The sequence below is a fragment of the Pleurodeles waltl genome, chromosome 3_1, assembly GCF_031143425.1.
Source record: "Pleurodeles waltl isolate 20211129_DDA chromosome 3_1, aPleWal1.hap1.20221129, whole genome shotgun sequence".
NCBI classification, from domain to species: domain Eukaryota; kingdom Metazoa; phylum Chordata; class Amphibia; order Caudata; family Salamandridae; genus Pleurodeles; species Pleurodeles waltl.
In genome coordinates, this window is record NC_090440.1 from 663,874,234 (window position 1) to 664,893,712 (window position 1,019,479).

Consider the following 1,019,479-nt stretch of genomic DNA (forward strand, 5'->3'; position numbering starts at 1 on the left):
CTCCCCTTCTGCACTGTTTCTCTTATAATGTATTTTAATGTGATATGCCAGCATGATTGCTTGAAAACCTAAAGCTCTCCCCCCCCCCCAATCTTACTGGCCAAGCTACAAATCCAGAATAAAGATGGGGTGGAGACCCATCTGTTAGTCTATCTTGGGCTTAGCCTGACCAGTCACCATCTAGCCCCCAATCCTACCTCTGAAGACAACTCCATCTTGGTTCTTTTTAGGGTCGAGCCTGCGTCGCATGCGCATGCTCATGCGTTTCGCTAAGCGAGATGCTTTAGTAATTAAAAAGGTCTCGAAGCCCTGTCCACGTCACGTCAGTGTCTGTCATTGGCTTGTGGGCTTGCCTGTTAGAATCTGTTTGATTTCATTAGTGGAAGGCATGCACGTCATGCCTTTTCCGGTGGATAGCCCTACTCGAGCGCATCGACCAAGTACAGAAAACATGCGAGGCTCGCTGTTTTCTGTCCGGCTCGTGGACTACTTTTTCTCTATTTTCCCAGCACGATCTCGCTTGGCAGAAGTCGAGCACTTTACACAGTTAATTGCACTTTTTCAGGTTACGTACATAAATGCACTTTTGCCGATAGGTGAAAAGTCGGGTTAGGAGTTTAAAACGCTATCAGCTCTAACACGAGCAAACGCGAGACCCGTTGCATTGCAAATGCTTGTTTAAAAATGGAGTTCTGCTTCTCATCCATAGGCACATACCAAAGCCTGGAGTGCTGTGCCCTGGCTTAGTTGCCAGATAACTGAGCTATGCAATGTTGTACTATCTGTGAGCAGGTGATCATGTGAATTGGCTGTATTTTGGCACATCCAGGTTCGGGTCCTGTGGTACCAGGTTTGGACAGTGTGCTGGGCTGTGAGGGTCTTATGATGACTCCTGTGCTTTGCACAAATACAGAAGTTATCGTTCTCCGCACGATTTGCATTGCACGCATAGAGTTCTCATTCACAAGTGCAGTGCTTAGTTTGTAAAAGAATAAGTACGAGGCCCAGAGTTTTTCTCAAAAGCCAACAGTGGCTCTTTTGATTTTCGTGGATGCCGGATACCAACACAGTGTAGTCTTGATTCCACCTCATGTCTCTCTCAACCATCATCTCTCTACGTCACGCTTTCCTTTTCTTTTTAATTCCTGCTTTCTATTTTTGTCACTATTTTTCCGTCGTTCTCATCCAACTTTTTTTCCTTTTTGTGCTTTTCTTCCACATGCACTGGGACAAAGTCTGAGCAGGCGGACTCCCCCTCCCCCTCAGCTGCGGCAGCTGCAAACCATTTACCAAAAAAACGATAATAAGTTATTAATAGTATTGTTTTTTGTTAAATGGGGTGGGGACCACAGGCTGTGACGAGCACTGAGGGTGAGTGCGTAGCACCCCCCCTCACTGTGCATGTATATTTGGCCAGCCGTCTCAGGCTGGCGAAACACACATGCGCAGTAGGCTCTCTCCAGCCCGGCACTGTGTTGCCGGACTGGCGAGAGAAGGCACAGGCTCCCAGTCTGCCTGGGAGCGCACTGGCTGGGCGTTCCCAGCCAATCCTAACGCTGCTCTGAGCAGCGTCAGGATTGGCCGCAGGGCAGGCTGGGAGCCTGTGCCTGAGGCCTGCCTGCAGGAGAGGAGCAACGCAGTGGTGACGGCAGCAGCGACAATCCAGGTAAGTTTTTTCTTTTTTTTATTAATTCCTCCCCACCCTCTCCCCAACCCCCCACCTGCACATGTGCCGACCCGCCCCTATTTAGCACCGTGTGTCGCTCCTGATTCTGAGGAGGAAAAATAGGTGCTGGTCCTCAAAAATAAGTGCTGTTGGGCTTCACCTACAACCAACGGCTCAAATGAAGCACTGCCCATGCATGTTTTTACATCTGGTTCTCTTCATGGCTCTCTTTATTTATCAATGACTCGCATTGTTTAGACCTCAAGTGTTATCTTCGCCCATGGATAGTTCCCACAAACAGATTTCATTACCATGTCAGGCTTCACTTGCCCACATACATGGCCCTTTTGCCCATGCATAGGTCATATTGCCTTCATGTTGTTTTCATTGCCCTGATTCTTTTAAAATGACTCTGTATTTTCCCAGTGTTCGCATCTGAATTTCACTGTCCTAATGATAAGTTATTGATTGTATTACCCACACATAGTTCAAATGATGTATCCATGGTTCATATTGCATTGAATGCTTGTAATTGTCTACAAATACATCTCATTGGCAACATCTGATCGTCACCCGGCCACACATGGTGCTCCCCTCAAGCATACCCATACTGGATGGTTCTTGTTTGCAGATGGTTCTCCTTGCCCACACGGGGTTCTCAATTGTCTTGAGCCTCCTAGCCCACACATTGTCCTCATTGCCCACCTTATTGTTCACGGATGTGGTTCTTATTTCCCACATGCCTCTCTATGAATGGTTTTGATTTTCATGGCCAACAGATGTTCTCATTGCACATACACGACTCTCTACGAATTGCATTGTCTTGGTTCCCTTTGCGTACACATGGTCACATCGCTCACACACATGGTGCACATTGCTTATACTTAGGTCTGCTTGCTTCTTGCCCAGACCAGAGTGCTGTCCCCCGCCCGCCTCATCTTGTTCTCTTGGTCAACCGCCAGTTCTTGTGGCTCTGCTCTTGTTACTAATGTCAACATATCACCCACCTGTGTCCTAGACTCCTTCATAAGACTTACCTCATAATGGCTCACCTTCGCCCACACCAAGCCATGTTTCACCCAATTAAAATGAAATCGAATTCACTGTTTTAGACTACTTTGTGTCTTTCTCTGTGATTACACAGAGGTGGAACAGCACCAGCGTACACTCACCTGGGGCAGGCAGTAACACGAATGGAGCATGTCACGCTTCCAGGAAGGGGCTCCACCCAGCCGCGCCCCTCCCAGGAGAGCCACCGAGGATTCTCACACTCGCCAAGTCCTGCAGGCCACCACGTGGGCTTCGAAACCCATAGCAACAGGGCAGGCCTAGAACGCAATGCAGTTCTCATAGTCAGGCACTAAAAACCTGCCGTGGCGCTCCCACGACAGGGTCTGAAACTCAAGCTTGCCTCCGTTTTCATACTGTCGCCTGATTTAACTCTACAGAGGCCCTCTGTAGGTGGTACCATTAGTCTCTTGTGAATTCAGTTATCCAGACCACCGAATTCCACTTTTGGTAATAACTCTCCTAAACCCTTGATTGAGATTGTAAGGTAATATGCAGTCATTTTGGCGCTTCACGCCATTAAATTCCCAGTGGCATTTCGAAAAACCGAGGTATTTTTTGCAGAAGCCTTGCCTATAGAGATTTAAGCGGGCAAGAATCACTTTCCTAAGTGACTGCAGCTGCCTCCGCTCACTGGATATCGATCGACGTCTCTACAGATTCGTCGATGATTCCATAGGTCTCTGCTGTCCGAGTACTATGACTGCAGATGTCTCCTCCTTTCCCTGGAGGTGAGTGTCTATGAATCGTCTGTGAAGGTGTATGTCTGTTCACCCTGAAGCTGAATGTCTCTGATCACTTTCAGTGACTGAGTGTGTTACCTCTCCCTGGAGCTGTGGATGTATATTCAGTTGCAGTGACTGCCAATGCCCCCTCGCCCTGGAAGGCTCTGTGCCCTCCCAGTGAATGGATGTGATTCATCTTCCAGGAGACAGGTGTTTATGTTCACTCTCAGGGATTACATCCCTCAGTTCCCTGAGGTCGGTGCCTCTTAGGCCAGGGCTGGCTTTAGCGCTGGTGGTGCATGGTGCCCCTCCCCTCATGACCACCTCCTCGGATTCCCTCACAACCACCTAACAAAAGTGCCGTCATCTCTCTATTGCACCTCTCTCACATACAATTAATTTGCTTTAAAGCGCAGGTAAATGATGGCTTTACTAATCCACTCAGCTATCCGCATAAAATACAGAGCTGTGCGTTACTATAGCGAGTCAAAGCTGCCACTGGACAAAACTCTGATCTCTCCACCTAGCAGGAGCATTAATCACAATAGTTATCTTGACATTTTTATTGCTGCTCGAAAGCTGAACGCACAAGGAACTCTGCAGAAGGTGTTTTAAAATCGAATGTTATTGGTCAGTATAGCGCCCCCTCCAGGTCAGCACCCAGTGCTGCCGCACCAGTCGCACCCCTTAAAGCCGGCCCTCTGGGGCAGTAGCAGTGACTGCACATGCCACATACCCCACGCATTTGGATGTCTCTGTTCACCCCAAGTGACCGCATATCTTTTCTCTTTGGAGGTCGGTTTCTCTGTGCACCTTCAGTTCCTGCAAACGTCTCATTTCCCTGGATGCGGGTGTCTTCAACGAATGCGGGTGTCTTCAACGAATGTATACGTTTCATCTCGCAAGTGGCTGTCCCGATCCCCTCGCGGTGAATGCATGTCTCACCCCCCTGGATGCTCGAGTCTCTAAACAGCCAGGAGTGATTACAGAGGTCTGCACTCTCATGAAGAGGATTGCCCCTACTTCCCGGATGTGGGTGTGTACAATCAGCCTTCAGTAAGAGCACATCTTCATCTGGATGTGGGTGTCTCGGTACAGACCACGGGGGTTCCATATGCCTCAGGCCCCTGGATATGAGGGACCCTGTATTGATTGACTGCTCCTGCCTGCGCTAATGACGCGTATGTCTTTATGCATCTTCTGTGCGGGCATTTTATGTGCGGGCATATGTCTTCTTTCCTTGAAAGTGGTGCCCTGATTCTCAGTGAGTGCATTTGTTTCTTGTTTTTACTCTCATGGTTGTTTTTGTTTGCCCTCATCTCCTCGCCTGCCCCGCCCGCATAGAGAGGTTTCCTGCATTCAGTGATTAGCTATGTTCCCTCCAGTGTTGCCCAGAGTGATGTTAACATTCCTGCTTCTCTTGATGGGTATCACCTTCCCACCACAGCTAGGTTACTTTGTTTTGTGCATCCCGCATGCGGGCCTCTCCAATAAAACTGCTCGCATAGATAAGGTCTGCAGTCTCTTCTGGATAACTGTGCCTGGATGCTCGAATGGAATCTGAACAAAAATAACTTTTAGCCGAATTTCAAAACACATTCCATCTACCTCGTAGGGCACCAACTAAGATGCCATCTGCCTTCTCGGAGGAGGTGCTTGTTAGTCTCTGGTCTATATTATACCAGGGAAACAAGATCTGCCGGCCGCATTACAGTGCATCAAAAATGCCCATTTTTTCAGTCGCTGTTTGCGTCATTACGCCCAAACTCCTGAGCACTTCCCTCCTACTTCTGACTGAAAGCTTGTGTTGGGACCAAAATAGTGGAATAAAATGTTACCTATTTGCATTTGCTTAAACATTTGCATTCTCACTTGTTTTTTCTGCCATTGACGGCACCACCACGCTTTTCAATCAATACGCTTGTAAACCTTTGATGGTCTCCAGCAGTCAGGCAGCCAAAGCCCACATAGTGCAGAATGCCGTATCCAGAATCTGCCTAGGCCTGACTCTAAGATCTAGTGCTACCACAGCTGAGATGTCTCTGCTGATTCCCGCTCAGTGTTAATATTCTCCTGCTTGGCCCTGGCTACCTGCACACCAAACCAAGATCCTGCAATCTATCCCAAGCACAACCTGCACCTGATATTGACATAATGATCACCTGATCTACATATGGTCTGGGTGAGGAAATCAGCCTTGGTCTGTGCCCACCTTTAGAAAGAGCCACTCAAACAGATTGCTTAATACGATTTGCGAACTGAGAATACAATGGAGAACCAAACTATTTGGACCATTCTAAAAAGTCGGCTCTTATGCAGCCATCAAATCTCTGCACCACTGGCACTCACGGCACAGCTGGAACCCTCAGAGAAGCAAGTGCTCGATCACATGGACTGTCAGGAAGAACTTGACACAGTTGGCAAGCTTCCATCTGGAGCCACACACATTTTGGAACTAAGTCCAGGTGCTTGACCATTCAAAGGGGACAAGAGGGTGCTCCATGGTGCCTTCATATAAATATACTCAAATTTAAATGAATGCAACTTAAAGAGACATATTCAAGAGCACCTAAGTGTTCAAGATCACGGAGAAGAACATTTAATGCCTCCTGAATGTGTCCAGTGGAGAATATTGATTGGAACAGTGGGCTGGTCATCTTTACATTGCATGGAAGATTGGACATTTTCCTTGTATGCCTCAGGGCATGGATACTGTATCTTCACCAGATCTCCCTTCTCTCTACCTTTAAACATGACTGACCATGTCCCATCTCTTCCGTCTTTGGGCCAGTCTGCCTCTATCTGCAGCACATTTTGGCTATGGAATTGTTAGAAAAAAGTCACATTCTCTCTTAGTTTAGATTCGGTTCTTTAACATTCCAAACTCACTCTGTCTGTTCCTGTGTACTAGTATTTGCCAAAAACATAGAAAGCAGGGATGTCTTTTCTGACACGAAGGTCTGAACCTATGGCACTTGAGGATGGGGTGTCAAAAAGTGTCGGAAACAGCTGCAGAACACCGAAGTCCGGCTAGGGTTCGATTTCCCCCTCCAGGAGAGATGGAATGGGTCATTTCATCTGAACGTGACGAAGAAGGTGATAAAGAAGTGTCACTGATGCGCAGTTCTATACTTCTCATAATCCAAGGAGGACTGGGCATTTGACGCTGCTCCATACAAAAGCCTAACATCCATTTAAGAGGCCTTGAATTTGTCTCATATTGAAGCTTTAGATTAGAAGGTGGCTACGTGACAGTAGTCAATATATTTTGATACATTGAGCTCAGTGTGTATCGATTTGGAGGGCAGTGTAGAGCCAGAGGTAAATTAAGTAAGTGCATTTAGCACGTTTGGGAAGTGTGTTGTCTTCAATGTGACTTTACACAATCTGGTGTTCTCAGACCACACATTGTGCGATATGACACGTTTTGGGAGCTACAGAATGTAGACGTTAAGCAATTTAAGATGTGGCTATTATAAAGGACGTTCACAAATGGGGACCCTTGGCACAAGTTGGATTGTGGTCACTTGTGGGGCACACTTGGATACGTAGTTGTCACTATGCCACGATTGCTGTAGTAATGACTAATATAGTAATTTTATGTTATAGATTTCGACTTTGGAACTGTTTTCCATTTCGAGATTCTGATATTCAGACGGTTATCTATTTAAATAAGGCGTGCTCATCTGCTCCTCTTGGAGGCTACTTCATTACACCTCTTATTTACACTTAATTGGGTGACATACTCCAAATCTGTTGCCTCACCATTATGGCTGTAATCTTGGTTATGGACCTTGTAAACTAACAGAAATTATAGTCATTTCTATGCAAGCACAGCATCCGCTTAAAGGTAAGCTCTAATCATATGCCTCACCTGGCGCCCCACACTACAGATCCCCAAAATCATACCCAAACGGAGACCACATAAATACACCACATCCTCAAACTACTAAACACACACTCCAGCTCATGCTAATTAACCCACACTTTGCAGTACTCGACACTCCAGACATTGCAGACCTCATTACCTATCAAACACCTGATGCCCCCTTCATCACAGAAATATCTTCACCTCAAATTCTCGCTCATCCTAGATTTCCTTAATCAGCTACACCATTCAGTGTGCAGATGACACACATTAGAAGGGAGGTAGCCTCTCTATTATTAGTTATTGTTCCTGGTCCTGCACACTAGCCGAGCAAGTGACCCTTGAACCATGAAGCTTCTCTCATGCAATTTTCCACTATCTGCAACTGAGTTTGCCATCTCCCACTACATGGAGAATGTCCTCGCACAGAACAAGGACTTTGTAGATTCATTCTCTGATCTCCTCTCCACCTCATTCATCATACATGTCCACACTGACCTCCTCTGAGACTTCAACCTCTCATGCAGCTCAAACATGAAAAAACAAAACACATGCTCGTCAAGCTCATCTGCAAAGCCAGCTTGGTATGGTATGTCACCACTCCAAGACTTCCAAAGTCAACATCCTTAACATTACCTTCTTACTGTTTGGACTGCAGCACAATGCCATCCATTTTGCCCTGCTATGCATACAACCATCACACAAAGGTCAAGCAAAAATAAAATAACAAACTTTCAGGTTCTTCAAAGATGTATCCATCAGTAACTTAAAGTTCATACTCGTCTCTCAATCTGCCACCTGCATTTCTGAAATCAACACCCTTCTAAATGTATTTGATTAATTTCTGGAAAGCCAAGTGAACGCCCACACTCAAACTGAAACACAGAAGCACAATTCTTACACCTCAGCACCCAGGCATCCCTTCCACAATGCCTCATCTGCAGACAGGAAAGAAATTGGAAGAGAAACAAAACTCTCCGCAATCTTCTTTTTTGAAGTACAATTACGGAAGACAGCTCATCTCATCAACAATAGCCCAATGCTGCATGAAGACCATCAATGAAGCGGTCAACAGAAGCAGAATTTGGTTAAAGACAATCAAGCACTGCATCGACCCACTGCCTGACCCTCCAATCTCACACTCTACAGACAAGGGCAATGCCACCACCCTCTCCTTTAGCAAAAGAAAAATATAGAATATCAAACTGCGCTCAAACAACTCCAAGCCTGCTTCTCCCCTCAAACCCTGCTCTTCAAATAGCATCCCACAGTGACCATCCTTCAAATCTGTCTCTCGCAAATCACATTGAAATTCCCAACTCCCTCAAAGTTACAACCTATGATGATCATGTCTTACCCTCATCCTTCAACAAGCCCTTTTCAGGGAAGCTCTTAACTTGCTACTGACAATCATCTCATCCTCCCTCACTCCAGACATCTTCTTAGAATCTCCGAAAACAGGCTGGATCCTCCCACTGTTGAAACCCACAATAGTCCAAGATGACCTTTCCAACTACCAGCCCATCAATCACCTACCCTTCATCAGCAAGATTGTCAAAAAAGCACTCTCCTCTCAAGTCCAAGATCGCATCAGCAACAGCCATCTCCTACATGACTACCAATCTGGTTTCACGTCAAGTTGCAGCATGGAGTTAGCATTTTTCCAAATTATAGACAATTTCTTCTTGACCGCAGACAAAGATAGCCCCTGCTTCCTGATATTGCTGGACCTTTCAGCTGGCCTAGACACCATCAACAATCCCACCCTCATCAAACCTTTAAATCTTCAACAGGATTCATTTTTCGATATCCTTCACTAGTCTTCCACCCACTTATTCAATTGACCCAGTTCATTTATCTGGGCATTTTCAGGTCCCAGAAACTCTCTCTCTCTGTGGAGTGCATAAGGGTTCCATTCTCTACCCCATCATTTTCACCCTCTACATGGAGCCTTATGGGACTCTATTCTCTGACAACAGAATCAGAATTCCCAAATATACCAATAACACACAACTCTGTTGAAAAGTATTCTCTGCTGCAGACATTCAGTGCCTCAAGCACTGCCTACACCATATCCCAAACTGGATATTTGGTACGGAGCTAAAGTTAAATCCCACTAAAACAGAATTCCTGCTATGTTCCGAGAACAAAAAATAACAACTAGTCCAAACCTAGCTCAATGACACGAACCAGGATCGATTCAAACAGCAACCTTTACCCAGAACTAAGTTCCGCGTATTCTCCCTTGAGACTGACCTCACTTTCAAGGACAATATCGCTAAGAAAATCACAAGGACCTCATATCAGCTCTCTCAACCCCACAAAGTGACACCATTCTTTCCAGAAAATTATTTTACACCTGCAGCTGAATCGCTCATACTCTCCCATCTAGATGGTGGCAGCATCCTGCTACATGGCCTCCTAGGCAAAAGCGGCCACCCATAATGTCATCCTGCACGAGGCAAAACACCTCATCAGAGGCATGAAGAAATATGATCATACCACTCCCACCCTGATGGAACAACACTGGCTCCCCTGGCTACAACCATGTCATCTTCAAAACCAGATACATCATCTACAAAACCATTATGACTGACACACTTGCCTATTTCACAGACAAGCTCACCATTTCCAGTTGCACTAGGCATACACACAGCCAGCAAGAACTTCATTAGAGATGAGAAGAAGAACGTCAGGGAATAAAATATGCAACTGACTATCTCCCTCTTTGCACTCAGGATTTCGAACAACAACTTTATGTCTCTCAGCATTGCTCCAACTCCCCCACCCCTGTTTAGGAATGAGGTGAAGATGCGCCACTAAAAATAAACACAATATCACAGTGCAGTAACAGTCATTATCAGGCCACTTCTCCTCTCTTCCAGCTCCCCCTCTGGTCACTTGTTGGCTATATCATTGCCTTTGACCCTCTGCAACACTCTGCTGCCTTTTAGCTGTGTTCGCTCCACAAATACTACTCACATACAGGCACTCATACATAAATACATACATATATGCAACATAGTCAAGTATACCATGAAAAGTAGAAAATATAGTGTTCATGAAATTTACCTGCCAGAACAAATCTGGGGTGTTTGTGGCTGCGTGTGTGCATCTGTTTGTGTGAGTGCAGGGGGAAGGGGTGTGAATGTTTCCGGAGGGGGGGTGCGTATATGTGAGTGGGGGTGTGTGTATGTCAGTGTCAGTGTGGGTGTGGGTGTTTGGATGGGTGTGTACAGTTGGGGGGTGTTTGGAAGTGTGTGGAGAGCTGGGGGGTTTGTAAGTGTGTGGACGTGTTGGTGGGTGCATGGAGGTGTGAGGACATGTGTGCATGTGTGTGCCAGCGACAGGAATAGGGATTCCTGTCGCCGGGTGTGTTACCGCCAGGGTTTTTGTGACGGGGTGATCGCCACAGAAAGCCTGGCGGTCTGCAGCCTTGTAATCCGGTCGCAGGCTGAGGCCTGCCGCTGGGCTGGAGGTGCTCACTGCCGGCCACGTTGGTGTGACCACATCGGCGAGCCAGGTGGTGTTGTGGAGGTTTGGCTTCTGCCAAACCCCACAACTTGTGATTTGGTGGTCTTTCCGATCGGGTCTGCGGCGGTAAGACTGCCACGGCAAGGCTGGCGGTCTGATGACCGCTAGCTTCGTAATGAGGGCCGCAGTCCTTTTCAATTGAAGACCTAGAATTTTGGAATCCAATACAGGCCATTCATTACTCAGTTTTTTTGGAAGACTTTGAAGACATTTTTTCCACTTGGCTTTCAACTGATTATTGGTTGTTACCCATTAGGACAGTGGTTCCCAACCTGTGGTCTGGGGACCCCTGGGGGTCCGCGAAGCCTCCGCAGGGGGTCCATGACTGCTTAGAAAATTAAATAATATTAACAGATTAGGTCCCCAGCTTTCAGTATTGACTTAGTAGGGGGTCCTTGGATTCCAATAATTGTTCAGTGGGGGTCTCTGGGTCCTAGTAATGATAAAGTGGGGGTCCACAGATGTCAAAAGGTTGGGAACCACTGCATTAGGATTTTTCAAGACATGATGATGTTGTACATAGTAACCTGTGCCACTATATTTTGCACTTGAGGTAGTATTTTTTAGATTTACTCAGTTTAAAATTGCTAAGTTGAAGGAAAAGGGGTTTAAGGCCCTTGCACAGGGGAGTGACCACAGGATGATGTTATCCAGTGACCAAAAATGTTTTCTAACAGCTTGTAAGAGCAGTCATAGAGTGAGAAGAATGTTCTTGTGCACAGCGAGTGAAGGAGTAATCAACAGAATAAACGTTGGGCAAAGATAATAGGACTGGTGTCAGCAATCCAGTGTGAGGGTTACATTTATGTTCTACTGCAAACATATGCTACAAAAATAAAACAAAAAAATAATATGCTGCTAAAATGTGGCAGCCGTATGACTGCATTAAAATATGGCATTTCAAAATAAAATAACCATTGCATATAATTTACGAGTGCTTCTATGTGTTCTTAGAACAGGTATAGAAACCCTTTTGAGTTCTGAGGCTAATCATAGGAAAATATGGTTGTTATTATTACAAATAGTTTAAACACACAAGGATGACTGAAAAAAAGGCAAAATAATGGAATTAAAAAGCATTAGCAAAATTAAGCACTGGCCAACCAGTCCTGTCACTGAAGTGTACATATTTTTAGATAGGTGAGCATATGTGATCTGGGAAAATGCAGTCACTCACTGTGCAATGAAGCCCATAGCTGAAGTAGGCTGACCCATTTCCTCTTACTGTACAGTGTGCTGGGTAAAAACACAACGTGAAGAGACTAATGGATGAAGATGGCTGACCTAAAGCACCTCTATGCATGTATCTATAAATGCATATTTTACATGCAGCATTTTTTCCATTACATGAAACTGGCAAGACACCTAAGACAACCCTTCCCTGGCCCTAATCTATGTGGGGACACAATAGGCTAGTGTGAACTCCCTTGTGAGTGTGCTGAGCCAGTGCCTTTGAAGTGCAAGTATGGTTGGTGACAGCTCCACCTCTTCATTAGGCCAGGATGGCCTACTCTGCCAACACCTAGACCCTCTATTTTGATACTGGATGACAGAATATACAAATGCCAGCTGCCAGCTATACCTAATCATGTGACCCAGGAAAATGCTGAAGGCCCCAAATGGCTAGGACAAGACAATGTCAACCTTCTAAAGGTGGCATTTTCAGAATTGTGACTTAAAATCAGACTTTCCCATTATGGAGGGTTTTAAATTACAATTCCTCAGACACCAAACATGACTTTACTACCTGCTCCCAATCAAGAGTTATCAATTATTAAATGTAATACAGTAACCCAATGTTATCCAGTGGGAAATGTAGGCCTTGCACTAGTGTAAAACTAATTTGAGAGTTTTCACTACCAGGACCTGTAAAACTTAAAAGTGCATGTCTAACTTTTCAAATACAATGCACCTTGCCCTGTGGGCTGTTTAAGACCTACCCTATGTGTGACCTATATGTATTAAGAAGGAAGGTTTAGACCTGGCAAAAAGATTTATTTTGTCATGTCGAAATGGCATATTAAAACTGCACACACCGGCTGCATTAGTAGGCTTGAGGCATGTTTAAAAGGCTACGTAAGTAGGTAGCACAATTAGTGCTGTAGGCCCACTAGTAGCAGTTGATTTACAGGCCCTGGTTACATGCAGTACCACATTACTAGGGACTTACAGGTAAATTAAAGGTGCCAATTGGGTGCAAGCCAAATTTACTGTGTTTAAAAGAGAAAGCACAAGAACTTTAGCATTAATTAGCAGTGGTACGGTGTGCATGCAAAGGCAACAAAAACAAGCTCAGCAAAGAGGAAGGGTGAAGGCAGAAAGTCTGGGGGACTATCATGCCAAGGATGTCACGTCTTAACATAAAGGCAATAGGCTTTTAAGGCTGAGTTGGTTTTATACTGTGCTAAATTTTGCAGATATGTATTTGTTACATGGAATCTCACAAAGCACCTTAATTAAAAAGGTATTTAAAGTTAGTTATCCCCTTGGAAAGGTCCTGGAGTAGAAAAAAAGGGGGGTTGGGTCAGCATGTTTCTGCCATTGCTCTGTATAAGTTAAATTTATTTTCTGCTTCCATTCATGAACGCACACAGCCTGTGCAAAGGGTTAGCTCACTTCTGCCATTAGCTCTGTTGCCCTGTGAACAATGGCATTTGTGTGATCACAAATAGGCCTGAAGATGAGAGTGCCAGGGCTGATGATTTTTTTCAAGCATATGACAGCACCCAGGCAGTGTTAACCGGCAGCTTTCTTGCCATAATGTAAACTGCAGTGTGTGGCTTTCTGCGTGGCCACTGCCTCTAAACCAGATGAGAAACATAGAAAAGCATTGTCCATAGTGTATCATTATTTTACTATTCCAAGATTGACAATACCTAGGTTCTATTAAAGGCCACCATACTGTGACTTTAAAACAATGGAGCAGTGATATGCTGTGTACAATACTATTGCAATAAGGACATTCACTTGCTACTATATTTCATTTATTTGTTGCTGAAAACATATGCCCAGTGTGAGAAATTGGGTTGTTGGTTGACTTAGGTGTAAGTCCTGGTTAAGCAGCAATTATAATCCTTGTCAGGGCAAGGCACAAGCAAACCCCAAATTAAACTTTGTTCAGCCTCCTGGTGGCTTGGCACAGAGAAGTCAGGATTAACATGGAGGCAATGTGTAAAGTATGTGTGCAATACTTCAAACAGTAAAACAGTAAAAGCACCACACAAAAAGATCCCACACCAGGTTAGAAAAATAGAACAAAATGTAATAAATAAAGCAAAATCAAAACTGCAAAAATCCAATCAGCAGAACCGGAGTTATTAATTTTTAATGATTAAATTGAAAAATAGTGCTTAAAAGCATATAGTTGTGACTTGGGATATCTGGTCGTGCTGGACCAGGTCAAGGTCAAAAGTTCAGGCTGACCGCGATGGAGCACAGGTCTGACACAGTCCCAGATTAGTCCCACTGTAGATTCACCTTCTCAGGTTTTGTGCCAAGAGTCCCATTCATGTTAGAGAGCGACTTGGGGAACAAGGAGAGCATCGTGGCCAGTGGTTGGTGTGGCACGAAGGACAGACTGGGCGTCGTGGACGGTTAGGCTGGTGCTTCACAATGGTGGTCGTCCATGGGCGATTGATGCTTGTGGTGGGAAGAGACGGGTTGACGAAAGCTTACACTGAATTGTGGTGCAAGCGCCATGGTCTCTGTGTGGACTGGCCTATTTACTGTCACATAGAGCCCAAAAACTTGATTTTAAGAGCTTGTGGGCCACGCCAAGGGTTCAGGACCGGATGGGCTCCACTTGGGGGTGAGGAACTCACTGCAGCTGGGTCCAGAAGCTTTTATATCTCTGAGCTTCAGATCAGGAGAATAGGAGACTAGCTCTTGGAGTCACTCTGGGGTCCTGGGTTCAAGATGAAGTTGCAGGTCCAGTTGTTCTTCCCTGGGCAAGGAGGCAGCAGGTCAGCACAACAAGGCATTAGTTCTTTAGAGCAGCAGTCCAGCAGAGTGGCAGTCCTTCTATTAGCACAGGAGTCCTACTTCCTATCCACAAGTACAGAAGTGTACTGAAGTGGTGGTGTCTGAGTTTCAGTATTTATACACAGTTGTGCCTCTGAAGTGGGGAGAAGCTCCTAGAGGCATGCCTTTGAAGCACACAGCCCTGCCTTTTTGGCCCTGGCTCCAGACTAACTATAGGGGGTATGCAGCCCTTTTTTGAGACAGGGCACAGCCTTTTCAAGTGTAAGTGGGTCTGGACCCAGCTCCTCCTAACAATCCGACCATTAATGGCCCATCCAGTCACACCTACGATCCCCATTATGTGTGTCTGCGTAGGAGGAATACACAAAGCCCAACTGTCACCTACACCCAGTCATGCGACCCAGAGACAGGCTGCAGGCACCAAAGGGTTAAGGAAAAAAAAAGTTTCTAAAACTGCCATTAAAAAAATTTCAATTTAAATCCGACTTCACCATAAGTTAGGATTTTAAATTGTGATTTCACAGACACTAAACACGAACTGGCTATTTCTTCTCATTTGGAAATTACACTTATAAAATGTACTAAGGCAACTCCAATTTTATCCTGTGGTAGAGAGGGGCCTTGCAGTAGTGAAAAACAAATGTAAGAATTTTTCGCTACGAGGGCATGTGAAACTTAAAAGTACAAGCCCAACTTTTTTAGTACATTGCACCCTGCACTCAGGGATTTCCTGGGCCAACCCAATGGGTGACATATATGCATTAAAAAGGAGGGTTTGGGTCTGGCAAAGGGGTTATTTTGCCAGGTCGACATTCCAGTTTAAACTGCACACAATTACCAGACTACTTAAAAGGGTGGCGCCACCAGTGCTGCAGGCCCACTAGTAGCATTTAATTTACAGGTCCGGAGAACAGGTTGTACCATTTTACTAAGGTCTTACATGTAAATTAAATATGGCAATTGGGCATAAGCTAATTTAACCAACTTTAGAGGGAGAGAGAACAAGCACTTTAGCACTTGTTAGCAGTGGTAAAGTGCATAAGGCCAACAAAAAACAAATCAGCAAAAATAGGAGGAAGAAGGCAAAACGTTTGGGATTGACCCTGCAGAAAGGGCCAAGTCCAACACCCACTATGTTTCTGTGGCAGCTTGTTTTATTCTTTCATCTTTTAGTCTTTTAATCTATGCTGCCTATGTTGTTGTGTTTGTGCATCTGTTCAATTATGGTTGTGTAAGTGGGGGAAAGCAAGAATGAGTCTGTGGGTGGATGAACGGATGCATGTGTGCAAGGATGAGTGACCAAGGGCATATATGATGACTTATTGAGTACCTAAACGCATCAGTAACTGTAGAGACACATATTTATATGCCAGGTCTACTGGCATTGCCAGTGCTGGTGTGTATTTCAGTTTCATATGCATTAAGAAAAACATGACTATGAACCATTTGATAAATGGAGACCACCCTGGCCCACCCATCACAAGGGATAGGTGCTACGCGTGCTGGTGCTGCAAGGAGTGGAGTGTAGACGAGGCTCGTCTCAGCTCATCAGAGTCACAAGGCAGGGGGAGGAGCAGTCACGGGGATTGAGTCACCACTCTGGAAAGGTGAGGCCGCATGGAGAGAGGAAACATGAAATGGGTAGAAGGACGATGGGTGGAGATCCAGATGGTTGAAGCAGGGTACAAAAGGTGCAGGCGGTTCCTGGTGAGAGGAAGGGCTCAATAAATGGAAGAGCACAGTAAAAGGATCAGGACTCAGTAGAGGATGAGGGTGTACTAGAGAAATGTAAATCCAGTGGGAAGGAAGAAGGTGATCAAAGAAGAGAGAGAGAGAGAGGAGTGTGATGATCTAGCATACAAGAGGGGAACTTGGAAAGAATGTAACAAATGTTAGGACTTTTTGAAAGCAACACTTTAGTGTGCAGAATGGAGAGGACACATGCTAGTTCTACAAAGTGTTACCAAACTAAGGCACCAAAAGTCATAAAATTGAGATAGAAAATTTTAGCAATGGGAGGGACCAAACTTCAATAAAAATGGAGAGTCCAAATGATAATACGCAGAGGCCAATGTGCTAGCAGCTGACAGAGGGATAAAGCATTAATAACCTTTTGCACTGCTGGAGCATTTTCATCCTTCGCAAGAATCAATGCTCATCGAGGCCAATGGCTCTTTGGGCCCTGCACAGGATGTGGTAGAACCATTAACATAATTTCGATACAAAACTCAATTAAGTTACACAGTATGTCCAATGAGGCCATAACATGAAAACTCCAGTCAAGAATAAAGTTAAGGGATTTAACATACATAACAAACATAAGCTCAAAGTCATGTAGACAACGCTCAAGACAAAATTATAGAAATACAGAATTACCAAGAGTTGCCTAAGGCACCAAAATAAGTTTAGGTGAACTAACATTAATAAAACTAAGCATTAAATAAGATGGGTACAAAGCATTAGCAGGATTATCTGAGATACAGAAAGTAAGCGTTGCTCAGGTTTGACAGTTATTAAGTCAATTTCAATCAGCACAGTGTTAATTTAGCTGGGCACAGAGAAACCATGCAATTACCAAACCATGCAATTACCAAATCATGCGGGCAAAAGACAAAAAGAATAAAAGGGGCAAAAAGAATTTGGAAAAAATAGTCTTGAGCAACAAGCTACTAAGGTGGGCAAAAGATAGGTAAAAGGGGAAAGCGTCAGCATGTCAAAAGCTCAATCAAGAGTCTTCTGAAGGGTTAGGAAGAAAATCAGTAAGTCTCACTGGGGCATCTTAAGGGGCGAAGCAGAGAGGAAGGTACCTCTCCAGGGAGCTCAGCATGTGGGGTTCTTCATCTGTCAGGGTTCTGGTCAAAGAACATCTGGAAATCTGACCATGGAGAATCAGAAGATCTGACCAAAATCCAACTGGTTAATGGCATATTAAAGTTCATATGGCAATTTGATTTGCTCTGGGTGACAGTCTATATTATGTTGAAGGGACATCAGTCAATAGAAATCCATCACACAACTCCAAGTTGAAACATCGTCACATCTTTCCAGGTCTGACATGGGATCAATATCCATCCATGTAGCTCCTCACAAGTTTGAAACAATTGTATATAATGTCGGCCCATAGTTCAGGATGTTATACATTCAAGGACATTGTTTCACTTCTCTCTATGTGTACACAATAGAGGTCTATTAATAAAGTTAGTCTTCTCATGGGAATGAAATCTGAAAGAAAGTTCACGTTATCAAAATGCATCAGCATTCTCTGCACAGTCAAAAAATACAGGCCTAGCAGACCTCACTCAAACTAACACAAGTAAGTTAAAGCAATACATTTGATTAATATGTTCTAATAAACACATTGTAATATGTAAACTTATACATTCAATATTAATATTCATGTTACAGTCACTTTAAACGAAAAGTCTCTGTTAATACATTTCATTCATTACAACTCAGAACTGCATTTTTCTATTTTTGCACATATATTTAAATCATGAATCATTAGAAATTCAATATTGTTTCATTACATTCTATTAGTATAGATCCTAGATTACATCATAATGTCAGTGTATCCCTTCAGACTTTCAGTTTATTATAAATATCACGTATGTAGAACTCCACAATTCTAACAAATGCACTTTTAAAATGACTTCTCAGTGCATCTTCTACAATCAAATTACAAATATTTTGGTTAACATAATGCATAAACTGTCACATATAGATGACTTATATGACATGAAGGACAGCACTGATACTTTTGCTACATCAGTACCAAGGTCCAGATTTATCATTATTTGATGCAGTGCAGCACAGCAAGACAGCTTGCTACCCTGCATCAAATGGAGAGGGCAGGAATTAACCATATCTGTTAAGATATGGCATATTCCTGCGCTCTCCCTCTGCTGGCAAACTGTGTGCTGCCTAGCCCCAACCAAGACACCCTTGTACCATGGTCGAGGGGTGCCTGCTCTTCAGGAAGGATCATTTTTGACGGGGAGGGATACCTTCCTGCACAAAAACAATCCTGAGGCATTTTCTTCTTTCTAATTGTGCTGCAGAACGCAGTGCACTTAGGAAGAGGAAAAGAAAAAGAGAAATAAATATATTTCTCCTTGTTGCGCCTCTATCAGGAAGGCGTACGATTTTGATGCATTCCCAGGTTTACAGTCTTAGTAAATCTTGGAATGCATCAAAAGGCATGGATGTAGGCATGGGAACACCCACGTTCCATCCATGTAATGCCTTTGTGCCGCAAAGTAACGCAAGACTGGGACTTGTGCTGCCTTGCAATACTCCAGGTTTAACAAGCAACGCCGGGCTATGCTAGGTGGCCTTACATGGCTTGGTAAATCTGATGTAAGAATTGCGTTGCCCATGCGACATCTTGCACGATGAAAGGGCAACACAATTTTGTTAATAAACCTGGTTACCAGGTGTTAACAAACTAAGGCATCGTAAGGTATAAAACAGAGACCACATGCTAAGTAAGAGATGCAGAGATACCAAAGCACCATGGGCCACATGTACAGTTTGCGAGTCGCAAAACCGGATGTACAAGGTGTCAATGACACTGTCTTCAATTCGCAATTGGGTCACAAATGACCAACCTCATGAATATTCATGAGGTAGGTCGCAATTTGCGACCCCATTGGGAATGGCCACCCTCACAGGGAAGGTGGCCTGCTGGAGACAGCAGACCACCATGTCTGTGACTGCTTTTAAATAAAGCAGGTTTTTTTTTTTTTTAAATGCAGCCCGTTTCCCTTAAAGGAAAACAAGATGCATTTAAAAAACAAAAAATGTAAAGTTTTCTTTTCATTTTTTCAGAGCTGCTCTGAAAAACATATTTTCGCTGCCATTCACAAAGGGAAAGGGGTCCTGTAGGGACCCCTTCCCGTTTGCGAATGGGTTAGCACTATTTTGAAACTGGTGCTAACTGCGATTGTTTTGTGACCGCATTCACTGTCACAAAACAATGCTACATCGCGCTGCAACTTGCAATTAGGAAAGGGACACCCCTTCCTAATTGCGACTCGCAAACCTATTTTGCGATTCGGAAAATAGATTACTGACTCGCAAAATAGGGTCTGTACATACCAAAATGTTTTTTTCTTGTCGCACATGGTCCGATCCTGCGAATCGGGCCGTTTGCGACTGGAAAAATGGTACGTACATGTGCCCCCAAATCTCAAGTGAGTGAGGGGCCACACTGTCATTGCCCAATTGCCTGTAAATATGCTCCTGAGTCAAAGACAAAGCTGGAAACCGTGAGGGCGTGAGTACCAGGAAAGGACAGAGTCTCGGTCCTTGCTCTTTCTGAATTCTATGCGATTCTGGGGCACCACAAGGTTGAGAGGCTGGAATATGTGGATGTCAGGATGGAAAATAATAAAAGAGCGAGGGGCGTAGCTACCATTTCTGCAGAAAGTGCACTGACATCGGGGCCCAGAGCCACGAGGGGTCGACTGAACCCTGATAATTGCTGTATTTGACTGCCCCATCAGCAGTCAAAGGGGTCTTTTCCTTACTTGCACCACGTCACATAGCATCCTTTCTACGCTACTGAAAACAGTAAAGGAAAGCTGCTCTAGCCAGAGAAAGTGAGGGCTAGACTAGACAGCCGCAGAGAGACAGGCAGGAGGGTTGGGGCGGAACATTTTCGTGTTAGCCCTGTTCAGCCCCCTTCCTCTTAGATCCCCCCCCCCCATCCCCCCCCCGACACCGAGCACTGTCTGCCCTCTCATCAACGGCATACCACAGTGACACTTTCCTCGCTCAGAACTCATCACGTTAGGCTGGGAGGGGCCCTACAAGAGAAGAAAGTATTCACGCAGCTGTGCAGGGTCAGGGGGCCTCGCGGGAGTGCCTGGAGAGGAGGAGGGCGGCTGAGGGAAGGAATGCTACTCTGCAGGCAGACGTGGGCTACTCTCTGGAGCGGCAGGTAGCCTCGCTCCACAGAGGTTCAAGTGCAAGCCCAGGGGGCGCGGCGCATGCACTAGCACGTGGGCTTCAAGATGTGAGTCAGCTGCAACCCTTCCCAGCCCTCCCCCCCACCATTCTTGTGTGACCACCTGCAATACAGGCAAATGCTGGGCAGTCGCCGTGAAAAATCAGGACAAAGGACAAAAATTCTGGACAAAAGGTCAATTTCTGGACACATCTGAGGTTAGTCAAGAGTGTAAAAGTAATTAGAGGAACAACACAAGTATGAGACAAAATCAGTTTATGTTCTTTTGTTTGTATTATACGTAGGAGTAATCAGCAACATTCATACGCAAGTGGGCTCTTTTAAAGATTAAAAACTAGCAAACTTATGCACACTTACCAAAATATGGCTCAAGGACAGTTATCACAGAAACCTGCCCCCTTTCCATGAATATTAGTACTAGAAGCAGCACTCTGTTGATGAGTGTAGAGTTTGAGCACTGACACTATTGTTTAAAAAAACCAAAACACTTTTTAGCAGAACTGGCAAATTTCAGAAGTTATTTGCTATCAGAAGCAAACAAACAGAAATCTGTGCATGAACGTTCCGTATGAACTGAAGTTTTCAATTAAAACAAGCTCAACATCATGCACATTTTTGCATCACTATTTTTTCAAATCATATCGTTTTTTGGAGGGTACCATTTTGTTGTCAATGAGAGGGATAGAGGGAGTAGTCAGAGGGAGAGCAAGAAAGAGAGAACGAATGCAAATGAGGCCTAACTACAACATTATTTCCTTCCAGTAATTACTTATTTTTATAGGACTGGTCATCATGAGATCTAGGTGTCATGCCAGACTATTGTTTCCCCCCAAAAGTAAATATACAGACATACAGATACTTTTAGTCATGGGACTTAATCCGTTTATCTAGTAAATTGTCATTCACACTTTGGTTCTACCCACCACAACACAGAATGGGTCAACCCACTTTAACAATTTGCTGATCTCACTTTTAGTGATTGCACAGAACCTGTGTACATTGTTCACATGGGCCTAAAAATAGTTCCTTTCTCTTCCTGTATAAAAGTGTACTTATTAAATATGTTTTTATAATAACTTTCAATGCCAGCTATTTACTATGCCTGCACTTCGGGTACCCAGTCAGATGGTGATTTATTTTGTGTCTTTTTTTTAGGCCTCACCTACTAGATAGCGCATGCGCTGATTGATGCAAGACATATTGCAAGACATATTTTTGCAGTGGGTGCACAGCCTTCCCATTCCTTACCACTGGTTGGCTTCATTGTCAGTATTATTGCATTGCTACTTATTCATTAGTGTGTGTGGGCTTTCTTCCTCTTCTTGTGTTTGTCACTCCTCTGGAGCATGGACACATTACAGTGGCCTTACACTGCTCTTTGTTCAAGGGCTACTTTTCTGTTTTTGTTTAAGCACTCCAGAAGAGTTTATATGTTTCCCATCTGTCTCCCTATTGTGTTTCTCACCCCCTCACTTTCTTTCTTTCTCTTGCCCATGTGTTTCTCGCCAACTCCTTGGTGATTTTCTCATCTTTGTGTGCTCCCCCTGCCTCTGTTGCTTTCACACCTGTGTGTATTTCCATCTCCCTGCTCCACGTTGCTCTCTCTTGCTCACCTGTTTGCTCCTGCCGCACCTCGTGCCATTCTCTGTGTTGCTTAGGGTACCCTGTGTTGCTTCAGCCACCACTATCCCACCGTGTTGCTTCGGTGCCCACCCGTTGTGTTGCTTCCCCCACCTGCTTTGTTTCTGTGTTTCTTCCACACACCCGCCTATGTTGCTTCTACCATCCGCTTTCCAAAAGAAAAACACTTTTGCACTTTTCATTTTATTTGCAGATCTGAGTCGGATCGACAAATAAAAAAAACAAAATTGGCTAGTCATTTTGTGAGGACGTGCATGCATGGGTCAGTGACAGAATGGTCTTTCTTTTTCTATTGAGCCATGCCGAAAACACCAGGGATGTTGTGCACCACAGCTAAAATGGTTCCACAAGTGAGACTATTGACTTTGCCAATGCTTATTAATGTTGGTGTTGTAAAGGAAATATTTGTTAGAAGCACAAGATGGCCCTGTATAGGTGATAGTTTCTTTTTATGTTATGGCATATCAGAAACCATTACACCAGTTTGCCAAGGCCAGACCTCTTGGCTTTGTAATTTTTCAAATGTGTATGTCTTTGGTTTTGCTCTTGTACAGTGTATAGTGCTCTGACACCCAAGGGTGCAAGTGTGCACTATATAGAGCTATGAAAGAAATTACTTTTTTGTGGTAATCTGCTTGAAGCACACATCCTTCCTTTTCCTTTTTAACCTTTTCCCACCTCAGAATCTCCAGTTGACATCACTAAATAATGTTTAGAAACCATAATATTATTAATAATAATAATAATAATAATAACCATTGTGTTCAGTCAACCTGAGGCTACAATTTTACCATACTTGCCTATATTAAAGCTTAAATAAATCAAACAGAAACCACATTCCCTAAGTGGTACTTTCATCAAAATGCATTGGGTCTATTTGCACGTTTGTTAATGGGTGCATATATTAACGTAGTCTGATAACTGTCCAGAAAGCAGTTCAGTATTTTTGAGGTTTAAACAAAAGATCTTGGTAATGCCAAGAGAGGCGCAATACGGTGAGAGAGGTACAGTTTAAAGGGAGAGACATGCACGATAAAAAGTGAGAGGAACACAAAAGGAAGGGAGTGCAGCCACAATAGGAAAAGAAAAAAGGCTCACTATAATGAGATATAGAGAGACGGACAATAAGAAGAGAGACACGAGGCAGAGAAAAAGATAATGTTTTCTTTACTAATAAACCCTACCCACAATGTTATTTCCTTCCTGTAAAATCTTTTTTTTAATGTGTAAGTCATCTGTTTTGCTCTTTGTTACAGTGCTCTGTCACCAAGCGCCCAAGTGTGCTACACAAAGCAATTGTAAGAAATTGCATTACTATTTGGAGTGATTAACAGCCTATCTAAAAAAAACCATATCCCTTGTCAGGGTGACCCCTCAAAATCACTAAATTAACCTGAGCTCAACTGATAGCTGCAGTGCAGGGCACACAGGCTTAACTCGGTGTAACATGTAAAGCATTTATGCAGTAGGAAAACCATAATAAAGTTTGTTAGAAATGGGGTCTCTATTTGGCAGTCGGTTTGTACCCTGTCCAAGTAGGGACCCTCACTCTAGTCAGGATAAGGGAGATACCCGCTCAGATAACCCCTGCTCACCCCCTTGGTAGCTTGGCACGAGCAGTCATGCTTATCTCAGAAGCAATGTGTAAAGCATTTGCACATAACACACAGTGATAAGTGAAAACACTACAAAAGGACACCACACCAGTCTTAGAAAAATAGCCAATGTTTATCTATATAAAACAAGACCAAATACGATAAAAATCCAACATACAGTAAGAAAAATATGAATTCTGCAAGATTTACTCAAAACTACAGTTCCTTGAAGTTGATAGCTCCACCTGGGGCTATCACGGCGTTGTGATCAACAAAACTAACAGTTCAGGCCAGCCACGGCATTGCGGGCCAGCTACGGTGTCAGGAAGACCCACAAACAGTACCTTGGATTTTCAGGGCGTCGTGATCCTCGTGGTGAGCTCCAGAGAGCGGCGTCCCTGAAGTCGCGGTGTCGGTCCCAGAGTCGGTGCAGGAGTCGTCTGGTCCTTGAGGTCCCACGCGTTGCAGATCGAACTCCAGGCTGATGAAGTCAGGTGCGCCGGTGTGGATGCCGTCAGGGCTGCTGTGCGAAGCGGGACAATGCGACGTGCGGTGTCCACACGTCACTGTGCAGGCAGTGGCTCGGTGACGGCGTCCAGCGGCGTCGGTGAGACCAGGGCTGCGGTATGAGGCGGGGAGGTGCGACGTGCAGTGTCCACAGGTCACGGTACAGGCAGTGTCGTCGTCGTTGCTGAAGCGCTGTCGTCGGTAGGCCCAAGCCAGCAGTGCGGGACGGTACTTTGTGACCCTCACGAGCGGTGTTCACAGGCAACGGTGCGGGCAGGATGCCTGGTGATGACACAGGAGTCGATGGTGCCGGGGCTGCAGTGCGGGATGGGACGGTGCTTCGTGTACCTCACGAGTGGTGTCCACAGGCCACGGTGCAGGCAGCGCTGCCGGTGTCAGCCAGAGTGGCGGCGTTGGGGATGCCCAGGCTGTGGGGACCACAGGTCACGGTGCGAGCAGCGGCTCGGTGAAGTCACCCGATTACGGTGTCAGTGAGACCAGGGTCGCCGTGCGAAGCGGGGCAGTGTGACTCCGTGTGGCGTCGGCAGGTCACGGTGCAGGCCAGCGGCTTCGTTGGCGGTGCGGTGGGTTCTTATCTTGAACAGCACAAAACACACATGCCCATATTTATACTTTTTGACGCAAAATATTACCGCCGGCTAACGCCATTTTGGTGCGCCGTGCGGGTGTCATATTTATACTTTGACGCACGGCGGCACAAACAACAGGTGGGAGTCATCATTTTGACGCACACCGCAGCGTCAAGTCGTAAAGGAAAACGACGTTAACGCTGCGGAAATGCATGTGGGTCGATTTACGACACCGCAAACCGGATATGCGCCAATAGCGTCAAAAAAACCATGAACACTGCCATTTCACCAGAGGAGAGCCAAAATGGATCCCAGACTACAGACCCCAGGAAGATGACAGCAGACCAGGAACCACCAGCCAGGAGGACCCACACAAGAACCAGGACACTTTTAAGAAGAAAAGAAAGTATCGCTTCAGTGCAGAGGTGCAGGAAATCCTGGTTAAAGAGGTGACGGAACACCAGCACCAACTGTTTGTCACATCAAAGTTGCCAATCAGTAGGAGAGAGGCTATATGGCAACAAATTGTCGTCAAGATTAACAGTGTGGCTGAAGTACGCAGAACAGTCATCGAGTGCAAGAAACACTGGCATGACTGCAAACGCAGGACCAAGGAAAAGATGGCCAGGAACAGGAAGGCAGCACTGCAGACTGGAGGGGGGGGTCCAGCACACCAGGAGGCCCTGGACCACATGGAGGAGATGGTCGCAGCCGTCATCCCTGAGGAGATCGTCACAGGGATTAAAGGACAGGACAGCGCAGACTACCAGGAGACAACGCACATGCAGGGTAAGTCGCATGGGGAATTGAAATGCACTAATGTCAACTGCAACCGGGGGGGGGAATACCTACTACATATTGAATGTATGTTATCATATACATGGAGTGGCATGGGTAAAGGGGCACGGCAGGGGGACATGGCCCGTTCTGAGAAGACCTGGGGCACACCATTACACAACACCAACAACAGTCCCATGGGGGCATGCTGTCATGCCAACGATGGAGCAAAGGGAAAGCCACGACAGGAGGGAAGGCCACTATGTCAAACTTACATCCTGGCACTCGTCAGCCAACATATCTCCTACATTAACTAGGGCCCTATTAGCAATCCTCTAGCCAAACCGACAACTGCAATGTAACTGCAACAACAGTTGCCACTACCACCTCTGATCTGTGTGCAGCTCAAGTAGCCAATGGCATTAACCTCCCCATGGAACATACATACCTAAATTAGGGGGTGAGGATGACATCTGCAACAATCTCCTGAAACAAGACAAAGGCCCCAGTACACTCAAATGTCAATGCCCATAGTTGTCACAAACATCAGCCAAAGTAAACAACAAAAGGAGCAACACAGCACTAAGGACACACCCATGCTGCATATGTCAGGGTCCATCCTGTGCCTGGGTAACAAAGCAACATCACAAATGTCATACTGCTCAGACAACAGCATTGAGGAGGGGACACGTGTAACTGGTCACTGAAATACACCTGCACAGTCAGAGGACGAAATAGGACACTGATACGACTATCAGGGCAATCCAATGTAACACACATTACCCAACATCAGCAGGACCCATTAACAATGTCAACATCCATATCAGATCATAACATGCCATGCATAGGATATGCAACATGTCAATTACATTTAAGTCGATGTGAACGATCAGGGATTGGGGCAGGTCCTGATAGTTAAGTGTGCTGCCAGGGCCATCAGAACACCCACAGCCAGTGAAAGGTCTCACCATGAGAATGGATATACACGGAGGGTCAAGTAGGACAAGAAGGTGGCAATTCTCGATTTGGCATAAAGCAACACCTAGAGGAGATGAGGCTGACAAGTCTGATAACTCAATAACATACATGTGACACACAGGTGGGCCATAAGCCTGAAACAATGCCCATCTGAAGGACTGCAGATATTAATACAAAACAAGATCACAAAGTGAATTCATCAGAAGGCAGGCGCGTCACGTCAAAATTGTCACAACACAGACACACTAATTGTACCCTGTTTCATTGCAGAGGAAGATGGATCTCCTGCCGATATGCCTGTCCCAGATTTCCCTGATGACATGGATGACGAGCCGATAAACATTCCCCAGGAGACTATCCAAAAGGTCCTTGAAACCCTCCAGACCCCACCTTCAGTCACAAGGAGGAGCACAGAACAAGCAGCCATCGCAGAAGATCCACCCACCACCCCAATTGTAAGATCTGCCAGCTCCAATACAGCTGAGGACTCAGACAACACTGGCACCAGCTTTGAGAGAACTGTAGTTGGAGTACAGCGGGAGCTGGTAAAGGAGGTGCGGGTGGGGATGCAAAATATGGCAGCCAGCCTTGAGGGGGTGCGTTCGTGCATGATGTCATCTGCAGATCAGGCAGCAGCTATGCAAGCCCTAACATCTATCTTGCAGGAACTGCAGAAAACCCAGAAGGAAATCAGCACAGCTGTAATACAGTTGACCCAACACCTACAACAGCAATCCTGTCAACGCGTGCACAAATGCAACATTGAACCCCTCAGGGCCGACCTGGCTGCCTACCATCGTGATGTGGCTGCTGTTCTCAAGAACCAGCAAGCCCTCCTTGCAGCAGTACTGCCCTTAAGACCTTCACAGGTAGCAGCGACAGGGATGTCTGACTCCACGTCTTCTAACACTGAGGCGTCTGTTGCCCCTTCACAACCAACAACAACAAGGACAAAGCAGGCAACACACACATCAGAAGAAGAAGACATGGAACAGATCACATTCACAAGGAAAATGACCCGGAAGCACTAGTCCCTGCCACATGGCCAACTATTACCAAGGTCCTGCGCTTTGTAACTTGCCAGTCTTGCAACAACTGTACTCAAGCACTGTTCTGCAAACCACTGTATATCTTGTCACCCAGCCCAGTGATTGTCTCTCTCCTACTCATTGGCTAAGTCTGTCCCTCTGCACTGTCTGAAACAGCAACCCCAGCATGACAAAAGCATTTTTGTCAACCCTTGTGTTGGATCACAATGGAAGATATCACTATAATGGACTCACAGTAATGGACAATGTACATATCGCACTACAGCACTTTTCAATAAATAGCACTTACACAACAAATCTGTCTCTGGGTAATGTGACATATCAACTGCGCAGTAGATAATTGAAATGTCCCTACTGTCAAATAACGTAGCTTGTCAATACAACTGTCCAGATATTATGTAGTTAGAGAAATCTGCACAGTGACCATGATTGCATCATACTCTGCCCATCCTAAGGGAATAATCTGATGAAGTGAGAAACCATACACCACCATGCTGTGTTTCGCAGCAGCTGCTGAATGGCCTGCCAGTTCAACTGGTACCTCTGTATGATGTTGTGTTCCCTGAGGCCCTGAACGGTTGTTCTTGGGCGGAATATCCTCTCCTGCCTTCTGCGCTGCCTTTGGGGTCCCTGCTGGTGTTGTTGTAGCTGCTGTTGTTGTTGCTGGGCTCTGCGTCTGCGTGCATGCTGGATTAGAATCACCTCCATGGCTCCCTGTTGCTGCTCTGCTGTTTGTTCTGTGTGTTCTGCTTAAATACAGGTGTGTTTGCCCCATTTTAACGCCTGCCCTGACCCAGGCGTTAATTTTTTACGCAAATCGGGCCGTGCGTCATTTTCTGGCTCCGCCTCCCGGCCGTGCGTCATTTTTGCCCGAAAGCATAAATACGACGCACGGCCGTTTAAGCCATTTTTTGGACGGGAACGCCTACCTTGCATATAATTAAAGCAAGGCGGGTTGCCGCATCCAAAAAATTACGCACACGCCAGAATTTTGTCGGCCGCGGGCTCGGGCGTCAAAGTTTAAATACGGGGCAACGTTTGCACTGATTGTGCGTCAAAAATTTTGACGCACAATCGGCGCAGACCGAGTATAAATATGCCCCCTAGTTCCCAGTGCTGCAGGTCGAGGAAACTGAAGTCTTTGGTGTCCCTGACACTTCCAACAGGAGGCAAGCTCTACTCCAAGCCCTTGGAGAATTTTCTCAAGCAGGACACACAGCAAAGTTCATCCTTTGCACTCTTTCAGGCAGAAGCAGCAACTGCAGGCCAATCCAGCAAAGCAACACAGCAAAGGGACAGTAGTTCTCCTTCAGCTCTTCAGCTCTTCTCCTGGGCAGAGGTTCCTCTTGATTCTAGAAAGATTCTAAAAGTCTAGGGCTTTGAGTCTTCTTCTTATACCCAGTTCTGCCTTTGAAGTTGGCAAACTTCAAAGCAAAGTCTCAAGTGTTTGCAAGATCCTTCCTAGTCCAGGCCAGGCCCCAGACACTCACCAGGGGGTCGTAGACGGCATAGTGTGAGGGCAGGCACAGTCTTTTCAGGTGTGAGTGACCACTCCTCCCTTCCCCTCCAGCACAGATGGCTAATGAGGATATGCAGGCTACACCCCAGCTACCTTTGTGTCACTGTCTACAGGAGAGGTGCGAAGAGCCCAAAAGTCTAAAAGTGGCATTTTCAAACAGACAATTTAAAAAACAACTTCACTAAAAGATGTATTTTTAAATTGTGAGTTCAGAGACCCTAAACTCCACATTTTTATCTGCTCTCAAAGGGAATCTGCGCTTTAAGGATATTTGAAGGCAGCCCCCATGTTAACCTATGAGAGAGATAGGCCTTGCACAGTGAAAACCGAATTTGGCAGTATTTCACTGTTAGGACATATAAAACACACTAGTATATGCCCTACCTTAAACATACACTGGTAGCATTTGATTTACAGACTCTGGGCACCTCTAGTGCACTTTACTAATAAATCAAATATGCCAATCATGGATAAACCAATCAACAGTACAATTTCGATAGGGAGCACTTGCACTTTAGCACTGATTAGCAGTGGTAAAGTGCGCAGAGACCATAAACCAGCAAAAACAGACCTAAAAAAATAGGAGGAAGAAGGCAAAAAGTTTGGGGATAACCCTGCAAAGAGGCCCATTTCCAACAAAGTTGACGTGCAAGACAATAAAAATCCCTGATTTAAAAAAAACAGAGGAACATTTAATAAACAAAAAGATGCCAAAATGAGAAAAATCCAACAAGGATAACCGGAAATATGAAATTAAAACAATTTAAGTAGGAATAGCACCAAAAAGCATAAAGTGCCAAAAATAATCAATAGTCACAGTAGACCGGGGACAAGGCACAGTTTGACATTGACTACAATGGAGCACGGTTCGGTACACCAACCAGGTTAGTTACGGTTCAGATATTCTACCTTCTGACTTTAGTCCTTTAAGTCCGAATCTACCACAGGAGCACACTTCTAGAGCATCCCAGGAGCTCACTTAGAGACTCACTGAGTGTCAGGCAGAGGCCAAACAGCATGGCCCAGTCCAAGTCTCTACCCACTTTGGACATTTTAAAAATAAAGCCTTTAGCCACTCTAAACTTGAGCTATGAGGCAGTAGCGGCTCGCGGCACGTGGCGGGGGCGGTGCGGGGGGGATGTAGAAAAATGAATAATAAAAAAACAAAAAACAAAATACCTGAAGGCGCCGCCGCCACCACCACTCAGCTCCTCTTTGCTTCGCCGCAGGCACAGGCTTCTAGCCTGCCCTGCGGCCAATCAGAACGCTGCTGTCATGCTGGCAGCATGACAGCAGTGTTCCAATTGGTCAGAGCGCCCAGGCAGGGCGCTCCCAGGCAGACTGGGAGAGTCTGCCTGCTCTCTCCAGCCCAGCACTGAGATGCCAGGTTGGACAGCGCTTAGTGCGAATGTATGTTTGGCCGGCCTGAGACAGCCGGACAAACCTACATGCGCACTGAGGGGGAGTGCTGAGCACTACCCCCCTGCACTTGTCAGCCCCGTGGCCCCACCCCTTCTATGATATAACGATAATAAACATTGTATTGCAGAAGTTTGGCTGCTGCTGCTGCTGGCGGGAGTAGGTGGTGATGCTCCTTCGCCTTAGCGGAGGAGCCACCCCTGCTATGAGGGCTGGGCGTGTGTGTGGGGTGATTGTACTATGGTAATCCTAGAGACCTCCCTCATCTAACACTAAAATCCAGTTTGGGACAGTCACTGTACCCGGAATGAACCCAGACTAATATAAATAGTTGTTTAATTATTTTTTTAGCTGTTTCCTAACCAAAATTAGCTTTAATAACTGTAATCATGTAGCCCACTGTTTTCCTGTGGAACAGTCAGCCTTACTAAAGTAAAAATAGCTTTTGGGGTTTTTATCACTGTAAGAACATATTTAACATTACATTTTTACATGTTCTACTTTTAAAACCTTGCACTCAGCTGGTTCAGGACAGGAGAAGGCGGACAAATCTGGATAAATTAAAGTCTACTCGAATGCAAAAACACTGAAGGTGGGCTGCAGATGCCCTAAAGTAACCCCAAGGCCCAAGCAACAAGGCCAATGAACATATCCATTCGGTGGGAGTTTACACACTATTGCCCCAATCCAGGGCGGTCACTGGTTCATGAATGCAGCCAGATGATTGGCTGTCTGCTCTCTCCACTCAACTTATGGACAAATACCATGTGTTACAAGATTCAGCACGGGCACTAACCCTAAATAACAGATGGTTCATGAAAATGACATATGAGTAGTCACCCTATATCCAACAACCCTTTCACTGAGTATTAGTGTCCAGTAGCTTCAAATGAATGTGCAGGCCATACCGGCACATTTTCTGGCACACTGAAAAAGCCCTTTTTCTTATGTTAGAATGACCATCTACTCTTAGTCCTAATCTCAGAGCTGTCCTGTTATGTCCAGCATTTTGTTGCCTGTACATCAGTTTCTGAGAGGCCCTGCTGTCTGAATTTCCAAAGGACACCCTTGTCTCGATATCTGAAGGACTCTGTTGCTTAGTGTACCAAGAGCTAAGGGATCCCAATAAGTGTTCCCTTTGTCTTCATTTCTGTGGAGAGGGTTATTGATGAGATAAAAAAGAAGGGAACTGTGACATAGTGGCTATTTTAATGAGGTCCACTGTTGACCGTTAGCCACAGTAGCTCAGGGCCCCATGATTACCATAAGGCACATTGCATGAGGCCTAGTATTACTGTGAGGTGCAATGAGTACTGCAGGTCACAGGTGTCACTGGTTGTCCAAATATCACCATGAAAATAGCTATTGATAAAGCACCTCATCCAAGTATTCCACCTGTTTCTTAGCTCTCCCATCTTTGTTGGCATATGCTACCGGTAATGATGATGTAGCTTGCCAGGGATCACGCAGTGTGCTTAGGTAGGTAAGCAGCATTTGAGCCCTTTAACCCTGGGGCTAAAGCTGACAGTTAAGCCTCTGACCACACTCCCTCCTGATATGTCCCCCTCCAAACAGTTTCTGTTGACTTTCTCACTAGTCCAAAACAATGCTCGCACTGGGCCCCTGATGTCCTGCATATCAAGCCCCTAATTTTATTCAATAGACTTTCATTAAGATCTGGAAAAGATAGAGACTACAGATCAATTAACAAACATATGCTAATTTTTAACCACCCAATCAAAGCACCACACATACTTAAACATACCTGTTTCAGAATTGGCAGTTTTTTGCTGACTCTTTGCATGGGCTTAGGACTCTGGCACTTTCCCACTCTAAGGCAGTGGGAAAGTGCATGCACCCTTCCTACACATGCCAGAAAGGGGTGCTCACGTGATTGGTTGAGGTGCCGTATCCAGGAGTGCCCTGTAAAAAGGTACACAACATACTTGTGGCGAGCACAGCCCCGGCTACTAGTGGGACGCTGCACAGTGTGTCACCCACCAGAATAGCCTATCAACCATGTATCAGGCCTGCTATAGCAGGCCTGGGGAGGTGCAGTTGTTCTGGCACTTGGAGTGACATTTCTTATTCCTTGGCCAACCCTGAGTGGGCCTTATACTGCCCCCAGAGCACCCCCTTAAGTACAGATCAGGTGGCTGGCGGAAAGCAGGGAAGGTACACATGGATGTTCTGTGCCCCAGTAGTGAAGAACCCTCAGGTGGGTTTTCCCTACTTAGGAGATTAGCTCTTTCCATAGGTTTTGCTGATTCTCTTTTAGTGGCCTTAGGGCCCTGGGCACTCTCCCACTCTAAGTACAGTGTGAAAGTGAACATGCCTTTCCTACATATGTGAGGAAGTGGCGCTAACCCGTGTTTGTGCCTGCCATTGCAGGCCAGTCTGTGCGCACTTGCACCAAGGCTGTTTCTAAACATAGTGAAGAACACGCACATGTGTTCTCACTACCTCTGAGGGTTGCTCTGCCCATAGGCTAATATTGGGGAATGAATGAAATCACTCCCAACTCCAATAGTGGATTGCAGTGGGGCAGCCTCATGATGTTTCCTATCATTGGATTCGGAGTGATAAACCCCTTCCTATGGTAAGGGTGGTTTTGTCATTAATAGCTGAGAAAAGCCACTTCTGGAAAGTGGGCATTTCTCTACTCTAAAGTTCATTGTGTGCCTTTCTGCCTGGCTCCAATTGACATTGGAGGTTGTGGGTGCACACCTGTGCATTCCCCAGCGACAGCTATGAATATTGACAGTTGGCCTCTTGGAGCCAGATTATGGCCTCATTAAAGCCTGAGATCTGAATTCCACTGCCCCATGGCACATAGGATGGAAATTTAGGGGAGATATCTTGAACCACCCCCAACTCAAGAGGTGCACTACAGTATAACTATTGGCTCAATCAATCAATCCATCCATCAGCATTTATAAAGTGCATCTTATCACCCAGGAGGGTCTCAAGGTGCTAGCTGGGGAACGCGGGTCAGTCGAAGAGCCAGGTCTTGAGGTCCTTCAGAAACTGAGCCAGCGAGGGGACTGCCTGAAGTGGAGTGGCATTGTTTTCCAGGTCTGCTCGGCGAGGTAGGAGAAAGATCTTCCTCCAGCCATGTTTTTCTGGATCCTGGAGATGGTGGTGAGGGCCAGTTGAACAGAGTGGATTTGCCTGGAGGGTGTGTAGAAGTAGAGGCGGTGGTTGAGGTAGGCAAGTCTGATGTTGCGAAGGGCCTTGTACGTGTGTGTCAGGTGCTTGAAAGTGATGCGTTTGTTGACGGGAGCCAGTATAGGTCTCTTAGGTGGGTGGAGATATGGCTGTGGTGGGGGCTGTCCAGGATCAGTCTGGCCACGGCGTTCTGTATTCCCTGGAGTCTAGTTTGGAGTTTGTTGTTGATTCTGGCATAAAGTACGTTGCCGTGGTCGAGTTTACTGCTGACGAGTGCCTGGGTGACTATCCTTCTTGTGTGAATGGGTATCCACTTGAAGATCTTCCGGAGCAGGTGGAGAGTGTGGAAGCATAAGGATGAGATGGTGTTGACTTGGCGGGCCAGGGACAGTGACGAGTCGAGAATTATGCCATGGTTGCGAGGGAGGTCGGTAGGAGATGGGGCAGTTCCGAGGGCACTGGGCCACCAGGAGTTGCCCCGGGAAGTAGTGGTGGGGCCCAGGATGAGGATCTCTGTCTTGTCCGAGTTGAGCTTGAGGCAGCTGTCTCTTGCCCAGTCGGTGACTGCCTTCATTCCATTGTGAAAGTTATTTTTGGCTGTTGATGGTTTGTTGGTGAGGGAGAGAATGAGTTGTGTGTCGTCAGCGTATGAGATGATGATGAGCCCGTGGTTTCCGTTGGCTTCGAGGTGAAAGGTGGGAGCCTGACTCTCTAAGTTTGGCCGGTGAGGATGGAGCGGATCCACTCCAGGGCTTTGCGCGGATGCCGGTGTCATGTAGCCTGCTGCACAATGTGGTGTGGGAGACGGTGTTGACAGTGGCGGAGAGGTCAAGGAGAATGAGTGCTGCTGTTTCGCCTCGACCCAGTAGAGTGCAAAGGTGGTAGTGCTCTATGGAGCGGTTGATGGTGCGGCATAGTTTGGGTGAGATGGTGGAGCTAGCTTGATTGAAGATTTGGTGGGGGCATGGGTGTGATGGTGCCCCAGAGTGGATGGTATTCATGAGCTGTAGGGCTTCTTTCCCGGGGAGGAGGTTCCAGTGGTTCACGATCGGTTGGTGGTTGGAGACTGTGGTGGTGCTTGTTGCCGAGGGGGCAGACGGCTCCATACTGCACCAGGGTAGAAATACACTTACAAGGATGTGGGACTGGGGAACCTGGTCTGTGTGGTGTACACTGCCAGAAGAATCTGTTGTGCACAAGGTGGGTTACTGCTGTTGGAATGGACCGCGCACCCTTCCCGAATTGTGGCTGGCCTGGGCAGACTGTCTGCTGCTGTGTGGCACCTGAACTGCGCTCTACAACGGCTTGTTGGCTTGCCCCCTGTTCTCTTTTTGAGGTCTCAGGAACATCAAAGGCCTCCAACGGGGGACCCACACCATCTACTTGTGACACCTGGACACTGATGCCCTCATAAGTGCCCACATCATTTACTGGGTTCCAACTGACAGCGAGGAGTGAGCTTGAAACTGAGAATTGTGCCTGGAAACTGGGTACCTGGAGCAGAGCCCCAAAAGCAGTGCCCACATCTAACGAGTGTGGCACCTGCATTGTGGGGCCTCAGCACACATATGCGTCTTGTTGGGTTTGAGTGGATTTACTGGTTATGAGACCCCACGTGGCCCGCTTCGTTGATCGTGCTGCATCTCTCTCATGCGTCACGCCGACTTCATACTCATTGCGTACGGTGTCTGATTCACAGGTTGCGACCCTTGGAGGTGGGGGCATAACCGTAGTAGTGCCTCATTCTACTTTGTGCGGCGCTATTAAACTTGTGCCTGTGTGTAGGACCAGACCTGTCTGGTGCGACCCCTATCAAAGCTCACCGGCCATTGTGTCTCATTTCCAAGGAAGTACTGAATTTACATCTTTTTGATTGTGTGTGATTAGAACTGTCTGGTGCGACTCGCATCAACGTGCACCAGGCATTGTACCTTACTTCTCTGGAGGCACAAGAGGTGTAACTCTTCATTGTAAGTGATCAGAACTGTCTGGTGCAACCTGTCTCAACGCGCACCAGGCATTGTGCCTCATTTCCAGGGAGGCACAGGATTTATAGCTTTTTGTGGTGTGTGACCGGAACTGTCTAGTGCGACTCATATCAACGGACACTCTGCATTGTGCCTCATTTCCTGGGAGGCATGGAATTTGCAAATCATTGTTGTGTGCGAAGCCGGAATGGATCATTGTGTGCCAGGTGTGCCCAGATTGCTTGGGTGCAACTCTGATCAACATATACTTGACAGGGCACTTTTACCTTCCAAGAGGCTCCCCTCCTACATTACCCCTTCATGGATCGTTCCTTTTGGACCATCTGAGCGACAATCTACCTGCCGCCTCCTCACCTGGCCCCCAACAACGTGTGCCAGGTAGTATTGCCTGGACTGGGCCTGGGTGGTGAGAGTAATTGACTGGGCTGGAGCTTCGCTGAACCGGGCTGGTGGCGGAAGGCATGTTCCGGAATCCTTTAATTGAATGAACTATTGCCCGCAGCCACTTCTGCTCCACATCCTGTGGGTGAACTTCCCGAGTGGTGGCCAACCCCCTTTTGTTTGTCAACTGCCTCCTGATCAGTCCTGCTACCTACCCCCCACCTTCTTCCCTGGGAGCGCAACTAAGTTTGACTCTGGCCGAGAGTGGCCTAATCTCAGGACTCAAGAGGGGGGTATGGGGTGGTGGGAGTTATCTATTTCTAATCCGTGGGTTTGGGGTAGTCAGAGTGGGGGAAGGTTTGGGCCACAGGGTCTGCATTGTGCTACCAGCTGACCTGCCGGATATCAGTTGCACCTCATTATGTTGCTGCATGTGTGTGTGGGTGCAAGTGTGCTCCATAATGACCTGCCTGATAACCGTAGCACCCCGTAGTGGTGCTGAGTGAATGTATGCAGGTTATACAGTGGATCCAATCACCCATCCCTGATGGGAGTGGTAGGTTCTACCTGGATGGGTCCCCGCCACAGGGGGTAGTCGTTTTTGCCTTGAATTGCTTGATGCTGGCAGCCCCTCCCTGTCACATTTTTCCTTCTCCTACTACGCTTCACAGACACCCTACAGTCATTCAATCAATCATGCATTCAATTGGCCACTCATTCACTTACACTTTGGAATGTTCATCTAAACTCCCCCTCATAAGCACTCTTGACATACTATTCCTTTTGCCTCTGACCCCCCATTGTTGTGTGTGACAGGGTTGGTGTGTGCTAATAATACATACTACATACATAACAGGCCTCTGTGCATGTAAACGTGACCACATTTACTAATGGAAAATGAGTGATAAGCGTAGGGCATGGAAAAGCCAGGGAAATGTTTCAATGGTAATGCTAAAAAAACAGGGTTTGATTGCCATGCTTTCTAGAAACTGTGGGGCAGATTTACTAACATTTTGCACTGAGTTTGTGTCATAAAAATTGTGTAAACCTGTGCACAATGTTCTTTTTTGAACCTATTTCACAGCACAAACTTATTTAACGCTGAAAAGGTGCCTGAAAGTAAGAAAAGCAGTGTAGAGTGCTGCTTGCTTTGCATTAATGTGTCTCAAGGGGGCTTTCCATGGGTGGTGCATTGGGTTTCCCATGACACCACCCATTTTATTTACACAAAACCCTATCTACTAACAATAGTAGACAGGGTTTTGCACCAAAAAGTAAAGCCACAAAAAGTAAAGCCACTTTGAAGCAGGCCTTAAAAAGGAGAAATATTTTTATTTCTCCTAACGCTCCACACTTTGCATGCATTATTCACTGTACAGTGAACACTGTACATTTAACGTGGGAAAAGTTTCAAAGTTAGACTAAACATAGTATTTTGTACTGGAAGAGTACCCATCCAGAACAACACCTATGCTAGACTTATGCGAACACCGTTGCACTATAGCCCAAATTGTGTGTGTGACGCTCAGCAGTGTGATTGTGCACCGGCGCTTAGGAGGGAGGAGAGTCGCATATATCTGTAGATATGGTGCTGTTTTTCTCTCTCCCTCTCACGCAAGGCAGCTGATCAAATATGGGTGCCTCTCCCATGATAAAGCCTATCATCTTCCCCCCAGCCTATTGAGAAGCTTCATTAGGAGCAATATGAGCAACCATTATTACAATACAAGAAACTAGACATACACATACAAGACACAGGCTGGCCAAACATGACCTGCTCATACAAGAGACAGACCAGCCAAGCAAGAATAACACATAGAAGGGGCAGACTAATTCAAACAAGACCTGCACATACCAGAGACATGGGGGTCAAACAAGACAATAGACTGGGTGCCAGAACCACTCTCAGAGGGTCAAGGAGCATGCAGGGGCTACTAGGTCCCACCATGGTGGTTGAGGCCTTTTACTCCCGATGTCCCAGGGCCTGTCCTATTATGGATCCTGATCAACTGGGCCAAGTACGCTTTCTAAGCTTGACTCTAAGTGGTAGCTGTGGTTGAGCAGTCAAGTCTCCCTCGGGGGAAATGTAGATAAAGGTCAGTGAGCAGGACTCATAGCTGAAAGTGCAGACAGTACGAGCAATAAATCAATGTCCAGACCAATACTCACTTTTATAGAAAAAATAAGTATTTTTATTTTTAACTCTACAAATGCAAAGTTATACAACATTCAAAAGCAATAACACAATCCCTCTTGAGGTGAGGACTCTAGTAGTTATCCGGCAAATCCCTGTCCCACCCTCTTTTGTGTAATGTGTTCAGCATTATTCACCGTTCACTGGTGGCCACATCCACGGAATGCAGACAATTAGGCCTTACTCAAAAGTTCTCCCTTTGACTTTTTAGGAATTAGTCAAAAGTGTCCATAATGCCCCAGCACCGATTACAGCAAGTCCCCAGTGGCCCCAAAGGACTGGTTCCAGTGTTACCCTCTCTGGTGGTGTGGCATTTTTCAGCATGCAGCGAGTGCACTTCCCTCTAGCGCTCACATGTTCAGATCCTGTACCGTGAAGTCAGGCTGCTCCCAAGGGTCGTGGAAGCACCCAGTGGTGCAGTGTCTCTCTGTCAAGTAGCTGTGCCAGTCTGATCCAGTTATCAGAGCTGCTCATGCTCAGCAGACATAAAAGGTAAGTTGCTCTTCCCCTTGCAGGAGGGGGGATGCTGGTGTGATCCTCCATCTCCCGACCTGAACTTCAACGAGTGTATGCTGCCCTCTGTGACATCTTGGTGAACCTCAGGGACTTTGTCAGGTGCGCTTCACAGTGTGTGGGTTTGACTTGCTGGTCACAGCAGTCTTCCTCAGGTCCGGATGACAACCTGAACCTTAGGCTAAAATGATGTTGCCAGCCCCTCACAATCTGGGCACAGGCTCATTTGATGTGATCCACCTCACTAGAGCCTCCCCTCCTGGCTGACAGGGTCACTGGTTTCGGCAGTCACAAGTTCTGTACATCTGGCCCAAAATCTGTTGAGATGTGCATCAAAATTTTAATTCTAGGCTCTCAGCTCTACTCTTCATGATTCCCTTATCAGCCCCCTGTCCCTTCTTTAGATGTGTCCAGGCCACTTCCTTGTGATCTAACCTGAATCAAAGAGCAGCCTCTTCAAGTGAAAGGTAAGTCTCTCCATTGCTTCCATTGTGTGTCCCTCCCTGCCCACAGGTACGCAGCACTCTACAGATCTCTGTGGGGGGCCCTCCTGTCCTCATGTCTTTACCAGGAAGGTCTAGGATTCCCAACATGGAATCCAGGGTCCTCCATGCAATGTACCATTGCAGGCACACTCACTCACTTGGTGTACATTCCCAGCACACTTTGGGTCCAGTTCTGTTACTTCTTATGCATAGTACACATGCATTGAGAACACATACTCAGTCTATGCACACTGTTCAGCAGTGTAGCATTCTGCTTTATATCAGTGGGTTCTTTCTGAAAACACGCACTGCCAGCACACTCACAAGCTCACCATGTATGCGTTGCATAACATTTCACCCTTCATGCATTGTATATCACACAAGCACATGTACATCCAGCAGAAACATACATTGCACACTTACATGCTCAGCACTACATCTCTCATGTAATGTTTTTCTCTCAGGCATACGTACACTCTGTACATGCATGATCCACACATGCACTACACCCTACTGCTCTATTCCAGTACTGTACCCTTCCCAGGCACACATACAACCACACAGTCACTACTCCTCACTATGCAGCACTCCTCATCTTCGTGATGTAGGCCAAAGGTGAGTTAAGAACACATCAGTGGAACATTTTATGGCGAATGAGCTTGTAGGCCTCACTCCAGTGACAGAGGGTAAAAGGATCCTGTTCACCGATACTGACCACTACACAGTATGCACCACCACCAAACTTGTGCTGCTTAACTCCTGGTGAAGGTGGTAGCCTTCTACCACTGTGAGGGTCGCGCTTTGGGTGTCCTTCCTGGTACAACAAGGCTGCAATCCTATGTCATGGTGCACACGCATGATTCGTGTTAACCTATGACAAAAAAGTCAGCATTAGGGATCCAGATAACAGAACAGTTGGGCACTCAGGGCAGGGTACATGTCTTTACCATGCAGAGGACTTTTCCATCCCAACACAGGGTGTGCAAAAAAAGGCATGAACTTACAACAGACAGTCTGGCCAATTAGGATCTGCACAAATAGTAGAAAGGCTGGCTAAACAAGACCTGCACATATAATAGCCAGGCTGGGCAAACAAGAACTGCACATTATTGAAAGGCCGACCTATTAAGCCCTGTGCATATTATAGGTAGGTTGGTCAAATAAGAGTTACACTTACATGTAATAGAAAAGCTAATCAGCACCTCCGCGAACAGTAGACAAGCTGGCCAAACGTTATCTACACATACAATAGGTAAACTGGCCTACTGAGACCTCCATCTACAGTACGCAAGCTGACCAAACATGACCTGCACATGCAATAGACAGGCTGGCCAATTAAGACCTGAACATACGATAGACAGACCGACTAGTTAAAACCTGCACAAACAATGAAAGGCTGGCTAAACAAGACCTATGATTACAGAAATGCCGGCCTTTTAACCCCTGTGTATATATGTGAGAAACTGGATTGTTGGTTTGACTGGGGGATGAGCCCAGGTCAAGCAGCAACCACAATTTATCTCAGGGTAAGGCACAAGCAAACTCCAAACTAACCTGTGCTCACCCTCTTGTAGCTTGACACAGAGCGGTCAGGCTTAACTTGAAGGCAATGTGTAAAGTATTTGTGCAACAACTCAAACAGTAAAATATTGAAAATACCACATACAAAAGGATCCCACACTAGGTTAGAAAAATAGAACTTAAAAAATAAACCAAGACAAAAACGATGAATTTTTAAAGCATAAACTGTAAAATAGTGATCAGAAGCAAAAAGCGCCAAGCGGGCAAATCTGGTCACGCCAGACTGGGACAAAGCCAAAAGTTCATGCCGACTGCGATGGAGCGCAGACCGGCTACAGGATTCTGATTAGGCCTGCTGAATCAAAGTGTCTTAAATCCTGGTTGCAGAGCATTGTGTGGGTCCAAGGTGAAGATGCCTTGAAGAGCTGATGCAGTGTGTTGGTTCTGAGATGCAGCAAGGCTGTGGTGCAAAGTCCTGTTGCATTGTCATCAAAAATCCCATCAACAGGGCTTGCAATGCCAAGGCCAGAATCTGGGATATGTTGCGCAGCTGAAACGATGCATCAGTTACGATTATCGCTGAGGCTGCAATGCAGGGCTGTAGCATTGTCAAGACTGCCATTGATGAGGGATGCAAGGAGCTTGCTCCAGGGAAAGCATTGAGCAGTGGTTGCTCCACTGCACGAAAATGTGCCAATAGCCAGGCCACAGGTGACACTCCTCCTGAGGAGAGCAAGAAAATCGATGCTGCTGGCAAAAGAGTGGCTGCACGGGCAGCTAACCATTTGCACATCACCAATTCACAAGCGTTACTGGCTAGGTATGACCGGGATCACTGAGATGAAATGGAGGAGCTCCTCCAATTTCTCCCAGATGAGCACTGCAAGAGAGAACAACAAATTGTTGCTGAGGGGAAACAATATCTAATAATTCCATCAGTCGTGCCCTGGACCCTCACACTCATTTGGCAGTGGATCTCCTTCACATTCTGGGCTTCACACTCAGCTTTTCCAAATCCTACCTCTAGGCCCTTCAGGCACAGCCCTATCTAGGAGCCATTATCAATGCAGAGGTGAAGCTAGCATACACCAACCTAGCCTGCGTTAAGAGGTTTCAGTCTCTTCTCCCCTAGTTTCAGGAGAATCACACATACACAGTCAGGACTATTATGCGCCTGTTAGAGATGAAAGCGTCCTACATTGCCATCGTTCCCCATGACAGACTCCACATGCATCCCCTATAGTGGTGTCTGTCTCATCAGTGGTCTGTCACAGGATCACCTGGATGATCTAGTGTTGTTAGACCTCCATAGTCACTGCTCTCTGCAATGGTGGAACACCACCAACGTGTTGCAAGGGTGGCCTTTTATGGAACCTGTGCCTCAGGTCATTCCTGTGCCACAGATGCATCACTGATGGGTTAGGGCACTCACCTTCAAGACCTCATGGTACAGGGCCTCTGGGATTTCAGTCACCAATCCCTACCTATCAATTACTACGAGCTTCTGGCACTCTTTCTAGCCCTGGAAGCATTTCTTCATCACTTGTTTCACAAGGTTTTTTTGTCTGCAGAAATAACATGACTGCCATGTATTATCTACAGAATGGGGGGACACGGTCGTGCCAACTGTCACAACTCTCTCAGACAATATGGAAGTGGGCTGTCCACCACCCTATTCACCTGGTGGAAGAGTATCTCCCAGGGATGGACAACAACTTTGCAGACTTACTCAGCAGGATGCAGCAACAAGTCCACAAATGGGAACCCCACACAAGTCCTTGAAACGTACTTCGCAAAATGAGGAACTCCTCAAATAGATCTTTTCACCACAGCAGAAAACTCAAAATGCCCAAGCTTCATCTCTAGGTATTCACACACTCTATACAAGGGCAACACTCTTTGTATGAACTGGTGAGGGATATTTGCTTACGCTTTTCCACTTCTCCCTCTCTTTCCATTTCTGGTTCCGAGGATCAGGCAAATGCCTCTCACCATGAACCTTGTAGCTCCCACTTGGGCGCGTCAGCCATGGTTCACCACACTTCTGGAACTATCAGTAGTTCCCCATGAGAAGCTTCCCAACAGGCCAGACCTTCTCACTCAAAATCAAAGACAGATCAGACATCCAGACCCCAGGTCACTTAACCTTGAGATATGGCCCCTGAACTCATAGAGCTTGGTTACTTAGGATTGCCTGCGTAATGCATTGACATTCTCAGGGAAGCACGTAGACCCACAACTAGAGCATGTTACGCTGCAAAATGGAAACGTTTTGTTTGCTACTGCCAATCCAAATGTATTTATCCCATCAAAACTACAGTTCATGGCATTGTTTTTTTGCTCCATTAAAAAAAGCAAATTTAGCTTACACTTCCATTCACCTACAGCTAGCAGCTACAGCTGCATATCTACAGAACAGACAACATAATTCTTCGTTCAGAATCCTAGTCATTAAAGCTTTCATGGAAGGCCTTAAAAGGGTCATTCTACCGAGGGTGCCTCCTGCACTATTCTCGAACCTCAATATTGTGCTTACCAGGCTCATGCATCCGCCTTCTGAGCCACTTCATTCATGCCCTCTTCAATACCTTTCTTGGAAGGTGGCTTTCTCAGTTGTCATCACATCACTCAGGCATGTCAGTGAGGTCCAGGCCATAACCTTGGAAGAACCTTTCTTCTAAAGTCAGAGAGACAAGGTGGTCCTTCACACAAACCCGAAGTTCCTTCCTGAAGTGGTTTTGCAATGTCATGCAGGCTGGGGATGAAAGCAGTCACTGATGTGTCTGTTAGAGAACAGCTGTTTCACCAGAGGGTGTACAAGATCATCGTAAGTACTGCGGAAGGCAGTGCAGGGGCAGTGTGAGGAGTGATCATTTGGGATTTCTGGTTGTTGGGTTTGGGAGGACATGGTTTTATGAGGCAGAGGCTTTCAGAACCGAGGGCATTCTGAGGGAGGAGCTTTGTAGAGTTAAATACTTTCGGATTGGAGGGGGCCTCGGAGTATTTTGAGTGAGGCTTTATGGGGAACAGGAACTTTATGATTATCCCGAGAGTATAATTTTCCCATGTCCATCCATGAGTGCCTGAACCGGTCCGGTGTTTAGCTGTGCATCCTGGGACTTGTAGTCCAATTTAGCCAATTATAAAATCTACGTTACAAGTGCAAACCATACATTTGGATTGGATGATCTTCTGCCACTTCTAGCGCTATTTAGACCACAATTCAATCAGGACTACAAGCCCCAGAATTCAAAGCAGAGTCCTGGCGTGGATGGGCTCCTTATGCATGGATGGACCTGGAAAACATTTCTCTATTTTACTGGCTGTCTGGAGGAGCTCAGGCATTTTCATGGAGTGCCTTAGCCATATGGCTTTATGGGGGAACGCTTGCTGTCTAACGAGGAGGGCTTCTGTGAGGCTCAATACTGGAGGGGCTCATATGATTGTATATTCAAGAGCAGAGGCTTTTTATGAAGAGAATGCTTACTAGGGAGCTCAGGGCATACTGAGAGAGATTGGCTTATGCTCCTGTCTGGGTGTGAAAGGGATCTCTGATAGGCTCAGAAGGTTTTATGATGTGGGCAGCGTTGACTTCTTTTGAATTCCAGAAGGCTTTCTGAGGGGATTGAAAGGGATTTCTGAGGTGAATACTCACTGAAGGGGCACTCTGCGGATTCTGAACTGGGGTTGGGACGTAGTTAGGGAGTCACAGTGATTTTGGGGGCTCAAGTAACTTGTAAGAGTAGTGGACCTTCTGAAGGGTCAAAATGCATTCTACGTGAAGGGTAGGGGTCCAGACTGTTATTGGCTTTTACTACAGGACATTGTGGAAATATAGGATTGCAACAGAGTTTGCAGAATTCTATTTCTTTGTTGACGTGCTTCACAAATGATGTAGCGTGTAGTGGTGAAGCATGCATGTTGTCAATTTGTTTTGCTTATGTGTCTTATTCCAGCATGTAAAACCTTATGCAGGCCAAAGATGTCTAGAAAGCTGTTCTATTTAGATACTGTTAAAGTCCGGGCAGGGCAGTATAAGCGTAGATGTTGCACATGCAGTAAAATTAGAGTACTACTTTTGAATTGAAGGGCTCAAAACTGTTGATTTGGAGAGGCCAGAAGATATGTACTACAGATGTAAGTTACACAAAATATTAGTAGGAGGAACATGATTACGCAACTTTGTGCCTGCCCCTGCTCAAAAAGATTTTGGCTATGAGGACCAAGAACCAGGGCACTCTAAAGTTAGGTTTGGACAGCAGTGGTGGGCATGCTTGCAACATTAGATGAACTGTTGGCATTTCATTAAATCAGGGCGTGTTGCACTAGAGGTTTATCAAAGCTAAATTTGTTGGTGTACCATCATCCATGTGCAAATTATTAGTAGTTAGAGCTTTGGAACCAGGCAGACTGGACAGAGGTTGGTGGCGGAAGGTATGTGTCCCTTGCTAAGGGGTAGTAAGCGGTATATGAATACAATTACAATATAAAAAATATATAGCTGACTTCCCCTGACCAGCTGTAGGACTGCATTCAGTGAACAGGGGATGCCGTAGTCTGTATATTTTGGACCATGAGTGGGACATTGATTCTGTACCACTGTCGGGTAATACAATTTCCACTGCTTGCACCTTCTTGCCTAACGACAGGTCATGAGTTTGAATTCCAGCAAAGCCAAAGCAAATATTCATTCTTCCAAGAATGATAAATAAAGTACCATTACACTGGGCTATAAAAATACCCGTTGCCAACAGTGCACAGGAATTGTTACGCTTCAGACATGCCAGATAAATATGATCTGCAGATGTTATAGACATGCATTTCAAACATGTGCTGCACATGTTATATAAAGATTGGTTAAAAAAGACATGCTTCAGGTATAAGGAGGTTCACCAAACAAAATCTGCACACGTGCAAGGATGGGAGTCAGTCTAGCAAAGGTTTTGTACTGGAAGAGTAACCTTCCAGAGCTAAACACTATGGTTAGACTAACTTTAGAAACAATCTTGTTTTGTAAGTGTGCTTTACGATGCAGCACACTTTGGAGAAATACAAACATTTCTTCTTGTTACGCCTTAATGAGACATAATTTTTGGCGCAAAGCCCCATCTGCCATTGCTGGTTGGTAGGACTTGGAATGGGTGGTAGCACGGTAATGCCCATGTACCCTGTGTGGGACACGTCCTTGACGCACAGTAATGCAGAGCAGCGCACAGTAGCACTTTGTGTTACTTTTATTCAACTTTCCTGCAGAATGTTTTACCCTGGAAAGTAAATAACAAATCAATACTATGTACCAGTTTGTGTCACTTTTGGTGACTTTGCACAGGTGCAGAATTTTGATAAACTTGGCTGTTAGTAGTGTAAACACCATGTGCACATTAAAGACATGCAATGCAACAAGCTCTGCTCATACTGTAGACAGATAGTGTAAACAACTTTGCATGTGCTATAGACATGCAGGGTAAACAAGAATTCCACAGAGTCCTGTCTACCTTTTTTAGTAGTTTTTTGCTTCAAAGAACATGCACAATAGCATGACAATGCCCATGTGCCACCCCTGGGACATCCTCATACATGCCAACAGATCTGATTCAGGAGAGAGTCTCCCCATTTTGAAGCCAAAAAGGGCCCTGATTCCATAGACGTCATTTGGAAAAATACATTAACGTGATTTATTTTGAAAATCTCCCACTTTCCTTTTCTAAAATGTTGGTCCGTATGCACCCCTTCAGGTAAAGTAACACAAAGTAGCAATAACGCTATTTAGTGGCAACTCTCCAATGGGAAACAATTTTTGTGCTGGGAAGTGTATGACAAAGCAAGACTTTGCACCTGTTTGTGTCACTGTTGGTGATTTTACACTGGCGCAAAGTGTTGATAAATCTAGCGAGAAGTGTAAACAGGAGGTGTACATGTAATAGACATGCAATGCAATAAGAGCTGCTCATGCTACCCGCAGGCAGTGTAAACAGGGCTGCACATGTTCTAGTCTTCCATTTCACCCACGTATGCAAACAGAAGAAACGCAGGGGCAGCCCAGCCCCAGCTCAACAGTTTGAATCAAGTATTAACGTCCTCAGCGCCCCGACAGAAGAAGCATATCCTGCCTGACAAGATTGCAAGACCTGGAACTCCCACAGTGCCTGCCCAACAAAAACACACGACTGTGTGATGGCACCACCCCCTGCGTCTTCACACAGAGAACACAAACAAACCATGCCCAACAAAACCACAATTTCCAGATTCCAACACCTTCGAAGTGCGAAACAACACGGGCCGCCGATTGTAAGACAGACCACCCGCCAAGCCTTACCTAGAGGCCTATTCCGACCCGGAGGACGCGCGGGACACTTGAAGACCAGCCACCTCGCCCGTCCGGGAGTGAGCCACTGTACAGTCAGTACTTGGCCTTGCATGACCCAGGGAGCATCTGTATTCAGGATGTGCTGATTTTAGTATGCAGTACTGTGACGCACCTTTTGAGCTGGGAACAACAGTTCAGTGTAGTAAACAAAGAATACTTCACATTGAACAAATAAACAAAAACTGGAACACTTAAACCTCCCACTTTCCCAGACCCAGAAAGAATATACACCACTTAAAAACAACACCCTATAAAACATGCATTAAGCTGCCATCCCAAACATCCTATAAAACATGCATTGAGGTGCCATCGGCTCATCTGGCGTAAATTAAGCACTGGCACAATCACCACCTGGAAATTGAAAAACGGTTACTTAGAGGACCAGGTTTTCCAACGTACTATGGAGGAAACAATTATGAACTACTCTGCAGAAAATTAACGCACTGCTTCAACAAAATTACTAAAGTGGTGCACCTTTAAAAAGTTGATTAGAGGATAATGCATAGCAGGGATGGTGGGTGTGCATAGGACCCTAATACAGGAAGTTGAAATGCAGGGGACTTACTGGCCTAGTTGCACATTCTCGCTCTGGTCCTGGTATTCTCTTCGCGAGCCTGGGCACGCCAACTCCACAAACCAATTATGGATGGCACTGCTCTCACAACATGAGGGCAGCACTGGGATTGGATGGAGCGGGCTCCCTTAGCGCTCCAAATGGCACTGGGGGCCTGTGCTTGCTCTCAACCCAGCTGTCTAAGGCAGCTGAGTTGAGAGGTTTAAAGTGTGCATGTCTGGCTGGCAGTCAGAAAACAGCTGGCCAAAGGGACATGCGCACTTTAATCAAGTGCACAGGCAGCCCACCACTCCTCCCTGCTGCTGCTACGTGACTCAGCAGGCCCCGCCCCATCCTGAAACTTGGCTCGAGGCACGGGTCTGCCGAGTTTATGAAAAATAAAATGGTAATAATGTTTATTGCTGTTTTATTTTTCATGTGGGGGCATTTTCATTAGTGGAGCAATGCTCCATAACAGAGGAGCCACCTATGAGTCAGATGCTGACATTCCCCCTTATAGTCCTAACTATAATAGAACAGTAGACAGACCCAAGATAAACCAAAACCTATGACATTGTTAGCGGCACTTAGTTTTCTGCATCAGGCATTTACTGTGAGCAAAAGACACTAATGGGAACGACGGAGGAAGAAAGACGGAAAAGCGTCACAAAGGCAGAAAACTGCCAGAGTGAGCCAAAGGGGCAGGAAGTGGCTTTTAATTGATTAAAGAGGTCTGAGATGGTATCAGGATTACCATGCTCAGTATTCTAGGCACACATATTTAATTGCAGCAGCCATGTGACTCAGTGGAAAGCTTTGGGCACCGGCACATTTTATTTACAAATTAAGCACAGAATTGTGCTATGACACTGTTCTAGCCTAGTAGTCAACATCTGCAACCGTTACATGGCAATCAGGCATGCATAGAATTGGATCTATTCGTACATGTAAATCATGTGCATCCCTGTATTAGGGTGTCTCTGGGTGCTTAAGTTCCCCCACCGTTTTCAATTTTGAGTGCCTGCCCATGTTCAATTGATATGAAACTTTAACAACGAGAGCTTCCGTGCCCTCCTTTTCAGGTCAGGTGGCCATAAATGAGGAGTTCACAGCCAGAGTACAATCCCAATAGGCTTGTGCAGTACGCATAGGGGTGGCAGGGTTACTAATGTCTCTTGTAGCAGCTCTCCGATCATATTGATGAGGAACAGATGTCAAGGGCCCCTCTCTGAGGGCCTGCATTAAGTGTCAAGCCCCGGTCATAGTGGGCACTTTCTGTTCTCTCTATCCCACTTGTAGTAAGTCTCCAATCCAGTCTGCTGCCTATCTGTGCCTCAGCTATGTCGCAGTCATCCAGGTCACTGCTCCCCCCACAGTTGTATGGGTGGCAGTCGCCTTAGGGTGCTCATCTCAGGTTTCCTCCGCTAATATGGCCCAGGTGGCTGTCAACCCAGTGATGGGAGCCTCCTGCAGACTCTCTCTTTCGCACCGAGCCCCGGCAGAGGCCACCGCTCACTCTTTCCAAAACCATCATCATGGTAGCTTTGCACAGGAACACCACCGCCCGACACTTCCAAAAACACCTCTCACCTTACCAGCCATATCAGCTCTCCCTGTTGCCAGTTCAACCGCTGCAGGTTTTGGGTGTATTCACAGGGAGTCGCACCCGCTGCCTGAGGCACACACTCCAATGCTCAAGCATCCTTCAAATCTTGGATTTATCCTTCACCCGGAGTCAGCCATCATGGAGTTTGCCCATTTTTGCAGTTTTTCATTTTCCAGCAATTCGTTCCAGTGGCCCACGCAAGAGGGAATCAGCAGCTCCGGAGTTTGCGGAACCAGGGGGCAAGATTACATCAGTTTTGTGCCAGATGGCAGTGTACCGCCAGGAGGCCATCAAGCAGAGGCTTCTTCCATTAGCGTCAGGCCATTCTCCTTTCAATTTGGAATGTTATGTCAAATCAAAGGAGTGACATTTCATCACAGAATTGTCGATTGACATTTGATCTTGGTCACACATGTGAAATCTGGAGTCTGCAAAATGATCCTGAATAGATTTTGGCTATTGATTGCAGGGTTGTTGTTTTTGAAGGCACACCTACTTTTTTGGTAGTGATGATTTGTAAAAATCTAGAAATGCCAAAGTAAAACGGTATCCAAACAACATTATTAATGACTCAGTTATTGCTATGCTTACTGCTAAGTTCTTTGTGTGTGATGACGGCAATCATGTTTGCCGTTTTAGAGAATGTATTAGTCTAGTGCGGAGTTGTGCTTAGCTTGATACAAAAATTTGGAGCACTGGTACTGACAAAGACTAAGGCAATAACATGAATGAGTTTGTTCAATGACTGAGCACCAGCGTCTAAAATAACCTAAAGGTATTTGGAAATATCCTTTTCCCAGGTGTCCAAATACTCATATTGAATCTTGCAGGACAAAATTTTACTTTCACTAGTGAAATTTCAATTTCAGAATTTCACTCGTTTTGCTCAGGCAGTCAGCAAAAAATAGCACAACTTCTAAAAAGGAACCCATGTTTATATATTTAGACAATTTACAATCAGCATACTATTGCATTCTTCTGCAGCGCTGAACCTGAGTCTCTTAGGCCACCCCTTTTGTTGAGAAAAAAGCCCATAAACTTCTTTAACTGAGGGTTGCAAATATTGAAAGACACAAATAGATAACTAGATGAACAAAAAATCCGATGTTCCACCGTGTCTGTTTTATATGTTCTAACAGCAGCTTGATAATGGGATGTACTCATGTTTCTCAATAGATGCATTACGTATTTTTTGCGAGTGATAAATACATTGGACTGAAGAACAGAATGTGCGTCTCACTCCCAGGGCAGAAAGAGCAAATCTTTGAAGGGGTGCTTGAGGATCCCCATAAACCAGTGAGTGACTGGAGTTACAAAGTACCAAATCGCAATGTTTGGTCAGACACTTCGCCAGTTTGGGCCCTAAAACATCCCAATATTGTTCAGATCTTCTCACACCCATCAACTGCAGACAGCACTCCATCAAACTACCCATCCTTTGTTTTGTGCAAATCTAAAATTCATGCTAATTTGTAAAAGCCATCTTGAGTTTGTTGAGTGTATCCGTTTGATCTATAACTGGTCCGTTCCAATGATCTAAAGACGTTCATGAACATACATAAACCATTTTAGGTTATTCCTTCTCTCAATCTTGAGTGCTTCCCTATAAATCCCCAGTTCTGAAATTGATCAAATTTCTGTCCATTATGACAGAGATTTCAGCCGAACTACCAATTCAGCATTAATGAATCTGACTTTATAATGTAGGTGCACATTTGGTTTGCTCTTTGGTAGTCTCTGAAGAGTTTTGAAGAGCCTATTTTGATCTGAAGTCAGTATGGCGAAGTTAGTATGGTTCCAAGTCTCAGAACTATATACTGCCGCCACTATTTGCACTTTGTATTTCCAATGCAGGTGATAGCGCCCTGCCACCAAAATGTTCTGCCCTTGAATGCTGTTCTAACTGGCCTGTACATTTAAGATCTTGTTTATGCCATATGCACTCATCATTAATCTTAATTCTTAAATAACCTATGACAGACACCCTCTTCAACGAAGAACTGCAGAATTAGTGCAGGTAGCAAGCCATGAATTTTATTATCTTGCTGAAACTGACAATAAACCACCAATCTTGCAAAAATTAACACATTTTAACAAAAGGTTTTGCAGACCATGTGGAGTTCTTGAGACAATGAAGGTATCATCTACAATTAGCAGAGCGAAAACGTTTTTTTCTTGTTAACCTTGGTGCCTCATTTGTACAATTCTATAAACAGGCCATTACTGGGTTATTTTATAAAGTATACCAAGTAGGGGCAAGCGTGTATCCCTGACACGCACCTTGATTAACAGGGATGCAATCAGTAATCTCCCGTTGACTCCCACATTTCACCTTGGTGTGATTGTTCTTATGTAGAAAGGACAGAATATCAAGCAGATCTGGTGCTTCCACTTCCGGGTTACGCCCACCACTTCTGCGAAATTGTAGGCTCCTGGAGTAGTTTACGCTGCCTGATAACAGTGGTTTAGCAATTTCTCACCGTTCTCTCCCTTTGCTCCTTTCATGTTTAAATCCTTCCCATGTCCTTCCTGCTGGTGGGTTCAGATAGGGCAGTTGCCTCTTGTTTACTTACCTATACAGCTGCTTGGTGTCTGTGGGGTCCTAGGGTTCCACTCCTATATTCTGGTCAATGCGGGGCTCCTTACGGAGCCGTCCACTGTGGACATTGGTAAGCAACGCACTATTGGACTCACTGTGATACTTTATCATTGTGTTATCCCTGCACTTGCATTTAAATGTTTATTTGTTTTTTACAGTTATCATCACTGGCACTGAGCCTGCTGCCTCTTTGCTGATCCAAAAGCAGAAGCGTCTTTCTCTCGCTCCCTTCCCCCCTTTCACATCATTCTCTCTGACTGATGTACACAAATACTGTTACCAATCAACAGTGACAGGGAGAAGCAGGGGTCTCATCGGAACCACAGCCCTTTGTTCAAGCTTAACCAGGGCTTTAAGTGGGATGAAAAAACTGGAGAGGTCTCTCAAAGGGGCGTAGCCGTTGTAATTGGTGTTGTGGCTTAAAAACAGGAAAGTTACAAATCTGTGCTTAGCACAGTGGGCTGCCCAACTGGTATTTTGCTGCTCCCTAGTCATTGCACCCAGAGATATAATACAACAAGTAACATGACACCTAAAACAAGACAGGACTATTGACTTTATCAATGTTGTTAGTTCCATAAGATAAATTAGAAACAACAATGGCTTCTTTGTACAACTTTTTGAAAAAGCTTCAGTTCTGAAGTGATGAGACTGTGAAAGAACCATATGCGGTCTCCTTGCAGTTACATCAAAGGCAATGAAGGTTGGTAGTGCTGCAGAGTTAAGATTTTCTTCACACTGAGGGTGAGGACAATAGTAAAGAGCCCAATAGTGACCAGTCTGAGCACCTCCGTTTCAGAACTACCCGTGCTGAGCACCGGCAGGACCCTGCCCACTTAAAGCCCTGAGATTGACAGTTTGTTAGGTGAAACCCACTGATAATACTTTACAGGTTATGGCACAAGCCATCATCAAGATACAGGAAGATCCTGGCACAGCTAGATAGGAAAGGGCGTATTTAGTAACACGGCTCAATCAATTAACGCCTGCTGCAATCCCAACCTCCTGCTAGTGTACTACGCCCATTGGAAGCCTGAGGTTTCCACAACTAACAATTCTACGGTTATCAAAGAGACCAATTCATCTTTATCTGAATCCAAGAACATAGGCCTTCCATCTACATATGCTGGAGACCCTTTATTTTTCAAGACATTCATTGCTCAGTATCAGTTGCATTTTCTTGCTCGTCCTCTTTACTTTGTAGCTAACACAGTCAAACTGACTTTTGTGTTGTCTTACCTAAATAAATATGCATTAATTTGGACTACACCTCTAATTATTAATAAGTGTCCCAGGGTATTTAACTACTCCCATTTCATGACTCAATATACAGTCATCTTTGGCAAAAGACAAAATAAACAGACCATTGTAGTTTGCTTAGGTTAAACCAAGGACAAGAGCAACTCATTCCATACATCAGCAACAATTAGCGGTGAGGCTTGATGGACAGATGAATCGCAGCAGTAGCTTTTTTAATCGAGGCCCACGTGGTGGATTAAAAGATTCCCTTTCTTTTGTAGTATCTAGACTTACTACTGCCAGTCCTAACAGATCTCACTCTTCAAATTGACACCTAACCAGAGGGGAGGTGTTTAGAACGTAGATGCTGAGTTAGGCACTGGATTTACTCCTCTCACATGCCAGAAATAAAAGCATCCTCGGCTGAAGAACCATTGCAAGCAGGGGGAGTAACAGGACCACTAAAACATGAAGGAAAAGATGAAGATGAAAGGCGGGGCCATGTCTCTATTGCGATCATTATGGCCGTTTTTGTAAAACAATGTCCTAAGAATCGGGGAAATTGAGGTATCCTTCAATCAGTCATGTGTAATGTTCACTGCTATCTATAAGTCCCGATGCTTCTGCCACCGTGATATAGGAAGTTGATTGACATACTGGAAGCAGGAGCGTGCTTCATGGACAGCAGTTCCCAGAGAAATAACAGATTCCTGTTTGCAGTAAGGAGAGACGCAAAGAGATAAAGCAATAGATGGGACTCTGTTAACCTCGGGTCATTGAAGTTTGAGAATATTTATTTATTAATGGTAACAGATAATGGACAGTTGAAATGAAATCAATTCCATCTTAATGCTGCACCAGACTTCTCAATTGTCTTAGGCACCACATGTCTAAGGAGGCAGTACTCCATGTTCGATTGGAGTTTCCGTTTCAATACATTCTCATTCAAGTTCTGCCAGAATGAATGTTATCTAAGACAGACCCATGAAACAAAACAACCTCTGACTTGTCCATCCATTCAGCCTTTGGTCCAGGAATCCGTAGAGACTATGGAAGCAAAGAAGACCAGTGAGTAGATAATATTTCTGCTGCTAACTATGACTTTGCAGATGTACTTAGTAGGAAACAGGCATCTACTTTGCCTCACCCATAACAGTATGGTTGTCTGATAGATTAGATTCCTGGAGCAGCCATGCCTCATGGCAGAAATTATCTCTTAACTGTAAATGAAGATGATATTCGCCAACAATATTTACAGGAAAATTTGTAAAGCGTTTTCATACAACATACCACCTCACCTGCAGAAGTGGCATCTGGTGAATATATCCCATGCAGTGAGTATTGAGAGTTTAAAAAGATCACCAAAGAGAACTGTTGCCGTCTCTTCTCCATATCCATTCTGTTGGATCAGAATAAAACAGAAAAGATCTTCTCCAAACTAGATTTATGTTGAGCTTATAATTTGGTCTGTACATGACAGACGGTGACTTGGGAAACAGCTTTCAATACCAGGCAAAGGTATTCTGAATACCGAGGTATGCCATTTAGCTTCCAACATTTACTCTTTTTGTCAGCCATATTTTCAGGGTTCTCCTTTTGGTGAGCGATTTCGCCGATATCTTGATTTTCTCAAACAGTCTGAAACAACACTGTCTAGAAGTCTTAGCCCAGCTGAGAAGACATTGCTTTATGTAAAAAGAGAAAGGTGTGTCTTTCAAGTAGCCCAAATAACTTTCTAAGGCTTTCAAATTTCTGGAGAATGTATCAGCATCAATAATAATAACGTGAAGTCTGCTCCTGACTGACTAGAATCCCCCAGTACAAAAAATTCGAAGGTTTCTTGTTTTTTTTATTTTTTCCAGCACTTCGTAGGCTTTCTTATCATTAGTTGCTCTTATCTCTTGTTTAGCCAAGAAGAGACAAGGATTCATGCGGGGAAGAAGAACCAGATCAAGCACTCCAGACTTTGAAAGCAGTGTTTACATCAGCTCCTATACTAAGGCACCCTGATGTTTGGCTACCATTTACTGTAGAGGCTGATGCCTCTCCACCTGCCATAGGTGTTATTCTTTCCTATTGTCATCCGAAGTTGAAAGCACTGCATCTAGGTGTGTTCTACTCAACCCTGACAAGCACTGGAACAAATTACACATTATCCAATAATAGCTACTCACTGTCAAAGAAGTATTTGCACATTGAAGTAATCGTTTAGGTGGGACATTGCATGATATCACAGTTCAGACTGACAATAAGAACTTGTTATATATCACAGCAATGCAACCGCCAGTGCACAACATAGCAGGTAGTCTCCATTTCTCTTGTATTCGTTACAGCATTACCTGCAGGCCCAGGAACTATCTTATAAAGGTAGATGCTTTATAACAACCTGTGGAAGAGAATGTAGAAACGGCAACTCCTCCTAGCATTTTGGCAGTATCTGTCTCACCAGAGCAAGTGCTCCACACTTCTCATACCAAAACAGTCAAAGTTATCAAGGTGTGGATCAAAAATACTTTTTACAATAGCTATTTATTAGGGTTTTTTATATTTTAATATACATGGTGTCTTACATTTGCAGTTTGCAAGCTATACTGGTTATAATATAACGTATAACAGCCAACAAAAGTTGTTCTAATTATCACTAGTAACATTTAGTGGTCTTCTCTCCAGTTTCACATTGTAATTTTATCAGATCTATCTATTATAACATATTTGGTGTTTTCTGTGGGTGAGGGGAGCCCCGAAATTGTGACACCCCAACATTTATCCCAACAGGATGTTCACAGTTTCGACAAACTGGAGAATGTGCTAAACATCAATTTCATGAGGCAATGTGACCCCAAGATGAGGCACCTCACAGTGTATCAAAAATATTAGCCATACAGTCAATAAAGTAAAAGAAGCCACACAATAACTGAGTTCTAGATCAGCGGATATTAATTTAAAGATTTGTTACAAGAATTCAAAAATAAGGTACAGGCTAATTTCCATGAAGGTTGTTGGACCTGGCTCTTTTTGTAGGGTTATCTCTAAAGGTTGTGCCTCCTTCCTCCTATTGTTTCTGACCTGTTTTGTTGGCTTTAGGACTCTGGGCACTTTACCACTGCCAACTAGTGCTAAAGTGCATGTGCTCTATGTCTAAAATATATTGGTGATTGATTTCTCCATGATTGGCCTATATGATTTACTAGTAAGTCCCTATTATAGTGCACCAGGAGTGCCAAATGCATGTAAATCAAATGCTACCAGTGGGCCTGAAGTACTGATTGTGCCACCCACATGAGTAGCCTTGCAAACATGTCTCAGACCTGCCACTGCCACCGCAGCAGAAAAATGACGCATCGCTTGTCCCGAGGTTGGAGAATCGACACTGTGCCTGTCTCTCAGCTGCAGAATCGACGCAGCACCTGTTTCCACATGGCTCCATCAACACAGCGCGTCTGGATTTTCTACGTATCATCCCTGGGGCATCAATTTCTCATCAACCCAGCACCGCAGTAAGGAACTGAGCCTGTGTGTCCGGAAATCAACGCATCGCTTTTCTGAGAGGAAAGAATCGACTCATCACCCCCCGCCTGTAAGGAACCGAGGCATTGCCTCTCCTGCGGGAAAAGAATCAATGCATCACCTCCCCTGTGAAGTGGGGAACTGATGCATCACCTTGCTTTTCGGTGCCTCGCCTCCCCAGAGGCCTGAATTGTCTTTGTTTTTGACGCATCCCAAGTACCTTGTGCTAAAAAGATATAACCATTGATTCCTATGGATTAAGACTCATTGAAACCTTTAAAAAGTGATATCTTATGATAATTATTGGTTATTTGTCTAAACTCATATGTAGTCCTTTTGTAGTGTTTTCAGTGTGTGTGTGTGTGTACAGAAATACTTTATGCATTGTCTCTGAGATAAGCCTGACTGCTTGTGCCAAGTTACTAAGGGGTGAGCAGTGGTGATCTTAGCAGTGAGGGTCCTACTTGAACAGGGTATAAACCACTGACAACTAGAGACCACATTTCTAACAAAGGCTTTCAGCAAATAGAGCATTACAGAGATATGCAAAATCAAAATTCCCAAATGGGCAGCAAAATCAGAACTGAAATGGACATTATCCCTTGTAGAATGGAAAGTCTCTGGCTCACCCCCAAAATTGAGGATTTTTATACATTAGTTTTCAATAAAAAAATTAACAGAACTGCAAAATCATTGTGGTATGACTGAGAAAGTTACATTCACTGCAGATCAGTGCACAGTCTCATGAACAGTCATATTGCCTTAGGACCTAGGCACTATCTCACTACATTAATAATTATTCTGCCTCCTCTATGTTAATGTCATCCAGACAAGATCGAACAAACTACGTACATGAACAACAGCAACCTATTATAAATGAATAGGGTGCAGTGAGCTAACAGAAAGAACTTGAGTTGTAGTTACAGTTATTGACTGAGCCTGGGAAAGTTCATCAAAAACAGCATAAACAATGACAATGGAAATAAACAAATAATATTCTACTTGACTACGTGCTCAAGCGGGTAGTGAGGTGTGCAAGGTAAGGAGAACAGGAGTGACAAAAACGACATGCACGTTAACAAGATGACTGCTAGGCTTACATTGAGAAATAATTGACAAGAGTCAGGGAAACCAACTTCTACACACCATAGAAATTAAATTATGTTTTCAAGACAATAGTACTATATCATTATATACATGTGTAATTAAGTGTGAAAGCATAGTCTGTACATTATTAGTAATGCACCCCAAAACAGATGTAGTTGTATGAGTTTGATGGGAGAGCTCATTCCCTGTTCTGTGGCTTCACCATGTTGCGTTGGTGACTGTTAGACCTGGCATCCTTGGTGTGATTTTTGCTATTTTTGTACTCTGGCCACTTTACCACTGATGACCAGTGCTAAAGTGCAAGTGCTCCCTTTGAGAAATTGTATGTGTAATTGGCTTTTCCATGATTGGTATATTTGCTTTACTAGTAAGTTCCTAGTAAAGTGCCTAGGGCTTGTAAATTAAATGCTACTAGTGGGCCTGCAGCACTGATTGTGCCACCCACGAGTAGCCCTGTAAGCATGGCTCAGACCTGCCACTGCAGTGTCTCTGTGTGCAGTTTTATCACTGCCAATACGACTTGGCAAGTGTACCCACTTGCCAGGCCAAAACCTTCCCTTTTCATACATGCAAGGCACCGCTAAGGAGGTAGGCCCTAGGTAGCCCCATGGGCAGGGTACAGTGTATGTTAAAGGTGGGACATGTACTCATGTGTTTTTGTAGTATTTACTTTGTTTACGTAAGCCGGAGCATGTACAATGTAAGCCCCAGCCAGTTGCTAAGTGATTGTTTAGAATGTAATTGCAAGAAAAACGAAGTTGGAGATCTGGTGTTTGCCAGGTTGTGTCGGAGCACTCAGAGGATACCTACATAACTTTTATTGAAATAATAAACTGCATAGAAGTAAAGAAGCGTTTCCTTTACTTACTTCATTTTGGCGACGAGCTGTCACCTCCGAGCAATACGGACCCACTTTTTAACACCGGCACCGGCACAACGTGTGGTGACATCGAGGAGTGTGCTGTCGGGCCGAAGACTGTTGCTGCTAAGTTCATGGCGGAGTTCATAGCATTAAATTGAGCCATGAGGAGCGGTTCAGGAGCAAAAAAGAGCAACTAACGCTCCCACACCAGAGGAGCTGCGGAGGGAGTGCCCGCAACATCTCCTTACAGTGAGTAGTGCGCACAGTGTGGTAAGGCGCTCTACTCACTATAGAAACAAAAGGCAAACCGAAGCCATTTTGGAGGTGTGGTTTCAGAAACAAGGTGTTTCCTCAATCAGCTTTATTCACTGTAGAAACAAAAGCCAAACCGAAGCCATTTTGGAGGTGCAGCAATTTTTTTCTGAAAACATTAAAGGAAGTCGAATTCTAAAAAAATAAAAACTAATTAACTATGCAATCCACCACCCTGGAGAGCCACATATAACTTGGAGAGATTGGTATGATGCCTTTGAGACTTATGTAGGAGCAATTGGAGCAGCACGGTTTAGACCTGAACGCTAGAAATGTCTTCTTCTTCATTCCATTGGGTTTGAAGGAAGGGCTATTTTCAAGCATTTACCAGATATTCAGATGGATGAAGATGAAATGGATAAGTACGAAATAGATGTAAAGAAAATGAGTAACAGGTTTGATGCACCTCCCAGCGTAGTGGTTTCCAGACACAAGTTTTTTAAAACAGATCAGCGCACTGGTGAAGACGTGGATACTTATATTTCTGCATTGCGTTTCTTTGCTACTGAATGTCAGTTTGGAGCTGTGGGCGATCACCTGATCAGGGATCAATTTATCTGTCAAGGGACGGATAGGTCTATCAGACAGAAGCTACTTTTCTTAGACAACCCAACTGTGGCAGAAACTATTAAAATTGCGAAAAGTATTGAATCTTCTATTAAATCTACAAAAGAAATAGAAAAGTGAACAGAAGGTAGAAGTAGTGCGGTCAGGAACAAAGATGACAAAGGTGGAATGGATAAGTCTACTGTACAAAAGCTTATGCAAGAAACAAAGAACGATAAGTTCACAAACGTAATTTTTTTTTTAAGACAAATAAATGTATGTTTTACATGTGAGAATGCGTTACATCAAAAAAGGGTGAAGGGTGCACAGCTTTAAATGTTCAATGTAGAAACTGTGGAAAAGTAGGCCATTTTGCTAAGGTAAGCGGGTGAGCAATACGGTGAAGACAATGATGGAAGAGAATAATGAGGTAGTTGAAAACCTCATTGGAGAGGTTCAAGATAGGGTTTTGGTGGTTGATGGAGATATGATTAAGTGTGGCGATCCTGAAAATTGTATTGACCCTTATGTATTTGTAAAACTGGGAGAAAAACAGTTACGCCTCTTAGTAGACTCGGGGGCTAGGATCACCATGATAACCCAAGAATTGTTTTGTCAGAATTGGAAAGGACATACACTTGAACCACCTGACAGAGCTCCTGTATCCTTCAAGGGAAGGAGAATCGAACTTCAAGGTTTTTTTGAGGAGATTTTAGAGTTCAGGGGAAGATGCATATATGGGAAGATCTATGTGGCTGTAAGAGGCCGGAACATTTTAGGTTGGTTCCATCAGGGCCTTTTTGGAATGATTTTACGGACTGGTACTTCTGATCAAGTAGCAGTGATTAGAGATTCAGAGGAAAATGAAGATCTTCTAAATGAGTTCTTGTTGGATCGCTAAGTTCTAATGCTCCTTTAAAAGATGTAAGCGTGTTAATGTTCTATATGTTCTATATGGAATGTATTCTTGCGGCAGCGTTGGTCGTTCCATATTGGTTGGTTTGTGACTGGATTATGGAAGGACCGCGTCTATCCGTGGAGGAATAAAACTTCAACTTTATACATTTATCCGGTGTTCAAGTACAGTGTCATTACCACCTTTTGGTGACGAGTGCCAGTCACACTCTATACGCTGCAGGGAATGGACTAGACACGTTCCGATAGTGAGTTGAATTTGCCACCAACGAACCTACGTGTTGGAAATTAAACTGTGGAGGCACTGTGAACTGGGAGCTGGAAACTGGAAACCAACCTGTTGGGTGAATCGAGGGGTGAGACTCAAATTATTATTTTTTGCTTGTAAAGCGCAACGCACTTCAGCACCCGCGCATAGGCTCACCTTGTATCTGCCCAATCAGACACACGTGGCTGTAACCAAGGCCGTAGTCATAGGACCTGGCTCTTGCACTGTGGTAACACGCATAGCCGTCACAGGAACTTGATTGTGCCATTTTGTTTATGTGCAGCATCATTGTTTTTGGCAGCATAAGTGCAAGCAGGACGCTCACTTCCAAAGCTGTTGCCATCGCTTTCAATGCCTCTTCATCAGCAGTTATGATCAACGTCAAACATTAAAGGTATAGACCTTAGCTTTTGAGGTCTCTGTCTGAAGCTATAGAAATTGAAAGAGGACTTCAAGCATAAAGGTTTTCTTTGTGGCCAATAGTGAGTACTATTTACAAAGTTTATGTTTTCAAGACCTTTTTGTGCTACACAGTAGAATGACAGTGGTCTTCTATACTCAGTATGGCATCATCAATAAACATTCCCCCTACTTTTTTAAACCAGCAGGGTCAGCCAGCTATTTAGTGGGAGGAATGGATAGACATATTTGAGAACTATTTGATAGCATTAGATGGACACAAATATTCATCTCAAAGGAAAAAAGCATTGTTGTTAAGCACTATTGGCAAGGAAGCACATCATATTTTTAAATATTTACTTGAGACGTGTAATGACGATGGTCAACCATTGGAGGATGTATTTGAGGAAGTGAAACTTCACTTAGATAAGAGGTTTGCTAAAGAAGAGAGTATAGTGATGCTGCGGTACAAATTTTATACCAGACCTCAAAGAGAAGGGGAACCTCTGGATGACTTTATTTCAAGCCTACGCAAACTTTGCGTAAAATGCAAGTTTGGTCCCAAGACCGATGAGCTGATCCGAGACCAGCTCATTGTGCAGTGCAGAATCAAAAACACTCAGGAAAGTCTATGGGCGGCGAAGAATCCATCGCTCAAGGATGCGATAACAACTGCAACAATTGTAGAGGAGTGGGAGTTTTGCATGAAATAAATCAGTAGGAAAGATAATTTTAATGTTGAAGGTGATATAGTTCTTATATCCCCAAAAAATATTGCTCTTAGATATGGGGGATTGAGCAACAAACAAGTTATCAGGGATTAAAAAACTTCACAACGTAAGGTATGCTATAGGTATGGGAGTTCATCTCACACTAGTGAGGCTAAGTGGTGTTTTGCGGCCAACAGAGACTGTAGGAAATGTTGTCATAAGGGGCACTTTGCTCGTATGTGCAAGGATGGATACAGGATACCGGTTGCATAGACTGAACAATGGACTGAAGATATTTGCTTGGAGGATCGTGTTCTCATAGTAAAATCTGAAGCAGCTGGAAATGGGAGAGAAGCTAGACCAAAGGCAGTTTTTTTGATCTATGGCAAAAAAGTGGAATTAATGGTTGACTCAGGTTCACTATATGCAATAATTCCAAAAACTGATGTGGGAAGAGGAATGGTCGGATATATCTTTGTTACCCAAAGACATTAACCCAAGAGTGTACCAAGATTCAAGAATTAATGTTTTAGGGTACTTTGAATCATCTATTAAATTCAAGTCACAGAGTATTGATGGGAACGTGTGTGTAGCTGAATGTGGTCCTCCCATATTGGAGAGGGCACATCAATATGACTTGCACATCGTTATTGAGCCCCATTCGGATGAGAAAATTTTAGTGGTGAATGACTTAGGTGTGAATACAATTTTGAATGAAGCAAAAGATGTTTTTGAGGAGAGGTTGGGAGAGTTGAAGGATTATGTTCACAAAATTGTTTTACAGGAAGGAGCAGTTCTGTAAAAACACAAAGTGAGGAGAGTACCGTTGGTAAGGGATGAGGTGAAAAAGATGCTAGATGACGTGATAAAAGAAGGAGTTATTGAACCGGTGGAGGCTTCTTTGTGGTTTTCCCCAGTATTTATAACGAAGAAAAGGGATGGAAAGCTCAGTTTCTGTGTGGATTTGAGGAGCTTGAACAATTTTGTGGTGACGGATATGTTTTCCTCTCCCAAATATAAATGAACTCTTGACACTACTTAAGGGGGGTAGATAGTTTTCTAAGTTAGATTTAAAGAGTGCTTAGCACCAGATTAAGTTGCACGAGGAATCCAGAGCATTAACAACTTTTATAACAACGGAGGGCATGTTCCAATTTACAAGGATGCCTTTTGGGTTGTCCTCAGCTGCACGCTTTTTCCAAAGAGCTATGTCAGAAATTTTCAAAGGGGTACGAAATTTAACTTTCTTTCAGGATAATATTTTGATTTTTTGCCAAACAGTCAGTGAACATAATTCCGTCTTCAAGTTAGTGTTGGACGGGTCAGAAAAGCTGGTTTAACTTTAAGGAAAGATATGTGTAAGTTCCTGGTTGAAGAGATTGATTATTTGGGACACATTATTTTTGGGGAGGGATTCAGATCTAAAGAAGTTCTGCTGAAAGCCATTAGGTCTGCACCCATACCACGTGACAAAGCCCAATTCATTACGCTCTTTTATGGGGCTTATAGAATATTACAGCAAATTTGTGGAAACTTTTTCACAGAAAACGGAGAACCTGAGCAGGCTGTTTTGGAAGGGTTGTAGTTTCAGATGGGATAATGATCAACAAGTGGCATTTGATGCAGTGAGAAGAGATATTTGTGAAGCTGGCATTTTAACACCCTTTAATACTCGGTGTAAGACTGTTTAGACGGTTGATGCCAGTGCGTGTGGAGTGTGAACTGTGCTATTGCAACTACAAGGGAAAAAAGAAGTGCCTGTAGCTTTTGCTTTGCGTTCTCTGACGGAGAGCGAGCGAAACTATTCTGTAATTGAACGTGAAGAGTTAGCTGCAGCGTGGTCTGTAGAACATTTTAGAATTTTTCTTTGGGGCATATTTTTTACTTTGCGATCTGACCACAGACCGTTAAGTACTGGTGGAGCAGGTAAGGGTTCTGCCAGGTTAGCAAGACTAGCTTCTAGGCTTCAGGAGTACCGCTATGATATTGAGCATATTCCAGGATGGAAAAATACTCAAGCGAATTGCTTCTCTAGGCTTTCATTGGAGTGTGATGTGATGGATAAGAGTGAGATCTTTCAGAAGGAGCAGGAAGGGGCAGTGGCTTGGTTGAATGATATCGAAGACTGTGGAGTAGGAACTTTTACAGCGTGAGATTGGGAGGTGTGTATGGATAATGATTCTGTTCTCAAGGGAGTGGTACGCATGGTCTTAGAGGGCAAGAGAAGGGAAAGTGCAGTCAGTTCGCCTCTGAGGCCTTACATAAAACTCATTGATGAATTGACTTAAAAATGTTGGGATTGGCTCATGAGGGTCATTTGGGGCAAACCTTGACAAAAAAAAGGTTCAGAGAAACTTTTTGGTGGCAGACCATGGATGACATGATTTCTCAGTGGGTGGAAGACTGTATAGTCTGTAAGGAAAGTGAGAAACGATTGAAAACATGAACGCAAGATGTTTGTAGTCATTTGGAGGATCCAGGTTCGCCTTGGAGTGGTGTATGTGCAAATTTCATTGGCCCCATTCACAATATAATGAATAGGCTTAAAAATGCTTTCGTCATGGTTGATATCCATTCAAGATGGCTTATTGTCAAATTTGTACAGGATATTACTACTAAGAGTACCATAGAAACCTTGAATGATGTGTTGCAAGAAGAAGGTCTGCCTCATGTCATTTATGGACAATGGGACATAGCTCACGTCACATGAGATGAAGAAGTTCCTTGAGAATCATGGAATTTTACATAATTGCACTGCTTTGTACAATCCACAGGCAAATGGAATGGTTAAATGTGTTAATTGCCTTGTCAAGAGTACCATTCTTATGGCTATACAAAGTGGGAGAGAGGTGGCGAGAATGATTGAAGAAATGGTTTGGGCCCATTGCACTACAGTCAACAAGGCTACCGGAGTTTCTCCTTTTGAGTTGATGAGAGGTAGAAAACCAGGGACAAAGTTAATTCCTGCAGGGGTGACAGACAGTAGTGTTAAGTCAAGGGTGTTTGAGGAGGAAATGGAGAAAGACAATGATTTGACTGTAGGCGATTGGGTAAAAATAAAGCATGGCAGAGTATCAGGTGGGTTATCTAACTTTTGGGGCCGATTTAGGTTTGGAAAGGTGAGTGAGAGTTATGTGGTGTTGAAGAATGGTAAGTGGAATAAGAGGAGGGTGGCTTTGTACCAAAAAGGGAGCAGTAGGGGGTGTTAAGTTGGGACATCACTCGTCTGGTTGTAATGGTTTCATGTTGATGAGTGATGATCAGTTTGGAAGTGAGAACAAAGAGAAAGTGTGTGGAGAGGTTGAAAAACCTGGTGTAGAGGAGGGTATACATTCTACCCCTTGTGATGGGGTTGAAGATCTTACTCCTGGTGTAAGAAGATCTTCTAGTGCCGTAAGAGAATTTCATAGTCAAAGAGTTCGAAAACCGCCTCACTATTTGGATGATTATATTCAGCGTGTTTAATTTTATCACGTCATGTTTATTGTATTTCTTTATGTTTATGGCACATGTGTAAGTTTTTAATGTTTATTTTTGATCTTTTGGATTGTAAATGTTGTTAGGAGGGTTCAAAATGGAGGGAGATGTGTTCTACCGCTAAGTTGTAATATTCCTTTAAAAGATGTAAGCGTGTTAATGTTCTATATGGAATGTATTCTTGTGACAGCTTCGGTCGTTCCATATCCGTTGGTTTGTGACTAGCATATGGAAGGACAACTTTATACATTTATCCGGTGTTCAAGTACAGTGTCATTACCACAGTTCTCTAATGTTTTTTCCGGTGAATTAGGAAGATTAAAGGGTTTTAAACATAAAACCAAAGTAAAAATTAATCCTACATCAGTTAAGCATACGGTAAGGAGTGTACCATTTAGTATTAGAGATGACTTGGAGAAGGAATTGGAAAGTTTACTAAACAAAGGAATCATTAAGCCTATTGATTCTTCATTATGGCTTTCTCCATTCGTAGGCAAAGAAAAAGAGCGGTGAACTGAGAATTTGTGTTGATCTGAGAGCACTCAACAAAGAGATACGGGTGGACTCACACCCCTTACCTGATATAAGTGAAATGTTGTTTACTATCAAAGATGCAAAGTTTTTCACTAAGTTAGACTTGGCAAGTGCATATCATCAGGTGGAGTTGGATCAAGAGTCTAGGTACTTGACAACATTTGTATCTCCCTTTGGAACTTTCCAATATTGCCATATGTCATTTTGCCTAACATCTGCGGCTTCGGTCTTCCAAAGGATTATGAGTACTTTACTAAAGGATATTTCCAATGTGTTAGTGTTTCAGGACGATCTACTGATTCATGCGCCTGATCAGCAGGTTCACAGCACAATTTTAAGACAGGTGCTACAGAAATTTATGATTTATGGCATAGTGCCCAGAAGAGAAAAATGCCAATTTATGAGGTCATCTGTATAGTGTTTGGGTCATGTCAATGGTGCCGAGGGTGTTTACCAAAACCAGGTTTGATTGATGCCATTAAGGCAGCACCCCTACCCTAAGGATAAGACTGGGGTGAAATCATTTTTAGGTATTTGTGAGTTTTATTCTTGATTTATACCAGAATATGCAAGTAGGGTCAGACCAATATCTAATCTGTTGAAAGATAAGACTTGTTTTGAGTGGAGTTCAGAGTGCGAAAATGCATTTGAGGAAATCAAAACTCAATTATCGCAAGAAGAGGTGTTAAAACTTTATGATCAGCACCTTCAATGTTGTCTCACAGTAGACGCTAGTAATATAGGACTGGATGCTGTTTTGACACAAACAAACGATGGCGTTTAAAACATGATTGGTTTTGCATCCAGAGTGTTAAGAGAACCAGAAACATATTATTCTGTTATTGAAAAAGAGTTACTAGCCTGCGTATGGGCGATCAAAAAATTTAGAAGCTATGTATGGGGCAGACATTTTGTACTGAAAACAGATCATAAACCATTGGTTTCAATTCTTAATGGAACCAACAAAAAACTGGGTACTGCAAGAATTGCTAGGTTGTGGCAAGGTTGATGCAATATGATTTTGAAGTCATACATATTCCTGGAGGCAGAAATGTCAGAGCAGATTATTTGTCAAGATTTCCACTTTAAAATAGCTGTTCATGTGATGCAAGCGTTGATGATGAAAGTTGCTTGATTGCTGCAGTTGAGGTGGAACATGTATGTGTTTGCTCAGAGAAAGAGTGGGAGGAGAAATTGGAGTCTGACAAAGATTTATGTGAAATCATGAGGCATGTCAAAGAGGGCTGGCATTATGAGAAAGACATGGCGGTGGGTGCCCAACCTTTTTGGAAAGTTTCAGATGAGTTGAACATTGAGGAATGCGTGCTCATGAGGAATGATAAACTCATTCCACCAGAGGAGCTGAAGTAATCCATTATGGAAAAGGCTCATGAAGGCCATCTGGGTGCCACCTTAACCAAAAGAAGAATATGTGACAGTTTTTGGTGACCGTGTATGGACAGTGAAGGTGAGCAATTGGTAAGAAACTGCACTATTTGTTCTAATTGTGACAAAACTCTTAAAACAGTCACACCACCTCTTATTCCTATTGAGTGTCCTGTGAGTCCATGAAGAAAACTAGGAGTCGATCTTGTGGGACCGTTTCATTCTCTCAACTACAATTTACGCTATGCTTATGTTGTAGTTGATTATTATTCAAAGTGGCCCTATGTGAAATTTGTACAGGAACCTAATGCGAAATCACTGGTAACATTTTTAAGACAACCTGTTTATGAACGAGGGGTTCCCAGAAGAGATTATATCTGACAATGGTGTACAATTTGTGTCTGAGGAAGGTTTGGTTAAACATTTAAGGTGTTCACTTTATCAACCTCAAACTAATGGTTTCAATTGTGTTTTGGGAGACTGCATCAGTGGGCGTTAAAAAATGGGTGTGAGGTGAGTGTGTCAGTTCAGGTGATGCTGTGGTTCTTCAGAACAACTCCACATTCCACGACAGCGGTATCCCCATCTGAAGCACTGACAGAGAGAAAACCTAATACTCAAGTTAGACCAGGGTATATGTCCAAATTGTCCAAACAAATGCATGTGAGGGACTGTTCTGATATTATCAAAATCAATGTAGAAAGAAAACAAAATGCACAAAAGACTTATTTTGACAATAAAAAAAGGGGCAAAAGAGTCCTCCATATCAGAAGGTGATTGGGTGGCTATCAAACTGCCAACTTTTGTTAAGAAAGTTAGTTCCTAATTTTCAGATCCTATGAGGACGGAAATGGTTCATGGCAATGCAGTTAGGGTCGAGAATAACAAGTGGTGGAGCAAGTCCAAAGTGGTGAAACAGAGATGGGATTCCGGTCCACAACTTCACTGTGAGCGGCCAGGGGTGAATCAGTCGGGCATGAAGATAGTTGTGTACCAATGTAGCAAAGTTTGTCATGAGACACCATTCCTGGAAGTTTCGTCAATAAGGAAAAATGCCATTATTTACATTATAGATGTTACGTCTTGTCTTTTATCCCTGAGGCTTAGTGTTTTTGTTGATTTTGAGTGTTTTTATGTAATGTGTTTTTATGAAATTGTATTTAGTAGATGTTGGGGTAGAGTATCTATCTTGTAAAAACAACAAAAAACTCAATGTAGTATTTATTTATATAAGCCGGAGCATGTGGAATGTAAGCTCCAGACAGTTGCTAAGTTATTGTTTAGAATGTCATCACGAGAAAAACGACGTTGGAGATCTGGTGTTTGCCAGGTTGTGTCGGAGAGCTCGTAGGATACCTTTCATAACTTTTATTGAAATAATAAATTGCATCGAAGTACAGAAGCGTTTTCTTTACTTACTTCAGTTTTACATGTCCTCACAGTGAAATACTGCCAAATTCGTTTTTCACTGTTGTATGGCCTATCTCTCTCATAGGTTAACATGGGGGCTGCTTTAAATATCCTTGAAGTTCAGTTTCCCTTTGAGAGCAGATAGAAATGTAGAGTTTGGGATCTCTGAACTCACAATTTAAAAATACATCTGTTAGTGAAGTTGTTTTTTTAGATTGTTAGTTTGAAAATGCCACTTTTAGAAAGTAGGATTTTTTTTTGTTTGCTTTAACCATTCTGTGACACTGCCTGTGTGTGGATTCCCTGTCTGGTCAAACTCACAGTTGGGCTGTTTGTGAATCTCCTCTAGACAGTGAAACAAAGGGAGCTGGGGTGTTGCCTACATATCCGGATGAGCCATCTGGGCTTGAGTGGAGGGAGGAGTGGTCACTTACACCTGAATGTGCTGTGCCTTCCCTCACACAATGCAGTCTCCAACCCTCGGTGTGTGTGTCTGGGTCCTGGCCTGGGCAAGGTAGGATCCTGTAAACAACAGAGACTTTCCTTTGAAGTTTGCCTACTTCAAAGGCAGAAAGGGATGTAAGTATTGGACGCAAAACCCCAGACTTTTAGATCACTTCTGGATTCAAGAGGAACCTCTGCCAAGGAGAAGAGGTGAGGAGAAGTGCTGCCCCTGCCTGTGACTGTGCTTTGTTGTGCTGTCCTGCAGTTCCTGCTTCTGCCTGTGAAAGGTGACAAAGACTAGACATAGTTGTAAATTCCTCCTTGAGGAAAATCTCCAAGGGCTTGAACTGAGCTTGCCTCCTTTTTTGAAGTCCCAGGGCCATCAAAGACTTCCTCTGCCAGCACCAGGACTCTCTGCAGAGACTGCTGCCCTGCCAGGTGGTGCCCCATTCAGTCCCTGGGTCCTTGAAAGGTGAAGTTGGCAGAACTAGGACTGAAATCCATGCACAGAACACAATGCGGGGATGTTTTTGACGAACCACAAGGAAACACAGCCGCAACCGACATACAACACCAAAATCGACGCTCCACCTGCATCGGGACTTGAAGATCGACACATCATGGCTGGAGAGATGACACAATACCTGCTTGCGGTACCGAGGTGCCCTGTCCAGAAATCGATGCATCGTTGTCTTGCAAGGGAGAAAAACAACACATCGCTGACCCGACCGGAGAATAAAACAACGCACTGCCCCACTTGCGAGTAAGGAATCAATGCATCGCCCACTTTTCCAATGCTCATTCGCATGTCGTATAGTGCCCTCTGTGCCACGGGGCCTGGCCTTGCTCTGTGTGCGACATCATGGATGCTTGCACCAGTGCCTGCAGCTGGGTCAACCCTGGAAGGCTTTCACCAGCAGGGCCTGACTGTCACCCTCTGGGGTCCCTGAAGCCCCTGAGCCCAGCCTGCTCAGTCACTAAATCATGGCCCGGTCTCCCCATATGGAGAGCTGCCTCGAATTCTCCTAGGCTTTCGGGTTACAAATTAGCTAATTATAATGAAAACACACAGAAAGCTTTACCGGCTTTGTGTAACGGCTGTCTGTGCAGGAAAAATCACAATTATGAGGCAGGGTTGACCAATATATGTGGCAAAAAAAGTCCTGTTATGAATTTACATTGCCAATAGCTCTACCTCAAGCAAATGCGAGAACTATTACATTGCAAATGCGTGTTTCAGATGCTACTGAGTGAGCTTCACACACCTTAATTGACTTTCACTAATGTACATCAGCAACGGTATCTAAGTACGATGCTGCCCATCAGAAGATGGCAGGTGCCCCATTGTTGATGCATCCATTTTGACACACTGTGCAGCATCCATGGTTCTGTGCAGGGGCAGTGGAACTCACTGTGCCCTGCAACCACTGTGTCCTCAAACCTTATAAGGGCACCCAGGACCCTAATGCAGACTGAAGCACTTCACTACCTCGCCAGGGGTAGGAAGTGCGATACAAATAAAGCATGTGAGGCCTTGCAAGGGGTATGGAAAACGGTACCAATATGGTGTAAGCTGGTAAAATAATTGTGCCGAAGACTTCTTCAGATATTTTTTTCCTGTCCAACCTGCTGACGGAAAGAAGAAATTCACTATTCCGTGAACAAGTAGATCACGCTCACAGAAGAGACCGCCAGCTCGTCCACCTAAAGAGCAGACCCCACCCTAGAAGAAGATAGCACGACCATGTGACATTCCACCCTCCCAGGCCTAGGCCAGCCCTCGGTGGAAGCACAACTCCCAATCCCTACCCCAGACCATCACAACACTTCGGTGTCAGATTCCTTTACGGGCTCAACCCAGCAAGCAACCGCCCTCCAACACCACCACACCAGAGGTAGCCGTTAGAACTGGACCACTGCAAGGGGCCAGCACTGTGGGCGAGACTCACACAAGCGCCACCCTGTGAGGCGTCAATTCAACAGCTCTGCCGCGAGCTCACAGGCACGTGTGTCAAATCCAGGGACTAACTGTGAGGCAGTGCGCGAGACAAAAGGTGCTTTATTCAAAGTTTGGCAAGACTGGAGCAGCCAAATCCGGAGCATTACCACGGAAATTAAGACAGAGCTAGCCTGTCAGACAGATGCAGAGCATTGCCAGTGGAACACAGCACTTGTGTGCACATGACAACATATTCCAAAGGAATACAGCACCGCACAATGTGCGCATATCAAATAAAAGAAGCTGGAGGACAGCTCAGTCAAGTACACAATACAGAATTGTACCCCAGGAAAACACAAGCTGAACAGGAAAAGGTGTTACCTAGGGTGACCAGAATTGTAAAGCCTAAAACAGGGACATTTCACAAAAATTGAAGGACTACAATTTTACATCAACCAAGCGCACAGAATAACAGCGCTCATCTGCAGAAGAGGCACTAAGAACATAAATAAAATGCAATTTTTAAAGCCAGTATAATGCCTGTTAAATAAATTGCTTACTTACAACAGCTGCTGACTATCCTTACTTTGGAAAACATAAAAAGGCACCTCCCATCATTTTCAATCGACCCTCTCTAAAATCCGGTAGATGCCTACATCTCGTGAAATCTCTGGGACAGCTGGTGAAAAACAGGGACTGTCACGGCAAGTCCGGGATGCCTGGTCACCCTTGTGTTACCTCAAGAATGCGGCACTAAAACGTGTATTGTTCAATGAGAGCCCAAACAACACATCGTTGCAGTGTGCACTCCACATCTCTTTGCCACTGGAAACCAGCCCCATAAAATGCACAATTCAAAGAAAATTCATGGAAACACAACCTTTTAATATAGAAAACAGTACTATACTATGAGAAAATGAAACGACTCTGCACATCCCAGGACGTTACCACAGGAAAATAGCAAAGGAATGTGCACAACTCAAACAGAAGCAACAGGGTAATAGTGCTGTGAGGTTCAGAATACACAGCTGCACACAAAGAGGCAACACCACCGTCTGCACGATTCAGAGGAGAGGCAGAGGAAGACATTGCTTTAAAGTGCCAACAGGCAACTCTACCGCAAGAAAACAGCACTAACATCTGTAGAATTTGAAGAGAACAGTTTAGGAACATACACCAACTGACAACGGGGTCTGTGGTATAATAAACACAAGAATGTAGTGCTAGAATGAGGGCCACTGGGATTACAAGATTCCTGGACACCTGCGTGGTCCACATGCTCATGGACTTTCTGCACGTGCCACATAATTCATCCTCTGCTGCATAATTGGCTTTTTTCTTGGCACATAAGTTAGTCAACTCTAACACAATGTGGTCCTCCTCTGCTGCATTATTCCAAAGGTCCTGGCTATACTGTACGTGGTCTAGGCGATTACCACGTGAACATGATACTATACCGTGTGCACTCCAGTGATTAACCTGAGGACCACAGCACTTCAGTGAGCACTGTCAAGTGCCCAGTATAACATGGGACACAACACGATCATGTGTGCAGTGTTGAGAATAATAGCCTGAGGGGTATATGGGTAAAAATTGCAAAGCAGAGCTTGGCCTGCACAGGAACACGACTAAATGTGGAAAACCAGGAAATAAACAGAACCAAAGAGAGCTATGTAAATGCAGCACTATAATACACGCAAACCAGAGAATAAGAAACAGTGGAACAAAACACTGCCATATAGAACGCGTGTGGTATCACATTACTGTATGTACAATGCGCCTCTCTTAGCATATGAGCACAATCCGTTTGTGTTCACAATCCCCCGACTAATCATTACGCTGGAGTGATTTCAACCCACGGATTACTGATGGCACACCAGAGTTGAGCGCCACGCCCAGAGCTTCTATTACAACAGAGCTCAGGCAGGCTGGAGCAGGGTTTAACCACAGCCGCTGCACTGGTCTGGCACAAACCCGCTGCATGCCAAGAGCGCACCAGTGCACGGATCACGAGGCCTAGTGAAGCATGGCTACCTTGTGATGCTGCAACCTCTCTAGCTTTCGGAGTAAGAATAATGTGTCATTGTTTCGTAACTGCCCTCGAATATTTCAAACATTTCATATGCTAGTGCTGCAAGACAGTCATAAAGAACAGGATAGCGCCTGAAAGTTCATTAAATAAATAACGATTTTGGAGATTTCTGTTGCCCAATTCTGAAGAGCTCCTTATGTCAACCTCAATCAGATGAACGCCTGATATGTGTGACTTTGAACTCACAAACAAAACACTGCGGCAGCACATTCAGTCAGTGATCATACCAGTTAACTTACAAATTACGGTACCGTTTAATTATCATAACTGAAGGTGTAATTGTGAGAGTCAATAAAGCCTAGCCACCCGGGCACCGCGCCCTTTAAATCGAACACGTGCTTCTCCTCCTTCCCAAAGGATGTGCCGCCCTTCAGCGTCAGAACATTGAACTACAGGCACCGATATCTATTACAGTACAGCAGAGCGTTCCATTGATGCAGGCAAGTAGCTGGGGGCGGACTTGTCTGAAGAGATTTGAACAATCACACTTTTCTCACACTAGCCACTAACGCGCTATGAAGTAGTTCGAGGTTCAGAGAGGAGCCTTCCCAAAAAAGAGGCAAATAAAGACGAAAGGCGTTTCCGTTGCCCAACTCGAATGGAACTCGTGTTAACTTCAACATAGCGAGTTAGTTACTCAGCACTGCCGAAATTCCTATGCGTTATTTGAACTTCCACACAGATGACTTGAGCATTCCCAGTCACTGAATGATCATACTGATTTAATTACAGTGCCGTTCAATTATCATGCCAGGTAATGCAAGGTCTAGTAATGCAGTTCACTAAAGCCTTTCTCTAAAGGCAACGCGCCCATTTCAAACTGGAGGAAAATGCTTCCCCGCCTTCGCAAGAGGTATGCCTCCCTCTGCTGTCAAGATACTGAACTGACTGCTTGACTTTCTAATCCAGCACATCATTTCAGTGGCCGTGAAAAGTGGACCTTTTCTGCAGAGATCTGAGCTGGTAACCCGACTACACTCAGTAGGTCAGTCAGTCCTTTTTTTTTTGTTGCTTTGCCTTCTGGAGACTTTTAATCCCACGTTCATACAGACACGAGAATTAGCAAATGTAGCAGTTCTGTCCTTGGCACGTATACACTATTATTTTTTTGGAAGAAGACAAAATAAAGAAGTAGCCTAGCAACCTGGGCCAGTGGTCGAAGCGCGTTTGTGATGCAGGGCGCAATTGGGGTAGAGTGAGTGAGCGTAGGGGCGTGGTCAAAGACCTGGCTAAAAAAAAAAGGATTGTGTAACTTTTTTCGGTCTTTCACCTTCAGGCAACTACATAAAATACCGCACAACTTAAATGAAAATTAAATGCAAGTTATGTTAATCAGTGGTGAATGCACTATCGTACACTATGAAGCCTCTAATAGTTAATGACCTGCACCAGAAAGCCACAGATATGAATACTGGTTGGTGCAGTGCCGAATGGTGACTTGTGTATGTTTAGTGCAACAAGGTCCTAGTCGGTGTCAGTGAGCATTGTGAAAATATAAGTTAATAATTTAAAATTGCATTACACACAGTATAAACTAGGCTGCTACAAAATGTGCATCAAGGATTAGGATAGAAAAGGGCTTCCAAAATATACATTTTAGTAGTACCCGGACTGTATGTAGTGCATTTGTTTATGTCTTTTAAAAGTGCACTCCTCACAGCTTAGCTGGTAGCTCCCTTACTGTACCTCTCGGAAAGAACAAATGCCCTGGAGCACAGTAAACTGGGTGGAAGTTGGGGACTGTGTTGAATTTGTTATGTTTTGTAAATTAAAGAGTTTCGCTTGAGAGGTCACCAAGTGTGCAGAAAGTGCCTGAGGAGGAGCAGATGGAACACTGCACCCACTATGGGAGTGAATGCCCATTCCTTATTGATACATTTAAACGAGAGCAAGTAGCTAAAGCTACAGGATACCTCGCTGATGTGGTGATTTTACAGGAAACTCATATGAGAGTGAACCACACACCACCTTTGGGGCGAAGGAAATACAGGGTGGCGGGACATGCACCATTCACCACAGAATTTAAGGGGGTGGTGATATTACTTAAAACATCCCTCCTTTGTGCTGTGACAAAGCTATGGACAGATACCAATGGGTCGATATGTGGCGATCCTAGTGGACTGGGAGGGAGGAACACCAGTGTTGACTAATGTAGGTGTCCCACCAGGACTAAAGACAGAAACACTCTAGGTGTTTAATCTTGTAGAGGGGAGGTCCCACATGCTAGAACCATCTTTAGGTGTGATTTTAATATGATTATTGACCCAAGAGTGGATCAGACATATGTTAGACCATAGTTATAGTCAACCCATGGGGGGACTGAGGGGCTTCACAAGGGCACTAGGTATGGAGAATATGTGGCGATCCCTACATGGGCAGTGGAAGTGAAGAGGTTCTCTAGGGTCAGAGATCTATACTTTCTAGAAAACACAAACTTAGTTAGCAGTGCAGCCACCTAATGGGATGCCTATAAGGCTACAGTAAGGAGGGAAATAATTTCAGGAGAGATGGCAGAAAAACAGAAACAGGAGGGGTAATGCTTGAAGCTGGAAAGAGAAATTTGGCTCCTGGAAACAGACAGGCTCATACCCCAATAGAGGAGTTGAATAAGCAATTGGTAAGGAAAAGGGAAGAAAATTGAACAGTGGCAACCAATGAGCTAAAACAGATGAGTCTGGCCTGACAGAAAAGATTGTATGAAGTGGGTGATAAGGCAGCCAAATTCTGGTATGGGTAGTAGTGGGGGAAGCTGAGAGATCACATATTACAGAGTTGATAGGTCCAAGTGCAGAATGACTAAACGGTAGTGACAGCATTGTGGGGGGCCATGGCAGGGTACCTGAGGAGTTTCTATGTAGCAGATTCCAAGGGAGAGGAGTTAGAGGTGAGGGAGTTAGTCAGGGACTGTCCCGCAGAAAACTGAACAGAAAGAAGGTGGTGGAAATGCAATAGGATTTAATGGAGGGGGAAGTGCGACTGGCGCTTTTGCAGTTACAAACTGGGAACGTGCCAGGACCAAATGGCCTACCAATGGAGTTATTGCACTGACTATCAGCAAAACATATACCCCCCACTTCACAAAATGTACCTCAAAGTATATGAGAAGGGTAAACTTCCCTGAGACTTGAGAATGGCAGCAGTGGTCCCTGTTCTGAAACCTGGAAACCCCTCAGATAGATTGGACGCCTGTAGACCCATATTCATACTGAATATAGATGTGAAAATCCTAGCAAAGGCACTAGCATATAGATTGAGGGGAGTGAATCTGGATTTAATACACCCAGACCGGAATGGTTTTATGCCCCACAGATCCATGCAACTCAACTTCAGGAGACTACTGAATAATATGGCCACAGCTAGAGGTTTGAGACAAGTACCACTTGTAGTAGTCTCTCATGATGCCCACAAAGCGTTCGATTCAGTGGGATGGCCCTATATGTTTGCAGTCCTGGAAAAAAAATGTGAGCCTGGACCTGTTTGCTTCACACAAAGCCTAAAGTTTGACTGAAAGTGAATGGCGTTCTTTTACTGGCACTTCAGATTGGCAAAGGTATGAGACGAGGCTGCCCTCTGTCACCAATGCTATTTGTGATAGGGTTAGAGGGTTGGAGATGGGACCACCATGGGAGGACCATATCTCACTTTATGCCAATGATGTGCTATTGCATATGGGCAACCCAGATATGACCCTGGAAACAGTGGGCAAAATATTTGCAGTATATGGAAAATATTCTGGGTGGTAAATCAACTGGGGAAAATCCCCGATCTTCCTGATGGGTACATGGAAGGCAGGAAGTATCCTCCCAATGTCACTCTGAATTGAAAGGGAACATCTTAAATATCTGGGCATATGTGTTTCCAGAGGGGAAGCATCCCGTTATGAGGACAATCTCATACCATTACTGTGCAATATGGAAACAGATGTTGGGCATTGGGGAGCTCTGCCTCTTTCCTTAATGGGTACAGCAGTGCTATTTAAGATGGTGGCACGCCTCCCTTTTACCTATATAAAACAGAATAGCCTCTTTTGAGTCCCTAATAGGTTTTTCTTTAAGGTAAATCAGCTTTATTAAAATCAAAATACATATGGGTTACATACTAACAATACAAGATATCTGTCATAATGATATAATTTTAAAAGGAATTGTAAAAGCTGTTTAACATTTTAAAAGTATGAAAAGGGGAAGAAACAATGAAAATGGAACAAGACCATTTACAATGCGAAAGATGCATTGGATCTTCAACAGTTACATAAAAGAAAAAAAGTAATATTAAAAAAAGCATAAATGTAAGCTAAATTAAAATTCACTCAAGAACAGAGAAAATAAAGAATTCATGGTGGCTTAAAATTCTCAGATAATGTACAATTAGTAGAATTACAAGCAACAGCATTAAGATAATCAGTCAAAGGTAACAAGTTCAAATCTCTATTTATGGAAGAGCAGCATAAAGAGGTAAAAACAATATCTAGTCTATGGTAGTGACAAACATTGTTCCACTAAGCTTTATAGGAAATATTGGATGAATTTTTCCAATTGAGAGTAAATTGTTGCAAGGCTGAAACATGAGATCCAACAATTTTAAATTATCATCATCTGAAACAATGTCAGCAGAGAGACTACCTAAAACAAAAGCACCAACGGATATAATTGGGACTGCAAATGAAAAATGCAGGTAAGCTGACACCAAACTAAGGATAAGGGTGGGGACAAAGATAAACTAAAGAGTCTTCATCAGGCCAACAAAACTCCTCTGGGGGTGGGAATACATCCTCTTCCTCAAACTTTAAGAAACCTTGGTGCTACAGCTGAAAGGACAAAGGCCACAGGGCAGGGGACAACTCCTGCCCTAAGAAAGGCAACAAGCCCCCCACCACTACTAATACCACTTCTACTCCTAGTGCCCCTAGCAATAGCAATAGTAGTGGTAGCAATAATAACAGTAGTCAGTCCAAAAGTGTAGCTGAGCTCATCTTGGGGACAGTAGTGGCATCTGGACTAGTCAGTGAGACCACATAGGATGTGTTGATCTCTGATGGGGGCATTGCCTTTTCCACCCTAGCTCCTGTCCCCTTAACATAGGTAAGTACAAGCAGCATCCCCAATAAATGGTGTTCAGGCTGAGGCCTGCATGGACACAGGTGCCAGTGTCACCATGGTGACTGAAAAACTGGTGTCCCCTAAGCAACACCTACTTGGTCACACGTACCAAGTGACTGATGCTCACAATAACACTCTGTGCCACCCTGTGGAAGTTATTGATTTTAGATGGGGGGGGGGGGGGTTACTGGCCCTAAAAAGGCTGTAGTGTCCTCTGATCTACCTGTAGAATGTCTGCTAGGTAATGACTTGGAGACTTCAGCTTGGGATAAAGTGGAATTGGCCATGCAGACATGCTGGGCATCCCTAGGCATATATATTGCCCTTACCAGAGCACAGGCCAAGAAACAAAGGGAACGGGGAGCCCTGGAACCTGGAATAATGGCCCAGAAGACTCTTAAACAAAAGAGCAGAAAGGGTAAAAAGATACCCCCTGTTCCAGCCTGCTCCATCCCCCAGTGAAGATTCAACCCCTGAGGGAATCAACTCCTTGCATGGAACCTACAACAGAGGAGCTCAAAGCTGACACAGCTGAGCTCTTGAGTAGGGGGCCCACCAGAGAGGTACTCAATATGGAACGGAAAACCTGTCTTACACTGGAGAGCATAAAGCAGCAAGCTGCACCACAAGAGGCAGGGGATGTCAGTGGCACCCATAAGGTGTAATGGGATAACAGGCCTCCTTTACTGAGTAGCAAGGGACCCTAAACCTGGTGCCACCAGGAGACTGGTTATCCCTCTGAAGTTTAGGGAGTTCCTGTTAACTCCAGCACATGACATCCTCCTTGCAGGCCACTTGGGGCAAAGCAAAACTTGAGACAGGCTTGTCACTGACCCCACATGTTTGAAGACACTAAGGAGTTTTGTCACTCCTGTGTTACTTGCCAAGCCAGTGGTAAGAGAGGTGGCACTCAAAAGGCCCCTTTAATCCCACTACTAGTGGTTTGGGTGCCCTTTGAGAGGGTTAGGTTGAATATTGTTAGCCCTTGACCCTCAAATAGCCTCTGGCAACAGATGTATATGGTGGTGATGGGCTATGCCACCAGGTATCCAGAGGCCATTCCTCTTAGGACCACTACAGCTGGTCAAAGCCATCCTGGGAATTTTCTCAAAGGTGGATTTTCGTAAAGAGGTGGTATCAGACAGAGATGCAAACTTCATGTCAGCTTACCTTAAAGCCATGTGGAAGGAGTGTGGTGTCACTTGTAAATTCACCACCCTTCACCATCCTCAAACCAATTGATTAGTTTAATAAAACTCTGAAAGGCATGATAATGGGACTCTCAGAACAACTCTGAAGGAGGTGGGATGTACTGTTACCTTGCCTCCTCTTAGCCAGGAGGTTCCTTAGAAGGGAGTGGGCTATAGCACTTTGAACCTCTGTTTGGACATCCTGATAGGGGTCCCCTTGCTCTAGTGAACGAAGGCTGGGAGCAACCTCTCAAGCCTCCAAAACAGGACATTGTGGACTATGTATTAGGCACCAGATCTAGGATGGCAGAATACATGAAGAGGGCTTCCAAAACTCTTCAGGACAGCCAAAAACTGCAGAAGCAGTGGCATGACCACAAGGCTGTGCTGACTATCTACCAGCCAGGACAGAAAGTGTGGGTCCTGGAGCCTGTGGCTTCCAGGGCAATCAAAGACAAATAGAGTGGACCACACACTATTGTGGAGAGAAAGGGTGAGGTCACCTACTTGGTTGACCTAGGCATTCCTAGAAGCCCCCACAGGGGGCTTCATATGACCCGCCTGGACATTACTCATGGCAACCAATGAGGGACAGGAAGAAGAAAGTGACCCTCTCCCTAACCTCTTCTTCCACAATACAGTAGATGGCTCAGTAGATGGGGTTGTGCTTGTAGACTGCCACTCTGAGTCACAAAAAGATAACTGCAGAAATCTCCTAGGACGGTTGTCTGAACTGCTCTCTCTGACCCCTGGTCATACTACACGGTGTGAACATACCAATGACAAAGGTGACAGCCTGCCTCTCAAAAGTAAACTTTACACTCAGCCTGATCATGTCTGGGAGTGCATCAAAGCTGTGGTGCAAAATGTGCTAGACCTGGGAGTCATTGAGCCTTGAGACAGCCCTTGGGCTAGTCCTATAGTCCTGGTCTCAAAACCACAATCCCAAAATGGTAAAAGAGACATAAGGTTTTGTGTGGACTATAGAGGTCTCAATACAGTAACCAAAGCAGATGCTCATCCTATCCCTAGGGCAGCTAAGCTGAAAGCATCTATGCACATTTGACCTGACTGCTGGCAACTGGCAGATCAAGGTGTCAGAAGATGTCAAACCAAAAACTGCATTCTCCACTCCTAGTGGGCATTATCACTTTACAGTGATGCCTTTTGGACTACATAATGCACCTGCCACATTTCAGAGGTTGGTGAACAAAGTTCTCCAAGGCCTGGAAAACTTCAGTGCAGCTTATCTAAAGGATAAAACTATATTTAGCTCCACCTAGGAGGACCACCTGGTCCACCTTGGAAATGTATTGAAGGCTCAGCAGAGAGCAGGCCTTACTATCAAGGCTTCAAAGTGCCAGATAGGGCAGGTAAAAGTGGCTTACCTGCGCCACCTGGTAGGTGGAGGCCAGAGTCAACCACTACAGGGCAAAATTCAGATCATTGGATTGGACTGCTCCTACCACACAGACCCAGGTCAGAGCCTTCCTAGGCCTGACAGGGTAAAGCAAGGGGTTCATTAAGAACTATGGCTCCCCTGTAGCCCCCTTAAATGACCTCACATCCAAAAGGATGCCCAAGAAAGTGTTATGGACAGCTGGATGCCAGAAAACTTTTGATGACCTTAAACAGGTCAAGTGCTCTGCTCCTATACTAAGAAGCCCTGACTACTTCAAGCAATTTATGTGCAGACAAATGCTTCTTAGGTAGGGATAGGGGCATGTAAGGAAATGCCTCCTTGGCATGGTTACCCCTGACGTTTTGCCTTTGCTGATGCTAAGTTGTGATTTGAAAGTGTGCTGAGGCCTGCTAGCCAGGCCCCAGCACCAGTGTTCTTTCCCTAACCTGTACTTTTGTTTCCACAATTGGCACACCCTGGCATCCAGGTAAGTCCCTTGTAACTGGTACCCCTGGTACCAAGGGCCCTGATGCCACGGAAGGTCCCTAAAGGATGCAGCATGTCTTATGCCACCCTGGGGACCCCTCACTCAGCACAGACACACTGCTTGCCAGCTTGTGTGTGCTAGTGAGGACAAAAACGAGTAAGTCGACATGGCACTCCCCTCAGGGTGCCATGCCAACCTCACACTGCCTATGCAGTATAGATAAGTCACCCCTCTAACAGGCCTTACAGCCCTAAGGCAGGGTGCACTATACCATAGGTGAGGGCACCAGTGCATGAGCACTGTGCCCCTACAGTGTCTAAGCAAAACCTTAGACATTGTAAGTGCAGGGTAGCCATAAGAGTATATGGTCTGGGAGTCTGTCATGCACGAACTCCACAGCACCATAATGGCTACACTGAACACTGTGAAGTTTGGTATCAAACTTCTCAGCACAATAAATGCACACTGATGCCAGTGTACATTTTATTGTAACATACACCCCAAAGGGCACCTTAGAGGTGCCCCCTGAAACCTTAACCGACTATCCGTGTAGGCTGACTAGCTTTAGCAGCCTGGCACACACCAGACATGTTGCTGGCCACATGGGGAGAGTGCCTTTGTCACTCTGTGGCTAGTAACAAAGCCTGTACTGGGTGGAGATGCTTATCACCTCCCCCTGCAGGAACTGTAACACCTGGCGGTGAGCCTCAAAGGCTCACCCCCTTTGTTACAGCACCCCAGGGCACTCCAGCTAGTGGAGTTGCCCACCCCCTCCGGCCACGGCCCCAATTTTGGCGGCAAGGCCGGAGGAGATAATGAGAAAAACAAGGAGGAGTCACTGGCCAGTCAGGACAGCCCCTAAGGTGTCCTGAGCTGAGGTGACTCTGACTTTTAGAAATCCTCCATCTTGCAGATGGAGGATTCCCCCAATAGGGATAGGAATTTGCCCCCTCCACTCGGGAGGAGGCACAAAGAGGGTGTACCCACCCTCAGGGCTAGTAGCCATTGGCTACTAACCCCCCAGACCTAAACACGCCCTTAAATTTAGTATTTAAGGGCTCCCCAGAACCTAGGAACTCAGATTCCTGCAACCTAAGAAGAAGAGGACTGCTAAGCTGAAAAACCCTGCAGAGAAGACGGAGACACCAACTGCTTTGGCCCCAGCTCTACCGGCCTGTCTCCCCACTTCTAAAGACACTGCTCCAGCGACGCTTTCCACAGGGACCAGCAACCTCTGAAGCCTCAGAGGACTGCCCTGCATCTAGAAGGACCAAGAACTCCAGAGGACAGCGGCTCTGTTCACCAAAGTCTGCAACTTTGCAACAAAGAAGCAACTTTGAAACAACACGCGTTTCCCGCCGGAAGCGTGAGACTTGGCACTCTGCACCCGACGCCCCCGGCTCGACTTGTGGAGAACAATCACTTTAGGGAGGACTCCCCGGCGACTGCGAGACCGTGAGTAGCCAGAGTTGACCCCCCTGAACCCCCACAGCGACGCCTGCAGAGGGAATCCCGAGGCTCCCCTGACCGCGACTGCCTGCTTCTAAGAACCCGACGCCTGGTAGGGACACTGCACCCGCAGCCCCCAGGACCTGAAGGATCCGAACTCCAGTGCAGGAGTGACCCCCAGGAGACCCTCTCCCTTGCCCAGGTGGTGGCTACCCCGAGGAGCCCCCCCCCCCTTGCCTGCCTGCATCGCTGAAGAGACCCCTTGGTCTCCCTTTGCTTTCTATTACAAACCCGATGCTTGTTTGCACACTGCACCTGACCGCCCCCGTGCCGCTGAGGGTGTACTTTCTGTGTGGACTTGTGTCCCCCCCGGTGCCCTACAAAACCCCCCTGGTCTGCGCTCCGAAGACGCGGGTACTTACCTGCTGGCAGACTGGAATCGGGGCACCCCCTTCTCCATTGAAGCCTATACGTTTTGGGCACCACTTTCACCTCTGCACCTGACCGGCCCTGAGCTGCTGGTGTGGTAACTTTGGGGTTGCTCTAAACCCGCAACGGTGGGCTACCTTTGGACCCAAACTTGAACCCCGTAGGTGGTTTACTTACCTGCAAAAACGGACAAACTCTTACTCCCCCCAGGAACTGTTGAAAATTGCACTGTCTAGTTTTAAAATAGCTATATGTGGTTTATGTGAAAACTGTATATGCTATTTTGCTAATTCAAAGTTCCTAAAGTACCTACCTGCAATACCTTTCATTTGAAGTATTACATGTAAATCTTGAACCTGTGGTTCTTAAAATAAATTAAGAAAAGATATTTTTCTATACAAAAACCTATTGGCCTGGAATTGTCTTTGAGTTTGTGTTCCTCATTTATTGCCTGTGTGTGTACAACAAATGCTTAACACTACTCCTTTGATAAGCCTACTGCTCGACCACACTACCACAAAGTAGAGCATTAGTATTATCTCTTTTTGCCACTATCTTACCTCTAAGGGGAACCCTTGGACTCTGTGCATACTATTCCTTACTTTGAAATAGTGCATACAGAGCCAACTTCCTACAGGGCAGTACTGTCTCAACTAAATGAAGAGACCAGGACCAACCAGTAGCTTTCATAAGCAGGTTGACTCCAGGGAAAAGCGTTGGTCAGCAATAGAGAGGAAGGCCTTTGCTGTGGTCTAGGCTTTGAAAAAAGCTGAGGCCATACTTGTTTGGCACTTACTTCCTAGTTCAAACAGACCACAAGCCCCTCATTTGGTTAAAACAGATGGAAGGTGAAAATCCCAAACTTTTGAGGTGGTCCATATCCCTACTGGGAATGGACTGTACAGTGGAACATATACCTGGGTGTAAATACTCCAATGCAGATGGACTATCCAGATATTTCCACTTAGACAAAAAAGACTTTACTGGGCAAGGTTAGTCGTATTGTCCTTTGTTTGGGGGTTGGAGGGATACCCCCAAAAGTACCTCTTTTTGGCATGGTTACCCCAACTTTTTGGCTGCTGTCAATGTGTTTTGACTGTTTTCCACTGGGATCCTGCTAACCAGGACCCCAGTGATTGTGCTCTCTAACTCCAAAATTGGTTGCTTCGGACTTTGCACACCCCAAAATCGGCATACTGGTGTCCCCATATAAGTCCCTAGTATATGGTACTTAGGTACCCAGAGCATTGAGGCACCAGGGGTCCCCCATGGGCTGCAGCATGTACTGTGCCACCCATGGGAGCCCATGCAAAATGTGTCTGCAGTCCTAACATTGCAGCCTTTTTGAAAAGGTGCATCAACCCTTTCAGTACAGGTCACTGTAAGTCACCCCTATGATAGGCCCGCCTAACCAGAGGGCAGGGTGCAGGTACCTGTGTGAGGGCACCCCTGCATGAGCAGAGGTGCCCCTACGAACTCCAGCTTCTTTACACTGGACTTCCTACGTGTGGGGGCACTGTTTTGCCCGTGTACTGGTCTACCTGTGTCCAACTACATAATGGTAACTCCCAACCTGGAAATGTTTGGTATCAAACATGTCAGAATCATACCTCAATACTGTTGCCAGTATTGGTTGTATGATTCCATGCTCTCTAAGAGCTCCTTAGAGGACCCCTAGCATTGCTGCCACTGTCCTTCCGGGGTTTTCTGGGCAGCCCGTGCTGCTGCCACCCCTCAGACAGGTTTCTTACTCTCCTGCTGCTTGACCAGCTCAGGCACAGGAAGGATTTCCTGTAGGAGAGGGAGGCAACACCCTTTCCCCTGGAAATAGGTGTTACATGGCTTGGGAGGGGTAGCCTCCCCAAGCCACTGGTATGCTTTGAAGGGCATATTTGGTGCCTTCCTTGCATAAATCAGTTTGCATCAGTCCAGGGACCCCCAGTCCCTGCTCTGGCGCAAAACTGGACAATGGAAGGGGGTGTGACCACTCCCCTGTCCATCACCACCCTAGGGGTGGTGCTCAGAGCTCCTTGAGGTGGCCACTTGATTCTGCCATCTTGAATCCAAGGTGGGCAGAGGCCCCTGGAAGCATCTGACTAGCCAGGTCTGGTAGGTGATGTTACAGCCCCCTCCTGATAGGTGGTCACCCTTCTAGGTGACCAGTCCCCCTCGCTGGGCTATTTAGGGTCTCCCTCTTGGGTGGGTCCTCAAATTCAACGTGCAAGATTCCAACAGGACTCATCTGCATCATTTACTTCATCTTCTGGCCAATGGGACTGTAACTGGACCCTTCAGGAACCGACAATCTGCAACTCCAGCGACGACTCCGCTATGCAACATTGTTTCTCAACTTTTTCCAGCAACAGCAACATTTCCCTGGCTGTGCATCCTTTGAGGATGACAAGCCTTCAGCCTGCACAAGAAGTAAGAAAGGATCTCCCTTGGAGTGAAGGAGTCACTCTCCTGCATCCGCAGGCACCAACTCCAACGACGACTGGCTGCATGGATCTTCTGTCCCTCGGAGATGCCTGGATCCGGCATCACAGGTGGTGGTCTGGAGTGGTCCCCTTGGTCCTCTCTACCAGCTGTCCAGCTTGGGAGAAGGTAAGCCCTTGCCTCTTCTTGCAGGACAGCTGTCCAGCTTGGGAGAAGGTAAGCCCTTGCCTCTTCTTGCAGGACAGTACCCCTGTGCACGGCGACTCTAGCAGCTACCAAGACTTGTTTGTTCCTCCTCCAAGGGATCTTCAGACTCCGTGTAGCCCTGGCCTCCACAGTTAGCACTTCTTCCTGCAACGCAGTCTCCTGCCTGATGCTCTAGTGATGTGGGACACTCCTCCAGGTGTGCTGAGTGGGTCTCTGCGATTATTGTGCCAGCTGCCTAAGGGGGCTGCCTCCTCTTCTTGTGACTCTTCCAACTGCTGAAGGTCACCCTGGTCTCCCCTCCTTGGGTCAAGTCACCTGGACCTTGCTGGTCCGATTTCAGGCTTTCAAAACCTTGCATTTGCCAAGGCTTGTTGGTGGTTTTCCAAAACCACTGACTGACTGCATCACGACTGCCGATGTGGGACAACACTTGCATCACTTCTGGAACTCCTCTTCTGCTCCTTCGCTCCACTGCTGACCTTCTTCGTCAACCGTCGAAGTGGTCCTGGATCCACAGGAGGGTGGGTAGTGGCACCTTCCACAACCAAACACACTAACTCAAACTGGACTTGGTCCCCTTCCTTTGCAGGTCCTCTACTGTTCAACTTTGGGTTCTAACAGTCTTGATTGGATCTTGCACAATCCTTTTCTAAAGTCCTTCTGTTGGTTTTGGGGAAAACCAGGTACTTACCTCTGCCCTCCTGGTCGCTGGGGGTCACTATTGTACTCACCTCTTAAAGTTCCTAGCTCCTCTAGCTCTTGTCTACTGATTCCACTTCCTTGGGTGGGGGACTGCGTTTCACATTTCACTTTTTTAGTGTATGGTTTGGGCCTCCCCTAGGGCCCTCACTATTTGATATTGCTTTTACCAGTGCCTCTTGCTTTCTATGCTATTTACTGATTCCTAATGTTTAAATAATAGTGTGGTTACTTACCTCCAGTTGAGCTATTGCCTATACATTATTTAATATTTGTGTTACTATGATAAAGTACTTGTATTTTTGTAACACTGTGTGGTTCTTTCATGTGTGTGAGTGCTGTGTGACTAGTGGTACTGCATAAGCTTTGCATGTCTCCTAGATAAGTCTTGGCTGCTCATCCGCAGCTACCTCTAGAGAGCCCTGGCCTCCTAAACACTGCGTACACCTCACTGATAGGGGATACCTGGACCTGGTATAACATGACAACACCCTAGGTGCTCACCAAGCCACCTTCCTACAATGCAGTGCAATACATATTGGTTTGGTAAGCCCACTTTTTTTAGGAGTCAAAAATGCTTTTCGAACTCGCCAAATGGGGTTAGTTCATTACAAAATGCCCTTTTGGAGTCTCAAACCCTGTAAAACACAGGTTTTGAAACCACAAAATGGCTTTGCACATATGGTCATTAGTTCTGCATTGTACATAGCTTCATTTCCCCTTCTGAATATTCCCCCAGCTGACAGACTGGATCTGAAACCTTTCAGTAGTACCTCTGCAAGCTGGAAAGTAGTGCTGTGTGGCTCCACACTGATGCTGTCCAGCTCTGTAAGTGACAAACAGGGCCTATATAGGTGCCACCCCGTGCAATTACATCAGTTGTTTTGAGGCTGTCCGCGCCTCGAGATGTGGAGCCCCACAAGCAAATTGGAAGACAGTGTGCAGATTCCTAGACATGGGATCTTCATCAAAAGTGGATCAAGTCCATACACACAATGGGGAGAATGTGAGGAATCTGCGGGTAGATGGACTCTCTACCAGCAGGTTACCAAAGGAAAGTATCTTGCTTTTCTGATAGAAATCTAGCCGATAGAAATCTAGCCATAGATTCCTCACCTTTTATATAGGTACAATAGGGGTACCTATTAGAAGCGGGTCTGTGAGAGGACTCAAACCGGAATGTCTGGAGGTCAGAGTGGGCAGAATGCCCCTCTCTGCAGACTTGGCCGTCCATGCAAAAGTGCTTCATGAATGTGTGGAGGGATGCCCATGTAGCTGCCTGGCACATGTCTAGGGCAGGAACTCAATGAGCCAACACAGCGGTTGCAGTTTTGGCTCCTGATGGAATAGGCATACATTCCTTCCAGAGGCTGCTTTATCGCTACAGCATAGCAGACCTTAATGAAGAGCATGGTCTAGTGTGAAATGGTATGCTTCTGCACAGCCTTACTTTTTTGCACCAGCGAACCCCACAAACAGCTGTTCATCGAACTGGTGCAATCAATGTAGAAACAGAGTGCTACCTTGGGTTCCAAGGGATTGAGTCTTCCCTCCTCCTTAGAGGGTTGAAAAGGAGCAAAGAACTCCGATAGGGTAATGGAAGGGCCAACATGAAATGGCGTCACAACTTTTGCGGAAGAAAAGATGCCCTGATACACAGAACCAGCTGGGGAAGAAGGTGGTGTAAGAGGGAAGAACACAAAGTCTGAAGCTTACTCACACGTTGTGCAGAGGTGACAGCAACAAGGAAAGTAGTTGTGATTGTGCGAAGCCGTAAACTTTGGAGTGGCTCAAAAGGAGTACACACCAGATACATAATGACAAGATTAAGGTCACATTGGGTCATCACAAACAGAGAAGGGGGAAACAGGTTGTAACTTTTCAGAAAATAGACTCAATCCGGCGAATGCCACACCAAACAACACATTTGTACCAATGACAGGCATATGCAGTTTTCCTTGAGGGCTGCCTGGCTGCCAAGATGACATCATTCACCTCCAGAGGAAGGCCAAAGGTGTACTCAGCTGTCACCACTCAAACCCCACACAAGAAGGTGGAGGTTGCGAAGGCCAGGACGGCGAAACTAACCACTCTGCTCTGCTGTGACAGTAGATCCTCTCAGAGGGGCAGACTTATCGGAGGAAAGATGTTCAAGCCCAGGAGTTCTGCATGCTACACTCTCAATGCTCAATCCAGAGTACTCCAGGCAGGAGTGAGATCAGCTGAAAGGCATACAGGGGTCCTTAATTCCAGGCGAAAAATATCTCTGAGCAAGAGATGCCATGGAAACTCGAACACAGAGGTGCTGATACTGTCTGGTCTTGGTAGTGGTGAACAGCTCAAGGCAAGGTTCTCCCCATTTACGGAAGAGACCTTGTGCTATCTCTAAAGGAAACTGCCACTCATGATCCGCCAGGCATGGGCGGTATCAGGAGATTACCCATTAAATCAATCTTCCACAGGAGCAGATGCCTTTTACCCAACTACCTAGAACAGATGCGTGCACAGACTTTACTGATTATCTGAACCATCCATCCGCTAGGGGGAAAGGGGAATGGGAACGGAAAAAGAGAGACCGCCTTCAGATCCAGTTCCAGCCTGTGTTTCTCACTTGAAGATAGGATATTCAGTGTGTGCTTCTGTAACCTGCACCTTTCTTCTTATTGGGATTTCTTTAAAGGAAGGACCTGCAATTGGATGATAAGAGCATAGGTAAGTACATTCCTACTGGGCATTCAACTGTTCAAGCATACACATTCACTCAATTCTATCATTCTCCTAACCTGGATCTTATGAGAGACAATGTTAAATTAATATCTTCTTTTCTCCAGGAGTCAAAGGTATCCAAGGTTCTCTGGAGAACAGTTCAAAGGTTCACAAATATACAATCTACTAATGTATTTTACAGGAAACGAAAAATCCTTCTCAAGGTTCAGTTTTCTCAATCACAGTCTCTAGGAATTAGTCTGAGCACTGAGGTTTGTCTCTAAGACTGGCAAGTCTGCAAAGTGAAGTCTGGAAATCATACAAAAAGATTCCTTACTGCAGTTGCTTGAAGTTCTGTTAAGCCAAAACAAATTCTCCTCAGAAAGCCGATAGCCAGTTGTTGGAAGAAGGGAGAAATTCAGCTTCTCCAGAAGGGAAAAAAGTAGCTGGTCTGCACACCGTAATAAGAAAAATAATTAATTACTCAAAACTGGAAGAATTCTCTATGAAACGAAGCATCTCAGGAACACTGCTCATTCTCCTGAGGATGACAGTTGACGTGCACAGCTCCCAGAGAGAAACAGCTGAAAGGAAGCTTCAGCACAAGACTAAGGTAGAAACACTAGAGCGCTGACCTCACAAAGATTTGCGGCCACCAACTTGAGTGACAGTTAAACCTGAAGAAGCTAGTTCTAAGAACAGCCTCCGCAAGAGCCACCGGGAGTGAGGGCGCCGCTGCAACCAACGTGGGTAAAAGGAAAAGGGGATTCATTTTTGCTGAAGGAAGAACTTAACAACACTGGCAATAGTTTTCCTGACAGGCGGCTGAGTTTGTCCACCTGGGTGATCAAAGAGCTAGCGAGGTGATTTACCACCTGAAAATGTTTTGGGTGGTCCAGCCATTTCTAGAGGCACAGGGCCTCCTGGTACAGGCTCTGTGACTCCTACCCATCTTGCCCCGTTTGTTGCTGTACCACATGACAGTGGTGTTCTCTGTAAGCACCTATAACAGCCTTCCCTTGATGGTTGACAGAAAGGCTTTCAGTGCCAAGTGGATGGCCCTCTGCACCAGCAGACTGATATGGAACTGGGACTCTGCTGGAGACCAGAGGCCTTTGATCTCCACCCCCCCACATATGGCCACTCCAACACAGAAGTGATATATCAGCACCACTGTCAGCTCTGGGTGGGGAAGGGATAGAGATCTGCCGCTGATCCAGTTGCGGTCCAATAGCCACCAAAGAAGATCATTCGCAGTCTCCTCTGAAATCTGAATTTATTCAGAGAGGTCTCCTTGATGTTGGTCTCACTGGGACTTCAGATCTCACTATAGAGCCCGCATATGCTGCCTGGTTGGGTAGGGTTGGTCCTGCTGGTCCTCAGAGTTGACCTCACTGAAATTCAGGATCAAGGCTGAAAGATCTGATCATAGCTTGAATGTCCTGGACTCTCTTTTCCTGGGGGGAAAAGGCATGAAACCAAACCGTGCATCTGAGAAGGAATCAGTTTTGAGTTTGGCACATTGATATTGAACCACAAAGATGACTGGAGGTTTGCTGTCATCTGGAGGCGGTTAACACCTGCCTGGGGCAACCTCTCTTTTAACAGTCAGTCGTCAAGGTAGGGAAAGACTGGTACCCATGCCCACTGGAGCACAGCAAACTGAAAATGGTTCTCTCTCACCACGAACTACATGCAGCGCTGATGGGCTGGCAGGACAGGAATATGTAAATAGGGATCCTGTGGGTCTAATCCCACTATCCTATCTCCAGGATCGAGGGCAGATTAGACCTGAGACACGATGAGCACTTTACATTTTTCCTTGCAGAGGAAGAAATTGACAGGGTGCAGGTCTAGAATTGGGCAAAGACTGCCATTCTTCTTGGGCATTAGAAAGTATCGGGAATAACAACCATATCCTACTTCTGGCACACACTCAATTTTCGCTTTGGCCAAAAGGGCTTACACTTCCTGCCACAAAATGGACAGATGGTCCTCTGTCAGTCATTGAGTGGACAGTGAAAGGTGCTGTGGGGACAACAGGAAGTGCAAGGCATAGCCCTTGCAATCAATTTGGAAAACTCACCTCTCAGATATTATCCCTTATGAACCCAAACAGAATCAGTGGTTTCTGCATCCCACTGGGTAGCTGTGACCTTGCAAGCGTACACTAAAGGAGTTTGGTAGGGGGCGCAGTGGGAGGGGTGGAATGTTGACCTAGGTTGCAGTGGTGGTGGGCAACACTACTAGGTTCCCAGTTCCAGTTGGGGTGGGTGAAGCTAGCGATAGGGAATGCCGCTGCCAATGCAACAAAAGGAACACCGGAAGTGTTGCTGATGAGGCTGAGTATAAACGACCAGAGAGTGTGCAGTAGCCCAACTCTTCTTAAAGCGTCAAAGCCAGAATCAGCCTTGTCTCTTAACAGGCAAGTCCCATCGAACAGCACGTTCATTAGGGAGGTCAGGACATTGCCGGAGAGCCCAGTAGAATGTAGCCACAAATGGCAATGTATCTCACCCCTTGTGCAAATAGCCCATCCAACTGAGTCAGTGCTATGCAAACAATAACAAATTGTGAACTTGGCTGCATCCTAAATGGCCTATGATAGAGCCAGGGGAAGATTCTCAGGGACAGCTAGGAGAACCTGCCCACCAAGTCCTAGAGAGTTTAAGTGTAGCAACCCAGCAAGTAAAAACTGTTAATGGACTGCAGGGCCAAACAAGCAGATGTAAAAAGGCATTTACAGAATATCTCCACTCACTTTGATTACCTGTCAGGGGCAGTGGTCGGAAAATTGTTAGGGTTGGTCCTGCTGGTGGAGGCTTGCACCACAATGCTATACGGAGAAGAGTGCTGCGACAAAAGAGATGGCTCACCCAGACTAGGGCGATGACGTCTAGCAATCTAATGATTAACAGGAGGAATGGCTCATTGCTTGGCCCAAACCCCCGGTGGGGTCAAGGCCTTGTTAAAAGGCAGGAGAGCCTCAGAAGCAGTCTGGCTAGGCTGCAGAACATCAATCAGAACATTTGTTTTGACTTCCATTTTAGGAAGCTGAAGGTCAAAGCACTCAGCTGAGCTATGCATAACTAAGGCACAAGGCACAGATTCTTCAGTGGCCGGGTTGGGAGGAGAGAACTGGAAGACTCAGGGGAGGTGTCTATCCCATTAGCATCTTGCAAATCGTCATATAAATTGTAGTCGGCATAGAACTGAGCAAACTCATCGTCCTGATTAAGATCATTATCAGAATCTATGCCAAAAAACAGATTTAGGGAATGATGCCTGCCTGGTAATAGGGTCAGAAGAGAGTCTTCAGATAGATTCAGTTGCGACATCAGTTGAATCCAACTGGTGTTGAGTAGGTATCAGAAATGACAAGCAGGACCACCTTTTTGGATGGCGAAGTCAGCATCGGCGTCAACATGCCCCAGTCTGGATTGTGTGGAAGGCAAGGGCAGAAGCAATACAGAGGGGCAAGTTGGCACCGAGGGTGAATCTGCAGGCGACAGTCCAGGATCTAGGCCTTTCATCTCTGTGGGGCCCAAAGGTGCGCCTGAGGGAGTCTGAAGTGAACCGAAAAGCCATACCATAGGTAAACAAAACTCTTCGATTTGGCATGGCATGGCTGAAGGCCTAGAAACTCAGGTTGTGCCAGAACAACTGGGAAATTGGCTCGGAAGTCATACAACTTACCGTTGGCACCGTCCACAAGCTTTGTCAGGGGAGCGAGATGGTATGGCCTCCGCTTCGACATTAAAGGTTTGCATGCTGACCTGTGTATTTTCAGCATGACAAAGACCAGCCTTGAGAGTGGCTCTGTCTGCTCTGGGAAAGGAAGCAGGAACATACTTTCGACTTGGAGTGGGACTGGATGTGATCCTGGCAGTGCATCTTCTTATGCTTGGCAACGTAAATTTTCGCTTTGCATTTCCTGATACCTTTTGGGTCAGTGACATGCAGTCCTAGTAGGTTTTGGATTTGTGGCTCAACCCCAGACACCACACTAAAATCTGGTGAGGATCTGTCACAGACATCTGTTTTTGACAGTCCTTACTGGGCTTAAAACCTATTTTTGGGGGTGAAATCCCTTACACGCTGTGAACATTTTTGGGAAAAAAAATCGGGTCGAAAGAGTCTATGAGAACAGAAGCTGCAGAAGCCACATTGAGAGTTGCTGAACAAAATGAAATTATGTCAGCGAGCAGAGGTGGCCCCTATGTAGGCCCACGTCACATCCGGAGCACAGCGGTGTCAGTGAAGAGCCATGTAGCGCCATCTTCCAGTGTGCAGAGGTACTAGTGAAAAGTTTCTGTCTCAAAACTGATGCCTGGAGGAATATTGAAAAGTAGAGGAATTTGAGACTTGAAGACTATCAGAACACTAAAGTAATCCAGCTCATGCTTGGGATCTCAAAGCACATTTGCAATTCATATAACATATTGTTAGAAAACAAACAAAGGTGGAGGAGGGCAAGGGGCAAGCAGGGGTTAATGAGTCACAGCCATTGGAGCTGGGTTTGTTTGCCTCTGATATCGTGGGGTCCATCCTACTATGGCTGTGCAAATTGAGCCAAGTCCAACTGTTTCAGCACTTGACTATCAGTGGTAGCAATGGCAAGCAAACACAGGGGTTTCAGGGAGGTTAGTGTAGGGGTACAATATGCTCAGCACTTAAACACAAAACAGCACAATAAAGTGAATTTCCCGCCCGGTGCTGATCTTCTTTTTTTTTTTTTTTTTTTAAAACAAAAAAACTACTTTATTACACAGTAAAACTCAGTACTACACACTATCACAAAAAGTACTGGAAGTAAAAAGTGCAGCCGCCAGGCTATTACTTTCAGGAGAGAATGCTCCCTACTTTCTCCCTTCCATCTGCCTTAATCTGAGGTCACTTTGGTGATATTCTCACTGCAGGTCCAGCTCTCTCCCTACTGGTTAGTAGACTACATCCTTTCATCAGTCGTGAAGAAGGTGTACTAGCCACTGTTGGGTGAGATGGCTGCTTTGCTTCTGGCAGGCAGACTCAGGCTCCACAACAAAGATATGAAGGAAGCAACCATGGGTAGCTGTCTTCAGATGGTAGCCCTCTTCTGGGTAGACAGCGCAGATAGCCAGGCGGCCCAAAGTGCTCACTCGGGCCTTCATGCTCTGGACTAGGTGAGCCTTTGGTCAGCTGCTCAGGCCTTCCCCTGTTAAGCCATCAAGGCAGCCCTCCTCCATGCGCTGGCCAGGGGTTGCTGATTGGTTTGCTTCCAGAGGCAGCGACAGCTGGGCCGGATCCAGCGTGCAACTGGTATAGTATCACAAGCAGCCATTCAGTTGCTCTCTACATGGTGATAGGTTCCTCAAAGTAGAAGCTTTTCTTGCAGTGGTTTATCCACATGGCGCACAACTGGAAATTGCTGGAGCTATCCACAATATCAGTCCGTTCGGGCACACTTGGAGCTAGTGCCACAGTATCAGAGGTTTTCTCTTTAGCAGCACAGACCACTCGGACACACTCAGGCAAGTGCCACAGCTGTGAGAGCCGGGTGAGCAGGGAGATCTTGCTTGGCACGCTTCAGCTGTGCCACGAATCCTCTGCTTCAGAGACAGTCACCAGGAGGCAGGAGCACACCAGCTGCGCTCTTAACAAGTCTCTGTTGGATAGATGCACAGCGCTGGGAGCAACTGTTGTTATCCACACTAGAGGTCAGTTTCTCCTGACTCACTGCTTATTCCAGGCATGACTTTCGTTGCATGCCTGGACAGGGGAAGGAGCTCTTCCTCTACATCAGCCTCCCGGTGATGTTCCCTCGACTCGTAGAAAATGGCTGTCAGACAAACACCAGTTTGGTTGAGCAACCATACTCAGTGGAGCATCCCATCCTTGGTCAAAGAGAAACTGGACCAGGAACAAGTGGGTCAACAGTTCCCACTTTTACGTGTAGATGGCAGACAGGGATGTGTATTGTCTGATTGTACGTTGAGAATCGGTTTGGGTCAGGCCTGCTTTGATATGTCCTTTTCAGGCCGCCTTCCAGATTTAGCCTTTGTCTACAGTTATGCTCCTCAAAGCAAGCTTGTCTAAATGCTTGTGCACACACAACAGAGGCACAAAAAATTGTTAGCATTCTGCACCGACTATCCACAACCACATCTGGCAGAGATCAGGAAGGGAGACAAAAGGTTATCCCCCAGTCTAAATGACCATTCACACTAAGACAACAGGAAGTGCGGCCCCGCGCTTCACCCCTAGGATCCACCCAAAGGAAGTTTCAGGAAAACTAATCAGCAGCCTCTGAATCGAAGGGGCCTTATTGAATTTCCAAGGGGAAGCCTGTCTCTTCTTTCCACACTTCCGTTCCACTTTAGGAATGTCTACAATACATTTCCACTGTTTGGGAAAGGCATCTCACTTCACTCTTGTACACATGAGCTGACCGTGGTTTTCCCAAAAAGGCTGTATCACTTTGGTTCACTCAGACACTCACAAATCCAGACCTTCATGGACAAGTTAGATTAGCATGAGGCTGGGGCCTAAATTAAAAACCGAGATACCATACCCTCATAGGTTAGCAAGCAGGACAGGGGATACGATTGTCCACATTACAGAGGACATTTCAGTCCCAACACATCTTTAAATGGTAGCTATTTTTTTTTTATGCATCAACCAACATTGCAGCTATCGCAAAATAAATATTCAGAATTTAACATCAATGCCAAAGGAAGGTATACCATGCATTTGAAACAAGAGTGCAGTGTAACACTAACATTGCTGTTCTACCAGCATAAAAACATGCAAGGAATGAAGGAAAAATTGCTGCTTCGGCCAAAGCCATGGAAAGATGCAATGAAAACACCCCTTTTAATGAGCCAGCAACTTTTATATCCAATCATGCCTTGAACAGGTAGTTGCTCTAGAGCTTCTGTTATTTTGACGGGAATAATGTGCATATATCATGATCCTTAATGAAGGATCTCTTATCATCCATGACTTCACGCCAGGGAAGAGGGCAGGCTGTTTATGACTTCAATTAATATTCATATGATATAGAACAACGATTATGAGTAATTATCCCTACTGCATTGCAGGATCTTCATTTATAGTAATAAATGCTAGAATAGGATAGCAAGTATTTCCTCAATCAAGTGTGGCATGTAGCACAAATGAAGAATAACTTTCTACTTCTTTTGGGTCCTGTGTCCCTTGGTCCTGAGAATCAGGAGATAATGAATGAATACAAAAACTGAGACTCTAAAAGAATGGATATGGAAGAGAATACTGATTCTTAAGATCCAAATGCAGACACAGACAGTGGTACCACTCACAGTAGCCACAAAGGGTTCAAACGTCTTTCTTGCAGCTTCAACAACAGCTAAAGTATTCTTCTAAAGGCTGCAGCTGTCAGCAGCAACCTTAAAGTCTCATAACGTGTAAATCAGTGGATACATTCAACTGGATATTTCTGATAGAGAGTTCGAACTGCAGATTCCTCACCTCTTAAATACTTCCCCAGGTGTCAAAATTGACCCATAACTTTTTTCAGCAGTACCCCTGTGCGCAGATAGGGGTTGCTGACTACTCGACATGATTGCGCATCAGATTTGACATGCCTGGGCCTATATAGATGCCACCCATTCACACTGACATCAGTTACTTTCTTAACATTCCCACACCGGCAGACATGTAGCCAAACAGATTGGCTGTGACCAGGGTGCTGGTTCCAAATAAAGGATATTTTTATGTGAAAAGACCACTTCACAGTATAGGGAGGTGGAAAGGTCAGTGAGAAATTTACAGTTAGACAGAGTCTCTATCTGAAAGAGCATTACCAAAGGTAAGTACCTTAGTCTTCTGACAAAGACCTCAAAGTGCAGGTTCCTCATTTTTTTTTATACATACCCCAGCAATACCTCCTATGTGGTGGGACAGTCAACTGGTCCAAGTCAGAAACTCCTGAAGGACCAAGCTGATAAAATGCTCTTCTTGGCAGGCCTCACTGTCCAAACAACAGTGCTTTGTGAATGTGTGGAGCAACACCATGTAGCAGCCTGACAAATGTCTAGAAGAGGGATCTCATGGACCAACACAGTAGTAGCAGCCCTGCCTCTGGAAGAATGCCAGCAAGCCTTCAGGCAGCTGCTTTTTGACCAGTGCATAGCAAATCAGATTGCAGAGCACGATCCAGCGCAAGATGGCTTTTTCAGCACAGTTCTGCCTTTCTTCACTTCTGTGAACCCAATCAAGAGCTGATCGGTGGCTCGATATTGAAGCTGGGGGCTGCTTTTTGATCCAGACAGTGAAGCATTTCATCCTCCTTAGAGGGGTGCGGTGGAGCAAAGAATACCGGAAAGGTGATGGTGAAACCAACATGGAATGTATTCATCACCTTCAAAAAGAAGAAAGCTAGTGTCCGGACAGAACATGGTATAAGGCGGGTGAACAGAAAGGGCTCACTTTTCTGCTGTGCTGATGTTATAATGACAAGAAAGACTGTTTTGAGAGTACGAAATTTTCAGAGGAGCCTGAAAGGACAACTGTGGAGGGGCTCAAAAGGCATACACATGAGGATTGTGAGGACCAAATTTAAGGCCCACTGGAAGCATAACGAGGAGAGAAAACATATGTGGTAACCCTTTAGAAAATGCATAACAAAAGGTGATATAAATAACAATGACTGGCCAGGCAACCATAAAAGAGGCTGAAAGAGCCAGCAGGTACCCTTTAACAGAGCCCAAAGCAAGGCCTTGCCAGGCGAAGGACAACACAAACAGCAAAACTTCAGACAGCTTGGCATCTGTCAAGAAGTGCACCAGGCCACAAACCTATCCCAAACTAATACCAACAGAAAGTATATACATATTTGGTTGAGGGAATCCTGGCTGCCAAAACGACAACCATTTCTGGAAGAAGGTCAAAAACACTCAACTGTTGCTGCTCAATCTCCAAGCATGGAGGTGGAGGATGCATTGGCCCGGGTGCAGGACCTGGCCTTGCTGCTGTGACAAGAGATCCTCTCAAAGGGAAAACATGATTGAAGGACAGATGCTAATACTCAGGAGTTGGGATACCATACTCTTCATGCTGAGTCTGGAGCCACTAGGATGACTTGGGCCTGGTTGGTTCAGATCTTCTCTGAGTGAGACACAACTTGGAAACTCCAAAATGCAAAATTGCTGACACTGTGCCTTCTCAATGATGGTGAAGAAATCAGGTCAGGATTCTCCCCAGACGTGGAAAACACCCTGCACCACTCCTGATGTAACTGCCATTCGTGATCTGCAAGGAGTAGATAGCTTAATTTTTCTACTCTGGCATTACAGTAACTGTTGGAAATGGCCTTCTCTACAGCGTCTCACCATCTCCTACTTTTTGCTGGATTTCTGCTTGTTGGCCTTAGGACTCTGTGCACTTTACCCCTGCTAACCTTCGCCCCTGAGGGAGGACCCCGAGCACCTCCAGCACACGGGACAGAGCTTGAGTGGAGGGGCACCGCAACGAGGAGACGTCAGCTGTAACGGTGAGCACGCAGGGGGTTGGGGGCCGCACCTGGTACTGGACTTGCTGATTGAGGGAGGAGGCCACTCTGGACGAGACCGGGGCGGCGAGAATTGATCGCGGCCTGCCAGGCCCCGCACAGATAAGGAAGGAGGGACTTTCTGGGTCGCTGCTCTATCTGCTCCTACCGCCCTAGGTCCTGAGACTGGTTCCAGGGGCAGCTCACGTCAGCCCTTGGCATGAAGTAAGGAGGATAAATGTACTGGGGGCTGCCGTGCTTCTGGCCGATCAGCTGTGTCATTAGTTCCCCCACTTTGTAGTACTGAATGCCGCACTTGGGCACCATATAAAGTACAGAAGTCCTACAGTGCGGACTGTATTACTTGGAACATTAACTGGGTGCTTGGACTTGCGCTGGCTACGGTAGTCTGATAATAAACCTCTCATGCCATATGTGGACACGCTTGTCGAAACGGAGATGGGTCGCAACAGAAAAGACAAGCCCGGGGCGACTGGCTCAGGAACGCACAAGTTGTTCGAGCCGGGAGAACACAGGAACTCCCCAGACGGCTCGCTAGCGTCCACATTGGCAGAGCACTCTCAAAGGTTTAATGACATACTTGGTCCGGTGCAAGGCTACCCTGAAACTCAAGATCTACGCATTGCGCATAGCCAGGGGTCACCTGCAGGAAGATCATAAGAAGTTGAAGGACTGCGTGGAAGCCACAGAAAAGGCGGTATCTGACATGCGACCATCGGTGACAGACGCTACCTCACATATTAGTGCTTTAAAAAAAGAAAGATCTTCACTTTCAACAGCAGGTAGAAGACCAGGAAGAACGAGCCTGTCGTAACAACATACGCGTGGTGGGACTCCAGGAGCCTCTTTAATTACCAAGACAGAGACCATATACTACAGGTGGCCTGCGCACGTGGCCCTTGGAGAATAGAGGACGCACTTGTACACATTTATCCAGACTACACCCTGGAAGTCCAGCATAAGTGAACCTCTTTCCTCCTGGTCAAGCGCACACTTAGAGAGCACAATATTAAATATGCGCTACAATTCTCGGCAACTCTCTGGGTCACTCTGGACAACATCACCACCTTTTGCGCCACACCGGACAAAGTCTGGGCATGGTTAGAAGGAAGGGGCATAACCCATATACCGCAAATCACGCCTTCACAACAACCAAGGACCACGAGATTGAAGAACCAGGGCCTAAATAAACGTCAGTCAAGGTCTGGGCCATCGAAAGAGCAGGCGGCAACGGAAAGAGCACAGGCGGTGGCTGAGGTGAAACATCGGGCTGGGACTCCCTCCCCCCTCCAGGGAGCAGAGAACAGTTGGACGTAGATTTCCCTGAACTGGACGGCGAACAGATACATGTGCTACTAGGCGGACCACCTGTGACACCACAAACTGCTGAAGACTTGCTATAAGTTAAGACGCTATTATGGTCACATCCTGGGAACCAGTGTGGGCCCAACCACATGTGGCATTCTGTCCATTTTGAGAGACAGGGTTGTTATCTTTATCCCAAGGGCTGAGCTCTGCTATTGTATGCGTTACTATGACACTCACCGCTATTTGGCCAACCAAGCGACCCCGCCACATACACCACTGTGTATTCAATGTTGAACAGTAGTTAGTTTTCTTACGTATAAGCATTACAGTGGTATTGGCTGATCGCCAGTTGGCATCACAGCATGGGATGGGGAGTTCACTGTCATACCTATGTTATGCTAGGGCTTTTGTTTTAACGGTTATAAATAGTTTCAAATGGTTGTGCATATTGGGATGCGTGATGGGATGGGCGTGGCGCAGTAGAGGGTGGAGTGGTGGTCGAGGTGAGATTGGAATTCCCAGTGGGTCTGCCTCACGGCACACAGGTCATAGGTGACCTAATATCTAACTGGATATATGGCACTGTATTCTTTTATGACATGGAATGTTGGGGGGTTGGCGGGCTATGTTAAAAGATATAAGGTATACCAGTTTTTACGACGGTGCAAAATACATGTGGCGTTGTTGCAGGAAACGCACCTTACCACATTAGACCTGAAAAGGGTATGCAAATGTTAGTGGGGCACATTAGTAGAGACCACATACTCTAGGTACGCCAGGCGGACACTTATCTGGGTGGCATCAAGGGTGCCTTGGGAGGTACTACATACCAGAGTAGACCCTGAGGGACGATATGTCACAGTAGAAGGGAATCTAGATGGGGCACCGATATCCATAATTTCCCTCTATGCCCCCATTGCTAAACAAGCCACATTCCTGCAATCACTCACTACGACTTTACTTCACAAATCAGCGGCGCCATGCTACTGGGGGGGAGGCTATAATAGCATCCCAAAAATAGAGCTGGATCGATCCTGCCCACTGGTGCTAGGTGCCCAATCTATAACAACAGCACAACATTTACACCAATGGGCAACACACACCCAATTACATGACGTATGCCGGGGCCTCTACCCCACTGAACGTGAATATTCCTATTACTCAGGGATGTGTGATCTGCACACTAAGATTGATCTCATACTGTAATTCAGAGGCCCTATTAAAAATTACTAACGCTGAGTATCTCGTCGCACTTTTTCAAACCATTCACCCCTTCGGATCTGGTTACGGTCGAACCGCACCCCTTCAAGTATACTCACATGAAGGATGGCCGTATTAGCCTTGCAGGATGCAGTACAGCATACAGGGGTTCCCCCTAGAGGGCATATTAACACTTATTTTGAGAAAAATGAGGGCACAGCATCAAATGCGGGGATTAAATGGGACCCCTTTAAGGTGGTACTCAGGGGACATGTGATAAAGAGAATTTTGGTGCCGGGCTGGTCCTGCGCAGGGAGCTCTAGGAGCTTGAATCCAAAATGCAATATTATGAGCAACTCCTGCCCACAGATGACCCTGCAGCCGCATCACTGGCGAGAATACGCATTACACATAAAAAAAACACTGGATAGGCTTGCCCAGCTGAATTACAGGGAATACCAGGCCCAAAGGCATGCGGAGGGGAATAAGACGGCAGACTCCCTGCCTGGCTTTTAAGATCGGAGGCTGCCTAAACACCAATTACCGCTATAAAAGATAGGGACGGGCAGCTGCTGAACATGCAGGCGGATATTAACGCAGCATTCTGTGCATATTACTCCACATTATTCACCGCCCCGGAGTCGGGAATGGAGAATGACGAATTGGAAACGCTCCTGGGTGCCATGCACATGCCACGTGTGGCTCCGGAAGATAGTGAGGTGCTAGAGACTCCACTACAATTATCGGAAATAGAAGAGGCAATCAAATGGCACAGGGCAAAACTCCAGGCACAGACAGTTGGCCGATCTAATTTTATGCCACATATCAGACAGTATTAGACCCTAGACTGTTAATGACTTATAATGCAACGTATGCTAAGGGAATCCTACCCACTTCTATGCGGGAAGCGACATTGGTAGTCTTATCCAAATCAGGCATGGATCCACTAATGATGGGGTCGTACAGACCGCTGTCATTACTTAACTCGGACTACAAAATACTCAGTCGTATACTGGCGAATAGTCTCTCACCCATAATTACAGGGCTAATACATTCGGACCAGAATGGATTCCTCCCAGGCAGAAGCACGTTTCCGAAACTCCGGCGCTTGTTCTCAATAATGTACTGAGAGTGCACTGGGGCGAGGGGGATGGGTGTGGATGGCATCACTCGACGTAGAAAAAGCATTTGACACATTGAGGTGAGACTACTTGATTGGTGTGTTAAAAAAATGGGCCTAGGCCCTAGTTTCCTTAGATGGATCGCCCTTCTCCATCAAGTACGTTAGTGTGGGTGAGGAAGGGCAACCTAATCTCTGACCCTTTTGTTGTAAAGCATGGGACCCGACAGCAATGCCCTCTGTCGCCACTGCCGATGGAACTCCTGACGCACGCCCTTTGGGTGCGTGCGCCTGAATGGGGACCATATATAGGTGGTACTTGGCACATTTTCTCACTGTACATGGAGGACGCTCTGGTATACCTACGCAATGACGTTGAGGTGCTACCCGAACTAATGGCACTGCTGCAACAATTTGGTAGGGCATCGGGCATCAGAGTGAACTAGGAGGAATCCTGTTTATTCCCCCTTACATCCTTGTCTACAGCTCAGCGAGAACAGCTGCCCTCTACCCCATTGACATGGTCTTGCAACACTATCAAGTACCTGGAGGTTAGAATATATTACGAGGAAAAAGATCTTATAAACGCAACTATTGGAATGGTGTTGTCGGACACAAGGTCCTCCCTACAGTTCTGGACATCTCTTCCCCTTTCCCCAATGGGTAGACTTGCCATATCCAAGATGCTGGTGCTTCCCCGATTATCATATTACTTTTCAGTCTCCCACATAAATGGTTCAATTAAATGCGGTCGTTACTGGTAGCACTGATATGGGGCAAAGGAAGATGTCGCGTGTCTATGGATAGATTATACGTATCCATATCAAGTGGTGGTCAAGGGGCTCCAAATTATGAGCATTATTACGACAATGCCCAGCTCCAATGGCCAATGCACAGGCTAGCTGCACACAACCTACACGGGCTGAGCACCATCTATAGGCAGTGGACTCCGACTAAGCTACTGAGCTGGATCATGAAGTCTGGCCAAGATACCCAAGTGGATGAGGGTAATATATTAATGACAACTGCCAAGAAATGCTGGACTAAATATACACACATCACACATCAAAAATACCCATATGCTCCCTGCTTACCATTCTGGGTCCTACCGGGCTGCACGGATAATCATCACAAGCAGACGGCGTCCACGTGGGAAAGCGCAGGTATAACGGAATGGGGAGACATATTTGAAGACTGCATCCTCATTCCCTTTGACAGACTGGTCGCCAGTTATGGTATTTTACCAGGCACTTTCCTCACCTATGCTTCACTAACTCGTCACATCTTGCAATACTGGGACACCATACATGAGGAACCAAAAATGTCAGCACTGCTGCAGAAACTACTATACCGAGGGGTAGAGAAAAAAAACGGTCATGAATATATACAGCGCGTTAAGCTTAGACAGCAAACTTCCTCTTAGGGCGCTTAGGGGACACTGGGAAGCAGCATTCCAAACATCATACACAGAGAACAAGCCCTCCTAGTACCGAAGATTATTTCCACGAATGCCCGCTACAAATATACACAATTTAACCTGCATCATACTTACCTTACTCCCGCAAGATTGCCGAAGATGTATCCGGGAGCGAAGGACATGTGCCCGAGATGCCAAGCCCGGGACGCCGACTTCCTACACATGGTATGGACATGCACCCACATAGCCAAGTTTTGGGATTCTATAACCAAGACACTGAATGACATTACGGGATGGGAAACATGCCTGGATGGGTCACACTACATACTGGAGGTAACAAAGAGATCCTCACCGCGCAAAGCCACTAACAAGGTCCAAGACCTAGCTCTGATCCTCGCAAAATGTCAAAACATCATATAGCAATGTGCTGGAAGTCCAACGCAATACTGCCAGTCATGGGCTGGCTAACAGACCTATACATAGGAATACTTGCAGAGCAACAGCCAATACAAGTGGCATGCGCACACAGCGGCCTCCCGTCCAACTCCCCCGATTGGGCAACAGTCCTAGAAGGAGTTGAACGAACTCTGAATAAGTAGTAGGCCTGAACGGATATAGGACGCAGAAGCCCCCACGCAAATAGTGCCGCCCCTACCACCTCTGCCCAACAAACAGAGAAATGTGATACCTGTAGACTAGCATACAAGCACCCTCTTGCACACGTATGCCCTGAGAGCACCTTTCATTGTTATCAGTTACATTGTTTCCTTATTCTCTTTACAATTTATTAGGTACGTACGCCACTCATGGTTAGTGCAAACATACAATACATAGGATAATCCTACACACAACAAGTAGCAATGATAAGTGTGCTAAGCACTAGTACACATAACTAAAGGGTATGTAAGGTCTGTATACTGTAATTGCCGGGCACATTATGATATGAGATGATGTTTGTATTGTACATTTCTACGAAAATGAAGCTAAAACATTGTATTGCATAGATGTGCACCATGAAGTTATTATCTAATTCTCAAAACCAATAAAGAGATATAAAACAAAATGTGTAAATGTTACTGTTAGAAAGTTGCCAGTTTCCTGCCCTTAGCCCTCTGTGCCTGCAGCATGCCTTAGGTCGCATGACTGGATGTAACTGACAGCTGAAACTTTGTAAATTCACCCCACTCACACAATACTGGGATTAGCAGGGCGTGAATGGCCTTTCCACTGGCAGAATGAAAGGCGGAGCTGAGAACAGCCCCACTTACACCTGAATAGGCTTAGCTCTGTCTCCACACAATAGACTTAACGATTCTGTATTGCCAGTGCAGCCAGCTGGTAGCCAGAGCAGGAGAGACAGGAAACTCCTGGGACTTCAAAGAACCAGAGTCTGAAAATAGAGCTCTTAGACCCACACTTCAGTTGACTACTGGTCCTGCGGAAGCACTCTGAGGATAGCCTGCTGCTGTGACCTGCTATGTATTCTGTCAGACTGCTGCTGAACCTGGAAGGACTGCATTTCTGCCTGGAGCCTGCCTTGAACGTTCATATGCCAGCCCCCCCTGTGGAGCCCTCCATCTTTACCTGTACCCAGGACTCCAGACTTAACTCCAAGGGCTAGTTTTGCTGGCCTCGTGTTGAGAGACAGAGACGTGACATAATCCCACAATTTTGAACCCACACCTGGATCCAGTTTAATTTAATTAACATTTTCTATATTTGTCTAAATTAGTTTGGGATTCTTATTGTGTTGCATTTTCACTTTGTTATTGTTTCTGTGCTGCATAAATACTTAACATATTGACTCTAAGTTTAGCCTGACTGATTTTATGCCAAGGTCCCCGGTATAAAGCACAGGTTAAATTAGTGACATTTTGTGGTTCACCCTGCAAGGGACTGTGGCTGTTGCTTGACCAGTGCTCACACCCCCATCAACCAACAACCCAGTTTCTCACAGGAACCCACCAGGTGGTGTGTTACCAGAAACATCCCTTGGTGTTCTAGCCACATCCAGAATTCCCACCCGCCCAGCTTTTTCCTCCTAGTAAGAGACACCTTGGAAACTCCAAAGCGCAACATTGCTGACATTGTGCGTTTAGTGGTGGTAAAGAGATCAAGCCCGGTTTCTCTCCATTCATGGAAAAGACCACATCCAATGTAACTGTCATTCATGATCTTCAAGCCATTCTTGGCTTAATTTGTCTGCTCTGGCATTCAAGGAACCCACCAGGTGGCATGTCACCAGAAAAATCCCTTGGCGGTCTAGTCATGTCCAGAATCCTCATCCTGCCCAGCTAGTTTTAGTACCACACGGTGGCAGTGTTGTCCATGAACACCTACACACTCCCCAACCCCCCTCTAATAATCACACTGTACATAAGTTTACACATTAGTAAGGCCTGCCTGACCAGAATAATATGTTTGGCATCATGTATTTTATTACAGTTTTAATACAGAAACAGTAGTTAACTGCAGTGTTAAAATACGTCCAGACATATTTAAATAGAATGGAATTTAATAGAATAATTGTGACAAATTCAGAGGGGGGCCCTGATTTTCTTTTTCTCTACTGGGAGGGGAGGGGGGGTGTGACATTAAAAGGTTTGAAGACCACTGCACTAGAGGAAGGAAAACCAGGCTCTTCAGTACAGTTCAAATAGTGCTCTTTGATTCAACGAGAGATAACTGGAAAAGGGCGTGGGCACATCTCTGAAAGGAGATGGGGTTGATAAAAGAATCATAAACAATAAGACTTGGGCAGTGTGGTAAGCTTTTGATGCATATGTCAAAAGACTTCAACCCCCACAGTTGATCCCAGGAGCTCCTGCGTGCCCCGTGGCCCTCTGAAAGGGGTTCTGACCCCAGGCAGCAACTGGTGAAGTAGTATTGGATGCAGGTTTGGCTTTGCCCATTTCCAATTTATGCCAGCAGTACAATAAGTTCAGTTTGTAAGCACAGAGGCAGCACACACAGCTAATGAGGAACACAGGCTTGGGAATAGAACTCAGCACCATGTTCATAGAACAGTCGAAGGATTCAGGTAGAGATAGTGGGTGCAGGGTCCAGTCAAAGGATTTAGGTAGAGATAGCGAGTGGAGGGCTCCAAGAAGTAGGGAGAGAGAGGTCTTTGCTTCTTTTGGTAGGGACCACTTTGAGACACTGGATGAAAGGGAACAGGCTGTAGTTGAGTCTGGGAAGGGAAGCATGTTAGACACACAGGAGGAGAATACTGTGGATGCAGGCTTGCAGGTTCCCAGAGGACAGATCTATCCCGAACACACATAGAAGGTTTCCCCTTAAACGAAGGATAAATAAGGCTGTGCAAAACGAGAAGGCCAGAGACTTTGAGAGGCAGAAGCTAAGACTAACTCACCATGAATAAGAGAAGAGGAGGTGAGAGAGACAGAAGCAGACTTGGTAAGAGAAGTTGCGAGAGAAGGAAAGAAAAAGAGAAAAGGAAGAGAAACAGAGTGGGAAGAGAAACATGGAAAAGGAAAGAGACCTGGAGAGGGAAAGATAGCACTTGAGAGAGAAGCTTAGGATGGCAGCAATGACAACTCCATCTGAGATAGGTGACTCTGCGTTCAGTTCAGGCCAGGTTGTGGCAAAGGTTCCAAGAGATCTTGTGCATGCGTATGTGGAAGGTCAGGCTATCGTGAGATAGTTTGTGAGCTTTCAGACAGCTTGTGAGGCACATGTCTAGAACGAGGTGTCTAAGGCAGCTACCTTAATGAGGGTGCATGCCATTGGAAGGGACAGCCATCACTGAAAGAATGTCGGTGGCAGTACGAGTAAATGGAGGAGGCACTGATTAGCCAGTCTGAGCTGAAGCCAGCTCAGCACCTTCAGGTGTTCCAGGACTGCAAGAGAGCAGATGGTGTTCTGTTTGAGACCTTGATTTGTGGAATATTGCATGATTATAATGAGCAGGTAAGAAGGATGGTGGCCAAGGACGTTCAGTCCCTAAACCAGTTGATGGCAACAGAGTGGCTCAAGGAGGAGTGCTCTACCCCACTTAGGTAATGCCTGTCTGATCTGATCGAGAGGGATCCAGAGAAGCTTGCAGTGTTGGCTGACAAGTGCTTAGCTAACAGGGTTCACAAGGGGCTAGAACAGCATGGTCTTAAGCCAAAGGGGAGAGGACATCTCCAAAGAGTGGTTTCAAACCAGGAAGTAAGGGCAAGGGTAATTCCCATGCAACCCAAAGCAGGCCCAGGCAAAATGAGAATGGTAATTGTGTGCCTGGGAAGGTTCATCACAAGGAGGGAGGACAGGGAAGTTCTTCCAAGTCCAAAGTGGTGACTTGCTACAAGTGCCATCAGACGGGACACTTCAAGAGAAATTGTCAGGTGAAAGATCCTGACCCAGCAGCACACATGGCAGCAAGCTTGTTACACATGGGGTGGAAAGGACCCTAGTAGCTATGGAGAACTGGGAGAGTGACCCAGAATACTGCTCATAAGCACATTTATCCTAACATGACCGGGTTGTTTCTGAAGGGGATATATATATATTCTTCAGAAATCCAGTCCACCGGATTTTATATATATTAATATACATATATATATATATATATATATATATATATATATATATATATATATATATATATATATATATATCAAACAAATTGGTCACAAGAGCGGCACGCACTTACTGCTGGTGCAAGTGTAGGGGATTGATCACTGCACTCCCAGGAGATCGGCCTGTACACTGTGAAACAGACAGAAGGTACAGGGCCCGGGAGCTTACCTACATGGACTTTTAATACCCTAAAGAAGGCATGTGTGGGAGAGTGAAAATAGGACACCGAGCATTGTAAAGGCGATAATAGTGTCTGCAGCACTGAGCTGAAAGGAAACGTGTTACAACGGAGCACTTATTTGAAAGAACTTTGAAAACAACGGAGTATTGGGGGAAAACTAAGGATTTGAAATGCTCTTGCACACCTTTGATCATATGATGCTGCCGCTTTAATTAATATGCCATTGTTGACACATATATATTATGGACAACAACTCCCACAATGCTTTTCCAAGTTGAAAATCATTAATCAGGTGCAAATCAATCTATGCTAAACCACCGTGATCAAGACGGAAGTCGAAACGCGTAGGTGGTAATGGTTGAAATGCTGACGATTATTACCATTAAATGGGTTGATAGAAATCTCCTAGGAGTGCAGTGATTTTTTTGATGGAATATATATATATATATATTGATATATAGTTAGAACCTATTTTCCCATAGGAAAAGCGTTTTTTGTTTTTCCAGTAACTTTTGCGCCGTTTGACGAATCTTCCCAACATTTTCAAAGCTAGTTTCCTATTCCGTTCAGCTGCTGTCTTGAAGGTTTTGGGGTGATCCGTGAAAAAAAAGGGGGGGGGGAGGGCAAAACACATGCAATTTCCCATAGGGAAAATGACTACAGCCTGAACTGCTGAACTGATTTACACCAAATTTGGCAGAAGGCTAGACTTTGGACCAGAAATAGGGCTTTTTCAAATCTGGTGTAAATCTGTTAAGAAATTCTGGAGATATTAAGAAAAATAAATTTGCATATCTAGGGCTGCGGATCCTTCTTGGAGCCAACAGATCTCATGCTGAGATCTGATTGGTTTCCAGCACTTAAACCAGGAAGTGCTAGGCAGCCATCTTGGGACTCCGACTCAGCAGAGTCCCATGAAAAAAGCCAAAAAAAACAGGGTAGGATTTCCCTAACCCCTTAGAACAAGTGGTGCGCCGGGGTCCAAAAACTTTTAAAAAAAAATTCTTTTGCATAAAATACCGTTTATTCCAGATTTGCATGGAACAGGACATAGTAGTTTGTACGAAAGGGCAGACTACAGGAAGGCAGTGACCCCTTGTTATACCTGACACCCTTAACTTTTTGCCTGCTTCCCTCCACTTTTTGGACACTGTTTTTGTTGGTTTTATGACTCTGCACATTTTACCACTGCTACCCCGTGCTAAAGTGCATATGCTCTCTCACTTCAAACATGGTAACATTGGTTCACACCCAATTGGCTTATTTAATCTAATTATAAGTCCCCAGTAAAGTGCACTACGTGTGCCAGGTCCTGGAGATTAAATGCTACTAGTGGGCCGGCAGCACTGATTGTGCCACCCACATAAGTAGTCCCTTAACCATGCCTCAGGCCTGCCATTGCAAGGCCTGTGTGAGCAGTTACACTGCCACTTCGACTTGGCATTTAAAAGTACTTGCCAAGCCTTAAACTCCCCTTTTTCTACATATAAGACACCTCTAAGGTGTGCCCTAGGTAACCCATAGGGCAGGGTGCTGTGTAGACAAAAGGCAGGACATGTACCTGTGTAGTTTACATGTCCTGGTAGTGTAAAACTCCTAAATTCGTTTTTACACTGCTGTAAGGCTTGCTCCATTCATAGGCTAACATTGGGGCTGCCCTCATACATTGTTTGAGTGGTAGCTGCTGATCTGAAAGGAGTAGGAAGGTCATATTTAGTATAACCAGAATGGTGATACAAAATCCTGATGACTGGTGAAGTTGGATTTAATATTACCATTTTAGAAATGCCACTTTTAGAAAGTGAGCATTTCTCTGCACTTAAATCCTTCTGTGCCTTACAATACACGTCTGGCTGGGCTTAGTTGACAGTTCCAATGTGCATTCACTCAGACACACCACAAACACAGGATACTCAGCCTCACTTGCATACATCTGCATTTTGAATGGGTTTTCCTGGGCTGGGAGGCTGGGAGGGTGGTGGGCCTGACACTTGCATGTCAAAGGACAGTAGCCTGGCCTCACACAAAGGACTGCCACACCCCCTACTGGGACCCTGGCAGACAGGATTGAACTGAAAGGGGCCCTTGTGCACTTCTAAGCCACTCTTTAAAGTCTCCCTCCTTCAAAGGCACATTTGGGTATTTAAACAGGGCCTCTGCCCCTACCAACTCAGACAATTCCTGGAAAAGAGAACCTGAACCAGAACCTGCATTCTGCTAAGAAGACCTGCCTGGCTGCTCAAAGGACTCACCTGTCTGCTTTCTGTGAAACAGTGCTGCCTTGTTGCCCTCTGGCTGGTGAAGAAGTGCTCTCAAATGGCTTGGATGGAGCTTGCCTCCTGTTCCCTGAAGTCTCAGGACCAAAAAGACTTCATCTCTACAAGAAGGACTCCTTCTGCGCCGAAATTCGAAGCAAATCCTGCCAGAAACGGCACACAGCCTGCACCGCTGTGAAAATTTCCCCGCACTCCGAACCGGAACGACGCAGCCCAACTTCGCAATGAGAAGATCAACGCAGTGCCAGTGTAGCAACCGGAAATTCAACGCATGGGCCTTCCGGATCGAAGCACAGCCAAGCCGGAACGACGCAGCCCGACTTCCAGAGAGGAATCGATGCATCGCCTGCCGTGCGGTAGAAAATTTGACGCAACGCCCACCGGATTGACGCAGCTCCTGTGACTTCATCCTGCCAGCGTCAGAAATCCACATATCGTCCCCACGGTGTCTGAAAACCCCGCAACATGAAGAGGATCCACGACTGAGCGCCAGAAATTGATGTACAGCCGTCCCTGCGTGAAAACTAAATGACGCATCGCCGTGTGCAGCCCGAGAAATCGACGCAGACCCCTTTGCTTCCAAGCTTCTCCTCCTCTGTGGTTCTTTGCGGAGATTTTACATGCAAACCAGGTACTTTGTGCTTGACAGAGACTTTGGTTGCCTTTAAAAGACTTAAGACACTTTATATCACTTTTGAGTGATATCTCAACATATACTTATTGCATTTTAATCGTTTTGACCTGCATTTATCCAGCTAAATATTATATATTTTTCTAAACACTGTGTGATGTATTTTTGTGGTGCTATATTGTGTTAATGTATGATTTATTGCACAAATACTTTACATATTGCCTTCTAAATTAAGCTGACTGCTCAGTGCCAAGCTACCAGAGGGTGGGCAGAGGATAATTTGGATTGTGTGTGACTTACCCTGACTAGAATGAGGGTCCTTGCTTGGACAGGGGGTAACCTGACTACCAACCAAAGACCGCATTTCTAATACCCTGGATGTCACCGAATCTGCTCCAAAGGGAGAGGAGGATGAGGCTCCTGAAACAGACCAGGTGCCAGAGTCTGAGTCGCTTCCAGAGCTCCAGGGTTTGTTAACTGCTGGATGGCTTACCTAGGAACATTTACTCAAGCCATGGGAAGAGTGCACTATGCTTGTGGGACTCTGGAAGGAATCCAAGGAACAGGTCAGCAAAGACGTGGTTGTGAAAGACTATGGGGGTCATTCTGACCCTGGCGGTCTTTGACCGCCAGGGTCGCGAATGACGGAAGCACCGCCAACAGGCTGGCGGTGCTTCCAAGCCCATTCTGACCGTGGCGGTAAAGCCGCGGTCAGAAAACCGGGGCCGGCGGTTTCCCGCCATTTTCCCCCCGGCTGGGCGAATCCGCCAGGGCAGCGCTGCCCTGGGGATTCTGACCCCCTTCCCGCCAACCTGTTTCTGGTGGTTTTCACTGCCAGGAAGAGGCTGGTGGGAACGGGTGTCCTGGGGCCCCTGCACCGCCCATGCCACTGGCATGGGCAGTGCAGGGGCCCCCTAACAGGGCCCCATGAAGCTTTTCACTGTCTGCTTAGCAGACAGTGAAAAGCGCGACGGGTGCAACTGCACCCGTCGCACGCCCGCAACACCGCCGGCTCCATTCAAGGCCGGCTTCTGTGTTGCAGGCCTCCTTCCCGCTGGGCCGGCGGGCGCTAACATGGTTAGCGCCCGCCGGCCCAGCGGGAAGGTTGAAATGCCGGCAGCGGTCTTTTGACCACATAGCGGCCAAATGGCGGTTCCCGTCTGAATGACCGCCTATGTTGGCTAGAAGGATGTATAGGGACCTCTAGCAAAGACAGGTGCCCGGGTATACAAAGTAAACAAAATATTGGATACTGAGTGCCCAACACCACACAGGGAGTCAAAGGAAAAAGGGGATGCAAAGGGGAAGCTCTGCATAAGGAAACAAAGACAAAACTCAGAAAGAACAACCACTCAAGAGGCAATCTGATATTTAGACTAACTCCAAGGATGGACGTGCTAGACAAATACATAACATTAACAATAAAGGGAATGTTGATTAAAGAACTTGAGAGCTCCACACAGTTCAGAATGAAGTTCAGTAAGTTTCTCACCCACAATTGCTGTAACAGATACTGACTGAAAATGCCCAAATATATGCTATCAATGCAAAGGCAGGGTCTGTGGAGATGATACCTACGGGTAATGTTATAAGAGTAACTTAAAGACAATACTCATAATAGACAAGAAACACTACCTAGGTCGACAGTTGTGTCCGCAAATCCTGGTAATTAAACAGGACAACACAAGGAAGCTAAGACAGGAGAAACAGGAGGGTAACAAACTAGCAACTGGAACTACTGTAAATTAGAAATAGGTAGGCACTGGGGAAGAAGGTAAATACAGACGGAGTGAAAGTTCAAGGATCAAAGATACACTAAATAGTGCTGGCACAGAAATCGAGGAAGCACTGCAGGCAGTGTGAGTACAAGGAACAAGGATTAACTAAGTTCAGGAACTCAGGAAACAAGTTGTCAGTCAAAAGTAACACAGCTACAATGACCAACGGTGGACTGAAGGAAACTGGAGCTTAAAAGATCTTACTGTGATCACATGTCTATGGTGTGAGCGGCAAGCACCTATTAAACACAGGTGCGCTGAATTCCTCTACCCATACTTGGTCTTCAGGGGTGGAAATGAAGCAGTGAGCAAGTAATTCTAGCTGCTGGAGGTTTTAGCAAGAGCAGACTTTCTTCCACAATTCCCGGCATGGATCTGGAATGAATAGAAATTTCAAAATGAGGTCTAAAATACTGGAAGTTGGTATATGCATACAATGGAACATCTAGAAGTGTATAAGAACACTTGAAAGTCCAACAGGTAGCCACCTGGTGGTGAGCATGAGAGCACAGGGAGCAAACTGTGACAGGATGGCCTACCATATTCTGAGCCAGGAACTAGCAGGAGCTAGTGGTTTCATTAGATTTCTTATTGTTACTGGCCATAAGGTATACTTTTCAGGACATTTGTCCATTAGGAAACCCAGGATAGTTTGGACCCTTTGTAAAACTGGCTAAGGGATGCAGAGACACAGAGAGGTTCTGTATGACCTGTTCAGCTTGTCAGATGAGTAGTAAGTCATTGGCACGATTGATGCTCTACCAGTTGTATGTGTTCCATTTGAACAAGTGGGAATAGACACAGTTGGTCCATTTGACACCCCCCACCACAGTCAGGCAGCAAGTATAGCTTATTTGTGATCCATCATGCCACCAAGTACCCAGAATTGTCATTTCTGAATGGGGAACCAAGCTGGTGTGACATACCACTTTTCCATTGCATACTACCCACAAGACAATGGTTTGGTGGAGCAATTTAACAAAACACGGAAGAGCATAATAGAAAAACTGCCAGAGGACCTCAGGAGGACGCAGGATCTACTCCAGCCATGCCTTGTTTGCTTACTGAGAGATTCCAGAGACATAGGTAGGGTTCAGTCCCTTTGTGTTTGGACTCCCAGTGCAGGGGTCCACTCACCTTAGTCAGAGACGAGCAGGAAGGAAACTCAGACATCACAAAAAGATGTAGTAGACTTTGTGAACGGCCTCAGCAAGTTGATGGTGTAATACACAAGTCAGGCAAAGAAAAACCTTCACTCTAGACAAGCGCTTGGCGGAGTGGTACTACCAGAAAGCTACACTGATTGGGTACCAGGAAGATCAGGAGGTTTTGGTGCTAAAGGCTATTTGTCCCAGAACTTTGAGGGACAACTGGTGTGGTCCATGCAAGGTAGTTTAGAATGTTTCTGAGGTGTACTACTTGGTGGGCACAGATGCCACAATGGAACCCAAGAGGGTATTCCACTTAAACAGGCAGAAGCCTTGCCTTCGTAGCGATTACACAGTGAATATCATGGCAATGGGAGAGAAAGTTGAGGAAGACGTGAGTCTCTTTTAAACCTGCTGCTCAGTGACATGAGGGATAGCACTGTGAAAGGGGTTCAGTTAGTCCTTAACGCCAGAGCTTCAGAGACAGTGTAGAGAGTTGTTGGGACAGTTTGCCAACCGGAAAAAGTCTGCAAGTGGAGGGAAGGATGTACAGAATGTCTGACCCAAACCAGAAATGCCTTAAGGTGGAGGGTGCGAAAATGACGGACCTGGGAGTTATTGAGAGATCTCGGAGTCCGTGTTCAAGTCTTGTGGTGCCAGTACCAAAGCAAAGCAAGGGTCTCCTGACCTGCGGTTCTGTGTGGAAAACTGAGCCGACAATGATGTAAACAAAACAGATGTCCATCCAGTGCCAAGAGCGAATGAGCTTGTGGATCGTTTAGGCGCTGCAAAGTACTTGAGCACCTTGCATCTGACCAATTGTACTGGCAGACTGCTTTAGCCCCAGGTGCCAAGGAAAACTCTGCTTTTCCTAAGTCAGAGACGCTCATAACAAGTTAAGGTGATGCTCTTTGGATTGAAGACTGATCCTGACACTTTTCAGTACCCGGGAAACCCTGATCTCGCAGTTTTGGAAGAGTTCTGTGTGGACTACCTGGATGACATTGTGGTGGTCAGCTATTCCTGGGAGGACCACCTAAGATATCTAGAACAGTTGCTGGCTAGGATTCAGGAGGCAAAGAGTTGTTTAGCTCTTACTTGTTTGACACCATGTTTGTGGGGCTAATGGTTCACAAACCATTGAATTGGCTGATGGCTATGAAGGGAGAGAATTCTAAGTTGCTGAGCAGTCTACTTCTCTGCAAGGGTTAGATTTTGTAGTGGAGCATAAATCCGGATTCAGCCATGGGAATGCTGATGGACTTTTGGCTGGGTTTACCATCTGACCATCTAACCTCTCCTGGTTAGGAGTTGGTCCAGGTTAGTCTGATCTGGGAGGGCGTCTGTTGGGATGGGAAAGTCCTTTGCATGGTAATGGATGTGCATCTGTTTCCTTAGTGCCCCATCTGCAATGATGTCTGGATTCCTGGTTCTGATTTTTGGTGTTGTGGACAAACATCCATGGATTGTGGTCTTATGGAGTGAGAGGGGAGCCTAAAGTGCTACCCTCACAGTGGTGAAAGGCTATTGCCTTTGTCAAAGGGTAAGTAGCATGAGCCCTGTCGTGGGGACATCACCCATGGAAATCTAAGACTACTTGCTCCTGGAGTCTGGGGCACCGGTGCCTCCTTGCTTGCCAAGGCCAGTCAGTGTGGCCTGTGAAGAAGAGGAGTGTGCTTGGAGGGAACGAGGTCCAGTGGGGAATCCTGATGAGTGTATGCCCATGCTTAGGTGTGAGGAGACAGCTGCTGCACCAATTAGGTGTTCACACTTGCAGATTTCAGTCGCCGACCCTGTATGCCAGAGGGGGCCGCCATGATGAGGCAGTTACTGCTGTGCCAATTGGGCTGCCACCGGTGTGCTGAGTAAGGTAGGCAACCCCATTGCCAGAAGGGACCACAGTGAATAGCAAGGAACTTTACCTGGTTCCACCCTCGTTAAGAGGAGAGGATGCTGTGGTGATCTTGGGGGCTCAAGGCCCAACTGAGGATTGGAACCCAAGCAATTGTCCCCTCCGCCTATCTTAAGGATTATAGGGGCTTACCATCTCAATGAAGGAAGCACCATGGATGGCCAGCCACCGCTCCTGCAGAGCCATGAGTGATATTCACCGTCAGCAGCCGCTGCAGCCCTCTTTGATGTTCAAGAGTGAAACGCTCCCAGGTACTCTGGTGGCACAACCTCTGAAGGGGCAAATAAAACTGATTGCAGGGACAGAAGGACTCAGAGGAACTTGTTCTGCTGTAGAGGGCTTCAGCTGCTGGAACACTTCAAACTTCGGAAGAGTTGTAGTGGGACTCCTAAGACTCTGACTACTACTGGGGCCTGAATGTCCCTTATAGTGAACGGGGAAGAACCTATAACATTAGTGAGAGGGAAATGGGACTCAGGGATCTACCTATTGAACATGAGAGTCCTGACCTCAGGGGACTGTGTGTACTGTTTATGTATGCTATATTTTACTTTGTGTTTGTATACAAATATTCCTCTTTTTCATAAAGGCAAGTATTTGAGAGAAGAATCACTTACTGCTGCTATTGAACATATCTGAGTTGTGAGCCTACATTCATTCCCCCTGCATCTACCTACCCTGAGAAGCGCTACGCTGCTCAAGCCACGCTGCTACTTAGTAAATTGCTGAAGAGACACTTGGCCAGGTTGCTCAGGAATCAATAGTAAGACTTATCCTGGCGCATAAGGAGTAAAAAGCCTGAGCCCCCGCAGTTAGGCCCAGTAGCTCTGCTTGCCCAGTGGCCCTCTGAAGTTGGTTCTGACACCTTTATTCAACCAATGTCTGTGACAGAGATTGTAGCGATAGAGGAATTATGGAAAGGGTGAGATCTTTAACTAAAATATTATCTGCAGGAAGGACACACTTCTACATGGGCAACAACACCAGATGTACAATGTATAAAATAAAACACAACACGTTTTTGCATTTAATTTTATTAAAAAATTACATACATAAACTTTCTGAAAACATCTTTCTACATCATAATTTCACAGAAATTGTTTTAGAGGCGTACTGCCCACCTTGGCTGGATTCTTTGAGATGAATTGCAGCAGTTGTCTTGTAGGATAGCACAGGAAGCCAAGAGCAAAGAACCATGCATCCTGTAACACCCTGCATTCAGACTACCCACCAGAAGAATAATCCAGCCAACTTTCATCAGACACTTCATACAAATTAAGTGCCCTCATCCCCATTCCAGATCAGACCGAGTCATGCCTATACCCTAACTTCACATTACCAATGACATATCGTTTAAAAGCAACCAGCAAAGGGTGCTTTATTCCTTAAGAGGACCTACATGGCTGCAAATCTGGAAAAATTACTATGTTATCATGGGACTGGCCTCTGGGAGTTCTTTATGGATTGTCCCTGCACATGGTTTGTCCTTTGATAGGATTGATCTCTGGGATTCTTGGCCTTGTTGAAGGCTTTCAAAGAGGTTTCTCTATGTAAGCCTGGACCTGAGAATGTTTTCCTTTTGATAGTTGGGCCCCTACAAGAATAAATAACCTGTTGAGGCTGAGTCAGTACAAGCATTGTTTGTTTGGATGACTGTCATAGAAAGTTATGTGCACAAGTGGATTGCGTGAATTGTAGCTGGGGGAACAGAATACTGTAAATGCGGGTTTCAAGAAAGCTGTTTCTACAGGACCTTTGGGTTTTGTTTATCAATGAGTCTCCTGCAGCACCTTGGGGAGCACTGATCTACAAGTAGGTAGTTCATTAGGACTAAGATAAAGCAGGGTTCAAAAACATCACTAATTACAAACATTCATGGAATGGTGTACAAGTTAAATTGAGTATGCCCATTTTCTATCATGATAGTGTCAAGAGACTTTAATTTGCCCCTCAGTTTACGTTTACTTTATCGGTACCTTTTTCATTACGGTTTATCCAGCAAGATACATTTAAATTTTAAACTCAGAGTCTCCTCCTTCAAGTTTCAAATCGTGCCTCATAGGTGTAGTAGAACTAATATACTGAAAATATTCCTGTTGTATATAATTTGAAATTCTGGAGCTACTATTGTAAGAAGTGTACACATCAGACAAGATTACCTTAGTGGCCACAGTGATTGCTTCCATTCATCAGGCAGGGTTGCCAGCAGTAATGCGAATAGGCTTTGTCAATAAGGAATGCTTTTGCGTGAGTAATACATAACAGAATGTCCCTAGTATCACGTTAAAAATATTACTAATACTTCTCTCCAGCACAGCATTGTTTATCACTCAAATATAGCCTTTATGTATATTTTGGTTATTCAACCACTTTTCTATAAACACCACCTTAACAGTTCTAGAATTACACACATCATATCTCAAAATGTTCAGTTCTAGGATACATATGTTAATACATCCAAGCAAATGTTTCTACTTTAGAAGAATATGCTACACACAGGAGAGATACTTCTAGGTAGCGGGAGAGCTATGAGTAGCTCAAGAGCAACTCCTTGGAGAAGCCTGATCTAGTGTATACAATACTGGGCATCCACAGTAGAGATCCGATGATCGTCCGTGTGCATTTTTTCCCATTGTAACAGATTGCCTATAAGTCACCCGTCAGTCTTCGGGTGGTGAATTTTGAGGTACACTTCATTACGGTTTTTGGTCTGTCAAAATATTTCCACTATATTTTTGAGTAGAAAACATGCCAAGACAGGCATGACTGCTCCAAGTTCAATCGCATAGTATAAATTTGCACATTCACTGGAATGTTGAGAGAGGGGCAGCAAAAAAAATCCTCAGAAAGCAGCAGGGGCGGCTCCTCCGCAAAGGAGCATCGCCCTAGTGGCTAAGCGCCAGCAGTAGAAAAATAAAATGATATTTCATTATCGTTTTATTTCTCTGCTGCTGGCTCAGCCAGCATGTGAAGGGATGGGCAGCGCTGGGCCATGGGGAGGAGGAGGCGTGGAGTGCACTAAGTACGCATGTCTGCTAGGCCGGCCAAACACACATGCTCACTTAGGTTTCTCCAACCCGGATGTGTTGCACAGCCGGGCTGGAGAAACTGCACAGACCCCAGTGCTCTGTCTGAGCGGCAGACCAAGCCACTCAGACCAATCCTGACTTGCTCTCATGCAAGGCATAGCATGAGAACAGTGCCAGTATTGCTGGGGAGCATGTGCTGGTATCCCAGTGAATGCTGGGAAACCAGAAGGGCAAGGTAGAGAGAGGAGGCAGGAGGCGGAGGCAGGAACAAGTTTAAAAAAAAAAAATTTGTTGTCCCCACTATTTCCCCCTTCCCCCCAATACCCCGGCCGCTCCTCCTTGACATTTGTGGTGGCCACCGCTGGAACGCAGTTCATAACTACAGGAGTGGGACTGCTATGGAATCTCTCTGAGCATGCAGATAATTAAAGGCATTCCTAATTAGAGGAGAAACTGGCAGCAGAACAAAAGGGGTTTGTAAAATAATGAAGTGGAAATACTGCTAAGACATTCTGGTGCTCATACCATTATTATCTACAAACTGGTCAATACTGGCACTTGTGTTTTTGCTTTGCCTTCCGTATGCACACTTGCCTTCAGCTTGTGCCTATAAGTCAGATGATAATCTATTTGCAGCATTACTGCCTGGTACAGCATATATGAATGCTGTATCAGTAGTTTGTGCTTCAGCACACTAATACTTGTGTTCTACGTTTTAAAATGGACGCTGCAGTTCTTTCTCGTTCCCAGTGCTCCATGCACTGAATTACAGCATCTGCTTTTATGAAGGTAAGGTCAAATGCTTAGCATTCTATGTCTGATGATGGAAGCAACCTTTTTAGGTTTTAAGTTGAACACATGTTTTTAAGAGATGAATTATCACCAGAGATCACAAGCCATTTCGTTTTGAGTGGGGTGTGCAACTTCCTGGAAAACACACTGATGTTAAATGAGGGCATCAGGACCACTCTCACTATTAGTAAGAAATCCACCAACTACAAATGCTGACTAAGGGATGAAGCATAAACCAGTTGACCTGTTATGGGATAACCTCCAGCTCCTACAAAGACCTGGCATTGATAGAGCATCAGCCCTAAAGGCACTTAGGGCCAGATGTAGCAAAACTAGGTTTTGCGACTCGGAAATTGCGACTCCGAGCGACTCGCAATTTCCGAGTCGCAAAACCATATGCAGAAAGGTGTCTCAGACACCTTCTGCGAGTCGCTATGGGGTTGCAAAGACCCACCTCATTAATATTAATGAGGTGGGTCGCATTTTGCACCCCCATAGCGACTCTGGGCACTCACGGGGATGGAGGCCTGCTGGGAATAGCTGACCTCCATGTCCGTGACTGCTTTTAAATAAAGCAGTTTTTTTTCCCCAAGTGTAGCCCGTTTTCCTTAAAGGAAAACGAGCTGCACTTAGGAAAAAAACCCGAAACCTTTAGTTTCGGATTTTTTCAGGGCAGGCAGTGGTCCCTTGGACCACTGCCTGCCCTGAAAAAATAATTTTGGGTCCAGTCACAAAGGGGAAGGGGTCCCATGGGGACCCCTTCCCGTTTGCGAGTGGGTTACCATCCACTTAAAGTGGATGGTAACTGCGACTCCATTTGCAACCGCTAATGGAATGGCATACCACTGCGACTCGCAAATAGGAAGGGAACACCCCTTCCTATTTGCGACTCGCAAAATGCATTTCTGCATAGCAAACACGCGTTTGCGACATGTGGCCCATAGTTTTTCACTTCAACAAAAACTGGAGGTCCCGCATAAGAGGTATTTAGGCTTACTTTGAAATATATGTAAAACAAAGGAACTGTGATTTGGATTTTTAACTTGCTACGCACAACATCTGAGAAGTGATCAGAGTATAAATCACAAAAGGAGTGTTACCAGATACTCAAATTAGCCCTTGCACTAACCCAAGAACTTCAAGATAGAAACCATATGAAATGCAACAGCATATTACCCTATGCTACAATATCCTAGATCTGCCACACTTTCCACCCACCAAATAAAGATTTCAAGTCCTAACAAAGAAGAGTTCCAGAAATCCTCACCATAAACAATGCAAGACTGCTGTTCTGGGGAAGGTCTCAACATAATTTTACATACTGACACATTACTGTTATGGATTACGTCCAACTTAAAGTTAGCCAAGACAACATGAGAATGCATGTATTAAAAGCTGTTCTGAAGTACACCCCAATATGGGCATTTTGACACCACAGATCTTGGCTAAAACAAACAGTACCATCCTGGAACATGCTGTAACAATCTCTTCTGGAGGTATCTGAAAGATACAGAATGTTCACCGATTAGAAGAGAATTCCTTAAAATGAGAATTGAAGAATTTAAGACCCCATATATAAAGGAAGGTTTGCAGAAAGCCCCACAAATCAAACTATAAATGCCCAGTTTCCATTGAGGTTCGGGACCAATGTAGTATTTGTTTGCCACATCCATCCATTTGAGCATAGGTTTCTATGGCATTTACCCTAACCTCTGAGATATCCACTATTAACAAATGGATAAACCATTTCCTTCACATAAAATCAGATAAGGTTCTATTATAGGAAAACATTAAATCTTTTACTTAAACTGTCAAATAAGCTCTTCCTACATACAAGTGCACACACGCCACCCCCTCCATCCTGCTGCTATTTATCTATGCTTAAAATCTATATATTTTTAGAATGCTATCAGTGGCCACCAGATCTACTGGATAAAATATATATAAAAGAGCTACTTCTGGTATGGATCAACACAGGAAGGTAAGTCGAAACCGTATAAATATCAATGTACAAGATGCATGAATAATAACATTATTTCTTTTAATTCAGTACCTATTTCTTTACAATAATTTGATTACAATTCGACGCAAGGTCATACTGTTATTCAACAATCAATAGGGCGAGTGACCTATAAAAGTTAGGAAAGAATGTAGAAAAGTGATTTAAGTGCATCCATAGAGGGAGCGTTAATACCTATCACTTTTAAAAACATAACCTAATTATCCCACTGTTTCAATAGCCAATGCTGTTGGCCAAGGTCTTCAATTTGGTTCAAGTCAGTTTCTCATGTGTACTGTCCGCTATCCCTTAAGGAGATGGTCAATGCATTGTGGATCCAAATATTTAAGGCTCACCTCAAGACGAAGGTCTGATCAGAGTAGTTTGGATATAGTTGGTGTGCAAGATCTTTTGCAGTGCAATGCGAGGATGATGATGAATGAGGGTACTGCTGACTGACAGGTGCACAACTCATTTCTGAAGCAAATTCAGTTTTAAGGGCAACCAAACCACAAGCAAATAGTGTTTCACAGCTCACAAAATATCAAAACAAGGTTAACGCTTGCTATATGTGAGATGGCACATAAGATGAAAACAAGGATAATGCTTGCTACATGTGAGATGGCACATGAAAGACTGAACTAAGGCAACAGATTTAATATCCAAATCTCTCTCATCAGATAAACAATTTGGTTGTAACAAATCAACCATCTCCCCAGAAACAGACTTTAACCTACACGTAAACCATTACCCTTGGCAATGACCATTATTGAAACACTGGGATAAATAGGTTATGGTTTGGATATAGATTCATACTCGCATTCTGGAACCCCAAACAAAAACAGCCACCTGCTGCTCTTCAATTAGTTTTTACAGCACAAAAAAACGTTATTGTCCTTGTTATGTACTAGAGCTTGTATAGCTGTTTTGTGTGTACACTTAAAACCCTTTTTGTAGACGCCCGTGATGGGTCACGGGCCATATTGATTGTTGACTGACACTATGAACTGATATTGGATTGTTGTAATAAAATACATTCTAGCTTGAGTTGACTGATTATATGTGGTGCTCCGTCATTGTGATTATAAATTAATACATATCGAACTAACATAAATTGATGTCATGTTCATGCATCCTGTACATTCAAACGTATACTGTTTGCACATAACACCCTGTGTTGCTGCATAACAGAGGTGTCTGTTTTTATGTAGACTGTATGCTGTTGGAGGCCTAGACTTCCTCTGCTTTATATAGGCCCACCACCTGTCTTATAAGACAAGATTTACAGGTACTGTTTACATTTTCCATCCAATTACCTCACCAAAGAGCTATCTTTAATCTAATTTCTAATTAATGATGGACTTGAATTCAGCAATGGAGGTTCTAGTGGCAGAGGTCTGCCTCACAGCTAAACTTAGAAGCACCAATGAAAGAAGCTACTTAGCTAGTATGACCACCAAACGTCAGCTTAAAATCCATAAGAGAATACACCTCCTGCCATAAGCCTACATTTCATCTAAAATATGTTTAAGCCTTTGGTGAGAGGGGGAAATCTTTCAATTCCTACTCACCTTTTCCAAATTTGACTGACTGCATGAATCTCAGAAGAGTGGTAGCTGTGATCCTGGCACTACAAGTAATTAAAATGGAGAGGCTGTCCCTACAGCACAAGACACAGTGGTATTTGCAAGTACCTTAACTACCAGAACCCATAAAAAAAAACAAAAGTTAGGAACTGTGTCTATGTAAAAATCACATCTCTCTGTTTTTGGTTCTAAACAGTCCTCTACGAAGCTGCTACAGCAGAATAGAAATATCCATAATTTCTTGCACTCAGGGTGAGCGCCCATGGTGCAGAGAGAGTCCTTTCTGCTCTATGAAAATACTCACTCATGAAAATGTTAATGCCTGGCCAGCTCAGGCAGTTGTGATCACTTAATAGCCCGGAGAACACCTTTTCCGGCTCGTCCAGCTACAGCCACCAAAACGTTCTCAGGCTTCTGGGCAAGTCAGACAGATGCAGTCTATGATATGTGTCTTGGGCATGTGTAGTCAGCTTAGACTGCACTGGTACTGGGCACATGAAGGCAACTCCAGCAACTACATTCTCTGAAATGGTAGTGGGTACCTGTGAGCAGCTCAGACAACTGTAATCCCTGAACTGTCTGGGAAGCACTTTGCCACCTTCAACAGCTGTGGTCACTGAACTGGTCATAGGCACACATGGCTTGTTTAGATCACGGTGGTGCCAGTCCTGAACGTGGGCAGCACAGTCTACTCCGACAGCTGTTGTCACTAACATCTACACACTTTACGCTTTAGGCGTTGCTTTCTTGTTCCGAGTGTTCCACATGCCCCTCTTGGAATGATAGTAATGGTAAAAGTTCCTGAGACGAAGCCGTTCCACTTCTAGTCCACTTTGGAGAACTCTAGAAAAAAGGGCAAAAAGACACCATTAGTTTCACTCTGGTACTAAATATACCCTGGTTAATCGAACTGTAACATCTGGTCTGTGAGGATAGTAGCATGTAACTAGTCACTGCAAAATACCGAAACACATCATCAAGCCAGGATGTATTGTTGCATGCACACCCAAGCACAGTTCTTCTTAGGTCGGATATCAATACACCAATGAAACAAGCATTAGCAAAGTCAGTATGTCTCGGCAATGCAAGAGCTATTGGCATTGTCAATGCGAATGTGTTTTAGTTATGCTGAACCTGGCCCGAAAGCAGACATCTAGCTGCTGTAATCCAAAGGGTAGCTCGCTAAAACAGAGATGCAAGCATAGTCAATAATGTCTGAAATGCAATGCCACAATTTCACTGAAAAAGGATACCGCATCCAATCAAACGCAGAATACAGCATCCAATTAAACGATTTTGAGACCAAAGCATTCTTGGCTGGGACAAGCAAGAGAACAGATCATCGAATCAAGAGCACTGACAGCCAACGAGATTCAAAAACAAGATAGCCAGCAAAGCCTCCCAATCATTTGAAAGGGGTTAACCCAAAGTCGTCTCAAAGCATATGAGAGGCATACGAAAGGCCAGATTGGCCATCCCGGGCATCCGGTGTTTTCCCAGGGAGCCTGGAAAGGAGGCAGGTGTGGTGTTGGGGGGGGAGGGGGGCTGTTTTTGTTACTGGGGTGTGGTCTTGTAGCTGTGCAGCAGTTCTATAAGCACTGCATAATTCCTTGTATAGCCAACAGTTTTCAGGCAACAATAACAGTGCCAAGATAACTCCGGTGATTAAGGTACCTGTTGGAGAGAGATCGGAGTTTCGTCCAGTGGCAGTTTTGACTGATCTAAGGCAGAGCAAAGGGTTAGTATGCCTGCTGCAAAAACGTGCACTATGCAGATCACAGAACAGTATTTTATGTGCAATGTTCAGTGGGATACTGCTTTTGTCACAGATATCCTTTTGTTACTGTGCAGTTCAGAAGATGCATGCAAACTGCATGATACAGTTTAGAAAGTTAGGTTTTTCCCAGTCTTTGATTATCCTAATTTTGCTAAAAGGGGTTTGTTTGGGTAAAAATAAATTGTTATAAGTGAAGTCAACCCTAAACTCTGTGTTGCGTTCTGAATCCTGAGTTTATGCTTCCCCAGACTAAGCACTCTTAAAAAATGCCTGCCAGTATAAATGACATGTGAATCTTACACCTAGTAGTCCCCTTTGTCTTATTTAACATTTTCTATACACTGATTTGCACATATATGATTCGTTATCTCTGTATGTGTCTGTGATGTAAAATGCTCCAAAACCTTACGCTGGTAAGAGAGCCACTATAAAACAAATTAAATTCATGTGAGAGAGGGGCTATGGAGAGATAAGAGGCACTGTTAGAGGGTGATGGTGATGGAATCTTTTAAGCGCCGCAGTAAAGATCGCCGTATCCTGTTGCTCTGAAAGGTCATCATTTATTATGCTTTAAAAAATAATCCAATTCCATATATAATGAAAATGTGTTATAGAATGCACAGTTTTTCCCCTAAAGTTTCTTGCAGGGAGAAGAACCCCCAAGCCCCATTGCAGTAGTCAGGCTCGCTTGCTCAGCACCCGATGAAGGCTAGTCTGACAAAATTTGCCAGGACTGCTTTGGGTTCTCAGTCTAGCCCTGAGCATATGTAATGCAATGAAGACAATAAGTCTCCAACAAATAGGTAACGATATCTGTTCTGGTAGCTTAAAATAAAAAAAAACCTTACTAATCACAGTGCTGTATAGATATTCGTAGCTTTCTAGAATCCATTTATGGAGTTAGCATTCTGTTTAGCTGCAGTTTTGAAACTTTGCACTGATAGGGTATGAGTAAAGGCCTCTTTTGTCATGGTTAGCCCCCATTTTTTGCCTGGTATTTGATGTGGTTTCAAAGTTGTTAGGACCCAGGGTCCCTGTTATCCAGGTTCCCTGGGCCAGATCTCTTACCCAAAACTGCTGTGATGCATTGGCACAATTGGCAACACTCTTAGCTGCCACTGTAAGTCCCTAGTAATTGGCACTTCTGTACCCAGGTCATGGGGTACTAAGGGTAGGCCCCTGAGGGCAGCAGCACAGATTGTGCCACCCTCTAAGGCCATGCATCCAGATGCACCCGCACTACCCTTGCAGGCTGGGTGTCCTGGTGCAATCCTAAAATACAAACTCAATATGGCACACAGCCTGTGTGGCCTGTCCACTATCCCTCTGGCAGGCCTTTGTTCTGCTTAACTTTAATCTAAGAGGGAACGAGGCTCAATAATGCAAAGAATGCATCACTCTTAGTCTGAGTAATTAATTTATTAAGGCACTTCCCAGGGCTGAAACACAAGTATACAAAAATAATAACGTGAGCATTTAACTTGAATGCAGCAAAACATGTGCAGCTACTAAAATAATCACAGCAGTTGAATAATAATAATCAGAAAAAAATGCAATATATGAACAATGAGTATGTATGCAGTGAATATATATTTATGCAAGTACACAGTAAAGCTAGATAATGAAGAATTAAAAATGCATCACCATGGGGATCGAATCCAACATCGTCCTTATCCATGCCAACGTCAATCTGTGGAACCCTGGACAGCTGAGACAGGAGAAATGTGCCCAATGGGACTATCATTTTTTTGGAGCCATGCGTCCACCCTCAGAAACGAGTTGCTTCTGCCTCAGCGCCAAGTTTACCCACCTTATATACCTTAAACAAACTTAAGAAAAAGGTTCTTGTAACCTCCCCCCTCCCTTTGAGTAGGTTGTACTGGCTGTACTTGATCAGTGTTGAAAACACACAAAAGGACTGGCCAGATCCCAAGGTGTATTTTCAAACAGAGCCTTCTCTACTATAAACATTTTTATCCTTGTACATTCTTATCATTGTTGCATCCCCCATGTTAAGTTCCCTGCTTTTGTGGTGAGAAAAGCAAAAACATGTTCAATGTAAGGAACAAGCTGTGCGTGGAAAATACCTGGGCCACCGATGTGGCAGCACTTGAAGCTAAGCACAAAATGGAGTCAGTGGTCAAGATGGAATCGGTGGTTAAATACAGATAGTATTACACTCCACCCTTTGATCAGTGACTCTCATAACATACTGGTCTAAAAGTAACCCTTTTTGGTTTAAACATTGTAAGAAAATTAGGTATGCATTGTACACAGCCACATAGCATTATTATGATACAAATCACTACTAGTATCCCGCCTAAAATATTGCGTAGTGGCCCAAAATAGGGTAACCAGTTAAATAACCAGTCCCACCACCCTCTGTCAACATCTTGTCTTACTCCTTTAACCAATTCATGTAAAGCGTCAATATGAGACTGGACAGATTTAGAGTGGTCTGTTGAAACAACACATTCCCTCAAAATCTGAGTTGCCATGATCATGCTTCAAGAGCAAGTAGTCAATGGCTGCCCTGTTTTGCAATGCAGCTTTTCTAGTGCCTCGTATAGCCAGGAGAAGTTCACTCAAGGCGATGGATGTGTGATTGATGTTCATAACCATCAAACATGCTAACTTCTTAATAACCTGAGTATTATAAACAGCTAATCCTGGATCTCCTTCTATAGGAATGCTTAAACTCACATATTATGATTTAGATAATAAATTAATTTCAGAGTCACAGTCTTCGCTTAATTGAACTGTTGCCCTTGGATAGCGAGTATGTACAGAGTGAAATGAAAGCATCATGAGTCCTAACCATGTAAAAGTACACAGTCCACCAGTTATATTGGCAAGAATGTATGTTTTCCCACTGGTAGTTTGAGTTGCTTGATGTGGCTAGTAGCAGTCACAATATGTTGGCAAAACATGGCATTATATTATTAGCATTTAATATTTTTAAAAGTTTGATTGTTTCTATGCTGACACAGTACTCGTTCCCATAGGATCTCTTGAGGAGACCCCGTTGTTGTCTCCAGATGCATTTGAGCCCATTTTCTGATTTTGTGAGAAACTCAAGTTGTAGCAGACTTCACCAGTAGAAAAATTGTAAGTAATCACATGGGTTAGGTTATCCCATTTCTCATCAGTTACCTCTTGGCAAAGCCCGCAGTATTCATACGAAGAAAGTGTGACAGCACGTCACTTTTTTTAACAGCTCCATCTTTGTTGGTGGCATTAAAGATTTGCAGCAAAATAATGGCAGGAGTTGGTATGGCGACCAAACAAGAAGCAATAACATCAACAGTACTTTGCATGTTAGACATGCAAAAATCTAATCTGATGAGCACGACTCGTGCCAGATGAGTCCAAACATTTTCGGTCAAGTGCAGTAAAGGTGTCCATCGTTGCGGTCAATCATTCCAGAGCTGGAGGCTTTCGGTCCCTCCTGACCCCACACGCCACATAGAACAGCTAGCACAAAGACACCTGGAAATATGATCTGTAAAAGGGACAAGTATGATCATTCTCGCAACATTTATCCGCTGATATATGTTCCCATTTCTCTTGTCCTGGTTTCATGAATAACAGGACATTGTCTTTGCCCTTTGCTATGATTTTGCTGGTTCAGGAGGATGTTTTGGAGATTCTACCCACACCTTAGCACCTGGGTTTTCGTCAGTTGATCCAAAACCTCCCTCCCCACGCACTGTAAGAAGGGCTGGGACAGTCCCCTTTTTCACTATTCCTCCATACACTGGGATAATTACAATTTGAGCAATTCTATCTCCAGGTTGTATTATCAAGTCAGTATCCCCACTAGTCAGAAGAATCGTTTTTAACTCTCCGTGGTAGTGTGCATCGATAACTCCCCCCAAGACCTGATTACCTTTGAGTGCCAACCCAGATCTGGGAGCAATCAATCTGAAATGCTCCGGGGGAATCTGTATTGCAACACCTGTTTCAAGAAGTGCCATGTTGCTTGGTTTCAATTGGTAGGTTGTTAAAGAATGTAAAGCAAGACCTGCAGCTTCTGGTGTGGTTCGGTAAGGAGTTAGGGCTCCTGTTTTTTATTTCCCAATACATGAGGGTGTTGGTCGCTACATGGGGTTGTATCTGAAATGCTGGGGTCAACATTTGCATTAAAGGGGTCACTGCATTGATCAATGGTCTGTTAATTAAAATTTGGAGGGCTTCATTTAAATGCTCTCTCCCTCCAGTTTCTCAAAGTTCCATCTGATCATTGTCATTCTTGGGCTTTCAGCAAGCCGTTCATTGTCTCAGTCAGTCCTGCTGCTTGTGGAAAACATGGAATATGATAAATCCACTCACTATTGTGTTGTGAGCAATAATCTTGCGCCAATTTTTCTTTGAAATGTGACCCGTTGTCACTCTGGACTTGGAGCGGGATTTTGTAATAAAACGTTAACACGTCCAGAGTTTTAATGGTATTAAACTGAGTGGCACGTTTACTAGGGACTGAAATCAGGTGACCAGAATAAGTGTCCACTACTGTGCATGCGTATTAACACCGCGACTAGTCGGTAGTGGCCCAATGTCATCAATTTGCCATATCTGCCCTGGCAACTTCCCTCTCCCCAATTGACCTTTGACCATTTGTGGGACAGAACTCTGTTGTGTGTGTTGACAAATAGGACACTGCATGATCACTGTTTTTATCAAATCTAGGGGAATGTGCACCCCTCTAATCTTGCCCACCTGTTAGTGGCATTCTCTCCCAGATGTCCACATTTTTGGTGCACCTACGTAGCCATTCCCTGCAAGTCAGACTCACCACTTCTACCTCTGAGATTTAGGCTTTGTCATCTGCAAGGGAATACAACCATTGTTCTAGTGAGTTGGTGGGACAGTGGGCATTTACATGATACACGTAACTGTACCTTGCTATAGCATTTCCCAATTTTTTTGCCACAACTCTTTGCCCCACACCTCCTTAGAATGTATTTGCCAGTTATGTGCATGCCGTGTGGGAAGCCAGATGGCTAACCCATTGGCAGTAGACCAAGAATCAGTATAAATGTGACAGGTGTCAGGCAATTATTGTTTCAGTCTGATATACAGCATACAATTCTGCATATCGACTTCTCCTGTAGTGGATAGTAATTTCTTGGTGAATGGGTTATATGACACTGCCTTCCAATGTCTTTTGGTCCCCACATACTTGGCTGAACCATCGGTAAACCATACATGGTTCCTATCCTCAGGGGACAAGGATTCAAATGGCTCACCCCACCTCACTGGTGACTCTTATCTCTGGTACAGCCTGCACCCTCTCATCATCCTGCACAGGGGCTCGTGCCACCTGTTCAGGCAGGGCTGCTGTACCTGCTGGTCCCACACGGGTCCTGTCCTGTATGTACCACTTACACCGAATTATACTGGCCTCTTGGGCATGTCCTGCGCTGTGAGTTTTAGGTGAACTCGTCACCCACTGCATTATTGGAATCTCAGGTCTCAGAATCACATTATGACCTATGGTCATTTGTTCAGAATCCACTAGAGCCCAGTAACAAGCAAGTAACTGTTTCTCAAAGGGAGTATATCGCTCTCCAGCATCAGGTAGCTTTTTGGTCCAGAAACCCAGGGGCAACCTCTTTCTTCCCTGTTTTTGCCACATGTTCCAATTAGCATATTGCCCCTGAACGGTTACATGTCTCCTTCCTGTACTGGCCATAATTCTAAAGCCTGTTGAATCGCCTCCTTTGCCAAGTCAAACACACACTGCTGCTGCTCTTCCCATTCAAACTCATGTTTCTTTCTTGTCACTTTGTACAAAGGGGCCAAAATCTGACTACAGTGAGGGATATGCTGCCTCCAAAAACCAAACAATCCAATGAATCGCTGAGTCTCCTGCTTAGTATGGGGAGTGGCACATTCTAAGATCTTTTGTTTTGCCTGCGGCAACACCTCTCTATGTCCCTGATTCCAATAAATTCCTAGAAACTTCTCAGGATCCTTGTGTCTTATCTGGATTAATCATCCACTCTTTGCTCTGCAAGAGTTTCACAACCCTGCCCAACTGAGTCTGCATCTGTTCTTGTGTCATTCCCTGAATCATCACATCATCAATATAATGGGACAATTGCACCCCGGGAATGACAGATACTTCATCCAGGTGTTCTGCCACCAGCCCGTGACAGATGGTTGGGCTATGTACATAGCCCTTGAGGGAGCCTTAGCATTCTGAATTGTTTGCCATTCCAAGGGAAAACAAATTGCTCCGGACTCTCAGGGGCCAACGGTATAGAAGAGAAAGCATTGGAAATATCAATGGTTGCATACCAGGGCCCTTTATGTTTTTGTATTCTCTCAATCAAAGTGATGGTGTCGGGGACTGCAGCAGTCAAGGGGGGCATATTTTTGTTCAATTCATGGTAATCGTCATTCTATAGTGCCCTTCCATTCAGCACACGGGACACAGAGGATTGTTCCACTCAGTGGTGACTGGAGCCACCACACCTGCCTCCATTAAATCCTGTATAGTCTCACTTATTTCCTCATGCCCTCCTGGAATTTGGTCTTGTTTCAAACAAACCACCTTGGTTGCAGGGGGCCCCTTCACTCTTCAGATGACCGACCCTCACCGCTGCCACTGAAATGTATCTCTTTGATCCAAACTGGTAACAACCATCATGCAAGTATAAAGTCATCCCCTTCAGAATGTCAATGCCCAGTATATACTTTAGGAGAGGCACTATCAAAACAGTATATTCTCTTTTTGGTGTTCCTCCTATTTTCATCAGAACAGAAGTCTGCACTGTGGGGTTTGCTTTCCACCCAACCTTGTGATGGTGTAGTGCTGACCTGTAAACTTTTTTTTGATTTCCATAAATTAAAGAGGCCTCAGCTCCGGTGCTAACTAAGGTCCGGACCCCTTCAACATTTTTGTGCTTCCAGTGAATTTCTAAATAAACATGGGGTCTATTATCTTTACGAGCCCATTCCTGTACCAGAGATTGGCCTGTTTCCTAATCTGACTTAAACCTGTCAACTTTTGCTCAAGTCAGATCAGGATATATGCTTTCATGTCTGCAAGGAGATTCCCCTCCTTCCCTGTTCTCAGTAGTTAACCAATCGCTGTCCAAATCCTCCTCCACTTTCCTTCGTGCACACATTTTTCTCCCTCTCTTTTCCTTTTTCCTGCATCTGTGGCTGGCCTCAATTCACTCATTTATTATCTTGCTTGTTCACTTTCCTGCTGCCCTCCTTTCTGTCCAGCCCCAGCTTACAGTACATCTCCCACAAGTTTTTGATATCCATCCCATCAATCTGCTACTTGTTGACACCATCCTTCAGTAATGCCATAAACATGTCTCCCCTAGATACTCTATTATCTGTGCAACCCTCAGACCTTGAGGTTCTCTCAGGTTTTGTCCAGTCTTTAAGCTCTCCTAAGTCGCAAACTGCCTCCAGTACATCTTTCAATGCCTGCCCTGTCTGCTTAATTAGGAGAGCCCTTATTACCTGCTTGTAAGCTGTAGGAGCAAGCAAATAATTTTATTTCGCACTGACCCTGAGAGCGATCCGTCTAACAGACACCCTGAGCATCACCCAGGAAAATAGCAGTTTTCATTCCCGCCTCTTTCTCTGTATTGCATCTCTTAAGGTGTACCAGGGCTTGTAATTTTGTGGCCAGTCTGATTCGGTAGGATACTTATGGTTACATCCCACGACTGCTAGCTGCAGTAGGGTGATCTGTTGGTTACTCTGATAACCCCTAAATTGCTCTTGTATTATGGGGTCAGTGCTAAGAGTACAAAACGTAGGCACATCTCCTATATCTAACATTACTACAGAGACTCCTGGGTCAAATAATCACACCATCCATCTAAGTAATGTTTCCCCAGATCTCTGCTTGAATCTGTCAATAATATCATTGACTTCCTGCTGTGTGTAATATTCTAGGGCGTGCATCTCAATCCCCCCACATCCCCTGGGTTTTGTGGAGTGCCCTGTATTATCTGTCTAAACACTGGCTGTGCACAAACCACTTTCTGTTTGTCTGGCTCAAGCTGGTCCCTACTTTTTTTTAACTGACTCATCACTGGAAACGGAAAAATTGGTTGAGTCCCAGATATTTGGGTCCCAGATTTCTGAATCCCAATTTAACCCCTGCTTTAGGAATAGTTAAATGAACTTTCTTTTGATTGATTCTACCCCTATGTTTCTGAAACCTGTATTGAGCAATGCAGTGATAAGTATCCACTTTATCTTCCAATAACTTATTCCGACAAGACAGCATGGTAACATAATTTTTTTTGGCATCAACTAGCTGCCTCTCTAATTGTGGTTTTCTTGTTCCAACTGCACAAATCTTTTGTGTATTTTTATGTCAGCGGATAATCAGGATCCAGCCCTGTCTGCCTATAATAGATAAATCACATCCCCATTCTACAGGCACTTTCAGTAAACAAAGTAAAACTGTTTTTGGCTCAGCATCACTAAGACATCCGTCCCAAGTCTCACATATTCCTGCTCTACAAGACAATTCATTCGCAAGCTCATCATAGGGTGCTTTTTCCCACCCTGGTATGTCATTTGGAACATGGGAAACCACCTTTGACTTTTTGCCAAACATTTTTCACTTTTAAATCTTTCTCTTCGTAGCCTGCAAACGACTATGCCAATTTGTTCAAACTAAGAGGGAACAAGGCTAATGAATGCAGCACTCTTTGTCTGAGTAATGAATTTATTAAGGCACTTCCCAGGGCTCAAACAAAAGTATACAAAAATATTAACATGAGCATTTAACTTGAATGAAGCAAAACATGTGCAGTTACTAAAATATTCACAGCAGTTGAATAATAATAACCAGAAAATGTATGCAGTGAATATATTTATATAAATGTATGCATGCACACAGTAATTAAGAATTAAAAATACATTACTATGTGGATTGAATGCAACATCATCCTTGTATTTGCCAACATCAAGCTGTGGAACCCTGGACAGCTGAGACAGGAGATATTTTCCCCAATGGGACTCTGCTTTTTCAGAGGAATGCGTTTACCCTCAGCAATTAATTCCTTCTACCTCAGCGCCACTTTTCCCCACCTTATATACCTTAAACAAACTTAAGAGGATGGTTCTGGTAACTCCCCCTTACTTCGAGTAAGTTGTGAAATTCAAGCACTGGCTGTACTTGGTCAGTGTTGCAAACACACAAATGGATTAGCCAGATTCCAAGGTGTATTTCCAGAACAAAGCCATACCCTTCTCTGCTATAAACATTCTCATCCCTGTACACTCTTATCATAATTGCATGCCCTGTGTTATGTTCCCTTCCTGGTGAGAAAAGTGAAAACACGTTCAATGTAAGGAACAAGCTGTGCGTGTACAAATACCCGTGCCACCGATGTGACTGCATTTTAAGTTAAGATAAGCACAAAATGGAGTCAATGGGCAATATGGAATTGGTGGTTAAATACAGATAGCATTACAGCCTTCTAGCCCTTATGCAGAGTGCACTATATTCTAAGTGTGGGCATATATGCATGAGCAATATGCCCCTACTGTGTCCTTGCCAAACCTGGGACATAGTAAGCAAACAGAGCAGCCATTTTAAATGCATGTGCTGGACACTGGTAAGTATGAGTTTCTCAGCTACATGATAGCTGCTCTGAACCTAGGTTGTTTGGTATCAAACAACTCAGAATGATCAAATCATTAACATTTATAAAGCGCGCTACTCACCCGTGCGGCTCTCAAGGCGCTAGGGGAAAGGGGGGGTTACTGCTGCTGGAATAGCCAGGTCTTTAGGAGTCTCCGGAAAGCGGAGTGGTCCTGGGTGGTCCTGAGGCTGGTGGGGAGGGAGTTCCAGGTCTTGGCCGCCAGGAAGGAGAAAGATCTCCCACCCGCCGTGGAGCGGCGGATGCGAGGGACGGCAGCGAGCGCGAGGCCAGAGGAACGGAGGAGGCGGGTGGGGACGTAGAAGCTGAGGCATCGGTTGAGGTATTCCGGTCCCTTGTTGTGGAGGGCTTTGTGTGCGTGGGTGAGAAGTCGAAAGGTGATCCTTTTGCTGACTGGGAGCCAATGCAGGTGTCTTAGGTGTGCGGTGATGTGGCTGTTGCGGGGTACGTCGAGGATGAGGCGTGCCGATGCGTTTTGAATGCGTTGCAGGCGATTTTGGAGTTTGGCTGTGGTCCCGGCGTAGAGGGTGTTGCCGTAGTCCAGGCGGCTCGTGACGAGGGCGTGGGTCACGGTTTCTCTAGTGTCGGCGGGGATCCAGCGGAAGATCTTGCGGAGCATGCGGAGGGTGAGGAAGCAGGCGGAGGACACGGCGTTGACTTGCTTGGTCATGGTGAGAAGAGGGTCCAAGATGAAGCCGAGGTTGCGGGCGTGGTCTGTGGGGGTCGGTGCGGTGCCGAGGGCCGTGGGCCACCAGGAGTCGTCCCAGGCGGACTGGGTGTTGCAGAGGATGAGGACTTCAGTTTTTTCAGAGTTCAGCTTTAGGCGGCTGAGCCTCATCCAATCTACGACGTCCTTCATACCCTCTTGTAGGTTGGTCTTGGAATAAATCCATGATAAATCCAACATGATAGCAGTATAGGATTTATTACAGACTGTACCCATGGGTCATGTGCAAAAAACTAACTACCCTGGCATGGTTGCTCGCCAGTCACAACCAGCCTGCCAACTCCAGACAAGATTCTGGAAACCTGGGGTGAGAGAACCTGGTTGAGTCCAAGAACATAGCACTTCCTTGGCAGAGGTGCTATCACAACTCCCCCCTTGAAATGTGCACTGCCCTGCTAGTGAGCTTCAAAGGACTTACCGCCCTTGAAACACGGCCCCTAAGCATGCTGCTAGCAGCAGATGGCAGCCCCCGTTGCTAACCCCCACTTTTGGTGCGAAAACACACAAAGGACAGGAGGAGGAGGAGTCAGGACCAGCTTGCACCACCCCTAAGGTGTTGCATGTGAGGTGACTCCTCTATTTCATTTTTATCCATCTGGCATGGAAGGAAAATAGCCAATCAGGTGTAGGGAAGTGACTGCTGCCCAGATAAAGAGGTCACACAGTGGATATAGCCACCCTAAGGTAGATGACCCACTTGCCACTATAGATACTTCCCTAAACACCCACTAAGTAGTGTTTAGTGGGCACTCCTAGACCAGAGAGTCAGATTCCAAGGACAAAATAAGACCAGCAACAAAGAAGACCCAAGGCTCGAGAACTGAAGTCTTGCTGCACGAAGAAGAAGGCGCCAAACCCTGCCTGCCACACCCAGAACTCGACAATCGCCAGTGAGGGCTTGCTTGGACATTGGATGGACTGTACAACACCCAGATCACCCCCACAATTCTGGAAATTGCCAAAGATCTCCCCTCCGGAGTGAAAGCATCACTCTCTTGCAACAAAGACCAAATCAACATTTAAGTCCACTTCACTGACTGGCTGCTGACCAGGGAACTGGACACTGCAGCCGGACCAAACTCCACCTGACGGACCGGGAGGACGAACCCTGTATGTGTGCCACGGTTGGTGGCACTGCAACCTCCAGTGGCCAAACCTTGCAATAGCCCCAGGTACTGGTCACTGCACATCGGACACCCAGAAGGACAGTTCATCCCGGACTGAAAAATAACCAGGAGGAAGCCCCAATCAAGGGACTTCAGAAAATACCAGGACCTCCCACCAGAGTGCCCCTGCTGACCTGCAAGTGACCCTCAAAGCGACCTACCTCCTGCTTCCAAGGGCACCTTTGCGCACAGCTCCTGGCTCACGGATTAGCTCTGCACCCGGGCGCCCTGTGCCCTGCACCGAAGATCCAGCTGTCTCCTAAGGGTACCCCACCACTTGCAACTCACCGGACTCACCTTGAAGTCCACCTGTGCAGTGCTTTTCCAAGTTGTCCCCCGAAGCGGCCTTGCACCAGCTCCAACGATTTTCTGCAGCCGCTCCTGACGAAACCAGGTACCGCCTGAACTTCTCCAGCTGGTCCACAGGACCCACCAACGACTTTGACATACCTGCAAAAAGGGACATTGGTAAAAGCATTGCCTGATTTTATATTTCTCCATTGATTGCTATGGTGCGTAATTACACACAGAACTGAGAAATTTTTTTACTTTACAAATTCATAACTTAAAATGTACTTACCCGATTGTGATGATCTTGGTCTTAAAAGTTTTATGAAGAACTGAAGTATTTTTGTAAATTGGTTCTAGAGTTATTCTTTTGACTGTGTCTTGCCTTATTGAAACTGTGAGTACAACACATGCTTTGCAATTCTCCAAGATTAGCCTATCTGCTTGGCCAAGCTACCATAAACATTAGAGCATTAGGTAGTCTAGTTTTTACCTCTGTAAACCAACATATCGTTGCCCGGACTCTTTGCACAGTGTTCCTGGCTTTGCACACTACATAGAGGGCCAGCCTCCTACATTTGGTGTAGCAGCGGTTGGATAAAGACTTTGCATTTGCTGATACCACTTTGTCAATTTGTGAGCAAATGAATAACTTTAAATTGTATTTAGCTTAATTGCATTTTGTTTTTTTAATTGGCTAACATTTTTTGCAAATGTTTAAAATAACTGTTAGGGCCCTGGCTAGATCCCTACAACACTAGCAAAAGTTTAAAAGTCCTTACTTTAGTTGGCCTATTCAAAAAGGGGTTCCAAATTTATAGAAAGGTCCCAACTTTACTAAAAGTAAATGCAGAGAACCAGAGCAAGGAGCTTGACATGGCCCCTTACCTTGCATACAGCTTTGCCCAGTTAAGAAAACTCTGACACCTGTACCAGATTTGTGCTGGGAAAAGTCCTACCACAGGTATGGTTAGGCTTCTGGTGGCCCAGCATGAGAGGGATCATACCCCACAGATGGAGTAAATCATTAGATCTCTGGGGGAGAAGGGGCCCTGTGGACAAAGGGGATGAGGGTATCTCTTCTAGCCGCAGCACTAGTGCACCTACAGAGGAAGACCTGGCTTTAGCCAGGCTGAAAAGAAGGGTTGGGCCTAGGACCCATCTCTGGTGGCAGCATCCAAGCATTGAAAGCGAGACCTTTCAATCTTAAACTCTCAAAAGGAGTTGTCCTTCTGTTCATAAAAGGGGATGATATATTGAAATGGTTTTCCGCCTTTGAAGGAGTCTGCATTGGATGGGAAATTGAGAAAAAAAAACACTGGGGCACACTGTTGTGGGAGTTAGTGTGACAAAAGTGCAGGTAAGAGCTCCTGACACTAAATGAGGCATATTCTAAATCCTATGACCTCATGAAGGGTATCCCCTGGTGAGGGCTTTAAATTTACAACTGAAAAGTACTGCATAAGGTTTAGGGAGGCTCAAAAAACCCACAGCCAAATTTGGGTAAAGGTTGTGGACTATTCAGTAAAAATGCTGGGTGGTTGGTTAGCTCGTAACAAGGTACAAGATTATGATGTGCTGTATAACCTATTCATGAAATAGCACCTGCTGAGCAGTTGTTACAATGAGAGGCTACATCAATACCTGGTCGACCAAGGTACACTTTCTCCTCAAGAGTTGGGGAGGGAGGCAGACTACTAGGTCAAAATAAGGGTAACCAAAACTATCACTGGTGGGGGAGACCAAAAGAAAGAGGCCAAAAATCCCCCTCAAGGGAAGGATGGGAGCCAAAACAAAAATAAAAAGTATTGTCATGGTCCCCAAAAACCTGCACAGGGGGGTGGGCCCAGAGACTTCTCACAGTCTAGGGGTTGGTAGAATAGAAAGAACTTTGATCACAACAAGTCTTGGTGCTACGATTGCAAGAAAATGGCTCTAGCCAACTCGCAGTAAATGCAGTTGCTCATCTCCAGATGGGATCAGAACCATGGCCTGGCCATGTCAGTGATCCCACAGAGGCAACATTAGTCATTGAGGACGTTGTAGAATTATCCTGTGCTGCCTGGTCAAGTAATATGCACAAATACAGACAGTGCCCAGGGATATCTGAGCTAGTATTACCATTGTAACTCAGCCATTGGTCCACTCAAATAAGTTTCTGGTAGGGAAGTCTTATGCTGTCACCAGTGCTGACAATGAGGCAAAGCTTCATAGTAGAACTGAAGATCCATGCAGCCATGCTTGGGATCCCAGAATGGGCCTGTGCCAAGACTGGGTCACAGAGTAAAATTCAGAGAGAAAAAGGAGAGCTGGATCCTGAAACAGTGGACCAGCCTCCCAAGAGAAAGGGTAAAACTGGGGAGCCAGCTTTAAATCAGATCACAAGTCAGAACCCCTCTTTCCAAAAAGAGGACTTGCTATTCATAGAGGAAACTGAGCATGGAGAGTTTGGGCCTTACCACCCAGAGCTCTTAGACCCAGGGGGACCCTCTAGGGAGGATCTGTGCCAGGGGCAGATAACCTGCCCCACTCTTAAAGGCCTGAGGCAGCAAACTGCACAGGAAGAAAAGGGTAGTGTCAGTGGCACTCATAGGAATTATTCGGAGGATGGGCATCGGTTCACTGAGGACAAGGACCTCAAGCCTGGTGCAACCAAGTGGGTTGTAGTTCCTCAGCAGTTCAGAGAGTTCCTCCTCACTCTAGCCCAGGCATTCCTCTAGCTTGGTATTTGGGTCAAAATAAAACTGGAGTAGGTTGGGTAACCACTTTTACTGGCCAGGAATGTTTCAAAAAGTGAAGGACTTTTGTCACTTCTGCACTACCTGCCAAGCCAGTGACAAAGCAGGTGGGCAATGCCACTACCTGTGGTTGGGGTTCCCTTTGAAAGGGTAGGGTTTGCCACTACTGGCCCCTTTGATCCTCAAACAGTATCAAGGCACAGATACATACTGGTGGTAGTGGTTCATGCCACTAGATATCCTGAGACTATACCCCTAAGGATCATTACTGCTCCTGCAGTAGCAAAAGCCCTCCTTGGAATTTTTACTAGAGTGTGATTCCCTAAGGAGGTAGTATCAGAAGGAGGTTCTAACTTCATGCCTGCATACTTAAAACACACGTGGAAGGAATGTGGTGTCACTTATAATTTCACTGCCTCATACCACCCTCAAACCAATGGGTTGGTTGAAAGGTTTAACCAGACTCTAAAAGGCATGATTGGAGGACTCCATGAAAAACTCAGAAGGAAATGGGATATCTTACATCCATGGCTGCTTTTTGCCAACAGAGAAGTGCTACAAAAGGTAATAGGGTTCTCTCCATTTGAACTTTTGTTTGGGCATCCTGTTGGGGGATCATTAAGTCTTCTAAGGGAAGGCTGGGAGAGACCTATTGAAGAGCCAAAATAAGACATAGTGGACTATGTACCTGGCCTACGTTCAAGGATGGCAGAGTACATGGAAATAGCCAGCCAAAATCTTCAGGCCAGCTAGGAGCTGCAAACGCTCTCATATGACCAAAAGGCTGCTATAGTGGAGTTCCAACCAGGGCAGAAAGTTTGGGTGTTGGAGCCTGTTGCTCCAACGGCTCTCCAGGACAAATTGTCTGGGCTCTATCCCATTCTTGAAAGGAAAGGGGAAGTCGCCTACTTGGTGGACTTAGGCAGTTGTAGAAATCCCAAAAGAATTATACATGTCAACTGCCTAAAATCCTATTCTGACAGAGCTGATGTGACCAGGCTCATGGTTACAGATGAGGGACAGGAAGAAGAGAGTGAGCCTCTCCCTGATCTCCTCTTCAGCAACCCAAGATGGTTCTGTGGACGGAGTGGTCTTATCAGACACTCTCTCAGAATAATAGCAGGCTGTTTGCATGCAAGTCTTCAACCAATATTCTGAGTTATTCTCCCTGACCCCAGGGAAGACTGATTGGTGTACCCATGATGTGGTGAAAGCTTGCATGTCAAAAACAAAATTTACCGACAGTTAGACCATGTCAGGGAGAACATCCAATCATAAGTCAAAAATATGTTTTATTTGGATGTCATTGAACCCTAAAAGTCCCTGGGCTAGCCTATTAGTTTTAGTCCCCAAACCTCACTTTAAAGGATAGAAAAAGGAAATTAGGTTTTGTGTGGATTAAAGGGACCTCAAGTCTGCAACTAAAACTGATGCACACCCAATCCCAAGAGCCGATGAGCTCATTGACAGACTGGGGGCAGACAGGTATCTGAGTACTTTTGATTTAATACCAGGATACTGGCAGATTGGCCTGACCCCAAGAGCAAAATAGAGGTCAACATTATCCACTCCTAGTGGGCATTATCAGTTCACAAACTGCAACAATGTCTAACTATTGCACATTTTGCTATGTATCAGAAATTTCAAAATCATGGTGCTCACACCATACAACACACCAGTTGCCCTGATGTGAACGTTTTAATCAGAAACAAATTCTGCTAAAACAGGTAAAAAAACGAAGTAGCGGAGCACTCTTATTTCTACTTAGACATGCGTCAGAAGCAGGAGCCTCGGAAAATGTGACAATATAATTACTTTCAGTACCAAACAAATATGCGTAGGTATTAAATCAAAAGAGACAAACTTTTAGTTTCTTTAACACTAGAATTAATCAACCAACAAAAGATCTAATTATAACCATAATCGCAAGTTAATACCTAGTTTGTCTTCAGAATTAGTAGTTATTATTGTCAACAGGATGTAGGTAGTCTATGCTGTAATGATGTTCTTGGTCAAGTCAAGAGTTCAGCCGACAAGTGTTTCGTCCTTTCTCAGAGACTTCTTCAAGGCTGATGACAAAAATACTTGTTCAATACAGAGCTGATCTCCACAAATTAAAATTATCAAATTATAAGTAAATAAATTATTGTGCCAAATCCAATAAATAGCCCAACTATAACGATGTTGAGTTTGTTAATTACACATGTGCCATACAATTGGGGCGCTTCATGATCAAATCTCAAATTACAAACAAATATCCACTGTGACAACCAACATGGTAACAAATCAGTAAAGATGACACAACCATTCACCAAACATATTACAGAGAAAACGTAAAAATGAGAGAATGCCTACTAACGTGACAGACAACTATAGTCCAACCTGTGAGGAGATGCATGCCTTTTATTATGCTGCATGCCCCTTGATAGAAAGAACATGATAGGTTCACTCCAGTACCGAAAATTTAGCTCAAGCAGTAGAAGAGAAACACAGAGACAACAGAGATGTGCTCAGGAAAGATAAAAGTAAGTAGATATCACTGAACAACCTACAGCGAAAACAAATACTACCAAGTCAGTGTAGCGACAGTGGATGATAAATCCTGATAACATCATCTTCCAAATTATTGATTAGACCAGCTAAAAAGACAGTTCAAATTCTGGAACTCGACATCAATAGCCGCCATTCTGACAACAGTTAACAGTTGGAGTTCCTAAGATCCAAATGAGATGGGTTACACATATCCCTCAATCGCCAGTTCGAAGGACTTGCCAAATCAGGCAGGAGACTTCTAATAGGTAGTATGATAAATTGTAGTTAAGTCAATATCGGGAGATGGACCTTGATAAGTCTCCTGACTAGAAAATCTGTGATAAACTATAATAGTGTCACCTAAAATTAATGAGCAGGTATATATAACAGAAGGCTACATTCAATGTAAAAATACACAGTAGTTCATGCCCGTTAATGGACATGTGTTGTGCTGCCCGTATGGGCTGGGATAGAATTAAATTAATCTTGAATGTTAATTCTCACCATATTTCCTACGAAACCACAATGTTTCCTGTAATTCCAAAAATCTCTATTATGTTGCTCATATGATACACCATATCACAGAAGGTTAAGAGAACAATAAAAGAATTGTAATAGCAGCTGTACTGTTCTCATTTATCTTAAACGAAAACTAAGAGAAATTCAAATGGCTACAGGTTATAAGACATATGTTGCATCGCCTATACCAGCTGAGAAAGAATTAGGCAAATCTTAAGTATAGATCCTCACCATACCTATTACAAAGCATGAAAGTCTCCTGAGATCCTAGGATAAAATCACATTAATCATGTCACTCCCAAAATCTTTCATTTGCCTTCTGCATGGACCAAACACTCACACGCGCCTTAAGTTTAAACCTGGTGAATCCCTCGGCATAGGACTGCATCTTGTTGACATTGTATCAACGAGCATAACCGGCCATCCTTTACTGACCTCTAAACGTGTGTGCGGCACGTAAACAACAACGGCGCAGAGCCAACGAAACAGATAACATATGTAAACATAAGCTTCCTCATATCCAAATGAAAGAAACAAAAACAATTGAGTAAATAGATTATTTGTCTTTATGGGCCATGAGATGGTCATACGCAATCATCATTTCTTTCTTTCTGAACAATAAATCTTCTGATGTGATTATAGACTGGCATGAAATATCCTATGTCTTTATAATAAAAAGGGGTCAGACGAGGAAGCAAACCCTAATCTCGTTCTTACGGAAAACCAGTGCAAACAACAGGTCAAGCTTTGAAAGAAGTTAAGAGCAAAAGGAAAAAGAGAATACGCAATATAGTTAAATGAATAGTGATCAACATGCGTGATGTGCCGAACAACAGAAATAGAAAACATATTCAGACCTGTATTTCCTCGTATTCCAAACTAATTAAACAAAAACAATTAAATAGATATAGTGTTTGGCTTTACAGGCCATGAGATTATCAAATTCAAGCATATATTTTCTTCTTTTCCAAACAATTAACTCTCAGATGTGAATAGAAACAAAACATGCAATATCCAAAGTTGTAGTAATGAAAGGGGTCAAATGAGGTAAGTGACTCGTTCTTGCGGCAGACCAATGCACACAACAGGTCAAGTTCCGCAATTCGGACAGAATTGAAACCAGAAGGAAAAAGAGAGAATGAGCAAAATAGTAAACATGCATAGTGATCAACATGCATGATAAGGTGATAGCATCCATTTATATAGAATGAACGATTCAAAGTTAATCAGTATCCATCAACATTATACATTAGTTTACAGTCATGATAACCATAAAAGAGGCTATAATGGCCCCATATTCCACATATGGGCGAAAAATATACAAATTTAAGAACAAATGTTTACAACTTCTTTACATACCATGACCACAAATAGTTGTTAGTTTGATTATTCAAAATACAATTAAAACTAAAGCTTTCCTATACATTTTATACATTTGCTTCGACACAGTAAGTGCACCATATTGTTTTACATCAATAGTGCTGGTATCTGGCCACAGCAATTCAGTACTTAATTCCAGATACATAACAGTTTTTGCCTTCTTGTGGCATAATAAATGGATATGTATGTGGTGCGGACAAACACTGTGGTATATAACTAGGTATCATATAAAGTGATACAGCTCATTATCCTGATTCATACCCTTATCTGTGGCTCGTAACTTTATAATCCATTGGTCTTCATTTCTTCTCAAACCCACTATAAGGTCCTCTCCTCTGGGGCTGGACTCTAAGGGCCAGATGTAGCAAAGGTTTTTCCCCATTCTGTGTCTATGGGAAAAACTGTTCGTACATATGGCCCTAAATGATTAATTCCCAAAAATTTTACAGTAGGAAATTCGGTTGCAGAATGTGTCTCATTCATGTGTCTGACCGATGGAGAGGTTTGGTCGTTGTTGCGCATTGCTCCCATATGCTCTTTTATCTGTTCTTTCAGGGCTCAAATTGTGCTCCCTACATAAATAGCCCAACTGGCACATACAAGTACATATACTACATATTTCCTGTTACAATTCATAAAGGAATCAATCGAGTAGGATTTGCTCTGATTGAAGCTGAAGTGGTGTGTCATATGCATTGCTAAGCTGCACATATTACAGTTGCCACACCTATAAAATCCATTGGGGGCATCTGGTAGCCATGTTCTCACAGTGTCATTAAGAGGTGGCAGAAAACTATTGCATATGAGGTCCCTAATGGTTTTACCTCCCTTATGGATAATTCTTGGCCTAGTAGGAACAATCTGTCGGAGTGTGACATCAGTACTTAATATTTGCTAAAGTTTACATAATATTTTATAGAGGGCATTACTGTCCCTACTGTATGGTGTGCAAAAGAAGATGTTTGTTTGACCTCCTTGCTTATGTTTCTTATTATGTTTTTTTTTAAAGTGAAGATCGTGACACCCTGGCAATCTTAGTTTTAGCTTTCTTGACAATTTCTCTTAAATAACCTCTTTGTAGAAATCGCTTGGAAAGATGATCCAATTCTATCTTACATACTTCAGGATTGCTAGTTTCTCTTGTTCCTAGACATTTCGCCATAGTGCACTGATGAAATCTGGTAAGCTGGATGGGCACTAGTAGTCTGTAACAAAGAGTTGCATCTAGTGGGTTTACAATACAGTCTAGTTTGTATTTCATTACCGTTTTTCGAAATTTCAATATCTAAAAAATGGATAGACTTTTTTTAAATTCAAGTGTCATCTGTATATTAATATTAAAGTTGTTTGCATTAAGATAGCTGCAGAACTCCATCAATTATGTTTCTGACCCTGTCCAAATTAGTAGGATGTCATCAATATATCTATCCCAAAAGAACACGTTCTATTAGTTGAGGGGGACCTTTGTGCCATAGGTGCCAAAACTCAAAATAACCCATGTAGAGATTAGCAAATGAGGGAGAAAAACACAAGCCCATAGCTACTCCCTGGGCTTGTCGACACCACTGTCCCTCATGGATGAATACATTATTGCCCAAGATAAAAATCAATCATGTCAATAAGAATGTCAGTATGTTCCATATATGATGCTGACCTTTTGGACAAAAAATATCTGACTACTTCCAGGACCCATTTTTTGGGAATGCAAGTATAAAGAGACGTGATATCTAGAGTAACTCATGTCTTTGGATTAAAGAACGCACCTGCCACCTTCCTAAGGTTGGTGAACCAAGTCTTTGCTGGGCTGGAATCCTTTAGTGCAGCTTACATAGGTGTCTATAGCTACACCTGGCAGGATCACCTGATCTACCTAGGAAAGCACCTTAAGGCTCTGCAGGCCTCACTACCAAGGCCAGTAAGTGCCAGATAGGGCAGGGTAAAGTTGTTCACTTGGGCCACCTGGTTGGTGGAGGCCACGTTCAACCCCTCTAACCCAAGATTCAGACCATTCTGGCTTGGGAAGGTCCCACAGCCCAGGCACAGGTCAGGGCATTCCTTGGCTTGACTGTGTATTATAGGAGACTTGTGAAGGATCATGGCACCATAGTTGCCCCCTCACAGAGTTAACCTTTAACTGGACACTGGGTTGTCAAAAGGCCTTTCGACTCTCTGAAGAATGTTATGTGCCCTGCTCCAGTCCTACAAGCTCCAGGCTACTCCAGGTAGTTTATTGTGCAAACACATGCCACAGAACTGGGGGTAGGAGCGTCCTTAGCCCAGGAAAATGAAGGACATGACCAGCCTATTGCTTTTATAAGCAGAAGACTACTTCCTAGGGAACAGAAATGGAGTTCCATAGAGAGGGGTCCCTTTGCTGTGGTCTGGGCCCTGAAGAAGCAGAGGCCATACATGTTTGGCTTTCACATCGCAGTTCAGAGTGACCACAGGCCTCTCAGATGGTTACAACAGATGAAAAGTGAAAACCCCAAACTGCTTACTGGACTTTGAACACAGACCTGGGACTGCCCATGCCAATGCAGATGGCCTTTCCAAGTTCTTCCACTTAGATGATGAAGGCTCACTAGGAAAAGGGTAGTCTCAATCTCTTTCATTGGTTTGGGGGGAGGGGGGCAGAGTGAGAATAGGCCTCTTTTGCCCCCCCCCCCACACCTTCAGCCTGGTATTTGATGTCTCAAAGTTGTTAGTGCCCAGGACCTTTGCTTACCAGGTTCCCTGGGCCAGATCTCTTTCCCAAAACTGCTATGATGCACTGGCACAATTGGCAACACTCTCAGCTGCCACTGTAAGTCTCTAGTAAATGGTACTTCAGCACCCAGGGCTTGGGGTAATAAGGGTAGGCCCGAGAGGGCAGCAGCACAGATTGTGCCCCCCTCTCGGGCCATGCCTCCAGATGCACTCAGTGCTACCCTTGCAGGCTGGGTGTCCTGGTGCAATCCTAAAATACAAACTTGACATAGCACACAGCCTCTGTGCCCTGTCTACTATGTACTGCATGCAATATAGGTAAGAAACCCCTCTGGCGAGTCTTCTAGCCCTAAGGCATATTGTATGTGTGGGCATAGATGCATGAGCAAGGTGCCCCTACTGTGTCCTTGCCAAACATGGGATATAGTAAGTGAACAGAACAGCCATCTCAAAATACATGTGCTGGACAATGATGAGTACGAGTTTCCCAGCAACATGATGGCTACTCTGAACCCTTGGCTGTTTGGTATCAAACAAATCAGAATGATAAATCCAAACTGGTAGCAGTATTGGCTCTATTACTTACTATCACAACCAGCCTGCCACCTCCACAGAATATTCTGGAACCCTGGGGTGAGAGATCCTGCACTCTGGATCCAAGAACAAAGCCCTTCCTGGGAAGAAGTGCCACCACAACTCCCCAGGAATGTGCACTGCCCTGCTAGCAAGCTTCAAAGGGCTTACCGCTTTTGAAACTTGACCCCCAAGCCTGCTGCTAGCAGCAGATGGGCACCCCAGTTGCTAACCCCGACTTTGGTGGGAGCAACAGTGAGAAAACATATAAAGGAGAGGAGGAGTGGTCAGCTTGAGTTTGCACCACCCGTAAAGTGTGGCATGCAAGGTGGGCCTCCATTTCATTTTTCTCCATCTTGCATGGAAGGAAAATATCCAATCGGGTGTGGGGAAGTGTCCTCTGCCCACAGGAACTGGTCACTTAGTGGGTGAAGCCACCCTAAGGTAGGTGACCCATTGGTCACTAGTAGGTACTCCTCTAAACGCCCACTTAATTCAGCATTTAGTTGGCGCCCCTAAACCAGAGATTCAGATTCAAAGGACAAAAGAAGGCCAGAAACAAAGAAGACCCAAGGCTTGAGAACTGAAGTCCTGCTGCAACAAGAAGCAGACGCCAAACCCTGCCTCCTGAACCCAGGACTCGACAGTCGCCGCTAAGGGGTTGCTTGGACATTAGACGGACTGGAAAAACCCGTGGAGGACTCCACACTTCTGAAAATCACAGAAGATCTCCCTCCAGAGTAAAGGCATCACTCTCCTGCAACAAAAACCAGAAGACCAGTGAAGTCCACTTCGCTGATCGGCTGCTGACCGGAGAACAGGCACTATAGCTGGACCAGACTACCTGACGGACAGTGAGGACAACCCCTGCAAGTGTGCCAAGTTTGGTGGCAATGCGACCTCCAGTTGCCAAACCATGCAATAGCCCCAGGTTCTGGTCACTCCACGTCGGACACTCAGAAGGACAGACACTCTGGACTGAAAAAAGACCAGGAGGAAGCCCCAGTCGAGGGACTTCAGAAAACACCAGGACCTCCCACCAGAGTGCCCCTGCTGCCCTGCAAGTGATCCTCAATGCGACCTACCCCCTGCTTCCAAGGGCACCTTTGAGCACAGCTCCTGACTCACCAATTTGTTCTGCACCTGGCCGCCTGAGCCCTGAGCTGAAGATCCAGCTGTGCCTTAAGGGCCCCACCCCTTGCGGCCTCAATACTCCAAGGGGACTCACCAGACTCACCTTGAAGTCCACATGTGCAGAGCTTTTCCAGGTGGTTCCCAGCAGTGGCCTTGCACCAGCTCCAACAACTTTCTGCAGCTGCTTCCGCCGATACCAGGAGTTGCCCGAACTTCAGCATCTGGTCCACAGAGGCCACCAACGACATACCTGCAAAAGGAGACACTAGTAAACACAGTTCCTGATTTTGTATGCATTTTTAAGGTATTTCTCCAATGGTTCCTATGGTGCGTAATTAGGCACAGAACTGAGACATTTTCTAAACTTTAAAAATTCATAACTTATAAAGTACATTTTAATGATCTTGGTCTTAAAAAGTTTATAAACATCTGATGTATTTTTATAAATCAGTCTCGAGATATTCTTTTGAGTGTGTGTCTTGCTTTATTGGTACTGTGAGTACAACAAAGGCATTGCACTTCACCAAGATTAGCCTAACTACCAAGCTGCCATACAAATTAGAGCATTAGGTGGTCTAGTGTTTACCTCTGTAAACCAATGTCTGGTTGCCTGGACTTTGCACAGTGTGCCTAGCTTTGCACACTACATAAAGAGCCAGCCTCCTACAGAGGGGGACAGGTTTGTGTTATTATTTAGTTATTTATTGGAAAGCATAATTTGGAGATCATGTTTTGTATTACAATCAGATCAGATTGGTCACCGATGCAGAAGAATGTAGTTTAGCCATTTTCTTTTTAAAGTGACGCTAACACACCTTTGCCTCTGTGCAGAGTGGTCGCAAAGACTACCAGGGTCATGATGTATGAAAAGGAAGACCAAATGGTGGTTGCAAATTGTGCACTGGCTTTTTGCAACCTGCTTGTCGTTTTGCAATACAGTCTGTGTACTGAGAGTCAGTGCAGACAAAAATCCATTCACAAGGGATCTCAGGGGTGGTGGCCTACATGGGACACCATACTCCATCCCTTCAATTGCATTCCCAAACAGGAAACATTTTCTTTTCAAAAGTAGCCCCTGTTCCTTAAGTGAACATGGGCTGCTTTAACAAAACGTTTCCAAAGGTTCCCATTGAGAAGACATTAAGGGAATGTGCAATTTTCCTTGGGTGGTGCCCTGTGACCACTGCCAGCTCCGTCCCCTCAGGCAACTCACGACAATTCCCAAAGCTTCTTCTTTGTGAATCAGCTACCAAACCAACTAGAGCGTTGTTATCGAATGATCGCAATCGTAGTAGCAGATAATTGAATTATACCTTATTTGTACACCTGTGAGCGTTAATTTTCTGACACAACAGATTCAGCTGTATTCTTCGGAAAGACAGAGAAAAAAGTTACCAGTAACAGGCAGCAGGAGGAAAAACCAAACAGCAAAAAGTATATGGAAATGTTGGAGAACAGGTTTGTGGAGGCTGAAGAATATTCAGGGGCAGAACATAAGAGACACAAAGGTAAAGGAGAAATTAGCACAGGACAGGTTCCATGTTTATAAAGGCCGAGTAAGCACATGAAAGTCTGCCTGGCAACTTCTTGTGTGTTTTAGGCTCTCCCGCATTGCACCAGTTAGCATAGTGCCCTTGAAGAAGCAGGTAAGTACTGTTTAATATAATGAGCTGTGGCAGTGGTCCCCTCAAGATCTACTCAGAAGGCATGATATGTTTTGCAGTACTACGGCCTGTTTGTGCTTTTTGAAAAAAAGACTTGACCATGTGCTCTGCCACGCCTCCTCAGCCATGAACCAGAGACTCGCGCTCTTGTCAGCTACTGCCCGAATCTTCAGTTTTCCTCTTTTACCACTCTTTTCCGCCTCTGCGGTATATACCTGGGAAGAGGTTCATATTTTACCAGGGTATCTTTGGGAGGATGTTTTTAGGATTGGCATTGGCGATCAGCTGTGCAGTCCCAGTTCCTCACGACATGCCTCTTTCATGCCCCCTCCTAATTATAAAATTGAATGAACCGCAAAACGCTTTTTCCATGTTCTTTTGCGAGTATAATGGGTTTAGAAACTAGTAACAATCCCCTCTACACTCGCAAATCCTGAGATTTTGCGAACTGCAGGATTGGCAACGAGCTCTAGGTCTCTCCAGGCATCTTTCTCTGTGATATAAGAAATATTAGCACCACGGAATTCTTATTTTCTGTGAATCGTTTGGTAGCATCAAAATGATCAAGTGCTGCTCTTTTATTATCAGAGATGCAACGACAGCACGGCGGGATGGCTCAGTAAATTGAACGTCTGCTGGTGAAATAAGTGGGGATTAGAAAACCATAAATTCAGATCCAAGCAAGGCTGAATCAGCCATCTGTCCTTCCGACGCTCAATAGATTGAGTCTCATTAAATTAAGAAATAGTTATGTCTGTTAATTACAGAACTTAGAAACAGCAGAAGTACAGATAAAGTCCTTTATAAAATAACTGGGATTTAAGGGTTACAGTAGTCGGAAAGAAATTGTGTACAGAAATTAACTTTCACATAAAATAAAATACTTTTAAGGAGATTAACAAAACGTCTGAAACCAAACTTGCCTGAATGATCATCAGAGTAAGATCTGTCAAGAGACACGGCATACATTTCAGACATTATTATTAGCTCATGTAAAAACAATAATTGAAAAAACCTTTCCGGTAAATCTTTTGTGGATGGACTTTCTACAAATATGTTTAGACACTCAGCTCATGTAGAGGGGGAGCAGACCATTATCGTTGAGATGAAAACTCATTCTATGCAAGGCATAACAGCGAAGACCACTGTTTTCGATGCAGTACCTCGAAAGATATCCCGAGTGGCGACTCTGAGGACAACATATTACTTCATGAGGAATTACTGCCTTGATATACAGTGCTGAGCAGACTATACAGTGGGGCAGGTGATGCTTCAAAACCTGTATGCTTAAGATGAGCCTCAGTCCTGCCTTTTAATATTGCTTGTTTGGTACTCCTTTGTTAGTATAAGTGCCAGCTCGTGAGTCTATGTAATGCTGGAGAAAAGTTACTTAACTACACGCAGTTCTCCAGCGCTGGTATTTTTCATAGATTCATTAGCAAAAGAGCCCTCCTCCCTTAGCCTTCAATATTGTTTACTCTTGACATGCAGGAGAAAATAGGACAAGTGAAGTTTCTGGGGGGTGTTGAGCTCTGTGTGTCTCCAGTTTACAGGTTGAAATGTGTATTAGACAATATTGCGGTTACACCTTACATAGCATATAGCTAAGGCAATGTTAATTGAATGTTTATATAAATTGCTGCTTAAACACTGACCCAGCCTAATGAAGAGAAATAATTTAAATGTGAATCTATGAAAAATCCAATCACACACAGTGCTTTCCCCATTTGTAAATGAGGCACAGGAACTGACACCTGCCAAATTTAGGTGGATGCCCCATTTCCTAGCAGCTCTAATTAACTCCAGTGGTCATGGGTCAACTGGTGCGTGTGTTGTCTTCAAGTGTGTGTGTGCATGTGGTGTCTTCGAGTGTGTGTATGTGAATGTCACAGAAAATCATCTCATGATGGTATTTTGCTGACAAAGCAATAACTGTCTTCATGTCGCCAGTAGTTTGATCAATTACAAAAATAGTTTGTTGCTGAATTTCAATATATCATGTTAGTGTAAAAGCACAAACCTATAAAAAATTTAATCAGGATAACCAACTTGTCTCAATAAGAACAAACATTTGCAGAGTAGTTTGGAATATGGAAAGGATGCATTCATAGAATGATCCCTTGTGCAGAGGGTCATTCACTGCAAGGTGTTTCACAACAGACTTTGTGGAATTTCTGTGAAGTTCTGCAGCAGAACTGTGAAAGCGTGTCGTTTGATCCCAAAAGGGGATGAAATTAACCTATAGGATATGAAGGGAAGCCAGACCAGGGGACCATTTGGACACTAGACATCTTCAGGCTCATCGTCCCTTTGAACATGCCATAGCTATTAGAGAGCAAGAAGTGGCCACGCTGAACCATTTCTCAAAGAGCCAGCATGCTAACCAGGGGTAAAAATACTTCCCTAATGCTTTTTTAATAATAAAGTGCATTGTTTTATATAGCACTGAAAGGTACTTGGAGATAAATACCCACAGTAGGAATCCGGAATTATAAGTAGTGGGGAAAGCAGCCTCTGTCTTGTGATATCAAGGGAACATGGTCTAACCACAGATCATTTAGATTAGCCTTTCCCAAACTGAGTTTGGGAGCCGATATTTGGTGAGTCACCAAAGTCCAAGCAATAAATAAAGATGTCTTTAAATTATGTATCTATCTTGTCACATTTGCTGCACTTCAAAGATGGAGGTCAATTGTCAAGTTATGTTTCCTGATAAATTGCTGTCTGCTTATTTTCTTTTAACAGGGGGATTGGTGTTTACAAACTTCTCTCGCTTTGCAGTCAAGAGAAAAGTAAAGTGAATTATGTGACAATCTTGCTGAGTTATAGGGACTGTGAAATAAAGGCTGTAAGATGTCATTTTTGCAACACACAACAAAATATAAATATCAGTAAATGAACTGTATGCATTCCGCAGTTACGAAAGCAAAAATGAAGTACATGTTTTATAATTATAAAATGTGATGGAAACGAAGATTTTAGTAGGATCAAAACAAATCAAGACACTTTACTTGGTGACACATGACAAATATTCACATGACAAATTTTCACACATTACCATTTGAGTGCTATGTTGCTTTAAAAGTAAAACATTATCTGTTCACATTTAGTGGCCATTTCAATGGAAAACGTGCTGTCTGCATATGACAATGCACTACCACACAGTGCTTTAGTTACATTTAAAATCGCCCGCCTCATGTCCATTAAAACTACATTGGTTATAGTCAATGTAAAAATTGGACTGTGGTTCTAAAAAGTTTGGGAAGCACTGATTTAGACATAAAACATAAGATAGTAAGAATAGTCTATTTGAAAGAATCAATCCATATGTCAAAAAACATATATGAGAGAGGAGCCCAGACATGCAAAAACAATTTGTGTATGGTACAGAAGACAAAATTAAAGCATGAGATATGGGCAATATTAATGAGAAAATATATACACACAAGTACTCACAGTTGAAAGAGGTCACACAGTGTTAGCGAAGAAAACCATATTGCATAACTAAATACAAGTGAGAGCAAGGGCAGTAGACAGATCATGGAAGTAAAACAAACTAATAGAGCATTCTGTAATGTGTTTGCCTGTTGTGATCTATATTATTTATAAATAATAGAGTCCATTTGGAAAATGTATTTGTTGAAGGTGTTTCAACTCCTGACACAAATACTGAGTCATCATCAGGGAAAACAAAGTTTAAAGAGCACTTATTTGATCCTATGTTACTGAGAAGTAAATAAATGGACAATAAATGCTAATTCCAAAATGAATGTTCGTCATTCTCTCTGGAAAGATTTAAGTACAGTATGGTCTCCAAATGTGGTCCATAGTTACCTAACTGCTAATTACGGAATGAAGCCTGGTGTGTCATGGACGGCTGGCTGAGTTAAATAACACTGGCAATAACACCATGTGTGTGCAAGCATAGATAGAAAGAACAACATGGGAAAAACAGCTTGTGCACACTATTGGCCTTAGTGTAGAAATAAACTGAGGATATATGGAAAATAGTATGTGTACACTGTTGACGCAGTACAGTCAAACTTAGAACTGGTCAAGGGTGGCTCAGATACATATTCTATGTAAGTGAACGAAAAGCAAGATTTAGGTGCAACAGATAATCAATTAAAAAAAAAAAAAGAAAAATCACACATAAAACAACAAACAGGCTTAACAAACTGATAATGTATCCGCCAGAAAAAGCATTGCCGAAGGTAAGTAACTTGTTCTTTTGATGGATACATCTACCTGTGAACTCCTCACCTTTTGAATAGAATCCCAAAGCAGTCCCGGAGTCCTCGGAGGTGTGTGCCTGTCTGGCTATACCAAGAAATCCTGCAGCACTGAAGGGGCAAAATGGCCTGCCCTTCTCACTTCTCATCCAAGCAGTAATGCTTCGCGAAAGTGTGGAGGGAAGCCCAAGTTGCTGCTTTGCTAATATCTACAACAGGTACACCTCTAGCCATACCCAAAGTAGTAGACTTAGCTCTGGTAGAATGAGCTCAGGAGGATCTTTAAGTGCATAGCATATTGTAATGCAAAGAATGGCCCACCATGATAGCGTTCTTTTGTGAACAGCTTTACCCTTCATCTTGTCCAAGTAGCAAACAAAAAGCTGATCGTCCATCCTAAACTCATCCGTCCTGTCCACGTAGAAGCTCAACGCTCTCTTTGGATCCAGATGGTGCAGTCTTTCCTCCTCCGTAGATGGATGGGGATTAGGGTAAAAAAGACAGAAGGGTGATGGACTGCCCTAGATGAAAAGGCATCACCACCTTTGACAGGAAAGCCGCCCTGGTTCTCGGGGGTTTTACACTCAGAGCTTGTAGCTCCTAACACACCTAGCCGACGTGGTCGATATGAGGAAAACAGTTTTAAACGTTAAAAGCCTCAACAGGCAACTATGCAATGGTTCAAACGGTGTACCCATCAAGTACTTTAACACTAAATTTAAATCCCAATGAGGCATTATAAACTGAGTGGGAGGAAACCTATTAGTCAAACCCTTCAGAAACCTTAGAACTATAGGGGACTTAAACGAAGAGGGTTGGTCAAGTAAGCAAATAAATGCCAACAGTGCAGACAGATAGTCCTTCACTGTTGCAACGGCAGAACCTTGTTGTGCCACGGAGAGAGCTAATTGTAAAACACTGGACAAATGGGCCTTCAAAGGGTCAAAATGCCTCTTCTGACACCATTTAATAGGTTTCCTCCCACTCAGTTTATAATGCTTCAGTGGGATTTAAATGTACCACATTTCGGTAGTGTTGTCTGTCAAGACTTGAACCGACTGACTGCGAATGGAAGGGAGGAAGGCCTTGAGAGCAGATATATCGCCCATAACTCCAACAGATTTATTTGAAACAGCTGTGCCACTGGAGACCAGAGACCTTTGATCTCCAGATCCCCCAGATGCCCTCAACATCCTACAGTGGAAGCATCCGATATGACTGGTCACCAGAGGTGGAAGACAAAACGGCCTCCCCTGCAATAGGTTGCAGTCTACACTCCACCATTGAAGATCCACTGCAGTGTCTCTGGAGTCTGTTATTGACTCCTTGAGATCTCCTTTGTGTTGAAACCACTGCTCGCGGAGGCACCACTGGAGAGCCCTCATGTGCCAACCTGCGTGAATGACCAACAGAATACAGGAAGGGAACACACTGAGCAGGCTAGAACCTTTAGGACCGGAACAACCGTTCCATTCTGAAACCTGGGAATCATAGCCTGAATGTCCCAAATCCTCTGAGGAGGGTGTAGGCATGATTCAAAGTAGTGTCCAATGCTGCCCCTACAAACAGGAGGTGCTGAAAGGGCTCCAGGTAAGATTTGGGCACGTTCAATGAAAAGCCTAGGTTGAACAACAACTGGGTTGTTACTTGCAAGTGATACAGTAACAACTCTGGCATCTTGGCTTCGAGCAGCCAATCATCCAGGTAAGGGAATACTGATATTCCTCTCCTTCTGAGATGCGCTGCAACCATTGACATCAGCTTTGTGAAGATTCGAGGTGCAGAAGTAAGACCAAAAGGAAGGACTGCAAACTGCTAGTGCTGCGATCCTACCATGAACCGGAGCTACTTTATGTGTGTCTGTAGAATATGGAAGTGAAAATACACATCCTGCAAGTGGATAGAAACCATCCAGTCTTCCTTGTCCAGCGCCAGAAGTACCTGAGCTAGGGTCAGCATTTTGAACTTCTCCTGTTTGAGGAACCAATTCAAAATCCTCAGGTCTAGGATGAGCCTTAAACGACCATCTTTCTTGGGGATCAGGAAATATCTTGAATGACATCCACAACCCCTTTCCTACTCCGGAACCAACTCCACTGCGCCCTTTAACAGAACATTTTGTAAATCCTGCTGAAGCAACTGCAGATGAGGAAGAGGGAAACTCCCGAAAAGGAAGGGAATACCCATGTCCTACAATGCTCAACACCCATGAGTCTGATGTTATTGACGCACACTCTTGGAAAAAATGAATTAACCTTCCCCCTACAAGAAACACATGCTGCTGAAAGGGGAGAGAACCAGGGCTGCTTTCCTGAAAGGTACCCAGTGGAGGATGAAGTGGAGGAGGAGGAAGGCTGCTGGGCGGCACTATGTTGCCTAAGTGTCCCTCGACACCTGTAGATGGGGCTGGCAGATTGTTGCCCCTTCAAACTGCTGCCTCCTACGAAAGGAGGAGCCGCAGCCAAACCCCTAAACCTTTGGAAAGGCCTATAGGCCGAGGAGAGAGACTGGAGACCCAGAGACTTAGCCGTAGACTTGGTCTCCTTGAACCTCTCTAGTGCCAAGTCAGCCTTCTCTCCAAACAGTCTCGACCCATCAAAAGGGAGATCCATCAAGGCAGAATGAACATCAGGGGAGAACCCTGATCCCCTTAACCATCCATGCCTTCTGTTAGCCACTGATGTACCCTAGGCCCTGGCAACCAAGTCTGCAGTTTCCAGGCCTGCTTAGCCGCTGCCTGACTGTCCTGCAGTAACTCTTTAAAATGCTCTTGTACTACTTGCGGTAGTTTAGGAACCACCTCCTTAGCCAAGTCCATCAGTGCATAGATGTATCTGCCCAAGACACGTGTAGGATTCAATGATTTCGATGCCATGCTACATGACCAAAATTCCCTTTTAGCCTTTCCATGCGCTTCAATTACCTATCTGCAGGAGCTGTAGGGAAGGAGCTAGTAGCCGTTTTAGCAGAACAAGAAGCCTGGACCACCAGACTTTCAGGTGTCGGATGTTGGCTGAGAAACTGAGGGTCACCTGGTACAGTCCTATATTTCCTAGCGATGACCTTGGATACAGCAGGAGTAGACACAGGCTTTCATGACAAATCCAGAACTGGCTCTGACAAGACCTCATTAAGGGGTAGCAGATGAGGAGTGGAGAACCTCAGTCAGTATGTTGGATTTTAACTCCGATGTTGGCAATGGCAACTAAAAAAAGGTCAGCTGCCTTCCTGATCACACGGTGATATTAAGTAACCTCTGGAAGTGGAATACCTCCAGGAGATAGCATTTCTCACCTAAACCGCTTGCCACTTTAATCCCTTCAAAACCATGAGCATGTAAAGGGATTTCTACTTTCTCCAAACCTGATGTTTCTCCAAATACTGCTGCTCCTCCAAGAGTCTCAATGCCTCTCTTCTCGACCTTAATCTAGACTCCAGTCTTGGCATAGATAAAGAATGAACTGATACCAAGGACGTATGTTGCGGCACCGGACCTTCCCCAGGGTAGGCATTGAATGACTCGATGCCGAACACGTATTATCCGGCATCAGTATCTGCAGTGCCTTCATCCCTGAAGGTGATGGAGCCGAGAGCAAAAAGGGCATAAAAGGAGCCTGTCTATACAGCGCTTGGCGCCTAGATTGAAGGCTAATGGACCCATAGGGTCCCCAGGTGCACCAGCGGGGGTCATGGTGCACCTGGCCCTGTTAAAAATGCTGAACCCAGCATTCAATAACACAGAAGAATCTGCACCAGGAGCCAGAAAGGCCGGATATTCTGTTTGAGGCTGAACTCCACATGACTACTACTCCTCAAACTCCTCTTCTGGGGGAGTAGCAGGAGATAACTGCGCTGTAGGACTTGTAGGTGACGCCGAGATCTCGACTAAAGATGGCGCCGGTAACATCTCTGTCAACTTTGGTTGCTGAGGTGAAAGGGTGGGGCTCACCTCGCAGGCCGAACAACGTCGTGACTTGGATGCTGGTGACCAAGACCTCGGGCTGACATCTCGAGACGAGCAACACCGAGAACTGTGGCGAAGCTTCTTCTTATGTGAACAAGAAGACTTATGGGATGAAGACTCCTCCCGAAGCCTAGATCTTCGAAGGCCCTGCTTTCCCTTTTTGGTGTTCACGAGGGACAGCTTTGCTTCTCTCTCGAAGTGCCTTCGGGTTTATTCTCTGGCATGAAGAGCATCCCCTGACGTTGTAGTCGCAACAGTTCTCGTGCAGGTCAGTCACAGACATATGACCTCCATATTCCCTACAAGGCTTAAAGCCCGACTTCTTTGGAGGAGACACTGTTGCATGAAGAATATTCATTCAAAGAAGTTCATCAACAGTGTAACACCTGGAGAGGTAGAATAACCGTTAGCATCAAATGTGCAGAAAAAAAGGAACTAACGGTAGCATGCCAGCGAGGATTTCTTATGGCTCTGATGACGTCGGACAGAGTCGCGTGCAGAGCCATTTCATTGTGACGTCCTCGTCAAAATGAAGAGCTGGAAAGAAAAGATTACCAGCGAATGCTGGTGCATTGGGAGAATTCAAAGGTGAGGAATCCACAGGTAGATGTATCCACCAGAAAGACACATAAAAGACTCAAGTTCCAATAATCCAAGTAGTAAAGTAAATTAAAACTAGAATTATCATATAATGAAAATATATTAGAGGGGCCTAGAGGAGTGACCCATTGCCTGCTATTCTAATCAGAAGGGTATGCAGACTCAGGGTTATCACAATTCGTTTTTAAAACAATCTAAGTAAAACCGTATCTGTACAATATCGTAAAAAGATATTTCTTCTGAAATATATTTTAACAAATATGTATTTCAGAGGGGCCTTGAGGAGTCATTTATCAGCCTCTAGTTTAATTAAAAGGATACACAAAAATGAGAGGTAGCCTCTAAGTTGTAAAGCTCAATGTAGAGATTAAAACAGAAAATCTTACCACATATGATGTATGCCATATATAGAGATGAAAAACTACTGTTCATCAGATGAAGGTCTTCCAATTCTTCAATGTTATTTAGTCCATTAGTAACTGAGGAACGTTTCATGATTCAGCATGATTCATGTCTGTTAAGAAGTGACTGTATATTACCACCCATGGGTGGTAAACAGATTTGCTAAATCACTTGTCATCTGAATTCAGACTCTGAATGTTTCGTTAAACAAAAAGGGTAATTTATAGAGGCATTTTTAATATGATGTCTGATCCTACTTGTGTGTTGAATGATGCATTTTATTTGCTTTCTGTGTGGCCTGGCCTAAATAAATGAAGTTACAGGTGCACTATATGGTATAAATCACATTAGTGAAGTAGCAATTTGAGAAATGGGTTAAGGTAATTGTGTTATCTGATTGTGTTTGAAGCTTCTTGTATAAAATGTGTGGCATCATTTGGAACAAATATGGCATTTGTAATATCTTACAATGCTTCGCAAACACAACATAGATGTGGTGTTATTAGTATTACAAGTCCAATTAATGGCCCTAACCAGGTGGTCCTGCAGGTTTCTGCCTCTCCTAAATGATAACCAGGTAAATTTACTGACGATTTCACTAGTGCTAAGAGCAGACCAATGATTTGTGTAACTTTGTTAGCCAGTGGGATGAAAGTGAAGACAAGTGTGTAGTGTTTTCCCCAGCCCGGGTTCCTGACAATAACTAGTCCACACACAGACCTGTGTAATACACATCTTTATTCGTCCTCGTGTAACTGCAAACTCAACACTACCCTGCATTCACTGCACACGTTCTACCACGGAATGCTTCAGGAGTCAACAACAGGGTTATGTCATTCATAACTCACACAACACTACATCTCCCCCTCTGTTAAATAAAAAAATATATATATATTTTTTTTTTACAAACATATACGCAGTCATAGCTTTTCGAAGAATTTTCGTGGCACTCTGATTACTTGTCCCGATCGTGTTTTCAGAAACTAGGAACTGGCAATAGAAGTGTCCATGATCTGCATTGGCAATACAGGAGCAACAGCAGTTTGGGGTTTTTCAATTGTTATTTCCAAACCAGACTCTATGTTGACATTATTATCTGACGAGTGGTGAGCCACATGTCTGAAATTCTTGTGCAATGGATTTCCCAGGACGCTGGGCAGTCACCATGTGTCCTTTCACGGTTGCGACATGGAATGGCTCAGCATCGAAGGGAGCATCAGACTTGTGTTTTCTCGGCTGACAGATGAGCACTCAATCTCCTCTTGTGAAGACAGTGTTTTTAGCATGTATTCCCTTGCCTGCGTAGACCTTTATTTTCCGTTTACAAACTAAGGACCTGATTTAGATTTCAGCGGAGGAGTTACTCTGTCGCAACAGTGACAGATATCCCGTCTGCCGAAATCTTTTCAATGGTGTTTATATTTCGGCAGATGGAATATCCGTCACCGTAGTGACTGATTAACCCTTCTGCAGAGATCCAAATCAGGCCATTAGTATGGTATGGGTTTCTTCCTCAGTATTTGGTCTTGTGTTGGTCCTCTGGGGTACCTTGGTCCTCACTGCTTTTCTGAACATCAAAGTTGCAGGGCTTTCACTTGTGGTTGAGAGAGGAGTCGAATGGTAAGCTTGCAGGGTATAATTCAAGACAGTTTTGAGGTTGAGCTTTTCCAGTACAGCATGTTGAACAGCTTTCTTTAATGTACTCATGAAACATTGGACAAGGTCATTAGCTTGTGGCCAAAGTGGTGTGCTCTTCTGATGCTGCATTTTAAGATGACTGAGAAAGTCTCTGAATTCTTGACTTTTGAAAGGAGGGCCATGGTCAGATTTTAAAATTGCAGGAATGCCCCATGTCACAAAGATGCCATCTAATTTCTCAATGACTCTCTCTTACATGATAGATCAGAGATCTTCTATCAGTGGAAAAAGGAGGTATTCATCACCATCAAGTGATGTCCATTGTCAAAAGAACCACAAAAAAAAGTCAACAGCAATTCTTTCCATGTATGGTTTGGTAATTCTAACATACTTAAGGGGTGTTGAGTGATTTTTGATGACAGGCAGTTGCATAGATGACAGGCCTTCATCTCTCTTTCAACTCTTTCATTGAGATAAGGAAACCAAACTCGGTCTCGGAGAGCTCGCCTTGTGGCAACGATTCCATGATGTCCTTCATGGCCCACTTCAATTATTTGTTGGTGCAGTGTCTCTGGAATAACAATTCTCAAACCTCTCATGATGATGCCTTCTTGAGTCACGGGCAGTTCATATTCGACATTCTTGAACATTTGATATTCACTGTCACTGGTAAGAGGTCAAGTGTGCTAGTTCCATGACTGATGTGTAATAATGTCTTTCACTTTTAACACGTACCTATCTTGACTCATGGCAGTGACAATTTATTCAAGTAACATGGCATCTGGTGTGTTTGACTTCACAATGAAGTTTATGTAGGCTTCAGCTGTCATGGAAGGGCTACCCTGACAGTGTATAGGAACTCTGGCAAAGTAGTCGGTAGGGTTTCGATCTTTCACTGGTTGATGTACAATTGTGTACTTGTACCTTTATAATCACAGACCCCAACGTTCAACGCGAGGAGGCATCTTCCCCTTTGGATTGCCAAAGTTGGACATGTTCAGAAGCCCACGCTACTGCTAAACTTTCTGTTTCAGGTTGTGAATAAGCATGTTCGGTTGTCTGTGATAAACGTTTGCTTGCATATGCCACAATATGTCTTTGAGCATTTGGGTGTCTACTGTGCTGTCCAAGGATTGCACCTAACTTGACTGGGCTAGCCTCAGCATCAACTTCTGTATGGAGCTTTGGAATAAATATGCCATTTTAGTAGCACTTTCAATAGCTTGTTTAATTTTCTATAAGCTTTGCTCGCATTCATGTGACCAACGAAATTAAACATTCTCTTTAGCACCCTAAATGGCATAATAACAAAGGATCAGTGGATGACCTTCAGCCTACCAAATTATACTTTTCCAACACAAATAAGACCGGAATTCAGCTTACAGTCGCAACAACTTGTGCGCAGGGGTGCCTATGTAAAAAGCTGGTATAAGATCAGGTGTGCCGAGCCTGGGTGATGCAGGCGCAGCAAATATTTATCTACAAAGGTCAATAGAGCTATTGGGAGTTCATGGCCTCTGGAAAACCCATGGAACATACAACCGCTTTAAAAAACTAGTAACTAAAGCTGTCAAGAGGGTCTTGTTGCTGGAAGACAAAGTGGATCTTTCAGGAAGAGCCCATGGATGGCTCACTCTGCAGAGCTACCTCAGTGGTATGCTGCAATCCTATTTATGTGTAGGAGCCTCTAAAAGACTTAAGGATAAATATCTCCAGTATCAGCTCAGCATCCTCCCTGCTCTGCCACATCTGCTGCCATGAAAACGACCTCAAACACTCATCAGCTGTTGACGGTGTGGGCAGCAAGAGAGGACGTGTTGCACTTAAGTGGTATTTGCGGAGAACTCAGGCACAAACGTAGATCACTGCTAAGATCCCTTTTTAATGCAAAAGGAATAAGACAGGCAGTGAAAGCATGCTTTGTCAGTGGATACATTCAATTGGCCTGCCACATTGTACTTTTCCTTACCCTTTTTCAAACAGAAAATACAGTCAACAAGCACATTGTCTGCTAACCAGACCACATAAGGTGCTTGCTTTCACTTATAAGGCCTATTCAGCGCAACACGAACTTAAAAGTACTGATAACTCCGCAGGAGGGTTCTCTCAGCCACACAGAGCCATAAGACTGAGTGGATAACTAATGAAGACAACCCTTAAGCTGCTAACAGCTGGCTAGGCTTGCACTAAATCATTCTACAATGCATTTCATTTGTAAGTGCCATACCACGTTAGACACTGCTTGCATGCCCGTGGGCCTGTAAATCATACAATGAATAGCACACTATTAGCCTGTCCTCTGATTTGTGACCCACAGCGGTGATTATAGGCTTTCAGTATTTTAACTAAAGCAAGAGGCTGTTAAACCAGAGTTGATTTTTTTTTTTTTTTTTTTACAAACTCACTGGCATTATTCTTGGTATGATAGCTATGGACCTCTGTCACAATCTGTGTTTTATCTTATGGCTTTTTAATATGTGTAATTGGACTTGTTTTAATTTTTATTGCAATGGTTTTAATTAATCATGCAAATAAAGCTTACTTACATTCTTTTTCATCAAGTCTCTCAAGGCAGCACTCACAGTGGCAAAGTTTAGTATGTATCTGGAACAGAAACTGGCCATGCTGGGGGGCTGGCAGTTGATAATGCTTGCACTTTAGCTGGATCTGGTGTAATACCCCCCCCACCAGAAAAGATATGACCAAAGAATTTTAGTTTTGTCTTCTTGAATTCACATTTCTTAGCATTTAACATTAAACCTACATCAACAAGTAAACAACACTTGCTTGAGAGCTTTATCGTGCTTCTTCTGTGTAGGTCTGAAAAACAATATGTCACCACTATGGTTAAAGGATTCATGACCGGCTGTATGAAACGTCGAATGACACCTTGAAAAATCTCTGCAGCTGATGATACACCAAAACGTAGTCTTTTGTATTGAAATAGACCAATATGTAGAGAAAAGGTTGTAATGTACCTCAGTTCTCCTCGAGTTCTAACTGATACTGATATCATCCTTTGTTTAAATCAAGGCGAGAGAAGACCTCCACACCATTCAATTATGTTGTGTCAGCAATGTGTGGACATGGATGTAGCTCTCATTCAGTTGCCTTGTTCGCTTGAAGCATGTCCACGCATATGTGTACAGCTCCTTCACTTTCCTTTTTGGGGAATACCACTTGGGAGAAAACCATGGCACTGAACCAGTAGAACGCTCAATGATATTATGTTCAAGTAGTGATTCAGGTTCTTTTTAACAGCTTCTTGTAAATAAAATGCAATTCTTCTGTGTCTTTGAGCAACAGGATGGACATCCTCATTAATATGCAACAACTGTACTTTTAGTCTTAAGTTTTCGTAACCTATGAAACAATGAAGGGAACTAACTTACTATTTCGTGAAGAGCATTCATGTTGTAGTTCACTGAGATCAGTCCGATACAAGCTGAGAAAACAGAGATTTGACACTGTACCTTGAAGCACATGAATGGGCGCCTACACTTTTGTCTTCTTGTGTTTCATTGCCACTACGAATGAACCTTTACTTTTCAATGGTGTTGATGCATCCCGTGAGTATACTGTAGTTTTCAATTGATATTTCATTATATTTCTCCCGAAGCATAACATTTATTGATGCACCACTGTCAATAATGAAAGTTAATGAGCAACTGTTTATTTTCAATTTAATCTTCAGACAATGTCTGAATTACTTTGGGGCTTTTTCATGTTAACTTTTCTTTGACTGGTATTTTTCTTCACATGCAGCCAGTCCAACATGCACACATTTTTCTGAGGTAAACATTGACAGTGCACATTCATCCTTTTCACTTGATACTGAAGAACTTTTTGACAATGATTTAGGTGACGATCGACTTTGTCTGGTGTCAATTTGTTTCAATTGATGTTGCTGCTTGGCTTGTGGGTGCGCGTTGAACGTTGCTTCTGGAACTGTCGGGCAGCCATTTTGTCTTCTCACCATGACACACTTACTTTTTCCTTCACTTTGCAAACCATTGCAAATTGGTTGTCCTTCCTACAGCCTCTGCATGTCTGTGCAATGGCAGGACATTCACCTTTGTGCAGAAATTTCAATCAACATCTGAAACAATTTCTTTTTCAGTGGAGACATCACTCTGTGTCCTTCAGTCTTGTGCTTCTGCTTGCTTTTTAAATTAATGAATGACTCACTTTGTGCCCCTCCAGCCTCCATCTCAGCAGCTTGCCGATCAGCACACTATTCAGCTCTGGCAGCCATGAGAACTCGCTCCAGGCTAAGAGTTTCTCTAGGCATTTACCGTCTGAATGAATATGACAGCTGTCTGTCAATAACTCTGAGACTTATTGCTTCCTCATCATGAAATTAATTGAACTTAACGTGTTTGATGAGCGTATCCAGGCTTTCAAAAATGTGTCTGTGGTTTCACAAACTCTGTCGTCCTTGGCCACAAATGTACCTTTTGTAATCTATATTGAGCATTGAACTGAACTTGTGATTCAAGGCTTCTTTAATTTGACAGTATGTAACTTCATCAGCTCATGGCATTTTCTTTATGACTTCCTTTACACCTTCATCAGCAAAATTCTTCAGGTATTTCATAATCTTCTTATTAACTGTTTCTTCTAGTGCATCAATTAAATAATCAAATGTTTCTATCCAAGCAGTCCATCTATTGCAAATATTTTGCTTTCTGGCAGTGTCAAATGGTGTGGTGGCTTCAGGAAGGCGACCGCATTGTAACTGTTTATGGGATTGGTTAGCGCTGAGAATGGAGTTCGCTCTGGTACTGTTTGCTGTTCACTAGGACCCGTACTTCTGTGCCATCTCAAAGGCCCTGTGACGTGCTGGCCTCTGGGTCATCTTGGACAGTCTGTGGAACTTTTACTTCATTCTTGGTCTTCACTGCAGCCCCTCACTTTCCTGGAGACCTCTGGAGTTGTGCTGAGCCACCACCCGGTAGCTTTGGTGGTGTGCTGTTTCAGGTATTCGACAGCTCAGTAAGCACAACCCATGTGCTTCTTCTTGGGTCTTCTTGGGTCTCCTCACCCGCTGCTGGCTTTGGGAAGTGTAACAACATTATGTTTTATTATTAATTATTCTCTCAGCTAACATTCTTATGTATCCTACTCGCATTTGACTATGGTAGCTTCAGTGCTTCTTTTCTGCATCTGTTTGTGGCTGCCTTTAGTGTTATCACTCTACTTAATGTATAGCTTTATGTCATGTAGTAGTGTGGTACCTCTCTGTACAGTTTTGCCACCAATGTGTGTAGGCTTCTCAAGTGAAGCTGGAGTTGGGCTTTGACTCCATATAGCCAAATGTCAATCTGCACTCCGACGAAGGCACACGTGGCACGTAAAAGCAGTTTGCTTGCACCACAGTAAACTCTCTGGGACAGCATTGTCGATATTCGGGTTACTTATCCCCTATCTCATCGCCTGTTGTAGCGTCTTCCCCAGCCTAGGTACCTAGCAATAATTACGTCATACACGGAGCTGTGTATTACACGTCTTTGTGTGTAACCGCAAACTCAACATTCTTACCTGCATTTACTTCACTACATTCTAACACTTACGTGTCAGATCTATGGAGTCCTTCTGGGAGGCAACAGGGTTCCGTCATTCATAACTCACAAGACACTACAAAGTAATATGTTTCTTTTGGAGTGAGCAGTGCCTTGCAAGGGCAGTAACATGCACATTTCATATCCCTCAAGATAAATTGTTTAGGACACCATATTTTTGTAATTTGTGGAAAGTACAGTAGCTTTTCTAATGTATCAAAAATAAAGGGGATATGGAGGATTAAAGGTCCAGTGTATACCCTCCAATGACAGTTACTACTACTGAAATACACTGTTCCTAGGTCACAAGGGAAGACAGGACGAGTACTCTGGAGTCCTATTTAATAGGAGCAAGAGTCCTCACACACCCAAATGGGTGTCATGCTTCATCATCGGACAAGCTCCTCGTCAGACCGGCGCTGCAATGTCTGACGGGCACCACCCTTCCGGGGGGCTCTTTGCCGGAGATCTTTTCTCGATGATGCCACTCTATCCCGCAAATGAGTAGGGAGAAAGAAAATGGGGAGAGTTCAAAGAAAGAAAAATAAAATTGGCTCAGGACCCTTAATGAGTACTTAACTTTATTCTATCTATGTGGGGTGAAGGCCAAGGTTAAAATATAGATCAGGAGAGTGAGATAGAGATAATGCTCTGTCACTCTCTAACTGTATATCTAATAGCGGTGGGTCAGACAATTATGGGACCCACCTCAAAATCGGGTCGACATGTTTCGCGTCTTTGTGGTCCATGTGGATCCAATGACGCTTCTTCAGGACCTAGTATAAAAGACTTCTCCAACTACAAGCTAAATTGGCTATCATATATCAGAGCTGACAGTCAAACAAAAAATTATCGTCAGTCACTTACTTAAGTCTATTGTGACCCTTAGTGTAATTCCTATTCGTCACCCTAGAAAAGATTAAAGCGTGAATTGTATCTCAAAAATATTCTTGATTCAATTGCAGCAGAATGTACGATAAATTGTGTGGCACACGGTGATAGTGCTGATGGTGACACACTCATGCCAAATAAACAGAGATATGCTTACCCTCCCACATTGAGTTAGGGCTTCATGGGTTCACGCGGGCCATTGGCCAGGTTCAGTTAACACACTGCTAGCGGTAAGGAAAAAATAGATAAATGAGTGAGTCAGGGAGCATATGTAAATTAGCACAGAAGTGTCAGGAATTCTACCCTTACAAACAAGGTAACAAACTCCACTTTTATGGATGGTGGGGGCAGTCCATCGATGCTTATCAGGCGTTAAAAAAATGTTAAAAGCCTAGTATCTGGCCCATCAGGTAGTCAATGCAGGGTATGTGGGATTTCTATGACAAAAAAACCTTTACTATGTACCTGCTTATGATATCTCTAGTTAGAAAATGATCCATGCAGCAAACAGGTCAACAAAAGTGAGTGTATTATGACTTAACTTAGTATTACAATAGAAAAAAGCCGAAATCACTTAATTTATCAAAAAGGGACGGAGGTAAAATCTCCAGAGCAGCTACGTGGCGTTTTAGGTAGTCAAAATGTCACCAGTTCGATCGATAAGCGAGCGTAACCCAGTGCCGTGAGAGTGTTCAAACAAGTCAACGCGACGGAACACTTACTGTAAAGAGCCTGGCAGTGGGCGGCTACACCTACCCCTGGACGCGCTCCCGGAAGTAAAAGGGAAGCGCGAACCCGGGGGTAGAAATCCCATCGAGCCCGGAAATCGATGGGGGCGTCTGGCGCGTCCGTTGCTAAGTGACGGCAGTGCGTCTCGCGCCCGAAGATAATTGGTAATGGAAATAAATGACGGGCTTACGACGAGGTTCATTCGTACATGCAAAGACGGCGGCCATCTTAAAGTTAAGGAACTTGCAAACAGCCAACTATGGCATCTATCTCCATACACTGTGATGGAAATGGAGGGAGGGATCAAAGACTGACTCGTCGAATCTCATCATGTGGCATTTGTCTGTTATATTAAATAAGATGTTATCGGAGGTCATATTTTGTATAAAGCAAACAATCAATTAGTCTATAAACAACTCACATGTCTGGAGGGTCACCATGGCTATTCTGGGTCCTGATACCTAGATCAGGAGGAGAGACTAGTCCAAGGGATATCATCATTCAGTCCCTTGCGGTGGGTTCCAAGTTTAAAAACCCATCGTTGTTCTAATTCAAAGAGAGACCCTGTCCCCTGCTGGGTACTTGTCTGTAATACAACCCACCACATGTCATCAGGGCTATGTTGTAGCTCAATGTAATGCATGCTAAGCTTTGTCGAAATTCGACCGCAACGGATGTTGCTGCGGTGTTCATTGATTCTTAGTTTAACTGCTCTCGTGGTCATCCCTACATATTGTAGGCCACAAGGGCAAGTGATCAAATATACACAGTTTCTAGTATTGCAGTTGGTATGTTTGAGTAGCCGCCAGTTTCCAATGGGTGCTAAATCTAGTGTGTCTATTTGTTTTGTAAGTGGGCATACGTTGCAATTTCCACAGGGGTAGTGGCCCCTAACTGGTGGTAACTCCCAGAGGGTCCCTTGTTTACTAGGCGCAGCCTGGGGTTTAGGTCGCGTGTGGATCAGAATATCCTTTAAATTAGTGGTCCTTTTGAAGGCAAATAACGGTTTTGAGACATTCTCACCACCACTACAGAGGATATCCCATCTTTTGTTAATGATTTTCTTGATGGTATTGGACAATGGTGTAAAGGTGGTAACACACGTAAGTTTATTTGCTGTGTCTCTGGTGGCCGTATGCAGTAGTGAATCTCTGTCACTGTACTTAGCTCGCTTGTAGGCAGTATTAACCACTTTGGTGGGGTAATGACGGTCACATAATTTATGCTTCAATTCTTGAGCTTGTGTGTCAAACGAGCAGATGTTGCTGCAATTGCGGCGTAACCGCAGGAACTGGCCAAAAGGCAAATTGTCTCTGAGTGCTTTAGGGTGGTAGCTATCGTATAGTAATAAGCTATTACGATCTGTAGTTTTCTGATAAGTGCAAGTCTTCAGTTTGCCTCTATCAATGCTGATCTCCAGATCCAGGAAAGGGATCATAGTGGTTGAGACCGAGGAGGTGAAATGCAAAAAAGGGTCCAAACTGTTGACCCAAGTCATAAAGGCTGTTACCTTGTCAATGGGGCCCTGCCAGATGACCAGAATGTCGTCTATATAACGACGCCACATTCTGATGTTGTCAGAGAAGGGGTTCGAGTCCGGTAGTATGAATCGTTTTTCGAAATCATACATGTAGAGACATGCTAGGCTGGGGGCAAAAGTGCTGCCCATCGAAGTACCTCGAATCTGATGAAATAGTAGGTCTTCGAACTGAAAAAAATTATCTGTCATGGCTAGATTAGCACAGTGCATGATGAAATGCACAGGAGTCGCCGTGTCGAGTGTTGCAGAGAGGAGGGCTGTTTCAACTACTGTTAAGGTGGCTTGTTGTGGAATGTTGGTGTATAATGCCTCGACATCTAGGGTGATCATAGCTTGGACATTGTCTGTGGCATTGATAGATTCTATAAGGTTTAGGACATCTTTAGTGTCTCGTAAATATGTAGAAGATTGCTGCACGAGAGGTTGCAAAAAATGGTCACAATATATAGAAAGAGGTTCTAGGATAGATCCTATACCTGAGACTATTGGGCGACCCGGAGGGGGAGTCCTCCCTTTGTGAATCTTGGGGAGACAATAAAAGTACGGGATTCTCGGGTTCGCAGTATCCAGAAATTCTGCTTCTTTTTGTGAGATCCAAGCATTACTGGAAGCCTCATTTATCATTCCTCTTATCTCTGCCTGGATTCTAGTTGTAGGGTCATTGTTGATTCGTGCATAATACGTGGAGTCACTCAAGAGGCGGAGACATTCCTGTCTGTAGTCTTCAGAGTTCATTATGACTATAGCGCCCCCTTTATCTGCTGATTTGATGGTAATGCTATTGTCAGCTGCCAGTCTCTTGAGAGCATCATTCTCATTTTTAGGTATATTTATGAAATTCTGTTTGGGTTGAAGTTTACCAAGATCGGTATTAACCGCCTTCTCAAATGCCAAGATCTCACACGATATTGAGGTGGAAGGGGGCATAAATTTGGACGGTTTTCTGAGGCCCGAGTCCGGAGGGACAGAACCAATGGGTTTGTCTTTGAAAAAGGCCTGTAATCGGATTTTCCTAAAAAATTGTGCAAGTTCACATTGAAGGCGAAAGAAGTCTTCTCTCGGGGTTGGTACAAATCCCAAACCCCTATTAAGAACCATGGTTTCTTCAGGGGAGAGGGGTCTTGCAGACAGGTTGACGACTAAGTCTTTGGTTGTTGGACTCTGCCCTGGCTCCGCGTGATCATTTGTGGTTCCTCTTGGGCCCAATGGACTCTTCTGCCTCTTCCTCGCCTTCTGCCTCGTCCCCTGCCCCTGCCGTTGCCTAAAAAAGGCATGTATGGTAACATGTGGCGGGGTTGGTAGAAGGGGAAGGGTTGTTGCCAACCCAAGGGCTGACCAGGATGATATTGAGGAAAATTGTAATATGGTTGTGGTCTCTCGTCATCGGTGCTCCACCCGTCAGATGAAGAACTGTGACTGTATTTACGTGGTCTTCTAAGCGACGTGGAAGACTCATCTGACGAGACTGATTGAGTGTCCGCAGAGTAGTCTTCCTTGATATAGGGATAGACTTTTTCTCTGCTAAATTTGCTGATGTCTTTCTGCAATTTAGTAATTTTTTGTTGTGTCAAGAATTCCTTTGACTCATTCAGTTCTAAATTGATTTCCGCTAATCGACTCTTGAATGCTGCGATAGAAACTGTGGTTTTCAGTGTGTTCTCCATAAAGGTGATCTGTACAGCCATGGAATCTGCTATCCGCCTGGAGGTATTGATGATAAGTACCAGCCAGTCGCGGGTGCATTTCCAGGCGATTTGAGCCCAGTCTTTCCTAAAGGCCAAGTCCTGTAGAAAAATCCGCGGCATGTTGGACACCAGTAGTCCATTAGGGGCTATATTGGCTCTCAAGTATTCTGTCATGATAGTACCATGAAGTACTGTCTTGATCAAATCTCGCTTCAGCGAGGACAATTTATCCCATTCTGCTTTTGTGGGACCCGAAGGTCCAGCACCCTCATTTCCCAGAATGGAAGGGGTCTGTAAAATTGCTGATACGATATCATCGTCAAAGCTTAAGCCCTGGAAATTATCCATCTTGGGGGAGTCTAGAGTAGACTAATGTATAATCCCACAGCAAAGCTGCTGTACTGAACACATCAAAAATAAAGGGGATATGGAGGATTAAAGGTCCAGTGTATACCCTCCAATGACAGTTACTACTACTGAAATACACTGTTCCTAGGTCACAAGGGAAGACAGGACGAGTACTCTGGAGTCCTATTTAATAGGAGCAAGAGTCCTCACACACCCAAATGGGTGTCATGCTTCATCATCGGACAAGCTCCTCGAAAGAGTTCTTTCTTTGAACTCTCCCCATTTTCTTTCTCCCTACTCATTTGCGGGATAGAGTGGCATCATCGAGAAAAGATCTCCGGCAAAGAGCCCCCCGGAAGGGTGGTGCCCGTCAGACATTGCAGCGCCGGTCTGACGAGGAGCTTGTCCGATGATGAAGCATGACACCCATTTGGGTGTGTGAGGACTCTTGCTCCTATTAAATAGGACTCCAGAGTACTCGTCCTGTCTTCCCTTGTGACCTAGGAACAGTGTATTTCAGTAGTAGTAACTGTCATTGGAGGGTATACACTGGACCTTTAATCCTCCATATCCCCTTTATTTTTGATGTGTTCAGTACAGCAGCTTTGCTGTGGGATTATACATTAGTCTACTCTAGACTCCCCCAAGATGGATAATTTCCAGGGGTTAAGCTTTGACGATGATATCGTATCAGCAATTTTACAGACCCCTTCCATTCTGGGAAATGAGGGTGCTGGACCTTCGGGTCCCACAAAAGCAGAATGGGATAAATTGTCCTCGCTGAAGCGAGATTTGATCAAGACAGTACTTCATGGTACTATCATGACAGAATACTTGAGAGCCAATATAGCCCCTAATGGACTACTGGTGTCCAACATGCCGTGGATTTTCCTACAGGACTTGGCCTTTAGGAAAGACTGGGCTCAAATCGCCTGGAAATGCACCCGCGACTGGCTGGTACTTATCATCAATACCTCCAGGCGGATAGCAGATTCCATGGCTGTACAGATCACCTTTATGGAGAACACACTGAAAACCACAGTTTCTATCGCAGCATTCAAGAGTCGATTAGCGGAAATCAATTTAGAACTGAATGAGTCAAAGGAATTCTTGACACAACAAAAAATTACTAAATTGCAGAAAGACATCAGCAAATTTAGCAGAGAAAAAGTCTATCCCTATATCAAGGAAGACTACTCTGCGGACACTCAATCAGTCTCGTCAGATGAGTCTTCCACGTCGCTTAGAAGACCACGTAAATACAGTCACAGTTCTTCATCTGACGGGTGGAGCACCGATGACGAGAGACCACAACCATATTACAATTTTCCTCAATATCATCCTGGTCAGCCCTTGGGTTGGCAACAACCCTTCCCCTTCTACCAACCCCGCCACATGTTACCATACATGCCTTTTTTAGGCAACAGCAGGGGACGAGGCAGAAGGCGAGGAAGAGGCAGAAGAGTCCATTGGGCCCAAGAGGAACCACAAATGATCACGCGGAGCCAGGGCAGAGTCCAACAACCAAAGACTTAGTCGTCAACCTGTCTGCAAGACCCCTCTCCCCTGAAGAAACCATGGTTCTTAATAGGGGTTTGGGATTTGTACCAACCCCGAGAGAAGACTTCTTTCGCCTTCAATGTGAACTTGCACAATTTTTTAGGAAAATCCGATTACAGGCCTTTTTCAAAGACAAACCCATTGGTTCTGTCCCTCCGGACTCGGGCCTCAGAAAACCGTCCAAATTTATGCCCCCTTCCACCTCAATATCGTGTGAGATCTTGGCATTTGAGAAGGCGGTTAATACCGATCTTAGTAAACTTCAACCCAAACAGAATTTCATAAATATACCTAAAAATGAGAATGATGCTCTCAAGAGACTGGCAGCTGACAATAGCATTACCATCAAATCAGCAGATAAAGGGGGCGCTATAGTCATAATGAACTCTGAAGACTATAGACAGGAATGTCTCCGCCTCTTGAGTGACTCCACGTATTATGCACGAATCAGCAATGACCCTACAACTAGAATCCAGGCAGAGATAAGAGGAATGATAAATGAGGCTTCCAGTAATGCTTGGATCTCACAAAAAGAAGCAGAATTTCTGGATACTGCGATCCCGAGAATCCCGTACTTTTATTGTCTCCCCAAGATTCACAAAGGGAAGACTCCCCCTCCGGGTCGCCCAATAGTCTCAGGTATAGGATCTATCCTAGAACCTCTTTCTATATATTGTGACCATTTTTTGCAACCTCCCGTGCAGCAATCTTCTACATATTTACGAGACACTAAAGATGTCCTAAACCTTATAGAATCTATCAATGCCACAGACAATGTCCAAGCTATGATCACCCTAGATGTCGAGGCATTATACACCAACATTCCACAACAAGCCACCTTAACAGTAGTTGAAACAGCCCTCCTCTCTGCAACACTCGACACGGCGACTCCTGTGCATTTCATCATGCACTGTGCTAATCTAGCCATGACAGAGAATTTTTTTCAGTTCGAAGACCTACTATTTCATCAGATTCGAGGTACTTCGATGGGCAGCACTTTTGCCCCCAGCCTAGCATGTCTCTACATGTATGATTTCGAAAAACGATTCATACTACCGGACTCGAACCCCTTCTCTGACAACATCAGAATGTGGCGTCGTTATATAGACAACATTCTGGTCATCTGGCAGGGCCCCATCGACAAGGTAACAGCCTTTACGACTTGGGTCAACAGTTTGGACCCTTTTTTGCATTTCACCTCCTCGGTCTCGACCACTATGATCCCTTTCCTGGATCTGGAGATCAGCATTGATAGAGGCAAACTGAAGACTTGCACTTATCAGAAAACTACAGATCGTAATAGCTTATTACTATACAATAGCTACCACCCTAAAGCACTCAGAGACAATTTGCCTTTTGGCCAGTTCCTGCGGTTACGCCGCAATTGCAGCAACATCTGCTCGTTTGACACACAAGCTCAAGAATTGAAGCATAAATTATGTGACCGTCATTACCCCACCAAAGTGGTTAATACTGCCTACAAGCGAGCTAAGTACAGTGACAGAGATTCACTACTGCATACGGCCACCAGAGACACAGCAAATAAACTTACGTGTGTTACCACCTTTACACCATTGTCCAATACCATCAAGAAAATCATAAACAAAAGATGGGATATCCTCTGTAGTGGTGGTGAGAATGTCTCAAAACCGTTATTTGCCTTCAAAAGGACCACTAATTTAAAGGATATTCTGATCCACACGCGACCTAAACCCCAGGCTGCGCCTAGTAAACAAGGGACCCTCTGGGAGTTACCATCAGTTAGGGGCCACTACCCCTGTGGAAATTGCAACGTATGTCCACTTACAAAACAAATAGACACACTAGATTTAGCACCCATTGGAAACTGGCGGCTACTCAAACATACCAACTGCAATACTAGAAACTGTGTATATTTGATCACTTGCCCTTGTGGCCTACAATATGTAGGGATGACCACGAGAGCAGTTAAACTAAGAATCAATGAACACCGCAGCAACATCCGTTGCGGTCGAATTTCGACAAAGCTTAGCATGCATTACATTGAGTTACAACATAGCCCTGATGACATGTGGTGGGTTGTATTACAGACAAGTACCCAGCAGGGGACAGGGTCTCTCTTTGAATTAGAACAACGATGGGTTTTTAAACTTGGAACCTACTGCAAGGGACTGAATGATGATATCCCTTGGACTAGTCTCTCCTCCTGATCTAGGTATCAGGACCCAGAATAGCCATGGTGACCCTCCAGACATGTGAGTTGTTTATAGACTAATTGATTGTTTGCTTTATACAAAATATGACCTCCGATAACATCTTATTTAATATAACAGACAAATGCCACATGATGAGATTCGACGAGTCAGTCTTTGATCCCTCCCTCCATTTCCATCACAGTGTATGGAGATAGATGCCATAGTTGGCTGTTTGCAAGTTCCTTAACTTTAAGATGGCCGCCGTCTTTGCATGTACGAATGAACCTCGTCGTAAGCCCGTCATTTATTTCCATTACCAATTATCTTCGGGCGCGAGACGCACTGCCGTCACTTAGCAACGGACGCGCCAGACGCCCCCATCGATTTCCGGGCTCGATGGGATTTCTACCCCCGGGTTCGCGCTTCCCTTTTACTTCCGGGAGCGCGTCCAGGGGTAGGTGTAGCCGCCCACTGCCAGGCTCTTTACAGTAAGTGTTCCGTCGCGTTGACTTGTTTAAACACTCTCACGGCACTGGGTTACGCTCGCTTATCGATCGAACTGGTGACATTTTGACTACCTAAAACGCCACGTAGCTGCTCTGGAGATTTTACCTCCGTCCCTGTTTGATAAATTAAGTGATTTCGGCTTTTTTCTATTGTAATACTAAGTTAAGTCATAATACACTCACTTTTGTTGACCTGTTTGCTGCGTGGATCATTTTCTAACTAGAGATATCATAAGCAGGTACATAGTAAAGGTTTTTTTGTCATAGAAATCCCACATACCCTGCATTGACTACCTGATGGGCCTGATACTAGGCTTTTAACATTTTTTAAACGCCTGATAAGCATCGATGGACTGCCCCCACCATCCATAAAAGTGGAGTTTGTTACCTTGTTTGTAAGGGTAGAATTCCTGACACTTCTGTGCTAATTTACATATGCTCCCTGACTCACTCATTTATCTATTTTTTCCTTACCGCTAGCAGTGTGTTAACTGAACCTGGCCAATGGCCCGCGTGAACCCATGAAGCCCTAACTCAATGTGGGAGGGTAAGCATATCTCTGTTTATTTGGCATGAGTGTGTCACCATCAGCACTATCACCGTGTGCCACACAATTTATCGTACATTCTGCTGCAATTGAATCAAGAATATTTTTGAGATACAATTCACGCTTTAATCTTTTCTAGGGTGATGAATAGGAATTACACTAAGAGTCACAATAGACTTAAGTAAGTGACTGACGATAATTTTTTGTTTGACTGTCAGCTCTGATATATGATAGCCAATTTAGCTTGTAGTTGGAGAAGTCTTTTATACTAGGTCCTGAAGAAGCGTCATTGGATCCACATGGACCACAAAGACGCGAAACATGTCGACCCGATTTTGAGGTGGGTCCCATAATTGTCTGACCCACCGCTATTAGATATACAGTTAGAGAGTGACAGAGCATTATCTCTATCTCACTCTCCTGATCTATATTTTAACCTTGGCCTTCACCCCACATAGATAGAATAAAGTTAAGTACTCATTAAGGGTCCTGAGCCAATTTTATTTTTCTTTCTTTGAACTCTCCCCATTTTCTTTCTCCCTACTCATTTGCGGGATAGAGTGGCATCATCGAGAAAAGATCTCCGGCAAAGAGCCCCCCGGAAGGGTGGTGCCCGTCAGACATTGCAGCGCCGGTCTGACGAGGAGCTTGTCCGATGATGAAGCATGACACCCATTTGGGTGTGTGAGGACTCTTGCTCCTATTAAATAGGACTCCAGAGTACTCGTCCTGTCTTCCCTTGTGACCTAGGAACAGTGTATTTCAGTAGTAGTAGCTTTTCTAATGTAGTCAGATCTCCACTAACAGTTTCGATGAATAAGTAGAATTGGCCATATGGAAGGCAATTTTTGAGACCACAGGGATGATGACTTTTGTATGGCAAAGTGTGTTCCCCTCTGTGTACAGAGCAGTAGCCAATTTTCCATCATGGATTTTAATATTCGGGTCAAGTTATGTTACATTTGTTGAGAACGATTTTATTATCAAAATTGTTAACATAAAATAACACAAAATTAGGTGCAAACCAAGCTCCCATCGAAACACCTTTCTTTTGTTCATAAAAGGTATCCACATAATAGGAGATGTTTTCTTACAGAATAATCCTAATTAAGGACGTGAGAAAAGAGGTGAGCACCTGTGTGCGTGAAACAGGCTTGAGTTTTAAAGGGCCTTGACTATGTCAATTTCTCCCTTAGTAAGTCATGTGTGTCACTGAAGTACAGGTCTTCTATCTGATTTATGAGGTCCATACTATCATGTACATAGGTGTTAATGAAATGAACATAGTCCTTGATAAACAAATCTAGAAATGTACTTATTGATTCTAGCATGGAACCACATCTGGGAGAAATAGGTCTGCCTGGATGAGTTTGCAGCTTTATGTGAATTTCAAGTCAACATAAATATTATGGGTGTGCAAGGTGTTTTATTATAGAGGAAAAACAATTAAATATGTCTCACGAAGTATACGTCTTCTGCTGTCTTGGTAATATCAAGAATAGCTTTGCAAATGTGTTTGGTGGAGTTGTGAAGTAAAGGTAAGGAATGGTCCCTTATTGGAAAACTTCTGAAAACCTTTATTACGATAATAGGTTCTGTCTATAATAACTATTCCTGGAATTTTACGGGCAAGTTTGATAACTACTGTGGTGTTGGTTCTGAGATTTAGAAGGAACCACTCCTATTTAGAGAGGTTGTAAGAAGCATACTCAAATGTGTTTTGAAGTATGATGGTTTCAGTAGAACTACCTTTTCAAAGTTAACTCCACTGGGCATAGCAAAGGATGAGGGTTTAAATTAGGGATTCAATGTAGATGGAGGTTAGAGACCTGTAACGTCTTATGTGTGTAGGCATGTTAATCCGAGAAATAGACTTGTAGTCTACTACGCCTGAAGAATTTTATGTTGTTGCAAGTGACTATTCTATGGCCTCATTTTGTCTTATTGCTTCGCCTTCCAGGCTCTTTGTGATATAATTGTCTTTACGTCGTATTTTTGGAGTGGTTTCTCAAGGGTGGGCCCGTAAAAGGACCACAATATGTTTTTGGTACACGTGTAAGCACTTAGGCACCACCCCCTTAAGCTCTTTGTTCTCTCAAAATAACAGTCTACATTTTTTATCTTCTCATTTACATTTTTGTAGGCACACAAAACAGGTATTTAGTCAAGTGCGCATGTCAAGTTAGCCAGGTCTATTACTCAACCCAATGCACATTTTAGCCCTTTTGAATCAGATTTGTTAAGGAGCCAGAGTAAACAGCACAATTCCTCTGGTGTCCTCTAGAGTGCCGGGTTCATCTGCCATACCAATCTATTACTCTTGCTGTTCACTGCTAAAACGTAACGTGAGAGCAATGATTGATTTTGTACACATCAGTTTAGCCTGGTCTCTATCGGCTGACCTGTCCATTAAAGGCAGCAAAGAGTGGGCACAGTTAGTACTTGGCCAATCACTGTTGATTTATATTTAAGACTTACAGTGACTGGTAATTTTTCAGTTCCATGTGGAGTCGAGCCACAGAATGTATTTCCCCCATCACATATAGCAATGGATGGCGACATAGCAATTTTCTTGTCCAGTGCCTAACCCTGGCCACCTCTTGAAGCCCACCAACAGCAGAACCACTCAGAAAATGGAGAACAAGATCTTTGCCCCTCTGCTGGAACAGTTCATACACACTTGAATGGTGATCTGGGTGAGGCCGGGCTCTGGGAAAGCATATATTTTTGGGGGTTCGCTTTATGACCCATGGAGTACTTTGTAGGGCGTGTTTTGTCAGGTGTGAATACATAGGTGGTATATTTGCGTATACTTTTCTATGTGGAAATGACAAAGTATATTTCTGATTACAGAGACATTTTCAGACTCGCCTGATTTCGGGGCAGAATGACCTATTGCAACAGAGTATATTTTGGGCTATATCCCGATAAAATTATTTTAATGTCAGGCTCTGTGTCACTAAAGTGAGTGTATATTGGAATGCCATTGTATAATGTACATTTGGATATGGCATGCTTAAGTGGGTCACATTTTACTGTGTCTCATTGCACTGTGCTATGTTGTGGCCCATTGCTCCTTGTAATGTGGTTTGGTTGGAGGCAGTGATACACAAGCGGCCATCCTGATCCTTTACATGTTGCCCTCTAGTCAACACCAACATTGGCCGCTGGTTACTCGACTCAGCACTAACATTAAAAAGATTTTTTTTAAACAAACTATCATGTATTTACTGGTTAGTTGAAGCTAAAGAAAGGAAGTAACTAGAGTGTCCTGCACTGCTTACCTTTAGGAACACCGTCATTTTTAAAGACATTGTGCAGCAAAATGTGAACAATATGATAGTCTTCAAAATTCATAAAGTGTATTTCATTAACATGCAAAAGTATTTCACCTTAGTTCAGCAGTTTATATTAGTGCAATAAGAATTATTTTTTAAGTGATTGTTTTCAAACATTAATTTAGAAACATTCATTCCCCACCTCTGACAGCAATGCAAATAGTGAACTAAGAGGCATGTCAGATGTTATGTGCACTCTTTGGGGAGCCTTGATTCCTATTATATATGAACAACATTATAGATTATAAAATCAAACACAGGAGAAGGTCTTGTACAGTGCTCATCCCGTAGTCATGCAATTTGAGGTCCTCACATTTGATAATAAAGAAAAAGTGACATGAATTAACTGCCTAGGATCACACAATTTGTTAAAGTGGGGAAGCTGGGATTAGTCCCATGTTTTCTTGTTTCACATTGTGCAGTTCAGCCACTGGATCTGTATAATCTTTGCTTACCCTATCCCCACCTAACCGCCACTCCTGCCCAGCCCAACAACATGCTGGCATCAATGCAGCACTTGTCGAATCGCAGACCAAAATGTTTGGCCCCTGGGAAAATGCTTGCAAGCACCGACGGTTTGAGGCATTCCTCACAGTGGGGTATATTTGAAAGAATTTGCTGTCACCCTACACAAACAGGTTTTTGTGCAGGATGTAGTACTGAAACCACACTTCTGTTAGCGACCGAAAATCTTAAAAACAGTTTTGGACTAGGGTGGATCAGCAGCACTGATTCTGCTCAATTTAAGTGCTGCTTTCGACACGGTATCATATCTCATCCTTCTCTGCTGCTTGAAAAAAGGAGGCATAACGAGCAGTGCCCTAAACTAGCTTAGGTTTTCCTGGGGAATCAGAGCTTTCAAGCCAACAAGGGTCCATTCTCCTCTGCAAGACAGCTGCTGGAATGTGGAGTTCCGCAAGGCTCTTCTTTGAGTCCCACACTTTCCAACCTCTATGTTCAATCTCTTTTAGATATTGTCGGCTCATTTGGTTTCTCTATGGTCTCTTAGGTAGATGATACACAGATCATCATTTTGCCATCTCTCGACACAGAATCCATTTATCTGAGACTGACCAGCTGCCTAGAAAATGTGTAGAGTTGGATGGCAGCTAGCTGCATAAAACTAAACCGGGATAAAACTGAGGTCTTGGTAGTTAGCAACAACCCAACACTTTGGGAGCACATTAATTGGCCTCCCCCCAAACCTGGAAGTAAGGAGTTAAGGGGTCATATTGGATCTGCAGCTTTCCATGTTGTGGTAGGCAAAGACAGTAGCAGCATGTTGTTTTGGCCTGCTTAGAGCTCTAAGGAAGGTACTAAAATGGCTCCCACTGGAGGCCCGTAGGACTGTGATTTAAGGGTTTATCTTATCCCTTTGGACTATGGAAAGTCTCTTTACCTGGGCAGCCCAATGGCAGGTATTAATAAACTTAAAATCATACAGAATGCCGCAGCCGAACACTACTGGGTACTCAAAAAACAGTCAGCTCGTGCAGCACTCAACACCCTGCACTGGTTGCCAATTAGCTCCAGAATTTAGTTCAAGGCACTGTGCATGACACATCGAGTTAAATATAAGCAGGGCCCAGAGCATTCTCCATCAGCTGTTCGCCTCGTATCAGCCCAACAAAGATCTGAGATCAAATAATTCAGGTCTCCTGGTTATCCCGAGTGTCAAGGGATCCAGAGGTGGAGGTCGCTCTTTTAGACATCTTGCCCCCAAACTCTGGAACTCTACCTCTTAGTATGAGATGAAATGACAATCTAACAAGTTTCAGGAAATTCCTAAAAACTCCTCTTTATTCCTAATTCTATTATTCCTCTCTCTCCATCGAGAATTGGCAGCACTGGAAAACCTGCTGTGGGTAGCCGTGCACTTTACAAGCCTTGTGAATAAAATAGAATCACAGATCGTACATTTATTGTCATACATTAAGTGTAAGCAGTTTGTTTTCTTATTGGGCACTGTTTGCAGCTTCTCGGTGAGGTATGTTTCCTATCTGCCGTCACACTCATAGGCACTGAAGTAGGGGTTCTGCAGCACCCAAAAATAATCATGATGATTTCCAAATATGTTTCTATCTTATCACAATTGCTGTGGGTTGAAAAAGGAAGGTCAAATGTCAGACTATGTCTTCTAACAAATTGCTGCATATTCTTTTAGCATGGGTTTGCTTTTCATATCTGATTGAAAAAGAAAGGATTTTGTAAAAGGAATAATTTGGCTAGCCTAGTGGTGTGAAAGGAAAGGTTGAATGGTGTATTTGTTTTCAACACACAACATTTAAATACCTATAAATGAACTGTGCAAATATTCCAAATTATGTCAGCACGTAGGAAAGCACGAATTAAGCGCTTTTTTGGTAATTCTCAAGTGTGATAAAAACAAACATTTTAATAGGATAAAAAAAATCAAGTCACTTTATTTCTTGATGCCCTAATCACAAATTTGCGCTGTAATCGGATTTTCACACATTGTCGTTTGTGCTCTATAAGTTGCGCTGTTTGTGTAAATTAGAGACGAACAGAACAACAGTTGTTTATTAATTAAATATACATTTAAGCCAATTACCACCTGCAGCACAAGCCTCAAATAGTCTGAGTTGTCCCTCTTGAAGCAGTGTATTTGTTAGTGATTGGGCAGGTTTTACAAATTAAGCACTGAGTAAAACTATGTCAAAAGGTGTTATTTGTAAATGGCAATGAACTACCATACCGTTGTAGCATTGTTAAGTAATATATTTGTGACAGTGTGCTCCAAAATTCACCACAAGCTAGATACCACAACCGTGCCGACCATATTGCTGAATGGTCGCTGCTCGTTTGCTCTAGCACTTGTTCTTTGTTCGAACACACGGTTCCTATGTTTGGCAACGTAATATTCTTGGGAGCACCCCTATTCTGAAAATTGTTCCGCACGACTGGTCACACTGATTACGTTCAGAGGCATTTCTCAACAATGGAGAAAAAGGAGTTAGTTTTTTTTTTATTGGAGTATGTCCTGGAGCTTCTTCTTGGGTTATAGTTTGAGATTTCACTTCTCACAGTGGACTTGGGGCATCTTTCATTAACTTTGTTATATATTTAGCACTATGCTCTTCATAACATGATACTTAGACCAGTTCTCAGGAAAAGTATTTTGGGACATTAATCACTACCACTGGGTTTATTTGGGGTACTTCTCACAGTGGATTGTACTAGCGCTCGGCAGCCTGCGTGTTGGGCCAGAAGGTGAGTGCATCAGCGCTGCTTTCATTTGGGGTTTACATTTGCCTTCTTTCGTGGCTTGTCTCCAGGGGCGTAGATTCGGGGGTGTTTAGGTTGTGACACCCCACTCAAATAAATGCTTTCTTGGCTTGGTGGTTGAGTTTGGGGGTCCAAAATCGGGTCGCTATGCCATAGTTTTTTCCTACTTGTTTGGTTAGGAAATGTCAGATTTACATCACCCCTGAGTCTTGCCAACTAAGCTACGCCCTGCTTGTCTCTAAAGGTCTGGGGAGTGGGTGCTTCTGGTGGAACTAAAGCAAGTATGAGAAAGAAATATGATGTAGGAAGAATAGGAATACATCATATACATCACATACATACAAACATAAGTTCCTAAACCCCAATACAAACATTGTAGGCTAGAGATAGTTGTAAACCAATGTAAGTAGTGAAAGGCTTAATACATGACATGCTAAAAAAAGACAGACTGTGGGTTCAAAACAAAAAGCAGGTCATATTTAGGACAAACAAACACTTATTACTTAGGAAACTTATACACATGCTGCATTGTTAAGTTAGCTGTGCTGAAACACACAAGAGGCCCAAACCACATTAGAATGAGAGTTTTTCTTTGGAGCTGCACCAACTGTCGCTTTCAAAATCTTCACTTAGCACGAACAGGGTGGAACAAAAGGGTGTATCCTGCCTTAGCTCAAGGGTCCTAAAAACCACAAGTCATTCATTTCTTGGTGAGGGGAACTGTGTAAGGGTCAGATAAGCATTTGCACAAGGCAGGGCTACCGTGAGCATCATGTAACATATTGGGCCAGATGTATCAAGCGAATTTGCATTCGCAAACGGTGCGAATGGCCGTTTGCGAATGCAAAAATGCCTTTCATTATGTATGAAAGGCATTTGCTATGCAATTTTAAGGAATCACTAAAATAGCGATTCCTTAAAATTGTGAGGCCATTTAGAGAATTGCAAATTGCGATTCTCTAAATAAGAAATCGCAAATAAGGTATCCTTATTTGCGATTTCTAAACCACATGTATCAAGCTTTTCCTTAATGCGAATTGGGCATTAAGGAATCGCAATTCCCCTTTGGCATGTGTGCGCCTTACATGTCCTGAAATATTTTTTGGGGTGCACCAGCACCCTGGGGTTTTGCATTTCCTAAATTGCAAATTCCAGTTAAGAATTCGCAATTTGGGAAATGCCAAAAATGTGCAAATATGGGCCTACAGGCCCATAGGTGCGAATGGAATCAGAATCGCTATTAGCGATTCAGTAATAGCACTTTTTTTTTTAAAGAAATCGCTATTACCGAATCGCAAATATGATACATACCATTTTGTGAATCAGAAATAGCAATTTCTTAAAAATCGCTATTAGAGATTCGCAAAGTGGTTTCTTCATACATCTGGCCCATTATCACTTGTCGTGCAGAAAGATAGAGATGTTGAATGATGTCAAGTGTTACCTCTTCCCTATTATCTTATCTGTACTGCTTGTTCTTGCTTACGTCAATGCTTAACTTGTAACTGTAGTTTTTGTGGTTTTTACAGTATAAATACCACTGCTTGTGAACTAGAACTTTGAACTTCAGTCATGGCCTCTGTGTTGAGACTGCCTGTCGTTCCCAGCTGAAAATTGATTAAATCTATATTACTTTGTCAAATTGATCTGTCTTACTTTATTAACAGATTTCCTTCTAACAAATACATCGATGTGAACTTTTCTATCTTCGTTCCTCTGCGAGCCCCCTGCCTACAGCTCCAGTTGGCTGTGAGGATCGCTACTTGCAGCCTGTTGCTCATGAAAGGCTGTGAGTTGCAAGGGCCCTCCAAAGCTACACCCAGCCCTGCATTTCATAAATGCACAAACAGGCCTGTACCAAACCGCTGCATGGCAGGGGCGTAGCTTGGTCAGTAAGATTGGGGGCGAGGGGAGCGATTTCCCACCAATCTTGCTAGCATATAAAGTTCAAATATATTACACGACGAGCACAGTGCATAAGAGGTGCTAAAGGGGCAGTGGAAAGAGAGACGAATGCCAATTGGCAGGGGTAATAAGTGAGAGAACATAATATTTTGTCAAATAACCAACGTTTTGAAGACTTTTAAAACAGAGAGGAAGTGTGTGCTTTTTTGTCTCAGAGTGTAAAAATACCTAGTGAAATCCGACGGAAACCTCACCAATAACAACTAAAAACACCTAAACTCAACAATTTTATAGAAAGTACATTTACTGGTGTTACACCCCAAACACCCCGACTTAAGTTATGTTGGTGCTGGTCGGCACTGATAACCAAGACTAGTTGGCATTGTTTGCAGTCGTGGAAATGTGCACAAGAGTGCTCAGCTTTTTTATTCTGGCTTCTGAACATGGTCAGATAATTATTCAGTTGATATTGGTGCTGCGTCTGCCATGTCTGTGGTCTCAGCATTTCCAAAATTACGAGTCATTCAGATCAGGGTGTCACCGATAGGGCTAGTTTCATCTCACTGCATACTCAGGCACTCATGTTTGAATTTTAGGGGGAAGCTAGCTATGCTGAAAACAAAAAGATGGTTTCTTTGTGGATGTTAAACAAACAGGCTAATTTATCTACAGGCGGCACGGTGAACTTATGAATGTCATCATAATTCCACAGCTCTGAAATATTGGAAAAGGCACTGAAATGCTCTACAAATGACTTCATTAATGCTCCAGTCCAGCGGTTCTTAACCTTCTTAACCTTTTGACACCAGTGGACCCCCCACTTCATCATTACTGGAACACAGGTATCCCCCTACTGAATCATTATTAGAACCCAGGGATTCCTGCTACTGAATCATTATTGGAACCCAGGGATCCCTACTACTGAATCATTATTGGAACCCAGGGACCCCCCATGGAGTCATTTCTGGAAGCAGGGGATGATTTGAACCGCAAAACAATACACAGGGACGGCTACTCATCGTCCTTACTATATTCTGTTTGATACCCTTGCACTGATCTCAGGAATCAATCTGGAGAATACTAGCTTAATTCTTTGCCTCCAATTTCAAATTCCTTCACAGATACAGAACGTTTTTAACATTTTCGTTTGCACATTTCTTCTTTATCTAAATACACTTTATTAATCTGTTAATATACTTTAATTTTCTAGGCAGTAGTAGACATCAGTGGCGGCTTGTGGGAGGGAAAAGGGGCGGGGTGGCACTTGGTGGTGGGGGGGAAAAAAAAGATATTAATAAAAAGATAAAGCTTACCTTAATGCCGTGCTGCTCCGTCCTCTAGTCGAGTGCAGGCACAGGCTCCCTGCTCTGCGACCAATCCTGGCGCTGCTCAGAGCAGCGTTAGAATTGGCTGGGAGTGCCCAACCAGGGCCCTCCCAGGCAGACTGGGAGCATGTGCATGCTCTCACCAGCCTGGCAACTCTGTTGCTGGGCTGGAGAGAGCCTACTGTGCATGTGTGTTCGGCCAGCCAAACACAAATGCGCTCGTCACAGTCCGTAGCACCGCTTCGCATAATACAACATGATAATAAACATAGTATATTATCATTTTGTATTAATGGGTTTGCAGCTGCTGCTGGTGGCGGGGGGCGATGGTGTACACTTCGCGGACCCCAGGCGTTTCCAGACCACAGGTTAAGAATCACTGTTGTAGCCCACTCTTCACAAGCATGACTTGCGTGTAGGTACATGACGTATATCTGTTTTTCACAAGGTTGAATTCTTTGAATGACTAACAGTTTTCATTTAATTTTTTCACAGTACTCACAGAAAATGGGCAACAGACTGCTGGAAACCACTTTAGCCATACCCACCTATTTATTTAATGCTGTATCTGGGTCACAGAAATGTGTTCTCTAATGCTCCAAACATTCTTGACTCCTTAGTCTGTACTTGTTTTGACCATTTTTTCAAGTATGTTTATTGTTCTTAAGCATCAGCGCAAGTTAGCAGTAATCACATATGATATGCATAAAATTGTAAACATACGTGTTACACATAGTTCTGGATAGGTGCTTCCAGATGTTCAACAATTTCAGTCGTGGTTGTCATGGGAATGTTGGAGGGCTTATAGAGGGACATCAGTAACATACTTGATGCTTTAGTTAGAACATCAAAGAAAAACAATAACTCTTCCCTGCCCTAACATCATTGGGCTCCTTGTAATATTAGGTTACAGGTGAGCGACCTTCAACATAGAGTACTTATTTTAACCATGTGCAACAGGCATGATGCAGGACTAATCACAGGAAAAAGTGAATATTTACACACAACATGTGTTTATATAAATTATCAAGTACTCTGCAATAGGGCTGGCATTTTTGGGAAGCAAGCACTGACTGTTTATGTCTGCTCTGTGAGTAAGCAGCTGCGACTGGCCAAAGGCTGTGAAATATGCAAACTCCACTAAAAATGTATGAAAGGTAATTGCGTATCCTGACTTTCATAGCCACCCCTCTGTGCAATGTTTTGTCTTACGTTTCTCAATATTTGGGTAAAATACTTTGCACATCAAACACTATAGCTCTAAAACAAATATGCCCATTGAAATCGGCTGACCCATATGCAACGTGTACATATGTATTATCTGCGAAGCTATAAAGTGCTTCTAAGCCTCATCAAGCGAGTAAAGGCTTGATTTATATGTTGACAGAGAAAGAACTCAGTCGCAACAAGGTCCGCATAATGGTCTGCGTGTCCGATTTAAATTTGGGCAGACCATAGTTTGACATCAGTGAAGACTACTCTGCCATGCTCAAACTCCTCCAGAAGCCCAAAGAAGTAAGGGCCGTCCGAGGTTTGGCTATATGTCAGCCCATCTAATTCAGACAGATGGACATACAGCTGTTTTTCAATGATCATCACCACCAGGAAAAACCTGCCAATAAGTGGCACCATAAAGTGCTCAATGCCCCTCTCGACATAGGAGTAAACTTCCATGGTGGGGCGTTGCATTTTTGTTTTGAGTTTAAAAAAAAATATTCCAGCTTTTGGATTTTCTGTTTGATTTTTTTTTTTTAAAGTGTAAGTTTGACAGACGGAGTCGTCCATCAAACTTACAATGCATTGGCAGGAACTGCCATGATGGCGGTTCTTGTCAATGTTTAAAATGTCTGCTCGGCCAGTAGACATTTAAAAATTTGGCAGGCAGCAACTGCATCGCCCTGGCAGATGATGGGCCCTCTGCCAAATATTAAATCAGGCTCTCAGTGCCAATTACAATACAGTGCAATAAAATGTAGGTCGTTAAACTCATGTCATGTAGCCTCAGCAAAATTCAAAAAAGTGCATTCTTTAACATACAAAGGTGTTTCTCCTTAGTACATCAGAATGATTATATCATTGAACTGACCTGAATGTATTAAAAGTGAAATTTTATTAACATGAGCTTACTACAAACACCAGCCTCCCATCCCTTAAAACAATGCCAAAAATGAACTGAGGCAAATCAGTTGTCATGCACACCCTATGCGTGGTCTAGATTCTTACTGCTGTTTTCAACAAATTATTTACCACAATAAGCTTTAAAATGCACCATTTGCCACTTTAGAATCAGCTTCCGGAGAGTTGACAGTGCTTCATTTGTAAAAGAATGACTGCTGCCGCCCAAAGCTCTTCTAAGAAGCTCAGGACAGGCTCTACTAAATGACAGAGCGCCGAATACTAAGAATGCATAATCCTGAATCCACCCAGGTCTCTTTAATTCACTGCCAGACACTCCCCTACGCTTATCACACTCTTGCACGTTCCTGCCTTCTCTCTTCCTTTATGATGGTTTTTTGGTTTTATTTCTACCTCCTACGTTCCCATTTGTGGGCTTTTCCCTCTCCTGCTCTCAGGAACTGTCTGAAGAGGAAAAATAAGTGACAGTTCAGAAAGAGGAATGCTGATGGACCCTACCAGCAACCACAAGCTCAGATGAGCACTAGAGCTGGATGCCAATGCCCCAGTCAGAGTTCATGACTACTCATATTTGGGGCCACCATTTGGCTGCAGAGGGTGCCGGGGCTGGGCCACCAAACCTTAAATTTAATCTTGTGCTTTTCAGAGCTATATATTTACATGAGTTCTGGGAAATCACACCAAAGTGGGACTACATTAATGAAACCCCTACCAGAATGCATATGGGAAGCAGCATTATTGTACTCAACTTTTTGTTAGGCCTTAAACTTGGCCAGTAGTAGACCGTGCACAGGATAAGCCTAGTAATATATTGAAAAGGCAACACAAGCATGTGTCTGCTAATAGGACACGAGGTAGTAAAACACAACCCACAGTAAGACATTGACCATTCCTTGCGTGGCGGAGGAGAAGACTAGTATTGCTGCATGCTGATTGGACTAATACATAAATTGCAGTGATCTGTACATAACCAGAGGGTCTATGGTTCATATCCTTGTGGGTCTGCTCTACCTCATCCGTCTGAGGTTGATAATTTGAGCTAGGTAACAATAAACATTGATTATCAGAGAATAGTGCCAAGAAATCCCCTAAGGGATGAAAATGCCCTCTACAAATATGTCTATTATGCCTGTTGGCGACTGATGGGTTCTCCACTAGTTATACTTAATGATCCTTGCAGATATGCGGAGAAGCAAGGTGGGGTGGAAGACATTCACTGGGAATAAAACAGTAGTAGGTTGATGTTCGTAGCATGGTAGGTACAGAGCATGTACACACTAGGTTTCTTGCCCTCATGCTGCAGCGGTCCTCAGTGTGCTCTGCACAAACATGCTTCTTTGGTTATGTTTGGGAATAGGTAGCTCACTGGTCGCAGAGTCATTCCTCTGCATACTGAAGCATTATTTTGGACAACTGTGTTTATACTTTCTTCTGAGGAAATCCTATTATTGCAAGGGGGCCATGGCTCATCTGGAATCCTGTTTTTTTTAGGGCTCGGTATAGCAACACGAGCTGCCTAACCAGTATGCTTACACTTGTGTATATAGGTCTTAGGAGTACACTCTGGCTGGTACCTGCAAGGTTACCTATGGTCCTCTGTTTCCTTTATGGCCGATTCAGAGCATTTCTACTTCACAAACACTGAGGATGTTCTGTGCCGTCTCTTGCCTGTGACAAATCAAATCTGAGAATAGGATCCAGTCTTGTGTTCTCTCTCACTCCCTCCAGTGGTGAACCCCGCAGCGCACATATGGTAATGAAATATTACTTTACATTTTAAAAAAAAAACAACGTAGAAATATACTGGAGAAAAACACCAGAATTATAGTGATGTTATAGTTAGTGGAGAATTTCAGTGACAATATAATGTTTTCAACTTCAAAACCATTCAAATTCAACAGTTATAGTTAGCGCTGGAAACTATAACTCATGCCCTAAGGTAAAACTATAACTTGTGTCCTCGTCATGCACTGCTTATTACCCCACATATCACAACACTCATGACATCTCCTATGACATAATTGATAATAAATACTGCAACTTTTGCAATAAAATTACTGATGAGGAAATGTGTGTGGCAGGAACATGAATTACAGTTACCTTACGGCAAGAGTTATACTCACCAGAGCTAACTATAACTGATAAATTTCAATGGCTTTGTCACGCTTAAAATGTTATGTTGCCACTTTGTTTTTTCCAGTGATATATATATATATATATATATATATATATATATATATATATATATATATATATATATATACACTTGCACATATTAATTGATTGTGGTGTATTCATTAGGTATCCCTACACTGTATTTCCCATACCAAATTAATAAAACAAATGTAATAAAAAAATGTTGTCTTTGAGCTTTAAGGCACCAGAGATCTTAGAATCCAAAGTGGCCTCCTGCAGAAGACTTCTGTCCCTTGATGAAGATAAGCATGAGGCAACAAGGGCAGGAAGTATGAAGGCCAATTGTTTCTCTGAGGAATACAATCCAAGGGAAATTTGAAACATTTTCATACTGTCTTCAGTAGATCAAGTCTTTTCATTTCAGAGGAAAGGAGGAAAGAATGCATCCCACATCAGAGAAAAATAACTGTAATGGATCAGGAATCTTATACAATGCCACCACCTATGCCTCTGATATGTAGCTGGAAAAGTGGGGAGGTACTTACTACCAATAAATATTACTGCAATTCCTTTAGAAACTGAGGGCCTTATTTACAGTTTGGTGGACAGGACACTCAGCCACAAACGTGGTGGACGTCCTTTCCTCTTTATCATAAGTGTATTATAGCCTTTGACACTTGTAATATAGCAGATGTGATATCCACCAACGTTTGACAGAGTATCTTGTCCATCAAACTCTAAATAAGGCCCTTAGGTTTACCAAACACCAGAGAGTATGTTTATACATCATGCACACGTCTAGCCAGCATTTTCATGAATATTCCAAGGCAATATTTGAAACGTGGGAACTCAGGTTTCCATATAAGATAAAACTTGTGTCAAGAAAACAACTTGGCAAAAAAGAACAAGTAAAGTTCAAGAAGATAAAGTGAAGAAGAAAGGCTGTGCTTCAGTAAAAATAAAAAATTAAATAAAAAGTTTAATATTGAGGGAGGAAACCTCTCCAACTCAAAGAAAATGTTAACAATAAGAGTGAAGGAAAATCTAAGAGGTGAATAACTGAACACCTTTTAAGCATTTACAGAGCACTGTGTCCAATGATCCTACCTTGAAGGCAAAGGAGTAAAATGGTCCCAGGCAGTTTTTTTTCCCATAAAGCACTTGAATACGTCAACACAAATGACCATTATCATATGATAAAATTAGGGGTCTGGGGTCTGCCTCTGCCAGGAGAGGATGTCCTAAGTATCCATAGAATATACCATGTTCGAAAATGTCTGAACTAGACTTACAGATTGCCAAGCTTCCACATCCGAATGGCTGCCAATAAGGGTTCCAGGTGTACATTGTGAACATCTGATATAGCCAGCAGAAAAAGCAACAGGATATCTGGTCATCTTATCGAGCAGTAGCTTTACCTGTCTAGCAATTCCCAGTCTTCTCCGCCCCAGTGATCTTTAAACTCTTCGGTATTCATCCCCCCAATACGATCAAAGTCAGACTTGTAGATTCCAAACAGACCAAAGCCATTGACCTCCCAGTAACCTAAAAGGAAAGAGGAGGCAAACAGAGTGTTATGGGGAGTATAGTTCATGAGTGCGCGGTTTACATTCTTCTAAAACTCATAATGTTCCTTACAACCTTGTAGTAGCTGTTCATGGGCAAGCTTACAGATGCTCACTAAGACATGCTGTTGCAGTTTTTAGGTTGAGGGCGCAAGCGCTCTGGCCTGTTGTAATCTATCTGGGGGCTTTTAGCCACGCCCACCACTATTACTTGTTCATGGTCTTGCCTTTCAAAAATCCTTTGTTATCATTGGTAAATGCTTTATGTTTGTCCCTCCTTGAGGCAGTTTTGTTACCACCTTGGCCATCCACCCTGTTACATGGATAATTGCACTTTTGCTGATATGTTTGACTGCGAGCAAACTTCTTTTTCCTTTTGTGTCTCTCCTTCGCGCTCAAGCTCATGGTGGCTGTGGCACTTTGAATCGGCTTGCTTATGTCAACTATTTTACTTTTTATTTCAAATTTATGTGGCAAGAAAAGTCCAGTTGGGAATTTACAAAGCTAATCGCTCTAACTAGAGCAAACGCAAGACCCATTTCATTGCAAATGTTTGTTATGTTATGCCATCAGCATTCTCTTAGGGGGTATTACTGCATTATCTTCCCATTAAGACTAGTGAAATCCTCCATGCCACTACACTGTCAATGTCAAACCCAGACTCACCACATTACGTCAGGGTATTGGAGCACTGTCATGTCAAACCCTGAAAGTTATTGAACAGCTGCATTCTACCATTTAGGGCCAAACCCACCCAGGTAAATTTGTGACTTTCAGGCTGGCATGTTCCCAGTAAATATTTAAAAGGGTGCAATTTGTTATTTATAAAAGAACTGCAAGCTAATTTTTTCAGACATTTCCTTTGCGAACACGGGAGATGTGTGGGCTCTGAGGAGCATCTATTTTTTTTAAAAACTTACTTTCACAATGTTACAAGTGCCTAAAAATAAACAGTATATATACAATGTATATTGTGCTGTTTGAGTCCATCTATTGTAAGTCAACAACAGAACTAATTTATATTATCAGAAACTGAAACCTGGATTCCAGACTTAACAGTTATTTGGCAGATGACACTACATTGATTTCTCGGTTCCACTACCTCATTTAGAGGTGAGACAGTGCTGTGCATTTGATGCCTGATCCACAGCTGGCTCTGCTGTTGGAATCCTGGTGACCAGAGCTATTCCGCAGTAATACATGGAGTCATAAACCCATCTCATAAGGGTGGACTTCTGATGCTGTGACTGCAGTGTTTTCCCTGCCCTTGAAGATTATACTCTGCATGGCAATCTCAGGCAGGTAAAAAAAACAAGCAGTGCCCCTGGGACATTCACATTACACTTTGGTGGTTGTCTTTGGAAAAGGTAAACAAACAAAACAAAAAAACACATGAGCCAGTCTACCATGCAGATGTGGCAATCCAGCTAACAATGTCACGTGTTAACAAAAGTGCTCAGACCGTATCGGTGGAAGCAATTTTAGCAAACAATTATGGCTATATGGGTGTCTACATATGGTAGCTGATGTGCTGGTGGGGCACCAGAAGTGGTATCTCCAACCCCCCCCCCCCCCAGAAGCCTAGTGGCCCATACACCAACATTTAATTGACTCCTTAGGTATTTGTGTCCTGGATTCAATTTACAACACAATATCACACATGAAAATGCAGCTGACCAGACTTTCTGCTGCACCATGATGTAGGTCTGGAATATTGCTTCTGCACATCCATTGATCATGTTATCATTAGTTATAGCTTTCCTGAGTTTGGTGCTAAAATGTTTCTTAATCTCTATAGTAGTAGATTAGTTTGAATACCATGAAGCAGGTATTCTGTCACTGTACTCAGAGTGAAATGCAGCAACAGGTCCCCTCAAAATATTGTCATATACAGCGAGAGTGACAGCAGGAATATCCATTAAACACATGGAAGAGTGCAAAAGGACTATGTACGATCCAGCAGAATTTGACTACAACTCTGGAAGGTTTGATACAGGTGATATAGGATAAAGTACCCCCGCCGTACACTGTAAGAATATTGAATGTCACAGAGGAGTTCCATGACCATATAGACAAATGAGGCTGAAGGCCGAGTTCCTTAGTAAGGTTATGTAACTCTGAGATGACATACAATATCCTTATTGTGTACTGCATGGGGTACTTTATTACTTATAATACATTGTCACCCCATCATCTTTCCGAAAAAAAACACTTAATACTTGGTGCATAGCTCTTTCATATGAAAGAGACTTCAGGCTCCCAAACATGAAGAACTAAAATAGACACTCAAGAGCAAAATGAAACACACTAAAAATGCTGAGAAGCAGTTTAATACAAGTAAAAAAAAAAATAGGCGTACAAGAAACATGCAGTAGGATTCTACCTTTTGTGCCAACTTGGCTCTGAAAGAGAATTTCTTTCAATTTGAGGATGACCTATATCACCAGATTCAAGGTACTTCTATGGGCAGCACCTTTGCTCCCAGTCTAGCCTGTCTCTACATGTACACTTTTGAAAAATGCCACATTTTAGAACCTACACAACCCTTCTTCTCTAACATCCGATTATGGCGAAGATATATAGATGACATCCTCATTGTATGGAAGGGAGAAATAAATGAGGCTAATAGATTTGTGAGCTGGATAAACACACTAGACGAACATTTACGTTTTAGCGCCACTACTTCCGATAAGGAAGTAGCTTTCTTGGACTTACCGTATCATATTGAAAGACGGAATTTTACATTCTTCCATCTTTCATAAACAGACTGACAAAAACAGTTTATTATTGTTATCTGACAGTCACCATCCCGAATCGTTGAGGACCAATTTACCTTTTGGTCAATCTTTAAGATTAAGGAGTAACTGTAGTGACACCAATGACTTTCACACACATTCTGCCATGCTCAGTCAGAAATTAAAGGACCGACATTAACCCCCACGGGTTATTACGCAGGCTAGAAAAAGAGCCCACAATATTCCGAGAGAAGTTTTATTGACTGATTCTACAAAGACCATCGGACTAGGTTTACTTGTGTGACTACCTTCACACCAAATGGCCGATTTAGACTAGTACTGGGAAGTCTCTAGAAAACCCCTTATTTGCTTTCAAGAGGACACAGAACATTAGGGACCTCACTGTACACACTAGACCTAGATTACAAAAAAGACCATGGACACCATTTTGCCACAACCATGGTTGAAGATTAAAGGACACCACCCATGTGGGCTTTGCAATGTCTGTAGAATTAGATTTAGGGGAGACGTACAAGTGGCAATTGACGAGGCATACGAACCTTTGCACCAAGTATTGTATTTATATGATTCTATGTCCCCGCGATCTCCAGTACACAGGAATGACTACCAGGATGGCTAAAACAGGAATTAATGAACACCGTAGTACAATAAGATGTCAACGAGCTTCTACAAAGTTGACAATACATTATATTGAACATAAACACACACCGGATGACAAGAAATGGGTCATCCTGGAGAAGGAACAACGTTGGGTGCACAGATTAAGGACCCTCAAAGGGGCCTCACTGATGATGTTCCCTGTTATGAACTAATATGACTATCATAAAATGTACTTGCTGGTATTAGAGCTACTCTTTTTTTTAGAAGATATATGTGGCAGATTCTCTCTCCGACCAGTACTTGCATCATAACCCCTATTTTTAAATTAATGTGTACTCCTTACATTCATTTTTCTGTTTACAGGGTCTTGGTGGGAAAATGGATCTATGATAGTATTTTGATTTTGGATGTAAGTCCCTGCTTTAAGATGAAGACCTTGATCCTGAATTCTTACTATTATGCTTCTTTTTAGCCTTAATCTCCTTTTGGCTCATACTTCTACTATTTCCCTTAGTTCCACTTGTTTACTTTCAGGCAAAATGGAGTGGTCAATGATTACTGTGAATTTATATGAATGTATTGTCATCACGGAGCACCTTCATAGGAAACTCTTTATGAAAGTGCTTTAAATTATTTGACTTCTCCTTTTCAAGATGGGGGCCCCAATTCTTTATGAGGACCACCAGTCCCCTTTTTTAATGCTATGCTCCATAGCAGATGGCCTCCCCCTTTAAAAACCAGGCTCTCGGCACCGGAGTTATTTCTGGATATGCGGTGGAGGGGTAGGTGCAAACAGAAGCCTTGATCGACACCCAAGTAAGTGCCTCTCTCCCAAGTCATATATTATCTTGGTGCTCGAGGACTGCACATATGACGATCTATAACTTTGGCGAGCGTTTCATATTTACGATGTGTTTGTCAGCCGATTTTAGGGGGTGACGGAGTTTTACGTATTGACTATGTTAGTGTTTTTAACCCTCACTGTATGTTTATGACACTTGGCAACCCCTCACCTCCCGGGCCACGCATTATTATGAAACTCGGGGTCTGCATATTCTACTTCTGGATATTGTTTAGCACTTACAAGGTGTATATACCTGTGTATTGATCATGTGAGTGTTGCTAACCCGAGCCATATTATTACGGCACGCAGGGACCTCCGTATTGTGATTAGCTCTGATGGCCTGATTGCCACCTGATGATCAGATTATCGGATATTTACATACTCATGATGTATTTAACCCCTTAGTGGGAGCTGTCACTTTATATACAATGAACAACACAATTTATGGCATGGTATACTCAGCTATACGTACTTACGTATTACTCATGTCAACCTTGGTGGGAGCTGTCATCTACCGGACAAGAGAGGATTTATATCACTATTTTCCTTGCATTATTGGTACCTACTCATATAGATCTATATTACAGACATCTGGATTACTCACATATGATCACCATGCTTTTTGGAATAAGAGCCATGATGTAGATGGATGTTTATCATCAGTGTCTTAATCAGTTAGAAGATATGAAAACACCACCTATCGCCACAATATTTGATTTAATACCAGACCTTAGGGTATTTCTTGATGAATGATTACATTTAAAGATGAGTACATTTGATTCCTATATACGGTCCCAGGATATTAAACATAGATATGCAATGACTACTTGCTCTTCCTTGTACGACAGTCTTGCTGATTAGTATATTGGCCGGATCATGTAGGCTCCCTGCTATTCCCGTTGGGGCCCAACCTTTAATTTGAGGAGGGTAAGAACCTCAGCCTTCTTTGTAAATAGACTATTGTGTTCCTAATGAACTTTTCTCTTCTTTTAGGCTCCTGTATTGCAAATTAAACTTACTATAATTGTGAGGATCAGGTATGATTATTTTGAGGTACTGATGAATCGCACCAAGATCTTTTTAGACTTTATTTTTAGCATGAAACATGTTGACCTTCTTTAATCTAGGCAGTGTAGGGATTTCCAACTCTGCCATACACACACACTTGATCCCTAGATTATAGGGCTCACCAACATTTGACAATACATTTTGAATCGGGTAAGATGGACATTCTTCTTTCTTCCCCTCATCTAAATTGTTTTTAATCTTGACAGAGGCCCACATTCTCATTAAACATTTCACTATATGGTCCTTCTAGTCAATTTTAACAGTTCATGTTCATTTCACCAGTCCCACATTATTACATTCACCTCCAGCAATTTTCTTCAAAAGATCTCTGTTAAAGAGCCGCCATGAGGGGCCCGTCGGGATTGCAGTGCCAGTCTGACGAGGAGCAAAGCCCATGATGAAGCATGTCACCAACTGTTGAGTGAGAACACTTGTTCCTGATTTAGGTTACCCACAGGAACCGGTTTTAGATCTCTCCTGGACTAGGGGTAGATCGATATTTGATAGATCTCCTTTGGAACTATATTCTAAGACCTTCCGAGGGTTGCCAGGTCTCTGCTTTCCCAGGCTCTTTGAAGTTCTTCAGGCTCTGGTTTGTTGTCTCCATACAGGTTTTACTGGAATCCTTTTGCACTATTGGTTATTTCCACTCCAGGCTACTACAAATTCCAGGCAGAAAGAGCAAAGTAACATGATTCTGAGGGTTCTATAACTGATTAAGTCACTCAACCCTCTGCCTTAACCCTCCTGTTAAGCGAGAGACTAAGATGGAGATATTGGTTTTGCCCAAGTAAACAAAAGCAGCCCTTTCCCATCAGAACAAGAAAGCTGGAAGTGTAACGTTCATAGGAGTTTTAGCAAGGTCAATACTATCAGTCCGTTCTCTGCCTCATTGATTGGAGAACTTCACCAGAGCCTCTTTAGTTTCTTGGAAGTAGCCTGAATGTGGCATGATCATAAGCCAATCGGCGGAGGCCTTCCTGACCTTGAAGCAACTACTCCCTCAAGCTTTGACTTCTTCTATTACTGCTAATCAGAGCTGTGAAAGAGGTGAGACTTCCCACTTGCTTTTATTGGACTACCTTAATTTTTAATGGCGCTCTGTGTTAGTTAGCTTTGAGTGGTCGTGCTCAACTTCCCTAGCCTATGACATATAGCCATTCTGGTGCCACACAATATTTTTTGTTTCTTGCTTATGTAGTTTTAAATACAGCTATTTTATACCAGCATAGGTTGCACATAGTGCGTTTTGTATGGCCATTTTTTTTTTATCTGACAAAAGTATATGTGTACATAGAGGAATCTATTTATTTATTATCGATTTGCCTGCAGATGGTAGTCTCCAGCAGAAAAGGTTTCCATCTCACTATTTTTTATCATTATTACCTTTTACCAAACATATCTGAAGCACATTGAGGTAATCTTTATCTGACCGTGTCCCTGCTTGCATTATCTGTGTTACTCACAGATATTTCTCAGATCCCCATTTTTTTACCTCTGTCTTACCTGCAGATGTACCCCAGATTCTTGTTTTTACAACCCCATCCAAAAATGCAAAAGTCCTCAGATCAATGAATTTATTATCTCTGTCCTGCCCAGAGATGTCCCTCAAACTTCGTTTTTATTACCTCTGTCATAGCTACGTATGTTCACCAGATTTTCACAGTCTCTGTCCTAATTGCAGAATTTGCTCAGGTTTCTGCTTTTTATCACCTCTGTTCTACCAACATACGTTCCACACATCAATGTTCCAAATACCTATATTCTTACCTGCAGATAGTCTCATATTTGTATACAGACTTTCCTTAGGTCCAACCCTTTATTATCGCTCCATACTCAGAGGTTTCCCAAGCCCCTGATTGTATTGTATCCGCCCTACACACTGATGTTATGTGGTGCCCTGTTTCTATTCATTCTTTTTGAACTTGCAGACATCCATTGGCCCCTGAACCCAGAGATGTTCCTCAGGGACGTCATTTATTACCTTTATTTTAGGCTACAGTAGAATTCATAAAACTGCAGCACTGCAATTTAAAGTCTTCAAGGCCCGGATATTCCTCATGGCCCTACTTGATTACCTCTTTCTTAGACATTGCACTTTGCTAAATTGCAGATTATCGTTCATGGTTACATCAGAGGGAGAAACAGCATCTTGTGCTTTCACTCCTCATGTTTAGTTACTCGTAAATCCTCAGCCTTGAAATGGAGTCAACCTGACCAGTTCTTATAGTTTGCTTCTTCGCATTTGTCCCTCTTTTTGCAACTATACTCAATAATGTATACGCTCAACTCCAGTTACCTCGAGGCTCCCTTGGAGAGCTTCCACAGTTCAGCCTCATGACGATGGGAGCGTAGGCCAGTTTGCCCTCCACGCAGTGCTTCCGGATCCCATCCAGCAGGCTCAGGGGGAAGTGGATGTGGAGGTCACAAAGAAAAATAATGCTATGGTTATCCTGAGTAGAAACAAGTAAAAGGAAATATTTAATGTATTAGGTATTTAGTAACTTCCCTGCATAGGGCAACTCCTCTGCTAACCCAGGCAGAAACAACAGCCTATTAATGAAAGGACCTCCATTCCTAAACATCATGGCCCCTCTCGAGAGGTGCAACACGTTCAGTAAAATTCTAGAACTACAACACCCTCCTGCCTCTAGAGCCACTCACCCTAACTGGAACTAGCCACCTCATACACATTTCCAGGCTCAAAACTAGTTTCATTTCCAGATCTAGCTACCTCACCTGATATAGATTTCCTCTGCATTCTCCAATAGACTAGGCCCTATACAGTATGGGCTTTGTCTGGATTGTACGCTCATGTACTTTACATTCCAAAATATGCCCGCTAACCCCCAGAACCCAAATGCCCTCAGTGACAACTTTACATCCCATCTCTTACCAGAACTCCAGAACCTTCACCTGTATGATATTGACTTGACTTGTCATATTTTCAAATGGTCTCATGGTAGGGGGTTTACCATCCTCAACATCCAGGTCCATAATGTAACACAACTGACTGGAGTTTATCTTGCCTCCCAAAGACCATAATGCACCTCACCAACATGAGATGAGCATCACTGTTTAGGTGAGTAACAGAATCCCATGTATTACAAGCTACTGTCTAGCCTACTTTACCCTAGATTGCTCAAAACCAAATTACCATAGCCCTCTCTGACTTCTGAATCTCCTCTTAGGTGTCTCATTGAAAGAGTTTCACTAGTGAACGAGGACTAAGAGAAAGAGTGAATTTCTGTGGTCCTGTTTAGAGGCCTGGAAGACCTGGGCTACATACTCACTCCTCAAGCTCTGCACTCCCTTAAATATGTCACGGGTAGCCCTGCCAAGTGTCACTCTTCTCAGGTTAGACTAGAACAAATTAGGAATTTTACAACATTTTATCATTTAACCACATAACTGCTTGAGATCAATGAATATGCATGTGTTTTAAATAGTCTGTGCCTTTAGATGCTGCTTCCTGATCAGATACGCAGAATCAAGAAGATGTGACTGACTTGGGTTAAAGCATCCTGACAGCTGCCTGGGGTGTACTGTCATCTGCCTGTAGCTCGCCTCCTATCCTCCATTGTGATGTCAGCGGATCTTGGGATGGAGTAGTGTTGGGGGGTAGGCCTGGATGGAACACTAAAGTAGTTTAGAAATGTCAGTCCAGTCCACCAACAGGGTTTGGACCAGGAACTAAGTGGACGCCACAAGTTGGACGATTCTTTGATCCACCTGATACCTCACCTGTGAGCAGCTGAGGCCTCAATCTGCCTGACGCGATGATCACCCCGTCATGTCCCATCTAGATTCAGTGGAGACTATCTGCACTTGGAAGTGACGTCCCACGCCTGCAGTGCCCACAGACTTTTGCCTGATGAGGAAATGGAGCCCAGGCAAAGGGTTATCACTGGATGGGCCCAAAGTATCATTTCCATTCGCAAACGGAAATGCTTTGTACTAATAAGGCGCATCACAAATTGTCTATTCACAGTTGGTCACAAAACAAATTCTCTACTGAATATTGAATAGGCAGATTGCAATTTGCAAACCCCTTTGAATGGCTGCTGCTGCTGGAGGCAATGGAAGCCTGCCAGGAACAGCATATCTAAATTCCTGTGCCCGCTTTTAGAAAGGGGAAATTCTTTTTTGTTTTTTTTTAAACCTGCCTATGTCCATTAAAGGGACAGACATTGCCTAACAAACATCTAGTTTGGGACGACATTGGGGGAAGCAAGGAGTGATCCTCTGAACCACTGCCTGCTCCAAAGGGTGAATGTGCCCCAAAAGGACACTTTCTGTTTTGCAAACCAAGAATTTTGTAACTTGTAAAAGGGCTTTTATATACTAAGGAAACCCCTACCGCTGTTGTCAATCCTGTGATTCTGCAAATCAAAGTGTATGTGACATCCAAAAGTCTTTGTACATCTAGCCTGAAATTTCTATTTACCTTAGCTGGGTGGATCTCACTAGGAGTGAATGTTCAAAGTAACTTACCATCACACAGCCCTGATGCACCTCATGTGGATGGACTTCAGAAGAGTGCTCAGTTTAAGTCACACCTATATTTGTATACCTTATCTAAGTAAAGCTACGGCCTGGATTTTAAAAGACACACCCCACAATTGCCCATAGAGACCACTCACGGTATGTACGTAAAAATGTGTAACAACATTTTATCTAACGAACAAGTTACTTACCTTCTGTAACACCTTATCTTGTAGAAACATAATAGCCGCAGATTCCTTACCTTAGAATTCTCCCCAGCCGCACATTGGATGCAGAAAAAGTATTCAGCAGTACCTCTGCGCATCACTAGAAGGCATCAAGTGACTCCATATCAACGTCATCCTCCGGATATGATTTTGATGGAGACCATATAATCCCTCCCGACGCACTGACGCAAGTTTCTTCTGTGACTAGAATCCGCAACAGCAACGCAGAGCCACTAGATCAATGGAACAGTGTTGCCCAAAAGAGGTAGATGTAAAATTGATTTTACTAAATTGAAAAGCCTTGCAAAAGAATGCATAGAAAGCGAGACTGAAGTAAGATAAAACAGTTCGCACAGCGGGAAGGATGGGTTGGTAAGTAAGGAATCTGCGGGTAGACCATGCCTCTGCCAGATAAGGCTTTACTGAAGGTAAGTAAGTTGTTCATATGATAGAGACAACTGGCTGCAGATTCCGAACCTTAGAATTAGATACCAAAGCAATATCAATCCAGAAGGAGGGTCTACGAACACATCCTTCCGAAGTCTCTCAATAAACAACTGGTCTAACTAAAGGAGCGGTAGACCATACATGAGAGAGATAACAGTGAGAAACAGCATTCAGTTCACCTGAAAATAGTGGATGACCCACAGAATGTTTCAAGAAAATATAAAACGCCATGTGGGACAACATGAAGCACCCAAAAGTAGGAGTAGAAGGAGTAGGGTGCAAAAAAAATGCCCCAGCAGTAAGTGAGATAATAACAACCAACAAAGGGTAACCCTAGAAGAATGAACAAAAGGAAAGCGATGCATATATGCTGCTTCCACCAGGGTGCATATGCAAAACCTTCAAGAAACAGGAAGCTTAACTCTGGAAGGGAAAGTAACACAAAAGACAAAAAGTACATCTCCAGGAACACCCAATCGGGAAATTTGAGGAGAGATGTAACAGAACTGTGAGGCATACAGAGCCAGTCAACAAAAGACCTGAAAAGTTTGCCATATGTGTGACATAAAATGGGTAAATTAGGATGTCTGGAAAATACATGCCAAAACACCCACACGCACAGCAATAGATGTAAAGACCTGAATGTGTCCATACATATGTTGTTTATAGATATGCATAGGATCATGTTAACACAGATGCAGATATAAAAAAAGGAGACCTAGACCAATGAAGCAGAATTGATACATAGATATACATGTCAATATATATGCATATAAAATAATTAGAAAAACCTAGAAAGAAAAGAGTTGCACAACAGCAACAACACAGGAGGAAAGTACACCCATCAAGAAAGAACAGCCAGCCAAAGAGGAAAATGAATGCGGACGGACGAAAGTTAAAAGAGGTTAGAAGAACCACCGGCTGATGGAAACCAACAGAAACCTCATGGTACATGAAAACGATCAACACGAGGCAGACAATACCACATGAGTAGATGCCAACTACAGAAAGGGTAAGACAACAGCAATGTCAATCAAGCAGATATAAAAAGTTGCGGAACAGAGGACTGAAGGAAAGTGGCAGAATCCCAGAGGGACAACCAGCAGATAAGAAAGTGATCCAACATGTGGACCCAATAATGACATATTGTGAAATATAAGTATATGAAACTGTGACCTCCAGAATGGGGCCCTAACTCTTGACCTGCAGAAGTCTCTAAGGCCAAAATGTGAACGACCATATCCGTGGAGAACAGTCCTAAACTCAAAAACAACATGAAGGAAGGAGGAAACGTCTGACAGAAGGAAGAAATATTATTACCGTCTTGCAGCTGACATAGTAAGGAGGAAGAAAATGCTAGGACTGGAATCCTACACCTAACATGCTTGAATGAAGCGGTCAAAAGATGACCAAGGACACACACACAGAAGGGGAAGAATCCCAGGAAGGTAAAGAAACTCCCTATTGAGAGGGGAACATAAGGACAGGAACCTATACACCACTGGACGATGCCCCCGACTTACAAAAGCAGGGCAGGGGAAACAATAAACAGGCACATTAACGGGATGGAAAGAATAGCCAAGTGTTGTACCAGTGGCAGGATACAACTGTTGTCCTGGCTATTGTGTACTCATGAGCACTATATATACACACCATCAATAAAGGGACTGCCTCCATGACCTGACGGACAGGTCAGATGGAGGACGAAAATGTCCAGGGAGAAAAATGAATGTGGCATAAGGCCAGAGAGAGAACAAATGAAAACAAACCAAAAATGTGAAAGTCGTGCCCTATAAGGGAGACAGATTATTCTCCCTACTCATAGCAAATAATAGCCAGAAGAGAGGTAGCTGGAATCGAAGAGGTACCAACATTTGCAGCAGAAGCAGGTCATGGAAAAGAGGCAGAAAACCCTTGAAAAAAACAGCAGTAGAATCCTTATTGACACAAGGAACTATAGTATTCCCATAAGGAGCACTAAGCAAGGACCCAGTAGGGAACAGATAAGTATAAAAGAATGGCCAAAAGCCTACACCAAATGTTCCGATGAGCAGGGACTGAAAACAACTCCGACATGAGGAAGAACTAGGCGGAGAGCACTTATCTATAAGATGAGCCGTCTATCAGCAGAGTACAACAAAAACACCACTGTTTACAGGTATGAGACCCAGACTGGATCAGAAAATATTAATGAAACCTGTCCACCATAGTGGGAAATAGAAACACACCTGCAATGCAGAAGCACCACCTTGAGTATGAAACACAAGAAGAAAAGTACCTGCGAGGAGCAGGAATACCACACTGGGTTGCACATGATAAGCAAGAAGCACACCACTGCAATGGCGGCAGAAAAAGGTGCAACAGGGGAAAAATACAACTGCCCCAGAATAAGGAACCAAGCCAGAAGATCTATATTATAAGAAGGATTAAAAACTAAGTCCCACCATGAGCTTCTCTAAAGCAGCGTAAGGCCGAGTCGGCATGCGTGCAAAAAAGGGAAGTGCCATCAAAAGGCATATCAAGTGAAGAAGCTTGCACAGCTTTTGAGAAAGTGGAAAGGCGTAACCAAGTGCTACCAAAGGAGCCATAATCCTTCCAACAGAATCTGTGGAATCCATACTACATCTAACACTAAGCTTTGCAGCCTGCTGACCATTTCATACAAAAGGTGTTAGAGCATTACGAGCCTCATCAGGCAGAGAAGGCAAAATGTGCTCCTCAGGCAGAGAAGGCAAAATGCGCTCCACTGAGTCCAACAAAACGTGGGAGAAGCAAGCAAGGACACAGGAAGTATGGGTGGAACGCAAGACAGAACTAGAAGAAGCGAAAATCCGCCTACCACAAGCGTCCAGCTGTCTGACTTCTCGCACTGGCGGGACAGGAGGAACCTGCAGAAAACTGTGTGCAGCCCAAGCAGTATGCAACACAAAACTTTGAGCAGTGGGATGCAGCCGGAGGCATGACGGATCCTCCGGGACTGGCCTGTGTCAATGTGAGATAGAACGCTCCACAGGAGGATGAGAAACTGGTTGGGTCCAAACTCCCAAGACAATATCATAAAGAGCCTCACATTAACGAAGGACTGGCTCCACAGAAGATTGGTCAGGATGTAAGACATCAAGCAAAGGGTCCATGGATAATTGCACAGTAGGAAGTTGTAAATGCAACACTTCTGACAGATGCTTTAACTTGTCTGCAAAAGCAGAACTAGCCTCTGAAGCCAACCTAGGGGATGAAAGGAGGCTGGAAGCCGGCGAGGAGTCTAGACCACTAGCGTTGGCTAAGTCAACTAACCAATCTGATTGATGAAACTGAATGGTTTTGGAATTTGGAGGCTGAGAATGGAAACCGGGCCCCTCCGATGAAAGAACTGGAGGGGAAACTTCAAAAAGCACAGAGTGAGGAATAGCTGACTCCAATGGTGCTGCTTCCGGCATCGGAGTTGACGTTGAGCGGCGTGAGGAGGGAGAGACCTCAAAATTGGAAGGGTGTCCTCTGACTCAAGGGATACAACAATCGGAACGTTAAGCGAAGTCACAGACGCCACCATCGTCGAAAGCGGCAAGGTAGAAATGGATGCCAAAATCAGAGTCGAAAGTGAGGAGACAAGCGCAGAAGATGAAAGCCGTGGGAAGCTGTGCATCAGCGTTGATCTGATTCGGAGTAGAGGGGCCAATGGGTACCGAGGACGAAGGCGCCGGTTAGGCACCCGCCACTTCCTTAGGTTCCAAAGGCACCCCAGAGGGAGGTGGAAGGCCCAAAAACAGTATGCAAGGACAAGTAATAGTCCCGCATCGTGCCCCGAGTTGCCCCGGTGCCGGGATAAGATTGGAGGCACGGGTCGATTCCTGCACAGACTCGTCCTCAAAGAGTAACGGGAGGAGGCGCGTGGGGGCTCGAGTTCGACTCTGGGCTACGCTTACCTTGAGACATCACAGGATCTGGAGACATTGAATAAGCCATACGGGAGCGACTCCTGGAAGAAGGACTACAGCACCTATGAGAGTCTTGTGAAGACTGAGACACCAGTGCTGCCAAGAGCTTCACCTGCCGCTCCCGCAACGCCTTCGCCCCAACTGTTGACAGGCGTCGAAGTCGTCGGTATTGTGGTGGGTGCCTAACCACTACATAAAGGGTGGGGGTCCGTGACCAATATTTGTCGAGCACAAGACCCACAAGGCTTAAAGCCAGAAGACATTAACACTGTTCCAGCGATGAAACCCGCCGAAAGGGGATGACCAAAAACTGGCCAGAGGTAACCACTTCTCCGGACCCGCGCTGTTGCATGGAAAAGAAAAGACTGACATCAGCGCATCGGGGGAGGGATTATATGGACTCCGTCAACATCATATTGGATGACTCCCTCTAGCAATTTGCAGAGGTACTGCTGAAGAATTTTTCTGGTTCCAGTCTGGCGCCTGGGGAGAATACTAAGGTAAGGAATCTGCGGCTAGTTGTCTCCATCAGAGATATGCTTCAGTGTCATTGGTTGAGATAGATGATGTGTTACGTTTGTCACAACATAGAGCCAATACACTGTCTAATAATATATGCAAACTCTGATCAGCAATCCTAGAGTGAAGGTAAGATATGGAAAAAACAAACCATGACTCCTCCACCTAACAAACCCTTTTGTTACAATGGCTCTCCTACATTCTGCAGTATGATAACTGAGACACAACTGGAGCACGTCTCTGGCCACCAGACAAGAACAATGAAGCCACAGCAGTGAGTTATAGAATAACAGTGACATATATGGAGATTATATCCACTTCCATACCCTTCCACCTGGTACAGGGTATACTTTAGTTTTGTGGTCTCTACCTCATTTCCAAACCCACAATATACTTTACTTGTATGGGGTTTGCATCATTCATTCCAAAATTCCCATAACATCACACACTGGTCAGGAGTCTGCCTCACCACAATCAGGACCAGAAATTCACTTTTATGGCATTTACCCAATGTGTCTCTCGCTGCAGGACACAGTTTATCATAGCTTCATGGCATACCTCCAAATGATGCACTGAGCACGTCTCTTCATCAGGGTAGCTCATCCATACCCTTCAAAGAACACATTTCCTCTCACCTGTATGGTGTCCACTCCTGCCTGCAGCCCGGCTGATCGCTCAAAGTTGCCACTTTTCTTTAAGTAATGGTATCTAGAAGAAAAAGGGAAAACACTGACTCTATTAATGTAAGCATATCTCTGATATTGAACCTTAATGGGCCAAGTAAATATATGCTTATCGTAGTTTCTTCAGACCTGTTCTGTTTGCCTCTTTACATCCAGTCATTCCTTCTTGTCAGAGTCTTTACAAGAAGTGAACCTTCACCTCTGAGATAGGCAAAAAAAAACTTTGAAGGAAAGTTTGATATTTTAAAATATAAAAGGAAAGCAGTGTCATGAAGCAAAATCTCTTCAGCGATACAGGTCTATGAAGTGAGGATTCACTTCAAGTGGTAATATCAGTGAAGATTAAGAACAGGACTTGTAGCAATGGAACTTATTAGTAAACTGTCTGATCATAACCACATCTATGCAATATCCGAGACCTTAATTAAGGGTCAAGCTCCATCTTTTCCCACACAAGGTTTGCCTCTGAATCTGTTTCAGGCCATTTCCATTTCTATTACTAAAGCACTACTATTTTTTTTGTTATTAAACATTACCTTTATGCTAGCTAGAGTGGCATTTGCAACCTTCATTTCAGTATCTGGGTGCCAACATAGGTCTCTCTCCGAAATATTTGTTCATTTTAAGAATGCAATCTAAAGTAACAAAAGTTACAAAAGTAATTGGCCAAAGAAGCTATTTAAAACTCATAGAGGCTGAAAGAAGTTAGGCTAAACGTGGGAGAACATGGCCGATAGAATGAGTACTAACCAACAAATGAAAGCTTTACTAAGAAGGACAATCTGGATATGCAGGATGGATTGCAGGTTAATTCAAGGCTGGAAAAGATTAAAACAGGCGACTGTAACTCATTTGTTATGATATAAATTTGGGTGGAAAACCATTCTTTCCTATTACAACTTCCCAGGTATTTGTGAATGGAAATTCATGGGTGTGGGAACACGATACCTGATGTTGACGTCCAGAAATTTCTGGCAAATAAAATCACTTTGGACTGATCTGCTGGTGTGCCCACCCTCCACACAACTCCTTCCTACATCACGATGGTGAGAGGAAGAGGAGCATGTAAAGCAACCTCCTGCCAGGTCACATCATCCTCTGCTATTGTCACCCTCAAAAGCCCACCCTAGCTCCCACTAACCTTCATTGTCAACCCCCTCCAACACTCTCTCATTTACCACCTGATAAGTGCAGACGATAAACAAGAGCATTAATCCCTAATGGACACGGAAATGTCATTGTTAGACTTGGCATCCTTCGCGTGGGCTCCCCTAAATGTTTGCCTTTGCCTCTGCTTCCCAGGTTGTTGATGCGTGCTGGACTTTTGCTGCGTTTGTTACTCTGGGCAATTTTCCACTGCTATCCAGTAATAAAGTGCAAGTGCTCCTCTGTAAAATGTATGTGTAATTGGTTTTCCATGATTGCCATATCTGATTTATTAGAAAGTCCCTAGAACAGTGCACCGAGGTGCCCAGGGCCTGTAAACCAAATGCTACTAGTGGGCCTGCAGCACTGGTTGTTCCACCCACATTAGTAGCTCTGTAAACATGGCTCAGACCTGCCACTGCATTGTTTGTATGTGCAGTTTTTAAACTGCCAATTCGACTTGGCAAGTGTACCCTCTTGCCAGGCCTAAATCTTCCCTTTTCTTACATGTAAGGCACCCCTAAGGTAGGCCCTAGGTAGCCCCATGGGCAGTGTGAAGTGTATGTTTAAGGTAGGACATATACTAATGTGTTTTATATGTCCTGACAGCGAAATACTGCCAAATTCGTTTTTCACTGTTGCAAGGCCCATCTCTCTCATAGGTTGACATGGGGACTGCCTTTGAATATTATTAAAGTGCAGATTCCCTTTGGGAGCAGATAGAAATTGGAGTTTAGGGTCTCTGAACTCACAATTTAAAATACATCTTTTAGTAAAGTTTGTTTTTAGATTGTGTGTTTGAAAATGCCACTTTTAGAAAGTAGGCATTTTCTTGCTTAAACCATTCTGTGCCTGTTTGTGGATTCCCTGCCTGGGTCAGTGTAGTGGTTTCCTGCTCTGTAAGGGTTTGGGGTTGAAAATTACCCTTGAGACACTGAATTTGATTGTACGTTCCCTTTATGTGGGATATGATTTAAGTGTAACGTTCACTTTATATACTGTTTTCTCCTTAGGAAATGTCTTTGGTATTCCCGTCGTCTTTAACACCAGTAAAGATATTTATATGGTCTTTTGTACTAGGGCGTTCTCTTGGGTTGCCGTGATCCCGTCTGGATGGTCTTCAGGAGGAAACAGGATCCCGTCCCCAAGGATGATGGCCGGTTCCCCAAAGAAAATGGAAAAAACAGGTAAGTGTAGGTGTTGGGCTAAAGGCTATATAAGGGTTAGTAGGGGGTGTGAGGACAGGGGGTGCAGGGGTGTGAGAGGGGTAACTTTAGAGTGTACCACCCTTTCCTGTGAACATATGCCTCTCTCTCTACTTTATCTTATAGGAAGGTGGTTATCTTCACCACCACCCCTTGTGCCATTAGGTAATTGTGTTCTGAAAGTTTCTCCTTCCTTTAATTCCTTCCTCCCGGTCCCGTCTCGGTTCTCTTTCTCTCCCACCCCCACCCCGCATCCACTTGGGTAAGAGATTTACCCTAAGGTACGATCGTACCTGTGTAAGCCACGCCCTCCAGGGACATGGCGACGTTGATCATATCTCCTCTGGATCCCCGTGGGGTCTTCGGACCTTCTTCAAAGCTTCCCGCTGAGTCTGGTTTCCTTCTTCCTTCGCCCGCGTCCTTGCGATCGTCCTCCTCCTCCGATTTGGTTCCTCCTTCTGCTTCCGGCTCTGTTCTCTGCTCGTTCTCCCTCCCGTTGCGCGTTTATTCCTCCGACGCCTCAGCGCGCGCTCCATCTGGCTTCTCCTCTCTCATATTTTCCATCTCTGTATCCTGGATATCCGAGGCGGCTAATACTTCCGGGTCGGCGATTCCCCAGAGAGTGCCCCCGGGGTATGATTCTGCCGGCTCGGGGCTACAGTTCGTAACTGCGGCAATGGACGCCCGGTTACAGTCAGTTTGATAGTTGGGCTGATTGCACCTCTTCTCTAGACAGTAACACAAATGGAGCTGGGGTGTAGCCTGCATATCCTGATGAGCCATCTGTGCTGGGAAGGAGGGGGGGAGTGGTTACTCACACCAGAAAGGGCTGTGCCTGCCCTCAAACAATGCAGTCTCCAACCCCCTGGTGTGAGTCTGGGGCCTGGCCTGGGCAAGGCAAGATCTTACAAACAAGAGAGACTTTCCTTTGAGGTTTGCCTAATTCAAAGGCAGAAAGGGGTATAAGTAGTTTACCCAAAACCCCAGACTTAAGATTACTTCAGGATCACCTCTGGAATCAAGAGGAACCTCTGCAAAGGCGAAGAGCTGAACAGCTGAGGAGAAGTGCTGCCCCTGCATGTGACTGTGCTTTGTTGCGCTATCCTGCAGTTGCTGCTTCTGCCTGTGAAAGAGGACAAAGAATGGACTTTGTTGTGCATTCCAGCTTGAGAAGAATCTATAAGGGCTTTAACTGAGCTTGCCTCCAGTTGTTGAAGTCTCAGGGCCATCAAAGACTTCCCCTGCCAGTACCTGAACTCTCTGCTGAGACTCCTGCCCTGCCAAGTGGTGCTCTAGCCAGTCCCTGGGCTCTTGAGAGGTGAAGCTTGCAGACAAGAACCGAAAATCCACGCACAGAACGCCATGTGGGGAAATTTACAATGCACTGTTCGCAACGAGGCTGGTAAATGACGCGCCACCGGCTTTGTGGCTGAAATTGACGCTCCACCTGCATTGCGGCTGGGGGATCGACGCACCGCGGATGTAGGACCGACACACTAAACCCACTTACGGAGGCTGCTAACGACGCAAACCCCGCGCAGCGTGGTTTTCTAACACTGTGCGACTGGATTTTCCATGTCCCTGGGCGTCCAAGTCAACCCAACTCTGCGCAGATCCGAGGTGCCCCATCCCGAAATCGATGCATCGCTCTCTTGCGAGGGAGAAAAACGACACATCACCGACCAGACAGGAGAAAAAAATGACGCACAGCCTCACTATCTTTTTCTGACGCATGCTCACCTGTGCGGCGTTATTTTTTACACTAACCAGGTACTTTGTGTAACAACCGCATTCTCACTGTTTTCTAATGAATAAGACTCTTATGCTTTTGAAAATTCATATCTTGACTTGAGTATGTTTTGTTGTTCTGGTCTTGTTTTGTTTAGATAAATATTACCTATTTTTCTAAACCTGTGTTGTGTCATTTTGTAGTGGTTCACTGTATTACTGTGTGTGTTGGTACAAATACTTTACACATTGCTTCTGAAGTTAAACCTGCCTGCTCGTGCCAACCTACCAAGGAGGTGAGTGGGGGTTAACTGAGGGGGATTCTCCTTTACCCTGACTAGAGTGACTTGCTTAGGCAGGGAGTAACCTGATTGCGAACCAAAGTCTAACAGTCATGCAGAATTTTACTGAGAAAAAGGGGTAGGCTTAATTATTTCCTGTCTGCAAGGATTAACTCAGTGAGAATGGTGTGAAAAGACAGACTTCCTAGGAACCATTCACTCCAACTGATCAATCGCAGAATGGGTGCAGTACTCGTCGTCCCTCTATAGACAGAAGGCATCCGGGATTTGGTTCTTCTGAACAAGATTGAGCTAGCCTGAGAACCAAACTTAAAGATGTTATGCTGAAGCTGGAACTGCTAGAACGACCAAGCATTGTGGGCTATGGCAATTTATTTATTGCCAGAGGAAGGGCATACAGGAATACTTCCATCCAATTTAATATCAGGACATCCCCTAGGGACATGGACAGGGGACTAACTAACTAACTTCAGGGATGGCCATGAATTTACCTGGGGCATAGTATTACTTTATTACCACGCGCACAATCTCCTCTATTTATTTTTATACTTGTCTTGTGGGAAGTTATTAGTGCCCAGTGCTTAGCTTGTAAAATAATAAATGCCAAACGTTTTTCTCAGAAACCAGCAGCTGATGTTAAATAATTTCGGGATTGCCAAATACCAAGACTACATAGCCTTGATTCCACATTATGCCTCTTCCTTTCACCATACACTCCCTGTCCCTCTATTTCACTCTTGCATGTTCTTTTTTGTCTCTGCTTTCTCCCTTTTGTTACTGTTTTTCCATCTTTCTCTTCTACTTTTCTCCTTTTGTGTTATTCTCTCTCTTGCTCTGGGTCAAAGTCTGATGAGGAAAAGTAAGTGTCAAGCCCAAAAATGAGTACCCTCAAACCTCAGTGGCCCTCAACTGCATCCATCAGCTCAAATTAAGTACGTTAGGGCCAGATGTAGCAAAGTTTTGCAAGTCGCAAATGGCCCAATTCGCTATTTGCGACGTCGCAAAATCTGAAATGGGATGCAAAAATCCCATTTCCGAAATGGAAATAGCGATGCGACCCATTACCGACTCGCAAAAATTGCGACCTGATTTTGCGATCCACAAATAGGAAGTCGCAATTTGCGAGTCACAAATCATATGCAAAATCCAGTCGCAAATTGAGACTAGTCGCAAAATGCATTTTGCACATCCAGATTACCGCTGATTCAGAGCAGGTGGTAAACAGAACCAAAGTATAAAAGGAGACCCAGAAGGCATCTGGGTGACTCAAAATGGCTGAACTGTACGTGATAGCATGGAGGAGGAGAGTCCAGGCCGCCCAGCAGAGGAGGAGGAGGCAGAGACAGGAGAGGATATATCGAGCCAGGCAGACACTATTCCAAACTGAGGAGGAGATATATGACAAATATAGACTCAGCAGTGCTGCAATCTTAGAATTAATTGAACTACTGAATCATCAGCTTGAACGACAGACAATGCGCGGCAGCGCCAGCCCTACACATGTGCAAGTGCTATGCTCACTGCACCTCTTGGTCTCAGGTAGCTATCAGGGGGTGATTGCTGTGGCAGGTGGGGTATCCCAAAGTGCACTCTCACGATTCTTCAGATCTTTCCTAGATGCCATACTCACACACGTCCAGATATATATACCTAGCCAGGAACGAGGCAGAAATCAACAGCACCAAGTTGGACTTCTACAGAATTGCCAACTTCCCCCATGTAATAGGGTGTGTGGACGGGACACATATACAAATTTGCCCACCTGCAAATCTGGAATATGTGTTTTGCAATAGGAAATGTACCCACTCACTAAACATCCAGGTGGTATGTGACGCCCATAATGTCATTACTGACATTGTAGCTAAATATCCAGGGAGTACACATGACTCATACATTTTCAGGCACAGTGGGATACACCAACGCCTAGAACATGGGGAGTTTGGAGACGGATATCTATTAGGTATTGCTGACTACACCCTGAAGTCATACATACAGGCCACTGTGTAACCCTGTGATGCCCGGCTAAATTTGCCTTTTTTGTCAAACAGGTGACAGTGCATATGCCCGGAGACCATGGATACTCACCCCGTACCTAACACCTGCCAATCAGAACGAGAGGCGATAACAGTGCACATCGGCAGACCAGAACTGTCGTGGAGAGGACCTTTGGCTTGTTAAAGGCAAGATTCAGATGCCTCCACAAAAGTGGAGGTGCACTCCAGTATGCCCCAGAAACAGCATGCAAGATAGTTGCCACCTGTGCCATCCTACACAACATTGCCACCAGACGTGGGCTACATCTCACCCCTGAAGACACAGACACGGAGGATGAGGAGCAAGAGCTACCACGACGACAGCCTGGGGATAGAAGCATCGCAAATGAGGGCAGACAGAGACGGAACCACATTGCAACCCAGTACTTTGGCAGGTATGTGGCAACCGTCACCACACTCACTAATATCAGACACACATAGCCCAGTTATGTAGTGAAACAAACAAAACCTTTTTATTTCTAAACTATGTCAAAGATAGAATATTGCTGTATGTCACAGTCATGATTTGTTAAATGTCATTTAAGACACATTAAATTCATGTGCCTTATTCACAGGACAGTTTGGTGGTTCACACCCTCCTCCTTTTGCGACCACCATGGCTCATTCCTGGTGAGTCCCCTGACCCCTGCCGTGCACTGCTACTCCGCAGCACACGGGACTCGCTGGCAGAAACACTACTTATGGTAGACCCCTCCTCGCTGTCCTGCGGGGTCTCCCCTGTGCCCCTTGCAGACTGCCTGCTCTCCATAAGGTCCACCGCATGGCTGATGTGGCCAAGTCCTCGCACCACATCCCCTGCGAAATGCCCAAGTTCCACCTGGAGGCTCACTGTACGCCTTGACAGGCATGTTGTATTTGTGGCAAGACGCCCAATAGATGCTGCCAGTCTGTCAAAGCGTGTGGCAGTGTGGAACTCCCTGCACCTTGCCTGTGCTCTGTCTGCCACAAGCTCAGTCACCAAATGTTCGATGGCTTGTGTTAAGTTCCCCAGATGTTGGTTCATGTGGTTGAACTGACTGTCCACATTCGCCATCCCATGTGTCATTGTGGTCTGCAGTCTGTTCAGGTTTCTGTTGATGGACCTTAATTGTCTATTTTGCAGGTGCTGACCCTGAATGAGCGATGCCTCCAAGCCCGCAAACTCTGCTTCTCCTACATCATCCTCGGGCACGACTGAACTCTGCGCCGGCGTCTGCGCCTTGCTCCGGCTTGTGGCTCTGTGCGCCTCTCTGTGGGCTGGGCCCTGGTGCTATTTCTGCTGCCCCCATGTCCTGTGTTGGATCTTCCATGGACCCTGGTGGTGTTCTGCTGGGCCCTGCTATGTCACTGGCAGCCTCCTGCAGTGGGTCTGACCCATGTTCCTCTCCCTGCCTTATGTCGCTGCTGGGGGTGTCTTGTGGGAGACCTGTGGGACATAGGGGATACGCTGTCAGTCTCGCACATCTGTTTTATGCCTCATAATAAACATTTGCCTATATTTGGACTACTGTACTACATTGCCCATAATGCGCTATTCTAGAGGTTGCTAGACTGGAATGGAGCTAGTCTGGTGGTGCCTGCTGCTGTGTACTGGGATAGTGTGAATACTGCATTTGTGGGTGTCATAGCACATCTCATGGTACTCACTTTTTGATGTCCCAGGCGCTGAACTGTCCAGTTCTCCCATGCCCAGTACGGCCTCTGGCTCCAGTGTCTGCTCCACCATGCTTTCCAGGGCTGTGGGTGGAGGCACGGTGGATGGGCCTCCTCTGGTGCCCCTCATCTCCCTCATGCACTCTGCAACCCTCTCCTTGGTCCTGGAGCGCAGGTCGTACCACCTTTTGTGGATTTCCTCGAGGGTGCAGTGGCTTACCCTATGGCATTGATTTTTTCCTGTATCTGCAGGCATAATCTTTTCTTCTGAGTGTCTGGGACACTCATTGCTGCCTTTCCGAAAAGTTCATCATGGTGCAGGCAGCATTCTTATGTCAGCACCTCCAACTCCTTGTCAGAAAAAATTATTTTCCTCCTTCTGCCAGCACTGCCTGTCTCCTCCATGGTTGCTGCAGCTCCTCTCCCCTGGGTGTGGCTCAGCAGTTTGAAATGGGAGTGGTCCTCCCTCCTCCCAGGTCTATTTGATGACTTCCTGGTTCTGATGTCATCACCAAGAGCCAGGAAGTGCGTTTCCCAACTGTTGTGGTGCACCTGCAGGCAATTTGCGAGTCAGTCGAAATTTGCGACACCCTTCTTGCAAATTGCGATCTCGCTTTTAGCGAAGTCGCAAATTGCGACCTCGCTAAAAGCGAAGGTCACAAAATGCGGTGCAACACCTCTGCGACTCGCAAATTGGTATTGCGAGTCTTTCTTGCATTTGGTTTTGCGAGTCGGAAATAGCGATTCGCATGGAGTCGCTATTTCCGATTCGCAAAATTTTACCTACCTACATCTGCCCTGGAGTCTCCATTTAAGAAAGTGTGTATTCTTCATCCAGGGTGAAAAGTAAAAAGCTATTATCCCATAACACACACTGCTAAACACAGCAAGAATGGGTTGCATTGTCATACCTTGCTCCGAGATTTCACCAAGAGTTCTTTCCAATTTGCAACAAACTCATGTAGAATCCTGAGCTTTTCTCAAAGCAAAGAGAACCAGACTGGTCTAGCACACGTTGCTAAGATCAGTATCATTGATCATTTCTCTTCTGTGAATGTGCAACCACATGATAGGTATAGAAGGAAAAATTAAAAAGAAACGTTCTTATCCAATCTGTGATAACAGCCTTGAAAAAGGACCCTTTCTTTGAAAATTCGGAAGTAAAAAGGTTGATTGTATGCACTTTTATTGCAAAAGTATGCATTTCTGGGTCCCTTGCTGAAACATCATTGCCAAAATCTGCTGTTCCATCTCCAATTCATGAGCCACTAGTGCTGTCTATGGTAAACACTGGAAGAATGTTTAAGGAAGCAACACCCATTTGCTTTCTCATGAAATACAAAGCAAAGGAGTTTGTGAGTGTGTGTGGCCAGGGAAGGAGTATGGTGTTGGCAGCACCTTTGGATTAGTTACAGTAAAAGGACCTCCTGATCTGTAGGAGAAAACCCCACTTAAAGGAAGAATATAGGGTAAACTCTATTGTAAGACCTCCATGGGTGCTCAGGGCAGGCCCAGGTGTGGGACCATTTCAGTGCTAATGGAATGTGTTTGTGTGAGAAATTGGTTTGTTGGTTGACAGGGGTGTGATCCCTGGTCAAGCAACAGCCATGAAGCCTTACAGAGTGAACCACAAAATGTCACTATTTTAACCTGTGCTTAGACCAGGATAACTTGGCACAAAAAGCAGTCAGGCTAAATTTAGAGGCAATGTGTTAAGTATTTCTGCCCTACACAAACAGCACACAGTGAAAATAAAAATCCCATATCAATTAAAAAATAGAGAACATTTTAATAAATTATTTGACACCAAAACCATCAAAACCCAATTAGTACAAAAGGAGTTATGACTTTTTAAAGTTTTAAGTGTAAAATAATGCTTAAAAACAAACAGTGCCAACCGGGGACATCTGGTAGTGCTAGACCGGGGCAAAATCAAAAGTTAAGCCTAACCGCTATGGAGCGCAGGTCGGATACAGGAAGTGGATTGGGCCCGGGCAGCGCTTACCTTTGGACTTAGAACATTTTTGAAGAAAAAGTCTCTGAGAAGGTAGAAGTTCAGCGGTACAAGGCTGCACGAGTTTCCGAGGAGGGAGCAACATCGTTGGGTAGCCATGGAGTAAAGCCGCAGTAACAATTTTTACCTTTGGACTTAGTCATCAGGATGAAAGTCCAAAATTTCCAGTGAGACAAGGCAGAAGCCTGTAGCCGAATATAGTTTCACAGGGTCGGGTACCCCTTTTGCGAAAAGCCACTGAAGAGGGTTTGCTGCTGCGGTGAAGAACATAGCAGGAAAAGCCGTGAAGTCAACTCCACTGGCGATGCACCTCGGGCAGACAGACGAGAAGGCTGGTCCCAGTCTCCTCGAAGATTGGACATCTGGGAACCTTTAACACCACAACCAATGGTCCAGGGGTGGATACAGACCTCTTGGAGGTCCAAGACTCACAAAGCGGGGTCCAGGAGCAGGTTTAAGATGGTGGGAGCATGTTATATCCCAGTAGCTCAGAAAAGGAGACTAGCTGAAATAGCCCTTGGAGTCACTTCTGAAGTCCTGGGTCAGGTGGATATGCAGGGCTCTGCAACAGGGCTGGCCACTGAAGGTTCAAGCAGGCTTCAGGCAGCAAAGCAGTCCTTCAAGGTACAGCAGCAGTCTGAAAGAGTGCACAGCAGGTCACAGCAGCAGGAAGTCCTCCAAGTGTCCTTCCGCAGGTCTACTACGGAACTGAGCAGCAGGTCTGGGAGCCCTATTTTTAAACCCTGGTGTCCTGCTTCTAGAAGTTGGGAGACGTTTCCAGAAGAGTTCTCTGAGTTCCAGGAATTTCCTGCCTCCCCTGCCCTGGCTCCTAGCTGGCTGCACTGACAATGCAGGGTTGTTAAGCCTATTGTGTGGCAGCAGGGCTCAGCCCATTCATATATGAGTGAGGCTCTGCACAGCTCCCTCCATCCCATCCCCATCCTGCCAGTGGAAATGCCTTTCAGTACTTGTTAATCCCACCATTGTATGACTGTCTGGAGTGAATCCACAGAGGCCCAGCTGTCAGTTCCACCCAGTCATATGACCTAGGTAGACTGCATGCAAGGGGTCTAAGGGCAGGAAAATGCCAACTTTCTAAAAGTGGCATTTTTAAACTTTAATAATAAATCCGACTTTACCATTAAAGAGGGTTTATTATTACACATTCATAGATAACAAACATTAAATATATACCACCTCTGGTTTGGGAATTACAATTTATTCATTTTAATAAGGAATCCTTAATGTCACCCTTGGGGGTGGTAGGCTTCAGTAGTGATTTTTTTTTTTTTTTTTTAACTACTAGGATATGTACAACTAAAAAATACATGCCCTACCTTTTAATTACACATCACTCTGCCCAGTTGGCTACCTAGGGCCCACCATAGGGGTGACTAATGTGTAAGAAAAGAGGAGCTTAAGGCTTGGCAAGGGGTTTTAAATGTCAAATCGACATGGCAGTGGGACACTGCCTTGAGGCGCCAGTGGCAGGCCTGGGACAAGTTTTAAGGTGCTACTTAAGTGGGTGGCACAATAAGTGCTGCAGGCCCACAGGCAGCACTTAATTTACAGGCCTTGGGTATATGACATACCACTCTACAAGGGTAAATTAAATATGCCAATCAGCTGTATGTTTAGGGGAGTAAGCACAAGCACGTTAGCACTGGTTAGCAGTGGTAAAATGCAGAGTACTAAAGCCAACAAGCTAAAATCCAGCAAAAAGTAGGAGGAGAAAGGCAAAAAGTTTGGGGGTGACTGTGTAGAGAAGGTCATTTCCAACAGTTTGTGTAAGGTCAGATAGGCACCAATAAGCATCTAACTTTACACAAATTCATTCAGGTAGCACTTCAGTGAAGCAGTCCCTGCTGTGAGCCACCTACCAAGTCTTATGGATCCAAATTGTAAAGAAAAGAAGTGGTTACTAAAAACCTTGTAAAATAATAAACTCAAAATGATAAGGGTGGGGGGATGTAAAAGTTACTTACCTCCGGAAATGTTTTTTCTGGGAGATACAGTATCTACCTGCAGATTCCTCACCCTCTGAAAATCCAATGTCCCAGCTTGGAATGGAAACTTTTCGATAGATGCCCCATGCCGAAAGGGGCCACTTGCTTCAACATGGCTCCGCAAGCAACACCACATGATGTCACTCGAGCCATAAAGGGTCCCATCAAAGTGCTGTTAATGTCCATCAATTGTTTTACATGCCTTCGATTCGAAAGGAGAGAACTAACATTAAAACTGTAGGGCAGTTTTTGTTTTTTTTTACTATTAAAATGAAAGATAGTGTGTCCACCAGAAAGAGCATCACAGAAGGTAATGAACTTGTTCGTCTGATGGATACATCTAACTGCGTATTCTTCACCTTTTCAATTGAGTCCCCAAGTAGTCCCACACCCTGAGGTGGTTGCATGCCTGTCTACACCGAAAAATTCTGCAAAAAAGAATAAGCAAAGTGACTGCCCATCCTCACTTCGGAATCCAAACAATAATGTTTCACAAAAGTGTGAAGGGAGGTCCAAGTCTCTACCTTACAAATATCTGTCACAGGGACTCCTCTAGCCAAGGCTAGAAGTTTTATCTGTAGTAGAGTGAGCACGAATACCTTCAGGAGGCATCAAGATCTGCTACGGTGAGGCATACAAGAAGCTTCCTACTCACCCTACTAGAGCCTCATGCCTTGGGGTCTAGTCAATGAAGTCTTTCCTCTTCCTTGGTTGGATATGGATGGATGTAGAGGGGGAAAGAATGTGTAAAGTGTGATGAACTGATGCAAATGGCAGGGAGGGACCACTTTTGGTAGAAAAGCAGCCATGGTTCTCACCACCAACTTGGCATGAATGAATGTGGTAAAAGTAGATTTCACTCTCACAACTTGAAACTCACTAACTCGCCTTGCAAATGTTATTGGAATAACAAAAATAGCTTAAAATGTTAACAGCTGCAAAGGTCAACTGTGAAGGGGTTCAAATGGGGAACACATTAGATATATCAGAACTAAATTAGGATCACACTGAGGCATAAAGGGAGTGGGAGTATATTTATTAGTAAGTCATTTAATGAATCTTAAAACTATAGAAGAGTTAAAGATGGAAGGTTGATCTGGCAAACTGATAAAAGTGAAAGGGTTAAGAAATCACCATTAAATGTGGCAACTGCACAGCCCAGTTGGGCTAAAAAGAGGGCAAAATATCAGACAAATTAGCTTTTAAAGAATGACCATCACACCATTTAACACAGGGCCTGCAGGGCCTGGTCTTCCCCCTCTCCAAAGTAATAAACATCCATCTTCCCCCGTGCCCAGATCCACCCCTGGGGGATTACAAAAGAAGTGCTTGAGCCTGCACTGTTCTTTGTTTGCCAGAGACTTGCGGATTCTCAGGAAATTTGTGGCAACAGGAAAGCCCTCCGGGACCAACCACCATGCCTAGGAGGTCATAGTATCCCTTCCCTGCCCCTTATGTCTTCTTTTTAACATTTTGTTTAGGAATCAGGACTGAGTCCCAAGCCCTAAGATGGCTGCCATCACTTCCTGGTTGAGGTGATGGGTGCCAATCAGATCTCACTTTTGAGATCTGTCGGCTCCACGGAACCTCAGAGGCATGCTATATATACATTTTGTTAACCTTAATTTCTCCAAAACTACTGAACCTATATACAAAAAATAAATAGCACTCTTTCTGGACCAAGATCTAGCTTTCTTCCAAATTTGGCATAAATTCGGTTTGGGTTGTAGTGTTGGGAAAAATGCGTTTTGGGGCCTCCTCTTTCTCTTGGCCACACTTGACGAATTACCCTGAAAATGTCCATGCACAAAGTAGTAAAAAAGCAGCACTTCTGAAGAGATTTGTCAAACAGGGCAAAAGCTATTAGCAATACAAAAAATGCATTTCCTATGAAAACACAATCCTAACTATAACTAACTAGTGGCGACCACCACTGGGTGTATATATATACACGCACACACACACACACACACACAAAGAAAGACACACACATACATAAATATATATATATATATATATATATATATTTTTATTTTTTTATTTTTTTTTTACTCAAAAAACAAAAACAAAGCTTACAGGAAGGTTATGGTTAGGAAATAGAATTAAAAAAACATATAAATTTACTTAAACCAAAGGTTACAGGGATGTTATAGTTAGGCTCACATTTTAAGTGTACAAAACCACAGAAATTCACTGTTATAAATATCTCAAGTAACTATAACTCGTGCCCTAAGGTAACTGTAACTCACGCCCCTACCATTCGCAGTTTGTTCGTCAAAAATGTTACTGCAAATATTATATTGACATTATCAATGATGTATCAAAGATGCCTGAGTGCCGTAATTGGTGGGGCAATTAGCAGTGCATGTTGAGGGCGCGAGTTATAGTTACCGTAGAGCACAAGTTATAGTTACTTGAGATAACTAACTATAACAGGTGAATTTCTATGGTTTTGTACGTTTAAAATGAGAGCCTAACTATACTGTCCCTGTAACCCTTGGTTTTTTCAGTGAATTTCTATGTTTTTTTTTTTTACCATACAGTAATTTTCATTACTATACATCAATCCAACCACCACTGCACACAGCCAAGAGCCGTGCATGGCTGTAGTTGATCGCAGGCCATGCACAGCGGGGGCTGGCCGAAGGGCCACGCATGCAGCCAGACACTGCGGCCAACTACCCTCACCACCCAACCCCACGCTGCGCACGGCCTTTGGCCTTGCACAGTGGGAGTTGCCCGCGGCCTGTCTCTCTGGGTGTCAGAATAGGTGTGAAAGGGTGTATCTGGCTGTGAGAGTGGGCGTGAGGGTCTGAGTGCAGCTGTGAGTGTGTGGACAATGGTCTGAATGGGTCTGTGAGTGAGTGCACAAGTGTCTGGGTCTGTGAGAGGGCATAAGGGTCTGAGTGGGAGTGTGAGTAGGAGTAATATTGAAAGTGAGAGAGAGAAAGAGGGAGAGAGATGGAGAGTTTTTTAGGCTTTGATGAATGATATACTTAGAATGAGATATTTCTTGAAAACTTGAAAAGAAAAATGTATTTGTCAATTAAAAAGAGTGAGATGACCTTTCAGTATGAACCTTAAACTTTTGAAGTTTAAAAGAAATTAAAGAAGGAAAACAACCACGAGCACACCTAGAGTATAACCCTCAACTTTTAGTGTGAGGGTCTGTGACCTTACCTTTAGGTCATAGGTGACTCCTTACTGTGATGCTTCCAGACATACCTACGACTATCAACCCATGCATGCGATTGGAAAGAAACGTGAATGTTCTATCACTAGGAAGGTTTAACAGTCAAAACACTAGTAAATAAACAAACACACTGCCAAGCGATAGTAGGATTTGAACATTCAGCCTACTGAGTGACAACACAAGACCTTGATCATTAGGCCAGAGGTGCCTTTATTCTGCTCTGCATCCAAACGTAACTAGAACATTCGTACCAAACATCTGGTTAGTCTGGTTAGTCTTACTCATTGAAGTCATTGTATGAAGAGACCCATTGCAATGACAATCTCTCTCTCTTTCATCCCATTATGGGAGAGAGTGTGACAGGACCACGGAAGGAGCATGAACACCACTGCAGTCCTAGCTGGCTCCCCACATCCTGTGGGAGCCGGAACTGCTCCCTCAATTAGGGAGCTACTTTAAATAGGAGCTGGCCCTGGGAGGTGGCGATACCCAAGGCCATCAATGGCTCCTTGAGGGGGGCCGTGCAGCTCCCCACATCACATTTCATTAAAGCCATGGGGAGGTGGCGGGCCACCCACATTACTTTTCATTAAAGCCCCAGGGAGATGGTGCTCCCTGAGGCAACAATAAGCCCAGGAGGGGGTCCCTGTGCACCTCCCTCCTTATTTATTTTTACATGCCCCCGGGCCCTGGCCCACCAGGGGCAATAAATAAACACAAGCACAGGAGTTTGGGCATTAAAAAAGAAGAAAAAATATGTATGCAAATTCAGATTTGCTGTGAATTCATGACAATTTCTTTTTTTTTTTTAAATCTTTTTTGCTCTGGCAGGGTCCTTCTGAGACCCGAACACCAGAGCCAAAGGGCTACCCTAGCCCCTTTTCCTTTTTCTTAGTATTTTTTGTTGGCACTCTACTGAAGACGAGATTAAGGATGGTTGCCAACACTTCCTTATTGAAGTGTTGGCAGCCAATCAGAGCTGTGCATTTCCCTGCAAGAGCTCATCATTATTCGCAAAGTCGCCGGTGAGGATCCGCGACCCTAGAAATACAAATGTATTTTTCCTTTAATTGCTCTTGAACTACTGAACAGATCTACACCAAATAATCTGCGTACCGAAAGCTAGCTTTCTGCCAAATTTGGTGCAATTCCGTCCAGTGGTTAAGGCTGTAGTCATGTTTAAAGGTCCTATGGGAATTAACATGGGAAAACCATGAGGTATAGGCAGGTCAAAACACGCTTTTTCTATGGAAGAATGGTCCTAACTACAACTACCTACTTGCGACCACCAGTAGGTTTATTTATATATATATATATATATATATATATATATATATATATATATATATATATACACACATACATATATACACACACACACACACACACACTATATTCACTGAAAAAAAAAGGTTACAGGGACGTTATAGTTAAGTGCACATGTTACCCACACAAAACCATAGAGATTCAGCAGTTATAGCTGACTACTTTAGGCTACGAATTATAGTTTCTTAACCTAAGTGTAGCTATAAGTATAACTATAACTGATGAATTTCTATTGTTTTGTGTGGGTAAACCGTACACCTAACTATAACGTCGAAGTAACCTTTGTATTTTTTTGCTGTGAATTTCTTTATTTTTTTTTTAAGCATAAAGTAATATATCAATACCATACGGTACTACCACCAGTGATGTGCCTCCCTCATGTATCAAACTCCAACGTATGGTGTGTGAGTGTTTTTTTTCTCCCCATTAGGCTTCTGATACGCATCCCTAGATATATACATTTTTATTTCTTTAATAACTCCAAAACTACTGAACAGATTTGCACCAAAACAACAACAGGAGATCTATCTGGTCTAAGATCTAGCTTTTTGTCAAATTTGGTGTAAATCTATTCAGCTGTTTGGGCTTTAGTCGTGTTCACAAAATGCAAAATCCACATAGACAATGCAAGGAGAAAAGCTTTTTGGGACCCTCCCTTTTCTCAGCCCCCGCTTAACGAATCACCCTTAGACTTTCGACACAGTAGCTAAAGGGAGTGGCAAACTAGCTTTGAAAATTTCGTGCCTACTACCTACTGGCTATCATTGTGATATATATATATATATATATATATATATACACACACACATATATACACACACAGATATATAGTTGTTGTGTGGCCATTTTGTTATGGCTCCATGCACGCTATTTAAGCACACCAGGCCTGCCGCTGTGCACTTTAACCTAGATGTATTTCATTCAGCTTTGTTCATTATTTTAACAATAGCCACATTTGTGGTCTTGTTTTATTTCTCTCTATCTAGCTGTTCTTTGCTTAGGCCAGCACTACGTTCTTAAACAAGACATTCTAGTTCACTCTGTGCTTCTCTCAAGGCTGCAGTGAGATAGGTTGCCAGAAAAACGTGGTAACGCTTTATCTCTGGTATGCATAGAAATATACACATCCTCACGTACGGACATTTTCTCGGAACATCAGCTGTTTGATTATGAAAACACTTCACTGTCCCATACACGTTAGAGGAAGATTCCAGCCAGATGATCACGGCTGTATGCTGATTGCTGAACGATTTGCTACAGCTGCTTGTGCAGACTTCAGGCCTTTGCTCAGGTATGGGGGATGATGTCTTCCCAGGGGAACCTCAAGCGCAGAACTAGAGCTTAACATGCTGTGCTCTAATATAGCCTAGGTAAGAATTAGTATATTGACTTTAGTGACAACATGGTAGTGTTATTTCTATGCTTTACTTTCCAAGTCACAATTTTAATCCTGTCACGCTTTATCGTACTAGTTATTGCAGTACATGCCTTATTATCTAAGATGCAGTTGCTTCATTAAACCTTATTGAAACATACACTGCCTCTGTCTGTCATTGTATATGTGAGACCAATGTAACAGAGGAACGGATGAGATCTGAGTGACCACTATCTCCCTGAGGAATCAATTGTGTCATGCGCTAGGCTGCCCAATCATCCCTGCTCTTGGGTAGAGATGAGGCACTGCTAATTAGCCGGAGCAAAACCCAGACTGGGGCGACAGGTGTCACCTCTACTGGGTTAGACTCAGTCTCCCACACCGCAGGCGATTCTGCCGCTCAAATCCAGTAGTCTCATTAGAATAATGAGCGCGTACGTGGCATAGTCAGATAAAAAACCAAAGGTTACACTGACAAAATAGTTAAGAAATTGAATTTTAAAAAAACAGAAATTCACTTAAAAAAAAAAAACAAAGGTTAGAGGAACATTTAGTTAAGTTCTGAATTTACCTGGCCAAAATCCTAGAAATTCAACAGTTGCAGTTACGGTCAGCTGAAGTAACTATTCCTCGTGCCCTAAGGTAAGTATAACTCGCGCCTCCGCCATACAAGTTTTCTCCTCAGTAACTCTACTGAAAAAATTACATTGATGTTATCAATGATGTTATGAGTGTTGTAATATGTGAAGTAATTAGCAGTGCCTGCCTGCAGCCAGGCCCGGCAGTGAACCCACAATAAGCAACCAACCCCACACCATGCACGATCTTTGGCTGTGTGCGGCAGAGGTTTGCTGCAGGGCCAGTCCTGTGACCAGCCCCTGCGGCCAACCCCTTAAAAGCACCAAACGCAGTCCCATGCACAGCCTTTGCCAAACACAAAAAAAAGAAAAGGGGGCTGTGTACAAATACCCTTGCCTTGCGCCTGGACTTCTCCCTGGGATCCGCCAGGGCCAAAAAGTGTTTTTTTTTCCTAAGTTCAGCAAAATCCTCAGGTGGATCCACACATTTTTTTTTTTAAAACAGCATGGCCTCCTGTGCTTCTCATTAATTTTGTCCCTGGGTGGGACAGGTCCCTGGGGCATCAGCAATATATTAAATAAGGAGGGGGTGCATGGGGCCCCTCTCCTAGGGCTTTTAAAAGCCCTGGGGACCACCGCCTCCCTGGACCTACATAAGAAAATGTTTTAGGGGGTCCGCATGGATCTCTCCTGCCCCTCCCTCCCAAAACCACAACCTCATTTAATAAATATATTGGGTCATGTGGGCTCCAGGGACCACCAGATCCTCGGGCCACATTGATCCCTCCCAGGGACTGCAACTTCATTTATTTAATAAATATACGGGGTCACAGGAGGTGCCCCGAGGACCACCACCTCCGAGGCTACATAAGAATTTTATTTAGGGAGTGCCACGTGGAACCCACCCCAGGCCCCACCACCGCTCCGGGGCTACATTTAATTAAGATATGGGGGGGGGGGCGTGCAGATCCCATGGGGCAACCACCTCCCCTTGCCCACCTTAAAAAATTGTTGGGGCAACAAATTAAACAAATTAAAAATAAGCTAGGGATACGGATATCACAGCAGGGGTCTTGGATTGGAAGCCAAAGCTGCGCTTTTGTGATTTCAAGGAATGTCATAGGTCTGGAGCAGGTCAATGTTGGTTCTGTATCAGAGACCAGTGTCATGACCAGATCATCAAGCAGTGCTAGCAGAGTCGATGTAGGTGCAGGTACAAAAAGAACTGTTGTGAACCTTGACGCAGGAGTAGAAGTCAATGAGTGGTCAATGAGAAGTCAATGAGTGGCTATAGAGCCCAATGGCGGGCCCTGGGAGTGCTGCTGGCATTAGACGCTGACCCTCTAGCTGAGTGGTAATCCCAGAGGCTCTGTGGGGCCTGAATGTGCACCACAGGGAGCCAGAATAACACCACAAATCTGCAGCATGGCCTTAAAGACCGCTATTTGCTGCAGAGTCAACTACAGCCCAGGAAACCTTGGGTGACCAATTGCAGGATCAGTCTGGACTCGGGAGACACTGGAGGAGTGCAATCTTTATATTGACACTTTTGCACCTGCTAGCTAGACAAAATGACGGGATGTGGTTGAGTTCTGCTTAGACTTCTTACACTTGTGACAAATTTGGCAGGGCTTTTATGGTGACTCATTCATGTTACACCCAAATCAGGCTTAATTTACGGCAAACAAGAATGCAATAACTTTTTAGAGAGTGTATGCAAGAGGCGCAGCACCTAAAATACTAATGCTTTGAATGGTGATACTACCTAACAAGGTGTGCCAGACTGTCATATTATATTACAATCAGATTGGCATTAGCGAAACTAATAGAAATGCTGAAAAAATAAAACTTATATTCTGCTATAATGAGAGCTATGTGTGGTAAGCAGCATTAAAAAGCCATATGGCTGGCACACGGCAAATGTGGAAGGAAGCATGTTTTCGTACATCTGCCTGTCTTTTGGGCGTGTCTCTGAGCGAGGCATTTTTCATTCAATGATGCAGATAGAAGACCCTGCATACAATCCCCAGTCCCCACAATAAATTATTGGGGAGAAAGGTATAAAGAGACCTAAGAATTTGGGCAGATAAGAAATGAAGACTTGGGGTAAATGTTATCTGAAATATGCCAGAAGGCTTTGTAAATATATGCAGGGACAGTACAAGACTTGGCATAATGTGGAGAGGGGAAATAATCATTCAGCCAATCTCACAACCATGAGGCTGATAATAATAAAGATATAGGTGTTAGGAAGATACTGGACCAATTAGCATTGATAGAAAGAATGTGCGCTATAAAGTGCTGTGACCTTTTCTAATGTTCATCTTACTTTATAACGTTGCTGTTGTGATCACTATAATAATTTCTATTATTCTGACCCATCAAGATTTGTGTACAGATTGAACTTAATACATAACCTATTAATATAAAAAACACTAACTGCTGAGAGTGTGTACTGCTTTCAGGAGACAGGGTTAGGGTTGATGTAGTTACAAATAACTGCTGCAAGGTTGGCTGGCTCATGACACTTTGGATCTAGAGAAGCCCAACTCCTCATTGGCAAACACCTCTGTTTTCCTTTTCTACGAAGAGGATGTTATAATCAATATCCCTTTGGAGATAAGGAAATCTTTCCAGGTGAGCTCTTTGATTTGGGGGATCCACAAAACTTGTGCCTAGACTTTGATTTTGTGGAAGATTTTGTTCAGGGAGTAGACTTTTCAGAGAAGCAGCCTTGAGACCAGGACCGACAATGGGCTTGCGACCTGTAACTGGTGCAGGACTGATGCTTTGACCAAGACTCTTTAAGTTTAACGATGTAGTCCAGAATCTCCTTAAGTTTCAGGAGGTTACACTTGTCACACAACTTAGAGCTGTGGTATGAGCCCAACACCAAAGGCACACCTTGTGCAGGTCTGTGACTGACATCTGCTTCCTGCAACGTCAGTACAGCTCGGACCCTACTGTTTTTGGTGGGGACATTAATCCATAAAACACTGAAAAGCTTTCAGGTGTCAACGGAAGACGGACAAAATTGGGCGCAGATCTGAGTTCAAGGGTGTAGAAAGAAAGGAACTGATGTCAGTGTGGAGGAGTGGTAGTAATATGTGGCTCCACTCTGTCACTAATTGGGCGGTATGGACTCGCTGCAGAGCCATACAGTGGCACTCATGGCAGGAGGGTTCCAGTTTGGCAGGTGGGGATATTCTACTGTGAGGAATCTGCGGTTATAAGTATCCATCACACAGAGAGGACTGAGAGGTTTGTATCTCTATTGATGCTAGAGACATCAGGTGCACTTTAGAAAGAATTTGCTGGACTCAAAATGGAGTTTATGAAGTCTGGAATTTACAAAGCATCTTTTCCCTGGGGGAACTAATGTTACAATTATTCGACGGAAATAAATAGTTCAGTACTCTCAAAAAAATCTGGAGACACCAGAAGTGCATCCCTCTGTGTTTTAGTTGAGTGACTATCAATGTTGTTAAACCATGCAACATCTTGACACAAAACTAAGGGATGACCTTTCGCGGGAACTGTCGGCCCGTAGTGAGAAAAAAAAGTCTCAGATGTATGCAAAAGGAAAAACACAGTTCATTTAGTTTCATGAGTGTTTCGTTTCTGGTTAAATGTGTCTTTGCATTGCATTCCAAGTATGCACGTTACTGCAAACCGGCTCTTTACAACAAACATTAGCAAAGCCAATAGGTTTCGCCTTTCTCTTTTTTTTTTTTTTATAACTGACTTACAAATATCTGAAAAATGATATTTTAATGTTTGTTTTATTAAATTAAAAACATACATTATTATAACACTTTTTCTAATATTTGTAAATCAGTTACATAGAAAAAAAGACAAAGGCAAAACATATTGGCATGCGGGAAAGACGGAAGACAGCAGAAGACAGAGGAAGACAGAAGGCGTGAGAAGACAGAAGACGGAAGAAGAGAGAAGTCAGGAGAAGAGAGAAGGCATGAGAAGAGTGCAGACGTGAGAAGACGATATGGAGAAAGAAAAAAGAACATGGATGGCAACGAAGAAAGAAGACAGAGAAGAAGGCTTCAAAGAAAACAAGCATTTGCAATGCAACGGGTCTCGCGTTTGCTCATGTTAGAGCTGACCGCGTTGTAAACTCCTAACCCAACTTTTCACCTATCGGGGAAAAGTGCATTTATGTACATAACCCGAAAAAGTGAAATTAATTATGTAAAGCGCTCGACTTCTGCCAAGCGAGATCGCGCTCGTAAATGAGAGAAAAAGAAGTCCACGAGCCCGATGGAAAACAGCGAGCCTCGCATGTTTTCTGTACTTGGTTGCTGCGCTGGAGGAGGGCTAGCCACCGGAAAAGGCATGAGGTATGCGTGCCTTCGACTAATGAAAGCAAGCAGATTTTATTAGGCAAGCCCACGAACCAATAAAAAACACTGAAGTGACGTTGACAGGGCTCCGAGCCCTTTTCTAAACACTAAAGCGTCTCGCTGCGATAAACATGCGCGAGCGCATGCAACGCAGGCTCGACCCTAAAAAAGACGTCAGTGAAGTAAGAAGATGGCATGCCAGAAGAAAAAATAAAGAAATCAGGGCGATGTTGGAGTAAGCCAATGGTAAGTTCAGGTAAGTAAGGGGCTAGTTCCAAGTCCCTTTTACGTTTTTTTGCCAACAAAAGATTTTGCAAGCATGAGCGTACGTGCAGGCGAAACCTAAAAAGGAATAACCTACTTTTTCCAGGTTGCAATTGAATTATCCTTTAAAAGGCACACAAAGGATCGTTCGGTGGGGGCAAAGCGAGAAAAAAAGCAATAGGCAGACTGTTGCTTTTCTTAGGGCGCCCTCCCATGGGAGGAAAAGTTATTCAAGAGGTGAAATGCTGGCACGGAACTAGATCCATCCCGCATACCTTACACTGGCCTGGTTGTGGCACATGACAATACATAAAAAAAAAAAATCTCACCCTGGCAGTCTGGATTTCTTCAGTGCACTCTCCACGTCAATATCTTCACTTTCAAAATCCACCATGATTACATTGAAGTTTTCGTCTCCGGTGTCACGGTACAAAGCCTCCATATCGGTGATGAACTGCTGCACCCACCGTGCCTGGTTCTTCACTAAAAGGATGCAAATGGAAAGTGTTGGAGGAGATGTACTCTACTAAATACCAAACAGCCAACGTTGACAAACTGTGATAACATTATCAATGAAGCTCCCGTACTTGACACTGACTGAGTTGCAATTTCAATTTCTGAACACATGCCACTGGTTAATCAGTGACTAAAATATGCACACTCAGGTCTGGACCAGGAACCCAAAGCAGCACTGGCAAACTTTGTCGGACCAGCCTACACAGAGTGCAAAGCGAGCAAGCCTGACCACTACAATGGGGCTTGGTGGGTCCTTCCCTCCAAACAAATTTGGGGGAAAATGGCAAAAACGGTGCATTCTACAACACATTTTTCATTACAAATGAATGTGTATTAGTTTTCAAAGCATATAGCTCTCTGTGCTAGATTATGATTGTAACTTATGAACTGGACATTAACAAAAGGATATCAATGACAAAAGCAGTATCCCACTGAGCTATGCACATAAAATACTCTTCTGTGATCCGCATACCACAAGTTATTTGCAGCAGGCATATTAACCCTCTGTGCTACCTTGGATGAGCCAAAACTGCCACTAGACAAAACCCCATCTCTCTCTTGCAGGCACATTAATCACCCGGGTTATCTTGGCACTTTTCTTGTTACCTGAAAACTGATGGGTATGCAAGGAACTCTACAGTGCTTTTAAAACTGCTGCAAACCCGGCCCCAGTAAGAAAAGTGCCACCCACCCTAGCCTTCCAGCCTCTCGGGGAAATGCCCGGTACTGCCAGTCCGGACTGGTACACACCCTTAGCAAAGTTTGAGCACCAAGCACATTGTGCACACCCAAGGCCAGGAAATCCGCTCCAGTCAGTGGCCAATAAGCCATGGAGTACAATGTAGTCACATTTTGCTCGAGCCTACAGCCACAGCACTGCCCAAGAAGCCACAAAGTACACTGTGCACTATCAGACACTGCCCAAGCAGCCAGCGAGTCCTGTGTGCTGGTACCTGGCACTAGCACGACTACATGGTAGCCACACCACAAACGGATAAAAGGAGTGATTGAGCACACCTCCAATTGTATCCCAGAAGATCCCTTATAGAAATGTCGGCTGACAAATATTGTGTCTTAAACATCATTTACCAAATTATTGTCCAGCTGGGTGTAGATTATATATTATCAACTCCAGAGGAGTGATATCGTTGCAGTACACAATATTTAGGACACTATTTATGAGATCAGATATTCTGACACCAAACCACACACTCCACTGGAAAACTGCAAAAAAACTATTGGCAAACCGAGTTTCATTTCTAAACAGCACTTCTGCCAAGCCTCTTTCTTCAGTAAGCCACTTGGCTACCAATACATTAAATATTTTCTACAAAACAAAGATTTTCAAGCCGGTAGCTAACGAGGAGTGCAACACTTTCTACCCCCGCCCCCTTCGTCCCCTCTCACCTGGGATAACAAAATGCACCATTACGTCGTGTCTCCAGCTCAGTCTGATGGGTTGGCAAAGAACGGGCTTTCCGTAAGCGATGCTCCAGGGGCTGACGTCATCCGGCTGGGACTCCATAGTGGTCGGTACGCCCGCCGTTCTCCCTATCCCTTGGTCGTCCTCCTCGGTGGCCTCAACGCTGTCCTCCTGTTTCCCATGGTGCAGCAGGAGGTAGACATACTCGGAGAGACGCACAGTCTTGCGGCCTTTCTCCAGAAGTTCCAGCTCTATCAAGTAGCGGTTCCCCCGGGCAGAGTCCCGACGCTTCTCCACATTTACAATGTTCTGTAAGGTGTAGATTCTGACAGAGAACACACAAGCTGCTTAGACTTCCCTTGGTTAGGCAAACATTGTGCAGAACTCAAAAGTATAGCCACGCTCATTTCATAAGAGCTACCAAGCCTCTCCACTACCCCGTTTCAGGTTATTTTATATATTCATTTTTCAACATGGCAGTAGCATCACCTGTCTTTAACCACCCTCAAATGGCATACGTCAACACTGCAGGCCTTCATCCCTCTTCAATACCCAGGTACTTATTTTAATTAAATGCTGACCTTTGAAGACCAAATCGTAAGAATCTTTCACGGAAGGTAGGGTTAAAAAAAAAAAAAAAAAAAAACTCCCACCACTGACTATTGCCAATACCTATAAGGATTAGTCTTTAAAACGCATCCATCGCCCTCCCCCTTACTGGATATGATTATATAGACGATACTACAGCCAAAGAGTACTGTTTTAGAGAAGTAAGTTTTGTCTTCTCCAGCAGTGGCGCTTCTAGAAATTCATATAGTCTATAAAAAAACTAAATAGTAAGAAATACTTCTAGGATTCTTTGGAAGGACAGCATGAACAGAGAGCTCTTGCCTAACTAGGTGTCTTAGACCTGATTTGTCAGCCTAAACTACAAAGATAATATTTGATACACTGGAGTAGTATTTGCAGAAGGTCCAAACTGATTTCCAGGTAGCCTCGGTACAGGTTTCGTCTACTGGATATTTCATAGATTGCCAATGTGACAGTGCTAAATATTCTCAAATGAGCCACAATGCAAAAAGGCAGAGAGAGAGTTTACATTTGGAAAACAGAATCTGAACATGCAACAATTTATTGAGATTACCCACCACACGTCTCTTCTAAAACTAGAGCCAGAACCAAAAGAATAAAAAAACTGTTGCTTGCTATATGCCGCAGATGTCATGACATGAACAAGCTAATAAAAGAGCATCCCTTGTTTACAAATACGTTTCATTACTCTTCAACTGTCCTTCATTATCTACACCCTTTTTTTAGATACTCGAGAAAAAGAGACCACACATTTGTGAACAAGGGTGTTTTTTGAAGTATACCTTGGCAATCCCCTCTCCACCTTTTCCAGTAACAGTCTGGTTAATGCCAGAAGCAACCGACGTGGAGCCAGTGCAACTGCAGAAGCGTTCGAGGACTGCCGCAGTCGATGGAACACCAGGGCCGCACTAAAGTACGTCAAAACCTTGACGATATGCTCTCAACTGATCACTGCGAGTATCTTGTCGAGGACCAGAAATGGAGATTCTTGTAGAGTGGGCTTCTGCAATCTCTCCGTCCCTCCCATGCCCCCATCAATAGCGTATAATGGTACATAAGATGGAGAGGAGGTTGGCAAGAAAAAGAGCCCGTGAGGTACTAGACAGATATGGAGAGACTCGAAGTAAAGGCAGATGCAAGCAGACCTCCAGCACAACTGATGCAATGCCTTTCTCCTGTCATGAGGTCTCCTCTACTTGGTAATTCAATGTAGGCGAGGGGTGTTCTAAGCTCCTGCCCCTTCACTTCAAACAGCAAATATTTTTTAAGCTTTCTGAACATCTACTTTAAACTGTGGTTTCTTTTGTATTTCTCGATTTGTAGCTATTAGTTTATAAGTGATGAACTGGATGTCTGGTGATTGTACGAAGAGTCATAATGCTCTGGGGGTCCACAGCAGTGGCCCCAAGTGCAGCAAGTCCAATGGCCATAGAGCTTACTGATTGGAAACAGCCAACAAGTAGTACAACGAGTGGTAATGGTCAATGAGAACATAAGGATATAGGATGACTGGTCGGTCCTTCTTTTAACATACCGAAGAAGCAGTGTCACAGTCTGGGAGGTTCTTCAGCATGAACAACCATCGTTTTCATTGTCCAATGCTCCGCTGTGGCACTCGGACCCGATGGTGGGAGCTGCTCTAGCATGCAACATTTAATACTATACCCATCAATCAACCTGTATCTCAGCAGTCCGAGGATTCTTGGTGGGCGCATCACAAGTTGCATCAACACTTTCCTCCCTCAATTAACTTATCACAACTTGAATCAATAGTTGGTTGTGAGTGTGGGCACACTGGGCACATTTAGTGCTGAACCCTGAACCACTACTTCATGTGTGCCAAAGAATGCACGTGCTCCTTTTTGCCCTGCTTGCTAGACTGATTCTGACTGTATTCTGGTCTGAGTGGCATGATAAAATCCATCTCCTCCCTGGACCCTAAGTCCCTAGTTGCGAGACCCCATCCCATTTCCCAACCCTAGGAGGAACCTTTAGCTCTTTTTCTGGCCTCTGGGATTTCCCTTGGCAATCAGCTCTGCGGTCAGTTATAGATTTTAGGATTAAACCCTGTTTTTCCGTATGCATCTGCTGATGTTTTGAAAGTGCACTTGTCCCTTTGTCAGCTTTGTCTGGAGGTCACTGAAAGATCGCATTTAGATGCCAAGTCTACCTCTCTGTAATGCCCGACTCAGTTCTGGTCCCGGCCACTAACACCATGTTGCCCAGGTCTTCCAGAAAGGGAGAAAAAACTCTGGTCTTATAAAGATGCATCGAACGGTATTACATTTTAGGTACGTGTTGTACTGAGCTCACATTCTTTGCATTGTCTCACCTCATTTGAATCTTAATTGTATTAATGTCTCTGTATTTTATGGTTATCATATTTCTTCCCTTCTGGTTTGCGAAAGGCAATGTTTCTAAAGCACTCAGCTTTGTTTACTAAATTTAATGATAATACTGGACTTAAAGCCAGAAACTCCTACCTGTATGTCTCCCTCAGACTAGTGTTCTTGAAGAAGGGTGGAAAACTACACCTTATTCTCACCTCATTCATCGATTACCCTCTTGTCTTACTCATCTCTGGTCGTTAATCCCACAAACTCAATATCTCGGTTTATACTCACTTAGTGGCACTCCTCCCTTGTCTCACCCATGTCCCCACCCATTATTATGACGTACCCTCCATTCTTCGAATTAAGCTTCTCCATGTATTGTGCTATCACATCAACAACCTCGCCCTCTCCCAGCTGCAAGTTGCCGGACACATTGCATCGCAGGTCATTCCAGTCAGAGCGCAACATCTCAAAGTCCACTGCAGTCACACTGAAGGTGCGCTGCCAGTTGATGGTGTCCTCCAGCCAGTTCTGCTGCAGCTCTGTGTCCTCATAGCTGTAGTCTGTGAGCTCCTCTTTTACCTCCTTCATTGTTTGCCCCTCATCTTCGTCATCCTGCTGCGACTCTGTGACCTCAGACATTCTCATGAAGGAGGTCACCTGTGCCCCCTCAGGCAACCCGGCGTCAGAGGAGTTGTACTCCTGCACCTCTGCCAGAAGGGTTGTGGTCAGCATTGACCGCTCCCTGCTGAACAACTCTGTCTCCATGGTCGGGATGCTCTCCTGCACTCTCTTGCGTGGCTCTTGCCGGCTGTCTGCTCGATTCCATCGTCTGTTGGCTGTTCTCTCTGCTGTCGAACTCCTTCTCATGGATGGTCTGGCCACTACTTCACTGGCCAACCAACCTGCTTTATTTTCACCTGCATTGACAAACTGACGCCCTGATGTTTTTGAGGTCTGGCTGTTTCTCCTCAATGTCCGTGGGTACAGCAGCATGCCAGGAAAACCAGCTGGATGGCGCTTTGGTGCCTTACTTTTGTCAGAGTGCAGCCGTGTAACATATACTTCGCTTGGAGTTTTTTTGGACTCTTTCCCCTCACTTCTTGAAGCCTGCTTTGCCAAGCTGATGACAAAGGGAATAGAAACGTGTTGCTGTTGTGTTTGTAGACTACTGTGGCCATGCTTGGGCAATTTGTGACGTTCCTTTATGACTGGATTCTCATCTTCACTCGGCACCCAAGATAGAGCTCGTCCAACCAAGGTTTGTTGGTGGGAAGGTACAAGCATTTGTTCATCGAGGACACCATTTTCTGTGGCTTTAGTGGAATCTTTGGGGCTTGAAGAGTTCGTGGTCCCTTGTTTTTGCCACCCATCCACAGTCACATTTTCATCAAACTTCCTCTCCTTCTGACGGAAAACATAATCGTCCTCATCATCACCATAGTCCTTCATCATCAGGGATGGTCTTTCCCTCTTTTCCTGCCTCCTCCTCTGCGGTGATGGGTTAGTGGGCTCGCGGCTTTCAGGTCCTTCCTCCGCATCCTCGTCCTCTTCTTCCCCCAAAAAAGCTGAAAAAAATCACAACACATTTGATCAGAAAACTTACCCCGAACACAAGTTAAACATTTTCAATTGAATATTTTTCACTGTGCTTTTTCCTGAATGCAAAAAAAAAACAACAACGCTTAAAATGAAGTGGCATTAATGTGAAATTGTCACAATATCCCATAACGCCAGAAATCTAGTCTTTTACATATCAGTAATAGTAGCAAAACAGTAGGAACAAAAAGTGGAAAATAATAAAAGTCTAATAATGAACAATCTATGACAAAAAGTCAGAAAGGCAAAAACTGGACCTGACAAAACGATTTTTTTTGCATATCCACCTTAAGACAATATGCCATATGGCAAAATATTGAATCTCAGTGGCTTGTGTAAGTGAAAAGATTACGAAAAAGCCAAAAACCTTCCAACAACTCTCGAAATAATTGGAATAAAAGCTTGAATTAAAAGTATTAAAACAAAGAATAATTCAACAGTAGAAAGCAGCGTTTTCACAATTTTTTTCGCACTAGTCCTTTTAAGAAATGAGGACTGGAAGTAAGTGGAGTGGGTTACCACAGAGGAAAAATAAAATAGAGCATGGCTAGGGACGGTAAAATGCAGGGCATCTATTTTCAGATGAAATCTAAGTAACGTCAGAGAGTAGGAGATACAGAGATATACCCCCAAAAAGATGGGTTCGGAAAGTTAACCTTCATCAAAGCTGATTTTAGCAAGTGTGTGCACGTGTTATTTTCCGACACCTGCTCCGATGAGATACGAACCTGGTATTGTGTTTTGGGCTTGGTTGTAAGATGCTGGTATGCAGGGGTTTGTATGCATAAAGCAGAATAATGGTGTAGAAGGGTGGAGTTTAGAATGCATGACTAGGTCTGTAAAAACACAACCATTTGATTTGACAGACTTGAATATGTTGGAACCTCCTCCGTTGCAGTGTATAGCTGTATCGTCTATAATAACTCCTAATATGAAACCACCTGGAATCCTGAGTATCATTTCATCAGTGTGTTAATTCTGCCACCAGCGGCAGGCCTATTTAGATGAGCAGCGACCTGTCCTAGGACTAGGCTACTGTTGTAGAAAGGCTAATCTATTAAGTTGCTATGGTGATTGCGCCAGTTCTTGAAGAAACCCGTTCTGTGACGCTACTCACTGTCTGAGTCTAGGAAGCGGAATATACTCTGCCGAGGATCCTCTTCTTCGTCCATTTTCATGTACTTGGAAAATCCGAACCTGGAAAAAGACGATAGGCTTTTTAGCTGGTGTTAATGAAGGGTATATGTGTGGTACACAAATGTCAAAGTGAGCTGAACAAATTCCAAAACGCAAACACACACTTTTACACCAGAATATCATTACTCACTGGAGCACAGTAATCACACAGAAGTGTAATTAGTCAATTTTGAAATTAAAGACAGTGGTAAGATGGCCAAGACACTTTCTGTGGAGTCCGCCACACAGAAATGGAGCGAATTTAGTACTGGGAAGTTTTGGTTTCCTCTGCTGCTACTCATTTGCTCATAGTGAACACAGTGGAGCCCTTGTATCAGTACTCAAGGGAGACTCAAGTAGTATTTTTCTACAACCAAAGCAGGAGGAGAAGACTGGCACTTCCACAAATATAACTTGAGAGGTGAACATGGGAACGACAAATACGTGTGGCATTAAAAACAGTGACTGCATCCAAAATAAATCATGATCCTTAAGCCACAAGCCTTTTGAGGCTCTTCCATTAGGCGTTTAAGGAGAGCAAGGAACCATGGAGTGTGGCAGATGATATGCTGTAGTATGTGGATAGGGTAAAGATTCCTATTCTATGCATGTGTGAAATTGTACTATCTTTCGCAGGATGCATCAAAGGATGTCAGTATTGTGCATCATGGATGTCAGTATTGTATCTATAGATCTTAGCAGGTTTTTATAAGGGTTAAACTTGATGGTGTCAGTAATCCCCAGGGTGCCTCCTGCGTTATCTGTCAGCATCCCCAGGGATTAGGGTTAAATCATATCTCTGTTCTTGGTTAAAGCTTCATGTTTCTAAGTAAACATAATGTGCTGTGTTACACAATTGGTTTTTATCAATTTTTGTTTTACCAATGTTTGTTTGCTAATGTGAGCAGGTGTAGACGTGCTTCTAATTGGGTGTGGTGTAGACATTTGCTTCTAATTGGGTGTGGTTACTCATCCACATGTGGGAACTGAACTGATTTCGTGATTGTCTATAAATAGCAGAGTGAAGCATGCCTCCCTGCTTGGCTTTGTTTTGCTTCCTGATTTCAGCATCTGATTTGGCAGTCCAGCCCCTGCTGTCATCCTCGTATTCAGGACTTTTGAGGCAATTCTTTTCTTTGTTCCAGTGCCAGCTGACACCAGGCATTCCTCCAGCACTCCGAAAAGACTGCAGCTAAGTGACTAGTATTCTCCAGGGAGTTTGTTCTTTGAGCGCTGTGCTTTCCTAGAACAGCTGGTGTATTTCAGACCTCATATTTTGGCAGAGTGATAATCTTGAAGAGACAAATGCATTTCTGAACATTCTACATTATTATTGTAGTGACTTGCCTAAATGTGCTTCAGGAAATCTGCTTGAGCTCAAGTACTACAAAAAGTGACAGTGCAATTTTAAAAGAGCATTTATGTGACTTTTCTTTCTCTAATAGCATAACTCTTGGATTTAAATTGTGTCATTCCTGCCTGTGCTTCAGGTTTGAGGAATTTGCTTTTGAAGGGTTTTTCACACACACAGTGAAACCAAACCAAACTGTGCCATCCTAACTGTTTAAACCCAGAGTGGACATTTGTATTTCTTGGATTGTTTTTTTTCCTTTTAGTTTAACCCTATGCATGCAGGAAAGTTATACGTGATATAATTAATGCCCTTGTTTGTTTTTCTTGTGCATGATAAGTGCAACCACAATTCTAATTGTAGTATGCAACAGTGAATCTCTGTGAAGCCAGCCCTAGTGTCACAGTACTTATTGCTATGGTACTCAGTTTGAGTTTTTGGTAATGCAGTATTACTAATTGTGGCAACAGTTATTATTATCCAAGAAAAGTGCTGGAACATCCCAGTGTTCTTCTACCACTCCCGTGCCCATATAAGAAAGAGAGATTCAGTTTCAAGGAAGTTGAGTGCACTAACTCTACTATCACTCTGTCAACAACGACCTGCCACCGAAAATACAGGGTGCCTGGCTGGACCAGCAAGACGTGGCAGTGTTTTGTCTCTTTCTCTTCCACTCCCCCTTTCCTTTTGGGACACCTGCCGGGGTTTCTGTGTCCACCAAGAAGTGCCGAGAGGTGTTCCAGGAGGTCGGGGGGCATACCATTGCCCCTGCAGACATCCTGCTTTTCAGGTCAGTGGTCCCGTCTCGACAGATGGATGACCCATGCCTCCTTAGATTTGTTCATTAACCCAGACGTATTTGTGACCCTCGTGCTTCAGAACAATCTTCCTTGTTATTGAACATGTACCTCGCCTTAACATTATCTACTCTAGCCCTCATTATAAGCTCACGGCATGCAACAATGGCTCTCTCTTTTTTATACTAACAATGTTTTTTTTAAACAAAATAAAGAGTGGTTATCTCATAGTCTATATCCATAAATATATAAGCCAACAAGAATTGCTGCACTCCCAGAGGTAAAGATTAGCAGATTACATTTATTCACAGAGCAGCACTTCAAACACCACCACGTGTTTCAACATTTGGTCTTCCTCAGGTGGTTTTAGTTTGTAGGCACACGTGGTTTTCATTTACCTGCCTTATACAGCCGCCTGCAAGATTATGACCCCGCCTACCGCCATGGTTTTCGTGGCTTCCTTACCACCACGAACACCATAGTGGTAGGCACTATCAGTGACAGGGAATCCCTTCCCTGTCACTGATAGGGGTCTTCCCCACCCACCCTCCCCTACATAGGTTCCCCCTTCCTCTCCAGGCCACCCCTTCATACACGCCCCTCCCTTCACACCCGCACACACACACACCCATTCCTACATTCATCCACGCATGCATGCATCCATTCACACACACACATCCGCACACACTTACATACATACATGCACACACGCATTCACACAACTCAACATACACGCACTCAAACCCCCAAACATGCACACACATACAAAACACAAAACACACCCGCATTCACGCACAGACATACACACACACACACCACCCCCACACACACAATTTGCTCCCCTGTCGCAGCACCCAATTTATCTGTAGTCATGGGGTCCTCCGGCAGGAGACAGGACGGGGCTCTGATGCCAGCAGCAGTGCCCGCAGTATCTCATAATACGGCCGGCAGCAGTCTACTGGCGGGGCGCTGCTGCTGGCAGCAGCCCACCTTACCGCAATCCGCCGGTATGGCCACAGCCGGATTTCCGCCATTCTTCTGGCGGTAATCTGGTTGTGGTCATAATCCGGTGGACGGCTGGTAGCCGCGGCGATGCTCTTTTCACGGCAGTCGCCGCGGCGGTAGGCAGTTTTTACCGCCGGGGTCATAATGACCACCATAGTGTCTAAACTGCAAATGCTCTATCCAGGCTTGTGTGTGTAGCCAGTAGAATATCTCAGCATATTGGTGGACATTTTCACATGAAAAAACACATGAAGAACCAAAGAGCTCAGAGAATTGTGCTGGGACACATCACGGTATTCTGATCCCTCCACAAAGCTCATCTAATCACTATTGTAGGCCTTTCTGACACAACCAGTAGTTCTATGCCTCCAAATATCAAACTGTTTTCTGATGCCTCGAAGCAAAACAGAGGTTTGGGGAACTCTTAGGGATGTGATGCTGTAACCACTCTTGTTGAAAAATGGTTATCCATATAGAGAATTAAGCGTAAGAAATTCTATTGAAAACTGCTCAATATCTAAATCTCACAAACCTGGTAGTTTTCTGTTGACACATATCACTACACAACACCTTTCAGACTTTTCCTACAGCCATCATCCTACATAAATTACCTCCTTGACACATCCCTTTGCTAGCAGAGAGCTTTCTGAGACAATGCAGGGCATGCATGTTAGTTAAGCTTGCCATCTACAGCTGTCTTGAGCTCGCCCATAGCCTTAACCCTTAACTGTTCAGAAACTGATATATGACTTGTTTCACACAGCCCAAAGAAATATGCTGTAAACAATGACCTTTCACGGATCCCACAGCCTAAGACTTATAGGGAAAGGTTGTATCGACTTTCTGAAGCTAACCCACCGTCAAGCAGCCATTACATAATGACCAACTACTTTTGTCTCCCTCAATTTCCCACCCATATCATGAAAGATTCCAAACTGCTACCACACAGAGCTTCTATTACTAGGATATTTTACATACACACGCACCCCACCTTTCACAGTGTATTCTCAGGCCTAGTGTCACTTCCAGAGGCAGAGTACAAACTCAGTCTTACTTTTCCAGATACAAAGGGGACTCTCGGTAGAAGCATTTGTTTTCAGTTTCCATGTGGGTAAGCCTTGTGAAATCATTCGGGTACACAAAGGAGAGATACACCTGGAAAAAGGGGGAAAGACAAAAGATACAGTGAGAGCCAGCCAAGATATCACTCACAGAAATGCAAACACCTATAGTTTTTGTAAGGTGCGCACCTGACCTGAATTTGCATAACTTGAAGCTGGTAAACCGGAACTAAAACCGTGTGCCCTGATCACACACTATGCAATTCAACCACTGGATGAGTATCTTTTTTTTTTTTTTGCCCTCATGCCCGGATGACGATTTATTAGTGACCCAAGAGGTAAGTCGGTTTTCTTGTGACTTCTGTATTAAGCCTTTTCTGTTGTTGTAGATGGTACAATATAATAATTATATATCGGAGAGGTTTTTGTATAGTGTTATACTTAGTGTTGACTTTCCACTGAATTATTTCGAGATGCTCTTAAATGCATTGACCATGGATAGGGAGGCACAATGAAGAAAACTGCCCTGGGTCACAGGCAATGGTCAAGCTGGGAAGCAGGTATTAAAACTAATCTGTTTTTAAGAATGTTTAAACAATATGTGACTGGTGCTGCAATGTAAAAATAAGGTTTTGCTATTTATGTAAGTGCATCATATGTTATTGGTATACGTTTCATTATTTATAAACTATAAAACAACAATAGCGTTGATGGTTATATATTTTCATATATTAATAAGTTGTTTAATAATTGTCAATTCATGCTTAAAAAATTTGTTTGCATACATTTCACAAAGAACACGCCACGCCCGAATTGTTTTTGTTTGTTCAAGAATGTACCACATACAACCTCCCATTCACATACTGCTGTGGCAGCCAAAGTTTTTCATGGTTTATAATGGATATAAAACATTTCAAATCAATGATTTAACCGCATCTGCCACAGAATCCGTCATCTTCTGCATAATATGCAGCTCTTAAACAAAATATTTTCTTTCCAGCTCAAACATCAAAAGTTACTAATGATGTGTGCCATGTGTTGCTGGGCAGTGGAGAAGTGTGGCTCAATGGTTAGAGCGGCAGACCCTGATGCAGAAATCTGTCCGGGACCAGGGTTCAATTCCTGCCTCGGCAGGTCTTGGGCTCAATTTCCTCCGACCTGATAATTCTCGCATCGGTGCCTAATCTAATTCACGGGTCCCACTCTGTAACTCTGGGCAATAGCTTGCTTAATCTCCATAACGGCCCCAACAGCGCTGGGATGCCTGGCTTCACCTTGGAGGTTGCCCAGGAGTGGGCACCTCACAGGGAAAAGCCAGGAGGGGTTCCACAGCGGTATGCGTACAGCACCTTGAGACCCTAACGGGTGAGTAGTGCGCTATACAAGTGGGAAGTTTACAGTTTACAGTGGAAGGCCCTTTGCAAAGGTGAACTGGTCCTCAGACTTCTGTCTCCAACCCAGGGAAAATCTCTGCCCATAAGAATAGTAACCAGCAGAGGCCACTGACAGCTGTCAGTGTCAAGAGTCAGGTCCCAGGCCATCACATCCAGCTACGGGTGTTTTTCACCCTACCTCCCAACAGTGCATGGATGGTAGCCTGAGACTAGCCATTCAGCCAAGGCTCTGTACCCTGAAGCTGAACATTCGCCTGGCGTGCCAGGATTTCCAGAAGGAACCACCCGCCCTCTGTCTGTGTCATGCAGGGGTCTGTCTGGCGCAGGTCTCCAGCCCTGCCTCTGTGACAGTGCAGGGAGACCTCCCCCAGGTCAAAAGTGGCCTCAGCAGGGTCAGTTGTGAGGTACTCAGCTCTCAGAGCTGGCAACCCCTGATTTACTGGTCCTAAAACAGTGGACTGTTCCCACCTCCCACCCCTCCATATGGGCCTCTGTACCCTTCGCTGTGGAGTGGTACCCACAGAAAACAGAGATAGTAGGGCGCCTTGGGCTGCTGCCACAGCCAAATCTGCTGACACGGTGGAGTTCCCACATGTGGATTGTCTCTTGGTACAGAACAGGTCCCCCTGCTTGTGCCCCCACTGAGAGCAACCCAAGCAATGGGGCTGGAACGGGGTGAACTGGGCCTCTGCCCATCAAAACCTCCCCTCATGCACTACATTATGCACAGTCTGAGTGCCTTTACAAGTTCAAAACTTCTCTGATTTTTTAGCTATGTGATTAGCTAATGGGTTCCACTTTTATTTTGGTGCTGGGCCTATTTTCTGTCCAAGTCCGATCATGGACCAGATCTATGTCTATGAAAACCGAGTTATATCAATCCATCAGGTTATGACCTTGCTCTTACACGTGCAGTATACCAAAGCTATGTGGAGTCCAGCACCTCTTTTCAGTTTTAATACTTGAATGCACCGCCCTTCTCCACAAGGATAGCTCTATGTGATCACCACAGGTAGTCCCTACTAGTTGAATAGTTCCCATTATGTATTTAACTAAAACTCAATCGAAGCTTTAGCTACCAATGACATCTGAGACTTAATTTACCTAAATTGACACTTAGGCTGTTATTACACATATGCAAAACTCGGTTCCTGAATCAGGAATATGATTCAAACCCTGTAGGTTTTTTGCCAGTACAAATTTTTCTAGGTAAAAACTAGCGCAATCGTTTGGCGGGATATGCCACATTGCGAGTATGCAACCCCTGGAATAGGTTTCATAGCTAGTAAAGTATGCAGTGTATTAAGCTCTTAGCTAAGGTGTATCTTTTTACCTGGAGCGACTAGTACTGATTTTTAAATCCTTGAGATAGTCCTGTCAATAGGTCACCAAGAATGACCTAATTGTAAAAATATATTGTCCTGCTTTGTAACATTTTCTTCCTTGTGACATCTAAATCAGGTTCTTTCAGCACATGTCCTCAAAGTGTCATTTTACAACACCAAAAAACAAACAAGAACATGAATTCATGGGATTAAGTTGCCCCAAAATGGAGGTGATAAGTGTATTGTTAACCACGTGTGATGAGCAAAATGCAAAAATTAAATATTTGTTTGAATCTTTCCATATGTAAGTTTTAGGTTGATTGTATTTAAGTTTAAAGAGTTTTCATATTTGTGCAGTTGCCTCTATTCTCTAACCTAAATAAATTATAGGACCATTTTTTGCCGAAAGCAAACTAGAAAATATTTACATTTATTATACTTTTTTGGTCAGGAAGTCACTGTATTCTCCTGCCTCTTCGACGGGATATATTGGTCTTGCATAAACATGAAGTTGTAATGATGTACAACAGAAATAAAGCATTTCCAGTAACATATTTTTAGATACAATTACCCCTACTCACGTCAAAGAAAAAATGTATAACAGCCATAGCAATTTCATGGTTTCCGGACGTGCAAATGACGTTCCCGTGGGATACTTTCCAACCCTAGTAACTCATCATTGGAATATTTATTTCTAGGACACAAAAGCATGCCACTGCCAGATATAGGAGTGTGGAGACTCATACGAAAAGATGACTATGCATGCATACATTGCAAATTCAATCAATATAAACAGTTACTCATTCAACTCCAACACATGATTTCAACATAGCCATTTTGTAATTATGCCTAGCAAGTTAGAATTTGATGGATGCAAACAAAATCATAGGTGTACGTGCAATGCAGTTGATAAAGGAAGTTTGAGGCTTGGTGGCAAGCTCACTTTGGGCATGGAACAGAACTTCGAAATCTAATTCTTTGATGGCTGGAAGCCAGTTCGGAATACACTGAGCAGCAAAATGTGTAATGAGTTTTAATCCGAAGATCGGTCATGCAGCATGATTTTTTTAGGTTTGCTTATTTCAGGAGACCCACATAGCTAGCCCTACAGTAATCAAGGTGTGATGTGGCTACAGCGAGAATCAGAGCTACCTGACGATTCATGGCGCGAGGCAGAAGGATTATCATCAACAAATTAGCCTAAGAATAGCATGCCATTGAGAGATGTTTTTTGCAACTGTAATGAGAGACGTATCAAAAGTAATTAATTTCAAAGCATCAATATTACTATTGCCAGTCTATGGTAATAAAGTGCATATTTGCGTCAACTCACTTGGATTTGTTCCTTAAAAATCCAATTTTTGCATGCCCAGGTTCTAAGATTATTAACTGTCACCTCTCTTCACTCACGGGTAGCAACAGATTTTAATAAAGTACATGAAATCAATTCCTTTGTTAGGAATGTTTCCATATGTGCTCCTCACACAAAGAGAAAATAAGAAGTTTTAAAGACAGATGAAGTGCTGCGACTTAATGATCCGCCCGACATGGCAGTTCTCTGGCCTGGCTGGGACCATATGAAAGTGCCTGGGCTTTAAAGGAAATATGAAGAAGGTATAAGAAGACCAGGCACCAGAATGAACAGGAAGGAAGGATGGGGTGACAGGACAATAGAAAACAATGAAGCTGCTTAGGTTATGAAGAGACGAAACTATTGATGTACAACAGCCAAAAGGGGAAGCACAAGAATCTTTGCGGACATCCTGTCTGTAAATGGATAAAGCATTCTGGTGAAAATCCAGTGCAAAGAGGTTAGGAAGCTCCTGATTCATGATACGGAAACTCAAAGCTGGAAACTGATAGAAGTGGGAATGTGCTGCACATGCATATTTGCCCAGCCACGTGCCCATCAATCGTCAGTAGGAGGGGATCCAACCACTCTTACCTTCAGAGTAGCCCAACAAGACAACCCAGAAGCTTTACGGTAGAGTGTGGATACTAATCACCACAAGCAAACATGAAGGTGCACAGCAAGGGATGACCTTGACATTTACTGCCCAAATGTTTAGAGAGGCGGGGAAATACCCATTTACAATGGGATTGTTTGGAGAGGGAAAGCCCATGCTAGAGAAAGACAGCAGATATGAGGCCTGCAAGTGTTGCATGCTTGAAACTAGCTAATCATGAACAAATCCACTGAACCATGTTTATTCTAACAAAATAATTCTCCTCTAACCTGCTCTCCTCCAGTTCTTCTCCAGAGGGAAGGGGTCCCTGTCAACATGAGACTGCCATTTAGAGAATCTCAAGTCACTGCCAGGGCACCATATGCCACACAGACTGCAGCAAGCCTATACTCTACATCAGCTGAACTCTCACCCTACCAGTTCTAGGCAATCCATAAAACATGAGCATTCCAATACTACCGAAATAGAGATTAAATGGAGCGTGCCTTTACTTGGGCCAAGGGCACTTTGTAGCCTCCACTAATATACTTAAGGTTTCATTGCTAGAGTCATTATATATTCAAGCATAACCATGTACAATCATTACCTTCTTAACTATGCAGAAGGGTATTTACTGTTTCTTTTATTGATAAATGTTGTTAAAGAGATGCTATTTATGCTTTTTCCTCTTGGTGGGGTGTAGGATTAAGGCCAGAAAGCAGTGTGTCTAGCCTTTACAGTCATGGGAGGAAAAAGATTGAGAATACAGACTACAGTCCTGTTCTAGAAATGCCTATGTTATAGGAAGGCAGATATCCAGGTGAGGGGGAAACTAGGGGCTGGCTCAGCAGTTGCATGCAGCCCTCGTAAATCTACATCCAAGTCCAGGTCAGCTGTTTCCAGGCCCACAGTTACTGGGTAAAATTGTTTAAAACTTCATAATCCCAGGAACAGAAACAGTGAGCTACTGAGAGTGGTTCAAAGTTGTATTTCTCAGGGATGATACTCAGATCCACACGAGGGCTTATGAAAAGTTCCACTAGGCTTTGTGTGCCTTTTTCAATGTTGCACTATCACATGGAACAGTAGCCCTAGTAAAATCCATTTATGAACTTGGTACATAAAATGCATGAAGGCGCTACCGCTGAAGCACCTGGAATGTCTGCCATTCTAGAGTTTAGACCTATTGCATTTACTAATCCAGAGGATGTGTGAATTCACATAAATGAGAAGAAGCTAGTGGGGTTTAATGGAGAACCGGACATGCTGGCATTGTATGTATTTATGCTTGTGACATCTTAATAGCGCAAATTAAGCCAAAAGGCAGCTGTGAGACACACAGAGTCAAAGGCTATGATACCCTCATATAGTGACTGAAGAAGTAGCTGACTGGTGGATATAGCTGAAATGAAATAGTGTTGTTTAAAAATATGCTTCTCAATCCTTTTCCTGAATTGAACCAGGTTTGGAGAGATTCTGATGGATACAGGGATGTTATTGCAGACCCTGAGTGTGTGTTTTGTTCTAGTTTACACTTCTTTTCATCCTTTTTGATTATGCACTGGCTGGCAGTGTCCTACAAGCCACCAGAGATGGTGAGCTTGTCAGCCAGATAGGCACAGGTGCAGGTAGTGATGGCTTTTAAACAATGAATCTGGTTTTGAAGATGGTGTGATTCAGCGAGGGAAGCCAGTGGAGTTCCTTCACAACAGGCGAGATGTGATCATATTTCTTCAGGCCCTGGATGAGGCAGGCTGTGACACATATGATGCCCTTTACCGGAACTAGTGTGGAGATGGTATGGCCATGGGGCAGGGCTTTTCTGTATGAGGGATTCAACAGCAGTTTTGAAGGTCGCTTTCTGGGAAGAAACGTTCAATTTCTTGAATAAAGAGGGCTGGCACCATGGCAGTGTCTTCCTTGAGGGTGAGGTCAGTACCCAGAGTGAATCCAAGTGACCTCTCACTGAGTGAAAGCTGGGGTTTGAAGCCATCAATGTTCACGTCATTGAGTCTTGTTTGAAGGATTTCCTGCTTGCTGTCCTTGACAAATAAGAGTTATACTGTCTTGGTGGGCATGGGCCGAACATGCGCGTCTGGATGAAGTGCAATCAGTGTTTGGGGTATTGAAAGTCAAGAGTGGAGGTGACTTTTAATTAGAGTTGACAGGGGTGTGGAATTTGATAAAACATCTACTTGTCCATGGGACAGGTTGCTTTATAAATCTAACTGTCCTGTAACAAAATCTACTTGTCCGTTTGGTGCCATGTAGTGCTGCGACAAATTCGGCAGCAACCTTAATATGCAGGGACTCTGATAATCGCCTCTCTGATTATGTCAGAGCTCATACTATAGTAGGATATAAATACTGACAAATCCCTCATTTACCACCTTTTCACAGATGTACATATTGGGGCTTTAGGTAGCAGTAAGCAATAGTTCTAGGGTTGGAATGCCCTTTAAGTCTGTGCAAGCCTACAAACTTGAATGTTTTAGGTTTTTTTGCAAGCTCTTCTCTAATCTTTCCCATACTGAGAAGGCTTGGAAATGTATTCCTAACAGTTAGGGAAAAAAGTAATTGGAGGGAAAGTGAACACATGCTCAACAGATTTTCGAATGAGCAAATCTACACACACATATTTGCTCGAGATAAAATGCAGTTCACCAATAATTTCTAGAAGTACCATTTCCTGCCCTACTTCTTTAATGTGTTGTTAATTCATGAGTTGTAAATCTGCACAAATGGATGAATATATACCATGGGTGCACCTTTGTGACTTCCTTCAAGAATTGGGCCCCTAACTAGGTCTGGCAGTAACCAAGACTTTTTTTCTTTTTATTAACATTCAGTCTATTGGCTGGCTTCACTATGAGTGACAGCAGTGTGCTATTTCGAAAGGAGCGTATTGGCAAACAAAGAAGTTTTGTTCACTGCCAGGAACTTCTGTGGCAATGTGTGCTTTTTGAGACCAAAAATATTTTTGCTTTTTGCTAGTATTTGTTATAATAGTGAGGGCCTGGCTGCTCCTACAACAATAAGGTTTTACAAAAACCATGTCAGAACGAGACATGCATTGACAAAACCAAAAGGTTGACGAACAAGGTCATCCTACTGGCCTTGCCAATGCTTGTTTATTTCCATGTTTCCCATTTTTGTTGAAACTCATATTTTTGCATTATCAATACATTTTTTTGAAATACTAGCATACATCAACACATTTTTCTAAATGCTACTTCAAAGAAATGGTACCTGAAGTTTCACTGTAGTTTAGCAAAACATTTTTTTCCTAGTTGCATTCTTTTAATGAACATTTTGATTTTGAAAGCAAAGAATACTCAATATTGCTTTAAAGCTTCTGCAAAAACTCACATCTAATTAGAAAGCATTCTGGGAGCATTATACGTAGCCTCATATTGTTAAACTTTACAAACGTATGTACTTATTTTTATACTGGAACTAGTATCAGTGGTACAGTCTGAGCTTACATTTCCTTAGCCCACTCACCCTAATAATAAAGGCTTTACATTAATGAACCATAAATACATATTTGAAAAACATTAACATGCGGACACAAATGTTACCTTTACTGTAGACAATGCCTTTCCCTTATCCATAATGTGGTGCTGTAAATTGGCAGATAAAGGGTTTGTGCTGCAGGGGGTTGGGCCTATTTGTCCCAAGGAGAAAATAAATATGAAAACTTGTTGCCCTTGACCCCAAACAATATGTCCTGGGCATTGGGCTATAGGAATTCCACACCCCTGGAGTTGGGCATCGTTGACATATTAGTGAATTTCAATGCTGTTATTGGTTGCTAGTAAATCCCATTTGAGATTTAAAAGTGTGGACAAGGGTGGAAAGGTTGAAGGTGGCAAAGGCAGCTGAGAGGTCAAGCAGGGACAGGAGGGAAGGGACATCGTCATCTGGGGTCAGGAGGGCATTGTTTACAATGTTTAAGTTAGTTGTCTTTGAGATGCCATGTGATCTGAAGCCAGATTTGTAGTTGTGCAGGAGATGGATGGGGCTGACCTCACCTTGGAGTTGAGTGTAGACTGTCTTATTGTTGATCGGGCTAATGAAGCTTAGGTGAATGAAGGGCCTTTAGCTGGTCAAGGTCATCTGGGTCTAGCGTAGATTTCTTATGGAGTGGGATAATGTGGTCAGTTTTGAAATCTTCTGGGAAGCCTACTTGAGTAAGGAAGGCACTGAAAACAGTGAGCAGGGAGAGAAAGCTTCTCTGGAGAGTGCTTCGACAAAGTTAAGACACCATATTCATAGGAGGTGGCTCTGAGGGAGCCAAGCATGTTGATGAGAACTGCAAGATATAGAGCTCTGAAGAAGGATCATTGGGGGATGCTACACAAAGGAGTAGGTTGAAGAGGAGAAGCAAGCTTAGTGTTACTGATATCAGAAATCGAGCAATGATGAGCATCTTGTCTCACTGGGACCAATAAAAACGATCTGGTTCTCTAAGTAAGATGTGTAAAATTTTCCCTCAGAGAACAAGTTTGCAGATAAAGGGGCTCATATAGAGACTGACAGGAAGACCTCCTCCTCCATTGCCCCTAGCCTAGCACATTTAAAGGTACCTGCGTTGGAGATCTCTGTGAGACAACTACATAAACAGTATTAGCAGATAAACTTTAGTCACAGATAAATGCCAAGCAGGCCACATTGTCTTATTTATCATCATATTTTGCTTGACAGGAACCAACTACCAAATGGGTGGTTGCTTCTGAAAAGGAAAATAACAATGGTTATGATGTTCATAGCTTTCTCCTGGCTCATCAAGTCAAAGTTCGTTTCCCTGTTTTGATTCGAATCAAGGCAGGAAAAACAATGGCAGATGCCTTCAAATAATTGGGCAGGGAACCATTATTGTGCCGCAGCAGTCCTGTAGATTAGAAATGGATGACTCAAAGGTTTCCGACAGCAGAGCTCGCTGACGCAATTCTATTGGATATCTGGTTGGACTGAGAAATCATGCCAGCAGACCAATAGAAACAATATTATCACTCAGGAACCAGACCATAATGTTTGATGAAGGGAGTTTGAAGGGGCAAAAGGAGTTACAATTGTGATGAAGAGTAAATGCAAAAATACAGTATTAATTTGTTGTAGGGACAATGTAGCGGAAGGCATCCTACTGAAGAAAGTCCTCATCAAATAGAGAAGCAAGCCCAGAGCCACTGTTTTAGCACCTACAGATAACTTGACAGAGGTTCTGACCAATCTGCCAAGAACAATACACCTTGCCACTCCTGCAAATAAGACAGAGGAACAAGAAATAAAGTGAAGCAGAACACCAGGCTCAAGGACAGGATAGCTTTCTGAGAATGGGTTTGTTTATTGCCACTGCAGACATCTGAGGTATAAGAAAGGACATTGAGGATCCAAGACAGCGAGGATAGTCAAAGAGACCAAAAAAACTCCACGCAATGACAATGTATTGGTCGCATAACTGAGTCTCAAACCTTTTTCATCATTAAAAATATAGATATTTGTATTTATGACATGAAAATGCAAAATACTATTTATGTTTTAACCCTTCTGGGCTCTGTTCTCCATCTTCCTAGAAATACCTTCTAGTTAGATACCTGGTTGTAACTAAGTGCTCCATCAGGGTCATGAGACTTCAAAATACTTCTGGCTAAACTTCACATCATGAATGGAGATAATCCAGGCATGACTATTGTTCACATACCTCCAATTCAACCACCATTATTGAGTTTCTCCTTCCCAATGACTACAAATGTCAACCTTAGATTTAAAAATTGTCTGACAGCATGAACATGGAACGTTTAGACTCCTCCACTTGACCTGCATTAATTCCATATAGACTGATGCCTCGCCTTCAAAGACCACATAAAGAAAAGTGCTCAACTACATGGCTCCAGCCAAGCCTTTGCACAAAATAATGGCTGTCTGACCCAGGATCAAGCCATGACCAAGCCACCATGCTATTGTATCTTATGGTACTTACATAGCATGACCCTAAACCATAAACAAAGGAACCCTGTACATTCATTGTGGGAATGGGAGACAATCTAAAAGATCTTGTACATCAAGTGGGGATTTCACAAATACAATTCACACATTACATTTCACATTTTAGGCGCAGGGAGATTAAAGTGATTCGCCCAGATTAACACAATGTTGAATTATGCGCAGAGGCCAGAATTCAAACCTGGCTCCTCAAGTCAGACGTTCTAGCTGTCAGGCTACACTGCACATCAACGGGAGCACTACAATTTGAACTCCTCTTCCTGACAAAATTAACATCTGCATGCTGAAGCCTGTTTAATCACCAAGGGAACGACATACCCTACCCTGGACCACAAGCCCTTTGCCAAAGTTAAAATGCAAAAAGCCACAAAAATGCACTGTGAACCAGTTATTCTTCTCCAGTGGCAAAAAACTGTGCAATAACCTTCCCCACCCTGCCCAACCTAAGACTTATCAACAGTGCTTCAGCAAAGATCTCAACTTTCAACTATTCTCCATATGCCTACCCCAAAGAAGTCCTGAACTCTCACTCTCTCGTCCTCGATCTTGATGTAACACGCCATTGCCCATAGTCAATTCAACATGTGGGACAAGCATCACTGTCACTATGTACAGTGATCCACTTGTGTAAGTGTAGCTGAAGAGAAAGATTGCTCAGGGGTGCCATGCAACAGCAGAAGTTCGGAACTGGAGTTTGAGTGGGGATCCAGCAGACGGGGAGTGAGAGGGGATTCTTTGGAATGATGCCAGCATGCACAGAATCTTCAGGTGTGTATTAGTCCTGTTGCAACTCCAGTCCAACCAACTGTAGTTTCCTTTGACAGCAGAAGATGAACAGTCTTGTTTGTTATGCTTGGGGGACCTGGAAGTGTAATATGCCTGTGTGTATGATGGTCTTATGCCAATTAAGCGTGAATGAAGGGTCTTTCCATATGCAGCTTACCGACAGGAAGAGATTATAAATCGTTGCAGTGTTTGATATTTTATATTAAGTAGATTTGTAGAGTGCACTTTCACCTGGGAGGGTACTCTGGCGCTGAACATGTGTGAGCGCAGCCAAACCTAGGGCCTAGTGGAACTTCTTGAAAATCAAGATCTTCATCTTCTTGCACAATTCAAGAGGTGAGGAGGAGGCTCTTATGTGTAGTGGCGGTTCATTCCACTCTCTGGACGAGCGGAGGTATCTGGAAGGTCAGTGAAAGCAGATGCAGTTGTTGAGGTATGCTGGGCCAGTGTTATATAGTGCCTTGAATGTGTGGATTGGGAGTTTGAATAGTGCTCCTTTGTGCATGGGGTGCCAGTGGAGTTCTTTCAGGTGCAGTGTGATGTGAGTGTGGCATGTTAGGTCAAGAATGATTCTGGCCACTGAGTTCTAAATGGTCTGCTGCCTCCTGGTGAATTGTTTTGTTGATCCCAGCATAGCGGTTGTTCCCGTAATCAAGCCTGCTTGTGGCCAGAGCAACTGTGAGGGTTTTCCAGATGCTCATTGGGAGCCATCATAAGGCTTTCACAGCACTGACTTGGACGGGTCATGTCGGGTTTGCTGTTGATGACTATCAAAAGGCTCTCTTTCCCAAGATCATGATTTTTGTCTTTTCGGTGTTCAACTTTACACAGTTGGTCTTCATCCAGTGGGCGATTTCAGTCATACAGGCATTGAACTTGATCCGGGTACAAGGTGTCTTGTTCATGGGGATAGAATGAGTTGAATGTCATCAGCAAAGGGGAGGGCGGAGAGGCCTTTGATGTCATTACAATGTTGGCTATATGTCTCCTCTGTCCAGAGTCATGCAAATGTCATCTGTGGTTGCAATGAGAGTAGTTTATGTGCTGTGGCTGGGTCTGAAATCAGACAGAGTGGTCTCAAGGAGTTGGTGGTCACTGAGTTATTCGGTGAGGTGTCTGTTGATGATTTTTTTTTAAGACACTGGCCAGGAATGGTGGTACACTCCTTTTTTGTTGCGCTTAATGTAGGTAGTTGCTATTAGTCACACACTTTAGTGCACTTTTATTGTCCATTGAGGGACTAATTACATTGAGGCAGGAGCACCGAGGTTGTCTGTGCCAATACTGGATTGTTTGTGACTGTTTGATTGGCCTAGGGTAGCAATGATTTGGGTGGAAGGAGGCACAAAACCGAAAGTAGCTTTAGAAGGAGAATGTTACCCTGTATATCTGTTCGTGGTATAAGCTGCTGTAGATTCACATACTGTACATACTCCTGCCATCTAGTGTAGGGCCCGTATGTGTGCGAGTTGTTTTTCTTCAAAGAAGTCTTTTGAGTCAAGAGGTAGGGTGACTCCTTCTCTTGCCGATAATGTGCAAGTCCATTGTTAGATTGTTTTCCCCGCACGGCAGGTGAGGATGGAGTGTGAAACGAAGTGATAAGTAAAGAGATGTCCTTGCAGAAGAGGACTAGGGATGTTAGTATACACTGCAACGGCCACAAGTGTTCAGGGAGGAAGGTGGGCACATGTGAATCTACAACACTACATGCCAGGAAAAAATGCTTACAGGGTAAGTAATATTTTCTGTTGTAGGAATGTGTGGCTGTAGATAAACATGCTGTGCATAGACTTTAAAGCAGTACTGCCCAAAAACAATAGCTAGCCTGTGGATGTTGCAGTAGTTTGGGAAGGTGTATGGAAAACATTTGCTTTTTGGCATGCTAGAACATCCACACAGTAGTGTTCAGTGAAAGTGTGTGGTGTGGACCAGGTAGCTGCCTTGCAAATGTGAGCTGTTGAGATGTTCCCCAGGAAGGCCATAGAGGCTCCATTCTTTAGAGCAGAGCGTGCTCTAGTAGGAGCAGGTAGAACATTTTTGGCTTCAGCATAACATATCTAAATGCAATTAACTATCCATCTAGCAATGCCTGGTTTTGATATAGCCTTTCCTTTATGAGGATGGGAGAAAGCATAAAAAGTTGTTGAGTACTTCTAACATTTTTTGTCCTATCAATGTAGTACATGAGGGCTCACTTGGCATCTAACTTAAAGAGAGCCCGTTCCGAAACAGAGTCTGGACGTGGGAAAAACACAAGTAGGTTGTTAGATTGATTGAGATGGAAATGAGATACTACCTTAGGGAGGAATTTGGGGTTGGTGCGGAGGACAACCCTGTCCCTTTGAATCTCGAAGAAGGGTTCTTCCAGAGTTAATGCTTGAAGCTCATTGACACGCCTGAGTGAGGTAACTAGAAATGCCACATTCCAAGAGAGGAACTGAAGGGGGAAAGTGTGAAGGGGCTCATATGGAGGGCCCATTAGTTGTGCGAGTACAGTGTCAAGATTCCATGAGGGTGTTGGTGGGTAGAATCACTCTTTTGAGACCTTCCATGAAAGTTTTACTTACTGGTATTTTGAAGAGAAAGATGTGTTGCCTGCTTTGAAGGCAGGCAACTGCTGTGGTTAGATGTAATCATATGGAGGTAAACGCTACCCCAAAAATTTAAAGTGAAGCAAGTAACAAACAATGTTTTGCACCATAGTGTTAAGGGGTCAATTTGTTTGGATCAACAATAGCAGACAAACCTCTTCTATTTGGCCGCACAGAAGGCATGAGTGGTAGGTCTGCGAGCTTCCTTTGGAATGCTCATACAATCTGGCGGAAGATTAAGGTACCCAAATTCTATGACCTCAGAAGCCAGATCACCAGGTTGAGGGACCTGGGATCTGGGTGCCTGATTTCTCCACAGTTGTGCGTGAGAAGGTCTAGCCTGTTGTGGAGCCTCTCATGTGGGACAAAGAGACAGTTCGAGCAGAGTTGTGAACAATGGCTGGAAAGCCCAAGTAGAAGCTACCAGGGTGAGCGTTAGGGATGTTTGCAGAAGCCTCCAAACCACAAATGGAAACAGAGGGAGAGAGGGAAAAGCACAGGCAAATATCCCTGATCAATCCATCCATAATGCATTGCTGCTGCAGCTGGACTGTGGGTGTGGGAACCTGGAGGCAAAGTTTGGGCATTTGGCATTGTCTGTGGGTGCAAACAGATCTATTTGAGGGAACACACATCTGGGAAAATAACGGAGGAGGACTTGTGGGTGGAGTTCCCACTCATTGATTTGTTGCCGCATCCAGCGGCGGAGGTGAGCAAAATAGATTCTTCCTTCCTGGAAGGTACTCCTCTAATAAGTGAATGTTGTGATGGAGAGCCCAACGCCAAATGGACTGGGATAACTGAGAGCTTGTCCACCCTTGTTTTTGAAGATAGTACATGGCTGTCATATTGTCTGCCCGACAAGGACAGCCTTGTCTATCTGGTGAGGTAGGAAGGCCTTCAAAACTAGGTGAATGGCTGAAAGTGCCAGGTAGTTGATGTAGAGACGCTGGTAGTTGGTCTCCCACTGACCCTGTACAGTCAGATCCTTTAAGCGTGCATCCCACCGCATGAGAGAGGCGTCCATTGTAACAATCATCCGTGGAACAGGGCAAGGGAAAGGCCACCCTAGCAACAGGTTGTTGGTGTTCCATCACTGCAGAGAGTGATGAGTGTGGAGACCAGTCAACACTATATTGTCCCAATTACCCTCTGTCTGAAACCACTGTTGCGCTAGATATTCCTGCAGTGGGCACATGTGAAGCCTTGCATGAGGTACTATAGCTATGCAGGAGGACATCACACCTAAAGTACTCATGACCATCCTGACTGAGTTGCTGATCTGGTTGGAACAAGGGATTTAGAATTGCAGAATTGGGATAGACTAAGCCTACTTCTGTACTGAGAATAGTGCCTCAGTAAGGCTGGATCTGTAGGGGTTGTAGGTGGGATTTGGTGGTGTTGATGGTGAACACTAACTGATGTGATTGTGATTTTCATGTGGTTTTGGCACTGTTGATAGATGGCAGCTTTGATGAGCTAATCGTCCAAATATGGGAAAACATGTATGTTATGCCAGCAGAGGTGAGCAACTACCACAGCAAGGAACTTGGTGAATACCCCAGGTGCGGTAGTGGCCCCAAAAGAGAGGACTTTGAACTGATAGTGCCTTCTGCCTACATTAAGCCTGAGATACTGGTGATGTGCTGAGTGTATTGGAATGTGGAAACAGGCATCTTTTAGGTCTAGCGCAGCCACAAAGTCGCCTTGCTGGCAAAGCGTGATGACATCCTGAAGGGTACCATGTGAAAGTGCTCTGATTCGTTTAGGAGCGTGAGGTCCAGAAGGGGCCTGAGGGACCTGTCTTTTTTGGGCATTAGGTATTAAAATGAGTACAATCCTGTACGTTGCTGATGGTAGGGGATGAGTTCTGTAGGCCCTTTGAGGAAGAGAGCTTTAGCCTTCTCTTTGAGTACTGTTTGATGTTCAGTCTGTGTTTGTGAGGTGGAATGGTGGGAAACGTGGAAGTGAGCTCCAGACAATAACAATGTTGGATAATAGCCAACACCACCTACTCTGAGGTGACAGTTTGCCATGTGGGAAGGAAACCTTGTAAGCGTCTCTTAATGGGTATTGTGTGGTTTTGAGGGAAAAGGGCCAAGTCAGGGTTTGGTGGGGTGTGTAGCTCTTTTTGGGGAACTACCCTGGCCTCTGCGTCTGGAGTTGTTGCACCTGTAGGACCTTCTCAACCCAACAGAGAGGACTGCTGGCCGTGGGTGTTCTGGATGGTTTTTGCCATCTCTGTATCTTTTTCTTTATCTTTTTAAAAGTTTGGTCCACCTAGGGCCCAAAAAGGTGATCGCCATCAAAAGGCATGCTCAGCAAATTTTATTGTTCCTCTGGCTTAAATCCAGAGATACTGAGCCATGCATGTCTTCAGAGGAGAATGCTGGGGTTAATCCCCTTATCAGCTGAGTCTAGGGTACAGCGAATTGAAGTGTTTGAAATAAGCTTGCCCTCTGACACAATTTCCTGGCCCGTTATCTGTGCTTCTCAGGGACGTATTGGAGAAGGTCCTCCATTTAGTCCCAGTGGGCATAGTTGGCTGATTGCACTGTTATCTTTTTCCCCGCCTCATCAATGCATTTGCTCTCTTTTTCTGGTGGTGGGACATCCCTGCTGATCTGGGAGTTAGCTCATTTACAGGCAGTGGTAATGACTAGTGAGTCTGGTGATAGCTGACCACAAATTCAAATAGGTTTAGATGAGGAGGCCTTACATTTTTTATCCACCCTAGGTGTTATAACCCTAGCTTTGACGAGATCTTTAAAAATGTCTGAGGTGTGATAAAGCATGCAGTTGAGCATTAGGAGATATTGGATGAAGCAGTGAATGGAGGAAAGGGTTTTGAAAAGAAAATCCTTCTCTGAGGGCTCCTTGTGAAGTTCCATTTGATGGAGGGAGGTGACCCCACTAAGGCACTTTTGAAATTATGTGGAATCATCAGGAGGGGTGAGCAGGGTGAAGATCAGGGTCTGTGTCCCCTGGTGGGTTTAAATCATATGAGTCCCATGGGTCGTCCTATGGAGGAATATCAAATGTGTGCCCCTTTTCACCAGGCCCACTGGTGTCAGAATGTGGAGATCCCTGGGTAATGTCAAGTGGGTCTCTTAGCGAATGGGTAGTGGAGGAAGAGGTAAGAGGCCGGTAGCCTTAACTGACTTCTTGGGTATTTTTGCAGGAACTGGAGTGGCCAAGGCTTCCTGGAATGATAACTGCCATTTGTAAGGTGGAGCAGCAGAGGCCGAAGGGCAAGCAAGAATGCAGTCCATGTGAGGGTGGATGATGAGTTGCTTTTGCCTTGAATCAAGCTGTTGGGGGATAGGCTTGACTGCTGTGCTGGATTCAGACTTTAAGGTTGATACCAAAGTCTTTGGATCCGAAAGAGTCTTTTGTTTCGGTGCAGATGTTACGCTTGGTGCTAAAGCTGATGAAGTAGATGCAGATGGTCGGGTAGGTGCCAGAGTAGTAGGAGCCAAAGCTCTCGGCTTGGAAGGCTACTTCAGCGCCGAGGTAGGCAAGGAGTCAGAAGCAGTTGCTCGGTGCCGACCATGGCTAGAAGGCAGTCCGAAAGCCTCTCTATGGTTTTCCAGAGGTGCTGGCTGCTTTTTAGCAGAAAGCTGCTCTGGATGGTGTTGAGGGGAAGGGGTGCCATACTCATGAATTGTTGATTAGGTGGGAGGTCCTCAATCTCCAGGTCGGAGCCAGAGCTGCCTTCAATGGAGAAGGCCTCTTCGACTTCAACCGATGGCAGTGGGTATGGCTCCCTGTTAGAAATGAATTATCTAGTTGGCAGTCAGTTTACACCCTATCCAAGTAGAGACCCTCACTCTAGTCAGAGTAAGGGAGTCACACACCTAAGGTAACCCCGGCTCACTCCCTTGGTAGCTTGGCACAAGCAGTCAGGCTTATCTCAGAGGCTATGTTTAAAGTATTTGCACAAACACATACAGTAACACAGAGAAAACACCACAAAAGGACTCCACATCAGTTTTGAAAAATAGCCAATATTTATCTAAATCAAACAAGACCAAAACGAAAAAAATCCAACATACACAAATAAAGATATTACGTTTTAAATTTAAAAAGGAGTCTTAATCCATAAGAATCAATGCATGCATTGTTTTAGTACAAAGTACCTGGTATACATCAAAAATAAAGCCGCGGGGACGAGGGGGCGTCAGAAAAGCAAGCGATGCATCAGTTCCTTACTCACAAGTGAGGCTGTGGGTCGATTTTTCCCCCGCTGGGTAAGCAATTGGGAGATTCTTTACCTGCAGGGAAGGGATGCATCGATTTCCAGACAGGCAGCCTCGGGTCCGTGTGTTTATGTTTTGGAACCCGGGGACAATGCATGGAAAATCCAGACGCACAGTAACAATGAAATCACACTGAGCTGGCGATTCGTCGATTTCTGCAGACACGAGGCAGGTGCTGCATCACTTTTTCTGCCACTTGGCTTTGGTGTGTGGATTTTCACTCAGGTTTTACCAGATTCTCCTTCCAAGGACCCAGGGACTGGGGTGGCACCACTTGGCAAATCAGAGGGTCTCAGCAAGAGAGCCCAGGTGCTGGCAGATGAAGTCTTTGATGTCCCCAAGACTTCTCAACTGAAGACCAGCTCAGTCCAAGCCCTTGGAGAAACTTGACAAGCAGGATATACAGCAAGGTCCAGTCTTTGTCCTCTCTAAGGCAGAAGCAGCAAATGCAGGCCAATACAGCAAAGCACACACAGCATAGGGGCAGTACTCCTCCTCACAGCTCTTCTCCATGGCAGAGGTTCCTCTTCATCCAGAAGTGTTCTAAAATTGTGGGGTCAGCAGTCCAGTACTTATACTCATTTCTGCCTTTTGAAGTAGGCAAACTTCAAAGGAAAGTCTCTGTAGTGGATAAAACCCTGTCTCTTCCTTGCTCTACCCCAGCCACACTCTAGGGGGTTGCAGACTGTATTGTGTGAGGCCAGGCACATCCCTTTCAAGTGCAGGTATCATCTCCTCCATCCCACTCTAGCCCAGGAAGACCCATCAGGATAAACAGGACACACCTCATCTCCCTTTGTCCTACTGTCTAGAGTGAATTAAAAAACAACCCAACTGTCAGTCTGACCCAGATGTGGATTCAGCAGCCAAGCAGAGGCACAGAATGGTTAAGGAAGAAAATGCCCATTTTCTAAAAGTGGCATTTTCAAACTATAAACCAACTTTACCAAAAGATGTATTTTTACATTGTGAGTTCAGAGAATCCAAACTCCATATCTCTATCTGCTCCCCCTGGGAAATTAGACTTAAAAGGTATTTAAAGGCAATCCCCATGTTAACCTATGGGAGAGACAGGCCTTGCAATAATGAAAACCGAATGTGGCTGTATTTCACTACCAGGGCATGTAAAACACACCAGTGCATGTCCTACCTTTTACATACACTGCACTCTGCCCCTGGGGCTGCCCTGGGCCTACCTTAGTGATGACTTGTATGTAGTAAAAGGGGAGGTTTAGGCCTTGCAAGTGGGTGCACTTGCCAGGTCAAACTGGCAGTTCGAAACTGCAGTGGCAGCTCTGAGACATGTTTACAGGGCTACTCATGTGGGAGGCACAATCAGTGCTGCAGACATACTAGTAGCAGTTGATTTACAAATGCACTAGTATACTAATAAAATACAAGAAAAAGAGGCAAAAAGATCGGGGAAACCACGCCAAGGATGCATGGTCTAACATTGCCCCTTGATGTCGCCAGGAGTGAGAAAGTATGATGCTTCCTCCATGCTCCTCCGTAGCATCTCAAGCTAACGTGTGTGATGGCTGCAAAGAGTCTTCTTGGAGCAGATGGAGGGGCAGGCATCACAGTCAGCCTTGTTGTGTTCCGGCGAGAGGCACAAATTACAGATCTGATGTACATCGGTCTAACTATATTTTGCATGGCAGAGAAGACAATATCAAAAGGGCTTCTGTTTCATCACTGTCAAGGCATTGTAGAGAGGCATGATGTAGACTAAAGTAGGCCCCTGGCGGCTGAGGCCCAAGAAGGGCCGTGGTACATATGGACCTGACCCCATCAAAATACTGAAATGTGGACCTGAAAGGAAGTAGAGGAACGTGATCAAAGTACAGTACAGAGGGAGGGAAGGTACCATGTGAATTGAAGAGTACTGCGATGGTCTCGAACCGGAACACACGTCCAAACCTTATGACGGAAAGAAACCAATTTAACAATGGAGTTGATGCCCCTGCGCATTATCACCAAATGGTGGAGTTACTCTTCCTCGTGACTCAAAAGACTAGATAACAGGAGTATGTAGAGCATGTGTATCTACAGCCACAGATGCCTCAAACATGTATTTTCCATTGCAGATAATATGAAGGAATTTGAACACTTAAATGGTCATTTGGACCCTGGTGGAGGACTGTGCCATATCTAGAGATTCCTGCCTGACTGGATGATTTAGGGCATTTGTATGGCTTTGTCAGCCTCTAAACAAGTCCCTTCGTTCTCATGACTGGTAAGGGTATTCCCATTCAGCTCATAACAGGATTTACCAGCTGAATCGGGATTAGACGTGATTCAAGAACACAGCATTTGTGACGTTCTCTACACCCCCAAGACAGTTTAGACGCAAAAGGCAGCCGAAACCACCTAGTGGAAACATGCTAAAAGTGAGGAATAACCTGGGGGAATTAGAAAGGGCTTCCTACAAAACAGAAAGCTATTTTGTGATATGTATCTTGTGACAGTTCGCCTATTCTTATTTATTGTTAATAAATCACAGCAAAAATGTACAGGCTGAGCTGCATACTCTTTCATAGCTTGGTAACAGTGATGTCTACCTGCTATATGAAGCAGTCCCCACCAAGATTCAATATTCTATATGTAGGCCACATTACCCCTGAAGCACCTCAGTGTATCTTGTTCCCTATCACCCTAGAAATGGGTAAAGGTGGAGAATTCTTTGCCTAAAGTGACTTTCCTAGTGTCTAGCGGAGCTTTCTACATTATGTCTACTGACCTTCCAAAGATCCAGTGCTCTAAGTGAGCAAAGGTCCTGGCAAAGCAAAAATGGACATTGAACCAGGCCCTTATGGGGTCTTCTGTTTCTGTCATTCACTGGCTGAAGAAAAAAGATCTTTCTTCCTGCCTGTCACATGCTAGTGCTGCAACTCAATGTCACAAGAAGGCCCTTATGGCCAAAACATTATTTAACTTCAACTGACTAATGTACTGTTGCTTACTGCACAACAGAACTCGTCACGTTTTTTTTAACTTCACTTCGATAAAGATGCTAAATAAACTGTTAAATAAAATATCCTGATGATTTTGTTTATTCTTTGTCCAGCGAGACCCCACTTAGGAATTTGTCAAAAACGGATGCTATTTTACATGTATTAATTGCACAGGCCATTCCTCGCGTGAAGGCTCATCAAGCTACAATCGTTGTGGGGCCGCACCTCCCTTTTCACCCCACTTAAAGCACTGTAAAGAGCTCACTCAAAGAAACACTCAAAGCTAAGTAATCACAGCTCTGACATGGTGTGAATATTACAGAATCATAAAGGTAGTGAAGACCAGTAGGGGAATTCACTTTAGCATTATGATTCTTTGTTAACGACAAATTCAATGCCACATTGGTTTCACCACTGACGGCTTGATGTAGGACACTGATATGCAATAGCACTAGCAAACCCTGAAATCTGTAAACTCACAGTGTTTTCCAATAACAAAACAGTGTTTTGTGATATTGCAAATCTCTTTTGTGAGTCAGAAAGGTCTTTACAAATTGCAAAAGAGGTTCTGCGACCCATTCCGAATCCCAATTAGGATGGGGCATGAAAAGGCCGACCTTCTCCTACTGGTGAATCACAAAGGGAAGTTTCAATAATTTGTGGCTGTAATTACAGTCACAAACCATCGACTAGATTCCAACACCCAAGTTAGTGTGGTATCTGATTTGCAAAGTTTATCTCTTTAAAATCAGATTGGGCAGCCATATGGGGAGCAGACAGTGGTCCATGGACCCAACAGATGTATGTATGTGCCACTCGTGGTCTTCCAAATCAAGAAATCTTTTTGTAAAAGAAGTACCTGTTAATATACAGGATATGGGCTGCTTAAAAATATTATCTATTTGGAAACGGGAACGGAGGGATGGAAGTCTGCTGTCCCTTGTAGGCCACCATCCTTGCACTTGCAGCCATTTGCAGAGGGGTGCAAATAGTGGGCTGGTTAATAATTAATATTCATAAGAAGATTATTTTGTGAACCAATACAAATGGGTAATTTGCAGTGGGACCTTTAGAGACATAGGTTGCCTTGTCAATTACACCAATGTTTGCAAACCAAGTGGTCTGCTATTTACACATCCTGCTTTGGGAACAGCTACTAGGATATGATGCCCTGAACGTGGTTGGTAAATTCTCTTTGTCCCTTATTAAAATCTCTGGACTACTGGAATGGAAAAGGGTTCTTGTTTGATATTTCCCATGCGTATGCTACTAAAGCTGAAAAATATACTCTAAGTGATGCATGTAAACGTTTGCAATCCAATTACTATGGCACAATGTGTTTTTTTCCATTTGTCAGGTCACACCTTCTGCCCAGGTATGAACACCAGCTCACAAACTGTCCATTTTGCAGTGTAATACTTTTCAGCCTGGTGTTTTTTCTTTCTTTCCTTGTCACCCTCTTGCCTCTAGTCGACAAATGAAAATGTGCAAATTCTAGGTCTTCAGGAGCCATGCTGCTAAATTGACACTAGAACTGGGTTAGCAAAATATTCCTCCCAAAAGTGTATGCAGAGTTAGGATATATTTTTTAATGATGTTATTTGCCATAGTAAATTGATGTAAGTACTGTGTTTTTCCCACCTATTGTGGTGCCACTAACAATAATATCATGCCTGTCACTCTGCATTTGATGAGCACTATCCACTCCAGTGATATATATGGAAAGGATTACGCAAATGTTCTGTATCAATCTATTTGCAGCACATTCTCCTAGGACCAGGTTTGTCAATACCTGTATGTGAAGTATAGGCATTTTGAATCTGCTTTTGTTGCAAATAGATACAAGAATGGTGTACATGTATGAAAGATCATACATATTGATCTAGCTCCCATTTGTGGAAAATACCTGCTTTTCTGCTTCCTCTCTGCTTCTCTGCCTCATCTGTATGTCTCTGTGTTGTGCTGTGTTAAATGCACTACTTCCAATGCAATTCCTCTCTGAATGCCCCACTTCCAGAGCCTATTTGCTTGTATGGAAGATCCTGTTCCATCTTGTGGTGTTGTCCATCTGGTTTTACTACCTTTCCTGAGACTGCAGTACTAAGCACTAAGTTATATGTCTTGAGTTCTAATATAGTTATGTGTATGATTGGTTACTCCATTGAGCTTAAATTTGTAGTTTTCTCATGTGTGCATCCAAGGATGTTTGGTGTATTCCTCATGACTGTCACCTTGGGCAACTGGGTTTCTGAAAAATCTTCTGTTAGTCATGCTGTCTTTCTTGTGCCAACCACTAGCTGATCCCCAATCCCCTGTGACAGTGGCTTGCGAGCCACTCCTGTATGGGCCTTGTGCACCCTTGCAACGTGATTACTTGGATGCATGATGCCATCATTACCAGCATTTTCATCATAGTGTTCACTGTCCGCGATTGAGACAAATCATAAAGGTTAACCTGATACTACAATGCCAGACCTCTCTTCTGTATGGGTATTACCCTTGCTGTTCCTATAGCTCATTCTGTACCCAGGATCTCCTTTTATGAAGGGTGTGAGGATGATTTGTTCTTATAAACAGTGAACGATAATCTGAACAATGTGTTTATCACCTGAATTACCTTGTTCTGACCTTGCTGCAATGAGCATTGCCGAGGTATGGGTAAACATGAATGGGCTGGTACTTTAGAGGTACCACCATCACTCCCAGACATTTCATAAAAATCTTTACTGTTGACTTTACTTCAAAGGATAGGATACTGGGATATGAAAGTAGGCTTCTAGATAGATAATGTTCCTACTCCACCATTTGTATGACTTCTCCTAGTTTGCCATTTCAAAGGTATGAGTCCTTACACATTAGATCCAAGATGGGTCTCAAGGTGAGGTCTTGCTTTGTTATCAGTAATAGATTACACTCTCCTGCTACATTCCTTTGTGGCACCGTCTTTCTCTCTCTCTCTATACTGATTTACCAGAAGTTATTGCAAATAATCTTGAAGGAGTTGAGATGTGATCCTTCTGGCATTGTTCATAGTATTGCTCAGATGTCTTTTCAAATCTACACATTATACATGCTTAATGATACATAAGAACTGTGTTTCAAGCCCTTAAAGGCCTACTCTAATAAATGTACACACCACTGGCACGAGACAGACACTACGACCACAGACAAGACCAGAGCCACACACCACCATCACCTATACACCACCCACGCACGCACCCCATATCACACACCCCAACACATCACCCTACACACCCTCACCCACATAACTCACACAACACCCATGGCACCACAAAGACACCCCCAATTCTCAGAGGAGGAGCTAAGCGTCATGGTGGAGGAAATCATCAGGGTAGAGCCACAGCTATTTGGAGCGCAGGTGCAGCAGATATAGATTGCAAGGAAGATGGAGCTATGGCGGAGGATCGAGGAGAGGGTCAACGCTGTGGGACAGCACCCAAGAACCAGGGATGACATCAGGAAGAGGTGAGCATCACCACCACTCCTAGCAGAATATACACCTCACTGACAGACATCACCACAACAGCCATGCACAAGTCCCCTGTGTACTCTCCCACTGTGCCTGCCCCTCGCCCACCCCGCTACACAAACGCAAGCACTCAGACATCAAACAGCCATCCACCTCACAAAAGCATCCAGCCCATGTACCTGAGCCCAAACACAGCAGACAGACACCTCCCACAACCACTCCCTCTTCCTCCACTCCCAAACCTTCTCCCTCTTCCCGTCCCAATGTCCCGAAGAAGCTTTTCTCTCCACCATTGACCTCTTCCCTCCCCCCCCCCCCATCCTTCATGTCCGGCCAGGGTGGCAAAAACCCAGGCAAGCACCTCAGCCACCCAGTCCACGGGCCCAGTAGTCTCCACACCCACTTGTGGTGGGAAAGGATCCAGGGCACCAGGCAGCATCAAGTAAAGGGTGCCTGCCCCAAAGTGCTGCCCAGAAGGGCAAGGAGCCATCCACAGCTGCTGCCTAGAAGGGCAAGGAGCCATCTGAGCTGCTGCCAGGAAGGGCAAGGAGCCAACCCCAGCTGCAGCCAGGAAGGGCAAGGGGCCTGCACCAGCAGGCAGGAAGGACAAGGGGACTGGTGCAGGGACTCAGTCAGAGCCCCCACCACCAACCATGGTTCTGCAGCTGTCCGAGGCTGCAGGGGATGGGCTGAAGCCTCCCTTCACCAGCACCAGCAGTAGCAGCAGCAGCACAGCCACCACCAGTGGGCAGCCATCCGAGGCTGTAGGTGATGGACTGGAGCTTCCCCCCACCAGCAGCAGCACCACCACCAGTGAGCAGCCATCTGAGGTTGCAGGGAATGGGCTGGAGCCTCCCCCCACCAGCGGCTGCAGCAGCACCACTACCACCACTGACCAGCCATCACCGCCGGCAGACGGTCTTTAGTCCTGCCTCCATGGGCTGCTATGCGGCCTGCCCCTGCAAATCCTGTGGGAATGACACCCAGCTGAGAGACTGTGACCCTTGCACTCCCCAGGATTAGATGCATAGGGCACGAAGCCCCCTACAGAACCAGTGGGTATGAGACCCACTCACCCCATCCTCCCCAGGTTCAGAAGCACAGAACAGGATGCCCCCCTACAGAACCAGTGGGTATGACACCCACTCACCCCATCCTCCCCAGGATCAGAAGCACAGGGCACGATTCCCTCTACTGAACCAGTGGGTATGACACCCACTCACCCCATCCTCCCCAGGATCAGAAGCACAAGGCACAATGCCCCCTCCAGAGCCAGTGGGCAAGTCACCCACGTGAGAGACTGTGACCTTGCACTCCCCAGGACCAAGCACAGGGCATATTGCCCCCTCCAGAGCATGTGGGCAAGTCACCCACTTGAGAGACTGTGGCCTTGCACTCCCCAGGACCGAGCACAGGGCATGTTGCCCCCTCCAGAGCATGTGGGCAAGTCACCCACTTGAGAGACTGTGGCCTTGCAATCCCCTGGACCAAGCATGGGCCATGTTGCCCCCTCCAGAGCATGTGGCAATTCATCCACTTGAGAGACTGTGGCCTTGCAGTTCCCAGGACCAAGCACAGGGCATGTTGCCCCCTCCAGGACCAGTGGTGTTATTCCATCTGCCGGCTGAGGTAGCCCCTATTCCCCGTCCCCCTGAGGTGCCTGCCTATTTTCCAACAGATGCCCCTGCAGAGTTCTCTCCGTGTTGGTGCAGGTGACAAATGGGGCCTTGGACATTTGCCTGTGTTCCGAAGTTCATGCTCCATGGCGGCGTGGTTGTTCCCTGTGTCTCCAAAGGTGAGTCCTATCCCTTCGGTCATGTGTTTCCGCCAGGCTTTTGATGTCCTCGGTACCGGCCCAGAAAAGGTGGCGGATTCGTGTATCTTAATATGGTGGGCGGAACATTGACTTCCACCTGGCTGTAGGCAGCTACTGCCATGGTGGCTGTTTCCACTCTGGCAGTCAGTGTGGTCAAGTGGGTGTCTATCTGAGTTTGCAGCGCCATGGTCATAATTTGGTGATAGGTACCGCCAGCCTTTTGGCGGTATTACTGCCACTTTATCGCCGACCGCCAGGGTTGTAATGAAGGCCTAAGTTTGCAAACCTTGTAAGAAACGTTTTCACTTCAGTAAGAAACTAAGCAAAGTGTTTTTTTTTTTTTATCAACTCCCCTCTCCAAAGGATCAGAAAAGATTCAGAGGTTACATCTAGTCCCAAAACAGGCACCTCCCTGACCCTTCTATGTTTGGAGAACAGCCAGAAAAAATAGTCTCCTCAGATCTTTAAAGTAAGCATCTGCTTTCGATGTCAAAATCTTTGGTTGTTGCTTGCTGACCATGTTCTCTCTACTCCGATGAGTGGTGCTGCTGCCTCTTGGGCCTCAAATAAAGAAATTCAACTCAGAATCTCCACCTCTTGCTTCCAAACCGAATGCAGAAAAAAACAATTTGATAATGGGAACTATGCTTTGGGGTATTGTTGGCCTAGACTCACCATCAAGAGGGGCCATGACTCCTCCTAGTGTGATCGACACTGAAAATGAAAACGTTTTACATAACAGAGAGAGATTTCTGACCTAACCATCAGATACGGGAATTATACACATTACATGAATGCTGAACAGGCTCATGAGGCAAAACTGCAAGCAAGATTGCCTGGTTGTACTACAAGTGATCAGGGATGGGCCTTTTCCACACTTTTCCTTATTTCCATGCACGCCTCAGTTTGAGATGGTGCGCTTCTGGGTATTGTGCTATTGTCTTTCTCCAAATCTGTGTCATGCCTATTGTATGTACTACAGCTCAAAATACTGCCCCTTTCTTTCCTCTGTTAGCAATGTTTTACGCCTGGGCTAATACATTTGATAAGTTCAGCAGTGAAAATTCCACTAAGGAGGACGTATGTACTTGCTGTATGCTTGACTTTTCTTTGTTTCTGTCTTGCCTCGGATTACAACTTTCAAAAACTTTCTTTGTGATTGCCACCCTCCATTGCTAAGACCGGAAAAATCCCTTACAGAGAAAGAAATTGTGGGAGACTTACGAACTGCAGTCCCTGGTATCGAGCAATGGGAAAGTCCTTGACAATGTAGGTGGGGGTGTATGCACAGGGCATCAGCACATTGTCCACTCGTGACTTCTCAATCGAAGGGGCTGTAAAAAGAACAGAAGGCAAGTCGGGAAACGTATTAAAATACCAACGACAAAATAGCAAAACATAAGCGGTTTACTGCGATGCTGAAAAGCTGAAAGAAATGCAGCTGACTGACTGTACGGGGTGTGGCATATTGGCTCGGACAGCCGAAGTCTGGAAGAACAGGAGTGTATTCACTCTAACTGGAGGGTTGTTATGACTGAGCATGAATGGCATACACAATAGCATGCACATTAGCACAAAGGGCATGTGAGACATCTGTTTAAAACCGACAATATTTTTGAATTGTCAATCTTTATTATTACATTTGTTTTCAAGGACAGCGTGGTCTGGTGCTTTCCACCATTCGCTTTCACCAGCTTAGACTTCCTCTAGAGACTGCAGGGGCCACGTTCACTCAGGAGCTTGAATTCCACAGTCTGGGGAAGAGGTGAGTAACACAAGAAAGCACAAATTACAATCTCAGAGACTAGTAGCCACGGTCAGTCTCCAAAACAACACTATCTAGATTCTATGTCAGGACCGGAGGCGAGGATTCACTTTTATCACATCAGCTATTAAATGGATTTTCAACTAACCATATTTTCGACGAAACACTGGGAATTTGGAAAAAACAGACAGCGGACATTGTAGTCCAATCAGTCCATAACTAGCCAATCCCAAGGCAACGTCACCATCATAGTCCTTTGTTTTTGTCTCCAGTGCCTCTTTCTTCGCTGCTCGTACCAGATAACGTCACATTATTTTCTTGTTCCTGTTGTGTACTTAAAACTGTATCAGTGTGTTTATGCAAAGTCGCGGGTACGCTTTTCCGCCCGCTAAGCGACCATATAATCTTTTTCCCTGGTGCTGAGTAAGAGCGTGGAGAGGTCCAGACGGCACTGTTGTAGTGCTATTTCTCAATGGTAGGCATCACGCAATTTTAGAATTCCTGCCAGACAGGAGTCAGAATTGCGTGCCGCCTGCCTGGAGCCTTGTCTCCAACCCCTGGAGAGCGACGTCCCTTTGATTGGGGTCTGTACAGGCTGACAGCCTGATAAGTGGGTATTGTGACTCTCTTTGATAAAAAGAGTCGGTAGTGACTGGGTTTTCCTACAACGCCTTAACAAGTCTGTACTTACATCTGAGGCTGCACCAGTCTCACGGGGACACGACCTTAGGAGGCATTTTTAGCTCAGAACCAGCCTTTCACAACACTTGGCGATTCACTAGATCCACCCAAAGGGTCTACTGACCCCGCATCGCCCCCACCCACGGATGATGATGCCCATAGGGATACTGATGACGATACTGACCCATCCCGGCCTTGGTGCCCTTCCCACCCCACTTCTACACCCCTGGATCCTAGGATGACGGGTCAGACATGCTGGACTCTGAGGAGCTCTTCCACCCCTGTTCGTCTGAAAGGGCCCCCACCATGAAGGTTGCGAATTACGTGCCCAATGGGGAAAGAAGCCCGTAATTGCCTCAAAGCTGAGTGCCCTCACCCATCATTGGACTGGACGGTTGCCCTGACCCTTGAGGTGAACTGCCAAATGGCTAACTTCTTAGACAAATTCATCAGGAAGGGTATCAGCAGGTCCTGGCAGGTAAGCCAGGTTAAACTCCTGGAAGCTCTGGGTCGGTTGACCAATATTCTAGATATGGGTGAGGATGCCAAGGTTTCAGGATCCCTCATCTCCCCGGAAGTTCTTTCAGGGTGAGCACAGCGCACAATCACCATCGTGGACAACGCTAACTACACGTTTTCCACAGAGCGAAGACTGTCCCCTATCATTAAGGTGGTCCCGAAACTCAGAGACCTCGCGAGCTTTTAAGTGGGAGCAGTGATGCAAGGGGGACTTTTTGGTAAATCCTTTATAAAGAAGCTCTGGAAATTCGTCAATATATTTAAGTCACTAGACAAAGCCCAGTTCTTTATTAAAATGTTTTTCTCCTCTCAGGTTTCCCACAGGGCCAGTCGAAGCAGAGGCCATTTGGCTGGCCAACACTAATCCCAGTATCCTCCTAGAAGGCAAGGCTCCAGGCGTAGCCAATACCAGGACATAACCAGTTTTGGAAACTTCTATCCAACCTGCGGCCAGTGCTTCACAGGAAGAGGACCTAAAAGATTCGATGCTGCCTCAAATTCCGTTGTGTGCACCCTTCTTCCTTCATAAAAGTAGGGGGCCGTCTGGTGAATTTTTCCCAAACTTAGAAGACAATCACAAACGATGCATGGATCCTGTAAATGGAGCGGGGTTTCCATTTAGAATTCCATGGGGTACCGCATCAGGTTACACATCCCAGACCACTATAGTTTTCACGTCAAGAGGCAGATTTGGTGGATGCGAAGGTTTCCTCTCTGCTTGAAAAAAGGGCTATTTGCCCAACTTCCCCCGATCCACATGGCTTCATCAGCAATCTTTTCCTCGTAGGCAAGGCCGACAGAGGATAGAGACAGGTAATACATTTATGCAAGTTCAACAAGTCGCTGGTGTAACGCCGCTTCAAAATGGAGGGGTTCTAGCTCCTTTGTGATGTTTCACGGGCTGCAGACTGGATGGTTTGCCTGGATCTGAAGGACCCATATTTGGCCATGCCAATTTTTCCACCCCACAGGAGATTCGTGGCACATGCAATCCGACTCATTGTTTATTTCAACATCATGCTTCTCTTGGCACAGGGCGCCCAGCAGTTGTCGATCCAGCTACAGCTAGCAGTCAACCTGCTCCAAAGCCTCGGCTTCACCATCAACGAAGGGAAATAGCTTCTGACTCCTGATAAAAGTAGTTTTTTTCTGGGGGTTGTCATAGGCTCAACGGACGTTACTCTGAGCCTCCCCTCTTGGAAGGTAGCCAAGAGTTAGCTCTGCAAAGAGTGTCCTTGCGACAGCTTGCGGGTTTTCCACAGGCCAGTTCTGGTCTCCTCCATAACAGAGATTATGCATCAACTGTTTTGAGCTTTTGGGTGGGTCATTTGCGGTGCGTTGTTGGACCCAGGACAAGATTCAGTCATGTGTTTTGCTGAGGATGGATAGCATCTCGGCTGTCAGAAATATAAACCACCTGGGAGGGATGCAGTGCAGGGTAAAGTCGGACCTAGCAACCGATTTTTGGGATTTCTGCCTCGACCATCAGATTTTGGTTACGGCGGAGAATCTTGCCAGTCAGGGGAACCGGGTAGCAGACTGGCAGTCCTACCATTTCTGGGACACCAGCCTTTGTAAGCTTCATCCAGGAGCCTTCGCCAGTCTGCAAACCAAGTGGAACCTGTTTTCGGTAGACTTCTTTGCCTACACATTGGATCACCAACTGCTCATGTTCTTCAGTTGGAGACTGGATCCCCTGGCATTGGCCAGGGATGCGTTCTGACAGGATTGGGAGCACGAGTCAGGGTATGCGTTTCCCCCATTAAATGTGTATGGTATATTCTACTTGTGTATTATTCTCTGTGGATTCCTTTGGTAATTCCTTTTCTTCTTCCAGGAACGGAGACTGGGAACCAGGATTCATGAGAAAAAGGCCATGGTGTGACTTGTGCGATGAAAGAGGCACTGGAGACAGAGACAAAGGACTATGATGGGGACGCTGCCTCTGGATTGGCCATTTATGGACTGATTTGATTGCATTGTCTTGTTTGTTTTTACTAAATTCCCAGTGTTTCATGAGAAAGGTGGTTTGTTGACGATGCATTTAATGACTGCTGTAATAAAAGCGAAGAAAGCAAAAAGCATAATCCTTGCCTCTGAGTCCTTAATAGAATTGAAACTTTCCTTACCAATAGGTAGGAAATTTTTCATTCAGCTTAGTGCTGGAGTATGTTATAAGTAATTAATTACTTACAAGCGTGCGGGTTCATGGTAGACTTTACAAGAGAATTAGATTTCTTTTTTTCTAACTTGTGTTTTTTAATGGTTACCCCTACTAACACATTTAAAATAATAATGTAAACCTGTGGTCTCTGAACTTCTTTTAAGGGACTTTTTAAAAATGTAAAGAGGAAATATAAAATAAAGAAAGTGTTCAGATAGGTAGAACCTTTCTATTGAGCCAGTCAGGTTGATCTTCTATGATTGAGAGTACTGCTTTGGTAGTTGAGAGGCAGTTCATTAAGATGTGCAGTCAGATCCCTTAAACTGACCACGTCGTCGACTCTCATTTTTTGGAGAGGCAAGCAGGCTGCTTATTTAATTGCTGAAGTTTTTTTTCACTGTCTCTCTTTAAAAGGGGACATCGCAGAGTTTCAGAGGCCAAAAAACCTAGGTCGTTCAATGTTTAATTGGATATTTTTCTAAAACTATATTAACGTGTGCTTTTAAACAGACAGGTCATAAAAAGAGATTTTTCTCCTGTGTACTGGGATCCTGCATATAGAAGATGATATTCTATATGTATAAAGTCAGTGACAATCCTTCGAGGGAGAAACAGCCATGGATAGGGAGAGGTAAAGTTACGCTGTATGCTGCTCTCCAGAATATCTTCTTTATTCATCTTATTTAGGTTCGTATTGGGTCGTCTCCTACTGTCTCAGGTTATGGATCCAAAATTGTGTGTTGGTGCTCTCTGACCAATGCCACTGGTTTCTGTTAAGTCTCGCTTTCATATATTCTGTCAGCTGTCTTTGGACCCTGCTCAGACAATATCCTGGTTGGATATCTGGCCTGCTCTACCTCTGCTTCTGTATTAGACACGCTCTTCCTTGGATATTTTCTTGCTCTTTCTTGTTCCTGCTAAAGAAAATTCCTGTTTGGAAATGCAATCTTCATGTAAGGTCCTGGTTATTTTAGTCTGTGACCCTGTTCAAGCAGTGTCCTAGTGAGTTATTTTCTGAGACTGCTTTGGATCATGTAACTTTTCAGGCAGTGTTCTTGTTGCAGCTACGTTCGGAGTAAACACTAGGCTACAGCGGCATTTTTAAGGCAGCAAAAAAGGTGTACTTGTATAAGTTTACTGTCAACAGACAGATTGCTCTGGGCGTTAGCTTGTTTCTGGTCTTATTTAATCGAAAGCAACAAAGACTGTTGCAGATGTACTAAATGCCGTTCCCCTGACATCCCAAGGACTGGATGCCATGAAGCACTCTGCAGAGCTTCGAAAATCTCACCAAAATTAGGAAGCAGAAGGAACAGAGTTATAGAGGAGAGCGGATCAAGGAAGAATATGTGCAGGAAAGAGGAAAAGACTTTCAGGAGAAATGAGAGAGAAGAAGAACTGCAGGGGAAACAGATGAGCAAGAGCTTCAAGAATATATCAGGAAAAAGAAGACACAGAAGGTAAGAGGAAGGCAGAAGGGCTCCATCGGTGAAGTAAAGAGTTGGAGAGATGCAGATGGAACAGGCGGGAAGGAGCAGAAACAACAGCAGGGTTAGAGGCACAAGAGGAAAGTGGAGAAGGGAAAGTGGTTTGCAGAATGAAGGGAGCGTAGAAGAGGGCTTTGTAGGAAGAGAAGGAATGGGGAAAAGTGAGAGACGCTGGAAGAGAATGAGCAAGAGCTTCAGCAGGGGTGAAAGGAAGGGGCGGTATTCCAACGGGAGAAGCAAAAGAGGAAACAAAGAGAGGAAACAAAGAGAGGACAAGATAATGACGTCCAGATAGAATCGGCCTACTGTGACTGAATTAGTAAAATCGTGGGAGAGGGAAGTGGAGATTCAGGGGCAGCACTGGAGGTGTTACTTTAAACGTTGCTGGGGGTTTATTGCGAGATATTAGGGGTGCTCCTGTGAAACCTATTCAGCAATGTGTTACTGTTAAATATTTTGATAAAGCTTTACAGCGATATGTATTAGGGCTAGTAACACTTTAAAAGTAACTGGGAGGCGTTTCTGCGACATGATGGAGACGTGTTACTCAAGGAGACATTCGGTGGAGTTCCTATCAGGAATATGTAGCTGTATTCTTTGGCCAATATCACAGTAGCCTCTAATGCCTGTTTAGTCAGAATATTAGTCACTTTTCCTCCACTGCTCCTTCAAATTCCACTGAACATCGTTTCAGCTCCATCTACGGGGTTTATGTAGTTTGTAGGACCAGAATTTAACACTACACATACCCATACATTCAGTCATTCTGTTTTGTGTTTGTATATTTATTCTTTTCTACTTACTCAGAAAAAAAGTGTCCCGTTGATCTGGCTTGAGCATGTCTATGCCGTGCACCTCTTGCTGGGCCTCCCAGCGGAAGCTACCAGAGTGACTTGCAAGTGATTGGGGGATATGCTCTACTTGGTCCATTCTCAGCTCAGATTCATCTGGAAGACAGAGTAGAGTGCTGCACATTTAGTAGTGTAAAGGAGTCTTCCAAGTTAAGTTTGAGCACCGCAGGACTCTGCAAGTTTGCAAACTGATTAATCATTTCTTAACATTGAGAACAGTGTACAGGATAACAACTCAGGCCAGAAGCAGATCTGGGTCCAGCAGAAGAACAAAGGATATAAACACAATTTCTGCAGTTTTGCAATGCAATACTGTGGTCATGTGATTGGGGCCCAAACCATCCCTTCCCCTTCCTCCTCGGTGACTCACAGTACATTTTTCCATTGTTATGGCTTTCCCTGCTCTCAGTTCATGAGGTGTGCATCTCTGTTCTTCTTTTCATGCAAGTTTAGTATCACTCTGTTGTCTGTTCCTTATGCGTTCCTAAATTGCACCCAATTGCTTCACCCGTCGATCTCCTCACAAGTTGCAGGTGCAATACTGAAGATTACGATATTGGATTCAGTAGAACCACTCCTAAAATCTTTGTATTCCTAGATTTATAAATTGGGCTCATGTTCCAGTCTGAGGCCCACTAATGTAGAGTTCATCTTCATTTAGCTGAAATCAAGTGCCAGTAAGCATGCCTTGTGCCGGATTAAGTTCTCAGAGAAGACAAACAAACTTTTCGACAGTGAGCTCTGAGCTGTAAATGATACCCTGTTCTCACGCATAAAAAAGCATGCTCCGGGAAGCTGTGCCACCTCATATTAAAAAAATTCTCTCCACTCAGACCGATCACTAGTAGTGGATGCTTTGCACAGCCTAAAGTTGGAGACAAAGGCAAAAAGAACAGATGATGGAAAAATGCTGAGCAATGCACACGTTCACCCCCCAGTCACACATATTTGGGTTTAATCCATCATTTTTTTGCCCACCACCCCATCCGAGTTTGGACCTAGCCATATGCAAATCAGCCTTGACCCTGCTCCCCTTGGGAACAGTCCGGCCCAAACTGATAGGCCAGGTCCTCCCTGGACCAGAAACAAGCATCCTGGGACCAGTTTCGGCGTATCACCCTTCATCAGCCAGGCTAGCTTGAATATAGTGGCCCAGTGAGGACAGGACCCACGTCTGGGCTTACCCTTCCCACTTTGGGCAACAAAGGCAAAAAGAACAGCTGATGGACAAAATGCTTAACAATGCAAATGTTCACTCCCTTAGTCACAAAGATCTGGGTTTAATCCATCATTGTTTTGCCCACCACCCCAGTTTGGACCCAGCCATCAGCCTTGACCCTGCTTCCCATGGGAACAGTCCGGCCTGAACAGCTTCCCTGGACCGGACACAACCATCCTGGGACCAGTTTCGGAGTATCACCACCCATCAGCCAGGCTAGCTTTAATCCAGTGGCGCAGTGAGCATGGGACCCACGTCTGGGTATAACCTTCGCACTGCAGGCAACAAAGGCAAAAAGAACAAATGATTGACAAAATGCTGAACAATTCAAACGTTCACCCCCAGTCACAAAGATCTGGGTTTAATCCATCATTTTTTGTCCACCACACCACCCTAGTTTGGATCCAGCCATATGCAAATCAGCCTTGACCCACTTCCCATGGGAACAGTCCGGCCCAAACTGATAGGCCAGGTCCTCGCTGGACCAGAAACATGTATCCTGGGACCAGTTTCGAGGTATCACCCTTCATCAGCCAGGCTAGCTTGAATATAGTGGCCCAGTGAGGACAGGACCCACGTCTGGGCTTACCCTTCCCACTTTGGGCAACAAAGGCAAAAAGAACAGCTGATGGACAAAATGCTGAACAATTCAAATGTTCACTTCCTTAGTCACAAAGATCTGGGTTTAATCCATCATTGTTTTGCCCACCACCCCAGTTTGGACCCAGCCATCAGCCTCGACCCTGCTTCCCATGGGAACAGTCCGGCCTGAACTGCTTCCCTGGACCGGACACAACCATCCTGGGACCAGTTTCGGAGTATCACCAGCCATCAGCCAGGCTAGCTTTAATCCAGTGGCGCAGTGAGCATGGGACCCACGTCTGGGTATAACCTTCGCACTTCAGGCAACAAAGGCAAAAAGAACAAATGATTGACAAAATGCTGAACAATTCAAACGTTCACCCCCACTCACAAAGATCTGGGTTTAATCCATCATTTTTTGTCCACCACACCACCCCAGTTTGGATCCAGCCATATGCAAATCAGCCTTGACCCACTTCCCATGGGAAGAGTCTGGCCTGAACTGTCAGGCCAGGTCCTCCCTGGACCAGCAACCAGCATCTTGGGACCAGTTTCGGAGTATCACCCCTCATCAGCCAGGCTAGCTTGAATCCAGTGGTGCAGTGAGCATGTGGCCCACGTCTGGGCATACCCTTCCCACTTAGGTGACAAAGGCAAAAAGAACAGATGATGGACGAAATGCTGAACAAGGCAAACATTCACCCTATGTCACAAAGATCTGGGTTTAATCCATCTATCCATCTATGGCTGATGAGGGGTGATACTTCAAAACCGTTTCCAGGATGCCTATTTATGGCCCAGGGAGGACTTGACCTGGCAGTTGGGGCTGCACCGGTCCCATGGGGAGCAGGGTCAAGACTGTTTTGCATATGGTTGGGTTCAAACTGGTGTGGCATGGTGAGCAAAAGAACAATGGATTTAACTCAGATCTGTGACTGGGGGTGAGTGTCTGAAAAGTTTCAGCACTCCGTCCATCATCTTGTTGTGTTGCTATGTTCACCCGAAGTGGCAAGGGTATGCCCAGACATGGGTCCCTTGCTTACTGTACCACTGGATTCAAGCTAGCCTGGCTGATGCGGGGTGATGCCCTGAAGCCAGTCCCAGGATGCTTGTTTGCGGTCAATGGAGGACCTGACCTGACAGTTCGGGATGGACTCTTCCCATGGCGAACAGGGTCAAGACTGATTTGCATAGGGCTGGGTCCAAACTGGGGTGGCACAGTGAACAAAAGAACAATGGATTTAACATAGATCTGTGACTGGGGTGAGTGTTTGAAAAGTTTCAGCACTCCGTCCATCATCTTGTTGTGTTGTAAAGTTGGAGACACACAGAAGGAATCTCTCTGTGCACTACACACTCCCATCAATCCTTCTGTGCTTGGTCGAAACCATCAAACTTTACCTTCCTCCACAGCCATGAGAACATCAGAGAGATGCGCTGTGCCTTCCCTGATGAATACACGGAGGATGTTCAAAATTGCTTGCCTGTAACTAACTTTTCTACTCTCTATGCTGAGCATAACTAACTCCTGACACCAAGAAACACCCTCACTAGTCGTTTACCTACAGTTTACAATGCTGTGTGGGAAGCCTTCAGTGCAAGGGCAATCTTTTTTGATGGCCACCTTGACAAAACAGAGTGCAGGCTTCAAAATGATAACCAATCATTTTGTAGCTGAGATTGAACGCTAGCAGCAAACAAAGCTAAATATGGGTTTGGACGTCCTACTGCCTATGTACATTTTGGACTGGAACGTGCAGACTATCGTCAGAATTATGTTTAAGTCCAAGCGAAATATTTCCACTTTCATTAGACGAAGACATCAATATGGATCCAAGCATTATATCCAATACATGGGGGTGCATACATTAATTCTTAAAATCAAGATACTCTTTTTCATTTGTTTTCTTTTCAAACGTGTTTCGCTCCACTAATGCCGCCACACAGCTTAATATTTATGATGAATAAGGTTTTTCTCATGAGCGTGGTGTAGGCCTTGTTCGTCAGAAGAGGCACCCAGAACTAGCAGTACCAGCATAAGTCTTGTACAAGTATATAATGCTATTTCCTGTATAATACGCCTGTGTGCTCGATACGGATCGTAACCTTGTGAACTCAGACACAGAGGAGGTGCCATGTAATCAATAATGTAAACCTTAAAGAACATAGAAGCCATTTCACAATATCACCAATGCTTTGTCAAAAAAATCTTGCGCATTACAGTTCAGTAAATCCTGGTGCAGACACGCGTCTTGCGGCTGCACCAGCCAGCTACAAGGATGTCCCACAGGGCTGGTGAACTCACACAGACCCCCTGCAGAAGATCTGGATCCTGCACACCAGCAACCGACTGATCCAGAAAAGAGGGTGAAAGTGGGTATACCTGGGGGCGTGGTGAGGACGGTCAAAGCCCCAAAGCCACGCCTGGTGGCAGGGATTGACTGCAAGCTGAACATGAGAGAAGGGTGGAGAGGGTGAGTGGAAAGGTCACCGTGCGTCCGAGCACAGGGTGGATAGGCCCTCAGAGAACTCCTTCGGGACAGCAGTGACTTGAGAACAGAGACATTTTAAAGCATGGGCAAAGTGAGCAAGTGCTTCCAAGGTAAGGGGAAGAAACGCTGTATTTCTGTAGCTCACATATCTGATTTCCATGTCTCACCCTCTCCTCTCAGTTTACCTTTCTACCTCCAAGTCTCTCTCACTTTGCCCAGTGGCATCTTAAGTATTTTTGGGGGCCCTGGAAAAAGATATTTCAACTAATTATGTGTGAAGCCAATTTCTGATTTGTTTTTGGTATTATGAGTGCTTCAATGAGTAGACAACGGGCAGTAAAATTGCAAACGGGGGGGGGGGGCAAAAGTAATCTTGCCTGTGCCCCAAAAATCCTTATGGCAACACTGCTCTGGGAGGCCTTAGGAGAGCTCCCAAGAGCTGGCAGTGACTCCAGAAGGCTCTCAGGGAGCAGTGACCCCAGGAAGCCCACAGGGAGGATGGATGTCAGTATTACAGGCCTTTCACTATTAAACCCTAGAGGTGAAAGGCTGTAACCCTATGTAGACCATTCAATATTAATCCCTGGTGATGAAAGGCTGTAAACCTGAACAGACCATTCACTATTAAACCTAGAAGCGAAAGTGTGTAACTCTATACAGATCATTCAACATTAAACCCTAGGGATGAAATGCTGTAACCATGTACAGGGAATGCACTATTAAAACTAGAGTTGAAAGATTGTAACTGTACAGATCATTCACTATTAATCCTGTAAGTGAAATCCAATAACCCTGTACAGGTAATTCAATACTAAACAGTAGAGGTGAAAAGCTGTAACCGCGAGCAGACGATTCACTAACAAAGGCTGTAACCCTGTACAAACCATTCAAGATTATACCCTAAAGGTGAAACGCTGTAACCCTGTACACACCATTCAGTATTAAACCTTAAAGGTGAAAGGCTGTAACCCTGTGTGGGAACCATTCAGTATTAAACCATAGAGGTGAAAGGCTGTAACCTGTGCAGACTGTGAGAAAATGGGTTGTTAGTTGACTAGGTGTGAGCCCTGTGCAAGGCACAACCACAATTCTTGTCAAGGTAAGGCACAAGCAAACCCTAAATTAACCTGTGCTTGTGCTCACCCTCTGGTAGCTTAGCACAGAGGAGTCAGGCTTCACTTGACGGCAATGTGTAAAGTATTTGTGAAACACTTCAAATAATAAAACAGTGAAAACACCATACAAAAAGGATCCCACACATGGTTATCAAATAAGAACTTAATTTAATAAATAAAACTAGACCAAAAGGAAAAAAATCCAGTACATAGAAGTTATGAAGTTCTAAAGAATAAACTGTAAAACAGTGCATAGAAACAAAGAAGTGGCAACTGGAAATACCTGGTTTCGTTGGACAGGGACAAAGACAAAAGTTCAGGCCAACTATGATGGAGCGCAAGCCGGTTACATAGACCCAGTTAGGCCAGCTAAAGCAAAGTACCTTAAATCCTGGTTGCAGAGCATTGCATGGGTCTGAAAATAAGATGTGTCGTGCAGTCGGGGCGATGCATCGGTTCTGAGATGCTATGAGGATGTGGTGCGAGGTCCTGATGGGTTGACACTGAGGATCCTGTCGACTGGGCCTGTGATGTGAAGAACAGTGTCAAGGATGCATGGTTCAGTTGAGGCGACACGTTGGGTTCGATCCACGAATAGCGGTAATGCAGAGAAGCTTGGGCCATGGTACATATCACATTGTAGTAGTTCTGAAGGCAATGTGCCGATCCCAAGATGCGGCAATGCGAGTGTGCTGCATCAGTTCCAACCCATGGAGTAGCAGTGATGTGCCGGGTCGCTATCACGCAACAGCAGCAATGTGTCGGGTCTGCTCCCACAGCAGAGGATGTGTTGGTTTTACTGAAGCAAGCATCTTAGGCCCAAGTTAAAGAGTCCAGGACTGAGTGGCACCACTTGGTAGACAGACTCACAGATTTCAGAGTCCAGGTGTAGAAGCAGGGTGGTTGTAAGCCCTTTATGTCCCTGAAACATCAGGTCAGGAGGCCAGCCAACTAGTCTTTGGAGTCACTCTGGGTCCTGGTTTGGAGAGATTCAGGTCAAGTTCTTCTCACTCCCAGGCAAGAGAGCAGCAGGTCAGCATAGTAAGGCATGAGTCCAGCAGAGTAACAGTCCAGCAGCACAGCAGTCCTACAGCAGCACAGCAGTCCTTCTTCCTGGCAGAGTATCGGCAGGCCCACAAGTGTCAGAGATCCAGTACTTATACCCACTTGGGTCTTTGAAGTGGAGGAGACTTCAAAGACATGCCTTTGAGGTGCACAGAGTCACTGCCCTTCCTGCCCTGCTCAAGACTTACTAAAGGGAGTTATGCAGCCCTTTGTGTGTAGACAGGACACAGCCTATTCGGGCGTGAGGCTGTGTCCAGCTCCTCTGTCCCATCCTGCCCAGGATGGTCCAACATGTTCCATCTGGTCACATCTAAGCTCCTATTGTGTGTAACGATTGTTGTAGGACTCCTGTTGTAGTAACAAGACTGCTAGATTTTGGGCGGCAGCACCACCTAGCGTGGGGGACTGACTTTGATCCCACACCGTATGACAGCTGTGGGCCTAACCCTTCTGGCTAGCTAGCAGCACCTCACCAGCACTAGAGTTAAAAGTGATTTGTGGAAGCCTGTCGCATGACACTCAGACTCCTCAGGGAAGTCATGGTGGAACAGATCATACCCCTTTCTCTCAGCTATACAAATCTCATACATGCAAAGACAAACAGAAGCACGATCTTCCTTCAATAGGTTTTATTGAAGCAACTGAGTTCTATGTGAGAAAGGCATAAATTGAGATTATGATAATAATTAAACACAACTCTATTACAACAGTGACCAGGAAAATGAAACACAGGAAGAGGACCACCACAGTGTCACAATAGTGTATCTAATATCCCCTACCTACACTACTAAGTTTCTACTTGAGAGCAAATAGCAGTGGTAGCCCTAATCTGCCTATCTAGGCCCGGGATGGAAGCCCAACCCTCATACCTGTGTTCAGAGGCAAAGAAGAGGTCTGTTAGTCTGCTGGGAGTCCTTCCATGTAGACGACTAGGAAGCACAGAGTTTCAGCAGAAACTGCAATGACGTGTAGCATGAGATGACAGGCTGGCTGGAATACACAAAGCCCAGCTGTCACCTCACCCCAGACTTGTGAGCAAAAGAAGGCAGCAGGCACTTAATTGCTAAAGTAAGAAAATGTTAACTTTCTAAAAGTGCCATTTTCAGAATTGCAATTTAGAATTCGACTTCACCATAAGTTGTGATTTTAAATTGTGATTCCAGAGACACTGAACTTGGAAAATTTATCTCTTCCCAATTGGAAGTTATACTTATAAAAGGTTATAAGCCAACTCCAATGTTATCCTAAGGGAGAGCTAGGCAGTGAAAAATGAATTTAAGGGTTGAGCACTACCAGGACATATAAATCTTGAATGTATGTGTCCAACGTTTTAAATAAACTGTATCCTGCCCTTGGGGCTGCCTGTGACCTACCTTAGGGGTGACATATTTGTATTAAAAAGGAAGGATTGAGTCTGGCAAAAGGGTTATTTTGTCGGGTTGACATGGCAGTTCAAAACTGCACAAACAGGCTCAGGCCTGAGTCATGTTTAAAGGGCTACCTATGTGGGTGGCACAATCAATGCTGCAGGCTCACTAATTCCATTTAATCTATAGGCCCTGCACACATGTAGCACACTCTATTAGGGACTTTCAGTTAGATGAAATATGCCAGTTGGGTATATGCCAATCTAATAATGTTTTAGGGAAAGAACAAAAGCACAATAGCACTGATTAGCAGTGAAAGTGCACAGACCCGTAAGTAAGTGAAAACAAAGTCAGTAAAACAGGAGGTTTGAAGGCAAAAAAACAGGGGAACACACCAAGGATGCCAGATATAACACAGACCATTTCACCATTAAACCATAGAGGTGAAAGATTGTTATCCTTTACAGACCACGTGACCTTTAGGCCTATAGATGAAAGGTGGTAGCCCAGGACAGATCATTATCATTGCAGATACTGAGGACAAATGATCTGCAACCTCGTAGAGAGCATTATCTATGCACCCCAGAAGTGAAAGGCTCTGCATCTCTATAAAGTGTTCACCATTGAACCTTGGTATGAAAGGCACTTTCTCTGTAAATACCATTATCTATAACTCTAAAGAGTTGAATTGTTTTGTAGCGCTGTAGAGATCACTGTCTAAGCACCCTACACTAGAATAAGCTCTGCAACACTGTGCAAACCATTCTGTAATAAACCATAAAGGTGACAGGCTCTAACCCTATGCAAAGCATGGACCACTTAACCCTATAGTTGAAAGGCTCTAACCCTGTAAAGACCATTAGCTATACAGATACAGAACTGAACTGCTTCGTACCCCCGTCCAGAGCATTGTTTTGCCACCCTAGAGGCGAAAGGATCTGCAACCATGTCCAAACCATTCAGTATTATACTTTAGAGGTTAAAGGCTTTAACCCTATGCAAACCATGGGCCATTAAAGCATGTAGGTAAAAGCTTCTCACACTGTAAAGTCCATTATCTATAAGAGCTGACTTGCTTCGTAAACCAGTACAATACCAGTACTGACCCTAGAGGTGAAAGGCTCTGCAACCCTGTTCATATCATTCAGAATTAAATCATACAGGTGAAAGAATCTAACTGTGCTAATCATGGGCAACTAAACCCTGTAGGTGAAAGGTTCTAACCCTGTAAAAAACATTATATTGTCAGATACATAGCTAAAGTGCTTTGTAACACTGCAGAGAACATTGTTCACCCTCCCCAGATGTTAAAGACTCTGCAGCATTGAATTGACAATTCACCATTAAACCACAGCAGTGAAAGGCTGTACACACTATTATCATTCCAGATACAGCGCTCTAATGCCCAGTTACCCCATACGGAGCATGGTCTATGCATCCTAGAGGTGACAGTCTCTGCAACACTATAAAAAGCATTGACCATTAAGTCCTTGAGGTGATAAGGTGAATCTAACTCTGTAAACACCATTCACTATTTAACCCTAGCGATGAGAGTCTAACCATATACAGACCATTATCTATCCAGCAGTAGAGGCAAACACTTTAAGCCTGTACACATACTATCATCCCAGATACAGAGGGGTACAGCTCTGTAACCCTGCACAGAGCATCGTCCTTCCAGACCAGAGTTGGAAACTTTAACTCTGTACTATCTTTCCCTGAATTAGAGCTGAAAGGAGCCTTCCCAGTTGTGCCCATTAACATGTCAACACTTCAGGTGAAAGGTTCTAAGCCTGTACACACTTTATCAATCCAGATACAGAGGGGTACAGCTCTGCGCACAACCCTGCAGAGAGCACTGTCCCATCCAGACTAGAGGTGGATGTCTTCAGCTCTGCACAAGCAATTATCTTACCATGCCTTGGAGGTGAAAGGCTCCTTCCCAGTAGGACCCAGTAGAAATGTAACCCTTGAGGTGAAAGGCTCTACGCCTGTGCTATCACAGAACTCCTAATCATACAGGTGCAATTCTCCGTAGCCCAGTTTAAATAACTAACTATCAGCTCCAGTCCATGTACCCTCTAGATCTACAAACTATGTACCTTCCAGCCCTAAATATGAAAGGATTGGTCATCTTTACAAACCATTAACCATCTAATCAGAAAGAAGAAATGATCCCCAACCTTTTATAAACCACTAAACTTGCATCCAAAAAGATAAAAGGTGCTGTAACCCTTCACAAGCGATTTACCATCTATTGTAAAAGATTAAAAGTTCTCTAAACCTTTACAAGTGATTGACTTCGATAAAAGGATTGGTAACCCTTCACAAACCATTTACTACCCAGTACAAAAGATGAGACTCAGTAGTCCCACATAAACCACTCCCATCCATCTGAATCTTTAACCCTGTAGATACCATTAATTATTCAGCTGTTGAAGTGAAAGGACTTGATCTAGTTCTAAAAACTGATCATGAAGTTGTACAGGTGAAAGTTTTGTAACTCTGTGGAAACTTCTGGCAACCTCTGGCCAAGGCCTCCATCAAAAAGGCTTATAAAAACACAACTGATTACAGGAGAAGCAGTTTAGACGTCACTCTCCCTCTATGAAATAATAACAGTTATCGAATACTCTTGATCCTGTGGCTCCCCTCCCCTTTTTATCAGTCCAGTCCGGCTCTCCAGATTCACCTCTCAGCTAGGATCCTGTAATCATTGATAGAATCCCTGCCAGAGTCCCAGCCGGCTAAAAGGAGCCTGCCCTTTCCATGCCTCAGGCACAGGGTGTGCCACCATGATTTGTCATGTCACATTAACAGTCGGCTTTAAATTAATTGCTCTAAAATCAATATGATGGCTGCAGAACTTCTTCCACAAATATATGTAATGGCTAAAAAGGCATCACTCCATGATGCATATAAAAATTGTTCCAACATGTCATAAAAGACTCATGGTGTGGGATGCACTAATAACATGGGTTTACTAACTTTACTTACAGAAATAATTGGGTCTCACAGGTTCCCTAACATGTGACTATAATTTAATTCCTTCCACTGTAGTGAAGCACAAGCTTTTTATAACATGTCAGGGTCCGACATTGAGCTACTAGTGAGAAACCAGGCCCCTGGAAGGGCCCACAATCCAGTCTGCCCTGTTGAGACCATGACATCATGATACGAGTTGAAACCAACAAAATACAACAAACAAGGTTGCTAAATTGGAATTAAATGTGGACAATGTCTGCCTTATGTACTACGAGAATATCTATCACTTGTTTGTTTGTGAAGCACACAAGTCTTGATTATCTACAACATTCTGGAATCTTCTTTCTTTGTCGTGCTCATCTTTCTTCACTTGGGGCACAGTGCAGTTTTTGCCTTGTATATGGTTATTCATCCAACTAACAGGTTCTTTGACTCATCCCAAACCTTTTACTACTATGAACTCCCAAAAAGTCCTTTCTAAACTTGTCCCACCAGTATTCCTGCTCTATCCAATACACCCAACTAACAGACTCACACGTCTACTACTCCCACCACTCCCAATAACAATTTATATTTACCTATACTAACTCACCACTAATCTACCTTTGACTCCTTCCAATCCATATTCCGCAGCAATCACAGCACCACGACAGCCATCATCATAGCTACTTGCGGCATCTGTTCCTACTCAACCAAGGAGAGACTGCAACTCTGATTCTCCTAGACCTTTCGGCAGCCTTTAATATGGTCTCCTAGCACACACTCATCACAAGACTGCACAACATAGGTATACAAGGAGCTGCTCTCAGATCGATCTCCTTTTTCCTCACCGAAAGAATGCAAAAGGTCCGCCTTCACCTCTGAACCCAAGGAAATCATCTGTGGACTACCGCAAGCATCCTCGCTTAGCCTCACCCTCTTCAACACTTATGACACCTCTGGCCAGCATCGTCAAAACCCACAGACTCAACATAATATACTACGCCGATACTACACCTACAACACTTAACTCATCCTGTCCCTCTTCCCAACACACCAACAAGACCAACTTCCACAACTCCATGACAGCGGTAACCAACTGTATGATGGACAACTGCTTGAAGCTCAACACGGACAAGACAGAGGTACTGAACTTCGGAAACTAAAGTTCCTCATGGGCGCATGGGGTGCATCCTGGTGACCCTAAGAACTTGGACCAACTCCTACCCCCACTAACCACATTAGAAACTTAGGCATTATTCTGGACAACAAGCTAACCATGACAATTCAGGTCAACTCTGTCTCACCCTCCTGCTTATTCATCATCTGCATGCTTCATAAGATATTCAAATGGCTACCTCAAAGCTCAAGACGTGCCATTACCCAGGCCCTCAACTCCAGTCAACTGGACTATGGCAATGCTCTCTTTTCAGGGATCACAGCTCACCTCCTCAGACGACTACAGACAATACAGAATGCTGCAGCCAGACTCATCCTGGATCTCCTTAGATGAACCCACATCACCCCCTACTTCAGGCTCCCTACCACTGACTCCTGGCCCATGCATACAAGGCCCTTTGCCTGAATATCCATCAACCCACCAGATAACTCCACTCCACTTCCCTTTCTCTTATCCTCACCCCCTGCATCAGATGTAGCAGGTGCGGAGGTCGCTCTTCTCCTACCTAGCAGTGAAGACATGGAACGAGCTACCCTTTTTTTCTGGACCATCTCATCTCTTCCAGGGCTCCGAAAGTCCGTGATAACCTGGCTATTTGGATAATCAACCAGACCCTGCCAGCACCTGGATTCCCTTATGGGTGACAAGAAGAGCTCTACAAATCTTTTGACTGATAGATTGATTAATTTGGGTCCAGAGTAGTGTGCTACCTGCCGAAAGGCATTTAAACGCCTCGTCAGGGGTAGTAGGTGCTACATCAATACAATTGCAATTTATGAAAGTATAGCTCCCTTTGCATTCTTGCCTGAACCCCGGAGTGTCAATCAGCTATTAGCAGACAGGTTGGTCTTGAAATACAGAGACAAGACAGAGACATACTCTTCACGAGTAAGCTAATGTGGCAAGATGAAAGGCATTGCTTGCACCCAGGAAAACAAATTGAAAGACATACAGTTAATTGAGGAACAGGAATGGAAGTGGCATTGTTCCCAGAAAGGGGTGGAAAAGACTTCGGGCTGATTTATAGCTTGGCATGGAGGGCACTCTCCTACAACAGCCCTCTCCACCAAACTCAGTGTGCCTGCCCAATTTACAGACAGGTGGATGGAAAGTATGTCAACAACGAAGCCTACTGTGGCTCTGTTGCCAATATACTTGTCCAACAGCCCAGATGGCTATGGGTCACTGAAGATTAGCCATTTGACTGCACACTGAATATAGGGCCTGATTACAACTTTGGAAGAGGTGTTAATCTGTCCCAAATGTGACGGATATACCACCAGCCGTATTACGAGTTCCATAGGATATAATGAACTCGTAATACAGCTGGTGGTATATCCGTCACTTTACCGTTACTTTTGGGACGGATTAACACCTCCTCCAAAGTTGTAATCAGGCCCATAGAGTGGGCAATCAGATGGCTTTCTTTTTGCTGTCCATCACAGCAAATCCTGGTGGTGAGGGCCAGTAAAGAAATGGCTCTCCCACCCCACAGGAAAAATCTCCAATGGTATGGAGATCATTAATTTTAAAATTTTCGAAAATGAAAAAGTGTAAACATTTTGACAGGAGGTCATCATGTTTGACTGAGCTGTCCATCAAACTTTTAGAACATTGACAGGAACTGATGTTGACAGGGGTTCTTATCAATGTTAAGGAGCTGTCCGTGGGGCTGGAGGACAACTCTAGATTTGTTAAGTGAAAGCCACTCAGGAATGTGGGGGCAAAGCCCTCTGCCATACGGATGGAGTATCTTCTGTCCGCCAAACTCTAAATCAACTCCATATTCTTCTGAGATGGGGATAGACATACCATCAGAAGCATGGCATTCTTTGACGGGAAGGAAGGTAAATGATGACACCGCTGGCACAATAACAAAAAACACGAGATGAATGAAGTTCACTCATTGAAATAATGTGGACATACCTGTGTAGAGTGAGATATGAGGGGTGTCAATGACCTCGAACTTAAGGCTGGGAAGGAAGATTCGCCACTGAAAGAGAAGAAAAATAAAATTGAGGACAACTGAGCGTATTGTTTTAGAACATTCAGTCGAATAGTCGAGTATCAAAAAGCAGAGAAAGCAGAGTTTTACAAAAGATACCGTATTGTTATCCTGGAAACTGCATGAAAGGTGCTTGAATGTACTCATTCTTTTATGGCTCAAGGCGACTAGATTTGGTTAGCTGTGCATGTCATGACTCTGAGCCTTTTGGTAAAGGAAGAAAAAGCTACCCTCTTTTAAACCTAGTGCCACATCACAGGAATCTTTGCTGTATTCAGGATCACAGGCTATTACAACCCCTCGTGGGACTCCAGAACACTTTTTACACGAGAAATCTCCAATTAGGAAAATTCTTAGATGTTCACCAGAAGGTCCTTGCTAGTGACAAAAGTTTCTACCTTCACCCTAGTGGAATGAGTCCAAATATCCTTAGAGGGTTCCTTTTAAGCCTGTGCAGAGAACAGCCTAACTCTACTGCAAAGAACAATACACCTTGATATGGTCAGTTTCTGGGCAGCCTTTCCACACTTTGCACTGGCTAATCTAACAAAGAGTAGATTGTGCACTGGGAGATCCCTTGTCATGTCAGTGTAGAAGTGAAAGGCCAGGTTAGGTTCCAACCGGTGCCGTCTCTTGTACACTCTAGAAGGAGATGTAGGATAGAACACTGGGAGCATCTGCCCTACATGAAAAGGTGACACCACCTTCAGAAAGAAAGAGGCCCATGGCTGAAACACCAGCGTGTGTGTGTGTGTGTGTGTGTGTGTGTGTGTGGCAGAGGTAGTATATGATGGCTTATCAGATACCACCTGTAATTCGCTGATGATGCTGCAGGAGTGATGGTCATAAGAAAAACTGTCTTTAGCATCAAAATTATGTCTCAGGGTGCACCTGTACTTAGGCTCAATCAGAACACATCAAAAAGGAAAGGACTACTTCAAGTACCCTTAAGGCACAATGAAAGGAGCAGTGGGAAACATATACAAAAGCCTTTTTAAGAAATTCATCACAATGGGTGACTTGAATAAAGAGAATTGATCATGCAAACAAAGAAAGATCATAAAGCCAATAAGTAATCCCAAACAGAGCCTATAGCAACACCTTCCAGGTCTAGAGATAAAACAAACAAAATAACATCAGACTACTTTGCTTGGAGAGGATCAACCCATCTGCCCTAAGCGTTTATCGGGTAAACGTGGAACCGAATATTCGGACTCCTGGTCTTTGAGAAATTTATGTGGGCTTTGAATATATTTGCGGGCTATATGCTTTGATTACAGTAGATTGCGACATACGGTGTTCTTCTAAACGCTTAGTGGTTGGTGTATTTGAATCATTTTTGAGTGTGTCAGCGAGCCTTGAAAAAGTCAAAGGGAGTATACTCCCCACGACGAAACACGTGTTGGCTGTTCTTCGTGGCTGTGGTTCTTTTCCCTTTATTTTGAATGATGGATTCCTTATGACATCTACACAGTAATGCTCAGTGAATGTATGAGGCGTAGACCAGGTGGCTGCCTTACAAATTTCTATCATAGGTATATTCCCCAGAAAAGCCATTGTGGCGCCTTTTTTCCTAGTGGAATGTGCTCTTGGTGTAATAGGTAGATCTCTTTTTGCTTTAATATAGCAAGTTTGAATACATTTAACTATCCATCTGGCGATGCCTTGTTTGGATATAGGATTACCTGTATGAGGTTTTTGGAAGGCTACGAACAATTGTTTTGTTTTACGAAATTGTTTTGTTCCGTCAATGTAATACATTAGTGCTCTCTTTATGTCTAACGTATGTAAGGCTCTTTCGGCTACTGAGTCTGGTTGCGGAAAGAAGACTGGGAGTTCCACTGTTTGGTTTAGGTGGAATGGTGATATGACCTTTGGTAGGAATTTGGGATTCGTACGGAGAACCACTTTATGTTTATGTATTTGTATAAAGGGTTCTTGAATAGTAAATGCTTGTATCTCACTTACTCTTCTAAGTGATGTGATAGCTATTAGAAAGGGTACTTTCCAAGTTAAGTATTGCATCTCACAAGAGTGCATGGGTTCGAATGGTGGCCCCATGAGTCGTGTTAATACAATATTAAGATTCCACGAAGGTACTGGTGGTGTCCTTGGGGGTATGATTCTTTTTAGTCCCTCCATAATGGTTTGATGACTGGGATTCTAAAAAGCGATGTTGTATGTGTAATCTGCAGATAGGCAGATATTGCAGTGAGATGTATTTTAATGGAAGAGAATGCTAGATTAGACTTTTGTAAGTGTAATAAGTAGCTTACAATGTCCTTTGTGGAAGCATGTAGTGGTTGAATCTGATTAGTGTAGCAGTAGTAAACAAATATTTTCCATTTGTTTGCGTAACAATGTCTTGTCATAGGTTTTCTAGCTTGTTTAATGACCTCCATACATTCTTGTGTAAGGTCTAAATGTCAAAGTTCTAAGACATCAGGAGCCAGATTGCTAGATTGAGCGATGCTGGATTCGGGTGTCTGATCTGTTGTTTGTGTTGTGTTAACAGATCTGGTCTGTTTGGTAATTTGATGTGAGGTACTACTGATAAGTCCAACAGTGTTGTGTACCACGGTTGGTGAGCCCAGGTTGGTACTATGAGTATTAGTTTGAGTTTGTTTTGACTTAGTTTGTTGACCAGATAAGGAATGAGTGGGAGAGGGGCTAGCAGTTCCAAATGATTTATGTGAAGTTGTTTTTGTTGATTGTCCCACTGACCCTGTATGCTGTGCTTGTTGAGGTGTGCTTCCCACCCCATCATGGAAGCATCTGTTGTGATCACATCTTGAGGCACTGGGTCTTGGAATGGCCGCCCTTGGTTTAAATTGATAGGGTTCCACCATTGAAGCGAGAAGTGTGTCTGGCGGTCTATCAACACTAGATCTTGAAGTTGACCCTGTGCTTGTGTCCATTGTTTTGCTAGGCACTGTTGTAAGGGCCGCATGTGTAATCTTGCATTTGGGACAATGGCTATGCATGAAGACATCATGCCTAGAAGTTCCATTACAAACCTTACTGGGTAGTGTTGGTTTGACTGTATGCTTGATGTTATATTTTGGAACGCTTGGACCCTTTGTGGACTTGGAGTGGCAATTGCTTTTTGTGTGTTGAGTGTTGCTCCCAAGTATTGTTTTATTTGGGATGGCTGCAGATGTGATTTCTGGTAATTTATAGAGAACCCTAGTTTGTGTAGAGTTTCTATAACGTATTGCGTGTGAAGAAGACACTGTTGTTGAGTGTTGGTTTTTATTAGCCAGTCATCTAAGTATGGGAATACGTGCATGTGCTGTCTCCTTATGTGAGCGGCTAATACTGCAAGGCATTTTGTGAATACCCTTGGGGCTGTTGTTATCCCGAACGGTAACACTTTGAATTGATAGTGTACGCCGTGTATCACAAACCTTAAGTATTTTCTGTGAGAAGGATGGATAGGTATGTTAAAGTACGCATCCTTGAGATCCAATGTTGACATGTAGTCCTCCTTTTTTAGTAAGGGAACCACGTCTTGAAGTGTTACCATGTGGAAGTGGTATGACTTAATGAAGAGATTCAGTGTTCTGAGGTCTAAGATAGGTCTTAATGTTTTGTCCTTCTTTGGATTTAGGAAATATAGTGAGTAGACGCCTGTTCCTTTCTGATGGTTGGGTAATAACTCTATTGCTTGTTTTTGTAATAGTGCTTGGACCTCTATTTGTAATAGGTCTAAGTGTTGTTTGGACATATTGTGTGCCCTTGGGGGCACATCTGGCGGGAAATTTGTGAATTCTATGCAATAACCATGTTGGATAATGGCTAGGACCCATGCGGCCGTGGTAATGTGTGTCCAGTTCTGATAGTATGCGGTGATTCTCCCCCCCACTGGTGTTAAGTGTTGGAGTGTCTGGAACTTTCCCCTTCCTCTTGGGAATTGTCATCCTCTATATGAGCCACAAAACCCTCCCCTCTGGTATTGTGCCTGATAGGTGGGTCTGGTTTGCGAGGTGGAAGGTTCTGGTGTTTGCATTCGAAAACCCCCTCTAAATTGTGGCTTTCTAAATGTGCCTCTGCCCGGTGGGGAGTAGAGCGCGCCCATGGCTTTGGCCGTGTCCTTCTTTAACTTTTCAATTGCTGTGTCTACTTCCGGCCCAAACAATTGTTCTTGGTTAAAAGGCATGTTCAACACCGCCTGTTGGATTTCTGGCTTGAATCCAGAGTTTCTTAACCATGCATGCCTGCGAATGGTTACCGCAGTGTTGACCGTTCGTGCTGCCGTGTCTGCTGAGTCTAATGCGGACCTTATTTGGTTGTTGGATATTGCTTGTCCTTCTTCCACAACCTGCTGGTCACCTTTCTGGTGTTCTTTGGGCAAGTGTTGTATAATGTGTTGCATCTCGTCCCAGTGTGCCCTATCGTAGCGAGCAATTAGGGCTTGCGAATTAGCGATCTGCCATTGATTGACTGCCTGTGCTGCCACTCGTTTGCCCGCTGCGTCAAACTTTCTACTCTCTTTGTCTGGCGGTGGAGCGTCTCCTGACGATTGAGAGTTTGCCCTCTTTCTTGCTGCTCCTACAGCCACCGAGTTCGGTGTAAGTTGCTGTGTTATAAACACAGGATCCGTTGGGGGAGGCATGTACTTCATCTCCACCCTAGACGTGATAGCCTTTCCTTTAACTGGCTCCTGGAATACCTGTTTTGCATGTTTGAGCATATCCAGGAGCATTGGCAGACTCTGGTAGGAAGCGCGTGTGGATGCCAAGGTGTGAGCAGGAAATCATCCTCTATTGGCTCAGGATGCATTGCTACAATGTGGAACGTAGCTGCCCTGGATAGTACCTGAGTATATGCAGTACTGTCCTCTGGAGGTGACAGCTTTGTTGGGTAACAATCTGGACTGTTATCTGATACTGGTGCATCATATAAGTCCCATGCATCAGGATCATCCTGTGCCATCCCTGTATGCGTAGGTGACTGCATTGGAGGTGTTCCCACCGGAGACAGCTGTGGTGAGTGTAGTGGGGGAAGGTTGTGGAGAAAACCTTGGTGGTGGGGATTTTTCTCTTGCCATCTTCGCCTTCGGCTGCATTTCTGTCTCCTGAAATGCCAGTTTTCTTTTGGTTTTAATTGGAGGAAGAGTTTGTATTTTTCCTGTCTCTTTCTGGATATGCAACCTCCTTTGCGTATGGTCTGGTTCATCCATACTTATTTCCTGCTCAAATCTGTGTCTTTCATGCATTTGGATGGAAAGTCCTTGCTCTTCTGTGTAAGAGCTTCTTTTCGGCTCCGAAGCCGCTTTTTTCGGTACTGATGTTTCCGATAAAGTCTTTTTCGGTTCCGACGATATTTTTCTCACCTTGGGTGAGTTGAACTCTCGGTGTCGAGATCGTTCGGCAAATCTCTGGCCTTTTTCATTGCCGATGTTTGGTCACCTTCTTTTCGATGGGTTAAGCCATGGCCTGCTGGCGGTGGCGTCCCCTTGGCCTTAACGATCTTTGTGTGAGTTTTGGACGTGGCAGTTTTACTCACTGTTTTCTGCATCATCGAGGGTCGCTCACTTTCGGATTCGTCAGAGTCCGTCCCCTGGATGGAAATTCTTTCCTCCTCTCCGACGTCGAGTTGTTCTCTCGGTGTCTACGCCATTTGCAGTCTTCTCGCTCGTCGATCACGTAGGGTCTTTTTAGATCGAAACGCTCGACAAGCCTCACAAGTATCCTCCCTGTGTTCTGGTGATAAACACAGATTACAGACCAGGTGTTGGTCTGTATAAGGATACTTCGAGTGGCACTTTGGACAGAAGCGGAAGGGGGTCCGGTCCATTAGTCTTCGACGATGGATGTGGTCGGGCCGACCATGCCCCGCTGAAGAACGGAAGCCCCGAAGGGCCGCCGGAGCGCTTCTGCAATCGGTGCCGATACAATAACACTAAACCGGTACCGAACGAGAACAATACCGTCGATTTTTCGATATTTAGCTAACTTTCCCGATTCGAAATACGGAGCGAAGAGGAACACGTCCGAACCCGATGGCGGAAAGAAAACAATCTAAGATGGAGTCGACGCCCATGCGCAATGGAGCCGAAAGGGAGGAGTCCCTCGGTCTAGTGACTCAAAAAGACTTCTTCGAGGAAAACAACTTGTAACACTCCGAGCCCAACACTAGATGGCAGGATAATGCACAGCATGTGTAACTGCAGCTACACATGCCACCGAACACACACATATATATATATATATATATATATATATACATATATATATATACATATATATATATATATATATATATATATATATATATATATATATGATTCACTGAAAAATCCAGTGTTACTGGGATGTTATAGTTAGGCTCGCATTTCAAATGTACAAAAACATAGAAACTCAGCCATTGTAGTTAGAGTTATTTCAAGTAATTATAACTCGTGCCCTAAGGTAACTATAAGTTGCACGCCCGCCATGCACAGTTTCCTCATCAATAATTTCATTGCAAATGTTCCAATGATAATTTCAATGATGCTATAAAAAGATTTCATGCCTGATAAAATATATGGGGTAATTAGCAGTACATAGTGAGTGTGTGAGTTACAGTTACTTGAAATAACTAACTATAACTGCTTAATTTCTATGGTTTTGTATATTTGAAATGTGAGCCTAACTATAACGTCCCTGTAACCTTTGAATTTGTAAGTGAATTTCTATGTTTTTTTAAAATTCTATTTCCTAACTATAATGTCCCTGTAACCTTTAAATTTCAGTGAATTATTTTTAACGTTAAGTCATTTTAATTACTTTACGTTAATCCAACCACTGCCGCGCAGGCCCTGCGGCCAGTCCCCTGTAAGCATCCAACCCCGTGCCGCGATCAGCCTGTGACAATGCATTGCGGGGGTTGGCCGCAGCCTACCACCCACAACTACCCACATGACAGCAGGCAGGGCAGGGAAACAGACGAAAACTGTACTCTGAGAGCTCCCACTTGCTGTGAGCAGAGTTACTTTGCTCTCACTTGGCAGGAGCCGTCGCAGCACCCGCCAAGCAAACCCAAACAGCTATCTCCCAAGGGTGGGCATCTTGGGAGATAGCATGAGCCGGCCTTGTGGGGTGGTGGTCCCCAGGGCCATTAATGGCTCCAGGAGGGAGGCCAAGTGGCCCACCCTCCTTTACTTTTGCACGGGCTGGCTCCAGGAGGAGGTGGTGGTCCCGTTATGGTATATATCCTGGGAGGGGTGCATATTGGCCCCGGGTGGTCCCCAAGGCTTGGGAGGAGTCTGCACGGCCCCCAGATCAATATTTATTTAGCCCTGGGGTGTTGGTGGTCCCTGTGGCATATCAAAACTGCAGCAGGGGGATCCGTGCAACCATCCTCCTTTAAAAAAAAAAAAAAAAAGCCTCAGGGAGGTGGTGGTCCCCAGGGCTCAAAGAGCCTACAGGAGGTTAGGGGGGGCGTGCACTCCCTCCTTTATTTTTTATGCGCTCATGTCACAAGACCTGACCAACCTGGGGGCTAAATTAAGAACAGCAGACTTGCGGATCCCCCTAGAAATTTCGCAGACATTTTTTTTTAAATGCTGTTTTGGCCTGCTGCAGTCCAGCACCAAGGCTATAGGGTTAGGGAATTCCTAACCTGCCCACTTTTCTTTTTTAATGTGTTTTGTGGGACTCAGCTGAAGCAGAATCCCAAAATGGCTGCCAAAAACTTCCTGGTTAAAGTGTTAGCAGTTAGTGTTAAATATCTATATTTATTTTTCTTTAATTTCTCTTAAACTACTCAACACATTTACACCAAATCTCAAAAAGCACACTTTCTGGACCAAAAGCTAGCTAATTTGGTGTAATTTCATCCTGCAGTTTGGGCTGTAGTCGTGTTCAAAATCCCCATAGGAAAATGCATGAGAAAAACATGTTTTGGGAACCCCACCCCTCTTTTTCTTAGCCCCTGCTTAACAGATCACCCCAAAACTTTCAGGGCAGCAGTTGAGTCAACTGTCTTACTAGTTTTGAAAATGTTGTGAACATTTGTCAAACTGTATCAAAGTTATTGGTAAAACAAAAAAAGCTTTTCCTATGGAAACTGGGTCCGAACTATAACTACCTACTGGCAACTGCCAGTAGGTCCTGAACCAGCTCCCCTGCTCTGCGCTATGCCCTTAGCACTTGCTCCTGCCTGGCCCTGCTTCTGACTGACCCCTGTTGCTTACCTGCTCCTGCTTGATGCCCCTCTTGCGCTCAGGCCTCGCCACAACCCCACCATTAATTCCTGCTTTTTCACCACCTGCCCTCCCCCCATCGTGCCCCTCCAGCCGAAGGACCTTCTTAATGGCAGTTACTGTGCGACCCCACTGAGCAGCTCCTGAACCAGCTCCCCACTCTGCGCTGTGCACTTAGTGCTTGCTCCTGCTTGGCCCTGCTCATGCTTGCTACCCCAGTTGCGCTCAGGACCCCGCTGCCTCCCCTCCCATTTTTTTCCTGCTTTTTCGCTGCCCTCCCCTTACCGCGCCCCTCCAGCCCCAGGACTTACTTAATAGCGGTCCCTGTGTTAACCCACTGAGCAGGTCCTGAACCAGTTCCTCCCGCTCTGCGCTGTGCCCTTAGAGCTTGCTCCTGCTTGGCCCTTCTCCTGCCCATGTTGTTCACCTGCTCCTGCTTGCTGCCCCTGTTGTGCTCAGGCCCCTGCCGTTTTTTCCAGCTTTTTCACTGCCTGCCCTCCTCCCCCACACCCTTCCCATCCCAGGACCTACTTAATGGGGGTCACTGCGTGACCCCACTGAGCAGGTCCTGAACTAGCTCCCGTGCTTTGCGCTGTGCCCTTAGTGCATACTCTTGCTTGCCCTGCTCCTGCTGGGCCCCTGTTGTTCAACTGCTCCTGCTTAATGCCCTTGTTGCACTCAGGCCCCCATCACCTCCCCTGTTGTTTTTTCCCACTTTGTTACCACCCACTCTCCCCCCACCGCACCCTTCCCACTTCAGGACATACCTAATGGCGGTGGCTGCACGCCCCGACTGAGCAAGTCCAGAACCAGCTGCCCTGCTGTGCATCCTTAGTGCTTGCTCCTGCTTGGCCCTTGTTGTTCACATGCTTGCTGTCCGTTTTGCGCTCCAGCCCCCTGCCTTCCCTGCTGTTATTTCCCACTTTTTCACCACTGCGTCCCTTTCACCCCTGGATCTACTTAATGGCAGGTGGGCTGTCGGCACACCGAAGGTGCTCCAAAGGCAAGCCGTATGCACCTGGACTGCGTCCAGGAACCCTGGGTCTCCCACTATCCACAGATACTCTGCTGCTGAACTCCAGGCCCTGAACCCCAGGAACCAGGACAACAACTGTCGCATTTCTTTCCCCCAAACCACAGTCGAACCCTTCACTTGCCTCCAATGCCACTTCACCTTCAACACAGAGACCCACACCACACCCGCACTGCTGCCCACCAAGCCCGAGAAATAACTTCAATGGCCACTGCTCAACACAAGATGCCTCTGCAAAATGCCACGGAAATATGAGACACCATATCCACTCTCAGACCAGACCCGATGTTCATTACCAAGACCTAGCTTAAACCTGTCTCTGCCCCTGACATCACCAGTGCCACCCTGCAAGGATACAAACAGATTCACAAAGACTACACAACAAGCATGGAGGAGGCATCGTCATCATGCATAAGGACAACCTCTCATGCACCACCTTTGAAGATGTACCCTACCTCATGGAACACCTAAACTTTCTAATTCAAACTGACGTCAGAACAACCATCAGGGGAACTCTTGCGTATAGACCCCCAGGGCCCCACCCTGCCTTTTGCAAAGCCATTGCTAACCAAATCGTCCCCCTAGTCATCGACTCGACATATTTTTGGGAGATCAGAATTTCGCAAAGCCTTGACGACCCTAGCAACCACAACACCACCAATCTCCAGGACAACCTAAGCAACATCAGACTCAAACAACTAGTAATCACCCCCACTCACACCACGGGGCACACAGTGGACCCCATCGTCGCAGCCAGCAAAACAATTAAGTTCTCCCACACAACTTAGCTCACATGGAATGACCACCACCTAGTACACTTCACCATAACCAGCAGATCGAAGAGGTCCATCACACCCTCACCTCGCCCTCTCAGTAGTTAGGAAAAAGTCACAAAGACCCAATGGACCACCACCCTCCAGTCCAGCAAACACATCCTCTCCCGCAACCTCAAACAAGACGCTGGTAATCTATCCGAATGGATCCTCAATGGCACCAACAAAGTTGCCCCCACAAGGAGCTCTGCCTCCAGAAGATCCAACAAGCATGTAAGGTGGTTCCCCTCAAACCTACGCACATTCAAGAGAATACAAAAAGCTAGAAAGAGGGTTAGTAGCAGGGACCTCGCAGATAGCACCACCTTCAAAGACGCTCTTAACAAATATCATCTACGCCTCAGAGAAGCAAAAAAACGTCACCCTACTCAACCGCATCGAGGAGAGCACCAACTGCCCGAAGGAACTCTTCAAGGTTGTCAAAGAGTTCTCCTGCCCAGCAGCCGCCGAAAACACAATCCACCCCAACTAGACCCTGTGCAACTCACTAGCCATCTACTTCCACAACAAAATCACAGCCATCTACAGAACCTATCACCCCCAACCCACCAGCATTGAACACCTGCTAACACCGTCTGAGGACTTCCCCAGCCACCTCATTAGCAACTGGAAGCCACTATTCATCCAGGAAACAGCCGCCTTCATGACTTCGACCCACTTCGGCTCACCCAACGACCCATGCCCACATTACATCTTCAACCTGGGCCAGAAGGAAACCAGCAGCATCCTCAACACCTCCATCAGACCTGCTATCCATCCCAAAGCATGGAAACAAGCAGAGATCAATCCACTCCTGAAGACCCCTTCCGCCTGACCCCAACCGAACTAAAAAATTACCGCCCCATCCCTCTGCTCCCCTGCCCAGCCAAGGTCCTAGAAAAAGTCATCAACAAGCAGCTCTCCCAACACGTGGAAAGACACAAACTACTAGACTCCTTCCAATGAGGTTTCGGCTTCAACAGAGACTGCCCTTATCGCCGCAATGGACAACATCAGGTCCGTCCTCGACCATGGAGAGAAGGCGGCCTTGATACTCCTAGACCTTTCAGCTGTGTTAGACACAATCTCCCCTTACACCCTCACCTCCAGACTCCACCGCAACGGGTTTCAAAGTAACACCCTCAAATGGATCCATGCCTTCATCACAGGTCACACCCAGAGGGCCGGCGTCCCACCTTTCTCCTCAGAATCTAAAAGCAACATATGCTGCATCCCCCAGGGATCCCCTCTCAGCTACACACTTTCTAACATTTATATGATGCCGTTGGCCGAGACTGTTCGTTTCCATGGACTCGTTTTACACAGAGAGTGAGATTGGGGAGGCGCTAGTCCCCATACTACATCCCTAACTCAAAAGCCATTATTTTCACTTATACACAGCCTGTGTGCATGGCGTGTTTTAACTTAAACTTCAATTCTTCCTCCTTCGTTTCTTCCCATAGGCCCCCTTTATCTGAGCTAATTCTCAGGTTGGCCCAGTATGTATTATGTATGAGCCTTTTCACCTTTAATTTAGGAGAGGCACTCACTTCCCTATAGGAGGGATCCCAGGCCCTGACGAATGCCCCAGACCAGTATTGGCTAGACAAGCAGGCAGAAACATGTTGGCCATTAGGATTAGGGTGACACTATGAGTCATTATACCCAATAGTGTCCCAACTGTGTTTTTAATCTTACCAACAGACACCATCATTAAAGTTGTCAGACACACTAGTGATCTGTTAGGTAATTTTATTTTATTTCTCACACAACTGGATCCCCACATTATCCAGAAAGATATAATTTCAGCACTCCCTCAGAGTTCACTTAACAACATGGTTGAATCCACCCAGGTGTATTGTCCTACCTGGGGGGGGATAGGTGGTCAAATGATGAAGCATGACACTATAATGTGTGTGAGACCACCTATTCTGTAAGGAGGAATCCCCCAATAGATCCCAAAAACAGGGTCATCACAACCATACTCCATCTTTAATTAGTTCACAGAAAAGAGTGATCTCATGACCAAGTGAACAGGCAGCATTGGTTTGTTCACTTTCTCCCCATATTCTTTGTGTATACGACGTTTCCATGGACTCAACATCATCTCATATGCCGACTACACCCAACTCATACTCTCCTTTTCCGAAGACCATGCCAAGCTCAGAGACAACTTCAGCAACGCCATCTCACACGTCACCGAATGGATGAAATTCAACTGCTTGAAAGTTAACATAGAGAAGACTGAAATGATCATCTTCGGAAGCACCCCTTCCTTTGGGACGACTCCTGGTGGTCCGCCACGTTCTGACAACCCCTGACCCCAACTGGCCACGCCCACAATCTCAGCATCATCATCAACAGCAAACTCACCTTCAAACAGCAGATTAATGCAGTGGCCTCCTCCAGCTTCAATAACCTCTGCATGCTATGGAAGATCTTCAGATGGATCCCCATCGAAACCAGAAAGACGGTCACCCAACACATCATCACCAGCAGACTAGACTACGGAAACACCCTCTATACATCGGACTCCAGGTCCAGCTCCTCCACCGCATCCAGACCATCCAGAACCCAGCAACGAGACTCTTCCTCGACCTCCCCAGACGGACCCATATCATCCCCCACCCCAGAGGTCTCCAATGGTTGCCTGTGCACAAGAGGTGCAAATTCAAGGTTCTCACCATGGCATACAAAGGCCTCCACAACATCGGACCGTGTCTAATCAACCACAGACTCTCCTTCCACCAGCCAACAAGGGAACTCAGTTCAACAACTCTCACCTTCGCACATGTCCCAAGAGTTCAACACATCAGCAGCAGAGGGTGCTCCTTCTCCTACCCTTCCAAGATCTGGAATGGCCCCCCATCCACCTCAGACACTCTCTTGGACTTCAGGTGAAAGCTCAAAGCTCAAGACATGTCTCTTTGAGGAGTAGCTACTGACTCACACTAACAACCCTCACAGCTTGGATACCTCCTGATGATGATAAGCTGCAATTTACAAATGTAATGATTGATTGAGATATATATATATACATATATATCTATATATACACACATAAAGAGCGAGGTGGGCGGAGTCAGTGAGAAAACTGCTGGTAGATAGTGTATCCACCAGAAAGAACCTTACTGAATCCCAGAATGTATGACTTGCTTTGCTGCAGCCTGACCATCATCAATGAGCTCTGAAAAGTGGGGTTGTAAATGGTCCAGGTCAGTAGGTAAAACTTTGTGACATGACTGCGTGCATGTAGCGTGCAAGAAGACAGGTAGCGTTGAGCGACTTGAGGGCTATTCTGCCTGCCGAAAAAGTTTTTTTTACCATACTGCTCCATCTTTTTGGATTCCCTGTCAGAAGGGGTAGTAGGGAATGCACCTGGTGACAGCTCTGAGGAGCAAGAAGCTTGAACAACCAGATGTTACGGTAAGTGGTGGAAAGAGAGGAAAGCTGGGTCTCCAGGTGCCAGTTTTTAGCAACTTGCAAACACTCTTTTGACTGCTATAGAAATCACAGCCTTTTCCCCAAATAGCAAGGATGGGTTCCATGAGGGCTTCATTAAAAGGAAGCAAAGGCTCAGTAGTTTGTGTTAAACTATGCAGATCCCCGTAGGGATGATAGCTTTTGTCTTAATTATCAGAAGCTAAAAATCCAACATCTCTGCAGCTTTTTTTTATTACTGAATGGTGAGCTGTGACCTCAGGTGGAGGCCATCTAGTTGGTGAGTACAACTCCCATTATGGTGATGTGTCTAATCCACTTCCATCTTTTAACCACACAAAACCTGGGTCCAAGGTGACTGATTGCCCACTGCCATCATCTGTCCCCACAGGGATCAGACTTCCCAAAGAACTGCTTTTCTTCTATGAGTCGCTCAGCCTCATGGCATGATCGATCTTTAAGTACCTCAAGCAGGGTTAAAGCATTCGGCCTTGTTGACTGCAGTTTCACTGGTGGTGTCAGCTGTGGCACCAGAGGAGAGAATTGCAGTGCCGGAGGAGTCTTAAGGGGTGGAATCACTTACTGGGTTGGAAAGGGAATAGTGTCTGGTGTCAAAGGTGTAAGCCTGATGGTAGGTTAAGTGGGGGCAGTGTCAGCCATGGAGCCGAACCTGCTGGAGCCACTGGAGTTGGGTGCTGCATAGAGGCTCAGTTCATCAGAAGAAATTAAATGAAGGGTGCCAAATGGTACAGCATGGGGAGAGCTCCAAAAGTGAATCTCAAAGGCAGTGCCTAACTTGAGACAGTGGTTGCAAGTGGGGCCCTATGACTTTCTTTTGGGGACCAGCACTTAATTTTAATCATCAATTTTAATCCTCAGGCTTGGGCCCAGAATAAGAGGGAGAAAGGCAAAAAAAAGGGTGTCAGAACCCCTTTCAGAGGGCCATGGCGCATGGAGGGTCTACTCGGCCCAACTGTGGGGGTTGAGATCTTTTACTCCTCATGTACCTGGGCCTGACCTACTATGGATTCTGAGCAACTGGGCTTAGTACCCCTTCTGCACTTGACACTCAGGATAGCGTGGTCCAAGCAGTCCAAGGCTTCCTCAGCTGGACGGTGTGGATAAAGATTAGTGAAAACTGGCTCACAACTCCAAAGGTATGCTGCAGCAGCAATAAATCATTGTCCAGCGGAAAAATTATGAAAAAGAGAACTATTTTATTTTCTATTGCTATCCACACAAGGGAAAATAAGACATACACAAACTACATAATTCCCCTTGAGGTCGGGGATCTCCCCTTTCAATAGCTATTCTCTGCCTCACTCCCTCCTTGAATTAGTGATAGTTCCCCATTCACTATTCTAATATCCAGGGTATGCCCTCCTAGCAGACAGAGTTTCAAAAGTCTACTCTGTCTCTCAATTAAAGTCAACAGTGTTCAAGCGCTGCAGCACTACTAGTAGCAAGTTCCCCAGGGAGCCATCATGCCCGAAACCACTCTTACCCGCACCACCAGGAGGGAAGCGCTCAGAGTTCCTGAGTGTGCCCTATCCATGGGTGCTTCCAGCCTAGGTCAGTTAAGTGAGCTGTATTCGAACCAGGAGGCTGCACTCAACAGAGTCTCTCATTTGTGGTCACACTACTGAAGAGACTGGAGGCTTCCTGTGGCTCCTCCTGCAGGGTGTTAGTTTGGCTCCCAATGGGGGATGGCTATGACGATCAAGTTGCAGTCTTTGGTGCTCCCAGTTACCCTCACTGGCATGAAGGGTTATCGCAACTCTCGGTCCATGGGCTTCGGCACGATTAGCTCAGTGATAATCTCCACAGCAGCCTCTCCTGGCACACAAGGTTGCTGCTTCACTACTGTACTGGGCTACGGCCCCTTTCCGCACAGCAGTCTTTCTCTAGCAACCGTTTGTGGCATATGAGGCACCGCGCTGCTACCGTGCACAGGCCTACAGCCCCTTTCTGCAAATTAGTCTTCCTCAGGCATACAGGGTTGCCACTCTACTACCACACACAGGCTCCGGCCTGGTCGAGGCAACATGATACACAGCTCAGTTCACAGCAGCCCTCTCATGGCATACAGTGGTCGCCAATTCTGTCCTACACACAGGCAACAACCCGCTCAGTGCAGCGCTGTTTCCTCACACAGGGAGTCCAATCAACAGGGCTACCCACCGGACTTGACTCCCTCCAGCGCTGTCTTCTCCATCCCAGGGCACACTGGTCTTGGCAAGCAGACAGACGCTGGTGCTCCAGGCTCCAAGGCAGGTGGTCTTGGATTCCCTGGGTGATGTCTCCTCACCCAACAGGGAGTCTTGGAGGCCTTGGCCCCCAGTCCTGATCACAGCAGAAGTCTTGAAGAGCTTACCCTCCTCACACAGCCAGTCTGGCTGTTTGGCAGATGATAATTTATGGTGTCTCAAACTCCCCTTCTTATACTCCTTCTCCTGTGATCAGGGTCTCAGCCTCTGGGGTTTTATGTTGGGGTTCCACTCTTAAAAAAACAAATGTCACAGCAGGAGTGCCTCCAAAGCTGATAGTCCCATAACAAAGGCCATGCGAGTCACTGGAGTTCACACCTGTAAGTCTACTGCAGTGATATAGGCACCAAAAGGTTAGCTCAAAGCCTCAAGCCCTACTCTTTATGATTCTCTTTTCTGAGATGTGCCCAGGTCCCTTCTTAGACCTTTCACTGAATAAAGGAGCACCCTTTGAAGTGTAGTGTAAAGGCCTGGTCCTCCACAGTGTGTGTCCCACCCAGCTTCCAGGAATGCAACAATAAACAAATGTTTCTGGGGTGAATTCTCTACTGCCTCACTGATTCACTATGCAGGCATTGGTCTCTCAAAATGAAACCGAAAACCCTCTATGTATTGTACCATCCACAGGCACACTTACACCCATTTTTTCTTCATACATGCACTGCACAGTACTGTATCCTCCATGTATTGTACCACTCATAGGCACACATACATGCAGCATATGCATTTAACATGAACTCACTGTATCCTTCATGTTTTGTGCCTCTCACAGCTACACATAAATCCACTACAGGCGTTTATCCTGCGCACACAGCACAGCACTATAACCTTCAGGGTCTGTACCACTCATTGGCACATGCACCTCCAGCACATGCATGCACACACTGCTCAGTACTGCATTATCCCTGTTTTGCACCCTTCCTAGGCACACATACACTAAGTATACATAAACCACTTCTGCGCAGTACTTCACACCAATCCGATGTGGGCCAAGGATGAATTAATCACACAGCAGTGTAACTTTAAAAGGGAGTAGGCATGTAGGCCTTATTCTGGTGTCAAAGGTTAAAAAATACACTGTTGACTTCTACTGATCACTACATGGCATGCTGCCACCACCGCACTTGTGCTGCTTAACTCCTGGTGAGCCTTCCACCATTATGAGGGTAGCACTTTGGGTGCCCATTCTTGTCCAACAAGACCTCAATCCATGAGAAAGGCCTATGCCATGGCACACATGTATGATGCCGGTTTGCCTTTGACAACAAAAAACAGCATTAGGGACCCAGCCATCAGTATAGTTGGGCAGATGTCATTTACTCCATAGTATTTTCCACTATTTCTGCCTCTTTTATAAATGGCTGAGAAGCACCGGGTCTTGGCGACTTACTCTTTGAATGATCTTGCCAGGATTTGTGTCGCAGTTTCTCCTCATGCTTCTTTGAGAACTTGGATGGTGACTCTGGCATCCTCGCCCTAGACTTCGGCCATCCTTTTTGCTCATCTCTTGCTCTGGCCATGAACATCCCAGCCTCCCTCTCCTTAATGCCATTTGGGCATCCTCCAACAAGAGCTGCAGGCCTTACTGTCATGGCCGGACTCCAAGCACCATAATCAAAACTTGCGTGGATATTGGATGGACATCTGTCCCCCACAGTCTTGACACTTCATGAAACCCCCTGAACGTAGCATAAAGAATTTGCATTTCAGGGGTGACCTCTTACAGACAAAAACTGCAACTGAAAAATGGAATTTAGGTCAGTGTTAATCTCCTGAGGAGGTTCGAGCTCCAGATTTGCTGCTGTGGAAAAAAGTAACTGACCTCAGTACACAGACACGGCACTTTTTTGGCTCCCGTGACATAATGGTGACACCATGTCTGGTGTTAAAGAGGAGCCAGCTTCCCTACCGACATGGAGAGCTATTTCCAGATTCACTCTCACACCTGGGGTACTCAAAAGGGGAGGTGTCTGCAGGTAGAATACCCATCAGAGAGTACATGTACTGCAAGTCAGAGAACACCACCCTATCTCCAGGATCCAAGGTGATCGTGACCTGATCTAAAGTGACCATGTTGGACTAGTGCTTCCTGACGAAAGCGTTCAGAAGCCCGAGAGCGATTATCGGCCTCTAAACTTCATTGTCCTTGGGGTTCAAAAAGCACTATGCCCCTCTCTGCCTCGGGCACTAATATGATCACAACCGTGGCAAGCAGCATCCCAACTTCCTTGGTCATTACCCAGGAGCAGACCTTTGCCACCGTGCAATTGGGTGGCTCTCAAGTGATACTGGTCGCAGTTCTCACAAGGTGGCCTCATCCAGGGCATGGTTAAATTTCAGCTCTAGTTTATGTTCCAGAAGGCAACATTTAGTAAAGCCAATAGTTATGTAGTCCTGTGAACAACATTGCAAAAGATTTACTCTCCTCAGTGGAGAGGGAGCAATGGTGAATCCAATCCAATTCAGTTTCAGATGAAGGGGCTATATCACATGCATTCTGGATGTAAAAACCATCATTAGTATACGGATACATTGTCCACCTCTTCACTGTCATTTTCTTTGTAGGGAACCAGTTCAAGCCCCTGAACTGTATAGGAGTCAAAACCTAAAATGTCTTCCAACGTATGATAGTATGGACGGCGAGGCAAGGGAATGCTGTGGGAATCATCCACAGTTACATGTTTGCTTTAATTATGTCATACCACAGCCTAGGATACCTAAAGTTAGCTCTGGATCCGATAGCAGAACCAGCATCTCTGGAGTTTACGTTATCGCAGAGGTTGGCACTACTGGCTGGGTCTGAGGTGTATTTTGGCAATGATTGGGGGTCGGACTGAGGCTGAAGGAGTCATTTGGTCCTGGGATAGGATCCACTGGAGGTCGCCTGACTGGAGGACCTGAAGGATATGTTGGGCCACAAAGGCTTGACTAAGGGACCCAGAAGCATTAAGAATAACTATGGCACTGGGTTCCTAGAGGTCTCTATCCACTGTGGAGTTGACAATGTACTAGGAAATTTGGAGCAGCCAGGATCCAGTCTCAGAATAGGTCCAAGCGGATGTTGGAGTTGGAGTTTTTGAGCACCGACTGCGCGACTTCTCCCTCAAGTGGGAATGGCAGAAAAGGGTTCACAACCCCCGAGCCTCCACCCCAACCTTGGCCTTCTTATGCTTCCGACGCATATAATTTTTTTTTTTTTACTTACCCAAGAATAGTGACTGAAACCGCGAACCAGTGCCAGTCCATATGCTGATCTAGCCCTGCTTTTCTTATACTTAGCAATGTAGAGCTTGGTTTTGCGATCCACTGAGGCCTTCGGATGCATCAGGGACCATTTGTGGCAATCTTTCGAGGCATGTTTGGAGCAAAGGCACCAAAGACAGGTGTTGTTTGTGTCCTTGACCAACATCTATTTTTTAGAAGTGTGGCACAGTTAACCCCTGTAGTTTTAGGAGAAGAATTTCCTCCACACTGTCAAGAAATTAGGTCTGTGAAATCCGTATAAATACCATAAAAGTTGGGAGACGAGTTAAGATCCATGTTGAAGGGTGGAGGAAAAAAGGAACTGATGCCAGTGTGCAGAGGTGGTGCCTAAATGTGGTTTTGTGTTTCAGCAGTGGGATGGAGCTGCCAAAAAGTCGCAGAACGCAACCTTGATAATGCATGGAAGCTCTTGCAGGAAAAAAAGTTCAGATACTGTCTGGCACTAGGAAGGATTCGAAAGGTGAGGAATCAGCAATTAGAAGTATCCCTCAGAAACCTTGTTTGCAGGCCTTTTTCTATTGGTACTATGTAGAGGAATCTCTTAGGGATAGGTAAAGGGATCTGACACTTCCTTTAACAATGGATGTCTTAATATCACAGATTTTGAATGGGAACTTGAAAATGCCCCAATGACATATGCTTCAACATTGAATGCTTCAACATCATGGATATCATGGACTTTAATGGTGACTGCCTAAGCCAAGACTTTAATCTTCTATGTCTTGACATCATTCATCAATATGTTGAACTATGTGACACCATAGCAGTTCAACAGTGAAGGAGAAGGTGAGTGTGATGGTGTTTAACTCAACAGTAAAGATCTATCTGTCATTGGTGAGTGCTTTGATTCCTAAATAAACAGTGAACATAAGGCTAGTGCTCTCAATGTCAAACATATAGTTTTCTTCTTTTTCTGTTTTGTGTGAAGAGTCTGCTTGTCAGGCACTGAACTGCACCAACTAACCTCTGACTGCATTGCAACCTCTTTAATATCCCCTAGCTCTGGTCTGAACCCCTGCAGGTACTAACACTGCAGGGCATGATCAGTCCCCGGGGCTAGGGTTAAGGAAGGACTGGAAGGACCTCCGGAGACAGGATGAGAAGGGCAAGGAAGACACAGAAGTCAGTGTTACTAAAAAGTAACACACCAAAACCCTCTGTCTGTTATATTGCCCCCTAGTAAACTTCCCCAGAACTAACCTGTATAACTAAAACAGCTTACCTTTTAACTGAAAATCCAAAAATGTGACAACAGGTTTAAGACCCTTTTATCATTTCTGAGTTTTTCATTCAGAAAAAAGGGCATCAGCTACAGTATGCCTGATGTGCTGATCCGCTCTATAAAGAATTTTTAAAAAGACACATTTCCAAACTGGTAGACAGTACATAAATAACAGAAGTCTTAACCGCAGTAATCAGAGAGTAGATTCTTCAAACGAAAGAGGGACACATTTTAATATCAGCTCTGCATTTCCATTTTGGAATTTACATCCATCCAGGACAACTTATATCTGCAGACTACTAAAGGATGACCAGCTCTCCTGTAGCTCCTACAACTGTCATTCTTTAATTTCATCTCCGACAAGAACAATCAACTATAGTTGGCAATTATCACTTTTGTATTCTTCACCAACAGTCTGCCTGCTAAACATTATGGGGTTCGGGCAAGGACATTATTATGGATTCATCGTATACCCATGCTGACAAATGAGCAAAAGTATATTTGCAAGACAGTATCCGATTCATTCCTATAACCATTAACGTTTCTTGAAAATAATCTCTGTGAAAGCTGAAAAAATGTACTACAAGAAGCAGTTTTACTACTGTAAAAAAAAAAAAAAAAAGAACAGCTTGTACAACAATTTAAAAGGTTAAAGATGTATACATATAACTTTAAATAGTTATTGTGCGTAACACAAGTCGGTGGGGATATATTTGCTCGAATTACAAAATCCCATAATTTCATAGGTGAAACAATGCACCTCAAAACATAGTTTAATTAGCTGGTTGTCTCATCTGTCCACTTTCTAAACCCACGTGATAAATGGTATGCTAGATGAAGCCTGGGAGTAACTACAAGGAAGCAGCCTTGAAGTATCTTTATGAAAAGAGTGGAGAGATACATTATAGTCTCAAATTCAAAACAATTTTGGATACAACTAAGGTTTGATGATACCTCTACACCTAGTTGTGCCAATAAAACAGTACTGCCAGCCTATATATGTGTGTGTGCTTGCAATTAAACTATTACACAACTCAAAACATAAAATGCTATTGTTGCTCTATTCCAAGATTCCTTTTTATTTGTATTTACTGTTATGAAGAATTGATTGCAAGTTCAATTATATGCAGAATGTAAATACCTTGTATGTTCACCTTTGTGCTCAACGAAGAAACGGAGGGCTATTGCATGTGACAAAGTGGCTCTCCCCTTAAGTTTTGTATAAGGAGGGGCTTGTGGACTGCCCGCTACTGCATCAGCAGGAGTGCGGGAGCCGTGGCACTGTGATGAGAGCTGGGAGGCCTTCGAGGCAGCTGGGCCAGACACAGGCCTCACTCATGAAAGGCCGGTGGCCGCAAGTTGCACACAATACTCTTCCTACCAGCCCAGCAACTGGAGGAGCATAAGGTTGGTCTAGCTGCACTGGTGAGGAGAGGTGGAAGTACAAGGTGGTGTCAGAGGAGGGTAGTGGCTGTGGATGAGAGTGACACTGGAAGTATCACTGTAAGGGGCCTAGAGACCGCTTATTGGGCTTGCTCCCCGCCAGCCTTCGTTCCTTCTAATATTCTTGCCAGGACTCCTCCTCACTGCATAGAATACAGATTAGAGCTTGTTGGGAGGCTGGACTTAAGTATCTACCCTCCCGTGCACTTCTTGATGCATTTCCTCAGTCCATGGGACATTCGGGCTGAGCTATCGCATAGGCTCTCATTATTCTAATGAGGCTACTGGATTTTGATCAGAGGAATCACCTGCAGTTTGGGAGACTAAGTCTGACCCACTACAGGTGACGTCTGTCGACCCAATCTGGGTTTTGTTCCGGCTAACTAGCAGTGCCCCATCTCTACCAAGGGGCAGGGATGATTGGGCAGCCAAGCACATGACATAATTGACTCCTCAAGGAAATCGTGGTGACTCGGGTCTCATACGTTTCTCGCAATTACATTAGCCTCACGTACACAATGACAAACAGAGGCAGTATATGTTTCAATAAGGTCGACACAGCATGACAAGATTAAAATTGTGACAAGGAGAGTGAAGCATAGAATTAACACTACCATATTGTCACTAGAGTCAATGGACTAATTCCTACCTGGGCTATAATAGAGCACAGCATGTTAATCTCTAATTCTGCCCTTCAGGTTCCCCTGGGAAGACATCATCCCCCATACCTCAGCAAAGGCCTGAAGTCTGCATACACAGCTGTAGCAAAGCGTCCAGCAGTCAGCATACAGTTGTGGTCCTCTGGGAGGAATCTCCCTCTAACGTGTAAGGGACAAGGAAGTGTTTTTATAATAAAACAGCTGATGTCCTGAGAAAATGTCCCTACGTAAGGATGTGTGTTTTTCCATGAATACCAAAGACAAAACTTTTACCACGTTCACCAGCAACCTATGTCACTACAGCCTTGAACGAAGCACAGAGTGAGCAAGAATGTCTTGTTTGAGAACCTAGTGCTGGCCTAAGCAAAAACAGCTAGATATGGAGCAATTAAAACAAGACCGCTAAAGTGGCTTTTATTAAAATAATAAACGAAGCAGAATAAAATATATCTAGGTTAAAGTGCACAGCGGCAGGCCCATTGTGCTAAAATAACGTGCATGGAGCTATAGCTAAAATGGCTAGACAACAGAGATACTAGCTGCCTCCCTAAGGTGGACGGTGGAGATTGGCTGCACGTGCCTCCCTGGTGTTGTTGGTCCTGGAGCACAGCACCAGGGTCCTGTGGGGGCCTCTATTTTGTTCCATCCCCACCCCTCATTTGCTGGCCAGCTAATCTAATTGCCTCATGAGGAGGAGAGGTCACTAGGGCCACCATAAGCAGGTGAAAATGGTGCAGCAGAAGTCAATAAAGGCCCCTCATAAAGGGTCTATTACTGGAGACTTGGACATGGGAACCGTGCCAGTTCTTGCCACCGCAGGAGATCAGTCCCAATCAATGAGGACCCCATGGCCCTGAAGTTGGATCCCATTCTCAACGCAATCAGAGTGACCTAGCTGGACCATGGGGGTAAGGTTGATGGTACTGGAGTTACGATCACTGAGAGAGGACCAGAAGAAGCTTTTGGACAGGGTGAAAGGTCCAGAATCTGCCATTTCTGAGCTGCAGCTGTAAACTCGATCTCTCCCCATGCAGGTCCTGACCTTACCAGCAGGGTCAAGCAGTTGGAAGGCGAAACAGCATTATTAATGACAGCGAAACCACGGAACCCTTTACAACGAAGGCTTTACACCAAAACCATCTTCACAACAACTGTTTTTACAACTAAATATTTTACAATGCCTTTACCATTCATGTCTTTACAATTAAATTAGTTGTAAAGGCATACCTGTGGTAAAAAATGTACATGTATTTGTAAGTATTTTGCTGCAAGTAATATTAGAGGTTAGGGTGCATACAGGTTTTTGGGTGTTAATAGTAATTTTAGGGTTTAGGAAGGGTATGGGTTTTTGGTTGGCAAGGGTATGTTTAGGGTTTAGGGTGGGTATGGGTTTTTGGGTGGCAAGGGAATTTTTAGTGTTTACGGTTGGTATAGGTTTTGGGATGGCAAAGGTAATCTAGGGGTTTGAGTGGTCATTGGTTTTTAGGTGGCAAGAGTATTTTTAGCATTTATGGTGGGCATGGGATTTGTGTGGCTAGGGTATTTTTAGGATGGGTACGTTTTTTGGTGCAAAGGGTAATTTTAGCGTTTAGGGTGGCATGGGTTTTTGGGTGGCAAGGGCAATTTCAGTGTTTAGGGTAAATATAGGTTTTGGGATGGCAAGGGTATTTTTAGGTTTGGTATGTTTTTTTGAGTGGCAAGGGTATTTCTAGAGTTTAGGGGATCTGGATAAATAGGGTTATAATATATAAATAAAAAAAGGGTTTACACTTGCCTGTTATTATTTTATTTTTTCAACAAATGTACCTTTCCGATGTATGATTTTACAGTGGCCATTATACATTTGTTGGAAGGGAAACTGGATGACCTGGAAAGCTGCTCCAGGCGCAACAGTGTCTGAATTATTGGTTTTCCAGAGGGAGGGAAGGGTGGTGACCCCACTGTCTTCTTTGAAGCTTGGTTGTCCACTGTCATTGCGCCTGAAGAGCTTTCACCCCCAACTTCACTTTTGGGCGAGCACACCGTATGCCTGCTGAGTGGCCCCCACTTGGTGCTCCACCCAGATCTATAGTGGCCTGGTTATTGAATTTTAGAGAAAAGGACACAGTTCTGCAAGCTGCCCCAGCGGCTGGGCCACGTCACGTTCAATAACGCACAAATCTTCCTTTTTCCAGATTATACTTACGACGGTCCAGCGTCAGAGAGCATCCTTTATGGATATGAAACGCAAGTTGACAGAGAAGGGGTTTAAGTACCCCTCTTGTTTCCTGCAAACTAAATATGCGGTCAAACAGAAAATCATACTTCTTCACTGAGCCGAGGGACACTTGGGGCTGGGTCGAGCAATAGAGACTCGCCTCATCCAAAAGTTAGCAATGCCATGCTGCAGAGGTCCACCTCGTGACCGCTCCAACCAAGGTAAATATGGTGCCGGGGCAGATGACATGGGCCTGTTACCGGTGCCTCTGGGACTCCCACACAGGCATAAGTGCACCATGAAAGTTGGCCCTTGCTGTGGCAGCTCATCTTTGGGATCCTGCCACAGTCGGTGCCACAGAGGAATCAGAGGATGCTAGCCTCAGAGATATAAAGCAAAAGGATCAGATGTGATACGCCTGATCTTTAGCATACAGGTACCCTGAGAAGACAGAACAAGTGCAAAACAACACATACACACTTCATCTAGAGGCCTGATAATCAACTGTTCTTGTGCTTAATTTTGTCTTACTTCAGACTTAAGTGTGACTTGCCCCTCAATCTGCAAAAGGTAAACATACTCATGGAAAAAAGCTTTGTAAATCAGGCTTTCAGACAGCAAGACATTTATCAAGCGGAGTTCTTTCTGGCACTAAAGGCAACTTGAAACTTGACATTAAACCTGATAGACGGCTGGGAAGCTGTGTTAAAGGAACGGGTCAATTAGACTAACAGCACACACTAAATAGAGATACTGGAAAGAGCTCCCATAGCACAGCTAGAGACAAACATTTGCTCAAAATCATTTTATTAGGTTTTCACAAAAATATACACTGCAGTAATAAAACAAAAGGGGGACACAATACAATAGGTCATCATTGATATAATGAACAGCGTAAGAAGAATCAGGACATTCACAAAAAAAAGGTAAGATAATGAGGGTGTCACACAGTCGCGGCTCGCATCTTCAATGAGGAGGGGGTGGCGCGCACAGAAGGAGGGTGCTGCACGGGGAGCGGGTCAAAAAATTAATTAAGATAACATAAAATAAAAACTAACCCGCTCCTCACCGCACCTCTCCTCCGTCTCCTCAGGCAGGCGCAGGCACAGGCTCCCAGCCTGCCCTGCGGCCAATCCTGACACTGCTCAGAGCAGCATCAGGATTGGCTGGGAGAGCTCTTGCTGAGCGCTAGCAGGCAGACGGAGCCTGTGCAGGCTCTGTCCAGCCCATCAACCGTGATGCTGGGCTGGAGAGAGCCTACAGCGCATGTGTGTTTGGCCAGCCCGGGATGGCCAGCCAAACACACATGCGCTCTGAGGGGAGTGCACAGTGCACTCCCCTCAGCTCATCACCCCTGTGGCCCCGCCCCTTCCACCATGAATGGATAATAAACAGAGTCTATTATCCCTTCGTAGTGAAAGATTTGCAGCTTCTGCTGCTGGTGGGGAGTGGGGGGGGAGGGAGAGGGGGGGGACGCTCCTCTGCCCTAATGGAGATGCCGCCCCTGGTATCATAGAAAGTTAACATTGTGCATAATGTAAATTCAAATCAGTAAACTTCAAGTGGGGTTGACGTCTGCTTTGGCGGAAAAGCCTGCAGATGCATGCTGTGGTGTGGTGGGATTATAGGGGAAGCTGTCCCGACTCACGTCAGTGAGGATAACAGAGATGTGCCCTACTAGTGAATGGAGGGATGGGGCTGGGGAGGGGTATAACTAGGCGTGCAAGTCCATTACTGAGACAATTGTGTTTCTGGTATATTAGGGGCAAAAGGTTAGCGAGTAGTGGTGTGGAGCATTGATGGTAGTGCTGGTACATGGACAACTGGGCAAGGTGTCTACACAAGGCGGGGGAAAGTCAGTCATCGGTCCCCTTGGTCAACCAAGCAGGTCGGGGTGGTTGGAAACAGAGATATTCCACCTTAGGCATGTGATCTATGAGGGGTTGCCAAACCGATGTAAATGTATTGTCGGAGCCTGACAGTTGGTGTGTCAGGTCTTTCACTGCCAGGGTATGCCCAAGTCTTGTGAACCAAGCCGCCACGGGTGGAGCCTTCGGCGACTTCCATGCAAGAGCCATTAGTTGTTTCACCGCACCCGTCACGTGCTCGGTCAGGAAGCAATCTGAATATGTCTCTGTGTGTAATATCAGCGGACGTAGTCTCAGCCACATCAGACAGTCTGGGATACCATATCCCCATGGACTACCATACTATTGTCTTAAGAATAAAACAAAGTTAAGCCTTAAACTGGAAGCAATTGTTTTACACTAAAGCAAATTACATTTCTCATTTGATTTGTTTAAAAACTAGTATTCAGTGGGTTGAGCTATGTCAGACAGAGAGACGTACTCAAGAAAGGAGGGACATTTGCATAAAGGAGGTCTTAGTTCGAGAAATAAATATTTTTACATCCGAAGAAATCAAAAAAGTGCTACCAATTTACTTCACATAAGCCACAACTTTGTTAAGAAAAAGAGAAGTAGTTTGTGATAATCTAGAACAAATGCAAAAGTAAAGAAAGAACGTGGAAACCGTATTATGACACTGGTTGAAAGAACAAAGTATACATAATTTTGTTCCATAAAATAAATTATGAGCATTTGCCATAATCAAAGAAGATTAGCTAAAATTGATTTGTGTTCTGATTTTTCACATAAGACTGACAAGAACGGCTTCCATATTATTTTCACCAATATTCAGTAGTTAATTTCTAAGCAATCTGTTAAATATCATTAGGGTAATGAAAGAGGAAAACACTGGGACTTAAAGGGCTGAGCATTCCACAGATCTCGTCAAGGCAAGCAAGCTGTGCGCTCTTGTGCTTTACAGTTACGACATCACCAAGTGGTATAAGACAGCTCCCTGCTCTATAGACACAAGACTGGAGTATAAAAGTACTCACTCCAACTTCCACATGGTCCGATCCCTTGTCGTCTTGCTTGTGAAGGAGCTCGAAGTAGTATCTGCGAGATGTCATCAGCCTGTACAGAGCGGAAAGACAATATGTGATATCCAAGGTGAGTTAATGCGGGAATGTTCAGACAAAAGAGATATGTTACCAGAATTCCTAGCATACACAAGGCCCATGGTTTTGTTCAACAGTACAATGTGCTGCTGGATTTGCTGAGAGTGAATGTGAAAGTCCTTTCTACAATTAAAAAAGGTAAACTGTGACTACTTTTATCATATTTTCCACCACATGATTAAAATCAAGAGAGTCGCACGTCAGCCTTCATGTCTATTCAGTTGCCAGGTTTCTATGCTCTGCTGTTTGCTTAAAACAGCTCAGGTGCATTTGCCAGGACATGTTTTTAAGTGGTCTCGGTGGAGAAATACAGACAGTATGGTCTGGTTTTGTGTGGTTCTTCAGTGATCAATCACTTCTAAAAAAGTCATAGGCTGTAATTCATTGATGGACATGCTTAGTTTGTGTTGTCTGCATCCTGACCTGGTTCTAGAGGGAGATACAATTACATTCAATGAAACGATGAACTCTATAGTAACTAATTAATATCGACCTCTGTGTTTTATTTATGTTTTTGCCTAAACTTTGGATGAATGTAATAATTTTGTATCCACTGTTTATTTTCGTTTTAGGCTGTAGATGGCAGGCTTGCGCCATCGACAAGCATTTCTTTCTTTTTAGGTCAAGCATAGCAACACGCAAAGAGCTGCTTTTCTGACGTGTATTACGATCGCTCATTCCTGGGTTTGCCCTTCAAAAATTCTTTATCATTGGTAAATGTTTTACATTTGTCCCTCCTTGGGGCGGTTTACTTACTGCCTTGCATCGACCCCGTTACATGGCTAATTGCACTTTTGCCCATATGTTTGACTGCAAGGGAACTCCTTTATAGGGTCGAGTGTAAAGCGCTCTGTCCCTAGTGTAATCTCTGTGGGATTTTAGCCTCGCCCATGTCAAGCCCATCAGCTTGGTTGGTTCTTGGCCTTGCCTTTTAAAATTAGCTTCATTTATTTAGTGAAAGGCATTCATACCTCAAGCCTTTTCCAGTGTTTAGCCCATCTCGAGCACACCAGCCAACTACTGACAACATACCAGGCTCCATGTTTTCTGTATGGTTTCTGCAGTACTTTTTCTTTTCATTTCGTAGGCAGCGCGATCTCGCTGGGCAGTAGTACAGCGCTTTGGAAGACATCGACCCTGTTACATGGATAATTGCACTTTTGCCAGAATTACATGGATAATCGCACTTTTGCTGATACGTTGCACTGCAGCAAACTACTGTTTCCTTTTGTGTGTTTGCTTTGCGCTCATGGCAGTCGTTGGCTCGCATATGTGAAATTGTTTTACTTTTCAGTTGATGTGGCAAGAAAAGTCCGTTTAGGAGTTTACAACACTAATAGCTTCAGCTTGTTTGCAGTATTACGATCAGTAATCATTTGGAATTGCATTTTGTAGTATGCTTTACATGTTCTTTTATTGTTCTTTTCCCAGTGAATCAAGTTTGTGACCTATGTATTTTGTTTGCATCAGTTTTTCTTTGTTAATATTAAGTACTGGAGACCATTTTTAATTTGTATGTCTGCTTTTGTAGTGGTTGTGTAATCTGCATTTTTAAAGTAGGACTTGGATGCGTGCAATATCCACCCTCTAAACTTGAAATATTCAAATGTGCCTTTTGTAGGGCTCTGGAACATGAATATCGATTCATCACAATGTCACTGGTAGTGGAAGTTAGATCAGCCGCCTTTTGACTCCTGAAAAAACATCACATTTGATTCCTTGTCCCATGCTACCTTTTTGGGGGCGGGGTGGTGGGAAGAGTGGAAAATAAAGAAAGTAAGTAGAGATTTAGAACACTCAATGTTCTCTTTCACCTGCTGCCTTCATGATCATCTCAGTGGCGTGATTATTGTGGGTGGTGATGATCACTTTACTGTGCCTAAACCCTTGGAGGATCGGCCTTTGGACACTGGAATCTTTTGTTCTTAAGGGCTAAACCATACCTATGCACATTGGCAGCTCCTCCGTTTGGGCAGAGGAGCGTCACCCCCTTGCCAGCAGCGGGGCCACAGGGGTGGCGTGCACTGAGGGGGAGTGCTCAGCACTCCCCCTTCACAGCACATGTGTGGTTGGCCGGCCGTCTCAGTTGCTGGGTTGAGGTGAGCCCGTACAGGCTGCCAGTCTGCCTGGGAGTGCCCTGGCTGGGCCCTGGCTGAAAGAAGTATTTTAGCGGGTGACAATCGCCGTCCGCCAAGGCAGGGAAGGATTTGGGGTCGTATGCCAAGGTGAAGTCGGGGTTCTGAAGTATCAGCATTTGTCGAGGAATGTTTTGGTAGAAGTAGCTACATTTGCACTTTTTGTGCATGCTGCGTGTGGGAGCAATGCTAGATCCCATAGGGGATGGCATGCAACTGCCCTGTTCACATGGAACCAGTGCAATTCGCTCTCTCCCTGTCTATCCATTCAGAAATAAACTGCAGATGGAACATCTAGCAGTATTCAAGGAGATTAGTGGCATAACAAGCCCCCTCCGTCCCTAGAGGGCATGAGGAGTCTGTTTGAGATGCATGGTTGTTTCCTGGTCCACACAAAGGTACGGGGGCTTGGTTTGTACTTTAGTAAACTTTGTTGCAGAATTAGGTGTGGGAGTGCCTGGGTTAGGTGCAATAATAGGGGTAAGATGTTCATTTCGATAACACTGACCCTACTCAACCAGGACAGGATGAGTGGTCTCCATCTCCTGAAATCATTTAATATTTCTGTGCAACAACAGACCCAGATTAGAGAGGACCATTCCTCTCTAATTTACTCATCTGTGGGTGCTGTTGTATCTGATGGTGTTGTGTTTGACATTGTAGTGTGATGCCTCTAAGGAATAGATGGGCCCTGCGGGAGAGAAGGGCAGACATATGGCTTCGAAGACTTGGTAGAGCAGCAAATGTTGCCTTTTTATTGAATGTTTGTGGATTGAAAAGTCACAAGGCAATCAAAACGTGCACACAGAATTGCAATCTGCAAGGGGAGGGGGTTCAATAAGGGTGTCGTTAGTTCCAGTCTTGACAGGCACAGACTTAACTTCTTTGTGTCTGTTGTTATTTTACAGTGTCCTGTGGTGTGGGATCCCTGCCTGCGCCCTAAAAAAAACCCCAAGCATTTGCAATGCAACGGGTCTCGCGTTTGCTCGTGTTAGAGCTGATAGCGTTGTAAACTCCTAACCCGACTTTTCACCTACCGGCAAAAGTGCTTTTATGTACGTAACCCGAAAAAGTGCAATTAACTGTGTAAAGTGCTTGACTTCTGCCAAGCAAGATCGTGCTGGGAAAATAGAGAAAAAGTAGTCCACGAGCCGGACAGAAAACAGCGAGCCTCGCATGTTTTCTGTACTTGGTCGATGCGCTCGAGGATGGCTAGGCACCGGAAAAGGCATGACGTGCATGCCTTCCATTAATAAAATCAAGCAGATTCTAACAGGCAAGCCCACAAGCCAATGACAGACACTGACGTGAGTTGGACAGGGCTCCGAGCCCTTTTTAATTACTAAAGCATCTCGCTTAGCGAAACGCATGCGCAAGATCATGCGACACAGGCTCGACCCTAAAAATATGGAGTGTGGTGAGAATGACAATGTCCTTTCTCTCTTATTTCTTCCTTTCACCAGATCACCCGGGGTGCGTGAGTCTTATATTCTCTGTGTTTCTCCCTTTTCTTTAAAAGGACTTCAATACAAGATCAGAGGAGGTGCTGGCTTCTATTTTGTTTTTTCATTTATGTAAAACAAAATATTATTGTAAAGGGGGAAAGAAAAATTAAGGGGAAAAAACATACATAAAGGAAAGGACAAACTTATTTTCCTCTCAGCTTTGCCCCCCAGGTTCAGAATACCTCCTTTGTGGCAACCAACTTGCCTACTGCCGTTCTCTTTATAGTTTCCCCACCCTGCTCTTTGCACTCGCCGCACTGGCCACAGCTCTCCTGAGCTGTGGCAGGATGCTGCAGCGTCTCTGTCGGTATCCCCCAGGCGGTGTCAAACCAGTCCTCAGCTGTTTCTTTCTCTTCTTCAGTGTCCCGGTATCTTTCTCCTTCCTCCTCCTCTTCTTTGGAATGTTCGCATTGGCGTTTTTCTTCCTCTTTCTCTAATCCAGCGCTGTTGGCGTCAGCGTTCTCTCCTGTTCTCTCCTGTTGCTTCCTGCTCCACCTCACTTCCTGTCTCTCCTCTCCCGGTCCAATCAGTCAGCCTGTAAGGCCCCTCCGTCCCTGCTGGGATAAGTCTGTTGTTACTTTTACTGCATTGTTTAGTTTCTGCCCTCACTTCGTGTAATAATGATCCTTTTTTTGTTTCTAGGTCTTCACAAGATGGAGGATGTTACGCTCCCAAACTGGTAAGGAGACGGGTTGGGAGGGGGATCCGTCATAGACCCTTAGGTGGGAAGGGGAGTTGGGTGAAAGGAAGGTGAACAAACAAGGGTTTAAACAGTGGTGGGTCAATAGGACCAGTCCAAAAAGAAGGGGGTCCATCTGGTGCGTGAGCATGATAGTGAGTTTTCACTTGAGGTGCGATGCGTGATCATGTCGTAGCATAGGCCAACTACCCTTGCCGAGAGAGACACCAGTCCATAGGCATTGTTGAATATAGCCAGTAAAGGATGCGGCATCCTCACTCAATGTCCCAGTTGGACCTCAAACATAGCAAAGTTAGGCACTCACCCCATTTCTGGAAGAGCTTGGTTGGTTGTCCACAGCAGGGTGTTAGGTCAGGATAGGAGACCAGAACATCCGTAAGCTCGCCCCCCATCGCCGGTCCCAGCCGTCAAGTGAGTGGTCAAAATATCAATGCCTCTCAGTATGGGTTTTCTTGTTACGCAGGGCCTCCCACCAGGTGCCTACACCGTACTGTGGGGGGATGGCAGTCCCTCTTATTTCTACTTGGGGGGAGGAATAGTACTGGTGTCATTGCGTTTATGGGACCTGCTGAATCTTCGCCGCATATGGGGGTGTGGGTGAGAAATAGTCAAGAGGGTTTGACTTCAGCCTGAGCCATGTAGTCGTTGATGCCCAGATTTCAGCCCACATCCCTCCCTGTTACCTCACCTCGAGCCAGGGAAGGAGGCCGTATCGTGTTGGAGGATCTGCTCCCTACCTATCAGGGGTTGCTGGGGATTAACCTGTTGTGCTTTCTCACGTTCTCCCTGAACAGGGCCTGCTTCAATTCCTGGCTAGGAATGTGGTCTAGGCCTGCACCTAGTTGCTCATGTCACTCTGCCTGGAGCTGTTGAGGGTGTCTGTCAATGGTCTGTTGCAGTCTCCCTCACCACTGCTACCAAGTCCTCACCTCAGCTGATCACGGTGTCTTCCGTATGTGGGCCCACCAAGACTGTTGTTGTGGTTTGAAGGCAGGTCCGGTCCAATCCCACGGCACAGACCCACTGCATTGCCCTGCTCCACTCGGGTTTGCGCTGAGAGGGTGTGTCTTTGATTTCACAGTGCCAGGCCAACCCACGTTTTCAGATGGGTGGCTGGGACACTGCTGTTCCTGTTTGCAGGCTAGCCTGAGTCGTACGCAGGCCTGTTAGTGCTATCTGGGGATGGCCCCGGTCCGGTCCCTTGTTCCTGGCCAGCCATGCCTTTATGCCCCGCTGCGTCTCCAGTGTCTGTCTGCTCCAGAGTGTCCGACAGCATGATCTGGTTTTGGGGGTTTTGCTCCACTGGCTCACCTTCCTCTACCACGTAGCCACTGGTTTATCTCACCTGCAGCTCTAAGATGGTGGCCGCAGATCACCTCCACTGGTGTGCGATTCCAGGCAGCTAGTGGTCCAGTGTTGCAAAGGGTATTTCTGCCAATCTCTGATTGCTAGTATGTGCTAAGGCCTCCAGCATAGAGGTGCTGTTTGCAGTTTTTTGGCCAAGATTGAGTGGAGCTCTAGAGATCTGTGTCCGACTTGCCTTGGCTTGCCCACGCTCCCCCATTTTGTTTTTAAGGACATATGCTCCCATTTACACGTATGCCACATTTTTTGTCTTTTTAGGTCTAGCACGGACAGCGCTTTTTGACCTGTTGTAATCTGATCTGTGGGCTTTAACCAAGCCCACCTCACGCCCATCACTTTAATTTGTTCCTGGGCTTGCTTTACAAAAATCCCTGATGTCATTGGTAAATGCTTTACATTTGTCCCACCTTGAGGTCGTTTTCTTACTTCTTGCAGACTGACCTTGTTACATGGATTATTGTGCGATTGCTGATGTTTTACTGTGGGTGAACTACTTTTTTCTTTTGTCTCTCCCCTGCGCACATGGTGGCCATGGCGCTTTGAAGTTTTATACAGCGTGAACTCGATCTGCGGTACTGGAGTGCTTTGCATGACTACCAGTTACGTCACATTGTTTATTTTGTCTCTCTCCTTTGTGCTTCATGGCGGCCATGGGGCTTTGAGGTTTCATTAAGTGTGTACTTCACCTGCTGTATTGGAGCGCTCTGAAGTATATGTTTGATCTGTTTATAGCTTTCATTATGTGTTTTGGAGCTGTCGGCAGTCATATATTATGAAGCACACTGCCTCGCACACACCTATAGCCACACGGCCCCCGGACCTCACTTAGCCACCAGGAAGACATGTGCGGGCTGCTTTGCATGCCACATAACTCTTGTCTACATCACAGTGTAATAGACTGTATATTCAAGGCTTGTGTGATGCCAATTCTATGTGCAAGAGAATTTTTACTGCTATTACCCCTACACTCATTCTGTGCACTCTCAGAGATGCTGACCTATTTTATGTGTGAGAAAATACTGCACTGCTGGTGCTTAAGTGTAAGAAAATACAGGACGGCATGTGGATGAATAGTTGCAATTTAACCAATATTCCAATACTATATGATAATGTTGCATATTCTGTACTGAATATAGAGTAAACTGCTTCTACGCCTTGTCAGGAGCAGTAAACGCGATAGAAATACAATTACAAAAGAGTTACTTAAGTTTATGGTGTTTCTGTTACACCTCGTCCGTATGCGCTACTCTGTTATCAATCTGTGGTAAGGCTCGCCACCTCCTGGCCAGAACAGACACTTCTTCTAAGGAAGCTATTCAAAAATCTTGGAAGGCCTGGCACAATACACACCCTTTTACTTCTTACGTGTGGGAATATCTACAAAATGTCCATTCTTAGAAGGAAAAAAACAAAACAGCAATTTGTGTTTTTTGGACCAACGGCTGAGGGGCTGGTCAAGTTGATCATAAGGGAGAACCTATGGCAAAGGAGTAAGTAAGGTAATCACAGTGAAAGAAGGCGTCATCCTAGTCTTATGGTCCAATCTCCCATTCTTACCTTGAGTTGGACATTTTAGAGAACAAACAGGGCACAACAGTAGCATGGGACAATTTAGGTCTATGCAAACAGGTTCCATACAACCTCTGGCCAAATTCGTTTGGTAAGAATACTCAAAAACGTAATGCTCATAGAATTTTTGCCTACAATGCTGTCCTACGTCTTTGTGGTAACTGCAGTACATGCAGAGAACGAATGCTCCATAAGCTGCCTTCTCCCTCATGGAGCTGTGCGGGAGGCAGATCCACGGCCTGTCTCGCGCATGGGCCAGCAGGGGGAGCTGCAGCATGTAATCATCTAGAAACGCAGCCGTAGCTGCAGGTCAGCTGACCTAGTTCGCACTGCTTCTCCGCTCTTTATAACTCGAATTGCCTTTTGTGCTTTTCTAGAACACCGAAAACCTGCCCCCCAATGTTTAGGAGGGGGCCTTGAGCGTGTTGAAGCAGTGGGAGAAACCGGTGGTGCAGCCACTGCCTACGAAGAAAGCTGCCCGAACTGTCTCATTTGCGGTCCGTCCGAGGCCAAGCTGCCCAGGGGTACCCTGTGTGAACAGCTACGCTCCCTGGGCAGATCTCACCCCGAGAGCCGCAGTCAGCCCTGCGGCGGGACCCCGCCTCTCTCTCCACCTCTCTCCCACTACCTCTACACCTCTAACTCTCTACACCTCTACCCCCTCCCTTTCTCTCCCCCTCCCTACCTTTCTCCACCCCTCCCTCTCTCTACCTCTACAATTTATGTGGCAAGAAAAGTCAAGTTATGCATTCACAACGCCATTAGCTCTAACTAAAGCAAATGCGAGATCTATTGCATTGCAAATGCTTGTTTTCTATTGTGACCCTACTCCTTTTGGTCTTACCCGCATTCCTATCTCTGTTAATCCATTTTTTTCTCACAATATTTTTGATCTTACAATTTATTTATACCAAGATATTTGTATCCTGAGGTAACTACATCATTAGTTACACGTTACTCTATGAATCATATGTAAAGTTTATTCATTTATGTTAAATGCATCATCATTCTTTACCACAAACAGTATGCCTATTCATGGGATAATATGCATGCTTCTACCTAACGGACATTTCGTTGTTTCATGACAAACTAAGCATAATGGAGGATAAGGACCTAAACATCCTCTCCATCGCCCCACCTCAAGTCTCCTTACCAACACTGAAGCATTTAACCTCCACCAAAGCTGGACCCACTGCTTGGCAGACCACAATTACAATTAAATGACTCTTGCCATGAGGTGTGAAACGTTCCACCACACAACAGGCCTGGACTGGGAACTTAAAGCAAACCTGGCAAAAAAGATACATTTAGCCTCCATTTGCACCAAATGAGTGAGCAAGACGGATTGCAGAGTAGGATTTTCTCTAAGAGAATTTTGGAAAAGTAAAACCGAACAGTGTATCTTAACAGCACAAATTTACAATTATATTTTCTAGATTTATTGGCTGTTCTGAAAGAAACCTATTTAAACATAATAGTTTAGTACGGTACCTTGTAGCCCGATTCCTACACTGCATCTAAAAATGCATGCATGTGTGCTAAAATAGTGTGCCTGATACATGCTTTCTTGGGGTTTTATCCTACACAATCCTCTTTATGTATATGGCACCGTGGGCCTTTTTTGCTGGCAAAATTTGTTGTGAAAAAAATTGTGTACCTGATAAGAATATGAATATGTTGGTACCATTACAAGATGCTTTCTTCTCATTCATACCTCAATAAGTCTTTTAAATGGGCCTAAGCACATCATACAGTCCCCTTATTTTTACATATTTTACACCGCAAATAGCTTTCTACCATCTGAAAGGCTAAACCAATGCAAAAATATAAAGCTAAGATGGACACCCAGTGGTCCAGCCCTTGAATGGAGACACTGGAGGTATATGTGGAAATATCTCAATTATTTTATATTTAAAAAAATATATATTGGACACCATAAACGACTAAAAATACACTTGAAACCAACTGATCAAATTAGTGTCCGTTTTTCAAATTACCCATTAAGGTTGGTAATTGATCATATGGTGTATTTGATTATGGCTAAATAAGAACTAAGCACACCATTTTCTGTTAAACCAGGCCCCTGCCTTAAAACTTGTTGCATATTCTACCAGGAACATGGATCTTGGGCCCAGTTTCAATGCATTTTAATGTATCTGGCCAGACTCTTGGCTGTCCCCAGTAACTTCTCGTCTTTCCACTACTACTTCTACTACTACGAGTATCTCAGAATACAACGAACACGAAGCCACTACTAGATGAGCCATTCATGTGGCAAGTTAAGAGATCCAGCCCACAGGAGACACTCACAAACGTTTTGTCAAGCCTTCAGGTGAGAGACAAGAATTACAGTCGTACCATGTGTACTTTTAGAAAGACAACTCACTTTCCCCTTAAAGGATGACACCGACTCTTCCACAAACAGCTACATTTAAAGGCAACTAAAATGCCGAAGTTTTTCACTGTGTTTTAAAAAACACTAAAAGGACATCACATGTAGTGTAAAACCCCAAACATTTTTAACATTAGGGAAACAGAAATAAAACGATTCAGGAGGTGATGTAAGAAATTAGTCTGTCGCATAAAGGATCCTTTCTGAATCCGATTCGGTCTCCAACATTGGCCTCTTAACGCATATATACAAGTGGGAGGTCCTAATACTCCGGGCAAATAACTATTGCTGTTTCAGGAAAACAAAATTGCTCACAGATATTACGCGCACTGTTCAAGGTGCCAAGTGAAGGCAGCGTGAGGCGAGGGGCAGGTGCAGTTTATGCTGTGAGCTTGCAGCCCAAGTGTCCGAATCTGCAGCCAATCACAGTGACGTGTCATGCTGCAGGCCTCGCCCCATTTCAGCCGACTTGGTCTTCTTCGTTCCAGTGCTCTCTCTGTTAATGCAAGCGGGCTACCACTAGCAGTTATGAGCATACATGTGCAGACGGGAGCATGCGTACAAGCAACTAAAAAAAACATAAATAAAATGAGCAGCCACTGCAAGCTGCCACTGGACATAATAACTAGCAGTGCCACATCTGAGGGGGCAGCTACTGGCCTTCAAGGGTCAAAACCGGCCTGGGCTCCAGCCTCCCGGTAGTTTGCCTGGTTGCCTGACTAGCCACACTGCCGAGGTAAATGTATGATTCACAATGAATAATTTACTAGATGATCCACAGCCCACAGTGTATTCACAATATTAGTGTCAGAAAAGAAAAGTCAAATTTCAAGGTGACGGATAGCTTCTTAGGGTTGTCATGTTAAGGCGGAGGTCTTCAAAATGTGGGGCATGCCCACTGGGGGTCTGTGACCTTATGCCAAGGTAGGCGCCATTGCTTGTCTCAGACACGTTTGAGGACCACTGCACTAGTGTGAACTTCTGTTGTGGTTGAAGATACCACTCTTGTAGGCATTAAGTCAGCTAGCCATTTATGTTGGTCAGGATGCAGATTTATTAAGATGAAGTCTCTTGGGTTACAAGTAAATGGGTAAATGACCCACCAAGAGCAGCATCCTACTACTCAGCCCACTCTCACCAACTGACACTCTCCACTCAAGCCCTCATCCACATTCCAACACACTCTCAGATTAACAAGACACACCCTTTACTGCACCTACTGATCCCTGACCCATAAGGAAAGACTAATATTACATCAGGGTGCAAAACCCTGACACCCACGTTACACTGCTAACACATGCAGGATCAATGCAACAATAGGGTGCAACACAATCCCTCTTCTGCTTAGGGGTAAATTCACTCTTTACTCCGCACTCATCCCAACACGTAGGGCATCTGGTGAGAATTAAACAATATGTTTCTTTCCACCAAACCAATGGGTCTCTTTCAACCCTCACACAACACCACACACAGGGTATCTTCGCAATAGGTATCTTTCAACCCTCACACATCCCCAAACACAGAGAATCTTACAATGGGTATCTTTCAAACCTCACACATCGCCACACACAGGGCATCTTCGCAATGGGCGTGTCTCAACCCTCACACATCCCTACATACAGAATCTTCACAATGGGTATCTTTCAATCCTCACTCATCGCCACACAAGGGGCATCTTCTGAAATAACAATGAGTCTCTTTCAACACTCACTCACTGCCACACACAGGGCATCTTTGCAATGGGTATCTTTCAACCCTGACTCATCCCCACACAGTGTTGTAAATGAAGATACCACTCTTGTAGGCATGAAGTCAGGTATCCAGTTAAGTTGGTTAGAGTGTAGATTTATTAAGATAGAGGGGGTTATTACAACTTTGGAGGAGGTGTTAATCCGTCCCAAAAGTGACGTTAAAGTGACGGATATACCACCAGCCGTATTACGAGTCCATTATATCCTATGGAACTCGTAATACGGCTGGTGGTATATCCGTCACTTTTGGGACGGATTAACACCTCCTCCAAAGTTGTAATAACCCCTAAAGACTCTTAGGTCAAAAGTTAGAAGTATTTAAATGGTAAATGCCCCACCAGAAGCATCACCCTAACTGCTTGGCCCACTCTCTCCAACTGACATGATTCCAAGCTCAGGAACTCATCAAAAATTCCATTACATCACACACACACTGGCTGAGCAGCAGGGAATTGAGAAACCATGGAAATTATGCATTATAACAACATCAGGTTACAACACATCTCTTCCCATTAGAAAAGCAAATGAAAATACAACAGGACATAAGATGGAAATTACAACAATCAATACGTCCTGTAAATATTCTAACACATAAATCATCAAGCAAGAAAAATACAATCACACTCCTAGATCAACAAGACGGATAAATGCACGGCAGGACAAGGGACAAACACCCTTTACTGCACCTACTGATTCTTAACCATTAAGGAAGAACTAATACTGCATCAGGGTGCAAAACACAAAACACATTTTACACAGAGTAAGACATGGAAGACCAATGCAACAATAGGGTGCAACACAGAACCCCCTTTATCTGCTTAGGTGTACATAACTACTTCACTATTCACTCCACACTCATCCCAACACATGGGGCATCTTGTGAAAATAACAATGGGTGTCTTTCAACCCTCACAATGGGTCTCTTTCAACCAGTATTCATCCCCACGATGAGCATCTTGTAAAATAACAATGAATATCAATTAATGTTCACTCATTGCTATAAACAGCATCTTCGCAATGGGTATCTTTCAACCCTCACTCATCCCCAAACACAAGGGCATCTTGTGAAATAACAATGGGTCTCTTTCAACCCTCACTCATATCCACACACAGGGCATCTTTGCAATGCCTCTCTTTCAACCCTCATTCGTCCAAATACACAGGGCATCTTGTGAAATGACAATGGGTATCTTTCAACCCTCACTCATCCCCAAACACAAGGGCATCTTGTGAAATAACAATGGGTATCTTTCAACCCTCATAATGGGTCTCTTTCAACCCTCACTCGTCCAAACACACAGGGCATCTTGTGAAATGACATTGGGTATCTTTCAACCCTCATAATGGGTCTCTTTCAAACCTCACTCATCCCCCCCACACAGGGCATCTTGTGAAAATGACACTGGGTATGTTTCAACCCTACACTCATCCAAACATTTGCACACCCAGCAGGAGCACACATGCAAACTACAAACGCTACTGCACACCCTACAACAGCATTTACACTGAACATTCAAAATAGCATTAAGTAAAATACACTTGACAGCATATGTATATAAAACAGCATTAAAAATTATTCAATGGAAGATCATGTCCTCCAACCCAGTGAGCGACTTCCCACCCAAACATACAACCCAGAACACAGACTGTACATCCAACTAGCAGTCCACCAACCCACAAACACATGCAAAGATCAGCTCAAAAATTCAGAAATAATTTTCTAGAAGGCTGGCAGAGTCCAAACTCTCCATATATGTTCAAAATGCAGTTCATTTTGTTTGAGGAACCTCAATGTTTTGCATCCAAAAAATGGCTCCAGGATACGCCGCTCTTTGACATGTGTACCTGGTTGAACTGCCCCCGTTTTCCTTTGGATAGCTTACACAATGTACTTCTACACTGAGTACTTGCTGGGTAAATCCTACTTCAGTGTACACTGCCAGAGTGTATTAGCGATGTAGCCCTACCTCACTTTCCACAACTCCTTAAAAGTCCACAGTGACTTCCAACACAGCATGACTCTCCTTACGCTGAACAGCTGTTCTCAGGGTGCCTTCCTCGCTAAAGTCTGGCCCACCAACGTGCGCTCTTCCCAGCTGAGCACACGCCAAAATGACACATGCTGTCTCTTCGGACGAGACCCGTTGCTTCAACAATGCTGCATAAACACTGCGTGAGATATACGCGGCTAATTTCCCTGATGCCGCTCGCGTACCAGTCCTTGTTTTCTTCATTGTTGTGATGTCGAATGAAATGCGGCGATGATATTCAACCAACCCTCGGGGTCACTTCAAACTACAAGACTCAGCGTCTGAACGCACGTCTTTAACCGTTCAGCATGGATTAAGGGCAAAATCTAGAAATGTAATGTTAATCGCAGTGGCAGCAGGTATACATGGCCCTTAGTGTGCCTCCATTCATTCATTGACGGTTCACTCACCACTAGTTTGTCTCCAATAGTGACAAAAGGTTTACACACAGTCCCACTGTTCACCACTACATTTCCGTAAGTTGCACACTGCACTGCGCATAGGTTTCACGCCGGGTTCTCACCATACTTTTGAGGAGTGTTGGTGGACGGAAACCTGCTACACTCAGGTACTCCTCATCAGCCACTCTCTTAGGCTTACTGCCTTTAGTTACGTTATCCGTAGGCTGGCTGTTGTAATAGACACTGGTGGGGCACAGACACTTCTTTTGCTTCTCTTTGCTGATCTGTATTTCTATTTGTTTCCTCAAATTGAAAGTGCTTCATCTTCAGTCTACCTTTTCTTCTCGTTTTCCTCACACGTAGATTCATTTTCCAGTCATCGCCAGTGTTCTAAATGAAGATACCACTCTTGTAGGCATGAAGTCAGGTAGACAGTTACTTTTATTAGGATGTCCATTTATTAAGATAAAGACTCTTAGGTTACAAGTAATTAAGTAATTGGGTAAATGCTCCACCAGGAGCAGCATCCTCACTGGTCAGCTCAGTCTCTCCAACTGACACTTCCAGCTCAGGACCTCATCAACATTCCATTCCATCACACACACACTGGCTGATCAGGCAACTGAGAAACCATGGACAGGGTGTGTTATAACATCAGGTTACAACAACTTCTTTTGCACATTTCAAAGACATGGGAGAGGATTAAGGCTAGGGAAAAGCCTCAAATAAGAGAGGCAACGGAGCGTGTATACAGAGCCAGCCAGTGCCCTGCCTCCAGGTGGGCCTCGGCTCTGAGCGGGATCTAGTGTCACCGCTAGGGATGCCTATTTTGGCACTGGGGAACCAGAGACATCGGCTGAACATCCTATGATTTTGGGCAAATCACTTAATAAACCAGTGCCTAAAAAATGAATGCAACCTTGTGTAATGTAACTGATGCTCATAAAAAGAGCTTTATTGCCTTCAGGTCCAGCTCACAATATACAAAACTGAAAAAACAGAAAGTAAGGTGCAGGGATAATGACTATACTTAAATACTCACAAAGGACAGATAGTTGGCTGGAGGTCTTTCTGCTATGACCCATAGGAGGGAGGCGAGATTCAGGGCTCATTTTGCCACTGGAAGCTCAGAGGGGGCAGACAGCAGGAGCAACACTAATTTTCCCAGGTCCATGTGTGAGTAGCTCATCCGGTCCACTGATTTTTTTTCTCTGCATTCAGGCATGTTTAGTTAAGTTTATTACACTACTAAGTCAGGACTATGTTTAGTCTCGTTAATTACATTAAGTCAGGACTACACGTCCTAGAATGATGAGCTGCTCAAGAATGTCCCTGGGACACTTGAATGCTCTCTTCGGGGCTCAAATCACAGGCGAGGGAATCGAGGTGTAGGACTAAATGTTTCCTTTCCCTTAAAAGTCCCTGAAGGGGCAGACTTTTGAAAGCTGCTGCGCTATGGCCCTGGGATGGTGGTAAGGTGCATGGCGATATTTTATTTACTTATAGCCTTGGGAGGGGAAGACAGCTGATGTAGCACCCTCACGTATCAAACGTCCATGCATGTATAGCTTATACAGTCCACATTTTTTTTCCTTTGCATTCTGGAAGTTGAAGTCCTGTTTATTAGATTATTAACTCAGGACTACGAGTCCCAGAGTGCAACAAAAAAAAAATCTTGACTTGGAAGTATGTACCTGACAAAGTGGACACATGTACGTCAGAAACCTGAGAGCTTTGTAGGTGACCCAGGAACTGGCTGTACCTAGGTCCTTGTACAAGTCTAGTTTTTTACTTTGTATTCTGGCATTTGCAGTTCTGTTTATTTCATCACCAAATCGGGACCACAAATTCCAGTATGCAAAGAAAAATGGAAAGAGTAGATGAACTGCTCTTGCATATTTCTGGTAAACTTGAGCTCTCTTAGTCATAGCCCAGGGGAGTATTTTAACAACAAAAAAGTGCAGATTTCTATAAATCCTGCCACAACCTGCTATTCACGCTTTCTCTCTTCTGGACCCTAAACATATGGAGGGGGCCCAGACTGAAATCATTTTGCTCAAGGGGCTCCGCACAAAAAAGTCTGAAGACCTCTGTGTTAAGGTTATGTGAGATGTGACCCATTAGAGAAACTCCCTCGGTTTCTCAAGCAACCTTCCACTTCTTTCTTCACCTCCATCCACTCGTCCAGCCTCGCCAGTTTTCGTCAGATGATAGGCCTCGGTATTCTGCTATCAGACCTTTCACAAGTGCACTCGCACTTCCTTATTTGAGGTTCTGCTCCACTTAGTCTTCAGCATTTCCTTCACACGCTGCTGCTGTATTCTTTCAGGCTACTGTCACTTTCAGTTAAGCTGCTTCATAGGGATCTGCTCTCCTGTCCTCACAATGGAGATCTGCTGCCTAGCGCGTGCACCTGGCAAAATCACAAGTTCTAATAGTGCACTCCACACCCTCACCTGCACAATCGGTACTCCTATATCTGCTCCCACAACGCATTGGGCTCACCAGCCTTCATTCACTCCTGCTTTGACCTTGATGTACGGGGTCATTAAATCCTGCTGTGCTTCTTGAATGATGCGCGGTAGCACAGCAGGAGCCTAAACAAGTTTACTTCTGTCCCCAGTTTCTAGGAGGGCCGGTTGACATGTGAGCCTGCACAGCACTGTGAGTAATGTGAAGGTTCACCCAATTCTCCCTTAAAAAACAGGACATTTTTTTGTTTTTGAAGAAAGTGTTGGGACCCCGGGACAAGCCTTCAAAAACCGTGGATGTCCGAGCAAATAGGAGACCTCAACCACCGCCTGACTTCTACACCCAAACCAGGCAACTCCAATCCCCCCATCTCGCCCTCCCCAACATCCCCAGAATCAAGAAAAGCACAGCTAGAGGCATATGCTTTTCCTACCTCGCAGCCGAGGCATGAAACACGCTCCCTCTCAGACATTGAATGGTGGGAGAGGTTACTATTTCGGGCCTTCCACAACCTAGTGTGGGGACCCAGAGATGACCTAGTCAAAAAGTGTGTGTCATGCTGAACGGTTTGGTGGTGGTCCCATAGCCGTAGGATCACCACAGGCGGAGTTATGGGCAAAAATGTTTGCACATAACTTCACAGCACAGCGTGCTCTTTTTGTCTAGGTCATCTTTGGGTCCCCACAGTAGGTTGGAGGGGCCCCAAAATAGTTATATAACAAAATATAAGAAATAATGGCAATATTTTTTTGCTGCAGATAAAGAAGGTAAATGGAAGTACTTTAGTTATATGCAGGGCCACTGGAATTATCTGGCAGAGAGGACAAACTTATGCGGCAGGGATGACCAATTTATGTGGCAAGAAAAGTCCAGTTATGCCTTTACAACGCCAATAGCTCTAACTCAAGCAAATGCAAGACCTATTGCATTCAAATGCTTGTTACTGTTTGAAGCTCAAGGCAATAAACACTACTACAGAAACTAGTTTCAATGAAACTGATACTAAAAATATTGAGACATCTTACCTAATTAACAAACAAAAGAAAGTACAAAAACCGAGGTTGTAATGGGAACCGCTTTCAAAATGTGGTTTGAAGCGATATAATATACTCCTGCATATCACTGTCTTTTTAACACCTAATGTATGCTCTTGTCCATGCAACGCAGTGCTTTAGTAGAGGCCACCAATTTTTCTTATTAGATTGTTTACTATATTTTCACTGCGACCACAAATCATGCTATAGATACCAACTAATTTTTTAGCCTCCAATTTCAAAATCCTCACATTAAGAGAGCATTTTAATATTTTTAATTTCACATTTCGCTTTTTAAAGTATATTTATCTTATTAATATTCTATTTAAATTTGTAAGCCGTCATGGACTCCCTGGGTTGCCTTCGCGGACCCCCAGCGACACATTAAGAAACACTGACCTATGCCACCTCTAACTCTCAGTCATGCCTTCCCAAATCTTTCATCTACATGCAAACAAGACATACCTATTCACACCAAATAATTAACAAATCAACATTTAATTTGTCTTATATATATGTAGGAAAATAACATGCAGGCATACTGACTTAAACTACTGTTGAAAGGATGTGAGTGACACATACCGGCCTATACATTTTTATACCATCATGTACATCAATATAGTACACACTCCTGGGACTAGAGGGGTGTTTAAATAGTATGTATATATATATATATATAAAATCCATAGGTTACAGAGAGACGTTATAACTAGGCTCAGATTTTGCTTGTAAAAAAACAGTGACATTCAGTGAAACTGAGCTAACTATAACTCACACCCCCGTAATGACCTCACTAATGGCATCATCCACAGAAGCACTCACACACCGACTCACACCCCCACACAACCTCTCATAAACCCACTCATACACCCATAGAAGCACTCACATAACCATACAACCACCCACACACCCACTCACTCAACCATCAATGCAGGCACTTACCCAGCCACTCACTCAGCCATACAGCTACTCACACATCCACTCACTCACCCATCTAACAAATTACACAGCCACACACTCACCCATACAGCGACTCACACACCCACTTATTCAACCATACAACGACTTACACAGCAAATAATTCTGGCATACAACCTCTGAACACAACCATACACTCACCCATGCACACACTCACACAAACATCACTCTCAAATATAGCCACTTACCCAGAAACTCACTTAACCAAACACCCACTCAAGCAGCCAAATACTCACCCATATAGTCAGCCATACACCCACTCACCCACCCATACAGCCACTCAGTCCTTGATTCACACACCAAATGTTTCACCCATACAGCTAATCACACACTCACTTACTCAGCATTACAGCTACCCACACCAACTCACACACAAATACAGTCACACAGCCACTCACATAATATATGTTAGAAATAGTATCACTCATTAGTAGTACACAAAGTATACTAATTTAACTTTTTTAGTACCTTAGTACAGTGGTTTTCAGCCTGTGGTCTTGGGACCCCCTGGGGTCCATGGAGTCTCCTCAGAGGGTCCACGAGTGCTTGGAAAATTAAATAAGATTAACAGATTAGGTCCCCCGCTTTCAGTACTGATTTAGTGGGGAGTCCCCGGATTCCAATAGTGATTCAGTGGGGATCCCCAGGATCCAATAATGATAATGCGGGGTCCACAGAAGTCAAAGGGTTGGGAACCACTGCCCTAGTACATACGTTTAGCACTCAAACTTTTAGAAAACACTCACAATCACTCAATGATGTAATCAGTGATGTCTTTTGAGATGTGAGTGATGTAATCAGTGACATCACTGACCATTTCGTGAGTGATGTAATATGTGAGGTCATAAGCAGTGCATTGTAAGTTATAGTTAGCTCAGGTAGCATTAACTGCTGAATTTATAATGTCCCTTTGTTTTTTTTTTTGTGAACTTCTGTTTTTTTAATTTTATTTTTTAACTATAATGGCTCTGTAACAGTTGATTTTTCAGTGAATTGCTACATTTTTTTAAATGTTATTTTCCAACCACAGTGAATCCTGTATCCTTTGGATTTGTTTGTACTGAATTTCTAAGGTTTTTAAAAAATATTATTTCGTGACTGTAGCCTGTAATCTTTGAGAGTAGGTGTGTGAGTGAATATATAGGTGGGTGAGTGGGTGTGTGAGTGGTTGTATAGGACTGAGTGGCTGTACGAGTAGGAGAGGGTGTGTGTGTGTGCGGTTTATGGGTGAGTGGGCGTGTTAGTAGCTGTATGGGTCAGTGACTGAGTGTGTGAGTGACTTTTGGTCTGTGAGTAGATGCGAGAGTGCTTACTCCTACTTTTGCCTAGATTTTTCACTGCTTTCTCCTTCCTCTCCCCCTGTTTTTCTGAGTGCTTTCTGCTCTTTTGCCTCGTTTTTTACTGCTTTCTCCTTTCTTTCTCCTGTGTTTCTGAGTATTTTCTCCTGCTTTTGCCTTGTTTGTTTTTACTGCTTTCTCCTTCCTTCCTCCCCGAATACATTCTTCTGCTTTTGCTTAGTTTTTCCCTGCTTTCTTCTTCCTTTCCTCCTGTTTTTCTGAGTGTTTTGTCCTGCTTATGCCTCGTTTTTTTCTGCTTTCTCCTCCCTTGTGACAGCTCCCACTACAATAATCTCCCACCTTACTTGCCTGCAGCTACCCTCTGCTGCTTGTTTTCTGCCTCTGCTGCTTTGCTTTTGCTCGTTTTCATGACTTGTTCCTGCTCCTTTTCTGCTCAGTTTCTGCCGTCTATTCTTGCCTTCTTCTGCACATTCTACTTGTTTTATGCTCACTTTTTACTCCTTCTCTGCCTTTTCTGCTAATTTTACTGCTCATTTTCTCTCTTCCGCCTGTATTCTGCCCCCTAGTTTGACTCTTCTGCTAATTTTCTGCTTGTTTTCTGCTCCCTTTTCTCTCTTCTGTTCATGTTCTGCCTCCTAGTGTGCCTTTTCTGCTCTTTTTTTCTCTCTTCTGCTCATTTCGTAACCCCCTAGTTTGCTTTTTCTGCTTGCTTTCTGCTTTTTCTGTCTTCTGCTCGTTTTCCGCTACCTAGTTTGCCTTTTCTGCTTGTTTTTCTGCTCCCTTTTCTCTCCTCTCCTTGCTTTCTGCCCCTTAGTATGCCTTTTCTGCTCGTTCTTCTCTCTTCCTGCCATTTCCCTCCTCCCGCCACCCAGCACCACGCCCTTCCCCAAGGACCTACTTAATGGAGGTTGCAGCGTCACCCCATTGAGCAGGTCCACATGCCAGCTCCCTCTGCAGCAGTTCTCCGTTCTAGCCTGCCCGCAGTCCACTACTTTCTGCCGTCTTTGGCTTATGCCTCCTCTGCCCGTTTTCCGCCCTATTTTTCTGCCACTTCGCTGCCCCTTCCTGCCCAATATTTTGACTCTGACTCTTATCGTGTCTCTTTCTGCTAGCTTTTCTGCCTCTTCACTGCTCTTTCTGTTTGTTATTTTGCCTCTTTCTGCTTTTTTTCTGACCCTTATCTTGCCTCTTTCTGCTCGTTTTCATTATTGGATTCATCTTGGACAAATGCACACCGGAAATACACTTCTATGGTATTGTGTCAAGGAAAGGATCAAAACGTTTACCTAACTTTTACACAAGTATAAAATGTAAAGCGAGAGCTCGCCCCCTCCGGCTGCTATATTTAGCTCCAGCTGCAGCTGCCCTAAACTGTTTACTTTTAAACACTAAAGCTATTCAGAGGGTGTAGATTTATCTCAGATAAGCACAGCTGCCTAGTTCATGAAGAGGGTGCTGGAGTTTGCTAGGTACATTCAGGCAATTTTATGGGAAATGAGCACAGGAAAAAGCCACAGAGGAAAGAGCTTCATATTTAGGATAATGGGTGGAGAAGCAGGTAAGGAGTGAGGGTAGTGTGACTCAAGGGTAAGGGGTGGAGAAAAGGGCAAAGAAAGCAAAGAGCGGAGGGCTAATAAGCCTCCCAATCTGTGGTAACAGACGCCCTGTAACCAGGGCCTTAATGGAGGCCTGTGAAGCCCCTGCGGTGCGTGCAGGTGGCCCTCAATGCTTTGGGAGGAAGGGGAGGAGGGGGGCTCAACCCTTCAGGGGACCCCATTAAGCCCAAGGCCTGTGAGTTATGGGAGACAAAGGGGCCCAGTCTTTACATTCTGCAAGGGGGGCATCATTTTGTATTACGCCCTTTCCTGCAATAATTTTGCAAACCAATTATGGTGTTTTACACTCGATTTTGCATTGTGGCTATCCTATGCACAATGAATGCGAGAAATTGTTTCATAGCACTCACAACGAACAGAATGGTCTCCAGGCGCTACTTTGAGGATAAAAAGGAGATATTGCTTCTCTCAAAACTAGGAAGCATGCTTTCCCTGTATGATACATATAAATCTCCGTGCAGAACACCGCAGGAAATGTCACCCAGTGTGAAGGATGTCTGAAGTGTACGCTTAGCTGATGCGTGCTGCATCAGGTGTGAATGGGCTGAATAAATCCAGTTAAGCAAATAATGAATCCAATTAGCAGGGAAATGACAAGGACAAAACTGTCTTACTGTATGCAAGAAGAATAAAAGCATAAGCCTTGCCTCGTCTGAAGGCAGTACCGTGTGTATTGTGATCACTTTAAAGTTTATATTACTGTTCTGCCAGGATAGTAGTGAACTCGTGCCAGGGCAGGGGCAAGAGAAAACACATGCTAATACCTATCCCTTGAGGGCGTCCTGTCCCCTTCTTCAGACCTGGCTGGCGGAGGCTCCCCCATCCTGTACCTCCAGGATGTTTGACCTCCCTTCTGTGGTGAATGGGGCTGCTGACTGGCAGCCTCGGTATACTGGGAGGCCAGGAACCCGCAGGGGCATGCATGGCTGGAGGAAGGGAAGCAGACTGTTCCTGCCTCTGTTCCCCCAGTGAGCACTACGGACAGCTGGAGTGATAGTGGGCTGGAGACCGGAGTCCTCCCTGCACCTGGAGGCTGCAGCCCCACAATCCAGGCTGACTCCCATGCTCACAGCGAGGCAGAGATGGGTGCATATGCAGGAGACCAGTGGCGACCAGTGGCGAGCAAGGGACGCTAAATGCAATGCAACGTCTGTGAGCACACGCAGTGGAAAGTGGAGGCAACGTGCAGGAGAGGGGCAGTGTCAGAGTGCAGCCGGGTGGACTTATGAGGCCACTACTGGGTCTCAGGCTGCAGCTTGAGCACACGGGGGCAGGGAAGGGACAAGTCACAACCTCCTCCCAAACCTCCCTCCCTGCATCAAGGTTGGCATGGATAATCATTTTGGGAGACAGCACAGACTGCCTGTTCCCTCCCTTTGTGTCCAATGTAGGGGGAATATCTCCCATATTTAAATGAAGCCTCAGGGATGTGGTAGTTCCCAGGGCTAAACAGTGCCATAAGAGGTGGGCCCCTGCTCCCCCTCCTTTTTTCACCCCCCAACTGATGAATTTCTATGGTTTTGTGCGTTTAAAAAAGTGAGTTTAACTAGAACGTTCCTGTAACCTTTGTTTTTTTAGTGACCTTCTATGTTTAAAAAAAATTCTATGTCCTTACTATATCGTCCCTGTAACCTTGGTGAATTTCTATATTTAAAAAAAAATATAAAGTCATTTTAATGCGTTAGTCCAACTACCGCCGCACACAGCGTTTGGCCATGAATGGCGGACGTTGGCCACAGTGCCTGGCCTGCGGGCAGGACTTGAAGCCAACCTCATATAACCACACAACCCCACGCCACACACAGCCTTCACCTGTGCGCAGCAGGGGTTGGCCACAGGGCCTGGCTGTGGCCAACTGCAGCCAATCCCCTATAACCACCCGACCAAGCGCCATGCATGGCCGTAGGCTGTGTGCAGTTGACCACTCAATCCTGCGGTGCTTTCAGCAGCAGTTGAGAAGGAAGAACCCACTAAGTCAGTGGTTCTCAACCTGTGGTCCAGGGACCCCTGGGGGTCCGCGAAGCCTCCTCAGGGGGTCCGCAACTGCTTAGAAAATTAAACAATTACAGATTAGGTCCCCAGCTTTCAGTAATGACTCAGTAAAGGGTCCCCAGATTCCTATAATGATTCAATGGGTGTCCCCGGGATCCAGTAATGATAAAGTGGGGGTCCACAGATGTCAAAAGATTGGGAACCACTGCACTAAGTCACTACTTGGGATATAGCACTAAAAAAAAGCAAGGATGCAAACACCTCCATGAAAGCTTACAGACAACCTTTCAAGCTCAAAATGCAAAGAAAAAACACTTGCCTTGCCTTGACCATGCAGAAGAAATTAGGATTATTAGTACTTTACAGAAGTGGACGTTGAACTTGGGCACCTGCTTTGTTTATATCTATATATATATATTGTTTATATTGTTTATGGAAAAGAAATGGAAACTCCGCCTTCTGCAAGCGGGAGCTGTTGGAGAGCTCCTGCTTGCTGAAAGCGGACCTATGTTTGCTTGTGCTTAGCGGGAGCTGTGAGCACCCGCCAAGGAAAAGCAAACGGCTACCTCCCAAGGGGGGGTTACCTCTGGACATAGCAGGAGCCGGCCCTGGGGGGTGGCGGTCCCCAAGGACATGTATGGCTACAAGAGGGGGCCACGCGGCCCCCCTCCATCTTTTGAAATTCCTCCCAGGGAGATGGTGGTCCCTGGGGCTGCGACGGACCCCCTTTTTATATCTATTTGTCACCCCGTCTAGGTGGCAGTCGCCGAGACTTGTTGACCCGGGAAGGTGGTGGTCACCAGGACCATGGGGGATCCGCAGGACCCCCCCTCTTAAATGTACATGTTGCCCCAGGGAGGTGGTGGTCCCCAGGGCATGGAGGGGTCAGCAAGACCTCCCCATTATATAATTAGTAACCAAGCCCCGGGGAGGTGGTGGTGGTCCCTGGGGCTTTTAGAAGCCCTAGGAGAAGGGCCCCCACGCATCCCCCTCCCTGTTTGCTAACAATGCCCCTTGGACCTCGCCCACCTGGGGCCCACAATTAAAAGGAAGCACGGGAGACCGCACTTGCTTTTTTAACAAAAAAATCATTGTGAAATTTGCTGATCTGCTGTGATTTTCGCTGCGCTTGTAAAAAAAAAGCAAATAAATACTTTAAAGCTTTTTGGTGCGGGGGGGAACGTACCTTGCCCCCTTTTCATTTATTTATTTTTTATTTATTTTTTTAAGACTCGGCTAAAGCTGAGTTTCAAAATGGCTGCCAACACTTCTTGGTTGAAGTGTTGGCAGCCAGTCAGATCCCTGCACAGGATCTGGAGTATTTGCAAAGTCTTCACACCTCCAGATATGCAAATGTGGTATTCTTTTAATATAAATAATACTGACCAGATTTACACCAAAAAAGCTTCTTTCTGTACCAAAAGCTACCTTTCTACCAAATTCGATGTAATTCCGTCCAGCAGTTCGGGCTGTCATGCTTAAAATCCCTATTGAAACTAAAATTGGATATTGACTTTTTTTTACCCCCTTCCCTTTTCTCGGACCATGCTTGACAGATCATCCCAAATCTTCCCATGCACAACAAGTTTCTTGGGCACACTTTCTGTGGAAATTTTGTCAACGGTGCCAAAGATATAGGCAAGTCAAAAAAAGCTTTTCCCGTGGAAACTAGGTCCAAACTATAACTACATAATATATATATATGTTATATATATATATATATATATATATATATATATATATATATATATATATATTCATAAAATATATAACTTATTGGCAGTCACCAGTAGATAGTTATAGCTAGGGCCTAGTTTCCATAGAAAAAGCAATTTTTTACTTGGCTACATCTTTGGAACTGTTTGACAAATCTTTGTTAAATTTTCCAAACAAAGTGTACTATTCCACATGGAAATTTTTGGGGCGATCCGTCAAACAGGGGCTTAGAAAAATGAGTGAGGTCAGAAAAAGTGTGTTTCCCATGTTAATTCCCATAGGGTTTTAAGACATGCCTACAGCCTGAAACACTGAACAGAATTACACTGAATTTGCCAGCAAGCTAGATCTTGGTGCGCAGATCGTGCTTTTTGTGATTTGGTGTAAATCCGTTCAGCAGTTTTGCAGGTATTAAAGGGATAAAACTACAGATGTCTAGAAACCCGGATCCTACATGGATCCAACAGTCCCCATGGTGATATCTGTTTGGCTGCCAACACTTCAACCAGGAAGTCGGCTTCAACCTAGACCTAAACAAAAACCAAAAAAAAGAAAAGGGGACAGGGTACAAATACCCTAACGCCCTAGCTTTATTCCTGCGCTCCCCTCTGGGACACTTCCATGGCAAAAACATTTTTTTTTTTTTTATTCTGCAAAATCTGAGGATGAAAAAAGTGCAGGCTCCCTCACTTCTTATTAATTTTTGCCACCGAGTGGGCCGGGTCCTGGGGCAATGAGCAATATACTAGTGAAGAAGGGAGGTGCACGGGGTCCCAAACACTCCACTTCCAGCAAGCGGAAGATGTAAAAATGCTCCCGCCTGCTGGAAGTGGAGATTTCATCTCTTTGACTGCCCGCAGACAGGCGGGCAGGGAAAGAGATCAAGTATTACTCCTGCACGCAGGGAGCTGCATTTTCAGCAGCTCCCTGCATGCAGGAGCAATGGCAGCTCCCACAGAAGGCTGGGAGCTGGTTGTGAACGCAGGGGCGGTCAGGCTCCCACTGCTCTCCCCAAAAAATAAAAAAAATAGTAAATAATTGTGCCCTGTGGATTTACAATAGATAAATACAAAGGCAGAATTCATTCTGGCACAAAGCTAATATCACATAAATTAAACCTCACATAGAGATAAAAACAAAGCAGGTGCCCAAATGAAGCACCACTTCTGTAGAGTACTAATCATCCAAACTTTGTGCCCATGGCCAAGGCAAACTTTGTTCTTTAAATGAAACAGTAGAAAGTCAGCAGTTATAGTTCTCTCAAGTAACTATAACTCGCGCCCTAAGGTAACTAACTTGCGCCCTCGTCATGCACTGCTAATTACTCCACATATTACAGCATTCATTAAATCTTTTATAACATCATTAAAAATATCAAAGTAACATTAGCAGTCAAATTATTAAAGAGAAAACTGTGCATGGTGTGGGCACCAGTTATAGCTATCTTAGGGCACGAGTTACGGTTACTGGAGATAACCATAATTATAGCTGCTGAATTTCTAGGCGAGTAAATTCAGAACCTGAATGTTGCAGTAATATTATACATGATGTGAGAGAAGATGCTATGAGTGATGTAATATATGGGATAATAAGCTGTTCATGGAGAGGACGTGCAGCCAAACCCATGCAGTGCACAGCCTTTGGCTGTGCACAGTGGGGGTGTTGGCCACAAGGCCAGGCCTGTTGCTAGGCCGTGTGGCCAACCCCCATAAAGTTAGCCAACCACACACTGTGCAGGGTGTTCGGTTATGCGTAGCAGGGGGTTGGCCATAGGACCTGGCTACAGCCAATCCCACGCTGTGCACTGAGTCCCAAGTTCTAAGATGGCTGCCACAACTTCCTGGATGAGGTGGTGGCAGCCAATCAGTTCTCAGCTTGAGATCTGTCGGGATCTGCAGAGGCTCCACGACCCTACATATACAAAGTTTTGAGAATGAATTGCTCGAAAACTACTGAATGGATTTACACCAACATACAAAAAGCACACTTTCTGGACCTAGATCTAGCTATTTGCCAAATGTGGTGTAAATCAGTTCAGCGCTTTATGCTCTAGCTGTGTCTGAAGTTCCTATGGGAAAATGAATGGGGAAAACATGTTTTGGGATACCCTTTTTTCCCCTCGGCCCCCGCTTGACGGAGATAGAGAGATAGCGAGCGAGAGAGTGTGTGTGAATGTGTGTTAGATCATTAGAATGTTGAGTACTTCACTGAAGATAATGAAGTGGATCAGGAACAATATTGGCTAGTATACGCCTTGTGCTCTAGAATTCCAATGTTTGTATTTCTTTTTTCCTCCTGGTTTAATTTAGCGCAATTTACCCTCAGTTGGTGCAATGTTATAATAGCATTATAGACCTTGTACATCAGGCTATACTGATTGTTAAAGGCCCTTTCCCTCATTATAGGTCCTCAATCCCTCCCTCGTTACAGAACAGGGGCTTTAATAACCATTAAAGCCCTCAACAGCAGACTATGATGCTGTATTATAAACCTATGCATCTAGGATAATAATGTTTGAGTGGGTAAACTACTAAGCATTTACCCACAATGTGCAATCAAAAAATATTGATCACATCTAAATCTTGCCTAACTCTACATCTAGCTATGGCTGCCGATTACCCCCATCCAGCATGCACCCACCTATGTACAAACATCTCATTTCATACTGGTGAGATGGAGGCAACACCTAACAGTGGTCCATGTGGATAAGGGGCAGCTGCTCCACGATAGCGAAGAAGGGTCACCCCACTGGCTGCTCAGAGCCAGCAGCTGAAAAAATAAAACTATATTTAATTATTTTTTTTATTTTTCAGCTGCTGTCACAGCCAGAATGTGCAGGGAGAGGTGGGGCTGGGCCATGGGAGCGGGAGGAGGAGTAGAGTTAGTGCACTTAAAAGTGTGCATGTCAGTTTGGCCGGCCGTCTTAGACAGGCCAAACTGACTTGCGCACTTAGATTTCTTCAACCTGCCAGTGTTGCACAGCATTGGGCTGGAGAAACAAAACAGACTCCAGTGCACTGACTGAGCAGCAGACCAAGCCGCTCAGACAAATCCTGATGCTGCGCTCATGCTAGAAATAGCATGAGAGCAGCACCAGGATGAGGTGGGGAGCCTGTGCTGGTGTCCCAGGGGCTTCTGGTAAACCAGAACCATCGGGAGAAGAGTGAGGCAGCTGGCGGCCAGGTAAAATTATTTTATTACTCCCCCCAACCCCTTGAGATTTGCAGCGGCAGCCACTGACGAGGACACAAATCAACATTTAAATTGTTAGTGAAGCGCAGCAAACAGCCAGCTCCTAGGAAAAAAATATGGCTAGCATTGTAAGCCTGAGGGAGTAGGTAAAGACAGAGTGTAGAGGATTGAACAAATGACCAAGGCTATCACGGGTCTGCTCTGGCAAGTAAAACATTCCTAAAAATACTTTGGATTTGAAGAAGCTTGGCAGGGGGGTACAGCAAAGTCATGCAGACCAGCTTCCCTCACCTCATGGTCTGGATCCTTTCATGTCAGCAGGAGTGATCGTAAGAGAAACAGGAAAGATATTTAGAGCTGGGGGTCATAGGTAAACACAGAAGGGTCTTTTAAGCCTTTAAAGCACACAAGAAAGTTTCCTTCTTCTCCGGCCCAGGTCACATGCATCTCACTGAGTTATTGACATTCAGAAGTCAGGATTTGAGTTACTAAGGTCATAAATGTTCCCTGTGTTGACATGAAAACAAATAGTAAACTGGAGACGGGACATAAGGCTGCTATAAATAGTATGCAAGTGCTCTCTATCCTGCGAAATGGTAGCACGCCGCCCACGTTGCCCTTGTGATATAAATCTACTTGGGAGTGCTGTCCGGGAAGAGAAAAGAAGAGGAAGACACATACATTGTAGAGGTGGGAGCATAAATTCAATAGCGCTCAGATCCTTTGTAGGATCTTTCTTACTCTTTGTTCTGCAGACTGCAGAGCGCTCTAAGAGCTTCAGCACAACGCGCACAATCCTGCACTGTCCAAGACTTCCCAGCGCATGCATTTCCCACCAAATATACAGACCTGTGAAATGACAACTGCAATTACATAGTGTCAACTCGTCATGGATCTTGATGAAATGCAGCTCACATTTACTATTATTTTGCAACCTGGTTCCCTTCCACTCGCATCATCGTAGAATCAGAGCGGAGTCTGAGCAGATTCTCAAATCTCCTGCCCCTCTCGGGAGAGACTGTCTGAATGAAGAGCAACAGCTAGTAGCCATGCCATCAGCATGCACGGTTGAGGCAGTACGAGTAGCTATGCCTTCAGTTTGCAAACATGGAGTAAAGAAGCACAGCCAGCACCAGAACCCAGTGGTTTACTTGGTAATGAAGTAACTCATCTATCAGCGCCCGCAGACTCTACCAGCTAAGCTGGGGGTACCCAAGTCCTGCATCCGACAGTGCCAGTACAGTTGGCACAGCCTGTTTACGGGCTCAGAGCACGGGCTGAGTCCGCAAACATCCTGTACTGAAGCACGGCACGCTCAGTAAGCCTGGATTTACCTGACAAACTGGGGGTACAGAGGCTGTTTCCCCAACACTACCCATGTGTTTGTTATGCTGGACTGTGTACTGAAGCAAGTGGGCACTGGAGTCCAAGGTAATTAAAATACCAATTGTCAGGCAGGTACTTCTGAATCCTATAACTCAATCGGTAAAAAAGGGCTTCTGGTACAAAGCTAGCACCGAAATCTGACGGCTTATTACCGGAGCGTGTGTCCCTATGCCCCCAGAATGCAAAGCAGTCTTTAGAGAAAATATGTTGCCAATTGAAACATAATAGTCAAGCTCTGTAAAGGCTGTGCCCTGAGGACGAGCACTGTCTGACATTCCTCGTTGGAGCTGAGGTGTTGTTTGGAGGAACAGTCAACCACTGGATCAATAGTCTGTAGAGATGGCTCCTGGAGAAGAGAGTATGTTCAACACTGATGTGGCACAGTAGATGTGTTAATGCGAAGAGACTTAGAATGTGTAGACTTGGCTGCAGAGGTGTTGCCTTGATGTAGATAAGATCTCAAACTCCTGTCCCCTGCTCTGTTGAAACGCATCCTGAACACTGGAAAGCCAGAACTTAGCCCGTGATCTGGTTGCCGTTGCCAAGCATGCTCCATAATCCGTGATTTCCCTCTGTAGACCTGGTGTCCAAGATAGAAGTGACATCAGAACTAGATCTATAAATGAGGTATCGCAAGGAACTCCAGGAGCTCAGTATGTACGTATACGAATGTGAAAAGTAAAGCAGATCTAGGTGTAGCTAGAATCAGTATGTGAGGTCTGCAATGTAGCGAATAGGTGAGTACAATACACATAAATGAATCCTGTAAAGAATGTGTTCTGGAACAGATTAGCATTTAGGAAGCTTTTTTTTTTAATGACTCCTTTAGCTCAGTCTAGGAGATTCACTCTTGATTAGAATAGGTCTTTGCGAGTTGCCTAGTATTACAGAGGAGTGGTTGTACTGGTATCGACTATAAAAGAGCGTACACAACTCCTACCATACTGTCCATTAACCTATAATAGGCTACTTATTTTCTTTTGCTTTATTTTCCAACTCTGTGATTCTGTCAGCAAGCACAGTGTTCTGTTTTACTATAGTTTCAAAGCGATCTGCTTGCTCAGCCAGTGAAGCTTCCAGCTGAGTAAAGAGCAATTCTACCTCATGAAGCTTGACATTAAATTCATTCAGCTTTGCGTCTAAAGCTGTGATGGACTCTTGAACAGCGTCCACTCGTTTATCGACTGAGCTCCAGTTCTTTCGTACTGAGCCAAACTCCAGGGAGTCCAAGTGCTCTCCATCCCCAAGGCCTGGAGGAGAGTCAGGCTGGGAACAGCGGGAATCCTTCCCAAGGGGAGAGCTAGACCGGGAAGAGGAGTGCATGTCCGGAGTAAAGACAGGCTGAAAAGAGTGATCATTAAAAGCCAGATGGTCAAACTGGCATGAGTGGTCACTGGTTGTCACTTGGGGAATTAAGCTGTCAATGCACGCAGTATTGTTTGACTGGGAGGGGACGACACAGTCCCCCTGTGGCATCACTGATTGTGAAGATGGATTATAGGATTCCATAGGAGCAACAGAGTGAAAAGAGGGCCCCCGGTTTACTGGAGGATATATTGATTGCGAACAAAGGCCATACGTTCCCAGAGGAGAGAGCGGCTGGAAAGAATGATCACAGCTTTCCAGAGCGCAGGAATGGGATGAGAGGTCACAGGTTCCCAGCGGAGTGACAGATTGAGAGGAAAGTTCAACGGATCCAGAAGATTCCATAATTTGGGAGGGGAGGTCGCAAGTTCCCAGAGAAGTGACAGACTGAGAAGAAAGGTCGAAGATCCCTGAAAGAGTGACAGACTGGGAAGAGAGATCACATGAGCCCAGAGGGGTGACAGACGTGATGGAGAGGTCACAGGCTTCTAGAGGAGAGACAGGCTGGGAAGTCTGAGCGCAAGATTGCAGAGGACAGTCTGATTGAGAAGAATGACTTCTGTCAAGAGAAAAGACACTCTGAGGCACGTAGTTCTCCTTTTCACGTTCCCCCTGAAGTCCTGCACACCTCATCTGATACCAGCTAGAATTCAAATAGTTGTCACTGTCCTGAGGAGAGCGGGCCCTGCAAGGATGGCCAGTAGTACGAGGAGAGCCATGACTGGAAAGCTGCTGAATCCCGAGAGAGCCGGAAAAGGGTAAAAGGCCCTCTTCGTCGAATTTCTCGGTAAGTAGTTTGCACTTTTGCAGTCCAGAGTCACGCTCAAAAGAGGGATCGGCAGCACCCGGAGGACTGGCAGGCTGGGACGTTGGATCCATGATGCTCAGAAGAGACAGCTTCAGATGTGGGCTCCCCCTGATGACAGCCCCGCTGGGACACTATCACTGTCAAGAAGGAAACAAGACTGTACAGCGAATTCGGTGCTATTTTGAGGAGAAGCAGGCTGGCAGCTGGAGATTCTGAAGATAACCAGACTTGGAAATGGGCTCAGTGATGTCCATACAAGATCCAGACTGGATTGCAGATTCTGCGATACTCAGAAGGAAGTCGGACTTGTAAGTAGGTTCTGTGACATTCCGAACACAGGCAGCATAGAGGTAGATTCGGAGATAATTAGAAGAGGGACAGACCTGGAAGCCCATTCTGTGATCTTCTGAAGCGAGCCAGATTTAGAACTGGATTCTGTGAGATTCGGAACAGTCAGGCTGCGAAGTACAGTCCATCTTTTTCACAAGAGAGCCGGAGTGTGAAACAATGTCTGTGAAGAAGACAGATTAAAAACTCGAGGCCGTGGTGCACAGAGAGCCCGTCCTGGGAGAGTGGTCCTTTTCTTCGAGCTCCTCTGGCCGCTGCCTGAACTCTGCCACGAACAGCGAAGGAGGATGTCTCCAAGGTTAACCCTGCCTTTTAAAAAGTGCGAGTGCTTCAGACACGGTTTCGGCTGCAGCTCACTTTTCTGAGATAGTGATATGTGTCGTCTGCCCTCCAAGAGCATTCTGAATGTTGCATCAGTCTTCACTGCCTCCCATCCTGAGCTGTCATTGCCGTGTGTCCTTGAAGGAGGACGATGGAATTACAGCATCCTCTTATCTACATCGGTGACGGATAATGCTGCGGGGAGGGGGAGGCAGGAGGATTAAGAGTCCAACACACGCATTTGGCGCACACACACACAACTTCACTGCCTCTGACCCCGGCTGTGTTGTCCATGCAGGATGAACTATCACAGTGGCTCTGTCTTGCTGAGCATGTCTCTGCAACATCTATGGATGTGGATCGGATTTTGAAGGTTTTTTAAGTGGCTGAATTCATGTAAACTGGTAGTGGAGAGTGGGAGGAAGAGGGAACTAAGGTGTGGGGAAAAATTGAAATAGGGGGAAAAGTTGATGTGAACAAGAGGAAATTACGATTTATTTAGGAGAAGGAGCACTGCACTTTTGGTCAGACTGCATTTTCCTAGCCTGACCATTGTTTTTTTAAGGTCAGCCGATTAGCACATTTACCTGCAAAGTTTTTAAACATCTTTTTAAAATTGTATTGAATCTGTAATGAAGTTCGGTTTTTAAGGGGCAGCCATTTTTACTACACTGTAGAGGCCCACGGAGGTCCGCCATATGGGGGGGTTGGCGGTCTAGTTGACCACCTCCCAGCTTTAATAAAACCGGTCCCGGCGTCCAAGCTGGAGATCGGATTTTGAAGATTTTTTAAGTGGCTGAATTCATGTAAACTGGTAGTGGAGAGTGGGAGGAAGAGGGAACTAAGGTGTGGGGAAAAATTGAAATAGGTGGAAAAGTTGATGTGAACAAGAGGAAATTACGATTTATTTAGGGGAAGGAGCACTGCACTTTTGGTCAGACTGCATTTTCCTAGCCTGACCATTGGTTTTTTAAGGTCAGCCGATTAGCACATTTTACTGCAAAGTTTTTAAACATCTTTTTAAAATTGTATTGAATCTGTAATGAAGTTCGGTTTTTAAGGGGCAGCCATTTTTACTACACTGTAGAGGCCCACGGAGGTCCGCCATCTTGGGGGGGTTGGCGGTCTAGTTGACCGCCTCCCAGCTTTAATAAAACCGGTCCCGGCGTCCGAGCTGGAGATCGGATTTTGAAGGGTTTTTAAGTGGCTGAATTCATGTAAACTGGTAGTGGAGAGTGGGAGGAAGAGGGAACTAAGGTGTGGGGAAAAATTGAAATAGGTGGAAAAGTTGATGTGAACAAGAGGAAATTACGATTTATTTAGGAGAAGGAGCACTGCACTTTTGGTCAGACTGCATTTTCCTAGCCTGACCATTGTTTTTTTTAAAGTCAGCCGATTAGCACATTTTACTGCAAAGTTTTTAAAAATCTTTTTAAAATTGTATTGAATCTGTAATGAAGTTCGGTTTTTAAGGGGCAGCCATTTTTACTACACTGTAGAGGCCCACGGAGGTCCGCCATCTTGGGGGGTTGGCGGTCTCTTTGACCGCCTCCCAGCTTTAATAAAACCGGTCCCGGCGTCCGCACAGCGGACGTGCGCAGCGGGCGCGCCAAAGGCAAGCCCGTCTGTGCCAGGACGGGGTTAGGGGCCACCCCCCCTGTATCTATTAAGGATGGTAAGTCCTGATACCTTTACCTATTCGTCAGGTGCACTAAAGGACCTTAGGAAAAAAGTAGGAGAGGGCTGCTACATTTGTCCCAGCGATGCGAGGGAGACATGGTCCTGCCCTAGATGTGATTGGACTCTGGAAAAGCCTATGGGTCCTGACTCAGATCAGGCAGAACCCTCCAAATATAATGTGAGGATTCAGCTAATAAATTGCCGCTCTCTGCCAGCACACAAACTAGACATAAATCTCTTGCTGAGCGAGGGGGCACCAGATGCCCTCTTTTTGACAGAAACGTGGCTCCTTGAGGGTTCAGGGCCGGATTTAGCTCTTGCTTTACCCAAAGGGTATGTGATAGCAAGAACCGATAGAGATAAAGGTAAAGGAGGGGGAATAGCAATTTATTTTTAAAAAAGATTTTCTTTTTAACTATAGTCCCCTTGACCTCGCAGGGTGTGAGGGAATGTTTTTTTCCATTACCTTCAATCCTACGGTTACATTTACAGGAGTACTACTTTACCGCCCCCCGGGGACGTATGATGAATTCCTGAACCTATTACCAGAGCGGATGGCAAGTCTCATTTGCAATAGGCCGAATTTTACTTTATTAGGAGATTTTAATATCCAAGTTGATAATTTAGAACTGATGGCAACTAAGCGGTTAGTGAATGATCTGGAAGCGCTGGGATTACACCAATTGATCAGCGGCCCCACACAGGAGAAAGGGCATACTTTAGACCTGGTGTTTAGTAATCTTTCATCGTTGGTCGCACTACCCCCTACCCCTGTTGCATGGTCCGATCATTTTTTAATCACCTTAAAGGCTAATATAACTAATAGGTTTGGACACCACCATCACTCCAACAGTAAGATTAGGAAGTGGAACAAACTAAAGACAAAAGAATGGGTCAATTCACTGAATAGAAATAAAAAATATTTTATGAGGGACCGGCAGATAGACCCTACCTCTTTTAATGAGTGGATCTCGGATAGTCTGGACAGAGTGCTGCCCTATACACCCCTCTCTGGGCAAAAGAAGGGAGGAAAGGCTCCCTGGTTCAATAACCACTTAATGACATTAAAGAGGAACTGTAGGAAGATTGAAAGGAAATGGAGGAAATCACTAAAGGAGGAGGACAGAGAAGAGTACAGAGGTTCAATTAGGTTGTACCAGAAGGAGATCAGATTAGCCCAAGCGACCTTTTATGGAGATAAAATTGAAAAGGCGGCAGGCTCTCCAAAATAAATTTTTGGTGTGCTCAAGGAGCTATTGTATATTCCTGCATGCCCGGAAGCAATGGAAGCTTCAGAAGAACATAGTAACAATTTTGCCTCCTTCTTTTTTCCTAAAGAAGATTGAGGACATCTATGAAAACTTCTCAGGGGAAGTAGGGGGAGTCGCAGGGCATGCGATGGAGAAGAAGGAAGGTGACAATGTTTTACAGAGTTTTCTTCCCATCTCTGAGGAAGTATCTTTGGGGCTCCTCAGCAAATTAAAATCAGGCTCTCCACTTGATCCCGCACCTCCCCATATTATTATGCAGGGTAGAGTAGCGCTAAATCCAGTAATTACCGAGCTGTTAAACAGCTCGCTACAAAGTGAGATGGTGCCGGACACCTGGAAACATGCAGTAGTCAAGCCCCTTCTAAAGAAGCCTAATCTAAATGGAGCGGTCTTTAAAAACTACAGGCCTATCTCGCTCCTTCCCATGATGGCAAAACTTATTGATAAGCACGTAAATATACAACTATCGGGCTTTTTGGAGGAACATAAGATTTTGCATATAACTCAAATGGGCTTTAGACCGGGCCACAGCACTGAATCTGCCATGATTGCGGTTACGGAAGAAGCGAGGAAACGAATGGACCAAGGTCAGGCAACTGTAATAATAATGCTAGATTTGGGCGCGGCATTTGATACGGTCAATCATGATCTACTCATTCAAAGAATGGAAAATAGTGGGATTAAAGGAAGGGCGCTTAAATGGTTAAGCTCGTTCTTACAAAATAGAACCTTTCAAGTCTTGGATCGCTCTTTTTTCTCAGCCCAGTTGAAACTTTTATGCGGAGTTCCGCAGGGCTCATCTTTGAGTCCCACTCTGTTCAACATTTACATGTCCCCCCTAGCAGAAGTCATAGAACCTTTTGGGGTATCCCTGGTGTCATATGCGGACGACACACAGCTGGTGGTTTCCTTCTCCCCCAATAAGGAGGCGGACAACTTGGCCTTGCCTGCCTGTCTCCAAGCGATTGCTGCCTGGATGACAGAAAGCAGGCTGCAACTCAATGAAGAAAATACAGAAATTATGTTTTTAGGAAAACTGGCCAACCCTGCTAAAAATATAGGACCAGTAATACATTTAGATTACTTACAACCCCCCCCAAAGCTCAGATTAAAGCCTTGGGAGTTTGGTTGGATCCCAAACTCACCATGGAACATCAAGCCAAGAGAACGTCAGCCACCTGTTTTGGGATTCTTAAGCTACTAAGGAAGATTATTGGTCTGCTTCCGCCATTGGCCAAAAGATTTGCCGTACAAGCCCTGATTTTATCCAGATTAGATTATGGAAACAGCCTCTTTTTGGGATCTCCAGGTTATGTGGTTAACAAACTACAGGTGGTACAAAATGCTGCAGCACATTTGCTCTTTAATCTGCCTAGGACCACATCAGCTAAAAAAGCTCTGATTGAACTGCACTGGCTTCCAGTGGCAAAAAGGATAAAGTTTAAGGCTCTATATAAAAAGGATCCTCATTATCTAAAATTATTAATTTCACTATACACACCCACAAGAGTTTTGAGATCGGCCTCTAAAGCCCTGGTAGTGGTACCCAAAGTAAAGAGAACATCATGGGGAGGAAGATCGCTGAAGTACCAGGGAGCCAGACTTTGGAACTCTCTACCCACGAATATTTGCATGATGAATCAGGAGACTGAATTTAGGAAGGCCATTAAAACCTGGCTATTCTAAATTCTTCTAAATTCCCCCTCTCCAGTGAAGTTTGAGATTCCTCCAGTTATGTTCTAAACTTTTCAAACTGATCAGCGCTACGAGGCCTCCGGGTAGCTGGCGCTATATAAGTAGCAATAACATAACAATAACATAATATATGGGTGCCAGGAAGTCTATCACCCCTAAAGCGTTCCCTAGATCATACTAAAGAATCTGGGCCTTCCCCTCTCCTAACAGAGGACAGTCATCTCTTTCTAATTGGTGAGCACAATGGCTTCCACAGGTCTTCTAAGTTTCTGACTGGAAGCCCAGATCGCTGAATAAAGCAGCATAAAAGTCATAAAACATGGCTAGGATGTCCCCGTGTTAGTGTAAGCCATACCCATGCTATTTCCATTTGGATAGAATTCATAATTTGGTTTCTTGTTTCCTTTTCAGCTTAGATATTTACACCAGTGTATTTTTATAGTGAGTTTCCCTAATTAGATCATTTTTTCCAAATTATATTTGTCTTTCCTTTTGTTTTGCCCGCATGTGTTAGCCCGATCCCATACACGCAAGTCCAAATTCATATTAGAGATAAAGATGGCCCAGCTCTGAAAACTGATTGTTATTAACTGAATTTTGATGATTTACTGATGTCACCATCATCTGCTCTGACATATGACTTTAATGTGCATATTATTGTTTTGTTGACTTGCGCTATTCTTTTGGAGTGTTTAACCCTTAGCTGCTGGGCCTTTCCCCCTCAGTGCTGAGCCCATTTTTTGGCTATTTGGGGAAGTTTGCGCTTAGGCCTTCATAATTTTTTGTCCAAATAAGCTATCCACGCCAGATTTGTGTCCTTTTTCCAATATCCTAGGGATTCCAAAGGTACCCAGAGTTTGTGGGTTCCCCTGGAGGAGACCAAGAAATTAGCCAAAATACAGCTAAAATATAGTTTTTTTTTCTTCAGAAAATGGGAAAAGGGGCTGCAGAAGAAAGCATGTGTTTTTTCACTGAAAATGGCATCAACAAAGGGTTTGCGGTGCTAAAATCACCAGCTTCCCAGCTTTCAGGAACAGGCAGACGTGAATCAGAAAACCACATTTTTTAATACAATTTTGGCATTTTACTGGGACATACCCCATTTTTACTATTTTTTGTGCTTTTAGCCTCCTTCCAGTTAGTGACAGAAATGGGTGTGAAACCAATGCTGGATCCCGGACAGCTAAACATTTCTGAAAAGTAGACAAAATTCTGAATTCAGCAAGGGGTCATTTGTGTAAACCCTACAAGGTTTTCCTACAGAAAATAACAGCTGAAATAAAAAAAAACTATTGAAACTGAGGTAAAAAATACAGCCCTTTTTCCTCCACGTTTTACTCCATAACGTTTTCCGGCGAGGTCATATTTTCAAAAGTAATATACCATTACGTCTGCTGGACTCTTCTGGTTGCGGGGATATATAGGGCTTTTAGGTTCATCAAGAAGCCTAGGTACCCAGAGCCAATAAAGGAGTTGCACCTTGTAATGGGTTTTCATTGTATATCGGATGTACAGCAATTCTTTTTGTGAAAATTAAAGAGTGAAAAATAGGAATCAAGGAAACACTTGTATCTCCAAAATGGGCACAAGATAAGGTGTTAAGAAGCAGTGGTGAAAACACTGGGTGGAATTTTGTGGATACCAGCATATGCCTGTAGTTTGTTTGACAGAAATGAAAGAAAAAATTGAGTTTTTATTCAACATTTCACCTTTGCAGGGTATTCTGGGTAAGAAAACTTTGGGGAATCTACACATGTCACACCTCTGTGTCTAGTTTCCAGAAATCTCTGGGTTTGGTAGGTTTCCCTATATGGCCGCTGAGCCCAGGGCCAAAAACGCAGGTGCCTGCCTTACAAAACCAGGTTGTTTTGCGATAGATAATTTTGATGTCTCCACAATACGATTCGGGGGTGGAATTTGGAGCTGAACTAAATTGGGGAGCTCCAAAGAGAGCACTCTCTCTGTGCTTGCCGCCACATGCACCTGCTCTCTGGGTTGGCCTAACCCGCTATTGTCCCGCTGCAAAGCCTGCGCTTCTGAAGGGATAGCAGGACTATCCTTATCACCTCCCTCATAATCAGTGGAACAGGAGTTACCGAATGGGACTCCGACGACTGAAAAATAACTCCTAGAGTCCGCGCCCTTGTCCTGTCCCTCAGATGCTGTCTCAGTATCTGCCGTATCAGTCTCTGATCCTACGTCAGAGCTGTCCTCTATAACCAGAGTGAGGGCTTGAGCAGCAGTCATCCAACGAGATGTCATCTCTGTTACTGGCTAAACTGTCGCTCTAAAACACTAGCCCACGTAGACAGTCACAAAATTGCTGGTGGGTGTGTGTGATACGTACAACAGTAGAGGTCACCTTCCCTTCACTTCTTACCTCAATCAGCACGTTCTCACAAGACACTCAAAAAAAGACACACTATTACTTCACTTTGTCACATACCAATCATCACAGTCTTTAGCGCCTCTAGAGCCCAGTCCAACAATCATTAGTGGTGCTGCCATGGAGGATTCCCTGGGCCAGGGGAAAACCGGCGGGAAACCGCTGGTTCCCCTTTTCTGACCGCGGCGTTACCGCCGCAGTCAGAATGGCCCAGGAAGCACCGCCAGCCTGTTGGCGGTGCTTCCTCTGCCCTCTGCCCTGGCGGTGTTACACCGCCAGGGTTAGAATGAGGGCCTTAATCTCTTTAGACATTTTGGTCAGCCTTTGGTTTTGCTTTATGTTTACAATTAAGTCTTGCGCACCATTTACATTACATTAGTTTTGTGGTTGTAATAAATCTTTGAAACTTTATTCAGTTTGCTTTATGTTAAATTGGTCATGGTGTTTAAAATGTTCAATGTATCTCATGTTGTTGTTTTAATCTGTATGAATCAATTTGCCACAGTTCTTACTGGGTCCAAAGTTCCAGTTGACTTCTAATAGGTGGGATAAGGTATGGTGTCTCACCTCAGTGCTTGCAGTATCTGAACCTGAGGCCAGAAGAAGACCTCCACGGTGCTCCAACATTCCTAAAATGCAGCTGAGCTAGCAATCATGTGTTGTTGATGAGATGAGCCTGCATGAACGATAATTTGTCAGTCTTTCTCCATTTAAGCAGGATGCTCTTACCTGTCTTGCAAGCATTTCCGTCACTTGTTTTTTTTTGCAGGCCTTACGTGACTTAGAAGTACATCATGATCCTTGGCCATCTGCAGGGTGGATAGTTTGGGTATGGACTGTGCATCAGTACCGTTTGCTATGCCTACGATTTCTTTCACTTTATGCACCACATGTTGGGAGTCTTTTGACGTGAAGAGCAGACGAAATAGTAATCACCAGCAGCATGGAATGCTTTCCTGTTTGAACCTTGGGGTTAAATCTTAGAATTCTCTGAGTCGTACAAGGGTGTGTGAGAAAGCAGCTTGACAAATAGTTAAGAGTTTTGCCCTTGATCGTCAGAGGTTCTTGCCTGCGGACTCTAGACATGTTTGCCTCCTTTTCCTTGAAAAAGCTGATTCTTGTAAGTACATCAGGGGTGAGGTTTCTTTTTTGCTGAAAGATAGAAAAGACTAAATGTGTGTGGTCTAATTCTATGGTCTTTGGTATTGACTCTTGCAATATTCATTTGAAAAATGCTTACACATAATTTTGTAGATCCTTATTGGTGACATCGGAGGGGATTCTTTGTACGGATGTCATTTCTTCACGAATGATTTTAATTTTCATACAGCCTCACTGCGAGCTCTCTTTGTTGTGTTTCAGTTGCGCAGAACATAAGTACCAATCATTCGTGCTAAAAAAAGGTCGTTGTGAGGTCATTTTCAACCTAGTCTAGGCACGCTCCAGTTTGTAGTGCTGGGGGCCCTAAGTCCTCATGCTACTAAAATGAGGTGACGCAGCCACAGTGGTATAGTTCAGATAACTGGCCCTGGGCATGTTCGCCCGGCCCTTTTTATTGGCAGGGTCACCTGACTGGAGACACCTCTGTTGGATGGGTGTGGGGTGTGTGTGTAAGGCCAGCCCTCAGCCGAGTGGCTGGTGGAACACTAGAACGTGTCCAGCAGGACACTACATTCCTCCCAAACGTTAGTGAAGAACAAAACAAAGTCCAACCTGTAAAAGAAAACACAATTACTAAACGCCACCAGCAGAGTCTCGGCCTCGAAAAGAAAGGCCGCAGTATTGCAGAGGGCAGGTGCAGCTGGGAGCACCCGGACACCTCTGCACGAGTCCATGATTTAACAAGGTACAGCTGGGCACGAACATTGTGTGGACGAAGTCCGGACACGGTGACAGTCAGACGGTTGGTTCAGTGTCCACTCATGCACTGTGGGTCAGTCCTGCGGGAGTCGTGGCGAGGCTGTTGGTGTATACAGTTCACTTTATTCGAATTGGGTGCATCGGGAGCATTGGTGGAGTTCGCTGCAAATATACTTCTTGAGACATCCTGGCTTCATGATGGCCAATCCCTCGAAGACCGACGCCATCCGTGGTGGTGTAAAGTCCTCCTCTGAGGCCTTGGCACATCCTGCTTCTTTGCTGGTGGAGCAACTTCCAGACCACCTCTCGTTTGTGGATTTGTCCCTCTGGAACTTCCTTGAGGCCCTTTCAATGTCATGCCACGGGACTGGCGTGGACTGTGTGGGGCTGCGTGTGGGCTATCTCCGGGCCCCTGCAGGCTCTCCAACAGGAGCCGCAGTCAAGTCATTTGTGCAACCGCAAGGGTGAGTGATTCGTAGTCAGTGTGCTTGCCACTCGGAGACCTGGACAATGAGTGATTGATGCTAGAGTGAGGGTGACTGGAGGGACTTCGCCATGCCTAGTGCAGTCCTGCTTTTCCTCATGTGCAAAGGCTACCAGTGATGCCATCTGCTTCAAGCAGCCGGTGACAGGTGTCTTAGACGGTCGCACTGTGCCGCATTGGGCAAGTATGCAGTTTGCGCATGCAGGCGTCTTACGTTTGGTACTCTCGCTGAGCTGTCTCCGGTGGCATCGCTGCACCCCAGTGGCTGTCTTGTCTCTGGGTGCACTCTTCCTTTGTGGCATGAGTCCTCCATCTCTCCACCCTGTTGATCTTCCGCTCTTGTACTTCCGTGGTCGTCAGGTGTTGCAGTGTGACAGGTTTGTCACACAATCTCCTCTCTTCTCTTCCTTCTTCACAGCGTGGAGTTGCACCTCACTCTCTTTCCCTTCGCTGTGGCATCTGGCCACCTATCTCCCTTTTGTCTGGACCTTTCAAAGGTCCTGCCCTGTCCAAGGACTAGGGGTCTTCTCAGTGTTGTGGTGGTGGTGGCATCGTGCCACTCGGGTGTGTGACTCATCTTGCCTGTTGAGTCACTGCCAACTCCGTCTTGAGGTAATGTGGAGGAGGACACCCCTTGATCGTTCTCTGGCCCGTTGCAGGGCAGTGATGGCGGGTCACTTCCTTTCCCGCCTCCTCTTCACTTGAGGGCAGTGCTTGCGCCTCAAGGCAGCGGCGTCTCAGCACTAGGTCCTGCTTGAGCCTGGGCGTGCTGTGCATAGTTGGTCGCTTCTCTCGACCTGCTGTGTGATGGGCCAACAGTGGCCATCTTGTGTCGCGATGTGGCTGACTGGCACGGCCTCTTCTTCTGGGCGTTCCGTCACGCTCTCTGGAGCTCTGTCCATCTTCTCGGGCTCCTGCCTGTGTTGTCAGGTGTGGTGGCGCAGTCCTCTGTGCACCTCTGACATTGCCTCTTTTCCTTCAGGACATCCTTTGTTGACGCCTGGCATGTCCCCCTCCTATCTTACGGTGATGTCCATCACTGCTGGGGCATGTGGTGCTCTTTCCGTGTTGGTGGCGGCAGACGGCTGCTAGGAGCTGCGCAGGGCTATGCATGCTCTCGTACTGCCTCACGTGGCACTTGCGTCCATTTCTTACTGTTGTAGCTTGGCTGGGACAGCTGCAGTCTTCTTCGCTGTGCAGTGGTTGCACAAATCGCTTTCAGTCTTCTGCGCTGTTTCCATTCGTGGGCGCGCTGCTAGTTTTGCGCAATCACTCTTTGGGGGTGCTGCTGTCAACTTGCTGTTGCCAGTGCTTGTTTCCTGTTAAAACAGAAACTAGGGAGCAGTACCTTTCTTTGGCCACTAGATGTCACTGTGGCACTATTTTCAGCTTGAAGACAATCTTTCCTCCTACCGCCTCCTTGTGGAAAACAGACGCTGGTTTGGAAAGCATGCTGGCTGGAAGCAGGTCGTGAAGCTGATTGGGTCTTTTGGTTCTGTGAGTCCTGGGCTGCAGTTAAGTGTCGCTTTCCTTTTCTTCTTTATTATTTTTTTTTTTCCAGAACAGCCTCGTGGTGAAGTCAGGCTCCTTGCAGGATGTGCTGTAGTTGGGGAACTGGGGGGCACTCTGGGCGCTTTACATTTACTTTTCGCTGGTGCATGGCAGCACCATCACGCCCTGATGCTGTGGGCCGGTTTCATGGCATTTCTGGTGGGGCGGCCCTGGGCATTTCCCTTTGCTGTGGTGCATATCAGCACCATCATGGCTCCCTTGTTGTGGCCGCAGCAGCCTTCCCATGCGCTGCGGGCCGTGTTGCTGGGGAGGGGGTGGTGATCTGGGCATTTCCTGCACTCTGGTGCGAGGCAGCACCGTCGCGCCACCCTCCTCGCGCCTGCAGCAGCCCTGGCAGTTCTCCCTTGCCGGGATACGACCGGCGGCTAGGGGGTGGGTAGGTGTAGTGCCAAATTTGGGCAGAAACAGCCTTCCTAGCACTGCGTGCCATTTTCTTTCCCCGCTTTGCAGCAGCAGTCTGTCGGAGGAGGGGGGCAGGCACTTCGCTTCTTGTTCAGGTACGTGGCAGCACCGCTGCGTCTTCTATAGTTATGGCAGTGCTGCGGGCCCTGCTAGCCCTCATGGGCTGTCTTCTTGTTGCGGGGGAGCGGCATATAGGCGCTTTTAAGCACGGACTCGCCTGCAATCATTTACCCTCTTTTTCCCCAGTCACATATGCTGCTCACACGCCGGATGGCAGCAGGTGCCTCTATTCTCACCTCCTTGTAGTGCTGGCGGCTTGGCACCATTTCATTGCACACACGGGTGTTGGTGCAGCCGTTACCCTATGTTCTTGCAGCGCGCTTCACCCCTCTTACTTCTCCAGGGCTGGGCAGCGTGCAGGTTCCCGGTAGCTTTACCAATGCAAGGCGCCGAAGCACCTCATGCGTTTCCCTCTTCACAGCGCAACAGCTGCAGCAGGCTCACGCATGGGGTAGACCCACTCATCGCCACTGTAGCGTTAGGGGCCCTAGGCCATCATGCTACTAAAATGAGGTGACGCAGACACTGTGGTATGGTACAGATAACTGGCCCTGGGCATGTGTGCCCAGCCCTTTTTATTGGCATGGTCACCCGACTGGTGACGCCTGTGTTGGATGGGTGTGGGGTGTGTGTTTAAGGCCAGCCCTCAGCCGAGTGGCTGGTGGAACACTAGAACGTGTCCAGCAGGACACTACACAGTTGAACCAGGTCCGAGATCACGTTACTGAGATCTTTTTTCAAGGAGGTGATCTCTTTATGAAATTCTTGCGAGAGTGCATTTATATCCCCTTTGTTGGCCAGGCCTTGCATCGTGTGGTCTGGTAAGTCTGCCTGATTGTGAGGGCTGGAAGGGATTGAGGCCTCTGGTGTTCCACTTTTGTCTCCCAACTTCAAATGCATAATTTCCTGAATGGAAGTTGATTTAGACTCTTTTGCCTTAGATGACACCATAAATGCAAGTATTCACTCAATAAATGTTCTGTGTTCAGATGTTACCTGTTCAAGCGCAAAGTTGATGAATGCACCAGCGGTTTCTTCACTGGGGTGTGGGGCATTGCCCCCTACCTCTGGGCCACATTTTAAATGTTTATATTAGCTGCAGCAGTGCGCGGCATGGCCTGGGGAAAGTTTGCTGTTTTGCAGACATCAGGTGAGGGAGGGTGGAGTCGGACATGGGGGTGGTTCTTGAATGGTTGAATATGACACACAGCTAGGCTTTCTTGGAGTGTAGTGCGCATGTCGGGTTGGATGGATGCCTTGCTCCTTTCTAGTGGAAAATGTGCATACTTTTAATACTAGTACTTCATCATGAATCTCTCCTTCGATTTCATAAACAAAGTATCTCCACCTATGTGCTGGATCCAAGAAAATAATTTAAATAAAGACATCTAGAGGCTGCTTTACCTCTCGGCAAACAAGTTCGGGGGTATATGGTAAGAGTCTGTTCAAATGAGCAAGTTAAAATAGAAAAAATCATCCACTTAACTAAGTATTGCTTTGAAGAAGCCAAATTATTTCAGTAGCTTTGTAATTAACAAATGTCCATTCTGGCAACACCCTCAGTTTTAGCAAGATGATATCCAAGGGCAAGGGTCTGGCGCAACCTCTCAACTGCAGAGGACAGTTTAGCAAGAAACAAAATAGTATGACCTATGTGTAAATCTAAAATGGCTTTAGAAAGTAAGGAGGTGGGATTTTTAAGTTAAACATAACACGATAGATAAACAGGTATGAAAACGACTTACATTTTACTTACTTTGTTGGCTGATACAAGGCCCTTAAGGGAACTATTTTCACCAAAAGGTGATAATGGGTGGAGTCACGCCTAGGCTGAAAAGGTGAGACATTTAATTTGAAAACTGTCATCTTCATTTGCGAGGAAGGATATGGTTTTTGCTGAGGCCCTCTAAAACTCTGATTGATTCGAGTAGTGAACTAGAAAGCCTGAGACTCGCATTTTCAAGCATTAATGGCAGACAAATATACTTACAAAGAAGAAAGGATAAGCAGTTTAGGTTTTGCCAAATGGATATGGCAGTAGTGCATGGCAGCTCATGATGAAAAAAAAAAAGAGTATACTTTTCGAAAAGCACCAGGGAACTTATCTTGAGGAGCTGGCACCACTCATTCGGTAAGGAATGGGATGAAGAATTATTCTTGGGAGATAGCATGCTCTACGCCCCCAATCGCCTTTTGTGATGTTTGCACAGAAATGATGTAAATTCAAAGTTTTATCTCTAACTTTTGTAAATAAAGTCTTCATTGGTCCTCTCTATCTTCGTAGAAGGAGTTCAAAAGTATTTGAATCTGAGAAAGGTGCCATTCTGAGAAAGTGGACAGAAATTAGTGAGAAGGAGGAACACACACAATTCTAATCAGGAAGCCACCATGCCTCACACCCTCAAAATCAAAGAGGATTTCAAAGGAAAATCACTTATACAAGTGAAATGATCCCTTGGTTTCCTTATCACAGAACAACTAGAATGTGGTTAGTTGCCATTTGGATCATCAGAGACTTTAACACAGCTTGGGACAGACCTCCCAACTGAGCCTTCTTTTACGCAAGGAGCAGAAGCCAGTTCAAGTTTAAGAACTAAGGCATGTAAGGTGTCACTACAGTCCCTAAATGCCCCAAAGGCAGGAGAACCTGATAAGTTAACCTAAACACTGGGAATACTGTTATCTCCAAAAAGGTTGGCGAAATGTAAGTTTGATCAGAGTAAGAAGCCACCTTATAGGAGACTACATCATACACATATTTAGCAACCACTGGTGCGCCAGAAAATGCCCCAGAAATGCAAAATGATCACACATACCTACTTGTTGTATGCATAGGAATGTAGAACTCTTGAGAGTGGATTGGAATCTGGTGATGTCATGGCTGAGGTGAGACAGAGAGAGCTTGGTGAGGAGAGGCTGACAGTTGGATCTTGGCTGGATGGGACCTCCTATATATATTGGAATAAAGCTTCCTCGTGACTACATGCCGATGTACATCTTTATTTCATCTGGAAGAACATCTTGATTCATTACACTGGCGACGGAGGATGGGATGCGTTTCTTTTAGCCTTCTACATCATCTAAACGGCTGGTTACATGGAGGTCTCAACAAGGGATTTTGATTCAGAACTCAAGGAGTACTAAAGGGAGAAGGTGACTTTTGTTTTTATTGTTCTCCTGTTTTTCATTTTGTCCTTTGAACGCTTGTTTGTTGAGAGGAAGGACCGTGCGCGTTGACTCCCAGCGTGCGTTGTTTTTTTTTTCTTTCTTTCTTAACTAAACAGCTGAGCGCGCGCCGGCTCCACGCGAGCGCTTCGTTTGATCTAATCAGCTGGCCTGTGTACGCGTTTCTATAGAACGACTGTAACACACATGCACCGCGCGCCAGTTTCTTCATGATATAAATATATATAAACATTTGTATCATAGCCCTAATCCTACGGAGTTATCTGGATCGGATCAGCTCATATTAACTATAAAGCAACCAGTCAGCTACACGGCAGCTCAAGCTCACCAATAGTTTGGCCAATGTATAATGCAGCTATTAAAAGATTTAAAAAAAAAGGAGACCATTTTTTTTTCTACCAAGCACAAAGATACGTTTAATATAACTATTATAACAAACTATTTAAGACCTTCAAATTAAGGATTCAGAGACAGGAGTTTGTGAGTTGGAACACACAATTATGCAGAATGTTACTGCGCCCTCGTTTTTCTTGGCTTTGCCAGGAGAACCGCCTATAAAATGGCAAAAGTTGAAGAAAGTTTTTGAGAGGTACGCAAAAGTGTGTGGTGCATCACTTAGCGTTGAAAGGAAAACTGCATTATTGTTACATTGTTTAGGATCAGAAGGTCAGGAAGTTTTTGATAATCTTCCAGACATTTGACGAGAACCTAAATGAATATGAGACATGCATAGAAAAGTTGGATAGACATTATCTTCCAAAGGTTAGCACCATACTCGAGAGATACCACTTTGGCAGGAGAAACCAGGAAGAGTGTGAAACCGTAGAGAGCTATATTACAGCCCTTAGGAAACTGGCATCATCATGCAAATTTGGGCCACTTTTGGATGAGAGAATCAGGGATCAGTTTATGCTGGGCTGCAACATTGAGAAGGTCAGAGAGGAAATTTGGCAAAAAGATGATCCGACACTAGATGAGGTTGTAATACTGGCATAGAAAATTGAACATTCCCTCAAATGTGTCGAGGCAATTAAGAAAGAGGAGAACAAATGTGACTCTGTACATCTCATCAAGAGTCATGGAGACAAACATGAAATCTCTCTGAAACAAAATTATAGAAAGGAACAGAAAAACTTTCAAGGGAAATGTTTTCGTTGCGGTAAGCAGGGCCACATGGCGAATGATAGAAATTGCCCTGCCATTAAAGTAACATGCAATTTGTGCAAAAAGAAAGGTCATTTTGCCAGTGTTTGCAGAACCAAAAGTAGGAAAGGAGGTATCTATGAAGTTAATGATGATTCAAATAACATGGATGGAGATGATTTTGAGTGTGGCCAAATTATTATCCAAGTCGGCAATGGGAGGCGAGGGCCCATTGATGAAATTCTGGTAGATGGTGAAAGAACAAAGGTTCTTTTTGACTCTGGAGCGAAGATTATCATCATATCAAAAGAGTTCTACTTCGAAAAACTCTTAAACAAAGTTAAGTTATACAAACCTGATATCACTCCTCGTGCGTATGGTGGAAAACCTATCAAACTGTATGGTTACTTTAGAGGTTTACTGGAATTCAAACACAAGTTGATCAATGCAAAGATCTATGTTTCAAAAGGAGGAGACAGTATCCTGAGTTGGTTTCATCATAAAGATCTTGGAGTGATACTTGATCCTAATAGTGATCCTCCTGTGAAGATCAAAGATCAAGATGAGATAAACGAAATTAAGGAACATGATGAATCTGTTGTCCAGGAAATTAAAAAAGACAATGACTTTGTGGAGAAACTAAAATTGAAGGTTCCTTTCGTGTTTCAAAACAAATTAGGGTGTCTTCGGAACTATTCTCATCATATACACCTCAAGGAGGGAGCTAAGTAGGTGTGTAGTAAAGTTCGTGGTGTACCTGTGGCCTTGCGTGAAGAAATGAAGGTAGAACTGGAGAGACTTCAGAAAGAAGGAATTATTGAAGAAGTTGAAGGAACTGAATGGTTGGCACCAGTCGTTGCAGCCAGGAAGGCGAATGGCAGTCTACGTTTGTGTGTGGACTTGAGAGAACTGAATAAAAATGTGATTGTGGATAGATATCCCCTACCAAACATTTCAGATATGTTAATGTTATTGCAAGGAGCGAAGGTTTTCTCCACCATAGACTTAACATCAGCATATCATCAAATCAGACTAACTGAAGAATCTAAAAATCTTACTGCCTTTGTAACTCCATTTGGAACATTCAGATACACAAGATTGCCATTCGGGCTGATTTCTGCAGCGTCAGTCTTTCAAAGAATGTTGGAAAGGGTTTTGAAGGGATTTGAAGGTGTAAGAATATATCAAGATGATGTTTTAGTTTTTGGGAAAGATGATGCTGAACATGGAGAGGGTATGTAGAGTTTTGATGAGGCTGGGAGAGTGTGGTCTAACCATAAAAATGGAGAAGTGCAAATTCCAGAGGGACTCCATTGAATACTTAGGTCACATGGTCACAGGAGAAGGCATATCACCGAAGAGAGAACTAGTAGACACCATTAAGAATTTGCAATCTCCTTCAAATAAGGAAGAACTGATGAAGTTTATTGGAATGGCTGAGTATTATGGGAAGTTTATTAAGAATTTTGCGGATTTTTGTGTGAATATGAGGAGGTTGTTACGAAAAGGTGTGGAATTTGTGTGGTGTAATAATTGTGAAAGAGAATTCAGAGACATCAAAGAGAAGTTAATTTGTGCTCCTAAGCTAAAAAATGTCAACCCTAATCTTCCTTCAGTTCTGATTACTGACGCCAGTGCGAAAGGTCTTGGGGCTGTTCTGCAACAAGGTAATCATAAGTGTGAGGAAGTGGTTTTATTTCTGTCACGAGCTTTGAAAAATGCTGAGCTGAATTACTCTGTTATAGAGAAAGAAGCTTTGGCAGTGCATTGGGCAGTGAAGAAACTAAAAAATGTATTGTGGGGCAGCAAATTTAAAGTCAGGACAGATCATAAACCACTTTGTGAGATATATAAGAGGAAAGGGTTTGATGCGATATCAAGCAGGATCACAAAGTGGGTGATATCGTTACAGGATTTTGATTTTGAAGTAAAATACATTCCTGGAGTACAGGACATGGTCGCTGACACATTATCAAGGTTGGTAGTCAGGAAAGAGAAGGGAGTGATGATGATTCAGACGGTGAAGCGGTATGTGAAATAGGAGGCAGTAGTTTTGATAACGATGTGGTCACAGAAGAGAGATGGAGGAGAGAATGCGCTTTGGATAATACAGTAATAGAAGTGCTTTCTTTGCTAGAGAAAGATTGGTGGAACAAAAATAATGGGAGTGCAGCGACACAGAAGTTTTGGCATGTAAAGGGGGAATTATCGAATAGAGACGGCCTACTGTTTAGGGGCACAAGGTTAGTTCCTCCTACCACGCTTAGACAGGAGCTTATTTCTCTTGCCCACTCGGGTCATCAGGGAATTTCTAAAACCAAAGGGCGTTTGCGAATGACATATTGGTGGCCAGGAATGGATAGGCAGGTGGAGAGGACCATTAGGGAGTGTTTGCAATGTGTGTTGAGTGAGAAAACAGTCAAACCTAGAGTTCAACCCATGGAGATTAGAGAACGCCCCGCTCAACCCTGGGAAGAAGTTGCATTAGACATTCTGGGACCCATTCGTGGAGGGGGTGTGGACGTATATCTCCTGGTGCTGGTAGATGTTTTTTCAAGGTGGCCGGAGATCAAATTTACCAGAGGTATTGAGACGAGGCATGTAATTGAGTTTCTGAAGGAAGTGTTTGGGAGAGAAGGGTTTCCAAAATCCATCCTCACCGATAATGGTGTGCAGTTGGTGTCTAGGGAAATGGAACGGTTTTTAGCAGACTGTGGCATACGACACAAGAAATGTGCACTTTACCATCCAGAAACCAATGGCATGGTAGAGCGTTTCAACAGAGTTTTGAAAGAAACAATTGTGTTGGCCAAAGACAATGGTATGGATTGGAAAAAAGAAGTAATTAAAAGGATTGAGGCATACAGGGTTTCCCCGCACTCCACCACGGGAAAAACACCTTTTGAATTATTTAGAGCCAGACACCCAAATACCTTAGTAGCTCCCAGTTGGGTGAACAATGTGGAGTCAAGATCAGGAATGATTGTGTCAGATGACAGCTGGAGAGAGTGTGAACGAAAGAAAGTAGAAGCTAGGAAGAGATATTTCGACTCAAAAAAATCAGCACGAGTAACCAAAGTTAAAGTAGGAGATTGGGTACTTATTCGTGGCCCGGTCAACAAAGGCAGAAGTACACATAAATCCAAGCCTGTAAAAGTGGTGAAGTTATTTAAGAATGCCGTAAGAACAGAAGAATCAAAGATGTGGCATCTCAATCGAGTGGTGGTTCTCAAATGTAATATGTTCAATTAGTTTTTTTTGGCTCTTTAATTTTATTTTGCTCTGTTAATGTATTTTATTGTTTAATTTTTTGTTGTTTGTAAAAGGGGGAGGTGTGTAGTATGCATAGGAATGTAGAACTCTTGAGAGTGGATTGGAATCTGGTGATGTCATGGCTGAGGTGAGACAGAGAGAGCTTGGTGAGGAGAGGCTGACAGTTGGATCTTGGCTGGATGGGACCTCCTATATATATTGGAATAAAGCTTCCTCCTGACTACATGCCGTTGTACATCTTTATTTCATCTGGAAGAACATCTTGATTCATTACACTACTGCATTGCACTTTCCTAGCTCCCAATTGTCATAATCCTTTTTGACTGCAAAGGTACATCATTTGCAGGACTTGACATCATAATCTTATCCTTGGCAAGGCTAGTGTGGAGCCTTGATGGAATGAAAAAGGTCAAATGCTCACTAGTTTCTTAGACATTAACGTAGCAACAACTATTATAGCACCGGAACTAGAAGCAAGAAAAATAAAAAGGAAACACAAACTAGTTTAACAATATATTTTAGCATAAATGCAATTGTAAAATGTTACAAAGCAACAGTTTTTATTCGTAGAAGGAAGAAGGTTATAACATGACTACTTGTAAAAATGAGTTACAGATAAAAAGCAGCACCATGAACAAAAAAGTAAATTTAGGGTTAACTACAAATAAACAGAGGTAACTAAAAATAAGGATATTAATGAACGACTTTTCATAAACTAATCAATGTATTCATGAAAACTACCAGCAAAAACACTGTAGTCCAGACACCACAGCCTACTGAGAAAAACAAATGAGTGTTCGACGGAATGCTTAAACTTATCTCCACAATTGGTGATACGTCTGGGCCACATTCCATGCTTTGTCCTTTTTTTTTGCTCACTCTGTCACTACTGCAACCAACAATATCAAAATCTTGGCCTGTGTAGGACATTCGCCTTTTGTGCAGGGTGATCCCAGCTTTTTCGCCTTTTGTGTACCCAATATTTTTGCTGGCAATAGAACTCTGCATTTTACCCCTGCTAACCAATGAAAGTGGCTTTCCTGTCCCTTTCAAAATAGTGAAATTGGCATAACCCAAATTGGCTTATTTAACTTACCCCAAAGTCCCTATTATATGGCACAAAGTTTACATAGTGCTAGTAAGGTAAATGTCACTAGTGGACTGTGGGACCCAGTCTGCCACCCACTGCAGTGGCAGTGCAAACATGGCTGCAAGCCTACTGTTTATAGCACGGCTGTTGCAATTCTAAACTGCAAATTCAACCTCCCACAATACCCCCTTTTAACAGGTCAAAAGCTTGATTATAAATATTAATAACTCATATTGCCCATAAAGGAGGGTGCATGGTATTTAAAGTAGGACATAAAGGAATTTAGGGCCTGAGTTTGGCAGCTTGGTATTTACTCCATCAGGGTGAATGAGTAAAGCAGTGTCTTTAACCGTTAGGGGGTCCATGACAGCTTAGAAAATCAAATAACATTAACTGATTAATAAAATGCATAGAAATAAAGGAACAAAATATAAAAATGAAAATCTTAAAACGTTCTGTAATTGTGAATGACTTTTTAAATGAGAACTTACATTTAACTTTGTATCCTCCTTTCGATTTGTGGGAGCAGTACAAGTGCAGCAAACAGACTATACTATGGACAATGGGTGGTTTCAAATGAATTTAGAAAAGCCTCAATCTTCCAGTTTAAATTTAGATTTTTTATATTTATTTGTGAATAAAATATTTTATCACTTGCAGATTTTGTTTCATGAACACTTGTTTCCATACTTTTGAGTACTGTTTGGCAGTTCAAATCAGCGAAAATACTTAGCCCAGGGTCCCCAGATTCCAATAATTATTCAGTGGGGTCCACGGATTTCATTAATGCACAAGTGGGAATCCACAGAAGTTACAAGGTGAAGAACCACTGGAGTAAAGTACTTAGAACACCGGGAGAAATACCAGCCTGACAAATTTTGTCATGGAGCTTCCCATAAATGCACTGAAAGTTTGACAATTCCGGAAACATCAGGGAGCCGTACGGCAAATTTTCAATGTTTCTTTTTATTTTCAAGAAGAAAATACTATATTGGGTTCTTGCTTTTGAAAAAAACAATGACCGCAGTTGCCATGGGTGTGTTCTACTATGCCGTGGGTGTCACTGTGCAGTTTTCACTGTCTCTCAATATGACGGATAGTGAAAACTGACCACTTACCCACCACCTCTACATACGGTGGGCAGAAAAGTAGCTAAACCATCCTCAGCCCAACAGAGGTATGAGGCCTACGTCCACAGCAGAGGTGAAGTAGTCTCCACCGTTGACATAGTGAAGGTCAACCAAACCCTAATTGAGGTAGGCAGACTTTCAGTTTGGCAGAGAGTGTAATTTGTCATTGCTGCAACAGAGTACCCATTCCACCAAACTACAATTCATGGCATCAATTTTAAAAATGTCTTCACAGTGAAAGAGCCCCACTAGCTATTTTTACTATAGCACGACTGGCTGTTCCATAGGTAAATACTGGGTTACATGCTAATTTTGGTTAGGGAACAGCTGGAAAAATAAACAACTATTTTTAACCGTTATTAAATATCCAATTCAATAGTTAAGTCAGATTTGTTATAATTATTGAGGAAAAGGTAATTTCTGAAAGTTACTTTTTCCCTTCCTAAAGCCTCTGAAGGCCCATTTGGATTTGCTGTCCCACTTTGTCAGCCATTAGTTAGCGGTTGAAAAAGCTTGAATGGGTGTGAAATACCTCCCAGGACCAAACAATAGAATGCCCCCAACGGGCAGCGATCACCTGTCTGAACTTGACAGAATGTGCAGGTTGGGGCTGCATGCATTCTTTCTGATATTACAGTGTCAAACTCTGCTTGACAGGTCAGCCAGGGTTTCACATTTAACATGTGGGGCACACTTCAAGGGTCGAGAACAGGATGCAAGACAGTTTTTGCAAATCCACTGTCTGATTACTGGAAAACCCTGCTTTTTCTACCAGACATCTATCTACGGGTTTAAAGACAATGCAGTGACTGCACCAGACTGGATTTTAGTATTAGATGTGGGAAGACACTAGGATTACAATAGTACACTCCCCACAGACCTGGCCTATCCTGAAAATACCCAAAGTAGGTAAGATTGGCCCAGGGAACTTTAACCCCATTGGTTGGGGGCCTGGGGGGGGGTGCCCAGGAGTTATTCCTACCCACTAGCTTCTGCCAGGCATGCATTTGGCATCTCCTGAGACCCACTTCAGAACACTCCTGCACCGTAGCAAGATTAGAAGAGGAATGAGCCTGCTGTCTGTGGCCAACAAAGAGCCCCGAGGGACTGGATCAGCTCTCACTTGTATCTAGGACAGAAAAGTGAATTTCAAGAATCATAAGGCTGACCTCCTATTAAAGCTACAGGGACACGACAAGCTACAAGAGGCCTTTTACTGCAACTGCCAGCTTCTCTGTGGCAACTTGACCTGGATTGGACCCTGCTGTTTGGCCTCTGTCTAACACCCTGTGAGCCTCCTAAGAATTGTGCTCCTAGGAAGGATTGGGACTTAAGCCAAAAGATAAAATCTTTGACCAGGGCAAAAGTGTTTGGTATATCCAACCCACGCTCCATCGCGGCTAATGTTGAATTGTGCCTAGAGCCTGGTCTACCACGACCATGGATCACCACTGGCACTTGATGTTTCTTCACGCTATTTTTACATAAACCTTTAAAAATTCATATCTCCAGTTCCCCTCATGGATTTTTGTCACTTTGGTGCCATTTTGTTTATTACATTTTACTCAATTTTCTAATTTGGTTCGGGATATTTATTGTTCTACATTTCAACTTTATTACTGTTTTGGTACTGCATAAATACTTTACACATTACCCTAAGGTAAGCCTGTCTTGCTAGGTGCCACAGATACGAAGGGAGTGGAGCTCAGGTTAACTTACTGACTTTGAGGTTCACCTTTAAAAGGGTTGTGATCAGCGCCAGGATACTCTCCCAGCAGGTAATGCACTTTGTAAATCTGCATAAAATTCCTTGAGGTGGGAAGTCACCCACTTCAAAAAATCAACTAATTTCCTACAGCCTGCATGTAAGGGAGACAGTTTAAGGCAAATTGCTATACCACATAACTTATGAACAGGAACATGTTTCGGGCATGTTAGGTCTGTTAGGTCTCCTGTATTGTTATTAGTAGTAATAGTGGTAATAGTAGCAGTATTATATTACTTATAGAGTGAAAACTGTTAACTATACAGGCGTACAGGGTGAGGTTCAATATGATGGAAGATGATGTGCACTATGCATAGTGATTTGAACTGAATTTGCTTGGTTACTGGGAGTCAGTGGAGAGATTATAAAACCACTGCAGTAGAAAAGTGACGGGACAGGGAAAGCGCAGTTTTTGCTACAGCAGCCTGCGTACAATGCAAGCACCAAACACCTAAAAGCAAGGCATTACTGTAATAAAGTATGAGCAGTTTAGTGCAAAGGTCTTTTGCCAACAATAGGTGTATCCTATGAAGTGCTCTCAGTCCAAAATAAAGTAGAAGAGAGTTTATTAACATGAGTTTAGAGAGATACCATGTAAACTCCCAGATGTCAAACTGATGTGGTAGTTATCAGAATTGAATTAACCTCCGGCAGCTAAAGTCTGCTGCCAGAGGCCGCAAAATAGACCTCAAAAAGCAGCTCATTACTTCGTTCTTGTCTCCACTATACTTATGGGAGTTCGCGCTAAGCCACTGCAAGATGTCTTGCATGCAATCATGAAAAGAGGTAATTGAAGAGTGTGAGCTTCAGTGAAATGTAAGGTTTAATTTTGTGTCATCAGCATAATTCACACATTTTATGCCAGGAGATCTAATTAACTTGGCCAATGGTCTTAAATACACATTGAATAATGTTGGGCTTAGAAGGGGGCCCTGAGGGACTCCCAGCTCAACTGATCTTAAAGTAAAGAGGATCAAAAAGGAGATAAATGAATCGCTCGTTTCCTTCCTTTTAACTCCTTGAATGCGGGCGTCGGCCCCTACCTCCCTGGTGTGGGTCACGACCAGTGGCCGACACCAGGGAGGGGGTTAATAAATCCTCGGGTGCTTAGCACCTGAGGATTTATTTATTTTTTTGTTCCCCGGGAGACACAGAAGCTCTTCCGTGTCTCCCCCTGCCCCCCACCCACCCCTTTGTGACGTCAGCGCGCCGCGAGGCACGCTGACGTCACTTTGTGGGTTTCCCCATCGGAGCAGGAAGCAGCCTGGCGGCGCTTCCTCCTCCAATGGGGAAAACGGCCACAAACGGCCTTCCCCACGTTCGGGAGGGCCTCGTAAGAAAGGGGAGACTCTCCCCTTTCTTACGAGGCCTTCCTGAAAGTGTTTCCTGGCCCCCGATCGCAGCACAGGTAACACCACTAGACACCAGGGATTTCACTTGGGTGGTCTGCCCCCCCCCCCCCCACCCCACCCCGCGGGCATATTTAAAAAAAAAAAAAAAAAAGGTAGGTGCCCCCACCCCAGGGGCTAAATTTTATTAAAAAAAAAAAAAAAAGACAAAGAAATGGACAGGGGGTCGCCCGTGGGCAGGGCGACCCCCTGTGGGGGCAATTTTTTTTTTGTTGTTGTGATAGGGTTTCCCTGGGGGCCATTTTGGCCCTCAAGGAAACCATACAACAACTAAAAAAAATATAGATCTATATATATATAGATATATCCATGTAGATATATCTATCTACATGGATATATCTATAGATAGATCTATAGATATTATCTATCTATAGATATATCTATGTAGATAGATATATATATATAGAGAGAGAGATAGATCTATATAAATATATCACTGTTGTCAATACGTGTGTGGTTTCCCTGGGGGCTGCGATCCAGATATAAAAGTGATATATATATATATATATATATATATATATATATAGATTTGCCACCAGTTGTCTTGCAGTTGCAGCTTGCGTCTTCAAAGCAATGCACATACTTCAACTGACGCTTTTCAACTGTAGCTTTTAGGCATCAATAAAAAAGTCAAGTAAGTATTGTGATTATGTTTCTGCTACAAAAGGGTCAGACTTGTCCAGTGGTTCAGTTTTAGTGCCATAAAGAAGCGCAGAAGGTTTATATGCCTACTGCAAAGAGCAAATCTGTATTTTATGTAAATAGCTGAGTACATTAGTAAAGTCAGCCATTACCTGCGCTATAATACAAATGAAATGTATGTGCGGGGTGGAGGGCAGCTATGGAGAGATGAAGGGCACTTTTGCTGGGTGGTAATGAGGGAATCCGAGGAGGAGGGAGTGGGAGCACCAATAATGATTGTTGGACTGGGCGCAGGAGGTGCTAAAGACTGTGACGAATGGTATGTGACAAGGTGTTTTTTGAGTGTCTTGAAAGAACGTGCTGATTGAGGGAAGAAGCGCAGGTTAGGTGGCCTCTACTGTTGCACTTATCTCACACACACCATCGATTTTGTGACTGTCTACGTAGGCTAGTGTTTTAGAGCAACAGTTTAGCCAATAGCAGAGATGGCATCTTGATGGATGACTGCTGCCGTCTCTCGGGTTATAGAGGACAGCTCTGACATAGGATCAGAGACTGAGACATCAGATACTGAGACAGCATCTGAGGGATAGGACAATGGCACAGACTCTGGGAGTGATTTTTCAGTCGGAGGAGTCCCATTCGAAAACTCCTTTTCCAGTAAATTATGAGGGAGGTGATGAGGACAGTCCTGCTGTCCCTTCGCAAGCAGTCTGTGCAACAGGGTAATAGTGGGTTAGCCCAACCCAGAGAGCAGGTGAATGCGGCGGTAAGCAGAGAGAGAGAGTGCTCTCTTGGGAGCTCCCCAATTTAGTTCAGCCCCAAATTCCACCGCCCAAATCGTACTGTGGAGACATCAAAATTATCTATCGCAAAACAAACTGGTTTTGTAAGGCAGGCACCTGTGTTTTTGGTCCTGGGTTCGGCGGCCATGTAGAGAAACACACTAAACCCAAACATTTCTGGAAACTAGACATTCGGGGAAGTCCACAGAGGTGTGACTTGTGTGAATTCCCCAAAGTTTTCTTACCCAGAATACCCTGCAAAGTTAAAAACTCTATTTTTTTTGCATTTCTGTCACACAAACTACAGGAATATGCTGGGATCCACAAAAATTCCTACCACCCAGTGATTCCTCACCTGTCCTGATAAAAACACTACCCCACTTGAGTGCCTACACCTAGTGCCTGCATCAGGAATGGATCACCCCAGGGTCAACAGCTGCCTCATAAAAGGACCAACATTGACCGTTGTGTGATCTATTCCTGTCGCGGGCACCAGGCCTACCCACACAAGTGAGGTACCATTTTTATCGGGAGACTTGGGGGAACGCTGGGTGGAAGGAAATTTGTGGCTCCTCTCAGATTCCAGAACTTTCTGTCACCGAAATGTGAGGGAAATTTGTTTTTTTAGCCAAATTTTGAGGTTTGCAAAGGATTCTGGGTAACAGAACCTGGTCAGAGCCCCACAAGTCACCCCATCTTGGATTCCCCTAGGTCTCTAGTTTTAAAAAATGAACAGGTTTGGGTAGGTTTCCCTAGGTGCCGGCTGAGCTAGAGGCCAAAATCTACAGGTAGGCACTTTGCAAAAAACACCTCTGTTTTCTGTGAAAAAATGGAATGTGTCCACGTTGTGTTTTGGGCCATTTCCATTCGTGGGCGCTAGGCCTACCCACGCAAGTGAGGTACCATTTTTATCGAGAGACTTGGGGGGAACGCTGGGTGGAAGGAAATTTGTGCCTCCTCTCAGATTCCAGAACTTTCTGTCACCGAAATATGAGGAAAATGTGTTTTTTTTTGCCAAATTTTGAGGTTTTCAAAGGATTCTGGGTAACAGAACCTGGTCAGAGCACCACAAGTCACCTCATCTTGGATTCCCCTAGGTCTCTAGTTTTCAAAAATGCCAAGGTTTGCTAGGTTTCCCTAGGTGCCGGCTGAGCTAGAGGCCAAAATCTACAGCTAGGCACTTTGCAAAAAACATGTCAGATTTCAATGTAAAAATGTGATGTGTCCATGTTGCATTTCCTGTTGCGAGCATTGGGCCTACCCACGCAAGTGAGGTACCATTTTTATCGGGAGACTTGGGGGAACACAGAATAGCAAAACAAGTGTTATTGCCCCTTGTCTTTCTCTACATTTTTTCCTTCCAAATGTAAGACAGTGTGTAAAAAATATGTCTATTTGAGAAATGGCCCGTAATTCACATGCTAGTATGGGCACCCCGGAATTCAGAGATGTGCAAATAACCACTGCTTCTCAACACCTTATCTTATGCCCATTTTGGAAATACAAAGGTTTGCTTGATACCTATTTTTCACTCTTTATATTTCAGCAAATGAATTGATGTATACCCGGTATAGAATGAAAACCCATTGCAAGGTGCAGCTCATTTATTGGCTTTGGGTACCTAGGGATCTTGATGAACCTACAAGCCCTATATATCCTCGCAACCGGAAGAGTCCAGCACACGTAACAGTATATTGCTTTAAAAAATCTGACATTGCAAGAAAAAGTTGCAGAGTAAAACGTGGAGAAAAATGGCTGGTTCTTTTCAGCTCACTTTCAATATTTTTTTATTTCAGCTGTTATGTTCTGTAGGAAAACCTTGTTGGGGCTACACAAATGACCCCTTGCTGAATTCAGAATTTTGTCTACTTTTCAGAAATGTTTAGCTTTCCGGGATCCAGCATTGCTTTCACACCCATTCCTGTCACTAACTGGAAGGAGGCTGAAAGCACCAAAAATAGTAAAAATGGGGTATGTCCCAGTAAAATGCCAAAACTGTGTTGAGAAATGTGGTTTTCTGATTCAAGTCTGCCCGTTCCAGAAAGGTGGGAAGATGGTGATTTTAGCACCAGAAACCCTTTGTTGGTGCCATTTTCAGGGAAAAAAACACAAGCCTTCTTCTGCAGCCCTTTTTCCCCCATTGTTTTTGAAAAAAAACGAAATTTTCACTGTATTTTGGCTAATTTCTTGGTCTCCTCCAGGGTAAACCACAAACTCTGGGTACCATTAGAATCCCTAGGATGTTGGACAAAAAGGACGCAAATTTGGCGTGGATAGCTTATGTGGACAAAAAGTTATGAAGGCCTAAGCGCGAACTACCCCAAATAGCCAAAAAAGGGCTCAGCACTGGGGGGGGGGGGGGGGAAGCCCAGGAGCTAAGAGGTTAATAGCAAGTCCAGACATTACAACGCTCTACACCCCTAACCCTTGGCTTAGCCAGCCTAGTGATCAGGATGTCATAGTTGACAATGTAAAATGTGACGGACAGGTCAAGTAGTATTTAAACTACCTGATGACGCTCATGTGTTGCCATGTACATATGTGAAGAGCAGTTTGAATTATAGGGCACACACAAGCAAGGGAATCATGTCTGGACACATCAGTAGCACAGTGGGCAGGTCCAGCCTGCCCAGAGGGTGAAGGAACAATGTGGCCATAAATACTAGGTGATTTGCTCAGTAGACCAACCCCCCACAGATTGCACCTGTACATCTTGGCCACCAGAACTAGAAAGCATATGGAGCTACTTCAAAACCATCTGCTAACCTGATCCTCATACAAAAGCAGTAGACAAATCTACAATCTGCATGCAACCAAATTTTTTCATATATGCAAATCAGATAGTATGAAGGAAGGAAATAAGAAAGTCACTGTCAGATGCAGCATGTTTCCCAGTCAGGTTAGAAACCATGGATCTCTTCAACCCCTTAGGCAGCAATTTATTATAAACATCTCTGAAGCAGGAAAAGCAAAACAAATCTTAATTTTTATGCCTCAATGTTTGCATCCGTACGAACATGTTACCTCCAAGGCACTCCAACAGGATACAAACATGTTAAGACTGACGACCTCTATATTACAGATTGTGTGAAACATCAGTGCTAGAGCCCACATGTATCCTGTGTGTTTCAGGGCGTTGTCCCTTCTCAGTTGCTGACTAGATACAGGCAACTATTCTAAGATGTTGCCTGCATTTTTACTGTTTAAACCCTTTGGTGCGGAGGCTGACTCAAAGCTGCACTCCGCACAGGTCCTCGCAGGTGGAGGACGGCTCAGAGCCATCTCCACACACGAGGCAGGAAGTTCCTTTGGTGCGGGCACCAGAAGGATGTCCTTTTGATATTTTCAGCCTTGGTTGCTGTGGAAGAGCTTTCCCAGCAACGAAGGTTGAAAATATTCCTTCCCTGTAATGACGATCGGCGCACCATGGTCACTACATGGAGAGTGAAAGTAAAACTAGCCAATTGGCTCATTTACTTTAAATTCCATCAGTGCTCGAGGATCCCCAAGCTGGAATCCAATACTAGGCACCAGGGATGTTTTTCTTAAAAAGGTTTAGGGCTGGGGGCTGCCCAGAATGAGCCCCACCCCTCCAAAAATGGCCAGAATCTTTCTGTCCCTGGGGAAGAGGAAGGAAAGAAAGGCTACAAGACACCAGGGTTTCGTTTTTTTTTTAAATAAAGAAGGGGTTGGGGCTGCCCACCATGAGCATGGCCTTGTCCCACCCCAAATAAATGGGGACTGAAGTCATTCTGTTCCCCCCCCCACCCCCCGAGCAGCTGAGACAATAGCCCGTGATCTGGGACCGGAGGGTCTGAGGGGAGTGAAATCCCACTAGGCACCAGAGATTTTTTTTTTTTTTTTTTTTAGAAAAGTCTAGGGGTGGGGGCTGCCCAGAATGTCCCCACCCGCCAAACAAATGGGCCGGTCTTTCTGCCCCTGCTCCCTGGGGGGCAGATGGGGTAATTACCCCAGATTTGTCTGCCAGGAGGCAGAAAGCCTACTAGACACCATGGAATAATTAAAAACAAAAAAAAAATAGGGGGTCAGGGCTACTCTGCAAGGGCATTGCAATGCCCGTACCCTCCAAAAAATAGGCCCACTATTTCTGTCCCCACCTGGAGGTGGGGGGCAGGGGGGATGCAGTAATTACCCCCATTCGCCCCCACCGGATGGGGTGGGGGACACAGAAAGCCCACTTGTACCAGGGTTTTTTTTGTTTTGTTTTTTAAGCCAGCCAGGGACGAGAATGGATCCAACCTAGCTCCACACAAGGGCTAACATGGTCCTTGGTTTGTTCTGTGATGTGGCACTAGGCCCAGCCACACAAGTGGGTCAGCGCTTTTATCGGCACAGGTGAGTCAATACTGGGGGGGTAGAAATTTTGAGAATTCCTGCTGATTCCAGAAGTTTCCATCACAGAAATGTAAGGAAAATGCATGATTTCAAGCAAAGTTTGAGGTTTGCAGGGCATTGTGGGTAAAAAACTTAATGGGATCCACACAAGTCATGCCATCCTCGATTTCCATAGGTGTCGAGCTTTTAAAAATGTAAAGGTTGGCTAGGTCTCCCTAGGTGCCAGTTGAGCTACTGTCCAAAATCTAGAGCTACCCACATTGGAAAAAATGTTTTCAGTGGAAAAATGTGCTGTGTCATTATTGCGTTTTGGCCCATTTCCTGTTGCGGGCACCAAGTCCACCCACACAAGTGCAGGACCATTTTTATCAGGGGACTTGTAAGAGCATAGAATAGTAAAACATTTGTTATTACCAATTAGATTGTGCTTCCCTTGTGCCTTTCAAACATAAACCAGTGCATAAGAAAGATGTTTTGAAAAATATCCTTCAAATCATACGCTAGTACGGGTACCCAGAAATTCAGAGATGTAGAAATAACCACTGCTCCTAAACTCTATATTGTGTGCCCATTTCCAAAATACATAGGTTTCCTTGATACCCATTGTTCACTCAAAGATTATTTCACTATAAGAATTCATTTATACCCTATATAATCTCGCAACCAGAAGGGTCTAGCAGACGTAATAGTATATTACTTTTGAAAATCAACCACTGTGACAAAGCATTAAGGATGAAAATGTTGTCCCTAATGCCCATTTTTTCCTACTTATTTTAAATATTTCTTTATTTCAAAAGTGTTTTTCCTTGAGAAAACCTTGAGGGATCTAGACATGAGCCCATACGGAATTTGGAATTTTACCTACTTTTCAGAAATCTATAGCTTTTCTGGATCACCCATGGGTTTCTCATTGGTTTCCACCACCAACTGGTATGTAGGCTGAGAGCACAAAATAGAGGGAAATAGACTACTTCTTAGAAAAATGCCAAAACTGTGTTACAAAATCAGTTTTTTTATTCAGCTCTGCATGTTCCTAAAAGCTGGGAAGACAGTGACTTTAGTAAAGCAAACCATTTGTGGATGACATTTTTATGGAAAACACCAGACACTTATCTGGAGCACTTTTTCCCTATTTTTCTCCATCCCTTCAAGAGGAATCCACAAACCCTGTGCACTTTTAGAATTCCCAGGATGTTGGAAAAAAAAGGACAAAGATTTGGTGTAGATAGTTTATAGGGACAAAAAATGATGGTGGCCTAACGGCGAACTACCCCAAATAGCCAAAAAAGGTTCAGTGGGGGAAGCAGCGAAAGGGTAACAAGGTACATTTCCATCAGGTTTCAGAGTGAGCTGACTTGACATCATTTACTTCATCACGCCCGAGATCAGTTCCAGGTGAGTGAATTTTGTTTTACAGTGCGGTGTATGTGTGTGTACACACACACATACGATGTGTATTCTATGGCAGGAAACATATTACATTACCCATGAGGCTTTAAACCACACCTCTTCCATAAACCACTGATAGTAACCAAGTATAATATACAAAATAAAGAAGCACCATCTTGTTTCCCTTTTTCTGTGCTGCTCTGCAGTCAAGATAAGTGTCTCTCTATTTTATACTTGATATATATGTTTGCACTGTATTTTCTTTAACCATACAATTGCATTTATTGATATTGCTAATTGCTAACCTGTACTATTTCCGACAGGTACTCTCTTCGGCGCACTGCGCCTCTCTGCAAATGTGACCGCCCTTTGGTCCACACGTTTCCCGCTCACTTTGGTGCGTGTTGTGCCTTTATTTATTTATTCTCAGTAGTTTGTCCCTCTCCTTCCTTTCTCCTAGCACCTTACGCAGCTGCATTTCAAGCTGCGAGCCCCTCCCAGGAGTGATGCCGCGTTGTGAAACCCAATTGGGCTACGTGTGTAGGCTTGCCAGAGCGTCTCGCTTGACAGCCTTCCAAATCTGCACGCTGGCGACGCCTCTCCCCAGGCTGAAAGAACATGGGAGTCCTGCAGGCCTGTAACAACTATTTTGGGGCTCAGATTTACATAACATCTTGCAAGATGGAGTGAACATGCAATAATAATTTTTGGAAAACCTTTGGAGAACTGTGATTTCCTCGCCTGCTACCACCCTTTAACTCCCATTGATGTCCTACCCATTGTGCTGGGTAAGGCTGTAATACTTGGATACCAGGGTCTTTTCCTCCACCCTCCCTACCTTCCTTCAACATCTATATAAATTGAAGACCCTTGATTCCCTCTGGGGACGTTACTTGATTGTGAGATTTTATACACTATTGTGAACATGTCTGACTATGAGATAAATGAACAGGACCTTGAAATGTATGGGCCAAATGAAGATGAGGACTATTATTATCATAATAATATGGAGGAAGTCATTGATATATGTAGCAGTCCAAAAACTGATAGATAAGGCTCTCAGTTCTGCCCTGCAGCCCATTTCCAAACGCTTTGATAAGCTTTCTGCTGGCCCTTCAGAGGCCTTCCTCTGACCTGGCCTGGCCCCACTTGAACACCATAGTTAAGCTATCACAAGGGGTGTTAATTGACCATGCTTATTCTGCTGGGGCTCCCCCTACTCTCCCTGTTCCTTCTGTTGCCTCCCCCACTACAGCCACAGACACGGATCCACAGACAAGGATTCCTACTCTTCCTCCTATGAATCCCAAAAGTGTTGCAAGCATTCCAAGACAGGCAAACATTCTCTCTCCCCACAATTCCATCCCCTTTCAATTTCGAGTCTTCAGACATTGTCCACCCCAGGTCCTCCAATTGGACACTTGCCTAGGCAGTTGCGGAGTACATGCAACTCCACCTAAAAAAAAGTTTTGAAAAAGAAGTCCATTCCAGGCTTAAGTCTGAATGCCCTCGGCCAGATTTACCACCCAAACCTGCTCTCACACCTGACATTGCTGCCACAATGTTGACCTTTCTTAAAAGGTTCAACAAAGACCCAAAGAAAGGTATCCACAGGGCCTTCTAGGCCTGTCAAGGCAACCTTCTTGATGTATCGGGCCCGTTGGCCAAAATCTCGAATTGGCCCTTGAATCTCAGGAAACATGTGCCCCCATTCACCCGGAGGTCTTGGCAGGGTGGACTTAACCAGACATTTACCTCTTGGGAAACACTAATTGCTCTTTGGCCTCTGAACGCTGCAAGTCAGTGCTATTAAGAATTGATCCTTAGTTGGTTGAATAAGCCTCCGCGGAAGCAGGCCCTCTTGCTAGGGAACAGTTATTTGGTGATCGGTTTGTGAAAGACATTGCACACTTTCACTTCCCTGGATAAGTAGCAAATGTCCCTAAAGAGGATGTACAACCCCCTTTTTGGAAAGGCTAGACGCAGCAGAGGACAGTCCACTGGCCGCTTCTACCAACAAGGTCCTCTCCGAGGCTTCGGTCCCAGGGGCTACACCCAACACCCAGTACAGGTAGGATTTTACCCCAGCAGATCTAGAGGCTATAGTAAACGTAATTACAGGGGACCCAAAAGGGGCTACCGAGCCTCTGACAACATTTCAACGGGTAATGAACCCATCTGTTCCTCTTCTGCCTCGTGGGGGTGGAGGGAGGAGGGAGGGGGAAAGGTTACATCATTTTCTGCAAAATTGAGTAAAAATTTCTTCAGATGTTTGGGTGCTGAATATGGTACAAGGCTGTCAAGTAGCGTTATCAGTTCCTCCCTTTCAGGCTTCTCTTCCCCCTTCTCTCAGTTTTTCCCTACAACACATCTTTAATAGACTTTGAAATTCTAGAGCTTTTGTCAGAACAAGCTATCGCCCCTTCTTCCCTTCATCCACGAGGTTTTTGCAGCAATGTGTTTTTAGTGCAGAAGAAGGGTGCCGGTTAAAGGTTGGTGCTCAAACTCAGAGATTTCAATCCGTTTCTGATTTACCGTCGATTCAAGATGGAAGGTATCCATGTTCTGAGGGACTTACTTCAAGAAGGAGTTTGGATGGTTTGTCTTGATCTCAGGAATGCTTACCTGTCAGTTCCCATTTCTCCCTTTCACAGGAAGCACCTTCAATTCCACTGGAGGGTCTGGTAGTACGAATACCAGTCCCTCCCATTCTGTCTTTCGTCAGCTCCTTGGATGTTCACCAAACTGCTGAAACCAGTGGTAGAACATCTGCGGGAGATGGGAGTCCGCATGATAATGTTCCTAGATGACATGATTCTCTTAGCGCAAGACAAACACCTTCTGTTAACTCACCTGTCATGGGCAGTTTCTCTTCAAGAGCTGGGTTTTGTTATCAACCACAATAAATCCTTTGCAATTCTGTCCCAACAACAGAAATTCCTGGGGTTTTAGGTGGATTTCATCAAAGCTCAATTACTTCTCCCACCGCTGAAAATTAAAACTATCAAAAGGGAATTGAAGACCACTCTCTCCAAACAAATGGTGTCTTTGAGATCCCTGGCCTGGATTGTGGGGTTACTTGCTTCTTCGATTTAAGCAGTGTTCCTGGGACCCCTACACTACAGAGCTCTTAGAAAAGTCTGAATATTTACTATCTTCAACAGGTTTTCTGTTATGATCACCTAATTCCCCTATCTGCCGAAGCCCAGGAAGAACTACATTGGTGGTTCTTTTATCTCAAAGAGGACAAAATGTATGTCCAAGTCTATTGATTACCCTGTCTTTCCACACAATGATAAACTCTGTGTACTGAAATGTTTAAAAGTGTATGAAGAACGCACTGCGGTACATAGGACTGATCCTCTGTGCCCTCTTCTATTGGTCCTCCAGAAACTGTGCCGCCCGGTTTCGGCAGCAACAGTTGCCTGTTTGGTCATGTCAGATGCTGGCACTGATGTCTCAAGGTATGGGTTTTATTCAACGAGGGTGGCCATGGTTCCAAGGAATTTATTTTGGGTTCTACATTGGAGAATATCCTTCGGGTGGCCGATTGTTCTAATGATTCTAGGTTTAAGATATCTTACTATAAACCTATTTGCGCATGTTTCTTCTGTGGCTGTTGACCAGTTTTGAACCAGCATAATCGGAGACTCCGGTCCTGCCACAGAATAGAACTTTTTCTAGCTTTTCAACAAGAATTTTAGATTCTGTTAAGAACATGGAGGCGAGGATTATCCCACCCATTGGGACAGGTAAACTGTATGATTTTAAGGTTTCTTCTGCCTTGCACATGTTAATTGTATTTTTGTGGCCCATCCCTTTATTGTTTCAGTAAGGGTTAAGATTGGATTTCATTCTTTTGTTTTGAGAGCTGAGCCGAAACAAGTGTGAAACATCTGTGTTCTGCTGTTTCCTCTGTTCGGTGCTCTGGACTCCATAAGGATTTCCTTTCAGCTCTTTGTTTGGATTAAAGGCTCTTTGGAATGGGTGCCCCTCTCTTGAATGTCACTCGGTTATTTTACATTGTATTGGACTTGGTTCAGTTTGATTGGACTGCATTTCACAATGAATGAGGCAGGTAAGATGGTGCCTCTCTGTTTTGCATATTATGCTTGGTTACTATTGGTGGTCTATTGAAGTGGTGCGGTTCAAAGCCTCATGGGTAATGTAGTATGTTTATTGTTTCACTGGCTGCTATGTTTTGATTAGTAAGGATTGACAAGCATAATCCTCGCCTCAGTCTCCTCAATAGAATCTAAAATTCATGCTGCAAAGCTATAAAACATTCTATTTACTTGCACGTTTGACTTGCTTGTTACTGGTGGAGCTGCCGAACATCTGAGGAGGCTGTTTCTGAGACCACTCATTTGTACTTGAGAGGAGTTAGCTCTAAGGCTTATGCAATGTTGATGCATAGACGTCTTCTCCAGGCATGCTTTATTAGTCATTATATGTGGATATTTTAGTTTCATACAGGATTTGCTTTTATCTGTTTAGAATTACCCTTGGACTTAAAGGAATTCGGTGGTTCCCAGGCAGGCATGAATGTATTATGGCTGAGAGGTATAGAAAGCTAGCTTGCTGTTCTCTACCCCCTCCCTGATGTCCATTTTTGAGGTAGTAATAGAATGTATTTATGTTTCAGTCATCTGATGACTGCAATATTAAAACCAAAGCATGTTTTTTATGATTCTGAGATCCTGCTGGGGCGCTGTGTCCCTGCAATAATGCAGTTGGATTAAAAGATGTGTGATACATTGCTTTGATAAAACAAGCTAACTGCATAATATGTATTACAAAAGAAATGCTTACTTTATGGAACATACAGCCTTTTATAGAATACCTTGCCTATTGTCGATATGGTAGAGGAGATACTCTAGGAGGGAACTATATGTGCCTAAGGTATATATATGTCTAGTGAGAGTGACTATGGGCATTTATGTTTGGAAGGATTCTAATGGAAATTCAACTAGCGAGGAGACATGCAGGGAATTCTATGTGGTTAATATTTTTTTAACTGTGGTCTTCTGTGAACGTAATGAGTGTTTTCACTATTAATGCAGTCATAATGGAGGTTCTTTCCCACATTTATACCTCAGTCCATGAAACCCGCCCCCTCCACTGATTTCCGTATGTTTTAAAAAACATAGTCTATGTTTATATGATATAGAAATGAAATTAACTAATTTTTATTGCGGTTACAAGTTTTTGAACCTGTGCTACCTGTGCAAACACTATGTAGTGTTCATCAGTCTATTGCAGACTTTTTAATGTATGCTATGTGTTTGCCATTTATAGGCACATTCATGTACTTAAACACCATTTTAACTCAAGAATCTTTAATCAAACATATATATCAAACTACTATTGTCCTGAAGAAGTTGGTCTTTACAATTTTACCCAGCAAAACGCATTCCCGGAAAATATGAGGCATATCTTGAGGCGCATTGGATTTTTAAAAAAAACTCAGATGGTGATATGTGGATCTGATATCTGATGATGTATTTTTGGGAATGCCAATCAAATTAGCATTGATATTTTAAATTGTTAAAAGATTCTCTTTTGTGTCATATATGTATGGTATATAAGTTGATATATGGATACGGTTTTGTGTTTAGATAGGTTATTAATTTTTATATTTAATAAATTATATATTTTTGTATTTATGTTCATGGTGCAACTAATTTTTGCACAGTTCACACACGAGTGCTTGGGGAATTCTGTTTGTTTGTCCTTGTAACCCTAACCCCTTGGTTTTGAACCCTAACCTCTTTGTTTCTGACTATCCCTTATCTAAGACACCCACTAGGGACAGATCCTTCCCCGTCCTAAATCTCCAGAGGTTAAAATGAGTAAAAAAATGCTGCCAGACAATCTTTACACTTGCACAGGCACGACCACTTCACCACCGCCCACCAAGTTCTCATTTAGCTACTAACTACAAAAAGTAACTCACTAGTCCTTTTCTTTAACCACTGGTTAATCAAGGGCTCAGGACCTATGTTAATGCAATACAAATTCCACCTCTACAACCAAAGCAGAAGTCCATTCTTGATTGGCCGGCCATTCAGAAAAAAAGACCATCATGGGAGCTTCATCTTTGTACATACACCTAAGTTCTGAGCACTCTAGTAGCACGAATAAGACTAATAACAACCATCTACAATTCCTGAAAGAAACACAGACCTGGCTGTTCCTTAACACATGATCACTCAGATGCAACTTAAAACAGAATAGTATGCCCTTTGTTAGCACTTTCTGAGCATAATAGCCTTCACTTAGTCCATCAGGAAATAGCCCTTCTGGGCCTAGACTTTCTTATTGCAGAATACCTACAAACACTCAACCATTAGACCTTCGGTGAAAGAGGTTTCATGCAGAAAGCGATTCAAGATCAACTATCTCTCGCTTCATCTGGCCAATAAGAAGAATGTTCAGCTTCTTACTGCGTCCGCCACCTTGTTTCCATGTTTGCAGTGACTATTTACAATTGCAAATTTAGTGATTAGATGAATACAGTAGAACCTATCTTGCTACAGAAATTAGAAAAAATACCTATTGATGGTCCCAGATTGTCTGAGCAGAAAACAGCCTGCAGTTCTCCACTGAATAACAAAATAAAATCCAAGCCGGAAAGCATGGCTCAATGTTTTGAAAAATTTAGAACACGATGTGGTAACTGATATCAAAGTGGCCTTCTCAAATGCTATGTAAGGAAGAAAACACCCACCTATGTGTGAGGTGACCTTCCACAGGGTCTCAGTGATAACACCGCTGCTGAGGCCATCTGCTTCATGTTTTTGCAAGCAAATGATTAAAATGAAACCCTACCTGTGAACAGTACATAGTGACCACACAGTAAGGCAAGGACCAGATAGGAGCATTAAGGTCTTAGTGCACCAAACACACCTGCTGCCTATTTTACTGACAACAGGCCACGTGAAGGCCAATAATAGAGGCTCAACATTGTGGAACATTAACCAGCATTGATTTCAAACAGGAAGCTGACGCCTCTCCTCCACTCTACACAGAGCTCCTACAAGACTCCTGCTCACTCCAGAGAGGTGCAGAGCAGAAGTGAAAAGAGAATTTGGAGGCATTTCAGTGTGTCTTCTGCAGAGAGTGCAGAAAAGTGCAGTGTACTTCACTGGAAGTGCAGCACATGAATAAGGGTCATGATGTATGACCAGTGCTGACTTTAGGGAGGTGTGACTGGAGCAGTCACACCTGGGCAATGACTACAGGGGAGCGTGCATCCTGAAATATCCTATGGTTTAATAAAAAATTTTCAATAACTCTGGTAATTATTATTCCTGCTAGAGAAATCTGAGTTTAGTGAAACAGAAGTTTTGACTCATCATAAAGTAGTGCAGAGGGTTAATATGCCTACTGCCAGGCACATGTAACATACAGATCACAGAATTGTATTTTATGTGGAACGCTCAGTGGGTTACCACATAGTCGCAGCCAACGTCAACCTCTGTGCTACATTTTAAATGCAGAGTTTATACTTCTCCAGACTAAGTATTCTTAAAATATACTGCATACCTTTATAGATGGTGTGACTCCTACACCTTGTAGCACTCTTTGTATCATTTAACATTTCCCATGCATTGTTTATACACTTGTAGGATTCATTTTATCTGTATAATGTGTGTGACATGTAAAGTGCTCTCACACCATACATTGGTATGAGTAGCGCGATAAAAGGAATTAAATGTATGTGAGAGGGGCCATGGAGAGATCAGGGACACTCTTGGTTGGCAGTGAGGGAATCTGTGGAGGAGGTCGTGACTGCGGGTGCCAAGAAAGACTGTTGCACCGGGGGCCACCAGCACTGAAGTCAGCCTTGTGTACGATCTGTTGTAACACCTAAGATCCTCAAGTAGAAGAATAAATGCACATACTTACCTTTCTGTAGGGATGTAGAAAAGTTACGCAGTGGAACCAAGCATGCTCAGTAGTGTTGGAACATGGAAGGGAGGTGCTGACCCCCACAAATATGACCCGCCCCCCCCGATTTATTTTGTACATTTTAGTTGAGGTATGCCTACAGATGCACTCATGTTTATGCAAGTACAAATATATTAGGATCAAAACTAGTCATCCTCTGGCAGGTAATGTAGTAGCTGTGCTGTTAATAGTTGTAACCAGTTTCAAGTCAGATAAGTCGCAAATCTACTCAAACACAGGTGTTAGTGTGATAAATAGGTGGCACCCAATACCCACACAGTTGCATGAAGGTACCATCAAAAATCAGATCAAGTATATAGGGCCTGAATTAGAGTTTGAAGGGCTGGTTACTCCTTGACAAACCTGACACTCATCCCGACCATACTATTAAAATTGCTGTATGATATAATGTATACAGAATCTGCCAATCTCTAATTCATGCTCCAAGTGTTTTGAAAGGCTGAGGTACTTTTTGAAAATTGCCATCGTGTACAACACTCTGAACTTGCTTTGTGGCTGCTTTGGAGCACCCTAATGCGCACAGTTCAGTACTTTTGATACTTGAGCTAATTTTAAGATGCATTGTCAGCAGCGTAACCTTAAATACCATTAAGTCCCTTTTAAACGTATTTATATAAAATCATTGCTTTAAACGGAAACGGTTACAAGCCCTGAAACAGTAACCATGACTTTAGCAGCAGTGCAATGGCTCGGGAACCAAAGGGGAAGTAATATAAGAGAATTATATTGTGGAAAATAATGTTTCCAGCCAGCTCCCACCGCTGCTTCTGTAAGGCAAGTATGTGCTTCAGCAGTGGACTCTCGCACTACTGACGTGTTTAAATGTTGCCACCTTAACTTCTCTCTCGTGTTTCTCCTCTAGACTGTAAATCCGTGCATCTCTTCTAAAAACCAAGATACAGACCCATACCGTCTCACAAGCTCTCTAATTTACCATCACTTCTCAGGTGAGAGCGGTCTGTGAGCAGCACTCCCACACCTGGAACCGGGTCTGTGGATACAAACGGAGTAGCTCCCACCAGACAGATAAATGTGTGGGTTACCCACAGTTCTTACCGTACAGGTCTTGATGTTTGTGAACTGAACTTTGTGAACTCTCCAGGCGCTGTCCACTCTGATCCCATCTGAAAGGCAGGCAACATGGAGAATGAGAACAGACCCGAGGCTAATAACACGCTGCAAAACAGAGACTGCTCGGTAAGCAGTGTCACATCCCATCCAGCAACAGCTACACTGCAGAGGATGTCACATCCAGTCCATCAGCACTCATCGGCAATGTCACTTCTAATCCATCAAACTCTGCAAGCCAAACACTGTCGCATCCGGCCCGCTTGCTCCCATCAGATGAAGTGTCACATTCAGAGTGTGTAAAACATCCACTAAAAACGGTGCTGCATTCAATCAAGTATTACCAATTGCGTGTTTAATCAATCAAAAATCCAAACTGCAAAGGTAGCATTACATCCAACACAAAAACACCCACCAGAGAAAGTTGCACGCAGAATCCAACAACATGCACCCTGAAAGTGTGCCACATCCGTTCCAATGCGAAACTGCTGCATCCAGTCCAGCGGCACCCGTACTGCAAACAGTCCATCCAATAACACCTACACTGCACACAGTGCAACCGCCCTGCACTGCAAACTGTGTTGTATCTCACCCAGCCCAAGCTGCACTGCAAACTCAGCAATATTCAATCCATTAGCACCTGCACTGCCAACTGTTACATCTAATAAAGCATCAGTTGCACTGAAACCTCTGCAGCATCCAATCCACTGGCAGCTGCACTTCAAACTGTGTTATAGCCAATCCTGCATGGCTGCGTCTGCACTGCAAGCTACGTAACATCTCATCCGCCAATACCAGCACTCTAAGCAGTGGCAGATGCAATAAAACAATGTATGCACTCATCAGCATCAACTGCACTTCAGCAATAAACACGCTGTTAGTAGCATCTCATACAGTTAAAAAACACACACTTCTGGAGAAACAAAACCCATCAGAGAAAGAGTTGCATTCAGTTCCATAGCACTCGTAGGGAAATGCCATTTCCAATCCATCAAACTCTTTCATATAAAGAGTGTCACATCTAAACAGGTAATGCCTCAACTTCAAAGAGTCACAAACAATCAAGAGAAGCCTGTTTTTCGATTCGGTTTAGTAAGTACCCCAGAGAGCTCTAAGTGGTGAAGTGACACTTTACAAGAGCACCACAGATCCTTTTAAAATGAGAAACGAGCCATTAACCCTAAATCCTACACTTCACCAAAAGTACCTCAAATGTGGTCAATGAAAGTCTTCTTTTCCATTAAAAAAGGTGTGAATGTATGTATCTATATATAAAGAAATCTGCTAAGTATTGCCCTCATTCTAATCCGTCTTGACTATGACCACCTAGCTTTATGACCCATCGTCTGATCCATGGAAGATTTGAGGCACCTCCTAACTTTGATCGAACCTCTGATTCTGATCTGAATGCACTGTCAGAACAGTGCCGAAATCACGATCAGTTAGCCCTAAAACCAATCATATCAACCAATACCATATACTCGAACTCAGCTGCTGTCCTAGAAGCCTGAAAGCAACAGCAAAAATAAATTAGAGCATTATGAACTTCTCGTGATTTTGGTATCTCTCTTAACTTTCCCAGTTTTTCAGCATCAAGCACATACCTCACCATTTTAGCCTCCACATGCTGTAATTGTGACAGACATTTTTTTCCTCCTTCATTTATCATGAGTGACACCATATTTAAACCTGACCTTAGATCAATTACTTTTTTTTTTGTTTTACTTGGAAGAATTACTAAAAGGAAAACATTAAAAGAATGATATGATTTAAAGTGCAAAAATACAGCATAAATATGTTTTTGGGACAGAACTCACAATGTCACGTAGAATATCAGAGGGACTGGAAGTGTTTCCTTGCTTTACAAGACTGTTTTGAGAGGGCAGGATAGTGGCTTCAACACGTTGCTCCTTCTTGCAACGTGTTTGAAGTGAGGATATCATGTTTTTAAGAATAAATAAACTTCTAATAAAAGGCACTCAAAATATAAGAGAACAGGGATGGGAGAGGTATGGTGGGGCACCTAGATATTCTGTTTGGAAAAGTTGGCATTCAGAGAAGGGAAAAGATTAAAAGGATTAACTGGGTTACACCTCTAGCCCTCCTTATATAGTTAGTTTAAAGGATGAATTAAAAAAAAAATTGCAATAGGAAGTTTAAAAGCAGAAAAGCAACTTGAGGTTGAAACTGACAATGGGTAGATGCTAGTGTGCGTGACAGTAGTATCTTCAAAGCAAAGGGGGGATAACCCTCAGAAGGTAGGAATACGACAAAATAATGCCAGTTAAAGCCACGAGAAGCATCACAATTTTCGTTCTGTATGAAAAGAAAAGGTCCTAACCAACAGCAATAGTTTTGGAACTGGGTGGCATTCACACTGTGTCATACCATCATTGAGTGGTTGGATTCGTAAAAATATTGTGAATATCTAAATTTTTGTGAGCATTCACCGTTATTGCCCACAATGCTTCCACATTATAGTCTCAATTTCAAGATGGTATTTTTCATGTCAAAGCACTACGTGTGAGGTAGCTTCTTGTGTCAGTGTCATGGAAAATATGTTGCACTCCTCTTCACTGTGTGCTTGGAGGGTCTCACCCTACTATTGAAAACCCACGTGCTGAATAAATGGTGGTAAAATTAATTGATACACCGCACAGCAGTGGTCTCACTGAAGAGGATGTGGAAATGAAGTGTGAGAAGTTTCAAACAGTGCAGAGTATTGTCTTTATACCTTCTCTTTTTTGGCTTGGCTGAATGTCAATATAGTAATAATTAGTAAATTAATTAACACATGGTCACATTGGTGCTCTGCATCTGTCAATAAGTGAGATTTTCAATGAGCAGGATCTAATCTCAAGAAAGCCAAAGAGTCAAAGATGCTAAAATTATTTAGTGGAATGTGTAAATTGCACAGTATGAAGTATCTTGTTTTCTAAAGAACAGTGTAATTAAATGCAATGCTTAATTCATTAAGAACTTTGCTGAGGACATACACCCTCTAAGGTCCATGTTCAAGAAAAGGGTCTTGTTTGAATGGAATTCTGATTGCCAACATGAATTCAACAATGTCAAGAATGGCATCATTAATACCTTTAACGTTGGCAATTTTATTATCAAAATAAAAACGATTCTTTCTACAGATGCAAATAATAAGGGTTTGGGTGCAATCTTATCTCAGAATGTCAACAGTATTGAGAGGATAATGGCATTCGCTCCATGATCTCTCAGGGTTGCTGATGATTATTACTCTATGGTGGAAAAAGAAGCACTTGGCTGTGTCTTGGACATAAATTATTTAACATTTTTGGGGTCTGCCATTTACATTAAGAACAGACCACAACCCTTTAGTCCCAGTTTTGTCCACTAAAGGGATTTAAAGAACCACACTGAGGATCCCTAAATGCATCTTATGACTCAAAGGCTACAATTTAAAGTTAGAATACGTTCCAGGTAACAAGAATCATGTTAGCAGATTTTTTTTGTCACACCTGTGCACATTTTGGAACAAAGATTAGGATTACTAGAGGGAGCAGTTGTATCTCCGAGTATTCAGGTTGTTATGAGACATGAGTGGGAAAGTTTGACAGTACAAAACACTTTAACTACAGTTAAAATACTTTAAATTGAATGGATGGTCAGAGAGGCGCAAGGAATTACCTGAGCATATACAACTCTGCTGCAATGTAAGAAATTAGCTATTCCTTGAAGGAAATTTTATTATGAGGTCTGAAAAATCATACTTCTTGTGGATATAGGTGAACGCTTCGTAGGCGTTGCTCATGAGGGCCATTTAGAAAGAAATCTCACCAAAAGCAAGATTAGTTTTGAGTATTGGTTCTACTGAGAAAACTAGGATCAAACCCGACACCCGTCTGTATCCATAGAGAGAATGCCACTGAGAGAAGATTGCACCAAAACAAATACAAAGCATTTTATGACAATAAATGGGGAGTCGTTGATCCCAAATGGAGAGTGGGAAAGTGAATGATAGGAAAAAATCCATTAATAAATTTAAGGCTTTCTCCTAACACTGAAAATTAAACAAGTTAAGAAATATGTAATAGTTCTGGAAGATTGTCGTATTTGGAGCACGCACAAAATAGCCAATTTCCTTGATCATGATCCTTAAAGAAAAACCTGTACCTCATGTCATTCAGGACCTTAATGTGCTGCATAAAGAGAGAAAAGGGTTAGACTGCACCACCTTCCTGATTGTCAAAAAAACTTATATGTATTGAATATTTTATTTACTTGGTTCACACGTAAATCACCTGTTAGCTTATATGTTTCTTGGTAAGGAGACATGTTGTAATTTTTGTAAACAAAATGTATTGTATCTGTATTCACAGGATATTTATTTCCTCACCCTATGTGTTCTTCCCTTGTTCCTTCCTCCTCCCTCCAGCCCCTACTGGTATGTTCCACTAGCACTAAATCGGTTTAGAATGTTGGCTGAAGGGATTCGCTGGAGAGCAGTTGTAGATGTAAGAGTGGAGATAGGAGGTATATGTTATGAACAAACAAGTTACCGTCATTCACAAGGTTCTCTTCCCTTTGTGTATCACCACTTCACTTTCAGAGAATACCTCAGTAAATTAATTTCACACATTTGTTCCTGCTGCAGATCTGTCAAGTAAAGGGACTTGCTCTTCGTTGTTGGGGGCACATTTCATTCCTAAATCCTTTTGGTATTTCCACCCCAACAGCTGAGATCCCTTCTTAGTTATGTAAACCTTTCCCACTGTGGACCTTTTCTTAAATGAAATTTGCATCTTCAACATGCACTAAGGGGTTGGGATCTTTACTATAACACCCAGTTTTTATGTCTGGGGTTCTTGTGTGTAATCTCTTACTGAGAATTTGTTGTGAAATGCATCTCTATTTATTTATTACAGTATATGAGGATAGGGAGCAGACCATAAATTGAGCGGGTGGATTGTCGGTGGAGCCCACTGGCACTCATTTCTGGGGCCAGAGGGGCACACAAACGCCTATTTTCCATTAGTAGACATTCCCCTAGAGCAACAGGAGGGAAAACACACAGACGGGAAAGAAGAAGGAAGAGAAGACCAAATAACCACCAACAATGAGAAAGCAAGAGCCTGCAAAAGAAAGATACAGGACTGTGAAGCATCTGGCAGTGGATTAATGAGGCATTAAATGGATTCTGGACTAAGCAGCCTTGGTAATTGGTGTGGCGACATCCTGTAGCACCAGCTGCTGTCTTTTGCACAGTACTTTGGGCATCAGCACTTAGTATGTTACAAATTAAGCACTGATGAGAAACACAAATCTGCAAAAATATTCAGGGTTATTCCATCAAGATTGATATTACATGTGGAGTAATCTACACCGTCATCCACCCCAATGAAATTAACTTGAAGGACCATGTTCTCCTTCTCTTTATCTGGTTTCATCACATGGACACCCTTGTATCTCTTTACAAACTTTGGCATAGTTTCCACTCTTAATGCGCTTCTTGCAAGTCACCCCTTTAGCTGGACATTTAGGACTGTTGGCTAAATTATTGAATTTCCACATCTGCAACATTTTAGTTTTTTTAAAGTTGTCTTTTATTTTTGTGTGTTTTTTTTTTCACTTTGTAGACTTCATTGGTATCAAACATTATACACATTATTCTCAACCTTACAGGAATCTTTTGACTGTTTCTTTTCTAATATGCATGCTGCTGTGCGCTCTATGTTTTTAGTTATATTTATATATTTAATGGCTTCTGGTAAGTCTGGCCTTAGAGACAATAACTTCTCTTGAGCCTTAGGGTCATTTGTACATCTGACTAGCTGATCTCTCATAAGGGAGTCTGTCAGGCGTCCAGACCCACAAGCAGCAGACAGACTTCTAAGTGCAGCAATGTATCTTGTCATAGTCACATTAAGACCTACTGAAGAATGTATGTTTTTACAATACGGCATTGAGTTTTTCTGAAAAATGCTTTTCCAGTTTTTTAAGAGTGATTTGCTATATGTCTGAATGTACCTTTTACTTCCTCCTCGCATAATACAGTTCAGGTAAGTTTTCAAAAATATTTTCCCTTATAAGCCAATATTATGTAATAATATATGTTGATTACGGAACTGAGAAAATGTATGCCCACTTTTTGCTATGTTTAACTCACAGTCTGAACCACTCTTTCCTGGGTAGTACTGGTAACAGTATACAAGAGCGGAAGGTGGAAGTAAAAACGGAATAATTTCAGAGGTCTATGGAGCAACAGGTGAGGAAAATGTGGTTGAAAAGTACAAGGTTCCCCTAAACTATCTCAATTGGTTAGAAATGTGTAGGAAGTTGGCTCTGTGTGCACTATTTCAAAGTAAGGAATAGTATGCACAGAGTCCAAGGGTTCCCCTTAGAGGTAAGATAGTGGCAAAAAGAGATAATACTAATGCTCTATTTTGTGGTAGTGTGGTCGAGCAGTAGGCTTATCCAAGGAGTAGTGTTAAGCATTTGTTGTACATACACACAGGCAATAAATGAGGAACACACACTCAGAGACAAATCCAGCCAATAGGTTTTGTTATAGAAAAATATATTTTCTTAGTTTATTTTAAGAACCACAGGTTCAAATTCTACATGTAATATCTCATTTGAAAGGTATTGCAGGTAAGTACTTTAGGAACTTTGAATCATTTCATTAGCATGTATACTTTTCACATAAAACACAATAAGCTGTTTTAAAAGTGGACACAGTGCAATTTTCACAGTTCCTGGGGGAGGTAAAGTAATGTTAGTTTTAACAGGTAAGTAAGTCACTTACAGGTTTCAGTTTTTGGTCCAAGGTAGCCCACCGTTGGGGGTTCAGAGCACCCCCAAAGTTATCATACCAGCAGCTCAGGGCCGGTCAGGTGCAAAGGTCAAAGAGGTGCCCAAAACACATAGGCTATAATGGAGAGAAGGGGGTGCCCCGGTTCCAGTCTGCCAGCAGGTAACTACCCGCGTCTTCGGAGGGCAGACCAGGGGGGTTTTGTAGGGCACCGGGGGGGACACAAGTCCACACAGAAAGTACACCCTCAGCAGCGCGGGGCGACCGGGTGCAGTGTGCAAACAAGCGTTGGGTTTCCTTTAGTTTTCAATGGGAGACCAAGGGGTCTCTTCAGCGATGCAGGCAGGCAAGGGGGGGGCTCCTCGGGGTAGCCACCACCTGGGCAAGGGAGAGGGCCTCCTGGGGGTCACTCCTGCACAGAAGTTCCGTTTCTTTAGGGGCTGGGGGCTGCGGGTGCAGGGTCTTTTCCAGCCGTCGGGAAATGGAGTTTAGACAGTCGCGGTCAGGGGGAGCTTGGGGATTCCCTCTGCAGGCGTCGCTGTGGGGGCTCAGGGGGGACAACTTTGGTTACTCACAGTCGTAGAGTCGCCGGAGGGTCCTCCCCGAGTTGGTTGTTCTTCACCAGTTGAGTCGGGGTCGCCGGGTGCAGTGTTGCAAGTCTCACGCTTCTTGCGGGGAGTTGCAGGGGTCTTTAAATCTGCTCCTTGTAACAAAGTTGCAGTTCTCTTGGAGCAGTGCCGCTGTCCTCGGGAGTTTCTAGTCTTTCTTGAAGCTGGGCAGTCCTCAGAGGATTCAGAGGTCGCTGGTCCCTTGGAAAGCGTCGCTGGAGCAGGTTTCTTTGGAAGGCAGGAGACAGGCCGGTAAGTCTGGAGCCAAAGCAGTTGGTGTCTTCTGTTCTTCCTCTGCAGGGGTTTTTCAGCTCAGCAGTCCTTCTTCTTCAGGTAAGTTGCAGGAATCTAAATTCTTAGGTTCAGGGAAGCCCTTAAATACTAAATTTAAGGGCGTGTTTAGGTCTGGGGGGTTAGTAGCCAATGGCTACTAGCCCTGAGGGTGAGTACACCCTCTTTGTGCCTCCTCCCAAGGGGAGGGGGTCACATTCCCTAATCCTATTGGGGGAATCCTCCATCTGCAAGATGGAGGATTTCTAAAAGTTAGAGTCACCTCAGCTCAGGACACCTTAGGGGCTGTCCTGACTGGCCAGTGACTCCTCCTTGTTGTTTTCTTTGTTTCCTCCAGCCTTGCCGCCAAAAGTGGGGGCCGTGGCCGGAGGGGGCGGGCAACTCCACTAAGCTGGAGTGTCCTGCGGTGCTGTGACAAAGGGGTGAGCCTTTGAGGCTCACCGCCAGGTGTTACAGCTCCTGCCTGGGGGAGGTGTTAGCATCTCCACCCAGTGCAGGCTTTGTTACTGGCCTCAGAGTGACAAAGGCACTCTCCCCATGGGGCCAGCAACATGTCTCTAGTGTGGCAGGCTGCTGGAACCAGTCAGCCTACACAGATAGTCGGTTAAGGTTTCAGGGGGCACCTCTAAGGTGCCCTCTGGGGTGTAGTTTACAATAAAATGTACACTGGCATCAGTGTGCATTTATTGTGCTGAGAAGTTTGATACCAAACTTCCCAGTTTTCAGTGTAGCCATTATGGTGCTGTGGAGGTCGTGTAAAACAGACTCCCAGACCATATACTCTTATGGCTACCCTGCACTTACAATGTCTAAGGTATTGCTTAGACACTGTAGGGGCACAGTGCTCATGCACTGGTGCCCTCACCTATGGTATAGTGCACCCTGCCTTAGGGCTGTAAGGCCTACTAGAGGGGTGACTTATCTATACCTGCATAGGCAGTGAGAGGCTGGCATGGCACCCTGAGGGGAGTGCCATGTCGACTTACTCGTTTTGTTCTCACCAGCACACACAAGCTGGCAAGCAGTGTGTCTGTGCTGAGTGAGGGGTCTCCAGGGTGGCATAAGACATGCTGCAGCCCTTAGAGACCTTCCTTGGCATCAGGGCCCTTGGTACCAGGGGTACCACTTACAAGGGACTTACCTGGATGCCAGGGTGTGCCAATTGTGGAATCAAAAGTACAGGTTAGGGAAAGAACACTGGTGCTGGGGCCTGGTTAGCAGGCCTCAGCACACTTTCAATTCAAAACATAGCATCAGCAAAGGCAAAAAGTCAGGGGGTAACCATGCCAAGGAGGCATTTCCTTACACAACCCCCCCCCCAAACGAAAGAGGATGAGACTAACCTTTCCCAAGAGAGTCTTCATTTTCTAAGTGGAAGAACCTGGAAAGGCCATCTGCATTGGCATGGGCAGTCCCAGGTCTGTGTTCCACTATAAAGTCCATTCCCTGTAGGGAGATGGACCACCTCAACAGTTTTGGATTTTCACCTTTCATTTGCATCAGCCATCTGAGAGGTCTGTGGTCAGTCTGAACTAGGAAGTGAGTACCAAAGAGGTATGGTCTCAACTTCTTCAGGGACCAAACCACAGCAAAGGCCTCCCTCTCAATGGCACTCCAACGCTGCTCCCTGGGGAGTAACCTCCTGCTAATGAAAGCAACAGGCTGGTCAAGGCCATCATCATTTGTTTGGGACAAAACTGCCCCTATCCCATGTTCAGAGGCATCTGTTTGCACAATGAATTGCTTGGAGTAATCTGGAGCTTTTAGAACTGGTGCTGTGCACATAGCTTGCTTCAGGGTGTCAAAGGCCTGTTGGCATTCTACAGTCCAGTTTACTTTCTTGGGCATTTTCTTGGAGGTGAGTTCTGTGAGGGCTGTCACAATGGATCCATATCCCTTCACAAACCTCCTATAGTACCCAGTCAAGCCAAGGAATGCCCTGACTTGAGTCTGGGTTTTTGGAGCTGCCCAGTCCAGAATAGTCTGGATCTTAGGCTGGAGTGGCTGAACTTGGCCTCCACCTACAAGGTGTACCAAGTAAACCACAGTTCCCTGCCCTATCTGGCATTTGGATGCCTTGATAGAGAGGCCTGCAGATTGCAGAGCCTTCAAAACCTTCTTCAGGTGGACCAGGTGATCCTGCCAGGTGGAGCTGAAGACAGCAATATCATCAAGATAAGCTGCACTAAAGGATTCCAACCCAGCAAGGACTTGATTCACCAACCTTTGGAAGGTGGCAGGGGCATTATTTAAACCAAAGGGAATAACAGTGAACTGATAATGCCCATCAGGTGTGGAGAATGCTGTCTTTTCTTTTGCTCCAGGGGCCATTTTGATTTGCCAGTACCCTGCTGTTAAGTCAAAGGTACTTAAGAATTTGGCAGCCCCTAATTTGTCTATTAGCTCATCAGCTCTAGGAATGGGATGAGCATCTGTCTTGGTGACAGAGTTGAGACCTCTGTAGTCCACACAAAACCTCATCTCTCTCTTTCCTTCTTTGGTGTGAGGTTTGGGGACTAAGACCACTGAGCTAGCCCAGGGGCTGTCAGAGTACTCAATTACTCCCAATTCCAGCATCTTGTGGACTTCCACCTTGATGCTTTCCTTAACTTGGTCAGACTGTCTAAATATTTTGTTTTTGACAGGCATGCTGTCTCCTGTGTCCACATCATGGGTACACAGGTGTGTCTGACCAGGGGTTAGGGAAAAGAGTTCAGCAAACTGCTGCAGGACCTTCCTACAGTCAGACTGCTGTTGGCTAGAGAGGGTGTCTGAGTAGATCACTCCATCCACTGAGCCATCTTTAGGGTCTGATGAGAGGAGATCAGGGAGAGGTTCACTCTCAGCTTGCTGGTCCTCATCTGTCACCATCAACAGATTTACATCAGCCCTGTCATGGAAGAGCTTAAGGCGGTTCACATGGATCACCCTCTTGGGGCTCCTGCTTGTGCCCAGGTCCACCAGGTAGGTGACCTGACTCTTCCTTTCTAGTACTGGGTAAGGGCCACTCCATTTGTCCTGGAGTGCCCTGGGAGCCACATGCTCCAGAACCCAGACTTTCTGCCCTGGTTGAAATTCAACCAGTGCAGCCTTTTGGTCATACCACAACTTCTGGAGTTGTTGGCTGGCCTCAAGGTTTTTACTTGCCTTTTCCATGTACTCTGCCATCCTTGAGCGAAGGCCAAGTACATAGTCCACTATGTCTTGTTTAGGCTCATGAAGAGGTCTCTGCCAGCCTTCTTTAACAAGAGCAAGTGGTCCCCTTACAGGGTGGCCAAACAGAAGTTCAAAGGGTGAGAATCCTACTCCCTTCTGAGGCACCTCTCTGTAAGCGAAAAGCAGACATGGCAGGAGGACATCCCATCTCCTTTTGAGTTTTTCTGGGAGCCCCATGATCATGCCCTTTAATGTCTTGTTGAATCTCTCAACAAGGCCATTAGTTTGTGGATGATATGGTGTAGTGAATTTATAAGTCACCCCACACTCATTCCACATGTGTTTTAGGTATGCTGACATGAAGTTGGTACCTCTGTCAGACACCACCTCCTTAGGGAAACCCACTCTGGTAAAGATACCAATGAGGGCCTTGGCTACTGCAGGGGCAGTAGTCGACCTAAGGGGAATAGCTTCAGGATACCTAGTAGCATGATCCACTACTACTAGGATGTACATATTTCCTGAGGCTGTGGGAGGTTCTAGTGGACCAACTATGTCCACACCCACTCTTTCAAAGGGGACCCCCACCACTGGAAGTGGAATAAGGGGGGCCTTTGGATGTCCACCTGTCTTACCACTGGCTTGACAGGTGGGGCAGGAGAGGCAAAACTCCTTAACCTTCTGGGACATATTGGGCCAGTAGAAGTGGTTGACTAACCGCTCCCACGTCTTGGTTTGTCCCAAATGCCCAGCAAGGGGAATATCATGGGCTAAGGTCAGAATAAACTCTCTGAAACCCTGAGGCACTACCACTTTCCTAGTGGCACCAGGTTTGGGATCTCTTGCCTCAGTGTACAGGAGTCCATCTTCCCAATAGACCCTATGTGTTCCATTTTTCTTGCAATTGTACTCTTCAGCAGCTTGCTGCCTAAGGCCTTCAAGAGAGGGACAGGTTTCTTGTCCCTTACACAACTCTTCCCTTGAGGGTCCCCGTGGGCCTAAGAGCTCAACCTGATAAGGTTCCAGCTCCATAGGCTCAGTTCCCTCAGAGGGCAGAACTTCTTCCTGAGAAGAGAGGTTCTCTTTTTCTTGCTGTGTTGCAGCTGGTTTCCCAGCTGACTTTCCTTTCCTCTTGGTAGGCTGGGCCTTTCTTCCAGACTCCAGCTCTACTTTTTCACCCTGAGCCTTGCACTGTGCCCTTGTCTTGACACACACCAGTTCAGGGATACCCAGCATGGCTGCATGGGTTTTCAGTTCTACCTCAGCCCATGCTGAGGACTCCAGGTCATTTCCAAGCAAACAGTCTACTGGGATATTTGAGGAGACCACCACCTGTTTCAGGCCATTGACCCCTCCCCACTCTAAAGTTACCATTGCCATGGGATGTACTTTAGTCTGATTGTCAGCGTTGGTGACTGGATAAGTTTGTCCAGCCAGGTATTGGCCAGGGGAAACCAGTTTCTCTGTCACCATAGTGACACTGGCACCTGTATCCCTCAGGCCCTCTACACTTGTCCCATTAATTAAGAGCTGCTGCCTGTATTTTTGCATGTTAGGGGGCCAGGCAGCCAGTGTGGCTAAATCCACCCCACCCTCAGAGACTAATGTAGCTTCAGTGTGACACCTGATTTGCTCTGGGCACACTGTTGATCCCACTTGGAGACTGGCCATTCCAGTTTTAGCAGGATGGGAGTTAGAAGTGGTATCTTTCTTGGGACAGGCCTTGTCTCCAGTTTGGTGTCCAGACTGACTACAGCTACGACACCAGGCCTTTTTGGGATCAAAGTTTTTACCCTTGTACCCAGAATTGTTTTGTGAAGAGGCTCTGGGCCCACCCTCCTGTGCAGGTTTTTGGGGGCCTGTAGAAGACTCTTTACTATTTTTGTTTTTGGCTGTCTCACCACCTTTCCCCTGGGGAGGTTTTGTGACCCCTTTCTTTTGGTCACCCCCTGTGGAAGTTTTGGACACCCTAGTCTTGACCCAATGGTCCGCCTTCTTTCCCAATTCTTGGGGAGAAATTGGTCCTAGATCTACCAGATGCTGATGCAGTTTGTCATTGAAACAATTACTTAACAGGTGTTCTTTCACAAATAAATTGTACAGCCCATCATAATTACTTACACCACTGCCTTGAATCCAACCATCTAGTGTTTGTACTGAGTAGTCTACAAAGTCAACCCAGGTCTGGCTCGAGGATTTTTGAGCCCCCCTGAATCTAATCCTATACTCCTCAGTGGAGAATCCAAAGCCCTCAATCAGGGTACCCTTCATGAGGTCATAAGATTCTGCATCTTTTCCAGAGAGTGTGAGGAGTCTATCCCTACACTTTCCTGTGAACATTTCCCAAAGGAGAGCACCCCAGTGAGATTTGTTCACTTTTCTGGTTACACAAGCCCTCTCAAAAGCTGTGAACCATTTGGTGATGTCATCACCATCTTCATATTTAGTTACAATCCCTTTAGGGATTTTCAACATGTCAGGAGAGTCTCTGACCCTATTTATGTTGCTGCCACCATTGATGGGTCCTAGGCCCATCTCTTGTCTTTCCCTTTCTGTGGCTAGGATCTGTCTTTCCAAAGCCAATCTTTTGGTCATCCTGGCTAACTGGATGTCCTCTTCACTGGAGTTATCCTCAGTGATTTCAGAGAAGTTGGTCCCTCCTGTGAGGGAACTAGCATCTCTGACTAGTATTTGTGTAGTCAGGGCTTGAGAGGCCCTGCCCTCCCTAGATAGGACTGGTAGGGGGGAATCTTCCTCCAAGTCACTATCCTCATCCTCTGTGTTGCCATCCACAGAGGGGTTGGCTCTTTCATACTCTGCCAACAGCTCCTGGAGCTGTTGTTTGGTAGGTCTAGAGCCCATTGTTATTTTCTTGATTTTACAGAGTGACCTTAGCTCTCTCATCTGTAGATGGAGGTAAGGTGTGGTGTCGAGTTCCACCACATTCACATCTGTATTAGACATTATGCTTCTAAAAGTTGGAATACTTTTTAAGAAACTAAAACTAGTTCTAGAATCTAATTCAAACTTTTAACAAACTTTTAAACTCTAAAAGAAATGCTAACAGGGACTAACACAAGGCCCTAGCAGGACTTTAAAGAACTTAGAAAAATTTCGAATTGCAAAAATCAATTTCTAATGACAATTTTTGGAGTTTGTCGTGTGATCAGGTATTGGCTGAGTAGTCCAGCAAATGCAAAGTCTTGTACCCCACCGCTGATCCACCAATGTAGGAAGTTGGCTCTGTATGCACTATTTCAAAGTAAGGAATAGTATGCACAGAGTCCAAGGGTTCCCCTTAGAGGTAAGATAGTGGCAAAAAGAGATAATACTAATGCTCTATTTTGTGGTAGTGTGGTCGAGCAGTAGGCTTATCCAAGGAGTAGTGTTAAGCATTTGTTGTACATACACACAGGCAATAAATGAGGAACACACACTCAGAGACAAATCCAGCCAATAGGTTTTGTTATAGAAAAATATCTTTTCTTAGTTTATTTTAAGAACCACAGGTTCAAATTCTACATGTAATATCTCATTTGAAAGGTATTGCAGGTAAGTACTTTAGGAACTTTGAATCATTTCATTAGCATGTATACTTTTCACATAAAACACAATAAGCTGTTTTAAAAGTGGACACAGTGCAATTTTCACAGTTCCTGGGGGAGGTAAAGTAATGTTAGTTTTAACAGGTAAGTAAGTCACTTACAGGTTTCAGTTTTTGGTCCAAGGTAGCCCACCGTTGGAGGTTCAGAGCAACCCCAAAGTTATCACACCAGCAGCTCAGGGCCGGTCAGGTGCAAAGGTCAAAGAGGTGCCCAAAACACATAGGCTATAATGGAGAGAAGGGGGTGCCCCGGTTCCAGTCTGCCAGCAGGTAAGTACCCGCGTCTTCGGAGGGCAGACCAGGGGGGTTTTGTAGGGCACCGGGGGGGACACAAGTCCACACAGAAAGTACACCCTCAGCAGCGCGGGGGCGGCCGGGTGCAGTGTGCAAACAAGCGTCGGGTTTCCTTTAGTTTTCAATGGGAGACCAAGGGGTCTCTTCAGCGATGCAGGCAGGCAAGGGGGGGGCTCCTCGGGGTAGCCACCACCTGGGCAAGGGAGAGGGCCTCCTGGGGGTAACTCCTGCACAGAAGTTCAGTTTCTTTAGGGGCTGGGGGCTGCGGGTGCAGGGTCTTTTCCAGCCGTCGGGAAATGGAGTTTAGACAGTCGCGGTCAGGGGGAGCCTAGGGATTCCCTCTGCAGGCGTCGCTGTGGGGGCTCAGGGGGGACAACTTTGGTTACTCACAGTCGTAGAGTCGCCGGAGGGTCCTCCCTGAGTTGGTTGTTCTTCACCAGTCGAGTCGGGGTCGCCGGGTGCAGTGTTGCAAGTCTCACGCTTCTTGCGGGGAGTTGCAGGGGTCTTTAAATCTGCTCCTTGTAACAAAGTTGCAGTTCTCTTGGAGCAGTGCCGCTGTCCTCGGGAGTTTCTAGTCTTTCTTGAAGCTGGGCAGTCCTCAGAGGATTCAGAGGTCGCTGGTCCCTTGGAAAGCGTCGCTGGAGCAGGTTTCTTTGGAAGGCAGGAGACAGGCCGGTAAGTCTGGAGCCAAAGCAGTTGGTGTCTTCAGTTCTTCCTCTGCAGGGGTTTTTCAGCTCAGCAGTCCTTCTTCTTCAGGTAAGTTGCAGGAATCTAAATTCTTAGGTTCAGGGAAGCCCTTAAATACTAAATTTAAGGGCGTGTTTAGGTCTGGGGGGTTAGTAGCCAATGGCTACTAGCCCTGAGGGTGAGTACACCCTCTTTGTGCCTCCTCCCAAGGGGAGGGGGTCACATCCCTAATCCTATTGGGGGAATCCTCCATCTGCAAGATGGAGGATTTCTAAAAGTTAGAGTCACCTCAGCTCAGGACACCTTAGGGGCTGTCCTGACTGGCCAGTGACTCCTCCTTGTTGTTTTCTTTGTTTCCTCCAGCCTTGCCGCCAAAAGTGGGGGCCGTGGCCGGAGGGGGCGGGCAACTCCACTAAGCTGGAGTGTCCTGCGGTGCTGTGACAAAGGGGTGAGCCTTTGAGGCTCACCGCCAGGTGTTACAGCTCCTGCCTGGGGGAGGTGTTAGCATCTCCACCCAGTGCAGGCTTTGTTACTGGCCTCAGAGTGACAAAGGCACTCTCCCCATGGGGCCAGCAACATGTCTCTAGTGTGGCAGGCTGCTGGAACCAGTCAGCCTACACAGATAATCGGTTAAGGTTTCAGGGGGCACCTCTAAGGTGCCCTCTGGGGTGTAGTTTACAATAAAATGTACACTGGCATCAGTGTGCATTTATTGTGCTGAGAAGTTTGATACCAAACTTCCCAGTTTTCAGTGTAGCCATTATGGTGCTGTGGAGTTCGTGTAAAACAGACTCCCAGACCATATACTCTTATGGCTACCCTGCACTTACAATGTCTAAGGTATTGCTTAGACACTGTAGGGGCACAGTGCTCATGCACTGGTGCCCTCACCTATGGTATAGTGCACCCTGCCTTAGGGCTGTAAGGCCTACTAGAGGGGTGACTTATCTATACCTGCATAGGCAGTGAGAGGCTGGCATGGCACCCTGAGGGGAGTGCCATGTCGACTTACTAGTTTTGTTCTCACCAGCACACACAAGCTGGCAAGCAGTGTGTCTGTGCTGAGTGAGGGGTCTCCATAAGACATGCTGCAGCCCTTAGAGACCTTCCTTGGCATCAGGGCCCTTGGTACCAGGGGTACCACTTACAAGGGACTTATCTGGATGCCAGGGTGTGCCAATTGTGGAATCAAAAGTACAGGTTAGGGAAAGAACACTGGTGCTGGGGCCTGGTTAGCAGGCCTCAGCACACTTTCAATTCAAAACATAGCATCAGCAAAGGCAAAAAGTCAGGGGGTAACCATGCCAAGGAGGCATTTCCTTACAAAATGTATACAAAACTCCAGGTGATTCCATAGGGCAGGCACTTTCTGGAAGGGGTGTTATCATTAATCTGCCTAGGAGGGCAGCTGCCTGGGTATAATCATATACTGTTTTACGTTAATAGTCCCACAGAGGAATATGACTATGTCACAGGATGGTTCTCTGTGATGAAAGGAAGCCACTGACAAAGAAAGGAGTAACACCCTCCTTGTATATAACGAGGGAAGGCAGGGCAGAAATGGCAATGGGCAATATAGGCTCTTTTCTGTTTTCTTGGCACAACCAGTGAGGCTGAAGGAGGGCCTGCATTAAACTATACCTACATGCTCTGCCGCTCGCCACGTTGCTAGGTCTATAAAAGGATACCTCCTTCTCACACACATGGCACAGCGTGCATAGCAGTACCACCTTATATATAGCTTGGTCTGATAGCAGGACACCGCCTCCTGTAACTAACAAAACAATAGGTGTAGCACCAACCAGATGCCGCTGCATTGGCAGTCAGAAGAATGTATAATTGTCTTTCCTGTGATTGAGAGGCTGTCCTGGGGTCCATGCTGGATGAATCCACATTGACTGTTAAAGGCAGCTGTACTACGATTTGACTCTGTTATTCGCTTGAATGTCAATGTGGCAATGATCCACGCAATGTTCCACGGTATCTACCACCTGGTAATTCTGAGCCAGCCACATTGCCAGTTCAGATACCACTGTCACCCATTTTCTCAACATAATATCAAGCCTACTGTATCTGTCGTTCACGTACATGGTTGTTTTATTACATGTATGTAGATGACATCCACCATGCAGTCTAAGCTGATTTAAGGGAAATCCCAGCAGCTTTCCAGGTAGCACTTTACCATCAAGTATCAGACGACTCAAGAGTGCACAGCAGCCCCTTCCAGCTTAACTGATCACATCTGTGGTGCTCTTTCTGGAACCGACCATCTATGAACCAATGACCTCTGGCCTCCCTAGTTTACAAGTGAGAAGCTTGGGCTATGTAGACTGAAAGTCTTTCTTTAGCTGGTGTGTTTGGTTTTCAGTCTTTGACGTTTGCAGATGGCCTCTCAGTTTATTTGATTTCAAATGCTGTTATAGTTCTCTTGCTGAACTAATGGTAAAGCCTCTACGTCGGCCTTCCAGTAACCAGATACAGTGGCTTTATCATGCGCAGAACGGTGTTCCATGCCCATTACTGGTTCCCAATTCCCAGTGAAAAATATCACCTGGCTCAGGCTGGTTAAAAAGAGAAGACGTTTTTGGCCTTCAAATTGATTCTTTATACTTAAGGGGGCAGCTACGTCTTCTGTGAATATGATACTTTAGGTTGCACACATTCAGGAAGCTGAACTTCGAGGGAGATTCCCTTCATGCATTTGAGTGGCCTTTGGAATCACCTTATACTGGAAGTTTTTGAGAACCGGGAAACCTGTTCTATCATGGCTGGTATTACACTACGTTCAGTCTCCACTAAATTCGCCAGTCTCATGCTGTCACTTTACTGGCAGGTGATGCTTCATGAGCAAATCTTCACCATGAGTAAACCTGAGCCACAATAACAAATCCATGAAAATCCACGCAGCAAGGTGTTGCAACCAGTCCAGCAACACATGCACTGCAATGAAAATCAAATCTGTTACACCCACATCCATACCAACACTGGAAAAGTGTTGCAGGCAATCCATAATATATAGACAGAAAAAGGCACCTTCAAAGCAAACAGAATAACATCCAATCCGATAACTGTCACTGCAAACAGTACCACATACAGTCCAGTAACACTTGCACTGCACAGAGCATCACATCAAAAACACTGCAAAGTATCACAGTTTATACAGCAACACAGTCGTTTCAAACTCTGTCACATACGTAATTCAACAACTCCACCAAGCAAACAGAAAACAGCGTCACATCCACTGTTGTAACATTTGTAGCACAATCATAAACATTCCTTGTGGCAGACGAGTTAATCAAAGTCCAATAACCAATTTTCATGTGTAAAGAATAAGTACCGGGGCCCAAAGTTTGCTCAGAAGCCTACAGCCAGTGCTATCAAAGGTAGAGGTGCTGAATACAAAGGCTCCGTAGCCTTGAATCCACCTCATGCTGCTTCTTTAATCCACCACCAGACACTCCCTGCCTCTTTATCTCACTACTGCAGGTTAGTTTTCATCCCTGCCTGCTGCCTTTTTTCAAAGTTTTTCCGTCTACCTCATGTGTTTTCTCTCTTGCTTTCGATCAATGCCTGTAGTTGCCCACTTGCAACCACTGGCTCAAACACAGCACTGCCATAGCTTGTGGAAGTTACCAATCCACTTATAGTAAGGGTGCAACGACCCTCCCCCCTGTCAGTCATCTGTGCCACTGCTAAGAAGTCAATAATAGAATGACTTTCTCTCTGCTCATTTCAGGGTACAGATTGTGGGTGTTCCAAGTAGTTTTTAGAAGCCGAGTATAACAACAGTGTTGACCTTCTCGTGCTCCAACCAATCAGGAGCTTGCGTTTACTAATCTCCTGTTTTTTCAATAGTACATCCATGTTGTGTTTAATCTGCTCATGGAGTGAATGTGAAGCGCCAGAGAGGACTGATGCACTGTACCTTTCCCACAAATGCCAGGAGCCGGATGTTGGCAGGGCTTTCATCTGTGCTGAGCCAGAACTCCGAGTTATCATCTGAAGCGACTGCGAACTGGAAGTCCCCTGGAAAAAGAAACAGTAGTTTCTGAATATGTGTGTTATGGTGATTTCCTGGAACATTGAAGCTGGTGAAAAGGACAGGATTACTGCACATGATATAGAGGTCTGTTCAAAAAGACTTTTCCCAGCCAAGTCTTGCCTTAAATTTGTAAGTTAACAGTGAAAACTTATGGTCACAACTCACAAGCAGTATATGAATTCAGGCAAACATACCCCATAAGAGCATCAAAGTGCTGCATGTCGCAACAGGGTAATAAGCCAAAATGGGAGGATACAGACACATGAAAGTATACATGATATATTCACTGAGGACAATAAATGCTTATGCATACACTACAGATACTGACTACTTCCAACGCACCGATCTTTGGGCCATATGTACTAAAGCATTTTCCCATAGACACAGAATGGGTAAAATCCTTTGATACATCTGGCCCTTTGTCTCTAGTCTGAAGCTAGGCAATAACACACTGTGGGCCTGTGGACAGAGTCCCTTTGAATTCTGGGGAATGTGTAGTCTCTGTGTCTTAAGGAAGCAGTGTTGGTATTGAGAATGGTAATCTCTGGCTATAAGCCTATCCCTCTTTATGCTTTCCTAGCAGACTATGGTCACCAACAGGCATGCATTTGCTTCCCAAGCTCAAAACACAAAATACCTTTGTCAGGTTAAAGATGGCCAAATCCTTCCCTTCAGACGTTTTTGGAGCCTCCACGTAGCATATCCAAACAAAATTCCAACATCCACCGGGGAGAGATCAGTGATCAGGGTAGGGGGAGGTTCTACGGTCACGTTTTGAGCGAGGCTGTGTGTAAGCTGCTCAAACCTCATTTAGAACTGAATACCTCAAGGCTTACATACTAAATCTCCAGAGGAAACAGTAACAGTGTCCTCGAGGTCAATGCTTTTTATGCCACAGCCTTGGGAAAGTAAGCCATTACCCTCATACAGAGAAAGCAATACTACTCCTGGAACTGGCTCGGATCCAAAGGTGGCTCTTCTACACAGTTTTACAAAGAGCATCTGGCAGTATTATATTTTTTACACGCTGGTTTTGACTGTGCTTTCACCTGCCCTTGGTTTACAACGGAAATCTGTTTCCATACGTTGTCTGCAGCCTTTTGGTACTCTTGTCTGCTTATCTATCAGCCTCTAAAGAAGTTGCTCATCGTTTATTTGTATTAGGGGAGTCTCTTTTGGCCTTTACTCCCTGGTGTAACTTTGCGACTATCTGAAATTCCCCTTCGGTGAGATATCTTTTTGTATGAGAAGATGTTGCACTCTTCCCAATACCTCATTAAGGAGCCATGTGTTCATAAGGACAGCATGATATCTCACCTCATAGACCCTAGAAGCTAAAACGTCCGTGATGTTTGAGTTTTGGCAGCAAGAGGTGGCAGTCTTCAAAGGAAAGCAGTTTACAGTCACCTATGACAAGGGAGCTGGCAACGTAGTTGTTTTTCAGAAGGGCTGCATTACTGGAACTGAACATAAAATGTAATAACTTCAATCCAGATGAAGGACATTTGGCTGAGAAAAGAAAATGGCAAAGAGGGGTAGTTATCCACTGTAACTTACGAGCACTGTAATGGGTCATTCATTGCAAAACAAATACCCATGAAGTGTATTATTTAGTGACTAGTCAGTCGCACGGGTTACGAAGTGGATAGTTTTAAAGTCACTAGAACGCATGGCTTGTAATAATGACTTTTTGCAGATTTATATAGCGCAAACGTAGCCTGAGGGCATTACCTCCTTGTCCGCATAGCTCGTCCCATTCCTTACTTTTTAAAGTGCAGAGATGGAACGTATTCTCCTCTCGGAGAGACAAGAATTAAACCAGCTCCTTGGAAGACAGCTGCTGGGGGAACCTATTCCAGCAAAGTTCAACAACCAGCAGGAAAACAAGTGCTCCTCAGAGAATTCTTATACATCTCCTTCATCGATTTCCTCTTGTTAGTCTTCACCACGCTAGGATGATGAGGAGGACTGTAGAGCCTGCCATGCCAAAGAGGAGATATAGCCAGAAGATGGACTTACAAGTTACGATCTCATCTTTGTATATTAATCTACATCTGTCTGTGGAACCATTCCCATTCGACGAGTGGGGAATGGTTCAGACAGTTCAATAATCCAGCAGTCCCAACATTTCCTATACATTTGGCTATGCCTGGGTTACTTAAGAGGGAATGGTGAGACCCTAAAACAATGTTGGTTCCAAGATCTATGGGGCGATTATATGCTGTAACTAAAGCAAAATGAAACGCCCCTGAAATTAGCAATTGATCCCTTGTTAGCCAACTTGACGGGGCAGACAGCAATAGTTTGGATGATATGGTGATCAATGGCCTGGTAGTTAAGAAAGGAGAAGTGTCTTTAAAATAGCATACTCTGGTCTCAACTGTTTACAAGAACAAGAGTTTATCCTGTACAGGTCTCAGTATTTGCTCAAACATTTTCAACTCTTGCATGGTGCAATCCAGAAAGGTGAAGATGTAGCACAGCTATTACAGCAATGAAAGCCCAAGCAAAGTTCCTTTCAGAGATAACCTTTGACAACCTTAAAGCCTCAGCAGTGGCATCAAGTGGTTTGGCTGCATCCAGGAGGCAACTTTATCCAAGGGGTTGAAAGGTGGATGCATTCCAGAAGTCCTGTCTTTTGAGAATGGTTTTTGATCCGTCTTTAAATATGTGTCGTTTTCAGCCAAGGAGCCAGACAGTCATAAACGGCGCAGGAACATAAAGGAAGTTAGAAGAAAGGGTCCATTGGGAATGGAGGAATGAAGTAAAAGACAGTTGGGCGATTCAACTGGTATTTCGGAGGTAGTCAATGGACTTTCAAATAATTCCTCCAGAATGCAGGTTTCTTCTCACACCTGTTCCAAGAAATGTCAGCAGAATAGGGGTTTTGGAGGAGAATGTGCATTTTTTGTTAGGCAAAACTGCAAATGTTCGAGTACCAGTTGAGAAAAGTAAGGAGGGTTGCTATCTCAGTCTTCGTAGTGAAGAAGTCCTCAGGCCAGCACAGACTAGTTTGTGATTTCAGTGTCTACCTCACAACAGTGACGGCGCATTTCAAAATGAACAATTTACAGCAAGTTCTTTTTTGGCAACTCAGGGGGTTAATTCAGCTGTACTAGACTTGTATGATGATTACTTATATGTTCTGATACAGAAAGATTACCAGACATACTTGGGTATTCCAGTTGCATTGGCAGTTTCACGTTCTTCCTTTTAGTCTTAAGGCATCGGTGGAAATCTTCATCAAAGGAAGGGAAAATTCAAGTCCTTTCATAGTCAGATGGCCTGGTGACTGCATCTCAAACACAAGTCCAAGCCTTGAAAGAAATACAGAAAGCTGTTCAAATCCTGGAGAGGTTTGGGTTTCTGGTAAATTTCCAGAAGTCAAATATGTAACCAACCCAGAAAGTCGAATACATAGTGGCTTAGTTCCAGAGGAACAACGAGAAAAGTGCCCTTTCCCATGGCGAGGAGAAGAACATTGAGAGAGATGTGACATTTATTACTAAAGGAGCAGGCCCCAGCCAGGGATTGAATCCAAGTCCAAGGAGGCATGGTATGTAATTCGCTTTAGTCACGATGGGAGGTTTTAGTCATTACAACTACATCTTCACAGACTTTTTTTTTTTTTTTACAGACAGCATGTGCCTTTCTGGGTTCCTTGGGCGAGATTACACCTGGGATTGCTGGTCCTCCATTTTCTTTGGCAATGGTCTCTCATCTCTCCAAATTTGATGCAATGAATCCAGTAGCACAGAGAAGGATGGAACAGCCACATCTGTGGTTACAGCCAGGGTCTCTGGTGGGGTGGCCCCTATACTATGGCGGAGAAGCATCGGTCTGCTGAAAGCAGAAAAATGAAAGGATAATAAAAGTATTTTATTATCCTGTTATTTTTCCGAGGCCGGTCGACTGACGTGCAGTTAGAAACTCTCCACCGGGCTCTATTTTACAGACGAGTGGAGACCAAGTGCAGTGCCCCACACCCGCCCTGAGCGGCATTTCTGCCCATTCAGGTCAATCGTGGCACTTCTTTCATGCTGTGTAACCGCATGAGAAAAGCGTTGGGATTGGTTGGGAAGGGAAGAAAACGGGAGGAAGCGGGAGTGGCAGAGCATGGAGGGACAGGTATGTTTATTATTTTTGTTTTATTCCCCTGCCCACCACCACAACTAGACACCTTGATCTGTGCTAACCCTCCCAACCCCTTCCTGCAGCAGCCGTGACTGGTCTCTGGAGCTAGGAGTGCTACTGAATCATCCTCCAGGCAATAGTTCTAAGGAGTTAGTACTGGCAGGTTGGAGTGGAGCTGAGTCTTTGGCTCCAAATCAGCTCAAGGTTAATTCGTGATATACGAGGGAGGTCATTCATCCAACTGGAGGAAACTTAAGGCAGTATGGAAAGGACATTTTAGGGTCCACAGTACCAATATGAACATACAATGCTAAAAAATTGCTATAAGTCAATCATCAATTTGGCACCAGGACTCATTCCACCAACAGTTTGAATCAGACAATTCTGGGATACCCGTAAAAGAATATGAGATCCCTCAGGATAGTCCACATTCAGGGGCAGCACGATATGGAGGCAGATTCACTGAGAAGGATATTTCCAACATCACAGAAAGTCTGGATGTCACCACAGGTGTTTAAGGAGATATGCAGGAGATTTGGTCATCCGGAGGTGGAACGGTTTGGGAATTTTCACAATAACCTACCAATTTCTTTTCAGGCTTCAGGATCCCTTTGCAATGGAGTAGATGCATTTGTAAGTATATGGTTCAAGTTCTTGGTGTATACCTTTCCTCATATTGCTCTGATGCTTCGCTTAATTTTCATGGTCCAGAGGGAGGAGGTGCAGATAATTAGTTTGTCTATTTTTGCCAAGAAGGCATCTCTTAGGAGATGTTAATAGACAACATATGGTTCCTGCCCCTGCTCCTTACATTCCTCACACTGTTCCTCTGCTTTCACTGCAGTGTCTGGGGTTGGGGTCTGGAGGCTGAAAGCGAGGGGCTTACAAAGTCACCTTTCTCTTTCAGTTTCCGAACCCATTCAGGCCTCTAGGAGAGAGTCCAAGAGGAAGGCTTAAAATCATCACTGGGTTTCTTTTATTAAACAGCATCAGGAAAATCAGAGCTCTCCATTAGGCTCCATAAGGTATTCTTCACTTTCTGCAAGAGGGCTTTGGCTGAGGTTAGTTTTTATCAAACGTGAAGTTACAAAGAGGAGCTATTAAGCCTTTTAAATTTCCTGGTATTCCTTCTCAATTACTTATGTTGGGTATACAGGTTATTTAAAGGATTTGAAGTTTTAAGTCCGACAGTTAATTTCCAGCATGGGATTTACCGGTGGTGTTGTCAGCTTTGCAATGGACATCATTTGAACATTTCGGATGAGGTAGCTGAAAAATTGTTGACCCTAAATGTGGTGTTTTTGGTGGCACACCTACTGCAAGACATTTGAGTGAGTTTAATGCACTATTATGTAGCCTTCTCTATTTGAAATATTTGAGGACAGAATATCTTTGAGGATGGGTCTAAGCGTTAGCTAAAGGTAAGCTCAGTATTTCATAAAAATCAGCAAACAGTTTTACTGGTGTTATGTCTTGATCCAGTTTCAGCTGGAGACCATTCTTTAAAGAAGCTAGATGTCGTAAGAGCAGTAAAAACTGATTTGCACAGAACACCATACTTTAAAAACTATAATATTTTCCAGTGCTTGTTGTAACAGTCTCATGTGTAGTCTGGCACTGGGGACAATGAAGATGCAGGAAGCCATTGATTCCAGTAACAACGCTACTTGCCTGGCTGATGGATGAGAGGTCTGGAGAAAATTATGACACTTCATGTAGATCGAGGATAACCTCTCCTCCAAAGAATGCACTTTTGTGAGGTTTGTATAGGGAGTTGCCCCTACATAGTGTAGCTGTTGAGTTGGTATGTTTGTGGATTTTCTTTTTAATTTACTTGCAATTCCATACCTTGCAGAATCTCCAGGCAGGTCTGATAGTATTGTTGTGTTAGTGCCGGAGAATAGCTCTTGATTAGCCAATCGTCCTGATAAAGATCAGTATAAGCAGCCACACTGATGACCTGATTTGCAACAAGACCGCCCTCTTCCAGAATCTCTTGAAAGTCTTGCCTGTCCTCCTTAGGTAGTTTTTCAGTTAATCTAGAGAGGGAGTCCCTAAGCGCTCTGTCACAGCACCCTAATAAAGCTGAGGCGCTGGCCAGTTTCATGCAGGATGCTAAAGTGTGACAGATTTTCTTGCCCAGGGAATTTTTGTGTTTAATGTCCTTGTCTGGAGGAACAGTGCAAGAGGATGCTGTTGCATGAGTTTTTCTTGCTGCTGCAATGATCACAGAATCCAGAGGAGGATCAGCTAGTAAGAAAAGCGGATCTTGTTCAGGGGCCTTGTAATTTTTAAGAATGCGCAAAGGCACAGCTTGTATCAAGGCAGGAGTTAGGAAAATGTGCATGTTTAGTTCCAAAAGACCCAGAAGCAGAGGACGCAAAGGTATAAAGGCCATTATATGGTGGATTGTTTCGAAGATGACAGATGACAAAGTAGGGGGAGACGCAATGTCAATGTTAAATTTCGCAGCTCCTCTTACAAGAACATCATTAAAGGTAATGAGGTTGTCCACCGGAGAAACGCTCGCTGGCAGTGAATCGTACAGTGTGGGCGAATAATCTCTTATGGGTGAACGAGATGTTGTGGACCAGGAAGGGGTCCTATGTCGTTTGTGAGATCTGGACCAATGAGAATGTCAGATCTGGTTGGAGTTGACGTATGTGGAGATCTAGACCTTGTTCAAGGAGACCTGGTTCTTGAAGTCCTAGCCTGTGGACTTGGAGATCTTTCTGGTGTCAGTCTTGGCAACTGAGGTCTCGATACAGTTGAAAGAGAAGAAAACATACCAGGTGGAGTATGTGGAGGTGAAGGTGAAGGTGTTTGCACAGTGTCTCTATTTGGGGAGTACATCTAGGAGTACTCAGAACCTATACTTTGGTCTGTTTTCATAGCTGAGAACCGTGTACCTATGGTGGATGAGCAGAGACTGCAGCTATTATCGTGAGTTCTGGAGAAGAAGATCGGCTTCTCAACATCAACATCCTTGAACATGACGTTCATTGAGTTTCTGTATGACGCTGTCTCTTCTTCAACTGTGGTGATTGTCTCGAGGTCGTTAAACATTTTGATGTTGTAATGACAGGTACTGGAGCCGGTGCCACAGATGAATGCCTTTGTGACAGCGAGTGGCTTGACGTCGACTGGGATGCAACCTGTATGACATTGATTCTCTATGTGACGCCATGTGCTTCAACAGCGAATGTGTTGGCTCAGAGGAGCAATGTCTCAACGTCGATGGCTGTTTAGTCGACAGTGTCTGTGACAAGTGTATCGACAGCGGTTGTTCCACTGTCGGTCTCTGACATTGACAGTGGTGGCACCGGAGCCCTCGATGCCCTCGCTGTAGGAGAACATTCCGGTATTTCCCTCAATGCTGACCTTCTACTTATCAACAGCGGTGGAGAATGATACTTTTGATGTGAATTCTCTGCTCTCCCTCCGTGTTGATAAGAGGAGGACTCTTTCGAGGAGGTTTTAGACCCCTCAAGGCCACTTGAAGATTTTACCTTTCCTCTCTCTTGCATGTAATGCACTCTGCTCTTTTCTCTGTCTTTAAGGTCCTCTTTGACTTTTTTTTTTTTTTGTACAGTGGTAGCAGGTGTCAGGACAGTGTGAAGAAGGCAAGAACACAAGGCACACAGAGTGTGGGTTAGAGAGTGCCATTTATCTACCACAGGAAGGGCACCTGTTGAATAAAGATGGCATTTTTAAACTGATCGGAAAAATGTTTTCAGTCAGAAAAAAGTTAAAAGCACCCAGGGTACCTAAAACCTTTGAATGAATATCAAATCTTTGAAGATTAAAGGAATGAAGAGCAAGCGCTCTGGGGTCCTCACTGAAGGAGCTGGAAAAAAGAACTGACCTAATTGTCACCTAACAATCATCTCTGAGGCATGATGGGATACAGGAGGTCTTAAAGTCACAGTGCCAGTTTTTCTTGGTTATGCTTTAAAACGTAGCCTATTGGCTAATAATGCCTGTGGACGTTTATACCATTTTCACTTTAATAGAAGTTGTGATTGTGCACGCTGCTCTCACTCCTGTTTTTACAGAGCTTTTGAGTTTGGTAAGAAATTTATTAAGGGAAAATCTAATGTAAGTGGCATTTTTAGCCTGTATTATAAGCTGCATAGATGTATATATAAGAAATTAATGATTGATATATAGATATAGATATATATATATATATATATACATTATATATATATTTGATATATGCTCTGGGGTCCCCACACATGAGCAGGAATATTCAGTGGTTATAACTATTGATGAGGATCCCCTGGAAGAGAAATATTTGTGCTGCAGCAACTTGTTCAAATTATTTGACTTTTGTTAATCAATACAGGTTGAATTTGGCTATATGAACAGATGTGGATTTTAGTGTAGACTTTGAAATGTGGCAGTGTACCATAAGATGTGGTGTATATTCAGGAGCATGGCAAAATACAATTGTTTGGGTTTTTCTGGCATGACTTCTGGCTGTTGCATATTTTGTACTCTATGTGGTGAAGAAGACATTTATGCTTTAGTATTTCTGCAAGTAATAAGGAATGGAATGAGGTATGTGGATGAGGAGGTAATACCTAGATTACATACCAGCAATCTTTATTAAGTCAAGTCTGTTTTGTTAGTGCCATTACCTAATTTAACACTGCCCACCTAAATCCTTCTTCATGGGACTGGCTCCACGAAAACATAAGGAAGTGCTGGGGATATCGGACCCCTTTATATAGTGAAGGGGGTAGGCTTTAAAACTGCGATGAAAGCAAATAAGGATGCTTTGGAGGAGTGGGGAGTAGGTATTGTTCTACTCTTCACTAATCTCTCTCTTCCTCACTACTCTCCTTATCTGACCTGTTTTTCTAATATTTTTCTCATTTTTCTCTCTCTACCATGCGCCTCCTTGTTTTTCCTGAAGTCTCAATGCAAACTCAAAGTAGTGAAGAATTGCAAACTCAGAGTAACAAAGATTACAAGTAATTAATCTAGACCTTGGGGAGTTTTACTAGACAACCAGAGTAAACTACACATTTTTAAGCAAGGGAAAATTAAGTAAATAACCCAGAATTACAGGATGTTGAGTTGAGGCCAAGTTTCGACTCTGGTTCCCCAGTTCCAAATTCAGCAGCTCTAGTCATTAGGGGACATCTATCCTAAGGGCGTTTTAAGACTTGGGCAAAGTGGGCAATTGCCTAGAGCCCTTACCTTCCAGAGAGTCCTCTGGTAAGCTAAATATGAAAGTCAAAGTTACTGCAATAAAAAAGTTGCACATTAAATCCAGCTTTGTTTCCTAATTTGTCATCCATGCATGCTTAACAGATATTTAGGGACATATTTACTAAGTTATGGGCGAAAGCAAAGTCAGGCAAAGTGACACAAAGCAGTTAAAACTCTTAGACGGGTATTTAGTTTTCAGTGCAATAAGTGTTTGTGCGGCTTTGCCCCACTTTACATTTAAAGAGATTTGAGCAACTACCCATAGTTTTAAACCAAAGCCTGATCTACTAAAGTAGTCAAACTGGACTTTAAGTGATAATGCCACCTTGAAGCTACCATGAAGAAATGTTTCCATTTCTACAAACATTCCACACTTTGCATGTGTGCTGCCTTTACCTCACACATACAATGTGTGGAATGTTTAAGAATAGCCTAGGCATAAGATTTTCTACATTAAGATTATGTTTTCAGTACAAAACCTAGGCAGGACATCACATAAACTCACCCCTTCTTCATGGGTCAAAGATTGTGTGTGGCACTAAGCAGCCTGTTTGTGTGCAAATGCAGGGTTAGTGTGCAGCTGCAGGAAAATTTGAAAAATAAGTATGACTATGCAATGCTTTCTCCCCATTGCACAATGCAGCACAGCAGCTTTGATTGCTGCACTGTGTTGCACTAAAAATACTAAATGTACAGCTTAATGTGCATCCCTGAACTTCCTAGCTTTAAACCTCAACCTCTTTGGGAGTTGCTGGCATCTACACTGAAATATAATCTTTGTGTCATTTATCTCTCCTTATTTCTCACCTCTTCTACCTTAACCCTCTCTTAAACTCGCTATCTCAGCTCTATGTACAGTCACCCTCTCTATTCACCTATGTCTGCTTCACCTCTTTTTCAATATATCAATTATACCTCATTCAACGTCATCTCTCTCCACCTTTCTCTTTCTTTCATGGCCTTGCTCTCTTTTTATCAGTCTCTCTGTCTATATCAATTACTTTCGACCCCCCCTTTCTACCTGAAGTCTTTCTATGACCCTTACTGCTCTTTTTCCATCTGACCTCCCTGTATCTCTCCTTCGTCTATATCTTCACACAGCCTCATCTCTACCATTATCTCACCTCTCTATTTCTCTTTCCATGTCTCTAAAATCTTCTCTCTCTCAGCCCTTTCTCTACCTCACTACTCCCCCCTCACTTCTTTATTACATTTCTTCCTCTACTTCACTTCTCACATCTACCTCACATCTTTCTACCCTACTACTCTTGCTCTACCTAGCCTCTCACTTTATATCACCAATAGCTTACCACTTCACCCATTACACTCATTCTACTTCTGTTCCCTTTCTTTCACCTCTCTAAGGGCCAGATGTAGCAAGGCTTTTGTGCCTCGCAAACGGCGAAAAACGCCGTTTGTGAGGCGCAAAAGCCCTCACGCGATGCAGAAACGCATTTTGCGAGTCGGAAGCGACTCGCAATATGCGTTTCCGACTCGCAAATAGGAAGGGGTGTTCCCTTCCTATTTGCGACTCGCAACGCGATGTAAGTTGATTTGCGACCGCGAAAGCGGTCGCAAATCAACTCGCAGTTACCATCCACTCGAAGTGGATGGTAACTCATTCGCAAATGGGAAGGGGTCCCCATGGGACCCCTTACCCTTTGTGAATGATCACAAAAATATTTTTTCAGAGCAGGCAGTGGTCCTATGGACCACTGCCTGCTATGGAAAAAAAAAAAAAGAAAAAGGTTTCGGTATTTTTTTCCAAGTGCAGCTCGTTTTCCTTTAAGGAAAACGGGCTGCAGATGGGAAAAAAAAACCTGCTTTATTTAAAAGCAGTCACGGACATGGTGGTCTGCTGTCTCCAGCAGGCCACCATCCCCGTGAGTGCCCAGACTTGCCATGGGGTTGCAAACTGCGACCCACCTCATTAATATTAATGAGGTGGGTCTTTGCGACCCCATTGCGAGTCGCAGAAGGTGTCTGAGACACCTTTCTGCATAGCAAATTGCGAGTTGCAATTTGCGAGTCGCTCGGACTCGCAAATTGCAACTCGCAATTTGCAACGTACCTACATCTGGCCCAAAATATCTAACTCCATTCTGGCGTCCTCCATTTCTCTGCCTATACTCACTTTTCGCCATCATGAACACATAAGGTCTGATTTAGGACTTGGCGGACAAGTTAATCCTTCACAATTGTGACGAATATCCTGTCCGCAGAAATCTAAATCCCATTAAATATAATGGGATTTAGATTTTGGCGGACGGAACATCAGTCACTGTTCGGATGGAATAACCTGTTTGTTTTTCCTCAAATTTCTTTGCTTATCTTTCTCTGACTTTAATTCTCTCTGATTCATCTCTTTTTCTACATTACCTCTTTCTCCATCGCACCTCTTGGAGTACTGTACACCTCTGCCTCTCTTTACATTTCCTTCTTCCTATCTCTTTAGATCGCTTTACCACTACCATCTTACCTATTTCTTCACCTACAACTCCTTCTTTCAGCCTGTCTTTAACTTTCCCTCAGGTTACCACATATTTCTCTAGTTACTTTACTTCTTTACCTAGCTCTCATAACCTACATCATTTCTATCTCTTCCTCCTCTACTTCATGCCTCTCGCTAAGCTGTTTTCTTTGTGTCTCCTGTATTGTGCGCCCCATCGCATTTATGTACCTTAGCAGGGTCACAGGTAACCTTCTAGCCAGAGAAGTGCACACATACACAGAAGTGAAGAGTGCCAAGGCAGGGGAAAAGATATTAGAAGAAAGTGATTTGATTTTAACCAATGGAATTGTGAAAACCCTCAGAGAAGTGCTTTGGTTTTCACTGTTGCAGCAAGAAAGCCATTAGTGAAGGGAGTTATGTTTGCGACTACAAATATTGGACACCTCACGCTTCAGTTCCAAGTGCTGTGCACATGTGTCTTTAATGTTTTAAAACTGTGCACTAGTCTACTAAATATCTAACAAGTCAGCTTTAGCATGGTTCTCCTGCAAAGGAGTGAAAAAAAATGGTTGGACACAGAATTCCCCATAAACTGTTATGGTTGCAAATAAAAAAATCTAGATCCAAAATAAAAACGTATTGGCCTTATGAAGGCTTATTCACAGCTTTTCTTTTGGTTCTATTTGGATGGCAGACACAAGGCAGATTGAGCTTTACCTGTTTTGTATGTACCAGTTTCATAAGTTTTAACATATAGTTCAGTATTGTTTTGCATCATAAGGGCTTGAATGAGTCAAAAGGAGGCCATCATTTTAAAACTGTTTCAATCAGGGGGCCCCGAAATATATCTACTGCCCAGGGCCCCACAAATTCTTAACATGTCATTGATCTATTATTACATGACTGTATTTCTGTTAGGGAAGTTGACATCTCCTTGACAGTCTGACTCCTTGTTATCTCTTCGATGAATGGGACACAATGATACATGTTAGCTACACATTACCCAGAATTCTTTGCACTGGAAAAGTACTCTATAGAGGCTGGCTCAAAGATAGGCAGTAGAAACCAGGCTGTAGCATGGGGACCTGCTGAAGAGAGCACTCACCATCTTTGAAAGGATGAATGTAACCAAAGAGACGGAGCCCGTAATTCTTCCACTTCGGAGACACAGCAAGCTTCTTCACGGTGGAGCGAGACTACAACAAAGAGGGCAAAAATCAGGATGAAACTAAGGAAAAAATATCACAACCATCAACTGGCCAACCTGTCACAAGATTCTCGACATATGCAAGAAATTTGAATCTTTTGAAACGCATTTTTTCAATAAAATTGCAGATTTATTTTCTGTACAATCCAGGGACAATCATGAACTGGAACTCTGTCTAGATTTTACATAAAAGGGTCAATGCTTGCTTTTCAGGACCTTTTACAATTCAGGAAGTAGAGATGAAGGGAAAGAGATTACAGGTATGAAGAAAGTAATGGCAGTTGTACCGTGCAAGGTTAGGTTTAGTATATGCTGGCTTGGGTTGTAGAGTAGATAAGAAACAAAGGGGTGACCAGCAGCAGTGGTTCTCCAGCAAAGATACTCATATCTACAAAGCGTGCCCAACACCCACCCCTCACCCCACCCCCAAGAACTACCCCAAGAAAATTGAATTATCCACTGTTGTGCATCTCAGAAGGATCCTCCGATGGTAAACAAATTGTTCTGTGAGTATCTGGTGTAGTTTGCACGGATTGATTGGAGGTTTGTGCCTGAAGAGCAGATCATGGGCATGTTTACACAATTAAGTGGACGAGGGCTGCAACATTCAAAGTGCTTTTGGAAGGTGGTCCTACCTAGCTGCAGAGCTGTCTGATTTTTAGTTGGCCATCAGCCTTCGGTGTGTAGTGTTGTGGCCAGGTAATGTATACAGTTTGTGTAAAATAAATGGTTTTGTGGCAGTGCAAGAGACTATGAATATGATCTGGTTTTCGAGAGAGAACTAGTGCAGTGAGTTGAGAGGTAGGGTGAGGTGCCTGGAACATCATGTGGGAGCATCAATGCTCGCTAGTGCCCTTAAGGTGACAGAGCTGCATCACAATGGTTTCAGACAGGCCAGAGAACAGGACACTCGTGGTCTTGGGACCAATGATTTACGACTATCATGAATTGTTTGACTTCTTTTATCATGTGGAATTGGTGTCTTGCTCATTTTCTAAAGCTACTGAAGTGGAAGCTAAGCGGAATCCAACAGTTTACACGAGGACAGGACAAGTCGTTGGTTAAGATTGGTCAGCTGGTGTATTCCTTGCAGATTTAAGGCCATACGAGAGAACTATTTTCTGAAGGGCTTGAGTTTCAGGTTTCCTGCGGTAGTTCAGCAATTTGAGGTTAATGATGCAATGTTCGTTTGGTTCGGTATTCTATGGGGCCAAAACGCTGCCATAGGGCTCTGTGACACTGTTAACATACAAACCTGCAAAAGGGATAGCAGATTCAAGCAAATACACCCTGTGGCAGGAGCAGAGTGAGCATCGAGCAACAGGGAAAGTAAGGAGGGCTGTGCGCCGAGTACCTACAGAGTGCTCAAGTACGCTATGAATGCTGAATCTGTGCTCCACATGTTGTTAACTACAAAGGTAGAACACCACTCTAGAAGGAGGCGCATAGACAGCGTGTCATCAGCTTAAGAGTATGAGGAGAAACTGGCCCATCAGCTGCTGTTTGAATGATAAAACCCAGCAATAACCAGGGTTCAGTAGGTCCGTCAGGTCTCCGGACCCTGGTGCCACTGTATCTGATGCACCGGTTGAAGCTATTGTCTACAACTGCACCTCGCGTTTCAATGCAAGTGTTCTGCATGATCAACATGGCTCCATGCATTAATGAGTCAGATGATGACGAGAGATCCAGCTGGATGATGAGGTACTGGTGTGGCATGCACTTTTGCAACGCATTGAGCTCTTTTCTTCGACTGGCAATGTCAATGCTTGTTTATAGTAGTCTTCTATGTCTGTCAAGATCAATGTTATAGCTTCCGCATTTCTACAGAGTGAAGGCTCGTAGGTGTGTCTGTCTCTAAATAAGATGCGTGATCAGACGGTCTGTGATCTTATAACCGAGAGAGTTGTGAGCTAGACAAGCTTACACCCGATGAAATATACTTCTACTTCGGAATAACACCTGCCTAAATGTCAATGCTGTAAGTATTCTGCGATCTGTACCTCACTGTGCCTCACCACTTGAGCATGCCCCAGGGACGTTCGTGCCCTTGCATTAAATCCAATGTTGCTATATTAGAGCCTTTTATAATGAGTTCAGGTAATTAAAAGACGCCACAAAGCATTTTGTACGTATCCAATGCTAAGTCACATGGACCACAGTTTAATTTAAAAAAAGAAATAAATACATAAATGAATGAAACCAAGGTTAAACAAAATCTGACAAATCCTGTTGAGTTGAACAGTTAGCTTGACTAGAAGCCAAACTGATGAAATCAAAAAGTATAACACCAGCACTTGAATGTACATCATGGCCTTTCTTGGAAAAAAAGAAAATTAACAAACTCGTTAAAAAAAAGTTCTGGCAGTTCCCAAAGTAATAGGAATTTAAAGAATAATGTCCGTTGAAAAAATAAGCAAACAAGCATTGGATTGTAGCCAGTTTGGAATGGCAGATGTAGTTTTTCAACTTTAGCATCTAACGCAATCACTTCAGGAAGAAGAGCAGTGGAGGCAAAAGGGAGAAGATGGAGAGAGGGGAAAAACGTAAGGAGGTTAGAGCAAAGGGAAAGGAGTAGGGTTGACATTCAGGTGGCAAAAGGAATGGCAGGAGGGAACAACATTAGAAGGTGTGATTGACGATTTTTTTGAAAAACCGTCATCATGTGACATAAAGAATGACAGTGCACAGTAAATAAAGGAAGAGAAAGATGAATCGGGGCCTCCCCAAATACAAAAACCCGTGAATAACAAATAAAGTAACAATATTGGGTACCTTAACTTAGTAAAAAATATGAGAACAAAAATATAGTGAAACAGAATATCGACGCTATTAACATTTTGGTTATTTAATATTGTTTTAAATAATATTGTTGCATTCAGTATTGTTTACTTTAATATAGTTGTAATGAATATCATTTTTGATTTAATATATAAGGTACTTAAAAAATTGTAGGCGTTAGTCCTATTATACTAATTGTTTTAAATATAGTTTGCATTTTAAATGGTTCATCTACATATATTTTTATTATTTAGTAATATAAAATGTAGTAACGGGTGTTGAGTTTGTAGGGAAATAAGGTTGTAAGTTAATTAAATTATAATTAGCTTAATCTTATTGTTAGTACTTAATTACAAATTAAATATTACATTGATTTCTATAAATTCCTTAATTGTAATATTAGAAACGTAAGTTTAATATTTTTATTTTTACGTAAATTTTTGTTTTAGAAAATGTTTTGAGTAATTTATATTTTAGTAGCAGGTTGTTGGGTTGTAGGTATGTGACCTTCTAACAGATCAGTAGCCGGACACGACTTTCTTTTTCAAAACCTGGCTAACAGCGCAGTCGGCCCCCAACATCCTCGATGCTATCCCACAGGACCATGCAATCATGAGGCGATACAGACCCAACCCACGGGGGAGGGGAGGTGGGATTGCAGTCATTTTCAAACAACATATCCCATGTACCTTTTCAGAAGTGGACATTTCTCACTGCAAGGCGGCCTTTTTTATGTGATCTCTATCCAGTAATTGCACTTTAGCAGGGTTCTTGATTTATCGGCCACTGGGCCCAGCCTCTCAGTCTATAACTGCCTTAGTGGATATTTTACCCACTTATGCGCTACACTATTCTAATTTCCTAACACTTCAATTCACTCATTTGGTTCATGCTCCTACTCATACACATGGCCACACTTTAGACCCCATATTTGCCAATTCCCCCTGTGTACGCGTGGCTCCTCCCCGTACCGGTGGTATAGTCAGATCACTTTGCCCTTCCTTTCAAGGTCTCCATGTCTGCCACATTACCCACGTCATCAGGAGACAGGCATTACAAATCCCAGAAATGGTCTAACCTTACCCCTGCTGCCTTTACGATGGCCCTGGCTGCCAATCATTCTATTCTTAAGAGACTGTGTTAATTTAGCCAACTCACAGTTAGAAACATGGATTAGTGATGCACTGGACTGTATCGCAACTCTAAAAATTCGCACTGCTGCCCGTTCCAACCCTTCAGCAGAATGGTTTAGTGATGAACTATTGCTAATAAAGAGGTCTTGTAATTTTTTGAACGTCTCTGGTGCAGGAACTACAGTACATTAGATAAAGGTAATTACCACAAGGCCCTGGAGGAATACCATAAACAGATCAGTCTCAGGCAGAACCAGTATTATGCTCAAAAGAATGAGCATGCTCAGAATTATTCACAGGAGCTTTTCTTATAGTGAAATCTTTATCCTCCCTGGATAGTGTTTCTCCTGCTACCAGCTCTTCAGCAGATAATTGCAATTGGATTGCCCAGTTCTTTTCAGAAAAAATTGCGAAGATTTATGCTACCTTTTAAAAGAAAGTTGGGTTCTGCAACATGGTCTTTGTCATTTAACTCTGTGGGCTGTCTCCGTAGCAAAAACAACATATCCTTGATAGAGCTACGTGCTCTTCTATCTGAAGTGAAATCTGGCTTATCAGCAGACACAGCTTCACCTGAGATGTTGGAGCACAGGATGGAGCCCATTCTACCTGTGTTATGTGAGCTGTTCAACCTGTCTTTAACAACAGGCCAGATCCCACTAAGTGGAAACACGCTACTGTTGTTCCACTTTTCAAGAAACCCACACTGGATCCTGCTGAACCAGAAAATGTTAGGCCTATCTCCCTGTTGCAGTTTTTCTCCAAAGTAGCAGAAAAACACGTTAACCAGCAACTGATGAGGTACACTGAGGTCAAAGATCTTTTGCACACGACCCATCAAGATTCTGACCTCAGTATAGCACTGAATCCGCGCTGTTGCTTGCAAATCTGTCAGACTCATTGCTGATGGGGGTAAGACGACTGAGCTGATAAAACTGTACTTGAGCGCAGCCTTCAACACAGTATCCCATAGCCTTCTTCGTGAACGGCTCTGGTTGTACGGTGTTGGAGACCTAGCTATGAGATGGCAGTTTTTTTTCTCCAGAATCACACCTTTCGGGTGACCCAATAGCAGTGTTCATCTGAGGTCTTTTCACTGCAGCGGGGGGTGCTGCAGGGCTCAGCCCTGAGCCCAATATTATTTAATCTGTATATCCGACCCCTTACTGATGTGATTGAGCATTATGATTCGATAATACTCTTACATTCGACAGCCAAACAGCTAGTCTTGCCGGGGTCTGCTTTGGTATTTTAAAAATGCTATGCAAGATTTTGAGTCTTCTCCCAAAAGCCGCCAGGAAGTTGGTGGTCCAGGCCCTACTGATTTCTAGACTAGGCTGCTTTAATGTGCTATATCTCCAGGCCTCCCAAGGCAGTTTAAGAATGCTTCAAAGGGTACAGAATGTTGCAGCACATGTGCTGCTGCACATTCCCAACTCCAAACAGGCGCAAGCCATCGAAGGGCATGTCCATAAGGTTTGCCTGGACATCCCCTGAAAGGCCAGATGTATGGAGCCAGGCGTGGCGTCGAAGGGCCACTGTTGATGAAATCGCCCTACCCAGTGAGTCATTGTGTCCAAACCATACCGTATCGTAAACTTGGCTGCATCTCTCCCATTTTTTACAGCTTGTGTGAGAATGTCCCGCAAGCCCTCCGGGACCTGGGGCAGCATGTGTGCCACCATATCCAACAAAGTATGGGAAAAAGGGCCCAATAGGCATGAGATGTTTTCAGACCACAATGCCAGGCCAGAGGAAGAAAATACTTTCTTTCCAAGCTGATCCAGCCTCTTGGATTCCCTATCCTGGGGAGCGGAAGGGAAGGCACCATGAGAATTGAAGGACTGGACCACCAAGCTCTCTGGGGTAGGGTGTTAGGTGAGGAAACTAGGATTGTTTGCAGCTGGCCTATGGCTGCAGCCAATAGTCCTATTAACAGGACCCCTGTGCTGGGTTTAGACCACGTCCCCAGCAGGACATCAGCAATGGCTTCAGTTAAGGCTAACTTCGGCTCCGATGTGAAAACTCCCGGCTGAAGCACCTCAGTCAGGAGGTTAGTCCTGACTGGCACCGTAGGCAAATCTAGGCCCAAGACCTCAGCAGTCCTAGGAACCACCATAGCATATGAAGCTCCCTCCTCCATAGCCACAGTAGGAGGTGAGAGCATGCCAGTATCTGGAGAACTATCCAGTCCACTGGCTTCCCGTAGTTCCTCATACCAGTCTCTATGCTCCAATCCATACTCTAAAGGGTCATAGGACCCCCCTCCGTTTCCTCCCCTGTACCTGGCTGTTTCGAAAAAGCCTCAGGTACTGATCTGGCCCCTCTCTGTGCGGTCCTATGATTTCTCTACTGTTGCTTAGATTGGAGTAGGAATAATAAATCTAGCCCCTTTAAAGTCCAAAACATTACTTACTGTTGCTGAGACTGGGGTGGGAACAGTAAATCTAACCCTTCCATAGGCAAACACTTTTCCTAGTGTTGCTAAGGCTGGAATAGTTACTCAAACTCCTCCGAAGTGGAAACCTTTCCCTACTGTTACTTTTAAACTGGAGTGGGAATAGTAAATGTAAACCCCCTGAAGTCTAACACTATCAATACTGTTGCTTAGACTTGAGTAGCAAACATAGCATCTTCAAAGCTCAACACTTTCCTTATTGTTGTTTAGACTGTTGTGGGAATAGTAAATGTAATCCCTCTGACCAGTGCGTTCCCTACTGTTGCTCAGACTGGAGTAGGAATAATAAATGTAGCCTGTTTAAAGTTAAATACTTTGCATACTGTTACTTACACTGATTTTATATTATTTGTAATATTATTGTTTAATATTTTTTAGATTTGGTAATATTATATGACTTGGCTTCCACATCTAGCAGAAATGTCTTCCAGCATTCGCCCGGAGATCGAGTGATCCCACGCATTCGAAGCTAATGGAGAGTGTGAGCTTCTGCATCCACGTCAATAAGTCCTGAAGCCATTGGTGAAGGTCGGGTAAGGCAGGCGACTTCCAGGACATGGCCACCCGACATTTGTACAGAACAAAAGCAAGAACAATAAATCTATTTCCATTCTTGCAAGGGCCAAAGCCCTAGTAGGCATGAAGAAGGCATAGGAGTAAGAGCATGTGATGTCAATTCCATCACAGTCGCTGCCACCCTGTGCCAAATCAGCTACAGTATCAGGCAGTCCCATACCATATGGTAGAATCCCGCTACCTGCAACTTGCAGCGGGGGAAGGCAGGGGAGAGCATCAGGAACATCATCTTGATGCGCTGAGGGTCCAAATAAGCCTGGTGGACATAGTTAAACGGTGTAATTCCAAACCTGGGGTTGCAGGACACCCCTTTCACCAACTGAAGTGCCTTAGTCCAGTCTTTATCCGACAAAGGCCACTGTAACACCGCTCCCCACTTGGCTCGCTCTCTCACCACGTGGCTCAATGGAGTTTCGTGTATCGCCGTGTACAGAGCGGTAATAGCGTGTGAAGTGCCTCCAGCAGAAAGCATGGTGTGCAACACCGTCGAGGTGTGCTGTTCCTCTACTCCGACACCCCAAGTGGTTCGCAGCCCATGTTGTAAGGTGTAGAAGGTTAGGAATTGACCATCTGGTATGTCATACGTCTTTACAATGTCTTGGAAGGACATAAGGACCGCTTCAAGATAAAAGTCTCCTGTTTGTTCTATGCCTGCATCCTACCATAAGTCTCTACCAGCAGTCCGGATCGCCCCTCGTAAGTTTGGTAGGTCGCAAACGGTGATCACTAGTAAATGCAGGAGACAGGGACTCCTGGGGTGCATGAATCTGCATCAGCAAGCACGGGCAAACTTCATCTGAGTGTCTCTCATTGAGGATGGGTTGACAAGTCAGACAGCCATGTGTAAATACACCATCTAGCGTTGCTTGGACTAGCGGCAGTTCCAGGCTAGCTGTAGAGCAAAACAAGGCCATCGGTCACTGTAATTGCACCGCACCATTATAAAGTTCAAAATTGGGAGCCTTCAGTCTTTGGACAGCTTCATGTGGCGGGTGTCACTGATCCATGTTAATTCCAGCAGAAGGCCATTAAGTGTCTGCAAAAAACTCCATGGGAGCATGACTGGCAGAGCTGTGAAGAAATACAATTACCGAGGTAGCACCAGCATCTTAGATATGGCATCCCAACCCAATGGGCACAAGAGTAACGATTGCCAGAAGGGCATAGATCGGCGAATAGACGCAACTGACTTGTTGAAATTGCCCTCTCAAATGTCTCTCTCAGTGTGATATATTTGTATTCAAAAGGAATCATAGCACCACTGAAAACGCATAGTAATCAACTCGGTCCTGTGTGGCACCAGGCGTGGTGCTAGGGGGAATAAACATGACTTAGGCCAGTTCACCCGTAAGCCTGATGCATCCCCAGAAAGAAAGGGCGTCTCTGGAGTACCCGCATAAAGCGATATGTCCGGTCACACAAACGGCAAGCAAGAGGCATGGCCAATGCGAAAATGAGTGGTGGCAATGGGCATCCCTGGCGGGTGCCTGCTTAGTATCAAATCCACCCGATATCACCTGGCCAGTCTTTACCCTGGCTGTTGGGTCCACATACAGGGTGTGCACCCATCTTAGAAACTGAGGCCCAAACCCCATAGTGGTAAGAGCCAAAGAGAGAAAATCCCACCCTATAGCTTTTTCAATGTCCAGCAACACAACTACCGGTTCTAGGGCTTCTATCGGGGTGTTATGTATAAGATGTAGTAGCCTGTGTATGTTGATAAAGGTGCTGCAACCTGGTATAAAGCCAGATTGATCTTTATGCACGAGCGTGTATATAACAGAGAGCAACCGATTCGCCAATCTTGCAGTCTAAGTTCAGCAAAGAAAGGGGGAGGTATGGTTTAACATCCAGCAGGTCACGGCCTGGTTTATGTAGGACCACAATCAGAGCTTCACGTAGGGAACCCAGGAGCCTTCCTCTATTGCTAGCCTCATTAAACACCTTCAGAAGGTGTTGCGTGGTCTGAGTGGAGAAGATGGCATAGTACTCGAATGGTAGGCTGTCCGTGCCTGGGGTCTTATTTCAGGGATTCTGGAAAACAGCAGCACAGATCTCTTCCAGCAGTGAGGCACACAGTTTGGGAAGGGAGGTACCAGTCAGGAACTCAGATATGCAACCTTGAGATGTTGAATCAGACTTTGCGTATAATTCCTGGTAGTAGGCACGGAAGGATTGTTAATGGCCGGTTAGGAGGTAACAAGCTCACTCTTACGGAGATGAAGCACCACAATGGGGGCACATTGTTGTTCTTCATTAACAAGCCATGCCAGCAGCCTGCCGGAGCGGTCGCCCTGGGCATGTTGCAAAGCCATCCTTTTCCAGTAGTCATGTTGAGTCAAGGATGAGTCTGCTTTGTTGCATCGTCCATGCAGTAGGCGCAGACGGGTGGGTGATGCCGTTCGGGTAGTGACCTATGTTTCCACCAATTGAAGATCCCGTTCAATGGTGTTAAGATCCTCAGTCAAACATCGTCCGATACCCCAGGAGGTCACCATGCAGTGGTCGTGAATCACAACTTTGTAGGCGTTCCATTCCAGGGCGCAAGAGGAAGCAGAACCAGTATGCTCTTCGAAATAGTGAGTGAGGCATTGTGACAGGGCCTGTCAGAAGTTAGGATCCGAAAGTGCTTCGACCTGACAGCGCCAAGTGGGTATGGTGGGGCATTGTTTACCCCATCTCAGAGTGAGCAACAAAGGGCAGTGATCTGATAAGGAGCGCAAGAGAGATTAAGATCGAACCATTAGAGAGCCGAGGTGGTCCGTGCTGAGGAAGAGATCGATCCTGGTATGCAAGTCATGTACCGGAGAATAGTAGTAATATTAATTGTCATGTGGGTGGCTCATGCGCCATGTGTCATGTAGGCGCATATGTGTGCACCAGTTGTTAAAATGTTGTATAGTGCAGATGGTGATCACCGCTGGTACGGGGGGAGTGGACCGTTCAAGTTGTGGGGCTAGCAATGAATTGAAATCACCACCTAGAGCCTCGGACGAAGTGGATCGTGGAAGAGTGCTGGAGGAAGGGTATCCAGAAACCTTGCTTGGTTACTGTTAGGGGCATACAACGCTACCAGGGTGAAGGGAGCACAGTCTAGGAGAACTTCTAGTATTACATGTCACCCGTTTGTATCCACACATTGATCATTCAGGGCAAAGGGAACCTCTGGGGTGATCCAAATGAGTACCCCCTTGCATATGTTGACATAGTAGGTTTGCCCCTCCATCTGGCACGTATGCGACGCAGTTCAAGTGGTGTGAGGTGTGTTTCCAGAAGCATGGCAATGTGAACATGTCAGCGTTTAAGGTATGCTTACACGCATTGGCTTTTGGTCGGAGTGGCCATGCCATGCACATTCCAAGTAATACTGTTATATTACGGAGTGTGGCAGTCAGATGTCAGTCCAGGCATCATGGCAAAAAGTATGGATGTACATCAGGTTTTCACAAAAGAAAATCCTCTCTTAGTTCCAGCTGTCCCACTCTCCCCAACAGAAGTCCTCATGGGATGGTGTAAATAGCCCTGTTTGGGTGTGAAAGCAGTAGAGTGTCTGAAGAGAAGTATCAGAACAAAACTTACAAACTGACCCATTAAGAAGTTACTATAGCATTTTTCTCCTTAAGGACAGTAATCTCAAACAGGTCTTCCCACATACAGTAGGCCTTACAGCAAAACAACAACAAAAGGCGAATGGAGAAGCAAGAAGAACAGTCCACATAGGAGTCCTGCCAGGGTATGCCATGGTATCAGGGTCCATGGCCCAGTGCACAGGCCAAAATTGTTATAATGAGTTGGCACCCTGAGCCCAGGCACATCAAAAGTGAATTGGTAGGGGGTTAATAAAGGGGCCAACATACCAAAAACAGGTCAAATAAGGTCATCAGCGGAACTGGGGGTAACCTGAGGGACCATGGTGCTGGAAGTAGAAGAGGACTCAGATATACATACATCAGACCAGTGTTGTCAGATGTGCCATTCCTCAAGGCTGCAAAATAGTTGGTCTGGGGGTGAAGAACAACTGCCTCCACCGCGCGTGCCTGTTCCGCGGCTGCCTGGTTTTGACCCAGGCATGTATCTTAAGCCGTCAGCAGCTGGGGTTAGGTATCACTTAGGGTTCCTCATCACCCTCGGCATCAGTGGTGCAGGAGAGTCCCTTCATATGAATCCAAGTTCAGACGTCTTCAAGGGTAGCGAATACATGAGAAGTGTCGCTATCAATAACTTTAGGTTTCCCCAGGAACAGAAGTGCATATCAGATTTGGAGCTCTTGTATGCACTGCTTGACCTTCATGTAGGATCCACATTTGCACTGGACATCCAGGGTAAAGTCAGGATAAGCCGCAATGATCATGTTCTCAAAGCACCAAGGACCTTTTGTGTGGAAAAGTAAAGGGATTAGGTCTCGGTCACAGAAGTTTAAAAATCTCGCAATGAGGGGGAGCAGTGGTGCTCCCAACCAAGGTGGGCACAGTGTGTCCTTTCCTACCAAGAACAGAGCGGGAAGCATGTCTTTCAGCACATTGTTCATGAGCCAGTCCTCGAGAGAGAGCTGGGTGCTGAGCGTTTCAGCTCACTCCAGAAACCCAAAAAAGGAGATATTATTGCGCCAAGAATGCACCTCAGCACGTTCCGCCCTCTGGTGTAGGGATGCAACCTTCTCCTGCATTTCTGAAACTTTAGTTTGCATTTCATGTACCATTGAGGACAGGCTGAGTATCACTGATTCGGTTTTGTCAACCCTCTCAGGCAGTTTACAATGGTATATTCGCAAGAGGCTCACGTCGAGGGGCACCGCATGGATTTGGTAGCAGAGATCAGAGTTTTGCAGAAGAGTGTAGAGCATCCAGTTCCAGCCACTAAATTATATAGTAGTCATCACCGGTGTAGGGGTGCTCAAGGTGGGCCAGCAGGTCGTGGTGTCATCCCACTCCCAGTGACATGCAAATACGTTTAGGAAGAGCACTTATTATGGTACTATGGTGTAATAGGTGCTTGAGGTAAGTTAGCGGATCACCAATCCCCATGAGGCTCATCTATGAGGCAGGTGGAGTAAGAGCGGTGATGATTCAAATATACGCTGCCCAGGTGTTTCCCTCCATCAATTGGTGCCACCTATTATTTCATTTACAGCACATCAGGGCAGGCCTCAAGTGCAGGGCAGTCCTTCACATGGGTGGGCCACTTCCAAAGGCCCAAGCTGGGAAATAGGCAGCTTATCTTCAGCAGCAGTCACAGGTACTCAGGGGTGGCTGCCTTGTAGGGCAGCTCAGTGCTTCAGGGTGTAGGAGGCAAGCACTATGAGAGAAAGAGAAGGGGGGCATGGTCTTCCCTGGTGTGAGGTCCCCGCACCATCCACAGCAGAAGGTAGGTGGAGTGGATGCAATGCCATACCTCAGCCCAAAGCCGCCAAAGTGCTGCGCTAGAGGCCTCACAAATGAGTTCTCATGCCCAGTGGGGCCTTTTAAATGTTCGATTAGTAATGGCGAATATTGTGCTCCAGGTCAGTGGAGAGCGACTCAGTAGCCGGGCCTCGTCACACCCACCAGTGCGTTGGAACTCTGCATGTCGGTGTCCCAGACACTTTGGTGCTTTCCCCAGGCTCTACCAGAGGCCTTACTCGATCAAAGCCTCCCGCTCACGGTCTCCTTTGAAATTCGTGCAATTGAGGCTGGGAATAGCACCTTGCAGAATGTGGCGGGCCCTCGGTGGTCGGGCAGTGACCACAGCAGAGGGCACAGCCGCATTGAAATCAGGATGATGAGCGGGCCCGTTGCGGAGCTTCTTAGCAAGCATCCAACACTGCCTCCATTTTGGCCACACATCCTAATTTTAACCTCTTAAGTGCAGCAGTCAGCCAATAACCAACGGCCACTCTACCTTCCCAAGGAGGGTGATGGCCATTGGCCAACACCGGGAGGTTTTAAAGGCCCATCTAGTGCTCTGCACTAGAGGGAGTCCTTTTTTATTTTATACTCTGGCTGCTCAGGAAGAGATTCCTGAGCAGCCCAAGTGTTTTTTTTTTTTTTTACTGCAGTGACGTTCAGTGCACAGGGCGTGCTAACTTCATTGCAGTAAAAGTGAAGGTAACTCACTGAATCAATGCTCAGGGGCATATCTCAGCTCCCAAGCACTAACTCCTTTGGGAGAGCTGCCCAGTGGATCCCTGATTGGGGATCACCACTGGAAAGTGATCCCAAAACAGGCATCCACCCACTAGCCATCAGGGATAGGGGAAGGGTCCCCCGTGGCAACTAAATATTTCAGTCTTACTGCCAACCTGGAGGAAGATGAAGGTAATTGTCACCCAATCTGCCCCCCCTCTGGGGTAGGGGAACAGGAAGTGCACTAGGCACCAGGGATGTTTTTTTAAAATAAAAAAACAATATAGGGGTGGGAGCTGTCCAGCATGGGGTTGACCATGCCCCCACCCCAACTAAGTGGGGCAACAGCCTTTCTGCCCTCCCTACCCCTAGGGGGTAATTACACTTGATTTTCTCCCAGTCGACAGAAAGCTCACTAGACGCCAGGGATTTTTTTTTTTTTTTCAATTTAGGGATAGGGGCCACACAGCATGGCCATGTCCCCACCCCCAAGTAAATGGGGCGACAGTCTTTCTGCACCCCAGGATTTCAGAAAGCCCTTTAGACATCAGGGATTTTTTTTTTTTTATAAACAATATAGGGGTAGGACTACCCAGCATGGGCATGGCCATGCCCCCACACCTAGTAAGTGGGGCAACAGTCTTCCTGCCCCCCCCCCACACTCTGAGGGAGCAGAAAGGGGTATTGCCCCCAGTTTGTCCCCCAGGTTTGGGGGGCAGAAAGCCTAGTAGACACCAGGGAAATTAAATTCCATCACAGAAATGTTTGAGGTTCACATGACATTGCTTGTAAAAAAAACCTTGTGGGATCTATGCAAGACACACCACCCTGGACTCCCCTAGTTGCCTGGTTTTCAACAAATGTGCAGGTTTGCTAGGTTTCCCTCAGTGCTGCCTAAGCTAGGGATTAAACAGTACTGCTACCCACACTGGAAGAAAAGGATCATTTTTCAGTGGAAAATGTGATGTATCCATGTTGCCTTTTGGACTGTTTCCTATAGCGGCACTAGGCCTACCCACACAAGTGAAGTACCAGTTTTACTGGAAGACTTAGGGGACTGGTGGGTGAAAGGACGTTTGTGGCTCCCCGCAGATTCAAGAACTTTCCATCACAGAAATATGAGGAAATTGTGTTGTTTGGTAAAAGTTAAGGTTGGCAAGGGATTCTGGATAACACAACCAGATGAGAGCTACACAAGTTATCCCACTGAAGATTCCCCCAGGTGTCTAGTTTTTAAACGTGTGCCAGTGTGCTAGGTTTCCCTAGGTGTCAATTGAGTTAGGGCCCAAAATTTACAGCTACCTACTTTGCAAAAAAAAGGCCAGTTTTGAGTGGAAAAAAGTGATGAATTCATGTTGCGTTTGAGGCCGTTTCCTGCCTCAGGCACTAAGCCTACCTATGCAAGCCAAGTACTATTATTATGGGAAGACCAAGGGAAATGCTGGGAGTAAAGAAGTTTGTGGCTCCCCACAGATACCAGAACTTTCGGTCACAGAAATTTGAGAAAAAATGTGTTTTTTTAGTCAAAGTTTGATCTTTGCAGGTGATTCTGGGTGAAACAACCTGGTGAGTGCCATGCATGTCAGCCCATCCTGGATTCCCTCAAGTGTCTATTTTTCAGAAATGTACATGTTTGCTAGGTTTCCCTTGGAGCCAGCTAAGCTAGGACCCACAGCTACCAGCTTTGGAAAAAAAGGGGGCAGTTTTGAGTGGAAAAATGTTATGCGCCCATGCTACATTTAGGGCCATTTTCTATCACAGGAACTAGGCCTACCCACACAAGTGAGGTACCATTTTTATAAGACGACATGTGGGAGCATAGTATAGTAGAATATTTATTATTACCAATTGGATTCTGCTGAATTTGTGCCTTCCAAATGTAAGCCAGTGTGTAAGAAAGAAGACATCTTAAAAAATACCCTCTAAATCATATGCTCGTACAGGTACCCACAAATTTAAAGATGTACAAATAACCACTGCTTCTAAACTCCATATCTTGGGCTCCTTTTAGAAATGCAGAGGTTTACACACTCTACATATTTCACCATATGAATTGATCTATATTCTGAGCGCAATGAAAAACCATTGTATGGTGCAGCTCAGTTGTTGGCTCTGAGTACCTCTTGGAGATCCTACAAACCCTATACATATCCCTGCAACAAAAAGGGTCTACCGAATGTAATGGTATCCTACTTTTATAAATCGGCCATTGTGACAAAACATTACAGATGGAAACATTGTCACAAATGGTTTTTTTCTACTCATTTTCAATATTTCTTTATTTCAACAGTTTGTTTCTTGAGAAAAACCTGGAGAGGCCTACACATATGACCCCTTGCTGAATTCAGAATGTTGTCTAATTATCAGAAATATATGGCTTTCCTGTATCACCCATGAGTTTCCCACTGGTTTCCACCAGAAACTCGAAGCAGGTTGAAAGCACAAAAACAGGACCTCTTTGAAAAATGCCAAAACTGTAGTAAAAAAAATGTGTTTTTTTGATTCAGCTCTGCAAGTTCCTGAGAGCTGGGAAGATGGTGACTTAGTGCAGCAAACCATTTGTAGATGCAATTTTTAGCTATATTTTGTCTATTTTCTCAATATCCTCTAAGGGAATCCACAAACCCTGGACACATTTAGAATCCCCAGCATGTTGGGGAAAAGCACACAAATTTGGCAGGGATACTTTTTGTGGACAAAAGGTTATGGAGGCCTAAGTATGAACTACCCCAAATAATCCAAAAACGGTGCAACACCATGGGGGTCATTACAACATTGGCGGTAAAAGCCGCTTACCGCCATGCAGAAGACCGCCAACACACCGCCACGGCATTCCGCCACGGTCATTATGACCCACAGCCCAGAATCCGCCAAAATCCAGACACCCACACAAATCCGCCACACCAAAGGTCAGTGATAAACTGACGAAAACAAAACCTCCACCATCACGCCAACAGGAATACATCCACACTATCACGACCCACGAATCCACACGGCGGTCTTTCAACCGCGGTATTCTATTGGCGGTACACACCGCCTCGTTCAAAATACACACACATTTACAAAACACAGCCACATTGGACAATTGCAAATACACACACCTGATTCACACACACACACCACTCCCACACATCCAATACAATATAAAACACACACCCACAAATCCCTACGACCAAAAATTGAGAACGAAGCACACAGAAGGACACTACAATCTACAAACAAGCATCCACAGGCACACAACACCATCACCCACATAACATCCACGCACCCCACACAACACACCACGAAATATCACCCGACATATCACTACACACCCCACCCATCACCCACACCACCCAATGGCACGGCAGAGACACCCAGGTTCTCTGAGGAGGAGCTCAGGGTCATGGTGGAGGAAATCATCCGGGTAGAGCCACAGCTATTAGGATCACAGGTGCAGCACACCTCCATAGCTAGGAAGATGGAGCTATGGCGAAGAATAGTGGACAGGGTCAACGCAGTGGGACAGCACCCAAGAAATAGGGATGACATCAGGAAGAGGTGGAACGACCTACGGGGGAAGGTGCGTTCCGTGGTCTCCAGACACCACCTTGCGGTACAGAGGACTGGCGGCGGACCCCCACCTTCTCCCCCACAACTAACAACATGGTAGGAGCAGGTCTTGGTTATACTGCATCCTGAGGGCCTCGCAGGAGTAGCTGAAGGAATGGACTCTGGTAAGTCTAATCTTTAACTACCATATCCCCCACCCTACCTGCATGCTATCACATACCCCCACCCTCACCCCCATCACTCCTACTCCTCACAAATGTCCCAATATCACAAACCACACATCCCAACACCAAGCCCTGCATGCAACACCAAAGCATGGACACACATCACCAATGCATGGTCACTGCACATACCCACACACCCCCCTAAACCATCATCACACAAGGTCCCACACAGGAATGCAAGCACTGGGGTACACGGTCAACCACCCATTGCACACCATGGCACATACAGATGCAATAATCATGCTTTTACACCCCTGCAGGACCCCTACCCAACGTCACCGCACAGGAGGGTCCAGACATGTCCACACCACAGAAGAGGCCCACAGTGATGACATCAGTTCTGTCCAACTGGATCTAGATGACCAGCCCGGCCCATCTGGGACCTCAGGATAGTCGGTTCCCCTCACACAGTCACAGGCCACCACAGAGCTTCCCCCCTCTGGAAACACCAGCACAGCACCCACCCGGCAGGTCCATACCTCTGTCCCCAGGACACGTCAATCAGCAGTGTGTCCACCACTAGAGGGAACCCAGGCTAACCCACCACCCCAACAACAACAGGGACCTGGGGGCAGTGGTAGTGGGCACACCGTTCAGGGGACAGAGGCCCAGCAACACAGGGGAACTGGGAGGGCTGCTGTGCGACAGGGGGAGGACAGGCCCAGGGAACCCACTCTCCACAAGGCCCTCTCCAACATCATGGGAGCATACCACCATTCCCAGGAGACAATGGCAACGGTACTGGCCAAGTTTCAGGAGACCCAGCGGCTGCAGGAGGAACAGTATTTGGGGTTCAGGAAGGAACTCAGATCCATCAATTCCACCCTGGGCACCATCGTAGGGGTGCTGAAGGAAGTCCTCAACACCAGGAGGGACACTGTGGCACAACAAGGGGCCCCTGACACTAGCCTGGACGATGAACTGCCCACCACCTCTGTTGGCGCTAGTGGACAGGAGGCACCACCACAGGACCACCACACCAGCACTCCACCCCCTGCAGAGGGAGAACCATCCTGCAAACGGTCCCTAAGATCCAGGACAAAGACAGAGAACGATGCCAAGACCCCCGCCAAGAAATGAGACCGCCCTGAATGTCATCCTTTTGTCCCACCTTGTCACCCTGTCCATCCTCAAACTGCCCCAGCTCCACTTCCTATGCCCCTTTGGACAATGCACCTGTGAAACAAATAGACTGGACTCTGCCATCGACAATCCTCCACCTTCACCCCTCACCATTTTACAACCCCCTCCAATATTGAGCACTAAAAAAAACTCCCTTAAAGCACAAAACAATCTGGAGTCGGTCTGTGATTTCCAAATAGTGTATTAGCAATTACAGTGACAACATGCTCTTCAAATTATAATGTCAACATACCTATGTCACAGAGCTCTAGTCCATGAGGAATCAAAGCAGATGTCACACAGTGGGACCCACATCTGTGAAATCGTAAGGGAAAGTGAAAACTCAGTGACCATAAACTGGGTGAAAAGTACAGACAGTAGAGAGGAAGTAGTGTTAAATTACATGTAGTAGGCAGGTTTGTCTTCTTACCTGTGTCTCACTGGAAGTATTGCAGGATAACCGAGTTCCTGTTGTCGATGTCCTCGTCTTCACTGTCCACAGGCTCCACAGCAGCCACAACACCTCCATCTGGACCATCCTCCGGCAGAAAAGGCACCTGTCGTTGCAAAGCTAAGTTGTGAAGCATACAGCAGGCCACGATGATCTGGCACACCTTCTTTGGTGAGTAGAATAGGGAACCACTTGTCATATGGAGGCACCGAAACCTGGCCTTCAGGAGGCTGAAGGTCCGCTCTATAATCCTCCTAGTTCACCCATGGGCCTCATTGTAGTGTTCCTCTGCCCTTGTCCTGGGATTCCTCACTGGGGTCAGTAGCCATGACAGGTTGGGGTAACCAGAGTCACCTGAAAAAGGCGAGGGACAACTGTTAGACACACACTAACCTGTAGGGATATCCCTAGACCCAGACAACTATTCCCACTGATTTGGTTCCAGGTGCTCACCTAATAGCCACACACGGTGCCTCTGGATTTGCCCCATCACATAAGGGTTGCTGCTATTCCGCAGGATGTAAGCGTCATGCACTGAGCCAGGGAATTTGGCATTGACATGGGAGATGTACTGGTCTGCCAAACACACCATCTGCACATTCATCGAATGATTAACCTTCCGGTTTCTGTACACCTGTTCACTCCTGCGGGGGGGGGTCCAAGGCCACATGTGTCCCATCAATGGCACCTATGATGTTGGGGATATGTCCCAGGGCATAGAAGTCACCTTTCACTGTAGGTAAATCCTCCACCTGAGGGAAAAAGATGTAGCTCCGCATGTGTTTCAGCACGGCAGACAAAACTCTGGACAACACGTTGGAAAACATAGGCTGGGACATCCCTGATGCTATGGCCACTGTTGTTTGAAAAGACCCACTTGCAAGGAAATGGAGTACTGACAGCACCTGCACTTGAGGGGGGATACCTGTGGGATGGCGGATAGCTGACATCAGGTCTGACTCAACTGGGCACACAGTTCCAGGATTGTGGCACGATCAAGCCTGTTGGTGATGATTACATGTCTTTCCTCCATTGTCGACAGGTCCACCAGCGGTCTGTACACCGGAGGATGCCGCCATCTCCTCACATGTCCCAGTGGACGGTGCCTATGAAGGACAACAGCGAGCAGAGTCAACCAACTCAGAGGTACGTACACACAGCTTACACAGAGCATGATTCATAATCCGAAATTAGCATGTATGAGTGTTGAGGCAAGGCCTAGGTATGTGTGACGCAGTTAAAAATAAAGTCATGTGGGCCCCTGAAATGGCGGATGCCTGACCTGTATAGTGGGACAGGGGGATATGAGGTAACTGTCGCGGTAGGCGGTCGAAGACCACGGCGCAATTCTGCATTGGACCCTATGGGTCCCAGGAGCCAATGATGATGTACGCCGGCGGTGACGGTACGCACCACCGTGGACGTGACTGCCATTTTCTATTTGTTCAATCACTAGATACCTGATCTTCGACAGGAGAGGACCTACACTGCAAGTAATGCTGTGACCTCAGTCTGGAAGAGACAATGGCTTGTGCGTCTGGGGAAAGGGCCCTTGCCTTCACATTGGAGGAGTTGGAGAAACTTGTGGATGGGGTCCTCCCCCAGTACACGCTACTCTACGGTCCTCCAGACAAACAGGTAAGTACACTGGGAGCATGCTGTATGGGCTATGCCTGTGTGGAGTGGGGTGGATGAAAGATGGGGGGGGGGGGATTGAGGCGTGCATGAAACGACGGTGAGTGCACGTGCCACATGGCAAGGGTAGGGATGCGGGCCAATGACTGTGGCGGTGCAGTTGGTAATAACTTCTCTTTTTCCCCTGAACAATTCCTGTAGGTCAGCGCCCACCAGAAAAAGGATATTTGGTGTGCCATCGCCAAGGAAGTCCGGATCCTGTGGGTCTATCACAGACGGAGCACCCACTGCCGTAAGAGATGGGAGGACATTCGCCGCTGGTGCAAGGAGACAGCGGAGGCCCAGCTGGGGATGGCCTCCCAACGTGGAAGGGGTGCCCGTCGCACCATGACCCCCCTGATGTTCAGGATCCTGGCGGTGGCGTACCCGGAGTTGGAGTTGGATGGGCGCTTGAGGGCATCACAGCAGCAACAAGGGGGTGAGTACACTCTCCTTCTGCTGATTCAGCACGCAGTGGAGGTGTCTGGGTGGGGGAGGTGGGCTGTGGGTTCCCCTAGGCCAGGGCGAGTGTGCTAGTTAGGTCCCCTTTTTCAGGCAGGCCCTGTGGCACCCCACTCCACCTGGGTACAGTGCCAACAGCACCTAGTCAGGCTCCTGTGGCATCCATGTGTGCAGATGTCGGCCATAGCCTTGTAGGCCATGTCCCATGGATTGCATAGTGGACCCCAAGTGCGCGGCGTAGTGCTGGGGGCTTCTGTGTCTGTCGTGTCCGCCAGCGGTAGCGGTAATGCATGCACTCAACATGTCTTTCTTCTGTCGTTCCCCCACCCTTTTTGTGGGCTCCCTGTTTTTGTGTGCATTAGCACCATCAGGCGGAGGAGCAGTGGCACCGGAGCAGGAGGGAGCTGCATCCCACATGGCCCTGGAGGGCGACACTACGGAGTCTGCTTTCACCAGTGGGACGGAGGGCGAGGGGGGCTCCAAAGCGGGGACAGGAGCTGACACCAGTGACACGGACTCGTCCTCTGATGGGAGCCCCCTTGTGGTGGCAGGCCCATCTGTGCCCCCCCCATCTACAGGTACAGCCGCCACCCCCCCCTTCCAGCACCGCCATCCCAGCAGCCCCTCAGCCTTTGCCCCGTGCCCTCTCACCCAGGAGGGTGGGCATCTCATTCGTCCCAGACACCTCAGGCCCTGCCCCAGTCACCCCTGCTGCCCTCAGTGAGGAGGCCATTGACCTCCTCAGGTCCCTCTCTGTTGGGCAGTCTACCATTTTGAATGCCATCCAGGGTGTAGAGAGGCAGTTGCAACAAACCAATGCATTCCTGGAGGGCATTCATTCTGGTCAGGCAGCACTTCAGCGAGCTTTTCAGACTCTGGCCTCAGCACTGATGGCAGCCATTGTCCCTGTCTCTCCCCCCTCCAACTTCCTCCACCCAGACCCACACCCCTGTACCTCAGCCTACCCCAAGCACACCATCAGACCAGCATGCACACACCCCAACACACAAAGGAAGCTCAGGCAAACATAAGCACCACACATCCCACAGGCACTCACGCAAACATCACACACATGCAGACAAAGCAACATCCACTGCCTCCACTGTGTCCCCCTCCTCCTCGTCTCCCTCCTCCCTCCCAGTCTTGTCTCCACTCACACCTGCATGCACTACATCTACAGCCACTACTTCCATCAGCAGCAAACACACCACCACACGCCGCTCACGTGCAGTCACCACCCCCACTACCATTCACACATCCCCTGTGTCCTCTCCCAGTGTGTCTGTGACGCCACTTCCAAAGGTACACAAACGCAGGCACCCACCCACCCACCCAACAGCCATCCACCTCACGACACCCTCCAGCGCATGCACCTTCACCCAAAGTCACCATACGTACACCTCCTACAACCACAACCTCTTCTTCCACTCCCAAACCCCCTCCAGGTACCCATCCCTGTGTTCCGAAGAAACTTTTCCTGTCCACCCTTGACCTCTTTCCCTCACCTCTCCCACCACGTCAGTCTCCTAGGGCCCGACTCTCCTGGTCCCAACCTAGCACCTCAGCCACGACATCGGCGGGATCAGTGGTGCCAGTAGTCACCGGATTCTGGAGTGCACCAGGCAGCAGGGCAGCCAGTGTGGCAAGGAGCCACAGCACAGACAGTCCCCCACCTGTCAAGCATCAAAAGTTGGCCAGTGCCCAGTGGGAGAGGGGGAAGACACCAGCCACCAAAGCCGCTCCCAGGGGTACAGGTGGGAGTGTGGAGTCAGCTGCGACACCTTCCAAGGTGGGGAAGGGGCACAAGAAACCCGGCAAGTCTGGGAAGATCGGCACGGCAGAGAAGACCGCCATCAGCCCCGCTGCCCAGGAGGCGACCGCCATCAGCCCCGCTGCCCAGGAGGCGACCGCCATCAGCCCCGCTGCCCAGGAGGCGACCGCCATCAGCCCCGCTGCCCAGGAGGCGAGCGCCATCAGCCCCGCTGCCCAGAAGGCGAGCGCCATCAGCCCCGCTGCCCAGGAGGCGAGCGCCATCAGCCCCGCTGCCCAGGAGGCGACCGCCATCAGCCCCGCTGCCCAGGAGGCGACCGCCATCAGCCCCGCTGCCCAGGAGGTGACCGCCATCAGCCCCGCTGCCCAGGAGGCGACCGCCACCAGCCCTGCTGCCCAGGAGGCGACCGCCATCGGCCCCGCAGGCCCAGACAGGACCACCAGCACCAGCCCCGCAGGCCCAGACAGGACCGCCCAGACAGGACCGCCAGAAACAGCCCCGCAGGCCCAGACAGGACCGCCAGCACCAGCCCCGCAGGCCCAGACAGGACCGCCAGCACCAGCCCCGCTGGCCCAGACAGGACCTCCAGCACCAGCCCCGCTGGCCCAGACAGGACCACCAGCACCAGCCCCGCTGGCCCAGACAGGACCGCCAGCAGCTGAGTCGCTGCCAAGGACACCGCCGCCACAAGCACCGCTGCAAAGGACACCGCCGCCACAAGCACCGCTGGCCCATGTGCGCCAAGAGCACTGACGCTACTGACTCCGCCACGAGCAGGATGAAGCACTCTGGGCACCACGCCCCCTCCAGAACCACTGGAGTATCACATCCACTACCTCTGTCCTTGGCAGGATGAAGCACTCTAGGCACAAATCCCCCTCCAGAACCAGTAGAGAAAGGCCTCCACTACCTCTGTCCTTGGCAGGATGAAGCACTCTGGGCACAAAGCCCCCTCCAGAATCAATGGAGTATCACATCCACTACCTCAGTCCATGGCAGGATGAAGCACTCTGGGCACAAAGCCCCCTCCAGAACCAGTGGAGACTGTTATCCACTTGAGAGACTGTGGCTTTGCACTCCCCAGGATTGAACAGTGGGCAAACCATCCACTGTAGAGACTTGAGAGACTATGGCTTTGCACTCCCCAGGATTGAACAGTGGGCAAACCATCCACTGTAGAGACTTGAGAGACTGTGGCTTTGCACTCCCCAGGATTGAACAGTGGGCAACCCACCCACTTGTGAGACTTGAGAGACTGTGGCTTTGCACTCCCCAGGATTGAACAGTGGGCAACCCACCCACTTGTGAGACTTGAGAGACTGTGGCTTTGCACTCCCCAGGATTGAACAGTGGGCAACCCACCCACTTGTGAGACTTGAGAGACTGTGGCTTTGCACTCCCCAGGATTGAACAGTGGGCATGGGGCCCCCTCGTGGATTTGGTGTTGTGCACTCAACCGGCTGAGGTGCCCCCCTTTCCCTTCCCCCTGAGGTCCCTGTTTTATTTCTATCTGATGCCCCTGCAGTGTTCTCTCTCATGTTCGGGTACCTTGTGTGGGCCTCGACCATGCAGCGTGGGCCCAGTGTTCCACGGACTTAAATGGAGCAATACCTGGACTTCTATTCTTGGTGTATATATTTGTTAATAGTGTATATATATTTTTGCGTACTGGATTTTAATAGATTACAATGGTTACACTCATTTCCTTTTGTCTTTGCATTCTTCCGGGGGAGGTTGAGGGGTGTAACTGTAATGTATCACCATGTACTTGTGTGGTGGGTGAGGGTGGGGGTGTTGCGTGTGTGTGTCCCTGTTTTTATCCTCCCCCCTCCCCTGTGTCGTAGGTGCAGTCCTCACCGTGGTCTTCGCCGCCGGCGTTCGTGCTCCTGGTAGAGGAGCAAGAAGATAATGGCTGGGAAAATGTGAAGCTCTGGCTCCATGGCGTCCTGGTTCCTCGTGGGGTGTGTAGAGGTGAGCGTTTTCCCTTCGAAGTCCTGTTTCCCCCGGGTTTTTGTTCGCGGTGAATCCACCCGGGAAAAGGTGGCGGATTGGTAGGTTGTGATACTGTGGGCGGTACATTGTCCTCCGCCTGTCTGTTGGCGGTGACCGCCAAGCTGTTTGTTTGTACCGCTGTGGCGGTCAGAGTGTTGAAGTGGCTGTCTTTGTTGGCGGTTTCCGCCACGGTCGTAATTCCAATTTTTTTACCGCCGGCCTGTTGGCGGTCTTACCTCCGTTTTAACACCGACCGCCAGGGTTGTAATGACCACCCATGTGTTTGCTGGGGTTGGAGGGTAGGAGCTTTTGGGTCAAGCAGTTAAAGGTTAAGTGTTTTTTATTTTTCAAAAATATGTACACATTCTTTCATATTTCCCTAAAGAATTATATAAAATATTTTAATGGTATTTTATTATTTGTAGATATTACCTAGTGCCGGGCGCAAGTAGGTAGTGCTAGTTAGGACCTACTTTCCATAGAAAAAGCATTTTTTGACTCACCTATATCTCCAGCACTGTTTTACGAATCTTCCTGAAATTTTCCAGAAAAAGTGCTTCTAAGAAAATTGTTGTGCATAGAAAGTTTCGGGGTGATCTGTCAAGCGGGGGCAGAGAAAAAGGGGGGATCAAAAAAAGTGTTTCCCATGTTAATTCCCATTGTCTCTTTATACACGCCTGCAGCCCAAACTGCTGGAGGGAATTATAGCAAATTTGGCAGAAAGGTAGCTTTTGGTTGGCAGACGAGGCTTTTGTATTTTTTATTTGGTGTAAATCCATTCAGCAGTTTAGGAGAAATTAAAGGTAATTTAAATGTGTATGTCTAGGGTGGCAACAAATTAGCGAATATTGCCGAACTCATGCAGAGATCTGACTGGCTGCAAAACTTTGAGGCTTGGATTCAGTCGAATCTCAAAATTAATGAAAAAAAGTAAAGGGGGCAGGGCACTGTTACTCTACTCCTCCACCCCCACCCCAACCCCTCGGGCTAAAAAGCATTAAAAAAAAAAAAAAAAAACAATCATGGCCAAAATCGCTACTATTTGCAAATTCAACTGTTTTTTTTTCTGCACCCCCCGGGGGACCACCACTGCCCCGGGGCTTAAATGTAATTGTATGTGGGCGGGAGGGGCAATGCGGCTCCCCGCACCCTGCGGGCCACCACTTCCCTGGGGCAAAATACTCATAGAAAAATAGAGGGAGTCCTGCAGACCGCCAGGGCCCTGGGATCCGCCACCTTCCCTGGGGATAGTAAATGAAATTGAGAGGGGGGCACGTGGCCACCCTCGTGGATCCATAGATGGCCCTGGGGACAGCCACCCCCCAGGGCCGGCTCCTGCCACTCCTGCCACCTCTTGTGCACCCTTGGAAGGTAGCTGTTTGTTTTTGCCTGGTAGGAGCTGACAGCCCCCACTAAGCAAAAGCAAACATAACACCGCTTTCAGCAAGCGGGACCTGTCGGATAGCTCTGCATTTTGAAAGCAGTGTTTTCATTTGTTTCCCTGTACGCAAACATCCGTGCAGGCAAAGAGATGAAAACGATTGCTCCCACAGGCTAAGGGGAGCCGGCTAGGACTGCGTGGGCCTACAGCACCCCCACACTATCTTGTCAGCACACATCTTGCTTGTGTGCCGCTTTGAAGTCATTCTATTAAGAGACCATTACAATTACAATAGCAATGGTCTCTCCACAGAATGACTTCAAAGTGGCATACAAGCAAGATGTTTAGTACGCATGTTATAGTTAAATTGTGATGCATAGCAGAATCGACTCTGGCCCACTGGTAAAGCTCTTGGACTGTTTCTCATGGCAGTATATCAGTTTATTTACTAGTGTTTTAAATGGTAAACATTCCTTCGATGAAACATTGAAGTCCTTTTACCAGTAAAATCTTTGGGTTGTATGTCAGACATGTCTGGAGACTGCATAATCAGGAATAACCTATGGTGTAGTGGTTAAGGTCTTTGACACTCACAATGAAGGTTGAGGGTTCTAGTAGAGGTGTGTCTGTGGTCATTTCCCTGCTTGAATTTCTTTTAAACTTCAGATGTTAAAGGTACATACTGAAAGGTGATCTCACTCTTTTTAATTGACAAATACATTGTTCTTTTCAATTTGTCCAAAAATATTTCATTCTAAGTATAGCATTCATCAAAGTCTAGAAATCTCTCTCTCTCAATTTCTCTGTGTCAAAGACTTCCTCTAAAATTCATTCTCTCTCTCAATTTCTCACTTTCTTTCTGTCTCGCTCTTCCATCCCAAAAAGGGATGGAAGGGAGAGAGAGAGAGATTATAATTGCAATTGTCTCTCTAGAAAATGACTTCTATGTGTCACACTGGCAAGATGTTTCGTTTGAATGTTATAGCTATGTTTTGATGCAGAGTACAGCACAGCCACTTGTGGCCTACTGGTAAAGCTCTTGGACTAACACTCACTAGGTTGAAGGTTCAAGTCCTCCTATCTCATGGTGGTGTGTCTGTTTACTTATTAGTATTTTGAATGTTAAACATTCCTTGTGATGGATCATTAAAGTTTTTTTCCTAGCAAAATCTTTGGGTTGCAGCCAACCCCCTATAACCACCCAACCGCATGCCAGGCTCTGCGGCCAAACCCCACCGTGCACGGCCCAAGGCTGTGAGTAGCCAGGTACTGAGGCCAATCACCGCCACGCATGGCTGAAGGCCATGCATGGTGCTGTGTTGGGTGGTTAAAGGTTGTTGGCGGCAGGCCAGGCCCTGCAACCAACCCCCACCGTGCAGGGCCAAAGTCCGTGCGTGTCACTGGGTTAGTTGGTTGTAGGGGGTTGGCTGCAGGGCCTGCTAGGCCCTGCTGCCAACTTCCACCACACATGGCTGAAGTCCATGCGCGGCAGTGGTTGGATTAACATATAATAATTAACACCACTTTACGTTACAAAAACATAGAAATTCACAGAAAAAGCCCAAGATTACAGGGACGTTACCGTTAGGAAATGGAATTTCATAAAAAACATAGAAATTCACTTAAAAAAAAGTTAGAGGGACTTTATAGTTAGGCTCATATTTTAAATGTAAAAAAACACAGAAATTAACTATAAGTCGTGCCCAAAGGTAACTGTAACTTGCGCTCTCGCCATGCACTGCTAATTACCCCAGATATTACAGCACTCATGAGATCTTTTATAACATCACTGATAATATCACTTCAATATTTGCTGTAAAATTATTCATTAAAAAACTGTGAATGTCGAGGGCACAAGTTACTTACCTTGGGGAATGAGTTATAGTTACTTATCATTACTCCAACTACAACTGCTAAATTTCTATGGTTTTGTACATTTAAAATGTGAGCTTATAATGTCCCTCTAACCTTCATTTGTTTGAACTGGCAGTAGAAAAGTCCCTTACTATCCCTTGCCATGGACCTTCACTGGGGGCCTGGCTCACAGTAGACCCCTCCATTAGCAGACCACAACTACCAAGGGCACATAACATCCAAAGCCAAAGAGCCAGGACAAGTGTTTAGGTAGGCAACCAGTGGTGCCCATACGCCTTTGGATCTCTTTTGGGGAGGCATAGAATCCCAGTACTCCTCTAGCAGGTCATGACAGTACATAGCATCCAGTAGCCAGCATCGAGACATAGACACCAGTCCTCACCCCCGATGCAGGGCAAGCTGCCTCTTAGCAAGGGTAAGAAGCATGGCCATGAGTCGTCGTATGCCCTTTGGGACCTCCTGCACAGACCTCAGTAAAACAACGAACGGGGTGTTATTGATTTGATAGTCAGTAATGGCGTTCACAATTTCCAGCATAGAGTCCCATCAGGTCGCCACGCCAAGACATCGCCACACCAGGTGCAGGAAGTTTGCATCCAGCACCCCACATCCCACAGACCTAGCCTCCTCCAAGAGGCCCATCCTACGGTACGCAGAGGAAGAGAGATACTGGCCCTCATTATGTACTTGGCGGTGTGGGCCGCCATGCCGGCGGTGGCGGTAAATCCCGCCATCCGGCATGGTGGCCCACACTGCCACATAATGAACCCAGGGAGGGCCGCCTATGGCGGCCTTCGCCCACCGCCAGGCTGCCTCCGACAGGCATCATTATCTGACAGGGCCGCGCTGCTGCCCCTCGGATAATGAGCCCAAATCCCCCCGGCTGGTGGAAGGGGTGCTCCGGGGCCCCCCTGGGGGCCCATGCACTTGGCATGGGCAGTGCAGGGGCCCCTGAGCAGGGCCCCGTCGCGCAGGTGACTGCCCGATTTACGGGCAGTGATCTGCGCGACGGGTGCAGCTGCACCCGCCGCACAGAGGCATTGACGGAGGCTCCATGTGGAGCCGCCGGCAATGTCCCAGCCAGGCATTCTGCTGGGCAGGCAGGCAGAAACAATGTTTCTGTCCACCAGCCCGGCAGAATGTCAATTATACGGCCAGCTGGGTTCCAGGGGGCTGGCGGTCACTGGAAAGACCGCCAGCATGAACACGGCGGTGTAAACCGCCATGTTCAGAATGACCCCCACAGTCTGTGGCCAAACTTGTGAATCATGTGCAGTCTATAGTTTGATGGACAAAATACTTGTTAGCGTACCACAGTGTACCCACTGCTTCTCTGTTAACTCCACACCCAAGTCCCGCTGCCAACGAGCCTGAGTCGTCGGGATACAAAGCGGCGCACTTTCTGCTGCATGGAGGAGTATAACCTAGTAATGAGTTTCCTTGAGGAGCTGGCATCCAATAGAAGTTCAAGTGCCTGGAGCTCCGGTGGGGGAGCAGGGAACATTGAAAACAATTCCCATCCAGTAGCATGGAGTCTGTGTAACAAAAAGGTGTTCAAAGGAGTACTACTCGGGTCAGCCTGGATATCATGAATAGTGAAAAGATGCACCCAGGAAACAGTCGCCCCACTGTTGTCAGCTGTAGTAGTTTAAGCCCAACACATACCTCAAGGTCCAGTGTAAATGGCAAAGCAGGGTTTCGTATGGTGGGGAGTGAGATTACATAGAGGGTTGTCAGGCCGCTCGTCGTCTGAGGCAGTGCCAAGTCCAGACAGTACAGAGGACAGTGTCCACCTCAGCCCTGGGCCTTTTAGGTGGGAGACGTACCGCTGTTGTCAATGGACAGGGTGCCATGTAATGTAACTCACCCACATAAGGCTGGAAAGGAGAAGGATGGTGCCAACAGTATGCAAACTGGGCCTCAGCGCAAACAGAGTATAGCTCTATATCAGGTGCACAAAGCCACCTTCACCCCCCTACTCCCACCACCTCCCCCCAGGCAAATCTGGGCTGTCGATAATCAATGGAAGTAAAGGTGGCATGAAGAAAGATAAAAGAAGCACTTGGTTAGTGGAATGCTTACAAACTGATAGAGGCACTAGGCGCAACCACCATCTTGGCGATCACAATTCTACCTGCCATAGAGAGCAGCAACTTATTACAGAATGGCACTTCCAGGCAGAGAAACATTTTCCCATAACTTTCACACCAATCTTCGTCCAGGTTCATACTAATCCATATGCCTAAGTACAGCGGTGGCCATTGCCAGTTACGCTGCCGGGTGCCGCCTTATTGCTTCTCCACTTCCCTTCGCACCCAATTCAAGAACTTCTCTCATGCTGTAAGACAGCATGACAGAAGCGCGAGGATTGGTCTGAGCGGGCTAAAATGCTGCTCAGGGAGGGAGTGGGAGTCTTAGCTCAGGTGGAGAGTTCAAAGTGCACATGTCAGTTTGGCCCGCCAACCGGCCAAATGACATGCGCATTCAAAACGCACCACCACTACTCCTCCCTGGTGACGTGGGGGTTGCTGGCCCCACCCTCGTTAAGCAGAAAAATGAAAAGATAATGAAGTACTTTTATTAGCATTTTATTTTCTGCCCTTCAGCAGTGGGGCGATGCTCCCCGCCACAGCGGAGGGGCTGCCCCTGCCTAAGTATTTAACAGCTGCTGTATTTACATTTTTATATTTAAGAATGTAAGTTAATTCCTTTAAAGTCAGTATGCTGTAAAAGAAAAACAATATTCTTACCTGTTTTTCCTTGATATTCTGTTACACAATCTTTTTTAACTATATTTTTGTCACTTCCATTTTAAGTATACAAAGTCAATATTTTTGATATTTTGAGTATGATATTATTGACAGTACTTGCATTACTCAATAGTTCTTTAAACAAAATTTGTCATACAGTCCAAAAAATTAAATGGTAAAAAGCAAGTGATGGAGGCTGGGAAGAGCCAAAACAATAGGAAGACCATGTTATCAATAAAAGGGAGAAGGCACCAAAAAGAGGGGGGTCTTGGGCATTACCACCTTGCAAAACAGACTTCCCACACACACACAAAACATAGATATTTGTCAGTATACAAACTATTTTTCTGTATACAAAATTAGTATGTTACATAAACAATGTGTCCTACATATCGTTCACAAAAATATCGACCCACTTGGTGTAAAATTTCACATTATTACCTTCAACAGGGTGATATTTTTGTAAATGTTATCTAGGACACAATACTAATGTCAGATGACAGTCTGACAAGGATATTCTGATGCAGTACAAACAAAAGTTTTCTTTAGGTCTGTCGAGGTCACATCTTAGGGCCAGATGTAGGAAGGTTCCCTTTTGCGAGTTGCAAATTGCGAGTCCCAGCGACTCGCAATTTGCAACTCGCAAAAGGAAATGCAGAAAGGTGTCTCAGACACCTTCTGCGACTCGCTATGGGGTCGCAAAGACCCACCTCATAAATATTTATGAGGTGGGTCGCAGTTTGCGACCCCAAAGCGAGTCTAGGCACTCACGGGGATGGTGGCCTGCTGGAGACAGCAGACCACCATGTCCGTGACTGATTTTAAATAAAGCAGTTTTTTTTTTTTTCTCTTTGCAGCCCGTTTTCCTTAAAGGAAAACGAGCTGCAAATAGAAAAAATACTGAAACCTTTTTGTTTCTTTTTTTTTCAGAGCAGGCAGTGGTCCTATTGACCACTGCCTGCTCTGAAAAAATATTTTTGTGAGCATTCACAAAGGGGAAGGGGTCCCATGGGGACCCCTTCCCTTTTGCGAATGAGTTACCATCCACTTCAAGTGGATGGTAACTGCGAGTTGATTTGCGACCGCTTTCGCGGTCACAAATCAACTCTACATCGTGATGCGGTCGCAAATAGGAAGGGAACACCCCTTCCTATTTGCGAGTCGGCATCACATTTTGCGAGTCGGTACCGACTCGCAAAATGTGATTCTGCATTGCGTAAGGGCTTTTGCGCCTCGCAAACGGCGTTTTTCGCCGTTTGAGAGTCGCAAAAGCCTTCCTACATCTGGCCCCAAGTCCCTACTAGCAGGATGCCTTCCAGTACACACCTTTGGCAGTTTGATTGTACATACTCACATGAGGGTAGAGTGGAAAATGGAGGTTCTTCCTGAGTTGCCTTACTGCTCCACCGCACCAGTCTTCAAAGACATGGAGGTTCACCAAGCCCTTATGCTTCATGGCCATGCCAGCAACAGAAAGGGAAAGAACAAGGAAAGACTGTCACAGGTTTATACTTCCAGGACCCATAGGAGTATACGGAGAGAGGTGAAAAATACAGTGCAGGGACATGGCCTCTCAATCACTAAGCCAACACATCTATGAGCCAGTACTGCACATCATCCCACCACAGCATATTATGTTCCTCATAAGAACGGCTGCATGAGTTCATCACATAAACACAAAAATAGCCACTGCAGGGCACGCCAGCATTGATCCGTGCATCAGCTTCACAAAACCATTACTCTTTCCACAACGGGCAAAAGGGGTTGCCATAAAGAATCAGAATCGTGCACTACTTCATGCCTAGGCAAAATCCTTTTATTAAGAAGGTTACTTTTAGAAATGTATTGGTGGCATTTTGTATTAGAAATGTACCAATACATATTCCAGTTAGTGTTGTGCAAAATATACACCAATATGATGACAAAAGCAAGGTGCTGAGGGAATTGCACACAGCAGCCTAGGGGCTGAAAAGTTTTGAAGCAATGACTCTTCTCTAGAGACCACTCAACAGCAGCTGAGAGCAGAGCCAGTAGATTTCTCAGTATCTCTGCCATGTCATCCTTTGTTCTCGTCTGAGTCCTTACAGTGTTAATCCCAGCCCCCTGATAAACCTCTGTAAAAAAATTGTTGTCCAGCGTGGGTAGACATTGCTGATCCGGGCCGAATTTTTCTGAATGACATTTTTAAAAATGGCGAATACATTGCAGTGATAACACAATATTTCAGGAACCATGAGACCTATATACTACATTTTTGTGCCAAAACGTAGGTGTTGGGGGCCCGAAAATAACTCCTCAAATCAACCCTTCCGCCATTTTCCAAATTGGCGACTTTAATAGAGGAATAAGAGACATATTTATTAATGAAACAAATAATAATGTGTTTAAATCATTTTATGTATACACCAATGTTTATGATCTGAATATGAAAAAAGAATGTTTATCACTCCTGTTTAACCTCTTGCGTGCCTTGGACGAGGTCACCTGGTCCAAGGCACCGGTTCCCGGGTGCCTTGGACGAGGTCACCTCGTCCTACACCCGGGAACTGGGGGGAGCGCTAGAGCTCCCCACCCACCCCCCCAAGGCAGGTATGGAAGGGAAAGCCCTACCTCTTCCACCCCCAACCCCCCCTGTCCCCCCTGTGACAATCACAGAGGGCCTCCTCCCATCGCGTTGGAAGCTCAGCTTCCAGCGCGATCGAAAGAGAAATGCAAAGCATTTCTCTTTCGATCACGTGGGGGAGGCCCAGAGAGGCTTCAAAGGGAAGGAAAGGAATTTCCTTCCCTTTGAAGTCTCTCTGAGCATTTCAAAAGCCGGATTGCTTGCAATCCGGCTTTTGAAACGCCCACTAGACACCAGGGATTTTTTTTTTATGAAAGTGGCATAATGGAGCGACCCCTTGGGCAAGGGGGGCATTTTTTTGGAAGGCCTTTTCTGCCCCCCCACCCCCTCCCGGGGGCAGAAACCACTAGGCACCAGGGATCTTTATTTTTTTTTTCTTTTTTTTTTTTTTTTTTTTGGAGGTGGGGAGCGACCCCTTAGGCAAGGGTCGCCCCCCTAGGGGGCAAATTATATTTAGGCCATTTCTGCCCCCCTTGGGGGCAGATTGGCCTATTTTTATGAGGCCGATCTGCCCCTAAGGGGGCAGCAACCACTAGGCACCGGGGATTTTTTTTTTTTTGCACCAATGTCACGCAAGGGGAGCGACCCCGTAGGCAAGGGTCGCTCCCGGGGAGGAGTTGGGGGGGTGAGGAGGCAAATTTATTTTAGGCCATTTCTGCCCCCCCCCCCCCGGGCCGGCTGAGCTAGAGGCCAAAATCCACAGGTAGGCACTTTGCAAAAAACACCTCTGTTTTCTGTGAAAAAATGTGATGTGTCCACGTTGAGTTTTGGGCCATTTCCTTTTGTGGGCGCTAGGCCTACCCATACAAGTGAGGTACCATTTTTATCGGGAGACTTGGGGGAACGCTGGGTGGAAGGACATTTGTGGCTCCTCTCAGATTCCAGAACTTTCTGTCACTGAAATGAGAGGAAAAAGTGTTTTTTTTTGGCCAAATTTTGATGTTTGCAAAGGATTCTGGGTAACAGAACCTGGTCAGAGCCCCACAAGTCACCCCATCTTGGATTCCCCTGGGTTTCTAGTTTTCAAAAATGCACTGGTTTGCTAGGTATCCTCAGGTGCCGGCTGAGCTAGAGGCCAAAATCCACAGGTAGGCACTGCTTTCTATGAAAAAATGTGATGTGTCCATGTTGTGTTTTGGGGCATTTCCTGTTGCGGGCGCTAGGCCTACCCACACAAGTGAGGTATCATTTTTATCGGGAGACTTGGGGGAACGCTGGGTGGAAGGAAATTTGTGGCTCCTCTCAGATTCCAGAACTTTCTGTCACTGAAATGTGAGGAAAATGTGTTTTTTTAGCCAAATTTTGAGGTTTGCAAAGGATTCTGGGTAACAGAACCTAGTCAGAGCCCCACAAGTCACCCCATCTTGGATTCCCCTAGGTCTCTAGTTTTTAAAAATGCACAGGTTTGGTAGGTTTCCCTAGGTGCCGGCTGAGCTAGAGGCCAAAATCTACAGGTAGGCACTTTGCAAAAAATACCTCTGTTTTCTGTCAAAAATTGTGATGTGTCCACGTTGTGTTTAGGGGCATTTCCTGTCGCGGGCGCTAGGCCTACCCACACAAGTGAGGTATCATTTTTATCGGGAGACTTGGGGGAACGCTGGGTGGAAGGAAATTTGTGGCTCCTCTCAGATTCCAGAACTTTATGTCACCAAAATGTGAGGAAAATGTGTTTTTTTAGCCAAATTTTGAGGTTTGCAAAGGATTCTGGGTAACAGAACCTGGTCAGAGCCCCACAAGTCACCCCATCTTGGATTCCCCTAGGTCTCTAGTTTTAAAAAATGCACAGGTTTGTAGGTTTCCCTAGGTGCCGGCTGAGCTAGAGGCCAAAATCTACAGGTAGGCACTTTGCAAAAAACACCTCTGTTTTCTTTAAAAAAAATGTGATGTGTCCACGTTGTGTTTTGGGGCATTTCCTGTCGCGGGCGCTAGGCCTACCCACACAAGTGAGGTATCATTTTTATCGGGAGACTTAGGGGAACATAGAATAGCAAAACAAGTGTTATTGCCCCTTGTCTTTCCCTACATTTTTTCCTTCCAAATATAAGAGAGTGTGTAAAAAAGACGTCTATTTGAGAAATGCCCTGTAATTCACATGCTAGTATGGTCACCCCAGAATTCAGAGATGTGCAAATAACCACTGCTCCTCAACACCTTATCTTGTGCCCATTTTGGAAATACAAAGGTTTTATTGATAGCTATTTTTCACTCTTTATATTTCAGCAAATGAATTGCTGTATACCCGCTATAGAATGAAAACGCACTGCAGGGTGCAGCTCATTTATTGGCTCTGGGTGCCTAGGGTTCTTGATGAACCTACAAGCCCTATATATCCCCGCAACCAGAGGAGTCCAGCAGACGTAACGGTATATTGCTTTCGAAAATCTGACATTGCAGGAAAAAGTTACAGAGTATAACGTAGAGAAAAATTGCTGTTTTTTTCACCTCAATTTCAATATTTTTCTTTTTCAGTTGTTATTTTCTGTAGGAAACCCTTGGAGGATCTACACAAATGACCCTTTGCTGAATTCAGAATTGTGTCTACTTTTCAGACATGTTTAGGTTTCTGGGATCCAGCATTGGTTTCACGCCCATTTCTGTCACTGACTGGAAGGAGGCTGAAAGCACAAAAAATCGTAAAAATGGGGTATGTCCCAGTAAAATGCCAAATTTGTGTTGAAAATTTGGGTTTTCTGATTCAAGTCTGCCTGTTCCTGAAAGCTGGTGATTTTAGCACCGCAAACCCTTTGTTGATGCCATTTTCAAGGAAAAAACCACAAGCCTTCTTCTGCAGCCACTTTTTCCAATTATTTTTAAAAAAACGAAATCTTCACTATATTTTGGCTAATTTCTTGGCCTCCTTCATGGGGAACCCACAAAGTCTGGGTACCTCTAGAATCCCTAGGATGTTGGAAAAAAAGGACGCAAATTTGGCTTGGCTAGCTTATGTGGACAAAAAGTTATGAGGGCCTAAGCGCGAACTGCCCCAAATAGCCAAAAAAAGGCCTGGCACAGGAGGGAGAAAAGGCCTGGCAGCGAACGGGTTAAGACACATTTTCATAGTTCATTTTTTGTTGTTGTTGCAATCACTTGTGGTACATTTGCAGAATATTGCTTTGCTCGTGTTTACAAATTTGAATCAATGGAAAACCTGAAACAAAAACAATATTAAAATGAATTACCAATATGATGGCTAAAACACATCATTATAAAGGCGCAGAAGGGTTTCTCTGAGGGGTTATTTTCCATCTGTATAAGACTACTTGAAAAAAACCTATACTTTGACACCAAAATTAAGTATATAGGTCTCATGGTTCCTGAAATATTACATCATCACTGCAACACATCCACCATTTTAAAAAATGTCGACCAGAAAAAAATCAACCCCGATTAGCACTGTCGACCCAAGCTTAATTACTTCCCTAATGATACAAATACACAAATCAAAAATGAAAATCTCTGGACATCATTTTTTTTTTTATAGAGCTATTTTAAGGGGCCAGGACTATGTGAGGTGTGAGGGAGATTCATGCTCGGAGAAACAGCCAACTGAGCTCGTCCATTAAATATAAAAACAAAAACACTCAAAACGACCCCAAGAACATAATGGCTGACATTTCATGATGAGGGGTCCTGTTGAGTGTGTGGTTCATCAAGAAATCCCATTTGTTAGGTAACTTTAATTAGACTGTGCGGGAATCTGCTCTGTGTCTAACCTAGCGTCTTTATTTGTACCTTCTCTAATGCATATGCTGCTGTGCCTGGGATACGCTGTTGAGGCATTCTGCTGTGATATCCAGAAACAAATCAGGTTTCTTTATTCTTTGTCATGATCGCCTGGCTATGCAGACAGAGACTTGGTTTCTTCATGGTGTGCTGGCTGTGATACATAGGATCTAGGACTACTCTAGTTGCACTCTGCAAGTTGAGAACTGTTTACCAATCCATGGCCATACCTTAGTACCACTTTTTAGGACTGTGTAAGGCCCCCTAGTGACCATGGTGCCCATTTATGCCCTCTTTCATTTCAGATCGCATTTTTATTGACATTGTATATATTAGTTACGAATTGCATTGGCCACGAATACCAGATTCAGAGATATGTTTTGAAACAATCAGGTGGAATAAAAAGCATGTACCAGCATGGATGAAATTAGCAAATGAAACGGGATGGAAAACTCACCCTCAATTGAGGAAAGACGTACAACAATCACAGGCCAAAATCCTAATGCTAGGTTGACTGTGTGGTTCCTCAAGGTGTGGTGACACAGTGCATCAAACAATTAAACTAAGAAAAGAGGAACAGTTGAGAAACTAAAAAATAAGGGGTCAGAGAGTGAGGCAATGAAGGGGGGAAGAACCCGGGTCCTATTGCACTGGGAGCAATCGAGAAGTGGGATATGTTGGGGGAAGCCTGAGAGGTATGGCAGTATACTGAAAGGGGAATGAGTAGCTGTACTCATAAGAGGACGGCAATGTGGTCACAGAAAGGAGGAGAGGTGTTCAGGATGCAGAGTCTTTGTCACCTGGTGCATCTTTCCCCCTCTTAACCCGGTCCTATTCACCTAGATTATTGCATCCACAGGGTCAAAGGATACATAGAGCCCATGACAAACTGTACGTTTAAGTTACTTTAACAAAAGGGTAATAGTGAATTTACTGTGCAATTTCAATTCACCCCCTCCATCTACAATCTCGGTAGGACCCATTTTAAGGGTTTGGGGCATCTGTGCATATCCTCTATTGCTGTATTGCCATTAGAAACCCTGCTGCAAAGATCAATTTCTCCCCCTTTATCAGAGACTATTATGGAGCAACCCTTACTTATTATGCTCCTTATAGATTGTCTGCGGTGGGTGAAGATGATTACAATGCCTCACCAACTATCTCATTCCTCCACACTCAAACAACCCTCGAAGACAGATTTGCTTATTCTCTACACTGCAGGTTAGTGATGGTGACCCATTTTTACTAGCTACCCTGCTGTACATTTTGGAATCAGAATAATTTTCACCCAAAAGTTGCAAATTTATTAATGATTAATGGTTATTTGTTGGTTGCAGGTGCCTGTGCTTTTAGTCATGTTTCTCTTGCCTTCCCGTTATTTGCGTAATTATCATTGCCAATAACAGCAGCCAGCTGATATTCTGCATCTGCAGAAGGGAATACCATTTCCTGCTCTCTTGAGGCTGAGACAGAAGTAAACTAGTTCCTCAGAGATTCCCAAATAAACCAAAGGGTTCCCTGGAGACTACTAATTAATATTGGAGCAGGATAGGGAAAGCAGAACATACGAAAAGCAAACAAAAACCACCTCCAACTAAGGCTCCAACTAGCGAATCCTTTTCAAAATCATTTTTTTGTATAATAACATAACCTGAAAGCATTACTTCACTTGGGTATTATTTTCCTTTACTCCAACACCACAAAACCATATTTGTTATAAATGGTTCAGTACTGAATGATCCACCAACAGAAAACCTCACTCCCACAAAAATATATTTTTTTAAATCACATTCATATTCACATTCATAGTTTTCAAACATACCAACCATACCTCATACACTGCTAATGCCACATATTACAATGCCTCACCTGACATTTAGGCTAACAAACGTAAACAGAGAATATTCACAATTGACATTTAGAATAATTTACTACATTCATGGTATTCGTTTATAACATAATCACATGGTTGAACAACTACATCATCTTACTTCAGATCAAATAACGTGATCCTTTACATACTCCTGCAAATCAACCCCCCTGTTCAGACTAGTTTTCCTAAGACCATTGCAATCCGTTGATTGTATTTGTATTATGTTGTTGCGTTTGCGTATAGGATCATGTTATTGAATCATAGATGTGATGCTCAGGGTAGGAAATGGCCTCCTCCTTGGCTAAGCACTAAATGTAGCACAGCGAGGCCTAGGGTAGGGCCCTTGGGAAGGGTGGTCAGCGCTTTGTTTTTGGCAGGTTTGGTCTGTCCACACAAAGGCACTGCAAGACACCCAGTTTAGCACTTTTAACCCTTTCAAAGGACAAGCAACTCTCTTTCAGCCCTTGATAAGCTGTAAAAAGAGATGTTGGTTATTGCTAGAAGGGAGGCCTGCAGCACAGAAAAGATCCTGCACAAAACAGCTTCAGGAAAAACTTCAACTATTGGGATGCAAACAGCCATGAATGAGACCCAGGTTCGGGACGTGTCTTGGAAGTATGGCCTTGGTGCCTATTTCTTCTATTAAGGCTGTTTGAAAGTGCTGTCACATTGTTAAATAACTTGGCAGAGGACTGAGAACATATTATTTGCCCAGAATCTAATAGTTGGTTAAATTAATAAAGCCAAGACTGCAGTCCCCTGCTACTTGGTGCAAAGGTTTCACACAGGGCAACTAAATTATGCAACAAGAAAAGGCAAATTGTACGATGTAGTGCAGCACATTTTGTAATAGTACAAATTATTTTGTTATTTTTACATTTGTTAGCACTGTCTGGGCATAGGGTGTCCCTCTTTCGTACCAGTTCAACTCCCCTATATAGCAATAAGCTACAGAAAGGTGACCAGTCAACCTTTTAAAAGGACATTTCACTGCAAAACACTTGTCACTGTGTTTTTAGTAACTTTTGTGCTGTTTGAGAAGGAAACAATTTGTTTTGGTTAAAATTATGCAGCAGATGATGGATTATGTGGCAAATGCAGCAAATCCATAATTTTACAAAAAACACCACAGCTCACAATCGCATAATTCCAGTAGCTCTGGCTATACATTTACCACTGGATTGCATTTAGGAGAATACACCCTGCGACTGGGCAGTTCTCCCCTTCCAGGTAATATTTAGCCTATTTTGTAATCATACGCTTGCTAGAAGTTTTTTACATGGAATCAAAATACTACAAATCTTGTCAAAGAAGCAATAGGTTCAGAAAGTGAGTGCCTAAGAGGACACAATTCGGCCACATGGGAGGCTGGGATTAAATGACCGTGTCTCCTGGTTCCACATTTCTAACTAGTATACTAGAGCACAACTGGGGTGTCAGTGATTCCTATGGCAAGGCCAAGGAGCCGACCTTCCCAAAGAAACGTCACTCTTGTCATAGTGTTTATTTTCATTATATTTAGGTGAACTGGTAAACCTGAGATTAGATGCCACATATTCTAGTTCCATGGCTGAAACATGCCTAGTGGACAAGGCCTTGTGGCAGTGGGAATTTACTGGACAGTATGCATGGTAGATACCAATACATACTATTGGTGTTTCAAAACTTAAGAATTTCATCCCATGTGCATACCAGAGCCCATTCTCTAAAATGTTCACTCAAAATTTGCAATAACAAGCAGTAAAAGGTTACTCCAAGAGTTGGTAAAGGGATTAGAACTCAAATATAGTATGAATAGCAATCACCATCAATAAATTCAATCTAGAGCCAAGTTATTTTAAGATGGCCTGTGTCATAGGCAGGGATTTAAAATTAAGTCCCAAAAATGTTCTAGGTGACTAGCAGCTCCTCTGTTCCCCAAGACATTCCTGGTGTCTCTGCACGTGTAATGTATCTCTAATGGCATGAAGTGTCCTGTGAAATGATAATGGAAAGTTGGCCACCCTACTTGGGTCTCACAGCGCTAAACCATGGCTGTGAGATCCAGGGGATGGGGCCCATCTCTCCTAGGCGTCATAGTGATGGGCTATGTTCGTATGACCCAGCACTGGGTATTCTCCCCTGGGCCTTGCAGCACTAGACTACAACAGTGAAGCCCAGGGGATGGTCTCACAGTGCCGGACCATGGTTGGGGGCCTGGCGGAGTGGGCCCACATCCCTTGGGTCCAACACACTTAAACATAGTTGTGCGGCCCAGGGGAAAAAGCCTACCCACTCCCCTAGTGTTCGCAGCTCTGAATCGTCCAGGGGAAGGAACCCCCTTCAACTAGACTTGTAGCACCATACCATTGCTGTCAGACTGGAGGAAGAGGGCCTCGCAAATCTAGACCATGGTTGCGAGGTCCAGGGTGGTAGGATCCCCTACCTTAGGCCTCACAGGCATAGTCCAGTGCTGCAAGACCAAAGAAAGGTGGCTCTCTCACCTACACCTGGCACCAGGCCTGGGGAATTAGGTGCCCAATGTACCCAAATTATGACGGTATTTTACTGTGTAGGCAGTGGACAAGGATGAAGGGACGCTTTCCTTTGCTCCAGGGCCCATGGCCCCATTGCTATGCTACTTGCCTCTGTTTCATGTGCATAAAAGACATGTTTCAACACTGTGGGGCTGAGAACAGCCTCTCCCCAGGCCTTGCATGGTTGGATGGGCAGGGTTAGGAGTACCCATCCATGAGCTTTGCAACAATTGGCCTTGGTTGAGAGACCTTGGGGGGAGCCCTTGCATCAGTGTAGCTATCAGTAGTGCAGCAAGTGCAGAAGCACAACAGCACATGGATGGTAGGGACCCAGTGTCCCCACATTATGAACATGTTTTACTGTCCAGGATCATTCACTTGCATCAGGGTTCATGCTGTCATTACTATCCCACTGTGCCCTTCTCCCATGCACCTTGGAGCCGTGATCCAGAGCTGCAAGGACCAGGAAAAAGCCTACCCTCTCCTAGGCTTTATAGCAGTGGTCCAGTGATGAGGTCCAAGGAAGAACGCATTCTGCTCTGGGCCTCCTAGCACTAGTCCATAACTCTGAGGGTCGAAGCTATCAATAGCATAACAAGTGCAGTGGCACTGTGACTTTGTGGGGCTATGGACCCTATGCATCCAAATTATAGCTATACCCTGGCCTTACAGTGCTGGGCCACAGGTTTGGGGTCCAGTCGGGCCCTTCTCCCTTTGGCCTCTCAGTCTTGGTCAACCAGTGTGAGGCTCAGAGAAGGGGGCCATTTGATTACTTCCAAAGTTCTAGGAATACTTTTTTAAAGTCACTTTTCTATATCCAAACCGGCGTTAATGTCCCAAGATCCCAGTCCACCTGTGCACATTGCTGATGCCACATTATAGAGTGACTCACTGTCGCAGTGTTTTCATTCACTAAAAACGCAGTACTGTTTAAAGCCTGCTTTTTGTCTCTGGTCCCACAGGGATAATAAATGCTTCTCCTAGTCAGGTCCTGGTGCCTACTGAGATTGATTGAGGCTACCCCTAATTTCAGGATCTCTGTTCCACACAATTTGTCTTTATATTCTGCACCCTTCCAATTTGAGAGGTTTTACTTTGTTGATGAGGCAAGATTTTTTTCTTTTATATAATTATATACCAAGAAGTTATGTTGAGAGTTTTGCTCTTTTGCTCTGTATTAGACATGACAATACTGGCCATAGTTGGACAATACTGGCTAGGCACAATCCTAGCAGCTTGTTTTCATCAGTGGGCCTCGCTGCCAATGTTCAGAACTGTGACACCCAAGGAAATGGACCAGTTAGTGAGCCAGGTTTGCAGTGTAATTTATATACAATTGGGACATGAGCTTTGTGAGAACTGGGAGAAATCATTGCATGCAAGTGTAAGGAGTTGTATCTCAGAGCTGTTAATTGAATCTGCCTCACGCTTATTTAGAAAAGGAACTGTACTCTGGCACCATGTAAGTGTATACCAACATCAGAACTTCTTAAGGCTTCAGAGGGCGTTGATGGGGGTCTTGTAGCCATAGCTTAGTGCACATTACATTAACCCCTTTTAGCCGACATATGATGGTATTCTGGTGGTTTCTAGTATTTTACAATGGCTTGGGTGATGTTTTTAATAGAAGCCAAGCTATTTACAGCTGTTTTATTTGCTTTTATATCTTTCTTGCTCAAAATCTTGTATGCCATATATTTATCTTGCACTGGGTACCTGGTAAACCAATCTGGAATTTTAATTCATACTGGAAGGGCATTCTATCTGCTGCAGCACACTACACGAGGACCTGAAGAAATATGACCACATCATTACACCCTGATGGAACTCCACAGGCTCCCCTTGTTAGCTTCAAAATCAGCTACATCATCTACAAAGCCATCACAATGTATGTAGAAATACCACACACATACGACTCACATACATACGACTGGCAATCCTGCCTAATTTGATGATGAGTTCACCCATCTTCAATGGTTCTCTGCACACCCACAACAAGGACACTTTCAGATGGAAGAAGTGTTTATAAAGAAGAAAAAAAATGGTTAAAAGGCCTTTGCCATCTATGCTCTAAGGATGTAGAACGATATCCCAATATCCATCTGGATAGCCCCAATCAATACCAGTTTAGGAAACAGCTGACTAGTCAACTCTTTAAACACACAACATCATAATGCAGTACATTCCAAAATCAATCCTTCTATCAAGTGTTGACTGTCTCCTTGACTTTGATCCTGGACAACCTTTCAGCTAGGTCAGCATTACATAAATACCCCAAACATACATAAATAATGAACTAATCTGAAACCAACTTGTTTAACAATTAAAGATGTAAGGTAAGTTTGGAGAGACCTGGGCCAAGCCTTTCCACCCAGTGTGACTAATATAATGTATTTCGCCAGTACAGTTAGGACCAAGTATCCATAGGAAATGCGTTTTTTTGACTTGGCTACATCCTTGGCACCGTTTGACGAATTATCATGAAAGTTTCCAAAAAACATGTCTTCTTGGGTCTTGTTGTGCATGGAAAGTTGCAGGGCGATCCGTCAAGTGGGGGCCGAGAAAAAGGGGAGTAAAAAAAGTGCGTTTCCCATGTTACTTCTCATAGAGGTTTTACATACTACTACAGTCCGAACCGCTGGACAGATTGACATCAAGTTTGGCAGAAAGGTAGCTCTTGGTCCAGAACACACCATTTTTTATTTGGTGTAAATCCGTTCAGTAGTTTTCTGGAAATCAAAAGCAAAAAAAAATTGTATTTCTGGGTGGAGCATAAGCACAGATCTCATGTTGAGATCCGATTGGCTGTCACCACTTCAACCAGAAAGCAATGGCAGCCAAATTGGGACCAATATACATGATGGCACCCCACTGAAATCTATTGTAGTGAATGGCACGTTTTGAGGGTCACAAAGGAGAGAACGTTTAAATGGTGATAGTAAATTCACACTATCTTTCTAAGCCATAAGAGAATGAAATGAAGTCTGCCATTCTCAGTACAACATGTACTTCCAACAGGAAGTTGATTCCCCTGTGTTCCTATGTTCTACTGTAGCCTCCCAGAGTGTTGAAAAGAACAACTACAGTGCTAACAGTCTTACACATGACAAAAGTGTGGCACACTTGAAGCCATCTTGATTGAATCAAACTGGTAAAACTTAAAACATTTAATTTAGAAAGGAAAAAAGTAAGGGTTTCGTTTTGTCATAGAAATTATGGTTAGTGCTGTAGAAAGAAAAATTAAGACACGTTTAAGTGAGTTCTCAACTATCTTCCTCTTCTATTTCATTAAAACAGTCTGACATGTAGACTGAAACATAAGCTTTCAACATCAGCAGCTGCCAGTTACCTCCCTATAGTTTACTACAGTGTTCTAATAAGCAATTAGAGTGCTAACATTCTGAATTTATGCCAACAGTGTGGCACATCTGACCACCATCTTAATGGAATCGAAGTGGAAAACTGAAAGCATTTTATACTGAGAATACTGCAGTAAATGAGATTAGGGAGCTTAATAACCAATAAGTCTTCCAAGCTGGCCACCAGAGGAAAAAAAAAAAAGTCAAAACGTAGCACAGATATCACTAAGATGTAGCCCAAGTATAGCCCAATGGTAGAAGTGTGCAAAACACTTAATATTTTTTTTTGTTGCAGTTTTAGATAGCGCAGACTTGACCCAAATGTATTGGAGTGCTTTACAAGAGCATCAGTTATATCACAGGAGGACACATTCCTTTTGAGCTTTAGGCATGGGGTGATTGAGTGATTCGCCCAGAATCACAGAAAGTTGAGCAGATGCCAAAACGTGAACCTGGTTCCTCAGTTGCAAAGTCTGCCGCTCTGGCCATAGCGCCACATCTTTTCCCATAAGTGTAACATATAATTAAGTGTTCAACTGGATAAAAAAAAACAAAGATAGCAAATAATTTAAAAGTGCTTTGTCACTTTTTGAGAACTCAAAATGTCCTCATATTAGTTTTAAGAGCACTAACCATAATTTCTAAGGACATAAGACCCTCTCATTTTTATAATTGCTCTAGATATTACAGTTTTGATTACATCAATATGACGTCAGGCGTGCTACACTTTGTAATAAATAATAATAAATACATAGAATGTTAGCAATCTAGGTGTTCATTACAATACTGTGGGGAAGCAGAGGTCAGGGGCACGGACTAAGATAATTGAGGACAGGGAGGAGGGTGCAGAGGAAACATGTTAACCACATGTGGCATCTAAGGTGGAGTATGGAATCTTGAGGTTGTCATGGCTTGCGATGCGAGGATACCTAGATTCCACAGGAGAACGGTAAAGAAGGGAGATGGGGAACGGTTGGCCAGGCTTGCTTCAGCGAAAGTAGGAGTTAAGAAATAATAAAGAAATATATATTTTAACTTACCTATATATTTTAACTTACCTTACCTATATGTGTATCGATTATTCAGACGAAGAAATGTAATACTGGCAACAAGGATGGTGCTGGAGCAAAGTCTGAGCCAACAGAGAGAAGTAGCATGTGTTATGCTGTGAAGAGACTCGACCACACTGTCACTGGAAAGTATACCTGTGTGCCTGTTTGCGGTCTAATTTTCACTGAACATCCTGAGAGAAACCCAATTGTGAGGAGTGGCAGAAAGTGGTACTGCTGGGACACTGGATGGTGTCGGAAGGTGCAGTGAAACGGATTTGCAAGCCGATTATTTGAATCGACCTTGGCTGTGCTCTTTTCAGGTAATTGTGAGGCGAGGGCTAGGTGCACAGGAATAAGTGGAGAAGAACTGAGAGCAAGCACGGGAAGGAGGAGATCATCGGTTGTGCCTAATTGATGACGGCCAGGCGCACAGGTGCACTGGAACTACAGGTCAAGAAGTGAATGCGCGCACAACGATGAAAGCCAGCTGCCTGTGGCACTATCGGCTGCCATTTTGTGAGTACTGTGTAACGGTCATTCGCTCCCCTTAGATCATTAGTTCGCACACCATAAATATATGTCAGGTGTTCAACATATTAACAGCAATTAACGCGGCAAGCCTTGCAGTAACATGATGATTTGCACACCGACTTATTAAATATTTAAAACATTCAATTAATAGAAGACAATAAAGACATTAAACAGGGAAGATACTTTCGAACAGCGAACAATCCATTGGTGATGCGCACACCACATTTAAGAAAGAGGTTATGTGTAATATATTATTTAAACACAAGTATATGTGCTACCAGATTTATTATGTGATACAATACACATATTATATAGTATAAATATACAGTATACAGTATAGTAGATATTTAGAAAAAGTATTTTATTCAAGATAAGTCAAGATGGGTAGTATTTCAGTGCCTCCAGCATTTTGAATGGAATGTGGAGAACCTGGTTTGGACTGGTATCAGTGGAAAAATGGTTTTGAAGCATATATTGATGCTACTGGAAGTGATACATATAAAGACAAACACAAGTTTGCAAATTTAAAATATTGTTTATGTACAGAAGGTAGGTGTATTTTCAATCACCTACCTCCATTAATGACCGAGAATGAGGAAGAAGAATACATTGATGTGTATGAAGAGGCTATAAAAAGCTGGATTTACATTAAAAAAAAAATTAATGAAGTAGTAGCACGCCATACATTTTTGAGTAGATGGCAATTACCTAATGAGATGATTGATTAATTTGTTAATGATCTAAGAATTTTATCTACCAAATGTAACTGTGGGTCATTCAAGGATCAAATGGTTCGGGACCAGATGGTACACAAAACATTATATTCAAAATTACAAGAAAAGTTACTTTTAGTAGATGATTTAACTTTAGTAAAAGCTACTGATATTGCTCATCAATTTGAAGAGTTGAAGTGAGGTATGAAACAGTTAAACCTTGATAATCCTGAGGAAGTACAGGTGGGAGAAAGAAATCAATTGAAAAGAAAGGGTCTGCAGATAAAATCAATGTATCTTCTGGAAATATGAATAAGAAGGATTACATTTGTTTCAAGTGTGGGTTGACTGGGCATTTCGCCAATGATAAGATGTGTCCTGCTATAGGACAAATTTGTAGAAATTGTAAGTCTAAAGGACATTTTGCCAGAGTATGTAAAAGGATAGTAGTAAATCAGAATAAGACAATTAAAATAGATAATAACTCAATTAGTGAAATCAAAACTGAAAGTGATAATGACGACTCAGAAAAATGTATTTTGGGTGTGTATAAAATAGGCAAAATACATAAAGATGTTCCATTCTCTGAAATATTGATTGGAGGCAAGAATATTAAAGTAATGGCTGATTCAGGTGGCAGACACACATTGATTAGTGATGGTTTGCTTCTGTTATTTCCTGATGGGAAATTGTTACTACCAGATATAAAGTTAGTACACTATGGCAACAAACTTATTCATGTGTTAGGGTACTTTGAATCAACTCTCAGTAACAGAGGAAAATGTATTGATACTAAGATTTATTTGCCTAAAGATGGTTCATGTCTTTTGGGATGGCCAAAACAGAGGTATTTAATGATAACATTAAACTCTAATCCTCCTGATCAGGTAATGGGTATAACGATATTGTGTCACAAGTAGTAGATTAAAAGCATTGTACTGGGCAGAATTATTCCCAAATGTGTTTCTTCTGCTTCTGGATTATTAAAAAATGTTGTTCACAAAATTAGTTTAAAAGGAAACGTAATTCCAAAAGTTCATAAGGTTTGTAATGTCCCTTTATCAATGCGGGATGTTTTGAAGGATGAATTGAAGAGGCTGTGTGATCTGGACATTATAGAGACTGAAGCATGATTATCACCAGTTGTGGTTGTGCACAAACTTAATGGTAAAAGAAGCCTTTGTGTGGGTTTGGGGGATTTAAATGATGGTGTGTGGCTACATCATCATCCCTTACCCAATATTAATGAAATGTTTATTTGTTAAGTGGTGCAAAAGTATTTTCCAAATTAGATTCATCAAATGCTTTTCATCTAAAAGCTTTGCATGATGACAAAAGATATTATACATCAGAGGGTGCATTTGGTACAAAAGGATGCCATCTGGATTAATTTCGACATCTGAAGTTTTTCAAAGAGTAATGCATAAGCTGTTTAAGGGAGAAAAACGTAGTATATTTTCAAGACGATATACTGGTTTGGGAAAAAACAAAAAAAGAACATACTGAAACATTACACAAAGTTCTGTCAATTCTTGAAAGGAACGGTTTAACTTTAAATCTAGACAAATGTAAACTTGATATGGATTTGTTGGATTATTTGCATCAATTCTGTTATAATGACAGATGCAAGTAATGTTAGTGTTGAAACCATTCTTTTTACAAGACAACAGTGGAAAGTCAGCAGTTGTGCCATATGCTTCAAGACCTTTGAGAAACGCAGAATTACATTTTCACGTTAGAAAAAGAAACCCTAGTATGCTGGTGGGGAATAGAATACTTAAGAAAATCTGTATAGATTACTATTCAAAGTTTTGTCAGATCGTCCACTAGTAGATTTATTTACAACCAAAGAGTGTAAAAGAGCTACTCTTAGAATTGTTTACCGGTGAGTGACTTGAACAAAAAAAAAGTATTAAAGATGATGATGTGGAGAATTCTTTTTAATGGATTTTATCTGAAGATCAGTAGTACAAGGCATGTTTGGAAGATGAAGAAATTCAAAGGGTTTTTGAGTACATAAAATCTAGATGGAGTAGTAGTAAGAAGCAATTGGAAGGAAGTATGTAATCATATTTTTATGTGGCTGAAGAATGATCAGAATTGAAAGGTGTTTTGTTTCGTAGTGAACAAATGGTGGTTCTGCAGAGTTTGAGACAGGAGGTTTTAAATATGGCTCATGAGGGGCATTCAAGAATGACTTGTATGAAAAGAAAAATTTGAAGTGATTGTTGGTGGCTGGGTGTGGATCGATGTACTGAGGATAAGGTGAAGTCTTTTATAGAATGTTCCAAAAGTGACAAAACTAAAAAGAAATTTCTTATGTAAAAAAAAAACCTGTTACTAGACCTAATAGGATTTCATTAGATATTGCGGGTCTATGTGTTCAGTATACTGCATTGTGTTAATAGATCAGATGTCTCAGTGGCCTGAAGTGAAGACTGTAAGACAAGTAACATCTAAATGTGTAAATGATTTTATGAAGGAAGTTTTTAAAAGAAGAATTTCCCAAATGTTTGGTAACTGACAACATTGTTCAACTTACCTCTACAGAGATTATTTAATTTTTATCGAGACAATGTCTAGAACATATTAAGACATCTGTCTATTATCCACATAGCAATGGGATCGATGAGAGATGGATTGAGTGTTGAAAGAAGTATTAGAATTAGCCATGGTTAATGGTAAAAGTTGTTGTTCTACCATTAGTGATTTATTATGGAATTATCGTACTACACCCAGGTTACCTGGGGAGATAACACCTTATGAAAAAATGAGAGGCAGACCACCTATATGTAGTTTGAGACAATCCTGGATGTTGGAGCTAAAGGATGAGGTTAGGAGTAGAGTGAAAAGAGAGATTGTTGATAAAAGGTTTTGTGGAATTGAGAGAATCCACCATAAAAAAGAGTGCAAAAGAATAACTGAGTTGAAAGTTGAAGACTTGGTAAGAGTAAAGAAAGATGGCTAGAGAATCAAGGTTTTCAGAGCCTATGAAAATCATAAGGATTTGCAATCAAGTAGTAGAATTATCAGATGGAAATGTTTGGAATGTGAGTAAAGTGGTTAAAGTTTCAAAAACTATTAAAGATTACATGACTAATGGAAAACTGGTAAGCAAGTAACGAGCAACAACAGCATATTCAATTGTTAAGAAAGGTTTCTAAGTGGAGTATGGAATTTTGGGGTAGTCATGGCTTGCAACGCGGGGACACTTAGATTACATGAGAGAATGGTTGATGAAGGGAGACAGAGAACGGTTGGCCAGGCTAGCTTCAGAGAATGAGGAGTTAAGAAATAATAAAGAAATAATTTACCTGAACGTACGCGTGGTATTGAATACCCAGACGAAGAAGCGCACTACAGTGCTGGGCAGACAGGAGGGGCAGTGGCAGCGCAATGAACCGTGGAGGGCAGGGGAAAGGTGGGCAGGGGCAACACACCAAGTACGCAGGATAGGCAAGAGAGGCTCTGGCAATATCATAAACCATTGAGAGCAGAGTGGCGCAACAACCATACATGCCAACAGACCCGATTCAGCAGGAGACTCCGGATGTTTTTAAGCCCAAAGGGGCTTTATTTTATCTGTCTGCTGCCTAAAATCTCCTCCTTTTCAATGTAAGTCAATTTGGAAAGGCAATTCACCAGAATGTTTTTGAAATCTCCATCTTACCAAGTTCAAAATGTTGGCAAGTATGGTACATTGGATCATGTAGGGCAGGAGGAATGAGGTAGGGACAGGACAGGAGGGAGATGGGCAGGGGAAGCAAACTGACTTTACAGGGCAGACGTCAGAGGGGTTGCAGCAGCACAATACACCACGCAGGCCAAGCAGGATGCAGTGCAACACAACAGAACATAGAAAGAAATAGGGGGGGACAGGGCATGCACATGGAAATCAGAGAACAGAGGGGAAAAAGGCAAGGGCAGCAAGCTGACCATACTGGACAGACAGGAGGAACAGTTGCAGCATAATGGATCATGAAGGGCAGGAGTGAGGGGGCAGCAGCATGACAACAGACCAGACAGGGCAGGAGGGAGGGGATAGGGGCCTCCACATGGAAAACAGAGGGCTGGGGAGGCAAAGGGGCAGGGCAGATGAAGCAAGCTGACCATGGAGGGCAGGCAGGATGGGCACTGAAAGCACAACACACCTTGAAGGGCGACAGTGAGACTATAATGGCACACAAACAGACAACAGAGGGAAGGTGGAAGGGGGCAAGGGGCAGTAAGCTGACCACACAGGGCAGGTGGGAGGGGCTATGGCAGCACAGAATACCACGCATGGCAAGCGGGAGGAGTACTGGCAGCACTAAGGCTACGGTGGGTAAGAGGGAGCATGCACAAACGACCATGGAGGACAGAAAGGAGGTGTAGGGGTTGAACAGAGACAAAAGAGGGCAGGGAAAGGGGCTTCACAACAGACCACGCAGGGCAGGCAGGAGGAGCATTTGCAGCACAACAGAGCACAAAAGGCAGATGGGAGTGGCAGCAAAATGGACGATGGATGACAGGAGGAAGGTGATAGGGGCATGGAACTTAAACAGGCAGGGTAGAGGTGGCAGGGACAGGCAGCAGCCATCTGACCATGGTAGGCAAGTGGAAGGGGTAGTGGCAACTCAACAGAACACCAAAGAGCAGATAGCCAGGGCAGAGGCAGGTTAGGGGAACATGGTGGGGGGGAGGGGAAGGTGGGAGTGGGGCATGCACACAGACATCAGAGCACAAGGGCAGGAGGGTAGGGGCAGCAAGCTAAGTACAAAGGCCAAGCAGGAGGGCAGTGATGGGGCACAGAATTGGGCAATGAAGGGCAGAAAGACTGGGCAGGGATATCAAGTTAAATGAAGGGCACTAGCAGCACATCGGACCAGGCAGGGCAGGAGAGAAGGGGATCGTGCATGGACTTTGACAACCAAGGGTAGGGAGGAGGTGGACAGGGCAGCAAATTAACTGTTCAGGGCAGGCAGGAAGGGCCACGCAGGGCTTTAATGAGGGAGCAGGGGCATGAACTTGGACAATGGATGGCATGGAGGAGCAGGGGTGGAGGAGCAGGCTTGGATGGGAGCCAGCACAATGTCTGGCCCTGTGCCCAGCCCCCAAACCCAACCTCCAGCCCGTTTATTGCGATAAGCATTTTACTGAACATTAAAAAAAAAAACTAGATATTCACTGAAAAAAAATAAAGGTTACAGAGGAGTTATAGTTAGGTTTAGATTTTTACATGCACAAAACCAGTTATAATTATCTTAGGGCCTGCTTTATAGTTACTTGGGTACTTGAAATAAAGTATAATCACTGAATTTCTATGGTTTTGTCAGTGTAAAATCTGAACTGAACTATAACGTCCCTGTAACCTGTTTTTTTTTGTGATAAATATATATATATATATATATATATATATATATATACACATACACATGTGTGTTATTATTTATGTTTTTTGTTATCTTACTGATATCTGCACCAGGAAAGTTGCCTCTTTCAAAGTCGCTTCAACTACAGCCTACTGATGGGACTTTCTCTATTCCCATTTCCTGTAATGTGATTTGCTGTGAAGTCATTTAATGCGACACTGTAAGTAAATTAGAGGGGCCTCACAGATTCTTATCCTGCCCAGGGCCCGAAATGCCCTAGAACCGGTCCTGCAACATCCTAAACACTGTGCATCCTGTCCCCATTCCTCTTGCATGTTCCTTCAGCCTAAAGAATGTCTGTAGGTCGCCTGCTACCTTGGAAATGCCACCACATGAAACCTTCTGAACTGGCTTGTGCTAGGCCTCAGGGCACACAGCCGTGTACCTCTCTGACCATATGCATGCCTTCTGCATACCAGGGGCATAACGCAAAATGAGGGACCTCCTGCAGAATGTGATGAGAGGCCCAGAGTCTCCCGTATTTCCCAGACATTAATTGGCCTTGAGCTGAATGGGGCCCTTTTAAAGTGCTGGGGGTCCACTGAAGGGTTAACACCCCCCGCTCACCCCCCCACACACACACACAGCGGCGGCAATGGGTCTGTAGGCCCCAGCGTTACACCTCTAATGCAAAATTCGCCAGCCTGTAGCATCCCCGCATACCGCTGCCCAGTCCTCTGCACAATTGCTATCCGCTGGCATGCACATAATCCACCTGCACTATTCATGTCACCTTGATCCTCCCACCCTGTGCGTTTCCTCCTTGCCTGTACCTGCTACTCCTACGTGTGCTCCCCTATCCTGTTTGCTGGTTCAATTCTGTGCTTATGGTGTATAATTTCCTTGCCCTGAAGATGCCACGTCTCCCCTTGTGCTTGCTCGCTCCGCCCTTTGCACAGACACTGCCAATTGAATGCAGTCCATGCACTGAACATGCTGTCTTCACCTTGAATGCTGCTCTATGTATCCAACAGGCCTTGTTTAAGTTCCTTTCTACAGCCCTAGAGTATACTGCCCCCTGCAAACAGTGGGCCCTGCATGTGCTTGTCCCCTTTACCATTTGTCCGCCTTTTAGCTGGGTCTTCCTTGTGAAGACTCTGTGCATGCCATTCTCCCATTTTCTCCGTGTACTCTCTCTTACCGTCCACATCCTTACCCTTTACAACAGCAGCCAATCAAAATAAAGAACAGTAAAAAAACTACAAATCCCAAAAGTCCCATCAACACGTGATGGCCATAAAGGAGGAACACTATAAAACGCTGCCTCATATAATTCTACTCCTCTTTCTTTGCTTAACAGTATTACAACAGTAAAAGTCAATGCAAGTCCAAAAAACCTGGATCCTCAGAACATTCTGAAGAGGAGAAAAACACGTCCAACTTGACACACAAGAATCTCCAACATTACGAAATGTAGAACTAAGAACTGCACAAACGTCTAAATTATTTGTCCTCTGTCCTTGAAAAAATGCAAAAAATCATGCCATAAAAACTGAAACACCATAGATAACTTACATAACTATTCACAGGGAGGGTAAAGCACTGGATCAAAATAACATTACAATGAAAACTGTTTACCAGATAATGCATAATCAAATAGAATACCTGGCAACAGTGCGGCGGGATAATCCTCGCCTCCTTGTCCTTAATAGAAGTGAAAAATTCTTAACGCGAATGCTAGAATTGTTTTTATTCTATGTCAGGACCGGAGGCTCAGATTATGCTTGTTTAAAGCTGATCAACCACTACTGATGCAATATCAACAATAGGCTTACAGTACAAAGATTTAAAAGTAGAGGGAGAAGACCAATCTGCGGCCTTTAAGATATCCTCTAGGCGGGAACCCAAAGCAAAAGATTGAGGCCATGGCACCTCGAGTAGAATGAGCACCAAATCTGGAAACATCAATTCCTGCTTCATTCAAAAGCCAGCGACTCCATCTGGCTAAGTTAGCAGAGGAAACAGGGTGATAAGGCTTGACTAATGAAATCAACAATTGACCACCCATGTCAGAACGAAATTCTTCTGTACTTACCTCATAAGCCCTAAGGCATTGCACAACACAAAGCTTAGGATTGTCCACAAAACTGGGATAAGAAACAGAGCGCAAATTACATTTGGTACGCCTAGAAATGGAAAACGTAATTCCTTTTGGGAGAAAAAACACTCCCACCTAAGTCGAAGGCTCGAACATCAGACGCCCTTTTACAGGAGATTAAACATAATAGCATAGTAAGTTTAGCAGAAAGCTGTTTTCTAGAAAGGAACCTATTAGCTGGCCAAGCCTCCAAAAAACGAAGGACACTATTTACGTCCCAAAGGGAAGAATAACGAGGACGAGGAGGATTAGCTAATCTGATACCCCTCAACAGTTTGCACACAATGGGGAGCTCACCCACAGGTCTACCCTCAATAGGCAAGTGTCCTGCCGAAATAGCTGACCAATAGTTATTAATCGATTGTAGGAGGCTGGACTGGCTTGTAGTGAGTACCAAGGGGTACTTGCACCTTGCACCAGGCCCAGTTATCCCTTATTAGTGTATAGGGTGTCTAGCAGCTTAGGCTGATAGATAATGGTAGCTTAGCAGAGCAGCTTAGGCTGAACTAGGAGACGTGTGAAGCTACTACAGTACCACTTAGTGTCATATGCACAATATCATAAGAAAACACAATACACAGTTATACTAAAAAAAAGGTACTTTATTTTTATGACAATATGCCAAAGTATCTTAGAGTGTACCCTCAGTGAGAGGATAGGAAATATACACAAGATATATATCCACAATAGCAAAAATATGCAGTATAGTCTTAGAAAACAGTGCAAACAATGTATAGTTACAATAGGATGCAATGGGGAAACATAGGGATAGGGGCAACACAAACCATATACTCCAAAAGTGGAATGCGAACCACAAATGGACCCCAAACCTATGTGACCTTGTAGAGGGTCGCTGGGACTATTAGAAAATAGTGAGAGTTAGAAAAATAACCCTCCCCAAGACCCTGAAAAGTGAGTGCAAAGTGCACTAAAGTTTCCCTAAGGACAAAACAGTTGTGTTAGAGGAATAATGCAGGAAAGACACAAACCAGCAATGCAACAACTGTGGATTTCCAATCTAGGGTACCTGTGGAACAAGGGGACCAAGTCCAAAAGTCACAAGCAAGTCGGAGATGGGCAGATGCCCAGGAAATGCCAGCTGCGGGTGCAAAGAAGCTTCGACTGGACAGAAGAAGCTGAGGTTTCTGCAGGAACGAAAAGGGCTAGAGACTTCCCCTTTGGTGGACGGATCCCTCTCGCCTTGGAGAGTCGTGCAGAAGTGTTTTCCCGCTGAAAGAACGCCAACAAGCCTTGCTAGTCGCAAATCGTGCGTTTGGCGTTTTTGGACGCTGCTGGGGCCCAGGAGGGACCAGGAGGTCGCAAATTGGACCTGAAGAGAGAGGGGACGTCGAGCAAGACAAAGAGCCCTCACTGAAGCAGGTAGCACCCGGAGAAGTGCCAGAAACAGGCACTACGAGGATGCGTGAAACGGTGCTCGCCGAAGTTGCACAAAGGAGTCCCACGTCGCCGGAGACCAACTTAGAAAGTCGTGCAATGCAGGTTAGAGTGCCGTGGACCCAGGCTTGGCTGTGCACAAAGGATTTCCGCCGGAAGTGCACAGGGGCCGGAGTAGCTGCAAAGTCGCGGTTCCCAGCAATGCAGCCCAGCGAGGTGAGGCAAGGACTTACCTCCACCAAACTTGGACTGAAGAGTCACTGGACTGTGAGGGTCACTTGGACAGAGTCGCTGGATTCGAGGGACCTCGCTCGTCGTGCTGAGAGGAGACCCAAGGGACCGGTAATGCAGCTTTTTGGTGCCTGCGGTTGCAGGGGGAAGATTCCGTCGACCCACGGGAGATTTCTTCGGAGCTTCTGGTGCAGAGAGGAGGCAGGCTACCCCCACAGCATGCACAAGCAGGAAAACAGTCGAGAAGGCGGCAGGATCAGCGTTACAGAGTTGCAGTAGTCGTCTTTGCTACTATGTTGCAGGTTTGCAGGCTTCCAGCGCGGTCAGCAGTCGATTCCTTATCAGAAGGTGAAGAGGGAGATGCAGAGGAACTCGGATGAGCTCTTGCATTCGTTATCTAAAGTTTCCCCAGAGACAGAGACCCTAAATAGCCAGAAAAGAGGGTTTGGCTACCTAGGAGAGAGGATAGGCTACTAACACCTGAAGGAGCCTATCAGCAGGAGTCTCTGACGTCACCTGGTGGCACTGGCCACTCAGAGCAGTCCAGTGTGCCAGCAGCACCTCTGTTTCCAAGATGGCAGAGGTCTGGAGCACACTGGAGGAGCTCTGGACACCTCCCAGGGGAGGTGCAGGTCAGGGGAGTGGTCACTCCCCTTTCCTTTGTCCAGTTTCGCGCCAGAGCAGGGGCTAAGGGGTCCCTGAACCGGTGTAGACTGGCTTATGCAGAATTGGGCACATCTGTGCCCAACAAAGCATTTCCAGAGGCTGGGGGAGGCTACTCCTCCCCTGCCTTCACACCATTTTCCAAAGGGAGAGGGTGTCACACCCTCTCTCAGAGGAAGTTCTTTGTTCTGCCATCCTGGGCCAGGCCTGGCTGGACCCCAGGAGGGCAGCTGCCTGTCTGAGGGGTTGGCAGCAGCAGCAGCTGCAGTGAAACCCCAGGAAGGGCAGTTTGGCAGTACCAGGGTCTGTGCTACAGACCACTGGGATCATGGGATTGTGCCAACTATGCCAGGATGGCATAGAGGGGGCAATTCCATGATCATAGACATGTTACATGGCCATATTCGGAGTTACCATTGTGAAGCTACATATAGGTAGTGACCTATATGTAGTGCACGCGTGTAATGGTGTCCCCGCACTCACAAAGTTCAGGGAATTGGCTCTGAACAATGTGGGGGCACCTTGGCTAGTGCCAGGGTGCCCTCACACTAAGTAACTTTGCACCTAACCTTTACCAGGTAAAGGTTAGACATATAGGTGACTTATAAGTTACTTAAGTGCAGTGTAAAATGGCTGTGAAATAACGTGGACGTTATTTCACTCAGGCTGCAGTGGCAGGCCTGTGTAAGAATTGTCAGAGCTCCCTATGGGTGGCAAAAGAAATGCTGCAGCCCATAGGGATCTCCTGGAACCCCAATACCCTGGGTACCTCAGTACCATATACTAGGGAATTATAAGGGTGTTCCAGTAAGCCAATGTAAATTGGTAAAAATGGTCACTAGCCTGTTAGTGACAATTTGGAAAGAAATGAGAGAGCATAACCACTGAGGTTCTGATTAGCAGAGCCTCAGTGAGACAGTTAGTCACTACACAGGTAACACATTCAGGCACACTTATGAGCACTGGGGCCCTGGGTTACCAGGGTCCTAGTGACACATACAACTAAAACAACATATATACAGTGAAAAATGGGGGTAACATGCCAGGCAAGATGGTACTTTCCTACATCGATCTATAAGCCAAACCGGACAATGCTAAAGAGGATAAAAAATGTAAGACCATACTGCAATCCACTGAAGCAGGATCTGCGTTCCGTGCACTACACCAAGCGCTCCATCGGTTCCAAGCTGAAGCATATCTTTTATGTGTACTGGAGGACCAGGATCCCGCAATAAATGCGGAAGACTCCTGCAAAAGGCCTGGGAGATTCCATCTTTCCCTGAAAGACGCCAAGCCACCAAAGACAAGAGGACAAGAGGATGAGGAAGACTCAACGGGTCTAGGAGAAGATTCCCCCCGGACCGGGAGAAGAATCGGATGATCGCAGCTGAATTCCAAGGCCACTGGAAACTAGGCCTGTGACCTCCAAAGGGGGGGTCACCAGAACCAGATCCGCCTGCTGACGCCGTACCTGAGCCAGAACCCTGGGAATCATTAGAAAAGGGGGAAAAGCATATCCCTGATCCAGGGACCAGTCCTGAAGGAATGCATCCGTTGCCGATGCTTCCGGATCTGGTCTCCAACTGACAAAACGCTTGACCTGACGATTGAGTCGGGAAGCAAACAGATCTATTGAAAAAGGACCACACTGAGCGAGAGTGCCGGAAAATTTTTGGGGTGAAGCCTCCAGTCGCTGAAATCTCGAAGATGACGAGAATGCCAATATGCGACTGAGTTGCTGCTCCCTGGCAGGTATTCCGCTATCACTGAAATCCTGTGTTGCAGGCAAAAATGCCAAAAGCCCTTGGCTATCTCCGCTAGCATTCGAGATCTGGTCCCCCCCCAACTTGTTGACATATCTCACTGCTGAGATATTGTCCATCCGAAGTAGAATGCAACAGTTCGTTTTGAGCGGGGACAGACTCTTGATAGCAAAGGAACCCGCTAGAAGCTCCAGACAATTGATATGTAGATTCAACTCCGACCTGGACCAGGGGCCCCATTGGAGACTGACCCGCAACGGGCTCCACAACCCCACAGGCTGGCATCGGACTCTATTACTATCTCCGGGGAAGAGCTGAAAATAGCCCTGCCGTTCCACGCCTCCATGTGTTCCAACCACCAATTCATCTCTGACCGAGCTTCCTCCGAAAGGGGAACCTGATCCGCATACTTGAGGCCCATCTGCAGATGGGAAATCTTTAATCTCTGGAGGGCTCTGTAGTGTAGAGGACCCAGAAAAATCGCTTGTATCGACGAAGATGGCAGACCCACCATGTGGGCAATCGCCCTCAATTATATAGTCTGTCTGGACAACAGCAATCTCAACTCCCTCTTGATTGAATGAATCTTTTGAGGAGGAAGAACTAGCTGGGCTTAGATGGAGTCGATCCAGCAGCCCAGAAAATCCATCTGCTGAGACGGAATGAGTAACGACTTCAGGACATTTATTATAAACCCCAGCCTTTGAAGGAGAGAAATGGTCCAATCCAGATAAGAAAGAAGGAAACGAGGGTCCTGAGCCATAATGAGAATGTCGTTTAGATAAATTATGAGACGTACACCTCGAGAACGAAGGTACTCTACCACTGGTCACATGACCTTCGTAAAGCACCAAGGGGCTGATGACAGGCCGAATGGGAGAACTTTGTACTCATAACAGAGGCCCTCCCAGCAAAACTGAAGAAAACTTCGGTGGGGAGGGAATATGGGGATGGTTAGATAGGCATCTTTTAGGTCCAAACGAACCATCCAGTCTCCTTCCTGGAGGATGTCTCTCAACAAGTAGATACCCTCCATCTTGAAGTGTTGATAAACTAGGAAACCATTGAACTCTTAAGTTTAGGACCAGACGAGACCCACATCCCTTCTTGCTTACAAGAAACATGGGACTTAGAAAACCAGAAGGGTGCTCTGAGGTCCTGACAATAGCACCTTTTTTCAACACCTGTAGATCCTGCCTCTTGGGAGAAGGATTGGTTGACCCTGGAGCTTCCCCTGAAAATCTGGAACGACCCTCTCTTGGATGTGAGGGGTAGAAAGTAGAGGCGGAGTAGTCATACTCCTGGAATCTGCCTCGACCCTGGTGGTAGTACCCACGTTGAGGGCTCTGATAGTTGAAGCGGCCGAAGGCACGCCCTCAGTAGCGTCCGGCCCCTCGTAAAAGTGGACAAAGAACCCTCTTGGTAGAACCTTGGGCCTTGTCCAGGTTTGCATAAGTTGCTACAAATTTGGAAAGCTCCTTTAGGAAAGGAGAGCCAAACAACAATCCCTGAGCTAAGGGATCTGACTCAGAAGTAGCGAGGTCCGCTAATTTGGGGTCAAGTTTAAACAGAATGGAGCGGCGACGCTCTGAAGAAATAGCACAATTTGCATTGCCTAGAAAACAAAGTGCTCTTTGGGCCCAACCCACCAAAACATCAGGGTTAATGGCCTCGCTTGACTCCTTGGCCTGAAACGCCATTTCTAAAAACTTCTTTAAAGGGACAGAGACGTCCAACAGCTTATCCTGACAACCCCGCCAGGCTCGATCATTGCACGTTTTGGGGTCTTTAGAGGACTTCTTCAAGAATGTAACCAAAGTAGGATCCATCTCCAGGTCTCCGTTACCTTAGAGGAGAAATCCGGTCCAGGGCACTCAGACCGCAATCTGGAACTCACTTCTTTGTCGAAACTGTGTCTAATATGAGATTCCACATAATCTGCCATCTCCGAGGGTGGCACCCATAAGGTAGAACAAGGATGGACTATGTGTTCCGGCTCAAAGGTCAAGACCTTAGGAGTATGCAGAGGATCTTCCTGGTGATGAGACTTCTTTTTGCGTTTACAGGGAGGGTCATCCCCTGTCTCGGAAGAATGGTCTGAGGAAGAAGAAACCAGATCCTAACTGGACTTAGTCTTTTTAGTCGACCCATTATAGTTGTGCTCTTTAGCCATTTCCCTGATAAGGCTTTCAAAATCTGCAGAATGCGGGTTATGACTTTGTTGTAGAGACTGGGAACCACCAGACAGGGAGGGCTCTGCTATTGACTGAATGCCCGAAGGGGCAACCCATCCCTGCTGTTCTGCAAAACCAACCAAATGATGTTTAATGGGTATGATAGCCTGCGCCCAGGCTTGATTAACAGTGTGACGTACACCTGCGTCTAAGGCATAAACCAGATCCTGTTCAAGGGACCCAGCAGAATCTTCTACACAGTATTCTTCATTCACCTGGTCTTCATAACCAGCCATGCTGATAACAGCAGAAAGGGCCCCAAAGGAGCAATAAAAGTGAATAAAGTAAAGTAGGGCAGGACACCAACCCTCAATAAGGGGATCAAGCAATGAACTTCAAAATATATGGTGTCCAGGTAAAAGATAAGAAGTGGAGGGAGCTACCCTAAGAAGATGCAATACCAGGCCCAGCTTGAATAATAATCTTTTGCAACCCCAAACACAATAGCTGGGGTGTAAAAATCGGGGAGCAAGCACTGCCGGCTACGAGACGAACACACGTGTCTCAACGTGTAAGAAGAAAACACTCGGCAAAGCGAGCGTGTGAAAAATCAATAATAATCCTTGCAATAAAAAGAGGACTGCACGGCAAAGCCACGCGTCCTCGCTCCCCTGCTCCCGCTCCACAGATGCGGGGGGTGCCGAGCGGCAGCCCCCAGGAGGGAAGAACCGCTGCCGAAATGAATACAAGACTTCCAAATACAGAAAACTACACAGCGCTGAAAGCGCGATCACACAAGGTACATACAAAGTGAATAAAAGGCATAAAACACTTAACTGGCTGCGAAGCAGCAAAGAAAGAGGAGTGGAATTATGTGAGGCAGCGTTGTATAGTGTTCCTCCTCTATGGTCATCACGTGTCGATGGGACTTTTGGGATTTGTGGTTTTTTACTGTTCTTTATTTTGATTGGCTGCTGTTGTAAAATAAAGCATAGAAAGAGAAGCATAATCTGAGCCTCCGGTCCTGACATAGAATCATAAGCTTGCAATGGCTTTGACTTCACTAAAATATGTATCAATATACCTACACATAGGGACTTACAGCCACCTCTCTTCATTCACTGGTCTTTGGTTATGTCATTCACATATTGCACCCCCCCCACTACAGAATATGGCATGGGGCAGTGGGCCAGCCGACTTGAGACACTGGTTAACCTCACTTTGAATGACTGCATTTTGCTGTCTCACAAGGAGTATATCCACACACAAGCTAGTTCCCTTGAGCACCAGTGTCAGATCCCAACATCTGCCAATGCTGCTGTAAATTCCTTTTAGAGTGTTTTGCTTTTCTGACCGCTGCAATTTCATATCATACCAGATTGTGTCCATCTGTACTGTATTAATCTATCCTCTTTCAGTTTTGTTCTTTCTCTCCTTCTATCCTCTTTTTATTGTTTTTTCATTCTCTCCTTTCTCTCCTAATTTATTTTGTTCTTTCTTGCTTTCCTTTTTTCCTTCTTTGTTATTTCTTTCTTGCCGTTCCTTCTTTCTTTCATTCTTGCATTCTTTCATTCTTCTATTCTATCATTCATTTTTATTTCACTTTCCACCTTTCTTCCTTCCATTCTTTCTTGCCTTTTACTTTTCTATTCTCTTTCCGTGTTTCTCTTTCCTTCTTTCACTACTGCCTTTCATTCCTTCTCTTTCTTTCCTTCTTTTTTTCCTTCTTTCCCTTTCTTTCCATCTTTCACTTTCCTTCATTCTTTCACTTTCCTTCTTTTTTCTTCCTGTCCTTATTTCTTTCTCTTTCCTTTTTTCTGTATTTCTGTTTCCTTCTTTCTTGCCTTCTTTCTTTCTTTGTTGCTTCCTCTCTCGAAGACAAGAGGCTTGCAACCAGTGCCAGGGTGATTGACTTTTCAAGTAGTTTCCTTCAGTGCCTTTTTTGGTGGTAGCAAATTATTTTTTTCTTTTTAGATTGATGAGGTCCTGGCATATTCCCATAAAATAAAGTTTTGCAATAACCATGACAAAATAAGAATTGCCCAAAGGCTGGCGGCCAATGCCAGGCCTATTGTCTTTGCCACTGCTTGTTTAAGTTTGAAAGGTTCACACCTAAAGCTAGGTGATTTGCACTACTTTTTAAAATGCTGCTTACTTTATGCCTGACTAACTATGGCATGAAAGCTAATGTACTAGTGATCCAAAATGTTGGTATTACTGGCAGATTCAAAGAAATTGAAAATGTATTGTGCCGTAATTGCATTTATATAGTGCTTATTACCCCTGATGAGTTGAAGCACCTTACAGTGGGTAACACGCACCCCTGTAGTCCAAAGTTAGTAGTTAATCCAGTTGTTGTTATTGTTGTTAATTTGTTAGTTATTATGTTGTTCTTGTACACTGACAAAATTGAAGTATTTCCTCCAGTTTCTAGTGCTGAATTATGTTAAAGAAGTTAGGTGTAATTATCAGAGTGAGTTCATGCATGTTGAAAAATGGGATCAGTAAATAGGGTAGAGGAGTTTAGATATTGTGAGATTGCAAGGTGAGGCTACACAGAAGGTTGAATTGTGATTTATGTGGGGTGAGATAAGTAGAAAGGTTAGAAAAATATTAGATATTGCAGGAATGGGTGCTCGGAAGGAGAGTTTATGATTTGAAAGGAGGAGTATGGTCAGTTTACTGACATATAGCAGACAGTAAGGTAGCAGGTATATGATATAGTAGGGTCCAGTCAAACGTATGGAGGCAGGTAGAGGAGGGAGTTTAAGGAGAGCATCATCTAAATAGGCAGGAGAGAGAGAATAGTCACTAGCTATAGTTCAGGTTAATTTTCATAGAGGGTTTTCGCAGGTATAAATAGTAGAAAAGAAAGTTCACTAACTGCGGGCATGTGATATAAACTGTTGTGTCTTAGGTTCTTCCATTTGGATATTGATACAGTCTATCCATTTTTCTTACTTAGTTATGGAATATTATTGAAATTGATTGACTTTGTATATTTTGTTTTTATTATGGGGTACTAAGGTATGTGATATGTCCAGATAGTGAGTCCTGTAGATTTGTATGGTGGGATTTTGAGGTGTGCACAATCCCTGGGTTTTGCACTGGTCATTCCGTTAAAGGTTTTTTTTAGATAAACACATGGTTGTTTGGTAGCATTTTGTTCCCTTTTATATGAGGGTTTTTTTGTAAAGGGATTTTGCTGTTTTAACACTTTCTTGATCTTAAAGGGTCCTGCAGAGTGCCTGTGTGTAAGCAGAAAATTAAAACGTGTGGACTTTGCACACTGGGAATAACCCAACAATTCCCAAAGTTCCTTCTGAACTGTAAGTGATTTTCAGTGGCTCTGATCGTTCCAGGTATCCGATTCAATAGTTTCCATGGCTTGAAGGGAAAATGTAGTGCCACCAATGGTTTCCTTCCTGCAAGCAGGATTTATTCAGTGTGGTGCCAGTCTGAAATGTAAGTTCCTGGGTTGGGAGTTATTTGTGATTTTTGCTTCAATTAATTTTGGGCCTTTTCCAATAATAGCTCTGTATGTGATGCACAGTAGTATGAAATAGAATATTCTTGCATCTGGGAGCCAGTGTATAGCCTTCAGGAGCAAGGAGATGTAGGTTTGTATATTTACATGCAGAAGTAGTCTTGCTGCTGATTTTTGGATTCTTTGTAGCCTTCTGGCGGTAGAGAGTAGAATGCTATGGTATAATCTGCTACCATAGGCAAGTTTAAAGAGGATGAGTAAAGTTGCATGTACTTTTGAGTAAATTCAAGATGTAGAAAGATATGTCTAAGTATTTTTATTATGAAAACGTTGTGTATTCATTTAAGTGCAGTCACAGAAAACTGTGGTTTTTTCTCACTTGTAGCTTTATTTGGAGGCAGTCCTAGTTCATCTGGCCAGAAGGATATAGGGCCAGATGTAGGAAAGGATTTGCGAGTCGCAAATGGCAAAAATTGCCGTTTGCGAGTCGCAAATCGCATTTTCCTATGCAGAAATGCATTTTGCGAGTCGGGACCGACTCGCAAAATGCATTTCCAAATCGCAAATAGGAAGGGGTGTTCCCTTCCTATTTGCGATTCGCAGTGGTATGCAATACCATTTGCGACCGCATATGCGGTCGCAAATGGTGTCGCAGTTACCATCCACTTGAAGTGGATGGTAACCCACTCGCAAATTGGAAGGGGTCCCCATGGGACCCCTTCCTCTTTGTGAATGGACCACAAATTATTTTTTAAGGGTAGGTACCTGCCCTGAAAAAATACAGAAACTAAAGGTTTCGGATTTTTTTTTAAGTGCAGCTCGTTTTCCTTTAAGGAAAACGGGCTACACTTAAAAAAAAAAAAAACGGCTTTATTTAAAAGCAGTCACGAACATGGAGGTCTGCTGACTACAGCAGGCCTCCATGTTTGCGAGTGCCCATAGTCGGTATGGGGCCGCAAATTGCGACCCACCTCATTAATATTAATGAGGTGGGTCTTTGCGACCCCATACCGACACGCAGACGGTGTCTGAGACACCGTTCTGCATTGCAAATTGCAACTTGCAATTTGCGAGTCGGAAGGACCGCAAATTGCAAGTCGCAATTTGCAATTTTGCTGCATCTGGCCCATAGAGTCATCATTTTTCCATTCACCACAGGTCAGTCTTTCAATTTTGAAGCATTCAACTTGAGGTGATCCTCCCTCATACATTGCTCTACAGCTATGAGGCAGATGCTATGTATTGAGATTTCTATGCCCTTGAGGATTTCCAGTTTGAAAATGATCTGTGTGTGTTCTGCGTAGTTGTAGCAGGTGAGTTCAAAATATAAATATTTAGAAGAGGAAATCCATTTGAGAGCGATGCCATCTATCCTAACTTATTTCAGTCTAAGAAGTAATGTGCTATTGTTTACTATGTCAAAATCTACTGAGTGTTTCCGGAAGAGTAGAGCAGCTATACCATTTTTGTTAATTATGTGTTTTTTAAAGTCAGCTCAAATTGCGATTAGGGCAGATTCAGTACCTCTACCAGGGCGGAATCATGCTTGCAGGTCTGGGAGTAGTTCATTTTGTTCTAGGAATTTGGCAATCTGGAAAACGCTGCTCTTTCCATGTTTGCTAAGGAAAGGTGTATTGCGGTGTTGGGTGTCCAAGCTGCTCTTCATAAGTAGTGAGTGTATGTATGTCTTTAACATCTGTGGGAAAGTTTCTGTTTTTACAAAGATATTGATATGGGATAGACACAGATGCTGACTGAAGAACCTTTATTAAAATGTCTGTAGGGCAGGGGTCAGATGGGCAGCCAGCTGGGCTGCTAGCTTTTAATGGTCTTCAAATTCTTAGGCTGTAACATTTTTCAAGGTTCAAACAATGGGATATTGAGAATATGCATATCCTGGTTGTTTAGTAAGATGTTAAGTAGGAATCCCGTGTGTCTACTTTGTTTAGATAATGTGTTGCTAGTTTATTGCAGACGTTTTCTAAACGTGGGAAAGAGGTTTGGTAGCAATCGGGATTGCAAAATTCTGACTGGATTTTATGGAGTTTCCTGGTTGTGCATTTAGCATTGTAAATCCTGCTTGAGTAGTGTTTTTTTTCCCTTTTGTAATGTACGATGTGTACTTGTGATTGTGTCTACTTACACACAATTTGTCTTGAAGGTTCATGGACTTGAGACATCTGTGTTCATGTGTTGAGATTTGTCCTTTAAATGTTTGAGTTCTTCATTTATACAGTGGAACTCCTTTTTACCTTCGTTTGAAGTTGTTTTTGGGATTGGATTGAAAGGCGATCTTTATTCTCGACTGTCAGGTATCAACTTTTTAATGGCTCACCCTCTCTTGCACAGCTTACTGCACACTAGACGCTGGGAAAATGTTGTTGATCTAATTTATGTGAAAATAGTATTTTTGCTTAATTTCATGTCATTTTCTGTGCTTGTAGTTCTGCGGATTCCCCCTGAGGAGTACTGAGGAGCGTTGCAACATGCTAAGGATGGACACTCTTAATTAGACTCAAGCTGGAGAGACCTTGGCCGTAGGAAGATGAGATGGATGTAGCTTCCTTCCTTTACATGTTTAAATCATGATATTTTCCTTCCTCATTGTATTTTTCTTACACATTGTCAGTGGGAATGTTAGTCACAGGTCAGAATTTTGGGGCAGAAGTGTATGATATTATAGCCTGCTACCTCAGGCTATACCGGTTGTTAAATGCCCAGAACCCAAGTTATAGGCCCAAGCCAAGGGCCTATAATGAGGGAGAGGGCCTTTAACAACCTGTATAGCCTGAGGCAAACGGGCTATAAGGCTATTAGAACATTACACTCACTAAGGGTAGAATGTTCTACATTAAAAAGAGGAAAAGATAAAGACAAATGTTGGAATTTTGGAGCTCAGGCTTATACAAGGCATTTCAAGCCCAGAGCCACTCCACTGGCTTCAATCAAGCTCTCAACATTCCAATGTTCTAATAACCCTTATTTCTTCTTTCCAACCCATGGAAGGGCATGTCATTTAAAAATTGTCACAAGTTGGATCTTTGTTTGGCAGTAAGGTTACCCCCTGTCCAAGCAAGGACCCTCACTCTAGTCAGGGTAAAGAAAAATCACCCTCAGCTAACCCCCGCTCGCCCCCTTGGTAGCTTGGCACGAGCAGGCAGGCTTAACTTCGGAGTGCTAGGTGTAAAGTATTTGTACCAACACACACAGTAACTTAATGAAAGCACTACAAAATGACAACACAGGTTTAGAAAAATAGAAAATATTTATCTAAACAAAAGAAGACCAAAACGACAAAAATCCACAATACACAGGTCAAGTTATCAATTAAAAAAACAAAAAGAGTCTTCAAATAGTTTTCAACACAACGCTAACGCTGTTAGCGTGAAAATGTACATGGGTCCCTCACAAATAACCCCGCACAGGCGAGTGTGTGTCAAAAAGGGCTTGCAATGCACCGATTTCACTCACGAGCGAGACCTTGCGTTGTTTCTCCTTTAGTCGGGTCGGCGTGCGTAGTTTCTTCTCTCCGCAGGAGAGCGATGCGTGGATCCGGTCAGCACTCTCGGGTCCGGGCAGGCCTTGTGTCGTTTTTACACGCCCAGTGGTGTTTGCATCAGAAATTCAGCCACACGATGGTCCGAAATCCACGCAGCGCGGGTTGCAATCTCACCAGCCTCTGTCAGCAATGCTGCGCGTCATTTCTCCAATCGCGGGCGCCGATCTTCTAGTCGCATTGCAGGCTTGTGTCGATTTTCAGCCGCAAAGTCGGCAGCGCATCGATTTTTCAGCTGCAAATTGGAGTCACGTCGATCTTTTCCCCGCACGGCGGTCGGTGCGTGGATTTCTAACTCTTGGGCTGCCAGCTTATATTCTCAGGGCCCCAGGAACTGGATGGGCACCACTTGGCAGAGTAGGAGTCTCTCCAGCGGCTTCAGGTGCTGGCAGAGATAAGTCTTTGCTGTCCCTGAGACTTCAAACAACAGGAGGCAAGCTCTAAATCAAGCCTTTGGAGATCTTCACAAGAAGCAAGGCAACACAAAGTCCAGTCATAGTCCTCTAGCACAAACAGAAGCAGCAACTGCAGGATAGCTCCACCAAGCACAGTCATAGGCAGGGCAGCGCTTCTTCCGCAGATCTTCAGCTCTTCCCCAGGCAGAGATTCCTCTTGGTTTACAGAAGTGTTCTAAAGTCTGTGGTTTTGTGTGCCCTTCTTATACCCATTTTGCCCTTTGAAGTAGGTTTACTTCAAAGAAAAGTCTCTCTTGTTTGTGAAATCCTGCCTTGCCCAGGCCAGGCCCCAGACACACACCAGGGGGTTGGAGACTGCATTGTGTGAGGGCAGGCACAGCCCTTTCAGGTGTGAGTGACCACCTTTCCCCTCCCTCCTAGCACAAATGGCTCATCACGATATGCAGGCTACACCCCAGCTCCCTTTGTTTCACTGTCTAGTGAGAGGTGCAACCAGCCCAACTGTCAAACTGACCCAGACAGGGAATCCACAAACAGGCAGAGTCACGGAAATGGTTTAAGCAAGAAAATGCTCACTTTCTAAAAGTGGCATTTTCAAACACACAATCTTACAATCAACATTATTTAAAAAATTATTTTTAAATTGTGAGCTCAGAGACCCCAAACTCCACATATCTCTCCGCTACCAAAGGGAATCTACACTTTAATTATATTTAAATGTAGCCCCCATGTTAACCTATGAGAGGGCCAGGCCTTGAAACAGTGAAAAACAAATTTGGCAGTATTTCACTGTCAGGACATATAAAACAGATTACTGCATGTCCTTCCTTAACCATACACTGCACCCTGCCCTTGGGGCTACCTAGGGCCTACCTTAGGGGCGCCTTACATGTAAGAAAAGGGAAGGTTTAGGCCTGGCAAGTGGGTACACTTGCCAAGCCGAATTTACAGTTAAAATCTGCACACACAGGCACTGCAGTGGCAGGTCTGAGACATGATTACAGAGCTACTTATGTAGGTGGCATAACCAGTGCTGCAGGGCCACTAGTAGCATTTGATATACAGGCCCTACACACCTCTAGTGCACTATACTAGGGACTTACTAGTAAATCAAATATGCCAATCATGGATGAACCAATTACATACACATTTTGTATAGGAGCACTTGCACCTTAGCACTGGTTAGCTGTGGTAAAGTGCCCAGTGTAACAAAAATAGCAAAATTTGAGTCCAGCACACATCAACAACCTGGGAAACAGAGGCAAAAAGTTAAGGGAGACCATGCCAAGGATGAAAAGTCTAACAATAATCGTCCTCCTCATCTACAGATCTGGGCTTCAGTAACACTGCAGGGTCATTTAATGGGCCTATTGGTTGCTTCTTTGCTATAGAAGGTTCCCTAATCACACCCAACAAATCTTTCTGTATTTAAGCAAGTTGCATGAGCATTGAGTTTTGGCATGGTGCTGGCCTTTCCACGCATGCCAGCTTCTGGCATGGAGTCTTGTGTCTGTGTGTTTCCCCAGTTAAATGATTATTATCACGGAATGGAATCAGCATATGGCCAATTAATCTTGTTCTGTCCACCCCTACACTAGGCTCACTGTACTTCAGGCATTGTACATGCATGACCTCCTAAACCTGTTTTCGAGTTGTCTGATTTAGGCCCACCCTGCTGCGATTTCTTGCAACCCTTTGGCACAATGGTCCTTCCTTTAAGGCAGAATGTTGCTAAAATCTGTCTGCTGTCTTCTCCTAGATGTTGAGGTTGCTTCAGCAGCACAGCCTCTCAGTGGATTTGGTGCCTAGCTTTTCCACAGGTATGCCTATCAGCACTGGTTTTTGGTAGCTGACTTGAAAAGTGTGTTTATTATGGTCATATGGTTCCAGCTTAGGCAGTTGTTCAGTGGCCTTTCCACTATTGCAGGGTATTGTCTTTTAGAAGAGTAGAAGTAGTGTCTTAGGTTTCCCTACCAGCAGGGAAGTTTCAGGTTCCTCAAAGCATGTGGAGATGGGGACAATGGTTCACCTTTAACCGATCGATAAAGTGTGGGATATACTTCTTGTTTGATTGCTTATTTGGCCAGTGTCACGCTCCCAGCTCAAGGGTATCACAGGGTGGTTTCTTGACAGTGTTGAACTGTTTTTCTTTTTATTGAGCATTGTTTTAGGTCTTCCATTAGCCAAAAGCTTTTGAATTTACTAAAATTATTTGTGTAATATAGTTTAATAGGCTTTTCATTGGTCTGTTACTTTGTCATTAACATTTTCCTTCCGACTACTACAGCAAATAGCATAGACACTTCAGCCACTAGCTAACTTCACTGAGTGACAAGTGTTATTTATTCCCTTTCACAAGGAGCACATCTACATGCAAAGTAATTCCCTCAATTACCAGGTGTGCGTCTAGAGAGCAAAACATAATTTTAGCTTTTAGCGAAAAATGTTATTGATAATGGCACAACAGCTTACACGTTTTGCAAAAAACTATCACATAAAAAACCAAGCACTTGCAAAGCCAAAAAACTGGCAGCCATCATCATACCTATGGCTTTTGCCATTTTGTATTTGTTATGCTTACCAATTTTGTTTAGATTCATTGGGGATTTCTTCCGGGTATAAATCAATACAACACTGTTTGCTGGCTGCTACCTGTCCAAGACACATGATCTTGGGGGATATGCCTTTGGTTCAGAAGTTTCCTCTCTTGGCCCTTTATATACAAGTTAGTCATTGTCAATAATCCAGATTGGATGACAGACACCTGTAGTTAAACTTTGTTTCGATGCAAATGTTGGTTTGGGCTTTCCAGTACCTTTTTGTTTCCTGGTGACTATCCACTAGTGGGTGGAACGTTTCATAGCCCTAAAATATTGGGGTACTGTGACAGTCTTCTGTAGCCATCGATTGGACAGTTCCTTCGCTTACCTTTATGATCGGTGTTTTGGAACCAAGCCACCCACACAGGTCATGACTCATGGATTATAACTCACGAGTGACTGCTGAGGGATATTGGTCAATGAATGGTGTATTTTCACTGTAAAAACGTTAAGAAGGATAGGACCATCATGTATGTTTATTTTCCAGTCACTTAAGTGTAGGTCTAGCTTCCCTTTCCAAGGTGCACAACTGTGATTTTACGTTTTGCATTTTACTTTTGCCACAAGAGGCAGGTGAGGACATTGTTAGGATTTTAACTGGCTGTTATATAGTGGTGAATGCCATTTACTTGCTTTTCTGATAGACTACATTCACTACCTGTAAATCAAACGGGACTACATCTTTATGCTGCTGGATCACATCCAAGCAGTCAGAGACAATTAATCCACCACATTTGTAGATCGGCACCAGGAACTGTGTGGTCAAGCAACTGCCTGAGAGCAGAATTAGTTATTATATTTAGGGTTCCAAGCACCCTCAAAATAGAGGTTCGTTTGGAGGGTTGTCAGCACACTGCTGCAACTCATCAAGTTCTGCTATGATCTATGCTAACAGAACACTCATGCAGGGGTTACAGAACATAGAAGATGATGAAAGCAAAGGTCAGTGCTGTGGCCAATGCACAATGTTTCGAGAAAGAATACATAAAGTTTACCACACTTTTTAGCAAAATAGCAAGAGCCGTGAAGCTGTTATCATTCCCTCCATCGTTCCTTATGAAGGGTTCTGTGGGATGCATTGGTGATGCCCGACACATCATGATGCCCAGCGTTAGAAAACAAAGACCCACATTCACTAAGAAGTCATGCAACGCAGCATACCATCCAAACCTGCTGCACTGCATTATGGGAAGGGAAAAGACAGTGCACCGCCATAATTACAAAGATAGGCCTGCTGATGGTGCCACCCCTTGTGCTAGTGCACAAACAAGCTGCACTGCGCGATGCACAGCTCTGTGCCATGGTGCAGAGCAGAGGCTATACTGTCTTGTGCAGGATTTATACTGGAGACATACCCTTCCAGAACAAACTTCTATGTATAGGGAAGAGTCAGATATATTGGACGCATGCTGGGCACAAATGCAATGTATCTGCATGCATCCTGGAGGACATCAATGAGCTCCCCCTTGTTTGCGCCCGCTTCTGCGAGGTATTTGTTTCTGATGCAAATTCTGGTCATACTGTCTTAGTTGATTGTGCTTTGGATCAAAACATGATCTACCATGGTACGCCTCCTTCACGCAAAGTGGCGCAAAGTAGATTTGACACTGTTAAAAACCCTTTGTGCTGGCAATTAAACCATATCACCTTGCATTGTGCTAGCATCGGCGCAAAGCGCTGGTAAATCTGGGCCAAAACGTCTTGTGGTACCAGATCCACTGCACAGGATATCAACTCGGATGCATAAAATGCAGCACTTTGTCAGACCTAAAGCTCTGATGAAGCACCGAAGCTCACACATCCCAAATTCTAGGCATGTGCTAATTTAACTGTTTTTTTAGTCACGCTGAGATGCACAGTGTGTGCATCACACTGTATCACAGACCATCCATTTAGGACTGCTTCATGAGAGCTGCCCTGGTAAAGGGTAGAGTGGCACCCCTCAACAGGCATGCAAGCATTGGTAAAGAGAGCACCAGGACAGCACTGGAAAACAAAGTCCTATCCCACTTCTGTGAAGAATCAATTACTAAAAAAAACTGGGTGCAGCAGCCACAATTCAATTAGCACAGTGTATTATCTCGTCGGCCGTGGGAGCATCACGGAGTTAAAACCCCTTGTGTAGGGAGCAGTGCAGCAAAAGAATCTGAATCAAGTCAAAGCAAAGTACCCTTAAGTTTATTCAGGGAACCAAGATATCCAGATGGACGCAGTATTCCTTCCTGTTTCCCCTCCTACTTGACATTTCCGTAAAGGAGGGGGGATCCAATGTATCTTTTCCACTCTGTTTCCAATGCTGGTAACCCACACTTCTCCGACAGGCTATAGAGCACTGCCAAATGTATGATCGCAAAACTGTCGCCTATTGTGTCACTAACTCTGTGTTAATGGGGCAAAGACTCAGGATACTGTAGTGCGTTTTAGGTGGGTGTGAACATTTTGATGAAGGGAGCCACTTTTTGATATCTGCAGGTGAAGGGTAGGAAAAAAAATCTTTTAGTGTGGCAGCCAAGAAGGGCTTTGGTGGAATATATGAGGCTTTCCACTTTCCCACTGCTTTGCATACTTAATCAGGACCAAAACTGCAAAATAGAAGAACATCGCTTAGGCAAATGATGGTCACCATGGTTTGTCTAAGATCTCTTGCTACATCCAGGGGCAGCTCCTCCGCATGGTGGAGGAGCGTCGCCCGCCTGGCCAAGAGCCAGGAGATGAGAACTAAAACAATAGTTGCACTATTGTTTTATTTTAGTGTGGGGAGGGGCAGGGCTGGGCCTCGGAGGTGTGAGGAGGATGGGAGAGTGCACCTAAGTGTTCATGTGTGTTTGACCGGCTGTCGCAGGCCGGCCAAACACACATGCAAACTTAGGTTTCTCCAGCCTGGCTATGTTGAACAGCTTGGCTGGAGAAACTGCACAGACCCCAGGGTTGTGTCTGAGCGGCAGTCCGAGCCAGTCAGACCAATCCTAGCACTGCTTTCATGCTAGGTGTAGCATGAAAGCAGCACCAAGATTACTGTGAATGCTGGGACACCACAAGAAGAAGACCAAGCGGCAGGAACAGTGGGAAAGTAAATATATATTTTTTTTTTCAATTGTTTTCCCCCGTCCCAGTCGTCCCCCCGTACCCCTCTTTAACATTTGCAGCGGCTGCCGCTGGCCACTTCTTAAGAATCTTCATATCAAAGTAGGATATTAGGTTTTCACAGTGTTCCTGAGAAGTAACAGTACTCTGCAAATTCCCGCAATATTTTAAATAATATTCTAGTTTGGCTTGCGGCATGAATGATCATAGTCGCTGTGCCTTTTCTGTGCCTTCCAAACCAATCTGTGATCTTTCTTCATGTGATAATAACAAATATATCTGCAACCAAAGCTTGCGTTTTTCTCCACTACCTTTGTCATGGTTTCCGAGGTTAATCACATGTTGGCCACTTCTAAACATTATTCTAACACAAGCCACTACATCAAGAGTTAAGGAAATTTTATACAAGGGAGATTAAAGATTAACATCTGGGCTGGTGTCAGATGAAAAGGGTGAGTGTACAGGAACATGGAGACTTCGTAGAATCTGGTTGAAGAGAACTTGCTTTGGTACCTTTGTAAGTTCAGTGGTGTCAAATGTCAGGGTTTCGGTTTTCAGAGGTTGCGTTTGGCTTTCGTGTGTGAGTGTAGTGCGGATTTCGCAGGTGCAGAACAAGTCCAGAAGGTGTCTTGGCAAGTATGATAGGACAGAAATCTATTGGCCTAGTGATTCCGAGTTTTAAAAAATTCGAGACACCTGTTTTTCACTCCAGATATCTCTGCAGAGATATTTAAATCACCCTGGTGTGGGAAGGTCTGTGATACTGCTTGGAAAAAATTGACCAGTTCTTGAAAGAAGAAGAGCTGTAATCTAGTGTAGAGTGGATTATGATGGTGGGAATTTATTCAAACAAAAGAAAATGTTCACAGTCTCAAGTGTACAAAGGAACTGTAGCTTGAGTCTGAGACTTAACAGTAGATTAAATACCCATGATGGTCTGACACCTCTGCCACAGAGTGTTTTTCTTCAAGATTTTAAAATTTGCTTAAAACAGTCAGTCAAGATGTGTGGCTGCATACGAGGAGAACACTACTTCATTACCTGAGTACAGTGTATTCCTCCTTCACTATCGAGTGATACAATTCTATCAATTGATGCAAATGTATTACTCTAATTGAGTGGGTTGTGTTGATAGGCCTTGTGCATGATGACATTTGTGGAACAAGGTCTTGCAGCCCTGTGGTCCTGTATGAGGATTGGCGATAGTGACACAGGCAGGAGGATTTAGTGTGGGTGTTAGCTTGGTTCCTGGTCTGGGTTAGCTTTAGCATTGGTTGTTGTTGGCATTGGTCTTTATATGATGCAGCAAGGTGAATGAATAAATGAAAGCCGTTTGTAAAGCACAAACAGCTGCTCCCAAAGAAAGCATCCTGGTGCGGAGTTAACTAAGGCAAATAACAATCATCTACATCTATCTAAAGAAGGTGGTTCTCAGGCCGGATTTAAAAGCAGATTCCATTTCAATCCTCCAGAAATGCTTTGGCCTGGAATTCCACAACCTAGCCGCCCACACAAAGAAAGTTCACCCCACTCCTGCTCTAGCTTCGCAGACCATAGGAATACATAAAAGGTCCTGGTTAGCTGATCGGAGTGCTCTGTTGGGTACAAAAACTTTGCCTCTTTCCTGAAGATAAATGGGGCCTTTAATGTGCAGTTCTTTGTGAATAATCATTAAAACTTTAAATGTAACTATTTGCCTGACAGGAAGCCAATACAGGTACATTCAGTCCTCTGCGGGTGGCCTGCCTTTTAGGGTTGTTCAGGACTAAACCAGCTGCAGCCTTTTACACCAATTGGAGCTTATTCGGCAGTGTTGCTGGCGTCCCCAGATACAGATCATTGGCATGATCTAGTCTGGCCGTGATACGAGCATGTACAATGCACAGGAAAGTGTGCTGGGTGATGGAATTTCATCTGTCAACTTTCGGCTAACTACTGAAGCTTCTCTGAAAAGGAACTGGATTATCTGAGTAATCTGTCAAATTGAAGGGTAATATTTTGTTGTTCTTTTTATTGCAAGTCAACAAACATAAAAACCATAGACGCTCAGTGAGAGAATCCTCTGGCCTGCTAAACCTAGGCCCAGCTTATTACGTTGTATATGTCTATCGATGTATAAACTGTGCGGAAAAACTTCTCCTCCCATCTCTCCCCTTTTTACAATGCATCGGAAGTCCGAGTGGGAAATCTTTTCAAGTGTGGGTCTTCATGGCCCATGCCCCTGGGTGGTAGGGGATGGGGCAGGGGCGCATAGGCCACCTCTATTGTCCTTCCACTTCCCTCAGATCTTAGTCTATTTGTGGGGGCAGCACCTTCCCCCACAGACTGACCTTTCTGCCAGCACATACCAGTCCATCTCATTCTTCCAATCTCGAAACTGGGGCGCTTGTTCTACCTTCCACATTCGCACTACGTTGCGCTATACAACCATCAGTCCCAGGGTCATCCACAACTGGTCTGCCCTGGAAAGGTCAGATGCCTTCCACACATTTAAAAGGCACAACATTGCAAAGGCTACCTGGTTACCTCTACATACCCCATTCAAACAGTTGACCACTGCAGCCCTGGACGACAAGGCAGCTCCAAAGCCTGGGGGCCTGGGGAGCCAGGGCTTCAAGCCACTCATCATCACCCAATACCTCTAGATCCCGATCCCATTTTTCCCCAGAGGTGGAGGAGTATATCTGGGGATTTGTTGACCAACTTGCGACATGTGAGGGAGATCGCCTTTCTGGGCATTCGTTTATCTAATAGTCCGTCCTTGAGAGCGGAAACAGAGAGTTCTTCCCCCCTGGGTATTGTCTGCAGTAATGCATGTTGAATTTGTAAGTAACAGAAGACTTCGGTGTGTGCTAGTAGGTACTCGTTTTGGAGGTTGGTAAATGGGACCATAGGTCTCCCACCCTGGAGAGGCCGATGAGGCCCCACTTGTCAAATCCCAGCTGTGTCCCTGGTATGCCTAAAGAAGCAATGTCCCAAGGGGGTGTTGCCTGCGTGATCCTCCTCTGACTTCCCAAGGCCCTCTTTCAAATATTGTTTTATGTTTACATAGGTTGTGGAAATGTTTATCAAATGGCGCGGTCTTACCGGTCTGCCTTTGATCATCACTGCCCTATTTCCTATAGACTAAGATTAAGACAAATTCATTTTCCTAGGTCTCAATCGTCCAGTAATTTCTCTTTTACTCGAGGTTTTGAGAAGGCCTAATTACATTAGTTATGAAATAGCAGGCTCTCTATACTGTTTCGACTTCTAGACAGTGAAAACAGTCTATTGGATAATTGCACTTTTTCCAGTTACATGGACCCCTATTGTATGACGGATCGTAATTTGGGGAATTTTGTGTAAAAAGCGTAACTTCATAATCGTTTGATATTAAGCTGGTGTAACAGAAATTTGACTCGGGACTATATAAACTGTGTAAATGTTAATATGGTTTTGTATAACATTTTACTGGGTATTTTCAGTCTAATCTAATGAAGGGAAATAACTCAAAGTATGTGAAACCGTGAAAAATCCAATGCTGTGAAGAGCTGGCTATGCAAGTCTGTTTAATACCAAGAAACACATCAACCAATTAGCTTCATAGACAGAGGGCGGTATTTCAAAAGCTAGGAGCTGACTCACCCTCCACATGAGCGATAAGAAGCAGCAGCACTATTAGAGCTGCACACATGTGTCTGTCCAGAGATACCAGCACACGCTCAATCCTGGGGTTACTAAGGGAAGACCATCCAATCAGCTTTCTGTTCTGCCTTTTCATCCTGTGCTCCTCTGAGACAATACTGAATAAGCAAACCCGAGAAGGAGCGAACAAAGAAACAGCAGCCTTCTATTCATTTCCTTTGTTTCTAGAGTTACAGGTGAAGAGCAGCCCGGGGGCGATGCGAGAGCTGAATACAGATATAATTTCCCTCCAACGCCAGCCTGTTGAGTTCACCGCATAACAGTGGCTAAAGCAAAACCCAGAAAAGCAAAGAGGCAGATGCATCAGATCGCTCAAGAGAGAAGCAGCACATTTTCTATAGCATGGGTGTGCTTCACAGGCCGACGGTGAGATAAACTGGGGAAATAATGTGGACCAGCCATGTGCAGGACTCTCAGCACATAGTCCCCTTCCTTGCAGCAGGCGGCTGCTCCTAACCATCCCCCGGGAGATCCCTTCAGCTGTAAAGCGATGCTAATCTTCAAAGCGCAGGCAGCGTCCCAGGTCGGTTACTTTAGCACCCAAATATCTGGCAGCACGTGCACACCAACACCTGCCAGCACCACTCATTCATCCAGCCATCAGTAGAAAGCAGCCTAGCTGCCAAAGGAAGCACAGAACTCTCCGTTGTTCTTTCTCTCTTCCCATCGCCCCTCAGGCCCTCATATACTTCGCTTGTCTAGCGCGAGGCACACAGTCTGCCATTGGCAGGGATGTCTTGAGCACTAACTCTCCGGCTCATTACTCTGATCAAACTAGGAAGGAAGCGGTGTTGTGCCACTGACCACATGAAACAAGCATTTGCAATGCAGAGGGTCTCGCATTTGCTCGAGTTAGAGCTATTAGCGTTGTAAACTCCTAACCAGACTTTTCTTGCCACAAACTGAAAATGAAAAGTAAAACAGTTTCACATAAGCGAGCCGACGGCCACCATGAGCGCAAAGCAAACACACAAAAGGTAACACAAGTTTGCTCGCAGTCAAACGTATCGGCAGAAGTGCAATTATCCATGTAACCGGCAAAAGTGCAATTATCCATGTAACAAGGTCGAAGTCATGCAAAGCGCTTGACTACTCTCCAACAAGATCGCGCTGCGTAAGAATTAAAAATAAAAAGTAATCCAGAAGCCATGCGGAAAACACAGAGCCTCGGAAAACACAGAGCTTCGTATGTTTCAGTAGTGCTTCCGAGGAGGGCTAAACACCGGAAAAGGCATGACGTATGCATGCCTCTCACTAATGAAACCAAGCAAATTTTAAAAGGCAAACCCACAAACCAACCGAACGTATGGGTGTGACATGAGCGTGGTTAATGCGGCTGGCCACGTCGTGCGAAGCGCGACAATAGAGGGGACAGCACATTAGCGTGCTCCCCTGCCAGGAAGGCATATGGGCATAAGGGGCCACCATAGCGGGGAAGGGTGGTCCACCCGGGTTTATGGCCCCCCGAGGTGTCGGCAGGGAGGAGTGAGGCCAAGAGGCCTCAAAAGGAGTGACCCTGGGGGCCTGGGCCTCTTAGACGCGCAGTGTTTTGGGCAGACGGACGGCAGCTGGTGGACGGGCAGTGAGACGCAGGAGCCAACAACGCGGAGGTTAGTCTAATAAGTGGAGGGAGGGTGGGGGGGGGGGGAAGGGCGCTAGAAGCTGCGGCCGGCAACCGGACTAACAGATAAGGACATTTAAAAAATAAAAAATAAAAAAATAAACAAATAAATAAAATAAAATAATAAAAATAATATACACAGAAGAGGTAGAGAAAGCATAAGCAAGCCACCTACCTTTGGGTCCCGGCGCCAGGGGTTTTCCTGGGCTTGCCGTGCGGTCGTCACGTCGTTTTAGCCGTTGATAGAGCCCGACATGTATTCAATACAGCGCGGGGCTGTATAATGTCCGCGTCGTTCCGTCTGCCGGGGCATGTTAAAAAAAAAAAATGAATTACCGGCAAAAGGAAGCCGTGCGGCGCACCCGGGCCAAGGGTTCAATCGCAGCAGGCGCCTTCATCTCTTTCGGGGCGGCGCGTCATGCCCGCGGGGTTTCGCCGGCTGCGGGGCGCTCGTGCGGCGGGTAGGCAGCATGGGGCTGCATCCCCCGCGTGTCATTCTTGCTTGGAGGGGGGGGGGGCGCGGCGTACGCCTTGGCCGCTGTGCCCCTCCAGCGGCGCGGGGCCGCATGGCCGCTCTGCTCCCGAGGCGGCTCGGGTGCCGGTCAGCGTGCCTCGTGGCCGCTGCGGCGATCTGGAAGTGCGGGGCCGCACTGCCGCACGGCTCCTCAGGCGGAGCGGGTGCGGTTCAGCGGGCCACGTGGCCGCTGTGCCTCAGGCGGCGCGGGCCGCATGGCCGCACGGCTCCTCCGGCGGCGCATGGCCGCCCTGCCCTCCTACGGGCGGGGCCGGTCGCCGCTCGGCTGCATCGCATTCCACGCGGAACGAGGTGCGGCTGAGGGCACACAAGCCACGGGCCGAGGGTGGCGCGGAGGCTCGCCCGGGCGAGCCCACGCCTCCCGCTTCGGACATTGGGCGTGTTGGGCAATGCCAGCGCGCCAGTAATTGTAAAAAAAAAAAAAAAAAAAAAGGGGAAAAGAGGGCTATAACGGCGGCGCGCAGGCGCGCCTAATAAAAAAAAAAGAAAAAAAAAAAAGAAAAATTGGACACGAAGGGAAGAATGGCTCTGCGCAGGCGCGCAGAGGTTCCATTCCAAAAAAAAAAAAAAAAAAAAATATATACATACTCTTAATCAAAGCATTGTCATATGGTCTGGGTACAGTTAACCTGCATGTAATGTATACGAGCAGTTATGATGATTTATGGATATGTTACGCCAAAAAAATGAAAAAAAAAAAAAAAATTACAAATACTATAATGAGGACTGTGATAATATGATATATATCAAATGATGCCTGTTTATTACGGATTATGTGTGGGGCGGGGCGTACTAAAAAAAAAAAAGAAAAAAGGGTGGTGTGTATATTTAAAGATATTGGTGGAAATAAACCGTATTAATTGTATATACATAGCGAGGGGTGGCTGTATTACGGTGATGCTTGGTGCTTGTTTGTCTTTACTTCCAGGTAGCTAATGAACTACTAGGCTGCGCTGGCCACATAGGGCAACTGCGAGGCACTGGGGCACGTAAGTGAATTAAGGTACACGGTAAGACTGGATGGGGTACCAGGGTGGATGCGCAAAAAGGGGGGGCGACCCGAACATCAGTGTGCCAGACTCAGACAGTGTACCAAGCAGGGTTTTCAGGGTAAGGGGCTGCTGGCGGCGCATCGGGAGAAGAGGCCATTTGCCACCGGAATAGGTTAGGGGCAGGCGAGAGGGCCAACAGGTGCAGCAGCAGCACAGGACGAGAGCCGGAGAGCAAAAAAAAAAAAAAGGGGAGAGAGCAAATATGAGAGGAGGGCGTAGCACAGCAGTACCGGGCGAACAAATATAGGGTGAGGCATCGCCCAGGATGCGTTATTAAGGCTGTCTTCTCTCAATTACAGACCTAAGATCACTCACCGGCACGCACTAAGGGACGATGGAGGACCACGGTTCGCCTACACTCTTTTCCCCTGAAGAGAACCCGGAGGAGGCGGATGTATGGTCGAGGTTCATGGCCATGGGTCAGGCGAAAGGCCTCGAATGGGCAAAGGTGATGGTGGCGGCACAAGGAGTTCAGCAGTCAGGAAATCCCGCACTGACAAGCGCGAACGAGGTGCAGCCTTCGGACTCGGGCCTCTGTCTCCTAAGCGACGAGAGGGGAGCTGCGCCAGCAAAACGGAAGAGGCCGGCAAGGGCCGCAGCAAGGAGCAAACTGAAAAGATCCAAGAAGGACACAGCGGACATTGAGTTACCGGAGGGCCCCTCAACTCCCCAGCCGGACAGCGGGCCGAGAGGGCCCGGGAAAGACAATAAGGAGCAGGAGGCGGCCGGGGGGGGCGGGGATCCCCTTGCGGCTGTGGGGGTGGCCCCAGGGGCAAGCACGCCGAGTGCGGAGGACCAGACCAGCCAACCAGCAGTGTATGTGGCCTGCAGACCCACCATAGGGGCACCAGGGCAGGGGCTGCAGGTGGGACTGGGTAAGATGATGGAGGCAATGCACAGCTTCATGGCTTCAGCAAAGGCAATAGCTGGTTTGGGCGCGGACGAGCAGAGCGCTAGCAGCAGGCGAGCAGGCGCGGGACAGGTGTGGGGACAGGACACCAACGGGACGCCAACGGCACAGGGCGATGCTTCCGCGTTAGGGGCGGGGGTAGCAGACGGGGTCTCACTACATACCGCAGCAGGCGGGAGCGATAGAGCAAACAGCGTCAGGCCTGACCCCCCCTTGCTGTCAGGGAGGTCTTCCCTGGCGTGGAGGGTCCCTTTGGAAGCTAGGGAGCGAATCTGGAAGAGGGAATTCATTGACATTTTCTCGCTGCTCACATTTGCCAAGGAGGGCGCGGACATAACAGTACCCAGCAAGGAGGTGGACAAGCACAAATGGAAGAGGAAGGTTAAGCCAGAGGAGTCAATTGACAACTGGCTAGAGGCATTTGCGATGCTGTCCACGGTGATTATGGAAAAATTCCCTGAGCAAGGGCCGGCACTATGCAAATACAACCGGGTCATATACGAGGAATATACCCGTAACGGGGGCACAGGGTGGCTGAACTACGACCAAGAGTTCAGGCAAAAAATGGAACAGGCACCAGAGATGGTGTGGGACTGCCGTGAAATTGAACTCTGGGTGCAGTACATGGGTAACGGCGGCAGGCCTGCAAGCAGCGACTCAGCTTTCACAAAGCACAAACAGGCAAGGCCATTCTATTTTAAACAGCAGTTTAGGCTCCCCTTTCGAGGGAGGCCCCCACAGAGGGGGAGAGGAGCCTCACAGTACAGGTTCAACAACAACTCATGCAGGCTGTACAACAACAGAGCATGCTCTTGGGGCGCCGGGTGCAAATTCACCCACAACTGCTCCAAGTGCGCCGGCTGGCACCCAGCAGCCAACTGCAACAAAGGGAACAGGGCAGACAAGCCAACGGGTGCCAATACCGTTTCCAAACAGCCCTAACTGTCCTGAGTCGCAAGACAACACGATAGCACCGTCTCCCATATCATTTAGCACCTTGGCCCACATCCTGAAAGATTATCCTAGACCGAGTGAGCGGGTGATGCTGTTCAGAGGTTTTAGTGAGGGTTTTAGGATACCATACGCAGGCCCGTCAGTCACCAGGGAAGCCAACAACTTACAGTCAGCCAAGGAAGCACCAGGAATAGTCCAGGAGAAGCTGGAGATGGAGCTTCAATTGGGGAGGGTGGCCGGCCCCTTCACCCGTCCACCACTTCCAAACTTCATTGTGTCACCCCTGGGGATCGTCCCAAAGAAGGAACTAGGCAAATATAGAATGATCCACCATCTCTCCTACCCCAAAGGGGCGTCGGTGAACGACTATTTGGAGGAAGGATCGTGCTCCGTGGGCTACGCCTCTTTTGACGAGGCAGTTGACCTGGTTCGCGCAGCAGGGATAGGTGCGCTCATGGCAAAAGCCGACATTGAATCCGCATTCCGCCTCCTCCCAGTCCACCCAGGTAGCTTCCACCTCCTGGGGATGAAGTGGGCTGGTCAATATTTTTACGACAAGTGCATGCCTATGGGCTGTGCAGTGTCATGTTCCTTGTTTGAAACATTCGCTTGCTTCCTGGAATGGGCGCTAAAAGAAGAAAAACCCCCGGGAAGTTCACTTCACTACCTAGACGACTTCCTCTTCATAGGGAAGGCAGGGTCGGACGAGTGTAGGGCTACCCTCAATGCCTTTGAGCACCTGAGTCGGGCACTGGGGGTACCGCTGGCACCGGAAAAGACCCAGGGACCGTCGGAATGTTTGACATTTCTGGGCATTGAGATCGACTCCACGAGCGGCATTTGCCGGTTGCCGGAGGACAAGGTCACAGCTCTACAGGCCGACATTCGGCGGGTGCTGAGCAAGGACAAAGCGACATTAGCTACGATACAGAGCCTACTGGGCAGGCTAAACTTTGCAGCAAAGATTATACCGGCAGGCAGAATCTTCGCCAGGCGAGTAGCAAGGGCAACCGCGAAGGTTAACAAACCACACCACTTGGTACGCCTGAGTGCGGGCCTAAAGGAGGACCTGCGCATGTGGCAGTCATTCCTGGAGGAATTCAATGGGACACTGTTATGGCGCACTCCATGGTGCACCAGTCAACAACTCCAGCTTTTCACCGATGCTTCGGGAAGAGAAGGCTTCGGTGCCATACTGGACCGTCAGTGGTGTGCGGAAAAATGGCCCAATGCATGGAGTAGGCACGGGCTCACCAAAAACATCACAGTATTAGAGATGTTCCCAATTGTCCTATCTCTCCATCTATGGCCACAGGTGCTAGCTGACAAGAGGATTACGTTCTGGTCAGACAACATGGCCGTGGTCCAGGCCATCAACTGCCAGTCAGGGAACTGCCCCGTGTTAGTAGGACTGCTAAGGGAGCTGGTGAGGGTCTGCTTGTCGAGAAACGTAGAGTTTCGTGCGCGGCATGTGCAAGGGGTGAAGAATGTGGCCGCTGACGCTCTTTCTCGTTTTCAGTGGACAAAATTCCGGGAGGCTTGCCCCCATGCGATGAAGGAGATGACGCCGTTCAAGGCAGAATGGTGGCGACTGGTTCAGTGGAACAAAGGATAAGGGCACTGGGGGAGTTATCCCTGGCACCAACAACCCGAGCCAGATACAAGTCATGCTTCAACAAGTTTACGTCACTAACGAGCGCCTGGGGGTCGGGGGAGAGCCACCCAACGGGCGAAAAAGTAGACCGCTTTGTGCTATGGGCAAAAGACAATGGCAAATCACACGCATGGATTTCAAGGCACCTGGCGGCTATCGCCCATTTTACCAAATTAAGAGGGAAGGAGACCCAACGTCGGGATTCCCCTTGAGGGCAGCACTGAAAGGTTGGGCGAGGGGGGAAGAAAAACAACCTGACCAAAGGGCGCCCATCGATCTGGTCATGCTAAAGGGACTGGTGGGGGCACTCACTGTTATATGTAACTCCCAGTATGAGGAGCTATTATTCGCCGTCACCTTTTCCCTAGCTTTTTTCGGGGCATTTAGGGCTTCAGAGTTAGTGGCCAATGCGAAGAGTGACACATCCTACAGGGCACTGAAATGGGGCGACTTAAAATTGGGGGTTGACATGATTGAACTCAGAGTGCGGCATTCCAAAACCGACCAGAAAGGAATGGGTGTGTTGGTGCGTTTGAGAGGTTTTGAGGATCCCAAGTGTTGCCCTGTGGAACTGCTCAGGAGGTACGCAGCGTGCCGTCCCACACAACCAGGTTACCTATTGCTTCACCAGGACGGCCTACCACTCACACTGTTTCAATACAGTAGGGTCCTGAAGTGGGCAATCACAGAAGCAGGGTACCAAGGGCGCAAGTGGTCAACCCATTCCTTCAGAATCGGTGCGGCTTCAACGGCCTTTCACGAGGGGCTGCAGGAGGGGGCAATTAAGCAGATTGGGAGGTGGCAGTCAGACAGATATAAACTCTACATTCGGTCCTGACCACCGCCTCCCCCACCCAACCACCCCGAGAGCTCATAGACCGTCATTTACTCAAGAAGGGAACAGGGCGCAGCTTCGGGAGAATTGCAATGTCTGTGTTGTAACAATGTTTTGCCAGAAGTGTATATATGGCTGTCGAAAACGTCAATAAAGTGTGTTGTAATAGTACCTTCTCGTTCATCTAGGGGCTAAGACGGTATGGGTGATGGGCCACTCCCTACTGGCCAGAGCGGAACAACGGGCCAAAGAAAAAGGCTGGAACCGCAGTTTCAGTAACGTCGAACTTTCCTGGATGGGGTACCCAGGAATGAGATGGGCCATGCTGGAACATAGAGTTAGCAGTCTGGTGGGGAGGAGAGGGTGCAAGCCGGACATTCTCTTAATCCACTTGGGAGGTAATGACCTAACTACTTGTGGGAGGGGCCCACTGCTACAGGCGATGAGACAGGGCATCACCAGGCTTGCCACCCTGATGGAGGATGGCGAGTTAATTTGGTCAGAGATTCTCCCACAGGGAGTGTGGCAGGGAGCCAGGTCATGGGCCGCCATTGAAATGTCCAGGCGCAGAATCAACAGGTCCCTGCAAAAGTTTGCGAAGCAACGAGGTTTTGGCTTTATCAGACATACCTTGCTAAGTAGACACCTGAGTGGCAATTTGGCGCCAGGCGAGGTACTATTGTCTGACGCAGGCACAGATATCTTCCTGCTGAATGTTAGGGACGCGTTAGTAGGGGCAGGGTGTACGTAGAGTAGAGGACGAGCACAGGTGGGGGGGGCCTCGGTTATCGCGAGGTGCCATCCCCGAGGCTTGGCGGAGTTACTGGGCGATCCTAAAGCATTAAAATGATTAAAAGACCTCCAGAAGGTTATTCCTGGAGGCTAAAGCAATTCCTCAGGCCGCTGGGAGCCTTTACGGCGGGGCCTGGGATGACGCGACGGCGCTCCTTAATCCCGCAAGGGACAGTTGGAATCCTGAGCAACTGTGGAGACTGGCCTGGGTCTCGCTCTGACTTGTCAGGAGCATGACAAATAAATATGAGAAGAAAGTGGTAAACCACGATAAATTAAAGAGCTGTAAGATTCTAAATACGTGGTGCAAAGAACACCAGACAGAACAGCTCGAGCTTTCTCAGGATGGGTGTCGGCCAGCTTTAACAAACTCATCTCCGACACCGGGATCGCCCGTAAGCTAACCCAACCTGTGTAATCAATAAACTTGCGACATATTATACCCACAATTGGTGTCCCAGGTGTCTCATTATGTCGCTTGCAATGTATTGTTGTGATCTCCAGCGCGCGCGCTTCAAGGGCTAGGGGTAGCAGCGCTATGGCCCAGAGAGAGATAACAACAGAGGCCAGAGGCGCTTGCACGCTTGACCCTAGTAAAGGACATGCTGTGCATTCGTACCCGCCTGCCTTCAAAACACCGCCCCTTCCTTGCTTTCCACGCCAGATTCTAGAGTCTCCAACTTTGTTCATCTCGGTTTGGAGGCTTTCAGCAAGGATGTGCGCATAGTAACTAGAGGTGGGCGAGCCAGCAAATGAACAGGAGGAGCCGAGCCCAGGGTCCAGCTTAGCTCTAAGAGCCTGGGAACGAGCAGAGCCCTGAAAATGTTTGCCATGTAAATCGTGTAACAATGATCTTGTAAAACTATAAGAAAATGTCTTCAAAATTCAAAAAAGTGCATTTTTTGTCATGCTCTTTATTTATATAACTATATCACTGCATTAGCAGCATTTATTAAAAGTGATAGTTTGTAAACATTTACAGAAACATTCATTCCTTCCCCTAGTCGCAATGTCATCAGTGAAGTAAAAGGAAAGTAAGTTGCCATGTGCACGGATTATGTGGCTTAAATCCTTAATATTGATAGAGCACAATTATAGCACACTAAATCAAACGAAAAGGGTTTTGTACAGCGCACATCCTGAACACATGTATTTGACGGTGCTCTCTTATGTGATAACGAAAAAAGGAGGCTAGGTAAAATAAAATATTTGCCTAGTCTCACAATTTGGTGGCGCATTGTGCAAGTGAACCACTTGGTGGGTACCTTGTTCTCCTGTTTGCATCAATGATTAATAATGCTTTGTTTTCCCTTGTTGGCATATAACAGTAAGCTGTGGGTGTCAGACAGAAGGCGCATGAAAGCTTGGCTTGTTTTGAGCACGAGGGTCCAACAGGACATTGAGCCTAGCTCGAGCCTTTAGTAGCTCCCCTCCTCTAACGCTAACAGCTTGCAGTAGTATGTGGGCTCAAAGTATATAGGACCCAAAACACCTGTTGGGGAGGATCAGCATACCCAGTATTTCTGTTTTCTAACTTTTACGATACATCTTGAAACCGTATGCACACGTCCTGAGGACACTATATTCTGCTCTGGAACAATGAAGTGAGGCAGTCAGGCCGATATAACTGTGGCTATTACAACATTCCGTTCAAAAATTGTAAGCATGGACCATGTTGTGGGTCGAAAGTGAAGAACCACAGTCACACCTGAAGCTCCCGCTTTCTCTTTTCTCACTTTCATCCTCCTCTCTGGGCCAACACACAACTCTGAATGTCTTTCTCTCTGTTCCTTCATGTAGTGTCTCTATGCATGAGACGCTTTTCAGGCATTTCCTCCTGCTGTGAAACTTAGTCAGCTGGCTCCATCCCAGTGCAAAGATGTACCCGACTGGTTGCACAGTCCACCAAGACCCAATAACCTTTCAAGCAGCACTACACCCTGTGCATCCAAGATAATCTTCCACCTGTCCTGACTGACCACAGGAACTGGGTGATACACAGACTGGGTTTGAATAGTCTCATACTCGTCTTCATCACCAGTGTGGTATAGACGCATAGTTGGTAATCCTCGGATGGTGAAAAGCTTTTTGATGCCATGAACACAGTGATGTTTTGCTATTTGTTGGCAGACGACTATAGATTTTCCAAGCCACAGACTCCAAGAGCTGCATAGTAGACTCAGGCAGAGGAAAAAGAAGACAGGATCAATTGGGATCCATCTCACATATCCAAGGATATTTCTTCCTTCTTTCTCCTATAAAGTGTCTGTGGCATAACTAAACCGGTGATTAGTGTCTTGTGGGGTGGGGAATTAGCAGGCTGAATAGAGAGACATTTTTGTTTCCAAGGATTTTAGTTGGCAGTTGTAAGCTAGTAGAGACAACATCACCTCCAATGATGCAACCAGCATTCTGTACAACTGACTGGGGAATCTAAAAGAATATTACTACGCATCAGAGTTTACATTAGAGGCAGTGATCTAGCTGCAAGTAACCAAAGCAGAAGCTGTTGTCGGGGTATACCTAATCAGTGGCGCTGGAGCTACTGGAATTAGGTGGATAAAGGACAAACTGGGATGTCTTTGACAGACTCCTCAGAGGACACTGCAGTGTTTTGTGGGTTAACGATGACAGGACTCTTTTGGCTCCCCATGAACTTCATAGTACTGTGACGTAAGTGTTCAGGTGGGGTGAATAATTTTCATGTTTAGAATGTTGAGTTTGCAGTTACACGCAGAGCAATAAAGATGTGTGAAACCAAGCTCCTTGTATGGCGTAGTCATTTATAAGTACCCAGGCTGGGGAGGACACAACAACTGGCAAAGAGATAGGGGATATGTAACATGCAGCTCAACAGTGCTCTCCCAGAAAGATTGCTGTGATCCAGAAAACTGCTCATGCGTGCCACACATGCCTCAGTTGAAATGAAGATCAACATTTGCCGTATGTGGAGAAAAAGCGCCACTCCAGCCAGTGTGGAGCTGTTGAAAATAACCAGAGCCTCTTTGAGAAGTTTATACATCGTTGGCCAGAAACTTGCTAGGAAGGCCATGAAAGAGGTACTACGCCACTTCACAACACTGAGCAATACATTATACAGTATAACACTAAAGGCAGTGGCAACCTGGTACAAAGAAATACTAAAGGCAGTGATAACCAAGTACCAAAAATACAAAAAGCACCGACAGCCAGGTGCAAGAGAATGCTGAGAGTAGAAACAAATTCAACGCAGAGAGGCAAAAAGGGTGAAGAACCTATGCAATAAACAAAGCCGCTACTCACCACTGAAGAAAAAGACAGCACTTCACAGACAAAGCAGGTGTGAAGTCCCAGGTGGTAGCATGTGGCTTGTGCTTGACGAATGTGCCAGCACAATTGGGCAGGAGATGGTGCCCAAGCGAGCTCTGCTCTCGACAGCAGAAAGTTCAGGTTATGATGCTATTGCGTTCTTGAAGCCATACACCTCCAAATTATTGACAGATGTCTGTCAGATTCATTCAGACGACAAATGCTGAGAGAAACCCTTAGTGAGGAGCAAGTTCTCATGCCAGCCAGAGCTGAGGAATGTGCTGATCGAAAAGCTTCTGATAGGGAGGCCTGAGGTGCCCAGAATGAGACAGTCATGAACATGAAAAGTAAGCAGAAACAGAAAGGTGAAGGACACAAAGTGATGTCTCCAAAGAAAAAGAAAATGTGCTTTAGATGGGGATTTTAGTTTTCAAACAAAAGTAAATGTCCCGCCACTGGACAATTATGCAAAGGCTATGGGAAGGAGAACTATTTTGTAATGGTTTGCAAGACAAAAGAAAAGCTAAGTGCATCACAGTGAGAAAACAAAAGTGGACACCAGAACATCTAGAAGAGGCGTTCTACAAATGCCCACAAGGACAAGCAGTAACACCACCTCAGGGCGATCGACACCAAACAAAGTTGATTGTCCTTTGAAGGAAGTGATAACCAAGGACAAAAAATACAACAAGCAGCGACAGCCAGGTGCAAGAGAATGCTGAGAGTAGATACAAATACAACGCAGAAAGGCGAAAAGGGTGAAGAACCTATGCAAGAAACAAAGCCGCTACTCACCACTGAATAAAAAGATAGCACCTCACAGACAAAGCAGGTGTGAAGACCCAGGTGGTAGCATATGGTTTGTGCTTGACGAATGTGCCAGCACAATTGGGCAGGAGATGCTGCCCGAGCGAGCTCTGCTCTCGACAGCAGAAAGTTCAGGTTATGATGCTATTGCATTCTTGAAACCCCCACCTCCCCTTCGATACCATCAAAAAAACAAAATATTAGTGACCGATGGACTGCCTGGATAGAAATGATTGATGGGTTTATCAATGCACAGGTAGAAACAGACAACAGAAAGGTTGTCAATTATCTCAAAAATCATACCAGTGAGGGAGTAAAAGAGGTAATAAAGAAACTGCCGCAAACTGAAGAAATGACATATTGTTAAATCAAAGAAGCATTAAGTCTCAAGGTCAATCCAATGCCGAATGTTAAATACAAAAGATATATTTTGGGTCAGGAGCAACAAAGTGAGTGAAACAATCAACAAATTTGTTGTAAGACTTGATACGCTCAAACACTGTAACTTCAATGAATTCAATGATGAAGAAGCCATACACCTCCAAATTATTGACAGATGTCTGTCAGATTAATTCAGACGACGAATGCTGAGAGAAACCCTTAGTGTGGAGCAAGTTCTCATGCCAGCCAGAGCTGAGGAATGTGCTGATCGACAAGCTGCTGATATAGAGGCCTGAGGTGCCCAGAATGAGACTGTCATGAACATGAAAAGTAAGCAGAAACAGAAAGGTGAAGGACACAAAGTGATGTCTCCAAAGAAAAAGAAAATGTGCTTTAGATGGGGATTTTTGTTTCCAAATAAAGGTAAATGTCCCGCCACTGGACAAGTATGCAAAGGCTATGGGAAGGAGAACTATTTTGTAACAATTTGCAAGGCAAAGGAAAAGCTAAGTACAGCACAATGAGAAAACTAAAATGGACAGCAGAACATCCAGAAGAGATGTTCTACAAATGCCCACAAGGACAAGCAGTAACATCAGCTGAGGCAAATTGACACTAAACAAAGTTGATTGTCATTTGAATCTTTGTCCAGGAATTCTTCACCTTCGTTGTCAAGTGAAAGTGAGGAAGACGATGTTCCATGTCGATGTTTATCTCAGGAAAAATGGGGGGAAGTCGAACTGGCCGCAAGCAAAGAAGAATTTGAGTAGAAGAAAATACGACAAGTAGAATCACAGAAGTCAATCAAACATTGTCCGAAGATTACACTGAAAGTAAACAGTTTCTCTATGTCTTTTATTATTAACAGAGGTGCATCGATAAACATTATGCCTGTGAAGAAATACAATGAACTCTCTCCTTTGCCCTGTCTTACACCACTGAAAACTAAAGTGCATCCATGGGCTGTACTTAAGCCATAAAGAGTCAAGGTTAATTTATAGCAACCATGAGACACAAAAAGACAAAAGTACAAGCACCCATTTGCATACTTCAAGGTACTGCGTCAAGTGCCTGTGTACTCATTTTCAATACTGCTGCTGATATGGGACTGTTCTCTGTGAACTACAGCATGAATCTTCATCACATAATAGTAAGTCAGTTCCCGTCATTGTTTCATGGATTGGGAAACTTAAAACTACAAAAGTGAAACTGCAAATCGATGAGGACATTTGTCCTGTTGCTCAAACACGTAGACAAATTGCATTTCATCTACAAGAAGCTGTTGAGGAAGAGCTTGAGACATTACTAAATTGTGATATCTTTGAGTGATCTACTGGTCCAACTCCATGGGTTTTGCTAATAGTGATAGTGCCCAAAAAGAACAGTGAAAGAGCTGTACGCTTCTGTGTTGATATGTGTTAAGCTAACAAGGCAATTAAAAGGGAACAACATGCTGGTCTGCATATTGCCGACATGATCACACAGATAAATGGTGCCAAAGTCTTCTCTCACCTTGATCTGAACAACGGATACTATCAATTGGAATTCGAGGAAAATTGCAGGTACATTACCACCTATTCTACCCATATTGGTTTGTTCAGATATAAACCCTTACATTTGACGTATCATACAACCTGCCATGAATGCTTTCAATTACAGTGATGACATATTGGTTTTCTGAGCCACCCAAAAGAAACACAATAAAACTCTTACACAAGTGTGCTGCTTACTTGCTGATACAGGTTTAACTCTGAATGCTGAGAAATGTGTTTCACAAAACAAAACTCAAATTCTTTGGTCATAGCTTTTCTGATTGGGGTATGATGCCAGATCCAACTATAGTACAAGCTTTGTCAGCCATCAATCCCCCACAAGATGTTACTGCATTACATTCATTCCTTGGATTGGCCAGTTACTGTTCCAGATGCATATGTAATTTTGCTTTAGTAAGTGCTCCCTTAAGAGACTTAACAAAAAGAAATGCTTCATTTTACTAGTCACACAAATGTGAACGTTTTAAGAAAATCAGGCATGCAATTAAGAATGCCTCTGAAATGGCCTACTTTGATCCAAAGCTTCATACAGAGGATGTTGTGGTCGATGCAAGTTTGGTCGGGGTGGGAGCAATCTTTGTCTAACACAGTGGACACCCAAAGGCTCGAAGGCATATTATGGCATATGGAAGCAGAAGGTTATTGCAAACTGAATGTGCCTATTCACAACCTGAGAAAGAAAGTTTAGTAGTGGTGTGGGCTTGTGAACATTTCCACGTATTCTTATATGGAAAACCTTTTAATCTTGTAACCGATCATCAAGCATTGCTTACCATCTTCAGCAATCCAAAAGATAAGATGCCTCCTAGTAATGAACGCTGGGGTTTGCGACTACAGGAATATGGCTACACTATTGTGCACCAACCACGGAAAGATCAAAATCCTGCTGACTATTTTTCATGAGTGCCATTAGTGTGTCATGATACGTCTTCGAAAGCTGCTGAAGCCTACACTAACGTCACTGTAAAGTCCAGTACACTTGCCTGCTATTTCAATGGACCAAATTATTACTGCAACAAGTAAAGATAGTGACATGTTGATACTGAAAGACATTATTGAACATCAATCCTGGAAACAGCACACACGTCCTCTCACAAGGGACAGTGAATATCAGAAGTTCAAAAATGTGAAAGACAAACTGCCCCTTATTCAATAAGTTATTGTCTTACGAGGTTTGAGAATTGTCATTCCGGAGAATCTGTGCTAACAAGAAACTGAAGTGGCCTTTGAAGGACATCGTGGAATCGTTGCCACTAAACAAGCTCTACGAGACCGAGTTTGGTTTCCTCATCTTGACAAGAGAGTTGAAAGAGAGTTGAAGATCTGTCATTTGTACAATTTCTTATTGCCCAAAATCACTCAACATGCCTCAAACATGTCGGAATTACCAAAACATGTATGGGAGAGAACTGCTGCTGATTTCTTTGGTCCTCCTGATGGCGAGTGTTGAATACTACAGTTTTCCACTTGTAGAAAATCTCTCATCCATTACTCAAGAAAGTAATCAAGAAGTTAGATTACATTTTTGGTGTATGGTGTGTTCCTTCAATTATGAAGTATGACAATGACCTTTCAACAGTCGAGAATCTAGAGTCTTTCTTGATCATCTCAATGTGATGCATCAGAAAAGCACACCTCTCCGGACACAAGCAAATGGTGTTGTAGAAAGTTTGATCTGAAGTCAACTCTCCTTTCTACCCTTTGAGCTTACCTTTTGACTCCTCATTCAATGCCAGGTGAAGGTCCTGCCACCCTGATGTTCAGGAGAGCCATGACAACCAAGTTACCACAATGGACCAACAGAAGATCTTCAACAATGGTGAAATTCGTCAAACAGATTTGTGTCAAACAAGAGATGAAAGTATATTTTAACAATCATTGATGTGCCAAGAAAATTGCTTTCAATGAAGGAGATCGAGTATTGTGCAATAGCAGAGGAAACACAAATCTGATGTTCCCTTTGATGCTGAACAATTCGGAACTTGTAACTAGCAAAGGACACAAGGTGATTGCTCACTGCCTTGGAAAGTATATTATGTGAGATGTTTTGCACTTCAGGTATCCGACTCACCATTCGCCAGTTCCTCATCTCAGAGATGAGACTGATTAGACTGAGACTGTAGAAAGCCCCTTGACTGCATTTGTCCCTACATCACTGGTGTCAGTTATGGACGCTTCTATTCTATTCTCTCTTCACAGCCTCAGAGGACATGATCTGAGTGTTTAGTCAGAGCTCTACGACAACTTATAGAGGAGTTGTAATATGTATATCTGCAATTTTTTTTTACTTTTTATTCAACAAGGGGGGAGGTGTGGTGTCTTATGATTAGCCATGAAAGGACCCTTTGTGACGTAAGTGTTCAGGCGTGGTGAATAGATATCATGTTTAGAATGCAGAGTTTGCAGTTGCATGCAGAGCAATAAAGGCATGTAAGACCAAGCTTCATCTGTGGCATAGTCATTTATAAGACTATCTGTGAGAGTAAGAAGAATCTTCTTCACCATCCCCAGGAGATACGAGAAAGGCAGACAATGCAGAGAGAGATAGAAGAATCTCCTTCGCTAGCTTGAACAGTCATGAGAGAGGTTAATAAAAGAGTGATTAACAGAGATACATAAGCTTTAGAAAACAATGATAAGTCCAGATCATGGAGAAAACTCCCTTTAACAGCTTCAAGAGAAGTTCAAGAAAGGACATTGCAGTGATGAGGAATCCACCTTCACTCAGTCTTCAGGAAGCATGAAGATGGGATGGCGAGACCGATGGACGAATGACACTTAACCAACATCAGAAAGTACAAAGAGGCACAAGAGACCAAATCTAGTCCCTCAGCTTCTCCTAAAGCATCACCGGGAATGCACATCCTCTTTATGTATCATCAGGAATGCACAGTGATGTTGACTGAGAAAACCTCTTTCATTGACAATCATGGGGACTGCGAGGGAGCTACAATGAGAGAAAGAAGGAGGGATGACCCTTTACTGACTTTTAAGGGAGGTATTATACCAAAATGTATTCACTTAGTTAAATGGCTTATGTTTAGAAAGTGAATGAGAAATCACTTTGAAATACATTAGGAGAGGGCAATAAAAGATTAGTGGAGTGAGGTTTCTTCATTCACTATTTGTAGACTTGCAAAAGAACAATCAAGAGTGATAGTAATTTTTAGGGAACATCAAGATCGTGAGGCAGGTGTGTTTGCTGGAACAAAGTACTTTCTGACCAGGAAGGTACAATCAGAAAATGGGGCAATAACCTACCTTCACAGGTGTTTCTTGAGCTTTCTGTAAAATGTTTTCCATAAGGAAAATGCATACAATCAGAGGGTTGCACACCCTTTAAACTGATTAGACTGATTCATGGGCAACCCCTCTTGACTGTGCTCTTTAATCTGACTACGGAAAATGGTATGTTTCACCATAGTCAAGGTAAACATAAATTCTCACAGGAGCAATGATAACAATTTACTCAGCATTCTAAAAACATTAGTCTTGCTAAAGATGTAACTCTGGACAGCATCACCTGGGTTGTAATATACTGTACTATGACAATTATTTATTCAACTGTTTTACTTTTTAAGTGGCTACCTGATAACTACTTTTAGAAGCACCTTACCTCTATAGGAAGACGGAACTTGATATGTTTGTTTGTTTCCTCTGACAAATTAGCCCAGTGGCAACATTCTAGCATGCATTCCACATCCCAAAAAATACATTGTTGTGTAGATCAGCCATGGCGTCACTTCTTTAACCATTTGGCAATTCTGATAAATGGAGAATCAGAGGCTGTTGAGATTATAGGTTTCCCTTGCATCGACTAGCGTAAAAGGTTATTTCCTGGTTATACAATTGATTTTAAACTAAAATCTAGATTGTATTCCTGACTAAACCATGTTGTCTTTACAATGAATCATTCCCTTAGATTCTGATCTATAATTTCCAGAATGAATTTGAAGACATAAAAAAGCCGGATCCTCAATGAGAATTTAGTGCTCTTACTTGGTTGACTCATAATGAGCTCTAAAGGTCAGCAGTTCTGTTCAATAGGACTCAATCAGTTAGCATGATTATCTTTCCCACCTACACCAGAGCTTCTAGTTTCTCAGCAATACTTTTGTCCTTCTTAGTTATTCTTTAATCCAAAGTTAGAATAATTTACCTCAGCTGTAGTATTCATTTTTTCTACTTTATGAATTCATGGCGTTTGGTTCAATGTTTATTCTAAATGACCTGGTGTGGCTAACAACCAGTCTTAAGAGGATAAAGAACTATGGTAACAATTCAAAATGCGCTGTTTTGATGCACGTTTGTTTTGGGTTGAAAAAATAAATTTCAAAGTTTATCATCCTCCCTCCCCCTCTTGGTTTCTGAGTAAGAGCAAGTGCTGCGGTCTACTTCCAAAGTACTGTTGTATGAGCCAATCAGGATAGCTTGAGCTATTCTCTCTACTGTGGCAGGCTAGCAGTTATTGTTAGTACACTCCACCCTTTGCAACTAGTTTATCCGGATCCATCAGGTTAAAGTTTTTTTCAAATTATTTTCTGCTGACTTGGAGCTCCTAACAGAGTCAGTGTCCTTTGCAAAGGTACTCAGTTCTTCTAGCCCCAGTTTCCTTAGCCTTGATTGCTTTCTGTCACTAATGGTAGATCACCTTCAGGGGTTGCTCGTTATGGCAATCTCCTCTGCATTCCTATCTTCCTCCCCATACTCAACTCTTCTGAGGACATAAGAATGGTGTGAAGATAAAACAATGCTTGCCCTTCTGCCCCTAACCCTCTGAAGCCATCAATATGGAACTGTGGTTTGGCATTTAAATAGTATTACTGACAAGGCAATAAAGTGCTCCAATATGTGTTAGGAACCTGGAACTCTGTTGGAGTGCATGGGTACTAGAGTGTTGGGTTTAGGTAAGATTGGTCTACAAGGGAGGGCTTGGGAGAGGTGCATGAGAAATAGACACCTAATTCAAACACCATGTGGTGAAAATAACTCTTGATAGTCTGCATGCGGTGTTGCAGAGGGTGTGAAGATAGATGCAGATGAGGATACCTCCCGTTATAGAAGTGGTCAGTGTCCTAAGGTGGCAAGGGTTACATGGCCAAGTGGAGCCCACCAGCAAATCTTTAATATAGAGCTTTCCCTGTAGAGGCAGAGATCTAAGGGCACTGTTAAAGGTGTTACCATACAATAATGGTTCAAGAGTCTACGGTCTGAGGACATGTTAATAGTACAATTATCAAATGGGGGCTACTTCGTTCCTATCAAGAACTACCTGCTTATAAAAAAAATCTTAAATTGTACTGAGGAATTGAGCAGTCCTGATGGCAGCTGCTTCTCTTTGTTCAAAACAGTGATCTGTATGAAAGTATAAGAAATTGAATTATTATTCATGTTTGGGGGGGGGGGTGACTAGCCAGGAATAATCAGAACCCCTGTTAATGTGAACCCTCAAAGGCAGTACATTAACCTGCACTCAGTTCCCCGGTAGCTATGGCATAGAGCAAATTTGCTTAACGTAGAGCAGTGGTTCTTAACCTGTGGTCTGGGACCCCTTATGGTCCATAAAACCTACAAAGAGGTCCGCAACTGCTTAGAAAATTATACCATATTAACAGATGACTAACATGTATAAAAAGAAGAAAAGTGGAAAATTTTAAATTTCTAAATGCTCTGTAAATATGAAGGAATTCGAAATTGAAAGCTACAAATTAAGTTAGTATCTCAAGATTGATTTGTGGGAACACTGTGAGTGCACCAAACACACTATAATATGGATGATGGGTGACCTCAATTGAATTTAGAAAAGCTCCAACCTTTCCATTAAAATGTTGATATATTTTATATTTGTTTGTGAATTAAATAAAATATGTAATCATTTGAGTATTTGTTTGAAGAATGCTTACTTCTGTATTTTCTGTTAATTGTTTTGTGGTTCAAATTAGCAAAACTTCTGGGGTCGTGGTCCCCAGCTTCCAGTAATCACACAGTTGGGGTCCTGGTTTCCATTAATGATTCAGTTGAGGTCCTTGCATTCCAGTAATGAATAAGTGGGGGTCCCTAAAGCAAAAAGTTAAGACCCATTGATTTAGGGCACATGAAGGACAGCAATGAAGTTGAAATACAAAACAAAACAAAAAAAAACCAAATTACAAAAATAGAGCAAAACGTATTAATCAAAATGATAACAATCTAATCAAGGGAGCCAGAGATATGAATTATATAGTTTTAAGTAGGACTAGCACCAAGAAACAAAGTGCCAATGATAGTCACTGGTCACGTTACACTGGAATCTAGGGGCAAATTGATGCTGACTGCATAGAGTGCAGGTCAGATACACCAATCATGTTCATCCTGGTCAAAGACTTTACCTTCTGACTTAATCCTAGAATCCACGAGAGGAGTACACTTCTAAAGCCATCCAGGACTTCCGGAAGACACTTAGAAACTCACAGGGTCTCAGGCAGAGGCCAAACAGCAGGGCCTAGTCCAGAGTCCAGGTTGTGTGCCACTCTTCAAGTGGGCAGCTACAGAAATGGGCTCTTGTTGTGTCCCTTTAGTTTAAACACAAGGTCAACTTTATGATCCTTTGAGTCTACTTCTTTGTCCTTGGTACCAGGGGAGAGCATGTGCAGTACTCAGGGGCTCTTTTAAGGTCTCAGACGACAGGTTCAACCCTCTTCTGATCTTCCACAGGTCCAGGAGTGTTCTTAAGTGGGTGCCTGGAGGTGCTACATTTATGCCTGGCATGAGCAAGTGGATGGGAATGACTCCAGGGCACACCCTAACAAATGGGGTAATAGTTCCCAGGGCCAACCCTACCTATTTGGGGTTTTAAGACTGCAGAGGTCTTCAGCCACACTAAACTTTGACTCTGAATGCTTGGGGTGTGAGAGGAGTGGACTATGGTAATCCTAGTGCCCTTCCACATCTAACAGTTTGGAGCAGTCACTGTACCCACTAACATTTCCAGAGAGGAAGGTCTGAGGGAACAAAGCAGGATTTTCCACCAACCAGACATTTTGGGGTCCTGTTTCTCTTCTTTTCAAGTGTGCCATCAGTGTTATATGCAAAATGCAGGGGTCTGGTGCTACAAAGCTTGTCCATCCAAACTAGACAGAAGATATATTAGAATAGCTTTGGCAACCTGTTTTCTTTCAATTGCAATGTGTAAAAACCGAGCAGACCTTTAAAGCAGGCTTTGACACTCAAGCAGAACTTGACACTGTAATGCCAAAAAGGGTGCTTTCCGCCCCACCCTGCATATTTTGTCAAGTTCAGAGAAGCCATCTTTGCCCATTTGTATCAACCTATTGTTTGCTCCTAGAACGAATGTCGCACCATTTTCACAGATATTCAAATGTTAATTACTGGGTTGCAGAAGTAGAAGAACAAACACAAATTTAGCCTCCAGGACCTTCAGGCAGGGAAAAGTTAACTTTCCAAAAGTTGCTTTTCCTGAATATGAATTAAAAATCCGACTTCACCATCAAACTGGAGTTTTATGAACTATTAAAATAGTTGTTTTGTTTGTCTAGCTAGTTCCATTCCAGAGATACAGTATTGATATTTTTAATCTGTAATGTGGTTTTCTATAACGGACAGCTAAGCTAACCACAGTGAAATTGGTTTTGGGTGCGAGTCACTGTAAGGACGTTAACATTCCATTTCTGCATATCTTAATTTTAAGTACTGTGCAGTGTGTCTTGTAGACTATAAAGTCTACATAGGGTAGACTTATTAATATTTAAAAGAGAGGTTTTAACTTGTCAAAAATGTTTATTTTGAAAGGTCGAATTGCAGTTTTTATGTTGATTCTGTCAGGCTACACTGGTAGGTCTGAAGCCTTGTTTGACACGGTTACTGTAGTCGATGGTATTGTAGGTGCTGAATTCCACTGGTGACATTTAACTTACAGGCCATGGGCACATTTTGTGCTATAAACTAGGGATTTATGGTAAGGTAAATATACGAATATACGTCAATTGGACCATGTTTAAGGGGAAGCACAGGCACTTTACCTCTGGTTAGCAAGGTTAATGTGCACATAGTTCTAACGCCAGCAAAAATATAGTGTCCAACAAAAGGCGAAAATACTAGGTGACAACGCAGTAAACATTAGGTTTTCATTTTAGATCATATTTTGCATTTTAAAGTTTCATGCTTATTTCTTTTGTATGAGCACCTTTAAGCTGTATCTCATGGCAGACTGCTGCATACTGTATATATCAAAACAAACAAACCAAACAACCAACACTGACTCACCCACAGACATCAATGTAAGACAATGAGAAAGAACGCAAGAGTCTCTTCTCTCTTCACGGACTCTGTTGAGATAACGACACAAAATTCTCCTTGTACTGGGACAGAAAAGAGCACCAGGAAGATCCACTAGGAGGAAAACAATGGAGCCTCTCTTTGCAGACTCTTAAGAACCCCCCTTAGTAGTACTTTGAGAGAATGATGCAAGAGTCTTTCTTTACTGAGAGAAGAATGTCATGTTAGTCCAAGCAAACAAAGAAAGGGAGTCTCCCTTAACTAAACCTTCTCAGACACCAAGGTGGTACAATGAGAAATACCACCTTTACTGGCCCTCCTGAAGTCTTCTCAACATGGGTTAATGATGGAACAACAAAGAAGCCCCCTTCACTAAACTGGAGGACATCAAGTTGGTACAATGAGAGAATGAGACACTAATCTCCCTTTTTCAGCACTTCGGGCGACAGCTGAGCGTAAGCATGTTGGGCACACAGCAATGTGATGCACACCTCATGTGGCCTTTTCCAAATTTTGAAACAAACAATCTCCTTATTTCAAGACGGCAGATTTTTCTAAAATCTGTGCGAAGGAAACAGTTTTGCTTCACAGCTCTACTGCCAATTTTACTTGAAGTGATGGGAGCTCAATCTGTTAGACCAGTTAACATTTTGTAAGTCTTTGATGCATGTTTTAAGAAGTACAAACAACAGGTTTGCCAGCTACACTTCTGTTCAGAATATTAGAAACATGAAGCAGAGCAGAAACCTAGACATAACCCATCTTCTCAACTTAAAAAACATTACATTTCCATCCGCTTTCTGCAGTTAGTTCATCTCTAGGAAAAGGCTGCAGAGAGAATCATGATACTAGACAGGAAAGGGCTGGCATTGCCAACCAGCACTAGGAAATACGTGAAGTAGATCAAGAGAGATAGAAGAGTCTAACAACCGTAGCTTCAAACCATCTCAAGGCCCACTAGGTATTTTCCCATTACATATGCAGCACAAGGTGACTCACCTGCTCGCTCCAGGGCAGAACCCTCTGTGTTACATTCAGATGCCGTGGCTTCCCTTCCAGGCCTTCCCCATCCATCTGTTACAAAAAGCAGAAGGGAAGACGTGTGTTAAGACACAGTGAGAGAGCCGTATAAAACAGCAGAGCTACAATTCATAAACTGGTAACAATGAGATTTGATGGGTGGTTGTGTGAGACTTTGTGACTGAATTATCTGTGTGTTCTTGTATTGTGCTAATGTCTGTGTGCATGTGTGTGGTGTGTTTGTGAGCGTGTCAATGTTGTTAGTGTCGATATGCATGCCATTTTCAGGTAGCAAAAGTTCCAGAAAGCCACAGGGAGTGGGGTCTTGCAGTCCACAAATTAAAACTTGCCCTACCTAGGTAGCCTTCAGAAGATGATCACAGACGTAGTATGTATGATGTGATGACTGATGATGCACTAGTCTCCTGAGTAAATCTAAAGACTGGGTGATATAATGCCTAAGAGTAATACTACTCCCCTGCAGATCTCCATGATTATCAAGGGCTATGATGGAGATGAGAATTCTGCCAGAAAAGCGGTATGGAACAGTCATCATCTTCTAGAAAGCAACATTTTATCTGGCCTTAGCACTTTGTTGTGTGCATATTAAGCCCTCAGCTGGACAGACAACAGAAGAGGAAAAAGTGACCGTGGCAGCATGGTGCCTGGCAAAGAATTTCATAGTCTGGTATGACACTATGCGGAGCTAAGTACAATAAGTCGCCTTAAAGGTAGCCCTCCACACCTTCCATTCATACGAGTGCTTCATTAATGACCTATTCCAGTTTGAGTTCTGGGGCAAAGATCTATCCTCATCGAAGTGAACTGTTTTTAATACCACTTCCTGAGGGACCAACACCAACCACACTTCTAACAGGTCATGAGGGGGTGTTTGTGAAGCTAAATATTTATTGCCAGTTTCCGGCCCAATGGCAGAATTCACCATCTCTCCTGCCAGCAAGAGAAGTGAAGCTAAGACCTATAATAAAATCAACATATCACACTTCCAAATTGATAGCATAAAAGAAAAGACAACCGGTACTATCTAGAATACTGAGGCAGCTTTGTGTCACAAAAAAGGTACCTGGTGGGCTCCAAATGGCTGAACTTTTCTATATTTCGAAAGCTGGGCTCAAAAACCATTATTCGGCTCGAGAGCCGATTTTGAATTGCAAAACAAATCTGATTGGCTGAGGTACTGCGTTCTTCTTGAAGAGTTCTTGAACCATTAGAGAACGCTGCTGTCTAAAGGTTTTCACTTATAGAACGTTTTGCTCTGACCACCATTACACAAACGGGCAAAGAAAAGTTCTCAAGCCATATCATGTAAAGAAAAAAAAAAATCCGGACCCAAAGAAGGAGTAAAAGCTGCACATCCAAAATCTAGCTGGGATCAGAGGTCATTTTAGAATATTGGAAAATTAACATTCTTTCAAAGAAGTAATATATTGGCATGCAAGTTTGAAGAACCAAAAAGGTATTCACGAATCAGTTTGACAGACCTCTCAAGATGAAGAAAAAGAAAATAAATATTGGAAATTACACTGTCTCATCCCCCTGCGTATAGCATGGTTGTGGGCCATTTGGAATAGGTCCAAGGACAAGCCCATGTGACTTTTCCCTCTGCACAGTGAACAGTGGTTCTTGGGGCCATTGGGACCACTGCACAAGACATGGTCAGAGGAAGCCATCAGTGTCTACACATTGCTGTATAGAGAAAAGATCATGCACAATAGGAGCAGAAGGAATGAGGGGGCTGCACAAAATGCTTGGTCAGAGGCATAGCAATGAGGGGTGAATTGGGGAGCAGTTATAGTTTTTTGCTCATCATAACGAACTGCAGTAGTTTTAGGTATATATATGATATCCCTTCAATAAAAGTTTCTTTCAGTCGAACTTCAATAGGGTTTTTTTCGTAAACAACTTTATTATCTCTCCTGAGTCAAGAACCAGAACTCTCATTAAGCCCTGCGTTATGTGGAAGGTTTTGGGGCTTAATTTTTAAATGGGACCTGTTACAGCCCAATCATCCTAAAATTAAAAGCCATATCTTTTACATGTTGAGCTGAATAAAAAAAAACTCAAGAACGATCTCAGTTTTCCAGGATCTGGAAAGGTAACCACAACCAAATTGTGGGCCACTTCTTTATAACTGTGGATCACTTAGTCTATCGAGCTCTTAAAGTAACCAACTCAGACGTATGACCAGACTTGCTGTTGCACTTTCCATAGCTAATAAATGATCCTATTTTCTCCTTGGTCGCTCTTCAAGTTCTAAAATCTTTACAGAGTTCACAGTGTAAAACCCCTCCCTACTGCATTTATTAGAGAGTTAATGATGTAAAACCCATGTTTATTTCATTTTTCACAGAAGATTCACAATGCAGAGCTCTGCGAAGCCTGAACACTAATTAAACCAATGCCTACCCTGAGCTTTTAATTTCACAAATAAAAAGTGCTTTAAATTCACACACAATCAAACTCTGAATACAGAATTACAAATTTACACGATGCTAACCAGGTCTCTTTAGCCCCATCTACACTAGAAAACGGTTTAAGAATGTCACGCATAGTCACAAGGGTAAAGATCCTTCCAGTGACATTTCTCGCACAGATCACCATGTAAACCCCCTTTCTATTGTATGTGCCAGGGAGTTCACAATGTAAATCCTCAACATATAATTCCTACTGTATTTGTCAGTGAGCCTCCATTGTAAACCCCCTTCCTACTGCGTTTGACATGGGATGTGTATTAACATTGTATCTATTAGTTATGAGCAAAGGCACTAAATCTTAGGCAGTCTAACACAACTGCGGCCAATCAAATGGCAGTAAAAAAGGAGCACAACAAACGGGAGGAGCCAAAGCTTTTTTTCTCTAAAGGCAGTGCTTTAAATGGGCCGGTACTATCCGGGACTGAGTACCGGCACTTTTTTATTTTGAGAGGGAGAGTACCGGCACATCTCAAGAAAAACGTAATACTTTCAATTGGAGAGTACCGGCACTTCTCAGAAACAAGCAAGTACTGTGGCACAGAGTACCTGCACTTTATTTTTTCCATTTCAAGCACTGTCTAAAGGACCTTTTAATCAATTCTTCTCTTGTGGTTATATGAACTTAAGCAAAAGATAAAGTTGCTTCTAGCCAGACCTAAACATAACACAAAGGGGATCAGTGCCAGCATGGGGCATTCAGTTCCTAGATACCAGTGCTTTCGCCTCTATAAGAAACTCATACTATTGGCTCAGGAATATATCCAATGCATCTGTGAACAAAAACTGTTGCAACTGGCTGGCCTTAATCCAATTTGTGTTACTGATTATTATTTGGCAGCCATCGGTTGTCATAAGGTATGCAGCAACATGCTTGTGGCGCTTTATCCCTCTACTGTCACCTGAAAAGGACGGGGTCAGGAGGTTCCGCAACTCAAAGACCGAGAGAGAAGTGGGGTGTTTTTGTCACTATCAAAACCAGAAAGAACTCATTATGGGAACTTGGCATATTGCCATGTACATGCAAGATGTGCACAGATTCCTACGCTCACAGCCTCACTGTGTATGTCTCGCCTACAAATCCAACAGGCCAGATCGTCATTCCAGGTCACCCCATTCGCATCCATCCTCTCTCATCCCCTCCCTTCTATCTGTGTGCATGCACTGCAGGAGGGGCGCTGTGCACTGGAACACAACACCCGGGAGAGGGCCGGGCTCGCTTAACTGACTGCCGGCACGTAGCAGGTTAAACTGCGGACTGAATGAGGGGACAGAAGGATTTTGTTCATGCTTTACTCTACGATTTTTTGGGTTGTAACTAGAAATCCAATGCTCTACTGCAGATCCCACACCCCAAAAAGGATCCACCATTTTAAAGCTAGCGAAGCATTCCATCATGAAGTTGTTGGACTTAAATGTTGATAGTGGGCGCTGTAAAGTCGCAAGCTGCATGAACGACTCGGACTCTGAAGGCTAATTAACGGTAACTTTATTACTACCACAGTACTGCTCCTACTAATAATACACTTGGCCACCTGCCCTGGCTCCTACTAATAATAGACTTGGCCACGTCTTGTCAGGACGAGGCCACAATGACCCCCGGGGGTGGAGGGGATAAACACCTACGAAGACTCGCAGAGTGGGCTGACCCGAACATGGGCCAACACTACATTCCTCCCTAACTGGAACCAAACAAACAAAACCTAAGAACAGTTCATCTTAAAGAACACAGTCAACGTGAAGTGGATGCAAACGGGGCTAAGGCATAGCGCTGGGAAGGGTTGGGCTTGTACCTTAGATGGTACCGCCCTCCTCCGGATCTCCCAGACTCCTCACGGTGCTGGGCGCTTCTCCTTCCAGGACGGGGGTTCCCGCTGGCGCTGGTAGTGATGAGTGCATTGGCACCTGTTGGCTCACCGCGGCACCTTCGGGCACCCAGATTCTTCGTCCAATTGTGGCATTGGGCAGAGGTGGGGCATCCTCCCGGTCACTGTGACCCCAGGGCGTTGCGGAGTCGTCATCGTTGCCAGCCAAGTGGGCAACGAGGGAGAAACGCTTGAACTGGGACACATTCCGGGTCACACTCTCGGGCCCCTTTTACGCCGTTACCATCGTTCCCCTAACGGCGGTCAGAGTATATGGCTCTGTCTCGAAAGGCAGACAAAACTTCCCTACTGGGTAGCGGTCTTTCACCAGGACGGTGTCCCCCACTTGGACAGGAATTACTCGGGCCCTCTGCTTTCGAGAGGCATAGTCGTTGGTGAGAGACCTCCGCCTCGTAGATTGGCTCGAGGGCTGCAGTTAAGTTGTCCGTAAAGAGTCGTGCGGGGTGGCGTCGGTCACTACCTTATCGAAACAGCGCTGGCTCGGGGTCACACTGGTGGTGGTGCGTGGGGCATGACTCTGTACTCCCGGAGGAATGTGTAGATGGCACTTTCGACGTTCTGTGATTCTGCTGTGGCTGTGTGGATTATCTTGGTTAGTGTCTTGACAAACCGTTCTACCTCTCCGTTTGCCTGTGGCCACCTGGCCGTGATCCGGCGATGCTTTGTGTTTCTTAATTTCAGAAAATCTGCCCTCTTCCCACTGTTGAATGGGGACCCGTTGTCTGTGCGGACCTCCCCAAACAGATCATGGGTAGCCATCAGTTTTTCCATCTTCGGGATGACTGTGGACGCTGAGGTGGATTGCACAAGCTCCACCTTCGGGTATCGCGAGTAGTCATCCACTACGACTAACATGTAAGACCCGTTGGGCAGGCTCCCAAAGTCTGCGCTGACCATCTGCCACAGGGCAGTGGGGCCCTCCTCGGTGATGACTGGCGCCCGGGGGGGTCTGGCATACACTGACTTGACAGACGAGGCTCGCTTTCACTACATCAACCACTTGCTGGTCTAGACTGGGGAACCAGACCTTACTCCGGAGTCGGTTCTTTGACTTGGCGATGTCCTGTTGGGCTCCATGTGCTAGTGACACAGCCCTGGATGTCAGGCAAGAAGGCATTACAAGGCGGAGTCCTCGCAGAAGACACCCATCGTTGCTCACTGAGAGCTCGCACTGAACGTTGAAAAGAGCCTGAAGTCTGGCTCTGGCATCTGTGGTACGAAAGACAGCAGGATTTTGCAGGGGGCACCAGTCGCCAGATCGGGTAGCTTCCATAGCAATCTGTAGGCAGTCCTCTTGATTTGTGGCTTCCACCATTTGGTGAGCGGTATGAGCAGCGGCCTGGCCCTATCAACCACCAACCGAACATATTCTTCTGTTTCCAAGGTTTCTTCAGCTTCTTGGGGGGTAGCTGGGCGTGTGTGGCGTGACAAAAAATCTGCAGGGTTTTGGGTACCCGGTTGGTATTCCATGGTGCAGTTGAATTCCTGTAGCTGCAGTATCCACTTTTCAATCCGTGGTGACGGCTTTGATGAGGAACCCTTGAAGAGGGGAAGTAGTGGCTTATGGTCGGTAACCAGGGTAAAGGCATTGCAATAGAGATGGCGAGGAAAGTGCCGACACCCTCAGTGAATGGCGATGGCCTCCCACTCTATCTGGGAGTCTCTCCCTCCTGATGGCCTGATTGGGCAGGCGCATGTCCACACAGATCTGGACAGCATCAAGTTGCTTGGGGTTCCTTACAACGACTATCGGGGACACCCAAGGGGTGGGGGCCGACACCTTTTCGATTATGCCTGCTCGCTCCAAAAGTTGTAGTTCACGCTCCACTTTTGGATGCAGATGGAAAGCCACCCGCCTGTGTCTAAGGGCATTGGGGCTACGGAGACGACTATATGGAGTCTGAGGGGCAGCCCTTTTAGACAGCCAATGCCGTTGAAGAGCAATTCGAACTCTTTCACCAGGTCTCCCAAGCTTCTAGCGTGGACACTGAATACGAAATGCACCAGGCTGAGGCTTTGAGCGGTTTGGTAGCTGAGCAGGAAACCTGACCCTTCATGTGACACGTAAACTTTGGTTGTTATCTTCGTGCTCTCATGAGTGACGTCAGCAGTGAAGACTCCGGCTATCTCAAGTGGGTGCGTGTTTCCAAAGGCGTAGACTTGCACCCTAGTGGGTTTGGAAGTCCATGATACACCTCAGCGGCCATGAGATTTATCAAGGCCCCTGTGTCAATCAAGGATGAGACGGACTGATGTCGCAGTAGCACATGGCATGTAGGTAGCCGCTGGTTGCAGATTGCCTGCACAACATGGACTACTTGTTGGTCGTCGTCCATGTCAATGTCTGACGAGTTGGTGGGGAGTGCAGCTACAGCTCTGATGGCCTTCTTGGGAGTGTGCACTGCCACCTTTGTTGAGGAATGGCAAACCTTTGTGAAGTGAATGAGTTTGTCACATGCGCTGCATGTCTTCCCTCGGGCTGGGCAATCCCTGCGATGTGGCAAAGGGCTCCTGCACCATCTACAGAGTTTCCCTTTATGTCCTTCAGCCCTCATATTTGACACGTCTGTGGTTACCGTGTTGACTTGCTCCGTTTTTATTTGGACAGTCGGCACCTGTTCCATATGCATGGCCCGGGCCTTCAACAGGTCTTGTGAGCGTCCTAGGGTGAGGATGTCTCGTCTGCATGTTCGGCTTCTACAGGATGCGTTCCCGGAGTTTTGATGAGCAGCAACCTTGGATGAACTGTGCCCTGACTACGTCTTCCTCGTTGGTCAATGTCCCTCAGGCGTGCATACAAAATATCCACTAACTCGTCGGTCTTTTGGCGTGCTTGGTGCAGTAGGAGACGCTCATAGTCCTGATTTGCGTAAGGTTCAAAATGCGCAGTGATTGCCCCTTTCAACGTGTCGTACGTATGAGGTGTTGCTTCTGCCACAGAATTGGATACTTTGTGAATGTTTGCCCCTCCTAAATGAAGGAGTAGATGTCTTATGCGCTCATATTTCACCTCTAAAGCCTTGAAGTAGGTTTCGAGGCGTTCAACCCATGCTTTCCACCTTACAGCTTGGGTGGGGGGGCTCCAGTGATGGTCAAAGTCTCAAGAGCAGGAATACCAGCCATGTCGAGGGGTGCAGTGGGTTGCCAGCAGAATTTAGAAGGGGTGCCTCAGATTCTGTGCCCTGGGGGCATGGGCTTGTGCAGTGGCCTGTTTGCCTCCTCACTTCAGTCAGTGCAGCTGGTTCACCTTCGGCCTGCTTGCCTCCCCTGCGTTCTTCAGAAGCAGCCACCTTGCAGGGCAGGTCTCCCACAGGGGTCAACGATAGCAGGAGATGATGCTCGCTGGTTGAACACACGTGGCAGACCCTCAGCTCTACAGGGCAGACCACGGCAGCAGGGGTTGGGGCTCCTCCCAAAACGCGGCGTGCTGGAAAGCCGCAGGAGGTGCAGCAGGGGTGGGGCCGCAGTGCTCAGAGCTGCAGCCTACAGAAGAGCTGCAGGAGGAGCCAGGAAATTGGGGCCGCTCGTGCTGGACTGCAGGCAGCAAGAAGACATGCCCCTGTACCGAGAGTGGCCAAAGAACACAGCGGGGGTGCTTCGGGCCGGGCGGGGCAGCCGGGAAGTGTGCAGCTGTGGACACAGGCACATGAACGGCAGTATGGTGTGTGCATGCAGACACACAGAGTTGCTACCTGTGGGGTCTTCGGCACGGGGATGGTGCAGCAGGCGGCCAATCCCATCCTCATCGCCAATTGTAAAGTCACAAGCTGCATGAACGACTCTGACAGCTTATTAACGGCAACTTTATTATTACCACAGTACTGGCTTGAATCCCTTTCCGCCTTGGCTCCTACTATAAATACACTTGGCCATGTCCTGTCAGGACGTGGCAACAATGACCCCTGGGGAGGTCATGGATCAGGGGGGAAGTCGCAATAAACACCTACGAAGTCTTGCAGGGTGGGCTGACCCGAACACGGGCCAACACTACAGGTGCGTAAAAAATGTAAGGACCAGCTTATAAAGAGGCCGGGTGAGTTGACCACCAATTATGTTTTGGCAACAAAATGACTAAAGACGTATTTAATGCACACCGGGCTACCACAGTAAAAACACCATAAACGGCTTTGAGCTTTCCCTCAATAACTTCATTTTGAAAAGTAAGTACTGGTGCATTTTCAAAAACATCCGGTCAGTAGCAATGTCCTAGATGGCATGATCTTATATTGCAAACAAGCAACACATTCATCCACATATGTTTAACTGAAATATAAGATGCATCTACAACTCTATAGTGCTATAAAGTTATTGCGCGTTTATACTTGGATACTGCTGCCACTCATGTTTAACAATTTACATTCTATCCTGCCCGTTAACTTGAGGAGCCCAGAAAATCACATGTTGCAGTTTACTGTATTTTCACTAGGTAGTGTATCCAAAGCGTCAAAAAAGACCGTGTGTTTGCAACATTAGCCTGCAAGGTTCCGATTCTATTAAATGTTTGATGCACATTAGGAGCGCATCACTTCTTTGGTTTTGTAAGCAAAGAAAGTGAAAATGATAGCAAAATATTAACATCTGAATCAGATACCAATTTATTCTTGCACGACAACACTTTTTTGGAACTTCTACTAATACCAGAGTTTTAACTAGGATGAAAAGAGTTTGGTGGACTATGGGCGTGGCTTAAACACATACAGTATATTTCTGTGATTACCATCTGGGGCAGCTCCCCCACTAAGAAGGAGGAGCGTCACCCCGCTGCTTTCAGCAGAAGAAAAATAAAATGATAATAACGTATCGTTATTACCATTTTATTTTTTGCTGAGCCAGTATAGGGCGGGGCTGGAGGGAGGAGTGGTAGTATGTACACCTTAAGTGCGCATGTCTGTTTGGCCGGCCGTGTTGGGCTGGCCAAACAGACATGTGCACTTTGCATTTCTCCACCCGGCTGTATTTCATAGCCGGGAGGAGAAAGTGCACAGGCTTCCACTTCCTCTGTGAGCGCCAAACCAGGCCACTCACACCAATGATGGCACTGCTGTCATGCTGGTGAAAGCAGCGTAGTGATTGGCTGAGGGGAGTCTGGAAGCCTGTGTGCCTCCGGACGAAGAGGAGGACAGAGGAGACAAATGCATCTCCAGACCTGCCGAAGAAATTGTGTTTAAAATATATATATATATATACATATATATATATATATATCTATCTATATTATTTTATTTTTTTTCATTGCCCCCCCCCCACCCATTCTGTGGCAGCCACCACTGATTCCCATACTGTGCCACCCAATTGGTATTTTGGTTCCTATCTGGGCTCTTTGTTATTGCATCCAGATATGCGACAAAACAACTGATATACATCTATACCCAACCAGGACTACTGGCTTTGTCAGCAGTTGTTAAATGTTTAAGATAAATGAGGAACAACAATTGTGTTGCAAATAATACTGAGAATGTTTTAACTCAGTAATGTATGATTCACAGTTTCACAATTTCAAAGGCCTTTGGAACGGCTAGCGGTTTTCAGTGTCTCAATCACTCCTGTTAATGTTTGCCCTATGTTAGACATGTACGCCGCTTTTCTCTCCACACCTCGTACATGTGCATCTCTTACACCTCATCTCTTTTGCACCGTCTTATCACTTTCTTCTGAATGAACTTCCTCGTATCTTTTTCCCTTCACCACCCCCAAACACACAAAGCAGCCACTCACCTGTAAGCATTTTTTTTTCTTTTACTTTCGCCTCAATATTTGGACAATCACGTACTTCCTTCACACACATTTTTTACGGAATCACAATTGCAATGGACCACTGCTCTGTGCACTCTACAGAGAGGCCAAGAACTGGTGGACCATGTATTCAAGACACCCTTCTGACTCACTGTCAGGCACGGTAAGACACTCTCACAACCTTCAACCTCAACCCCACAGCTTCAATCATGGCCAGCTATAATTAAACACCTGAGACGACTCAAAGCAAATAATGCACTATGCAAAGGTAATATGCTACACAAGAAGTACAGAAACACAACATCCTGGAAATACCTAACAAACACTCAATAGGAATGCAAGTTTAAGTAAAAGGTGAAATATAAACACAGGCCTTGAAAAATCTAATTGTGTGTGAGATTTTTTCAGGTAGTGTTTTTTAGGACCTACAGGGGTCTCTTCTGGCAAGTGAACTTGAGCTGGAAAGGAACAGGTGTTCTGTTCATTCCAAAAATGAATGAGCAATAAAGATGCCTTTAAATTCTGTTTTATCTTGACAGACTTGCTGTCTGTTCAAGAGCAGAGGTGAAATGCCAGTGTGTCTTTTTACTAAGTGCTACTCATCTTATACTGAAAAATTGTGTTTATTTGTTTCTCTTACTACAGTTAAATCATTTTGTGAAGTGAGAGGTCTCACAATCCTTGTGAAACAAAGGGGTGTATGATGTCAGTTTTGTTCTAACACACAACATTTAAATAGTTTCTAAATAAATGGTACAACTATTTCAAAATATATTGAGAATCACAAAAGCACTTTTTTGTAATTCAGAATTGTGATGCAGGTTTAAATGGGAGCAAAACAGAGTAGAACACTTTACTTGGTGATGTCCAAATGATAAATATTTGCAGAAACTCGATTTCCAAACATTACTGTTTGTACACTATATAATTGTATCAGGAAAACTGCATGTCACTTTGAATGTTTGTGGCTATTTCAATGTAAAATGTGCCGATTGGAAATGCCAATACACTATCACTTCATGCTTTAGTTACATATTTATTAAAAGTGCTAATTGTGAGCCATGATTAGAGAAACATTCTTCCGCCCTGATGACAATGCTGTTAATCAACTAAGAGCAGGGCCACTGAAACTGTGCAGCAGGAGAGGTCCAAATTGGGCAGCAGGGTTGAGTAAATTATGTGGCAAGAAAAGGCAAATTATGCGGCATAATGCACCACATTTTGCAATAACTTTACTTTATTATATTTGTCATTTTAAACTTGGTAACTCCCTCTCTGGGTATCGGGTGCACCTCAATAGTACCAATTTAACACCTAAATATTGCAATAAGCAACAGAAAGGTGACCAGTCCAGCTTTGCATAGGGCCTTTCACTGCCCGGCAACACGCGTCGTCGCATATTTAGTAACTTTTTAACAGTTTGAACTAGAAACAATTTTTCGTTGTGAAAATCTGCAGATTATGCGGCAGATGATGGATTATGTAGCAAATGCGGCAACATTTTTATAATTATGCAAAATTCACAGCACCCACACAATCACTTAATTCCAGTGGCCCTGACTAAGCGGCAACTCAGGTACCATGTGCATCTTATATGAGGCTAGATTTGTATTATATATGGAGGAAACATTTAGTCTATTCAACAAGAGTATTCTGCACAGCAGACATGCTGCACTAACATATTTAAAGGTGCTATCATATGTGATATTGAAGAAAATTGCGGCTCCGTGAATTAAAATATTTGCCTAGGGTTACATAATTTGAAACAAGTTTATGGGTCAAGAGCATTACAGTTAGGTCGAGTAGATTATTTAAGTCACTAGACCTGCAGGTCTGGTAACATTTTAATGATTTTTTTGAGGCCTGTGAATAGCAGCTAAATTGATGACTTTAATGCTTTTTACACTCCTTGTTCAGAATTTGCAGTGAAGTTAAGGAAATGAATAAAGGGCACAATAGGGACCTGTTTCAATGTCAGTTTTCAATTACTACCAGGTCTGAGAACCAGAGGGACATGGGCCACTTAAAGCCTTGGCTAACACATTGTTTGCTGAAGTTGGTGCTGCTGTTGTGGTTGGTATGACCACTGAAGGGTTTGAACCATCTGATGGTAGCTCCTGACCACCTACCTGTATTAGCACATGGCATCTTAAATGGCAATAAATCTCTGTATGGTCTGCCACAGAGATCTATTGTATCAGCCTAAGAAGGTTGTAGTACTGGCTGTTTTCCCACTGTACCACACATATTCTGTAAGGTTTTAGTCAGATGTCTTGCTTTCTTTATCAGAAGACATAGAACACTCTAGTGGCAAGAAATGTTTATTCTCTATTGCTGTCAATGTTGAATTCAAACTGCAGGAAGAAAATATCTTATCCTAGAGGCTTGCATTTTTACACCAGCCTGGCAGCTGCTGTCCTATCAGTCCAAGAATTTGAAAATGTTAATCTGTCAACTCAGAACCTGAGGAAAAACATCCTGGAGATGTCAAAAGGGGGTGGGTGGGATGACAGGGGAGGAAAAAAAAAACCCTTACCTCTTCTTGCCGCTCATCGCTCCTCTTTTTCTGGTGTCCCAGCACAGGCCCCCCAGAGATCCTGGCGCTGCTTTCATGCTAAACCTAGAACGAAAGCAGTGTCAGGATTGGTCTGGGCAGCTCGGACTGCCACTCAGATAGTGCCGTTGGGTCCGTGCAGTTTCTCCATCCCAGCTGCTCAACACAGCTGGGCTGGAGAAACCTAAATGCGCATGTGTATTTGGCCAGCCTAAGACAGCCGGCCAAACACACATGCGCACTTAGGTGCACTGTCTCCTCCTCCCGCCTCCCACCTCCCGTGACCCAGGCTCGCCCCTCCCTGCACTGCTGGCTGAGCCAGCAAATGAAAAATAAAAAATAGTGTAACTATCATGTTATTTTTCATCTCCTGGCTCTTGGTCAGGGGGGCGACGCTCCTCCGCCATTGTCAAAGAGCTGTCCCTGATTTGTACCCTCATTACTATCCCTTCTAGGAATTGATAGTGTCCAGATTCTCTTTCTTCTCTGTTTAGATGGGGGTAGAATGACAACTTATGGAACGCTGAGCTGAACTTCTGGCGAAGGTGGAAGAGACTCTGGAAATTCTGACTGCAGCAAAAGAAGAAGTGGTATCGTGAGGGGGATCTTTAATCTATGAGAAGGCTGAATATGTTGTGGCAAACAGTATTGCCTATAGAGTGGACATGGAGAAAGCTAACTTGATGCAACCATGATCCTTAAAGGAGAGTTCAGAGGCACTTTAAAGGGTCAGGTTTTGAGGTGCAATAATCATTAGTGGGGGAAAGGGACTGACTTGGAATGTCTCATGCTTTGAAAAAACTGCAGCCTGCGGTCTTGGCTTCAAACTCTCCTGAATAGATGTTGAAGATTTTCCTAACAATATTCAGCAATGAGACCCTAGAAATGCAAAGCTGAGTGAGGTGATGTCAAATGACCAGACACCAACATGTACCTTGACGCTGAAGAATGCCTTGATTTTGGATGGCTTTTTCACTTCAACGCTGTGAAGGAAGCCTAATCTGTACCCAGGAGCAACCTTTATGGTGCAGTTTGTCAATACGTTCAACATCAACAAAAAGTGTCAAGAATGACAATGTTTCTTTTGCCTCTTTCACCTCATGGATGACCACCTCTAGGGGTTCCTTGAGTTCATTGGAAATGTTGCAGTGGAAGGAGACCCTTTTGCACTGTCTTGCTCTGTCTATGCCTTCTTGATCCTCAAGTTCTTCAGACATCCTGTGAGGCAGGTGTGTTCCAGTTCTTGTTGATATCTCCTGGACATGAAGCAGACAGACAGACCAAGCATACAGAATGTGGGTAATTTGCAGCTTTTTTCTGCCATGTGAAGGCCTTTCCACAAATAGCGAAGGCGTGAGGAACTTGCTGTGACAGAGACACTTGCAAACAGCCAAGACATGAACAGTGGGGAAATGTTTTCAGACAGAACAAACGTCAAGTAAAATGAAAAGTATTTAGCTTACGCACAAAGATTGTGTGAAAATAGGGTGACAAGGAACACGTTTTGGGGCTCTACTCAATTGAGCTGGAAAAAAGATCTGGGGGTGTGGAGCAACTGCCAGTGTAAGGCAAGGTGGCATATGGAAGCTACTGGTCCCTTGAAGGAGACGTATGTGCTTTTCAACCTTCCATGAATGTTATCCATCGCCTACACTTTCATTTGTTTTCTACATGATTTATTCTATTTCTCAGAGCAACAAAGCCAGAGTTTGTGCTTCAACATTGGTTAAATTATTTTTGGAAAACAAAACATCTAAAAAACCTCAGAAAATTGAAACTCACATAGCACGTAAAGTACCTACCTGCCTTTGTTAATACAAAATTGTCACCATTTAAAAAAATAACATAAAAGTAAAGGCCATAATGTGTTAAGAAACCCCGCAGGTAGGGGTGATATTCTAACATTTGTGACTTTGGAAGAGGGTTTTACGATGCAGAACTAAAATAAATGGATCCTTGTCCAAGGTTAAGTAGAAATGTTTGGCAATGACATGTTTCAGCAGAGGTTAACAAGCTGCTTGTCCTGTACAGCCGGAATACTCTGGAGGCAGTCTTGGAGCCATGTCATCACTTCCATCTGCAAATGCCATCCTCTATTTCAAATTTCTATATTGTGAAACAGGATACCTTTACTATAGCAAGGACAAACCAATCTCAGTTGGCAGGTGCAAAGTACAATTTTCCTAAGACTCCAATAACGCTCTTAACATGATTTGCGAAGAAGAGAGCGGCACATCTCTGCATCCAAAATAAAGTGGTATATTGTATAAATTAATGTGATATAGGCTTTGGACATATATAAATGATCTTTAACAAGTGCTCTCCAAATCAGATGGTATGGATAACTAAAGGTGCCTAGATGCTGTCTTCCATGCATGCAATCACTCATCCATCTGTATATTTATCTCATTCTTGCATTTATCATCTCGGCTATCCAAACAACCACACACAAATTCACCAATCATTGAAGATGCACTTTCGGTTATGAACCAGACCTCTTGGCTTTGCTGCTAGGTTTGTGAGGGGTGTAAGAGTGCTTCCTGTTGTGTCTGGCTGCTAGTCTGTGAGAGTACTGTCACAAGTGTCAGAATGCTATGTAAGAGGTGTAAGAGGGCTGTGAGGAGTTTGCGACTGGTACTCTGTGAAGGGTGTGAGAGTGCTGTCTGTAGAATGAGACAAATAGTGTGCGAGGGGTGTAAGAGTGCTGCTGGCACCTAAGTTGTTTTGCTTTAACTCCATAAGGGCTCTAAAAGTTCCCTTCATATTTTTGTTGGGGACTTGAAAGACATGCTGTGTACCTATTTAATGATGGATGACCCTTACTTCTGAATCAATGTTACAGCAATCAGTCCTAAGCAATCGCCGCTAGGTAGTTCTAGTTAGGACCTATTTCTATATAAAAAGCGTGTTTTTACTTGCCTACATCTTTGGCGCCACTTGACGAATCTTCACGAAACATTCCCACAAAAGTTTACCAGTTACATCAGCTGCTGTCAAAAGAGTTTCAGGGTGATCCGTCATTGGGGGAGCGGGGTGCGAGAAAGAGGGACGGATCCCAGAACACGTTTTCCCCATTCATTTTTCCATAGGGATTTAGAACAGTGATAGCGCCAAAACTACTGGATGGAATTTCACCAAATTTGGAAGAAAGGTAGGTCCTGGTCCAAAAAGCACCCTTTCTTTTGGGGGGGGGGGGGGTATGAACACCCTGACCCCTTAGCTCTGGTGGTGGGGTCCCAAAGGGACCCACCCCTCAGTGCTAAAAAGCATTTTTTTTTAATTTTGCGGACGGAATGATGTGGATCTGCACGTCCACCATAAAATAAAAAAAACAAAAACAAACAAAAAAAATAAAATACAAAGAGTGGGCTCCTGCGCTTCATTATCATAAAGCCCCCGGGTGGACGAACTCACTGGGGCATTTGGTTAAAAATGCAGGGGGGCCTCCTGCTGCCCTGTGGACCACCCCTTCACCGGGCCTAGACTGAATTATGAGGGGGGCGGGCCCCTGCAGACCACCGCCCCACGAGGCAATTGTTTTTTGTTGTTGTTTTTTTTAAATATGTGGGGGAGGTCCGATGGCCCCCTCCCCCTGCCCTGGGATCAGCACCTTGCTGGGGCACATACTAATGTAAAGGTGGTCCGTTTCGGACCCCCATTCGCCCCGGGGACCACCACCTCCCCGGGGCTATGCAAAGGTTGGAGGGGAGCCACAAGGCACTCCCTGGAGGAGCCTCTGATGTCCCTTGGGGCCACCACCCCCCAGGCCCGACTCCTGCTATGTCTGGGGAGCCCATCTCTGGGACATAGCTGTTTGCTGTGGCTTGGCTGCAGCTCTGCAGCTGCAGCCAAGCCACAGCAAACAGTTTGGAGTTTGACTGTGGGACCTATAAAGCAATGGCACAGCGAGGGAAGTATTAAGGCTTCCCTCGTGCTGCCAGATAGCTGTAAAGGGCTTTTTATTAAAAGAAAATATTAAAAATACATCAATAAATAACTAAATTAGTAGGGGCGCGGGGAGCCCTTGAGGGCTTTCTCGCTGTCCCAGATAGCCCACAAAGGGCTTTAAAAAACAAAAAAACAAAAAAAACATAGCTCAGTGTGAAGGTAGCAGACCTTCACAATGAGCATTGGGGATTCAAATCCAGCTGGACTAATTTCCCTCTTTAAAAAAAAAAATATATATATATATTTTTAAATAACAAATACATTCGTAGTTTAAATTCTACACAAATATCTCATTCTAAGTACATCAGACACCAAAGCCTAAAAAAAAATTCTCTCCCTCTCTTTCTTTCTTTATCTTTCTTTCAATCAATTTCTCCCTCTACACACTCAGACACACACACACCCACTCACAGACCTGCATGCCCCAGTCAGACCCTCATGCACCCACTCACAGACCCACTCACAGTTATGCACCTACTCACACACCCAACTAAGACTGTCACACACCCACTCACAAACCCACTGACACCCTCATGCACCCAACTCACGGGCCCGCGCACACACTGACGCACCCTCTAAAACACTGACATATGCACTCTCACACCCACAATCTGACAGCCACTCACCCCCAGATACACCCTCTCACACCCAGAGGCGCCAAGGACAATTCCTGCCGTGCACGGCCAAAAGGTCATGCACAGCATAGGGTTGGGTGGTTAGGGGGTGTTGGCCACAGGGTCTGGCTACAGGCCAGGTCTTTTGGGCAACCTTCCCTGCACATGAGTGAAGGCTGTGCACGGTGCAAGGTTGGGTGCTTATAGGGGATTGGTGGTGTTTAGATTAACGTATAGTAATGAAAATTACTATGTGTTAAAAAACATAGAAATTCACTGGGACGTTATAGTTATGAAACAGAATTTAAAAAAACATAGAAATTCACTTTAAAAAAAAACAAAGGTTACAGAGGTGTTCTAGTTAGGCTCACATTTTAAACATACGAAACCATAGAAATGCACCAGTTAGAGTTGCGTCAAGTAACTATAACTTGTGCCTTCAGGTAAATATAACCTTTGTTTTTTTTCCAGGAGAAAAAAAAAAATACATATATATATATATATATATATATATATATATATATATAGACACGTTCTAGTTAGGTTCAGATTGTACACTTTTACACACACAACCCACAGTAATTCAGTAGTTATAGTTACAGTTATCTCAAATAACTATAACTTGTGCCCTAAGGTAACTATAACTCGTGATCCTCCCATGGACAGCTTTTTCATCAATAAATCAATAATTTTATTGCATATGTTGCAGTGATATTGTCAATGATGTCATGACTGATCTAATATGTGGGGTAATTAGCAGTGCAAGGCGAGAATTTGAGTTAGCTACCTTCAGCTGTACGCGGCGGACGGTTGGCCACAGGATCTGGCCTGCGGCCAACCCTCAAAGGCACCCAAACTGCACGCTCCCTTCTCCATGCTACTTTTGGCTCTGGGGCCTGGTGCATTTTTTAGGTGGCAGGGGGTATGGGCCATCCTTGCTAGAGCAATTTAAGAACCGGGGACCCCATTTCCCGGGGCCTGGCACTCTATTTATTGAGGAGGGGAGCATGCAGGCACCCCTTCCTGGGCTGATTTCAGCCCTGTGGACCCCATCCCCCAGGACCCAACACATTTTGTGGGGGAGGGAGTTACATGTCACCCTCCCTGAGCTGATTTTGGCCTCAGTGACCCCCGTCTCCCAGGGCACAACACTTTTTAAAATTATTATTTAAAGGTGAGGGGTACATGGCCCCTCTCCTCAGGCCTTTTTTGGCCCTGGGGATGCCATTCCCTGGGGTTCACCACTATATTTATGGGAGAGGGAGGTATGCAGCCAAATTTGGTGTAATTCTGTTCAGCAATTTTTGCGGTTGTGCTGCTTAGTAAAAGTGTGAAAACCAATCTGTCCTGCCCATGCAGTCCTGGTGTGCCTTCCGTAACTTCCTACACTCCCTCTACAGAACTCCACTTTCCTGCAGACCCTGTAGATGCCAAGAGTCCTGCTCCTACCACTCCGCATTGCCCTGAGTGTGCAACAAAGGTAAAGCCAATAATGGGCCCGGCATGTGATTAAAATACATGATTTATTGGCATTGCCGTTTTGTTAAACGCTTTCATAAATTAGGTGAGCATCGGGAGAAAATAAAAATTGTATCTGGGGGTGGGTGCTAGTTTCTATTACAACCTCCAGTCCCTTCACTCAATTTACTTTTAAATCTCTCCCAATGTTTGCAAAGACGAGGAGGGATTAAAACAAGTCAGGGGGCATCCCAGATCACGTAATTCCTTCTTTACCCTAGGGAGGGGGTAGAGTTGTTGCTTTGTGATTACTACCCAGTCTTGCGCACGGTTAGTGTATAACCTATACCCCCTCCACCACCAACACATTGCTCAGCAGTGTGAGGTTGGGAAAGGGGTCGGTAAAAGAAAAAAAAAAGCTCAGCAGGGGAGCGGTTTACGGGCCAAACATCCCAGTGTCATATGTTCAAACAGCGAAAAGAGTAGTGGCTGGTGGCTCGCACCCGCTTGGCCTCTAGCTCTGTGCGGGTCATGTTAGCTGGCACCTGCTTATGCATTCTGTATGGATTCATAACAAGGAGGAGGAGCAGCTGCCACCAATTATGCCTGGTTCCTAATTGGATTTAAGGCGCAAGAGCGGGTGCAACTCGAACAGCTCCTACAGCCGCTACGACCTGTTCATGATTAGGAGGAGCAGACGCTGGGGCTCTTCTGTGGCCTTCAGCGTGGTGCAGGTCGCAGAGCGTGTCAGTTGCCACTCACTTTTGCACCATGATTCAAATTTAGAATCAGGCCAAGGAGCCGGTGCCACATGACTCGCTCATCTATGGCAAGCAACACTATGCCGGTGACACAGAAGCAGGTGAGCTGGAATTCATTCCTGCACACTGTACCTAATCATGAGTCGGGAGCAGAAAATGGTTCCAGCTGACCATGTTCTCCACGGGCCGCAAAATACTGCGGCCACCGAAGAGATAAGAGCTGCCAAACCACCTGCTTCTCCGATTAGGTTTATTTTTTAAACCCCTCCCCTTGCCTGTGGGCAAGGGAGGTTGAGTGAAAAGTCACCTGCCTGCATGTGGGCACTGCAGGGGCTACTGGTGCAGGGCAAGCCACACCTGCAGTTTGCCAATGCAAGAGGGACACACATTAGGTGAGCAGTAAGCTTTCACACTGCTCTCAATGCAGGAGGTAATGGATCTGCACTCTTAACCAAGGCCATAAATACACACTCCCTATAAAATTATAAGTACTCGTGTGGGAACTGTGCTGCATGAATTGGGACAGGGTCAAAGGTGTAGCTTAAAACAAAATATTCTGTACCTTTTTTTGTTCTTTCACTGTCACGAAACTACATATAAAATAATGTGCAACTTAAACGAAAAATAAAAAAAAGTTGTTACCAATGGGAAATGCGCTATGGTAGTGGTTCCCAACCTGTGGTCCAGGGACCCCTGGGGGTCCGTGAAGTCTTTTCAGGGGGTCCGTGAGAGCCTAGCAAATTAAAAAATATTAACAAATATTGACAAATTAGGTCCCCAGCTTCCAGTAATGACTAAGGCGGGGGTCCCCGAATTCCCATGATGATTCAGTGGGGGTCCCTGGGTTCCATTAATGTTAAAGTGGGGGTCCACAGAAATCAAAAGGTTGGGAACCACTGCGCTATGGTACATTAAAACACATCTATTAGTCAATGTAGGGCAGAGGGCTGCATGTAAGGAGAAAGCCACAGAATGAAATCTTGGTGGTGCAGTGGAGAATAGTGACTTTTGTATCATCAGCCTGTGATTGAAAGCACTGTGAATATGTAAGTCATATTTTAAACTTGCATTATTCACAGTATAAGATATACTGCCACAAAATGCATAAAAAGGTTTAAGATAAAATGGTGCTTCCAAAATATAGATTTTAGTAATATCCAGACTTTACAAAATGCAATTTTGTTTTACATAACTGTTCCTTCAACACCTTGTCAGGGGTAGTAAGTGCCATATAAATACAATTAAAAGCACACATTGCACAGTTCAGTTATTAACCCTTCGCACTACCACTCAAAAAGAATAAATCCTTGTCATCACAAATCTTTGAGTGATTCCATCAATTACAGCCAGCACCAGCTCCCAAGCATCCTTTTTATGTAAAATATCTTTTACATATGGACATTAACTCGTTGCTGCAATTTGCATTTCTTTCAAGCAAGCAGGCACCTTGACTGGGAGGCTTGTTTAGCTGTGTGCCCGGCTCCCGTTTCACAGCACAGTAGACTCAGTGATTGACACTACAGACAAAGAATTTAAACTAATGGAATTCACCATCCAGAGACAGTTGTCTTTTTACAAAAAGTCGGGGAACGTTTTTTCGGACATCAAACAAGTATGGGCTTGTGGTACCCCTCCGATCCCGCCCACTTCGACCTCTGGTTAAGTCAACAATATGCCACTCCACTCGCACTTTACCAATGTGTCAGTGGGCTTGTTTGACTAAGCCCTTCTGTCCTTGGGCAAGATAAAAGGTAACTAGCTAGATTCAACTCTTTCCATACCTTAGTTTAGGACGGGAAAGGACTATAGTAACTATCTCCATCTCCTAGGCAAGCCTTCAGGGCAATATGTATCACACCCCCTTTTTTTAGGCAGAAAAGAGGGGTTTGAGGCTAAAGGCATCATTATTTTCAGATCTCCCTAATTCATCTTCCACCTTGTCTTCCGAACAGCAGCGGCTCCTGTGTTTGGGCGCAGGGGCTATGCCCCCTTTGCTTTCATATCTTCCTAGAATGAAAGCTTCACTAAACAGAAATAAAACAACAAGGTTACATTACTAGGCATTTTTGCAGGGCGTGCCCCTTCGTAAGAATGTGCCGGATTCAGCACTAGCAGGGCTTATCCACGCACAGCCCTGGTTTTTCCTTGCAGTGCTGACGTTGCTTTTATTTCTCCTCCTTCATCCAGAGCGCTCATTAAAAACAGCCTCGGGCGTTTAGCTTTCAAGCCCAGGCTCTACAAGTTTGCATGCCACTCACAGCAGTAACCCCACCCTTTCATAACTCGTCACAGGGTGAGCTGGGGCCAGCAAGCTTCACTGACCAAACCCCACCCTGTGAAGAGATGAGAAGGGGTGAGTTCATGAAGTTTCACAGTTCGCGCTTGATTTAGTGTATTTCTGAGTACATTCAAGCTCAGCACAGCATGTCAACTTGTATGAAAAGTCAAGATTCCATCCTGAACAACTTAGGAAAAAAGAGGAGAGTCTTACTTGTGAAGCAGGAAAGGGCCTAGATCATTTGTCATATAGTGTAAATGTGACTGAGAAAAACACAGTATTTGAGGTGAGAGATTTACAAACTTTCATGCTGGAGGTCTTAATTTAGTGAAGATCAGAAAGGACTGAAACAGGATGTGTTCGTCTCTGTGACTACCACATGAAAAGATGTAAACATTTTAAATACGAACAAAGATGTGGTGTAATGTGGTGTAACGTAACCTTTATGAGAAGAAAAAGGAACAGATCAGCAGCTGCCTCAAAAAAACTGCACAAGTAAGTTTGGAGAAAGAAGTAAAAATCTGTTTCTTCTATTGTTTCTTTTTATTTTATTTTCCAACTGCTGTCTTCTCTGCAGTACTAATGGGGTCAGAGCAAAACTCTTTACTGCCACAACTACATGTGGTTGTTTTACATGTGGTTGTTTTATTTCCATTGCAGGTCATATGTGCTTATTGTTCTGGCAGTGGGCACCGAGATGTGTTCTGCAAGGAGGAGAAAAACAAGCACTAACAAGGCCACTTAGTGTAACCTTTTATGAGTGTAATTGCCGGTCACTCAATGAGTGGTTTGGTGTGTTTGTGTGAATGGGCGAGACATTGAATATGGGAGGTTGACTGTGTGCATAGGTAAATGTGACTACTGGTTATATGAATTACGTGAATGCCAGTGGAAAGCTTGATGCAAATGGGTGAATGTGAGTAGGTAGGTGAATGATGCAAGGTGGGAGAAAGTGAAGTCATTGTTGAATGGGGTTGGTAGGGGAATGATGTTGAGTGAGTAACTGGGTGGATGACTGTGGGGAAGATAACATAGGTAGATGAAAGTTTGTTAAAACACAATTAATTGTCTGAAATGCAACTGTCGTAGTTTGGACTCTTGCTCTGAGCAAGACTGCTGGTCTCAGGATGACAGTACTTTCGTTTGTAGGTGACTAAGTCTCTTCCTACAACTAGTTGTAACTGTTGTCCAAACCTTACCAGCTTACTAGCAGTACCTCACCAGAAACACAATAGTAAAAGGTGATTTGTAGCAGTCGCTTACGCATGGACTCAAAGTAAGATCTCTCAGGGTTGTCGTGGTTAAACGGAAATTACCCTTTTCTCACAGATTTATTATGTCTCATACAAAGGCAATAACACAGATGCAGTGAAGTTATAATAGTTTTTATTCAACATAACTGCAATTTGTGATAAGTCGCATGAACTGCAATGATTAGGATAATGAATATACCAAGCAACAGTATTGTGCAGAAGAGAGTCATTGTTTTAAAGACCCCCACCATTGTGCAATATATGTATATGTATAAAATGGAATAAGCTCTAATACCCTAAGGAGAATAGGTCTAATCTCCTACCTAAACGGAGAGCTGGGTTTGTTAAACCTAATCTGCCAAAGCCGTGTCCATGAGAGGAGCCCCCAACCCTCGTTACCTTGGAATGAGGTCTCTATCTCAGACTCCGCAGGGACACGAAGACTGGGTCAGCGTCAAGATGACTGCAGCATCGGTATCAGCGATGGTGGCGATGCCCTCTGGTCGGAATCCCTCTGATTATCTGTCTAAAGTGTGTTGTATTTATACAGATCTACAAGGTCCCCTGGCATAAGTGTTATTCATAACAATAGATAACAGGCATGCTTGGGACGGCAATTAATATCAACAATCCCTCGAAAGTATAGAGAGGGAAAATCCCTAAGTGTGAAGACCTACTGTATGTTTGTCTTTCGTGCTTGATCTTGACGCCTTGGCGCAGTGACACTGATAATAGAACCCATAACAAGTGGCCTAACTATAAACAAGGCCGCCATCTTAAAGGAAATAAATAATCAAATGGACTAAGACAGAGCAAGTTAAGTAGGTTAAAAGTCACTGGGTGACGGGGGCACGAGTTTACAAGCCTACGGCTAAGCTAACTCCTGTTATCCCGTTAAAACAAACTAGGATTCACTACACAACCTGCTGCCTCCAATAACATATTTCAAACACTGAAAACACGACAGTGAGAGGGTAAGGCAATGTGAATTAATGTGAATTAGGTAAATGAGTGGGAGGGTAGCTTGATGAGAATGATTGAGTGTGTGAATGAGTATGAATGAGTGGGTGAACAGCAGAATGGGAGAGTATGTGGATGGGAGTATATAGTTCAGTGGGGGAATGAGAGTGTATAGTTAGATGGATAAATGTGAGTTGATGAGAAATTGTGCTGAACATATGCAGGGAACACTGGTGAATGTTTGAAGGGAATCTAGTCAGTCCTTGTCTTCCGAACAGCAGAGGCCTCTTGCCTCATAGCTGGGTTCCAAGGCTCATTGGACTAATGCATCCACTAAGCCTTCTGACAAGTCTGATGATCTGTATTTGACCCCATGATTTCAACTCCAGTGCTCCACTCAACCGTTCATCCTCTGAAGGTCGAAAAAAAGGAAACTATTGAGTTCTGTAAAAATGAACGTGTTCACCCTCTCTTCCCTGCCAGACGCTCCCTGAGAAACTCAGGTATCAGGTTTCCTCCACTACATGGTGTAATTCTGTGTATGGACTTCCGCCCCACCACTTTTTGGAATCACCAGCCGCCACTGCTTTCGAATCCATCTTGTTTCCTGAATCCTGGTCCCTCTTCTATATTCAGCGCCAGGAAGCCTTTCAGGTAGCAGCCTGCTTCATCAAATAACTGAAATAAATAACTAGAAATCCAGCAACACTTAAGTACACTAGCCCTCTAAAGATTTAGATAACAACTACTTTTTAGTATTCCGTGTGATGCTCTGCAACCCTGTTTCTATTCCAAACCTATAAATTACCGGAAGCCAGGAGCGCCCAGAGATACCCACCTCCTAGTATGGCAGAGTTTTGCTGCAAGCTCAGGATCCACTGCTGTCTGTTAGAATGACAAACAGGAGCAGGATGTCCGCTAACACTTTGCACTGTCTCCACCACGGCAGCAGCCCAGAAAAACTGATTCTATACTGAAGACACAACTTTAGAGAGACCAGCTGACCAGGTTCAGGGGTTATTGAAGATGGTCACATCAATCACCCCAAGACAGGATTCCTATTTGGACTGAGGGCAGCTGTCCCTCAGTACCTCGAAAGGAAGGGCTCACTTCATACTCGCATTTGTAATTTTACCTCACGGTCTCAGCAACTCCGCACGCAGGAATATTAGGAGGTGACAGAGCAGCCATTTCCATTTAAAAATACAACTGAAGCAGCCCAGACTTTAAACATTCATAAAGACTACGGGTTTAATTGTGTGGGTTGATCAAAGTGTCCCTGCAGATTTACATTTATGTCAAAAAAGGACCAAAAAAAGACTAATGAGCTGCTGGCTACCAAACGTATAAGAGCTAACAAGCATTGGCAAAGCCAGTGGCTCTGGCATCAGCAGGCATCTTTTTGGCTTTACAATGGTTGTTTTGTTATGTCATGGTTTTTGTAAAACTTTGTTGGTGTACCCACTGGGCCCTTGCCAATATACAAACAAAAAACACTGGCTAACTCAAAAATATTTGTTTAGTCTCTGAAAGCTCATATTGCTTTAGTAGTCATCAGCAATGAAGGGAACAACTTTGTGTAGAGATGTGTTCATTGTGATAGAGAAGAACACTGTCACTTACAATGAATTTAGCCATTGCTTGAAGTGACCTGACCCATGCTCTATGCTGCAGCAGGCTAAGAAATATGGAAGTGATACAACAACAGACCAATGGATGCCAAGTGATGGCCAAAAGTCCCTATAGGAATATTATACATATACTTTAGTAAAATCAAAAGGTCTTGACTAACACTAGGCTTAACAAGCACTGGCAAAGTCAATACGACTCGCCGATGCAAGAGCTATTGGCTTTGCCAATGTGTTTTAGCCATTTTGTACAACAACATGGCTGAAGTTCAGCATGGCTAAAAGTGGCATAGAAGAGATAGCTAGGATTGTCAGAGTGCAATGGCAAAGAGTGGAGTAGAGTGGGGTGGCAGAGAGTGTTGTTTATTGGAGTGGAATAGTGTGGAGTCGCACAGCGTGGCATACACTGGAGTGGCAGAGTACAGTAGACTGATGTAGAGTGCACTGGCGTAGAGTGTTGCAGAGTATAGTGGGAATCAGTGCAGTGGCACTGAATTCAGTGGCATACAATGCAGTGCTGTAGAGCAGAGTGGCGCAGAGCATAGTGGCGCAAAGTAGGGTTGAGTGGTGTAGACTGTAATGACGTAGTGTGCAGTGTTGAGTTGAGTGGCATACAGTTCAGTGGTGTAGAGTGGTGAAGAGTAGAGAAGCAGAGAGTGATGCAGAGTACAGTATAGTGGCATAGAGTAGAGTAGTGCAGAGCAGAGTGGCAGAGAGTGCAGTGCTGCGGAGTAGAGTGTCAGACTGCAGTGGTGCAGAATGGAGTAGAGTGGTGTAGAGAGCAGTGGCACAGAGTAAAGTGAGGCAGTGTATAGTGCAGTGGCAGACTGCAGTGACAGAGTGCAGTTGTTTAGAGTGCATTGGTGTAGAGTGCAGTTAAGAGTAAAGTGGCATAAAGTGCAGTGGCAATGAGTGAAGTGTTGCAGACAGGCGTAGAGTGAAGTGGCAGAGTAGTTTGTTTCAGATTAGAATGTAGTGGCGTAGAGTGGAATGGTGCAGGGTACAGTGCAGTTATGTAAGGTGGCACAGGGTATGATAGCGTATAGTAAAGTGGTGTAGAGTGCAGTGGCATACAGTGCAGTGATGCAGTTTAGATTAGAGTGACGTACAGTGGATTGGCATAGAGTGCAGGGGCATAGAGTTGAGTGTTACAAAGTGAAGTGCATTGGCAAAGAGACGTAGTGTAGAGTGATGCAGAGTGCAGTAGCGTGGAGTGGTACAGAGTAGAGTAGCGTAGAGACGAGTATTCATGGTATGGTAACGCAATGCCACTGCAGACAATATATTTTCAATTAAAATGCCCATTACATTTGCACAGCCATATTGTTTTACTAATAAACCTATCTAGTGTGCAAACGGAAATGTGTGGAAACTGCTTCACCTAGTGTAATGATGTGTTCAGTGGCGGCCACTTGTCAACGGGGGTGGCGGGGCAGGGGGTATAAGAAAATAAATAAAAAATAAAAAACTTTTTATTTAGGAGAGTTGTTTCTGTTTCTCCTTCCTCTGCAGACTCCTGGATGCACACAGGCTTCCAGACTCCCCTCCAATCATGAAGCTGCTGTCAACAGCATGACTGCAGCATTGTGATTGGTCTGAGCGCCCTGCTTCGGTGCTCAGACAAGGATTAGGGCCCTATACACTTTCTCCTCCCCAGCTGTTCAATACAGCCAGGTGGAGAAATGCAAAGTGAGCATGACTGTTTGGCTGGCCCAACATGCCCTGCCAAAGCATCATGTGCACTTCTGTGCAAATAGCCCTTCTCAAGCCCAGTCCAGACCAGCCCTAACATGCTCCAGAGGAAAAATAAAATGATAATATTGCATTATCATCATTTTATTATTCCCTTTCCTTCACTGCATAAAGCCGTGGGGCGGCGCTCCTTTGCCTTAGCGGAGAAGCTGCTGCTTGTTTTGATCATATTAAAGTATTTGTTTCCAAGACACTTCACAAATTACAAAAATGTGCTTCATTCTGAAATATTTACACAGTTCATTTAAATGCTGTCCAGCAAGATTGCCACAGAAATCCTCTCACTTTGAAGTCAGGGAAAGGAAAGTAAACCAACGCCCTTGGAAGACTACGCCTGGCATTTGACCTCAGTCTTTGAATGCACAGCAAATGTGACAAGACAAGAACAAGAATTAAAGGCCTGTTTACAGAAAGCAATTCATAGAAGAATACAGTAAATACGATTTAGGAAACGTGAGGGCCAAACTGAACCTGGATAGCCTAAAGCAAATAAAGCCAGCAAATACATAGCAAAAAAACGTGAGTTACAAATCACAAAGCCAATGGTAATCAATGGGCGGAATGCATTCCTAGGTCAACTTTCTGAAAGTCCCAAAGATGCCTTTAGTAAACCAGACAGCTGCACTGTCTGGTATACTGCAACCTAAAAAGGGGCCAAAAACACCATACACCATAAAATTAAGGAATAAAATTAAACAATATTAAAGGAATTTCATTATTTAAGGTTTTTGAAAAATACTCTTTATCATAGACTGGCATCAAGAAGTCATTTAAGTGGTGACAAAAAGGAGGTGCTCAAAAGTTAATTATTAAAAATACTATCCTGGTTAAAAACATATTATTTGAGGAAATAATTTGGTGTTCGTGCAGCTTGTGCAACTCTAATAGTCAGGATGTTACATACATATACGATCTTGCAATATGACCTGGGACTAATATCCAGTGAGAGGGCTGGACTTTAAGACATCTGTGCCCGTTTTAGGTTTCTTCCATTTCTACAACTACATTGGAGATGGCCTAATTTTTCCTTCTTCCTGAGACCAAGTAATTGCTCACAGATTGCAGTTCTGAGCCCAGTCGAACAAGTTACTCAGCTTCAGTAAAGATCTTTCTGGTTGGTACTCCATCTACCCGCAGAGTCATGACCTATTGAATCTCCTTCAGGCAGCTGAGTGGATCCAGAAACTTGAAATAGTTCTCCTGTGCTGATAGGTGATGCGCCTGCTCGGTCTCAGCTGGGACTTTCCAAAAACTTGCATGACCATGCCTCAGAACAAAAATGTGGGTGGGATCGGTGAGGAACCTGCAGATAGAGTATCCACCAGTAAGATAATTACAGAAGTTAGAAACTTATTCTTAGGATGGGTTCCTTCTTCAGAACGTGAAGAATCAAAGGCATGGAAAATGTGTACTAAAAAACTGAAGCTTCATCTAGGAGGGAATGCACATCCAGGGTTTACTGAACTGGAACTGTAGGTCACAGAACTGTGAGCGGTGAGTAGTTACATGTGTGGTAAACAGATTCACCAGAGGACTGCCCCAAAGATTAACTAAACCATCTCCAGGTAGAGATGCCACTTGTGATTAGCAAGAGGGTGCTGACTGAAAACATCGGCCCACACATTTGGGGAACTCACCAGATGGTTCATGATCAACCTGACATCTTGAGCCTAAGCCCAATGCCAAAGCTTCAGAGCTTTCAGACACAGGACACCGAGCCCACATCACCCTGCTTGCTGCATCACATCATGGCTGTGCTGTCCGTCAGGGCTTGGATTCAATGACCACGGATGGAAGACTAAACACCTGGAGGGCTCACACTCATCCCCCGGAGCTCAAGGAGACTGATGTGCAGCTTCTGCTACAAAGAAGAGCCAAAGCTTCTGACCTCCAATGCATCAAGATGACTGCCCCAGCAGAGGGAGGAGGCATTCATAACTACAGTGGCCATTACTGGCGGGAGATTGAAAGGCTTCCTGCAAGGGGTGATTCGCCACTAGACACCACCAAAGGTTTCAAACTGTGCCTGGGTAAATCTGACTGCCAGCCATCAGGATCCTTCAATGCTTCACCAACTGAACACAAATACCCCACTGGAATGAACACTTCATATCATTCAAAATGCCACCGTCAAATTTCTTCTCAACATCTCCCATTACCAATCTATCTCCAGCCACCGGCACTTTGGAATTGCTTATATATTGTCAAACAATTCAAATTTAAGTCACTCTGTTTCATGCAGACAGCTCTACACAATGTCAGCCCTACATAACTAAAGTCTTTTCGTGACAAACTAGTCTCTGTCCCAGGGGTCTTCATGAAAAGATATGGGAGGCAGGGGGCTCATTCAGTACCCTCATACCGAGGTTGTGGAACACACTTCCACGTGACATTTGCTTCTTGACTTTACAAGTCTTGCAAACTCAAAAACCATCAGAAAAATTCTGAAGACTTGGCTGTTCACCTCATAACCCTCTCCTTTCGTTTTGCAGTCTTTGAGTCAGCACCAGGATGCCCTAGTGTAGGTAGCAGAGTGCTTTATAAAATCCATTCCGCTGGTGTGTAGGGCACCAGTGGCATGCATGAGCCAAGCAGACCCAAGAGGCAGATAATTAATAGGACCAGACGCATTGCTCCTCCCCAGAAAGCTCAGGATCATAGCCTGAATGTGAAAAATCCAGCTGAAGGATTGAAAAGGCCCTGAGAAAGACAGTGTGCAGTGTCACCTTGATAGAGAGAAGATGCTGGCAGGGCTCGAGGTTCGATTTGAGGATGCTGATCAAAAACCCCGGCTTGAAAAACAGGAAGACTGGCCTGCAAGAGATCCAACATTAACTGCAGCCATCACACTTTCAGCAGCCAATCATTAAGGTTCAGGAATACGGAGATCCCTGACCTGTGAAGATGAGCTGTAACCACAGTGATCACCTTTCATGGACACTCAGAGGGCTGATGTTAGCTGGAATGAGAAGACTGCAAATTTATACTGATTAGAACCCACCACAAAATTAATGTACTTTCTCTGCAACTGCAGGATCAGTTAAGGGACACTATCCAGTTTTAAAGTTACGGAGCCAAGGGACATGTGCAAAGGAAAGCATCTTGATCTTTTTTTTCCCAGAGGAAGGAACTCACAACATACAGTTCCATAATGGGTTGGAGGCCGCCGTCTTTCTTGGGAAGATGAAAATAACAGGAATAGCATCCTTGCCTGTTCTCTTTGTCTGGGAATGCCTCCTTTGCTGAACAGAGTAAGAGTAACCTGCTGCACTATGAGGAGCATGATTGCCTGAGGTGACGGAGGGAACGGGGGATTAGGAACAACAATCTGGAGAACTCAACTGTCCGAGTTGATGAACTGCCAAAATGGCAAATAAACGAACACCTTCTCTCTACTGGCCGCACATGCTCCCTTAATGGAAGATTAAAGTGGTTTTGCTCGGGGGGCCTGGGTGGAAGAGGACGAGACTACTGCTGGTTCCTTAAAGGGCCTTTAGAGCTATCATGGCTATTGAAGAATCAAAAGAACTCACTGGGCTGCTGCACTGGCTGCAAGGGCTGTTGCCAGCCCAAAGGACTGAGCTGTAGCCCAACCTAGCCTGAACTCTTCCAGCGCTGAATGAGCTTTCTTTCCAAAGAGCACAAATCCAGAAGATTCACTAGGACATCTCCCAAAAGGCATGTGGAGTGCATCCAGGCTTGGCAGCAGATGGCAAAATAAAAGCCAGTGGACCCTCTACTGAATAAACTGTGTCCAGGACAGAGAAAAGGAAATTTTGAAAAAGGAGTAAAAGGCTCCATTTCTGAAAGAGGACTTTGGGGATAGGTTAAAGAACGATGCTGCAGACTGGAAGACTTTCCTCAAGAGAAGGCTGGACAGCTAGAAGCTGAAGAACCCCTCCTGTGATGCTTCTTGTGCTTATTTCTAGAGGCCTGGTCCTTGAATGTAGCCGTTAGATGCCTGGCTGTTCGAATGTAAGACAAAGTGGATTAAGAGCTCGATCTGGACCAGTGCCGAGCCAGACATTCATCCCACACACACGGCATTAAATGTTTAGCCTCCTGCTCCTTGATGGCCCTGATGTGGAGGAGGCAAAATTTAGTACATGACTTAGGGCCAGATGTATCAAAGGGTTTTACCCATTCTGTGTCTATGGGAAAATGTGTTGCTACATATGGTCCTTAGTGTCATGCTTGAGCTCTGGGCACATGAAAGAGATGTCTTGGGGGTCCAAAAGCGACACCCTGTTCTGAAAAGAGCTACAAGGTTAAAAACTTGATATTTGCTGGATATCTATCCTCGAAAGCACTGCAAATTGCAATAATGGGAAAAAATGTACAAACAACTCTAGATCCATGCTGAAGAGCATGAAATTATGGCCTGACCTCTACATAATGTATAATGTATAACTGCAAGGCATACCATCCCTGATGTTTTATCAGGGGATAGATTTCGGAGCCAAGACAGAACTGTGCCATTGTCTATCGTCCAGCAGAACTACTTCAATTTCTGAATGCAATCTAGCACTTGGAGACTAAAGAGGCAAGGAATATTCAGCTAGGAAAATCTTTTAGATAATGTGCTTAAAAAATACTCATGCCTTTCAGACATCAAATTAGTATTATCAAAAATCCAAAGGAAAGTTCCACTCAATTTTATGGCCTAAGGGTCATTTTAATAATAAAGGCCCTCATTACAACCTTGGCTGGCGGCTAAAGCTGCCCGCCAAGGTTGGACCGCTGGGTGGCCACCAATGCAGCCGCACTCCTGCCGCTGTCATTTTGAGATCCCCGCTGGGCCGGCGGGGATCACGGCCGCAACACAGGAGCTGGCTCCAAATGGAGCCGGCGGTGTTGCGGCTGTGCGACGGGTGCAGTTGCACCCGTTGCGCTTTTCACTGTCTGCACAGTAGACAGTGAAAAGCTGCACGGGCCATGTCAGGGGTCCCAGCGACTCCCCGTACCACCAGCCTTTTCCTGGCGGTTCAAACCGCCAGGAAAAGGCTGGCGGTAGGGGGACTCGTAATCCCCTGGGCAGCGCTGCCCTGGCGGATTAAAACTGCTGGGACTGAAGTGGTGAAAAAACGCCGGTCCCGGTCATAATACCATGGGAAGCACCGCCAGCCTGTTGCCGGTGCTTCCGTCGAAACAGCCCTGGCGGTCTTTGACCGCCAGGGTTGTAATGACCCCCAAAGTCTCTTACATAGGATTTAAGATACATGTTTAAATATTTTATTTTTCAGAGGTGCTTGGAAGAAAAGAAATTGTGATCTTGAAAATTATAAAAATTCCCTTGATAATGGCATCATATATTTTTATATTATTGTCCAACATACAGCTTTTAGCAGCCAGCCTTATGCAGCCAACACGTTTTGCCTCTTTAGAATGGCATGCAAGCCTGGGGCTTTATCGAGGCTCTTCAATGGTGATATGGTTACTTGTAAATGTTTCACATCTTGGCACTTACCCTCTGTTTAATATTTTGAAAGGGCCTCAGAGACTGAGAAATTACAAAGGGACTTGTGCCAATGCTTACTACATTTTTAAAGCACAAGATTTCAAATATTTACGAATAATTACGTCACCAGTGAACAGCCTTGATAAAGCCCCAGGCTTGCATGTCATACTAAAGGGGCGAAAAACGTGTTGGCTGCAAAAAGCTGCATAATGAACAATAATATGTAAAAATACGAAACCAGTATCCAGGGAATTTTTTTAAGGCTGCATAGGACTGGTTGCAAAAAGGTGCATAATGGATAATAATAATGAAATATATGATGGCTGCATCAGGAGAATTTATATAATTTTCAAGATCACAATTTAAAACCTCCCGTCCGAGGACTGTTTCAGGACTATCTGCGCCCACAATACTGCTTTGGATTCTCTGCACTTCCTGTAGATCCAGCACTGCTTTTAGGCTTTGTGCCCTATGCAACCCCAGCACTGATCAAGCAGTTCCTGCAGTTCCAGGGCTGATTCCTTAGACTCTGCACCTCCCTCAAAGATTGTATGCTCTGGTCTTCAAAGTGCCCCGCAATGATTGTTTTCTGTGTTCTCACTGCTGTGTTGTGTCGTCTATACACCCTCAGCAGTGATGCTGGGTTACGTAGCCTCTGCAGCTCCACCACTGTTTACGCCCTCTGTTCTCCCTGCGTCTCAAGGCAACTCTGGGGCATCTTCCTTTTGAAGCACACAGCTGTATATCCTATAAGTTCAAAAATGCCCCCGATCACTGTCCTTGGTGTAGGATGACCTTTCATTCTATAAAGCGTCAGCGGCATCTATAACCACACAGAGACTTCCATCTTACAATCTTTTCAGAGAAACGTGCATTTCCTACTCTAAATTCAGGCTAACTACTCGTGTCTCATAAAACAGGTGTGTGATCCATCACTGTCAGCTTTATCACAAGGAAAGGAAATTAAGGACTCCTTGTCAGAATGAGACATATTACCTACCTTCTCTGCTGGAGCCTGGGGTCTGAGGACTGGCTATGAAAGAACCCACTTGCTGAGGGGAGGGGCAGGAGACCTTTACAATGGCGTGGTGTGCGGGTGATGGCCTTGTGCGGAGAAAAAGAGCAGCGTAGCGTAGCACAGTATAGACAACCTCTTCTGATGCATTGGGGACCGACGTGGGGTAGTCTGGATTTTCAGGCAGTCACTTGATGTCTCGTCAGGTCCTCGCCTGGAAGTGTCAGTTATGAAACGTCAAGGTATTGCCCCGCATAGTGGAAAGGTGGAGATGATGGTGCTTTAGTGATCAAGCCTATTGGTAATAGGCAATCAGAAAAGCCTAATGTCCTTTCACTACAATTCTCAAAAGTACATTCCAGAGTCGGATTGTGTTTAAACAGGAGGTGGGCACTGCATAGGATCTTGATGAAATGTGTTATGTTATGTGTATTTGTACACTCTGATCCTGGAGGGTACCCTGACACTGTAAGAAGGAGCAAGCCTGGTTTGTGCTAGGGCTGCTGAGTGCAAGTCTGTTTCAAGAGCCATGTCTGTGATTTTGAAAATTGAAGAGGCAGCTCTGATGTGTAATTGCAGGTCCTTATACGCTTTGGGAGCAGTGTAGGAGAAAGTTGAACTATCAGCTCTGGTTCTGCATACATTTGGAATGTGTGGGTATAGGAGATCTGGAGAGTGGAGATGCCTGGTGGGTTTGTGGGATGAGATTCGGTTAATGAAGTAGGCTGGGACCATGTTGTATAGGGCTTTGAAGGTGTTTGTGTGTGTGAAGTGCACTTGTATATAGCAAGTCACTGGAACGTCCTAAAGTGGGGTGTGATGTGTGTGTGTGGTGTGGAAGGTTGAGTGTTAATGATTCTGGATCCTGCATTCGGAAAGGTTTCTAGTCACCTGGTGAGTTGCTTGTTTATACCTGCATAAAACGTATTCCCTTAGCCCAGCTTTCTTGTGACGAGAAACTGGGTGACTGTTTTGCAGGTGCTGATGGGAGCCATTTGAAGATTTTACTCAACACTGTCAGGATGCGGAAGCAGGCATCTGTGACAGGGTAGACTTGGGTGGCCATCTTGAAGTGGCCATCGATGATAATTCTGAGGTTCTTGGTATGGGTCATGCGGGAGGAGTTGGGTCAGAGTTCAGCCGGCTACCAGAAGGAGTGCCACAGTGATGTGTTGTTGACAAAGATCACAAGTTCGGTCTTGTCTGTGTTCAAGTTGAGACAGATGCTCTTCATCCAGTCAGGTACTGCAGTCATACAGTTGGCAATCTTGGTCCAGGTGTTGAGGCTTCAATCCAAGAGGGAAAGAGTCAGTTGTGTGTCAATTGTGTAGGTTAAGACACAGGGGGTCATTAGGATCCCCGGCGGTTCAGACCACCATGCTGGTGGCGGGGGCAAAGACCACCACCAGCACGGTGGTCTGAACCGCCATATAATGGAGACAATGAGGGCCGCCTATGGCGGCCCTCCTCCACCGCCAGGCTGCCGGTGACAGTCAGCCTGACGGTGGAGGGAATAATTTTCCGACAGGATAATGATCCCTTTTTCCACCAGCCTTTCCCTGGTGGGTTGCCCCACCAGTGAAAGGCTGGCGGAAGAAGTGCTCCGGGGCCCCCCTTGGGGCCCCTGCACTGCCCATGCACCTGGCATAGGCAGTGCAGGGGGCCCCATGCAGTGCCCCTTCACGCAGGTCACTGCCCGATTTATGAGCAGTAATCTGCGTGACGGGTGCTACTGCACCCGCCACACACCAACATTGCCGGCGGCTCCATTTGGAGCCGCTGTCAACGTTACGGTCCTTTTCCCCGCTGGGCCAGCGGGTGGAAACACGGTTTCCGCCTGCCAGCCCTGCGGGGAATACATTATACGGCCAGCGGGGGGTAGTCGCGCTGGCGGTCTTCTATTGACCGCCAGCACGGATCTTGGCGGCCACCTCCGTATCCACGCTGCAGACGCCACTAAGTAGGTCCAAGGGGAGGAAAGCAATGGGCGAGGCTGGGAGTGAAGGGGCAGAGTGGCAAGGAAGTAATAAAGGTAAGGGAGAAAGAGAAAAAAAAGCAGGAAAGCATAAAGGAGGAGTAAAATACAATAAGGAGGGGAAACGAGCAAAGTGGCATTAGCAAATCAAAGCAGAAGCAAGTAAGATGTGAACGACTAGCAAGATGTGAAAAAGTAAAAAATAAATGGGAAACATGGGTTCGACCCCTTGCCAACACAGACTGGGGAGAAGCACGTATAGCCCTCCCCCCCCCCCAAGAAATCTCAATCTCATTCCATCTTCGACTGACTTAATTACACTACCTACATACGACCTATCTCACACCAAGCTGCCTCAGGCAAGCAGGGAGACTCCTGAACCTCAGTGTTTCCGATGCACTCACCCATATGCGTATTGTTTTCATAAGACATGGGCAAGCCCAAGCATTGCACGTTACTGGGGGAAAATTGTGAAAACACTCACCCGGGTGGTCGAGAGGCCAATCGAACTGTCTCCCAGGGTGGCATTGCTGGGGCTGCTGGAAGACTTGGGGGGCTAAAGCAGAGAGCGCACACAAGGGGGAGTGGCAACAATACTGGCTAAAGAAGACACTGTATTTATATGGAAATCCCTCAGAGTGGAGCTCAGCAATGGACGGTATTCAAAACAGGAAGAGACTATACGTACTGCTAAAGGTCGTCCTGAAAAGCATGACAAAATCTGAGGGCTGTGGTGGGACTACTGTGGGTTGTCGAATGTAATTAGGGTACTGCTTTGGCAAAATGAAGACCAGGAAGGGTTATATGGTGAACGGGGGAAGGGAGAGATGCGGAACAAACAGGGTGGTTTGTTATGTTTTTTTTTATTTTTTTTATTTAAATAAAAAATACGGCTATAAAAAGCAACTGGCCAGACAACAACAGAGGAAAGCAAAGGAACAGGGGCAATAACAAAACAAACAAAGCAGAGGACAGTGGAGGAGAGAGAGCAAGTGAGAGACACAAGGAGAGCGTGACAGTGAGCAGAAGTAAACAAGGTGGGAGCCTTACACGTAGGGGGTGTGGGGTCCGAAAGGGCCTTGCCTGGTTAAATGACTAGGCACAGGAAAGTCCTTGGGGGTGAGGTGTGCGGAGTCACGTACTTAATGTAGAGACCTCCACATCCCAACACAAAGCCCTGTATCACTCCTCTGACCTCACCTACTAGTTCAGGAGTAAGTTACAGCAATTCAAACAACCTTAGACACTACCATTCAAACCAGCATTTGACCTGTAGCAATGTGTAAAGTCTTCCTTATGGAACTCCCAACTGTAAACAATGTCCTTATGGTAAACCTTTTCAAACTTCAATTACTGACATTAATGCCTGCCCTCATCGACAATGAGACGATGCCCAGCATGGAAGGATAGGGCACTCGGGGCAATTGAAGATAATTCTCTCTGATAACAGAGAGAGCTCCCTAGACAAAGCAAACGTGTTTTGTAAAACAAGACTGGGCACTTAAACCTATTAGTGGGCATGAAATCTAGGGAGTATGCAAAGGAGAGCGGTCCTACATCACTGGTATTCAGCTAGGACAGTAAGATCTCTCCATTCTGACGCCATCACTAGCAGTGTGCTAAACTCGCGAAATTTGCTTTTGCGTAATTAAGCAAAATCACGGCAAAATTATGCACAATTCTTCGTAATTCTGCAAAATGCACATCTTTCATCTGCCCTATATTTGAGCACATAACGCATAGGCATGATGGCATCATTTCGGGAATTTAGCTGGCGTTATTTAAATTGTGCCCAGATCTACGCAGCACAGATTCATATGGTAACAGACTGGGTTCAAGTAAGTCACTCTGGGTGTAGGAAAGAGAGCAGTTCCCTGATCGTGGATAAATCTCGCCTGATGCAGTTAGGATTACTGGGTTTTAGGGCAATGATTGCATCTCAGTCAGCACGCAACAGAGGTACCAGAACACCAGTTAATACTACCAGATCATAGAGTGCCCCTCAAGATCATTTCTATATATATTAATATATGATAGCACCGACTTAACCTAAATAACTACTAATCATAAAAGTAAATAATACATGAACTACAAAAGTAGTCCTTAACATACAGCCGGAGGGTCTCGATCTTTTATTGACATGGCATAAATCTCTATCATCCAAAGATACATTGTGCTGTAGAAGACACTAAATAGGGTACACAAAACAATGTTATAGGCAAAGAGAGGCTATTATAGAACGAGAAACCGTAAAGTTTCTAATTTGACAAACAACCAGAGCTGCACGTACACTTAATCTCCAAAAGAATGTGGCAGAAGACCACATGCATTGCTAACTAAGAACAATGCAATACCCTTATCAACTTCTTCCAGCCTAATATCTTCAGAGAAGATCACTACAACCCACAGATGTCACAATTCCCAAAGGTAGCGCCACTTCCAGGCACAGCAACCTTGAACAACTTAAAACCAAATGAACTAACACACACATATCAGCTTTGGAAAGGCGCCAAATCGGCCTGTACAACCAAGTCCTTCCTTTATACTGAAATGGTACTTCGTTACCTTAGCCCATTAGGCTTTGTAGCCGGTCTTTTGAAACATGCTATGATCATCTGTTCTTGAAGAAGCCCACCAACGACCAAGAGAAGCGGGCCAGCTACTGTCCTTGCTTTACTATTCCATACTTGAGCAGAACTGCTGAAAGAGGGGGGAGCTGATCCCTACTGGAGACATATGAGATACTACTACTTCATAAATGTCAGTCCGGTTTAAGGTTAGTAAAGAGGAAATTACTTATCTTTGGTAACATTTTCTGGTAGAGTAACTACAGAATCTTCACCTTGGAATAGTCCCCAGTCGTCAGACTCAATCTAGAAAATCTTGAGCAGTACTCAGTAGGTGGAGTCGATTGGCTCCAAATCAGCGCCATCCATGTCAGAAGTGACTTATGCTGTGCCTATATAGGCACCACCTCTGTGCTGATATCAGCTTCTTTTGTGACTATTCCACACTATTTCCACATCAAAAACATACAGCCATGACAGAACGATGTATGACCTGTGTGCAGAATCTATCCCAATCGAGTAAAAGGCTCATTTTGCAGAACGGGGAGGATACGAGGGTCGGTGAGAAATCCGCAGTTAGATAGAGTATCAGAAAAGATGTTACACAAGGTAACTAACTTGTTCTTCTGATAAAGATTACACACCCCTCACCTTAGAATAGATACCCAAGCAATGCCTCCCTGCAGGAGGGTCTGCAAACCCGCCTACACCAAAAAGTTCTGGAGGCAATAACAACTGGTGATCTTTGAAAATGGTGGGCCATAATACTTGCCAAAAGTTCACCCCCCCCTTTTTTTTTTTTTTTTTTTAAATAAATTTGCCATGAGAGTTGCCCATATGTTAAGAATTACCTTCATTGTGCCAATGTAAGCATTTTGTTATGGGTACTCCCATGCCAAAAATTACCAGAAAGCTTTGTAGCTGGATCGTACATCAGCCCCATTCTCTGCCTGTCATCAGGGGCCTGGAGAGGAGACTGAGAGAAGGTTGAGATGGCTGAGCTGCACACTGGCAGTGTTCATGAAAACTGGTGTTTCGATGAACACCGCTCAGTTAAATATTTAGCAGCAGCGGGGAAGGGGCAGAAATTGGTGCCTCGCTCCCTTTAGGCCCTGAAAGGGAGCTGCTGCTGCTGGAGGACCGAATGGGTGAAATTCCCACCTCGACAGGCCAGATTGTCCAGGTATTAGTGTTTCATGAACATGGGGAGTGAGGCCTGGCTGCCATAATAGCATCACAAATATTGGGAAGAAGATTAAAGACATTCAGTTGTCACCACTCAACCATACGTGACTGTCGGGAATCAGAGGACGCAGCACTGAGCGGTAGAATTTGGGGCTAAATGAGTCACCATCAGGAAATAAATGTATATAGTACAAGAAAAAGGTAACGGTCTCCTTAAGTTACTGGAGTGTGAGTATTAGCCAGTAGGAAACACTCTACGACTTAATGAACCATAGCCCTGAAGATGTGGCAAACAGGTTCACCCATTGATTGACCAGATTTGAAATGGTTTTCACCCTTTGTATGTTCTTCAGGGGCTACAAGGTTATCAAGGTATACGGTCATTCCACTGGTCCTGAAGAGGCCTGGAAAGGTGAATAGGTCAAAACGTGTCGACCTGTTTTTCATCAGAGGAGCTAACAAAAGATGGATTTTGTCTTAAATATTCAGGTGGACAAGTTCTGAAAGATTGCATGGATTTCTTAAACCTGACCCTTGCTACCTCATGGTGGATGATAGACTCGAAATAGATGTATACGTCATCTGTTGACAATAGAATTGTTCTTAGGAAAAACAGGAAATTACCATAAACTATGCACATTTTCTGGTGTGGCGATTTATCAATGTTGTGATTTAGGCATAGACATTTTCTTTTGAATTTTGTGAATGTTGCAACATTGTGTCCTTTGTCTTCTTGCACAGAAGGTAATGCAATGCATTCTTAAATTTAATATATTACTTAGGTAATACATACAAATGATCAAACAAAGATGTGTGGTGATTTGTCATTTGATTTGAGCGAAGCCTTGCAAATTGATTGTTGTGCCAACAGATTTGTTTTGTTTTGCTACGTAAGCTTCTTTATTGATTTATCCTTGTGCTTAACCACTTCTAGTTGTTATGCTTACTCTCCAGGAAGGATGGGTGAACAGTGCATAGGGTCAGGTACAAGGCCCTGCCATGCTGCTGCGAAAGAAGACCCTCCCAAAGGGGCAGACTGATTGGAGAACAGATACTTATGCCTAGGGGTTAGGGATAACAAACTCCTCGTGCCCAGCCTGAAGCCACCTGGATGACTTGGGCCCAGTCAGTCCTGATCTTCTTGAGAACTCGGGCCACAAGTGATATCAGCGGAAAGGCATACAGGAGTCCCAAGTTCAACTTTAAGTAGAATGCATCTCTGAACTAGAGCCGCCCTGAAATTCCTGCACACAGAATTGCTGATACTGTGCATTCTCAGAGGCAGGCGAAAAAATCAAGCCAAGGATCTCCCCATTTCCGGAAGAGACCGTGTATCATTATCGGAAGAGACCTTGCCCCGCCATATGGTGCTGGGACTCTGCCAGAGTCCAGAGCCCTTTGATCTCTACCACTCCCAGTTCACCGCCCCAACCCAGATGTGATGTGTGTCACTAAGATCAGCTCTGGGTGAAAAAGGGAAAGAGGTCTGCAGCTGATCCAGTCACGGTTCGCCAACCACCACTGCAGTCTTTACCCGAAATTTGAACCAGGTAAGAGATTCCTGTGATGCGGTGTCCACCTCACCTCCTGGTTCAGCAGTAAGTTGCAGCCATCTAAAGGACCCTGGACACTACCATTCAAACCAGGATTGTGAGGTTAGGCCCCACTGCAGAGCCCACATGTGCCACCTGGCGTGTTTCACCAGCAGAGTGCATGAGGCGATCAGGCACAGTAGCCCCAAAGTCGGTCTCATGGTGATCCAAGACTGATGCTGAAACATCAAGATCACAGCCCAAAGGTCCTGGACGCTCTGCTCCAGAAGGTAAGCGTGGAAACACACTGTGTCTAGAATGGCTCAGATTAAAGGGGGCATCTGAAAAGGAGTCAGGTGTGGCTTTGGTACGTTGACAGTGAACCTCAGTGAATGAAGAAGGTTTGCTGTAGTCTGATGGTGGGTGAATATTGCCTGGGGCAAGCCAGCCTTAAACAGCCAATCGTCGACATAGGGAAAGACTAGGATTCCCAAACTCCAAAGGTGAGCAGCAACCACCACCATCACTTTTGTGAACACCCGAGGGGCAATGGTAAGACCAAAAGGAAGTACAACAAACTGAAAATGCTCAAGACAACTGCGTACCGTAGGTAAGGCCTATGGGCCTACAAGACAAGGGCACGAAAATACACGTAATGCAGGTCCAGAGCTACTATCCAGTCTCCAGGACAGACAAGACCTGGGCAAGGGTGAGCATCTTGCACTGTCCTTTTTCGGAAAGAAGTTGAAAGGGCAAAGATCTAGTTCTAGATCTAGTTTAGAACTGAGACTCCTGTCCTTTTTTTGGCACCAGGAAGTAGTGGAAGTAACAACCACTACCTATTTCTGGTGTCTTTCAGTGGCTCCTTTTGCCAAAATAGCCTGCACTTCCTGGTTTAACAAGGACAGATGATCCTCCAACAATGGGGCTACAGATGGTGTCTTAAGGACTGGAAGTGCGCATAATCTAGAACACCACAATCTGGTGTTTGTGTCCCACAATCTGTAACACCCACTTGTTTGAGGAAACTGTTTGTCATGGAGGTAGAAAGTGATGTATCCCGTTTCCTACCAGGTGGCTATGCACTGGGGATGGCACTCTAAAGAGGTAAGCAGGTGCAGCAGGAGAAGGTGTGGAGGATTGGGCAGAACGGTGCCCAGCCCTCCACACCATGTGGTCTGTAGGAGCTTCTACCTCAGCCAGGAAAGGGTCAAACAGTCTGCTGGCCTTGCGGATATGGGTGGTATTGGTGAGGCAGAAATCCTCTACTGTAGCCACACAATGGACAAAAGGAGGAATGCCAGAGCTGGTGAGGGGCAGCAAGTACTCCTAAAGAGCAGGCCATGACCCTGCTGTCCTTCAAGCGCTGCGTCTGCTCTGTCACCAAACAGGAGTGAGGCATGTCCATAAGGCTCAACTGGACACCCCTAACCTCCCCAAAACACACAGCACACAACCAAACGTGTTATCTGAGAACCACTGTGGATCCCATTGCTCGGACAATGAAGTCGATGGTGTCCAATCTACCCCTTGTCATGGAATTTGCAGCATTCTGGCCATCGCAGATGGTTTGGGTAAGAATCACCCAGGCTTCATCAGGAACCAAGGGGAGCACCTGCACCACTGAATCCCATAACATATGGGAATATCAGCACAAAAGACAAGCAGTATTAACTGACTGCAGGGGCAAGCTGGTGGAGAAAAAGATCTACTAAACATGTCCAGCCTCTTGGACTCTCTGTCTGGAGCGGCAGTAGGGAATCCCCTGGGTTGACCGTTGTTGAGGAAGTCTGAATGACCACACACCTGAGTGTGTCTTTGGGAGTGGCAACAACACAAAAACTTTTAGTGTCAAGCCGCAAGGTTCTTCACTGCAGTTAGAAATGGGGTCTTTAGTTGACAGTCAATTTACACCCTGTCCAAGTAGGGACCCTCACTCTAGTCAGGGTAAGGGTGATACCCAGCTCAGATAACCCCTGCTCGCCCCCTGAGTAGGTTGGCACTACCAGTCAGGCTGATCTCAGAAGCAATGTGTAAAGCATCTGCACATAACATACAGTAATACAGTGAAAACACTACAAAAGGACACCAATCCAGTTTTAGAAACAGTCAATATTTATCTGTGTAAAACAAGACCAACATGAGAAAAATCCAACATACAGTACTAAAGATATGAATTTTGCAAGAATGAATTTAAAAATACAGTTCCTTGAAGTTGATAGCTCCGCCTGGGGCTATCACGGCATTGTGAACAACAAATCCAACAGTTCAGGCTGACCATGGAGTCGCAGGCCAACTACAGTGTTGGGAAGAACCGCAAATAGCACCTTGGAAATGTAGGGCTTCATGATCATCGCAATGAGATCCAGAGTGCTGTGTCGCTGCAGGGGGCATCGGGCCCTTGAAATCACTTGCGTTGCAAATCGAACTCTGGGCTGGTGACGAAGTCAGGACACTGGCACTAATGGCGTCGGAGCCGCAGTGCGTAGCGGAACAATGCGACATGCGGTGCCCACAGGTCACGGTGCAGGCAGAAGCTCAGTGACTGCATCTTGCGGCGGCGGTGAGACCAGGGCTGCGGTGTGAAGAGGGGCAGTGCGATGTGCGGTGTCTCCAGGTCGCAGTGCTGAAGCACTGTTGTCGGTAGACCCAAGGTGGTGGTACATTGCGGGGCGGGCTTTGTGCGGAGCTGACGGGGCGCAGTGCAGACAGGGGCGTCCGTTGACTATGGTGATGTCGATGACGCTAGCGTCGGTGGACCAGGGCTGTGGTGCAGGATGGGACGGTGCTTTGTGTACCTCACGAGCAGTGTCCTCAGGCCATGGTGCAAGCAGCGGCTTCGGTGACAGTGCAGTGGGTTGTCATCGGGGATACAAAGGCCGCGGTGTGAGCAAGGCGATGTGGAGAGCGGGTCCCACAGCTCACGGTACCAGTAGCTGCCCAGTGACGACATCAGGTGGCGGCAGCGGTGAGACCAGGGTTGAGGTGCAAAGCTGAGCATGGCTACGTCCGGCGTCAGATCATGGTGCAAGCAGCAGCATTGTGGCCATTTTCCTTCTGTTGCAATACAAAACACACAGTTCCCAGTGCTGTAGGCAGAGGAATCTGAAGTCTTTGATGTCCCTGAAACTTCCAACAGGAGCCAAGCTCTACTTCAAGCCCTTGGATAAACTTCACAAGCAGGATACAGAACAAGTTGAGTATTTGTCCTCTTTGAGGGAGAAACAGCAGCTACAGGCCAACCCAGCAAAGCACACACAGCAAAAGGGAAGTACTCCTCCTCTAAATCTTCAGCTCTTCTCCTTGCCAGAGGTTCTTCTTGATCTAGAAGTGCTCTAACGGTCTGGGGCTTTAATTCCATTACTTATACTCATTTCTGCCTTTGAAGTAGGCATACTTTAAAGGAAGGTCTCTGTTGTTCACAAGATCCTGCCTTGCCCGGGCCTGGCCAGAGACACACTCCAGGGGGTTGGAGACTGCATTGTGTGAGGACAGGCAGAGCCCTTTCAAGTGCAGGTGCCAGCTCCTCCCTCCCCACTCTAGCCCAGGAGACCCATCAGGATATGCAGGAAACACCTAAGCTCCCATTGTGCCACTGTCTAGAGGGAATTCACAAACAATCCAACTGTCAGTCTGACCCAGATGTGGATTCCACAGGCAGGCAGAGGTACAGAAAGGTTAAGCAAGAAAATGCCCACTTTCTAAAAGTGGCATTTTCAATCAATTTAAAAAAAAACTCTACAAAAAGATGATTTTTAAATTGTGAGTTCAGAGAACCCAAACTCCAGATCTCAATCTGCTCCCACAGGAGAGATGGGCCTTGCAATAGTGAACATCGATTTTGGTAGTATTTCACTATCAGGGCATGTAAAACACACCAGTACATGTCCTGGCTTTTAAATACATGGTGACCTGCCCATGGGGGTACCTAATGCCTACCTTAGGGGTGACGTACATGTAGCAAAAGGGAAGGTTTGAGTCTGGCAAATGGCCAGGTCGAATTGGCAGTGCAAGACTGCACTCACAGACACTGCAGAGACAAGTCTGAGACATGTTTACGGGACTACTCGTGTGGGTGGCACAATCAATGCGGCAGGCCCACTACTAGCATTTGATTTGCAGGCCCTGTGCACTTTACTAGGGACTTACTAGTAAATCAAATATACCAATCAGGGTTAAACCAATCACCAATACAAATTACACAGGGAGCACATGCATTTTAGCACTGATCGGCAGTGGTAAGGTGCACAGAAACAATAAACCAGCAACAACAGAGTCCAGAATACCATAAAAACAGGAGGTCAGAAGGCAAAAAGACAGGGGAAACACACCAAGAGATGCCAGGTGTAACTACCACCCTATCCTGAATAACCTTCATCGAAAAGCAATCTGAGCAGGGTTTGGAGTTGTGGCCCAAATGAAGGCACCACAGGGCAAACAAACTGGGGATTAGTCACAGACATTTGTCAGTAGCATTCCCCACAAGGTTTGAAACCTGTAGGTTTCCCAGCACACTGGAGAAAAGAAGAAATTACTTTATCAGTCAAGAAAAAGTTGGCCACAAAATGACTGAGGTAGCTCTCTGGATCCAGGACTGATGGCACGGAAAGAAAGGAAATGATGTCAGTCCACTGGACAGGTGCCTCTATAGGCACCATGTACCGTCGGCACAGTTTCTGGATATTGTCTGATGCCTGGGGATTATTCTAAGGTAAGGGATCTGGGGTTAGAAGCCTCTTTCAAAACATACAGGCATTTCTAGCATCATCATGTTCAGAGCGGGAACTGGAAACCAGCATTGGCCAAGTGTATAGGTCTGGGTTTTATATGGTGGCATGAGACACCCTACAGTAGAGGACAAAAAAGGGCTATAGTTATGAAATAATTCCTCACAAAGTTCAATGTAAGCACTGGGTGGAACTAGTCACCCCAAATGCCAACCGCATTAGGTGAGAGATAAATACTCCTCCTCCAAGACATTATTGCTAACGTTTCGGTCGAAAGCTACTGGTTGAAAGGGGAGTATCCAAGAACTACTCTATAAATATTGTTAGCAATAGATCTGTGCCGTCAAAACATTGACAGGCACTGTGGGAATGGAGCAGGGTGAGGCGTTCAGGGACAAAGCAATGAAGATAGATGGCAAGTGGCGTGACGGGGATGTGTTTGAAAATTACTATATACAGCGCAAGGAGGAAAATTCTGAAAAGTCCTGACTCGTGGAAAGAAAAATATAAAACACACCAGAACCTTTGAAAGTAGATTAATCAAAGATGCTTGTTCTTTACTGAGAAAAAAGGACCAGTAAATTCAGATGGCAGGGCAAATTAAGAAACATCAGTATCCATAAGTGCAGTGATATTGCAAGGAGGTGACCAGCTCTAACATTTCTATTCTTCTTCGTTTAAGGTTAAGAGGGATAAACATGATAAGGGCATAGTCAAAACGCCATTTGGGGAGTATGTAAAGTAGTACTGCTTTAGTACACTTTTATGATTAACATGTCTTTAAGAAGTAGCCCCAAAATATCTCAAATTAGAATAAATGAGAATATTCAAAGAATATACATATGTAAATAATATAAACAGTAAACACTGTGCTCACCTCGCAGTTTTAGTACGAGCCAGTTGGATGTTTTTGGGCCGATTCTCAAAGGCATGTCAGAGAACGTAAACGAGTACTAGAGAAGTACTGTTTACGGTACCCATAGTGCTTCTGAGAGTCGGCCTAAGTACAGAAAGCTAGAATGATCGTGAAATTGTATTGTAATGGTATTTATATAGCGCTTACTACCTCTGACGAGGCATCAAAGCACTTTTCGGCGAGTAGCACTCTACTCCAGAACCCAAAAGGAATTAGTGGTGGATTAGTATAGGGAAATATGAGTACAGTTTTAGTATTATTATGAGTTACTTTGAGCCGCGGATATGTGAGTTTGTTAGTTGGATTGACTGGAGTAATGGAGGGGTAGAGGAGGGAAGAATCCAGAAGTGTTAATTGGGAGTTTATAGTAATAGGATTTAGGCTTGGGATGAGTAAAGGGGGATGGAGGAGGGAAGAGTCTGTGGAAAGGGTTAGGGAGATCATAGTAGCAGGAAGGGTTTTGGATGATTTAAAGGTGAGATAAATGAGGGATAATTTAGTAGGGTTGTTTGGGAGATCATGGTAGTAAACTGAGGTTTGGGTAAGTTAGATGTGAAAGAGGAGGGAAGAGCTTAGGCAAGATTATTTAGGAGATGAAAGTAGTAGAATGGATTTGGGATGAGTCAGAGTGGGAATGGAGGATAGACTGATGGAGACATGACATATGGTGACAGGTAGACAAAGTAAAGCTTACAAGAGAGTAAAAATATATTTTATTTTATAATATATATATATATACACATTTTTTATCATTATTTCTATTTATTATTATTAATATATTTTTTAGATATATTTATAATTTGAATTTTATTTATAGATTTTATTTTGTTTTTATTTATTTTTTTCTCTAGTACAGTAGGACTAGATTAATAAATAGATATGTAAATACATAGTTAGGGAATACATGTCCAAGAAATATAATAATGGGTATAATATGGGAAGAAAAATAGTATTGTATAACCACAGACTTTCAAGATTTGTAATATTTGAAGTTAATTAGTGTACTTTTCCAACATGTATTTATCTTTACTCAATTTTTGAATAGCCAAATGCCTATGATAATAAACATTTGATCAGTGTGATATAAAATGAGAGCAGGGATTCATAAGTATCTAACAACTTATCTAGGAGCTGTGCAATGACCTATGAACATGTTAAGCATAGAATAACATACATATATATATATATATACATATATATATATATACACACACACACACACGAAAATACACACAAATATACACGCATATATGTACATATATATACATATTTAAACCGTGAGTAAATATACATTAGTTAAACAGGCTTGAAGAGTATGTGTGTAATTTCTTGTTATTTCATAGTAGTGATATATATTTCCTAAAGAACTATACATATCTAGAATATACACATAATCAGATACAAAATATTTATCATCACAGCATATGCAGTCCATAGCTGTTTGAATATGGTGGTTATGAAGGAAAGAGCCAACTCTTGAGTAGTCTTCTGAAGACAAGATAGTTATCTGTGGATCTTATATTTGGGGGTAATGAATTCCATAGTTTGGCTGCTTGAACGAAGAAGGCTGTACCACCTATAGTCTTTTTCTTGTATGGTGGTGTTCTAAGGCGGGGTGCCAATTTTGAGCGGAGGTTTCTTTGTTGAATGTATTTGGTTATTTTGATTGATTATTTGGTTATTTTTATGTTAATGCGCCACCTAGTTTCTCAACTCATTCTGAGTCGATGCCCACCCTCTCCGTCATGAAGTAAACATCCTCCGTTTCACATCTGCCTGGGGAACAAAAGCACGAAATATATGCCAACAGGATTGATCCTTTAAACACAACTCCCAGCCAGAGTAAGGGAATTAGCCTGACCGTGTGGCGCGTCTTACACATGACCAGCAGGGACAGAAGAAAGCCATCGCGCATGAGGTATAAGACGCAGGCTTCGCGGCTTTCCCAAGCCCGGAAGATGCATTAAAGCAGGAGCGCTCCGTAATAATATCAAATGCCACAAGGAACATGTTACATGCAACAGTCAAGAATGGTGTTTGAAAACCTAGTAGTAAATTCAATCAATCAATCAATCAAAAAAATGTATAGAGCGCGCTACTCACCCGTGAGGGTCTCAAGGCGCTGGTGGGGGGGGAGGATTACTGTTCGAACAGCCACGTCTTGAGGTTCTTTCTGAAGAGCAGGCGGTTCTGAGTCTTGCGGAGGGAGTTCGAGGCCTTGGCGGCGAGGTAGGAGAAGGATCTGCCTCCGGTGGTAGCGCGTTGGATGCAGGGGACTGTGGCGAGAGCAAGGTCGGCGGAGCGGAGGTGGCGAGTGGAAGTTCACTCTTTCGCTGAGGTAGGTTGGTCCTGCGCTGTGGAGGGATTTGTGTGCGTGGACGAGGATTTTGAAGGTGATCCTCTTGTTGATCGGAAGCCAGTGAAGGGATCTAAGGTGTGGGTAGATGTGTTCATGGCGTGGGAGGTCCAGGATGAGGCGGGCGGCTGCTTTCTGGATCTTCTGGAGTTTGAGTTTGAGTGTGGAGCCGGTGTAGAGGGCGTTACCGTAGACTAGCCTGCTGCTGATGAGTGCATGGGTGACGGTCTTTCTGGTCTCTATGGTTATCCATTTGAAGGTTTTTTGCAGTATGCAGAGTGTGTTGAAGCAGGAGGTGGTGATTTCGTTGATTTGCTGGGTCATGGAGAGGGAGGGGTCCAGGATGATGTGGAGGTTACGTGCGTGGTTTGAGGGTGTTGGTGGGGGGCCTAGGGAGGTTTATTTATCATATATATATTATTTTTTTTAAATGTTGGGCAGCAATATAACTTGCAAATTTAATACAGTGTGATTTAATAGCATAAAAAAGTATTTCAAGGAGGAGCTAGCAAATCTTGCTGATGGCCGCGTAAGCCGCCTTTCCCTGTGTAAACTTAGTATACATCAGCTCAGCGCAGGCCAGAGACCTGAAAGTGCTGCTTGCCGGGGTGAAAGTAGAGCGCGAGCGATAGGGTGACCAGGCGTCCTGGATTCAGTGCTTAATTTGAGCTTGTTTCCGGTGCAGAGCACGGGCACTTATTTTTGAAGGCTGTGGCTTATTCTTCTGCCTCAAGCATTTGCTGCGAGCAAAAGACACAAATGCGAAAGACGGAGGAAGAGAAAAACGAAAAAGCATCACAAAGGGAGAAAGTAGAAAGCTGGTAGAGTGAGCTGAAATGGCAGGGAGTGGTATTATTATATGGATTAAAGAGGCCAGAGATGGCTTCTGGATTCCGCCACCTCATTATTCCTTGTTTCCGCATTTAATTGCAGCAGCTGCATGTTTAAGAGGAAGGCTTTAGGCACCGGCAAGTTTTTATTTACAAATTAAGCACTGCACGGATTTCCCCCGACAGTCCCGGTTTTCAGAGGGGTGTCCCGACGCCTTTGTTTATTTTCAATAAATGTCCCGTTTTTTGGGCAAAATTCATGTCAACCTACGAACGCTTCTGTTAATTTGAAATAAATGTCCCGGTTTTTGGGACAAAGGTCAGGTCAACAAGTGAATCAGAATCCTTTCTTATGCACCCCAGAGTCTTAAATACTTGTGCTGCCTGCTCTCATATGTGTTTGTGTATACACACACCCACCCCCCTACACACATACACCCGCACTCTCTCTTTCTGTTTTATAGGACAGGCCAGATATAAAAAAAAAAAAAAAGTGAGACTAGCGGCTTTAGTCTTACTTTTATGTCTAACCCGTCCAGGTTTCTTCTTTTCAAAATCTGGTCACTCTAGCGAGCGATGATACGGCGTGACGACAGCTTCCGAGAAAAAAAAAACTGTGCAGGGAGCCCCTGTCCCAGTCCCACAAACCCTAGCCTGGTGGAGCATAAGATACTTAATTACAGCACTGGTGAAAGAGTGGTTCGGGCACTTAGGTTCCCACACGGGTTTGAGGTGCCAGGAAGACACAGTAGATGACACACAATAACATGAGGCTGTCTGTACAGCGGAACATTGTGAGAAACAAAGAATCATACCTAGATGAAGTAAAACACAAACGAGTTTTAAATCGAACGGGCCTTTCAGTGCAGGTATATTTTAGAGCCCCTCTCTTTGAAGAATTCCTCTACCTGCCTCTGTGTTCAACGCTTCCCCCTACGCTGTATGCAGCAGGCCCTGAACAGAGCAATGGAGGGGCCCGCGGGAAGCAAGAGCAACGCTCTAGTCTTCCCGCGGGACAGTTCGGGAAGGAAGTGACAGCGAGGAGGACAGGGATTGGGGAAAAGGTAAGTGGGGGTGGGTTTAAGGGGAGGGAATAAAAGGGGTTGGGGGTGGAGGGACCGGCCTCTTTCCGCGCTCCCATCGCGCAGTTTAGTTTGGAGAGGCCGGTCCCTGGGGAGCTTCACTGTGGGATCTTTTTGGCGGTTCAGGTAGGGTGGGGGCCCAGGGCGGGGACTGGGTATACGGGTATCTCCCCTTTCCTTTCTCCCCTTTCCCTTATGCAGTAGGTCGGGCGCGCTTTCAGCCCGCGCGCCCCCCCCCCCCTTCCTTCACATCTTCTGGGGGCGGCCAGACGCTCCTTGCGAGCGGCCGCTCCCCCCCCCCCCCTTTTTCTAGGAAAAGGCAAGTTTTTTGCTGGCCGGCCGGCCTGCACTTGCGGCTCCGTGACCACAGTATGCAGGTGGCTGGGTTTAAGCCACCGCGGCCCCTGGGGACCCCGCCAGCAGGCCTTTTTTGTTTTATAGGCCCAACATTCAAATACAGTGGCGGCGGTCCAGATTACACTGGATCCGACCGTGTGGGGGGCCCAATATATATATAAAAATAAAAAAAACTGGGCTACTATAATTATCTAGGTGGGGGAGACCACATCATTACAGTGTGGGGCCCTCGCCACCGTCCTTTAAGGCCCAATTAAGTGATTTAGGGACCCCCCAAAAAAAAAAAAAAAACGATTTTGTACAAGGGGTTTATTACACAATGCAAAACAACGCACTATCGGGACCCCCTCTTGCCGGGCCCTCCGCAGGACCCCGGGAGGCGCAAGGTTAGGCAGGGCCCACGTATCCTTTATCAACACACACTTTGTGGCCCGCAGCAGGGGGGTACAGGCAGGTAAGGTTGGGAAGGACCTCTGCCCCAGCGCCGTGGCAACCAGCCACGACGCGGAGGCGGTACAAGCTGCGCTTCGCATTCTTGGAGAAGCGGGCGGGCAGACCTCCTCAGGCCTGGGGTCCTGGAACGGGCCTGGATGGGGACAGTACGGCCGGTGCGCGCCGCGTCCAGTTGAGTAGCAGTGGCAGTTGCCACATGCACATCCCCAGAGAGGGCCAAGAAGCGGCGGTGGGACGGGTGCTTGGCACAACCTCCCCCACCAGCCAATTGGGAGACGGGGAGGGCCCCGAAGCTGAGCCAGGCCCCTCAGAGGAGGGCACAGCGCCATTTCAGCGGGCAAGGGAGGTTGTGCTATCACAGAACCAGAGCGTGGCGGACGGGGCCCCCGAGCAAGAAACGTTGGTGCAGGAACTCCCCCGCCCCCATCATAGAAACTTCGCCCATGGACCTGTCTTTCCCTAAGGGCGGAGCGGCAGCTGGGTATGGGTCCCGAGCGGAAGGGGACAAGAAGTCGGGGAGGATAGTGGTTTAGGCAGTGCAATGGGAGCCAGTGGCGCATACGGCCATGTGGCGTGCGGAAGGTCAATGCCAACGCAAGAGGTTGGCAGAAAGAAGGCGATACCAACGGGGCGCAATATGGCCCGGCACGTTGGTCAGAAGCGCTAGAGGGGCCTCCGGCGGCCTTCTCTACTCCGCAGGATCGGGGACAACACAGAGATGGCGGACGCCATGTGGGTCACGATGACATGTCTAATAACTACATGATGAGGAGTGGGAGTGTTGGAAAACGGATGGATGTGTGCGAAGAGGATGTGATGGAACTTGACTATGAAGAGGATCGGGAAGAATGGGAAGAGGGGGAGATCAGGTAAACAGAGGTACACAGCACAAGGGGGAGTGGAAGAGGACGCAGGAGCGGCGCAACCCCTCTCTCCGCTTCTATTTTTTAGGAGCGGGACAACAGCAGTGGTCCACAGGAAAGAAGGCAAGAACAAGCACGGGGCAGAGGGGCCCGGAAGGTTTCGCGGCCGGTGGCTACACATGGCAGAGGTAAAGGGCAATGGTGGTCGGTTTGGGGGGACGGTGCAAAGAGGGATGACACTCCAATTTACAAGTCCGTTGGGGTAGGGGAAGTTTCGATTTTGACACACTAACAGGTAAAGATAAGCAGGGCGGGGAAAAAGGCACAGAGCTCAAAGCCAGAGGTACAACTGAGGGCGGGGACAAGGCAGCAGGAGAGAAGTCAGGCACAGAAGAGAAGGGAGGGGGAGAACACAAGGAAAGGCTACCCTATACGGGTCTGGCTATGCCATTGCTCACACATAGCGGATAAAATAAAGGCCAGAACATGGAGACACGAGTACGTAGCCGTTTTAAACTGTAACATAAGGACATACAAGCCAAAGAAGGGTCTAAGGAAGAGGAGTGGGAGTTTGGCCCGTAGGCCGAGGGTGCCAGTTAATATGGACAATTGGACATCAGCGTTTTTAATCTTTGCAAGCATTTATTGCGAGAAATACCCTGACAGGGCTATAGCACTATTTAAATACATGGACATCATTAGGAAAGTGCAGATGCATTTGGTTTTTTTTGCCTGGCTGAGTTACGACGAGGAGTTCAGAGCTCGAGTGAGCATTAGCCCAGATAAGCCATGGGGGGACGTAGACCCAGAATTATAGATGCAGTGGATGACATCATCACAATCCGCAGCATCGACACAGACGGCAAGTGGGTTACCAGTGATATATAAGCCGTTTCAGGCACGTCCCGCCCCGGGGGGGCGGGTGTGGGACAAAGAACAACAGCTAACGCGACAGGAGCATGCTGGCATTTCAACAAGGGTTTCTGCTCCAGACATCCTTGCAAATTTAAACATGACTGCTCCAAGTGCGGGGGCCGTCACCCGGTCACACAATGTTTTTCACTCTCCAGTCCTTCCGAACAATGGAGGGCTGCTAAAGGCAGAGGGACACAGGGCGCTACTGCTCCAAAAGGGGCCTACGCCAGTTAGGTTAGACTTTATCTTACCATGGCTGCGTATATACACGGATAGGGCAGCTGCTTTCAAGTTAACAGAAGGTTTTTAAGAAGGTTTCAGGGTCAGTTACCAAGGCCCACGGGTGAGACGCTGGGCAGACAACTTGCGGTCTGCAAAGGAACTACCACAGGTGGTTTAAAAAAAAAAAAACAAAAAAAAAAAGTTGGACAAGGAACTGTCATTGGGCAGAATTGCGGGCCGATTTTTATGAGCGCCAAGTCAGAATTTGAGGACATCCCCATTGGGAGTGGTGCCGAAGAAGGCCCCGGGTGAATTCAGGTTGAAACATCACCTCTCATGGCCGGAGGGCACATCTGTTTAACGATGTCATTGCAGCGGAAGACACCAGAGTGGTGTATGCATCTGTGGATGATGCTAAAAAAATAAATAAAATAAAAAATTGGTCAGGGCATGTGGCCATCGAGGCAGAACTGGCAAAATGCGATATACAATTAGCTTTCAGGCTATTGCCGATACATCCAAGGGACTTTGATATGCTGGGGATGCAGTTTGGAGGAGCAATATATGTGGACAGGGTCCTGCTCAGGGGTTGCGCGATTTCATGCGCCTTGTTTCGAAGCCTTTAGCACCTTCATGCAGTGGGTTTTTGTCAAGAGCAGTGGGCATTATGCGGTGACCCATTACTTGGATGACTTCCTTTTTGTAGGAAGGAAGGATGTAGGGGAATGCCGGACGACTCTGAAAAAATTTCAGGACATGGCACAGCAAATGGGAGTGCCGTTGGCATTCGAAAAAACCAAAGGTCCCTCATCGGTTCTCACCTTTCTGGGTAATGAGTTAGACTCCAGTACAATGACGGCCAGATTACCGGCACAGAAAGTAATGGAGATACTGGTTTTCTTGGTCATGGTGAAGGAGGCACGAAAAATGGATTTGAGAACGGCCCAGAAGCTGTCGGGGTACTTTAGCTTTGCTTGTAGGGCAGTTGGGGGGGCGGGGGGGATTTTTTGCAGGCGTCTAGGTTTGTCCGCGTCAGGCGTTTTTTGCCACACCACAGAATAAGAGTGTCAATGGGACTCAGAAAAGATGTTAGGGTGTGGGAAACATTTCTGAAACAATTCAACGGTGTATACATGTGGTTCTGCGAAGAAGAGACAGTATGGCAGGTGCAGATATTTTTAGATGCAGCAGGAGCGCATGTTTTTTGGGGTTTTCTGGGATGGCAGATGGTGCGCAGAGGCGTGGCCCAAGACAGCGGTCCCGGCAGACATTTGGGAATGGAGGGCGTGATGATCACGGGACTGGTGGAGATGTCTTTAGCGGAATCCACTCGGCGAAGTTTCCAGTTGGCCTGGTTGGTTTTTCAGTCTTTTGAGCGGTTTACAGGAAATTTTTGGGGACAGAGTGACAAACAGCTAGAGCAGTGTTGTCCAACCTTTTTATCGCCGCGGACCGGTAAATGTTTGATAATTTTTCCGTGGCCCGCTTGTCCCATTGTGTGACAAGCGGGCCACAGAAAAATTATCAAACATTTACCGCCCGCCACAGTGGGGCGGCCCGGTGCCGACTGATCCACGGACCGGCACCAGTCCGCGGCCCGGGGTTTGGGGAACACTGAGCTAGAGCATCGGGCGTTGCGTTTTGTGCTGTGCATTATTCAGAGAGGTTTATCAGCGGCCACTATTGGGGGTAAACTGGCGGGTGTATCTTTTGATGGGAATTGTTTTGATCACGACCCGGCAAGAAATAATCTGTTGGGAAGAATGTAGAAAGGTTGGGGCAGAATCAGAGCGGTAGAGAGTAGAACGGCCAGGGAACACATTGATTTTGATTTGTTACTAAAGTTGTTACACGTACTGCCGATATGTTGCACAGACGAATACGAACTAGCACTTTTCCGCTTATGCGTGGTGTGGATGTTTTTTGGGGCTTCTAGAGTGTTAGAATTGTTGGGTGTGGGGGCAGCAGTTAGGATACGATACAGGGAGGGGTGGGTGCACGGCAATCGATTGGGGATCATGGTTGAGACGATCGAAAACCGATCAGCTAGGTAAAGGAAGGGGGTATGGTTAGAGAAAGGGGGCAATGTATTGGCCTGCCCAGTCACGGAATGGAGCAAGTTTCAATCCTCACGGATGTCAAACAAGGAAGCCGGGGTTTTTGTGCACAGATCAGGGTCCAAGCTTACTAGTTTTCAGCTGTTACGAGTGTTAAGGATGGCGTTTGGACGTGTGGGCCACCGGGCCATGGTTTTCGGCACGCATTCGTTTAGGATTGGGGCAGCTACGGCCGCGGCGCATTTGGGTTGGGACTGGGCAAAGATCAGGGCGATAAGCCGCTGGCGATCAAGGTGTTGTGAACGTTACGTTAGACCCTGAAAGGTGGGGAGAGACAGCTGTAGGGGGTTTTGGAAAAAGGGGGGGGGGGGTTTGTTATGTTAAAAAAAAAAAAAAAACACTTTACAGTTGTTTTCCATTGCAGGAGATGCGTTTGGTCCATCGCAGGGCAAGACGGTTACATGGCTGGTAGGCCATTCATTTGTCCACTGGGCAGCGAAGTTCGTGGAGAAACAGATATATGGTCGGGACCTGGGACAGTCCAGCAGGCGACACGAGGTGCTATGGTGGGGAAAGAGCGGAATGCGGTGGGGTAACCTGCTTCCTTTCATCACTGCTAACTTATTGAACTGGGGATGTCCAGATTTGTTAATCATACATTTGGGAAAGAATGATCTCGTAAAATTGGCAGGTCTCACGCTACTGCAACACATGCAGAGGGTTTTGGAGATTCTAAAAAAAAAACAAAAAAAAAAAAACTGCATGGTACATGCTTGGTGTGGACAGAATTTGTTCCACGTAGAGTGTGGAGAGGGGCAGTAAATTATGGAGCCATGGAGCGGGCTCGAAGGAAACTTAACAGAGCAATGAGGGTTTGCTGGGCGCAAGGGATCAAAATACTGAAACATGAGAACATTACAGAGCAGGAGGTTGCACTGTTCAGAGACGAGGGTCTTCACCTGTCCACACTGGGAAACGCATACTATCTGATAGATCTGAGACTGCTGGTTGAGGAGTTGTGGGGAGAGAACTTGTGGTTACAAACAAGAAATGAGAAGTACTGGTCGCAGTAGCGTGGCCTTAGGGGGGGTGGGGCAGCAAAAGGCCAAATGGGTTTGTGCTGGTTGGCAGTAGATGGGGGAGGGTGGTGAGTCAGATGCGGGCTTGGCCACCCTTCCAGGGAATAAACAAGCAGGTGAAGGCTCTGAGTGGGGGTACGCACGAACCAAATGGGGCATGAAAGGAAAAGGGGAGTGCCTGGGGGAATGGAAACGAGATAAGGGTTTGAAGGGGAAGGATGAGCGAGGAGATGTTAATGGGAGGGCTTTATTAAAGTTACGGTTACGTTTAAAAGTTAATGGTTATGTTACTTATGCAATCCTGTCCTAATAAATGACCTTTTACACTAAATCAGCTGTCACTGAATTATTTCCCGATGGAGGGGCCCGCGGGAAGCAAGAGCAACGCTGTAGTCTTCCCGCGGGACAGTTCGGGAAGGAAGTTACGGCGAGGAGGACAGGGATTGGGGAAAAGGTAAGTGGGGGTGGGTTTAAGGGGAGGGAATAAAAGGGGTTGGGGGTGGAGGGACCGGCCTCTTTCCGCGCTCCCATCGCGCGGTTTAGTTTGGCCTCCCACCCACCCGGCAATTAGAAGAGCGATTGGAAGGACGGAAGTTAGAGTCAATTAGCAAAGGGGGAGGGTAATTGTCAATTTAGGGCAGGTTGCAAGGGCGAGCAGTAGATGGGGGAGGGTGGTGAGTCAGATGCGGGCTTGGCCACCCTTCCAGGGAATAAACAAGCAGGTGAAGGCTCTGAGTGGGGGTACGCACAAACCAAATGGGGCATGAAAGGAAAAGGGGAGTGCGTAGGGGAATGGAAACGAGATAAGGGTTTGAAGGGGAAGGATGAGCGAGGAGATGTTAATGGGAGGGCTTTATTAAAGTTACGGTTACGTTTAAAAGTTAATGCTTATGTTACTTATGTAATCCTGTCCTAATAAATGACCTTTTACACTAAATCAGCTGTCACTGAATTTTTCCCGAAGTGAAGACGCGAACTGTATTAGACAACACAAGCCCTGTCTGCTGGGGCTGCAGTCAGAGGCCGGCACAGAGCCGGAAGGGATTCTGCTGCAGCCGACGGAGCTCGTGTCCTGGGGGCTGCAGAGCAGGCCGAGCTCACATCACAAGTCCTACTTTTGGGAGGACCACTGGAATTAGGGGATGCTACTGTTATTCGCGTGGATATGGATTCGGCTCACTTACACTGGTCCTGCTATCTTCTGCACAAATGTCAGCCTTCAACAAAAAATATTTCTAGCGCAAACGCATCGAACGTTGCATATAGAAATGAAGTAAGCAATTGCTACTTCAAAAATTAACTGATAACCTTTCACCTGTTAATTGGGTCATTAGTGCCTGACTAAATGAGAAATATGCAGGAATGCCATCAGTAGTCATGACGGCTCAAAATATTTCTGGCCACAGTTGAACAAAAAATATTTAAGTAGGTTTAAAATAGAATGATTAATTCTTTGTCATGAAATGTTTTTTTGTTTTTTTTTTTAGAAAAAACGTTTATGCCGTCTTGTCTGCACATAAGAATACCCAAAATCAGCGGCCACTTCAGTAGGGCACTAGACAATAGAGTGCAAAATATTCAGCATTTTCTATTAAGCTATGGTAACTTTTTGACAGAGTGTGAGACTGCAAGACTGTATGTTTTGCGCAAGCAGTTTTACTATTTATTTTAAAAAGGACAGGGTGGTTCCCCGTATCTTGTTGATTTTTCCAGGTCGGCCCGTACTGTCGCAGTGGTAATTAGTGGCATACCACATTTGAATAACAGAAAAGTATTATTAGATAGATTTCTTATGCTTCCATGCAAGGCAAATTCATTAGCTGGTGACAATTAACGTTTTTAATATGATCTGTTGAATGACTACCGTTAAGGTCGGAATCAAACAACCACTCTTTATCAATAGCGTCAAGAGGCCCCTCAGTACATAACCTTTACAAATATGCCTATTATGGCCTATTTTTCATTTTTAGCGAGCCCCCTGGCTGCATCCTAAAGCATTGCAATTACTTATGTGTGTTAATATGTCATATTAGGTAGACAGTATTACAGAACACATTGCATACTTTTCTGTATATAATATTGGCCTTTCTTGCCGTGTTATTCCACTGGGCCGGTGCATAAGCAATAATGAAGTCCCTCAAGTCCCGTCTTTGAAGACGCTGTAATAAAATCTAGTACTAAGAGGGCCAGACATGATCCTATACTTTCTGTGAGTGTGGGCAGGGAGGGGTGACAGCGGAGGGAGGGTACCTTGCAGATGCTGTGCTGCTTGTCCAGGAAACACATTGTTTTAGTTGTTCACTGGCACAAGCGCTAACGCACAAATGGATCCCTTCTAGGTTACTGTCTTCTGTAACTGAGAAGAAATTAAAAGTGATGAGTGGAATGCTCGATTTAAGCTCAGCCGTTTGGGATTACGGTGGTCTGCATTACAGTCCATCGTTTTTTTTACCGCACTACTCAGCAGGGACCAACCTTGTACAAAATCAGACGAGATCCAATAGGCTATGTCCCCTTTGAAGGAGAACACAAGCAAACCTGGACTGGTTTCAGCCTTGTTCGGTCTCGTCTGTGAGGCACAACTTGAGTCCTGTGGGACAGAGAGCACATGATTCAACTTTGGGCAAACCTGTCACAGATATAGTATCTCATTGAGTAAAACAAAACAGTGAAAAATGACAGATGGAAAGCTTGATTTTATCTCAGCTATTGGTAATGTACCATGATGGACTGGAATGCAGCACAGAGAAGTTACCAGGGGCTTACAAATATTTCAAGCTTTCCATCTATTACTTTTAGCATCATCAATAAAAGTACAACAGCTCAATAGCCATAAAAAACACAATTTCTTTGTAGAAAATAACATTTTCCCTGTGTTCAGCAATTTTACTACGTACATAAGCCCCAAAACGTGAGACGGAGAAGGAGTATAGGAAATGGTGACATAAGCACAGAAAAATGGTCTGATACCAAAATAAGTTTGCTCGCTTGAAAGGCACAGCCTAACTATTTAGAGCCAGTAAAGTGTGCCCCCGCCCGCTACCCTTGCCAATCCCAGAGTACACACACACACCACATTATTTATAGATGTCTGAAGGACCCACATCTCATCCTTTTGAGCCTTGTTTAGCTTTAATTGCGATTGCTCTCAGTACATTCACCATGAAGATACCAAACACCTTCCACTGGAACTTTTAGATTAGCCTTTAGGCTGATTTTGAGAAGACAATCAAACTTCCACAGTTCCCTTCTTATCCTTAGTAGTGTTTTCCCTTTGACAACAGAATCCTTGCTCAGATCCAAGAAAAGTAGCTCTCAAAATTTCATGTATAGAGGCTTCGTCACATCTTCTGTCCACCATCTTCAGCCCTTTTGTGTGAAGATAAAATGCCCTCACTGATAGCCTCTGGGCTTTTTCTCCTTGAATGTGCATCAGATCCCCTACCAATGTTTACACAACATACAAAAGCACTTTTTCTGTCACCTCAGGAATAATTCATAATATACGTAATTGGGGGGGGGGGGGAAGCTGACCTTGGTTTGTATTAAAAAATCTCACATGTATAATTCGCAATTTCGGTATGTTCCCAGTGGTGCATTACTAAATAGCAACAGGATTTTCCGGTAGGGAAGAAAGCCGAACATCTGATTTTTGTTCCTTCTAGCTCTCACAGCCCGGCTCTTCAATGTATTATTAATTGCTCTCATTGTCTTATCAGTCCTCCTCAATATAGCCCTCAGATCTATGTGCATGGAACTGCTAGATTTCACTAGGATCTTCTCTCTTCATGTTAAATTAGATTCTTCTTTGGATTCTCTTTAGGCTTCCCCTCCGTATGCCTTGGTTTTTCTCTGAATGTGATCTTATTTCTTGCCCTTTTGTTTGAGTCCTCATGTAAGCCAAAGTATAGAAATGCTGTGCCACTTAACCTATTGTGTCGAGGACTGTTGAAATCATCTGTGGGTGTTGGGTAAAAGTGTTACATTGAGCCCACTATGTTTTTCACTTCATTCTATGTAGAATCTTTTTTTTTTTTTTTTTTGAGAAAACATGTTTAACTGTACCAAGCAGCTGCTGCATTTCGCACCACCTAGAGATGCGGCTGCCGTGCTGCCTAATTATAAATGAAGCCTGCCCTATGTTGGAAATTTTCTCTTTCTGCTGGGTCACCATATATTTTTGCCTTTTTGAGGAACCCTGTTTTTGCTGATTGAAGAACTCTGTGCACTTTCCCTCTGATAACCAGCGATGAGGTACCTGTGCTTCTCCTTCAACATGATGAATTTTTATGCCCCTAATTGGCATATTTGACTTACCTATAAGTGCCTACTGTATGCCACAATGTGTACACAGGGTCTTTGAGTTGAATGGCACTTGTGGCCTGCAGGACCCATTGTGCCTGCAAAGGACAATGCAAACATCACTGCAGGCCTAGCATATATGGCCTAGCTGTTGCACTTTCAAAACTGGAAGTTTAACCTGCCACAATTACACACGTTTGGCAGGTCAGTATCTTCCTTTTAAATATGTAACCCCTAAGTAGGTAGGCCCTTTTGTCCAGAAGCCAGGGGACATGGTATTTAAAAGTAGGACATGTAGGAATTTAATGTTATAAAGACCCCAAAAGGTAATTTTCACTGTGGCAAGGCTGGCTGTTTCATTGGAAAGCACTGGGTTATAATATTATATTTAACAATGCTCATTTCGGTTTGGAAACAGCTAAAACATATGTTGAAGACTCTTTTCTTAAAGGAAAAAATGATTTTATAGGAAAGGTCATTTTACAAAGTTACCTTTTTCCTGCCTAAAGCCTCGGGAGGCCCATTTGCATGAACTCCAATGATCACTTGGAAATAGAACCTTTGATTAGATGAGAAGTGGCCATCAGGACAGGGGCAAATGGCCTTGGGTGAGGGGAGATGTTGTGCTCCTTGACAGTATGGCCTGAGGCCCCCAGTAACTTGCTTGACTTCAAAGAGACCTACCCTGTCAAAGGCAAATGTGGCTAACAGCTGTGCCTCCCCACTTGTTTTGTCCCTCTACCCAGGCTTGCTCTAGTCCCAGTGGGCCTCTTTTTTGACATTAGTGTTAAATATTGATGCAGTGTCAAAACCTGCTTGACAGGTCTACTGGGGTTTTACATACTACATGTGGGGCACACCTCAAAAGGTGGGGACAGGGTGTCAAAACAATTTTTGTGTATCCTGTGTCTGGTTGCTGGAAAACTCAGCTTTGTTCTACCAGACTACTGCCTTTGAGTTTGTTGTGCATACAGGACCCACTTTAAACTGGATTTTAGTGTTAGATGTGGGAAAGAGTACAAGGATTACCACAGTACACTCCCCCCACACATCCCTCTGTCCTCAGAGCCCACGTTTACTGTGACTGCAGAGTTTCACCTTCTTGAAAATGTCCAAATTGGGTAGGGTTAACAACGAGAACTTTTACCCTTTTGTTTAGGGCATGCTTAGGGGTCATTCCTACCCACTAGCTCATGCCAGGCATGAATGTGGCTTATCTAGGCACCCACTTCAGAACATTCCTGGAACTGAGGAAGATCAGAAGAGGAGTGTACCTGCTGTCTGCACCCTGAAAAAAATTGAGGGTTGGGCCTGCTCTCTTGTACCCAGGACAAAGAAGTGGACTCCAGGGGTGTGACATCCTTTTCACAGTACAGGGATAAAACAAGCTACAGGAGGCCTTCCCTGCAACTGCCCAGCTGATCAGTGGCAACTGGACATATTTTGAGCAAATAATGGCAGGTAGGGGACCATTTACTGCACCACCCCTAGTAATCCCACAGTTCAAAACGGACATTGCCCACCTCTAAAGACCAGCTACTTAATGGTCAAACATTTAAAACATGTCTTCATAGTAGAGAAGCAACAAAAAATACACAGTGTACAAGAACGAGTCATCCAACAAGTAATGGACTTGTTCTTTGTATTAGTCTTTTTAATCGTGCTCTTAACCAGAATATTCAGCAGCCAACACGTTTCACCTTTTCACAAGCTTCCTCAGGGCAACATGTGAAGACAATGTATGGCACCAATCATGCCTTTCAGTATTGATAAAAAACTGTATTGAAAGTACTTTCAAAAGGGTATTAATAACCTTAGGTCGCAGCGCAAATGTCCAATAACCCTCAATCAATAACAATCAGGATTGGAGAATAAGTAATTTAATCTTCCATGTCATGTGGGTATGTACATGACATGCACTGACGTGTACACATGAACTTTTGTGCCATATTTGACGCAAATTGGAAGATTTAAAATGATTTTTTTTTATATTTGGCGGCCATGTTGGATTTCATTAGACTAAAGGTCATTATAGACAAGACCCACCTGAGGCCTTGCTCTTATATGATTACCATTACAAAGACAAATGTCTGTATCAACTATTAGCTTTCTATCACAAAGTGAATGATTTTTCAGTCTAACAGCCATACAAGAATATCTATTCGTTAACAATCAGGAGGTCGGAAGCCCAGCCACAGAGTTTCATCATATGGGTACCTCATCATTGTGTGCCCTGCTACCCTAGGGGTGCCCCTGTCCCATAACAGTAGTCTTGTTATGCTATTAACCTTCTAAAGGATAGAATTCAGGAACTCATAAGGCGTGTTCTGCAACATGTAGGGGACTTTTGGCAGGGAAATCATTTTATAAAGTGCAGCCCGTCCCATTGTGGACAGCAGAAATTTTCTACGTTGGTCAGCATCTAGCTTATAACCCTCCATGATCCTACCTAGATTATTACACATAAAGGCTGCATGATCCTTGGTGATGTAGATCCCTAGGTATGTGAACTCCTTCTCAGACCATTTGCACTGGCTTTCCCTGGCTGCTGCATATCGCCAGAGGGTGAGTGGGAATGCCATTGATTTGTGCCACTTTATGCAGACCCCTGCATATTCTCCAAATTTGCTAAGTGTTTCAAACAGCCTGGGGATTGATTGTTCTGGATCTGTCGCCTAGAGAAACAAGTCATCAGCAAATAGCAAGATCAAGTCTTCCTAATCTGCCTCCCATTTAACACCTCACAGTTAGGTGTTGCATCACAACTATTTGGCTAGGGGTTCCACCGTCAGAGCATGCAAAAGGGGAAAAAGGGGCATCTCTGTCTAATTCCACGACCCAAGCAGAATTCCCTTGAAACCACACCGTATACCTCGCACTCTTGCTATTGGGGCAGTATAGAGTAGTTCAACCCATGCTCGGAATTCTGGGCCAATCCCCATTTAATGCAGGACCGCAAAGTTAAGGCCACTCCAGGGAGACAAATGCATTCTCTGCATCCAAAGCTAGTATCACTGCTGGCTCCTGGATAGAGACTGCCTGTGCAAGGACCCCATACAAGCGTCTGAGGTTCTGCCCGATCGATCTATGGGTCATGAATTCAGATTGGCCCACGTGCATAAGCTTGTCCATGACTTGGTATAATCAAATGGCCAATATTGTGGGCTGTATCTGGGCCTCAAAATTCAGTAACGATATAGGTCAATATGAGGAGCAATCATCTGGTGGCTTGTGCTTTTTGTGGATAGGGATGATGTTAGCCACCCTAACGTCCTTAGGCAGGGGACCCTCCCTCCTAGCCTCGTTTAACATCCGAGTGGGTCTCCAACCTCTCCTCCAAGCATTTGAAGAAATCGGCAGGCAGTGCATTGGGTCTCTGTATCTTCCCCGAATACATTTGTTTGATGGCCTCCTGGATTTCTTTCATCTCTATTTTCTGATGTAACTGGGCCGCATCTTCTGAAGACAGGAATGGATAGGGAGGTCTTTCATGAATCCCTCCATCTTGTTCGGGGAACATCGTTGTTTGGACCAGTAAAGGTGTTCTAGGTATGTAGTACTGAGGGACTATTAGGGGGTCATTCTGACCCTGGCGGTCACCGACCACGGGAGCACCGCCAACAGGCTGGCGGTGCTCCCAAGGGCATTCTGACCGCGGCGGTTCAGCCGCGGTCAGAAAGGGTAAACCGGCGGTTTCCCGCCGGTTTACCGCTGCCCCATTGAATCCTCCATGGCGGCGGAGCGCGCTCCGCCGCCATGGGGATTCAGACACCCCCTACCGCCATCCTGTTCATGGCGGGAAACCCGCCATGAACAGGATGGCGGTAGGGGGTGCCGAGGGGCCCCCGTAATAGGGCCCCACAAAGTATTTCAGTGTCTGCTTTGCAGACACTGAAATACGCGACGGGTGCAACTGCACCCGTCGCACCCCTGCAACTACGCCGGCTCAATTCTGAGCCGGCGTCCACGTTGCAGGGGCATTTCCGCTGGGCCGGCGGGCGCTCTTTTGGAGAGCGCCCGCCGGCCCAGCGGAAATGTTTGAATGGCCGCCGCGGTCTTTTGACCGCGGTGCAGTCATTTGTCGGCGGGACCTTGGCGGACGGCGGAGGTCTGAATCAGGCCCTTAGTCACAGAACACATTTTTTGGTGTTTCATTCCATAACGCCCTGATCTTTATCAGTCCCTTTTAAAAGGCACAGCAAGGCTGGCTGGAGAAGGTAAGATAAGACGTATATGATTAATATGACATACTGTATTTTAGTTGCAACACCTTTATCACATCCTGGAGCAAGCTTTGACTGATCCCTATTGCCACTTTGAAGAGACAAGTTTCTAAAAGGAATAACTCTTTTCCAAAAGAAGTGAATAATCCATTCTGAAACAACAATTGTACACAATAGCATATTCCATAGATGCTGCCAATTAAACACCTATTGTCAAAACTCAATGAAAAGATCTCACAATATACTTTTGCTTTTTTCCTTTTAGAGACAAATATTGTGGGACATTTGAGAAATAGGTAGCAAAGCGATGTCAGAAGGTGCAGAGAAGTTTTGAGCCTGTTGAAGGTTTTTTGAGCAGAGAAATAAAAACAGTTTACTTATTACATTGGTAGGAATGTATGACAAAGCAAGCAAGATATTGCTAAGGGAATTCAGGACAGAAGCTATGATCTCTAGATCCCCGGTCGGGATATGTGCAGGGAAGGGTCCCACTGGGAGTGAGATTTAATTAAAAAAAAATGTCAAGAGGAGTAATAGAGTACGCAGAGTGCAGGCTGTATTTCATCAGACAAATTGAGGATGGTTCAAGATCACAAGCCTTTGTGAAGGTTGACTCAAGCGTCTCAAAACTAAGACATTTTAAAAAAAAAATTACATGGCAAATAAAGAGACACAGAATTGCAAAGATTGACAGATGCCTAAATGGACTTAGCAGAACACAAGGGTTCAACAAAATTTTTACCTCTTCTCCAGCCTCTTACTTTGTTTGCGGATTCTACTCACTTTTATCCACCTCCTCCGTCCATGCTCTAAGTTTCACCTGCTTATTACCAACTCTTTCTGGTTCAGCCCCCTCTTTTATCCACTTTACCCTTGTCTTATCTCCTGTTCACATCTCATCTGTCCTCAAGCACTTTATCTTCTCTCCTTGATTCTGCCACTCCTTTTCTCTAATCTTTCCACCCAGCCTCTCACTTTCTCTTGCCTCCATGTTTTCACTGGTTCTGCCTCCTTTACATCAATCTCTCCCTGTTCCCCAGCCTCTTCTTTCTGGTTCTGCTCCTGTTACATCCACTTCTTCCTTCCATGTGCTCCTCTTTACCACTCTTCTCCCCCTAGCCTCTTACCTTATTTTAGCTGTTATCTTCCTTTTCTTCCATCTATCACATTCCACCCTACCACTTTCTGAACATTTTTTACATTTTTGCATGGATTCTGCCTCTCCTGACATTACTCTCTTTTGCATGCTATTATAGGTGGACAAGCCACTGAATCTGTTCAGCTCAAGGTCCTCTTAGAACCGCGAGCCTAAAATGAGCCGAGGTCTCACAAGAGTTGACATGGCCTAGTGGCTATAGCTGCCCACCATGTATCGAGGGAAGCCAGGCTTCAATCCCTGCGTTGGCTCAGCATCCTTTGAATCCACACAAATCTCTGTGCTGGAAAAAAATGCTACAGGCTGTGTCTGTTGTGAAGCACTCTTATGACCATGGCCAGCATCCGTGCAAGGTTAAATTTCCACAAATACAGTGTGGACCCTGCCTGTCACCCAGGCTCTAGTCTCATGCTCCAAGAATTAAAGGCGAAGCATTAAGCTTTAGTCCTATAAAGAGATACCCATGTACTGGACGAATTGCATAGTGAGGAACTGGAAAATCTAGGATCAATCCTGGCTTCTCCTACATGACCAAATTGTGTGATCCTAGGCAAATGTTTTATTTCACAAACCTCCATTTTGTTCATAATCACACATTAGAGCACATCCAAATACATGCAGTCAGGGCGTGTGCTGTACAAAACTGCTTGTGTTTGCTGTAATAGACCATAATTTAGCTCCATGCTTAATAAAAATGTAGCCCACATTTATGGTGCACATGAACTATGTTAGGGCCAGTGGCATAACTTGATTTTGCGGTCACTGCATTTTCTGCATAATTATGAATTGCTGCATTTGCCACATAAATCATCTACTGCATAATCAGTAGTTTTTAACAAAGCAATTTTGTTTCTAGCTCAAATTAATCAAATGTTACTAAAACACAGCAATACTTGTTGCTGCACAGTGGAAAGCCCTTATCAAAGGTAAACTGGTCATCTTTTTGTTACTTATTGCAGTATTTGGGTGAATGAAAAAAAAAATGAGGTAATACTATCACAGTATGTGCCACTTTATGCCACATTATTAGCATTTTCTTGACGCATAAATTACTAAACATTGCTGCGTAATTTGGTCCTTTTTATCCCCAATTTCAGTTGCCCTGCTGGGAGTTCACTAAAACCTAAGCCACGGAAATTATTTGATTCTGTGATTCTTTCATCATAGTTATGGATTTGTCACAGCTGCCACATAATCCATAATTGTATGCAAAATCTGCATATTTTAACCCCCAAAAAATGTTTCTAGCTCAAACCGGTCAAAATTTACTAAAAACATGGCGACGTGTTCGTGCAGTGGAAGGCCCTTTGCAAAGGTTAACTGGTCATCTTTCAATTACTTTTTCTGCATTTGGTTGTTAAACTGGTACTAAGGCGAAATCTTTTCCTAGACAGTATTACCATGTGTAAAAATTACAAAATACGGAAGTCATACTAACAAAACGTGTGCTGCATTATGCTGCATAATTTGCCATTTTGTGCCACATAATTTAGTAAACGCTATCACATAATTTGGTGCTCCCCGTCGCATAATTTCGGTGGCCCTGACTAATATCATTATCCTCAGGGGAGGGATGTTTCTCAGTTCATGTTTAAAAACTCTCAATTTTATCAAGTAGATCTCGATGTAGTGATCTAATCTAAATGTACTAAGGTAAAATGCTTCTGTGTGTTAAATAAATGTGCTTTTTAAAATTTCACCTTCTCCCTTTCCTCCATCCTAGGTGAGTAATGCCCATTGGTGATGGGACATAATTCTTTCTTCTGTTGTCAGCAGTGGAGGCTGGTGAAACTTTTAAGTGGTGGGGCGAAAAGACCCATCATGAATTGCACTGAGCAAGGAACCAATGTGTGCAAGTCTATCTCTCCCACAGGGGATTAGAGAGGGTCCTGGAACTTATCAGTACAGTCACAGTAAAACCTGTTGCAAGGTGTACTGCTTGCTCTACTTTCAATGTATTTCAACAGCGCCGCTTTCCTACAATGTTCAGGGCGTATCTTCCACTGGTGCAGTAATACTGGGGTCCACTGCACCCTGATTACTGCTATATTTAACAGTTCAAAGAGCTGCCAGTGGACCCAGTTCCTTCCTTGAACCAGGGCCCTTGACACACTGGCTACGCCACTAATGCTTGCAGAGGAGCGAGACCCAGGGGTACCTCATTTATAGAATAGCAGAACTCTCATCTCCATGCAACAAGTAGACAGGGCCAGTGCTAGGTATGGGGAGCAGCCTAGGGCCTCGCTCCTGTTCATAACTAAGGAGCCTCGTGCCACCTTTCAAAAATACTTCAGTGTAAGGAGGCCCAGAGAACAGTGGTACAGCACTGCGGGCCCAAAGGAGGGGCCCTTCCCATGGGCCTGGCACAGCTATGAACAGAAAGGGCTTCAGAAATCTAATCACTGCATCTGCACTGGAACAGCGATTAGATAGGTACCTGAAGTGCCTTTAGGTGTAAAGTGAGCCTTCCCCCTATGTGAATGAAAAGCAGGGTGTCCTGCAGGGCTCACAACCAGGGGCAGCTCCTCCATTAGGGCGGAGGAGCAGAGACTTCCCCCTCCCTCCCCCCGTTACTGTATTTTGGTAAAAGGGGCGGGGCCGCGGGGTGATGAGCAGTGAGAGCACGTGTGTTTGGCCGGCCGTCTCAGACTGGCCAAACACACATGCGCAGTTGGCTCGCTCCAGCCCGGAGAGAGCCTGCACAGGCTCCCAGCCAATCCTGATGCTGCTTTGAGCAGTGTCAGGATGGGCCGCAGGGCAGGCTGAGAGCCTGTGCCTGCAGCCTGGAGCTACGAGGGATAGAGGAGCGGCGCGGCGGCAACGGAGGAGGTAAGTGTTGTTGAAAAATTATTTTTTGTTTCATTTTTTGTTTATCTACCCCTCCCTCCCCCACTCCACAGCACGCCGCACCACCCCTTCTGCTTGCCGCAACTGGTGTTGAGGTGTAATGACAATGATCGCTCTAGTCTTCTGTTATACACAGGAAAGAGGATCTGTCCCACTCAAGACGACAGCCCTATTCCCATTTTCAGAGGACACGTTCTCAGGGCCCTAATGAGCTCTCCTCTCTGATAACAGTAAGCTGTGAGCTGACAATGTGGGCTACTATTATCAAAGGTTGTCCCCCTCAAGACCAATGTGCATTGGTGCATCTATAAGTTCAATCAGCCAGGCAAAGTGAGGGCCCCTGGCACCAGTAGGCGTCGCTCTTCTAGGAGCAGCTTTTATGGGCATTCTTGGTAGCAAGGACTCCCAGCAAGGCTGTGCCAAACAATGTAAGCTGATTCATCACTTAAGGGTCAGGTTCTAGGACTGTGAGCCAGCCCTCTCAGACCTCCAAGAGTGCTTGCATCATACGAATCAAAGATCTATGAGCAGCACCCAAAACAGGGAACCAAAGGTCTGTGGGCAACATCAAATACAAGAAACCTAATGTCTCTCAAGAACTTCCAAAGGGGGGAACCAGGGGCTTACGAACAACATGCAGGGCGAGGAAACAAAGGCCTGTGAGCAACATCCAATAGAGGAACCACGGGTCTGTGAGCAACATCAAAGTAAGGTAATCGAAACCCTGAGAACAAGATTAAGCAGAAGGAACACAAGATCAGGAACTCATGGAAGTAAAAAAAAAAGTGCCTAGTGTCCTGTGATTATTTGCACACCCACAAACTCTACATGTATCCTGGTATAGGGAACAGTGGAAAAATGGCAGAATGCATAGCTGCAGGGAGAGGTAAATGAGTGTGGGCATTGTTTATTGTAAAAATAGCAGTGCCATCGAGTACAACATGATGTTTTTCAATGTCACATGGCCCCAAATGGTCTTACAAGACAAACAGGGCAATCCGCTGCTCAATAATGAGACAAGGGAGAACCTACAAGCACATTTAAATCTGAAAGGGTTTAGCTTTATGAAAACTGATTTTTGTAACTTTCGTATATGTTTAGGAAGACACTCAATGCCAACAAATGTATGTTTCAAAAGTTCAGAATGTTATATCTGGCTATGTCCAAAGAAAATAATTTGCAACCAAGTGTTCTAGCATGGAAAACGAGAAAATGGAACGTTAACCACTGGAGAAATTATGTTCCTCCATATTTCCCATTCTGTTATTTTTACAGTCCTATGGAAAATAAAAAGGTTTTCTCCTCAGCGCACGTCATGAATGACTCAAGAACTTGGTTGGCGCTGCTCTGATTTTGATCACCGTGCTTCAAAGAGCCAAAGGTCTGAATTGTCCACAACTAGAGTTGTATATTTCTAGTAAATAAAACAAGATCAATTTAGAACTTTCCATTTTGTTTCAATCAGATCGTCGCTTTCACTTTCATTTTTAATTTTCAAGTTTGTAATTGTATCATAGACAAACCATCTGGGTCCGTATCATGACAGGCCGAGTGTCTCTTTTGTGCGTGGGAAGTGTCTAAAGTTCAAACATATAACTCGGAATGTGTGCCAGTTAATGCATGACCTTTAGACAGGACACGTTTGAAACGGAGAGAGGCAATCATTGCTGACTGTTCACGCATTGTTTTTTTGAGGTTCATGCATTAACTCAGAAGTTTCGAGTCGCCTTTGTACCTTAGAGACTCGCACATAAAAACACTTTGCCTTCACACTATAATATAGATGCAGGCAGAGTCAAAGAGGCCGCCATGGCCTGTGTTATATAAAGTGGCGCAGTGTCCCTGTCTGCACTATGGCAGGCCACATCTTTAAACAAGTGTGCCGGGCACAAACACGGACAGTCCATCCGATTATAATCAACACGCAGCCGTAAAGGGCCGTTACCGGGGGCAGCGCATTAGTGGAAGGCAGAGTGGCTTGAAGCAGCCACTTCATCTTGTGCTCTGTGGGCAGCCCCCGCCTGCACTTCGAGGGGTGCCAGAGAGCCCCCTGTAGGCAGGTGCAGTGCATGACCCGCTGCCAGTTCGCATCTGCCTGGGGGTAAGACATTATCTGTACTCGGGGACTCTCCCTGGATGTGCCAGCACACTAACTTGGAGGTGCGCTGTGGCACAAGGAAGGACAGTAGGCTCCATTTGTAATACAGCTCATGATTGGCAAATCATCAAAGAAGCCATGTGGCCCTACTAGAAAGGTTCTTCTATTTCAAGCCTGACACTGGGCTCGACAGTGTGGACCTAGCGAAAATCCTAGATCCCATTTCCAGCTTAGATCCTCCAAAAGCAGCACCAACATTAAATCCCAATCTCTTTACTTTAAGAAAGACTAGCGCAAATACTTTGTACAAGATGCACTAGGGATATAACCCCCATTTGGTTAGCAATGTCCGGAAGTCACCAAAAACTGAAGTCCATTGAGCGGAGCAACAATTATCTTGTGAACAAGACTCTTATCCATCGAGCCCAATTCAAATCTGACATTTGTTCAAGTAAAGAATTTCCATGTAAATTGCCTACTAACTTATTGCTATTTTAAGATTTCTCTGATAACTTCAGGCAAGGAGTATTACCTGACACTGGGATGAACAAGTTTGCCAAATAGGTAAATAGTTCATTACTCCCTTCTAGCACCAACCTCAGCAGTGGTCCTCGTCCGAGCCACTTCGCCACAGTGTCAAAAGAAGAAGTCATTTCTTCTTTATCTCTAATGCTTACTTCAGCTCCTATATCTTCTTAGACAATCACTAAAGATACAGAAGCAACGTCATTGCTAAATTCCCTACTAAGTGGGGGGAGCAGAAAGTTAGAGACTTTACATTTTCTAATATTGTGGCACAAGTCATTAATTTGTGAGGTTGAATTACTGCTTTGTCCTACAATCTGCAGTCACATATACCAATTTAATATTAACATTTGTAGAAATACATGCTCTAGGGCTGCCTTGGACGACAAACGACAGATTACCAGGGCATTAAAGAAGATGCTTTACCCCAGCTATTAATTACATCTTTGGGCTGCTCGTGCAGCCTGCCGTCCCTTCATGATACTCTCCTGCCTGCAAGAGGTTTGCTAGGGCCATGAACCACTTTCTGCTCGCCACAGCAGTAAAGCAAAATAGGATGAATGGCTGTCACTTTTATTAGTCTCTGTGATAAATGGTTCCTGTTGGCTCATAAGTGGCAGTGCACAGAGCACGGCCTAGATGGAGTGAGATAACTTTGTTTTCTCAAGAAAGGGGTGGTGTCTGAAGTCTGCCTGAAGAGTGTGAACAGCTAGACTCGCACATTCTGGAACAATGTTTTTCTCCTGCTCCTAGAAATGACTCATCTTCCTAGGAGTGGAGTGGAGAGCTAGTAGCAAAGCAATTAGGTTAGGAGGTAGCTCATATGGGACCTTTCAAGTTAGTGCTTTGTGAGGTGAGACCTTCCCGGAACACACTATCCTTACTTCTTAGTGCAATACCATTAGGATATAAATATAATAATGGGAAGAAAGCAAGATTCCCCTTTATGCAGGTCTGTGTGTATTGAGTTGGTCTTTTTAGGAGCGTCAGTGTCATTTATTTACCAGATAGAGTACATTATTTATGATTATTGGCTACTGATTCTGTCCAGTGTTTAAGCTCTGCCCCCCACAACAAAGAGTTATGTTACTCTTGGATATAATACATGGAATGAAGCTTCTTAGTTCTCAACACAAAGCAAAGGCTCTGCATATGTGCACGTATGTTCTTTCCTCGCAGTAAGACACAGGAGGGATAGCACACACATTACACTTAGTGCATTCATAATCTCTACATTTCAGGGGCAGGCTAGCCTCTCTTGTTTTGAATCTTAATTTATTATGAAGTTTATTGCAGTTGGTACTGTCACGTCTCCATATTGTGCCCTATGTGCGGTGCATTTTACTTGCCGGCCTCATGCCACCCTTCCCTTGTGGTGCCTCCCTAACCGTAGTACTCCAAGTCATACTTGCTTCCCTAGTGGCGCCTTTCGGCCCCAAGCTCTCTCTATGGTTCCCCCTTCCAAGACGTCCGAAGCATTGGCCCTCCAGTTTTGTAACTAAGCAAGTTTCAGCTAGTTTGCACCTGCAGATTTCACATGTCTATTTAGGATACTCATGTTTCCACTGTGAACCATCGGGTTATACCATCATGCACTTGGGTTCTGTTGTAATTCTAATAGTGTCAATTATTATTTTCACCTACTACCGGTTTAGTCCATTTCCGTTGTTATTTAAAACATGATTTTCCCCCAGGTTCATTGGAATATTCCATGCTTTCACGTGGGTCACGTACCCTTTTGGAACACTTGGCTTACTGTATAAATAATCCTCTTTAAACTTGCATCAGTGCTTGGCCTCGAACCTGTTCCCGACATGCGCAAGCATTGTTCCTGCACTCACCTTCCAGCGTGCCAGTCCTGCACAAGCCTCTTCGCTGCAATTGTCTGCTGATCTGCCCGTAGCTTCCATCACTCTAGCCTTCCCATCCCCTTTTCCTCTCTGGGGGCTGTCGGTGGAACTAGGCAGTCATTAATTAGTACACTGTGCAGCCCCAGCTGGGATTGGAGGTCTATGAGCAGCATTTCAAAGATATGTCACCAAGTGTTTCCTCCCTCCCCCAAATTAAATGTTTGATTATTATTGCCTGAGAATGATGTCATTTAAATAGATACTGAGTTGAGCTTTAGTCCCATAAAATAGTCCAGTATCGGTAGAACACTCTGTAGACAAAATCGCTTTGCCAATGGATGAGACAGATACAGAATCCATAATGGAGTTCTGACCCAAAACTTTCTCAGAAATCCAGAACGTGAGCACAGGTGTAGAACTCTTCATCTTGTTTTATCCCTAAACCTAGAGAACCATTACTGCAGCTGAAAGAGACAGAATAAACGTAGCTACCAACACAAACATACAAAATACCACAGTTTCGACTTCGGGCAAGAAGTGATGAGAGCAACAAACCTTCAGTGTCTGAATAACAGATCTGCCACAATCTTCCATTCTAAAGTCCGGCAAACCAGAGAGCAGATATAAAGACCTTTGGTGCTCAAACTGAGGAAATTGCAACTTCAAACACATTATACAGGAATGCCATCAGATATATACATTCATTTTCAAGACCATTCAAAAGAACTCTGGGATCCATTTGAGGTGCTTAAGTTGAGCGTGGAGTCTATGTACAAATCTGAAGGCTCTCACAACATCCTTTACAGGGGAAATATAAAACTCCTTTGACATTTCTACCCAGTCAAAGAAATTAACTAGACTGACATCCCATGCATAGCTAAGTCCACCTCAAGGCTTTTCACAAGGTGAAACAATGTGCATCATATGGAAATCCACCTGCAGCGTATGATCCTATGGCATTACAAATCACCACTCGAGAAACACAGGATAATACACAAGATCATAACACCTAAGTAGCCAGTTCTCAAGGTCAGAGTGGAGAATCAAATGCCTCGTGGAATGTATCAAATCTCAAACTCAATGGTAAGTAGGAGAATGACATGCGGAAATGGTGCAGGGGCAGATAATAAGAGAGAATCTAGAGAAAAGATGAACAGAACCAGTATTTCATAAATAAAGGAAGAGAAGTCATGAAATTCTGCTCCCAATTGACAATGGCAGGAATTACAGTAAAAACCTGTTCAATTGCTACACAGCTAGGAAACCTATATACTGTCTAGGCATGGAAACAATAATGACAAAGTATTTACAACCCATGGAAGCCATCCTGAGCACCACGTCGTATTGGGATGCCTGTTAACATACTAAAATAGACATCCATCAAATGTGCCATGAATTTCATCCTTTTATTTAGCAACATCTTAATAAATGCAGCCTTCCGTCATGCCGGAAGGGCACAATTTTTCAGCTCCTCTCTAACAAGTCAGACTTGAACAACTACTGATTAATATCATTACTGGATTCAGACGATCTGTGCCAGACTATTCATAGCAAAATTAGACATCTGGACCAAGGACTATACACAGCCAGGATTTCAAACGGACTGCTCAACACTTGATAACATCTTCACTCCAATAATATGCGCCTGTAACAGAACCCCAGAGAAAAAATCTTTGCATGCTTTGTGGATTACAGTGCAGCACTTGATCATGTTGATTGTGTGAGGCTCTGAATCAGCTGCAAGTCTGGGGTTTGATAACTCATTATTGAAATTAATGTTCAAGTTGTACATGGACACCTGAATCCAGGTGCGATTTACCTCAGCTGGAGAAGTGACACCTAAAATGTAAACACTGAATAATCTTAAATAGGGGGTTATCTTGCCACCAATTCTGAGTGTATTGCTAACCAATACACTAAAGGGCTTCAGAGATTAATTACTCTCTGATTTGACTGATTAAAACAACCAGAACTGTCTAATGCTTTGCCACTGTTAATTTGGTTTGGCATACTATATTGCAAAAGCATTCCAAGACTGATGTATATGCATGGCAACTCATGCGGATGCATAAGCGTCCATATTAGAATGCTTTTTGTCAAAGTATACCAAAAGATAATTCACAAATGTTTTCCAATGCCTGCTGCCAGAGACAGCAACCAAGGTAAAAGGCACGTCATGGAGCAGAACTAAGTTGGCAGTATTAAACAAAAACCCCTACCCTCTCCTTTTTATGCTTTGTTTGTATTAACAGTGATAAGTAGAAAGGAGATACTTATGGTAACACATTTTTTCTATGCTTTGGGTAATTATAGAAAAGACAAAATCTCTCGGCATGTTTATAAACATTCCGTGCTAAAACGCCTTTTATCAAATCTGACAAACTGATTCTAATAACTTTTTGCAACCAATGTCTAACTGATTTTTGGTGTGATTTATCATGCACTTCAGGTTCTACTTTTATTATCCATGTTTACAGACATTTTATCTCTTTCAATGAGAGAACATCACACCAAGTATTTAAGCAGTTTGTGAGAACAGTGATATTGTGATCACGTATGATAAGGAATACAGTACTCCCGCCCATACACTATTAGGATGTTGCAAGTCATCTCAGAGTTCAACCTTTGCCCTCATTCCTCTGCATGGTCATGTAACTCCTTACATTACATGGACATTGCAAGTAGATGACTTGCAATATCCATGTAATGTAACTCCTTACATTACATGGACATTGCAAGTAGATGACTTGCAATATCCATGTACTGTATGGCAGGAAGCACTTTACCCCATATATTAATGTAATCTTGTTAGCTGGCAAACCACAAAACTGTAAACATTGTAGATATTGGCTTACTGTGCTGTAGAAGTCATTAAGAAAACTGCTTAAGTCTTCAGACATTTCCGACAAACAAGACATAAGCACGTGTTTTGTTGTTCTAAAAGGATACAATAGTAGTCACCAAACGCATTATGTATGTGTTTTAATCATATTTTCAGTTAATACCAGAGCCATGCTTGTCTGACAGGAGCAATACAAAAATGCACACAGTGGACGGACATTAAAAGAAAGAACTTTCATTAATTTATATTCCATGGGAGCCAGTCATTAATTTCCTTATTACAGCAGAGTTGTGACGTCAAACACCTATAATAACTAAATGGATTAGCTACTCAACAGCAATAAGGTATTACAGCCTGTGTGTGCATCGCAGCTGCAGTTTATACTAGAAATAGCTTTTCATGCTTCTGATCTTTTTTTTTAATTTTTAAATGAACAGAGATGAGCAGAGAGGACATACTTATGCAAACGTTTCTTTTGTGCATGTTACAGGACATTACAGGAAACATAGATTCTCCATGCTTCTATACATTCTAAGCTATAGCATTTTCTACATCTGACTTACATTACACGGATGCTAATATCCTTTTTGACAACCCATTATTAAATGTGCGCACATCCAGCAGTTTAGTTGTCGTTATGGAAGACATGCTGATAATTAATAAATTTGCAGATAAACGAAAAAAACAAAAATAAACAATTTGTAAGCCAATCTTTATTGGTGTCTTTGTCACAGTGTCTTGGAAAGTAAAACCTTGCTTCGGCAAAGCTGTTGACGTGTGAGCAATGTAATAAAGCCCAGGGGGCGTCTAAATAGAAAATAAATGCACAACACTCTATTAATGTCCCCAGCTACGGATTTCCTGTGTGGCTTCCCATTTAGTTTAAGTGCAGTGTTAACACTGCAGTGGTACACTCCGCCCATCAGATAGGTGTTTGACATCAAAAGGCTACTGCTCTCTCCTATGGTCCTGACAGTTTTCTTTCTGAGGTAGTTCATCCCACTATGAGGAGGCATAAAACTGTGGGAGGAGGCATAAAAGTGAGGCACAGACTGAGCATGAGGAGCATCGTTCTTTTGTTTATGGCACTTCGATTTTGTTTTCAATTATACTATGTCAAAACAAATGCCATTTGGCAAAAACAAAAAACTGTGACACCTTCTGCTTTTGTCAACGTACCCATAGAGCATTGTGTGTGGTCCAGTGTTTTTCTCGAATGTGAATCATGGTCACAATTTCAATAAGGAGAGATTATTAACACATATACACTTATCATATAAACCCAACAAAAAACTTTATCAGAAATAAAAGTTTGGCATTAGACTGTAATGCTCAGAACAGCCCCTACAGGACACCACAATGAAAACAGCATTTGTAAGAAACCTGGCCATGTTACTATATAGTTAGTCCCTAGAGGGCATAACCACACGAAACAAAAATGACTAAGTATTGCAGTGTAACCATATATTTGGCCCCTAGAGTGTGTAGTGCATAACACATTTTCAGGGCTACCGGGTCTAGTGCAATGATATTACAAACAAGTCCCTTAAAACACAAACTACTCAGCTGTAAAACAAAAGTTCCAGCCATGAGAGAGATTACAAAGACACTGAATGGAGGAAGAGGTTATTATTTTGGGGTCCCCACTAACCTAGTGTGGGGACTAAGAGACGATCTAGACAAACAGTAAGTTGTAGTGAATGTTTTCAAGGTGGTCTCATTGTCCTAGGACCAGAGCAAAAATGTTTTGTAAAAGAATGCCCTGCACAGCATTACTGGATATGACCTAGTGCAGCAAATATTGTAGTGTGTTGACTAAAATGCTCATATTAGCCGCTAGAGGACACCACAATAAAAATATCATTTGTAAGAAACATGGTCATACACCATAAAATGAGTCCCTAGAGGGTGTAACCACATGAAAATAGAATGGCACAAAGTAATGTAATGCAACCATATATTTAGCCCCTAGAGGGCATAGTGCCTTACACATTTGCAGACCTAGTAGGCCTATGCCAATACTAAGGCCTTTAGAGCACACACTACTCCAAACTGTAAAACAAAAGCTTTAGCGATAAGAGAGCTTAGAAAGGGACTGAGTTTTGGGAGGGTTATTATTTTGCTGTCCCCACTTACCTAGTGTGGGGACCCATAGATGGCCTAAACAGAAAGACTGTGTCATGCTGAACGTTTTGGTGGTGTGGGCCTATTGTCCTAGGACCACCACAGGCTAAGTTATGGGCAAAGATGTTTTAAAAAAGAATGCTTGCAAAGCATTATGAGTTGAGTGCCGGGAGAACTGTGTTATGGTTTTCTGTGTTTTTTAGTAAAGTATTAATCAATTATAAGTGTTTTTGGGAAAGCTATGGAACGTGAAGAGGAGAGCCAAAAGAAATGACTGAGATTAGGTAACAGTGTGAACGATATGACCGGTGCTCGAATACCGCCAATGGTGTTTACGTTGTTCATGCGCCAAGAGGGCCATGCCTGCCATGCAGCACAGAGGGAAGAGACAAAAGAAAAAAATAGTTCACCCATGCTGAAGTATATCAGCAATTGTGCAATAATCCATGTAACAGGGTCTGTCTCCAAGGCGGTAACAAAGCAGCCTCAAGGTGGGACAAAGCATTTACCAATGACGTCAAGGGATTCTTGAAAGGCAAGCCCACGAACGAGTGAAAGTGATGATGGGCATGGTTAAAATCCCACAATAACAGGTCAAAGCGCTTGTGAGCTTGATCTAATGATAGTAAAGCACACTATTAGGACCCATAACTTCAACTGAGGTTTCAGGTCACTGCTGACTATTAAATTAGGTACACGATTCTAGCTCCAATGTATGTTAGTTTAGCTCCTACTAGATATTTAAGGGTACCTACAACTAAGAACATGTGAAACAATCACCTATGCTGCCGTTGCCATCACTCTGACAAAAAGAGGACAGCGAGTTGCAGTATGATAGTGTTTAAGCTTACTCATCATTCTAGTGGGCAGGTTAAGGAATCTTTAAAGCATTCCCTTTGCATTTGTCGCGGATTAGTTTCTATGAAAGTTCTGTGTTTAAAACATATGGTTGAATCCGCATATTTGTTAACTTTATGAAATAAGTATCATTCAGGACTGAAGTAGTGTTGTCATATTCATGGTCTCGGTTAAAGGTAAAGTAATGTAAGGGTCCATTTTGTATTTTAAGTTGTTACTGTGTTATATCGATGTAATTATAATTGCATTGTATATAATACACCTGTGTTTTTTAATCTGCTTTGCATGGTATAAACCAAAAAGTGTATATCCACTATACTAATAACCTAAACTAAACTACCCCTGCAGGATGAACACATCTTTAACAAGACGAATGCTGCATGGAGAACTCAAAAACACAAATGGGGCACCTGTCAGTTCACTGTAAGTAAACTGAAAAAAATAGAAAATGAAAATGACCCTAACTCTGCGGTTTAAACATCGTAGCAGATCACCCAGAAAGCTAAACAACATGCAACTTGCATTTTCTTCAGAAGTAAAACAGTGGGGTAACGAAACTTGGGGGGGCGCCCCTGCAAAGTATCTTGAGGGGGCCCCTCCCCCGGACCCGGTCGGTGGCCTGCCGCCCGTGCACAGTGTACTGTGCTGGTGCGGGCCCCTGGAGCGCGGGGGCCTTTGTTACGCTACTGAAGTACAGTAACTAAAGTGAGAACGCCGGCCAAGACGTGAAGGCAAGCTCGTCATGAGCCTGAATCGAGGGAATGCGTGCATGTTCTCGGGCTTCCAGAGTGATGATGGGAGATTCTTCTCCCTTTCCTACCAGGACTGACATTTCACACGTAAAGTGAAATAGGGTACACTTGCACTTAAACTCTATTGTTTAATTTCCTTTAACTGTTTTGAACATATAGAAATTGAAACAAGTTTCCCATCTACACTTAACGTCGTTACTGATTCTTTGAAAATGCCCGCCACTGCCTCCGGGCTGTTTTTCTATCGGGTATTAAAAAGAAACAGAAGAGAATCCTTACCATCTGCTCCTCTTCCCGGCTCTCACTGGAGTCCTCGGGTCTCCTCTGGAGCGATGAGGCCTGGGCTCCGGCCATTCTCCTTCCTGCGTCCGTCCCCTCGGCCAGCCGCTCGCCATCTGTGGAAAGGAACGTAGGTGTGCATGAGTGCGCCTGCATAGCCTAAAGTTTCCCATCAAACACCAATAGCTGGCCCACACAGGAGCTCTCGGATTGTCAAAACGGGGAAGTCCTAAGTGTTATGCTACTGCCTGAAAATCCAATGCACTTCGAATTTGGTAGCTTTCTTGTGTGCCTTTCGATCTAGATGGTTGTTGGAGACCAGACCTGCCGAGTCGCCAAATGTTCTGCATAGTAAGCAGATTTTACACAGAAATTGTTTCCAACTCACACAAATCAAACGTTTTTAAAATTTCATCACGAGTTGCTATGCCTCGGATGGCACTTTTCAATAATTATTTGGGCACTGTTAGCTGTTGATTGCTTTATTTAACCACTTAAAGAAATGGCAATGATGCCTCCATAGGGGAACGGCTATTGTCTGCAGCAGGAAACAGAGAACTTAAACAAATGTAAGTCAAACAGGATGGCCAGGATGATTCCTTCGTTGTTAAGGTTTTTCTAAATCCAATAGTAACACAAAATCATGTTTTCATAAAAACAGTTACTTCAAAAGGGCACTGACCCTGTAGAAGAATCACAAACATGCTACACCCTTTGTCCAGTGGTCCCATGGCTTGAACACTAAAATGCCTATAAAACAGGACCACAATAGTGTTCTGCATTGTAGTTTTTAATTGATAGATAAGCCCCATAATTTGGCTTTTCTGCCACAAAATTTAGTCAACCTTGCATCATAATTTGGTCCTCCACTGCTGTAAAATTCTAGTGGCCCTAGTTATATATTTCTAGAAATGTTTCAGCCCCTGTTTACAGGTCACGGTATACCTTCTTAAGGACAGGCTGAATGGCCAATGCAAATTTTGCCCAAGGTGATATCAGAAAAAGCATGTAGAGATATTCATTTGTACAAGCTGAATGGAACATGTTTAATTCACCTCAGCAGTTAAGATTATTAAATATGATCATCCCTCGGTTGTAATTCATAGAAATAAAAGTCCCTGAACATAGTAAGAAACTACTATCACCATTCTGAATTTAATTCCAGGAAACTTTCCTGCCACAACCCCAAAATGATACAAGTGAGGCTCAAGAGGTAAATCCAAAGAAACGGATTTAAAGAAAACAATTTTCCTATGGTTTGGTTGTAGTTTCCTTCAAATATTTTTGATAAAAACTGTTGTAACAACGTACTAAGTAGCAGTACAACAGGCCTTTACCTACTTTGGACTGCTAGAAATTGAAGAAGATAACAAAAGAAAAGAGGAGATAATCACTCTCAATGTTAAGGGAGTCAGGGCAGTTTTATCTTTTGTGCTCAAAGCATCTGGATCGCTAAGCGAAATATTCCTGGTGGATGTCCTTACATTTAAATTAGATTTGAAAAAGCACCAAAACAGAGATAATGCTTGGGACATCCTGACGTCACGGCTGCATAATGTGCAGTTGGTTCTTAAGTAATTTTGCTAATATAATCTTTTAGTGCTGCCTTCCATACTGTGAATGTTATTGAGACTGCAGCCTGCTGAGTAACTGCAGCAGGTGCAAAGCTCTGCAGAGCTCTGGTTAACTACAGGTGAGAGGCGTGGAAAGAAGCTCAAAGTGTATATCAGCTCAAGAAGGTAGGATGATACAGCAACGAAAATTGCCCCACATCTTCTGAAGATGTTTTTGGAGTGCTGAGAGAACGGAGTATTACCCAAAGGTCAGAGAGTAGCTAACATAGTGGTCCTACATGAGGAAAAGGATGCCTCTTACAGGCCAATATAATTGCTAAATGCAGGGGTGAAAATTCTGGTGAAGCTTTTAGCGATGCGATTAGTTAAGGTGATCCGATCACTGGTCCATACGGATCAATCTGGCTTCATGCCGGGGAGAAACAGTGCTCAATCTGCGGCGACTGCATGGTGTCCTGGGCCGTGCGTCAAGAATTCTAGAGGCAGCCCTTGTGCTGTCACTCGATGTGCAGATGGCATTTGACACAGTGGAGTGCCCGTTACTGCATGCAGTACTGGAGAAGGTGGGGTTTTTGCCCCCGCTTTGTCTCCTGGATATGGCTTCTGTATTCCACTATTCCACCTCCGACGAAGTATGAGACAGGGATGTCTGCTCTTCCCCCCCTAATATATGCCCTGGTCCTGGTGCTGCTCACGGCCTGAATCTGAAGGGACCCTTTGATGAGAGGACTACAATGGATGGCAAACTGGGAGGACAGGATGTTCATATACACAGATGACATCCTCCTTGATGTAACTGACTCAACTCTCCCTCTCAATAGAATAACCAACATATCCACACTCTTCCTTTGCAACTCGGGTTACATTATTACCTAGAGCAAGTCTTTCATCTATGTCCTAGATGAACCTATACTGCGTCTACCTGACGGATGCGCATCTCGGGTGGTCACAGGAGGTTTCGGCTACCTGGGGATTTACATTACCAGAGACCCTGACGCGATCTACTTCCATAACTTCGAACCACCGCTTGCATGCTTACAAGGGGACATTCAACATTGGAGGGCCTCGCCCTGATCCATCCTGGGTAAGGCTGCCTTTTTTTTTTTTTTTAATGATGGCCCTCCCCCGCTTTTTATACATACTCCAAAATACACTCTACCCAGTCCTGTGGGTCCGACTTTCAAGCAATCGACAGTGCAACATACACTCATCTCTGGATGGAGGGTCTCATCAGATAGCTCTCCAGAAATTAACAAGAGGATGGTATGATGGAGGGATTGCTCTTCCTGATCTCCAAAAATATTAATGGGTGTCACAATCAATAATTGTCAATCACTGGGTTCATCTATCGGAAGATGAACCGGCCTATAGAATGGACAAAAGAAACATGCACCCAGGGGGGTCATTTAGCAGCCATCTATGGGGAACAGCGCACCACACCCTTTCCCGTCCTTACAGAGGTTACTCTAGCTCTCTGCACACTGTACTAAATGCGATGGGCTGGCAGAATAAAATCACAGAAAAAACTCCTCCATAGGACACCATGCGATTAGGCAGTCTTGCCTGACAGGGGGGCTTTGCCTAATGGTACCTTACTGGCCTTCCTAGGGTAGGTGACTTGTGGAAACAGGGTGAGGTGCTTCCATTCGCACACTTACAAAGTGAGTACCTGGATGGTGCCCACTGAGACCTATCGATATCTGCAAATCCGTCATGCATTACAAAAAGTACTCTCAAAGGGTCAAGAGTTGTGGAATCCTCCCCACTAGAAGGTCGTTTTTTAGATGAATACATGGCCAGAAGTGCGATCTCACTCACCTACCAAAAGTTGATAAATAATTCCCTTTACACCAGACTCCCTTTACGAGAGAGCTGGGAACGAGACCTGGGAGGCTTGGAAGATGACGAATAGCCAGAGGCCCTGACATTTCACAGGGAGGAGGCCATTAGCTCAGATTTCGCCTGACGCAGTTCAAAATCTTCTATAGGTGTTATTATGCACATACGACACTGGCCAAAATGGGTACAGCAGGTACAGCACTCTCCCCAAGAAATGTGGTCAGGAGGGGACCTATTTTCATATGATAATGTTCTGCCCGATACTCCAGAAATATCGGACAGATGTGATTGACTATATCAACAGTGTATGTGGGTGTGATATGGAACCATCAGCAAAGTGGTGCCTCCTGAATATTTGGGATGAAACCAATCTGGACTGCATGGACCACCTCTATCGTACACCGGAATTGATGGTGGCTAACCACACCATAACATGGCTATGGGGAGCTGAACCACCACCACTGCTCGATGGGTGGAAGTGAGATATGGACTGGTGTATGTGGGCAGAGAGAGTGGTCTATGAAAGCAGAGGCTGTCCTAACAAGTGGACAAAAATGTGGGGGAAATGGAATGCATATCAGGGAGAGTTGTATGCTCCTATTAAAAACATTCACCAAGATTCCTAGGGTCAAAGATGCCAGAATTTTGATGCTGCAAAGTGAGTTGCGGGGGGGGGGAGAATGGATGTTTCTGGGGTTAAAGAGTAAAGATGGGCGATATTTGCTGTTAAATGTCAAGAAAAAGATCTTTTAAAAAAAAAGGTAGGATGAGATAAGAGGCTATGCCAGACACCAATTCCAGGATGACTGACAAGGACTGCTGTGATCTGTTTGATGAGTCCAGCAAAAAAGTGAGTGTAGGTAAGGTCTAGAATTTTTCAGAGTGGTACAAATTATGATGTGGTCGCAGAGGAGAGGGGTACTAGACAGCTAATGCCTTGAGGAAAATGCTAAAGTATCTCTGCTCATCCAAGCCCAATATATATGACAGGGGGCACAAATGACACCTCTTTGGGAAGGTATGGATTCGTGGAGGATGAATCTGAATCTCAAGAACCCAAGGTCTGGACAGTCTGATATCAGTCCAGATCAAACTTTTAGATGCAGAGCCCATGGCAAACTATCAGTGTCGGAATGGATCCTCAGAAGGCACAAGGCAGAGAAGATGGAGAGGAGTCTTCCTGCCAATTCCTGAATAGGCAGCATGTGGATAATGCAATGTGGATCACTACTGCAGGGCTGCTAAACTAAGTGTGTCAGGTTACAGCACTAGGCGATTGAATGTCACTGCGTAGGTAGTAAGAACTGCTCCTGGCTTATGCCAACATCCAATAATAAAAGCCTCATGCACTTGAGCTAGGGACTCAAAGCACAACATATTGGTAGGTGCACACAAAGAAAGTTCAGGGACTGACCTATCACCTGCATGCGTGTATTTGTTGCTGCCTGACCTTTATTAGGCAACCACTCCAGAGTATGTATACAACCTGTCTACGCCTTCATCACCAGCCATACTGGTGCCATTTCCTGTGGAGAAGTTTCAGCATCATTATATGGCATGAGTGAGTGGGCTTGTGTATTTGTACACATCACACGGACAAACAGAGATACTGGTTCATTACATTTGTTCAGGAATGAGTATGTAAGTTTAGCAGTCTTTCTGGAAAGCAGTGGCTCGTGTATACTTATGTTTACGCCCTGCTGTGACAGGTGTTTATACAAACCAACTTTCAGAGTATGACACCCATCATAGCGTTTTTATATTGTCATCGTGTAATGCGAGACTCACATGGTCAGCTTCCTGGACCTCGCTAACCAGGACAGAACGTTCATTTAGAATGATGGCTTATGTCCCTCAACTACACCCTATGCAGGGTAGTGACACTGACGTCGATATTCTGCTTTATGTGGTAAGGTATTAAGTATGTAAGGAAATCAGGGATACAATGACCATCACTTATATTTATCACAGATAAGTATTTGAGAGCAAGCAGTGTTTTAATATGAGCATTTCTTTTTTCATATTCGATATAATTTAGATGTCACCTTTAAAGAAAAAACGTAATATAAGGGCTGTGCAAAAAATTAAACAACATGATTATTTCCAATGGCTTCATTAAGGAATGTACACAAATTATCAAGGAATCCCATACGTCAAGAATACTAGAAGAATTGTTATGAGACTTGAATGTGGATACATGTCTAGCTTCTCTGTTTAAGGTGGTGGAAACAGATTACGTACGAGATACCGAGCGGTTTCTTGCGCATCTGAATGGAATACGGCTCCTGAAACATGAATTAATCATTCGTCCTCTGGTATAGGATTTAGGAAAGACATTATAGTAGCCATCATTTTTAAAATCCATATTTAGGTAAATCACTGACACTCTTCTACTACTCTTTACATCGAACAAAGTTTTTAACTTATTTACAGAACAATGTATTTGGGTGGCCGTGTGGTAATCCCTTTAATGAAATTAAAAGAAATGAATTGAAAGAACAAATTACAATCAGAAATACTAAAAAGTAAAGTTCTGAAAAAAACAGGCATCTTTTTAACTAACAGGATTGCTGAAAAATAAGAAGAAACTTGCTAAGAGTAAGGCGCTGTTCTGATGATCTGGGAGTGAAGCCCCTTCAATGTCAATGTCCATCTTAATGCATGTGAACATCTGAACATCAAAACCTTCAATGTGAAGTGAAAACAGAAATGGTGGAGGCAAACCAGCTGTGCCTTGAATGACCCTTTCCCAGGGATACCAGAGTGTCCCAAAGAACGAGTTTCCTCCTGACCAGCTATCCTTCTTGGAGCAGCTTCTTCATCTTTTGTCTTGTGGCCCCCACTGAATCACTCCCAGAAGCAGGAGAATACTGCATAAGCAAGTTCTAGGATATGATCTTCAAATTAATATGGATATATTATATATTTACAATTGTGTTTTTATAGGAAGGTTGGAGCGTTTCAAAATATTGTTTTATTTGTAAAAGACAAAGTAATATGCTAGATTTTAGCATATAACTTTTTTAGGGTCGAGCCTGCGTTGCATGCGCTCGCGCATGCGTATCGCAGCAAGACGATTTAGTTATTAGAAAAGGGCTCGGAGCCCTGTCGACATCACGTCAGTGTTTTTCATTTGTTCGTGGGCTTGCCTATTAAAATCCGCTTGCTTTCATTAGTCGAAGGCATGCACATGTCATGCCTTTTCCGGTGGCTAGCCCTCCTCGAGCGCCTCGACCAAATACAGAAAACATGCGAGGCTCGCTGTTTTCTGTCCGGCTCGTGGACTACTTTTTCTATATTTTACTAGCGCGATTTCGCTTGGCAGAAGTCAAGCACTTTACACAGTTAATTGCACTTTTTCAGGTTACGTACATAAATAAACTTTTGGCGATAGGTGAAAAGTCGGGATAGGAGTTTACAACGCTATCAACTCTAACATGAGCAAACGCGAGACCCGTTGCATTGCAAATGCTTGTCTTTTTTGCTTCTACTGCATCCTTGTTTTGTTGGCGAATACTAGTACTAAAATTGAAGCCACCAATTGCCTGCGCTACCTACTGCTGTACTTGCACTGCTCCCACAAATCAAGCTAACAATCCCAACTTAATTTTTTGCACCCAGTTTCAAAATCGTACACATTTACAGACCATTTTAATTTTATATTTTGCTTTTTACTTGTGTATATACTTGTACAAAAATTATATATTATTAAATTAGTAAATGGTTGCAGACCCCTTGAGTTGGCATTGCAGACCCTCGGGGATCTGTAGAGCGCAGGTTAAGACCCGCTGTCTCGGATGACAAGTATAGCAGCCTGTGAATAAGCACCCAGGGTGCTGAATGCCCCTCTGTGCTTATTGCCCTAGCACTATGTTAGGCTTTGGTGCTCAGGAGATCACCTAGGTGCTTGGCCGGCTACTCTTGTCTGACGAGATCTTGAGCCCAGCCAGTGTGGAACACGCAGTTGGAACATATTCAATAGTCATGGAGGATGAAGGGGTCAGAATCTTGCCACTTCTGTTACAGCATTTCTGGGCCAACAGCAGAAAGACAAGTGTGCAGACCCTGGGCTACATGACTAGGGGGCAGCTGGCCCAATATTGAGTCAGCCTTGCTTTGCAGTACAATACAACACAACGCAGAATATTGAGTTTCTATGGCAAGTCACACAGATCTTGGCAGTGTAAATATATGAGATACGTAGAGTAAAACAGGAGTGATTATTTTGTGCATTGTTATTGTCTCTTTTGGTGTTCTGCATAAACATACTTTGAACCCTCTATTTTACCCACCTAATTGTATACATACTTGGCCGGGCCTAGTGCTTCTAAAAGGTTGTATGCCAGAATATCATTGACAGAAAAATAATCTGTTATGAATATTGGGCCCTAAATATTGTATACAAAAGTATTGTTCAGTTGGGTGTGGATTCTATATTTTTAACTCAAATGGTGTGTTATTTTTATAAGCAATAGTTTTGTCAGACAATAGGTGGTCTATGATTCTCTGGTATCATTCCTTTTACAAAGGAAGGACCCGCAAGAACCTTGGTGCATGGCACCCAGTCACTAAAGGGTTTCTGATATTACATTTTAATATATAAATTAGAGCTGTGCTGCGCATCTCCTTTTGCCTTTGCCCAGTTTCTCTTCACATAAGTCACTGCACCCTGTAATGATGTGCTCCTTTCAATGTAATGCGGGGACCTAGCGGGTATGCTATATATAAATATCCACTGTTAAGCAACTAAAAAACTTTTTGGATCTGGAATACACCAAAGACCTTAAAACACATGACGTAGGACGTCACTGGGATCCATAGGTGGTTTTATGTTTAAGATATGACTTTACAGGTACATAGCTATTCATAACTAGTTGATAACCACTTCTCCCCCTATACCTAGTGTGGGCTTCTGATGCCTAGAGTGGGATTCTTAAAATGCCCATTGACTCCTCTTCTTTTCCTTTGGCTCAGTGGATTTCACAGTTGCTAGAAACCCAAGATTGCCAGAGAACTACATTCCATTTTGGAGCAGAATGAACAAGTGCAAGAGGTCTTTCCAGATTCACCCCTCTTAGCTTTCCAACAGACCCCAGTTTAAAAGGTATCATGGTAGGAGGCAAATTTCCTGCTCATTACCTGTAAAAGAAAGACGTCTAACCTGCAAGTACATTTTCGCACGAGACAGTGCTACAAAATTAAGCAAAGATTTGCATATTTCTTTATATATTGTACATTTGCCATTATCATTTGTCTGAAATGCCTTGGTTACTATTATGTAGTGGGCAATCAACTACATACACACATGGGTTTCCACCAGCACAGACTCCATCTACTTGAAAACAACAGTGCTGTCTGTGGGTGTAGGTCTTTAGGGGCCCAATGACAGAATAGGAGACATAAGATTGAAATATGTAGAGATACGTTCATGACAAAAGGAGAAGGGAGACTATTATTTAACAATTCAGGACATTGAGAGAGGTTTTGAGCATGGATGACAGCTTTCGGGGTCCTGACAAATGAGGTTCAATCTTCTCTTTGTCTGAAAAGAATCAGATGCCTTAATATTCTTTCATCAAATATCCTTACAATTCTCTTTGAAGCACTTAGCAAATATCTGTCTGACTGTCCCAGCTCCAGTGGCTATAAATGGGCACTGATCTTGTATATGTCTGACTACACCCAAGCCAATTAGGGCTTATAGATTCACCACAGTGCTCTGCCTCCTCGCTTTCCAATAACTGCCCTATCTAGTACTGACCTTTGTGTATGTTAAAATATTAGGATTTCTTTTTGGGGTGGGGGGGGGTGATAGCCCCCAAAACCTCACGAGTTAACTATTTTAAAAAAAATGTATCTCCCTTTACCTCCTTCTGCTCCTGAACCGTAAACCCCAACTTACCGCACTTTACCAGTACCCTCCCTGTACCCATAACCTCTTATGTGCAGGTATCGGTCAGTGTTCGACACCCGCATACGTCCCCAGTACATCTGTCAACTATTGGCCAACACTGAGAAGGCATGTAAAGGCCCCTCTGGTGCTTTGCACCAAAGGGATTCCTTTATTTTCTTTTTACCTCAGACTGCTCAGGAAGAACTTCAGCTGAACAGCCTGAGCCTTTTTTTTTTGCTTACCGTAATGATCAGTGTGCAGGACATGCTGACGTCATTACAGTAAAGTGAAAGTAAAACAAGCCAATGGGATTGTTTTACTTTAACAGCACCAGTGCTTAGAGGGCACATCTCAGACCCCAAAGCATTGACTTTCTTGGGAGTGGTATCTTTGGAAAGGAGAGACACTCCCCTTTCCATTGAAACCTCTACCCAGGAGAGCGATCCCCAAACAAGAAATGGGCAAGGGCTTGTGCTCCCTCAACCCTTTAACAGTTTGTCTTTCTGCCTCCCTTCGGAGTAAGTAGGGGTAATTACCCCTGATCTGCCCTCCACATGGGAGTGGGCAGAAAGCCCACTAGACACAAGGGCATATTGTAAAAAAATATCTAGGGTTGTGCTGCCCACTATGGGCATAGCCATGCCTCTGCCCCCCTTCAGAAATGTGGTAGCAGTCTTTCTGCCCCACCCCACACCCCTCCCATGGCAGTTGGGGGTGATTACCCCCAATCTCACCCCCTCCTTTCCCGGGGGGAGAGGGGAGGCAGAAAGCCCATTTGCCACAGGGGATTTTTTTCCCCCAAAACAAATATAGGGGTGGAGGCTGCCCATTATGGGCATGGTCATGACACTACCCCAACAAGAAGTCAGACAGGATTTCTCCCCCTACCGTGGACTTGAGGGGGGATTACCCCCAATCTGACACGCCTCCCTCCTCTCCTCCCCCTAGGGGTGGGGGGGGGGGGAGAGGGGCAGAGAGCTCACTAGTCACCAGGGCATATTATGAAACTAAACATGGGTTGGGGACTGCCCATCATGCCTATGGCCATGCTCTCATTCCAGAAAGGACACAGATATTTTCTGCCCTCCCTGGTGCATCCGAGTGACCGTAACAGGAACAGATCAAACCATAGTCAATGGATTCCCACTGTGGAACTCCCATTGACCTTATTTTAATCCATATTTGTCATGGACACAAGTCGGGCCACATTTTAAACAGGACAAGTGGGAGTGTTAGGAATTTTGTGGATTCCTCCTGATTTCTTGAGTTTCCATCAAAGAAAAGTAAGAACATTTTATGATTGTAGCCAAAGTTTGAGGTTTGCAGGGCATTGTGGTTAAGACAGACCTGTGGGATTCATGCAGGGCACACCAATGTGCCAAAATGCTAAAATTTCTACCCCATATTGAAACTGGGGATGTACCATAGCATTAAAAGCAGAGATAACCGGCTGAAGGGAAGGTCCCCCACATTTGCTACTAAATTGTCTCAATCCCCAAACCGATGATAGTGCTTTGTTTTTTAGGGCTTCAATATGATCTTTCCATCTCAAATCTGAGTCAAACCACATACCTAAATATTTATATTTTTTTACTTTCTCTATTTTTTCTCCTCCAAGAAGGTAAGTAAATGCTTTTGTTCCCTATTGATATTATTTTCGTTTTATCCATATTACTACAATTTTTTTCCTTTGGCAATAGGAGTAAAACACCTTTAATTTCCTTTGTAGCCCTAGCTGCGTCATGTCCATTATCACTAAATCGTCAGCATATAGTAAACCTGAAACATGCACTCCATCTATTTTTTGGCTTAGGCTTTAAGCCTCCTTCAACAGCCCTGGCAAGTCTGACAAAAATAATGTAAATAATATTGGGGCCAACACACAGCCTTGGCGAAGTCCATTTTTTATAGGGATCTTTTTTGAGAGTGAACCACTCGTATCTACAATTACTTGGGCCAGTCTTGTGTATGCAGACCCTGAAGGAGAAATAATAAATCCAAACTGATCCCTAACTGTTTTAGTATATCTCACAATAGTTTTCTGTCTACCAAATTAAATGCGGCACGGAAGTCAACAAAACAGCAAAACCGGCTTCCTCGCATTTCGATTGATTTTTTTGCTAAGGACCACAGACTAAAGCAGTGGTCAATTGACGAGTGCCCTTCTTTAAACCCGCCTTGTTCTACTGTTATCAGAGCATTTTCCTCTGCCCGATCTTTAATCTGCTTATGCAGTATTCTCCTGCTTCTGGGAGTGATTCAGTGGGGGGGGCCACAAGTCAAAAGGTGAAGAAGCTGCTCCAAGAAGGATAAGCTTGTATAAATGATTATAACCCAACTCTTCTGCCAACTCATTTGTCACCTACATTTCCACTGTACAATGTCTTTATTAAAGAGAGGCTCCAGGAGAAGTCTTACTCTAGCAAATGTCTGCAGGGCCGGAAGGGGAAGATTTGATCAGTGTACAATGATTTATGACTCTGTCAGTCCCAGGTTCCTCTCGTCCGCCCCCGACACCTTCCTCGTGCATCCTTGTATTCCATCCTGCCCTTTTCCTGCTCCCTGTCTAACTACTGGAAAGACACCCAGTGATGGAAACACCCGAAGAAAACCAATGCACTAGCTTTCGGTACCCTTTTATGCATTGGATTGAAATGTGGCATCCGGGCGGTGGAGAGGAGGGGGGCAGTGCTCCACCTGCTTTTGTCCTAAATCCACCTCCCCCGTACCCCACAAACGGATGACAGCTGCAGCCATCAAAAACACTGTCCCCTCAGCCTGAGAACAGCAATGCTCTTCAGAATACGTGCTCCTCCAACCCCTGGCCTCTCTGCAGAGAGTACAAAGCGGTGGTCGGTTGTGCCATTTGTAAACGTGAATCTGTGATTGTGTGTGTGCAGGAGGTACACAGCCGACAAAATAGTGCGAGGGTGAAAGATAAGGAAAAGACTGTGCTTAGAGGTGAGTGGGTGCGCTGTGTGTGGGGGAGGTAAGAGGTCGGAGATGCAGGAAGTATATACAGGACAGAGTGAAAAGAAGATACTGAAGAGGAAAGAGGTAAGATGTGGTATGCTGATTTAGCGTTTCAGAAAGCTATCAGGAGAAAAGGGCCACAAGTGTCTGAGAGACTATGGACGAAAGGGATGTGAAGAGAAACACTGGAGTAACAGACACTCCGAAGACTACGCCCCCTTTCACAGACCTTACCTTAGTAACGTTTAATTCATAAGCCCCTTAAAATGCTTAAATCACTTTGTACGTGTGTCCATATATGTCTGTGTGTATATAATGCACGTGTGCATAATCTTCATAAATGCCCGTTATAGTTGGCCCCACCACTTTTATATGTCGCCTCTTGTGTGCTCCCCTATAAATCACTTCTAGAGATACCATTGAAAGTGATTATAGAAAGGCAAAAGGAACAACGTAAGTTACCAAAGCAAATTAAGATAATAATGTAATTTTACAAAAAGCATGTGTTAAAACACTGTTCAGCATTAACAGAAACGTTCAAATGCAGCCTGTACAATAGATTGAAACGACTACACTTGAACTAATGTCTGCTGAAAGAAAGCAGCTCAGAAAGAAAAGTACAGGAACAAGTCAATCAACAATTGGAGTCAATCAGTAGTTGGCTTGTCCCCGCCCTTGATCACACTGCTCCAATGATGAGTGTTTAGCACACTTGACAGCTCTGCGTGACCTAATCCTACGCCAGTTTAAGACAACCAAGATTGTTCTGAACTCCGTGCAAGAACGTTTGGAAACGAGGGGTATTTAACGAGTGCCGCTTTCCTAATGATCTCCAGATGTTGGCAGTGAAAGGAAGCTTCCACTCCTCAGCACGTCCAGGACGAGCCTTCCTTGAGCAGCTAATGTATTAACCTCTGCGTGAGTTCTAGTGGAAGAAAGAGCCACAGACCGGCATGGCCAAGGCAACTGGTTTCTTTTAGTAATAAGAGCAGCCGAATACCAAAGAAAGCAAGAAGGAAAGTGTTGTTGGCTACAGTCTCATACATCAGGGCGGTAGCGCACTTTGGGGGGTACTGGTGTACTTGGGACAGAGATTCACTCCTTAACTCAGTAGCGTGAGGAGAAAACAGACAGCAATCGCCCAGAGGTAGACAATCGCCTTGTCAACGAGAGAGACCCTTCATTGTGCACTGCATCTCTGTAAAGTTTCAGTCAGAGAAAACAGTCAGTGGCTCCTGTAACTCCCATACAGTGGCATCTACCCATACTCTCCAAGGCACAACTGCTATTTGTAACAGGGTGCATCTACCCATACTCTCCAAGGCACTACTGCTATTTGTAACAGGGTGCATCTACCCATACTCTCCAAGGCACTACTGCTATTTGTAACAGGGTGCATCTACCCATACTCTCCAAGGCACTACTGCTATTTGTAACAGGGTGCATCTACCCATACTCTCCAAGGCACTACTGCTATTTGTAACAGGGTGCATCTACCCATACTCTCCAAGGCACTACTGCTATTTGTAACAGGGTGCATCTACCCATACTCTCCAAGGCACTACTGCTATTTGTAACAGGGTGCATCTACCCATACTCTCCAAGGCACTACTGCTATTTGTAACAGGGTGCATCTACCCATACTCTCCAAGGCACTACTGCTATTTGTAACAGGGTGCATCTACCCATACTCTCCAAGGCACTACTGCTATTTGTAACAGGGTGCATCTACCCATACTCTCCAAGGCACTACTGCTATTTGTAACAGGGTGCATCTACCCATACTCTCCAAGGCACTACTGCTATTTGTAACAGGGTGCATCTACCCATACTCTCCAAGGCACTACTGCTATTTGTAACAGGGTGCATCTACCCATACTCTCCAAGGCACTACTGCTATTTGTAACAGGGTGCATCTACCCATATTGCCTAATGTTACTACTTCTGAATGGACACTGTTATTTCTATCACTGAACAGTGGGCCGCACCCGCATAGGCTAGATGACTGTCATCACTCTACATCGCACTACTTCTGTACACTGATTACAACTCGCATCATTGTACAGTGCACTGCTACACTGTACAAACGGTGGCGCCTCGCACTGCTGCAGGAACCACCACACGGCACCCATTCTTGTACAATGCATCGCAAATGTATTTCCGGATTCAAAACATCCACCAGTATGCAATCACTGCTGAAGGGCACTGTAAATGCTACTTTTGTAGCACGTAGCGTGTGGCACTCAGCACGGTACAGTCCACCAATGCACGCAAGGCACATTTACATGCCACGGACTACGCAGTGCATCACTGCGGGTTTCCGCCGGTAATTCTGGCAACTGCACAATGTAATACTGCATAGCACAGATGTGTAGCCTCAATAAAAAATCCGGGTTGCAGGAGATCTACAAAGCCAACGCTGTACAATGCATTGATGAATTATATTATAAATATTCGGTATTTCAGACCATGTCTGGCATATACAGAACGCTGAAGTCTTCTTTTAAGCTTTTCACTCATAGGAGATGTCTTCTTACATTGAGGAAAGCTGTCCGAGGTGAATAACTCAAGAGCTTGCTCTGGTGCCGGCACTCTAGTGGGACATCTTCACTCAACAAGTTTTATGGAGTAAGGGATCTGCCCACTCTATTGATAGATGTAATCACTAGTTGAAGCAGGCCAAGAATGGCATTCAGTTTGAACAATAAGAAAATGTTTACTTACCCTGTAAGCATCTGTTTGTGGCATCTAGTGCTAAGGATTCACATGTTGTGCATACTCCTGCCATTCAGTGTTGGGCTCGGACATGTACACCTTGTTTTTCTTTAAGGAAGCCTTGGAGTCACAAGGCATGTTGACTCCACCTATTGCTAGAAATGCGCCTGGGCGATGGCTCCACTGTTAGATTGTTTCTCCCCACCGAGGGTGAGGATAGCCAGGAACAGATGCGTACAAGGGCAGGTAACATTTTCTGTTGGTGGCATGTGTAGCTGTAGACGCGTGTATAGACTGTAAAGCAATCCTCCCCTAAGAGCTGGCTAGCCAGAGGACGTTAAAGAGGACTGAGAATGTATGGAGTATGGCATGGCCAAAGCTAGCTTGTTGGCATGATAAGACCTTCACACAGTAGTGCATGGAGAAAGTGTGTAGAGTGGACCGGGTAGCTGCTTTGCAGGTGTCAGCAATCAGGATGATACAGAAGAAAGCCAGAGAGGCCCCTTTCTAACAAGTGGAGTGGGGTCTGGGAGGTATAGCCAAAGACCAAGTGGCTTTCGCGTTACATGTCTGGATACATTTGATCAGCCAATGTGCGATGCCAGTTTTCTTTTTTTTTAGCAAACCCCTTTGTGGCTTGGAAAGGTTTTGTTTGATCGATGTAATGTATGAGGGCTCTTTTCACATCTAGGTTGTGGAGAGCCCTTTCCTCCACTGACTCCAGATGTGGGAAGAACACAGAGTTCTATGTTATGGTTGAGGTGGAAGGAAGAGACCACTTTGGGGAGAAATGTGGGGTTTGTCCTAAGGTCTACCATGTCTGCATGAATTTGTAAGAAGGGTTCTTGAAGAGTCAGGGCCTGATGTTCACTGACAGGCCTGAGGGAGGTGATGGCCACTATGAAGGCTACCTTCCAGGAGAGATACTGTAAAGGGCATGAGTGAAATGGTTTGAAAGAAGGGAGCATAAATCTAGTAAGAACTATACTGAGATTCCACACTGGGAGAGGTGGCACTCTAGGTGGAATTATTCTTTTTACTCCCTCCTTGAAGGAATTAATGACTGGAACTCTAAAGAGTGAGGTGTGTTCTCTGTCCTGAAGGTAGGCAATGAAGTGAAGGCTCAGAGGTAGAAGCAAGGCCTTCTTTTTGTAGGTGAAGCAGATAACAGCCAGTACCTTAGACTGCTGCCATGAGCAGGTTGATCTGAGGAGAGTGCAGTAGTACATAAACCACTTCTATTTAGCTTCATGGCAGGCTCTTGTAGGCTTGCACTATTCTCCGAGATTAACTGCACACTCTTGAAGTAAGCTGAGGTAGCCAAGTTCCTTAGGATCCAGACTACCAGATTCAGATGCTTGGGGTTTGGGGCACCAGCATATGCACTGGCTCTGTGTGAGAAGGTCCAGCTGGCTAGGGCAGCTTTTTGGGAGGTACCTGGGAGATGTATCATCAGCCAGGGCTATGTGTCCCAAGTGGATGCCACTAGGATGAGAGTGAGGAACGTTTGCTTAAGTGTCCGAACCACGAACAGAAGAAATTGGAAAGGCAGAAAAGCCTAGGCAAATGTTCATGCCTAATTCATTCATTGTGCTTTGCAGAGGGACTGTGGGGTGTGGATACTTGAAGGCAAAACTTGGGCATTTTGCATTTTCAGCGGCTGCAAAGAGATTTATGCTGGAGAACTCCCCTGCCAAAAGTACAGGAGGAGGACTAGTTGGTGCAGTTGCCACTTGTGGGCTTGTTGTTGCATCCTGCTGGGAGGTATACTGCTAGGAGATGGACTCTGTGATGCATCGCCCACTGGTAAGAGGTCTGAGCTAACGCAGATAACTGTGGTGAATGAGTTCCACCCTGTTGCTGTAGATTTCAAATGGCAGTCATGTTGCTGGTTGCCTGTGCACTGAACATGAATGAGGAACAATTCGAGTGCTAGCTAGACAGCCAGTAGTTGCAGGTAGGTGATGTGATCACTGTGTCGCTAGGCATTCTTGCAACAAGTGCTTGTGTAACCTGTGTTGGGGAACTATGACAATGCAGGAAGCCATCCTGCCAAGGACACTCGGGATAGTCCATACCGTTAGTTGGTGATCTGGCTGAAAAAGAAGGAGAAATGTGTGGAATGCTTGGATGTGTGCCAGACTGGGGGTAGGCTTTCCTAGTGACCAAGTTGAAAACTGCTCCCAAAAAGGGCTGAATTTGGAGGGGTTGAAGGTGGGATTTGCCAGTGTTGATGGTGAAACCTAGATCATGCAGAAGGTCGATGGAGCACTTAGAGTGTGCCAGACATAGCTGCTTGAAGTCAAGGGTGGTCATGAAGTCACCTTGCTACCGTAGAGGGATGACATTCTGGAGTGTCACCATGTGAAGTGCTCTGACAGGATGAATTTGTTGAGGGGCCTGAGGTTGAGTATGTGTCTGAGGGAGCCTTCTTTTTGTTGGGGATGAGAAAGTACAAAGAGTAAAAACCTTTGCTGAGGTGGTACAGCGGCATTGGTTCTATGGCCCCTTTGTGAATAAGGGCCTCTACTTCCGCCTGGAGGAGATCATGGCTGGTGTTCCCAGGAGAGGTTGTGCAGCTGACGTTTGTTCTAGGCACTATCCCTGCATGAGGACTGTAAAAACCAACTGATCGGAGGTGATCTTGCACCAAGAAAACCCTGTAGTCTTCCCCCGACAGGTGTAGTGTGATCGGGGAAGGGAGATGGAGTCATTGTTTAGAGGAGATGGCTGTCTTGGCCGCAGCACCTCTACCTCTGCCTTTACAGTTATTGCCTTAGTAACCTACCCTAGTAAAACCTTGCAAGGGGGTCTGCTGGCCCTGGTATGAGGTAGATGCCATGGGGAGGTGATTTTGGAGGCCCCTCTATAGCTGGACCTATGAAAGGGCCCCATGGAGAAGTCACCTAGGGGGATACCATTGCATTTGCTATGTCTGTGTCCTTTTTGATCTTTTCCATTATCTCATCAACCTGCAGTACTAAAAGGTGCTCCCCATCAAAGGGCAGGTTAATAAGATACAGTTGTACATCTGGTTCAGAACCACAGACAAACAGCTAGGTGTGTTGTTGAATCAGGACACTAGAGTTAACGCCCAAGTGCTGCAGTGCCAGCTGCATCTAGGGCTCAGCACATGGAGGTGTTAGATATGAGCTTCTTTCCAAGGCAAGCTTGTGTACCCCCTTTCTCTACTCATCTGGGAGACACTGGGGGAGTTCTACCACCTCAACCCAGTGAGCACAATCACAGTGTGAGAGTAGGTCAATGAAGTTGTTGATTTTCCAAAATGTTGCCAATTGGGCAGTGATGCGTTTTGCCTGCTGCATACATGTTTCTACTCTCTATCTGGCAGAGGGGCATCCCTGGAGCCCTGTGTATTAGCGTGTTTTTGCACCATATGCACCACCAAGAGTCAGGTGATAGTTAGCCCTGAATTATGGTGGGTTAGATTTATGATAAACTGTGGTGGTTAACACTCCAGCCTTAACACAGTCTTTAAAGGTATCAGGCACAGTTCTTAGCATACCTTTAAGCATGGAGCGATCCTGGACTGACCTTTGGGTAGAGGAGAGTGTCAACCCTAGGAACACCTGATCCTCCTGATCTTTGTGAAGCTCTACCTTGTGGAAGGATGCAGCTCTGCTTATAACCTTGTGGTACGAGGTGTTATCATCAGAGGGCAATGGCTTTGTGGGTTGGAAGTCTGTCTCTGCAGGCAGCTCTGAGCTGTAGTCATCCCATGGGTTGTCCCCTCTTGCTGGGTCAAAAGGTGCCACATATGGATCAAAAGGATGCCCTCATAAGAGGAGCATGGGGATTCCTCTGGTGAGTGTGACTGAGGAATCTATGGTGGAGGAGGTGGCGAAGTGTGAGGAGGAAGTAGAGGAGTGGGTGAATGTGGAGAGGGAGGAAGAGGTGCAGGGCATCAAGGTATTGCTGGGCTAGAGCCCCTGTCTGGATTTCAGGAACTTAGGTGGAGCAGGGTGTTCCTGCGCAAGTTCCTCCTCAAAGGTGAGATTCCTTCTACGGACGGAAAGTCCAGTTCTTTTGGAGGTGGCCATGTAATAATTTTCCCTCTCTGAAGATGGATGGTGAGGCACTGTTGCTTTGCGTTGAGCTCCTCCTGGAGCCGAAACATGATGGGTTGTTTCTCCAACCCCTTTGACAACGGTGCTTTGGGACTCGAATGTTCAGAAACTTATGAAGGTTTTTGGATGCAGCTGCACTTGCCATGAACATTATGTTTTCTGAAGGAATACAATTCTTCAGCAGTAACATTATTCTTCATTGAAGCCACAAAAATGATATGTGAAGACCACAGTGACCGACAGATAACTGATCAACAGACAAACAAGGTTGGGATGCTAAAGTAAAGTGACAAATTAGATCATTCAAAATTAAATAGCTGGTATTCTGGAAAAGTTCAATTAGGTCCCCATATGGTTTCACCACAATTACAATATGAATTTGTGGACTTGGGATAGATAGGGTGTGAGTGGTCCTTACGGTTCCATTATCATGAACATGATTATCATGAACATGATTATCATGAGCCGTGTTGGCATTAAAGTTATGTTCACCCATGCCACAGTGTGTTATCAAAATGGCGGAAGGCACCAACAACTCACAAGTGATTTAATTTACCTATGTCAAATTTTGATCTTGCTTTAACAGAGTTTCCCTCACAGTTCAATTATTGGTCCTGTCATTTACCATATGTGCTGTCACTTTGGAGACCATCATTTCTTTTACTGATTTACTTCTGTATTTCTGTGTGTACTTTAGCCCTGTCTGGTGGCTCAGTTTACTAATGCACACATATACCTATGACCCCATGGTCTTAGTTTTAAACCCCAGCAAACCCCCTCAGCCTTTCTCCATTTTGAGGTAGATACAGTTAGTACAATTAACTTCTCTGGCAAAAGAGCCAAAATACCACTTGTTCGCTCTAGAAATACATCTATTATGTTAGGTTACCAATGTCTTTTCCTTTTTTTCTCCCAGAATACACACATGGGCCTAACCTCTTTTTTATTCTCAGTAGAAATCTGAGTTTGGCCCAACTTTATTTTCACAGAACTCTTACCTGTTGAGATTATTTTCTTCCCAGCTTTCACTCACTTCTTGACACATTAGCTCTCTAGCAGCAAAGTGTTGAAAACCTTTCCAACCAGTCAATTTGAGCTGAACACCGCCCTGCATTTATTTTCACCTCTTGCTGTCCTTAACAAGCATATTCTGTTATTAAAATGTGTCATTACCAACGCTAACATCTACAATCCACACCTACACACCATTAAATGCTGCTAAATGTCATTCATATTACTGTTTTTTGAAGACACATTTTTCAAGGTTATATTGGTTACTCCGCTTGGTGCATTTATCCAGAACGAAGATGTGTGTTCATTTTCTAGCATGTCTAGCCAAACATGTACTATAGCTCTACACATCTCACTCAACTGCCATCCAATTACACTCTACAATCGCTGCTCTAAAACAAACACCGTGGGAGGCCTGGGGGTGAAGCTCAAACATAGCAGAAGGTCCCTAGAGCTTCCATAAGGAGCCTTAAATCTGCATCCTGTCTTAACCAGGGAGTGTAGATCCGCTCCCAGGGTGGGCTTCAGATGAGAAAGGGGTTACCCCCCTTAATGGTGGGATGCAAAGTCTTTATGGTCTAGTTTTTCTCCTATTTTTTGCATGTTTAAGTGGCTGGCTGTGGCAAGTCCATCCCGTGGGCAGCACAGGATCGTATTTATTTGGAGGAGGTGTGGCGAGTGTGGAGGCAGCATGAAAGAATCAGCAGATCCTGTCCTCTGATGTAAAGGGAGTATGGCGAGTCTTGCACGGACTACGGCATTGCACCTTGGACCTGCAATGTCCTCTACCTGGAGATCTTTAGGAGTCACAGCTACAATACGTATTTAGTGGATCGATTGGAGTACTGATTCAGAGGCACTCCACCTATGTCTAGATACCTCACATGACTGTATGATGGAACAACGCATGCGCCAACCACGCATGCCTGAACAACGCGGTCGGAGCAATGACCACGTTGTTTCAACAAATGCCTTTACCACGCATGCTTTTACAACGATTTTTTGTTGTAAAGGCATGCCTAAGAAACGCATGTGTGGAACGGCATGCGTTGTTTTCACATGCCATCCCCCCCACCCACCCTAAAAATACAACAACCCCAACCCCCACAGCCCCTAAAAACTACCAGATACATGTGAGCCCTAAAACCTACCCCGACCAGCCCCAAAAACAGACCCCACCCCAAAAATAAAACTACCCTGCTCCTAAAAACAAAGGGCCAGATGTATCAAACATTTTTGCGATCACGATTGCAAAAATGCGTTTTGGTAAATAACAAGTCCAGTTTGCGACTACATACCGATTCGGTATTAGGAAGGGGTGTGTCAAACGCATCCCTTCCTAATACTGAATCGCAGAGGTATGTATGATTGTTTTGTGACCATGAATGCGGTCGCAAAACAATCGCAGTTTTACCACCTACTTCAAGTAGGTGGTAACCCATTCGCAAGGGGAAAGGGGTACCTTTGGGACCCCTTCCCCTTTGTGAATGCATGCAAAAACGTTTTTGTAAACTTTTCAATTTGTCATTTTTAAACGCATCCCGTTTTCCTTTAAGGAAAACGGGCAGCATTTAAAAAATAAAAAGATTGCTTTATTGAAAAGCAATCACAGACATGATGGCCTGCTGAGGCCAGCAGGCAACCATCCCTTTGATTGTAGCCATTCGCAATGGCTCGCAAATTGCGACCTACCTCATGGATATTAATGAGGTAGGTCGATTTGCGAGTCGTTGCGAATCGCACTATGAAACTCCTGGAGTTTCATACATTCCAATAGTGATTACTTAATTGCGATTCACAAAAAATCGCAATTAGGTAATCGTTATTGTAAAAAATTATACATCTGGCTCAAAATTACCCCGACCCACCCATCCCCAAAAACCAAACTACCCCCACCCCCAAAAACCAAACTACCCTCAACTCCCAACCCTCTCTAAAAATAAAACTATCCTGACCCCCAACCCGCCCTAAAAATAAAACTACCCCGACCTGCCCTAAAAACTACAGTGATACCCTCCACCCACCCTGAGCCCTAAAACCTAACCCAACCCGCCCTAAAAACTGACCCTTACCCCAAAAATAAAGCTACCCCGCCCCTAAAAACAAAATTACCCCGACCCCCCACCACCAAAAAAACCAAACTACTCAAACCCTCCCATCCCCAAAAAAACCAAACTATCCCGAACCCCCACCCCCAAAAAAACAAACTACCTCAACCCCCACCCCAAAAAACAAAATACCCTCATCCCCCCTGCCCCCAAAAACCATACTAACCTGATCCCCCACCCCCAAAAAACAAAACTACCCCGACCCCCCAGCCCCAAAACAAAACTACCCCGATCCCTCCACTCCTAAAAAAACAAACTACCCGACCTGCCCCCACCCCAAGCCCTTAATCCACCCACCCCACCCATAAAAACGACCCCCCCCCCAACCCAGCCCCACTTACCTGACCGCGTCTTCTCCCGATAGTGGCTCCCTTTTTCTCTGCCTTTAACACGCATGTCCGTTGTTCAACACATGCGTGGTTAAGGCAGAGAAAAAGGGAGTCGTTGTTAACGCAAGCGTGGTTCCGCTTGCGTTAACAGCGTAAGTCACTGTTCCTGATGTTCCCCAGTTAACATCACTGGAAGCTCAGGCATGGCTGGGGAGAAGTTGAAGGAGAATTATGAAAATTATTTTCAAGGCATGCAGTACTCGTGTGAAGAAAGGGCAACAGGAGAAAGAGAAAGTAAAAGCCCAACTGGGGGGTCTCTTTCAGAGTAAAATAAAATAGTTCTCAAGACTCTTAACTCACTTCACGCAGACTTGACAGAGAAGTCAGAGACTACTGCCACTTCACTGACTGCTATATGGCTAAAATGGAGGCCTTCTCCAGGCTAGAGAAAGCAGGGGAACAAGCTGTGTCGGCTGCGGAAATGAGCACTCGGGAGCTGGAGAGGAGAGCGAAGGACATGAAGAAGGTACTAGTCAGAATTAGAAAGATTTAGGAACTGTGTGTAAGAGAAAGTGATGGGATTGGATGTGAGGTTGGAGGCACTGGACAATCTGAGACGAGGGAACGAGCTGAGTACTGTGGTTATTGGTTCCTATTGAATTCTTTCTGCAGCTTAAACTCAGACGGCAAGGGTGGAGGCATGATTATGGCATTTCAAGGGTGGAGGCATGATTATGGCATTTCAAGGGTGGAGGCATGATTATGGCATTTCAAGGGTGGAGGCATGATTATGGCATTTCAGAGGCCCCTAGAAAAGCATCACGAGATACTCAGAAATGGAAAACTAATCTTTTTTGCCAAAACTGTTCAGCTATTAGGCCCTTTTAAAGGTAGAAAATAAAATAACATTAAAAAGAAACCTAATGGAGGGCCAGCACAGGAGCCGGGGTGGGAGAGTGTGCGATTATGATGTTGTGAAGGAAGAAGCAGGGAAAGCAAGAACATGTACTAAAAGCAAAAGAAAAAGGTAGTTCCTTCAATGGAAGCATAGAAGTCCTACATGCAAAACGATGGTGAAGAAGCAATGCTCCATGGTATAGACAAACACAGGAAGAGGAAGGAAAGCTATTGTATAAGAAGCAAGCAAATGAGACTGCCTGGAATGTCAACCACTAATGGACTGGCCCAAAGGTATGCAGTGTACACAACTGGTCGAAAAACAGACAGATAGAATGGTCTTCAGACGAGACCTAAAAAACAGAGATTTGATATGAGGGACTCTAATGCTCTTATTCCCTTACATCTGCCCAGACACTCTGAAAAGGAAGAAAGCATTCATGGCACTCAAAAGAGTACACGCTGACATGCAAGTGGTGCTACTCTGGCGTATCCATTCAAATGTAGACTAGATTATGAAGGGATGAATTATTTGTTTACCTAAAGTGCAGAAGTTGAGCTCATTCTAGACAATCTGGAAAAATCGAAGAGAGCAGGGGTAATTCAGTAGGTGCAGTGCTTAGGTGTGTACAGCTCTAATTTTGGGGTTGTGAGCTGATCACAGGAGAAAGAGAGGAGGAAGACAGGAGGCAGAAATAGAATGTGGAGGGATGGAGGGAGGGAGCAATGTAAGAGCTACAGTGGGAGAGTCTGCGGTTGTGGAGTGATCCTATCATTCTGGATAGGAAACTGTCCGTGAAGAAACAAGTTGATGCAGTCTCATGAGCCTGCTTCCACACCCTGTGCACGTTCTGCAAGATCTTCAGGCGGCTCCCAACAGACACCAGAAGGGCTGTCACACTGGCCCTCATCACCAGTAGACTGGACTACGAAAACACGCCCTATGTAGGGATCATAGCACGCATTCCTGAAGAGACTCCTAACAATACAGAACTAAGCAGCAAGACTCGTACTCAACCTCCCAGTAGGACCCACATCACACCCCATCTCAAAAAACGAAACTGTCTCCAGATTCAGAAGAGTTGCCGGTTCAAGATGCTGCACAATGAAGGACCAGCGTACATCAACAAACGCCTGACCATCCACCAGCCGAACCAGACATCTCCGATAAGCTTTCCTCTCCATTGCAAACACCCTATTGATCCGTCAAGCCAACAGCAGAGAACGTTCCTTCTCGCACCTGGCAGCCAAGCCTTGGAACAACCTCCCCCTGCGTCTCAGGATCGCACCATCACTCCAGAGATTCAGAAGTGAATTAAAGACCTGAATGCTCGAATGATCATTCCTTCACGCAGCAGCATACACTTCCAGCGTCTCAAGATCCTCACAGGTGATTTGCAGGGCTCTATAAATGTTTGATTAATTGATTGAAAGCTATGGCTGGGCCGCTTGGAATTCAAGAAACCTGTAGCATGTTCATTCCACTTAGCCACTAACGTGGCAAAGGTGGAACATCTGTACGTGAGACATACCGCTGGAATAGAATGCAGCACCTCCAGAGAGTGAAATATTCTCAAGAGAAAATGTATTACACGGTTGCCAGGGAATGCCACCATACTTGGATTTGGAAGCCTTTTCCTGGCAGGCATCTAGTTCCTTTTCACACATTTCATTAGGTGCAGTGCTGGTACATCACTGCTCTAACCAAGCCTCGCTAAGGACAGAGTTATGAAATCCTTCTGAGTTTGAGGACGACTCATCACGCCATCATCTGCAGAGACTAAAATGATGAAAATGTTGTCAAAGAAAAAGGACAGGAAAAAAGTATGTAACATAACTAACTTAAAATCATGGGGCACGAATCAATAAATTGTTTTTGCAACTAAGTGAATTTTCTTTCCTACAATGCAATCTTTGCAGATCTCCATGAATGCAAATTAATTTACCCATGACTGAAAACCACACCTAGCTGGACTTTTTCACATAAATAAAATAAGCTAGTGGTCTTTTCTGGAGCTAGTCGTACACAAGGATCTTTATTCTGTGGCATCTTAAAACTCCTTCTCGGTTCTCTGGAGTCTTTTTCTTACGTTCCTCACATAGTTGGGAAAGGAAAACGAGCTGCAAATAGAAAAAAATACCGAAACCTTTTTGTTTCGGTTTTTTTCAGAGCAGGCAGTGGTTCATAGGACCACTGCCTGCTCTGAAAAAACATTGTTGTGAGCATTCACAAAGGGGAGGGGTCTCATTGGGACCCCTTCCCGTTTGCGAATGAGTTACCATCCACTTCAAGTGGATGGTAACTGCATTTTGAATTGCGACCGCTTTCGCGGTCACAAATCAACCCTACATCGCGGTGCGACTCGCAAATAGGTAGGGAACGCCCCTTCCTATTTGCGAGTCTGAAACACATTTTGCGAGTCGGTACCGACTCGCAATATGTGTTTCAGCATCGCGTGAGGGCATTAGCGCCTCGCAAACGGTGTTTTTCGCTGTTTGCAAGGCGCTAATGCCTTCCTACATCTGGCACTAAGTCTCGTTAAAATCTAACTAATGAACATGCAGGAACAGCGAGGGACTTTCAGAAGTTAATTTCCTGTAGCTGAAATGCTGGCCTTGGCAAGGAGAGATCTCCCGGTCTCCGTCTCCTTGGAGACATGAAGACCATGCTGCCTTCAGAATGCTAATTGATCGCCAGTCACTTCCTGTAGCGGAGGGTCACGCTTCACGCTTTGAAACTCCTTTTTATTTAGACTCTCAGAGCAGAAACTTCTTTATTTTACACCCTCAGCCTTTTCAGTTCAAAAACAGTAAGCGCAAAACCAAGCACATGCAAATGTTGAGCCATCTAAGCCCCAGCTAGCTGGCCTGAATGCATGGTTAGCACTACAATGGGGCACTCTGCAGCTGCCTCGGGTGATTTAGTAGGAGGATAAAAGCTTACACGGAAATAGATTTGGACAGAAGCTCTGATCTGGAAGAAGAGGATTCACAGGTGCCAGCTCAGGTGGCACAATCACAGTTCCAAGTAACAGATTCTGTGAGCTCTAATTTTCAGTTGGTTCTATGCCACCTTTCCCCTTCAAATTTTTTAAAATCATAGGTGCTTCCTTACCCACTTCTTGCATCCGATGCCCCCTGGCTCAAGCTCCGTACTTTTGACACATTTATGTTCCTCCTGAGGCTGCCCCTAATTCCACGTGATCCCACATGTGTGCTGGGATACTCGGTTCTGCTGTAACGCTCTTTCCATTGTGCCTCCGTTTTGCTGGCCTAGTCTTGTTTTCTGCCCTATCAATGTTATTCTGTTCTCACAGCCACACCCTTTCTACATCTCAATCAGGCTCCTCTAGGACCATCCAATACCTGTAATTCTATCTGTTTTCTCCAGTTCCCTGTGAGTAATGGTGCATCTTCCTTTCTCACGTGACCTTATTTATAATTAATGTATTCCCCTGTGATCTTCCCTGTATCTTTTTCCTCCGCTGGTCGTTTTTTTCTGTGCTCCTCTACTAAAATCCATTTCATAACTATTCCTGAGATCATCAGCTTCCTCTATTTTCCAAAGATCCTATCCGGGTATCCTCTGAGCTCATCCTATCTATGTTTTCTCTATTGTAATGTGATTGCATTCCCAGGAGAGCCTTTCAGCATTACTCCCTTGTGATCCAGTTGTTTCCCTCTATTTCTCTGTGATCCTCTATGTGCTTGCTCTGTTTGTCCTATAATTTTATACTGGTTTCCTGTCATCTCCAGTGATCCCATCCTTTCGTTTCATACCCACATATTCACCTTGTTGCCTATCATCCTTACTCATGTGAGAGCCTCTCCTTGCTCCTTTTGTGAGTCCTCTCCATACTACTGTTTCTCTTTTCCTGTAGGATTCCACCGGTTGTCCCATGTTGTGTGGGGATATACATTACAAGCAATGCCACTTGTGACACTGACTCCCTTTCTTGCCGCGAGGGATCTACTTTGTGGGGAAATGTCTGAGATCTGCATTCCGTACAGCAGTTTCAGTAACTCTCAAAGGATTCAGTTTTTCCTCCATTAAAGTAATCCGTCATTCTGCAACATGACACCACACCACTGTAATATTGACATGATTTCTTCTGGGGGAAAATGTCTGATATGCTATGAAAGGGACTTTGGGTCTCCAGTTTGACTGATACTATCAAAGTGAAAAGACAGTCACTGAAACCACATACAGTGACTAAAGCTATCCTAAACGCAGAGGAATTTTGATTCCCTCATGGTATGTAGAAGAGGAAGACAGAACATGTCATCATGACAAGATAAGATACACATGACTTTCACACTGAGAAATAACTAAACACAAAAGTACAGATCACCTTTTCCAACACAACTTTGTCTATCAAACTATGTATAACTAAGATATTTTGTACATAAATGGCTAGAATAGATATCCACTTGGAGAAAGACAAGTTAGAGATGGCTACATCTTTAACACTGGTATTTTGTGTCTCAAAACTACCTTTCAGTCTGAATACCTGGACACAGTGTCACTGTAGTATCAATCACTCTTTTGGCACCAAGAGATATCAAAAACCACTACTGCACAGTATCAGAATATGCAAAGAAAACAATTACAGAAATAGAGGATAATCAAAAGAAGAAACAACTACAATAACTTTAAAATGTCAGCTACATCTGAAAATAGACCTTCGCTTTGAAAAATAATGGAATGCAAGTCCTATGGCAGAGCACAAATTTCAATAATAATGAAAAACTTTGACACATATAAAAATATTTTTCATGATACTCCTTCAATATACAAAGTTGACTAACAATTTTTATAGCGTCTGCTGCCCTCCCCAGCTCCTCTGGCTGCTGCTGCCTCTGCCTTTGCTGGGACGAACTGAGAGTCAACTGACTCTCAGTTCGAGGCCCTCCGCCACCCATAGGCTCATCCCTGTGTCTCATCCCTGGTGGTCTAGTGGCCATCACAAGTAAGTATTTCCTTCTCTTTTCTTTCTGTCGCTCTTTCACTCTTGCGTTTTCCTCTTTTTCTTCTATCATCCCTCGTTTTTCTCTAGTTCTTTTTCCTTTCTCCCCTCTTTCCTCTGCCCCTCTCCCCGTAAAGCACCCTTCCAGCCCTCCCACCTCCCAGCTGACTTACAACAGCAAACGCACACTAAAGGCAAGCCATCTGTGCCCATCTGTGCCAGGAACTCTGGACCTCTGTTAAACCACACCCTGGACTGCCTTTGTTAAGACTCTGAGACCCTCCTCTAACTCAACGTTGGACGTCCCAACAACTGCTGCACCATCTCCCCCAAGGACACCCACGGACCTTTCACATGCAGGAACTGCAACTTAGGCACCAACCTCAACTAACCGAAGGTGCCATCCACACACAAAGAAACCAACAACCTCTACAACCCCATCAACTGCCTGCTCCTTAACATCCGCTCCCTCCACAAACACGCCATCAAACTCTGGGACATGATCGACACCACCCAACCAGACATCGCCTCCCTCAACAAGACCTGGACCCACCCCACCTCGGGTCCAGACATCGCCATCCCGGACGGTTACAGCATCCTAAGGAGGGACCGGCCCTCCCGCCCGGGTGTATTACTCGCCTTCATACACAAGTCCTCACTATGTGTCAAGGCCGTCCAAGAAGAACACTGCACCACCATGGAACACCTTCACTTCATGGTCCACTCAACCACAACTCCTCCATCCGTGGCACCCTGGTGTACAGGTCACCCTGCCCCCACCCATCTTTCATAGACATCGCTACCCCCCAGGCCCTGGGGTCAGTCGACTACCTCCTCCACAGCGACCTGAACTTCTACCTCCAGTACCGCACCAACCCAAACACCACCACTCTACTCGACAACCTAGTCACCCTCAGCCTCAGACAGCTGGTCTCCACACCTATCGCAGGAAACACACTGGACCCCATCTTCACCTCAAGCGACTGGATCACCACCGAGACCATCTCCACCCCATACTGGACAAACCACAGATGTATACACTTCACAATCACCGCACCCAGCAGCCGCATTCGCACCTCCAGGACCCCCCCACAGGAAATGGAACGAAATCACCAACGAGCAACTCACCTCATCGCTCGCCAAATCCCTCCCCCCCTGATGACACCAACACAGCAGCACGCAATCTCAACGCATGGATCACCGAATGCGCCAATACTCTAGTCCCTCTCCAGCTGACATCAACCAAACGCATACCTAAGAAAGCCACCTGGTTCACCACCGAACTCCAAGAATCAAAGTGTACCCGCAGACGTGTAGAGAAAAAATGGAGGAACAGCCAATCCAGCGAAGACTTTGCCTCATTCAGAGCCGCAACTGCCACCTACCGACGCAAAATCAAGAACGCAAGGAAGGACGCACCCTGGGAGTGCATCAACTCCTACGCACACAACTCAAAGTAACTCTTCTCAGTCATCAATGAGTTCACAGATTCCCCCCCTCTGAAGCCACCAGCATTCCCCTGTCACAAGACCTCTGCGACAAACGCGCCTCCTTTTTCCACCACAAGATCCAGGGCATCTACAACAGCTTCCTTCTGGAAAATCCTGTCACCAGAACCTACGACGGACCCACCCCTCCAAGAACCCAACCATCCACGACTGGCCCACGCTCACCACAAAGGAAACAGTCAACATCATGAACAGCTCCCACTCCAGAACCTCCTGGCAGCCCTGCCCGCACCACATATACATCAGGGCCAGCGCATCCCTCGTCTTCGTGCTTCGTAACACAATCAACTGCTCCATCAGCACAGACACCTTCCCTGAGGACTGGAAACATGCCGAAATACGCCCTCTCCTGAAGAAACCTCCGGCCAACCCATCAAAACTAAAGAATTTCCGGCCCATCTCGCTGTTAGCCTACCCCGCCAAAGTACTAGAGAAAGCAATCAACACACAACTACGGAATTTCATCAAGGCCAACAACTCCCTGGACAGCTCCCAGTCAGGCTTCCGCAGCAATCACAGCACGGAGACAGCATAACTGGCAGCCACCTACGACATCCAATTACTCCTAGACTTCGGCCACACCACAGCACTCAATCTCCTCAACCGCTCAGCAGCTTTCGACCTGGTCTCCCACAGCACTCTCCGCACCAGACTCCACAACATAGGAATCACTGAAAGAGCCCTGGAATGGATCCACTCCTTCCTCTCCGGGAGGACGCAGAGGGCCAGACTCCTGCCCTACACCTCCAGACCCACAGGACTTGATCTGCGGAGTCCCCCCAAGGATCCTCACTGAGTCCCACACTGTTCAACATACAGGGAGTGCAGAATTATTAGGCAAATGAGTATTTTGACCACATCATCCTCTTTATGCATGTTGTCTTACTCCAAGCTGTATAGGCTCGAAAGCCTACTACCAATTAAGCACATTAGGTGATGTGCATCTCTGTAATGAGAAGGGGTGTGGTCTAATGACATTAACACCCTATATCAGGTGTGCATAATTATTAGGCAACTTCCTTTCCTTTGGCAAAATGGGTCAAAAGAAGGACTTGACAGGCTCAGAAAAGTCAAAAATAGTGAGATATCTTGCAGAGGGATGCAGCACTCTTAAAATTGCAAAGCTTCTGAAGCGTGATCATCGAACAATCAAGCGTTTCATTCAAAATAGTCAACAGGGTCGCAAGAAGCGTGTGGAAAAACCAAGGCGCAAAATAACTGCCCATGAACTGAGAAAAGTCAAGCGTGCAGCTGCCACGATGCCACTTGCCACCAGTTTGGCCATATTTCAGAGCTGCAACATCACTGGAGTGCCCAAAAGCACAAGGTGTGCAATACTCAGAGACATGGCCAAGGTAAGAAAGGCTGAAAGACGACCACCACTGAACAAGACACACAAGATGAAACGTCAAGACTGGGCCAAGAAATATCTCAAGACTGATTTTTCTAAGGTTTTATGGACTGATGAAATGAGAGTGAGTCTTGATGGGCCAGATGGATGGGCCCGTGGCTGGATTGGTAAAGGGCAGAGAGCTCCAGTCCGACTCAGACGCCAGCAAGGTGGATGTGGAGTACTGGTTTGGGCTGGTATCATCAAAGATGAGCTTGTGGGGCCTTTTCGGGTTGAGGATGGAGTCAAGCTCAACTCCCAGTCCTACTGCCAGTTCCTGGAAGACACCTTCTTCAAGCAGTGGTACAGGAAGAAGTCTGCATCCTTCAAGAAAAACATGATTTTCATGCAGGACAATGCTCCATCACACGCGTCCAAGTACTCCACAGCGTGGCTGGCAAGAAAGGGTATAAAAGAAGGAAATCTAATGACATGGCCTCCTTGTTCACCTGATCTGAACCCCATTGAGAACCTGTGGTCCATCATCAAATGTGAGATTTACAAGGAGGGAAAACAGTACACCTCTCTGAACAGTGTCTGGGAGGCTGTGGTTGCTGCTGCACGCAATGTTGATGGTGAACAGATCAAAACACTGACAGAATCCATGGATGGCAGGCTTTTGAGTGTCCTTGCAAAGAAAGGTGGCTATATTGGTCACTGATTTGTTTTTGTTTTGTTTTTTAATGTCAGAAATGTATATTTGTGAATGTTGAGATGTTATATTGGTTTCACTGGTAATGAAAAATAATTGAAATGGGTATATATTTTTTTTTGTTAAGTTGCCTAATAATTATGCACAGTGATAGTCACCTGCACACACAGATATCCCCCTAACATAGCTAAAACTAAAACCAAACTAAAAACTACTTCCAAAAATATTCAGTTTTGATATTAATGAGTTTTTTGGGTTCATTGAGAACATGGTTGTTGTTCAATAATAAAATTAATCCTCAAAAATACAACTTGCCTAATAATTCTGCACTCCCTGTATACATTGCCCCTCTCACTGCCATTGTCAGAAGCCACTGTATGAACATTGTGTCATATGCCGATGACACACAACTCATCATTTCCCTCACGAAGACTCTGACAGGGCCAAAAGGAACTTTCAAGCAGGAATGGAAGCCGTTGCCACCTAGATGACAGAAAGCTGCCTCAAGCTCAACTCCGACAAGACAGAGCTTATCATCTTCGGAAACGCCACCTCAGCTTGGGACGACTCCAGGTAGCCCACATCACTCAGCACCCCCCACCTGCATCGACTGAGCACACCCAGAACTCAGGATACATCCTCGACTCCTCCCTATCCATGACCCACCAGGTAAACTCTGTCGCCTCCTCCTTCTGGCACACACTCCGCAAACTTCAGAAGATCTTCAGATGGATCCCAGGAGACTGTCGCAGGACAGTCACCCACGCCTTAGTCACGAGCAAGCTTGACTACGGCAATGCTCTATATGCCAGCACCTCAACTAGGAACATCAAATAACTTCAACTCATCCAGAACGCCGCCGCCAGACTCATTCTGGACCTCCCTCACTGAGTACACATCTTCCAACACCTGAGGACCCTCCACTGGCTACCGGTCGAGAACTGATTCACCTTCAAGCTTCTCACCCACACGCTCCGCCCAGATGGTCCTGGCCACCGTCCCTTGCATCCGCAAAACCACCACCGGAGGACAATCTTTCACCTACACTGCAGAAAAGAGCTGGAACAACCTCCCACTGCACCTCAGACAAAGCCCGTCCCTCACTATCTTCAGGAAGAACCTAAAGATGCTGCTCTTTGGATGAGACCCCTCCCCCCAGCACCTTGAGACCCTTGCGGGTGAGTAGCCGCACTTACAAATATTGATTGATTGATATACACCCACCTATATAACTTTCTCCCTCAGTGTTTTTACTTGCATGTGTCTATGGTTGCAGGTTTGCTTATAAAGGATAATCTATGGAGCTATCCAACAACAAGCCATGGCTAGTATAAAGAGGGGGGTTTTGTGTTGGCTGCTGAATCTTTCCTGAGGTTGTGTTTCAAAAGGGGGTGGAGGCTCACTGCAAACTACCAGCCAAACGTGTGTGAAGGTCAAGTGTTTTTTTTATCGTCTCTGTGGCGTGTATCAAATTGGGATACAGAGAATTTGGCCTCTGACTAACCCATGTCAGATAAGTCAATCTGTTTGTAAATTATTTTTTTTAGACTTCGTGCTACATAGGGTACACAACTGTGCTTTCCTTTGCTTGTGTGTGGGATGTAGTTGATAGTATTGCAGTGAGTAATTATGTTGTTTTTAATGCCAGGCTGCTGGGTTGGTGATCCACATAATCCTGCATCAACAGTATTAAAATGTTGTCTCAGTCAACAAAAGTAGATAGCTCTCTGTTTAGTAGTGATTTCCTCAGGGCCTACTATCCTAGTACTCTACCTTCCCCATTTCCTCTGTTACCTTGTCTTGCTGTATCAGTCCCTCTATCCTGTTATCCATGCCTCACTTTCCAAACGTATGTGAGTGTCCTAAGTTTCTTAAATCAATGTTGGTTTAAAGGATGTTTCATGTTTTGGCGTGGTTTTGTTGTGGTTTCTCAAGTATGGCCTAAGTAGTAAGTATGTTATTCAAGAGAAATTACAGTATCTATAGTTGGATAAAAGAAGTTGAGGTTGGCATAAGGGGGGACAGAGGAAGGAGATAATTTCCTTTGTAGTAGCCTGCTGATCGTCCACAAGCATAATAATGGTCAAAGGAGGGTCAAGGATGGTGAAAAGAGGGTGCAAGAAGTAGCAGGAGAGAAAGAAGGTGCTAAAGTGGGGGCACAGGGCAAGGGTAGAGATGTGGAAAGGATGGATGCTTGAGGTTGTTAGGATTATTGAGAGGTAGGAGGAGAAGTTAGTGAGGCAGAGTGGTAGAGGAGTAAGGTGTGCAGAAAGAGGAAGGACAAACTAAGACTGGCAGTGGAATGTTATTGAGTCCAGTATTTAGTACAAGATGGCGTTGAGGGGTGGGAAAGGTGTGGTATTAGAACTGTGGTCGAATTGAAGGGGGGAGCATTTACTTAAAAGTGCGAATAAAGGGCTGAGGTGGGTGAAGAAATAGGTGGGGTGCAGTGGGGAAGTTAGGGAGATGAGAACGTTGGGAAAAAAAGAGTAGGGGTTGAGTAGGTGGATGGATAGGTAGATCGGGGAGGAAAAGCAGGCAACATTGTGATGGGGAGTGCGATAAACAGAGGAGTGGAGATGAGTATGTGTGGAAGGGAAGGGTAATTAAACAAAGAAAGAAAGAAAATGCAAGGAGTTGTGGAACAACTAATGCGGCTAGAAGAGGCGGCTGGCAGTTTGTGGAGTAGATAGTAGAGGGTTTGAGGGGCAAGAGAGAGAAGTGGGGGGGGAGAAAACAATATGGGGTGATTTGGGAAGGCAAGAGAGAGTAGATAAAAGTGGAAAGCAAAATGAGATGGGGAGCATGTAAACTAAAGCAGGCATAAGGAGAGATGCATTAAAAGAAGACAGGTTGGAGAGCCAATGATGGGGAGAAGGTTTGGCCAGAGTGGTCATGATGTGTGAAATGAACAGATTTTGATAAGCAATGGAAACTACTTTACTGAAATAGACAATAGCGTACAATGTAGTGAAGAGGAATTGTGGGTGAGAAAAGGAGGCATGATAAAGGAGTGAGGGAGTGATAGAGTTTGAGAATGGTAGAGCAGAGGTGCTGGATGAGAAAATAGAGGATATGGAGAACGGGCAAACCGGATTGATAGTGTTTAAGATAGGGGCTGAGGAAAGTTTTTTTTTTTTTTTTTTTTTTAAACAGGGAGACGTTTACTGAAAATAGCAAGTTAAAAACAGAATATACTATTTGCAGTAAAAAGAAGAGACAATACTTAATTTAACTATGTAGTTAAGAACATAGCTTTTTTTAAAAAAAAATTAAAGAAAAAAACACCTTTTGTGTTGTGATGATGATGAAACATCTTTCACAGGGACCCGTGAAGGTGCTTGCTTCCATAATTTACAGTTGTCTATGAAAGGGGGGTTACTTTATACTGATGCATTCTAAGCAAAAAAATAACCCACATATGGCGCATGTATAGTGTAAACACAGATGAGCAGAGTGGGTCAAGATGTTCCTCAACTTCCTCAAAAATAGCTATAAATAGCATATTGTCCTCTGCACATCTGCCTGTAGGGTTTATGCCATGATTGCTATTGCCCTCTCTGTCATATATGTATATATAGTATATGTGCAGATGTGCAATGTGTTCGGTGCAGTGCTATTTATTTCCACTACTGAGTGTGGGAAGAGGCCATGACTGTATGCATGTAGCTAAAACCAGAATGCGAGGGGTTAAATTTGTTCAACATATTAAATTCACTTTCAAAAGGCAATATGACTATTGAGCAAATTGCTTTCCTATGTAAGATAATTGTTATATAAATTTGTGAGGCATTAAAAAAGTGCTTTTTCACACCTCACTTTTGTGGTACTTTGGTAGTAAACGAGAATTTGACCTTTGTACGGTAGTACTAAATGACTGACTGCATGTTTATTAGCATAGCTGCTCTAAATAACGTGTTAAAAGGTTATTGCATTTTGGAATGCTTAGATTCTTTTAATGTGAAACTCCCTGAAAATAACAGAAGACATGATTTATTCAAATAGACTGAAGTCTGATGATATGAGCTGCAGACAAGTGCGGTGAGTTTTGAGTCAAGATAGAGCGTTTGAGTACATTAAAATTGTTTCTGAGGATCCTCACCACCGCATCCCCCGCCAGCAGCGCTTTAGGATTTGTGCGTGCAGTCACTGGAAGCACAGCTTACTAACATATGACTACGGCTGGCATACACCGTGTACTGCTTCAAAGTCCCCGCCCTCCATATTTGTGATTAGTGGGCGTTTCTGTGCGATGCTTTAAGTGGACACATTTGCCCCTCGTTCCTTCCTAAATTGCCCCTAGTGTCACTGCTGGATATCGACATCCATGTTTCTGATTATTCATTGACCTACAGTGGTTGCAGAAAAATGTTATGTATGCCTTCTGTCAATTATGGCCTTCCTAAGAGAAATTGATACACTACTCTATCCAGCCAAGTCAACTGTTATTGTTAAAGATTCTATTTATAGAGTCAACTGTTGTTGTTAAAGTTTCTTTTCTATAGTCAATTGCTGTTGTTAAAGTTTCTAGTGTACTTTTATGGACAGCATCATCCATAAAAAAAATGTAGAGGCCAAATTTGACAACCAGCTGTTGTTTCAGTCTCATGTCAGGTCCATAATAGGGACCTGTTTTGGCCTACTCCTTGTTGTAAAAAGAAGCTTTTATTCCTTCTATCAGGGTCTGCCAAGAAAATTGTAATCCAGGGCTTCATCACATATCGGTTGGACTACGCTAATGCTCTTTATCTTGTCCATCGGAGTATGTTATCCAGAAACTTCAGGTGGTCCAGAATGGTGTAGCAGGACTACTTCTCAATCAGCCTTTGAGAACTCGGGTCTCTACTTACCTCCATATGCTGCACTGGCACTAATATTCTACCTTGATGTAATCAAATGGGAAAAATTCTTTATAACCTTCTAATTAGCATGCAGTGCCTTTACGACATTTTTTTTAACAAGCTCATTTTTACCATGCATATTCCTTTATCACACATTGAAAGTCTATTTAAGGTAAGTATAAGTGTCCTAGCTATAACTACCATTAGGTAGTTTCTATAAGAACTTTGGCACTGTCTGACAAATCTGCACAAATTTTTAAAAACTAGTTTGCACCTGAATTCAGCTGCTGTCTTGAAAGTTTCAGGACGATTCATCAAGAGCCAAGAAAAAGGGGGCGTCCCAAAACATGTTTTCCCCGTGCAGTTTCCCATAAGGATTTTAGACAATACTGCAGCCGGAACTGCTGGATGGATTTACACCAAATTTTGCAGAAAACTAGCTCTTGGTCCAGAAAGAGCCTTTTCTGTGATTTGGTGTAAATCTCTGCAGTAGTTTTCAAGTAATTAAAGAAAAAACAAAATTGTATATCCAGGGACATGGCTCAGTCATGGATCCAACAGATCTCATGCTGAAATCTGATTGGCTGCCAACACTTTACCCAGGAAGTACTGGTAGCTATTTTGGGACTAGGGCTCAGTTGAGTCCCAAAAACAGTAAACAATAAAAAAACTAAAAAAAAAGGGGGGGGGGATCTGTGTATCCAGGCTAAAAAACAAGCATGGTTTCCCACGTTTAAACACTGGTCCCCAGGATGGCCAGGTCCCAGGGGCAATTTTATATAGTTACGTTGGGGAGGGGGTGCACACAGTCCCCCTCACCATGGCCCATTTTAGCCCCAGGGGCCGCCACCTCCCCACAACAGGCCACAGTTTGTTAATATGGAGGTTAGCCACGTGGCCCCCCTCCTAAGGCTGTTTACGCATCGGGAGAGTGGACTTCAGTATTCTTTAAAACACTTGACTCAAAACCAATAGTAAATTCATCATCTCATCTTTTCTGAGTATGGATGGTGCCACAACCATAAATACTCACATCGACAAACAAAATGTAAGAGTGGGAACATAATGTTTCAAAGCTCTCAGACTCACCAGTTGTGATTCAACCCACTGAAAATTACTTTGACAGTTCTCATCCCATACAAAGTCCACGCTTTTCTTTTAAATTGATTACTCTTATTTTTTATGCAGAATCCGGGATGAAATAAGGAAAAAAATCACTCAAACCAGAAAGGACTTAACTCTTTTTCTATCAGTAGATGGTCATGCTTAAAAGATAGCATGCACTATTCCAAGTTCTGGTTGAATCCCATCTTTGGATATAATGTGACCCAGATATTCTACACTATCAAGAATTCACACTTGTCACGCTTCAAAAGCACACAATGTTCTTTGAAAATAATCAGTAGATTTTCCAAAAAGCCACCAGGCATTTTGCACTCAGATGAGAAAATAATCACATCATCCTGAGAGATAGCAACACCTTTGACATCCCTACGCATGTTAAAAACTGAGGCTGCAGAGGCCAAACTAAAAGGCATGCAGCAAGTTTGGAAAATGCCAACTAGTAAAACAAAATCCATTAGGTCCCTAGTCTAAGAATGGAGTTCCACTTGGTGATACGATGATGGCTTCATGAACCATCTTCCCAGCAGTCAGAGCCAAAAAATCAGCAATCTTGGATAAGGGATACAAATCTGCCCAGATTTCTTTATTCAAACTTCTGAGATTCACATACACTCTTAAGTCACCATTCTTTTGTGTGTGGCACCAAAGGTGTCAACCAAAGCGATGATTCTAAGGGTTCGATGATACCCTTGTCACACAATCCCAATGGTTATTTTTCTAGGTCTTCTCTCATACTGAAATGTACCCATCAGCTTGTGCTTCACTGGAATGACCCCTTTTTATGGTCGAGCCTGCGTCACATGCACTTGCGCATGCGTTTCACTAGTAAGACGCTTTAGGAATTAAAAAGGGCTCGGAGCCCCGTCTACGTCACTTCAGTGTCTTTCATTGGTTCGTGGGCTTGCCTGTTAGAATCTGCTTGATTTCATTAGTGGAAGGCATGCATACGTCATGCCTTTTCCGGTGGTTAGTCCTCGAGTGCATTGACCAAGTACAGAAAACATACAAGGCTTGCTGTTTTCCGACCGGTTCGTGGACTACTTTTTCTCTATTTTCGCAGCGCGATCTCACTTGGCAGAAGTCGAGCGCTTTGCATAATATTGACCCTGTTACACAGTTAATTGCACTTTTTCTGGTTACGTACATAATTGCACTTTTGCCGATAGGTTTCATTACGAGTGAAAATTCCAGTTAGGAGTTTACAATGCTATTAGCTCTAACATGAGCAAACGCGAGACCCGTTGCATTGCAAATGCTTGTTTCATCTTTATCTTGTGCTTAAATCTTTTAATTTTGCTGAGCTCACCATAGAGCACCACTGGAATTTCAGAGCCCATTCTTGAGCTAAATCATGACTCATACCAACAAGCTCTTGTTCTTTAGTTCCGGGTCTCAGCACCATCTGAAACAAACCTTGGTGAAACCATCCCAGAATGCTGAGACCTTTGGCAGTGTTATAGATTTTGCTTTCAATGCCCCTCCCCTTATTTTTCATAATGTTCTCAACGTATCCCATTAATTCAATCCTACGCCCCTCACATGACACCGGGGAACAACCTGGCGCAAAGAGTTGCTCCCCATGTGTTACACAACAGTTTCTAAGTAATTGTGGTGATTCTGGCACCCAAATCCACTAAAAGGTATAGGTCCTTGTTACCAACTCCTATGATGATGAGCAGGTCAACACTTGTAAGAATTTTCTTTCCTGATAGGCTCCTCACTCCCAGCCATAATCACATCTCCTCCATCTTCTTGTTCACACTCAGCAACACAATCAATATCTCTGCACTTAGACACGAATGCAGCCATGTGTGCTTAGCACCCTAGCACAACTTAGCAAAATTCCCAACTTTGCTGCAAAATCTGCAGGAGACATTCTTCATAGGGCAAGGTTTTCTGACTTTCCCTTGAGCTGGTTACCATACCTAAAGATGTTACTAGCCTGTTTAAAAAAACACGTTTGGGGCCATGTTTGGGCTCATCTTGGTTAATTTTTGTCCTTTAGTACACATGTGAGGGAATGACGCCAACAGGTTTGATTGTCTTGTCCTCCTCCTATATGTGAGAGAACGGCACCAACAGGTTTCATCGTCCTGTCCACTGGCTCTTAAGCAGAAATCTGGGTGGTTTCAACGCTCTTCACTACCCTAACAGTTTTATCTAAAGAAGGTTTGCCCACCAAAAAGAGTTTCTAACTAATGTTTTTGTAACTGCTTTGACTAGAAAACTAGTTACGTTCAAGTTGGTCACTAAAATTCTCAAATTGACAATTCACTATAAGTTTTCCAAGTGAAGTGACGCAAATATTGATGTCTTCTCCCACATTCTATAATCTTCTGAAAAATGTAAATCTTAAAACAATAAGGCTTGCTCAGACATCAAACCTAATTTTCAGTTTCTTTACTACCTAGCATTCGTAAATTTTTTCACCTTAGTTAAGAGGCAAATCTGGTAAATGGTTTTAGGTGGACCTTTCCTCAACCCCTAGAGAATGTAGAAGGGTTCTTTTTGTCAGCTCTAAACAAAGACACACTGTGGCTCCCAGATATGGTTTGGCATTGAACCACTGCCTCTGTGAAATAGGAAGGTCACCTATAGTTTCTAGGAAAGGTGGTGGTGGGTTGACTGCTAGCATGGTACAGAGACAGAAAGATGTAGGACAGCCGAGGAAAAAAGCAGTCAAAATTTTAAAAAAAAACCCTGGCAGGAAAACAATAGTGCCCAGAATGATCAAAAGCAGCACACCACTAAATATAACAAGAGAAAAGGTGTTTGAAAAGTGAGCAAAAAAAGGATTGTACAAAACAATGTCAAGTTGGCAAGAAAATAGTGTGTGCATCGACATACTGCAAAGTGGGCAAATAAATGGTGAGTGCGTCACCACATCGTTGTGCAAATACTGTAAAAACTGCGCACATTGCACCATTTTGAGAACTGTATGGAAAATGCGCTGACTCCTCAATAAAAAACTTTAAGTGTTCTGGTCACCATGAGAAAAAAGCAGCAGAGTCATGGACGGCAGGGGTTTCACAGCATTATCCAACCAAAAAATGTTTAAGAGTGGCCGAAATGTTTTCTTCAATGTGTGCTCATCACCAGGTGTAATGGGTCAAGTTTGTAAATGTCTTCAGCTGAAGTGCGTTTGTCGAGATGTGCGAGTCACCAAGTACAACGGAACAAATATGCCGACGGCTTCTGTTTTTTTACGCAACAGCAGAAAGCTGTACGAACCTTCACGAGTTTGCCCCAACCAGTAAGATGGCCACTGTTGCATCGCTGAACATGATCTATAGCGAGTTGGGCTTACTGTAATCACTGTACAACTTCGTTAAGTGGAATGTGCTGAGAAAACAGAGCTTGTTTTTTCCAGGTTTTTGCTGGCTACGACTCCCAAAACTGTAACACAGCGCAGAGCGATTTAGGAGCAGGATCTTCGTGACGTGCATTGCAGTGTGCTGATTTTTCTTGAAACTCACCTTACGTTGCAAGCGCTGACCCTTCATGCCCAGTGGTCAGTAGCACTGATATACCTTTTGACAGCATCCTTCTCGAATGGCCTGTGCGTTCAAGCAACTCAGCTCAGAGGCCCTTGCAATGGGCAGAGGCTTAGGCAGATTCGAACTACACGGCGGGTGTTATCTGTGCAAACACCTATTTGAAAATCTTTTAGCTGCAATCGAAGCCTGTTCCGTCGCGTGATCGAAGGCTGCTTCGTCAACGGGTGAGTGAAGAGGAATACCTGTCACAACTTCAGTGCTTAAAAAAAATAAAAAAATAAATAAACATAAGTACCAGGGCCCTCATCAGGGGCCACTGTAGCGTGCACCACATATTGCTCCCGGACTGTGCTGCCAATGATCGTATCAACACAACTACTAAAGGTCACACTCCTACAAGTGTGACTTTTCAGACTACTACAGCCCCACACCCTCAATCTATGAGAATGGCTTGGGAAGTTGGTAATAGTAATTTTTATGTATACTGAATTAGTAAACAACTGCTGTTGTGCTCATTTCTAAATTAGACAGACGATACCAGCACACTGCAGACTGCTCAAGCCTTGGTGTTGGCAATTAAGTGCCGGTGATGAGCGTCGGAAACCACCGGCTTATATTAAGCACTGCACATCTTGGGTTGTAAGGGTTTTTTGAGTGGCTCTGGATGTGCATGGCCCGAATAATTGTGAAATAAAGCTCCAGTGTGACAAAATTAACAGCTGAAGAAACATCTGTGTATTAAGTGATGGAGCAAAAGGCTACTGGTGTGCGTACTGACAGGGGGTCTTCTTAACACTAAACCGACTTCAATGGGCAGATTTAAACATTAACATTCTAATGGAACATTATGTTTGTCAACCTCCTGAGCTCACATGAGCATGGGGGAGTAGTCTCTTATAAATGTTAGATACCACATATCATTTTTACACTTTCCCACAGTACCAAAGACTCCTTCTAGGTACGCCAAGATACCACATATCATTTTTACACTTTCCCACAGTACCAAAGGCTCCTTCTAGGTACAGCCAGGTCCCAACATGATGGTGTTTGGGCTTTGGAAGCACTAAAGGATGAGATCTTGTGACAGACCTCTTGGCACACCTAAGTGTAAACTCCTTCGTTAGGTCCCTATGGCAGAATTCCTGGTGTTGGAGCCCATGCACACTGATGAACCGCCTACCACAAGGAAATCAGAGGAATCATGGATTTGAGTCCTGTGATAAGACATCTGGCCACTCTTGGTTATTAGGTCTCAAAGTCAAAATGAAAAACAGACATCACTGGGTAGTCCCTGGTGGAAGCAACCCATTGACCGCAAAAGTATTTTCTTAGACTGGTGAGCCTGTATTTAAAAAACGTGTTTGATAGGGGAATAAGAGAAAAGAGGTCCACAGAGTATTTTGCCTCAGAATGATTGATCTTGCTTACAAAGGAATCACATATATAAAATATGTGCATGGAGTGGTACACTCCCAACCTAGACATAATACAGTTATCAGTTCACTAATAAATTAGGATCCAGGTTTCTTAGAGCTTTTGAACTAGCAGAGGAGTTCCATCTTAAGGAAGAAACTACAGGGGGATAAATTAATGGCCACAAAAATTAGCCATTGAGACTAAGAGAAATGGTGACATGAGAAATGTTAAAATCCCTTGAATGGAGAGAAAGAAGTTTAAAGACTGGAGCTTTAGGGGGCTAGTGGTCGTATTGGAGTGGGGCCCTGGCAGAACCATGCCTGTGTTTGAGTTTCCGAATATTTAAGAAACATACCTATGTGCACAAAGGTGCTCCCCAGCTTGACTTCTACAGAGACGGAACGTGCTCCAAATATTCTGGAGGGAGAGGGCAGTAGATTAAGTGAAACTGATAAACTCTCTTGGCGCCCTTCTCTTGTGAGAACGGTGGCTGTCAATTTATTGTATTTGCGTCACTATGATTTTAGAAAGAACCATGCTGTTTTTCAAGTCTCCTGTTCCCTTTTTACTTATTCTACACTTGACAGCATCTCGTGGACATCACATTCTTCGTGGTGAGATTTCATCTTCTCACTTCTAGCCTGAACACACTTTTACACTGAACACTGACGCAGTGTCTAGTTTCCTTCCTGCCGAGTCGTTCACACGTGTACGAACTGACCTCTGGGCGAAAGTGTATTGGGAAAGCGAGGGAGGGGGACAGGACTGGGAACCCAACAACATCCTTTTTGAAATTGAAAGAAATAAAATTCTGCTCTTCACTTGGGAGCTGAGATACATCAAATACAACCACATAGAATGGATATTCAAAACGTGTGAAACTGGACTAACACATTCCTCACCCAAAGGCCTTGAGGGAATCTGCCTCACCTACAGCCTCACTCCCTTTTTACGGGCAAGCGCAAAGCGCTCCGTCCCTGTTGTAATCTCTCTTTGGGCTTCAAACCACGCCAATGTCATATCAGTTTCTTTAATTGGTTTGTGAGCTTGCCTTTTAAAATCTACTCACTCTCATTAGTGAAAGGGAAGCATACGTCATGCCTTTTCCGGTGTTTAGCCCTCCTCAAGCGCAGTGACCAAGTACTGAAAACATACAAGGCTCCACGTTTTCCATCCAGTTTCTGGACTACTTTTTATTTTTTTGCAGCGCGATCTCGCTGGGCAAAAGTCGAGCGCTTTGCATGACATCGACCATTTTACATAGTTAATTGCACTTTTGCCAGTTACGTGGATAATTGTCCTTTTGCCGGTTACATGGATAACTGCACTTTTACCAACAGGTTTCACTACGGGTAAACTTTTATTTCCCTTTGTGTGCCTGCTTTGCACTGATGGCAGCCGTCAGCTCGCTTATGTGAAACTTTTACTTTTCAGTTTATATGGCAAGAAAAGTCCAGTTAGTTATGTGAAACTGTTTTATTTTCATTTTTAATTTATGTGGCAAGAAAAGTCCGGTTAGGAGTTTACAATGCTAATTGCTCTAGCTCAAGCAAATGCGAGACCGGTTGCATTGCAAATGCTTGTTTGCTTCAAGTCAGTGCAACATTCGAGCGCTCAATGCATTTGTTTATTTAACTAGATAGCTTAGAAAGTGGAAATCCTTTACAAAGGTCACAATGGGTGAACAACTGACACATGCAGCGGAGGCCAGGTGTAATGAGCAGGACATGATGTCCTAGAGAAGCTACTACCTTTGAATCTCAAGCGATTCGTCTAAGCCTCTAAATGTTGCAGTTCAAAGGATTAAGAAAATGGATGAGCCATAGCTCTGTGGACATCTTGTAAAAGATACCAATGTGTAAGAGAGAAAAATGTGTGGTTCATCATAAATACATTGGTTCCTATCCCACTTTAGTGATTTTATCACCTCTCTCGATCATACATAGAATTGTCTCTCATCCTATGTGATCCCAGTCTTTGCTGCTTCCTGCAGTACTCAACTCCTGTTCTTCCACTTACATTGCCACAATACACAAGAAACTTTCAATGGGTGATACACAGAAGGTGTAACAGCTGTCACAAGGATCTCATTACATGCTTTCAGGAAGGTGCTGAATTATTGGCCTGTAGAACAAGTTACTTACCTTTGGTAACAAAGTATCCTGTAGAGACATAGGGGGTTATTACAACTTTGGAGGAGGTGTTAATCCGTCCCAAAAGTGACGGTAAAGTGACGGATATACCACCATCCGTATTACGAGTTCCATAGGATATAATGGACTCGTAATACAGCTGGTGGTATATCCGTCACTTTTGGGACGGATTAACACCTCCTCCAAAGTTGTAATAACCCCCATATTCTAGTTTCAGATTCCTTACCTATGAATTTCCCACAGGTGTCAGTCTGGATCTGGAGATTTTTCTTCAAGCAGTAGCCTTGCGCGCTGTCAGGTGGCACTAGTTAACTCTGCGTCTGTCGTTGGCGTTGTGGTCGCCAGATATGATGTTGCAGGTTGCATACAGGTGCCACCCTGGCACACTGACTTCAATTCTTTTCTTTCTGCGACAGTCTCTGCGAAGATCCGAAGAGAGCTACCCAAACAGTTGCTTTCTGACTGGCCTTTCAACTTTTTGTCTAGGTTTTTCTGACTTCTTGGTGCATCAAGGATGTCGTCAGATGAAACCAGCTTCAAGCCCTGCGATTCCTGTCACTACATGATGTCGATGACAGATCTGCACCTTGTGTGCCTGTGGTGTTTGGAGTGCAAGCATGCTCCGACTGCTGGGCCATGAACTCAAAGGCTTTTAGGGAGCAGTCCCTAAAGCTACTCGTGACCTGGTGTTCGGCTCCACATCGCTCCCATTCTCAAGCAAGAGGAGGGTCCCGAGACTGCTTGCACCTCCATTACCACTCGTCCTCATCCCATTCGAAATCGTTGGGCCATTTGGGTAAGCATAAGAAGTCGAAGAAGCACAAGTGACCTTCGACTTCACCCCGTTGGTTGGACGACTTGACGCAGGAGCGTCATTGCTCTAGGCCTCCATCTTCGGAGCCTACTTCTGGGTTGGCTCTGCACCAGAGTTTCAGGGAGCCGGAGCAACCCCTGCCCAAATGAAAAAAAAAAATACGAGACCATGTGCCCATTCTTTGGGTTGTCTACCCCTGTCGGAGAGCCTTCAGGCCCAGCAGGGTTGTCAGGGGCTCCTTCAGGTTCCGCGCCGACAGCTTAGGCCTTGGCTCCGAGGGGCACCCAGAGATCCACTTCCAGATCCAAACCAACATCAGTCGTACCACTGCGAACTTCCCCGTCAGTCAGGTCTTGGGCCTCGAGCTGCCTTCGGTGACTGTCATGACCAACCTCCTGACTGAAGTGCTTCAGCCTGGGACTTCCACGTCAGAACCCCTGAAGCCCTCACTGATGTCCTGCTGGGGACCTGGTCCAAACCCAGCACTGTGGGCTCCTGTCAGGCCTGAGCCTAATGACCTGGCTTTCCTGACACAACACCCTACCCCTGAGAGCTTGGTCATCCAAGCCTCGACATCCCATGGCACATATACATCCAAGTCACACGTGGAGGAGGGCTGAGCAGGCAAACTCCTGGCCTGGCTGATTCACCCTGAGGGCAGGGGCTCACCTATAACCCCTGTGACATCCCCGAGAGGGAGTAACCCTGTTCTCGCCCACACACATTAACAAAGAATTTAGAGTTTATTACGTGAGCCTGAACAGCACCCCTCAGATGGGGCTTTCAGACTCACTGGGTGAACGCCTAGAGGTCTTACCAAGGCCGACTCTGGCAGAGACAGAGCAGGAGGCCCTGGGTGTGCCGATAGCGCTCCAGGAGGTTAGAGGAGATGTTAAGTCCCTGGCACCCAGGAAGATGCCGGGCACAGACAGACTCCTGCCAGAATTTTATGAATGGTTTTTGGGAGAATTGTCATCCAAGCTTACGAGAATGAATGCTGAGGCATTACAGACTGGAGTATTGCTCCCCACGACCAGAGAGGCACTGGTGGTGTCTGTCCCTAAGGGCAAGAGCCTTGGATGCGACGGTCTCTGATTTTAGGCTGCTTTCTATGCTGAACACTGACTTTAAAGTGCTCAGTAAGGCCCTGGCTACTAGATTGTTACCGAACATGCAAACGTTAATCCATAATGACCAGAATGGGTTCATACTCTCCCACAGCACCTTTCAAAATTTGCAGAGATTGTACTTTGTACTGTTGCTTTATGACGGTGTGCACCCACCCCACCCTCGGCTGCGGTGATAGTGTCGGCAGACTGAGAAAAGGCCTTTGACACGGTCCGCTGGGATTACTGGAAGGCTGCAATACTGCGAATGGGGCTCGGCCACTGATGGGTGAAATGGCTTCATCTGCTGAATACCCACCCTATGGCTAGAGTGAAAACCAGGTGCGCAATCTTGGACAGCTATGAAACCCACCATGGGACCTGATAGGGATGCCCATTGTCACTCTTATTATTTACCATAGCCATTGAACCACTGGCGGCAAGGTTCAGAGCCTAGGGTTCAGAATCAGGGGGTGCTGAAGTGGGGGCAACACCACATGTCTTCTCTCTGTATGTGGATGACCTCCTCATCTACCTTAGGGATGGGGAGGCAGAGTTGCCTCCAGTGCTCCAACTCCCAGAGGAATTTAGGAGATGCTCTGGACTACGACTGAACGGGTAAAAATCCGGTGTCTTCCCTATGTTGGAGGGTGTGTCCCACCCGCTCTCCTGTCCTGACAGCCTATCCTGGGCTCCATACACCTTTCATTACCTAGGTGTCCAAATATATCATGGGCTGGGTGGTCTCCAAGAGGGCAATTTGGGGGAGGGGGGGGGGCATGCCACTCACTGAAGACAGTGGTGGCTTTCTGGCGCTCCCTGTTATGGTACGTAAATCCTATCCAGGATGGTAATGCTCCCTAGGCTTTTGTATTATTTTACTAATCTGCCAGTCGTCCTACCAGGGTCATGGTTCCAGGCAATAGATGGGCTCCTGTGGGAGCTATTGTGAGATGGAAAGCGGCTTCGCGTGGCATTGTCCACCCTTCGCCTCCCCCCTGATAGTGGGGGGGACTGGAAATTCCTGAATTAGAACTTTATTACACAGCTCAATTACAAAGGCCAGTGCGGTGGCTTCATGGGCGGGGCCTGACCAAAATGGGTTTAAACAGGGGGTCACAGCACAGCGATAGCCTTATGGCACGTTTGCTTATACCGAGATGGGAAGTCCCCAGACAGAATATATTGGTGCAGACCACCCTGTCTACCTGGTGCAAAGCCCTTAAGAAAATGTACACAATATGCCCCGTCACTACCGTTAATTGGCCTGCATCACGGGGACCCTTATTGTTGTTTTACAGCTGGGCAAAGGGAACCATGGACAGATGTTGGCCTGCTGACCCTGGTGGACTGATACCAGGAACGAGTGTTGACATTGTTCGATGACCTGATGGGCCAGGTGGGGCTGACGCCAGGGTAATTTTTGAGGTCTGAGGCCATTGTGCAGATCATTTGGGAACTACCTCCCAGGACAGCTGTCCTCCAGACCATGTTGGGAGTTGGTGGGGGTCGTACTTGATTACGTGGCTAGATCAGTCACTGAACAAGATGGTGGATCGCTCACTGGACAGCATCAGCCATAAATGGGAACCAGACCTAGAAAGGAAGCTGTTAAACCTTGAGTGGACAAGGATCCTTGCCTACACACACAAGATATCACGTGACACCCACCTGAAGTACATACAATATAATTACACCCACATGACCTATCTCACCCCATGCAGAATTAACCTCATATATGGAGGGACATCAGGGGTTTGACCGATGCCAGTTGCTTGACGCAGACTTCTTCCACATGACCTGGGGGTGTCCCAACCTGTGCCACTACTGGGACAAGGTAGTTTCCAGAATTAACCATACCTTACACAGACAACTGAAGAATACGCTAACACTAGGTCTACTGTGCATTTTTGATAGACCGACATCTAAGAAAGTGGGTAGTAGGTACATAGATTTGGCTTAGGTTCTGACACAGAGAAGGATGGCAATGGCATGGAAACACAAGCTTGTTCCTAGGCTGGAAACATGGGTGGCAGATGTCACACACTGGGCACGGGCTGAGGAAAGGGCCCTGTGGAGAGAAGAACTGAGAGGAATCAGACACAGGCCCATAGCCCCCCTATGGACAGAAGTGATTGAAGCATGGGAGATCCTAGACGCGGTCGCCGTTAACAGCGACCCAGTCGAAATATCCAGTAGGATCCGCAGAGAGAACCACAGTGTTACCATACATCTCCATAAGGCAAGGCTTGTTGGGCATGCGTACACCCGAGCGTGACACCCAGGGGCACGGGGGCATTGGGCTCAGCTCCCCTCCCCCCACTGTCTCTGCCTCTCTGACAGCTCCCCCCCCCTGGGTGGAGGATAAGTGGCCAGGGGTCCTCACTACACTCGCAGGAGGGTTATGTTTGGGTAAGGCTTCCAGCTGGTTAATGTTAAGACATTTTAACACACTTTTTTTTTTTTTTTTTTGACACACAGTATTGCATGGCAATGGTGGGCTCCTGGCACCCCCAACCCTGTTGATGGTGCTAGCATGCATATTTATCAGTTAATGAGATTAGTCCGAGATGTCACTTACTGAATACAATTTGGTGGTTGGGGAGACCCTACCTTGTACAATGTAACAAATTGCATGTGCTATGAACCCAGACTGGGAACTTGACCGCTTATTCCTACATGATGTTCTCCAATGGTCACACTGTATGTTATGTCATAACTTTTGAAACGCTAATAAAACAAAAGTGTTGGGAAAAAAAAATCAAGAAAGTTCTATCATGAGAAAATATTCAGACCCAACACCTCACTACCTAGACTGCTAGACTGAGGATGCTAACAGGACAATGGTCACGCCTGAGATCAGACTAATAACTGGGCCCAAAAAAAATATCACAAAAAACAGGCGAACTAAAACTGCACTAAAGAACTAAAAAAAACATGTCAATGGGACCAACAAACGCAATCAATAAAAAATTGAAAGCCAGTAAATGAAAGCAAGGAAAATTAACCTGGCACAGCAATGTCCACCCATACACAAATCAAGCATTTGCAATGCAATGGGTCTCACATTTGCTCGACTTAGAGCTATTAGCGTTGTAAATTCTTAACTGAACTTTTCTTGCCACATAAATTGAAAATTAAAAGTAAAACAGTTGTCATAAGCAAGCCGGTTCAGAGCACCACGGGCACCGTGAGCATAAGCACAAAGGAGAGACACTAAAGGGAAAAGAAGTTTGCTCGCAGTCAAATGTATCAGCAAACATGCAATTATCCATGTAACAAGGTCGATAGCCAAGGCATTAACAAAACTGCCCAAAGGAGAGACAAACGTAAAGCATTTACCAATGATAAATAATGTTTGAAAGGCAAACCCATGAACGAGAGATAGTGACAGGCGTGCGGTGGGTGTGGTTAAAAGCCCACAGATTACAACAGGCCAGAGCGCTTGCACGCTCGACCTAAAAAAGAGGAAGGTCTATGGGTCTCCGCCTCTTCATGACCATCGTGAAAGGAGTATAAGGAGAGGGGAGTGGAAAGAGATTGTAAGGACTGTTTAATGTTTCAGCTAGGCCACGTGGTGTGTTTGTGAGGAGGTGAGCACACTGCTTTTCGTAAGTACCGGAAGGAGGAAGGGTTAAGTAGGTACTGAGAGTGATTGCTCCTGAATAAGGCGCTATGATCAGGCAATTATTCACTAGTCACTAATGTAGTTTTCCTGAAATTTCACATAATTATGCAAAAACAAATTAGATGGTTTTCGCACAACCTCTAGTTAAAAGGAGTAAGTTAAACAAGCGTTACAATGAATAGTCCAAAATGGAAGCTAAACCAGTGCCATGCTGAATGAGTAATACATGCAAATCAGAGCCATGCTGAACGACTTCAAGAGTTACGTTAAACCAGAGTCACGTAGAAAGGGAAGTATGAACTATGTTTTTTGAAAATTATTAAGCAACAGAATGAAGTGTGTCTAATATATCATTTTCCATAATAGGTCAATCTCCTTGCAGGTACTTTTAAAAATGATATTATTTATCCATTTTCTACGTGAGAATCTTTTGTATATTTGATTTCTGTGCAATAATAAACTCATCTGCAGAAGTCGAATAATAATATTAATAACAATAATAACTGTGAATATTTTGAACGGGTCTGCCCAGTGAGGCCTCTTACAATTCCCCTCCGACAATCTTCCATTGTATCACACCGTCTGACAGGAGTAAGGCGCACCTCACTCTCCAGCCATCTTCTGGAATGGACTGGAGGAGAGGCCAGGGTAGGCAGAAGTAAAGTACTCGTGGATCTTGGCAGAGAGGAAACACCTGCATCCAAGCTGCCATCTCGTTTCGTGGCCATGATTAATGATCCCATTAGCCTCACCCTCCTGAATAATTCATCGGATTGCATCTGCATGAACCCTGACACGAGGCGGGAAGCCAGGCCGGAGGCGCGTGGGCCAGCAAACAATCAGTTCACGGTAATTGCCACCCGCCCCTCCGCAATGAGAAGCTTTTTTTGCAGTTATGTGCATATCCTACGGGTATCATCAAAGCAAAGTCCTTTTATTAAATGTATTTTATTCTAAAATCTTAAACTGCGTATCCCGTCCTATTACTATCTCGCTGGTATCTCCTGCACGAGCCAGCCTTGGTCGGTTGACCGTATGGCACAGGGTACATCCTCAAGCAATGGCGGGACAAACCTGTGCTGCTCTGTGGACAGGATACCTCACCTCCTAGAAGGGGAAAAGGGCAATGATGACTTCACACAAGGTCACATCCCAGCATTGTGGACAGCACCCATTTGCCACCGTCATCTGTAAATCATTGCCTTAGCTTTAGGACCCGGAGGCCTCCATACGACCCCCACTCCCCACCAGAAATACACAAACCGACAACTTTTAAACGTTGGAAGTGGTTTATTCAAACATCAAACATCTTATAACTTTTCAAGCATATTAGATATTTACATCTTTTTATCTACATGTCATGAGCATTTTTGTGACCATAAATCAATTCTGACAGGATCCCTTCCTGTCCTGAACCACCATTGGACCACAGAGGTGACCCATCTATCACCTGTATCCCTAGGGGGGGGCGGTTACCCTGACTACACTGTACCTTGTCCTCATGCTTTGGGTTCCGCCCCCTCCTCCAAACACCAATCAGACTCGGGGTGTAACGGGGCGGCCAAGGGCTGGAGCCCCATGTTCCCCCCAGCGATCTGAGCTCCCTTACCCCTTGATCTGGTGTGTACATCCGTTGGTTGGCTCAGAACTTCAGGATCCTATCCCAGGTGTCCTCCCGGGGGCCCCACCTCTGGGACCCCCCCTGTTGCTTCTAGTCACATTTATATCTCAATTTCGCAATACGCATGCCTACTACCTAACAAAAGGAGAGGGTGGGTGGGTCAAACGCGGGACCCCGCCCCGTCCAGCCACCGCAAAATGGTAAAGAAGGGCTTGCCTTCTTGGGGGGGCCGTTAAATAGCCCCCCACCAGTTTGCGGCGGCCGGAACCAGTCAGGGCCCAACGTGGACCCAACGTTCGTTCCGGGGAAGACTTCCGCCCCCAGGCCTCGCGAGGCCTGGGGGCGGAAGTCCGACCGGCCACCTGTGCACCACAGGTGCGCACCTGAGAGGAGTGCTGGGCCTCGTAGCCCCCGGCTCCTAACGGGCCGCGTCCCCCCACTTTGGCGGGGGCACTTTACCCTAGGACCCGGAGGCCTCCATACGACCCCCACTCCCCACCAGAAATACACAAACCGACAACTTTTAAACGTTGGAAGTGGTTTATTCAAACATCAAACATCTTATAACTTTTCAAGCATATTAGATATTTACATCTTTTTATCTACACGTCATGAGCATTTTTGTGACCATAAATCAATTCTGACAGGATCCCTTCCTGTCCTGAACCACCATTGGACCACACAGGTGACCCATCTATCACCTGTAACCCTAGGGGGGGCGGTTACCCTGACTACACTGTACCTTGTCCTCATGCTTCGGGTTCCACCCCCTCCTCCAAACACCAATCAGACTCGGGGTGTAACGGGGCGGCCAAGGGCTTGAGCCCCATGTTCCCCCCAGCGATCTGAGCTCCCTTACCCCTTGATCTGGTGTGTACATCCGTTGGTTGGCTCAGAACTTCAGGATCCTATCCCAGGTGTCCTCCCGGGGGCCCCACCTTGGGGACCCCCCTGTTGCTTCTAGTCACATTTATATCTAAATTTCCGCCACGAGGGCGACCAGGGCCCAAAAGGTCCTTCGCCCTCCCCACCAGAAAACGAACTACGCGCAAAAGCCCACATGTCATGAATGAATTGATCGGTCCCTCTATCAGATAGGTGCACCTGGTCCTTGTGGAACATGTGTGAGCCCTTTAATAGTTTGTGGGGGATGTTCCATAGCCGCCCTGGGCCCGGGCAAAGTTTTGCCATCTCAGCATTCAACCGCCGTACCGAAACATTGATAGTCCTTGACCTGATCCCAGCACCCCATTTTCGACGTGGCACCATGTGGGACCATGCAATCGCAGCATTTGGAAATTGCTTTGACAATTTAGTAATCTCTAAAAATACTGTTTCTCTTAGAGTCTTGTGGCCCAATCGCACCAAGTCGTTGCCTCCTAAGTGAATAATGACAAGATCCGGGGACTGTAGCCCCTCACATCCCTTCGCCATATTGACCAAATGCTGTAGCTGAGTGATGCCCACGCCGCCAACTCCACACCAGCGGAACGCCACACCTTGAACCATCGGTGGATTCGACCCACGGAGCTGTTGCACCCGGTACGCCGCCCGACGAACAAATGAATGCCCCAGAACCCAAACTACACGTTGAGACATTGTACTGAAATGAAAAGAAAAGAGCGTGAGGCGTTCATATACTAGCACAGTGCTACCTTTACACCAATTCAGGCCTAATGTACCGTCTGTAACACTCCGATGACCACCGGCCGATGCCTTTCACTGCGTTGGCCGTCAAGCCAGCACCTGCCGCTAGTGTGGCTGCCCCTATTCTAAAAGAATGGAAGAAGTAAACTGATTGCTCCACGCCTAATGCACTCAAGGCCAACTTGAAGATCATCAAGAATTGGTAACGCGATAAGCAATCCCCGTTAAGGTGTATGAACAAAGCGGACGAGCCAGCCCGGGGGCGGACCTGAAGGTAATTATTTGTAAGCAGTACTGGGCATAATGGTGAACCGGGTGCGGCCCTGAGTGCGATACGCGCCCCCCTCTGAAGCTGGTCCGTTTTTGATTTGCGCAAGACTATCGAAAGGAACCCAGCGCCGGACGTAATGTCGCCCCACTGTAGCCCCCCCGCATGATCGCCCTTGGATGCGCCCACCAATTCACTGATTCGGAAGGCCCCGTAAAAGGCCACCGCAAAAGCTGCGGAGAATAAAGCAGCCTCAGCAGGGGACGAGCAGATGCCTGGAAGTGCGCCCAGTATGTTCCCAAGCAGGGGTGCGGTAATGGGGCGCCTAGTATCTGCTTGAACACGAGCCACCCTGGCCCAACCTGTTAATGCCCTATTTATAATAAAAGTATTCAAGGGTGCCTCGAGTTTTCTGATCTTTGCGAAGAAACGTATCGCCGCTAAATAAGCCTTTGCGCACGACACTGGGCGCCCTTGGATTTTTAGATGCTGCAGGAAAGCACAAACCGCGAACTCAGTGAATGGTTCAGAGATCTGCTGTGACTGTAAGAACCGCCTCCAATTGTAAAAATCATTCTCGTAAGTTTTCTCAGTACGTGGTGCTAGAGATGTTGCTACTAAATCGGGGAGGGCGGGCACCAATTCTCCACAGAGACTCTGGGAACTCCGACATCTTCTCCATCGCCTGGGGGTGATACCGCAGAAATTCCTGCATTAATGAGCGAGACAGAGCGTCAGCTGAGTTGTTATGAACCTCCAGCACATGTTTAGCCCTGAAAGTAATGTTGTGTTGCAAGCATGTCACGATCAGGTGCTTCAACAGGCGTAGGACCAGCGGGCATGAAGCCCCTTGGCGGTTAATGACTTCTACTACTGCCATGTTGTCAGACCAAAAGATTACCACCCTATTCTTCAATATCTCCGCCCAGATATTTACTGCTACCACGATAGGGAATAACTCCAAGAAGGCTATGTTCTTGGTCCAACCCTTGCTTACCCAATCCAGGGGCCAGTCAGCTCTGCACCACCGGGGCCCAATATTGCTCCAAAACCTACGCTACCAGCCGAATCAGTATACAAACCCAGCGTTGGGCTGGAGATTGCCTTTTTGTGCCAAATGACCGCACCATTGAAATCTTGCAGAAAAAACTCCCACAACCTTAGGTCTCCATTAACTTCCACAGATAGCAGAGTGTGGTGATGTTTTTCAACCAGCCCGGACATTGAACGAGCGATAGATCTAGAAAAGGGGCGGGCCATGGGGATGATTCTCAGTGCAAAATTTAGTTGGCCTACCAGCACCTGAAGCTGGTGTAGGGTAACTCTCTTCTGAGACAACATTACATGAATGGATTCCTTGAAAGCCAGCAACTTCTCCTGAGGCAAGCGACACTCCCCGGCCACCGAATCAATTTCAATTCCCAGGAAAGTGATGCATGTAGTGGGACCGGCTGTCTTCTCGGGGGCCAAAGGAACCCCGAATTCCTCAAACATTGCAATCAAGGCCTGGAGAGCCCACCCACATTTGTCAGACCCCGGGGGGCCCAAGATTAGGAAATCATCCAAATAATGAATGACATCGTGGTGACCAGTGCGAAGTGAGAAAGCCCACTGGAGAAAGGTGCTGAATTTTTCAAAATAACTACATGATATACTACAACCCATGGGCATGCATTTATCATAGAAGTATTCCCCATGGAACTGAAAACCCAAGAGATGATAATCGTCTGGATGGACCGGGAGAAGATGGAAAGCTGACTCAATGTCGGTCTTTGCTAACAGGGCCCCTTGGCCCAGTGCCCTTACCTTTTCCAATGCGTTGTCAACTGATGCATAGCGGACAGAGCAAAGCTGGGGGTCAATGGCATCGTTAACCGATGACCCCCGGGGGGTAGACAAATTGTGAATCAGCCTGAACTGCCCTGGTTCCCTCTTGGGCACCACTCCCAAAGGGGAGCACACAAAGCCGGATAAAGGTGGTCTTTCAAAGGGGCCCGCCAGCCTCCCCAGGGCCTGCTCTTTTGCCAGCTTCCTGGCCACCACACAAGAGTTCTGTGACGCTGAGACTAAGTTTTTACAGTGATTTACTGGTGTAACATTTGAGGCGGGGATCCTGAACCCGTAGGAAAACCCGTGAAAAAGTAACTTTGCGGAATCTAAGGCTGGGTAAGCCTGTAACCATGGGAGCAATGTGTTTTGTCTAATAGGAGAAGGCAGAGGGTGGTCAATTTGCTGGCTTACTTGAATCCCTGCCCCTCTCTTTAGACTTTTTGATACACTTAGATTCAGGGTGGGAGGGGTGCCCGCAGAAGGAACAGTTATGCCTGAACTTGCATGAACCTGCAGGACGTGAACACACCTTACGGTTGAATGCCCAGCAAGAGCCCTTCCTCTCACTATGGGCCTGAGTCCGAAAGGGCTGCCTCCCAGAAACCTTGTTGTTAACGCATTCCAGACAGACATTAACCTCAGTTTGATCCCATCCGATGGATGGATCCTCCACCCTAGCCCAGCGGAAATCCCTGTCGTATTCTAACCACGCATACCCCCCTTAAGTGTGCTGGGCCTTCAATATTTTATTTGCGTAGTATATCAAAGAGGAACCCAACTCCGTTTTTTTCTCCAACAGGACTGACATGAATACATTAAAACCCAATAACCAATTTGTAATACTCTCTTCCACCTTGGGTTTCCTATCCCCAAAGAATGAAGACTTGGGTTCTTTATATTTAGACTTGGCCTCCCTCCTTTTTGCCCTTATCAAGGAAAAGATATCCACAAATTCCCCTTTCCAGATCTTCTCCTTAACCTCTGCAGCAACGTGTGCTGTCAGCTTACCTGGTCTGGATAGCAACGCATCTGTTGTCCCTTCCTTTGTAGAGTTATCCTGAACCGGAACCTTGCTGGGCCCAGACTGGACATTTTGAACTATGGGAGGTGAGGCGACAACAGCGCCCGGTGTCAGGGTGACACTTGGGCTGAGAACAGATGTTCGTTGTATGTGCAGCCGATAGCGCATCCACTTGGCGCTTTAGTTCATTTAGTGTGTTCTGCAAAGAATCATCCGCCACCCACGGCGTTGTAGGAGGGGACGAGTTAACAGGTGGTGTACTAATACTGGCTAACAACCTGGATACTTCAAGCAATGTTTGCCTGGATGGGTCCTGTACCTGTGCAAGATGCTCAGGAGCCTTAGGAGCGGGGGGGTACAGGCAGTGCTGCAGGTACTGTTGCGGGCAAAGTTACCCCTGTTAAGGGGGCGGGAGGGGCCCCTGACTGTGCTGCGGGTGCCAAAGAGGCCACGGATTTCCGAATATCCGACGAGACCCCTTCTAACCTTGGTACTAGAGCTATGCCCTGGGTCACGGGGGAAGGGGCAGCAACTGGGGGGGGGAGGTTCTAGTAGGTCAATAACAACGGGTATATTGGGTACAGCAGTAGTGGCAGCTATAGTGAGTGGCTGTGAGGGGGGTGGGGCTGGTGCCTGCGTTCTACCCTTCCTCGCGCGCTTGACTGGGGGAAAAGCCGCGCTTGGAGCTACGTGTGACCGCTTAGGGCGGCTGCTCGTATCCCCACCAGCATCACGAACGGGTGAACCCATGACCTCGCCTGCCTCCTCTCTCCCTAATTTCTCTAGGACCAATCTCAACAACTGTGATAATTCCGGATCCTTTCCCTTACTTTTAGAGGCACTCGCCTTCTTAGGGGCCATGATCAAATGTATGCAAGGATCCCTCCTAATCTGACAATGACAAGAAAATACCTTTTTATATATATACACACACATATAATTTTTTTAATTTTTTTTTTTATATTGTGTTATTGATGAACCTGCAACAAAATGAATACAAACTCAGTTAACTAATGAATCAAGGACCACAATTATCACAACTTGACCCAGCTAAGACCAGCCAGGCAATGAAGTGCGAATGCAGCGGCCACCCTCACTATTTGCTGAAAACCCTATGTCGGTTCAAGAAAGACTTACCCAGGTAGGAGTTACCATTTAACAAGAGGATTGCAAACACAATGCTAAAATAAAAAGGGAGAACTGTAAAAAATTCCCAGCTGCCACCCCAGTTTTAAATAAACATTACCTTCTTTGACTGAAGGCCATGGGGTTGTGGGGTTTTCCTTGAATTAAACGGTACAAGTTGCAAAATATTCCCCAGCTGACCAGCGAAATAGGACCCTACAAGTCACAGCATTATCCCCAGTGCATATCCCAAGGGCGAGACTAGTTCTTCAAGGCAGAACAGAGATGCCCGACCAAAAACAAGACTACCAGCGTTCAAAATTGGACAATAAACAATGTGGCATTGGTAAACTGTTAGTGCTGTAAAAGCAGTGATTCAAACATGTAAAAAACACACAATTGGGAGAAAATACGCAATACGGATAAACCACCTGCTTTTGATGCGCTGCCCGACCCCAGTGAGTATGCAGGCTCGACCGGAATCCCACCAATCCAGTGCAAGAATAAACTCTTTTCCCCCACGTGGACACCCACCACAATGCCGCCCTGTTGCAGGTGAAAAAACTGGACCCCCTTTAAAAATTGCACCTCCTACGCGCTGCTGGGTTGTTTTTTAGGAAGGACCCATGCACTGTTCCAGACACCGCAGTGCCTTCCTCAACCTGCCTAAGCGCGGCGCTTCAAGGACTTCCCCAGGACCAACTATAGCGCCTATTACGCGCTGCCCTGCACGCTAAAAAGTAGATAAACTACCCCAGTTACGACGCGCTCCCCAATTAAGGCAACACCGGCTAGCCCCACTCGGCGAGGAATACACTTACGTGACCACTCTCCTGAGGATCCACCAACCGCGACTCGGGATGCGACGAAGATCCAAGCCCTCGAATCCGCCGGGAACCAGGAAACAGCAGACACGGGACCGCCAAGGAACCAGGAAGAATCAGCTTGCTCCGGATGAGGCTCGAACTCAGAACCTCGCCTTTGCTCATGTACTGCTTTTCGTGCTGGCCGATTGCGCCACTAGAGCTGACCCAGGAAGACAGCCAACAAACCGCAAACAGGAACAGCAAACGCGGGACCCCGCTCCCGCCCAGCCGCCGCAAAATGGTAAAGAAGGGCTTGCCTTCTTGGGGGGGGCCGTTAAATAGCCCCCCACCAGTTCGCGGCGGCCGGAACCAGTCAGGGCCAAACGTGGACCCAACGTTCGTTCCGGGGAAGACTTCCGCCCCCAGGCCTCGCGAGGCCTGGGGGCAGAAGTCCGACCGGCCACCTGCGCACCACAGGTGCGCACCTGAGAGGAGTGCTGGGCCTCGTAGCCCCGGCTCCTAATGGGCCGCGCCCCCCCCCCTTTCGCGGGGGTGCTTTACCCAACTGAAGCGACTGCAGCCGCCTTTTCTTGCCTACTCTAACCATAGTTAAAGGAAGCGCCTATCTGACGTTTTGAGTCTCTCTTTCATATCTTAGCTACTGAGATGAGTACGTGCGGATTAGCTTAAGCTACTGAAAGGTTTACTTATTGTATATTCACTGAAGCTCTTCCTACTCCTCATGTCAGAACAAGCGACCTTCATTTTAAGAAGTCATGTGATCCCCGCAGGAAGCCTATATGTGTTATGCTGTGTATTTTTGTGCCTTGCCTTTGATTAGCACGTTCGCTCATTTCATGGTTTTCAACTGGACCCTGGTCAGTCGAATCTATGAAATCACAAATAATTAACTTTTCATTTGCTAATAAACCCTTTCATACTTTGATGGCCATGTGTGCAGACTTTCCTTTAACATCACCATGGGACAAGATCCGTCCCACTAACAACTTTGGGCAAGGCATTGCAGACACTGTAGGACGAGATACACCAGAGCTGAACAGGGCGGGATATGTTAAATGTCCTCCTGGCAGTCAGACTGGGCCCTCTTGATGCTTGGGCACAAGATCCATCATGTTATAGATGGATAATATACTGTCCTCATGGGATAGGGCATGTCAGTCCTAAGCGTACGGCCAGGGTCTTGCCAAGACAGAGGTGTCATTTACTCACTGAATCAACCAGGAACTAGCTGACGCTGTGAGACACAAACATGTCCACCACACACAGAGTTGGACAAGGCTCTGCTGGAAACGTGAGATAAGGTCCTTCACATCACACGAGTAATATTCCAACAAAAACACAGAGTTCTGTTGACAAGACAGAGGATGGGATTTGTCCTGTCTAAGCAGAGTCAGAGAGGGCGCTGCTGACAAAACACACAGGGACACGTAATCTCCAATCTGCATCGTATTCTGCTGACAACACGGGTCGAGGGACCTCAGCTTCAACTAAAGAAACAGTGCCTTGCTGCCACGGAGTGATGGAAAGTTTCTTTGCGGCAGCCTCAATTTCCATGTCTGTGTTGCTGGTTGTTGTTGTGCAATGTTGCTGCTCCAGAAGCTTTCAGGTTGATTTTTTTTGTTTCTAATGTAAATTAATTTTAGTATTGAATTGTATGGCATATTATACCGATGTAGTACATTATGTTGCGGTGACTAATCTCCAACGCTGGAGAAGCAAAATAAACAAGTAAGAAGTCTTTTTGAAACTGATGACAGGTGAGAAGGATATTGGAGTAGCAATTTCCTAGTTAATAAAAAACATATCGCTCTAGCCCCAGCCAACTGGGCATGTCATATATTTTACTAAGTGTGAATTCCTGATAGAACATAAGCAGTATTCAAATGGTTTTTACATGTCAATTCAAAAGGCCCATAAGCACAATTTTTTTTTTTTTTTTTTTTTTTTTTAAGAATGCAGCAGCAGATGACATGCTTCTTAGGATCCTCTAGAAATCTGTGCTTCATAAGTTAAAACAAGAGCCACACCATCAATAGTCCAGAGAAACAAGTATTATATTTATTTATATATATATATATATATATATATATATATATATATATATATATATATACACATACACACACACAATGTTAAGAAACAGGACAAAAATTGGAACGATCCTAGAATTTATAGTCTTAATAATTACAACACCTAAATCACCAACAAAAAGGCCGTCCGATGGGCTCATTATTTCCCAAATGATCTTTCTTACAATGTACATCAAACGATATTCAGAGATAAGAAAGTGACAATTAATAATAGGTTATTAGGAAAGGAGGCTTCCTGACATGTAAAAAACATCAGGACACCATCTGCATGAACAGATAGTTTTATGTTAGCATTAGAAACAGTGACACAATAATACATTAGTATTATGCTCGCATTAGAAACAGTGACGCAGTAATATGTTTTTCTATTTGTGAACTCATGATAAAACACCTGCTTGTGTATTTAAGTAATTACAGCAACTCAAAAGAGGGCCAAAAACATACCCAAGCCAAATTGATGTTTTCCCTATGCCAATGACACAATCAATATATCACAATAAACCTGGGAAAGGAAATACCACTAAATATGTCACATGCTTTCTATTCACCAAAGTCCAAAGGACAGAGAAATTTAATTTTGCAGTATGCTAAAGGAGATACCAAACATTTTTAGCATTAGCCGCTAGTAATCTGCCATTCATAAAGCCAGTTAGATCCATTTGAGCAATCATGCCAACCATTTTAGGAAAATGAGTAGCTTTTATATTTGAATAAGCCTTGCCATCTTGATTCTATAGTTAAGAGGGCCTCTGGTTGCAACTAAGAATCTATTTAACACTAAGATTAGAGCTTCTTCAAACAATCCAGCCATAGTTAAAGGTGCCAATATGTGTATAAAACGTTCGAATAATGTGGGCAGAAAAGGCTTTATACATTTTTCTATGTATTACACAAGGACCCATAGCTTTACCTCATTTTAATATACTATTGCCTTTCGCAAGCCGGGGATGTGCAATATAGACACCAGCTGATAAGGAATAGGAATGCAATTTGCGATGCAGCCTATTTTTTAATTGGTTGCATAGCAAATTGTACACTTGCAGGAGGTTGCAAAGCCACCTACCTAATGAACTTTAGTTATGCAGGTCACAGTCTGTGATCCTGTGTGAATGGCTGCTGTTGGAAAATGGCCCTCTCTGAAGGGTCACCCCGAAAATGTTGCCTTCCTCCTTGCTTTTTCTGACCTCTTTTTTATTGGCTTTAGGACTCTGGGCACTTTACCAGTGCTTAAGTACATGCTAAAGTGCATGTTCTCTCTCCCTAAAACATAGTAACATTGGCTCATACCCAATTGGCACATTTAACTTACTTTTAAGTCCCTTTTAAAGTGCACTGCATGTGCCCAGAGCCTGTAAAGTAAACGCTACTAGTGGGCCTGCAGCACTGATTGTGCCACCCACATAAGACGTCCTTTAACCATGTCTCAAGTGCCATTGCCACTGCTGTTTCACTGTTACTCTCACTTGGCATCATTTAAAACTACTTGCAAAGCCTTAAAATTCCCTTTTTCTTACATATAAATCACCCCTAAGGTACACCATAGGTAACCCATAGGTCAGGGAGCTATGTAAGTAAAAGGCAGGACATGTTTTACCTGTCCTTTTAGTGAAAAACTCCAAAGGTCATTTTTCACTACTGTGAAGCCTGCTCCTCTCATACGCCAGCATTTGTGATTCCCTTATCTGCTTTTAAGTGGTAATTTCTGATCTAAAAGGAGTAGACTTGTCATATTAGGTATGGTTAGAATGGTAGTTAGAAATCCTGCTTACTGGTGAAGTTGGACTTTACATTACTATCTTAGAAATGCTACTTTTAGAAAGTAGGCATTTCTCTGCCCTCTCTGCCATTTGTGCCTTACAGCCTGTTTCCAATCCATGTGTGTTTTGTGCTGGTTGACAGCTCCCCTTGTGCATGCCATCCAGACAGCCATAAACACAGGACACTCAGTTGCATCTGCATACAGAGGGGTTTCCCTGGGCAGGAAGGGTGGAGGGTCTCTCTCTTACACTTCAAAGACCAGTGGCATGCCCTCACACACAGGACTGATAGGCCCCCATACAGCTCCTGGCAGACATGGCTAGGTTAAAAGGGGAACTTGTGCACTTCAAAACCACTCTTTGAAGTTTCCTCCACTTCAAAGGCACTTTTGGGTGTATATATACTAGGTCTGTGGCCCCCACCAAATCAGACACTTCTGGACCCACTACTGGACTCTGTCAGAGGGACTGCCTGGCTGCCCAAAGGACTCATCTGGATTGCTCTGCTGGAAGGACTGCTCTACTGCTTGTTGCCCTGCTGCCTGCTGGCCCCTGACTCTGCTGGAAGGACTCTTTCTTCCTCCATCAGTGCTATCCAAGGGCTTGGATTGAGCTTGCCTCCTGTTCTAAAGTCTCAGGGCCAGCAAAGACTTCACCAAACAGAAGAAAATCCCATGCGTCTAAGACCGATGCAACACCTGTGGGAATCGATGGAGTGCCTGCCTCACGGCTGAGAAATCGTCGCATCCCCAACCCGATCGACCCATCCCTCACCGGACTGATGCAGCGCCTGCCTCACGGCCGAGAAATCAGCACATTGTCTATTGTACTGTTGCATCACATACTGAAATGACGCAGCGCCTGCTCTCTACTACCAGTGCGTTCTGGATTTTCAATACATCGTCCCTGGGCGTCAAAATACACCTGCATCGCAGTGAGGAGTCAAGGCTACACTCCTGAAAATAGACGCATCACCTTGTCGCAAAGAACGAAACAACGCATCGCCTTTTCCGCACCAGAAAAACACTGCAACGGTTTATTTTTCAATGCATCTCCTCCTCTGTGTCGTTATTTTTGACACATACTAGGTACTGTGTGTTAAAAGGATACAACTACTGTTTCTTGTGGATTAAGACTCATTTAAACCTTTACAACGTAATATTTTGACTTGTGCATCTTGGATTTTTTCATTTTGGTTTTATTTTATTCAGATAACATAATCTATTTTCTAAACTGGTGTGGGGTAGTTTTTGTGGTGCTTCCACTGTGCTACTGCATAATATACTGCACAAATACTTTACACATTGCCTTCTAAGTTAAGCTTGCCTCCCCCTGTGCCAAGCTACAAGAGGGTGAGCACAGGATAATTTAGGTTGTGTTGTGACTTACACTGACTAAGACTGTGGTCCTTACTTGGACAGGGTGCATACCTCTGCCAGCTAGAGACCCAATTTTTAACAGCTGCAAATGCAGGAATGGAGGCCCAGAAGGGGCAGTAGACCACTATCCCTGTTTTTGTATTGCCAAAAAGAAAACATGTTTAAAAAAAAAAAAATAAAGCCTGTGTCCCTTAAAGTAACAGGTGCTTTTTTTTGGTATTTATTTTTTTAAGTTAACGATTTGTGAAGACATTGGAGAGAGCAGGCTGGTGTTATTTAGACTGCTGACACCTCTCCCTAAGCCTGCTGTCACGACAGCCTGTGGGACAGCTTTTTCCCTTGTGAATCAGATACCACCACCTTTGAGTTGCCAAAATCTGATCAATGGTATGTGACCACAATTGCAGTCACAAACCATTGATGGAGTCTACTCTGAACTGCAGAGAGCATGGGGGGGGAGGGGGTGATCCATTTCAAGACCCCTCCTATTTTTGGTCAGACAGGGCCATAAAGTCCCTTTTACAGGTCAGGAAACTTTGAGTCGTAAAAGGTCCTTTGTATATAGTAAACAGGTATTTTGCAGTTGCATACATTGAGATTTTGTGAATCACAGGATTTGTGACAGCAGAATCCTTTTGTACATCAGGTCTTTCGGCGCTCACTACAAATGGGCTGGTATTTGAAGTGATATTCTTTGCTGCTGATAAATAATGATACTGTAGGAATCTTTATTCATCAGGTGTGCTGTATTGCACTTGCCCCACAACTATCGAAAATAAGTATCTGTCTGGTAGTTTTTATTATAAATACAGTTCTTAAGACGCACATTCTTCCTTGGAATGTAGGTCATAAGAAAAGCAGGGAAATGTTTATATTTTGAAAACTATTTTTTCAGAAAAAAAACTTGAAATCCCTTAAAAGCAGCAGAACAAAAACAAATTGGGTAAATAAATTAAACTATGCATATTTTTTGTAAATGTTCCCTTCAGTTGTTCGTGTGTGTAACTGTGAAAAAGTTTAGCTATGAAGGAGGCCATGGGATGCAGAGCACCTTACTCCAGCTGTGGGATTTAAAGCTACTCTTACTCTATATTCTGGCACTTGTCGTTTTTCAGGTAGCATTAGAAGTACATGCGTACAAACCTCAGCATGAATAATGATGCTGGCCAAGAACTCAGGACAACAGCACACTTAAAACCAGCTATGGGAGTCCGTATTATGCTTGTTGTGCTGCGTGTGTACCTGTATGCCTAGGGGGGAGTGTTGTGTTTGTGCATGGGTCAGTCGTGGCCTGCTTCACTTGAGGTGGGGGGGGACGGGGAGGATGCTGGAGAGAGACTACCACGCATGTATGTTTGGCCGGCCTAAAACATACATGCGCAGTGAGGGGGAGTGTTGAGCCCTCCCCCTCACAGCTCCTCACCCCAGATACCCTGCCCCTTTCACAACCAGGGGATAATAAACATAGTTTATTATCGCCTCGTTGTGAAAGTTTTGCAGCTTCTGCTGCTCGCGGAGGAATGACGCTCATCCGCCTTAACCGAGAAGCTGCCCCTGGCATGGGTGCCTATTTGTGTGTTTAGCAGTCTGTGAGTATGGAATCCTGTCATTGTAACTGTCTTGCTTTGTCTGAAAATGTGCATGTATGGATAAATGGGTCACTGTATGTTGTACGGTTGCCCTCTACAATAGTCAAACCTACTGGCTTTATTATTGCTTGTTATCAGAATCGGCTGGTTGTAAAAGAAAATGTCTTCTCGACATGTGCCTGGCATCCCATAATCCTTTCAGAGGGAACCCCAACCAATATGCCTGACAGGGGAGCCTGGTGTGAAAGACTATGTCCACTCCTTTCAACCGTTCAGTGGAAAACGTTTGTCACGAGTCTAAGTTTTCCCCTGCATTCCAGCCTTTCCGAGAACCTAGCCTGCGGGGGTATCGTCTCTGTGGTCTGTCTGAAAAACTGTTCTTTCCAAGAGATATGCACAAGGTTGCATAGAAGTAATTTCTAGTGAGACCACCCGACATACCTCCAATGACTATTAACACCGCCGCACCAGGCCTCTCGGCATTACTCAATTTTTCACAAGTCGTGTGGAATGAATGAGGTCGACCAGAGAGTGCTATCATGAAATCCTGCCTCCTGCAGACATCAAGTGCCTTAACTCTCAAATCCGCTGCTGACAGAAATTGCCAAAGACAGTGTGGTGCACACAGCAGCCCTACTAATTCATAACTAGCCTCTATTCCCTGCTGTGTTTGTAAAGCTCTTTATTAGAACGCCAACAAGCACGCCGTTTTTTGTTTTTTTTAACTTCAATAGGGGACTGATTAACTTAACATTTCTGTACAGCTCGGCGTTTCACTGTCTGGAGCACGCTGAAAACCTTTGCCCGTGCCTCTGGCGGGGGCCAGCAGCAGATGAGCACCAGCCAGGGGGTGCACTGCAGTGCCGTGAGCATGAAACAGAAGCCCCTCCACATGCCATCCACGCATGCGCGCAGCAAGGCGGCGCGCTCGTGAGCCCTCACCCCTGTGATTAGGGAGTTCAGAGCAGATCACCAAGAAAGATAAAGGTGCTCGCATGGTAGTTTGGCAGATCCCCGATCATACACCCTCTCCTATTTCCAAACTATGGGCACTTACAGTGGGGGAGAGGAAAATCTGTCTCAGTTCGATAAAACCAACATCCTGCTTTGCCAGTGAATACATGTTTACACAGTACTTTGTTCTCTCTCCACCCCCAGAGCGCTCTGTGTGACATCCTTCTTAATAAAGAACCAATGCATTTTGACCAGTTGTGGAGGGGTAGTTTGGAGGGTGCTGGGAATAGTAGACAGTTTATGGACTACCAGTAACAGAGATACGGTACGTAACCGCAGATGTCAATTCCACAAAGTGGCAGGAGTAGCAAAAGTGATGTATTGTTCCTCTTCAACTCCTCCACCCAAAGCCATCAAAGGAACCTACAGTTACATGATCTATGACCCAGATGGCGTCACATAATGTTATTTTGAAAGGTAAAGAATGGCACCACCCGCCTGCTACTGCTGGTGGTGGAAGACTTAGGAAGCCTTTTTTTTTTTTTTTTTTAAGAAGCGTGGATGCTTTTTGCTAAAAAGAAATACTGTGTTAAAGTGCAATCAGCCCAAATGCAAACGACGGGCAGCTTTTACACAAGATGTGTTGCTTGCAAGCATTTCATTTTTCTGTCATTGCAGCTTTTAGCCCCCATTTTGGGATAATTTTGGGGGTTTTAAATTATAAAAGAGCTCTAAATGCCACGTTCTTGGCGATGGAAAGCATTAATTAGGGAACAGATGGCTTTTGAGAAACAGCGAACTAGTGAATGCATGGTATGTGTCTATGCAATTCCTCTTTTTCTTGTTAACTGTGGAAGAATGGACGAGCGATCAGACAAATATTCTTCTAAATAGTTTAGTTAGATACAGAAAAAGCTAAGATCTACAAAAATAGGGTTTCTATGACACATGGTCGTACAGTTTTGAATAAACTCTATTCAGAGTCACGAAACCAAATGATGCTTCAGTCTCCAGTTAATATATTATAATTTTCACAAACTTTACAACTATTTAAGGGCAGAAAGAAATAATGACAGTCTGGCAGACCACCAGACACTAATCAGAGTTGCAAGCAGAAGCAGTAGTGGCTGCCACCAACGGAGAACCCTAAATGCCTTCCATGACCATAAGAAAATGTTATCACCATGCTAGTAATGGCTGTCCCTGATTCCCAAACTGTAGGGGAATCGCATAGCAAAATAAAATTCTGAATGAAGAAGATTGGCTGCATCCGGCAGACAGTGACGTGGGTAAGCCTATTCTTTAAAAAGCATGGCCAAATTGAACATACCCTTGCAAAGAAGCATCAAGAACAGAGAGCTTGCAAAATACATTTTGGGTGCTCGGGATTGCTGCCCTGTATACCACTTGCGCAGGAACATGTCTAGAGAATGTGATGGAAGTTGGCTCCAATGGAATGTGCACAACAATTTAATGAGTAACAGTGAGAGACTGATGAGGTTATCCATCGGGCAATGGTAGTTTTGGAGGCAGCCTTGCAGGTGTCCACAAACATCCGAAGAAAAGCTGCCCAGAAGAACATAGTTTTCTGATTCTGTCCAGGTACGAATTAGAGTAGGCCTTTGACATCAGTTACAAGATTTCCACAGCTGGGGGATTTGGGAGGGCATAGAACGATAACCAGGGGTAAATCTCCTGATTTCATATGGAATTCAGTAAACAAGGATGCTTGTGTTCAAAATACTATTGATCCTAAAGGAAGCCTCTGGAAGTGATTGCACTGGTGACCACAAAACTAGTCTTTCACAAAAACATCTACACGTCACAGGATGCCATTACTCAATCATTCATACATTAGATGGGAAGTATAAGACGTTCACAGTCTCTAAGGGCTGGCCTTCTCACTGGAGAGTTATTTTACCAAGCCTGTAATGATATTGCCAGACAAAGTCCATTTCACCATTAACAAGATCGTCTGGGTTAACTGTTAAATACTGATGGGTACCCAACAGCCTTCTCAAGTGTCTATTTGTAAGCCTGGTGCCACTAGATACCCAGAAATGTACTTGACAAAACCCACATAGCAGCTGTGCTGGACTCTTGTATTCCTTCGTGTATTCCCATAATCCACTGTAACCACTAGGTTGACTTTGAGCTGTACTTCATAAAGAGTTACTTAGATAATATTCCTTCTAAGGAAGAAAAGTTTCTCACTAGGTCCACACCCAAAGCAGTCCCTATAATTGTAAACCTTTTGGAAGATTCAAAAGATAATTTAGTTACCTTCCTGGTAAAACTGAAATTGAGAAGGGTGTGAAGGACAGGGACTAGTTTGGATTTAGACAACTCTTTGGGACTATGTGCTCCCAATGCAGTCATTCAGGAACAGGCAGCAGTGGACCTAGTGCAGCTCCCATGTTTGCTTTCAAGTCAAAGGACAGCTATCTCTTTTAGTGGTGCTAAAAAACAACACTGAACCAGATGCATTGTCTGCAGTCTCTGCATACAGAAACTTCAAATTACATATGCTATAAATCTACTAAGCACAGTCAGCTGTCATACTGAAAAGCTGAAAATCAAATGTTGAACCCAAAATATTAAACATTTGTATAGGAAGACACTTGATAAAATCAAAGAAATCCAGCTTTGGGGATATCTTCCATTTCTTTTTTTCCGCTATAAAGTAATGAGTAGAATAGGCCTTCCCATTTTCAGGGGGAACGACCTGGCTCTTTAGCCACCATGAGACCAATAAGGTCTTAATTGAGGTGTCTGTGGTAACTATGGAGAGTACATTGTCAAGAACATCCATCTTAAACTGACTGAAGATCAGTGGTGGTAGAGAAAAGATGGCAATTACCAGTTACTGTGATCAGATTGTGAGACTCAGAGACTTTCAACAATGGTATTCTGGGGCTAAACTGTACTATTGATCCCAAAACGGTGCACCAAGTAGACCCGTTCAAGGAACTGGAGTTGAGCATCCCAAAACCTACTCAGAGAGGTGGTGTAAGGCTAGAGATTCAGAACTCATAAAGCTGTTAAGTACAAGTTAATAGCTCAGTGTTCAGTCAGTTCTTTATCCTAAAAGAGAGAGTCCTGTTCAAAGAAATGTAAACTGCCACATATAAATATCAGAAGACTCTAATCATTACTCTGCCCATAGCCTGAAAACTCTCAGGGGCCAACATGGACTGTTCCCATGGGACAGTTCTCAATGGTACCTTCAGTACCAGTGACAATGGTCAATGGGTCTCCCCAGGAGTCAAAGAATTGAAGCAGTTTAAAGGAAGGCAGATTTGGACTCTGACTATACGAGTAATTGTTCCCTCCCCATACGGCTGAGTATCTTTACACTTCTTGTGCAGTATCTTTTTCTTTATTTGTGTCAGTCTTCTTTGTGCTGGTCATGCCAGTGAGTAGCTTGGACTGCTGGGGAAAATGTACCTCCAAATGGGAAAGCGTTTAGCACAGCCCATCAAGAGGAAATAGAAATGTCTGTCCCCCAGCCATAACAACATGGTTGCAGGCTTCGATTACTGCACCTAGACATACTGAGTCATGTCAGTTCTTGCCTTCCGATGTATATTGCTGCTTAGGTTCCTCTTCAGGCTTAATCACAAAACCCACCACCTAAACAAACTAAGTGCCCACTTTAGGTCGTATTACAGCCTCTTCCGACACTTGAGCGCTCTGCTTAGAAGACTGCAGGCTGAGGGGTGGTTTGTTTAGCACTTTAAAACTTATAGGCACTTCTTAGTTACTTCAACAGAACATATACATAGGCGAGCACAGCGGTACCCTCTGGCACTGCAGAGATGCTTCTAGGGCCTTACATTAAACAGAGCGATGCAGCACCTTCCCTGAATCACAGTGGACAGCTTTAGCCCTTCCTGTCTCAACTCCTTTGCATACCTTCTCCTTCTCAAAAGCTCAAGTCTCACGCAAGAGCACCTCCAATGCCCCTCCTGAGCAGCAGTTCAGCTCTCACTCTCACATCAAGGAAAAGGCAGGGTTGGCAGTATTCCCCATGTTACTTGTCCCAAAACTGACAAGAATAGTTCGTGGAAGATTCCCCACTCTGGAGTAGAACACAAAGAGTTTCTTGGTCACCAGTGGTGTGGAAAACCAGAATTCTGGTAAATAAAATTGGCACTCAGGTGTAAGTTTCTGTCCCATCTTTATATCAAAGATTCAGAAAGCAGAGGGGTAGTCTAAAAATCAGCTTGTAGACTAGATCTGGGAATTTCTGGTCTTTTTGCTTATTATTATTGTTTGGGGCTCCCTTTAACCCTCCACCTTAGTACCATTTGAGTGCAGGCAAAACAAAAGTTTCCAATTGAGGCTACACAACCCTGTGTCACACAAGTGCCACACACATTCCATACATACTGCAGTATTGCATACTGATGACATCCTAGTCCTACCTACATTGGCGAAAGACCCTTTCCAGGCACTGGTAAACCAATTTAGAACTCCAGGAGAGGCAGGTAAGCTTCTCTTACTGGCATTAATGGGTTAAAAAGTCATCTTTGCCACTATAATCTTAGCACTGCCACCCAGAGGTCCTCTACAGCCCCTTGAGCTGACAGTAGTCACACTCATTATGGAGGCGTGCACTTGGTGTGCACATCCAGACCACAGAGCTTTTTTTCGTTCCCAGTATCAATCATATGTACAAGGAAGGCGGTACCAAGGCATTTGAAGCATACCTGGGATACCCAGTCATAACCTGGCTCAATTACATGCAAATAAATGGATTTGAACCCCAACTTTTGCCAAATGCAAAGTTACTCAAATTTATCTTGGATACCAACCTTACCCTAAAGGAGCACATGATGAAAGAGCCAACATGGACTGGCAACAGTTCTCTCTATTAAAAAAAGTTAATATATTCCCCCTAGAAATTGACACCAGAACTGTTGTTAATTCCTTCAAAGTTTGGATCTGCATAGCAACAAGGCTATGCTCACAGTATTCCAGACTCCGCACTGACCCCCCACTTAACAAAATACTAGATGCCACAATATGTCTTATCATGGTCCTTACGAAACGTGACCACAGAACCTTCACCTGATTAAACTCCACTGGCTTCTATTGCCAGCCTACACCGTCCTCAAACAGCTGCATCATCTTCACAGCCATCACAACTACCACAAACTCCTTTTTTGGCTGGCCAGCTAACCATCTCTAACAGTTCTCGGCACACCCAGAGATAGGAGACTATTAGAGTGAAGACAAATAAGTGCCAAAAAGAAAAAGGAAAACAAGACAATATACCTTCTTCTATCTATGCACCATGAATCTGAAATGAATCCATATAAACATCAAGACTGCCCCAACCTAGATCGAATTTAATAAAGAACTGAAAACTCTTCTCTTCCAAGAATTCTTCCTCATGATGCAGTAACAGTCCACTTCCATTGTTCAAGGACCTTGCAGCATTTTTGACAACGTTTTGGGATAATAGGGGTTTTCACTCCACTACCTACTTATCACAATTGATTATACATCGAAGAGTGATCACATTCAGGCCAAATGTGCATACCAAACCTTGCAATTATAACACTGGCATTAAATTGTCTGGTAGAGACAGTGTGGATGGCCAGTCAATACATTCATCCATGCTGTTGATGTGGGAGTACCTCGCTTATGCCTTCATTAAGGCAATCCTCATCATCATAGATTTTACTAAAGGGATGAGGTTGATTCCCAGAAACAGACATTGTTGACTTTGAGAACCCTGAAATTGTCTAGATAAATGAATCTACTAAGCACAGAAAAATTATTTTTTGCAAACATGGTCCTAGAGTATTAGATCATGTTACATAAGCACAAAATTACATTACACATTTTTAGGCACAAGGTGATTAAGTGATTTGCTCAGAATCACATGATAGTGAGCAGAGGCGGACTCAAACCTGGTTCCCCTGTTACAAGGTTGGATGCTCTGGCTGTTATGCCACATATCCCCTCACGTTTCTTCTTTCCTAGTTTCTTGTCCTAATTTCCTGTGCCTGCTTCAGGGCTTGTGGAGTGAAGGCTTTGTTGGGGTAGAATAAGCAGCAGCCAGATATTAAAAGTCCTCATTTCCATGAGGGAGTCTGTCATCCCGATACACGGAGTTGGAAGTGACTTGATTACGCCAGTGAAATACTTCGCTCTGAGATGCATGACCTGAAGCTTACTGGCAATTGAATCATCATCTAAGACACCAACCTCCGCTTCTTACATTAAAGTGATTTTAGGATCAGATTTACTGGGGGCACTCTAAGGTACAAAGGATCTGCTGGAAAGTTTGAAGCAGGAACAAGAACCTAAATGGAAATGCTGGAAGAATTGATACCAGAGCCCATGGTGCTGAAACACACAAGGGTGCCAGAAATACTTGTTATGCCAGAGTCAACCCTTGATATGACGCTGGGATCTGAAGCAACTCACTGGACTTCAACTTGGTGCTCAAAGCATCCAATAAAGGATCTGCCAAGGAGACAAGTTCGAGAAATCATTGTTTGGACTGGCTGGAGTTTGCATTACTGGATTAGTCCTGTGCTCAGGGCAGTTGTGATCCAAAGCTTGCTTCATGAAGTCTAATTTTCTACACAAACGTGCAGACTATGGAGATCCCTGTACCAAAGTTGTGCAGGGAAGGTGGACCATACATACACATGGGATTCTGGACTGCATCAACCGAAAGGTATGAGCATCGTCATCACTCTCCAGAATCTGTTGGATTGGAGAAAAAAGCAGGGTCACAAACTTGTATTCTGTGGAAACGGGCCTGAAACAGGGACACTCCACAGGACGAACGGTCAAGTCAACCGTCGCAATGAGTTTAGTTAGCACTTGGACACTGCACCGCCGTCTTCCTTATAACATTCAGCAGTGGGTCAGTACAGAAAAGACGGACTGTATGTTGGTCTATGGTTTGGGCCTAGGTAAACCACGGACGTGTTTCCTGACCAGCATATGCAGACAGGACATCCAGTTACTATATAGTACCCTTTAATGTTGTTCAGAACATACTAAGTGCCTCGCCCTATAATGTGTGTGCAAGAACACGGCACTGAACACATAATCTTACAATTTCTATAAAGGTAAAGAGTACAGGATTTCAAAAACTGTGCGCGTGCGTGCACATCACAGTAATACGTGGCCTCGAGACAAAGCAGGAAGACAAGGACGGTCTCTACCTGAAGGGCATAGAATCACGTATATCTGGGGCGTTTTCACCAATAAAAGCATGCGGCTCCCGTTTCAATAAGGAATGCTTCAGTGCCTTTGATCTGCTCTCTCAGGCTTTGTACGGCCTTAACATCAAACCTTCCTGCTGCCTCACCAGTCACTGTTTATTGTTTAATGATTTCCGAAAGGGCCTGTCCATCACGTACAGGCAGCTATTATCCTCGCGCAGGAAGGAGAAGCGAGGCGTAGATCAATGAATGGGCTTCTTGTTACACAGCTAAAGTCCGGAAGGTCGTGGTTTACTGACATAGCGGATGGCCGGGTGTAGCACCCGCCCAGATCAAATGCCCAACATAATTCACAGCAATACTGCGGTGGCGATGACCAGAATACCAGGCCAATGGAGGATATCTCCTAATCTTTCAGGAGAAAATTGAACAAGCATTTGCAATGCAATGGGTCTCGCATTTGCTCGAGTTAGAGCTATTCGCGTTGTAAATTCCTAACTGGACTTTTCATGCCACTTAAATTGAAAATGACAAGTAAAACAGTTGACATAAGCAAGGCGATTCAAAGCGCCATTGCCACCATGAGCTCAAAGGAGCGTCACTAAAAAAAAAAATAAGTTCACTCACAGTCAAACATATCGACAATTGTGCAATTATCTATGTTACCGAGGCAGTCTGCAAGGCGGTAACAAAACTGCCCCAAGGAGGGACAAACAAAGCATTTCCAATGATAAAATGGATTTTTGAAAGGCAAGCCTACGAACGAGTGAAAGTGATGGGCATGCGGTGGGCGTGGTAGAGAGCACACAATTCTTACAACAGGTCAAAGTGCTTTCACGCTTGACCTAAAAAACGAGGTGCGTCCATAGTGCTGTGCTATCATATAAGCACGAACACTGCACCGCACAAGCCATCTGACATAGCTGCCAAGTTTCCCAGGTCCATGCATGATGTAGTGTTCCAGTCCAGTTTTTTTTTTCTTTGAGTTCTGGGACTTGTAGTTCACTTTTATAATGAAATAAACAAAAATACAAGTCCCAGAATTCAAATAAAAAACCTGGCAGTGGTGTAACAAAACTTGAGGGGGCCCTGTGCAAAGTACCTGGAGCTCAGGGGCAGCAGGGGCCTTTGTTACACCACTGAAACCTGGACTGAAGCAACACATCATGCTTGGACCTGGGAAACTTGACAGGGCTCACTGCATATGCAGCACACCTAGTGACATAATTTAGGCATCGTTAGAGGTCACAGCTGCAATCCCTGGCTTTCCCCTTGCGACCCACTGTCTTTGCTGCACCTGGTCTCAGAGGTGGCAACATCAGTGTCACAAACACAGAGGCGGCTCAGCATTTTCTAGTTTCTGTACCTTTTTCTTTATACTAAATAGGCAATAATATTCTATTAGTGTAACAAAAAACAGGAGCACACTTACCTGGCACAGGACCTTTGGTGGCAGGTATGTAAGTAAAAATGGTTTTAAATGAATTTTGTATGCATGTTTGTAGAGGAGTGTGTTTGAGTAAGAGAGTGGGTGTATAGGTGTGAGCAAGTGTGTTTGTATGTGTAAGTATGTGTGTGAGTGAAGGTGAGAGAAAGTTAGTGACAGGTAATGAGTGATATTGTGAGCTACAGAGGCCCACATTTGCTAATCTTCGATGCAAGGCAACGCTGCACCAAAGTTGCTGCACTGCCTTCCATCAAAGGGGGAGAGAAAAAATGTGGCATATCTCCTAAGATATGGTGCACTTTTTTCCTACTGCAGGTGCTGGCAGCCATGCGGCAAAACACACACCCCATTTTGCTATAGTGGAAGTGTCTCTGAAGCATTCATTTTGTACTAGAAGAGGTCCCTTTCAGTATAAAAACTATTATTTAAGGCTTCCCATTTTGTGGGTGTGCTGTACAATGCAACACACATGCAAAGTTGCAAAAATGAGGAGAAATGAAAACATTTCTCTTGGTTACACCTGCCTTAAGGAGGAGTAAGATTTTTGCACCAAACCTTGTCTACCAACCTTTGTAAATAGGAATTTGCATCAAACTCATGAGTGGTTGAATGGAAGCACCCATGCACCACCGATGGAACACCCCTTGACACAAAATAATGCAAAGCAGAGCATAGTGCAACTTTACATTACTTTGGGATATTATCCAACACAAATCCGGATTTGTGTTGGATAGTAAATCCCACCTGAACACTTTGCACCAGGTTAGTGTCACAAAAGTAACACATACCTGGTGCAAAGCATTAGTAAATCTGGGTCTGAGTGTCAGAAAGTGTGAGTGAGTGAGAATGAATGAAATTAAGAGTAAATGCAAGTGAGTGAGAATTAATCACTGTAAGGGGGTGTACAAGAGCGTGAGTGAGAATGAATGAGTGTGAGGGAGGGAATAAATGTGAGTGAGTGTGAGCAAGGATGTGATGTTCACGATTTTGTTGTTGGCCCGGCATGCTAAAGGTAATTATTATCTTAGAGATACCCTGGGCAAAATACTGGCACTGACATACTTGAAGCAATTTGAGGCATTACAGACATCTGTGACAAAAATCTGGCACTGGGGGTAATTCTTGGCCACCAATGGTAAAATATTGGTTCTAGTATACTAGAAGCAATTCATGGCACACAGGGCAACTGTGTAAAAGTAGTGGGATACTTAAGGAAATTTTTGGCATGTGGACACCAGTGGCAGAATTCCGGTAGTAGCACAATGGAGGTAATTATTGACATAAAGATGGACAAATTGGCATATGGGAGGGAGACATTCATGACAAAATTCTGCCCCTGATATGCTGAGGTAATTTCTGACAGAAGGGTCACATACTGCATTTGGATTTCATAAATTCCAAAGTTCTGGTGCTGGCATATTGTATTTAATTGAATATGGATGGAGGCAATGCTTGAAAAATATGAGGACTCGTATCACATTTTGAAAGAAAATTAGGTCAATTCCTCGGGAACATCAGGTTTCATTGGCTTGACAACACCATGAAGGGATTTGAATATTTAATAAGTGCCCTTACAGCATCAATGGCATTTTAGCAAATGTAAGTGAAAATTGTGCTTTAAATTGCACAAGTTCACTCCATTCCTTTTACATTTTTCTCAGGGAGAGAGACCCCTTGAAAGAGGTCTGGCATACTCGCTTTGCTTGCTCACTACGATTCAGGTCACAATTATGCCCTAAAATATTTGAAAATCAAGTCAGCACCATAATATAAGTGGTAACTAAAATATAGATCTGTTTGCATTATGCTGTTATACTAATCATGGAGCTATTATGGAACTTGAGTGATGTCAAATGTGATGTTAGGGTCATGTGACATGCCATCTAGGAAAAAAATCAGGGTCGATGGTCATATGTTATCACTTCTCTGTGATGCCATCAAGGTCAAAATGTATGTGATGTCATCTCTGCTACTCCTGGCGTTTTGGTGAATCGACACACATGAGCGCACCACAGGTAAAGCTTATACACCTCAAGTCGATTCCATACCTGCAGCATCCATAAGGTCTGTTCTCGATCACAGCTCAGTGCGGACCTACAGCAGGTCAGGCACTGCTCTCATATATAGGAGACTATCGTACTACAGCTCTGCAAAACAGACATGTAGTACACCACCAGTACTGCTCAGACACCTCAGTCTTGACCCCACAGAGCCACACCGGCGCTGTGCAAACTGCACCTCAATCGTGAACAATAACACACAAAAATGACCCACAACATCTGTGCTTCCCCCCAGCCTCAAGCCAGTCATACAGCACCCCATTAGTACTTCTCAGACAAGCAATGCTGTTCCACAGCACCTTAGGCACTCAGCTGTAGGGGATCTGTATGCGGCTTCTGCCTGTAATAATGGATACTGATGTCGGGTACCTCAGCTAACTTTAACATTCTTGGCATAGAAAGTCCTGAAGCTGCTTAGCATATTTACCTGCTGATACTGACAATGTTACATCTTTTTATGAATAACGATTACCCCTATTTTAATTTAGTGAGTGTGCAACAGTACCTGGGTCTTTTATTTCCAGTAATGGTGGCCATTCTTCTAAGAGGACCGCCTAACTGCCCTAGAGTCATAACGGCCCCAGAAAAGTGGTCTAATGCTGGTAGCAAGTGGAGACAGAACCAGACCCTAGATCTTGGAGGGCGCTGTATACCAAACAATATGTTCAGGTCATTTAGCATCCAGGGTTTAGTAAAGATGGCACAGAAACAATGCTGTACTAAAGTTGAGTGGGGGGCTGCTTAAGCAAGTTGTGCTTAACATCACACATGTAAACATAATTTATGTATATACAGCAGCCCTAGTATAGAGACGTTATTTCTAGATGAAAAAAAAAACACAGCTGAAGAATGACCACACACCTCAATCTGTACAGTATCGGCAGGACTACTAGAATTATGTGGTTCTGAGGCCACATCATTTTTTGCATAATTATGGATTTCTGCACTTGCATAATCCATCGTCTACATCACAATTTGCAGATTTTAGCAGAAACAATTTTGTTTCTAGCTCAAACGGATCAAAATATGGAGTGAAACGTGTTGCTGTGCAGTGGACCGTCCTCGCTGACTTCCTGCCGAGGCTTATTATGGCCATCGGATTTCCTTTGTATTTCATGCTATGGAAAAACTTTTCCACGCATCATTGACCTTTGGAATTGAATAGTACAACTTGATACTTCCACAAGTTGGAGCCTTGAAAAAGTCAAGTTTGACGAAACACGTGTCAGCTGTTTCATTCCAAATGTATAGTATGGGGACTCGGGTGGGTGCCTGAGGAACCTGGAGCCCGGGACTGCAAGCAGATGGAGTTGCCCCCCCCCTGACCCCCCTCCCCCCCACTGAACATAACCGAGTTACGTTGGGGATTGTCTACTGCTGCACATACCTAATCTCACCTGTCACTGTGGGAGAAAGCGGGCACTCTGCGGTGCCCACACCCCGTCATTTATTTAATGGCTGACCCCCCCAATTATTAAAGTACTCACATGGAATATCAGGGGGATGCACTCAATGAGTAAGCAACATAAGGTATTGTCTTACCTCACTAGGCGAGGGATTCATATTGCCTTATTACTAGAGACACATCTAGATGCCGAAGAAGGGAGAGCCCTACAACATAAATGGAGAGGACAAGTTTATTATACTACATATTCTGCTTATGCAAGAGGGGTCTTTATCTGGATCAAGCTTGGAATACCTTTCCAGCACGTTGAATCTGTAATAGATCCCTTGGGAAATATGTCCGGATAGCAGGAAGGTTAGATGGGTGAGCACAGTGATGGGGAACTTTCATGGTCCTAATGTTGATCAATCTGGATTCCTGAGGACCCTTTCCGAATGTCTGGCTTCCCACTTTACGGGATCCGTTTTACTATGCGGGGACTACTGTATTTCCGATATGACCCTACATAGTTCGCACCCCCCCCCCTTCAGGAGTCCTCAGTTCGACGCATCACTGAGGCATTCTGGGAATGGCAACAAGAATGACGATTGATAGACACCTGGCACACTCACCACCCAAGAGACAGGGACTATTCCTTTTATTCCCCGTTGTATGACCTACATGTAAGGTTGGACACCTTCCTCTGTTCCCCTGGTGTCCATGACAAGCATGGCAGAATACTTGAGCAGAACGATCTTGGACCATAACCCCTTATTGTTGGGACTACGATGGGCAGTCCCCCGCCCTCCAGTGCCTACATGGCGTCTCAGGCCAGAATTGTTAGAAGACTAGGTCTTTAGGACCGGCACTGCTGCGGACATAGCTGCTTATTTCAATGATAATGTGGGCATCACAGACACACGACTTTTGGAATGGGACGCCTTTAAGGCCGTCATAAGTGGGAAGTGTATTTCGGCTGCAAAAGGGGTCAGGCATATGATAATACAGGATATTGAGAAGGCGGAACAAGAATTGAGGGAGATAGAGAGAAAGCGTCCACGGAACCAGAACTCCAAGTGTCTGTCCTAGACACATGGGAGCGGGTCGCAGTAGGAGTTGAAAGGCTCCGCTGTTATGACTATAAAACTTACCAAGCAAAAACACATGCTGAGGGCGACCAAGCAATTTCACTTTTGGCATGGATGGGGGTCAAGAATAGTTGAACTGGACACATCCACTGGCCAGAAGGTCATTTGTCAGGCCGCAGTTAATCAGGAGTTTTATAATTATCACTCAGATATTTACAGGAGTAAAGTTCACCCCACAATTACAGACATCCAAGAGTATTTATCCCATATTAATCTCCAGACAATTTCAGAACAGGAATCTGAGACCCTGGGACAGGCAATTGAACTGTCAGAAGTGAAGGCCGCTGTTGATAGCATGGTGCCAAATAAAACATCGGGACTGGACGGTCTACTAGCCAAATTTTATTCTGCCTTTATGACTACGCTGGGACCCCTAATGGTTATCATGTATGAAGAAGCTGGGTTAGCGAGGACTTTCCCTTCATCGGAGCGGGAGGCGCTTATCATTCCCCTTTTGAAACCTTTTGAAATCATAATGTACTCACTGCTTGATTAAACAATGTGGTAAATCATATTGATCATTGATCAAGGGGATAACATATCATTATTTGGTGTATTACCCAACTCTTCTAACTGACACTAAAGCACTCCAAGCTCGAGCTCTCTCAATCAACCCCTTCATCAGAGCGGGAGGCGCTTATTCCCCTTCTGGAACCTAGGAAGCCACCCAGTAATGTAACCTCCTATCGACCCCTATCAATGTTGTCAGTAGACTACAAAATTCTTAGTAAAATACTAGAGACACGCCTCTTACCATATATGTCCAGCTTGATCCAAAATGATCAGGCAGGGGTTATTACTGGACGGTGTACGGCCATGAATATCAGCCGACTATTCTCACTACTTGGTGATAGCTCTTGTGAGAAGGAAGATGCAGTGGTCTTTGCCGTAGACTTCGAGAAGGCATTCAACAGTCTTGAATGGCCATATTTATACTAGACAGTTTTGGATCATTATCGCGCCTTTGAGTTAACTTGGGGAAATCTAATCTATTTCCTATGACCCCAGGCCAAGCAGCCCAACAAGACCTGAGGGGCCTACAGTGGGAGCCGCACTGTTTGACTTATATAGGGGTGCATGTCTACCATAAAAAAACTGACATGTCTGAAGGCAACATAGGACGAGCTTTGCGGGGGCCTTTGTAGTAACATGACATTCTGGGGTTTGTTACCTTTATCAGTGGCAGAAAGAGCGGCATTATTGAAAATGGTCACTCTGTCATGATTGCTGTATTTCTTTGTTACACTACCTTTATGGATACCCTGGACCTTTTTAAAGGTCCTGAACTCACTAGTCATTGGATTCCTGGGGGAAAGGGCAGGTGTCGCCTTGCACTTGAGCATCTCCAGAGGCCGACAGGAGGTGGGGGAATGGCAGTATCTGACTTTGAGGCCTATTATCTAGTGGGCCAGTTGCAATGGTTGGCCTGGTGGATAGCCAGCCACATACGGCCGGACAAAACGACGACACATTTTACCCCGAACCTACTGACTTTGGCCAGAGTGGTTCTCCGGCTCTTCCCCCCAGCCGTGACATTGCCAGTGGAACTAAAGGTATTACACTCCTGCTGGTTGCACTACCTCCGCAGAGCAAATGAACCTAGGCCTTACGCCCTGGAGATTCCAATGCATTTTCAATCAGTTTTACCACATGGAGGAGACTAGGGTGGACTAGCTTCCTGGGTGGAGGTGGGAGCAACATCCATGGGAACGTTGTTTGAGGCAGACACACTGCTGCCCTTTGAAGAGTTCAGCACTCGATACGGCTTACCACGGGGGCACTGTTTGTTCCATATAGCGATCACAGAGGCAATCACTAAACATTGGCACATGGGACGAACAGAACCTTCCCTATCCAACATTTGTCAATACTTGACTATTACTGCAGGTACATATAAAGCTGTGACTTTCTTATATGGGAAAATAAAAGCGGCCATTTTCAACATCTCAACCTTCTTAAATTGAAGCGGGCAGAGGACTTGGGTATGGCGGTAACAGAGGTTGAGTGGGAGAACATATTGACATGGGTCCCCAAAGTATCTAGGAATGCCAGGTTCAAGCTCATTAACCTATATATACACTGCACATAGCATATTTGACACCGGGGAGGCTGTGACGGTATTCGAGCGGGAGGTCCCTAGTTCCCTATGATCCCAAATATTGTTTACTGAGCGGTTACCCACACACGTCCAAACAAAAAGTAACTAACCAGTTTCAAGACCTAGCGCTCTTGATAGTAAAAAGAGAGATAACTAGAAAATGGAAGCCAACAAAGCGCCCCCAAAGCGAGTCCTGGAAGAGGGAAGTAATAAAGTGGGCAAAAGCTAAGGAGATGGTGACAGACCGAAAGGTCAAACGAGGTGAGGGGTTGATTGAGAGAGCTCGAGCTTGGAGTGCTTTAGTGTCAGTTGGAAGAGTTGGGTAATACGCCTTTTGTTCAATGATCAATATGATTCACCACATTGTTTAATCAAGCAGAGAGTACATTATGATTTCACGAGGAATATAACCTGCAGGGACAGATAAGAATCTAAAAGTAGAGTACACTGGAGGACCCTGAGTAATATAAGAGATCCAACCCCAGAGTACATGGGAGAATTAGGGCAGCAGGGAGCACATAGAAAGGAGGGAAGGGGCAAGGGGGAGACACCAGAGCTGAAACACCATGTAACGAAAACAAATGCACACAAGATGATCCAATGAGGTCAAGTTACAGAGAGCTCAGGGACGGATTATTTTCCCTGACTGATGACACGAATATTAAGCAGCAATAATTCCATTGTTTTGTCATACTGTGTTGTAGACGTTATGCAAGTTATTGATAACAATTGGCTAATGTCGAACAAAGATCTTCACTGTAGAGCTCTGGGTGTGGCTAATTCTTCTTATTATAGAACAATAAAACGTGTTTAAAAAAAATAAAATAAAAAAAAACAAGGATACTGTTGGATAATGATTCCCAGACCCCTACTGCCTTGCCATTTTCCCTGGCTGTTGCAGATTTGAATCTCCAGACCTATCACTGGTGTCGCACTACAAATACTCCCTTTTGTCTAAACTAGCAGTTTAAAGGTCTGACTTGATAGTGCAGTTGTTGCCAGAGCATGTGTCATCAACAGAAAAATAGTCTTCAGAGTCAATGCAGAGTGAGGTGCTTTGGCTCCACCCAAATGTTCATTCAGTTGAGTACAGTATATAATTGGGCAGAAGTAAGTTTCAACTAAAAAGTCCTGACTTATTTATTGTGAAAAACATGCATTCTAGCCAAAAGGCCTTGATGGGTAAATTGTCATTACTGTGTGCTAAAACTAAAAGATTCAGATAAGTATTGTGTTACACAGAATCAGGTAGATTAATGTAGTGGTCAAGAGTTTTGATGCTGGTGCCCCACTCTGACAAACGCTGGCTGTAGAAGCCTTGCACTGTGTTTCACCTTGGCAAGCCCTCTTAGGAGGGACTGCAGGTTGTTTTGCCAACTGTAATTTAGACATATTTATAAATCTATGACCGTAACCCTGATGGATGTCTTATGGGAAAGCTTATGAACAGTACAATAAGCCTCAGCTTGTGATGGTGACAAGTCAAAGATAAAGCCTATAGCTTAATTGGTTAATAGAGAAGAGTATGTCAGAACCATAGATCTGTTTGTTTATTAGGGAAAGCTACAACAAAAGAAGTAGGCCTGGCTTATTTACATAAACCGTATGGCAAAGCCAAGAGGGCTTTATGGGTTGAATTGTATTACACTATGCTAAAGCTCATAGACGGATATTTTGTTCCATGGAATCCCATACACTAGCACAGTAAGCCTGGGTTTCAGTGTTGGTCACCCCCATCTGACTAATCCTGGGGCGGAACATTTGCACTGTGATAATCCTTGTTAACCCCTTTTGGCCCCTTTTAGGAAAGTTGTGTATTGCTTTACCAGCAGTAATTTTGTACATATTTCTAATTTTATAAGAGGATGTTCCATGATCACCTCTTGGGAAAGTTAATGCACAATACAATAGGCCGTAGTTAGTTATGGCGACAAGCCAATGAGAAGGGCTACAGGCTTGATTGTTTCACTGGGAAAGGTTATGGCTGATGATGAAAAGTTACAACAAAGGCAGAGATCCTGACTCGTGTATTATGAAAAGCGTATGCTAAAGACAGTAAACATTTAAGGGTGGCTTGGTGTTACTCCGTGTTAACGCAGGTAGTCAGGCAACTTGATACATGGTATTTCACATATTACTGTAGCAAGCAAATGTTTTGGTTGCCCCATTTGGCATACACATGGAGAAGAAGGTTTGCACCGTGAATCTTTGCTAGAACTTCTTAGAAGGGCCCTACAGGTGTTCTTGTCTGCCAGGTTCTTGAAATCAAGTATATTCATTCATATACATATAAAGAGGTGGCTTTGGGTCAATCCTCCTCTTCCACTGATCTGTTCAAGTGTAATTCACATTCTACTTTTGAATATGACCGCATACAGCATAAGGCAATGGGTTAACTCACTTCAGCCTTTGGCTTCATTACTTTGTAAGTAATGGCACTTTGCCCAATTAAATGAGCATATCTGCCTGAAAATGAGTATATTTCAGTGCTGGGGCTAGTGGGCAGGTCAGTAAGTTTGCCAATTTCTCCTTTTATAGGGCCCTTTTCATTTCTTTCCTTCTTTTTAATTTACTATTTTTCGAGCACTCTGAAGCTTCTCGACAGAGCAAATCGACAATAAGCTTTCCACTCATTTTATCTGCAGTGCACTGCTATCACCATTGTTTTTAAACCTGGGGCCTTTCTCTAAACATTATTTTCCATAAAGTAATATTGTTTAACTTATCTACGATCTCCATCACATTTTAGAAGCATTGTCCAAATCATTTTCATTATAACTTCATAATATGCACAATACCATTCTATAATGGCTGCTCAGTGCAGTGTTTACTAAGCAGCCATCTTGCACAGTATACCATTGTTTTACAGCTCTAAAATGGTAATACATGTCCTTCTAAAAGTGGCAAACATATTGAAACTTCAGACCAACAATGCACTATGTACAAACCAATTGCAAGACCACGCCCTATTCTATGTGTAGTTTTACTTTACTTGCAAGGGTATACCACCCACATTGAAGTATCAGCATTCTTTAAGAAATATTACACGCTTTGTATAAGTACTCTTTTGTTTGAAAATAATAATCCCATCTACTACAGTAATACCAAATATTCAAACATTATTTATATCTCCAGCAGATTTCTTCTCTCACTCATTTCTTCCAAGGCTTCTTCTCTTCAGTTCTCTGATGAAGATCATGCCAAATTGCAGCAGTTATCCTGAACTGCATCTAGTCTGTCTTTTTCCTTCATGAGAAGGGGCCCGTACAACTGCACCTACTACTAAAGCTGATATATTGACACTGATTTTTACTAAGATTTCTCAAATTGGTCAGCTAGGGCCCCTGTGATCCTCACAGAGGGCAATCATGAGTTTGCCTGGTGTGGCGAAATGCAGCTAGAAGTATAACCAGTACAGTAATTCCGAAAATGGAGAGACCATATTCAAAATAATATTGAGTGTTGGTTATTAAAGTAAAAGGGAGCTAAGCTGAATTAAAGTTGGAGAAATCTAAATTTATAGATTGGGAAAACGTCCCTGCTTATGATCGTAAAGTCCCTCTGTACTTCTCAACATTACCCTAACGTTCCTCACTGACTTGCTACACCGATTGAAAATGTGAAATTCATTAGATGAGATAGCTCCAAGAGCTTGACCTTGGGCGAAAGTCCCAAACGTAATGCTCTCCACATTTTTTGCCCTTGAGTACGTGGCTTTGCACTTGTCTGTTTTTTCTTGATCTCTTCAACAGTTTTTTTCCTCAAAGGTTTGTGCTTCGATTTGGTTGACATTTTTCCTTATGTATGTTCCCATTGTTACCTTACACCAGTAACTGCTTATTTAACAATCACATTTTAAGTGGAGCCTTTGGAGACATGGCCTCAAGAACTAGACAAAACTGCAAGCAGAGCCTCACCAATGCTATAATATGTGTAGTGGGAAGGCATTTTTAGGTCAGGCGTAAGTGTACGACCGCTTGTATACTTTTAAGTATTCTTCTTCTGTGGGCTTCCAGCTATTTCATTTATTAGTTTGTGTCTCTTAAAACTCCTTCCTTGCTAGTGGTCAGCCACGTCTCTTTATTCCTCCTTCACCTGTATGGGAGCAGGGACCAACCACTGTATAATTACACTTTGTCCTGTTTATCTGGTCTGTAGGGGATTTCTTTTAGGGTTGAGCGCACAAGCGCTCTGGCCCCAGTCATAATCTCTCTGTGAGCTTTTGACCACACCCATGTCACGCCCATCAGTTTGATTGGTTTGTGGGCTTGCCTTTTAAAATTCGGTCGATTTCATTAGTGAAAGGCATGCATACGTCATGCCTTTTCCAGTGTTTAGCCCTCCTCAAGAGCACTGGTACACTACTGAAAACATATGAGGGTCTGTGTTTTCCGCATGGCTCCTGGGTTACTTTTTCTTTCCTACGCAGCGCAATCTCGCTGGGAAGTAGCCAATCGCTTTGCATGACATTGACCCAGTTACATGGATAGTTGCACTTTTGCCGATATGTTTGACTGCAAGCAAACTTCTGTTTCATTTTGTGTGTCTCCTTCACGCTTATGGTGGCTGTTGGCTCGCTTATGTGAAACTGTTTTACTTTTCAGTTTACGTGGCAAGAAAAGTCCGGTTAGGAGTTTACAACTCTAATTGCTCTATGCGAGACCCATTGCATTGGAAATGTTTGCTTCACTTTGTTTCCTGATCCTATCCAGGGAAGCTTCCCTTTTCATTTGCAGAGCATTCTTGCCCTGAGCTTAGCTGTAAACACATCTATAAATCAGGCTGTTATCTTGGTCACATTTGATCTTTGTGGGCTCTCTGCACCCTCTCTCAGTTGCCTGGCTCCCGCCCTTCCTTGGCTTGGATTTTCTTTACCAAGTGTGCCTGCCTGTGGTCCCCTGTGCTGATAGCAAGGGTGGAGGATCATGTGTAATTGCATATAGCCTAGGCTTGCAGCTCTACCAGGGCTCCGCAATCCTTACAGACAGATCCGAATCGCAGCTCCATCAGTGCAACTCAGTTCACAAACTCCAAGCCCTCAGCCGTGCCAATGCCAGGAACCCCACATGCGCTGTCTGCCAGAGCACCTCAGTTCTTACAGTCAGTACGCTCTGATACTCCAGTACTGGGACCCCGGGCGCAGCTCCATCAGTGCATCTTAGTTCACACACGCCAAGCCTGCAGCTGTGTCAGTGCCAGGAACCCCACACACGATCTCCACCAGTGCACCTCAGTTCCCCCAGTCAGTACACTCTGCTGCTACAGTACTGGGACATCGGGCCCAGCTCCACCAGTGAAAATCAGTTCACACACTCCAAGCCCTCAGCTGTGCCAGGAACCCCACACAAGCTGTGTGCTAGAGCACCTCAGTTTCTGAGCTTAGCTGTAAACAAAGCTATAAATCAGGCTGTTATCTTGATCACATTTGGTCTGCCTGCCTGTGGTCCCTGGTGAAGAGAGCAAGGGAGGATTGCTTGTAACTGCTTATATCCTAGCTGCCCAGGGCTTCTTACATCAGTGTCCTCAAGAAAATTAGCAGTGTTATCTGCACACCACAAACCTTTTTCACAAACTTTGGAATAAACTGTGACTGCTTGACATTTCCTGCTTTCTTAGTCAGATGTCCCTGACCTTTCCTTTTTAAGTAATTCAGTGGCATTGTAAATTAACCTGCTACCACACTTTCGTCCCAACAAGCATACAGGAAGGTTCCCCCACCCAGAGGCCCCACCCCAGATGTAACCTGATGTCCCCTAGGAAATCTCTGTATGGTGTCCCTGCTCTTCTAGCCCTGCTACCCACATGCAGCTCAGCCAGAGCACTTCTTCCCAAGCACTCAGTGCCCACTGCTGTTCCAGTACCGGGGCCCCTCACACAGCTCTACCCTGGCTCAGCAATCCTTAGAGACAGTGCCCACTTCTGCTCCATACTGGGATCCCACTCACAGCTCCATCAGTGCACCTCAATTTACATACTACAAGCCCTCAGCTGTGCCAGAACCCCACATGCTGTCTGCCAGAGCACCTCAGTTGTTACAGTCAGTACAGATTGCTGTTCCAGTACTGGGACCTAGCTCGCGGCTCCATCAGGGCACCTCAGTTCACACACTCCAAGCCCCTCAGCCGTGCCAGAACCCCACAAATGCTGTCTGTCAGAGCACCTCAGTTCTTACAGTCAGTACACACTGCAGTGCCAGTACTCGGACCTTGGGCGCAGCTACATCAGTGCACCTCAGGTCACACACTTCAAACCCCTCAGCCGTGCCCGAACCCCACACACACTGTCTGCCAGAGCACCTCAGTTCTTACAGTCAGTACACTCTGCTGTTCCGGTTCTGGGATCTCGGATGCAGCTCCATCAGGACACCTCAGTTCTACCCTGGCGAGGTACTTCCTTTCCTATACTGGGACCCTGCTCATATACACTTCCATTACAGCAGCTCAATTCTAATATTCAGTCCCACTGCCAAGCCAATACTGGTCTCAAAAGAGCGAAAAACACCTCAGCCAGTGCACCTCAAGTCTAATATCCAATACCACTGTTGATGGGAACCACCACAGCTCCGCCAGAATCCATCAATTCTAATATTCAGTGCACATTTCTTCTCAGTACTAAGGTTTGCACACAAAGGCCCTTCAGGATTCCTCACTTCTGTGGTTCAGAACCATTGCCAGGGCACCTTCAGGCTAACACTCAGCAACACTGGCACACAAATACTAGGTTCCACACATAGCTCCATTAACATGCCTCACACCTGAGCTTGTGTGCCAGTTACTATTCCAGTACTGCAGCCCACATACAACTCTGTCAGTGCACCTCAACCCTAACCTGCAGCATCCCACTATTCCAATACCAGGTATTACACAGGGCTCCGTTTCTCATTCCTCACCCACTGCCTTTCTGTTATTCCAGCACTGGGCCGGGACACAGCTCTGTCTATACCCCCTATCCTGATCTAAAACGCCCCAATGTTGCTGTATTAGGGGTTCACATACAATTCTGCTAATTCACCTCCTGCTGCGACCCCAGCTGTTCCACAATTTCACTTCTGTCCCAGGATGTGGGGAGCCACTAAATCTATTCTTGGCTGCAATCTTAATTTGGGAGGATCTGTTTCACCTATCTCACTCAGTTCTTTCCTTCACTCGGTTTACTCTCAATGTTTTCTTTCTCCTCCACTTTTCTCTTTCCAGCTCTTACAAAACAACATGTTAGCAGTTTGACTCTTTCTTTCAACTGTATTTCTATTCCTCTCCCTTTTTTTTATTTCCCTCTTCCTCTTGCTACCTCCTCTTTCAAACTTGCAAAAACTTGGTTATTTCTTTCTTTGTTTCGTTCCTCTCCTTGTTCATTCTTTCACTTTTTTTCCTCTTCACTTCATTTTTTTTACTTTTGCATTTGCTCTTTCCTTTGACTTGGTATGTGGACTTTCACTTTTTTTGTTTTAGATCGTTCTACCTTCCTTTCTCTGGTGTTTTTCTTATCTTCATCTGTCCATTCACGTTTTACTATAAATCCCTCTTTTTTCTGTCTGTATGTGGAAGCAACAAATTACTTGCCGTGACCCGAAGTGTGAAAGTCATTTTCCCATTCTGTGTCTGGGGGAAATAGGTCAGTACATACATGCCCTGGTTCCGTAGCTGCTTGTTTCTCTCATCATCTCTTTTTTTTCTCTAATGTTCATTTCTCTTTCTTTTCACACTTATTTCATTATTTTTTCTTCTTTATATTTTGTGTTCTAGCTTCCTTCCTTTTTTGCCTTTGCCTCACATGTTTGCTCTATTTTTTCCTCTTAGTTGCGTTTTCATTTTCTCATTATTTCTTTCCATTCTTTATTTTATTTCTTTGGGACCCTGTGGCGGGTTCTTTATCCCGGGTTGAAGGGATATTGGACGAAGGCGACAGACGCGTACTCAAGGGGTTAACTAATTTATTTCTGTTCGTTTTTAAGATGAAGTTATCATCTGCTCACAATGTCAGTAATGGTTTAGTCCATCAACGAAAATAAAAAAAATCCCTTTTCTCTTTCAGGGTTCGGGTAATGGTCCTGGTGTGGTCTGGTCCAACTTGGAGAAGGTTCTGGTCTTCCCGTATGTCAGCGGCCCAGGTTTCCCAGAATAAAGAAGAAAAAAAAAGAACAGGTAAGTGGGGACCAAGTAATTATCTATAGTCTTTCAGGTTTAGTAGGGTGGTGGGGAATAGGTAGGAGTGCAGGTAGGTGAGGGATTACTTTTGTCTTGTGTTTCTCTCCCTGTGCGTTCGTCAAAATCCCCTTCTCTTTGGTAGCAGTTATTATTTTAGGGTTGGGTTTCCGTGAGGTTAGAGGGTTTTAATGGTTCCCTTTATACCGTCTCCCCTTCCTTGCAGGACCTCAACCCTTTCCCCTTAGCCCCCCTTAATCCCAGTAACCACCCTGAGCCCCACTCCCACTTGCGGTACGATCGTACCTGTGGTTCCTCCAGGGACGTGGCCGGCTTTCTGGCAATCTCCCGACTTCACTGGGGTAGGGGCGGGAGGTTCCCTGAGTCTTTCTCCTCTTCGGAGTCGCTCCTCTCCTGCTTTGGGAGCCTCGGTGCTGGTGCGCGCGTTTCGCCGTTCGTCTTCTCCTCGTTGGGCTCCCCGAGCGTTTCTCTCCCTCTCCGTCCTTCGCGCCGTCTTTGTTTTCAATTATTTTCATGACGTACATGGCGTCCGACGTCATGACGTCCAGAGCTTCTCGGGTGCCCCCGGGGTATTCTTTCACAGTTGCCGTATCTTCCTGTGAACCGGCGTCGGGAGGCGTCCGGTTACATATCCCCTCACTTGAATGGGGCTGTTCGAGTCCCACAGGTCCCGGAAACCGGTATAAATAGTCCGCCTGACCCATAAGGTCACCAGGGAGGTGGCAAACCTGAAAGGAGAAAGGTTGAAGCTCGATGAACCACCTCAGGATACGATTGTTGGTATCTTTATATCTCGAGAGCCAGGTAAGGGGAGCGTGATCTGTATACAATAGGAAGGATCTTCCCAAAAGGTAATATTGGAGGCTTTCGATGGCCCACTTAATGGCAAGACATTCCCGCTCTATAATGGGATATTTCTGTTCCCTGGGAAACAGTTTACGACTAATAAAGACCACAGGATGGCTTATTTCGTTTTCATCTTTCTGAAAAAGCACGGCTCCCAATCCTACGTCGGAGGCATCTGTTTGAAGATGGAAGGGTTTATTAAACTCAGGGCATTTTAAAATCGGTTGAGTGGTAAGACATCTTTGTAAGGTACGGTAACTATGATTTTGAGCCGGGTTTAATTTCGTAATGTTTTTGGGTTGTCCTTTCCTCAGAAGGTCGGTCAGGGGGGCGGCCAAGGTGGAATAATGTGGTATAAACCGTCGATAGTATCCTACCAGGCCTAAAAAGGAACGGACCTCCTTTTTCGATGTGGGTGCCTTGATGCGCAGGATGGCTTCAATTTTATTCATTTGGGGTCTAAGTATACCTTTTCCTATGTGATAGCCCAGGTAAGAGATATCATTAAAGGCCAGTCGGCTCTTGGAGGGGTTGGCTGTCAGTCCAGCCCTTCGTAATGCTGTAAAGATTTTGTCTATATGCGTTAAATGGTCTTCCCAAGTCTCACTAAAAATAACGATATCATCCAGATATGCGGCAGCGTATCTGGTATGAGGTCGTAGAATGGTGTCAATGAGACGTTGGAAGGTGGCGGGTGCCCCATGTAACCCGAAAGGGAGAACATTAAAATGATATAGTCCAGAGGGAGTAGAGAAGGCCGTTTTTTCTTTATCCTCTGGGGCCAACGGGATCTGCCAGTAGCCTTTTGTCAAGTCGAGGGTAGACATGTATTTAGCTTTTCCCAATTTTTCTAAAAGTTAGTCTACCCTTGGAAGGGGATACGTGTCAAACTGTGATATAGAATTGACTCATCTAAAGTCAATACAAAAACGTATAGACCCATCCGGCTTGGGCACCAATACCACAGGCGAACACCAGGGACTTTGGGAAGGTTCTATAATGTCTAGGTCTAACATTTTCTCTATTTCACTTTCTACCAGAACCTTCCTAGCTTCGGGGATACGATAAGGGCGTAACCGTACTATCTTACCAGGTGGGGTTATGATTTGGTGATGTACCAACTTGGTTCTACCGGGCATCAAGGAGAACATCTGGGTATGTTCATCGAAGAGTTTGTTTAACTGCTTACTCTGTTGAATCGAGATGTCTGTATTTATGACAGGTACCTCGCTTCCGCTAGGGCGATCAGTGGGGCACCACCCTATCTCCAATTCCTTAACGGTGTTAACTAGACATCCTCGGTTCTGGCCGGTCAGAGGTTCTTCCCATTTTTTAAGCAAATTAACGTGAAAAATCTGTGACCTATTGGGACGATCAGTGAGCTGAATTTTATAGGTCACGGGTGCTACTATTCCTGTCACGTTATATGGACCCTGCCACTTTGCTAACAGTTTGTTGTCTGAACTGGGGAGAAGCACTAACACCTTATCCCCTACGGAAAAAGACCTCAATTGGGTATTCCTATCATAATTCCTTTTCTGTTTATCTTGAGCCTTCTCCATGTGCTCCCTTACGTTTTCCCACACTGTGTGTAGCTGGGTTTTTAATTCACGGGTATATTTCAGAATGGTCTTTTCTCCATCCTCCTCCTCCCATAACTCTGCTGCCATGTCTAATAAGGTCCGGGACTGTCGTCCGAACAACAGTTCAAACGGACTATGGCCCGTAGACGCTTGTTCATGGGTCCTGATAGCGTATAATACTAAGGGGAGTTTCCTATCCCAGTCTTTACCTGTCTCGGAGATAGATTTCTTTAGAAGATTTTTCAGAGTCCGGTTATACCGTTCCACCAGGCCATCTGTCTGTGGATGATAAACCGATGTCCGCAATTGTTTGATCCCCAGAAGTTGACATATTTGTGACATCAAGGTGGACATGAATTGGGTACCTTGGTCTGTTAAGATTTCTCGGGAAAACCAATTCGGGAGAAGAACCCTATCATGGCGTGGGCAACACTCTTGGTGTTAATACTACTGAGAGGGATGGCCTCTGGGTATCTGGTGGCGTAATCCACTAACGCTAATATGTAACGATAGCCTCTGGAAGAGGGTAGGAGAGGACCAACAATGTCCATTCCTATTCGTGAGAAAGGAATATCTATGATGGGAAGAGGCTGTAAAGGGGCTTTTCTCCTTGAACCAGGATCAATCATTTGGCATTTAGGACACTGCTGACAGAATTTCCTAATCTGTGAAAAGACACCCGGCCAATAGAACTTCCTCAACAGATACTCTTCCGTTTTCTCCCTCCCGTAGTGGCCACCCCCTGGCTGGCTGTGGGCTAGGTGTAGGACTTGTTGTCTATAGGGTTCGGGGACTATCAACTGCTTCTTTTCTTCTCGGTCATTGCTAGTGACTCGATATAATAGATTTTTAACTATTGTGAACGATGGACCCTTATCTTGGAGGGTCCGGGGTCGTGCACTTTTCCAGGCATGAACCAAACTTGGATCTTCTCTTTGAGAGCTCCGGAAGGGGGGAAGGTTAGTAAGGGTAAGAACCTGTGTAATTACCCTCTCGGGGCTTGAGTTTTTCTTTGCGTAGGCTTTTCTGGCTTCTCTTTTTTCATTTCGGGAAGGTTTATATCGGACTATCGGAGGAGGTATAGGTATGTTAGAGAAGGGAGCATTTTTCCACCAGGTACTCATTTCTTCAGAATGTCTTGTACTATCCAGAAGCTCAGAGAATTCAGTAAAGTCCGTTCCTATAATAGCTTCTTCGACTAGTCGTTCCACGACCCCCATTCTTATGGGGGTTTCTTTTCCTTCCCATGATAGGGTTGTCCAGATTAGGGGATATTCTCTGGTTTCCCCATGAATACAACAGATGGATACAGTAAGTCCTGAAGTAAAGGTAGGGTTATTGAGTAAATCAGCCCGGATTACGGACTGACTGCACCCTGAGTCAATGAGGGCCACTGTGGTTTTTCCATTGATAACAAGTCTCTTCTTATATGGGGTTTCTTTTCCCCCGGTATAAAAGACTCTTCCCCTAGTAACTCCTATTTCCATTGGTTCTGGTTTTTCTGTTTTTAGGGGGCAAACCCGGGCTATATGTCCCCATTCACCACAGCTGAAACACTGTGGTTGTTGTATATACGGTCTTTCAAGTCCTCGCGTTTTTCCCTTGTCCTCGGTGGTTCTTCGCCCCACTGATGAGGACGACCCGGGGTTCTGTCGAATGGGGCTAGACGTTGACCGGAGGGGGGGGGGGGGACCTTGAACTCGAGGGAGCAGTGAAAGGCACAGGCTAACTCGATGGTGGTGTTAGTATCTGGGTTTGGGTGTTGCTTGATCCAGTGACGCGTGTTGGGAGGTAGGGCGTCTAGATATTGTTCTAAGAGGACGATCTCAATGATATCTTCCCTATTAGTCCCAATGGGGCCTAACCATTTGAGACCCAAATCTTTGATCCGGAAATATAGGGCCCGGGGATTCTCGGATGGTCCCCACTTGGCTTTTCTAAACCGGACTCGGTAATGTTCTGAATCAAATCCTACCCGTTCCAGGATGCTCTTTTTAATGTCCTGATAGGGAGTTGTTCCGCCTGGGTTCACCGCTTGATAAGCCGCTTGGAGGGTTCCTGTTAATAATGGAGCGATATATTGGCCTCATCGTTCTGGGGGCCAGGTAGCGGAAGTGGCAACTCTCTCCAAATTGGTAAAAAAGGCATCTGGGTCTTCGCCTTCCTGATACCGCTGTAGGACCGAACTGGGCACATTCGGATGCACCCGGGTGGCTGCAATTGTATCCGTGAGATTTTTGATGGCAGTCTCATGAACCAATTGATTGTTGGCCATGATAGTGGCCTGACTTTTAAGAGCGCTTTGTAGGGCCTCCCTTTCCACTTTAGCCTCCTTCTGTTGCTCTTCCCACACTATTTGCAGGTGCCTCTGTCCCTCGGCCAACTGCTGCATCATATCGGATATCGTGGGTTTGTCTTCCATGGTCTTGGATTACCCGTCGCCTGGTCCAATATCCCACTTCTGACACCACTGTGGCGGGTTCTTTATCCCGGGTTGAAGGGATATTGGAAGAAGGCGACAGACGCGTACTCAAAGGGTTAACTAATTTATTTCTGTTTGTTTTTAAGATGAAGTTATCATCTGCTCACAATGTCAGTAATGGTTTAGTCCATCAACGAAAATAAAAAAAATCCCTTTTCTCTTTCAGGGTTCGGGTAATGGTCCTGGTGTGGTCTGGTCCAACTTGGAGAAGGTTCTGGTCTTCCCGTATGTCAGCGACCCAGGTTTCCCAGAATAAAGAAGAAAAAAAAAGAACAGGTAAGTGGGGACCAAGTAATTATCTATAGTCTTTCAGGTTTAGTAGGGTGGTGGGGAATAGGTAGGAGTGCAGGTAGGTGAGGGATTACTTTTGTCTTGTGTTTCTCTCCCTGTGCGTTCGTCGAAATCCCCTTCTCTTTGGTAGCAGTTATTATTTTAGGGTTGGGTTTCCGTGAGGTTAGAGGGTTTTAATGGTTCCCTTTATACCGTCTCCCCTTCCTTGCAGGACCTCAACCCTTTCCCCTTAGCCCCCCTTAATCCCAGTAACCACCCTGAGCCCCACTCCCACTTGCGGTACGATCGTACCTGTGGTGGCCACGCCCCTCCAGGGACGCGGCCGGCTTTCTGGCAATCTCCCGACTTCACTGGGGTAGGGGCGGGAGGTTCCCTGAGTCTTTCTCCTCTTCGGAGTCGCTCCTCTCCTGCTTTGGGAGCCTCGGTGCTGGTGCGCGCGTTTCGCCGTTCGTCTTCTCCTCGTTGGGCTCCCCGAGCGTTTCTCTCCCTCTCCGTCCTTCGCGCCGTCTTTGTTTTCAATTATTTTCATGACGTACATGGCGTCCGACGTCATGACGTCCAGAGCTTCTCGGGTGCCCCCGGGGTATTCTTTCACAGTTGCCGTATCTTCCTGTGAACCGGCGTCGGGAGGCGTCCGGTTACATATCCCCTCACTTGAATGGGGCTGTTCGAGTCCCACAGGTCCCGGAAACCGGGATAAATAGTCCGCCTGACCCATAAGGTCACCAGGGAGGTGGCAAACCTGAAAGGAGAAAGGTTGAAGCTCGATGAACCACCTCAGGATACGATTGTTGGTATCTTTATATCTCGAGAGCCAGGTAAGGGGAGCGTGATCTGTATACAATAGGAAGGATCTTCCCAAAAGGTAATATTGGAGGCTTTCGATGGCCCACTTAATGGCAAGACATTCCCGCTCTATAATGGGATATTTCTGTTCCCTGGGAAACAGTTTACGACTAATAAAGACCACAGGATGGCTTATTTCGTTTTCATCTTTCTGAAAAAGCACGGCTCCCAATCCTACGTCGGAGGCATCTGTTTGAAGATGGAAGGGTTTATTAAACTCAGGGCATTTTAAAATCGGTTGAGTGGTAAGACATCTTTGTAAGGTACGGTAACTATGATTTTGAGCCGGGTTTAATTTCGTAATGTTTTTGGGTTGTCCTTTCCTCAGAAGGTCGGTCAGGGGGGCGGCCAAGGTGGAATAATGTGGTATAAACCGTCGATAGTATCCTACCAGGCCTAAAAAGGAACGGACCTCCTTTTTCGATGTGGGTGCCTTGATGCGCAGGATGGCTTCAATTTTATTCATTTGGGGTCTAAGTATACCTTTTCCTATGTGATAGCCCAGGTAAGAGATATCATTAAAGGCCAGTCGGCTCTTGGAGGGGTTGGCTGTCAGTCCAGCCCTTCGTAATGCTGTAAAGATTTTGTCTATATGCGTTAAATGGTCTTCCCAAGTCTCACTAAAAATAACGATATCATCCAGATATGCGGCAGCGTATCTGGTATGAGGTCGTAGAATGGTGTCAATGAGACGTTGGAAGGTGGCGGGTGCCCCATGTAACCCGAAAGGGAGAACATTAAAATGATATAGTCCAGAGGGAGTAGAGAAGGCCGTTTTTTCTTTATCCTCTGGGGCCAACGGGATCTGCCAGTAGCCTTTTGTCAAGTCGAGGGTAGACATGTATTTAGCTTTTCCCAATTTTTCTAAAAGTTCGTCTACCCTTGGAAGGGGATACGTGTCAAACTGTGATATAGAATTGACTCATCTAAAGTCAATACAAAAACGTATAGACCCATTCGGCTTGGGCACCAATAACACAGGCGAACACCAGGGACTTTGGGAAGGTTCTATAATGTCTAGGTCTAACATTTTCTCTATTTCACTTTCTACCAGAACCTTCCTAGCTTCGGGGATACGATAAGGGCGTAACCGTACTATCTTACCAGGTGGGGTTATGATTTGGTGATGTACCAACTTGGTTCTACCGGGCATCAAGGAGAACATCTGGGTATGTTCATCGAAGAGTTTGTTTAACTGTTTACTCTGTTGAATCGAGATGTCTGTATTTATGACAGGTACCTCGCTTCCGCTAGGGCGATCAGTGGGGCACCACCCTATCTCCAATTCCTTAACGGTGTTAACTAGACATCCTCGGTTCTGGCCGGTCAGAGGTTCTTCCCATTTTTTAAGCAAATTAACGTGAAAAATCTGTGACCTATTGGGACGATCAGTGAGCTGAATTTTATAGGTCACGGGTGTTACTATTCCTGTCACGTTATATGGACCCTGCCACTTTGCTAACAGTTTGTTGTCTGAACTGGGGAGAAGCACTAACACCTTATCCCCTACGGAAAAATACCTCAATTGGGTATTCCTATCATAATTCCTTTTCTGTTTATCTTGAGCCTTCTCCATGTGCTCCCTTACGTTTTCCCACACTGTGTGTAGCTGGGTTTTTAATTCACGGGTATATTTCAGAATGGTCTTTTCTCCATCCTCCTCCTCCCATAACTCTGCTGCCATGTCTAATAAGGTCCGGGACTGTCGTCCGAACAACAGTTCAAACGGACTATGGCCCGTAGACGCTTGTTCATGGGTCCTGATAGCGTATAATACTAAGGGGAGTTTCCTATCCCAGTCTTTACCTGTCTCGGAGATAGATTTCTTTAGAAGATTTTTCAGAGTCCGGTTATACCGTTCCACCAGGCCATCTGTCTGTGGATGATAAACCGATGTCCGCAATTGTTTGATCCCCAGAAGTTGACATATTTGTGACATCAAGGTGGACATGAATTGGGTACCTTGGTCTGTTAAGATTTCTCGGGAAAACCGATTCGGGAGAAGAACCCTATCATGGCGTGGGCAACACTCTTGGTGTTAATACTACTGAGAGGGATGGCCTCGGGGTATCTGGTGGCGTAATCCACTAACGCTAATATGTAACGATAGCCTCTGGAAGAGGGTAGGAGAGGACCAACAATGTCCATTCCTATTCGTGAGAAAGGAATATCTATGATGGGAAGAGGCTGTAAAGGGGCTTTTCTCCTTGAACCAGGATCAATCATTTGGCATTTAGGACACTGCTGACAGAATTTCCTAATCTGTGAAAAGACACCCGGCCAATAAAACTTCCTCAACAGATACTCTTCCGTTTTCTCCCTCCCGTAGTGGCCACCCCCTGGCTGGCTGTGGGCTAGGTGTAGGACTTGTTGTCTATAGGGTTCGGGGACTATCAACTGCTTCTTTTCTTCTCGGTCATTGCTAGTGACTCGATATAATAGATTTTTAACTATTGTGAACGATGGACCCTTATCTTGGAGGGTCCGGGGTCGTGCACTTTTCCAGGCATGAACCAAACTTGGATCTTCTCTTTGAGAGCTCCGGAAGGGGGGAAGGTTAGTAAGGGTAAGAACCTGTGTAATTACCCTCTCGGGGCTTGAGTTTTTCTTTGCGTAGGCTTTTCTGGCTTCTCTTTTTTCATTTCGGGAAGGTTTATATCGGACTATCGGAGGAGGTATAGGTATGTTAGAGAAGGGAGCATTTTTCCACCAGGTACTCATTTCTTCAGAATGTCTTGTACTATCCAGAAGCTCCGAGAATTCAGTAAAGTCCGTTCCTATAATAGCTTCTTCGACTAGTCGTTCCACGACCCCCATTCTTATGGGGGTTTCTTTTCCTTCCCATGATAGGGTTGTCCAGATTAGGGGATATTCTCTGGTTTCCCCATGAATACAACAGATGGATACAGTAAGTCCTGAAGTAAAGGTAGGGTTATTGAGTAAATCAGCCCGGATTACGGACTGACTGCACCCTGAGTCAATGAGGGCCACTGTGGTTTTTCCATTGATAACAAGTCTCTTCTTATATGGGGTTTCTTTTCCCCCGGTATAAAAGACTCTTCCCCTAGTAACTCCTATTTCCATTGGTTCTGGTTTTTCTGTTTTTAGGGGGCAAACCCGGGCTATATGTCCCCATTCACCACAGCTGAAACACTGTGGTTGTTGTATATACGGTCTTTCAAGTCCTCGCGTTTTTCCCTTGTCCTCGGTGGTTCTTCGCCCCACTGATGAGGACGACCCGGGGTTCTGTCGAATGGGGCTAGACGTTGACCGGAGGGGGGGGGGGACCTTGAACTCGAGGGAGCAGTGAAAGGCACAGGCTAACTCGATGGTGGTGTTAGTATCTGGGTTTGGGTGTTGCTTGATCCAGTGGCGCGTGTTGGGAGGTAGGGCATCTAGATATTGTTCTAAGAGGACGATCTCAATGATATCTTCCCTATTAGTCCCAATGGGGCCTAACCATTTGAGACCCAAATCTTTGATCCGGAAATATAGGGCCCGGGGATTCTCGGATGGTCCCCACTTGGCTTTTCTAAACCGGACTCGGTAATGTTCTGAATCAAATCCTACCCGTTCCAGGATGCTCTTTTTAATGTCCTGATAGGGAGTTGTTCCGCCTGGGTTCACCGCTTGATAAGCCGCTTGGAGGGTTCCTGTTAATAATGGAGCGATATATTGGCCCCATCGTTCTGGGGGCCAGGTAGCGGAAGTGGCAACTCTCTCCAAATTGGTAAAAAAGGCATCTGGGTCTTCGCCTTCCTGATACCGCTGTAGGACCGAACTGGGCACATTCGGATGCACCCGGGTGGCTGCAATTGTATCCGTGAGATTTTTGATGGCAGTCTCATGAACCAATTGATTGTTGGCCATGATAGTGGCCTGACTTTTAAGAGCGCTTTGTAGGGCCTCCCTTTCCACTTTAGCCTCCTTCTGTTGCTCTTCCCACACTATTTGCAGGTGCCTCTGTCCCTCGGCCAACTGCTGCATCATATCGGATATCGTGGGTTTGTCTTCCATGGTCTTGGATTACCCGTCGCCTGGTCCAATATCCCACTTCTGACACCACTGTGGCGGGTTCTTTATCCCGGGTTGAAGGGATATTGGAAGAAGGCGACAGACGCGTACTCAAAGGGTTAACTAATTTATTTCTGTTTGTTTTTAAGATGAAGTTATCATCTGCTCACAATGTCAGTAATGGTTTAGTCCATCAACGAAAATAAAAAAAATCCCTTTTCTCTTTCAGGGTTCGGGTAATGGTCCTGGTGTGGTCTGGTCCAACTTGGAGAAGGTTCTGGTCTTCCCGTATGTCAGCGACCCAGGTTTCCCAGAATAAAGAAGAAAAAAAAAGAACAGGTAAGTGGGGACCAAGTAATTATCTATAGTCTTTCAGGTTTAGTAGGGTGGTGGGGAATAGGTAGGAGTGCAGGTAGGTGAGGGATTACTTTTGTCTTGTGTTTCTCTCCCTGTGCGTTCGTCGAAATCCCCTTCTCTTTGGTAGCAGTTATTATTTTAGGGTTGGGTTTCCGTGAGGTTAGAGGGTTTTAATGGTTCCCTTTATACCGTCTCCCCTTCCTTGCAGGACCTCAACCCTTTCCCCTTAGCCCCCCTTAATCCCAGTAACCACCCTGAGCCCCACTCCCACTTGCGGTACGATCGTACCTGTGGTTCCTCCAGGGACGTGGCCGGCTTTCTGGCAATCTCCCGACTTCACTGGGGTAGGGGCGGGAGGTTCCCTGAGTCTTTCTCCTCTTCGGAGTCGCTCCTCTCCTGCTTTGGGAGCCTCGGTGCTGGTGCGCGCGTTTCGCCGTTCGTCTTCTCCTCGTTGGGCTCCCCGAGCGTTTCTCTCCCTCTCGGTCTATCCGTCCTTCGCGCCGTCTTTCTTTTCAATTATTTTCATGACGTACATGGCGTCCGACGTCATGACGTCCAGAGCTTCTCGGGTGCCCCCGGGGTATTCTTTCAGAGTTGCCGTATCTTCCTGTGAACCGGCGTCGGCAGACCCCTTCTCTTTCTTCCTTTTGTACATTGTATTCATTTCACTTCTCTTTTTCTGCCCAATCAGCTTTCTCTCCTGAGGCCTAGTTATCAATGGAGTAACAGGTGCAATGGCACCAGGGCCCAGAGATCTACAGACCTCACTCAACTAATTCCAGCTGTATTTTCCTACCGAAATTCCAGTCAACCATTTTCCTTTCTTACTCCAGGGCCCATGACACCATTACTACACCACTTGCTTCTCCATCTTTACTCAGACTCCCTCTTTCCTTTCACCCTCCAATCTGCCCTAAATGATATTTTTTTAATGGTGTTTTGAGCATTACACTGTAATGCCAAAAGTGTATTTCTGATAAAGGTTTATATGATAATTGTGTATGTATTAAGATAGAGGAAGAAGGCAAATTGAATTGCTTTAGTTAAATGCTGGGCCACTGGAATTATATGTCAGGAAAAGACAAAATTATGAGGCAGGGTTGACTAATTTATGTGGCAAGAAAAGTCCAGTTATGTATTTACAGTGCCAATAGCTCTAACTCAAGAAATTTTTTATATATTTACAATGCCAGTAGCTCTAACTCAAGAAAATGCAAGACCTATTGCATTGCAAATGCTTGTTTATCTTTCTATTGTTAGACCTACTCCCTATACAACTCTGTCTGACAATCTGACTGCCTTGTCATAATTTTCTGAGGTCTCAGGATCATTTAACACCCTGAAACCTGCTTCAGACTAATGGCTCCCAGTTCTTTCTCCCACATCTTGTAACTTTTTCCTGGGGTTTTGTTAGAAATGAGGACTCTAGTTGGCAGTGATTTTCACCCTGTCCAAGTACAAACTCTTACTCTAGACAGGATAAGGGAGACACACAGCTAGGATAACCCCAACTCACCCCCTTGGGAGCTTGGCACGAGCAGTCAGGCTTATCTCAGAGGCAATGTGTAAAGTATTTGTACACACAGTAACACAGTGAGTGAAAAAGAAAACACTACAAAAGTACTCCACACCAGTTTAGAAAAATAGCCAATATTTATCTCTGTGAAACAAGACCAAAACAACAAACATCCAACATACACAAGCAAAGATACAATTTGTTAAAGATTCAATCTCAGTAAGGCACTTAGAAACACACTAGCTCCAACTAGGGCTATCACTACATCATTGACAAGTCATTCCCAACAGTCCGACACCATTCATAAGAGAGTGCTGGCCGGTCATAGAGTTGCACAGACCCAGGCACAATACTTTTGAAAACGATGAGGAGGCAAATACGTTGCATGGAGTCAGGAAGGTGAGGCGTCGCTGGAGCCAGTGAGGCATCAGTTCCTTACTGCTACTGGAGAGGGGAGGCATTGGTTCTTGACTGCGAGGCAGGGGAGGTGACAAGTCAGTTCCTTATGGTTGCAGGGAAGGCGATGCTGCGTCGGTGGCAAGGTGTCAGTTCCTTACGATCTGGCGGGGTCGATGAATCCAGGAGGTCAAGACGCAAGGTGTTGACTTTGCGGTGTTACAGGCACACCACAGGGCCATGGGTGTCCTGGACGTCGGTGACACGGTACTCAGGACTCATACTGTGGCAGGGTTTCAAAGGTGCTGCAGCAGCATCAGGCCTGCAGTGTCGGTTGCAGTTGTTGCACTCAGCGGGTACCCTGACTCCAGTGCAGACAGCACCACCTATTCTGAAGTCGCTCTGGAGTCTACATACTTGGTTTCTTCTTGGTTACACCAGAACTCAATACCAAGGGCTCAGGAACTAGATTTGGCACCACTTGGGAAGCCAGGTCTCTCAGCAAAAGGGCCCCAGGTGCTGGCTGATGAAGTCTTTGATGTCCCTCAGACTTCTAGCAGGAGGCAAGTTCAGTCCAAGCCCTGGGAGAACCTTTGGAAGCGAATTTAGAAAGCAGAGTCTTGTCCTTTCACTCCCAGGACAGAAGCAGCAAGTAGCAGGCGAGCACAGCAATGCATCAGGTAAGTTGGCAGTCCCTCCTACAGCATCCAGCTCTTCTTGGCTAAATGTCCTCAGTCCAGAAGGATTCTGAAGTTTTGGTCTCACAGGTCCAACACATATACTCATTTATGCCTTTGAAAACTTCAAAGGAAAGTCTTTGTAGTGCACAAGACCCTGCCTTTCCTGCCCTGGCCACAGACACACTCCAGGGGGTTGGAGACTGCTTTGTGTGAGAATAGGCACAGCCCTAGTCAGGTACAAGTGTCAGCTCCTCTCACCACTCTAGCCCAGCAAGACCCATCAGGATATGCAGGGCACACCTCAGCTCCCTTTGTGTGATTGTCTAGAGGTAATTCACAAACAGCCCAACTGCCACCCTGGCCCAGGCGGGTATTGCACAACTAGGCAGAGACACAGAATGGTTAAGCAAGAAAATTCCCACTTTCTAAAAGTGTCTTTTTCAAGCTTACAATTTAAAAAACAACTTCACCAAAATATGTATTTTTAAATTGTGAGTTTAGAGACCCCAAACTTCATAAAAAGATCTGCTCCAATGGGCAATTACACATAAAAGATATTTCAAGACAATTCCCATGTTACCCTATGGGGGGGGGGATAGACCTTGCAATAGTGAAAACAGAATTTGGCAGTATTTCACTATCAGGACATGTAAAACACACCAGTGCATGTCCTACCTTTTAAATACACTGCACCCTGCCCACTGGACTGCCTTTGGCCTACTTTAGGGGTAACTTACAAGTAATAAAAGGGAGGGTTTGTGTCTGGCAAGAAGGGTGCACTTGCCAGCTCAAACTGGCAGTTAAAACCACACACACAGAAGCTGCAGTGGCAGGTCTGAGACATATTTACAGGGATACTCATGTGGGTGGTACAATCAGTGCTGCAGGCCCACTAGTAGCATTTGATCTACAGGCTCTGGGCACACACTGTGCACTATAATAGGGACATACTAGTAAATCAAATAGGCTACTCATGGATAAACCAATCACCAATACCATTTAGACAGGGAGCACTTGCACTTTAGTACTGGTCAGCAGTGATAAAGTGCCCAGAGACCTAAAGCCAGTAAAAACGAAATTCAGCAAAGGATCAAAAACAGGAGGTCAGAAGCCAAAAAGACAGGGGAATCCACGGCAAGAGCAGACAGGTCTAACAGGTTTCATTCCTCAATTGTACACCTTGGTCAACTTGAATCTCACTTGATTCTCTCCTCTCTATTAGTACAAAAAAACTTGAGGGGGGCTGCCTGCAAGCTACATGGAGGTGGGGTCCCCTCTGGACTCAATCAGGAGCCCTCAGGTTATGGTACTGTGCTGAAGGGGCCCCTGGAGCTCAGGGTCGCCCCACACTGCGAGGGCTGCGGTGGGCATATGTTACGCCACTGCTCCTCTCCGGTTGCTCCAAATCGTTCCAAGTCCATACTTTATTTCTCTAATTAATTTAAAATATTATCTCAGTTACAGTAAAAAAACACAAGACTATAAAATTTGTACTGGACATAGCGATGTAAAATGGCACTAATGTTCTGCTACCTACTGTGTGGAAGAGTATCCTGGCAAACCATGACTTAGTAATGTGTGCTACAACAAACCCCTACTTGGAGCACTCTGAGGAGCTACATGACATTCTTTCAGCTGTATGTGGAACATTGTCAGAGGACCTGCTGACCTAGAGGTATCCTACATCCAGTACTATTCACTACTACATATTTTGGCCGAAAAAGCACATCAATAAATAAATCTAGTAGGAGCACCCACAGTTGCTGCAGAGGCTATACCATGTGGCTTCAGGACACCCATCATTATTTTGTATGCAAGTATTTCTATGGATTCCTCACTACTAAACTAAGGTTTACTGGCAACATGTTGCCTCCTGTTTGGCGCAACACCATAAATGAGAGCAGACTGGGAGACAAAAAAGGTGCGCCTATGGAGAGTACATAAGTTGTGCAAGACTGTGCTACTTAATATCCAGGCCATGAATATTGGTATAAGAGAATATTGTGGCCAAAATATCAAGGCCAAAATATCAAAATTAAGTGCATTTTGAGGATAGATTTACTATTCTTAACTCCACAGCTATGTAGCTTGAAAAAAAAAAAAATATATATATATATATATATATATATATATATATATATACACACACACACACACACACACACACACACACACAAAGAAAAAAATATATAGAGACCATGGGCTTCCCCCCCGTGGCCCCTTGTTTAAAAAATAAATTATAAAAAAAGAAAAAACACAGTGGGTATCCTGGGCGGGATCAGGACACCCATTAAAAATATTTTAAAAAACACAAAAAGTGAATACTAAATGAGGGTCTAAAGCCTAGAATGATCAAGGACACCACTAGGGAATGGTTGTATTTTATGTGTCACATATGTATCACATAAAATACAAGGCTGTGATGCAGTTATTTTTACCATTGCATTTAAGGGGGTGTAACATGTAAAAAGGTAGTACAGGGATATATCTGCTTGCCTATTTTCACATTTTTCACCCACTAAATGTAATAATAAAAACTGTGTAAAAAACAGTGTAAAAAGAAAGTCACAGACATGTAGTTCAAAACAACTTTATTAAATTTAACTCTTTATTGAAATATACATTTGATTTAAATTATTGGTAATTTCTGTATAAAGATGATAGTTCTACTTTATATATAAAGTGAGTGTTGGGTGCAGAGGGGGAGTGAAGGTTTGGCTGCTCCGGGGGGCTGGCCGCTGGGCCTGGCCTGTGATCAACAACCCTTCCCCCACACATGGTCAGCGTGATGTTGACTACCTGCGAGGGGTTAGCTGCAGGCCCTGGTCACAGACCAGGCCCTATGGCCAACTCCCACTGCGATTGGCCATTGGGGGGTTGGCTTTACGTATGGTAATAAAATATTATTTAAAATTTAAAAAACAAAAAACTAGAAATTCACTAAAAAAAAAAAAAACATAGTTGGGTGAAATGTTCAGTAATAACAATGTTTTGAACTCTAAAAACCACAGAAATTCACCAGTTATAGTTATCTTGAATAACTAAAACTGGTGCCCTAAGGTAACTACAATTCGCACCATCACACTGTTAATGAACACCTCACCAAACTATAACGTTGCTTTAACCTTTGATTTTTTCAGTGAAATATATACATCATCATTGTACATGTACGTGGACTTATATATAGAAAATCTACGGTTACCTTTTGGCATTTTGGATTTGAAATTGTGTCCTCGATCTTTGCCTCCTTCGATATTCTGGCTTCGATATTCATGGAAGCGTACGAAGGGAGGATCCCAACATAAGGAAACTAAAACACAGGGGAAAATGCCATCCTATATTGCATCATGCACTCCTAGATTGCTCTTACCACCCTGTCTTATTAAAAGAGCGCGAGACTAAGGAACAAGACATCTCAAATAGCAATCCTGCTAAGGTGCCCAGTCCCCAATACACGAGAACAATGATTCATACATCAGACTGGCTCCTATCCTCCGTCTATTGAAAGCGATGTTCACTTGGTGCTGCTGATGTGTAAATTCACAGATTGCGAACCACGGTTCTGACTATTGACCGCAGTGGAACAGAACGAGCACGAGACCGCTGAAAACCCCTGTGTCACTTATAATAAAAGTACCAGCATCTACACTGGATAATAAAGACAAGGTAAATACACAAGGACAAGCACATCGAATCACTTAAACCATTACAGGCATAACACAGAGGATCGACGTGCTATCGGAGAACAGGAACAAACAATCGTGTACACGGTTTCATGATTCTCTGCTCGAGAAAACCACATTCCCAACACGCGCTATGCAGGAGCCTCGCCATACAAAAGTTTCAATCCTTGTGAATCGCCACACATGCCCTCGTGATCTGCAGCTCCTGTGAATCCCCATAGGCAGTAAACCTTATGAATCCTGACTAGGGCCCTGTGTGCGCTGCAAAGCTCTGCATGGGTTACAGGCACTTGTAATTCCTATACACGCCCAGCATGGTATTCAGTCCTAGTGAATCCCAGACTCTGCCCTGTGGTAGTTGTGAATCATTACAATTGACATGCGTAAGCTCTAATACTTATGATTTCAGGAGTTTAGCGTTTTTCATAAACTGTAGTCCTTATGCAATCGCACAGATTCTCTGCATGAGCTGCAGTGCTTGTGGTTCTTAACACATGCCCTGAATGCAGCGGCGGCTGCTGCAAATGTCAAGGAGGACGCCAAAGGGGAGGGGGGACTAGGAGGGGGGGCTAAGGAGGAACAAGGGTAAAAATGAATGAGCCGTAGTCCTTGTGAATCCTCACACATCCCACATACGCTGCAGCCGCTGTGATATCTATCACTTTCCTTGCATGAAGTGCAGGCCCTGTGAACCTCAAAGAACACCATCTATGAGATTTAGTCCTTGTAAATCCCCACACAAGCCATGCATAAACTGCAGTCTTTGTGGTTCTGGACATAGCCTGCACGAGCTGCAATCTTAGTGAATACATAAATGCCCTGTGTGAGCTGCAATCTATGTGAATCCGAACACACGTCCACACACCCACCGCAATCCATGCAAATGTTCACACATGCCCTCTGTGAGCTGCCATAATTGTGAATCCTCCCATCTGCTCTGTATGAGCACCAATCCTTGTGAATCCCCATATATGCCTTACATCAGCTGTAGCTTTTGCGAAGCCCCACAGTCCAAGCACAAGCTTTTAGCCCTGTAAATCTCCACACACAGGCTCTACACTCTACTTCCAGCACCAACCACATTTCTCGAGGATCCCAAGCAAGCCCAGCAGCTGCTGAAGTTCTTTTGAACCCCTCAGCTCATTGTGCACATGCTGCAGTTGTTGTGAAAGCACAGCACCAGTTACCATGAATACCATGCCAAAGTACGTGACTTGTGAGTGCCCACGCATGATTTTCACAAGATGGACTTCGTGTGAATTCATAACAAATGCTCTGCATACGCTGTAGTTGACCCTAAAGCATGCCCAGCACCAGTTTCACATTTCCCGAAGCCCCACTCATGCCACAAAGAACGGGCCGGCACATTGTGCAAGAACTGCTCATTTTACTATTATCCGTGCACGTCCTGTGTGAGATGCTGTTATATCGCATCCATATGCTTGTCCTTCACCAGCTGCAGTACGTGTGACTCTTCACACGTGCTCTTCAGAAACTGCACGCTTTACGAATTTCCCTGTAAGTCATGTATAAGCTGCTCAGTAAATTCCCACATTGTGCTGAGCTCCAGCTTGTGCATCTTCCCAAACATACCATGAAAGCTAATGTTGTGAATCCCCACGCACGCCCTGTGTGCCTTGTGGCATTTGTATTCCCCAGACATCCTGCGTGAGCTCTTGCTGGTAATCCCCGAGCATGCCTCCTGTGCGCGACAGCTCGTTAGGGTCCCCACACTATCACGTTCTGTACGTATAGGTCAGGATGCATGGAACTCATGATGCTACAACATATTGGAGTTACTGCTGCAGCGCATATGAGTGGTATCAGAAACCTTTTCACTATTAAAAGAGAATTATATCAGTGAAAATCACACAATTCGACCCATTGCTATCCTCCTACAAAGGCGCGGTTCAGTCAATAAAGCATCTCACGTACAGAGGTCAAATGCAACCTCCTCTTTCTGTGAACAACTCAATGTGCTGAAGAACATAACAAATGTGTTACAAACACTACAATTCACCTCACTCCTGCATACTAGGTGAGGATCGTTATTCTACAGAATGCTCTCCTCACGGTAAAGCCCTTTTCCAGAAAGTAGATGAACTCAAACTGCCGTGAAACAAAGTATTTGTATTGACCCTAAGTATGTTTCCTATGAATGGAATGTATGGGAAAATGTTTCTCGGTCCCCAGAAAACACCACTCCATAGGTTGTTTGGAAGAGGAGAGGTATACATGTGTAATCTGGGGTGCCACCATCTGTCGCACATCTGTTTTCCCAACCTGTACGATCATATCAAACTCAGTCCAAGACTGTTGAGATGACAATGCGTATGACCATGTGGGATGGATTGTAATATAATATATAAATAAATAGTGCTTAGTGATGCTGGGAGCTGACTGAAGCACTTGACTACATCGACTTTATTCCACCACTACAGGGCACACTTACTTACATTTGTGTGAAAATGCTCCAAAATGGATTGCTTCATATCTCAAAGACAAAGTGTGGTTTACCTACCACCTTGCCCCGAAGACCTCTACAGCTCAAAACTTGATAACTGCCTTTGCACTATGAACACATAGATGATGAATAACCAGCTAAAGCTCAACGCCGCAAAGACTGAGATCATGATCTGCAGAAAATGGTAAAAATACCAGCTTACTGCCATATGGCCCAAGGAACTCGAGGCCTTCCTGCAACATCAAGAGAAGACCTAGGACTACCCATGGATTCAAACCCATCCTGGACACTACATGTCAACTTCACAAAGATCTTTATTAAAATTTAGAGTTACAGAGTCAGTACTGTGTTCAGTAGTATCATCACAATAGCTGTTATAAAGTGTTTCATTAACAAAATGTCAACATTCTGTTCGGTGAGTAGGATAAGAAAACACACTACTCATGGAAATACAGCATCAAATAAACAAACCTAGTCAACTCCCCCTCCCTCACTCACTTGTAGCCCTCTTAGCCCTTTCAATCCATTTTACCATAGGCCCACACCCCTCGGGTTAGTACAAAGAGTTAAATATTAAATATATTATCAAACAGTATTAAATACTCTGTCAGCTATAAACCAGATCAAGGGGGAAGCTCGTCAGACTTCACTTGTAAAGCAAATAGGATTATATCCCAAATATTCTCTGGTGTTATTGGTACATTTTGTCTCCATAGACCAGTTACAGTTGAGATCTCAGCCTAACAGGGGCGTAACAGAGGCCCCTGCAGCCCCTGTGGTGTGGGGTTAGGTGGGGGGAGGCTTACCCGTACTAGAGGGGGTGGGGGGGCATTAAGCCCCTATTGATGTGAGTGTGAGGACCCCTTCAGCATATCCTGGATGGGGGCCCCCTCAAGTTGTGTTACGGCACTGCAGCCCGGGTCCCTTTCACCAGGTCTTGGAGCCATTTGGAAGATGTCTGTTTTCATTTCCACCCCATGGCTATATTCCACTTGGCTATTACTATATTCAAACCTGCAATCCTGCATTTTCGCATTAGTAATTTGGACATTTTAATCCGACCCAACAGACACTGTAATGCATCCAGGGCCCTCCAATATAGCCTTAGAACCCGCCGTAGCGGGCTCTACCGGCTATTAAAGGCCCGCTCCCCGCGTTAAATGCCTGAGCCGAAGGCGAGGGCATTTAACAAGGGAGAGGGACTTTAATAGCCGGAAGAGCCCGCTACGGCGGGTTCTAAGGCTATTAGAACATTCTGCCACTCAGGGCAGAATGTTCTATAAAAAAAAAAAAAAATGTTCACGGAGCCCGAGGGGATTAAGATCCCCTCGGGCTCCGTGAGGCTTTGTTCACAGCTGTTGCTGTGAACAAAGCGAACATTGGAATGTTGGCGCTGCGGGCTTTTACCGGCCAGTAAAAGCCTGCAGCACTCCATTGTTTTCAATTGAGCCCCCAGCATTCCAATGTTCTAATATTCCTTTATGTCAACACAATCACATAGCATGTGGAAAAAGTGAGCCTGAGGTTGTGTGAACCATGGGTATGTTTCGAACACCCCATATACACATTACTTATCCAAACGGGGGACAAGGATGTCAACTGGACAAAATTAATTTGGGTGGACTTGAACAAAGCATTTCTAGTAAAATATTTAACATATTTTAGGATTGTCTCCCATTTTTCATCTGCAACATCTTGACCCACTGAATACTCTCAGGTATTCTTGATGAGCATAGTATTTGTGTGGAATTTAGGGGCAATAGTTGAGCTCAGTAATGTGATCATATTGATGCATCCCCTGAGCGTTAAGAAATACAAAAAAGTGAGTGACTGTTTAGGTTCATCAGCCTGGTCTGAACTGTCGCAGCCAACTGTAACTTATCCCTCTTACACTCACACAAGACATGCCTGATCTAGGGCATGTCCATCACTAGTACTGAACCAGCCAATAAGCTAGCCAATACCAAATGAGCAGGCATGGCATAACTGCAAAGATTTGTCACATACTGCTGATCAATCAGAGGACTTTAATTTAGTCCACAGCTGCAGGTCCCAAATAACTTTACATTACGACCACTTTTTTAAAATAGCGTAGGGATACTACAATATGGTTTGATGATAAACGCATCCCAGTAGATCTCGCCACTCCTTCTCCCTCCCACCATGCCAGTTCAAAAAACAAAGCCAGAAACCAAATTTCAGGTTGGACAAACCAGTGTAGTAACCAGCTAACAAGACTATGATCATAAGAAATACTACTAAGGGCTCCTCTATGCTGTCAGCTTACTGAAAACCATAAATTGCAAGTCTCCCGCACCTCATCATTTACATAAGGGATGAATGTTACAAAGTCCATCTCAGCTCCTGACAATCTCTCCCTCCAATCTACACCTGCTCAGAATCTTAAACAAATAATCTCAGCATGAACAACCCTGTGTGTTAACTAATTTAGAGGACTGTGATCATAAAACGTTTCATGAATGGAGCTGTGAGCTGATCAAAGGTGCCAACTTAACGATAAACTGCCTGCCTTTCTATCCGACTTCTTCACCCACTACATTACTAAGCAATGAAATAACTGCACCTCAATGGTCGTCACGCACAACACGGAATCACTCAACACACAGAATCAAAACAAAGAGAACACCTTCCACACACCCTGAGCGGCGTAGCACTGCATGCTGCCCATCCAGGAGTGGGTTTCAGTGTCCCACCAAGTGCTAAATAAAGTTTACAATGTAATGGGCCCCGTACTGCCTCTTTATGTAGGCTTCCTTCATGAGATGGAGTTGACAGCCTCGTATGGAGGGAATTTACGTGCAGCTGCCTATTCAGGCCAGAATCACAATGTGGTAGGTAGGGGCGAAGGCCTCGCCTGGCGAGTCTGACTCGACCCCGAGCTACAAAAGCCTTTGCACACACAAGCCGGTGATAATTTGCCAATAGGCATCGCCTTCCCTGCATCACACAGTAGTACAGAGACGCAAGCCGACTGCGCAGCAGCGACTCCTCTGTTTATAAGAGAAGGAGGATGCCAGATCAGAGGTTAACGGATGAATTGATTCCTGCGGGGCAGCCAGCCTCCTCACAGGCACACCAGGAGAGGTTAGTCTTCCGGCTTCCATAATTATCCCTTAACCCGTTCAACGAGGAGGAAGATTAATGTGATTTTTTTAGTGACACAAATCTGCTATAAAATGTGTCGGAAGATAAAATTCTCTCGACAATTATTTCAGTAGTGAAAGCAAATTAAAGATTTAAAAAACGAGGACAGTGCATTCTGCATAATTAGCTAGACTGTCCGAGTGACACAGATACTAAGCTAAACAGAAAATAATAAATCTAAACATTTTTCGAAAGAAAGTTATCAACCAGGCAGATATTTTTATTCTATATATTTCCAACACTTATTTGACAATTGTAATTGCCTTGCAAGAACGACTGAAAAACATACAAGTGTACCGTTGTTACAGTCATCTTGTTGCCTCCAACAAAGTAGTCATTAGCCACAAAATAATGTCCTTTTTTTTTTAGTTCTGACCTACAGACAGCTTTACCAGTCTCATGTTTGAAACAAATGGTACAGAAATGCATACATAGACACATAGATGTGCTTTTTTTCTCCAGACGCTCACTTTTGTGCTTCTGCCTACTACACCCTAAACTATGGGGCAGTAGGCTAACCCACTTAGGCCACTTGCTGTCTTCAATGTGAGTAATGGATTTCCTCTTTCACATCCTTCGTATAGAAAGTAGTTCACTTCAGTGGCAGTGCTGGTGGAGCTTTCTCTGCTTTCATTTCTATAATTTCACACTTTTTATTTATTTTTAAGATGTAATTTTTACTTGCTTTTATCACAACCATATGCAAGTCACCTTTTGATGGCAGCAGTTTTACTTTTTTTATTCCTTTTACACTTTTAATGTCTCGTAAATGTTAGTAACAAATAAAAAATACAAAAACACATTCAGGCTTGCCCAGGCCACACCTACTGGCTTTGTCAATACTTGTTCCAGAACATGTAAAATTCCACAACAATATTCAGTTCCTTCTAAGATGAGCAGTGTTGTCACATTTCCAATTTAAACGGCAGTGGCACAGGAATTCTTCTTTAAGTGTCATTTAGCTTCCTGCAGTTGCCACTCAGAATAAAACAGGGAATACGTTTCCAGTGGGGAAAAATGGACTAGCCACATCACAGACTGCTACAGTCAATGTGTACACGTTTTACTAGGATCCGGTCCTAAAGGGACTATGAAGTCTAGATTCATACAAATGTAAATGGACAAAAGATCTCGCCCTCGTATCCATGATCTATACTTTCGCCAAGGCCCTTCCTTCTGCTGTCAGTTTTAACTTTAGGAATTCCTGCCACCTAACTGAGCAGGATAGAATCTTGTTTCTAAATAAGGAACGTGTGATCATTGATGCCTTCTACATAAGAGTTAGAAACATGAATCTGACGGACTGCCAGCCTGGCTGTTTTTGCGAAGTATCAAAATTATGGGCCAAACCCAGAGTATACGATGTTGCTCTTCCCAAACACAAGTTTCATTTTACCATCCTCACTTGGATCTGCTTATAATTTCAAGTGAACCTGGCCTCCTTGCTCGCACATTACAATTGCTTCAGAGTCAGAAATGTATACGGGTGGGTGAAGAATTCCGCTCTTCCTGCAGAGTTTGTGGAGTTTTGCCCACTCCGCGCGGAGTTCTGAAAAACTCAGTGAAGTGACGCAGAGCAGAGTTTTTTCTCTCTCGCGGCATGCCAATGTTAAGTTGGCGAGTGCGTGAAATCACAAAGTTGGTGAGCATGAGTGAGATTTCTGAACGCAGGGAGTTGCAGCAGGTCGCTACCACTCCCTCTGAAAAGCTGCCGCTCGAGTAGAAAATCTACTCGGGCAGCAGCAGAAAGAAGTTAGCGCCCTCTGGCGCTCTGCATGATGCAGTTTGCGCTGATTCTACAACGCAGGAGAAACTCCTGGTGCTGAAAATCAGAGCGAACACTGCGACTTACCCAAAGTCCGACGCTTGCAGAGCTCCATATAGCATGGTGGAGTTTTTCCTGCACTTCACGGAGTTCCATGAAGAAAAACTCCACGACCGCCGCTTAGGCCTAGAAATGTATTCATATTTTTGTGGGCCTACATTGATTGTTGGACATCTCACAAAAATAGATTATGAAGTGCTGTGTATTCAGCACCCCAGTGAATGCGGAGTGTCTTTTACAAGATGCGTAGGAGGAAACACGCTTTTTCAGGGAACTCAAGAATATGTGACAGTCACACCTTTAAAAGCTAGAGAGGCTAGAATACCCCCTACCTTTAATTTGTTACAGCGAAGTATCTTGTGGGTACTTCTCAGTTTTTGGGCAATCTTACCTGTAGTCTAGTATGTGATCAGCTTCATCCTGCAAAACTACATTCCCAATAAGGCCCACACTCAGCGTTGGTCGGACTTTCTTAACCCCTGCGCAAACCCCTATTTGGTAGTGGTCAGAATTAAGAATAAGGTGGTTTTTACCACACACAGTTACCACCGGGTGCGTTAAGTATCTCACCCTTGGTTACATTTAGGTGGTGAAACCTGCTGGATTGTAACAGGGGAAACAAGTACAGTACTTGTTGTAACACTGTAATTCTAAATTATATTTATATTTCATTTACTACCCCCAACGAGAAATTGAAGCACTTTGCGGCAAGTAGCACGCTACTCCTGAACTCAAGAGTACAGTTAAATTGTGAGTAGATTAATAATATGTGTATTTTTCTCTTTGTGGATTACTTGTGATAAGTTTATGTTCTTTAGTTTAGTAGTGTTTTGAATTAGGGATAGAATGATGAGAATGAATAGAGCGGGGAAGCAGCAAGTTGTTATGGGAGGCAGTGGATATGTGCAGCTGTTAGTTGACTGATTTGGCTATAAAGCAGGGTACAGTTTGAAAAAGGATGCTTGGGGGTTCATAATAGTCAGAAAGGTTTGGGACGAGTTAGAGAGGAGGGATGGGACAAAGGTTGATGGGAATTTTTTTTTTAACAAAAACACATACACATGACACTGTGTAATGTTTTAGTGGCTGAAATAAACTACTCTATATACACACGCATCTGTACACAGTGGCAGAAATAATCACATGGTCTGCTATGCACATGTATTTTGTGTAGAAGTATGAAAATATATAATTCTTTTAACAAATAACTGCAATTAACTTATACATACATATATAGTCATGATCATTAATATAAAGTTTTAGTGGCAGACATAAACCCCTCTATATGTACACTCATGTATTTAGAAGCAGCAATATTTAAATGGTCTGATATACAAATGTATCTTTTGTTATAATCTACAATATTTTTTACTTTTCTTATATTCAGGTATCCGCCTATAACAGGATGCATGGTTTAATGTATAACACATGAATAACTACAATCTCATCTTCATACCATCTGAAACATATGATTATGTCTAAGTATACATGCACTGCCCATGCGCACACACACCCATATATATATACACATATCTACACACACAGCAAGAGATGCAAATATATTTTAATACTTTCTTATAATCAAATTTACATACTATGAGATATATGTCTTTTGATAGAAAAACAGTCCTAAAGGCGTATACACGCACTCCGCCCCTTGTATGTTACACAACATGTATTCATATATTGCATATATACGTAATGCAAGCTATATAGATTTATTGCAATGTATTTGTTTCTTTTTTGATTGTTTCCTTTTTTTGCTAGAACTAAAATCAAATACATAATATACAGCTATACAATCCAGGCCTTGAAAAATCATAGAAATGTTACCAGACCTGCAGTTCGAGCTTGAATAATCTACTCAACCATAACTGTAACATACTGGACCCATAAACATGTCTCAAATTGTGTGATCCAGTCAAATATTTTAGTTTACTGAGTGGCCTTTTTCTTCATTGTTACATACTAGGGTACCTTCAAATATGTGAGCTCTGCATTTCTGCTGTACAAAAAAACATATTTGCTTGAATAAATAGACTAAACGTTTTCTCCATGTATAAAAAGAATCTAGCCCACATAAAGAAACACATGATTCATTACTTCCCTCTTAGTTTATTAATAAGCATTGTCATCAGGGCAGGAGTGTTTCTCAGTTTATCTTTAAACACTCACTTTTAAGAAACATATTACTAAAAGTATAATGTGGTTGCACACTGTCATTTACAAACAGAACATTTCCAAGAAATGTCCAAAACCCTTCCAACTAACTTGCAACTTTACTCATAAATCTATATAATGTATTAACTATCTGTGAAAATCGTGTTTCAGAAAACATATTTATTCTTTGCACATAACCAAGCAGAGTGTTCCAATTTGTCTTCATCTTATTAAAATATTTGTTTTCATCATACAGAAGTACAACCAATGGGCTTTTACAACTACTGAAATAGATTTTGGAAATGTTTGTGAAGTTGACTTAGCTATATAAATGTTGTATGTTAGGAAAAAGCTGACAAAATCCTGGAACTCTGCAGTGATAAGGAAAATTAATAGTAAGACAAACTGACATTTGACCTCCGTCTCTGAACACAATGTAAATTTGAAAAAAACAAGATTTAAAGGCGTCTTTATTGCTCCTCCACTTTCTGACTGAACAGAACACCTGTTCTTTGTCAACTCACCAGAAGGGGTGAGTAGGTCCTAAAAATAGCACAACCTGATAAAATATGACTTGCCCTAGCCAGTGGGTGAGTAGATTTTTCGAGGCCTGCAGTCATACCCACACCTACCTCTAGCTATGTGTATAATTAAACCACAAGCACACACATATATATATATATATATATATATATATATATATATATATATATACACACATACGCACACACACGTAAAACATACAAGGGAGCTTTCAATGTACTGCACATAGTGTTTCAGTACACCATGTTGTAGCACATATAGTGGTTATGTAAGGAAGAGTGGAGATGGTTGTCAGTGGGTCTCCTATTTGTGGGTAATGGAATCCATAATTTGGCTGCTTGAACGGAGGAAAATGTTCCATCCATGTTTTTTCTTGTATGTATGAATTTTGAGTTAGGCACCAAAATCTGTGTGTTATTCCCTAAAAACCTCAGAATAGGTTCTATTTATAGCACCTGATAAATTGTGAACCCCACTGTGTCAGATGCCATAAAGAGCACCCCCTCCGAAGACATACTCAAAATGATGGCCTAAGTCCGATGCATTCATGCAAGACAGGCACATCCCTTACCTTACTGGCACCATATCAGTATAAAATTAATATAACTTTGGCCTGCTATGGAAACATGGGAACTGTTTAAAAAGCTATCTCTGGACTAACAAATGCACTGCAAAGCGATAGTCAAGGGAAATTCTATTATAAGGTTATAAAGACCCAGCCTAACAGTATAATGTTTACATCAGAGAATTCCCCTTTTCTTTGGTGCGTAGTCAACATTTTTGCATCCACATATTTTCTAAGATATGAGAACAATACCGCACTCTTCACCAAATGCTCATGGTTTGTCCAGCGTAATTTTGTAAACCAAGAGGAATATTTAGCATTACAAATCTTGTTAGGTCATACTCCTGTCTTATTAATTGAACCGAATGAACGCTGAACTTTGTTATTTCTGGTGTCTTCTGGATTTCGAGAGCGACAATAAAAAGCAAAATTAATACATAACCCAAATAAAACATATTTATTCTTTGCACATAACCAAGCAGAGTGTTCCAATTTGTCTTCATCTTATTAAAATATTTGTTTTCATCATACAGAAGTACAACCAATGGGCTTTTACAACTACTGAAATAGATTTTGGAAATGTTTGTGAAGTTGACTTAGCTATATAAATGTTGTATGTTAGGAAAAAGCTGACAAAATCCTGGAACTCTGCAGTGATAAGGAAAATTAATAGTAAGACAAACTGACATTTGACCTCCGTCTCTGAACACAATGTAAATTTGAAAAAAACAAGATTTAAAGGCGTCTTTATTGCTCCTCCACTTTCTGACTGAACAGAACACCTGTTCTTTGTTAACTCACCAGAAGGGGTGAGTAGGTCCTAAAAATAGCACAACCTGATAAAATATGACTTGCCCTAGCCAGTGGGTGAGTAGATTTTTCGAGGCCTGCAGTCATACCCACACCTACCTCTAGCTATGTGTATAATTAAACCACAAGCACACACATATATATATATATATATATATATATATATATATATATACACACATACGCACACACACGTAAAACATACAAGGGAGCTTTCAATGTACTGCACATAGTGTTTCAGTACACCATGTTGTAGCACATATAGTGGTTATGTAAGGAAGAGTGGAGATGGTTGTCAGTGGGTCTCCTATTTGTGGGTAATGGAATCCATAATTTGGCTGCTTGAACGGAGGAAAATGTTCCATCCATGTTTTTTCTTGTATGTATGAATTTTGAGTTAGGCACCAAAATCTGTGTGTTATTCCCTAAAAACCTCAGAATAGGTTCTATTTATAGCACCTGATAAATTGTGAACCCCACTGTGTCAGATGCCATAAAGAGCACCCCCTCCGAAGACATACTCAAAATGATGGCCTAAGTCCGATGCATTCATGCAAGACAGGCACATCCCTTACCTTACTGGCACCATATCAGTATAAAATTAATATAACTTTGGCCTGCTATGGAAACATGGGAACTGTTTAAAAAGCTATCTCTGGACTAACAAATGCACTGCAAAGCGATAGTCAAGGGAAATTCTATTATAAGGTTATAAAGACCCAGCCTAACAGTATAATGTTTACATCAGAGAATTCCCCTTTTCTTTGGTGCGTAGTCAACATTTTTGCATCCACATATTTTCTAAGATATGAGAACAATACCGCACTCTTCACCAAATGCTCATGGTTTGTCCAGGGTAATTTTGTAAACCAAGAGGAATATTTAGCATTACAAATCTTGTTAGGTCATACTCCTGTCTTATTAATTGAACCGAATGAACGCTGAACTTTGTTATTTCTGGTGTCTTCTGGATTTCGAGAGCGACAATAAAAAGCAAAATTAATACATAACCCAAACTTCAGGTTTAGCTATAACAGTAAATTAGTAATTACTTCAGGACTGGGAGACATATCTTTAAATTTTAATACAGGCATGTTCAATCTTCAGATGTTGCAGTTCTCCACTTAATCTTCAAGCTTGTTATTTTGATAAATTGTGATATAACGCCAATACTTCACATAAACAGTGGTTAATTTGAGCCGGTGCTTGGCACTGGCACTTTTTTGCCAGCACCGACACTTATGACAGGTGCCACATGCTGGCGCGGTTTGTGAAATTTAAAGCTGAGCAGAACAACAGTTGTTTATTAATTCAGTACACATTAAAAACAACTAATACCTGCCACCCAAGCCATTTTTATAGCTTTGGGGGCTTCAAACAGTCTGAATTGTCACACTTGTAGCAGTGAACTGTTTAGCAATTGTATAAGTACTGCCATTGGCAGTGCTGACAGTGGCAATGTGTGGTGCAAGCTGAGGTAGCATTTATTTTGTTTCCAAACTATGCGCTGCACACAAATATTTTCAATAAAAATGTCCCAATTAGTATGTGGAAATGTACGCTTCAGGATCTCTATTTTTTGTGTTGAAGCTCTCCCTAGTAATAACGGGAGTTAGCAACAGTCATACGTTTTGTGAAGGTCGTGGTTCATGCATCACTCATCTGGTTCCAGCACCTGCTGGTGTGTTCCCTTCACTCTACATAAGACAAGCTTATTAATTTGATTTTGGGCATCAGTTTTGTTTTATCGTGTACTCTATTTGTCTTTCTAAAAGTTATTTGAGTATTCCTGTTGTCCTTTTGGCACTCAATTACTTTGCAAAATATCTTGACCCACACAACAACAAGGAAGAGGAAGAAACAACATATGACCATGCAGCGCACAGCGGCGAGGCAAAAAAAAAAAAGTACTAGTGCTCCACACGAAGACATATGGCTGATCGTGCAATAATCCACGTAACATAGTCAGTCTCCAGGGCGGTAACAAAGCAGCCTCCAGGCAGGACAAATATTAACCTTTACTATGGAATCAAGGGAATTTTGAAAGGCAGGCCAAGGAACAAATGAAAGTGATGGGCGTGAGACGGACGTGTTGCAAGCCCACCAATGTAGATTACAAATGACGAGAGTCACTGATTATGTGCTGCCTATGTTCGACCTAAAAACAGAAAAAGTATGACAGTTTAGATACAAACTCGACCTGCAAAGGAACAGACATGTCATTCCCAATCATTCCTTTGGGTGGCACAGGGTTGCTGCAGGTCAGCCTCTTCTTCCTTCGACCTGGGAGTTTAATGCCGTGAGGTAATCCGGGTAAGGCTACTATATGATCAGCATGGCTGATAGCCATCTAGCAACTCATCCATGACCAGAAAGAGAGAGAAAGGCCAGTTCCAAATGAAGAAGTAAAGATCACTGGAGTTTGTTGACAGAAAGCCCCTTACTGGAGTGACATACTTGAAATGGACACACTAGCAAATGGCTGTGGAATACAATCACAGAAACCTTTGTCAAGGCAAGCGGGAGGGAAGAACGTCTTTCGAAGAAAGAGTACTGTTTTTAAGTCAACTACCGGGTCTTCACAAAAACAAAACAAAAAAAACACTCCATAACAGATTCAAAGTTAAGGACATATTTGATTGTTAATATTGCGGCCCAAACTGACATCATGGACAGCTTGAAGATGGCAGGCTTAGTGGTTCAGTCTCCAAAGCCAATATCGGAACAATTCTTAGAGAAAGAAATGTGAAAGCAAGGGCATGGTATAGGGAACAAAAGTGCCTTTTCTGAGCAGGAATTATAGCAATCTGAGCCTCAACACAGTAACACAGGAAGGGAAGGCGTGCAGAAGGGAGAAACAGCATATTTAATGCACACAATTTAAGTAGCCAGGGTCTCAGACATGCAGAAATTCAACTTCGCATCCGTACACACACAGGTGGCCATTATGAGTCTGGCGGGCACTAGACCGATTGACTCGCAGATGGCAGTCGGGCCGCCGCCAATGCGGTGGTCCAAACGCCACATTACAACCCTGGCAGTTAGACCACCAGCTCTTCCATAATCGGAGATCATGCTGATCTGGAGTTGGTGACATTCCTATTTCGCCAGGGCAGCACTGCAAGCAGGTACCACCACCATGAAAATGCTGGCAGAGAAAGGGTGCAGGGGGCATCCCTGGCCACTCCATCATAATATTCACTGTCTGCTAGGTTTCCGCCTGCTGACCTAGCGGGAAACTCATAATAGGGCGGGTGGGGAGGTAGCCTGTGTGGTGGCAACCTCCCCTTCGGAAGTTCCGCGGATGGTAAAAACCATGTGCCCAACTCATAATGACCCCCCCACAGTGTTGGGAAGGAGTTTGTACAGAATGAATGTTTAAAGGGTAGCGGGTTCTGAACACTCTCCCTTAAATGTTTCATGGAATAGGATTTGCCCACTATTTTGAATTGTAACTGCCATCAACCAGTGGCCACTAATCCCTAGCTATTAAGGTCACTCCGAAGGAGACACAGTTTATCTCTGCCTCATAGCAATTTGAGCCCTAGACTTCCACGGCAATAGTGTCACTAAAAACTACTCTATGGATTAGTTATTATTATGCGATACATGCATTTATTCACAACGTAATGACAACAATCATATTTCTTCAAGAACAAGGTGCTTCTAACAGGTAAGGGCGCAGTGGAAATGACAGTGGATAAAAGTACGCTTGTGCTATATACAGAAATATATAAATGTGACTGATTGGCACAATATGCTGTTATGAATCGTACTCATAACATGAGTGTCGAAAACCACAATCATGTTTGATACAAAGGTTGGGCACTAAGACATAAGCATCTGCAGAAGTTGTGGAGCACAGGAATGGGCAACTGAAGGCACTATGAAATCCATGGGCAAAGAGCGGTGTTGTGACACATGGAGAAACTTGGGAAACTTCAAGCTGCTGGAACTACTAAACAGAGGCATGTGCCGAACAGAAGCAGCAGAACAGTGGCATGAACAAGTGCCGGAGGTGTGATGTAGACACTGGTGGCAGATCCTGGACTAGCTGGGCAGCTATCAGCAGCATCAATTGGTCAAATGGTGAAATAGAAGCAGCTGCAGGGTCTTGATAACAGACATGTTGGCAGTTGCAGGAACTGGGCACTAAGAGAGTGGTAGCTACAGGAGCGTCTACACCATCATGGTCAGAAGTTGAATGAAGAGGGGGCAGAGATACATTCCCAGCAACAAGAATCATGAACAGCCCTGCAGGACTATGAAACTTACAAACGGAACATCTGTGAAAATGGTGAAAGCTAAACACTCAAAATATTCAGTTGGAGGGATGAGGCTTCAAGCAACAAAACGACAAGCAGGTACTACAGAACTGCAGATCACCTATCAGACCCACCACAAAGAAATGCTTGACGCGATGGTTGCAGCAGGAAGCAGCTTTATGTGCACAGACATTTTGTTATAGGACTGTGAGGCAAGAAAACAGTTTCCGCAACTTAGTTATGGCAACACAACACTCAGATAACACTGATGTTCATTGTTTGCTAGTGGGAGGTAGGACTCTCACACTTATCTCTAAGATCCCTAAAATGTATAAAGTACTTCAGAACCCTTTCTGGCGCATGCAAGGCAGCAGTCTGTCATAGTAAACCAGTGCTAAATCTCAATCCACAAACTTCTATTTCCTAACTTTTAGCCCCAAGCGATCAAGCAGGCTGTAGGGTTGAAAAATCCCGGCACTCTAGCCCATTTCTCATTTCAGCATCACTGGCTAACCTGGCATGTTTTCCTGCACAGGAGACCCTGGTTTAGGGTTTTCAAGTGGGTGCTCTACATTTTTGTTTTTTTTTGTTTTTTAAGAACAAATTGCTCCACAGAACACGATCGGAATCTGCTAGAGACAAAGTACAAGAGTAGATGACATTTTAGTATAGTTAACTACCAAACCAATGTCCAAACAAGAACACGACTAACATTTCGTGGCAGATGATTAAGTCATAGGTACAGGCCTTTTTTTTTTTACCTGAACCCAAAGTTGGGAATGCTGCTCACTGTCGTCTTTTGTAAAGCATTCAGCTGCCCATGATCGGGACCCTCACTTTCCCAGCGTGAGAAGCTGTGTATTAGACGAGCGATTGTTAAGTGGGCTTTCTGTGGGGCTTCTGAAAAGTGGGTTCCCTTGATAGGTATAGTAGGACTTGAGATTGCAATATCTCCAGCCCCCCTCCCTCCCTACATATGCTCCTGCACTGCTTTATTAACTCCTCCTTTCCCGCACAAGTCAAGTGTTTTCAGACAGTCCATTTCAGATCAGCATACTCTTCAATGGGAAAAGGAAGGAGCCATCGTCCTCCGGCTGACAGGTCTGGTTGGGGGGCCCTCAACAGCACCCCCTTGTAAATATAAGCTCAAAAGTAGTTACCAGCCCCATTGAGATCAGAGGATTCAGAAACAAGCTGAACAAAAGCAAGCATTCTTTTCAATGACACGCTTTAAAAAAAAAAAAATCACCCACCCCAAAGGAAAAGATGCTCATTCAGAAACTTTATCAGATAAAATATGTATTCCAGAAAAAGTAACAAACGTGATTTGACTTGGCTTAGTTCCACTGGAAGATAAACTAAGGGATATGGAAAACAGGGGCACAAAAGCCAAGGGGTGCGTTTCAAGCACTTCTTGGTGTCCGGCACACATCCCTCTCATTCCCAAAAGCTTTTTTTATTATGCCTTGTAGTCAGTTCTGCACCGCCCTGGAACAATGGCAGCGAGTCAAAAGTAAACGTTATTCTTTATCCACAGCAGCTCGGATCGGCCCAGCTGCTGAGGAGCCAAACAATATTAAAAACACAAATATATATATTTTTTTATTGGAAAAGACTTCTGTGTTGCTTATTCTGCTCCAACATTCTGTTCACTCTTTACACACACTAATGACATGGCCGCGATAACTCTTTTTAGTCCACCGGGAGACCTTGCAAGAAGACATCTGCAGTATTGGGCTACACATATTACATGGTTCCTTTTGGCAAGGACATCTTGCAAGGCCATGTAATAATATTTATTTAGTTTTACACACCGAGGTATCAGAATTAGCCACAGTGAATACCTTCAAATACTCAGAAAATTGTTTTATAGTCTTAGCAGACGTACAAGATTGTTCCAGTCTAGGACTGGTGAATGCAATAGCTTTGGTGAACCAAACTTGATCACTTGTGTTAGTGTCAGTACTTCTTTACTCTCTGACTCACATTTTAGTGCTAACATTTCGAAAGCCACTAGACGGGAAGCCACAACTTGCTTGCATGTGGAACACATGCCTTTCAACAATCACAATGACTAGTGGCTTCAAATCTCTTGACTGTCTCATAAAATTAGATTTTTCAATTCCATGATCATTTCTCCCACCCTCTTATTCTTACACTGGTGAATGATAGAAAACGTCTTTGCCATCAGCTCTTCAGTAACAGAGTTTTTTTCTTTGGTGGAAACCCCGATCCATTCTCACCAAGTAAGTGTTATAACAAATTAACCAACTTCCGAGCATACAGTGGGTTCTCCTGATATAGGAAATACAAATTTGGGGTTACATTATGTAACATAATTGAGGAATACTTGTCATTACCTTATACGCTGCCGTTTGATATGTATGCCCCATAGAACTGTGGAAGGTATCCAGCTAGCAATGGTGATATCATGTGCACTAATAAAACTGAACAGAGGTACCTATTCATAGAGAAACATAACAGGATATAGGAATTTGTGTGGGAATCAGGAGCTCCATGCTTGCCCTTAAGCAGCACCTCTCCCTGACCCACAAACAAGATGTTGGTTACTGCCCAGCAATTTTGGACTTGCCTTGAAGAAGGAAGTTTTGAGGATGGATATGAAACATCAGATCTCTAAGCAAACTGTAGGGCGTTTATGTATGTTAATGGTCAGCAAGGCATTCTACTCAATGAATTTTAGAAAAAACGATTTTAACTGAAGTTTAATAAATATACCGCCCCCCCCAATCCCAGCATGCTCCCAATACATGATAACTGACATTTAATTACGTTGAATAGCAACAATACAAGTCAGCGCTATTCCCCACCATAGTGAATCTCATATCCCCTCAGAATAATATGGAGAGGTCACAGATACTTGGACATGTGACCTGTAACAATTCTGTGGACAGCATGCTTAGACAGGCTTTCCAAAGAGAGCTGAAACTTACCCCTCTTGAGCACAGCAAGATATTTTCCAAACCAAGCAAGTCCTACACTCGATATAACCAGGTTCTATACATAAGTACTTAGTTGCTGCCCAGGTATCTCAAGATGGCTTGTTTAGCTGCTCCCAATAAGGGAGTGATCTGATGGCCTTGTTTTGATTCCAGGGGAAAAGAGAGAGGATCGAAAACCCTTAAGGTGACATGCTGGAAATTATAACAACTGGCCCCCATACATGCAGTCTATCGAATACAGGACTTCTTCCCTATACCTGTGAAGTTTGGGACAGTGCCACAGTAAATGAAGGAGTGTCCCAGAGCTGCCACAATTCCGCCAGCAAAGATCACTCCTTTTCGGTGTCCAATTATGGATTCTATTAGGAGGGTAATACCAGTACGTTGCAGCCTTTGTAAGAATCATCCACTTTGGCGTGCTATCAACCTTGGTCGTGCAATATTTCTCACCACTCTTTGTCTGCAAGTGTCCTCCCAATTTCTGTCTTCCACCGCAACAGACCCGCTGTCTGTGTCTTATAAAGGTTGACTTTTAGGGCTCTAAATATTTTGGTGATTAGTCACCTGTCATCAATTTTAAGAAATATCCATTTTTTCAAAAGAGGTCAAAGGTCTAGGAGTCTCCAGGTTTCACATCTGTATATAAAATCCATTGTTGTACGTGGGCATAATGTAGTCTCTCATATTCAGTATGTCATAATCTCACCTAACATGGTCAAACCTGTCAATGAATTTTCAAAGGAGTAACTATTAGACAGCAGTTTTAAGAGAAGGGCAACAAGGTTCATAGACTTTCGGCACATTCACAGAGAACAAAGGTAAATCCAAAACATATGCACATCATAACACGGAAAAATGGGTCCACTGTCTCTATGGATGGAGCCCTTGTCTATAGGGATGGGCTCCTTGTCACTAGGGATGGGTTCCTTATCACAGAAAGCAGAGACTTTCAGTAAATACTCCCAGAAGCTTTAGGCGTGTAGTGAAACATTCTGGCAAGCGATAAAGCAATATTTTGAGTGTCTGCAACTTCAAAGAGCAAACTGTGAGCATGTCTTCTCAGGGAAAGGCAATTAAATCACTGAAACAAAATTGAGAAACCCTTATCCAATGCATTTGTTGGGCTTTGTTCCTAACACACATTCACATTTTCAAGTGAGCTACCTACATCTTTATTTAAATCACTGCACACAATACCAGTATGGTTAAACATTTGATAACATGAGTTGAGAGGGTCACAGAAAAGAGATGTATATATTCAGTTTTTATGTTTACTCTACAGGCTCGTCATATTTCTCAACCTAGAAGCAAAGACATACATAAAGGTGTCGCTAACCATCTCTAATGGCTCCTTTATGCTTTGAGCAATCAGGATCAGTCTAATTTTATGAAGAGCAGGACAACATTTGATAGTCTGAAAAGGGTTAAATGTCTACTTGGGTCACTGGGAGGTAAAAATACCTGTGACAGGATGAGAAGAACATCACAACGTACTAAAATACAGCAATGGAAGAATAATATTAAAAAGTTACCAATGAAGTGATTTGACTTTATTGAGGGGGATTATATAGGGTTGCCTACTTTCAACAGTATTGTTCATGTTTGCAATCGAAACTCTCACAAAAAAATTATGAACAAACGAATGCATATGGAGACAGAATACAGAAGACATCTTTGTTCAAGAATGGCATGATATCCGTGGAGGATTACAAAAGATCCATCTTGGCACTGACCAAAGAATTCACAGATTATCAGTGTGGGGATTGATGCTTAACAAAGCAAAATCGGTACCACTTCGACTGAGTATGAACAGAAGAAACATATAATGACTTCTGTATTATGTTATGTTACGGGGGTTAGTATAGCAACCATTATTGGCATGGCTTCTAAAAATGGGTATAGGTACATCAAGGTCCTTATCTTTAGAATCCCATCACAGCCCAGGTTCTGTTTTATAATTTTCTGAGTTAAATATGCAACCAAATGCATTAACAGCTTAACGTCAGAATTCAATAGTATTCTGATGGACTAGTATCTGCCCAGGCATTGCAAATATACACCACTGGTAAAGGGACATTGAGGTGCAACCTCAGGACGATCAATGGGGGAGCTTCTGGAGGGACATACTTCTAATCAGTGTATGTGTGCAGAACAGGGAGATTGGGTATCACAACGATGCAATGGTACCTCATGCTGATACATTTAATGTTATACACTTGGGTGTCACAGGAAGTTGCCAGGAGCTATGTGGGAAGAAGGGCTCTGTGCTTCATACATGATGGAACTGTACTAAACTGTTCTGTTACTGGCTGTATAAGGTATCCTGGAGTATCCTGTTCTGCCATAGCCGGAACTGATGCTGCAGGGTACAAAGCTGAGCCCACTGCAAAAAATAGGTAAAATAAACCGGCCTCTTTAAATGACACCTGCTACCTGATGGAAGAAGGAGAAATGATAAATACTGAAGTAACAGAATGGTGAATTAAGGGGACATGATAAGAAATGCTATTCGCCATATTCATGGTGAGGGAAATAGCATCATGGATGCTGCGCATCTAGCTCTCCAGTACTACAGAGAGGTTACATGTTTATCCTGTTTAAGAGTTTTACAACTCGTTCACTGAGATCACAGCCACAGGAGTCCTAGAAGTGATTTTGAGTGTAAGAAGCGAACAGATGAAAATGGAATAACAAAATAGCCCTATCTAAGAACATATGCTTGAAGGGGTTCATTGGGAAAGTTCATATTTTTTGTGCAACGGTAGATGTTGGGAATATACAAGGCTAGGCGTACTAGTTGGAAAGAAAGTTACCTTAAAAATGTATATAAACCTGTTGTAAGTGTCTTATTGTTCCACGTGTCTTTCTCTGGAAAATTGCAATGCCACCCACATGGGCTCCTCCAACTCACCACAGCCTTTTGGCTCCCTCGTCAACTGCTGAGGCTCGCACTTTTCATCACTCCTTCATTGGCACTTATCTGTCACTTGCAACATTACTGGCCTGACCCGCCCTGGCTGTTCACTCTTTTATGAGCTAGGGACCATGCTACTCCGTTTCCCCTCTCACAGTGTTCCACGGGCGCAGTAAATACTGCTGGCCTCATAGTTTGTCCCCTACCTCAAATTTACCTCAAATCTCCGGGACGCAATGTCTTCCTGCAAGTGCCCAAAAGTGATCACCAATTCATCTGAACATTGGGAGTGCAGAGAATACCTGGACAGAACGATTGTGGCATTGTAGGTCTGTACCTAGCAGTTCCACTAACTTTCCCATCCTCACTGATGGAGAAAATAAATCATATTTGTTTGTTTTATACATGTTTTCTCAAATTGGCTTGCCCTACTTCTTTGTGGTCATTCCACAGATGTGTAACGTTCGAGATGGTGCTTGCCCTTTCAGGTCCCTGCTGACACCTCTGGCACCAGCTAATCAATCTCAACTCAAGCACCAATCAACAGCCTGGGGAAACCTGCACATATTCCTCTGGAGACAATTCTTTTTGTTCCTTTCTCCACCACTCAGGATGACTGCGCCTCATTAAACTCCCGTTATTCTCAGTTAGGCAGCATGCCAGATACCCAAGGTTTCCCCTAGCTGCAGAGTGAGAGATGGGCAGAAGGACCTCTGCGTTTGACATGGCCAATGATTACTACGCAAAGAAAGCTCAAAGGTGCATTTAGAGGTCGGACCTATACGTTTTGAGCCTGCAGCAGGGCCATGTTTGGTAAGTGATTTAGGGCCTCATGTAGGTAACTTTTTGCACCTCGCAAACAGCGAATTTGGCTGTTTGCGATGTGCAAAAAGCACATCGCGATGCACAAACCCAGTTTTGCGATTTGGTAATCTGGTTACCGAATCGCAAAACGGGTTTGCAACTCGCAATTTGGAAGGGGTGCTCCCTTCCTAATTGCGACTCGCAGTGCAATGTAGGATTGTTTTGTGACCACGAACGCGGTCGCAAAACAATCGCAGTTTGCACCCGTTTCAAATGGGTGGTAACCCATTTGTAAAAGGGAAGGGGTCCCCATGGGACCCCTTCCCCGTTGTGAATGTGACTGTAAACATTTTTTCAGAGCAGGCAGTGGTCCTACGGCCCACTGCCTGCTCTGTAAAAATGAAACAAAACCGTTTCATTTTTTGTTTTTGTAATGCATCTCGTTTTCCTTTAAGGAAAACGGGCTGCATTACAAAATCAAAAAGCTGATTTATTGAGAAGCAGTCACAGACATGGTGGTCTGCTGTCTCCAGCAGGCCACCATCCCTGTGAGGGCCGCCATTCCCAAGGGGGTCGCAAATTGCGACCCACCTCATGAATATTCATGAGGTGGGCATTTGCGACCCCCTTGCGAATCGCAAATGGTGTCAAGGACACCATCCTACATTCTGATTTGCGAGTCGCAAATCTGAAACTACGTACATGTGGCCCTTAGTGCCTTCACTGGCCTGTAGGAGGATGGGCTGGTAGTACAAGTACACTCGGTATCATATTACGGATGACCGACCCGACAGTGCATCAAGCCAAATGTAAACAATTAAGTAAAGCCAGCCTAAAGTAGAACAACAATAACAGATGGTCTGGAGAACACAAATTCACTTTGCTGTCACTGGAACCATCTGATGTCTGACCCTTGAACAATCTGAAGGCTATTCTGGAGATAAGTGAAATCAGCATGAAGGGGCGTTAAAACCCATTATATGAGGAACATGCCCTGTAGAAAAGCTAGAACTCTAATGCCCAAGGAAGGAAGGGGCTCACATACAATTAGTTTAAGCAATGAGTATCTGCCTGAAGGTTTTGGAATCCCAGTATGTGACTGAGGTTAAACTCTAATTGGTGTGATGCGTCAGGTGACCACACGTGCTCATGCCTCTGCCGCCGTGACCTCGGCGAGGGGTGGCCAGGGCAACGAGGGGACAGTCAGAGCTAACAGTGAATGTGACACGGGCACGGCTTGTGCCCATGCACTGCTGCAACATCACTGCAACAGATATCAGGGGCTTTAGGAGAGAATGAGAAAAAGCATGATTTTCCATGTAACCCATCATATCATAGCCACTATTTGCTCCTTGATGTAGCGGAAGACAAGGAGGACCAGTAGTGGGCCGAAAACAGACAGAAGCTGATGGTAAGGAATACTCAGGCAAAAAACAACGTTGGTTTCTTGTTAGTTGGAGCACATGGAGAGTCGGCACTGTGAGAAGGCAACACCTATTCCAACATGAACACCAAACCTGCCCAAGCTGTGTGCGCTGGGAGCAACAGAACACGGGCAGGTAACAAACAGGAAGCTGTAAGGAGCCAGTGGAACGAGGCAAAAAGTGAGTGTGTATGGCTAACTTAAACCTGAACAAACCTAAACCTTCCTTGATTAATACCGGTTCCCCATTTGTAAAATGTACCTTGAAAATAAATGCAAAACAGCTGTATACTTCATTCAGCCAGCCAGCTAGTAGGATAAAAGAACTACAAGGCTAACCAAAACAGACACAATATTTTCATTTAAGCTAATGCTAAATGCATTCAATTAATTCTGTAAGTATAACTGCTCCGATATCTTCGAGTATTTCCATGTGGTTGTTGCACGTCTTCTTCAGCCTATCTATCTCAAAAGAGGAGGGCATGACTAGTAGACTCAACTCAAATGCAGACGCAGCTGCGTCTGCCAACCTCTCAGTAAGACCTGCTAAGTATGCAAAAACATTCAAAACCAGCAATACCCTACCAGAAAGCAAACACTAAATACATATTAAAACCAATTGCCAATATAAGTCCAAAGATAAATCCTACAAGCCAATTCATCTCAACTCCAGAAAAATCTACTGACACTTCTGCAACAGACAGTCTTATCCTAACCATCACAGCAGCAGGAATCTGCCATTATATGTTCAGAAACAAACATCATAGCTCGAATATTTTAAAACGAAAGCAAACTAAAAAAACACAATGTCATAATTGCTGAGGCAAAAGGCTCAAACCTACCTTCTAATAAACCAGGAACCTTGACAAGTACAGTCCAATAAATAGACTTTATTCAATCATTGCAGAGCCAAAGAAAGAAATACATTAAACATACACAGTAAGCAATTTTAGCTCATAGTAGCAATCCCAAGGAGCAACTCAAACTGAAGCTACAGTCATCCTCCACCTCAGCTCAGCCATTCAACATGACAAAGCCAAACCACTGAGATAAAAAGAGACTGCACAAATGGACATCTAAATCTATGCCAATTTATCACATCAAACATGAAGACATCCTGGCGACTATGCCAGTTGAACAATGATAGAGGTCTGGAAAAAAACGAATTATACAACTCTATGAGTTATGCAAAAAAGCTCCAAACTTAACATATCTAAAAAAAAAAAAAAAAAAAAAGATACGAGATGACTGCAGCATTACATGTCATGATGACATTATTGTAAAATAAACTCGCATTCAGGTTCAGGAAAAACAAGCTAAAACAATGCGTACAATGTATAATTCAATACTAGCATACCAGCAACACGAGCAAACTAATGAGGTAGGCAAGCTGGGCCCAGAGGGAGGTAGAACACACCAAAGCTCTTGTGTTCCATTATTAAATAGACCAAGAAAAGTATCACTCATTCTCTAGTCAATGGTAGAAGACCCGAAAAAAACAACCTATGATAGAACAATTCAGAACGGCCTAAGACCCTCAGTCAATATCGCTGCAAAATAATAAAATCACTGTAACTGTGCAGTGATTTACTAAGATAGTAACGAACATCCAGATCCATCAACCCTATTAACATTAATCAGAAAAGAGGTTAGTCTATAAAATAAAATCTGTACGATCACAGGACACTTGAAATAACTGCGCTTATGAAACTGCAAGGTCATTGGCAACTTGGAAGAAAATTACAATTTGACTCTTATACTTAAAAGAAAGCAAGACAAATTAATGAAGTTGAGCAAAATAGCAAATGTTCACAAGCCAAATACAATTTGTCAACCCACAACAAATAAACAAACGCATATACATTCAGTCTTCATGACACACAAAAAAAAACGAAAGCGGTCCCAGGATGCCTGTTTTTCGGTTCAAGGAAGACCAGGCTGGACAGTTCCCATGTCAAGAAAGGTCAACACTGATTTGCATATGACTGGGTCAAACTGGGGTGGCGTAGGGAGCAAAAAAAAACAATGGACTAAACCTAGATTTTTGAATGGGGGTGAATGTTTGATTTGTTCAGCATTCCATCCATCACCTGTTCTTTTTGCTCAAAATTAAATGTGGCTTTTCTACCTCTGCACACTAGTGACAAAATTAAAATAGCCAAATTGACTTTAAGCAAGCATAATGTACTTCAAAACCTGCTATACAACAGATTGTCTTTGAGAATGTGGTCATCGCAGTATCCATACCATAATGCAATTCATTTATACTCAGTCCCAACTGAAAACAACTGTCAGAGACAAAAAGAACAGTGGAGATAGGACTTTGTACAATGAAAAGTCCAAATACCATGGGATATCTTTACCTGACAACCAGTATAAAATGATTAATGGTCTCAAGACAGACATACAACATTAACTTACATACATGTTGAACGTTTAATAATAGACACCAACAATTCAGGCGCTCAGCACTACACTCAAAGACCACAGATAAATCAAGAATGGATATGGTTGGCAGCATCAATCCAGAACAAGAACAAAATTCACTGGGAAGCGCAGCAGGCATCAGCACAAATGAACTATTCCTAAAGAGCACCAAAACACACACAATCATGCAGCAAATACTTTGAGTCAATTAATTAGCTTAATATATGCTCTTGGGACATAGCAAGTTGGTGTCTCCACTCCACAGCCTCGAAGACACAATTGAGTTTGTATCAAGTTTTAATATCATATGCCTCCGAGAAAATTGGAAACAGATACATTAAACCTAAAAGTCTTTGAAACCTTGTAAAATCCGGCAGTAAGAACAGCATCAAAAGGAATACTAACAGGGAGGTTGTCAATCCTGTTAGCAACAAGGATCCCCGTAAAGAAAATTGACTCTGAAAATCCATGGATAAGACTGGTTAAATTAAAACCACAAAAAAGTTTTAATTTCTCATCCATAACATTAGTACATGGATATAAACAACCAGGAGTGTTAGTAATGGGGTCTCTGGTTGGCAGTCAGTTTGCACTCTGTGCAAGCAGGGACCCTCACTCTAGTCAGGGTAAGGGAGATACACAGCTCAGATAACCCCTGATCACACCCTGGGTAGCTTGGCCCAAGCAGTCGGGCTTATTGCAGAGGCAATGTGTAAAGTATTTGTATCAACGCACACAGTAAGTGAAAACATCACAAAATCACTCAACACCAGTTTACAAACATAGCCAATATTCATCTGAATAAAACAAGACCAAAATGACAAAAATCCAACATGCACAAGCAAAGTTATGAATTTTCAAAGATTAAACTTCAATATAGCGCTTAAAAACACAAAAACTTCGATTTGGTATTATCACAGCATCGTGGCGGAGTCATTCCCAACAATCCAACGCCAATGGCGGCGGTCAAGGAGTCACACGGACCCTCAGGTACAGTACCTTTGGTAAAGAAGAAACAAGCCAGTGCACGGAGTCGGAGAGGTGAGGCATCGCTGGATCTGGTGGTGTGTTGGTTCCTTACTGCGGAGCAGAGGAAGTGATGCGGCGTTGGTGCTAAGTTTTGGTTCCTTACGCTGCAGCCGAGTCGAGGAATCTGGCGGGGCAAGATGCGGTAGGGCGACCTCTCAGGGTCGCAGTCATGCCACAGGGCTCCAGGCACCGCAGCAGAGTCAGGCATCATGGATGTCTCGTCACAGCACTCACGAAGTCAGGGGACATCAGCGGGGCTGCAGCGGTGTCAGGACTGCGACATCGGTGGGGTCGTCACACTCAGCGGGGACCATGGCTTCAGCTGCAGGCAATGTTGTGGGCTCAAGCAGCAGTGTCGGTCCGGGCGACGTCTGGTGTCGGTGCACTGGTTTTTCTTGTGTTTCACTCCCAGGGGCCCTGAGATTGAAGTAGGCACCACCTGCTGAGCTACGATACACAGCAAGTAGACCCAGTGGATGGTAAGTGAAGTCTTTGCTGTCCCTGAGACTTAACAGGAGGCAAGTTCAGTCCAAGCCCTCGGAGACACTTATCCAGCAGAAATGCAGAAAACAGTCCTTTCCCTTTTAGGCAGAAGCAGCAGGCCAGCACTGCAAAGAAACAGGCAGAGTGGCAGGTCCTCCTCAAGGATCAAGCTCTTTTCCTTGGCAGAAGTTCCTCTTGGTACAGAAGTAATCTAAAAGTCTGGGGTTTTGGGTCTATACCCATTTCTGCCTTTGAAGTAGGCAAATTTATATATATACATATATATACACACACATTTAACCGTGAGTAAATATACATTTGTTAAACAGGCTTAAGGAGTATGTGTACAATTTATTATTATGACATAGTAATGAACTATACAAATCTAGAATATACACTTAAGGTTATAAGTATTTATCAACACAGGCATATGCAGTCCATTGCTGTTTGGATATGGTAGTTATGAAGGAAAGAGCCAACTCTTGAGTAGTCTTCTGAAGGCAAGATATTCGTCCGTGGATCTTAAATTTGGGGACAATGAATTCCACAGTTTGGCTGCTTAGACAGAGATGAATGTACCATCTATTGTCTTTTTCTTGTATGATTATGTTCTAAGAAGGGGTGCCAATCTTGTGTGGAGGTTTCTTTGTTGATTGTATTCGTTTATTGTGTTTCTGATAAAAAGTGGTCCTGTTCCATGTATAGCTTTGTGGGTGATACAAAGCAGCTTGAAGGTGGATATTCTGGCAATGGGTAACCAGTGTACTGCTCTCAAGGTAGGGGAGATGTGGGCTTGTGGTTTTACATGTAATAGTAGCCTGGCAGCAGAGTTCTGAATATGTTGTAGTTTTTTCATAATAGATAGAGATGACCCATGGTAGAGGCCACTGGCATAATCCAGTTTGGATAGTACAAGAGAGATAGTAGCCAGTACCGTGTGTGGAAATCCGAGGTGGGGGAAATTGCATTGCAGAGTCTTCAAGGATGATGACGCTTGATTGTGCTAATTTGTCCACCTGGTCATTCATTGTTAACTTTGAGTCCATGGTAATTCCAAGGTTTTTAACATTCTTGGATACTTGAGGAGGTGGTCAGAGATAGTCAGGCTAGGCGCACAGTGGGTTATAATTTTTCCAATCACCACATGTGATTTTTTCCGTTTTGGAAGCATTCAGTTTGAGATGGCTCCAACTCATTCACTGATAAACAGCTCTTAGGCAACTGAAGATTTGTGAGTTTTCAATGGCTTTGGGGCATTCCAGTTTAAGCAATATTTGTGGGCCATCTGCATAGTTGTATCATGTGAGTTGAAAATCATTGATCAATTCTGGTAATGACATCATGTAGATGTTGAAAAGCAAAGGTGAGATGATTGATCCTTGAGGGACTCCTGCTTTTGTGAGGTAGGGTTTGGACGAGAAGGGGGGAGAATAGATAATATTATTTCTGTTTTGAAGGTAGGATGTAATCCAGTCGAGAGCAGTCCCTTTTATGCTGGCTTAGTGGAGTCTTTGAATTAGGTTGTCAACAGTATCAAAGGCAGCCGAGAGGTCCAACAGAAGAAGTGCAGCAACTCCATTGCGGTCAACTGTGTTTTTAAGATCATCCCAGATTGCTATGTGTGTCGATTCAGTGCCTCTTCCTGGGCGGAATCCAGTTTGGAAGTCTGAAAGTATAGAATTGTTTTCAATTAACTGTGACATCTGGGTGAATGCTGCACTTTCTATCAGTTTGCCCAGGAACGGTCCATTTTGTGATTGGTCTGTAGTTGTTGAGGTCATGTGGGTCTACGGTTTGTTTAATCTTTTCAGGTCTTCAGGAAAATTTCCCGTAGTTAAAGAGTTATTGGCCACCATAAAAGGAGTAGGAAAATGAAAATAAATTAATTGGTCATCAAGCACAAGATCACAATTAGAGAACTGGATTGTAAAATAAGTTTCATACCTCATCAAATTTCTCTGAATCACTGCAGCAAAAAAATGGACAATATGATCCTGTACTATGGGGCAAATTCACAGAGGAACTAAAGTCTAACAATAAAACACATAACATACTTCCCATAATAAAATGAAAAATACGAAATATGTAACACACATTGAACTCCACAATAGGAAGAGAGAACTTGCAAATAAAACCCAAAATGATAAACCATGTAAATGGAAATGCTGAACGTGTCAGAGTTTAAATCTAGATCAGTAGCACAAAAAAAACTTATTTGGGACACAAATACTCAAGTAATGGACAGTGGCTAGATCTTTATGCAGCTTGACAATCTAGGAATCCCACAGATATTTGGAGCTATGTTAACAACATATGGTACAGATGCAGTTCCTCTGAGTAACAATATCAATGTTACATCATAAACTGTGTTTGAAAATTACAAAATGTACACACCAGGCAACCAGAGTGAATAACTGGCATCAAACAATAACAACTACCAAAGTTCCTCCATACCTCCATCACGAACTGGAACTACACTCCCCAGGAACAACAAGATTAGTCAATTACCAAAAAAGTATCTCCAATCAATTGGGTAACATACTGAATGCTATAGATAATAATTAATAGAAGCAAGAAAGATGCAGAACAAGGGCCAAACCGGACACCCAATACCTGCTTTCAAATCGAATTCTACATATTGGCTAGAAACATTTAAAAGCCTCTTTGATAGGTGCTGTGACACTACCACTGTTTCGCATCCCTGGGATGGCTCAGATCTAGATCAAATTTATAAAAAAGTCAACAAACAAGAGCCTACCAACTACAAACTGATGGCACTCTTGGATGTAAATTCTAAATACACTGCATTCCGGCTGTTACTGACATGAGAAGTTGAGCAGAAGAGAAGACTGCTTCCGTGGTTACAGACAAATTTTCAATGAGGCTCCAACAATCAGTCTCCTCGCATGCCAAGCAACATTCAATCATATTTATACGTCTGCTTTGTCGGCTTTAAATAAGCCTTTGACTCCATCAATCAGGGCCTTCTATGGGCATAACATACCAAATGGGGACATCCATAAATACTGCTAAAGGTTTTAATGACCTTGCACTCAAACAACTGAATCCAGGTCAAATTAGGAGACAATACTTTACTGATAGAAAAAAGCATCATAAATAAAAGGGTAAAACAGGGGTTCGTTCTAGCCCCACTTCCTTTTTTAACCCTAAGTGGCCGCTATTGAAGACACATTAACAAATTCAACAGCCTGTCCATCCAAAGTTAACAGACCAGTTGGAAGTATAATTCAGTTTGCCAAAGACACAGACTTATTAGATTGTTCTCAGATCAACCCGCGACACTCACTTAATAAGCTCAGTCTTTTTGGTTTTAAAAAAATCACTTTGAGGTTAATAACGAAAAAACTAAAGATCTAAGAATCAGTACCAGGAAGCAAAACAGGGTTCACCTGGAACATGGCCGAGCAATTAGAAGTGTCTAAACGTCCACATACCTGGGAGTCACTCTCCGTGGAGCAGGCCACCACAAAGCCTATTTGCTAGCAATTAAACACAAAGGTGTATCACTAAGATTTGCCCTCTTAAAACTATCCAACAATCGAAAATGGTCAGGCATTAACACCACTTCTTAAGGTTGTGCACTCCAAATACTTACCATCATTAAGTTATGGATTAGTAGCCTTTAATGGTTCTGGAACAAAGAAAAGCTATTTAGAACCAATTTCCACCTTTCTGCATCATCTAGTCAAGTTCAAATTCACTTAGAATTCAATTTGATTGACCAGCAAATTGGAATAAAAAGTGCTCTATTAACGTCTTGGTTAAGGTGAAACAAACTAGCAACATTATTCTAATTCAATGCAGAGATTGTTTTGAAATAATTTGATTTAGAGTTAAAACCCTATGGCACATTGCAATTATCACTATTCTTCCAGAGCTGGAATTGGCAGGGCAATGGGATCTCGCGCTGTCATATGACAATGTCAAATGCCTTTAGAAGAAATGCATTACCAAAAGGTCCCGAGACAGAGACTAGTGCAAAACCTGCCTTCCTTCTAAAAGGATCAGGGTCAACTACATAATGAATATATCTCAAACCATTTTGCAGCCATATAGTGGGAGCTATGACGCACTTCTCTTCGTTTACGTTTTATAAGTTGAACAGCTATGGAAGCAGAAAAGAGACAAGAGGCTGCTGTGTCCGAATCTACTATAAAGAGAGTCTAGCACACAATATATGCTCCTGGCATACATTTTTATGACAATATACAATGCTACTACTGCCATTTTTCGAGAATATAAATATACAAAGCATCAAAGAAGCAGTCTTGTCCTGTTTTAACTGCATGGAAGCCACTCTAATAAATAACGCTGTGAAATATATGTACAGGGGCGTAGCTTGGTCAGTAAGACTGGAAGGGGGGTAGGCTTCAGATTTGCCAATAATCACCCTTGCATACATTGCAAAAAGCAGAAGACTAGTGGGGCTTAAGAGGCTGTGGAAAGAGAAAGGAGTGTGGATTGGTTGGGTACTTAAAACAATAGTTGTTGAACTAAACTAGTTTAAGGCAGAGAGGAGTGAGAGTGTGCGGGTGTTTGTTTTCGTCAGTGTGGGCATGTAAAAATCCAGGGTGAACTCCGACTGATACCTCACCATATCCGACTGAAAGCACCTGTACCCAACTATTTACTACAGAATACATTTCATTTTTAGGGTGGATGTAACCCACTAACAACCCCCCTGAAGCTACGCCCCTGTAAATGGACATTGAACAGAACGTTCAACATATTTAACACAGAACACCTAATCTATCGATCAAAATCGTGTAAGCATCTTTATTGCATAAGTTTAATTATTGAGCTGATAACCTATTTAAATGACTTCTCAATTTCTATTGTACAGTTTTAATTAAATAAGAATAAATAAATCTTTTGACTGGTGATCAAGCCTAAGCCAATGCTCAGTACCCAAAGGCAAAGTTTGTTGGTGCGGTGGCAGAAGTAAGAGCTTGGTGCCTCCCTGCATGATTATGCAAAATATAGCAACACTGTTGTCAGAGTATAGCAACAAACCCTTTCTACTAATAAAAGGTAGAAAAGCATAGAGATTCAGGAAGATCACCTTCCACCCACAACATATTTTGGAGAGAACTCTGTTTGCCAGGGAGTAGAAACAATAGAAACAAGAAGGATCCAGCATATTCTCTTATGTGTACCCTGATACACTGGATTTCATTAACAATACTGCTCCTTGTTGAACCACTAGTCCAGATCCTGCCACCCTACTACGAGAAGGGCGTGGAAAATGCAAAGGATCCTTCTCCTGGCCCAGGGTGAGGATCTCATAAGCCCCTTGTAACCAGAGACCAGGTCTGTCAGCATTCCTCAAGTACTGGACTTTTCCTCCAGACTCCCATGGAACAGACTATGCAAAGCGGATAAAAGACTACATCATCTCCACTTTACAACATTTTTCAAGAAATTATTAGGGAGTAAGGTGTGTAATCAACTTAGGCAGACATGTTGGGAAAAAACTTGAATATATCAAGCTAGGAATTGTAAAGTACTCTGGGGCCACCAGGTCCTAATAAGGATGTCAATACCTGAAAGAAAGAAAAAGGGAGGGAGATGTAGTCCACCTCTATTTGTAACTGGGGCTTATTCACAAAGGTAAATGTGAATGTAAATGTAAGTTTACAACCAAATGTATCTTACTTACGCATGCCAGAAATTCACAAAGGAATTCATGGTAGGCATGAGCCCATTCACATATGTGATGATCTCCACCATAAGTATGGAGATCGCCCCAGCTGTAAATCCCACTCAAGGGGTAGAAAGTGGGCGTTCCAAGGCATAGTTGTCTTTGGGGGTTTGTGAATGCCCACAAACTCCTCTCGTACCCCTTTTGACCTTGGAAAAGGTCATTGATATTTAATAAAGCTAACAGCTGGTGGACCTCCCATTTGCGGGTGGTAAGAGAAATGGATCATACCCGGTTTTGCTGGAGTTGACTGGAAAGATTTTCCCCAAAGGGAAATATGTTTTTCTTATGGATGGTATAAAAAAATACACATTTGCACAGGGGATCCAATCCCTTTTCTAGAGGTCTCTACTATGAGAATCTATGCACAGCAAGAATAGGATCCTGCTGGGAATGTCACAATACATTCATAGGAATTCAGATTTATCAGAGCCCTTTAAAATTACACCCCCTCGGACTATAGCAAAGAAAGCATAAGACTCATATGTAATCACATTTAAAAAAGAAGCACTATCACCACTTTGGAGTGAATGTGACAATTCCAGGAGAGGAAGGTTTGCTCAGCCATCCTCAGGTAAATGTTGTTTGGTCTCTCCCTTTTCAAGAAGTGGAATGCAATATTGCACATCGCCTTGGTGAGCATAGCTTACACCAAAATGTAGAACCCTTGTATTCACCAGTTAGATGGGTTATGTTCGCTTTCGGAGGGGATGTGCTGGACTGCTCCTTATGGAAACAGAGACAAAGATGATTTTCGCTAACCCTGTCTGGGCTGTCAAAATGAGTACAAGAAAAACCACAAAAAAATACATGGACCAGAATATTTCTCAGAGTAGCTACCAGTGACTGAGATGAGTTCAAATATCCCACCCAACACATTCTAAGTGAAAAGCCCCAAGTGATGAGACAGGTAAGTTCAGTCGTGGCCCTCCTGCCCTTGAACCATAGGAATTATGCTTACAATCTCACTGATGCCATCCAACATTCCTGTTCAGAGGAAACGTCCCCTGGCAGTTTGAGTTGTACTGCTCCTACTGAAGACAGACTAATGCAGACTTGAATGATGACAGTTGCTGCCTGGAGTTGCAGAGTGAGCTCTGGCGGTCTGATGTATGACCTAGACTAATTATCAGTGGCTGAGGTTAATTTTAGCATTCCATTGGTCACCTGATTTCCAAACAGAAGTTTAAACAACCTAGTCATGGACAGTAACTATCATGGCAAAACCTATGTAATAAGCATCTATGTCATTGCTGCTGCCAACCTCAGTCAAGCTCAACAGCTGCAGAGGAATTAAGCATGCAGCCTTTCACCAGCCTGTTTACAATCGCCACTATTATAAATAAGCATCTAATGTTGAATGGGTAAAACTCCAAGCACACTTGGACTTTGCACACTAATAGAATGCCTTCAGCATTTGCTTTTCTGAAGAAAAACTACAGTTCTGAAATATCTGGTCCATAAACTTACAATATTCAGATTGGAGCCAATGAAAATAGTTTTTGTCAAGCTTTGAAATGTTATTCCAATCAGTATGGAGTAAATCTCTCACACTTTTCCACCCACTCCCTGACCTGTTTACTGCAGGATGCACACAGAAGGCCACAGCCATAGTCTTCTGTTAGCTAGGCACCACGCTGCATTGTGCAAGAAAGATGTAAGAATGGAAGATCAGACACAGACAGGACAAAATTTGATAAGACAGGTAACAGGTGTAGATTTCCTTTGCCCAGTAGCCACCTTTTGAGTATCAGAGCAGAGACCCAAGGAACAAAAGACATGCTGGCAGTGATGCCCATTGGGTTGGCAGTGAGGCGTTGGAGGACATGGGGGGGTTCAAATACAACCTGGGGCCCCATTACCTATAAGGAGCTCTTTTCCTGTTAGAGCCACAGCGCACATTTAAATAGGTGCACCGTGCGCAAACAGAGAAAGTGCACCTTATTACAATGAATGACCTGTCTCCGGGGGAGCTGCGAACTCGTGCTGCTCTGGGACAGCGCTATTCAAGTGAAATACAGAGCGGCTGTTTCAAAGCCGCTCTGTGTTTCACTGTAACGATGGCAACCAACCTGCACTTTAAAAAGCAATTAGAGATCCCCTTGAAGGCAGGTGATTGAGTGCACCCCCCTGTAAGGGGGTGTGGGGGAGATTCCATGGGACTCTCTTTACCCCTCAAGAGGGCTGCCATTAAGGGGCCCACTGACAGTGTGCAACTTTTTCATGGTGCACTTTCAGTGCGCCTCCTGACAGCTTCTTTGCCTTAGCGCCCATGTCCATAATACAGCACAGGCATGGAGGCAAAGAGGTGTCCTCGTCTACATGGGGGCCACAGTCCCATGCAAATGAGGATGTGCCCTCTTGAGATCACGCTGGTGCTACATGTGTGCCAGCGCTATCTGTATTAAATAAGGGGCCGCACAAGCATCAGCGGCCCCTTCTGTAATACTGAAGTGCCCCAGAGGCCCACAAAGCAGACACATACCCGTTGCTCCCCCAAGGCACTTTCTGCAAAACAGCCCCTAACGGGGAATCATAATTTTGTTGAGATTCATCCACAGTCCTCCAGTCATTCATCATGTATAGTCTCCTACTCCCACAGAGGTACAGAAGTGGTCTTGATGGATTCCAGTTAATGAGGATAGCACAGATTTTACAGTGGAGAGCCAACTATGTCCCCGCTCTGCATCAGTACAAAAAGACCACCACTGAGACTAGAATTCAACAGCCATCAATCATCTTTTCAGGAAAGCTTGGCATGAGGAAGCAGTAGCCACCCTCAACTGTGGCTGGAGTACATTATAGCGACACCCCATAACCAGTAGGTCTTAGGTTCTACTGTTGAATGTCATATCAAAAAAGGTGACACCTCAGAGAGACTTAAATTACCAAGAACAGCGGGCTGACCTAAAGGGGATTAACCGGACAGGGAGTCCTACAAGCACTTTGGACCCTACTGATGAGGGTGCAAACTGTACGTGAACTATCAGAGTGAAAGCTTTTTTTCAGTAATCTATCTGAGCAAGAACCAGACATTTCCAATGAAGAGGGAGTATCTAAGACCCAGATATAAATAAAAGCATTATGCAAGTACTGTAGGCATATGCTTTAATGGGATTTGGCATTCATAAAACCTGAGCTGTGCAAATTGTCAGACTTTCTAATACAGAATCCCACATCACAGCCAATTAAATTGACACTGTAATTTGCAAAATCACTGTCAGATTGCAATGTTAACATTGCGAACTTTAGGTTAGCGCATGGCAAGGTAAAGAAGGCAGGAAAGGGTTAGTCCCAATGTTTTGTAACAGCCAATTATGCTACAGAGCAGTGACTGGTTAGCAAATCCCAAGGGAAGCCTGAAACCGTTCGCAAAGAGGAAGCTGTCCATTCAGAGAACTGTCACCGTGTGACAGCTCCTGACACCATAGGAAGGGCGGTGGACCAGACAGTAATTCCATGAACCTTTGCTTGTTTACCACTTTGCACCTTTCATACTTTAACATTGGTTTGGCATTGTGACTACCATCCCCAAGGGATGACAGTCCTTTGAAGGGCTCCATCTGTTCAGTTAGACTCAAACACGGGGTCGCAGAAGCAATCCTCTCTCGTGAATATAAACGTGAGAGAATTTCTGCAAACCCTTATGAACAGCCCCTTTGTGCTGTGCTGGATTAGACATGGTGGTGACTGCAGCACAGACACTGTGCAAACAGGATACAGTTAACAGTCGTAGAGTGCTCCTGAGCTGCAAACACCATTACAGACCAAAGCTAGAGAAGGCTCGATCCCATGTGAAAGGAAAGGGTTGGTGAAGAACAGAAACGCCAGTCGGACACACAGCAGCCCTGACAAACTAGGTGTTAGCATTTACAGAGATGAGCATCAAACGCCATGAACGACATAACTAGATGATAAAAATACCCAATCAAAATGAAAAGCAGCACCAATAAAGCAGACATACAATTAAAACTCCATTTGTAAACAATATGCACCTTAATTAGGCATTTCTTTGGTCGAGAGAACAGGCAGACGTCTTGCTAACAGGCGTGGAGCTGCTACTTGATGAGACATCTCAGGCCAAAGAAATACAGCTAGTGGTACCGCCCATGCTTCATCCAGTGTCACTAAAAGCTCCCCCCTCATGGGTACCACAGGGATTAGTCTTCCTCAAGTGCTGAGAGGGATACCAGCCTAGTTCTTCGTTTGACTTTCTATTTGAAATTGGAGCCTATTCACAAAAGTAAATTTGGTCGTTAGTGTAACTTTACCCCTTAGTTGTGCATGCTAGGCATTCACAAAGGAATTCATGGCAGGCGTACGTTCACTTATATATGTGAATATCTCCTCCACAAGTGTAAATATCTCCCCAGCTGTAAATCCCACTCTAGGTAGAAACGGGTGTTCAATGCGTGATTAGCCTTGGAATTTCGGGAATGCTCACAAACTTCTCTCCTTCCTCTTTCGACCATGAAAAAGGTCATACATTTTTAATTCAGCGAACAGCTGGTGTAACTCCCATTCGAGGGGGGGGAAGGGAATGGTTCATCCACAATTTTGTTTAAGTCGATGGGAAAGGGTTTCTCCAAAGGGAAATATATCTTCTATATGAATGCAGAAGACAATGTGCACACGAATAGGGGATCATATGCTACTTGCAGAGCTCTCTGCTATGAAGAGCTACGCACAGCAAGAATAGGATCCTACTGGGAATGTCATGTAACCTTCTGAGTACTTCAGATAAAAGCCTGCACCTGGTGCAGCTTTACATTCGCATTTTCCAGGGAACACTTGAAAATTCCAGGAATATGTAAATCTCGACTCGCACATAAGTGTAAATCTGGAGGATAATATTTAGGACTTTCAAAGATATCGGGGATAACTGCCCAGCTCCCTGAGAAGAGTTGCCATGTTGGTACTGAGGTATTGGAGTGTTGCGATTTATTGAGGGTTTGGCGTATGGGGTGGCAGTCAGTGGGGAGCAGTGTGCTTTATTGAAAGTTTAATTTCTGTTTCCTGGTTTACAGTCATTCCTATGTAATGTTGGGGGTATAAGAAATTAAAACCAATAAAAAAATATATATATATATATATATATATATATATATATATATATATATATATATATATATATATGATTTTCTTTGTTAATCAGTCCTTTTGTTATGTGCTCTACCTAGTAAACTCAACATCTGAGTTCATAGGTAGGTGGTGTTTGTTCCATGTGTTTTTGTGTTCTACTGCTATAGCACTAAGCTCTAAGCGGCAGGGGACCCACTCAAACTACACAAAGCAGATGGCCAATGCCCACTTTCTAGGCAATAAGGTACATGAAAGTTGATGGTGGTTGAGACCTTAGGGAGGGACACAGCTCAGGCGTCTTTAACTGTGCCTCTGAGAAAAGTGTCTATCGTCCTTCCATGGGCCAATTCCGCTCAGTAGAAGGTGTATTTTTTTTCCCCAAAGCGTAAACTGTGTTTTTATGCTTACTTGCAGTGTACATGGAGACCGTGTGGCTGTAGTGCAAGCAGAATAGGTTGTTTCCTTGCTCAGATTAATACTAGGAGGAGTTATATTCTAACATTTCCTTGGCCTATTCATTTCTACCCCTTTCCCTCATGTGTGAATGACTGTAAAGAAGCATACGAAGATGCTCTCTATGTTGGTTGGCTGAAATTATGCTTTTTTCAACCTGGTACCCAAAACATGACCATGCTTGTAGATTCTTTCTGATTTCCAACACCGCTGATTGCTTTGTTGAGACTGACTATAGAGAACATCTAGAGCAGTAGCAGGTGTTCCCTCGATCTGTGGCCCATGCATCTGTCGCCCCCGCACCCAGTCCTTAACCAGACTACAACAGTCAATGGCACAGTTAATAAAAAATTGAAACATTATCACTATGAAAGCAAGATTTTCTGTGGGTGGGAATCACAGTTCACTTTTGGATTTTGGAGTTTTGTTCTTTGTGACATTCGGGCAGATTGGCAGCTGCCCAACTCAAATTCAAGCTGTAGTACTCCTTGCAACAAGGGCCGCTGAAAAACTAGAATGAATGGTTCCATAGCATTCTTGGCACATTGTAACATTATGGGGGGTCATTTTGCGTTTGGCAGATAGAAAACACTGTCTGCCAAACTCCTGACAGGGTGGCTGCCGCCTACGCGGCAACCTCCCCACTGGAGTTATTAAGGGTTTCCAGTTAGATCCGCATGAGGTAATCTAAGTTTCTGCCCACTGACCTAGCAGGAAACAGGCTACAGCATTGTCTATGGCTGGTAATCGAGCCGGTGGCAATGCTGTAGCGAGCAGGATGCACCAGCACCCTCGCAATGTTCACTGTCTGCAAAGCGGACAGTGCACATTTCCATGGTGCTGGTCAGGGGGCCCTCTGCACCGCCCATGCCAAGTGCATGGGCAGTGCAGGGTCCCCCTGGTGCCCTCCTGCACCTGTTCTCCGCCAGCTTTTCCTTGACAGTGTTACCGCCAGGAAAAGGCTGGTGGAGAATGAGGTTGTAATCCCCAGGGCAGCACAGCTTGCAGCGGTGCCCTGGCTGATTAGGATCTCTGACACCGCCAGACCGCCTGGAATCAAGATCAGGCTCTATGTCTCGTATCTTTGTCTCCATTGATAGGGAATTTAAACAAAACTACAGTCAATTCTTAGTCCCATAGGTCTCCAAGAAAAGTAGATATTAACATATTTACCCCCACATGACAGCAGTGTACAGACACCCGTGTTATTTGCATTACACAACACCTTACTGCACAGGTGCAATATCTTGGCTCCAGAAGGAGCTAGAACTATATGGTTTGTTTCATTGTTCACTATTTTAAATGTCATAACTTTCCTATATGAAAATAATAATATTCTTTGTAAAAGATCTAACTGTGTGATGACTGTCATAGTGTGTTAAGTGTATTTATTGTATTAACATCAATTATTTAAAAAATTCATAATAGGTACCAACCTACCACAGCCTCTTGGAGGTATGCCTGGATTGCTTGACCTTGCTACCGTTAAAAAGTCAAAGCCACAATGGGGAGTAGCATGTTTTTTTTAACAGGAGAGCATTAATTCTTGAGTCCCAGAAACAGAAGCGAAAAGCCACGGTCCCTAGTAGGGACACTTGCCCAGTGACCACAGCTGTCCCAGGACCCACAGAATAAGCCTTAATGATACTTGGGAAAAGATCATGAATCACACGATGGACAGAGTTGATCACACTATAGACCACAGATAAAGATAGTCAAACACATTATGGATCAACTAAGATCAAAACTGCATTGGTTCAAAACTCCACAGGATCAGCTGAAACATTTGCCAAATTTTAAATATGCAGCTAATTGGATCGAGGAAACATGGAATAAACGCCTGTCTCAAATGTCTTCATAATTGGTGACATGTGATGCACCCAGTCACCAATTATATAAGGAGTAAAGTACACCCTGACATACTTTATTGGGATATTGCAAGTCACCTAGGAATTCCATAACCATGTAGAGGAACGAATCTGAAGGCCAAGTTCCTTTAGAAGGTTATGGAACTCCGAGGTGACTTGCAAAAGCCTTATCATGTAAGCTAGAGGGCACTTTATTCTATATAATACTTGGTCAGACCATCACCTTTCCCACAAACAACTTAAGCTCTTGGTGCATTACGCTTTCATTTGAAAGAGTGAGCATATTTGCAAACATGAAGCATGAAAGTAAAACATCTAGTGCAAAATTGAACATATCAAAAACCCTGTTAGCTATTTCTTGCAAACAGGTAGGAGCAGAAGGAAATGAGCAGGACTACAACAAAGAGACAAACAAAAGCTTCAGGACTGAAGAATCCGGTTTACTGTGTCACAGTGAGGCAGGCTCTCACCTTTAAAAGTACCTCATGTTTTGCATGTGTTACTGTTAGATGTGGAATGATTTTTCGGCAGTGTTGTCAGACTGAGGCATGTGTGCTAGTCCATGAATCTGGGATCCAGGTTCAAACTCAAACACTGCTCAGTCGAGCACACTGTGGCTATTTCCGAATCCCCGGGGATGAAGGTGTTCCTGGCATTATTCCATACTCTATGCAGTGAAGAGGATTTGTGATCACTGTAGCGGCACTGGAAAATGCTGCACTTTTTGCAAAACAAGCTCATTCTAGGTAAAGACTGCATGAGCTTCAGGTTGCGATTTAGGTAGGATATATAGGGCTGACAAATTATGACACAAGGGTGAGCCTCTGGACCCTGAGGAGAAAGAGCCACATGTCAACAGTGTGAACTGTTGTTACAAGCAACTTATTTATTCACCAACACTGGATCTTTCATAGATTCACACGTGTGAATCAGAATAGCTGTGAATCAAAATAGTTTACAGTATACGAATAAATCTTAAATCCTAAACTGCAGGTGTTAACATATTGAGATGTTGTCATGGCATGGAGCTGCACCACTCTCCTTGCTGAACCTTTTCAAGGTTCTTTCCTTCTTCAGTGGGATTTCACCCATTTAAGCTTCTGCCCCATGAACTTCATAAACCCCCTAGTATGGTGCCTGTTAATTCTTATTTCACTCCTCCTTGGATGCCTCCAAAGCACATACTATAGTCCCAATTGGCACCTAATTTTCAGACTGCCAGGAAATGTCTGTTCAAGAGGCATTTCTAGCTCCATCAGCATCTGATCATTTCTATTTTTTTCTTCAAATTTGAGATTACTCAGCCCTGCAAAATACTGCTAAAAGCCATGGCCTTCTCAACTACGCCAAGTTCCCCTAGCAATTCCTGCTGGTTACTGCAGAGGACACTTAGCTTTAGAAGCACCCTGGTCAGAGAAGGCCCGCCTTTTCGGCCTGTGTGCCTTTCTACAGATTTCTCTGGGTGGCACGGTGTGCTCCACCTGAATGGTATGAACGCTGATTCTCAGTCTCTGATTTGTTTCTGCTTAGATTTTTTTTTTTTTACAGTGCTGTGCGGTCCCCGGGCCATAATAATCTTCTTTGATGACTGCATGAATAAAGTCTCTAATCCTCCTGCGAGGTCAGCACTAAGATTGGAATTCTGTGGTTGGAGATACCATTACATGGAAAGATACAACAGATGGAAGGAAAGCTCCTTTTTGTGATCCACAGGATCAACCCATGTGTCTCAGTTTTGTGCAAAGCAAAAAGGCTTCTTGAAAGCATCATGTACTTTGGAACCCCATCTCTTTTACAAATTCTATTAGGCCTGCAGGAGAGGGCTCTCCAAGTAGATGGCTCATGGAAGTAGCCACATTTTTACATGTAACTATTTATGGCATTTTTTAAAGTTCAAAATGTTCTCTTATTGGTGGGGCCATGCTTCTGAGAGATGGTTGTTCAAAGTTAGGACATCTTGCGGGTGAAGGCTGTCTCAGTTCTCCTATCAACAAAAGCTGGAGCGTTTAAAAGCAGACTATTAGACCAAAATTAAGCACTGCACTGAACTAGGAAAATTTCAAATCTTTTGGCTGATACAATCAATGTCCGGCTTTTTCTTTTCAAGCCCTGCATCACATCTGCTCTGGTGGATAAGAAGAAAAGAGTTTGAGGCCGTGGTGTAGTTAATGTTGTGAATGCCGTGTGTCTCTATTGAACATATGAGAGAGTAATAGATGCACTACAGCAGCAAATTTAGGGGAAAACCCCAATAGCATGTGACTGAAAACTACTTTCACGAGTTGATGCAAAGGTCCAAACTACTTATTTCCACTTCCTTTGGCCCTCAGTGTCTACACACGGAGAGATGAATATGTCACGAAGCCAATGTACGCAGAGGCATTACCAAAAGAAGCTCTCTGCTTGGAGTGTACTGCCTGCTCATTCAAAACTTGCGCGAGTTTCAAGCGGGATGCTTCCTAGATAAATCTGAGTCTGCATACCTCCGATGCAAGAGGCACACAACTGACACATCCTGAACTGAGCTCAGGCTCTGCCTCGTCTCCAGCCCCATCTACCTCTTAGGAGGGAAGTGCCTGCATATTGAGTCATTTTCTGAGTGAAAATTCAGAACAGGAGGCATTTATCACATCTATTAAGTATCTCAGCACAGTAGTGTTAAGGAGTGCAGAAAATAATTGATCCTCATCTGCTCCACTATGATCCGGACCTCTATGGAATAATCCTACAGTGAACCAGAACCATGCTGTGCTTGGCATCAGACTCCCTCACCCGCTTGACTACAGGGTTCCATGTGTGGTCTCCTCTTGTGCCTCCCATCCCCTTCACAGCTCTACAGCACAAGTGAGTGGGAAGCATCTCAACTCATTAAAAGAAATACGCAAAACCCAGTACCAAGTGGTGGACGTTCACTTGGTAGAAATATGGTTGTGAGGAGCTGAAAAGGACAGAAACATGATGTTCATGGATGTATATTGAAAGTGGGTGCCCATCTAGAAGGAAAGATGTTTGCGGAACTGAAAGTGGCATCTATCCGGAACAAGTGCATGCATTAAGCATGATGAGATCAAAAAGCCCAGTCATAAGATGAAAATTATTAAGGTATCAGAAGTGATCACCCACCAAGCAGCTGGTAATTAGAGGTCACCTGTATTGACGTCGTTCAGAAGGAGATATACAAGAGGATGTCGGCGATTAGCACAAGTGCCGATCTTATAGTTAGATACAGGGCTCAAGTATTGTGGTTTTGGCCACTTGTGAAACCTTTAATTAGTAACAAACGTCGGGCAGCATTGCGATATTGCCTGAATTATTGGGACAGTGGAGACATTTGGCAGAGATTACCTCGGTAAGAATCTTGGTGTGTCTAATTAAGGTACGCACAAGTTGCCTAAGTAGTTGAATAAACTGATTTTATGTTGTTTGAATGGCTGGTGGTATCCTTGAAGGTGCACCAAAATTGCACAACCACATTCCAGAAGTACACACAGCAGCCTGCCCTTGGTCTGCTCTAGCAAGAGAGAACATGCCAGATGACATACACTTATTCACATCTTGGACTGCACCTCCTGTTCAGTCGATCCGACTACAATGTTATGCTTAATGTTTGATCAACAATGCAACAAGCTATACCATAACAACGCCGACAGGCAGTATCTCACAAGCACATAAGAGTAGGTCTGCCATTGATAAGCACATAAGCACACACATTGACAAAACCAAACACGTAGGAGTAGGCCTGCCGCACATTCTTGTATTTGTTTATGTACACAGGGGCATCCACAAAATAATGTAGAACTCTAGCATCAGGAAAAATGGTTACTCATAAACAACACCTAGAAAGGATCCCACGTTATTATAGACATTGTAGTTCTCACTTGCTGTCAGTGTCACTGCCCTTATTTGAATGTATGTGGGCTCCTAACATGCTACTACTGTCTGGTGACCTGGAGTAGACAGGCCCGAGAAGCATCGGAGGTAGTGCAGCCCTGCACAACAAGAGCTGCATGAGTGAGTTGTGCACTTCACATACGTTTGAACAAGCATGCCAACTTCCTTTACACATGTGGGCACACACCCAAGAGCAGGCATGCTAACTTTTTGCTTATGTGATCAAATGCACACACAACTGCATGTGTGCGTGCGCGCACACACACACACACGATTAGCAGCCTCTCTTTCATGTGAATCGTTAGACCTGTCAGCCCTAGGGTGGTCTTCCCCTCACAAACGTTTTGTTTTTTTAACTCCATTTTTTGCTGATCTTATGACTCTCTGCACTTTACCACTGCTAACTAGTGCTAACATGCTTGTGCTCTCTCCTTAAAATGTGGTGGAATAGCCTTGAACCCAATTGGTATCTTTAATTTACTTATAAGTCCCACATAAAGTAATACTACATGTGCCCAGGGCCTGTAAATTAAATGGTACTTGTGGGCCTGCAGCATTAATTGTGCCACCTACTTACGTAGCCCTTTCAAACATATATCATGCTTGTCATTGCAGCATGTGTGCGCAGTTGAAACAGCCATATCTACCTGGCAAGGCAAACCTCAGGCCCTAACCTTCATTTTTAATACATAGACATCACCCCTAGGGTAGGCTCTGGATAGCTCATAGGAAAGGGTGCACTGTATTCAAAAAGTAGGATAGGTAATTTTACGCCTTACATGCCCTGGTAAAGGAAAAACTGCTAAATTTGTTTTTTCACTACTGCAAAGCCTTCCTCTCCCATAGGATAACATTGTAGTTACTTTATTACATTTAATGAGCTGTAATTTCCAAAGGGAAACAGGTAACCAGCTCATATTTGATGTCTGTTGTAATTGAAAATCCTTTCTTATGGTAACATCAGATTTTGAATTTCAATGTTGGCAAGGTCAGTGTTAGAAAGTTGCTGTTTTCCTGCCTTAGCCATTTAGGGCCAGATGTATGAATCTGGCCCATTGCGATTCGGTAATTGTGATTTTTAAGAAATCGCAATTACCGACTCGCAAAGGGCCATGTATCACATTTGCGATTCGGTAATTGCGATTTCTTAAAAATCGCAAATGCAATTACCGAATCGCAAATTGCGATACTGGCCCCATTCGCAGCTATGGGCCTATTAGCCCATAGCTGCAAATTTTTTGCATTTCCTAAATTGTGATTTCTGAACCAGAAATCGCAATTTGGGAAATGCAAAAGGGCAGGGTGCTTGTGGCCTAAGGCCCCCTCTCCTGCACCCCAATTTTTTTTTTTTTTTTTACAATGTAAAGTACACACATGCCAAAAGGCCATGTGTGCTTTACATATTCAATTTAAAAATGCAGTTTTACTGCATTTTTAAATTTTGCACCAGGTTACCACCTGGTTGCAGACAATGGTATTTTGCATGTGCAAAATACCATTCTGCGAAAAATTGCAATTTGCGATTTTTTGCAGAATTGCCTTGCGACCTGGATTTTGCGAATCGCAAATTGCGATTCGCAAAATACAGGTCGCAACGCAGAAAATCGCAATTTTTGCGATTTTCATTTTGTGGTCTGCGAATGCCTTTGATGCATTGCAGACCACGATTTTGCACTCACAAACGGCCGCTTTCGCAGTTTGCGAGTGCAAAATCATTTGATACATCTGGCCCTTAGTGCCTGTAACCTGTTCCTGGGTCACAAGACTGGGTTTCACTGATGGCTGGGCTTTGTGTATTTCTCCTAGACAACCACTCATAATAGAGACCTTAGGTGTGCCATAATGGGCCCTCACTGGCAGGATGAGAGGAAAGAGATGGGCACAGCCTTACTTACCTACCTCCACACAAAGAGCTGCATATCCCTTGTAGTTTGTCTGAAACAAGGACAGAGAAGGTAGGATGCCTGGGGATCTCAAAGGAAAACCTCTAGAAGATTCTCCCACCTCCCAGAGGAAGGAGACCAGGTATAAATACTTGACCTCAGACACCACCTCTTCAGTACACTTCTGGACCTCTGGATACTCTGCCAGTAAGAAGGACTGCTGTGCTGCTGAAAGGATTGCCACTCTGCTGGACTACTGCTCTGAATAACTGCTGTCCTGCTGTGTTGGCATGCAGCCCTTTGCCCTCTTGCGTGAGTAAGAAGGACTGGACCTACATCTGTTGAACCCAGGACCCCAGAGTGACTCCAAGGGCTAGTTGGCTGGCTTCCTGACTATAGCCTCGAGGACAGAAGGTTCCAAAAACCGTGAATCCGGCACCAGGACTCTGCCACTTGGGAGAACTACCCTGCCAAGAGGTACCGACCCCGTCCTTAACCCTTCAAGGTGGCCTGAAGATGATCTGCCAACCCATCTGTGGATTCAGCAGAATGACCCCAAGGGCATCTCCTCTGCACAAACCTGAGCAGAACTGATACATTGTGTCTGCTGGCAAGGTTCTCCCGATACAAAGGACTCTGTATTGACCTCATAGCACACATCAGAATCACTGCCTCTGCAGAGCTTTCCTGATGCAGGCATCTGCATTGCAAAACTCTTGTCAATGGCAGCCTCGAAGACGATGCTGGTTCTTGCATCGCAGCCTCTGAGCTCCTCAGATAAGAGGCATCACCCAACTAAATGACGCATCCCCAACACCGAACTTCATATTGCAAGTTCTCATCGACAGGATCCTCACTGGCAACGCAGGACCTCACATCACAACTCGGCATCACCTCAGAACCAGTTATTCTCCTCAGTTGGCCAAAGCATCCTCGGCCCAGGACCTTGCAACGCTCCAGAACTAGGATTTAAGGTACTTTGTGAAGCTGGCTTAACTGGGTCCCTGTAGCCAGCTGGCTCTCCTTTGTGGCTGGCCTGAACTTGTGACTTTGTCCCAGTCCAGCACCACTAGACATACACAGTTGGCGGTACTTGCTTTTTTGCGCTATTTTCACTGGAACCTTTAAAACTGCTCATCTCCGGTTCTACTGATAGGATTTTTGTCATTTTGGTCTTATTATGTCATATTTATTAAAAATTACTCTACTTTTCTCATCTGGTGTGGGATCCTTTTGTGGTGTGTTTTCATTGTGCTACTGCTGAAGTATTGCACAAATAAATGTACACGTTGCCACTGAGTTAAGCCTGACTACTCTGTGCTACGTTACCCAAAAGTTGAGCACAGGTTCATTTAGGGTTTGCTTGCGACTTCAAGCATTGAGTAGGGCTCCACCCCTCTTAACCAGTAGCCCAATTTCTTACATGTGAGCACACTAAGCAAGCATACCACCTATGCACTATACTACAGCTTAGAAACACAGACCAAATTAAGTCTGCAACGTGGTTGAATGGCATACACATGAAGCAAGTTTGTCACCCTTTTATTATCTCATATGCACATAAACAATCACCACAGAGCAGGCCAGCCTTGGGAAATGTAGTGAAAACTCTCCAGTTCATGAAGAAAATGTCCCCTATCTGGGCATCTGAAAGGCCAAAGTTGTCAATGTAACCATGCCAGCTGAACTGCCACTCGTCGCTAGACTGCTTAACTTTTCATTCACGCTGCTCGATCCCTCAAACATGGCATAATCACTCTTACCCTAAAAAACACATCAGACCTAGAAGTTTGCCAACTATTGACCTATCTGTGACCTACCCTGTGTCACCAAGACACTGGCAGATGTCATTGCTCCAACTCTTAAACCACCTTTCCTTTAAGGAAAAAGGCCTGTAAGCGACTTCCAGTCAGGGTTTATAAACCACAGAGGAACTGAAAACATGTTATAAAATATCAGAGAAGAGTTTCTTAGCGCAATAAACTTTGGTGCTCCCTGCACCTTAATAATCATGAACTTGCTGTCTGCAGTCAATACCATTGACTACGCTATCATTCTCAAAATATTGGAATACTGCCCCAGCAAGAGTGGAACTGCACTTACCTGGTTCACATCCTTCCTTCAGAAGTGCTCCCATCAGATAAAACTGAGATCCTTCTTATCTGGGTTCACCAGAATAATCAGTGGTGTCTGTTAAGACTTGGTGCTATCTCAAATGTTCTCCAACAGCTATGTAGTTCCTCAGAGATTCTTAAATGTTGTGATACAGGCTACCACATGCATGCCACCGACATGTAACTGCACCTCAAACTGGACTGCAATTTCGGCATACTTTGTATTCTCTAGAATTATTATGATCAGCTGTGTGAATGGATCTGTGTTTTCCGAGGGCAAGTGTATCTTTTATCAACTTTCTCTGCTAACCAGCTAAGTCCCAGGGGTCATTTCATTTTGTGAAGTTTGTTTTACTCTAAGCTGAAACGATCTCTTGTCATGCCCCCCTCATGCATGGGTACACACGAGCAGGGCCGCCCTCTTCAGACAGATGTGCACACGGTGCATAAAGTCTGCAGGATGTCTGCCTCCATCACGCACACCCAGCTTTCTGAAAGGCTCTATTCATTAAGCTGCCGGTGTTAGCATTTGCAGAACTGGCTGCTAAACCTGTGGCATCCGTTCACAGCAATGTTCTGGGCGCCTCATTGCTCGCCCACCCAGTCTACCCTTCTCCTCTCCCTGCCACACCTCCCTCTCCGCTTAAAGTCAAGAGAAACAGGCTCCACAGCAGAGGCTACAAGACTCTTCTGAGAGGGAGAGCAATGACGTCCGCTCTACGTCTTTATTCACTCGCGGTATCGCTCTCACCTAGCCAACATGAAACCTCACACCCACTGCAAAACTTACAGAAGGTCTTGTGATGAACAAACGGAATACGATGGCGAAGATCAACGGGTATCGTACTCACGACATATGCCAACATAGACATATATTAAGTAGTCATTGGCTCTGTGCAATCTCAGAAAAGTAATGCTAAATACATCTGTGGATGTTTTCTGAATACAGGATCAATTAATTACGACTGTGCACGCATGTGTTGCCCTATTTTGCTGTTCAAAAATGTAAAATAAAAAAAGATTTTACCAAAGGGGGGTGGGGGGAAGTGGAATTTACAGAAGGTCACGTATCCAGTAACTCAATGTGCTTAGGCTCACAAAACTAAAATTAAAAATGGCCCACCATGGTGACCTTTTGGTACTTTTCTATCAAATCACTAGCCTTATCTACTTTCTCCTTTCTATTCCTCTTTATAGTTTCTTGATTCGTTGTGGTTCTACGTTTAAAAAAATATGTTTCGTTTTTCAGCATCACTAAAATGGAAATATTTTTTGTTGGTATATTTGTTCTTTTTATTGTATGCCGTTGGATATGCAACATTGTTGTAGTATTGTATTAAAATATTTATCTATATAACAAACGAAGATAGCAGTTGTATGAAAAAGTCGCTGCAAATGTAGGTTCTTAAAACAAGGCATGGGCGTGGAATAACCTTGTGACAAGGCAAGACAGCATCAACCAGGAAGTGAAGCACAAATGCACAGCTGGTGCCAGAGTAATTACCATAAAACGGATTTCTCAGACTTACTCAGAGGATTGGGTCCTCGTGGTTGAAGGGTCTGCATGTTGGGCCTTTTCTCGCGATCACAGCAGGCTAGGAATTAATTGTTCCTGGGAGATCAAGCCGGAATTGCAGCTTACACTGAAAAATTCATTCAAATAGGTCTCCCTACACTGTGCAAATCCTTGCATATGGGCCTTATGAAGCTTACTGATCTGCACCAGTATCACAGGAGAAGCAGCATGGCAGTTCTCAGTCTTCTATGGTGGGTCAAAGAACTCACTCTGGAAAGCATTTTGCCTCTAACCCAGAGGACGGGTTAAGCTGTTTCTCTCACCAGCCAATTTCCCGTTCAAAGTTCAGCATCAACAAATGAAACCAAGTATGCCTGGCTGTTAATATAAAACGCTGTAATAAATACTATTTAGTGCAAAAGCACTGAATAAATAAATCTATACTAGAGGCAGCAAGGGTCTTTATCAGACTAAAGAAAAAACACGTCACTGGGCCCCGGGAAGCACAATGAAACACATGGGCAGTGTAGAAAAGGGAGGGAAAAAGTGGAGGATGATATGTATTTTAACACCTGCTAATAACATGCGTTCTGTCCGTATTCGGTTAACTCACCCTGCAGGCCACCAGGAGGTTTCTAGCACACGATAATGGTGTCTCAGACGTCCATTCAAGCACTGAAAACTGCCGGGGCCTGCTGCAGGAGCAGTGCATGCGCACACTTCACCATGGAGCCACCACAGAAGGACATGTACTGAAACACAAGCAACACGGACATAAACGCCCTCAATAAGGGACGCTAATACACATCCTTGGTTTATAGAAGCTAGGACAGCTATGTGTTTGTAGTCGTTAGCACCAAAAGGGACATTGTTTATGGGAAGTAAGCCCGTGCTCACTCAGGGTCTACAGCCAAATAATACACACCTTCCCAAAGACGGGAAAGATAGACAAGTCAGCGCAGCCTTTCGGAACAAATCCTGGCAGTGGACATAGTTTACACTTATCCCAACTTTTAAACACGTTGTGCCCACTATACTATTACTTATAATCCTGGAATTGCAGCTGTGTACAATACAGAAAGAAACCAATTTATTTTTAACGGATTTGAACCCTTTTATGCTACATGAAATAGGTTGCTTTTAAAGTACTTTATGCAAACCCGTAGGCTCCTTGAAAAAGCTGGAGGGGGGAAAAGGTAGGAGAGGTGAAAAAAGGACCAGGATAAAGAGGTAAGAAGAGAAAGGGAATGTGGGAGATGCCTTGTGAATAAAATAATATACCAAAGCACCTTGAGACCCTCACGGATGAGTAGTGCGCTTTACAAATTCCCTGACTGATTGATTGACTGAAAAAACACTAACATCTCACCAGCTTGTACAGTGATTATGCACAATGGGAACCAGGCTTAGCACCAGTTCGGCTGCACTGGAAAGTCTGACCAGAAAAGGTAAGAGGGGACAAGAGTAGCAAGAGTTTAGCCTCACAGCCAAGAACCGGGGGTGAATCGGAGATAATCGAGTGGGGCGTTGAGGCAGAGCTTGGGAAAAGACTTGGGCCTGAAAGACACTGAGACATTGTCATTGCTTTTTATTCAGAACCTTCAGAAGAAACCAAGAAATATGCATTTTGGGGCATTTGAATATAAGAATGGACAGAAGGAAAACTCCATGATGATGGAACAGATGGGTGGTTTAAAACTGCTGAGTTTTATGCAACGTCGCGTAAGGACCTACACGCGACACTGGCCACCAAGTGGTTTTGCCGCAGATTCTTAGGCTGGATCTTGGATAGGTAAATGAAAGTAACCCAGATCCAGCAACAGAACGGTCTGGTGGAGCTAAGGCCCTCTCATAGCATGAACTCTTAAATGTGCACGAAAAGATGGTATCTCACCACCACCAGTGTTGAGCACTGTGTTGCTACTAGATTGGGTTAATAACTAGGCCAAGAACACAACAAAACAAACAGAAAAGATAAAAAATAAAAAAGCGGAAGCACTTTAAAGGATAAAAAGAGATGGTGGGTGGCTTTTAATCATGACAAACTTTATTGTCTAAAGATTGTGAGAATAGCAATAAGATTATACAAGGCATACACACCAACATGCATACATATATATCAAAGAGATATGATTTAGCTAACACTCATTCTGCTGACCTCCCCAAACATTTTAAAGAATAAACCTCAGAGTTGATGAGTATAGCCTTGGAAATTCCCCTGCTTTATCCGGTGCTAAACTTTTCAGAAACGGCAGGTTTACGCAAAGCTTGAAAGTACATGTGAAGGACGTTTTTCCACTTCAAATTCATCTTCAAGCACAGATCGTTCACACTGATGAATCAGCCAACAGCTTCAACTTGTCATCACGATCTTTGCGCAGCAAAGTTATTTAAAGTACCAAGTGATCTTTCACTAAAACAGATCTTATCCTCACACCCCATTATGATCTCAGAAGCATCCATCAAAAAAGTATGCTAATGAAAATTACTCTGCCAACTATTAACTCATTCAAATATTCCATTTGTAGTTTTTTTTTAATGTATTTATTTTAATCGAGGTATCCACCGTTGGTCCACGAGGCGGTTCCTTTTCCTAGACTGAATATTAGACTCCAGTCCCTTCTTGGTACAAACAATGAAAGATCCTTTGACACAGCACAGTCTCACCACTCACTTGCCAGAGCTTGTAGACTGCTCCAGAATCTTTCTACTCCATGCACAACTCAAACAATCTATTTGCAGTAATCTCTTCACTGTAACTAACATTACCCATCCCAAAGAGATTGCTGGAGTTTTTTTCTAGATAAGAATGGCTCACTGAGACTTGCGGGCAGCTACTCTAGATAGATCATTCACCTTCCAAAGGCGATTACTTGGGTGGCCAACCACCATCATGTTCTATCTGTGTAGTATTGGATATAAGTTCTGGCTTCATCCTGTGTTTCAGTGAATCTTAAAACATTTGACTAATTGACCTTTAATTGCTTGAAACATTTGGATCCTGACCAAAGGCTAGTTTAGGAAGGCGATACATTGTTATTGGAACACATTACATTTTAGTAGTTCTTTTCTTTTAGTTGGTAGCAATCCTGAAAATAGTTGATATTATGTGACTAAAATGTCTTATCAATTATGCTTGTAAGCAAATAATTTTCCTAATCGGAAAATGTTATATCCAATCACCAAATACATATTTATTATGTATTATGGGACATTTCTTACCCTTCAGTATGAAATGTGTTAGCGATAAGACCAATAAATAATACATTTTTAAGACATCTGTACAAGTTAAAATGTTCAGACGAGCATTTTCTGTGTGGTGAGGAGATACCACTTAACCAGGCCCCTATAGAGGAGGACCTCTTCAGGAGGAAGTTAAAAAAAATAACAACGGTTATTTAAATAGAAATCAAACTGCACATTGCTCAACAATGCATTGCATCTGACATGGGTGAAGTACTGGTGTGATCAAATACTGGTGGATGCACATAAGCCACATTGCTACGTACATACATTGAATTACATTTTGGAACATGAGCCTCGCGATTTCCGTTTATGGGGTTCTGATTCTGTGTATTTGTATTTTTGTTATCATATGAGAAAATCTAATACAAATATTTGGGAAAAAGAATGCACTGAATCACGCAGTCCCATTCGACATCCTCCATCGGTTTTCTACAAACACCAGTGTGCTACAGATTCATGCTCTCTCTCTGTAGACACTCCATCTCTCCAAATGTCTGCTCTTGCACTACAGGAAACTAGAACTATTTTTGCAAACTTGCATTTTACCAATCAGCTCACTCCGTGATCTTCATTATGTGCACTCTGATCTCTATTCATTTTTTCACCACTCTATCTCCACACCCTCGCTAGCATCCTGTAAAGGTGCACTTTTACCTTGTCTGACCTGGTTTGCAATGGCTTGGATAATGAAATGACATCGGGCTGTGTTTCTTTATAAATGCGTGACTGGCAGAAATAGCAAAAGCTGGGGTTCTGTTGGGCACTGTACCCAGTTCCATTCGATCTACAAGTAGCGAGGAGTCCTATCAACAGGCAATGTACCAAAACGCTGGTTTTAGTTTACAAATATTTTATAACTAAATTGAAAAGAACTCGACCTGCGTACTTGTAGAGTGATAGCGGAGGCACATCTTCACATGCAGCGTCACACAGCCAATACAGTTGTAGCTGGAGGCTTGATCTGTACCGGCACGGTCTGTCCAAACACAGGGATTTCCCAGTGGCAGCCTCTGTCCAGATAAGCGCTACACAGCTGCTGCACATCCCTACGTTTGTAGACCAGGCTGATTCTGTGTGTGGCACTTGTACTGAAGGAAGGTGCCACTCTAATGTGCTCTTGGCACACTCCAATTCACTTATCCGCTTGGCATACCTTTTCCTGCTTTTTTTCCTGCCTTCTGGTCCATTTCCTCTCCTGACCTACTGCCACAGCCGACCTTCCTTTTCGAGCCCGCTACGTTTTGGTTATCTCTCCCAGTGCCTGACTTCGCCACTCAATGCACCATCTCTTACTCCAGGTTCTCCCCAATAACCCACTGGAGAACACAAGCCGCTGCCCCTTTTTAACGGAATGTCTTGTAGTAAGAAAGGGTGCTGATGTCATCAACAAGAGTGCGAAAGAAAAGGGAGATAGAACAAACAGCAGAGGTCAACCTTTAATAACATTTGGCCTAAAAAAAGCACAGGACTCGCACTGCCAAACCCTAAAGAACAAGGTCCCAGTGCGAGTCTACGGAGCTGTACTGCGACATTAGGTGCACTGGCTCTTTGTAAAAGGGGGGCGACTGGCTTTAACACATCCCGAATAAGGTACTTTTTGGTACTCTGCTGACAAACTATAAGAGGTTGCTTCGAACCAGCATTAAAAATGGGCAGTCCCTTTAGCCACCATAGGAATGAGTGGCGTCCTAAAAAGGGGCAGGTATCCGCGGCAAAATGAGGATGGCAAAATGAGGACTCACCGGTCTCCAAACACCATTTATCAATGCCAGTGTGTTTATCCAAGAGAAGAATGGGCTGTCTCTGCCCAGGAGACAAGCTGAGAAGGGCAAAAACTCAGCGGGATAGGGCAGAAAGGGGGAGAATACTAATAAGTATTTATTCTCAGTATTCCCTCTACGTTTGAGCATACTAACAAACTCCAGGACAGGTTTCTTTTAACCCCTGAGCATCCATTAACAGCACAACACGCCAGCAGTTCTGCGTGCTGCCTCTGCTCCTTTTAAGTTAAATGGTCTCCAGTCCTTCACCCACTTCCTGCATAAATGGCTGCTTCCACCAAACAGGCCCATGCACAATCCCTTCAACAACTAGTATTTGACTTGCTTCGCTCTGGCTACTGCTGCAACAAAGAGGGAGGATGGAGGGAACTGTTCGTGTGGTTCCAGGTGTGCAAGCTGTGGTCATGAGGGTTGTGGGTGGAAGAAAACGAATGTGAGAGGAGCAGGCGAACGGGGAGAGCAGCCGTCAAGGAGCACGCGTCATTGTCTCCCTCAGGCACTACGAAGAATGAAGCCTCCATTTTAATATAAACCAGTGCTTTAAATGGGTCCGTACTCACCGGTACTGAGTACCGGCACTTCTTATTTTTCTCACTCTGAGTACCGGCACTTCTCTGATGCCAAGGAGGGTACCGGTACTCATGAAAGGTAGGCTTAATAGCTGCTACTGCTGGTGAGCACTAGGCTGTCAGAGTTGAACCTTCCTCTGACAGCTAAGGTGCTGCTGTAGCTCTGAGCCGACCCCCGCTGAGCTATTCAGCAGGGATTAAGTGGCTAATGTCTGGGTATTGCCATCACGCTGTGTTTGACAGAACAGGGCCCATTCAGGCCCTGTGCTGTCAATCACATTCACACTACTGTGTAGCTATGTGCAAACACAGGAATTGAGGCAGCCCCGCTGACAGAGACAACCGAGAAAGCCATAGTTGGAAAGTTTAATATGGCTTTAATCCCTCCTGCGTCTTTTAGAGTCTGTTTAGGTATGTGTTTGCCTTCTTGTATGTGTGCGTGTTTTTCTATGAGAGAAAGGCGAATGAAAGAGGGAGAGAATCGGGACACTTTAAGGAGGACAGCGTGGAATGCTTTGTGTCTGCTTGTTTCTTTCTGTGTGTGTGCACGCTCAATAATATATAGTATTGTGCAAAACGACACCAAATAACAGTACGACATTAAGAAGCTGCAAATATTACAAAACAAAAGAAATGTTAAAATATAATTGTTTCGCTTTCATCTTGTGTAACGAGTTAACCTGTTTTATTTAAACACATTTATCATGTGTTTTGGTATTGCTGCAAAGGGTATTTAAGTCATAAAGTATCCTCATGTCTTGCTCCTAGCCCCGCCCCTAGCCCCACCCACCACACTACTAGCTCATATTAAGCAGTACCTGCACTTATTTTTTCCCATTTAAAGCACTGAATATAACTAGGTGCGGACTCTGCTTGCAACAAGTGGAGACGAGGTTGCTTTAAGGTGAAACCACGACAGTGTACAGCGGTGTGATTCTATGTACAATTCTACATTTTTCAACGTTTTAAATCTTCAAAGTGCAACAGGGAAGAAACCTGATTTTGGAACCGGAGAAAGGAACCATTCTTACCGAATGTCACCATTCCTTTATAATTGTGGTGAGAGTGAGTATCGTGCTGAGTGCGAGTACTGGTTCACTCTTGTGCTACTCTGCGTTGTTTTTTTTGCAACTTACTCTGAACAGCGCTCACATCTGCAGAATTGTATTTTGTTTTGACTGCGGATGCGTACTGTGCCGTGTGCGCCAACAGCATTAGTGACATGTTGCTGCCATCTTTTGAGTAGAAATCGGCAAACTTTTCAGAATCTGTTCTACGCAACTATACAAAGAAAGTGTGGGACACCACGCTTCTACGTGCCACCTTTTTGAAAGGGAAGTTATCGACAAATAAAAAATTTCATAGCTAACAAGAAGGAAAGTTTCAATTCTTTTAAGGACAAGGAGGCAAGGATTATGCATTACTTCCTTCACTTTACTAAAACAGCATTTTCAAAGTATATATGTAAAACAATATATATCCACAACACAAACTACATATCCCATGAAGCCTTGGGAAGTAGTGGCCATAGTAACCACAGTCCAATTCTAACACAGTTCATTGTGTATAGGTGTCTGAGTCCCTTCCTGTTTCTCTTCTTCACTGGAGGAAGTTAACCTTTAGAGATTATCCTACTCTAACTTTTGCTCATTACCTATGCAATGAAAAAATAACGTGTGTACAAAACTCATAACAAAAGTACCAACTATTGTCATGACAATAAATCTATCACATTATCTTGATTCATATGAAAAATGTATATAAAACAGAATACTTTTTGCAAAATATACTTTATTTATTGTTATCAATGACTGATTTACTTACTGAGAACAAAGTTACATAGGGAGGGTTAGGAGATCATGGCCTGATGTCCGTGGTGGGATAATCCTCGCCTCCTTGTCCTTAATAAAATTGCAACTTTCCTTCCCATTAGCTAGGAATTTTTGAATTATATGTCAGGACAAGGTGAGGATTATGCATGTTCAAAGCTTACTTACCACCAGAGATGCGGCCTCTAAGACTGGTTAAAAATATAACTTTTTGAAAATTGAGTCAGAAGACCACTCCGCTGCGTTCATAATGTCTTTAAGTCTGCCACCTACCTGAACTGCTTTAGATGCCATGGCGTCCCTAGTTGAGTGAGCACCAAACCTACCTATATCCACTCCAGCTTCCGCCATGATCCACCGCACCCACCGGGCAATGGAGGAAGAATAAACTGCCATAAAAGGTTTTTGAATAGTGAATGAGAAGTTCTCGGTCTCCTGGTGGTCTGACCTCAGCCGTCATGTTTTCATATGCTTTAATACATCTAACCACACAATTTAGGTTGATCAGAAATAGCAGGGTAGGATACTGACCTGGTATTAGTGTTAATTCTCCTACATATAGTAAATGTGACCCAACTGGGATGAAAACTCTGGGTGAAATATCCAAAGCTCGGACATCCAAGACCCTTTTGCTTGATATAAGACAAAGTAGCATGGCTAATTTGGCTGAAAGCTCCTACCTAGACAAATATTGATTGTCTTGTCAATCCAACAAAAACCTCCAAACCACATTAACATCCCAGAGGCATATCTATCTGGGTTCTGGAGAGCAAGATACACAAATACCTCTCATGAGTTTACAAATGCATGGGTGTTCACCAGTGGGTTTATTATCAATGGAATTATGTCTTGAAGATGTGGCTGATCTGAATGAGGTGATTGTACAGTATGCTAGTCCTGATTGGGCTAATTCTGTCAAAAAATGTATTATATGAGTAATTTCTGCCCCCAAGGGATCCAGATGTTTCTCCACACACCAACGATGCCATCGTCTCCAAGCTGAGCGATATCTCTTGGTAGTGCCCGAAGCCCATGCTTGTTGAATTAATTTTGCTGCTTCTGTTGAAAGATGATCATTTTCCCATTGTCTCTGGAAATCTGCCATGCAATGAGGGATGGATGACCTTGAAGGGCCATCGGATGCTAGCAACCCTGGTGGTCCCATAGAATCGAAGGGAACAAGGGCACTTCTATTGGAAGATCCCAGGAGAGTTCCATTAGCGTCAGGAACCAGGCTTGTGATTTTCAAATTGGCGTTACTAGCACCAAAGATGCTTTTTGCTGTCTGACCTGAGCAGCTACCCTGGGAAGCATCAGAAAAGGTGGAAATGCATGCAGTTGGTCCTTCGACAAGTCCTGCATGAAAGCATCCACTGCTGTTGCCTCTGGATCCGGTCTTCAACTCACATAGTGAGCCAATTGATGGTTCAATCGAGAAGCAAAAAGGTCCAGATTGTCTGGACCCCATCTGTCCATCAGGGCTAGCAAAACTGTGCGATCCAAATGCAAATTGCTGCTGTCCATGTTGTTCCTGGAGTTCCAGTCTGACATCGTGTTCTGAATGCCCAGCAGGTAGTCCGCTGTCACCGACATTTGTTTCTGGAGACAGAAATGCCAGAAATCCTTCGCCAAGTCAGAGAGCATTCTAGACTGTGTTCTCCTCAGGCGGTTGATATATTGAACTGCTGAGATGTTGTCCATCCATAGAAGAATGCAGCAGGAAACTCTATCCCTGGTGAGAGATTTTATCGCAAATAATCCGTCCAGAAGTTCCAAACAATTTATGTATAATTGTGATTCCTCCATTGACCATTTGTCCCCCATCGATATTGTTCAGCATCCAGCTCCCCAACCCCGTCAGCTGGCATCTGAGTCTATCATGCCCGGAGTAGTTCCGAATGTAGCCCTTCCATTCCAGGCTTCCATATGATCTATCCACCACTGAAGTTCCAACCTTGCTTCCTGAGACAAGGAAATTAGTTTGGAGTATGTTAGTCCCCTTCGTAGATGAGTAGCCCTCAGTCTCTGGAGGGCTTGATAATACAGAGGTCCGGGAAAGATGGCTTGGATGGATGATGATAGAAGTTCCACTATTTTGGCCAGTTGGCGTAGAGAAATTCTGTCCCTTCGTAGAACAATATGAATTTCCTTCCGTATTTTCTTAATTTTAGAAGAGGGAAGACTTAATAAAGCTGTCACTGAGTTGATAAGTAACCCTAGGAATGTAATCTGTTCATTGATGATGAAATCAAATCATGGAGGAGATCAACAGTGATGTACAAATTGAATGTAAGCAGAGTTTGAGATTGGTCCATCAACATGTTGTCCAAATAGAGAATCATCCGTACTCCTCTTGTGCGAATTAATCTTCACTAATGGCCGTAGGACCCTTGTAAAGTACCATGGGGCTGACAACAAATCAAAGGGAAGAGCTTGAAACTCGTACACTTGTTCCCTCTAAGAGAACTGGAGAAATCCCGATGAGGAGGGAAATTGGGAATGGTGAGGTAGGCATTTTTGAGATCCAATCTTACCATCCAGTCGTATGTTAAAAGGGTGTCTCTCTGAAGAAAGATACCCTCCATCTTGAAGTGGCAGTAAGCCAACCACTCACTGAATTATCTCAGGTTTATTACTGGTCTGAGTCCTTTCTCCTAATTTTGGACCAAAAATAAGTTGCTTACGAACCCATGAGGGTAAAGTATTGACCTGTAAATAGCACCTTTCTGAAACAACCACTTCACGTCCAAATCGATGAGGAGCGTCTCCTCGTTTGAGAGGACCAGAGGTCTCGTCAAGATCTCTGAATTGGCGATCCATAAAATTCGATGTGAAAACCTTGGACAGTTTCAAGGACCCAAGGGTGCGTTGTAATCTTCCCCCAATCGTGAGAATACATTAGGTGTCTCCCTCCTAGTATTTGAGGGGAAGAAAGGATACTGCTTACCAGTGCTTGCTCTTGGCGCAACAGCACCTCCTCTGCCGGTTCGATAGCTTCTTCAACTGTCTGAACCTGTGCTAGGATACAAGGTTCCCTGTCATCCATCGTTCCAAAAATTGTTTTGTTTGAGTTGTCTTCTAGAGGGACCTTGTTGGAAGGAGCAGGCTGAAGGAGCGGCCCCTGCCTCATCTGGCCCCTGCAAAAAATCTTTTTAATTGAATACTGTGCCTTGTCAGGGGCAGAAAAGGTAGCTACAAATTTTACTAGCTCCTTAACAAAAGGCTCCCAAAAGAGATTACCTTGGATGATCACCTCTGCCTCACAGGTTGCTAATTCCTAGAGTTTGGGGACAATTTTTATAAGGAGGGATCTCCTATACTGCTGCAAGTGCACAGTTTGCATTTCCCAGTAAACATATAGGCCTCTGTGCCCAACAAGCTACAATTGTGGTGGACATAGGAACCCCTGATTGTTTTGAATGTTCCATCGTTTGGATATTCTGGGTAAGAGAGCCTACCACAGCCAGGAGTTTATCTTGAGATTTCTCCAGGATCTATCTACCTTTTTCAGGGTCCATTCATATATTGACTGAAGAACGTACATAACTTTGCATCAATATCCAGAGTGGCTGTCACTTTCCCTTGCAAAGAGGGTCTGGAACATTCTGCCCTTAATCTTGCTTCTCTAAAGGTTGGTGGATCTTACTAGCCACATAGTCTGCCTCTTTTTGGTCAGGTGTCCATTTGGACAAACGAGGATGGTGTATACCAGAGGGGTCGAACATGTTGGATTTATTTGTGTCCCCAGTAGGCGAATCAGAAATATGACGCCCCGGATGCCAGGGTCTACTAGACCCTTGGTTATTCTCAGATGAGATGACACTATCTGAGTCACCCTCCCCTCTATAGGGAACATCACTTTCAGTGTCTGAATTTTGGGTGACCGTGTTGTAGATTTCTCCAGTGTGATGACCCTCCCGGTAGGGTAAATGTTTATGCATGTGCACACTCTACGGAAGGGTTCTGTTAATTTATCAAAACCCTCCCGGTGCCCTGCGTCACGCTTAGAGGCCTTTTTTCACCCCCTTAGAATTAGTAATAGGGCCTGGTTCTAGAGATGAAGGGTCAATAAAAACCCTCGCAATCCTTTTGGACAATCTATCTACTTGGTCTTGCAGGGGAGCTAGCACTTTAGAAACAGCTAAGGAAAGAGTTTGTTCCATCAAAGTAGGGAACCTTTTGGGAGGCCATTCTTCTTGAGCGTTCTGGAAGGATGAATATTCATGATCACTAAAGTGTTAATGAGGGTGAAGGCACCAGAAAATAACAATACGCCCAAAAACCTACAAAGGGCAGCCCCTTACCTAGAGCTTGCAAGCTTAATAAGCATTTGTGAAAGAAAAAATAAATGTGGCTGCAAGGTGGCATTAGAGTGTTATTTATGAGCAAAACACAACCGTTGTAACGGTGTCATGCGAGGGTTGGCCAGGGATAAAAATGTGAGGAAACCAAAGGAATTCCTCACAGAAGAACCACAAATGCGTACGCAGCTTCGTGAGAGCGCTGCAAAAAAGCAGCTGTTCAAAGCCGCAACGCACCTGACCGGATGTCGTTGGCGCGCATGAGCGCCTCCTCAGGACCGGCGAGAAATAAGGAAAGAAACGTGTTCGGGCAGCACGCATACCATACTTGCTAAACAAATAGCAAAATACCACACAAAATATCGATATATTAATAACAATTGCAGTAATTATTCAACAAAGACTTTCAGGACAGTTAAGAAAACGCAATAACTTAACTGCCGAACAGTGAAAAAAGAGGGACAGAAAGGGACGTCATACACCTATATACAATGTACTGTTTTATGACTGAACTGTGGTTACTATGTACACTATGGGCCAGATGTAGAAAGATTCCAAATTGCAAGTCGCAATTTGGAATGCAGAAAGGTGTCTCAGACACCTTCTGCAACTCGCTATGGGGTCGCAAAGACCCACCTCATAAATATTTATGAGGTGGGTCGCAGTTTGCGACCCCATAGCGAGTCTAGGCACTCACGGGGATGGTGGCCTGCTGGAGACAGCAGACCACCATCTCCGTGACTGCTTTTAAATAAAGCAGTTTTTTTTTTTCTCTTTGAAGCCCGTTTTCCTTAAAGGAAAACGAGCTGCAAATAGAAAAAAATACCGAAACCTTTTGTTTCGGTTTTTTTCAGAGTAGGCAGTGGTCCATAGGACCACTGCCTGCTCTGAAAAAATAATTTTGTGAGCATTCACAAAGGGGAAGGGGTCTTGCGAATGAGTTACCATCCACTTCAAGTGGATGGTAACTGCGAGTTGATTTGCGACCGCTTTCGCGGTCACAAATCAACTTAAATCGCGGTGCGAGTCGCAAATAGGAAGGGAACACCCCTTCCTATTTGCGAGTCGGAAACACATTTTGCGAGTCGGTTCCGACTCGCAAAATGTGTTTCTGCATCGCTTGAGGGCTTTTGCACCTCGCAAACGGCGTTTTTCGCCGTTTGCGAGGTGCAAAAGCCTACCTACATCTGGCCCTATATCCCAAAGCTTGATGGGATATGTAGTTTGTGTTGTGGATATATTTTTTATTTACATAAGTTCTTTGAAAATGCTGTTTTAATAAAGTGAAGAAAGTAATGCATAATCCTTGCCTCCTTCCTGACATAGAATTAGAAATAGTGTATAGGAGACTGTTTTTTTGTAACAACGAAGGGTCATTCATTACCACTTTTACATATTCATAATTTTGTCTGAATTTAAAGAAGGATAAAGAGGTGTGATTTGGATTTTTCTACTTTACCTCATCACATCGTAGAGACTAATTGTTCTTTTGGTGACCTGCATTTGAATATCGTAAATTATACATTACACCATTTGCAGCATTGGAGTATTAATTGAGGCAGTTGGTGCAATGTAACAGTTATAAGTAATTTTGGCGGCCGCACGGCGGTTACAACTTTGTGTTTATTGGTCCATGGTGAAGTAAAGGCAGTGGACTAGCCCTACTAGTAGGTGAAGTCTGGACACTGAACAATTCCATTGCACAAAATGAGCACATCAACCCCTACTGTTTCGAATCCTACAGTTTCCACGTCAAATTTTAGCATATGTCCAACCGCAGCCTTTTGGTCCTCTGGGAATGAACCTCTTTTAAAAAGGTTAGATTGAAAAGAATATTTTTTAAACTACACAGCTGCAATTAATGAGATGACCACCATGTCGGCGGAACAGAAGAAAAAACATTGCAGTGTTTGGGTCCCATGGGGCTTAAAGTCTATTCTCAAATATCTAACACGGTAGTGGTGGGTGATGTGAATGTTTTTAGTGCTTCAATTTTACATGTGGATAATTATTACACAACAAAGGTTTGCATTTATATTACCAGTTATAAACTCTTTCAGAAGAAACAGGGGAAGAACTTAACTGTGGATGAATATATTGCCAAACTAAAGGAGTTAGCTGTGGATTGCAAATTTGGTATCCTACACAATGACCTAATTAGGGACCAGCTAGTAATGCAAGAGAATAATCCTGCCATTCAGGAGCGCTTTTAGGTCAATGAGGACTCAATTAAATGATGGATTAGCAAAAGTTTGAAAGGCAGAGTTATTGTGTAGCTGTGTTGGGGCGTTAAAACTCGAGGGGAAGGAAAATGAGGTTGTGTGCAAGATTCAAAATAAAAACAGGACAACCAAGTACCCTGTGAAAGGACACAAATGTCAGAGAGCAAAACAGGTGTTATAGATGTGATAGAAAAGAGCATCTGACTTTTAGAACAAAATGTCTGGCTGCTAAACAGAAATGCAGCAGTTGCGGTACTAAAGGACAAAAATCTGCAGAAGGAAAAAGAAATCTGTTAAATGTGTGAGTGAGCCAACAAGCAGAGAAGTTGAAAGCTCAGAGGGTGAGAATGAGGGTTCTGACAAAATAGCAAGTTTGTGTACAAGTTTGGTTGTGAGTATTAATGATAAAGTTCTTAGCTCTGACCTTGAATGCGGATGATGATTAGAGGGCTGTCCTTAAAGATTTATGCAGATTCCGGATCTATTTATACACTCATTAATGAGGAACTTTGGAGATAAAAAATTGTCAAGACCGTAGGTGCTAAACTTTTAAAATCCAATATCAACCCGGAAGGTTAAAGTGGATAACGAATAGACATGATAGGGGTCAGGGAGCTTGCATTTCGGTTCAAGAACAGGAATGCCAGAAGCAAATTGTATAAGGCCAAGAATGGACCTCCAGTACTTGCTTTGGTTGACCAGTGTAATTTGCACATTGTGTTGGAACCCAATAGCCAGGAACAGGTATTAGTGGTTATTGGATGGGTGCAAATGGGTAACAAAATGATCAAAAGATTCCAAAGGGTATTCACTGGCTAACTACTTAATTTGAAGGGATTTGAACACAAGATAATTTTGAGAGACAATGCCAAACCTAAAGTTCACAAAGTAAGGAACATTCCCTTCATGGTCAGAAACAAAGTTTCTAGGGAATTTGAAAAAAGAGTCTCTTTGGGAGTCATGGAACCTATTGAGGCATCTGATTGGCCTCCCCCTTTGGTGGTGGCAAGAAGCAGCAATGGGAGAATTAGGTTGTGTTGATTTACGCAATCTCAACAACAACATAATTGTGGATCATTTTCCATTGCCAAAGATAAATGAGATGGTGATGTGTGTCGGTGGGCAAAGTGGTTTTCCACAATGGATTTATCATCGGCATACCACCAGATTTCATTAACACAGGATTCCAGGAAACTTACATCATTTGTCAACCCGTAGGTTTCAAGCGCATGCTGTTCAGCTTAGTTTAAGCAGCCCCAGTTTTTCTAAGATCAATATTTTAACTGTTTGGGAAGGAGTGGGGTGTAGGGTTCTTTCTGGACGCTATTGTGATCTTTGGTGGTACCAGGGAAGAACATGATAACAAACTGGTGAAGATTTTGAGTACTTTAGAGCCAAGAGGTTTAACAGTAGAATTTTCCTAACATAATTTTGCCAAAAACAAGTTTCATATCGTTGACACATGATTAGTGCAGAGGGTGTGCGGCCAAAACCTTCTGTGGTTAGTGCAATAGCAATAACCAACGCATCTGCACCAGCTAGTAAAGAGGAGGTAATGTCTTTCTTAGGCATGGCAGAGTACTGTGCAAAGTACATTCCCAATTTGCAGAGAAAACGTAACATATAAGACAATTACTCAAAAGGTAAAGTAAATTTGATTGGTCATTACAATACGAAGGTATTTTTCAAATGATTAAACAAAATATTGCAAATGCATCTGCACTAAAACATTTTGATCCTAATGCAAATTGCATTAGCATGACTAACGTAAACAGCAAAGGACTAGGTGGAGGTTTAACACAACTGGATACTTTCAGTAATTAATGTCTGATTGCATATGCATCAAGGTCTCTGTCACCTGAGGAGGAAAAATATCCCAACATAGAGCGTGAAACCTCAGCATGTGCGTGGCTTTAAACCATTTTAGAACAGTTGTGTGGGGGAAACCATGTACCATCCATTTTTATCACAAGCTTTTAGTGAAAATGTTAGCCACTGAAGGGATGGTGAATGCATCTGCCAGATTAGCTTACTTGTCCATGTGCTTGCGGGACTATCAGTATAAATTGGTGTATGTCCCTGAAAAGAGCAAAGTAGTTGCCAATTTTTTTCTAGAAAGCCAAATGACTTGGAAGAATGTGAGGACGAGAAGTGGAATGCATTTCAGGTGGCATTTGTTCACAATAGTAGTAAACCTGCTGTTAAGGGTGATGAGTGGATTACAGAGTACGAGAAGTCAAGACATTTTTGAATGGGGGTTGGCCTACAAAGGAGGACTTGTGTCAATCTGTTACACCTTTCTGGGAGGTTGGATCAGATCCGATTATAGAAAAAAAAAACAATCTTGAGAGGACAACGGGTAATTCCACCAGAGACTTTGCTGGAAGTTGTCATGGATTGGGACATGAGGGGCATTCTGGGATCACTAGAACCAAATCTGTTGTAAAAAAATAGTTTTGGTGGTCAGGTATGGACATAAATATATGTAAGATATGTAAGAGAATGTACAAACTGTATGTTAGCGGACGTGTCTTTACAAACCCTAAAACATCCTATGAGTGACTGTTTGATTTCAGAGCATCCTTGGGAATCGGTGGCTATTGACATTGTGGGGCCTTTGGGTAATCCTCAGAAGTATGTGTTGGTTTTGATGGATTTATTTTCCCAATGGCCCACAGTGAACATAGTAGATAAAGAAGATACAGATGAGGTTTTATAGTTTATAGATCAAGTTTTTATTTCTGAAGATATTCCAGACTATATTTTGGGGGATAATGGAGTACAATTTGTTTCTCATCAGGCTATGTTGCATTTTGAATGCTTAGCGGTTAAGCATAAAACCACCTCACTTTATAATCCTGCTGGGAACGGAATGGTGGAAAGGTTCAACTGAGTAATCAAATGTGTGACACACAAGGCAATGGCAAGTAATAAAGATTAGGTGACTCAATTAGGTAAAATGGTTTGGGCTTACAGAGTCACAAGTAATGAGTCCACGGGAGAATCGCCTTTTGCTATTACGAGAGGTAGGAATCCCAGAACCAAGTTTTCACCTGGCTTGTTACTTCATATGAGTGTGGAACAATGGTCAGTTGAAAAAAGTATGAAAGAAAATGAAGCAAAGCCATGGCAAGAGTAAGGATTATTATATTAACAGAAGGTCTAAACCTGTGAACATAAAGTGGGAGATTGGGCCTGAAAAAAGAAGCCTGGATCCATGCCTAAGGGGGAATCTCGGTTCTATGAACCAGAGGACCTTTTGGAAGTTTTATGCAATTTTGTGAGATTCCAAAATGTGAAAGTGTGGAATTTCCACTGAGTGGCAATAGGGTTGAGTGATACATGGAAACTCAAAAAAATCTGATCAGAACTGAGGCAGGAAGAAGAAAGGAAAGATTACCAACAGAAAGGAACGTGAGGATCATATGCATTTGGACACTGAGCCGGAGTGTGTGGAGCAAAGGGCTGAGTTGATTGAAGAAAGGGAAAAGGGGTCGGAAGAGGACGATGAGTAGGACAGTGAGTAGTTTGGAAGTGGGGGGAAACAATGTCAATGTGAGATCTGATAATGGGAGGTTGCTGTTGGGGAAGGGTGAGTGTGACTTGGGAAAAAGAAAAAGGAAACCACCTAGATGGTTAGAAGATGATGTGCACAGCAACATGTGGAGTAGATGAAACATAGTGGAGTTTATTTGTTATGTTTTACATTGTGCATAAGACAGATATCTATATATTTGTAGATCTACATCCATACTCACTATAGTTAGGTTCACATTTTAAATGCACCAAACCACAGAAATTCACCAGTTATAGTTACCGCAAGTAACTATAACTGGTGCCCTAAGACAAATGTAACTTGCGACACAGTTGCGATTCTGTGGCAAACGTTTTTTTTTTTTTTTAAATGCTTTTTAGCCTCTCACCACCAGAGCTAAGGGGTCAGAGTGACTCTACCCTGGCCCCTTTTCTTTATTTTTAACCTTTTTTGAGGGACTCCGCTGAAGCAGAGTCAACCTGGTTGACAACACTTCCTTGATGAACTTTGTCAGCCAATCAGACCTCCGTCCGAGATTGGGAGGGGTTGCAAATCCTTTGCGTCCCTATATATAGAAATTTAAATTTATTTTAATTTCTCTAAAACTAATGAACAGGTTTACAACAAATAACAAAAAGGCCTCCTTCTGGACCAAGAGCTACCTTTCTGCCAAATTTGGTTTAATTCGAACTAGTGGTTTGGCGCCATTGCTGCTCAAAACACCTATGGAAAAATTAATGGGGAAAATGTGCTTTTCTTGGCTCCCGCTTGACGGATCATCCCAAAACTTTCCAGACCGCAACTGAAGTGACGTCTGTCTTTTTGAGGGAAATTTCGTGAAGATTGATCAAACGGCGCCAAAGTTATTAGCAAAACAATAAACACCTTTTCTAAAGAAATTAGGTCCTAATCTAGTGGTGACTGCCACTAGGTAATATATGTCTATGTATCTATCTATCTATCTATCTATCTATCTATCTATCTATCTATCTATTACCTACTGGCCATCGCCAGTAGGTAGTTATAGTTAGAATCTGGTTTCCATAGGAAAGGCATTTTTTGACTTGGCTATATCTTTGGCGCTGTTTGATGAAATGTTCCAAAAAAAGCATCTTGTTGGGTCTAAATGTGCATGACAAGTTTCGGGGTGATCAGTCAAGGTGGGACCGAGAAAAAGGAGGGGGGTCAGAAACAGTATGTTTCCCATGTTAATTCCAATAGAGATTTTAGACACTACTGCAGCCTGAACTGCTGAATGGCATTACACCACATTTGGAAGGAAGGTAGCTCTAGGTCTAGAAAGCAAGATTTTTGTTATTTGGTGTAAATCCATTTGAGTAGTAGAGTAAATCCGTTTCAGTACTTTGAGATATTAAAGGAAACCCAAATTTGTACATCTGGTCGAAGCCTAAGCATAGATTTCAAGGTGAGATCTGATTAGCTGTCAGCACTTCAACCAGAAAGTAATGGCAGCCATCTTGGGACCAACATACATGATAGCACCCAACTAAAATGCATTGTAGTGTATAGCAGGTTTTGAGGGTCATAAAAAGAACAACGTATAAAAGATTTTATTTACAATGACAATTGAATTCTAGTCGGCATTTGTATCCCAGCTCGCTCCAAAATTGGGAATGATGTACAAGGCAGCAATAGAACGCAGGGAACTCCCGAAACCTCGAGCCAAGCGCTGGTCACCTCATTATTAAAACCGGGCCGAGAGCCCACCAAGCTTACCCTCTTATCGGCCATTATCAATATTAACCACTGATTATAAAACTCTCAGCAAAGTCCTCGCACAGACTTCTCCTATATCTTCCTCAGCCGATTGACAAGGATCAATGTGGGTTTATACCTCGCAGGAGTACTTTGCCGCCTGTATCAGGTGATGGAGGGCTCGCTAGCGGCTTATCCAAGAGTGGGATGCTATTCCCTAGATTTGCAGCAGGCGTTCGATTCACTTGACTGGGAGTACCTATTTGCTACTCTCAGGAAATGTAATGTAACGGCTGGCTATATAAGGTGGATCAAAGTATTGTACTCCCACCCTACGGCAAGAGCTAAGACAGACAAGCATATCTAGCCACCCTACCAGATCTCCCAGGGCACCCAACAGGGCTGCCCTCTGTCCCCATTACTGTTCACTCTGGTGATGGAACCCCTGGCCCAGAGGCCGAGACAAGAGGGTGGGGACTGGGGGATTCCAGAAGGGGGTCCAATTCATACAGTGTCTCTGTACGTGGATGAAATGTTAATATATGTGCGTGACATGAACAACGAGCATGAGCTGATTGGCCACGCCCTAGAACAATTTGGTGCTATCTCAAGCCTGAAAGTAAACCATTCAAAGTCAATTGCATTTTCATTTCGTGAAGTATTACTCACCACCGTCACAATCCCACTGGGGGTGCTAGAGGTCCCCGTTGCCCATCAAACTTTCAGATATCTTGGGGTCCAAATCTATCGCTCTCCAGATGACCTACTGGAAGGTAACCTGAACAAAGCGATAACGGCAATGAGGTCTCAGGTCAAATTCTGGGCCTCCCTGCCCCTGTCAGTGGCTGGGCGCATGGCACTAGCCAAGATGGTTATGCTTCCCAGATGTTTGTACTTTTTTGTGAACCTCCCAGTTTGAATACCTAGGTCAATTTTCAAAACACTTAACGCCTTACTGACAGAGTTAATATGGGCCACAGGGCACCGCAGAATCAGCCTTCAAAAACTGCAATTGACCACAGGGGAAGGAGGAATGGGGGCACCTAATTTATTGACATACTGTATAGTGGCATAACTACAATGGTTGGCCTGCTGGTTAGCAGGAATAAACCTGAAAGTGATAAATTTCACGCAGACACGACTTAGAAAGTGGAGAACTTCAGTCCTTGTTGTTGCCAGGTAGACTGCAACGCACTAAAGCATCTAACCCTAGTGTTGCAAAATGCATTGTGGTATTGGCGGATGGCACTCGGGTTGACCAAGACCAGGGCCCCCAAAGCGCTCAACATCCCCCTGTGTGGCTTTTCCACCCCAGCTGGAGTACTAACTATGGCAAGGTTGTGGCATTTAGAAGAGAGTGGCTACTCGAGTTTGGGGGACCTCTTCAGGGAGGGCCACCTCCTCTCCCGAAAACAGCTTATTACCCAAACCAAACTACCTGACACTCACTTTCTAACGCACCGAGACAGAACACCAGACTCATTCCACAATACAAACACACTACAACATGGGATCAGGGAGGCACTTGATTAAATGGCTATACAAAGCACACCATACGCACTATGGTATAGAGCTGTCCCCTATGCGGGAAAGAGGGGAAACAGACTTGGCACGTCCCCTGCACGACAAGAAATGGCTCTTCCTTAAGTAGCATGCATCCCAGATCCCCCACAATACATAATTTAAATAAAAAGTTAATTACAATCTGCTGGAAGTCCCCCAATTCCCAGTCAGTCCAAACATGGAAGACAAAACTACTCTGCTATAAGGAGGCGGAGGGTGCAGCCTTGTATAGAGAGGACCACAGGGGACTGTAGAAACACCCCATATCAACAGAGTGGCAGATGTTACTAGAGCACCTCCAACAGAATGAGTTAGGGGACACACAGGAGCTTTGAGGGCATAGGCACCAACAGACCAAACTGAGCTGAATCTGTACGGGAGAGGCACCGGCGGCCCCCATAATCACCTCACGCCGTCCCAATTCTTAGGTTTAATCAGGATGATCTCTCCCCCTAATTGTCACCTCCGCCCCCTCGCGAAAAGACACAGACATGGCCATTATTCTGGAAAGAGCATTAGACAGGTCAAGGCAAGTTTGGGAGGGAGGGGTGAGTTGAGGGTTGTTTAAAGGAGAGTTAATTAGCACAAGATAATGTTCTAAGTCTTTATACCTGGGGTTGTAGTGTAACCACATCAGTGATTGAAAATAATTACTCAAGACATGTATCGAATAACAAAATGGATATTAACGCAGCATTACGCTTTATTGGCTAATGGAAAACATGCGAGTGGTCACTCATGGGGAGTCAAGTACAGAATACAACCGCAAAGATAACAAACAACAACTGCTGGCAATTGTGTAAGTAGCAGGGAACATAGGGTTAATGGGGTCTGCCTCTACCTATGATTCATTAACTTACTCTTAATCCTCTCGCTTGCTTTAAACATGTTTGGCTAACAACAAAGCATACATAGTTATACAGCGTCTTTATAATAGCGAATATATACTATGTACTGATATATAGAGCTGTTACTACAATGTACTGAAGGTGCTTTTACAGGTTTCATAATAATAAAAATATGTTTGGAAAAAAAAAAGATTTTAGTTACAATATAAATTATTTGTTGCTAAGGTAATTTTATCCTGTGAAAATGTCTTCAGCTGGGATGCTGGGATTTCACGATTCATGTTTATGTTTCAGAGAAAAACAGTTCTCTCATGATTGTCCCATAGGGGTTAGCGGAAGGTGCTCTCTCTCTCTCTCTCTCTATATATATATATATATATATATATATATATATATATATATATATATATATACATAAATAAATATATATAACTGTGTAGGAGCTATTATTATGTTTTAGCTCAGTTAAGTAATTTGCTTGTTATATAATATGCATTATATATATTTATATCTAGGTATGAGAACTGGAAAATACTGTATTTTATTTATTCAGTTTAGTAAGTTTCATGTTTTTTTATATAATGGGTGGGGACTGTTGTGTGTTTGTTCTAATTACATCAGGTTCCAGGTATGAAACCTGTGCTCATGAGGGTTCTGGGTGGAAGAAAACAAATGCAGTAGAGGAACGGATGAGAAGCGAGAGCAGACGCTCAAGGATGAAGCATCATTGTACCCTTCAGGCAATACAAAGAATAAAGCCTCCATATTAACATAAGTAGGTGTGGACTCTGCTTGCAACAGGAAATTCATATGTTCACACTCCAGCCATCCGCACCACACCCAGGGATGATGACGGACCACATTCTCAGCTGAAGTGCAAACAATATTAAAATAGCTCTACCCCATAAAACGGTCCACAGAGGATGTTCGGCCTCCATTTAAATGTGCTGCGTCCCAAAAGGATGCCTTAATTTCCTGCTTCTACTCAGAAATGCCATTCGTCCCTCACCCTATTTCTGCATCTGTCACTCTCAAGAGTACGCGGAGCTCCGGCACCACTTTGGAATGAAAAAAACGCAATGAATTATTTGCCAGCAAAGACACAACATCCTCACCGGCTGCAGGTTTACCCGTTCAGATGGAGCCCTTCAGTTGGGTGGTGCCCTTCGCAGTAAACGTGAATCTTCACTCTTGATGGGGGCCCCGGGGCCAAAAACAGCCTGGGCAGGGGGTCCCCCTCTTTAATTAAAAAATAAAAACGATCCTAGGAGATTGGGTCACCAAGCCCTATTGTTAGATATGGGGTTTCTGGTTGGCTAAGGTACGCACAGTGCTTGAAATGGAAAAATTAAAGTGAAGGTACTCTGTGCCAGAGTACCTGCTTCTTTCTGAGAAGTGCCGGTACTCTCCAATTAAAAGTATTACGGTTTTCTTGAGATGTGCCGGTACTCCCCCTCTTAAAATAAAAAAGTGCTGGTGCTCAGTACCGGACAGTACCGGCCCATTTAAAGCACTGGGTACGCACCTCAGTCAAGCAGAACTCACCCACTCTAGTCAGGGCAAATCAGATACCCAAACTAAATTGACCTGTGCTCACCCTCCGGTAGCTTGGCACAGAACAGGCAGCCTTAACTTAGCAGGCAATGTGTAAAGTACGTGTGCAATTCTCTCGTCCAGTGGCCCAGTGTAAGCACTACAAAACAAACTCCACACAGTATTATTAAGATATAAATAATCTTTAGGTAGTTTAAAATATAATCAAAGAGAAAAGAATGGTCAAGGACCCAATGGTTAGATTACTAGGTAAATGGCTTTCCGTGTAGTATCAGAAGTGGAGTGATTCAGTACCTTTTCAGGATGGGTGTGAGGCTCGAGAGTAAAAGAACGTGGGTGTGCCTCACTTCAAGCAATCATGGTAGTTCTCCAGTCGTGCTCTCAGCAAATGAGCAGCCAGGGATGGTGTCGCTGATGCGGTGTGATGCCTCTCCTCACGCCGTGGACAGGGACGCTGTTGAAGGCGATATGGGAGGCGGTAGACAAAGGACAAGGAGTTCCTCGGATCATGCCTGGTCCTTAGTAAGTTGCTGGTGATCGGGGAGTGCGGCACAAGGGGGGGGGGGCGGCTCCTACGATGAGGATGGTCCAAGTACACCACCTGGTCTGGTTGGGCACAAGCCCGGCAAACACACCCTCCAACAGGTGCTGCCTCATTCCATGGTGCTGCTGGCTTGGGAGCACGGCCATCACTTTGGTTGCAACCAAGGGCTGGATTTGAAATCTTGGTGGCCCCGGGCAGCAGGCACAGGATAAAAATGCAGTCTTGTCATGGTCCTCTGACCAGTGCGGCCTCACTCTGGGGTGCTGGTGGCTCGGGGGCACAGCCACCGCTTTGGTTGCAGCTGCGTGGCTGTATTCAAAATCTTAGCATCCCCAGGTGGCAGGCACTGGGCAAAATGGTGATCTTTTCTGAGAAACCAGCGATTATTGAGGCAGGTATGCCGGTCTAAAAGTGTGCGATTTACCGGCCCTTGGTGACAATCAGTTGGGCTGGTGCAGACCTTGCCAATCACAGCCCTTAGTGGAGGCAGGGCACGCCAAGCAGGCCCTGGAGTTACTCTGGTGTTGCCTTGGTGACATTTTTTCGGGGGGGGGGCAGGACAGACATCAGCAGGGCAGCACAGCAGGTCAGAGCAACAGTTCCAGGGAAAAGTCAGGTCTGGCAGAGTGGCGATCTTGGTACACAGCAGTCTTTGCTCCAGCACAATCATGTGGGGTCTAGAAGTGTACTACCGAGTGGGTCAGGAGGCCTACTCTTTATACAGCAAAGTGGCTTTGATGTGGAGGATGACCAACAAAGAATTATTATGAAGTGCACAGGTCCCCTTTCAAGTCAGTCTCGGCTCCAGACAATGGGAGGTAATCAGCCCTCTTTTGTGGACCCTAGCACTTTACCTTTGAGATGTACGTGTGAGATCCTCCCCACCCTTTCCTCAGGAAGACCCTGCAGTGTGCAGATGATTGCAGATATGGCTGAGTACAGAGAAATGTCTGCTTTCTAAAAGTGTCATTTCTAGAATAGCAATAACAAATACGACCTTGCCAGTAAAGAGAATTTATTATTACCATTCCAATGGTACTAAGCATGACCACTCTGCTCCTCTCAGATCAGGAATTACAACTTAAAGTTACTATAAGGAACTACTATGGCTGGCCTGTGAGAGAGGTAGGCCTCACAGTGACGAAGAACCACTTGAGGGTTTTTTGATTACTAGAGAAAGAAACTGGAAGTCTGTGTCCTGCTTTTTTACTTACCTGGCATCCTGCCCTATGGGCTCCCTAGGGCCTGCTTGAGGGGTGACATATTTAAGAAAAGGAGAGGGGAGGGCTTGGCAAGAGGTTTTAAATGCCAAGTTGAGATGGCAGTGGAACTGCCACACAGGCTCTGCAGTGGCAGGCGTGAGATGTTTACAGGGCTATTTAGTGGGTGGCACAATCAGTGCTGCAGGCCCACTAGGAGCATTTGAGTTACAGGCCCTGGGCATATGATTTATCATTCTACAAGGGACATACAGGTAAATTAAATATGGCAATTGTGGATACACCAACGTTACCATCTTTTCAGGGGAGAAGCACATGCACTTTAGCACTGGTTAGCAGTGGTAAAGTGCTTAGAGTCCTAAGCCCAACAGAAAAGATACAACAACAAAACAGGAAGGAAAGGCAAAAAGTCTGGGGTAAGACCACCCTAAGGATGCCAGGTCTAACATCTATGGCCAACCTTCCCGCTCACTGCGCACGGCTGATATCATCAGTTATGTAATCTGAGATGTCATCAATGATGTCATCAGTGAGGTCATAAGCTCTGCATAGCGGGGGTGAAAGCTATAGTTAGGGCTGCTAACATATAACTGGTCGATTTCTGTGTATTTTTTTTTCAAAATATTAATGTTGACTGACAAATTTACCTAACTATAACATTACAAGATATAAATATACACACACACATACATACATACATACACACACTCTTCATGAACATGTGAATGCCTGCACTAATGTCTATACATTTAGTGTAAGGACATATGGGTGTTGACAATGTCCTGTAACTGATCATGCAACACTGACAAATTCTGTGTGATGTCATATGTGTGGTCATGAGCAGTGCACTTGAGTTGGTATTATTGCTGTATGTCTAACAACAGTCACAGCATTTCAGTGTTTTATAATTTTTGTATTATAATCATAATGCCCTTCAACCAACATTGAATAAGAGTTTGGAGTATCAGGGACTAGCATTACAAGTCTTTGGAATAATATTATAAGGTGCCAAAGGCAGGGACATTGAGAAGTTTACAATATACGAGCTGTGGTTGCTAAAGATAGGATCTTCGATTCTGATCAACTTCACAGCCAGGTGCATTCAAAATACAAGGATGATAAACTCCTCCTTGATACCAACGTCATGCTCTCCAAAACATACTAGAGGAAGGAAACAACAATTCATTTAGTGCAAAACTCTGAGGCCTAATCAACTTTATTATCTTGCGCACACAAGTATAACCACCTTAGCTACCGAAGAGGATACAGTGATAAAAACTAATCGTTGTTACAGGAACCATGTTTTAAGCGATTACATCCGTTCAAACAAACATTAATCAAGCAGGTCACTGACGGGCTGCACTGTTGCTGTTGAGAGAGTACAAGAGAGTCCAGCGAGTTTATAGCAAGACAGTTTTTAGGCCAAGCACTCCAGAAAAGTAGCCTCTAGCCTGTGATGACTCATACCGCAAACAGAAGAATAGACCCCACACCCCACAAGACTTCTTTGAAGTTTAAAGCCCCACCATCCAGTAGCCATGCCATTGTCGCACTGTCATTAAGCCCTGTTCCAAAGATGTGCGATTAGCACTCTGAGAGCTGCTCATTGCCAGAGCCCTCTAGACAGACAGACCGACCGGTGGCCATCCCACCTCCCCATGTAACAGATTACAAGTTACAGGCCTCTTCCCTCCATCCCAGGCAGGAGTCTTGCCCATGCCCGGAATTCTTCATTGCAGACCACAGGCCGTTCCACGCGGCCTTTCTATCATCCCCAAACCCTGTCACATACCAAAAGACCCCTATACCTGCATCCCATTTCCAAAACCTCAAACTAAAGATTTTAAATGTGCCTGAAAAAAGATATCATGATAAAAATAATATTTGAATAAGCCATGAGGCAGAGCACATTCGAGAGAGGGAGCACAGCAAGAACTAATCTCACAGGCAGTGTCACTCATCTTCAAGACATAAGACTAAACCCGACATGAAAGTCTAATAGAAAGGACAGGCAGTCAGCACTGTTGCCGTGGCAACCGCAAAAAAACAGACTCATTTACAGCCCTGAAATCAATCTCTCACCGGGGCTCCTTCGCATCACAGTCTGAGAACAGTAGTAGAGGAGTGGCTGCCTCCTGCATCCCCCTGCCCCCACCCCCGGGTCCTTTATGTACTGTTCAGGTGGAGCTGTGAATGGAGAGTACCTCATCCCCGCTTCGCTTCTCCCCTCCCCTGTACCTGGAGCTCTCTTGCGGTCTCTTCCCTGACCTGTACATGGCAGGATACTCGTTGCCCTCTCTTCACCTGGGAACCCTCCACACAGCTAATGCTCAGCCCCCACCCTCCGCTCCGGCTCCCCTCCTGTACACCTGGGGCAATGTATGAATCGAGCACCTTCGTCCCATGTCCCATCTCACAAGCCTCACCCCCCAGCAGCTGCGCATAGCAGAGAATTGGCAATCTCTAGATATACATATGGCAGCATGTCAAAATAAATAAGGTTTACGGATAATGAAATAGCACTATATCAACTCAAAACTGAAGCAATGTGAAAATATTTATTTGTAGATGCTAATGAACACACAAAATATAGAAAATTTGCACAATGTAATAATGTTTAAAATATTTTAAAAGATAGAAATGTGTGATTCATTAATAATGGCTAAGTATTCAAATTAGAAATCAAAGAAAACACCCACTACAAGGCTTAGTTAGGGCTAGCATTAGGGAACAGCTAATGATAATGTTGAGGTCATATTTTGGACCTTACGAATTCTTCATCCGGATTTGCCATTATTGTCGAGCTGCCGTAAAATCAAAATTTCTCACCATGCGTGCATTAGTCTTGTGTTTCTTCATTACAGCACACTTGATTTTCACTTAGTTCCGTGCACACTAAGCGTGTCGATCTCCTCCATAACTCCTCTACACCCGCAGCTGTGGATACAGCACTCCCGCCCCCATGTCTCGCCACAAGAATGCGCGGGGCATATACTGCACCTTCACATCAGCCTTCACCTGCATCAATGCACCCTGCACGCACCCGCCCTCCGCGACGGTCCAGGGAGTGCGGTAATGGGCTCATTACTCCACGCCGACACGTGCCGAGTTAAATGGGCCAGAGAAGGACGATTATCTCTGCAGAAGGTAAGGGAGGGCCTGGTTAATCAGAAACAGGAGGCGGATGGGGGCACACCGCAGGACCAACAGTGAAGGGACCATGAGCCCCTCCGCTCCAGCACGAGTTGCCAGCCCAAAAAACAGCTCTACCTGAAAAGAAAGTCCAGGAAATAAGATCATAATACAAACAAGCATTGGTAAAAACAATAGGTCCTGCCTATAAAAGAGCTTAATGGCTTTGGCAAAGTGTTCTAGCCATGTTGTACACCAGCGTAGTTGCTGTTCAGCATGTCTAAAGGTTAGTGGAGAACAGTGAAGTAGTGGCATGGAGTGAAGTATTGTAGAGTGGCACAGTGTGGTGGCATAGAGTGTTGTGGAGTAGAGTGCCGGAGTGGAATGTTGTGGAGCAGAGTAAAGTTGAGTGGCCTAGAGTCGGGTGCTTAGAGAGGTGTAGAGCGGAGTAGTAAATCACAGTTCAGTAGTGTGTCTGAGTGAAGTGGAGTGGGGAAGACTGGATTAAAGTGGCATGCAGTGGGGTCACTTCAGGGTTTGGCTGAGAAATTTCAGGACTATGCATTTGCTGGAAGATTTTCCACAGTTGAGAAAAAGTATCAATTCTCAATCAGAAGACATTTTTGTTACAGCATGTTATGACAGCCGAGTAGGCCCAGAGAAAATTTCTATTGCGCCAGCAGAATCTCGCGTTGAGACTCTTAGTCAAAATTATTGGTTACGTCAAAATTATTGGTTACGTCACATCTATGGCAAATTAATGGGAATGACCAGAACACGGGTGGCTGTTACTCGCAGCAGATGTTTTGTCCAACGCTTTTTAATCGCAAAATGTGTACTTGTGTTTATTTTTGAAATTCTTGCTTAAATATTGTGCTAAATGCTGGTTTCACACTTTGCATAATTTTGTACAATCTTTGCGTAACCGCAAAAGATGATTATGCAAATTTGGCACTTTTACTTGGGGGTTCCCTGCAATGTTCACCATTTTAATGCTGCTCAAGCAACTCTACCCTTACACCAGCATTGGTCTAGCTGCATCAAAAGTACTAGAATTCCACACACATTATGATGAACTGAACTCGCATGTGTTCCCTCAAGTTAAATCCACTCACTCATTTCATATATCCTTCAGAAACGCTGAGCGCACTTCAGTACAACAGCCTGGTGGTTAATTCATCTGCTGCGTAAATATGCAGCCTGAGAGTCACGAGCCCGAATCCCGACACGGACTACACAGGCCATTATCGTGCCACGGTAGACAGAATGAAGACACCCGAGCCTCGTAATCACACCGGTTATTTAAGGAAACAGAAAGGCACAAGCCTGTGCCAGAAGGGCCAAAAAAAAGTTAATACGATTTATCAGGGAGGCTATTGTTCGCATAGATGAAACTTTAAACATGCATACAAAATATAAACATTTAAATTATTGCCCAGTTATACAGAACTATCGGTGCATGTTGTTTTCTTCCTTCATTGAAAACACTCTAGCTGTCCCTCTGGACACCGCTCTGTACAATGGTTACAGCACCTCTACAATAAGGACCATAAAAAGTGTATGTATAAATAACTGAAGTGGAGTGTATTTGTCATACTAAGATTATAAAGCGCTTGCACGGGAGTACATTAAAAGTATGTGACAGTGGAAGTAAGCTATACTTTGCATTGTAACCTGCAGAAAATATTACTAGACGACTTGAAATCACTAATGGCAGCAGCACAACTCACCAATCTCAGGCTTTCCTTACAGAAATCTTTGTTTAATATGATTAGCAGAAGTTAACCAGGACTACAACTCCTAGAATGCATTTGGTTGCGAAGAAACATCCATAACACTACACTGCGACCTTGGAGACATGAGATAGTGTAGTACCCTTATTGTAAACAAGCAACAAGGACAAGGCTGCAACTGGGGAGGGGGACCGGAAGTGAAGGGGTTCATGGGGGAGGAGCCACGGACATGGAGGGGGGGGGATGGGTGACGCAGCAACAAGGGAGGGCGTGAGGACGAAAACAGCAACAGGAAAGCAAAATAAAGAAGTGGATGCAGGGGGCGTATTTGAAGGCAAGCAAAACAGGTTGGAGAGGGAAGCAACAATGCAGTGCAAGAAGGAGAAACATCCTGCAAACAAATGCACTGTGAGTGCTACAAGTGAAAAAAAAAACAAAGCGTCAGAAGTGACGTTTCCGCTGACAGAAAAAAAAAAATTGTACCTGTAACTCATCAGGGGCAGCAGACGGAACCGATTAAATTGAAACAACCTGTACTTCGCCCCTGCTCCACAGCAAGCAGCAGAAGTGACGTTTCAGCTGCTCTGGCAAATTAAGACGGATGTACAGAAGAGTGAGGCAGCAGCAGACTAATGGTATACAGCAGGTGGGCTCCAAGCCCTTTTTGGATACAACAGAGTCTCACAAGCGAGACGCAAATACTAGCGCATGCTCTTGTAGACTCAACTCTAAAAATGGCCAGCCATGCTCCTTTATATCATTGACATTCTATCTAGCCTGGCATTTACATCTCAACCTCAAAGCTGAAATCTAACATCTGCAGACACTTACCTCCAGCTTCCAGAGGAGCAGCACACAGTAATGCCAGCGTCCAGAGACATGTTCAAAACGTACGGATTCTTATACCCAGAAAAGAGGTTTGCAGTCAGTGGAGACTGGCACTGGAGATTCTGGCATCCAGAAATGTTTGCAAACACTAATCCTTGCCGATACTGGCAATCAAAGATTTTTGCTGACCTTGACAATTCTGGTATCCAGAGAAGTATTTCACTGTCACTGCCCAAGCTTACATTCGGAGATTTTTGCAGATACTGTTGATTCTAGTATCTACCGGTTGACGTGTCGTGGGCATGCTGACATTCAGAAATGGTTGCTGGAACTGTAGATTTTGGGCTTTAGAAATGTTTGCTGGCCCTGAAGATTGTGTTATCCCAAAATATTTGCAGAACATGACAAATTCAGGCATCCAGAATAGTTTGTAGACAGTGAAGATTTTGACATGTTTGCAGACACTGAAGATCTGACACCCAGAAATGTCTTCAGGCATTGATAATTCCGGCATCTAGAGGTATAAGCAGGAACTGAAGATTCTAGGGTTCAGAATTTTTGTTTCAGACACTAATGATTCTGGCATCAAGAAATGTTTGCCTTCACTAAAGATTCTGGAATCAACAGATGTTTGTAGACACTGAAGATTCTGGCATAAAGAGATGTTTGCAGACACTGAAGATTCTGGTATTCTGAAATGTCTACAGATACGGAAGATTCTGGTATCCTGAAAGGTCTACAGATACGGAAGATTCTGGTATCCTGAAATGTCTACAGATACGGAAGATTCTGGTATCCTGAAATGTTTGCAGACACTAATGATTATGGTATCTAGAAATGTTTGCAGACGTTAATGATTCCGGTATCCAGGAATGTATACAGGCACTGGAGATTCTGGCATCCAGAAATGTTTGCAAACACTAATCCTTGCCGATACTGGCAATCAAAGATTTTTGCTGACCTTGACAATTCTGGTATCCAGAGAAGTATTTCACTGTCACTGCCCAAGCTTACATTCGGAGATTTTTGCAGATACTGTTGATTCTAGTATCTACCGGTTGACGTGTCGTGGGCATGGAATCCCTGTCACCACAGAGGACCAGAGAAGTCCCTAACAAATGGTGTAATGAGCGAGCATTTCCTTTCTGTGCAACTATCTATTTCTTTTCTTTTACTGCATTTCTAAATCACTCCGTTGCCAAGATGGAAGGTTATGGGCACAAGGAGGAGGTAAAAAGAGCAAGGTATTTACAGCGAGCTGATAAGCAAAACAAATAGCCAATGCGGAGTCTGACCACTTGGGACAGGGACAGGTCTCCAATACTGGGAGATAGTCCTTCCAGTCCACCTTCAAGCTGAGAGTTAGTGGGAGGCAGTTCCAAAGGTTTTTATTTTTGTTTTAATATAACGAGATCCTTCCTAAACCAACTGCACAGAGCAATGAACGGCTGTGGGAGGCTTAGGCGGCTGGTCAGTTGCTACGGGTGCATCGCAGGCTCCCACAAAATGTTTTTCGGGACAGTGTTTTAAATTTCTGCTTGGCAAGTAGTCAGTAATAGATTTGGGTACTGGAATGATGTGGTCAGTACCTTGTAAACCGGGGATAACGTACAGTGGTACCGTTAGGGGCCCCGGGGAGAATCCACATCGCGTAGGCCTTGTGGGCTCCTCAGACTTAGTTACAATAACTGATCTGGAGTAGTGCAATGGAAGGACAAGCACTACGAAGTGGAGATACATCACAAGAGAAAGAACTCAGAGGTGACAGAGCGTGTTTGCAGTCCTCGGTCATCATGTGGAACGAATGACAGCTAGGAGTATAATAACTCTGAAAATGTTGACTCAACTGACTAGCACTGAAGAGATACCCAAGAAAGGATGCCAGATAAAGAGAAGACCTGCTGGGTCATCGGGATGCACCAACCTCACTGATAAGATGCTCCCAGCTGCCCTATTAAAGGCTATAGCTAACGTGCAGAGAAAGACAGAAACGAGAACCTTGAGTACAGAAGGTTAGTCAAAAAAACTCCTCGACATTACAGCTGATCAGACCACTGGTCCCCCAGGTACGTTGGTTGGTAACGATTCTTCAGTGCTGGGCCAGATGGGCTCTAAAGTGGAAAGTTGGTGCGAAACCATTGTAACCGTCCTTTAGCGAGATATAATGAAAAGTGCCTGCAAGTGCTAGGGAACCATGCCAATGGCAGAACTGTGCTACACAAATCTTACTAGAAAAATGTACAATAACCTAAAAATGAGACTAGGAGCGAAAGAGGGTTGGTGCCACTCAGAAGGCAGATATGTCAAGAGACTGATGCCCAACTTCACGTACAGAAAATTGAAGCTGGGTAAGAGAGGGCAAATCCGAGGCGGAGTGCGACATTTAATTGGGTTCCAATGTCAATTTATTTTCAGCATAAAACGTAACAGCAAATAATTGCCTATCACCAGCCAGGTTTTAGAGTTCACAGTTTACTCTATTAAGAGTTTACTCTAGCTGCGAAATCTCCAAATACCCAGTACCGACAGCATTCTATGCTTGTTCGATGAGCCTTAAACAATTCCATACTTTTAAAAGGTTTTAGAGTTTCTAAATGTTCAATATGTGTACACAGAGTTCCAAAATGTTCAGTGCGTACACACAGTGAGTGGTTGGTGGTTTGCAACTGTTGCACGAAATTGCGTTTCAGCAAACTTCACATGAACTGTATGTGCCATAGGGGCAGAAGGAAATAATATCACAAAGGCCGTGGCTCACACACTGCTGCGAGTTATTGATGATCGGGCTGAAGCCGAGGCTAGGGCCCCATTTAAATGCTCCACATTTCACCATGCCAGTGCAAACGCCTGCTGGTGCAGGGATAGCACTTCCTATGCGAAGTTTCTGCACCTGGTAATTACAATAAACTAAGCACTCCTGGATATATTTTGGCAGCTTAAACAAGTTAAAAAAAGGCTTCAGCATGTGGATTTTGGGGGAGGAAGCGTCAAAATCCATTTTATGCCTCATTTTGTGGGCAAAACTCTGCTTGTGCCATGTGCCGCATCTAAGTGAACTCGGAAGTATCACATTTTATCAGTAGGAGAAGTGTCACATTTCTCACCGAAGATCTCATAGTTGAATCCAAACATTATGCCCAGTTTTTTATGGGCCAAGTCTTAATTGGTGCTAATTAATCACACTTAATGAACCACAAACCCCAGTGCGGCCGATTACACCAAGTGTGGGATATAGGACCCAGGGGGTATAGCTTCCATTGGTGCAGCAAGGACTGCGACACTAGGACCAGCGACGTGAGAGGCCTACTGAGCTATACTTATTGCAGAATTTTGTAATTGAAAACAGCAGTTTGGGGGGCTTCCGGCCTTGCACTAAGAGTCATGACACACTTGCTAGGCTACTGTAATATCCGCACTCTGCAGGGCCATCTGTGAATGAAGTCTAAGTGGAGGCTAACGGAGCTCTGATTCATGTACAAATTGAATGACCCTGGAAAACGACAAGCACTTCGACCTGGCCTATAAGGCTCTCAATGGAGATAACCCCACTGTTTATGACCTGTAACTATTTATTCCAGGTTATACACCACTCCCACTGCAACATCACAGCTTTTTGTGCACTTTGCAGTGGTGCTGGAAAAAATTTCAAAGTGGGGGTGCTGCCAATAATGGTATAGCTCCGAAGTCATTGGGCCTGTGAAAAATCCATGCGTCATACAAATCATACAAAAAAATAATAATCAAGTGTAGTAAATGTGCCACACTAATTCAGTAGCAGAGTACTAAGGATGTGGTATGCAGTTGGTGGTGCATACCACAGGACAACTGGTTAGCTAGAACACTGTAATTTACAAACAGTAAATTTCCATTGAAATGACCGCTAAATTTGAATAGACCTGCAGTTTTACTGGTAAAAATATAAAGTGCAAAAATATTATTGTGTGGAAATCATGTTTCAACAAATATTTATCTTTTGTGCATCACCACGTAAAGCATCTAGATTTGTTTTGAGCTGACTAATATTTTTGTTTCCATCACACTCTGAACTTACAAAAAGTGATTAATTTGCGCTTTCCTAATTACCGATATAATTTGAAATATGTGTATAGTTAATTTACTGATATTTAAATGGGTGTCAGAAAAAAAGCTGGCATCCAACAGTCTCAATTTGTTTCCAATACCCCAGAGGGATTGTTACCTAGATCTCTTTTCAAAATCCTCTACCCCTGCAGTCAAATAAATAAAAGCACACTTCAGTTTCTAAATAGGCAGCAATTTGTCAGAAGTCATAGCCTGATACTTGATCTTTGTCTTTGAACAGCAATTGTGCCAGGATACATGCTAATTTAAAGGCATCTTCATCGTGGAGAGCAGATGCAGTCTAGTCTCTCTGCCGGGATCATTTAGGGAAGGGAAAGGGTGCAGCTGGGGCAGGATTGGTGGAGGGGTGCGTGGGATAAAGTGATGGGGAAGGGAGGGACTGTCCTCTTCCACGCCAGCCCATTGCGAGGTGGGAAGTTTTGGTCTATCCTCCCTGGTAGCTAGGTAGGCAAAGGCTTTTAGTATTTAATTGATTGCGGCATGGCCCAAGGCCACGATGCCACAGCGGTGCGGGCTGCACTTAGCGTCACTGGCGAAGACGGCCGCGCCGACCTACTCAGGCCTGGCATGCTCGACCAGGTCTGGGTCAGGATGTCACGCCCTGTGCGCGTGGCCTCCAGCGGAATTGCAGCTGCAACTGAAGCATGCAACTCGATGGAAAGGCGAAAAAGGAGGAGATAGGCTGGGGGGAAGAGGATGCTGAGCGTCCACCCCTAAATCTCCCCCCCCCCCCCCCCCCCCAGATTACAAAACGGGCTACCCGTCCAGAGGGGCCAGCTTTGGTGGGGGGAGGCCAGGGTGAGGGGCATGGGACGGTCTGGGCCCCTGGGGGCCCCATCAGGGCTCAGGAACCTGGTATTTTCTGGTGCCTCAGCAGAACAGGATATGGCACACGATTGGTCCTCTGTGGACATAGAGGCCAGGATTCGTAAACAGAGAAGGGCAGTGGCAGAGACAGAGGAGAGGAGGGCACAGCTGTGCAGGGATAGGGAGGAGGCACTGGAGAGGGGGCGGCAACCAAATGGGAATGTCGGTAGACAGGTGCCCGAAGGCATTCCACCCCTAGGGAAGGTCAGGGTAGTTGGTTATGGGTCCCAAACAAACAGGAGGGTAGTCAAGAGGCTCATGCGGCCAAGGAGCCCGCCTGCGTGATGGGCACAAGTGGCGTACACGGTCATGGGAGGCACGGAGAGTACAAGACAGTAAAAGAGACTGGCAGTAGGAAGACGCCAACGGGAGCGTGGTCACCAGGTTCCGGCGGTGTCAAAAGGGGTGTTGCCCTGTGTTCAAGGTAAGGGTGAACGGTAGGTCTGTATGAGGTGGGGGTCAAGGAAGGGAAACACACAAGTCTATAGGGGTAGGTGATCATTCCATACACGAGGCACCTGGTGCTAGTGCAACACAGGCTGGGGGTGGTAAGCTGCTGTCAACACAGGACACGGCTAGCATTGGCGAAGGTGGGAGCGGGGTGACAGCAGAAAAGGAGGGGGATGAAAAGGTCAGGGATGGGCATAGGAAGAGGTTTCCATATATGGGCCTGGTGATGCCTTTGGGTTCGCATGTGGCAGACAAGACGAAAGCAAGGATTTGGCGCCATGAGTATGTCGATGTTTTCAAATTGTTGCATAGGGATAGCCATGCGAAAGAAGGCTCAAAAGAAGAGGAGTGGGAGTTAGCTAGGCGGCCCAGGGTGCCAATTACTATGTATAATTGGACATCTGGCTTTCTGATATATGCTAATATCTACTGTGAGAAGTTTCCCGACCGGGCTTTTTACCTTTTCAAGTACATGGATATCATATGGAAGGCCCAAATGCATTTTGGGGGTTTCGCTTGGCTCAGTTATGATGAGGAGTTTCAAGCACGGATGAGCATGAATCCTGATAAGCCTTGGGGAGATGTGGACTCGGAGCTCTGGATACAGTGGATGGCTTAATTGCACTCTGCAGCCTCTACACATACCGCTAGTGGCCACCCTGTGATCTACAAGCCTTTTCAGTCCAGTCCCAGCAGGGGTGGGTATGGGACAACAACCCCAGATTCCTACCTCAGGGGCATGTTGGAACTTCAATATGGGTTTCTGCTCGAGACATCCCTGCAAGTTCAAGCACAAATGTGGGGGAACCCAGTGCTTCTCGCTTAATAGCCCAGCGGAACAGTGGAGAGAGTCTAGAGGTAGAGGGATGCAAGGGGCTCCTGTGCCAAAGGGCTCCTATGCCACTTAAGCTTAAGGTATTGCTGCCATGTCTGCGCATGTACCCGGATAGGGACATGGCGAACAAGTTGGAGTGGGGTTTTCAAGAAGGGTTTCAAATAGGTTATCAGGGGCTGAGACAGAAGAGACGGGAGGACAATTTGCAGTCTGCCAAAGTCATGCCTCAGGTAGTAGAGGGTAGAACTGTGGGTCAATTTTTCCAAATTTTTTCAGATGCTGCGGGGGCTGCTGGTTTTGGCCTTTTTTAGGACGGAAGGTGGTGTGAGGAACAATGGCCGGCACGTTGGTTGCAGCAAGGCAGAAGTATTGCTTTTCTGGATTTTTTTCCGTTGTTGGTGGCCTTGATGGTTTGGGGGGACGAACTTGCCAACAGGACGGTAGTTTTTCACATAGACAACATGACGGTGGTAGAACTAGTAAACAGGCAGAGGGCAAAAGATTTTAGAGTTTATTGAGATGTTTCATGCTCAAATGCTTGTCGCTGAATGTTATTTTCAAAACAGTACACATTCCAAGGGTAAACAATGCTATTGCAGATTCCCTGTCTCGTTCACAGTGGCACTGTTTTCACAGTTTGGCGCCAGAAGAAGGTGGCACAAGACAGCGGTCCCAGCCCACATTTGGGAGTGCGGGTTGTGATGATCATTGGGCTGGTGGAGATGTCACTAGCGGAATCCACAAAGTTATCGTCTGGCATGGTTGGAATTTCAGAGTTTTGAAGGGGATTTTTGGGTACAGAGCAAGGCCATGCTACAGTCTCGTACTCTGCATTTTGTGTTGTTTTTAATCACAAAAGGTTTATCTCCCGCCACGATTGGGGGCAAGTTGGCCGGTGTTTCTTTTTATGGAAAATAGATTTTTGGTTGGGATCCAGCTAGGGATGATATTCTGGGAAGAATGTTGAAAGGGTGGGATAGGACTAGAGAGGAGTCGGGTAAGGAAGCATGGAAACCCATCACATTTGGCTTGTTGTTGGAGGTCTTGCATGTGTTGCCGGTTTGTTACTTATTGAGCTTGCATTGTTTTGTTTGTGCATTGTGTGGATGTTTTTTGGGGCTTTTTGTGTGTCGGAACCTTTGGGTGTGGGGAAGGCAGTAGGTGTGAGAGGGGTCGATGTATGTTTGAGGGGGGAGTGTTTGGGCATATGGCTTCAAAAGTCTAAAACAGATCAGCTGGGGTGGGGGAAGTGGGTCTGGTTGAAGAAAGGGGGGAATGCAGAAGTTTGTCCGGTGGTGGAGTGGCGCTGTTTTCAGTCACAGGTGCTTACAAGTGAGGCTGGTGTTTTTAGTCATGCAAATGTCAAGAAGGTTACAGCTTTTCAGTTGCTGGCTGTGTTGCGGATAGCGCTGCGGCAAATAGGAAGAAGGGCACAGTGCTATGGGACTCATTCGATCAGAATAGGTGCAGCTACCGTGGCAGCGCAGCTGGGATAGGATTGGGCTCAGATTAAACGGATTGGTAGGTGGAGGTCTAGATGTTGCAAGCGCTTTGTGCAGCCTTAATTAGTGGGAGAGGGTCCTGTAGGGAATGAGGGAGAGCTGTTGCATTTAACGAAGTGCTTGGTTGGCAATTTCGGTAAAATGTATTTTTCTTGCAGGTTGTGTATCGGGCCCCAGGAGTGGAAAGATGGTCACTTGGATGGTTGGCCATTCATTCATACATTGGGCGGCAAAGTATGCCAAGAGGCAAATCTATGGACGATCATTGGGACTGCAGAGTAGCAGTCACAAAGTTTTGTGGTGGGGGAAAAGCGGTATAAGGTGGGGTAATCTGGTTCCTTTTTAAACATCCATGATGCCAAATTGGGTATGCCCGGATCTGCTGCTATTGCACCTGGGGGAAAATGACCTGGTAAAACCTTCAGGGCTCACCTTACTGCAACATACGCAATGGGATTTGGAGTTGATTTGTCAGAAGGTGCACGGTACCTGCTTATTCTTGACTGAGTTTGTGCTCAGAAGAAAGCAGAGAGGGGCAGTGAAGCATGGGGCTATGGAGAAGGCTCAGAGGAAGCTCAACAGGGTAATGAGCATTTTCTGCTGGGCACATGGTATTAAAGTTTTGAAACACGAGGTCACTATAGAGGGAGGTCTGTTTCTGGCCGATAGTGTATACCTCTCGGAACTGGGCAATGCATATTATCTGACAGAGTTGCGATTGATCGTGGGTGATTTGTGGGGAGAAAAGATGTGGCTCAAAGAGGCAGTGTAAGGTTGCAATACTGCAGAAGGATCGCCAATGGGGCAGCAAAACACCTAATGGGTTTGTGCTGGGTGGCAGTAGGTGGGGGAGGGTAGAGAGTCAGATGCGGACCTGGCCACCCTTCCAGGGGGGAGAAAGAAGTAGGTGTAAGGATGATAGTGTGGGGGATGCCCGGAGCAGGCAGGGGATGAAAGGAAAAGAGGGGATGTGTGGGTGAATTGAAGTGGAAGATGGGTGAACGGAGGCAAAGTGAGGGAATAAGTGAAAAGGAGGACTGGGGAGAAGTTTCAAAGGGTGGGGGTCTTAAAGTTAAGAGTTTGAAGTTGAGTATCTACAATGTTTATGTATATGATACAATCCTGTCCTAAGCAAAAGCCTTTTGCACTAAGTAAATCAGTGTGTCAGTGACTGTGTCCAGATTACTCAGTTCGCTTAATTCCAGGATGATTAATTCTGAAGGGTGCTACTGCACCCCCAACATCACTACTTCCAATGCCTATGCACTTCTGTGAGTATATGGTATCTCAGCATATACTGAAGAGCTCCCGTGCCTCCCCCTGGGGAGCTGGCAAGTGTGATTACGCCATTCCCCTTAATGCTTCTGACCTCCAGATAAGATCACGCCTTTAGCCATCAGCCAATAGCGATGTAGGGGATATGTAGTTTCCTACACATGTAATTTCACAAATAAACAAACCGGTATTGGCAAAGCCAACAGATCTGACACTGGTTGCCAGTCTGAGCTTTCTTAATGAATATTTTAGTTTGCTTGGAATTGTGCAATACTTTATTGTCGGGGAACCTACTGGGCCATCATCATTCTAAATAATAAAAATAATTAAAAAAAGAAAAAACACCACTGGCTATAAGCAAACATATTTTTTGTTCTCAAAAAGCACACTTTTCCATAGTAGTCCCTAGCACTGTGTGTTTATGTGCTCCTTGTGAAAGGGCAGAATGCCATCACTGACAATGGAGTTAGTCTATAACTGAAGTAAGTTGACCCATTGCTCAATGATCTATTCTGTAGTGGGTGCAAGAAAAATGTGAACAACACAATAACTGACCAATGGATGTAGAGGGTTTGCTAAAAGCACAATTATAATGTACATATCATTTTAGTAAAATCATATGGTGTTAATGCTAGGCTTAAAAAAAAAAAAACATACAAACCGAGTAGAAAACAACTGAGGTGAGGGCAAAGCAGAGGGCCATTTAGAAAAGTATGAGAATTCACAGAAATTGAAGACAAAGATAACAAGAGATAAGAGGGCAGGCATCAGTTTAGACAAGCTTTTAAAACAGTGTGTTCTATCTCAAAAGAAACCACATGCTAGTGATATCAGGTCACTGCACTAAAAAAACTTCCAAATTGGGGGCCACAAAAAGAACACCCCCCAACAACTGAGCATGAAAGAGCTGCAGGCACAGCAATAGAAGCTAATTGGATAGGGATCACATTTTTCAAAATAATTTGTGAGCACCAGTTCCACTGATAGCTGATTGCACTGTATTTGTGGCACACTTCAAGGAAAGAAACTTTTTTTTAATGATTGTCTTCTTCCAAAAGCTTGGCGCCATTTTGAATTTGGGTGGCTAGATGGCTGTAGCCCATTCAGTTGTTACCCCTTTTACTCAGAGGATTGCTGTGTACCTCGCAAAGGAAATGGGTACCAGAGAAAAAAGCATTGTCCGGATGAGAAGAAATCGTAACCCAGCACAGAACCGAAGCCTGGGCTGCTGAAATCAGTGGTATCAGGAGGTAGACTGCCTGATATGTAGAAAATGTACCTCTCCTCTAACCACTCCCAAATCCAGTGAACAAGTGGAGCTATGAGGCATTTTAAAGGGCTAAAACTGATCTGCAATCAAGAGCCTATCTCGACCACCTTTCTGTAACTGAGCAATGCTGATAATATAGTGAGGGCCTGTGTGCTTCTTTTATCATTGATGCACTTGAGACTGCCCCTACAAGCAACACTGTTTCAACCCTTTCTCCTCCTCCCCCCCCCCAGCTAAAAGCCGTGTGTTTTTGCACACAGCATTGCATTTGTAATGCCTCTGCGAATGATGCCTATCCCAGCACTGAGGGCTGGTGTGGTTCTAAACTTGTGGCACCATCAATGCCCCTCACTGACTCTTGCCACAGCCTTGAGGGCTGATGTACCTCTTAATTTCATCTTTGCAGCTCTGGCCCCACAAGCAGTAGTTGTCCTGTTCTGGGGGCCCATGTGTCTGCACCAAAATTACTGCCCGGTTGCCCACCAGACCTACAATACTAAGGAAGGGGAAAAATATGAGGGACAATAATTTAATAATGAATGAGAAAGGCTTGAAGGATGAGAAAGGGTGAAGTAGAAATGACAATGGCTTTAATGAAGTTGTAAACTGACATGGTTGGAGAAGTAGAAATGAAGGAGTGTAATCTTAAAAATAACCTGTCTCTATGACTAGCGGCTGGTCAGACTTTAGTCCCAGTAAAAGGGTCATTATAATATTGATTCTCTTCCTATTGAGAAAATCGTTCTGGAATACTTTGAGTGGCTTTGGGATGATAGCATGTGGGTTGTGGGTGTGCATTATGTGTTGCAGTTCAGTGTCATAATGGATGTGAAGAAAAAAAGATAAGGCAAGTTTAGATTGTGGTCTCTCCTTCTTTATGTATATTAGAGTCCTTTCGATTAAGATAAACCTGCCCACATTTTGTGGCATGCTTCATCTTCAGACCTATCTTTATCCATGGCATTGTTTTGTTTTGTCGGGGTGGGCTGTTACCTAACTATTGGGAGCTCTTAGTATTATATTGGGGATCTAAATCAATTTATTAAGTTATGGGGTGGGCTAAATTTATGCAAAGTAACCTGATTAGCAGTTTATTGGTCATTATTCTGGCCAGGTTAAAACCTTCAAAAAGGTTTTTGGTATGGGGTGCAAATATATTCCCATTCTTTATTCAATCAACATGTTTAAGCCTATCCAATTAGCCCATGTGGGTCAGCAGGCCTTCATTAGAACTGCAGAGATCCCCGTTTGATCCTACCTCATTTATAGGCTAATCAAAACTGGACTTATATATGTAGGTTGCTGAAGAAACACAAAATACGCATAAGGTATTTGCTCATATCAATTGTGCTTAATGGCATTTCAATTACTGAATTCATTGATGTAGATCCCTAATATGATACCAAGAGCTCATAACATTTTGGAAGAAGCCCATCCTGACAATACAATGCCATGGACGAAGGTAGGCCCAATGATGAAGCATGGCACAACTGGTTGAGGACTATTTTATCTTAACCTGATGCTAAATTGCATGAAAAAGGATAGTATCATAATTTAAGCATACTTTACCTTGGGTGTTATTGTTTGTATACAGGGAGGAAGTAGAAGTGAGTCTATATATCTACCTTCTCCGTGTGTAGGCTATAATTTTAATAGAACAGTGTGGATGCTTTCTAGCATGCAGGTATGCTTAGAAATGGATACCACTTTAAGTTTTAATGCACCACACAGGAAAATATGGTTCTTATTGCTACACAGGAAATGTGTTGTTTGCTTTGAATTGATTCAGCCTGAAAACACAACTTAAACACGTCTATTTTACAGGGAGAAAATGGGCAATTTTGTAGAACGCATTTTATACACAGTTCCACTGGAAAAAGAGTAAAAACTTCGCCGTTCCGTAAATATCTACACCATATGTGAAAATCACTTCCACAATGAGATGTGGTTCAAGACATACATCAAGGTAATATAATTAGCACTCACAACAAAAAGGTGCCTAAAAATAAAAAAGGAAAACAAAGTAAAACATTGGATCGCCATGTTTGGTACAATGGCTACTGAGCAATGAATATGATCGGAATCGGTACATGGTACTGGCTGCACCTGAAGACCACATTCACACAGACACATTGTCCAGTCACAGCCATGTGGATGCGTGCCTATCTCCAGCAGCACTTCCATTTTATGGCTTTATATACTTCCCATTTGAAAACAAACTTTGGAAAAGCCAGTGGGTCTGTCCTTGGCAAGCCTGCAAATGTATGTATCTATTTCTAACTTTTTCAACCCTATGCAATACACCTAAAAAGTGGAAACATAATATAAAAGTAACCGCAGGTAGCACTTTCAGAGTATGTATAATTGGGCGCCCATGATAGTGCACAGAGACATATACTGCAGCTTGCACCATTTTTATAATCCGCTGGTTTTGCCACCAGATATAGGAAACAATGGTAGTGTTTTTTTAGGCGTATAGTTGCTCTGGTTTTGTGAGAACCACAGTTGGTCTGTGCTTGTTGATGCCTGTATGTTTGTTGGTTTGTATGCCCGGTGTTGGCTTGGCATTGCCAATTTGGCCAGCTTGAAAGTGCCAGTGTGTTGGGCATTTGTGTTTGGTCCTGTGGGCCTGGCCACACCAAAAAGGCCAATTCAACGCCGATGCCAGGACTCTATATGTTTTGTTGGACTTGGTGAATATTGTTATCTACAAGTTGGTCTGTATGCTTGTTTTTGTGCGCATGGTTACCTCTATGTTGTATGGTACTATGTAGGTGCAGTGTATACCATCCAAACATGCTAGCTTTGCCACTGCTTGTTACCAATTAATTTTGAGAATGATATGGATCGTCATTGTTTTTGGGAGGATTATCGTTGGATTTTCATAAAAGTGTGTGGTACATCTATGGGTTTTTAAAATGACAGTAATTATTGGCTTTCAAGAATGCCAAAGATTGTTGTTTTGGCTAGTGAAAGTGTAAGTAATGGTTTTTGGTGAGTGAAAATTGTGGGGATGTTTGCAGCTTTGCAATATATTGTTTCTGATGTTGCTCTTTTCACTTTCTTCCCCTATTTGGATCTTTTTTTAAACATAATGTACTTTGGTAACTTTGCATACTCTAGGAGAGACATGTCAGTGTCTGGGAATATGCATACATGTGTCGATATAGTTGTAGTCTGTTGAAGTAATTATAGGCCTCATGTAAGGTTTAGTTGAGCAGACCAGTGCCATACACTGGCGGTCCTCCTGCTCACCCTAATCCATGTTTCCCCAATCCGATTCAGAGGAGGGGGAACAGCTGAGTGACCGTCAGTGGGGCCTTTACGTGCTCTGCCGATGGTAGTCCCTGACCTGGCAGTCCATCTGCCACAGTGTAGTGGTGGTTGTTGGTGGCAGGGTGACCTTCACTGTTCTGGGAAGGAGCTGCGGTGGCAACTCTCTTCACAGGAGTGAGAACCCCTACCAGGTATGCAGTGATCACTAAATAGGAAAGACAGTACCCCGGCCCCTTGGATGATCCGTGGACCATTTTCCAGGGTCTAAATGAGCCTGTATATCTGTTGCTACGGTTCATAGGTGACTTTAGCTAAATCTTTAATGAAGACAGTAACAAAAACCCAAAGGTAGTAGGTATGTTGCAGTTTAGCTTGTGATAATGGCAAGATCGTCTTTGGTGGAAATTACAGGGGTCTTTGCTATTCCTGCATGAGAATTGCTACGACTGTCATCCTTTGATGGGAATTGGAAGCATCGTTGTTTTGCGCCAGGGGGAACAGCCAGGATAGCCTTAATTGCAGCGTGGGGATGGCTGTCTTCCCTGTTCAATCGAGGGAGTGTCTGGGATTACTATTGATTTGTGCAGCCCCTGTGTCTTGTCATATACATGCCCTGGTTTCCATTTCACCCTGGAAGTATGTTGGCAGCTGTATGGTATATTTACGTTCAGTATGTTTGTTCCTGAAGAGAGAGCACTTGATCCTAGCTTTAGGCTGTAATAAAAATAATAACAAGAAATTAATTCGGGATATAAATGCAAATCCCTCGAAATTGAGCTTTGTGCTTGGGCTGCACTGCATGCTGGAGAGGTAGGCTCTCTGAGCCCTTCTGCTGTCTGGGGTAGAAAGATAGTGCTCCGTGATATAGCATAAGCTGTTAGGAGCTCTTCCATTCTGTGGTAGAGGCGTCTGTGCTTTGAGGTGGACCATGGGCTCCTCTTTCTGGGCTTCTCTTCTGTAGGCGTAGAAGCACGGACGCTTGGGTATGGAGCCTGTGCTCCATGTGATCTTCCGTTCAACGTACCTAAAGGGGTCATGGCTGCTTGGAGGCAGAAGCCATTGGCCACTGTGACCTAATGTTCTGAGGGGGGTAGAGGAGGTGCTCTTCGGTGTTGTCCATGCCTGGTGGCCGTCCGTTCTCTGTGAAAGTCTGGATGCTTTCAGACTGAGCCCCTGTGAAGCCTTTCAGCCTCTCGGGCCAGAGAGCTCCATGTTTGGAGAGGGAGCTCCTGCTAGTGAAGCTTCCATTCTAAGTGATGAGCGAAGTGGGTGCTCTCAGGTGGATTCAGTGCTCTGCAGGACCTTACTTTCTCTTTGATTATAGGGGCGGAAGCTGGGAGACGGAGTGCACACCCAATAGGCTCTTATTTAAACGAAAAATTAAACGTTTTCGTTTCATTTTTTCAGAGCAGGCAGTGGTCCGCAGGACCACTGCCTGCTCTGAAAAAATGTTTACAGTGACATTCACAATGGGGAAGGGGTCCCATGGGGACCCCTTCCCTTTTGCGAAAGTGTTAGCACCCATTTGAAACGGGTGCAAACTGCGATTGGTTTGCGGCCGCGTTCGCAAACCAATCCTACATTGCACTGCGAGTCGCAATTAGGAAGGGAACACCCCTTTCTAATTGCGAGTCGCAAACCCGTTTTGCGATTCAGTAACCAGGTTACCGAATCGCAAAACTGGGTTTGTGCATCGCAATGTGCTTTTTGCACATCGCAAACAGCGAAAGTCACTGTTTGCGACATGCAAAAAGCTACCTACATGTGGGTCTTGGTCCCTAATTAGGTCTGGTGTTAACAAAGACATTTTGTTTTTATTAAACTTCTATTTCTCCCTCTTTCGGCTGGCTTTACTGTGAGTGATCGCATTCTGCTCTTCCACAAGGAGCATATTGGCACACAAAGTAGTTTTGTTCAGTGTCAGGAACTACAGTGGCAATCAGTGACGTAACGAAACTGGAGGGTGCCCCTTTGCAAAGAACATGGAGGAGCCCCCTCTCCAGACTCACTCAGGGCAGGTGCTGTGCTGAAGGGGCCCCCTGGAGGGCGGCTGCGGGGCCTTTGTTATGCCACTGGTGGCAACATGTGCTTTTAGAGTTCAAAAACGTTTTGGTTTTTTTTTTTGCCAGTGTTTGTTACAATGTTGAGGGCCTGGTAGCTCCCACAACAATAAAGTGTTACAAAAGCGATGTCAAAACAGGACACGCGTTGATGAAACTAAAAGACTTATAAAAATATGTCAGATAAGTTGGCTTTGTCAGTGTTTGTTTATTTTCATGCTTCCCATAATCGTGTTGAAAATGGTTACACTGATTTTCCATTTGAAATATTTTTGGGAAATACTAGCATGCATCAAAACATTTTACTAAATGACACTTCATTTGCATCTAATCAGAGAGCATTCTGGGAGCATTATACTTAGCCTCATAGCCCAACGTCAGTAGTGAAGTGTGACCTTAAAACATTTATTTACAGCACTCACCCTAATAATGAAGGCTTTCAAATAATGAACCATAAATACAAGTTCGAACAGCATTATCTTTTGGAAACATTACCTCAACTGCAGAGAGTTCCACTCTCTGTAAACAGGCAGCCAAAGGGTTTGTGCTGCAGAGGGTTGGGCCTACTTGTCCCAAGGACAAAGTAAACATAAAAACTTGTTGCCCTTGACCCCAAACAAGATGTCGGGCAAAATCATCAATTTCTTTGTCCATTCTAGGCCATCAAAAATCGGATCTCAAATTCCTTTTGGTAATAGTGGCACCCAAATGACCAGAATGAGCCTTAGCAATTAAATCTCTCCTGAAACACTCTGGAAGAATAAGCTTGTTATCTCTAACTAATTTATCTCCTTCAATGGATAACTCATCAGACACTTTCCAAAACGATTGCAAATCTGATGACAAATTCTTCTTTTTGGGCCAACCAGACTTAACCAAATACATCACTTCACATAACAATTTATCTTTTTGTACTGAATCAATCCATTCCTTTTTATCCAAACACATGTCACTCTCTGCAATACACGCCACAAAACATTATTCAATCTCTGTTTCCCATTCTTGTCCTTCATTATCAATGGGCAATGTAGATAAAAAATCTGCTCTACAGTATTTCCCACCAGGAATGTACTCAACCAAAATATTTAATTCCAAAAGCATAGCTAACAATCTTGCAATACGAGCCATAATATACGTTATGTATATAATATGGATTTAACACGGACAGAACTAATAAACCCCCAGTTAGGGGGACGGGTATCCACTAGTGTGTGCATGCCTTACGACTAATAATGGTGACATCTGGTTTGATATATGAGAGTATATCACTTTCAGGATATATGGTGTTTAATATTCACAAATGAATGTAAATATGTACAGCACTAATTGGGGTTTCCTCCTATTGCACACAAATTGAATTAATATAACATGCTGTATGATAAGGGACAGGGGGATTTATGTTATTTTAGATCAGATATGTACTTCAAGACTGTAAACTATATATATATATATTTACGGCCATAGAAAGCCCTGAGGAAGTCATTGGGTAACATCCTAGACTAAATGTGTTGGCGGCTTGGCTATAACGGAAAAAAGAAGAATAAAAGAATAATATTTGGACTTATTTTATTGATTTATGATATCTGATTTACTTGGACCAGATGAGTGCTACGTGTGTTTGCTCATGCCGTAGTTCTTTTACTGTTACAGTAAAGGTATACCATTCCTTCTGAAACATGCAAGTACTGAGCAATACATTGTAGGAGGCCCCCAAAGAAATGTCTGCACCTGTGTATTACACTTTAGCAGCCATGATGGGAAGTGCCCCACTAATTGCACTGCATCCCTCTAGAGAAATGGTTTTAGTCTCCCAGTGATGGAGAAACAGCGAGCCAAAGAAGTGCTGGTAATGCCTCATGCAGTATAGCACCTCTGCTGAGAAATGCTGGTATGGCCCTATTAATTATAGAGCAGTGCTGCTGAAAGTGCTACTGTGCTACTTTTGGCAAGCCGCTGGTACATTCCATAAGAAATATAGGATAAATGCCTTTATTAGAGAACTTACAGAGTAATCTCCTTGCTGAGATATCCCAGTACGGTCCACTAAAGGTACACCAGCTTCTATTCGAAGTGTCTTTAAATTTCCATTAAAACTGAGGCAGCTGCGGAAGGTTCTGGAATGCTGTCATTAGGTAAAGAAGCCCATCTGGGGAGTGTTGGTACCGTTCCGTCAATGGTGTATCGGTGCTGCTGAAACTGGCTGGTACACTGCCTTCAATGGTATAGCAGCCCTGCTGAGAAGTGCTGATATTGTCCCATTTATGGTACTTAACCATAATGAAAGATAACAGTACAGTCCTATTTCTGGTACCTCAGACCTGCCGAGAAGCACATGCACTTTCCTCTTAATGATACATGAACCCAGATCAGAAATGCTGTTACTACCCCATTTATGTGTCTGAGAGGTTTTGGTTCAGCCCCATTACTTATACAGCAACCCTAGTGGAAAGTACTTGTGACAGCTGAGGAAAGAGGTTGGACAAGAGGAAAGAGGACTGTACTAGAAAGTGAAAGCAGAGCTGTAAGTGGGGAAGGAAAACAGAGGGGAGCGTCACAAGGAATCGTGACGTCATAAAATGTTTATGAAGGGAGGAGGAGGAACAAAGATTTCAAAGAATACAACAGCATATTTTAATTGAACTTACTTTGTAACTTAGATGATAGTTTATGTTAAGTAATTTCAAGCGTGTTCCTTTTTTAAGTTTAAGTACTGCCTATTATGCCTTACCTCGAAAAGGGTAATTAAAAAAAAAAAGACTACTTCTGGGAGATCCTTGTGAGGTGCCAATCTTTGAATTAGAAACCGCTGTTCAAAGTGAACCTGCCTTTGGGTTTGAAAATGTAGAGAAACTGTTCAAACGGAAACCAGAAAGCATCTCCCCAGTCTGGTTTGATCTCATGTCACAAGACTTTCCCCTACAACCACATAACTATCTGCGACAGAATCTCTAGCATAGTGGTAAATGAGAAATAAAAAGAAGCGTCCAATGCAGGAGGTTCTGATCACAAGCTCTTCTTGGTAAGGTATAACCGGATCTTCATTCACACTCCTAAAAAATTCAGCTCCCTGCAGACATGAGTTGACATGTGAGCTAAGAACATCGGGGTCTTTCAAAGCCCTGCCACAGATCAGGGTTTTTGTTCTGTTCCCCGCACCAATAAAACCATGTGTGCTACGAGCTAGTCTTGATGGCAGTTAGCTGCAGGCATATCAGCTCCCTGCCAACCCCCCACCCTCCCACAACGCATTACTCATCTCACCTTTCAGCTCTGAGATTTGGCTCCCTCTCATGAAATAAAATCTGCCAAAGCACAACGCTTGCTCGAATCCCATACACGTGGCTAACCACCCCTATAGCTCATATATCTTCTTTCCCGTTTACATCTCATGTGAAGTTAATTACTACACTTCAGAATACAAAATCCAATGTGTGTGCCATTCGACAATCCTGCCACCAAAACAAATTAAATCATTAACCCTTGCTCCCTCAAATCAAGCCTCAATTAAAATGTCCCAAATGATCAGCTGTCTTGCCACTACTCAAGAAAAAAATATTGCTAAACCACCCTCCAACTATCCCCAGTGTCCTCGACTCCCTTCTTCAGAGATAATAAGATTGACTAGTATTCAATTGCCTCACACTTTCCTCGCTAAGCAAGAGACCTCATGTAGAGTCTGACAGAGCAGGAAGTATACCATATAGCTTCAGTCCTACCTGTGAAACCTGCAGTTTTCCCATCCTATTTAGTGCTGGGGAACCACTGGATTTCATCGGTGGAGACTCAGCTTACTCTCCCGATGGTAACCCCCAACACTGGCCCATCTGCCACAGAACCCCTGGGTAATAGTGGCTAGCGGTCTCCCCATCCTACTGATCTTGGGGCAACCGTCAATGAATTCTCTGTTTCCCTCGCATTATGAATAGGAAAAATACTTAATGACGCAGATTCACAAGCAGGAATCCTCCTGACGTACACAGAGAAAACTCCTCGATCCAGGCGTTTGTCTTCTATAAAACCAGATGTTTGCAGTGCGGACAATTAAAAAAAAAAAAAAAGCATTTGCAATTCAATTGGTCTCATTTGCTCTAGTTGGAGCTATTGGTGTTGTAAATTCTCAAATGGACTTTTCTTGTCACATAAATTGATCATTAAAAGTAAAACATTAGTTGACAAAAGCGAGCCGTTTCAAAGCGCCATGGCTGCCATGAGCATGAGCACAAAGGAGAGAGACAAAGGGAAAAAGTTCGGCAATTGTGCAGTTATCCATGTAACAGGGTCATTCTGCAAGGCTGTAACAAAAACTCCCCAAGGAGGGACAAACAAAGCATTTACCAATGATGATAAAGGATTTTTGAAAGGCAAGCCCATGAACGAGTGAAAATGATGGGCGTGAGGTGGGTGTGGTTAAAAGCCCAAAATACTAACAACAGCTCAAAGCACTTGCGCACTCCACCTAAAACAAGCATTTACAATGCAACAGGACTCGCATTTCATCGAGTTAGAGCTATTAGCATTGTAAGCCCCTAACCGGACTTTTCTTGCCACATTAATTGGAAGAAAAAAAAATGAGCGCGATCCCGCTGCGAAATAAAGGCAAAAAGTAGTCCAGAAACCATACCGAAAACACAGAGCCTAGTATGTTTCCAGTAGTTGGTCGGTGCACTCAAGGAGGGCTAAACACCGGAAAAGGCATGACGTATGCATGCCTTTCACTAATGAAAGCAAGCGGATTTTAAACGGCAAGCCCACGAACCAATGAAAGTGGCTGACGTAACATGAGAGTGGTTAGAAGCCCAAAGAGAGATTACAGCAGGATCAGAGCGCTTTGCGCTCGACCCTAAAAATGGCACCAGCTCAGCAAACCTGCAATGCTGTGAAGGAAGCCACAGTTCATGGCAGAGTTTCCCCACCGTGGACTGTCCACTGATGGATGGAATGGGGTTGTCAAAGGCTACAGCCTCTGCCCCGTGACAGACCACCCACCAGGGTCTAAATGATCACCACACTCTTCACGGTCTCCTTTAAAAGGGCTACCATGCTCATGACTCCACATAAACGACCCTCTCTCCAAGGGCTAACTTCATTACCTCTTTCCAGCATTCACACTGCAGCCACCTCTAATTTATCATTATTTTCCTCAACATCTCTGCAATGTTCAGTACTTTTGACAAATATGCTGTAGTCTAATTTCTGGAAGAAAAAAAAATCCTACTACTTAAATATATAAAATTAATTACAACAAAAAGTACTGTCAAACTACCGAAGTTGGTATTAGGATCAGTTACAAAGCTTGAAACCAAACCACTTCACACAATATATAGACTTGATAGTATTTTAAACCAACTTCAGAAGATTTATAAAAAGAGTATATTATATTACCAAACAATATTCCTGGCTACACTGGAGCCAGAGGTAACATAGGTGCTTCAACGTTTTCAATTGAACTAGAGGGTATACCAAGCAAACTAGAAACATTCAACAAAATGTTGGTTACCTATAGTAAGTTTAGATAGAGGCTGTTTCTGGAGGAGATAGAAAGCTTTTAAATCTGGACGTTCGCATCAGGTGTCAATCAAAACTGCCAAATTGAATACCCTTGAGGAGAACAGAAGAACTTTGATACAAGGCTTTGGTTCAGGGTGTGACTTGAAGCCGCCAGCTACAAAAACACCAGTAGTCTACACTAGAGGCATACAATCACAGACTTTAACCAAATACTGAGTTTCAGCATGCAACATTTACAGGTGTTCACAGATGTTTAACTCAAATGATACAAGTTTGAAAGATTTAAGTCTCAACTTAAAATGGCCATTATGACATTTTCAGAAGTCGAGTTTCATGGCAATTTGAACAATGTGGTCACAAAATGCTACTCCAGTATTTAAACAATGTTATTAACAACCCACATTTTAAAACATATCAGGGGAGCGACTGGGCGGACCCAGCTTAAAGAGGTCCTAATTATACTGTCTGTAATTCCGGATTTGCGGTCACTAAAGAGCACAGGAAACCGGCAGGGCAAATACAGAATTGTGTGCCCTTTTAACTGCCATGGACTTTGCTTTTTGCAAACGCCCTAACATCTTAAAAGGCATTTTTCTAAATCAACAGAAAGCATTGTTCTTATGCGGATGATCACACACAGCACAAGTGTTCATTTCGAGGTTGCCTAGAATTTCTTCTAAGGATCTTTCTAACTGCACTTTGACAAAAGACATTGTAGTGGCAGCGACCTGGACAGGGCATGTGAGGAATCGTACACTGCTACCACCACTTAAGACAAATTCAAAAAGGGCACGGAATGCAGAATTAAGGAGTAATCATGGTGCGAGAGCTGAGACCAATCAGGAATCCAAGTCCTTGGTGCTCTGCGTGGAGTGGAGGGCTTCCTCTCAGCCCCAGGTCTCTAGAAAGCAGTTCATGAGAAGTCCACTTTACAAAGATGCTAGAAGGATGAGATCACCGTTACTTGCTCCACTTAGGACTGGAATGGAGAGTGTGAGAGGGAGGAACTATGCAAAGGGGATGGGTGAGAGTACTGATAGGGAGCAGGCAGGAGCAAAAGAATGGACAAGATGCAAGACAGGTGGGCGCATAGACAAGGGAAGAAGAGGAAGGCAGAGGGAATCAGAAAGACTGGCAAGGAGGAGCACAGTGTCACGTTTCAGGCGGAAGGTGCTGATGGCAAATGGGGCAACAGAGGTCATACTGTCTCCCATTCAACTGATTTGCCGTTTCCAACATACTGGTTTGACAAATCAAACTCTGCATCATTTGAACAATCACATGGAAATGACCCTGAACCATTAAGCTCTATATTAGTATTAATACATCAATACCTACAGGTGTACAAAAACTGTCCTTCGGGCTATTTGCTTATTTGGACACAATATATGCATTTCTACAAAGCCTAGATAACTGAAACCCACAACAACGAAGATATTTCCATGGACGTTACAGAATGTACTTCTCCCGTTCTGACCTCTACTGACTGATGCAGCAATGATGTGGATTAAACTTTTTGATGGACCTCACAAACTAAAGGCATTGACCTAATACCAAAACGATAGACAGTATGGTGAGGAAAAACACACATTTTGTTGCAAAATTCGGGAAAGAGTTTGAAAATCTGTCTTACTTATGAAAAAGCAGCACTACTTTCATGAACACATATAATACAAAAGTCCCATGCAGGAGCATAACTACGTAAAAACAAACTAATTACAAAATATATCACATATGACATATGATTGACCCTGCAAAGGCCCATCATAACATCTCTCAGATTTTCCAGCTAACCAGTGTAGTTTGTTACAAACTGTCTGGGATCACTCAGGTAACAGCAGTCGCACAATTACCTTTGCCGTAGCCAAACTGCAGGCGCAGCGCCTTCCCCTGACGCACCAGACTGATGTGCAGATAGGTGAACCAGACAGCAAAAGTGAGAAGCACCAGGAGCAACAGCAACCGGAACTGCTTGCGAATCTTCTTCACCGGAAACCACAACATCTTGGAAGCACCATACCCAAACCCTTACTGGGACGGGCACACAGTGGCTCCACCAGTTAGCTTATAGTATGTGGCCAGTGCACCTAGTTGGCCTGAACAGATCAATTGAGGGAGCAAAAAATTGGTGAAAATGGTGAGCTAAGTCAACGATTGCAAGAAGAGTGGAGCATGACTAGACCCAAAGGATAACAAAGGACATAAGGAAAAATGAGCGCAAAGGTTAGTGGAAAAAGAGCAGCAAAATGTCGCTGGATCACAGGGGAAAGGGGGAAGTTCAGACATCCAAGAGGCAACCAACATCCACAGTTACAAGTCCCGAGGCAAATGTCTACGCAGCGACAGTTGGCACTTCTGAAAAAGCCAGGGATTCAATTCTAACTAGCATGATGCACGTGTCTCCACAGGCTTCTACCTCCTTAAACTCTTGGATTGTGGGTCTCCTCGGTTACAAGAACTCTGCAGTAAAGAGTCGGGTGTACAGAGGGAAAAGAGGCATGAGTGAGAAAGGCAACAAGAAGGAAGCAGGCACCTTTCCTGGCAGGGACGATGGAACGGGGGCTCAAGCGGGTCAGTGGTGACCGTATAGGGAGGCAGCTGAGTGGTAGCAACGCGGGAAGAAGACTGAACTTGACGGTGGCAGAAGGGAAATAGGGCACTCCGGTGTAAGGGAACACGTGGAGATTAAGGCCAGTGACCACATGTAACTTGAGTACTCAAGGCTCCAATAGAAAGATGACTCGTGGAAGTGGGGGCTAAAGGCGGTACCAATCCAATGACCACCGAGCAGAAGGGCATTCGGCTATGATGTGGGGCGATCTCATGTTGGAGGCCACGCTCTGGAAAGAGACTGCTGATGAGGGAGTTCTTCAAGTGGTCAGTCCAGGGTCATAAGCTCGGGACGAACGCTGTAGATGAGATTTACCTGGGGGAAGTTGAAGGTTCGGGAGTCACGGGCTGACGTGGGTGTCTATGGAAACCAGTCTTGGGGGCTATTCAGGGGTAAAGAATATTTTAGCATAGGTCACAAATGGGGGTTCTTTGGAAGGTGACAGGCACATTCACTGTGTTATAGGTAGGCAGCGGTTCACTGGAAACCCTCAGGGAGAGTTCGCACGGGTTGCTGGGGGTGTCGTTGGAGGGTTACACTAGGTGCTTATGAACGTTCGTGGGGCTATGAGGTTGCAGAGGGCTGGTGCTAAAAAGGTCCTCTTGGAGGCTCACGAGGCACAGTGGAGTGCTCGTTAAAGGGTTTCTTGGAGTTCATGGTCCATCCACGGAGGTGAGACGTTATATATCGCCACTTCGGGGGGCTGAAGCGCCAGCTCGGCGGGAGCACAGGCTTAATCCAGGTGTGCTGAAAAAAGGATGATGCCGCTACGCATGGGCCTCTAATTCCGCGCGTTCCAATTGCATTTTGGCTCGTGCACGCGCCCCTGCCGCGCGCGTTCCGTTCCGGTTCCGCGCCTCCTCCGGTACTACCCGCTTCTCTCTCCACCGCTCTTCTCCCGGCTCCCGAGCATCTCTACCGAGCCTTCACCGCTGACCAATCACATCGCGAGCACAGAGAGCCCGCCAATCACCGCCGCCAGGGCGGATCCTGCACTCGGGCTGCGTGCGCAGATCATCACCACACCGACGGCAGATACACAAGGACCGGAGTGTACCAAGTGCCCGACGTGGAGGAAGGGGAGCCAATGAGAAAGAGCTGGAGCCACACAAAGAGGATCATAATATGTGTCACACGTAGACACCTCCAGTGTCAGAAACTGATGGCAGACTGTGTCGTAATGAATGATTTAGACTTATGTCTTTGTGCGATGGGCAAGTGGGACTCTTAACATTGGGAAGGCGATGCCAATATGTATCCCCTGACTTTGAAATAAACAGTTATCATGTGATATAAACCAACACATTCTTCGAATCCAATGATTTTGCTTTGCAAAGAGGTGCCGGTTTAAAACGACCTCCTTGGCTCTTCCCAGAAGATGCATGTTTTTTTGAGTCAAATGTGAGAAGCTCAAAGGGGATTGTGCCACGTGTCAGGCTCAGACAACTGGTGGGTAGTTGTCAAGTTGAGTGAAGAGGGACAAGATAATGTGTGAAACACTGAGGGTCGTACTAAGCGGCAGCCACACTGGACTCTGTTAGTCCAGCTGGAGACAGTATCCAGTGTTAGACAACAGTGGCGGATAGTGACTGCAAAAAGGGATGTGGCATAAGTCCATAAATGGAAATGGATCGCGCAAACCCCAAGTTGTTACTGCAGACACGATCCTGCACAGCAGGCTGCAAAACAAACGAGCCTTACCACAGCACCACTGAAAACTCTTGAGTTATCGTGCCACAAAATAGGATTTCTGAACTTAAAACATGCTCACATAGCACTTGTGTTTAAGAGAAAAAATATGATTAAGCAGGAAAATCCTGTAAAGAATCAATCGTAATCAAAGCATTTACATTGAGACCGAACATTCTGCTGCGACTCAATCTAGACATAACACGTCAAGAACAACCAGTATATCATTGTTATATTCAATTCATCTGAATTAAAATTTTATTATATAGACATAAGACATGTCAAGACCAGAATTGTGTGATCAGATAGGTGGTGAGATACTTTTTTCAAGATGCCCCAAGTGAAAGAAACCTTAACCAACCCAAGAAGAGAAGACAACTATTATAAATGTTCCTTAACTCCGATGATGTTCTTTAAGAAATAATTTATTTGCAAGATGAATTATCAACAGCCTCCAACCACAACCTGTAGTGAGCATTTCTCCTCACAGCTGTCAACTGTCACAGCAACGGTTATAGAATGCTGGTAGGAACCAACTAGGAAGACAAGGGGGAAATGGGGAGGAATGGAATGTTACACTTGGATCCCTATGGGCAGGTGGGTACACAATGAAAGGAAGGGGGAAATAGAGAATGTACATTTTATACAAAACATTACTTATGATAAATTACAACACTTCTCCTTCCCATAAAAGACTTTCATAGAATGTTTGAAAGTAATACCCTGTTGGGAAATCAAGTGAGCATGTAATCTTTGTACCAGACAGGAACTGCGCGAGCCCTAGCTCTGCGATTATTCCCATCATATTTCAATACATCCTTTGGCTTTCCATCCATACCTGAATACTTCTGAGATGGACAATGGGGTGTTAATCTATCCATGCTCCACGTTCTGCCATCCTCTAATGTTACTACATTTTTCTTCACCTCTGTTATTTTTATAGGTTTGGAGAATTTAGATTCACACCCTTGGCGATTGTCTGGTAGTTTTACCATTACCCGATCGCCAACATTCCATCTTCCTGACTTGGAACCATGCTTTCGGTAATATCTTTTCTTGTACCCTTCCTGATGTGTTTTGACTTGATTCTTCATTTTATCTCTATGAACCCATTTAGGCTCTCCTCCACCCAGCCAGTTGGGGGTCAATTTGGTGCCTGGTAATTTCCCTTTGAGCACTAAGAAGGGTGATACCTTGGTAACTGAATTAGGGGTTGTGTGATAGGACCAAATCATTTTTTGAAGTGCTTTATCAGGAGGACTCCTTGATATGTGTGCGGTTTGTATACACTCTTTGATCATACGGTTAAGGCGTTCCACCAAACCGTTTGCTCTAGGGCAATACAATGCTGTTTTGTGATGTATGATAGACAACCTTTGTAACAACTCACGCATTTCCTCAGAAGTGAATTGGACACCGTTGTCTGTTACTATAGTGCTAGGCACCCCTTCTGTCATGAATGTATCGGTTAAGAAATTCACCAGAGATTGGGTTGTGATGCTGCTAACTACTCTGATGGTGATCCAATGAGAGTGATAGTCCACCAGTACTAACATAAATTTACCAGCCCACATGGAAAGTTTTAATAGACCAATAATGTCGAGACCCAGTTTATCCCAAGGTTTGGATGGCACACTCACGGGGGATAGTGGTGCGCATCTGGTATTCTTGCTTTTGTCGCTCATGGCACAAGTCAAACAATCCCTGACTTTATTTTCCACAATGCGGTCCATGCTCGGGAACCAATACGTGGCCCTGACTTTAGCCTTGGTTAAACTTCTACCTAAGTGACCTTCATGGGCCAAATCCGTAATCCTATCCCACAAGCCCTTAGGTGGTACTATCCTTTCCCCTCTCATGACTTTGTCGTCAACAATACTTAATTCTTGTCTCACAGCCCAAAAATGTTTTAGATCCTGATCTAGGCCATTAGACTTTGGGGGCCATCCTTGGACTATCCTTACCTTCACATTTAATAGAGTAGGGTCGTTTTCCATGCAAGTGTTCCATTCCTCCCTTGTAATACTAGGGATATCAATCATTAATACAGGCTCTTCAGATTTATTTGCATTTTCCTCCTGTACACATGGTAGCCTGGATAGACAATCCGCTACAGAGTTTTTTATACCAGGAACATATTCGATTTTGAAATTGTAACCTTCCATACCTATGAGCCATTTAGCTATTCGAGGAGTGGTGGTCTCCCGCCCCTTCGTTGAAAATATATAAATCAGAGGCGTATGGTCAGTGCGTACAGTAAATGGTAATCCCCAAAGGAAGTATTTAAAGTGTGAAATAGCCCAAGTACATGCAAGTACTTCACGCTGTACTGTGGAGTAATTACATTCCGTATCTTTTAATGCTCTGGAAGCAAACGCTATGATTTTTTCCTCGCCTTCCACCATTTGAGTTAGGGATGCTCCAATTCCTTTCCCACTGGCGTCAGTAGTTAGGATGGTTTTACGTCTGGTGTAAAAATTTCCCAAGGAAGGGGCACTAACAATGGCTTTTTTGATAGACTCAAAGGCTTCATGGCATTCCCCGTCCCATTTGAAATGAGTACCTTTTTTTAAGAGGGCTCTTAATGGTGCAGCAATATCTGCAAAATTCTTGATGAATTTAGTCGTATTCAACTAACCCTAAAAAGGATTTTAATTCCTCCTTATTTGTTGGAGGAGGAGCATCTTTTACAGCCTTAACTAAATCAATTTTAGGTTTAATTCCATGTTTGGAAATGTCCTATGTAATCTACTGATTGGACTCCCAACTGGCATTTGTGTTTTCTTATGGCTAGACCTGCTTTTTTGAGTGCTGACAGAACTTCCCTTAATGAGTTGTCATGATTAGTTGTAGAATTGCCATACATAAGTATGTAATCTTGGAAGCATAAAACATTCTTTATCCCTTCCAAATTTTTTGCATGACTCTCTGGAACACTGCAGCTGCTAAAGCAAGACCGAATGGCATTCTCCAGTACCTGTGCGCTCCGAATGGAGTTATAAATGAGGTTAAGGATTTGGAATCTTCGTGTAATTCTATTTGGTGGTATGCTGAGGAGAGATCAATTACGCTAAAATGGTTTGCCTCTCCAATTACGCTGATCATTTCATTTATTCTGGGCAGAGGAAATCTATCCACCCAAATATTTGCATTGAGATCTCTTAAGTCGACACAGAGACGAAGACCCCTCACTCCAGACTTTTGGGTGACTATAATTGGAGCGAGCCATAAATAACTTTCTATAGGTTCTATTATTTTCTGCTTGACCAGCTTATCCAATTCCTCTTGTAAAGGGTCACGCATTAAATGGGGAATAGGTCTTACCTTATGTATGACTGGTACTGCGTTGTTTTTTAGTTAGATTTCTTGTTGGAAATTTTTGAGATGGCCTAAATCATCCTTAAATACTTCAGAGAACTCTTCACATAGTTTCTGATACCATCCTGAGTTCTCTCTTCCTTCCAAAATTGATAACACAGGTTCTTGGCTGTTAGGATCAAGTTTGATTCCTAAAGCTTTTTGGTGAGCCCAACCTAATAAATTAGATCCTTTTTTTGTTAGATAGATCTTTCCCGCAGTGGAGCGTTCCTTAAAAGTTATATTCATATTCACCATTCCTACTAATGGTATGGGATCCTTGTTGTACCCCCAGGTTCTACATCAGGTTGTAGGATAACATACGTTTTATCCTTAAATATTTCTTGAAAATTGTTGTAATCGATCAATGTGTAGGCAGAGCATGAGTCAGCATACATTTTGAACAATACTCCATCCAACACTACGTCACACGTGGGATAACTACTCCCAGTAGTCGATACTTCACTTACCACTTGGAAAACATATTTGTTAGTACATTCCCCCACATCTCCCACAACATGTACACCTTTTCTTTCATCTTTTAGGTTTTTACATAGTCTAGCATAATGCACTCTCTTATTGCGTTTCCTACAGACTACGGAACATGCAGGACAATTGATATTGTTGGCTAAATGATTAAAATTTCCACATCGAAAACATTTTAATTTGTCTTTTCTCTCTTCTTCAAATTTCTTTTTATTGAGAGAGTCTGGAATTTTCTTCCTTTCTCCTGTGTCTTGTACTTCTTTGCCTGGGTGATCTTTCACTAAGTGGATAGTGTCTGAATTGTTGTTTTGTTTCATTTCTCTAATGCACTCTTCTGTGTGTTCTATACTTTTAACTATTTCTATTGCTTCCCTTAAGTCGGGATTTCCTGCTAATAGTTTATCTTGAATCTTGTGGTTGTTCGTGCAACAAACTAGCTGGTCTCTAATTAAGGAGTCACACAATGGGCCAAAGTCACACATACTAGCCAAACCTCTTAACACAGTAATGTAACTATACATTTTCTCTGTTTTTCCTTGTATTCTACAAAAGAACTTGTGCCTTTCTAATACAATGTTTATTCTTTGACCAAAATGTTTCTCTAATTTGTTGTAAGTTTTATAGTAAACATCAGCTTCGCTATCTGCATCTTCATCCTCACTTTCAGGATCTGGCAGATTCTCATAAACGTTTCTCCCTTGAATACCTAAGTTGTGAAGTAATATGTGTTGTTTCCTTAAGGGAGAGAATTTTTCCCCTGCTATTGCAATCAGATATGAGATGAATATTTTCTCCCATTCCTTCCAGGGTATGGTTGGTTCGCCTGCTTCATCCAAAAAGGGTGGGGGTTGGGACACATTTGTCGCCGCCATGTATAAAGCAAACAGATAACAATATACTCAATATACTCACAGAAAATAATTAGTATCACTGGCATGTACTCATAAATGTTTAAAGTTCACTGTTTACCTCAGCAATAGAAAGACATATAAAATTATCTATAATATGTTCCTATAACAATGGAGGGGTTAATTGTTGAGCTGTGCCCTCAGCTGACATACACTCTTTTTAAATGGGAGGGAATAGACAGAGTAAACTTATGCATAAACAAATGCAATTAATAACTACTATAACTTGTTAAAATAAGTTGTGCCCATCAGCGTGACAGGCTTCTTGTGAAGTTGGTAGAAGATGCTAATGAAGGAGCTTTTCCCATCAGTTTATGCAAAAAAAAAGCTGTGTCTGCCAGTGAATGTACATGAGATTCAGATTTGCTCAGGAAGGTTTAACAGCTGTGCCCATCAGCGTGAAGATTATGTGCTAGCTCTCGATAGTACTAAATCAAAGATGGGGCTATGTTTTGTTAGTGTTTTCTTAAGGTGTGCGCTCTAGTCTTCACTCTCTAGTTTCCTGCAGGAGGGTCCGGCTTTCCTTGTCCCTTCGCTCCAATCAGACATATGAAGAAAAATACTTCAGTTGCGATGTAAGATTCCAAAAACTGAAGGGATTTCAGTCAGAAGGTGAGGTAAAAGAAGGATTTCTTTCTAGAAATGCAATTGGTGATAACATTGACAGGCTATTTTAAAGCTGTGCCTGTCAGCATGCTGATGGAAAGATTCTTTGATCGGTTTACAAGTTTTACAAGGGCCTTTCTCCTTTAATTAAATGTTGAGAGGCAACAATTCAAATCGGTAGTTTCTGTTTGTCTGTGCTCCCAGAGTTGAGCTGAATACAATTCTGTTTATAATCATGAAAATTGGTTGAGAAATGCAGTGTGTATCAGTAGTTTATTTCAGCCTTGAAAGACACATTTGTCAGCTGAGCCTGTCAGATCTGATAGTAGTGCAAGGTTAATAATGTTCCCTGGTTGTTGCCAGCAAAGGGCTATACATTTTCCTTAATTGCTGCTCTGACAGGTTGAATTTGAAAAAAGTACAGAGGAAATTCTGAAGTTAAATATAAACTTGCCGGTAGAAGGTATTAATTGTCATGTTGTACTGAAAATACTTAGCTAAACCCCTTGAATGGTTCAGTTTGGTTGTTCAAGTGTTTATGCTGAGAGTATATTTTATAATAATAACCTGTGTTAGACAGCGTGGCAGGTTAAATGTAGAAACAGACAGTACTTTCTCAAATTATTTCCAGACTGAAAGTTCTGCTCACCTCAGGGAAATTATTCTCGATCTCCTGTTTGTTTTTTTCCAGCGTCCGTCTGTGACAAGAGTGGCTATAAGTTGTAGGGGAGGAGGCTGTGACTGCTGTCCCCCACCAGCAATTCGTCGCCAGTATTATAAATGTTCCTTAACTCCGATGATGTTCTTTAAGAAATAATTTATTTGCAAGATGAATTATCAACAGCCTCCAGCCACAACCGGTAACGAGCATTTCTCCTCACAGCTGTCAACTGTCACAGCAACGGTTATAGAATGCTGGTAGGAACCAACTGGGAAGACAAGGGGAAAATGGGGAGGAATGGAATGTTACACTTGGATCCCTATGGGCAGGTGGGTACACAATGGAAGGAAGGGGGGAATAGAGAATGTACATTTTATACAAAACGTTACTTATGATAAATTACAACAACAACCTATAATGTTGCATACATATTTATATATATCTGTATACAGAGTCATATAACCAGTGTATAGCTTTGACCCAACAGGTCTGTCATTTGTTGGTGTAGATGATATTTTGACCCTACACAGGATATGAGGGTCTTATCAGGACTGTGAATAACGCAGTGTATTATGGTAGTTGTAAACAGGGTCTATGTGCAAAATAGCATCAAGACCTTTAGGAAGGCCACAAAATGGGTCCCAGGAGGTGACCAAAGATAAGAATAAATGTAAAATGCACCAGTGTGCTAAATACAGCAAACTCTGAAGAGAGGTGGGTCTCCGATCGGGAGTCCACCATTATCGCCACATCATGTTGACAAACAGCTTCCATTCAGGGACCACTAGTTGCAATGCTCTCGGACAATATATTAATTTGCTGTATTATGCTTTTTTAGGCGCATTGGTGCATTTTACAATTATCGTTGCCTTTGGTTACCTCCTGGGAACCGTTTTGCAATAAGCCATCTTACGCTACCACACAGCTTCAGGCATGGACTGAGACATGCAGTGCAGATGCTAAAAGTGTCTGACTGTCTTAGGAAGATGTCAGTAAGGTATCAGCATAGCTAAGACTGCGGTATAAGTCTTGAGGATAAAAGGAATACATGTTTAGCATAAAGCCTCATCATTGCAAGAATAAAAGGAAAGCAGAGAAGTCTGTACCCCTCTATTACAAAGAAAATCTGCTCTAATTACCAACTGTGTGAACACCAGGTAAACGCAACAGGAGCTTCAAAAACAGTCATATCTTTTCCCACACCACCAGGAATCAATCATTTAATTACTCAAGGTGTGCCTTTGCAACATCCCCTAAGTTTTCCATTAAATGGAAATGATACAATTACTGTAACCTTGAACATCCCGTGTTCCTGGTCCTCGATGAATAGAAGGGATCTTCTACTCATTAAGTCTCCATGTTCCTTGCCAAGTTTTCCCTTCTCAAGCCTTGCTATCAGTAGTCTAATACATACAAAACCCCTTCACCTAGCTAATGAAAATCAGGAGAATGCTCCTGTAAAGAATGAATAAGCTGCCGTTCAATAACCTCTTCAACGTAGGGTTGCTTCTAAGCACCCAGCAGTAACCTGCCCGACTGACGGGGAGACAGGGTAATTTGTCTGATTCCCTGTAGGTCAATGAGAGAGGGAAGCTGTGGACAAATGTCTACTTACCCCTCCTTGGGCTCTCCCGGAATCCTATTTGTGATCATCAATCTGTCGGAGAAAGAAACTGGAGGCAGGGACAGCGTTCCATGGCAATCACAAGTTTATTGGAGGATCTTTTGGCCAAACAGGCAGAGCTGCTCATGCATAAGACTCTGACTGCAGATGTAAGGTTACAGTCAAATATATATGATATTGGACATGAGAACTTGCACTTACACACCTATACATTGGTGTAAGGCCACATTATTTACAGAGGTGGGAACGAGAATAAAGGCGTGGTAAGAGATACAGCTGGAGAAAAGAGTTACCCTGGTTATTTTCTGTGGAGTCAAGGTTACTGCAGGCCTGAAGCGTTACTGATAAACCACATAGCTTGGCTTTGCACAATGAGCAGTTTGGGTAGGCGATAGGTACGCCGACAAGCAGTGTAATGGGTAGAGGAGGGGGACATGGAACAATAGTGGGATTGTGAGCATGGTAGAGAAAGGCAGGCCACTGGGTACAGGTACATGCAGTTGAGATTGTCATTTCTTCCACAGTAACTATAAACATGATTAAAGAACTGTCATCTTTACGTTCATCCAAACGGTGTATTCATGTATAAATCTCTAATGTCTACAGTGGTTACATTTCATCAATGTGTTTAAATGTTCACATGTGAATAAGATTAATACACAGAGCAAGTAGTGTCATTTATGACACGTAAAGGATGGAGTCTAAATTGCGCTACTCCAATGCCCTCTCTGATGGCAATGTTAGTGATCTCAATAAAACACATATGAATCTTATCAGATGAGATCAAATCAAAACTGTGAGCTTTTCAACAATTTTCCTCTGGAATTTTTCAAGTGTTTCATTTCATCATAGAATCTACAATGATTCTCCTCTAGTTCTAGATCTCTTCTAGTTCTTTTCGATCCTTTTGCAACCTGCTTTTCTCTAGTTGCCTTTATACACTTGTATCCCTTAACAATTGCAATCAGGCAAATCACATAGATGGCAATGATCATAAGAGGTCTCAAAATGGTACCTACTGTTTCACTTCCCAAATTTCCAAACCATTTGCCAATTTTAGCAAACCCATTTCCAACTGCTTCCCAAGCACCTATGGCTTCTAATTCCTTCAAATCATTCTTTAAATTAATATTGTTCTTAATGTACTTCTTTATCTTTTCACTCTTATTAGGAAAATGTACGTCAATCATTGCTGAACCATCAACATCTTACACACTCCGCGCTCCTTTACGTGAAGGATGTCTAATGCAAGATGGTTCGGAAGTACCATAGATCTCATAGCTATCATTTCAGTGTCTACAACTAACAATGAACTAGCTGTACTAGTTGCTAATTTATCCTCTACTGTGGACAATTTTCTAATTTTGAGATCTGTCAGCAAGACCGGATCCTCGGGGTTTGCGCCTGTTCCCAATATGTCCACCTCTTGGCAGCTCCAAACTCTGCTAGCCGTTATAGCACAGAGTTAAAGAATGGCCAAGCGGGGGATGGGGTTTAGGTTGGGAACAGCGGGGAAGGAGACCTGTGGAAACAAGAGTTAAGAACACAATAGCAAGGTCATTCACATTAATCTTCATGAACTTTGTTTTAACTCTTTATGATCTAATAACATGAGAGATCATGAACTTTTCAATAACGTGACCTTTTTATAATCATATACTCTGAACATATAACTTTCTCAAGTTAATCCTTAGAATAGCAATTACATCACAACAAGAGTCAATGAGTACATTCGTTCCCAAAGAATTAACTGCTATAGGATTCATGAATTATACTGTGGAAGAGGCAAACTGACTAACCTTGTTTTGTCTAGAAAGATCACACTCTGTTTGATCTAAGTTTCAAGATTTAAATTGCCCAGAAATTACTGCGCACATTATTGCCAGACTGCGCATCAAGACTCAAGTACCTCGAATGATCGCGCGCTCTGCCGATCTGAAATGCAAAGGTTAATTGCCAAGAATGAATCCAACACACTGTTGCCGATTCAACCATCAAGATTCAAATGCCTAGAAATGATCGCGCACTCTGCCGATCTGAACTGCAAGGGTTAATTGCCAAGAATGAATCGCGCACACTGTTGCCGATTCAACCATCAAGATTCAAATGCCTGAAATGATTGCGCACTCTGCCGATCTGAACTGCAAGGGTTAATTGCCAAGAATGAATCGCGCACACTGTTGCCGATTCAACCATCAAGATTCAAATGCTTTGAAATGATCGCGCACTCTGCCGATCCGAACTGCAAGGGTTAATTGCCAAGAATGAATCACGCACACTGTTGCCGATTCAACCATCAAGATTCAAATGCCTTGAAATGATCGCGCGCTCTGCCGATCCGAACTGCAACGGTTAATTGTCAAGAATGAATCGCGCACACTGTTGCCGATTCAACCATCAAGATTCAAATGCCTTTAAATGATCAAGCGCTCTGCCAATCCGAACTGCAAGGGTTAATTGCCAAGAATGAATCGCGCTCACTGTTGCCGATTCAACCATCAAGATTCAAATGTCTTGAAATGATTGCGCACTCTGCCGATCCGAACTGCAAGGGTTAAGTGCCAAGAGTAAATCGCACATGCGGTAAATCACAAAGCCAAAAAAAACTAAAATGTTTCTATAAAAACGGAGTCGAGGTCTATCCCAAACTCTGCCTTAGCACCCTGCTTGAAGATCAGCAAGATAATGAGAACAGGGCCAGGAAATGTCCAAGAAGGCCTCCGGAACAGGAGCTCTGGAAAATGCTGCTGCTCTGCACCGGGATCTCTGAATAGTGAGCACGTGGAGCTGGGCTGGGTTCCTTAAATAGACCCAAGCCCACCCACCTGCTACACCCAGCCACACCCAGCCAGGCTGCAGGAAAGGCTTGAAAATGAACAATACATTGCAAACAGTATTAAATACATTTAAAGATAAATACTTGCAATGCAAAAAAGTTAATATGCAATATCAGCACACAATGCATAAATTATTACATTGCATAAGGTTTGTCATTTTGCATTATGTTGCCTGTAGAGCACGCACTGACCTGATGTTGACAAGATCCTACAGATGGAATCATTGCACCAAATATACCTCCGCTAGTTTAGCTCCACTACTACTTCATTTAGTACTCTCTTTTGATTCCCACACAGGATCATTAAAATGTTCTACATGATAAATCTTTGGAAATGCTACAGCTAAATACCATGTACCCTACCATCATTTGGGTAATGTGAAATATACATGTTCTCCACAAACATAATAAACTCCTGGAAAAACTTGATCTTGTCCTCCCTGAGCAACAGATTTGACTCTACGCACACATAATTTTCTCTTGAGTGCCCATCTAAGGGAAGTGCAGCCATAGTACTACTTAGCCTACTTTACCTTATAGCTTTGATCCTATCCTGTTTTCTCTCAGGCATCTATTGCTCTCTTTCTGTCTTCAACAGTGTCTAAAACATATTTTCAACCTCAGTTAAGACAATTTATGTGTATGAGCAAAAGCTATGCCTAGTGTCATAACAGGTTTAAAGAAGCTGACGGTTGTTTCCATAGTGTTAGCAATGTGATATGTATTCAAATGCTTAAACATAGGAACTTCAGAAAGTACCAAATCATAATTCGAGAAATAATACTGAAAAGTACTGTTGCACTTGGCCCTTTTTGCAGGGTCATCCCCAGGCTTTTTGCCTCATTCCTTCTAATTGTTCTGACCAGTTTTTGTTGGCTTTAGGACTCTGGGCACTTTACCACTGATAAAACAGTGCTAAAGTGCATATGCTCTCTGTGTAAATTGTACGGTTGATTGGTTTATCCATGATTGGCAAATTTGATTTACTGGTAAGTCCCTAGTAAAGTGCACTAGAGGTGCCCAGGGCCCGTAAATCAAATACTAATAGTGGGCCTGCAGCACTGGTTGTGCCACCCACATAAGTAGCCCTGTAAACATGGCTCAGACCTGCTGCTGCAGTGTCTGTATGTGCAGTTTTAAACTGCCAATTTGACTTGGCAAGTGTACCCACTTACCAGGCCTAAACCTTCCCTTTCACTACATGTCAGGCACCCCTAAGGTAGGCCCTAGACAGCCCCAAGGGCAGGGTGCAGTGTATGTTTAAGGTAGGACATATACTATTTGGTTTTATATGTCCTAACAGTGAAATACTGCCAAATTCGGTTTTCACTGTGCAAGGCCCATCTTTCTCATAGGTTAACAAGGGGCCCTGCCTTTAAAAATCCTTTAAGCGCAGATTCTCTTTGAGAGCAGATACAAATTTGGAGTTTAGGGTCTCTGAACTCATAATTTAAAAATACATCTTTTAGTGCAGTTGGTTTCGAAATTGTCTGTTTGAAAATGACACTTTTAGAAAGTAGGCATTTTCTTGCTTAAACCATTCCGTGACTCTACCTGTTTGTGGATTGTCTGTCTGGGTCAATTTGCCAGTTGGGCTGTTTTGCACCCCTCTAGACAGTGGCACAAAAGGGGGTGGGGGTGTAGCCTGCATATCCTGATGAGCCATCTGAGCTAGAGGGGAGGGAAAAGTGGTTGTTCACACCTGAAAGGACTGTGTCAGCCCTCACGCAATGCAGTCTCTAACCCCCTGGTGTGCGTCTGGGGCCTGGCCTGGACAAGGACGGATCTTGCAAACACTTGAGACTTTGCTTTGAAGTTTGCCAACTTCAAAGGCAGAACAGGGTATAGGAAGAAGACCCAAAACCCCAGACTTTTAGAATATTTCTGGAATCAAGAGGAACCTCTGCCCAGGAGAAGAGTGTGTCCTGCTTGAGAAAGTTCCCCAAGGGCTTGGAGTAGAGCTTGCCTTCTGTTGGAAGTCTCAGGGACACCAAAGACTTCAGTTTCCTCGACCTGCAGCATTGGGAACTGTGTGTTTTGTGCTGTTCAAGACGAGAAACCACTGCAACTCTGCCAACGATGCCACTTGGCTGTACCGTGACCTGCCGACGCCGTACAGAGTCGCATTGCCTCGCTTCACCCAGCGACCCTGGTCTCACCGACGTTGTCACTGGACGACTTCACCGAGCTGCTGCTCGCACTGCAACCTGTGATCCCCACACTCCGGTATTGCCTGCTCACACTGCAGCCTGGGTATCCCCGACAACGCTGCTCCTGCTGACACTGGCGCCGCTGCCTACACTGTGGCCTGTGGACACCGCTCGTGAGGAGCACAAAGCATCATCCCGTCCGGCACCGTAGCCCCGGTCCACCGACGCCAGCACCATCGACTCCAGTATTGTTACCAGGCATTCCTGCCTGCACCGCGGCCTGTGGACACTGCTCGTGAGGGTCACGAAGCACCGCCCCGTCCCCCTGGCTTGGGCGTACTGACGACAGCACTTCAGTAACAATGCCACCGCTGCCTGCACCATGACCTGTGGGCACCGCACGTCGCATCGTCCTGCTTCGCACCGCAGCCCGCCACCATCCACGCCAGCTCTCCTGACTTCATCAGCCCGATCCGCAAGGCGTGTGACTTCAAGGGCCCGATGACTCCCGCTCCGACTCCTGAGCCGACACCACAACGCCAGCAACGCTGCTCTCCGGAGCTCACCACGAGGATCATGACACCCTGCAATTCTAAACGTACTGTTTGCGGGTCTTTCCGACACCGTAGCTGGCCCGCGATGCTGCGGTTGGCCTCAACTGTTGGTTTTGTTGATCACAACACCATGATAGCCCCTGTATGTTGGATTTTTATCGTTTTGGTCTTATTTTACACAGATAAATATTGGCTATTTTTCTAAAATGGGTCTGGTGTCCTTTTGTAGTGTTTTCACTTACTAATGTGTGTTATGTGAAATGCTTTACACATTGCTTCTGAGATAAGCCTGCCTGCTCGTGCAAAGCTACCAAGGGGGTGAGCAGGGGTTATCTTAACGGGTACCTCCCTTATCCTGACTAGAGTGAGGGTCCATGCTTGGGCAGGTGCAAACCGACTGCCTACTAGAGACCCACGTTTCTAAAAAGTACATTGTCCAAATAAAAGACTCAATTAAAGGGTACACATAAAACCATATGCAAGAAGAAGACAGTGATAGGTGATTCCTTCTGCAGCTGACACAGGTTGCTACGTACAGACATAATAATCCTTAGCACCCATAGTATCAATATATTCATGAAGTAAATTGAAATAAGCCTTTGAATAGTAATATCCTCTTGATGAATCTAATATAATTCCTTATAAACAAATGTATGCAAACTATCATCACTAGGACTTGTGGTCTTAGGGGTAGCGTTAGGTTTGAGCTCAGCTAATGCAGGTCATAAAGGTAAGGATATTCCTAAAAGTAAAACAATTAGAACCACAACAATAATTATCAGTATACCACCTATTATAAGTCTACGTCTATTAGTGTTAACATTTTCCATGACTTCTCAAGAATCAGACAGTTGAGAAGAAAATAGTAGAGTCTTCTCTGTACATTTCTAAATGTGCAAATAGCAAAACAAAGGTTGAGTGGTGTACAATAGAATTATCTATAAGTGTTTGTGAGTCTTCTCTAACCCTATTCCTTCTTCTTCTAAATGACACCCTAATGCTCCTCCTGTAGCCTCGGGCCTAGGGAATCTTCCTAATTCTTTTTAAATAAAGTACATTAATTGTCTCTAGTGAAATTAAAGATCAAAACTCAGTTAAAAAAACATGCCATTTGCAATTTGGTTCTGTTCATTTAGTGGCAAAAGGAATTTAAATAATGTTGCAGCAATTCAGTTTCACAGAGGTTTAACCTGCTGTTGTCCAAATCACAAGATCCCCTCTCACTTAAATTTGCACCAAAGTATGTCTATTCAGAGAATGAGTACCTTAGACAAGGAACTCAGTATCTTCTGGGACAGTACTCGGTACATGTCCTGCAGTGAAGTTTAGTCTGTGCCTCTCTTGAATTCCCAGCCAAATGTCCCCAGTCGGTGCTCAGCTTAACACAGCACTAGGTCCTCCATCAGGGTCAGAGTCTGGCTCAGATAGTGGTTCAGGCCAGGACTCTTCTGGTTCAAACTCAGATATCAGCTCATCAAGACCGCCTCAAAGTGAGAATGTGCTTTTACAGTTGCAGAGTCTCAGTATCTTGTACAACCTCTTCTCGCCATCTCTCAATTGTGGGCTGCACTTCAGGGAGAAGTACTGTCACATCATCAAGAAAACAGTCCACTCTACAAGTGTGGGTTGCATGGATCTAGTTGGGCAGAATGCCTTGGAATGGACCTCGTCACCTAGGCTCCAACCATGTCTTTTGAACATGTTTCTTCACCAGGACCCATTTGACAGGACTGAGGTCATGGCACTGCTCCAAACGTGGAGAGGTGGTAGCAGCTTCTACCTGGCAAGACACAGAATAGACCACATCAGCTAGTTCTTTGCAACAGTCAAGAACCATGTAATCCGTAATTTTAACAAGCACATTTGCATGCACTGCAGGCAGCCTCATTGCTCACCCCTTGATTATCTTATGATGGGACAATTCTGTCTTCTGATCAGGAAAACTGCGAAGAATCATTAACACAAGAAGCAAAGCATCTGGCCACTTCAGAGACATTGACACACGCAGTTTTACTAATCTGGATTTCAGTGTGCCATTCACCTGTTTGACAATGCCAGAAGCCTCTGGGTGATAACTGCAATGTTGTATTTGCACCACTTGAAAATGCTGCACAGAAAATTTTCAGGACCTCATCGTCAAAATGAGTTCCTTGGTCTGGCTTCAGCGAAGGTGGGAAACCAAGTCTCAGTATTAACTCCCTCAACAATAGCTTCACTACTGTGATACTATCATTTCTCCTGGTTGGGTAGGACTCCACCCAACACAAGAAAATGCACACAATCACTAGGACATATCACAGCCCATTGCACACAGGCATTTTGATTAAGTCCAGCTGCATCCTGTTTAATGGCCCTCCTGATCTTCGTATATGCCTCAATATCACTGGTATCCTTTTCCCTACATTCTTCTGTTGGCACACATCACATCTGTGACACAATTCTTCAGCCACCCATTTAAGTCAAGGGTTGAAACAATGTTGTCTACAAAATCTGACCATTGCATCCCTCTAGGGCCATGAAAGTGTCTAGCCACTGGGGACAGCAAGCTATCTGGTAACACTTGTCTTCTGTCTACAGTAACCCAAATGTTATCATCTCTTTTTACATAACCTGCTCTGATCCAACTCTGCTGTTCTGTGTCTGGTACTTCTTCCTGCAATCTCTTCACTTCTTTACAAGTATAAGTTGTTGATAACAAAAGGTTAAAGTTGATCTCATCTTCAGACTAATTTATATTTTCAACATTCAATGTTTGAGGTCCATGAGCACAATATTATGCAACCTTATCAGCATGTCTCATAGTTATTTCTACTGCGGTGGGCCGAACATCTGACAAATGCAATTTTTGCACACAGTTGTAATGCTTCAAGCAGCCTCCTAACATGTTCTCCATTGCGAATTGGTGATCATGAGGAAATCAGAAGCCCCCTTTGTGACCATAATTGTCCGAAGTCATGAACAACACTAAAGCTATACTGACTATCCATAAATATAGGGGGTCATTCTGACCTCGGCGGTAAAAGGCGCTTACCGCCGGTCAGAAGACCGCCATAACACCGCCGCGGCCGCGGAAAGCCGCCACGGTCATTCTGACCCACAACGGCCAAACCTCCAAAAATCCGACCTCCACTGCAGGCCGCCACATCAGCGGGCAGCGATAAACTGGAGATGACCAAACCTCCACCGTCACGCCAACAGAAATACGCCCATGCCATTTCGACCCACGAATCAACGCAGCGGGCTTTCCAACGCGGTATTCCATTGGCGGTACACACCGCCGCGGTCAAAATACACACACAGCACCAAAACACAGGCACATTGGACAATTACAAATACACACACCTGATACACATACACAACCCACTCCCACACAATCAATCAACTATAAAACACACCCCCACATCACCCACAAACCCCTACGACCACAATTACTGAGAGAAGGAGAGAGAGACACAGCAGACAATCCATAGCAATACACACTGAGGCACACTACACCATCACACACACCACATAGTAGCACAAAGCACCACACACCAACATACTCATCATCACATACACCACCCCACACCTCACCCACACCACCCCATGGCACCCCAAAGGCACCCACGCTTTTCGGACCAAGAACTCCGGGTCATGGTGGAGGAAATCCTAAGAGTGGAACCCCAGCTCTTCGGCTCACAGGTGCAGCACACCAGTATAGCTAGGAAGGCGGAGCTATGGCAGCGGATCGTGGACAGGGTCAACGCGGTGGGACAGCATCCCAGGAATAGGGAGGACATCCGCAAACGATGGAACGACCTACGGGGGAAGGTCCGATCGATGGTCTCCAGGCACAACATCGCGGTCCAGAAGACTGGCGGCGGACCCCCACCCACCCCTCCCGAATTTACATCATGGGAGCAAGAGGTCTTCAACATCCTGCATCCTCAGGGCCTCGCAGGAGTAGCCGGAGGAATGGACTCTGGTAAGTCCAATCTCAACTACTATATCCCCCCCCACCCCACCAGCATGCCAACCCACACCCCCACCCTCACCCCCAACCCCCCAGCACACATCCTCCCTGACAATGTCTCACCAGCACAACCCACCCATCCCAACACCAACTCCTGCATGCCAACACAATCCATGGACACCCATCACCCAAGCATGACCACTGCATTTACCCCCCCCCCACTAACTACCCTCACAACACCTCCCTCAAGGGAATGCCTGCACTGGGGGACGAGGGCACCCATAACACGCACGCCATTGCACACACAGAAACAATAACCAAACTCTCTTACCCCATGCAGGACCCGAATGCCAACACACCAGCCAGGAGGGTCCAGAAATGTCCATCCCACCCCCGGAACAGGCCCACAGTGAGGACAGCAGCTCTGTCGACACTGAACCTGATGACCAGCCCGGACCATCGGGGACCTCTGGGCAGTCGGTTCCCCTCAGGCAGCCACAGGCCACACCAGACCCGACCCCCTCTGCCAACACCAGCACAGCTCCCACCCAGCGGGCCCATGCCTCTGTCTCTAGGACACGTCAATCAGCGGTGTGTCTGCCACTACAGGGCACCCAGGCTAACCCAACACCCCAACAACAACAGGGACCTGGGGGCAGTGGGAGCGGGCACACCGTCCAGGAGACAGAGGCCGGGGGAAACCGGGCAGCTCGGAGGGCTGCTGTGCGACAGGGGGGGGAGGAGAGGCCCAGGGAACCCACTCTCCAAGAGGCCCTCACCACCATCATGGGGGCCTACCACCACTCCCAAGAGACGATGGCGACGGTACTGGCCAGGTTCACGGAGATCCAGGCACAGCAGGAGGAACGCAACATGGGGTTCAGGGAGGAGCTGAGAATCATCGGGACCGCAATGGGGACCATCGTCCTGGCCCACAACAGGATAGAAGACGCGTTGCGGGACCATGTGGCACCACACAGGGCCCCTGTCACTAGCCCGGACCAGGAACAGCCTACCACCTCCGCCGGCGCTAGTGGACAGGAGGCCCCAATACCACGACAGGCCACCAGAACCCCACCTCCTGCTGAAGAACAACCACCCCGTAAGAGGAGCCTGAGATCAAAAAAAAAGACAGAGTAGGATGTCAAGACCCCCGCCAGCAGGACATACCCCCTGAACTCTTCCCACTGTCCCACATTGCCACCCTGTCAAACCATGAACTGCCTCTGCTCCATCCTTCCACAGGCAAAAGGACAATGCACCTGTGAGACTGAGAACTGGACTCTGCCATGGACATTACTCCACCCCCACCCATCACCCTTATAATCACATGTACCAATATCTAGCACTGTAAATAAATCACATATTGCACACAAATCAGTTTGGAGTCATGCTGTATTATTAGCAAATGTATTACATATTACTGTTCAATATCTGTTCTGTCAATTAGTGATGACAACATTCCAATGTCAATACGCTGTAGTTCATGGGCAAACCAAGCAGAAGTCAGGCACTGAGTCATACAGCACTGAGAAGGGAAGGGAAAAACAAAAATTACCCAAAAAGATCTGGTGGGAACTACAGAAAGTACAGATGCAGGAGGCTATAAGCAATTGTGAAATGGCGTGGGTGATTCTTACCTGGGTGTTTCTGGGAATACTGTTGTATCACTCTGTCCCTATTGTCTGTGTCGTCCTCCTCCTCTTCCTCCTCTTCACTCTCCACAGGCTCCACGGCTTCTACAACACCACCATCTGGACCATCCTCCTGCAGGAAAGGCACCTGGCGTCGCAAAGCCAGGTTGTGAAGCATACAGCACGCCACGATGATATGGCACACCTTCTTTGGTGAGTACATTAGGGATCCACCGGTCATATGCAGGCACCTAAACCTGGCCTTCAGGAGGCCAAAGGTTCGCTCAATCACCCTCCTAGTACGCCCATGGGCCTCATTGTAGCGTTCCTCTGCCCTTGTCCGGGGATTCCTCACTGGGGTCAGTAGCCACGGCAAGTTGGGGTAACCAGAGTCACCTATTAGCCACACACGTTGTCTCTGTAGCTGCTCCATCACATAGGGGATGCTGCTATTTCGCATCACATACGCGTCATGCACTGACCCTGGGAACTTGGCATTTACATGGGAGATGTACTGGTCAGCCAAACAGACCACCTGGACATTCATCGAATGATAACTTTTTCTGTTTCGGTACACCTGCTCATCGTCTTTTGGGGGTACCAAAGCCACATGGGTCCCATCAATGGCACCAATGATGTTGGGGATATGTCCAAGGGCATAGAAATCACCCTTCACTGTAGGCAAGTCACCCTCCTCTGGGAAAATGATGTAGCTCCGCATGAGTTTCATCAGGGCAGACAACACTCTGCTCAAAATCTTAGAAAACATAGGCTGAGACATTCCAGATGACATGGCCACTGTGGTCTGGAATGACCCACTTGCCAAAAAATGGAGGACTGACAAAACCTGCACCAGAGGGGGAATCCCTGTGGGTTGGCGGATGGGGGACACCAGGTCTGGCTCCAGCTGGGCACACAGTTCATGGATAGTGGCACGGTCAAGTCTGTATCGAAGTATTATATGGCGTTCTTCCATTGTCGACAGGTCCACCAGCGGTCGGTACACGCGAGGATTCCTCCTTCTCATCGCAAGTCCCAGCGGACGGTGCCTAGGAAGGACAACATGGAGCACAGAGTCAGCCAAACCACAGGTACGTACAGCTTGCACAGTTAAAGAATGGCAATGGGTTGAAAGGCGTGTATGTGTGGCAATGCAAGGCCTAGGCCTGTGTGTCGCAGTCAAAATTAAGCCATGTAGGCCCTTGAAATGGCGGCTGCCTGACCTGTGAAGTGGGACAATGGAATGTGAGGTCAATGCGCTGGCGGGGCACACCGTGGCGGTAGGCGGTCGAAGACCGCGGCGCAAAGCCGCATTGGTTAACATTGAAGCCTATGGGTTTCAGGAGCCAATGACGAAGTGCGCCGGCGGTCGCGGTACGCACCGCTGCGGTACGCACCGCCGCGGGCGTGACCGCCATTTTCTATCTGCTTAATCACTCGAGACCTGATCATCCACAGGAGAGGACCTATACTGCAAGTGCTGCTGTGACCTCGGTCTGGAAGATACAATGGCTGCTGCGACTGGGGAAAGGGCCCCTGCCTTCACGTCTGAAGAGTTGGAGAAGCTCGTGGATGGGGTCCTCCCCCAGTATGCGCTACTCTACGGTCCTCCAGACCAACAAGTGAGTACACCGGGTGCACATGGAATGGGCTATGCCTGTGTGGATTGGGGTGGATGTAAGTTGGTGGGTGGGGGGGCGAATGAGGAGTGCAACGCCCGACAGATGAGAGCATGTGCCATATGGCAAAGTTGGTGGGGGGGGCCAATTACATCTAACATGCAGGTCATTGATGATTTCCTCCTTTCCACCCTGTACATGTCAAATAGGTCAGCGCCCATCAGAAGATCGAGATTTGGCGTGCCATCGCCAAGGAAGTCCGGAACTTGGGGGTCCACAACAGACGGGGCACCCACTGCCGCAAGAGGTGGGAGGACATCCGCCGCGGAACAAGGAAGACCGCAGAAACACTGCTGGGGATGGCCTCCCAACCTAGGAGGGGTGCCAGTCGCACCATGACCCCCCTGATGTCCCGGATCCTGGCGGTGGCCTACCCTGAATTGGATGGGCGCTTTAAGACATCACAGCAGACACAAGGGGGTGAGTATCAGCACATTCTCCTATCTTTCCGCGCAGTGGAGGCGTATGGGTGGGGGAGGAGGGCTGTGGGTGACATTAGGCCAGGGCGCTTTCTGTAGTGTAGTCCTCTCCCTTAGGCATGGCCCTGTGCCCCCGGCCCCCACCTCGGTAGGGTGACAAGTACAGCCGTTGAAGGTCCAGCATCTCCCATGTGCGCGTTTGACGTCTCTTGGCCTGTTGTCTTAGTCTGTAGTACTGAGTAGTGTACCCCGAATGCGCGGCTTAGTGCATTAGGCACCTGTGTCTGTCCTCTCCGCCAACGGTGTTGACATTGCATGCACTCAACCTGGTCTTCTTTTTTCTCCCCCCACCCTTTCTCTTAATCTTCTTGTGCATGTGTGCATTAGCATCATCAGGCGGAGGAGATTTGGCATCGGAGCACGAGGGAGCTGCAGGACACAAGGCCCCGGTGGGGCCAGGAACAGACACCGAGGGCACCAGTGATCCGGAGAGCGAGGGGAGCACCACGACGGGGACCGCTGGTGAGAGCAGCGAAAGCGACACGTCCTCGGATGGGAGCTCCCTAGGGGTGGCGGCAACATCCGTGCCCCCCGCCTCTACAGGTACAGCCGCCACCCAGCGCACCAGCCCCGCCCTCCCAGCAGCCCCTCAGTCTTCGCTCCGTGCCCGTTCGCCCAGGAAGGCGCACATCTTCTTCGCCCCAGGCACCTCAGCCCCTGCCCCTGTTGCCCCTGCTGCCCTCAGTGCGGAGCTCATTGACCCGGTAAGGACGCTCATTGTTGGGCAGACGACCCTTTTGAATGCCATCCAGGGTGTGCAAAGGGAGGTGCAACAGAGCAATGCGTACCTGGAGGGCATTCATTCGGGTCAGGCTGCCCATCAACGAGCGTTCACTGCTCTGGCCTCAGCACTGACGGCAGCCATTGTCCCTGTTTCCAGCCTCCCTCTTCTTACTGCCTCCAGCCTTTCTCTGTCTCCTGTTCCTCAGCCTATCCCATCCACACCATCAGACCAGCCTGCACACACCTCAACACCCAAGAGCAGCTCATCCAAACACAAGCACCACAGATCCCACAAACACTCACCCAAGCAACACCCAGATGCAGACATTCCAACAGCCACTGCCACCCCTGTGTCCCCCTCCTCCTCGTCTCCCTCCTCCCTCCCTGTGACGTCTACACTCACACCTGCATGCACCCCAACATCAGCCAGTGCTTCCATCACCACCTCACCCTCCAGTACAGTCCACACTCGTGCAGTCACCACCCCCACTGCCATTTACACGTCCCCTGTGTCCTCTCCCACTGTGTCTGTCACCCCCTCTTCCAAGACACACAAACGCAGGCAGCCACCCACCCAACAGCCATCCACCTCACGACAGCCTACAGCACCAGCACCTTCACCCAATGACAGCACACCTGACTCTCCTACAACCACCTCCTCTACCTCCACTTCCATCTCCACTTCTCCTACCCTTTACCTTGGCCCTAAAAAACTTTTCATGGCTAACCTTGACCTCTTTCCCCCCGATGAGCTCCCCCATCCATCTTCAAAGAGTCCCAAGAGCACCGCAGCCACCACCAGCCCAGCTTCGGGTGTCACTGTTGTGCATGGGTTCTGGAGCCCATCCTTTGCCAGCAGTGACACATCGATCAGCAGCAAGGACACGTCCAGCCCCCCCCCCGGCAAGAGGACCCGCAAAAACAAGGGCCGCCGTGCGAGGACCGACAGGGCTGCCCCCAAGGAGCAATGTGCGGCCACTTCACCACCCACACCATCTAGGGGAGGCAAGGGCCCGAGAGCCCCATCAAAGGAGCGGAAGGGCAGCAGGAGCGCGGAGAAGGTGGACCCCACATGCCACATCCCAGCTGGGAAGGAGGACACTAAGGAGGCCAGGAGTCCGTCCCCGAAGGGTCCAGAAACGTCACGGTCCGAGGGCGACTGAGCAGGGAGTCCAGGCCAGGTCTGGCTCCCTTGACCTGCTGGATGAGCACTGCTGAACAGGGCCCGCCGTGGAGAAGAGCACCGCTGAACAGGGCCCGCCGTGGAGAAGAGCACCGCTGAACAGGGCCCGCCGTGGAGAAGAGCACCGCTGAACAGGGCCCGCCGTGAAGAAGAGCACCGCTGAACAGGGCCTGCCGTGGAGAAGAGCACCGCTGAACAGGGCCCGCCGTGGAGAAGAGCACCGCTGAACAGGGCCCGCGGTGAAGAAGAGCACCGCTGAACAGGGCCCGCGGTGAAGAAGAGCACCGCTGAACAGGGCCCGCCGTGGAGAAGAGCACCGCTGAACAGGGCCCGCCGTGGAGAAGAGCACCGCTGAACAGGGCCCGCCGTGGAGAAGAGCACCGCTGAACAGGGCCCGCCGTGGAGAAGAGCACCGCTGAACAGGGCCCGCCGTGAAGAAGAGCACCGCTGAACAGGGCCCGCCGTGGAGAAGAGCACCGCTGAACAGGGCCCGCCGTGGAGAAGAGCCCCGCTGAACAGGGCCCGCGGTGAAGAAGAGCACCGCTGAACAGGGCCCGCCGTGAAGAAGAGCACCGCTGAACAGGGCCCGCGGTGAAGAAGAGCACCGCTGAACAGGGCCCGCCGTGAAGAAGAGCACCACTGAACAGGGCCCGCCGTGGAGAAGAGCACCGCTGAACAGGGCCCGCGGTGAAGAAGAGCACCGCTGAACAGGGCCCGCCGTGAAGAAGAGCACCGCTGAACAGGGCCCTTCTTCTCAAGCACCGCTCCGCTGGGCACCGCCGTCTCAAGCACCGCTCCGCTGGGCCCTTCATCTCAAGCACCGCTCCGCTGGGCCCTTAATCTCAAGCACCGCTCCGCTGGGCACCGCCGTCTCAAGCACCGCTCCGCTGGGCCCTTCTTCTCAAGCACCGCTCCGCTGGGCACCGCCGTCTCAAGCACCGCTCCGCTGGGCCCTTCATCTCAAGCACCGCTCCGCTGGGCCCTTCATCTCAAGCACCGCTCCGCTGGGCCCTTCTTCTCAAGCACCGCTCCGCTGGGCACCGCCGTCTCAAGCACCGCTCCGCTGGGCCCTTCATCTCAAGCACCGCTCCGCTGGGCCCTTCATCTCAAGCACCGCTCCGCTGGGCCCTTCTTCTCAAGCACCGCTCCGCTGGGCACCGCCGTCTCAAGCACCGCTCCGCTGGGCCCTTCATCTCAAGCACCGCTCCGCTGGGCCCTTCTTCTCAAGCACCGCTCCGCTGGGCCCTTCATCTCAAGCACCGCTCCGCTGGGCCCTTCATCTCAAGCACCGCTCCGCTGGGCCCTTCTTCTCAAGCACCGCTCCGCTGGGCACCGCCGTCTCAAGCACCGCTCCGCTGGGCCCTTCATCTCAAGCACCGCTCCGCTGGGCCCTTCATCTCAAGCACCGCTCCGCTGGGCCCTTCTTCTCAAGCACCGCTCCGCTGGGCACCGCAGTCTCAAGCACCGCTCCGCTGGGCCCTTCAACTCAAGCACCGCTCCGCTGGGCCCTTCATCTCAAGCACCGCTCCGCTGGGCCCTTCATCTCAAGCACCGCTCCGCTGGGCCCTTCCTCTCAAGCACCGCTCCGCTGGGCCCTTCCTCTCAAGCACCGCTCCGCTGGGCACCGCCGTCTCAAGCACCGCTCCGCTGGGCCCTTCCTCTCAAGCACCGCTCCGCTGGGCCCTTCCTCTCAAGCACCGCTCCGCTGGGCCCTTCCTCTCAAGCACCGCTCCGCTGGGCCCTTCCTCTCAAGCACCGCTCCGCTGTGCACCGCCGTCTCAATCACTGTTTATGGTTCACTGTGCCCACCATGCCTCCTCCTTGACCAGTGGAGACTGTCATCCACCTGATGGACTGTGGCTTTGCACTCCCCAGGATGGTACAGTGGGCAGCCCACCCACTGTAGAGACATTGAGAGACTGTGGCTTTGCACTCCCCAGGATGGTCCAGTGGGCAGCCCACCCACTGTAGAGACATTGAGAGACTGTGGCTTTGCACTCCGCAGGATGGTCCAGTGGGCAGCCCACCCACTGTAGAGACATTGAGAGACTGTGGCTTTGCACTCCCCAGGATGGTACAGTGGGCATGGTGGCTCCTCGTGGATCTGGCGTCGTGGACTCATGTGGCTGTGGTGCCCCCCCCTTCCCTTCCCCCTGAGGTGCCTGTAGTTTTTACATCCGATGCCCCTGCAGTGTTCTCTCCAAAGGACTCAGGTCTCCTGTGTGGCCTTTGCCCTTGTTTCTCAAAACTTTGGCCCACGGACATGATGAATTCGTAGGATGTGCAGGACTTGTTACTTCAGTTATACACTGATGTGTATGTCATTTGTTTTCTTGTGAATATCTTTCATGGTTGTACGATATTTTTCAGGACCTTTTTGGTACATAAATATTTATTCCAAATTTGATTATGTCCTAGCATTTTTCTGGGGTGTTTGGGTGGTGTCACTGTGACTTGTTGCTCTGCATTGGTGTGTACATAGTTGGGGGGGGGGTCGCATATGTGTGTGCCCGTAACCTTTCGTCCTCCCCCCTCCCGTGTGTCGTAGGTGCAGTACTCACCGTTGTCGTCTGCGCCGGACTTTGTACTCGTGGTAGATGAGAAGGTAGACGAGAGCAGGTAGGATGTTTAATTCGGGTTCCATGCTGTCCTCCTTCCTCCTGGAGTGCGTAGTGGTGAGCGTTTTCCCGTTCGTAGTCTGTTTCCGCCGTGTTTTTATCGGCGGTGCTCCCGCCCCGGAAATGGTGGCGGATTGGTGAGTTGTGATAGTGTGGGCGGTACATTGGCTGCCGCCTGGCTGTTGGCGGTGACCGCCGCGCTGTTTGTTTGTACCGCCGTGGCGGGCGGAGTGTTAAAGTGGCTGTCTGTGTTGGCGGTTCCCGCCAGGGTCAGAATTCCATATTTTTTACCGCCAGCCTGTTGGCGGGTTGGCCGCCGCTTTAACACCGACCGCCAGGGTTAGAATCACCCCCATAGTCACTTTCAGGTGTTCAGAAACACAGCAAGCACTGGTAAGAGCAATCAGTTTAGCCATTTGTGCAGAAAACACTCCTCGAAGCCAGGAGGCTTTGACTACTCCTGAGATGGTATTGTAGTGAAGGCATGTAACAGCCAGCTTAGAGATTCCAGTTTTAAATGCACGTTTTTAACTTAGCACTTCTTTTCTGTCTGTAACCATTTCCATGGCTTCTCGGTTATGTGATAATGTACTGAGAAATCGTTGTACATGTTGCTCATCCATGCTAAGCCATCTAATCTGTACGCTCTGTCCAAGGTTGAGCACTCAAAACATGATGCCTGAATATATTGACTGTCCATGGAGACAACTCTGTTTTTCTAAATACATCACAGCATCAAGCTCGGACCTCTGACACACTGTGACACGGACATTGCTCGTATTATAAAAACCGGCTCTGCGCTATATGCGCCAGAACTGCACTTCCACTGGGCTTATCCTGGAACTCTGCACACACGCAGTACCCAAGATGCAGCATGGCAGACTCTGATGCAGACTCTGAATTCAACCTCTACCTTTCACTGGACCAATAGCTGCACCACATCAAACTGGCTTCCTTGTGTCCTGTCACATCTCACCCAGGACTGGGGGGAGAGGGCTTCCCAATAGATCTGGTAGAGGGTGCTTCCATTAGGCTCTCAGCAGTATAGGTAGGTACAGATAGCAGTTTACCAACATAGTCATAGAATCATTGTTAAACTGTTTATCTTTTTCATCATCTTTGTAATGCTGGTCCCCATACTCTGATTAATTTGCCTAGTAATTGCAGCTCATGTTTTTATAAAAGACTAAGGGCCAGATGTATCATTTTCCGATTACCTAATAGCGATTTTCTGCAAAGTGCAATTAGGCTATCTTCATGAGGTAGGTCGCAATTTGCGACCCAATGTGAATGGCTACAATAATAGGTAAGGTGGTCTGCTGAGCTCAGCAGACCACCATGTCTGTGATTGGTTTTTAAATAAAACAATCATTTTCTTTTTAATGCAGACCATTTTCCTTAAAGGAAAACGGGATGCATTTAAAAAAAAAAAGAAAAGTTTTCTTTTCATTTTTTAAGAATAGGCAGTGGTTTGTAGGACTACTGCGTGCTCTTAAAAATGTTTTTGAATGCATTCACAACGGGGAAAGGGTCCTCTGGGAACCCCTTCACATTTGCGAATGGATTACCACCTACTTAAACTAGGCAGTAAAATGTGAAGGTTTTGCGATCGCATTTCGGTCAAAAAACATTCCTACATACCTCTGCGATTCGGTATTAAGAAGGGACGCCCTTGACACGGCCCTTCCTAATACCGAATTGGTTTGTAGTCGCAGTTCCAATTTGCGATTCAGTAAAAAGTTACTGAATCGCAAATTGGGATTAATACATACCAAAATGCATTTTTGCGATCGCAAAAAGGCATGATACATCTGGCCCCTAGGACTATTGCAGTAAATGTTCTAAATTACATTAGACACAAGAACGAATCTTGGGTATTCTGAGTGACAACGGAGGAGTACATTTGTTTCTATGATTTCCTTGGAAATCTGATTAGTCTTGTTTGAGGTTGCAGACTCTGATGTTTAGGGGTTCATGCGGGGCACTGAAAGCTAGCCAGGAGTCGTGTCAATATTTCCTGATGGTATATTTGGACTGAGTCCCTATTCCCTGACGTTTATGTTGATCAAATACACAGTCCTATTATATTCGTAGGAACCATATAACATGGTGCCACCAACGTTCTAGGTCAGGTTCTTATTTAATGGGTCTCCTGAGTAGTTGTTAATTACCCAACTGTTTCCTTCTCACCTAATACGGAGACGTCCATGCTGCTAGAGATTAATGCCCCTCAGCTTAATAGGGAACCCCTATTTTAATATATAGGTTGTTTGATCTTCAACCTTTAAAAGGATAACCCACTATATTGTTCCCTCTCTGAATTCAATTCTTAAATATGGTGAAGCCAATTAACATTCTGGTTATCTGTAGACATCCCTAACACAAGAGATGAAGTTACCTTTGTGATAGAAGCCCGCAAAGCTTATAAATGTGACGGTTTACATTCATGGGTCGACTTTAATGCAATAGACGAAAACACACAGCCATTTCATACATACACTGAAATGGCAGCACCTAATCAAGACAAACCATGGCAACACTTAAAAATACCATTAACATATCAGGAACATCACAACTGGTTCCCAGGCACCCTTCCACATGCATTACAAAACTCAATACTGTGTTCCCTAAGTAATGATGGGGCGACCTGGCCAGTAATAGCCTGTTATACACCATATCTCAAAACAACAGCACTAAATGCTAGTGAACTTCATCCCTTATACAATCATCTTTTAAGATTATATAGAAGTTTGACACAATTTGTTATGCAAACAATAATAGCTGTTCCAGAAAGGTCTTTTATGTTGCGCCGCGGGCTGCTGCGGCGCATCCCGGCTGAACCGCGGGGGGAGCTGCGGCAGCCCGCGGCCGGGCCGTGCGGGAAGCCGCGGTCCGGGTCAAGGGTCGCGACGCCCGCAGCGACGCCCGCAGCGGCCCTTTTCTCCGGCCGCACGCTGTTATTAGAGCTCAGCGGGGCCGGAGACCCAGAATTGGGTCGCGGTCATCGCCGCGCACGGCACGCAACACTGTTCTATCTTCCTGTTACTTCTTCCTGTTTATCACTTCCTGTCTAGGGGTATATAAGGGGAATCCTTTCTTCTTCTCATTGCGTTGCAACACTTCAGTGGTGATGGTCACGCTCCGGCTGGTTTTCGTTTGGGACGGCAGTCGTTCTTGTTCTGTTTTCAGTCTTCCAGATTTCCAGGATCCTGAGTTCTAATCCTTGTGTCCTCCTTCAGTTTCAGGGAGTTCCTGTTGGAGGTCTTTTCCCCCTTGGGGTTTTTCCTCTGGGACTCCTTCTGGAGGGCACGGACTGTGGTGGCTTCCTATTGTCAACAGCACAGTGGCTACCAGAAAGGGGTGCCCCTACCTCGGCCAGAGCAGGACTTGCAGGAACCGGGGCTCACCATCCCTCTCCAATATCGACGGTAAGCCCAGGGTGAATCGTGACATTTTCAAGCTGTCCAGCCGCAGTAAGCTGTACATGCACTTAGTGCAGTTACTATTAACACAATCATGGGTAAGGTTTCCACTAAATGGGAAGACATTCCATTTTGGATTGCTCAAAACACATATCAGCTTGAAGCAGTGTTTCTCCATACGAGACCCAAAGATAAACACAGGACTTTAACCATGTGCCTCCCACTTGGTATGGTTCCTCCTTTTGAAGATTGTGACACTTGGGGCACAGTCTTTGCTGCCATATACACAATAACTCATGGTATAACATCAATAGCTGTTTTACCAGAGATGCTAGAAAGATTAAAAATGAATATAGGGCTGCCACTACCATGGACTTGGGGATGAAATTAATTGACAATTTAGCTACAGTTTCCGTAATTATTTTACGTAATATCAAAAGTGAGGCAGTGCGCCAACAACTCGCTCAAGTTTCTGCACAGAAACAAGAGTTGCCAAAAATTATTGAGGAAATGTATACATCTAAAGGTCAAGAAAATTTGAGAACTAGGCCTACTAAGCATCAGTGTAAGTGCAAAGCTGACCGAAAAGGGTCTAAACAGGCACCTCTAAAAAACACTGGGATAAACAATAAAAAAATAAAGACAGAACGAAAACATGTGGTAGATCTCTGCAACCGGAGCCCACTGAGAAGCGTTACAGTCTGCTTAACCATGATATACTCAAATAGCCTGATAGGCATCAGTATACTGATACACGTCCTTCTTGGTCCTTTCAGGATTCACCAGACAAACATTCTGATAGAGGAGGATGATCTGAATGCAGGCATGAAGAGTATGTGAAACCGAAAAATAACTCACCTGACATCATCATACAAAGGAAGAGAAACTTCAACAACAAAAACCCAAATTCAAGGAGAAGAAAGTGCCAGGTATTTCTGTTAAATATGCCACACATACACACTTTTTCACTATACTTCGCCGGACTCTTCAAGAGTTTCTGGTTCCAAGAGCCCTTAAAGTAGACTGTTAGAAATAGGATTTCTGTTTGGTTAGGGTATGCACCTAAGCCAGGCAGAACCCACCCACTCTAGTTAGGGCAAGGAAGTTGTACGTCCAAGATAACCCCTTCTCACCCCTTTGGTAGCTTGGCATGGGCAGTCAGGCCTATCCCAGAGGCAATGTGTAAGACACACAACACACGTGACAGACTATCCCCACCACAAAGGAAACACAACACCAAGTTATATAAAAATAAACTGAATTGTACACAACATGATTATCAGACCAAACACAACATGTCAGTAGTATCCTGCTACCCAAGCAGTTGTCAGAACATTACACAATAGTTACTCTGCAGAACCAGCAGTGTCACACATAACACACCGGTTACTTAATAATCTGCAACATAAGCAGTAGTCAGGAATCACATTACTAAATAAATGCACTTGTCATAGAAATATCCTAAATGCCCATATCAGGAACATTAGAAAACATATGACAAGTCAGAAAACAAATCAGCAGGGAATGCCCATAAAAGGAACATCAGCAAACATATATGGCACATCATCAGACTGGAAAACCAGGTTAACATATTACCCAAGAACATCCTTACTAGGAACATTCAGAGAACATATGTCCATAATGAGTACCTGTTTTTCCGGATAAGAGAGGCACATCTAGTGCCATAAAGAGAACAAAGGGGCCCCCGGTGCTCCACTGCACAAAACGGGGGCCTCGTGATAATTTGGGGGAAGGGGGGACAGCACGCTCCCCCCTCCTGCTTTTATAACAGGCCCCTCCTGGGGCCTGCGATCTCTGGGGACCCCCCCTGGGCCACAACTGGCCCTCCAGAGGGAGGGGGGCAAAGCCAGCACAACACTTTAGGGCTCCAACAGTATGGGCCTCACCGGATTCTTGCGAGGGCCCCAAAACAACAAAGAAGGACCACGTGGTGCAGGGAGCCTTCGGCAAAGCTTACGCCCTGCCTGCGTCTTTCAGAAACACTTTGGGGCTCTGTTGGGGCAGGGAGAGCCTCTGATGAGGCTTCCTTCCCCCCTGCCCATCCACACTGCAGCAAATGGGGACTACGGTGGGATGGGGGAGCCTCCAATGAAGCTTCCTTCCCCCCACCTGTCCTGCAGCAGCAAAGGGGGCCCAGTGGGGCGGGGAGCCTCCGATGAGGCTTCCTTTCCTTCCTTTCCTGCCCGGCTTAACAAAACAGGCTGCGGCCCGCCCGGGCTGTAGCAGAGGGCAGGCACCAGAGTGGGTGCCTGCTTGTACTTTGGGGGCGCTTCTCAGAGCATGCTCCATCCGGGGGGCACGGTAGGAACACGCTAGCTCCTTTCCTTACTTTTAGTGGTGCCCTGGGGGCACCGGGGACTGTGCGACTCCAGCGCACTTGTGAACAAAGCTGGGTCGCGGCGGTGAATCCTTTCCTTAGCAACGCGCTTTTCAAAGCGCTGGGGGAAATTCAAAGAGCCCGGGTCACGGTAGTGAATTCCAGCACGACAATGCACCTTCCCAAAGTGCACAACGAAGAACCACACTTTTGGAGCATAAAGAAAAAGTGCTCTCCAGGCGCTATGCTTAAAAAGACAGTGCAGGGGTCAGGGGCCACACCCCCCTGCCCATGGGGGACAATGTTCAATGGGGCACAAGGCGGTATGGCCCAGCACAGGGTGAATGCAGACAGTTGTCAGTTCCTCCAAGTGACTAAGCAGGTCACAGGTCAGCACAGCAGCAGCAGTCCATGGCGATTCCTGGTAAGACCCTCCAGCAGCATTATGGCGGTGATTCTAACCGCGGCGGGCGGCGGTCGCCGCCCGCCATGCGGTTACCGCCAAATGACCGCACCGCGGTCACAAGACCGCGGCGGCCATTCTGGCTTTCCCGCTGTGCTGGCGGGCGACCGCCAAAAGGCCGCCCGCCAGCACAGCGGGAAAGACCCAGCAACGATGAAGCCGGCTCCGAATGGAGCCGGCGGAGTTGCTGGAGTGCGACGGGTGCAGTAGCACCCGTCGCGAATTTCAGTGTCTGCTAGGCAGACACTGAAATTCTTTTTGGGGCCCTCTTACGGGGGCCCCTGCAGTGCCCCTGCAGTGCCCCTGCAGTGCCCTGTGCCATTGGCATGGGCACTGCAGGGGCCCCCAGGGGCCCCGCGGCACCCCCTACCGCCATCCTGTTCCTGGCGGGAGACCCGCCAGGAACAGGATGGCGGTAGGGGGTGTCAGAATCCCCATGGCGGCGGAGCGCGCTCCGCCGCCATGGAGGATTGTCAAGGGCAGCGGAAAGTCGGCGGTACACCGCCGACTTTCCGTTTCTGGCCACGGCTGAACCGCCGCGGTCAGAATGCCCAGCGGTGCACCGCCAGCCTGTTGGCGGTGCTACCGCGGTCATTCGCCCTGGCGGTTTTTACCGCCAGGGTTAGAATGACCCCCTATGTGTCCAGTTCAAAATGTCACCCAATTGTGGGGCAAACTCCCCTGTAGGTATACTCAGTTTTAGCAGTGTTTCACAAAGAAGGGGAGAGGAGGTTCCAACCAGTTACAACTGATTCTGGGAGTGCCCCCTCTCTCCTCCAGCACAGGCTCCAAACATCAGTTGGGGGTAAACGACCCTTTTTGTGTGAGGCCAGAGCACAGCCTTTACAGATGCACATGTGCCCCGCCTCCCTTTTCTCTCAGCTCAGGAAGACTATTCAAACTGTAGATGCACCTCTGGGACATCTCCACCCTCCCTGTGTACAGACTGTCTGATAAGTATGCACAAAGCCCAACTGTCACTCTGCCCAGATGTGGATTGGAGTCAAGCTACAAACCACCAGAGTCATAAGCACAGAGAAATGCTAACTTTCTAGTAGTGGCATTTCTGTAATAGTAATAAAAAATCCACTTGCATCAGTAAGCAGCATTTCTTACTACCATTACAACCACACCAAACATGCCTATGCTACCCCTCATAAATCAGACAATACCCCCTAGACATAAGCCAGTACAATCCTATGAGAAGGCAGCACTCACAGCAGTGAGAAACCAAATAGGATGTTTGTCACTATCAGGACAGGCCATGCTACTAGGCATATGTCTTGCCTTCTACATACATAGCGCCCTGCCCGTAGGGCTAGCTAGGGCCTACCTTAGGGGTGACTTACGTGTAGTAAAAGGGGAGTTCTGAGCCTGGCAAGTACATTTAGATGCCAGGTCCCTGTGGCAGAAAACTGAGCATGCCGGCCCTGCGCTAGCAGGCCTGAGACAGGTTGGAAAGGCTACTTCAGTGGGTGGCGCAAGCAGCGCTGCAGGCCCACTAGTAGCATTTAATTTACAGGTCCTGGGTATAGAAATATCACTGTAAAAAGGACTTATAGGTAAATTAAATATGCCAATTAGGTATAAGCCAATCATACCAACTTTAGAAGGGAGAGCACCTGCACTTTAGCACTGATCAGCGAGAGGTCAGAAAAAATAGGAGGAAGGAGGCAAAAAGTCAGAGGGTGAACCTGCCAAAAGGGTCAGGTCCAACACAGACTATATGAATTGGACATTCAAATTGAGGGTGAAATACTGGATACTATTAAAGTGGTTTTCTGGGAATAGTTAACATATAGGCCCTCATTACAGCATTGGCGGTAAATCCCGCTTACGCCGTGCAGAAGACCGCCAACACACCGCTGTGGCGGCGGAAATCTGCTACAGCTATTACGACCCACAGGCCGGCATCTGCCAAAAATCCAGACACCCTCACAAGTCCGCAACACCAAAGGTCAGTGATAAGCTGGCGATAACAAAACCGACACCGTCACGCCAACAGGAATACGCCCACACGATCACGAATCCACGCGGCGGTCTTTCAACCGCGGTATTCCATTGGCACACACCCCGCGCTCAAAATACACACACACATTTACAAAACACAACCACATTGGACAAATAGAAATACACACACCTAATACACGTACACACACCACTCCCACACACCCAATCCAATATAAAACACACACCCACATCACCCACAAACACCTCTGACAAAAATTGAGAACGAAGCACAGAGAGAGACACCACCATCAACAACACTAGCATCCACAGGCATAAAACACCATCACTCACACAACATCCACGCACCTCACACAACACACACAAACACATCCCCTCACACATCACAACACACACCACCTCACACATCACCCACACCACACCATGGCACCGCAAAGACACCCCAGGTTCTCGGAGGAGGAGCTCAGGGTCCTGGTGGAGGAAATCGTCCGGCTAAAGCCACAGCTATTCGGATCACAGGTGCAGCACACCTCCATAGCTAGGAAAATGGAGCTATGGCGCAGAATCGTAGACAGGGTCAACGCAGTGGGACAGCATCCAAGAACTAGGGATGACATCAGGAAGAGGTGGAACGACCTACGGGGGAAGGTGCGTTCCGTGGTCTCAAGACACCAGATTGCAGTTCAGAGGACTGTCAGCGGACCCCCACCTCCTCCCCCACAACTAACAACATGGGAGGAGCAGGTCTTGGCTATACTGCATCCTGAGGGCCTCGCAGGAGTAGCAGGAGTAATGGACTCTGGTAAGTCAAATCTTAACTATTACATCCCCCACCCTACCTACATGCTATCACATACCCCACCCTCACCCTCACTCCCATCACTCCAACACCTCACATATGTCCCACTATCACAACCCACACATCCCTATACCAAGCCCTGCATGCAACACCAAAGCATGGACACCCATCACCAAACAGATACCCACACAGATCCCCAAACCAAATATCACACAAGGTCCTAGACAAGAATGTAAGAACTGGGGTACAGGGTCAACCGCCCATTGCACACAATGGCACACATAGATGCAATAATCATGCCTTTACACCCCTGCAGGACCCCTACCCAACGTCACCGGACAGGAGGTTCCAGACATGTCCACCCCCCCCACAGAAGAGGCCCACAGTGATGACAGCAGCTCTGTCCAACTGGATCAAGATGACCAGCCCGGCCCATCTGGGACCTCGGGACAGTCGGGTCCCCACACACTGGCACATGCCACCACAGAGCCTCCCCCCTCAGGAAATACCAGCACAGCACCTACCCAGCGGGCCCATACCTCTGTCCCCAGGACATGTCAAGCAGCAGTGTGTCCACCACTACAGGGAACACAGGCAAACCCACCAACCCAAGAGCATCAGGGACCTGGGGGCAGTGGCAGTGGGCACACGGTTCAGGGGACAGAGGAACAGGACAACCGGGGAACTGGGAGGACTGCTGTGCGACAGGGGGAGGCCAGGCCCAGGGAGCCCACTCTCCACGAGGCCCTCTCCAACATCAATGGAGCGTACCATCATTCCCAGGAGACGATGGCAACGGTACTGGCAAAGTTTCAGGAGACCCAGCGGCTGCAGGATGAACAGTATTTGGGGATCAGGGAGGAACTCAAGTCCATCAACACCACCCTGGTCACCATTGTAGGGGTGCTGAAGGACCTTGTGAACACCAGGAGGGACACTGTGACACAACAGGGGGCCCCTGACACTAGCCTCGATGATGAACAGCCCACCACCTCTGCCGACGCCAGTGGACAGGAGGCACCGCCACAGGACCACGACCCCAGCACCCCACCCCCTGCAGATGGAGAACCACCCCGCAAATGGTCCCTGAGATCCTGGACAAAGACAGAGAACAATGGCAAGACCCCTGCCAAGAAATGAGACCACCCTGAATGTCATCCTTCTGTCCCACTTCATCACCCTGTGCATCCTTAAACTTCCCTAGCTCCACTTCCTATGCCCCTTTGGACAATGCACCTGTGAGACAAATAACTGGACTCTGCCATGGACATTCCTCCACCATCACCCCTGACCATTTTACAACCCCCTCCACTATTTTGCACCTAAATAAACACCCTTGAATCACAAAACAATCTGGGGTCAGTCTGTGCTTTCACAAATGTGCATTTGCTATAACTAAGGAAAATAGCAATGTCCATTGTGTTGTCAAAATACCCTTGTCACACAGCTCTAGTCCATGAGGTAATATAGCAGAGGTTACATAGTGGGACTCACATCTGTGAAATGTAAATGCAAAGTGACAAGTCAGGGTCCATACACTGGGTGAAAGTGACAGACATATGATTGGTCTAACAATTGTATGAGATGTAGGAGGCAGTGATGTCTTCTTACCTGTGTCTCACTGGAAGTATTGCTGGATAACGTTGTTTCTGTTGTCGACATTCTCTTCTTCTGCCTCCTCTTCTTCACTGTCCACAGGCTCCACAGCTGCCACAATACCTCCTTCTGGGCCATCCTCCTGCAGAAAAGGCACCTGTCGTCGCAAAGCTAGGTTGTGCAGCATACAGCAGGCAACAATGATCTGGCACACCTTCTTTGGTGAGTAGTAGAGAGAACCACCTGTCATATGGAAGCACCGGAATCTGGCCTTCAGGAGGCCGAAGGTCCTTTCGATCACTCTCCTAGTTCGCCCATGTGCCTCATTGTAGCGTTCCTCTGCCCTTGTCCTGGGATTTCTCACTGGGGTCAGTAGCCATGACAGGTTGGGGTAAACAGAGTCACCTGCAAATGTCGAGGGACAACTGTTAGACACACACCAACCCTTAGGGACAACCACAGACCCAGACAATCATTCACACGGTATAGGGTCCTTGTCCTCACCTATTAGCCACACACGGTGCCTTTGGAGTTGCCCCATCACAAAAGGGATGCTGCTATTCCTCAAAATGTAAGCGTCATGCACTGAACCTGGAAACTTGGCATTCACATGGGAGATGTACTGGTCGGCCAAACACACCATCTGCACATTCATCGAATGGTAGCTCTTTCTGTTTCTGTACACCTGTTCACTCCTGCGGGGGGGACCAATGCCACCATCAATGGCACCAATGATGTTGGGGATATGTCCCAGGGCATAGAAGTCACCTTTCACTGCGGGCAAATCCTCCACCTGAAGGAAAACGATGTAGCTGCACATGTGTTTCAGCAGGGCAGACAACACTCTGGACAACACGTTTGAGAACATAGGCTGGGACATCCCTGATGCAATGGCCACTGTTGTTTGAAAAGACCCACTTGCCAGGAAATGGAGTACTGACAGGACCTGCACTAGAGGGGGGATTCCTGTGGGATGGCGGATAGCTGAAATCAGGTCTGGCTCCAACTGGGCACACAGTTCCCAGATTGTAGCACGATCAAGTCTGTCAGTGATAATGATGTGTCTGTCTTCCATTGTCGACAGGTCCACCAGCGGTCTGTACACCAGAGGATGCCGCCATCTCCTCACCTGCCCCAGCGGACGTGCCCTATGGACGAGAACAGCGAGCACAGAGTCAGCCAACACTGATGTATTAAGAAAATAATTTATTGCACACATTTGTCGATCCGCGATGTGCCTGTCACTGTGTGTATGCAAGGCCTAGATAGGTGTGACACATTTAAAATTAATGCCATGTGGCCCCCTGAAATGGCGGCTGCCTGACCTGTAATGTGGGACAAGGGGATAGGAGGTAACTGCGCTGGCATTGTACACCGTCGCGGTAGGCGGTCAAAGACTGTGGCGCAATCGTACATTGGTTAACATTGGACCCTATGGGTCTCAGGAGCCAATGACGATGTACGCCGACGGTGACGGTACGCACCGCACCGGACGTGACTGCCATTTTCTGTCTGTTCTCTCACTTGATACCTGACCTTCGACAGGAGAGGACCTACACTGCAAGTGCTGCTGTGACCTCATTCTGGAAGCGACGATATCTCATGTGTCTGGGTAAAGGGCCCTTGCCTTCACTTTGGAGGAGTTGGAGAAGTTAGTGGATGGGGTCCTCCCCGGTACACGCTACTCTACAGTCCTCGAGACAAACAGGTGAGTACACTGTGAGCATGCTGTATGGGCAATACCTGTTTGGAGTGGTGTGGATGGACGATACAGGGGGGACTGAGGCTTGCATGAGCGGATGGTGAGTGTATGTTCGTCAGGGCAAGGGTAGGAAAGTGGGTCAATGACTGTGACGGTCCGGACAGTTAAAGATTATTCTTTTCTCCTGTACTATTCCTCTAGGTCAGCGCCCACCAGAAGAAGGATATTTGGCGTGCCATTGCCAAGGACGTCCGGACCCTGGGGTCCACCACAGATGGAGCACCCACTGACAGAAAAGATGGGAGGAAATTCGCCACTGGAGCAAGAAGACGGCGGAGGCCCAGCTGCGGATGGCCTCCCAATGTAGGAAGGGTGCCCGTTGCACCATGACCCCCCTGATGATCCGGATCCTGGCGGTGGCCTATCCAGAGTTGGATGGGCGCTTGAGGGCATCACAGCAGCCACAAGAGAGTGAGTACATTCACATCCATCTGACTCTGCACTCATTACGAGGTGTCTCGGTGGGGGAGGTGGGCTGTGGGTTCCCCTAGGCAAGGGCGAGTTTTGTAGGCAAGGTCCCTTCGTGAGGCAGGCTATGTGGCACCCCAACCCCACTAGTGGTAAGAGCCATCCACACCTAGTCAGGCTCCTGTGACTTCCATGTGTGCAGCAATCGGCCATAGGCCTTGTACCCCATGTCCCTGTGATTAATTAGGGAACTCTAAGTGCATGGCGCAGTGCAGAGGGCTGCTGTGTCTGCCAACGGTAGTGGTATTGCATGCACTGAACATGTCTTTCTTCTGTCTCCCCCCCCCCACTTTTTGTGGTCTCCCTCTTCTTGTGTGCATTAGCATCATCAGGCAGAGGGGCAGTGCCACCGGAGCAGGAGGGAGCTGCATCTCAAATAGCCCTGGAGGGCGAGACAACAGTGTCTGAAGCCACCATTGGGACGGAGGGCGAAGGGAGCTCCACGGCGGGGACAGGAGGTGACATCAGCGACTCCTCCTCTGATGGGAGCTCCCTTGCGGTGGCGGGCCCCTCTGTGCCCCCCACATTAACAGGTACAGCCGCCACCCCCCCTACCAGCACCCCCCCCCCAGCAGCCCCTCAGAGTGTGTCCTGTGGCCATTCACCCACGAGGGTGGGCATCTCCTTTGCCCCAGGCACCTCAGGTCCTGCCCCAGTCAGCCCTGCTGCCCTCTGTGAGGAGGCTATTGACCTCCTGAGATCCCTCACTGTTGGGCAGTCTACCATTCTCAATGCCATCCAGGGTGTAGAGAGGCAGTTGCAACAAACAAATGCATACCTGGAGGGCATTCATTCTGGCCAGGCAGCCCAACAGCGAGCATTTCAGGCTCTGGCCTCTGCACTGATGGCAGCCATTGTCCCTGTGTCCAGCCTCCCCCCCTCAAACTTCCTCCACCCAGACCCAATCCCCTGTACCTCAGCCTATCCCAAGCACACCATCAGACCAGCATACACACACATCAACACACAAGGGTGGCTCAGGCAAACATAAGCACCACACATCCCACAGGCACTCACACAAGCATCATACCCATGCACACATACCAACATCCACTGCCTCCACTGTGTCCCCCTCCTCCATGTCTCCCTCCTCCCTCCCTGTCTTGTCTCCACTCACACCTGCATGCACTACATCTTCAGCCACTACCTCCATCACCAGCACGCCCATCACCACACACCGCTCAAGTGCACTCACCACCCCCCTACCATTCACACATCCCCAGTGTCCTCTACCAGTGTGTCTGTGAGCCCTCCTCCCAAAGTACACAAACGCAGCCACATACCCACCCAACAGCCATCCACCTCACAACAGCCTCCAGCCCATGCACCTTCACCCAAAGTCAGCAAACGTACACCTCCTACATCCACTACCTCTTCCTCCACTCCCAAACCCCCTCCATCTACCCGTCCCAGTGTGTCTAAAAAGCTTTTCCTATCAAATGTTGACCTCTTCCCTACACCTCTCCCCCTGTCCGTCCTCTAGGGCCCGCCTTTCCAGGTCCCAACCCAGCACCTCAGCCACCACATCACCGGGCACAGTGGTGCCTGCAATAGCGGGATTTTGGAGTGCGCCAAGCAACAGGGCTGCCAGTGTCCCACGGAGCGAGGGCAAGGACATTCCGCCACCTCCAAAAGTAAAAACGTTGCCCACATCCGAGAGGGGGAAGGCGAAAACACCTGCCACCAGGGGCTCAGGCAAAACAAAAGTGGAAAGTGGCAAGCCAGCTGCGCCACCATCCAAGATGGCGAAGGGCCAAAAAATCAAGGGCAGGTCCACGTCGACGCCAACCTGCACGGCGGACAAGACCGCCACCAGCACCGCCACCTGCACCGCCACAACAGAGACCGCCGCCAGCACCGCAGACACTGAGGCCGCTACCAGCACCACAGTCACTGAGCCCGCCACCAGCACCGCAGTCACTGAGCCCGCCACCAGCACCGCAGTCACTGAACCCGCCACCAGCACCGCCGCCACAAAGACCGCCACCAGCACCACCGCCACAAAGACCGCTGCCAGCACCAATTCCAGAGAGGCCGCCGCCAGCACAGATTCCACAGATGCCGCTGCCAGCACCGATGCCACAGAGCCCGCCGCAGCACCGATGCCACAGAGTCCGCCGCAAGCACCGCCGCTACTGATACCGCCGCCAGCACCGATGCCACAGAGCCCGCCACCAGCACTGATGCCACAGAGTACGCCGCAAGCACCACCATGACTGACACTGCCACCAGCACCGCCAGCGGCCCGCGACACCCTGAGCCAGTGGCACCACCGCAGACATGGCTGCCAACCCCAGTGGTCCGTCGTCCGAGGCTGGTGGTCAGTTCCAGGAGCCTGGGCAGCTTGCATGTTGCACCACCCTCAGTGGAGTGTCACATCCACTACCTCAGTCCTTGGCAGGATGAAGCACTCTGGGCACAAAACCCCCTCCAGAACCAGTGGAGAATCACATCCACTACCTCAGTCCTTGGCAGGATGAAGCACTCTGGGCACCAGGCCCCCTCCAGAACCAGTGGAGAATGACATCCACTTGAGAGACTGTGTCTTTGCACTCCCCAGGATAAAGCAGTGGGCAAAACACCCACTAGGGAGACTTGAGAGACTGTGGCTTTGCACTCCCAGGATAAAGCAGTGGGCAAAGCACCCACTTGAGAGACTTGAGAGACTGTGGCTTTGCACTCCCCAGGATAAAGCAGTGGGCAAACCACCCACTGGAGAGACTTGAGAGACTTGAGAGACTGTGGCTTTGCACTCCCCAGGATAATCAGTGGGCAAAGCACCCACTGGAGAGACTTGAGAGACTGTGGCTTTGCACTCCCCAGGATAAAGCAGTGGGCAAAGCACCCACTGGAGAGACTTGAGAGACTGTGGCTTTTCACTCCCCAGGATAAAGCAGTGGGCGACCCACCCACTTGAGAGACTTGAGAGACTGTGGCTTTGCACTCCCCAGGATAATCAGTGGGCAAAGCACCCACTGGAGAGACTTGAGAGACTGTGGCTTTGCACTCCCCAGGATAAAGCAGTGGGCAAACCACCCACTGGAGAGTCTTGAGAGACTGTGGCTTTGCACTCCCCAGGATACATCAATGGGCATGGAGCCCCCTCGTGGAGCTGGCGTTGTGCACTCATCCGGCTGAAGTGCCCCCCTTTCCTTCCCCCTGAGGTGCCTGTTTCATTTCGATCTGATGCTCCAGCAGTGTTCTCTCCGTTTGGAGTCTGGTATCGAGTGTCGGCCTCGCCCATGCATTTTGGGCCCAGTGGTCCACGGACTATGAATGGTGCACTATCCGGACTTGTATAGTTGGTGTACATAATTGTTTATTCTGCATTTCAAGTTTTGACTAATGGATTTTTATTGATTACAATTGTTCAACTCATTTCCTTTTGTCATTGCGTTCTTCAGGGGAGGTTGGGGGTGTAAATGTAATGTTGCAGCACGTATTAGTGTGTATGTTGTTGTGGGTGAGGGTGGGGGTGTTGCGTGTTGCGTCTGTGTGTCACTCTTTTTTCCCTTACCCCTCCCGTGTTGTAGGTGCAGTACTCACCGTGGTCGTCGCCGCCGTCGTTCGTGCTCCTGGTAGAGGAGCAGGAATACTATTGCAGGGAGGATTTGGAGTTCTGGCTCGATGGCGTCCTGGTTCTTCGTGGGTTGTGTAAAGGTGAGTGTTTTCCCTTCCAAGTCCTGTTTCCGCCGTGTTTTTGTTTGCGTTGGTTCCGCCCCGGAAAAGGTGGCGGATTGGCCTCTCATAATAGTGGGGGCGGTACATTGTCTTCCGCCTGTCTGTTGGCGGTGAGCCCCATGCTGTTTGTTTGTACTGCCGTGGCGGTCGGAGTGTTAAAGTGGCTGTCTATGTTGGCGGTTTCCGCCATGGTCGTGATTCCATTTTTTTTTACCGCCGGCCTGTTGGCTGTCTTACCGCTGCTTTAACACCAACCGCCAGGGTTGTAATGAGGGCCATAGTTATGAAATCCTCTTGGCTGAAGCAGATTGGCCACTTGAGTTTGTTAGGAAAGCCCCACAAGGTGAAGATGTTATTCCACCGTCCTACTCAGTTCTTGTTCCGGAAGCTGTTAAACAGGCGTATGCTGAAGAGTGGGCTCTTGCACGAGCCCCGCGTTGTATCACAGTCATGAAGGTTGGGCCCAAGGTTCCCCCTATCATATAATACCCATACGCTCAAGCCCACAGGTGCAACAACAATACCCTATTAAACACAAACCAAATGCTCCTGTGAGGGAAATACTTTCACAACTTGAATACCAGGGTATAAAAGAACCCTATGTGTCTCATGAATAATCCTCTTTTTCCGGTCACGAAGCCAGATCATTCCTATCATATAGTTTTAGACTACAGACAGTTAAGCAGTCATATACGCCCCTTTGCAATTCACAACTCACACACTACGGCCTTAATAAAGAACATCGCCCGAAAAAAATACAAAACAACCTTGGACATTTCAAATGGTGTTTTCTGTCAACATATACCACCTGAAAGCAGACATCTAACTGTGTTCTCAGCCCTATGCTCACAACATCGGTTTTGCCTACTCCCTCAAAGATATAGGAACAGTCCTTTTACTGTTTGCTGCCCAAGTAAAATCAATTTTACATTAAATTGATTCTGAAGCATTGTCCTATGTTAATGATGTCTAACTGACGGACGATGACACTTAGGGCCAGATTTAAGTAGCCCCTTGCGCCAAATTAGCATCATTTCTCTGAGTCTAATGTGGTGTGAGGTTGGCAAAAATACTGTACCATATTTACAAAGTGTTGCAACTCATGCATTGCGCCACTTCGTAAACCCTTGCGTCACATTATGCCTGAGCCAGGCATAATATATGCATGGGGGACGTTTCGGAGTTAGGAGGCCCAGAAAAATGGCGCAGTGGAATCTCTGAGATTTCACTGTACCATTCCTAGCTTCATTTTTAACACCTGCCTAAGACAGGTTTTAAAATGAGGCTCCCATTGTTTTCAATTGGCCTCCTTTCATTTTGCAGGAATAGCATCAATATTTTTAGTGCTAATCCTGCAAAGGGCCTGTAGCCGGGTTCCCGTGACAGCACCCGTTCCTCTCCTCAGCCGGCGTCAGTCGAGTGGTTCCTGTGAGGCCGTTCCGCGTTCCCATAGTAACTTGGGGGCGCTCCGCAACGCATCGGAGGGTTGCTTCCGGGTCCGTGAACTACAAAAGAAGACGGACTTTCCACAAAAGGAGGAGAACGCCACAGAGACGAAGAAGCCTTGTGGAGCACCAGCAGAGATAGAGACAACCGAAGCGGACGGATCCCAAGCCTCCCACGGGACCGACAGAACCGGAGCTGGTACCACCAGCAGAGAGGAGTTAAGGACGCGAGAGACCCGCCATGACCCAGGAGGGTCGTGGCTTTCAAAGGTACGGTCCCTCCTAGGGACAAGGGGAGCACAGTATTCTACTGGCACCGAGGACGGGACAAAGGGAGGTTGGGGGCCTGGTGGTGAAAAAAAGGAAGGCACAGCAGCACTAGGGAAGATAGACAGTGTAAACACAGAGGATTGTACCACCATTGTCAAACCCCTACACGAGCACCGTGGGACACCCCACCTACCAACCCTGCTTGCTCTCTCCCAATCTGCTGTAGAATACTAAACCCCAGGGTACCCAGACATCTTACCCAATATATTGTTTTTGTTTTTCTCTTTATTATTTACGGCTACCCGGAACGCTCGAGGGACCCAGTTCTTCAGCACCTAAAGAAGGAGAAAAGAAATAGAGGAGGGAGAGAAGATTACCAAAGACAAGACAAGAGCGGTCACAAGTTCATAGTGAAGGAAACTAATGAACATTGGACATTAAATATATTAATGAAGAAAAGATAATAAAGAACAATCAAATACCCACTTACCATACTTACCGGAGTCTGTCTCTCTGTTCCCGTGTACCGCCATAACCTACCACAGTGGTGTCAGAAGTGGGATACTAGTTACCGGTGGCTTATTGGCGGCTTACACCATGAGTGAGACTCCTACCCTTGAGGATATGATTAAACAACTAGCAGAAGGACAACGCCACTTACAACTAGTGTGGGAAGCCCATCAACGGGAGGCCAAGGAGGACAGAGAAGCTCTGCAATCCGCCTTAAAGAGCCAAGCTACAATATTGGCCAATAATCAGCTTGTGCATGAGATGGCATTACAAAAATTAACAGACACGATAGCAGCCAGTAAAGTACATCCCAATGTCCCCAGTTCGGTCTTACAAAAGTTTCAGGAAGGAGAAGACCCGGATTCCTTTTTTACGAACTTTTAACGGGTAGCCTCCTCAGCCCAGTGGCCTGAAGATCGGTGGGGACAGTACATTGCGCCGTTACTCACCGGATTCCTACAAACGGCCTACCAAGCTGCCAATCCTGATGGCACCACCCCCTATAAGGACATAAAAAGGAGTATTCTGGAACGCGTTGGTCATGACACAGAATATTACCGATTAAAGTTCCGGAAAGTAAAATGGGGACCAAATGAGGATCCTCGCACATTCTACTTCCGCGTGAAAGACCTTGCCTTAAAATGGTTGGGACCCATAGGGACAACCAGGGACGATGTAATAAAGACCATTATTCTGGAACAATACCTAGACTCCTTGCCCTCGAGTACCAAGAATTGGATAAGGCAGCACCCCAAGATAGACACGGAGGCCGCTATAGATCTGGCATGTGCTTACCACCGGTCGGTGGATGTCAAACCCTTCCAACCCAGACCAGTCCTAAAGACCCCAACCCCTCCACCAAAGCCAGTGCCCCGGTCCCAGCCGGACGAATTCAGGTCTCCCAAACTGACAGAAAGTCACCCCATGCAGACACTGCAATGCTTTAATTGTGGGGAGTGGGGCCATATTGTAAGGGTCTGTCCCAGGAAAGCAGAAGGGGCCGAGCCCATGGAAATAGGGCTTACTCGTCGCCGAGTCCTGTGTACAGGGAAAGGAAATGCGAAATTCAAACATGTTATCAAGATAAAAGGGCATCCCATCTCTGCCTTAATCGACTCGGGTTAGAGTCAGTCCTTGATGACTTGACCACCAACCAGTGGGTCGCTATTTGTTGTATACACGGAGATAAGGAAAGATATCCCCTAGCCTTGGTTATGCTGGAATGGGGACAATATCGGGATATTTTTCCAGTAGGGATTATGGACCGCTTAATAGAAGATTGTATAATAGGGACCGATTATGTCCGGTTCTTTAATCTCTTAGACCAAACCCGTATCCAAAAGACAATTCCAGAATGGTGGACAGAGGCCCCATTTTCTAATTGTGTTATTGAATGCCCTCCCAGTCGGAGAAAACTCACTCGAAATGAAAAAAGACAAGAGAAACTACGATTTCAAGAAGCCCGAAAAGAGACCGGAGACAACAAGGTAGTTGCAGAACTTACTACCGCCCCTATGACTTTCCGAGCCAGCCAGAGAGAAGACCCTTCCCTTGCCCATGCCTGGAGTGTGGCCAGAACAGAGGTCACGGACGAGGTGGGTCCCTATTTTCTGGTACAAAAAGATCTCCTTTATAGAATAACTACAACTAACTCAGGAGAAACAAAACAACAATTGGTTGTTCCGGAACCATATAGAACCCAAGTCCTGTTCCTAGCCCACAATCAACCGGGGGGGTCACTACGGCAGAGATAAAACAGAAGAATACCTCATGCGAAGGTTTTATTGGCCAGGAGTTTATGCCCATATCCGGAAATACTACTCCCAATGTCCTAGATGCCAACTTACCGAGCCCCGAGTACCTAGGAAAGCCCCCTACTTCCGTTACCCATTATTGAGGTCCCATTTAGCCGGGTGGGTATGGATTTGGTTGGTCCCCTTCTTCCCTCATCCAAGGGACACACCTATATTCTGGTCATAGTAGACTACGCTACAAGGTACCCTGAAGCGATTCCCTCATCCAGTATGACCACAAAATCGGTAGCCCAAGCTATGATAACGGTCTTCTCTCGGACAGGGTTTCCCCAGGAGATCCTTACAGACCAAGGTACCCCGTTCATGTCGAACCTTATGAAGCAGATATGTCGGTTATTAGGGATTTCTCAAATAAAGCCCTCGGTATACCACCCCCAAACAGACGGTCTAGTGGAGCGCTATAACCGCACCATAAAGACACTATTAAAAAAAATTGTAGACAAATCTGGTCGAGATTGGGATCAGAAGTTACCTTTGGTCCTATATGCAATAAAAACGCACGAACAGTCCTCCACGGGTCACAGTCCCTTTGAATTAGTCTTCGGTAGACAACCCCGTTGTCTTCTGGATATGGCAGCAGAAACATGGGAGGAGGAAGAGGAAGAGGGAAAACCCTTACCAGAGTATGTTCAGCAATTAAAAACCCAGTTGAAATATCTATGGGAAGACGTACACCAACACCTTGAGACGGCACAATCTAATCAAAAAACCTATTATGATAAAGGGAGTAAATTACGTTCCTTTCTCCCAAATGATCAAGTACTCATTATGAGACCAACCTCTGAAAACAAGTTAATAGCCAAATGGCAGGGCCCCTATAGAGTTCTTAAAGCAGTCACTCCCGTTACTTACCTCATAGAGGTCAACACCCAAAAAGAACCCAGATCTATCACATAAATTTACTGAAACAATGGAAACCAGCAGAGGAGGCTAGCGATCAAACAACCAACGGATACTTTATCTCACCACCCAAAGAGCTAGACGTGGAACTATATCCTTTGGGGGAACAAGACCCAGAAGAAAACCCTTGTATAATGCATCCCTAAATAATACTGAAAAGAAACACCTATGTGCCCTCTTAAACCAGCATACTCGCTTCTTCTCAGAAATTCCGGGCAAAACCAATTTGATATACCACAACATAAAAACTCCCGAAGGACAGATAGTCCACCTTCGACCTTATCGTATACCCGAAGCCCGGAAACACGTAATTGAGGAAGAAGTAAAGAAAATGCTGACTCTGGGGGTGATTGAACCCTCTGTCAGTCCTTGGAATTCCCCCGTAGTGCTTGTGCCGAAACCCGATGGGTCTATTCGGTTTTGTATCGATTTTCACAAACTTAATGATATATCCCTGTTCGATACGTACCCCATTCCCCGAGTGGATGACGTCTTAGAGAGATTAGGGAAAGCAAAATACCTATCCACCCTTGACCTGACAAAGGGGTACTGGCAAATTCCCCTCGCTCCAGATGCAAAGGAAAAAACAGCTTTTTCAACACCGTCAGGCCTCTATCAGTTCACAGTTTTACCTTTCGGTCTACACGGGCTCCTGCTAGTTTTCAGCGATTGATGGACCGACTGCTAAAACCATTCCAGGATTTCACAGCAGCCTATCTAGACGACATTGTCGTCTATAGCGACACCTGGCACAACCACTTACTACATCTAAACCAGATCTTTACCGCTCTGGCAGAGGCCGGACTAACGGCCAATCCCAAGAAATGTATGTTAGGAAATACAGAAATATCCTATTTAGGCTATGTGATAGGCAATGGCACCCTTCAGCCACAAAAATCCAAGATTGAAGCCATAATGCAAGCAACCACACCCAAAACTAAGAGAGACTTACGATCCTTTTTAGGATTGGTAGGGTATTATCATAGGTTTATACCCGGATATTCCACCATCGCTGCCCCTCTAACAGATCTACTTGCCAAACACCATCCCACTACGTTAGCACCATTTTCCGAGATTCAGTATAATAGCTTCGAACAATTACGGAAATTCCTTACCACTGAACCAGTATTAAAATGTCCCGATTTTTCTAGACCTTTCCACCTCTATACTGATGCCTCCAACATCGGCCTTGGAGCCGTTCTCACCCAACCCGATGACGAAAAGTTTGATCATCCAGTTGTCTATATAAGCCGGAAACTTCTTCCACGAGAACTTAACTACCCCACTATTGAAAAAGAGTGTTTAGCCATTAAATGGGCGGTAGAGACTCTACAATACTACCTTTTAGGCCGATCTTTTATTTTGTTCACTGATCATGCTCCTCTTGCTTGGCTCGCCTCCCATAAGGACACCAATTCCAGAGTGTTGCGTTGGTTCCTAGAACTGCAACCTTTTACCTTCCAGGTCCACCACATTCCTGGTTCGCTACAAGGACCTGCCGACTATCTGTCTCGGTTTCCCTCTCCTTCCTGTTCGGCCCTCGAACAGTCCCGATCATGGGATGGGGAATGTAGCTGGGTTCCAGTGACAGCACCCGTTCCTCTCCTCAGCCGGCGTCAGTCGAGTGGTTCCTGTGGGGCCGTTCCGCGTTCCCATAGTAACGTGGGGACGCTCCGCAACGCATCGGAGGATTGCTTCCGGGTCCGTGAACTACAAAAGAAGACGGACTTTCCACAAAAGGAGGAGAATGCCACGGAGACGAAAAAGCCTTGTGGAGCACCAGCAGAGATAGAGACAACCGAAGCGGACGGATCCCAAGCCTCCCGCGGGACCGACAGAACCGGAGCTGTTACCACCAGCAGAGAGGAGTTAAGGACGCGAGAGACCCGCCACGACCCAGGAGGGTCGTGGCTTTCAAAGGTACGGTCCCTCCTAGGGACAAGGGGAGCACAGTATTCTACGGGCACCGGGGACGGGACAAAGGGAGGTTGGGGGCCGGGTGGTGAAAAAAAGGAAGGCACGGCAGCACTAGGGAATATAGACAGTGTGAACACAGAGGATTGTACCACCATTGTCAAACCCCTACACGAGCACCATGGGACACCCCACCTACCAACCCTGCTTGCTCTCTCCCCATCTGCTGTAGAATACTAAAGCCCAGGGTACCCAGACATCTTACCCAATATATTGTTTTTGTTTTTCTCTTTATTATTTACGGCTACCCGGAACGCTCGAGGGACCCAGTTCTTCAGCACCTAAAGAAGGAGAAAAGAAATAGAGGAGGGAGAGAAGATTACCAAAGACAAGACAAGAGCGGTCACAAGTTCATAGTGAAGGAAACTAATGAACATTGGACATTAAATATATTAATGAAGAAAAGATAATAAAGAACAATCAAATACCCATTTACCATACTTACCGGAGTCTGTCTCTCTGTTCCCGTGTACCGCCATAATCTACCACAGCGCCAAACTAGCATCAACATTTTTTATGCTAGTTCCCTAATGTGCGCCATGGTGCGCTGTATCATAAATACACCCGTAAAAATACAAAACAACCTTGGACATTTCAAGTTGTGTTTTCTGTCAACATATACCACCTGAAAGCAGACATGTAACTGTGTTCTCAGCCCTATGCTCACAGCGTCGGTTTTGCCTACTCCCTCAAAGGTATAGGAACAGTCCTGGACTGTTTGCTGCCCAAGTAAAATAAATTTTACATTAAATTGATTCAGAAGCATTGTCCTATGTTAATGATGTCTAACTGACGGATGATGACTTAAACAGACACTTAGGGCTAGATTTAAGAAGCCCTTTGCGCCACATTAGCATAATTTTTCTGACTCTAATGTGGCGTTAGGGTGGCAAAATTCTGTACCATATTTACAAAGTGGTGCAATTCATGCATTGCGCCACTTCGCAAACCCTTGCTCAACATTATGCTTGAGCCAGGCATAATATATGCAAGGGGGGTGTTTCGGAGGTAGGAGGCCCAGAAAAATGGCGCAGTGGAATTTCTGAGATTCCACTGCACCACTTCTAGCTTCAAATTTAACACCTGCCTAAGACAGGTGTTAAAATGAGGATTCTATTGTTTTCAATTGGCTTCCTTTCATTTTGCAGGATTAGCATCAATATTTTTGGCACTAATCCTGGAAAGAGCCAAACTAGCATCAACATTTTTTATGCTAGTTCCCTAACGTGCGCCATGGTGCATGGTATCATAAATACGTTGCACACATGCTGGCGTTAGGGGGCGCAAGAAAAGTGGCGCATCATGACATGATGCACCACTTTTCATAAATCTGCCACTGCTTGTGCGGCTGTGCGTGTTGTTATGAAAAAAGGCAAATTCCATCTGACAAAAACATTCACACAGTCCTTAGGGGACTGCACTGCCCAGCTGGCTGAACTAAAGGCATTGATTCTGGAACTAGAGAATACAGATCCTGAATTCCCACACTGTGTGTGATTCATATTACTTTGTCCAGTTGTCTAATGAAAACGTACACTATTGGTGTTTGAATGGATTCAAAGACTCCAAGGCCAATACTATCAAGCATAAATTGCTTTGGGGAAAGGTGGGACTTCTGAAAGTTTTTTTGCCCCAGGATCAGGTAATTCATACATTTTGAGTCATATACGTGTCGGTGTACATGTTGCAGGGAATTCATTGGCTGATGAAGCTGCGAAAACTGCAGTTCAGACTGCTGCAGTAGCTATGGTTACTCGTTCTAATATGAGGGTGGATGATGACATCATGGCTGCGGTCACTGCTTCTCACTGTGGCACTCCATTAACTGAAAAATATTCCGCAAAATACTTATATCTGTTGAGTGCCCAAAACATTATATTTGCCTACATTCCTGGGGTGGGTGATTTGCGTAATACCCAATCGGGACCACAGGCTAGAGCTAATAATAGCTGCACATGGGGGGTTAGGATCTGCACATGCTGTTGTGGCAGCAACAGTTTCTTTATTTTGGAAGAGCTACTGGTAGCATGGCCTGTACAAACAGACAAAACAAAATGTCCTTAGCTGTGGCATTTGCCAAAAAATTAAAAGTCCCATCACTGCACGCCCACCACAGACACCACTCTTAGTTTCCAATAAACCTCTTCATTGTGTATGTTTAGACCACTGCCCTTAAATTCTAATGGGTCCTTTCTATGGGTGTGGCCACAGCGATCGGCAGATGCTGCCACTGTTATTACAAATTTGCAAGCCTTTGTGGGGACATACATAGTAGCTGCTTTCTAGTCGGACCAAGGACTAATGTTTGCCTCTAAGGCTTACAGGGATACCATGGGAAGCCTGGTTGTTGTTGTGTTTTATTCTTCTCCCTATCATCCAGAGGGAAATTCGATAGTGGAGAGGAAGAACTGTGACCTAAAGCAATCCTTAACAGCTAGAGTACTAGGTTCAGGTCGTAGTTGGATCCATCACTTTGATAGAGTTCAAAGAGCTTCAAATAATCTGGCCAAAAGATATTTGGGAGACCAGATCCCATAATAGATCCTGTTCATCATTCAAATGTACATTCCAGATCTTGATAACCCTGGCACAGTGGCGGCGGTCACGCCTTTTTGACATAAATGTACATTTTGTTGTCTTACAGGAACAACAAGACTTCTGAGATGAGTGCTCAAATTAACTTATCAAATGCCCTGCCACTGATGGAGAGAAGGAGCAACCAGCAACTCCCAAGTGGATTCCAAAGGTTGGGGATCTAGTGCGTGAGAAGACTGCGAATAAGAAAGAATTTGGCCCAGTATACCAAACACTGGTACTCATCTTAGGCATTCAAGGTACAAGAACTGTGATTCTACCGCTGCTTATGGGTTGTAAAAGTAATCATTTTGTCTCAATAGATAAGATAAAGCAGCACCATGTGACCACCTCTACACAGTAGTCCCTGGACGCTCGTTAGCAGTTACCTGACTCCTCTCACTGCTCTGCATTAAATCCCCCTACAAGAAATAAGCAACACAAATAATACTGCTCCCAGGCTGCGGAATGAAGATTCTGATTTTCAACTGATTCCTGTTACCACTAATACTACAGGACAAGCTCCAGATATGAGTTTACAGTCATCAACTGATGTTACTAACAATGAAGTGTGTATTACCACCCACCCTTGGAAGTGACCACCAGATCTCTTTCACCACATGAGGTTCCTGCCTCTGGTTACTTTATCAACATTGATGAAGTACGTGCATTTCTCACTTGGCTGAAAAAGACCAAATTCTACTTTGGTCCTATGTTTTGATTACTATTGTATTATTTTTCTCTTTCTTTGGATTGAGTTTGTTGCGGTATTTATCTTGATTTTGAATTAATACTATCTCCTAGAGTGCACTGCTCCTGAACTGGTGGCAGAGGTATTGAAGCCTCACTCTTCCTCATACAGGAAGCAAAGAGACCTGTCCCTGGTGAACATTTCTGTCTTTCCTGTTTTGGATGGAATTGTATGGGATAAGGTCCTTTTTGATATTTTTGGTCCCACTGAAACTCTTCAAATACCATACATGTTTAAAATATCACTAGATGACATTATTGTTCCTGGCGCTATCTCTGATGAATCGGAAGTGATGACGGTGAGAAGTATGCTGTCTGAGTTACAAAGTTTTTCAGTATTTGAAAATGAACACCTCTATCTAAACTCTGCTAATTATTGCAAAAAGTTGTGTGCCATCATTATGCTCACCATTACTTACATAGGGCTAGTTTTCCATGTACAGTTTTTAACTACACGCAGTGGGATCATTATCCGACTCCACCAGAAGACAGTTCCAAAACATAAATGAAGTTTCCATATTTCTCAGGACATATTCACCAGAACCCGACTTCCTAATATTATAAACTCACTCCTTCCCCAGCAAAGAGAATCATGCCTACACAAACTAAATTGATATATTCCCATTCACTTATTTCTGAACTAACCCTTCAGGGTTCTGATCATTAGAAAAATAATACTGGTTTGAAGTCTACTTTGGGATCACAAAATTGGCAAGTATAGGGTACAGAGGCATTATTTAGAGCATGCATGATATGAAATCTAATGATTTTCCTGAACAAAACAGAGCTACAAACATGCATTTGACTGGCTAAAATAAAGGTGATGACTGCACCTAGTATTCCCTCAATTGCACGTTTTGAAAATTTGAAAGATTCTGCAAACTACTCTGAAGATGAACTGAATGACATGATACAGAATTGTACTTATAATTCTTCACTTTCAGGTCCAGATAGGTGGTTAGTGGGGCCAACCAACACTAATTGTTGTCTTGCACATTTTTTAAACTCATCCTTGGGTTTTAAAACTAGCAAACTAGACCCTTGACACTTACGGTCACAACATTTAAGGGTAGTGACCACTTACAGTGTGGGGAAGCTATGCCAACAGTGGTTACAACATTCCACATTAGTTGCAGTAAAACAACATCTTTCTCTCCTACTTAATGACATGTATTTACAAGATTTTGTGTTAGGTCCTAGAACACCATGTCAGAAATGCTTTTTATATGCAGAATACAATGAGATTTGAAAAATCTCTCAGCAAGATGTTGCTGAACGTTTGAGACAGATTGATAGGGAAAACTTAGAAAAAGCCTTGGCTGTTGTGGACAAAGGTACGACCAACCTCTCAACTCAAATTTATTATTTGAATATATGTCAACTGCATTGAACATCATTTAAAGTGGATATGCCTTTTTTACATCATGGTCAGAACCAGCTGAGGTCGATCATGCAATTGAGTTGGACATTGCAGGTTTTAAAATCAAATTGCATGCCCTGGAAATACCTAAACACAACAGAGTTGTTTCTGTAATTTAATTTAACACACATTCAGAAAATGTTGGGAAAGAAAGATGCAAGTCACATAGGGCCTCATTCTGACCCTGGCGGACGGCGGAGGCCGTCCGCCAGGGTACCGCCGCTGAATGACCGCACCGCGGTCAAAAGACCGCGGCGGCCATTCAGACATTTCCTCTGGGCCGGCGGGCGCTCTCCAAAAGAGCGCCCGCCGGCCCAGAGGAAATGCCCCTGCAACGAGGACGCCGGCTCAGAATTGAGCCGGCGTAGTTGCAGGGGTGCGACGGGTGCAGTTGCACCCGTCGCGTATTTCAGTGTCTGCTTAGCAGACACTGAAATACTTTTCGGGGCCCTCTTACGGGGGCCCCGCGGCACCCCCTACCGCCATCCTGTTCCTGGCGGGCGAACCGCCAGGAACAGGATGGCGGTAGGGGGTGTCAGAATCCCCCATGGCGGCGCAGCAAGCTGCGCCGCCATGGGGGATTCTAAGGGCAGCGGTAAACCGGCGGGAGACCGCCGGTTTGCCTCTTCTGACCGTGGCCGAACCGCCGCGGTCAGAATGCCCTGCGGGGCACCGCCGGCCTGTCGGCGGTGCTCCCGCCGACCCTGGCCCCGGCGGTCTTAGACCGCCGGGGTCAGAATGACCCCCATAATACTTAACATTGAGCTTTTAGAAAAGTTGCCCTTTTCAGTAGTCGAGTCGATCCATGGATTTATCTTGTTACTGATCTCTGCATTTCAGTTTATGTCTTTGTTGAAGTGGGAACCTTGAAATAACACTCCGGGATCCGTAGGTGCTGATTCAATACGTAGTTTTATTCAACCTCGAAGACCCACGACCGGCACACGGAGCGAGCAGGAACAACTGTCCCAGCTCCGCGTTAGCATTCCAGAACCCCAAATCCCCATGACAACACCTCACATTCCAAACATGTCATAGCACTCATACAACAGTCTTGTTTAAAACACAATCAAGTGGGTAGATATGTAGTCACATGGAGCTAGTTTTGTACACAAGTCCTGGGTTCTGCCTTTCGATTACAGATGTGTGTGTGGTAAACCAAGGTCTTCCTTAATGGAAACGAATGTGAAACTTCGTTTGGCCGCTCATTAATTTGTAAAGAGGTCACACTGCATGGCACATGCAACGCATCCATGGCAAACTTGCAGTGTAATCTCAAAGGTGCACCAGTTTCCTTGATTCGCTCAGTGTTCCGATTGCTCTCGAATGGGAGCCATTTGGTGCTGAATGAGCAAGGAAAAGTACAATTTGGCCTTCCATCCCTATTTTCAGTGTAAATGTTTATGATCTGAGCAGACTGAAAGCCTTACAGTTTCATGAGGACGTTGCTTTGACATCTGCTAGAGAGACCTTTGATCTCCAAGTTGCAAGGTCTTTACCTGAACTACAATCGCTACTACGAACTAACCTGCCTCAGCATTTTGGTGAGTTTATTCACAGGACATTTAAGCCCTCATTATGACACTGGTGGTAAATCCCGCTTACCGCCACACTGACGGCCGCCAACTTACCACTGCGGTGGCGGATATCCGTTCACCATATTATGACACACACACACCAATCTGACAGAATACAGCCACATACACAATTCCGCCAGACCAAAGGTAACTAATAAACTGGCAGTCCCAAAACCCATACAGTTACGCCAACAAAACAATGCCCATCACATTATGACCCATGAATCACCACGGCGGACCTTCAACGGCGGTAAACCATTGACGGTTCACACCGCCGAGCACAGAATGAACACCCACACACAAAACACCACCACATTGGCCAATACTAAAGACACGCACCTGACAACCATAACACACCACACCCACACACCCACACCACTATAAAACATACACCCACAGTACCCACAACCCTTTGCCAACACCAAAAGATTGCAAGAGTTAGCCACTAACATCACGGAGACAACTACACACACATCACTGACACCCATACATCCCTCACGCACCCCACATCACACACCCAACCACATCACCCAACACACTCTCACCAACACACATCACACCACACCCATGGAACTGCAAAGGCACCCCCGTTTCACTGAGGAAGAGTTAAGGGTCATGGTGGAGGAAATTGTCAGGGTAGAGCCACAGCTCTTTGCAGCACAGGTACAGCAGATATCTATAGCTAGGAAGATGGAGCTATGGCGGAGCATCGTGGACAGGGTCAACGCCGTGGGACAGCACACAAGAACAAGGGACGACATCAGGAAGAGGTGGAACAACCTATGGGGGAAGGTACGTTCCATAGCAGCAAGGCACCAGCTCTCCATACAGAGGGCTGGCGGTGGAACCCCACCTTCTCCCCCACAGCTCACAGCATGGGAGGAGCAGTTACTGGCAATACTTCATCCTGAGGGACTCGCTGGAGTTGCCAGAGGACTGGACACTGGTAAGTCAACATTTACTACTTATCACCCCCCACACCTGCATGCCATCACACCCCCTCACCCTCAGTCACATCACTCCACACCATCTCACATACTGCACGTACATATCTGACTTACCCCAAAGCCAAGCCCTGCATGCCATACCAATGCATGAACACCCCTTCCAGCCCTGCATGGACACCCATCACTAAAGCATGCACAGCATAGGGAAACTAACATAACCACAATACATCACCATACACAAGCAAAAGCTGGCAGGGCAACACCAACCATAGAGGGGAAGCTACGGAAGTACAAATGTCATACACTTGAAGCATAATACATCATTTACATCCCCACAGGTACCCCAGCCAAGGTCAGTGGAGAGGAGGTGCCACCACGATCCAGTCCACCAACAGGAGAGGCCCCCAGTGATGACAGTAACTCTGGACTTCAGGATCTGGAGGACCTACCTGGCCCATCAAGGACCACTGGACAGCCGGTCACCCAAGCCCACTCACAAACCACCACAGAGCCTCCCCCATCAGGCACCAACACCATAGCAACCACCCAGTGTCCCCACACCTCTGTCCCCAGGACACGTCAATCAGCAGAGTGCCCACCTGTACAAGGACCCCAGTCCACACCTCGCCCACAAGACAATCAGGGACCTGGGGTCAGTGGACACACCGTTCACGGGACAGAGGCATAGGCCAACAGGGACACTGGGAGGACTGCTGTGCGCCAGTGGGAGGACAGGAGCAGGGAATCAACTCTCCAGGAGGCACTCTCCGCGATTCCGCGATCCTGGGAGCCTACCAACATTCCTGGGGCGCGATGGGCCAGATCCTTGACAACGTGCAGGAGAACAGGCGGCTGCAGGAATGACAGTATCAGGGGATCAGGGAGGACTTGCAGGCCATTAACACCACCCTGATCTCCATTGCAGGGGTGCTGGCAGACATGGCCAACATCATGAGGGAGGCAGTGTCACACCAGCGGGCCCCTACCATTAGCCAGTCAACTGAACAGCCCTCCACTTCTGCTGCTGCTAGTGGGGAGGAGGCCCCGCCACAGGACCCACAGACCACCAGCATCACTCTCCCTGCAGAAGGTGAACCACCCCGCAAACGTTCCCTCCGACCCAGACAGAAGCCAGAGACACTTGCCAAGACCACCGCCAGGAAATGAGACTCTCCTGATTGTCCCCCATGTGTCCCACTCTGTCACCTTGTCCACCTTGAACTGCCATTGCTCCCCTTCCTATGTCCCCTTGGACATTGCACCTGTGTTACAAACAGACTGGAAAAATACCCTGGACTTTCCTCCATCATCACCACATTCCATTGCACTTTCCCCTCAATTTATTAGCACTACAATGAACACCATTGGATAAAACTTGACTACTACTATTTAATGTATTGCAAATTTGTATTGATTGAAACATCCACATTCATTGCAAATGAACTGTACATAGTGAGAGCATAGAATGAATGACCTGTTGCTGGCTGTAGTGATCACATCACGGCATTGTTGTCATATCACCAACATCTGTAAAATGATAATCCATAGGTGACAGTAAGTAGAGGAAACAAGTGGGTAATGCCAGCATGCCACTGCCACACAGAATACACCAACAGTCATAGAAATGTGAAGTTGCACTGTCTCACCTGTGTATCATTGGAAGTACTGACGGATCACTAATGTTCTGTTGTCCACATCCTCATCCCCTGCCTCCTCATCCTCACTGTCCTCAGGGTCCACTGCTGCCACAGGGGCATCTTCAATCTCCTTCTCCTGCAGCAAAGGTACATTCTGTCTGAGGGCCATGTTGTGCAACATGCAGCATGCCACCACTATCTGGCAGACCTTCTTTGGTGAGTAGCACAGGGATCCACCTGTCAGATGGAGGCACCTGAACCTGGCCTTCAGGAGGTCGAAGGTCCTCTCAATTATCCTTCTGGTTCGCCCATGTGCCTCATTATAATGTTCTTCAGCCCTTGTCCTTGCATTCCTCACAGGGGTCAGCAGCCACAATAGGTTTGGGTAGCCAGAGCCACCTGCAAGTATTAAAGGACAACATTTAGCCACACACTATCCTATTTGGCTAACAGCAGAGGCATACACCAACATACACTGGGTGGGGACCAAGGCTCACCTATAAGCCACAGCCTATGCCTCTGTGATTGGGCCATCACATTTGGGATGCTGCTATTCCTCAGGACAAAGGCATCATGCACGAACCTGGATATTTATCATTGACGTGGGAGATGTACTGGTCTGCCAGGCACACCATCTTCACATTCATGGAGTGGAAACTCTTACGATTCCTGTATACCTGTTCTTTCTGCCAGGGGGGTGGGGGGGCAAACGCAATATGTGTACCACCAATCACCCCAATAATATTGGGGATTTGTCACATTGCATAGAATCCGGCCTTCACAGTGGCCAAATCTTCCACCTGGGGAAAAGAAATGTAGCTGCACATGTGTTTTACCAGGGCAGACAAGACTCTTGCCAGCACGATTGCTGACATTCCTGCTGCCAAGCCCACTGTCGCTTGGAAAGAATCTGTTGCCAGGAAATGGAGCACTGATAGACCCTGCACAAGAGGGGGGATCCCAGTTGGATGACGGATAGCTGATATCAGGTCAGGCTTCAACTGGGCACACAGCTCTGTGATTGTGGCCCTGTCCAGTCTATAGGTGAGTATAATGTGCCTGTCCTCCAGTGTAGCTAAGACCACCAGGGGTCTGTGCACGGGGGTATGTCTCCATTTCCTATTCATCTGGCACCTAGGGAAAACTAGGTGTCCTTTGTTTCTCTCCCCCCTTTCTTGTTTTGTCATCCTGTTCTTGTGTGCATTAGCATCATCTGGCAGAGGAGCAGAGGCACCAGCGACAGAGGGAGCTGCATCCCACAGGACTCTGGAGGCAGAGTCTCTGGAGGCAGAGTCCACCGACACCGAGGGAACAAGTGGGACGGAGGGGATGGGGAGCACCACAGCGGAGACTGAAGGGGCAACACAGGCGCTGATACCTCCTCCGATGGGAGTTCCCTGGTGGTGGCGGACAACTCTGTGACCACCCCAGTTGCAGGTACAGCCGCCACCCCCTTTCCAGCACCGCCCTCCCTGTAGCCCCTAAGTGAGTTGCCTGTGCCCGCTCACCCAGGAGGGTAGGCATCTCCTTCGCCCCAGGCACCTCAGGCCCTGCCCCACTGAGCCCGGCTGCCCTGAGTGAGGAGGCTATTGACCTCCTGAGATAAATCCCTGTAGGGCAGTCAACCATTGTGAATGCCATCCAGGGCCTGGCATCCCAGATGCAGCAATGCAATGAATTCCTGGAGGGCATTCATGATGGTTTGGCGGCCCAACAGAGATCGATTCAGGCTCTGGTCTCCTCTCTGATGGCAGCCATTGTCCCCGTTTCTACCATCCCTCCTCCAACTTCCACTTCCCAGTTCCATTCTTCTCAACCCCAACTCATCCCAAGCACACAGACAGAGGGGCATGCACACAAGGCAACACACAAGAATGGCACAGGCAAACACAAGCACCACACTTCATCCGACAGGCACTTACACAAACACGATGCCATTGCAGACACGACAACATCCACAGCCTCCACTGTCTCCCCCTCCTCCTCCACCTCCCTCCGAGTTATGTTCACACTCACACATTCATGCACTACATCTACATCCACTATCAGCATCACCACACTAAGCAGAACATACACCACACTGGCAAACACCTCCACAACATCCATGCACACGTCCCCTGTGTCTTCTCCCACCGTGTCTGTACCCACCTCCTAGAGGACACAAACACCAGCACTCAGACATTTAACAGCCATCCACCTCACATCAGCATACAGTCCATGCACCTACACCCAAATCCAGCAGACATACACCTCCAACAACCTCTCCTTCATTCTCCACTCCCATTAGTCCTCCCTCCTCCCGCCCCAACGTCCCTAAAAAGCTTTTCCTCTCCCAAATTAACCTCTTCCCTACCCCTACCCCTGTCCTGCATGTAGGGGCAGGGTACTGAGGACACAGCCCAGCACCTCAGCCAAACATTTCACGGGGACAGTGGTAGCACCACCTACTCGTGGTGGTAAGGATACCAGACCTATGACACTGAAGGGGAAGGAGCCAGCACCACTAGGGGTGAAAGTGAAGAGTCCTGCGCCAGCTGTGAGGAAGGGGAAGGGGCCTGCACCAACTATGAGGAAGGGGAAGGAGCCTGCTCCAACTGTGCAGAAGAGGAAGGAGCCTGAAGGAGCCTGCACCAGCTGTCTGTGAAGAAGGGGAAGGAGCCTGCACAAGCTGGGAAGAAGAGGAAGGAGCCTGCACCAGCTGTGAAGAAGCCTGCACCAGCTGTGAAGAAGGGGAAGAAGCCTGCACCACTAGGCAGAGAGGGGAAGAGCCCATCCACCCCTGCCAGGAAGGGAAAGGGATCCCTGACCCATGAACAGGAGGAGACGAGGCACTGTACGCCAGCGGAAGCTGTCAGGCTAACACCGCCACCACCACCAGCTGTCACAGGGCCCCCACCGCTAGCTGTGGATGTGGAGCCATCAGTGAGTGCAAGGGCTGCCCAGGAGCCTCCTCCAACAACCACCACAATTCAGCCATCAATGAGTGCAGGGGCTGCCCAGGAATCTCCTCCAACAGCCACCACAATGCAGCCATCAGTGAGTGCAGGGGTTGTTGCCCCCTCCAGAGCCAGTGGGAAAGACACCCACTTGAGAGACTGTGGCCTTGCACTCCCCAGGACAAAGTAATGGGCATGGAGCCCCCTCCAGAACCAGTAGGCTTGTTCCCGCATCCAGCTGAGGTGTCCCCTGAGGTGCATGCCTATTTGCAAACTGATGCCCCTGCAGTGTACTATCCAGATGTGGTCAGGATTCGAGTTGGGCATTAGATTATGCCCTGTGGCTATGTGGGCCCTTTGAACATTGGACTGGACAGTGTCCCTTTGTGTACATGTGTACATATCTGTTTCATTGACAAATCAAATTATTATTTTTGATGTTGATCTGATTACAATCACTTTAGTCAATTCCTGTTGTCCTTGCATTATTCTGCCAATTTCGGGGACAAATTGCTTTTCCTGTGCTGCTAGTTGTGTGTATGTTATGTGTGTGTCGGGTGTGTGTGGTGCGTGTGTGTGTGTCTCTGTCGTTTTCCTCCTTCCCTCTCTTGTGTACTAGGCGGCTGTACTCACTGTCGTAATCTTCGTCGGCGTTGGTGTTCCAGTTGGAGCATAACGTAGAAGATCATCAGGAAATTATGCAGTTTGGGTTCCATGGTGGCGTGGTTCTTCCCTGTGTCGCCAATGGTGATTCCTTTCACTTCTGAGCTCTGTTTCCACCAGGCTTTTGTTGGTGTTGGTACCGCCCCGGAAAAGTTGGTGGATTGCAGGGTCAATATATGGTGGGCGGTACTTTGTCTTCCGCCTGGCTGTTGGCGGCTACCACCCTGTTGGCTGTTGTTTCCTCCCTGGCGGTTGGTGTGGTACATTGGCTGTCTATGGGAGTTATCACGCCATGGTCATAATTTGGTGTAACTTACCGCCACTTTATCACCCACCGCCAGGGTTGTAATGAGGGCCGTAATGTCTCAAATACTGCTGGCTCAGTACACTTTTTTTTGCTCAAAATCTCTTTATTGATATTTTCAAGACAGATGAACAAGGCGTAACAGAGCCACTGAATGCAATCAAAAGCAACCAGTCATTTAACACATGTTAAAGGGAATGAACAGCTGGGGCATAACCAATCCAGATGATGCATAAGCAGTAGGCAATATCATAGCATCAGATCATCCAGAGTGCAATGTGTCACAGTAAATAAAGAGAACATAACATATATAAAAGAACACAAACAGTATCTTTAGGTCACATTTGCTAAAGTTGGTAATAGGTTCAGGTTCAAGCTCAGGATCAGGGGTATAATGTTGTAATCCCAGTCAAGAGGTCTCTGAGGGTTCTACATTCTCCGTCACAACAACTGAGAAAGGAAAGGAGCAACAATGCGGAGAAAACGTTAGGATTTCGGGCGATAGGTGTGTTAGGAGAGGGAAAGGTAGTGAGTCGCCGTTTGAGGGCTATTCTATCTCATATATAAAGCACTGTTTTGGTGGGGGTAGCAAGGTATGTGCTGCGCGGTTGGGCATATTTGGGAAGTCAGGTGAGATTTTTGCTTACTACCCACTCCGAGATGCAGTGTAGATGAGCTACCTAATAGAATCCAAAGAGGATGGGGCATGCCAGGCTGCCCCTGTCTGGGGGTTGCATCATTAAACTGTTTGAGATCCTAGGGCATTTCCCATTCCAAATGAAGGAACGAATGTCACACTGCAGGTTAACGCTGTGGGCCTGCGGGATCAGGGTGGTTAAAGTTTGAAAGAGATACAGGGCCCTTGGAAGTACGTTCATTTTGATAACATTTGCTTGCCCATCCAAGATATGATAGAGAGGGCCAGTTAGCTTGTGCCCAGGAAGTAAGCGTGGGGGTGAGACTGAGTCACAGGTATCTAATGGTATCTGTTGAGCACTGGAATGACACCTGGTGTTGCAGAGCATACCAGCCCTTCTTGGGGACTTGGCTTGATTTAGACACATTGATCTTGAAACCCAATACTACCTCAAACACAGTCAGACACTCAGCCACGGCTGGGAGGGAGATGTTGGGTTGTGAGAGCGTACAAGATATCGTTGGCAAACATGGTGATTTTGTGGACCCTGCCCCCAAAGAGAATGCTCACCACATCTGCAGTATTGCCAAGGGTTCCACAGCTAAGGCCGTGTACCCCTGTGAATGATAATGGGAGCTGTACATTGCCCTTTAACATGAACGGCAGCTGTTGGGGCTACATATCAGGCCATGATGTTGGCAGTCATGCTGGGACCCAAGCCTATCGTGCCCAATACTACACAAACAAATGACCAATTCACTCTGTCAAAGGCCTTCTTTGCGATAAGTGAGAGAAGGCATGCTGGGATAATGTGGTGGTATACCTCTTCTACCAGGTGGGCTGTGTGACGGATACTGCCCGCTTCCCACCTGTTGCGGATAAAGCCCACCTAATCCAGGTCGATGAGGCCCAGCAGGTAGTGCTGGAGTCTCGTAGCTAGAATCTTAATGAAGAGTTTGGCATCCGACAGAGCTATGGGGCAATAGGATGAGCACTGTGTCCGATCTTTGCCTGGCTTGGGAATCAGCAAAATCTCTGCAACCGCCATGGAAGGTGTAAGGCCAGTCTTGTGAAAAGGCATTAAAGATCTGAATCAGATGGCCCTGAGTGTGGGGAAGAAATAACTAGTAGAAACTGACAGGTAATCCATCGGGACCTGCGTTTTGCTGAGCAGTAGGGCCTGAGCTGCGGCACAAAGCTCCTCAAGGGAGATTAGTACATCAAGTTGTCCCATATGCTAGGAGTGGAAGGGTGCCCACCTTCAAGTTTCGAGATATGTCTTGAATAGAGTGTTAGGGAATTCTTCATCAGTACATAAGGCATGACAAAAGTCGTAAAATGCCTTGAGTTTGTCTCGCTCAGTGGTTGCCCATCCTCCTTCCCAGAGTCATAATTTTGTGATGTGGGCTTTGGCTTGTGCCCGATGGAGCTGACGGGATAAAGCATGTCCACCTTGTTACCCCCTTGTTTCAATGCCATGAACGCACGCTCAGCCCTGTTAGTTCTATGTGCCTGTAGCTGGCCATGTAGAATAGCTAATTGCAATGGGACGGAGCTGTTTTGTCCGGTCGCTCCATATTCTTAATCTCCACTTGTAGGAAGGTAGCCTCTTTCTAACCTTGTTACCCCCACTTTTGGCCTGTTTGTGAGTATATGTCAGGGTGTTTTTACTGTCTCACTGGGATCCTGCTAGCCAGGGCCCCAGTGCTCATAGTGGAAACCATATGTTTTCAGTGTGTTTGATATGTGTCACTGGGATCCTACTAGGCAGTTTGTGGCCCATATGTGTTTCCTGTGTGGTGCCTAACTGTATCACTGAGGCTCTGCTAACCAGAACCTCAGTGTTTATGCTCTCTCTGCTTTTAAAATTGTCACTGCAGGCTAGTGACTAACTTTACCAATTCCGATTGGCACACTGGAACACCCTTATAATTCCCTAGTATGTGGTACCTAGGTACCCAGGGTATTGGGGTTCCAGGAGATCCCTATGGGCTGCAGCATTTCTTTTGCCACCCATAGGGAGCTCAGACAATTCTTACACAGGACTGCCACTTCAGCCTGAGTGAAATAACATCCATGTTATTTCACAGCCATTTTACACTGCATTTAAGTAACTTATAAGTCACCTATATGTCTAACCCTCACTTAGTGAGACTTAGCACTTTTTTTAAAGGGGTTGGGTCTGTGTTTGTGAGCACATTCCAGACAGTTTTTGTAGTGATCTCATCCTTTCTGCATTCTTTAATCTCCAGTGTTTTTGGAGGGATTCCAATTGTTCTTTTCCTGGTCATTGCTATTTTGGTTTTGTTTTTTCTGCAATTGATGCTCCACCACCACGAGGCCAAATGCCACTGAATCTGTCACATATCCTGTTGTGTCGTAAACGGATGATACAGTACTTTGGAGTGTCCCTGCTCCAGGAATTGAATTTGAATTGGTCTCTGAAATTTTTACCAGTGTGGTTACAATGTGTACAGCCTGTGTTCTGCTGTCTGCTGTGCCCTTTCAAGAGTGCACGGGACCTGTGTCTGGCTATGCAAATGGTTCTGCCTGTGGACCTTAATCTGCAAGTGAGTTCACTGAGAACCCAATTTCATTGTTGTCCTATGAGGATGCTTATGCTGCTGGATGCATATTATGAACCTTCTCTTCCGGTTGATATGGGTGCTTTGGCTCCTGAATTCCTGGAATTTTGCTCTGTTAATGCAGCTACACAGCTGGCTGTCTTGCCTTCAGAATTGGCTGATTTGGCTGGATCCAACCATTTCTGTTCTTCAGAATCTGCTACTCAGGCCTCGTAGATCGGTCGTCTGTGGTTGTGGGTTCTGGCCTGGATTCCATTGACTTTGGACATGGACATTTGTCGGGAACCTCTTAGAATATGATTTGGTCCTTTTGTTTTCATCAATTTGCTTTTATTAGTTTCCCTGAATTATAATTGGCATAATATTTGAGATGTGGCTTTCATTTGCTCTTATTGTTGAAATGCATTTTATTTGACATGTATGATGTTTTTATAGATTTTAGTATAGTTTTTTTGTTCCTATTTTAGCTTTTGCTGCCTCTCACGGCCAAGAGAGAGCTGTAGTGAAGGCACATTAGGGCTTGCTTAGAGATTACATTTTTAAATGCACGTTTTTAACTTAGCACTTCTTTTCTGTCGGTATTCGTTTACATAGCTTCTCGTTTATGTGATAATGTACTGAGAAATCATTGTACATTTTGCTTGTTCCTAGTAAGTCATTGATCTGTACACTCTGTCCAAGGCTGAGCATACAGAACACGATGCCTGAACATGTTGATTGTTCATGGAGACAGGTCTGCGTTTCTAGACATGTCACAACGTCAAGCTTGGACTTCTGATACAGTGCAACACTGAGAGTGCTTGTAATATAAAAACTGGCCCTGTGTTATATGCAGCAGAGGATCACTTCCACTAGGCTTATCCTGAAACTTTGCATGCACACAATACCAGAGATGCAGCTTCGGTGACTCTGATGTCGATTCTGAATCCAACCTCTATCTTTCACAGGACCAATAGCTGCACCACATCAGACTGGCCTCCTGGCATCCTGCTACATCTCACCCAGGTATGAGGGGGGAGGGGGCTGACTTCCCAATAGATCTGGCAAGGGGTGCTCCCACTATATTCTCAGAAGAATAGGTGGTTAGGGATAGGAGTTTACCAACACTGTCACAGATCCAAGATTCCACTATTTATCTTTTCCACCATCTTTTCAATGCTGGTTACCATGCTCTGTCTTGTTTGCCTAATAATTGCAGCTCATGTTTTTTTTAATGCAAGACCAATCTTTTGCAATACATTTTTTTAACAACATTTTCTCATTCTTTCTTCTGTCTAATCTTGGGTACTCTGAGTAACAACGAATGGGTAGAATCATTTCCACAATTTTCTTGTGAATCTGAGTAGTCGATTAAGGTTGAGGAACCCATCTGTTACCCTGGTGAATAGGGGTTTAGAGGGGGAGCTGTGAGCTAGTTAGGATTTCTGTCAACATTTCCTGATTGTATATGTGGACTGAGTCCCTATACCGCCAGGTATATTTTGTCAAATACAGTCCTACTTTATTTTTAGGAAGCGTATCACAGTACAGACTTCGTAGGCTCGGCATTGTTTAGAAGGAAAGATCCATCCACAAACAGTACCTAATAGGACTCTGCAGTGGCTCATCTTGAATGTCTGGTCTTGGATTGGTGAATAGTTCTATGGCATCAAGACAAATATGCTCTACCTCCCAATCATCATTTTCATCCTCAGAAACAGGCATCAGGGTAGCAGGATTTATGGTAGCACACCCGTTCAAATTTACATTTTCTGCTGCAAGTATGATCTGTTCATATTTTGTCAATCGATGGTTGGTCAAGAGCTGAATGCATGTATGCATCAGCATGCTCTCTACAGATTGGGGATGTCCCATAATAATACTCTCATGTCTTTCTGTGCTGAGACACACGGCCGCTACAGCTTTAAGGCATCCTGGCAGTCCTGTGGCAACAGGATCAAGAGCAGCAGAAAAATAAGCCACAGGTCTTTGTGCGTATCTATGTTTCTGTGCAAGCACTGAGAGAAAACAGCCCTGTCTCTCACTGCTGAAAAGAGTAAAAGCTTTATTCCCAGTGATGCGGCATGACAGAGACTTTCTCTCAGCTCTAGGGAGCCAGTCAAGCAATTGTTACCCCATGGTATTGGATCACACACTTCTTTGTGTGTCAGCCTCTGTAAAGGCTTGGCCACTAGAGAAAAGTTGGGTGTTCACTGGTGATAGTAGCCCACCACTCCCAAGAACATCTTTACTTCTCTCAGGGTGGTAGGCAAATTCATCTTAAGAATCACTAAGATTCTTTCCTACAACACCTTCCTTGCTCCTTTCTCACTGTGAGAAAGGAGCAGAGATACAGAACTTGCTTTTGACAGTACTACAACTTACTTGGGGACACTGTATGTCCATTTTCAACCACAAGGTTTGGCAATGCAATAGTGTATTGTTTAAAAGTCTCCTGGGTATCTGATGCCACTAACAGGTCATCAATGTATTGGGCCAGGACAGAATTGCAGGGCATTACAAGGGACTCACAATTCTTTTTCAGGATCTGATTAAAGATTGAGGGTGCTTTCTGTATATCTCTGTGGGACTCAGCACCACACCAAAACTTGGTTCTAGAACCAGAAGGCGAATTAGTACAGACTGTCCTCATGCAAAGAAATAGAGAAAAGGGCTTGGCACCTGATCATTCTTGGTAAACTACTCTGCCTCACATGGAATCTGAAACAGTATCACAGCTGGATTTGGTACCACAGGACAACATGGAACAAGAATGTTATTCACCTTTCTCAGGTCCTGAGCTATGCAGTACTTTCCACTAGGCTTCTGCAATCCCATGATGGATGAGATACACATTGACTCAAGCACCAGAGTAATTCCAGAAATCATTTCAGGAGTGGGATAGTACTGAGGGGTTCTCACTGTATCTTTAAGATCTGGTGGTAAATCATCATTTGTCATCCATGGGTACAATCCAACTTTTGACCCTTGGCTTGCTAATTAGAAATCAACATCTTCATCATGAGTCTGAAACCCCACACCCTTTGGGGTGCAATAAATGGTACAATTTAACTTGTACACCAGGTCACGTCCTAGGATATTTACAGGACTAGAATCACACACCTCAAACTAGTGATTCTCCTAAAAAAATATTATTTTAACAGTCTCTTTTTGTGTGACGGGTTCATCATTTGTTTATTTGTGACTCCTGCAACTTGAATTCTTATTCCCAAGAGGAGTAGTTTTGGAACTTCCGTAGTTCTAACAGTGGAACAGGTAGCACCAGTTGCGATCAATAATGCCACAGGGTGGCCATTACCTCACCTTCTACAAATGGACCACTTTGGTTTACCTCTAAGAGACTGTGCCAAGTATAGAATCTTCTTCCTCCCTCAGGCACCGGTATTGTGGCAGGTCAGAGACATTGCCCTCAAGTGTGTCAAACATCGAAAACTTTTCAAACTGAGCCTGATTTTGGTTCTGGAAATGATTCTGTTTAAAATTGGGGACCTGATTAGAATGAAATCTAGGACCATTCACGATTTGCTGAGGCATCGGGAATTGTGGAACCTGCATCACTGAAGCTTGTGGTCTTTGTCTCAGCACATTCTGTGGCAGTACTGGATTGTTAACCTAATCCTGTGCAAACCCTGAATTTTGAACCTGGTTCTCATACATCACTCTGTTGGGATTAGGACGACATTCTCTCTTACAATGCCCTAACTTGTTACAATAATGGCATGAATTTGATCTCCTCAACGTTACCACATCAATACCAGTGCTCGGATCAATCAGAACACCACAACCTCCACCTTGTTGAGGACAACCATTTTCACTTTTCGCATCACAGGAGCTCCTCTTTGATACGTGCACTGCATAGCATCAACATAAGGGGAATTCTGACTTTCCCTATGTGCTAGTTTCATCTGTAGCAACACAAAAGGATGATAGACGGAGTGCTGACACTTTTTAACCACTCACCCCCAGTCACAGATCTAGGTTTGATCCATTGTTCTTTTGCTCACCATGCCACCTCAGTTTGGACCCAGCCATATGCAAATCAGTCTTGACCCCGTTCCCAATGGGAACAGTCCAGCCGAACTGCCAGGCCAGGTCCTCCATGGAACAGAAACAAGCCTCCTGGGACCGGTTTCAGGGTATCACCCTTCATCAGCCAGGCTAGCTTGAATCCAGTGGCACAGTGTGCAAGGGACCCACATCTGGGAGTACCCTTCCCACTTAGGGTAACTTTAGCAACACAAAAGGATGACGGACGGAGTGCTGAAACTGATTTGCATATGGCTGGGTCTGAACAGGGGTGACATGGCAAGCGAAATAACGATGGATTAAACCCAGATCTGTGACTGGGGGTGAGTGTTTGAAAAGTTTCAACACTCCGTCCATCATTTTATTTTGTGATGTTGCCTTGTGTGCCCTAATTGGCTAGGGTATGCCCAGATGTGGGTCCCTTGCTTGCTGCGCTACTGGATTCAAGCTTGCCTGGCTGATGAAGTACTTTTCATTCCTGCCCATCCGTTGTCAGCAGGAACAGTAGTTGATGTATTTACTTCAGTAGGAACCATCAAAGCATGTGTTGCAGTCCTTGATGGGAACTGCATGACCAATAGTGACCAGAACAGTTATTGCATCTGGGGCATTAGGAACAATGGAGTTAGCAGGGGCACTGATCCCTACAGTGTCTCCCAAGCGGTTTTGACCTGTACTCACTGGGTCGGTGACTCTCTCAGAGCTCGCAGCCGTAACAGGACTATTCATTCCTTCAGGTTGGGTCACATTATAAGGCAGTGGACAGGTTGACAAAAACACACGCAGAGCCTTTGTGTTCTCTGCTTTATCCCCCTTTTTCCTCTTTTTCTTCTCTTTCTTCTTCTGTGGTTCCTCACTCATCAATGCAGAATATAATCTAGTTCCCTCAATTATATCAGTTCGCCATTTTTGTTGTTTTGCTTCCCACCTAATGTCTGCACAATTGTGCACTGCCTTTCAGACTTTTCCCTGATACTTTTCTCTTTCTTTAACTGGATCTACATGCTCACATTCATTAAGTGCCTCATACTGTATGGGTCTCGGAGATGGCTTAAGTTCGTACAGTACCCTTCTCAAATTTTTTGTGAATCTCAAATTAAGTTTGGCAAAGCATGGAAACATCAAAACACCTTCTTTCTCAGTGATCTTATGTTATTGATTCATCCCAATTCATGTGTGGAGCCTCTCATTTATGGCCATATAATAACCTACTCTGCCTTCTGGTGGCACCTTTTCTGTATCACAAATAGGGAATCTCACATCTCCTCTGAACTCCGAAAAATGTAATTATCAACAATAAAATCAACAGTCACAAATAGGACTTTGTTTGATCCAGGATGTAATTTTCTTTATCAACAATTCTTGTTCGATGTTAACAACCAATAACAGCGTAGCACTCTATGATGTAATAAACCAATAGCAGCACTGAACTAACGCCAACAGTAACTCTCAGCGTTGCACACTGTGACTCTTTGTCACTCTTCGCAGCAGTTCACCCTCCATTACAATTTTCTCAAGCTTAATCTTCTCAATGCAAAATAAGCACAAAATCAACACTAAGCAAACAATAAAAAAAACTTTGTATGCTATACATAAGAATTGAAAATACTCATTCACACAAGAAATGGTCTAGAGCAAAACATTCTGGCCTACTCAGACTCGCACTGGAGTGAAACATCGACCAGCGGGGAATCAATCAGATCAGTGCAGCTGCAACCCTGAAGTATAGGATCTACTACACCTTTCTATCACACAATGGTGCATGTCCCTATCTCTTTTGTGTAGCCAATGGCACCTCATGACTAAAACCACCAAACCTACCAGACAATTACGACACAGTGTATATTACACTGATAAATTATTACTTATCCCGGGATCTTAGGCTACATCCAGTTCAATAACCACTTCAACTCCTTAGCATTAACCGCTTCACATTCGTACAGCAATGTTAAACCTCATCGCATCACACCACACAATCTCAGCAACATACCACTAAATACTGGAAGCTTGGCATGAGTGATTGCAACGGACAACCCTGTTAATACTGACTACTCCACTGATACAACTCCTTTCCGAACCACTGGAAAACCGCTGATCTTCCAAATTGAGAAATGAGTGTTGGTGGCTACGGCTCGGCAAATATACGAGTCTTACAGGGATACAGTAACTCCCTTAGCTTCAATAACAAAACCATTTGACAGGCTACCATCTTGAGAGTGCAGCAGGGTGGACCGCAATCTCTTGGTAAAGTTGTCAAAAATGTTTCCCCGTTGGTTATATGGACCGCTCTTAGTTGACATGAAGCACTAAAAAGAAGTAAACATCAATAATATATTTGAATCAATTGTAGTTAACTGGGGCTTATTTCAGGTTATTGATCAATATATATGCGTTCCAAGAGCAAATTCAAGAGGTATACCAATATAGCTGGTAATCTGAAATATCTCAGTTGGTTTAACCACAATAAAGTGAGATACAGAATAGTTACAGCCAAATGAAAAGGAAACAAATTATAGCAAACAGGTGTTCCATAAATAAACGCCCCTTCTCTTCCCTAAACATGAGTCAATCATGGGGATGTCTAAATCGGGGTTTCTAATTTGGGAACATAAAAGTTCTGGGAAGATTTAGGAAGATCTTAGGAAGGTGTCAGCATAGTGAAGAATTTAGTAGAAGTCTTCAGGAGAAAGGAATACGTGTTTAGCATAAAGCCTCTCACTTGCTAGCATAAAAGGAAAGCAGAGAGGTCTGTACCTCATCAATGCCAAAGGGAATCTTCTCTAATTACTAACTGTGTGAACACCAGTTAAAAGCAACAGAAGCTTCAGAAACATTTGTATTTTTACCCACACTGCCACAAACTAATCATTTTATTACTGGTGTTGTGCCTTTGGAACACTGTCTAAGTTTCCCATTGCATCCAACTGAGGCAGTTACTGCAACCTTGAACATCTCATGTTCCTGGTACATTATGAATAGAAGGCTTATACTTGTTAAGTGTCCACGTTTCTTGCCAAGTTTTCACATCTCAGTCTTGCTATCAGCAGTGTAATACATAAAATACTCCTTTACCTAGCTAATGTAAATCATGAGACAAAGAAAGAACATGCTGACAAAGCAAAATGCATTTCAAAATGAGCTCTTTAGTCAGGCTAACTTTCCTAAACATTGAGTATGCACTTTGAATACATGGCTATAAATGCACATGTGTAACTATCAGAATAAATGCAAAATATGAATGAAAGAATGATGTCCTAAACAACACTTGCCTAAACCACGACTGCCTTTTTCTCTTCCTTAACCATGCATGTGCCTAAATCACGCCTATGTGTAGTTAAGGCGTAGAGTGGTCTAGTGGTGCGGAGATAAGAGCAGGATGGATCGGGAGAGGACTCAGTGAGGTAAGTGGGTCTGGGGCAGGTTTGGGGGTAGTTTTTAGAGGTTGGGTAGATTTAGGGCTTTCGGGGTAGTTAATTTTTTATGGGCGGAGGTCGGGTAGTTTATTTTTTGGGGCTTAGGGTGGGTGGAGGCTTTCCAGGGTAGTTTATTTTTTAGGGCTTAGGGTGGGGGGGGGTTGGTGTAGTTTATTTTTCAGGGGCGGGGTGGGGGCTTTGGGTAGTTTATTTTTTAGAGGGCCGAAGGTTTAAGGAAAGGCGGGAGAAGGGCGAAGAGGAGAAGAGGAAGGATCAGGAGATGACGCAGTGAGGTAAGTGGGGCTGAGGCAGGGTTTGGGGGTAGGTTTTATTGGTGGGTGGATTTATGGCTTTGAGTGTGTTTGTCGGGGGTTGAGATAGTTTATTTTTTAGGGGCAGGGTAGTTTATGTTTTAGGGCTTAGGGTGGGGAAGGTTTTAGAGCTCAGGGATGGTGGGGGTTGTCGGGATAGTTTAGTGTTTAGGGTTGGGGAGTTTTTAGGGCTCAGGGCGGGTGGGGTTCGAGGTAGATTTTTTATGTACACAGGGGCCAGGGTTTTTCGGGAAGGGGGTCTTAGGGGTGGGGTAGTTTTTCTGCCTCACTGGGGTATTTTTTTAGGTTAAGAGGGGGGTTGTATAACACAACCATGAATGCCATTTCCACATATTCCACATATTTTGTTGAAAAGACATGCATGGTAAAGGCATGCATGGAAAAGATGTGATTGTGGTTCGGACTGTATTGTTAAGGCATGCGTGGGTCCGGCATGCATGGTTGTGTCATACAACCATGAAAGAATACATGTTTACATATGCAGTTGTAACATGAAGTGTAAATATAAACATGAATAAAGAAACAGCATTATCACATGTTTACCCAAACATTAGTGCATTAGTATATGAATCCCTAACTTCTACAGTAATTATATTTCATTAATACATTTAAATGTTCACATACATTATTAAGATTGAGGCACACGGTAGCTATAATGTAAAATTCAAGTACATGTTTGCGCAATTATGACGTGTAAAAGTTAGAGTCTAAATTGCGCTACTTCAATACCATGCATTAGATGTGAGAGGAATCGAATAAGATAAACTTCCAGAGAAATATGTCACCTGTTAGGCATGGAGTGAATTAGAAACACACAGAATAAGGATCATACAATGTGTCAGTTAAGGGGGAGCCAATGTATGAAAGAGAATGATATTATAGCACGTTTGGCAATAAGTATCAGCTATGTGAGTTATTATGGGGAACATAACTTGTACTGGGTGTAGAGCAATGCAGAATGTGAGATAATAGCGCATTAACTTCTTCCAGTTTGTGTAGGACATGGCTGAATCCTAGTGTCCAACACAGAGCAATGTTTTACACATGAGGAAAATCATACTAAGTGACATACTTGGGTACATAACGCAGTTAGGATTACCACCTGGTCCTTTTTACAGGCATGACATGTAATTTAATGTCCGCCTGGTACAAAAACTAGTTAAATCACCTAGAGCAGGTATTTTTCCTCTTATCACTACATAATTAATTAAAAGAGCAAATATAGGCATTGCGGGCATGTTATCACTTAGATAATATTTATAACAGTGGTATGCCGGGTTTGCAGGTTTGGAGAAAACGTTAACCTCAAAGTCTATGAGGTAATGTGTCCCTGGAGACAAGATTCAAACAACATTTCAAAAATAGATTCAATAAGAAAAGACTGACTCAAAAAGGGACTTTGAGATTGGAAATTTAGGGAAAACCATCAAGGTTTATTACACTTTTAAAGTGCAATACAGACATTAGAAAAAACACGAATGCAGTGTTGAACTAATCAAAATACATACAAGTCAATTGCCATAAACGCTTTGAGTTATGAGAAAAAAGTAATAATGAGCAAAAATCAGATAGACTAAGGTCCTGTTTTAGATCATGGCAGAATCGGTCCCACCGTCGTTTTTCCCTCAGATAATCCGTCTGTCGATTGGGCGGTCCGCCTGCTTTATTTAGATGATGGTGGGCCCATAGATGAAAGCCCATCGGCGAACCACCATCACTGCCATACTTTACCACCCATGTTGACATCGGCATAGGCAAAAGAGGCTGGCGATGAAACCGCCATCCAGTTTTACCACTGGGCCAATCACAATGTGCCTTTCACCGATGTAACTGTGGAGGCTCGACCATCACACCTGAGTTGGAGGAATCAAAGGCATAAAGGGTCACAACTTACCTTTTTTCTACTTTTCACTTTCCTTGCTGCCATGAACCAGATCGTGGAAGTCCTACATTTGCTGCTGCTACTGGACAATGACAAAAAACAACCCCATTGTTGCCGGAACCGAAGGTAAGTGACTGTTTTACCTTTTACCATCATAATTGTCTGTGTACATTAGCTCTGGACTCATGCATTTTTAAAAAACATACTTGCAAGCAATAGTACAATAATGTCCAATGCATATGTGTGTAATGTGCGGGTCTTAGAAATTTAAAGACACACACCCCTATATTTTATTTACATTTACCATTTTGGTCTAAACTGCATTCATGCTAATGGACACCTACACAAAAAGTCACATTAATCCCAAATTCAAAATGTGTTCATACTTATGCGTACAATCATTTTCCCTAAACTACCAAGTCAGATACATATACATTACACATTATTGTAAATACATAAACATAATAAAATGTAGTACTTGCACTAATTTCCTCATTTGAGCACAGATTGTTGGCTACAGCATTCACTCTATCAACCATTCGGGACCACATTTGCCTTTTCTGAGATATTGTGTACTTGTGCTCCAAACAATTGTGTGTCCACTCTAATGATTTCATTCACCATGACTGACAATTCTCCCACTGTAAAATGTAGATTTCTCCCTGCCATTATGAGTAAGCAAAAAAAATGAAATAGTGGCCCAGAAGTTTATAAAAACATTTCAAAATGAGACAAATCAAAAATGAACAGAGGGAGTAAATAAAATAACCTGACTTCTGAGTGGCAAAATCAGCACCAAAATAGTGTTCTGAAGTGGAATGGCAAAAGATCATGGTCTAAAATGGAGTGTGTTTTATAGTGTTGTAGGCAGGTGTTCACAATTGGCCAATATACATCAGGTCTGTGCATTCATCCAAAGGCCACAGCCATAGTACAATGTTGAGTGCATCCCAAGACGGACTCCCGCTGTCAGCAATCCGCTGCCACAACAACGCCAGCCTGATGGTGAAATCTAAATATGCTTGGCGCATTCCTGCTGCCCTGACAGCAACAGAGTACTGTTAGCTAGCATGGATTCTGCCACATTGGCAGCGGTAGCTCCTTCACATGGCGGACTGTACTCTGTCGTTTTGGATGGAGAGTACAGCCCTGATGAAGTCCGTGAGAGGGTTCTCTCATAGGACGAAACACGTGTTGGCTGTGGTGGCTATATGGATATGAAACTCAAGGACGATTTCCAATTATTATGATGAACTATGTGCTTCAAGAAATAAATTTAATCTGAACTATTGAAGGTGTGATTGACTGTCCACACTGAAGATTCTATACATCACCAACTTCTAATTCTATATTCATGAGTGCCCTGACAGTTGTCTTTTGCACTGTTAGTTTCCCTTGAAACATTGGAGGATTAAGGAAGATCCTCTTGCCAGGAGCACCATGCCACAATTGAATTGTTAATTCTACTATATGGACTCACTGTGAGCGCCCAAATCCTATGACTTTCTTCCTAGGTGCTTGTGTTTGGACTCTTTGTTGTTGTACATAGGGGTGCTGCTCCAGTCCATTTGTATTATTGTATTATTTGACTATATTGTATTGGTTTGTAATTTATATCATCAATATGGATCGTGATAAATTAGCTGCAGATATTTTTGGTAGTTTAGAGCAGACAGGAACTATACCCAAGTCACATTCAATTGGTGCCCAACACTCTAAAATGGGGCTCCGTGATAAGTTCTTCAAATTAGAAAAACTGAAAAAACAGGAAGTGTCTAAATGGTGGGATGGGGCCACCTTAAAACAATATGTAAAGCTTAACAGGATACCTAGAGGGTTACGTTCACATATTTTTCCCACTTTTGACGACCTCGATCTGGATTTATTGGACAGTTGGGAACAGGAATTGGTGTCAAGTTCACTCAGACTAATGAATATTCTGATAGAGAATTCTGAGAGGAAAGTGACTAGACTACAAACAGAAATCTCTGAACTAGAAACGGAAATTAAAAATATGAATATGGAGGAACCAACCGCTAAAAATTATCTAATGTTAAATGAAATTATCGAGCATCATCAAAATGAGATCACACAAAGAAAAGCGCGCAAACTTAGACGCGACGAGTTGGATTACAAAAATGGTAGGGTTTTTACATTCTCCCGTAAATATGATCACTTAGTCAAAAGGTATGAATCCCCACAAAGCTTTGATGCGGGCTCCTCATCTTCACTAAACAGTGTATCTAGTATTAGTGATACGAGTGCTAGTTCTAATATTTCTAGACAGGACAGGGTAGGACAACAGGGTACTCCCTCTTTTTTAGCAGAGGTCCAACGAATAAGACAGGGACAATGGGAAGGAAGTCGATGCAGGGCAGACCCAGAAAAACCAGGCGGGGGGGGTAGAGGAAGAACACATAGACACAAGGAAAGGAATGAAAACAAGATCGTGGAACAGGGGGAAATAGATAGTTCTGATAGTGATTCCATTAATGTCATCAATCTCTCTAACTTGGAACTTACAACTCACGATCTCACACTTCTTAGTAAAGGACTGGTATTTTGCACGGGAGACTTTGGTGACTTTCAGAGAACGAAAATTGACTTTTTTAAATTTATTAGACGCTTAAAGTTGAAGAAGTATTTCGCTAATCACCCCGTTATCAGAGACACTAGTACCTTATTTGATGGTCACAATGATGATCAACACTTGTCCATCATGGATGTCCATGATACGGCCACTCTACTGTCAATTGCGGACTGTGAACAAGATCCTAACACTATAACACGCATTCTATCAGATCTTGATATCCCATCAGATTCACTCCAGAGTGGTCTGAGGAGAAAATCGGATTGGATACCAACACTAACAAAGGACAATTGTGTAGATACTTTTTTTAAAATTGTCTGGCGTGACTTAAATAAATTAGAGTTAAAAAATAATTCTCGCCAACACGTTTGGCATCAAAACCTCACCCAAGTAGAAATGAGCAATTTGAGACTTTTACGGAATAATGAGGAGATTACCATCAGAGAGGCAGACAAAGGGGGGAATATCGTGATTATGAACACCTCAGATTATGATCAAGAGATGTACAGACAACTAGAAGATGCTACCTGCTATGAAAAGATCTCATTTGATCCTATCCCTGCACTCGCAAACAAAATCAATAAATTTCTACACGATTGTTTGGATCGCTCACTTTTGAAAGATGAGGAATATATGTACTTACGTGTGCATAGACCCAGAAATCCTTGTATATAGGTACTACCTAAAATTCATAAAAATCCTACTTCCCCTCCAGGTAGGCCCATTGTGTCAGGGATTGGTGGTCCTACTGAAAAACTTTCAGAATATGTTGACATTTTTTTACAGCCTATTGTAGGGAACTTACCATCTTATATTAAGGATACCAAGCATATTCTCAGCATATTAACGGACATTACCTGGGAACCAGGGATGATTTTAGTTACACTGGATGTGACCTCCCTGTATACCAGTATTAACCATGAACAAGGAAAGGAAGCATTACGTCATTTTCTTTACAGAAGACCCGCAAGCCTGTATGGCCACACTCAAATGTTAATAGACATGGTGGATTTGATTTTGAATAATAATGTTTTTCTTTTTAAAAATGACTGGTATCGCCAAAAACAAGGCGTGGCTATGGGTTCTAAATTCTCACCAGCTTACGCTAATCTATTTATGGGATTGTTCGAACATAACAAGATCTGGAGTAAAGAGGGGAGTAAGTGGGTTTCAGACATACTCTATTGGGGTAGATACATCGATGACTGTTTGATGATCTGGACAGGTGACTTACAAGAACTTGACAACTTCATTAACTATTTAAACATGAATGATTGCAATATTCGTTTTACTTCGGAACACAGTGTGACCAGTATTCCATTTCTGGACGTGGAACTTTTCATTTGCGATAACAAAATTGAGAATCGACTATACAGAAAGAGTACTTCTTGTAATTCTATTTTACATGCAAAGAGTGCACATCCAGTCCATCAAATTAACTCAATACCATATGGTGAGATGGTAAGGGCAAGACGCAATTGTAGTCTTGAAAAAGATTTTGGACTATGTATAGAAGACATGGGCATAAGATTCAAAGCACAGGGATATTCCACTCGAGTGATAGACAGAGCCCGTACAAGGGCCATGCGTCTGAGAAGGTCGGACACATTGTGTCAAAAATCTAGAACAAGGGATACTGTTATTCGTTGTATCACTAATTACACGAAAACCGCTACCTTACTACGTAAATGTATGAACAGACATTGGTATATTTTAACAGCAGATCCTGTTCTTAGAAAAGTGATTCCAGATACCCCGGTTTTTACATATAGAAGGGGTAGAACTCTCAAGAATTTTCTATGTTCCAATTTTCGCAGTAAACCCAACCAAGAAAATTGGCTCACCAACCGTGGTAAAGGTTTTTTCAAATGTGGTCACTGTGGAATGTGTAGATGGTCCAGGTCAGGTATCACCACATTCACAAGCTCTACTGGTGTGCAATACAACATTAACTATAATATCACATGTGAAAGTAACTTTGTCATCTATATGGTTATTTGTAGATGTGGCCTATATTATATAGGTAGCACTATTAGACCACTGAGAACTAGGGCTAGCGAGCACTTCAGAGCCCTGAGACAAGAAGATGAGAGATACCCTATAGTCAACCATATTCGGCATTGCCCCAAACAAAACATCATGTGTGGCTTCGAATTTTTTGGTTTTGACCGTATAAATAAAGATCCTAGAGGAGGCAACAGAGAGTTAGCCCTCAGAAGAAGAGAATGCTATTGGATCCTAAAACTCAGAGCGGTAGAAGATGGTCTTAACACCGATTTCGAAATGGAATACTATTTGGGAGAATAGGATAATAATTCTTGTTTTTCAACATATATACTTATTGTTTGTGTATTAGGTTCTCTACCTGTATTGACTTACGTGTTCAATAATACTTGCATTGATGATCAGTTTTTTGGCAAATTATTTTCCATTCTGTACTGTGTCTTAGCTATATGAAGATACTATATACTCTGTTAATTGTGCTTATTTTATGAATGATGCTTCACAGAAGTCATAATATTTATATATGGGCAATATACAAACCTTTCTTCCATGTCCTAATTGATACTTTTTACAGTAGATCATGAGTAGTAATACTTTAATTGTATAATTAGCAATTCACATTCGTAGATCTGTTCTTTATTGTTTTATACTTTTGAGACCCGCCATTGTGGGGTCTATGCATGACATGATTGGGGCACGTCACATTTACTAACTCTATATTCTCTCTCTCTGTATTTTACTATGAATTTTCTCAATCACCTTTATGGATTTTGATATTTCTCCTTGTTTTGACATATGTAGCTGGCATTACATAAATGTACATTGTAGATTTTGACCGTATGTTTGTTGAGGTCATCAGCAGCTATGTCTAGATCTAGGAAACCCAGATGTTGTTTATTTATTTGTTGGGCTTTAGATATTGTTTTTCCTATGCGGTCAATACCCGGTGTAAATTAGGATCATGTTTGTAGTAACTTTCCGTTGATTATGGCTGTTTACAGGTTATTTTTAGGATGGGTAGTTAGTTTTTTAATATTCCGACTGATGGTCGGGATGTTGTTAGTTCCTTTACCTCGAGATTTGAGTATACTCTGTTCCAAGATGGCACCCGTGTTTTGGTCCAGTCCGTTTTCTATGTCTTCATTACTTACGTGAATACACATAAATGCATCCGCCTCAGACGTTCGACTTTCGGAATTGACTCTCGGACACTTGAAACGCCGTGAGATTATTTGACGACGGTTTGTTTTCCCATTAGATATTGACACATTTGGATAGAAGGTGAGTGATTCTGAGGGGGTTTTTCTAGGACATAATCGTACTCTAGGTTAGCATTGGGGAAGTATTTGGAATACGGGTTTTCTTCTAGGTTCACCGGACTATTATTCAGTGTATTGACTATCATTCTCTTCGTATCTCACTTTCAGATAACGTCAGATGAATTCTTCACTAGTTGATTTGTTCTGAGATTTCTTGCACTTTAACGAGGTCAGTTTCAAGACCAAGGATTATACTTATATGTTTACATTGAGGTAGTGTGTGTTTGCGGGCTTCACATGAGTTTTAGATAATGTAAAGGATTACTTATGATTGTTTTCGCAGATTTTACAAGTCTCTGGAAATGATTATTTCTTTCATAATACTTACCTGAATCAAGGTATGTCCCGGTTTTGAAGGGAGTTTTAGTGTTGATTTTTTTCTAAAAGTTTCTCATCTAATATTCGGGCGTGGGTTTAAGCAGCCTTTGGCTGTTTTCAATTATTCTCGTTTCTTGGGTATTTTTCTAAGATTTTGGCTATGGTGTTACGGTCTTCTCTCTTTTATTCTTTCTTTTTTCAAATTGGTGACGTGCACTCTTATTTTATGATTTCCTTTATACAAGGGGAGATCACATTGGGGTTATAGTTTAATGCTTTACTCTCTACTAATATTGTGGTTATTATTTATAGTGTTAACTCTCTGTCTGATAAATTGATATCAGAACATTTTCTTTTGCGATTGCACACTAAGGGGGTCATTCTGACCCTGGCGGTCGGTGATAAAGCGGCGGCCAACCCGCCAACAGGCCGGCGGACAAAAAAATGCAATTCTGACCCTGGCGGGAACCGCCAACACAGCCCGCCGCATTAACACTCCGACCGCCACGGCGGAACAAACAAACAGCGCGGCGGTCACCGCCAACAGCCAGGCGGCAGAAAATGTACCGCCCACCCTATCACGACCCACCAATCCGCCACCTTTTCCGGGGCGGGAGCCCCGCCGATAAAAACACGGCGGAAACATACATTTCCAATGGAAAACGCTCACCTCGAGACACTCCACGCGGAATCCGGACAGCATGGAACCCGAATTGAACATCATACCTGCTCTCGTCTACCTGCTCATCTACCACGAGTACGAACTCCGGCGCAGACGTCAACGGTGAGTACTGCACCTACGACACACGGGAGGGGGGAGGAAGAAAGGTTATGGGCATACACATATGCGACCTCCCCACCCCCCCAATATGTACACACCAATGCAGAGCAGGAAGTCACAGTGACACCACACAAAGACCCTTTAAAAATACAATGACACAACCAAATTTGGAATAAATTTTCATGTACAAAAAAAGCACCTGGAAATAATTGAGCAACCGTGAAAAATATTTACAAAAACAAAAAAGATATACACATCAGTGTATCACTGAAGTAACAAGTCCTGCACATCCTACGAATCTAACATGTCCGTGGGCCAAGGTTCTGCGAAACAAGGGCAAAGCCCACACACGAGACCTGAGTCCTTTGGAGAGAACACTGCAGGGGCATCTGATGTCAAAACTACAGGCACCTCAGGGGGAAGGGAAGGAGGGGCCACCACAGCCACATGAGTCCACGTCGCCAGATCCACGAGGAGCCACCATGCCCACTGTACCATCCTGGGGAGTGCAAAGCCACAGTCTCTCAATGTCTCTACAGTGGGTGGGTTGCCCACTGTACCATCCTGGGGAGTGCAAAGCCACAGTCTCTCAATGTCTCTACAGTGGGTGGATTGCCCACTGGACCATCCTGGGGAGTGCAAAGCCACAGTCTCTCAAGTATCTACAGTGGGTGGATTGCCCACTGTGCCATCCTGGGGAGTGCAAAGCCACAGTCTCTCAGGTGGATTACAGAGTCCACTGGTCAAGGAGGAGGCATGGTGGGCACAGTGAACCATAAACAGTGCCTGAGACGGCGGGACCCAGCGCAGCGGTGCATGACATGGCGATGTCCAGCGGAGCGGTGCTTGACAGGAAGGGTCCAGCGGAGCGGTGCTTGACAGGAAGGGCCCAGCGGAGCGGTGCTTGACAGGAAGGGCCCAGCGGAGCGGTGCTTGACAGGAAGGGCCCAGCGGAGCGGTGCTTGAGACGGCGGGGCCCTGTTCAGCGGTACCTGTCTTCACGGCGGGGCCCTGTTCAGCGGTACCTGTCTTCACGGCGGGCCCTGTTCAGCGGTACCTGTCTTCACGGCGGGGCCCTGTTCAGCGGTGCTCTTCTGCACGGCGGGGCCCTGTTCAGCGGTACCTGTCTTCACGGCGGGGCCCTGTTCAGCGGTACCTGTCTTCACGGCGGGGCCCTGTTCAGCGGTACCTGTCTTCACGGCGGGGCCCTGTTCAGCAGTGCTCTTCTGCACGGCGGGGCCCTGTTCAGCGGTACCTGTCTTCACGGCGGGGCCCTGTTCAGCGGTACCTGTCTTCACGGCGGGGCCCTGTTCAGCGGTACCTGTCTTCACGGCGGGGCCCTGTTCAGCGGTACCTGTCTTCACGGCGGGGCCCTGTTCAGCGGTGCTCTTCTGCACGGCGGGGCCCTGTTCAGCGGTACCTGTCTTCACGGCGGGGCCCTGTTCAGCGGTACCTGTCTTCACGGCGGGGCCCTGTTCAGCGGTACCTGTCTTCACGGCGGGGCCCTGTTCAGCGGTACCTGTCTTCACGGCGGGGCCCTGTTCAGCGGTACCTGTCTTCACGGCGGGGCCCTGTTCAGCGGTACCTGTCTTCACGGCGGGGCCCTGTTCAGCGGTGCTCTTCTGCACGGCGGGGCCCTGTTCAGCGGTACCTGTCTTCACGGCGGGGCCCTGTTCAGCGGTACCTGTCTTCACGGCGGGGCCCTGTTCAGCGGTGCTCTTGCAGTATGTCAAGGGAGTCATACCTGGCCTGGACACCCTGCTCACTCGCCCTCCGACCGTGCTGTGTCAGGCCCCTTCGGGGAGTGAGTCCTGGGCCTTTTGGTGTCGTCCCTTGCAGCCGGGATGGGGCTTGTGGGGCCCTCCTGCTCCGCGCTCCTGGCGGTTGTCCTCTCCGCCCTGCTGTCCTTCCGCTCCTTAGATGGGGCTCTTGGGCCCTTGCCTCCCCTGGCTGCTGTGGCCGGTGAAGTGGCCGGAGTCACCTCCTTGGGGGCAGCCGTCTCTGTCCGCTCACGGCGGCCCTTCAATTTCCGGGTCCTCTTGCCTGGGGGGGGGGCTGGCTGTCCCCTTGCTGCTCACCGAAGTGTTACTGCCGCCAAAGGGTGGACTCCACATGCCATGCACCACTTGCACTGTAGAAGTTGGGCTGATGGTGGCTGAGGTGCCCTTGGGACTTTTCCCAGTTGGAGGGGGTGGGTCGGGGGAGGGAAAGAGGTCAAAACTGGAGAGGTAATTTTTCTTGGGACCAAGGTAAGGGGTAGGAGTAGTGGTGAGAGAAGTGGAGGAAGAGGATGTGGTTGTATGAGAGCCAGGTGTGCTGTCCTTGGGTGCAGGTGACTGGGACGTAGGCTGTGGTGAGGTGGTTGGCTGTTGTTTGGGTGTCTGCCTGCGTTTATGTGTCTTGGAAGAGGGGGTGACAGACACAGTGGGAGAGGACACAGGGGACGTGTAAATGCCAGTGGGGGTGGTGACTGCAGGTTTGCGGACTGTAGTGGAGGGTTTGCTGGTGGTGGAAGAACTGGCTGATGTTGGGGTGCATGCAGGTGTGAGTGTAGACATCACAGGGAGGGAGGAGGGAGACGAGGAGGATGGGGACACAGAGGTGGTAGTGACTGTTGATATGTCTGCATCTGTGTGTTGCTTGGGTGAATGCTTGTGTTTTCTGTGGTGCTTATGTTTGGATGAGCTGGCCTTGGGTGTTGAGGTGTGTGCAGGCTGGTCTGATGGTGTGGATGGGATAGGTTGAGGTACAGGAGACAGAGAAAGGGTGGAGGCAGATAGAAGAGGGAGACTGGAGACAGGGACAATGGCTGCCATCAGTGCTGAGGCCAGAGCAGTGAACGCTCGTTGATGGGCAGCCTGACCCGAATGAATGCCCTCCAGGTAGGCATTGCTCCGATGCACCTCCCTTTCCACCCCCTGGATGGCATTCAGAAGGGTAGTCTGCCCAACAATGACCGTCCTCACCAGGTCAATGAGCTCCGCACTGAGGGCAGCAGGGGTAACAGAGGCAGGGGCTGAGGTGCCTGGGGCGAAGGAGACGTGCGCCTTCCTGGCCGAGCGGCCACGGAGCGAAGACTGAGGGGCTGCTGGGAGGGCGGTGCTGGTGCGCTGGGTGGCGGCTGTACCTGTTGTTGCGGGGGGCACAGATGGTGCCGCCACCGCTAGGGAGCTCCCAAACGAGGACGTGTCCGTGTCGCTGGTGTCTCCACCGGCCCCCGTTGTGGTGCTCCCCTCGCCCTCCGGATCACTGGTGCCCTCGGTGTCTGTGTCAGTGCCCACCGGGGCCTGGTGACCTGCAGCTCCCTCCTGCTCCGACGCCAAATCTCCTCCGCCTGATGATGCTAAAACACAAGAAGACAAAGATTTAGGGTGGGGGGAGAAATGAAACAAAGTTGAGTGCATGCCTTAGCAATACCCTTTGCGGAGAGGACAGACACAGGTGTCTCGTGCACTAAGTCGCGAACTTGGGGTACACTACTCAGTACTTCTGACTAGGCAAACAGGTCTAGGGACAACACACGCGCACATGTGTGATGCTGGAGCATGGGTAGCTGCACTTGGCACCCTACAGAGGTGGGGGGCGGGGGCACAGGGCCATGCCTAAGGGAGCGGACTACACTACAGAGAGCGCCCTGGCCTAATGTCACCCACAGCCCTCCTCCCCCACCCAGACGCCTCCAATGCGCATACAGATAGGAGAATGTGCGGATACTCACCCCCTTGTGTCTGCTGTGCTGTCCTCAAGCACCCATCCAAATTAGGGTAGGCCACCACCAGGATCCGGGACATCAGGGGGGTCATGGTGCAACTGGCACCCCTCCTAGGTCGGGAGGCCATCCCCAGCAGTGTTTCTGCGGTCTTCCTCGTTCCGCGGCGGATGTCCTCCCACCTCTTACGGCAGTGGGTGCCCCGTCTGTTGTGGACCCCCAAGTTCCGGACTTCATTGGCGATGGCACGCCAAATATCGATTTTCTGGTGGGCGCTCACCTGTTTGACATGTACAGGGTGGGAAAGAGAAACCGTCACATATCTGCATGTTTGGAGTACATGCCCCCCCCTCCCCAACCTTGTCATGGTTCCCATTCTCTCATCTGTCGTGCGTTGCACTCCTCATTCCCTCCACACCCCACCAACTTACATCCCCCCCCCTCCACACAGGCATAACCCATTCAATGTGCACTGAGTGTACTCACCTGTTGGTCTGGAGGACCGTAGAGTAGCGCATACTGGGGGAGGACCCCGTCCACGAGCTTCTCCAACTCTTCTGAACTGAAGGCGGGGGCCCTTTCACCAGTAGCAGCAGCCATTGTCACTTCCAGACCGAGTTCACAGCAGCACTTGCAGTATAGGTCCTCTCCTGTGGATGATCAGGTCTCGAATGATTGAGCAGATAGAAAATGGCGGTCACGCTCGCGGCGGTGCGTACCGCGGCCGTGCGTCCCGCGACCTCCGGCGCACATCGTCATTGGCTCCTGAAACCCATAGGCTTCAATGTTAACCAATGCGTCTTCGCACAGCGGTCTTCGACCGCCTACCGCCACGGTGTGCCCCGCCAGCGCAGTGACCTCACATCCCATTGTCCCACTTCACAGGTCAGGCATCGGCCATTTCAAGGGCCCACATGGCTTAATTTCTAATGCGTCACACAGGCCTAGGCCTTGCAATGGCACACATACAAACATATCAAACCATACATTTACCTGTACTGTGCAAGCTGTGTTGTACGTACCTGTGAGTGGATTGACTCTGTACTCCATATTCTCCTTCCTAGGCACCGTCCGCTGGGACTAGCGATGAGAAGGAGGAATCCTCGCGTGTACCGGCCGCTGGTGGACCTGTCCACAATGGAAGAACGCAACATAATACTACGATACCGACTTGACCGAGCCTCCATCCATGAACTGTGTGCCCAGCTGGAGCCAGCCCTGATGTCCCCCATCCGCCAACCCACAGGAATTCCCCCTCTAGTGCAGGTTCTGTCTGTCCTCCATTTCTTTGCAACTGGCTCATTCCAGACAACAGTGGCCATGTCATCTGGGATGTCTCAGCCTATGTTTTCCAAGATCTTATCCAGAGTGTTGTCTGCCCTGATGAAACTCATGCGGAGCTACATCATTTTCCCAGAGGAGGGTGATTTGCCTACAGTGAAAGCTGATTTATATGCCCTTGGACACATCCCCAACATCATTGGTGCAATTGATGGGACCCATGTGGCTTTAGTCCCCCCAAATGACGATGAACAGGTGTACAGGAACAGGAAGAATTACCATTCAATGAATATCCAGGTGGTCTGTTTGGCTGACCAGTACATCTCCCATGTAAATGCCAAGTTCCCAGGGTCAGTGCATGACGCGTATGTTATGCGAAATAGCAGCATTCCCTATGTGATGGAACAGCTACAGAGACAGCGTGTGTGGCTAATAGGTGACTCTGGTTACCCCAACCTGCCGTGGCTATTGACCCCAGTGAGGAATCCCAGGACCAGGGCAGAGGAACGGTACAATGAGGCCCATGGGCGTACTAGGAGGGTGATTGAGCGAACCTTTGGGCTCCTGAAGGCCAGGTTTAGGTGCCTGCATATGACAGGTGGATCCCTAATGTACTCACCAAAGAAGGTGTGCCATATCATCGTGGCGTGCTGTATGCTCCACAACCTGGCTTTGCGACGCCAGGTGCCTTTCCTGCAGGAGGATGGTCCAGATGGTGGTGTTGTAGAAGCCGTGGAGCCTGTGGAGAGTGAAGAGGAGGAAGACTCTGAGGACGACACAGACAATAGGGACAGAGTGATTCAACAGTATTTCCAGTAACACACAGGTAAGAATCACCCACGCCATTTCACAATTGCTTATAGCCTCCTGCATCTGTACTTTCTGTAGTTCCCCACAGATGTTTTTCATAAATTTTTGCCTTTCCCTTCCCTTCTCAGTGCTGTCTGACTCAGTACCTGACTTCTGCTTGGTTCGCCCATGAAATACAGCGTATTGACATTGGTATGTTGTCATGACTAATTGACAGAACAGAAATTGAACAGTAATATGTAATACATTTGTTAATAATACAGCATGACTCAAAACAGATTTGTGTGCAAAATGTGATTTATTTACAGTGCTAGATATCGGTACATGTGATTCTAAGGGTGATGGGTGGGGGTGGAGGAATATCCATGGCAGAGTCCAGTTCTCAGTCTCACAGGTGCATTGTCCTTTTGCCTGTGGAAGGATGGAGCATAGGTAGTTCATGGTTGGACAGGGTGGCAATGTGGGACAGTGGGAAGACTTGAGGGGGTATGTCCTGCTGGCGGGGGTCTTGACATCCTACTCTGTCTTTTTTTTTGGTCTCAGGCTCCTCTTACGGGGTGGTTGTTCTTCAGCAGGAGGTGGGGTTCTGGGGGGCTGTCGAGGTGTTGGGACCTCCTGTCCACTAGCGCCGGCAGAGGTGGTAGGCTGTTCCTGGTCCGGGCTAGTGACAGGGGCCCTGTGTGGTGCACCATGGTCCCGCAACGCGTCCTCTATCCTGTGGAGGGCCAGGACGATGGTCCCCATTGCGGTCCCGATGATTCTCAGCTCCTCCCTGAACCCCATGTAGCGTTCCTCCTGCTGTGCCTGGATCTCAGTGAACCTGGCCAGTACCGTCGCCATCGTTTCTTGGGAGTGGTGGTATGCCCCCATGAGGGTGGTGAGGGCCTCTTGGAGAGTGGGTTCCCTGGGCCTCTCCTCCCCCCCCTGTCGCACAGCAGCCCTCCGAGCTGCCCGGTTTCCCCCGGCCTCTGTCCCCTGGACGGTGTGCCCGCTACCACTGCCCCCAGGTCCCTGTTGTTGTTGGGGTGTTGGGTTAGCCTGGGTGCCCTGTAGTGGCAGACACACCGCTGATTGAGCTGTCCTAGAGACAGAGGCATGGGCCCGCTGGGTGGGAGCTGTGCTGGTGTTGGCAGAGGGGGTCGGTCTGGTGTGGCCTGTGGCTGCCTGAGGGGAACCGACTGCCCAGAGGTCCCCGATGGTCCGGGCTGGTCATCAGGTTCACTGTCGACAGAGCTGCTATCCTCAGTGTGGGCCTGTTCCGGTGGTGGGATGGACACTTCTGGACCCTCTTGGCTGGTGTGTTGTCGTTCGGGTCCTGCATGGGGTAAGAGAGTTTGGTTATTGTTTCTGTGTGTGCAATAGCGTGCGTGTTATGGGTGCCCTTGTCCCCCAGTGCAGGCATTCCCTTGAGGGAGGTGTTGTGAGGGTAGTTAGTGGGGGGGGGGGGTGTTAGTGCAGTGGTCATGCTTAGGTGATGGGTGCCCATGATTTGTGTTGGCATGCAGGAGTTGGTGTTGGGATGGGTGGGTTGTGCTGGTGAGACATTGTCAGGGAGGATGTGTGCTGGGGGGTGAGGGTGGGGGTGTGGGTTGGCATGCTGGTGGGGTGGGGGGGATATAGTAGTTGAGATTGGACTTACCAGAGTCCATTCCTCCGGCTACTCCTGCGAGGCCCTGAGGATGCAGGATGTTCAAGACGTCTTGCTCCCACAATGTGAATTCGGGAGGGGTGGGTGGGGGTCCACCGCCAGTCTTCTGGACCGCGATGTTGTGCCTGGAGACCATCGATCGGACCTTCCCCCGTAGGTCGTTCCATCTTTTGCGGATGTCCTCCCTATTCCTGGGATGCTGTCCCACCGCGTTGACCCTGTCCACGATCCGCTGCCATAGCTCCGTCTTCCTAGCTATACTGGTGTGCTGCACCTGCGAGCCGAAGAGCTGGGGTTCCACTCTTAGGATTTCCTCCACCATGACCCGGAGTTCTTGGTCCGAAAAGCGTGGGTGCCTTTGGGGTGCCATGGGGTGGTGTGGGTGAGGTGTGGGTGGTGTATGTGATGATAAGTATGTTGGTGAGTGGTGCTTTGTGCTACTATGTGGTGTGTGTGATGGTGTAGTGTGCCTCAGTGTGTCTTGCTATGGATTGTCTGCTGTGTCTCTCTCTCCTTCTCTCAGTAATTATGGTCGCAGGGGTTTGTGGGTGATGTGGGTGTGTGTTTTATAGTTGATTGTGTGGGAGTGGTGTGTGTATGTGTATCAGGTGTGTGTATTTCAAATTGTCCAATGTGGCTGTGTTTTGGTGCTGTGTGTGTATTCTGACCGCGGCGGTGTGTAGCGCCAATGGAATACCGCGTTTGGATGACCGCCGTGTGGATTCGTGGGTCGTAATGGCATGGGCGTATTTCTGTTGGCGTGACGGTGGAGGTTTGGTCATCTCCAGTTTCTCGCTGCCCGCTGATGTGGCGGGCTGCAGTGGAGGACGGATTTTTGGAGGTTAGGCCGTTGTGGGTCAGAATGACCGTGGCGGTTAACCGCGGCCGCGGCGGTGTTATGGCGGTCTTCTGACCGGCGGTAAGGGCCTTTTACCGCCGAGGTCAGAATGACCCCCTAAGTCACATATGGCATGTCTTGACTGTCACAAATATCACGTTAAATAGTGGTTTATGTTCTGCTCTTAACAGTCCTTTGTATATAGACCTCAGATATAGTTGTGTTCTCATTTTTGCAGGCCTGATGAAGTCCGTGAGAGGGTTCTCTCATAGGACGAAACACGTGTTGGCTGTGGTGGCTATATGGATATGAAACGCAAGGATGATTTCCAATTATTAGGATGAACTATGTGCTTCAAGAAATAAATTTAATCTGAACTATTGAAGGTGTGATTGACTGTCCACACTGAAGATTCTATACATCACCAACTTCTAATTCTATATTCATGAGTGCCCTGACAGTTGTCTTTTGGATGGAGTTTCACCCTATCAAGATCTTAATAAGGCACTTAGGTGGTCATTCCGAATGGAGCCGGCGGTGTTGCAGGCGTGCGACGGGTGCAGTTGCACCCATCGCGCTTTTCACTGTCTCCTGTTAGGGGGCCCCTGAACTGCCCATGCCAGTGGCATGGGCAGTACAGGGGCCCCCAGGGGCCCCCAGGGGCCCCAGGACACCCGTTCCCGCCAGCCTCTTCCTGGCGGTGAAAACCGCCAGAAACAGGCTGGCGGGAAGGGGGTCAGAATCCCCAGGGCAGCGCTGCTTGCAGCGCTGCCCTGGCGGATTCGCCCAGCCGGGGGAAAAACGGCGGGAAACCGCCGGACCCGGTTTTCTGACCGCGGCTTTACCGCCACGGTCAGAATGGGCTAGGAAGCACCGCCAGCCTGTTGGCGGTGCTTCCGTCATTCGTGGCGGATCAGAATGACCCCCTTAGTCTCAAGTATGCATTAAATCAATAGAAAATTAGCAGCATTCCTAGAGGCTCAGGTCTGACACCCACAAATTCATAGGTTTATAAAGCCACTTTCAGCATAGGAAATCATGAAAAATGTGAAGTCAGCATGATGTGTGATATGAGCATTTTTGCAACAAATAATATTTTGCATTTTTTAATCCTCACATAACTGTACCATCTTAGCACTAACCCACTACATGTATATTGATTTGGCACTTCGGATAGAATGTCATCCAGAGGTGTCAGAGTAAACTAGTTACATAAGCAACAGAATACAATTGTTAATAAATGCAATTCAATATGCTAGCATGAAGTATCAAAATGGCTTCCTGGAGGTTTTATTAAATTACAGCACTGTTTCACTGCCACTCCTACTGGCTAAAATTCTAGAAAGTTTTATTAACAGCCAATTAACATCCTTATGGAGACACATAAGATATTGGATCATTCTCAATCAGGCTAGTGCAGGGCGTGCCCTACATTTGAACTTGTCAAAAAAAAAAAAAACGTAATTGACGCTGAGTATTCTTATACTAGAAAACATGTACATGTTCATCCAATTGCACATGAAATGCTAATAATGGACAAACGTCCACAGTGGGGGCACTGGTAGTGAATCTGATATGCTGCCAAGTGGCTGTATCCAACCCCACACTCCCAATTAAAAAGGTTGATGTACTAGTGGAATAGTGCGCTTAGAATCAAATCAATTTATCCCCAAATGGCCATAAAGAACTGCCAAATCAAGATGTTACTGAGTCAATTGAGTGCCAAGAATTCGGTCATAAATAATTATGGCAAGATCCAGTTAAAGTAGGGGCATCCAGGTAGATAGAGGTATCTTCCAATAAACTATTGTTTGCTGATATAACAGATCTTTCCGGGGGGTCAGTACTATGTTTATGGATCTTGACACTTATGTGCTATCAAGAATAATGATTTGAGCTATCCAGTGGCAAGGCATTAAAATGCATAATGTGGACTCTCATGAATTGTCTTTCTTTGGGATTGACAGAGTGATGCTGAATGTGAGAGGAGGAGACAGGGAGCTCATCTGTAGAAGAATGGAATCTGAGTACATTATCAAGCTGAACAGTAGACATCCCGGAGGACTTAGGGGCTGATTACGAGTTTGGCGGGGCGGTCGGACCACCAATGTGCTGGTGGTCAAACAAACAGAAGACCGCCAGAGGTCCGCCACCACCACCAGGCAGCACAGACCGTCACGGTCTCCTGGAAGCACAAATAGGCCGGCGGATACCATATTTCCGACAGACCTTTTAGGAGGTTGTACACCGCTAATGTGACAGTGGAGGTCCAACCATCACGTATCAGGAGGTGGAAACAGAGTATAAAGGAATACACTCACCGGCAGACGCCATTCACGTCCGGAGGTGCCATGGAGCCATTGCTAAACATCATGCCGCTGCTCCTGATTGCTAAAAGTCAACTAAATCAATGGCAACATGGACGACAGCAACTGTAAGGACACATACACTTACCTGTATTATTGATATTACAAAAAAACTTGTACCACTGGCAAACACATCATGCGGGGGCACGGGCAGTAGCTACACCTAACATTCGACACACACACACACACACACACACTGCAACACAGACACACACACATTCACAACACGCACACTTCAGCCAGCATACACACATTGCACTGCAACACTACACATTTACAATCAGCTACACAGCATAGGCTCAGAGACACAGAAGGCCATACCACATTCACACACACAGCAACACAACTAATGCACATATACAAATACATTCCACACACTCACACCCAACACTGGCCTGGGACTGGTCGTACATACAACACACATATACGTCCATGCGCCATGGCACACACACAACTCCACCATCAAACAACCCTGCAATCATCACACACATCACACACATGCATAGCACAATGAAAGCACAATACACATAGAGACAAATAGACAAAAGATGCAAAGCACACCACGACAACAATACCTGCACAGTTGGGATGGGTCTATCAGGACCATACACAGAAGGAGGCTGCACTGGGACACAGATCATGTTGAACTGGGTCACAAACAACATGTACACGGCAATTGGCCTCAATTGGATCTCAAGGACAAGCAATACCAATATCAATTGTAATGCACAATCACACAATGGGGAAGGGCAAGTCAACAAATCAACAAAGTCAGCAAAGCACACACAACTCACACTCCATGAGACACCCCCTACACCAACCAGCTGCAAAGGACACACATCTAAATGGACACATACACACCCAAATGCAACACACTCAGGGGCATATTTATACTCTGTTTGCGCCGGAATTGCGTCGTTTTTTTTAACGCAAATCCGACGCAAAGCTAACTCTATATTTATACTTTGGCGTTAGACCCGTCTAGCGCCAATGATCTTGGAGTTTGCGTCATTTTTTAGCGTGGACACCTACCTTGCGTTAATGATATGCAAGGTAGGCGTTCCCGTCTAAAAAATGACTCCAAGGCATGTGCGCCTTATTTAAACTCCCGTGCAAAAATGGCGCATGGGAGTGGGCGGGTCAAAAAAAATGACGTCCAGCCGCTTTTGCGTCATTTCTTAACGCCTGGTCAGGGCAGGCGTTAAGGGACCTGTGGGCTCGGAAGGAGCCCAGAGGTGCCATCCCATGCCCCCAGGGACACCCCCTGCCACCCTTGCCCACCCCAGGAGGACGCCCAAGGATGGAGGGACCCATCCCAGGGAATTTAAGGTAAGTTCAGGTAAGTTTAAAAAAAAAAAATGTATTGTGGCATAGGGGGGCCTGATTTGTGCCCCCCTACATGCCACTATGCCCAATGACCATGCCCAGGGGACAGAAGTCCCCTGGGCATGGCCATTGGGCAAGGGGGCATGACTCCTGTCTTTGCTAAGACAGGAGTCATGTCAATGGAGGGTGGGAGTAAAAAAAAATGGCGCTAATCGGGTTGAGGCAGATTTTTTGCCTCAGACCGACTTGCCCCATTTTTTGACGCCCAAGCTCCATTTTCCCCTACGCCGGCGCTGCCTGGTGTGGGTCATTTGTTTTGACGCACACCAGTCAGCTCCGCCGGCTAACGTCATTCCATAAATAAGGCGCCCGCATGGCGCTTTGGAATGGCGTTAGCCGGCGTTAACATTTTTGACGCACAACTGCGTTGGCGCAGTTGTGCGTCAAAAAGTATAAATATGGCCCTCAATGTCTACACTGACAAAACTCAAGAACACACACACCACATGAAGACAATAGCTAAATCAGGGGATAAGTCCTACACCATACATGCCCACATCACAGTACATAAAAAGAAACACATACCACAAAAACAACACAATGCCATGATACCAACATTCAATCTACATATACATACCCATCACAAAACACACACCTTTCACTTGGGGGACAACAGCACTGCACACAAACTCACATACTGCAAAAAACACCACATGGAGCAGCATGCAGCCCAAAAACACACAACTACAGGCACACAACCAATTTCACTCAGGAACAACAGAAAGCTAGGGAGGAAAATGCCAGATGTCATGTGTGTGATGTTGGGGGTGGATAGCGGGGTGTCAGGGCAAGTCGTGACTGTTGCTGTGTCTGCAGGTGGATGTTGTTTGTGTGCGTGCTTTTGTGTCTTGTGGTGCTTGTGTTTGTGTGCGCTACCCTTGTCTGTTGAGGTGGATGTATGCAAGTCTGTCTGTCTGTGTGCTTTAGCTAGGTCGGGGAAGGGGGATTTCGACTGGAAAGGTGGAGGGGGGTGGAAGACAAGGGGTGACTGACTGTCATCAGTGTGGAGGCCAAAGCCTGAAAAGATCTCTGTAGGACAGCCATTGCACTGTGAATGCCCTCCAGGAATGCACTGCTTTGTGGACTTGGGTTGCCAAACCCTGAATGGTATTCATGACGGCGGACTGACCCACAAAGATCGATACACAGTGGAAACTTGAGAGCTTTGAGAACAGGCTAAGACGTAATAACCTGAGAGTTCTGGGGATCCCCGAGGGGGACGAAGGTGAGGAAACTCGCAATTTAATTGTCACCCTTTTTAAAGAAGCATTCCTGAAGCTCAATACATGGGAGTGGGATCAGAAAATTCAACATCCCATCCTTTCCCTTTTCAGATCAATGCACAATCTTCTTGTGAAGGAAATAAACCTAGAGCAGTTCTGATACATGTAGGGAATTTCCTTCTCCGACAAGCTACCTCTGATTTAGCACGTCCAAACAGATTACTGTCATTTCAAGTTTGAACGACACTGGCACCTTGTAACCGTGTGGGTGTGGAGGAACCACTCTAGACTGCGTTATAGTCTTAAAAACAGGAATTTTATTGATGATATTGGATGTGGTATAAATCAGGTGAGTTTACTTCAGTCTTGGGTTGCTGGGTTTAGGGTGGTGGGATGTTCTTGAGGTTTGGTTTTCACTCTTCTCTTTCTGTCTCTCTTGTTCACAGGTCGTTCCCCGGGAAGTGCATGTGGAGAGAAGAGAATAATAGCAGTAAGTGACCGTGATACTTGTATCTATTTTGTTTCCTTATACTTTCTTTGTTGTCCCCGTCTTACTGTTCTTGTCAAGATTACATTTCTCAAACTGGTTCAGGTTAGTACGTGTTTTCTTCCATCTGTTTCTTAGTGGTCTAATTCCTGTTCTTTCTGTCTTTGTATTTTCCTTTCAGCGCTCAACCGTTCCTGCGCGCGGGTCTTGGCTGGCCTATTTAAGGTGACGGTGCTCTATGGTGCCCGGTGGTAAGTATTTTATCTCTCCCTGTAGGTTATCTCCCTCGCCCTTGTCCGTTTCTCTTTTCCAGCCCTTCCCCCAGTGCTCGTGCTTTTATGTTTCCCGGTTTTGTCCTTCCCCCTCCCTTCTCCCCGTGTTACCTCCCCCCCCCTCACTCCGCTCTTTTATCTCTTTCACTTTCACTCGTTCAGGGACGTGGTCCCACGCACCTGAATGGCCATGCTTCTCCTGAAGCGTGGCGGGATGCTGCATTTCGTCCTCCCGGTCGCCTGGAACAGGGTCGTCCGTCACTCGTCTTCCGCCTTCTCCTCCGATACTCGGACGGTACCGCTGTCTCTGGATCTCAAGTGGGCTCCGTTCCTTGTCTTCCTCCGATGGCTGGTTCTCGGCTGTTGTCTTGTCACCCGCTTTCTCCTCCCAACCTCTGAACGCCGCAAGTGCTGGCAGCGGCACTTTTGACCTTCTGGCGTCCCGCCACTGCTGATCTACCGACCAATCACGGGCAGAGGGACCCAGAAGCCTCGGAGTAACAGGGGCAGCGTCAGCACAAGTGAGATCTATGTGCGGGCGAACTGGTTCCAGCCCTTCACATACACTCCCCCTAGAGAGCGGCCTGTTGAGACGCTCCAAGACCGGATAACGGGAAAGGAAATGCGCGGACACCATATGTTTACCCGGAAGATGCTGTATCCGAAAGGAAAAAGGCTGTAAGGAAAGGAACCAGCGGAGAACACGGGAATTAGTGTCCTTATGATGGGCGAGCCAGGTAAGATGAGTGTGATCAATAATCAGGGTAAAGGTCCTGCCGGACAGGTAATATCTGAGAGATTCAATCGCCCATTTAATCGCCAAACACTCCTTCTCTATAGCTGGATAATGTAATTCCTGCTGTAGAAGTTTCCTGCTGATGTATAATACTGGGTGGAGGGAATCATCATCCTGCGGTTGGGATAACACAGCCCCAAGCCCCACGTCGGAGGCATCGGTTAACAATACAAAGGGTTTACCAAAATCAGGACAACATAGCACAGGTTCAGACGTGAGACAGTTTTTTAGCTGATCAAAGCTACGTAAGGCAGTCACAGAGGGGAGCCCAAGGGTGTTGGGATAGGAGTTTTTTTTAACATATTAGTAAGAGGTTCTGCAATTGTGGAGAAATGAGGAATAAAGCGCCAATAGCCGATCAATCCCAGGAAAGCCCTAATGTCTTTTTTTCTCTTGGGGAACTCCATTTTAGAGATGGCTTCTACTTTTTCTACTTGGGGGCTAATCTGACCGCTCCCCACAATATAGCCCAGATATTTGATACTAGTCTGTCCAAGTCTACATTTTTCAGGATTGGCCCTTAACTGGGCCTTTTGTAGAGCATCTAATATGGTATCTAGGTGTGTCAAGTGCTCCTCCCAGGTCTTGCTATAGATGACAATGTCATTGAGATAGGCAGCAGCGTACTGCTTAAAAGGTCATAGGATTTCGTCCATGAGTCTTTGGAAGGTGGCGGGGCCCCCGTGAAGCCCAAAAGGGAGGACAGTAAAGTGATATAATCCCATAGGGGTGGCAAATGCTGTTTTTTCTTTGTCTTCCCTTCTTAGGGGTATTTGCCAATAACCCTTCGTGAGATCTAGGGTGGATAAGTACTTGGCTTGGCCTAATCTCTCAATAAGCTTGTCGATTCTAGGCATGGGATAGGCATCAAAATAGGTTAAGTTGTTGACACCCCTTTAGTCTACACAAAACCGAGTACTGCCATCTGGCTTGGGTACCAACACGACTGGCGAGCACCAAGGGCTGGTTGACGGCTCTATGATGCCAGCTGCCAACATGGCTTGGACTTCTTCTTCAATAATCTTTTGTTTTGCTTCGGGGATGCAGTATGGCCGCTGTCGTGAGACATTATTCGTTTTCAGGTGAATGGGATGTTGGACTAGGGTGGTTCTACCCGGATATTTAGAGAAGACATCTTGATTGTGATGTACTAAGCGGGTTAGTTGGTTGTGATACCACTTAGTAAGATCGGGATTGATCCATGGTTGTACCTGGTTGGACAGGTCATGGGAGATAACCTGGGATACGGGATGTCATCAGTAACATCGGAGTTGATAAAGTGAACGGAATTGTCTCCTGTGGGTTCTAGCCATTTTTTAAGTAGATTGATGTGATATATCTGCTCCCTACCACTTCCTTGGGCCAGCTTATAGGTGGTGGGGTTGATCTGTGCTATCACTTCAAAGGGTCCCTGCCATTTGGCCAATAACTTATTGTCAGTGCTAGGGAGTAAGACTAGAGCTTTGTCTCCTACTGTTAAGGTGCGAAATGTACTTTGGTATCATATATTTGCTTCTGCTTATTCTGTGCTTCCTGTAGGGCAGTATGGGCTTCTTCCCATACTGTATGAAGATTCTCTCTTAAATCTCTGGTGTAGGTTAAGAGGTCTTTTACTTCCTCTTCTGTGTCCTCCCATTGTTCGGCTAACATATCTAACAGTGTGTGTGGTTGTCGGCCGAACAACATCTCAAAAGGGCTGTGGCCTAGGGACCCTCGTACGTTGGTACGGATAGCATATAAAACCAACAGTAGTTTCTTTTCCCATTCCTTACCAGCCTCAGATATACTCTTTCTTAGTAAGGATTTAATGGTTTTGTTGTATCTTTCTACGAGCCCATCTGTTTGCGGATGATATACTGAGGTACGAATTTGTTTCACTCCCAGTAATCGACATACTTCAGCCATTAACCTGGACATAAAAGGAGTCCCTTGGTCAGTCAATATCTCTTTCGGGAAACCCACCCTGGAAAAGAACTCTATCATTGCCTGGGAGATAGCTTTAGTGTGTATACTGGGAAGGGGAATGGCCTCGGGATATCGTGTGGCATAGTCCACCAAGACTAACACATATTGTCTACCCCGAGTGGAAGGGGTGAGGGGACCGATAAGGTCCATTCCAACCTGGGTAAAAGGAATATCAATAATTGGAAGAGGTTGAAGGGGAACGGGTTTTTGTGGAGAGGGGTTATACAACTGGCATTTGGGACACTCTGAACAATGCTTGCGTATCTCGCCATAAACCCCTGGCCAATAAAATCATCTAAGGACCGCTTCCTCAGTTTTCTCCCTTCCCAAGTGCCCTTCCCCGTTATCCCCATGTGCTAATTGTACCACTTGTTGGCGGTGACTTTTAGGCACTACTAATTGTAGGTCATTTCCTCTTGTGGGTGTGGGATTTCCGTATAAGAGGTTATTACGAATCAAGAATCTGGGACCTACCCCTTGTGCTGCCCCGGACTCGGCCTGCTGCCATGCGTGTTTTAAGGTAGGGTCCTCATTCTGATTCTGCCAGAAATCCCCGGTGATTGTGCAAACCTTCCCAATACCAATAGGACCGTCTTGGGATGGGCAGTTCTGTGTATAGGAACGTCGTTGCTCTCTTTTTTGCCTCCTGCTGAGGGTAATTCGTACCCGTTTGGGTTCCTCTGTAACCATTCCACTAGGTGCTTCCATCCACCAATCCCTCAGAAGGTGCTCTTGTCCGGCTTTCTCTAATAAGGAGGGAAAATCCTCATAATCTGTCCCGAGGATTATATCCTCATCGAGGATGGATAGCACCCCTACCCGGAGGGTCTCATTTTGTTCTCTCCATTTCAACCTTATAGTAGCAATGGGATAATACCGTTGATCACCATGTACACAGGTAATGAGGACCTGGGTCTCTGTATCTTCCTGCCCTGGCAATACTAAATCTCCCCTGATCACGCTCTGGCTACATCCAGAATCGATTAGAGCCATTCTTTCCACTTCATTGACGATGATAGGGAGGGTATATTTAGGTTTCTCCCCTCCAGTCCAGAATACTCTTCCCTTGGTCAGGCCTATCTCCATGGGCTCCTCTGCGTCTTTTTTATGTGGGCAATGCTGGGCAATATTGCCACACTCTGAACAGTTGTAACACTGGGGACCAGGGCCTGCGTGTCCAGAGGGACCCGGGCCAGCTGGTTGTGATCGGTCAGCTCCGGGATTCACTACTGGCCGCGGCAGATGTATTCTAGGTATGGCCGGTCTGACCGGAGGTGGAGGGGCCCGACTAACAGTAGCCCGGAAGTCCGAGCCTCTATGATAAGCACAGGCAAGATCTATAGCTGTTTCATTCGTGAGTCCAGGATGTTGTCGTACCCAGTTACGGGTGGTAGGTGGTAAAGCATCTAAGTATTGTTCTAAGACTATGATGTCAAACATGTCTTCTCTTGTTTTCTCTGTGGGATGTAACCACCTCCCGGCTGCATGTTGGACTCTATAATATAAGGTACGGGGGTTCTCCTGATGCTGCCATTTCATTTGTCTAAACCTGGTGCGATAACTCTCACTATCCAAACCTACTCTTTCTAAAATGGTTTTCTTAAGGTCCTTGTATGGAAGGTTACCACTCGGATTAATAGCTTGGTATGTTGTTTGTAAATGGCCGGTGAGTAGGGGGGCGATATACTGACCCCATTTATCCTCTGGCCAATTAGCAGTGCTGGCCACTCTTTCAAAGTTTGTGAAGAAAGAGTCTGGGTCTTCCTGCTCCTGATAACGTTGCAACACACTACTTGGTACCGTAGGGTGTACTTTTGTATGAGCGATGGTATCGGTAAGCTTACCCAATGCTGTCTCATGTACCAGTTGGTTATTGGCCATAATCGTTGCCTGGCTCTTGAGTGCTGTTTGCAGTGCCTCCCGTTCCTCTTTGGCTTCTTTCATTTGTTGTTCCCATATTAACTGGAGATGCCGTTGCCCTTCTGCCAACTGGGCGATTACATCTGCCATTGTTGCCTTTTCTTCCATGGTGGCGGTGTCTCCACAAATCCCACTTCTGACACCACTTGTAACCGTGTGGGTGTGGAGGAACCACTCTAGACTGCGTTATAGTCTTAAAAACTGGAATTTTATTGATGATATTGGATGTGGTATAAATCAGGTGAGTTTACTTCAGTCTTGGGTTGCTGGGTTTAGGGTGGTGGGATGTTCTTGAGGTTTGGTCTTCACTCTTCTCTTTCTGTCTCTCTTGTTCACAGGTCGTTCCCCGGGAAGCGCATGTGGAGAGAAGAGAATAATAGCAGTAAGTGACCGTGATACTTGTATCTATTTTGTTTCCTTATGCTTTCTTTGTTATCCCTGTCTTACTGTTCTTGTCAAGATTACATTTCTCAAACTGGTTCAGGTTAGTACGTGTTTTCTTCCATCTGTTTCTTAGTGGTCGAATTCCTGTTCTTTCTGTCTTTGTATTTTACTTTCAGCGCTCAACCGTTCCTGCACGCGGGTCTTGGCTGGCCTATTTAAGGTGACGGTGCTCTATGGTGCCCGGTGGTAAGTATTTTATCTTTCCCTGTAGGTTCTCTCCCTCGTCCTTGTCCGTTTCTCTTTTCCACCCCTTCCCCTTCCCCCCGTGCTCGTGCTTTTATGTTTCCCGGTTTTGTCCTTCCCCCTCCCTTCTCCCCGTGTTACCTTTTTCCCCTTTCCCCCCCTCTCTCACTCTGCTCTTTTATCTCTTTCACTTTCACTCGTTCAGGGACGTGGTCCCACGCACCTGAATGGCCACGCTTCTCCTGAAGCATGGCGGGATGCTGCGTTTCGTCCTCCCGGTCGCCTGGAACAGGGTCGTCCGTCACTTGTCTTCTGCCTTCTCCTCCGATACTCGAACGGTACCGCTGTCTCTGGATCTCAAGTGGGCTCCGCTCCTCGTCTTCCTCCGATTGCTGGTTCTCGGCTGTGTCTTGTCACCCGCTTTCTCCTCCCAACCTCTGAACGCCGCAAGTGCTGGCAGCGGCACTTTTGACCTTCTGGCGTCCCGCCACTGCTGATCTACCGACCAATCACGGGCAGAGGGACCTAGAAGCCTCGGAGTAACAGGGGCAGCGTCAGCACAAGTGAGAGCTGTGTGCGGGCGAACTGGTTCTAGCCCGTCACACACCTACAGTAGCTAATTCAGCCCTTTCAGGCCAAAGGGGCACAGGCTTTCCTTCTGCAGCCTGCTAAATTAAAGGTGGTTTGGAAGGAAAGTCTAATTTTTTTACCTCAGAGATAAGAGTGCAGGAGGTCCTGCAGAAGTTAGAGGTCTGATCATCAAAGGCCTGGTACTTTATAGGTTGCTTCTATTCTGAAGTTACTGGCAGTTCTTTTCTGTCCTAAGCTGTCCGAAGCTTTTAATTATAAGCAGGGACATCTTTATTTTTTGTATTGTCTCACCCTCTTTTTTTTCTGTCGGTTGTCAGGGAAGGATGGTGGTTATTCCTTTGATGGCTGTGGAGGGGCTAGGCCCGTAGGGGGGGGCCAGCATTCCATCATGGGCCTGGGAGGTCCATTTGCTTTCAGAAGTAGGTGGGGACAGCAGGGTTGTTTGGGGTTGGGGTGAGGGGTGTAGGGGAGGAGATGAGGGGCAAGTAAGGGATGGAAGAGGGGTAGGGTTAGGGATTTGTGCAGGTTGGAGGCGGCACATGTGATGCTCTGAAAAATACTGTACCAGATTAAGGATTGTATTCTCTTTTTGCCTCTTGGTTTTGGGTCTCAATAGCAATGTAACCATACTTAAAAAGCTCTGTAACCATGGCATCAATAGATAGAATACATATAGGCTCCATGAATGTCTGTGGCCTCAATGATGGGAATAAACGGACTAGGGTTGCCCTTTCCTTACAGTACATGAAAATTGATGTACTCTGCCTTTAGGAGACCCACATCCCCTGGGATGTCTAGCAGCTACTCATCAGTGTTTCTCATCAAGAGGGGTCACGATTCTGACTAATAAAACATTGTGCATGTGTAGGCAGGTTAAGGAGGACAAAGAGGGCCGCTGGGCCATTATGAACTGCGAGATACGTGGGAAGGTTTTGATGATCTGCTTGATATAAGGCTCTAACACCGACAAGGCGGATGTTTTAAATTGTCTGAGTAAAGGATGTGCTCTCTGGCCCCACCCCTTAGAGCTCTGCAGGGATTTTAATATACATTTAGGTGTACAGGCAGACTCACTCTGGATGAATTATTCTTATTTTGGAAGAAAGCCAGGTGTATACAAGGCATTGCAGCATCTGGTGAAGGATCACTAGCTGGTGGACCTATGGCTTAAGCAGAAAGCTCCCAAGCCGGGTTATACCTTATATTCTATCCCTCATAATAAGCTAGTCCAATTGGACTATGTTTTTTACTTCTTTGTCTCTTGCTGGGCAGGCTGCAATCGAGATCTTACCCAGGTATATATCCAATCTTAACTTGTTAATTATGGCAATTTCTGCTGTAAGCGGGGGGAGCCCCAAGGCAGCATGGTCTTTTGATAGAACACTATTGTTAGATCAGACACATAAAGATCATATGTCGAAATAGATTTCTGAATTTTTCATCAATAATACAGGGACTGCCTCATCAGGGTGAGTCTGAGATGCCTTTAAAGCGGGAGTAAGGGGTGAAACCCTTAGTTTTTCTCTACATCAGCAACAGGTAAAAACAAGTTGCTATCCGAGTGTGTTTAAAAGGATGAATCTGGTTAAAGGAAAGTTTACCAGCTCTATTTTGGCAGGACACCACCCCTCTCTTCTGCAGCAGGAAGCACAATCCTCATGGCACAAATTTATAAGCAATTTGATGCTGAGGTAGTAGTCAAGTATCATTTACATAGGAGACAGTGTTATGAACTGGGAGAGGCCATGGGGAGACTTTTAGCAAAAAAATATTAGTCAGAGAGTGGTGGCTAATCAGATTGTCTCTATAGTAGCTCAGTAGATCACTTGGCCTCTGACGCAAGACTCACTCAAATTGTCTGGCGGCTTTCTGGGATTTCCATGTGACCTTATACATCGAAGTACCCCTTCCGCCCGATACTAACCCTTTCGACTTCTTTTGAGAACTATCTACATTCAAGGTTGACAAAGGACAGAATTATATGATAGACGCCCCCATTACTACAGAGGAGATTTATGAAGCTATTTGTTTGTTAGTATCAGGGAAAGCTCCCGGCCCGGATTTCATCCCAGTTGCGTGCTATAGAGTGTTTTTCCGGGAGATTCAGCAAGGCAATCTTGCTATGTTCTAACAGGCTTAGTTGGGGAGGATTCCAAGTTCTTGAGCGACCAGTAGCATTGTGGTATTCAGAAAGAAGAGAAATCCTCAAGAACATTTAGGTTCATATAGGGCGATTTCTCTTATAAACTGCAATGGGAAAATTTATGCAGAAGTACTGGCCGGTAGACTTGGGCGAGTGATTACCCCATTAGTGTCTCCATGTCAACACGGGTTCATCGCTGGTAGAGGTACAACTGACCATGTCCGTAGAGTGATTACATTATTCAATACAGTATCTGCAAAAGAATTACTGGTATGACCTATGTTACTTGACACAGAGAACGCTTTTGACTGTGTATTGTAAGTTCTATGGGCAGTGTTACATTGGAAAGTTATTGGTATTAAGTTTATTCAATCTGTCAGAGCCATGTATGAGACTCCCAGTGCTAGGGTCAGGCTTATGGGGCAAGAGTCAGATACCTTTCTTATCTTGAGGAGGACATGACAGGGTTGCCCATGCTCACCACTTTTGTTTGCGCTGTATATTGACTCCTTTCTGCAGAAACTCGAGCAGTGCCCCAAAATCAAACCTGTTATAATTCATCAGACCAGCTATAAGACTCTGGCATAAGCATATAATATTGCTATCCTTTCAACAGACCCTTCTTTGGCACTCCCTGAGTGTGAGTCACAGGCGCGTCTATTCGGACTCCAATTGGGCTATAAGTTAAATTAATCTAAGACACTAGTATTATGCTCAGAGGGTGTAAACTTGAAGGATACACATGTAGCGGTACAGACCATGTATGTGGGGGTGAGATTCTTGACTGATGTAGGCAGACTGGTTGAATCACACATGGCAACCTTGCTACAAAAAATCAAGGGTGACCTGGAAAAAATAGATCACCTGCATCTGATGATTTTTGGGCGGGCAATGTACTGAACATGACCATCCTTCCTTAGTTTTTTTTTTTTTTTTAACAATCCCTCTGGGATTTATTGTGGCTGTCCTGCTTAGATAGTTTTTATAGCAGGTTTCTTTGGAGGTATAATAGCCCTAGGAGAGCTGCCAAATGGCTCATTTTACCTAGTCTTCGAGGGGGATGGGCTGTCCCAAGCTTTAAACTCTATTATTGGTCTTACATGCTCCAACATATGAGTATTTTACTTTCTGATACCTGGAAGAGGGCTAATACTACTGAATCGCCTATGATCTGTGAGGTTAGTCTCGGAAATCTTGCCAGTAGTTATTTTGGGCGGGAGCTTGAACCCAATTACTACAAAAAGACCAGATTGAAAACCGTAGATGCCACAATTAGAATATGGCGGCAGGTCAAGCAATTTGAAGGTATTCCAAAGCTTAGTACATATATGTCCATGACAGCTGACCCCTTATTCCACTGATTTTCTGAGTTTTAATCACCATTAAATGGGTCCAGTCTGGCGTCACATCATTGGGAGAGTTCTACAACAATGGACAAATGTGTACATTTATTGATCTCCAAAAGCAGTTTGATTTCCAGAAAGCTGAATCTCTTAAGTATTTACAGCTTTGGGACTTTTTGCTGAAACATCTAAGAGACCTCAAGTCGGTTATTAAGATACCTTTGCTGGAAGCTATTAAACAAAAAGCATAGATTGGTGTTATTTATGATGTCTATGTCCTAATGACCTCGAAGTACAGAATTCTAAGTGGGTGTTACATTTGGGCATAGAAGGTCATCTATGACAAGAATCTCTTGAGTTGGGAAACAGGGTATTGTTAACGGCTAACCCAAGGAGTCAAATTATATGGCAATTTTGAATCTTTTTTACACCCTGCCAAGATGGCTATATGGGGTGGGAGGCTCAGGGGTAAAGGTGATAGCTGCAGCAGATGTGGTGTTCAGGAGGCAGATACCTTGAGGATGTTTGTTGCTTGTTCTCAATTACAGGGGTTTCTCGCTGATATTCGTACCTTTTGGAGTCGAATCCTGGGGGCTCCAAGTCATATCACCCAAGCCCTAATGATTTTAGGGGTGGTTGAACCTGTCGAGGAGAATGAGATGCTGAAATCTAATACAGGGCTCCTATTTGTGGCAATGGCAATTGCCCATTTATGCATCACTTCTCAGTGGCTCAGTGTTGACCCTCCTCTGTTTTTCTCTTGGAGGGCCAGGTTCTTGGCTGTTTATTATATGGAGACCTTATTATATGAATGTAAATGGGCCCACACAAAGTGGTGGGGTCTTAGACTATGGGCCCCGGTTTCCAGCTGGTTGTCAGGAGCATCTAGATGGCATCCATTTTTGTTGTGCCAGTTAGGTTTTATTGTTAGAATATTTGAGTTTTTTTTTTCTCTTCTTAACCCTAGTGTCACAGTCTGTTGGAAAACGATGGACTTGGTTGAAACCATTATCTCTCTCAGGAAACCTGACTTTGTTGAAATCACTATTTCACTCAGAAAACTTTCATGGAGTTGTTCGACATTCTATTTGATGTAATATGCTTATTTGTTTTGTATATATTTATATTTGATAGGCCATGATGCATTGCAAATTTGATCTTGAAGTAATAATTGTATTTTTAGATGAATTTAATGATATTTCTGGTATGATATAAAAACCTTTTTTTAAAGTAAAATGAGCCCAGCGGTTCATTTAACTTCCATTTTAGTGTAATGTTGTCATCACACCCTACATGCTGATCATCATTACACTAAAAGGCGGCCAATGGCTGACATCTGCACTGGAGAGGCAGTGCTGCCATCGACCATTAGCTGACAGTCACACCAAAAGGGTTAATAGAATACACTTTTGCTCCATATATAATACAAATCTAGCACAAATATAGGGTATAGGGTGTAGGGGATCCCGGTTAGTTTTAATGGATCTCAGGAGTTTAGCTTAGCCTTCTGGCATGCAGGCCTGTGCCCCCGTCACCTTGTGACTTTTAACCTACTTAGCCTGCTCTATCTAAGCCTATTTATTTTATTATTTATTTTAAGATGGATACCTCAGTTTAGAGTTAGAGCAATGTTTTGATTTATGTTATCAGGGCCACTCTGTGAAGGCGTCACTATGAGCGTCAAAATTAAGTGATGTACGTAAGTATTCACATCATGTCCCTTTCCCACTTATGTGTGAAAGGAACATAATGTACTTTTGGTGGGAATTGTTTACTTAATTGCCACCACAAGCCTGCCCTTTTATCTATTGTTTGTGAACATGCCTGCGTCAGAGGTTCTACAAGATCTGTATAAATACATCTCACATAGACAAGGTTATCAGAGGGATTCCAACCATATGCTATTGACGCTATCTATGTTGCACATCGCCTTGATGCATGCCTAGCCTTTGTGTCCTCACGAAGTCCAACCTAAAACTCATTCCAAGGTAACAAGGGTTGGGGGGTGCTTCTCACAGACATGGCACTGGCAGATTAGGTTTATCACATTTAGCTCTCATTCGGTTAGAGATTAGGTTCTCCATGCTAAGGATTATCCATTTTCTGTTTATTGGAATATGGTGGGGGGTCTTTGTATTCATGACTCATCTTTACAATCATGCTTCTTTCATTATCCATTATCCTAATCAGCTCAATCATTTTACCACAGATTGCAGCTTTTTCAATAAATACATTGAAAACTCTCCTGCATCTCCTGTATTGACTGTGTGTGACTGAGATTTATTGGTAACGTGAGAAAAGAATAACTTCTGTTCCACCACGCCTCCCCTGAGATGTCGCAATCTAGAATCCATGAGTAAGGCTGCCAGGGATCACATTTTACTGTTTGAGTTTGTGGTAAGGTACTGCTTGTGAGCTGGCAGGGTTAAGCCGACAGTTGCGACTTGTTGAAGTAATGGCCTAGTCGGCTACAAACAAAAGTGCTGTCATCCCTAAACCAGCCGTCACGCCTAGGAGCAAGAGTCCAAATAGAACAAGGGTACAACTAACCTTATCTCTTAGTTCACTAACAACACTGACATCAGGGCGGGGCAGGAATGGTTGTCAGTTCATGTTTTAAACCTCTCACTTTAATACATATGTTACTAAAGAATGATTTGGTAGCTCACTGTGATTTACAGTCAGCACATTTTTCATTGAAATGGCCACTGAATTATCCACGTTGGTGCAGTTTTACTGATAAAACTATCTAGTGTGCAGACTAATGTTTGGAAATCAGGGTTCTGCAAATAGTTATCATCTGCACCAAGTAAAGTGTCCCAATTTGTTTTGATTCTGTTAAAAACTGTTTACATCATCCTCTTGAATTACAAAAAAACATGCTTTTGTAATAGCCAATATATTTTAAAATATTTGTACATTTGCAAGCAATTTAAATATGTAAAAAAATGACATTCTTCTACCTCACAATGATTGTCAGACAGTTCACTTACAAAATCCTCTAACTTTGAAGTCAAGAAAAGTACACACCACTCTCCATGATAAAATAAGCAGCAATTTGTAAACAAATATAAGCTGACATTTGACCTCTGTCTTTGAATGCACAGCAAATGTGACAAGATAAGAACAAGATTTAAAGGTAGCTTTTCGAATGAACAGAACACCCGTTCTTTGCCAGCTTGAGTAACTTGCCAGAACGAACCAGAAGACCTTAAAAATAGCTTGCCCTGACATAATCTGACCCGCCATACTGTAGTGAGTAGTTCTTTTTAGGCCTGTATGTGGATTTAAATAGGATTGGTTTTGATATCCTGGGAGTTCTTTTGCCCCATGTGAATGCAATCAGGTTGTCTCAGGGTTGTGGAATTCCTATAGCCCGACGCCCAGTACATGATGTTAGGGATCAAGGGCAACTCATTTTCATGTTTATTTTGTTTGTGAGACAAGTAGGCTCGACACCCCTGCAGCACAAACCCTTCGGGTGCCAGTTTGCAGTACCATATTATGGATCAGGGAAGGCCATTGCCTGCAGTTAAGGTAATGTTTGTGTCCATATGTTAATGCTGTTTAAACTTTTAATTATGGTTCATTAACGCAAAGCCTTTATTATTAGGGCGAGCACTCTAAGAGAAAGGTGTAAGCTCTGACTGGACTGGAGACAGTGCTCTTAACATAAAAATGTGTACACACATGTATAATGCTCCCAGAATGTTCTCTGATTGAGTACAAATATTTGCTGAAGCTTGAAGCAAGATTTATGATTATTTGCTTTCAGAATAAAATGTTCACAAAAAAATGCAAGTAGGAAAAAACACCTTGCTAAACTACTGTGAACTTTTAAGTGCCATTTCTCTGAAGCATCATTTAGTATTTAGTCCAAAATGTATTTCATAATAGAAAAATCAATGTAACCAGTTTCAGCAAGGTTATAGGAAGCATAGAAATAAACAAGCACTGGCAAAGCCAATAGGTCTGGTTGTTAGCCTTTTGTTTTTTTCAATGTGTATCTTGTTTTGACATGTTTTTTGTAAAACGGTGTTGCTGTGGGACCATCATAACAAACTTTGGCAAAAAGCTAAAATATTTTCTGTCCTCAAAAAGCACACATTGCCACAGTAGTTCCTGACACGAACAAAACTACTTTGCGTCAGTATGCTTCTTGTGGAAGAGCAGAATGCTGTCACTTACAGTGAAGCCAGCAGAGCTAGAATTATAATTTAAAAAAAGGTCATGAATAACCAGTTAGAGACACAATTCTTAAAGAAAATCACAAAGTGCACCCAGGGTATATGTCCTTACATTAGTGCAAATTTACTGCTTTCATGAATTCACAAGAATTTGCAGAAGCAGACCAGGAAACCATATTACTAATATAGCTTTAGAGACCGTCGTAGCAGGCTATACTGGTCAATAAAGGCCTGCTCCAGCATTAAAGGTCTGTGCCGAAGGCCTTTAACAAGGAAGCAGGACTTTAATTCTTGCCATGGCCCAGCTATGAAGGGCTATAAGGCTATTAGAACATTCTGACACTAGAGTGCAGAATGTTCTAATAAACAAAACAAAGTCATCAATCCATTGCTGTGAACAAAGAGCATTGGAATGTTGACACTCCAGGCTTTTACCAGCCAGTAAAAGGAATGTTGACACTCCAGGCTTTTACCAGCCAGTAAAAGCCCAGAGCACTCCAGTGTCTCCAATGGAGCTCCCAGCATTCCAGTGTTCTAATAAAGATTTGTAAACACCATTTTAGCACAAGAAAATATGCATGCATAAATCTCTTGCATGTCTACAAGTTCAATTTCCCTCCAACCACTTTTTCCCAACCCTGGAAGTTTTCCGTCTGCCCTTGTCAGGAGTAAATTTCCAATCTTTCCCCGTATGTGTAAAGATTAGAGAAGAACTGATGAAAACACCTAAAACATGCAAGTTAGTGGGTTTGCACAGGCTCACAAGGGCTTTACAAACCCAGAATTGCTTGCCTCTATCTCCATCCTGTGTATTTAGATCTACTGAAAGGTGGCAAAATAGGGGAATTGCAAGTTTTCAAATTCTACAATAGCAGGAGCCCTAGCATAATCTGAGGCTATTATTAGAGTTCTTGTATAATGAGATTGCTTCAGTAATTTGTCGCCGCTCTACATGACACCAAAGGGACAAGTGGATTTTTTTACAGGACTAGCAGATTTATGGCACAACCTGTCGCATGGACAAGCAAATAGTTTATAAAATTCCACACCCCTGTTGTCTTGAATGGTTTTCAAAGTTTTGGGTGGTATCATGAGCAGGAGAGTCTGGCACGCATGAAATTGGGGAAGGACATTCATTTTTATGGTCGCAATGCTCCCAAACGAAAAGATTTAATTTTTACCCCCAGCAGTAGTGATCTTTAAAAAAGAGCTTCCAAAGTGTGGATATGTTAGCTTCATATAATTGATTTGGGGAAGCTGCAATTCAAATTCCTACATATTTTACAGGAGACAGAGAAGTTGTAAACCCATGAGTACATGTCACGGCTGGTGTTGCGTCTGAGGCTGTTGACATACTCAGACCCATGGAATTCATATAATAATATATCCTGAGGCCTTATCAAAATCTTGCAACTCTGATATCAAATGAGGGAGTGATAGTTCCGGTGTTAAGCTCTAAGTGTCATCAGCAAATAATGTCAATTTGTAGGTGTATGGACCAACACCCTTCACGGATAAGTGGCTTGGTGTTAATTTTTTATAACAACAGCTGCATAACAAGAGCAAATAGAGATGAGGAGAAGTGTCATCCCTGTTTCAGACCTTAGGACAGGGTAATGGATGGATGAGTCTCAGTGTTAAGAATTTGAAGTCTAGTGTTCACAGTTGATATGACCCACAGTTTGTTATGTGTTTAATGGGTTTCAGTGTAAGAATTGTTTCTGATTTGATCATAATCTTGGTATCTGTTGGGACGTTAAGAAGTAATTTAAACTTTTTAGTAAGGGTTCACAAAGTATATCTTTAAAGGCCTTGTGGGTCAAGTGCTTTATTATTAGGAAGATCTGTTATAGCATGTGTAACTTTGTCACATGGCATAGGCCCGTTGACGAGGTACACAGTCCCCTGTTCTAGTGGTGGGAACATAATATCTCATAGTTATTTGGATTCTATCAGCTCAAGGACCTCTTCCCTTTTGTATAATTCTGAGTAGAAATCAAATAATCGCTGGGCAGTATTCTTCGGGAACACTAATGTATTCACTGAGGGACCTATGATTTGTTTGAAGTGATTGCTAAAGGATTACATTTTTAGTTTGTGAGCCAGCAACCTGTCTGCATTGTCCCCCTTTACATAGTATTGTTGATTAATTTGTAACATTTTACAAATCTGTTTCATATAACAGAATTTGTTCGATTTTGTTTCTTACCAATTCGGGCTTTGCACATATACATCTGGATCCCGAGCGTCTTGTTGTTGCTTGAGTTGTTATTTTCTGTTCTAGGTCTTCTTTTTTTAGTGGAAAAGATTTTTGCTATTTCTGTCCGCATAACAGTATGCTAGTTAAATCGAATATGTTACCTAACTGGAGGTCCAAGGTTCTCCAGGATAGAAGCAACAACATTTTAGGTCAGAGGATGTTTCATAAGCCTAAGGCACTATGCGGTCCTTTGTGGGTGGGCCCCTTTGCCTCAAAACTCAACTGCATGCTCCAGAGACTTTTCTGCTAGGATCCAGATACAGACGCAGAGACTTGGATGCATTTCTCCAGCCGTGCAAGGCCCTGCATTGTTATAATTTTTATCCCTTACCAATGAGCATGGTAACACTTGTTTTTTTCATGGGGGTCAGGACAGTGTTAGTAAATCCATTTTGGGACGCTCAGTTGTCTTCAAATTCTGACAACCATAATGTGGTAAGCATTTATTTGTTTTGGTTGCAGCTTTATTGCACTTTTTGGTTTTATTATTATTGTTTTCTTTTATATAATTATTTTAGTAACAGTTTTTTATAAACTAAACAGTGTGAGAGTGCAGAATGTTACATCCAGCAATGTTAGAATGCAGCACATTACATAGGCGCATGAGGGACAGTTTAGGCATCCAGGGTTTGTTTTGCGACCAGAGTGAACCCCTCCAAGCCCAAGGAGCACGATGTAGGGCCATTCTTTCCTGCGGCACCACAGCAGTCACTCCCAGTCAACGACCCTAGTCTGCACTAGAGGTCCGTTTTAAAGTCTCTGAGTGTGTAACCTTGATGATTAGGAAACATTAGACCACACACCTCAGACCTGATCAAACTTAATTGGACAGCCTCTGGCCTCATATATGACTTTGTCTGCTCCCTGTACATGAATCCATCCCAGCAAGCCACTGACTTTTCATCAGCAATCTGGGTGACCCCCACTTCAGGACAATCTCCCTCTGCGTTACTGTCAAGTGATCTAAATATTAGTTTTGTCCTCTGGAGATCAATATCCTCGGGTACCCCTAAAGAGTATGAATTGGAGGTTACGTGGTATCTCCTCCCCAAGCACTGCGCTAAGTTCCTGATGGATCATGACCCAATCCCTCTGGATCTCTGGTCACCCCCCCAATAGTGTGATAGAATTAATCCTCAGTATCACTGCTTCTAAGACAGTGGGGCAAAGGTATCTTCCCCATTTTGTGGAGCTTGACTCTATTCAGGTAGATCCTGTGTAGTATTTTCAGTTTGATCACGCAAAACTGCGCCCGTATAGTCAATCCTTTCAGCATGGAGGGCATGGTTGTGTGCATTTGTTAAATTGTGTGCTTTTGAGGTCACATTCTACTTTGTAGACTCTCAAATGTTTTGACCTCCCCCCCTCAGTGACGTATCATATTTTGGAGATCCAGAGTATATCCCACCCGTCAAAGCCCTGCAATCAGGGAACGTCCTTTAGCATCGCCCCCACCCATAGTGTTGTGTCCTTCGTGGCCTTCCCTTTCCATCCTATATTGCAGGTGTTTTACCCCAGTCTATCAATGCAACCCGAGTTGGAGCAGTCAGGGACCTCCTGACTTTGCTGTCGTGAAAGTAGTGCTCCCATGGTGGGGTTCACCATGGCACATCTATCCAGGGGGACCCTCGGGTCTCCAGCCGGAGCATGGACCCAATCATTAACAGCTTGTATCTAGGCAGCTCAGTAGTATGCACAAAGACGCAGGCAATCCCTCAGTAATATATGGATCGGTATCAGGTTTTCAGTGCTATCTGGGGGGCTGCCCCGTCCCATAGAAGTAATCTCACTTCCCTGTCCTATGAAAGTAGGATTCAGAAATCAAGTGATAAGAACTCTGCTCAACATACAGCAGTTTTGGGAGAGAAATAATTTTGTACATGACTGCCCTACCAAGAAGCGTCAGTGGTACCCTGCACCACCTGGATACGTCATTTTGCAGTTCAGTCAGTTATTCCTCCAGATTGTTCTTCATGAACAGCTATCAGTACATGATGACAAAAATCTTCAAGTAGCAGAAACCGTTCTCCACTATCCGCAGGGGGCAGCCTTGACAGTGGTTCGTAGATCCCAGTTCCCCAAGTCATGTAGCACTGATTTGTGCCAGTTAATCTTACAACCAGAGTAGTCTCCGAAGACACAAAAGGTCCCCAGGAGAGGATTCAATTGGAATGCAGGGTCTGATATGTAGATGGGGACATCATCAGCATGCAATGAGATAACCTTCTTCTCCCACTTCACTAGACACCGTTGTGACAGGACACGTGATCAGTCTTAACCAAGGCCACCAGGCTAATGCACAGGGCAGAAAGGAGAGGGGAAAGGAGGCATCCCTTTTCTGATCCCCCTCGACAGTGGAAAGGTTTTTTAAATTTCCCCATTTGCCTGTACCACCACTGAGGGGTTCCTGTACAACAGGTCCACCCAGCTGCAGAAGTGAGATTCAAACCCAAATCACCTCCAAATAAGCATCAGATAGGGCCAGGGTCGAATGCTTTCTTAGCATCCATAGAGACTACGGCCAGGGAGGTTTTCACACCCTTCACTGCATCAAGCCAGCTAAACAGTCTCCTCAATTTCAATTGGGTGGACCTACCAGGCTTAAACCCATTTTGATCAAAGTGAATAAACAATGTGATGACTGTGTTGTTAAGTGTTCACTATCAGTTAGTCTGTCCTGTCTGTGTGATGACCTCTCTCACCAATCTCACTCTATGGCTCAGCTAGGCAAGCAAAAGTCCAGCCTTATCCCAAATTGTGTAGTTTCCTTACAGTGCTGAGGTAGTGACCGGGAGTCGTGGCCTCCACCATGTTGAGGCATTCTACCCTGGTATTATTCAACTGCCAGTGGGTAGCTGCATCAGCTAGTGTAGTAACCCTCTGTTCTAGAGCCGGGAAATGGTGTTTAAGGGCAACTATTCTATCTGTCGTGGTGTGTTATTTACGTGCCACTAAGGCTTGCATTTTGTCTTGCAGAACTGCTTTATATGGTTACCATAGAATGGTGGGAGAGTTTACTGAGTCTTTTTTTTCCTCAAAGTATATCTCCAATCCAGCTGTAGTTGCTGGACAATGTCTGGATCTCAAAGATATCAGGCATTAAATCTCCAGAGCCACTGTCCACACCGGCCTCCCTCATCCAGGGTGACAAGTAACAGTGAGTGGTCGGAAATATCCCTAACAAGGTACTCTACCTCCCATACATCCTGGTGTTGTCCCATAGGAGTGAACAGGTGGACCAGCTTTGAGAACATCCCTCTGGCCCCAGCATAGAACAAATGTGCCCTTGTTGTGGGATGAAAGAGTATCCACAGGTCGGCTTGCCCCATTGCTATAGCGGGAAGTATGGCGGATCCTCGTCCGACAGTGTCCTTGTCCTAGCCAAGTCTTAAGCCATGATGTCATTGAAATCCCCATTCACTATTGGCAGTGTGTCACCTGCCTCTAGGATCATTGGGTCTATTTTATTTAGTGCAGTGGTTCCCAACATGGGGTCCGCGAAGTCTCTCAGGAGGTCCGTGACTGCTTAGAATATTAACAGATTAATAAAGCGAATATAAATAAAGTGGCCAAATGTACAATTGAAAATTTAAAACACTGTAAATGTCAAGGAATTTGAAATTAAAGGCTAAAAATTTAATTAGCATCCTCAGATTTGATGGGAGCAGTGCAGGTGCATCAAACAGAATATAGTATGGATGATGCACAGCTTCAAATGAATTTAGAAAAGCTCCAACCTTCCTATTAAAATTATATATATATATATATATATATACATATATTTTTAATTTTGTTTGCAAATTTAAAAAGCTGTGTTATCATTTGTGATTGTGTTTGATGAATGCTTATTTCTGTTTTTTTGTGTGTATTGTTTTGCGGTTCAAATCATTGACAATGTTTAGGCCTGGGTCCCCGCCTTCCAGTAATGACTCAGTGGGGGGTCCCTGGATTCCAATAACGATTCAGTGAAGATCCCTGGGTTCCAGTACTGATAAAGTAGGAGGTCCACAGAAATCAAAAGGTTGGGAACCAATGATTTAGTGTATGCTGTTGTAGGCGGGGGTGGCATAGGCAATGACAAGTGTGTACCGCTTTGTATCTCTGGTGCCCTGTGTAATAAGAACCATCCCATTCGAGTCCTCACACACCCTAGTGATTATGAATATGGGGGAGGAGGCCCTTTTTTGCTAAAATGGCAGTAGAGTTCCCCAGATTGTTAGTTCTCTTCCACCATCTGTTGTTGGATCAGGTGAGCACCCCATGCAATTTGGTGCTTCAGTGATACCTTTCAGTAATTGACTTAGAATATTTTAGGGGCCCCTGGGATGTTCTGGAGTCATTGTTAGTAAGTACAGATTGTAGGACTCTGTCAGCTCAGGAAAACTTCTACCCCTCCTATAGATGTTATCTTTTTGTATCCCACTAATTCTCTTTTTTAACAACTTTTATTTAAAGTTTTCCACGGCTGAGGAAGGCAATCACTGAACTGAAAAAAAGCAAAATTAACAGAAAAGCAGGGGAGAACAAGATATGAGCTTATACAATCAGTATGTGTATACATTATACAGGTACTGTATTTGTTTATTAACAGAGTGGCTGGGAGACTGCTAAATGGCTTTTGACAACGATCATAGTTTCAGCTAATGCCCCTACATTTTCACAAAAATGTTCATGACTTTGGTCAACTTGGTCCTCTTGAGGCATTTGCTGCTCTGGCAAATTCCAGGGATCTAGGTACTTTAATGTCTCTTTTGATGACGGTTTGAAGGGGGAATCTATATATTTTCATACTGAGACATTTCATCTCTGACAACTGCAGTGAGGCATTCCATTACATGTATATTCCACACCTTGATCTACCATAGTGTCACTGTCTACAATTCAGGGCCCCTCCATATGTGTGCCACCGTCAACCTAAGTGCCAACAGCAGTGGGATCAGTAATTTCCCAATAAGTGCGAAGGGTACAGCCCCTCCTCCTTCACTAGCCCTAGTAGCACAGTCTGAGATGTCATTGGTAATTCAATGTTGGTGATATTTTTGATGGTCTCCAATGCCTGTTTCCAAAAATATTCCATTTGTGAGCATTCCTACCAAATATGAATATTCACACCACCTCCAACATATATCAGAACTGCTATGTGTTGTCTCCAAACAGGCAGGAGTTAATTACCATCTCAAAATGATCTTGATTGCATTACCTTATATTGAAGACATATGGATGATTTGGCTGCTCCCTGCCATATCAAAATCTCGTCATCCTCATTCAGTTCTAGAAGAAGATCCTATACCCATTGTTTATTATACCTTAAATACAGTAGAACACTCTAGTCTAGTGCTCTGTAGAGCCATGACAGTGCTAGATTGGTGTCACCATCTGTAAATATGTCCTTAATATTCTTTGCATCTCTAGTCTGATTTGCCTACTTAGACAGTAGCTCTCTCTGGGCTCCAGCAGGAAATCTTTACTTTTACTAGTGCCATTCTAATATAGCTGGCTGAAACATAATAACTCTTCCCCCCACAAAAACAAATAGTCTCTGTCAATTAGGCCTAGTGGAAAGCCTGGGTTTCCCATCAGTGTGATCAAAGGGAATGGATATGTCATTATCCAAATCATACAGATTGCCCTGTTCCAGTATGTAAGGCTCTATTTGGTAGTCCATGTTAAAGAACCCCAGGCTCTAGGAGCATTGGAGGGATTCCACAGCAATTGATGTAGGGTGACCTTGCTCACCTCTTGCTCCATTCAGCACTATGGCTTATCATTATCTGGAGAACACCATGCCAAAGACAGGGTTATTTGGGCTACTAATATAAATGTTTCAATATCGGGCTACCCATCCCTCTCTCCACTGGACCTGTCATCAGCAAGGATTTGGCAATAAGCATTGGCTTGTTGTTCTATATAAAGCCCCACATTTATTTTTATATGGACTTCAAGGTATCAGGAAGATCGGAACATGCAGTGATCTAAAGAGGTAGAGGAGGTGTGGCATGAAGTTATTTTTAATGCAAGTTATTTTCCCAACCAATGGAACTTTCAGCCTACAACACGGATAGAGATCGTTGTATAAAGTATCAAGCTACAGTGCTATCAAATATGTCACTCATTCTGGGAGGGATGGTTACTCCAAAATAGTCAATAGTCTTTAGGCACAGCTGAAATTCCTCATGCCATGCTGTTGCCTCACTATTTCCTGATCTGCTCCCGCACCCACTGCCTTAGCTTTTTGGTGATTTACTTTGAACCCAGACACGAGCCAAAAAAATGATTTAGCTTCCGAATTAACACTGGGTGGGGCAGTTGGTTTAGATAGGAAACAGAAGATTTCCTCTGCAAAAAGTACCATTTTCTATTGTTGTCCCCATATCTGTTACTTTGGGATTTTCCATCATATGCTCATATAGTGGCTCCATCGTCAAGGCAAAAATGGATGGTGAAAAGAGACATCCCTTCCCAGTAGCCCTGGCCAAAATTATCCAATCAGAGAGGTGGTATCTCACTCACAATCTAGTGGAGGGTCCCACAAAATTAGCTAATATCAAGGATCTCATCCAGGGGCCCAGGTTTGTTCTTTCCAGTTTTTCATACTAAATGATCAGTCAGCTTAGTCAAATACCTTCTCCATTTCCAGCAAGAGAACTGAGGACCTGAGTGCTGGCTGATGTCGCACATATCAGCTATATTAAGGGCTAACCTGATAATATCCCTGGCAAGTCTGTCCTTGATAAAGATAGACTAGTAGGGAGGGGGGAGTGTTGGCCACATATTCTTTAACATTGTGGTCAGCCCTTTGTAAAGATCTTGACATTACTATTCAAGAGGGCAGTTAGTTGATAAAATCCACAAGTCTGCAGGGCTTCTCCCAGATTTGCTATTAGAGTGAGGAAGGATTTCATCATTTTTGGTGTGACTGTGTCGATATCAATAAAGGAATTATAAACCTTGGTTAAAAAGAGTGAGAAAAGAGTCATAAAGGCCTTCTAAAATGAGTTTGAAAACCCATCTGGGCCTGAAGGCCTGTTATTGGGGAGTGTTTTAATGGCATTTGTTACCTCTTGTACAGTTTTTAGTTGTCTGAGCTCTTACATCTGGGTCTATTCTAGTGTACTCCAGAGCTGCCAGATAACTATCCTGCAGTTTTGCATTGTTCTTTCCCATTGAGGCTAGTAAAGTTGTGAGAAAATGGGTTGTTGGTTGACTAGTGTGTAAGCCTTGGTCAAGCAACGACCACAATCCCTCGCAGGGTGAACCATAAAAAGTCACTAATTTAAGCTGTGCTTAACCATGGTTAGCGTGGCAGAAGAAGCAGTCAGGCTAAACTTAGAGTCAATATGTTAAGTATTTATGCAGCACACACACAGCAATACAGTGAAAACACAACACAATAAAAACCCAAACCAATTTAGAGAAATAGAGAACATTTTTATAAATTATTTGACACCAAAACCATCATTATCCAATTAGTAGAACCAGAGTTATGAATGTTTAATGTTTAAGGTTCAAAATAGCAAGTCCTCGGTTTTGGAAAATAACCAACTGGGTACCTTTAGCACAACAAGAAAGGGTGCAGGAGTGAATTGAGACATCTTAAGGGTTCAAGACTCACTCTTACTGGCTCCAGGTGAGGGTTCAAGATGGTGGGAGCCTGTTATGTCCTAGTGGCTCTGAGCAGAAGGCCAGCACAACTAGCCCTTTTATTCTAGAAGTCCTGGGTGCAGGGCTACATAACAGGGCTTCCATCTGAAGGTTCAAGGCAGATTACAGGCAACAAAGCAATTCTTCCAGGTACAGCAGCAAGTCACAGCTGCAGGAGTCCTTCTGCTGGTTTAGTAGTGAACTGAAGAGTGGGTGAGAGCCCTATTTGTATAGCCTGGTGCCCTGCTCCTAGAAGGTGGGTGATGCTTCCACAAAGGTTCTTTGAAGTTCCAGGAGTTTCCTGCCTCCTAGCTGGCTGCACTGACAATATGGGGTTGTTAGGCCTATTGTGTGGTGGCAGAGCGCAGCCTATTCAGATGCAAGTGGGGCTGTGCCCTCCCCCCCATCAAGTCAGGTAATGGCCCAGTTAGGTCCGGCTAAATCCACTACTGTGTAACTGTCTGGAGGAAATTCACAAAGCCCTAACTGTCAGTTAAACCCAGTTGTGTGACCTAAGACAGGCTGCAGGCAGAAAGGATGAAGGGCAGGCAAATGTCAGCTTTCTAAAAGTGGCATTTTCAAAACTTGTAATGATAAATCCGACTTTACCATTAAAGAGGGTTTGTCATTACAAGCTCATAGAAACCAAACATGACATACCTATGGCCTCTGGTTTAGTAATTACAGCTTAATAAATATAATAAGGAATCCCAATCTTATTCTATGGGACTGTTAAGCCTCACAGTAGTGAAAAACAAATTTGGGACAACCTGTCCACTTTGTCTCTTTTGTCATAGTACATCTGTCGTGTTTCTAACATTGTCAGCTGCATCCTTGGTCAATAGAGGCTCCAACTGCCCCCTCCCACCCTACCCCTTCAGCCTTATGCAACGCTCTTTGTATTTTCCTAGTGTTCTTAAGTTTAAATTCCAATTCTAATTGGGTGACCTCTGCCTCAAGGTCCCGTCTTTTTTAACCCAGCTAATCAGAGGAATTTTATAGTGTGTTTAATTGGTTCCCCTCTCACCACTGTCTTGGCCACATCCCAAATTGTCACCTAGGTAATCCCCTCTGTTTCGTTCTCTTTAAAATAATTATCTACTATTTGTTTTATGTTTGCTTCTAGGAATGGGTCTTTGAACACTATTTTGTTTATCTTCCAAGTTCTGTAAGGAGGGATGTCTGGCTGGGCGATACATGCACTGATTGTCACGGATGCATGGTCGGATAAAATCTGGGTGCCTCCAGCAGAAGAACTAAACCAAGAATACATGGAAGGGTATGTTAGATGAAAATAGTCAATTGTGAATGGGATCTGTGCACATTGGAGTAAAATATTTAATCCCTCTTTTTCCCTGTGAACTATGTGCGTCCAACATCAGTATGTGTCAGGTAATTTACCCCTGTAATTAGAGAAGGGGGGTAATGGACTGCCATGAGTAGTGTGATTGATCCATTCTCAGTTTGAGTGGGACATTGAAGACCCCACCACTATCAAATTATCTGATGCTCGTTGGGCTATGTGGGAGAAGACTGTTCACAATGAAACATAGCCCATTCTCCTAGCATTCCAAACATCAAAAAAAAATATTGTACAGGTCCTTTGACAACTTTCATAATAACAGCCTGTGCCCCTTTCTTAGGATTTTCATTAAATGGGGGTGATACTGCAAGAAGAAAGGTGTAGTGTCCACCAGTGACAAACAAAATCTGTAAGTATGACTGTGTAAAGAAATATTGTATATAACATTGGAATTGACTCACAGGAGCAACAGGCTTATTTAAGGTGGTTGAGTGTAAGGAGAGTGGAATTTATTTTGTTGTGAATTGACTGGGTGGAGGGTACTGCATTGGTCTCATTTCCCTCCATAGCTCCTCTTTGTTTGGTGTACTATGTGAGGGAAGGACCAAGAATATAACATTTCCTTGCCTTCATTTGGACCATGGAGTGATACTATTGTGAAAGTGGTACTCAAAATTGTACCATTTATTAGCACCTTCTCCTTTCCTTATCTCTGTATGTCTGGTTGATTGAATGGGGGAATTAGATGCTATCAGAAATGCAACACCCTTTGTTAATGTTAGTGCGTTTGAATGGAACTGTTGTGGTTAGTATTGCAACTTGAATCTTTTGACATCATCTTGCTAGAGATGAGTCTCCTGCAACAGTACCACATCAGTCTTCTTTTTATGAAGCCCATTTAGAAGTGATTTGTACTTAACTGGTTAGTTATGGCCCTGTACATTCAAAGTCATGATATTCATAGCTGGGTAAATATTGTGCATCATAGTTTTCTAAAAGATTACGCTCTCAATTACAATCAATGTCATCCTTCGTAACCCTGAGTGCATTACATTCAATGCTTCTTCCCCCTTGAACCTCTCCATGTAGCATCAAACGTAAAGGACCTCCCAACTCTCTTGCCTCTGCCACGATATTGTAATTTCTCTGGCCATAACAACTTATGAACAGACAAATATTAAAAACCCTATTCAGTGAAACATGAACCAGGAGAGAACCCTTTTCAATTGGGGGTCGTTGTTGCAGGTTAGCAGATTCTCACGGTGTTTCCTGCATGCTTTCCGCCTCTTTGCCTTTCTTAGTTGCTGCTGTCACCATTTTGGTCGCTGTATACACCTGGGTTTGCATCAACATTGTCCTGCTCCTCTACAAGTTGAAACATGAAAATTACTTCTTGTCTAGAAGAAATCAAGACTTGCTTGTCATTAAAGAAAAAAAAGATTGACTGGGAAACCACATCTATGTGGGATCTTTTGGGCCCTTAGATAGTCCTTTACTATTTTAAACAATTCTCTTGGCGAGTGTCAGGAAACAGACATCCTGGAAAAACATTGAGGTAGATCCACAAAATACCATGGTTCAGTTTGTCTAGCTACCTTCATTATTTCTTCTTTTTATTTAAAATAGTACATTCTAGTCAGGTTTCTGATGTAAGATAATTCTGTGTCTGATATTAGCGAAAAATGTTGTGGATATGGTCAAGCACTATCAGAAGGTCATCAAGGTTTTGGATGAGGGACAAATACTGAAGACTTTTTTAAAGTCCAGAGCTGCTACTGTTATTGTATGGATATCACCTTTAGTTACTGGATACCCAATTTCATCCTCGTCCCTTGTGTGATTGTTGTCCTGATCTTTGACCGCTGCTTTATCCATAAGCTGGGGATTCTGTATGCTAAGGACCTTGATGAATTGCCCTTTGATGTGTCCTGGTGCAAGCCATGGTTATTAATGTAAGTGTGAGGCTCTGAAATCTGGGAATCGCAGAATGTGGGTAGGTACAGAGTGTCTGATTTAGATCTTTGAGGAATGGATCCTGCTGTTGATTTACTATCTGAAATCCCACCCGCTCGATTTAGATGCTGGGGGTCCCACAGACTAAAGTCTGTTGGTGAATCGCCGTCACCGCTAGGATTGTACACCAGTGTTGATGCCGCCTTCGGGAAAAGCGGCTGAACCACAGCAAGATTTACTTCCATGCCTTCCCGCCGCTGTAACTGTGGAGGCTAAACCTCCACACGAGTTGGCAGATTGGGCGGTATATAAGCACAAAACTTACATTTTTTCAGGTTTTCTCATTCCTTGCCACCATGAACCCAACCATACAATTCTTACCTTTACTGCTGCTACTGGTCCACAACGAAAATCAACCCCGTCGTTGCCAGAACCCGAAGGTAAGTTACTGCAAGCAAAAGTACAACGATGTGCAGTGCATATGTGTGTAATGTGGTAGTTAAAAAAAAATTAAAACTTAATTACCCCTTTAAATATTATTCACACTCACAAATTTGGTACTAACTGCCTTCATGCAAATGGATACATACACAAAAAGTTCGAAATGTGTCCATACTGGTGTGTGTAATCATTTTCCCTAAACTACCATATATACATAAACAGTACACATCAGTGTAACTACATAAATCCAATAGAAAGCAGTAATTGCACTACAAAATTCAACAAGTGGGTTAACAAAATGCACAACCAATGCCACCTCTAAACTTAAAAAAAGTCATAGATGCATTATTGTCATATTTCCTCTTCTCCTGTGCAATTTTTTTACCCATTAGATTTCATTTAACTCAGAAGTGTTATTTATCATGTGTAATGCATATGTATTTTTTTATTAACAGTCATCATTTTGAAATAAATACACCTGTATTAGCAAGTTACAAAAATATATATGTTTAGTATTGGTTTAAGTGTCCAGTATCTTGATGAATGCTTGCACCAAAATTAATATGTCCTTCATAAACGTTCAACACTAATGTATGTGCCATATACATATGTAAAAAATAAAACCTGTGTTTGTCACAGTCAGAAATGAAAATATGTTCATATCACACACATTTGCAACGATAACATTGCAATCAATCAACTAGTAATAATTTAAAAATACTCCCAGGACAAACCTTTTGAAAATAAATGAAAATCTAAATAAAGAATGAGAAATGGCTCTCTTGTTGAACTTAAAATTGAAAATCAAATATAAATGTCCCAATAGTCCTTTCTGATGGATACAACTACCTGTGGATTCCTCACCTTATGAATTCTCCCAATGCGCCAGCATGCAACGAACATTTTCTTCCTAGCTCTTCACGTGGACGAGGACGTCACAATTGCACAGATCCGCACGCAACTCCGTCTGACATCATCGTGGCAAATAGGAAGTCATCGCCGGCATGCTGACGTTAGTTCCCTTTTTTCCACGCCTTCAACGCTAACGGTTTTTACCTGGCTGTCGAACAGTTACTGTTTTGAAGGTGTGCTTGTTGTCTAGTTACAATGTCTCCATCAAAGAAATCAGGCTTTAAGCCTTGTCATGAGTGCGGGGTCGCAAGTCAGTCACAGATCCTCATGAGGACTGCTTGTGGTGCCTAAGCCTGGACCACGACGTGGAGGGGTGCGTGTCCTGCCATGGGATGAACGTGAAGGCCTTGAAAGAGAAAGAGGCTAAGCTCCTCTTGGCAAAAGCTAAGAAGGAGCATAAGGGTCATCGAAGATCTAAGGCGAGGGCCTCTTCCTCACATAAGTCCTCGAGGCCTCATAAGAAGCGGCGCTGGAATGATTCTCGATGCCATTCTTCCAGAGATCGGTCTTGGTCCCCTCTGAGAGGGCGCCGTACGGCGTGGGAGGTCAGTCCAACAATTACTCATCAGCCTCAGAGTCCACAGGCTATTCCGGAGCCATTGTTGATTGAGATCTTCAAGTCCCCGGCGAGTCCTCCGGTTCACTTTTCACCTGTGTCACCTCAGGAGCTGGTGGCACAAGCTTTGGATTCGGCCCAAGCGCCTCAAGATGAGCAGAGGTTTCCTGACTTGCCGACTCCGGAAGCGGATCCAGTGGCATTCCTTAATGCTATGTTTAGCATTTTCAACAGAGCGATGGCCCCTGCTGGTGCACTGGCTGGTTCCGCAGGTCCATTAGCTTTCTCTCTGGGTTCGCCGGCGCCATCCAAACAGGCCCCGTTTGTACCCTTCTATCCAGCTGAAGGTGCTGGTTCAGCGCCAATGACGTTGTCGCCCCAGATGATGTTGCTGATGGCACCGATGGAGTCGATGCCGGCGCCGGATGGATCCCGATCGGGACGCAGTATATCTCCACCATCTCCTCCACCAGAGTGTTTATCTGCTTTGAAACTGGCATCGTCGATGTCAGCTAATTCTCTGTTGATGCCACGGTTGGAGACCAGACTGAGGTCAAGGAGGAGGGCCTTGAGACTCTTGGAGGAGAAGAAGCATCAGCAACAGCTGTTGGAGGAAGGGAAGATTCCTGAGCCTATGGGGGAATTTCAGGGTCTAGACTCTGCAAGTGGCCTAGATACATCACCTGAGTGGGATCTTCCATCCCCTGGTGAGTTCACAGAGCAGGCTGTATCTTATCACAGTGTTATAAGGAAGGCTGCTGAATTCTTGGAACTTCCTTTGTCAGCATTGGAGGTGAAGACGAACATCTTGACTGAGGTGTTGCATCCTTCCTCTATGTCTGCGAAGCCCCTACTCCCTTTTAATGATGCCCTTACTGAGCCCATTTTAGACATTTGGAGGAAACCTGTCATGATTTCCAGGGCTGTGGCGAGGAGGTACAGAGTTGCTCCTGGGGATCCACAGTTTTTGTCTCAGCATCCATCACCTGAGAGCTTGGTAGTGCAAGCATCTTGTTCTGCCCGATCTGCACCTGGTTCGTTCCCTGCTACTCCATCAGATAGAGAGTCTAAGAGGATGGAGCAAGCAGCTAAGAAAGGTTTCTCCTCGTGCAGTATGGCCTTGAAATCGGTCAATGCTACCTGTGTGCTGGGGAGGTATATTTATGCCCTGATGGACACAGCAAGAGCTGTGGTGCCAAGCTTGCCTCAGGATGTGCAGGGGCAGTTTGATGAGCTCCTGTTGGACACTCAAGCGGCGGCCAAGCAGGTTATCCAGTTGGGTTTGGATACGACTGATTCAGTTACCAGGGCAGTGGGCACTTCTGTGGTGACCAGGAGGCATGCGTGGCTTAGGTCTTCTGGCTTTTCCACAGATGTTCATACAACTTTGTTGGGCTTTCGGTATGATGGCGAGAAGTTATTTGGATCCAAGGCTGACTGCTTTGGAGCGTTTTAAAAACAGCAGGGCTACTGCAAGGTCCTTGGGACTCCAGACTTCAGCGCCCACATCCTTTAGATCTTTTTGGAGGTTCAGGGGATTTGGTCGTGGGTCTTCTTTTGGTGTAAGGCCACAGTCCAGCGTGCAGCAGCCTCCCAACCCTCTCGGTAGGTCTTATAGAGGGCGGGTGAGGGTTAGAACACGAGGAGCTACTCAGCAGCCTCCTGTCTCATCTTCTTCCTCTGGTGGTACCCAACAAGGAAAGCAGCCCTCGTTTTCTCTCCACCTTGAATCAAACTTCTCTGTAGAGGGAAGGCTATTTCATTTTCTCCACGAGTGGGAGTTAGTGACATCCGTCTCTTGGGTGCTGAATATTGCGGGAAAAGGCTATGCCCTTCCTTTTTGGGAGTTTCCCCATTCCATCCCTCCCCGTCATTCATTTTGCATGGAAGATCATCTCCTGTTGCTTCAGCAGGAGGTGCAAGTCCTTTTGTTAAAAAGTTCAGTGGAGTTGGTGCCAGAGCAAGAAAGGGGTCAAGGATGCTATTCGAGATATTTCCTAATTCCCAAGAAGGATGGTCGTCTGAGGCCTATCCTGGACCTGAAGATTTTGAATTGGTTCCTGAAACAAGAGAAATTCAAAAGGCTGACTCTAGGACAGGTGCTTCTGGCTTTGAACAAGGAAGACTGGATGGTGTCTGTCGACTTGCAGGATGCTTATTTTCATATCCCCATTCTGAAGTCGCACTGGTTTGTGGTAGGGTCGCAACACTACCAGTTTGCGGTCCTTCCTTTTGGTCTTACTTCCACACCTCGAGTCTTCACGAAGGTGATGGTGATGGTTGTGATAGAGCGTTCCGTCCTAATAAATTACCTGTATTTGGACGCTCTTGGGTCGATGAATCTTTTGACCAAGTGGGGCTCTCTTCACCCGAGATTAGTCAATTTAATCAAATCAATGATCAATAACGAACATAAGCAATGCCCTGATCAACATAACACTTCACAATTAATCCAGAAAACATTTCGGCGAACCATGACCTTTCGGCCATGAATAACCACACCAATTCATTCAAAGTTAATGAATTTATTTCCCTATATTAACAAAGCTAGCACGATATAAATGTGTCTCAACACCAAATGATATATGTAAATGAACATTAATAGCTGTCCATAACGGCGAAAAAGATGCAATCTATGCAGCATTTGAATAACAATGCATTCGATAATAGCAACGCAAACCACTAAACCTATAATCTGTAATGGGCTAATTGCATACATTAGTCAGCATAACAAGGTCTCAAATTGCATCGTGCAACAAATGAATCCTCATCTAACCTCAAATTAGCATCTGCATGTGGGATTTCATGCAAAAACAATTTAGCAACATTGATTTGGAAAACTCCTAACTAGGGCTCTTATCAAAAATCAGCAGTTGGTTACCTAAAAAGAAACACAATGCAATTGTACATTTTCCTTTCATATTTACCAAATTCAATCAGCATTCAAGGAAGTCTTCGTCTCACAGGTACCGGTTTCGATCAGCATGGGACGGGGGGCAAAAGGGGCAGGGTGGACGGGGCAATTGCCTCACAGCGGCAAGATAAAAGGACAAAACTACTACTTTATGCAAAGGGGCAAATCAAAGTTAAAGTCTCTAGGGCGAGAATTTCTTAAAGTCTCTTTCTCTCGATTAGATAAAGCATCAAAGTCTCATTCAAAATGGCATCGAACATCAATTGGCATCGTAGAAGATGGCAAAATGACGAGGTCGGCAAGATGGGCCATAATGGCTGCAATGGGCAATAATGTCCAATGTCCTCAATGGGTGCAATGGGTAATGGCTGCTTTCTTCTTGTGCACCAGGTTAAATAAACAACAGTTCAAATCCAGTAGGGTCTTCCATTGGAGGGTTCATAGGTTGGCTTCAAATTGTCCAATCAAAAACAACAATTCACAAGCTTCTACCTAGCCATACATTATCCTTGGAGTCGGGAACGTAAGTTGCAACATATTTTACCAATTAACTCACTTTCAGAGCTTCCATTGTCTGCACCTGCAGATTGACCTTGGAGCAAAGAAGAAGATGCCAGGCTGGCACGAAACCTTAAAGATAAGCATGTGAACCGATCTCACTGGAAAAGTACAGCTTCAAGCAAGAATACACGTTTTATTAGCACATTAGAAAAACACGAGCATCTAAACCGTGAGACAAGGCAACTAGGCCGAAGCCTCCACTAAAGTTATGCTAAGTTAAAACATTTCAAACAAGCAAATCATGGCACACGTTTACGGTTATGTCAGATTAGTACAATTCTAATACATCACGTTATATAAAGCACGCTTATAAATGTTGGCGAACTACTCTGAGGGCACATTTGTCCCCGTACAATCTTTATTAGTTCGGTTAAAGTCACACTTGATTATTGCAGCACTACGTTTGTGCGCTAATAAATGTAAAACCTTCATTTCTGCGTCATCAATCCCTCCTCTGATGACTATTTGTCATCACACAAAACTATTCCCACAAATTTTATTCCATTAAAATTCTGTCAGTTCTCTTTGCCTTTTAGTTCCCCTTGTTCTTGCCTTGTATTCTTCTGCCATTCTTTTCATCATTTTCTCTTCCTTCCTCCTCTTAATTCTTGCTATGATCATTAGTATTCCCCTCTTTATTCCCCAAATCCCAAAGATGCAAATTAGTACTATTAGTATTCCCTGTATTATTTTTAGTAATATTCCATTCCAAATGCCACCAAGCCAATTTCCCACTGAAGCAACTCCCTTTCCAACCTTCTCCCAAACTCCTGGTTCTTTCAATTCCTTCAAGTCTGCACTCTCTTTTGGTAGATTTGCAAGCATTGTTTTAATCTTCACACTGTTGTCTGGTATATACGTGCAACAGTGACGCGCACCAAGCATTTTGCAAACGCCGCCATCCTTTGCTAAAAGAATGTCTAGGGCAAGCCTGTTTTGAAGAGTCATAGCTCTTTCTGCTGCAAGTTCAGCATCCATCAGGATTATAGCACCTGAAAACTTTGTCAACATGTTATCCACTATAGTAGACAACTTTCTTATTTTGATGGAATTCAACACAACTCCCAATGAAGGAATCATGGCTCCAAATATATCTCCTACCACAGCAGCTGCGGTCTCTCTTTTTTGGATACGATGAGATCCAGGCGTCTTTGGAATCACTGATAGGTCATCCAGTTGATAAACCTTTGGGAACACTATACCCAAATAACATCTCCCCCACCATCCCTTTGGAAGACGATAATAGGCATTATGCCCACAAATGTAATATACACCAGGTATGACAGGGTCAAGTCCGTTCAGCATGAATGTCCATTTGGCCTTAAAGATAAACGTATGTTTACATTCACTCGCTCCCACGAAAATGTTATCATAATAAGATTCACCACGATATATACAAAATTTCCCTACATGCCAAGCGTCTAAAGCTATTTTTCCTTGTGTTTTTATTGCGGCAAAAGCATAATTATCTACTGAAGTCCTCTTACTTAGCTCTTTTTCTAATTTCGCATTCATTTGTGCCCTTCTATCATCTGTGCGATCTAAAAAGCTTATTTCTACTGCAGAGAGCGAGCAGGTAAGTTTTTCCCTATGAGCGTGAGCTGTTTCAAAAGGTTGCATTGGCTCGAAAAATTCCCTCATTATTTTAGCATCCCAATCTTTAGCAATCTGGCTTAGTTGCGTTATTATAGGAACATATGCAAAGGTAACATCATAATTTGAATAAAAATACTGTATGTTAGTTTGACCATAAAATCTAGAAGTTACTAAACTACATGTAATCCCATATGTAAGAGGCATGTGGTGATAAGTCACCCCTTCCGTTACCGATGTCGGTATCTGTGTACACACATAACAATCTTTCGCATCCATAGTCTCAACATATTCTGTTAGTAGGCGATAGAAAACATTATACGAAAGTTCCTTCTTATCATGCAAGTGTCTCTCATCTAATTCTAGTCTTTTCAATGCGGTTAGTTCAGTGACAGTAACAGGAGCAGAAGTAGAAGCATCAATTTTCTCATTCTCACCCTTACCACGCGTTGCAAGCACTATTGCCATTATTATTAGTACACATGCAATTATCAAGCCTATACACGCATATTTACAATATTTCACTCTACTGTTTTGTGTAGCGTACTTAGTCATGATCTGTATAGAATCAGAGAGCTAGAAGCACCTATAAAGAAACGATTTAGCAATTTGTTACAAAGCTGAACGAGCGCAATGTTCACACAGTTTTCTTCAGGAGCCCAGTCACTTATCGGTTAGCAGCATTCGTCTCAATTCGGCAATAACTCAGTCTTTTATCAGTTAGCAACGTTGTCTCAAATCGGGTTTAAGAGTCAATCAGGTTATCAAAGTCTTATCAAGTTAGCAAATGTCTCATCCGGTTTAGCAATGTCTCAGCTGGTTGTATCACGTTAGATTATAGCAAGCAATGTCATTTATCAGTTTTTCAGTCAATAGTGTCCATAAAACTTTTCTTTTCTATTGGTATCTCTTCTTCTTCGTTCTCGAGGCTAAGAGATACAAATTTGTCGGTCCAATCGTCATTGACTACATATGCCCATTCTGGACCGGAATATCTCCTGTTTGGTATCCTTTTCCTTTTCAATTTTGCATCTCTCTTTGATTCTGCCTCACTGGTACTTTCCTCTTTGGCCAAGTCTTTTTCTTCACTTGATGTTGGTACCACGACAGACACTTCCTTTCTTTTCTCTTTCACTCTTGGCCCTTCACTGTCATTCAACGTTTCTCTAGTTCTTAGTTTTACTGGTGATATACTTGGTCTCCTCTTTGCACTGTGTCCACTTGATGGACCTGCGATCTCTTCTGAGGAAGTTTGAACAGTTTCGTTCTGTTCTGCCTTGTCCCCTCCTTCTGGGGAGTCAATCAGGTTTTCCTTTTCTTTTTCTGTACCGTCTGCTTCTGGGAAAGCCCTCCTCTGATCAGGCTCTCCTGCTTCTTCACCTTTTTCGAGCCCTTTGTCACCGTTACTTTCTTCAGGCTCTTTGTCACTTTCAGCTGCTTCAGGCTCTTTGTTACCTTCAGCTGCTTCGTCGCTGTCTGAGGTTTCTCCTTGGTCTTCCCCAAGTGAATCGGTTGTTTCGTCCTCAGAGAATATTTCTCTCTCCTCTATTTCTGCCTGTTCGCTTCTAGTTCTGTTTTGCTCTGTCTCAGCGCTCGGCACTTTGTTATCAGGTACTGGCAGTTTCAGCGCTTCAACTTCCTCATCTGTGGGACACAACACTTTCTTCGTATGACTGGCGTGAATCCAGTTGGGAACTCCCGCACACTTCACAGCGGTAGAGGTCGTCAGGATCACTTGGAAAGGGCCTTTCCAACGGGGTTCCAGACACGACTTCCTCACGTGCTTCTTTATCACGACCCAGTCACCTGCTTTCAGTGTGTGTCCTGGACCTTGGATCGGTGACAAGGTGGTTGCTTCCACCTGGTGAGAGAAAGAGCGAACCACGTCAGCCAGACCTTTGCAGTAGTCTAACACCATATCATCTGTAATATTCAAAAGCGCGTTTACGGGAACTGCAGGAAGTCTCATGGCCCTGCCCATGAGAATTTCGTGCGGGGACAATCCAGTCTTTCTGTCAGGGGTGTTTCTCATTGACATTAACACCAAAGGCAATGCGTCAGGCCATTTCAAATTTGTCGATGCACATATTTTCGCCATTCTTGATTTCAGTGTACCATTCATTTGTTCCACCAGTCCTGAGGCTTCAGGGCGATAGCTACAATGCAGTTTTTGCTCAATGTTCAGCGCTGCGCAAAGTAACTTTATCACCTCGTTATTGAAGTGACTTCCTCTATCTGATTCTAAAGAGACGGGAATCCGAAACGTGGTATCAACTCCCTCAACAATAGTTTTGCAACTGTAAGGCTGTCATTTCTACGTGTGGGGTATGCTTCAATCCAGTGACTAAAAATGCACACAATCACCAACACATACTTCAGACCTCCATGCACAGGCATCTCAATAAAGTCCATCTGCATTCTGCTGAACGGGCCACTCGCCCTGCCAATGTGGCTCATGTTCACAACCGTTCCCTTTCCTGGGTTCATCTGCTGACAAATGACACAACGATGGCAAACTGCTTCTGCAACTTGACGGAATCTGGGGTTAAACCAATCAGTTTTGAACAATCTTATCATGGCATCTCTCCCTAGGTGAGCCTGCCCATGATAGAACCGCGCTAGCTGCGATAAGAGACTATCTGGTAAAACAAATTTTCCTTCATTTGAAACCCATAACTCATCTGGTCTCCTTGTACATTGTGACTTAATCCAGGAAGCTCTTTCATCCTCCCTGACGCTATTCTGTAATGCTTTTAGTTCATCCATTGTATCCACGACCTTCAAGGCAAATGCTTCAGCTGGTTCGAGCTCTGGCTCACTTATCAAATTCCATTCATCCCTGAGCAATATACAGTTCAAGGCACAAAATCTTGCGACTTGATCCGCATATGCATTTCCCAGGGAAACATAGTCCTGTCCTTTTGTATGAGCACTACACTTTACCACTGCAATTTCGGCTGGCATCTGAATGGCGTGTAACAATTCCCTTATTCTCTCCCCGTTTTTCACTGGGGACCCTGAAGAGGTCAGGAAACCTCTCTGTGACCATAGTTGCCCAAAGTCGTGCACAATTCCAAACCCGTACTGACTGTCAGTGTAAATGGTAACCTTCATCAATGTAGACAGTTGGCATGCTCTTGTAAGGGCTACAAGCTCTGCTACTTGTGCGGAATAGACTCCTTGAAGCCAGGATGCTTCCAAGACACCTGTTACAGTACATACAGCATATCATGCTTTCAAAATTCCCAACCCATCTCTTAGACATGAACCATCAACAAAAATAATATGGTCATTTTCATCAAGCTTAGTATCCCTAATATCCGGTCGGGGTTTTGTGCAAAATTCAGTCACCTGAAGGCAGTCGTGCTCGACGTCTTCAGCATTCTCAATTTCAGCATTTTCACTGGGAAGCAAGGTTGCTGGATTCAACGTAGTGCACCTTTTCAGCTGCACATTCGGTGAGCCCAGAATTATTGTTTCATACCTTGTGAGTCTTGCTCCAGTCATGTGTTGTGTTCGGGAGCGGGTCAAAAGTATCTCAACTGAGTGAGGGACCATGACTGTTAATGGGTGTCCCATCACTATTCCTTCACTCTGAGTGAGGCTGATACCAACTGCTGCTACGGCGCGCAAACACCCTGGCAGTGCTGCTGCGACCGGATCCAAAGTAGCTGAAAAATACGCTACTGGTCTGTTTATGCCACCATGGGCTTGGGTCAAGACAGACAAAGAACATGCATCACGTTCATGACAAAACAATGTGAAAGGCTTTGTGTAATCAGGCATACCTAAAGCTGGAGCCCTGCACATGCATTCTTTCAATTCAATAAAAGCATCCATCTCATCTCCTTTCAGCTCAATTTCATCCAAGGCATCCTTCTGGGTCAGTTTCAGTAAAGGCTTTGCTAGAGTTGAGAAGTTGGGAATCCACTGGCGACAGTAGCTCACCATCCCCAAAAACTTCCTCACCTCCCTCCTTGTCTTTGGTGGACTCATTTGAAGTACACTTGTTATTCTTTCTTTCATTATTCTCTGTGACCCTTTCTCTATTTGATGACCCAAGTATCTCACTTTCTTCTGACAGAACTGCAACTTTGAAGGAGACACCTTGTGTCCATTCCTTCCCAAATGGTTCAGTAGAGCAATGGTGTCGGCTGTGCAGCCACTTTCTGTCTTAGATGCAATCAGTAAGTCATCAATGTACTGTACTAGGGTTGACTCGAATGGCAATTCTAACGCTTCCAAGTCTTTCTTTAGAATCTGATTGAAAATTGACGGTGACTCAGAAAACCCTTGAGGAATTCGACACCAACTGTAAACTCTGTCTAAGAATTTGAAACAAAAGAGAAATTGGCTGTCCTCATGAAGAGGCACCGAAAAGAATGCTTGTGACAAGTCGATGACTGAGAACCACTCGGCATCGCAAGGGACTTGAAACATTATCACAGCTGGATTCGGTACTACAGGGCAGCATTTAATTATGATATCATTTATTTTCCTCAAGTCCTGCACGATTCGGACCTTTCCACTCGGCTTTATTAGTCCCATGATTGGTGAATTACATGGACTGCTTAACACTTCTTTCAATACTCCTTGTTTTACAAACTCGTCAATGAGTTGGGCGACTTTCATGAGGGTGTCTTGTGCCATGTGGTATTGTGGGGTCTGGGGAAAGGTTACATTGGGTTTTACGGTCACTTTCACTGGTTCCACTCCTTTCACCAATCCCACCTCTTTTCCTGTCATATCCCACACTGCCTTTCCGACTGTTTCCCGTAATTCAGCTGGAATATCCTCTTCAGTTATCATCGGAAAAAGGTTAATCAGAGGATATTCTTCATCAACAGTTTCCATTTCATCCCCTTCTACACTGTCCTCTTCTTCCCCATCACTGCTCGTCTGAATTCTAATTCCATTGTTCGAACACATAATCGAACATCCCAATTTGCACAATAGGTCTCTCCCTAACAGTGCTATCGGGCTTGAGTCACATACCACAAAATTATGTGACCCTTGATAGTTACCAATTCTGACTTGTACTGGATCTGTGATTGGGTTCGTCAGGTGCCTGTTTGCTACTCCCACTACTTGAACTGTTCTCCCTGAGAGTGGCAAATTTGGTACTTCAATGCTCCTAACAGTTGAACGTGTGGCTCCTGTGTCAACCAAGAATGAAACACGATGACCCATAACTCTTCCCTCCACATATGGACCCTTTTGATCAACTTCCAAGGATGCTGCAAGCACACAATTTCCCTCCTCATCTGAACTTTCACTCTCCCATACATTGTTTATTCCATTCTCACTGTGTAATGGGAACTGTTGTACTGTGCCATTTGTATTCATCACCTGACCCGAGACCTGTGGAGGAACCATCACTTGCTGCTGACTCACTGGTGCCAAAGGTATTTGCATTTGCTGATTAGGTACCATGGGAAACTGCTGTTGCATTGGCTGCATTTGCGTCATCTGCATACGGGGCATCTGCATCTGCTGCGGCTGCGGCTGCATGGGCTGTAATCCCTGCAGCTGATTTATGGTCTGAAAATTTGGGTTTGGACCTCTCATTTTCGGTCCCCTCATTGTCTGGAATGCATTGACATCATTGTTTTGCTGACCAACACCTGCACCTTCCTGCACCACCATCGGGCACTCGCGTTTCCAATGCCCGACGATTCCGCACACGTGACACGGCATCACCCTTTTCATTGCCTGCACACCATTCGGAATCGCAACAGTGTTCAAATCCGGACCATTACTCCCAAAGCCTCCTCTGCCTCTCGCCTGTGGCTGAAACACCATATTTCCCTGCGGCTGCGGCTGCGGTATCTGCTGTTGGAACCCTTGCAACCCTTGCAAACCTGTCTGAGCTGCTTTAAGTTGCATCACCATTACTTTCTCTTTCAACCTTTTCTGTTTCACTTCAATTTCGTCGCTACAGTATTTCGCATAATTCAACACCTCATCAATCGGTTTCGACTGCCAACAAATCAAATGCGTCTTTATCATCTGACTTATCTCTGGTCTCAGCCCTTCCACAAATCTAAACACAAAATGAAGCATGTCCTTCGCCTCTATTGTTTCCGTGCCACTGTAGTTCTTGAACGCCTTCAACAACCTCTCATAGTAACCATGAATCGACTCTTTAGCCTCTTGGGCAGTTCGATCAATCTTCTGCCAATCCACATTTTTCGCGGCAACCTTCGTCTTCAAATGCTCAATCACCTTATAGTACAAGCTCATTACCATAGGTGATGGTGCACCCGTATCACTGTCCCTCTCTGGTTCACTTGTCGGCCAACCTACAGCCCTTTTGCAGTCTTCCCACAAATCTGCCGGAACCACAATCTCAAAGAGGGTGTTCAGGTCTTCCCAAAGACATTTTGCAAGCTTCACAAACCTATCAGTCAGTTGATACCATTCAATCGGTTTCTCTCTCAGTTTGGGAAAATCATCCGTAAAAGACTGAATGTCGCTTCTGTGCCACGGTACATGTATTAATTTTCCCCCTGCTGTCTCCCTCATTGGTAACATGGTTATCGCATCACTACTCTGTGGTCTTTTCTCGTTGTGCTCTGGGACACTGTCTTTCCTCTTTTCCTTTTTCTTTGCCCATCTGCTTTCCCATTTGTCTAAGCACCTCCACACTTGTGCACTCTGCAGCAATTCTCTAAGGTGCGTTTTCATGCCTGCTGACCTCATGTGTTCAAAGTCTGTGGTCCCGAAATCCAATCTATAGCTCCTGCTCAAGTGTTTTGTCTTGTCTATCTCAACCCCGTTTTTTGTCAGCTATTTCTTGCAACCTTCTATGTACCTTGTTCACTTCTCTCGTAATCCTGGGACATAGATACCTCAGCTCTTCTTCCGAGTAGGACTCTAACCTATTCAAACCCATAGTCCCTTCCACCAATTCTTCTGCTTCCATGTTCAACCTGACCTTATTCAGATAGTCTTCTCCCTTCCCACTGGCTGAGCTTTGTGTGGAATTCAGACCGTTGAACCACTGTGTCAGCTGTTGCGCATTCAACCCCATCAGTGTAGCATTCACATCGACTGCCATTGATGGTTGCGGCAACTTTTCAGTGTTCGATGATAGCGGTATCATCAGTGGGGGACTCGACCTCACCACTGTTGACTGAGCACATATGGGACTAAACTCCATCAAGGACCCAGATCCAGTTGGCAGAGCCGCTATCGGAGTTGTCTCTGGAGTGTTTTCTATGCACCTCCTTTCCGTCCCATTCTGCACCATTGATCCTTGACCGCTCATACCTGAGTTAGGCTGAATGTACAAAGGTACCGGTGGACCTACAGTAATGGGTAGGGATATCGCATCTGGGTTCTGTCCATTCCCCAGGTTCTGAGGCATGTTCATTCCCACACTATGGGTCATCATTGCCGGCATGCCCGTCTGACTCCCCGTCATCTGAGCATGTGCGGTTCCCCCCTGCATCTGCTTTTGAGGCATCAAAAACTGGGTTGATTCAGCTTGTGCCAATGTTGGGTTGCGACCATTCTGTACTCCCATTACGGTTGGATCTAGAATCATTCCCGTACTGTTGTCACTGCTGTAGTACCTTGGGACCTGCGGCTGATAATTTTCTGCTGTTTTCAACATAGGCACATCTGGATATATTCTCCTAACCTGCGGTATCTGCGGGGTAAACAGTAAACTCGGGTCCTTAGATCCCGATGGCGTTTCTGAATTCGGAGTTTCATTATTCTGTACCGGTGACGGAGGGGCAGAACTGGTACTTGGACCTTGTTCACTCTCTGCATAAGGTGGTGGACGGTCGTTCAGCAATTGCATGATGAACTCCTCATCCTCTGACTCGTCTTCTCTCCTTAACTTTTCCTCGTCCTCTCTATCTTTGGAACACCTCCTGTTTGTCTTACAGGTAGCTTTCTTGCCTGTCGCCTCTTCTTCCTTAGCAATTGCGGGAAACAATTTTATCCCCTGCAATATATCTGACCTCCACACCTTCTGTGCATTATCCCACCTAGCGTCCGCTAGTGTCTTTTCTACCTTTCTTATCCTGGTCTCGAACTTCTTTTGCTGTTGCTGTCTAGCCATTAGTTCCCAAATCGCTAGAGCCTCAAACTGTGCTGGCCTTGGAGGTACCTTCATGTCGTACATCGCGAATCTCAAATTCTCTAGGATCCTTATATTGAATGTCCCATGGATCGGGAACGCTACGCTCCCATGTCTCTCTGTCAGCTTGTGCCATTGCTTTAGCCACAACATAAAACAAGTGTCTCATACACTTTTCAACATACTCCGGAGTCTCTTGACCTCGCAGGGCCCGTCTCAACAACAACAACCACGTGGACCTTTTTTTGCACAAAGCGCCACATGCACATGAAGTTCGACGACTTCCCTACTCTCACACTCGGAGTCGCACCTCCGCTATTCTCTAAAATCCTCGCAACCTTTTCAAACAATCTGCGGCAATAAGCTGTGCAAGCGCAAAATCCTGACTTCACTCATACCGTCACTAGTACCGCCAACGCCGATTTCACACCTCCATTCTCTCCATTCGCAAGCTCCGAGATCCCGGGAAAGTCGCGGGGGACTTAGGGCATCATCATTCTCTCAATCTGTTTTACCCAAGAAAAAATCTAATTCAACACCATATACTTCTCGAGTGGGGTCTCAAAGAGCGTAACCTTTACCTCTCGAGTGGGGTCCCAAAGGGCGAAACCGTTACCTCTCGAGTGGGGTCCCAAAGGGCGAAACCGTTACCTCTCGAGTGGGGTCCCAAAGGGCGAAACCGTCCTCTGCTACCATCTACTGATAGAGCGTTCCGTCCTAATAAATTACCTGTATTTGGACGCTCTTGGGTCGATGAATCTTTTGACCAAGTGGGGCTCTCTTCACCCGAGATTAGTCAATTTAATCAAATCAATGATCAATAACGAACATAAGCAATGCCCTGATCAACATAACACTTCACAATTAATCCAGAAAACATTTCGGCGAACCATGACCTTTCGGCCATGAATAACCACACCAGTTCATTCAAAGTTAATGAATTTATTTCCCTATATTAACAAAGCTAGCACGATATAAATGTGTCTCAACACCAAATGATATATGTAAATGAACATTAATAGCTGTCCATAACGGCGAAAAAGATGCAATCTATGCAGCATTTGAATAACAATGCATTCGATAATAGCAACGCAAACCACTAAAACTATAATCTGTAATGGGCTAATTGCATACATTAGTCAGCATAACAAGGTCTCAAATTGCATCGTGCAACAAATGAATCCTAATCTAACCTCAAATTAGCATCTGCATGTGGGATTTCATGCAAAAACAATTTAGCAACATTGATTTGGAAAACTCTTAACTAGGGCTCTTATCAAAAATCAGCAGTTGGTTACCTAAAAAGAAACACAATGCAATTGTACATTTTCCTTTCATATTTACCAAATTCAATCAGCATTCAAGGAAGTCTTCGTCTCACAGGTACCGGTTTCGATCAGCATGGGACGGGGGGCAAAGGGGGCAGGGTGGACGGGGCAATTGCCTCACAGCGGCAAGATAAAAGGACAAAACTACTACTTTATGCAAAGGGGCAAATCAAAGTTAAAGTCTCTAGGGCGAGAATTTCTTAAAGTCTCTTTCTCTCGATTAGAGAAAGCATCAAAGTCTCATTCAAAATGGCGTCGAACATCAATTGGCATCGTAGAAGATGGCAAAATGATGAGGTCGGCAAGATGGGCCATAATGGCTGCAATGGGCAATAATGTCCAATGTCCTCAATGGGTGCAATGGGTAATGGCTGCTTTCTTCTTGTGCACCAGGTTAAATAAACAACAGTTCAAATCCAGTAGGGTCTTCCATTGGAGGGTTCATAGGTTGGCTTCAAATTGTCCAATCAAAAACAACAATTCACAAGCTTCTACCTAGCCATACATTATCCTTGGAGTCGGGAACATAAGTTGCAACATATTTTACCAATTAACTCACTTTCAGAGCTTCCATTGTCTGCACCTGCAGATTGACCTTGGAGCAAAGAAGAAGATGCCAGGCTGGCACGAAACCTTAAAGATAAGCATGTGAACCGATCTCACTGGAAAAGTACAGCTTCAAGCAAGAATACACGTTTTATTAGCACATTAGAAAAACACGAGCATCTAAACCGTGAGACAAGGCAACTAGGCCGAAGCCTCCACTAAAGTTATGCTAAGTTAAAACATTTCAAACAAGCAAATCATGGCACACGTTTACGGTTATGTCAGATTAGTACAATTCTAATACATCACGTTATATAAAGCACGCTTATAAATGTTGGCGAACTACTCTGAGGGCACATTTGTCCCCGTACAATCTTTATTAGTTCGGTTAAAGTCACACTTGATTATTGCAGCACTACGTTTATGCGCTAATAAATGTAAAACCTTCATTTCTGCGTCATCAGTTGCAGCGGATCTCAGAAGGAAGGGAGTATCTGTATTCCCTTACCTGGACAATTGGCTGATAAAAGCCAGGTCCCCAGAGCTTGTGCAGCATCACTTGCAAATGACAACACAGTTGTTGTTCAAACTGGGTTTTACAATAAATGTGCCCAAGTTTCACCTGGAGCCCTCTCAGTGCCTCTTGTTCATAGAGGCAGTACTGGATACAACATTGAATCGGGCCCATCCTCCGCCTCAGCGGAGTCAGGACATTCAGGCATTGATTCCAATGTATCAAAAGGGAGCAGCTGTTCCGGTCCTCAAGGTCCCACGTCTGCTCGGTCTGTTCGCTTCTTGCATTCTGTTGGTCACTCATGCACGTTGGCACATGAGGGCTCTCCAGTGGTGCCTCCGCAAGCAGTGGTTTCAACACAAAGGGGATCTTGAGGAGTTGATAAAGATCTCCAGAGATGCTGCAGCGGCTCTACGCTGGTGGGCTGTGGACGGCAACCTTTCCCAAGGTAGGCCGTTTTGCCTACCTTCTTCGGTGGCCACAGTCATAATGGATGCTTCCACTCTAGGGTGGGGAGCTCATCTGGGGACCTGGAGATCAAAGGTCATTGGTCTCCAGTAGAACAGATGTTTCACATCCATCTGCTGGAATTATGGACGATACTTCTGGCTCTCAAGGCCTTCCTCCTGTTCCTTCACGGTCTGTCAATTCAAGTCTTGACAGACAACACTACCACGATGTGGTACATCAACAAGCAGGGAGGAGTAGGGTCGTATCTTCTCTGCAGAGAAGCTCTGCAGCTCTGGTCCTGGTCACAGGACCATTGGATTTGCGTAGTTGCAAGCCATCTGGTCAGAGTTCTCAAGGTACGTGCGGACAGTCTCAGTCAGAATTTCTCGGCCGATCACGAGTGGCATCTCCACCCAGACCTGGTTCTTCCATCTTCCCGATGTGGGGATTTCCACAAATAGACCTGTTTGCCACTCGGGAGACCGCACACTGCCCGTTGTTCTGCATCCTCCAGTATCCGGTGTAGGGAGCGTTGGGGGACACGTTTCAGATGTCTTGGTGCGACCAGTTGCTTTACGCGTTTCCCCTGATACCCTTGATTCCTCGGGTTCTGAGGAAGATTCCCCAAGATTGGGCTCAAGTCATTTTAATAGCCCCGGATTGGCCAAGAAGGGTGTGGTACACAGACCTTCTCAAGCTCTCACTGTGTCCTCCGCTCCGTCTCCCTCTCAGGGCAGACCACCTCTCACAGGGGCAGGTTCTACACCCCCACCTCCAGAGCCTGCACCTACATGCCTGGAGACTGAACGGGGCAATCTGAGTTCTTCTTCTCTCCCTCCAGAAGTGGTGGATGTTGTCTTACCGGCCAGGCGACACTCCACCAAGACTATCTATGCTAACAGATGGGCAAATTTGTTGCTTTGGTGTGGAGAGAAGCAAATTGATCCCTTAAAGGCCCATTTGTCTGATGTTTAGCTTTTTGCCCTTTCCTTGGCACAGAACGGATGTGCAGTTACAACTGTGAAGGGTTATTTATCAGCACTGTCGGTCTTTCTGTGCCTTCCTGACCAACCTTCCTTATTTAAGTCCCCTATAGTTTGAGGTTCTTGAAAGGCTTGACTAACAAGTTTCCTCCCACTCCGTTTCTCATGTCTCAGTGGGATTTGAATTTGGTTCCTACTTTTTCAATGGGTTCACCGTTTCAGCCTATGCATTCTTGCCCATTGAGGATTTTAGTTTTGAAAACAGTTTTCCTCACAGCTATCACGTCTGCTAGGCGTGTGAGTGAGCTCAAGGCTCTTAGTGTGAAACCTCCTTTTACCACCTTTCATGCTGACAAGGTGGTGCTTAGAACCAGGGAGGCTTTCTTTCCTAAAGTTGTCACTTCCTTTCATATGGGGCAATCTATAACACTCCCGTCCTTTTACCCTCCTCCTCATCCTTCAAAGGAGGAGGAATGACTTCATTGCCTAGATCCAAGAAGGGCTCTGAGTTTTTACATTGAAAGGACAAGAGACTTTTGTGTTGATGATCAACTCTTCGTTGGATATGCGGGCAAGATGAAGGGCAAAGCCGTCCACAAGAGAACCCTTTCCAGGTGGGTCATTCTTTGTATGAAGATTCGTTATTCACTGGCAAAGAAGGTTCCTCCTGAAGGTATTAGGGTCCATTCTACCAAGGCTAAGTCTGCTACTTCGGCCTTAGCTAGAGGTGTCTCATTTGCTGAAATCTGTAAGGCAGCAACTTGGCCTTTCCTCCACGCTTTTGTGAAGCATTATTGCTTAGACTCGGAAGTTAGAAGGGACAGCAATTTTGCGCGTTCTGTTTTGCAGGATTTCTTGGTTTGACCAGTCAAGCACCCACCTCCGAGTGCAGGACTGCTTTGGGATTCTATTCATAAGGTGAGGAATCCACAGGTAGTTGTAACCATCAGATGAAAAAGTTACTTTCCTTCGGTAACGCTTTTTCTGTGGAAACATTAGCTACCTGTGGATTCTTCACTGTCCTGATAGCCTCCCTGTTGCCTATCTGGTCAGACCAAGACTTCTTTTACTAGAAATGTATATACGTTTTTGGTGTTTTAAACAAATATTGTGGTTTATATTTGTATTTGGATTGGGATATATATTGCTCTTGTGAAGTCGGTATTCACTTGTTCACCTCAAAGGCACGTAACAAATGGTGAAACTGATGCCAGCATGCAGGCGAGGACTTCTTATTGCCACAATGACGTCAGACGGAGTCGCATGCGGAGCCGTGCAATTGTGACACCCTCGTCGATGTGAAGAGCTAAGAAGAAAATTTCCGTCTAATGCTGGCGCATTGGGAGAATTTATAAGGTGAGGAATCCACAGGTAGCTACTGTATCCACCAGAAAAAGTGTTACCGAAGGTAAGTAACATGATTGTATAGGATATGTGGGCTTCAGACCCAGAACATGCCTCCTAAGTACACTGCCAAATACAGCCTTCTCAGGAATAGACATCTAGTGGGCAGGTCAATGATCTTTCTTACGAGGAGGGGCTTGGGTCAGCCAGGTCAGGGACAGGGCAAGAGTAAAAGCATTAGGAGAAGTGGTAGAAGCGGTGGGGAGAAGATAGGGTTTGGGAGGTAGAGGGAGCTAGAGAGGGTGTTGTGTGTGTGTGTGTCTGCTGTGCAGTTGTATGTGGGTCTATGTTTATGTGGTGTGTGTTTGGGTGTGCATGTCATGGAAGGTGCATATTTTTCAGGTGAGTGCGTGCATTGGCATTTGGTGGGCGTTTTGGGTGTGTGTCTTTCTGTGAGTGTGTATGTTTGCATATGTGTGGTTTGATAGGTGTACTGTGTTCAGCTGATTGTGAGTGTGTATGTCTGGTGAGAATTGTCTTGCGTGTAGGGGTGTGTGACTGTTTGGATGAATTAGATGCAGAGGTGTGTGTCTATTGGATGGGTGCATGCTTGTGTTTCTTGGTGTGTTTGTGTGATGCTTTTGTCTTTTGTAGTGGATGCATGCAAGGAATTGAGTATGCTTGTGACAATGAAAGCGGTGCTGCTTGTATTCCCCAGGGTCCACACCATCCTGGCGATGGCCTTCTTCAAGATCTACTTCTGATAGGCGTTGACCTGTATGGATATGAAAAAAGAAAGAAAAATATGTTTTGTGAGGTTTAGTTTGTCTGTATTGCTGTGACACAATATTGTAACATATCTCCCAGGCACTTCTAAAAAGTAAGTACAGATTTACCAACATTTTAATTTTTCTAGGAAATACTACTTTGTAGTGACCTGTTGAGTATCCCTTCCATACTGCCTTTAGTCGTTCTATGTGGTTCAAACTATAGTATCTGGCTCTAAAAATATTAGGCATTAAGCCAATGTAGTTGTGTTTGGGTGTGTGCTAGTAATGTACGAGGTGCTAAGCCTTCAATAGTTCACAGTGAACTGTACTGCTCAGACATAGCTCCTACTACAGGACCCCTGGCCTAGATGTTTGTGGCCTGGATTGTTAATATGAGGACATTGAAAGTATTAGCCACCAAAAATTATTTCCAAAACCTATACAATCATAGGACAGGAAAGTCTGGGGGCCAGACCAACAAAGCCACAAATACAAAGTACCACCCCTAAGAAAGGTGCTAAACAAGCACAAGAGGGTTCTAAAAAACGCTGGGACAAACAAAATCAAAATAAAGACAAAAGAAGTCAGAGAGCAGGTTCTCTGCATCCAGAGACCTCTGAAAGGAGATACAGTCTCTGAAATAGAGACATAAAAAACACCCTTTAGATACCAAAATACTAATACACATTCCACTCATTCCTTTCAGGACATGCCGGATAAACAGAGTGATAGAGTGGGTCAGTCATAGCAACGCACTGACTCCATGGAGATGAAGAAGGACTCAAAGCAATCCACAGACAAGAAGGAGGACAAATCTCCTCAACAAAAGCCACAATTTAAGAAGACAAAGGTGGCAGTCATATCTATTAAATTTGCCAGCAACATTGAGAACGTTGCTGAAGAACAAGACATGGGCAGTGACTCTGCTAGGCAGCGTGGCAGAGGTCACGATATGTCGCAAGAATCTGATATATCATCTGGATGCAACAGCAACTAATGACTTTCTTGTAGTTGAGATTGCGGATAGGTGCATCTTTCCACCAATAGGGTTTATGAGCTAATTATCCAAATAGAAGGCGGCATAGAGCGTACTATAGAAGTATTTTTCTGGGAAGAACTTAATTGTGATATCCTATTGGCAGAAAAGGCTGGCCACCTGAATTTGTCCACAAGCTCCCACATGGGAAAGGTCTAATTTTGCCTACTTTCTCAGTTCTTGTTCCGGATGCGGTAAAAGAAGCCTATGCTGTTGACTGGGCTTTAGCATCTTAGATAAAATGGCATATATTGCAATAATTAGGATGATAGAACACACTGGAAGCAAAATTGTGACAAAGAGAGTGAAACACAAAAACAGTCCCACCATACTGTCACTAGGAATTACACAGTTGTTTCCTACCTAAGCTATGTTAGAGCACAGCTCTATCATATCAGTGCACAAAATGTTGCTTTGACAACCATTCCAGGGGTGGTAGATCGTGTGATTTCCAAGACCAGAGATTAGATCTCATCAAAGCAGCACACAAGTGCGTTGCTTCTGCTCATGCAGGAGTGGCAGCCACTATTTCCCTCTTGTAGAAACGCTTTTGGTGGCCAGGTCTATACAAAAAGACCAAGGAATATATTGCCTTTATGACATTTGCCAGCAAATAAAGAGCTCAAATTCAAATGCCCACCGCAGACATCCATCTTAGTGTCCAACAGTCCACTATAATGTATGTACCTGAAACATTGTGCTCCCTTAACACCTGATGGTGCATACAAATACATCTTAGTTGCTGTAGACTCTTGTTCTAGATTCCTGTGGGTATGACCATAACCGTCGGCTGGTGCCCCAACCCTTATTAAAGACTTGCTGGACTTTATCAGCACATATGCGGTTGCATCGTTTCATTCGGACAAAGGCCTTGCCTTTGCCGCTAGGCCATTCAGGGACACCATGGGAACGATGAGTGTTGAACTCCATTACTCCTCACCATATCATCACATGGGTAACAGTTTGTGAAGAGATGGACACAAGACCTAAAGCAGTCCTTAACAGCGAGAATATTAGGTTTCGGGGAATAGTTGGCTTCATTACCTATATAGGGACCAGAGAACACTGAACAATCTACAAGACGGTCCGGGGAGGGTGTACTCCATATGAGCTCATGATTGGGATACCTATGTATGTCCAGATCTTGATGGTCCTGACGTGGTGGCGGCAAACACACCATTTGACATGAATGAACATGTCGCTGTTTTACAGAAACTACAACAGTTTTGAGATGATAATTTATCTGCCTGTGCTGCCACCTTGGGAATAAGGGATCCATCAACAACATCTACAGGCTGGATTTCCAAAGTTGAGGATCTGGTTCGTGAAAATATTGCTGTGAAGAAAGAATTTGGCATGTCTTGCAGAGCATCAGTTCCAGTTGTGGGAATACACGGTACCAGAACTGTCATCTTAACACAGCTGTCAGGTTCCAAAGGGAACATATTGCTCCATTGACAACGACAAATTGCACCATGTGGCGGATTCTGCACAGTAGACCCAGAGGTCCCTTGGGTAGTACCCTCTCCCCTCTCAATACACAACAGGACACACCTTTACAAGCACTAAGCAACGTTTCTACAGCTACATGTACAAGCAATAATGCTACAGAAATGCCTCCTTGAGCATGGGTAGGGCAGAGAATGAGCTTTTGCTGATTCCTGTTACAACTTCTTCAACAAGAACTGTCCGAGTTATGGAACTATACCATTCCAATTTAATGAAGACGTACGGTATTGTCTACTATTAAGCGCCACAAGAAGTGGGTCCATCCACCATCATCACTGGGGGCATTGCTTTCTAAACCGAGCTACTAAACACAGATTAGTTTACAACGACACACAATGGGAACATTGTTCAACTCCACTGGGGGAAGTTACCAAACATATGTAGATAAGTTTGCATATTTCACTAAGCATCACACTAGTAAGGCTGAGTCATATTATTTCAAATTACCACCATCCACAAAGCGGAAAATACTGCTAACCAACACCAAAGTAATCTATTCAGGTTCCTTTGTTTACCGGCTTGCTGTTGAAGGCTTTGAATTTTGGGAAAACAGTATTGTATTAAAGAGTGAATGGGGAACAAAAGACTGGCCAATACATGGTAGGGAAACTTTATTCAGAACATGCCTTATTCCATTACAAATTATGGGCCTCATTAGCCGCCCGCCTAGCTGTAACCGCCGTGCGGCCGCCAATGCGGCCGCACTCCCGCAGTGCCCATTTGGACATCCCCGCTGGGCCGGCGGGCGGAAACTAAGCACTGCCGGACTTCCGCCACAAGAAGGACGGAAATCCGGCAGTGTTCATCGTGATGGATGGTGGTAAGGTGGCGCTGCTACCACCAGCACTGCCACACCGGTAAAACACTCCCAGCCGTATTACGACAAGTAATACGGCCTGGCGGTGTCCTGCTGGTGGGGCGCTGCTGGCGGTATAGGCGCCCCGTCCCGTTTCCTGCCGGACGATCTCCTTGTGCAAGGTAAGTCGGGCTTCTGACAGGGGAGAGGGATGGGGGTTGTTGTCTGTGTGTGTTGTGTTGTTTGTGTGGTTGTATGCGTGTGAGTGATTGTGTGTAAGAATGTGTGCGAGCATGTCTGGAAGTATGCGTGTATGAATGTGTGTATGCCAGTGTGAGTGATTGGGTGTATGCGTGGTGCGTGTCTGCGGGTGTGTGCGTGTATGGGGTGGGAGGGTGAGTGAGAGGATCAGAGGGGATGGAGGTGTGTGTGTTTGGATTGGCAGTGGGGGGGTGTATTTGAATGTCAGGGGTGGGGGGGTTAGTGTGTGTATGAGGGGTGGTGGGAGTTTGGATGGAGGGGGCGGGAGGCTTCTGGAGTGTGTTGGGGTGGGGAGCAACTACCGGTGACAGGGAAGGAATTCCCTGTCACCAGTAGGCCCTACCGCCATGGTTTTCGTGGTGTTGCTAACACCACAGAAACCATGCTGGTAGGCAGGCTTATAATGCCGCGGCTGTACTGTGCCGGCCGCCGGGCTGGAGATTGATATCTCCAGCCCGACGGCTGATACTGCCATGGCAGTATGAGTGGAGAAATGGCGGGTTGGCTGCAGTCAACCTGCCATTCTCATAATGTACCGCCAGCCTGTTGGCGGTACTACCACTTCATTAACACTCACCACTGGGGTCATAATGACCCCCATAGTGTGGGTAAACTATGCCAACTATGGTTACGCTCTTCCACCTTAGCAGTAGTGAAGGAATATCTTAAGGCCAGATGAATGAAAGCATTTTGCATTCGCAAACGGTGCGAATGCCCGTTTGCGAATGCAAAATGCCAGTTCAGAATGTATGAAATACATTCTGAACGCAATTTTAAGGAATCGCTAAAATAGCGATTCCTTAAAATTGCGACCCTGTTTAGAGAGTCGCAAATTGCGACTCTCTAAATTAGAAATCGCAAATAAGGATTCCTTATTTGCGATTTCTAAGCACGTGTATGAAGCAATTCCTAAATGCGATTTAGGCATTTAGGAATCGCTAATTACCACCAACTTGAACTTGGTGGTAACCATGTGCAAAATTTAAAAATGCATTTAAAAATGCATTTTTAAATTGTACATGTAAAGCACACATGCCCTTTTGGCATGTGTGCACCATACATGTCCCCCATAAATATTTTGGGGTGCAGCAGAGGGGGCCTTAGCCCCCCAGCACCCTGGGGTTTTGCATTTCCAAAATTGCGATTTCTGGTTCAGAAATCACAATTTTGGAAATGCAAAACATTCGCAGATATGGGCCGACAGGCCCATAGCTGCGAATGGAACCAGTATCGCAATTTGCGATTCGGTAATAGCATTTGCGATTTTTAAGAAATCGCTATTACCGAATCGCAAATGTGATACATAGCACTTTGCGAGTCGGAAATAGCGATTTCTTAAAAATCGCTGTTTCCGAATTGCAAAGGGCCGTGATGATACATCTGACCCTTAGTCTCTTGTCAAAAAAGCAGACTTACAAGATTTCTTGTTAGGTGCAAGAAAGCCACGCTCAAAACGATTCCTGTATGCCATTTATAATGAAATATGGAAGATTTCCCAAATGGAAGCCACTGCAAGTTCAAGGTAGAAAGATAAGGAAAACATGGAAAAGGATTTAGCTGTTGTTGATAATGGCATGAATACTCTGTCCAACAGAATGTATACCGTAAAAAACATTGGGGGTCATTATGACCCCGGCAGTCAGTGCTAATGTGGCAGTATTACCGTCAACAGGCTAGCGGTACTTACCACAACATTTTGACATTGGTGGTTTGGCTGAAGCCAACTTGCCAATGTACCACTCCGACTGCCATGACGGTAGCAGCCACGGGGCTGGAGATGAGAATCCTTCCTGCCTACCGCCAAGGTTTTCGTGGTGTTCGTAATGCCCCCAGACACCCACCACCCCACCTACATCCACGCCCCCCCAAAACACATACACCCACGCAGACACACACTCATCCACACATACATACACACATGCATACATTCATTCACTCACACATCCACACACACATCATAACATACACGCCAACACGCATACACATTACCATACATACATGCACTCACACGCATTCATACACGCACTCACACACATTCATACATGCATGCAAACAAAACTACACACACCGTCGCATTCACGCACACACTCACACATACATGCACACACCCGCACACACACACACAACACCCCCCCTCCCGTCGGAGACCCGACTTACCTGATCCAGGGGGTCTTCCAGCAGGGGACGGGACGGGTCGCTGCTACCGCCAGCAGTGCTCACCAGCCCGTATTATTTATCATAATATGGCTGGCAGCGGTCTACTGGCGTGGCGCTGCTGGTGGTGGAAGCGCCACCTTACCGCCATCCACCAGTATGGTCACAGACGGATTTCCGCCCTTGTTGTGGCAGAAATCCTGCTGTGGTCATATTATCGTGGACGAATGGTAGCCCCGGTGACGGTCTTTTGGCGGCATTTTTTACCGCCAATGTCAAAATGAAGGCCTTTCTATCATCTGCGATTGATGTAATTCAGAATGACATATCCTTTTTACAGTCCGCTGCGCTCTGTTATGCAGCTAGGTTGGACACTGCAGGTTCTGAAAAATGGTACAGTAGCGATCTGTTTGCTGCTCTTAATTTGTCTAGAGAACAGCAGATAATGGCTAAGAAGGAAGCTACTTACACAATGCATAATATCGAAAAGCCAGAAAGGCTGCCTTTCACTGTGGTGGAAACACCATCAGCAGTATGGAGTTTTAAATTTGCCAATATCCACTTTTCGTTTTACAAAATGTTTGAAGCAGCTTGCTCTAGGCAGATATGAGAGGTTAGGAGACAGTTACATACACAAAGAGTGGGATTTGCCTTTCAATTTTAGGTGTCTGAATGGCGAAATGGAGGTCTTTCTTAGTGGAAATGACTGTGGGACTACTGTTAGTCAGTCAATGATCTGTAAGCAAGTGTCCTTGCACGGCCTTTGCAAAGCTGAGGTCTCCAACTTGGCATGCTTTCTGAAGACTACTGCCGTCCCTTTGATTCGCCTGGTATTTCATGTATTTTCGAATGGAAGTTATTTGGTTCTGAATGATCAAAGCTCCTGCGGCATGAAGCCTGGCATTGCCTACACAATTTCAGTTTCTTAAATCGTAACTTGATGCGGCCATGTTCTGTTCCCCCGACACAGGAGTTAAGAGTAGCAGAAATGTGGCCATACATTGCTACTTCTACTGTGAATTTTGACAAGCTGAGCAGAATAAAGGCACTATTGTTCCAAAAACAAGTGGCTCTGACATCAGCCAAGGAGGTATAGTATAAAGTCTCCAGATAGCAAGATTATCGGCTGAGAAACAGTGCCTAATAAATACCAACTTCCCCAGGAACTTTGGAGAATTGGTGGCCAGAAAATTCAACCCATCTGACACTACGGGGATTGTTCACTTCTTTAAAGCTGTTGGTTCTGGATTCCAGACCATGTTTGGAGTGATACCTTCACCCATACATTCGCTCTTTTCGAGTGTTTTTGGTGGATTCCCATTAACTTTGGCATTAACTGGCGGAATTCTGTTGCTGCTATTCTTGATACGCAGTGGCTGTCCCTTCTCAGAAAAGCGAAGCGATTGAGCTACCAGAAGCCCAGCTGTGGCGTGAATTAATGATGCAGTACTTTGGTGCTTCCTTGGTGGAGGAGCTAGAGCGCTATTGGACGTTGTCATTCAGACCAGTCTTATGGTGTGTGCAGTTAGTATTTCATTACATCTGCTGCTTCTCTGAATGAGTACCTACAGTGTGTCTTGCCGTACGTCCCGTTCCTCCCGTGGACAAGGAACTGTTAATGTTCTCGATGAGGGTTCTTCACGGTCGTGCCCCTTGAGACTGAGGTTGATTCGCGAGGCAACTTATGAGCCACCACATGTGAACTTTATGGCTCCAACATCATTTGGCACAATGGATGGTGCTGCGTACGCAGGGTCCTCTGCATTTGAGACTTCTGCTCCGTGGATCCTTCTGCAAACCCGCTGGTCACTCTGACCCATGCTGAACTGGAATCCTTTTCAGTCTCTCTCTTTTGATGACATTACATAATTCCTGCATGATCACACTTGTTAAAATTTGACCATTGGCTGTTTTTAACAAAAATTGTGACACCACATTGCCTTTTTAATTTGGCCTGTCTCATGGCCTGCTTTGTTTGTCAATTTTGACAATATATATATCTCTCCTGAATGTTTTAAAATTGTTTTAATATACTTTTTTAAACAGGCATTTAGATTTTAGGTTAAAGCATTTTGGTCTCAGAATCCTATACCATTGCTTGGCATGATTGCTTAGCACCCTTTTTTCGGCTATGAGGCAGGTGTTATGGGTCCATTTTAGATCCATGCCTGGCCACAGGAGATAGCTTAGCTTTTAGCTTGCTGACCTGTTGCCCTTTTTACATATTCCCCTTTGACCTACATATCTTGCTTTGTTTTATTCTATTAAATTATTTATTTCCTTTTAGCACTGTTTGCAGATGTGTGCATTTCAGAGAAATGTTTAGATTTTCCTAATCAGTGTCATTCTGAGAAAGCGTCATTATCAGTTATGTATGTGGGTAATGTCATCATGCTCGCTTTGTTTTATGTTGACCAGAACAGAATGTGAACATGTCAGGTTTTTGTTATGTATTTGTCAACACAAGTATGCACACACAATCTGATATTTAGGTACATACTCATGTTGGGATTCCTGCACAGACAATAACATATTCCTTATAAAAAACACCTCACAAGACCAAGGTTGTTAGAGGGGTCTCCACCACGGTGCTTTGCAGCAAATCACAGCCTTGTGTCTCTATGATTCCGATCCGGAGACTAAGGGGCCGATCTCATCCCAAGGTAATGGGGCTTGGGGAGTTTCTCATGGACACTGTACTGGCAGATTAGGCTCATCATGCCCAGCTCTCCCGTTAAGATAAGATTTAGGCCTTATTACTAGGAATGGCATATTTCATGTTATTGCAATATGTTGAGAGTTTTCATATCTACCACTTTTATCCTCACCAGCACATGCCTTTTTTGTAGATTGGAGTCTTTTCAATAAATATATTGAGAACTGTCCTGCATCTTCTTCATTGCCTGTGTGTGTAAGAGACTTATTTTTAATTAGAGAAAAGGTGTAAGATTTGTTATATCACGACTTCCTTGAGAGGTCTCAAGAGTCCATGTTATAGGCTGCCAGAAATCACCTTTACTACTTAGGTTTTGGGTGAGGTACTGCTGGAGACCCGGAAGGTTTGGGCCGACAGCTTCTAACTGGAGTAGGAGTGACTTAGTCACCTACGATCAAAAGGGTTGCCGCCCCTAATCCAGCAGTCTCACTGAGAGGCAAGGGTCTTTCACAACACCTTCCATCTTCATGGTGTGGCGTTGTACCACCCTCTCTTCTTGTTTGCTGTGATGTGGCATCCTCCCACATGTCTTCTTTTTGTGTGGACCTCTCGCAGAGCCGGCATTTTCTGAGGCCTAGGCATCTTCTACTCTTTGTGTTGTGGTGGCCGTAGCTTGCCACTCGGGGTATGTGACTCTCCTCTTGCTTGTTGTGGGTCATTGAGGATTCCATCTTGAGGCAGTGAGGACACTCCCTGAATAGTCTCTGTCTCACTGCGGGGCAGTGCTACTGCTGTTATGGTGTAGACTATTTCCTTCCTGGTTTTGGGCCGCACGGCCCTTCCTCCTGAATCTCTTTGAGACGCCACTCCGTGAATGGCAGGTAACCTCTTTTCCACCTCCTCTTTGCTCGAGGGTACAGTGCTTGTGCCTCAAGACTGTGCCGTTGCAGCACTCTGTCCTGCCTCAGTTCATGCGGGCTTGGCTTGACGTTCTCCTTAACGGGCCAATGGTGGCCATTCAGTGCTGAGGTTCTGTCTCTCTGGCTGGCTTGTGTACCAACTGTAGTGCCTTTAACGTAATTGTCCTTCTTGGTGGTTATCTCTCCACCTACATGGCAGTGAAATAGCTGAGGACCTCACTTGGTGCTGAGCTGGGCACATAAGCACTGTGCCCATGGGCACACGTGGTGTACAGTTAGGTGTTAGGGCCCGCAATTCAGTCCTTTCAAGTGCTTATCCCCAAATTATATGTGTGCTGCTGTTGGGTGGTGGGGCTGTACGAAGTGGGGGTTCTAAACAAACTCTGCACTCCAAGTTAATAACAGTGCTGTTGGTTGGTGCTTTGGTGCCATATGGTGTGGCTGCTTTCCTCTCCATAGGTTCGTTGGCCTGGTGGAGGAGAACGGTGCAGCTCTCTCTGGGTCAGTCTTGGTTCTCTTTGTCTCAACATTGGGCACACTTTCTGCCTTGCTGTTCCTGTGCACTGCCCACATTTGTCCTCTCTAATGCTGAAGAGTAGGGCACGGCACATGCAACGTGGTTGGCGCTGGAGGCAACAGAGGTTTTCTCCTGCTGTAGTCTGTTGCCAGTAGAGGGCACGCGGGTGCACTGCTGGCTATTTACTGGTGTCACAGGGGGATGCTCAGTGTGGGTGCAGCACCGCTCTTCTCCCCTTCTGGCGGGCACAAGAAAGAACAGGCAGTGTTGTGTGGTTGCCTCTGGAGGCAAAGTCTCCTTTCCTCCCCCCGGTGGCAGCAGACGGTCACCAAGGGGTGCACGGCACTCTAGGAGCTTGTTGCTAATGCCGGGCAGCAAGGCAGCTTGTTGCCTGCATAATTTTTTGCTCTGTCGAGCCACTCCATCTTCCGAGTCGGGCTGAGGTGCGGTGCAAGAAGCTACCACTAGGTGGCGCTGCCGCCACTCTTTCAGATGCTGCGGCAGCTTTCTCCGAACAGCAGGCCACGTGGGGCAGCAGATGCGGACTTGAACTGGCGTTGGCCCCGGAGTGTGCTGGACACTGCCTTTTCACTGGCTAAGCCTCCTAGTAGTCTGGCGGCGGCCTAACGGTGCTTGTTCTACGGTTTGTTGCAGAGGCTCCACACTTTCTTCCATTAGTTCTCTGCTGCTGCTTTAGGGTTGTCAGCCTGCTTATCCCCAGGCCATGTCAGCCGGTGGCTACCAGGTGCGCAGATCGTTCCTCCAGTGCTACATAAACGCCGTTGAGCAGTAGGTGACAAGAGGCACTTTCGCTGGTTCTTTAGGCCTGTTAATGGCAGCGGAGATAACACTCAGCTCTGATTTCCTCCTCATCCAGCTTCACTTGCGGTACTCACTCATGCCCAACCGGGCCACCACGTAGCATGGTTTGTCTGTGTGGCCACGCAGGGCTCACCCTCAGCTAGAGCACACCATAGGAACGGCGTTGAGGCACTCGTGGGCAACTGTCCTTATCACCACTGTAGAGTCGTGGGCCCTAGGCCCACATAGAGGACAAATTAACACACAGACAGCGTGGATATAGTTATAGAACTGGCCACGAGCACATAAACTCGGGCTCCTTTATTGGCAGGTTCACTTGACCAGTGATTCCTGTGTTGGATAGGTGTGGGCTGGGTGTAAAGTCCAGCCCTTGGGGAGTGTCTGGCAAACAACTACATCTAGACCGGTACGTGTGTCTAACAGGACACTACATGCCCTAAGATGGGGGGGCTGATTAATTGGCCAGCTTCAACTCGCTGCACGGTGCTGTAAGAATCTGTTTCCCTGCCCATCTGCTGGCTGGACAGCCCATTTCCCTGGTTCTACGCCGCGCAGTTTCCTATTGGAGCTCTGGGCTTGGAATGCCCAGTGCATAGCTATCTCCAGTGCATAGCTATCTCTACGCTTGGCTCGGATGACTCCAAGAAAGTGTAAAATTAACCTGTATCGTCTCACCCAGGACTGAGTGATGTGAGGGGGCATGGGAGTCACAAGGTGGATTTCCTGCATTATGGTAGCTCATCTGGCGGATCGCTGCACCACCTGGCCTGAGAGTTACTGATTTCCACCAGTGTCGCAAACAGGGCCAATGCACATTGTACAAGACCTGAAGACTGCTCTAAATCAACCCAGACACAAGGTTACATCAAAACCAAATCCTGTGAGAATTATTAGTTCTTCCCCAAATGCTTGGAAATATTTTTGATCAACTCCCAACGCTACAGAAGCCTCAAAACATATGTCCTTGACTTTCCCTAACCAGCATCAGTACCATTTTGACTTTACAATTCCTGGCATCCCCTTTTCTCAGGTTCGTTGGCTTAAACTCAAGGAAGCTTCTACTTTGCAGGAAAGCTTTTCTGATACCACAAACAGAGTCTTCAGAAGTGCGCTAGTAGGTGTAATTCCTAAATCACAGGAAACAAGGACTTCTGTCTCTTCCGCATACTGAAGGTGCTCTACAATGGAATGAGCCAACCTTCATTAAGGTTTCTCCCATAAATCTTATACATCAGGAGTATGAAGTTTGCCTACTAACATATTGTATGAACCTGATAAAAAAAAAACACTTTTTTCCATTTTAAAATTGTTAGAAAAACAAGTAGGCTTTCAAGAGCACATTTGTTTTATTCTTACAGGTATTGTCAAGGGTCTACTGGCTTTTAACAGTACAGAGGGGAACATGTAAAAGGAACCACACACATAGACATTAATTATTTAGTAGCAGCATGAATGTCAGTAAGAGAGGCAAGGGGAACAAAAACAGCACAAATTGACAAGAAGTGGTGCCTAGTTTTAAGACCTAGTCGACTATCATGACTGTTAGAAGTGGTTTGCACCCCGTACAAGTAGGTACCCTCACTCTAGTCATGGTTAGGGAGTCACACAGCTAAGATAACCCCTGCTCACCCCCTTGGTAGCTTGGCATGAGCAGTCCGGCTTATCTCAGAGGCAGTGTGTAAAATATTTGTACACACAGACAGTAACATAGTGAAAACAGTACAAAAGGGCTCCACACCAGTTTGGAAAAATAGCCAATATTTATCTGAGTAAAACAAGACCAAAATGACAAAAATCCAACATACACAGGTCAAGATATCACTTTTAAACATTTAAGCAAGTTTAGTCCATAGAAATCAAGGGATGTGTTTGTTTTAGGGCACAGTACCTCAAATGTGTCAAAAATCAAAGATGAGAACAGGTGCAGGAGAGGTGAGGTGCTGGAAAACCAAGTGATGTGTCAGTTCCTTCCTGCCAAGTGAAGTGATGCATTGATTCCTTACTGTGGCAAGGAGGGGATGCATTGGTTCCTCACTGTCAAGGAAGGTGATGCATCGGTTTCCAGACATGCAGCCTCGGTTCCTTACTGTGGTGCAGTGTTGATGATGGAAGTGGCTCGCACGGATGAGACGTTGAAAATCCAGATGGCTGTGTCGGTCTACAGTGGTGAAGCAGGCCTTGCATTGATTCTGTAGTGGTGGTGCAGGCGCTGCGTTGATTCTGCAGTGGCAGTACAGGCAGGGCATTGATTCTGCAGTGGCAAAGCAGGCATTGCATCGGATCCTTCCAGCGATGCGCCTATTTACAGCAAGATGTAGACCGCAAAGTCCATTCCTTTCACACCCAGGACAGAAGCAACAAGCTGCAGGCCAGCACAACAAAGAAACAGGCAGACTGGCTGTCCCTCCTACAGCATCCAGCTCTTCTTCCTGGCAGAATGCCCTCAGTCCAGATGTGTTCTAACTATGTGGTGTCATAGGTCCAGTACTTACACCCATTTCTGTCTTTGAAGTAGACAAACTTCAAAGAGAAGTATTTGTAGTGCACAAATCCCTGCCTTTCCCTACCCTGGCCCCAGACACACTCCAGGGGGTTGGAGACTGCTTTGTGTGAGGACAGGCACAGCCTGTTCAGATGCAACAGTCAGCTCCCCCCACCACTCTAGCTCAGGAAGACCCATCAGCCTGGTGATGGGTCATCAGGATATGCAGGAAACACTTCAGCCACCATTGTGTGATTGTCTAGAGGGAATGCACAATCAGCCCAACTTTCATCCTGACCCAGATGTGTATTCAGCAGACAGGCAGCGGCACAGAATGGTTAAGAAAAAAAAATGCCCACTTTCTAAAAGTGGCATTTTCAAACTACCAACTCAAAAAAACAACTTCACCAAAAGATGTATTTTTAAATTGTGGGTTCAGAGATCCCAAACTCCAAATCTCTACCTGCTCCCAATGGGAAATTACACTTAACAGACATTTCAAGACAATCCTACGGGAGAGATAGGTCTTGCAATAGTGAAAAGCAAAATTAGTAGTATTTCACTATCAGGAAATGTTAAACACACCAGTTCATGTTATACCTTTTAAAAACACTACACCCTGCACATGGGGCTGCCTTGGGCCTACCTTAGGAGTGACTTGCAGATAATAAAAAAGGCTTGGGCCTGGCAAGTGGGTGCACTTGCCAGTTCGACAGGGCAGTTTAAAACTGCACACACAGGTATTGCAATGCCAGGTCTGGGACAGCGATTTTTGCCCTTTGCAACCACAAAAATGCATCATACATCGGGCCTTAAGTTTAAGCCTCTCTACAGATCAAAAATTATATCTGTTCTAAAGCTCATTCCTTAACAATGTCCCCTTACCTCTGAGAACATCAAGTTAGAGAGATCATTTATGGCCAGGTCCAATACTTAGACCTCAGAAGTTGAATTGACCTCGTTCATAGTATCCTCCCTAATACTGAAAAACTGGAACATACTGCCTTTGGACAACAAGTGATTACCCTAGAGATGTATCACAATATTGGGAAATTCCAAACAATCATACGTATAGAATTTCCCTTTCCCTCCTTACCCTCCTTTCACGATATCCACATAGTGCTCGAAATATCAAAATGACATTAGATCCTGCGGTAAGGAGGGTGTCCTCAGAGTACAATTTTCCATCTAAATCAAATTTAAATATTGAAGCATGGTCTTGGCTGCTATGGGGTACCCCAACTCAACCATAATTGCTTACTTTCCTCCAGTAAAACCATCTTCCTTGTATTATCCTCTCCCTTGTATTATTGAACATTGCTGGTTTATTTTCTAACCCCTTAAAGAAAGAAAGAATTCAGTGATGCACCACATAATTCAACACTTTGAGTACAAAACACCTGGCTTATGATCCATTTGTGTTGCATGGATATTATCCAATCCTATACAAAATTCAAACAAGGTCATGCCTGCAATGAACTTGTGATACTTTTTCCCACAAATTCATACTTGAATTATGGCCTCATTATTCTGAAATCTAATTATATGCAAGGATTTTGGCCACTCCTAAAACAGATTTACACCAATTATGTCATTCCATCATTATTTTTTGCCATACATAGTCCTCCTGGCAAAGCATTTAGGGCCACATCTACTAAATAGGGATCCCTTTCCCTGTGGGGGCCTCTTCCCATTTGCAAATGATTACTACTACCCGTTAGTAGTCAATAAAAAACATGGACATAGCACTGCATTTCAGTATTTGGAATGGGTGTCCTAAACACGCCCCTTCCAAATACTGAGTCGCTAAACCAAATTGCGATTTGGTAACAAGTTATCAAATCATAATTTGCCATTTGTACATATGAAAAAGCATTTTTTGCAGTCAGGCCATGTCCGACTGCTAACATGTTTTGTAAATATGGCCCTTAATTATGATTAAGGCTCCCGGTTTTCGGTTTAAAGGTATTATTGCATTTAATACAGATGGAAAAATATTTTCCTTTGTCTGTATTTAAAAATAGAAACAGAAAAATGCCAATAAATTTGTTCAACTTTGCTGCTGTTTGGAGGAGAAGACAGCCTTTCCCAAGGCGTATCCGATTTCAGCTGAGCCAATAACAAAGGTCAACGTTAAGGGGCCATCAGGCCTCTTTTTGTTTAAGTATTCTAACTGGGAGCTATGAGGGGAGTGGGGGGAGATGCACAACTAAAAGCAATTAATGCAAAACAAATGCACACAGCTTATCATTTCACAGATACTGAAGAGTACCTGGATCCAAGAGATATGGATGCACTGTAGGAATGTTAGATGTGCTGGTCTGTCCCAGTGTTTACACAAATAGCAATTTAAATACCACAATAGCATTATTCATTGAAATTTAAGGTATCAGAGCGCTTACATCACACATACATAACAAATAGGCGTGCATTGCCTATTTAAAGAAATTTGAATAAATACTAGCTGCAGCCGTTTTTTTTCTTTCGATAAAATAAAATGTGGATAAATACAGACATAAAATAAATATGGATAAATACAGACGAAAATGTAAAAAAAAAAAAAAAAAACATAAAACCGGGAGACCTAGTTATGATCTACTTTTCTGCTTTGATTTTATCTCTGGAATAGAGCGGTCTGAGATGGTGACTGCATGCTAATAGTGGTAGACTGTAGCGCTAAAGTGTCCAACTATGTGATTGCGGTGTATGAGCCTCTGAACAAAGAGCTAGACTGGAATATCTCTGGAGGACACTTCCCATCCGGTTATAAATATGAAAAGCGATGTTTTCAGTTTTTATTTTACAAACTAAGGAAATTGGAGCATCTTACACTAAATGGAAGGACATGTGGCTATGCCTCGGCCCCCTTTACTAGAAAGGATCCTACGGCAGTTTTTATTTTATGTGCAACATGATTTGCCTTGGATAGTATCCCAAAGTAACGCAAAGTTACACTATGCGCTACTTTGTGTTACTTTGTATCAAGCGGTCATTGCATGAGTGGTGCATGGGCGTTCCCACCACACAACCACCCATTGGCTTTGACATAAACCCCTCTCTAAAACATTGGTAGACAGGAATTTCTGCCAAAATTTTACACCTCCGTGAGGCAGATGTAAGGAGGAAATACGTTTTAGTTTCTCCTTGTTTTTCCAACAACACACACACGCGAAGTGAGAAAAGCCTTAAAGCATAACTTTTGTACTGAAAGAGACCCCATTCAGAACACAACCAATGCTTTTAGAAAACACACGCATACTTACGCAGTGACAAAAGGGTGTGGGTATTTGTGCACGGATTTACCAGCACACCAGGAGAGAAAATATGAATCATATCCTAACAGAAATAGCACACTTTTTCCTTTCCCTTTGACACAATGCTGGGCACCAAGTTTGAAGCAGCATTGCCTTGCCGCAAATAGTTAGTCTGGTCCTAAGTCTTACACGATCTGAATCATTACATGTCACTGACTCTCACTCACTTTCACTCACACGCATGCTTATACATACAGACACATCATCACATATACAAACACATGCTCTCCTTCACATAAACACTCTCACCTGCAACCATGCACACAACATACATTTAAAACCATTTTTACGTACCATACCTGCCTACAAAGGCCCCATTTTAGCCAAGTGTGCTCCATTGTTTGTTATACTGATAGTGAATTATAATTTATTATTCACTATTAGAACAATAGAAAAGGCCATAAAATAAGTAATTGAGTCGTCACTGTGTTCCTGGCGCTATTTGTGCCGCCTATGAGGTCAGGGGCAGTGTAAGAGGTCTCAAGGGGCAAGCTAGGAGTTGGAGCATTAATATGCCTATCTAGAACAAGGGTCCTCGAAAACGAAGGTTTTAAGCAGATACATCTTCTTAATGCAGCTTGTAAAATGTTCTTGTAAAGTCTAAGACCATTCATATTCTTGTGTACCCGAAAACAATATTATTCCTTTAGAACAACCAGGGCTCAGACCAAATTCGTCCACCCTGGATAATATATGATAGCAGTAATTGTGGAGTTCGACAAATACGTTATTATAAGTGGACGCTAACCATTGACCTCGTTTACAGGCCAACATAATGGAGGAAAGTAGTAGCTTTTTACATTTCTAGTGGTATAGTCTTACTTCAACCACTCTACACACATCTACCTGATGGTGTCAGTCCCTACTGGGTGCAGATATGGGACTCAATCATTAAAACTGTCATTAAAACAATCATTAAAACTGGGAATGGGTTGAAAAATGGTTGTCTTTAGGACCCAGTCTTTTTTCATTAAATATAATCTCCCATTAATCTTTGATTTATCACATACACTTCCCCCCCTTTATTAGGCAGATGTCACCTAAATACCTAACTTTATTCCAATGACATTATACTTTTTGACGTCAACCCTACAAGTCTACAAAATGCCATAGACCTACTGTTAAGTTGTTTTGTCGCACATTTAAAAACAAACACAACAAAAAAACAGCAGAAGGAGTAAAACCTCTTCTTTCAAGTGGCATTTAGGAGAAGTCCTCCTTGAGAAAGTAAACACTTACACATACCAGTGGTCCGTCCTCTTTTTACTCCAGGCACATGTTTAGACCACCCTTTGGTAGCTTTTAAAAAAAATACCACCACAAATCAACACACCTACGGCCAACCTACTTATGGTTAAAAAAAAAAAAAATTATATATATATTGATTTTGATGCATCAGTTTTTCCGTTATAATTATGACTTGTATCTAAAGAATGCAAAACCAGCAAGGGGTGTGCCCAAGTGTGTGCTCAACCTCGAGGTAACGAGACTGTGGAACACATCCAACCAATATTTGAAACACATATGGCCAACGAAAGATACATTGCCGATGTGCTTATAGTTTTGGAAGGAGAGGAAGGTATGATACACGGTTTCCTGGAGCGGATGAAGAAGCAGGATACACATATTACATTCATCATTACTAGTAGATAAAATATCAATTTCCTTCCTGGACATAATGGTCACCGCGGATGATGGTAAACTCATTAAACTCTCCAATCTGACAAGAGTGCTGGAGGTTTTGTTCCCTGAAAACCAATTGGAAATATAGGAAGTATAAACACATCATTTGACAAACAAGGTCACATAATGCTTTGTAAGATATTTATGCTTGAGGTTGCTCATGTAACCAGGTGATACATGGTGGTCAGGTAAGCAGCACACAGAGTAATTGTCATATGGCTGCTAAAAAGCCTACCAGGGCTTCCATACACACTGACTTGCAAACACTGGAAATAAAGTCATCCCCACATCACGGAACACATGTCCCGTGCAGAGCCTTCCATTATAAGAGCACCAGAGACATAAAGCATGAACTTATAAAGTGACCGTAGGTTATGTGCACCACAGATCGTTTTTCTATACAACTTGTATTTGGGTATTAATTAAAGCAGAATTTGCACTTGTTTCAATTTGGCTGTCAAAATGTCCAGGGGGATTTTCTTACGATCACTTACACAGACAACAGATATACCATTCATTAAAGATAGAGCAACAACCAGGATCATCATGGGTCTGCCAGAGGCGTAACAAACATTGAGGGGGCCCCCCTGCAAAGTATCTGGAGAAGGCCCCCTCACCCCTGAACCCAGTCAGAGGCCTGCTGCCCGAGCACAGTGTACTGTGCTGATTGGGCCTTCTGGAGATTGGGAGCCTCCCTGCACCGTGGGGGCTGCAGGGCCCTTTGTTCCCCCACTGGGGTCCACCTATAGTCTCCCTTTTAAAAACGCTACCTGCACCGGACATAAACACAAGCAGAGATGGGAGCGAGGAACTATAGGCCAACTACTAGGCATCCTGATAGGATAAGAGGGGCAGGGACAGCGAAAGGGGGTGAAAAAATGGCCACCATACTCTAATTCAGGCCTTGGTAAAAAATTAAGCAACATTGTCTGTGACAACAAGACTGAAATCCATACCTCAGTTTTACTAGTAGTGGCTGACTGACCCAGAAACAAACATTCTTTGGTACTGTAGGAAAGTCCTCCTTTTTGCCCAGGCCACCTACAAACCTTTTATCTGATACTGGTGGTTACTGACTCTGACTGTGCCCTGGGTACTGCTAACCAGTCCCAGGGCCAGTGCTCTGGGTAAAATGGATTATGCATATTAGGCTAATTATAATAGACTGTATCAACCTACCTATAAGTCCCTCGTACGTCGTAGGGCATGTAGGTTTAGGGATTCCAGGATAGGTGCTGCGCCCAGAGGTGCACTGCTGTGGTGCCCAGTGTTATTTTAAATTTAAAGGCAGGCCTGCCTTTCTGGCTGCTTTTAAATTAAAGATAACTCCAAATTCGACTTTGGAATTAAAAGTATTTCCAAAGTCCAACCTACCTTATTTTTACATATAAATCACCCTAGGTGCCCCCAGGGTTGAGGGCCGTGTAATTATGAGCAGGGACTTTATAAAAGATGTTTTATAAGGCTTGATGAGGGAAAAATAGCTAAATCTGTGTTTCCCCTTGTAATGAATGGGCTCCATAGTCTAACATGGAGGGACTTTATTTTAAAATAAATAAAGTCTTATATCCCATAGGAAGGAGCTAAATATGGCATGTTAAGTATCAAATTAAAAGTTATAATAAATCCAACAACTTGCCACTGTTGCATTTAATATAATTTGTATCTAGAAAGAGTTTTAGAACTCTTCCTAAAAGTTACCAACTTCAGCTCTGCAGTGCCCTTCTCTGATTGGCCAGCCTCTAGCAGCCTGATCCGGGCTGCCTTGATGAGCTGTGAAGTGGGCTGGGCTGAAACAAAGGAAGCATCTGGTGGGAGGAGATCTGCCTCAGCAGATAGTGGAACAGGATGGGGGGAGAGTAGCCAAACTGGTCTTCAAAGGAAGGAAGGACATTTGGGACAGCAACTGTACTTCCCCCATTTCCTGCAAACCCAGACAGCCAGGTGCCCACTAATTATATTAGGAGAGGGCTGGATAGGGGCATGTTAAGGGAAACGTAGCCACACCAGGGGGTGGGCTCAGCCAGATCTAAATTTTAAGATTGAAATTTTGCCATCTTGGATTTTGGAGGAATGTTGCTCCCTGCGATAGATTTTTACCACATTTCCCAGGAAGTGGTCACTCAAGAGGATAGAGGCCTGCACGTGATTGGACAGAGCACCCACCCCTGCCTGCCAACCCAGGAGCAAGGATAAATATGGCAGATCTCTACCCCACCACAAATCCCTACTGGAACAAGACAAGAAGAAGGACTGCCCTGCAGGACCCCTGGCCTACACCTGGACACTGCACTCAGAAGGACTGCACCAGATGCACACCTTTGGGTTCACAAAGAAAAGGAGTTTGCCTGACTTGTAAGACCTCAAGAAGGGACACTCCATGAGTTGCAGGTAAAAAGGATCTGACCAGAGTCCCCTGCAACAATTCCTGCAAAAATAGCCCAGCTGACCAGTGGTCACTTCTTTTAGCCAGGTGCATTATGGGAGTTGAAGTCCCAACCCTCAAGGAGCAACTCAGAGCTTATGGAACCTTGGGATGAGTCGTGAACACCTAAACAACCTTAAAAGACCTTCTGGATCCTCCTCCAGAAGAAGATCCAGAAGTTTGGAGCAGCTTGGAGCAACTTCGGAGAAAAAGTTCTATAAGGGGACCGACCCAATGTTGTGAGTCAAGCTGACCTGGTCTGACTTGCAGGTTTGTCCCGCTGAAAAGCTCCAGAGCCCCAGAATTCCAGGATTTCACTGGCGGCTCGTCGAAAGGCAATCCTACGACATTGCATCGAAATCGACTTGCTATGGAGGGGCGGCCAACGTCGGAAAGAAAAAGCTCAAAAACCTTCTGAGTCTGAACATAAAAAGTTCACCAAGGCTGCAATTTAAACTTGGTCCCGGACGAAGGTTTCTGTCCCAAAAAATCCTCTAAGTTGAACGTAGAATCATTGACGGATACATCCTGCGACGCATATCCGAAGAGTGCTCCAGGGAGGTCAGCTTCAAAAGGGAACTTCAAACTGGTCTAGAAAATCTTCAAGTAAAAGACTAAGGGGGTCATTACGAGTTTGGCGGTCAAAATTATGACCATGACGGTCTTCCCAACAGAACACAGACAGACCAGTGCGGTCAGGCCACTGTGGACGGCGGTAGGCACCTTCAGACTGGCAGGGACCATGTTTCTGCCGGACACATTACAAGGCTGCACACCACCAAGGTTTCCGCTGGGGTCGCACCACCATGAAAACTCTGGCGGAAACCAACTCTGTAAAAGGAAACAGTCACTTTTAGGAACTCATACCTGCCTGGAGCTGCTGTGGAACCTGAAGTGGAAGTCCTCCCACTGCTCCTGCTCGCACAACGACTCCAGAATTAGTGACTGCAACAAAGACAACAACGGTAAGTACACACACCTACCGGACACTGGAGGGAAAGGCATCAGTACCCACGCACACACAACATACACAGCTGGGACTACTTGCAACGGCCACACAAACATGTAATCACACCCATACGAACACACACACATGCACACATATATCACACACATGCACACCTGTACTACGCACACCACCGGCAACACATAGGTGCCATACACACACCAACCTTCACCGGCATTGTCTAACACAATCATACACAACACCACTGAGTCACACAATGACACCACAACTGCAGCTACACAAACGCTAGGCCAAGCAGTATCACTGCACACCTTTACATGACAACACATACTTACAACAACACGTAACAACACCAAACAACCAATCAACATAATCACACTGCCATACAACGAACAAATGTCACACTACGCCCACACCACACACAACGTATATGACATAGCCACCACCACACACATGGATGCACACACAGCAACCACACAAGGGCACACAACACCACCATTACACATCTCTACACAAACAATACACAATTCATATACATACATGCATGTAACAAACATAAACATATCCTACACACAATACACAACAAAGACTGCGGGACAAATGGCAGATCCACACACACACATGCAGGCCAGGCACAACAGCTAGCACAACCCTCACACACATACATGTCACACACACACAAACCAAAGCCCACAAATACCTACCAGGCATGTAGAAAGAAAGGCAGGACAAGTATGATGCCATCGAATCCAACACTAGGTTGGTCCAGATGTATTAAGAATGTGAAATGGAAAATATAAAATAACTATGCAGACTTGACCAGTCCAAAGTTCAAAGTCCTAAACGCACTAATGGCACTTCATTGTGCCCCCACTTGACTCCTGTCTACAAAATGACCTCCACAGGGTAGGGGCATCAAGGGGGCAGGCATGCATCTCAGGGATGAAGGGGGTGGGGGCGGTTTGGGCTTAGGAGGGTCCTTGTGCATGGGTTTGGGCTTGGGAGAGGGGTCCTTGGGCTTGGGCTTGGGAGGGGGGTTCTTGGGCCTGGGATTGGGAGGGGCAGACTTTTTGGCAGGGGCATGGGCACTACAGGGGGCAGGGGAGGACTTGGAGGTGAAAAGGCTGGACTTGGGGAGGGACACAGAGCACTTGGGGGTATCAGGAGGTGAGAGAGGGAACAGGGAAAACTCAAAGAGGAAGTGTTTCATAGACACAGTGGGGCAGTCATGGCAAAAGGGTTTGGGAGTGGTTGTGAGATGTGTCTTGGTGGATGTCTTGGGTGCAAGTGCATGTGTGGAATGCTTGTGGGTGGTGGGTGTCTGTTGGGTGGGTGAGTGCAGGCGTTTAGGTGTCTTGAGAGGAGGGGGGAGGAGGTGCTGGGAGATGCCGTGGTGGATGGGTGACTGTCTGTTGTGCCGATGTCTGCAGGTATGGTACATGTGTAGCATGTAGGGGTGTCAGTAGTTGTGGTGGCTGCGAATGTGGTGATTGGGGTGGATGTCTGCAGGTCTGCTATTGTGCTGACTGTGGTTAAGATAGGACTGGTGGCTGGATCTGTGAATGTTAGTGTGGTGGCTGCAGGTGGGTCTGGTATAGTGTCTGTGAAAGAAGGGGTGATGGGGGAGTCAGTGCAGGGAGTGGATGTTGATGTGTCTGCAGGTGGGCGTTGCTTGTGAGCATGTCAGTGCTGGGTCTTGTGGTGCTTGTGTTTGTCTGAGCTTCCATTGTCTGTTGAGGTGGATGCATGCCTGCGTGTACGTGTGCTTTGGATGGGTATTGGGAGAGGGGTTTGGGATTGGGAAAAGGTAGTTTGAGGGGGGATGGGAGCAAAGGAAGACTGGCTGCCGTCAGAGTGGAGGCCAAAACCTGAAAGGATCTCTGTAGGCCAGCCAAGGCATCATGAATGCCCTCTAAGAACGCATTGCTCTGTTGGACTCGAGCTGCCAGTCCCTGGATTGTATTCTTGATGGTGGACTAACCCACAGAGATCGACTTCAGGAGGTCAATAGCCACCTCACTGAGGGCAGCAGGGCTGGCTGGGGCAGGGGCAGAGGTGCCTGCGGCGAAGGAGTAGCCTACCCACCTGGGCGAGCGGGCACGGGCAGCTGGGTTGGGAGCGACGGGGGGGGCAGTGGTAGTAAGGGGGGAGGTGGACAAAGATGGTGCTGGGGTGGTCCCAGATGGGTACGCCACCGACAGGGAGTTTCCACCGGAGTAGGATTCCGAAGAAGATGTGGTAGATCCAGTCTCCCCGTGGCATTCCCCCACCCTCTGTCCAACTGGGTCCCTCGCTCTCACTGGTGGCAGCTTCCGGAGTCCCGTGAGCTGCTGCTTCCCCACATGCCTGTGCCCCTTCTCCTTCGCCAGATGATGCTGATGCACACAAAGAGAGAGAGAGAAGGGGGGAGAGAGACAGATAGGGGTGAAAGGGTCAACATATACCTCCCATATTCACAGCTAAACATGTTAATCTGTGACCATACATGTCATAGCTAGCCAATGGCATTTGCCAATATACTTTACCTACATCATGTCATTACATGTCACTACTACCCACACCTGTATGCCAAACCTCACATCTACAACAATACCTAAGTAGGACAGCACTACTAGAGTCATCCCCATGATGCCATCCAAAGCTCTTTTTGCTGGCACAGCATGCCCTGGATTCAGTATCAATAGTATGACTGAATACATATCTTACCTCTCCATACCCCTTTCACCCATTGGGTGTGCAGCTGACTGAACACAACACTTCAGACCTCTACAGTAACACCACCTGATTAATCTATGTCCTCTGTAACATGTCAATCACAGTGTAGACAACTCCTCTCACAGACCACACTGCACCTACCTATCAGATTACATGGCTGGCTACTCAGTACAGTGATGCCATTATGGAGAACAACTATGATTTAGCCAATACAAGTAAGAAACCCAAACAGTTCACATCTGATGCGTACTATGTGTATCTGTGGTACAGCCATGTGAACAGTCAGACCGTATCACAGAGCCAGTGCAGCTGACACCCAACACATAAATCCCTACTCAGCACACTGCTAAGTGCATCTAAAATGGGCCTTTTACCACATATAACACATCCAAATACATCCACTGAGTGCAGTGTCACAACAGACGTGCCACTGGGACACACATATCACATCATAGACCACTTCCAAATGCCACCACACATGCAGGTACACCAGTTTGACTACGCACCATGACAACTCCAGCCTCACACACACCATTACACAAATGGCAAATCCTGTCACAGAGCCCAGATAACACACATCTCAGAGGGAATATTTTTGCATTCCTTAGGCACACATGGACAACACCATTGGCGGTACATCAATTACACATCCCACTGCCACATAAGGCAGCCTGAGGAGACTGAATCCAACTATTGAATCACACAAACACGACATGTGTCATGCAATACCCAAACCACTCCTAATCTCCCACTACCTATTGGCCAAATCAAGCTGTAGTAGTCACAGGCCATCAGATGTTCACCAAAATATCCATGATGACATAATGTAGGCAGTTACTCAGCACTGCAGCATAGGAATTGATAGGGCTTTGTAATACATGGCATGTACACACCATGGTGACAAATAAGGGATCTACCAGGACACTTACTACCTCTGGTACCACCCCATAGGTTCAAAGGTCACATCCTCCCAGGTATAGCTCCTAGGAATGCATGATCTGTGCAATTAGGCCTCATAAATTCAACATGTCTCAGTATCCCAGTCTGGCTACCTAGACATACCCTAAAGTCAGCAGATGACCTATATATGCCTAGTTAGCTATCTTGGCAATACTCCTGTCCCATGAGGGCCATTTCTGTGGTGCAACTGTAGTGCCAGCCCCATAATCTGTCAATACCAGAAGAGTACATGATGTACATGGTTCCAGTGATAAAAGGAGAGTCACACAGTAGCATATACAGGTAGGCTATTCAGATGGTAGTGGACTGACACCTCAGAGCCACTAATGTAGATGGATGGAGCCGGTCATACACAATGCTTACGGTGATCCAAACACTCACATCCATTGTATGGCCAGGATGGAGTCAGACATGTGCCTAAGTCATCACTGCATCTCAACAATACAGACATGGAGACGTATGGAAATGTGAGATGTACATCCACTGACAGTAAAGAATGGAAACACATCTACTAAAGATACTCTGCCAGGGTGCCTAATACCCATTACCAAATGTCGATAAACATGTAGCATAAACAAAAATGTCACTTTGTCTGCAGAAGGCCATCCAAGTCCCAGGATACACTCAGTACTCACCCTTTGTGGCTGTTGTGCTGCCCTCAAACGCCCATCCACATCAGAGTAGGCCATTGCCAAAATGCGAACCATTAGGCGGGGTCAGAGTCAAACGGGCATTCCACCCTCATTGGAAGGATATCCCCAGCTGGGCCTCTGCGGTCTTCCGTGCCCTGCATTTCAGGCCCTCCCACTGCTTGCGACAATGGGTGCTCCGCCAGCTATGGACACCCAGGGTCCGCACTTGCTTGGCGATGGCACACCATATCCCTTTCTTCTGATGGGCATTTACCTGCATAGGTGCCACAGACAGAAGGAGAAAGTCATGTAGACTGGCACCATCCCAACAGCAGTGGATTATAAACATCAGACTCACCAAATGCCCACACATACCCATCCTCATGGTTCACACGCTTAACTCCATTCGCCATGCATGCATGTACTCCCTGACTGGTGCACTTACCATTCACCCTCACACCCCTATCAGATATGACTATGGCTTTGGGCTCATCTGGTGCACCATACAGCTGTCCATACATGGACAGGACCCCTTTCACCAGCTCCTCTAGCTCTTCTTGGGTGAAGGCTGGAGCCCTATCACCTTCAGGACTTGGCAAGATGGCTCCCAGAGACAGTACACAGCAGCTCATGACATGGAGGTCTTGCTTGCAAGAATGTCAGGAGTCAAGTGAGCGAGGCTTCAGAAAACGGTGGTCACGGCCACCGCGTACATTACAGTCACCGCCGGCGGTGATCTCTGTTGGCCCCAGTCTCCCATAGGCATCAATGTTAACCAATGACAAGTTGCGCAGCAGTTGCGACTGCCTACCACTATGATGGCATACGCCAGCGGTCTTAGGTCACTTCCATCTGTCCTGTGCTGCAGGACAGGTGGCTGCCATATTATGCACATATCATGCCTTGTTGCAGCTAAATAAGTGCAACATACACGTTTGTTGACCAGAATGCGGAGCAGGCCCATGTTGTGCCATCATGTTTACGCTGATACATGTGACATACATGACACAGTGACATTATATGGCTGGTTGTCAGATAACGTACATGTCCAGATACTCTGAGCCTCACAGGCAGTGTAACCATATGGATATATAGCATGACTACATATATGCTCAGTGCAGGACAGCTCAGTGTACCACATATCGAACATTACACATGTGATGTGTGTCACAAACTATTAATCAGGGGCAGCAATGTGCAGCAAGGATGGTCGCCATGCCACTTCAGCATGGCCAAATATAGGGGGTCATTCCGACCCTGGTGGTAAAATCCGCCAGGGCCGGGGACCGCGGATGCACCGCCAACAGGCTGGCGGTGCATCCCTGGGCATTCTGACCGCGGCAGTACAGCCGCGGTCAGAAACGGGAAAACGGCGGTGTACCGCCGGTTCCCCGCTGCCCTGGGGAATCCTCCACGGCAGCGCAGCTTGCTGCGCCGCCATGGGGATTCCGACCCCCTTACCGCCATCCTGTTCCTGGCGGTTTTGACCGCCAGGAACAGGATGGCAGTAAGGGGTGTCGTGGGGCCCCTGGGGGCCCCTGCAGTGCCCATGCCAATGGCATGGGCACTGCAGGGGCCCCCGTAACAGGGCCCCACCAAGATTTTCAGTGTCTGCCATGCAGACACTGAAAATCGCGACGGGTGCAACTGCACCCGTCGCACCCTTTCCACTCCGCCGGCTCCATTCGGAGCCGGCATCCTCGTGGAAGGGGGTTTCCCGCTGGGCTGGCGGGCGGCCTTCTGGCGGTCGCCCACCAGCCCAGCGGGAAAATCAGAATTACCGCGGCAGTCTTTTGACCGCGCAGCGGTATTCTGACGGCGGTACTTTGGCGGGCGGCCTCCGCCGCCTGCCACAGTCAGAATGACCCCCATAGTGTGTGTCAGCAGTGCGATGCATGTCTACAGGGTTAGGTATGTGCGATCAGGGCATGTTCAGCTAACATTTGTGGAGTGATTATCACTTTGTACATTCTCTCCTCTCTATCCTAGATGCCTTGTCAGGAGGAGATTGAGACATTCACCAGTGCACCATCTTCTAATCAACCTTGCAACCCTGGAGGACAGGCATATCATCCTGACCTTTCATCTGAATCGTCAGACCATCATGGATCTTTGTACCCAGTTGGAGCCAGATCTATTGCCTGCCATAGATAATCCCTATGCCCATCCCTTCCACAGTCCAAGTCCTGTCTGTGCTACACTTTCTTGCCACAGACTCCTTTCAGAATACAGTGGGCTTGGCAGCAGGGATGTCACAGCCCATGTTCAGTCTTGTGTTGAAGGATGTACTGTGTGGTTTCTTGAAACACCATGACAGCTACATCAGGTTCCCCCAACATGTGGATTTAGCCTATGTGAAGGCAGACTTTATGATATGGGACACATCCCTCATGCGATAGGGGCCATAGATGGCACCCATTTAGCTTTGGTCCCTCCCAGTGCCAATGAACAGGTGTATAGGAACAGGAAAAACTACCAATCCATCAATGTTCAGGTGGTGTGTGTAGCAGACCAGTACATCTCCCAAGTGGCAGCCAAGTTTCCAGGATCTGTGCATGACTCCTACATTCTGTGGAACAGCAATGTCCCCCCACAGGGTGGCACATCTATAGAGAGAGAGGGCTTGGCTCATTGATATGTATGCATTTGGATGTGTGTTTCTCCTATAGCACCTGTCATCACATTCTTCCCTGTGTCTGTATTGTAACAGGTCCCACCTCTGTGCACACAGGCGACTCTGGCTATCTTATCCTTCCCTGGCTATTGACAACAGTGAGGTACCCTGCCAAGGAAGGGGAGCTCCGTTTCAATGAGGTCCAAGGAAGGACGAGGCGTGTAATTGAAAGGCCATTTGGCCTACTGAAGGCCAGATTCAGGTGCCTGGATGCCTTTGGAGGTGCCCTGCTCCACACTCCCGAAAAGGTATGCAAGATCATAGTTGCCTGCTGCATGTTCAACGATCTAGCCCTGAGATGTCAGGTACCATTACTAGCTGATGAGGAGGAGGCAGCTGGACCAGTGGCTTGTGATGCAGACATGGAAAGTGATGAGGAGGCAGATGAGGAAGGTGCAGCTGACTCTAGGATAGAGTCCATCAATCAGTTCTCCTAGTAACATACAGGTATGTTGTGTGTGTATATGCAAGAGTGTAGTTACACATTGCTTGTTGTCAATGGTCATTCTGATTTGGATTGGATCATCAGTGGTGGTTTAATGTGGTCCTCTCCCTATGTGTGTGTTGTGGGAAGTGACTGATTGCATGTAAGGTGCAGAGATGAAGTGTTTCATCTCTAACATGTATACTTTATGCAGCTTGCAAGTATTACATCTCCTATGGACAGACCAGTATTGCGCTATGTGTCTTGCATTCTCCTGTTCTCATGTCATTCCAGCGAGTACTGTGAATCTTTGCCTCTCCTACCTATTGCTTGAAGCATTCATGTTCATTAGCCTTTGGTAACTGTTTACAGAGTAGAGTTTTGCCCATGACTGATGGGAGGTTCTTCAGCTACAGAGGAAGGAGTACCTGAGGGCTGTGGTTCCCCTGGCAGGGCCTACATTCCACTAGCTGCCGCAGATGTTGAGGGCTCAGATGTGATGTGGTTTTAATGTCCCTGAGCATCTCTGCAATGGAGGTCATGGTGGCATTGTGGGCCTGCCACTGCTGCATGACATCTTGGTGGTATTCCCTCTGCAACCTTTGGTTTCCCCCCAAAATGTTATGATCTGACCCATCATGTCCTGGGATTGTTGATATGCTCTCAGGACTTGGGAGATGGCTTCCTGGTCAGGTGACTGCCTTGGGTGCCCCGTCCTCTGGCCCGCAGGTTCCCCTCCCATGACACCTCTGCCCCCATGTGCCAGTACCCCTGGCACGGTGTGCCCACTCCCAGTGTCAGCAGGACCTTCATTGTCTTGGGTTCTGAGGGGTCGACTCAGGTCCCTATACTGTGGGGCACACTATAGTTTGAACAGTCCTTTGGACACAGGTTTGGGGACAAAGGGTTGACTGTGATGTTGGTGTCACAGGGTTGGGGGGGTTGATGTTGGCAGGGTGAGGCAGGGAGTGGTAGACTGACCAGGGGCTCCAGATGGGCCAGGTGGGTCATACCTGTCCAGGCATGCAGCGGTGTTGTCGTCACTGGGGACTTCATCCTTAGGAGGGCTGGCAGTCTCTGGTATCCTCTCCATGGTGGCACTGGCAGGGGTACCTGTGGATGGAGTGAGAGAGAGTTAAATGGTGGAGTATGTGTTTTTTTCCGCAAAGGATGGTGGGTTGTGTGGGGGTGTTTTATTTAGTGCAGTGAGTGAGTGGGTGGGTGTGTGTATGTGTGTCAGGTATGGGGTATTTGATCTGTCCAATGTGGTGTTGTGTTCTCTCTGAGGTGAGTTTTTGAGCTCAGCGGTTCGGACCGCCAGTTGTTTTCCCGCCACGGAAGTACGGCTGTGGTGATTTCTGGGTCTGAATCTGGTGGGTGGAAGGTTGTCGGGCTGGCAGTACTGGTGGTGGAATTGCCTGTTTCCTGTCCTCCAGTGTCCTAGCGGTCTCGGATTTGCGGCTCTTTTTTGGCAGCTTTCAGTGTGTGACTCTTAATACAGCGGTCGGAATACCACCAACATGGCGTTTTTTGGGCGGCCGTACCTGCGGCGGTCTTGCAAAAAGACAGCCAAAGTCGTAATGAGACCCTAAGTCCGAAGGTAAAACTTTAACCGAGGCCTCCCGCTCACTGTAGCTGGGCAGGGCTCCATCACGGTCTGCCTCAAATTTTGACTTTACCCCGGCCGGGGATACAAATATAATCTATTTCCATAAAATGGTGTTGAATTTTTACTGTTTAGTGTTTTACTTATTTACTTTTTTGTGATTGTTGAATGCTTTACACAACTGTCTCCTAAATTAAGCCTAACTGCTCATTGCCAAGCTACCAAGGGTTGAACTGGGATTAATTTATTGAGATCCTGACTGGATCTAGTGGGAGTTTGTGGCCTATTGCTAAGTGTAGGTACTTACCTGCCTTTACCAATAATCCACTTTCTTACAGGTACAGATAGGAGATATTAATGGCACCATGTGTGGTATGTTGAGTAGTGAGCATGCAGCAGAGTATGGAATTCTAAGTGGTAGTCCTGATGTCATCTTTGATGTCAGGTTGGAATGTAGAGTGGTGGAGATTCTGTGGGGAAAAGAGCTGTTGGTGAGAAGCTGCTTTGCTGTGTTGTGGATAAGGTACTTCTGAATAAAGAACCATCTGTCAAGACTTAAGACTACTGCTTCTTCACATTTGGCGACAAGGATGGGATGGACTGAAGTACCTTAACACCAGGATGTAAGAACTTTTAAATTTGAGACTTCTACTTCACATGGATCATCATTTTTCATTTTAATAATATAATATTGGAAGTTAATTCGGTGGTGATTACCATCTAAGAATTTTTTTTTGTGTATTCAACTCTGGCACCGTGGTGGGAATCGATGTCCTGTTTATTTTGCTAATTTTGGGAGGTTTTAAGGGTGTGCAACGTTTTTTTAAAATCAAACTTGGTCTTCAAAGAAGGAAAATAACTAATCACTTTCTGCAAGGTTTTGAGCTCATCCTCATTTTTTTCCGAGTTTTTGTTTTTCTGCCTAGTTTTCAAAATAAATATATCTTGAAAACTAGGCAGAAAAAAAAAAACTCAGAAAAAAATGAGGAAAACTCGGAAAGAAAATATTGCTGGAACTGCATACACGTTTACTACGGAGTAGTTGGAAAGAAAACATACCTTCTTTTTCCTCGCGTTCTGTAGATTCTTGTTCAAGGAGTAAAATGCTTTGAAGCTGTGACTGCACAATTTTACAACTTTGCTATGAAAATGAACCAAAAGCTGTGATTTTACACAAAGACTACAAGCGCTTACAAAATATAGATTTAGTATAGTATATTTACAATGCAGAACATCTCACCACCACCTTTTTTTTTAACGGTGCCAGGAGAACCGCTTATCAAGTGGTCGAAATGGAAGAAAACGTTTCTTCATTATTCAAGAGTGTGTGGAACAAATTTATCTAACGAGAGGAAAACAGCCCTCCTTATGCATTGTTTGGGATGTGAGGGTCAGGAAATTTTTGAAACTCTGCCTGATACTGGTGATGATGATAATGAGTTAAATGAATTTGAGTTATGTTTAAAGAAATTAGACTTACATTTTCTCCCAAAAGTAAGCACAATTTTAGAAAGATATCATTTTGGTATGAGGGAGCAAAAACCTGGAGAAACGAATATATCACTGCTCTCAGGAAACTAGCTTCGACGTGTAAGTTTGGGTTAACCATAGAAGAGCGGATCAGGGATCAATTCATGTCAATTCATGTTAAGATGCTCAAGTGATAAAGTGAGAGAGGAACTGTGGAGCAAAGACGATCCACCTCTTCATGAAGTTGTTGCCTTAGCCAAAAGAGTGGAGCATACTTTGGCTTGTGTTGAAGAATTGGAAAAGGGAAAGAGTTTAGCGGTGAACAAAATCTCAATGAAGAAAGAGATGAGCAAAAAAGAAGGAGATTGTGAGAAACAGGAAGATAAAATTCAGCAGGATTAATGTGCTAGGTACAAGGACATGAAATGTTACCGTTGTGGGAATATAGGTCATTGTGCGTCTTACAAAAAATGTACAGCCATTAATGTGATTTGTAGATTGTGTAACAGGAAAGGACATTTTGCAAAATGTTGTAGGTCTTTTAAAAGCCAAACATCGATCAAATGGTGGAAGATTGCATCCTGTCAGTGTCTTCTCCGTCTCAAAAGAAGAATTACCCTAAGGATACAATTTCTATTCCAGGAGTTTCTAGTGAAGTATTATTCGATTCAGGAGCTTGGTTGACTCTGTTATCAAGCGATATTTTTGATAAAGAATTCAGTCATGTGATACAGCTAAATGAACCTGATGTTGTTCCAGGTGCATATGGTGGAAAGACTATTGATTTGAGAGGGTATTTTGAGTCGGAAATAACATTTAAAACTAACACCATTTTTGGAAAGATCTATGTTCCTGTAAAAGGAGATAGTGTTTTGAGCTGGCCACATCAAAGAGATTTGAAAGTCATTTTGGATCCTAATTCGTGTACTCCTGTCATGCTGAAGGATGATTTGGTTAAAAGTCTTCAATGCATCTGCACTGTTACTTCAAATGGTTCCAACTTTCCGGAATTTATAAAGGAGTACAATGAAGTATTCAGTGATAAGCTTGGTTGCTTAAAACACTACGTTCATCGGATCAAAGTGAGGGAAGTATCAGTACCAAATGTGGCCAAAGTGAGACAAATTCCTATGTCAATGAAAAGTGATGTTGAACTAGAAATAAAGAGATTGTGCGAGGAAGATATTATTGAGCCTGTAGAAGCTTCGGAGTGGGTTTCACCGATTGTAGTAGCCCGTAAACAGTCTGGAGACATCCGTTTGTGTGTGGATTTGAAAAATTTGAACAAATGTGTGATCACTGACCAATTTCCGTTGCCAAACATAACAGAAATGGTCACGTTGTTACATGGTTCGAAGTTTTTTAGCAAGTTAGACTTGACGTCTGCATATCATCAAGTTAAACTACATGAAGACTCTAAAGACTTTACAGCTTTTATCACCCCTTTTGGGACTTACAGATTTAAAAGAATGCCTTTTGGTCTTGTATCTGCAGCGGCAGTTTTTCAACGTATTATGCACAGTTTGTTCGGGTCAGAACCAGGGGTTAAGTTCTTTCAAGATCACATTCTGATACATGGTCAATCAGAGGAAGAGCATGAAAAGAGAGTCCGGAGAGTTTTATCCATTTTGAGAGAACATGGTCTAACTTTAAAACTGAACAAATGTTCTTTTGGTAGAACTGAGATCGATTATTTGGGCCATAATATATCTTCGTGTGGTGTTCATCCTAAGAAAGATCTGGTGGAGAACATTTTGAAACTGAGAGATCCAGGGAAAAAATAAGAACTTTTGTCCTTTCTTGGGATGGTTGAATTTCATGCGAAATTTCTCCCAAATTTGGCATCTAAAACTGTACACATACGTAATTTGCTTAAGAAAGGATGTGAATATGTGTGGAATGATGCTTGTAAGGCAGAATTTGAGAATGTCAAGAGAGAGTTATCCAATGCGAAGAGTTTGAAATCTTTTGATCCCAGTAAAGACAGTATTGTTATGACTGATGCTAGCATGTTAGGTCTTGGGGCAGTTTTGTTACAAGAAACTAAAGCAGGTGTGCATGAACCCATTGTTTGTTGTTCAAGAACGTTACGAGGTGCAGAAAACAACTATTCTACCATAGAAAAAGAAGCTTTGTGTGTTTACTGGGCGATCAACAAACTTAGAAATTTTTTATGGGGCAGGTCATTTTGTATTTTCACTGACCATAAACCGCTAGTAGAAGTGTTTTCGAAAAAGGGTCTTGATACCATTTCGAGCAGGATTAGTAGATGGGTAGTTGGTTTGCCGGAGTTTGCTTTTGATGTCCTGTATGTACCGGGTTCTACAAACAGGATAGCAGATTGTTTATCGAGACTCTGTACTGAAACAGATGGTTGTGAGGATAAAGTCAGGGATGATGTAGTAAGTGTTTTTAGTGTAACTGAAGGTATAATTGGACGTGATGAATGGATTGAGGCGGTAGGAGAAGATTCTATTCTTCAGAGTGTGTGTAGTAGTCTTAATGAGGGTTGGAACAAGAACACTACAGGAAAGGATTTGGATAGTTTTTGCAAGATAAAAGATGAATTGTCAGTAGAAGATGGCGTTCTTCTGCGTGGGTCAAGATTAGTGGTTCCTGCAAGTTTGAGGGAAAAGATTATGGAGTTGGGACATGAAGGGCAACAGGGAATGAGTAAAACGAAAGCAAGAATTTGTCTCAATTATTGGTGGCCAGGCATGGACATAATGATTGAGAGGAAAATCAGAGAATGTATTGATTGTTGTAACAGTGACAAGATATATAAAATCAGAGTGCCACCTATGGAAATTCGGGAAACTTCGCTGAAGCCCTGGGATGTTGTTGCAATAGACATTGTGGGACCTATACATATGAAAGGTGGATGTAATTACATTCTGGTTGTCATAGATCAATTCTCCAGATGGGCTGAATTGTGTATCAGCTGTAGTGTAGAAACTCAGAGAATTTTTGATTTTTTTTGTGAGATCTTTAGTCGTGAAGGTTTTCCTAATGCTATTGTGACAGATAATGGTCCCCAATTTGTGTCACGGGAAATGGAAAAGTATCTTGAAGTCAGGGGTATTAAAAATAAGAAGTGTTCCTTATATCATCCTCAAGGGAATGGAACAGTTGAAAGGTTTAACAAAAGTGTGAAAGAGTGTATACAGTTAGAAATAGCAGCAAATAGAAATTGGAAAGTTGGTCTGAAGAGTTTTTTGCAAGCTTATAGAGTTACCCCTCATGCCACTACAGGTAAAGTTCCTTTCGAATTGTTTAGAGGAAAGAAAGCTAATACTTTATTAGCTCCTGGATGGGTGTTTTGGGGCAAGAATGAGGGGGTTATGTGGAGTGACAGGAAGGGGGAAGAAGAACAAGAAAACAAGTGTATTAAAAAAAGGAAGGAATATTTTGATAATAGAAAGAACACAAGTGTGATTGATGTGAATGTTGGTGATGAAATTTTAGTAAGACAACCTCTTCTGTGTAAAAATGAAAGCAAATTCTTTGGTCCTTTTAAAGTAAGAAAGCTATTTAGGAATGCTGTAAAGGTCGATGATGGGAGGGTATGGAATCTTAATCGTGTAGTTATTTCAAAGAAAAGGTAATGTTGTAATTTTTATTCAAACCTTTGCCCGTAATTCTTATTGTTATCTATTATAATTCTTTATTGTATTGTTGTTATGTTACTTTCTTTTGTTTTATAGTGTTGTTAGATTAAGATGTTAAGAGGGAAGGTGTGTGGTATGTTGAGTAGTGAGCATGCAGCAGAGTATGGAATTCTAAGTGGTAGTCCTGATGTCATCTTTGATGTCAGGTTGGAATGTAGAGTGGTGGAGATTCTGTGGGGGAAAAGAGCTGTTGGTGAGAAGCTGCTTTGCTGTGTTGTGGATAAGGTACTTCTGAATAAAGAACCATCTATCAAGACTTAAGACTACTGCTTCTTCACACCATGGGGCAAATCTAATGCCTTGAATCACTCACATTGCTAAAATTGGCTGCATGACTCTAACCAAGGCCTTGGTCAGAAATAGCCCATCTGATTTGGATTGGCTCTGGCCTCCCAACAAATAGGTGTACTACTGAACTAAAGTCACTTGGGCCACCCTACACATACTTAACCCCATACAAGTAAATACAAGTAAGTTCACTTGGGCTGGCCGCCCAACTGAGTTAATTAATTATCGCTTAAAAGGCATACCAGTGGAATAACAGAAGTACTTTGGAGTATAATATCACCTTTTGGTAACCTAAACTACCTAGAATTATACTATGTAAAGAACTAAGGGCCTGATTATGAGTCTGGCGGTCCCAAGACCGGCAGACTTGCGGTGGGGGTCGGACCACTGCGACTGTGGCGGTCCGACCGCCACATTAAGTCCCTGGCAGTTGAACCACCAGGGGACTGCCATCTCCACCAGGATCTCTGATCCTGACGACGTTCTTGGTTGTGATCAGCCAGAGTGGCGCTGAAGTCAGCACCACCCTGCTAATTACAACCATGTTCTCCGCCAGCCTTTTCCTGGAAGTTCAACCAAACAACTGCCATGAAAAGGCTGGCGGAGATCAAGGGGCCCCCTCCATAGCCTACAACATTGTTGTGGGCAGTGCAGGGTCCCCCTCCCCAGCTCAGTCAGAATTTGCACTGTCTGCTGGGCAAACAGTGTGCATTCTGAGGGTGCTGGTTGGGCCCCCGTACAACGGCATTGGACTCGGCTCCATGTGGAGCTGAGTACAATGCCGCTGCATGTTTTACACTGGGCTGACCAGAGGAAACCATGGGGCTGGGCTGACCATGGGAAACCTGAAGACCCCCGTGGTCCTAGCTAGCTCCCCACATCCTGCGGGAACCTGCATTGCTCCATCAAGCAGGGAGCTGCTTTTAATAGCAGCTCGATGCTTGCAGGCATAATGTTTTCATCTGTTTTCCCCACACGCAAATATGCATGCAGGGAAGACAGATAAAAACCCTGCTTTCTGCATGTGAGAGCTGTTTGACAGCTCTCACTTGCAGAAAGTGGACTTTGTCTGCTTTTGCTTGGTGGGAGCCATCAGCTCCTACCAAGCAAAGCAAACAGCTATATCCCAGGGGTGGGCACCCGGGACATAGCAGGAGCCGGCCTCTGGGGGTTGGCAGACCCCAGGGCCATCATTAGCTCCTCAAAGGGGCCCCCCCTCCAACATGTATTGCCCCGAGTACTTGGTGGTCCCGGGGCTGCTGGGGGAGCTGCACAGCCCCACTGCATTAGATTTAACTAGAGCCCTAGGGAGGTGGTGGCCCCCAGGGTTGGGGGGTCGCACTCCCCCACGTGTTCAAACAAACAGGCCCCCAGGGAGAAGGTGGTCTCCGGGAATGCGGGGGGACACCCCGGCCTTAGATGACAAATAAGCCCGGGGGAGGTGGTGGTCCCTGGGCACTGAAAAGCCCAGGAGGGGAGCCCCCTCCTTATTTTTTACCTTGCCACCTAACCTGGCCCACCGAGGGAGTTTAAAAAAAACCAAGCGCAGGAGCCCACACTTGCTGCAAATTTTGTAAGCTTGTGGCAATTTTTTTTTAATGCTTTTTTTGCCAACAAGAATCACAGGGGCACTTTGTTTTCATGAAGATTCGTCAAACGATGCCAAAGTTATAGGCAAGTCAAAAAAACGATTTTTCTATGGAAACATTGTCCTAACTATAACTACCTAGTGCAGTCTGCCGCTAGGTAATTAAATATATATATAGATATAACATTGGTAGTTATAGTTAGGACCTATTTTCCATAGATGAAGCATTTTTTGTTTTGCTAATAACTTTGGATTGCATTTGACAAATCTTCATGAAATTTTTAAAACTAATACATTAAGCACTTCAGCAGCTGTCTGGGAAGTTTCGGGGAGATTCGTCAAGCGGGGGCGGAGAAAATGGAGGGGGCCCAAAAAGCTTTTCCCCTATGCAGTTTTCCATAGAGGTTTTAGACATGACTACAGCCCGAACCACTGAACGGAATTTCACCAAATTTAGCAGAAAGGTAGATTGGGCCAGAAATTGTATTTTTTTCTTCATTTTATGCAAATCTGTTCAGTAGTTTTGGAGTTATTAAAGGAAAAAGAAATATAGATATCTAGGGACGCGAGTCCTCCACAGATCTGTCGGATCTCACGGTGAGATCAAATTGGCTGCCAACACTTCAACCAGGAAGGGTTGGCAGCTATCTTGGGACTCGGGACTGAGCCAGAGTACCAAAAAACAAAAAAAACAAAAAAAACATAAGGGGGCAGGGTAAGAAAAACCTGACCTACTATGACTGGTGGTGGGGTATCTGCCGGGGGCCAAATAAGTACTTTTTATGTTTCACCACAAATTTGTGGAGGGTCCAAGAACCAGCAGTAAAACATTTTAAAAAGCGCAGGCTTCCTTGTTTGTTTTGTATATATGCTCCCAGGGTAGGCCGGGTCCCAGGGAATGGATTCATAATTATAATGGGGGCTGGAGGGGCATGTGCCCCCCCTTCCCAGGCTGATTGTAGCCCTGGGGACCCCATCCTCTGGGGCCCGGCTGAATAGAAGTGGGATGGTGGGCCACGTGGGGCCCCCTCCCTGTCTGATTTCAGGACTGTGGACCACCACTCTGTGGGGTCTGGCCATTAACTAGTAGGGGGTGTGGTGGGCATGGCCCCTGCGGCCCATTTCTGCCCCAGGGACCACTACCTCCTTGTGGGGCCCAACTGTGCACACAAAAAGGGGGGGTGCACAGCCCCCTCTCCCAGGCCGATTTCAACACCAGGGACTGCCACCCCCCCAGGGCCTGACCAATGAATAATAGGGGGAATGGGAACACGGGCCCCTTCCGCCTGGGGACCCCAACCCCCAGAGCATGGCCGTGCAATCAAAGGGAGGGGATCCGCATGGCCTCCCTCCCGGAGCTATTAATGGCCTTGGGGACCCCATCCCCTAGGGCCAGGCTCCTGCTATGTCCCATGGCGCCCACCCCCAGGATATAGAAGTTTCCCTGCCTGCACTTGTGCGAGCAGAGAAACCTCTGTGGGCTCTCGCATGGCGGGTGCAATTTAAGCTCTCGCCAAGCAAGAGTAAACAGTGAGCCGGCTCCCATCGGGAAGTAGCAGGTAAAATCATCTCACTCCCTTGGAACGAAATTTTAATCTGTTTCCCTGCACTCTTCACAGCAGGCAGACAAACAGATGAACAAATTACTACCACCCACGGGGAACAGCATTTTTAGCCGTTCCCTGTGGGTGGGAGCAATGGCGGGAACTGGCCGTTCGCCTCCAACTAAAAGGCAGTGGATGCCCTGGATGGGTAGGCCCCGGGAGATAGTGTCCCTGGGGCCAATATTGTCCCTGGAGGTGAGGTTTGTGCCCCCTCCCCCTTTACATACTGGCCAGGCATCAGGGGATGGGGTTGATGGCCTGGGGAAGAGGGCTGGATGCTCCCTTCCACCTTAAGAATAATGCCAGGCCCTCTGAGATGGGGTACCCGGGGCCATAATTGGCCATGGGGGGGGGGCAGCGTTCCCCCCTCCTCCTTTTAAATATGAAATGGGTGCCCTGAGTGGGAGTTTACTGGGTGAGCCCCAGGAGATGAGGTCCAAAGACGGTGCGCGGAGGAGGTTGGATTAATGTATGGTAATTAAATATTACTTTACGTTAAAAGAAACCATAGAAATTTACTGGAAAAAAACAAAGTTTTCAGCGATGTTATAGTTAGGTTCACATTTTACAAACACAAAACCATAGAATTTCAGCAGTCATGGTTTGAGTTACTTCAAGGAACTATTGGCCAGATTGACAAGAAAGTGGCCCATCGGTCCCGATGCACCACTTTTCTTGCATTGCCCCTGCACCACCTATGGACACCATTGCTGCGCCGTATTTAAAATACGGTGCACCATGGCGGTCGTTCCCACAATAGTGTCATAACTCATGCATGACGCTACTGTGGTGCTTTGCTGGATTAGCACCATAAATTATGGCGCTAGTGCAGCAAAGCACTACGGAGGCCCATAGGTTACTCTGGGCCCGTCACTTTAACACATGCACAGTGCCAGTGTTAAAAATGACAGAAAAAATGTCACTGTGAAATCTTGTAGATTTCACTGCACCATTTTTTGCAGTCTCCCTGTGTGGGACCACCCCCCTTGCATACATTAAGCCTGGCGCAGGCATAGTGTGGCGCAAGGGGTTACTAAGTGGCGAATGCAAGCATTGCACAGCTTTGTAAATATGGCATGGGAAAATGGACTCCTTAACGCCACATTTAAAAAAAAAAATGATGCTCGTGTGGGGCAAGAAGGTACAAGGGAATTGTAAATCTGCCCCTTATTTCGTGCCCTAAGGTAACTAGAACTTTTGCCTTCGCCATTAACCTGCTAATTACTCCACATATCACTAATTACATCTTCTATGACATTGATGATATCACTGCATCATATGCTGTAAAATATTGAGGAGAAAGCTGTGCATGGCAGGGGCGAGGTATAATATCGGTATAGTAGTATAGTTTTTTCAGTGAATCTATATGTATATATACTGTACATACAAACACACAACTCACATATGTATATTTATAAATGTGTGTGTGCGTGTGTGTATATGTTTGATGTATTTAGACATATATGGTTTCATTGCTTACAGTTATGTTTTTTATTGAACAGTCTTCCTTTATTAATGTAGATTTTCTAACATGTGTTAAATATTGTTTTAGTCATATATTCAGTGAATATAAAAATATGTTTATTTTACTACTTATTTATAGTTTTATTTGTTGATTTGTTCTGTAATAATATTTATAGTTGGGTGTATGCAATGGAGTCTTAAGTAGTCCAAGGACAGTAATTTCATGCATACTGTAGAGTTACGTTTTAGCATAGGATTTCGTGCATGTACTGTAATTATTTAGATAGTTTTGATTTTAGTGTTTGGGCTAGGGGTTGATCAATCCAAAGTACCTGGTAACTGTGTTCTTTTAAGATGATGATTTTTATTAATCAGGAAAGTGTTGGATTGAGTTTATCTAATGTTCCTTGCAATCAGTTATGACAACCTTCAGCTGTATTGTTCATTTAAGACTGTTTGTTTAGGGTACTCTCACCTGTGTCCTGAGAGTTACAGACTACAAACCCAGGTATCCTCAAAATAACGTAAGAATGAGGCTAACTTTTCTTCATTTTCTTTGTAAAGAAGGGATTTGATTAATAAGTCCTAGTATCTGGTCACTCCTTTATGTGATGCGAAGGTTAGGGCAAATGTTGTTTTAGTTGGAGTGGAATCTTCTCCGGAGTAGTCAGTACTTAAGGTTGATTTTTTAAGGTGGCATATGGGTCTCTTGTATGGCTCTGTTGTGATTGCAATAACAATCCTGTATTTGGTGGCTTAGATACAGCTTTGCTGTTGTGTGTATCATGACAAATTTCAAAGTCTGTAACAATTTTATTTGGGGAATAATAGCTGTTTTTTCCTTGATTATGTTAGTAGTTCAGTGTAGGTTGTATAATTTGTATTTGGTAGTAGTGTGTATATGAGGGGTAAGTTGCTTCCTTCAAATTGCCCATGGATTGTGTATAACTGGTAAAATGGAGGTGAACATGTGTTAAACATGCCATTCATGAGTCATATAGGGCATTGTGTTAATGTTTGTATGTTTTCCACTAGCAGACATGTTTAGACTTTTCCCATTATTTAAGTTTTCATAAAGTCTAAAATTCTCTTTAGTGTGATTTAGAGTAAGATGTTCTAAGATGTCTAGCTTTAAAACAGTTTTTTGCAGTTTTGCTATGTTTCCACTTCTTCTTTTTCTAATTTGTTTTAACCACTTCTGTGCCGCGGACGTAGTGGTTACGTCCTGCGGCACAGTGCTGCTGTGCCGAGGACGTAACCACTACGTCCTCGGCACACAGCCCAGAGGGAGCGCTCTCGCTCCCTCTGTGTGCTTCCCCCCACCCCCCAAAGTCAGGGATGGAAGGGGAAGCCCTTCCCCTTCCACACCCGACCCCCCCCCCATAATGACGTCAGCGCGCGATCGCGCGCTGACTTCATTATGGGGTTCTCGTCGCACAGGAAGCCATTTGCTTCCTGTGCGGCGAGCGGAGAAGAGGTGAGTTCCTCTTCCTGGTGGGTAGGGGGTTTGGTCTAAAGAGGCACCGGGGGAAAGGAAAGGCTTTTCCTTTCCCCCGGTGTCTCTTTGAGCATTCCTGCTGCCCGATCGCATTGCGATCGGGCAGCAGGAATGCCCACTAGACACCAGGGATTTCTTTTTTTTTGTTTACTTTCCTGTTTCTTGTTGGCGGGGAGCGGCCCCTTGGGCAAGGGTCGCTCCCCTTTGGGGGGCAATTAGTTACGGCCATTTCTGCCCCCCTTGGGGGCAGATTGGCTACTTTTTAGCCAGATCTGCCCCCAAGGGGGGCAGAAAACACTAGATCACCAGGGATTTATATTTTATGTGCATTTATGTGTGGGGGGGTGCCCCCTTGGGCAAGGGGCGCCCCCCCAAGGGGGCAGAGAACTGTTGGCCTTTTCTGCCCCCCTTGGGGGCAGATAGGCCTATTTTTTTTAGGTCCATCTGCCCCCAAGGGGGGCAGAAGCCACTTAGCCACCAGGGATTGTGTGTGTAGTGGATGGGGGGGTGCCCCCTTGGGCAAGGGTCGCTCCCCTTTGGGGGGCATGTCTTTTAGGGCCATTTCTGCCCCCCTTGAGGGCAGATTGGCTACTTTTTAGCCAGATCCGCCCCCAAGGGGGGCAGAAAACACTAGATCACCAGGGTTTTTTATTTTTATGTGTATGTATGTGGGGGGGGTGCCCCCTTGTTCAAGGGGCACCCCCCCCCCAAGGGGGCAGAGAACTGTTGGCCTTTTCTGCCCCCCTTGGGGGCAAATCGGCCTATTCTTTTTAGGTCCATCTGCCCCCAAGGGGGGCAGAAGCCACTTAGGCACCAGGGATTGTGTGTGTAGTGGATGGGGGGGCGCCCCCTTGGGCAAGGGTCGCTCCCCTTTGGGGGGCCTGTCTTTTAGGGCCATTTCTGCCCCCCTTGAGGGCAGATCAGCCTATTATTTTTAGGCTGATCTGCCCCAAGGGGGGCAGAAACCACTAGAACGCCAGGGATTTTTTTTATTTGTTTATTTTTGTGGGGGGGCGTCCCCTTGGTCACGGGGCACCCCCCCAAGGGGGGCATTGACCTGTTGGCCATTTCTACACCCCCTGGTTGCAGATGGGCCTATTTTGTTAGGCCCACCTGCCCCCAAGGGGGGCAGAAGCCACTTAGACACCAGGGATAGCGTGTGTGTGTGTGTGTTAGTGGATGGGGGGGGGCCTTGGGCAAGGGTCGCCCCCCACTTTGGGGGCACATGTACCCAGGCCATTTCTGCACCCCTTGGAGACAGATCAGCCTATTATTTTTTGGTTGGTCTGCCCCCAAGGGGGGCAGAAACCACTAGAACGCCAGGGATTATTTTTTATTTGTTTATTTTTGTGGGGGGGCGTCCCCTTGGTCACGGGGCGCCCCCCCCAAGGGGGGCATTGACCTGTTGGCCATTTCTACACCCCCTGGGGGCAGATGGGCCTATTTTGTTAGGCCCACCTGCCCCCAAGGGGGGCAGAAGCCACTTAGACACCAGGGATAGTGTGTGTGTGTTATTGGATGGGGGGGGCCTTGGGCAAGGGTCGCCCCCCACTTTGGGGGCACATGTACCCAGGCCATTTCTGCACCCCTTGGAGACAGATCAGCCTATTATTTTTAGGCTGGTCTGCCCCCAAGGGGGGCAGAAACCACTAGAACGCCAGGGATTTATTTTTATTTGTTTATTTTTGTGGGGGGGCGTCCCCTTGGTCAGGGGGCGCCCCCCCAAGGGGGGCATTGACCTGTTGGCCATTTCTACACCCCCTGGGGGCAGATGGGCCTATTTTCTTAGGCCCACCTGCGCCCAAGGAGGGCAGAAGCCACTTAGGCACCAGGGATAGTGTTGTGTGTGTTTTTTTGTTTTTTTGTTTGTTTGAGGGCTGTCCCCTTTGGCAAGGGTCGCTCTCCATGGGGACACACTACTAAAGGTATTTTCTGGCTTCCTTGGGGCAGACAGGCCTATTTTTTTAGTAGGCCCATCTGCCGCTATGGCAGAATCCACTTAGGCACCAATTTCTAAATGTTTGATGATGGGGTGTTTGTCAACTGAAGAAGTCTTTGCATTTGTGATAAAAAATGTTTTCCTCCTTTTTGTTTTAGTTCAAAGCTTTTGCTTTATTTGCTGTGGCTCCTTGCGGTTTTGGCAGTGGTTGACCTGCAGTTTGCACAGTTGCATGTTTTAGGTAAGTAAAAACAATTTACTCCAAAGGAGTATTGTTGCCATGCATGAATGACATGTTTGTAGGGGGTGTACTAAATGCAGGATTGTGTGTGAAATTGTCCTTAGGTTTGTGCACAATGATATTTGTTTTGTCTTATTTCTAATTTGCCTTTCTTTCTTTATTTTTAGTGGGATATCATTGGTGATTGCTGTGTAGTTGCTGGTGAATCAAGCTTTTTCAGGCAAGTGAGAGGTATAGTTTTTGAGTTTATAACTCTTACTAACAAAGGTACACTTTGTTACTTGTCTTACACAGTGCTGGTTGTTGGTGGTGAATTTGTCCAGTTAATTTTAGCAGGAGAGATCATGGCTAGCCGCAGGATGACCGCTCAGCAGGTGGTTGGTATGCTTTTTGAGTCACAGTCTGATCATGACTATGAGACGGACTCTGCATCTGAGGCAGAGGAGGAAGTCAGAGATTCTGGCAGTGATGTTTCTGTTGGAGGGGAATCTTCTGATGATGAAGCCACACTCAGTGCAGATGAAGGGCCTGTTTTAGAGGAGGACATTGATGTGCCAATAGTGCAGCAACCTGGGGCCGAAAGGTTTCCCGTTATAAGACCTGATGTCTGGGTTGCCCCAAACATGGAGCAGCCAGAGTTGCCTGCCTTTACTGGTCTCCCGGGGTGTAACGCCAATACAGAGAACTTTATGCCTATCAATTTCTTTGAGTTATTCATGGATGATATGTTTTTGGAAGAGATTGTTGAGCAGACTAATTTGTATGCGGAGCAGCATTTGAGGGACAACGCTGCTAGACTTAGGCCACACTCTAGAGCTGCCCAGTGGATTCCCACAAATTTGGAGGAGTTAAAAAAGTTTTTGGGTTTGACTTTTTTGATAGGGTTGATAAGGAAGCCGTCACTGGCTTCTTATTGGTCTACTAGTCCCTTGATGGCAACAGCTATATTTCCAGCGACCATGAGTCGTAATCGGTATTTGCTTCTTCTTAGGATGCTGCATTTTGTTGACAATGCATTAGCCTTGCCACGAGATCACCCAGATTCTGACTGTCTTTTTAAGATTAGGCCTGTACTTGATCATTTTGTAGATCGGTTTTCGGAGGTCTATGTTCCAGGCAAAGAGTTAAGTGTGGACGAGTCTTTGGTCCTCTTCAAGGGTCGTTTGGTTTTTAGGCAGTACATTCCTAGCAAAAGGGCACGATATGGAATTAAATTGTATATGCTGTCTGAAAGTAGGACAGGATATGTGTATAGTTTCCGTGTGTACACTGGTAGGGATTCCAATATTGACCCCCTTGGTTGTCCTCCCACTTTTGGAGTTACTGAGAAAATTGTGTGGGATCTTGGTAGACGACTGTTCAATAAAGGTCACCATTTGTATGTAGATAACTTCTACACTGGTGTGCAATTGTTCAAGGAATTGTTTAGAGTAGACACAGTTGCTTGTGGCACAATCCGTTCTAACCGGAAAGGCTATCCAAGGGAGCTTGTCTGTAAAAAACTTGAGAGAGGACAGTGCTGTGCCTTGCGGAATGAGGAGCTGCTAGCTTTGACATTTTCAGACAAGAGGGATGTCTACATGCTAAGTACCATCCATGATGAGAGTACTTCCCCTGTGACTGTTTGGGGCCAGGTTGCTGAAGTGCGCAAACCTGTGTGCATTTTAGATTATAATAAGCACATGGGAGGTGTAGATAGAGTTGACCAGAGGTTGGAACCTTATGCTGCTATTCGTAAGTCTTACGTTTGGTATAAGAAGTTAGCACTTCACCTCTTCCACTTAGCAACTTTCAATGTTTTTATTGTGTTTAGGGATAGGTCTCCAGAGTCAAAGATGACATTTGTGAAATTTCAGGAGTCAGTGATAGAGAGCCTTATTGTGGTGGAACAGGCCAGAGTTCCTAGAGAAGCAGTGGTGGAGGATGTGGCTAGATTGAAAGATCGCCACTTTGCCGAGCACATTCCTCCCACACCCAAAAAAGACTTTCCAGCTAAGAAATGTAGAGTGTGTTTTCGAAGAGGTATCCGGAGGGAGACTCGAATGTACTGCCCAGATTGTCCTTCAAAGCCTGGGCTGTGTGTTGGTGCTTGTTTTAAGAATTACCACACCCAGAAGAATTTCTGGGAACAACCATGAGTGTAAACTCATGTCTGTTTTGTATTTTCATGTGTTTAGTTTCATGGTTAGCATTTCTGTCATGTTCTTAGTTAGAGCTTTTGTGTTTGTAGTTTTGTAATTCTTTCTACTTAGTTAGGGGTTCCTCTGTTAAAAATAAATAAATAAATGATGCCATTGTGTGTGGAGTGGGGCTTGGCTGAGAGTGTACATATTGACTTGCTGTTGGCTACTGCAACACACTGCCAGCCAAACACCAGTCCACACACTCCCATCAGCTGGTGTGATTGTTGTATCAGGCATGTGGGCGTATGTAAGTGATGGGCCCTTGAGTGGCGCTGTCTGTCGATGTGAGTGTTGTAATGTGCTGGGCCCGTGGCTGGCGGCGTGAATGGCCTTGTGTGTGTCATGTATGAAAGTTGTGTGAATGGACTGTAAAGCGGTTGGTGCCTTGTCGCGGCTTTACAGCTCACGAGCAGTGAGTCATTGGTTCAGTTTTTTGCCTTTCAGTTACTAACAGTGCATTTCATTTTTGTGAAAGCTCTTCTTAGTAAAATTTTATCCACTGAACCATCACTCACCCTCGTGCCAAATCCAACCAGTATGTGTGGTAAAAATGACAAAACCTGCTCCGCTGTAATCAGGCGTCGCAGCACACCTGTGACACGCTAGGTGCCTCAGGTGGGACCCCGATGATGAAGCATGCCACCAACTTGGTTGGTGGGTGAGGGGTCTTTTTCACATAACCTAAGTGTGTTTCTTTTCAAAAATTTTGTGTTTGGCACATCACGAACGTATGTGGGCACATCAAAACAATATATTACCAAACTCCCTGTGTTTGGGGGGGAGAGGGCACCTATATTTTTGGTCCTGTGTGCGGCTTTCATCTAGGGAAACCTACCAAACCCAGACATTTTTTAAAACTAGACACCCCAAGGAGTCCAGGGAGGTGTGGCTTGCGTGGATCCCCCAACATTTTCTTACCCAGACTCCTCTGTAAACCTCAAAATGTGCTTAAAAAAGCATATTTTCCTTACTTTTCTCCGTAGGATCACCACTCCAGCACAAAATTCCTACTCCCCAGTGTTCCCCTCAGTCTCCCAAGTAAAATGACACCTCACTTATGTGGGTCCCCAAAGCAGAGTCAGTCTAAAGATGTATAAAAGAATATGTCCTTATAAACTTGCTGTGCTATCCCCTCTATCTCTACAAGTTTTGGGCCTTATTCTGTTGCAGGCACCTGGCCTACCCACACAAGTGAGGTATCATTTTTATCGGTAGACTTGGGGGAACGCTGGGTGGAAGGAAATTTGTGGCTCCACTCAGATTCCAGAACTTTCTGTCACCGAAATGTGTGGAAAATGTGTTTTTTTGGCCAAATTTTGAGGTTTGCAATGGATTCTGGGTAACAGAACCTGGTCCGAGCTACACAAGTCACCCCATCTTGGATTCCCCTAGGTCTCTAGTTTTCAGAAATGCACAGGTTTGGTAGGTTTCCCTAGGTGGCGGCTGTATTACAGGCCAAAATCTACAGGTAGGCACTTTTCAAAAAACACCTCTGTTTTCCTTCACAAATTTGGCTGTGTCCACGTTGCGCTTTGGGGCGTTTCCTGTCGCGGGCGCTAGGCCTACCCACACAAGTGAGGTATCATTTTTATCGGGATACGTGGGGGAACGCTGGGTGGAAGGAAATGTGTGGCTTCTCTCAGATTCCAGAACTTTCTGCCACAGAAATGTTAGGAACATGTGTTTTTTTAGCCAAATTTTGAGGTTTGCAATGGATTCTGGGTAACAGAACCTGGTCCGAGCCACACAAGTCACCCCATCTTGGATTCCCCTAGGTCTCTAGTTTTCAGAAATGCACAGGTTTGGTAGGTTTCCCTAGGTGGCGGCTGAGCTACAGGCCAAAATCTACAGGTAGGCACTTTGCAAAAAACACCTCTGTTTTCCTTCAAAAATTTGGCTGTGTCTACGTTGCGCTTTGGGGCGTTTCCTGTCGCGGGCGCTAGACCTACCCACACAAGTGAGGTATCATTTTTATCGGGAGACGTGGAGGAATGCTGGGTGGAAGGAAATTTGTGGCTCCTCTCAGATTCCAGAACTTTCTGCCACAGAAATGTGAGGAACATGTGTTTTTTCAGCCAAATTTTAAGGTTTGCAATGGATTCTGGGTAACAGAACCTGGTCCGAGCCACACAAGTCACCCCATCTTGGATTCCCCTAGGTCTCTAGTTTTCAGAAATGCACAGGTGTGGTAGGTTTCCCTAGGTGGCGGCTGAGCTACAGGCCAAAATCTACAGGTAGGCACTTTGCAAAAAACACCTCTGTTTTCCTTCACAAATTTGGCTGTGTCCACGTTGCGCTTTGGGGCGTTTCCTGTCGCGGGCGCTAGGCCTACCCACACAAGTGAGGTATCATTTTTATCGGGAGACGTGAGGGAACGCTGGGTGGAAGGAAATTTGTGGCTCCTCTCAGATTCCAGAACTTTCTGCCACAGAAATGTGAGGAACATGTGTTTTTTCAGCCAAATTTTAAGGTTTGCAATGGATTCTGGGTAACAGAACCTGGTCCGAGCCACACAAGTCACCCCATCTTGGATTCCCCTAGGTCTCTAGTTTTCAGAAATGCACAGGTTTGGTAGGTTTCCCTAGGTGGCGGCTGAGCTACAGGCCAAAATCTACAGGTAGGCACTTTGCAAAAAACACCTCTGTTTTCCTTCAAAAATTTGGCTGTGTCTACGTTGCGCTTTGGGGCGTTTCCTGTCGCGGGCGCTAGACCTACCCACACAAGTGAGGTATCATTTTTATCGGGAGACGTGGAGGAACGCTGGGTGGAAGGAAATTTGTGGCTCCTCTCAGATTCCAGAACTTTCTGCCACAGAAATGTGAGGAACATGTGTTTTTTCAGCCAAATTTTAAGGTTTGCAATGGATTCTGGGTAACAGAACCTGGTCCGAGCCACACAAGTCACCCCATCTTGGATTCCCCTAGGTCTCTAGTTTTCAGAAATGCACAGGTGTGGTAGGTTTCCCTAGGTGGCGGCTGAGCTACAGGCCAAAATCTACAGGTAGGCACTTTGCAAAAAACACCTCTGTTTTCCTTCACAAATTTGGCTGTGTCCACGTTGCGCTTTGGGGCGTTTCCTGTCGCGGGCGCTAGGCCTACCCACACAAGTGAGGTATCATTTTTATCGGGAGACGTGAGGGAACGCTGGGTGGAAGGAAATTTGTGGCTCCTCTCAGATTCCAGAACTTTCTGCCACAGAAATGTGAGGAACATGTGTTTTTTCAGCCAAATTTTAAGGTTTGCAATGGATTCTGGGTAACAGAACCTGGTCCGAGCCACACAAGTCACCCCATCTTGGATTCCCCTAGGTCTCTAGTTTTCAGAAATGCACAGGTTTGGTAGGTTTCCCTAGGTGGCGGCTGAGCTACAGGCCAAAATCTACAGGTAGGCACTTTGCAAAAAACACCTCTGTTTTCCTTAAAAAATTTGGCTGTGTCTACGTTGCGCTTTGGGGCGTTTCATGTCGCGGGCGCTAGGCCTACCCACACAAGTGAGGTATCATTTTTATCGGGAGACGTGGGGGAACGCTGGGTGGAAGGAAATTTGTGGCTCCTCTCAGATTCCAGAACTTTCTGCCACAGAAATGTTAGGAACATGTGTTTATTTAGCCAAATTTTGAGGTTTGCAAAGGATTCTGGGTAACAGAACCTGGTCCGAGCCACACAAGTCACCCCATCTTGGATTCCCCTAGGTCTCTAGTTTTCAGAAATGCACAGGTTTGGTAGGTTTCCCTAGGTGGCGGCTGAGCTACAGGCCAAAATCTACAGGTAGGCGCTTTGCAAAAAACACCTCTGTTTTCCTTCACAAATTTGGCTGTGTCCATGTTGCGCTTTGGGGCGTTTCCTGTCGCGGGCGCTAGGCCTACCCACACAAGTGAGGTATCATTTTTATCGGGAGACGTGGGGGAACGCTGAGTGGAAGGAAATTTGTGGCTCCTCTCAGATTCCAGAACTTTCTGCCACAGAAATGTGAGGAACATGTGTTTTTTTAGCCAAATTTTGAGGTTTGCAATGGATTCTGGGTAACAGAACCTGGTCTGAGCCACACAAGTCACCCCATCTTGGATTCCCCTAGGTCTCTAGTTTTCAGAAATGCACAGGTTTGGTAGGTTTCCCTAGGTGGCGGCTTAGCTAGAGGCCAAAATCTACAGGTAGGCACTTTGCAAAAAACACCTCTGTTTTCCTTCAAAAATTTGGCTGTCTACGTTGCGCTTCGGGGCGTTTCCTGTCGCGGGCGCTAGGCCTACCCACACAAGTTAGGTATCATTTTTATCGGGAGACGTGGGGGAACGCTGGGTGGAAGGAAATTTGTGGCTCCTCTCAGATTCCAGAACTTTCTGCCACAGAAATGTGAGGAACTTGTGTTTTTTTAGCCAAATGTTGAGGTTTGCAAAGGATTCTGGGTAACAGAACCTGGTCCCAGCCACACAAGTCACCCCATCTTGGATTCCCCTAGGTCTCTAGTTTTCAGAAATGCACAGGTTTGGTAGGTTTCCCTAGGTGGCGGCTGAGCTACAAGCCAAAATCTACAGGTAGGCACTTTGCAAAAAACACCTCTGTTTTCCTTCACAAATTTGGCTGTGTCCACGTTGCGCTTTGGGGCGTTTCCTGTCGCGGGCGCTAGGCCTACCCACACAAGTGAGGTATCATTTTTATCGGGAGACGTGAGGGAACGCTGGGTGGAAGGAAATTTGTGGCTCCTCTCAGATTCCAGAACTTTCTGCCACAGAAATGTGAGGAACATGTGTTTTTTTAGCCAAATTTTGAGGTTTGCAATGGATTCTGGGTAACAGAACCTGGTCCGAGCCACACAAGTCACCCCATCTTGGATTCCCCTAGGTCTCTAGTTTTCAGAAATGCACAAGTTTGGTAGGGGTCCCTAGGTGGCGGCTGAGCTACACGCCAAAATCTACAGGTAGGCACTTTGCAAAAAACACCTCTGTTTTCCTTAAAAAATTTGGCTGTGTCTACGTTGCGCTTTGGGGCGTTTCCTGTCGCGGGCGCTAGGCCTACCCACACAAGTGAGGTATCATTTTTATCGGGAGACGTGGGGGAACGCTGGGTGGAAGGAAATTCGTGGCTCCTCTCAGATTCCAGAACTTTCTGCCACAGAAATATGAGGAACCTGTGTTTTTTTAGCCAAATTTTGAGTTTTGCAAAGGATTCTGGGTAACAGAACCTGGTCCGAGCCACACAAGTCACCCCATCTTGGATTCCCCTAGGTCTCTAGTTTTCAGAAATGCACAGGTTTGGTAGGTTTCCCTAGGTGGCGGCTGAGCTACAGGCCAAAATCTACAGGTAGGCACTTTGCAAAAAACACCTCTGTTTTCATTCAAAAATATGGCTGTGTCTACGTTGCGCTTCGGGGCGTTTCCTGTTGCGGGCGCTAGGCCTACCCACACAAGTGAGGTATCATTTTTATCGGGAGACGTGGGGGAACGCTGGGTGGAAGGAAATTTGTGGCTCCTCTCAGATTCCAGAACTTTCTGCCACAGAAATGTGAGGAACTTGTGTTTTTTTAGCCAAATGTTGAGGTTTGCAAAGGATTCTGGGTAACAGAACCTGGTCCCTGCCACACAAGTCACCCCATCTTGGATTCCCCTAGGTCTCTAGTTTTCAGAAATGCACAGGTTTGGTAGGTTTCCCTAGGTGGCGGCTGAGCTACAAGCCAAAATCTACAGGTAGGCACTTTGCAAAAAACACCTCTGTTTTCCTTCACAAATTTGGATGTGTCCATGTTGTGCTTTGGGGCGTTTCCTGTCGCGGGCGCTAGGCCTACCCACACAAGTGAGGTATCATTTTTATCGGGAGACGTGGGGGAACGCTGGGTGGAAGGAAATTTGTGGCTCCTCTCAGATTCCAGAACTTTCTGCCACAGAAATGTGAGGAACATGTGTTTTTTTAGCCAAATTTTGAGGTTTGCAATGGATTCTGGGTAACAGAACCTGGTCCGAGCCACACAAGTCACCCCATCTTGGATTCCCCTAGGTCTCTAGTTTTCAGAAATGCACAGGTTTGGTAGGTTTCCCTAGGTGGCGGCTGAGCTACAGGCCAAAATCTACAGGTAGGCACTTTGCAAAAAACACCTCTGTTTTCATTCAAAAATATGGCTGTGTCTACGTTGCGCTTCGGGGCGTTTCCTGTTGCGGGCGCTAGGCCTACCCACACAAGTGAGGTATCATTTTTATCGGGAGACGTGGGGGAACGCTGGGTGGAAGGAAATTTGTGGCTCCTCTCAGATTCCAGAACTTTCTGCCACAGAAATGTGAGGAACTTGTGTTTTTTAAGCCAAATTTTGAGGTTTGCAAAGGATTATGGGTAATAGAACCTGGTCCCAGCCACACAAGTCACCCCATCTTGGATTCCCCTAGGTCTCTAGTTTTCAGAAATGCACAGGTTTGGTAGGTTTCCCTAGGTGGCGGCTGAGCTACAGGCCAAAATCTACAGGTAGGCACTTTGCAAAAAACACCTCTGTTTTCCTTCACAAATTTGGATGTGTCCACGTTGCGCTTTGGGGCGTTTCCTGTCGCGGGCGCTAGGCCTACCCACACAAGTGAGGTATCATTTTTATCGGGAGACGTGGGGGAACGCTGGGTGGAAGGAAATTTGTGGCTCCTCTCAGATTCCAGAACTTTCTGCTACAGAAATGTTAGGAACATGTGTTTTTTTAGCCAAATTTTGAGGTTTGCAAAGGATTCTGAGTAACAGAACCTGGTCCGAGCCACACATGTCACCCCATCTTGGATTCCCCTAGGTCTCTAGTTTTCAGAAATGCACAGGTTTGGTAGGTTTCCCTAGGTGGCGGCTGAGCTACAGGCCAAAATCTACAGGTAGGCACTTTGCAAAAAACACCTCTGTTTTCCTTCACAAATTTGGCTGTGTCCATGTTGCGCTTTGGGGCGTTTCCTGTCGCGGGCGCTAGGCCTACCTACACAAGTGAGGTATCATTTTTATCGGGAGACGTGGTGGAACGCTGGGTGGAAGGAAATTTGTGGCTCCTCTCAGATTCCAGAACTTTCTGCCACTGAAATGTGAGGAACATGTGTTTTTTTAGCCAAATTTTGAGGTTTGCAATGGATTCTGGGTAACAGAACCTGGTCTGAGCCACACAAGTCACCCCATCTTGGATTCCCCTAGGTCTCTAGTTTTCAGAAATGCACAGGTTTGGTAGGTTTCCCTAGGTGGCGGCTTAGCTACAGGCCAAAATCTACAGGTAGGCACTTTGAAAAAACACCTCTGTTTTCCTTCAAAAATTTGGCTGTGTCTACGTTGCGCTTCGGGGCGTTTCCTGTCGCGGGCGCTAGGCCTACCCACACAAGTGAGGTATCATTTTTATCGGGAGACGTGGGGGAACGCTGGGTGGAAGGAAATTTGTGGCTCCTCTCAGATTCCAGAACTTTCTGCCACAGAAATGTGAGGAACATGTGTTTTTTTAGCCAAATTGTGAGGTTTGCAATGGATTCTGGGTAACAGAACCTGGTCCGAGCCACACAAGTCACCCCATCTTGGATTCCCCTAGGTCTCTAGTTTTCAGAAATGCACAGGTTTGGTAGGTTTCCCTAGGTGGCGGCTTAGCTAGAGGCCAAAATCTACAGGTAGGCACTTTGCAAAAAACAATTCTGTTTTCCTTCAAAAATTTGGCTGTGTCTACGTTGCGCTTCGGGGCGTTTCCTGTCGCGGGCGCTAGGCCTACCCACACAAGTGAGGTATCATTTTTATCGGGAGACGTGGGGGAACGCTGGGTGGAAGGAAATTTGTGGCTCCTCTCAGATTCCAGAACTTTCTGCCACAGAAATGTGAGGAACATGTGTTTTTTTAGCCAAATTTTGAGGTTTGCAATGGATTCTGGGTAACAGAACCTGGTCCGAGCCACACAAGTCACCCCATCTTGGATTCCCCTAGGTCTCTAGTTTTCAGAAATGCACAGGTTTGGTAGGTTTCCCTAGGTGGCGGCTGAGCTACAGGCCAAAATCTACAGGTAGGCACTTTGCAAAAAACACCTCTGTTTTCATTCAAAAATATGGCTGTGTCTACGTTGCGCTTCGGGGCGTTTCCTGTTGCGGGCGCTAGGCCTACCCACACAAGTGAGGTATCATTTTTATCGGGAGACGTGGGGGAACGCTGGGTGGAAGGAAATTTGTGGCTCCTCTCAGATTCCAGAACTTTCTGCCACAGAAATGTGAGGAACTTGTGTTTTTTTAGCCAAATTTTGAGGTTTGCAAAGGATTCTGGGTAACGGAACCTGGTTCCAGCCACACAAGTCACCCCATCTTGGATTCCCCTAGGTCTCTAGTTTTCAGAAATGCACAGGTTTGGTAGGTTTCCCTAGGTGGCGGCTGAGCTACAAGCCAAAATCTACAGGTAGGCACTTTGCAAAAAACACCTCTGTTTTCCTTCACAAATTTGGATGTGTCCACGTTGCGCTTTGGGGCGTTTCCTGTCGCGGGCGCTAGGCCTACCCACACAAGTGAGGTATCATTTGTATCGGGAGACGTGGGGGAACGCTGGGTGGAAGGAAATTTGTGGCTCCTCTCAGATTCCAGAACTTTCTGCCACAGAAATGTGAGGAACTTGTGTTTTTTTAGCCAAATTTTGAGGTTTGCAAAGGATTCTGGGTAACGGAACCTGGTCCCAGCCACACAAGTCACCCCATCTTGGATTCCCCTAGGTCTCTAGTTTTCAGAAATGCACAGGTTTGGTAGGTTTCCCTAGGTGGCAGCTGAGCTACAAGCCAAAATCTACAGGTAGGCACTTTGGAAAAAACACCTCTGTTTTCCTTCACAAATTTGGATGTGTCCACGTTGCGCTTTGGGGCGTTTCCTGTCGCGGGCGCTAGGCCTACCCACACAAGTGAGGTATCATTTTTATCGGGAGACGTGGGGGAACGCTGGGTGGAAGGAAATTTGTGGCTCCTCTCAGATTCCAGAACTTTCTGCCACAGAAATGTGAGGAACATGTGTTTTTTTAGCCAAATTTTGAGGTTTGCAATGGATTCTGGGTAACAGAACCTGGTCCGAGCCACACAAGTCACCCCATCTTGGATTCCCCTAGGTCTCTAGTTTTCAGAAATGCACAGGTTTGGTAGGTTTCCCTAGGTGGCGGCTGAGCTACAGGCCAAAATCTACAGGTAGGCACTTTGCAAAAAACACCTCTGTTTTCATTCAAAAATATGGCTGTGTCTACGTTGCGCTTCGGGGCGTTTCCTGTTGCGGGCGCTAGGCCTACCCACACAAGTGAGGTATCATTTTTATCGGGAGACGTGGGGGAACGCTGGGTGGAAGGAAATTTGTGGCTCCTCTCAGATTCCAGAACTTTCTGCCACAGAAATGTTAGGAACATGTGTTTTTTTAGCCAAATTTTGAGGTTTGCAAAGGATTCTGAGTAACAGAACCTGGTCCGAGCCACACAAGTCACCCCATCTTGGATTCCCCTAGGTCTCTAGTTTTCAGAAATGCACAGGTTTGGTAGGTTTCCCTAGGTGGCGGCTGAGCTACAGGCCAAAATCTACAGGTAGGCACTTTGCAAAAAACACCTCTGTTTTCCTTCACAAATTTGGCTGTGTCCATGTTGCGCTTTGGGGCGTTTCCTGTCGCGGGCGCTAGGCCTACCTACACAAGTGAGGTATCATTTTTATCGGGAGACGTGGGGGAACGCTGGGTGGAAGGAAATTTGTGGCTCCTCTCAGATTCCAGAACTTTCTGCCACTGAAATGTGAGGAACATGTGTTTTTTTAGCCAAATTTTGAGGTTTGCAATGGATTCTGGGTAACAGAACCTGGTCTGAGCCACACAAGTCACCCCATCTTGGATTCCCCTAGGTCTCTAGTTTTCAGAAATGCACAGGTTTGGTAGGTTTCCCTAGGTGGCGGCTGAGCTACAGGCCAAAATCTACAGGTAGGCACTTTGCAAAAAACACCTCTGTTTTCCTTAAAAAATTTGGCTGTGTCTACGGTGCGCTTTGGGGCGTTTCCTGTCGCGGGCGCTAGGCCTACCCACACAAGTGAGGTATCATTTTTATCGGGAGACGTGGGGGAACGCTCGGTGGAAGGAAATTCGTGGCTCCTCTCAGATTCCAGAACTTTCTGCCACAGAAATGTGAGGAACCTGTGTTTTTTTAGTCAAATTTTGAGTTTTGCAAAGGATTCTGGGTAACGGAACCTGGTCCGAGCCACACAAGTCACCCCATCTTGGATTCCCCTAGGTCTC

At 45.0% G+C, this 1,019,479-nt stretch overlaps 1 protein-coding gene and 1 long non-coding RNA gene across 3 annotated transcripts; one reads left to right on the plus strand and one right to left on the minus strand.

Moving 5' to 3' along the window:
• The first annotated feature begins 20,767 nt into the window (after nt 1–20,767).
• LOC138284437 (uncharacterized) lies at nt 20,768–216,283 on the plus strand. The gene is made up of 4 exons (XR_011201394.1): nt 20,768–21,007; nt 210,671–210,777; nt 214,874–215,253; nt 215,982–216,283. It is a non-coding gene; the product is annotated as an uncharacterized lncRNA (long non-coding RNA).
• On the minus strand, nt 117,622–818,789 carry B4GALNT4 (beta-1,4-N-acetyl-galactosaminyltransferase 4). Of its 2 annotated transcripts, none has more exons than XM_069223201.1 (20): nt 817,026–818,789; nt 606,221–606,336; nt 525,438–525,512; nt 456,182–456,277; nt 424,423–424,513; nt 411,395–411,495; nt 392,034–392,101; nt 318,929–319,007; nt 291,422–291,488; nt 277,464–277,607; nt 271,269–271,378; nt 243,471–243,571; nt 239,205–239,284; nt 236,835–238,056; nt 233,549–233,889; nt 231,955–232,108; nt 208,397–208,469; nt 200,448–200,601; nt 192,734–192,860; nt 117,622–124,841 (listed from the first exon to the last, which is right to left on the minus strand). In XM_069223201.1, exons 1-20 carry the CDS (start codon nt 817,174–817,176, stop codon nt 124,724–124,726), a joined length of 3,468 nt encoding a protein of 1,155 aa, XP_069079302.1. In that variant the 5' UTR covers nt 817,177–818,789; the 3' UTR covers nt 117,622–124,723. The 2 variants fall into 2 exon arrangements, with proteins under 2 accessions (XP_069079302.1, XP_069079303.1); XM_069223202.1 differs by lacking the exon at nt 117,622–124,841 and adding an exon at nt 142,315–142,413.
• Between the last annotated feature and the right edge of the window lie 200,690 nt (nt 818,790–1,019,479).

Excerpts from the sequence above, each read along its gene's own strand:
- B4GALNT4 (XM_069223201.1), bottom strand. The coding sequence starts at position 817,176 with ATGTTGTGGTTTCCGGTGAAGAAGATTCGCAAGCAGTTCCGGTTGCTG. Across the intron at positions 411,496-424,422 it reads CATTCATCCTTTCAAAGATG|GGGACTTCCAGTTCGCAGTC; the intron begins GTGAGTGCTCTC and ends TTCTTTTTCCAG. Across the intron at positions 277,608-291,421 it reads TCATATCTCACTCTACACAG|ATGAATCTGAGCTGAGAATG; the intron begins GTATGTCCACAT and ends TCTGTCTTCCAG.